Source organism: Brienomyrus brachyistius, unplaced genomic scaffold (genome assembly GCF_023856365.1).
Source record: "Brienomyrus brachyistius isolate T26 unplaced genomic scaffold, BBRACH_0.4 scaffold39, whole genome shotgun sequence".
In the NCBI taxonomy this organism is placed as follows: domain Eukaryota; kingdom Metazoa; phylum Chordata; class Actinopteri; order Osteoglossiformes; family Mormyridae; genus Brienomyrus; species Brienomyrus brachyistius.
The window spans coordinates 2,592,856-3,571,599 of record NW_026042314.1 but is presented as its reverse complement, the minus strand read 5'-3'; the positions used below and the strand labels follow the sequence as shown (position 1 = coordinate 3,571,599).

General features: G+C 42.6%; 14 protein-coding genes, 2 long non-coding RNA genes, 1 other non-coding gene and 1 pseudogene across 24 annotated transcripts; 6 read left to right on the top strand and 12 right to left on the bottom strand.

Moving 5' to 3' along the window:
• Positions 1-3,916: 3,916 nt before the first annotated feature.
• Positions 3,917-156,415, bottom strand: LOC125722514 (uncharacterized). Of its 5 annotated transcripts, none has more exons than XM_048998706.1 (2): positions 155,684-156,415; positions 3,917-4,120 (listed from the first exon to the last, which is right to left on the bottom strand). In XM_048998706.1, exon 1 carries the CDS (start codon positions 156,357-156,359, stop codon positions 155,691-155,693), a length of 669 nt encoding a protein of 222 aa, XP_048854663.1. In that variant the 5' UTR covers positions 156,360-156,415; the 3' UTR covers positions 3,917-4,120; positions 155,684-155,690. The 5 variants fall into 5 exon arrangements, 2 of the variants coding, with proteins under 2 accessions (XP_048854663.1, XP_048854662.1); XM_048998705.1 differs by lacking the exon at positions 3,917-4,120 and adding an exon at positions 4,346-4,495 and having other exon boundaries at positions 155,671-156,415; XR_007386425.1 differs by lacking the exon at positions 3,917-4,120 and adding an exon at positions 74,743-74,907 and having other exon boundaries at positions 155,007-156,415.
• On the bottom strand, positions 74,743-156,432 carry LOC125722513 (uncharacterized). The gene is made up of 2 exons (XM_048998704.1): positions 156,405-156,432; positions 74,743-76,212 (listed from the first exon to the last, which is right to left on the bottom strand). The coding sequence occupies exon 2, from the start codon at positions 76,165-76,167 to the stop codon at positions 75,499-75,501; it is 669 nt and encodes a 222-aa protein (XP_048854661.1). The 5' UTR covers positions 76,168-76,212; positions 156,405-156,432; the 3' UTR covers positions 74,743-75,498.
• On the top strand, positions 122,628-371,865 carry LOC125722512 (uncharacterized). 3 transcript variants are annotated; one of them, XM_048998700.1, is made up of 2 exons: positions 122,628-124,116; positions 371,668-371,865. In XM_048998700.1, the coding sequence occupies exon 1, from the start codon at positions 122,859-122,861 to the stop codon at positions 123,531-123,533; it is 675 nt and encodes a 224-aa protein (XP_048854657.1). In that variant the 5' UTR covers positions 122,628-122,858; the 3' UTR covers positions 123,534-124,116; positions 371,668-371,865. The 3 variants fall into 3 exon arrangements, with proteins under 3 accessions (XP_048854657.1, XP_048854658.1, XP_048854659.1); XM_048998701.1 differs by lacking the exon at positions 371,668-371,865 and adding an exon at positions 310,430-310,594; XM_048998702.1 differs by lacking the exon at positions 371,668-371,865 and adding an exon at positions 186,889-186,953.
• LOC125722480 (cytohesin-2-like) lies at positions 131,685-387,912 on the bottom strand (annotated as a pseudogene).
• LOC125722481 (cytohesin-2-like) lies at positions 195,455-257,977 on the bottom strand. Its single transcript, XM_048998661.1, has 3 exons — positions 257,926-257,977; positions 199,322-199,444; positions 195,455-196,611 (listed from the first exon to the last, which is right to left on the bottom strand). The coding sequence occupies exon 3, from the start codon at positions 196,604-196,606 to the stop codon at positions 195,455-195,457; it is 1,152 nt and encodes a 383-aa protein (XP_048854618.1). The 5' UTR covers positions 196,607-196,611; positions 199,322-199,444; positions 257,926-257,977.
• Positions 221,327-234,377, bottom strand: LOC125722510 (uncharacterized). Its single transcript, XM_048998699.1, has 2 exons — positions 234,230-234,377; positions 221,327-222,357 (listed from the first exon to the last, which is right to left on the bottom strand). The coding sequence occupies exon 2, from the start codon at positions 222,277-222,279 to the stop codon at positions 221,605-221,607; it is 675 nt and encodes a 224-aa protein (XP_048854656.1). The 5' UTR covers positions 222,280-222,357; positions 234,230-234,377; the 3' UTR covers positions 221,327-221,604.
• On the top strand, positions 280,732-282,092 carry LOC125722516 (stonustoxin subunit beta-like). Its single transcript, XM_048998708.1, has 3 exons — positions 280,732-280,760; positions 280,902-281,148; positions 281,259-282,092. Exons 2-3 carry the CDS (start codon positions 281,127-281,129, stop codon positions 281,786-281,788), a joined length of 552 nt encoding a protein of 183 aa, XP_048854665.1. The 5' UTR covers positions 280,732-280,760; positions 280,902-281,126; the 3' UTR covers positions 281,789-282,092.
• LOC125722488 (uncharacterized) lies at positions 359,399-532,265 on the bottom strand. The gene is made up of 2 exons (XM_048998673.1): positions 532,170-532,265; positions 359,399-361,303 (listed from the first exon to the last, which is right to left on the bottom strand). The coding sequence occupies exon 2, from the start codon at positions 360,923-360,925 to the stop codon at positions 360,011-360,013; it is 915 nt and encodes a 304-aa protein (XP_048854630.1). The 5' UTR covers positions 360,926-361,303; positions 532,170-532,265; the 3' UTR covers positions 359,399-360,010.
• Positions 438,443-440,395, top strand: LOC125722537 (uncharacterized). The gene is made up of 4 exons (XR_007386448.1): positions 438,443-438,877; positions 439,080-439,110; positions 439,284-439,330; positions 440,325-440,395. It is a non-coding gene; the product is annotated as an uncharacterized LOC125722537 (long non-coding RNA).
• On the top strand, positions 450,924-451,894 carry LOC125722517 (stonustoxin subunit beta-like). Its single transcript, XM_048998709.1, has 2 exons — positions 450,924-451,058; positions 451,169-451,894. Exons 1-2 carry the CDS (start codon positions 451,037-451,039, stop codon positions 451,696-451,698), a joined length of 552 nt encoding a protein of 183 aa, XP_048854666.1. The 5' UTR covers positions 450,924-451,036; the 3' UTR covers positions 451,699-451,894.
• A 102,024-nt stretch (positions 532,266-634,289) lies between the features above and the next one.
• Positions 634,290-636,164, bottom strand: LOC125722489 (G-protein coupled receptor family C group 5 member B-like). The gene is made up of 3 exons (XM_048998674.1): positions 636,069-636,164; positions 634,647-635,603; positions 634,290-634,345 (listed from the first exon to the last, which is right to left on the bottom strand). Exon 2 carries the CDS (start codon positions 635,599-635,601, stop codon positions 634,690-634,692), a length of 912 nt encoding a protein of 303 aa, XP_048854631.1. The 5' UTR covers positions 635,602-635,603; positions 636,069-636,164; the 3' UTR covers positions 634,290-634,345; positions 634,647-634,689.
• Positions 636,165-701,164: 65,000 nt separating this feature from the next.
• LOC125722530 (uncharacterized) lies at positions 701,165-704,063 on the bottom strand. The gene is made up of 3 exons (XR_007386441.1): positions 703,639-704,063; positions 702,771-703,080; positions 701,165-701,208 (listed from the first exon to the last, which is right to left on the bottom strand). It is a non-coding gene; the product is annotated as an uncharacterized LOC125722530 (long non-coding RNA).
• Positions 704,064-708,661: 4,598 nt separating this feature from the next.
• LOC125722468 (G-protein coupled receptor family C group 5 member B-like) lies at positions 708,662-710,865 on the top strand. The gene is made up of 3 exons (XM_048998631.1): positions 708,662-709,655; positions 710,404-710,489; positions 710,851-710,865. Exons 1-3 carry the CDS (start codon positions 708,662-708,664, stop codon positions 710,863-710,865), a joined length of 1,095 nt encoding a protein of 364 aa, XP_048854588.1.
• Positions 710,866-720,479: 9,614 nt separating this feature from the next.
• On the top strand, positions 720,480-720,671 carry LOC125722549 (U2 spliceosomal RNA). Its single transcript, XR_007386462.1, has one exon. It is a non-coding gene; the product is annotated as a U2 spliceosomal RNA (small nuclear RNA).
• Positions 720,672-737,522: 16,851 nt separating this feature from the next.
• On the bottom strand, positions 737,523-739,054 carry LOC125722467 (izumo sperm-egg fusion protein 1-like). The gene is made up of 6 exons (XM_048998630.1): positions 738,823-739,054; positions 738,551-738,631; positions 738,067-738,153; positions 737,948-737,968; positions 737,651-737,740; positions 737,523-737,530 (listed from the first exon to the last, which is right to left on the bottom strand). Exons 1-6 carry the CDS (start codon positions 739,028-739,030, stop codon positions 737,523-737,525), a joined length of 495 nt encoding a protein of 164 aa, XP_048854587.1. The 5' UTR covers positions 739,031-739,054.
• An 8,412-nt stretch (positions 739,055-747,466) lies between these two features.
• Positions 747,467-752,243, bottom strand: LOC125722477 (uncharacterized protein K02A2.6-like). Of its 2 annotated transcripts, none has more exons than XM_048998656.1 (2): positions 750,353-752,243; positions 747,467-750,234 (listed from the first exon to the last, which is right to left on the bottom strand). In XM_048998656.1, exon 2 carries the CDS (start codon positions 750,189-750,191, stop codon positions 747,978-747,980), a length of 2,214 nt encoding a protein of 737 aa, XP_048854613.1. In that variant the 5' UTR covers positions 750,192-750,234; positions 750,353-752,243; the 3' UTR covers positions 747,467-747,977. Both variants share the same exon structure in this region, with proteins under 2 accessions (XP_048854613.1, XP_048854614.1).
• Positions 752,244-775,634: 23,391 nt separating this feature from the next.
• Positions 775,635-778,341, bottom strand: LOC125722498 (uncharacterized). The gene is made up of 2 exons (XM_048998685.1): positions 778,243-778,341; positions 775,635-776,894 (listed from the first exon to the last, which is right to left on the bottom strand). The coding sequence occupies exons 1-2, from the start codon at positions 778,278-778,280 to the stop codon at positions 776,129-776,131; spliced, it is 804 nt and encodes a 267-aa protein (XP_048854642.1). The 5' UTR covers positions 778,281-778,341; the 3' UTR covers positions 775,635-776,128.
• Positions 778,342-927,585: 149,244 nt separating this feature from the next.
• LOC125722504 (uncharacterized) lies at positions 927,586-931,797 on the bottom strand. Its single transcript, XM_048998692.1, has 2 exons — positions 931,725-931,797; positions 927,586-930,192 (listed from the first exon to the last, which is right to left on the bottom strand). Exons 1-2 carry the CDS (start codon positions 931,730-931,732, stop codon positions 929,427-929,429), a joined length of 774 nt encoding a protein of 257 aa, XP_048854649.1. The 5' UTR covers positions 931,733-931,797; the 3' UTR covers positions 927,586-929,426.
• Between the last annotated feature and the right edge of the window lie 46,947 nt (positions 931,798-978,744).

Sequence of the window (978,744 nt, the reverse complement as noted above, 5' to 3'; positions counted from 1 at the left end):
GAACTGTCTTCAATTTGTGTCTGAGCTGCCTTTCAGTACCCGGTGTGTCTCTACACTGTATTACTATTGTATTATTTTTGCTGTTCAAATAAACCATCATTTTTGCTGAAACTGCGGAGACTCTGCAAGTGGATTCCCTACACCTTGCAGGCAAGTAAAACGTCATCACAGCTGTCTGTGTTGTTCTGTGTTCAGAGACTGGTTTGTTTCCAGCGCATCTTCAGAAGAAGATAACCCTAACATATCTCTCCCCTCCATCACGGATATTCACACCACACACTGCATCCGCAAAGCCACCACCATTGTGGATGACCCCACCCACCCCTCACATTACGTTTCACCCTCCTGCCTTCTGGAAATAGGTCCCGGAGCATTCGGGGCCTTTACAGCCAGACTCAAACAGCTTTATCCCCCATGCCGTCAGACTACTGAACTCTCAGGGACTAATCTGATACCACACACACATACACTCATTAACACACTTTATTATTTAACTACTATTTTTTTATCTTATTGTAGCCATGTTTACAGTTACTTTTATTTATTTTTATTGCTACCCTCATTGCACAACCAAACTGCACCTTATCAGTATTGGGTTTACTGTGCTGTTTGTGCTCGTTGGTGTCAGTTGTCCTCTCTTTTTGCACTGTCCTGCAATGTTTGCACAGTTTTTGCTCATTAAGCACCATACAGTATGTTGCTAGGTTGGTATGTGTTAGTCTTGTGTTAATTTAAGTAGCACCTTGGTCCGAGGGAAACAGTTTTCTTTTGTAACTGTACTATACTCAACTGTGTAAAGTTAAAAATAACATTAAAGACCTACTTGACTTGACTTTTACTGATAACAGGTGCTAAAGTGAAGTGACTTGCTTCTGGGAAAGATCTCCAGCTGAAATTCTCTACAACAATTATGGGAGAAATATGGGAAGGACGCGGCGTCAGACCTGCCCCAGTGGGACGAATGTGGTTTTCCTAGAAACAGCAGCTTCAGTCCCAATCAGATAAGCCAGATGCGTTTGAAATTAGAGGAACAGGATCAGACTGGTTGCTCAGGTATTAATGTGGTAGAACTAAAACGGAGACAAATTGGAAGGTGTTTCATATGATTGTTATTGGTTATGATTCTCACTGTCCTGCATTGTGTCTTGTTAGCTGTGTATTTAAGTGCCTGTTCTGCTTCTGTTGTTTGATGGTTCATTATAGCTGTATGCTGTATGTATGTATATAGTTCTCCAGTTGTGTTTATTCCATCATTTAGTTCATTCCTGGTCATTTGCCTGTTTATTTTAGATCCATCCTGATCCTTTTGGTTTTGATGTGTGTGTTGTAATAAACCCTATTTTCCACCCGTGTCATGCACTTCCGCAACCAGAAGAGGGCAGAAGATATGGCACAAAAACAAAGGAAGAAGCCTAACTTTAAAAAAACTTCAAAAAACATCAAGACTCATCCAGCATGGGGTGGTGGGTTAACGAATAACACAAACAATCAAAGAATAAGCAAACAAATGAGAGAAAAGATGCAGAGATGACTGAGAAGCAGGGATGACTGGAGAAAAGACGACAGGACCAGAAGACAGGAGGGATACAGGGAGAGCGGAGAAGACAGTATAACTGAAGAATGGGAGAGGAGAGACCCGCAGAGGAAGGAGAACATAGATGACTGGAGGGGAGGGAATATAGGAGCAACAGAGAGAAGGAGGAAGGGCTGCGGAGGAGAAGACAGGATAAGAGGGGAAAATGTGAGCAGAGAAGGACAAACACCCCCACTGCCCAGCAAAGTGCACTTGTAAGTAAACCACAATTTTAGCCTGGGGCTCAATATCTGGACTTGTCTCTGTGTAGCAATGCATAGAATCCCTGACACTGGTTATGACTGTACTGTATTAGTCCTAAACCTGCCATTATAGTGTAAGAAGAAAAGATTTTTTTTTTTTTTTAATAAATAATTTTAAAAAAAGGTAGAGCGATGTAGCCCCCGGAGAAGTCCCCCCCCCCCCCCAAGCCCTGTTTGTTCCCTTCTAGCTACCAGATGAAACTCACAATGCACCCCAACGCCACCTAACTTCTCTTCCACATGATGCACCTAATTTACACTTTGAATCCTGTCCATTATTGAGCGTTTTTCTATCCATTTGATTATCAGCTTATTACACTGTATGTACATTAGTCAGCCACATATGCTGTACGGCTTTGTTTTCCGGACAGTCTGGGCTACTCAGATATGTCATAATTCGATTTGTAAATGCTGACAGTCTTGATATTATCCTTCTTATCAGGAAAAACTACTTCTGCATATAGATATTTCTCAATTTTTAGTCTCACCTAATATAAAAATTGGCAGGTAGTAACAAATATAATCTTATAAATGCTGAGATTAGAGTATCTGCGATGCAGGAATGCAGGGGTTTCATTGGGGCCCTTTCTATGGCTTAGTACTGTGAAGGAATACATGGTTAGTGCCAGGCGCAAATGAATATCTTTGATTTTGCATCCATTTGGTAACTTGTTGAAGTTGTCTGATAGTCAGTAATACATGGTTTAATTAATATGATTCTTTATTTACTACTTTATAACATCTGAAAGAAACTGAAATAGGAAAGCTTATTTTAATTTATGGTCCACTGGATAAACACAGACATTACAGACGGTTTTAGACTCTAATGTTGAATGTTTTTTGCTATAATTTTTCTGCCTGCGTATGCTATGATTGGTGCAGTGAAATTTGAGAATGTGTTTGTGGTCAGTATCATAGCCTCAGACAACAAACCAACGCTGTAGCGTGTCACTGTGTTTACATGTGAGAGGGGTTCCAGTTACATAATGGACTCGTTCTAATTGTTTTGACGGAGCTCGACAAACCTAAAAAATAAATGCTGGTGTTATCAAAAACTATGTCATATAGCTATATTCCAGATTTATTACAGCCAAACACATCTCGGAGCTTCGAGGAACCTCCTTCTCCTACATTTCCCTCCTTCACACTCTTCCCTCAAATACTGTTACATTTGTCTTTTTTCCACACTCACACCCTGTCTTGATCATACTCTGACTGCATGGCATCCATATGCAGGGCAAACTATTTTACAGTCTTATCTAGTATAATAGGACATAAACATTGAATTTGATAGTTATCTTTTATTTACACATTAGAACACAACACATGAACATGAAGGGATCGTTTGCATTTGCAACCAACACCTCCGCAAACCCCCTGTGGAATACTGGCCGCGGACAGGGGTGGGAATCCCCAAGCTGGAAGACTGTACTGCGTCATGTTAACATTAGCTAGCTAGTTAGCATGGATACAGAGTGCACCGGACTACAACTATAAAGGACGTAAGGTGTGGTGATATAGTAAAACACTTACTAACTGGTAATGCACGTTAGCATTACGTTTAAATGACAACTTTACCTGTTACCAGAATAGCCTCCTACACGTTCGCCGAATGACAGCAGGCAGAAGGCGGTGCGTTTTTCAGAAACACACCGGAGTTAAACTTACGCCGCGTTATTTACCGGCACTTGTAACACCAACATTTGCAGCCATTAACTCATATGTGGTAGTAACACTGAAATTACTTTCTCTGCGTCAAAATAAGGTAGCCACTGTGATTTTGATACTTTATCATTTATACTTAACCGTACCTTCCTCCCATTCCTCCGTCTCTACTTATTGACATTTAGGAGAGTCTCAGATATAAATTAACGATTCAAAATTATCAAACAAAGGACAGACACAACACTGAAAAACGATGACAAAGACACAGTTTGAAAAGTAAATATGTTTTATTGCAAATCTCTTATCTTAAAATAGCCTATCTTATCATATGTTAACTTAGCCTATCATATTTTATCTTAGCCTATCTTGTCATATCTTAACTTAACCTATCTTATTATATTTTAACTTAGGCCTATCTTATCATATAACTTAACCTATCTTATCTTATTATATTTCAACTTAGCTTATATTAATATATTTCGTCTTAGCCTATCTTATATTTTAACTTAGCATATCTTATCCTGTCGTATCTTATATCTACATTAACACTTAAACAGTATCTCTTTCCGTTGGGTCCCGCGGGATCCCAGTCCCAATGCAGGGCTCTAACACGGGTATTCTAAGAAAAAGAAAATAAACACTTTACTTAAAGCAGTCATATAACTAATAAATAAATAAATAAATACCCAATTAATGCCTTATAAATCATTTATAAAAGTATTAAAAACACGGCTGTAAATACTTATACAAAGGCATAACACATTATAGCTATCTTGATATGCATTATGAATGCTCTGATCTATATATACACAATAGATATCTTCATAATACATTATATCGGCCATTAATCCATAATAAACATGGCTATAATGTGTTATGCTTTTTTTTCTTCAATATTTATACCCATGTCTATAATATATTTATGGATGCATTACAGTGCATTGTGAAGGTGTCAATAATGCAGTTATATTACTGCTTTAAGTCATTTCTAAACCTGAATTCACAGCCTTATAATTACTGCCTCTTGCTACTTCTTCTGAAAGGCAGGGGACAGCAGAAGAAGCACCACTTCATCTTCTTCTTCTTCTTGTGGCTCTTCTCAGTATCATCTTCAGAAAGATCTTCGGCATTCACATGGAATGATACTTCTTCTTCACTGTAGATCTTCTCGGCAGCATCAGCATCTTCTTTTGTTTTATCTGTCTTCATCACTTCAGTCTCGTCCTCTTCCTCAGGTCCTTCTTCTGGTATAGTCAGTAGCTGTGATCTGTCTTCAGATGCCACCATACACTGAAACCTGACCCAGTGTGGTAGTGTAAGGGAGAGGATTCCCTTACTATTTTATTGTAATTGATAGTATGTTAGTGATACACTCTTTCTTTATTTTAATAAATAGTATTTTATTTAGCATGGTACTTTACCCAGGGGATTTGCATAGGAGAACAGGGGCATACAGGGGTTTGCTGGTTTATTGGATCTTGAAGTCAGTTGGTGGCCTTGGTTCAGATCCTGCGCAGTGCCTCCTCATCAAGGAAGGTGGTGGGGTCTGTGAAAAGGAATGGTGATTGAGGGAGAATGAGTTTACCAGTAAGAACAATTGATGCAAAGAACTGATTGTAAGATGTGGTTACTCACCTTTCTTCTTGTGTTTCTCCAAGGTGTTTGGGCAAATATGTCCCCCTGGGTCCAGACACCATTTAAAGGTTCCGGGAGAGACCAGGGCTTAAGGGAGAGTGGGGAATCTGTTGTGCTGGGGATTTTGGGTTTTATAATATGGGGTTTGTGTAAGATTAAAGAGGGAGATATGTATTAATATGAATGTTAAATGTAGTTAAGTATATATGTAGGTTGATGTGTTGTGTATTATGGTGGAAGGGGGGGAATTTAAGAAACTACCTGTGAGTGGAAGAATGGTTTAGTCGGTGACAGCTGGAAGTATTTAAGGCTGCCAGTTGTCAGAGGGTTTTTCTCTGTTCTTCTGTTGTGTTGTAAAGATGCTAGATGTGAAGTTCTTGTAGGAAGAGCTGCATGGAAAATAAAAGATGTGTTGTTCCACTGCATTTGGGGAAGTCTTCTCACTGTAAATCCAGCCGCTGCAGGTCTCCATATGACAAGTGGTGTCAGAAGTGTGTCGTCCATGCCACAGTGAGAGGATGATGACAAGAGGTGGAAGAAAGCCAGGTCAAGAGGAGCAGCCTGATGAAGGAGTTGGAGCTTCATCTGAGCTAGAGGCCATAGCAGCAGCAAGCTCTGAAGACAAATGGGAGGAGCTGACGGGGATGGTGAAATCCCTGGTTAGGTCTCAAGCAGCCAGAGACCAGAGGTGGGAGAAAGATTGGTCACGTCAGGAGCAAGGTGGAAAAGTATACAGCACCAATTTCAGCAAATACAGCTACAAGTTAATGCGGTAATTGATAAGCCGGAGCCATCAGAGGTGCCAGTACCCTGTACAACGTCTGAAGAGCAGGAACAGGCAGTTAATAGTGAAGAAGTGCAAGTGGGCCCATGGGTCTAGGTCTTCAATTAAACCTAAACTGTTCCCTCTGTCACCAGAAGAGGATATGGAACATTTTTCTGACCACGTTTGAAAGGATGGCAAACGTGTGTTGATGGCCCAGAGATGAGTGGGCCTATTCGTTTGGTCCCTTTGTTGACAGGTAAAGCTCGTACAGCTTACATTCTTATGGACTTAATTGATTCTGAGGACTATGATAAAGTGAAGGAAGCAATCTTGGCAAAATATGAGATCACTGCGGACACCTATAGACGCCGCTTCAGATCCCTGAAAGTTGAAGCAGGTGAGACGCCACGTGAACTGTATGTAAGGTTGAAAGACTTGTTTGTAAGATGGATTAAACCTGAAAAATTAACTGTAGAAGAAATATCTGAGCAGATAATTCTGGAGCAGTTTTTGAGAATGGTTAATCCAGAGCTGGAGATCTGGATACGTGAGCGTGACCCGAGGACGGCAAAGGAAGCAGCCAGCCTCGCGGAGGTTTTCACTGCAGCTAGAAAGGGAAGCAGGAGCATCCATTTCAGCCAGGAGACCCACTATGCCCAATCAAGTAAGTCCATTGGGGGTGAACAGGGGTCTGGTCAAATGCAGGCTAGGGATTTTTCTAGCTCTAGGCAGTTTCCTTCCAATAGACCTATAATGTGAAGAAATCCTTTAAATCTTCAGTTCAGGATATTGAATGTTATCATTGTCATAATTTTGGTCATACACAACAATTTTGTCCGGCCCTTAAGTCAAAACCATCTCTTTTGTGTGCAGTTTCCAAGGCCAGCCTGTAGAGCCGGTAGGAAAGGAAGCTTGTACTGTCCCTGTGTTAATTAATGGGCGAAAAGAAGAAGCATTGCTTGACTCTGGCTGTTTTCAAACGTTAGTACATTCTAGCATAATTTCAGGAGAAAAGTTAAGTGGGGGGGGGACTACGATAAGGTGTGTGCATGGAGATGAATATAGGTATCCCCACTGCGGAGGTTTACCTGACGGTGGGAGGGCAGACCTACTTGTTAGTGGTAGCTGTGGTTCCCAGTTTGCCATATTCAGTAATACTTGGTAATGACATTCCCACTCTTTTTGATCTGATATATCAGTCAGATTATGGCCCTCAGGGGAGTAGTGAGAAAGATATTCAAGGCTCAGGTGATGAAGCTGGAGGTTTACTTCCTCTAGATGGGACAGTTGATTCACGGAAATCCTGTCATGTAGTTACAAGAGCACAAAGGGCAAAGGAAATGATGCGAGAGCTACCTTTTTTTGAGGACTCTCTGGAGATGGAGCCAGGAAAGATTAGGAAGTCGAGGGCTCAGAAGAGAAGGGAAAAGTTCAAAAGCTCAGGGGAGAAGGGTATAACATTGTTCCCTAAGCCAAATAATCAACTTGAGTTTGACGTTCCCTCAGATTTAGGTGCACTCCAAAGAAGCGACCCGACTCTAAAACCCTGGTATGAGAAGGTAACGGAGGTAGAGGGAGTTAGTCAAGGTCAGGTAAGTTGTCTTGCAGATACTATGTATTTGATTAAGGGAGGCATCTTGTATCAGAGGAAGGGGAAGTGTGAAGCAATGGCACTCCCTCAACAGTTTAGAAACAAAGTTATGGATTTGGGTCATTCAATTCCATGGGCAGGTCATATGGCTTTTTATAAAACACTGAATAGGATCAGTAGCCGGTTTGTTTGGCCAGGGATGTATGTACAGGTTTCTGAGTTCTGTCGTTCTTGTGAAAAAATGTCAGTTGATCTCGGGCAAAGGAGTAGCGCCAGCCCAGTTGCAACCATTACCAATTATTGAAACACCTTTTGAGAGGCTAGGCATGGATATTGTGGGTCCTTTAGAGAGGAGTTCCACAGGCCATCGCTATATATTGGTTATATGTGACTATGCGACACGGTTTCCGGAGGCCTTTCCACTCAGATCAATTAAAGCTCGTCATGTTGCTAATTGTCTGCTGCAGCTTTTCTCGAGGGTAGGGATACCAAGAGAAATTTTGACGGATTGTGGCACGAACTTTCTATCCAAGTTGTTGCAGCAAGTTTATAAGCTGTTAGGGATAAAGGGACTTAAGACCACCCCTTATCACCCCCAAACGGACGGGCTAGTGGAGAGATACAACCAGACTCTCAAAAATATGCTGCGCAAGTTTGTTTCTGATACAGGTGCTGACTGGGATCAATGGCTGCCTTACCTTCTGTTTGCCTACCGAGAGGTCCCACAGGTTTCTACTGGCTTCTCACCTTTTGAACTGTTGTATGGTTATCAAGTGAGAGGCCCACTGGATCTGCTTAAGGACTGTTGGGAGGATTCTAAAGCAGAGGGTGAAAACATCGCTGCTTATGTCATCAACATGAGAGAGAGATTGAAGAGAATGGCATCGTTGGTGCAGGACAACATGAAAGCAGCACAAAAACATCAGAAGACATGGTATGATCAGAAGGCGAGGGATAGAGGCTTTGTTCCGGGCCAGAAAGTACTGTTGTTGCTTCCTACCAGCGATAACAAGTTGTTGACAAAATGGCATGGGCCATATGAAATTGTCAGGCAAGTAAGTAAAGTCACTTATGAATTGAATATGCCAGAAAGAGCTAAAAAATATCAGACATTTCATGTGAACTTGTTGAAAGAATTCCACAGCCGACAAGGGCCGGTCCATCAGTTACTGGTGCGTTCAGTTAGGGATGAGGAGGTGACGGAGAGGTTTTTTCCAACTAACACTGCAGATTGTACTTCGGTTGACCTTTCTCATTTGTCCCCTACGGAGCAGGTTGATATAAAACCACTCGTGGATCCACAGCTCTTTCGAGAGACGCCAGGGTTTACATCGCTGGTTCAACATAACATACGGGTGAAGGAGGACGCACCCGGTCGTCAAAATAGTTACAGGATTCCAGAACGGTTGGTGCCAGTGCTGAAGAAGGAGATAAAACTGATGTTGGATCTAGGAATTATTGAGGGGTCGAGTAGTGAGTGGTGCAGTCCGATTGTCTTGGTACCGAAAAAAGATGATACCTTGAGATTCTGTATTGATTTCAGATATTTGAATGCAGTATCCAGGTTTGATCCCTACCCAATGCCCAGGGTAGATGACCTGTTGGAGAGGGTTGGATCAGCAAGGTATATCACGACACTGGATCTGTGTAAGGGTTACTGGCAAGTGGCGTTGGCACCAGAAGCGAAAGAACTGACGGCCTTCAAAACTCCGTTTGGTATGTACCAATTTAAAGTCATGCCATTTGGGCTTCAAGGGGCACCAGCGACGTTCCAACGATTAATGGATCATGTACTGAGGGATGTGTCAGCATTTTCTGCAGCTTATCTGGACGACGTGGTGGTGTACAGTGAGTCCTGGGAAGAGCATGGTATGCATTTACAGAAGGTGCTACATTGCATCAGAATGGCTGGATTGACTATTAACCCCAAGAAGTGTTCCATAGCCCAGAGAGAAGTGGAGTACTTGGGCTTTGTGGTTGGCTCTGGGAAGATAAAGCCACAGGTTGGGAAGATCGAAGCAATCCAGGCTTTCCCTGTTCCGATGACGAAGAGGAAGGTGAGAGGTTTTCTGGGCCTGGTAGGCTGGTACAGGAAATTCATACCTTCTTTTGCAGAGCGATCTGCTGCACTGAATGACCTCACGAAGGGCTCAGCCCCCAACAAAGTACGGTGGACAGAAGAATGTGAGCAAGCATTTAGAGATCTCAAGGAAGCAGTTTGCACATATCCGGTCCTACACAGTCCAGACGTCAATAGGCCATTCATCTTGCAAACGGATGCTTCAGGAGTGGGCCTTGGAGCAGTTCTTCAGCAAGAGGTGGATGGTGAAAGAAGGCCTGTGGTGTTTCTGAGTCGGAAACTACTGGACAGGGAGACGAGGTATTCGACGGTGGAGAAAGAGTGTTTGGCCATGAAATGGGCTGTTGAGGCCTTGAGGTATTATCTTCTGGGACGTCATTTCACCCTAGAGACGGATCATCGCGCTCTCCAGTGGTTGAACCGCATGAGGGATGCAAATGTTCGCATTGCAGGATGGTACCTGGCTTTGCAGCCTTATGACTTTACGGTCCAGTATAGGCCAGGGAAGTCAAATGTGGTTGCTGATTGTTTATCTAGGATGACAGAGGACTGAGGTGCTTGCGCTTAAGAGAGGGGGGAGGAAATGTAAGGGAGAGGATTCCCTTACTATTTTATTGTAATTGATAGTATGTTAGTGATACACTCTTTCTTTATTTTAATAAATAGTATTTTATTTAGCATGGTACTTTACCCAGGGATTTGCATAGGAGAACAGGGGCATACAGGGGTTTGCTGGTTTATTGGATCTTGAAGTCAGTTGGTGGCCTTGGTTCAGATCCTGCGCAGTGCCTCCTCATCAAGGAAGGTGGTGGGGTCTGTGAAAAGGAATGGTGATTGAGGGAGAATGAGTTTACCAGTAAGAACAATTGATGCAAAGAACTGATTGTAAGATGTGGTTACTCACCTTTCTTCTTGTGTTTCTCCATAGGTGTTTGGGCAAATATGTCCCCTGGGTCCAGACACCATTTAAAGGTTCCGGGAGAGACCAGGGCTTAAGGGAGAGGGGGGAATCTGTTGTGCTGGGGATTTTGGGTTTTATAATATGGGGTTTGTGTAAGATTAAAGAGGGAGATATGTATTAATATGAATGTTAAATGTAGTTAAGTATATATGTAGGTTGATGTGTTGTGTATTATGGTGGAAGGGGGGAATTTAAGAAACTACCTGTGAGTGGAAGAATGGTTTAGTCGGTGACAGCTGGAAGTATTTAAGGCTGCCAGTTGTCAGAGGGTTTTTCTCTGTTCTTCTGTTGTGTTGTAAAGATGCTAGATGTGAAGTTCTTGTAGGAAGAGCTGCATGGAAAATAAAGATGTGTTGTTCCACTGCATTTGGGGAAGTCTTCTCACTGTAAATCCAGCCGCTGCAGGTCTCCATATGACAGGAATGTTAAAACTAGAAAACAGGGAACCACATTTCACAGGTAAAAAAATCTGCGGTACGGTCAAATAAGATACATAACATGTTTACTAGCCTGTGACACTGACCGGATACTAGCATTAGTTTTTGTTGAGAATACTATGAGCAGTACTACATAAATTTGGCGGGGGGCAGTAGTGGTGGGCTTGTTTATTTATTCTACATAATTGTAAGAAATAAATGCGTTAATTAGTAAAGAAGTTATGGCTAAAAGATCTTTCCATCTACACCCTGACATGTTGCTTGTTTATGTCTAATTACCGCTCCAAGATGGTGGCGCTGCTGACACGTTGTGGAAAAGCGAGGTGAGGCATCTAGGCTTTCAAATTCATGAGCACCACGATGTACTTCGTTTAAATGGGAGGTTCACCCCAAAACTATAAAAAGATATTTTAGAGGGGTCTTAATGCTATCCATTCATCAAAGTTCTGCTGGGAGTTGTTCAGGTTTAGAAATATCAGCCGTAGAAATGTCGGGCTTCTATCGAAGTACACTCGTATCACTGCGCATTAGACACAAGCGCAAGCTCCCTGGCGATATCTGCTGCGCAGTGATATTATTGGTGTGTGGAGTCGGGTAGAAGGAAATAGTTCGTATATTAAACTGCTCGCGACGAAGTCTGTGGATTTTCTTAACCTGTTCCTGATTTCTGGTAGAAGAGATATTGCTGTTGAATTTTTCAAATACGTTGTTCTGGCGCTTTAAGTAGTGAAAGCAAAATTGAATCTTATTATATTGCTTATTCATTAATAAGTAGCTATAACATGTATACTGCCCAATGTTTTGATTTAATAAATATTTAAAATTAATAAATATTTCAAAAACACTTCAACATTTAAAACAGTTCATGATTTTCAGGAGCGGTACAGTGGTTAGCACTGTTGCCTCACACCTCTGGGTTCCAGGTTCGAGTCTCGGCATGGGTCACATGTGTGCGGAGTTTGCATGTTCTCCCCATGTCGTCGTGGGGTTTCCTCTGGGTACTTTGGTTTCCCCCCACATTCCAAAAACATGCTGAGGCTAATTGGACTTGCTAAATTGCCTGTAGGAGAGCATGTGTGAGTGAATGGTGTGTGAGTGTGCTCTGCGATAGGCTGGCCCCCCATCCTGGGTTGATTGATGGATGATTTTCAGGTCACACCGCCCCCTCAGAGCCCACCAATCAGTGACTGTCTCATAGTGTGATGTAATACACAATGTCCGCACCACCCACTTTTCAATGAGCAGTAAAAACACACCAGCTTGTCTCAGCGGACAGCGGCTCTTATCAGATAAGGGGAAAAGGACGAGATATCAAAAGTAAAAATAAATATATCACATTTGGTTAACATCAAATGAAAACAGCCCTGCAATAATATATTGGATTCTAGGATATCACCTATTAAAAGGGTGAATCTATTCTAGCAGACCATAAAAATCCAATTATGAACAGTGAAAATGGGCATAATAGGTCCCTATAAACGAAAGGTTTCTGTCCATGGTGCTGAAAACCAGGATTGGCAGATTTCACATTACAGCGATTCCCCCACTATATCGCGGATTTTCCTCCGACGCCTCACAATTCTCTGCGTATCCCGTACATTGTTTGTGGTCCGATTGTTTTCGTTTTGTTCTAAGCCCTACGATGGAAGACGTTGACCATTCAGGAGAAGGTAAAACTTCTGGATGTGCTTCGGGAAGGAAAGCGTTATGCGGACGGCGTTCGCCATTATGGCTTGAATTAATCAACAGTACGCTACATGAAGAAGGATGAGAAGAATATGTAAGAGCCATATATGTTTTAATTTTTATATATTCCATTACATATATAGAGAGAAAGTTGTGTGTGTGTATATATATTAAAAATTATTTTATTATTATTATTATTATTATTATTATTATTATTATGTCACTCATATCCTTAGCCCGACATACAGATATATGTGCTGTTTTAATGAGTTTACATATGTTTAAAGCATGTGGGAGGGGTATTTTAAGGCTTAAACTTCAAAAAAGATTTATATGATCTTTCTGTATCGTGGATTTTCACCTATCGCTGATGGGTTTGGAACGCATCTTCCGCGATAGGGGGAGGATCAAATTTACCTTTTTAACCTGATTTAACTTCAACCCTCTTATTTTGTTAACAGAGTGTGCGGGTGGAATACAAAGGATTACAGTGGGTAATAGGTGATTTATATTGACCTTAACTATCACCCAAGTGACTCTGGACAATCAGCTCAATAATGCTTCCCAAACGTTTCTCTCTTTTTCACTAGTTACACTTCATTACACCGAAATCAAGGAAGAATCAAATGTACAAGCACATTATACAAAATATAAGATGCAAACACATAAAAAATATTTTGTAAAAACATTAAAAACAGATTAATATATATTGTGCAATTTGAAACTTTACATTTTGACCTCACTTAGAAAAAGCAGGTGATGACCAGCCCAACCAGCAGTTCCATCTGGTTGTACAGAATACCTACTCAATTAAATTTTGAGGTCATGACTAAACTAAATTTCAGCTCTGCCTTTAACATCAGCAGTTAGATGAAACTGATCATTCCAGAGGGAAATACAGTGAAGCCATGAAACATACTAGATGTAAATATATTAATTTTCACATACACTTGAGCTCAGTGAATTCAAGCGCGTCATACACTGTAAAAAAAAAGAATCCACCAAAAAACGGTTTTAAGTTAATGGACTCTTCCTTCAATTTACAAATATTGTAAATTCAGTTTTCCACAGTTTCTTAAATGATAGTTTATTTTCATTTTTAATTCTTCATTCTGCCATTGCAGATTTGTTTGTTTAATAAATGGTGTTGTTCATAAAAGTACAACAAGTAATTTGAGAATATAGTGATTCACTACACTGATTATTTTTCATAACTCAATGGCCCATAAACATACAGTTATCCATCTGAAGCTGGATTTAAACCAGCAAACTTTGGATTACAAGCCCAAATACTTGAGCTACTGAGCCACACACTTACACTGACTCAGCTTAAGTTGCAGAGACACAGTGGACTTTCTGTTGGATGTCAGACAGAACGGCAAAGGACCCCTCACTAACAGGAACCTAAAACACACAAACACTTGGGAACACTTCAAATGCGTGATCTGACTCTGCAAGGGGAGAACATGTTCACGTGGAGTCTTGGCTTTTCACAACGTTTCATTCCTGCTCATAGCTAAGGTTTTTTTTAGCCGTCGTCACTCTAAGGTTTCCCATTAATGGTTTGGAATTGGGAATATGTAAAGCTGTTTTGTTAGCATGTCTGCCTTACAATTCCTTTACTGTAAGTCGAGGCCTGCTGGAGCTCAATTCTGCTTCATGGCACTTGTATTTACTCTTTATTTTGTATTACATTATGTGTGAGACTAACCCCTTTGTCTACCTCTCCATTCCTCCTGTCGAGCTCCATACAGAACTAGCAGAGAAAAGGGGTGCTTGGAGGGGGGACGATATCTCTGGATGCCCACTTAAGAAATATCTGCGTTACCTTCCAATACACCTTCCAAACTTAAGTGGATTGAACATGGGTGCTGTTGAATTAATAAAAAAATGCACTGTATTAAAATTATTTTGTTTATATAACATAAAATTGAACTATAAACATGAAATTTAAATCTGTTTATATATTGACAAAATAATAATTCAGAATTTTGAACCCTCATTGAACAAAATTAAACCTAATATGGACAAATGGAAAGCATTGAAATTATCCTCATGGGGGGAAAGTTAATGTTACTAAAATGGTTGTGGTGCCTCAAGTTAATTATCTCTCTATGATGCTTCCATTTAATATTCCGGAAAGGATATTTGAACAGTACGAGAGTATAGTAAAAGATTTTTGTTGGGAAAGAAAAAACCTATAGGATTAAAATTACTTCGCCCAGAGACAAGGGAGGTCTAGGATTGCCAGATGTTAGATTATATAGCATGTCATTTGAAATAGCCAAACTCTACTATCACTGGAAGAATGTGAATTCTGATGTGGACTGGATAGCTATCGAGAGCAATTTGGCTTCACTATTTCAACCTCTGCACATTCTGTCACAATGGGGGGACAATATAAGAAACACAAACCCGATAATATCTTTTTTGAGGAATATATGGATCAAAATACATAAGAAGCTTAAAGTATCACATGACATGCAGCCATATTCCTCAATTTGGCACAATCCTGAAATACAAATAGGAAAAAGTATGGAAACAATGGCAAGAAGCTGAATGGTCAAGAATACTTTCTAGAGTGGGGAAATATTATAGGGAAGTAAAAGGTACATTTATTCAGTATAAAATTATACACAGATAATACTGGACACTAGTTAGACTAAATAGAACTGGACTAATTAATACTGATCAGTGTTGGAATTTTAGAAGGTAGGTGGGGGTTTATTTACACATGCTGTGGCAGTGCTCTCAGGTATATCCATTTTGGGGTAGAGTTCTTGGTCTCCTGGACAAATGGCTAGGCTTTACTTTACCTCGCAAACCCGACTCTGTCTGCTAGGAGATAGAGTGGAATTGCCAAAGGTGAATAATAAACAGTTTAAGGCTGTGATGGTGGGACTCATAACTGCCATGAGGGTAATATTAAGGCATTTGAAATCCTCAATAATCCGCAATATATAGGAATGGACCGATGAGATGATTAAGGCAGCTTCATATGAAAAAATGTTGGACAGACTAAATGGGAAACAAGATATGATGAAAATGTGGGAACATTTCTAGGGCCATGTTTTTGAAGGATAAATGGCTGGGAGGTTGAACTAGTGATTGGTCATATTGTTTTATAAATGTGAATGGCTGAAGTGCTGTAACTTTTTGGTTTGAAAAATAAGAAAAATTTGAATTACAAAATAAAATGCTCTTAGAAAGTAATTTCATGTAACTACTAGTCTTAAAATTAATTACATCCAACAGTACATTTTTTAGTGTAGGTAAGTAGATGGATCGATAAAATTAAATGATTATTACAAATCACAAATAACTATTACAGTCAAGGCCAAAAATATTGGCACCCCTGCACTTGTGTCAAAAACACACCCCTTCTCCCAGAAAATTGTTGCAATTACAGATGCTTTGGCATTGTCATTAATTTCTCTTGTTGGTACTTGAAGAAAACAAAAAGAGGAAGAAGGAAAAATTCCACGCAAAAGGGCATCTGCCCTTCTCATATTGTCTCAAAAACCCAAAGCCAGTCAGAGTGGTCTGGGGGTGGTTGTACACCCAAATAGGCCATTTGATCCATGTTGATCTTAGTCTTTCTCATGATGGTGGGTAAATCTGGGGTGGCTCTTGTGGTCCTCATATGAGGTCTTTGGTGCACATTAAGTGAAGCAGATACAGGCCACCCATTGTGTACCTCTGTGCCATTTAAATGGGCTTGCAATCTGAAGAGGTGTGAGGTCACAGTGATTTAACACTGGTCCACTTTTTCTTATGGCCTTGAGCCAGGTCATGACAATATCTTGTGTAGCACTAATGACGTAATGGCATCTGCTCATGTTATCTCATAACTTGAAGCTGTTAGTGCAGCACAACCCACACGGCACCAACAAGACATTGAGAACAATCCCAGCAGCCCTCGGCTCTCTTACCCAATGCTGTTATAAGGGGACCAAACTTCTTTAAATTTCGCTTCCACAGTGGCTTTTGAAAAAAATAAGCAAATCACGCAATGCTATTGAAATTATTAAAACATAGAGATTAACAGTCAGATATGTTTTATGATTTTAAATGAGGAAGTGATATATTGGATATAACATGAATGTATTTCTTATTTCTTTTTTTTTTGGGTTTTCTGTGGTGAGAAATGAAAGCTACAGGCATGTAAATATTGCTTCCTGTAGTAACTTGTAAAATTTTCCTCATTGTTAACAGTCACATTACATGTGAAGGTGTCAGTCAGTGGAAACACATACTGAGATACGTTGGACAGCTGTCCTGTCTTAATGCCCTTTATCTTAATTTGACAGAAGATAACAATCATTCCAGAGAATAAAAGTCAGTATCTCTTATGGAAATTTCAAAGATTAGGCCTATTTGCCCTTTTTCATAAGCACCGATTCTAATGCTGTTACTACACCTGCATTGCAAACATACATGTAAGATTCTATATATATGAGTATCGTGAAGAGGTCAGAGAAACAAGAGTTAAACCCGTATTGGGTCTCTCTCACACAGCCGCTCTGACTTGAGATGGTGTCAGTCAGTGGAATCAGACAGTGAGATACTTTGGTCAGTCGTCCTATTCGTTCAGCACCAGCCCATCAAGCAGAGGTTTCAGCACCACGGACAGTGACCTGTGTTAAACTGGCCTCAGGTTCCTACATTGGCTCTGTGGAATTTTCTGTAAATAATTAAATGCCTCCAACCCCCTACATGCGGAAATGTTTCCCCTCCCCCAGACCGTTTCATGTTGTATCCTCAGTATCTGTGTATTTGATACAATATGGCTGTATGAGATGTCAGTCAGTTTACTGCTGTATATATTAATCCTCAGTGGAACATTTGCTGCTCTATTGATGTGTCGCTGATGCTCCCTGTTTCCTAAGTCTAGTTTTCTCAGATGAAGCAGTTCACCCCTTAAGTTAGAAGACGTTTCCTGTTAATTGCTCTTGTTTGAACAGGGGTTCCCCGCATACAGAGGAGAAAAGCCCCCACTTACAAATCAGCATCCATTTTCTGCGAGTGACGTCCCTGCACAGGATCACCAGATGTTTTTCGTTAGCTCATCTCTTATCTTGCTGCCTCCCAAGGTCCCTGGTACAGAGCCCTCCAGTCCTGGTGGCAGCTTGGCTGCACAGGCTCCGGAACAAAAGCCCCGACCTGAGAAAAGGCTGAGATGCCATTACTGTACAAAGGTCTGCGAGACGACCAGGCTTTGTGCTACTTGTATATGTTATGTCAGCAAACCACACACATGTACATGTACAACACTAGTGCAGAGCATTTGCAATGTTTTTGATTGGTTATTGTTCAGTGTTCATTCATAGTTGGATTTTTGTGTTATTTGATTATTGTTTGATTTACTGATGTTTGTATTTTGCAGTTTTACCAGATTACAATCTGATTTTGCTGTTCTAATATGTAATTTGAATTGTTGTATCATCTTGTTTTCTTACTTTAACATTTGTATTGTTAAAACAAAGAAATGGATTGTTTACTTGTGTCTTTTATTCTACATCATAGATAATGCGAACCTTCATGTAAGTAAGAGGTAATATTTTGCTCAGTATCAGTTCAAGTTCAAATACTTCAGGTTTTTTATTTGACAAAACACATAAAATAGTCGTGCAAAGTCAGTGATTTATTTTTAAAACTATTGCACTGTGATATATTTAACATCATATTTTCAGTTCTGCCAAATCTCATATTGACATCTTAGTGGTTTTCCAATGGCTTGTGGTGTCACATGGTGGTCGAAAATGATATTACAGGCTTTTGTTGAAATTACCTTAAAAATTCATCTGGAATGTATCAATTTATGTTGTAATTAATGATGCAAATTAACACAGATGGGGCCATTTTGACCCAAAACAGCTAGTTGGAGGGTAGCAATCCTCCAGATTGCAAAGGTCAAGGTACTAAAACCTGGAAAAGTGCAAAGGACTGGAGCAAAAGAATAACAGTGAAAGCTGTCAGAAACAGGCAGGAAACTCTGCATGGATGTTTTTGAAGAGGTAGATGGTCCAGTTGGCTGTATTAGTCAGTCTGCTGAGAAACATAGCGCCAACAAGCCCATGGCCTCTTTTCATGTAAAACTTCGTACAGGAGGCTGTTTGAGCAGTTTAGTGCCTTTGTTAGCCTCGGCTCCTGTAAATCATATAAGCACACCCACCACACCCCCAGGAGCATTCCGCGTGCCCCCACCTGCCAACCTGCCTGTCACCCCCAACCCACAGACCGTCTGTAGTTCTGAAATTTATCCACATGGCTGCTGACCAAGTCTAAGGTAAAATTCTATGAATGAAATTTTCAGTAAGATACAATTTTTTCCTCTAATCTGGTGCAGAATTATTGGCGTCGGTCCTAACTCTGTCTTGAATATGTACCCAGCAGGCACCTAGGACTCGTATCAGTCACGGGAGATCGCGGGCAGAGCGGCGATCGTGAGGGCAAGCGGGGAATCAGGAAGCAGGCAGGCCGGATTCGGGACGAACGGGGTTTATTTTCAGGAAATCAGGGGCAGGGAACACAGGACGGCAACAGACATCAATGACGGACGAAGGACTCAGGTAAGACACGGACTGAAATACACAGGACTGATTGAAAATAATCAGACACAGCTGGGTACAATCGGGAAAGAACACGTGGGTAATCCGGGGGCGTGGCACACACGAGGAGCCGACGAGCAGGGCATGACAGTATCTCCCTCTGAGAATCTTTTCTAACGCGCTCAGCAGCAGAAATTCTCCATCCTAGATGAGCCTACAAAGTTCTGTAGAAGTTAAATATACTTTAGTCAAATGAGAGACTAACCTGCTGTCAGGCAGGGGAAGCTTGAACAAGGCCTTCATTCATGACAGCTCCACTTGGCTTTTTGACGAGTCCCCATTTAGATGCAGCACCTCAGAGACTGAAGAGCAGGATGAAGGCTGTAAGTGCAGTTTGCTGTGGATTGTGTCTGTGTTTAAATCTAATAAAGGATGAGACAATTTACTTAAAGCATGATACAGTTCATATTGCTCTTCAGGCTTCGTGATAAAATATAAAAATTATGGAGTACAAAGTTGTACATGCAAAGAAAACAATGCAGAGCGGCAGGGCGCCTGGCCCAGAGGGTCTTCACATAGAATTCTACAAAGGCTATTTTCAAATATCATATATATGATTTATTAAATTTAGATTTCAGTTTGCAGTCAATTCAATTTCCACGTTTCTCAATTTTCACGTTGCCTTTTTAAACGCAATTATGTGAATTTTAAGTAAAAATATGGAATAAAATTATATCGTAATAATTATTAATATCATTTCATATGAAAAAAAACTTTACTATTGTACAATATTGCCCAGCCCTAGGCTAATTTCAAAATTGATTTACATACAATTCTTTTACATATTGTCTGTCTGTCATTATACCTTGCAAATTAATCAGGATAAAACATATAAAACGATAAACAATAAAAACTATACGATTAGGAAGCAATCAGTCCCGTGTACATGATCAGCCAGAAAATACTTGCATTCATCTAAACTTTTATAAACTTTAAACTGCCTTTACTTGCTGGCCTGTGGGCCACCAGACAAACTTGAAGGCCTTACAGGATAGGATAGGATGCACATTCTTTATTGTCCATTAAATCCCTCTACCAAGTGTCAATAGGCTCCAAACAACCAAATGTAATTAAAGAAAATTTTAAAAAAGGGAAAAACATACAGAAACAAAATAAAAAAATAATAAATAAATAAAGACTAACCAAAGTAACTTAACTGTCCCCTCAGTTGCTGGGATTTAGTCCATCACCCTGACTAAACTGTATAATGAGCAGATGGGACTGTCAGTATATGGTTAGATCGTGTTTAATACAACAACGGAATACTGCATACAAGGCACAAAAGCAATGTGGGGAATAGAGCATTAAGGGAACAGTAGTCCTATTATTACACCTCCTTCTTTTAGCTTAAGTCAAATGTGCTGTGTACCTTTTGACATTAATTTCTATTACTGCTATCAACAACCTCCTCTCTTTCTCTCTCTCTTCTACTGAACTTCCCTCTTTGTTCACAAGTCCATTCTGTCAGGTGGTTTTCCAGTCAACTTGACCTAGTAACAGTCCCTGTAGGCCAAAGATGAACTTTACAGTCTCTACAACATATGGTCTAGGAGTATCTGCAGGTTTGACGACTCCCAGCAGTCCCTTCTGTGCTAATCCAAACTGTCTGACCAGATGTCAGTTCTGCGAGAGGTCTGGAGCGGAGTCTGCGGTTGTAGTGTTTTGCCTGCTGATGCCTTCTCTCCTCATCCTGCTTGCGAAAAACTTGCAGATCTGGCCATTTAGGACCCAGCTGTCCACCATCTGGCTAATCTGTGCTGTGATACCGGGCCACCATACTGACAGTGTAGCTCTGGCTCGGCATTTAGTAATTCCCTGATAGCCTTCATGCAGACGCTGAAGAACATCCGCTCTCAAGGGGGGAGGTATCACAAGTCCTTCTCCCTTCATGAGAAGGTCGTGAACAAGGTGAAAATCCATTCTGCGCTGCCAGTATGGTTTAATGTCTGGATCTAACTTACATCTCTCTGGCCATTCTGTGAAACAGTGGTTTGTCACTTGTCTGCATACATCATCTTCTTTCTGCGCTGTCTTTATCTCCTCCAGCCTTTTGTCTCCACGTCTTTCTCTAGCTGAAGATGCCGTTCAATCAAAATGAATATTTTACTCACTTATCTTTTGGTCTTTTATGATTCCATGTGTACCACCTCCAAATTATTTTGAAGATTTGAATTTCATTGTATCCAAATTAATTTGGAACGGCAGACAACCCAGGAAATGCTTCTCAGTTTTACAGCGCACCAAATCAGACGGTGGCCTCGCCCTCCCTGATTTTAAGCTCTAGCATTGGGCATTTCAAATTAGGGCTATGCGCACTTGGACAGACGCAGGCAGTGTAGTGTCGTGGAGAGGTATTGAATCGGCTATAGTGCATCCCCACGGACTCCAGGACTTACCTTTCCCAGGGGTAGGTCTTCGTAAATCACGACACAAACTTGGTTGTATCTTTTCATCCACCTTAGCTGCATGGTACAACGCCGAAAAAGTAATAGGTCAACAATCTCCTTTATGGAACAATTTCCACTTTCTGTCAGACTATAAAGCTTTTGTTTGTCCCCCCTGGTCATCCAAGGGGGTTTTCACATTTTATAATACGTTTGATGCGAATGTTGTGCGCACATTCCAGGACAAGAATACAGTCTGCCTGGCTTCTCATTTTTCTTCGACCTCAGGCTACGATCCACAATGAAGACCTATGCTGTGCCATGGAATTCTGTCTTAGATGATCACCCAATGTTTAGCTGGATCGATCCTGTCGAGGCATCTAAAGGCACAGTCACAATCATTTACAACAATTTACTCCTTAATGTTCATAAGCCTTTGAAGATTCTGTCAAAATGGGATTTAGAACTTTCTAGGTTAGGATTCCACCCGGTTTGGGAAACAGTGCGGTCGAATCTTTGCCTTACTTCCAAAAACTTTAGTTATGTACGTATTCACTTTAAAACTATCCATCGTTTCTATTGTAACCCTACAAACGGTATCTCATCAAACCTGCTCCCCATCCATACTGCAGCATTTGCAACACTGACACTACCGGTACGTTTCTACATGTTCTGGGACTGTCCAGTGACCCAACATTTATGGAAGCTTGTCACTCGTGTGTAATGTGATCTTACTGGACTATACTTTGACATGGAGCCTTGCTTACTATTGCTTAACGATGACTTGATGTACCAGTTCTCATTACGTGATAAAAAACTGTTAAAGGCAGGCTTTACAGCTGCTAAGAAAACCACACTACAGCGATGGATACACCTTGATACAAACCTGAAGCAATTCTGGATTGTCTCATTCCATTACATTGTCTATTTAGAGTATACCACTGCAAAGATTAACAAGGCAAAGCAATCACTGTAAATACCTGGAGGAATATGGCTGCTGCTCTTAAAGAGCTTCTTTGAAGTTTATATGAGTCTAATTTATATGAGTTTGCTGCCAACATGTCAAGTGTGAAAAGTTGTTCTGTGTTTCCTTTTCTTTTTTTCTTTTCTTTTTTCTCCTTTCTCTTGCTGCTTTTTTGTCATTTATTCTTGTGGTATCTCTGTCCTGTATGTGCCTTCTGATAAATTGACGGAATGACAATAAAATTATAATCACAAAAAAAACAGCCTCAACTACAACATTATACATTTTTGCTGTACACAGTATCTTGTCACGGTTGATCAAAACATGATTCACCCCTGTACTCCCATAAAGTGTCCTGTAGGGCCTGGATTAGGTCCACAGCTCTAGCTAGATCAAGGGAAGGTGCTTGAAGCATGTCTGACAGATATTTGGCTTCCCCAAGAATCTTCCTAAGAACTGCTAGAATTCCAATAAAGGTAAGATCTACTTGTGAAAGCAGGCCCCGTGCATCCACTGATCTCTCCGCACTGCTCTCTCCATCTATCTCATGTAGTACACGCAATACAGCTGGCAGTCTGTCCATCAGATTTTTACATGCATAGTACCTGCATGCCCCTCTGGTATCACTGACTTTCTGTAGCTCTCTTGGTGCATCCTGATACATGTCTTGTTGAACTGACAACCATTTCTGGTGAACATAAGACCCTGACATGTACCAATAAAAAAAAACATGAGTTCCATGTGCGATCTTTTCAGGTATCGTGATTTTGTTGAATTGATAGATTAATTGTTGTGGCCAGCGTGCGTATATAAGATCCGGTTGTAGTTGCGTATGGGACCACCCTGTAACCGGAGACGTGACTCTCCATGTGCCAGTATCTCCTTTTTGGGTCACCCCGTTCAACAGCAGGGCCATATTTAATCTCCTCCTTAGCTTCCGCTTCTAAATGGTCAAAAAGAAAAAATGCTTTATCAGCAGACGACAGAAACCGGGCCCGCATACAAACTCGCACCTCTTCCTCCCACTCCTCAAAGCTCACACCAGACCTGCCCCCAAACATTGGACACTTCCGGTCTCTAGAAATAAAAGTAAAACGTTCAGTATAGACACGAGGCTCGACCGAAACAGGTGGAGGTGCGGGGGAGGATTGGGTGGCAGTAGAGGGACCTGGAACTTCTGCTCGTTCCTGGTGCAAACGATCATTATCAGGCTGGAGCTGCCCCAACAAATTCCTGAGCTGCTGCACTTCGTCGTCCATAATGACAATAGGACAATAAAACTAGACGGCACAAACGAAGCCCGGCAAACAAAATTTACTCAAGATAGTAGCGGCTCCTGGGAAACTAATGCTGCTGTTTTGCTTTGCCTTTCCACTATGACAAATTAAACACCAAAAAATAAAAAACCAAAAAAAAATCTCACCTAACCTCCTCAGGGAGCGATCAGGGAGTCACATCTGCACCATGTACTGGTGAAATCCTGCCGACTACGCCCACTCCGATATAAAAGCACACAAATTCATAATCACCGCCTGGGGGACGTGAAGACCATGAACACTGCCTTTATTATTCTGCGTTCAGTTAACACTCCAAAGGAAAAACCAAACAGCAAAGCAATTACTTTAAAAATTACCCACAAATGGTACAAATCAGATCATGTTAGAATAACACTCCAATCACACAAAGAAACCCAAACCCGGCAGCTATTACCTTGGGGTGGGGGGGGGGACACTGTCAGAAGGTACTCCACAGGGTCACCACATCACATGGCGTAGATACACACACCAGGGGGGTGGGCTAAGAAGGCAGAGCGACCACACAGCGCTATATCGCCAGGACCTACCCCCCCCCCAAACCAGATCCTCACCACCCAACACCAGGCCTCCCTAACGGCGCCCCACGGTTTACGTACAACAAACTAAACAAAACACATAAATACTTAATACTAATTAAACAGGAAACCCGAAAACAAAATAAACGAAACAAAAGCAGAAAACAGCAGCAGTTGTAGTGGCTCAGTATCCCGCCGGCTGCCTGGCTCACGCCGGTCCGGGAACACTCCACCAAATCGCCATCCACTGACGGATTACAAGCGGTATTAAAAGGGAACCTTAAAACGGGAACAACTGCAAGTGGCTAGGTTACCAAGCCCTCGCAAACTGCAGTGATGGAGATGCCCACAACTAGGCTAATTTAGTGAGGAACCTTCCTCAAAGGTACAACGGCGAACACCCGCCTGCTTCAGATCACAAGCCCATGTTCTGAATCACTATTCTACCAACACACAGGTAGAAGATGAAGAACTCTCCTCAAAGTAGTGCTGTCAGTTGGACCTTGTAACATGAATAATCGTAGTGGAGAGTTACAATTATTATTTTAATTTGAAGACGTGAGATTTTTATTGGGGGAGGGTCCCACCTTCAGAAACAGCCAGTGAGACTCGTTTACCTCAAACCTTCTGACCATGTGAGTCTCATTAATGAAACCGTATCTTAAGCCCAGCCGGAGCCCACCTCCCCAAGGGTACACTCTACTTTCCCAGAAAATGCCAAGATGGATTCAAATTCAACTCCCAAACCTACTGTCAGTTTTTAGAAGACACTTTCTTCAAGCAGCGGTACAGGATAAAGTCAGCATCTTTCAGGAGGACCATGATTTTTATGCAGGACAATGCTCCATCGCATGCATTGAAGTACTCCACTGCATGGCTAGCCAGTAAAGGCCTTAAGGATGACAGAATAATGACATAATCACCTGACATAATCCCTATTGAGAACTTGTGGGCCCTGCTTATATGGGAGATTTACAGTGAAGGAAAGCAGTACAGCTCTCTGAACAGTGTCTGGGAGGCTGTGGTTGCTGCTGCACAAAAAGTTAATCGTCAACAGAACAAGAAAATACCAGATTCCATGAATGGAGGACTTATTGCTGTTCAGCAGCCGGACTGCTTGGGGGAAGAAGCTATTGCACAGTCGTGCAGACCTGCTCCTGATGCTGCAGAATCTTCTTCCGGATGGAAGAGGGGTAGTAGACAGTTGGTGGGTTGGATGGTACCGGTCAGTCACAATGCTGGTGGCCTTACGGATGCAGTGGGAAGTGTAAGTGTCCTGCAGGCTGGGGAGAGAGCTGCCGATGATGCACTCAGCGGTCTGCACAGTCTTCTGAAGGGTCCGGACCGCTGAGCGCGTCATCAGAAGCTCTCCAGCCTGCAGGACACTCGCACTTCCCACTACATCCGTAAGGAGGTGGCTATATTGCTCACTAATTGATATTTCATGTCAGAATTATTTATTTGGAAATTATGTGATGTTTGTTTATTAATCGCACTTTGAAAGATGATAATGAACAAGGGAGATGGGAAAATGTAGGTGTTCCATTTAGTTGCATAATAATTGTGCACACTAATAGTTGTGTAATAATTGTGCACACTAATAGTTGTGTAATAATTGTGCACACTAATAGTTGTGTAATAATTCTGCACACTAATAGTTGTGTAATAATTCTGCACACTAATAGTTGTGTAATAATTGTGCACAGACATGTATTCCCCTGATAATGTTCACACTCACATTTCTGGGAACATTGGGAGCAGCGTGTGGCTCTGTGGGCTAAGCCTGGGTGCTTGTAATCAGAAGGTCGCAGGTTCAAACCCAGCCTCAGCCTGTGGGTCTTTGAACAAGGCCCTTAACCCCCAGCTCCCTGGGTGCCGCTACAGGTGGCAGCCCTTCGCAGACAACTTCCTCTATGGAAAAAAAAGAGCAAGTTGTGGGAGGCGTAAAGACAATTTCCCTACAGGGACAATAAAAGTGTCGATTATTATTATTATTTCCCTTGCATAACATTCAGGCTTCAGGTTCATTAACATTTTGGACTGACTGATGACACTATATTTGTTTATTATTAAAATTAATCCCAAAAACACAACTCGCCTAATAATTGTGAACACAGTGTATTACATTGTGGGAACCAAATGTCCCCCACGATGAGATAAAAACCTTTTGCCATGTAAGGATATTTTTCACTCCCCACACCCCACAAACATAACCTCAATTTCATAAAAAAATCTGTGAATAGAATCACAAAACTGGAAATACCTAAAATCTTGTATTTTGTTTGCTTACTTATGGTTAAGGTTGGGGCTGGGTAGACTGTCATTGTTGAGATTAGAGTTTTCACCATAGAAACAAATGGAGAGTCCCCACAAAGATATAATTACAAACCTATGTGTGTGTGCGCGTGTGCGTGCGTGTTTGTGTGCGCATGTGCGTCTGTGTGTGTGTGCGCATTAGCGTGCATGTGTGCGCCTCTGTGTGTGTGCGTCTGTGTGTGTGCGTCTGTGTATACCTGGCTACAGAAGATGGATGGATGGACAGATGGAATTTGCAACCTTACTAAAGAGTAGCAGAAGCACTTCTGACACTTGAACCCTGATGATAAGTACAATTATTTATGTAAAAGTGCATCAGTTTTGTACTTAGTGGCATTTGCCAAACATGCTTGTAAAGGTGAATTCTGCCAGAGGTCAGTGCTGTGGGTTGGCGTTTGGCTCAGTGGCTTATATCACTATGCTCCTGTGACTAAGGCCCTTAACCCCAAACGCACCGGTGACTGCCTGCGTCTGCCTTCTCAAAGAAACAATTTTAAATTGTTTGACTGTGGAATTTGAGCTTCGTGGGTCCAAACCTGCTTAGTCACACCGCCTTAAGTTTGCTGCTCAACTCGCCGCTTTCTCAATTGTAAGTCGCTTTGCAAAAAAATATCTCCAAAATAAAAGTAAATGCTCTTTTTTGCAGGAGAAAAAATGATCAACATGTGTTTCAAACGGTACAAAAGTGGGTCTGACCTTCATGCAGTTTCAACAAAACGTGGGTGGGGACAAGGGACGTCGCGATATAATGTGATCATACGATTACGTTTGCAGCAAAATAAAAGGACAGCGATAATGGTTCCCAGCAGCACAAACCAAAGACAATTGGATGAAAGCAGAGTGGAATATGGGAGTATGGTAGACGATCCTTTCATAGCATCCAGATTTCTTAATGTTTGCTAGGCTGAGTTTGTTTATATGGCGAGGAGCCCAGCACCAAGTTACACAAGAAAATAAGCTGGAGGAAAGCAGCAGGCAAAAGCCTGACCCAGACGCAGCCCCGGTGCACGCCGGTTGGCGGCTGGGGAAACTTGCCGCGTATCGCCCCTACGGCGGCTGTTTCAGCTCACGGTAGGAAGCCGCCATCTAGTGGTGCGCTTTGGGAATTGCATGCAGCGATAAAGTTCCTCGAAATTATTACAGTATCATGGACCTAAAGACTCATTGAGGTTTCACTCAAAACACAATATTGTGCAGTTTGGGGATTTGCGTTGGTGTTTTTGTGCTCATCATCACAGGTCCTGAGGGCCCATACATGCTGGTGCTGAGCTCTGTTACTGATATTCTTAAGTATTATTTTTAATAATTGTTGCACTTGGACTCGATCTTTTATACAATGTTTTGTCGCTTTTAATCTTTCCAAGCACTTTGCATACCGGGGCGACGCCCAGCACCGTACAGTGTCAATCTGCTTCCTCATTTGTATGTCGTTTTGATAAAAGCTTCTGATAAATAAGTAAAATGTAAGTCAGTATAAATGTATATACAACAGTAACTATGGTAGATTTCTCGCTGGTAGGTCTCTCTGACCTTACTGCACTGGGAGAAAAGCCCAGTGTAACATGGGCTAAAATGTAAATGTGTAGTTTTTTAGATCTTAATCTGAAAATCCGTTCTTCGTTTTCCCAGAAGGTGGCAGCACATGAACACTGCAAAACTGCAAGCTTGGCTTGTCGCTTTGTATACAATAGTGCGCTATCCGTATATTAAAAATACTACATAATTACATACATCAATCAATATCAAGAACAGAAAGATGCCCACACAATATACCAAAATCTTAAAATCCCCCTTGGCAGCATGTTACGCTGTAGTTTGGTTTGTCTAAGCTCCACACTTTCCCAGAATTACCCTGGACTGCTTCCAGTACGGAAGCCCAAAGAATCAGACACGAAGCTCACATAACTTGGCAAGAGGCCCCTGAATTACCTAAAGTGGATGGAGTTTTCACCTCGGCGCATGGGGATTCAGAGCAGACACAAATGAGCGTGAACCCATGTGTGATTTACAGTAAAAGGTGACTGAACACAATACACAGCCTCTGTAGTGTCTCCACTGTCCAGCAGGGGGTGCCACATGAAAGCTGCCCAGCAGGAGTAAACAGGTTTCCGGAGATGCTGCATTGCAGTCCCACAGTCCTCTAGTCTTAAGTGCTCAAATTTTGTGGTCCCTCTATACCTTAGTCTCATAGTCCATAGTGCCCAATTCCCCTTTGCCCCACTTCCATGATCCACAAGTCCCTAGTCTCCTTGTTTCTTAGTCCCATGGTCCCTAACACTGTAGCCCCTTTTCCCCTGGTTCCCTATTCCCTTAGTCCCATAGTCTCCTAGTCCTGTGGCCCCTAATCCCATAGTCCTTAGTCCCCTAGTTCCTACTCCCTATTCACCTTGTATTAAGCAGGGAGCAGGATTCTGAGGCCATCTGATATGCTTTACAATGAAGCTGTGCTAAAACCAGTATATGCATGAGGGTGTTTGCGCTGCCCTGCACTAGACTGGCTGTTCCTGTAAATCACTTATATGAAAGTGCCTGTGGAACACAGATAAAATCCACATGTCTGAGGTGGCTGGCATCTGGTCTTTCTCATGTGTCAGGCCTGCGATGCAGCATTCAAACACATGGTCTCCTTTTACAGCCAGCAGGTTACGCAAACGTACCGCTCAATCGGGGCCATGTGGACAGCTGTCTGCCATCTCTGATTGGCCGTCGAGTCCACGGACCCCAAAGGTTAAACTGGACACTGGCAAGCGTGTCTGATTCATCAGATTCCCGTCTGCTGGGTTGGGCAGCATCACATTGAGGAAGAACCTCATTGTGTTTTCAGCTACCTGGCATTAGGAGCTGATTACTTCAAGTCATTAGGACTTTTTTCATAGAGATTCTCTAGCTGAACAAGTAGAGTGTTGCATTTATGATGCATTGGTCATGGGTTCAAATCCCCCAAGAATATGCATAAAACATAACCCTTCCCACTGCTGTAAGTCACTTTGGATAAACAAGTCTGGTAAATGCAAAAGTGTTTCTACAAGTGGTACAACAGCATGCCCTACTGGTCAGATTAAAATGCTGTTTGGATATATTCCATTTCATAATGTGGCTTCTGATTATAACGTCAATGTGTAATAGGAATTGATTGGAAACGTATTCACTACTTCTTTTACAAATGTATTTATCTGGACGAATTGGTCCAATTGGTCTCACTTACCTTAGACCCCTGGGAGAAAAGCTTAGTGTCCATGGGGTTAAATGTAAATGGATATTCTATGTGATGAGTAATATAATCTGGGTTAAGGACGACTCAGATGCAGTAGCTCTGGGAAAGACACAGGCTTTATTAAGGGAATACAGCAAACAACACTTGGAAGAATGATGACGGAGCTGAGGAACCATGAGAGCAGGAACATTTATACACAGTAATCAGCGACGGGAGAGAGGTGTAGGAGGCTAACAGACCAGGGTGGAGAACGTCAACGATGGGATACAGCTGGGGAGGGTTAGGAGAGTTACGGAGGGCCATTAGTGACCTCTGCTGGCTCAATTGGGAGGAGACGGGACAGATCGTCACAAGTACCAAGATGTGATGCATCCATCTTCCAAACACTTATCACAAGGGTATCCCAGAGCCAATTACAGGAAACGCAGGGCAAAAAGCTGGGGTCCACCATGGATACAATGCCATTTAATCACAAGGAACACTCACAGTTATGGAGTCCGGACAATTTACAGATGCCTGTCAGAGTCGCTGCAGGAAGAAACCCATGTGGGATAAAGAGAGCAAACAAACGCCACACAGACAGCGTAGGAGAAGGATGGAAACATTCAACACTGCAGCTGCAAGGCAGCCCTGTTACCCACTGAGCCGCCCCTCACTGGATTCTCATGGTTAAAACAGGACATGATGCCCAATACATTCAAAATGCACATGTGGAGGATTTCAGCCATATGGTTTTGAGTAACTTCTACACCCACGTACCATGTGTGAGATGGAGCCGGCCAGTTCCTCTTATGGTCCAATTCTGCTCATGCGTTACTAAGATTATGGTACTTAGGTCCTCCATCCATCAGATCCTCTTCTCACTGTGGTCATGCTCATCCACTCTGGACACTGTATGCTTGGTAAAAGACTCTCATCTCTGTATCCTTGGTAGCGAAACAAAAAGGGGGTTTGCTGAACTAGATGGGCTGAGACTGGAAACAAAGAGGATCGTGAGGGATCACAAATGGGAGGACTAGCAACCGGGAAGGTCACAGGCAGCAGGAAGGTCTAACATCAATGGCCGAGACAAATAGATACTTAAATGCAAAGACTAACGAGGGGCAACAAGCAACACTCATGAGTTTTTTTTTTTTATTAATTCTGTTGAAGCATGGTTAAAAATCAATGTCTGACTTTTATTAGTTAAATTTCATAGAATTTTTATTTATTATTACTTTTGTCAGATTAAAGTTATTTCTGTGACCATTGTGAGTTTTTCTTTCATTGACTGAAGGGTACCAACAATTTTGTCCACGTGTGTAGCTAATCAATACCTCAGTGACTTTTCAAAACTAGTTTCATGAATTAATTGAGCTGGTGGTGAAATTTAACAAATACATGAAATGGCCGAGGTGAACCTGAGGAGAGGTTTAGGAACCATATTGGTGTTCATCTAGCCATCCAACAAGATATCAGTAACTTTTTGGAGAACAGAAGAAATTCCTTTTAGTTTTTTTTGTTTTACTCATAATTTGCACATGTTCTAATATTAAATTTTGTTTTTAATACTGAGAAAATATAAATTTACTACCCAGATAAATAGCTTTAAACATTTCCTATGACTCCCTAAGACTTTTGCACAGTACTGTATATATCTCAGGATTCCTAATGAAACAGGATTTATGTGTTTTTTTTCTGGTAATTGGTAATCACCTACACTACTTCATTGATGATCAGGTGCCTTTCTGTTGTTGTTGTACTAACGTGACTTATTAAGATTTTATGTTATTTATGTTTACTTAGTTAATATATGATTAATTTGATTATGTTATTATCTTTACTGTTACCTCAGGACCGCTGTAGGTTTTGAGTTAATAAACTGTCTGCCGTCTGCCGCCCCCTGCTGGCCAAAGCGTCGCCGCTGCGATATCAGGCTGCTGCGCTCAGTGAGCAGAGAGCGCGGATTAAGTCTGTTACTCAGTTACGTTCTGGGCAGCGCGGAACCGGGACATTAATGGGATAGAATAGGAAGCCTTTATTGTCAGTGTACAGGTAGCAAATACAATATATAGACAGAAATATAAAATATACATATAGAGGGGAGGCTAATTGGAGTTGCAAAATTGCCCATAGGTGTGTATGTGTGAGTGACTGGTGTGTGAGTGTGCCCTGCGATGGGCTGGCCCCCCATCCTGGGTTGTTCCCAGCCTCGTGCCCATTGCTTCCGGGATAGGCTCCGGACCCCCCGCGACCCAATAGGATAAGCGGTTTGGAAAATGGATGGATGGATGGATAGAGGGGAGGGGAAAAGCTCCCCCCACTCATCAGGCTTAGATTTCATTACATTTTATTTTATTCAGAATCAGAATTCACTCCATTGGTACAACTGCATGTACTATGAATTTGTTTAGGCAGTTTTGGTGCATTTACAGACAACATAGAACATAAGTCAGAGAAAAACAGTCATTCTACATGTTTGTTCAGCTTACAGAACCCAATTATTAACATACGTCACACTTCAGACAGAGTAAAAAGGGTTATACTGGTTATAAAGCAGAGATTTTACCTTTTTGCCGTGGAGAAGCAGCGACATGTGAGACTGATACGGTAAAAATGATTCCTCCAGCACACAGTGAGCTATCCCAGCATGCACAGCGACACGGGGGGGTTTGGATAAACCCCAAACCCTGGATAGAGGGACTCAGTGAATGAGGAGGTGAATCTGTGCAGGGGGGTCAGTCCATCAGAGGAGACTCTGTAGAAGGACAGAGCACCAGCCCCCCAGTCCAGATACACTCCTACTCTGCGGGAGCCTGAGGGCTCTATGGGTATGAGAGTCTGTTTATTATTGCGCCGGACAGAGTGTCTGTGAGGAGAGCAGATCAGCATCCATGACTTGTCATTGAATCCAAGCCCACAGTCACTCCCTCCTTTCCTCCCGATCCCTTTATAAGTCACTCCTATGCAGGCAGCATCTCCATCCCACTCAGCCTCTCAGTAACAGCGACCAGTCAGACTCTCTCTGCACAGAACTTGGCTCCAGCTGTCAAATCTCTCTGGATGATCAGGATATGGCTGCTCTGCCCCCCCTGTCACCTTCCTGTCCCCCCCTGACAGAGACACTTCTCTGTTTGCTGTGTTGGGGTCCAGCGTCAGCTGGCAGGAGTCTGTAGGCAGGAGGAAGAGCGATTGATCCCATGACGAAGCCCAGCATCTCCATCATTATCACTGTCACACCTCACACACTCACTCACACAGAACTCGCTCCAATACACACATTTTATTCCCAATATACTCATGTAGCCGCCCGAGTCTGCGGCGCTCCGGCTGCCCCCTGCGCTGTGAGACACGCCGCGCTGAGAGACTCGCTGGGGCCGAACTGCACTTTAGCCTGCGCTCTATTATTCTGTACGATACATAAAATATAAAAAGTCAAATATGTGAATTACCTCAGGAAATGTTGGTCGCCCGCGCGACGCCGGCGGGAAGACGCGCCGAAATGACGCGCGTGTTAAACTAATAGGCTTAATTACAGGTAAATAAAATTACAAACAGCATTCATCAAACATATTAACCATAAAATTACACAACAAAGATTACCACTAAAAGTGAGTTTGTCTTTAGGTCACAATATGAACTTCTTTTAATCCACTTTGGACACACACCTCTCTCCAGCAGCGCGCCGACGCGACGCTCCCAACGCGGACGCATCTAGGCTGGTTCTCCGCAAAGCGCAGCACTCGCGTATTACACCGCGTATGCGTACATGGAAACGTTCATATTTCTCTGGTCAAGCTGTGTACTTTGCACATGCGCACGTGTCCTATTTAAGTATTAGTAGTAATTCTGATATTCCCTGCACACGTACCACAGCCGCGAGGTCTGTGTATGTTTCCCTACGTTTTACAAATTCAGAGCGGCAGTTCACGGGGCTGCCAACTTTGATCAACTGGCTGGCGTGAGATTTTCAATTTGGGACAAATCCGCACACATATGCATACGCATTTATATGTATGTAACAGTTCTATTACCTTGAAAATTGGCTGTAGGGTTTGCAAACTACCCCAATCCTCATCAAAATCATCTATGTTGGCGTTTAAAGACAAATTTGTAGTGCGGCAGGCGGTCGTCCGCGGAGGAGTAAAATGCATCATAAAAGTCTATACAAACACGTCCGCTTATACGGGCGCGGAGAGGTACCAGTTTGGCCGCCACGTTTTCTGTGTTGATTCCAGCTTCGTCTGTGCACTTACATGAGGATAACAAGACGCATGCGCGACGTGCAGTGCCACCAGAAATTGGCGTGGCAGTATGGTCACGTTTTGTCACGGAACATTGTCTTTACTAACGGTACAGATCGTATTAAAGTAGCATCTAATTTTTTTAAGAATGAGTGTCCAGAAGAGCTGTATATTTTCACAGACAAGAAAAAAATATTCCGAACACTATTGTGTCCTTCTTTGTACAGCGTCTTCAAAATTTAATGGCAGTATAAGTTTCTAAGAAAGCAGTGTCATGCGTACAAGGTACAATGAAATTCTAACCTGAAATTCTTACTTACCTACTTTCATAAGCAGCATTATTTTTCATACAGTTCCATCCATCCATCGATTTTTCTGCCACTTATCTAATATCCATCCATCCATTTTCCAAACCACTTATCCTACTGGGTCACGGTGGGTCCGGAGCCTATCCCAGAAGCAATGGGCACGAGGCAGGGAACGACCCAGGATGGGGGGCCAGCCCATCGCAGGGCACACTCACACACCAGTCACTCACACACCAGTCACTCACTCATGCACACCTACTGAATGGGCAATTTAGTAACTCCAATTAGCCTCAGCATGTCTTTGGACTGGGGGGGGAAACCGGAGCACCCAGAGGAAACCCCACGACGACATGGGGAGAACATGCAAACTCCACACACATGTAACCCAGGCGGAGACTCGAACCCGGGTCCCAGCGGTGTGAGGCAACAGTGCTAAACACTGCACCACCATGCCATCCTTAATTTTTAATTAAGAATTAAAAATGAGTATATTGGGTCCTAATTTGGTACTAAACACCTGTTTTGTTTTATAGAGAGTCCACCCCACAGCCTGCCAGACACATTCAGTAAACTGATTATGCTATTAATGATCGTATTGTGCTAATTTTGCTCAGTAAGCAATGTGCAAAATTAACTAATGTGCAAAGCTAATTAATGTCTATCATTATTTGAGATTGTTATGTTTATTACTTATTGCTGCTCACAATGATCTGCCTGATATTTTGACCAAGCAATGGACACAAATAAAATAGTGAGTTTAATATTGATTCTACAACAGCTATTAATAAAAGTGAGTTTGTCTTTAGATCACTATATGAACGTCTTTTAATCCACTTTGGACACACACCTCTCTCCAGCAGCGCGCCAATGCGACGCTCCCAACGTAGATGCATCTAGGCTGGTATATAATGTAGTATATATTATATATAATCTCTCAGGTTATATATAATATATAATCTCTGGGTCTGCCCCCAGGCCTCCTCCTGGTTGGACATGCCTTGAAACACCTCCCCAGGGCGCCGTCCAAGAGGTATCCTAGAACCATCAACTGACTCCTTTCAATGCGGAGAAGCAGCGACTCTACTTTGAGCCCGGATGTCTGAGCTCCTCACCCTCTCTAAGGCTGAGCCCAGACACCCTGCTGAGGAAACTCATTTCTGCTGCTTATACAGTATTCACAATCTCATTTATTCGGTCATCACCCAGAGCTCATAACCATAAGTGAGGGTAGGAACGTAGATCAACTGGTAAATTAAAAGCTTCACCTTCCAGCTCAGTTCCCTCTTTTTCCAAATTGCTGCACCGTGAACAAACCCCCAAGATCAAAGCCAAATTGAACTTTATTGTCATCTGCACCATATATAAGTATAGAGAGAGATGAAATGGCGAAGCTCAGGGCCCACAGTGTAAGCATAAACTTAGTCCAATATAGAGAACAAGACAAGACAATGTGCAAAGGACTTACAGGACAGTGCAACTGAGGAAGAGGAGTAGATTATGCAATATACAGTAATGTGCAATACTGGACAATGTGCAATATTGTTAGAACTATATTAAATATATGATGTATTTCTGCAGTCAGTTAGACCTGAATTCACCATCATGTACGCTGTAACAGCCTGAGTTCACAGTGTAAACAGTGTATGATAATAGTAGTAACAGCAGTAACACGTCTAACATTTCTAACAGCTGAAAATAGGAATAGAAGCAGAATAATGGGGCAGACAGAGAATAATGGGGATTCTTATTATTGCCCCCATGTCAGAGTGACAAAGTGTTAAGTTCAGTGCAGTGCTTAAGGGTCAGTCTGTGGCCTTTAGTTGTGGGTTACGGGGGGGTTGAGGCAGTGAGGAGGCAGAGTGAGGGATCCTGGGAGGCAGCATGGTGTTGAGGAGCCTGACAGCCTGGGGGTAAAAACTGCCACGCAGCCTGGCAGACCCGGCTCTGATGCTGCAGTATCTTCTCTCAGGTGGCTGGAGTGTGAAATGACCATGTGAGGGATGTGATGGGTCCTGCACAATGCTGCAGGCCTTGCGGACACTGCGTTTGCAAAAAGCGGCTTGTAGGGAAGGGAGAGGCATCCCATAATGTTCTCTGCTGTTTTCACTGCTCTCTGCAGGAATTTGCGGTCAGATTTGTTGCAGCTGCCACACCAGATGGTGATGCAGTTAGTCAGAACACTGCCGATGGTGCCTCTATAGAACATGGTGAGGATGGGAGGGGAAGGTTTGCTTATTTCAGCGCCTCAGGAAGTTTAGTCTTTGCTGGGCTTTCTTGAATAAGGAGCTGGTGTTATTTGTCCATGTAAATTCCTCAGTTATGTCCACACCGAGGAACTTGGTTCTCCTTACAATCTCCACAGCAGTACCGTTGATGCTGAGTGGGGTGTGGGCAGGACGTGTCCTTCTGAAGTCCACAATCATCTCTTTTGTCTTGTCAGCGTTGACAGATAGATTATAGTCTCTGCACCTTGTGGACAGACTTTCCACCTCTTCTCTGTATGCTGATTCATCTTCTCTATTTATCAGTCCCACCACAGTTGTATCATCCACAAACTTGATGATGATGGTGTTGGACGTGTTGCAGCCCATACATACTGACTGGGGCGTCTCTGTCAGGAAATCCAAGATCCAGCTGCAGAGAGTGGTGTTCAAGCTTAACCCCCTCAGTTTTTGAGGGACATGTTGAAGGTAGAGCTGAAGTCTATGAATAACATCCTGACATCTGTGACTCTCTTACCCAGATGTGTCAGGGAAAGGTGACGGGCAGAGGCTACGGTGTCCTCAGTAGACCTGTTGGACCGGTATGCAGATCAGAGAGGGTCTAGAGAGGTGGGAAGATTAGTCTTTATGTATTACTGCCATGACCAGCCTTTCCAAGCACTTCATGATGATTGACATGAGTGCTACTGGGCAGTAGTCATTCAGGCCTGTCACTGATGGCTTCTACAGCACTGGGATGATGGCGGTTAATTTGAAGCATGCTGGGACAGACCACTGGCTTAAAGAGGTGCATTCTGTGAGGACCCCAGCCATGTGGTCAGTGCATTCTCTCAGCACTCAGCCAAGTATGTTGTCGGCTCAGACATCACCGCCATTGATGTGTAGGATGGGCTCGTAGATCGTGATTGGCTGAATTCCCTGCCATATACGGCGTGTGTCTTTAGTGCATTTAAAGTGTACATTGATCGTCTGTGCATGTGCCTGATTGGCTATCCTCATAGCTCGGGACAGGTTGTCTGTGGGCGTCCTGAGGGCAGCCTTGTCTTTAGATCTGAAAGCTGCATTTCTGATTCTTAGCTATGTGAGCACTTCCCTCATCATCCAGGGCCTTTGGTCGGCTCTCGTGGTCATCGATCACAGAGTTTATATACTCCTCCAGGTTGATGGCGTCACCATTTATAGCAGCCTCCTTAAAAATGTCCCAGTCAGTAGATCCAAAGCAGCCTTGGAGAGCTGAGACGGCACCAGCTGGCCACACTCTTACTGACTGGTTTGTTGTGCTTCAGCAGGGATTTATACACAGGAACCATGATCACAGTGACATGGTCTGAGTAGCCGAGGTGGGGGGGGGGGGAAGGGCCTTGTAGGCCTCACAGACGTTTGTGTAAACATTGTCCAGACAGATTCTCCCTCTAGCTGGGATGTTCATATATTGGAAGAATTTGGGGAAAACTGGCTTCAGATTTGCCTGATTGAAGTCTCCAGCAATGATGAAAAAAGCAATTTTTTTAATTTTAACTTTTTTTTTTTTTTTTTTTTTTTTTAAGCAATTTATTGCTGCACACATCTCAGTTAAACCAACTGGGACGTCACAAAGTTCACGATCCACATCAGTTATTCCCGTGATGTTTGAGAAGAAATCAAAAATTTTGGATCAAGACTCCTGACATACAAATTATTAAAGAACTCAGTGCAGAATTCGGCTATTTTCTTGATGTCATCTGCAGCATTTCCATAAATCCTCACCCGCATAATGCAGTTGTTCCTGACTTGCTGACTTTCCAGCCTAAAGAAATAGGCTGAGTTCTGCTCACCTTGTTCAAGCCATTTTTGCCACAATCTAACAAAGGCTCCTTCTGCCTTATGTTTATATATAATCATACAATTTATTCTGTAAGTCACCTCCTACATTATTTTCTGTATCAGTAAGACGATTGACTGGTTTGCAGGTTAAAGCAGTAAATCTCATTTATAATTTTCTTTTCTTTATCTCTTCCGATTCGAGCCAAGTCACTACTAAACCTTCTGACAAATTTTGCTACATCATGTTATTATTGCAATACTTTTTTCTGTATTGGGTCTGTTCCAGTGTAAGTCAGTTAATTATTCTATATTTAAAATAGCTACTTTATTTCTCAAGATTGAACTGTTTAATATCCCGTTTGAAGATATTTTATATCCAGTAGACGATGACAAAGATTGCATGTTCTCCCCGTGTCGTCGTGGGGTGTCCTCCGGGTACTCCAGTTTGCCCCCACAGTCCAAAGACATGCTGAGGCTAATTAGAGTTGCTAAATTGCCCATAGGTGTGCATGTGTGAGTGAATGGTGTGTGAGTGTGCCCTGCGATGGGCTGGCCCCCCATCCTGGGTTGTTCCCTGCCTCGTGCCCATCACTTCTGGGATAGGCTCCGGACCCCCCGCGACCCAAGCGGTTTGGAAAATGGATGGATAGATGGATAGACGATGACAATATGGATATATGGATGTCAATGGCTCGGTGGTCAGAAAATGGTGAAGCTATAATGTTTGTTTAAATATTTCCTAATTCATTAGAAATAAGCCAAAAATCAGTCTGTGACTGATTTGAAAAGGTCCAACACATTTGGTTGGAAAATCTCTTGTTTAATCTCTTCCATCATTTTTTCTTTTTTCAGAGCCTGTCATCATGACTATGTATAGTTATTGCCGTCACTGGATGATAAATCCAGACAGTAGTAAATCTGCATATAGTTCACAGTACATGGTAAACAAAACAAGTCGGCTTGCAGCTCTAATCAAACAGTGTATGATAGAGTGCCATCTTGACTCCCTCCTCCTTCTACATTTAATGCCACAACCACATGCTCACAAGTGAGACTGGAAACGAAGGAACCGACCAAGATGGTTTTCTCGCACTGCCCCCTGGTGGACATGACCTTCAATCCTCCAGATAGATGTAAACTACGCACGCAAGTGTAGTCGTGTCGTGTGAAGTCATGGCCCTAAAGCACAGACTTAGGAGATGTTCAGTGTCACAGCCAGATTGGGTAAGACTGCAGGTGCCGTCTTAGGACAATATTAATGAATCTGAAAAAAAGTACAGTCAGCGAATGCACAAAAAGGGCAAATGTGAGGGAAGGACTTCAGGGGGAACAAAGTGCATCAAAGCCCACAGCTACTCTCTCTCTCATCTGACTCCAGTTGTGTGTCACCTACACACTGGGTCAGACAATGTGTTTTATACATTAAACTGATCTTTACTGAATATCAAGCCTTTGGTTGGAAAATCTTTATTAATGACTGATTGTATTATCAGGATAAACCTTGATTTTTATGCGTTAAACTGAAATGGGGTCACATGAAAACTATGCAGCAGCCCTGATCAAACCAGCTACTCCTACCTGCCCTTTATCAGTGAGACTAGAGCACTTAGGGAAGGAGGTGGAGCAGCCGCCTTATTTAATGGGTTTGAATTATTTTTACAAGTCAGGCACTACTTTCTGTCAGAAGGGTAATTATGAATCTGAATGAACAGAAATTACATGTGGAGTTCCTCAAGGGATCCGTTATTGGCAGTGGGCAGTGGTGGCTTAATGGTTGTTGGATTGAATCCCCGACCAGCAAGGCACCGCTGAGGGACCCTAAGCAAAACACTGCTCTCAGGGTGCTGAATTAGCTGGCCCTTGCTATGTCACGATGTCACATATGGGTTAAAAGCAGAGGACACATTTCGGTGTTGTACACTGTGTGCTGTGGTGTGTCAACACTGATCACCAATTAGAATTATAATCCTCACTGAGCCTCTTTGTTCAACATCTACATGCTTCCATTTGCTCAGATTACGGAACACTATAAAATCTCTGGAACACTTAAGGCCATGTTGTTAGTAATTAAAAAAAAAATCACAACAAATAATAATCCATTGTTATGCATTATAATCCATCCATCCATTTTCCAAACCGCTCATCCTATTGGGTTGTGGGGGGTCCGGAGCCTATCCCGGAAACAATGGGCACGAGGCAGGGAACAACCCAGGATGGGAGGCCAGCCCATCGCAGGGCACACTCACACACCATGCACTCACACATGCACACCTACGGGCAATTTAGCAACTCCAATTAGCCTCAGCATGTTTTTGGACTGTGGGGGGAAACCGGAGTACCCGGAGGAAACCCCACGACGACATGGGGAGAACATGCAAACTCCACACACATGTGACCCAGGCGGAGACTCGAACCCGGGTCCCAGAGGTGTGAGGCAACAGTGCTAACCACTGCACCACCATGCCGCCCCTGCATTATAATCATGGCTTTAAATATTTATCAAAAGGCATAACACATTATAGGCATGCTTATTATGCATAATGAATGATGTATGAAGCTCTCTTTAGTGCACTATAAATACCTTCATAATGCATTATAATGATCGGTATAAGCATTAAGGATGCTTTGTATTGCATTATGAAGGTATCTATAGTGCCTTATAGTTGAGTGTGTCATAAAGCATTCATAAAGCGTTATAATGGTGGATATAATGTGTTATGCTTTTTTTAAAATATTTATAACTGTGTTTATAATGCTTTATGAGTGCAGTATAATTAAGCAATAACATAATGTATAAGAAGATACTCCGGTATATCATGGCTGTGATTCGGTCAAAGGCACAAGGCTATAGGCCACCACAAAAAAAAAATAGTTCTCATAACATCAGTGCAAGTGGGAGGGGCCATCGTGTCCAAACCATCCGCATATCTGGATAATTCAGTCAATCACCAATATAGTTTTGTCTAATATTTCCGGTGCCAGCAGTAAAACAACTAGCCAGCTTATTATCGGAGTAACTTTGCATTGTAAATGAAAACCATGCCACGGGTCTGATAAATAAAATATTATGGCACTTGAGTGGCAAAGAGATCATGAGGCAGATTGCAAAGTTCAGTTATTGGCATCTTTAATAGTGCGAAAAGGACAGTTGGCAGCTTATAAAACTTATTCTGGAACAGAAAAGAATAAATCCAACAAAACGGAATACATATGTGTGATGCCCGGCCCGTCCGCTCCTCGTGTGTGCTACGCCCCCTGATTACCCACGTGTTCTTTCATGATTGTACCCAGCTGTGTCCGATTATTTTCAATCAGTCCTGTGTATTTCAGTCCGTGTCTTACCTGAGTCCTTTGTCTGTCATTGATGTTAGTTGGCGTTTCATGTCTCCTGCTCCCTGTTTATTTATTAAATCCCTGGTTTACCCCGACTTCCGCCTGTCCGCCTGCTTCCTGCCCGTTCGCCTCGCACGATCGCCGTTCCGTCCGGCTTTGAACGTGACAATATGAACCTTTACTGTCACTGTCACCTATGTTCATTTTCTAAACTGGTGGAAACACAGGCAGGTTCTGAAAAGGTATCAAGTGACAACCAGCCAGTATTGTGCATGAACGAGTTCAAAAGAACGCGTTCATTGAACACGTTCATATTTCAGTGAACTTTGAACTGAACGCAACTTATTAGTAAATCAAGAACTTGAACGTGAATTTTATGTGTGATGAACGGCGTAGACGTCGTTCACTGTTGGAATGCAATTAAACATCGGGATTTATTTTCACCTGATGAGTCGAGTGACAAGGTCGGCTCACACATTTAAACAGCATGTTGTGTTGTCACTCAAGCACTAGCGAAGGGCTCCTCCGCTCGAAAAATAAAATGCTCAGCCTGACTCTCGCTCAGTGCTTGTGTGCAGTGCATCTTGGGTAACGTAGTGTAAAGCCAAGGACAGTCGAATCTAATGTCTTTAGCTTCACACTACGTTTCCCATAATGCGCACACACACACTTCTCAAAGGGCACAGCCTTGGCAACGCATGAGCGCGAAGCGAACTGCTGCAGCAGTAACCATGGCAAGCGCAGAGGAGGAAAGCTCAACCACTAGTGGAGCTGGCACAGAAAACACGGATGATGCTGGCTGTAACTTTGACAATTTACGGGCATTTTACACACTGTTTCACAGAGACTCTGACGGTAAAAACCTAACCTTTCTGTGCAAGCTTTGTCCACCTGCGCTGAAAAAACAAGTTAGAACATCAATGACCTCATTTTCCAATTTGAAAAGACACGTTGAGTTGAAGCATTCGTCCAGCGTGAAAGCATATATGCAAGCCCTTCAAGGTCATAGAGGGAAGGGCAAAACCCCCAGCCAAAGTCCCCAAACGACTCAAGTCACACTGCCTGCTGCCTTCAGGGGTATAATCTCCCAGCAACAGGTAGACAGATTAATAATAGACTACATTGTTGGAGATTTACAGCCACTGAGTAAGGTTGAAAAACCCTCCTTCATAAAACTAGTAACTGGTTTGCAACCAGGCAGACATGTGCCCTCAAGAAGACAGGTGCAGGGACTAATGAATAAGGAATTCATTGAGGTTATCAGTAATTTAAAAGCTGAACTTGCTGAGCTTGACTTTGTATGCACAACAGCTGACTGCTGGTCAGCTGTCAACAAAGGATTCATGGGCATCACAATTCATTGGCTTGATAAAAATGATGTGTCACTCAGGAGATCAGCAGCCCTTGCATGTCGTCGTGTCAGAGGGTCACACACATATGATGTCCTGGCTAAAGTGCTGACGGATGTGTACAAGGAATTTAAAATTCAAAACAAAATTGTGTGCACAGTGACTGACAATGCTTCAATTTCGTCAAAGCATTCAGCTGTTTTGGAGACAGTGTTGTTATTAGAGCAGCTGATGAGGTGACTGAAGGCAGTGACACAGGATCTACCCCTGCTGAGAGCTCCGATGATGAGGACGATGGTCTTGAGCCTGCACCTCTGTCAGAGTTAGAGGATCCCTGCCTCCCACCTCATAGAAGGTGCATGGCCCATACTTTAAATCTTGTTGCCACAGATGCAAAGAATGTAACGGATAGGCTGTACAACAAATTAGCGAGGCCTGTATTTTCCAAGGCATCTGCTCTGTGGAATAGGGTGAAAAGGAGTGCGAAAGCCTCAGATTTTGTTGAGTAAAAGCTAAAGATTGGCTTTGTCACTCCGAACGACACACGTTGGAATTCTATGTTCCTCTCAATGCAGCGCCTGGCTCACATAGCCACCTTGACTCCCCAGACCAGCAATCTAACAGTGCCATTGGATGCCACTCCTGAGTATGACAGACTCCTTCTGCACACCATCTGTGATGAGTTTGGGCTTCGTTGATTCACTCCAGAGGAAATAGACTTCATCAACAAGTTTGTGAGTGTGATGGGTCCCTTGGCATGTGCTCTGAACATCCTTCAGGGGGAAAAAAACACATTCCTCGGCTACCTGGCTCCTACCATTGTGCAATTGAAAAATGATTTGGATGGTCTGTTGGATGAGAGTTCAAAGCCTACAGCTACACCAGGTCTGACGGCATGCCGCCCCCTCATCCAAACCTTTATTTTAACCCCCTGATGACCTAGAGGGGAAAAAGAGTGCTTCATCCTTTTTTAAGTTCAAGCAAAGCCCATCAGCTGTCAATAAGTCTGAGGTGGACATCTATCTGGACGCCCCAACCACTGACGAGTTTACTGAATACATGCTGCTGCCCAAACTGAAGAAGCTCTTCATCAAATATAACACAGCAATCCCATCAAGTGCTCCAGTGGAGAGACTCTTCAATACTGGTGGCCAGATATTTAGGCCCAGGAGAAACCGATTGGGAGATGCCAACTTTGAAAAGCAACTGCTGTTAAACGTGAACAAAAAACAGTTTGGACTGAAGCCATAGGCATGGTCTGTGGAGTGTTCATTACTTACTACAACAATGGCTTCTGTATGTGAAAGTTTTTATTTTTAATAGTTCAGTGAGATGGTGCCACACACCTTCAAGAAGCGTGAGTTTTTTTTTTTTTTTTTAAATAAAACTAAAGAGATATTTTGCTGAATAATAAATATTCTGTTCTGTCTAGTTTTCATTTGAGATGGATATGATGCCGATATGTGTTTACAGTACTTTTCTTTTCCTTCCCTTGTCTAGTATTGGGGCAAGAGATAAATAAACCATAAATAAGAATAATATTTTGTGTCCTTTGTCTATACATGTCCATATATGCAAGAATGTAGGTAGGTTATAGATGTATGTTAAAACAAAATAAATTTTGATTTAGACTATATATTGCACCTAAAAATAAAATGAACTGAACTTTGAACTAGTTCAAAAATTTAAATTGTGAGCTATGTGTCACGATCCGGAAATACTGGAGACGGCGATCGTGCGGGAAACAGGCAAGGGAAACCAGGTACGGGGAATAACGGGGTTTTATTATAGTAACGGGGACTAGGGAGCATCGGACAGGGACTAACAAACATCCACAATGACGGACAAGGGTAACAGACAAGACCAGGACTTAAAACAGGACAAGACTAAGCAAAGTAATCAGACAAGGCTGGAGACAATCAGGGACGCACACGCGGGTAATCAGGGGGCGTGGCACACACGAGGAGCCGACGAGCCGGGTCATGACAGAACCCCCCCCCAAAGGCGCACTTCACCGGGCGCGCCAGGGAGGAGGCGACGAACGGGACACAGGAACCGGGACCGAGAAAAGAACAAAACTAACGAGAGACCGGAAACAGGACAGAGGCACAAAACATAGCGAGAGACAGAACGTAAGACACGACTTGAGACAGGACCGGGAAAGCGGAGAGACAGACCAGGAAGGGAGAGACAGGAGGGACAGGCGGGACACTAGGAGCGGGAGTGCAAGGAGGGAACATCGGGAAACGAGGAGCAGGAAAGGGCGGAACAGACGGGCGAGTAACAAAAGCAGACGGGGCAAAGACATGAGGTACGAAGGCAGAGGCATAGGGCGAGAAGGAGGGGGTACCAAGGGGAGCCCGAGGGAGCCCCAGCGGGCGACGGGAGGCAGCCGGAGGGGCCGCAGGCGGCCGGGAGGCCGGAGCCGGAGGGGACCCCGGAGGGGCCGAGGAGACAGGGCGAGGGACCCGCGGAGGGGCCAGGGAGGGAGCAGGAGGGAGCACCGGGGAAGGGGACGAGGGAGTAGGAAGGGGCCAGGGCGAAGGCCCGGAGGAGGGGGGAGCCGCAGCAGGCGGCGACGTCCGGGAAAGGGCCGGAGGTAAGGGCCCCGCAGGCGACCGAGGAGCCGCCGTCGGGGAACCCCCAGGCGACCGACCAGGACCCAGAGAGGGGAGCGAGGCAGGGCGACGAGGCACCGGAGAGGGACCTGCAGGCGACAGCCGACCCGGAGGGCCAGGACCCGCAGGCGCCAACCGAGCCCCAGCGCAGGCGAGGGAGGGCGAGCCAGGGGGCAGGGCGGGCGGGACCCCAGCCCTGCGTCTGTGTCCCCTTCCCCTGCGGGACACAGACAAGCCGACCCTAGTTCGGGGTCGATCTCGCCGGGGCGAGGGACAAGGGGTTACTAGTTCTGTCCCCGAGGGGTCCCATTCCAGCTCCTCCACCTCTGAAGAGGGAGGAGCCAAGATGGAGTTGTCCAGGACCACCTCGGGGACTAGGACAGGGACTGGAGCTGCTGCAGGCGGAGGGGGCGCCTCTGGAGCTGCTGCAGGCGGAGGGGGCGCCTCTGGAGCTGCTGCAGGCGGAGGGGGCGCCTCTGGAGCTGCTGCAGGCGGAGGGGGCGCCTCTGGAGCTGCTGCAGGCGGAGGGGGCGCCTCTGGAGCTGCTGCAGGCGGAGGGGGCGCCTCTGGAGCTGCTGCAGGCGGAGGGGGCGCCTCTGGAGCTGCTGCAGGCGGAGGGGGCGCCTCTGGAGCTGCTGCAGGCGGAGGGGGCGCCTCTGGAGCTGCTGCAGGCGGAGGGGGCGCCTCTGGAGCTGCTGCATGCCGCCGGGGCGCCGGGACAGGAACACGGTCAGGTCGCCGGGGCGCCGGGACAGGAACACGGTCAGGCCGCGGGGGGGGCGCCTGCCCGGGAACTGGAGCGCGGTCAGGAACTGGAGCGCGGTCAGGAACTGGAGCGCGGTCAGGAACTGGAGCGCGGTCAGGAACTGGAGGTGGCTGCAGTGGGGGCGCCGGCCCGGGAGCTGCAGCAGGCGGCTGCAGAGGGGGCGCCTGCCCTGGAGCTGCAGGTGGCTGCAGTGGGGGCGCCTGCCCGGGAGCTGCAGCAGGCGGCTGCAGAGGGGGTGCCTCTGCAGGAACTGGAGCACGGTCAGGAACTGGAGGCAGTGGGGGCACCTGCCCTGGAGCTGCAGGCTGCTGCAGTGGGGGCGCCTGCCCTGGAGCTGCAGGCGGAGGGGGCGCTTCCGGAGCTCTCCGGAGCTTGATCAGCCTCCGGAGGTCTTCAGCCATCCTCTCCAGATCTGAATACGGGGATTCTGGAGTGAAAGAGGCGAAATCCTGCCCCAGTTGCACTGCGAGCTTTTCCCCCTCCGGAGGGCCCTGTGGGGCCGGTTCTCCCATCACCCTCCAATACAGTCCCTGGAGGGTGAAGTACCTGTCAGCGAGGATCATGGGTGGCGGCGGCAGCGAAGACGGCTGCGCAGGCGGCGGCGGCCGCACGGGAACGGGGTCCGCCGGCAATGGCGGCCGCACGGGAGCGGTGTCCGCCGGCAATGGCGGCCGCACGGGAGCGGGGTCCGCCGGCAATGACGGAGGGAGGTCCTCCGTACGGGCGATCGCCGTTCTCCTCCGTCTCCCTCGCAGGCGCCTGGCGGTTGCGGGAGGCGGCGCGATGTCCGTGAAAACGGACGGTGGAAGAAAGGCTTCTGGCTCCGGGTAGTGGAAGGGCTCCTCGTCCTCGTCCTCACTTGAGAGCCAGTACTTCCACGCAGGGTCGGGGACGCGTGTGGTCGGCCCCCGGGCTGGAGGTAGGGCAGGTACCTCCCTCTCGTCCTCCGCCGGAAGCCAAAGCCTGGAGAGCGAGCAGGCGCCGAGAGAGATCGGCTCTTGAGGGAGCCTCTTCCTCCCTCTCCGCTTCTTCTTTGGGTCCGTCATTCTGTCACGATCCGGAAATACTGGAGACGGCGATCGTGCGGGAAACAGGCAAGGGAAACCAGGTACGGGGAATAACGGGGTTTTATTATAGTAACGGGGACTAGGGAGCATCGGACAGGGACTAACAAACATCCACAATGACGGACAAGGGTAACAGACAAGACCAGGACTTAAAACAGGACAAGACTAAGCAAAGTAATCAGACAAGGCTGGAGACAATCAGGGACGCACACGCGGGTAATCAGGGGGCGTGGCACACACGAGGAGCCGACGAGCCGGGTCATGACACTATGAATGTGAACAGTTCACTTTGAGCATGTATGAACTGAACTTTGAACTAGATCATGAAAAGTGTGAACTTGCACAACACTGCTCCATTCTGAGAGCACAGTGATATCCACAAGCATCACAAACCAGCCAATCACAGGTTGGAGAATTTAGCCAACTGGTCCTGTGTGTATATTAAATGTTTAATGTACATGACATTAAAACGTCATGCTTTTTAAAGCCATTTAAGGCGTTGTTTGTCAATTAAACCATTTTTAATGCTATGTAAGACCAAATTGGTTTAATTACTTCTAATCCTAATAATGTCCCACGGAAACCCAGTCTTAGAGCTGTCCAGAAAAAAAAAAATTTTGATGATATTTCAAGGAAATTACTTTGTAACGGTGCTTAATAGGAGGTGTGATGTCCTGGAGGCAAACCTCAAGTGCTTCTGTTCTTTCTACAAGAAACCACAAACATTTCAGGTATGTAGCAATTTGAAACATTGTTCAAAATTAAGTTCAGTTCACTCCACATAAGCAATAGCTTCCATTATTTCCATTCCACATTTAATATTTCGGAATTAGGTTAAATGACTGATATTTTAAACTATATTTGTCAAACACTGCGCCCACTAACAGGTGAATAATATTGATTACCTGGTAATAGTGGCACCTGCTAGTAGGTGGGACCTATTAGGCAGCAAATAAACAATGTGTAGGATATACTGGGATGCAGAAAAGTGGACAAGCCTAAAGATTTGAGTTGACAAGGGCCAAGTTGTGATGGCTTGATGATTCGGTCACAGCATCTCCAAAACTGTAGGGAAATACATGAACGGGTGACGGAGGCTCATTACATGGCAGATAGTACAGCAAACCTTCAGAGGTCTAGAGGTGTTGGGGAAAGCGCCCGGCGTTTCCACCCCAACTCCACATTCATGAGACACACACAGGTTACAGTTTTACTTGCAAGGGTACCCACACTCTCTGCAATGCAAACTACAGCAGAATGTGTTACAAAGGGTGGTTCCCCTTGGCTTCTTTATTTATAGTCAATGGGGGGCGCAAGAGAGGGAAGTGAGATTCTTATCTAAGTAGGCAGCTGTTAACCACCTACTTAGAGTACAATAGCTAAGAGTATGTGGCTAGAAGATAAGAAATAACGTATACATATATATTTACACTCATTGCTGATCATACAGAAATGATTAACAACTGTTTCTTCAACCTAACACAAATATTTACAAGGGCTGTCAATAATTGTGGAGGGCGCTGTAGCTTCTCTAGCTATATTTTTATCAGTGAGCTCCCTTGCCTGCAAGTTCTCTTTTACATATTCTGCAGCACCACCTCCCTTCTTGCTTATCTGCTCCCTACTATGTAAATGATTCTCACTGACTGAACAACATTGAAATAATTGCTGTAGTCATGTTACAGTTTACTATGAAATGTTCCTGTGCAACAGGTCAGCAAAAGAAATGGGTGTGCAGAGGCCTAACAGTGAGGATACGTAAAGACCACCATCCTCAGCCTCAGCAAGTGGTCCATCAACGTCAAGTGGATGACAGTGAACAGCAAACCCCACTTCTGCCAACCATAGTTACCCCATCAGCTTGGAGGGAATCTGTGGCTGAGGGGATGAGGAGATCCACGGGGCGGAAGGACCCATTCTCTGTGCCTGAGTACGAGATCCACCACTGGTCCGGAGTGAGATACTGGTCACGAGAGGCAAAGAAGACATCTGTAAATGAAAAATCCATTCTGGACCTTTGTAATGCCCTGCAATCGTTTACTCTCTCTTGAGGGGAAGGCTGACAGGATGTCCAACACCCAGAATTGTATTTAAACCTTTAAAATTATTGTCACGGGTCGTGGGCAGCGATCGCGAACAGAGAGCGGCGATCGTGCGGAAGGAGCAGGCAGGCAAGCGGGATACGGAAAAACGGGGGTTTATTCTTAGGAATCGGGGCTAGGGACATCAGACACAGACTGACATAAGGTAACATCAGTGACAGACACGGGTTAGTACAAATCAGGAACTTAAATACATGAAACAAGGCAGCAGGAAACAAGACACGACTGGGCACGATCAGGAAATCACACGTGGGTAATTAGGGGGCGTGGCACACACGAGGAGCGGACGGAGCGGGCGTCACAATTATAAAATAAGTTTGATATTGTGTCAGCCAAATAGTTTCATCAATGTGCATCATAAATAAAACACATAGCTTATGGTGGACCTAAATTTTCCAAACAAACCAGAAATCATATGAATCATGTCAGTGCACTTTGTACTGAATTGCACTAGTATAGTGATGTATGCAGGGTTTCATCTATTCCCTTACATAGTCATGTGTGACGTATTGCTGTAATGCAAATAAACTTCCCATTCATTTGTGTTCCTGCCACTCTATAGCTAAGTACAAACATTAAATGCCAAAGGCATAGCGGAAACTCGATGAGCGCATTTGAGTGAGATCCAGTGATGGATGTCATCTTCTCATGGACTGTGAGTGTTAGTGTCTCGGCCCCAAGATGCATTTTACCATAGATTACACAGATCCATTCATGTCACTTTTGCAGGCTTGCTTATAATTTGCTGAGCTTCCATTGTGAGTCAAGTGTCCCGGTCATAAGCTCAGGTCTGCCGGTTGCCCCACTGGCCAAACGCCCACGGCCCTGACTTTCTGAGCTGGATATTGTGGTTTTAAGTCCCATCTGGGGTGATTCTTTTTTTACTTTTCCCTGCTGCCTTCTGCTTTGTGATATAATAAATATTGCAATAAGTTTCATCTTCATTTTCAATTAATCAAACTGTATGAAAACTATATTTGCAGCAATTACAGCTTTGCAGTCCTTTGCCATTAGAGCTGTCCGTTTATGACAATATTAGGGGAAATTTCAATCCTGCTATTCCCAGAGGTGGGACTGGCTTGGTATTTTCTCTGACCTCACGGTGAAGCTGGTCTCACATGAGCTTGATAGGCTGGAGATGTGATGATTCTGTAGGCCAGTCAAGCAGGACAGTTCTCTGGATTCCTCATCTTTCACCAGTGTGCTTTGAATCAGCCTTGCTGCTTGATAGAAGTGCTGACCACAGGGGGTGGCATGAGTTGTAAAACAGAGCGGTAACCTTGCTGGTTCATTGCACCTTGTACTCTGTGTAAATCACCCACCTTACCAGCACCAATGCAGTCCCATACCATTTTACTCCCTCTGCCATGCTAGGCAGAAGCATGGCAGCTATTCTTTTAAGTTGTGCTTCTAAGGCCAGCATACAAGTTGTATTTTCCCTGTTGAAAAAAACACTGGTAGAGATGGCACAACGAGGCACTGAAGGTTTGAGCCTTGTTACGTGCCGTAAGGTTTGGGGGGGGGATTGTCCTGATCGTTGTCCGGCTGCCTTCGTCTCCGCCTCCCGGACCTGGCCACGCCCCGAGCTATACGCTACTTCCGCATTTATGATTTAAAAGGCCGTGGCGGGAGAGTAGCGGCAGCTCTGCTCACAGTTGGTTTTTGCGTTATTGGGTTGCTTGTGTTCTTTTGATTGATCGTGTATGACAGTTTTGGTTTTCTGGTTTTCGTCTCTTGCCTTATCCCTCTGTACCTTTGCCTTTGGTTTTGACTGCTTTCTGGTTTGTGATCTATTGCCTTCCTCCTGACTCCTCTCTTGCTTCGCCCCTCGGATACTGTGTTTCGGCTTTGGTGTTCTGTATGTTGGTTTCTGTTAAGTGCGTAGGGAGTGACGGCTGTTTTGTTTTGCGTACGTGTTGCTTATTCTGTGTTTTGGTTAGGGAGTTAGGATTAGTCTGTGTCATTTTTCTTTTCGTTTAGAGTTAGCTTAGTTTGGGACGTGTTCGTTAGTGGTGTTTTGTTTATTGTTTTGGCGGTGTCACTCCCGAAGTCTGTTGCCCTATTGTGTGTGAAAGTCTTTGTGAATAAACATAAAAAAATACAAAAATAGATCCCTTTGTGTCCCGTGTTCCCTTTTCCCATACCCTGGTTGTCTCGTTTTCCCCTCTCCTTTCCCTTTACCTTTCTGGCGGTCCTCAACCCTAGACTGAGGATCGTAACAGCCTTTTTAACCATTGTATTGAAAACTGGTTCACTACTCGAAGACAGTGCACATGGGTGACATATCGTGGTGAAAGTACCACTCCTGACTATATATATACATTTATGAATGCATTTGACTGTGTGTGTGTGTGTGTGTGTGTGTGTGTGCGTGCAAACTGACAGACTGAGAAAATGAATTCAGAAGTTTTGTCTTGCTAAAAGTAAATTCTTTTTTAGAGAAAATTAGTTACAAATGAAAACAAAAGAAACTGATGGATTTTTCTCTCTTTTCTATTAAGAGAAGCAATAATAAAAGAAGACTTAGTTAGTTATTGAATTTATATAAAGAATAACAATCTGCCATTCTTTGCGGTCCCTTTTGCCAAGTTTAATGCCCTTTCTTGTCAATGACCATCATGAGCCTGGTATCAGTTCACACAGACACACACACACACACAAGCAACTAGGACAACCTCCTAGACGCCGCTCTGAGAAGTGTAATGTTTGTGATCGTGGTTAATCTTATGCTACATTAAGGCCCCATAGTTAATGATGGGGATTAAATCAGGCGATGAAGACAGCCAGGTTACAATTTCATCACCTTCCAAGCTGGTTTTAAGGTGATGTCATGGTCTGTGCCTATTCTTGAAGTTTCAACTTGTGAGCCTTGTGCATTGTATTAAGCTGATGTCTTTGTCAAAGTACGCATGAAAGAAAATAAGAGTATTTTACTGGGGAACGAGGATCATGACTACAGACTGTTGTGTGTCTGGCTGTAGTACCAACAGCAAGAAAATCCGAGATAGAACACTTTAAACCCAAATCTAAGTTTGTTCTTAGGTCCTACAGGCTTGTTGGCTCTGCATGTAATATGCATGTTCTGCTGCTTGTTTCCTTGTGCCTGTGTGTGTCTGTGTCTGTCAGTGAGTCCTATGATGCACTGACCTTCTTGGCAGAATATTCCCCTTCCTTACAGTATGTCCTATTGTGACTCCCCTATGATCCTGTACTGAATAGATTATAAAATGCATGGACATAATCAAATGCTACATCTTCCTTAACTATTCATTTAACATTTTTTAAATGATTTATTTTTCCACTTTTACGTTTAGTGGTCACTCCATAAGAGCTGTCCTTTAACGTGCTGCGCAGTGTCCCTGGATGCTTTGCAGTCCACTGCAAGGCTTGGACTTGAGGAGTCGATTCATTATGAAATGACTCCCAGTCTGAGCTGTGAGCTAATGCACAATAACCAGAAGCCAGGTAGTGACTCTTGGTTGTTGTAGTTGTTCTCTTCTGACCTGGGAGGTGTTCCACTAAGCAGGATTTCTCAGTTAGCGGAGTTAACTTAAGCTAGAAGTCATGATTGTTCAATAGGAATGCTCCTTATCTCTTATTGGACAATTATGAGTGAGCCAGTGTCTTGTTTAATAAGAGAAAATCTGTATCCATCTTCTGAATTATTCAGAATTATTCTACTTCAAAACAAACAGTTATCCTCAGAGGCAGCATAACATCCTGGCAACTGCTCAATGCAGCATTGAAAAGCACTACAGAGAGTAATGAACTCACAGATGTAATGAGCACAGAGCATCACCAGCACGCTGCTCTCAGCAGTTGAGGACATTAATCTTTCCCCACAGAATACTCTGCTTGTGTAGTGTTTGTACTTGGCCTGATACTGAAGGGGCATAAGTGATAATTAAGTGACATGATAATAAAGTGCATTGCTGGGTGTCTCTTTGCCAATCTCACATGAAACAGTACTGTGATGCAAGACAGGGAGCTCGCACTCCCTCATTCAGAGAAGGGCACAGAGTGCGGCTGTGGAAACCAGCGCATGTGCAAAAAGGGCATCAGAAATTCTCTGCACCCATCGAGACCCATCCTGGCTGACGGGAAAGCATGGCATGCTGCCCATTTGGCCTCAGTACCCAGTGGACTTCCCAAATTTCCAGCCCTGCCAAAGACTGGTCCTGAAAGAACAGTTGAGCTTGGAATGGCCTAAGGAACTGGAAGCTGTGCAGCCAGGGCACACAAACCATCATCGGCTCAAGGACTATGGAACTTCACAGAATTAAACAAAGAAATGAAATGCATGTTCTGACCGTGATTTTCTGGTTAGAAAGAGATACCTTAAAGGAAAAGATAGATTCAGTGTAAAATATATAACAGTTGTTCATAGATCCTCTTACTGTGGTCCTCAGTGAATGGAACATTTCTAATTGTAATTGATTTCTGTTGGAAGCAAAACAGGCAGTTCATAGTGAAAAGGTTGTGCACTTACAGGAAGGCACAAGCACAATGTTTTTTGTTGAACTTACATTATTGTTTTTTCTGGGGTGTAGTGACCTTATAGGAATAAATGTTTCAGGTAAGGCGTGTCTTTTATAGATTACAGTGCTGCTGCAGGAAGAAGAATACATAAGTAAAGGGGGGATGTTGCGTTCAGTTAGTAATTGTTCTGTTTTCCATATTACTGTATGTCACAAGAGGGTGCTGTAAGGCTGTTTTATTCGACTTCAATTCCTATTCCAAGAGTCAAGAATGGATAGTTGATCCCAGGCAGCAGTTTTCCAGATTATCAACTTCAAAAACTTAAAAATATGATAGGAAAAAAGTCTTTGTAAAATTAAGAAGTATATAATACTATGAATGACAAGGGGTCTTAATACTTTTCATTTAATTTTATTAACTCAATCTTTTGCTGGCAAGTATACCTTTTAAATTATATACATAACAGTACAACTGCATTAGTTGTGTCTTGTATGCACACTCCATACAAAGTAAAAGGATAGGGCGGCTACTTCATTAATAGTATTTCTTATTGATACTTTACATTTCCTTTCTACTGCCCAACTCCCAGAGGACCATACAGTTTTATTACAACATAGGAGTCTACCGAAATGTCGATACTAATCATATTGTAGTGGTGGGCTTTTTTATTTATTCTACATAATTGTAAGATATAAATGCGTTAATTAGTAAAGAAGTTATGGCCAAAAGATCTTTCCATCTACACCCTGACATGTTGCTTGTTTATGCCTAATTACCGCTCCAAGATGGTGGCGCTGCTGACACGTTGTGGAAAAGCGAGGTGAGGCATCTAGGCTTTCAAATTCATGAGCACCACGATGTACTTCGTTTAAATGGGAGGTTCACCCCAAAACTATAAAAAGATATTTTAGAGGGGCCTTAATGCTATCTATCCATCAAAGTTGTGCTGGGAGTTGTTCAGATTTGGAAATATCAGTCGTAGAAATGTCGGGCTTCTATCGAAGTACACTACTCGTATCACTGCGCATTAGACACGAGCGCGAGCTCCCTGGCGATATCTGCTGCGCAGTGATATTATTGGTGTGTGGAGTTGGGTAGAAGGAAATAGTTCGTATATTAAACTGCTCGCGACGAAGTCTGTGGATTTTCTTAACCTGTTCCTGATTTCTGGTAAGAGATATAGCTGTTGATTTTTTCAAATGCGTTGTTCTGGCGCTTTAAGTAGTGAAAGCAAAATTGAATCTTATTATATTGTTTATTCATTAATGAGTCGCTATATCATGTATACTGCTCAATGTTTTGATTTAATAAATATTTAAATTTAATAAATATTTCAAAAAAACTTCAACATTTAAAATGGTTCATGATTTTCAGGAGCGGTGCAGTGGTTAGCACTGTTGCCTTACACTTGCCTGTCCCCCCATCCTGGGTTGATTGATAGATGATTTTCAGGTCACACCGCCCCCTCAGAGCCCACCAGTCAGTGACTGTCTCAGAGTGTGATGTAATACACAAAGTCCGCACCACCCACTTTTCAATGAGCAGTAAAAACACACCAGCTTGTCTCAGCGGACAGCGGCTCTTATCAGATAAGGGGAAAAGGATGAGATATCAAAAGTAAAAATAAAAATATCACGTTTGGTTAATATCAAATGAAAACAGCCCTGTAATAATATATTGGATTCTAGGATATCATCTATTAAAAGGGTGAATCTATTCTAGCAGACCATAAAAATCCAATTATGAACAGTGAAAATGGGCATAATAGGTCCCTATAAACGACAGGTTTCTGTCCATGGTGCTGAAAACCAGGATTGGCAGATTTCAAATTACAGCGATTCCCCCACTAAATCACAGATTTTTCTCCGACGCCTCACGATTCTCTGCGTTTCCCGTACATTGTTTGTGGTCCGATTGTTTTCGTTTTGTTCTAAGCCCTACGATGGAAGACGTTGACCATTCAGGAGAAGGTAAAACTTCTGGATGTGCTTCGGGAAGGAAAGCGTTATGCGGACGGCGTTCGCCATTATGGCTTGAATGAATCAACAGTATGCTACATGAAGAAGTATGAAAAGAATATGTAAGAGCCATATATGTTTTTATTTTTATATATTCCATTACATATATAGAGAGAAAGTTGTGTGTGTGTATATATATATATTACATATTATTATTTCATTTTTATTATTATTATTATGTCACTCATATCCTTAGCCCGACATACAGATATATGTGTTGTTTTAATGAGTTTACATATGTTTAAAGCATGTGGGAGGGGTATTTTAAGGCTTAAACTTCAAAAAAACTTCTGTATCGTGGATTTTCACCTATCGCTGAAGGGTCTGGAACGCATCTTCCGCGATAGGCGGAGGATCAAATTTACCTTTTTAACCTGATTTAACTTCAACCCTCTTATTTTGTTAACAGAGTGTGCGGGGGGAATACAAAGGGTTACAGTGGGTAATAGGTGATTTATATTGACCTTAATTATCACCCAAGTGACTCTGGACAATCAGCTCAATAATGCTTCCCAAAAGCTTCTCTCTTTTTCACTAGTTACACTTCATTACACCGAAATCAAGGAAGAATCAAATGTACAAGCCCATTATACAAAATATAAGATGCAAACACATAAAAATATTTTGTAAAAACATTAAAAACAGATTAATATATATTGTGCAATTTGAAACTTTACATTTTGACCTCACTTAGAAAAAGCAGGTGATGACCAGCCCAACCAGCAGTTCCGTCTGGTTGTACAGAATACCTACTCAATTAAATTTTGAGGTCATGACTAAACTAAATTTCAGCTCTGCCTTTAACATCACCAGTTAGATGAAACTGATCATTGCAGAGGGAAATACAGTGAAGCCATGAAACATACTAGATGTAAATATATTAATTTTCACATACACTTGAGCTCAGTGAATTCAAGCGCGTCATACACTGTAAAAAAAAAGAATCCACCAAAAAACGGTTTTAAGTTAATGGACTCTTCCTTCAATTTACAAATATTGTATATTCAGTTTTCCACAGTTTCTTAAATGATAGTTTATTTTCATTTTTAATTCTTCATTCTGCCAATGTAGATTTGTTTGTTTAATAAACGGTGTTGTTCATAAAAGTACAAGTAATTTGAGAATATAGTGATTCACTACATTGATTATTTTTCATAACTCAATGGCCCATAAACATACAGTTATCCATCTGAAGCTGGATTTAAACCAGCAAACTTTGGATTACAAGCCCAAATACTTGAGCTACTGAGCCACACACTTACACTGACTCAGCTTAAGTTGCAGAGACACAGTGGACTTTCTGTTGGATGTCAGACAGAACGGCAAAGGACCCCTCACTAACAGGAACCTAAAACACACAAACACTTGGGAACACTTCAAATGCGTGATCTGACTCTGCAAGGGGAGAACATGTTCATGTGGAGTCTTGGCTTTTCACAACGTTTCATTCCTGCTTATAGCTAAGGTTTTTTTTAGCCGTTGTCACTCTAAGGTTGCCCATTAATGGTTTGGAATTGGGAATGTAAAGCTGTTTTGTTAGCATGTCTGCCTTACAATTCCTTTACTGTAAGTCGAGGCCTGCTGGAGCTCAATTCTGCTTCATGGCACTTGTATTTACTCTTTATTTTGCATTACATTATGTGTGAGACTAACCCCTTTCTCTACCTCTCCATTCCTCCTGTCGAGCTCCATACAGAACTAGTGGAGAAAAGGGGTGCTTGGAGGGGGGACGATATCTCTGGATGCCCACTTAAGAAATATCTGCGTTACCTTCCAATACACCTTCCAAACTTAAGTGGATTGAACATGGGTGCTGTTGAATTAATAAAAAAATGCACTGTATTAAAAATTATTTTGTTTATATAACATAAAATTGAACTATAAACATGAAATTTAAATCTGTCGTGCAAAAATAGTCATGCAAAGTCATTGATTTATTTTTAATACAATTGCACTGTGATACATTTAACATCATATTTTCAGTTCTGCCTAACAGAACTAACACTTTTACAGGCTTTTGTTGAAATTACCTTAAAAATTCATCTGGAATGTATCGATTTATGCTGTAATTAATGATGCAAATTAACACAGATGGGGCCATTTTGACCCAAAACAGCTAGTTGGAGGGTAGCAATCCTCCAGATTGTAAAGGTCAAGATACTGGAGCAAAAAAGAAAAACAGTGAAAGCTGTCAGAAACAGGCAGGAAACTCTGCATGGATGTTTTTTGAAGAGGTAGATGGTCCAGTTGGCTGTATTAGTCAGAGTGCTAAGAAACATAGTGCCAACAAGCCCATGGCCCCTTTTCATGTAAAACTTCGTACATGAGGCTGTTTGTGCTGTTTAGTGCCTTTGTTAGCCTCGGCTCCTGTAAATCATATAAGCACACCCACCACACCCCCAGGAGCATTCCGTGTGCCCCCACTGGCCAACCTGCCTGTCCCCCCCAACCCACAGACCGTCTGTAGTTCTGAAATTTATCCACATGGCTGTTGACCAAGTCTAAGGTAAAATTCCATAAATGAAATTTTCAGTAAAATACAATTTTTTCCCGTAATCTGGGAGACAGTGCAGAATTATTGAAGTCGGTCCTAACTCTGTCTTGAATATGTACCCAGCAGGCACCTAGGACTCGTATCTCCCTCTGAGAATCTCTTCTAATGCGCTCAGCAGCAGAAATTCTCTATCCTAGATGAGCCTGCAAAGTTCTGTAGAAATTAAATATACTTTAGTCAAATGAGAGACTAACCTGCTGTCAGGCTGGGGAAGCTTGAACAAGGCCTTCATTCATGACAGCTCCACTTGGCTTTTTGACGAGTCCCCATTTAGATGCAGCACGTCAAAGACTGAAGAGCAGGATGAAGGCTGTAAGTGCAGTTTGCTGTGGATTATGACTGTGTTTAAATCTAATAATGGATGAGACAATTTACTTAAAGCAAGATATAGTTCATATTGCTCTTCAGGCTTCGTGATAAAATATTAAAATTATGGAGTACAAAGTTGTACATGCAAAGAAAACAATGCAGAGCGGCAGGGCGCCTGGCCCAGAGGGTCTTCACATAGAATTCTACAAAGGCTATTTTTTCCTGTTGGATTAACAGCTTTGGTTGTCTTGCCCTTTAAAGAAATTCTCTCAAGAAAGAAGTTGCCTCTTACCATGTCACAAGCAATTAGTTTTACCCAAAAAGGAGGAGGACCCCTCTCTGCTCCCCGTGTTAGTAGGTTCTCCCCGACTCCTCCTGCTTATTCCTTCCTCCCTCCCTCCTATTTGTGCTCTCCTCCTCCTCTTGGGTTCTATTCATGTCTTTTGGTTCAGCAATAAAACCCACAAGGCTGCCCTTGGATTGTCCCTCTTCCCATCGTGACATATTATGTATTACATGATTATGAAGTGATTTGATTATTATACAATAGTCAATTAACCACTTTGTTTCTTCAACTTGTCTTTCTTCTGAATCATCAGATATATGTCGTAGCTGGTAATTTGTTACACTCTGCTGTCAGTGCCAGTGTAGCCTAGGTACAACCAGTCGTATGTTTCGGTCATGCTGATGTTTGAACAATTTTTGGGAACAGTTTTTCATAATGTTTTCTCATATATGTGGTGTGATAATTGAGCATGACCCCACTGTTGCTGTGCTTGGTGCTCCTGTCATGATCTGTAATCTCTTATTTTTTCATGTCTCCTCCCACTCATGCCAGCAGGGGTCGCTGCTGGCCCTTTGTAACCTTCCTAATTCTCCTGTATCCCATTATAGTTCTCCATCCTAACCCTGTACACCTGTTTTGTCGCTGATTAGTGTGCTGTGTATAAATATGTCTGCCCTCACTGCGTTCCCCAGCTCAGTCATTGCTGTTCCATGTGTAGTCTGTGTTTCCTTAAAGTCCACGTCTGTCTCAAAGTGGCTGCATTTGAGTCGAGTCTCACCCGATGCTCACATCTCCCCGCAGAAAAACAATACACCGCCTCACAGGCCAGAGCCACAGCCTTCTCCTCTCACACAGTGGAAGTCCTCCAGACCCCCTGCCTTCAGACAATAGGTTAAGGATGTGTTTTCTATGTTACCTTTTGAAAATCTGAGATACAGCAGAGGCAAATGTAGGAAGAGCTTTCATGCTGTCTGGCCTCCTTTCACTGAAAATGTGGAGGGCCTGTATCTCACTTAGAAGATATTATTTAATCCCTTATATTACAAACCAAAGAATATTACACTACACCATTACTAGGCTACACAAAGTTATTTTAACAACCACTGAATGGAAAAAGGTCAGTGCTGAATATATATAGCTGTGGAGAATCAGCAGGCCTTGCTGAAGGACCCACAGATGTGCCCAGGCTGGGCTAAAGTGGGCTATTTTCTGATCACAGGCTTAGCACACTGAGCTACACACTGCCCCTAAATTTATAATTATATGTAATCTGTGTGTGTATGTGTTATCTAGATTTGCCCTGTATGTTTCTAACTAAATCTAATCCAGGCCTTGATCCTACACCTACTATAATTATAAGTACCTCACTATACCTATATCTAACACTGCTATTCATCACCAGTGTTACATGTCAGGGCTTCGCTGCAATAGATCCTTCAGTGCTGCAGGTTATTACTGTGACTTTGCACACACACACGTTGCTGCTTCCTCAGCCAGTGTCACATATACTTTATTACACACAGACCTCAGTAATCTCTGCTACACTCACACCTGCTCACTTTACATCCATGGTTAAATTCTCCTAATGGAATCTATCTTAATGTCTTTATTATATTTTATTTTAATTGTTACCATATTATTCATTGTATTGTTCTTTCGATTTTATTTCTATTTTATTATTGCTAATACACCGGATCTGAGTGCCTCATTTTGTTCCCTTCATGTAGAACACGTTTTGTAATGACAATAAAACATCCTTATCCTCATCTAAATCACACTGTCTAACTACTAACCTGTTTAAATAATATAATTGGATTTCAAAGGTTAATAGTCACTCAATTACCCCCTCAGCCCAACAGTACCACAAACACCCAACATGCACGGAAATTTTCTCCTAAGTTGTTTTCCCTGCCTGGAACAATACCACAGCAGTCACATGGACTAATGTTTCAAAACATTTCGGAAACCTTGCATTGAAACTTGAGGTCTTTAGAAGGGATCAGTCCTGGGTGGCAAAGTTGCCATCACAAAGGTTTTTGATTAAGGGATTCATGATGCCAGGTAGCCATCTTTCACAAGCTGGTGGGCTGTGCCACTGATGCGTTTGCTTGGGTTTTATATGTCTGTCCTGGTTTGTGTTCTTGCCACTTCAGGTTCCCTGGTTTTGCTCTACATTCCTCGGTCCTCTGCTGTGGAGTCTACCTTCTGCTTCACCTCATTCTGGTCGCCCATACAGTCAGCGGCCCATGTCCCCCTGGTTCCCTGTTTCCTGAGGTTAGTCTGCTAGTCTCCGGGGCCAGGGGGCAGAAATCTGCCATGTTGGATGGGCGGCCCAGGTTGGGGTGCTCCATCATAGACTGATACATGAAGGATTATAAATGGTTTTTAACCAGTATGTACCGAGTGTGCGTCGTGACGAAAAGAATGTCATGGGAACATTTAGGACTGACTGCAGTATTAGTTCAAAGCATGATTGTGTTTTTCTTAATTTTTATTGATTTATTTTTGAATTATTAATTTTTTAAAGTAACTTGATTCAGTTAAAAGGGGTTTTTCCATTTGCTTTAGCAGAAGTTCGTGTAAGTATGATGTTCACCTTCCCTTTTCATAGTCTAGTCTTTGCCAAGTTTAATGCTTATTTCCCCTGGTTAAGTTAATCTGACTTGTGTGTTTAGGAGGGTCATACAGGCTTTTTGTTTGTAATGGAAGCACAGGGTCTGTACTTGCAGCTTATTTGCCATGCTAATGGAAGCATTTTACCTTCCTCTCTAATCTCTTTTTTTCTTGGCTCTCACTGCAGTCTCCTCTATGCCAGGGTTTCTCAACCCAGTCCTTGGACCCCACTGCAAAGATCCACAGTTTTGCTCTGTCCAAGCTCTCAGCACAGCAGTAAAAGGTGACTGTTTGGTTCATGCATGCAGGGATCTGGGACAGAGCAAAAACGTGGAGCTGTCTGGTGGGCTGAGGAATGAGTTTAGAAATGCTGCTGTATGAAGTATTAAACCATTTGACCGGTTGGATAAATATTAAAATGTTTTCTCAAAATATAAAAAGAGATAATCTTCTGTTTTGCGTCTCATTACAAGCAAGCTTGTTTTTTGTTTTTATGTCACTCTAGTATTTGATATCTAATTTTCAGTCTTCTGGCAATATAATCTGGTGAATGGGGAAAGACTTCCAGCAGGGGCTCCGGTTTCCTCCCACAGTCCAAAAGTGCGCAGGGTAGGTTAATTGGCAAATCTGAGTTGTGAGTGTTTGCGCCCTGCAGAGTGTTGACTCCTGCCCAGGGTTGGTTCCTGCCTACGCCTGTTGTTCCAAGGACAGGCTCCGGTCCCCCCCGCGACCTCAGTTTGGCTTGCTGTCTCCCCGCTTGGTTTTCTTTGGTTTACGTCTTCACTAGCCCCCTTGTTGCTTTGACTTGTGTGTATGTTATGTATGTGTGATTGTATTGCTGCATAGGGAGTGACTGCTATTTTTAGTGGTGCAACGGATCACAAAACTAACGGTTCGGATCATATCACGGATTTTGAGTCACGGATCGGATCAATTTTCGGATCAGCAAAAAGGGGAGAAGTCAAATGTAATTTGCTTCTCATTTATTACAAGAACAGTATGGCAAGGAACTTTTGGTTTTATCAAAAATAACTAAAATAAATTACAAAAATAAAACCAAGAAATAACTGAAAAAGCTGAATAAATACAATTTTTAAATAAAATTCTCAATACTTGAATACTTCAATGCAACAATTGAAAAACAACCTGAGAACTGAAAACAGGCCAAACCTTATAATGACAAATTTTTTTTCAAAAAGATGAGGATGTCTACATTCTCTGGGGAGAGAGTAGACCTCTTAGCTGTCACTATGTCACCTGCTGTGGAGAATACCCTCTCACTAGGAACTGAAGTGCCAGGCACAGCAAGGTAGTGTCTTGCCATTTTTGCAATGTGAGGGTATTTACACTCATTGTGTTTCCACCACGCCAGCGGATTACCACCATCCACTGGCAAACTGCTTGCTGCCCTGTATGACGCTACCTCCTCTTTGATTGTGTTGTAAAAAGTTTTCTCTGTGTCTGACTCTTTCACAAATGTATCCCCAAAAAGCTCTTCTATGGCAGACTTCTTTTGTGGAGGAGATGCATTTGGCCCTGTGTCTTCTTCAGAGGGTGTTGGCTCTGTGGCTTGACCCTGCAGAAAAAATTACTGAGTTATTTAACTATATTTCTTGTTATATATTTCATAGGCAATCAATAACATATGCTGGTAATTTTCAAAATTAAGATCAAATATTCACATAAATAATAGTTAAAATATTTTATAACTTAATTATATTAATATTAAATAATATGAATAACTGTATTATTTTTTACCTCTTCAGTAGCCACAATCTCAGTTGTGAGATCAGTGTATGTCTTCTCGCGTAGGGCTGGTTCTATGTGAGTCAAGGACTTGAACCTTGGATCAAGTGCAGTAGATCTGTGAAGATAATCTTGTATTTCAGGGGGGTTGGTGTATCTGGAAATCAGGTCCCCTCTTATGGCAGCCTTAACATCTCTGGTAATGCTGGTGTCTTCCTCATTTGCACACATGGATTGTATAATTCTGGTTTTCAGAGGTAGGATCATGGACACAGATGGTGCATTTTCAGTACTCAATAGGGTTGTGACTGTTTTGAGAGGTTTGAGGAGCTGAAGGACCTCCTCTGCTACTTTCACATCATCATCAGACAAGGTGACAATGTCTCTGATATTTTTTTTCAGTGTCTTTTCTGTCAGTGCAGAGTATACTGCTGCCTGCTGCTCAAGATAGCGCTCCAACATGTCATATGTGGAATTCCATCTTGTAGTGACGTCGTGTATGAGCTTGTGGGCTGGTAGCTGTAGCATTTCTTGCTTTGTTTTAAGGACATGAGCTGCTGTTGTACTTCTGTGGAAAAAAGAAACCACCTTCCTAATCCTCCCAAGAAGGCGATCCATCTGGTTAACTGAGATTCCTCTTTGGCATGCTAAATTTATCACATGTGCAAAGCAAGATATCTGTGGCCCTAGTCCAGCTTCTGTCACTGCATTTACTTGGTTTCTGGCATTATCTGTGGTGACTGGGATATTGCTACATGCATTGTGTCTCTTTAACTTCCACTCAGCTACTGCTTCTATCAGGATTTGCGCTAGATTTGTGCTTGTGTGAGTCTCATAGAGGGGGCGTGTCTGTAGCACCGGACTTTGCATCTCCCATCCCGCTGTTATATAATGGGCAGTCACAGTCACGTAGCTTTCGGTAGCCCTTGATGTCCACCCGTCTGTGGTGAACGAAATAGAGGATGCATCTGATAAGTCTGCGACGATTTTGCTTTTTTCCTGTTCGTAAAGTTCAGGCATGACCTTCATGCTGAAATGTGTGCGCGAGGGTATTTCGTACTGTGGCTCAAGCACTTTTAGGAGGTTTTTAAAACCCTTGTTTTCAACAACAGAGTATGGCCTCATGTCTGCCGCGATAAACATCCCGATAGATTTGGTAATAGCTTTAGCCCGCTCTGATTCTGGTGCAAAGTGCTGCTTAAATGCAGCGGTGAGCAGCTGTTGCTGTGGTTGCTTCGGTTTGCATCCTGTCTGCACACCGGGGTGATGTCGCTTCAGATGCGTGGCCATACTCGATGTATTGCCACTTTCATACGGCTTTCTCGTGCCACAGTGTCTACACAATGTAACTGTTTTGTCCACCACCCTTCTTCCGTCATCATTATATTTTACAGGAAAGCCAAAATGCTCCCATACAAAAGATTTGAATGACGCGGGAGGCTTTTCGAGTTCCTCTGTTCCGCCGCTAGCCATCGTTGTTGACTGAGTCACATGTTCCGCTGACGTAAACACGACTTCTGTGTAATTAATTATTTATTATTTAAGCAATATCAGCAGAAAACACTGTTTTATCTGCGGTTATTTTTTTTTTATTTATCTAAAAGTTTAAAAAACGAGTTAATCCGCGGATCACGTGCGTTCCGAACCGTGGGTTGTAATCCGTACGGATCACGGATCAACCGCGATCCGTTGCACCCCTAGCTATTTTGTTTTGCAAGTGTGTGTTGGACTCTGTTTATTTGGTCAGGGAGTGAGGTGGAGTGTTTGTCTTTTGGTTTCCTTTTCTTTTGCACTTAGGTGAGATTAGCTGTGGGTCGCACTTGATAGTTGGGGATTTTTTTTATTTTGGCTGTGGTCACTCCCAAAGTCTTTTGCACCGGGTTATTTGTTCAGTGTCAGTATTATACATGAAAAAAAATGAAAATACAAAAAATATCCCTTTGTCCACTGGTGTTCCCTTCTTGCCCTCAACCCCGTTTGTCCCTTTATCCCATTCCCCTTTCCCGTGAATACTGTTACACTCCAACCCTAGACAGGATATCAAAACAGCATCTTACCTATAGTTTTAAAAGAGATGAGGGATATTAATCATTGACCTTTACCTTTGCTATTTCAGAAATCCGTATCTGCTACCTTGTGACTGGAAGTATACACTGTAAAAAAAGGCAAAATTTGTCACAGTTTTAAACGATTTTATATCAGCCAATTTGACTACAGTATAATTATTTTTTTCCTCTTATGTTAAATGACAGAAAAGTTTTATCAAAACTACATTGCATAACTGGCATCGTAGTACTGATCAGCACCGATTCAGACATCCCGATGAACAAATATGAAGTTCATTTAAACTGTGGTACCTTAAATCCGTCAAGTTACCTCGATAAGCCAGTAACCCTGATTCGTAGTATAGGCCACTGATCACAAGCACTCTGTGTAAACGTATTGTTTAACCGGCGCTGTTGCATTACCAGGGTGAGAGGTTGACTTGCTGGTTAGCTATAAAAACAGATGTTAGTGCAACTCCACGTTAATGGTGCGGTCATCATGGCTTATAAATGCTTATTATCGTTCATCATTGTTTGTGTCAGTAACGATAACATAAACAAGGGTAGGCACCAGGAGAACATCATTGGCTCTTGCATCGATTACTTTTCCCGTAACACCCTTTAGATTGTTTCCCTGAAGGGCAGCAAACCGACAATTTCGGTGTGATTGAGCTGATCACGTGTGCATGGGGAGGGAATGCGGACCACATGACCTTCCCGGTGAGCTCAGCACATCCAGCATCGCTTCGCAAATACAATCAAAATGTTTTATCTTTATTCACACTTTCTATCTTTATTCATTATCTCTACGATCTCACTGCTGGACGAATGCCTGGCATTCAGAGCATTCTTTTATTAGCCATTTGCCTTTGGATGCAGTTTATTTGCATGCCCCAAAGCTTCCAGGCATCAGTAATTGCTTCCCACGTTACTCCGGTCCTGGGGTCTTCTGTAACTGCCCTTTGGGATTACATATATTCAGCATATGCTTTTGTCCGAAGTGATGAGAGTTTGGGGTCAGAGCACTTGGGTCTAAGGGACTTGCTCAAGGGCTTAACAATGTTACGATTACTCTGCCATGGGAGTTGAACCAACAACCAAACTGGCAGAGATGGCCAACCTGCTGAGCTCCACACCCGCTGACGATCTCCTTTTCCTGTCTGCTGCAGTCTCCATGGACCTGAGTCCAGAGAAGCACTCTGAACTTGAGGACATCCGGCTGAGGAAAGGAGCCCTTCTGCTGGAGATCCAGAGGCTGCGGGATGCGCTGAGAGAGGCCCTCATGGAAGTGGAGGGCCTTGAATCCAGCACCAAACGCAGCCAAATCTTAGAAAAGAATAGGCATGTCGCCATGGGAAGAAAGAAATTCAACATGGACCCTAAGAAGGGTATCTTGTTCATGGTACAAAACAATCTTCTCCGGCACACGTCTGAGGACATCGCCCAGCTCCTATACAAGGGAGAGGGGCTGAACAAAACAGCCATTGGGGATTACCTGGGTGAGAGAGACGACTTCAATATCCAAGTCCTCCAAACATTTCTTGGGCTTCATGAATTCGCAGGGTTCAACCTGGTGCAGGCTCTCAGGCAGTTCCTCTGGAGTTTCCGTCTGCCAGGAGAAGCACAAAAGATTGACAGGATGATGGAGGCCTTTGCGCAGAGGTACTGTCAACGTAATCCTGGAGTCTTTCAAAACATTGACACCTGCTATGTACTTTCATTTTCCATAATCATGCTAAAGACTAGCCTTCATAATCCAAATGTGTGAGACAAGCCCAGTGTGGACAGGTTCATCTCCATGAATCGAGGAATCAATGATGGAGGCAACCTGCCAGATGATCTCCTCCGAAATCTTTATAAGAGCATAAAGAATGAGCCATTCAAGATTCCTGAAGACAATGGGAACAATGCCTTCTTCAACCCTGACAGAGAGGGTTGGCTCTTCAAACTGGGAGGAGGTCGGGTGAAAACATGGAAAAGGCGGTGGTTCATCCTGATGGACAACTGCCTTTACTACTTTAAACATACTACGGATAAGAAACCCAGGGTGATCATTCCGCTGGAGAATCTGAGCATCCGTGAGGTGAAGGATCTCAGGAAGCCTAACTGCTTTGAACTGTACATCCCTAACAACAGCAGACAGCTGATGAAAGCCTGCAAAACGGAGGCGGACGGCCGCCTGGTAGAGGGCAATCATGTGGTGTACCGCATCTCGGCGCCAACCCCTGAGGAGAAGGACAAGTGGATACAGAGCATCACTGCTGCTGTGAGCACTGACTCTTTTTATGAGATGCTGGCAGTAAGAAAAAAACGGCTGAATAAATAAATAACGATAAAGACTGTGTGAATATGGTTGGATGTGCTATTGCAGAAAGTATTTATTTCAGAACAAGGAACTTTGCACAAAGTAATGTTTAACCTTAAGGTAGCATGACCGAATTCCAGGTTTTGTTTTGATGCGACTTATTGTTCACTACAGATTTTATCATCGAAATGCCCTGTCCTTTTTTTGTATAAATGTGAAATTAAATGTTATTTGCACTGTATTGCTGATCTTTATGTCAGAGTACCTTTTTTTCTGAGAATCCACACTGCTGTAAATTAGCATTAACATGATTAGGATTGGGATGGAAAAATTATTTTCCATCTTAACCCATATTCTAAGCATATTGATTTCTGTTGTAAATTTTACTTTTACAGCAGTATGATTTAAGACACTAACAGCAATTTTTCAACCAGTAATTGTTAATGTGATAGGAATTGCATTCAACAGCAAATGCGTTCAACTTAACCAAATGTATAAATCTTACATATTCTGATGATTTGACATTCCCCCGACGTCTGTGTGATGTATTTCAGCAACAACACGCAGTTAATGAGATCACTATGCGGAATTTAGCCGACTGTTATTTTACTGATTAGGATATATCACCCAAGATTGGGGTATACTATATATCAAGGGTCAGCAACCTTTTTGAAACTGAGAGCTACTTCACGGGTACTGAGCCATACAAAGGCTACCAGAACAGACTTTACCTAAACTTATCTAAACTTCATGTAGAATAAACACGTTTTAAATGCTTTTTTGGATATTGTCATTTTCAAATCTATATAAATACAAATGTGATTAAAGAAGAATAGCAACAAGATTAAATTAAATTTTAGTCGCTGCCCACTGGTGAGTTGTGGTATTTTTAGAACAGGTCCGTGGGTGACTCAGGTGGTCCTTGGGGGCATCCTGGTGCCAGTGGGCACCATGTTGGTGACCCCTGTTCTAAATGGTATGTAGGGTATGCAAACTACACCAACGCTTCTGATGTAGCTACATTTAGGCTTATAGTGGAATAATATAGTGGAAGATTCCTTGCGTGAGTGTCTGAGAGCGTGAAAGTCATGCCAGATGCATGGTAGTCGGCAGCCCTGCTTTCCGTGTGCATCTGGAGGATCAGGCTGCAGAACACTGGAAAGGGGTCCACAGCTCAAGGGGACCACCAGAGGACAGATGGAGTGGAACCGGGAACCAAGGGATTTGCCAGTGACTGGCACTCACTGTTGTTTTCGACTACAATAAAAACAGTTGTACTGGCTAAATAATGAGCATACAAAAGGAAAAAAAGACATGGATAGGAATAAAAAGGTAATTAAAAATAGAAAAACAACTGAAGAGTCATTCACACTGAACACGCGTCTCTGCTCTCAGGACGATGATCCTGCCAACTGCGCCAGACTGCGACAGACCGAACTACAAAACTGTAGACTCAGTGGACAGCTGACTACGCCACCCTAGGAATTTCATCCAGCTTTCCATTGAGACTACAGTTTTGCAGTCTGTTCTGCCAAACAATGTATTAAAAAGTGCAGTGTTATACATGACACTGTAATTAGTTCAATTCAAGAGATGTACTATCAAGTTATAATAGTGTGATTATCATAATCACACAAATATATGAATTCCTCTGATACTGAATTAAACAACCCTTTATGCTGTCCCTTATGTGAATTAGTAAACATTTCCACACCTCTTTCACCATAGACAACCATTCTCTCCATAGTCATATGCAATTCCAATTCCCCCTTTTATTTATTTTATGGCAGACAGCAGTGTATTATTATATTATAATTATATTATATTTATTATAATTATATAATTATATTATATTATAATTATTATATATATCATTATATTAGGGTGCCCCTCGCAGAAGGTAAATTTAATCTTATTTAATTACATTTTCTATATAGCGTCAGATGACAGCAGACGTCATTTACTGTAAGGTTACCTTTACTATAGAAGATATAACAGCTCCCAAAGTTCTTCATCTGGTACAGAAAACATACGCCTGACAGATGTTGAAATTTATTCCGTCTTTATTCTTCTAGACACCGTGAAAAACTATAAAATAAACATATTATTAAATTCCTGCATTACATTTAATCTTACAAGACATTCTAAAAGATCCATGATTTTACCGCTAAACAGCGGCTCATACATCACCGCAATTCCACTTTTCAATACAAGACAACAAGTAAATACAATAAATATAAATTACCGTGTGCGCCTTCTGACCAAATGCTTAGGAGTTATTACAGATCCTGCCGTGACAAGCCGACAAACCACAAGTTGACTCCATGAATCTCCCAGCATGCATTTACTCCTACCCTATTCCGTCACATGACCATGTATTCAAGGGTTAACACGGATCAATTAAATAGTCAGCAGAGGGCACTGGCATACATTTCACAGTATACATCCATCCATCCATCCATTTTCCAAACCGCTTATCCTATTGGGTCGCGGGGGGTCCGGAGCCTATCCTGGAAACAACGGGCACGAGGCAGGGAACAACCCAGGATGGGGGGCCAGCCCATCGCAGGGCACACTCACACACCATGCACTCACACAGGCACACCTACGGGCAATTTAGCAACTCCAATTAGCCTCAGCATGTTTTTGGACTGTGGGGGGAAACCGGAGTACCCGGAGGAAACCCCACGACGACATGGGGAGAACATGCAAACTCCACACACATGTGACCCAGGCGGAGACTCAAACCCGGGTCCCAGAGGTGTGAGGCAACAGTGCTAACCACTGCACCACCATGCCGCCCTCACAGTATCCATTCTATATTAAATCAAACCAGCAAAAGGTGATTATAAAATAACCGTCTTAGCGACAGTTACAGAGTGGCGTAGTCACCCTTTCGCTCTATAGCGCCCCCTACCCCTACTACGATTATAATTATAATAATTGCCTCATGTGCAGTTACGCTGGTTAAATTACCTGGAAATGTTATTAACTGCACATTCTCCTAGAAACTAACAACAGTGCTCACTCAGGTATATTTATAATGGTCAGAAAGCTGATGTAAAGTCTGATATAGTGCTGAATGTGTTATTTTGTAGACAGTAATAGGTTTAATTAATTTTATATTCCATTACTGTAGAAAGCTATACTTGCTTACTTAAGGTATTTTGCGTTATTAATGTGTGATTTAAATGCAAATAGTTTTATTACAGTCAGCATTTATTCACAGTGAGTAGCTTGTCATCATGAAGAGGAAGTGTGACAATCGTGAGTTTTTGGGCAACCACAGAAAAGCAGGAAAGTAAGTACAGACAGTGAGATAATTAGTGCCAGTCAGATGATAGACGTATACAGTATGTGAGTCAAAGGTTCTTCATATATTAATCATTCCCATTCAGGTAACAAATCCTTAGAAATCCATTCCTGAGCATCATGCCAAGAAGCACCACTTGTTTACTGATAACTGCTTTCATGTAAACTCTGCTGTGCTGAGAGTAAAGATGAAGAGGGAGAGACAGCAAGAGGCTGCTGACGGCAGAGAATGCAGGCGACATGGAGGGGAGTGAGAAAAGGAGCAAATATTGATGGTTAAGAGTGAATAATGACGTCACAGCAGCCTGATCCTGATGTTAGTTTAATATGCTTCTTAGTTTGGCCTGTGGTGTGTATTTCAGATACAGCATTTAATCAGGGAGACTGAGTGTGAGTCAATGACAGAGAGAGAGAGAGAGAGCAGACAGGCAGGTGAAGATGAAGGTGTATTAGGGAGGAGGGGGGAGGAGCTTGGACCTTCACCAAATCAGCCAAATGTAAATGTCACGTCTATCAAACAGGAGACCCTGCTTTCAGGAGAAATGGTTTAAAGATCACACTGGGCTCCCTTACAGCCCCCCCTCGTCTTAAGGGGGGTTCTTTGTTTCTACTGTGCAAAATAATTTGTAACACAAATGTCTAAACTGGCATGAAAGACACATTCAGCTCTTGTGAAGACTGGCATGTGAAACTGGAAAAGGCACTGGGGAAATTCAGTGCACATAAAGACAGGCAGTGCCACAGATTAGCACTGATGATATGGATTCAGAAGATCAATCCTGTTAATATTCAACCTTCAGATGAGCTGGAAAGAGCAGCAGCAAGTGAGGAAAAATCTTCTGAAGTTAAGTACTTGGCACGGCAAGGCCTGGCTTTTCGAGGTGTTGGTAAGGAGAGTAGGAATTTCAAGCAGCTTCTAATGCAAACAGCAGAGGGCGATGCAGAGCTGACCATGTGGCTGAAAGGTCACTTTGATTTCACCAGTGCTGTTTAACTGTAACACCTGTTCCTGGGTTGCCCTCAGTCCTTGTTATTGGTTATGATTCTCACTGTCCTGCATTGTGTCTTGTTAGCTGTGTATTTAAGTGCCTGTTCTGCTTCTGTTGTTTCATGGTTCATTATAGCTGTATGTATGTATATAGTTCTCCAGTTGTGTTTATTCCATCATTTAGTTCATTCCTGGTCATTTGCTGTTTATTTTGGATCCTTCCTGATCCTTTTGGTTTTGATGTGTGTGTTGTAATAAACCATATTTTCCACCCGTGTCATGCACTGCTGCAACCAGAAATGAAGATATGGCACAAAAACAAAGGAAGAAGCCTAACTTTAAAAAGAACAAAAAACATCAAGACTCATCCAGCATGGGGTGGTGGGTTAACGAATAACACAAACAATCAAAGAATAAGCAAACAAATGAGAGAAAAGATGCAGAGATGACTGAGAAGCAGGGGATGACTGGAGAAGAGACGACAGGACCAGAAGACAGGAGGGATACAGGGAGAGCGGAGAAGACAGTATAACTGAAGAATGGGAGAAGAGGAGAGACCGCAGAGGAAGGAGAACATAGATGACTGGAGGGGAGGGAATATAGGAGCAACAGAGAGAAGGAGGAAGGGCTGCGGAGGAGAAGACAGGATAAGAGGGGAAAATGTGAGCAGAGAAGGACAAACACCCCCACTGCCCAGCAAAGTGCACTTGTAAGTAAACCACAATTTTAGCCTTGGGCTCAATATCTGGACTTGTCTCTGTGTAGCAATGCATAGAATCCCTGACACTGGTTATGACTGTACTGTATTAGTCTTGATATTATCCTTCTTATCAGGAAAAACTACTTCTGCATATAGATATTTCTCAATTTTTAGTCTCATCTAATATAAAAATTGGCAGGTAGTACAAATATAATCTTATAAATGCTGAGATTAGAGTATCTGCGATGCAGGAATGCAGGGGTTTCATTGGGGCCCTTTCTATGGCTTAGTACTGTGAAGGAGTACATGGTTAGTGCCAGGCGCAAATGAATATCTTTGATTTTGCATCCATTTGGTAACTTGTTGAAGTTGTCTGATAGTCAGTAATACATGGTTTAATTAATATGATTCTTTATGTACTACTTTATAACATCTGAAAGAAACTGAAATAGGAAAGCTTATTTTAATTTATGGTCCACTGGATAAACACAGACATTACAGACGGTTTTAGAGTCTAATGCTGAATGTTTTTTGCTATCATTTTTCTGCCTGCATATGCTATGATTGGTGCAGTGAAATTTGAGAATGTGTTTGTAATCAGTATCATAGCCTCAGACAACAAACCAACGCTGTAGCGTGTCACTGTGTTTACATGTGAAAGGGGTTCCAGTTACATAATGGACTCGTTCTAATTGTTTTGACGGAGCTCGACAAACCTAAAAAATAAATGCTGGTTTTATCAAAAACTATGTCATATAGCTATATTCCAGATTTATTACAGCCAAACACATCTCGGAGCTCCGAGGAACCTCCTTCTCCCTACATTTCCCTCCTTCACACTCTTCCCTCAAATACTGTTACATTTGTCTTTTTTCCACACTCACACCCTGTCTTGATCATACTCTGACTGCATGGCATCCATATGCAGGACAAACTATTTTACAGTCTTATCTAGTATAATAGGACATAAACATTGAATTTGATAGTTATCTTTTATTTACACATTAGAACACAACACATGAACATGAAGGGATCTTTTGCATTTGCAACCAACACCTCCGCAAACCCCCTGTGGAATACTGGCCGCGGACAGGGGTGGGAATCCCCAAGCTGGAAGACTGTACTGCATCATGTTAACATTAGCTAGCTAGTTAGCATGGATACAGAGTGCACCGGACTACAACTGTAAAGGACGTAAGGTGTGTGATATAGTAAAACACTTACTAACAGGTAATGCACGTTAGCATTACGTTAAATGACAACTTTACCTGTTACCAGAATAGCCTCCTACACGTTCGCCGAATGACAGCAGGCAGAAGGCGGTGCGTTTTTCAGAAACACACCGGAGTTAAACTTACGCCGCGTTATTTACCAGCACTTGTAACACCAACATTTGCAGCCATTAACTCATATGTGGTAGTAACACTGAAATTACTTTCTCTGCGTCAAAATAAGGTAGCACTGTGATTTTGATACCTTATCATTTATACTTAACCGTACCTTCCTCCCATTCCTCCGTCTCTGCTTATTGACATTTAGGAGAGTGTCAGATATAAATTAACGATTCAAAATTATCAAACAAAGGCAGACACAACACTGAAAAGATGACAAAGACACAGTTTGAAAAGTAAATATGTTTTATTGCAAATCTCTTATCTTAACATAGCCTACCTTATCATATGTTAACTTAGCCTATCATATTTTATCTTAACCTATCTTGTCATATCTTAACTTAACCTATCTTATTATATTTTAACTTAGCCTATCTTATCATATAACTTAACCTATCTTATCTTATTATATTTCAACTTAGCTTATATTAATATATTTTGTCTTAGCCTATCTTATATTTTAACTCAGCATATCTTATCCTATCGTATCTTATAGCTACATTAACACTTAAACAGTATCACTTTCCGTTGGGTCCCGCGGGATCCCAGTCCCAATGCAGGGATCTAACACGGGTATTCTAAAAAAAAGAAAATAAACACTTTACTTAACTTTACTTAAAGCAGTCATATAACTAATAAATAAATAAATAAATATCCAATTAATGCCTTATAAATCATTTATAAAAGTATTAAAAACACGGCTGTAAATACTTATACAAAGGCATAACACATTATAGCTATCTTGATAATGCATTATGAATGCTCTGATCTATATATACACAATAAATATCTTCATAATACATTATATCGGCCATTAATCCATAATAAACATGGCTATAATGTGTTATGCTTTTTTTTCTTCAATATTTATACCCATGTCTATAATATATTTATGGATGCATTACAGTGCATTGTGAAGGTGTCAATAATGCAGTTATATTACTGCTTTAAGTCATTTGTAAACCTGAATTCACAGTCTTATAATTACTGCCTCTTGCTAATTCTTCTGAAAGGCAGGGGACAGCAGAAGAAGCACCACTTCATCTTCTTCTTCTTCTTGTGGCTCTTCTCAGTATCATCTTCAGAAAGATCTTCGGCATTCACATGGAATGATACTTCTTCACTGTAGATCTTCTCGGCAGCATCAGCATCTTCTTTTGTTTTATCTGTCTTCATCACTTCAGTTTCGTCCTCTTCCTCAGGTCCTTCTTCTGGTATAGTCAGTAGCTGTGATCTGTCTTCAGATGCCACCATACACTGAAACCTGACCAGTGTGGTAGCATCAGCATCTTCTGCCTGCTGGAATACCACATCAGCTTCTTCATTTTCCTCAGGTCCATCTTCCTGTAAAGTCTGCAGCCATATTCTGGCTACATATGCCGCCATGCACTGCCAACTGTCCACTGTGGCAGCATCAGTGTCTTCTGCTTCCTGAAGCTCCTCATCTGTTTCTTCATCTTCCTCAAGGTCTTCCTCCTGGATGGGTTCTAGCCAAGTTCTGCCTACTTGTGACACCACATATTCCACAGCATTCCCTGTACTTTTCCCTCCTCCTCCCTTAACCTCCTCCACATTCACTCCCACCTCACATACATTCTCCTCACCTCCATTTAGCATATCCATCATACTAACACCAGCCTCTGTCCCCTCCATCACAACCCTGGAGGCCTTCCCCTCAAATGTTCCCCACTCTGGTACCTCCACATATTCTTCACTACTCTGCCCCCTTACCTCACCCTCCCCCCGGCTTGTCCGGTCCTTCCTGACTTTCTTTTTTTTGTTAAGGTAGCAATTTTTATAAATTTCCCAGTCTTCAGATGAAAGGCCGTAATTACTCTGAAGACTTTGAGATGAAATACTAGTGCTGGCTAGCAGTCCATCGTTTTCCACACTCTCCCCTCCCTTACTAACCCCTCCCTTACCCAAATCGGTAGACCCCCCCAATCCCCCCTTAACCCCCCCAGCCTGGACAGTGGGGAGTGTCACTGGTGAGAACTCCTCCACACCTTCTCCCCAGTTGATCACTTCATCCCACAGGTTCCAGGCTTCCCAGTGTTGGGTGTTGGTCCATCGATCAGCTCTCTCAATTCGCTCTCTGGGGAATAAATGAGAGATTAACCAGCACTTAAGAGAGATAATAAAATAAAGAGCTGGAAATTCTTCAACCATACAGAAAATACAATTGTTATAATTATTATAATAAATAATTACAGGGTTCACATATATAACAAAGAAAGAATAAAAGAAACAGCGAGCAAGATTGCAAAAAAAATCTACTGTAAAATGCACGATACTGTAAGTGCAATAGCATATTAAACAGTAATGTCACCAAATTATAACTAGAATCAAATACGAAACAACTGTGCTCCACATCAAATGAATACCCAGATGAATACTACCAAGAACTGAGTTAACACTAACCAAGCTAAGAATATTTGAAAGTGTTAATCCTGTGTAACAATGTAAATAGATGTAATGATAAACTTAGAAGCATCTAGCCTACTCCGAAAGTAATGCCCCAATTTTTTTTTAACAATTTACCTACCACCCTGTACAGTAGGGGGTCCCAACTTCCGGTCGGTGTTCCGGTACCGTCCGCGCGGAGTATTGCACCGGGCGGCAGACAACCGGGGGTAGAGGAGCCAGCCGTCCCGTTTATTAGGGGATCGCGCCGTTTTGGAAAGAAAGCTGCCCGTATTGATGTACGGAAATATGCCATTAGCCCCGCATGTCCGTATACACCGTCAATCTCCCGCCGCTCGGCGTGGGAACCCCCAAATTATACCGCCGTCTTACCCATCCGTGACACTTTTCTACGACGGAAACCAATCCGCGGACATCGAAAGGTTGGGAAGCCCTACTAAACTAGCATGTTTGAGATGAATTTACTAACCAAATAGTCTGTCATTATTTAAATATTAGCAACCACAGTAGCAATAAAAACCACTGCACTTTAAATGACGTTAAAAATATGTAATATTAAAAAAATATGTAATGTTTTTTATTGTATTATAGACATTTACTATGTCATTATAGTATAAAAGGCTAAATAATCGAAGTAGCACAACATCAGTTGAAGAATTCAAAGACATTTTGGAGAGCTAACAAGCTACTCACCTCTGCGCCATTTTCACTCAGAGTTTGTTGTGCTTCAAACGGTAAAGTTTGTTTACGTTGTTTCTATGGAAACTGCTCTGACTCTCCGCTTGACCGTAATATAAAGGCATGTATGCAGTAATTTTCTGATTGCAGATTTGATCCCTATGCAGTAATTGACCACTGACCTCTTGGACCCTCTGGGCTGCCTTCACCTGCATTGAGGCAGCTGTTACGTTTGCTGTCATTACATTCAGCCCAAAATATCAAAGTACAGGATTTAAGATTTGAATTAGTAACAGGACCTTGGGAAACAAAACATATATGTTATTGATCCCTCGAAGAAAGTTTTCAATTTTCTCCTTCTTTCAGTTCTTAAATAACGTGTCAGTTTTTGTTCTGTTTGGTTGGGATTTACCATTTTAACATTGTAGCAGTTCCTAGGCAATACACAGACAAATTCTTTTTTTAGGATGGAATTGTTATGCTGTAAACGATTACCTTCACGTTTCAACAAAGGTACTTGCTTTTGATATATAATTTTTTGTACATGTGTACTCTGGTCATACCCCTTGTACATATGGATGGCATGGAAGGACAGTCACTGCTGTCACCTATACTGTCCCTGTCTGCCTTTCTCATTTAAGTGTTGATACGGCAAAAGAAGATGGACCTTTTGTAGAAATTTCCAGCCAGAGACTTGGTTCCTATATGAAGAGAATATTTTATTTTAATTCAGGCTAAGAAACTACAGAAAACCAGCTCTGCATGTGATCTCCCCTTTACTGCACAAGGAGGGCACACACATCAACAATTAGCAATGCAGCAAAATACAGATGAACAATTTCTCACAGTTTCAGAATAAATCAGATTTCTCTGTAATTCAGAGATTGTCTAAGACTTCTGCTAGATCATTTTCTGCACTTGAACCTAATTTCAAGATAAATGACACCTGGGTCTATTAAAAGAATGTGATGCTGCCTGACCCACCAACCAAGGCTGGGAGGAAAGGGAGGAATACTAGTCAAAGGAAGGAAGAAAAGCAGCCCACCCTATCTCATGGTCATGGATAGAAAAGTCAGGGAGTGTTACGAAGAAGACACCACACTTAAGACCATTGGTTTTATGCACTGAATTACACCAGGTAGAGTTTTTGCATTCTAGCTGTGTTACGTAACATTCCTCAGCCTTCATTTGTTTCCACAGAATGCAGGACATAATTTAGGGTGCCAAACAAGACAGCGGAACTGCAGTATAGCCAATTATTTGTTTCAGTAGTTTTATAACAACTCGAACATAAAATGTTTGTTTTTCTTAGATAAAAGTCCAGTTGAAACAGACTTTATTTTTAAATGTTAGATTGGATTTAAGAGATGGAACATGTTGCTTGTGTTAATACTGCTTTGATTTTGAGGATGAAGTCTGAAGTGTAGGTGACGTGTAACAGGTTGTTATTTTACTTTTAATTTATAATTATACAAGATTCTGTTTTCCTTCTTCTGTCTAACTTGATGGGTACAATATCCTTTAAACTTTCCCATGATGCTTTTGTCCTGCATCGCCCCTCCCTCTGTCTTTTCCCCTTTATAAGGGTCCCGACCTCATTTCCTCTTCCCTTTGGTGTATTGCACACGTGGGAAGAGGTGAGGATCTAGTGGCAGGGTCCCCCGAGTTAGTAAATCAATTGTATAATTATGACCCATATATTATATATTATATTTGATTTATTATTCATCATAAGCAGGGGATAGAAAACACGTCTATACATAAGTATATACATTGTTTTACTTTGTGCAGAGAGAGCGAGAGGGCCAGAGCATATGAAGTTTACCCCTTTCCTTATTGTTCCCAACAGTTTCAATAAAATCCAGGAACGACAACGGCGTCTGTAATATCCCTTCCTCCTGCACCCCACACACACCTGATAACACCCCAAAACACAATGCAGAGTATAGGCAGGGAATGACCGGTTACATAGGTACACTAGTGCGGCTTGTAAATATGCCCTTAATTTATGCCTGAATATCCCTCCCATATAGTGGCTGACCACATATCATGTGAAAGACCCGGAGAGAGTGAGTGTATATATATGTATGATGTGCATGTGAGAGACACCATCGGAAGTCCGGTTCAGTTCCTCAGAGGCACTACTATGGAGGCACTTACAGTAATAAACTTGCTGACCGCAAAAACTGGCACTATGATGGAAGTTATGCAGATGTGCAGAGTAGATGGAATAATTTTTGTACCTCGATAAGATTGTATGCCTTTTGCCTGTGTCTCCAGCCAGTGCCGGGGGTGAAACGCGCCTGCAATTATCAGCGGGATAACATTATCGTTCTTTTTATTCTGTGGAAAATGAAAGACCGATTTGCTGGCCAGATTTATTTATGAATCATAAACATGTTGTGGGCTATATAAGTAAAGTCAGGGCTCTCAAGTCTTATGCATTGACTGTGAGACACTTGCATTTCAACCAGTTCACATGCTCACGCGCCGCACCTTATGTTTGTCAAGCTGAGAAGTAAGGGTTAGGGTTATAATTATCAATAAATAATGTACTTCCCTGTGAAACAATGATGCTGGATGTTTATTTGCATATCATGATATGGTGCAGCCTTTTAATAGGTTTCTGTTTTTCTGTTAATCCTTCATGGTGTTGAATAAGTCAGCAAGCATAAGTGTAAGGCTAGTGAGTGACTGGTGTTTTCGGGGGAGATTCCCTAGAGCTGGAGAGAAATACCTTAAGGCACGGGATGAAAAATCCCAAATCTTCCAGGAAAAATGTCAGCACTATATGTATTTGCCACACAGAACAGAACAAAAAATTCCTTAGGGAATCACACGCCTACCATAGTCACTATACTACTCAGAACGCCTGGCAGCCACCAAATCAAACATAGGAAAAGGTCCGGATTTATAGCGTTAGAATGTGGTAGACTAATATCCATAACGTACCATCCTAGAACACACTGTGTTCTAAAATTTAAGCCCAATTAAAATCTGAATATTAAATGAGGAAAATAATTTGATTTGTTCTTCTATCCCAAGTTGTGGTCTAAAAGCAATAAGACCACCATCCATTATATCTGCTTTGGGGAAAATGCACTCCTGTATCCACTAGGGGAGCTCTCACCTCTTCTGGGCCCAGCTAAATAAGAACATAAGAACTATACAAACGAGAGGAGGCCATTCAAGCTCGCTTGGGGAGAACTAAACTAATAGCTCAGAGTCGTTAAAATCTTATCTAGCTCTGATTTAAAGGAACCCAAGGATTCAGCTTGCACTACATTATCAGGAAGGCTATTCCATACTCTGACTACACACTGTGTAAAGAAGTGCTTCCTTAAATCCAGCTTGAAATGTTCTCCCGCTAATTTCCACCTATGGCCACGAGTTCGTGTATTTAAACTAATGCTGAAGTAACTATTTGGTTGAACAGCATCCAAACCTGTTAGAATCTTATATACCTGGATCATGTCCCCCCTCAGTCTCCTTTGCTTGAGACTGAACAGATTTAGCTCAAGTAACCATTCCTCGTATGACATTCCTCTAAGACCAGGAATCATTTTTGTGGCCCTACGCTGCACCTTTTCTAAGGCCACAATGTCCTTTTTAAGATATGGTGACCAAACCTGCACACAATATTCTAGGTGAGGTCTCACCAAGGAATTGTATAATCTTAGCATTACCTCCCTTGACTTAAACTCCACACACCTGGAGATATACCCCAACATCCTATTGGCCTTTTTTATTGCTTCCCCACACTGGCGAGAATGGGACATGGAAGCATCAACATACACACCAAGGTCAGCTACCTTTATTTCAGTGACACCCATGAAATACCTGTACTTTATATTTCTGCTCCCTAGATGGAGTACCTTACATTTATCGACGTTAAATTTCATCTGCCAGGTATCGGCCCAGTCACTAATTAAATCAAGATCCCGCTGTAGCTGCTGAGCCACTAATTCAGTATCTGCTACACCACCCACCTTGGTGTCATCTGCAAATTTCACCAGTTTACTGTATATATTGGTATCCATATCATTTATGTAAATTAGGAACAATAGTGGTCCTAAAATCGAACCCTGCGGTACCCCACTATGAACGCAAGCCCACTGTGACATTGTGCCTCTTATAACTACTCGCTGTTTCCTATCTGTTAACCAGTTATCAATCCAGGTCACTACGGTACCTAAAATACCTGTCGCTTTGAGTTTAAGTAGGAGCCTCTTGTGGGGGACAACATCAAAAGCCTTTTGGAAATCTAAGTAGATGACATCATAGGCCTTCTTATCATCAACTTCCTGAGTAGCTTCCTCAAAAAACTCCAACAGATTTGTTAAACAGGATCTACCTCTCCTAAATCCATGCTGGCTATCCCGCAAAATGTTATTGGAGTCCAGGTAATTTACCATTTTCTCTTTGATTATAGCCTCCATAACTTTACCAGTTATACAAGTTAGACTGATTGGCCTATAGTTAGACAAATTACTTCTATCCCCTTTTTTGAAAATAGGCGTTATGAAGGCGTGCTTCCAATCAGAAGGTACCACCCCTTCAAAATAATTATGTTACGCATTCTAACAAGCTTTATTATCTGTGTCAATAAGCCCTGCTTTTACACTAACACTCCTGCTGAGAGGCTAGTTTGATTACCAGTCTTGCCCTTGTCATTAGGAACACATGAGAATTTGCGCAGTGCTGTTTCACAGTGGATTGTCACTGGTTTTCCCCAAGACTGGTACGATACATTTTATTCAGTTTCATACCACAGGTTATTGCAAGAGGGATCAATTGGTTTACTTTCATACTGGTGCAAGGAAACTATTATTATGATGGTGGGTTATCAAACACAGTAGCTGGCTACCTCAGACATAAGACGCCCATTATGTACCTGTGTGTCACCTATATGGGCTTGGAATCTGTATATCAATTGAAATAATTATTCATAGCCCAGATAGCATCATATTATTGTTTCAGCGTTGAAGTATAGTTACAGTGCTCAGCATAAATGAGTACACCCCCTTTGAAAAGTACGAATGTAATCAGTAGCTCAATGAACAAAAGAATAACTTCCAAAATTTTCACAAGGCTGAGTTTTATTGAACACTTGTTTAACTCCATAACATGAAATTAAGGTTAATAATATAACTTAGATCACAAAATCTTCAGTTTTACTCAAATTGGTTGAAGCAAAAATGAATACACCCCGCAACAAAAAGTACTACATCTAGTATTTTGTATGACCGCCGTGATTTTTAAGGACAGCACCAAGTCTTCTAGGCATGGAATGAACAAGTTGGCGACATATTGTAACATCTATCTTTTTCCATCCTTCAAGAATAACCTGTTTTAGAGCCTGGATGCTGGATGGAGAGTGATGCTCAACTTGTCGCTTCAGAATTCCCCACAGGTGTTCGATTGGGTTCAGATCAGGAGACATACTTGGCCATTCAATCACCTTCACCCTGTTCTTCTTCAGAAATGCAACAGTAGCTTTAGATGTGTGTTTTGGATCATTGTCGTGTTGGAAAAGTGCACGACGACCAAGTGCATGGAGAGATGGCAGCATCTTCTCCTTCAGTATAGAGCAGTACATTGTTGAGTTCATGATACCATCAATGAAATGCAGCTCCCCAACACCAGCAGCACTCATGCAGCCCCACATAAGGACACTGCCACCACCATGCTTCACTGTAGGCACCATGCATTTTTCTTTGAAATCCTCACCTTTACGACGCCATACAGTTTTGAAACAAGTAGTTCCAAAAACAGGGATTTTTGTCTCATCACTCCAGAGTATAGAGTCCCAGTAGTCTTCATCTTTTTCCGCATGGGCCCTAGCAAATTCTAGGCGTGCTGTTTTGTGCATGGGCTTTAGGAGAGGCTTCCTTCGTGGACGATACCCATGCATGCCATTCCTCTGCAGTGTGCGCCGTATGGTGTCACGGGAAACGGTCACTCCAGTTTGGCTTTCTACTACTTTAGCTAACTGCAGTGAACTTGCATGGCGATTTTCTTCAACCCTTCTCATCAGCAGACGCTCCTCTCGAGATGTTAACTTCCGTGGACGGCCTGGACATCGCTGTAAGATCGTTGCACTTCCATCTTTCTTAAATTTTTGGATCACTTTTGCTACAGTATTTTGACTGATAGGTAAAGCTTTGCTGATCTTCTTGTAGCCCTCACCTTTTTTGTGTAAAGAAATGATTGCCTTTCTCAGATTTTGTGACATTTCTCTTCCATGTGGAGCCATTGCTGACAGCATGAAATGGGAAGGGCTTTTCTTTGTTAAGTAATGCCCTTTTATAGTCACCTGTCTGCTGGACACCTCTTAAATGAATCATTAGACTCACCTGTGGTTGAATGCCTGTTAATTAGAATTTTGTAGTCTTAAGTGTGGCTTTTCTCCTAAGACTATAATTGGGGTGTACTCATTTTTGCAACATGGGCTTGAGTGAATTTGTTAGGAAAATCACTTTTTTGTGTGTGCAAATCAACAAATCTTGTTTGCAATCAATGGCCCACATTTGTGAGAGTATTTTGTAATATAGTATCTCATAGAAAATGTTGATTCTGAAAGGAAACTAAAGGTTTTCTGACAAATGTAGTGGGGTGTACTCATTTATGCTGAGCACTGTAAATGCATTGAATTATGGTCAGTGTTAAATTATCAGCATTGAAACTGAATTGATTTTTGGTCATTTTTTCAATATTGAAAAATTAATGGTGGCGAAACCTTGATATAAAGCGACTTTTTCAACATTGAAAATAAGATGCTGAGTTAACATCAATATTATTGAAAATAAAAATGGAAAAATGAATTTATGGGGGGCGGCATGATGGTGCAGTGGTTAGCACTGTTGCCTCACACCTCTGGGACCCGGGTTTGAGACTCTGCCTGGGTCACGTGTGTGGAGTTTGCATGTTCTCCCCATGTCGTCGTGGGGTTTCCTCCGGGTACTCTGGTTTCCCCCCACAGCCCAAAAACATGCTGAGGCTAATTGGAATTGCTAAATTCCCCATAGGTGTGCATGTGTAAGAGTGACTGGTGTGTGAGTGTGCCCTGCAATGGGCTGGCCCCCCATCCTGGGTTGTTCCCTGCCTCATGCCCATTGCTTCCGGGATAGGCTCCGGACCCCCTGCGACCCAGTTGGATAAGCGGTTTGGAAAATGGATGGATGGATGGATTACTCATACAAACACACACATCTGAAGGTTCTCAACTCTAGGTTTATATCAAACACATTAAAGCCAAACAAATGCAAAAAGTCCATGTATCGTTTGTCCTTGGGTTTTCCAGTCCAAAACGAAATCAGAAAAACTAAACAACAGCAGCGTTTTTTGGTTTTTCTGTCAGAAGGGGAAAAAGCGAAAAGCAGAAAACAAAAAATCAGGCTTCATATTTTATCCGAAAATGTAGAAATTATTACAAAAATACACCATTCTAAGGGTGGGTGTTTCCAAGCTTATGACTGGGACTGTTAATGTTGTAAGATAAAGTTCACATTAGGCTGTATCTTACATCTCCGGTATCTGTTAGATCTGAATTTACTCATAGAAAAGAAACAAAAGAAGGTGATTTTACGGTTTTCCCATTTGGTTTTAAAACAGAAAAATAACAAATTTATTTTTGTATAGCGCGTTATCCCAACAATACATTGTCTCAAAGCGCTTTACAGCATCCCCACCCAAAGCCCCCAGTGAGTAAGACATAGGTGACAGTGGCAAGGAAAAACTCTCTAGAAGGAAGAAACCTTGGGAGGGACCAGACTCAAAGGGGGAGCCCAACCTCCAGGGGCCGGCAGGGAGAGTCGAATAGAAGAGATGGCTAAGTGCCAAGTCACATTGTCCAAATCACAGGATTTGAGGCACAACCGGGGAGCAGGGAGGTGATGACAAGCCCGTGCCGACTCTCCTTCCAATCGCCAGGCAACCAGAAGTAATTAGGCAGCGGGTCATACATGGAAGATGGCACAGGCAGAACGCGAGCTGGATGCAAGGACGTCATGGGTACATGTCACATGTAGCAGGGTGTGCTGAAAATCTTGATAGATTGAGGTCTCCAGGCAGCACAACCCAGGAGGAGTTGGGGAAATAAAATGTGCAATTAGTCAAAGTATAGGGGAGACTATAGGCAGTGCTAACAGTTAGGTGAGTGCAATATGAAGTGCAAAGTGCAAGCTCCGGCAGATATGGCAATGGCAGCATAAGTAGGAGGGAGAGGCAAGTGGGAATGCAGGCATGGGGAGTCCCTGAATGTCAGCACTCCAGTTCCACAAGGGATGGTGAACCTAGAGTGACAGCCCTGACAGTTCAGTTTATCTAAAGCCAATGGCACCGATACCCACCCAGCTCTACACCTCACACTGTAGGTCAGACTGGTGGCAGCGGTGGGATCATTTCTTTCCTTTGTGGTTTTTCCGTTTAGAAACCTAGAATTAGCTTTAACATGTCGGAGGCCGAGGATAGTGTACAATCTCCTAATTATGAGGGCGCTGATTGTCCTGTTATACGTGTAGAGAGTGTTTTCTCAATCTCCCGGTGCCCCCCCCTGCTCACCCAATATTTATACCGGAAACTTTTAATGGTGTGGGGCGTGAGTTGTCTGACTGGTCGGAACAATTTTATCTGGCGCCTGAGGTAAACAGGTGGGATGAGTCTCTGAAAATTAAGTTTATGTCTTTGCTGTTGTCTGGCCGTGCTAGAGAGATGTATAGTGGGATGCCGAGTGAGGCTAAAAGTAATTATGGGTTGTTAAAAGCGGCTATGGCAAGGTGTTTTGAACCTGGTGATAGTAGTGATTGGAATAGAGCTAGTTTTACCGCCCGTCGCCGCCTGCATAGCGAGACGGCAAGGGAATTTGGTAACGCCTTACGGAGATTAGCCGCTAGGGGTTATCCCACGGCTGATCATCGGATTTGTGATCTGTTGGCAAGAGACCAGTTTATTACGCATGTTGCTACCGTAAGCAAAAAGCATAAAACTTGGCAAAGACTAGACTATGAAAAGGGAAGGTGAACATCATACTTACAAGATCTTCTGCTAAAGCAAATGGACAAACCCCTTTTAACTGAATCAAGTTACTTTAAAAAATTAATAATCCAAAAATAAATCAATAAAAATTAAGAAAAACACAATCATGCTTTGAACTAATACTGCAGTCAGTCCTAAATGTTCCCATGACATTCTTTTCGTCACGACGCACACTCGGTACATACTGGTTAAAAACCATTTATAATCCTTCATGTACCAGTCTATGATGGAGCACCCCAACCTGGGCCACCCATCCAACATGGCAGATTTCTGCCCCCTGGCCCTGGAGACTAACATACCAACCTCTGGAAACAGGGAACCAGGGGGACATGGGCCGCTGACTGGATGGGTGGCTCCAGAATGAGGTGAAGCAGAAGGTAGACTCCACAGCAGAGGACCGAGGAATGTAGACCAAAACCAGGGAACCTGAAGTGGCAAGAACACAAACCAGGACAGACATATAAAATCAAAGCAAACGCATCAGTGGCACAGCCCACCAGCTTGTGAAAGATGGCTACCTGGCATCATGAATCCCTTAATCAAAAACCTTTGTGATGGCAACTTTGCCACCCAGGACTGATCCCTTCTAAAGACCTCAAGTTTCAATGCAAGGTTTCCGAAATGTTTTGAAACATCAGTCCATGTGACTGCTGTGGTATTGTTCCAGGCAGGGAAAACAACTTAGGAGAAAATTTCCGTGCATGTTGGGTGTTTGTGGTACTGTTGGGCTGAGGGGGTAATTGAGTGACTATTAACCTTTGAAATCCAATTATATTATTTAAACAGGTTAGTAGTTAGACAGTGTGATTTAGATGAGGATAAGGATGTTTTATTGTCATTACAAAACGTGTTCTACATGAAGGGAACAAAATGAGGCACTCAGATCCGGTGTATTAGCAATAATAAAATAGAAATAAAATCGAAAGAACAATACAATGAATAATATGGTAACAATTAAAATAAAATAGAATAAAGACATTAAGATAAATTCCATTAGGAGAATTTAACCATGGATGTAAAGTGAGCAGGTGTGAGTGTAGCAGAGATTACTGAGGTCTGTGTGTAACAAAGTATATGTGACACTGGCTGAGGAAGCAGCAACGTGTGTGTGTGCAAAGTCACAGTAATAACCTGCAGCTCTGAAGGATCTATTGCAGCGAAGCCCTGACATGTAACACTGGTGATGAATAGCAGTGTTAGATATAGGTATAGTGAGGTACTTATAATTACAGTAGGTAGATTTAGTGGATTAGATTTAGTTAGAAACATACAGGGCAAATCTAGATAACACATACACACACAGATTACATATAAATATAAATTTAGGGGCAGTGTGTAGCTCAGTGTGCTAAGCCTGTGATCAGAAAATAGCCCACTTTAGCCCAGCATGGGCAAATCTGTGGGTCCTTCAGCAAGGCCCCCAGCTCCCTGGGTGCCACTATGACTGGCTGCCCGTCACGGCCAGCTCACTCTGAGCAAGTTGGGGGAGGCAAAACGAAAATATCTTGATTGGGATCAATAAAAAGTATTAATTCTTATCCTACGGTCTGAGCATTCGGTCAATCCAAGTACAGAGAGTGGTAATGTGGACAATGCTGCTTGCATTTCCGGCCCAGCAAGGCCTTCTGCTGCTCCACAGCTATATATATATATATATTCAGCACTGACCTTTTTCCATTCAGTGGTTGTTAAAAAACTTTGTGTAGCCTAGTAATGGTGTAGTGCAATATTCTTTGGTTTGTAATATAAGGGATTAAATAATATCCTCCAAGTGACATACAGGCCCTCCACATTTTCAGTGAAAGGAGACCAGACAGCATGAAAGCTCTTCCTACATCTGCTGTATCTCAGATTTTCAATAGGTAACATAGAAAACACATCTTTAACCTATTGTCTGAAGGCAGGGGGTCTGGAGGACTTCCCCTGCGTGAGAGTTGTTCTTCCACCCAGCAGAGAGGAGAAGGCTGTGGCTCTGGCCTGTGAGGCGGTGTATTGTTTTTCTGCGGGGAGATGTGAGCATCGGGTGAGACTCGACTCAAATGCAGCCGCTTTGAGACAGACGTGGACTTTAAGGAAACACAGACTACACATGGAACAGCAATGACTGAGCTGGGGAACGCAGTGAGGGCAGACATATTTATACACAGCACACTAATCAGTGACAAAACAGGTGTACAGGGTTAGGATGGAGAACTATAATGGGATACAGGAGAATTAGGAGGGTTACAAAGGGCCAGCAGCGACCTCTGCTGGCATGAGTGGGAGGAGACATGAAAAAATAAGAGATTACAGGTCATGACAGGAGCACCAAGCACAGCAACAGTGGGGTCATGCTCAATTATCACACCACATATATGAGAAAACATTATGAAAATCTGTTCCCAAAAAATGTTCAAACATCAGCATGACCGAAACATACGACTGGTTGGATCTAGGCTACACTGGCACTGACAGCAGAGTGTAACAAATTACCAGCTACGACACATATCCAATGATTCAGAAGAAAGACAATTTGAAGAAAGAAAGTGGTTAATTGACTATTGTATAATAATCAAATCACTTCATAATCATGTAATACATAATATGTCACGATGGGAAGAGGGACAGTCCAAGGGCAGCCTTGTGGGTTTTATTGCTGAACCAAAAGACATGAATAGAAATCAAAAGGAGGAGGAGAACGCAAATAGGAGGGAGGGAGAGAGGAATAAGCAGGAGGAGTCGGGGAGAACCTACTAACACGGGGAGCAGAGAGGGGTCCTCCTCCTTTTTGGGTAAAACTAATTGCTTGTGACATGGTAAGAGGCAACTTCTTTCTTGAGAGAATTTCTTTAAAGGGCAAGACAACCAAAGCTGTTAATCCAACAGGAAAAAATAGCCTTTGTAGAATTCTATGTGAAGACCCTCTGGGCCAGGCGCCCTGCCGCTCTGCATTGTTTTCTTTGCATGTACAACTTTGTACATACATGTACATAATTTTAATATTTTATCACGAAGCCTGAAGAGCAATATGAACTATATCATGCTTTAAGTAAATTGTCTCATCCATTATTAGATTTAAACACAGTCATAATCCACAGCAAACTGTACTTACAGCCTTCATCCTGCTCTTCAGTCTCTGACGTGCTGCATCTAAATGGGGACTCGTCAAAAAGCCAAGTGGAGCTGTCATGAATGAAGGCCTTGTTCAAGCTTCCCCAGCCTGACAGCAGGTTAGTCTCTCATTTGACTAAAGTATATTTAACTTCTACAGAACTTTGCAGGCTCATCTAGGATGGAGAATTTCTGCTGCTGAGCGCCTTAGAAAAGATTCTCAGAGGGAGATACGAGTCCTAGGTGCCTGCTGGGTACATATTCAGGACAGAGTTAGGACCGACTCCAAAAATTCTGCACTGTCTCCCAGATTGGGGGAAAAATTTGTATTTTACTGAAAATTTCATTTCTAATAGATGGAATCTGATTTACCTTAGACTTGGTCAGGAGTCATGTGGATAAATTTCAGAACAACAGACGGCCTGTGGGCTGGGAGGGACAGGCAGGTTGGCAGGTGGGGGCACGCGGAATGCTCCTGGGGGTGTGGTGGGTGTGCTTATATGATTTACAGGAGCCGAAGCTAAGAGAGGCACTAAACTGCACAAACATCCTCATATACGAAGTTTTACATGAAAAGGGGCCATGGGCTTGTTGGCGCTATAATTCTTAGCACCTTGACTTGCTCTCTGGGGCTTTGGGTTTTTGAGACAATATGAGAAGGGCAGGTGCCCATTGGCGTGGAATTTCTCCGATTTGTGTTTTTCCTTCTTCCTCTTTTTGTTTTCTTCAATTGCCAACAAGAGAAATTAATATGACAATGCCAAAGCGTCTGTAATTGCAACAATTTTCTGGAAGAAGGGGTGTGTTTTTTGACATAAATGCAGGGGTGCCAATATTTTTGGCCATGACTGTAATAGTTATTTGTGATTTGTAATCATTATTTAATTTTATCGATCCATCTACCTACCTACACTAAAAAATGTACAGTTGGATGTAATTAATTTTAAGACAAATGGTTACATGAAATTACTATCCAAGAACATTTTATTTTGTAATTCAAATTTTTCTTATTTTTCAAACCAAGAAGTTACAGCACTTCAGCCATTCACATTTATAAAACAATATGACCAATCACTAGTTCAACCTCCCAGCCATTTATCCTTCAAAAACATGGCCCTAGAAACGTTCCCACATTTTCATCATATCTTGTTTCCCATTTAGTCTGTCCAACATTTTTTCATATGAAGCTGCCTTAATCATCTCATCGGTCCATTCCTTTATATTGGGGATTGTTGAGGACTTCAAATGCCTTAATATTACCCTCATGGCAGTTATGAGTCCCACCATCACAGCCTTAAACTGTTTATTATTCACCTTTGGCAATTCCACTCTATCTCCTAGCAGACAGAGTCGGGTTTGCAGGGAAAAGTAAAGTCTAGCCATTTGTCCAGGAGATCAAGCTCTCTACCCCAAAATGGATATACCTGAGAGCACTGCCACAGCTTGTGTAAATAAGCCCCCACCTGCCTTCTAAAATTCCAACACTGATCAGTATTAATTAGTCCAGTTCTATTTAGTCTAACTAGTGTCCAGTACTATCTGTGTATAATTTTATGCTGAATAAATTTACCTTTTACTTCCCTATATTTCCCCACTCTAGAAAGTATTCTTGACCATTCATCTTCTCTATTTTAACACTCGTGACTCAATGCCTCAGTTGCAAAAACCTCCAAAAACTCCCTCCTCCTCCTACATCATACTTACTCTTTACATCTGATTATGACATAAACATCCCATTTCCGAATAAATCCCAAAGAGTTTTCACCCCTTTGGGTTGCCATTGTTTCCATACTTTTTCCTATTTGTATTTCAGGATTGTGCCAAATTGAGGAATATGGCTGCATGTCATGTGATACTTTAAGCTTCTTATGTATTTTGATCCATACATTCCTCAAAAAAGATATTATCGGGTTTGTGTTTCTTATATTGTCCCCCCATTGTCACAGAATGTGCAGAGGTTGAAATAGTGAAGCCAAATCGCTCTCGATAGCTATCCAGTCCACATCAGAATTCACATTCTTCCAGTGATAGTAGAGTTTCGCTATTTCAAATGACACGCTATATAATCTGGCAATCCTAGACCTCCCTTGTCTCTGGGCGAAGTAATTTTAATCCTAGGTTTTTTCTTTCCCAACAAAAATCTTTTACTATACTCTCGTACTGTTCAAATATCCTTTCCGGAATATTAAATGGAAGCATCATAGAGAGATAATTAACTTGAGGCACCACAACCATTTTAGTAACATTAACCTTCCCCCCATAAGGATAATTTTAATGCTTTCCATTTGTCCATATTAAGTTTAATTTTGTTCAATGAGGGTTCAAAATTCTGAATTATTATTTTGTCAATATATAAACTCAACAGATTTAAATTTCATGTTTATAGTTCAATTTTATGTTATATAAACAAAATAATTTTTAATACAGTGCATTTTATAATTAATTCAACAGCACCCATGTTCAATCCACTTAAGTTTGGAAGGTGTATTGGAAGGTAACGCAGATCTTTCTTAAGTGGGCATCCAGAGATATCGTCCCCCCTCCAAGCACCCCTTTTCTCCACTAGTTCTGTATGGAGCTCGACAGGAGGAATGGAGAGGTAGAGAAAGGGGTTAGTCTCACACATAATGTAATGCAAAATAAAGAGTAAATACAAGTGCCATGAAGCAGAATTGAGCTCCAGCAGGCCTCGACATACAGTAAAGGAATTGTAAGGCAGACATGCTAACAAAACAGCTTTACATTCCCAATTCCAAACCATTAATGGGCAACCTTAGAGTGACAATGGCTAAAAAAAACCTTAGCTATAAGCAGGAATGAAACGTTGTGAAAAGCCAAGACTCCACATGAACATGTTCTCCCCTTGCAGAGTCAGATCACGCATTTGAAGTGTTCCCAAGTGTTTGTGTGTTTTAGGTTCCTGTTAGTGAGGGGTCCTTTGCCGTTCTATCTGACATCCAACAGAAAGTGCACTGTGTCTCTGCAACTTAAGCTGAGTCAGTGTAAGTGTGTGGCTCAGTAGCTCAAGTATTTGGGCTTGTAATCCAAAGTTTGCTGGTTTAAATCCAGCTTCAAATGGATAACTGTATGTTTATGGGCCATTGAGTTATGAAAAATAATCAATGTAGTGAATCACTATATTCTCAAATTACTTGTACTTTTATGAACAACACCATTTATTAAACAAACAAATCTACATTGGCAGAATGAAAAATTAAAAATGAAAATAAACTATCATTTAAGAAACTGTGGAAAACTGAATTTACAATATTTGTAAATTGAAGGAAGAGTCCATTAACTTAAAACCGTTTTTTGATGGATTCTTTTTTTTTACAGTGTATGACGCGCTTGAATTCACTGAGCTCAAGTGTATGTGAAAATTAATATATTTACATCTAGTATGTTTCATGGCTTCACTGTATTTCCCTGTGTAATGATCAGTTTCATCTAACTGCTGATGTTAAAGGCAGAGCTGAAATTTAGTTTAGTCATGACCTCAAAATTTAAATTGAGTAGGTATTCTGTACAACCAGACGGAACTGCTGGTTGGGCTGGTCATCACCTGCTTTTTCTAAGTGAGGTCAAAATGTAAAGTTTCAAATTGCACAATATATATTAATCTGTTTTTAATGTTTTTACAAAATATTTTTTATGTGTTTGCATCTTATATTTTGTATAATGGGCTTGTACATTTGATTCTTCCTTGATTTCGGTGTAATGAAGTGTAACTAGTGAAAAAGAGAGAAGCTTTTGGGAAGCATTATTGAACTTATTGTCCAGAGTCACTTGGGTGACAATTAAGGTCAATATAAATCACCTATTACCCACTGTAACCCTTTGTATTCCCCCCGCACACTCTGTTAACAAAATAAGAGGGTTGAAGTTAAATCAGGTTAAAAAGGTAAATTTGATCCTCCCCCTATCGCGGAAGATGCGTTCCAGACCCATCAGCGATAGGTGAAAATCCACGATACAGAAGTTTTTTTGAAGTTTAAGCCTTAAAATACCCCTCCCACATGCTTTAAACACATGTAAACTCATTAAAACAACACATATATCTGTATGTCGGGCTAAGGATATGAGTGACATAATAATAATAATAAAAATGAAATAATAATATGTAATATTATATATATATATATATATACACACACACACACAACTTTCTCTCTATATATGTAATGGAATATATAAAAATAAAAACATATATGGCTCTTACACATTCTTTTCATCCTTCTTCATGTAGCATACTGTTGATTCATTCAAGCCATAATGGCGAACGCCGTCCGCATAACGCTTTCCTTCCCGAAGCACATCCAGAAGTTTTACCTTCTCCTGAATGGTCAACGTCTTCCATCGTAGGGCTTAGAACAAAATGAAAACAATCGGACCACAAACAATGTACGGGATACGCAGAGAATTGTGAGGCGTCGGAGGAAAATCCGCGATATAGTGGGGGAATCGCTGTAATGTGAAATCTGCCAATCCTGGTTTTCAGCACCATGGACAGAAACCTGTCGTTTATAGGGACCTATTATGCCCATTTTCACTGTTCATAATTGGATTTTTATGGTCTGCTAGAATAGATTCACCCGTTTAATAGATGATATCCAAGAATCCAATATATTATTGCAGGGCTGTTTTCATTTGATATTAACCAAATGTGATATATTTATTTTTACTTTTGATATCTCGTCCTTTTCCCCTTATCTGATAAGAGCCGCTGTCTGCTGAGACAAGCTGGTGTATTTTTACTGCTCATTGAAAAGTGGGTGGTGTGGACTTTGTGTATTACATCACACTCTGAGACAGTCACTGATTGGTGGGCTCTGAGGGGGCGGTGTGACCTGAAAATCATCTATCAATCAACCCAGGATGGGGGGACAGGCAAGTGTAAGGCAACAGTGCTAACCACTGCACCGCTCCTGAAAATCATGAACCATTTTAAATGTTGAAGTATTTTTGAAATATTTATTAAATTTAAATATTTATTAAATCAAAACATTGAGCAGTATACATGATATAGTGACTCATTAATGAATAAGCAATATAATAAGATTCAATTTTGCTTTCACTACTTAAAGCGCCAGAACAACGCATTTGAAAAAATCAACAGCTATATCTCTTACCAGAAATCAGGAACAGGTTAAGAAAATCCACAGACTTCGTCGCGAGCAGTTTAATATACGATCTATTTCCTTCTACCCAACTCCACACATCAATAATATCACTGCGCAGCAGATATCGCCAGGGAGCTCGTGCTTGTGTCTAATGCGCAGAGATAGGAGTAGTGTACTTCGATAGAAGCACGACATTTCTACGGCTGATATTTCCAAATCTGAACAACTCCCAGCACAACTTTGATGGATAGATAGCATTAAGGCCCCTCTAAAATATCTTTTCATAGTTTTGGGGTGAACCTCCCATTTAAACGAAGTGCATCGTGGTGCTCATGAATTTGAAAGCCTAGATGCCTCATCTCGCTTTTCCACAACGTGTCAGCAGCGCCACCATCTTGGAGCGGTAATTAGGCATAAACAAGCAACATGTCAGGGTGTAGATGGAAAGATCTTTTGGCCATAACTTCTTTACTAATTAACGCATTTATATCTTACAATTATGTAGAATAAATAAAAAAGCCCACCACTACTGCCCCCCCCCCAAATTTATATAGTACTGCTGATAGTACTCTCAACGAAAACTAATGCTAGCATCCCGTCAGTGTCACAGGCTAGTAAACATTTTATGTATTTTATTTGACCGTACCGCAGATTTTTTTACCTGTGAAATGTGGTTCTCTGTTTTCTAGTTTTAACATTCCTCATGTTGTTGCAGTTTCGAAAATAGTCGGTTCACTAAGAGATATCACTCCTCTATTTCACAATTGCCGCGCCAATATGGCGTATCGCCCAACGAGGCATCCAGGCTTTCAAATCTATGGCGATGCTGCCTACGCTACTACCCGTCACATGACACAGGAGCTACCGAATACCCGCCAATCGGGAGCTGGCTAGATCAACCACGCCCACCCGTCACATAGAGAAGAGTGAGGCGAAAGAAGCCAATCAGTTTAAAAATGTCACCATTAACGCGGTATTTAGTAGTCCGGAGATATTTTACTTTAAGCAAGGCACAAAATAAAGTTGTAGTATTTGTAATAAAATTTGAAGATTAGCCATCCCCAAGGAGCTGACAGGAAAGCCAGGTACAGGTTTAGTCCTCCTTAATCAGCTTGTCGGTTACTAAATGTCGGCAAATAAGGTTGCCTTTTCCTATGATGTCTTTTTTCAGTTAAATTGACATTAAACAAAGTAATCTGAGACCTGAGATATAACATTGGCAACTATGGTCATTTTTTACAATCATGGATATTTTAACATTGAGGACGTGTGTCTCATGTCATTTTCACATAGAGGGAGTTTAATTGTTTTTATCTATGTCTGTGTGTCAACATATATCTATTTCGTCATGTCACTCAAATGTATGATTAGTATCGACATTTCGGTAGACTCCTATGTTGTAATAAAACTGTATGGTCCTCTGGGAGTTGGGCAGTAGAAAGGAAATGTAAAGTATCAATAAGAAATACTATTAATGAAGTAGCCGCCCTATCCTTTTACTTTGTATGGAGTGTGCATACAAGACACAACTAATGCAGTTGTACTGTTATGTATATAATTTAAAAGGTATACTTGCCAGCAAAAGATTGAGTTAATAAAATTAAATGAAAAGTATTAAGACCCCTTGTCATTCATAGTATTATATACTTCTTAATTTTACAAAGACTTTTTTCCTATCATATTTTTAAGTTTTTGAAGTTGATAATCTGGAAAACTGCTGCCTGGGATCAACTATCCATTCTTGACTCTTGGAATAGGAATTGAAGTCGAATAAAACAGCCTTACAGCACCCTCTTGTGACATACAGTAATATGGAAAACAGAACAATTACTAACTGAACGCAACATCCCCCCTTTACTTATGTATTCTTCTTCCTGCAGCAGCACTGTAATCTATAAAAGACACGCCTTACCTGTAACATTTCTTCCTTTAAGGTCACTACACCCCAGACAAAACAATAATGTAAGTTCAACAAAAAACATTGTGCTTGTGCCTTCCTATAACTGCACAACCATTTCACTATGAACTGCCTGTTTTGCTTCCAACAGAAATCAATTACAATTAGAAATGTTCCATTCACTGAGGACCACAGTAAGAGGATCTATGAACAACTGTTATATATTTTACACTGAATCTCTCTTTTCCTTTAAGGTATCTCTTTCTAACCAGAAAATCACGCTCAGAACATGCATTTCATTTCTTTGTTTAATTCTGTGAAGTTCCATAGTCCTTGAGCCGATGATGGTTTGTGTGCCCTGGCTGCACAGCTTCCAGTTCCTTAGGCCATTCCAAGCTCAACTGTTCTTTCAGGACCAGTCTTTGGCAGGGCTGGAAATTTGGGAAGTCCACTGGGTACTGAGGCCAAATGGGCAGCATGCCATGCTTTCCCGTCAGCCAGGATGGGTCTCGATGGGTGCAGAGAATTTCTAATGCCCTTTTTGCACATGCGCTGGTTTCCACAGCTGCACTCTGTGCCCTTCTCTGAATGAGGAAGTGCGAGCTCCCTGTCTTGCATCACAGTACTGTTTCATGTGAGATTGGCAAAGAGACACCCAGCAATGCACTTTATTATCATGTCACTTAATTATCACTTATGCCCCTTCAGTATCAGGCCAAGTACAAACACTACACAAGCAGAGTATTCTGTGGGGAAAGATTAATGTCCTCAACTGCTGAGAGCAGCGTGCTGGTGATGCTCTGTGCTCATTACATCTGTGAGTTCATTACTCTCTGTAGTGCTTTTCAATGCTGCATTGAGCAGTTGCCAGGATGTTATGCTGCCTCTGAGGATAACTGTTTGTTTTGAAGTAGAATAATTCAGAATAATTCAGAAGATGGATACAGATTTTCTCTTATTAAACAAGACACTGGCTCACTCATAATTGTCCAATAAGAGATAAGGAGCATTCCTATTGAACAATCATGACTTCTAGCTTAAGTTAACTCCGCTAACTGAGAAATCCTGCTTAGTGGAACACCTCCCAGGTCAGAAGAGAACAACTACAACAACCAAGAGTCACTACCTGGCTTCTGGTTATTGTGCATTAGCTCACAGCTCAGACTGGGAGTCATTTCATAATGAATCGACTCCTCAAGTCCAAGCCTTGCAGTGGACTGCAAAGCATCCAGGGACACTGCGCAGCACGTTAAAGGACAGCTCTTATGGAGTGACCACTAAACGTAAAAGTGGAAAAATAAATCATTTAAAAAATTTTAAATGAATAGTTAAGGAAGATGTAGCATTTGATTATGTCCATGCATTTTATAATCTATTCAGTACAGGATCATAGGGGAGTCACAATAGGACATACTGTAAGGAAGGGGAATATTCTGCCAAGAAGGTCAGTGCATCATAGGACTCACTGACAGACACAGACACACACAGGCACAAGGAAACAAGCAGCAGAACATGCATATTACATGCAGAGCCAACAAGCCTGTAGGACCTAAGAACAAACTTAGATTTGGGTTTAAAGTGTTCTATCTGGGATTTTCTTGCTGTTGGTACTACAGCCAGACACACAACAGTCTGTAGTCATGATCCTCGTTCCCCAGTAAAATACTCTTATTTTCTTTCATGCGTACTTTGACAAAGACATCAGCTTAATACAATGCACAAGGCTCACAAGTTGAAACTTCTGAATTCATTTTCTCAGTCTGTCAGTTTGCACGCACACACACACACACACACACACACACACACACACACACAGTCAAATGCATTCATAAATGTATATATATAGTCAGGAGTGGTACTTTCACCACGATATGTCACCCATGTGCACTGTCTTCGAGTAGTGAACCAGTTTTCAATACAATGGTTAAAAAGGCTGTTACGATCCTCAGTCTAGGGTTGAGGACCGCCAGAAAGGTAAAGGGTAAGGAGAGGGGAAAACGAGACAACCAGGGTATGGGAAAAGGGAACACGGGACACAAAGGGATCTTTTTTTGTATTTTTTTTATGTTTATTCACAAAGACTTTCACACACAATAGGGCAACAGACTTCGGGAGTGACACCGCCAAAACAATAAACAAAACACCACTAACGAACACGTCCCAAACTAAGCTAACTCTAAACGAAAAGAAAATGACACAGACTAATCCTAACTCCCTAACCAAAACACAGAATAAGCAACACGTACGCAAAACAAAACAGCCGTCACTCCCTACGCACTTAACAGAAACCAACATACAGAACACCAAAGCCGAAACACAGTATCCGAGGGGCGAAGCAAGAGAGGAGTCAGGAGGAAGGCAATAGATCACAAACCAGAAAGCAGTCAAAACCAAAGGCAAAGGTACAGAGGGATAAGGCAAGAGACGAAAACCAGAAAACCAAAACTGTCATACACGATCAATCAAAAGAACACAAGCAAACCAATAACGCAACAACCAACTGTGAGCAGAGCTGCCGCTACTCTCCCGCCACGGCCTTTTAAATCATAAATGCGGAAGTAGCGTATAGCTCGGGGCGTGGCCAGGTCCGGGAGGCGGAGTCGAAGGCAGCCGGACAACGATCAGGACAATCCCCCCCCCAAACCTTACGGCACGTAACAAGGCTCAAACCTTCAGTGCCTCGTTGTGCCATCTCTACCAGTGTTTTTTTCAACAGGGAAAATACAACTTGTATGCTGGCCTTAGAAGCACAACTTAAAATAATAGCTGCCATGCTTCTGCCTAGCATGGCAGAGGGAGTAAAATGGTATGGGACTGCTTTGGTGCTGGTAAGGTGGGTGATTTACACAGAGTACAGGGTGCAATGAACCAGCAAGGTTACCGCTCTGTTTTACAACTCATGCCACCCCCTGTGGTCAGCACTTCTATCAAGCAGCAAGGCTGATTCAAAGCACACTGGTGAAAGATGAGGAATCCAGAGAACTGTCCTGCTTGACTGGCCTACAGAATCATCACATCTCCAGCCTATCAAGCTCATGTGAGACCAGCTTCACCATGAGGTCAGAGAAAATACCAAGCCAGTCCCACCTCTGGGAATAGCAGGATTGAAATTTCCCCTAATATTGTCATAAACGGACAGCTCTAATGGCAAAGGACTGCAAAGCTGTAATTGCTGCAAATATAGTTTTCATACAGTTTGATTAATTGAAAATGAAGATGAAACTTATTGCAATATTTATTATATCACAAAGCAGAAGGCAGCAGGGAAAAGTAAAAAAAGAATCACCCCAGATGGGACTTAAAACCACGATATCCAGCTCAGAAAGTCAGGGCCGTGGGCGTTTGGCCAGTGGGGCAACCGGCAGACCTGAGCTTATGACCGGGACACTTGACTCACAATGGAAGCTCAGCAAATTATAAGCAAGCCTGCAAAAGTGACATGAATGGACCTGTGTTATCTATGGTAAAATGCATCTTGGGGCCGAGACATTAACACTCACAGTCCATGAGAAGATGACATCCATCACTGGATCTCAGTCAAATGCGCTCATCGAATTTCCGCTATGCCTTTCGCATTTAATGTTTTCACTTAGCTGAAAAGCTAACTGCAACAATTACTTGAATGGGAAATAAAAAAAAAAAAAACATTTGCATTACAGCAATACGTCACACATGACTATGTAAGGGAATAGATGAAACCCTGAAATGCCGAACCTGAACAAGGTTTTCTGGATTACATTCATAATCCTTTGGATCATCGACGACTGTTCAGCAATAAAACCAATAGGTAATGGACACAATCCACTCACCTACAGTAGAGGGGAGCTTCTCCAACTGCAGTCGGCTATCACCTCAAGGCCGGCAGTTGCTCTTCCTCTGGAGTTTCGCCTGAGTAAAAGAGGTAGGCGAGGAGGTGTACGCTCCAGACTGGGGAGGCGACGCTTCAGACCACCGCTACTCCCCATCATAATGGCCAATGTATGTTCACTCCAGAATAAAATGGACTTATTGCATGCCAATTGTCGGGTGGATCGGTATCACATGTGTTATTGCCCTGACTGAAACCTGGCTTGATGACACCATCTCAGACTCTGAGCTTAGTCTCTCTAATTTTATGATCTGCCAGACTGACAGGATGTCTCAGTCACGTAATAAGTGGGGTGGTAGGGTCGGCATATTTGTCAACGAGCGGTGGTACACGAATATTAAAGTACACCGCATTATTTTGGACACCTGACATGGAGATGCTGATTCTATCTGTACGCCCCTTCTACCTTCCGTGGGAATTCCCTACTGTAGTAATTAGCTGTGTCTACATTCCACCAAGCGCCAACACCAAGGCAGCGGCGGAGCTAGTGTGTGAGGACGTCAGCTCCATGACGGCAAGATATCCCGACGCCCCGGAGTTACTGCCAGTGATTTTAACAACTATAATCTCAACGCTGTTTTGCCATCTTTTTATCAGTATGTGGATATTCCCACTAGGAAGCTTAATACTCTGGACTTATGTTACAGTAACATCTCTGACGCCTTCATCGCGCGTGTACATCCTCCACTTGGCCACTCTGACCACAATGTTGTCTTCCTGCTACCTCACTGCAAACCAGAACTGAAGCGCATTAAACCACATGTGCACCTGGCCACCCTCTGGTCGGAGGAGGCAATTGAACGACTATAAGGTTCACTTGCATATACAGATTGGGACATTTTCCAGGGTGATCAAAACCATAAAGTTTCTGTAATTACAGACTACATCAAGTTTTGTATTTATTCCACTATTCCCACCAGTACTGTCTGGAGATATCCTACCTACAGACCCAGTATTACTTCCCATGTTAAGCACAGCTTGAAGGAAAACACAAAGCATTTCTATGCAAGGACTGGTCTTCTGTCCAGTCACTCAGTAGACAAGTAAAGAATGAGATAATCAATGCCAAACTCAAATATAAGAATAGACTGGAGCAGGAGTTCAGTACAATGAACATCAAACAGGCCTTTTGGTTACACACTGGTCAAATACCCTACCATGGCCTTCATCCCATAGGCACTGATCTTACAACTTTTGCTGACTCCTTAAACTCCTTCTATACAATGTTTGATAAGCAGGACTACTCTGCTGACTGTGAGGAGCTGCTCAATGGCCTTCCCTCTGACGATCCTACAAACCCTCCCTTTACTGTAGAGGACGTGAGGCAGCAGCTAAGCAGATGCAAAGCTGGCCAGGCCGCCGGGCCTGATCGTGTACCAGCTAAAGTTTTGAAGCTATTCGCCACAGAACAAGCTCCCATCCTTCATTCCATCTTCTGAAACTCATATAGATTGGTGACCATTCCTACAATTTGGAAAACTTCTACCATCGTCCCGGGTGCTAAGAAACCTCGTCCCTCTGAGCTAAATCATTACTGGCCAGTAGCACTCACATCGATAATAATGAAATGCCTAAAGAAAATTATACTCCGTATCATCCAGCCAGCTGTCAGACCGCAGCTGGACTCATACCAGTTTGCCTCCTGGGTGAAGAGCGGAACAGAGGGTACTGTAGTATGTCTCCTCCACTCCCTTCTCCAACACCTTGAATCTCCAGGCACCTTCGCTACTGTCCTCTTCATTAACTCCAGTTCCGCTTTTATTATCATTCAACGCCACCAGATGATCAAGAAGCTTCTTCAATTGAACATATCCGCATCTCTCATCCGTTGGGTCCATAATTTCCTCAGCAATAGACCACAGATTGTAAGGATAGGCACAGCCAAATCAGCAACTGTGATCAACAACACTGGACCCCCTCAAGGGTGTGTCCTCAGCCCCTTCCTCTTCACACTCTATACCAATGACTGCATTATTTTTCTAACCTTTTCAGTGTGAGATGAAGCTACTTCAGAAAAATTTACAATTTTTCTAACCCTTTTCACAAATATTTACAAGGGCTGCCAATAATTGTGGAGGGCGCTGTAGCTTCTCTAGCTATATTTTTATCAGTGAGCTCCCTTGCCTGCAAGTTTTCTTTTACATATTCTGCAGCACCACCTCCCTTCTTGCTTATCTGCTCCCTACTATGTAAATGATTCTCACTGACTGAACAACATTGAAATAATTGCTGTAGTTATGTTACAGTTTACTATGAAATGTTTCTGTGCAACAGGTCAGCAAAAGAAATGGGTGTGCAGAGGCCTAACAGTGAGGATACGTAAAGACCACCATCCTCAGCCTCAGCAAGTGGTCCATCAACGTGAAGCGGATGACAGTGAACAGCAAACCCCACTTCTGCCAACCATAGTTACCCCATCAGCTTGGAGGGAATCAGTGGCTGAGGGGATGAGGAAATCCACGGGGTGGAAGGACACATTCTCTGTGCCTGAGTACGAGATCCACCACTGGTCCGGAGTGAGATACTGGTCACGACAGCCAGAGAAGACATCTGTAAATGAAAAATCCATTCTGGACCTTTGTAATGCCCTGCAGTCGTTTACTCTCTCTTGAGGGGGAGCATTATAGATTTCTAAGGCTAACAGGATGTCCAACACCCAGAACTGTATTTAAACCTTTAAAATTATAAAATAAATTCAGTCTGATATTGTGTCTGCCAAATAGTGTCATCAATTTGCATCATAAATATAACACTTAGCTGATGGTGGACCTAAATTTTCCAAATAAACCAGGAATCATACGAATCATGTCAGTGCACTTCGTACTGAATTGCACTGGTATAGTGATGTATGCAGGGTTTCATCTATTCCCTTACATAGTCATGTGTGATGTATTGCTGTAATGCAAATGAACTTCCCATTCATTTGTGTTCCTGCCACTCTATAGCTAAGTACAAACATTAAATACCAAAGGCATAGCGGAAACTCGATGAGCGCATTTGACTGAGATCCAGTGATGGATGTCATCTTCTCCTGGACTGTGAGTGTTAATGTCTCAGCCCCAAGATGCATTTTACCATAGATTACACAGGTCCATTCATGTCACTTTTGCAGGCTTGCTTATAATTTGCTGAGCTTCCATTGTGAGTCAAGTGTCCCGGTCATAAGCTCAGGTCTGCCGGTTGCCCTACTGGCCAAATGCCCACGGCTCTGACTTTCTGAGCTGGATATCGTGGTTTTAAGTCCCATCTGGGGTGATTCTTTTTTTACTTTTCCCTGCTGCCTTCTGCTTTGTGATATAATAAATATTGCAATAAGTTTCTTCTTCATTTTCAATTAATCAAATTGTATGAAAACTATATTTGCAGCAATTACAGCTTTGCAGTCCTTTGCCATTAGAGGTGTCTGTTTATGACAATATTAGTGGAAATTTCAATCCTGCTATTCCCAGAGGTGGGACTGGCTTGGTATTTTCTCTGACCTCACGGTGAAGCTGGTCTCACATGAGCTTGATAGGCTGGAGATGTGATGATTCTGTAGGCCAGTCAAGCAGGACAGTTCTCTGGATTCCTCATCTTTCACCAGTGTGCTTTGAATCAGCCTTGCTGCTTGATAGAAGTGCTGACCACAGGGGGTGGCATGAGTTGTAAAACAGAGCGGTAACCTTGCTGGTTCATTGCACCTTGTACTGTGTGTAAATCACCCACCTTACCAGCACCAATGCAGTCCCATACCATTTTACTCCCTCTGCCATGCTAGACAGAAGCATGGCAGCTATTCTTTTAAGTTGTGCTTCTAAAGCCAGCATAAAAGTTGTATTTTCCCTGTTGAAAAAAACACTGGTAGAGATGGCACAACGAGGCACTGAAGGTTTGAACCTTTTTAACCATTATATTGAAAACTGGTTCACTACTCGAAGACACAGTGCACATGGGTGACATTTTGTGGTGAAAGTATCACTCCTGATTATATATATATATATATATATATATATATATATATATATATATATATATATATATATATACAGGTATGAATGCATTTGACTGTCCATGTGTCTGTGTGTGTGTGTGCAAACTGACAGACAGCGTGCAAAGGCTCTTAATTTGGATATGTTTGTGAAACGTTCTGCTGCACAGCACAACAAAGAAAAACAACTGGTCAGTGATAATGAAAAGTACAATCAGCATTGTTTTAACCATGAGAGTCCAAATGCTTAGATAAATTGTCACTTTTTCAGTGTAAGTATGCTCCTGAGCTCCACGATTCTGAATGATAGTCGGTTTCTCACTGAACCTCCATGCCACTCTGTTAAAATCTCTTGCCACCCCATGTAAAATTTTCTAGATCCACCACTGTGCCAGAGCTAAGACTTAAGAATCTTGAGTATTATTTCAACATAAACTTTGCTTGGGTGCTTCATACTTTAAATTAAATATAAATTATGGCAACGTGCAAAACTATTAAGGAAAATGCAACGTATTTGTTTTTCATTTACATAATTATATATGTTGATTATGATTCTTTTTAGTTCCACAGTACATGCAGATACTACAATCCAAGCATGCACTCTTAGGTTAATTGCTATCAGTTTATATAAAGATTTATAGAAATTTCAGTCAGAGACTAGCTTCTGATATAGAAAGAATGTTTAAATTTTTTTTGGCCGTGGAATAGTTTTTCAGTGCTGCATGTAGTTTCTCTTTATTGTTTGAATAGGGCACACTTACACATCAACAAGTGCAGTGGCAGTTGTGATGTTCTCGCATATGAGAAAATACACGGACAACTTTTATTAAAGAAAACGAAAGGCTTTACTCTCCATACTCCAGTCAATTGCATGCATAGGCCTACTGCCGCATCTCACTTTGCCAACTTCCGCTTCCGTGCGGCTCAGGAGGATCTGGCTGCAGAACACTGGAAAGGGGTCCACAGCTCAAGGGGACCACCAGAGGACAGATGGAGTGGAACCGGGAACCAAGGGATTTGCCAGTGACTGGCACTCACTGTTGTTTTCGACTACAATAAAAACAGCTGTACTGGCTGAATAATGAGCATACAAAAGGAAAAAAAGACATGGATAGGAATAAAAAGGTAATTAAAAATAGAAAAACAACTGAAGAGTCATTCACACTGAACACGCGTCTCTGCTCTCAGGACGATGATCCTGCCAACTGCGCCAGACTGTGACAGACCGAACTACAAAACTGTAGACTCAGTGGACAGCTGATACTGAATTAAACAACCATTTATGCTGTCCCTTATGTGAATTAGTAAAAATTTCCACACCTTTTTCACCATAGCCAACCATTCTCTCCATAGTCATATGCAATTCCAATTCCCCCTTTTATTTATTTTATGGCAGACAGACAGCAGTGTTTCCCCTATCATTATATTAGGGTGCCCCCCCGCAGAAGGTCAAGTTCATCTTATTTTATTACATTGTTAGGTTGAAGAAACAGTTGTTAATCATTTCTGTATGATCAGCAATGAGTGTAAATATATATGTATACGTTATTTCTTATCTTCTAGCCACATACTCTTAGCTATTGTACTCTAAGTAGGTGGTTAACAGCTGCCTACTTAGATAAGAATCTCACTTCCCTCTCTTGCGCCCCCCATTGACTATAAATAAAGAAGCCAAGGGGAACCACCCTTTGTAACACATTCTGCTGTAGTTTGCATTGCAGAGAGTGTGGGTACCCTTGCAAGTAAAACTGTAACCTGTGTGTGTCTCATAAATGTGGAGTTGGGGTGGAAACGCCGGGCGCTTTCCCCAACATACATTTTCTATATAGCGTCAGATCACAGCAGAAGTTATTTACTGTAAGGTTACCTTTACTATAGAAGAGCTCTATATCATTGTCATTTTAATAAACAAATTAAATAGCCTTTTGTTATTTATCTTATTTGCACAAAAGCTTTTTCTCTCTATACCAGAGGTGTCCAATACATCGATCGCGATCTACTGGTCGATCGCAAAGACTAAGTAGATCGGATGACATAAAAAATAGAGGAAGGGTGACGCTATCAACCGCGCCAGCTGCTGCAAAACTCCAGTAAGCAACCGAGTCGCCTCCAATTTATTTCTACTAAACTAAAGAGAGGGTATAAAACTGAATGGGGGAGCAGGACCAAGTACGAAGCCAATAACCTACCACTTCCATACGGAATGAAAGGAGGAGTATTTTTCCCCACAAGGTCATATTCGAAGTGCGTTTGTTTCATCTGTCAGTCTACCATTGCTATTCCGAAGAAGGGAAATGTGGAGCGGCATTTTCGGACTGCTCATAAAAACTACGGCATTAACTTCCCTCCGAAAAGCGAGCTAGAAAGAGAAAGGTGAAGGAACTAAAATCCCAGTTCAATTAAAAAATAATGCATTTATGCCAAAGGGAAATTAATAATAATGATCAGAAAATATGTAGCGTCAGCCACCTGAAAAGCAGAGAAAAATATCTGCGTTTTTTAAAGGGTGATAAAGACGTTTCACAATGGAATTTTCTGCTTTAAACTATCACCATTTTATGCTATCAGCAATCGTTTTTAAAGCCTAACAGTTAATATATTTTCAGCTCGAACCAAACATCCGCAATAGGCTGCCAGGAGACCATCTTGTAACTTGCATGCGGATCTCAATAAATAGGCCTGACGTTTCTGACTTCCCATATCAAGAGGCTCTAGAAATGTTATTTTTTTCCCCTTGTCCTGTCCGGCAGCTTTAGCAGAATCATGGTCTGAATGCACTGCTGTGCCAAACATGCTTGCTTTACCATGAGGGGCTCTATAAACTCTGTATAGACCCCTCATGTTGATCTATTTCTTTTTATTTTAATTTTATTTATTTATTTCAGTTTTAACACATGTAAAAACATTGCAGTGGGTGAGCTGGCCGTAGTGGAGGGACATATTAGGAGGGGGAAAAAAGAAGGAAAAGGAGAAAAAAAAGACAGGAAAAAGAAAAAAAGGAGTGATAGATTCAGAATGGAATAAACAAAATTATAGTGTGCAGAAAGTAACACAACTATACAAGCATATAAAATCTTAGTGTGTGCTTGGATGTGTGCGTGTGTAGGTGGGGATTATGATGGTGATAAGGGTTAATAGGAAACACCTGTGAGGGGAAAGGAGGAACAACATAAATTGTCAGCGAAGGAGTAAGAAGGGGGGCCCCATATGCTCGGTGGTGCTTGGAGTCCATGCTGCAGCTGCCAGATGCGGAAGCGCGTGCGCTGGGGGAAAATTACTGCATTGTGGGACATACGGCGAGTTATTGGGGTGCGCAGAGTTGGGAAGCTAATGACGCCGGTCCGTGATTGGTGGCAGCGACGTGGATTCCAGGCACCACAGGAAAGGTTTGTGGTTCCTTCTAGGAGTTGGATTATGGTTCCTGTTGTGGGTTTTGTTTTCGGGGGATTGGGCTGTCTTCCCCCAACTACTTAATTTAAATAATATTGTTTGATATGAATTGATGTTTTTCCTTGTGTATTTGTGTGTTGTTTAGGACGAATCACATGTGATTTTGGTGTTCATGGCCCTTGTGTTGATGTGAGCTGCCCAGGCCTTTTTATTGTACACGTGTGAACTTTAGCTGGGTGTTTTAGCTGAGTGTGAAGTGTTTTCCCAAATGTTTTAGAGATTGCTGTGCTGAGGTCATTGTGTGAGGGGTTGTGGTGCTGCCTGGGTGCTCCATTCACTTATTGAGGCAGCGACACTGAATTGTGGAATCCTGGTAATAAAGGCTTATTGCTAGACTTCTGTTGTGAGCTGTTTCTTATGCCTGGTGCCCAGTTTAGCCGAGTTATAAACCTGCATCATTGGGGAAAAGTGATCCTCTTACAATTACATTGTGTTGATTACATTATAATGTTTACATTGTAATGATTACATCATGGATATTTGGCATACTTTTTAATATCATAATACTTGTATTCTACGTTATATAGTGCTAAATAATATTCCATAAGAGCAGCTTCACTCCTGAGTGTCCTGGGTGATTGTAGCTCAGGTCCAGCTCTCTCAGGTGTGAGGGGTTTGACCTTAGAGCTGAAGCCAGGGAAGAACAGCCTTCTTCTGTGACTCTACAGCCTGCAGAGAGACAGACAAAAACACTCTGATAAATAAGATCACCAATACAATTATTACTTTTAAGTAAATGTAACTACTTTCCTATTGACAATGTGTTTCCTTTCAATAAATACAGTTTACTACGTGGAAGGAATACCCAGTAATACTGACCTCAGTTTCTCCAGTTTACAGTGTGGAATACCCAGTCCAGCAGAGAGCAGCTTCACTTCTGAATCCTGTAGGTCATTGTAACTCGGGTCCAGCTCTCTCATATGTGAGTGGTTTGATCTGAGAGCTGAAGCCAGCGCCTCACAGCATTCCTCTGTGAGTTCACACCGGTTCACCTTTAGGAAAATGAAAGACTTTTAAGATTCAAGGTTCTTTATTTGTGACATGCGTAGTTATACAGGTACAACATGCAGTGAAATGTATCCTGAACTGCTCTTTTAACTGTGCAACATTAAAATAATTAAATTTTAAAACCACTTTTTGCATTGGTGCACTGTATATTACATCACAGTGAGCCGTTACATTCATCACAGAAGAGATTCTTTTAAACAATGAATTTATTGTACAGCTTTTAAGTGGCACATTAACACTCACCTCAGTTTTGACGAACATTATATTTTGTTAAACTCTGCATATTTATATTTAAAATTGCAACACAACCATCACTTTTCTTTGTCTATTAGCTGCTAACCAACACAGTGCTAACCATGACAGTTTGGTGTAAGATCAGTGGGTAACGCCTGAGTGAGGGTATCCATTTTACCATAAACGATGCTGAAAAATGGGCTGATGAGGGATGTTAAATATCAAGAGCAGTTCTGTTAAAAGGATACAGCGACTGAATAGAGGGGAACATTACTGATATTAAAGGTAAGTTAAGGATTTTGACAGGCGTAGCCTAAGTGTAAATGTACTAGCTAATCAGCAAACATCAAAATATTCTTTGCAGCGTGAATAACTAACGTTAGTCATTAACAAGCTTGATTTATTTTCTGAGTTTACAATTTTCTGAGACAAGCACTATTATCCTGAGATAGGCTGAAAATGCTGGATACATATTACTAAACATATATAGTACATTAGAGTTAATCAAAGGGGTATGAATATATTTTAGGTCCAAGCAGAGTCAGGTACTTCACCTCAAATGGATCTTGGGTTTTCACATAGAAAATAAAAATCTTCAGCACCACTGTGAGGAATTATAGCAGGAGGCAGCTTGGTTATATGAAACATCCTCACTACTGTAAATCCATGATTCTGCAAAAGTGTTTTCTAAATTTGAACTGAGCTTCTAAGTGTCCCGGTTACAAGGAAATCAAGGGAAAGACAAACCTTGATCACATTCTCGTCTTTGATAAGATGTACATCCTGGTTCACAACAATATGCCACACTAGCATCAAAGAATTTTGTGGAAATCATCCCACCTCAGCCTCGTTTTCATTTTGAAAATGGTGACCTCTGCGAAATAAGCTAATAGCCCCCCCAATTCAGTGCCAGAACGTTGGAGTTCACCCCATTGAGCGAGAGGGTTACCTCCCTTCCACTTCGAGTTGGCGGAGGGGGTCTGACTGTTTATGCGTATGCACCGAACATCAGCTCAGAGTACCTGGCCTGCTTCGAGACCTGGGAGGGGGGCTGGGAGGTGCCCCCCATGTGGACTGCATTGTCCTGCTGGGAGACATTAACGCTGATGTGCGTAGCGACAGTGAAACCTGGAAAGGTGTGACTGGGAGGAACGGCCTGGCCGATCTGAATCCCTGTGCTGCCCACAGTGTGTCCATAACGGACAGCATGGTGGAACATAAGTGCTCCTGTGACCGGAGCATCCTGGGCCGCAGGTCGATGACCGATGGCAGTCTGATGGGACTGGCAATTTGCTACTTTTAATATCTCTCCTTAAATGTTTCATGTTTTTTTAATTAAATTTTTTATTGTCATATTTAGTCCTACGATTTTACTTTGTGCATTAAGCATTTTATTTTTTATCATCTTTTCTGGAAAGCACTTTGAATGACCTTCTTGTATGAAGATGTGCTATACAAATAAACTTGACTGAAACCGACATAAAATATTCATTCTCTACTCACTTCAGCTTCTCCAGTTTTCAACTGGGATCCTCCAGTACAGCAGAGAGCAGCTTCACTCCTGAGTCTCCTGGGTGATTGTAGCTCAGATCCAGCTTTCTGAGGTTTGACTTCAGAGCTGAAGTCAGGGAAGAACAGCCTCTCTGTGACTCTACAGCCTGACAGCCCATTGAAAGGAAACCACAAAATTTCAGACAAAATACAGGCAGCAGCGACCTGTCAAAACACCAGTGCTGACGTTGCCAGTGACTGGCCTGGACCCACCAGAGCAAACAGCCCTTCAGCACCCCACCCCCCCCCCTTCCCCCATCCCAGGTCTCCCTGTTGCTGATAAAAAGCTGCCATTCGGGGGTAATATTCTGCACTTGGGTTTGCCTGAGTGCCTCTGTTCCTGCAGCTGCCACACACTGTTCACTGAAGCTCACCTTTTAGCGTCACTGACTGTAATAACAGACATAAATGATTGGCTTCTAAATTAGACCATCCAGTGAGAGCGACCCACTGCATCAAACAACTGGACTCTCTCATCCCCAGTCCTGCCAGAGGAAGAGCACTGAGGACAGAAAAATGATAGCAAACAACATTCAGCATTAGACTCTAAAACCGTCTGTAATGTCTGTGTTTATCCAGTGGACCATAAACTAAAATAAGCTTTCCTATTTCAGTTTCTTTTAGATGTTATAAAGTAATAAATAAACAATCATAATAATTAAACCATGTATTACTGACTATCAGACAACTTCAACAAGTTACCAAATGGATGCAAAATCAAAGATATTCATTTGCGCCTGGCACTAACCATGTACTCCTTCACAGTACTAAGCCATAGAAAGGGCCCCAATGAAACCCCTGCTTTCCTGCATCGCAGATACTCTAATCTCAGCATTTATAAGATTATATTTGTACTGCCTGCCAATTTTTATATTAGATGAGACTAAAAAATGAGAAATATCTATATGCAGAAGTAGTTTTTCCTGATAAGAAGGATGATATCAAGACTGTCAGCATTTACACATCGAATTATGACATATCTGAGTAGCCCAGACTGTCCGGAAAACAAAGCCGTACAGCATATGTGGCTGACTAATGTACATGCAGTGTAATAAGCGTATAATCAAATGGATAGAAAAAAGCTCAATAATAGACAGGATTCAAAGGGTAAATAAGGTGCATCATGTGGAAGAGAAGTTAGGTGGCATGGGGGTGCATTGTGAGTTTCATCTGGTAGCTAGAAAGGAACAAACAGGGCTTTGGGGGGGGGGGGACTTCTCCGGCGGCTACATCGCTCTACCTTTTTGTAAAATTATTTATTTAAAAAAAATCTTTTCTCCTTACACTATAATGGCAGGTTTAGGACTAATACAGTACAGTCATAACCAGTGTCAGGGATTCTATGCATCGCTACACAGAGACAAGTCCAGATATTGAGCCCAAGGCTGAAATTGTGGTTTACTTACAAGTGCACTTTGCTGGGCAGTGGGGGTGTTTGTCCTTCTCTGCTCACATTTTCCCCTCTTATCCTGTCTTCTCCTCCGCAGCCCTTCCTCCTTCTCTCTGTTGCTCCTATATTCCCTCCCCTCCAGTCATCTATGTTCTCCTTCCTCTGCGGTCTCTCCTCTTCTCCCATTCTTCAGTTATACTGTCTTCTCCGCTCTCCCTGTATCCCTCCTGTCTTCTGGTCCTGTCGTCTCTTCTCCAGTCATCCCCTGCTTCTCAGTCATCTCTGCATCTTTTCTCTCATTTGTTTGCTTATTCTTTGATTGTTTGTGTTATTCGTTAACCCACCACCCCATGCTGGATGAGTCTTGATGTTTTTTGTCCTTTTTAAAGTTAGGCTTCTTCCTTTGTTTTTGTGCCATATCTTCTGCCCTCTTCTGGTTGCGGCAGTGCATGACACGGGTGGAAAATAGGGTTTATTACAACACACACATCAAAACCAAAAGGATCAGGATGGTTCCAAAATAAACAGCAAATGACCAGGAATGAACTAAATGATGGAATAAACACAACTAGAGAACTATATACATACATACAACATACAGCTATAATGAACCATCAAACAACAGAAGCAGAACAGGCACTTAAATACAGAGCTAACAAGACACAGTGCAGGACAGTGAGAATCATAAACAATAACAAGGACTGAGGGCAACCCAGGAACAGGCGTTACAGTTAAACAGCACTGGTGAAATCAAAGTGACCTTTCAGCCACATGGTCAGCTCTGCATCGCCCTCTGCTGTTTGCATTAGAAGCTGCTTGAAATTCCCACTCTCCTTGCCAACACCTCGAAAAGCCAGGCCTTGCCGTGCCAAGTACTTAACTTCAGAAGATTTTTCCTCACTTGCTGCTGCTCTTTCCAGCTCATCTGAAGGTTGAATATTAACAGGATTGATCTTCTGAATCCATGTCATCAGTGCTAATCTGTGGCACTGCCTGTCTTTATGTGCACTGAATTTCCCCAGTGCCTTTTCCAGTTTCACATGCCAGTCTTCACAAGAGCTGAATGTGTCTTTCATGCCAGTTTAGACATTTGTGTTACAAATTATTTTGCACAGTAGAAACAAAGAACCCCCCTTAAGACGAGGGGGGGCTGTAAGGGAGCCCAGTGTGATCTTTAAACCATTTCTCCTGAAAGCAGGGTCTCCTGTTTGATAGACGTGACATTTACATTTGGCTGATTTGGTGAAGGTCCAAGCTCCTCCCCCCTCCTCCCTAATACACCTTCATCTTCACCTGCCTGTCTGCTCTCTCTCTCTCTCTCTCTGTCATTGACTCACACTCAGTCTCCCTGATTAAATGCTGTATCTGAAATACACACCACAGGCCAAACTAAGAAGCATATTAAACTAACATCAGGATCAGGCTGCTGTGACGTCATTATTCACTCTTAACCATCAATATTTGCTCCTTTTCTCACTCCCCTCCATGTCTTTACTCTCAGCACAGCAGAGTTTACATGAAAGCAGTTATCAGTAAACAAGTGGTGCTTCTTGGCATGATGCTCAGGAATGGATTTCTAAGGATTTGTTACCTGAATGAGAATGATTAATATATGAAGAACCTTTGACTCACATACTGTATACGTCTATCATCTGACTGGCACTAATTATCTCACTGTCTCTACTTACTTTCCTGCTTTTCTGTGGTTGCCCAAAAACTCACGATTGTCACACTTCCTCTTCATGATGACAAGCTACTCACTGTGAATAAATGCTGACTGTAATAAAACTATTTGCATTTAAATCATACATTAATGACACAAAATACTTACTATTACTTACTTACTTATTTTGCACAGTAGAAACAAAGAACCCTCAAAGGACCTCAAAGGTTTAAATATACATTTGCAGATAAATGAAATGCTATGTGGCCCAATGGGTGGCGCTGTCTGGGGATTTGAACCCCTATTACTGCATGTTCGTACCTTGTTTGTGCTGGTTTGCCTGCTGTTTCTGCCGCAGGTGAAAAAGCATACAGGCAGCTGAACCGGTGTCTCTAAACAAGCCATTGTGGGTGCAGGTCATAAGGCGATTTCCTACTGCACGAACTTGGCCCAACTGAAGGTCTTAGGAGGTAGTTCCTGAACCATTTTTTAGTTCCAAAAAGAACATACTTTTTTCTCGACCAAGACTTACTGGGTGGGGCTTATAGTAATAAACTTTTCCTATTGGTTGACCACAAGCCCCAGCGCCAACTTGAAAGTTTCATGGAAATGCAGGAAAAGAGCTCAGTTACACTAAAGGCATCAATGTGTAACTTTTTTGCTTCTGTCCCCAAAGTTCTGCATCTGAAAATGCGATTGATAACGATTAGCGTAATGAAGAAGTGTATATTATGGACACTGGACTGGAGCATTGTCAGATAACCTCTCAGTTATCCTTGTGTGAGAAATATACACAGTCACATATTGAGATTATATTAGATGATGTGGTCTTGAGAGTGGGGCGGCATGGTGGTGCAGTGTTGCCTCACACCTCTAGGACCCGGGTTCGAGTCTCCGCCTGGGTCACATGTGTGCAGAGTTTGCATGTTCTCCCCATGTCGTCGTGGGGTTTCCTCCGGGTACTCCGGTTTCCCCCCACAGTCCAAAAATATGCTGAGGCTAATTGGACTTGCTAAATTGCCTGTAGGTGTGCATGTGTGAATGCATGGTGTGTGAGTGTGCCCTGCGATGGGCTGGTCCCACATCCTGGGTTGTTCCCTGCCTCGTGCCCATTGCTTCCGGGATAGGCTCCGGACCCCCCGTGACCCAGTAGGATAAGCGGTTTGGAAAATGGATGGATAATAATAATAATAACAAATAATGATGATAATCATTGATGTCCAATGACTGCCAGTTACTGTAAACAGTAAAGTACACGTAACTGGACATGTCTGTATTATTTTGGTTTATACTTATTAATCCATTAATTCTAACTTTTGTACTTTAAATGGACAGAGTACAGTTATTATTATTAGGAAAAGTATTGTGAGGGAACGCAAAACTATTGAGAGGAAACACAAAACAATTAAAAATATATTTTCTCACCCTGACATCTAAGGGACTCCATATACTGCAGATGATCTATAGAAAAAAATCACAAATACATCACTATCAACAAATATGTGGTTTTATTTATGATGTATGAAATCAAAATCATTGGGACTCAAAGGAAAATGGCTCTTCGCAATTTTCTTTTAAACCGTAATCATAGGCAAATTGATTAAACATAAGTATTGATTTATTTCCATGATAACATTGTATATAATACTTATTTTGTCACCCTGGTCTATTTCATTGCACATAAGAGAAGGCACACAGAATAATAACCAAAGGGTGAAGAATTTGATTGTGATTTTATTTTGAAAGATCACTTTATTATGGAAGGCCATTTGGGACTTAACATCTACTTTGACGCCCATGTCAAACAAATTATGTCTTAACACGTATATTACTTACGTGTTAAGCCATTCGGACATCTTAACACGTCTTAAAACTGCATGTTAATGCGGGCAATTTGAACCTCTTAAGACGTTTGTACCTTTAATGCATCTATGCTATTGGTTGGCATAAACGTACACACCCCTTTTGACGTAAGGGCTATACGCATGCAGTACGTGCCCTGTACGTTGTAGTCACGTGGTCTCTACGTTCAGCCATGTGAGTCCTACGTTGTTATTACGTATAGGCAACGTATGTATTACGTGTCAAACGTGACTATGATGTTGTATTCGGCACAGTCCATTTGTTGGAGGGGTGAATCACGGGTTTATTTAAACTGGCAGAACAGTTATCGTTAAATCTTTACAAAGTATAACTGGCAGTTTTAACATTTAATGAAACTGGAGCAAAAATGGTAAATCTGGCTAATATTGATTTAATTGCACTGGTGTCTTTGTGCTGAACAGTGCAGATGAGCTAAACTTATCATTTTGATCACTTTCTGTTCTGCATTATCAGCAAAAAACTATATATTCAGCAAGGAAACGTATGTAGTTATTCATTTATTTGTAATAAGGAGTTTATAGTGAACGGTCATAGCAACAGTATGAATGGCATCAATAATTTAGCTGCCTTATATTTTCCCGGATGTACGTCGCATAGCCATTCTAGATATCTGAAATGACAATTGTGGATAGGAAGAATGTCATTGTGGATATCTGAAATGCTCTCTTTGACTAGGAAGAATTGAATTAGAGATATCTGCAATACATATCCAGTCTAGCGATTAAATGTTAAAACGCCTTGCCATACTTTTGCATGTATTGTTCCTGTGCTCCAGTATTAAACTATTTTAAAATGCAAAATAATTATTCTGTTACTGCATTGTTAATTTTTTTCCCACGTTTTTTAAACAAATCTAATAACAGAGTAGATGAATTGATCATATTGAGGGGTTGTGCCATTGCCTTTCTCTGTCCATGTCCTTGTGTTCTACACCACACCTTTGTTTCCTGTAAACCTGCGTTAGGCTCTTTCTGTACCTTTCCGACACAGAAACCTTTTCTTAACATGGATTTATAACTGTCTTCTCACTTGAGTATGAATGATGCTTAGATATAATCTATATAATATAAATTTGATATATACTATATATGTGCATCCCACAGAAATCTCCACAATTGTAGAGATACATATGGTCTCTATGCTTTTCCTAGAGAGCCCAGGCATGAGACACAAAATAATCAGTTTTCCACAGCATTTTCCTCCAAGCCTTCTCTAGTTAAACCATAGAGACTATACCATCTCGCGTAGTCACTGGATAGCATGCAAAGAGCCATTTCTGTGGTTTTTGTTCTCTTGCCCCATTCATCACAATCGCGGTGGATTAAAAGAAAAAGTCAAAAACAGTACTGTGTCATGCTATGTGCAATAGGATTGCAGATTAGCTTAATGGACAGTCACCCCCGTTTAATTTTTTTACAGTTTTTCTGAATACTTAAACACTAACAATGATTCTTATAAAACTATTAATAGTTATAGCAAAATTACTCACTGTTTTGCACTCAGTTTGCACTTTTGTAACACACGATTTGCAAATGTGTAAATACAATCCACTGCACAGCACTCTTTTTGCGGAACTGTAAACACAACTCACTGTTTTACACACAATTTCTAAATGATCAACACACTCCTAGTAAAACTATAAACATTTATGGCTATTGTTTACACTACTTTGCCAGCTGTCTGGCCACACTGTCACATGTGAAAACGGTTTTAGATAATTAGTTCACTTTGCAATCAGCATGAGCGCTATAAATAAGCCACAGGTACAGTAAGCTTTCAGTGTGGAGAACAATGGAGGGAGAAGGAAGACTGAGAAGAGTGAGAATTAGAGAAGGGCAAGGAAGAGGATGAAGACTAGGAGGTGAATTTAGAGGATGAGGAGGTGAAGAGGAAGGAGGAAGGGTAAGAAGAAATAGAATAACTGATGTCATCAGAGCTACAACAGTGGATCATGTGATCAACCATGGAATGACCCTGAGGGAAGCTGGCCAATGGGTTCAGCCTGACCTGAGCCGCTACGCTGTAGCAGGCATCATAAGGACGGTTCCAAATGAGAATCGGTTAGTACAGTTACTTCACAGTACGTTTTGTAATAGTACCATACTCTAATGAGAAACACAACAATGCTGTACAGGTAAAAACTGAAATGGTTACTCTACAGACCTGCTAGACATCCAGAATCTGGGGGCAGAGGAAGAATGTTCACTGAAGAACGAGAGACCCATATAGTCAATATGGTGATCACAAATAATTCCATTAGGCTACGAGAAATACAGCAGCGCATAATAGAGGATGACACCACCTTCCGAAACATAAACAATGTGAGCATCTCTGCATTATCTCGTGTACTGGCATGCAACAGAATCAGGATGGAGCACATTTACAGAGTCCCTTTTGAAAGAAACAGTGAACGCGTTGGCATGGCAGGAACATTACTGGACACGGTGCCATAACCAATGTCCCAGGACAGCGTGGTGGTAACATAACTATGTGTGCAGCTATAAGTCAGAACGGTGCTGTTCACCATCATGCAACCCTGGGCCCATGTAACACTGCACACATTATTACATTCCTGGACAGCCTACATCATATGCTCACTAATGTTCACAGACCAGTTATGTCATCATATGGGACAATATTAGTTTCCATAGGACTACTTTAGTTCGCAACTGGTTTACAGTCGCCCACTCTTCACTGTACTCAACCTCCCGCCTTACTCTCCATTCTTGAATCCGATTGAAGAATTCTTCTCTGCCTGGTGCTGGAAGGTCTATGATCGTCATCCCCATCAACGCATGGCTCTTTTACAGGCAATGGAGGAGGCATGCGAGAATATTGACCAGGCATCATGTCAGGCCAGGATAAGGCACTCCAGGAGAGTTTCCCCGGTGCCTTGGTCTAGAAAGCATTGCATGTGATGTTGATGAAATTCTGTGGCCGGACCCAAAGAGACGACAAGAATGATTTTTTTTCTCTCTCTCAGTGAAATTGTATGTTGTCTTGTGTTTCTTTTGATGCATGTGAATAAACATTCATACTTGAAATTTGAATCTTGAATTGTGTTTACAGAACTATTTATGACAAAAGTATGACCTCAAATTGACATACCTCGTGCACAGAGAAAGCAAAAGCCAGATGTGTTTTCCATTCCTACCATCAGTGTGTAGTTGGTGCATTGTATGCTTATTAAGATGATGGTTTGTGTTAACTGATTGGTACAAAAATACCATTTTTACAAAGGTTTGAAGAGTTAAGCAAGATTTATTAGTTTTTGCAAGAGACCTACAATGTTTTGCTGATTTGGTGGTTTTTTTATTTGTGTGCAGAGTTTTTGCAAAATAGCCAGTAGTTACAAAAATGTGTTTAAGCCATCAGAAAAAAACATGTGTGCTTTGGTGCACACCCATCCATCCATCCATTTTCCAAACCGCTTATCCTACTGGGTCGCGGGGGGTTCCGGAGCCTATCCTGGAAGCAATGGGCACGAGGCAGGGAACAACCCAGGATGGGGGGCCAGCCCATTGCAGGGCACACTCACACACCAGTGACTCTCACACACACACCTCCGGGCAATTTAGCAACTCCAATTAGCCTCAGCATGTTTTTGGACTGTGGGGGGAAACCAGAGTACCCAGAGGAAACCTCACGACGACATGGGGAGAACATGCAAACTCCACACACGTGACCCAGGCAGAGACTCAAACCCGGGTCCCAGAGGTGTGAGGCAACAGTGCTGACCACTGCACCATCATGCCGCCACCCATGAATTCATTTTTCCATTTTTATTTTCAATAATATTGATGTTAACTCAGCATCTTATTTTCAATGTTGAAAAAGTCACTTTATATCAAGGTTTCCCCACCATTAATTTTTCAATATTGAAAATCTGACCAAAAATCAATTCAGTTTCAATGCTGATAATTTAACACTGACCATAATTCAATGCATTTAACTATACTTCAACGCTGAAACAATAACATGATGCTATCTGGGCTATGAATAATTATTTCAATTGATATACAGATTCCAAGCTCATATAGGTGACACACAGGTACATAATGGGCCTCTTATGTCTTAGGTAGCCAGCTACTGTGTTTGATAACCCACCATCATAATAATAGTTTCCTTGCACCAGTATAAAAGTAAACCAATTGATCCCTCTTGCAATAACCTGCGGTATGAAACTGAATAAAATGTATCGTACCAGTCTTGGGGAAAACCAGTGAGAATCCACTGTGAAACAGCACTGCGCAAATTCTCATGTGTTCCTAATGACAAGGGCAAGACTGGTAATCAAACTAGCCTCTCAGCAGGAGTGTTAGTGTGAAAGCAGGGCTTATTGACACAGATAATAAAGCTTGTTAGAATGCGTAACATAATTATTTAGCTGGGCCCAGAAGAGGTGAGAGCTCCCCTAGTGGCTACAGGAGTGTTAGTGTAAAAGCAGGGCTTATTGACACAGATAATAAAGCTTGTTAGAATGCGTAACATAATTATTTAGCTGGGCCCAGAAGAGGTGAGAGCTCCCCTAGTGGCTACAGGAGTGCATTTTCCCCAAAGCAGATATAATGGATGGTGGTCTTATTGCTTTTAGACCACAACTTGGGATAGAAGAACAAATCAAATTATTTTCCTCATTTAATATTCAGATTTTAATTGGGCTTAAATTTTAGAACACAGTGTGTTCTAGGATGGTACGTTATGGATATTAGTCTCTACCACATTCTAACGCTATAAATCCGGACCTTTTCCTATGTTTGATTTGGTGGCTGCCAGGCGTTCTGAGTAGTATAGTGACTATGGTAGGCATGTGATTCCCTATGGAATTTTTTGTTCTGTTCTGTGTGGCAAATACATATAATGCTGACATTTTTCCTGGAAGATTTGGGATTTTTCATCCCGTGCCTTAAGGTATTTCTCTCCAGCTCTAGGGAGTCTCCCCCGAAAACACCAGTCACTCACTAGCCTTAGACTTATGCTTGCTGACTTATTCAACACCATGAAGGATTAACAGAAAAACAGAAACCTATTAAAAGGCTGCACCATATCATGATATGCAAATAAACATCCAGCATCATTATTTCACAGGGAAGTACATTATTTATTGATAATTATAACCCTAACCCTTACTTCTCAGCTTGACAAACATAAGGTGCGGCGCGTGAGCATGTGAACTGGTTGAAATGCAAGTGTCTCACAGTCAATGCATAAAACTTGAGAGCCCTGACTTTACTTATATAGCCCACAACATGTTTATGATTCATAAATAAATCTGGCCAGCAAATCGGTCTTTCATTTTCCATAGAATAAAAAAAACGATAATGTTATCCCGCTGATAATTGCAGGCGCGTTTCACCCCCGGCACTGGCTGGAGACACAGGCAAACGGCATACAATCTTATTGAGGTACAAAAATTATTCCATCTACTCTGCACTTCTGCATAACTTCCATCATAGTGCCAGTTTTTGCCAGATCAAATCTGCAATCAGAAAATTACTGCATACATGCCTTTATATTACGGTCAAGCGGAGAGTCAGAGCAGTTTCCATAGAAACAACGTAAACAAACTTTACCGTTTGAAGCACAACAAACTCTGAGTGAAAATGGCGCAGAGGTGAGTAGCTTGTTAGCTCTCCAAAATGTCTTTGAATTCTTCAACTGATGTTGTGCTACTTTGATTATTTAGCCTTTTATACTATAATGACATAGTAAATGTCTATAATACAATAAAAAACATTACATATTTTTTTTATATTACATATTTTTTTAACGTCATTTAAAGTGCAGTGGTTTTTATTGCTACTGTGGTTGCTAATATTTAAATAATGACAGACTATTTGGTTAGTAAATTCATCTCAAACATGCTAGTTTAGTAGGGCTTCCCAACCTTTCGATGTCCGCGGATCGGTTTCCGTCGTAGAAAAGTGTCACGGATCGGTAAGACGGCGGTATAATTTGGGGGTTCCCACGCCGAGCGGCGGGAGATTGACGGTGTATACGGACATGCGGGGCTAATGGCGTATTTCCGTACATCAATACGGGCAGCTTTCTTTCCAAAACGGCGCGATCCCCTAATGAACGGGACGGCTGGCTCCTCTACCCCCGGTTGTCTGCCGCCCGGTGCAATACTCCGCGCGGACGGTACCGGAACACCGACCGGAAGTTGGGACCCCCTACTGTACAGGGTGGTAGGTAAATTGTAAAAAAAAATTTGGGGCATTACTTTCAGAGTAGGCTAGATGCTTCTAAGTTTATCATTACATCTATTTACATTGTTACACAGGATTAACACTTTCAAATATTCTTAGCTTGGTTAGTGTTAACTCAGTTCTTGGTAGTATTCATCTGGGTATTCATTTGATGTGGAGCACAGTTGTTTCGTATTTGATTCTAGTTATAATTTGGTGACATTACTGTTTAGTATGATATTGCACTTACAGTATCGTGCATTTTACAGTAGATTTTTTTTGCAATCTTGCTCGCTGTTTCTTTTATTCTTTCTTTTTTATATATGTGAACCCTGTAATTATTTATTATAATAATTATAACAGTTGTATTTTCTGTATGGTTGAAGAATTTCCAGCTCTTTATTTATTTTATTATCTCTGTTAAGTGCTGGTTAATCTCTCATTTATTCCCCAGAGAGCGAATTGAGAGAGCTGATCCATGGACCAACACCCAACACTGGGAAGCCTGGAACCTGTGGGATGAAGTGATCAACTGGGGAGAAGGTGTGGAGGAGTTCTCACCAGTGACACTCCCCACTATCCAGGCTGGGGGGGTTAAGGGGGGATTGGGGGGGTCTACCGATTTGGGTAAGGGAGGGGTTAGTAAGGGAGGGGAGAGTGTGGAAAACGATGGACTGCTAGCCAGCACTAGTATTTCATCTCAAAGTCTTCAGAGTAATTACGGCCTTTCATCTGAAGACTGGGAAATTTATAAAACTTGCTACCTTAACAAAAAAAAGAAAGTCAGGAAGGACCGGACAAGCCAGGGGGAAGGTGAGGTAAGGGGGCAGAGTAGTGAGGAATATGTGGAGGTACCAGAGTGGGGAACATTTGAGGGGAAGGCCTCCAGGGTTGTGATGGAGGGGACAGAGGCTGGTATTAGTATGATGGATATGCTAAATGGAGGTGAGGAGAATGGATGTGAGGTGGGAGTGAATGTGGAGGAGGTTAAGGGAGGAGGAGGGAGAAGTGCAGGGAATGCTGTGGAGTATGTAGTGTCACAAAGAGGCAGAACTTGGCTAGAACCCATCCAGGAGGAAGAACTTGAGGAAGATGAAGAAACAGATGAGGAGCTTCAGGAAGTAGAAGACACTGATGCTGCCACAGTGGACAGTTGGCAGTGCATGGCGGCATATGTAGCCAGAATATGGCTGCAGACTTTACAGGAAGATGGTCCTGAGGAAAATGAAGAAGCTGATGTGGTATTCCAGCAGGCAGAAGATGCTGATGCTACCACACTGGTCAGGTTTCAGTGTATGGTGGCATCTGAAGACAGATCACAGCTACTGACTATACCAGAAGAAGGACCTGAGGAAGAGGACGAAACTGAAGTGATGAAGACAGATAAAACAAAAGAAGATGCTGATGCTGCCGAGAAGATCTACAGGGAAGAAGAAGTATCATTCCATGTGAATGCCGAAGATCTTTCTGAAGATGATACTGAGAAGAGCCACAAGAAGAAGAAGAAGAAGATGAAGTGGTGCTTCTTCTGCTGTCCCCTGCCTTTCAGAAGGATTAGCAAGAGGCAGTAATTATAAGGCTGTGAATTCAGGTTTAGAAATGACTTAAAGCAGTAATATAACTACATTATTGACACCTTCACAATGCACTGTAATGCATCCATAAATATATTATAGACATGGGTATAAATATTGAAGAAAAAAAAGCATAACACATTATAGCCATGTTTATTATGGATTAATGGCCGATATAATGTATTATGAAGATATTTATTGTGTATATATAGATCAGAGCATTCATAATGCATTATCAACATAGCTATAATGTGTTATGCGTTTGTATAAGTATTTACAGCCGTGTTTTTAATACTTTTATAAATGATTTATAAGGCATTAATTGGGTATGTATAATGCAGTTATATGACTGCTTTAAGTAAAGTCAAGTAAAGTGTTTATTTTCTTTTTCTTAGAATACCCGTGTTAGAGCCCTGCATTGGGACTGGGATCCCGCGGGACCCAACGGAAAGAGATACTGTTTAAGTGTTAATGTAGCTATAAGATATGATAGGATAAGATATGCAAAGTTAAAATATAAGACAGGCTAAGACGAAATATATTAATATAAGCTAAGTTGAAATATAATAAGATAAGATAGGTTAAGTTATATAATAAGATAGGCTAAGTTAAAATATAATAAGATAGGTTAAGTTAAGATATGACAAGATAGGCTAAGATAAAATATGATAGGCTAAGTTAACATATGATAAGGTAGGCTATGTTAAGATAACAGATTTGCAATAAAACATATTTACTTTTCAAACTGTGTCTTTGTCATCTTTTCAGTGTTGTGTCTGTCTTTGTTTGATAATTTTGAATCGTTAATTTATATCTGAGACTCTCCTAAATGTCAATAAGCAGAGACGGAGGAATGGGAGGAAGGTACGGTTAAGTATAAATGATAAAGTATCAAAATCACAGTGTTGCCTTATTTTGACGCAGAGAAAGTAATTTCAGTGTTACTACCACATATGAGTTAATGGCTGCAAATGTTGGTGTTACAAGTGCCGGTAAATAATGCGGCGTAAGTTTAACTTCGGTGTGTTTCTGAAAAACGCGCAGCCTTCTGCCTGCTGTCATTCGGCGAACGTGTAGGAGGCTATTCTGGTAAGTAATAGGTAAAGTTGTCATTTAACGTAATGCTAACGTGCATTACCAGTTAGTAAGTGTTTTACTATATGACACACCTTACGTCCTTTATAGTTTTAGTCCGGTGCACTCTGTATCCATACTAACTAGCTAGCTAATGTTAACATGACGCAGTACAGTCTTCCAGCTTGAGGATTCCCACCCCTGTCCGCGGCCAGTATTCCGCAGGGGGGTTTGCGGAGGTGTTGGTTGCAAATGCAAACGATCCCTTCATGTTCATGCATTGTGTTCTAATGTGTAAATAAAAGATAACTATCAAATTCAATGTTTATGTCCTATTATACTAGATAAGACTGTAAAATAGTTTGCCCTGCATATGGATGCCATGCAGTCAGAGTATGATCAAGATAGGGTGTGCATGTGGAAAAAAGACAAATGTAACAGTATTTGAGGGAGGAGTGTGAAGGAGGGAAATGTAAGGAGAAGGAGGTTCCTCGGAGCTCCGAGATGTGTTTGGCTGTAATAAATCTGGAATATAGCTATATGACATAGTTTTTGATAACACCAGCATTTATTTTTTAGGTTTGTCGAGCTCCGTCAAAACAATTAGAACGAATCCATTATGTAACTGGAACCCCTCTCACATGTAAACACAGTGACACGCTACAGCGTTGGTTTGTTGTCTGAGGCTATGATACTGACCACAAACACATTCTCAAATTTCACTGCAGCAATCACAGCATATGCAGGCAGAAAAATGATCGCAAAAAACATTCAGCATTAGACTCTAAAACCATCTGTAATGTCTGTGTTTATCCAGTGGACCATAAATTAAAATAAGCTTTCCTATTTCAGTTTCTTTTAGATGTTATAAAGTAATAAATAAACAATCATAATAATTAAACCATGTATTACTGACTATCAGACAACTTCAACAAGTTACCACATGGATGCAAAATCAAAGATATTCATTTGCGCCTGGCACTAACCATGTACTCCTTCACAGTACTAAGCCATAGAAAGGGCCCCAATGAAACCCCTGCTTTCCTGCATCGCAGATACTCTAATCTCAGCATTTATAAGATTATATTTGTACTACCTGCCAATTTTTATATTAGATGAGACTAAAAATTGAGAAATATCTATATGCAGAAGTAGTTTTTCCTGATAAGAAGGATAATATCAAGACTGTCAGCATTTACAAATCGAATTATTACATATCTGAGTAGCCCAGACTGTCTGGAAAACAAAGCCGTACAGCATATGTGGCTGACTAATGTACATACAGTGTAATAAGCTGATAATCAAATGGATAGAAAAACGCTCAATAATAGACAGGATTCAAAGGGTAAATAAGGTGCATCATGTGGAAGAGAAGTTAGGTGGCGTTGGGGTGCATTGTGAGTTTCATCTGGTAGCTAGAAGGGAACAAACAGGGCTTTTGGGGGGGGGGGGGGGGGGGACTTCTCCGGCGGCTACATAGCTCTACCTTTTTTTTTAAATGATTTATTTAAAAAAAAATCTTTTCTCCTTACACTATAATGGCAGGTTTAGGACTAATACAGTACAGTCATAACCAGTGTCAAGGATTCTATGCATTGCTACACAGAGACAAGTCCAGATATTGAGCCCAAGGCTGAAATTGTGGTTTACTTACAAGTGCACTTTGCTGGGCATTGCGGGTGTTTGTCCTTCTCTGCTCACATTTTCCCCTCTTATCCTGTCTTCTCCTCCGCAGCCCTTCCTCCTTCTCTCTGTTGCTCCTATATTCCCTCCCCTCCAGTCATCTATGTTCTCTTTCCTCTGCGGTCTCTCCTCTTCTCCCATTCTTCAGTTATACTCTCTTCTCTGCTTTCCCTGTATCCCTCCTGTCTTCTGGTCCTGTCGTCTTTTCTCCAGTCATCCCCTGCTTCTCAGTCATCTCTGCATCTTTTCTCTCATTTGTTTGCTTATTCTTTGATTGTTTGTGTTATTTGTTAACCCACCACCCCATGCTGGATGAGTCTTGATGTTTTTTGAAGTTTTTTTAAAGTTAGGCTTCTTCCTTTGTTTTTGTGCCATATCTTCTGCCCTCTTCTGGTTGCGGCAGTGCATGACACGGGTGGAAAATAGGGTTTATTACAACACACACATCAAAACCAAAAGGATCAGGATGGTTCCAAAATGAACAGCAAATGACCAGGAATGAACTAAATGATGGAATAAACACAACTAGTGAACTATATACATACATACAGCTATAATGAAGCATCAAAGAACAGAAGCAGAACAGGCACTTAAATACACAGCTAACAAGACACAATGCAGGACAGTGAGAATCATAACCAATAACAAGGACTGAGGGCAACCCAGGAACAGGTGTTACAGTTAAACAGCACTGGTGAAATCAAAGTGACCTTTCAGCCACATGGTCAGCTCTGCATCGCCCTCTGCTGTTTGCATTAGAAGCTGCTTGAAATTCCCACTCTCCTTACCAACACCTCGAAAAGCCAGGCCTTGCCGTGCCAAGTACTTAACTTCAGAAGATTTTTCCTCACTTGCTGCTGCTCTTTCCAGCTCATCTGAAGGTTGAATATTAACAGGATTGATCTTCTGAATCCATGTCATCAGTGCTAATCTGTGGCACTGCCTGTCTTTATGTGCACTGAATTTCCACAGTGCCTTTTCCAGTTTCACATGCCAGTCTTCACAAGAGCTGAATGTGTCTTTCATGCCAGTTTAGACATTTGTGTTACAAATTATTTTGCACAGTAGAAACAAAGAACCCCCCTTAAGACGAGGGGGGGCTGTAAGGGAGCCCAGTGTGATCTTTAAACCATTTCTCCTGAAAGCAGGGTCTCCTGTTTGATAGACGTGACATTTACATTTGGCTGATTTGGTGAAGGTCCAAGCTCCTCCCCCCTCCTCCCTAATACACCTTCATCTTCACCTGCCTGTCTGCTCTCTCTCTCTCTCTCTGTCATTGACTCACACTCAGTCTCCCTGATTAAATGCTGTATCTGAAATACACACCACAGGCCAAACTAAGAAGCATATTAAACTAACATCAGGATCAGGCTGCTGTGACGTCATTATTCACTCTTAACCATCAATATTTGCTCCTTTTCTCACTCCCCTCCATGTCACCTGCATTCTCTGCCGTCAGCAGCCTCTTGCTGTCTCTCCCTCTTCATCTTTACTCTCAGCACAGCAGAGTTTACATGAAAGCAGTTATCAGTAAACAAGTGGTGTTTCTTGGCATGATGCTCAGGAATGTTTCTAAGGATTTGTTACCTGAATGGGAATGATTAATATATGAAGAACCTTTGACTCACATACTGTATACGTCTATCATCTGACTGGCACTAATTATCTCACTGTCTCTACTTACTTTCCTGCTTTTCTGTGGTTGCCCAAAAACTCACGATTGTCACACTTCCTCTTCATGATGACAAGCTACTCACTGTGAATAAAAGCTGACTGTAATAAAACTACCTGCATTTAAATCACACATTAATAACGCAAAATACCTTAAGTAAGCAAGTATAGCTTTCTACAGTAATGGAATATAAAATTAATTAAACCTATTACTGTCTACAAAATAACACATTCAGCACTATATCAGACTTTACATCAGCTTTCTGTCCATTATAAATATACCTGAGTGAGCACCGTTGTTAGTTTCTAGGAGAATGTGCAGTTAATAACATTTCCAGGTAATTTAACCAGCGTAACTGCACATGAGGCAATTATTATAATTATAAACGTAGTAGGGGTAGGGGGCGCTATAGAGCGAAAGGGTGACTACGCCACTCTGTAACTGTCGCTAAGACGGTTATTTTATAATCACCTTTTGCTGGTTTGATTTAATATAGAATGTATACTGTGAAATGTATGCCAGTGCCCTCTGCTGACTATTTAATTGATCCGTGTTAACCCTTGAATACATGGTCATGTGACGGAATAGGGTAGGAGTAAATGCATGCTGGGAGATTCATGGAGTCAACTTGAGGTTTGTCGGCTTGTCACGGCAGGATCTGTAATAACTCCTAAGCATTTGGTCAGAAGGCGCACACGGTAATTTATATTTATTGTATTTACTTGTTGTCTTGTATTGAAAAGTGGAATTGCGGTGATGTATGAGCCGCTGTTTAGCGGTAATATCATGGATCTTTTAGAATGTCTTGTAAGATTAAATGTAATGCAGGAATTTAATAATATGTTTATTTTATAGTTTTTCACGGTGTCTAGAAGAATAAAGACGGAATAAACTTCAACATCTGTCAGGCGTATGTTTTCTGTACCAGATGAAGAACTTTGGGAGCTGTTATATCTTCTATAGTAAAGGTAACCTTACAGTAAATGACGTCTGCTGTCATCTGACGCTATATAGAAAATGTAATTAAATAAGATTAAATTTACCTTCTGCGAGGGGCACCCTAATATAATGATATATATAATAATTATAATATAATATAATTATATAATTATAATAAATATAATATAATTATAATATAAAAATACACTGCTGTCTGTCTGCCATAAAATAAATAAAAGGGGGAATTGGAATTGCATATGACTATGGAGATTTTTACTAATTCACATAAGGGACAGCATAAAGGGTTGTTTCATTCAGTATCAGAGGAATTCATATATTTGTGTGATTATGATAATCACTCTATTATAACTTGATAGTACATCTCTTGAATTGAACTAATTACAGTGTCATGTATAACACTGCACTTTTTAATACATTGTCTGGCAGAACAGACTGCAAAACTGTAGTCTCAATGGAAAGCTGGATGAAATTCCTAGGGTGGCGTAGTCAGCTGTCCACTGAGTCTACAGTTTTGTAGTTCGGTCTGTCACAGTCTGGCGCAGTTGGCAGGATCATCGTCCTGAGAGCAGAGACGCGTGTTCAGTGTGAATGACTCTTCAGTTGTTTTTCTATTTTTAATTACTTTTTATTCCTATCCATGTCTTTTTTTACTTTTGTATGCTCATTATTTAGCCAGTACAGCTGTTTTTATTGTAGTCGAAAACAACAGTGAGTGCCAGTCACTGGCAAATCCCTTGGTTCCCGGTTCCACTCCATCTGTCCTCTGGTGGTCCCCTTGAGCTGTGGACCCCTTTCCAGTGTTCTGCAGCCTGATCCTCCTGAGCCGCACGGAAGCGGAAGTTGGCAAAGTGAGATGCGGCAGTAGGCCTATGCATGCAATTGACTGGAGTATGGAGAGTAAAGCCTTTCGTTTTCTTTAATAAAAGTTGTCCTTGTATTTTCTCATATGCGAGAACATCACAACTGCCACAGCACTTGTTGATGTGTAAGTGTGCCCTATTCAAACAATAAAGAGAAACTACATGCAGCACTGAAAAACTATTCCACGGCCAAAAAAAATGTAAACATTCTTTCTATATCAGAAGCTAGTCTCTGACTGAAATTTCTATAAATCTTTATATAAACTGATAGCAATTAACCTAAGAGTGCATGCTTGGATTGTAGTATCTGCATGTACTGTGGAACTAAAAAGAATCATAATCAACATATATAATTACGTAAATGAAAAACAAATACGTTGCATTTTCCTTAATAGTTTTGCACGTTGCCATAATTCATATTTAATTTAAAGTATGAAGCACCCAAGCAAAGTTTATGTTGAAATAATACTCAAGATTCTTAAGTCTTAGCTCTGGCACAGTGGTGGATCTAGAAAATTTTACATGGGGTGGCAAGAGATTTTAACAGAGTGGCATGGAGGTTCAGTGAGAAACCGACTATCATTCAGAATCGTGGAGCTCAGGAACATACTTACACTGAAAAAGTGACAATTTATCTAAGCATTTGGACTCTCATGGTTAAAACAATGCTGACTGTACTTTTCATTATCACTGACCAGTTGTTTTTCTTTGTTGTGCTGTGCAGCAGAACGTTTCACAAACATATCCAAATTAAGAGCCTTTGCACGCTGGTTCTCAATGCTCAGCAGAGTTTCCAGGTCCGCGGTGTTCATGCCCAATTGTGCTATTTTGAAAACATAGTTTCGGGTAAATATTAGGAGGTCATGGGTTGCGGATTTTTGGGCTGATTTCATAATGTTATACAGCAGCAGACTGCAAGGGGAAAAAGAAACTAATTATTATCAGTGCAAGTGGCTCCTAATCCTGAGTAATGCTGAATCTCTAGCCACCTAAAGTAAGAGACAGATGCACACGGAAAGCAGGGCTGCCGACTACCATGCATCTGGCATGACTTTCACGCTCTCAGACACTCACGCAAGGAATCTTCCACTATATTATTCCACTATAAGCCTAAATGTAGCTACATCAGAAGCGTTGGTGTAGTTTGAAAACCCTACATACCATTTAGAACAGGGGTCACCAACATGGTGCCCACTGGCACCAGGATGCCCCCAAGGACCACATGAGTTGTCCACGGACCTGTTCTAAAAATACCACAACTCACCAGTGGGCAGCGACTAAAATTTCATTGTATCTTGTTGTTATTTTTCTTTAATCACATTTGTATTTATATAGATAGAAAATGACAATATCCAAAAAAACATTTAAAACGTGTTTATTCTACATGAAGTTTAGATAAGTTTAGGTAAAGTCTGTTCTGGTAGCCTTTGTATGGCTCAGTACCCGTGAAGTAGCTCTCAGTTTCAAAAAGGTTGCTGACCCTTGATATATAGTATACCCCAATCATGGGTGATATATCCTAATCAGTAAAATAACAGTCGGCTAAATTCCGCATAGTGATCTCATTAACTGCGTGTTGTTGCTGAAATACATCACACAGACGTCGGGGGAATGTCGAATCATCAGAATATGTAAGATTTATACATTTGGTTAAGTTGAACGCATTTGCTGTTGAATGCAATTCCTATCACATTAACAATTACTGGTTGAAAAATGAATTGCTGTTAGTGTCTTAAATCATACTGCTGTAAAAGTAAAATTTACAACAGAAATCAATATGCTTAGAATATGGGTTAAGATGGAAAATAATTTTTCCATCCCAATCCTAATCATGTTGATGCAAATTTACAGCAGTGTGGATTCTCAGAAAAAAAGGTACTCTGACATAAAGATCAGCAATACAGTGCAAATAACATTTAATTTCACATTTATACAAAAAAAGGACAGGGCATTTCGATGATAAAATCTGTAGTGAACAATAAGTCGCATCAAAACAAAACCTGGTATTCGGTCATGCTACCTTAAGGTTAAACATTACTTTGTGCAAAGTTCCTTGTTCTGAAATAAATACTTTCTGCAATAGCACATCCAACCATATTCACACAGTCTTTATCGTTATTTATTTATTCAGCCGTTTTTTTCTTACTGCCAGCATCTCATAAAAAGGGTCAGTGCTCACAGCAGCAGTGATGCTCTGTATCCACTTGTCCTTCTCCTCAGGGGTTGGCGCCGAGATGCGGTACACCACATGATTGCCCTCTACCAGGCGGCCGTCCGCCTCCGTTTTGCAGGCTTTCATCAGCTGTCTGCTGTTGTTAGGGATGTACAGTTCAAAGCAGTTAGGCTTCCTGAGATCCTTCACCTCACGGATGCTCAGATTCTCCAGCGGAATGATCACCCTGGGTTTCTTATCCGTAGTATGTTTAAAGTAGTAAAGGCAGTTGTCCATCAGGATGAACCACCGCCTTTTCCATGTTTTCACCCGTCCTCCTCCCAGTTTGAAGAGCCAACCCTCTCTGTCAGGGTTGAAGAAGGCATTGTTCCCATCTTCTTCAGGAATCTTGAATGGCTCATTCTTTATGCTCTTATAAAGATTTCGGAGGAGATCATCTGGCAGGTTGCCTCCATCATTGATTCCTCGATTCATGGAGATGAACCTGTCCACACTGGGCTTGTCTCACACATTTGGATTATGAAGGCTAGTGTTTAGCATGATTATGGAAAATGAAAGTACATAGCAGGTGTCAATGTTTTGGAAGACTCCAGGATTACATTGACAGTACCTCTGCGCAAAGGCCTCCATCATCCTGTCAATCTTTTGTGCTTCTCCTGGCAGACGGAAACTCCAGAGGAACTGCCTGAGAGCCTGTACCAGGTTGAACCCTGCGAATTCATGAAGCCCAAGAAATGTTTGGAGGACTTGGATATTGAAGTCGTCTCTCTCACCCAGGTAATCCCCAATGGCTGTTTTGTTCAGCCCCTGTCCCTTATATAGGAGCTGGGCGATGTCCTCAGACGTGTGCCGGAGAAGATTGTTTTGTACCATGAACAGGATACCCTTCTTAGGGTCCATGTTGAATTTCTTTCTTCCCATGGCGACATGCCTATTCTTTTCTAAGATTTGGCTGCGTTTGGTGCTGGATTCAAGGCCCTCCACTTCCATGAGGGCCTCTCTCAGCGCCTCCCGCAGCCTCTGGATCTCCAGCAGAAGGGCTCCTTTCCTCAGCCGGATGTCCTCAAGTTCAGAGTGCTTCTCTGGACTCAGGTCCATGGAGACTGCAGCTGACAGGAAAAGGAGATCGTCAGCGGGTGTGGAGCTCAGCAGGTTGGCCATCTCTGCCAGTTTGGTTGTTGGTTCAACTCCCATGGCAGAGTAATCGTAACATTGTTAAGCCCTTGAGCAAGTCCCTTAGACCCAAGTGCTCTGACCCCAAACTCTCCTCACTTCGGACAAAAGCATATGCTGAATATATGTAATCCCAAAGGGCAGTTACAGAAGACCCCAGGACCGGAGTAACGTGGGAAGCAATTACTGATGCCTGGAAGCTTTGGGGCATGCAAATAAACTGCATCCAAAGGCAAATGGCTAATAAAGAATGCTCTGAATGCCAGGCATTCGTCCAGCAGTGAGATCGTAGAGATAATGAATAAAGATAGAAAGTGTGAATAAAGATAAAACATTTTGATTGTATTTGCGAAGCGATGCTGGATGTGCTGAGCTCGCCGGGAAGGTCATGTGGTCCGCATTCCCTCCCCATGCACACGTGATCAGCTCAATCACACCGAAATTGTCGGTTTGCTGCCCTTCAGGGAAACAATCTAAAGGGTGTTACGGGAAAAGTAATCGATGCAAGAGCCAATGATGTTCTCCTGGTGCCTACCCTTGTTTATGTTATCGTTACTGACACAAACAATGATGAACGATAATAAGCATTTATAAGCCATGATGACCGCACCATTAACGTGGAGTTGCACTAACGTCTGTTTTTATAGCTAACCAGCAAGTCAACCTCTCACCCTGGTAATGCAACAGCGCCGGTTAAACAATACGTTTACACAGAGTGCTTGTGATCAGTGGCCTATACTACAAATCAGGGTTACTGGCTTATCGAGGTAACTTGACGGATTTAAGGTACCACAGTTTAAATGAACTTCATATTTGTTCATCGGGATGTCTGAATCGGTGCTAATCAGTACTACGATGCCAGTTATGCAATGTAGTTTTGATAAAACTTTTCTGTCATTTAACATAAGAGGAAAAAAATAATTATACTGTAGTCAAATTGGCTGATATAAAATCGTTTAAAACTGTGACAAATTTTGCCTTTTTTTACAGTGTATACTTCCAGTAGTGTAGCAGATACGGATTTCTGAAATAGCAAAGATAAAGGTCAATGATTAATATCCCTCATCTCTTTTAAAACTATAGGTAAGATGCTGTTTTGATATCCTGTCTAGGGTTGGAGTGTAACAGTATTCACAGGAAAGGGGAATGGGATAAATGGACAAACAGGGTGAGGGCAAGAAGGGAACACCAGTGGACAAAGGGATATTTTTTGTATTTTCATTTTTTTTCATGTATAATACTGAAACTGAACAAATAACCCGGTGCAAAAGACTTTGGGAGTGACCACAGCCAAAATAACAAACAAAATCCCCAACTATCAAGTGCGACCCACAGCTAATCTCACCTAAGTGCAAAAGAAAAGGAAACCAAAAGACAAACACTCCACCTCACTCCCTGACCAAATAAACAGAGTCCAACACACACTTGCAAAACAAAATAGCAGTCACTCCCTATGCAGCAATACAATCACACATACATAACTTACACACAAGTCAAAGCAACGAGGGGGCTAGTGAAGACGTAAACCAAAGAAAACCAAGCGGGGAGACAGCAAGCCAAACTGAGGTCGCGGGGGGGACCGGAGCCTATCCTTGGAACAACAGGCGTAGGCAGGAACCAACCCTGGGCAGGAGTCAACACTCTGCAGGGCGCAAACACTCACAACTCAGATTTGCCAATTAACCTACCCTGCGCACTTTTGGACTGTGGGAGGAAACCGGAGCCCCAGGTGGAAGTCTTTCCCCATTCACCAGATTATATTGCCAGAAGACTGAATATTAGATATCAAATACTAGAGTGACATAAAAACAAAAAACAAGTTTGCTTGTAATGAGACGCAAAACAGAAGATTATCTCTTTTTATATTTTGAGAAAACATTTTAACATTTATCCAACCGGTCAAATGGTTTAATACTTCATACAGCAGCATTTCTAAACTCATTCCTCAGCCCACCAGACAGCTCCACGTTTTTGCTCTGTCCCAGATCCCTGCATGCATGAACCAAACAGTCACCTTTTACTGCTGTGCTGAGAGCTTGGACAGAGCAAAACTGTGGATCTTTGCAGTGGGGTCCAAGGACTGGCTTGAGAAACCCTGGCATAGAGGAGACTGCAGTGAGAGCCAAGAAAAAAAGAGATTAGAGAGGAAGGTAAAATGCTTCTATTAACATGGCAAATAAGCTGCAAGTACAGACCCTGTGCTTCCATTACAAACAAAAAGCCTGTTTGACCCTCCTAAACACACAAGTCAGATTAACTTAACCAGGGGAAATAAGCATAAAACTTGACAAAGACTAGACTATGAAAAGGGAAGGTGAACATCATACTTACACAAACTTCTGCTAAAGCAAATGGACAAACCCCTTTTAACTGAATCAAGTTACTTTAAAAAATTAATAATCCAAAAATAAATCAATAAAAATTAAGAAAAACACAATCATGCTTTGAACTAATACTGCAGTCAATCCTAAATGTTCCCATGACATTCTTTTCGTCACGATGCACACTCGGTACATACTGGTTAAAAACCATTTATAATCCTTCATGTTCCAGTCTATGATGGAGCACCCCAACCTGGGCCACCCATCCAACATGGCAGATTTCTGCCCCCTGGCCCCGGAGACTAGCAGACCAACCTCTGGAAACAGGGAACCAGGGGGACATGGGCCGCTGACTGGATGGGCGACTCCAGAATGAGGTGAAGCAGAAGGTAGACTCCACAGCAGAGGACCGAGGAATGTAGACCAAAACCAGGGAACCTGAAGTGGCAAGAACACAAACCAGGACAGACATATAAAACCAAAGCAAACGCATCAGTGGCACAGCCCACCAGCTTGTGAAAGATGGCTACCTGGCATCATGAATCCCTTAATCAAAAACCTTTGTGATGGCAACTTTACCACCCAGGACTGATCCCTCCTAAAGACCTCAAGTTTCAATCCAAGGTTTCCGAAATGTTTTGAAACATTAGTCCATGTGACTGCTGTGGTATTGTTCCAGACAGGGAAAACAACTTAGGAGAAAATTTCCGTGCATGTTGGGTGTTTCTGGTACTGTTGGGCTGAGGGGGTAATTGAGTGACTATTAACCTTTGAAATCCAATTATATTATTTAAACAGGTTAGTAGTTAGACAGTGTGATTTAGATGAGGATAAGGATGTTTCATTGTCATTACAAAACGTGTTCTACATGAAGGGAACAAAATGAGGCACTCAGATCCGGTGTATTAGCAATAATAAAATAGAAATAAAATTGAAAGAACAATACAATGAATAATATGGCAACAATTAAAATAAAATAGAATAAAGACATTAAGATAGATTCCATTAGGAGAATTTAACCATGGATGTAAAGTGAGCAGGTGTGAGTGTAGCAGAGATTACTGAGGTCTGTGTGTAATAAAGTATATGTGACACTGGCTGAGGAAGCAGCAACGTGTGTGTGTGCAAAGTCACAGTAATAACCTGCAGCACTGAGGGATCTATTGCAGCGAAGCCCTGACATGTAACACTGGTGATGAATGGCAGTGTTAGATATAGGTATAGTGAGGTACTTATAATTATAGTAGGTAGATTTAGTGGATTAGATTTAGTTAGAAACATACAGGGCAAATCTAGATAACACATACACACACAGGTTACATATAAATATAAATTTGGGGGCAGTGTGTAGCTCAGTGTGCTAAGCCTGTGATCAGAAAATAGCCCACTTTAGCCCAGCATGGGCACATCTGTGGGTCCTTCAGCAAGGCCCCCAGCTCCCTGGGTGCCACTATGACTGGCTTCCCGTCACGGCCAGCTCACTCTGAGCAAGTTGGGGGAGGCAAAACGAAAATATCTTGATTGGGATCAATAAAAAGTATTAATTCTTATCCTACGGTCTGAGCATTCGGTCAATCCAAGTACAGAGAGTGGTAATGTGGACAATGCTGCTTGCATTTCCGGCCCAGCAAGGTCTGCTGCTGCTCCACAGCTATATATATATTCAGCACTGACCTTTTTCCATTCAGTGGTTGTTAAAATAACTTTGTGTAGCCTAGTAATGGTGTAGTGCAATATTCTTTGGTTTGTAATATAAGGGATTAAATAATATCTTCCAAGTGACATACAGGCCCTCCACATTTTCAGTCTCCTACCAGAGAGCATGAAAGCTCTTCCTACATTTGCCTCTGCTGTATCTCAGATTTTCAATAGGTAACATAGAAAACACATCTTTAACCTATTGTCTGAAGGCAGGGGGTCTGGAGGACTTCCACTGTGTGAGAGTTGTTCTTCCACCCAGCAGAGAGGAGAAGGCTGTGGCTCTGGCCTGTGAGGCGGTGTATTGTTTTTCTGCGGGGAGATGTGAGCATCGGGTGAGACTCGACTCAAATGCAGCCGCTTTGAGACAGACGTGGACTTTAAGGAAACACAGACTACATATGGAACAGCAATGACTGAGCTGGGGAACGCAGTGAGGGCAGGCATATTTATACACAGCACACTAATCAGCGACAAAACAGGTGTACAGGGTTAGGATGGAGAACTATAACGGGGATACAGGAGAATTAGGAGGGTTACAAAGGGCCAGCAGCGACCTCTGCTGGCATGAGTAGGATGAGACATGAAAAAATAAGAGATTACAGATCATGACAGGAGCACCAAGCACAGCAACAGTGGGGTCATGCTCAATTATCACACCACATATATGAGAAAACATTATGAAAATATGTTCCTAAAAATTGTTCAAACATCAGCATGACCGAAACATACGACTGGTTGTACCTAGGCTACACTGGCACTGACAGCAGAGTGTAACAAATTACCAGCTACGACATATATCTGATGATTCAGAAGATAGACAAGTTGAAGAAACAAAGTGGTTAATTGACTATTAGAGAGAGATGCAATACCGCTTTTGTCAAAATGACAGGTCGGGTCAAAGGTCACGTTCAAAAGTTCAGTGGGCGGAGCTTATGTTGTAGTGGGTTGAGCTTGGTTGTGTAACTGACGCAATAGCATGTGGATTTAATTATTTATTTAAATATTTTTTTTGTCTTCTTCCCCGGGGGTTGGTTGTGTAACTGCTGCAATGGTATTTGGATTTAATTATTTATTTATTATTTTAAATGATTGTGGCTTAGGGGGCATGGGTTGGTTGTGTTAGTGATGCAATGGTATTTGGATTTAATTATTTATTATTTTAAATGCTTATTTTAAATGTTTATTATTTTAAAATGATATTGAGGAGAGTGCTTATGAGTGTGTATTATTTAAAAAATGATATTGATGAGAGTGCTTATGAGCGTGTGTTATTTGAATAAGTTATTATTATTATTATTTTGTGGGGCGCGGGCGGGAATGAGCGGGGCTGGGTTACCTGATGGAGCGCGAGCGTACGGTGTGCGGTAGCGTGGTAAGGTCCCCGGGCTTCGGAGAATCAGCAAAGGACTTATTCACATACTGGTGCGGTAGCGCGGAAAGGTCCGCACGGCTTTGGATAATCCTCGGAGAGAGCGATGCGGGAGAGCTGAGAGGCGTGCTGCTGCGCGAGTCTGAGAGAAACTGTGAGAGACTGTGGGATAAAATGGTAAAGTTGGAGCAAAGAATGAGAGGAGGAGGTGCAGGGTCTATCGTCCAATAAAAACGCTCGGCGCTAGTTTTGACCGTGTGTTTTTTCCTCACGCAAGCGTTTGTATCACATCGGCGTATGGCGCCAATTTGTAAAGGTCATAAGTCGAGACATACATCGAGTCTGTCAATTTGTCCGCCAGTAAATTCTGCAGGGCCGTGCCACCTGGCCATCGAGGCGCCCCCCCTACCCGGCCACGCGGGCCATACATCGAGTCTGACACTTTGTCCTCCAGTAAATTCTGTTTAAAGTTTTGTTTTCACATACGTCCCAAATTACAGATAATTTTCTTACACAGGCACGAGTAGCATCATCAAGGCCGTACCACCTGGTCATACATCAAGTCTGACAATTTGCCCGCCAGTAAATTCTGTTTATAGTTTTGTTTGTCATACATGACCGTGCAGATATGGGGTGACAGAGACAATTAAATTGTATTACGTCGAGCGGGGGGGGGGGGGGGGGCTTTTCCTCCTCCTAGAGGCACAACGCCTTACCAAAGTTTGTACCAGCCAAAGAACCACAAGTTTCATCGAGACCTTACCCGGTAAGTATATTATTTCTTTTATTCCTGTTATAAAAATGCTATTCAATTAAAAAATAACATTCTAATAATAGGTATTCTCTTTTTTTTTTTTTTTTTTCTATGTACGAGAGAGAGAGAGAGAGAGAGACTACGCCGACCGGTCAAGAGAAAATCTGCGAGAGAATCAACAGGTATGGACGGAGCAACACCCCCAGCGGCTATACCCGAAGCCTTATTAAATGAAATAGCCATTATCAACAATGCTAATAATGAAAATGATGCGGATTACTCTGCTCAACACGACTCGCCACCAGCGGCGTCTGCTGAAACACTGGCCCAGGACCCCTGTTTTCTCCCATCCTTAGAGACATTAACAAGCATGTTAAATGAAAGGGGTTCTGAAGCAGAAGCGGGGCTACCCCCCACCGACGAGGTCGCATGGTCCCCCGCGGATTCTGAATTGTGGGAGGCCTTGTCAGACGTGGAATTTCTTCTCGATGCTGAGGAGATTGAAAATGAATTTGGGCTGGGACAATTTGAAAATGTTCAACAGGAAGGTGGCGGTGCCGTCGGTGACGTGGATCCCCAGCCTGACGGGGTCCTTCATCGCCGCAGATTCAATAACGTACAGATTAGGCGGATTCTAAATATCCCGCGACCTAGAAACGAAGGCAATTTCCGCGAGTACTATGAAAATGTAATCGAGGGGTTTCAAAATATTGTGAATGAGGCGATTCTTTACGCCGTATGGGGAGCCTATATACAGGTCACCCTGCGCGCTGACTTTTTAAACGACGAGCTGTCGCAAATTGTACGGTATGGGGTGGGGGAGCTGACAGACTTGCAGCAGCTGCTGGATCGCCTGGTACAGTCTAATCAAGAGATTTTAAACGATTCCAACCTAGAAGTAATCGTAGACGTAATAAATATCCCACGCGGCGGTGCGAACAAACGTAAACTACAGACCATGTTAGCTTCAGAAATAATTTCTAAAAAAGCCAGACACATGTTTATCATTAATAACAACACCAACGCGTGTTTCGCCATAAACTTGGCGCACCTGCTGGACGAAAACTTTACTGTTGCCGAGGCTGAAAAGCTCGGCCTGGAGTTACAGGAGAAAGCGGGATTCACCCCCGATCACGCAGTCGCTTTGAATGACATTATCAATTTCGAGAAAATCATTGATTGCAAAGCAGTGGTGTATTATCAACAACCTTATTCAAACAATCTCCAAATTTACCAGACACCCACGCCTAGCGACGGTAGACGGGCGGTGTATTTCTTTTTACACAATCAGCATTTTTACGGCATTAAAAGCGTAAAGGGCTTCTTAGGCGTGGGGTACGTTTGCCCGAGCTGTTTCAAAGGGTACGATTCGCCTCACTCTCATCAATGCGAAAAATTTTGTAGCGTCTGTCAGACTAATTGCAGAGAAGGTGAAAGCACACCGGCGATACTATGTGAGCGTTGTAATTTCAGATGTTTAAATGACACCTGCTTTGAGCGCCACCGTACGCCTAGGGTCTGCCCAGTTAGGGGGGAGCTCGCTACCCCCTGTGACAAGTTCAGAAAATGCAAAGCCTGCGGGCTCAGATACTACCTCACTCCCGAGAACCAAAAACCGCACTCGTGTAAAGCGGAAAAATGTAATATCTGCGACGCTAAACTCCACACGGCCGTGTCAGACATATCCACCCCACATCTCTGCTATCTAAATCCACCCGAGAAGCCTAACATAGGGGAACGGGCCGAAAGGGGTGAGGGGCGTAAAAAGGCCACCGAATATGTGTTTTTTGACTTTGAAACATCTCAGAGGTCGGGTACCCATATCCCGGTGTACGTCTGCGCCATCTCCGATCAGAACGAGACAATGACCGCCGAGGGGCCCAACTGCGCGCTACAGTTTCTCAGACATTTCAGGGCGCCCTGTTATAGAGGCGTCTGTTTCATTAGTCACTACGGTAAGGCATTCGATAATTACATCATACTGAACGCGATGGTGAAGGAAGGCGTGGAACCGCGTGTGGTATCGCAGGGGAATAAAATCATTCTCATCCTGGACAGCCTGTTTGAGCAGAGGTACATCGACAGTCACTCCTTTCTAAGCATGCCGTTGAGAAAAATCCCCGATGCGATGGGATGCTCGACTCAGATGCGAAAAGGCTATTTTCCGCATCATTTCACAGACGTGGAAAACTTTAGTTACGTGGGGCCCTACCCCCCTCCCGATCAATTTGGGCCCGATCAAATGTCCACCAAAGAACGCGACAAGTTTTATCAATGGTACGACGCTGTAAAGCACCAGACCTTTAATTTTCACAAAGAGATGATCGCTTACTGTAAGAACGATGTGGAGATTCTGAAAGAGGGCTGCTTGCGCTTCCTGTGGGAGTTTAAAACGCTCACGGGTTGCGATCCCTTCTCCGCGGCCACCATCGCTTCGGCTGCGTTGCTAGTTTACAGGACAAATTTCCTGCCCAGACATACGATCGCGATCCCGGATGTATGGGATTACAGGAGGCAATACAAAAGTTATTCGAGCGTGTCCATCCAGTGGCTGGAATTCATCGGGCGCGCGCGCGGCATCGAAATTCGACACGCGCTGCGCGGGGGTGAAGTGAGTGTGGGGCGCTTTCACTTAGACGGATACGCCGAGATTGAGGGGGAGAAATGGGCTTTCGAGTTTCTAGGCTGTCAGTTTCACGGCTGTCCTACCTGCAACAACGAACACGATATCTGCCCCCTGACCCGCGAGAGCTTCGGTGCCCTGTACGTTAAAACAAGGGAAAAACTCGAGGCGTTGCGCCAAGAGTTTAATATGAACGTGGAATCCATCTGGGAACACGAATGGGCTCACGCTAAAACTCACGACCCACAGGTACAGCGTTTCCTGTCAGACTTTGAGCCCCCTGAGCCCCTAAGGCCGCGAGAAGCGCTGTTTGGGGGTCGGACGTCGGCCATTCGCCTGCGTTACGACGTCACGGGGCAAGAGCGCGTCCGCTACGTGGATTTCACGTCGCTGTACCCGTACACTCTGGCTAAATGTGAATTCCCCGTGGGGCACCCAGAAATCATTCATTCGAATTTTAAGCCTCTGAATGAATACTTTGGCCTGATCAAAGCCACGGTCAACACCCCGCGCGAGCTGTTTTTCCCCGTCCTACCCAGCAGACTGCCAAATGGGAAACTGGTGTTTACACTGTGCAGGACGTGCGCGATCGAGAACAGACAGGAGGGGGCGTGCGGGCATTCCGACGCAGAGCGGGCATTGACAGGCGTGTGGGTATCTGCGGAGCTCAATCTGGCTTTAGACAGGGGGTACTCGCTCGTTAAAATTCACGAAGTGTGGCATTTTCCCCAGACCAGCGGCGACCTGTTTAGAGATTACATTAAAACCTTTCTCAAAGTGAAGCAGCAGGCTTCGGGCTACCCCGGCGACGCGACCGATGACGTGGGTCGCAGGGAGTACATAAAAAACTATCTCGAGCGTGAGGGGATCGAATTGGAGCCCGATCAGATAGTGTCTAATGAAGGGAAGCGGCAAGTGTCCAAACTTCTGCTTAACTCTCTGTGGGGTAAACTGGCGCAGAGGAGCAACATGCTCCAGACATGTATAGTGTCTGACCCGGGGGAATTTTTTAATTTTTTCTGCTCGGACCTGTACGAGATTTCCAGCTTCGCGTTTGTCAACGACGAGGTCACCCTCATCCGCTGGCGTTTCAAGTCTTCCTACAAAGTGCCGCCGGGAAAGACTAACATATTCATAGCGTGTCAAACTACCGCGTGGGGTCGGTTGACGCTTTACAAAGAACTGGAAAGATTGGGGCGGAGGGTGCTGTATCACGACACCGACAGCATCGTGTACATAAGCAGGCCTGGTGAATATGACCCGACCTTAGGCAATTACCTGGGCGAGCTGACGTCCGAATTAGCCCCCGATGAATACATTGCTTCGTGGGGTGCGCTGGGACCAAAAAGTTACTGTTACCGACTCAACAACGGGAAAACACAAATGAAATGTAAGGGTATAACTCTAAATTACGAAACCTGTCAAAAGGTAAACTTTGACAGTATGATCGGATTGATTGAAAACTACATCGGAGGTTGTAGGAATAACCCCGCTATAATGACGCAGTACAACAAAATCGAACGCGACATGAAAAGCTTTCGCCTGTTTAATAGGCCTCTAGATAAAAAGGTCAGGGTCGTCTACGACAAACGCAGATTGCTGGCTAGCGGGGAAACTCTGCCTTTTGGTTACTGAAATGTAAAACTAGCAGCATCGCAAAAGGGCTTTTAAAGTTTTTTCTAAAAATCAAAGATGTTCATTTGTTTTAAAATGAAAAGTTTTTTTCAAAGATGTTTTTTAAAATCAAAGTAAGATGTACAAATGTTTTAAACTGAGAAATGTTCCTAGTAAGATGTTTTTAAAAATGAAAAGTTTTTTACAAAGATGTTTTCTAAAAATCAAAGATGTTTTTAAAATGATCATAGTATGATGTTTTTAAAATGTTCATAGTAAGATGTTTTTAAAAATGAAAAGTTTTTTCCAAAGATGTTTTTTAAAATCAAAGATGTTTTAAGATGTTTTTAAAATGTTCCTAGTAAGATGTTTTTTATTTTCAAACTTGTGTACTGAAATGTTTTTGTATTTATGATTTGTACATTTATCACAAGAGTTTTTATTAAAAACTTACCCATGCACTCTGTGTCTGTGAAAGCTGACACCCCTCCAGCAGTGGTTTGCACGTGTGTGTGTGTGTGTGTGTGTGTGTGTGTGTGTGTGTGTGTCCTCGGAAAGATTTAAAAGATTAGGGCAGTATTTACCGTTTCGTCAGTGTGTTTTTTTTTTTTTTGCAAAATGATGGGTAGCGGCGTGAGAGAGGTCGACTTTGATCACCGTTTAGAACTCCCGTTTACGGCTATAATCGCAGGGGCAAGTTCTTCGGGGAAAACCTATTTCACTAAAGAAATGCTTTTAAATCAGAGTCACTGTTTCATAGGGGGCCCCGTTAAAAAAATTGTGTGGTGTTTCGCTTCCCATCAGCCGCTTTATGATGAACTACGCGATCGGATCAGCGAAATTGAATTTATACAAGGGCTTCCCAAAAGCTGGGAGGATGAGGAGCGCTTCCCCTCAGGCTCCTTGATAATCATCGATGATTTGATGGACAGCGCGTCCGAAAACAAACTCGTGGCAGAAGCTTTCACGAGGTTCAGACATCACCGTCAAATCTCGGTCATCTACCTGGTGCAGAACGTATTTCACCAGGGCAAGTACAGCAGGACTATAGCCCTAAATACGACTTATTATTGTCTGTTTAAGAATGTGCGAGACAGAATGCAAATCAAAGTTTTAGCTCAGCAAATGTTTCCTTGGCAGAAAAAGTTTTTTCTAGATGCCTACCATGAGGCCACAGGGCCCGCGCACGGCTATTTATTGGTCGATTTGAGAGCCACGTGCCCAGAAGAGTTCCGACTCAGGACCGGATTATTACCGGGGTCGTTACCCATCGTCTTTCTACCGGCGAGCCATTGATTTATCACTACTAAGCTATGTCCGAACATCTCAGGAAACACCTGCCGACCCTTAAAGTTTTACAGAGGACGAGGGGGGTGAAACGTAAAAAGATTCTTACGGCTGACCCATCTAACGACATAATTTTGGCTCTCTCCGAAATCTGTCTCAATCTCATAAGAGGTCGCATACCTTTAACCGTAGCTCAATTTACCAAACTCAAGAAACAGAAAAGATTGATTAAACTTTTCGCATGTAAGAAAAACAGCGTCGCTAGGAAACGCGTGGCAATTCTTCAAAAAGGAGGATTCTTATTACCGCTCTTATCAGTGGCTCTGCCATTCGTTACAAGCCTGTTTGCCGGTAAGACGGCTAACTAGCCTTTTCCAGCAACATGAGCCAAGTCAAGAAAATGTTTATGCTCAGCCCCCAGCAACTGCGTACGCTGACCCAGAGGGCGACCCCGCATACCATCGGGGAATCGGCCCTGGGTGAACTCGAACACCAGATGCAGGGTTTAATAAATCAGCCGGCTATGCATCTGGATGAAAAAGTGAAGAGATACAACCAATTGCTACAGAGGTATCTGAATCTAGCCCGAAAAGAGGAAAATCAGGGGCGAGAAATTGTCCTTACAGAGCGGAAAGAAAAAACGGACGAGGAGGAGGAGGGGAGACAGCCTGACGGCGGCGGCGCGACTGGGGACAAATCTGTAGGCGCCTAGGGCTAGAAAGAACGTGGGGTACATCTTGCATAAACTGCTCGATTCCGACGGGGCGGTACGTTGGACCCAGTCGGGTGAACTCATCATCAGAGATAGACCCATTAAAGGTTCCCATATTTTAGATTTGATGAAAACTTTATCGCAGCCTAAATCCCACGCCGGCGGATATCCTAAAGGCTGGGAACCCTTTTTAAACGTGATATCAGAATTAAACATCCCCCTCACGAGCGTGGGTAACATCCAAGCCAGGAAAGCCCTAAGTCATCTTAAAGATTACGGCGGAAGGGATCCCCCGCCTCCCTCCTCCCCTCCTGTGAAACAGAACCTCGGGAGACGTAGAAAACGTATTGTTGACGACTCACCACCACCGCTTGAGGGAACCCCTCACACACCGCGCGATTCCTCCCCAGAATATCGTTTATGGCCTTTAAAGGGTACTCCTTATGCTCCGTGGATAGATTACAACGATTAAGTGTTTTATATACGTGTGTGAAAAAGAATTAAAACGCCTGTAACGCGTCGGTTAATAAAATGTAACATTTATTGAATAAAGGGTGTCACGTTTTTATTTTTTCCCCAACATGAATCTAACAAGCATAACAATCTTTAAATAGTTTTAACGAACATACATTTTGCGGCTTTGAAAGTTTATCGGCATTAACACGGCTAATACACTTGTGATATTTCTTGATAAACTCGGATACTAGAGCGTCGTTTTTCCTCAAGTCGTCAGAGTACAACATCATAGTCTCTTGAAATGAAAGTCCCTTGAAGCGCCGGTAGAGGAAAAAGGCGACGTGGGCCCCGCACGTGGAAGAAAAGTCATGTTGAACTTGACGCGTATTATACCTTATTTCGGTAGCGTGCCTCCCCAAGAAGCTCATAAAACTCTTTGGGTAGTAAGGGGAATCGGGGGGATAACCGTAAGAATCAAAGAAGGAGGCTTTACCCTCTTGGGGCTCCAAAATTATCCCGATCCAGTGTTCACCCTCTCTATTCTGGTCATGCGTGTTTGCGACCAGAAAAGCGGGCCTGGTCTCTATGCGGGTGGGTAATAAATCGCTAGGCCACACGCCTCCAAAAGCATCCCCCAGCAGGGGCCGTAAAACGCATTCCAGCTGGTGAGTGTTCATGATGATGATGATTAAAAGTCCACCAGAACCTGTCTCTTGGCGTTTATTTCAATCACGCTGTCGAAGCAGGCGTAGACGATGAGACTCATGGTTCGAGGTAGTGGGGCTCTGAACCTTAAATCCAGACGGCACGTGCCGCTGATGGCGGGTGACAGGGCACCGCCGTCCAGCTCGTCGTCTCGGGAGAGATTGAGAGCAAATAGCGAGTATCCGTTTTCAAAATCCTCGCGGTTGATGCATAAGGGCGAATCCTTTAAATGCCTGTTTGTAGCCAGGAAAAGGTTGTAAAACTCTCTGACCGACTGCCTCGCTCTAAAATCGGGCTGGAACGGTTTGCTGGGTATGTGTCACCCGTTGACTGAGAGGCTCAGAAATTCCAGGTCACAATGCTGAAACCTGAACGGGTTTCTGTTTCGCGTGCCCACGAACGCGGCGTGGTCCACGATCCCCAAAACGATGTAGCGCAGTAAGTTGCCCAGGAAGAGGTTGTCCTGCGGGCAAACCCGCGATTGTGCGGGCAGCGTATAATTTTTAACAACTACCCTGCTTATAGGGTACAGGGCGTTTGCTTTCATGAGAGCGGCCGAGTGACCCAGTGACACCGCCGGGGAGACCTCCACTTTTTTCACAAACAGGCTGGCCCTCAGTATTTTCAGCTCGTAATCGGTGTCATTTCTACACATGAGACTAAAGTCGCTTTTAGCCTTTACAAACTTTAAGCGTATATCCACGTTGTTTAACAGCATTCGTTCGCTGAAAAAAATATCGGCGTGTATAGGACCCATCAGAGAAAACTCCTGAGAGTTTCTACAGAAGGCGGCTCGCTTCTGTAACCCCACGTTGGGGCCCTGCGCTGAGACGTCCACGCTATCCAAGTCGCCCCCGACGTCTTTGTACCAGAGCCCTGCCGAAAACTGACTCTCTAGCGTATCCGTAGAAAAATTGAGCAGGGTCTCTATGACTGACCTATAGGGGTGCGTGGCCGACGAAGAACTGATCAGGACGTCGTTCAGACTCACATCCAGCTGGGAGAATATGCCGTTTAGCGGGTACTGTATAATACCGCAGGGGTCGGCGTCAACCAGGGGGGCTCCATCGGCCCTAACGATCTTGAGCCTTAGATATAGCAGTGTAGAGTTGAGGTCCAGATAGAAATTGCCCGACCCCGGTATTAGGAAATCCAAAACATCCTGATCGGTAATGGAATTTAATGGGTTGATTTCTACATAATTGGTCTGATCTATGGATAATTGCGTCATAGGGGCCGCAAACAGGTCCAATTCAGATTTGGTACATTCAGCCGAGAGCCGGTGAGCTAGAGCCATTCTTGTTTACGCTGTGTTTTCTCTCTCTTAAAATATGTCCCCGGGGGGTTTCCTGTTTCTCTTGGCGGATGGAGACTTGGGAATCCTGACGCCTCTGCCAGATTTTTTTTTCTTTTTTTTTTTATGACCTTGCAGCAGGGCTAGAGGTGCTTGGGCTCTCTTTCTACTCCCCCTCCGAGAGAGGAACAGCAGACCCGACCCTTCCTGCTTGGGGTCACCTGTGTTTGTAAAACGGCCGCTGACTACAGAGCTGACTAGATCCGATCCTATTCCTTTGACCGCCGATTTCAAATGAGGTTTCGCTATATCGACCCCACGCTTAAGAAAGGGTAAAACGAATCTAAAAGCCCTACTGAGCATGGACCCCAACCCACGCCCGTACATCACGGGGCTCCCCGCAAAACCGGGGAGCCCATGTCCCGCCTGACTGGTGTAATATGTAATAAATCTCTGTGGATTGTGGTACGCCATGCTCCCCCCCCCCCAACACTGTTTACACTGTGCAGGACGTGCGCGATCGAGAACAGACAGGAGGGGGCGTGCGGGCATTCCGACGCAGAGCGGGCATTGATAGGCGTGTGGGTAACTGCGGAGCTAAATCTGGCATTAGTCTGACAGACGCTACAACATTTTTCGCATTGATGAGAGTGAGGGGAATCGTACCCTTTGAAACAGCTCGGGCAAACGTACCCCACGCCTAAGAAGCCCTTTACGCTTTTAATGCCGTAAAAATGCTGATTGTGTAAAAAGAAATACACCGCCCGTCTACCGTCGCTAGGCGTGGGTGTCTGGTAAATTTGGAGATTGTTTGAATAAGGTTGTTGATAATACACCACTGCTTTGCAATCAATGATTTTCTCGAAATTGATAATGTCATTCAAAGCGACTGCGTGATCGGGGGTGAATCCCGCTTTCTCCTGTAACTCCAGGCCGAGCTTTTCAGCCTCGGCGTCAGTGAAGTTTTCGTCCAGCAGGTGCGCCAAGTTTATGGCGAAACACGCGTTGGTGTTGTTATTAATGATAAACATGTGTCTGGCTTTTTTAGAAATTATTTCTGAAGCTAACATGGTCTGTAGTTTACGTTTGTTCGCACCGCCGCGTGGGATATTTATTACGTCTACGATTACTTCTAGGTTGGAATCGTTTAAAATCTCTTGATTAGACTGTACCAGGCGATCCAGCAGCTGCTGCAAGTCTGTCAGCTCCCCCACCCCATACCGTACAATTTGCGACAGCTCGTCGTTTAAAAAGTCAGCGCGCAGGGTGACCTGTATATAGGCTCCCCATACGGCGTAAGGAATCGCCTCATTCACAATATTTTGAAACCCCTCGATTACATTTTCATAGTACTCGCGGAAATTGCCTTCGTTTCTAGGTCGCGGGATATTTAGAATCCGCCTAATCTGTACGTTATTGAATCTGCGGCGATGAAGGACCCCGTCAGGCTGGGGATCCACGTCACCGACGGCACCGCCACCTTCCTGTTGAACATTTTCAAATTGTCCCAGCCCAAATTCATTTTCAATCTCCTCAGCATCGAGAAGAAATTCCACGTCTGACAAGGCCTCCCACAATTCAGAATCCGCGGGGGACCATGCGACCTCGTCGGTGGGGGGTAGCCCCGCTTCTGCTTCAGAACCCCTTTCATTTAACATGCTTGTTAATGTCTCTAAGGATGGGAGAAAACAGGGGTCCTGGGCCAGTGTTTCAGCAGACGCCGCTGGTGGCGAGTCGTGTTGAGCAGAGTAATCCGCATCATTTTCATTATTAGCATTGTTGATAATGGCTATTTCATTTAATAAGGCTTCGGGTATAGCCGCTGGGGGTGTTGCTCCGTCCATACCTGTTGATTCTCTCGCAGATTTTCTCTTGACCGGTCGGCGTAGTCTCTCTCTCTCTCGTACATAGAAAAAAAAAAAAAAAAAAAGAGAATACCTATTATTAGAATGTTATTTTTTAATTGAATAGCATTTTTATAACAGGAATAAAAGAAATAATATACTTACCGGGTAAGGTCTCGATGAAACTTGTGGTTCTTTGGCTGGTACAAACTTTGGTAAGGCGTTGTGCCTCTAGGAGGAGGAAAAGGCCCCCCGCTCGACGTAATACAATTTAATTGTCTCTGTCACCCCATATCTGCACGGTCATGTATGACAAACAAAACTATAAACAGAATTTACTGGCGGTCAAATTGTCAGACTTGATGTATGACCAGGTGGTACGGCCTTGATGATGCTACTCGTGCCTGTGTAAGAAAATTATCTGTAATTTGGGACGTATGTGAAAACAAAACTTTAAACAGAATTTACTGGAGGGCAAAAGTGTCAGACTCGATGTATGGCCCGCGTGGCCGGGTAGGGGGGCGCCTCGATGGCCAGGTGGCACGGCCCTGCAGAATTTACTGGCGGACAAATTGACAGACTCGATGTATGTCTCGACTTATGACCTTTACAAATTGGCGCCATACGCCGATGTGATACAAACGCTTGCGTGAGGAAAAAACACACGGTCAAAACTAGCGCCGAGCGTTTTTATTGGACGATAGACCCTGCACCTCCTCCTCTCATTCTTTGCTCCAACTTTACCATTTTATCCCACAGTCTCTCACAGTTTCTCTCAGACTCGCGCAGCAGCACGCCTCTCAGCTCTCCCGCATCGCTCTCTCCGAGGATTATCCAAAGCCGTGCGGACCTTTCCGCGCTACCGCACCAGTATGTGAATAAGTCCTTTGCTGATTCTCCGAAGCCCGGGGACCTTACCACGCTACCGCACACCGTACGCTCGCGCTCCATCAGGTAACCCAGCCACGCTCACTCCCGCCCGCGCCCCACAAAATAATAATAATAATAACTTATTCAAATAACACACGCTCATAAGCACTCTCATCAATATCATTTTTAAAATAATACACACTCATAAGCACTCTCCTCAATATCATTTTAAAATAATAAACATTTAAAATAAGCATTTAAAATAATAAATAATTAAATCCAAATACCATTGCATCACTAACACAACCAACCCATGCCCCCTAAGCCACAATCATTTAAAATAATAAATAAATAATTAAATCCAAATACCATTGCATCAGTTACACAACCAACCCCCGGGGAAGAAGACAAAAAAAAATATTTAAATAAATAATTAAATCCACATGCTATTGCGTCAGTTACACAACCAAGCTCAACCCACTACAACATAAGCTCCGCCCACTGAACTTTTGAACGTGACCTTTGACCCGACCTGTCATTTTGACAAAAGCGGTATTGCATCTCTCTCTAAGCATTGACTGCAAAAAACAAGGAGACCATAACATCTCTAATAGGTGAAAACCCTAAATGTCAAGCGCCCCCTACTGGCTGGCTGCAGTACCATTATTAGCACCACCCATCCCCATGTCTTTCAGTGGTAAGAGGCGATTTTCCACATCACTTTCACTTTGCCCCCCCCCCCCCCAAAAGGGGGTTCTTTGTTTCTACTGTGCAAAATAAGTAAGTAAGTAATACTTTAAGGTATTTTGTGTCATTAATGTATGATTTAAATGCAGGTAGTTTTATTACAGTCAGCTTTTATTCACAGTGAGTAGCTTGTCATCATGAAGAGGAAATGTGACAATCGTGAGTTTTTGGGCAACCACAGAAAAGCAGGAAAGTAGAGACAGTGAGATAATTAGTGCCAGTCAGATGATAGACGTATACAGTATGTGAGTCAAGGGTTATTCATATATTAATCATTCCCATTCAGATAACAAATCCTGAGAGATCCATTCCTGAGCATCATGGCAAGAAACACCACTTGTTTACTGATAACTGCTTTCATGCAAATTCTGCTGTGCTGAGAGCAAAGATGAAGAGGGAGAGACAGCAAGAGGCTGCTGACGGCAGAAAATGCAGGTGACATGGAGGGGAGTGAGAAAAGGAGCAAATATTGATGGTTAAGAGTGAATAATGACGTCACAGCAGCCTGATCCTGATGTTAGTTTAATATGTTTCTTAGTTTGGCCTGAGGTGTGTATTTCAGATACAGCATTTAAGCAGGGAGACTGAGTGTGAGTCAATGGCAGAGAGAGAGAGAGAGAGAGAGAGAGAGCAGACAGGCAGGTGAAGATGAAGGTGTATTAGGGAGGAGGGGGGAGGAGCTTGGACCTTCACCAAATCAGCCAAATGTAAATGTCACGTCTATCAAACAGGAGACCCTGCTTTCAGGAGAAATGGTTTAAAGATCACACTGGGCTCCCTTACAGCCCCCCCTCATCTTAAGGGGGGTTCTTTGTTTCTACTGTATAATTTGTAACACAAATGTCTAAACTGGCATGAAAGACACATTCAGCTCTTGTGAAGACTGGCATGTGAAACTGGAAAAGGCACTGGGGAAATTCAGTGCACATAAAGACAGGCAGTGCCACAGATTAGCACTGATGACATGGATTCAGAAGATCAATCCTGTTAATATTCAACCTTCAGATGAGCTGGAAAGAGCAGCAGCAAGTGAGGAAAAATCTTCTGAAGTTAAGTACTTGGCACGGCAAGGCCTGGCTTTTCGAGGTGTTGGTAAGGAGAGTGGGAATTTCAAGCAGCTTCTAATGCAAACAGCAGAGGGCGATGCAGAGCTGACCATGTGGCTGAAAGGTCACCAGTGCTGTTTAACTGTAACACCTGTTCCTGGGTTGCCCTCAGTCCTTGTTATTGGTTATGATTCTCACTGTCCTGCATTGTGTCTTGTTAGCTGTGTATTTAAGTGCCTGTTCTGCTTCTGTTGTTTCATGGTTCATTATAGCTGTATGTATGTATATAGTTCTCCAGTTGTGTTTATTCCATCATTTAGTTCATTCCTGGTCATTTGCTGTTTATTTTGGATCCATCCTGATCCTTTTGGTTTTGATGTGTGTGTTGTAATAAACCCTATTTTTCCACCCGTGTCATGTACTGCCGCAACCAGAAGAGGGCAGAAGATATGGCGCAAAAACAAAGGAAGAAGCCTAACTTTAAAAAAACTTCAAAAAACATCAAGACTCATCCAGCATGGGGTGGTGGGTTAACGAATAACACAAACAATCAAAGAATAAGCAAACAAATGAGAGAAAAGATGCAGAGATGACTGAGAAGCAGGGGATGACTGGAGAAGAGACGACAGGACCAGAAGACAGGAGGGATACAGGGAGAGCGGAGAAGACAGTATAACTGAAGAATGGGAGAAGAGGAGAGACCGCAGAGGAAGGAGAACATAGATGACTGGAGGGGAGGGAATATAGGAGCAACAGAGAGAAGGAGGAAGGGCTGCGGAGGAGAAGACAGGATAAGAGGGGAAAATGTGAGCAGAGAAGGACAAACACCCCCACTGCCCAGCAAAGTGCACTTGTAAGTAAACCACAATTTTAGCCTTGGGCTCAATATCTGGACTTGTCTCTGTGTAGCAATGCATAGAATCCCTGACACTGGTTATGACTGTACTGTATTAGTCTTGATATTATCCTTCTTATCAGGAAAAACTACTTCTGCATATAGATATTTCTCAATTTTTAGTCTCATCTAATATAAAAATTGGCAGGTAGTACAAATATAATCTTATAAATGCTGAGATTAGAGTATCTGCGATGCAGGAATGCAGGGGTTTCATTGGGGACCTTTCTATGGCTTAGTACTGTGAAGGAGTACATGGTTAGTGCCAGGCGCAAATGAATATCTTTGATTTTGCATCCATTTGGTAACTTGTTGAAGTTGTCTGATAGTCAGTAATACATGGTTTAATTAATATGATTCTTTATTTACTACTTTATAACATCTGAAAGAAACTGAAATAGGAAAGCTTATTTTAATTTATGGTCCACTGGATAAACACAGACATTGCAGACGGTTTTAGAGTCTAATGCTGAATGTTTTTTGCTATGATTTTTCTGCCTGCATATGCTATGATTGGTGCAGTGAAATTTGAGAATGTGTTTGTAATCAGTATCATAGCCTCAGACAACAAACCAACGCTGTAGCGTGTCACTGTGTTTACATGTGAGAGGGGTTCCAGTTACATAATGGACTCGTTCTAATTGTTTTGACGGAGCTCGACAAACCTAAAAAATAAATGCTGGTTTTATCAAAAACTATGTCATATCGCTATATTCCAGATTTATTACAGCCAAACACATCTCGGAGCTCCGAGGAACCTCCTTCTCCCTACATTTCCCTCCTTCACACTCTTCCCTCAAATACTGTTACATTTGTCTTTTTTCCACACTCACACCCTGTCTTGATCATACTCTGACTGCATGGCATCCATATGCAGGACAAACTATTTTACAGTCTTATCTAGTATAATAGGACATAAACATTGAATTTGATAGTTATCTTTTATTTACACATTAGAACACAACACATGAACATGAAGGGATCTTTTGCATTTGCAACCAACACCTCCGCAAACCCCCCTGCGGAATACTGGCCGCGGACAGGGGTGGGAATCCCCAAGCTGGAAGACTGTACTGCATCATGTTAACATTAGCTAGCTAGTTAGCATGGATACAGAGTGCACCGGACTACAACTATAAAGGACGTAAGGTGTGTGATATAGTAAAACACTTACTAACAGGTAATGCACGTTAGCATTACGTTAAATGACAACTTTACCTGTTACCAGAATAGCCTCCTACACGTTCGCCGAATGACAGCAGGCAGAAGGCGGTGCGTTTTTCAGAAACACACCGGAGTTAAACTTACGCCGCGTTATTTACCAGCACTTGTAACACCAACATTTGCAGCCATTAACTCATATGTGGTAGTAACACTGAAATTACTTTCTCTGCGTCAAAATAAGGTAGCACTGTGATTTTGATACTTTATCATTTATACTTAACCGTACCTTCCTCCCATTCCTCCGTCTCTGCTTATTGACATTTAGGAGAGTCTCAGATATAAATTAACGATTCAAAATTATCAAACAAAGACAGACACAACACTGAAAAGATGACAAAGACACAGTTTGAAAAGTAAATATGTTTTATTGCAAATCTCTTATCTTAACATAGCCTACCTTATCATATGTTAACTTAGCCTATCATATTTTATCTTAACCTATCTTGTCATATCTTAACTTAACCTATCTTATTATATTTTAACTTAGCCTATCTTATCATATAACTTAACCTATCTTATCTTATTATATTTCAACTTAGCTTATATTAATATATTTCGTCTTAGCCTATCTTATATTTTAACTCAGCATATCTTATCCTATCGTATCTTATAGCTACATTAACACTTAAACAGTATCACTTTCCGTTGGGTCCCGCGGGATCCCAGTCCCAATGCAGGGTTCTAACACGGGTATTCTAAGAAAAAGAAAATAAACACTTTACTTAACTTTACTTAAAGCAGTCATATAACTAATAAATAAATAAATACCCAATTAATGCCTTATAAATCATTTATAAAAGTATTAAAAACACGGCTGTAAATACTTATACAAAGGCATAACACATTATAGCTATCTTGATAATGCATTATGAATGCTCTGATCTATATATACACAATAAATATCTTCATAATACATTATATCGGCCATTAATCCATAATAAACATGGCTATAATGTGTTATGCTTTTTTTTCTTCAATATTTATACCCATGTCTATAATATATTTATGGATGCATTACAGTGCATTGTGAAGGTGTCAATAATGCAGTTATATTACTGCTTTAAGTCATTTGTAAACCTGAATTCACAACCTTATAATTACTGCCTCTTGCTACTTCTTCTGAAGGGCAGGGGACAGCAGAAGAAGCACCACTTCATCTTCTTCTTCTTCTTGTGGCTCTTCTCAGTAGCATCTTCAGAAAGATCTTCGGCATTCACATGGAATGATACTTCTTCACTGTAGATCTTCTCGGCAGCATCAGCATCTTCTTTTGTTTTATCTGTCTTCATCACTTCAGTCTCGTCCTCTTCCTCAGGTCCTTCTTCTGGTATAGTCAGTAGCTGTGATCTGTCTTCAGATGCCACCATACACTGAAACCTGACCAGTGTGGTAGCATCAGCATCTTCTGCCTGCTGGAATACCACATCAGCTTCTTCATTTTCCTCAGGTCCATCTTCCTGTAAAGTCTGCAGCCATATTCTGGCTACATATGCCGCCATGCACTGCCAACTGTCCACTGTGGCAGCATCAGTGTCTTCTGCTTCCTGAAGCTCCTCATCTGTTTCTTCATCTTCCTCAAGGTCTTCCTCCTGGATGGGTTCTAGCCAAGTTCTGCCTACTTGTGACACCACATATTCCACAGCATTCCCTGTACTTTTCCCTCCTCCTCCCTTAACCTCCTCCACATTCACTCCCACCTCACATACATTCTCCTCACCTCCATTTAGCATATCCATCATACTAATACCAGCCTCTGTCCCCTCCATCACAACCCTGGAGGCCTTCCCCTCAAATGTTCCCCACTCTGGTACCTCCACATATTCCTCACTACTCTGCCCCCTTACCTCACCCTCCCCCCGGCTTGTCCGGTCCTTCCTGACTTTCTTTTTTTTGTTAAGGTAGCAAGTTTTATAAATTTCCCAGTCTTCAGATGAAAGGCCGTAATAACTCTGAAGACTTTGAGATGAAATACTAGTGCTGGCTAGCAGTCCATCCTTTCCTACACTCTCCCCTCCCTTACCCAAATCAGTAGACCCCCCCAATCCCCCCTTAACCCCCCCAGCCTGGACAGTGGGGAGTGTCACTGGTGAGAACTCCTCCACACCTTCTCCCCAGTTGATCACTTCATCCCACAGGTTCCAGGCTTCCCAGTGTTGGGTGTTGGTCCATCGATCAGCTCTCTCAATTCGCTCTCTGGGGAATAAATGAGAGATTAACCAGCACTTAAGAGAGATAATAAAATAAATAAAGAGCTGGAAATTCTTCAACCATACAGAAAATACAATTGTTATAATTATTATAATAAATAATTACAGGGTTCACATATATAAAAAAGAAAGAATAAAAGAAACAGCGAGCAAGATTGCAAAAAAAATCTACTGTAAAATGCACGATACTGTAAGTGCAATAGCATATTAAACAGTAATGTCACCAAATTATAACTAGAATCAAATACGAAACAACTGTGCTCCACATCAAATGAATACCCAGATGAATACTACCAAGAACTGAGTTAACACTAACCAAGCTAAGAATATTTGAAAGTGTTAATCCTGTGTAACAATGTAAATAGATGTAATGATAAACTTAGAAGCATCTAGCCTACTCCGAAAGTAATGCCCCAATTTTTTTTTAACAATTTACCTACCACCCTGTACAGTAGGGGGTCCCAACTTCCGGTCGGTGTTCCGGTACCGTCCGCGCGGAGTATTGCACCGGGCGGCAGACAACCGGGGGTAGAGGAGCCAGCCGTCCCGTTTATTAGGGGATCGCGCCGTTTTGGAAAGAAAGCTGCCCGTATTGATGTACGGAAATACGCCATTAGCCCCGCATGTCCGTATACACCGTCAATCTCCCGCCGCTCGGCGTGGGAACCCCCAAATTATACCGCCGTCTTACCCATCCGTGACACTTTTCTACGACGGAAACCGATCCGCGGACATCGAAAGGTTGGGAAGCCCTACTAAACTAGCATGTTTGAGATGAATTTACTAACCAAATAGTCTGTCATTATTTAAATATTAGCAACCACAGTAGCAATAAAAACCACTGCACTTTAAATGACGTTAAAAAATATGTAATATTAAAAAAATATGTAATGTTTTTTATTGTATTATAGACATTTACTATGTCATTATAGTATAAAAGGCTAAATAATCAAAGCAGCACAACATCAGTTGAAGAATTCAAAGACATTTTGGAGAGCTAACAAGCTACTCACCTCTGCGCCATTTTCACTCAGAGTTTGTTGCGCTTCAAACGGTAAAGTTTGTTTACGTTGTTTCTATGGAAACTGCTCTGACTCTCCACTTGACCGTAATATAAAGGCATGTATGCAGTAATTTTCTGATTGCAGATTTGATCCCTATGCAGTAATTGACCACTGACCTCTTGGACCCTCTGGGCTGCCTTCACCTGCATTGAGGCAGCTGTTACGTTTGCTGTCATTACATTCAGCCCAAAATATCAAAGTACAGGATTTAAGATTTGAATTAGTAACAGGACCGTGGGAAACAAAACATATATGTTATTGATCCCTCGAAGAAAGTTTTCAATTTTCTCCTTCTTTCAGTTCTTAAATAACGTGTCAGTTTTTGCTCTGTTTGGTTGGGATTTACCATTTTAACATTGTAGCAGTTCCTAGGCAATACACAGACAAATTCTTTTTTTTAGGATGGAATTGTTATGCTGTAAACGATTACCTTCACGTTTCAACAAAGGTACTTGCTTTTGATATATAATTTTTTGTACATGTGTACTCTGGTCATACCCCTTGTACATATGGATGGCATGGAAGGACAGTCACTGCTGTCACCTATACTGTCCCTGTCTGCTTTTCTCATTTAAGTGTTGATACGGCAAAAGGAGATGGACCTTTTGTAGAAATTTCCAGCCAGAGACTTGGTTCCTATATGACGAGAATATTTTATTTTAATTCAGGCTAAGAAACTACTAGGGGTGCAACGGATCGCGGTTGATCCGTGATCCGTACGGATTACGACCCACGGTTCGGAACGCACGTGATCCGCGGATTAACTCGTTTTTTAAACTTTTAGATAAAAAAAAAAAAAATTACCGCAGATAAAACTGTGTTTTCTGCTGATATTGCTTAAATAATAAATAATTAATTACACAGAAGTCGTGTTTACGTCAGCGGAACATGTGACTCAGTCAACAACGATGGCTAGCGGCGGAACAGAGGAACTCGAAAAGCCTCCCGCGTCATTCAAATCTTTTGTATGGGAGCATTTTGGCTTTCCTGTAAAATATAATGATGACGGAAGAAGGGTGGTGGACAAAACAGTTACAGTGTGTAGACACTGTGGCACGAGAAAGCCGTATGAAAGTGGCAATACATCGAGTATGGCCACGCATCTGAAGCGACATCACCCCGGTGTGCAGACAGGATGCAAACCGAAGCAACCACAGCAACAGCTGCTCACCGCTGCATTTAAGCAGCACTTTGCACCAGAATCAGAGCGGGCTAAAGCTATTACCAAATCTATCGGGATGTTTATCGCGGCAGACATGAGGCCATACTCTGTTGTTGAAAACAAGGGTTTTAAAAACCTCCTAAAAGTGCTTGAGCCACGGTACGAAATACCCTCGCGCACACATTTCAGCATGAAGGTCATGCCTGAACTTTACGAACAGGAAAAAAGCAAAATCGTCGCAGACTTATCAGATGCATCCTCTATTTCGATCACCACAGACGGGTGGACATCAAGGGCTACCGAAAGCTACGTGACTGTGACTGCCCATTATATAACAGCGGGATGGGAGATGCAAAGTCCGGTGCTACAGACACGCCCCCTCTATGAGACTCACACAAGCACAAATCTAGCGCAAATCCTGATAGAAGCAGTAGCTGAGTGGAAGTTAAAGAGACACAATGCATGTAGCAATATCCCAGTCACCACAGATAATGCCAGAAACTAAGTAAGTGACAGAAGCTGGACTAGGGCCACAGATATCTTGCTTTGCACATGTGATAAATTTAGCATGCCAAAGAGGAATCTCAGTTAACCAGATGGATCGCCTTCTTGGGAGGATTAGGAAGGTGGTTTATTTTTTCCACAGAAGTACAACAGCAGCTCATGTCCTTAAAACAAAGCAAGAAATGCTACAGCTACCAGCCCACAAGCTCATACACGACGTCACTACAAGATGGAATTCCACATATGACATGTTGGAGCGCTATCTTGAGCAGCAGGCAGCAGTATACTCTGCACTGACAGAAAAGACACTGAAAAAAAATATCAGAGACATTGTCACCTTGTCTGATGATGATGTGAAAGTAGCAGAGGAGGTCCTTCAGCTCCTCAAACCTCTCAAAACAGTCACAACCCTATTGAGTACTGAAAATGCACCATCTGTGTCCATGATCCTACCTCTGAAAACCAGAATTATACAATCCATGTGTGCAAATGAGGAAGACACCAGCATTACCAGAGATGTTAAGGCTGCCATAAGAGGGGACCTGATTTCCAGATACACCAACCCCCCTGAAATACAAGATTATCTTCACAGATCTACTGCACTTGATCCAAGGTTCAAGTCCCTGACTCACATAGAACCAGCCCTACGCGAGAAGACATACACTGATCTCACAACTGAGATTGTGGCTACTGAAGAGGTAAAAAATAATACAGTTATTCATATTATTTAATATTAATATAATTACGTTATAAAATATTTTAACTATTATTTATGTGAATATTTGATCTTAATTTTGAAAATTACCAGCATATGTTATTGATTGCCTATGAAATATATAACAAGAAATATAGTTAAATAACTCAGTAATTTTTTCTGCAGGGTCAAGCCACAGAGCCAACACCCTCTGAAGAAGACACAGGGCCAAATGCATCTCCTCCACAAAAGAAGTCTGCCATAGAAGAGCTTTTTGGGGATACATTTGTGAAAGAGTCAGACACAGAGAAAACTTTTTACAACACAATCAAAGAGGAGGTAGCATCATACAGGGCAGCAAGCAGTTTGCCAGTGGATGGTGGTAATCCGCTGGCGTGGTGGAAACACAATGAGTGTAAATACCCTCACATTGCAAAAATGGCAAGACACTACCTTGCTGTGCCTGGCACTTCAGTTCCTAGTGAGAGGGTATTCTCCACAGCAGGTGACATAGTGACAGCTAAGAGGTCTACTCTCTCCCCAGAGAATGTAGACATCCTCATCTTTTTGAAAAAAAATTTGTCATTATAAGGTTTGGCCTGTTTTCAGTTCTCAGGTTGTTTTTCAATTGTTGCATTGAAGTATTCAAGTATTGAGAATTTTATTTAAAAATTGTATTTATTCAGCTTTTTCAGTTATTTCTTGGTTTTATTTTTGTAATTTATTTTAGTTATTTTTGATAAAACCAAAAGTTCCTTGCCATACTGTTCTTGTAATAAATGAGAAGCAAATTACATTTGACTCCTCCCCTTTTTGCTGATCCGAAAATTGATCCGATCCGTGACTCAAAATCCGTGATATGATCCGAACCGTTAGTTTTGTGATCCGTTGCACCACTAAAAATAGCAGTCACTCCCTATGCAGCAATACAATCACACATACATAACATACACACAAGTCAAAGCAACAAGGGGGCTAGTGAAGACGTAAACCAAAGAAAACCAAGCGGGGAGACAGCAAGCCAAACTGAGGTCGCGGGGGGGACCGGAGCCTGTCCTTGGAACAACAGGCGTAGGCAGGAACCAACCCTGGGCAGGAGTCAACACTCTGCAGGGCGCAAACACTCACAACTCAGATTTGCCAATTAACCTACCCTGCACACTTTTGGACTGTGGGAGGAAACCGGAGCCCCTGCTGGAAGTCTTTCCCCATTCACCAGATTATATTGCCAGAAGACTGAAAATTAGATATCAAATACTAGAGTGACATAAAAACAAAAAACAAGTTTGCTTGTAATGAGACGCAAAACAGAAGATTATCTCTTTTTATATTTTGAGAAAACATTTTAACATTTATCCAACCGGTCAAATGGTTTAATACTTCATACAGCAGCATTTATAAACTCATTCCTCAGCCCACCAGACAGCTCCACGTTTTTGCTCTGTCCCAGATCCCTGCATGCATGAACCAAACAGTCACCTTTTACTGCTGTGCTGAGAGCTTGGACAGAGCAAAACTGTGGATCTTTGCAGTGGGGTCCAAGGACTGGGTTGAGAAACCCTGGCATAGAGGAGACTGCAGTGAGAGCCAAGAAAAAAAGAGATTAGAGAGGAAGGTAAAATGCTTCCATTAGCATGGCAAATAAGCTGCAAGTACAGACCCTGTGCTTCCATTACAAACAAAAAGCATGTATGACCCTCCTAAACACACAAGTCAGATTAACTTAACCAGGGGAAATAAGCATAAAACTTGGCAAAGACTAGACTATGAAAAGGGAAGGTGAACATCATACTTACACGAACTTCTGCTAAAGCAAATGGACAAACCCGTTATAACTGAATCAAGTTACTTTAAAAAATTAATAATTCAAAAATAAATCAATAAAAATTAAGAAAAACACAATAATGCTTTGAACTAATACTGCAGTCAGTCCTAAATGTTCCCATGACATTCTTTTCATCACGACGCACACTTGGTACATACTGGTTAAAAACCATTTATAATCCTTCATGTATCAGTCTATGATGGAGCACCCCAACCTGGGCCACCCATCCAACATGGCAGATTTCTGCCCCCTGGCCCCGGAGACTAGCAGACCAACCTCTGGAAACAGGGAACCAGGGGGACATGGGCCGCTGACTGGATGGGCGACTCCAGAATGAGGTGAAGCAGAAGGTAGACTCCACAGCAGAGGACCGAGGAATGTAGACCAAAACCAGGGAACCTGAAGTGGCAAGAACACAAACCAGGACAGACATATAAAACCAAAGCAAACGCATCAGTGGCACAGCCCACCAGCTTGTGAAAGATGGCTACCTGGCATCATGAATCCCTTAATCAAAAACCTTTGTGATGGCAACTTTACCACCCAGGACTGATCCCTCCTAAAGACCTCAAGTTTCAATCCAAGGTTTCCGAAATGTTTTGAAACATTAGTCCATGTGACTGCTGTGGTATTGTTCCAGACAGGGAAAACAACTTAGGAGAAAATTTCCGTGCATGTTGGGTGTTTCTGGTACTGTTGGGCTGAGGGGGTAATTGAGTGACTATTAACCTTTGAAATCCAATTATATTATTTAAACAGGTTAGTAGTTAGACAGTGTGATTTAGATGAGGATAAGGATGTTTTATTGTCATTACAAAACGTGTTCTACATGAAGGGAACAAAATGAGGCACTCAGATCCGGTGTATTAGCAATAATAAAATAAAAATAAAATCGAAAGAACAATACAATGAATAATATGGTAACAATTAAAATAAAATAGAATAAAGACATTAAGATAGATTTCATTAGGAGAATTTAACCATGGATGTAAAGTGAGCAGGTGTGAGTGTAGCAGAGATTACTGAGGTCTGTGTGTAATAAAGTATATGTGACACTGGCTGAGGAAGCAGCAACGTGTGTGTGTGCAAAGTCACAGTAATAACCTGCAGCTCTGAGGGATCTATTGCAGCGAAGCCCTGACATGTAACACTGGTGATGAATAGCAGTGTTAGATATAGGTATAGTGAGGTACTTATAATTATAGTAGGTGTAGGATCAAGGCCTGGATTAGATTTACATACAGGGCAAATCTAGGTTACACATGCACACACAGGTTACATATAAATTTAAATTTAGGGGCAGTGTGTAGCTCGGTGGGCTTTAAGGAAACACAGACTACACATGGAACAGCAATGACTGAGCTGGGGAACGCAGTGAGGGCAGGCATATTTATACACAGCACACTAATCAGCAACAAAACAGGGGTACAGGGTTAGGATGGAGAACTATAATGGGATACAGGAGAATTAGGAGGGTTACAAAGGGCCAGCAGCGCCCTCTGCTGGCATGAGTGGGAGGAGACATGAAAAAATAAGAGATTACAGATCATGACAGGAGCACCAAGCACAGCAACAGTGGGGTCATGCTCAATTATCACACCATATATATGAGAAAACATTATGAAAAACTGTTCCCAAAAATTGTTCAAACATCAGCATGACCGAAACATACGACTGGTTGTATCTAGGCTACACTGGCACTGACAGCAGAGTGTAACAAATTACCAGCTACGACATATATCTGATGATTCAGAAGAAAGACAAATTGAAGAAACAAAGTGGTTAATTGACTATTGTATAATAATCAAATCATTTCATAATCATGTAATACGTAATATGTCACGATGGGAAGAGGGACAATCCAAGGGCAGCCTTGTGGGTTTTATTGCTGAACCAAAAGACATGAATAGAACCCAAGAGGAGGAGGAGAGCACAAATAGGAGGGAGGGAGGAAGGAATAAGCAGGAGGAGTCGGGGAGAACCTACTAACACGGGGAGCAGAGAGGGGTCCTCCTCCTTTTTGGGTGAAACTAATTGCTTGTGACATGGTAAGAGGCAACTTCGTTCTTGAGAGAATTTCTTTAAAGGGCAAGACAATTAAAGGTGTTAATCTAACAGGAAAAAATACCCTTTGTAGAATTCTATGTGAAGACCATCTGGGCCAGGCGCCCTGCCGCTCTGCATTGTTTTCTTTGCATGTACAACTTTGTACTCCATAATTTTAATATTTTATCACGAAGCCTGAAGAGCAATATGAACTATATCATGCTTTAAGTAAATTGTCTCATCCATTATTAGATTTAAACACAGTCATAATCCACAGCAAACTGTACTTACAGCCTTCATCCTGCTCTTCAGTCTCTGACGTGCTGCATCTAAATGGGGACTCATCAAAAAGCCAAGTGGAGCTGTCATGAATGAAGGCCGTATTGAAGCTTCCCCTGCCTGACAGCAGGTTAGTCTCTCATTTGACTAAAGTATATTTAACTTCTACAGAACTTTGCAGGCTCATCTAGGATGGAGAATTTCTGCTGCTGAGCGCATTAGAAGAAATTCTCAGAGGGAGATACGAGTCCTAGGTGCCTGCTGGGTACATATTGAAGACAGAGTTAGGACCGACTCCAAAAATTCTGTACTGTCTCCCAGATTAGGGGAAAAATTGTATTTTACTGAATATTTCATTTATGGAATTTTACCTTAGACTTGGCCAGCAGCCATGTGGATAGATTTCAGAACTACAGACGGTCTGTGGGTTGGGGGGGACAGGCAGGTTGGCCGGTGGGGGCACGCGGAATGCTCCTGGGGGTGTGGTGGGTGTGCTTATATGATTTACAGGAGCCGAGGCTAACAAAGGCACTAAACTGCACAAACAGCCTCCTGTATGAAGTTTTACATGAAAATGGGCCATGGGCTTGTTGGCACTATGTTTCTTAGCACTCTGACTAATACAACCAACTGGACCCGTCTACCTCTTCAAAAACATCCATGCAGAGTTTCCTGCCTGTTTCTGACAGCTTTCACTGTTATTCTTTTGCTCCAGTCCTTTGCACTTTTCCAGGTTTTAGTATCTTGACCTTTACAATCTGGAGGATTGCTACCCTCCAACTAGCTGTTTTGGGTCAAAATGGCCCCATCTGTGTTAATTTGCATTATTAATTACAGCATAAATCAATACATTCCAGATGAATGTTAAGGTAATTTCAACAAAAGCCTGTAATATCATTTTCGACCACCATGTGTCACCACAAGCCATTGGAAAACCACTAAGCTGTCAATAAGAGATTTGGCAGAACTGAAAATATGATGTTAAATGTATCACAGTGCAATAGTTTTAAAAATAAATCAATGACTTTGCACGACTATTTTATGTGTTTTGTCAAATAAAAAACCTGAAGTATTTGAACTTGAACTGATACTGAGCAAAATATTACCTCTTACTTATATGAAGGTTCGCATTATCTATGATACTGGTGCCAAACCTGAGGATGATCTGAGGTGCTGCCACACATGGAGCATGGAGACATGGAGCGATACACCTGAAGAAGCAGCAGATCTCGTATTGCGGAATTGGAAAGCAGTAGTACAGAAAGGGACAGTACTGAAGTAGGTGTGAGACCTCTGTTGAGGTTTCGGAAGTGGAATTCGCAGAGGAAGAGACTGATATTACCAAAGATGTGCAGATGTGCTGGTAGTCAAAAGCACTGGACGGACATGGTCCAGGCAGGATTACAGCACAGTACTCAATGAAAACCTCTCTGCGGCCAACCAGGCTCTGCATTCGGCAAGCCAAAGATATCCTGTCCAACTTTTTTTTCCAAGATCAATGGAAAAATCAACATTAGCAACCTGGAGGTAAGAAGGAAATTCGTCAAGGACTAGAAAGAATTAACAGCAAGGGAGTTTACGGCATATATGGGGCTTTTAATATTGGCTGAGGTTTTCAAATCCAATTAAGAATCAATCAAAAGTTTATGAAGTGCGAAAATGAGACCGGTGATTTTTCTAGCAACGATGCCCAAACAAAGCTTTTGTGACGTGTTGCTGGTTATCTGCTCTGACGATCGTCAGTCCAGAGCACTCAGGAAATCCAAGATGGCGGCGATCTGCAAAGTATGAGAGCTCTGGGCAAACATCATTCCGCTGATGCATATCACCATTGTCACACCTGGTTCTGTTCATGGGTAACTAATATCTTCTTTATTACTGCTTCACATCGATCTACATTGTCACAACAGTTTATAGTTTTTAATTACCAAAAAAAATCATATTTTTCCGAACATGTTGCCAATACGTATGTAGTGAGTATCAATTTCATGTTCGTGTTCAATGAATCATAATGGATAATTTATTTTAGTTACTATATTTACTCACGATTTGTACCTGAGTAGTGACTGTGTTATTAAGTCAGTAATGAATAATATTGTAAAGTGCTATGAAAAATGTATAACGTTTATATCTGATTCCTGTATTTGGCATCGGATAAGTATTCTCTCCATCTCCTGTTGCAGTCTGCTGCCCATTTTGACAGCATATGCTCCGAAAACCGGACAGATATGGAATAAAATTTTGGGCAGCCTGCGACTCCAAATTGAATTACTCCAGGAGAATCGAAGTGTATATCGGGAAGTCTTCGGGGGGGGGGACCCTCCTAGGCCCCTTTCCAGGTGAGGCTGAACTCTGCCGAATCACAGGACCAGAGGGTCTGGGAGGGCCAGCAGGGCAGGAGGACATGAGGGGTTGGCGGGCGATGAGAGAACCGCAGAACAGTAGAGCAGCAAGGAGACAACAGGAGAGGAACATGAAGATGACAAGGGACATACAGGGCAAGAACAGAGACTGGCAAACCCTCTCTGGGAGACAGACATTCTGCCTGCCGCTTTCTTGGGCTCCTGTTGATACTGGTGACCAGAAACTGGGACCAGAGTAACCGGAGTCTGGGATGAAGGAGGGACCCACGTAGCAGGACCCAGGGCACTCTAGCAGGACATCCTCTGGATCCATCTTCTCTGGGCTGGTGGCAGCCTGCAGGCATGTGCCGGTGGGACGTCAGGATAGAAAGTGGGCACCAGCAGGCCGTCAGGAGATGAGGTGGGCGCCGGCTGGACGTCTGGGGACATTGAGGTGGGTGCTGGCCAGGCATCAGGGGACAGAGAGGTGGACGCTGGCCTGACATTATGGAGCAGTGTGGCAGGTGTCGGCTGGTTACCAGGGAACCGTGTCAGAGTCTATGAGAAGCCTAGAAGCAACCAAGGCCTCACCTGTGTTGGACACTGTGGGTGCGGCCTGAGCCTCCCTCTCTGGGCCAGGAGCCTTAAGTGCGGATGTAACGACTGCAACGGCTGGCTCTCCTGGGCCAGATGCTGTAGATGCAGTGTCTTTCAATCACGAGTGCGCTTCCCTAACCATTACGTCACCACTGCTCACTACTATGTGTACTACTAAAAGAGGCAGTAGGGTCTTGTCCAGCCAGCTGACAAAACGTTTCCACATTTAATTGGTACGAAGGACGGTAGGAAACATCTGTATTGTGTGCAGACTTCCAATAAAACCATGTTGAAGCAAAGTCCGACCTCTACTGTGGTCCAGCACTCTGACAACCATAGAACTAGGAGTGAAGCCTGTTCTTCTGTGCTGGAGAGCTTTGGGGAGCATGTTTTGGCGAACAGGGGGACCACAGTAAATCCCGGAGAAGCATCATGTTGTCAGACTTCAAGTGACAATGAGGACGCAGGTCGCCCTACGGCAAACGACATGGAGACGGCGGGCTCCTTTTCTCCAGAGCACCCCACCTCTGCGGGGTTCAGCATACTCACTCCATTCCAGAGGGCCCTGAGGATCTCCGCTATAGCTGTCACACCCTCCACTTGGGAGTCCGGGGAGAGAGCGGCTATGCCATCTGTCAGAGATGGGTCATTCTCTCTGGGGAAAGATGTGCTGCGGCCTGAACCAGCGACATTAGGTATGCTTGACATAAGCAGCAGTGATCGGCTGTAGGGACCTGGGGAATCTACTGGGGCTTGTCGAGTTCCGTCATTCTGTTGGGTGCCAGGATGAACGACTCTGGGAGCAGGTGTTGTCAGACAATAAACTGGGATTTACTGGGATCAAGATGGGAGGCTAGGGAACGAGCAACATGGAGGGCACCACATCAATGGGGAACACAGGGCCAGGAAGCACTTATACAGGAATAACAAGGGAACAGACTGGAAGTAGCTGGGAGTGTTTAACATGAGGGATGGAACGAGACGCGAGACCAACGAGCAGCAGGCATGGCTTATTAGAGCCACGTCAGGGAGGTGGCAGGACATGACGTTTGGGGCTATGGTTAGGGTTAGGATTAGGCTTAGGTTTAGAGTAAAGTGTTTGTGGCAGAGAGCGGTCAGTAGTACAAGGACACGACTATGCCACCTGGGGAATTTCACCACAGGAAAAATTACTCTAAATTAAGAGCACACAAGTTCATTTACCGAATGGAGCTGGACGTGTTTGTACTATTGACAGTTTGTTGAAAATATAAAACCAAGAAACAAGATAAGCGCTTTAGCATCAACGACCTTAAAAAATTAATCAGCAACCAGCCTTTGGCCACTAGCTGACAAAACCCAAGCAAGAAACAGGTGTCCGGTGAAGTTGATCAAAAAGGGGAATGGAGTCCCCTAAACACACACACACACACACACACACACACACACACAACTGCCCCACCACACTGATCCCCACACAACTATACTGCACACGGTGAAAGTGTGAACACCACCACCCCAGACCAATCAAATCTTAGTCAGACAGATCAATAGAGGCAGCCACTGGTATACAAATAAACGGAGAACAAAAAGAAAATACCCCAATCTAACCAAGAATCTGAGTGTTGAAAACTATGAAGAGTGCAAACAATGAGTAACAGAATACAGGCCGTCACTCTGCAGCAGTCCCATACAGAAAGAAAGGGCGGCCTAAAGTCTGTTAAGTCGCAAAATTAGGGAATGAAACAGCTCCAAATGCAGGAAAAGGTGCGGCGATCCTTGTCCAAGGTTGCAGTGTTGATGTGCTGCCACCTTCTGGGAAAACGATGAACTGATTTTGAGATTAAGAACATGTATGGTTTTCTGGTGGGTGGCATGGTGGTGCAGTGGTTAGTACTGTTGCCTCACACTTCTGGGATCCAGGTTCGAGTCTCCGCCTGGGTCACATGTGTGCGGAGTTTGCATGTTCTCCCCATGTCGTCGTGGGGATTCTTCCGGGTACTCCGGTTTCCCCCCACAGTCCAAAAACATGCTGAGGCTAATTGGAGTTGCTAAATTGCCCGTAGGTGTGCATGTGTGAGTGAATGGTGTGTGAGTGTGCCCTGCAATGGGCTGACCCTCCATCCTGGGTTGTTCCCTGCCTCGTGCCCATTGCTTCCGGGATAGGCTCCGGACCCCCCGTGACCCAATATAGGATAAGCGGTTTGGAAAATGGATGGATGGATGGATGTGCACCAAAGCACACACGTTTTTTTCTGATGGCTTAAACACATAACTATTGGCTATTTTGCAAAAACTCTTCACACAAATAAAAAAAACCACCAAATCAGCAAAACATTGTAGGTCTCTTGCAAAAACTAATAAATCTTGCTTAACTCTTCAAACCTTTGTAAAAATGGTATTTTTGTACCAATCAGTTAACACAAACCATCATCTTAATAAGCATACAATGTGCCAACTACACACTGATGGTAGGAATGGAAAACACATCTGACTTTTGCTTTCTCTGTGCACAAGGTATGTCAATTTGAGGTCATACTTTTGTCATAAATAGTTCTGTAAACACAATTCAAGATTCAAATTTCAAGTATGAATGTTTATTCACATGCATCAAAAGAAACACAAGACAACATACAATTTCACTGAGAGAGAGAAAAAAAATCAGTCTTGTCGTCTCTTTGGGTCCGGCCACAGAATTTCATCAACATCACATGCAATGCTTTCTAGTCCAAGGCACCGGGGAAACTCTCCTGGAGTGCCTTATCCTGGCTTGACATGATGCCTGGTCAATATCCTCGCATGCCTCCTCCATTGCCTGTAAAAGAGCCATGCGTTGATGGGGATGACGGTCATAGACCTTCCAGCACCAGGCAGAGAATTCTTCAATCGGATTCAAAAATGGAGAGTAAGGCGGGAGGTTGAGTACAGTGAAGAGTGGGCGACTGTAAACCAGTTGCGAACTAAAGCAGTCCTATGGAAACTAATATTGTCCCATATGATGACATAACTGGTCTGTGAACATTAGTGAGCATATGATGTAGGCTGTCCAGGAATGTAATAATGTGTGCAGTGTTACATGGGCCCAGGGTTGCATGATGGTGAACAGCACCGTTCTGACTTATAGCTGCACACATAGTTATGTTACCACCACGCTGTCCTGGGACATTGATTATGGCACCGTGTCCAATAATGTTCCTGCCATGCCAACGCGTTCACTGTTTCTTTCAAAAGGGACTCTGTAAATGTGCTTCATCCTGATTCTGTTGCATGCCAGTACACAAGATAATGCAGAGATGCTCACATTGTTCATGTTTTGGGAGGTGGTGTCATCCTCTATTATACACTGCTGTATTTCTCGTAGCCTAATGGAATTATTTGTGATCACCATATTGACTATATGGGTCTCTCGTTCTTCAGTGAACATTCTTCCTCTGCCCCCAGATTCTGGATGTCTAGCAGGTCTGTAGAGTAACCATTTCAGTTTTTACCTGTACAGCATTGTTGTGTTTCTCATTAGAGTATAGTACTATTACAAAACGTACTGTGAAGTAACTGTACTAACCGATTCTCATTTGGAACCGTCCTTATGATGCCTGCTACAGCGTAGCGGCTCAGGTCAGGCTGAACCCATTGGCCAGCTTCCCTCAGGGTCATTCCATGGTTGATCACATGATCCACTGTTGTAGCTCTGATGACATCAGTTATTCTATTTCTTCTTACCCTTCCTCCTTCCTCTTCACCTCCTCATCCTCTAAATTCACCTCCTAGTCTTCATCCTCTTCCTCGCCGTTCTCTAATTCTCACTCTTCTCAGTCTTCCTTCTCCCTCCATTGTTCTCCACACTGAAAGCTTACTGTACCTGTGGCTTATTTATAGCGCTCATGCTGATTGCAAAGTGAACTAATTATCTAAAACCGTTTTCACATGTGACAGTGTGGCCAGACAGTTGGCAAAATAGTGTAAACAATAGCCGGAAAATGTGTATAGTTTTACTAGAAGTGTGTTGATCATTTGGAAATTGTGTGTAAAACATTGAGTTGTGTTTACAGTTCCACAAAAAGAGTGCTGTGCAGTGGATTGTATTTACACATTTGCAAATTGTGTGTTACAAAAGTGCAAACTGAGTGCAAAACAGTGAGTAATTTTACTATAACTATTAATAGTTTTATAAGAATCATTTTTAGTGTTTAAGCATTCAGAAAAACTGTAAAAAAAAAAATAAACAGGGGTGTCTGTCCATTAAGCTAATCTGCAATCCTATTACACATAGACACATAGCATGACACAGTACTGTTTTTGACTTTTTCTTTTAATCCACCGCGATTGTGATGAATGGGGCAAGAGAACAAAAACCACAGAAATGGCTCTTTGCATGCTAGCCAGTGACTACGCGAGATGGTATAGTCTCTATGGTTTAACTAGAGAAGGCTTGGAGGAAAATGCTGTGGAAAACTGATTATTTTGTGTCTTCTCTATGCCTGGGCTCTCTAGGAAAAGCATAGAGACCATATGTATCTCTACAATTGTGGAGATTTCTGTGGGGTGCACATATATATAGTATATATCAAATTTATATTATATAGATTATATCTAAGCATCATTCATACTCAAGTGAGAAGACAATTATAAATCCATGTTATGAAAAGGTTTCTGTGTCGGAAAGGTACAGAAAGAGCCTAACACAGGTTTACAGGAAACAAAGGTGTGGTGTAGAACACAAGGACATGGACAGAGAAAGGCAATGGCACAACCCCTCAATATGATCAATTCATCTACTCTGTGACGTCCTCCCAGCTGTCAAAGTAATTGTCAGCAAATGATGTACTTGACACGTACATTATTTACGTGTCAAGCCGTTGGGACGTTTTAACACGTCTTAAAACTACGTGTTAACGCGGCCAAACTGAACGTCTTAACACGTTTAAAATTGGGTGCTACCACTTTATCGGTTTTGAGGGGAAGCCCTGCAGACAGTCATTGCAAGAAGAGAAATATGTTCCTCGGTCACTAGATAATGACCTCAGGTGGCTGATTGACTGTCAGTGCCTGATCTGTTCCATGTTTTTACAGTTTTTTATTAGATTTGTTTAAAATACGTGGGAAAAAAAATTTACAATGCAGTCACAGAATAATTATTTTGCATTTTAAAATAGTTTAATACTGCAGCACCGGAACAATACATGCAAAAGTATGGCAAGGAGTTTTAACATTTAATCGCTAGACTGGATATGTATTGCAGATATCTCTACTTCAATTCTTCCTAGTCAAAGAGAGCATTTCAGATATCCACAATGACATTCTTCCTATCCACAATTGTCATTTCAGATATCTAGAATGGCTATGCGACGTACATCCGGTAAAATATAAGGCAGCTAAATTATTGATGCCATTCATACTGTTGCTATGACCGTTCACTATAAACTCCTTATTACAAATAAATTAATAACTACATACGTTTCCTTGCTGAATATATAGTTTTTGCTGTTAATGCATAACAGTAAGTGATCAAAATGATAAGTTTAGCTCATCTGCACTGTTCACCACAAAGACACCAGTGCAATTAAATAAATATTAGCCAGATTTACCATTTTTGCTCCAGTTTCATTAAATGTTAAAACTGCCAGTTATACTTTGTAAAGATTTAAAGATAACTGTTCTGCCAGTTTAAATAAACCCGTGATTCACTCCTCCAACAAATGGACTGTGCTGAAAACAACATCACAGTCACGTTTGACACGTAATACATATGTTGCCTATACGTAATAACAACGTAGGACTCACATGGCTGAACGTAGAGACCACGTGACTACAACGTACAGGGTACGTACTGCATGCGTATAGCCCTTACGTCAAAAGGGGTGTGTACGTTTATGCCAACCAATAGCATAGATGCATTAAAGGTACAAACGTCTTTAGAGGTTCAAATTGGCCGCATTAACATGCAGTTTTAAGACGTGTTAAAATGTCCGAATGGCTTAACACGTAAGTAATATACGTGTTAAGACATAATTTGTTTGACGTGTTGACATGGGCGTCAAAGTAGATGTTAAGTCCCAAATGGCCTTCCATAATAAAGTGATCTTTCAAAATAAAATCACAATCAAATTCTTCACCCTTTGGTTATTATTCTGTGTGCCTTCTCTTATGTGCAATGAAATAGACCAGGGTGACAAAATAAGTATTATATACAATGTTGTCATGGAAATAAATCAATACTTATGTTTAATCAATTAGCCTATGATTACGGTTTAAAAGAAAATTGCGAAGAGCCATTTTCCTTTGCATCCCAATAATTTTGATTTCATACATCATAAATAAAACCACATATTTGTTGATAGTGATGTATTTGTGATTTTTTTCTATAGATCATCTGCAGTACATGGAGTCCCTTAGATGTCAGGGTGATAAAATATATTTTTAATTGTTTTGTGTTTCCTCTCAATAGTTTTGCGTTCCCTCACAATACTTTTCCTAATAATAATAACTGTACTCTGTCCATTTAAAGTACAAAAGTTAGAATTAATGGATTAATAACAATAAACCAAAATAATACAGACATGTCCAGTTACGTGTACTTTACTGTTTACAGTAACTGGCAGTCATTGGACATAGTGCAATTATTATTATCATCATTATTTGTTATTATTATCATTATAATCCATCCATTTTCCAAACCACTTATCCTACTGGGTCGCGGGGGGTCCGGAGCCTATCCTGGAAGCAATGGGCACGAGGCAGGGAACAACGCAGGATGTGGGACCAGCCCATTGCAGGGCACACTCACACACCATTCACACACACACACACTCCTACGGGCAATTTAGCAAGTCCAATTAACCTCAGCATATTTTTGGACTGTGGGGGGAAACCGGAGTACCCGGAGGAAACCCCATGACGACATGGGGAGAACATGCAAACTCCACATACATGTGACCCAGGCGGAGACTCGAACCCGGGTCCCAGAGGTGTGAAGCAACACTGCACCACCATGCCGCCCCACTCTCAAGACCACATCATCTAATATAATCTCAATATGTGACTGTGTATATTTCTCACACAAGGATAACTGAGAGGTTATCTGATAATGCTCCAGTCCAGTGTCCATAATATACACTTCTTCATTATGCTAATCGTTATCAATCGCATTTTCAGATGCAGAACTATGGGGACAGAAGCAAAAAAGTTACTCATTGATGCCTTTAGTGTAACTGAGCTATAAAAAAATTCCATCTGCTCAATTTTTGCTCCACTTCTCTTTTCCTGCATTTCCATGAAACTTTCAAGTTGGCGCTGGGGCTTGTGGTCAACCAATAGGAAAAGTTTATCACTATAAGCCCCACCCAGTAAGTCTTGGTCGAGAAAAAAGTATGTTCTTTTTGGAACTAAAAAATGGTTCAGGAACTACCTCCTAAGACCTTCAATTGGGCCAAGTTCGTGCAGTAGGAAATCGCCTTATGACCCGCACCCACAATGGCTTGTTTAGAGACACCGGTTCAGCTGCCTGTATGCTTTTTCACCTGTGGCAGAAACAGCAGGCAAACCAGCACAAACAAGGTACGAACATGCAGTAATGGGGGTTCAAATCCCCAGACAGCGCCACCCACTGGGCCACATAGCATTTAATTTATCTGCAAATGTATATTTAAACCTTTGAGGTCCATCTCAGGCTCTTTGCAAGCAGAGATCAGGTCACTGAAATCTGAAGCAGTGTGTTACTAATCTTACTAAAGCATGACAGAAGTGCTCACTTCTTTAACATTTATTCTGTGATCAAAGCATTGACTGCAAAAAACAAGGAGACCATAACATCTCTAAAAGGTGAAAACACTAAATGTCAAGCGCCCCCTACTGGCTGGCTGCAATACCATTATTAGCACAACCCATCCCCATGTCTTTCAGTGGTAAGAGGCAATTTTCCACATAACTTTCACTTTGCCCCCCCCCCCCCCCCCCCCCCCCCCTTAAAGGGGGTTCTTTGTTTCTACTGTGCAAAATAAGTAAGTAAACTTTAAGGTATTTTGTGTCATTAATGTATGATTTAAATGCAGGTAGTTTTTTTACAGTCAGGATCCTTATGGAGAATCTCTATTAATCCATTTAAAACCTAAAATTGGCTACATCAAAAGTGTTTGGGCAGTTTGTAAACCCTAAAGACTATTTACAAGGTAATAAAACTGTTATATAAATGTGAATACGTGTGTAGACTTGTCTCGAATTGAAAATCTCACGCCAACCAGCTGACCAAAGTTGGCAACCCTGCGTACATCGACCCTTTATTTTATATGCAAAAATGATCATATGCAGGGGGCACATAACTGGTGTGAAAGTACTTATTCGCCGTTTAAACCGATACGCGCGGTAATGTTTTGTAGCAGCGCAAATACGTGTTTATTTTATGTACATTCGCAATGTTATGACAAGAAATCATTGTGAATTTTAGCCTTCATGCCGCAGACGAAGTACAAATTAGCCACATAAATGTTAAGATGCAGGGTAATTTCTTTTCATAACAACGTGAATGCACATAAAATAAATGCTACGCATTTGCGCTGCTACAACAAGGAGTTGCCGCGAGTGTACAGGGAATGCGTACTTGCGCACCATGCAGTTATGTGATCCTGATCATATGTATAGTATATTGTACAATAAATGCTATGACATTTAAGTTGTATTGTTGGATCTTTTTTAATCATAATTTTCTTCGTTCATTCCTGCCGACAGTTGGGGCAGAGACTGTCATATGCTCTGGGTAACACTCACAGCCAGACGCGACCTAACAGTAAAACATTTAGAAATGTGACAAAAGGTCTTCTGTTTGTCCATTTATTCCTACATAGAGTTTTAATCTCGTTTACATGAAAAACTGTACTTATTGTGTCCCTGACTATTCCAAATTTCTTTTTGCAGCAAACTGACAAACCGAATAAGCCCAGGACACTGGAAAATACTTGAAAAACATGGTAAAGTGGATTTCAGCATTTTCTGTCGTTACATTTGTATTAGAATTTTAACAAATGTCTTCGTTAGTACTATATTGTATTTCGCAGGATGTTCCTTGACAGATTGGTTCTGTGAACTGTGGTGCGTTCATGTTGATTGTTGTCATGTCACGGATCGGGGAAGCAGGAAGACGGAGAATCGGGAAACAAAGGATTTATTGGGGAAACCAGCTAGGAACACGGGGCAATAGAAGTAGCGACTTAAATGAAAACATATTTTGACGCGGAGTTAAATACATAGGACTTAGGGAAACAGCTGGAAACAGCGAATGACATCGGGATTCCACACGTGAGGAACGAGGGGGCGTGGCACACGGGAGCAGTGGACGAGCGCCCAAGACAACTGTAAGATATAAAACAATTAAGACCTTGAATTGTTGGAGGTAACACTTGTGATACAGAGAATGTATTGAAGTTTTTCCCCTCCCCACCCTTTTATCAGTATGCATTCTGCATGGCCTTGGTGTGTCTTGAGTATTACAAAATGCAACTGTCTATATTATATATCTATATTATATTTTTATTTATGTCATAATATGTGAATTTGATCTGTTGTTTTGCAGTGAGTTGGAGGGATTTGACAAAAACATCCTTTTAGAAATGCGTGAGGAAGTAAGTTCTTTTCTTTTTGACAAGTAGTGTATCTGTCAGGTTTGTGACACAACAGAGAAATTAAATATTTTATTTCACTCCTCAGGGTCAAGACTCTGGTCTCCAGCTCACCGCTCTCTGTTACATTTCCATGGCCATTTTGTCCGATAGTATTATTGAATTTTTCTATGCTATATATATTTTCTATGCTATATGCTATATATATTTTTTATGTTTAGTTATTCTGTGCTCTATAATTATAAATAATAGTTTATTTTCCTTGTGACGTGTCTGTGCTTAATAGTATTAAATAAGAGTTTAAACAACCACAGTTTCCTCAGTAATGTATTTCATTAACTAATATTTCCCCAACAAAACCCATGTATGCGTTCAAGTCTCTGTCATGATTTGTACATAATATTTACAACAACCATTATGAAACTTTTGCAGAATATGTACTACAAGCCTCTCCAGTTGCAGCCACACCCATATCCAAACTCACATATAAGGTATATTTGTATATGTGTGTTTCCAAGGTTCTCCGCCTGGGTCACATGTGTGTGGAGTTTGCATGTTCTCCCCATGTCGTTGTGGGGGTTCCTCCGGGTACTCCGGTTTCCTCCCACAGTCCAAATACATGCTGAGCCTAATTGGACTTGCTAAATTGCCTGTAGGTGTGCATGTGTGAATACATGGTGTGTGAGTGTGCCCTGCGATGGGCTGGTCCCACATCCTGTGTTGTTCCCTGCCTCGTGCCCATTGCTTCCGGGATAGGCTCCGGACCCCCCGTGACCCAGTAGGATAAGCGGTTTGGAAAATGGATGGATAATAATAATAATAACAAATAATGATGATAATAATAATTGCACTATGTCCAATGACTGCCAGTTACTGTAAACAGTAAAGTACACGTAACTGGACATGTCTGTATTATTTTGGTTTATACTTATTAATCCATTAATTCTAACTTTTGTACTTTAAATGGACAGAGTACAGTTATTATTATTAGGAAAAGTATTGTGAGGGAACGCAAAACTATTGAGAGGAAACACAAAACAATTAAAAATATATTTTATCACCCTGACATCTAAGGGACTCCATATACTGCAGATGATCTATAGAAAAAATCACAAATACATCACTATCAACAAATATGTGGTTTTATTTATGATGTATGAAATCAAAATTGTTGGGATGCAAAGGAAAATGGCTCTTCGCAATTTTCTTTTAAACCGTAATCATAGGCTAATTGATTAAACATAAGTATTGATTTATACCCATGACAACATTGTATATAATACTTATTTTGTCACCCTGGTCTATTTCATTGCACATAAGAGAAGGCACACAGAATAATAACCAAAGGGTGAAGAATTTGATTGTGATTTTATTTTGAAAGATCACTTTATTATGGAAGGCCATTTGGGACTTAACATCTACTTTGACGCCCATGTCAACAAATTATGTCTTAACACGTATATTATTTACATGTTAAGCAATTCGGACATCTTAATACGTCTTAAAACTGCATGTTAATGCGGCCAATTTGAACCTCTTAAGACGTTTGTACCTTTAATGCATCTATGCTATTGGTTGGCATAAACGTACACACCCCTTTTGACGTAAGGGCTATACGTATGCAGTACGTGCTCTGTACGTTGTAGTCACGTGGTCTCTACGTTCAGCCATGTGAGTCCTACGTTGTTAATACGTATAGGCAACGTATGTATTATGTGTCAAACGTGACTGTGATGTTGTATTCGGCACAGTCCATTTGTTGGAGGGGTGAATCACGGGTTTATTTAAACTGGCAGAACAGTTATCTTTAAATCTTTACAAAGTATAACTGGCAGTTTTAACATTTAATGAAACTGGAGCAAAAATGGTAAATCTGGCTAATACTGATTTAATTGCACTGGTGTCTTTGTGCTGAACAGTGCAGATGAGCTAAACTTATCATTTTGATCACTTTCTGTTCTGCATTAACAGCAAAAACTATATATTCAGCAAGGAAACGTATGTAGTTATTCATTTATTTGTAATAAGGAGTTTATAGTGAACGGTCATAGCAACAGTATGAATGGCATCAATAATTTAACTGCCTCATATTTTACCGGATGTACGTCGCATAGCCATTCTAGATATCTGAAATGACAATTGTGGATAGGAAGAATGTCATTGTGGATATCTGAAATGCTCTCTTTGACTAGGAAGAATTGAATTAGAGATATCTGCAATACATATCCAGTCTAGCGATTAAATGTTAAAACTCCCTGCCATACTTTTGCATGTATTGTTCCTGTGCTGCAGTATTAAACTAAATTTTAAACTTCATTTTAAAATGCAAAATAATTATTCTGTGACTGCATTGTTATTTTTTTCCCACGTATTTTAAACAAATCTAATAAAAAACTGTAAAAACATGGAACAGATCAGGCACTGACAGTCAATCAGCCACCTGAGGTCATTATCTAGTGACCGAGGAACATTTTTCTCTTCTTGCAATGACTGTCTGCAGGGCTTCCCCTCAAAAACCGATAAAGTGGTAGCACCCAATTTTAAACGTGTTAAGACGTTCAGTTTGGCCGCGTTAACACGTAGTTTTAAGACGTGTTAAAACGGCCAAACGGCTTGACACGTAAATAATGTACGTGTCAAGTACATCATTTGCTGACAATTACTTTGCCAGCTGGGAGGACGACACAGAGTAGATGAATTGATCATATTGAGGGGTTGTGCCATTGCCTTTCTCTGTCCATGTCCTTGTGTTCTACACCACACCTTTGTTTCCTGTAAACCTGCGTTAGGCTCTTTCTGTACCTTTCCGACACAGAAACCTTTTCATAACATGGATTTATAATTGTCTTCTCACTTGAGTATGAATGATGCTTAGATATAATCTATATAATATAAATTTGATATATACTATATATATGTGCACCCCACAGAAATCTCCACAATTGTATAGATACATATGGTCTCTATGCTTTTCCTAGAGAGCCCAGGCATAGAGAAGACACAAAATAATCAGTTTTCCAAAGCATTTTCCTCCAAGCCTTCTCTAGTAAAACCATAGAGACTATACCATCTCGCGTAGTCACTGGCTAGCATGCAAAGAGCCATTTCTGTGGTTTTTGTTCTCTTGCCCCATTCATCACAATTGCGGTGGATTAAAAGAAAAAGTCAAAAACAGTACTGTGTCATGCTATGTGTCTATGTGTAATAGGATTGCAGATTAGCTTAATGGACAGACACCCCTGTTTAATTTTTTTTACAGTTTTTCTGAATGCTTAAACACTAAAAATGATTCTTATAAAACTATTAATAGTTATAGTAAAATTACTCACTGTTTTGCACTCAGTTTGCACAGTTTGTAACACACAATTTGCAAATGTGTAAATACAATCCACTGCACAGCACCCTTTTTGTGGAACTGTAAACACAACTCAATGTTTTACACATAATTTCCAAATGATCAACACACTCCTAGTAAAACTATACACATTTTACGGCTATTGTTTACACTATTTTGCCAACTATCTGGCCACACTGTCACATGTGAAAACGGTTTTAGATAATTAGTTCACTTTGCAATCAGCATGAGCGCTATAAATAAGCCACAGGTACAGTAAGCTTTCAGTGTGGAGAACAATGGAGGGAGAAGGAAGACTGAGAAGAGTGAGAATTAGAGAAGGGCGAGGAAGAGGATGAAGACTAGGAGGTGAATTTAGAGGATGAGGAGGTGAAGAGGAAGGAGGAAGGGTAAGAAGAAATAGAATAACTGATGTCATCAGAGCTACAACAGTGGATCATGTGATCAACCATGGAATGACCCTGAGGGAAGCTGGCCAATGGGTTCAGCCTGACCTGAGCCGCTACGCTGTAGCAGGCATCATATGGACGGTTCCAAATGAGAATCGGTTAGTACAGTTACTTCACAGTACATTTTGTAATAGTACTATACTCTAATGAGAAACACAACAATGCTGTACAGGTAAAAACTGAAAAGGTTACTCTACAGACCTGCTAGACATCCAGAATCTGGGGGCAGAGGAAGAATGTTCACTGAAGAACGAGAGACCCATATAGTTAATATGGTGATCACAAATAATTCCATTAGGCTACGAGAAATACAGCAGCGTATAATAGAGGATGACACCACCTCCCAAAACATGAACAATGTGAGCATCACTGCATTATCTCGTGTACTGGCATGCAACAGAATCAGGATGAAGCACATTTACAGAGTCCCTTTTGAAAGAAACAGTGAACGCGTTGGCATGGCAGGAACATTATTGGACACGGTGCCATAACCAATGTCCCAGGACAGCGTGGTGGTAACATAACTATGTGTGCAGCTATAAGGCAGAACGGTGCTGTTCACCATCATGCAACCCTGGGCCCATGTAACACTGCACACATTATTACATTCCTGGACAGCCTACATCATATGCTCACTAATGTTCACAGACCAGTTATGTCATCATATGGGACAATATTAGTTTCCATAGGACTGCTTTAGTTCGCAACTGGTTTACAGTCGCCCACTTATCACTGTACTCAACCTCCCGCCTTACTCTCCATTCTTGAATCCGATTGAAGAATTCTTCTCTGCCTGGTGCTGGAAGGTCTATGATCGTCATCCCCATCGACGCATGGCTCTTTTACAGGCAATGGAGGAGGCATGTGAGGATATTGACCAGGCATCATGTCAGGCCAGGATAAGGCACTCCAGAGAGAGTTTCCCCGGTGCCTTGGACTAGAAAGCATTGCATGTGATGTTGATGAAATTCTGTGGTCGGACCCAAAGAGACGACAAGACTGATTTTTTTTCTCTCTCTCAGTGAAATTGTATGTTGTCTTGTATTTGTTTTGATGCATGTGAATAAACATTCATACTTGAAATTTGAATCTTGAATTGTGTTTACAGAACTATTTATGACAAAAGTATGACCTCAAATTGACATACCTTGTGCACAGAGAAAGCAAAAGCCAGATGTGTTTTCCATTCCTACCATCAGTGTGTAGTTGGCACATTATGTGCTTATTAAGATGATGGTTTGTGTTAACTGATTGGTACAAAAATACAATTTTTCCAAAGGTTTGAAGAGTTAAGCAAGATTTATTAGCTTTTGCAAGAGACCTACAATGTTTTGCTGATTTGGTGGTTTTTTTATTTGTGTGCAGAGTTTTTGCAAAATAGCCATCCATCCATCCATCCATTTTCCAAACCGCTTATCCTATCGGGTCGCGGGGGGTCCGGAGCCTATCCTGGAGGCAATGGGCACGAGGCAGGGAACAACCCAGGATGGGGGGCCAGCCCATCGCAGGGCACACTCACACACCAGTCACTCTCACACACACACCTACGGGCAATTTAGCAACTCCAATTAGCCTCAGCGTGTTTTTGGACTGTGGGGGGAACTGGAGTACCCGGAGGAAACCTCACGACGACATGGGGAGAACATGCAAACTCCACACACGCTACCCAGGCAGAGACTCAAACCCGGGTCCCAGAGCTGTGAGGCAACAGTGCTAACCACTGCACCATCATGCCGCCCCCCATAAATTAATTTTTCCATTTTTATTTTCAATAATATTGATGTTAACTCAGCATCTTATTTTCAATGTTGAAAAAGTCACTTTATATCAAGGTTTCGCCACCATTAATTTTTCAATATTGAACATCTGACCAAAAATCAATTCAGTTTCAATGCTGATAATTTATCACTGACCATAATTCAATGCATTTAACTATACTTCAACGCTGAAACAATAACATGATGCTATCTGGGCTATGAATAATTATTTCAATTGATATACAGATTCCAAGCCCATATAGGTGACACACAGGTACATAATGGGTGTCTTATGTCTGAGGTAGCCAGCTACTGTGTTTGATAACCCACCATCATAATAATAGTTTCCTTGCACCAGTATAAAAGTAAACCAATTGATCCCTCTTACAATAACCTGTGGTATGAAACTAAATAAAATGTATTGTACCAGTCTTGGGGAAAACCAGTGAGAATCCACTGTGAAACAGCACTGCGCAAATTCTCATGTGTTCCTAATGACAAGGGCAAGACTGGTAATCAAACTAGCCTCTCAGCAGGAGTGTTAGTGTAAAAGCAGGGCTTATTGACACAGATAATAAAGCTTGTTAGAATGCGTAACATAATTATTTAGCTGGGCCCAGAAGAGGTGAGAGCTCCCCTAGTGGCTACAGGAGTGCATTTTCCCCAAAGCAGATATAATGGATGGTGGTCTTATTGCTTTTAGACCACAACTTGGGATAGAAGAACAAATCAAATTATTTTCCTCATTTAATATTCAGATTTTAATTGGGCTTAAATTTTAGAACACAGTGTGCTCTAGGATGGTACGTTATGGATATTAGTCTCTACCACATTCTAACGCTATAAATCCGGACCTTTTCCTATGTTTGATTTGGTGGCTGCCAGGCGTTCTGAGTAGTATAGTGACTATGGTAGGCGTGTGATTCCCTATGGAATTTTTTGTTCTGTTCTGTGTGGCAAATACATATAATGCTGACATTTTTCCTGGAAGATTTGGGATTTTTCATCCCGTGCCTTAAGGTATTTCTCTCCAGCTCTAGGGAGTCTCCCCCGAAAACACCAGTCACTCACTAGCCTTACACTTATGCTTGCTGACTTATTTAACACCATGAATGGATTAACAGAAAAACAGAAACCTATTAAAAGGCTGCACCATATCATGATATGCAAATAAACATCCAGCATCATTGTTTCACAGGGAAGTACATTATTTATTGATAATTATAACCCTAACCCTTACTTCTCAGCTTGACAAACATAAGGTGCGGCGCGTGAGCATGTGAACTGGTTGAAATGCAAGTGTCTCACAGTCAATGCATAAGACTTGAGAGCCCTGACTTTACTTATATAGCCCACAACATGTTTATGATTCATAAATCAATCTGGCCAGCAAATCGGTCTTTCATTTTCCACAGAATAAAAAAAACGATAATGTTATCCCGCTGATAATTGCAGGCACGTTTCACCCCCGGCACTGGCTGGAGACACAGGCAAAAGGCATACAATCTTATTGAGGTACAAACATTATTCCATCTACTCTGCACTTCTGCATAACTTCCATCATAGTGCCAGTTTTTGCCAGATCAAATCTGAAATCAGAAAATTACTGCATACATGCCTTTATATTACGGTCAAGCGGAGAGTCAGAGCAGTTTCCATAGAAACAACGTAAACAAACTTTACCGTTTGAAGCACAACAAACTCTGAGTGAAAATGGCGCAGAGGTGAGTAGCTTGTTAGCTCTCCAAAATGTCTTTGAATTCTTCAACTGATGTTGTGCTACTTCGATTATTTAGCCTTTTATACTATAATGACATAGTAAATGTCTATAATACAATAAAAAACATTACATATTTTTTTAATATTACATATTTTTTAACGTCATTTAAAGTGCAGTGGTTTTTATTTCTACTGTGGTTGCTAATATTTAAATAATGACAAACTATTTGGTTAGTAAATTCATCTCAAACATGCTAGTTTAGTAGGGCTTCCCAACCTTTCGATGTCCGCGGATCGGTTTCCGTCGTAGAAAAGTGTCACGGATGGGTAAGACGGCGGTATAATTTGGGGGTTCCCACGCCGAGCGGCGGGAGATTGACGGTGTATACGGACATGCGGGGCTAATGGCGTATTTCCGTACATCAATACGGGCAGCTTTCTTTCCAAAACGGCGCGATCCCCTAATAAACGGGACGGCTGGCTCCTCTACCCCCGGTTGTCTGCCGCCCGGTGCAATACTCCGCGCGGACGGTACCGGAACACCGACCGGAAGTTGGGACCCCCTACTGTAGGTAAATTGTTAAAAAAAATTTGGGGCATTATTTTCGGAGTAGGCTAGATGCTTCTAAGTTTATCATTACATCTATTTACATTGTTACACAGGATTAACACTTTCAAATATTCTTAGCTTGGTTAGTGTTAACTCAGTTCTTGGTAGTATTCATCTGGGTATTCATTTGATGTGGAGCACAGTTGTTTCGTATTTGATTCTAGTTATAATTTGGTGACATTACTGTTTAATATGCTATTGCACTTACAGTATCATGCATTTTACAGTAGATTTTTTTTGCAATCTTGCTCGCTGTTTCTTTTATTCTTTCTTTTTTATATATGTGAACCCTGTAATTATTTATTATAATAATTATAACAATTGTATTTTCTGTATGGTTGAAGAATTTCCAGCTCTTTATTTATTTTATTATCTCTCTTAAGTGCTGGTTAATCTCTCATTTATTCCCCAGAGAGCGAATTGAGAGAGCTGATCGATGGACCAACACCCAACACTGGGAAGCCTGGAACCTGTGGGATGAAGTGATCAACTGGGGAGAAGGTGTGGAGGAGTTCTCACCAGTGACACTCCCCACTGTCCAGGCTGGGGGGGTTAAGGGGGGATTGGGGGGGTCTACTGATTTGGGTAAGGGAGGGGAGAGTGTGGGAAAGGATGGACTGCTAGCCAGCACTAGTATTTCATCTCAAAGTCTTCAGAGTAATTACGGCCTTTCATCTGAAGACTGGGAAATTTATAAAACTTGCTACCTTAACAAAAAAAAGAAAGTCAGGAAGGACCGGACAAGCCGGGGGGAGGGTGAGGTAAGGGGGCAGAGTAGTGAGGAATATGTAGAGGTACCAGAGTGGGGAACATTTGAGGGGAAGGCCTCCAGGGTTGTGATGGAGGGGACAGAGGCTGGTATTAGTATGATGGATATGCTAAATGGAGGTGAGGAGAATGTATGTGAGGTGGGAGTGAATGTGGAGGAGGTTAAGGGAGGAGGAGGGAAAAGTACAGGGAATGCTGTGGAATATGTGGTGTCACAAGTAGGCAGAACTTGGCTAGAACCCATCCAGGAGGAAGACCTTGAGGAAGATGAAGAAACAGATGAGGAGCTTCAGGAAGCAGAAGACACTGATGCTGCCACAGTGGACAGTTGGCAGTGCATGGCGGCATATGTAGCCAGAATATGGCTGCAGACTTTACAGGAAGATCGACCTGAGGAAAATGAAGAAGCTGATGTGGTATTCCAGCAGGCAGAAGATGCTGATGCTACCACACTGGTCAGGTTTCAGTGTATGGTGGCATCTGAAGACAGATCACAGCTACTGACTATACCAGAAGAAGGACCTGAGGAAGAGGACGAGACTGAAGTGATGAAGACAGATAAAACAAAAGAAGATGCTGATGCTGCCGAGAAGATCTACAGTGAAGAAGTATCATTCCATGTGAATGCCGAAGATCTTTCTGAAGATGATACTGAGAAGAGCCACAAGAAGAAGAAGAAGAAGATGAAGTGGTGCTTCTTCTGCTGTCCCCTGCCCTTCAGAAGAAGTAGCAAGAGGCAGTAATTATAAGGTTGTGAATTCAGGTTTACAAATGACTTAAAGCAGTAATATAACTGCATTATTGACACCTTCACAATGCACTGTAATGCATCCATAAATATATTATAGACATGGGTATAAATATTGAAGAAAAAAAAGCATAACACATTATAGCCATGTTTATTATGGATTAATGGCCGATATAATGTATTATGAAGATATTTATTGTGTATATATAGATCAGAGCATTCATAATGCATTATCAAGATAGCTATAATGTGTTATGCCTTTGTATAAGTATTTACAGCCGTGTTTTTAATACTTTTATAAATGATTTATAAGGCATTAATTGGGTATTTATTTATTTATTAGTTATATGACTGCTTTAAGTAAAGTTAAGTAAAGTGTTTATTTTCTTTTTCTTAGAATACCCGTGTTAGAACCCTGCATTGGGACTGGGATCCCGCGGGACCCAACGGAAAGTGATACTGTTTAAGTGTTAATGTAGCTATAAGATACGATAGGATAAGATATGCTGAGTTAAAATATAAGATAGGCTAAGACGAAATATATTAATATAAGCTAAGTTGAAATATAATAAGATAAGATAGGTTAAGTTATATGATAAGATAGGCTAAGTTAAAATATAATAAGATAGGTTAAGTTAAGATATGACAATATAGGCTAAGATAAAATATGATAGGCTAAGTTAACATATGATAAGGTAGGCTATGTTAAGATAAGAGATTTGCAATAAAACATATTTACTTTTCAAACTGTGTCTTTGTCATCTCTTCAGTGTTGTGTCTGTCTTTGTTTGATAATTTTGAATTGTTAATTTATATCTGACACTCTCCTAAATGTCAATAAGCAGAGACGGAGGATTGGGAGGAAGGTACAGTTAAGTATGAATGATAAAGTATCAAAATCACAGTGTTGCCTTATTTTGACGCAGAGAAAGTAATTTCAGTGTTACTACCACATATGAGTTAATGGCTGCAAATGTTGGTGTTAGAAGTGCCGGTAAATAATGCGGCGTAAGTTTAACTCCGGTGTGTTTCTGAAAAACGCACCGGCTTCTGCCTGCTGTCATTCGTCGCACGTGTAGGAGGCTATTCTGGTAAGTAACAGGTAAAGTTGTCATTTAACGTAATGCTAACGTGCATTACCAGTTGGTAAGTGTTTTACTATATCACACACCTTACGTCCTTTATAGTTTTAGTCCGGTGCACTCTGTATCCATGCTAACTAGCTAGCTAATGTTAACATGACGCAGTACAGTCTTCCAGCTTGGGGATTCCCACCCCTGTCCGCGGCCAGTATTCCGCAGAGGGGTTTGCGGAGGTGTTGGTTGCAAATGCAAACGATCCCTTCATGTTCATGCGTTGTGTTCTAATGTGTAAATAAAAGATAACTATCAAATTCAATGTTTATGTCCTATTATACTAGATAAGACTGTAAAATAGTTTGCCCTACATATGGATGCCATGCAGTCAGAGTATGATCAAGATAGGGTGTGAGTGTGGAAAAAAGACAAATGTAACAGTATTTGAGGGATGGAGGGATGAGAAGAGTGGGATGGATGGAAATGTAAGGAAAAGGAGTTTCCTCGGAGCTCCGGGATGTGTTTGGCTGTAATAAATCTGAAATATAGCTATATGACATAGTTTTTGATAACACCAGCATTTATTTTTTAGGTTTGTCGAGCTCCGTCAAAACAATTAGAACGAGTTCATTATGTAACTGGAACCCCTCTCACATGTAAACACAGTGACACGCTACAGCATTGGTTTGTTGTCTGAGGCTATGATACTGACCACAAACACATTCTCAAATTTCACTGCACCAATCACAGCATATGCAGGCAGAAAAATGATCGCAAAAAACATTCAGCATTAGACTCTAAAACCATCTGTAATGTCTGTGTTTATCCAGTGGACCAGAAAATAAGCTTTCCTATTTCAGTTTCTTTTAGATGTTATAAAGTAATAAATAAACAATCATAATAATAAAACCATGTATTACTGACTATCAGACAACTTCAACAAGTTACCACATGGATGCAAAATCAAAGATATTCATTTGCGCCTGGCACTAACCATGTACTCCTTCACAGTACTAAGCCATAGAAAGGGCCCCAATGAAACCCCTGCATTCCTGCATCGCAGATACTCTAATCTCAGCATTTATAAGATTATATTTGTACTACCTGCCAATTTTTATATTAGATGAGACTAAAAATTGACAAATATCTATATGCAGAAGTAGTTTTTCCTGATAAGAAGGATAATATCAAGACTGTCAGCATTTACAAATCGAATTATGACACATCTGAGTAGCCCAAACTGTCCGGAAAACAAAGCCGTACAGCATATGTGGCTGACTAATGTACATACAGTGTAATAAGCTGATAATCAAATGGATAGAAAAACGCTCAATAATAGACAGGATTCAGAGGGTAAATAAGGTGCATCATGTGGAAGAGAAGTTAGGTGGCGTTGGGGTGCATTGTGAGTTTCATCTGGTAGCTAGAAGGGAACAAACAGGGCTTTGGGGGGGGGGGGGGGGGGGGACTTCTCCGGGGGCTACATCGCTCTACCTTTTTTTTTTTAAATGATTTATTTAAAAAAAAATCTTTTCTTCTTACACTATAATGGCAGGTTTAGGACTAATACAGTACAGTCATAACCAGTGTCAAGGATTCTATGCATTGCTACACAGAGACAAGTCCAGATATTGAGCCCAAGGCTAAAATTGTGGTTTACTTACAAGTGCACTTTGCTGGGCAGTGGGGGTGTTTGTCCTTCTCTGCTCACATTTTCCCCTCTTATCCTGTCTTCTCCTCTGCAGCCCTTCCTCCTTCTCTCTGTTGATCCTATTTTCCCTCCCCTCCAGTCATCTATGTTCTCCTTCCTTTGTGGTCTCTCCTCTTCTCCCATTCTTCAGTTATACTGTCTTCTCCACTCTCCCTGTATCCCTCCTGTCTTCTGGTCCTGTCGTCTTTTCTCCAGTCATCCCCTGCTTCTCAGTCATCTCTGCATCTTTTCTCTCATTTGTTTGCTCATTCTTTGATTATTTGTTATTCGTTAACCCACCACCCCATGCTGGATGAGTCTTGATGTTTTTTGAAGTTTTTTTAAAGTTAGGCTTCTTCCTTTGTTTTTGTGCCATATCTTCTGCCCTCTTCTGGTTGCGGAAGTGCATGACACGGCTGGAAAAATAGGGTTTATTACAACACACACATCAAAACCAAAAGGATCAGGATGGATCCAAAATAAACTGCAAATGACCAGGAATGAACTAAATGATGGAATAAACACAACTAGAGAACTATATACATACATACATACATACAACATACAGCTATAATGAAGCATCAAAGAACAGAAGCAGAACAGGCACTTAAATACACAGCTTACAAGACACAGTGCAGGACAGTGAGAATCATAACCAATAACAAGGACTGAGGGCAACCCAGGAACAGGTGTTTCAGTTAAACAGCACTGGTGAAATCAAAGTGACCTTTCAGCCACATGGTCAGTTCTGCAGCGCCCTCTGCTGTTTGCATTAGATGCTGGTTGAAATTCCCACTCTCCTTACAAACACCTCGAAAAGCCAGGCCTTGCCGTGCCAAGTACTTAACTCCAGAAGATTTTTCCTCACTTGCTGCTGCTCTTTCCAGCTCATCTGAAGGTTGAGTATCAACAGGATTGATCTTCTGAATCCATGTCATCAGTGCTAATCTGTGGCACTGCCTGTCTTTATGTGCACTGAATTTCCACAGTGCCTTTTCCAGTTTCACATGCCAGTCTTCACAAGAGCTGAATGTGTCTTTCATGCCAGTTTAGACATTTGTGTTACAAATTATTTTGCACAGTAGAAACAAAGAACCCCCCTTAAGATGAGGGGGGGCTGTAAGGGAGCCCAGTGTGATCTTTAAACCATTTCTCCTGAAAGCAGGGTCTCCTGTTTGATAGACGTGACATTTACATTTGGCTGATTTGGTGAAGGTCCAAGCTCCTCCCCCCTCCTCCCTAATACACCTTCATCTTCACCTGCCTGTCTGCTCTCTCTCTCTCTCTCTCTCTCTCTCTCTGTCATTGACTCACACTCAGTCTCCCTGGTTAAATGCTGTATCTGAAATACACACCACAGGCCAAACTAAGAAGCATATTAAACTAACATCAGGATCAGGCTGCTGTGACGTCATTATTCACTCTTAACCATCAATATTTGCTCCTTTTCTCACTCCCCTCCATGTCGCCTGCATTCTCTGCCGTCAGCAGCCTCTTGCTGTCTCTCCCTCTTCATCTTTACTCTCAGCACAGCAGAGTTTACATGAAAGCAGTTATCAGTAAACAAGTGGTGTTTCTTGGCATGATGCTCAGGAATGGATTTCTAAGGATTTGTTACCTGAATGGGATGATTAATATATGAAGAACCTTTGACTCACATACTGTATACGTCTATCATCTGACTGGCACTAATTATCTCACTGTCTCTACTTACTTTCCTGCTTTTCTGTGGTTGCCCAAAACCTCACGATTGTCACACTTCCTCTTCATGATGACAAGCTACTCACTGTGAATAAAAGCTGACTGTAATAAAACTACCTGCATTTAAATCACACATTAATAACGCAAAATACCTTAAGTAAGCAAGTATAGCTTTCTACAGTAATGGAATATAAAATTAATTATACCTATTACTGTCTACAAAATAACACATTCAGCACTATATCAGACTTTACATCAGCTTTCTGACCATTATAAATATACCTGAGTGAGCACCGTTGTTAGTTTCTAGGAGAATGTGCAGTTAATAACATTTCCAGGTAATTTAACCAGCGTAACTGCACATGAGGCAATTATTATAATTATAATCGTAGTAGGGGTAGGGGGCGCTATAGAGCGAAAGGGTGACTACGCCACTCTGTAACTGTCGCTAAGACGGTTATTTTATAATCACCTTTTGCTGGTTTGATTTAATATAGAATTTATACTGTGAAATGTATGCCAGTGCCCTCTGCTGACTATTTAATTGATCCGTGTTAACCCTTGAATACATGGTCAGGTGACGGAATAGGGTAGGAGTAAATGCATGCTGGGAGATTCATGGAGTCAACTTGTGGTTTGTCGGCTTGTCACGGCAGGATCTGTAATAACTCCTAAGCATTTGGTCAGAAGGCGCACACGGTAATTTATATTTATTGTATTTACTTGTTGTCTTGTATTGAAAAGTGGAATTGCGGTGATGTATGAGCCGCTGTTTAGCGGTAATATCATGGATCTTTTAGAATGTCTTGTAAGATTAAATGTAATGCAGGAATTTAATAATATGTTTATTTTATAGTTTTTCACGGTGTCTAGAAGAATAAAGACGGAATAAACTTCAACATCTGTCAGGCGTATGTTTTCTGTACCAGATGAAGAACTTTGGGAGCTGTTATATCTTCTATAGTAAAGGTAACCTTACAGTAAATGACGTCTGCTGTCATCTGACGCTATATAGAAAATGTAATTAAATAAGATTAAATTTACCTTCTGCGAGGGGCACCCTAATATAATGATATATATAATAATTATAATATAATATAATTATATAATTATAATAAATATAATATAATTATAATATAATAATACACTGCTGTCTGTCTGCCATAAAATAAATAAAAGGGGGAATTGGAATTGCATATGACTATGGAGATTTTTACTAATTCACATAAGGGACAGCATAAAGGGTTGTTTAATTCAGTATCAGAGGAATTCATATATTTGTGTGATTATGATAATCACACTATTATAATCACACTATACATCTCTTGAATTGAACTAATTACAGTGTCATGTATAACACTGCACTTTTTAATACATTGTTTGGCAGAACAGACTGCAAAACTGTAGTCTCAATGGAAAGCTGGATGAAATTCCTAGGGTGGCGTAGTCAGCTGTCCACTGAGTCTACAGTTTTGTAGTTCGGTCTGTCACAGTCTGGCGCAGTTGGCAGGATCATCGTCCTGAGAGCAGAGACACGTGTTCAGTGTGAATGACTCTTCAGTTGTTTTTCTATTTTTAATTACCTTTTTATTCCTATCCATGTCTTTTTTTCCTTTTGTATGCTCATTATTTAGCCAGTACAGCTGTTTTTATTGTAGTCGAAAACAACAGTGAGTGCCAGTCACTGGCAAATCCCTTGGTTCCCGGTTCCACTCCATCTGTCCTCTGGTGGTCCCCTTGAGCTGTGGACCCCTTTCCAGTGTTCTGCAGCCAGATCCTCCTGAACCGCACGGAAGTGGAAGTTGGCAAAGTGAGATGCGGCAGTAGGCCTATGCATGCAATTGACTGGAGTATGGAGAGTAAAGCCTTTCGTTTTCTTTAATAAAAGTTGTCCTTGTATTTTCTCATATGCGAGAACATCACAACTGCCACTGCACTTGTTGATGTGTAAGTGTGCCCTATTCAAACAATAAAGAGAAACTACATGCAGCACTGAAAAACTATTCCACGGCCAAAAAAAATGTAAACATTCTTTGTATATCAGAAGCTAGTCTCTGACTGAAATTTCTATAAATCTTTATATAAACTGATAGCAATTAACCTAAGAGTGCATGCTTGGATTTTAGTATCTGCATATACTGTGGAACTAAAAAGAATCATAATCAACATATATAATTACGTAAATGAAAAACAAATACGTTGCATTTTCCTTAATAGTTTTGCACGTAGAATCAGCACCTCCAAATCCGAGACCATGGTTCTCAGCCGGAAAAGGGTAGAGTGCTCTCTCCGGGTTGGGGATGGGGTCCTCCCCCAAGTGGAGGAGTTTAAGTATCTCGGGATCTTGTTCACGAGTGGGGGAACGATGGAGCGGGAGATCGACAGGCGGATCGGTGCGGCGTCAGCAGTCATGCGGGCGCTGCATCGGTCTGTCATGGTGAAGAGAGAGCTGAGCCAAAAGGCGAAACTCTCGATTTACCAGTCGATCTACGTTCCTACCCTCACCTATGGTCATGAGCTTTGGGTAGTGACCGAAAGAACGAGATCGCGGGTACAAGCGGCCGAAATGAGTTTCCTCCGCAGGGTGGCTGGGCTCTCCCTTAGAGATAGGGTGAGGAGCTCAGTCATTCGGGAGGGACTCAGAGTAGAGCCGCTGCTCCTCCGCATCGAGAGGAGCCAGATGAGGTGGCTCGGGCATCTGATCAGGATGCCTCCGGGACGCCTCCCTGGGGAGGTATTCCGGGCATGTCCCACTGGGAGGAGGCCCCGGGGAAGACCCAGGACACGCTGGAGAGACTATGTCTCTCGGCTGGCCTGGGAACGCCTCGGGGTCCCCCCAGAGGAGCTGGACGAAGTGGCCGGGGAGAGGGAAGTCTGGGTCTCCCTGCTGAGGCTGCTGCCCCCGCGACCCGACTCCGGATTAAGCGGGAGATGATGGATGGATGGATGGATGGATGGAGTTTTGCACGTTGCCATAATTTATATTTAATTTAAAGTATGAAGCACCCAAGCAAAGTTTATGTTGAAATAATACTCAAGATTCTTAAGTCTTAGCTCTGGCACAGTGGTGGATCTAGAAAATTTTACATGGGGTGGCAAGAGATTTTTACAGAGTGGCATGGAGGTTCAGTGAGAAATCGACTATCATTCAGAATCGTGGAGCTCAGGAGCATACTTACACTGAAAAAGTGACAATTTATCTAAGCATTTGGACTCTCATGGTTAAAACAATGCTGATTGTACTTTTCATTATCCCTGACCAGTTGTTTTTCTTTGTTGTGCTGTGCAGCAGAACGTTTCACAAACATATCCAAATTAAGAGCCTTTGCACGCTGATTCTCAATGCTCAGCAGAGTTTCCAGGTCCGCGGTGTTCATGCCCAATTGTGCTATTTTGAAAACATAGTTTCGGGTAAATATTAGGAGGTCATGGGTTGCGGATTTTTGGGCTGATTTCATAATGTTATACAGCAGCAGACTGCAAGGGGAAAAAGAAACTAATTATTATCAGTGCAAGTGGCTCCTAATCCTGAGTAATGCTGGATCTCTAGCCACCTAAAGTAAGAGACAGATGCAGACGGAAAGCAGGGCTGCCGACTACCATGCATCTGGCATGACTTTCACGCTCTCAGACACTCATGCAAGGAATCTTCCACTATATTATTCCACTATAAGCCTAAATGTAGCTACATCAGAAGCGTTGGTGTAGTTTGCAAACCCTACATACCATTTAGAACAGGGGTCACCAACATGGTGCCCACTGGCACCAGGATGCCCCCAAGGACCACATGAGTTGTCCACGGACGTGTTCTAAAAATACCACAACTCACCAGTGGGCAGCGACTAAAATTTCATTTTATCTTGTTGCTATTCTTCTTTAATCACATTTGTATTTATATAGATTTGAAAATGACAATATCCAAAAAAGCATTTAAAACGTGTTTATTCTACATGAAGTTTAGATAAGTTTAGGTAAAGTCTGTTCTGGTAGCCTTTGTATGGCTCAGTACCCGTGAAGTAGCTCTCAGTTTCAAAAAGGTTGCTGACCCTTGATATATAGTATACCCCAATCTTGGGTGATATATCCTAATCAGTAAAATAACAGTCGGCTAAATTCCGCATAGTGATCTCATTAACTGCGTGTTGTTGCTGAAATACATCACACAGACATCAGGGGAATGTCAAATCATCAGAATATGTAAGATTTATACATTTGGTTAAGTTGAACGCATTTGCTGTTGAATGCAATTCCTATCACATTAACAATTACTGGTTGAAAAATTGCTGTTAGTGTCTTAAATCATAATGCTGTAAAAGTAAAATTTACAACAGAAATCAATATGCTTAGAATATGGGTTAAGATGGAAAATAATTTTTCCATCCCAATCCTAATCATGTTAATGCAAATTTACAGCAGTGTGGATTCTCAGAAAAAAAGGTACTCTGACATAAAGATCAGCAATACAGTGCAAATAACATTTAATTTCACATTTATACAAAAAAAGGACAGGGCATTTCGATGATAAAATCTGTAGTGAACAATAAGTCGCATCAAAACAAAACCTGGAATTCGGTCATGCTACCTTAAGGTTAAACATTACTTTGTGCAAAGTTCCTTGTTCTGAAATAAATACTTTCTGCAATAGCACATCCAACCATATTCGCACAGTCTTTATCATTATTTATTTATTCAGCCGTTTTTTTCTTACTGCCAGCATCTCATAAAAAGGGTCAGTGCTCACAGCAGCAGTGATGCTCTGTATCCACTTGTCCTTCTCCTCAGGGGTTGGCGCCGAGATGCGGTACACCACATGATTGCCCTCTACCAGGCGGCCGTCCGCCTCCGTTCTGCAGGCTTTCATCAGCTGTCTGCTGTTGTTAGGGATGTACAGTTCAAAGCAGTTAGGCTTCCTGAGATCCTTCACCTCACGGATGCTCAGATTCTCCAGCGGAATGATCACCCTGGGTTTCTTATCCGTAGTATGTTTAAAGTAGTAAAGGCAGTTGTCCATCAGGATGAACCACCGCCTTTTCCATATTTTCACCCGTCCTCCTCCCAGTTTGAAGAGCCAACCCTCTCTGTCAGGGTTGAAGAAGGCATTGTTCCCATTGTCTTCAGGAATCTTGAATGGCTCATTCTTTATGCTCTTATAAAGATTTCGGAGGAGTTCATCTGGCAGGTTGCCTCCATCATTGATTCCTCGATTCATGGAGATGAACCTGTCCACACTGGGCTTGTCTCTCACATTTGGATTATGAAGGCTAGTGTTTAGCATGATTATGGAAAATGAAAGTACATAGCAGGTGTCAATGTTCTGGAAGACTCCAGGATTACATTGACAGTACCTCTGCGCAAAGGCCTCCATCATCCTGTCAATCTTTTGTGCTTCTCCTGGCAGACGGAAACTCCAGAGGAACTGCCTGAGAGCCTGTACCAGGTTGAACCCTGCGAATTCATGAAGCCCAAGAAATGTTTGGAGGACTTGGATATTGAAGTCGTCTCTCTCACCCAGGTAATCGCCAATGGCTGTTTTGTTCAGCCTCTCTCCCTTGTATAGGAGCTGGGCGATGTCCTCAGACGTGTGCCGGAGAAGATTGTTTTGTACCATGAACAGGATACCCTTCTTAGGGTCCATGTTGAATTTCTTTCTTCCCATGGCGACATGCCTATTCTTTTCTAAGATTTGGCTGTGTTTGGTGCTGGATTCAAGGCCCTCCACTTCCATGAGGGCCTCTCTCAGCGCCTCCCGCAGCCTCTGGATCTCCAGCAGAAGGGCTCCTTTCCTCAGCCGGATGTCCTCAAGTTCAGAGTGCTTCTCTGGACTCAGGTCCATGGAGACTGCAGCAGACAGGAAAAGGAGATCGTCAGCGGGTGTGGAGCTCAGCAGGTTGGCCATCTCTGCCAGTTTGGTTGTTGGTTCAACTCCCATGGCAGAGTAATCGTAACATTGTTAAGCCCTTGAGCAAGTCCCTTAGACCCAAGTGCTCTGACCCCAAACTCTCATCACTTCGGACAAAAGCATATGCTGAATATATGTAATCCCAAAGGGCAGTTACAGAAGACCCCAGGACCGGAGTAACGTGGGAAGCAATTACTGATGCCTGGAAGCTTTGGGGCATGCAAATAAACTGCATCCAAAGGCAAATGGCTAATAAAGAATGCTCTGAATGCCAGGCATTCGTCCAGCAGTGAGATCGTAGAGATAATGAATAAAGATAAAAAGTGTGAATAAAGATAAAACATTTTGATTGTATTTGCGAAGCGATGCTGGATGTGCTGAGCTCGCCGGGAAGGTCATGTGGTCCGCATTCCCTCCCCATGCACACGTGATCAGCTCAATCACACCGAAATTGTCGGTTTGCTGCCCTTCAGAGAAACAATCTAAAGGGTGTTACGGGAAAAGTAATCGATGCAAGAGCCAATGATGTTCTCCTGGTGCCTACCCGTGTTTATGTTATCGTTACTGACACAAACAATGATGAACGATAATAAGCATTTATAAGCCATGATGACCGCACCATTAACGTGGAGTTGCACTAACGTCTGTTTTTATAGCTAACCAACAAGTCAACGTCTCACCCTGGTAATGCAACAGCGCCGTTTAAACAATACGTTTACACCGAGTGCTTGTGATCAGTGGCCTGTACTACGAATCAGGGTTACTGGCTTATCGGGGTAACTTGACGGATTTAAGGTACCACAGTTTAAATGAATTTCATATTTGTTCATCGGGATGTCTGAATCGGTGCTAATCAGTACTACGATGCCAGTTATGCAATGTAGTTTTGATAAAAACTTTTCTGTCATTTAACATAAGAGGAAAAAAATAATTATACTGTAGTCAAATTGGCTGATATAAAATGATTTAAAACTGTGACAAATTTTGCCTTTTTTTTACAGTGTATACTTCCAGTCACAAGGTAGCAGATACGGATTTCTGAAATAGCAAAGACAAAGGTCAATGATTAATATCCCTCATCTCTTTTAAAACGATAGGTAAGATGCTGTTTTGATATCCTGTCTAGGGTTGGAGTGTAACAGTATTCACGGGAAAGGGGAATGGGATAAAGGGACAAACGGGGTGAGGGCAAGAAGGGAACACCAGTGGACAAAGGGATATTTTTTGTATTTTCATTTTTTTTCCATGTATAATACTGACACTGAACAAATAACCCAGTGCAAAAGACTTTGGGAGTGACCACAGCCAAAATAACAAACAAAATCCCCAACTATCAAGTGCGACCCACAGCTAATCTCACCTAAGTGCAAAAGAAAAGAAAACCAGAAGACAAACACTCCACCTCACTCCCTAACCAAATAAACAGAGTCCAACACACACTTGCAAAACAAAATAGCAGTCACTCCCTATGCAGCAATACAATCACACATACATAACTTACACACAAGTCAAAGCAACGAGGGGGCTAGTGAAGACGTAAACCAAAGAAAACCAAGCGGGGAGACAGCAAGCCAAACTGAGGTCGCTGGGGGGACCGGAGCCTGTCCTTGGAACAACAGGCGTAGGCAGGAACCAACCCTGGGCAGGAGTCAACACTCTGCAGGGCGCAAACACTCACAACTTTAATTTGCCAATTAACCTACCCTGCGCACTTTTGGACTGTGGGAGGAAACCGGAGCCCCTGCTGGAAGTCTTTCCCCATTCACCAGATTATATTGCCAGAAGACTGAAAATTAGATATCAAATACTAGAGTGACATAAAAACAAAAAACAAGTTTGCTTGTAATGAGACGCAAAACAAAAGATTATCTCTTTTTATATTTTGAGAAAACATTTTAACATTTATCCAACCGGTCAAATGGTTTAATACTTCATACAGCAGCATTTCTAAACTCATTCCTCAGCCCACCAGACAGCTCCACGTTTTTGCTCTGTCCCAGATCCCTGCATGCATGAACCAAACAGTCACCTTTTACTGCTGTGCTGAGAGCTTGGACAGAGCAAAACTGTGGATCTTTGCAGTGGGGTCCAAGGACTGGGTTGAGAAACCCTAGCATAGAGGAGACTGCAGTGAGAGCCAAGAAAAAAAGAGATTAGAGAGGAAGGTAAAATGCTTCTATTAGCATGGCAAATAAGCTGCAAGTACAGACCCTGTGCTTCCATTACAAACAAAAAGCCTGTATGACCCTCCTAGACACACGTCAGATTAACTTAATCAGGGGAAATAAGCATAAAACTTGGCAAAGACTAGACTATGAAAAACGAAGGTGAACATCATACTTACACGAACTTCTGCTAAAGCAAATGGACAAACCCCTTTTAACTGAATCAAGTTACTTTAAAAAATTAATAATCCAAAAATAAATCAATAACAATTAAGAAAAACACAATCATGTTTTGAACTAATACTGCAGTCAGTCCTAAATGTTCCCATGACATTCTTTTCGTCACGACGCACACTCGGTACATACTGGTTAAAAACCATTTATAATCCTTCATGTACCAGTCTATGATGGAGCACCCCAACCTGGGCCACCCATCCAACATGGCAGATTTCTGCCCCCTGGCCCCGGAGACTAGCAGACTAACCTCAGGAAACAGGGAACCAGGGGGACATGGGCCGCTGACTGGATGGGCGGCTCCAGAATGAGGTGAAGCAGAAGGTAGACTCCACAGCAGAGGACCGAGGAATGTAGACCAAAACCAGGGAACCTGAAGTGGCAAGAACACAAACCAGGACAGACATACAAAAACCAAGCAAAGGCATCAGTGGCACAGGCCACCAGCTTGTGAAAGATGGCTACCTGGCATCATGAATCCCTTAATCAAAAACCTTTGTGGTGGCAACTTTGCCACCCAGGACTGATCCCTCCTAAAGACCTCAAGTTTCAATGCAAGGTTTCTGAAATGTTTTGAAACATCAGTCCATGTGACTGCTGTGGTATTGTTCCAGGCAGGGAAAACAACTTAGGAGAAAATTTCCGTGAATGTTGGGTGTTTGTGGTACTGTTGGGCTGAGGGGGTAATTGAGTGACAATTAACCTTTGAGATCCAATTATATTATTTAAACAGGTTAGTAGTTAGACAGTGTGATTTAGATGAGGATAAGGATGTTTTATTGTCATTACAAAACGTGTTCTACATGAAGGGAACAAAATGAGGCACTCAGATCCGGTGTATTAGCAAAAATAAAATAGAAATAAAATCGAAAGAACAATACAATGAATAATATGGTAAAAATTAAAGTAAAATAGAATAAAGACATTAAGATAAATTCCATTAAACCCTCTGGGCCAGGCGCTCTGCCACTCTGCATTGTATTCTTTGCATGTACAACTTTGTACTCCATAATTTTAATATTTTATCACGAAGCCTGAAGAGCAATATGAACTGTATCATGCTTTAAGTAAATTGTCTCATCCTTTATTTGACTAAAGTATATTTAACTTCTACAGAACTTTGCAGGCTCATCTAGGATGGAGAATTTCTGCTGCTGAGCGCCTTAGAAATATTCTCAGAGGGAGATACGAGTCCTAGGTGCCTGCTGGGTACATATTCAAGACAGAGTTAGGACCGACTCCAATAATTCTGCACTGTCTCCCAGATTAGAGGAAAAAAATGTATTTTACTGAAAATTTCATTTAGGAAATTTTACCTTAGACTTGGTCAGCAGCCATGTGGATAAATTTCAGAACTACAGACGGTCTGTGGGTTGGGGGGGACAAGCAGGTTGGCCGGTGGGGGCACGCGGAATACTCCTGGGGGTGTGGTGGGTGTGCTTATATGATTTACAGGAGCCGAGGCTAACAAAGGCACTAAACTGCACAAACAGCCTCCTGTACGAAGTTTTACATGAAAAGGGGCCATGGGCTTGTTGGCGCTATGTTTCTTAGCAGACTGACTAATACAGCCAACTGGACCATCTACCTCTTCAAAAACATCAAAATGGGGTCAAAATGGCCCCATCTGTGTTAATTTGCATCATTAATTATGGCATAAATCAATACATTCCAGATGAATTTTAAGGTAATTTCAACAAAAGCCTGTAATATCATTTTCGACCACCATGTGACACCACAAGCCGTTGGAAAACCACTAAGCTGTCAATATGAGATTTGGCAGAACTGAAAATATGATGTTAAATGTATCACAGTGCAATAGTTTTAAAAATAAATCAATGACTTTGCATGACAATTTTATGTGTTTTGTCAAATAAAAAACCTGAAGTATTTGAACAATTTTATGTGTTTTGTCAAATAAAAAACCTGAAGTATTTGAACTTGAACTGATACTGAGCAAAATATTACCTCTTACTTATATGAAGGTTCGCATTATCTATGATGTAGAATAAAAGACACAAGTAAACAATCCATTTCTTTGTTTTAAAGAAACAGATTAGCTAAGAAAACCAATTGCCACCCTGTGGGATCAATGTGCATCACCTGTCTGTTTGTGGCCACTGCCCCGTGCACAATCTGCCACTGAAGATCCACCGTGTGCTTCTCAATGGGGGGCTTGTACAGGGACCTCCAACATCCCCGCGGGGAAGATCCAGGCCTCAACAAACCTGACCACCTAGAATCTGCCAGTCCACTCAGTGCCCGAAAATGCAGCACTTTAACACAAGCCTGGTACAGACCTTTCTCAGACAAATCTCTAAGAGCCACCTGCTGAAGAGACACGAAAGAGAGCAGCAAACCCACCTCCTCCCGATGACCCTCTACAGCAGGAGGGAAAAATGGGGACTACTGCCTCCTCCCAACTCAAGCACATTCTTAGTTGCCTCTGGTAGCGTGCAGACAATGTCCTCCAAAGCTCTCTGAAGAAGTCTGGGGGAGGGGGAAACATTTCCGCATGTAGGGGGCCAGTGGCATTTAATTATTTACAGAAAATTCCATAGAGCCAATGTAGGAACCTGAGGCCAGTTTAACACAGGTCACTGTCCGTGGTGCTGAAACCTTTACTTGATGGGCTGGTCCTGAACGAATACAATGGCTGGCCAGCGTGCCTCACTATGTGTTTCCACTGACTGACACCTTCACATGTAATGTGATTGTTAACAATGAGGAACATTTTACAAGTTACTACAGGAAGCAATATTTACATGCCTGTAGCTTTCATTTCTCACCACAGAAAACCCAAAAAAAAAGAAATAAGAAATACATTCATGTTATATCAAATATATCACTTCCTCATTTAAAATCACAAAACATATCTGACTGTTAATCTCTATGTTTTAATAATTTCAATAGCATTGCGTGATTTGCTTATTTTTTTCTAAAGCCACTGTGGAAGCGAAATTTAAAGAAGTTTGGTCCCCTTATAACAGCATTGGGTAAGAGAGCCGAGGGCTGCTGGGATTGTTCTCAATGTCTTGTTGGTGCCGTGTGGGTTGTGCTGCACAAACAGCTTCAAGTTATGAGATAACATGAGCAGATGCCATTACGTCATTAGTGCTACACAAGATATTGTCATGACCTGGCTCAAGGCCATAAGAAAAAGTGGACCAGTGTTAAATCACTGTGACCTCACACCTCTTCAGATTGCAAGCCCATTTAAATGGCACAGAGGTACACAATGGGTGGCCTGTATCTGCCTCACTTAATGTGCACCAAAGACCTCATATGAGGACCACAAGAGCCACCCCAGATTTACCCACCATCATGAGAAAGACTAAGATCAACATGGATCAAATGGCCTATTTGGGTGTACAATCAACCCAGACCACTCTGACTTGCTCTCTGGGGCTTTGGGTTTTTGAGACAATATGAGAAGGGCAGGTGCCCTTTTGCGTGGAATGTCTCCCATTCCTGTTTTTCCTTCTTCCTCTTTTTGTTTTCTTCAAGTGCCAACAAGAGAAATTAATATGACAATGCCAAAGCATCTGTAATTGCAACAATTTTCTGGGAGAAGGGGTGTGTTTTTTGACATAAATTCAGGGGTGCCAATATTTTTGGCCATAACTGTAATAGTTATTTGTGATTTGTAATCATTATTTAATTTTATCGATCCATCTACCTACCTACACTAAAAAATGTACAGTTGGATGTAATTAATTTTAAGACAAATGGTTACATGAAATTACTTTCCAAGAACATTTTATTTTGTAATTCAAATTTTTCTTATTTTTCAAACCAAAAAGTTACAGCACTTCAGCCATTCACATTTGACAATATGACCAATCACTAGTTCAACCTCCCAGCCATTTATCCTTCAAAAACATGGCCCTAGAAACGTTCCCACATTTTCATCATATCTTTTTTCCCATTTAGTCTGTCCAACATTTTTTCATATGAAGCTGCCTTAATCATCTCATCAGCCCATTTCTATATATTAGGGATTATTGAGGATTTCAAATGCCTTAATATTACCCTCATGGCAGTTATGAGTCCCACCATCACAGCCTTAAACTGTTTATTATTCCCCTTTGGCAATTCCACTCTATCTCCTAGCAGACAGAGTCGGGTTTGCGGGGTAAAGTAAAGCCTAGCCATTTGTCCAGGAGACCAAGAACTCTACCCCAAAATGGATATACCTGAGAGCACTGCCACAGCATGTGTAAATAAACCCCCACCTGCCTTCTAAAATTCCAACACTGATCAGTATTAATTAGTCCAGTTCTATTTAGTCTAACTAGTGTCCAGTACTATCTGTGTATAATTTTATACTGAATAAATTTACCTTTTACTTCCCTATAATATTTCCCCACTCTAGAAAGTATTCTTAACCATTCATCTTCTCTATTTTAACACTCGTGACTCAATGCCTCAGTTGCAAAAACTTCCAAAAACTCCCTCCTCCTCCTACATCATACTTACTCTTTAAGTCTGATTATGACATAAACATCCCATTTACGAATAAATCCCAAAGAGTTTTCACCCCTTTGGATTGCCATTGTTTCCATACTTTTTCCTATTTGTATTTCAGGATTGTGCCAAATTGAGGAATATGGCTGCATGTCATGTGATACTTTAAGCTTCTTATGTATTTTGATCCATATATTCCTCGAAAAAGATATTATCGGGTTTGTGTTTCTTATATTGTCCCCCCATTGTGACAGAATGTGCAGAGGTTGAAATAGTGAAGCCAAATCGCTCTCGATAGCTATCCAGTCCACATCAGAATTCACATTCTTCCAGTGATAGTAGAGTTTGGCTATTTAAAATGACATGCTATATAATCTAACATCTGGCAATCCTAGACCTCCCTTGGCGAAGTAATTTTAATCCTATAGGTTTTTTTCTTTCCCAACAAAAATCTTTTACTATACTCTCGTACTGTTTAAATATCCTTTCCGGAATATTAAATGGAAGCATCATAGAGAGATAATTAACTTGAGGCACCACAACCATTTTAGTAACATTAACTTTCCCCCCATAAGGATAATTTTTAATGCTTTCCATTTGTCCATATTAAGTTTAATTTTGTTCAATGAGGGTTCAAAATTCAGAATTATTATTTTGTCAATATATAAACTCAACAGATTTAAATTTCATGTTTATAGTTCAATTTTATGTTATATAAACAAAATAATTTTTAATACAGTGCATTTTATAATTAATTCAACAGCACCCATGTTCAATCCACTTAAGTTTGGAAGGTGTATTGGAAGGTAATGCAGATATTTCTTAAGTGGGCATCCAGAGATCTCGTCTCCCCTCCAAGCACCCCTTTTCTCCACTAGTTCTGTATGGAGCTCGACAGGAGGAATGGAGAGGTAGAGAAAGAGGTTAGTCTCACACATAATGTAATGCAAAATAAAGAGTAAATACAAGTGCCATGAAGCAGAATTGAGCTCCAGCAGGCCTCGACTTACAGTAAAGGAATTGTAAGGCAGACATGCTAACAAAACAGCTTTACATTCCCAATTCCAAACCATTAATGGGCAACCTTAGAGTGACGACGGCTAAAAAAAACCTTAGCTATAAGCAGGAATGAAACGTTGTGAAAAGCCAAGACTCCACATGAACATGTTCTCCCCTTGCAGAGTCAGATCACGCATTTGAAGTGTTCCCAAGTGTTTGTGTGTTTTAGGTTCCTGTTAGTGAGGGGTCCTTTGCCGTTCTGTCTGACATCCAACAGAAAGTCCACTGTGTCTCTGCAACTTAAGCTGAGTCAGTGTAAGTGTGTGGCTCAGTAGCTCAAGTATTTGGGCTTGTAATCCAAAGTTTGCTGGTTTAAATCCAGCTTCAGATGGATAACTGTATGTTTATGGGCCATTGAGTTATGAAAAATAATCAATGCAGTGAATCACTATATTCTCAAATTACTTGTTGTACTTTTACGAACATATTTATTAAACAAACAAATCTGCATTGGCAGAATGAAGAATTAAAAATGAAAATAAACTATCATTTAAGAAACTGTGGAAAACTGAATATACAATATTTGTAAATTGAAGGAAGAGTCCATTAACTTAACGGAAAATGTGCTGGTAATTTTCTGCCAGTACATTTTCCATTTTTTGGTGGATTTTTTTTTTACAGTGTATGACGCGCTTGAATTCACTGAGCTCAAGTGTATGTGAAAATTAATATATTTACATCTAGTATGTTTCATGGCTTCACTGTATTTCCCTCTGCAATGATCAGTTTCATCTAACTGGTGATGTTAAAGGCAGAGCTGAAATTTAGTTTAGTCATGACCTCAAAATTTAATTGAAGTAGGTATTCTGTACAACCAGACGGAACTGCTGGTTGGGCTGGTCATCACCTGCGTTTTCTAAGTGAGGTCTAAATGTAAAGTTTCAAATTGCACAATATATATAAATCTGTTTTTAATGTTTTTACATAATATTTTTTATGTGTTTGCATCTTATATTTTGTATAATGTGCTTGTACATTTGATTCTTCCTTGATTTCGGTGTAATGAAGTGTAACTAGTGAAAAAGAGAGAAGCTTTTGGGAAGCATTATTGAACTTATTGTCCAGAGTCACTTGGGTGACAATTAAGGTCAATATAAATCACCTATTTCCCACTGTAATCCTTTGTATTCCCCCGCACACTCTGTTAACAAAATAAGAGGGTTGAAGTCAAATCAGGTTAAAAAGGTAAATTTGATCCTCCGCCTATCGCGGAAGATGCGTTCCAAACCCATCAGCGATAGGTGAAAATCCACGATACAGAAAGACCATATACATTTTTTTTTTAAGTTTAAGCCATAACATACCCATCCCACATGCTTTAAACACATGTAAACTCATTAAAACAACACATATATCTGTTTGTCGGGCTAAGGATAAGAGTGACATAATAATAATAATAATAAAAATAAAATAATAACATGTAATATATATATATATATATATATATACACACACACACAACTTTCTCTCTATATATGTAATGGAATATATAAAAATAAAAACATATATGGCTCTTACACGTTCTTTTCATCCTTCTTCATGTAGCGTACTGTTGATTCATTCAAGCCATAATGGCGAACGCCGTCCGCATAACGCTTTCCTTCCCGAAGCACATCCAGAAGTTTTACCTTCTCCTGAATGGTCAACGTCTTCCATCGTAGGGCTTAGAACAAAACGAAAACAATCGGACCACAAACAATGTACGGGATATGCAGAGAATTGTGAGGCGTCAGAGAAAAATCCGCGATATAGTGGGGGAATCGCTGTAATGTGAAATCTGCCAATCCTGGTTTTCAGCACCATGGACAGAAACCTGTCGTTTATAGGGACCTATTATGCCCATTTTCACTGTTCATAATTGGATTTTTATGGTCTGCTAGAATAGATTCACCCTTTTAATAGATGATATCCTAGAATCCAATATATTATTGCAGGGCTGTTTTCATTTGATATTAACCAAACGTGATATATTTATTTTTACTTTTGATATCTCATCCTTTTCCCCTTAAATGATAAGAGCCGCTGTCTGCTGAGACAAGCTGGTGTGTTTTTACTTCTCATTTAAAAGTGGGTGGTGTGGACTTTGTGTATTACATCACACTCTGAGACAGTCACTGACTGGTGGGCTCTGAGGGGGCGGTGTGACCTGAAAATCATCCATCAATCAACCCAGGATGGGGGGACAGGCAAGTGTAAGGCAACAGTGCTAACCACTGCACCGCTCCTGAAAATCATGAACCATTTTAAATGTTGAAGTATTTTTGAATTTTTGAATTATTAAATCAAAACATTGAGCAGTATATATGATAAAGCGACTCATTAATGAATAAGCAATATAATAAGATTCAATTTTGCTTTCACTACTTAAAGCGCCAGAACAACGCATTTGAAAAATTCAACAGCAATATCTCTTACCAGAAATCAGGAACAGGTTAAGAAGATCCACAGACTTCGTCGCGAGCAGTTTAATATACGAACTATTTCCTTCTACCCAACTCCACACATCAATAATATCACTGCGCAGCAGATATCGCCAGGCAGCTCGTGCTTGTCTAATGCGCAGAGATACGAGTAGTGTACTTCGATAGAAGCATGACATTTCTACGGCTGATATTTCCAAACCTGAACAACTCCCAGCAGAACAACTTTGATGGATAGATAGCATTAAGGCCCCTCTAAAATATCTTTTAATAGTTTTTTGTGAACCTCCCATTTAAACGAAGTACATCGTGGTGCTCATGAATTTGAAAGCCTAGATGCCTCATCTCGCTTTTCCACAACGTGTCAGCAGCGCCACCATCTTGGAGCGGTAATTAGGCATAAACAAGCAACATGTCAGGGTGTAGATGGAAAGATCTTTTGGCCATAACTTCTTTACTAATTAACGCATTTATATCTTACAATTATGTAGAATAAATAAACAAGCCCACCACTACTGCCCCCCCCCCAAATTTATGTAGTACTGCTCATAGTATTCTCAACGAAAACTAATCATGCTAGTATCCCGTCAGTGTCACAGGCTAGTAAACATGTTATGTATCTTATTTGACCGTACCGCAGATTTTTTACCTGTGAATGTGATTCCCTGTTTTCTAGTTTTAACATTCCTCATGTTGTTGCAGTTTCGAAAATAGTCGGTTCACTAAGTCATATCTATCAATCCTCTATTTCACAATTACCGTGCCAATATGGCGTATCACCCAACGAGGCATCCAGGCTTTCAAATCTATGGTGGTGCTGCCTACGCTACTACCCGTCACATGACACAGGAGCTACCGAATACCCGCCAATCGGGAGCCGGCTAGATCAACCACGCCCACCCGTCACATAGAAAAGAGTGAGGCGAAAGAAGCGAATCAGTTTAAAAATGTCACCATTAACGCGGTATTTAGTAGTCTGGAGATATTTTACTTTAAGCAAGGCACAAAATAAAGTTGTAGTATTTGTAATAAAATTTGAAGATTAGCCATCCCCGAGGAGCTGACAGGAAAGTCAGGAACAGATATAGTCATCATTAACCAGCTAGTCGCTTACTAAACGTCGCCAAATAAGGTTGCCTTTTCCTATGATTTTTTTCCAGTTAAATTGACATTAAACAAAGTAATCTGAGACCTGAGATATAACATTGGCAACGATGGTCATTTTTTACAATAATGGATATTTTAACATTGAGGACATGTGTCTCATGTCATTTTCACATAGAGGGAGTTTAATTGTTTTTATTTATGTCTGTGTGTCAACATATATCTATTTAGTCATGTCACTCAAATGTATGATTAGTATCGACATTTCGGTAGACTACTATGTTGTAATAAAACTGTATGGTCCTCTGGGAGTTGGGCAGTAGAAAGGAAATGTAAAGTATCAATATGAAATACTATTAATGAAGTAGCCGCCCTATCCTTTTACTTTGTATGGAGTGTGCATACAAGACACACATAATGCAGTTGTACTGTTATGTATATAATTTAAAAGGTATACTTGCCAGCAAAAGATTGAGTTAATAAAATTAAATGAAAAGTATTAAGACCCCTTGTCATTCATAGTATTATATACTTCTTAATTTTACAAAGACTTTTTTCCTATCATATTTTTAAGTTTTTGAAGTTGATAATCTGGAAAACTGCTACCTGGGATCAACTACCCATTCTTGACTCTTGGAATAGGAATTGAAGTCGAATAAAACAGCCTTACAGCACCCTCTTGTGACATACAGTAATATGGAAAACAGAACAATTACTAACTGAACGCAACATCCCCCCTTTACTTATGTATTCTTCTTCCTGCAGCAGCACTGTATTCTATAAAAGACACGCCTTACCTGTAACATTTCTTCCTATAAGGTCATTACACCCCAGACAAAACAATAATGTAAGTTCAACAAAAAACATTGTGCTTGTGCCTTCCTGTAAGTGCACAACCTTTTCACTATGAACTGCCTGTTTTGCTTCCAACAGAAATCATTTACAATTAGAAATGTTCCATTCACTGAGGACCACAGTAAGAGGATCTATGAACAACTGTTATATATTTTACACTGAATCTCTCTTTTCCTTTAAGGTATCTCTTTCTAACCAGAAACTCACGCTCAGAACATGCATTTCATTTCTTTGTTTAATTCTGTGAAGTTCCATAGTCCTTGAGCCGATGATGGTTTGTGTGCCCTGGCTGCACAGCTTCCAGTTCCTTAGGCCATTCCAAGCTCAACTGTTCTTTCAGGACCTGTCTTTGGCAGGGCTGGAAATTTGGGAAGTCCACTGGGTACTGAGGCCAAATGGGCAGCATGCCATGCTTTCCCGTCAGCCAGGATGGGTCTCGATGGGTGCAGAGAATTTCTAATGCCCTTTTTGCACATGCGCTGGTTTCCACAGCCGCACTCTGTGCCCTTCTCTGAATGAGGGGGTGCGAGCTCCCTGTCTTGCATCACAGTACTGTTTCATGCGAGGTTGGCAAAGAGACACCCAGCAATGCACTTTATTATCATGTCACTTAAATATCACTTATGCCCCTTCAGTATCAGGCCAAGTACAAACACTACACAAGCAGAGTATTCTGTGGGGAAAAATTAATGTCCTCAACTGCTGAGAGCAGCGTGCTGGTGATGCTCTGTGCTCATTACATCTGTGAGCTCATTACTTTCTGTAGTGCTTTTTGGTGCTAGTAAGGTGGGTGATTTACACAGAGTACAAGGTGCAATGAACCAGCAAGGTTACCGCTCTGTTTTACAACTCATGCCACCCCCTGTGGTCAGCACTTCTATCAAGCAGCAAGGCTGATTCAAAGCACACTGGTGAAAGATGAGGAATCCAGAGAACTGTCCTGCTTGACTGGCCTACAGAATCATCATATCTCCAGCCTATCAAGCTCATGTGAGACCAGCTTCACCGTGAGGTCAGAGAAAATACCAAGCCAGTCCCACCTCTGGGAATAGCAGGATTGAAATTTCCCTTAATACTGTCATAAACGGACAGCTCTAATGGCAAAGGACTGCAAAGCTGTAATTGCTGCAAATATAGTTTTCATACAGTTTGATTAATTGAAAATGAAGATGAAACTTATTGCAATATTTATTATATCACAAAGCAGAAGGCAGCAGGGAAAAGTAAAAAAAGAATCACCCCAGATGGGACTTAAAACCACGATATCCAGCTCAGAAAGTCAGAGCCGTGGGCGTTTGGCCAGTGGGGCAACCGGCAGACCTGAGCTTATGACCGGGACACTTGACTCACAATGGAAGCTCAGCAAATTAAAAGCAAGCCTGCAAAAGTGACATGAATGGATCTGTGTAATCTATGGTAAAATGCATCTTGGGGCTGAGACATTAACACTCACAGTCCATGAGAAGATGACATCCATCACTGGATCTCACTCAAATGCGCTCATCGAATTTCCGCTATGCCTTTGGCATTTAATGTTTTTACTTAGCTGAAGAGCTAACTGCAAACATTACTTGAATGGGAAATAAATAAAAAAAACATTTGCATTACAGCAATACGTCACACATGACTATGTAAGGGAATAGATGAAACCCTGAAATGCCGAACCTGAACAAGGTTTTCTGGATTACATTCATAATCCTTTGGATCAGCGACGACTGTTCAGCAATAAAACCAATAGGTAATGGACACAATCCACTCACCTACAGTAAAGGGGAGCTTCTCCAACTGCGGTCGGCTATCACTTCAAGGCCGGCAGTTGCTCTTCCTCTGGAGTTTCGCCTGAGTAAAAGAGGTAGGTGAGGAGGTGTACGCTCCAGGTTGAGGAGGAGACCCTTCAGACCACCGCTACTCCCCATCATACTGGCCAATGTATGTTCACTCCAGAATAAAATGGACTTATTGCATGCCAAGTGTCGGGTGGATCGGTATCACCTATGTTATTGCCCTGACTGAAACCTGGCTTGATGACACCATCTCAGACTCTGAGGTTATTCTCTCTAATTTTATGATCTGGCAGACTGACAGGATGTCTCAGTCAGGTAATAAGTGGGGTGGTAGGGTCGGCATATTTGTCAACGAGCGGTGGTACACGAATATTAAAGTACACCCCATTGTTTGTACACCTGACAGAGATGCTGATTCTATCTGTACGCCCCTTCTACCTTCCGTGGGAATTCCCTACTGTAGTAATTAGCTGTGTCTACATTCCACCAAGCACCAACACCAAGGCAGCGGCGGAGCTAGTGTGTGAAGATGCCACCTCCATGACGGCAAGATATCGCGACGCCCCGGAGTTACTGCGGGTGATTTTAACAACTGTAATCTCAACGCTGTTTTGCCATCTTTTCATAAGTATGTGGATATTCCCACTAGGAAGCTTAATACTCTGGACTTATGTTACAGTAACATCTCTGACGCCTTCATCGCGCGTGTACATCCTCCACTTGGCCACTCTGACCACAATGTTGTCTTCCTGCTACCTCACTGCAAACCAGAACTGATACATTAAACATTAAACCGCATGTGCACCTGGCCACCCTCTGGTCGGAGGAGGCAATTGAACGACTATAAGGTTCACTTGCATGTACAGATTGGGACATTTTCCAGGGTGATCAAAACCATAAAGTTTCTGTAATTACAGACTACATCAAGTTTTGTATTTATTCCAATATTCCCACCAGAACTGTCTGGGGATATCCTACCTACAGACCCAGTATTACTTCCCATGTTAAGCACAGCTTGAAGGAAAACACAAAGCATTTCTATGCAAGGACTGGTCTTCTGTCCAGTCACTCAGTAGACAAGTAAAGAATGAGATAATCAATGCCAAACTCAAATATAAGAATAGACTGGAGCAAGAGTTCAGTACAATGAACACCAAACAGGCCTTTTGGTTACTCACTGGTCAAATACCCTACCATGACCTTCATCCCATAGGTAATGATCTTACAACTTTTGCTGACTCCTTAAACTCCTTCTATACAATGTTCGATAAGCAGGACTACTCTGCTGTCTGTGAGGAGCTGCTCAATGGCCTTCCCTCTGATGATCCTACAAACCCCCCCTTTACTGTAGAGGATGTGAGGCAGCAGCTAAGCAGATGCAAAGCTGGCCAGGCCGCCGGGCCTGATCGTGTACCAGCTAAAGTTTTGAAGCTATTCGCCACAGAACAAGCTCCCATCCTTCATTCCATCTTCTGAAACTCATATAGATTGGTGAGCATTCCTACAATTTGGAAAACTTCTACCATCGTCCCGGGTGCTAAGAAACCTCGTCCCTCTGAGCTAAATCATTACCGGCCAGTAGCACTCACATCGATAATAATGAAATGCCTAAAGAAAATTATACTCCATATCATCCAGCCAGCTGTCAGACCGCAGCTGGACTCATACCAGTTTGCCTCCTGGGTGAAGAGCGGAACAGAGGGTACTGTAATATGTCTCCTCCACTCCCTTCTCCAACACCTTGAATCTCCAGGCACCTTCGCTACTGTCCTCTTCATTAACTCCAGTTCCGCTTTTATTATCATTCAACGCCACCAGATGATCAAGAAGCTTCAATTGAACATATCCCCATCTCTCATCCGTTGGGTCCATAATTTCCTCAGCAATAGACCACAGATTGTAAGGATAGGCACAGCCAGATCAGCAACTGTGATCAACAACACTGGACCCCCTCAAGGGTGTGTCCTCAGCCCCTTCCTCTTTACACTCTATACCAATGACTGCATTATTTTTCTAACTTTTTCAGTGTAAGATGAAGTTACTTCAGAAAATGTAAATTTTTTCTAACCCTTTTCACAAATATTTACAAGGGCTGCCAATAATTGTGGAGGGCGCTGTAGCTTCTCTAGCTATATTTTTATCAGTGAGCTCCCTTGCCTGCAAGTTTTCTTTTACATATTCTGCAACACCACCTCCCTTCCTGCTTATCTGGTCCCTACTATGTAAATGATTCTCACTGACTGAACAACATTGAAATAATTGCTGTAGTCATGTTACAGTTTACTATGAAATGTTTCTGTGCAACAGGTCAGCAAAAGAAATGGGTGTGCAGAGGCCTAACAGTGGGGATACGTAAAGACCACCATCCTCAGGCTCAGCAAGTGGTCCATCAACGTCAAGCGGATGACAGTGAACAGCAAACCCCACTTCTGCCAACCATAGTTACCCCATCAGCTTGGAGGGAATCTGTGGCTGAGGGGATGAGGAAATCCACGGGGCGGAAGGACCCATTCTCTGTGCCTGAGTACGAGATCCACCACTGGTCCGGAGTGAGATACTGGTCACGAGAGGCAAAGAAGACATCTGTAAATGAAAAATCCATTCTGGACCTTTGTAATGCCCTGCAGTCGTTTACTCTCTCTTGAGGGGGAGCATTATAGATTTCTAAGGCTAACAGGATGTCCAACACCCAGAACCTTTAAAATTATAAAATAAATTCAGTCTGATATTGTGTCTGCCAAATAGTGTCATCAATTTGCATCATAAATATAACACTTAGCTGATGGTGGACCTAAATTTTCCAAATAAACCAGGAATCATACGAATCATGCCAATGCACTTCGTACTGAATTGCACTGGTATAGTGATGTATGCAGGGTTTCATCTATTCCCTTACATAGTCATGTGTGACGTATTGCTGTAATGCAAATGTTCTTTTTTTTTTACAAAAAAACTTCCCATTCATTTGTGTTCCTGCCACTCTATAGCTAAGCACAAACATTAAATGCCAAAGGCATAGCGGAAACTCAATTGCCGCGTTTGACTGAGATCCAGTGATGGATGTCATCTTCTCCTGGACTGAATGTCTCAGCCCCAAGATGCATTTTACCATAGATTACACAGATCCATTCATGTCACTTTTGCAGGCTTGCTTATAATTTGCTGAGCTTCCATTGTGAGTCAAGTGTCCCGGTCATAAGCTCAGGTCTGCCGGTTGCCCCACTGGCCAAACGCCCACGGCCCTGACTTTCTGAGCTGGATATTGTGGTTTTAAGTCCCATCTGGGGTGATTCTTTTTTTACTTTTCCCTGCTGCCTTCTGCTTTGTGATATAATAAATATTGCAATAAGTTTCATCTCCATTTTCAATTAATCAAACTGTATGAAAACTATATTTGCAGCAATTACAGCTTTGCAGTCCTTTGCCATTAGAGCTGTCCGTTTATGACAATATTAGGGGAAATTTCAATCCTGCTATTCCCAGAGGTGGGACTGGCTTGGTATTTTCTCTGACCTCACGGTGAAGCTGGTCTCACATGAGCTTGACAGGCTGGAGATGTGATGATTCTGTAGGCCAGTCAAGCAGGACAGTTCTCTGGATTCCTCATCTTTCACCAGCTTTGAATCAGCCTTGCTGCTTGATAGAAGTGCTGACCACAGGGGGTGGCATGAGTTGTAAAACAGAGCGGTAACCTTGCTGGTTCATTGCACCTTGTACTCTGTGTAAATCACCCACCTTACCAGCACCAAAAAGCACTACAGAAAGTAATCAGCTCACAGATGTAATGAGCACAGAGCATCACCAGCACGCTGCTCTCAGCAGTTGAGGACATTAATTTTTCCCCACAGAATACTCTGCTTGTGTAGTGTTTGTACTTGGCCTGATACTGAAGGGGCATAAGTGATATTTAAGTGACATGATAATAAAGTGCATTGCTGGGTGTCTCTTTGCCAACCTCGCATGAAACAGTACTGTGTAAATCACCCACCTTACCAGCACCAAAGCAGTCCCATACCATTTTACTCCCTGTGCCATGCTAGACAGAAGCATGGCAGCTATTCTTTGAAGTTGTGCTTCTAAGGCCAGCATAAAAGTTGTATTTTCCCTGTTGCAAAAAACACTGGTAGAGATGGCACAACGAGGCACTGAAGGTTTGAGCCTTTTTAACCATTGTATTGAAAACTGGTTCACTACTCGAAGACACAGTGCACATGGGTGACATTTTGTGGTGAAAGTATCACTCCTGATTTTATATATATATATATATATATATATATATATATATATATATATATATATATATATATATATATATATATATATATATATACAGGTATGAATGCATTTGACTGTTCGTGTGTGTGTGTGTGTGTGTGTGTGTGTGTGCAAACTGACAGACAGCGTGCAAAGGCTCTTAATTTGGATATGTTTGTGAAACGTTCTGCTGCACAGCACAACAAAGAAAAACAACTGGTCAGTGATAATGAAAAGTACAATCAGCATTGTTTTAACCATGAGAGTCCAAATGCTTAGATAAATTGTCACTTTTTCAGTGTAAGTATGCTCCTGAGCTCCACGATTCTGAATGATAGTCGGTTGATTATGATTCTTTTTAGTTCCACAGTACATGCAGATACTACAATCCAAGCATGCACTCTTAGGTTAATTGCTATCAGTTTATATAAAGATTTATAGAAATTTCAGTCAGAGACTGGCTTCTGATATAGAAAGAATGTTTACATTTTTTTTGGCCGTGGAATAGTTTTTCAGTGCTGCATGTAGTTTCTCTTTATTGTTTGAATAGGGCACACTTACACATCAACAAGTGCAGTGGCAGTTGTGATGTTCTCGCATATGAGAAAATACAAGGACAACTTTTATTAAAGAAAACGAAAGGCTTTACTCTCCATACTCCAGTCAATTGCATGCATAGGCCTACTGCCGCATCTCACTTTGCCAACTTCCGCTTCCGTGCGGCTCAGGAGGATCTGGCTGCAGAACACTGGAAAGGGGTCCACAGCTCAAGGGGACCACCAGAGGACAGATGGAGTGGAACCGGGAACCAAGGGATTTGCCAGTGACTGGCACTCACTGTTGTTTTCGACTACAATAAAAACAGCTGTACTGGCTAAATAATGAGCATACAAAAGTAAAAAAAGACATGGATAGGAATAAAAAGGTAATTAAAAATAGAAAAACAACTGAAGAGTCATTCACACTGAACACACGTCTCTGCTCTCAGGACGATGATCCTGCCAACCTCGCCAGACTGTGACAGACCGAACTACAAAACTGTAGACTCAGTGGACAGCTGACTACGCCACCCTAGGAATTTCATCCAGCTTTCCATTGAGACTACAGTTTTGCAGTCTGTTCTGCCAAACAATGTATTAAAAAGTACAGTGTTATACATGACACTGTAATTAGTTCAATTCAAGAGATGTACTATCAAGTTATAATAGTGTGATTATCATAATCACACAAATATATGAATTCCTCTCATACTGAATTAAACAACCCTTTATGCTGTCCCTTATGTGAATTAGTAAAAATCTCAATAGTCATATGCAATTCCAATTCCCCCTTTTATTTATTTTATGGCAGACAGACAGCAGTGTATTATTATATTATAATTATATTATATTTATTATAATTATATAATTATATAATATTATAATTATTATATATATCATTATATTAGGGTGCCCCTCGCAGAAGGTAAATTTAATCTTATTTAATTACATTTTCTATATAGCGTCAGATGACAGCAGACGTCATTTACTGTAAGGTTACCTTTACTATATAAGATATAACAGCTCCCAAAGTTCTTCATCTGGTACAGAAAACATACGCCTGACAGATGTTGAAGTTTATTCCGTCTTTATTCTTCTAGACACCGTGAAAAACTATAAAATAAACATATTATTAAATTCCTGCATTACATTTAATCTTACAAGACATTCTAAAAGATCCATGATATTACCGCTAAACAGCGGCTCATACATCACCGCAATTCCACTTTTCAATACAAGACAACAAGTAAATACAATAAATATAAATTACCGTGTGCGCCTTCTGACCAAATGCTTAGGAGTTATTACAGATCCTGCCGTGACAAGCCGACAAACCACAAGTTGACTCCATGAATCTCCCAGCATGCATTTACTCCTACCCTATTCCGTCACCTGACCATGTATTCAAGGGTTAACACGGATCAATTAAATAGTCAGCAGAGGGCACTGGCATACATTTCACAGTATACATTCTATATTAAATCAAACCAGCAAAAGGTGATTATAAAATAACCGTCTTAGCGACAGTTACAGAGTGGCGTAGTCACCCTTTCGCTCTATAGCGCCCCCTACCCCTACTACGATTATAATTATAATAATTGCCTCATGTGCAGTTACGCTGGTTAAATTACCTGGAAATGTTATTAACTGCACATTCTCCTAGAAACTAACAACGGTGCTCACTCAGGTATATTTATAATGGTCAGAAAGCTGATGTAAAGTCTGATATAGTGCTGAATGTGTTATTTTGTAGACAGTAATAGGTTTAATTAATTTTATATTCCATTACTGTAGAAAGCTATACTTGCTTACTTAAGGTATTTTGCGTTATTAATGTGTGATTTAAATGCAAATAGTTTTATTACAGTCAGCATTTATTCACAGTGAGTAGCTTGTCATCATGAAGAGGAAGTGTGACAATCGTGAGTTTTTGGGCAACCACAGAAAAGCAGGAAAGTAAGTACAGACAGTGAGATAATTAGTGCCAGTCAGATGATAGACGTATACAGTATGTGAGTCAAAGGTTCTTCATATATTAATCATTCCCATTCAGGTAACAAATCCTTAGAAATCCATTCCTGAGCATCATGCCAAGAAGCACCACTTGTTTACTGATAACTGCTTTCATGTAAACTCTGCTGTGCTGAGAGTAAAGATGAAGAGGGAGAGACAGCAAGAGGCTGCTGACGGCAGAGAATGCAGGCGACATGGAGGGGAGTGAGAAAAGGAGCAAATATTGATGGTTAAGAGTGAATAATGACGTCACAGCAGCCTGATCCTGATGTTAGTTTAATATGCTTCTTAGTTTGGCCTGTGGTGTGTATTTCAGATACAGCATTTAATCAGGGAGACTGAGTGTGAGTCAATGACAGAGAGAGAGAGAGAGAGCAGACAGGCAGGTGAAGATGAAGGTGTATTAGGGAGGAGGGGGGAGGAGCTTGGACCTTCACCAAATCAGCCAAATGTAAATGTCACGTCTATCAAACAGGAGACCCTGCTTTCAGGAGAAATGGTTTAAAGATCACACTGGGCTCCATTACAGCTCCCCCTCTTCTTAAGGGGGTTCTTTGTTTCTACTGTGCAAAATAATTTGTAACACAAATGTCTAAACTGGCATGAAAGACAGATTCAGCTCTTGTGAAGACTGGCATGCGAAACTGGAAAAGGCACTGGGGAAATTCAGTGCACATAAAGACAGGCAGTGCCACAGATTAGCACTGATGATATGGATTCAGAAGATCAATCCTGTTAATATTCAACCTTCAGATGAGCTGGAAAGAGCAGCAGCAAGTGAGGAAAAATCTTCTGAAGTTAAGTACTTGGCACGGCAAGGCCTGGCTTTTCGAGGTGTTGGTAAGGAGAGTGGGAATTCTGATCCTTCCTGATCCTTTTGGTTTTGATGTGTGTGTTGTAAAAAACCCTATTTTCCACCCGTGTCATGCACTGCCGCAACCAGAAGAGGGCAGAAGATATGGCACAAAAACAAAGGAAGAAGCCTAACTTTAAAAAAACTTCAAAAAACATCAAGACTCATCCAGCATAGGGTGGTGGGTTAACGAATAACACAAACAATCAAAGAATAAGCAAACAAATGAGAGAAAAGATGCAGAGATGACTGAGAAGCAGGGGATGACTGGAGAAAAGACGACAGGACCAGAAGACAGGAGGGATACAGGGAGAGCGGAGAAGACAGTATAACTGAAGAATGGGAGAAGAGGAGAGACCGCAGAGGAAGGAGAACATAGATGACTGGAGGGGAGGGAATATAGGAGCAACAGAGAGAAGGAGGAAGGGCTGCGGAGGAGAAGACAGGATAAGAGGGGAAAATGTGAGCAGAGAAGGACAAACACCCCCACTGCCCAGCAAAGTGCACTTGTAAGTAAACCACAATTTTAGCCTTGGGCTCAATATCTGGACTTGTCTCTGTGTAGCAATGCATAGAATCCCTGACACTGGTTATGACTGTACTGTATTAGTCCTAAACCTGCCATTATAGTGTAAGAAGAAAAGATTTTTTTTTTTTTTAAATAAATCATTTTAAAAAAAGGTAGAGCGATGTAGCCCCTGGAGAAGTCCCCCCCCCCCCCCCCCCCCAAAGCCCTGTTTGTTCCCTTCTAGCTTCCAGATGAAACTCACAATGCACCCCAATGCCACCTAACTTCTCTTCCACATGATGCACCTTATTTACCCTTTGAATCCTGTCTATTATTGAGCGTTTTTCTATCCATTTGATTATCAGCTTATTACACTGTATGTACATTAGTCAGCCATTTTCCGGACAGTCTGGGCTACTCAGATATGTCATAATTCGATTTGTAAATGCTGACAGTCTTGATATTATCCTTCTTATCAGGAAAAACTACTTCTGCATATAGATATTTCTCAATTTTTAGTCTCATCTAATATAAAAATTGGCAGGTAGTACAAATATAATCTTATAAATGCTGAGATTAGAGTATCTGCGATGCAGGAATGCAGGGGTTTCATTGGGGCCCTTTCTATGGCTTAGTACTGTGAAGGAGTACATGGTTAGTGCCAGGCGCAAATGAATATCTTTGATTTTGCATCCATTTGGTAACTTGTTGAAGTTGTCTGATAGTCAGTAATACATGGTTTAATTAATATGATTCTTTATTTACTACTTTATAACATCTGAAAGAAACTGAAATAGGAAAGCTTATTTTAATTTATGGTCCACTGGATAAACACAGACATTACAGACGGTTTTAGAGTCTAATGCTGAATGTTTTTTGCTATCATTTTTCTGCCTGCATATGCTATGATTGGTGCAGTGAAATTTGAGAATGTGTTTGTGGTCAGTATCATAGCCTCAGACAACAAACCAATGCTGTAGTGTGTCACTGTGTTTACATGTGAGAGGGGTTCCAGTTACATAATGGACTCGTTCTAATTGTTTTGACGGAGCTCGACAAACCTAAAAAATAAATGCTGGTTTTATCAAAAACTATGTCATATAGCTATATTCCAGATTTATTACAGCCAAACACATCTCGGAGCTCCGAGGAACCTCCTTCTCCCTACATTTCCCTCCTTCACACTCTTCCCTCAAATACTGTTACATTTGTCTTTTTTCCACACTCACACCCTATCTTGATCATACTCTGACTGCATGGCATCCATATGCAGGGCAAACTATTTTAGTCTTATCTAGTATAATAGGACATAAACATTGAATTTGATAGTTATCTTTTATTTACACATTAGAACACAACACATGAACATGAAGGGATCGTTTGCATTTGCAACCAACACCTCCGCAAACCCCCTGTGGAATACTGGCCGCGGACAGGGGTGGGAATCCCCAAGCTGGAAGACTGTACTGCATCATGTTAACATTAGCTAGCTAGTTAGCATGGATACAGAGTGCTCCGGACTACAACTATAAAGGACGTAAGGTGTGTGATATAGTAAAACACTTACTAACAGGTAATGCGCGTGAATGACAACTTTACCTGTTACCAGAATAGCCTCCTACACGTTCGCCGAATGACAGCAGGCAGAAGGCGGTGCGTTTTTCAGAAACACACTGGAGTTAAACTTACGCCGCGTTATTTACCAGCACTTGTAACACCAACATTTGCAGCCATTAACTCATATGTGGTAGTAACACTGAAATTACTTTCTCTGCGTCAAAATAAGGCAACACTGTGATTTTGATACTTTATCATTTATACTTAACCGTACCTTCCTCCCATTCCTCCGTCTCTGCTTATTGACATTTAGGAGAGTCTCAGATATAAATCAACGATTCAAAATTATCAAAGACAGACACAACACTGAAAAGATGACAAAGACACAGTTTGAAAGGTAAATATGTTTTATTGCAAATCTCTTATCTTAACATAGCCTACCTTATCATATGTTAACTTAGCCTATCATATTTTATCTTAGCCTATCTTATTATATTTTAACTTAGCCTATCTTATCATATAACTTAACCTATCTTATCTTATTATATTTCAACTTAGCTTATATTAATATATTTCGTCTTAGCCTATCTTATATTTTAACTCAGCATATCTTATCCTATCGTATCTTATAGCTACATTAACACTTAAACAGTATCACTTTCCGTTGGGTCCCGCGGGATCCCAGTCCCAATGCAGGGCTCTAACACGGGTATTCTAAGAAAAAGAAAATAAACACTTTACTTAACTTTACTTAAAGCAGTCATATAACTAATAAATATATAAATAAATACCCAATTAATGCCATATAAATCATTTATAAAAGTATTAAAAACACGGCTGTAAATACTTATACAAAGGCATAACACATTATAGCTATCTTGATAATGCATTATGAATGCTCTGATCTATATATACACAATAAATATCTTCATAATACATTATATCGGCCATTAATCCATAATAAACATGGCTATAATGTGTTATGCTTTTTTTTCTTCAATATTTATACCCATGTCTATAATATATTTATGGATGCATTACAGTGCATTGTGAAGGTGTCAATAATGCAGTTATATTACTGCTTTAAGTCATTTGTAAACCTGAATTCACAACCTTATAATTACTGCCTCTTGCTACTTCTTCTGAAGGGCAGGGGACAGCAGAAGAAGCACCACTTCATCTTCTTCTTCTTCTTCTTGTGGCTCTTCTCAGTAACATCTTCAGAAAGATCTTCGGCATTCACATGGAATGATACTTCTTCTTCACTGTAGATCTTCTCGGCAGCATCAGCATCTTCTTTTGTTTTATCTGTCTTCATCACTTCAGTCTCGTCCTCTTCCTCAGGTCCTTCTTCTGGTATAGTCAGTAGCTGTGATCTGTCTTCAGATGCCACCATACACTGAAACCTGACCAGTGTGGTAGCATCAGCATCTTCTGCCTGCTGGAATACCACATCAGCTTCTTCATTTTCCTCAGGTCCATCTTCCTGTAAAGTCTGCAGCCATATTCTGGCTACATATGCCGCCATGCACTGCCAACTGTCCACTGTGGCAGCATCAGTGTCTTCTGCTTCCTGAAGCTCCTCATCTCTTTCTTCATCTTCCTCAAGGTCTTCCTCCTGGATGGGTTCTAGCCAAGTTCTGCCTACTTGTGACACCACATATTCCACAGCATTCCCTGTACTTTTCCCTCCTCCTCCCTTAACCTCCTCCACATTCACTCCCACCTCACATACATTCTCCTCACCTCCATTTAGCATATCCATCATACTAATACCAGCCTCTGTCCCCTCCATCACAACCCTGGAGGCCTTCCCCTCAAATGTTCCCCACTCTGGTACCTCCACATATTCCTCACTACTCTGCCCCCTTACCTCACCCTCCCCCCGGCTTGTCCGGTCCTTCCTGACTTTCTTTTTTTTGTTAAGGTAGCAAGTTTTATAAATTTCCCAGTCTTCAGATGAAAGGCCGTAATTACTCTGAAGACTTTGAGATGAAATACTAGTGCTGGCTAGCAGTCCATCCTTTCCCACACTCTCCCCTCCCTTACCCAAATCAGTAGACCCCCCCAATCCCCCCTTAACCCCCCCAGCCTGGACAGTGGGGAGTGTCACTGGTGAGAACTCCTCCACACCTTCTCCCCAGTTGATCACTTCATCCCACAGGTTCCAGGCTTCCCAGTGTTGGGTGTTGGTCCATCGATCAGCTCTCTCAATTCGCTCTCTGGGGAATAAATGAGAGATTAACCAGCACTTAAGAGAGATAATAAAATAAATAAAGAGCTGGAAATTCTTCAACCATACAGAAAATACAATTGTTATAATTATTATAATAAATAATTACAGGGTTCACATATATAAAAAAGAAAGAATAAAAGAAACAGCGAGCAAGATTGCAAAAAAAATCTACTGTAAAATGCACGATACTGTAAGTGCAATAGCATATTAAACAGTAAAGTCACCAAATTATAACTAGAATCAAATACGAAACAACTGTGCTCCACATCAAATGAATACCCAGATGAATACTACCAAGAACTGAGTTAACACTAACCAAGCTAAGAATATTTGAAAGTGTTAATCCTGTGTAACAATGTAAATAGATGTAATGATAAACTTAGAAGCATCTAGCCTACTCTGAAAGTAATGGCCCAATTTTTTTTTAACAATTTACCTACCACCCTGTACAGTAGGGGGTCCCAACTTCCGGTCGGTGTTCCGGTACCGTCCGCGCGGAGTATTGCACCGGGCGGCAGACAACCGGGGGTAGAGGAGCCATCCGTCCCGTTTATTAGGGGATCGCGCCGTTTTGGAAAGAAAGCTGCCCGTATTGATGTACGGAAATACGCCATTAGCCCCGCATGTCCGTATACGCCGTCAATCTCCCGCCGCTCGGCATGGGAACCCCCAAATTATACCGCCGTCTTACCCATCCGTGACACTTTTCTACGACGGAAACCGATCCGCGGACATTGAAAGGTTGGGAAGCCCTACTAAACTAGCATGTTTGACATGAATTTACTAACCAAATAGTCTGTCATTATTTAAATATTAGCAACCACAGTAGCAATAAAAACCACTGCACTTTAAATGACGTTAAAAAATATGTAATATTAAATTTTTTTAAATGTTTTTTATTGTATTATAGACATTTACTATGTCATTATAGTATAAAAGGCTAAATAATCAAAGTAGCACAACATCAGTTGAAGAATTCAAAGACATTTTGGAGAGCTAACAAGCTACTCACCTCTGCGCCATTTTCACTCAGAGTTTGTTGTGCTTCAAACGGTAAAGTTTGTTTACGTTGTTTCTATGGAAACTGCTCTGACTCTCCGCTTGACCGTAATATAAAGGCATGTATGCAGTAATTTTCTGATTGCAGATTTGATCCCTATGCAGTAATTGACCACTGACCTCTTGGACCCTCTGGGCTGCCTTCACCTGCATTGAGGCAGCTGTTACGTTTGCTGTCATTACATTCAGCCCAAAATATCAAAGTACAGGATTTAAGATTTGAATTAGTAACAGGACCATGGGAAACAAAACATATATGTTATTGATCCCTCGAAGAAAGTTTTCAATTTTCCCCTTCTTTCAGTTCTTAAATAACGTGTCAGTTTTTGCTCTGTTTGGTTGGGATTTACCATTTTAACATTGTAGCAGTTCCTAGGCAATACACAGACAAATTCTTTTTTTTAGGATGGAATTGTTATGCTGTAAACGATTACCTTCACGTTTCAACAAAGGTACTTGCTTTCGATATATAATTTTTTGTACATGTGTACTCTGGTCATACCCCTTGTACATATGGATGGCATGGAAGGACAGTCACTGCTGTCACCTATACTGTCCCTGTCTGCTTTTCTCATTTAAGTGTTGATACGGCAAAAGAAGATGGACCTTTTGTAGAAATTTCCAGCCAGAGACTTGGTTCCTATATGAAGAGAATATTTTATTTTAATTCAGGCTTGCATGTGATCTCCCCTTTACTGCACAAGGAGGGCACACACATCAACAATTAGCAATGCAGCAAAATACAGATGAACAATTTCTCACAGTTTCAGAATAAATCAGATTTCTCTGTAATTCAGAGATTGTCTAAGACTAGATCATTTTCTGCACTTGAACCTAATTTCAAGATAAATGACACCTGGGTCTATTAAAAGAAGGTGATGCTGCCTGACCCACCAACCAAGGCTGGGAGGAAAGGGAGGAATACTAGTCAAAGGAAGGAAGAAAAGCAGCCCACCCTATCTCATGGTCATGGATACAAAAGTCAGGGAGTGTTACGAAGAAGACACCACACTTAAGACCATTGGTTTTATGCACTGAATTACACCAGATAGAGTTTTTGCATTCTAGCTGTGTTACGTAACATTCCTCAGCCTTCATTTGTTTCCACAGAATGCAGGACATAATTTAGGGTGCCAAACAAGACAGCGGAACTGCAGTATAGCCAATTATTTGTTTCAGTAGTTTTATAACAACTCGAACATAAAATGTTTGTTTTTCTTAGATAAAAGTCCAGTTGAAACAGACTTTATTTTTAAAAGTTAGATTGGATTTAAGAGATGGAACATGTTGCTTGTGTTAATACTGCTTTGATTTTGAGGATGAAGTCTGAAGTGTAGGTGACGTGTAACAGGTTGTTATTTTACTTTTAATTTATAATTATACAAGATTCTGTTTTCCTTCTTCTGTCTAACCTAATGGGTACAATATCCTTTAAACTTTCCCATGATGCTTTTGTCCTGCATCGCCCCTCCCTCTGTCTTTTCCCCTTTATAAGGGTCCCGACCTCATTTCCTCTTCCCTTTGGTGTATTGCACACGCGGGAAGAGGTGAGGATCCCCCGAGTTAGTAAATCAATTGTATAATTATGACCCATATATTATATATTATATTTGATTTATTATTCATCATAAGCAGGGGATAGAAAACACATCTATACATAAGTATATACATTGTTTTACTTTGAGCAGAGAGAGCAAGAGGGCCAGAGCATATGAAGTTTACCCCTTTCCTTATTGTTCCCAACAGGTTCAATAAAATCCGGGAACGACAACGACATCTGTAATATCCCTTCCTCCTGCACCCCACACACACCTGATAACACCCCAAAACACAATGCAGAGTATAGGCAGGGAATGACCGGTTACATAGGTACACTAGTGCGGCTTGTAAATATGCCCTTAATTTATGCCTGAATATCCCTCCCATATAGTGGCTGACCACATATCATGTGAAAGACCCGGAGAGAGTGAGTGTATATATATATATATATATGTATGATGTGCATGTGAGAGACACCATCGGAAGTCTGGTTCAGTTCCTCAGAGGCACTACTATAGAGGCGCTTACAGTAATAAACTTGCTGACCGCAAAAACTGGCACTATGATGGAAGTTATGCAGAAGTGCAGAGTAGATGGAATAATTTTTGTACCTCAATAAGATTGTATGCCTTTTGCCTGTGTCTCCAGCCAGTGCCGGGGGTGTTTCGCGCCTGCAATTATCAGCGGGATAACATTATCGTTCTTTTTATTCTGTGGAAAATGAAAGACCGATTTGCTGGCCAGATTTATTTATGAATCATAAACATGTTGTGGGCTATATAAGTAAAGTCAGGGCTCTCAAGTCTTATGCATTGACTGTGAAACACTTGCATTTCAACCAGTTCACATGTTCACACACCGCACCTTATGTTTGTCAAGCTGAGAAGTAAGGGTTAGGGTTATAATTATCAATAAATAATGTACTTCCCTGTGAAACAATGATGCTGGATGTTTATTTGCATATCATGATATGGTGCAGCCTTTTAATAGGTTTCTGTTTTTCTGTTAATCCATTCATGGTGTTGAATAAGTCAGCAAGCATAAGTGTAAGGCTAGTGAGTGACTGGTGTTTTCGGGGGAGACTCCCTAGAGCTGGAGAGAAATACCTTAAGGCACGGGATGAAAAATCACAAATCTTCCAGGAAAAATGTCAGCGTTATATGTATTTGCCACACAGAACAGAACAAAAAATTCCTTAGGGAATCACTCGCCTACCATAGTCACTATACTACTCAGAACGCCTGGCAGCCACCAAATCAAACATAGGAAAAGGTCCGGATTTATAGCGTTAGAATGTGGTAGAGACTAATATCCATAACGTACCATCCTAGAACATACTGTGTTCTAAAATTTAAGCCCAATTAAAATCTGAATATTAAATGAGGAAAATAATTTGATTTGTTCTTCTATGCCAAGTTGTGGTCTAAAAGCAATAAGACCACCATCCATTATACCTGCTTTGGGGAAAATGCACTCCTGTAGCCACTAGGGGAGCTCTCACCTCTTCTGGGCCCAGCTAAATAATTATGTTACGCATTCTAACAAGCTTTATTATCTGTGTCAATAAGCCCTGCTTTTACACTAACACTCCTGCTGAGAGGCTAGTTTGATTACCAGGTTTGCCCTTGTCATTAGGAACACATGAGAATTTGCACAGTGCTGTTTCACAGTGGATTCTCACTGGTTTTCCCCAAGACTGGTACGATACATTTTATTCAGTTTCATACCACAGGTTATTGCAAGAGGGATCAATTGGTTTACTTTTATACTGGTGCAAGGAAACTATTATTATGATGGTGGGTTATCAAACACAGTAGCTGGCTACCTCAGACATAAGACGCCCATTACGTACCTGTGTATCACCTATATGGGCTTGGAATCTGTATATCAATTGAAATAATTATTCATAGCCCAGATAGCATCATATTATTGTTTCAGCGTTGAAGTATAGTTAAATGCATTGAATTATGGTCAGTGTTAAATTATCAGCATTGAAACTGAATTGATTTTTGGTCATTTTTTCAATATTGAAAAATTAATGGTGGCGAAACCTTGATATAAAGTGACTTTTTCAACATTGAAAATAAGATGCTGAGTTAACATCAATATTATTGAAAATAAAAATGGAAAAATGAATTTATGGGGGGCGGCATGATGGTGCAGTGGTCAGCACTGTTGCCTCACACCTCTGGGACCCGGGTTTGAGACTCTGCCTGGGTCACGTGTGTGGAGTTTGCATGTTCTCCCCATGTCGTCGTGGGGTTTCCTCCGGGTACTCTGGTTTCCCCCCATAGTCCAAAAACACGGTGAGGCTAATTGGAATAGGAACATTATTGTACACGGTGCCATAATCAATGTCCCAGGACAGCGTGGTGGTAACATAACTATGTGCACAGCTATAAGTCAGAACGGTGCTGTTCACCATCATGCAACCCTGGGCCCATGTAACACTGCACACATTATTACATTCCTGGACAGCCTACATCATATGCTCACTAATGTTCACAGACCAGTTATGTCATCATCCATCCATCCATTTTCCAAACCGCTTATCCTACTGGGTCGTGGGGGGTCCGGAGCCTATCCCGGAAGCAATTGGCACGAGGCAGGGAACAACCCAGGATGTGGGACCAGCCCATCGCAGGGCACACTCACACACCATGCATTCACACATGCACACCTACAGGCAATTTAGCAAGTCCAATTAGGCTCAGCATGTATTTGGACTGTGCGGGGAAACCAGAGTACCCGGAGGAAACCCCACAACGACATGGGGAGAACATGCAAACTCTGCACACATGTGACCCAGGCGGAGACTCGAACCCGGGTCCCAGAGGTGTGAGGCAACACTGCACCACCATGCCGCCCCACTCTCAAGACCACATCATCTAATATAATCTCAATATGTGACTGTGTATATTTCTCACACAAGGATAACTGAGAGGTTATCTGATAATGCTCCAGTCCAGTGTCCATAATATACACTTCTTCATTACGCTAATCGTTATCAATCGCATTTTCAGATGCAGAACTATGGGGACAGAAGCAAAAAAGTTACTCATTGATGCCTTTAGTGTAACTGAGCTACAAAAAATTACATCTGCTCAATTTTTGCTCCACTTCTCTTTTCCTGCATTTCCATGAAACTTTCAAGTTGGCGCTGGGGCTTGTGGTCAACCAATAGGAAAAGTTTATCACTATAAGCCCCACCCAGTAAGTCTTGGTCGAGAAAAAAGTATGTTCTTTTTGGAACTAAAAAATGGTTCAGGAACTACCTCCTAAGACCTTCAATTGGGCCAAGTTCGTGCAGTAGGAAATCGCCTTATGACCTGCACCCACAATGGCTTGTTTAGAGACACCGGTTCAGCTGCCTGTATGCTTTTTCACCTGCGGCAGAAACAGCAGGCAAACCAGCACAAACAAGGTACGAACATGCAGTAATGGGGGTTCAAATCCCCAGACAGCGCCACCCACTGGGCCACATAGCATTTCATTTATCAGCAAATGTATATTTAAACCTTTGAGGTCCATCTCAGGCTCTTTGCAAGCAGAGATCAGGTCACTGAAATCTGAAGCAGTGTGTTACTAATCTTACTAAAGCATGACAGAAGTGCTCACTTCTTTAATATTTATTCTGTGATCAAAACATTGACTGCAAAAAACAAGGAGACCATAACATCTCTAATAGGTGAAAACCCTAAATGTCAAGCGCCCCCTACTGGCTGGCTGCAGTACCATTATTAGCACCACCCATCCCCATGTCTTTCAGTGGTAAGAGGCGATTTTCCACATCACTTTCACTTTGCCCCCCCCCCCCCCCCCCAAAGGGGGTTCTTTGTTTCTACTGTGCAAAATAAGTAAGTAAGTAATACTTTAAGGTATTTTGTGTCATTAATGTATGATTTAAATGCAGGTAGTTTTATTACAGTCAGCTTTTATTCACAGTCAGTAGCTTGTCATCATGAAGAGGAAATGTGACAATCGTGAGTTTTTGGGCAACCACAGAAAAGCAGGAAAGTAGAGACAGTGAGATAATTAGTGCCAGTCAGATGATAGACGTATACAGTATGTGAGTCAAGGGTTCTTCATATATTAATCATTCCCATTCAGATAACAAATCCTGAGAGATCCATTCCTGAGCATCATGCCAAGAAACACCACTTGTTTACTGATAACTGCTTTCATGTAAATTCTGCTGTGCTGAGAGTAAAGATGAAGAGGGAGAGACAGCAAGAGGCTGCTGACGGCAGAAAATGCAGGTGACATGGAGGGGAGTGAGAAAAGGAGCAAATATTGATGGTTAAGAGTGAATAATGACGTCACAGCAGCCTGATCCTGATGTTAGTTTAATATGCTTCTTAGTTTGGCCTGTGGTGTGTATTTCAGATACAGCATTTAATCAGGGACACTGAGTGTGAGTCAATGGCAGAGAGAGAGAGAGAGAGAGAGAGCAGACAGGCAGATGAAGATGAAGGTGTATTAGGGAGGAGGGGGGAGGAGCTTGGACCTTCACCAAATCAGCCAAATGTAAATGTCACGTCTATCAAACAGGAGACCCTGCTTTCAGGAGAAATGGTTTAAAGATCACACTGGGCTCCATTACAGCCCCCCCTCGTCTTAAGGGGGGTTCTTTGTTTCTACTGTGCAAAATAATTTGTAACACAAATGTCTAAACTGGCATGAAAGACACATTCAGCTCTTGTGAAGACTGGCATGTGAAACTGGAAAAGGCACTGGGGAAATTCAGTGCACATAAAGACAGGCAGTGCCACAGATTAGCACTGAGGACATGGATTCAGAAGATCAATCCTGTTAATATTCAACCTTCAGATGAGCTGGAAAGAGCAGCAGCAAGTGAGGAAAAATCTTCTGAAGTTAAGTACTTGGCATGGCAAGGCCTGGCTTTTCGAGGTGTTGGTAAGGAGAGTGGGAATTCTGATCCTTTCTGATCCTTTTGGTTTTGATGTGTGTGTTGTAAAAAACCCTATTTTCCACCCGTGTCATGTACTGCCGCAACCAGAAGAGGGCAGAAGATATGGCACAAAAACAAAGGAAGAAGCCTAACTTTAAAAAAACTTCAAAAAACATCAAGACTCATCCAGCATGGGGTGGTGGGTTAACGAATAACACAAACAATCAAAGAATAAGCAAACAAATGAGAGAAAAGATGCAGAGATGACTGAGAAGCAGGGGATGACTGGAGAAAAGACGACAGGACCAGAAGACAGGAGGGATACAGGGAGAGCGGAGAAGACAGTATAACTGAAGAATGGGAGAAGAGGAGAGACCACAGAGGAAGGAGAACATAGATGACTGGAGGGGAGGGAATATAGGAGCAACAGAGAGAAGGAGGAAGGGCTGCGGAGGAGAAGACAGGATAAGAGGGGAAAATGTGAGCAGAGAAGGACAAACACCCGCAATGCCCAGCAAAGTGCACTTGTAAGTAAACCACAATTTCAGCCTTGGGCTCAATATCTGGACTTGTCTCTGTGTAGCAATGCATAGAATCCTTGACACTGGTTATGACTGTACTGTATTAGTCCTAAACCTGCCATTATAGTGTAAGGAGAAAAGATTTTTTTTTAAATAAATCATTTAAAAAAAAAGGTAGAGCGATGTAGCCGCCGGAGAAGTCCCCCCCCCCCCCCCCCCCCCAAAAGCCCTGTTTGTTCCCTTCTAGCTACCAGATGAAACTCACAATGCACCCCAACGCCACCTAACTTCTCTTCCACATGATGCACCTTATTTACCCTTTGAATCCTGTCTATTATTGAGCGTTTTTCTATCCATTTGATTATCAGCTTATTACACTGTATGTACATTAGTCAGCCACATATGCTGTACGGCTTTGTTTTCCGGACAGTCTGGGCTACTCAGATATGTAATAATTCGATTTGTAAATGCTGACAGTCTTGATATTATCCTTCTTATCAGGAAAAACTACTTCTGCATATAGATATTTCTCAATTTTTAGTCTCATCTAATATAAAAATTGGCAGGTAGTACAAATATAATCTTATAAATGCTGAGATTAGAGTATCTGCGATGCAGGAATGCAGGGGTTTCATTGGGGCCCTTTCTATGGCTTAGTACTGTGAAGGAGTACATGGTTAGTGCCAGGCGCAAATGAATATCTTTGATTTTGCATCCATTTGGTAACTTGTTGAAGTTGTCTGATAGTCAGTAATACATGGTTTAATTAATATGATTCTTTATTTACTACTTTATAACATCTGAAAGAAACTGAAATAGGAAAGCTTATTTTAATTTATGGTCCACTGGATAAACACAGACATTACAGACGGTTTTAGAGTCTAATGCTGAATGTTTTTTGCTATCATTTTTCTGCCTGCATATGCTATGATTGGTGCAGTGAAATTTGAGAATGTGTTTGTGGTCAGTATCATAGCCTCAGACAACAAACCAACGCTGTAGCGTGTCACTGTGTTTACATGTGAGAGGGGTTCCAGTTACATAATGGACTCGTTCTAATTGTTTTGACGGAGCTCGACAAACCTAAAAAATAAATGCTGGTTTTATCAAAAACTATGTCATATAGCTATATTCCAGATTTATTACAGCCAAACACATCTCGGAGCTCCGAGGAACCTCCTTCTCCCTACATTTCCCTCCTTCACACTCTTCCCTCAAATACTGTTACATTTGTCTTTTTTCCACACTCACACCCTGTCTTGATCATACTCTGACTGCATGGCATCCATATGCAGGGCAAACTATTTTAGTCTTATCTAGTATAATAGGACATAAACATTGAATTTGATAGTTATCTTTTATTTACACATTAGAACACAACACATGAACATGAAGGGATCGTTTGCATTTGCAACCAACACCTTCGCAAACCCCCTGTGGAATACTGGCCGCGGAAAGGGGTGGGAATCCCCAAGCTGGAAGACTGTACTGCATCATGTTAACATTAGCTAGCTAGTTAGCATGGATACAGAGTGCACCGGACTACAACTATAAAGGACGTAAGGTGTGTGATATAGTAAAACACTTACTAACAGGTAATGCGCGTGAATGACAACTTTACCTGTTACCAGAATAGCCTCCTACACGTTCGCCGAATGACAGCAGGCAGAAGGCGGTGCGTTTTTCAGAAACACACCGGAGTTAAACTTACGCCGCGTTATTTACCAGCACTTGTAACACCAACATTTGCAGCCATTAACTCATATGTGGTAGTAACACTGAAATTACTTTCTCTGCGTCAAAATGAGGTAGCACTGTCATTTTGATACTTTATCATTCATACTTAACCGTACCTTCCTCCCATTCCTCCGTCTCTGCTTATTGACATTTAGGAGAGTCTCAGGTATAAATTAACGATTCAAAATTATCAAACAAAGACAGACACAACACTGAAAAGATGACAAAGACACAGTTTGAAAAGTAAATATGTTTTATTGCAAATCTCTTATCTTAACATAGCCTACCTTATCATATGTTAACTTAGCCTATCATATATTATCTTAGCCTATCTTGTCATATCTTAACTTAACCTATCTTATTATATTTTAACTTAGCCTATCTTATCATATAACTTAACCTATCTTATCTTATTATATTTCAACTTAGCTTATATTAATATATTTCATGTTAACCTATCTTATATTTTAACTCAGCATATCTTATCCTATCGTATCTTATAGCTACATTAACACTTAAACAGTATCACTTTCCGTTGGGTCCCGCGGGATCCCAGTCCCAATGCAGGGCTCTAACACGGGTATTCTAAGAAAAAGAAAATAAACACTTTACTTAACTTTACTTAAAGCAGTCATATAACTAATAAATAAATAAATAAATACCCAATTAATGCCTTATAAATCATTTAGAAAAGTATTAAAAACACGGCTGTAAATACTTATACAAAGGCATAACACATTATAGCTATCTTGATAATGCATTATGAATGCTCTTATCTATATATACACAATAAATATCTTCATAATACATTATATCGGCCATTAATCCATAATAAACATGGCTATAATGTGTTATGCTTTTTTTTCTTCAATATTTATACCCATGTCTATAATATATTTATGGATGCATTACAGTGCATTGTGAAGGTGTCAATAATGCAGTTATATTACTGCTTTAAGTCATTTGTAAACCTGAATTCACAGCCTTATAATTACTGCCTCTTGCTACTTCTTCTGAAAGGCAGGGGACAGCAGAAGAAGCACCACTTCATCTTCTTCTTCTTCTTCTTGTGGCTCTTCTCAGTATCATCTTCAGAAAGATCTTCGGCATTCACATGGAATGATACTTCTTCATTGTAGATCTTCTCGGCAGCATCAGCATCTTCTTTTGTTTTATCTGTCTTCATCACTTCAGTCTCGTCCTCTTCCTCAGGTCCTCCTTCTGGTATAGTCAGTAGCTGTGATCTGTCTTCAGATGCCACCATACACTGAAACCTGACCAGTGTGGTAGCATCAGCATCTTCTGCCTGCTGGAATACCACATCAGCTTCTTCATTTTCCTCAGGTCCATCTTCCTGTAAAGTCTGCAGCCATATTCTGGCTACATATGCCGCCATGCACTGCCAACTGTCCACTGTGGCAGCATCAGTGTCTTCTGCTTCCTGAAGCTCCTCATCTGTTTCTTCATCTTCCTCAAGGTCTTCCTCCTGGATGGGTTCTAGCCAAGTTCTGCCTACTTGTGACACCACATATTCCACAGCATTCCCTGTACTTTTCCCTCCTCCTCCCTTAACCTCCTCCACATTCACTCCCACCTCACATACATTCTCCTCACCTCCATTTAGCATATCCATCATACTAATACCAGCCTCTGTCCCCTCCATCACAACCCTGGAGGCCTTCCCCTCAAATGTTCCCCACTCTGGTACATCCACATATTCCTCACTACTCTGCCCCCTTACCTCACTTTCCCCCCGGCTTGTCCGGTCCTTCCTGACTTTCTTTTTTTTGTTAAGGTAGCAAGTTTTATAAATTTCCCAGTCTTCAGATGAAAGGCCGTAATTACTCTGAAGACTTTGAGATGAAATACTAGTGCTGGCTAGCAGTCCATCCTTTCCCACACTCTCCCCTCCCTTACCCAAATCAGTAGACCCCCCCAATCCCCCCTTAACCCCCCCAGCCTGGACAGTGGGGAGTGTCACTGGTGAGAACTCCTCCACACCTTCTCCCCAGTTGATCACTTCATCCCACAGGTTCCAGGCTTCCCAGTGTTGGGTGTTGGTCCATCGATCAGCTCTCTCAATTCGCTCTCTGGGGAATAAATGAGAGATTAACCAGCACTTAAGAGAGATAATAAAATAAATAAAGAGCTGGAAATTCTTCAACCATACAGAAAATACAATTTTTATAATTATTATAATAAATAATTACAGGGTTCACATATATAAAAAAGAAAGAATAAAAGAAACAGCGAGCAAAATTGCAAAAAAAATCTACTGTAAAATGCACGATACTGTAAGTGCAATAACATATTAAATAGTAATGTCACCAAATTATAACTAGAATCAAATACGAAACAACTGTGCTCCACATCAAATAAATACCCAGATGAATACTACCAAGAACTGAGTTAACACTAACCAAGCTAAGAATATTTGAAAGTGTTAATCCTGTGTAACAATGTAAATAGATGTAATGATAAACTTAGAAGCATCTAGCCTACTCCGAAATTAATGCCCCCAATTTTTTTTTAACAATTTACCTACCACCCTGTACAGTAGGGGGTCCCAACTTCCGGTCGGTGTTCCGGTACCGTCCGCGCGGAGTATTGCACCGGGCGGCAGACAACCGGGGGTAGAGGAGCCATCCGTCCCGTTTATTAGGGGATCGCGCCGTTTTGGAAAGAAAGCTGCCCGTATTGATGTACGGAAATACGCCATTAGCCCCGCATGTCCGTATACACCGTCAATCTCCCGCCGCTCGGCGTGGGAACCCCCAAATTATACCGCCGTCTTACCCATCCGTGACACTTTTCTACGACGGAAACCGATCCGCGGACATCGAAAGGTTGGGAAGCCCTACTAAACTAGCATGTTTGAGATGAATTTACTAACCAAATAGTCTGTCATTATTTAAATATTAGCAACCACAGTAGCAATAAAAACCACTGCACTTTAAATGACGTTAAAAAATATGTAATATTAAAAAAAATTTAATGTTTTTTATTGTATTATAGACATTTGCTATGTCATTATAGTATAAAAGGCTAAATAATCAAAGTAGCACAACATCAGTTGAAGAATTCAAAGACATTTTGGAGAGCTAACAAGCTACTCACCTCTGCGCCATTTTCACTCAGAGTTTGTTGTGCATCAAACGGTAAAGTTTGTTTACGTTGTTTCTATGGAAACTGCTCTGACTCTCCGCTTGACCGTAATATAAAGGCATGTATGCAGTAATTTTCTGATTGCAGATTTGATCCCTATGCAGTAATTGACCACTGACCTCTTGGACCCTCTGGGCTGCCTTCACCTGCATTGAGGCAGCTGTTACGTTTGCTGTCATTACATTCAGCCCAAAATATCAAAGTACAGGATTTAAGATTTGAATTAGTAACAGGACCATGGGAAACAAAACATATATGTTATTGATCCCTCGAAGAAAGTTTTCAATTTTCTCCTTCTTTCAGTTCTTAAATAACGTGTCAGTTTTTGCTCTGTTTGGTTGGGATTTACCATTTTAACATTGTAGCAGTTCCTAGGCAATACACAGACAAATTCTTTTTTTTAGGATGGAATTGTTATGCTGTAAACGATTACCTTCACGTTTCAACAAAGGTACTTGCTTTCGATATATAATTTTTTGTACATGTGTACTCTGGTCATACCCCTTGTACATATGGATGGCATGGAAGGACAGTCACTGCTGTCACCTATACTGTCCCTGTCTGCTTTTCTCATTTAAGTGTTGATACGGCAAAAGAAGATGGACCTTTTGTAGAAATTTCCAGCCAGAGACTTGGTTCCTATATGAAGAGAATATTTTATTTTAATTCAGGCTTGCATGTGATCTCCCCTTTACTGCACAAGGAGGGCACACACATCAACAATTAGCAATGCAGCAAAATACAGATGAACAATTTCTCACAGTTTCAGAATAAATCAGATTTCTCTGTAATTCAGAGATTGTCTAAGACTAGATCATTTTCTGCACTTGAACCTAATTTCAAGATAAATGACACCTGGGTCTATTAAAAGAAGGTGATGCTGCCTGACCCACCAACCAAGGCTGGGAGGAAAGGGAGGAATACTAGTCAAAGGAAGGAAGAAAAGCAGCCCACCCTATCTCATGGTCATGGATACAAAAGTCAGGGAGTGTTACGAAGAAGACACCACACTTAAGACCATTGGTTTCATGCACTGAATTACACCAGATAGAGTTTTTGCATTCTAGCTGTGTTACGTAACATTCCTCAGCCTTCATTTGTTTCCACAGAATGCAGGACATAATTTAGGGTGCCAAACAAGACAGCGGAACTGCAGTATAGCCAATTATTTGTTTCAGTAGTTTTATAACAACTCGAACATAAAATGTTTGTTTTTCTTAGATAAAAGTCCAGTTGAAACAGACTTTATTTTTAAATGTTAGATTGGATTTAAGAGATGGAACATGTTGCTTGTGTTAATACTGCTTTGATTTTGAGGATGAAGTCTGAAGGGTAGGTGACGTGTAACAGGTTGTTATTTTACTTTTAATTTATAATTATACAAGATTCTGTTTTCCTTCTTCTGTCTAACCTGATGGGTACAATATCCTTTAAACTTTCCCATGATGCTTTTGTCCTGCATCGCCCCTCCCTCTGTCTTTTCCCCTTTATAAGGGTCCCGACCTCATTTCCTCTTCCCTTTGGTGTATTGCACACGTGGGAAGAGGTGAGGATCTAGTGGCAGGGTCCCCCGAGTTAGTAAATCAATTGTATAATTATGACCCATATATTATATATTATATTTGATTTATTATTCATCATAAGCAGGGGATAGAAAACACGTCTATACATAAGTATATACATTGTTTTACTTTGTGCAGAGAGAGCGAGAGGGCCAGAGCATATGAAGTTTACCCCTTTCCTTATTGTTCCCAACAGTTTCAATAAAATCCAGGAACGACAACGGCGTCTGTAATATCCCTTCCTCCTGCACCCCACACACACCTGATAACACCCCAAAACACAATGCAGAGTATAGGCAGGGAATGACCGGTTACATAGGTACACTAGTGCGGCTTGTAAATATGCCCTTAATTTATGCCTGAATATCCCTCCCATATAGTGGCTGACCACATATCATGTGAAAGACCCGGAGAGAGTGAGTGTATATATATATATATATGTATGATGTGCATGTGAGAGACACCATCGGAAGTCCGGTTCAGTTCCTCAGAGGCACTACTATGGAGGCACTTACAGTAATAAACTTGCTGACCGCAAAAACTGGCACTATGATGGAAGTTATGCAGATGTGCAGAGTAGATGGAATAATTTTTGTACCTCGATAAGATTGCATGCCTTTTGCCTGTGTCTCCAGCCAGTGCCGGGGGTGAAACGCGCCTGCAATTATCAGCGGGATAACATTATCGTTCTTTTTATTCTGTGGAAAATGAAAGACCGATTTGCTGGCCAGATTTATTTATGAATCATAAACATGTTGTGGGCTATATAAGTAAAGTCAGGGCTCTCAAGTCTTATGCATTGACTGTGAGACACTTGCATTTCAACCAGTTCACATGCTCACGCGCCGCACCTTATGTTTGTCAAGCTGAGAAGTAAGGGTTAGGGTTATAATTATCAATAAATAATGTACTTCCCTGTGAAACAATGATGCTGGATGTTTATTTGCATATCATGATATGGTGCAGCCTTTTAATAGGTTTCTGTTTTTCTGTTAATCCTTCATGGTGTTGAATAAGTCAGCAAGCATAAGTGTAAGGCTAGTGAGTGACTGGTGTTTTCGGGGGAGACTCCCTAGAGCTGGAGAGAAATACCTTAAGGCACGGGATGAAAAATCCCAAATCTTCCAGGAAAAATGTCAGCACTATATGTATTTGCCACACAGAACAGAACAAAAAATTCCTTAGGGAATCACACGCCTACCATAGTCACTATACTACTCAGAACGCCTGGCAGCCACCAAATCAAACATAGGAAAAGGTCCGGATTTATAGCGTTAGAATGTGGTAGAGACTAATATCCATAACGTACCATCCTAGAACATACTGTGTTCTAAAATTTAAGCCCAATTAAAATCTGAATATTAAATGAGGAAAATAATTTGATTTGTTCTTCTGGCTCATTCTTTATGCTCTTATAAAGATTTTGGAGGAGATCATCTGGCAGGTTGCCTCCATCATTGATTCTTCGATTCATGGAGATGAACCTGTCCACACTGGGCTTGTCTCACACATTTGGATTATGAAGGCTAGTGTTTAGCATGATTATGGAAAATGAAAGTACATAGCAGGTGTCAATGTTTTGGAAGACTCCAGGATTACATTGACAGTACCTCTGCGCAAAGGCCTCCATCATCCTGTCAATCTTTTGTGCTTCTCCTGGCAGACGGAAACTCCAGAGGAACTGCCTGAGAGCCTGTACCAGGTTGAACCCTGCGAATTCATGAAGCCCAAGAAATGTTTGGAGGACTTGGATATTGAAGTCGTCTCTCTCACCCAGGTAATCCCCAATGGCTGTTTTGTTCAGCCCCTCTCCCTTGTATAGGAGCTGGGCGATGTCCTCAGACGTGTGCTGGAGAAGATTGTTTTGTACCATGAACAGGATACCCTTCTTAGGGTCCATGTTGAATTTCTTTCTTCCCATGGCGACATGCCTATTCTTTTCTAAGATTTGGCTGCGTTTGGTGCTGGATTCAAGGCCCTCCACTTCCATGAGGGCCTCTCTCAGCGCCTCCCGCAGCCTCTGGATCTCCAGCAGAAGGGCTCCTTTCCTCAGCCGGATGTCCTCAAGTTCAGAGTGCTTCTCTGGACTCAGGTCCATGGAGACTGCAGCAGACAGGAAAAGGAGATCGTCAGCGGGTGTGGAGCTCAGCAGGTTGGCCATCTCTGCCAGTTTGGTTGTTGGTTCAACTCCCATGGCAGAGTAATCGTAACATTGTTAAGCCCTTGAGCAAGTCCCTTAGACCCAAGTGCTCTGACCCCAAACTCTCATCACTTCGGACAAAAGCATATGCTGAATATATGTAATCCCAAAGGGCAGTTACAGAAGACCCCAGGACCGGAGTAACGTGGGAAGCAATTACTGATGCCTGGAAGCTTTGGGGCATGCAAATAAACTGCATCCAAAGGCAAATGGCTAATAAAGAATGCTCTGAATGCCAGGCATTCGTCCAGCAGTGAGATCGTAGAGATAATGAATAAAGATAGAAAGTGTGAATAAAGATAAAACATTTTGATTGTATTTGCGAAGCGATGCTGGATGTGCTGAGCTCGCCGGGAAGGTCATGTGGTCCGCATTCCCTCCCCATGCACACGTGATCAGCTCAATCACACCGAAATTGTCGGTTTGCTGCCCTTCAGGGAAACAATCTAAAGGGTGTTACGGGAAAAGTAATCGATGCAAGAACCAATGATGTTCTCCTGGTGCCTACTGTAAGGGAGAGGATTCCCTTACTATTTTATTGTAATTGATAGTATGTTAGTGATACACTCTTTCTTTATTTTAACAAATAGTATTTTATTTAGCATTGTACTTTACCCAGGGATTTGCATAGGAGAACAGTGGCATACAGGGGTTTGCTGGTTGATTGGATCTTGAAGTCAGTTGGTGGCCTTGGTTCAGATCCTGCGCAGTGCCTCCTCAAGGAAGGTGGTGGGGTCTGTGAAAAGGAATGGTGATTGAGGGAGAATAAGGTCACCAGTAAGAACAATTGATGCAAAGAACTGATTGTAAGATGTGGTTACTCACCTTTCTTCTTGTGTTTCTCCAAGGTGTTTGGGCAAATATGTCCCCTGGGTCCAGACACCATTTAAAGGTTCCGGGAGAGACCAGGGCTTAAGGGAGAGTGGGGAATCTGTTGTGCTGGGGATTTTGGGTTTTATAATATGGGGTTTGTGTAAGATTAAAGAGGGAGATATGTATTAATATGAATGTTAAATGTAGTTAAGTATATATGTAGGTTGATGTGCTGTGTATTATGGTGGAAGGGGGGAATTTAAGAAACTACCTGTGAGTGGAAGAATGGTTTAGTCGGTGACAGCTGGAAGTATTTAAGGCTGCCAGTTGTCAGAGGGTTTTTTTTCGGTTCTTCTGTTGTGCTGTAAAGATGCTAGATGTGAAGTTCTTGTAGGAAGAGCTGCATGGAAAATAAAGATGTGTTGTTCCACTGCATTTGGGGAAGTCTTCTCACTGTAAATCCAGCCGCTGCAGGTCTCCATATGACAGTGGTGTCAGAAGTGTGTCGTCCATGCCACAGTGAGAGGATGATGACAAGAGGTGGAAGAAAGCCAGGTCAAGAGGAGCAGCCTGATGAAGGAGTTGGAGCTTCATCTGAGCTAGAGGCCATAGGAGCAGCAAGCTCTGAAGACAAATGGGAGGAGCTGACGGGGATGGTGAAATCCCTGGTTAGGTCTCAAGCAGCCAGAGACCAGAGGTGGGAGAAAGATTGGTCACGTCAGGAGCAAAGGTGGAAAAGTATACAGCACCAATTTCAGCAAATACAGCTACAAGTTAATGCGGTAATTGATAAGCCGGAGCCATCAGAGGTGCCAGTACCCTGTACAACGTCTGAAGAGCAGGAACAGGCAGTTAATAGTGAAGAAGTGCAAGTGGCCCATGGGTCTAGGTCTTCAATTAAACCTAAACTGTTCCCTCTGTCACCAGAAGAGGATATTGAACATTTTCTGACCACGTTTGAAAGGATGGCAAACGTGTGTCGATGGCCCAGAGATGAGTGGGCTATTCGTTTGGTCCCTTTGTTGACAGGTAAAGCTCGTACAGCTTACATTCTTATGGACTTAATTGATTCTGAGGACTATGATAAAGTGAAGGAAGCAATCTTGGCAAAATATGAGATCACTGCGGACACCTATAGACGCCGCTTCAGATCCCTGAAAGTTGAAGCAGGTGAGACGCCACGTGAACTGTATGTAAGGTTGAAAGACTTGTTTGTAAGATGGATTAAACCTGAAAAATTAACTGTAGAAGAAATATCTGAGCAGATAATTCTGGAGCAGTTTTTGAGAATGGTTAATCCAGAGCTGGAGATCTGGATACGTGAGCGTGACCCGAGGACGGCAAAGGAAGCAGCCAGCCTCGCGGAGGTTTTCACTGCAGCTAGAAAGGGAAGCAGGAGCATCCATTTCAGCCGGGAGACCCACTATGCCCAATCAAGTAAGTCCATTGGGGGTGAACAGGGGTCTGGTCAAATGCAGGCTAGGGATTTTTCTAGCTCTAGGCAGTTTCCTTCCAATAGACCTTATAATGTGAAGAAATCCTTTAAATCTTCAGTTCAGGATATTGAATGTTATCATTGTCATAATTTTGGTCATACACAACAATTTTGTCCGGCCCTTAAGTCAAAACCATCTCTTTTGTGTGCAGTTCCAAGGCCAGCTGTAGAGCCGGTAGGAAAGGAAGCTTGTACTGTCCCTGTGTTAATTAATGGGCGAAAAGAAGAAGCATTGCTTGACTCTGGCTGTTTTCAAACGTTAGTACATTCTAGCATAATTTCAGGAGAAAAGTTAAGTGGGGGGGGGACTACGATAAGGTGTGTGCATGGAGATGAATATAGGTATCCCACTGCGGAGGTTTACCTGACGGTGGGAGGGCAGACCTACTTGTTAGTGGTAGCTGTGGTTCCCAGTTTGCCATATTCAGTAATACTTGGTAATGACATTCCCACTCTTTTTGATCTGATATATCAGTCAGATTATGGCCCTCAGGGGAGTAGTGAGAAAGATATTCAAGGCTCAGGTGATGAAGCTGGAGGTTTACTTCCTCTAGATGGGACAGTTGATTCACGGAAATCCTGTCATGTAGTTACAAGAGCACAAAGGGCAAAGGAAATGATGCGAGAGCTACCTTTTTTTGAGGACTCTCTGGAGATGGAGCCAGGAAAGATTAGGAAGTCGAGGGCTCAGAAGAGAAGGGAAAAGTTCAAAAGCTCAGGGGAGAAGGGTATAACATTGTTCCCTAAGCCAAATAATCAACTTGAGTTTGACGTTCCCTCAGATTTAGGTGCACTCCAAAGAAGCGACCCGACTCTAAAACCCTGGTATGAGAAGGTAACGGAGGTAGAGGGAGTTAGTCAAGGTCAGGTAAGTTGTCTTGCAGATACTATGTATTTGATTAAGGGAGGCATCTCTCCAGACCTCACTCCAGACTCACACGTAACTGTACCGGGATTCCACCTGGTGAGAACGGACCGAGATGGAAAGGAGACCGGCAAGAAGAAAGGTGGGGGGATTGTGATGTATGCGAACGAGAGATGGTGTAAACCGGGGCACATCAGTGTTAAGGAGCAATGCTGTACACGGGATGTGGAGCTATTGGCGGTCAGCATCAGACCATATTACCTGCCGCGGGAATTCACGCAAGTCATCGCGATAACTGTTTACATTCCGCCGACGGCAGATGCGGCAGCAGCATGTGAGACAATTCACACAGTGGTGTCCCAGCTACAGACATCACACCCCCAAGCCTTCTTTTTCATCTCTGGGGATTTTAATCATGTTTCCTTGTCCTCAACTCTCCCTACTTTCACCCAGTATGTGGACTGCTGCACCAGGGAACACAAAACACTGGACTTACTGTATGCAAATACTAAGGACGCTTACAGAGCATCAACCCTCCCCCCACTGGGTCGTTCAGATCACAGCCTGGTCCATTTGGTTCCCTCATACATACCTTTAGTATGCAAACGACCCCCCACTACAAGGTATGTGAGAGAATGGTCTGAAGAGGCGAGTCTGGCACTGAAAGACTGCTTCCAAACCACAGACTGGGAGGTGCTATGCAGCCCACACGGGGAGGACATTGACAGTCTGACGGCCTGCATAACAGATTATATCACCTTCTGCATGGATAACACTGTACCGACTAGGAAAGTACGGTGTTACTCCAACAACAAACCATGGCTGACTCCAGACCTGAGGACTCTGCTGGAGCAAAAAAGGAGGGCTTTCAGATCCGGAGATCGAGAGGAAATTAGGAGAGTCCAGAAGGAGCTAAGGAGAGAGATAAGGCGGGGAAAGAACAGATACAAGAGGAAGCTGGAGGAGCAGCTCCAGCAGAGCAACACAAGAGGGGTGTGGAAGGGACTTAATATCATCACCGGACGGAGCAAGGCGAGTGGAGGGGATCCGGAGTCTGGCGACCAGGATTGGGCTAATAGATTGAACCAGTTCTTTAACAGGTTTGACTCAGTAGCCCAACCCCCCCCTATCCACCAGAGCTCATCACACCTCCTTCACACCTCCCTGCAACCCCCCACAGTAGTCACAGCACCGGGGATATTGGCGGCACCCCATCTGCCCCCTTTGTCCCCCAACGGCCTTACTGCCCCTCCCCCCCATGCCGTTCAGCAGGAGTCACCCACCCACAACCTACACTGTGGCCTCTCCATTACAACTGACCAGGTGCGGAGTCAGCTGATGAAGATGAAAACCAGGAAGGCCGCAGGTCCAGATGGAATCAGCTCCAGACTGTTGAGGGACTGCGCAGGTCAACTGTGCCAGGTCATCACATACATCTTTAACCTCAGTCTCAGTCTGGAGAGGGTCCCCGTTCTGTGGAAGACGTCCTGCGTGGTGCCGGTCCCAAAGACAACGCACCCCAAGGAGCTGAACCACTTCAGACCTGTTGCCCTGACTTCACACCTGATGAAGACCATGGAGAGGATTGTACTTCACCACCTTCGCCCGCTAGTCAGGAGGGATCTGGACCCGCTGCAATTTGCCTACCAGCCGAACATCGGGGTGGATGACGCTGTCATCTACCTGCTGCATCGGGCCTTCTCTCACCTAGAGACGGCTAGGAGCACTGTGAGAGTCATGTTCTTTGACTTCTCAAGTGCCTTCAATACAATCCGGCCCTCAGTGCTGAGGGGGAAGTTAGAGGGAGCGGGAGTGGACCATCAGTTGTCTGCGTGGATTACGGACTACCTCACCAGGAGACCCCAGTATGTGAGACTCCGGGACTGTGTGTCTGAGGTGGTAGTCTGTAGCACGGGGGCCCCACAAGGAACAGTACTCGCCCCTTTTCTCTTCACCCTATACACTGCGGACTTCAATTACAACACGGACACTTGCCATCTACAGAAGTTTTCAGACGACACTGCCATTGTTGGTCGGGTGTCAGAGGGGAACGAGCTGGAATACAGGGGGGTCATCGATCGCTTTGTCAGCTGGTGTGAACTGAACCATCTTCATATTAATGCCAGCAAGACGAAGGAACTGGTGATTGACTTCAGCAAGAAGTCTTCTCCTACTACACCGGTGAACATCCAGGGTCTGGACATTGAAACGGTGAAGGAGTACAAATTCCTGGGTGTTCACCTAAACAACAAACTGGACTGGTCTACAAACACTGAGGCAGTTTACAAAAAGGGTCTAAGTCGTCTTCACCTGCTTAGGCGGCTAAGATCCTTTGGGGTGAACAGGACTCTCTTAAGGTCCTTCTATGACACTGTGGTAGCATCTGCTATCTTTTATGCTGTGGTCTGCTGGTGTGGTGGAATTGCAGAGAGGAACAGGGGGAAATTGGACAAACTGGTGAAGAGGGCCAGCTCTGTCCTGGGCTGCCCACTGAAATCCATCGAGCAGGTTGGGGATGAGAGGATGCGGTCTAAGCTAACATCCATTATGGACAACACCTCCCACCCCCTGCATGAGACTGTACGAGCTCTGAGCAGCTCATTCAGCAATAGACTTCTACACCCACAGTGTAGGAAGGAGCGCTACCGCAGGTCATTCTTACCAGCGGCTGTCAGACATTATAACAGTTTAGCGTGAGTATTTTTTACTCATATTTGTTTAACTGACATATCACATGCTGTAACCAGGATCATTCACACCCCACCCCACCCCCGCACTTGTGTACATATCTCTGTACATTTTGTACATATCTCTGTACATCTTTATTTATTTCCAAAACTTTTGTACATTTGTATTTATATCTTTGTGTATCTACCTGCTCCTATTGTTCTATATTACGTTTTTGTGCAAGAGCTCTGTAACACCTAAATTTCTCATTCGTGGGATAATAAAGGTTTATTCTATTCTATTTTATTCTATTCTATCTTATATCAGAGGAAGGGGAAGTGTGAAGCAATGGCACTCCCTCAACAGTTTAGAAACAAAGTTATGGATTTGGGTCATTCAATTCCATGGGCAGGTCATATGGCTTTTTATAAAACACTGAATAGGATCAGTAGCCGGTTTGTTTGGCCAGGGATGTATGTACAGGTTTCTGAGTTCTGTCGTTCTTGTGAAAAATGTCAGTTGATCTCGGGCAAAGGAGTAGCGCCAGCCCAGTTGCAACCATTACCAATTATTGAAACACCTTTTGAGAGGCTAGGCATGGATATTGTGGGTCCTTTAGAGAGGAGTTCCACAGGCCATCGCTATATATTGGTTATATGTGACTATGCGACACGGTTTCCGGAGGCCTTTCCACTCAGATCAATTAAAGCTCGTCATGTTGCTAATTGTCTGCTGCAGCTTTTCTCGAGGGTAGGGATACCAAGAGAAATTTTGACGGATTGTGGCACGAACTTTCTATCCAAGTTGTTGCAGCAAGTTTATAAGCTGTTAGGGATAAAGGGACTTAAGACCACCCCTTATCACCCCCAAACGGACGGGCTAGTGGAGAGATACAACCAGACTCTCAAAAATATGCTGCGCAAGTTTGTTTCTGATACAGGTGCTGACTGGGATCAATGGCTGCCTTACCTTCTGTTTGCCTACCGAGAGGTCCCACAGGTTTCTACTGGCTTCTCACCTTTTGAACTGTTGTATGGTTATCAAGTGAGAGGCCCACTGGATCTGCTTAAGGACTGTTGGGAGGATTCTAAAGCAGAGGGTGAAAACATCGCTGCTTATGTCATCAACATGAGAGAGAGATTGAAGAGAATGGCATCGTTGGTGCAGGACAACATGAAAGCAGCACAAAAACATCAGAAGACATGGTATGATCAGAAGGCGAGGGATAGAGGCTTTGTTCCGGGCCAGAAAGTACTGTTGTTGCTTCCTACCAGCGATAACAAGTTGTTGACAAAATGGCATGGGCCATATGAAATTGTCAGGCAAGTAAGTAAAGTCACTTATGAATTGAATATGCCAGAAAGAGCTAAAAAATATCAGACATTTCATGTGAACTTGTTGAAAGAATTCCACAGCCGACAAGGGCCGGTCCATCAGTTACTGGTGCGTTCAGTTAGGGATGAGGAGGTGACGGAGAGGTTTTTTCCAACTAACACTGCAGATTGTACTTCGGTTGACCTTTCTCATTTGTCCCCTACGGAGCAGGTTGATATAAAACCACTCGTGGATCCACAGCTCTTTCGAGAGACGCCAGGGTTTACATCGCTGGTTCAACATAACATACGGGTGAAGGAGGACGCACCCGGTCGTCAAAATAGTTACAGGATTCCAGAACGGTTGGTGCCAGTGCTGAAGAAGGAGATAAAACTGATGTTGGATCTAGGAATTATTGAGGGGTCGAGTAGTGAGTGGTGCAGTCCGATTGTCTTGGTCCCGAAAAAAGATGATACCTTGAGATTCTGTATTGATTTCAGATATTTGAATGCAGTATCCAGGTTTGATCCCTACCCAATGCCCAGGGTAGATGACCTGTTGGAGAGGGTTGGATCAGCAAGGTATATCACGACACTGGATCTGTGTAAGGGTTACTGGCAAGTGGCGTTGGCACCAGAAGCAAAAGAACTGACGGCCTTCAAAACTCCGTTTGGTATGTACCAATTTAAAGTCATGCCATTTGGGCTTCAAGGGGCACCAGCGACGTTCCAAAGATTAATGGATCATGTACTGAGGGATGTGTCAGCATTTTCTGCAGCTTATCTGGACGACGTGGTGGTGTACAGTGAGTCCTGGGAAGAGCATGGTATGCATTTACAGAAGGTGCTACATTGCATCAGAATGGCTGGATTGACTATTAACCCCAAGAAGTGTTCCATAGCCCAGAGAGAAGTGGAGTACTTGGGCTTTGTGGTTGGCTCTGGGAAGATAAAGCCACAGGTTGGGAAGATCGAAGCAATCCAGGCTTTCCCTGTTCCGATGACGAAGAGGAAGGTGAGAGGTTTTCTGGGCCTGGTAGGCTGGTACAGGAAATTCATACCTTCTTTTGCAGAGCGATCTGCTGCACTGAATGACCTCACGAAGGGCTCAGCCCCCAACAAAGTACGGTGGACAGAAGAATGTGAGCAAGCATTTAGAGATCTCAAGGAAGCAGTTTGCACATATCCGGTCCTACACAGTCCAGACTTCAATAGGCCATTCATCTTGCAAACGGATGCTTCAGGAGTGGGCCTTGGAGCAGTTCTTCAGCAAGAGGTGGATGGTGAAAGAAGGCCTGTGGTGTTTCTGAGTCGGAAACTACTGGACAGGGAGACGAGGTATTCGACGGTGGAGAAAGAGTGTTTGGCCATGAAATGGGCTGTTGAGGCCTTGAGGTATTATCTTCTGGGACGTCATTTCACCCTAGAGACGGATCATCGTGCTCTCCAGTGGTTGAACCGCATGAGGGATGCAAATGTTCGCATTGCAGGATGGTACCTGGCTTTGCAGCCTTATGACTTTACGGTCCAGTATAGGCCAGGGAAGTCAAATGTGGTTGCTGATTGTTTATCTAGGATGACAGAGGACTGAGGTGCTCGCGCTTAAGAGAGGGGGGAGGAAATGTAAGGGAGAGGATTCCCTTACTATTTTATTGTAATTGATAGTATGTTAGTGATACACTCTTTCTTTATTTTAATAAATAGTATTTTATTTAGCATTGTACTTTACCCAGGGATTTGCATAGGAGAACAGTGGCATACAGGGGTTTGCTGGTTGATTGGATCTTGAAGTCAGTTGGTGGCCTTGGTTCAGATCCTGCGCAGTGCCTCCTCAAGGAAGGTGGTGGGGTCTGTGAAAAGGAATGGTGATTGAGGGAGAATAAGGTCACCAGTAAGAACAATTGATGCAAAGAACTGATTGTAAGATGTGGTTACTCACCTTTCTTCTTGTGTTTCTCCAAGGTGTTTGGGCAAATATGTCCCCTGGGTCCAGACACCATTTAAAGGTTCCGGGAGAGACCAGGGCTTAACACTAGAATTCCTGGAAAAATGAGGCTCTCCTCACAAGGAGCCCCCCCTCTTACTCCCCTCACAAGCTGCCCGCCCCCTCTCCAGCACCATTAACACCTTTTGTTTTGCAAATGAATCACAGTCACTCAGCTGAAGTCATCCCCCAGCCTGAAGTCACTTCTTCAACTCAGGTCTGCACTAAAGAGTTTATCTAGTGATGTATTGTAAGGATTCACATGCTTTGATACATAATAATTTGAAATACAGTGGAACCCCCAAATCTACTACGGTAACCGTGGTGTCAATTACACAAATATATTTTGATATAGCAAATACATATATTTTGATGTATGTTCTGTGTCTACAACTATATGTGTAAATGTATGATGAAATAACATGTCATACATGTGCACGCATGTGCATTTCTGATGTAAACACTTCATGTGCCACATGGGAAAAAGTTGCATCATTGATTCACGAGTACAAGCTGCAGGAATATTGACAAAGAATGTGTAAATTTCAAGTATCAGATGGTATAAAGATAAAGAGCATGTGTGTGTATGATAGAGAGAGAGAGTCCGTGTCATTCAAGTGGAAGATACACATTTATTATACAAAATAAGCACATACACTAAAGATACAAAACCTTTTCTATCCACTAGCAGTCATCACACACCCAAGGACCCTCCTTCCTACACTTGCGACAGGTGTACCTGTCACACTGCACACATCTCTCTGTACTGTGGTTCCTATTACAGTGACGGAGCACCTGACACTGAGTCCTCTTTCCAGTGGCAAGCTGAGGAACAGAAGCTTGTCTAAGCTGTGTCTTCATTTCTTTTTCAGTCTCTTTTTCTTGCATAAATCGACGCCGAAGTTTCTTTTTCCCAAACAGAGCCATCTTTAGCCTTCATGCAAAGCGCAGCTGCAGTGTCCTGAGTTCTTACTTAGTGATTCATTTATAATGCATATATCGCGCTAATGTTATGCCAGGGTTCTTTTACCGATATATGTAAATCAATTTATCTTTTAGCTCTAACTTTTACAACTGAATAAGGTTACACAGATTGTTGCAGACATCAACTGTATGTATTTATTATATCAAAAATAACCGATTGAATGTGATACGGAAACACACACGCACGCGAAAGTCTTTTTTTTATTATGCCGTAATTATATATCTGGACCACAATCTGTTTTTGAATAATTAGCACTTTTGTGTGCTCATAATTGCCCATCCTGTTTCATACGTACATCACGAAGTGTTTGTGTGCACTGCGGCATCTCATAATCCCACACACAAATGCACACACGTCGGGAGTAATTTACAGTCTTTTGTGCGCTGATAACTGCGCAATGTTTCCCATGTAACATGTGAATTGCTTCCGTGTGAAGTTCACCGTGGCATCTCATAATCCTACGCACAAATGCACACACGTCCTCAGTAATTTACAGTCTTTTGTGCGCTCATAACTGCGCGATCTTTTTCGCAAGTAGCAACGTCAGTGTTTACATTCAAAGCGCATTGTGCTCTCTCATAACAAATGGACATAGTAATCAGCAGTCTTTTGTGTGCATGCACTTCTTACGGGGATTACGGTCTTTGCACATTGCAAGTTGCAGGTTTTTCTTCATTACCTATAAAAATGCTTTGTCTGTCGGTACATTTATAATGCAAATATCATGCCAGGGTAATTTTAATGACATAAATTAATTAACGTGTCATTTAGCCCTGATCGAACTTTAAAAAGTAAGCAAATGCATGTATTTATTCCATCAAATACTTTCTTGAAACTGAAATTACCGAATCAAGAGAAATGGGGATTCAACTGTGTTTCAAATTAGGATATATTAACGCATGTATTTTACGATTCCTCAGACCACACTGTTAGAAAACGTTTCTGTGCAGACCCGAAGCTGAAACCGTGAAACTCCGCTTTCATTTGCAAAACAATAGGTGTTGATTGGCGCTGATGAGGGGGCGGGCAGCTTATGTGGGGAGTGAGGGGGGGGCTCCACCCGAGGTGCGTCCGAAAAATTTCGTTGATTTCAGGGATCGTAGTGTTAAGGGAGAGTGGGGAATCTGTTGTGCTGGGGATTTTGGGTTTTATAATATGGGGTTTGTGTAAGATTAAAGAGGGAGATATGTATTAATATGAATGTTAAATGTAGTTAAGTATATATGTAGGTTGATGTGTTGTGTATTATGGTGGAAGGGGGGAATTTAAGAAACTACCTGTGAGTGGAAGAATGGTTTAGTCGGTGACAGCTGGAAGTATTTAAGGCTGCCAGTTGTCAGAGGGTTTTTTTTCGGTTCTTCTGTTGTGCTGTAAAGATGCTAGATGTGAAGTTCTTGTAGGAAGAGCTGCATGGAAAATAAAGATGTGTTGTTCCACTGCATTTGGGGAAGTCTTCTCACTGTAAATCCAGCCGCTGCAGGTCTCCATATGACACCTACCCTTGTTTATGTTATCGTTACTGACACAAACAATGATGAACGATAATAAGCATTTATAAGCCATGATGACCGCACCATTAACGTGGAGTTGCACTAACATCTGTTTTTATAGCTAACCAGCAAGTCAACCTCTCACCCTGGTAATGCAACAGCGCCGGTTAAACAATACGTTTACACAGAGTGCTTGTGATCAGTGGCCTATACTACGAATCAGGGTTACTGGCTTATCGAGGTAACTTGACGGATTTAAGGTACCACAGTTTAAATGAACTTCATATTTGTTCATCGGGATGTCTGAATCGGTGCTGATCAGTACTACGATGCCAGTTATGCAATGTAGTTTTGATAAAACTTTTCTGTCATTTAACATAAGAGGAAAAAAATAATTATACTGTAGTCAAATTGGCTGATATAAAATCGTTTAAAACTGTGACAAATTTTGCCATTTTTTACAGTGTATACTTCCAGTCACAAGGTAGCAGATACGGATTTCTGAAATAGCAAAGGTAAAGGTCAATGATTAATATCCCTCATCTCTTTTAAAACTATAGGTAAGATGCTGTTTTGATATCCTGTCTAGGGTTGGAGTGTAACAGTATTCACGGGAAAGGGGAATGGGATAAAGGGACAAACGGGGTGAGGGCAAGAAGGGAACACCAGTGGACAAAGGGATATTTTTTGTATTTTCATTTTTTTTCATGTATAATACTGACACTGAACAAATAACCCGGTGCAAAAGACTTTGGGAGTGACCACAGCCAAAATAACAAACAAAATCAAGTGCGACCCACAGCTAATCTCACCTAAGTGCAAAAGAAAAGGAAACCAAAAGACAAACACTCCACCTCACTCCCTGACCAAATAAACAGAGTCCAACACACACTTGCAAAACAAAATAGCTAGGGGTGCAACGGATCGCGGTTGATCCGTGATCCGTACGGATTACAACCCACGGTTCGGAACGCACGTGATCCGCGGATTAACTCGTTTTTTAAACTTTTAGATAAATAAAAAAAAATAACCGCAGATAAAACAGTGTTTTCTGCTGATATTGCTTAAATAATAAATAATTAATTACACAGAAGTCGTGTTTACGTCAGCGGAACATGTGACTCAGTCAACAACGATGGCTAGCGGCGGAACAGAGGAACTCGAAAAGCCTCCCGCATCATTCAAATCTTTTGTATGGGAGCATTTTGGCTTTCCTGTAAAATATAATGATGACGGAAGAAGGGTGGTGGACAAAACAGTTACAGTGTGTAGACACTGTGGCACGAGAAAGCCGTATGAAAGTGGCAATACATCGAGTATGGCCACGCATCTGAAGCGACATCACCCCGGTGTGCAGACAGGATGCAACCACAGCAACCACAGCAACAGCTGCTCACCGCTGCATTTAAGCAGCACTTTGCACCAGAATCAGAGCGGGCTAAAGCTATTACCAAATCTATCGGGATGTTTATCGCGGCAGACATGAGGCCATACTCTGTTGTTGAAAACAAGGGTTTTAAAAACCTCCTAAAAGTGCTTGAGCCACGGTACGAAATACCCTCGCGCACACATTTCAGCATGAAGGTCATGCCTGAACTTTACGAACAGGAAAGAAGCAAAATCGTCGCAGACTTATCAGATGCATCCTCTATTTCGATCACCACAGACGGGTGGACATCAAGGGCTACCGAAAGCTACGTGACTGTGACTGCCCATTATATAACAGCGGGATGGGAGATGCAAAGTCCGGTGCTACAGACACGCCCCCTCTATGAGACTCACACAAGCACAAATCTAGCGCAAATCCTGATAGAAGCAGTAGCTGAGTGGAAGTTAAAGAGACACAATGCATGTAGCAATATCCCAGTCACCACAGATAATGCCAGAAACCAAGTAAATGCAGTGACAGAAGCTGGACTAGGGCCACAGATATCTTGCTTTGCACATGTGATAAATTTAGCATGCCAAAGAGGAATCTCAGTTAACCAGATGGATCGCCTTCTTGGGAGGATTAGGAAGGTGGTTTCTTTTTTCCACAGAAGTACAACAGCAGCTCATGTCCTTAAAACAAAGCAAGAAATGCTACAGCTACCAGCCCACAAGCTCATACACGACGTCACTACAAGATGGAATTCCACATATGACATGTTGGAGCGCTATCTTGAGCAGCAGGCAGCAGTATACTCTGCACTGACAGAAAAGACACTGAAAAAAAATATCAGAGACATTGTCACCTTGTCTGATGATGATGTGAAAGTAGCAGAGGAGGTCCTTCAGCTCCTCAAACCTCTCAAAACAGTCACAACCCTATTGAGTACTGAAAATGCACCATCTGTGTCCATGATCCTACCTCTGAAAACCAGAATTATACAATCCATGTGTGCAAATGAGGAAGACACCAGCATTACCAGAGATGTTAAGGCTGCCATAAGAGGGGACCTGATTTCCAGATACACCAACCCCCCTGAAATACAAGATTATCTTCACAGATCTACTGCACTTGATCCAAGGTTCAAGTCCCTGACTCACATAGAACCAGCCCTACGCGAGAAGACATACACTGATCTCACAACTGAGATTGTGGCTACTGAAGAGGTAAAAAATAATACAGTTATTCATATTATTTAATATTAATATAATTAAGTTATAAAATATTTTAACTATTATTTATGTGAATATTTGATCTTAATTTTGAAAATTACCAGCATATGTTATTGATTGCCTATGAAATATATAACAAGAAATATAGTTAAATAACTCAGTAATTTTTTCTGCAGGGTCAAGCCACAGAGCCAACACCCTCTGAAGAAGACACAGGGCCAAATGCATCTCCTCCACAAAAGAAGTCTGCCATAGAAGAGCTTTTTGGGGATACATTTGTGAAAGAGTCAGACACAGAGAAAACTTTTTACAACACAATCAAAGAGGAGGTAGCATCATACAGGGCAGCAAGCAGTTTGCCAGTGGATGGTGGTAATCCGCTGGCGTGGTGGAAACACAATGAGTGTAAATACCCTCACATTGCAAAAATGGCAAGACACTACCTTGCTGTGCCTGGCACTTCAGTTCCTAGTGAGAGGGTATTCTCCACAGCAGGTGACATAGTGACAGCTAAGAGGTCTACTCTCTCCCCAGAGAATGTAGACATCCTCATCTTTTTGAAAAAAAATTTGTCATTATAAGGTTTGGCCTGTTTTCAGTTCTCAGGTTGTTTTTCAATTGTTGCATTGAAGTATTCAAGTATTGAGAATTTTATTTAAAAATTGTATTTATTCAGCTTTTTCAGTTATTTCTTGGTTTTATTTTTGTAATTTATTTTAGTTATTTTTGATAAAACCAAAAGTTCCTTGCCATACTGTTCTTGTAATAAATGAGAAGCAAATTACATTTGACTTCTCCCCTTTTTGCTGATCCGAAAATTGATCCGATCCGTGACTCAAAATCCGTGATATGATCCGAACCGTTAGTTTTGTGATCCGTTGCACCACTAAAAATAGCAGTCACTCCCTATGCAGCAATACAATCACACATACATAACATACACACAAGTCAAAGCAACAAGGGGGCTAGTGAAGACGTAAACCAAAGAAAACCAAGCGGGGAGACAGCAAGCCAAACTGAGGTCGCGGGGGGGACCGGAGCCTGTCCTTGGAACAACAGGCGTAGGCAGGAACCAACCCTGGGCAGGAGTCAACACTCTGCAGGGCGCAAACACTCACAACTCAGATTTGCCAATTAACCTACCCTGCGCACTTTTGGACTGTGGGAGGAAACCGGAGCCCCTGCTGGAAGTCTTTCCCCATTCACCAGATTATATTGCCAGAAGACTGAAAATTAGATATCAAATACTAGAGTGACATAAAAACAAAAAACAAGTTTGCTTGTAATGAGACGCAAAACAGAAGATTATCTCTTTTTATATTTTGAGAAAACATTTTAATATTTATCCAACCGGTCAAATGGTTTAATACTTCATACAGCAGCATTTCTAAACTCATTCCTCAGCCCACCAGACAGCTCCACGTTTTTGCTCTGTCCCAGATCCCTGCATGCATGAACCAAACAGTCACCTTTTACTGCTGTGCTGAGAGCTTGGACAGAGCAAAACTGTGGATCTTTGCAGTGGGGTCCAAGGACTGGGTTGAGAAACCCTGGCATAGAGGAGACTGCAGTGAGAGCCAAGAAAAAAAGAGATTAGAGAGGAAGGTAAAATGCTTCCATTAGCATGGCAAATAAGCTGCAAGTACAGACCCTGTGCTTCCATTACAAACAAAAAGCCTGTATGACCCTCCTAAACACACAAGTCAGATTAACTTAACCAGGGGAAATAAGCATTAAACTTGGCAAAGACTAGACTATGAAAAGGGAAGGTGAACATCATACTTACACGAACTTCTGCTAAAGCAAATGGAAAAACCCCTTTTAACTGAATCAAGTTACTTTAAAAAATTAATAATTCAAAAATAAATCAATAAAAATTAAGAAAAACACAATCATGCTTTGAACTAATACTGCAGTCAGTCCTAAATGTTCCCATGACATTCTTTTCGTCACGACGCACACTCGGTACATACTGGTTAAAAACCATTTATAATCCTTCATGTATCAGTCTATGATGGAGCACCCCAACCTGGGCCGCCCATCCAACATGGCAGATTTCTGCCCCCTGGCCCCGGAGACTAGCAGACTAACCTCAGGAAACAGGGAACCAGGGGGACATGGGCCGCTGACTGTATGGGCGACCAGAATGAGGTGAAGCAGAAGGTAGACTCCACAGCAGAGGACCGAGGAATGTAGAGCAAAACCAGGGAACCTGAAGTGGCAAGAACACAAACCAGGACAGACATATAAAACCCAAGCAAACGCATCAGTGGCACAGCCCACCAGCTTGTGAAAGATGGCTACCTGGCATCATGAATCCCTTAATCAAAAACCTTTGTGATGGCAACTTTGCCACCCAGGACTGATCCCTTCTAAAGACCTCAAGTTTCAATGCAAGGTTTCCGAAATGTTTTGAAACATTAGTCCATGTGACTGCTGTGGTATTGTTCCAGGCAGGGAAAACAACTTAGGAGAAAATTTCCGTGCATGTTGGGTGTTTGTGGTACTGTTGGGCTGAGGGGGTAATTGAGTGACTATTAACCTTTGAAATCCAATTATATTATTTAAACAGGTTAGTAGTTAGACAGTGTGATTTAGATGAGGATAAGGATGTTTTATTGTCATTACAAAACGTGTTCTACATGAAGGGAACAAAATGAGGCACTCAGATCCGGTGTATTAGCAATAATAAAATAGAAATAAAATCGAAAGAACAATACAATGAATAATATGGTAACAATTAAAATAAAATATAATAAAGACATTAAGATAGATTCCATTAGGAGAATTTAACCATGGATGTAAAGTGAGCAGGTGTGAGTGTAGCAGAGATTACTGAGGTCTGTGTGTAATAAAGTATATGTGACACTGGCTGAGGAAGCAGCAACGTGTGTGTGTGCAAAGTCACAGTAATAACCTGCAGCACTGAAGGATCTATTGCAGCGAAGCCCTGACATGTAACACTGGTGATGAATAGCAGTGTTAGATATAGGTATAGTGAGGTACTTATAATTATAGTAGGTGTAGGATCAAGGCCTGGATTAGATTTAGTTAGAAACATACAGGGCAAATCTAGATAACACATACACACACAGATTACATATAATTATAAATTTAGGGGCAGTGTGTAGCTCAGTGTGCTAAGCCTGTGATCAGAAAATAGCCCACTTTAGCCCAGCCTGGGCACATCTGTGGGTCCTTCAGCAAGGCCTGCTGATTCTCCACAGCTATATATATTCAGCACTGACCTTTTTCCATTCAGTGGTTGTTAAAATAACTTTGTGTAGCCTAGTAATGGTGTAGTGTAATATTCTTTGGTTTGTAATATAAGGGATTAAATAATATCTTCTAAGTGAGATACAGGCCCTCCACATTTTCAGTGAAAGGAGGCCAGACAGCATGAAAGCTCTTCCTACATTTGCCTCTGCTGTATCTCAGATTTTCAAAAGGTAACATAGAAAACACATCCTTAACCTATTGTCTGAAGGCAGGGGGTCTGGAGGACTTCCACTGTGTGAGAGGAGAAGGCTGTGGCTCTGGCCTGTGAGGCGGTGTATTGTTTTTCTGCGGGGAGATGTGAGCATCGGGTGAGACTCGACTCAAATGCAGCCACTTTGAGACAGACGTGGACTTTAAGGAAACACAGACTACACATGGAACAGCAATGACTGAGCTGGGGAACGCAGTGAGGGCAGACATATTTATACACAGCACACTAATCAGCGACAAAACAGGTGTACAGGGTTAGGATGGAGAACTATAATGGGATACAGGAGAATTAGGAAGGTTACAAAGGGCCAGCAGCGACCCCTGCTGGCATGAGTGGGAGGAGACATGAAAAAATAAGAGATTACAGATCATGACAGGAGCACCAAGCACAGCAACAGTGGGGTCATGCTCAATTATCACACCACATATATTAGAAAACATTATGAAAATCTGTTCCCAAAAATTGTTCAAACATCAGCATGAACGAAACATACGACTGGTTGTACCTAGGCTACACTGGCACTGACAGCAGAGTGTAACAAATTACCAGCTACGACACATATCCAATGATTCAGAAGAAAGACAAGTTGAAGAAACAAAGTGGTTAATTGACTATTGTATAATAATCAAATCACTTCATAATCATGTAATACATAATATGTCACGATGGGAAGAGGGACAATCCAAGGGCAGCCTTGTGGGTTTTATTGCTGAACCAAAAGACATGAATAGAACCCAAGAGGAGGAGGAGAGCACAAATAGGAGGGAGGGAGGGAGGAATAAGCAGGAGGAGTCGGGGAGAACCTACTAACACGGGGAGCAGAGAGGGGTCCTCCTCCTTTTTGGGTGAAACTAATTGCTTGTGACATGGTAAGAGGCAACTTCTTTCTTGAGAGAATTTCTTTAAAGGGCAAGACAACCAAAGCTGTAAATCTAACAGGAAAAAATAGCCTTTGTAGAATTCTATGTGAAGACCCTCTGGACCAGGCGCCCTGCCACTCTGCATTGTTTTCTTTGCATGTACAACTTTGTACTCCATAATTTTAATATTTTATCACGAAGCCTGAAGAGCAATATGAACTATATCTTGCTTTAAGTAAATTGTCTCATCCATTATTAGATTTAAACACAGTCATAATCCACAGCAAACTGCACTTACAGCCTTCATCCTGCTCTTCAGTCTTTGACGTGCTGCATCTAAATGGGGACTCGTCAAAAAGCCAAGTGGAGCTGTCATGAATGAAGGCCTTGTTCAAGCTTCCCCAGCCTGACAGCAGGTTAGTCTCTCATTTGACTAAAGTATATTTAATTTCTACAGAACTTTGCAGGCTCATCTAGGATAGAGAATTTCTGCTGCTGAGCGCATTAGAAGAGATTCTCAGAGGGAGATACGAGTCCTAGGTGCCTGCTGGGTACATATTCAAGACAGAGTTAGGACCGACTTCAATAATTCTGCACTGTCTCCCAGATTACGGGAAAAAATTGTATTTTACTGAAAATTTCATTTATGGAATTTTACCTTAGACTTGGTCAACAGCCATGTGGATAAATTTCAGAACTACAGACGGTCTGTGGGTTGGGGGGGACAGGCAGGTTGGCCAGTGGGGGCACACGGAATGCTCCTGGGGGTGTGGTGGGTGTGCTTATATGATTTACAGGAGCCGAGGCTAACAAAGGCACTAAACAGCACAAACAGCCTCATGTACGAAGTTTTACATGAAAAGGGGCCATGGGCTTGTTGGCACTATGTTTCTTAGCACTCTGACTAATACAGCCAACTGGACCATCTACCTCTTCAAAAAACATCCATGCAGAGTTTCCTGCCTGTTTCTGACAGCTTTCACTGTTTTTCTTTTTTGCTCCAGTATCTTGACCTTTACAATCTGGAGGATTGCTACCCTCCAACTAGCTGTTTTGGGTCAAAATGGCCCCATCTGTGTTAATTTGCATCATTAATTACAGCATAAATCGATACATTCCAGATGAATTTTTAAGGTAATTTCAACAAAAGCCTGTAAAAGTGTTAGTTCTGTTAGGCAGAACTGAAAATATGATGTTAAATGTATCACAGTGCAATTGTATTAAAAATAAATCAATGACTTTGCATGACTATTTTTGCACGACAGATTTAAATTTCATGTTTATAGTTCAATTTTATGTTATATAAACAAAATAATTTTTAATACAGTGCATTTTTTTATTAATTCAACAGCACCCATGTTCAATCCACTTAAGTTTGGAAGGTGTATTGGAAGGTAACGCAGATATTTCTTAAGTGGGCATCCAGAGATATCGTCCCCCCTCCAAGCACCCCTTTTCTCCACTAGTTCTGTATGGAGCTCGACAGGAGGAATGGAGAGGTAGAGAAAGGGGTTAGTCTCACACATAATGTAATGCAAAATAAAGAGTAAATACAAGTGCCATGAAGCAGAATTGAGCTCCAGCAGGCCTCGACTTACAGTAAAGGAATTGTAAGGCAGACATGCTAACAAAACAGCTTTACATTCCCAATTCCAAACCATTAATGGGCAACCTTAGAGTGACAACGGCTAAAAAAAACCTTAGCTATAAGCAGGAATGAAACGTTGTGAAAAGCCAAGACTCCACATGAACATGTTCTCCCCTTGCAGAGTCAGATCACGCATTTGAAGTGTTCCCAAGTGTTTGTGTGTTTTAGGTTCCTGTTAGTGAGGGGTCCTTTGCCGTTCTGTCTGACATCCAACAGAAAGTCCACTGTGTCTCTGCAACTTAAGCTGAGTCAGTGTAAGTGTGTGGCTCAGTAGCTCAAATATTTGGGCTTGTAATCCAAAGTTTGCTGGTTTAAATCCAGCTTCAGATGGATAACTGTATGTTTATGGGCCATTGAGTTATGAAAAATAATCAATGTAGTGAATCACTATATTCTCAAATTACTTGTACTTTTATGAACAACACCGTTTATTAAACAAACAAATCTACATTGGCAGAATGAAGAATTAAAAATGAAAATAAACTATCATTTAAGAAACTGTGGAAAACTGAATATACAATATTTGTAAATTGAAGGAAGAGTCCATTAACTTAAAACCGTTTTTTGGTGGATTCTTTTTTTTTACAGTGTATGACGCGCTTGAATTCACTGAGCTCAAGTGTATGTGAAAATTAATATATTTACATCTAGTATGTTTCATGGCTTCACTGTATTTCCCTCTGCAATGATCAGTTTCATCTAACTGGTGATGTTAAAGGCAGAGCTGAAATTTAGTTTAGTCATGACCTCAAAATTTAATTGAGTAGGTATTCTGTACAACCAGACGGAACTGCTGGTTGGGCTGGTCATCACCTGCTTTTTCTAAGTGAGGTCAAAATGTAAAGTTTCAAATTGCACAATATATATTAATCTGTTTTTAATGTTTTTACAAAATATTTTTATGTGTTTGCATCTTATATTTTGTATAATGGGCTTGTACATTTGATTCTTCCTTGATTTCGGTGTAATGAAGTGTAACTAGTGAAAAAGAGAGAAGCTTTTGGGAAGCATTATTGAGCTGATTGTCCAGAGTCACTTGGGTGATAATTAAGGTCAATATAAATCACCTATTACCCACTGTAACCCTTTGTATTCCCCCCGCACACTCTGTTAACAAAATAAGAGGGTTGAAGTTAAATCAGGTTAAAAAGGTAAATTTGATCCTCCGCCTATCGCGGAAGATGCGTTCCAGACCCATCAGCGATAGGTGAAAATCCACGATACAGAAGTTTTTTTGAAGTTTAAGCCTTAAAATACCCCTCCCACATGCTTTAAACATATGTAAACTCATTAAAACAACACATATATCTGTATGTCGGGCTAAGGATATGAGTGACATAATAATAATAATAAAAATGAAATAATAATATGTAATATATATATATACACACACACAACTTTCTGTCTATATATGTAATGGAATATATAAAAATAAAAACATATATGGCTCTTACATATTCTTTTCATACTTCTTCATGTAGCATACTGTTGATTCATTCAAGCCATAATGGCGAACGCCGTCCGCATAACGCTTTCCTTCCCGAAGCACATCCAGAAGTTTTACCTTCTCCTGAATGGTCAACGTCTTCCATCGTAGGGCTTAGAACAAAACGAAAACAATCGGACCACAAACAATGTACGGGAAACGCAGAGAATCGTGAGGCGTCGGAGAAAAATCTGTGATTTAGTGGGGGAATCGCTGTAATTTGAAATCTGCCAATCCTGGTTTTCAGCACCATGGACAGAAACCTGTCGTTTATAGGGACCTATTATGCCCATTTTCACTGTTCATAATTGGATTTTTATGGTCTGCTAGAATAGATTCACCCTTTTAATAGATGATATCCTAGAATCCAATATATTATTACAGGGCTGTTTTCATTTGATATTAACCAAACGTGATATTTTTATTTTTACTTTTGATATCTCATCCTTTTCCCCTTATCTGATAAGAGCCGCTGTCCGCTGAGACAAGCTGGTGTGTTTTTACTGCTCATTGAAAAGTGGGTGGTGCGGACTTTGTGTATTACATCACACTCTGAGACAGTCACTGACTGGTGGGCTCTGAGGGGGCGGTGTGACCTGAAAATCATCTATCAATCAACCCAGGATGGGGGGACAGGCAAGTGTAAGGCAACAGTGCTAACCACTGCACCGCTCCTGAAAATCATGAACCATTTTAAATGTTGAAGTTTTTTTGAAATATTTATTAAATTTAAATATTTATTAAATCAAAACATTGAGCAGTATACATGATATAGCGACTCATTAATGAATAAACAATATAATAAGATTCAATTTTGCTTTCACTACTTAAAGCGCCAGAACAACGCATTTGAAAAAATCAACAGCTATATCTCTTACCAGAAATCAGGAACAGGTTAAGAAAATCCACAGACTTCGTCGCGAGCAGTTTAATATACGAACTATTTCCTTCTACCCAACTCCACACACCAATAATATCACTGCGCAGCAGATATCGCCAGGGAGCTCGCTCTCGTGTCTAATGCGCAGTGATACGAGTAGTGTACTTCGATAGAAGCCCGACATTTCTACGACTGATATTTCCAAATCTGAACAACTCCCAGCACAACTTTGATGGATAGATAGCATTAAGGCCCCTCTAAAATATCTTTTTATAGTTTTGGGGTGAACCTCCCATTTAAACGAAGTACATCGTGGTGCTCATGAATTTGAAAGCCTAGATGCCTCACCTCGCTTTTCCACAACGTGTCAGCAGCGCCACCATCTTGGAGCGGTAATTAGGCATAAACAAGCAACATGTCAGGGTGTAGATGGAAAGATCTTTTGGCCATAACTTCTTTACTAATTAACGCATTTATATCTTACAATTATGTAGAATAAATAAAAAAGCCCACCACTACAATATGATCAGTATCGACATTTCGGTAGACTCCTATGTTGTAATAAAACTGTATGGTCCTCTGGGAGTTGGGCAGTAGAAAGGAAATGTAAAGTATCAATAAGAAATACTATTAATGAAGTAGCCGCCCTATCCTTTTACTTTGTATGGAGTGTGCATACAAGACACAACTAATGCAGTTGTACTGTTATGTATATAATTTAAAAGGTATACTTGCCAGCAAAAGATTGAGTTAATAAAATTAAATGAAAAGTATTAAGACCCCTTGTCATTCATAGTATTATATACTTCTTAATTTTACAAAGACTTTTTTCCTATCATATTTTTAAGTTTTTGAAGTTGATAATCTGGAAAACTGCTGCCTGGGATCAACTATCCATTCTTGACTCTTGGAATAGGAATTGAAGTCGAATAAAACAGCCTTACAGCACCCTCTTGTGACATACAGTAATATGGAAAACAGAACAATTACTAACTGAACGCAACATCCCCCCTTTACTTATGTATTCTTCTTCCTGCAGCAGCACTGTAATCTATAAAAGACACGCCTTACCTGAAACATTTATTCCTATAAGGTCACTACACCCCAGAAAAAACAATAATGTAAGTTCAACAAAAAACATTGTGCTTGTGCCTTCCTGTAAGTGCACAACCTTTTCACTATGAACTGCCTGTTTTGCTTCCAACAGAAATCAATTACAATTAGAAATGTTCCATTCACTGAGGACCACAGTAAGAGGATCTATGAACAACTGTTATATATTTTACACTGAATCTATCTTTTCCTTTAAGGTATCTCTTTCTAACCAGAAAATCACGGTCAGAACATGCATTTCATTTCTTTGTTTAATTCTGTGAAGTTCCATAGTCCTTGAGCCGATGATGGTTTGTGTGCCCTGGCTGCACAGCTTCCAGTTCCTTAGGCCATTCCAAGCTCAACTGTTCTTTCAGGACCAGTCTTTGGCAGGGCTGGAAATTTGGGAAGTCCACTGGGTACTGAGGCCAAATGGGCAGCATGCCATGCTTTCCCGTCAGCCAGGATGGGTCTCGATGGGTGCAGAGAATTTCTGATGCCCTTTTTGCACATGCGCTGGTTTCCACAGCCGCACTCTGTGCCCTTCTCTGAATGAGGGAGTGCGAGCTCCCTGTCTTGCATCACAGTACTGTTTCATGTGAGATTGGCAAAGAGACACCCAGCAATGCACTTTATTATCATGTCACTTAATTATCACTTATGCCCCTTCAGTATCAGGCCAAGTACAAACACTACACAAGCAGAGTATTCTGTGGGGAAAGATTAATGTCCTCAACTGCTGAGAGCAGCGTGCTGGTGATGCTCTGTGCTCATTACATCTGTGAGTTCATTACTCTCTGTAGTGCTTTTCAATGCTGCATTGAGCAGTTGCCAGGATGTTATGCTGCCTCTGAGGATAACTGTTTGTTTTGAAGTAGAATAATTCTGAATAATTCAGAAGATGGATACAGATTTTCTCTTATTAAACAAGACACTGGCTCACTCATAATTGTCCAATAAGAGATAAGGAGCATTCCTATTGAACAATCATGACTTCTAGCTTAAGTTAACTCCGCTAACTGAGAAATCCTGCTTAGTGGAACACCTCCCAGGTCAGAAGAGAACAACTACAACAACCAAGAGTCACTACCTGGCTTCTGGTTATTGTGCATTAGCTCACAGCTCAGACTGGGAGTCATTTCATAATGAATCGACTCCTCAAGTCCAAGCCTTGCAGTGGACTGCAAAGCATCCAGGGACACTGCGCAGCACGTTAAAGGACAGCTCTTATGGAGTGACCACTAAACGTAAAAGTGGAAAAATAAATCATTTAAAAAATGTTAAATGAATAGTTAAGGAAGATGTAGCATTTGATTATGTCCATGCATTTTATAATCTATTCAGTACAGGATCATAGGGGAGTCACAATAGGACATACTGTAAGGAAGGGGAATATTCTGCCAAGAAGGTCAGTGCATCATAGGACTCACTGACAGACACAGACACACACAGGCACAAGGAAACAAGCAGCAGAACATGCATATTACATGCAGAGCCAACAAGCCTGTAGGACCTAAGAACAAACTTAGATTTGGGTTTAAAGTGTTCTATCTCGGATTTTCTTGCTGTTGGTACTACAGCCAGACACACAACAGTCTGTAGTCATGATCCTCGTTCCCCAGTAAAATACTCTTATTTTCTTTCATGCGTACTTTGACAAAGACATCAGCTTAATACAATGCACAAGGCTCACAAGTTGAAACTTCAAGAATAGGCACAGACCATGACATCACCTTAAAACCAGCTTGGAAGGTGATGAAATTGTAACCTGGCTGTCTTCATCGCCTGATTTAATCCCCATCATTAACTATGGGGCCTTAATGTAGCATAAGATTAACCACGATCACAAACATTACACTTCTCAGAGCGGCGTCTAGGAGGTTGTCCTAGTTGCTTGTGTGTGTGTGTGTGTCTGTGTGAACTGATACCAGGCTCATGATGGTCATTGACAAGAAAGGGCATTAAACTTGGCAAAAGGGACCGCAAAGAATGGCAGATTGTTATTCTTTATATAAATTCAATAACTAACTAAGTCTTCTTTTATTATTGCTTCTCTTAATAGAAAAGAGAGAAAAATCCATCAGTTTCTTTTGTTTTCATTTGTAACTAATTTTCTCTAAAAAAGAATTTACTTTTAGCAAGACAAAACTTCTGAATTCATTTTCTCAGTCTGTCAGTTTGCACGCACACACACACACACACACACACACACACAGTCAAATGCATTCATAAATGTATATATATAGTCAGGAGTGGTACTTTCACCACGATATGTCACCCATGTGCACTGTCTTCGAGTAGTGAACCAGTTTTCAATACAATGGTTAAAAAGGCTGTTACGATCCTCAGTCTAGGGTTGAGGACCGCCAGAAAGGTAAAGGGAAAGGAGAGGGGAAAACGAGACAACCAGGGTATGGGAAAAGGGAACACGGGACACAAAGGGATCTATTTTTGTATTTTTTTATGTTTATTCACAAAGACTTTCACACACAATAGGGCAACAGACTTCGGGAGTGACACCGCCAAAACAATAAACAAAACACCACTAACGAACACGTCCCAAACTAAGCTAACTCTAAACGAAAAGAAAAATGACACAGACTAATCCTAACTCCCTAACCAAAACACAGAATAAGCAACACGTACGCAAAACAAAACAGCCGTCACTCCCTACGCACTTAACAGAAACCAACATACAGAACACCAAAGCCGAAACACAGTATCCGAGGGGCGAAGCAAGAGAGGAGTCAGGAGGAAGGCAATAGATCACAAACCAGAAAGCAGTCAAAACCAAAGGCAAAGGTACAGAGGGATAAGGCAAGAGACGAAAACCAGAAAACCAAAACTGTCATACACGATCAATCAAAAGAACACAAGCAACCCAATAACGCAAAAACCAACTGTGAGCAGAGCTGCCGCTACTCTCCCGCCACGGCCTTTTAAATCATAAATGCGGAAGTAGCGTATAGCTCGGGGCGTGGCCAGGTCCGGGAGGCGGAGACGAAGGCAGCCGGACAACGATCAGGACAATCCCCCCCCCAAACCTTACGGCACGTAACAAGGCTCAAACCTTCAGTGCCTCGTTGTGCCATCTCTACCAGTGTTTTTTTCAACAGGGAAAATACAACTTGTATGCTGGCCTTAGAAGCACAACTTAAAAGAATAGCTGCCATGCTTCTGCCTAGCATGGCAGAGGGAGTAAAATGGTATGGGACTGCATTGGTGCTGGTAAGGTGGGTGATTTACACAGAGTACAAGGTGCAATGAACCAGCAAGGTTACCGCTCTGTTTTACAACTCATGCCACCCCCTGTGGTCAGCACTTCTATCAAGCAGCAAGGCTGATTCAAAGCACACTGGTGAAAGATGAGGAATCCAGAGAACTGTCCTGCTTGACTGGCCTACAGAATCATCACATCTCCAGCCTATCAAGCTCATGTGAGACCAGCTTCACCGTGAGGTCAGAGAAAATACCAAGCCAGTCCCACCTCTGGGAATAGCAGGATTGAAATTTCCCCTAATATTGTCATAAACGGACAGCTCTAATGGCAAAGGACTGCAAAGCTGTAATTGCTGCAAATATAGTTTTCATACAGTTTGATTAATTGAAAATGAAGATGAAACTTATTGCAATATTTATTATATCACAAAGCAGAAGGCAGCAGGGAAAAGTAAAAAAAGAATCACCCCAGATGGGACTTAAAACCACAATATCCAGCTCAGAAAGTCAGGGCCGTGGGCGTTTGGCCAGTGGGGCAACCGGCAGACCTGAGCTTATGACCGGGACACTTGACTCACAATGGAAGCTCAGCAAATTATAAGCAAGCCTGCAAAAGTGACATGAATGGATCTGTGTAATCTATGGTAAAATGCATCTTGGGGCCGAGACACTAACACTCACAGTCCATGAGAAGATGACATCCATCACTGGATCTCACTCAAATGCGCTCATCGAGTTTCCGCTATGCCTTTGGCATTTAATGTTTGTACTTAGCTATAGAGTGGCAGGAACACAAATGAATGGGAAGTTTATTTGCATTACAGCAATACGTCACACATGACTATGTAAGGGAATAGATGAAACCCTGCATACATCACTATACTAGTGCAATTCAGTACAAAGTGCACTGACATGATTCATATGATTTCTGGTTTGTTTGGAAAATTTAGGTCCACCATAAGCTATGTGTTTTATTTATGATGCACATTGATGAAACTATTTGGCTGACACAATATCAAACTTATTTTATAATTGTGACGCCCGCTCCGTCCGCTCCTCGTGTGTGCCACGCCCCCTAATTACCCACGTGTGATTTCCTGATCGTGCCCAGTCGTGTCTTGTTTCCTGCTGCCTTGTTTCATGTATTTAAGTTCCTGATTTGTACTAACCCGTGTCTGTCACTGATGTTACCTTATGTCAGTCTGTGTCTGATGTCCCTAGCCCCGATTCCTAAGAATAAACCCCCGTTTTTCCGTATCCCGCTTGCCTGCCTGCTCCTTCCGCACGATCGCCGCTCTCTGTTCGCGATCGCTGCCCACGACCCGTGACAATAATTTTAAAGGTTTAAATACAATTCTGGGTGTTGGACATCCTGTCAGCCTTCCCCTCAAGAGAGAGTAAACGATTGCAGGGCATTACAAAGGTCCAGAATGGATTTTTCATTTACAGATGTCTTCTTTGCCTCTCGTGACCAGTATCTCACTCCGGACCAGTGGTGGATCTCGTACTCAGGCACAGAGAATGGGTCCTTCCGCCCCGTGGATCTCCTCATCCCCTCAGCCACAGATTCCCTCCAAGCTGATGGGGTAACTATGGTTGGCAGAAGTGGGGTTTGCTGTTCACTGTCATCCGCTTGACGTTGATGGACCACTTGCTGAGGCTGAGGATGGTGGTCTTTACGTATCCTCACTGTTAGGCCTCTGCACACCCATTTCTTTTGCTGACCTGTTGCACAGAAACATTTCATAGTAAACTGTAACATGACTACAGCAATTATTTCAATGTTGTTCAGTCAGTGAGAATCATTTACATAGTAGGGAGCAGATAAGCAAGAAGGGAGGTGGTGCTGCAGAATATGTAAAAGAGAACTTGCAGGCAAGGGAGCTCACTGATAAAAATATAGCTAGAGAAGCTACAGCGCCCTCCACAATTATTGACAGCCCTTGTAAATATTTGTGTTAGGTTGAAGAAACAGTTGTTAATCATTTCTGTATGATCAGCAATGAGTGTAAATATATATGTATACGTTATTTCTTATCTTCTAGCCACATACTCTTAGCTATTGTACTCTAAGTAGGTGGTTAACAGCTGCCTACTTAGATAAGAATCTCACTTCCCTCTCTTGCGCCCCCCATTGACTATAAATAAAGAAGCCAAGGGGAACCACCCTTTGTAACACATTCTGCTGTAGTTTGCATTGCAGAGAGTGTGGGTACCCTTGCAAGTAAAACTGTAACCTGTGTGTGTCTCATGAATGTGGAGTTGGGGTGGAAACGCCGGGCGCTTTCCCCAACACCTCTAGACCTCTGAAGGTTTGCTGTACTATCTGCCATGTAATGAGCCTCCGTCACCCGTTCATGTATTTCCCTACAGTTTTGGAGATGCTGTGACCGAATCATCAAGCCATCACAACTTGGCCCTTGTCAACTCAAATCTTTAGGCTTGTCCACTTTTCTGCATCCCAGTATATCCTACACATTGTTTATTTGCTGCCTAATAGGTCCCACCTACTAGCAGGTGCCACTATTACCAGGTAATCAATATTATTCACCTGTTAGTGGGCGCAGTGTTTGACAAATATAGTTTAAAATATCAGTCATTTAACCTAATTCCGAAATATTAAATGTGGAATGGAAATAATGGAAGCTATTGCTTATGTGGAGTGAACTGAACTTAATTTTGAACAATGTTTCAAATTGCTACATACCTGAAATGTTTGTGGTTTCTTGTAGAAAGAACAGAAGCACTTGAGGTTTGCCTCCAGGACATCACACCTCCTATTAAGCACCGTTACAAAGTAATTTCCTTGAAATATCATCAAAATTTTTTTTTTTCTGGACAGCTCTAAGACTGGGTTTCCGTGGGACATTATTAGGATTAGAAGTAATTAAACCAATTTGGTCTTACATAGCATTAAAAATGGTTTAATTGACAAACAACGCCTTAAATGGCTTTAAAAAGCATGACGTTTTAATGTCATGTACATTAAACATTTAATATACACACAGGACCAGTTGGCTAAATTCTCCAACCTGTGATTGGCTGGTTTGTGATGCTTGTGGATATCACTGTGCTCTCAGAATGGAGCAGTGTTGTGCAAGTTCACACTTTTCATGATCTAGTTCAAAGTTCAGTTCATACATGCTCAAAGTGAACTGTTCACATTCATAGCTCACAATTTAAATTTTTGAACTAGTTCAAAGTTCAGTTCATTTTATTTTTAGGTGCAATATATAGTCTAAATCAAAATTTATTTTGTTTTAACATACATCTATAACCTACCTACATTCTTGCATATATGGACATGTATAGACAAAGGACACAAAATATTATTCTTATTTATGGTTTATTTATCTCTTGCCCCAATACTAGACAAGGGAAGGAAAAGAAAAGTACTGTAAACACATATCGGCATCATATCCATCTCAAATGAAAACTAGACAGAACAGAATATTTATTATTCAGCAAAATATCTCTTTAGTTTTATTTAAAAAAAAAAAAAAAAACTCACGCTTCTTGAAGGTGTGTGGCACCATCTCACTGAACTATTAAAAATAAAAACTTTCACATACAGAAGCCATTGTTGTAGTAAGTAATGAACACTCCACAGACCATGCCTATGGCTTCAGTCCAAACTGTTTTTTGTTCACGTTTAACAGCAGTTGCTTTTCAAAGTTGGCATCTCCCAATCGGTTTCTCCTGGGCCTAAATATCTGGCCACCAGTATTGAAGAGTCTCTCCACTGGAGCACTTGATGGGATTGCTGTGTTATATTTGATGAAGAGCTTCTTCAGTTTGGGCAGCAGCATGTATTCAGTAAACTCGTCAGTGGTTGGGGCGTCCAGATAGATGTCCACCTCAGACTTATTGACAGCTGATGGGCTTTGCTTGAACTTAAAAAAGGATGAAGCACTCTTTTTCCCCTCTAGGTCATCAGGGGGTTAAAATAAAGGTTTGGATGAGGGGGCGGCATGCCGTCAGACCTGGTGTAGCTGTAGGCTTTGAACTCTCATCCAACAGACCATCCAAATCATTTTTCAATTGCACAATGGTAGGAGCCAGGTAGCCGAGGAATGTGTTTTTTTCCCCCTGAAGGATGTTCAGAGCACATGCCAAGGGACCCATCACACTCACAAACTTGTTGATGAAGTCTATTTCCTCTGGAGTGAATCAACGAAGCCCAAACTCATCACAGATGGTGTGCAGAAGGAGTCTGTCATACTCAGGAGTGGCATCCAATGGCACTGTTAGATTGCTGGTCTGGGGAGTCAAGGTGGCTATGTGAGCCAGGCGCTGCATTGAGAGGAACATAGAATTCCAACGTGTGTCGTTCGGAGTGACAAAGCCAATCTTTAGCTTTTACTCAACAAAATCTGAGGCTTTCGCACTCCTTTTCACCCTATTCCACAGAGCAGATGCCTTGGAAAATACAGGCCTCGCTAATTTGTTGTACAGCCTATCCGTTACATTCTTTGCATCTGTGGCAACAAGATTTAAAGTATGGGCCATGCACCTTCTATGAGGTGGGAGGCAGGGATCCTCTAACTCTGACAGAGGTGCAGGCTCAAGACCATCGTCCTCATCATCGGAGCTCTCAGCAGGGGTAGATCCTGTGTCACTGCCTTCAGTCACCTCATCAGCTGCTCTAATAACAACACTGTCTCCAAAACAGCTGAATGCTTTGACGAAATTGAAGCATTGTCAGTCACTGTGCACACAATTTTGTTTTGAATTTTAAATTCCTTGTACACATCCGTCAGCACTTTAGCCAGGACATCATATGTGTGTGACCCTCTGACACGACGACATGCAAGGGCTGCTGATCTCCTGAGTGACACATCATTTTTATCAAGCCAATGAATTGTGATGCCCATGAATCCTTTGTTGACAGCTGACCAGCAGTCAGCTGTTGTGCATACAAAGTCAAGCTCAGCAAGTTCAGCTTTTAAATTACTGATAACCTCAATGAATTCCTTATTCATTAGTCCCTGCACCTGTCTTCTTGAGGGCACATGTCTGCCTGGTTGCAAACCAGTTACTAGTTTTATGAAGGAGGGTTTTTCAACCTTACTCAGTGGCTGTAAATCTCCAACAATGTAGTCTATTATTAATCTGTCTACCTGTTGCTGGGAGATTATACCCCTGAAGGCAGCAGGCAGTGTGACTTGAGTCGTTTGGGGACTTTGGCTGGGGGTTTTGCCCTTCCCTCTATGACCTTGAAGGGCTTGCATATATGCTTTCACGCTGGACGAATGCTTCAACTCAACGTGTCTTTTCAAATTGGAAAATGAGGTCATTGATGTTCTAACTTGTTTTTTCAGCGCAGGTGGACAAAGCTTGCACAGAAAGGTTAGGTTTTTACCGTCAGAGTCTCTGTGAAACAGTGTGTAAAATGCCCGTAAATTGTCAAAGTTACAGCCAGCATCATCCGTGTTTTCTGTGCCAGCTCCACTAGTGGTTGAGCTTTCCTCCTCTGCGCTTGCCATGGTTACTGCTGCAGCAGTTCGCTTCGCGCTCATGCGTTGCCAAGGCTGTGCCCTTTGAGAAGTGTGTGTGTGCGCATTATGGGAAACGTAGTGTGAAGCTAAAGACATTAGATTCGACTGTCCTTGGCTTTACACTACGTTACCCAAGATGCACTGCACACAAGCACTGAGCGAGAGTCAGGCTGAGCATTTTATTTTTCGAGCGGAGGAGCCCTTCGCTAGTGCTTGAGTGACAACACAACATGCTGTTTAAATGTGTGAGCCGACCTTGTCACTCGACTCATCAGGTGAAAATAAATCCCGATGTTTAATTGCATTCCAACAGTGAACGACGTCTACGCCGTTCATCACACATAAAATTCACGTTCAAGTTCTTGATTTACTAATAAGTTGCGTTCAGTTCAAAGTTCACTGAAATATGAACGTGTTCAATGAACGCGTTCTTTTGAACTCGTTCATGCACAATACTGGCTGGTTGTCACTTGATACCTTTTCAGAACCTGCCTGTGTTTCCACCAGTTTAGAAAATGAACATAGGTGACAGTGACAGTAAAGGTTCATATTGTCACGTTCAAAGCCGGACGGAACGGCGATCGTGCGAGGCGAACGGGCAGGAAGCAGGCGGACAGGCGGAAGTCGGGGTAAACCAGGGATTTAATAAATAAACAGGGAGCAGGAGACATGAAACGCCAACTAACATCAATGACAGACAAAGGACTCAGGTAAGACACGGACTGAAATACACAGGACTGATTGAAAATAATCGGACACAGCTGGGTACAATCATGAAAGAACACGTGGGTAATCAGGGGGCGTAGCACACACGAGGAGCGGACGGGCCGGGCATCACACATATGTATTCCGTTTTGTTGGATTTATTCTTTTCTGTTCCAGAATAAGTTTTATAAGCTGCCAACTGTCCTTTTCGCACTATTAAAGATGCCAATAACTGAACTTTGCAATCTGCCTCATGATCTCTTTGCCACTCAAGTGCCATAATATTTTATTTATCAGACCCGTGGCATGGTTTTCATTTACAATGCAAAGTTACTCCGATAATAAGCTGGCTAGTTGTTTTACTGCTGGCACCGGAAATATTAGACAAAACTATATTGGTGATTGACTGAATTATCCAGATATGCGGATGGTTTGGACACGATGGCCCCTCCCACTTGCACTGATGTTATGAGAACTATTTTTTTTTTGTGGTGGCCTATAGCCTTGTGCCTTTGACCGAATCACAGCCATGATATACCGGAGTATCTTCTTATACATTATGTTATTGCTTAATTATACTGCACTCATAAAGCATTATAAACACAGTTATAAATATTTTAAAAAAAGCATAACACATTATATCCACCATTATAACGCTTTATGAATGCTTTATGACACACTCAACTATAAGGCACTATAGATACCTTCATAATGCAATACAAAGCATCCTTAATGCTTATACCGATCATTATAATGCATTATGAAGGTATTTATAGTGCACTAAAGAGAGCTTCATACATCATTCATTATGCATAATAAGCATGCCTATAATGTGTTATGCCTTTTGATAAATATTTAAAGCCATGATTATAATGCAGGGGCGGCATGGTGGTGCAGTGGTTAGCACTGTTGCCTCACACCTCTGGGACCCGGGTTCGAGTCTCCGCCTGGGTCACATGTGTGTGGAGTTTGCATGTTCTCCCCATGTCGTCGTGGGGTTTCCTCCGGGTACTCCGGTTTCCCCCCACAGTCCAAAAACATGCTGAGGCTAATTGGAGTTGCTAAATTGCCCGTAGGTGTGCATGTGTGAGTGCATGGTGTGTGAGTGTGCCCTGCGATGGGCTGGCCTCCCATCCTGGGTTGTTCCCTGCCTCGTGCCCATTGTTTCCGGGATAGGCTCCGGACCCCCCACAACCCAATAGGATGAGCGGTTTGGAAAATGGATGGATGGATTATAATGCATAACAATGGATTATTATTTGTTGTGATTTTTTTTTAAATTACTAACAACATGGCCTTAAGTGTTCCAGAGATTTTATAGTGTTCCGTAATCTGAGCAAATGGAAGCATGTAGATGTTGAACAAAGAGGCTCAGTGAGGATTATAATTCTAATTGGTGATCAGTGTTGACACACCACAGCACACAGTGTACAACGCCGAAATGTGTCCTCTGCTTTTAACCCATATGTGACATCGTGACATAGCAAGGGCCAGCTAATTCAGCACCCTGAGAGCAGTGTTTTGCTTAGGGTCCCTCAGCGGTGCCTTGCTGGTCGGGGATTCAATCCAACAACCATTAAGCCACCACTGCCCACTGCCAATAACGGACCCTTGAGGAACTCCACATGTAATTTCTGTTCATTCAGATTCATAATTACCCTTCTGACAGAAAGTAGTGCCTGACTTGTAAAAATAATTCAAACCCATTAAATAAGGCGGCTGCTCCACCTCCTTCCCTAAGTGCTCTAGTCTCACTGATAAAGGGCAGGTAGGAGTAGCTGGTTTGATCAGGGCTGCTGCATAGTTTTCATGTGACCCCATTTCAGTTTAACGCATAAAAATCAAGGTTTATCCTGATAATACAATCAGTCATTAATAAAGATTTTCCAACCAAAGGCTTGATATTCAGTAAAGATCAGTTTAATGTATAAAACACATTGTCTGACCCAGTGTGTAGGTGACACACAACTGGAGTCAGATGAGAGAGAGAGTAGCTGTGGGCTTTGATGCACTTTGTTCCCCCTGAAGTCCTTCCCTCACATTTGCCCTTTTTGTGCATTCGCTGACTGTACTTTTTTTCAGATTCATTAATATTGTCCTAAGACGGCACCTGCAGTCTTACCCAATCTGGCTGTGACACTGAACATCTCCTAAGTCTGTGCTTTAGGGCCATGACTTCACACGACACGACTACACTTGCGTGCGTAGTTTACATCTATCTGGAGGATTGAAGGTCATGTCCACCAGGGGGCAGTGCGAGAAAACCATCTTGGTCGGTTCCTTCGTTTCCAGTCTCACTTGTGAGCATGTGGTTGTGGCATTAAATGTAGAAGGAGGAGGGAGTCAAGATGGCACTCTATCATACACTGTTTGATTAGAGCTGCAAGCCGACTTGTTTTGTTTACCATGTACTGTGAACTATATGCAGATTTACTACTGTCTGGATTTATCATCCAGTGACGGCAATAACTATACATAGTCATGATGACAGGCTCTGAAAAAAGAAAAAATGATGGAAGAGATTAAACAAGAGATTTTCCAACCAAATGTGTTGGACCTTTTCAAATCAGTCACAGACTGATTTTTGGCTTATTTCTAATGAATTAGGAAATATTTAAACAAACATTATAGCTTCACCATTTTCTGACCACCGAGCCATTGACATCCATATATCCATATTGTCATCGTCTATCCATCTATCCATCCATTTTCCAAACCGCTTGGGTCGCGGGGGGTCCGGAGCCTATCCCAGAAGTGATGGGCACGAGGCAGGGAACAACCCAGGATGGGGGGCCAGCCCATCGCAGGGCACACTCACACACCATTCACTCACACATGCACACCTATGGGCAATTTAGCAACTCTAATTAGCCTCAGCATGTCTTTGGACTGTGGGGGCAAACTGGAGTACCCGGAGGACACCCCACGACGACACGGGGAGAACATGCAATCTTTGTCATCGTCTACTGGATATAAAATATCTTCAAACGGGATATTAAACAGTTCAATCTTGAGAAATAAAGTAGCTATTTTAAATATAGAATAATTAACTGACTTACACTGGAACAGACCCAATACAGAAAAAAGTATTGCAATAATAACATGATGTAGCAAAATTTGTCAGAAGGTTTAGTAGTGACTTGGCTCGAATCGGAAGAGATGAAGAAAAGAAAATTATAAATGAGATTTACTGCTTTAACCTGCAAACCAGTCAATCGTCTTACTGATACAGAAAATAATGTAGGAGGTGACTTACAGAATAAATTGTATGATTATATATAAACATAAGGCAGAAGGAGCCTTTGTTAGATTGTGGCAAAAATGGCTTGAACAAGGTGAGCAGAACTCAGCCTATTTCTTTAGGCTGGAAAGTCAGCAAGTCAGGAACAACTGCATTATGCGGGTGAGGATTTATGGAAATGCTGCAGATGACATCAAGAAAATAGCCGAATTCTGCACTGAGTTCTTTAATAATTTGTATGTCAGGAGTCTTGATCCAAAATTTTTGATTTCTTCTCAAACATCACGGGAATAACTGATGTGGATTGTGAACTTTGTGACGTCCCAGTTGGTTTAACTGAGATGTGTGCAGCAATAAATTGCTTAAAAAAAAAAAAAAAAAAAAAAAAAGTTAAAATTAAAAAAATTGCTTTTTTCATCATTGCTGGAGACTTCAATCAGGCAAATCTGAAGCCAGTTTTCCCCAAATTCTTCCAATATATGAACATCCCAGCTAGAGGGAGAATCTGTCTGGACAATGTTTACACAAACGTCTGTGAGGCCTACAAGGCCCTTCCCCCCCCCCCACCTCGGCTACTCAGACCATGTCACTGTGATCATGGTTCCTGTGTATAAATCCCTGCTGAAGCACAACAAACCAGTCAGTAAGAGTGTGGCCAGCTGGTGCCGTCTCAGCTCTCCAAGGCTGCTTTGGATCTACTGACTGGGACATTTTTAAGGAGGCTGCTATAAATGGTGACGCCATCAACCTGGAGGAGTATATAAACTCTGTGATCGATGACCACGAGAGCCGACCAAAGGCCCTGGATGATGAGGGAAGTGCTCACATAGCTAAGAATCAGAAATGCAGCTTTCAGATCTAAAGACAAGGCTGCCCTCAGGACGCCCACAGACAACCTGTCCCGAGCTATGAGGATAGCCAATCAGGCACATGCACAGACGATCAATGTACACTTTAAATGCACTAAAGACACACGCCGTATATGGCAGGGAATTCAGCCAATCACGATCTACGAGCCCATCCTACACATCAATGGCGGTGATGTCTGAGCCGACAACATACTTGGCTGAGTGCTGAGAGAATGCACTGACCACATGGCTGGGGTCCTCACAGAATGCACCTCTTTAAGCCAGTGGTCTGTCCCAGCATGCTTCAAATTAACCGCCATCATCCCAGTGCTGTAGAAGCCATCAGTGACAGGCCTGAATGACTACTGCCCAGTAGCACTCATGTCAATCATCATGAAGTGCTTGGAAAGGCTGGTCATGGCAGTAATACATAAAGACTAATCTTCCCACCTCTCTAGACCCTCTCTGATCTGCATACCGGTCCAACAGGTCTACTGAGGACACCGTAGCCTCTGCCCGTCACCTTTCCCTGACACATCTGGGTAAGAGAGTCACAGATGTCAGGATGTTATTCATAGACTTCAGCTCTACCTTCAACATGTCCCTCAAAAACTGAGGGGGTTAAGCTTGAACACCACTCTCTGCAGCTGGATCTTGGATTTCCTGACAGAGACGCCCCAGTCAGTATGTATGGGCTGCAACACGTCCAACACCATCATCATCAAGTTTGTGGATGATACAACTGTGGTGGGACTGATAAATAGAGAAGATGAATCAGCATACAGAGAAGAGGTGGAAAGTCTGTCCACAAGGTGCAGAGACTATAATCTATCTGTCAACGCTGACAAGACAAAAGAGATGATTGTGGACTTCAGAAGGACACGTCCTGCCCACACCCCACTCAGCATCAACGGTACTGCTGTGGAGATTGTAAGGAGAACCAAGTTCCTCGGTGTGGACATAACTGAGGAATTTACATGGACAAATAACACCAGCTCCTTATTCAAGAAAGCCCAGCAAAGACTAAACTTCCTGAGGCGCTGAAATAAGCAAACCTTCCCCTCCCATCCTCACCATGTTCTATAGAGGCACCATCGGCAGTGTTCTGACTAACTGCATCACCATCTGGTGTGGCAGCTGCAACAAATCTGACCGCAAATTCCTGCAGAGAGCAGTGAAAACAGCAGAGAACATTATGGGATGCCTCTCCCTTCCCTACAAGCCGCTTTTTGCAAACGCAGTGTCCGCAAGGCCTGCAGCATTGTGCAGGACCCATCACATCCCTCACATGGTCATTTCACACTCCAGCCACCTGAGAGAAGATACTGCAGCATCAGAGCCGGGTCTGCCAGGCTGCGTGGCAGTTTTTACCCCCAGGCTGTCAGGCTCCTCAACACCATGCTGCCTCCCAGGATCCCTCACTCTGCCTCCTCACTGCCTCAACCCCCCCGTAACCCACAACTAAAGGCCACAGACTGACCCTTAAGCACTGCACTGAACTTAACACTTTGTCACTCTGACATGGGGGCAATAATAAGAATCCCCATTATTCTCTGTCTGCCCCATTATTCTGCTTCTATTCCTATTTTCAGCTGTTAGAAATGTTAGACGTGTTACTGCTGTTACTACTATTATCATACACTGTTTACACTGTGAACTCAGGCTGTTACAGCGTACATGATGGTGAATTCAGGTCTAACTGACTGCAGAAATACATCATATATTTAATATAGTTCTAACAATATTGCACATTGTCCAGTATTGCACATTACTGTATATTGCATAATCTACTCCTCTTCCTCAGTTGCACTGTCCTGTAAGTCCTTTGCACATTGTCTTGTCTTGTTCTCTATATTGGACTAAGTTTATGCTTACACTGTGGGCCCTGAGCTTCGCCATTTCATCTCTCTCTATACTTATATATGGTGCAGATGACAATAAAGTTCAATTTGGCTTTGATCTTGGGGGTTTGTTCACGGTGCAGCAATTTGGAAAAAGAGGGAACTGAGCTGGAAGGTGAAGCTTTTAATTTACCAGTTGATCTACGTTCCTACCCTCACTTATGGTTATGAGCTCTGGGTGATGACCGAATAAATGAGATTGTGAATACTGTATAAGCAGCAGAAATGAGTTTCCTCAGCAGGGTGTCTGGGCTCAGCCTTAGAGAGGGTGAGGAGCTCAGACATCCGGGCTCAAAGTAGAGTCGCTGCTTCTCCGCATTGAAAGGAGTCAGTTGATGGTTCTAGGATACCTCTTGGACGGCGCCCTGGGGAGGTGTTTCAAGGCATGTCCAACCAGGAGGAGGCCTGGGGGCAGACCCAGAGATTATATATTATATATAACCTGAGAGATTATATATAATATATACTACATTATATACCAGCCTAGATGCATCTACGTTGGGAGCGTCGCATTGGCGCGCTGCTGGAGAGAGGTGTGTGTCCAAAGTGGATTAAAAGACGTTCATATAGTGATCTAAAGACAAACTCACTTTTATTAATAGCTATTGTAGAATCAATATTAAACTCACTATTTTATTTGTGTCCATTGCTTGGTCAAAATATCAGGCAGATCATTGTGAGCAGCAATAAGTAATAAACATAACAATCTCAAATAATGATAGACATTAATTAGCTTTGCACATTAGTTAATTTTGCACATTGCTTACTGAGCAAAATTAGCACAATACGATCATTAATAGCATAATCAGTTTACTGAATGTGTCTGGCAGGCTGTGGGGTGGACTCTCTATAAAACAAAACAGGTGTTTAGTACCAAATTAGGACCCAATATACTCATTTTTAATTCTTAATTAAAAATTAAGGATGGCATGGTGGTGCAGTGTTTAGCACTGTTGCCTCACACCGCTGGGACCCGGGTTCGAGTCTCCGCCTGGGTTACATGTGTGTGGAGTTTGCATGTTCTCCCCATGTCGTCGTGGGGTTTCCTCTGGGTGCTCCGGTTTCCCCCCCCAGTCCAAAGACATGCTGAGGCTAATTGGAGTTACTAAATTGCCCATTCAGTAGGTGTGCATGAGTGAGTGACTGGTGTGTGAGTGACTGGTGTGTGAGTGTGCCCTGCGATGGGCTGGCCCCCCATCCTGGGTCGTTCCCTGCCTCGTGCCCATTGCTTCTGGGATAGGCTCCGGACCCACCGTGACCCAGTAGGATAAGTGGTTTGGAAAATGGATGGATGGATATTAGATAAGTGGCAGAAAAATCGATGGATGGATGGAACTGTATGAAAAATAATGCTGCTTATGAAAGTAGGTAAGTAAGAATTTCAGGTTAGAATTTCATTGTACCTTGTACGCATGACACTGCTTTCTTAGAAACTTATACTGCCATTAAATTTTGAAGACGCTGTACAAAGAAGGACACAATAGTGTTCGGAATATTTTTTTCTTGTCTGTGAAAATATACAGCTCTTCTGGACACTCATTCTTAAAAAAATTAGATGCTACTTTAATACGATCTGTACCGTTAGTAAAGACAATGTTCCGTGACAAAACGTGACCATACTGCCACGCCAATTTCTGGTGGCACTGCACGTCGCGCATGCGTCTTGTTATCCTCATGTAAGTGCACAGACGAAGCTGGAATCAACACAGAAAACGTGGCGGCCAAACTGGTACCTCTCCGCGCCCGTATAAGCGGACGTGTTTGTATAGACTTTTATGATGCATTTTACTCCTCCGCGGACGACCGCCTGCCGCACTACAAATTTGTCTTTAAACGCCAACATAGATGATTTTGATGAGGATTGGGGTAGTTTGCAAACCCTACAGCCAATTTTCAAGGTAATAGAACTGTTACATACATATAAATGCGTATGCATATGTGTGCGGATTTGTCCCAAATTGAAAATCTCACGCCAGCCAGTTGATCAAAGTTGGCAGCCCCGTGAACTGCCGCTCTGAATTTGTAAAACGTAGGGAAACATACACAGACCTCGCGGCTGTGGTACGTGTGCAGGGAATATCAGAATTACTACTAATACTTAAATAGGACACGTGCGCATGTGCAAAGTACACAGCTTGACCAGAGAAATATGAACGTTTCCATGTACGCATACGCGGTGTAATACGCGAGTGCTGCGCTTTGCGGAGAACCAGCCTAGATGCGTCCGCGTTGGGAGCGTCGCGTCGGCGCGCTGCTGGAGAGAGGTGTGTGTCCAAAGTGGATTAAAAGACGTTCATATTGTGACCTAAAGACAAACTCACTTTTAGTGGTAATCTTTGTTGTGTAATTTTATGGTTAATATGTTTGATGAATGCTGTTTGTAATTTTATTTACCTGTAATTAAGCCTATTAGTTTAACACGCGCGTCATTTCGGCGCGTCTTCCCGCCGGCGTCGCGCGGGCGACCAACATTTCCTGAGGTAATTCACATATTTGACTTTTTATATTTTATGTATCGTACAGAATAATAGAGCGCAGGCTAAAGTGCAGTTCGGCCCCAGCGAGTCTCTCAGCGCGGCGTGTCTCACAGCGCAGGGGGCAGCCGGAGCGCCGCAGACTCGGGCGGCTACATGAGTATATTGGGAATAAAATGTGTGTATTGGAGCGAGTTCTGTGTGAGTGAGTGTGTGAGGTGTGACAGTGATAATGATGGAGATGCTGGGCTTCGTCATGGGATCAATCGCTCTTCCTCCTGCCTACAGACTCCTGCCAGCTGACGCTGGACCCCAACACAGCAAACAGAGAAGTGTCTCTGTCAGGGGGGGACAGGAAGGTGACAGGGGGGGCAGAGCAGCCATATCCTGATCATCCAGAGAGATTTGACAGCTGGAGCCAAGTTCTGTGCAGAGAGAGTCTGACTGGTCGCTGTTACTGGGAGGCTGAGTGGGATGGAGATGCTGCCTGCATAGGAGTGACTTATAAAGGGATCGGGAGGAAAGGAGGGAGTGACTGTGGGCTTGGAGCCAATAACAAGTCATGGATGCTGTGCTGCTCTCCTCACAGACACTCTGTCCGGCGCAATAATAAAGAGACTCTTATACCCATAGAGCCCTCAGGCCCCCGCAGAGTAGGAGTGTATCTGGACTGGGGGGCTGGTGCTCTGTCCTTCTACAGAGTCTCCTCTGATGGACTGACCCCCCTGCACAGATTCACCTCCTCATTCACTGAGTCCCTCTATCCAGGGTTTGGGGTTTATCCAAACCCCCCCGTGTCGCTGTGCATGCTGGGATAGCTCACTGTGTGCTGGAGGAATCATTTTTACCGTATCAGAGTCTCACATGTCGCTGCTTCTCCGTGGCAAAAAGGTAAAATCTCTGCTTTATAACCAGTATAACCCTTTTTACTCTGTCTGAAGTGTGACGTATGTTAATAATTGGGTTCTGTAAGCTGAACAAACATGTAGAATGACTGTTTTTCTCTGACTTATGTTCTATGTTGTCTGTAAATGCACCAAAACTGCCTAAACAAATTCATAGTACATGCAGTTGTACCAATGGAGTGAATTCTGATTCTGAATAAAATAAAATGTAATGAAATCTAAGCCTGATGAGTGGGGGGAGCTTTTCCCCTCCCCTCTATCCATCCATCCATCCATTTTCCAAACCGCTTATCCTATTGGGTCGCGGGGGGTCCGGAGCCTATCCCGGAAGCAATGGGCACGAGGCTGGGAACAACCCAGGATGGGGGGCCAGCCCATCGCAGGGCACACTCACACACCAGTCACTCACACATACACACCTATGGGCAATTTTGCAACTCCAATTAGCCTCCCCTCTATATGTATATTTTATATTTCTGTCTATATATTGTATTTGCTACCTGTACACTGACAATAAAGGCTTCCTATTCTATCCCATTAATGTCCCGGTTCCGCGCTGCCCAGAACGTAACTGAGTAACAGACTTAATCCGCGCTCTCTGCTCACTGAGCGCAGCAGCCTGATATCGCAGCGGCGACGCTTTGGCCAGCAGGGGGCGGCAGACGGCAGACAGTTTATTAACTCAAAACCTACAGCGGTCCTGAGGTAACAGTAAAGATAATAACATAATCAAATTAATCATATATTAACTAAGTAAACATAAATAACATAAAATCTTAATAAGTCACGTTAGTACAACAACAACAGAAAGGCACCTGATCATCAATGAAGTAGTGTAGGTGATTACCAATTACCAGAAAAAAAACACATAAATCCTGTTTCATTAGGAATCCTGAGATATATACAGTACTGTGCAAAAGTCTTAGGGAGTCATAGGAAATGTTTAAAGCTATTTATCTGGGTAGTAAATTTATATTTTCTCAGTATTAAAAACAAAATTTAATATTAGAACATGTGCAAATTATGAGTAAAACAAAAAAAACTAAAAGGAATTTCTTCTGTTCTCCAAAAAGTTACTGATATCTTGTTGGATGGCTAGATGAACACCAATATGGTTCCTAAACCTCTCCTCAGGTTCACCTCGGCCATTTCATGTATTTGTTAAATTTCACCACCAGCTCAATTAATTCATGAAACTAGTTTTGAAAAGTCACTGAGGTATTGATTAGCTACACACGTGGACAAAATTGTTGGTACCCTTCAGTCAATGAAAGAAAAACTCAATGGTCACAGAAATAACTTTAATCTGACAAAAGTAATAATAAATAAAAATTCTATGAAATTTAACTAATAAAAGTCAGACATTGATTTTTAACCATGCTTCAACAGAATTAATAAAAAAAAAAAACTCATGAGTGTTGCTTGTTGCCCCTCGTTAGTCTTTGCATTTAAGTATCTATTTGTCTCGGCCATTGATGTTAGACCTTCCTGCTGCCTGTGACCTTCCCGGTTGCTAGTCCTCCCATTTGTGATCCCTCACGATCCTCTTTGTTTCCAGTCTCAGCCCATCTAGTTCAGCAAACCCCCTTTTTGTTTCGCTACCAAGGATACAGAGATGAGAGTCTTTTACCAAGCATACAGTGTCCAGAGTGGATGAGCATGACCACAGTGAGAAGAGGATCTGATGGATGGAGGACCTAAGTACCATAATCTTAGTAACGCATGAGCAGAATTGGACCATAAGAGGAACTGGCCGGCTCCATCTCACACATGGTACGTGGGTGTAGAAGTTACTCAAAACCATATGGCTGAAATCCTCCACATGTGCATTTTGAATATATTGGGCATCATGTCCTGTTTTAACCATGAGAATCCAGTGAGGGGCGGCTCAGTGGGTAACAGGGCTGCCTTGCAGCTGCAGTGTTGAATGTTTCCATCCTTCTCCTACGCTGTCTGTGTGGCGTTTGTTTGCTCTCTTTATCCCACATGGGTTTCTTCCTGCAGCGACTCTGACAGGCATCTGTAAATTGTCCGGACTCCATAACTGTGAGTGTTCCTTGTGATTAAATGGCATTGTATCCATGGTGGACCCCAGCTTTTTGCCCTGCGTTTCCTGTAATTGGCTCTGGGATACCCTTGTGATAAGTGTTTGGAAGATGGATGCATCACATCTTGGTACTTGTGACGATCTGTCCCGTCTCCTCCCAATTGAGCCAGCAGAGGTCACTAATGGCCCTCCGTAACTCTCCTAACCCTCCCCAGCTGTATCCCATCGTTGACGTTCTCCACCCTGGTCTGTTAGCCTCCTACACCTCTCTCCCGTCGCTGATTACTGTGTATAAATGTTCCTGCTCTCATGGTTCCTCAGCTCCGTCATCATTCTTCCAAGTGTTGTTTGCTGTATTCCCTTAATAAAGCCTGTGTCTTTCCCAGAGCTACTGCATCTGAGTCGTCCTTAACCCAGATTATATTACTCATCACATAGAATATCCATTTACATTTAACCCCATGGACACTAAGCTTTTCTCCCAGGGGTCTAAGGTAAGTGAGACCAATTGGACCAATTCGTCCAGATAAATACATTTGTAAAAGAAGTAGTGAATACGTTTCCAATCAATTCCTATTACACATTGACGTTATAATCAGAAGCCACATTATGAAATGGAATATATCCAAACAGCATTTTAATCTGACCAGTAGGGCATGCTGTTGTACCACTTGTAGAAACACTTTTGCATTTACCAGACTTGTTTATCCAAAGTGACTTACAGCAGTGGGAAGGGTTATGTTTTATGCATATTCTTGGGGGATTTGAACCCATGACCAATGCATCATAAATGCAACACTCTACTTGTTCAGCTAGAGAATCTCTATGAAAAAAGTCCTAATGACTTGAAGTAATCAGCTCCTAATGCCAGGTAGCTGAAAACACAATGAGGTTCTTCCTCAATGTGATGCTGCCCAACCCAGCAGACGGGAATCTGATGAATCAGACACGCTTGCCAGTGTCCAGTTTAACCTTTGGGGTCCGTGGACTCGACGGCCAATCAGAGATGGCAGACAGCTGTCCACATGGCCCCGATTGAGCGGTACGTTTGCGTAACCTGCTGGCTGTAAAAGGAGACCATGTGTTTGAATGCTGCATCGCAGGCCTGACACATGAGAAAGACCAGATGCCAGCCACCTCAGACATGTGGATTTTATCTGTGTTCCACAGGCACTTTCATATAAGTGATTTACAGGAACAGCCAGTCTAGTGCAGGGCAGCGCAAACACCCTCATGCATATACTGGTTTTAGCACAGCTTCATTGTAAAGCATATCAGATGGCCTCAGAATCCTGCTCCCTGCTTAATACAAGGTGAATAGGGAGTAGGAACTAGGGGACTAAGGACTATGGGATTAGGGGCCACAGGACTAGGAGACTATGGGACTAAGGGAATAGGGAACCAGGGGAAAAGGGGCTACAGTGTTAGGGACCATGGGACTAAGAAACAAGGAGACTAGGGACTTGTGGATCATGGAAGTGGGGCAAAGGGGAATTGGGCACTATGGACTATGAGACTAAGGTATAGAGGGACCACAAAATTTGAGCACTTAAGACTAGAGGACTGTGGGACTGCAATGCAGCATCTCCGGAAACCTGTTTACTCCTGCTGGGCAGCTTTCATGTGGCACCCCCTGCTGGACAGTGGAGACACTACAGAGGCTGTGTATTGTGTTCAGTCACCTTTTACTGTAAATCACACATGGGTTCACGCTCATTTGTGTCTGCTCTGAATCCCCATGCGCCGAGGTGAAAACTCCATCCACTTTAGGTAATTCAGGGGCCTCTTGCCAAGTTATGTGAGCTTCGTGTCTGATTCTTTGGGCTTCCGTACTGGAAGCAGTCCAGGGTAATTCTGGGAAAGTGTGGAGCTTAGACAAACCAAACTACAGCGTAACATGCTGCCAAGGGGGATTTTAAGATTTTGGTATATTGTGTGGGCATCTTTCTGTTCTTGATATTGATTGATGTATGTAATTATGTAGTATTTTTAATATACGGATAGCGCACTATTGTATACAAAGCGACAAGCCAAGCTTGCAGTTTTGCAGTGTTCATGTGCTGCCACCTTCTGGGAAAACGAAGAACGGATTTTCAGATTAAGATCTAAAAAACTACACATTTACATTTTAGCCCATGTTACACTGGGCTTTTCTCCCAGTGCAGTAAGGTCAGAGAGACCTACCAGCGAGAAATCTACCATAGTTACTGTTGTATATACATTTATACTGACTTACATTTTACTTATTTATCAGAAGCTTTTATCAAAACGACATACAAATGAGGAAGCAGATTGACACTGTACGGTGCTGGGCGTCGCCCCGGTATGCAAAGTGCTTGGAAAGATTAAAAGCGACAAAACATTGTATAAAAGATCGAGTCCAAGTGCAACAATTATTAAAAATAATACTTAAGAATATCAGTAACAGAGCTCAGCACCAGCATGTATGGGCCCTCAGGACCTGTGATGATGAGCACAAAAACACCAACGCAAATCCCCAAACTGCACAATATTGTGTTTTGAGTGAAACCTCAATGAGTCTTTAGGTCCATGATACTGTAATAATTTCGAGGAACTTTATCGCTGCATGCAATTCCCAAAGCGCACCACTAGATGGCGGCTTCCTACCGTGAGCTGAAACAGCCGCCGTAGGGGCGATACGCGGCAAGTTTCCCCAGCCGCCAACCGGCGTGCACCGGGGCTGCGTCTGGGTCAGGCTTTTGCCTGCTGCTTTCCTCCAGCTTATTTTCTTGTGTAACTTGGTGCTGGGCTCCTCGCCATATAAACAAACTCAGCCTAGCAAACATTAAGAAATCTGGATGCTATGAAAGGATCGTCTACCATACTCCCATATTCCACTCTGCTTTCATCCAATTGTCTTTGGTTTGTGCTGCTGGGAACCATTATCGCTGTCCTTTTATTTTGCTGCAAACGTAATCGTATGATCACATTATATCGCGACGTCCCTTGTCCCCACCCACGTTTTGTTGAAACTGCATGAAGGTCAGACCCACTTTTGTACCGTTTGAAACACATGTTGATCATTTTTTCTCCTGCAAAAAAGAGCATTTACTTTTATTTTGGAGATATTTTTTTGCAAAGCGACTTACAATTGAGAAAGCGGCGAGTTGAGCAGCAAACTTAAGGCGGTGTGACTAAGCAGGTTTGGACCCACGAAGCTCAAATTCCACAGTCAAACAATTTAAAATTGTTTCTTTGAGAAGGCAGACGCAGGCAGTCACCGGTGCGTTTGGGGTTAAGGGCCTTAGTCACAGGAGCATAGTGATATAAGCCACTGAGCCAAACGCCAACCCACAGCACTGACCTCTGGCAGAATTCACCTTTACAAGCATGTTTGGCAAATGCCACTAAGTACAAAACTGATGCACTTTTACATAAATAATTGTACTTATCATCAGGGTTCAAGTGTCAGAAGTGCTTCTGCTACTCTTTAGTAAGGTTGCAAATTCCATCTGTCCATCCATCCATCTTCTGTAGCCAGGTATACACAGACGCACACACACAGACACACACACACACAGACGCACACACACAGAGGCGCACACATGCACGCTAATGCGCACACACACACAGACGCACATGCGCACACAAACACGCACGCACACGCGCACACACACATAGGTTTGTAATTATATCTTTGTGGGGACTCTCCATTTGTTTCTATGGTGAAAACTCTAATCTCAACAATGACAGTCTACCCAGCCCCAACCTTAACCATAAGTAAGCAAACAAAATACAAGATTTTAGGTATTTCCAGTTTTGTGATTCTATTCACAGATTTTTTTATGAAATTGAGGTTATGTTTGTGGGGTGTGGGGAGTGAAAAATATCCTTACATGGCAAAAGGTTTTTATCTCATCGTGGGGGACATTTGGTTCCCACAATGTAATACACTGTGTTCACAATTATTAGGCGAGTTGTGTTTTTGGGATTAATTTTAATAATAAACAAATATAGTGTCATCAGTCAGTCCAAAATGTTAATGAACCTGAAGCCTGAATGTTATGCAAGGGAAATAATAATAATAATCAACACTTTTATTGTCCCTGTAGGGAAATTGTCTTTACGCCTCCCACAACTTGCTCTTTTTTTTCCATAGAGGAAGTTGTCTGCGAAGGGCTGCCACCTGTAGCGGCACCCAGGGGTTAAGGGCCTTGTTCAAGGACCCACAGGCTGAGGCTGGGTTTGAACCTGCGACCTTCTGATTACAAGCACACAGGCTCAGCCCACAGAGCCACACGCTGCTCCCAATGTTCCCAGAAATGTGAGTGTGAACATTATCAGGGGAATACATGTCTGTGCACAATTATTACACAACTATTAGTGTGCAGAATTATTACACAACTATTAGTGTGCAGAATTATTACACAACTATTAGTGTGCAGAATTATTACACAACTATTAGTGTGCACAATTATTACACAACTATTAGTGTGCACAATTATTATGCAACTAAATGGAACACCTACATTTTCCCATCTCCCTTGTTCATTATCATCTTTCAAAGTGCGATTAATAAACAAACATCACATAATTTCCAAATAAACAATTCTGACATGAAATATCAATTAGTGAGCAATATAGCCACCTCCTTACGGATGTAGTGGGAAGTGCGAGTGTCCTGCAGGCTGGAGAGCTTCTGATGACGCGCTCAGCGGTCCGGACCCTTCAGAAGACTGTGCAGACCGCTGAGTGCATCATTGGCAGCTCTCTCCCCAGCCTGCAGGACACTTACACTTCCCACTGCATCCGTAAGGCCACCAGCATTGTGACTGACCGGTACCATCCAACCCACGAACTGTCTACTACCCCTCTTCCATCCGGAAGAAGATTCTGCAGCATCAGGAGCAGGTCTGCACGACTGCAATAGTTTCTTCCCCCAAGCAGTCCGGCTGCTGAACAGCAATAAGTCCTCCATTCATGGAATCTGGTATTTTCTTGTTCTGTTGACGATTAACTTTTTGTGCAGCCTCCCAGACACTGTTCAGAGAGCTGTACTGCTTTCCTTCACTGTAAATCTCCCATATAAGCAGGGCCCACAAGTTCTCAATAGGGATTATGTCAGGTGATTATGTCATTATTCTGTCATCCTTAAGGCCTTTACTGGCTAGCCATGCAGTGGAGTACTTCAATGCATGCGATGGAGCATTGTCCTGCATAAAAATCATGGTCCTCCTGAAAGATGCTGACTTTATCCTGTACCGCTGCTTGAAGAAAGTGTCTTCTAAAAACTGACAGTAGGTTTGGGAGTTGAATTTGAATCCATCTTGGCATTTTCTGGGAAAGTAGAGTGTACCCTTGGGGAGGTGGGCTCCGGCTGGGCTTAAGATACGGTTTCATTAATGAGACTCACATGGTCAGAAGGTTTGAGGTAAACGAGTCTCACTGGCTGTTTCTGAAGGTGGGACCCTCCCCCAATAAAAATCTCACGTCTTCAAATTAAAATAATAATTGTAACTCTCCACTACGATTATTCATGTTACAAGGTCCAACTGACAGCACTACTTTGAGGAGAGTTCTTCATCTTCTACCTGTGTGTTGGTAGAATAGTGATTCAGAACATGGGCTTGTGATCTGAAGCAGGCGGGTGTTCGCCATTGTACCTTTGAGGGAGGTTCCTCACTAAATTAGCCTAGTTGTGGGCATCTCCATCACTGCAGTTTGTGAGGGCTTGGTAATCTAGCCACTTGCAGTTGTTCCCGTTTTAAGGTTCCCTTTTAATACCGCTTGTAATCAGTCAGTGGATGGCGATTTGGTGGAGTGTTCCCGGACCGGCGTGAGCCAGGCAGCCGGTGGGATACTGAGCCACTACAATTGCTGCTGTTTTCTGCTTTTGTTTCGTTTATTTTGTTTTCGGGTTTCCTGTTTAATTAGTATTAAGTATTTATGTGTTTTGTTTAGTTTGTTGTACGTAAACCGTGGGGCGCCGTTGGGGAGGCTTGGTGTTGGGTGGTGAGGATCTGGTTTGGGGGGGGGGTTAGGTCGTGGTCGTGGTCGCTCTGCCTTCTTAGCCCACCCCCCTGGTGTGTGTATCTACGCCATGTGATGTGGTGCCCCTGTGGAGTACCTTCTGACAGTGTCCCCCCCCCCACCCCAAGGTAATAGCTGCCGGGTTTGGGTTTCTTTGTGTGATTGGAGTGTTATTCTAACATGATCTGATTTGTACCATTTGTGGGTAATTTTTAAAGTAATTGCTTTGCTGTTTGGTTTTTCCTTTGGAGTGTTAACTGAACGCAGAATAATAAAGGCAGTGTTCATGGTCTTCACGTCCCCCAGGCGGTGATTATGAATTTGTGTGCTTTTATATCGGAGTGGGCGTAGTCGGCAGGATTTCACCAGTACATGGTGCAGATGTGACTCCCTGATCGCTCCCTGAGGAGGTTAGGTGAGATTTTTTTTTGGTTTTTTATTTTTTGGTGTTTAATTTGTCATACTGGAAAGGCAAAGCAAAACAGCAGCATTAGTTTCCCAGGAGCCGCTACTATTTTGAGTAAATTTTGTTTGCCGGGCTTCGTTTGTGCCGTCTAGTTTTATTGTCCTATTGTCATTATGGACGACGAAGTGCAGCAGCTCAGGAATTTGTTGGGGCAGCTCCAGCCTGATAATGATCGTTTGCACCAGGAACGAGCAGAAGTTCCAGGTCCCTCTACTGCCACCCAATCCTCCCCTGCACCTCCACCTGTTTCGGTCGAGCCTCGTGTCTATACTGAACGTTTTACTTTTATTTCTAGAGACCGGAAGTGTCCAATGTTTGGGGGCAGGTCTGGTGTGAGCTTTGAGGAGTGGGAGGAAGAGGTGCGAGTTTGTATGCGGGCCCGGCTTCTGTCGTCTGCTGATCAAGCATTTTTTCTTTTTGACCATTTAGAAGCGGAAGCTAAGGAGGAGATTAAATATGTCCCTGCTGTTGAACGGGGTGACCCAAAAAGGAGATACTGGCACATGGAGAGTCACGTCACCGGTTACAGGGTGGTCCCACACGCAACTACAACCGGATCTTATATACGCACGCTGGCCACAACAATTAATCTATCAATTCAACAAAATCACGATACCTGAAAAGATCGCACATGGAACTCATGTTTTTTTTCATTGGTACATGTCAGGGTCTTATGTTCACCAGAAATGGTTGTCAGTTCAACAAGACATGTATCAGGATGCACCAAGAGAGCTACAGAAAGTCAGTGATACCAGATGGGCATGCAGGTACTATGCATGTAAAAATCTCATGGACAGACTGCCAGCTGCATTGCGTGTACTACATGAGATAGATGGAGAGAGCAGTGCGGAGAGAACAGTGGATGCACGGGGCCTGCTTTCACAAGTAGACCTTACCTTTATTGGAATTCTAGCAGTTCTTAGGAAGATTCTTGGGGAAGCCAAATATCTGTCAGACATGCTTCAAGCACCTTCCCTTGATCTAGCTAGAGCTGTGGACCTAATCCAGGCCCTACAGGACACTTTATGGGAGTACAGGGGTGAATCATGTTTTGATCAACCGTGACAAGATACTGTGTACAGCAAAAATGTATAATGTTGTAGTTGAGGCTGTTTTTTTTGTGATTATAATTTTATTGTCATTCCGTCAATTTATCAGAAGGCACATACAGGACAGAGATACCACAAGAATAAATGACAAAAAAGCAGCAAGAGAAAGGAGAAAAAAGAAAAGAAAAAAAGAAAAGGAAACACAGAACAACTTTTCACACTTGACATGTTGGCAGCAAACTCATATAAATTAGACTCATATAAACTTCAAAGAAGCTCTTTAAGAGCAGCAGCCATATTCCTCCAGGTATTTACAGTGATTGCTTTGCCTTGTTAATCTTTGCAGTGGTATACTCTAAATAGACAATGTAATGGAATGAGACAATCCAGAATTGCTTCAGGTTTGTATCAAGGTGTATCCATCGCTGTAGTGTGGTTTTCTTAGCAGCTGTAAAGCCTGCCTTTAACAGTTTTTTATCACGTAATGAGAACTGGTACATCAAGTCATCGTTAAGCAATAGTAAGCAAGGCTCCATGTCAAAGTATAGTCCAGTAAGATCACATTACACACGAGTGACAAGCTTCCATAAATGTTGGGTCACTGGACAGTCCCAGAACATGTAGAAACGTACCGGTAGTGTCAGTGTTGCAAATGCTGCAGTATGGATGGGGAGCAGGTTTGATGAGATACCGTTTGTAGGGTTACAATAGAAACGATGGATAGTTTTAAAGTGAATACGTACATAACTAAAGTTTTTGGAAGTAAGGCAAAGATTCGACCGCACTGTTTCCCAAACCGGGTGGAATCCTAACCTAGAAAGTTCTAAATCCCATTTTGACAGAATCTTCAAAGGCTTATGAACATTAAGGAGTAAATTGTTGTAAATGATTGTGACTGTGCCTTTAGATGCCTCGACAGGATCGATCCAGCTAAACATTGGGTGATCATCTAAGACAGAATTCCATGGCACAGCATAGGTCTTCATTGTGGATCGTAGCCTGAGGTCGAAGAAAAATGAGAAGCCAGGCAGACTGTATTCTTGTCCTGGAATGTGCGCACAACATTCGCATCAAACGTATTATAAAATGTGAAAACCCCCTTGGATGACCAGGGGGGACAAACAAAAGCTTTATAGTCTGACAGAAAGTGGAAATTGTTCCATAAAGGAGATTGTTGACCTATTACTTTTTCGGCGTTGTACCATGCAGCTAAGGTGGATGAAAAGATACAACCAAGTTTGTGTCGTGATTTACGAAGACCTACCCCTGGGAAAGGTAAGTCCTGGAGTCCGTGGGGATGCACTATAGCCGATTCAATACCTCTCCACGACACTACACTGCCTGCGTCTGTCCAAGTGCGCATAGCCCTAATTTGAAATGCCCAATGCTAGAGCTTAAAATCAGGGAGGGCGAGGCCACCGTCTGATTTGGTGCGCTGTAAAACTGAGAAGCATTTCCTGGGTTGTCTGCCGTTCCAAATTAATTTGGATACAATGAAATTCAAATCTTCAAAATAATTTGGAGGTGGTACACATGGAATCATAAAAGACCAAAAGATAAGTGAGTAAAATATTCATTTTGATTGAACGGCATCTTCAGCTAGAGAAAGACGTGGAGACAAAAGGCTGGAGGAGATAAAGACAGCGCAGAAAGAAGATGATGTATGCAGACAAGTGACAAACCACTGTTTCACAGAATGGCCAGAGAGATGTAAGTTAGATCCAGACATTAAACCATACTGGCAGCGCAGAATGGATTTTCACCTTGTTCACGACCTTCTCATGAAGGGAGAAGGACTTGTGATACCTCCCCCCTTGAGAGCGGATGTTCTTCAGCGTCTGCATGAAGGCTATCAGGGAATTACTAAATGCCGAGCCAGAGCTACACTGTCAGTATGGTGGCCCGGTATCACAGCACAGATTAGCCAGATGGTGGACAGCTGGGTCCTAAATGGCCAGATCTGCAAGTTTTTCGCAAGCAGGATGAGGAGAGAAGGCATCAGCAGGCAAAACACTACAACCGCAGACTCCGCTCCAGACCTCTCGCAGAACTGACATCTGGTCAGACAGTTTGGATTAGCACAGAAGGGACTGCTGGGAGTCGTCAAACCTGCAGATACTCCTAGACCATATGTTGTAGAGACTGTAAAGTTCATCTTTGGCCTACAGGGACTGTTACTAGGTCAAGTTGACTGGAAAACCACCTGACAGAATGGACTTGTGAACAAAGAGGGAAGTTCAGTAGAAGAGAGAGAGAAAGAGAGGAGGTTGTTGATAGCAGTAATAGAAATTAATGTCAAAAGGTACACAGCACATTTGACTTAAGCTAAAAGAAGGAGGTGTAATAATAGGACTACTGTTCCCTTAATGCTCTATTCCCCACATTGCTTTTGTGCCTTGTATGCAGTATTCCGTTGTTGTATTAAACACGATCTAACCATATACTGACAGTCCCATCTGCTCATTATACAGTTTAGTCAGGGTGATGGACTAAATCCCAGCAACTGAGGGGACAGTTAAGTTACTTTGGTTAGTCTTTATTTATTTATTATTTTTTTATTTTGGGTTATTTCTGTATGTTTTTCCCTTTTTTAAAATTTTCTTTAATTACATTTGGTTGTTTGGAGCCTATTGACACTTGGTAGAGGGATTTAATGGACAATAAAGAATGTGCATCCTATCCTATCCTGTAAGGCCTTCAAGTTTGTCTGGTGGCCCACAGGCCAGCAAGTAAAGGCAGTTTAAAGTTTATAAAAGTTTAGATGAATGCAAGTATTTTCTGGCTGATCATGTACACGGGACTGATTGCTTCCTAATCGTATAGTTTTTATTGTTTATCGTTTTATATGTTTTATCCTGATTAATTTGCAAGGTATAATGACAGACAGACAATATGTAAAAGAATTGTATGTAAATCAATTTTGAAATTAGCCTAGGGCTGGGCAATATTGTACAATAGTAAAGTTTTTTTTCATATGAAATGATATTAATAATTATTACGATATAATTTTATTCCATATTTTTACTTAAAATTCACATAATTGCGTTTAAAAAGGCAACGTGAAAATTGAGAAACGTGGAAATTGAATTGACTGCAAACTGAAATCTAAATTTAATAAATCATATATATGATATTTGAAAATAGCCTTTGTAGAATTCTATGTGAAGACCCTCTGGGCCAGGCGCCCTGCCGCTCTGCATTGTTTTCTTTGCATGTACAACTTTGTACTCCATAATTTTTATATTTTATCACGAAGCCTGAAGAGCAATATGAACTGTATCATGCTTTAAGTAAATTGTCTCATCCTTTATTAGATTTAAACACAGACACAATCCACAGCAAACTGCACTTACAGCCTTCATCCTGCTCTTCAGTCTCTGAGGTGCTGCATCTAAATGGGGACTCGTCAAAAAGCCAAGTGGAGCTGTCATGAATGAAGGCCTTGTTCAAGCTTCCCCTGCCTGACAGCAGGTTAGTCTCTCATTTGACTAAAGTATATTTAACTTCTACAGAACTTTGTAGGCTCATCTAGGATGGAGAATTTCTGCTGCTGAGCGCGTTAGAAAAGATTCTCAGAGGGAGATACTGTCATGCCCTGCTCGTCGGCTCCTCGTGTGTGCCACGCCCCCGGATTACCCACGTGTTCTTTCCCGATTGTACCCAGCTGTGTCTGATTATTTTCAATCAGTCCTGTGTATTTCAGTCCGTGTCTTACCTGAGTCCTTCGTCCGTCATTGATGTCTGTTGCCGTCCTGTGTTCCCTGCCCCTGATTTCCTGAAAATAAACCCCGTTCGTCCCGAATCCGGCCTGCCTGCTTCCTGATTCCCCGCTTGCCCTCACGATCGCCGCTCTGCCCGCGATCTCCCGTGACTGATACGAGTCCTAGGTGCCTGCTGGGTACATATTCAAGACAGAGTTAGGACCGACGCCAATAATTCTGCACCAGATTAGAGGAAAAAATTGTATCTTACTGAAAATTTCATTCATAGAATTTTACCTTAGACTTGGTCAGCAGCCATGTGGATAAATTTCAGAACTACAGACGGTCTGTGGGTTGGGGGTGACAGGCAGGTTGGCAGGTGGGGGCACGCGGAATGCTCCTGGGGGTGTGGTGGGTGTGCTTATATGATTTACAGGAGCCGAGGCTAACAAAGGCACTAAACTGCTCAAACAGCCTCCTGTACGAAGTTTTACATGAAAAGAGGCCATGGGCTTGTTGGCGCTATGTTTCTCAGCAGACTGACTAATACAGCCAACTGGACCATCTACCTCTTCAAAAACATCCATGCAGAGTTTCCTGCCTGTTTCTGACAGCTTTCACTGTTATTCTTTTGCTCCAGTCCTTTGCACTTTTCCAGGTTTTAGTACCTTGACCTTTGCAATCTGGAGGATTGCTACCCTCCAACTAGCTGTTTTGGGTCAAAATGGCCCCATCTGTGTTAATTTGCATCATTAATTACAACATAAATTGATACATTCCAGATGAATTTTTAAGGTAATTTCAACAAAAGCCTGTAATATCATTTTCGACCACCATGTGACACCACAAGCCATTGGAAAACCACTAAGATGTCAATATGAGATTTGGCAGAACTGAAAATATGATGTTAAATATATCACAGTGCAATAGTTTTAAAAATAAATCACTGACTTTGCACGACTATTTTATGTGTTTTGTCAAATAAAAAACCTGAAGTATTTGAACTTGAACTGATACTGAGCAAAATATTACCTCTTACTTACATGAAGGTTCGCATTATCTATGATGTAGAATAAAAGACACAAGTAAACAATCCATTTCTTTGTTTTAACAATACAAATGTTAAAGTAAGAAAACAAGATGATACAACAATTCAAATTACATATTAGAACAGCAAAATCAGATTGTAATCTGGTAAAACTGCAAAATACAAACATCAGTAAATCAAACAATAATCAAATAACACAAAAATCCAACTATGAATGAACACTGAACAATAACCAATCAAAAACATTGCAAATGCTCTGCACTAGTGTTGTACATGTACATGTGTGTGGTTTGCTGACATAACATATACAAGTAGCACAAAGCCTGGTCGTCTCGCAGACCTTTGTACAGTAATGGCATCTCAGCCTTTTCTCAGGTCGGGGCTTTTGTTCCGGAGCCTGTGCAGCCAAGCTGCCACCAGGACTGGAGGGCTCTGTACCAGGGACCTTGGGAGGCAGCAAGATAAGAGATGAGCTAACGAAAAACATCTGGTGATCCTGTGCAGGGACGTCACTCGCAGAAAATGGATGCTGATTTGTAAGTGGGGGCTTTTCTCCTCTGTATGCGGGGAACCCCTGTTCAAACAAGAGCAATTAACAGGAAACGTCTTCTAACTTAAGGGGTGAACTGCTTCATCTGAGAAAACTAGACTTAGGAAACAGGGAGCATCAGCGACACATCAATAGAGCAGCAAATGTTCCACTGAGGATTAATATATACAGCAGTAAACTGACTGACATCTCATACAGCCATATTGTATCAAATACACAGATACTGAGGATACAACATGAAACGGTCTGGGGGAGGGGAAACATTTCCGCATGTAGGGGGTTGGAGGCATTTAATTATTTACAGAAAATTCCACAGAGCCAATGTAGGAACCTGAGGCCAGTTTAACACAGGTCACTGTCCGTGGTGCTGAAACCTCTGCTTGATGGGCTGGTGCTGAACGAATAGGACGACTGACCAAAGTATCTCACTGTCTGATTCCACTGACTGACACCATCTCAAGTCAGAGCGGCTGTGTGAGAGAGACCCAATACGGGTTTAACTCTTGTTTCACTGACCTCTTCACGATACTCATATATATAGAATCTTACATGTATGTTTGCAATGCAGGTGTAGTAACAGCATTAGAATCGGTGCTTATGAAAAAGGGCAAATAGGCCTAATCTTTGAAATTTCCATAAGAGATACTGACTTTTATTCTCTGGAATGATTGTTATCTTCTGTCAAATTAAGATAAAGGGCATTAAGACAGGACAGCTGTCCAACGTATCTCAGTATGTGTTTCCACTGACTGACACCTTCACATGTAATGTGACTGTTAACAATGAGGAAAATTTTACAAGTTACTACAGGAAGCAATATTTACATGCCTGTAGCTTTCATTTCTCACCACAGAAAACCCAAAAAAAAAAGAAATAAGAAATACATTCATGTTATATCCAATATATCACTTCCTCATTTAAAATCATAAAACATATCTGACTGTTAATCTCTATGTTTTAATAATTTCAATAGCATTGCGTGATTTGCTTATTTTTTTCAAAAGCCACTGTGGAAGCGAAATTTAAAGAAGTTTGGTCCCCTTATAACAGCATTGGGTAAGAGAGCCGAGGGCTGCTGGGATTGTTCTCAATGTCTTGTTGGTGCCGTGTGGGTTGTGCTGCACTAACAGCTTCAAGTTATGAGATAACATGAGCAGATGCCATTACGTCATTAGTGCTACACAAGATATTGTCATGACCTGGCTCAAGGCCATAAGAAAAAGTGGACCAGTGTTAAATCACTGTGACCTCACACCTCTTCAGATTGCAAGCCCATTTAAATGGCACAGAGGTACACAATGGGTGGCCTGTATCTGCTTCACTTAATGTGCACCAAAGACCTCATATGAGGACCACAAGAGCCACCCCAGATTTACCCACCATCATGAGAAAGACTAAGATCAACATGGATCAAATGGCCTATTTGGGTGTACAACCACCCCCAGACCACTCTGACTGGCTTTGGGTTTTTGAGACAATATGAGAAGGGCAGATGCCCTTTTGCGTGGAATTTTTCCTTCTTCCTCTTTTTGTTTTCTTCAAGTACCAACAAGAGAAATTAATGACAATGCCAAAGCATCTGTAATTGCAACAATTTTCTGGGAGAAGGGGTGTGTTTTTGACACAAGTGCAGGGGTGCCAATATTTTTGGCCTTGACTGTAATAGTTATTTGTGATTTGTAATAATCATTTAATTTTATCGATCCATCTACTTACCTACACTAAAAAATGTACTGTTGGATGTAATTAATTTTAAGACTAGTAGTTACATGAAATTACTTTCTAAGAGCATTTTATTTTGTAATTCAAATTTTTCTTATTTTTCAAACCAAAAAGTTACAGCACTTCAGCCATTCACATTTATAAAACAATATGACCAATCACTAGTTCAACCTCCCAGCCATTTATCCTTCAAAAACATGGCCCTAGAAATGTTCCCACATTTTCATCATATCTTGTTTCCCATTTAGTCTGTCCAACATTTTTTCATATGAAGCTGCCTTAATCATCTCATCGGTCCATTCCTATATATTGCGGATTATTGAGGATTTCAAATGCCTTAATATTACCCTCATGGCAGTTATGAGTCCCACCATCACAGCCTTAAACTGTTTATTATTCACCTTTGGCAATTCCACTCTATCTCCTAGCAGACAGAGTCGGGTTTGCGAGGTAAAGTAAAGCCTAGCCATTTGTCCAGGAGACCAAGAACTCTACCCCAAAATGGATATACCTGAGAGCACTGCCACAGCATGTGTAAATAAACCCCCACCTACCTTCTAAAATTCCAACACTGATCAGTATTAATTAGTCCAGTTCTATTTAGTCTAACTAGTGTCCAGTATTATCTGTGTATAATTTTATACTGAATAAATGTACCTTTTACTTCCCTATAATATTTCCCCACTCTAGAAAGTATTCTTGACCATTCAGCTTCTTGCCATTGTTTCCATACTTTTTCCTATTTGTATTTCAGGATTGTGCCAAATTGAGGAATATGGCTGCATGTCATGTGATACTTTAAGCTTCTTATGTATTTTGATCCATATATTCCTCAAAAAAGATATTATCGGGTTTGTGTTTCTTATATTGTCCCCCCATTGTGACAGAATGTGCAGAGGTTGAAATAGTGAAGCCAAATTGCTCTCGATAGCTATCCAGTCCACATCAGAATTCACATTCTTCCAGTGATAGTAGAGTTTGGCTATTTCAAATGACATGCTATATAATCTAACATCTGGCAATCCTAGACCTCCCTTGTCTCTGGGCGAAGTAATTTTAATCCTATAGGTTTTTTCTTTCCCAACAAAAATCTTTTACTATACTCTCGTACTGTTCAAATATCCTTTCCGGAATATTAAATGGAAGCATCATAGAGAGATAATTAACTTGAGGCACCACAACCATTTTAGTAACATTAACTTTCCCCCCATGAGGATAATTTCAATGCTTTCCATTTGTCCATATTAGGTTTAATTTTGTTCAATGAGGGTTCAAAATTCTGAATTATTATTTTGTCAATATATAAACAGATTTAAATTTCATGTTTATAGTTCAATTTTATGTTATATAAACAAAATAATTTTAATACAGTGCATTTTTTTATTAATTCAACAGCACCCATGTTCAATCCACTTAAGTTTGGAAGGTGTATTGGAAGGTAACGCAGATATTTCTTAAGTGGGCATCCAGAGATATCGTCCCCCCTCCAAGCACCCCTTTTCTCTGCTAGTTCTGTATGGAGCTCGACAGGAGGAATGGAGAGGTAGACAAAGGGGTTAGTCTCACACATAATGTAATACAAAATAAAGAGTAAATACAAGTGCCATGAAGCAGAATTGAGCTCCAGCAGGCCTCGACTTACAGTAAAGGAATTGTAAGGCAGACATGCTAACAAAACAGCTTTACATATTCCCAATTCCAAACCATTAATGGGAAACCTTAGAGTGACGACGGCTAAAAAAAACCTTAGCTATGAGCAGGAATGAAACGTTGTGAAAAGCCAAGACTCCACGTGAACATGTTCTCCCCTTGCAGAGTCAGATCACGCATTTGAAGTGTTCCCAAGTGTTTGTGTGTTTTAGGTTCCTGTTAGTGAGGGGTCCTTTGCCGTTCTGTCTGACATCCAACAGAAAGTCCACTGTGTCTCTGCAACTTAAGCTGAGTCAGTGTAAGTGTGTGGCTCAGTAGCTCAAGTATTTGGGCTTGTAATCCAAAGTTTGCTGGTTTAAATCCAGCTTCAGATGGATAACTGTATGTTTATGGGCCATTGAGTTATGAAAAATAATCAGTGTAGTGAATCACTATATTCTCAAATTACTTGTTGTACTTTTATGAACAACACCATTTATTAAACAAACAAATCTGCAATGGCAGAATGAAGAATTAAAAATGAAAATAAACTATCATTTAAGAAACTGTGGAAAACTGAATTTACAATATTTGTAAATTGAAGGAAGAGTCCATTAACTTAAAACCGTTTTTTGGTGGATTCTTTTTTTTTACAGTGTATGACGCGCTTGAATTCACTGAGCTCAAGTGTATGTGAAAATTAATATATTTACATCTAGTATGTTTCATGGCTTCACTGTATTTCCCTCTGGAATGATCAGTTTCATCTAACTGCTGATGTTAAAGGCAGAGCTGAAATTTAGTTTAGTCATGACCTCAAAATTTAATTGAGTAGGTATTCTGTACAACCAGATGGAACTGCTGGTTGGGCTGGTCATCACCTGCTTTTTCTAAGTGAGGTCAAAATGTAAAGTTTCAAATTGCACAATATATATTAATCTGTTTTTAATGTTTTTACAAAATATTTTTTATGTGTTTGCATCTTATATTTTGTATAATGTGCTTGTACATTTGATTCTTCCTTGATTTCGGTGTAATGAAGTGTAACTAGTGAAAAAGAGAGAAACGTTTGGGAAGCATTATTGAGCTGATTGTCCAGAGTCACTTGGGTGATAGTTAAGGTCAATATAAATCACCTATTACCCACTGTAATCCTTTGTATTCCACCCGCACACTCTGTTAACAAAATAAGAGGGTTGAAGTTAAATCAGGTTAAAAAGGTAAATTTGATCCTCCCCCTATCGCGGAAGATGCGTTCCAAACCCATCAGCGATAGGTGAAAATCCACGATACAGAAAGATCATATAAATCTTTTTTGAAGTTTAAGCCTTAAAATACCCCTCCCACATGCTTTAAACATATGTAAACTCATTAAAACAGCACATATATCTGTATGTCGGGCTAAGGATATGAGTGACATAATAATAATAATAATAATAATAATAATAATAATAAAATAATTTTTAATATATATACACACACACAACTTTCTCTCTATATATGTAATGGAATATATAAAAATTAAAACATATATGGCTCTTACATATTCTTCTCATCCTTCTTCATGTAGCGTACTGTTGATTAATTCAAGCCATAATGGCGAACGCCGTCCGCATAACGCTTTCCTTCCCGAAGCACATCCAGAAGTTTTACCTTCTCCTGAATGGTCAACGTCTTCCATCGTAGGGCTTAGAACAAAACGAAAACAATCGGACCACAAACAATGTACGGGATACGCAGAGAATTGTGAGGCGTCGGAGGAAAATCCGCGATATAGTGGGGGAATCGCTGTAATGTGAAATCTGCCAATCCTGGTTTTCAGCACCATGGACAGAAACCTTTCGTTTATAGGGACCTATTATGCCCATTTTCACTGTTCATAATTGGATTTTTATGGTCTGCTAGAATAGATTCACCCTTTTAATAGGTGATATCCTAGAATCCAATATATTATTGCAGGGCTGTTTTCATTTGATGTTAACCAAATGTGATATATTTATTTTTACTTTTGATATCTCGTCCTTTTCCCCTTATCTGATAAGAGCCGCTGTCCGCTGAGACAAGCTGGTGTGTTTTTACTGCTCATTGAAAAGTGGGTGGTGCGGACATTGTGTATTACATCACACTATGAGACAGTCACTGATTGGTGGGCTCTGAGGGGGCGGTGTGACCTGAAAATCATCCATCAATCAACCCAGGATGGGGGGCCAGCCTATCGCAGAGCACACTCACACACCATTCACTCACACATGCTCTCCTACAGGCAATTTAGCAAGTCCAATTAGCCTCAGCATGTTTTTGGAATGTGGGGGGAAACCAAAGTACCCAGAGGAAACCCCACGACGACATGGGGAGAACATGCAAACTCCGCACACATGTGACCCATGCCGAGACTCGAACCTGGAACCCAGAGGTGTGAGGCAACAGTGCTAACCACTGTACCGCTCCTGAAAATCATGAACTGTTTTAAATGTTGAAGTGTTTTTGAAATATTTATTAATTTTAAATATTTATTAAATCAAAACATTGGGCAGTATACATGTTATAGCTACTTATTAATGAATAAGCAATATAATAAGATTCAATTTTGCTTTCACTACTTAAAGCGCCAGAACAACGTATTTGAAAAATTCAACAGCAATATCTCTTCTACCAGAAATCAGGAACAGGTTAAGAAAATCCACAGACTTCGTCGCGAGCAGTTTAATATACGAACTATTTCCTTCTACCCGACTCCACACACCAATAATATCACTGCGCAGCAGATATCGCCAGGGAGCTTGCGCTTGTGTCTAATGCGCAGTGATACGAGTGTACTTCGATAGAAGCCCGACATTTCTACGGCTGATATTTCTAAACCTGAACAACTCCCAGCAGAACTTTGATGAATGGATAGCATTAAGACCCCTCTAAAATATCTTTTTATAGTTTTGGGGTGAACCTCCCATTTAAACGAAGTACATCGTGGTGCTCATGAATTTGAAAGCCTAGATGCCTCACCTCGCTTTTCCACAACGTGTCAGCAGCGCCACCATCTTGGAGCGGTAATTAGACATAAACAAGCAACATGTCAGGGTGTAGATGGAAAGATCTTTTAGCCATAACTTCTTTACTAATTAACGCATTTATTTCTTACAATTATGTAGAATAAATAAACAAGCCCACCACTACTGCCCCCCCGCCAAATTTATGTAGTACTGCTCATAGTATTCTCAACAAAAACTAATGCTAGTATCCGGTCAGTGTCACAGGCTAGTAAACATGTTATGTATCTTATTTGACCGTACCGCAGATTTTTTTACCTGTGAAATGTGGTTCCCTGTTTTCTAGTTTTAACATTCCTGTCATATGGAGACCTGCAGCGGCTGGATTTACAGTGAGAAGACTTCCCCAAATGCAGTGGAACAACACATCTTTATTTTCCATGCAGCTCTTCCTACAAGAACTTCACATCTAGCATCTTTACAACACAACAGAAGAACAGAGAAAAACCCTCTGACAACTGGCAGCCTTAAATACTTCCAGCTGTCACCGACTAAACCATTCTTCCACTCACAGGTAGTTTCTTAAATTCCCCCCTTCCACCATAATACACAACACATCAACCTACATATATACTTAACTACATTTAACATTCATATTAATACATATCTCCCTCTTTAATCTTACACAAACCCCATATTATAAAACCCAAAATCCCCAGCACAACAGATTCCCCCCTCTCCCTTAAGCCCTGGTCTCTCCCGGAACCTTTAAATGGTGTCTGGACCCAGGGGACATATTTGCCCAAACACCTATGGAGAAACACAAGAAGAAAGGTGAGTAACCACATCTTACAATCAGTTCTTTGCATCAATTGTTCTTACTGGTAAACTCATTCTCCCTCAATCACCATTCCTTTTCACAGACCCCACCACCTTCCTTGATGAGGAGGCACTGCGCAGGATCTGAACCAAGGCCACCAACTGACTTCAAGATCCAATAAACCAGCAAACCCCTGTATGCCCCTGTTCTCCTATGCAAATCCCTGGGTAAAGTACCATGCTAAATAAAATACTATTTATTAAAATAAAGAAAGAGTGTATCACTAACATACTATCAATTACAATAAAATAGTAAGGGAATCCTCTCCCTTACATTTCCTCCCCCCTCTCTTAAGCGCAAGCACCTCAGTCCTCTGTCATCCTAGATAAACAATCAGCAACCACATTTGACTTCCCTGGCCTATACTGGACCGTAAAGTCATAAGGCTGCAAAGCCAGGTACCATCCTGCAATGCGAACATTTGCATCCCTCATGCGGTTCAACCACTGGAGAGCGCGATGATCCGTCTCTAGGGTGAAATGACGTCCCAGAAGATAATACCTCAAGGCCTCAACAGCCCATTTCATGGCCAAACACTCTTTCTCCACCGTCGAATACCTCGTCTCCCTGTCCAGTAGTTTCCGACTCAGAAACACCACAGGCCTTCTTTCACCATCCACCTCTTGCTGAAGAACTGCTCCAAGGCCCACTCCTGAAGCATCCGTTTGCAAGATGAATGGCCTATTGACGTCTGGACTGTGTAGGACCGGATATGTGCAAACTGCTTCCTTGAGATCTCTAAATGCTTGCTCACATTCTTCTGTCCACCGTACTTTGTTGGGGGCTGAGCCCTTCGTGAGGTCATTCAGTGCAGCAGATCGCTCTGCAAAAGAAGGTATGAATTTCCTGTACCAGCCTACCAGGCCCAGAAAACCTCTCACCTTCCTCTTCGTCATCGGAACAGGGAAAGCCTGGATTGCTTCGATCTTCCCAACCTGTGGCTTTATCTTCCCAGAGCCAACCACAAAGCCCAAGTACTCCACTTCTCTCTGGGCTATGGAACACTTCTTGGGGTTAATAGTCAATCCAGCCATTCTGATGCAATGTAGCACCTTCTGTAAATGCATACCATGCTCTTCCCAGGACTCACTGTACACCACCACGTCGTCCAGATAAGCTGCAGAAAATGCTGACACATCCCTCAGTACATGATCCATTAATCGTTGGAACGTCGCTGGTGCCCCTTGAAGCCCAAATGGCATGACTTTAAATTGGTACATACCAAACGGAGTTTTGAAGGCCGTCAGTTCTTTCGCTTCTGGTGCCAACGCCACTTGCCAGTAACCCTTACACAGATCCAGTGTCGTGATATACCTTGCTGATCCAACCCTCTCCAACAGGTCATCTACCCTGGGCATTGGGTAGGGATCAAACCTGGATACTGCATTCAAATATCTGAAATCAATACAGAATCTCAAGGTATCATCTTTTTTCGGTACCAAGACAATCGGACTGCACCACTCACTACTCGACCCCTCAATAATTCCTAGATCCAACATCAGTTTTATCTCCTTCTTCAGCACTGGCACCAACCGTTCTGGAATCCTGTAACTATTTTGACGACCGGGTGCGTCCTCCTTCACCCGTATGTTATGTTGAACCAGCGATGTAAACCCTGGCGTCTCTCGAAAGAGCTGTGGATCCACGAGTGGTTTTATATCAACCTGCTCCGTAGGGGACAAATGAGAAAGGTCAACCGAAGTACAATCTGCAGTGTTAGTTGGAAAAAACCTCTCCGTCACCTCCTCATCCCTAACTGAACGCACCAGTAACTGATGGACCGGCCCTTGTCGGCTGTGGAATTCTTTCAACAAGTTCACATGAAATGTCTGATATTTTTTAGCTCTTTCTGGCATATTCAATTCATAAGTGACTTTACTTACTTGCCTGACAATTTCATATGGCCCATGCCATTTTGTCAACAACTTGTTATCGCTGGTAGGAAGCAACAACAGTACTTTCTGGCCCGGAACAAAGCCTCTATCCCTCGCCTTCTGATCATACCATGTCTTCTGATGTTTTTGTGCTGCTTTCATGTTGTCCTGCACCAACGATGCCATTCTCTTCAATCTCTCTCTCATGTTGATGACATAAGCAGCGATGTTTTCACCCTCTGCTTTAGAATCCTCCCAACAGTCCTTAAGCAGATCCAGTGGGCCTCTCACTTGATAACCATACAACAGTTCAAAAGGTGAGAAGCCAGTAGAAACCTGTGGGACCTCTCGGTAGGCAAACAGAAGGTAAGGCAGCCATTGATCCCAGTCAGCACCTGTATCAGAAACAAACTTGCGCAGCATATTTTTGAGAGTCTGGTTGTATCTCTCCACTAGCCCGTCCGTTTGGGGGTGATAAGGGGTGGTCTTAAGTCCCTTTATCCCTAACAGCTTATAAACTTGCTGCAACAACTTGGATAGAAAGTTCGTGCCACAATCCGTCAAAATTTCTCTTGGTATCCCTACCCTCGAGAAAAGCTGCAGCAGACAATTAGCAACATGACGAGCTTTAATTGATCTGAGTGGAAAGGCCTCCGGAAACCGTGTCGCATAGTCACATATAACCAATATATAGCGATGGCCTGTGGAACTCCTCTCTAAAGGACCCACAATATCCATGCCTAGCCTCTCAAAAGGTGTTTCAATAATTGGTAATGGTTGCAACTGGGCTGGCGCTACTCCTTTGCCCGAGATCAACTGACATTTTTCACAAGAACGACAGAACTCAGAAACCTGTACATACATCCCTGGCCAAACAAACCGGCTACTGATCCTATTCAGTGTTTTATAAAAAGCCATATGACCTGCCCATGGAATTGAATGACCCAAATCCATAACTTTGTTTCTAAACTGTTGAGGGAGTGCCATTGCTTCACACTTCCCCTTCCTCTGATACAAGATGCCTCCCTTAATCAAATACATAGTATCTGCAAGACAACTTACCTGACCTTGACTAACTCCCTCTACCTCCGTTACCTTCTCATACCAGGGTTTTAGAGTCGGGTCGCTTCTTTGGAGTGCACCTAAATCTGAGGGAACGTCAAACTCAAGTTGATTATTTGGCTTAGGGAACAATGTTATACCCTTCTCCCCTGAGCTTTTGAACTTTTCCCTTCTCTTCTGAGCCCTCGACTTCCTAATCTTTCCTGGCTCCATCTCCAGAGAGTCCTCAAAAAAAGGTAGCCCTCGCATCATTTCCTTTGCCCTTTGTGCTCTTGTAACTACATGACAGGATTTCCGTGAATCAACTGTCCCATCTAGAGGAAGTAAACCTCCAGCTTCATCACCTGAGCCTTGAATATCTTTCTCACTACTCCCCTGAGGGCCATAATCTGACTGATATATCAGATCAAAAAGAGTGGGAATGTCATTACCAAGTATTACTGAATATGGCAAACTGGGAACCACAGCTACCACTAACAAGTAGGTCTGCCCTCCCACCGTCAGGTAAACCTCCGCAGTGGGATACCTATATTCATCTCCATGCACACACCTTATCGTAGTCCCCCCCCCACTTAACTTTTCTCCTGAAATTATGCTAGAATGTACTAACGTTTGAAAACAGCCAGAGTCAAGCAATGCTTCTTCTTTTCGCCCATTAATTAACACAGGGACAGTACAAGCTTCCTTTCCTACCGGCTCTACAGCTGGCCTTGGAACTGCACACAAAAGAGATGGTTTTGACTTAAGGGCCGGACAAAATTGTTGTGTATGACCAAAATTATGACAATGATAACATTCAATATCCTGAACTGAAGATTTAAAGGATTTCTTCACATTATAAGGTCTATTGGAAGGAAACTGCCTAGAGCTAGAAAAATCCCTAGCCTGCATTTGACCAGACCCCTGTTCACCCCCAATGGACTTACTTGATTGGGCATAGTGGGTCTCCTGGCTGAAATGGATGCTCCTGCTTCCCTTTCTAGCTGCAGTGAAAACCTCCGCGAGGCTGGCTGCTTCCTTTGCCGTCCTCGGGTCACGCTCACGTATCCAGATCTCCAGCTCTGGATTAACCATTCTCAAAAACTGCTCCAGAATTATCTGCTCAGATATTTCTTCTACAGTTAATTTTTCAGGTTTAATCCATCTTACAAACAAGTCTTTCAACCTTACATACAGTTCACGTGGCGTCTCACCTGCTTCAACTTTCAGGGATCTGAAGCGGCGTCTATAGGTGTCCGCAGTGATCTCATATTTTGCCAAGATTGCTTCCTTCACTTTATCATAGTCCTCAGAATCAATTAAGTCCATAAGAATGTAAGCTGTACGAGCTTTACCTGTCAACAAAGGGACCAAACGAATAGCCCACTCATCTCTGGGCCATCAACACACGTTTGCCATCCTTTCAAACGTGGTCAGAAAATGTTCAATATCCTCTTCTGGTGACAGAGGGAACAGTTTAGGTTTAATTGAAGACCTAGACCCATGGGCCACTTGCACTTCTTCACTATTAACTGCCTGTTCCTGCTCTTCAGACGTTGTACAGGGTACTGGCACCTCTGATGGCTCCGGCTTATCAATTACCGCATTAACTTGTAGCTGTATTTGCTGAAATTGGTGCTGTATACTTTTCCACCTTTGCTCCTGACGTGACCAATCTTTCTCCCACCTCTGGTCTCTGGCTGCTTGAGACCTAACCAGGGATTTCACCATCCCCGTCAGCTCCTCCCATTTGTCTTCAGAGCTTGCTGCTGCTATGGCCTCTAGCTCAGATGAAGCTCCAACTCCTTCATCAGGCTGCTCCTCTTGACCTGGCTTTCTTCCACCTCTTGTCATCATCCTCTCACTGTGGCATGGACGACACACTTCTGACACCACTTGTCATATGGAGACCTGCAGCGGCTGGATTTACAGTGAGAAGACTTCCCCAAATGCAGTGGAACAACACATCTTTATTTTCCATGCAGCTCTTCCTACAAGAACTTCACATCTAGCATCTTTACAACACAACAGAAGAACAGAGAAAAACCCTCTGACAACTGGCAGCCTTAAATACTTCCAGCTGTCACCGACTAAACCATTCTTCCACTCACAGGTAGTTTCTTAAATTCCCCCCTTCCACCATAATACACAACACATCAACCTACATATATACTTAACTACATTTAACATTCATATTAATACATATCTCCCTCTTTAATCTTACACAAACCCCATATTATAAAACCCAAAATCCCCAGCACAACAGATTCCCCACTCTCCCTTAAGCCCTGGTCTCTCCCGGAACCTTTAAATGGTGTCTGGACCCAGGGGACATATTTGCCCAAACACCTTGGAGAAACACAAGAAGAAAGGTGAGTAACCACATCTTACAATCAGTTCTTTGCATCAATTGTTCTTACTGGTAAACTCATTCTCCCTCAATCACCATTCCTTTTCACAGACCCCACCACCTTCCTTGATGAGGAGGCACTGCGCAGGATCTGAACCAAGGCCACCAACTGACTTCAAGATCCAATAAACCAGCAAACCCCTGTATGCCCCTGTTCTCCTATGCAAATCCCTGGGTAAAGTACCATGCTAAATAAAATACTATTTATTAAAATAAAGAAAGAGTGTATCACTAACATACTATCAATTACAATAAAATAGTAAGGGAATCCTCTCCCTTACACTACCACACTGGTCAGGTTTCAGTGTATGGTGGCATCTGAAGACAGATCACAGCTACTGACTATACCAGAAGAAGGACCTGAGGAAGAGGACGAGACTGAAGTGATGAAGACAGATAAAACAAAAGAAGATGCTGATGCTGCCGAGAAGATCTACAGTGAAGAAGAAGTATCATTCCATGTGAATGCCGAAGATCTTTCTGAAGATGATACTGAGAAGAGCCACAAGAAGAAGAAGAAGATGAAGTGGTGCTTCTTCTGCTGTCCCCTGCCTTTCAGAAGAAGTAGCAAGAGGCAGTAATTATAAGGCTGTGAATTCAGGTTTAGAAATGACTTAAAGCAGTAATATAACTGCATTATTGACACCTTCACAATGCACTGTAATGCATCCATAAATATATTATAGACATGGGTATAAATATTGAAGAAAAAAAAGCATAACACATTATAGCCATGTTTATTATGGATTAATGGCCGATATAATGTATTATGAAGATATCTATTGTGTATATATAGATCAGAGCATTCATAATGCATTATCAAGATAGCTATAATGTGTTATGCCTTTGTATAAGTATTTACAGCCGTGTTTTTAATACTTTTATAAATGATTTATAAGGCATTAATTGGGTATTTATTTATTTATTTATTAGTTATATGACTGCTTTAAGTAAAGTGTTTATTTTCTTTTTCTTAGAATACCCGTGTTAGAGCCCTGCATTGGGACTGGGATCCCGCGGGACCCAACGGAAAGAGATACTGTTTAAGTGTTAATGTAGATATAAGATACGACAGGATAAGATATGCTAAGTTAAAATATAAGATAGGCTAAGACGAAATATATTAATATAAGCTAAGTTGAAATATAATAAGATAAGATAGGTTAAGTTATATGATAAGATAGGCTAAGTTAAAATATAATAAGATAGGTTAAGTTAAGATATGACAAGATAGGCTAAGATAAAATATGATAGGCTAAGTTAACATATGATAAGATAGGCTATTTTAAGATAAGAGATTTGCAATAAAACATATTTACTTTTCAAACTGTGTCTTTGTCATCTTTTCAGTGTTGTGTCTGTCTTTGTTTGATAATTTTGAATCGTTAATTTATATCTGAGACTCTCCTAAATGTCAATAAGTAGAGACGGAGGAATGGGAGGAAGGTACGGTTAAGTATAAATGATAAAGTATCAAAATCACAGTGCTACCTTATTTTGACGCAGAGAAAGTAATTTCAGTGTTACTACCACATATGAGTTAATGGCTGCAAATGTTGGTGTTACAAGTGCCGGTAAATAACGCGGCGTAAGTTTAACTCCGGTGTGTTTCTGAAAAACGCACCGCCTTCTGCCTGCTGTCATTCGGCGAACGTGTAGGAGGCTATTCTGGTAACAGGTAAAGTTGTCATTTAACGTAATGCTAACGTGCATTACCAGTTAGTAAGTGTTTTACTATATCACACACCTTACGTCCTTTATAGTTGTAGTCCGGTGCACTCTGTATCCATGCTAACTAGCTAGCTAATGTTAACATGACGCAGTACAGTCTTCCAGCTTGGGGATTCCCACCCCTGTCCGCGGCCAGTATTCCACAGGGGGTTTGCGGAGGTGTTGGTTGCAAATGCAAACGATCCCTTCATGTTCATGTGTTGTGTTCTAATGTGTAAATAAAAGATAACTATCAAATTCAATGTTTATGTCCTATTATACTAGATAAGACTGTAAAATAGTTTGCCCTGCATATGGATGCCATGCAGTCAGAGTATGATCAAGACAGGGTGTGAGTGTGGAAAAAAGACAAATGTAACAGTATTTGAGGGAAGAGTGTGAAGGAGGGAAATGTAGGGAGAAGGAGGTTCCTAGGAGCTCCGAGATGTGTTTGGCTGTAATAAATCTGGAATATAGCTATATGACATAGTTTTTGATAACACCAGCATTTATTTTTTAGGTTTGTCGAGCTCCGTCAAAACAATTAGAACGAGTCCATTATGTAACTGGAACCCCTCTCACATGTAAACACAGTGACACGCTACAGCGTTGGTTTGTTGTCTGAGGCTATGATACTGACCACAAACACATTCTCAAATTTCACTGCACCAATCATAGCATACGCAGGCAGAAAAATTATAGCAAAAAACATTCAACATTAGAGTCTAAAACCGTCTGTAATGTCTGTGTTTATCCAGTGGACCATAAATTAAAATAAGCTTTCCTATTTCAGTTTCTTTCAGATGTTATAAAGTAGTAAATAAAGAATCATATTAATTAAACCATGTATTACTGACTATCAGACAACTTCAACAAGTTACCAAATGGATGCAAAATCAAAGATATTCATTTGCGCCTGGCACTAACCATGTATTCCTTCACAGTACTAAGCCATAGAAAGGGCCCCAATGAAACCCCTGCATTCCTGCATCGCAGATACTCTAATCTCAGCATTTATAAGATTATATTTGTACTACCTGCCAATTTTTATATTAGGTGAGACTAAAAATTGAGAAATATCTATATGCAGAAGTAGTTTTTCCTGATAAGAAGGATAATATCAAGACTGTCAGCATTTACAAATCGAATTATGACATATCTGAGTAGCCCAGACTGTCCGGAAAACAAAGCCGTACAGCATATGTGGCTGACTAATGTACATACAGTGTAATAAGCTGATAATCAAATGGATAGAAAAACGCTCAATAATGGACAGGATTCAAAGTGTAAATTAGGTGCATCATGTGGAAGAGAAGTTAGGTGGCGTTGGGGTGCATTGTGAGTTTCATCTGGTAGCTAGAAGGGAACAAACAGGGCTTGGGGGGGGGGGACTTCTCCGGGGGCTACATCGCTCTACCTTTTTTTAAAATTATTTATTAAAAAAAAAAAACAATCTTTTCTTCTTACACTATAATGGCAGGTTTAGGACTAATACAGTACAGTCATAACCAGTGTCAGGGATTCTATGCATTGCTACACAGAGACAAGTCCAGATATTGAGCCCAAGGCTAAAATTGTGGTTTACTTACAAGTGCACTTTGCTGGGCAGTGGGGGTGTTTGTCCTTCTCTGCTCACATTTTCCCCTCTTATCCTGTCTTCTCCTCCGCAGCCCTTCCTCCTTCTCTCTGTTGCTCCTATATTCCCTCCCCTCCAGTCATCTATGTTCTCCTTCCTCTGCGGTCTCTCCTCTTCTCCCATTCTTCAGTTATACTGTCTTCTCCGCTCTCCCTGTATCCCTCCTGTCTTCTGGTCCTGTCGTCTTTTCTCCAGTCATCCCCTGCTTCTCAGTCATCTCTGCATCTTTTCTCTCATTTGTTTGCTTATTCTTTGATTGTTTGTGTTATTCGTTAACCCACCACCCCATGCTGGATGAGTCTTGATGTTTTTTGAAGTTTTTTTAAAGTTAGGCTTCTTCCTTTGTTTTTGTGCCATATCTTCTGCCCTCTTCTGGTTGCGGAAGTGCATGACACGGGTGGAAAATAGGGTTTATTACAACACACACATCAAAACCAAAAGGATCAGGATGGATCTAAAATAAACAGCAAATGACCAGGAATGAACTAAATGATGGAATAAACACAACTGGAGAACTATATACATACATACAGCATACAGCTATAATGAACCATCAAACAACAGAAGCAGAACAGGCACTTAAATACACAGCTAACAAGACACAATGCAGGACAGTGAGAATCATAACCAATAACAATCATATGAAACACCTTCCAATTTGTCTCCGTTTTAGTTCTACCACATTAATACCTGAGCAACCAGTCTGATCCTGTTCCTCTAATTTCAAACGCATCTGGCTTATCTGATTGGGACTGAAGCTGCTGTTTCTAGGAAAACCACATTCGTCCCACTGGGGCAGGTCTGACGCCGCGTCCTTCCCATATTTCTCCCATAATTGTTGTAGAGAATTTCAGCTGGAGATCTTTCCCAGAAGCAAGTCACTTCACTTTAGCACCTGTTATCAGTAAAAGTCAAGTCAAGTAGGTCTTTAATGTTATTTTTAACTTTACACAGTTGAGTATAGTACAGTTACAAAAGAAACTGTTTCCCTCGGACCAAGGTGCTACTTAAATTAACACAAGACTAACACATACCAACCTAGCAACATACTGTATGGTGCTTAATGAGCAAAAACTGTGCAAACATTGCAGGACAGTGCAAAAAGAGAGGACAACTGACACCAACGAGCACAAACAGCACAGTAAACCCAATACTGATAAGGTGCAGTTTGGTTGTGCAATGAGGTAGCAATAAAAATAAATAAAAGTAACTGTAAACATGGCTACAATAAGATAAAAAAATAGTAGTTAAATAATAAAGTGTGTTAATGAGTGTATGTGTGTGTGGTATCAGATTAGTCCCTGAGAGTTCAGTAGTCTGACGGCATGGGGGATAAAGCTGTTTGAGTCTGGCTATAAAGGCCCGAATGCTCCGGGACCTATTTCCAGAAGGCAGGAGGGTGAAACGATAATGTGAGGGGTGGGTGGGGTCATCCACAATGGTGGTGGCTTTGCGGATGCAGTGTGTGGTGTGAATATCCGTGATGGAGGGGAGAGATATGTTAGGGTTATCTTCTTCTGAAGATGCGCTGGAAACAAACCAGTCTCTGAACACAGAACAACACAGACAGCTGTGATGACGTTTTACTTGCTGCAAGGTGTAGGGAATCCACTTGCAGAGTCTCCGCAGTTTCAGCAAAATGATGGTTTATTGAACAGCAAAAATAATACAATGTAATACAGTGTAGAGACACACCGGGTACTGAAAGGCAGCTCAGACACAAATTGAAGACAGTTCTTCACCCCCCTTTATACCCAAAAAGGCCCTCCCCACCAAGGTGTTGTGTGTAGGTGTTGTGAGTGAATTTACATATAAAGAGTGACCCCCTGGAGTGTGAGGATCCTGAGACGGGGACAGGACAGAACAGGGTAGAGACTTTTATGATCATTGTAATTAAATTCTTATCACCTTATCTTATCCTTATCACCCTAGTGGTGCCAACTGGAACCCCCATTCTCTCCCTGGCTTCCCCCATGATCATAAATTCCTAACATTGTCTGCATTCAAATGATCAACCAAGAACCTTGGGGCATTTTTACCACTTTTCCTTACAAAGGGAAGCCCGGTCCTGACCTCGAGGTGTCAGCCTCTCAGTCGAACTCGGCCAACTTCGAAAAAGGAACTCCCCTCGCAGTGTCTTTTATTGAGGTACACAAACAGGATATGCAACTGACATTGAACATTGTTTGTCACCATATATGGGGTGGAAATATTCAAGCGACAGTTCTTGAGACGTGTTATTGCTCAATTAAGATCAAGCTGCGGCAGGGTGTTGTTTCCAAGCGTCTAGCAAAATGATCATAAAAAAAGTACATATTTCTCTAACAAGATACTCCAATGATTTTCTCACCTGTCATCACTATCTGTTGTAGGGACTTGCGATCTGAGGCGACATAGTTCCCAAAGCAGACTGTGATGCAGCTGCTCAGGGTGCTTTCAACAGTTCCCCAATAGAGTGTGAGGATGGGAGATGGGCTTTTCTGAGCTTCCGTGGAGAGTAGAGGTGCTGCTGTGCTTTCCTTACTATGGAGCTGATGTTGAAGGACCTGGTGAGATTCTCTGCCAGATGGACAACAAGGAATCTGGTACTCTCTACGATCTCCACAGATGAGCCATCGATGTGCAGCAGAGAGTGGTCACTCTGTGCTTTGTGTTCTTCTAAAGTCAACAACCATTTCTTTGGTCAACATTCAGAGACAGGTTGTTGGCTCTGCAGCAGTCCGATAGTCATCACACTTCCTCTTTGTATGCTGAGTCACCGTTTTTATTGACGAGACCCACAGTCTTGTCATCAGCCTGATGTTGATGATGTGATTCGAAATGTGCATTGCTGCTCAGTTGTGAGTCATCGGAGTTAACAGCAGTGGGCTGAGCATAAAGTCCTGGGTTCCTGCTACAGCGTCTGAGCAGCCGCCTTCGTCGCCCGTAGCTCCTGCGCAGCCCGAGCAGCCGCCTCCGCTGCCCCCTGCGGCCCTAGAGCCCGAGGCGCTCCCTCTGCCTCAAATGACTGTGCCCCCTGGGGCTCTTGTTCCTGGCCCCACTCCTGTCCCTGACCCAGCTCCAGACTTTCCTGCCCTAGTCCCCGAGGAGGTCCCGGACAGTCCGACCACCGTGTGTGCCACGCCCCCTGATTATCCACGTGTGCTTCCCTGATCGTACCCAGCTGTGTCCGATTATTTTCAATCAGTCCTGTCTATTTGAGTCCATGTCTTACTAGAGTTCAGTGTCCGTCATTGAAGTCCGTCTGCGTGAGATGTTTCCTGCACCCCGTGTTCCTAATAAATCCCCGTATTTCCCCGTATCCTGCCTGCCTTGCCTGTTTCCTGCCCGTCCGCCGCTCCCGTTAAACGGCGATCGTGACACAAGGCACACGCACATCAACAAGTACCAATGCAGCAAATACAGATGAACAATTTAGGAGGAATACTAGTCAAAGGAAGGAAGAAAAGCAGCCCACCCTATCTCATGGTCACGGACACAAACATCAGGGAGTGTTATGAAGAAGACACCACACTTAGCACCATTGGTTTTACGCAGTGAATTACACCAGAGAGAGTTTTTACATTCTAGCTGTGTTACATAACATTCCTCAGCCTTCAGGTTTTTTCCACACAATGCAGGACACGCAGGGGTGCCAAACAAAACAGCGGAACTGCAGTGTAGCCAATTATTTGTTTCAGTAGTTTTAAGAAAACTAGAACATAAAATGTTTGTTTTACTTAGGTAAAAGTCCAGTTGAAACAGACTTTATTTTTAAAAAGTTAGATTGGCTTTAAGTGATGAAACATGTTACTTGTGTTAATATTGCTTAATGAAGTGTAGGTGACATAGAAGCATGCAGTTTGATGTTTGGGGGCTGTAGTTTTTAATGGGACTATTTGAATATGGAGTACTAGTGTTGTACTTTTTAAGGGTACAGCACACGAAAAAAATACAGAGTATTAAAAGTGCCTCTCTTTAAAGGAACTGAGTTATCTTAGTGTATTTTACATCACATACACTCTCGGTCCGCTGGGGGAGTCCATCCCGCTGTAGTTGGAGAATGCTGCCATCAGTCGCTCGGTGTAGCACTCGCAGGATTTACCAGGCTCCTGTTTAAACTGATGCATCATGCCCCAGTCCATGCGCAGGAGGACCAGTCTCTGAAGGGCTGTCGCATGGTGAGGTCTGTTCTGCCTGGGATCCAGCAGGTCACTGGCAATGTCCTTCAACTCCTTCATCTACAGTGTCAGATGAGCAAACCTCATCTCCCCCTTGAGGATTTGGACAAACCAACATAGGGGCAAGAATTTCTGCTACCTCGTCCTGCTGCCTGAGTGTTTCGCCACGGCACTTCATCACCGAGAAGGAGGTAGAGTCGGGTGCTGAATGGTTATGATCCTCGTCTGCAGGGGGGAGAGGGGAAGGGGCAGGGGAACCACTTGCTACTCCTCCCTCGGCGGCATAAGGAGGAAGCTGCTGTTTGGGCAGCAATGCTTGGGCAGGAGCCACACAGTTTATTTCTGGGTATCTAATTAGCGGACACCATTAGGTCCCTTCAGGGGCTCCACAGACAAACTCATTGACATAATAGAATTGTCACAGAAAAATTCTTTGTCACATTCTCAGTCGACATAGACTGTGTGCTGTTTACATATTTTTGGCACAAACGAAATCTCATATGCATATTGACATATCTTTGGCACAAGTGGACCTCCATCACTTTAAAGAGGGTAAACTCTGGTCAGGAAATTTACGACGTCAGAATAAACTGATTTTTAACAGAAGTAACTGACATGCCCTAATAAGGAAATGCATACAATCAGAATACAATATCTGTGGTTTTTAACAGTGGTAACAATCTGATAATGAAAGGAATCAGATCAACATTTCTATAGCATGTAACAGAGCTTGCTCCCCTCCAGAACTCATTGTTCCAGTAGTTATCTGAAATCATCTGCAGGAGCTATTCTTTTATTTGTATATTAAGCGTAATTATTCATGAATATTATTGATGATGTTTATTTGTTCAATGTTTTTATTTATTCGTATTTATTGTTTATAATATAATGTTATATATATATATATATATAGTATTGTAATAGGGGTGGCATGGTGGTGCAGTGGTTAGCACTGTTGCCACACACCTCTGGGACCTGGGTTCGAGTCTCCGCCTGGGTCACATGTGTGTGGAGTTTGCATGTTCTCCCCGTGTCGTCGTGGGGTTTCCTCCGGGTACTCCGGTTTCCCCCCACAGTCCAAAAACATGCTGAGGCTAATTGGAATCACTGAATTGCCCATAGGTGTGCATGTGTGAGTGAATGGTGTGTGAGTGTGCCCTGCGATGGGCTGGCCCCCCATCCTGGGTTGTTCCCTGCCTCGTGCCCATTGCTTCCGGGATAGGCTCCGGACCCCCCGCGACCCAGTAGGATAAGCGGTTTGGAAAATGGATGGATGGATGGATGGATGGATAGTATTGTAATACTTGAAACGAGAGGTACTGCCTGCCTTAGTGATCTTTACTATTGTGTAAGTGTATTCCCACCTGTAGGGGGCAGCAATGGTTGTTATTAGAGGTGCTGAGATTACGCGGCTCAGGGCTGAAGGTGCAAAGTGAAACAGTCATTGACCGTATTTGCCGTGTGTGATGGTGTCTGCATATCGACCCTTTCGAGCCAAACAAACCAGTTCAAAGTACTGTGCGTTAATATATCATATGAATAAATCCACTCAAGAACTAAACTCAATATCGTATCCTCATCATTCAACGCGTCCGACTTTTCCACCTCTTACCACAAGGCAGTGGATTACATGGGGAAATTACAAACAAGGAGAATTTAATCTGTTTTTCCTCTACATTGTCGTTATTCAGAATATTACAGACTATGAACAAAAACGGACAATGTAAGAAAATAAAAAAATGTGTATGAAAGCTAGAGTATTTTTGCAGTGGTGAACACTAGCTGGTTTATGTACTAGCTCACACTCAAGAAACAGCATAAATGCTACTCATACACAGTTGGGGGGCAGGGGTCAGTCCTTGTGCCTGTAATGAGAAGGTCACCAGTTGAAACTAACCCAGCCACAGCACGTCTGTGGGTCCTTGAGCAAGGACCTTAACCCCCAGCTCCCTGGGCGCCCCAACAGGCAGCTGCACTTCGCGGACAATTTACTCCACAAAGAGTAAGTTGAGGGAGACATAAAAAACAATTTCCCCACAGGGATTAATAAAGTCCATCCATCTATGGAATATTATTTAGCACTATCTAACGTAGAATATAAGAATTATGATTTTATAAAAAGTATGCCAAATATCCATGATATAATCATTACAATGTAAACATTGTAATGTAATCAACACAATGGAACCAACTGAGTATGTATTTGCACCTTTTGTTAGTCTAAGTTTCTGTTAGCTACTTTATGTTAGTCATGAATCTATGAATATTCACTTTTATTAGCGTATATTTCATCATTATGTAAAAGGACAAATATATTATCAACCTTTTAGTGAGACAATGTGTAAACGGCTGAAAATACCAAGGTTTACTACTGAAGGAAGGGATTCACCTGAGTTCACCAGAAGTTCATGGCTGAGTATTTTTAAAAAACCAAGTGGAGCTGCTCGCGCCACTATTATGTTCAACCGAGAGACCAAACGGTAAAAGAAATGACTATCAAACTTATCACCTAGAGGTGAACATAAATCTATACAAATATCACCTGCATGCACATTACTTCTTTTACAATAACCAACTCCTGATCCATACTGTTAGTCGTGAAAAAAATAACTATTGTGTACATAGAGGCCCTGTGTAAAAAGATAACTGCCAAGGAAAAGATCAAAAACATTTATTTCAAGGATTCAAAGTTTTTATGGTCATGTACAGTGTACAGTGCAGTTCATATTTGATTAACTTGAATGTCTTCACAGACAAGACGATTAAACAAATAAAGCAGCGCAACATTACAGTAACTAACAACAAACAAACAAAGTTCACGAGTACTATTACAGTATTCATATCATTTATTTAAATTTAATTTTACCAAGTAAATTAATTGAAAAGCAGTTACCACCGCTTTACCTGCTTCTCGGGAGAAATAGCAGATATACAAACGTCATGTATGTAACTAAAATCTTAAGCCAATAAGGGCAAAGTTGTGTCGTAATGCCCACGCTCGCCTCTCCTGCTCCTGTTTCTCTCCCTCTTTTCTCCACTTTCCCCGTTGTAACACCCTCGCTTTCACTAGCTCGCGTCCTGCCTCGTCTTTCAGGCCGCTATGCTCCTTTACCTTACGCCATAAAAGTGCTCCTAATGATTGCCTATCCTCCGGTTTGTATCCTGCACATTTCACTGCAATCCCCATACGCTTCCACGCATCTGCCGTCTCTCTCTCTCTCGGCCCTTTTCCTGAGCTGTTTTTCCCACTGCTATTTTTAACAGCTGTATCTGTTCACACAGAGGCTTCCACCGCCCGCGCACTGGTGGACCCCAGCCCCCGTCATCCAATTCTCTATCAAATTCGTGATCCATGTTTTAGCTTATCTGACCTACACTTCTCCTGATCCAACAACCCCTGTGCCTCAGGGGATGGATTTATCCACCCACACTTAGTACACCTCTTAGTTGTCTCTGAGTGCCCCACTAACAAACACCACCAAAACCTAAACCCACACTCACACACAATCACCGAACCACGCAAAACAGTAAATAGTAAATGGTAAACCCACTCACACTGGAATAGTGAATAGTAAACACGCACTTACACACGCGAAATAGTAAATAGCGCTGTGTACACTTTTTGGTACCTTGGGACCCCACGTCTCGGGACTTTTTAGCCCGATGCTTTGAGTACTCTAATCTCGGGACTTTAACCCAATACTTTGAGGACTTTCACCTCGGGACTTCAACCCGTTTTAAGGAGGATGAACCTTACTCCTCCGACCAATTTAGCTGTTCGGGGGTCCTGAATTTCCCGGGACGCTCAATCCCAGCTGTCCTACTGCTCATCAGCAGTAGGTGGGTTGCCAAACCAAGGACACGACAGTGGACTTAAATCCTCCGCCAATAGGTTCTACTACGGGGTCCCGTACCCTCTGTTCACAGGCCGTCAGAGCTACGCACAACAGGCCCTCGCCACAATATTGGTCGACAGATCCTGAGACACTTCCAGCCACTTTATTTAGCAATCGCCAATATGCAGAATTCGATAAAACAGGCTCTGCTCACCTAATTGCTGGGCGCCCGTGGCTCTCTGCGTCCCCAAGACCTCGTCTCTGGTTCCAATCCAAACAACCTTCTCCTCATCCCGGACGAGCCCCCAAATTGTTGGAGTTAGACTCCACCGAGTCCGTTGATGAGGAAAAGATGCATTCGTGAGGCAAAGGATGGTTGTAAGTCAGCTCTCTTTATTTGTTGTACAGATCGATCCGGGAGCCACTCTCAGATGCACAAAAGTACACACCAAGGGAAGCTCAGCTCCCTGTTGTCTGTGTCTAACTTTTATACCCCGTTTAGGGCGTCTACTGTTCTTGTTGGTATCTTTCCAGTTGACGTAACATATAACTATTGTTTGGACATTGCTGGCGTTAGTCCCCACACCCGTTCCCTTTGATCTTATCTTGTTATGTTGCAATTTAGCAGCGTCAGCGACCCCCTCCCTTGTTATGTCCCCGCAGGTCAAGCGTAAGCTTAATGTCACCACGAGCCTGTCAATGTACCTTCTGCTTTCCGGAATTTACTTACACAACGAGGAGGGCTGGAGCCCCCCTTCTCTTCCTGCCTGTGTTCCAGTTTGTTCCCCTTTCTCAGTGTGACAAAGTTTAGCACGCAACCTAGCCCCCCTTCATTCGCCATTTATATTTTCCGCCGGGCACCCGAAATGCTGCCACACAAAAGATTTAAAAGTGTCTGGGGTATCTACTATAGTAATTTAGTCAGATGCCAACATATTCACAGCAGCTAATTTGCAGCGCATTCGTGAAACCGCTTTTCGCTCCAACGAGAAACTCATGTTGTAATATCGCGAGATCTCGTGACACGCGTTTCACTCCCACTTCTTAGTAACAGTCATGATTTGATAAAGTGACAACCTGCGTAATAATTGGTAATACATAGAGTTTGCTATTGTTCAGGCTAGCAGACTGTTATGGCTTGAGGTTAATGGTGCCTGTTACTTGTGAATTTTCACATTTGCAGGGATCTTCTGCCTCGTGAACGTGAAACGGATAATTATGCTAAAAGAAGAAAAAAGCAGAACTGCAATGTGTGTAAGGCTGGTGCTGATTTTTCAGTCTGAACACAGTAAAATTTATACAAATTACCTGTATTCAAACTTGTATTCTTTATATAGTTTGGTTAATTACTATTTAAAAGTTTTATCTGCGCTCCATTGTATAACTTGTACTGGAGATTTGTATGTACTTTTTGATTGGAAATGGTTAGTTGTATATACATTGAATATTTTTATGATTAATTTCTTTGTTTATTTAATTTGGCAACAGATTTGCACTTTTAGAAGTATTGCTGTTCATTTTTGTGAAAGTTGTTACTAAAAAAAACAAAAGAAGCAGACTTGTGTAAATCCTATATTGGCCGTGTATTCTTCCTGTAGCGTAGTGACAGCTTTTTGTACGGAAGCCGTGAACGGCTGTGCTTGCAAATATATTTTCTTCTGAATAATTAGAAGGATAAGCATATTTTGTCGCCGCCGCGAGATAGTCATGCCATACACAGCTCTGCTCGTTTTTGTACTGTTACTGTGTTACTTAATTTGCGCATCCATGAATTTAACGTTGACATTAAGTCAACATTGACATTGACAACGTTGACATTAAGTGTTGCACCTATCTAGTGTTTTACTGTGAAGGGCATGTTATATCTCGTCTCTAAGTCGCACTATGGTCCAGGGGAATGCTATGTCATATCAGAACATGTGTCGATTATGTGGCAATATAAATATTTTATATTACTGTCAGTTTTAGTTTCAGAAATCCATCATTTGAGAAAAAAGGCCAGTCACGACAAATATATATGGAATATAACAACAGAGTTTAGGCAGCTGTATTTGTTTAAGTGTAAAGATGCACATAGAAACATGCATGAGCTCATCTGAGAATAAACTGAATGCAATGAAGATTTGTGACTCCTGCTGGAAAATGCGAATAGTGGCAGGGTCTTCAAGTAGTACATTTGTCTGAGAGTCAATTAATATTAGGAAAGGCACAGTTTTTTTTCAATGGCGCTAATTATCAAGAAGGAAATGGAGTACCCCAGCACCTGGTTTACGGGCACTGGAAGCTCCAGTATCAGTCAGACTTTCATGTAAGTATATGTGTGTTTAATGACTTAGCAGTTGGTTAAAAAGTAGACTTGTGCATGTTTCATCTTTACCAGGGGCAGAGGGGAAACTCAATAAATAGCCTTCTCTCACACTTCCAGACCTGCAGAACTGAGCATGTCCCCTGGTTTTGTGCATATGTCTGTAGGCTTTGAGTTTTTCCTATGGGGGCTTCAATTTCCTCCCAGAGTACAAATACGTGCAGATCAGTTGCATTGGGGAGTCCATACTGTGATGCTGAGTGGGTGTAGGAGGAGATTGAGAGATGAAACTCCGGATGATTTACTCCCTCGGCTAACTAACCAGAACAGGATCGTACCAATACCAAAATGATAAGTTTATAAATGTTTTTCACTACCCTGATTCATTCAGTTATTTATGTTTGTTAATTCCACCTCCCAAGCAAATACATAAATAAACAAACAAACAAATATTCAGGGGGAATGTGTCATAGGTGATAGAATCAGTGGATGAATCTAAAGAAAAAAAGTTATGATTTCTTTCTCTCCAAAACACAATGCAAAAAACTCTTAAGTTAGGTAAGACATTGAAATTTTATGACAGTAGCATGATGCAGAGGAACAACAGAAGGAAAAATCTAACTAAACCTGAGTCAACTAGGACTAATTACACTAAATTAAGTGGAACACACAAAATACCTAAAACCACTTAATAAACAAGCAAGAAATATTACATTTGATTAACTATACTGATGCCTGAGGGAAGTTCTTGTGCTTAATGCAGCAAGTATGTACAGCTGCAGAGACACTACACATAGTGCAAATAAATTAAAAAGTATACAGTACACACACTGATTCCTGAAAAATCAAAATACCATGGAATACTAATGAAATACTTATCAGGATGATGATGACGATGATGATGATAATAATAGAAATAATAATGAATTAGTTTAGGGTATTATGCAATTGACATGTACAATTAAAAAAGAAATTGCACCAGACATTTCCTGTGGCAAAGAAGGGTTGCTTTGTGCCACGTTACTCAAGTCAATTCACTATATTTTGTATAGTGCATTTTCACAGCCTTACATAGTCTCAAAGCACTTTACTTTGTCCCTGCCCAATTGTCCCAGTGAGCAATATCAAGCCTGAAAAATTATAAAGCCACATTGGCAAGGATAAACTCAGTCATAGTAAGAAACCTTTGGAGGAACCAGAGTGAAAGGGGGAGCCCATCCTCCACAGGGCAGAAGTCAGGTTAACAAAGTCCTGATCTATATGGTTCAATTAGTTAAGTCCGGATGTAAATACAGAATAACTGGCAGCAGGGCACACAGGAAAGACGTCACAGGCAGGAGGGCAGGCAGGAGGGTGGCACAGGCAGGACGTAATGGGCAGGAGGGCGGGCAGGCAGGGCAGCACAGGCAGAAGGGCTGGCGGGTAGCCAGAACTGTTTTGCCACTGCAGTCTGTTTTACAGTTTCATCTGCATTTGTTCCCACAAGGAATAACAACAGCTAATTTATGAACATGCTGCTTTTCAGAAAAGAAGTTTAATTTCTAGGAACATGACCAGTGCAAACATTTAGTGTTGACGGTTCTTTGTAAAATGGATGTTCTGTACTTTTATTGATCTGTCCGTCCATCCATCCATCCATCCATCCATCCATCCATCCATTTTCTAACTACTTCTGATGAAGTTCCGGGTTATGAGGTATCCTGAAGCCCAGGCAATATGGGACACACACACACACATAGGGTATACCTATCTTTATGGGGCCCGCTCATTCACTTCTATGGGATAAATGCTAACGCTAACTATGACAAGCTTAACCCCCACCCTGCCCTAACCATAACCATAAGTAACCCAGCAAAATACAAGAGGTTTTGCATTTTTAGTTTTTCCATAGCAGTCACAGATTTTTATAAAATAGAGTTTTCCTGGTTTTCGGTTTCGTGGTCCCCATAAGGGAAAAAAAACAGGTATTTATCACGTTATGGGGTAGGATAGGTATACCCGCTCGCACACACACACACACACACACACACATGCACACAAATGGATAGATCAACACAGTTACTATGGATGTCGATCCTGCAATAATGAGACAGAACTATCATACTTAATAGGATCATATCCCTAGTTCTACATATGCATAATTATATTTTAAAAAGATCCCACGCACCCAGCACATGAGATGTTTGAACTTCTGCCCTCTGGTAAACGTTACCGCAGTATGCATTGCAGAACAACCAGATTTAATAAGACCTTCTACCCCCAAAGCCATCAGAATACTAAATGCTAATGAACATAAGTTTATGTGAAACCCTACTCTCTCTTCCTCTCTGTGCACTTTATTACCACAACTGGTATTAAGTTTACTTTTTATTTATACAGTATAGTGCAATAATATAATCACGAATGGTGTGTGAGTGTGCCCTGTGATGGGCTGGCCCCCCATCCTGGGTTGTTCCCTGCCTCGTGCCCATTCCACATTCCGGGATAGGCTCCGGACCACCCGCGACCCAGTAGGATAAGCAGTTTGGAAAATGGATGGATGGATATAACTAACATAAGACAGACATTACACCTAACAAACAATAAACACGAAATAAAGGAGTGGACACAAAAAAAATGTAATGCAATGACCAGATTTAACACCTGGATTATGTCCCCCCTTAGTCTCCTTTGCTCGAGGCTAAACAGATTCAGCTCAGCTAACCTCTCCTCATTAGACATTCCTCTAAGACCAGGAATCATTCTCCCAGCTAAGCAAGCCTGAGTCCGGCTTCCACTCCCCCGATTCCCAGCAATGTTAACTTGGAAGGGCGTGTTCTGTATGCACAACTGAGACAACCCAGGTGGAGCTCAGCTTATCGGCTGGCAAAATTGCCTTCAGGTATCACCCACCCTAGTGAGAGTCCAAGCTAGGGCCGTTCTCAGAACTCACCCTAAACGAGGTCCTGCTCAAAAGTTGTAATGACCGCCTGAGGTACCTGTGAGCCTTGCCCGTAATGAGTCAGTAGGTGTAGCCGAGCTGACACGCTTTTGGGCGTCCAATTGCTGAGAACTCCCCTTCGGTTTTGACAAACTGTACGATCGCAAGCAGTGACAGCAGAGCCACAGACAAGCTCAACCAGCAGAGAGCGAATGGTAAGCACCCAACACCCGAAGGGCTCAACTGATCACATCCAAACGACTTCCTGATGGGATTGTGTACGTAACTGGTTTACTGTTGTTAATAGTGGTTGAACTTCTATGCAAGTCCCCTTGTTGGGGGAGAGGGAATGAATGAAAGCATAAGGTGAAATAAAACCTAAAATAAATCAAAAAGGTTAAACAGAAATCAAACCAAATGAATTGTGTTTCTTCTTCAATTGTAAACATAAATTAGTTATGCAACAATAACCTAATTGGATGTTAATGTATTGTGATCAAATTGATTTAGTCCATGAAGTTAATTCCTGCTTTCAGGCAAGAACCTGTGTGTCCAATTATGCGTGTTGTATCACCGCAGTTGACCACCAGAGACCCAACTCAGATGTTGTTAACCTACTATGGCGGACCACTAGAGGTGCAATTTCAATGGAGTGGCACTGCTATGGCTTGCCACTAGAAGCGCAATTTCAAAATGGAGTGGTAGTTCTATGCCTGACCATCAGGGGAGCAATATCGAAATGGGGTCGTAGTTCTATGCCTGACCACTGGAGGCGCGATTTCGAAATGGAGTGGTAGTTCTATGCCTGACCACTAGAGGCGCAATTTCGAACTGGAGTGGTAGTTCTATGCCTGACCACTAGGGGCGCAATATCGAAATGGAGTGGTAGTTCTATGCCTGACCACCGGGGGCGCAATATCGAAATGGAGTGGTAGTTCTATGCCTGACCACTAGAGGCGCGATTTCGAAATGGAGTGTTAGTTCTATGCCTGACCACTAGAGGCGCAATTTCGAAATGGAGTGGTAGTTCTATGCCTGACCACCGGGGGCGCAATATCGAAATGGAGTGGTAGTTCTATGCCTGACCACCGGGGGCGCAATATCGAAATGGAGTGGTAGTTCTATGCCTGACCACCGGGGGCGCAATATCGAAATGGAGTGGTAGTTCTATGCCTGACCACCGGGGGCGCAATATCGAAATGGAGTGGTAGTTCTATGCCTGGCCACTGGAGGCGCAATTTCGAAATGGAGTGGAAGTTCTATGCCTGACCACTAGAGGTAACCAAACGGTTGCCGACGCAAGATGAGTGACACACACATTTAATGCATGCGCATGCCGCTTGCGGCCTTCTTCTGTGCCTTGCACAGTATAAACCCCCTTAAAACAATTACTGAAGCGAGACGGCGCTCGCGTTACGGCGACGGATTTAAATTGTGAGTGCACTATAATTTGTCGCAAATGGTGCTTAACCACGGTGGGTCTCAAGCACAGGAGACTCCCAATTTCTAAATGACACACTCACAGCGCAAAGTTGTGTTAAACTTGCTTTGTCTACAGCAGGCACACACATACGAGTATGATCCTGATAGGTAACTAAGCTATCGGTCTTATGTCCAAGCGCAACATAATTTAGGTTAGAACCTCGTAACAAGTATTCCCGTTTGCTAATAGAGAGATCTCTCCCAGGATATATAGAAACGGAGAAACTCCGAATCGAACCTGGAAACAAAGCGCTACATCTGAGAATTTCGTCAGACATATGGTTAAGGTTCACTGCAGTTTAATACGAAAGAACTACAATGAAATAACCGAAAATAAAACAAAATAATATAACTACTAATAATAGAAATAAAAATAACTATAATAAGCCCTTATGATCCCGCTTAAATGCCTTCAGATTGCCATGAGTGCGACTTTGGCAACCAGTTCACAGTAGCGCTTCTTCATTGCACGTTCGGTCATAAAAAATTTAAATTGTGTGCTCAGAATAAGTTTAAACCTTCTGCCTTGTGATTATTAACCAATTGTTATGCCGAATGGTCGGCTCCTCCAAACTCAATTGCGAAACACTGTGAGTCTGTTAATGTGTGACTTAAATGGAACTCATTAATAACCAGTATCGCGTAATAACCTGGGTTAGAATAGAAGGCTCATACAACAAGCTGCGTCACCAGGTAATGTAAACGATCGGTAGCGAAGCTCCCCTCACGGCCAACGAGAGAGAGTCTCGCGATATTTCAGGCGAATTTGAGGTTTCAGAGCGTAGATCGCACAGGCAGGGATTCTTGTGAGCACTCAATGAACAGAGGCTGAAGTTGTGTAAAAGACATGCATTTATTCCTATAACTAACATAAGACAGACATTACACCTAACAAACAATAAACACGAAATAACGGAGTGGACACAAACAATGTAATCATGAAAATGCAATGACCAGATTTAAAATGAGTAACCTTAAAAGGGAAAATACTGTTCTGCAATGCAAGCAATTTTGCAAAAAATCTTATCTAGCTCTGATTTAAAAGAACCCAGGGTTTTAGCTTGTGTTACAATAACAGGAAGACTATTCCATACTCTAACTACACGCTGTGTACAGAAATGCTTCATCAAATTCGTTTTAAAATGTTCTCCAGCTAATTTCCACTTATGGCCACGAGTTCTGGTATTTAAACTAACATTGAAATAGTCATTTGGCTGAAAAGCATCCAGACCTGTTAGAATCTTAAACACCTGGATTATGTCCCCCCTTAGTCTCCTTTGCTCGAGGCTAAACAGATTCAGCTCAGCTAACCTCTCCTCATTAGACATTCCTCTAAGACCAGGAATCATTCTCGTTGCCCTACGTTGCACCTTTTCCAAGGCAGCAATGTCCTTCTTAAGGTATGGTAACCAAACCCGCACACAATATTCTAGGTGGGGTCTTACCAAGGAATTATGTTATCGTAGCATCACTTGCCTTGTCTTAAACTCCACACACCTAGAGATGCAATGTGCCTTCTCGCGTGGTGTTCCTGCAGAGGGAGTCTGTGAGTGCTGGAGATTGGGGGAGGGGGCAGTGTGGCTATGTCTGCTCTGTGTTCCTCCAGACGAGCAAAGAAGCTGTTTAGCTCCTTTGCTAAAAGGGCGTTGCTGTTAACAGTGACGGTGTTGTTGCCTTTGAAGTTTGTAATGTGTTGTATTCCCTGCCACACCCACTGTGGGTTGTTGTATGTGAAGTAGACCTCTATTTTCTGTTTCTCTGCCTGCCTGGCAACCTTGATGCCCCTATTCAGGTTAGCTCTGGCTGCACTCTGTGTTCTTGACTGCGCTGTCTTGTCCTGTAGTATTGTATTGTTGCTCTTGTGTTTATCTTGCACTTTCTCCCTCTGTTTGTGCTCCTTTCACTCTGTATAGTTCTATCTTGCCCGCACTTGTGTCATCTTGTGTTGTTTCTGTTTTTCTTCTTTGTCTTGCACCGTGGTCCAGGAGGAACAATGTTTCCTTTCACTGTGTACTGTGTATATTGCTGAAATAACAATAAACCCACTTGACCACCTGCCTCGATTCATCCTGAAGAGTTTTCCAATGTTGTTCAAAGGTCTGTTTGTTTCGGGTGAAGGACACGCCCCTGGACGTGCTGGATAAGGGGACCACAGATCAGTGTCCTCAGTCCTGCTTCTCCCTTCAAAGCTGAGAGGAAGATGACCCGCCTGCTGGTTCTGGTTTTGGCTTATGGAGCTCTGCTTATCTCCACAGAGGCCCAGCAAGATTACCACAGTCTCCCTGCACTCTACAAGACGGCCATTAAACTCGCAGTCGAAAATGCTCATCAAGGAACCCGTCAGCACATGAATTTCTATAACATCCAGGGCCGTCCGAAGGTAACTGCTGAGAAAGTGTTTACAAAAGTGTGAAACTTTCATCATCTGCAAGCTGAACTAATGAGAATCACATTGATTTTGATGTTTTAATTTCAATGCATATGATGCTTAATGTCTCTTCACAATGAAAGTGATGGTTGTATATCTCAGCCCTGGTCAATTTTACCTTCTCACAGTTTCTCTCTGAATCTGCTGCAGTCAAGTCTGTGACAGTTTGCCATTTTTTGGGTGATTATTGTTTGTTATATTGCCTTTAAAACAGTTGTAGGCAATTTTGTATATAACGTGTTTATGTGATTTAGATCAGCAGTGAATACATTGACATTGAGATTCTCTTGAGAGCAACAAAATGTCCAAAGTCAACTGCAACAGACCATCGGGCTGACTGTATTTTCATGGACAAGAGGGTAAGTAAAGAGTCACTGTGACTGTGAGCATTGGACATATCAGTTAGCAAATTAATTTAGGTTCATGTTAACTTTTTTGATGCCCTGCGGAGGAAAGTTAGCCAACAATAAAGTAACAAATAGATAGGTGGCCTCAAACAGCCAGTTCCATCACCTTATTCTCAAATTTTAGTAGGTTTACAGGCTTAAAGGCTGGATTACCAGGCAGTTGAAATCAGCCTTAAATGGCAGTGTGGTGTTTTGTGGTGAAAGGGCAATTAAATCTGGTCAGAGCAGGGTAGATGCGCAGTGTGAATTACCCTTTAAATTTACCTCTTTAAATAGTGAACTACAGGACCACTTAGCTTGATCGGAGGACAGTATTTTAATACAGAGCAGTGTTCAGTTAAACGGGATTTGTTGTTCATACTTTTAGATGAACTTGCTTTGTATAATATAGCCTTAAGGTGACCCTGCTTTGGAAGCTCTTTCCTCTAAAATTGTTCTGTGTCATTAAACCCTGCAGTCCAGCAGCTCTGCCTTAAATCTTTAGATATATCTTTACTACACCTTCTCTCACTGTATTTATTGCCCACCACTCTTTAAATACTGTTTTTGTGTGTCTGTGTGTTTTTGCAGCCATTCATTAACTGTAGAGTTTGCAGCAGACGGTCTGGTAATAATCTTACACATCCATCAATTGACTGTGTACCAAACAAGAAAGTGGATGAAGTAAGTGTAGAGAGTCTTAGCATTATGGAAATGTAACAGGTGTGTGAATTGTGTCTAAACATGTGGTTAAACTTTGATTGTGTTTGTACATGCAAAAATTTGATCAGAGTACTGTTTATTAATGACAAGGTTACTTTTAATCTGAACAACAGTGGCAGCACCAGGGAAAAGCTTGGGGGGGGGGGGCTCTAGCTCCTCCTCCAATGACCATAGTACCCCCACAGCACCCCCAAAATATTGGTTTCATTTTTTCTTTAACTATCTGTAAAATCTGTATATTGTGTAAGACATTTTTGCGGTTTTTACAGCATACTTGTAGTGTATTTTTTCTTCAAAGTACACATAGAGGCTCTGTGAGCTAGACGTTAGAATTTCATATTTTATCATATTTTATCCATGCTGTAGCTTATCGTGCTGTGTGCTTCTATACAGCATCTACATAAGCTGAAAAGCTAAAGCACCCGCTCTAAATAATCTCACTCCCCTATAGCACCTGTAGCATTAAGTCACTGGCGCTGCCACTGCTGAATAAACGACTCCAATCTGACTAAACCGCTTAACTTTTCCTCCCCATGTTACATTTCAGGACAAACGACGTAATATGTGTCCTTCTGATAAACCTCCTCTCAGATCTAAAACTGCCTTGGCTTCCAAGGACACTAAAGAAGCTGAAGGAGACTGTCTGGGCTGTTTCTGATGGCTGATGGTCCTGCAATGTGGACCAGAGGAGGAAACTGGAAGGGAAAATGCTTTGCTTTATATCATGCCCACCCAAAGCCCCCAGTGAGTAAGCCATAGGCGCCGATAGCATGGAAAAACTCCCAAGAAGGAAGAAACCTTGGGAGGGACCAAACTCAAAGGGGGAGCCCATCCTCCTGGGGCCGGCAAAGTGTAGGTGCAGGATCACAAAAAACTTAACGAGAGAATTCGACTGTCCCTCACAAAAACTGTAAAGTTTTAGTGGCTAAATTGCTTTTTCTATGCCTTTTCAAACAGGAGGAGATTTGTTTGGCTATATGTAGAAATTTTCTATACAATTTAGACAGCACAGAATCATTAACCTACTTTAATGAATTTATTTATACAACCACATATTTCACACATTTTGACATCAGTCATGCAGTGAAGATACAGTCTCTTTATTTCTTGACGCCAACCCTCCCCATTAATCCGGGCTTGGGACCGACACCTAGTTGAGCTGGCTTGCTCCCTTAAGTGGCTGGGTTAGGCTAAACTATGTACATATTTATAAAGACTACAATAAATTTATAAAGACCTCCCTAAATATGTAGTCTAACAAAACGCAGTTTAAAGAAGGTAGCCTACCTGGTAAACAAAGAAATTAAAAGGCCCACAGCATATAATCGGGCTATATTCCAAGCAGTTTTTAAGAACGTAACCTACATGGCGAAATTGAATTACTTTCTGGACCAACAAACGCAACCAGGCATGAACATTATGCACCTTCCTAGTCTTGATGTAAGTCGTCCTACAGATGAGGACGTTAGGCAGCCTTTAGATCCGACCCATCATGCACTGCAGTTTTTTGCAAATTCCTCAGACGGAAAACCATTAAATACCTCTTCTATTACCTTATATTACCTTATATTCATGTAATAAATATACAAATATCAATTAGTTGGAAATCAGCCAGACAGACGTAATTACTACAAATGGTTTCCACTGTATTTGTGACTCTGAGTGCCGCAGGCTTGGATGCAGTGCCGCACCATTTTGTAAGGCATGCACTGGCCAATCATGTAGCACTTCTCTCAGAAATATTAATGAGACATCACCTACCACCCTGCAAAAAAGATATTTGCCGCTTGTCCCCCTGCACATGAGCCAACTTGGCTGCGTCAACCAGCGGAGCTCCGGAGCCTCTGGAGAAACACGCGGCAAAAAAGGCTCGCATGCGGTCTTCCAAAGTTTGGGAATACTTCAGTCATGACACCTTTTCTGCGCCTCTACTGTAGCTGGCGTTAATGATGCTGTTTCAGCCATTTTATATTTTCTGTTTACTTATTCTGTCATGTAAGACTGAGACAAATTATCGTTTACGACAATTCTTACACACTGTAGCCTGACTTGCTGACTTAAGTAAGTTTAACTATAAGCTACCTTTGCTAGTGTTTGTGAATAACATGTTTCTCTAGTTATGAAATTATTCCATGTTTTAGCATCTGTTTCAACATTAAAGTCAAATTGGTATACTGAAATATATAAAAACTATTGAACTATTAACTTAAGTCTAACATAGAAAATCCTACTGAATCTCTTAAGATTTTCCTTTTTTGTTAATGCACTAATGTTTAAGAAGTGTCTTAATAAATTGAATTTCAGATTTGTGTGTGGGTGGGAGTGGGTGAATTGTATTAAATTCATACATTCATTCTTTTGGCTCAGACATTACTGACCTAAAACAAATTGAGGCATTGGGTAAGTGCTTAAATTAGCTACTAAATGGCAAAAAATATTCTAAATATCACATTTTCCATTCTTCGGTATAATTTTAACGAATCACCTATGCTGCCAAACATTAACGCATAGATTGTCACAACACTCTATGTTTTAGTTCTTCTTTATGTGTATAGGACGGTGTGATGGTTCTGGTGGTGGGTGTGGCCGACGCTGCTCGCGATGTTTGGCTATGCTGCAGTCCCAGGGACCAAGTTGGAACACATTTCCACCTTCAAGCTTAGGTGGAAAAACGGCACCGAGACCCAGCAGCAGGACAACTTCACTTGTCCAGACAACCAGCCCTGCTTCATCATTGAAGTAAGCCCTGTGAACAGGAGCGAGATGTACTTCTGCAGTGGATGTTATAGCGGAAAGAACATCCCCATCCTCACGTCTGCCGGAGTGCCCCCTCAAGTGGGTGTGTGACTTAACTCGATGGATGAATTGGACAGAATGTACTGTTACTAGAGGTCGACCGATATGGGTTTTTCAATAGCCGATGCCGATATTTAGGAGTCAGGGTCAGGCGATGGCCGATATATGCTGCTGATTTTTTTTGGCCGATAATTGGACGTTTTCCCCTCTATTTGCATGGTAAAATATCACACTAATAATAACAAACGATACACAAAATTTCTCAATTTAGCATTTATTGAATACTCAACTTGGAAACAATAACACATTTATAAACAATAAAAATAGCAGCATCAGAATCTCTGTTAGTGCACAATATAACAGCAAACTCCTCATGTTTGACGGAAGGAAATTTGTAAACAATACAAAAAGGAATAAGCATGTTATCTTCAGTTGTAATCCCACTTCCAGTCCCTGAGTCTTACTCACCACACTCATACTTCACAGCAATCAGACAGCAGTTAATTAACCAGAAGAGAAAAATGCAAAAACACAACAGAACTTGTAAATAATAACAAACTAATAGACAATAAAAATAGCAGCATCAGAATCTCTATTAGTGCCAAATATAGCAGCAAACTCCTCATGTCTGACGGAAGGAAAATTTGTAAATACACAAAGGAATGAGCACATCTTCAGTTTTAATCCCATTTCCAGTCCCTGAGTCTTCCTCATCCCACAAGCAGGCAAGGCATGTCACCCCGGTTGTGTGACACTTATTTTATATAATAAAATAAGTGCCCCCTGCGGCCCCAGAGCCCGAGCAGCCGTCTCCGCTGCCTGCAGCTACCGCGCCCACGTCCGAGGCGCTTTCCCTGCCTGCAGCTCCCGGGCAGGCGCCCCCTCTGCAGCCTGCAGCTCCAGTCCCTGGCCCCACTCCAGTCCCTTCTCCCCCTGTGACTCTGGTACCCTCACCCCGACGAGCCCGACCCCGGCCGCAGGTCCTTATGTCTGTGTCCCATAAGGGGAGAGGACACAGACGCACGGCTGGGGTCCCACCCGCCCAGCCCCCTGGCTCGCCCTCCCTCGCCGGCGCTAGGGCTTGGTCGGCGCCTGCGGGTCCTGGCCCTCCGGGTCGGCTGTCGTCTGCGGGTCCCCCTCCGCGGCCTCGTCGCCCTGCCTCGGTCCCTCCTCCGGCGTCTTATCGGTTGCCTGCGGGCCCCCCGACGGCGGCTCCTCATTCGCCTGCTGGTCCTCCCGCTCTAGCGTGTCGGAGGACGTCGCCATCTGCTGCGGCTCCCCCTCTCTCCTTGCCCTCGCCAGGGTCCCTTCCAGCTCCTTCGTCCCCTTCCCTGGTCTCCCCTCCGACTCCCTCCTTCGTCCCTGCGTCTGTCCCTCACCCCGTCTCCTCGGCCCCTCCGGCTCCGGCCTCCCGGCCGCCTGCAGCCCTTCCGGCTGCCTCCCGTCGCCCGCTGGGTCTCCCTCGGGCTCCTCTTGGTTCCCCCTCCTTCTCTCCCTGGCCTCCCGTCTTTGTCCCTCCTGCCTCTGCTCCCCCTCGCTTTGTTCCTCCTGTCTCTGTCCCTCCTCTCTTTGTCCCTCGTCCCTCTGGCTTCTGCTCCTCTTTCCCCGATGTTCCCTTCGTTCACTCCCGGTCCTTTTGTCCTGCCTGTTCCCTCCGTGTCCCCCTTTCTGATCTGTTTCTCTGCCTTTCCTGTCTTATGTCAAGTCTTGTCCTGGCTCCTTCCCCTATGCCAGTTCTGTCTGTCCGTTCTGTTCCCTGTCCCTCATTAATGAGGTTTTATATAGATATACATATATGCCCGGCTTGTCCGCTCCTCGTGTGTGCCACGCCCCCTGATTACCCACGTGTGCTTCCCTGATCGTCTCCTGCTTTGCCCGATTACTTTGATTAGTCATGACCTATTTTAAGTCCTGGTCTTACCTGTTTGCCCTGTCCGTCATTGTAGTTTGTCAATGCCTGCGTTCCGTCCTGCTCTACCCGCTCCGTTTCCCCGATTAAAGACCCGTTTTCACAAACACAAAAAAAACTATATGTATACATATACATACACTGAACAAAAATATAAACGCAACACTTTTGTTTTTGCTCCCATTTTTCATGAGATGGACTTAAAGATCTACAATTCATTCCAGATACACAATATTACCATTTCTCTCAAACATTTCTCACAAATCAGTCTAAATGTGTGATAGTGAGCACTTCTGCTTTGCTGAGATAATCCATCCCACCTCACAGGTGTGCCACATCAAGATGCTGATCTGACATCATGGGTAGTGCACAGGTGTACCTTATACTGCCCACAATAAAAGGCCACCCTGGAATGTGCAGTTTTGTCTCACAGCAAAATGCCACAGATGCCACAAGCATTGAGGGAGCGTGCAATTGGCATGCTGACAGCAGGAATGTCAACCAGATCTGTTGCTCGTGCATTGAATGTTCATTTCTCAACCATAAGCCGTCTCCAAAGGCGTTTCAGAGAATATGGCAGTACATCCAACCGGCCTCACAACCGCAGACCACGTGTAACCACACCAGCCCAGGACCTCCACATCCAGCAGGTTCACCTCCAAGATCGTCTGAGACCAGCCACTCAGACAGATAATGCACGGCCCCATGTTGCAAGGATCTGTACACAGTTCTTGGAAGCTGAAAATGTCCCAGTTCTTGCATGGCCAGCATACTCACCGGACATGTCACCCGTTGAGCATGTTTGGGATGTGCTTGACCGGCGTATACGACAGCGTGTACCAGTTCCCACTAATATCCAACAACTTCGCACAGCCATTGAAGAGGACTGGACCAACATTCCACAGGCCACAATTGACAATCTGATAAACTCTATGCGAAGAAGATGTGTTGCATTGTATGAGGCAAATGGTGGTCACACCAGATACTGACCGGTTCTGAGTCCCCAGACCCCCAATAAAGCAAAAAACTGCACATTCCAGGGTGGCCTTTTATTGTGGGCAGTATAAGGTACACCTGTGCACTACCCATGATGTCAGATCAGCATCTTGATGTGGCACACCTGTGAGGTGGGATGGATTATCTCAGCAAAGCAGAAGTGCTCACTATCACACATTTAGACTGATTTGTGAGAAATGTTTGAGAGAAATGGTAATATTGTGTATCTGGAATGAATTGTAGGTCTTTAAGTCCATCTCATGAAAAATGGGAGCAGAAACAAGAGTGTTGCGTTTATATTTTTGTTCAGTATATATATTTATGGGTGTATCGAGACTAGATGGTCAGTATGGATAACTAAGGTGCACTAAAACTGGGTGAGCAGGCAAGGCATGTCACCCAGGTTGTGTGACAATTATTTTATATAAATGTATATATGTATATATATATTCCATCCACCATCCCTCCTTTATGGAGAACTGCGTTATTTTTATTGTCTATTGCAAAAAAAAAACAGAAAAACTATATATATATATATATATATATATATATATATATATATATATATATATATATATATATATACATATATATTCATGGGTGTATCGAGACTAGATGGTCATTATGGATAACTAAAGTGCACTAAAATTGGGTGAGCAGGCAAGGCATGTCACCCAGGTTGTGTGACAATTATTTTATATAAATGTATATATACATATATATATATATTCCATCCACCATCCCTCCTTTACGGAGAACTGCGTTATTTTTCTTTTCTATTGCTAATAAAAAAACTATATATATATACATATATATTTATGGGTGTATCGAGACTAGATGGTCATTATGAATAACTAAGGTGCACTAAAATTGGGTGAGCAGGCAAGGCATGTCACCCCGGTTGTGTGACAATTATTTTATATATATGTATATATATATTCCATCCACCATCCCTCCTTTACGGAGGACTGCGTTATTTTTATTGTCTATTGCAAAAAAAAAACAGAAAAACTATATATATATATATATATATATATATATATATATATATATATATATATATATATATATATATATATATATATATATACATATATATTCATGGGTGTATCGAGACTAGATGGTCATTATGGATACCTAAAGTGCACTAAAATTGGGTGAGCAGGCAAGGCATGTCACCCAGGTTGTGTGACAATTATTTTATATAAATGTATATATATATATATTCCATCCACCATCCCTCCTTTACGGAGAACTGCGTTATTTTTCTTTTCTATTGCTAATAAAAAAACTATATATATGTACATATATATATATATATATATATATATATATATATATATATATATATATATATATGGGTGTATCGAGACTAGATGGTCAGTATGGATAACTAAGGTGCACTAAAATTGGGTGAGCAGGCAAGGCATGTCACCCAGGTTGTGTGACAATTATTTTATATATATGCATATACATATTCCATCCACCATCCCTCCTTTACGGAGAACTGCGTTATTTTTATTGTCTATTGCAAAAAAAAAAACAGAAAAACTATATATATATATATATATATATATATATATATATATATATATATATATATATATATATATACATATATATTCATGGGTGTATCGAGACTAGATGGTCATTATGGATACCTAAAGTGCACTAAAATTGGGTGAGCAGGCAAGGCATGTCACCCAGGTTGTGTGACAATTATTTTATATAAATGTATATATATATATATATATATATTCCATCCACCATCCCTCCTTTACGGAGAACTGCGTTATTTTTCTTTTCTATTGCTAATAAAAAAACTATATATATGTACATATATATATATATATATATGGGTGTATCGAGACTAGTTGGTCATTATGGATAACTAAGTTGCACTAAAATTGGGTGAGCAGGCAAGGCATGTCACCCAGGTTGTGTGACAATTATTTTATATATATATGTATATATATTTTCCCTCCACCACCCCTCCTTTACGGAGGACTGCTTTATTTTTAATATCCATTGCGAAAAAAAAACACAAGAAAAAGAAAAAATATCTATATATATACATATATATATATATATATATATATATGGGTGTGTCGAGACTAGATGGTCAGTATGGATAACTAAGGTGCACTAAAATTGGGTGAGCAGGCAAGGCATGTCACCCAGGTTGTGTGACAATTATTTTATATATATGTATATATATATTCCATCCACCATCCCTCCTTTACGGAGAACTGCGTTATTTTTCTTTTCTATTGCTAATAAAAAAACTATATATATGTACATATATATATATATATATATATATATATATATATATATATATATATATATATATATATATATATATATATGGGTGTATCGAGACTAGATGGTCAGTATGGATAACTAAGGTGCACTAAAATTGGGTGAGCAGGCAAGGCATGTCACCCAGGTTGTGTGACAATTATTTTATATATATGTATATATATATTCCATCCACTATCCCTCCTTTATGGAGAACTGCGTTATTTTTATTGTCTATTGCAAAAAAAAACACAAAAAAAACTATATATATATATATATATACACATATATATTTATGGGTGTATCGAGACTAGTTGGTCATTATGGATAACTAAGGTGCACTAAAATTGGGTGAGCAGGCAAGGCATGTCACCCCAGTTGTGTGACAATTATTTTATATAAATGTATATATATATTCCCTCCACCACCCCTCCTTTACGGAGGACTGCTTTATTTTTAATATCCATTGCGAAAAAAAAACACAAGAAAAAGAAAAAATATCTATATATATACATATATATATATATATATGGGTGTGTCGAGACTAGATGGTCAGTATGGATAACTGAGGTGCACTAAAATTGGGTGAGCAGGCAAGGCATGTCACCCAGGTTGTGTGACAATTATTTTATATATATGTATATATATTCCATCCACCATCCCTCCTTTACGGAGAACTGCGTTATTTTTATTGTCTATTGCAAAAAAAAAAACGAAAAACTATATATATATATATATATATATATATATATATATATATATATACATATATATTCATGGGTGTATCGAGACTAGATGGTCATTATGGATAACTAAAGTGCACTAAAATTGGGTGAGCAGGCAAGGCATGTCACCCAGGTTGTGTGACAATTATTTTATATAAATGTATATATATATATATATATATATATATATATATATATATATATATATATATATATATATATTCCATCCACCATCCCTCCTTTACGGAGAACTGCGTTATTTTTCTTTTCTATTGCTAATAAAAAAACTATATATATGTACATATATATATATATATATATATATATATATGGGTGTATCGAGACTAGAAGGTCATTATGCATAACTAAAGTGCACTAAAATTGGGTGAGCAGGCAAGGCATGTCACCCCAGTTGTGTGACAATTATTTTATATATATGTATATATATATATATATATATATTCCCTCCACCACCCCTCCTCTACGGAGGACTGCTTTATTTTTATTTCCATTGCAAAAATAAAACATTTTAAAACACAAAAAAAAAAAAAAAACGAAAATAATAATAATAAAAATTATTTTGAATGTGTATTCAAATAAGTTTGAATGTGTGTGAACTATATATAAATATATATATACACATGCATATACAGAAATATATACACACACACACATATATATATATACACACACACACAGACACACACTCACATAAACACATACACACACTGTGTACAGTCTTATGCAAAGGTTTGGCACCCCTTGACAAATAACATCTTTTCAATTACAAAAGCAACAATATCAGTTAATACAGTCTCTTTAGGAACTGGGGGGAAAATACACAATATTTTCAGCAAACATTGATGAATAGTTACTTTTTATGCCATAAATTGAACAAAATTACAAAATAAAAACATTATTATGGCACTCTGCAAAAGTTTGGGCACCCTACGTAATCAGTACTTAGTAACACCTCCTCTGCCAGATATCACAGCTTACAAGCGCTTCTTATAGCCAGCTGAAAGGCTTTCAGTTCTTGTACTTGGGATTTTCTCACATTCTTCCTTGCAAAAGGCTTCTAGTTCTGTAATATTCTAATATATCAAGGGCTGTATTGTCAAATAGGAGATCGGCAGCATTCTCCCACCTGAGAAATCTGTACTACAATGCCCTTGATAGTGTGTAGAAACACACTCGTCAGCTCTAGTCCTCCTGTAACAACGCAAAAGGACTGGCAACCCTCAGGTATTTATGCGTGCGATTGTATGATAAATTCACCCTGACAGTCTCACACTTCTCTTGGTACCAACAGGTCTCATGGAATATATAAAAGGCAACTGCAACAATTATACTCGGCACTAAACATCGAGGCACGGAAATGCAGCAGAGCTTGTGTATTTCTCAGGATGCATTCTAGTAAAATGCCCGGAAAATGAGCTAAAGACATATTTCAAGGGGCACTATATAAAACCGATGGAAATTTTACTGATTAAATAAAAGGAAAAGCATCGTTTGAAAAATCACAAATGTTTCTAAGATTCAATGCATCGCTTTTTGACCACATCATAGCGATGAACACATCATTGTTCCTGACAATGTCCTAATACAGAAATAAAACTTTATGTTGGTAAACTCAAAAAGCCTTCAGCTGTCACACTGGCTAACGATCTCAAACGATTATAAAGCAGCATTTTGAAAAGCGCTGTTTTAAAATAACAGGTACAACACTTACCTTGTCTTCTGGCCAAATGCTTTTCACGGCTTGGCACTCCAACGGTGCTGAAACGAAATTTGTATTTCCTCCTACCTCGTTTGCCCTTCAGTTCTTCTTTTCTCCCTTTGGATGTTTTTTTCCTTCTTCTTTGGATATTGTTTTTTATTTTTGTTTGTTTTTTTTACTTTGCATGTTTTTCCTTCTTCGGATATTATTTTTTTGGCTTATTTTTTTAGACGATGTTTTTTTCGTCTTCTTTAAAAATTGATTTTTTTCGTCTTCTTTAAATATTGTTTTTTTTTTCATCCTTTTGATGTTGTTTTACGGAACAAGAGCCATACAGTGCTACTCTATCAGGAGGTAGCGCCAACTGAACGCCTTGAAGCAGTACCCAGCTCTTTTATAGGGAGCGTCAACCCGAAGTCAAGTTCTAGAACGTTGCACTCACTTTTCATTGGTTTCCCAGCTATGCTGTCAGAATAATGTTTGCTGATTGGTCGAAAATTTTAAAACGTACCCGAGTACTGTAAAAAAACTCAAGATCTTGCTACCCTACGGAGCACCCATAAGGTGATTTTTTTTATACGTTATATGCAGCTATTTGTAGCAGGCCGTAATTAGACTAATCCACCCTTTGTCAATAAAGCCAACAAGAGAACAGGTTGCCCAAAGTTTGCTCAGGTACACGCCACAGCACAACCTTAAAAACACATCCAGCACAAATCACACTAGTGAATGACACAGCAAATCACAGCAATAAAAAAGACCCCTATGGGCAATCCAGCACCCAGACTACAGGTGCCAAAAGGCCCAGCCTGCCTAATAATGAACCCAAAATATACATACAACAAAGAAAAAGACACAAACAAAAAAGAAAATAAAACTAGCCAGCTGCTCCCACTAAACCCCGCTCCCGAGGCCACTAAGCCGGCTGGCTTGATAATACACGATACAACCTCAGATAAAACATATTAAAGCAACACCAGGGAGGTTTACAACCTGATCCTTAAAATTATCGACCCGTAATTCCACCTTGAAAACCCCTAAAGAACAGTAGTTTACCCCATGACTCACTGCCCCATTCAAACAAAAAAAAAAACAGGTTTTTGGGGTAACCTTTAGGTCAGCTCTTCAAAACCAGGTATGAGGACTCTTCAGCTAATCAGTCCTCTAATTAGAAATCTAATTAGGGAGTTGCAGCGAAAACCTGCATACACACCGGCCCTTTGCGGATAAGATTGTTCACCCCTGAAACAAGCAAACAGAAAGGCTGCTACACTGCAAATTCAATATGCCCGCCGATGCTCCACCAAATCTATCAGGACCCTGCCTGTCTTTCCCGTGCCTGCTCCTTTGCCAATATGCCCTACCATCGGAACATGCACAGCCATCTCGCCCCGGCTATGCCTCCAGTCCGAACTGCAGTTCCTATACCTGCCTATAATTGCCTGGCTACAATCCATCCCCCAAAATGAAATTGATGACCCAACGATCACAGCTAAGAATTCTATCCCCAAACCACTGGTCTTCCTCCCCAACCGAACGATCATTCACTGACCGTGGTAACTTATAAGGGTTGGTATGATGACCAGTGGTGGACCTCACCGAACGTTTAACTGGTCTCTACACCTCGGGGGGGACATAACCTCCTCCATTATACGAGGCCTACTTGTGGATGCTCTATTGCGACCCCTCCCACCAGCCCTGTCCCCGTAAAATCACAGAGTCCTCATCCGATTCCATTTCTGTTGCCCCTGTGGGCAACCCAGACTCAGGAGACATTACCAGAACATCTTCCCCTGACATAACAACCCCCTGTGGTACTGGACGCAACTCTGTTCGGTGAACTTGACGGACAACCCCGTCCCCCTCCATTGGAGTTGCAGAGTAAACTGCACCCTGATCTTGGGGACACCGAACTACCATATACAAACAGGCATCCCAATGATCCTGTATTTTACCTCGAACATGGTTCCGCAAACACACCAGCTGACCTTCATCAAACCCCTAATCATTAACCAACTCATTGTGTTTCCGATTTCGTGGTGTGGCTTGTTCCTCCAACTAAGCCTTCACATACTCTTGAAGCACCTGCAAACTTTCCTGATGGTTTTGTACCCATTCCTCCAAAGGTCCACCATACTGACTGATCCCGGCAGGAGCCTGAAGATAGTGTATCGGTAATCGAGGCTCACAGCCAGACCTTAAATAAAAAGGCATCATCCAGTCATTTGGTGGGGTGTAGTATTGTAAGCTTCTCTGCTGGAGGAAGTGTGTGAAGCAAATTGTGCAAAAAAAATATTAAAGCAACACCAGGGAGGTTTACATCTAGATCCTTAAAATGATCGACCTGCAATTCCACCTTGAAAATCCAATTACCATATAAAGGATACAAGATGTAAAGATGACAAATGACATGGCACACATTTGTTGTTTAGACTGTTGTGTCAGGTTAATTGAAAGCTGAAGGATCTTAGTGTTTACTAGTCTAAGTAACAGAATGTCTAAACACTGTGCTTGCCTTTATGGGTTTTTAAGCAGAACATATAGGTATAGAAACATATTAACATTACGTTTCACGATTCACTGACTGGAGAATAGGAGAATATACACATCAATATTACTACTTAAGTTAACTAACCCTAATCCCAACCCCTATTGGCACGGAGCCCGCCAGGGTTCAGGTGAGATATAAATCTGTAATCTGTATCAATGGTTTTGCTATCCATACCCACCCTATTAATGTTAGCTTCCCAGGGTTTCTTGTTAGACAAGCTCTGTGTCTCTCTATACCCCCATTTACTGCACGACTGATTGTCCATTTATAAAGAATCAAATAGGGTGAAGATGGTTTTAGTTTACAATTACTCTGGAAGGTGACCAGATTAAAAAAAACTAAATACCATGCCTACGTGTATGTAATCTCCATCACAGTCCCCATTTTCCCCATAATCCTCGTTTTGATAGTGCCAATTTGTGTAATGTGAGTTTTTTTTTTTTTTTAAAAACTGTTATAGAAGAACATACTGGATGCCACATGTGTACAATTACCCCTTTCTAATTAGTGGGGTCCGTTGTGTCAGCTACAGCCTTTACTAACATACACATAAGTATACAGTCTTACAGCACTTTTGTTTTCCTTTTGTATTTAATGGTTTTCCATTTAGGGGGCAGCATGGTGGTGCAGTAGTTAGCACTGTTGCCTCACACCTCTAGGGCCCGGGTTCGAGTCTCCACCTGGGTCACATGTGTGTGGAGTTTGCATGTTCTACCCATGTCATCGTGGGGTTTCCTCCGGGTACTCTGGTTTCCCCCACAGTCCAAAAACATGCTGAGGCTAATTGGAGTTGCTAAATTGCCCATAGGAGTGTATGCGTGAGTGAATAGTGTGTGAGTGTGCCCTGCGATGGGCTGGCCCGCCATCCTGGGTTGTTCCCTGTCTCGTGCCCATTGCTTCCGGGATAGGCTCCAGACCCCCCGCGATCCAGTAGGATAAGCGGTTTGGAAAGGCTGCCTAACGCCCTTAATTTGTTTGCAATTTCGCCAGGTAGGCTACCTTCTTTAAACTGCGTTTTGCTAGACTACACATTTCGAGATGTTTTATTGTAGTCTTGGTAAATATATATATATAGTTTAGCCTAACCCAGCCACTTAAGGGAGCAAGCCAGCTCAGGTAGGTGCCAGTCCCAAGCCCGGATTAATGGAGAGGGTTGGCGTCAAGAAATAAAGAGAAATAAAGACAACTAATACTCCTAGTTTGCGAGATCTGACTGCAATGGCAGCACTGCTACAAGGGTGTGGATAAATCTATACAAATATCACCTGCATGCACATTACTTCTTTTACAATAACCAACTCCTGATCCATACTGTTAGTCGTGAAAAAAAAAACTATCGTGTACATAGAGGCCCTGTGTAAAAAGATAACTGCCAAGGAAAAGATCAAAAACATTTATTTCAAGGATACAAAGTTTTTATGGTCATGTACAGTGTACAGTGCAATTCTTATTTGATTAACTTGAATGTCTCCACAGACTAGACGATTAAACAAATAAAGCAGCGCAACATTACAGTAACTAATAACAAATAAACAAAGCTCACGAGTACTATTACAGTATTTATATCATTTATTTAAACTTAATTTTACCAGGTAAATTAACTACAAAGCAGTTACCACTGCTTTACCTGCTTCTCGGGAGAAATAGCAGATATACGTCATGTATGTGACTAAATTCTTAAGCCAATAAGGGCAAAGTTGTGTCGTAATGGAGGCGGATCCAGTTTGTGCAGCCGGTTAAAGACACTACGGGCATGTAAATGGAGAACGAAATTATAGTTATACCGAATCTCCTACACACAATACCAAGGTTACCAACTTTGGTCAGCTGACCGGAGTGAGACGTTCAATTCCCGTAAGATTTCTTTGCGCCAGCCTGAGAGTCTGAAAACACGTCACACCAGATGCATGAGAGATGGAAACCTGGGATATTCAGTCGAATCAGATCAAATATGATGCTAAGTTAGTACTAAGTTAAAATATGTTCCGGACTTGTAACATGCACCCATGATTTGGAACAGTCAGCAGGCTGTCTCTGGCCACGCCCCCTACACTCGGTCCGGCCCCTGGCTTTTCCTGAATTCTGATTCCTTTAGATAAACATTGACTTCATTGATATTGTTATTGATTTATCGACAGACCATCATACGTTTTAGACGTTATAATAACAACACTCTATTGATCCCCAAAGAGAGAAATTCTCTCCTTGCCTGCCCCCTCTTACTGTCCATGATACACAAGCACATATGTAGAAAAACGTCAGCTTGGAAGCCAAGGCTGGACTTAACCTACTCCTTAGGGTTCAACTGGAAACTGCCCCATGGCCGAGCGGTCTAAAGCCTCCTGCGCAGCGAAAATGGCCTTTCAAAGTAAGGGGTATTCTGTTCTCCGAAGTAAGGCGTGGGTTCGAATCCAACTTCCGACAAAAGTTCTTCAATCGCTACAGCAGAATTTGAGCCACTGATCGGCTTTAATTGCTTTGTTTTATTTTTGCGTTTCAGGCAAAACTACATGACACTTAAGAGGTGCAGGATGATCTGTCTTGCTCTCGCGAGGTTTTTGTACGACGTGACATGGTGACATAATGCAGCGGACGATAAAAATCTAACCACAATGCATTGCGTCAGGACCAGAATGTATTGCTTTAAGCCAGCGCTGTATGTGGGTACATGAAGTGGAAAGCACCCAATAACAAACATAACATTTAAAAAAAATCTACAAACTAGTGGGAATATAAAATAAAATAAATGTGTCTGGGCAAATTGGTAAGTTAAATTAAATCGTTTTAAGCAGTGTTAAGCAGTGTGTGGTTTTAAACACGAGTAGCATGTACCGTGTTGACGGCGCATGAACGTATCTTGGCAGCACATGTAAAACTTAGATTTGCAAGCGGGATGTGAAACAGCATTTAGGTGTTTAAAACAGCAATAGAGTGCGTGTTTGTTCACGCAGTTACAATGTTTAGTTGTTATTTCTGTGGAACATCAGTGCAAACCCTTAGGGAACATGTTTTACATGTCAAACTTCACCGTCATGAACCACGATGCGTGTTCAAGTGTGGCGCTACAGATTGCCACAATACGTTTCGTTCATATGGGGAATTTAAGGCTCATTTTTACCGTAAACATAACACAGATTCATATATTGATACTACAAATGCCCTTACGGTGTTTACGTGTAATATGTCTATGTGCCAGCGCCAATGTCGCGATGTCAGATCACTAACAGCTCACTTAAAGGAACATATAGCCGAAGGACGTGTTGTGACATGTCCGGTGACAGGATGCGACCATACGTTCACTGTGAGATCGTCGTTTACAGCCTACATGTCCAGGAAACACAGACAATGTTCTGTGGACAGTATAAGAGATCTTTATAAGGAGACAGTTTCTCAGTTTCTTGAAACTGAACCGTTAGTTACAGGCCCTACAGAGAGATTTAGTGAGACTGATGAAGGTGAAGTCCATCTTACAGAAAATTTCAGTGACCTTTTTCTTAGAAATATTTCTCTTTTCTACTTGAAATTACATGGGCAGTTTCTTCTGCCAGCATCAACTATACAAAATATTATTGAAGAGATGCTAAGCATACATGAACTAGGACAGACATATACTTTGAATAAATTAAGTGCATTCCTGAAAAGTGACTTAACTGAATTAACAGATGAGGTTATTGGTAGTATATGTGATGTTGTGAAGGAATCTGACCTTTTCACCATTAGTCATGAAGGACCAATGAGAACCAATTTTTCAAGAACTAGGGCTTTTAAACAGATGTTTAGATACACAGAACCTGTAAAGTTGTACTTAGGAAGGGATGAAACAAGGTCACAGAGGTTTGCCTACTATGTTCCATTGAAAGACACTTTGAGACATTTACTGGAGTCAGACTTATGGCAGAATTGTGCTGCACAGGGTACATACGTACCATACACTGATGTGCTTTGTGATGTCAGTGATGGTCAGGTATATAAAAACAATGAGTTCTTTTCTCAAAACCCATCATGTCTAAAACTAATTCTATATCAAGATTCTTTTGAGGCGGTGAACCCATTAGGTTCAGCAAAAAGCAGCACAAAGTAGTAGCTGTATATTTGTCTCTGGCTAATTTACCACCTCATCAAGTACAGACCACATGTCACTTGTAATGCTGTGTCAGGAAAAAGACTTCAAACACTTTGGCCATGACAAAGTTTTCTCAAGGCTCATTGCAGACTTAAAAGACCTGGAAGACAATGGAATAACGGTGGCAGAGGAAAAAGTTAAAGGGACTGTTTTGTGCATTGCAGGGGACAATTTGGGGTCTCATAATATCGGTGGATTTACAGAAAATTTTAGTTTTTCTGAATATTTCTGCAGGTATTGCCGGACAACCCGAACAGATTTTCAAACAGATCCAAATGCATTTTACAGTCTGAGGAACAACAAAACGTTGAAGGTATAATATCTGAGTTTTAATTCATTGAATTACTTCGATGTTTGTATGCCTGGCCTGCCACCTTGTTTAGGCCATGACATTTTTGAGGGTATCCTTTCCTATGATTTAGCCCTTTACCTGAAGTACTTCATCAAGCAGAAAAAGTGGTTCACTTATTCAATTCTGAATAGACGCATTAAGAAATTTAAGTACAGTGGCTCTGATGTGTTGAGTAAGCCATGTGCAGTAAACTCCAATGGAGTAAAGCTTTATGGTCAGGCTGTTCAGAACTGGAATTTTCTAAGACTTCTTCCTGTGATCATGTGTGACAAGGTGAAAGAGCCCACAGATGATGATTGGCAGTTGACCCTTCAGCTAAAAGACATTGTGGAGCTGATTTGTGCACAGAAAATTTTATTGCCAGAGGTTGCATACCTTGACGTTCTTATCCAAGAATATCTTGCTTGTAGATTTTCTTTCTTTCCAGGACATAGGTTAAAGCCTAAGCATCACTACTTGCGACACTACCCTGCACTGATTTTAAAGTTTGGTCCTTTGATCAGGTTGTGGACAATGCGATTTGAAAGTAAATAAGGCACCATGGCAACAACAGTCAGAACAGCATCCAGTTCACAGCTAGTTTTAAAAATTGCTTTAACGCAGAGTGATTACAGGAAATAGGTGTACTGCTTAATATTAATTAAATTATTAAAATGTGCTAATAATAGACATATTTGTCAGTCAGACATTGTGCTTTTTAAAGAGCAGAAGGGATACATTAAATTACGATTATATTGTCCTTACTGTATATATTTTTACATTTTTCCCCTCAATGATATAAATATTTTCCCCCCTGACATATAATCAGTGTAAGCACACAAACACATTGGCCGGTTATCCTATTCATTCAGTTCCACGGACAGTGACCTGTGTTACTGTGCTGTGACATCTGGTTCCTTCATTGGCTCTGTATATTTCTATAAATGACTAAATGGCTCTGTTGTAGAAATTTCCAGCCAGAGACTTGGTTCCTATATAACGAGAAGATTTTATTTTTACTCGGACTGAGAAGCTACAGAAAATCATCTCTGCATGTGATCTCCCCTTTACTGCTCAAGCAGAGCACACGCACATCAGCAAGTGTCAAGGCAGCAAGTGCATACAAACAACTTCTCAGGACAGTTATAGGGCCTTCAGGAGGAACCAAACTGCTGCCTCATTCAGAGATACCATTGTCTAAGACTTGCACTAAAACATTCTGAGCACTTGGGCATATTTAAACAAAGTAGTATGGCACCTGTGTCAGAATCCATCCCTGCCTTGTCCTGTTCACATGTCACTGGCCATCCTATTCTCTCCTCTGTCTTGTACCCCTTAGCCCATAGTGTGTTTGCCTGCTCATAAGGCCACCATGTGGCTTAACGGGTCAAGTGGTTCCTGACTCCCCTTTTAGTTGTGGGTTTTGAGGATATCACAGGGTCTGTGTTTTCATGATTGTCCCCCAGGCCACCATGCAGCTCAGCCCAGGATTCTCCACCCATTCTACCTTTACTCCTTCAGCCGCATACACGAGTCAGGCCTAGGTTATTCAAATTTCGTCCTGCCAAATTTACTGGACAGGAAGTGGACACTGCAAATGAATATGTGAATACTCCAATACCTACATCTTTACAAGTTACATTAAGGGGTTTGGTACAGTAAATGGTTGTGAGGTGGGATTTCTTCTTGATGTCTGTTTGTAGCCCGTCCACCAGCAGCTGCTGCTGTATTTATCACACCAAGCAGGGAACGTATATTGCTAAGTTTTTCTTAGTTCAATTACACTTGACTAAGCTAATTAAGCTGGCTATGTTGTTTACATTCAGAAGGATGCCGCCATATTGGGTTATACACAGATGCCACAATAGCTCACACTCACATTCCCTCTTCATTATTTTTCTAAATACACTCTATCCTGCCTTGTCACCTGCAACAAGATCTCACTCCCTGTATCGAGTAAAGTCTTTCTAATGGTTGAGCAGATTTCTGCTTCTCTCCTAACCATGGACATCCAAAGTAAGATGAAGCAAAATGTTAGGGAATTTGACAACACATGGTTACTCTTTTGGTAACAGTGACTTTGGTTTTATTTTGATAGATGTAAACCACATAATATGGTCTTAACCTTGTTTTCTGTCCTAAAAGCAAACTTTTGTGTTACAGGAGAAAAGTGCACAGCTGCTCGGATCAACCCCAGCTAATCAGCGCATATGGGAATCTTTTCAAAATACCATGTGAGTCTAAATACCATCTAAAGTAATATAAGCTCTTTAGATGACGCTCAAATAATCAATTCCCATCAACTTGGTGTCAGAACACAAACTCGGTGGCAAAAAAGTGAAGCACAACAGACTAAGTTGTGAAAATGAAATCTGCATGTGATGAAAGGGCATGTGACAGTATCTCGATGATTATAATATCAGATCAAACGGAGTTGGCGGTATGGCCACACTGCTGGTCCCATGTCAGTAGGGTATAGCACACCCCTGGGCCCGGATACCACTAGGATGTCACTGGTGTACCACTGTGCCGTCAGAGTGTGGTGTGTCACTCCACAGTGTTGGCAGGATTGCTCTTCTCCCTGCGGCGCCACCATACGCACACGACGGTCATCTGTGGTACTGCAGAACTGAGATGTATCGCTGAACATGGTAGGACGCCAGTCGTCATCAGTCCATGCCTCCCAGTGACTACACCACTCCAAACGCAACCGTTTCTGTGCTATTGTGAACGGCAGCCTATGCATGGGACGGTGAACCCGTAGTCCAGCTGATGCCAGTCATCGCGACACGATGATATAGGGTGTTGTAGAGAGTCCAGTAGCTGTGTCCATATATCAGGCGCAGGTGTCATGGGGATCTGTGATGCTTGGAGCACAATCCAACGATCCTTCCTTGGCGTGGTCTGTCTTGGATGACCAGAAACTTCACGACGTGTGTGGATGCCTCACGTGCCCATTGGTTTCAATATCAGGCGACTGATATCCGCATGGCCCACATGCAGTTGCACCATATGACCACCTGGCTTCATGCAAACCCGCAATGCAACCCTATCAAACTCCGTCAAGTGCTGTTAACTGGCTAATGTGACTACGAGGCATCCTGTGTCTGGTAATTAAACATGCCAACTCCTTGCAATTCTAATCATTTACATATCCATCACTGGTCTGCACGTGTACCAAATTACATCTAAATTGGATAGTTCTGGGTTTTCAACTTTTTTTTCCCTGAGTGTATATGCCCTTCACTGATGAGAAATTCATCAACATCTAAGTCCTACATTCATGTACAATGCATATTAAATGAATATTTTGTCACTATTAGTCTTGATGTATCATTCTTTGAATGCACTCAATTGAATCATGGACAGTGGTTCCACATGGTAAAAAAATGAATATTCTGAAAAGGAAACATCCTTCTTCGGTTGATACATTCACTTTGTATTCTGAGAAGGTTTTTCCCTTGATTGCCTTGTACAGTATGTCTAGTGTGTTTTTTGGTATGAATGTGGCATTAATCATACAATGAAAAAAACACTGACTTGTAGTGAACATGTAAAACAAAAACATGCAGTGTCATCTATCCATTTTTCAAACCGCTTATCCTATTGGGTCACGGGGGGTCCGGAGGCAGGGAACAACCCAGGATGGGGGGCCAGCCCATCACAGGGCTCACTCACACATGCACACCTATGGTTAATTTAGCGACTCCAATTAGTCTCAGCATGTTTTTGGACTGTGGGGGGAAACCGGAGTACCTGGAGGAAACCCCACGACGACATGGGGAGAACATGCAAACTCCGCACACATGTGATCCAGGCGGAGACACGAACCCGGGTCCCAGAGGTGTGAGGCAACAGTGCTAACCACTACACCACCATGCCGCCCCCATGCAGTGTCATATATAACTGAAATAAGAAATGCTGGATTGCCTGAGTTGCATGCGTGTGTGTTTTTTAATATGGGCAACATGGTTCCCTGAGATGCCTCAGTGTTGCTCACCTCCATCTCTAACACACAGCCTCAGAAATGATTTTAAAACTACTGAAAGAAATAATTGGCTACACTGCAGCTCCACTGTTTTGTTTGGCACCCCTGCATGTCCTGCATTGTGTGGGGAAAAAAGTTGAAGGCTGTGTTACATACTGTAACACAGCTAGAATGCAAAAACACTTTATACTTCACATAAGATGGTGGACCTTATTGACAAAGGCAAATTTGTGTTGACCCCAGCAAGGCAGCTAGCGTACTTTGCATTTCTCACTTACCCGGATGTGACAATAAAGCGCTCCACTACAGTAAACCCTGCAGACAGCATTCCCCTGGAGGATGAGGGGCAGCCACATGAGTGTGTGGCAGAGTCTTTGGTTTACACTAAACTGAGAGCAGACTTGGAGAGCTCTCCCACTGAAAATAGCGAGATGGTTTTGTTTGTGGATGGCTCATGTTGGAGAGATGGGGATGCCTTGAAGGCTGGGTTTGCTGTAGTCCAGGCACAGGGTGATGATTTTCACACTCTCGTTTCAGAGCCAGTGGCACAACCCTGTTCCGCTCAATTAGTGGAGATAAAGGCTTTGACTACAGCGTGCCGGCGAGGACAACATAAGACAGTTACTATCTACACAGACTCTGCATACGCACACGGTGTATGCCATCTCTTTGGAGCAGTCTGGAAGCAAAGGGGCTTTCGCAAAAGTGACGGCTCCCCCATTCAGCATTATAATCAGATTTTGGAGTTGCTACACACAATGATGCGTCCCAAGCGTTTGGCTATTGTTAAGTGTCAGGCCCACCGCAAAGGTCGTGATTTTGTTATTCAAGGAAATGCAGCCTCTGATGCGGCAGCCAGGGCGGCTGCGCAGGTGAGTACTGCTGATCTTTTACCTATGGTGACTACAGAGCAGGTTTCTGATCTGGTGGCCCTGCAGGAGCGGGCGGGCCCCTATGAGGCCTCAGTGTGGCTAAAAAGGGGGGCCTCTAAGGATGCTAATGGTCTGTATCGCAACCATGAGGGACTTTTGGCTGCACCTCTGTCTCTGGTGAATATTTTGATAACGGATGCGCATGGTCTTGACCATTGCGCACGGGGGGAGGAGTTAAGGAAAATTACACAACAAGCTGCAAGCAATGATGGATGCAAGGTTGTCAGAATGTGAATATGAGGTGTGCATTAAGAACAATGTACGCAAAGCAATCACGGCCCCAGTAGGGCACATTCCAGTGCCTGAGGGACCGTTCAGTCACTTGTGGTGGACTATGTGGACATGGGAAAAACAGCATATGGAAAGCGATATATGCTTGTGATTGTGGACAGGTTCAGCAGATGGGTGGAGACAATACCGTCCAAGGACATGGGGGCGATGACAGTGGTGAAATTCCTGATCAGAGAGTCCGAGGTTTGGGATCCCAACTGAAATAAGCTCTGATAATGGAGCTGCCTTTGTGGGGAAAGTTAAAAGTTAGTGGTTTAACAGCTGAGAATAAAACAAAAGTTGGCATGTGTGTATCACCCTCAGTTGCAGGGTATGGTGGAGAGAGTGAATGGCACACTTAAGCAGAAGCTGAATAAGATTTGCACCACCATGAAAATGAACTGGGTGGATGCCCTGTCAACAGCCTTGATGGCATATCGGATGGAAACGCACAGGTGATGCATTTGTCTCCGCATGAAATGCTGACTGGGAGACCTATGCCTGGATCGACTTGAGGGGGCGTATAAGGGACCCAGCCTAGATCAGCTGGGGGATGAATTAAAGTTGTACATGAGGACTTTAACCAAAATACACAAAACTATTTCCAAACAGGAAAAGGAGAAAGCACAGAAAGAAGACACAGACCAGGAGGAGCCAGTCATCTTTCCCGGAGATAAAGTCTACCTGCGAGTGTTCCGGTGAAAGTGGCACGAGCCCCGACGAAAGGGACCCTTCAAGGTGACACGAGCCACAGCAACAGCGGTGCAGGTAGAAGGGAGTAATACGTGGTACCATTTGAACCACTGCACTAGAGTACCGCACGAAAGACAGAGTCACTGAAAACTACACAGAGGATGCAGCTGCCCTTGACTCAGATGGCCCTGATGGAGCTCCCAGAGGAGCTCCACAGCTTGGGGTGGAGTCAGTTTCAGGATCAGAGCAGAGTGAGGGCCAAGAGGGAGCATCGCAAGCAGACCAGCCACTCCAGACAGGACACGAAGCTGTGGGTTCTGGTACGGCTGACAGCAACGATGTTAGTGATGCTAATGATTTATCAGGCCCTTCAGGTCTGGGTGCACAGCAGGACCACAGGTCAGGTGAGCACAGGACAACTGACTTCACTGACTCAGCCTGGTCCTTTGATGCTGAATAACCTCTCAGATTACAGTGAGCGAAAGCGGAGAGAAATGGGGGGAGATATGGGAGTGAGGAGAGTGAGCAAATTTTAGAAGGATGCCCAGGATGAAGTAGACCTGGATGGGTTAGCAAAACGTACACTTGGAAATTGGTGGTATAAATGGGCTAAGTATACCGCCACTTCATTAGGGCAGGAGGGGTGTGTGTTGTGTGCAAGTCCTGACCCTTCAGTTAGGGTTGTCCCGTTCCCATACACTAATAAACAGTGTGAAGAATGGGAAATGGAGAGGAGTATGAGATTCTGGAAGAGTCTGTGTCAGGAGGGGCAGGCCCCTAAGAAAGTGCAGGCCCACATCTAACCAGACGGAGCGCATACCGTACTGCCCATATCAGCGTCTGATATATCAGGGAAATACTAAATATGCATAGAGGGTGGAAAAGCATTGTGGGCAGTTTAAGCCCTGGGAAGGAGGTCAGCAAGATATTATGGCGAACAAATTGAGTTTTTTTACAGCAAATTTTCCTCTCTTCATGTTGTCCCTACTGCGCAGATTAATCGTCCCATGTGCCGATGGAAGTCGTCATGGGTCCATCGCCGTAGGTGTTGCAATGGAGCTAGTGGGAGCAAGGACAACCATACAAGTCCTACAACAAGAATGACCCCTAGAGTCACCTTACCACATCCCCACCCCGTCAGAGCCATCCTAATAGAGTGCAGTTCAGTTGTTTTCTTCACCGGGTTGAGACAGCAGCACCCTATTGGTTACTGTGCCTTTGTAGCGGACTTCCACTGCTACTCTGTCGCTGAGGCCTCTGATAAGGGCTTGATGGGTTTACAGTGACTTTTGTGTATCCAGGAAGGTCGTTCTGCTATTTTCACAGCTGTTGGTGTTGTGAGGAGGACTTGATAAGGACCGTCCCACCGAGGTGTGCTCCACTCCTTCCGCAACAGGACCTTGACCAGGATCCAATCCCCTGGCTGCAAGTTATCCTGTTGGTTAGAAACAGAATTTACTGGCAGACTACTGGGGCTATGTTTTTGTTGTGATGATAGCAACTTTCGCATCCAATTAGCCAATGTATTTTCTCTGTCCGCTTTCCCTATATCACTCATTTCGGTTGCTAGGGGAAACGGCCTTCCGTACACTATCTCAAAAGGTGTTAATCCTGCAGGAATGGGAGTTATTCTCATCCACAATTTTACTAGAGACAAACATTCTGGCCACAGCCTTTTTGTCTCTTCCATTGTTTTTCTGAGCCTTGTTTTAATAGTGCCGTTAGTTCTCTCCACTAAGCCTGCACTCTGAGGGTGATAAGCACAATGATTCTTAAGCGTAAAACCTAATGCTTGTGAACAAAGGGACATGGTCTGATTTACAAAATGAGTCCCATTGTCTGATCTTATAATATGAGGTATGCCATAAGTAGGGAAATAATAGCCTACCAAACATTTTGCAACAGTCATTGCATCACAGTGCTTTACAGGGTATATTTCTACCCACTTAGAAAAGGTGTCTATAATGACTAGACAGTACTTCTTCCCTTGTGACCAAGATAATTCAATAAAATCCATATGTACAACTTGAAACGGGTACTCAGCTACAGGGAACTGGCCACGTTTTGGTCTCATGTTACCCTGTGCATTATGTTTACAGCAAATTAAGCATGTTCTACAAAATTGCTTTGCATAATCAGAAAAATTTATAGCATAAAAGTATTGCTGGATAATATGTACCATCCCTCCTGTTGAGACATGAGTATTTCCATGGCTCACTAAGGCAGCTGTTTTGTATAAGTTTTTTGGTAGGATGGGCTTGTCATTCATATAGTAAACTTTCCCTTGCTGTATTGCTCCTCTCTTGATCCAACTCTGTATTTCTGTTTTAGGAGCATGAATCTGTGCATCACACAGCACATCACTATCTATGAAAAGAATGTCTGCCACTGATAAGGTGGGCTGTTTCAGGGCCGCTTCTTTGGCAGTTTTATCTGCAAAGTTGTTTCCTTTAGCTATTGTGGAAGCATCGGTTTGGTGTGCTTTACATTTGCACAGTGCAAGGGGAGTCGGTAATTGTACAACATCTAATAATCTAAGTAGTAAGTTTGTGTGAGTTAGAGACGTTCCCTGCGATGTTTTAAAACCTCTATTTTTCCACACTCTTGCATGGTGATGAACAGTTCCAAACACATATTGACTATCAGTGTATATAGTAAGTGACTTATTTTTGAATAGCTCGCATGCCCTAATTACAGCATAGAGTTCAGCCGCTTGTGCTGAACAAGCAGGTGGGAGTGCACTGGCCTCTAACACTTCAGTGGACGTAACTACAGCATACCCGACCTTATTTTTTCCCATATCATTTTTTGATGCTGATCCATCTACATAAACAACCATTGAATCTGATATTGGGGTCTGTAAAATATCTGCTCTGGGTTTTGTTTGCTCTTCCACAACTGCTTTGCACGAATGTGGCTCTCCATCTTCCGTTGTCGGAAGAAGGGTGCTAGGGTTAAGAGGACCACATCGCTGTATAGTAATGTTTGACTGTGAAAGCAGGAGTGAGACTAAGGTCAGATGTCTAGCATGTGTGAGGAACAGAAGCGGCGTCTGCAGTAAAACTAATGAAACTGAATGTGGCACCTTCAGGGTGAGTGGGTGACACAACACTAATTCTGCTGATAATTTTACTGCTTCTGCAGCAGCTGCACATGCTTGCAAACATTGTGGAAAACCAGCTGCTACTGCATCTAATCGTTTAGAATAGAATGCTAGTGGTCTTTCCTTTGTCCCGAACGGCTGTGTTAATACCGCTTTCATATAACCTTGATTAGCATCAACACATAAGGTAAATGGTTGTTGATAATCTGGTAAGGCAAGTATCACATTTGTTTGTAGCATCATTTTTAAGTTTGCGAATGCCAATTCTCCTTCTTTTGTCCACTGAATTTTATCTTTTAAGGCCATGTCTTTCCCATAAATTAAGGTTTGCAGAGGTTGAACGAGTGCGGCATAATCAGGTAGCCATTCTCTGCAATAATTACAAAGTCCTAAGAAGGACATCATTTGCTGTTTAGTCTTTGGCTTTGGTGCCTCTTGTATTGCCTGTTTTCTAGTTTCTAATAATGATCGACCTTGTTGGGAGAGTTTATGTCCAAGATATATAACTTCCTCCCTGCAATATTGTAATTTTTGTTTTGATGCTTTATGTCCTGTATCATATAAATGCTGTAACACCAACAGTGTGGCTTCCTTACAATGCTGTTTTGTATCTGAAGCAATTAATATATCATCTACATACAGTAGCACTTGACTATGGGATGGTATTTTACAGGTACTCATAGAATATCTAAGGGCCATGGTATATACATGTGGACTTTCAGAGAATCCCTGAGGGAGTCTAGTGTATGTGTATTTTTTTCCCTTATAGGTGAAACCAAATAAATGTTGAGAATCAGAGTGCAATGGTACTGAGAAAAATGCATTACTGAGATCAACTACTGAGAAGTAACTTTTATCAGGGGTTAATGAGTTGAGCAATAAGTGTGGGTTGGGCACGTCTGGTGCTGCGTGTTGCACTATGTTATTAACTGGTCTTAAATCCTGCACCATGCGCCATTTCCCTGTATGTCCCTTCTGGACAGGGAAGATAGGAGTATTGCAAGTGGCCTCAGGAGCCTCTCGCAATATTCCTGATGCCAACATATCCTGCACTACAGGGGCTATACCTTTCTCTGCCTCAGGTTTTAATGGGTATTGTCTAACTACCGGGCGGTGTTCTGATTTCACAATTACTTTGTATGGTGGGAACCCCTTTACCAGTCCTACATCAGTGGGGGAGGACGACCACAACCCTTCCGGGAGGCGATCTAGATCTGGACATGATCCCCCCTCCAGAACAGAAAAAATTTGTCAGGTTGGGTCCTGCAAGTGTGTGGTGAGAGTGGTTTGAACTCTCCATCCCAAAGGGAACCGCCACACATTGTGTTTTTTGTCATAGCTCCAACAGGAGCCAGGTACGGGTTGGTAGTCATTGTAACCTTGCATGGAATCTCGTAAGAACATCTCTACGTCCCTCCACTGCATCTGAGGTGGTTTTGATAGAGATACGTGTGGTGTTTCCCCTCTGAACACAGCCTGTTGTTTATTAGATAAGATGACTGAGGCAGCAGAAAAGCCAGTAGTGGAGTTAACATACAAATGTTGTAAGGTGATACAAGTGTCTTGGAGGGCATGAAACGTTTTGTCATAGGCATAATCTGGTCCTGGGGTGCCTTTGTACCACATAGTGACGTGTAAGGCATCGTCAGGCATGAACTGGGTTTGTTTAGGGGACTGCTTTTCTCTAGTTTTTCGCAACAATTCTCGTGTCTGTGCAGTTCCCCCTAGGTCCAGTGACCAGTAATATTGTGGTGCTCCGGTTCCTTGCACAACATAGGCTTCCTCATTTATGATTGCTTTCATGCCAGAGTTTGTGGCAACTACACTAATGCCCATCTGTACCATAAGGTCACGGCCTAACAGATTGACAGGGCAAGAAGGGCTTATTAACACTTGTGCTTGACATTCAATCCCAGTTTCCTTATCTTTTACTGCAACTGGGTTTGTTAGCTGATGACTGTCTGTTTGGCCTCCTGCTGTTTTTATATTTATGACAGATGAGGAGTATGTGACTTCAGGAGGACTGGAGGTTAGGACAAGGGCCGGCATGGTGCTGCAGTGGTTGGCACTGTTGCCTCACACCTCTGGGACCCGGGTTCGAATCTCCGCCCGGGTCGCATGTGTGTGGAGTTTGCATGTTCTCCCCATGTCGTCGTGGGGTTTCCTCCGGGTACTCCGGTTTCCCCCCACAGTCCAAAAACATGCTGAGGCTAATTGGAGTTGCTAAATTGCCCTTAGGTGTGCATGTGCGAGTGAATGGTGTGTGAGTGTGCCCTGCGATGGGCTGGCCCCCCATCCTGGGTTGTTCCCAGCCTCGTGCCCATTGCTTCCGGGATAGGCTCCGGACCACCCGCGACCCAGTAGGATAAGCGGTTTGGAAAATGGATGGATGGATGGAGGTTAGGACAGTCCTACAGGCTCCAGTATCACACAGGCATTCGTATACTTTGCCATTTATGATTAATTTCCGACTTGGCAAAGTTCCCCACTGCCTTTCTGCTAATAGCTGACATACTGCTTGCAAATCTATTTCCTCATCCAGGAGGTCTTGTAAGGTAACCTCCGTTTCTTCCCTTAAAATGACCTCTGTTTCACCTCGGATAGTGTCGGCAACAGGGGTCTCCGAGGAGGGTCATTGGTCATTTTCGGTGGAGTTTTGATTAAATGGTCGCTTCCCTGACCTGCAGTCCCTGCTTAAATGTCCAGGTTTCCCGCATGTCTAACACTCTGTTTCCTGTGAAAACCCTCCTGTTTGTTTATTTCTAAATCTTCCTCGGCCTCTAAATCTTCCTCTTCCTCTACCTCTGAATCCCCCGCGTCCCCGAGGGTTCGTTTGCACTAGCGCTACCACGTCAGAGGCGCTGAATATTGTATCTGTCTTTTGCTGTTTCTGCGCTTTCTGTGCGTGTTGGGCATATTCTAAGGCTTGTTGGACTGAGCCAGTATTCTGATGTACCCAATGTTTGTCGAGATATTTTCGCAATTCAGGCTTTAGGCCTGCGACAAAAGCTCGTTTTAATTGTTGCTGATACACTCCTCCGTCTTCCTCGTCGTGAGGAATTCCTGAATTTCCCCTGAACACCACTCGCATCCTATCCATAAAATCCTCTGGTTCCTCTCCATGTTTTTGTTTGCACTGCGCTATTCGCCCATAATCTGCACATCTCACGAAGACTGTGTCTATCCTCTCTCGCAGGTATTGTAATGCTTGTATGAGTTCCTGCGAGTTATGTGCTAAGGGCTGATTATTGGCACCGTGTCCAGTGAAGTCGCCTGCCACACGTCCCCATTTATGGGTAAACAACTGTCTTAGGCATCGGTACATTTCCCTGCCGTTCAAATGAAAACTACTTTGTAATTCTAGGATGGCAGTCCAAAACTCGGGTACCCCTTCTTCAACCGGGGGTATTCCTTTTAAAGCCGCTGTTCTATCCTCAGCGGTCCAGGGTCTATATACTAACATAGTTTCGGGTCCTGCATTATTTGGCCCTCGATTTGGGTTTGCCACTTCTACGAGGGGACACTGCCATTCTACCTCCTCTTGTTCTGTGTTATTTTTTGGATGCCATTGTACTTTAGCTGTGGCCAAATCTTTTACAGGATATAGAGAGGGATCAGACCCTCGAGTTAACATGCGAGATGGTTCCACCCCCCCCCCCTTGCTTCTTGTCTATCTGTGGCTGGAACCAGCGCCGGTGCAGGCACCGGAATTTGTGGGGGCGGTGGAGGAGCTGGAGGGGCAGAAGGTCTTGCTGCCGTTTCTTCGTCTAGTGTGATTAAAGCCACCTGCAGTTTTTTCTCCTTATTTCTCTTTTTCTGTTGTCTCTTATTATCTCTTAGTTTACTCTGTTCTAACCATGCATCAGAGAAAACGTATTCCTTTTTTCTATCTTGGCCTTTTTTATTATTGGTAGTCTGTAACATCTCCAGTTTTAAGTTTCCCTGTAACTTTAATATGTCTGGAGTATGGAGTTTTCCTTCAAACCCATGTTTTTTCCTCCATCTCTGACTACTTATTTGTCCTGATCCTGGTTTATATCCTTCCATAAACTTCTCATCTCCCTCTAATTTGATTTGTTTACTCAGATTTTTTCCCATTGTTACCTTTTATTGAATACACTACAAAACATAAAAAATCCTAAAAGCAAGTCCCTGGCATGAGACCTCAGGAGGACACCAACACGGCCTTCTACTGCTCACTATTAGAGCAGCGGTGTTAGTTTTCAGGGATGAAACCCGTCCTTTATCCTTCAGTCACCAGTATGTTGTTGCTTTTAGGGTGGATCGTGTAGGTTAGTCTAAAACCTGTAAGGACACATCCACATAGAACGCCGTACACTCTCTCCCACAACGCCTACTTTCGCTCCCGCTTAATTTCGGCTAAGCTTAACCACATGCATGCCTTGGCCACCTACTCACTTAGGTGCCGTATGTCTCACTTGGCCACCTATTCACTTAGGTGCCGTGTTTCTCACCTATGTAGTGTGCTCTCTGTTCCGTCACCGAGGTCCTTCAGACATCACCAGACGTCGAGCGCAGTTCTAATCACCGGCCTGATAACGAATTCACATCACAGGTCTTTCTTGCACCCGTCTTCGAGTGACTGCCGGCAGTTTTCGGTGTCGCTTCTCTCGGCGTACTGGAGACGTCTTCGGGGTTCCTCGGATCCGGCTCGAAGGACCAAATTCTATGTTGGGGAAAGCGCCCGGCGTTTCCACCCCAACTCCACCTTTTATTGAGACAACACACTTTATAGTTTTTACTTGCAAGGGTACCCACACTCTCTGCAATGCAAACTACAGCAGAATGTGTTACAAAGGGTGGTTCCCCTTGACTCCTTTATTTATAGTCAGTGGGAGGCGCAAGAGTCATGCAGAATAGGGAGGTGAGAGAAAGCTCCGGTTTTGCTAAGGTGGGAATGCTATTATTAATATAATCTAAAGTATGAGGCTAGGGGAAAGCAAAATAATATATATACATATTTACATTCATTGCTGATCATACAGGAGTGATAACAAAATGATTAATAACAGTTTCTTCAACCTAACAGACCGATTTGCTGGTCAGATTTATTTATGAATCATAAACATGTTGTGGGCTATATAAGTAAAGTCAGGGCTCTCAAGTCTTGTGCATTGACTGTGAGACACTTGCATTTCAACCAGTTCACATGCTCACGCGCCGCACCTTATGTTTGTCAAGCTGAGAAGTAAGGGTTAGGGTTATAATTATCAATAAATAATGTACTTCCCTGTGAAACAATGATGCTGGATGTTTATTTGCATATCATGATATGGTGCAGCCTTTTAATAGGTTTCTGTTTTTCTGTTAATCCATTCATGGTGTTGAATAAGTCAGCAAGCATAAGTGTAAGGCTAGTGAGTGACTGGTGTTTTCGGGGGAGACTCCCTAGAGCTGGAGAGAAATACCTTAAGGCACGGGATGAAAAATCCCAAATCTTCCAGGAAAAATGTCAGCATTATATGTATTTGCCACACAGAACAGAACAAAAAATTCCTTAGGGAATCACACGCCTACCATAGTCACTATACTACTCAGAACGCCTGGCAGCCACCAAATCAAACATAGGAAAAGGTCCGGATTTATAGCGTTAGAATGTGGTAGAGACTAATATCCATAACGTACCATCCTAGAACACACTGTGCTCTAAAATTTAAGCCCAATTAAAATCTGAATATTAAATGAGGAAAATAATTTGATTTGTTCTTCTATCTCAAGTTGTGGTCTAAAAGCAATAAGACCACCATCCATTATACCTGCTTTGGGGAAAATGCACTCCTGTAGCCACTAGGGGAGCTCTCACCTCTTCTGGGCCCAGCTAAATAATTATGTTACGCATTCTAACAAGCTTTATTATCTGTGTCAATAAGCCCTGCTTTTACACTAACACTCCTGCTGAGAGGCTAGTTTGATTACCAGTCTTGCCCTTGTCATTAGGAACACATGAGAATTTGCGCAGTGCTGTTTCACAGTGGATTCTCACTGGTTTTCCCCAAGACTGGTACGATACATTTTATTCAGTTTCATACCACAGGTTATTGCAAGAGGGATCAATTGGTTTACTTTTATACTGGTGCAAGGAAACTATTATTATGATGGTGGGTTATCAAACACAGTAGCTGGCTACCTCAGACATAAGACGCCCATTACGTACCTGTGTATCACCTATATGGGCTTGGAATCTGTATATCAATTGAAATAATTATTCATAGCCCAGATAGCATCATATTATTGTTTCAGCATTGAAGTATAGTTAAATGCATTGAATTATGGTCAGTGATAAATTATCAGCATTGAAACTGAATTGATTTTTGGTCATTTTTTCAATATTGAAAAATTAATGGTGGCGAAACCTTGATATAAAGTGACTTTTTCAACACTGAAAATAAGATGCTGAGTTAACATCAATATTATTGAAAATAAAAATGGAAAAATGAATTTATGGGGGGCGGCATGATGGTGCAGTGGTTAGCACTGTTGCCTCACACCTCTGGGACCCGGGTTTGAGACTCTGCCTGGGTCACGTGTGTGGAGTTTGCATGTTCTCCCCATGTCGTCGTGAGGTTTCCTCCGGGTACTCTGGTTTCCCCCCACAGTCCAAAAACACGGTGAGGCTAATTGGAGTAGGAACATTATTGTACACGGTGCCATAATCAATGTCCCAGGACAGCGTGGTGGTAACATAACTATGTGCGCAGCTATAAGTCAGAACGGTGCTGTTCACCATCATGCAACCCTGGGCCCATGTAACACTGCACACATTATTACATTCCTGGACAGCCTACATCATATGCTCACTAATGTTCACAGACCAGTTATGTCATCATATGGGACAATATTAGTTTCCATAGGACTGGTTTACAGTCGCCCACTCTTCACTGTACTCAACCTCCCGCCTTACTCTCCATTCTTGAATCCGATTGAAGAATTCTTCTCTGCCTGGTGCTGGAAGGTCTATGATCGTCATCCCCATCAACGCATGGCTCTTTTACAGGCAATGGAGGAGGCATGCGAGAATATTGACCAGGCATCATGTCAGGCCTGGATGAGGCACCCCAGGAGAGTTTCCCCGGTGCCTTGGTCTAGAAAGCATTGCATGTGATGTTGATGAAATTCTGTGGCCGGACCCAAAGAGACGACAAGAATGATTTTTTTTCTCTCTCTCAGTGAAATTGTATGTTGTCTTATGTTTCTTTTGATGCATGTGAATAAACATTCATACTTGAAATTTGAATCTTGAATTGTGTTTACAGAACTATTTATGACAAAAGTATGACCTCAAATTGACATACCTCGTGCACAGAGAAAGCAAAAGCCAGATGTGTTTTCCATTCCTACCATAAGTGTGTAGTTGGCACATTGTGTGCTTATTAAGATGATGGTTAGTGTTAACTGATTGGTACAAAAATACAATTTTTCCAAAGGTTTGAAGAGTTAAGCACGATTTATTAGCTTTTGCAAGAGACCTACAATGTTTTGCTGATATGGTGGTTTTTTTATTTGTGTGCAGAGTTTTTGCAAAATAGTCAGTAGTTACAAAAATGTGTTTAAGCCACCAGAAAAAAACGTGTGTGCTTTGGTGCACATCCATCCATCCATCCATTTTCCAAACCGCTTATCCTACTGGGTCGCGGGGGGGTCCGGAGCCTATCCTGGAAGCAATGGGCACGAGGCAGGGAACAACCCAGGATGGGGGGCCAGCCCATTGCAGGGCACACTCACACACCAGTGACTCTCACACACACACCTACGGGCAATTTAGCAACTGCAATTAGCCTCAGCATGTTTTTTGACTGTGGGGGGAAACCAGAGTACCCGGAGGAAACCTCACGACGACATGGGGAGAACATGCAAACTCCACACATGTGACCCAGGCAGAGACTCAAACCCGGGTCCCAGAGGTGTGAGGCAACAGTGCTAACCACTGCACCATCATGCCGCCCCCCATAAATTCATTTTTCCATTTTTATTTTCAATAATATTGATGTTAACTCAGCATCTTATTTTCAATGTTGAAAAAGTCACTTTATATCAAGGTTTCGCCACCATTAATTTTTCAATATTGAACATCTGACCAAAAATCAATTCAGTTTCAATGCTGATAATTTATCACTGACCATAATTCAATGCATTTAACTATACTTCAACGCTGAAACAATAACATGATGCTATCTGGGCTATGAATAATTATTTCAATTGATATACAGATTCCAAGCCCATATAGGTGATACACAGGTACGTAATGGGCGTCTTATGTCTGAGGTAGCCAGCTACTGTGTTTGATAACCCACCATCATAATAATAGTTTCCTTGCACCAGTATAAAAGTAAACCAATTGATCCCTCTTGCAATAACCTGTGGTATGAAACTGAATAAAATGTATCGTACCAGTCTTGGGGAAAACCAGTGAGAATCCACTGTGAAACAGCACTGCGCAAATTCTCATGTGTTCCTAATGACAAGGGCAAGACTGGTAATCAAACTAGCCTCTCAGCAGGAGTGTTAGTGTAAAAGCAGGGCTTATTGACACAGATAATAAAGCTTGTTAGAATGCGTAACATAATTATTTAGCTGGGCCCAGAAGAGGTGAGAGCTCCCCTAGTGGCTACAGGAGTGCATTTTCCCCAAAGCAGGTATAATGGATGGTGGTCTTATTGCTTTTAGACCACAACTTGGGATAGAAGAACAAATCAAATTATTTTCCTCATTTAATATTCAGATTTTAATTGGGCTTAAATTTTAGAACACAGTGTGTTCTAGGATGGTACGTTATGGATATTAGTTTCTACCACATTCTAACGCTATAAATCCGGACCTTTTCCTATGTTTGATTTGGTGGCTGCCAGGCGTTCTGAGTAGTATAGTGACTATGGTAGGCGAGTGATTCCCTAAGGAATTTTTTGTTCTGTTCTGTGTGGCAAATACATATAATGCTGACATTTTTCCTGGAAGATTTGGGATTTTTCATCCCGTGCCTTAAGGTATTTCTCTCCAGCTCTAGGGAGTCTCCCCCGAAAACACCAGTCACTCACTAGCCTTACACTTATGCTTGCTGACTTATTCAACACCATGAATGGATTAACAGAAAAACAGAAACCTATTAAAAGGCTGCACCATATCATGATATGCAAATAAACATACAGCATCATTGTTTCACAGGGAAGTACATTATTTATTGATAATTATAACCCTAACCCTTACTTCTCAGCTTGACAAACATAAGGTGCGGCGCGTGAGCATGTGAACTGGTTGAAATGCAAGTGTCTCACAGTCAATGCATAAGACTTGAGAGCCCTGACTTTACTTATATAGCCCACAACATGTTTATGATTCATAAATAAATCTGGCCAGCAAATCAGTCTTTCATTTTCCACAGAATAAAAAGAACGATAATGTTATCCCGCTGATAATTGCAGGCGCGTTTCACCCCCGGCACTGGCTGGAGACACAGGCAAAAGGCATACAATCTTATTGAGGTACAAAAATTATTCCATCTACTCTGCACTTCTGCATAACTTCCATCATAGTGCCAGTTTTTGCGGTCAGCAAGTTTATTACTGTAAGCGCCTCCATAGTAGTGCCTCTGAGGAACTGAACCGGACTTCCGATGGTGTCTCTCACATGCACATCATACATATATATATATACACTCACTCTCTCCGGGTCTTTCACATGATATGTGGTCAGCCACTATATGGGAGGGATATTCAGGCATAAATTAAGGGCATATTTACAAGCCGCACTAGTGTACCTATGTAACCGGTCATTCCCTGCCTATACTCTGCATTGTGTTTTGGGGTGTTATCAGGTGTGTGTGGGGTGCAGGAGGAAGGGATATTACAGATGTCGTTGTCGTTCCCGGATTTTATAGAACCTGTTGGGAACAATAAGGAAAGGGGTAAACTTCATATGCTCTGGCCCTCTTGCTCTCTCTGCTCAAAGTAAAACAATGTATATACTTATGTATAGATGTGTTTTCTATCCCTTGCTTATGATGAATAATAAATCAAATATAATATATAATATATGTGTCATAATTATACAATTGATTTACTAACTCGGGGGATCCTCACCTCTTCCCGCGTGTGCAATACACCAAAGGGAAGAAGAAATGAGGTCGGGACCCTTATAAAGGGGAAAAGACAGAGGGAGGGGCGATGCAGGACAAAAGCATCATGGGAAAGTTTAAAGGATATTGTACCCATCAGGTTAGACAGAAGAAGGAAAACAGAATCTTGTATAATTATAAATTAAAAGTAAAATAACAACCTGTTACACGTCACCTACACTTCAGACTTCATCCTCAAAATCAAAGCAGTATTAACACAAGCAACATGTTCCATCTCTTAAATCCAATCTAACATTTAAAAATAAAGTCTGTTTCAACTGGACTTTTATCTAAGAAAAACAAACATTTTATGTTCGAGTTGTTATAAAACTACTGAAACAAATAATTGGCTATACTGCAGTTCCGCTGTCTTGTTTGGCACCCTAAATTATGTCCTGCATTATGTGGAAACAAATGAAGGCTGAGGAATGTTACGTAACACAGCTAGAATGCAAAAACTCTACCTGGTGTAATTCAGTGCATAAAACCAATGGTCTTAAGTGTGGTGTCTTCTTCGTAACACTCCCTGACTTTTGTATCCATGACCATGAGATAGGGTGGGCTGCTTTTCTTCCTTCCTTTGACTAGTATTCCTCCCTTTCCTCCCAGCCTTGGTTGGTGGGTCAGGCAGCATCACCTTCTTTTAATAGACCCAGGTGTCATTTATCTTGAAATTAGGTTCAAGTGCAGAAAATGATCTAGCAGAAGTCTTAGACAATCTCTGAATTACAGAGAAATCTGATTTATTCTGAAACTGTGAGAAATTGTTCATCTGTATTTTGCTGCATTGCTAATTGTTGATGTGTGTGCCCTCCTTGTGCAGTAAAGGGGAGATCACATGCAAGCCTGAATTAAAATAAAATATTCTCTTCATATAGGAACCAAGTCTCTGGCTGGAAATTTCTACAAAAGGTCCATCTTCTTTTGCCGTATCAACACTTAAATGAGAAAAGCAGACAGGGACAGTATAGGTGACAGCAGTGACTGTCCTTCCATGCAATCCATATGTACAAGGGGTATGACCAGAGTACACATGTACAAAAAATTATATATCGAAAGCAAGTACCTTTGTTGAAACGTGAAGGTAATCGTTTACAGCATAACAATTCCATCCTAAAAAAAAGAATTTGTCTGTGTATTGCCTAGGAACTGCTACAATGTTAAAATGGTAAATCCCAACCAAACAGAGCAAAAACTGACACGTTATTTAAGAACTGAAAGAAGGAGAAAATTGAAAACTTTCTTCGAGGGATCAATAACATATATGTTTTGTTTCCCATGGTCCTGTTACTAATTCAAATCTTAAATCCTGTACTTTGATATTTTGGGCTGAATGTAATGACAGCAAACGTAACAGCTGCCTCAATGCAGGTGAAGGCAGCCCAGAGGGTCCAAGAGGTCAGTGGTCAATTACTGCATAGGGATCAAATCTGCAATCAGAAAATGACTGCATACATGCCTTTATATTACGGTCAAGCGGAGAGTCAGAGCAGTTTCCATAGAAACAACGTAAACAAACTTTACCGTTTGAAGCACAACAAACTCTGAGTGAAAATGGCGCAGAGGTGAGTAGCTTGTTAGCTCTCCAAAATGTCTTTGAATTCTTCAACTGATGTTGTGCTACTTTGATTATTTAGCCTTTTATACTATAATGACATAGTAAATGTCTATAATACAATAAAAAACATTACATTTTTTTTATATTACATATTTTTTAACGTCATTTAAAGTGCAGTGGTTTTTATTGCTACTGTGGTTGCTAATATTTAAATAATGACAGACTATTTGGTTAGTAAATTCATCTCAAACATGCTAGTTTAGTAGGGCTTCCCAACCTTTCGATGTCCGCGGATCGGTTTCCGTCGTAGAAAAGTGTCACGGATGGGTAAGACGGCGGTATAATTTGGGGGTTCCCACGCCGAGCGGCGGGAGATTGACGGTGTATACGGACATGCGGGGCTAATGGCGTATTTCCGTACATCAATACGGGCAGCTTTCTTTCCAAAACGGCGCGATCCCCTAATAAACGGGACGGCTGGCTCCTCTACCCCCGGTTGTCTGCCGCCCGGTGCAATACTCCGCGCGGACGGTACCGGAACACCGACCGGAAGTTGGGACCCCCTACTGTACAGGGTGGTAGGTAAATTGTAAAAAAAAATTTGGGGCATTACTTTCAGAGTAGGCTAGATGCTTCTAAGTTTATCATTACATCTATTTACATTGTTACACAGGATTAACACTTTCAAATATTCTTAGCTTGGTTAGTGTTAACTCAGTTCTTGGTAGTATTCATCTGGGTATTCATTTGATGTGGAGCACAGTTGTTTCGTATTTGATTCTAGTTATAATTTGGTGACATTACTGTTTAATATGCTATTGCACTTACAGTATCGTGCATTTTACAGTAGATTTTTTTTGCAATCTTGCTCGCTGTTTCTTTTATTCTTTCTTTTTTATATATGTGAACCCTGTAATTATTTATTATAATAATTATAACAATTGTATTTTCTGTATGGTTGAAGAATTTCCAGCTCTTTATTTTATTATCTCTCTTAAGTGCTGGTTAATCTCTCATTTATTCCCCAGAGAGCGAATTGAGAGAGCTGATCGATGGACCAACACCCAACACTGGGAAGCCTGGAACCTGTGGGATGAAGTGATCAACTGGGGAGAAGGTGTGGAGGAGTTCTCACCAGTGACACTCCCCACTGTCCAGGCTGGGGGGGTTAAGGGGGGATTGGGGGGGTCTACCGATTTGGGTAAGGGAGGGGAGAGTGTGGAAAACGATGGACTGCTTCAGAGTCTTCAGAGTAATTACGGCCTTTCATCTGAAGACTGGGAAATTTATAAAACTTGCTACCTTAACAAAAAAAAGAAAGTCAGGAAAGACCGGACAAGCCGGGGGGAGGGTGAGGTAAGGGGGCAGAGTAGTGAGGAATATGTGGAGGTACCAGAGTGGGGAACATTTGAGGGGAAGGCCTCCAGGGTTGTGATGGAGGGGACAGAGGCTGGTATTAGTATGATGGATATGCTAAATGGAGGTGAGGAGAATGTATGTGAGGTGGGAGTGAATGTGGAGGAGGTTAAGGGAGGAGGAGGGAAAAGTACAGGGAATGCTGTGGAATATGTGGTGTCACAAGTAGGCAGAACTTGGCTAGAACCCATCCAGGAGGAAGACCTTGAGGAAGATGAAGAAACAGATGAGGAGCTTCAGGAAGCAGAAGACACTGATGCTGCCACAGTGGACAGTTGGCAGTGCATGGCGGCATATGTAGCCAGAATATGGCTGCAGACTTTACAGGAAGATGGACCTGAGGAAAATGAAGAAGCTGATGTGGTATTCCAGCAGGCAGAAGATGCTGATGCTACCACACTGGTCAGGTTTCAGTGTATGGTGGCATCTGAAGACAGATCACAGCTACTGACTATACCAGAAGAAGGACCTGAGGAAGAGGACGAGACTGAAGTGATGAAGACAGATAAAACAAAAGAAGATGCTGATGCTGCCGAGAAGATCTACAGTGAAGAAGAAGTATCATTCCATGTGAATGCCGAAGATCTTTCTGAAGAAGATACTGAGAAGAGCCACAAGAAGAAGAAGAAGATGAAGTGGTGCTTCTTCTGCTGTCCCCTGCCTTTCAGAAGAAGTAGCAAGAGGCAGTAATTATAAGGTTGTGAATTCAGGTTTACAAATGACTTAAAGCAGTAATATAACTGCATTATTGACACCTTCACAATGCACTGTAATGCATCCATAAATATATTATAGACATGGGTATAAATATTGAAGAAAAAAAAGCATAACACATTATAGCCATGTTTATTATGGATTAATGGCCGATATAATGTATTATGAAGATATTTATTGTGTATATATAGATCAGAGCATTCATAATGCATTATCAAGATAGCTATAATGTGTTATGCCTTTGTATAAGTATTTACAGCCGTGTTTTTAATACTTTTATAAATGATTTATAAGGCATTAATTGGGTATGTATAATGCAGTTATATGACTGCTTTAAGTAAAGTTAAGTAAAGTGTTTATTTTCTTTTTCTTAGAATATCCGTGTTAGAGCCCTGCATTGGGACTGGGATCCCGCGGGACCCAACGGAAAGTGATACTGTTTAAGTGTTAATGTAGCTATAAGATACGATAGGATAAGATATGCTGAGTTAAAATATAAGATAGGCTAAGACGAAATATATTAATATAAGCTAAGTTGAAATATAATAAGATAAGATAGGTTAAGTTATATGATAAGATAGGCTAAGTTAAAATATAATAAGATAGGTTAAGTTAAGATATGACAAGATAGGCTAAGATAAAATATGATAGGCTAAGTTAACATATGATAAGATAGGCTAAGTTAAAATATGATGATAGGCTAAGTTAAAATATAAGATGGGTTAAGTTAACATATGATAAGGTAGGCTATGTTAAGATAAGAGATTTGCAATAAAACATATTTACTTTTCAAACTGTGTCTTTTTCATCTTTTCAGTGTTGTGTCTGTCTTTGTTTGATAATTTTGAATTGTTAATTTATATCTGACACTCTCCTAAATGTCAATAAGCAGAGACGGAGGAATGGGAGGAAGGTACAGTTAAGTATAAATGATAAAGTATCAAAATCACAGTGTTGCCTTATTTTGACGCAGAGAAAGTAATTTCAGTGTTACTACCACATATGAGTTAATGGCTGCAAATGTTGGTGTTAGAAGTGCCGGTAAATAACGCGGCGTAAGTTTAACTCCGGTGTGTTTCTGAAAAACGCGCCGCCTTCTGCCTGCTGTCATTCGTCGCACGTGTAGGAGGCTATTCTGGTAAGTAACAGGTAAAGTTGTCATTTAACGTAATGCTAACGTGCATTACCAGTTAGTAAGTGTTTTACTATATCACACACCTTACGTCCTTTATAGTTTTAGCCCGGTGCACTCTGTATCCATGCTAACTAGCTAGCTAATGTTAACATGACGCAGTACAGTCTTCCAGCTTGGGGATTCCCACCCCTGTCCGCGGCCAGTATTCCGCAGGGGGGTTTGCGGAGGTGTTGGTTGCAAATGCAAACGATCCCTTCATGTTCATGCGTTGTGTTCTAATGTGTAAATAAAAGATAACTATCAAATTCAATGTTTATGTCCTATTATACTAGATAAGACTGTAAAATAGTTTGCCCTGCATATGGATGCCATGTAGTCAGAGTATGATCAAGATAGGGTGTGAGTGTGGAAAAAAGACAAATGTAACAGTATTTGAGGGAAGAGTGTGAAGGAGGGAAATGTAGGGAGAAGGAGGTTCCTCGGAGCTCCGAGATGTGTTTGGCTGTAATAAATCTGGAATATAGCTATATGACATAGTTTTTGATAAAACCAGCATTTATTTTTTAAGTTTGTCGAGCTCCGTCAAAACAATTAGAACGAGTTCATTATGTAACTGGAACCCCTCTCACATGTAAACACAGTGACACACTACAGCATTGGTTTGTTGTCTGAGGCTATGATACTGACCACAAACACATTCTCAAATTTCACTGCACCAATCACAGCATATGCAGGCAGAAAAATGATCGCAAAAAACATTTAGCATTAGACTCTAAAACCGTCTGTAATGTCTGTGTTTATCCAGTGGACCATAAATTAAAATAAGCTTTCCTATTTCAGTTTCTTTTAGATGTTATAAAGTAATAAATAAACAATCATATTAATTAAACCATGTATTACTGACTATCAGACAACTTCAACAAGTTACCACATGGATGCAAAATCAAAGATATTCATTTGCGCCTGGCACTAACCATGTACTCCTTCACAGTACTAAGCCATAGAAAGGGCCCCAATGAAACCCCTGCATTCCTGCATCGCAGATACTCTAATCTCAGCATTTATAAGATTATATTTGTACTACCTGCCAATTTTTATATTAGATGAGACTAAAAATTGAGAAATATCTATATGCAGAAGTAGTTTTTCCTGATAAGAAGGATAAAATCAAGACTGTCAGCATTTACAAATCGAATTATGACACATCTGAGTAGCCCAGACTGTCCGGAAAACAAAGCCGTACAGCATATGTGGCTGACTAATGTACATACAGTGTAATAAGCTGATAATCAAATGGATAGAAAAACGCTCAATAATAGACAGGATTCAGAGGGTAAATAAGGTGCATCATGTGGAAGAGAAGTTAGGTGGCGTTGGGGTGCATTGTGAGTTTCATCTGGTAGCTAGAAAGGAACAAACAGGGCTTTGGGGGGGGGGGGGACTTCTCCGGGGGCTACATCGCTCTACTTTTTTTAAAATGATTTATTTAAAAAAAAATCTTTTCTCCTTACTCTATAATGGCAGGTTTAGGACTAATACAGTACAGTCATAACCAGTGTCAAGGATTCTATGCATCGCTACACAGAGACAAGTCCATATATTGAGCCCAAGGCTAAAATTGTGGTTTACTTACAAGTGCACTTTGCTGGGCAGTGGGGGTGTTTGTCCTTCTCTGCTCACATTTTCCCCTCTTATCCTGTCTTCTCCTCTGCAGCCCTTCCTCCTTCTCTCTGTTGCTCCTATATTCCCTCCCCTCCAGTCATCTATGTTCTCCTTCCTCTGCAGTCTCTCCTCTTCTCCCATTATTCAGTTATACTGCCTTCTCCGCTCTCCCTGTATCCCTCCTGTCTTCTGGTCCTGTCGTCTCTTCTCCAGTCATCCCCTGCTTCTCAGTCATCTCTGCATCTTTTCTCTCATTTGTTTGCTTATTCTTTGATTGTTTGTGTTATTCGTTAACCCACCACCCCATGCTGGATGAGTCTTGATGTTTTTTGTTCTTTTTAAAGTTAGGCTTCTTCCTGTGTTTTTGTGCCATATCTTCTGCCCTCTTCTGGTTGCGGCAGTGCATGACACGGGTGGAAAATAGGGTTTTTTACAACACACACATCAAAACCAAAAGGATCAGGATGGATCCAAAATAAACAGCAAATGACCAGGAATGAACTAAATGATGGAATAAACACAACTAGAGAACTATATACATACATACAACATACAGCTATAATGAACCATCAAAGAACAGAAGCAGAACAGGCACTTAAATACACAGCTAACAAGACACAATGCAGGACAGTGAGAATCATAACCAATAACAAGGACTGAGGGCAACCCAGGAACAGGCGTTACAGTTAAACAGCACTGGTGAAATCAAAGTGACCTTTCAGCCACATGGTCAGCTCTGCATCGCCCTCTGCTGTTTGCATTAGAAGCTGCTTGAAATTCCCACTCTCCTTACCAACACCTCGAAAAGCCAGGCCTTGCCGTGCCAAGTACTTAACTTCAGAAGATTTTTCCTCACTTGCTGCTGCTCTTTCCAGCTCATCTGAAGGTTGAATATTAACAGGATTGATCTTCTGAATCCATGTCATCAGTGCTAATCTGTGGCACTGCCTGTCTTTATGTGCACTGAATTTCCCCAGTGCCTTTTCCAGTTTCACATGCCAGTCTTCACAAGAGCTGAATGTGTCTTTCATGCCAGTTTAGACATTTGTGTTACAAATTATTTTGCACAGTAGAAACAAAGAACCCCCCTTAAGACGAGGGGGGGCTGTAAGGGAGCCCAGTGTGATCTTTAAACCATTTCTCCTGAAAGCAGGGTCTCCTGTTTGATAGACGTGACATTTACATTTGGCTGATTTGGTGAAGGTCCAAGCTCCTCCCCCCTCCTCCCTAATACACCTTCATCTTCACCTGCCTGTCTGCTCTCTCTCTCTCTCTCTGTCATTGACTCACACTCAGTCTCCCTGATTAAATGCTGTATCTGAAATACACACCACAGGCCAAACTAAGAAGCATATTAAACTAACATCAGGATCAGGCTGCTGTGACGTCATTATTCACTCTTAACCATCAATATTTGCTCCTTTTCTCACTCCCCTCCATGTCGCCTGCATTCTCTGCCGTCAGCAGCCTCTTGCTGTCTCTCCCTCTTCATCTTTACTCTCAGCACAGCAGAGTTTACATGAAAGCAGTTATCAGTAAACAAGTGGTGCTTCTTGGCATGATGCTCAGGAATGGATTTCTAAGGATTTGTTACCTGAATGGGAATGATTAATATATGAAGAACCTTTGACTCACATACTGTATACGTCTATCATCTGACTGGCACTAATTATCTCACTGTCTGTACTTACTTTCCTGCTTTTCTGTGGTTGCCCAAAAACTCACGATTGTCACACTTCCTCTTCATGATGACAAGCTACTCACTGTGAATAAATGCTGACTGTAATAAAACTATTTGCATTTAAATCACACATTAATAACGCAAAATACCTTAAGTAAGCAAGTATAGCTTTCTACAGTAATGGAATATAAAATTAATTAAACCTATTACTGTTTACAAAATAACACATTCAGCACTATATCAGACTTTACATCAGCTTTCTGACCATTATAAATATACCTGAGTGAGCACTGTTGTTAGTTTCTAGGAGAATGTGCAGTTAATAACATTTCCAGGTAATTTAACCAGCGTAACTGCACATGAGGCAATTATTATAATTATAATCGTAGTAGGGGTAGGGGGCGCTATAGAGCGAAAGGGTGACTACGCCACTCTGTAACTGTCGCTAAGACGGTTATTTTATAATCACCTTTTGCTGGTTTGATTTAATATAGAATGGATACTGTGAGGGCGGCATGGTGGTGCAGTGGTTAGCACTGTTGCCTCACACCTCTGGGACCCGGGTTTGAGTCTCCGCCTGGGTCACATGTGTGTGGAGTTTGCATGTTCTCCCCATGTCGTCGTGGGGTTTCCTCCGGGTACTCCGGTTTCCCCCCACAGTCCAAAAACATGCTGAGGCTAATTGGAGTTGCTAAATTGCCCGTAGGTGTGCCTGTGTGAGTGCATGGTGTGTGAGTGTGCCCTGCGATGGGCTGGCCCCCCATCCTGGGTTGTTCCCTGCCTCGTGCCCGTTGTTTCCGGGATAGGCTCCGGACCCCCCGCGACCCAATAGGATAAGCGGTTTGGAAAATGGATGGATGGATGGATGTATACTGTGAAATGTATGCCAGTGCCCTCTGCTGACTATTTAATTGATCCGTGTTAACCCTTGAATACATGGTCATGTGACGGAATAGGGTAGGAGTAAATGCATGCTGGGAGATTCATGGAGTCAACTTGTGGTTTGTCGGCTTGTCACGGCAGGATCTGTAATAACTCCTAAGCATTTGGTCAGAAGGCGCACACGGTAATTTATATTTATTGTATTTACTTGTTGTCTTGTATTGAAAAGTGGAATTGCGGTGATGTATGAGCCGCTGTTTAGCGGTAAAATCATGGATCTTTTAGAATGTCTTGTAAGATTAAATGTAATGCAGGAATTTAATAATATGTTTATTTTATAGTTTTTCACGGTGTCTAGAAGAATAAAGACAGAATAAATTTCAACATCTGTCAGGCGTATGTTTTCTGTACCAGATGAAGAACTTTGGGAGCTGTTATATCTTCTATAGTAAAGGTAACCTTACAGTAAATGACGTCTGCTGTCATCTGACGCTATATAGAAAATGTAATTAAATAAGATTAAATTTACCTTCTGCGAGGGGCACCCTAATATAATGATATATATAATAATTATAATATAATATAATTATATAATTATAATAAATATAATATAATTATAATATAATAATACACTGCTGTCTGCCATAAAATAAATAAAAGGGGGAATTGGAATTGCATATGACTATGGACAGAATGGTTGTCTATGGTGAAAGAGGTGTGGAAATGTTTACTAATTCACATAAGGGACAGCATAAAGGGTTGTTTAATTCAGTATCAGAGGAATTCATATATTTGTGTGATTATGATAATCACACTATTATAACTTGATAGTACATCTCTTGAATTGAACTAATTACAGTGTCATGTATAACACTGCACTTTTTAATACATTGTTTGGCAGAACAGACTGCAAAACTGTAGTCTCAATGGAAAGCTGGATGAAATTCCTAGGGTGGCGTAGTCAGCTGTCCACTGAGTCTACAGTTTTGTAGTTCGGTCTGTCGCAGTCTGGCGCAGTTGGCAGGATCATCGTCCTGAGAGCAGAGACGCGTGTTCAGTGTGAATGACTCTTCAGTTGTTTTTCTATTTTTAATTACCTTTTTATTCCTATCCATGTCTTTTTTTCCTTTTGTATGCTCATTATTTAGCCAGTACAACTGTTTTTATTGTAGTCGAAAACAACAGTGAGTGCCAGTCACTGGCAAATCCCTTGGTTCCCGGTTCCACTCCATCTGTCCTCTGGTGGTCCCCTTGAGCTGTGGACCCCTTTCCAGTGTTCTGCAGCCTGATCCTCCAGATGCACACGGAAAGCAGGGCTGCCGACTACCATGCATCTGGCATGACTTTCACGCTCTCAGACACTCACGCAAGGAATCTTCCACTATATTATTCCACTATAAGCCTAAATGTAGCTACATCAGAAGCGTTGGTGTAGTTTGCATACCCTACATACCATTTAGAACAGGGGTCACCAACATGGTGCCCACTGGCACCAGGATGCCCCCAAGGACCACCTGAGTCACCCACGGACCTGTTCTAAAAATACCACAACTCACCAGTGGGCAGCGACTAAAATTTAATTTAATCTTGTTGCTATTCTTCTTTAATCACATTTGTATTTATATAGATTTGAAAATGACAATATCCAAAAAAGCATTTAAAACGTGTTTATTCTACATGAAGTTTAGATAAGTTTAGGTAAAGTCTGTTCTGGTAGCCTTTGTATGGCTCAGTACCCGTGAAGTAGCTCTCAGTTTCAAAAAGGTTGCTGACCCTTGATATATAGTATACCCCAATCTTGGGTGATATATCCTAATCAGTAAAATAACAGTCGGCTAAATTCCGCATAGTGATCTCATTAACTGCGTGTTGTTGCTGAAATACATCACACAGACGTCGGGGGAATGTCAAATCATCAGAATATGTAAGATTTATACATTTGGTTAAGTTGAACGCATTTGCTGTTGAATGCAATTCCTATCACATTAACAATTACTGGTTGAAAAATTGCTGTTAGTGTCTTAAATCATACTGCTGTAAAAGTAAAATTTACAACAGAAATCAATATGCTTAGAATATGGGTTAAGATGGAAAATAATTTTTCCATCCCAATCCTAATCATGTTAATGCTAATTTACAGCAGTGTGGATTCTCAGAAAAAAAGGTACTCTGACATAAAGATCAGCAATACAGTGCAAATAACATTTAATTTCACATTTATACAAAAAAAGGACAGGGCATTTCGATGATAAAATCTGTAGTGAACAATAAGTCGCATCAAAACAAAACCTGGAATTCGGTCATGCTACCTTAAGGTTAAACATTACTTTGTGCAAAGTTCCTTGTTCTGAAATAAATACTTTCTGCAATAGCACATCCAACCATATTCACACAGTCTTTATCGTTATTTATTTATTCAGCCGTTTTTTTCTTACTGCCAGCATCTCATAAAAAGAGTCAGTGCTCACAGCAGCAGTGATGCTCTGTATCCACTTGTCCTTCTCCTCAGGGGTTGGCGCCGAGATGCGGTACACCACATGATTGCCCTCTACCAGGCGGCCGTCCGCCTCCGTTTTGCAGGCTTTCATCAGCTGTCTGCTGTTGTTAGGGATGTACAGTTCAAAGCAGTTAGGCTTCCTGAGATCCTTCACCTCACGGATGCTCAGATTCTCCAGCGGAATGATCACCCTGGGTTTCTTATCCGTAGTATGTTTAAAGTAGTAAAGGCAGTTGTCCATCAGGATGAACCACCGCCTTTTCCATGTTTTCACCCGACCTCCTCCCAGTTTGAAGAGCCAACCCTCTCTGTCAGGGTTGAAGAAGGCATTGTTCCCATTGTCTTCAGGAATCTTGAATGGCTCATTCTTTATGCTCTTATAAAGATTTCGGAGGAGATCATCTGGCAGGTTGCCTCCATCATTGATTCCTCGATTCATGGAGATGAACCTGTCCACACTGGGCTTGTCTCACACATTTGGATTATGAAGGCTAGTCTTTAGCATGATTATGGAAAATGAAAGTACATAGCAGGTGTCAATGTTTTGAAAGACTCCAGGATTACGTTGACAGTACCTCTGCGCAAAGGCCTCCATCATCCTGTCAATCTTTTGTGCTTCTCCTGGCAGACGGAAACTCCAGAGGAACTGCCTGAGAGCCTGCACCAGGTTGAACCCTGCGAATTCATGAAGCCCAAGAAATGTTTGGAGGACTTGGATATTGAAGTCGTCTCTCTCACCCAGGTAATCCCCAATGGCTGTTTTGTTCAGCCCCTCTCCCTTGTATAGGAGCTGGGCGATGTCCTCAGACGTGTGCCGGAGAAGATTGTTTTGTACCATGAACAAGATACCCTTCTTAGGGTCCATGTTGAATTTCTTTCTTCCCATGGCGACATGCCTATTCTTTTCTAAGATTTGGCTGCGTTTGGTGCTGGATTCAAGGCCCTCCACTTCCATGAGGGCCTCTCTCAGCGCATCCCGCAGCCTCTGGATCTCCAGCAGAAGGGCTCCTTTCCTCAGCCGGATGTCCTCAAGTTCAGAGTGCTTCTCTGGACTCAGGTCCATGGAGACTGCAGCAGACAGGAAAAGGAGATCGTCAGCGGGTGTGGAGCTCAGCAGGTTGGCCATCTCTGCCAGTTTGGTTGTTGGTTCAACTCCCATGGCAGAGTAATCGTAACATTGTTAAGCCCTTGAGCAAGTCCCTTAGACCCAAGTGCTCTGACCCCAAACTCTCCTCACTTCGGACAAAAGCATATGCTGAATATATGTAATCCCAAAGGGCAGTTACAGAAGACCCCAGGACCGGAGTAACGTGGGAAGCAATTACTGATGCCTGGAAGCTTTGGGGCATGCAAATAAACTGCATCCAAAGGCAAATGGCTAATAAAAGAATGCTCTGAATGCCAGGCATTCGTCCAGCAGTGAGATCGTAGAGATAATGAATAAAGATAGAAAGTGTGAATAAAGATAAAACATTTTGATTGTATTTGCGAAGCGATGCTGGATGTGCTGAGCTCACCGGGAAGGTCATGTGGTCCGCATTCCCTCCCCATGCACACGTGATCAGCTCAATCACACCGAAATTGTCGGTTTGCTGCCCTTCAGGGAAACAATCTAAAGGGTGTTACGGGAAAAGTAATCGATGCAAGAGCCAATGATGTTCTCCTGGTGCCTACCCTTGTTTATGTTATCGTTACTGACACAAACAATGATGAACGATAATAAGCATTTATAAGCCATGATGACCGCACCATTAACGTGGAGTTGCACTAACATCTGTTTTTATAGCTAACCAGCAAGTCAACCTCTCACCCTGGTAATGCAACAGCGCCGGTTAAACAATACGTTTACACAGAGTGCTTGTGATCAGTGGCCTATACTACGAATCAGGGTTACTGGCTTATCGAGGTAACTTGACGGATTTAAGGTACCACAGTTTAAATGAACTTCATATTTGTTCATCGGGATGTCTGAATCGGTGCTGATCAGTACTACGATGCCAGTTATGCAATGTAGTTTTGATAAAACTTTTCTGTCATTTAACATAAGAGGAAAAAAATAATTATACTGTAGTCAAATTGGCTGATATAAAATCGTTTAAAACTGTGACAAATTTTGCCTTTTTTTACAGTGTATACTTCCAGTCACAAGGTAGCAGATACGGATTTCTGAAATAGCAAAGGTAAAGGTCAATGATTAATATCCCTCATCTCTTTTAAAACTATAGGTAAGATGCTGTTTTGATATCCTGTCTAGGGTTGGAGTGTAACAGTATTCACGGGAAAGGGGAATGGGATAAAGGGACAAACGGGGTTGAGGGCAAGAAGGGAACACCAGTGGACAAAGGGATATTTTTTGTATTTTCATTTTTTTTCATGTATAATACTGACACTGAACAAATAACCCGGTGCAAAAGACTTTGGGAGTGACCACAGCCAAAATAAAAAAAATCCCCAACTATCAAGTGCGACCCACAGCTAATCTCACCTAAGTGCAAAAGAAAAGGAAACCAAAAGACAAACACTCCACCTCACTCCCTGACCAAATAAACAGAGTCCAACACACACTTGCAAAACAAAATAGCTAGGGGTGCAACGGATCGCGGTTGATCCGTGATCCGTACGGATTACAACCCACGGTTCGGAACGCACGTGATCCGCGGATTAACTCGTTTTTTAAACTTTTAGATAAATAAAAAAAAAATAACCGCAGATAAAACAGTGTTTTCTGCTGATATTGCTTAAATAATAAATAATTAATTACACAGAAGTCGTGTTTACGTCAGCGGAACATGTGACTCAGTCAACAACGATGGCTAGCGGCGGAACAGAGGAACTCGAAAAGCCTCCCGCGTCATTCAAATCTTTTGTATGGGAGCATTTTGGCTTTCCTGTAAAATATAATGATGACGGAAGAAGGGTGGTGGACAAAACAGTTACATTGTGTAGACACTGTGGCACGAGAAAGCCGTATGAAAGTGGCAATACATCGAGTATGGCCACGCATCTGAAGCGACATCACCCCGGTGTGCAGACAGGATGCAAACCGAAGCAACCACAGCAACAGCTGCTCACCGCTGCATTTAAGCAGCACTTTGCACCAGAATCAGAGCGGGCTAAAGCTATTACCAAATCTATCGGGATGTTTATCGCGGCAGACATGAGGCCATACTCTGTTGTTGAAAACAAGGGTTTTAAAAACCTCCTAAAAGTGCTTGAGCCACAGTACGAAATACCCTCGCGCACACATTTCAGCATGAAGGTCATGCCTGAACTTTACGAACAGGAAAAAAGCAAAATCGTCGCAGACTTATCAGATGCATCCTCTATTTCGTTCACCACAGACGGGTGGACATCAAGGGCTACCGAAAGCTACGTGACTGTGACTGCCCATTATATAACAGCGGGATGGGAGATGCAAAGTCCGGTGCTACAGACACGCCCCCTCTATGAGACTCACACAAGCACAAATCTAGCGCAAATCCTGATAGAAGCAGTAGCTGAGTGGAAGTTAAAGAGACACAATGCATGTAGCAATATCCCAGTCACCACAGATAATGCCAGAAACCAAGTAAATGCAGTGACAGAAGCTGGACTAGGGCCACAGATATCTTGCTTTGCACATGTGATAAATTTAGCATGCCAAAGAGGAATCTCAGTTAACCAGATGGATCGCCTTCTTGGGAGGATTAGGAAGGTGGTTTCTTTTTTCCACAGAAGTACAACAGCAGCTCATGTCCTTAAAACAAAGCAAGAAATGCTACAGCTACCAGCCCACAAGCTCATACACGACGTCACTACAAGATGGAATTCCACATATGACATGTTGGAGCGCTATCTTGAGCAGCAGGCAGCAGTATACTCTGCACTGACAGAAAAGACACTGAAAAAAAATATCAGAGACATTGTCACCTTGTCTGATGATGATGTGAAAGTAGCAGAGGAGGTCCTTCAGCTCCTCAAACCTCTCAAAACAGTCACAACCCTATTGAGTACTGAAAATGCACCATCTGTGTCCATGATCCTACCTCTGAAAACCAGAATTATACAATCCATGTGTGCAAATGAGGAAGACACCAGCATTACCAGAGATGTTAAGGCTGCCATAAGAGGGGACCTGATTTCCAGATACACCAACCCCCCTGAAATACAAGATTATCTTCACAGATCTACTGCACTTGATCCAAGGTTCAAGTCCTTGACTCACATAGAACCAGCCCTACGCGAGAAGACATACACTGATCTCACAACTGAGATTGTGGCTACTGAAGAGGTAAAAAATAATACAGTTATTCATATTATTTAATATTAATATAATTAAGTTATAAAATATTTTAACTATTATTTATGTGAATATTTGATCTTAATTTTGAAAATTACCAGCATATGTTATTGATTGCCTATGAAATATATAACAAGAAATATAGTTAAATAACTCAGTAATTTTTTCTGCAGGGTCAAGCCACAGAGCCAACACCCTCTGAAGAAGACACAGGGCCAAATGCATCTCCTCCACAAAAGAAGTCTGCCATAGAAGAGCTTTTTGGGGATACATTTGTGAAAGAGTCAGACACAGAGAAAACTTTTTACAACACAATCAAAGAGGAGGTAGCGTCATACAGGGCAGCAAGCAGTTTGCCAGTGGATGGTGGTAATCCGCTGGCGTGGTGGAAACACAATGAGTGTAAATACCCTCACATTGCAAAAATGGCAAGACACTACCTTGCTGTGCCTGGCACTTCAGTTCCTAGTGAGAGGGTATTCTCCACAGCAGGTGACATAGTGACAGCTAAGAGGTCTACTCTCTCCCCAGAGAATGTAGACATCCTCATCTTTTTGAAAAAAAATTTGTCATTATAAGGTTTGGCCTGTTTTCAGTTCTCAGGTTGTTTTTCAATTGTTGCATTGAAGTATTCAAGTATTGAGAATTTTATTTAAAAATTGTATTTATTCAGCTTTTTCAGTTATTTCTTGGTTTTATTTTTGTAATTTATTTTAGTTATTTTTGATAAAACCAAAAGTTCCTTGCCATACTGTTCTTGTAATAAATGAGAAGCAAATTACATTTGACTTCTCCCCTTTTTGCTGATCCGAAAATTGATCCGATCCGTGACTCAAAATCCGTGATATGATCCGAACCGTTAGTTTTGTGATCCGTTGCACCACTAAAAATAGCAGTCACTCCCTATGCAGCAATACAATCACACATACATAACATACACACAAGTCAAAGCAACAAGGGGGCTAGTGAAGACGTAAACCAAAGAAAACCAAGCGGGGAGACAGCAAGCCAAACTGAGGTCGCGGGGGGGACCGGAGCCTGTCCTTGGAACAACAGGCGTAGGCAGGAACCAACCCTGGGCAGGAGTCAACACTCTGCAGGGCGCAAACACTCACAACTCAGATTTGCCAATTAACCTACCCTGCGCACTTTTGGACTGTGGGAGGAAACCGGAGCCCCTGCTGGAAGTCTTTCCCCATTCACCAGATTATATTGCCAGAAGACTGAAAATTAGATATCAAATACTAGAGTGACATAAAAACAAAAAACAAGTTTGCTTGTAATGAGACGCAAAACAGAAGATTATCTCTTTTTATATTTTGAGAAAACATTTTAATATTTATCCAACCGGTCAAATGGTTTAATACTTCATACAGCAGCATTTCTAAACTCATTCCTCAGCCCACCAGACAGCTCCACGTTTTTGCTCTGTCCCAGATCCCTGCATGCATGAACCAAACAGTCACCTTTTACTGCTGTGCTGAGAGCTTGGACAGAGCAAAACTGTGGATCTTTGCAGTGGGGTCCAAGGACTGGGTTGAGAAACCCTGGCATAGAGGAGACTGCAGTGAGAGCCAAGAAAAAAAGAGATTAGAGAGGAAGGTAAAATGCTTCCATTAGCATGGCAAATAAGCTGCAAGTACAGACCCTGTGCTTCCATTACAAACAAAAAGCCTGTATGACCCTCCTAAACACACAAGTCAGATTAACTTAACCAGGGGAAATAAGCATTAAACTTGGCAAAGACTAGACTATGAAAAGGGAAGGTGAACATCATACTTACACGAACTTCTGCTAAAGCAAATGGAAAAACCCCTTTTAACTGAATCAAGTTACTTTAAAAAATTAATAATTCAAAAATAAATCAATAAAAATTAAGAAAAACACAATCATGCTTTGAACTAATACTGCAGTCAGTCCTAAATGTTCCCATGACATTCTTTTCGTCACGACGCACACTCGGTACATACTGGTTAAAAACCATTTATAATCCTTCATGTATCAGTCTATGATGGAGCACCCCAACCTGGGCCGCCCATCCAACATGGCAGATTTCTGCCCCCTGGCCCCGGAGACTAGCAGACTAACCTCAGGAAACAGGGAACCAGGGGGACATGGGCCGCTGACTGTATGGGCGACCAGAATGAGGTGAAGCAGAAGGTAGACTCCACAGCAGAGGACCGAGGAATGTAGAGCAAAACCAGGGAACCTGAAGTGGCAAGAACACAAACCAGGACAGACATATAAAACCCAAGCAAACGCATCAGTGGCACAGCCCACCAGCTTGTGAAAGATGGCTACCTGGCATCATGAATCCCTTAATCAAAAACCTTTGTGATGGCAACTTTGCCACCCAGGACTGATCCCTTCTAAAGACCTCAAGTTTCAATGCAAGGTTTCCGAAATGTTTTGAAACATTAGTCCATGTGACTGCTGTGGTATTGTTCCAGGCAGGGAAAACAACTTAGGAGAAAATTTCCGTGCATGTTGGGTGTTTGTGGTACTGTTGGGCTGAGGGGGTAATTGAGTGACTATTAACCTTTGAAATCCAATTATATTATTTAAACAGGTTAGTAGTTAGACAGTGTGATTTAGATGAGGATAAGGATGTTTTATTGTCATTACAAAACGTGTTCTACATGAAGGGAACAAAATGAGGCACTCAGATCCGGTGTATTAGCAATAATAAAATAGAAATAAAATCGAAAGAACAATACAATGAATAATATGGTAACAATTAAAATAAAATATAATAAAGACATTAAGATAGATTCCATTAGGAGAATTTAACCATGGATGTAAAGTGAGCAGGTGTGAGTGTAGCAGAGATTACTGAGGTCTGTGTGTAATAAAGTATATGTGACACTGGCTGAGGAAGCAGCAACGTGTGTGTGTGCAAAGTCACAGTAATAACCTGCAGCACTGAAGGATCTATTGCAGCGAAGCCCTGACATGTAACACTGGTGATGAATAGCAGTGTTAGATATAGGTATAGTGAGGTACTTATAATTATAGTAGGTGTAGGATCAAGGCCTGGATTAGATTTAGTTAGAAACATACAGGGCAAATCTAGATAACACATACACACACAGATTACATATAATTATAAATTTAGGGGCAGTGTGTAGCTCAGTGTGCTAAGCCTGTGATCAGAAAATAGCCCACTTTAGCCCAGCCTGGGCACATCTGTGGGTCCTTCAGCAAGGCCTGCTGATTCTCCACAGCTATATATATTCAGCACTGACCTTTTTCCATTCAGTGGTTGTTAAAATAACTTTGTGTAGCCTAGTAATGGTGTAGTGTAATATTCTTTGGTTTGTAATATAAGGGATTAAATAATATCTTCTAAGTGAGATACAGGCCCTCCACATTTTCAGTGAAAGGAGGCCAGACAGCATGAAAGCTCTTCCTACATTTGCCTCTGCTGTATCTCAGATTTTCAAAAGGTAACATAGAAAACACATCCTTAACCTATTGTCTGAAGGCAGGGGGTCTGGAGGACTTCCACTGTGTGAGAGGAGAAGGCTGTGGCTCTGGCCTGTGAGGCGGTGTATTGTTTTTCTGCGGGGAGATGTGAGCATCGGGTGAGACTCGACTCAAATGCAGCCACTTTGAGACAGACGTGGACTTTAAGGAAACACAGACTACACATGGAACAGCAATGACTGAGCTGGGGAACGCAGTGAGGGCAGACATATTTATACACAGCACACTAATCAGCGACAAAACAGGTGTACAGGGTTAGGATGGAGAACTATAATGGGATACAGGAGAATTAGGAGGGTTACAAAGGGCCAGCAGCGACCCCTGCTGGCATGAGTGGGAGGAGACATGAAAAAATAAGAGATTACAGATCATGACAGGAGCACCAAGCACAGCAACAGTGGGGTCATGCTCAATTATCACACCACATATATTAGAAAACATTATGAAAATCTGTTCCCAAAAATTGTTCAAACATCAGCATGAACGAAACATACGACTGGTTGTACCTAGGCTACACTGGCACTGACAGCAGAGTGTAACAAATTACCAGCTACGACATATATCTGATGATTCAGAAGAAAGACAAGTTGAAGAAACAAAGTGGTTAATTGACTATTGTATAATAATCAAATCACTTCATAATCATGTAATACATAATATGTCACGATGGGAAGAGGGACAATCCAAGGGCAGCCTTGTGGGTTTTATTGCTGAACCAAAAGACATGAATAGAACCCAAGAGGAGGAGGAGAGCACAAATAGGAGGGAGGGAGGAAGGAATAAGCAGGAGGAGTCGGGGAGAACCTACTAACACGGGGAGCAGAGAGGGGTCCTCCTCCTTTTTGGGTAAAACTAATTGCTTGTGACATGGTAAGAGGCAACTTCTTTCTTGAGAGAATTTCTTTAAAGGGCAAGACAACCAAAGCTGTAAATCTAACAGGAAAAAATAGCCTTTGTAGAATTCTATGTGAAGACCCTCTGGACCAGGCGCCCTGCCGCTCTGCATTGTTTTCTTTGCATGTACAACTTTGTACTCCATAATTTTAATATTTTATCACGAAGCCTGAAGAGCAATATGAACTATATCTTGCTTTAAGTAAATTGTCTCATCCATTATTAGATTTAAACACAGTCATAATCCACAGCAAACTGCACTTACAGCCTTCATCCTGCTCTTCAGTCTTTGACGTGCTGCATCTAAATGGGGACTCGTCAAAAAGCCAAGTGGAGCTGTCATGAATGAAGGCCGTATTGAAGCTTCCCCTGCCTGACAGCAGGTTAGTCTCTCATTTGACTAAAGTATATTTAATTTCTACAGAACTTTGCAGGCTCATCTAGGATAGAGAATTTCTGCTGCTGAGCGCATTAGAAGAGATTCTCAGAGGGAGATACGAGTCCTAGGTGCCTGCTGGGTACATATTCAAGACAGAGTTAGGACCGACTTCAATAATTCTGCACTGTCTCCCAGATTACGGGAAAAAATTGTATTTTACTGAAAATTTCATTTATGGAATTTTACCTTAGACTTGGTCAACAGCCATGTGGATAAATTTCAGAACTACAGACGGTCTGTGGGTTGGGGGGGACAGGCAGGTTGGCCAGTGGGGGCACACGGAATGCTCCTGGGGGTGTGGTGGGTGTGCTTATATGATTTACAGGAGCCGAGGCTAACAAAGGCACTAAACAGCACAAACAGCCTCATGTACGAAGTTTTACATGAAAAGGGGCCATGGGCTTGTTGGCACTATGTTTCTTAGCACTCTGACTAATACAGCCAACTGGACCATCTACCTCTTCAAAAAACATCCATGCAGAGTTTCCTGCCTGTTTCTGACAGCTTTCACTGTTTTTCTTTTTTGCTCCAGTATCTTGACCTTTACAATCTGGAGGATTGCTACCCTCCAACTAGCTGTTTTGGGTCAAAATGGCCCCATCTGTGTTAATTTGCATCATTAATTACAGCATAAATCGATACATTCCAGATGAATTTTTAAGGTAATTTCAACAAAAGCCTGTAAAAGTGTTAGTTCTGTTAGGCAGAACTGAAAATATGATGTTAAATGTATCACAGTGCAATTGTATTAAAAATAAATCAATGACTTTGCATGACTATTTTTGCACGACAGATTTAAATTTCATGTTTATAGTTCAATTTTATGTTATATAAACAAAATAATTTTTAATACAGTGCATTTTTTTATTAATTCAACAGCACCCATGTTCAATCCACTTAAGTTTGGAAGGTGTATTGGAAGGTAACGCAGATATTTCTTAAGTGGGCATCCAGAGATATCGTCCCCCCTCCAAGCACCCCTTTTCTCCACTAGTTCTGTATGGAGCTCGACAGGAGGAATGGAGAGGTAGAGAAAGGGGTTAGTCTCACACATAATGTAATGCAAAATAAAGAGTAAATACAAGTGCCATGAAGCAGAATTGAGCTCCAGCAGGCCTCGACTTACAGTAAAGGAATTGTAAGGCAGACATGCTAACAAAACAGCTTTACATTCCCAATTCCAAACCATTAATGGGCAACTTTAGAGTGACAACGGCTAAAAAAAACCTTAGCTATAAGCAGGAATGAAACGTTGTGAAAAGCCAAGACTCCACATGAACATGTTCTCCCCTTGCAGAGTCAGATCACGCATTTGAAGTGTTCCCAAGTGTTTGTGTGTTTTAGGTTCCTGTTAGTGAGGGGTCCTTTGCCGTTCTGTCTGACATCCAACAGAAAGTCCACTGTGTCTCTGCAACTTAAGCTGAGTCAGTGTAAGTGTGTGGCTCAGTAGCTCAAGTATTTGGGCTTGTAATCCAAAGTTTGCTGGTTTAAATCCAGCTTCAGATGGATAACTGTATGTTTATGGGCCATTGAGTTATGAAAAATAATCAATGTAGTGAATCACTATATTCTCAAATTACTTGTACTTTTATGAACAACACCGTTTATTAAACAAACAAATCTACATTGGCAGAATGAAGAATTAAAAATGAAAATAAACTATCATTTAAGAAACTGTGGAAAACTGAATATACAATATTTGTAAATTGAAGGAAGAGTCCATTAACTTAAAACCGTTTTTTGGTGGATTCTTTTTTTTTACAGTGTATGACGCGCTTGAATTCACTGAGCTCAAGTGTATGTGAAAATTAATATATTTACATCTAGTATGTTTCATGGCTTCACTGTATTTCCCTCTGCAATGATCAGTTTCATCTAACTGGTGATGTTAAAGGCAGAGCTGAAATTTAGTTTAGTCATGACCTCAAAATTTAATTGAGTAGGTATTCTGTACAACCAGACGGAACTGCTGGTTGGGCTGGTCATCACCTGCTTTTTCTAAGTGAGGTCAAAATGTAAAGTTTCAAATTGCACAATATATATTAATCTGTTTTTAATGTTTTTACAAAATATTTTTATGTGTTTGCATCTTATATTTTGTATAATGGGCTTGTACATTTGATTCTTCCTTGATTTCGGTGTAATGAAGTGTAACTAGTGAAAAAGAGAGAAGCTTTTGGGAAGCATTATTGAGCTGATTGTCCAGAGTCACTTGGGTGATAATTAAGGTCAATATAAATCACCTATTACCCACTGTAACCCTTTGTATTCCCCCCGCACACTCTGTTAACAAAATAAGAGGGTTGAAGTTAAATCAGGTTAAAAAGGTAAATTTGATCCTCCGCCTATCGCGGAAGATGCGTTCCAGACCCATCAGCGATAGGTGAAAATCCACAATACAGAAGTTTTTTTGAAGTTTAAGCCTTAAAATACCCCTCCCACATGCTTTAAACATATGTAAACTCATTAAAACAACACATATATCTGTATGTCGGGCTAAGGATATGAGTGACATAATAATAATAATAAAAATGAAATAATAATATGTAATATATATATATACACACACACAACTTTCTGTCTATATATGTAATGGAATATATAAAAATAAAAACATATATGGCTCTTACATATTCTTTTCATACTTCTTCATGTAGCATACTGTTGATTCATTCAAGCCATAATGGCGAACGCCGTCCGCATAACGCTTTCCTTCCCGAAGCACATCCAGAAGTTTTACCTTCTCCTGAATGGTCAACGTCTTCCATCGTAGGGCTTAGAACAAAACGAAAACAATCGGACCACAAACAATGTACGGGAAACGCAGAGAATCGTGAGGCGTCGGAGAAAAATCTGTGATTTAGTGGGGGAATCGCTGTAATTTGAAATCTGCCAATCCTGGTTTTCAGCACCATGGACAGAAACCTGTCGTTTATAGGGACCTATTATGCCCATTTTCACTGTTCATAATTGGATTTTTATGGTCTGCTAGAATAGATTCACCCTTTTAATAGATGATATCCTAGAATCCAATATATTATTACAGGGCTGTTTTCATTTGATATTAACCAAACGTGATATTTTTATTTTTACTTTTGATATCTCATCCTTTTCCCCTTATCTGATAAGAGCCGCTGTCCGCTGAGACAAGCTGGTGTGTTTTTACTGCTCATTGAAAAGTGGGTGGTGCGGACTTTGTGTATTACATCACACTCTGAGACAGTCACTGACTGGTGGGCTCTGAGGGGGCGGTGTGACCTGAAAATCATCTATCAATCAACCCAGGATGGGGGGACAGGCAAGTGTAAGGCAACAGTGCTAACCACTGCACCGCTCCTGAAAATCATGAACCATTTTAAATGTTGAAGTTTTTTTGAAATATTTATTAAATTTAAATATTTATTAAATCAAAACATTGAGCAGTATACATGATATAGCGACTCATTAATGAATAAACAATATAATAAGATTCAATTTTGCTTTCACTACTTAAAGCGCCAGAACAACGCATTTGAAAAAATCAACAGCTATATCTCTTACCAGAAATCAGGAACAGGTTAAGAAAATCCACAGACTTCGTCGCGAGCAGTTTAATATACGAACTATTTCCTTCTACCCAACTCCACACACCAATAATATCACTGCGCAGCAGATATCGCCAGGGAGCTCGCGCTCGTGTCTAATGCGCAGTGATACGAGTAGTGTACTTCGATAGAAGCCCGACATTTCTACGACTGATATTTCCAAATCTGAACAACTCCCAGCACAACTTTGATGGATAGATAGCATTAAGGCCCCTCTAAAATATCTTTTTATAGTTTTGGGGTGAACCTCCCATTTAAACGAAGTACATCGTGGTGCTCATGAATTTGAAAGCCTAGATGCCTCACCTCGCTTTTCCACAACGTGTCAGCAGCGCCACCATCTTGGAGCGGTAATTAGGCATAAACAAGCAACATGTCAGGGTGTAGATGGAAAGATCTTTTGGCCATAACTTCTTTACTAATTAACGCATTTATATCTTACAATTATGTAGAATAAATAAAAAAGCCCACCACTACAATATGATTAGTATCGACATTTCGGTAGACTCCTATGTTGTAATAAAACTGTATGGTCCTCTGGGAGTTGGGCAGTAGAAAGGAAATGTAAAGTATCAATAAGAAATACTATTAATGAAGTAGCCGCCCTATCCTTTTACTTTGTATGGAGTGTGCATACAAGACACAACTAATGCAGTTGTACTGTTATGTATATAATTTAAAAGGTATACTTGCCAGCAAAAGATTGAGTTAATAAAATTAAATGAAAAGTATTAAGACCCCTTGTCATTCATAGTATTATATACTTCTTAATTTTACAAAGACTTTTTTCCTATCATATTTTTAAGTTTTTGAAGTTGATAATCTGGAAAACTGCTGCCTGGGATCAACTATCCATTCTTGACTCTTGGAATAGGAATTGAAGTCGAATAAAACAGCCTTACAGCACCCTCTTGTGACATACAGTAATATGGAAAACAGAACAATTACTAACTGAACGCAACATCCCCCCTTTACTTATGTATTCTTCTTCCTGCAGCAGCACTGTAATCTATAAAAGACACGCCTTACCTGAAACATTTATTCCTATAAGGTCACTACACCCCAGAAAAAACAATAATGTAAGTTCAACAAAAAACATTGTGCTTGTGCCTTCCTGTAAGTGCACAACCTTTTCACTATGAACTGCCTGTTTTGCTTCCAACAGAAATCAATTACAATTAGAAATGTTCCATTCACTGAGGACCACAGTAAGAGGATCTATGAACAACTGTTATATATTTTACACTGAATCTATCTTTTCCTTTAAGGTATCTCTTTCTAACCAGAAAATCACAGTCAGAACATGCATTTCATTTCTTTGTTTAATTCTGTGAAGTTCCATAGTCCTTGAGCCGATGATGGTTTGTGTGCCCTGGCTGCACAGCTTCCAGTTCCTTAGGCCATTCCAAGCTCAACTGTTCTTTCAGGACCAGTCTTTGGCAGGGCTGGAAATTTGGGAAGTCCACTGGGTACTGAGGCCAAATGGGCAGCATGCCATGCTTTCCCGTCAGCCAGGATGGGTCTCGATGGGTGCAGAGAATTTCTGATGCCCTTTTTGCACATGCGCTGGTTTCCACAGCCGCACTCTGTGCCCTTCTCTGAATGAGGGAGTGCGAGCTCCCTGTCTTGCATCACAGTACTGTTTCATGTGAGATTGGCAAAGAGACACCCAGCAATGCACTTTATTATCATGTCACTTAATTATCACTTATGCCCCTTCAGTATCAGGCCAAGTACAAACACTACACAAGCAGAGTATTCTGTGGGGAAAGATTAATGTCCTCAACTGCTGAGAGCAGCGTGCTGGTGATGCTCTGTGCTCATTACATCTGTGAGTTCATTACTCTCTGTAGTGCTTTTCAATGCTGCATTGAGCAGTTGCCAGGATGTTATGCTGCCTCTGAGGATAACTGTTTGTTTTGAAGTAGAATAATTCTGAATAATTCAGAAGATGGATACAGATTTTCTCTTATTAAACAAGACACTGGCTCACTCATAATTGTCCAATAAGAGATAAGGAGCATTCCTATTGAACAATCATGACTTCTAGCTTAAGTTAACTCCGCTAACTGAGAAATCCTGCTTAGTGGAACACCTCCCAGGTCAGAAGAGAACAACTACAACAACCAAGAGTCACTACCTGGCTTCTGGTTATTGTGCATTAGCTCACAGCTCAGACTGGGAGTCATTTCATAATGAATCGACTCCTCAAGTCCAAGCCTTGCAGTGGACTGCAAAGCATCCAGGGACACTGCGCAGCACGTTAAAGGACAGCTCTTATGGAGTGACCACTAAACGTAAAAGTGGAAAAATAAATCATTTAAAAAATGTTAAATGAATAGTTAAGGAAGATGTAGCATTTGATTATGTCCATGCATTTTATAATCTATTCAGTACAGGATCATAGGGGAGTCACAATAGGACATACTGTAAGGAAGGGGAATATTCTGCCAAGAAGGTCAGTGCATCATAGGACTCACTGACAGACACAGACACACACAGGCACAAGGAAACAAGCAGCAGAACATGCATATTACATGCAGAGCCAACAAGCCTGTAGGACCTAAGAACAAACTTAGATTTGGGTTTAAAGTGTTCTATCTGGGATTTTCTTGCTGTTGGTACTACAGCCAGACACACAACAGTCTGTAGTCATGATCCTCGTTCCCCAGTAAAATACTCTTATTTTCTTTCATGCGTACTTTGACAAAGACATCAGCTTAATACAATGCACAAGGCTCACAAGTTGAAACTTCAAGAATAGGCACAGACCATGACATCACCTTAAAACCAGCTTGGAAGGTGATGAAATTGTAACCTGGCTGTCTTCATCGCCTGATTTAATCCCCATCATTAACTATGGGGCCTTAATGTAGCATAAGATTAACCACGATCACAAACATTACACTTCTCAGAGCGGCGTCTAGGAGGTTGTCCTAGTTGCTTGTGTGTGTGTGTGTGTCTGTGTGAACTGATACCAGGCTCATGATGGTCATTGACAAGAAAGGGCATTAAACTTGGCAAAAGGGACCGCAAAGAATGGCAGATTGTTATTCTTTATATAAATTCAATAACTAACTAAGTCTTCTTTTATTATTGCTTCTCTTAATAGAAAAGAGAGAAAAATCCATCAGTTTCTTTTGTTTTCATTTGTAACTAATTTTCTCTAAAAAAGAATTTACTTTTAGCAAGACAAAACTTCTGAATTCATTTTCTCAGTCTGTCAGTTTGCACGCACACACACACACACACACACACACACACAGTCAAATGCATTCATAAATGTATATATATAGTCAGGAGTGGTACTTTCACCACGATATGTCACCCATGTGCACTGTCTTCGAGTAGTGAACCAGTTTTCAATACAATGGTTAAAAAGGCTGTTACGATCCTCAGTCTAGGGTTGAGGACCGCCAGAAAGGTAAAGGGAAAGGAGAGGGGAAAACGAGACAACCAGGGTATGGGAAAAGGGAACACGGGACACAAAGGGATCTATTTTTGTATTTTTTTATGTTTATTCACAAAGACTTTCACACACAATAGGGCAACAGACTTCGGGAGTGACACCGCCAAAACAATAAACAAAACACCACTAACGAACACGTCCCAAACTAAGCTAACTCTAAACGAAAAGAAAAATGACACAGACTAATCCTAACTCCCTAACCAAAACACAGAATAAGCAACACGTACGCAAAACAAAACAGCCGTCACTCCCTACGCACTTAACAGAAACCAACATACAGAACACCAAAGCCGAAACACAGTATCCGAGGGGCGAAGCAAGAGAGGAGTCAGGAGGAAGGCAATAGATCACAAACCAGAAAGCAGTCAAAACCAAAGGCAAAGGTACAGAGGGATAAGGCAAGAGACGAAAACCAGAAAACCAAAACTGTCATACACGATCAATCAAAAGTACACAAGCAACCCAATAACGCAAAAACCAACTGTGAGCAGAGCTGCCGCTACTCTCCCGCCACGGCCTTTTAAATCATAAATGCGGAAGTAGCGTATAGCTCGGGGCGTGGCCAGGTCCGGGAGGCGGAGACGAAGGCAGCCGGACAACGATCAGGACAATCCCCCCCCCAAACCTTACGGCACGTAACAAGGCTCAAACCTTCAGTGCCTCGTTGTGCCATCTCTACCAGTGTTTTTTTCAACAGGGAAAATACAACTTGTATGCTGGCCTTAGAAGCACAACTTAAAAGAATAGCTGCCATGCTTCTGCCTAGCATGGCAGAGGGAGTAAAATGGTATGGGACTGCATTGGTGCTGGTAAGGTGGGTGATTTACACAGAGTACAAGGTGCAATGAACCAGCAAGGTTACCGCTCTGTTTTACAACTCATGCCACCCCCTGTGGTCAGCACTTCTATCAAGCAGCAAGGCTGATTCAAAGCACACTGGTGAAAGATGAGGAATCCAGAGAACTGTCCTGCTTGACTGGCCTACAGAATCATCACATCTCCAGCCTATCAAGCTCATGTGAGACCAGCTTCACCGTGAGGTCAGAGAAAATACCAAGCCAGTCCCACCTCTGGGAATAGCAGGATTGAAATTTCCCCTAATATTGTCATAAACGGACAGCTCTAATGGCAAAGGACTGCAAAGCTGTAATTGCTGCAAATATAGTTTTCATACAGTTTGATTAATTGAAAATGAAGATGAAACTTATTGCAATATTTATTATATCACAAAGCAGAAGGCAGCAGGGAAAAGTAAAAAAAGAATCACCCCAGATGGGACTTAAAACCACAATATCCAGCTCAGAAAGTCAGGGCCGTGGGCGTTTGGCCAGTGGGGCAACCGGCAGACCTGAGCTTATGACCGGGACACTTGACTCACAATGGAAGCTCAGCAAATTATAAGCAAGCCTGCAAAAGTGACATGAATGGATCTGTGTAATCTATGGTAAAATGCATCTTGGGGCCGAGACACTAACACTCACAGTCCATGAGAAGATGACATCCATCACTGGATCTCACTCAAATGCGCTCATCGAGTTTCCGCTATGCCTTTGGCATTTAATGTTTGTACTTAGCTATAGAGTGGCAGGAACACAAATGAATGGGAAGTTTATTTGCATTACAGCAATACGTCACACATGACTATGTAAGGGAATAGATGAAACCCTGCATACATCACTATACTAGTGCAATTCAGTACAAAGTGCACTGACATGATTCATATGATTTCTGGTTTGTTTGGAAAATTTAGGTCCACCATAAGCTATGTGTTTTATTTATGATGCACATTGATGAAACTATTTGGCTGACACAATATCAAACTTATTTTATAATTGTGACGCCCGCTCCGTCCGCTCCTCGTGTGTGCCACGCCCCCTAATTACCCACGTGTGATTTCCTGATCGTGCCCAGTCGTGTCTTGTTTCCTGCTGCCTTGTTTCATGTATTTAAGTTCCTGATTTGTACTAACCCGTGTCTGTCACTGATGTTACCTTATGTCAGTCTGTGTCTGATGTCCCTAGCCCCGATTCCTAAGAATAAACCCCCGTTTTTCCGTATCCCGCTTGCCTGCCTGCTCCTTCCGCACGATCGCCGCTCTCTGTTCGCGATCGCTGCCCACGACCCGTGACAATAATTTTAAAGGTTTAAATACAATTCTGGGTGTTGGACATCCTGTCAGCCTTCCCCTCAAGAGAGAGTAAACGATTGCAGGGCATTACAAAGGTCCAGAATGGATTTTTCATTTACAGATGTCTTCTTTGCCTCTCGTGACCAGTATCTCACTCCGGACCAGTGGTGGATCTCGTACTCAGGCACAGAGAATGGGTCCTTCCGCCCCGTGGATCTCCTCATCCCCTCAGCCACAGATTCCCTCCAAGCTGATGGGGTAACTATGGTTGGCAGAAGTGGGGTTTGCTGTTCACTGTCATCCGCTTGACGTTGATGGACCACTTGCTGAGGCTGAGGATGGTGGTCTTTACGTATCCTCACTGTTAGGCCTCTGCACACCCATTTCTTTTGCTGACCTGTTGCACAGAAACATTTCATAGTAAACTGTAACATGACTACAGCAATTATTTCAATGTTGTTCAGTCAGTGAGAATCATTTACATAGTAGGGAGCAGATAAGCAAGAAGGGAGGTGGTGCTGCAGAATATGTAAAAGAGAACTTGCAGGCAAGGGAGCTCACTGATAAAAATATAGCTAGAGAAGCTACAGCGCCCTCCACAATTATTGACAGCCCTTGTAAATATTTGTGTTAGGTTGAAGAAACAGTTGTTAATCATTTCTGTATGATCAGCAATGAGTGTAAATATATATGTATACGTTATTTCTTATCTTCTAGCCACATACTCTTAGCTATTGTACTCTAAGTAGGTGGTTAACAGCTGCCTACTTAGATAAGAATCTCACTTCCCTCTCTTGCGCCCCCCATTGACTATAAATAAAGAAGCCAAGGGGAACCACCCTTTGTAACACATTCTGCTGTAGTTTGCATTGCAGAGAGTGTGGGTACCCTTGCAAGTAAAACTGTAACCTGTGTGTGTCTCATGAATGTGGAGTTGGGGTGGAAACGCCGGGCGCTTTCCCCAACACCTCTAGACCTCTGAAGGTTTGCTGTACTATCTGCCATGTAATGAGCCTCCGTCACCCGTTCATGTATTTCCCTACAGTTTTGGAGATGCTGTGACCGAATCATCAAGCCATCACAACTTGGCCCTTGTCAACTCAAATCTTTAGGCTTGTCCACTTTTCTGCATCCCAGTATATCCTACACATTGTTTATTTGCTGCCTAATAGGTCCCACCTACTAGCAGGTGCCACTATTACCAGGTAATCAATATTATTCACCTGTTAGTGGGCGCAGTGTTTGACAAATATAGTTTAAAATATCAGTCATTTAACCTAATTCCGAAATATTAAATGTGGAATGGAAATAATGGAAGCTATTGCTTATGTGGAGTGAACTGAACTTAATTTTGAACAATGTTTCAAATTGCTACATACCTGAAATGTTTGTGGTTTCTTGTAGAAAGAACAGAAGCACTTGAGGTTTGCCTCCAGGACATCACACCTCCTATTAAGCACCGTTACAAAGTAATTTCCTTGAAATATCATCAAAATTTTTTTTTTTCTGGACAGCTCTAAGACTGGGTTTCCGTGGGACATTATTAGGATTAGAAGTAATTAAACCAATTTGGTCTTACATAGCATTAAAAATGGTTTAATTGACAAACAACGCCTTAAATGGCTTTAAAAAGCATGACGTTTTAATGTCATGTACATTAAACATTTAATATACACACAGGACCAGTTGGCTAAATTCTCCAACCTGTGATTGGCTGGTTTGTGATGCTTGTGGATATCACTGTGCTCTCAGAATGGAGCAGTGTTGTGCAAGTTCACACTTTTCATGATCTAGTTCAAAGTTCAGTTCATACATGCTCAAAGTGAACTGTTCACATTCATAGCTCACAATTTAAATTTTTGAACTAGTTCAAAGTTCAGTTCATTTTATTTTTAGGTGCAATATATAGTCTAAATCAAAATTTATTTTGTTTTAACATACATCTATAACCTACCTACATTCTTGCATATATGGACATGTATAGACAAAGGACACAAAATATTATTCTTATTTATGGTTTATTTATCTCTTGCCCCAATACTAGACAAGGGAAGGAAAAGAAAAGTACTGTAAACACATATCGGCATCATATCCATCTCAAATGAAAACTAGACAGAACAGAATATTTATTATTCAGCAAAATATCTCTTTAGTTTTATTTAAAAAAAAAAAAAAAAACTCACGCTTCTTGAAGGTGTGTGGCACCATCTCACTGAACTATTAAAAATAAAAACTTTCACATACAGAAGCCATTGTTGTAGTAAGTAATGAACACTCCACAGACCATGCCTATGGCTTCAGTCCAAACTGTTTTTTGTTCACGTTTAACAGCAGTTGCTTTTCAAAGTTGGCATCTCCCAATCGGTTTCTCCTGGGCCTAAATATCTGGCCACCAGTATTGAAGAGTCTCTCCACTGGAGCACTTGATGGGATTGCTGTGTTATATTTGATGAAGAGCTTCTTCAGTTTGGGCAGCAGCATGTATTCAGTAAACTCGTCAGTGGTTGGGGCGTCCAGATAGATGTCCACCTCAGACTTATTGACAGCTGATGGGCTTTGCTTGAACTTAAAAAAGGATGAAGCACTCTTTTTCCCCTCTAGGTCATCAGGGGGTTAAAATAAAGGTTTGGATGAGGGGGCGGCATGCCGTCAGACCTGGTGTAGCTGTAGGCTTTGAACTCTCATCCAACAGACCATCCAAATCATTTTTCAATTGCACAATGGTAGGAGCCAGGTAGCCGAGGAATGTGTTTTTTTCCCCCTGAAGGATGTTCAGAGCACATGCCAAGGGACCCATCACACTCACAAACTTGTTGATGAAGTCTATTTCCTCTGGAGTGAATCAACGAAGCCCAAACTCATCACAGATGGTGTGCAGAAGGAGTCTGTCATACTCAGGAGTGGCATCCAATGGCACTGTTAGATTGCTGGTCTGGGGAGTCAAGGTGGCTATGTGAGCCAGGCGCTGCATTGAGAGGAACATAGAATTCCAACGTGTGTCGTTCGGAGTGACAAAGCCAATCTTTAGCTTTTACTCAACAAAATCTGAGGCTTTCGCACTCCTTTTCACCCTATTCCACAGAGCAGATGCCTTGGAAAATACAGGCCTCGCTAATTTGTTGTACAGCCTATCCGTTACATTCTTTGCATCTGTGGCAACAAGATTTAAAGTATGGGCCATGCACCTTCTATGAGGTGGGAGGCAGGGATCCTCTAACTCTGACAGAGGTGCAGGCTCAAGACCATCGTCCTCATCATCGGAGCTCTCAGCAGGGGTAGATCCTGTGTCACTGCCTTCAGTCACCTCATCAGCTGCTCTAATAACAACACTGTCTCCAAAACAGCTGAATGCTTTGACGAAATTGAAGCATTGTCAGTCACTGTGCACACAATTTTGTTTTGAATTTTAAATTCCTTGTACACATCCGTCAGCACTTTAGCCAGGACATCATATGTGTGTGACCCTCTGACACGACGACATGCAAGGGCTGCTGATCTCCTGAGTGACACATCATTTTTATCAAGCCAATGAATTGTGATGCCCATGAATCCTTTGTTGACAGCTGACCAGCAGTCAGCTGTTGTGCATACAAAGTCAAGCTCAGCAAGTTCAGCTTTTAAATTACTGATAACCTCAATGAATTCCTTATTCATTAGTCCCTGCACCTGTCTTCTTGAGGGCACATGTCTGCCTGGTTGCAAACCAGTTACTAGTTTTATGAAGGAGGGTTTTTCAACCTTACTCAGTGGCTGTAAATCTCCAACAATGTAGTCTATTATTAATCTGTCTACCTGTTGCTGGGAGATTATACCCCTGAAGGCAGCAGGCAGTGTGACTTGAGTCGTTTGGGGACTTTGGCTGGGGGTTTTGCCCTTCCCTCTATGACCTTGAAGGGCTTGCATATATGCTTTCACGCTGGACGAATGCTTCAACTCAACGTGTCTTTTCAAATTGGAAAATGAGGTCATTGATGTTCTAACTTGTTTTTTCAGCGCAGGTGGACAAAGCTTGCACAGAAAGGTTAGGTTTTTACCGTCAGAGTCTCTGTGAAACAGTGTGTAAAATGCCCGTAAATTGTCAAAGTTACAGCCAGCATCATCCGTGTTTTCTGTGCCAGCTCCACTAGTGGTTGAGCTTTCCTCCTCTGCGCTTGCCATGGTTACTGCTGCAGCAGTTCGCTTCGCGCTCATGCGTTGCCAAGGCTGTGCCCTTTGAGAAGTGTGTGTGTGCGCATTATGGGAAACGTAGTGTGAAGCTAAAGACATTAGATTCGACTGTCCTTGGCTTTACACTACGTTACCCAAGATGCACTGCACACAAGCACTGAGCGAGAGTCAGGCTGAGCATTTTATTTTTCGAGCGGAGGAGCCCTTCGCTAGTGCTTGAGTGACAACACAACATGCTGTTTAAATGTGTGAGCCGACCTTGTCACTCGACTCATCAGGTGAAAATAAATCCCGATGTTTAATTGCATTCCAACAGTGAACGACGTCTACGCCGTTCATCACACATAAAATTCACGTTCAAGTTCTTGATTTACTAATAAGTTGCGTTCAGTTCAAAGTTCACTGAAATATGAACGTGTTCAATGAACGCGTTCTTTTGAACTCGTTCATGCACAATACTGGCTGGTTGTCACTTGATACCTTTTCAGAACCTGCCTGTGTTTCCACCAGTTTAGAAAATGAACATAGGTGACAGTGACAGTAAAGGTTCATATTGTCACGTTCAAAGCCGGACGGAACGGCGATCGTGCGAGGCGAACGGGCAGGAAGCAGGCGGACAGGCGGAAGTCGGGGTAAACCAGGGATTTAATAAATAAACAGGGAGCAGGAGACATGAAACGCCAACTAACATCAATGACAGACAAAGGACTCAGGTAAGACACGGACTGAAATACACAGGACTGATTGAAAATAATCGGACACAGCTGGGTACAATCATGAAAGAACACGTGGGTAATCAGGGGGCGTAGCACACACGAGGAGCGGACGGGCCGGGCATCACACATATGTATTCCGTTTTGTTGGATTTATTCTTTTCTGTTCCAGAATAAGTTTTATAAGCTGCCAACTGTCCTTTTCGCACTATTAAAGATGCCAATAACTGAACTTTGCAATCTGCCTCATGATCTCTTTGCCACTCAAGTGCCATAATATTTTATTTATCAGACCCGTGGCATGGTTTTCATTTACAATGCAAAGTTACTCCGATAATAAGCTGGCTAGTTGTTTTACTGCTGGCACCGGAAATATTAGACAAAACTATATTGGTGATTGACTGAATTATCCAGATATGCGGATGGTTTGGACACGATGGCCCCTCCCACTTGCACTGATGTTATGAGAACTATTTTTTTTTTGTGGTGGCCTATAGCCTTGTGCCTTTGACCGAATCACAGCCATGATATACCGGAGTATCTTCTTATACATTATGTTATTGCTTAATTATACTGCACTCATAAAGCATTATAAACACAGTTATAAATATTTTAAAAAAAGCATAACACATTATATCCACCATTATAACGCTTTATGAATGCTTTATGACACACTCAACTATAAGGCACTATAGATACCTTCATAATGCAATACAAAGCATCCTTAATGCTTATACCGATCATTATAATGCATTATGAAGGTATTTATAGTGCACTAAAGAGAGCTTCATACATCATTCATTATGCATAATAAGCATGCCTATAATGTGTTATGCCTTTTGATAAATATTTAAAGCCATGATTATAATGCAGGGGCGGCATGGTGGTGCAGTGGTTAGCACTGTTGCCTCACACCTCTGGGACCCGGGTTCGAGTCTCCGCCTGGGTCACATGTGTGTGGAGTTTGCATGTTCTCCCCATGTCGTCGTGGGGTTTCCTCCGGGTACTCCGGTTTCCCCCCACAGTCCAAAAACATGCTGAGGCTAATTGGAGTTGCTAAATTGCCCGTAGGTGTGTATGTGTGAGTGCATGGTGTGTGAGTGTGCCCTGCGATGGGCTGGCCTCCCATCCTGGGTTGTTCCCTGCCTCGTGCCCATTGTTTCCGGGATAGGCTCCGGACCCCCCACAACCCAATAGGATGAGCGGTTTGGAAAATGGATGGATGGATTATAATGCATAACAATGGATTATTATTTGTTGTGATTTTTTTTTAAATTACTAACAACATGGCCTTAAGTGTTCCAGAGATTTTATAGTGTTCCGTAATCTGAGCAAATGGAAGCATGTAGATGTTGAACAAAGAGGCTCAGTGAGGATTATAATTCTAATTGGTGATCAGTGTTGACACACCACAGCACACAGTGTACAACGCCGAAATGTGTCCTCTGCTTTTAACCCATATGTGACATCGTGACATAGCAAGGGCCAGCTAATTCAGCACCCTGAGAGCAGTGTTTTGCTTAGGGTCCCTCAGCGGTGCCTTGCTGGTCGGGGATTCAATCCAACAACCATTAAGCCACCACTGCCCACTGCCAATAACGGATCCCTTGAGGAACTCCACATGTAATTTCTGTTCATTCAGATTCATAATTACCCTTCTGACAGAAAGTAGTGCCTGACTTGTAAAAATAATTCAAACCCATTAAATAAGGCGGCTGCTCCACCTCCTTCCCTAAGTGCTCTAGTCTCACTGATAAAGGGCAGGTAGGAGTAGCTGGTTTGATCAGGGCTGCTGCATAGTTTTCATGTGACCCCATTTCAGTTTAACGCATAAAAATCAAGGTTTATCCTGATAATACAATCAGTCATTAATAAAGATTTTCCAACCAAAGGCTTGATATTCAGTAAAGATCAGTTTAATGTATAAAACACATTGTCTGACCCAGTGTGTAGGTGACACACAACTGGAGTCAGATGAGAGAGAGAGTAGCTGTGGGCTTTGATGCACTTTGTTCCCCCTGAAGTCCTTCCCTCACATTTGCCCTTTTTGTGCATTCGCTGACTGTACTTTTTTTCAGATTCATTAATATTGTCCTAAGACGGCACCTGCAGTCTTACCCAATCTGGCTGTGACACTGAACATCTCCTAAGTCTGTGCTTTAGGGCCATGACTTCACACGACACGACTACACTTGCGTGCGTAGTTTACATCTATCTGGAGGATTGAAGGTCATGTCCACCAGGGGGCAGTGCGAGAAAACCATCTTGGTCGGTTCCTTCGTTTCCAGTCTCACTTGTGAGCATGTGGTTGTGGCATTAAATGTAGAAGGAGGAGGGAGTCAAGATGGCACTCTATCATACACTGTTTGATTAGAGCTGCAAGCCGACTTGTTTTGTTTACCATGTACTGTGAACTATATGCAGATTTACTACTGTCTGGATTTATCATCCAGTGACGGCAATAACTATACATAGTCATGATGACAGGCTCTGAAAAAAGAAAAAATGATGGAAGAGATTAAACAAGAGATTTTCCAACCAAATGTGTTGGACCTTTTCAAATCAGTCACAGACTGATTTTTGGCTTATTTCTAATGAATTAGGAAATATTTAAACAAACATTATAGCTTCACCATTTTCTGACCACCGAGCCATTGACATCCATATATCCATATTGTCATCGTCTATCCATCTATCCATCCATTTTCCAAACCGCTTGGGTCGCGGGGGGTCCGGAGCCTATCCCAGAAGTGATGGGCACGAGGCAGGGAACAACCCAGGATGGGGGGCCAGCCCATCGCAGGGCACACTCACACACCATTCACTCACACATGCACACCTATGGGCAATTTAGCAACTCTAATTAGCCTCAGCATGTCTTTGGACTGTGGGGGCAAACTGGAGTACCCGGAGGACACCCCACGACGACACGGGGAGAACATGCAATCTTTGTCATCGTCTACTGGATATAAAATATCTTCAAACGGGATATTAAACAGTTCAATCTTGAGAAATAAAGTAGCTATTTTAAATATAGAATAATTAACTGACTTACACTGGAACAGACCCAATACAGAAAAAAGTATTGCAATAATAACATGATGTAGCAAAATTTGTCAGAAGGTTTAGTAGTGACTTGGCTCGAATCGGAAGAGATGAAGAAAAGAAAATTATAAATGAGATTTACTGCTTTAACCTGCAAACCAGTCAATCGTCTTACTGATACAGAAAATAATGTAGGAGGTGACTTACAGAATAAATTGTATGATTATATATAAACATAAGGCAGAAGGAGCCTTTGTTAGATTGTGGCAAAAATGGCTTGAACAAGGTGAGCAGAACTCAGCCTATTTCTTTAGGCTGGAAAGTCAGCAAGTCAGGAACAACTGCATTATGCGGGTGAGGATTTATGGAAATGCTGCAGATGACATCAAGAAAATAGCCGAATTCTGCACTGAGTTCTTTAATAATTTGTATGTCAGGAGTCTTGATCCAAAATTTTTGATTTCTTCTCAAACATCACGGGAATAACTGATGTGGATCGTGAACTTTGTGACGTCCCAGTTGGTTTAACTGAGATGTGTGCAGCAATAAATTGCTTAAAAAAAAAAAAAAAAAAAAAAAAAGTTAAAATTAAAAAAATTGCTTTTTTCATCATTGCTGGAGACTTCAATCAGGCAAATCTGAAGCCAGTTTTCCCCAAATTCTTCCAATATATGAACATCCCAGCTAGAGGGAGAATCTGTCTGGACAATGTTTACACAAACGTCTGTGAGGCCTACAAGGCCCTTCCCCCCCCCCCACCTCGGCTACTCAGACCATGTCACTGTGATCATGGTTCCTGTGTATAAATCCCTGCTGAAGCACAACAAACCAGTCAGTAAGAGTGTGGCCAGCTGGTGCCGTCTCAGCTCTCCAAGGCTGCTTTGGATCTACTGACTGGGACATTTTTAAGGAGGCTGCTATAAATGGTGACGCCATCAACCTGGAGGAGTATATAAACTCTGTGATCGATGACCACGAGAGCCGACCAAAGGCCCTGGATGATGAGGGAAGTGCTCACATAGCTAAGAATCAGAAATGCAGCTTTCAGATCTAAAGACAAGGCTGCCCTCAGGACGCCCACAGACAACCTGTCCCGAGCTATGAGGATAGCCAATCAGGCACATGCACAGACGATCAATGTACACTTTAAATGCACTAAAGACACACGCCGTATATGGCAGGGAATTCAGCCAATCACGATCTACGAGCCCATCCTACACATCAATGGCGGTGATGTCTGAGCCGACAACATACTTGGCTGAGTGCTGAGAGAATGCACTGACCACATGGCTGGGGTCCTCACAGAATGCACCTCTTTAAGCCAGTGGTCTGTCCCAGCATGCTTCAAATTAACCGCCATCATCCCAGTGCTGTAGAAGCCATCAGTGACAGGCCTGAATGACTACTGCCCAGTAGCACTCATGTCAATCATCATGAAGTGCTTGGAAAGGCTGGTCATGGCAGTAATACATAAAGACTAATCTTCCCACCTCTCTAGACCCTCTCTGATCTGCATACCGGTCCAACAGGTCTACTGAGGACACCGTAGCCTCTGCCCGTCACCTTTCCCTGACACATCTGGGTAAGAGAGTCACAGATGTCAGGATGTTATTCATAGACTTCAGCTCTACCTTCAACATGTCCCTCAAAAACTGAGGGGGTTAAGCTTGAACACCACTCTCTGCAGCTGGATCTTGGATTTCCTGACAGAGACGCCCCAGTCAGTATGTATGGGCTGCAACACGTCCAACACCATCATCATCAAGTTTGTGGATGATACAACTGTGGTGGGACTGATAAATAGAGAAGATGAATCAGCATACAGAGAAGAGGTGGAAAGTCTGTCCACAAGGTGCAGAGACTATAATCTATCTGTCAATGCTGACAAGACAAAAGAGATGATTGTGGACTTCAGAAGGACACGTCCTGCCCACACCCCACTCAGCATCAACGGTACTGCTGTGGAGATTGTAAGGAGAACCAAGTTCCTCGGTGTGGACATAACTGAGGAATTTACATGGACAAATAACACCAGCTCCTTATTCAAGAAAGCCCAGCAAAGACTAAACTTCCTGAGGCGCTGAAATAAGCAAACCTTCCCCTCCCATCCTCACCATGTTCTATAGAGGCACCATCGGCAGTGTTCTGACTAACTGCATCACCATCTGGTGTGGCAGCTGCAACAAATCTGACCGCAAATTCCTGCAGAGAGCAGTGAAAACAGCAGAGAACATTATGGGATGCCTCTCCCTTCCCTACAAGCCGCTTTTTGCAAACGCAGTGTCCGCAAGGCCTGCAGCATTGTGCAGGACCCATCACATCCCTCACATGGTCATTTCACACTCCAGCCACCTGAGAGAAGATACTGCAGCATCAGAGCCGGGTCTGCCAGGCTGCGTGGCAGTTTTTACCCCCAGGCTGTCAGGCTCCTCAACACCATGCTGCCTCCCAGGATCCCTCACTCTGCCTCCTCACTGCCTCAACCCCCCCGTAACCCACAACTAAAGGCCACAGACTGACCCTTAAGCACTGCACTGAACTTAACACTTTGTCACTCTGACATGGGGGCAATAATAAGAATCCCCATTATTCTCTGTCTGCCCCATTATTCTGCTTCTATTCCTATTTTCAGCTGTTAGAAATGTTAGACGTGTTACTGCTGTTACTACTATTATCATACACTGTTTACACTGTGAACTCAGGCTGTTACAGCGTACATGATGGTGAATTCAGGTCTAACTGACTGCAGAAATACATCATATATTTAATATAGTTCTAACAATATTGCACATTGTCCAGTATTGCACATTACTGTATATTGCATAATCTACTCCTCTTCCTCAGTTGCACTGTCCTGTAAGTCCTTTGCACATTGTCTTGTCTTGTTCTCTATATTGGACTAAGTTTATGCTTACACTGTGGGCCCTGAGCTTCGCCATTTCATCTCTCTCTATACTTATATATGGTGCAGATGACAATAAAGTTCAATTTGGCTTTGATCTTGGGGGTTTGTTCACGGTGCAGCAATTTGGAAAAAGAGGGAACTGAGCTGGAAGGTGAAGCTTTTAATTTACCAGTTGATCTACGTTCCTACCCTCACTTATGGTTATGAGCTCTGGGTGATGACCGAATAAATGAGATTGTGAATACTGTATAAGCAGCAGAAATGAGTTTCCTCAGCAGGGTGTCTGGGCTCAGCCTTAGAGAGGGTGAGGAGCTCAGACATCCGGGCTCAAAGTAGAGTCGCTGCTTCTCCGCATTGAAAGGAGTCAGTTGATGGTTCTAGGATACCTCTTGGACGGCGCCCTGGGGAGGTGTTTCAAGGCATGTCCAACCAGGAGGAGGCCTGGGGGCAGACCCAGAGATTATATATTATATATAACCTGAGAGATTATATATAATATATACTACATTATATACCAGCCTAGATGCATCTACGTTGGGAGCGTCGCATTGGCGCGCTGCTGGAGAGAGGTGTGTGTCCAAAGTGGATTAAAAGACGTTCATATAGTGATCTAAAGACAAACTCACTTTTATTAATAGCTGTTGTAGAATCAATATTAAACTCACTATTTTATTTGTGTCCATTGCTTGGTCAAAATATCAGGCAGATCATTGTGAGCAGCAATAAGTAATAAACATAACAATCTCAAATAATGATAGACATTAATTAGCTTTGCACATTAGTTAATTTTGCACATTGCTTACTGAGCAAAATTAGCACAATACGATCATTAATAGCATAATCAGTTTACTGAATGTGTCTGGCAGGCTGTGGGGTGGACTCTCTATAAAACAAAACAGGTGTTTAGTACCAAATTAGGACCCAATATACTCATTTTTAATTCTTAATTAAAAATTAAGGATGGCATGGTGGTGCAGTGTTTAGCACTGTTGCCTCACACCGCTGGGACCCGGGTTCGAGTCTCCGCCTGGGTTACATGTGTGTGGAGTTTGCATGTTCTCCCCATGTCGTCGTGGGGTTTCCTCTGGGTGCTCCGGTTTCCCCCCCCAGTCCAAAGACATGCTGAGGCTAATTGGAGTTACTAAATTGCCCATTCAGTAGGTGTGCATGAGTGAGTGACTGGTGTGTGAGTGACTGGTGTGTGAGTGTGCCCTGCGATGGGCTGGCCCCCCATCCTGGGTCGTTCCCTGCCTCGTGCCCATTGCTTCTGGGATAGGCTCCGGACCCACCGTGACCCAGTAGGATAAGTGGTTTGGAAAATGGATGGATGGATATTAGATAAGTGGCAGAAAAATCGATGGATGGATGGAACTGTATGAAAAATAATGCTGCTTATGAAAGTAGGTAAGTAAGAATTTCAGGTTAGAATTTCATTGTACCTTGTACGCATGACACTGCTTTCTTAGAAACTTATACTGCCATTAAATTTTGAAGACGCTGTACAAAGAAGGACACAATAGTGTTCGGAATATTTTTTTCTTGTCTGTGAAAATATACAGCTCTTCTGGACACTCATTCTTAAAAAAATTAGATGCTACTTTAATACGATCTGTACCGTTAGTAAAGACAATGTTCCGTGACAAAACGTGACCATACTGCCACGCCAATTTCTGGTGGCACTGCACGTCGCGCATGCGTCTTGTTATCCTCATGTAAGTGCACAGACGAAGCTGGAGTCAACACAGAAAACGTGGCGGCCAAACTGGTACCTCTCCGCGCCCGTATAAGCGGACGTGTTTGTATAGACTTTTATGATGCATTTTACTCCTCCGCGGACGACCGCCTGCCGCACTACAAATTTGTCTTTAAACGCCAACATAGATGATTTTGATGAGGATTGGGGTAGTTTGCAAACCCTACAGCCAATTTTCAAGGTAATAGAACTGTTACATACATATAAATGCGTATGCATATGTGTGCGGATTTGTCCCAAATTGAAAATCTCACGCCAGCCAGTTGATCAAAGTTGGCAGCCCCGTGAACTGCCGCTCTGAATTTGTAAAACGTAGGGAAACATACACAGACCTCGCGGCTGTGGTACGTGTGCAGGGAATATCAGAATTACTACTAATACTTAAATAGGACACGTGCGCATGTGCAAAGTACACAGCTTGACCAGAGAAATATGAACGTTTCCATGTACGCATACGCGGTGTAATACGCGAGTGCTGCGCTTTGCGGAGAACCAGCCTAGATGCGTCCGCGTTGGGAGCGTCGCGTCGGCGCGCTGCTGGAGAGAGGTGTGTGTCCAAAGTGGATTAAAAGACGTTCATATTGTGACCTAAAGACAAACTCACTTTTAGTGGTAATCTTTGTTGTGTAATTTTATGGTTAATATGTTTGATGAATGCTGTTTGTAATTTTATTTACCTGTAATTAAGCCTATTAGTTTAACACGCGCGTCATTTCGGCGCGTCTTCCCGCCGGCGTCGCGCGGGCGACCAACATTTCCTGAGGTAATTCACATATTTGACTTTTTATATTTTATGTATCGTACAGAATAATAGAGCGCAGGCTAAAGTGCAGTTCGGCCCCAGCGAGTCTCTCAGCGCGGCGTGTCTCACAGCGCAGGGGGCAGCCGGAGCGCCGCAGACTCGGGCGGCTACATGAGTATATTGGGAATAAAATGTGTGTATTGGAGCGAGTTCTGTGTGAGTGAGTGTGTGAGGTGTGACAGTGATAATGATGGAGATGCTGGGCTTCGTCATGGGATCAATCGCTCTTCCTCCTGCCTACAGACTCCTGCCAGCTGACGCTGGACCCCAACACAGCAAACAGAGAAGTGTCTCTGTCAGGGGGGGACAGGAAGGTGACAGGGGGGGCAGAGCAGCCATATCCTGATCATCCAGAGAGATTTGACAGATGGAGCCAAGTTCTGTGGAGAGAGAGTCTGACTGGTCGCTGTTACTGGGAGGCTGAGTGGGATGGAGATGCTGCCTGCATAGGAGTGACTTATAAAGGGATCGGGAGGAAAGGAGGGAGTGACTGTGGGCTTGGAGCCAATAACAAGTCATGGTGTCTGTGCTGCTCTCCTCACAGACACTCTGTCCGGCGCAATAATAAAGAGACTCTTATACCCATAGAGCCCTCAGGCCCCCGCAGAGTAGGAGTGTATCTGGACTGGGGGGCTGGTGCTCTGTCCTTCTACAGAGTCTCCTCTGATGGACTGACCCCCCTGCACAGATTCACCTCCTCATTCACTGAGTCCCTCTATCCAGGGTTTGGGGTTTATCCAAACCCCCCCGTGTCGCTGTGCATGCTGGGATAGCTCACTGTGTGCTGGAGGAATCATTTTTACCGTATCAGTCTCACATGTCGCTGCTTCTCCATGGCAAAAAGGTAAAATCTCTGCTTTATAACCAGTATAACCCTTTTTACTCTGTCTGAAGTGTGACGTATGTTAATAATTGGGTTCTGTAAGCTGAACAAACATGTAGAATGACTGTTTTTCTCTGACTTATGTTCTATGTTGTCTGTAAATGCACCAAAACTGCCTAAACAAATTCATAGTACATGCAGTTGTACCAATGGAGTGAATTCTGATTCTGAATAAAATAAAATGTAATGAAATCTAAGCCTGATGAGTGGGGGGAGCTTTTCCCCTCCCCTCTATCCATCCATCCATCCATTTTCCAAACCGCTTATCCTATTGGGTCGCGGGGGGTCCGGAGCCTATCCCGGAAGCAATGGGCACGAGGCTGGGAACAACCCAGGATGGGGGGCCAGCCCATCGCAGGGCACACTCACACACCAGTCACTCACACATACACACCTATGGGCAATTTTGCAACTCCAATTAGCCTCCCCTCTATATGTATATTTTATATTTCTGTCTATATATTGTATTTGCTACCTGTACACTGACAATAAAGGCTTCCTATTCTATCCCATTAATGTCCCGATTCCGCGCTGCCCAGAACGTAACTGAGTAACAGACTTAATCCGCGCTCTCTGCTCACTGAGCGCAGCAGCCTGATATCGCAGCGGCGACGCTTTGGCCAGCAGGGGGCGGCAGACGGCAGACAGTTTATTAACTCAAAACCTACAGCGGTCCTGAGGTAACAGTAAAGATAATAACATAATCAAATTAATCATATATTAACTAAGTAAACATAAATAACATAAAATCTTAATAAGTCACGTTAGTACAACAACAACAGAAAGGCACCTGATCATCAATGAAGTAGTGTAGGTGATTACCAATTACCAGAAAAAAAACACATAAATCCTGTTTCATTAGGAATCCTGAGATATATACAGTACTGTGCAAAAGTCTTAGGGAGTCATAGGAAATGTTTAAAGCTATTTATCTGGGTAGTAAATTTATATTTTCTCAGTATTAAAAACAAAATTTAATATTAGAACATGTGCAAATTATGAGTAAAACAAAAAAAACTAAAAGGAATTTCTTCTGTTCTCCAAAAAGTTACTGATATCTTGTTGGATGGCTAGATGAACACCAATATGGTTCCTAAACCTCTCCTCAGGTTCACCTCGGCCATTTCATGTATTTGTTAAATTTCACCACCAGCTCAATTAATTCATGAAACTAGTTTTGAAAAGTCACTGAGGTATTGATTAGCTACACACGTGGACAAAATTGTTGGTACCCTTCAGTCAATGAAAGAAAAACTCACAATGGTCACAGAAATAACTTTAATCTGACAAAAGTAATAATAAATAAAAATTCTATGAAATTTAACTAATAAAAGTCAGACATTGATTTTTAACCATGCTTCAACAGAATTAATAAAAAAAAAAAACTCATGAGTGTTGCTTGTTGCCCCTCGTTAGTCTTTGCATTTAAGTATCTATTTGTCTCGGCCATTGATGTTAGACCTTCCTGCTGCCTGTGACCTTCCCGGTTGCTAGTCCTCCCATTTGTGATCCCTCACGATCCTCTTTGTTTCCAGTCTCAGCCCATCTAGTTCAGCAAACCCCCTTTTTGTTTCGCTACCAAGGATACAGAGATGAGAGTCTTTTACCAAGCATACAGTGTCCAGAGTGGATGAGCATGACCACAGTGAGAAGAGGATCTGATGGATGGAGGACCTAAGTACCATAATCTTAGTAACGCATGAGCAGAATTGGACCATAAGAGGAACTGGCCGGCTCCATCTCACACATGGTACGTGGGTGTAGAAGTTACTCAAAACCATATGGCTGAAATCCTCCACATGTGCATTTTGAATGTATTGGGCATCATGTCCTGTTTTAACCATGAGAATCCAGTGAGGGGCGGCTCAGTGGGTAACAGGGCTGCCTTGCAGCTGCAGTGTTGAATGTTTCCATCCTTCTCCTACGCTGTCTGTGTGGCGTTTGTTTGCTCTCTTTATCCCACATGGGTTTCTTCCTGCAGCGACTCTGACAGGCATCTGTAAATTGTCCGGACTCCATAACTGTGAGTGTTCCTTGTGATTAAATGGCATTGTATCCATGGTGGACCCCAGCTTTTTGCCCTGCGTTTCCTGTAATTGGCTCTGGGATACCCTTGTGATAAGTGTTTGGAAGATGGATGCATCACATCTTGGTACTTGTGACGATCTGTCCCGTCTCCTCCCAATTGAGCCAGCAGAGGTCACTAATGGCCCTCCGTAACTCTCCTAACCCTCCCCAGCTGTATCCCATCGTTGACGTTCTCCACCCTGGTCTGTTAGCCTCCTACACCTCTCTCCCGTCGCTGATTACTGTGTATAAATGTTCCTGCTCTCATGGTTCCTCAGCTCCGTCATCATTCTTCCAAGTGTTGTTTGCTGTATTCCCTTAATAAAGCCTGTGTCTTTCCCAGAGCTACTGCATCTGAGTCGTCCTTAACCCAGATTATATTACTCATCACATAGAATATCCATTTACATTTAACCCCATGGACACTAAGCTTTTCTCCCAGGGGTCTAAGGTAAGTGAGACCAATTGGACCAATTCGTCCAGATAAATACATTTGTAAAAGAAGTAGTGAATACGTTTCCAATCAATTCCTATTACACATTGACGTTATAATCAGAAGCCACATTATGAAATGGAATATATCCAAACAGCATTTTAATCTGACCAGTAGGGCATGCTGTTGTACCACTTGTAGAAACACTTTTGCATTTACCAGACTTGTTTATCCAAAGTGACTTACAGCAGTGGGAAGGGTTATGTTTTATGCATATTCTTGGGGGATTTGAACCCATGACCAATGCATCATAAATGCAACACTCTACTTGTTCAGCTAGAGAATCTCTATGAAAAAAGTCCTAATGACTTGAAGTAATCAGCTCCTAATGCCAGGTAGCTGAAAACACAATGAGGTTCTTCCTCAATGTGATGCTGCCCAACCCAGCAGACGGGAATCTGATGAATCAGACACGCTTGCCAGTGTCCAGTTTAACCTTTGGGGTCCGTGGACTCGACGGCCAATCAGAGATGGCAGACAGCTGTCCACATGGCCCCGATTGAGCGGTACGTTTGCGTAACCTGCTGGCTGTAAAAGGAGACCATGTGTTTGAATGCTGCATCGCAGGCCTGACACATGAGAAAGACCAGATGCCAGCCACCTCAGACATGTGGATTTTATCTGTGTTCCACAGGCACTTTCATATAAGTGATTTACAGGAACAGCCAGTCTAGTGCAGGGCAGCGCAAACACCCTCATGCATATACTGGTTTTAGCACAGCTTCATTGTAAAGCATATCAGATGGCCTCAGAATCCTGCTCCCTGCTTAATACAAGGTGAATAGGGAGTAGGAACTAGGGGACTAAGGACTATGGGATTAGGGGCCACAGGACTAGGAGACTATGGGACTAAGGGAATAGGGAACCAGGGGAAAAGGGGCTACAGTGTTAGGGACCATGGGACTAAGAAACAAGGAGACTAGGGACTTGTGGATCATGGAAGTGGGGCAAAGGGGAATTGGGCACTATGGACTATGAGACTAAGGTATAGAGGGACCACAAAATTTGAGCACTTAAGACTAGAGGACTGTGGGACTGCAATGCAGCATCTCCGGAAACCTGTTTACTCCTGCTGGGCAGCTTTCATGTGGCACCCCCTGCTGGACAGTGGAGACACTACAGAGGCTGTGTATTGTGTTCAGTCACCTTTTACTGTAAATCACACATGGGTTCACGCTCATTTGTGTCTGCTCTGAATCCCCATGCGCCGAGGTGAAAACTCCATCCACTTTAGGTAATTCAGGGGCCTCTTGCCAAGTTATGTGAGCTTCGTGTCTGATTCTTTGGGCTTCCGTACTGGAAGCAGTCCAGGGTAATTCTGGGAAAGTGTGGAGCTTAGACAAACCAAACTACAGCGTAACATGCTGCCAAGGGGGATTTTAAGATTTTGGTATATTGTGTGGGCATCTTTCTGTTCTTGATATTGATTGATGTATGTAATTATGTAGTATTTTTAATATACGGATAGCGCACTATTGTATACAAAGCGACAAGCCAAGCTTGCAGTTTTGCAGTGTTCATGTGCTGCCACCTTCTGGGAAAACGAAGAACGGATTTTCAGATTAAGATCTAAAAAACTACACATTTACATTTTAGCCCATGTTACACTGGGCTTTTCTCCCAGTGCAGTAAGGTCAGAGAGACCTACCAGCGAGAAATCTACCATAGTTACTGTTGTATATACATTTATACTGACTTACATTTTACTTATTTATCAGAAGCTTTTATCAAAACGACATACAAATGAGGAAGCAGATTGACACTGTACGGTGCTGGGCGTCGCCCCGGTATGCAAAGTGCTTGGAAAGATTAAAAGCGACAAAACATTGTATAAAAGATCGAGTCCAAGTGCAACAATTATTAAAAATAATACTTAAGAATATCAGTAACAGAGCTCAGCACCAGCATGTATGGGCCCTCAGGACCTGTGATGATGAGCACAAAAACACCAACGCAAATCCCCAAACTGCACAATATTGTGTTTTGAGTGAAACCTCAATGAGTCTTTAGGTCCATGATACTGTAATAATTTCGAGGAACTTTATCGCTGCATGCAATTCCCAAAGCGCACCACTAGATGGCGGCTTCCTACCGTGAGCTGAAACAGCCGCCGTAGGGGCGATACGCGGCAAGTTTCCCCAGCCGCCAACCGGCGTGCACCGGGGCTGCGTCTGGGTCAGGCTTTTGCCTGCTGCTTTCCTCCAGCTTATTTTCTTGTGTAACTTGGTGCTGGGCTCCTCGCCATATAAACAAACTCAGCCTAGCAAACATTAAGAAATCTGGATGCTATGAAAGGATCGTCTACCATACTCCCATATTCCACTCTGCTTTCATCCAATTGTCTTTGGTTTGTGCTGCTGGGAACCATTATCGCTGTCCTTTTATTTTGCTGCAAACGTAATCGTATGATCACATTATATCGCGACGTCCCTTGTCCCCACCCACGTTTTGTTGAAACTGCATGAAGGTCAGACCCACTTTTGTACCGTTTGAAACACATGTTGATCATTTTTTCTCCTGCAAAAAAGAGCATTTACTTTTATTTTGGAGATATTTTTTTGCAAAGCGACTTACAATTGAGAAAGCGGCGAGTTGAGCAGCAAACTTAAGGCGGTGTGACTAAGCAGGTTTGGACCCACGAAGCTCAAATTCCACAGTCAAACAATTTAAAATTGTTTCTTTGAGAAGGCAGACGCAGGCAGTCACCGGTGCGTTTGGGGTTAAGGGCCTTAGTCACAGGAGCATAGTGATATAAGCCACTGAGCCAAACGCCAACCCACAGCACTGACCTCTGGCAGAATTCACCTTTACAAGCATGTTTGGCAAATGCCACTAAGTACAAAACTGATGCACTTTTACATAAATAATTGTACTTATCATCAGGGTTCAAGTGTCAGAAGTGCTTCTGCTACTCTTTAGTAAGGTTGCAAATTCCATCTGTCCATCCATCCATCTTCTGTAGCCAGGTATACACAGACGCACACACACAGACACACACACACACAGACGCACACACACAGAGGCGCACACATGCACGCTAATGCGCACACACACACAGACGCACATGCGCACACATACACGCACGCACACGCGCACACACACATAGGTTTGTAATTATATCTTTGTGGGGACTCTCCATTTGTTTCTATGGTGAAAACTCTAATCTCAACAATGACAGTCTACCCAGCCCCAACCTTAACCATAAGTAAGCAAACAAAATACAAGATTTTAGGTATTTCCAGTTTTGTGATTCTATTCACAGATTTTTTTATGAAATTGAGGTTATGTTTGTGGGGTGTGGGGAGTGAAAAATATCCTTACATGGCAAAAGGTTTTTATCTCATCGTGGGGGACATTTGGTTCCCACAATGTAATACACTGTGTTCACAATTATTAGGCGAGTTGTGTTTTTGGGATTAATTTTAATAATAAACAAATATAGTGTCATCAGTCAGTCCAAAATGTTAATGAACCTGAAGCCTGAATGTTATGCAAGGGAAATAATAATAATAATCAACACTTTTATTGTCCCTGTAGGGAAATTGTCTTTACGCCTCCCACAACTTGCTCTTTTTTTTCCATAGAGGAAGTTGTCTGCGAAGGGCTGCCACCTGTAGCGGCACCCAGGGGTTAAGGGCCTTGTTCAAGGACCCACAGGCTGAGGCTGGGTTTGAACCTGCGACCTTCTGATTACAAGCACACAGGCTCAGCCCACAGAGCCACACGCTGCTCCCAATGTTCCCAGAAATGTGAGTGTGAACATTATCAGGGGAATACATGTCTGTGCACAATTATTACACAACTATTAGTGTGCAGAATTATTACACAACTATTAGTGTGCAGAATTATTACACAACTATTAGTGTGCAGAATTATTACACAACTATTAGTGTGCACAATTATTACACAACTATTAGTGTGCACAATTATTATGCAACTAAATGGAACACCTACATTTTCCCATCTCCCTTGTTCATTATCATCTTTCAAAGTGCGATTAATAAACAAACATCACATAATTTCCAAATAAACAATTCTGACATGAAATATCAATTAGTGAGCAATATAGCCACCTCCTTACGGATGTAGTGGGAAGTGCGAGTGTCCTGCAGGCTGGAGAGCTTCTGATGACGCGCTCAGCGGTCCGGACCCTTCAGAAGACTGTGCAGACCGCTGAGTGCATCATTGGCAGCTCTCTCCCCAGCCTGCAGGACACTTACACTTCCCACTGCATCCGTAAGGCCACCAGCATTGTGACTGACCGGTACCATCCAACCCACGAACTGTCTACTACCCCTCTTCCATCCGGAAGAAGATTCTGCAGCATCAGGAGCAGGTCTGCACGACTGCAATAGCTTCTTCCCCCAAGCAGTCCGGCTGCTGAACAGCAATAAGTCCTCCATTCATGGAATCTGGTATTTTCTTGTTCTGTTGACGATTAACTTTTTGTGCAGCCTCCCAGACACTGTTCAGAGAGCTGTACTGCTTTCCTTCACTGTAAATCTCCCATATAAGCAGGGCCCACAAGTTCTCAATAGGGATTATGTCAGGTGATTATGTCATTATTCTGTCATCCTTAAGGCCTTTACTGGCTAGCCATGCAGTGGAGTACTTCAATGCATGCGATGGAGCATTGTCCTGCATAAAAATCATGGTCCTCCTGAAAGATGCTGACTTTATCCTGTACCGCTGCTTGAAGAAAGTGTCTTCTAAAAACTGACAGTAGGTTTGGGAGTTGAATTTGAATCCATCTTGGCATTTTCTGGGAAAGTAGAGTGTACCCTTGGGGAGGTGGGCTCCGGCTGGGCTTAAGATACGGTTTCATTAATGAGACTCACATGGTCAGAAGGTTTGAGGTAAACGAGTCTCACTGGCTGTTTCTGAAGGTGGGACCCTCCCCCAATAAAAATCTCACGTCTTCAAATTAAAATAATAATTGTAACTCTCCACTACGATTATTCATGTTACAAGGTCCAACTGACAGCACTACTTTGAGGAGAGTTCTTCATCTTCTACCTGTGTGTTGGTAGAATAGTGATTCAGAACATGGGCTTGTGATCTGAAGCAGGCGGGTGTTCGCCATTGTACCTTTGAGGGAGGTTCCTCACTAAATTAGCCTAGTTGTGGGCATCTCCATCACTGCAGTTTGTGAGGGCTTGGTAATCTAGCCACTTGCAGTTGTTCCCGTTTTAAGGTTCCCTTTTAATACCGCTTGTAATCAGTCAGTGGATGGCGATTTGGTGGAGTGTTCCCGGACCGGCGTGAGCCAGGCAGCCGGTGGGATACTGAGCCACTACAATTGCTGCTGTTTTCTGCTTTTGTTTCGTTTATTTTGTTTTCGGGTTTCCTGTTTAATTAGTATTAAGTATTTATGTGTTTTGTTTAGTTTGTTGTACGTAAACCGTGGGGCGCCGTTGGGGAGGCTTGGTGTTGGGTGGTGAGGATCTGGTTTGGGGGGGGGGTTAGGTCGTGGTCGTGGTCGCTCTGCCTTCTTAGCCCACCCCCCTGGTGTGTGTATCTACGCCATGTGATGTGGTGCCCCTGTGGAGTACCTTCTGACAGTGTCCCCCCCCCCACCCCAAGGTAATAGCTGCCGGGTTTGGGTTTCTTTGTGTGATTGGAGTGTTATTCTAACATGATCTGATTTGTACCATTTGTGGGTAATTTTTAAAGTAATTGCTTTGCTGTTTGGTTTTTCCTTTGGAGTGTTAACTGAACGCAGAATAATAAAGGCAGTGTTCATGGTCTTCACGTCCCCCAGGCGGTGATTATGAATTTGTGTGCTTTTATATCGGAGTGGGCGTAGTCGGCAGGATTTCACCAGTACATGGTGCAGATGTGACTCCCTGATCGCTCCCTGAGGAGGTTAGGTGAGATTTTTTTTTGGTTTTTTATTTTTTGGTGTTTAATTTGTCATACTGGAAAGGCAAAGCAAAACAGCAGCATTAGTTTCCCAGGAGCCGCTACTATTTTGAGTAAATTTTGTTTGCCGGGCTTCGTTTGTGCCGTCTAGTTTTATTGTCCTATTGTCATTATGGACGACGAAGTGCAGCAGCTCAGGAATTTGTTGGGGCAGCTCCAGCCTGATAATGATCGTTTGCACCAGGAACGAGCAGAAGTTCCAGGTCCCTCTACTGCCACCCAATCCTCCCCTGCACCTCCACCTGTTTCGGTCGAGCCTCGTGTCTATACTGAACGTTTTATTTTTATTTCTAGAGACCGGAAGTGTCCAATGTTTGGGGGCAGGTCTGGTGTGAGCTTTGAGGAGTGGGAGGAAGAGGTGCGAGTTTGTATGCGGGCCCGGCTTCTGTCGTCTGCTGATCAAGCATTTTTTCTTTTTGACCATTTAGAAGCGGAAGCTAAGGAGGAGATTAAATATGTCCCTGCTGTTGAACGGGGTGACCCAAAAAGGAGATACTGGCACATGGAGAGTCACGTCACCGGTTACAGGGTGGTCCCACACGCAACTACAACCGGATCTTATATACGCACGCTGGCCACAACAATTAATCTATCAATTCAACAAAATCACGATACCTGAAAAGATCGCACATGGAACTCATGTTTTTTTTCATTGGTACATGTCAGGGTCTTATGTTCACCAGAAATGGTTGTCAGTTCAACAAGACATGTATCAGGATGCACCAAGAGAGCTACAGAAAGTCAGTGATACCAGATGGGCATGCAGGTACTATGCATGTAAAAATCTCATGGACAGACTGCCAGCTGCATTGCGTGTACTACATGAGATAGATGGAGAGAGCAGTGCGGAGAGAACAGTGGATGCACGGGGCCTGCTTTCACAAGTAGACCTTACCTTTATTGGAATTCTAGCAGTTCTTAGGAAGATTCTTGGGGAAGCCAAATATCTGTCAGACATGCTTCAAGCACCTTCCCTTGATCTAGCTAGAGCTGTGGACCTAATCCAGGCCCTACAGGACACTTTATGGGAGTACAGGGGTGAATCATGTTTTGATCAACCGTGACAAGATACTGTGTACAGCAAAAATGTATAATGTTGTAGTTGAGGCTGTTTTTTTTGTGATTATAATTTTATTGTCATTCCGTCAATTTATCAGAAGACACATACAGGACAGAGATACCACAAGAATAAATGACAAAAAAAGCAGCAAGAGAAAGGAGAAAAAAGAAAAGAAAAAAAGAAAAGGAAACACAGAACAACTTTTCACACTTGACATGTTGGCAGCAAACTCATATAAACTAGACCATTCAAAGAAGCTCTTTAAGAGCAGCAGCCATATTCCTCCAGGTATTTACAGTGATTGCTTTGCCTTGTTAATCTTTGCAGTGGTATACTCTAAATAGACAATGTAATGGAATGAGACAATCCAGAATTGCTTCAGGTTTGTATCAGGGTGTATCCATCGCTGTTGTGTGGTTTTCTTAGCAGCTGTAAAGCCTGCCTTTAACAGTTTTTTATCACGTAATGAGAACTGGTACATCATGTCATCATTAAGCAATAGTAAGCAAGGCTCCATGTCAAAGTATAGTCCAGTAAGATCACATTACACACGAGTGACAAGCTTCCATAAATGCTGGGTCACTGGACAGTCCCAGAACATGTAGAAACGTACTGGTAGTGTCAGTGTTGCAAATGCTGCAGTATGGATGGGGAGCAGGTTTGATGAGATACCGTTTGTAGGGTTACAATAGAAACGATGGATAGTTTTAAAGTGAATACGTACATGACTAAGGTTTTTGGAAGTAAGGCAAAGATTCGACCGCACTGTTTCCCAAACCGGGTGGAATCCAAACCTAGAAAGTTCTAAATCCCATTTTGACAGAATCTTCAAAGGCTTATGAACGTTAAGGAGTGAATTGTTGTAAATGTTTGTGACTGTGCCTTTAGATGCCTCGACAGGATCGATCCAGCTAAACATTGGGTGATCATCTAAGACAGAATTCCATGGCACAGCATAGGTCTTCATTGTGGATCGTAGCCTGAGGTCGAAGAAAAATGAGAAGCCAGGCAGACTGTATTATTTTTGAATGTCCTGGAATGTGCACACAACATTCGCATCAAACGTATTAGAAAATGTGAAAACCCCCTTGGATGACCAGGGGGGACAAACAAAAGCTTTATAGTCTGACAGAAAGTGGAAATTGTTCCATAAAGGAGATTGTTGACCTATTTTCGGCGTTGTACCATGCAGCTAAGGTGGATGAAAAGATACAACCAAGTTTGTGTCGTGATTTACGAAGACCTACCCCTGGGAAAGGTAAGTCCAGGAGTCCGTAGGGATGCACTATAGCCGATTCAATACCTCTCCACGACACTACACTGCCTGCGTCTGTCCAAGTGCGCATAGCCCTAATTTGAAATGCCCAATGCTAGAGCTTAAAATCAGGGAGGGCGAGGCCACCGTCTGATTTGGTGCGCTGTAAAACTGAGAAGCGTTTCCTGGGTTGTCTGCCGTTCCAAATTAATTTGGATACAATGAAATTCAAATCTTCAAAATAATTTGGAGGTGGTACACATGGAATCATAAAAGACCAAAAGATAAGTGAGTAAAATATTCATTTTGATTGAACGGCATCTTCAGCTAGAGAATGACGTGGAGACAAAAGGCTGGAGGAGATAAAGACAGCGCAGAAAGAAGACGACGTATGCAGACAAGTGACAAACCACTGTTTCACAGAATGGCCAGAGAGATGTAAGTTAGATCCAGACATTAAACCATACTGGCAGCACAGAATGGATTTTCACCTTGCTCACGACCTTCTCATGAAGGGAGAAGGACTTGTGATACCTCCCCCCTTGAGAGCGGATGTTCTTCAGCGTCTGCATGAAGGCTATCAGGGAATTACAAAATGCCGAGCCAGAGCTACACTGTCAGTATGGTGGCCCGGTATCACAGCACAGATTAGCCAGATGGTGGACAGCTGGGTCCTAAATGGCCAGATCTGCAAGTTTTTCGCAAGCAGGATGAGGAGAGAAGGCGTCAGCAGGTAAAACACTACAACCGCAGACTCCACTCCAGACCTCTCGCAGAACTGACATCTGGTCAGACAGTTTGGATTAGCACAGAAGGGACTGCTGGGAGTCGTCAGACCTGCAGATACTCCTAGACCATATGTAGTAGAGACTGATAAAGGTCATCTTTGGCCTACAGGGACTGTTACTAGGTCAAGTTGACTGGAAAACCACCTGACAGAATGGACTTGTGAACAAAGAGGGAAGTTCAGTAGAAGAGAGAGAGAGAGAGTGAGAAGGAGGTTGTTGATAGCAGAAATAGAAATTAATGTCAAAAGGTACACAGCACATTTGACTTAAGCTAAAAGAAGGAGGTGTAATAATAGGACTACTGTTCCCATAATGCTCTATTCCCCACAGTGCTTTTGTGCCTTTTATGCAGTATTCCAGTTGTTGTATTAAACACGATCTAACCATGTACTGACAGTCCCATCTGCTCATTATACAGTTTAGTCAGGGTGATGACTGACTGATGACTGATAACTGAGGGGGACAGTTAAGTTACTTTGGTTAGTCTTTATTTATTTATTATTTTTTTATTTTGGGTTATTTCTGAATTTTTTCCCCTTTTTTTAAATTTTCTTTAATTACATTTGGTTGTTTGGAGCCTATTGACACTTGATAGAGGGATTTAATGGACAATAAAGAATGTGCATCCTATCTTATCCTGTAAGGCATTCAAGTTTGTCCATCAGCCCACAGGCCAGCAAGCAAAGGCAGTTTAAAGTTTATAAAAGTTTAGATGAATGCAAGTATTTTCTGGCTGATCATGTACACGGGACTGATTGCTTCCTAATCGTATAGTTTTTATTGTTTATCGTTTTATATGTTTTATCCTGATTAATTCTGCAAGGTTTTTGTGGTTTTTCGACCTCCCAAGAGCAACTTCGATTTCGTTTTGTTTTTAGTTCATACTTGGTTCAGGCAGAAGTTCTTTTGGTAAGTAGTAGTAAATTTATCGGATTTAAAATTTTAAATAAAAATAATAATTAAGTTCCGTTTCAACCCAAGTAACTTATTTTAGTGTACTCGGCACTTTATTGCATTTAACGGTACGCTAATTAATCTTTAAAGTTAAATACGCTATATAAATTTACTGGGCTGGGAGTACGGGGTCATAGTGAGTTAGTTAATTATGGGGCCGGCTCAGTGTTGCGTTTGCAACATGTTTGCCCTTCTGGACGTTAGTGTCCAGTCGGACTTCATCTGCGAGCGATGTAAGCTAGTGGACTCGCTCATGGTCAAGGTTCGCGACCTTGAGGAGCAACCGGCTCTCATCCAATGCAACAGTGAGTTAGAGGAGCAAGTTAATACGCCTTTTAGGGAGAAGGTGTGTACGCCACTAGCCGGGAGGGGGGAGAATGAAGAGCAGAGAGGTCGAGAGAGCTGGGTGACCGTAGGTCGTAGACGCAGGAAAGGGCGTACACACGTTGCAGAGGCGGCATCACCTGAGGTGACTGTGTCGAACAGGTTTCAGGTTCTTCCAGCTTTAGAGCCGGAACGGACTGGGGAGGCAGGTGGGCCCTTGGGCACTGAGGAGCCCCCTCCCCCCAGGAAGAGGGAGGTTGTGGTAGTGGGGGATTCCATTATTAGGGGAGTAGACAGTTATGTGTGCACGCGTGATAGAGGGTCCCGTACGGTGTCTTGCCTGCCTGGTGCCCAGGTAGGAGACCTTCCAGATCGTGTGGATAAGCTTTTGGCCCCAGCTGGGGTGGATCCAGTTGTCGTGGTGCATGTTGGCACCAACGACATAGGCAAGGGTAGAAGGGCTGTTCTGCAGGATAAATTTATAGAAGTCGCCAATAAGCTTAGAAGCAGAACGTCCACGGTGGTATTCTCTGAAATACTCCCCGTGCCACGTGCAAGTCAGGCTAAGTTAGCTGAGATAAGGAAATTAAATGCGTGGCTAAAAGGATGGTGTAGGAAAGAGAGGTTTAGGTTTATGGGGCATTGGAGGACCTTCTGGAACAGGTGGGACCTGTTCAAGCCGGATGGGTTGCACCTGAACCAGAGGGGAACCAGTGTATTGGGGAGGCGTATGTGTAGAGTCGTTGAGGAATGTTTAAACTAGGGACTGGGGGGGCAGGGAGGTTAGTTAACTATGTCAGTGGGGGGAAACGGAAAGCCCCAAATAATCATTTTGTAAGTGGGCACCGTAATAGGCCTACCCTTTGTTGTCTGTATTTAAACGCCAGAAGTATTAGGAATAAAATTCATGATTTAGAGGCTTTTATCTCATCGGACTCTTATGATATTATAGGAATAACTGAAACGTGGTTGAGTGAAAAGGATGGACAAGAATATAATATGGATGGTTACACGTTGTTCCGTAAGGATCGTATAGGAAAAAAGGGAGGTGGTGTTGCAGTATATGTAAAGGAAAACTTGCAGGCAAGGGAACTTACTGATATAAATAAAACTACGGAAGCAATATGGGTAAAATTAGATGCTAAAAACTCAAATAGCCTAATTGTCGGTGTTTGTTACAGAAAACCTAATATAGCTGCTGAGGAAAGCAGATTGTTATACAGTGAGATTAGGACTATGAGCAATAAAAATGATGTGGTAGTTATGGGTGATTTTAATCTACCAGGAATGCAGTGGGACATTGTCACTGGCTCTTCAGAAAATGAACTGGAGATGGTGGAATTAGTACAGGATTGTTTTTTTACTCAGTTTGTTAACACCCCTACCAGGGGAGATGCCATTCTTGATCTTGTTCTCTCTAATAACCAGGACAGGATTGGTAAATTAGACGTTTTAGAACCACTTGACAGTAGCGATCATAACATGGTCAAATTTGAGGTTAAGTTTAGTGTTCGAAGAGCTAAGTCCAAATCAAAAATATATAATGTTAGGAAGGCTGACTTTAAGTGTATGAGACTAAAACTAGAAACTGTGAACTGGATGCAGTTAAATAACAAAACTGTTGAAGAGGCCTGGGAATTTTTTAAAAGCACATTATTGCAAGTGCAAGAGGACTTCATACCTGTTTCCAGCAAGAATAAATCTAGGAAATTGCAACCTAGGTGGTTTACTAGGGAAATAAAGCATAAAGTAAGGAGGAAAAGGGCTTTGTTCCAGCAATGGAAAATAACTGATGATGACAGAATTAAGCAGGAATATCTAAGTCTACAGGCTGAGTTAAAAAATGATATTAGACGAGCTAAAAGAAATGTCGAAAGGATGGTTGCATTGGAAGCTAAGGATGACGTTAAAAGTTTCTTCCAGTATTTTAACTCTAAAAGAGCTCTAAAACCTGAAATTACTAATCTGCAGGATAGTAAGGGTCTTATAATAGTAAACGACATTGATATAGCAAATGAGTTCAATGATAGTTTTGCACGGGTATTCACTGTTGAGGACCTTAGTAATTTACCAGTTATTACCTATCCAGCATTGTCTATAGCTAATATATATATAACTGAAGCAGATGTTTTGCAAAGCCTAGCTAAGCTCAAAATAAATAAATCACAGGGCCCTGATGGCATCTTACCTATAGTGTTAAAAGAGATGAGGGATATTATTTGCCGACCCTTAACTTTACTGTTTCAAAAATCCTTATCTGAAGGTGTGGTACCTTCGGATTGGAAGCACGCCTTCATAACGCCTATTTTCAAAAAAGGGGATAGAAGTAATTTGTCTAACTATAGGCCAATCAGTCTAACTTGTATAACTGGTAAAGTTATGGAGGCTATAATCAAAGAGAAAATGATAGATTACCTGGACTCCAATAACATTTTGCGGGATAGCCAGCATGGATTTAGAAGAGGTAGATCCTGTTTAACAAATCTGTTGGAGTTTTTTGAGGAAGCTACTCAGGAAGTTGATGATAAGAAGGCCTATGATGTCATCTACTTAGATTTCCAAAAGGCTTTTGATGTTGTCCCCCACAAGAGGCTCCTACTTAAACTCAAAGCGACTGGTATTTTAGGTACCGTAGCGACCTGGATTGATAACTGGTTAACAGATAGGAAACAGCGAGTAGTTATAAGAGGCACAATGTCACAGTGGGCTTGCGTTCATAGTGGGGTACCGCAGGGTTCGATTTTAGGACCACTATTGTTCCTAATTTACATAAATGATATGGATACCAATATATACAGTAAACTGGTGAAATTTGCAGATGACACCAAGGTGGGTGGTGTAGCAGATACTGAATTAGTGGCTCAGCAGCTACAGCGGGATCTTGATTTAATTAGTGACTGGGCCGATACCTGGCAGATGAAATTTAACGTCGATAAATGTAAGGTACTCCATCTAGGGAGCAGAAATATAAAGTACAGGTATTTCATGGGTGTCACTGAAATAAAGGTAGCTGATCATGAGAAAGACCTTGGTGTGTTTGTTGATGCTTCCATGTCCCATTCTCGCCAGTGTGGGGAAGCAATAAAAAAGGCCAATAGGATGTTGGGGTATATCTCCAGGTGTGTGGAGTTTAAGTCAAGGGAGGTAATGCTAAGATTATACAATTCCTTGGTGAGACCTCACCTAGAATATTGTGTGCAGGTTTGGTCACTATATCTTAAAAAGGACATTGTGGCCTTAGAAAAGGTGCAGCGTAGGGCCACAAAAATGATTCCTGGTCTTAGAGGAATGTCATACGAGGAACGGTTACTTGAGCTAAATCTGTTCAGTCTCAAGCAAAGGAGATTGAGGGGGGACATGATCCAGGTATATAAGATTCTAACAGGTTTGGATGCTGTTCAACCAAATAGTTACTTCAGCATTAGTTTAAATACACGAACTCGTGGCCATAGGTGGAAATTAGCGGGAGAACATTTCAAGCTGGATTTAAGGAAGCACTTCTTTACGCAGCGTGTAGTCAGAGTATGGAATAGCCTTCCTGATAATGTAGTGCAAGCTGAATCCTTGGTTTCCTTTAAATCAGAGCTAGATAAGATTTTAACGACTCTGAGCTATTAGTTTAGTTCTCCCCAAGCGAGCTTGATGGGCCGAATGGCCTCCTCTCGTTTGTATAGTTCTTATGTTCTTATGTTCTTATGAAGAACAAGGTGTGACAGGGGATGATTTTGTGGACATTGGGGAGCAAGATGTTTACCTTTTGTTCCCCAAAAACTTCAGACTGAGGAAATCCCTAATTTCCATTTTAAAACTAAAGGCAAGTAAACTGTCTGTTTGATAGCAAGCTCTGTGTTTTTTGTGGTTTCACAGACATACTGCTGTCAGGTCATGGTTACAGAATATATCATATTTAGTTTCATGGTCTTTCCTTCAAGCAGTCTGGAGTGGAAGCAGAAGACTTCCTAAAAAATAAGCAGGGAAATCAGCGGCAACACCTGAACAAAAGAGATTCAGTGTAAGTATCACACAGTCCTGGAAATAGAAACTAAAGTGGACAGAGCTGTTAGAACACAGACAGTGCAGGTGGAAGTAGAATCAGCAGAATAAGTGGTTATCACATCAGAAATACTGCTACCATTCATTCTGCTCATTCTATGTCCACCTGCACTCCTGTCTATTCTAACGTTTTTGGTGCAAAACTGATATCTTTCTTTTTTCTACACGTCTCCACCAGGCTGTTGTTAGATCATCCCTGGGTGCATCAAAAATGTGGACCACTGCCTGCAAGGGAGCGGAAATTGACTGGAACCCTGTCATAAGCAAAGTCTGTACCTCATAAAACTGTTTAAAATCAATATTTCTAATCAAATAGTTTAATTTCTCTATTTTACTTTTTTACCACATAAAGCCCAATGAGGGCTTAAATTTTCAATCACCAAATAAAGTGTTTTAACAGAATATTTCATGTAATTTCAAGGTCACAGCAGAGTTGCCCTGCAGCCTCGTCGGCAAAGAGCAGGAAATTCTGAAAAAAGCCTTAAAAATGCTCCGAAACAGGAGGGAGGACCTCCGAAGGTCAGGAAAGGTAATACATACTGTACATAGGGAACCTGCAAGAAAGTTAAAATTATTCAAGGGCCTTGCAATCAAATTAAATCATGAATGTAATGTCCGGAATACAGACCTAGTCAGCCAAGGCTGAATAATGTTCCTGTTCTTGTTCTGCTTCACTTTCCTGACTTCTCATGTCGTGGCAAAACTTCATTTCTACTGATTCCATTGTCTAGATAGATAGATAGAAAACTTTATTAATCCCTCGGGTAGATTCCTCTGGGAAATTCGGATTCGGATTGTCTAGAAGAGAGAAGGACTTCAGCTTCACTCCAACGGTATGTAGCTTATCTGTATTTATACCTTATCATTGTGTAATATATATAGTAATACGTTTCATAATTTAGCTTGTAAAATATTGTGCAATCACCAGCCCAATTGATATTTTTGCCATCTTAATCCTCCCAGGATCAGTACAGTATATGTGCAAACATATTTTATGTCTTTACAGACATGTAAGACTGCTGAAAAAAGGTTGGAGAACAGTGGCCCTTGGAGGTAAAATGTGTTTTTACATTTTCCCAGTGCTGCTGCATGATTCACTGTACTGCAGTGTCAGGTTTCCCATTGCTCAGCACACATAATTTGGCTAAAGAACTTGATGATGTTACGATTATCAGTGTGTTGGCCAGTGAAACTGACAATGTGCTGAATTTTGGGAAATTTTGAAATGTATTATAAACACAGTATATTAATCTGCACAATGTAGCAAAACAGTCTGAAACGTAACTGAGATACAGAGGTTATACACTGATCAGCCATAACATGTGAAGCGAATAACATTGATTATTTGGTTACAGTGGCTTCTGACTGTGGGGGGGTTATATTAGGCAGCAGGTGGATGCTTTGTCCTTGAAGCTGATGTGTTGGAAGCAGAAACAATGTGCAAGTGTAAGGATGGGAGTGACTTTGATATGGGCCATTTGGTGATGGCTAGAGAGCTGGATCATAACCCCCAGCTCTTGTGAGATGGTCCTGCAGTGGTCAGCAGGTTCATGGTGGGGCCCAGGCTCACCTTTGCCGCCAAAATAGCCATGACTCATCAGGGCGTGGATTCCTCTAGACCTCTGAAGGTTTGCTGTACTATCTGACATGTAATGAGCCTCCGTCACCCGTTCACATATTTCCCTACAGTTTTGGAGATGCTGTGACCGAATCATCAAGCCATCACAACTTGGCCCTTGTCACTCAAATCTTTAGGCTTGTCCACTTTTCTGCATCCCAGTATATCCTACACATTGCTTATTTGCTGCCTAATAGGTCCCACCTACTAGCAGGTGCCACTATTACCAGGTAATCAATATTATTCACCTGTTAGTGGGCGCAGTGTTTGACAAATACAGTTTAAAATATCAGTCATTTAACCTAATTCCGAAATATTAAATGTGGAATGGAAATAATGGAAGCTATTGCTTGTGTGGAGTGAACTGAACTTAATTTTGAACAATGTTTCAAATTGCTACATACCTGAAATGTTTGTGGTTTCTTGTAGAAAGAACAGAAGCACTTGAGGTTTGCCTCCAGGACATCACACCTCCTATTAAGCACCTTTACAAAGTAAGTAATTTCCTTGAAATATCATCAAAATATTTTTTTTCTGGACAGCTCTAAGACTGGGTTTCCGTGGGACATTATTAGGATTAGAAGTAATTAAACCAATTTGGTCTTACATAGCATTAAAAATGGTTTAATTGACAAACAACGCCTTAAATGGCTTTAAAAAGCATGACGCTTTATTGTCATGTACATTAAACATTTAATATACACACAGGACCAGTTGGCTAAATTCTCCAACCTGTGATTGGCTGGTTTGTGATGCTTGTGGATATCACTGTGCTCTCAGAATGGAGTCACAAATATCCCAGTGTAAAATATACGGTGTTAAGGGGGAATTTGCTTCTGGGTTAATTAGTGACAATTGCAAATGTTTTGTGTTGATTCTTCAGCTTCATATACAGATTCGCAGATTCATAATTACCACAGAAGGGGAAGTAAAGTCTGTTCTATTTAAAAGCCAGACATGTTAAATTACTGCAGGGCACATTAACCTGTCCACAGTGCCTGTTGTATGAGAGCATCATGATTATTAATAATATACACTGTATTTCAAAAGGACCTGTGGGATTAAAACTGAGGGTTATTAAGACACACCTTGCTTATACCTCTATACCACTGTGAGTCCAAGTCCTCACCCAGCATTTACTGACACAGGTTAATGTAAAGAAACATCAGCACATTTTAACATGGCCACGATTCCATCTTTAGCAAATACCTTATATATATAACATAATATGGATTTGCACACACCCTCAAAAACCCTGTAATAACAAGAATAAGGCTATATAAACTCTTTCACTGGCTGGTTTGTTTTTTATCTCATACATCTTACTGACTGATCCGAATGTCAATACATTTTGATGTACAAGTTGTAGTAATTGCATGTTTGAAGAAGCTCCATCCTCCTAATATTTTTTTCTTCTTTACCATCATAGGCAGGAGAAAGAGTGAAATGGAGGAAAAAATACATAGATGGGTCAAGTAAGCAGCAGGAGCAAAGAGCAGAAGAGGAAATAGGAAAGAAGAAGGGAGAGGAAAAGAGAGAGAGAGGAGAGAAGACAGATGAGGAGGGAAAAGCAGTGGAAGAAGGAAGCAACAAATGTAAAGGAGGAAGAGGCTATGAAGACGGAACTTATAGCCCAGCGAAGGCTTTCCAAGCCCAAGGGGGCAAGCGGCCGGTAAAAGGAAGGAAGCAACAAATGTAAAGGAGGAAGAGGCTATGAAGACGGAGCTTATAGCCCAGCGAAGGCTTTCCAAGCCCAAGGGGACAAGCGGCCGGTAAAAGGAAGGAAGCAACAAACGTAAAGGAGGAAGAGGCTATGAAGACGGAACTTATAGCCCAGCGAAGGCTTTCCAAGCCCAAGGGGGCAAGCGGCCGGTAAAAGGAAGGAAGCTTTTCTCATTGTAATTCATTCATGCATGATAATAAAACAATACGTTTGTCATACTGGTTTGTGATTTATTATGCTTTATTTTTACATAAACATTTGAGCACACAATTAAAATTAAGTGGCGATATAAGGATATTTTAAGTGCTTAAGAACTTAAAACAGTCTTAAATAATCACTTAAATAATAAAAATTCATAGGTGAAATAAAGAATTTTAATGGTTTGTGGACCCCTATAATAATATTAAACTCCCTTTATTAGAATTGAGGACAGATGTAAGTAATTTTAAGTAGTAATGGAACCTTGCAATACTCTTAAACTGCCCCTTAATTAATCAGAATTAAAGGGCAATGTTATGTAATTACAGACCTTGAAACAATTGCCCCTTAATTTATAAAAAAGGGGTGAAATAAGGATTTTTTGAGAGTAAATTTAAGAGGCAAATTTGAAAAAGTAAAGAGGAAATTCAGTAGTTTTACCCCTTAATTGGCCTTAATCATTGCACCTTTTCCCTTAATTTCACATATAGCAATAATTAAGGACAAAATTAACGTAATTTTAATTTTAAAAATTAAGGGGTTTGATTTCGTAGTGTAAGTACGTGTAAGTACGTAGTGTAAGATATAGTAAAACACTTACTAACTGGTAATGCACGTTAGCATTACGTTAAATGACCACTTTACCTGCTACTTACCAGTTTTGTCACTTACCGTTTTTCAGAAGCACACCGGAGTTAAACTTACGCCGCGTTATTTACCGGCACTTCTAACACCATTTGCGGCCACTAACTCATAGGTGGCAGTAACACTGAAATTACTCTTTCTGCGTCAAAATAAGGTAATACTGTGATTTTGATACTTTATCATTTCCTTTAACTTAACCGTATCTTTTCCTCCGTCTCTGCTTATTGATATTTAGGAGAGTATCAGATATAAATTAACGATGCAAAATTATCAAACCACAGACACGACACTGAAGAGATGACAAAGACACAGTTTGAAAAGTAAGTATATGTTTTATTGTAAAGCTCTTATCTTATTTTAACTTAGCCTATCATATGATATTTTAACTTATTGTCTATCTTATTGTATTTTAACTTATCATATGTTAACTTAGCCTATCTTTTCCTATCCTATCTGACATCTATAATAATACTTAAACAGTATCTCTATTATCCTTCCTACCCCGGCCATAACCCACAAGTCCGTCAGGAACAATGTCTCTGTCCTTCCTCCGTCCCTGGCCATAACCCATAAGTCCATGTATTCTTGTCTGGAGTTGCTGCTCCACCGATGGCTGACGCTGCCCCTGGCCTCTCTCTGCTCGCAGGGCGCAGGAGCCGTTGCTGTCTGTCCGATGGAGGAACTTCAGCTGGGGCCTCTTCCTGGTCGCTCCTGCTTCCTCCAGGGGGGGTGGCCTGTCCCTCGCGCTCCATGGACGACTCCTCTGGCCACGGAAACTTTCTTCGGTTCCAGTCTGGGACAGCCGATTGTTAAAACAAGGAAAGATGATTGATATAACACATTTTAAGCTCGAATTAAAGTGTTCTAATAAGGTCTCTTAAGCCAGTGCTTTACCTTCGGTATGTAAGACACCCTCCATGTCGATCCGGGCTTGTCCGTGTCATCCTTCTTAATGATCTTCACCATGTCCACCCTCTCGCCGATGTTCTTCTCCAGTGCCTCATTTTTTGGGGAAAAAGTTCCCCCTTCCTTAGGTGTTATTTTAACTTTGATTTTAATTTTAATTTTAATCTTAACAACTTTAATTTCTTGCTTGTCCATTTTTTAAAATGCTGTGAGTTTTCCAAATGCAAACTGTCTCTCAGATGATCGTAAGAAGTTTGAGAACATAAGTACATGTGATTCAAAAGTAACCAAGCTGTTGTCACGGACGCCTATTCGTACCATAACAGACGATGCGATCCTCTGCAGCTCGTCGGTGACTTTCGGCCGCGTTCGGCTCCGACTGACCGGTCGTAGGTCCGATTCGGCTGTAAGCAGGTTGCCAACTCTGACGCATCTGGCGCGAGACTCGGGCTTTCAGACTCAAACGCACACAGCAATAAATCTTATGGAGAATCTCTATTAATCCATTTAAAACCTAAAACTGGCTACATCAAAAGTGTTTGGGCAGTTTGCAAATCCTGAAGACTATTTACAAGGTAATAAAACCGTTTTATAAATGTGAATACGTGTGTAGACTTGTCTCGAATTGCACGGTAATTTCTTGTCATAGCGTGAATGCACATAAAATAAATACGCATTTGCGCTGCTACAACAAGGAATTGCCACGCGTGTACGGGGAATGCGTACTTGCGTACCATGCAGTTATGTGATCCTGATCATATGTATAGTATATTGTACAATAAATGCTATAACATTTAAGTCGTATTGTTAGGTCTTTTTTAATCATAAATTTCTTAGTTCATTCCTGCCGACAGTTGGGGCAGAGACTGTCATATGCTCTGGGTCATACTCACAGCCAAACGCGGCGCAACAGTGAAAGATTTACAAATGTGACAAAAGGTCTTCTGTGTGTCAATTAATTCCTACATAGAGCTTTTATCCCGTTTACATGAAAAGCTGTAGTTATGTTGCCCCTGACAATTCCAAATTTCTATTTGCAGCAAACTGACAAACCGAATAAGCCCAGGACACTGGAAAATACTTGAAAAACATGGTAAAGTGGATTTCAGCATTTTCTGTCGTTACATTTGTATTAGAATTGTAACAAATGTCTTCGTTAATACTATATTGTATTTCGCAGGATGTTCCTCATCAGATTGGTTCTGTGGACTGTGGTGTGTTCATGTTGATTGTTGTCACGTCACGAATCGGGGAAACAAAGGATTTATTGGGGAAACCAGCTAGGAACACGGGGCAATAGAAGTAGCGACTTAAATGACATGATTGGGGAAACATATTTTGAAGCGGAGTTAAATACATAGGACTAATGAAAACAACTGGAAACAGCGAATGACATCGGGGTTCCACACGAGGTTAACGAGGGGGCGTGGCACACGGGAGGAGCGGACAAGCGGCGCATTACAATTGTAAGACAGACCACCTTGAATTGTTGGACTTGTGATACAGAGAATGTATTGAAGTTTTCCCCCCTCCCCTCCCTTTTATCAGTATGCACTCTGCATGGCCTTGGTGTGTCTTGAGTATTACAAAATGCACCATGAACTGTCTATATTATATGTCTGTATTATATTTTTATTTATGTCATAATATGTGAATTTGATCTGTTGTTTTTCAGTGAGTTGGAGGGATTTGACAAAAACATCCTTTTAGAAATGTGTGAGGAAGTAAGTTCTTTTCTTTTTGACAAGTAGTGTATCTGTCAGGTTTGCGATGCAACAGAGAAATTAAATATTTTATTTCACTCCTCAGGGTCAAGACTCTGGTCTCCAGCTCACCGCTCTCTGTTATATTTCCATAGCCATGTTGTCCGATAGTAACATTGAATTTTTCTATGCTATAGTTTTTTATGTTTAATCATTGCATGCTATATAAATTATTATAAATAATAGTTTATTTTCTTTGTGACGTGTCTGTGCTTAATAGTATTAAATAAGAGTTAAAACAACGGCAGTTTCCTCAGTATTGTATTTCATGAACTGATACTTCCCCAACAAAACCCATGTTTGCGTTCAAGCCTCTGTCATGGTTTGTGCATAATATTTGCAACAACCATTATGAAATTTTTGCAGAATATGTACTACAAGCCTCTCCAGTTGCAGCCACACCCATATCCAAATTCACATATAAGGTATATTTGTATATTTGTGTTTCCAAGGTACCAACATTCCTACAGAACCATGTTACATAATATATCCAAATATAGGGAATTTCAGTGTGAGCCCTGATGCATTATGCATACTGCTTTCAAATCTGTGATCAAAGCACTGACTTCAAAAAACACGTAGACCATTACGTCTGTAAAAGGTGAAAACACTGCATGTCAAGCGCCCCCTACTGGCTAGCTGCAGTACCATTATTAGCACCACGCATTCCCATGTGTTTCAGTGGTAAGAGGCGATTTTCCACATCACTTTCATGTCTTTCCAACCACATAATGACAAACCATTTCTTCTCAATGTATTATTAGTTATGTAATTAATGTAATCTAAAAATGAACGTCACTAATACTTTTATTACAATTAATTTGCATATTTTGAAAATCTATACTTTTCTTCAAGACAATAGTGCAGCTTCTATCCCAAGCACAATTCACATTATTACTTAAAAGCTTATTGACCCCCTGATTCTGGTATCAGTTACTTTTCAGTATTTTCAAGTAAACATTATCTGTGCTGTATTTGTATGATGAAACCAATCCTTGAGTCCAATATAAAATAACTGAAATAAACACACAGTGATTCAAACTTCTGCATTTTTTAATTTTGTTTTGTCTTTCAATAAAAGCTGAAAAGGCTAAAAAGTAAATGCTGGTGTTATCAAAAACTATGTCATATAACTATATTCCAGATTTATTACAGCCAAACACATCTCGGAGCTCCGAGGAACCTCCTTCTCCTTACATTTGGGGAAGATGGTGGCGCAGGAGGTAGTGCTGTCGTTTAGCAACCAGAGAGTTGCAGGTTCGAGCCCTGGTTTCTCGTGACCCCATCAAAGTGTCCTTGAGCAAGACACTGAACCCCAAATTGCTCCCGGCGTGCAGGTTGGCGCCTTGCATGGCAGCCTCCGCCACCGGTGTGTGGATGGGTGAATGTGAGGCATGAATTGTAAAGCGCTTTCAGTTCTCATAAAAGTAGAAAAGCACATTTACCATGTGTGTTTTGGATTTGGATTGTATTGGTGTGTAGTCAATCGCTCATGTACATACTCAATCGCAGTAACATTTTCACAGGAATTTGGGAGGTTGAAGTGCTAATTCCATGGGGGTGTATTCAGTGGGAAAGGTGTGTATGTAGGACATGTCCCCCCCCCCCCCACTTCGTGGTATTAGATATTCTGTTTCCCCCCCCCCCCCGTGTGTTAAGTACTGGGTTTGCTCTTGCGTGTTTAATAAAAGATTGTACTACACTGCTTGTCCTGGCATATTGCCTGTGGTTTGAGGGGAGGTTAATCTGTGTGTGTGACCGTGAGTGACGCGACATGTGTGCTACAGTATACATCCAGTATGTAACTGTATAAAGTAAAACTCACTGTGTAATATAAAATGTAAATGGATACTGTAATATGAAGCATTGCAGTAAGAGGACAATATTACAGTACAGGGCACATTGTTGGATTACATACCTGTTGGCTCTATGAAATGTTTGAATGGTTGAGGACATGGTTGTTCTCCCATCATTCGGCCAACCAGCCTCAGCCATTGTAAGGCCATGATTGAGGACCTAAATATATATATATACAGTACTGTGCAAAAGTCTTAGGCAGGCAAAGAAGGCAGGCACCTCATACAGCTAGTCAGTCTCTCACTGACTTTTTAAACCAATATATTTAATTATTTAATTGAGCTGTTGGTGAAATTTAACAAAATCGTGGAATGGCTGAGGTGCCCCTGAGGAGAAGTTTGGGAACTGAAGTTGTGTTCATCTAGCCATCCAACTAGATATCAGTAACTTTTTAGAAAACAGAAGAAATTATTACTAGTTTTTATTGTGTTACTCTTAATTTGCACACATTCTAATGTTAAATTGTATTTTTTTGTTCTAAGCCAAAGTACACTTGCTACCCAGATAAACAGCTTTAAACATTTCTTTGGACTGCCTAAGACTTTTGCACAGTACTGTACTGTATATGGTAATGCTAAATTGATAACTCCTATCAGTGTTGTGTTTATGGGAAATATGCTAAATTTGCTGATGCAGTCTTCTCAGTTGCCCCTTTATCCACCTTACTTACTGTTGCTATGCCTGCTATGTGATCACTCTGCGTGCCTTAATTATATTATGGGGTTTTATTATTAATTTATTCATAATCATTGTTATTTTTTCAACCTCTGTGTGGCCATAATATTTTGGGTTTTATAGTTACAGTCATGTGGATTAATCTATTTTCTCTGTGTTTTACCATGAAGAACAAGGTGTGACAGGGGATGATTTTGTGGACATTGGGGAGCAAGATGTTTACCTTTTGTTCCCCAAAAACTTCAGACTGGGGAAATCCCTAATTTCCATTTTAAAACTAAAGGCAAGTAAACTGTCTGTTTGTTAGCAAGCTCTGTGTTTTTTGTGGTTTCACAGACATACTGCTGTCAGGTCATGGTTACAGAATATATCATATTTAGTTTCATGGTCTTTCCTTCAAGCAGTCTGGAGTGGAAGCAGAAGACTTCCTAAAAAATAAGCAGGGAAATCAGCGGCAACACCTGAACAAAAGAGATTCAGTGTAAGTATCACACAGTCCTGGAAATAGAAACTAAAGTGGACAGAGCTGTTAGAACACAGACAGTACAGGTGGAAGTAGAATCAGCAGAATAAGTGGTTATCACATCAGAAATACTGCTACCATTCATTCTGCTCATTCTATGTCCACCTGCACTCCTCTCTATTCTAACGTTTTTGGTGCAAAACTGATATCTTTCTTTTCTCTACACGTCTCCACCAGGCTGCTGTAAGATCATCCCTGGGTGCATCAAAAATGTGGACCACTGCCTGCAAGGGAGCGGAAATTGACTGGAACCCTGTCATAAGCAAAAGCTGTACCTCATAAAATTGTTTAAAATCAATATTTCTAATCAAATAGTTTAATTTTTCTATTTTACCTTTTTACCACATAAAGAACAATTAGGGCTTAAAATTTCAATTCACAAGGTAAAACACCAAATAAAGTGTTTTAACAGAATATTTCATGTAATTTCAAGGTCACAGCAGAGTTGCCCTGTAGCCTCGTCGGCAAAGAGCAGGAAATTCTGAAAAAAGCCTTAAAAATGCTCCGAAACAGGAGGGAGGACCTCCGAAGGTCAGGAAAGGTAATACATACTGTACATAGGGAACCTGCAAGCAAGTTAAAATTATTCAAGCCCCCTGCAGTCAAATTAAATCATGAATGTAATGTCCGGAATACAGACCTAGTCAGCCAAGGCTGAATAATGTTCCTGTTCATGTTCTGCTTCACTTTCCTGGCTTCTCATGTCGTGGCAAAACTTCATTTCTACTGATTCCATTGTCTAGAAGAGAGAAGGACTTCAGCTTCACTCCAACGGTATGTAGCTTTTCTGTATTTATACCTTATCATTGTGTAATATATATAGTCATACGTTTCATAATTTAGCTTCTAAAATATTGTGCAATCACCAGCCCAACTGATTTTTTTGCCATCTTAATCCTCTCAGGATCAGTACAGTATATGTGCAAACATGTTTTATGTGTTTACAGACGTGTAAGACTAATGAAAAAAGGTGGGAGAACAGTGGCCCTTGGAGGTAAAATGTGTTTTTACATTTTCCCAGTCCTGCTGCATGATTCACTGTACTGCAGTGTCAGGTTTCCCATTGCTCAGCACACCTAATTTGGCTAAAGAACTTGATGATGTTACGATGATCAGTGTGTTGGCCAGTGAAACTGACAATGTGCTGAATTTTGGGAAATTTTGAAATGTATTATAAACACAGTATATTAATCTGCACAATGTAGCAAAACAGTCTGAAACGTAACTGAGATACAGAGGTTATACACTGATCAGCCATAACATGTGAAGCGAATAACATTGATTATTTGGTTACAGTGGCTTCTGACTGTGGGGGGGTTATATTAGGCAGCAGGTGGATGCTTTGTCCTTGAAGCTGATGTGTTGGAAGCAGAAACAATGTGCAAGTGTAAGGATGGGAGTGACTTTGATATGGGCCATTTGGTGATGGCTAGAGAGCTGGATCATAACCCCCAGCTCTTGTGAGATGGTCCTGCAGTGGTCAGCAGGTTCATGGTGGGGCCCAGGCTCACCTTTGCCGCCAAAATAGCCATGACTCATCAGGGCGTGGATTCCTCTAGACCTCTGGAGGTTTGCTGTACTATCTGACATGTAATGAGCCTCCGTCACCCGTTCACATATTTCCCTACAGTTTTGGAGATGCTGTGACCGAATCATCAAGCCATCACAACTTGGCCCTTGTCACTCAAATCTTTAGGCTTGTCCACTTTTCTGCATCCCAGTATATCCTACACATTGCTTATTTGCTGCCTAATAGGTCCCACCTACTAGCAGGTGCCACTATTACCAGGTAATCAATATTATTCACCTGTTAGTGGGCGCAGTGTTTGACAAATACAGTTTAAAATATCAGTCATTTAACCTAATTCTGAAATATTAAATGTGGACTGGAAATAATGGAAGCTATTGCTTGTGTGGAGTGAACTGAACTTAATTTTGAACAATGTTTCAAATGGCTACATACCTGAAATGTTTGTTGTTTCTTGTAGAAAGAACAGAAGCACTTGAGGTTTGCCTCCAGGACATCACACCTCCTATTAAGCACCGTTACAAAGTAATTTCCTTGAAATATCATCAAAATATTTTTTTTCTGGACAGCTCTAAGACTGGGTTTCCGTGGGACATTATTAGGATTAGAAGTAATTAAACCAATTTGGTCTTACATAGCATTAAAAATGGTTTAATTGACAAACAACGCCTTAAATGGCTTTAAAAAGCATGACGTTTTATTGTCATGTACATTAAACATTTAATATACACACAGGACCAGTTGGCTAAATTCTCCAACCTGTGATTGGCTGGTTTGTGATGCTTGTGGATATCACTGTGCTCTCAGAATGGAGCAGTGTTGTGCAAGTTCACACTTTTCATGATCTAGTTCAAAGTTCAGTTCATACATGCTCAAAGTGAACTGTTCACATTCATAGCTCACAATTTAAATTTTTGAACTAGTTCAAAGTTCAGTTCATTTTATTTTTAGGTGCAATATATAGTCTAAATCAAAATTTATTTTGTTTTAACATACATCTATAACCTACCTACATTCTTGCATATATGGACATGTATAGACAAAGGACACAAAATATGATTCTTATTCATGGTTTATTTATCTCTTGCCCCAATACTAGACAAGGGAAGGAAAAGAAAAGTACTGTAAACACATATCGGCATCATATCCATCTCAAATGAAAACTAGACAGAACAGAATATTTATTATTCAGCAAAATATCTCTTTAGTTTTATTAAAAAAAAAAAAAAAACTCTCACGCTTCTTGAAGGTGTGTGGCACCATCTCACTGAACTATTAAAAATAAAAACTTTCACATACAGAAGCCATTGTTGTAGTAAGTAATGAACACTCCACAGACCATGCCTACGGCTTCAGTCCAAACTGTTTTTTGTTCACGTTTAACAGCAGTTGCTTTTCAAAGTTGGCATCTCCCAATCGGTTTCTCCTGGGCCTAAATATCTGGCCACCAGTATTGAAGAGTCTCTCCACTGGAGCACTTGATGGGATTGCTGTGTTATATTTGATGAAGAGCTTCTTCAGTTTGGGCAGCAGCATGTATTCAGTAAACTCGTCAGTGGTTGGGGCGTCCAGATAGATGTCCACCTCAGACTTATTGACAGCTGATGGGCTTTGCTTGAACTTAAAAAAGGATGAAGCACTCTTTTTCCCCTCTAGGTCATCAGGGGGTTAAAATAAAGGTTTGGATGAGGGGGCGGCATGCCGTCAGACCTGGTGTAGCTGTAGGCTTTGAACTCTCATCCAACAGACCATCCAAATCATTTTTCAATTGCACAATGGTAGGAGCCAGGTAGCCGAGGAATGTGTTTTTTTCCCCCTGAAGGATGTTCAGAGCACATGCCAAGGGACCCATCACACTCACAAACTTGTTGATGAAGTCTATTTCCTCTGGAGTGAATCAACGAAGCCCAAACTCATCACAGATGGTGTGCAGAAGGAGTCTGTCATACTCAGGAGTGGCATCCAATGGCACTGTTAGATTGCTGGTCTGGGGAGTCAAGGTGGCTATGTGAGCCAGGCGCTGCATTGAGAGGAACATAGAATTCCAACGTGTGTCGTTCGGAGTGACAAAGCAATCTTTAGCTTTTACTCAACAAAATCTGAGGCTTTCGCACTCCTTTTCACCCTATTCCACAGAGCAGATGCCTTGGAAAATACAGGCCTCGCTAATTTGTTGTACAGCCTATCCGTTACATTCTTTGCATCTGTGGCAACAAGATTTAAAGTATGGGCCATGCACCTTCTATGAGGTGGGAGGCAGGGATCCTCTAACTCTGACAGAAGTGCAGGCTCAAGACCATCGTCCTCATCATCGGAGCTCTCAGCAGTAGATCCTGTGTCACTGCCTTCAGTCACCTCATCAGCTGCTCTAATAACAACACTGTCTCCAAAACAGCTGAATGCTTTGACGAAATTGGAAGCATTGTCAGTCACTGTGCACACAATTTTGTTTTGAATTTTAAATTCCTTGTACACATCCGTCAGCACTTTAGCCAGGACATCATATGTGTGTGACCCTCTGACACGACGACATGCAAGGGCTGCTGATCTCCTGAGTGACACATCATTTTTATCAAGCCAATGAATTGTGATGCCCATGAATCCTTTGTTGACAGCTGACCAGCAGTCAGCTGTTGTGCATACAAAGTCAAGCTCAGCAAGTTCAGCTTTTAAATTACTGATAACCTCAATGAATTCCTTATTCATTAGTCCCTGCACCTGTCTTCTTGAGGGCACATGTCTGCCTGGTTGCAAACCAGTTACTAGTTTTATGAAGGAGGGTTTTTCAACCTTACTCAGTGGCTGTAAATCTCCAACAATGTAGTCTATTATTAATCTGTCTACCTGTTGCTGGGAGATTATACCCCTGAAGGCAGCAGGCAGTGTGACTTGAGTCGTTTGGGGACTTTGGCTGGGGGTTTTGCCCTTCCCTCTATGACCTTGAAGGGCTTGCATATATGCTTTCACGCTGGACAAATGCTTCAACTCAACGTGTCTTTTCAAATTGGAAAATGAGGTCATTGATGTTCTAACTTGTTTTTTCAGCGCAGGTGGACAAAGCTTGCACAGAAAGGTTAGGTTTTTACCGTCAGAGTCTCTGTGAAACAGTGTGTAAAATGCCCGTAAATTGTCAAAGTTACAGCCAGCATCATCCGTGTTTTCTGTGCCAGCTCCACTGGTGGTTGAGCTTTCCTCCTCTGCGCTTGCCATGGTTACTGCTGCAGCAGTTCGCTTCGCGCTCATGCGTTGCCAAGGCTGTGCCCTTTGAGAAGTGTGTGTGTGCGCATTATGGGAAACGTAGTGTGAAGCTAAAGACATTAGATTCGACTGTCCTTGGCTTTACACTACGTTACCCAAGATGCACTGCACACAAGCACTGAGCGAGAGTCAGGCTGAGCATTTTATTTTTCGAGCGGAGGAGCCCTTCGCTAGTGCTTGAGTGACAACACAACATGCTGTTTAAATGTGTGAGCCGACCTTGTCACTCGACTCATCAGGTGAAAATAAATCCCGATGTTTAATTGCATTCCAACAGTGAACGACGTCTACGCCGTTCATCACACATAAAATTCACGTTCAAGTTCTTGATTTACTAATAAGTTGCGTTCAGTTCAAAGTTCACTGAAATATGAACGTGTTCAATGAACGCGTTCTTTTGAACTCGTTCATGCACAATACTGGCTGGTTGTCACTTGATACCTTTTCAGAACCTGCCTGTGTTTCCACCAGTTTAGAAAATGAACATAGGTGACAGTGACAGTAAAGGTTCATATTGTCACGTTCAAAGCCGGACGGAACGGCGATCGTGCGAGGCGAACGGGCAGGAAGCAGGCGGACAGGCGGAAGTCGGGGTAAACCAGGGATTTAATAAATAAACAGGGAGCAGGAGACATGAAACGCCAACTAACATCAATGACAGACAAAGGACTCAGGTAAGACACGGACTGAAATACACAGGACTGATTGAAAATAATCGGACACAGCTGGGTACAATCATGAAAGAACACGTGGGTAATCAGGGGGCGTAGCACACACGAGGAGCGGACGGGCCGGGCATCACACATATGTATTCCGTTTTGTTGGATTTATTCTTTTCTGTTCCAGAATAAGTTTTATAAGCTGCCAACTGTCCATTTAACAGTCGCACTATTAAAGATGCCAATAACTGAACTTTGCAATCTGCCTCATGATCTCTTCGCCACTCTAGTGCCATAATATTTTATTTATCAGACCTGTGGCATGGTTTTCATTTACAATGCAAAGTTACTCCGATAATAAGCTGGCTAGTTGTTTTACTGCTGGCACCGGAAATATTAGACAAAACTATATTGGTGATTGACTGAATTATCCAGATATGCGGATGGTTTGGACACGATGGCCCCTCCCACTTGCACTGATGTTATGAGAACTATTTTTTTTTTGTGGTGGCCTATAGCCTTGTGCCTTTGACCGAATCACAGCCATGATATACCGGAGTATCTTCTTATACATTATGTTATTGCTTAATTATACTGCACTCATAAAGCATTATAAACACAGTTATAAATATTTTAAAAAAAGCATAACACATTATATCCACCATTATAACGCTTTATGAATGCTTTATGACACACTCAACTATAAGGCACTATAGATACCTTCATAATGCAATACAAAGCATCCTTAATGCTTATACCGATCATTATAATGCATTATGAAGGTATTTATAGTGCACTAAAGAGAGCTTCATACATCATTCATTATGCATAATAAGCATGCCTATAATGTGTTATGCCTTTTGATAAATATTTAAAGCCATGATTATAATGCATAACAATGGATTATTATTTGTTGTGATTTTTTTTTTAATTACTAACAACATGGCCTTAAGTGTTCCAGAGATTTTATAGTGTTCCGTAATCTGAGCAAATGGAAGCATGTAGATGTTGAACAAAGAGGCTCAGTGAGGATTATAATTCTAATTGGTGATCAGTGTTGACACACCACAGCACACAGTGTACAACGCCGAAATGTGTCCTCTGCTTTTAACCCATATGTGACATCGTGACATAGCAAGGGCCAGCTAATTCAGCACCCTGAGAGCAGTGTTTTGCTTAGGGTCCCTCAGCGGTGCCTTGCTGGTCGGGGATTCAATCCAACAACCATTAAGCCACCACTGCCCACTGCCAATAACGGACCCTTGAGGAACTCCACATGTAATTTCTGTTCATTCAGATTCATAATTACCCTTCTGACAGAAAGTAGTGCCTGACTTGTAAAAATAATTCAAACCCATTAAATAAGGCGGCTGCTCCACCTCCTTCCCTAAGTGCTCTAGTCTCACTGATAAAGGGCAGGTAGGAGTAGCTGGTTTGATCAGGGCTGCTGCATAGTTTTCATGTGACCCCATTTCAGTTTAACGCATAAAAATCAAGGTTTATCCTGATAATACAATCAGTCATTAATAAAGATTTTCCAACCAAAGGCTTGATATTCAGTAAAGATCAGTTTAATGTATAAAACACATTGTCTGACCCAGTGTGTAGGTGACACACAACTGGAGTCAGATGAGAGAGAGAGTAGCTGTGGGCTTTGATGCACTTTGTTCCCCCTGAAGTCCTTCCCTCACATTTGCCCTTTTTGTGCATTCGCTGACTGTACTTTTTTCAGATTCTTTAATATTGTCCTAAGACGGCACCTGCAGTCTTACCCAAACTGGCTGTGACACTGAACATCTCCTAAGTCTGTGCTTTAGGGCCATGACTTCACACGACACGACTACACTTGCGTGCGTAGTTTACATCTATCTGGAGGATTGAAGGTCATGTCCACCGGGGGGCAGTGCGAGAAGACCATCTTGGGGAGAACATGCAATCTTTGTCATCGTCTACTGCATATAAAATATCTTCAAACTGGATATTAAACAGTTCAATCTTGAGAAAAAAAGTAGCTATTTTAAATATAGAATAATTAACTGACTTACACTGGAACAGACCCAATACAGAAAAAAGTATTGCAATAATAATATGATGTAGCAAAATTTGTCAGAAGGTTTAGTAGTGACTTGGCTCGAATCGGAAGAGATGAAGAAAACAAAATTATAAATGAGATTTACTGCTTTAACCTGCAAACCAGTCAGTCGTCTTACTGATACAGAAAATAATGTAGGAGGTGCCTTACAGAATAAATTGTATGATTATATATAAACATAAGGCAGAAGGAGCCTTTGTTAGATTGTGGCAAAAATGGCTTGAACAAGGTGAGCAGAACTCAGCCTATTTCTTTAGGCTGGAAAGTCAGCAAGTCAGGAACAACTGCATTATGCGGGTGAGGATTTATGGAAATGCTGCAGATGACATCAAGAAAATAGCCAAATTCTGCACTGAGTTCTTTAATAATTTGTATGTCAGGAGTCTTGATCCAAAATTTTTGATTTCTTCTCAAACATCACGGGAATAACTGATGTGGATCGTGAACTTTGTGACGTCCCAGTTGGTTTAACTGAGATGTGTGCAGCAATAAATTGCTTAAAAAAAAAAAAAAAAAAAAGTTAAAATTAAAAAAATTGCTTTTTTCATCATTGCTGGAGACTTCAATCAGGCAAATCTGAAGCCAGTTTTCCCCAAATTCTTCCAATATATGAACATCCCAGCTAGAGGGAGAATCTGTCTGGACAATGTTCACACAAACGTTTGTGAGGCCTACAAGCCCCCCCCCCCCCCACCTCGGCTACTCAGACCATGTCACTGTGATCATGGTTCCTGTGTATAAATCCCTGCTGAAGCACAACAAACCAGTCAGTCAGAGTGTGGCCAGCTGGTGCCGTCTCAGCTCTCCAAGGCTGCTTTGGATCTACTGACTGGGACATTTTTAAGGAGGCTGCTATAAATGGTGACGCCATCAACCTGGAGGAGTATATAAACTCTGTGATCGATGACCACGAGAGCCGACCAAAGGCCCTGGATGATGAGGGAAGTGCTCACATAGCTAAGAATCAGAAATGCAGCTTTCAGATCTAAAGACAAGACATCCCAGTGCTGTAGAAGCCATCAGTGACAGGCCTGAATGACTACTGCCCAGTAGCACTCATGTCAATCATCATGAACTGCTTGGAAAGGCTGGTCATGGCAGTAATACATAAAGACTAATCTTCCCACCTCTCTAGACCCTCTCTGATCTGCATACCGGTCCAACAGGTCTACTGAGGACACCGTAGCCTCTGCCCGTCACCTTTCCCTGACACATCTGGGTAAGAGAGTCACAGATGTCAGGATGTTATTCATAGACTTCAGCTCTACCTTCAACATGTCCCTCAAAAACTGAGGGGGTTAAGCTTGAACACCACTCTCTGCAGCTGGATCTTGGATTTCCTGACAGAGACGCCCCAGTCAGTATGTATGGGCTGCAACACGTCCAACACCATCATCATCAAGTTTGTGGATGATACAACTGTGGTGGGACTGATAAATAGAGAAGATGAATCAGCATACAGAGAAGAGGTGGAAAGTCTGTCCACAAGGTGCAGAGACTATAATCTATCTGTCAACGCTGACAAGACAAAAGAGATGATTGTGGACTTCAGAAGGACACGTCCTGCCCACACCCCACTCAGCATCAACGGTACTGCTGTGGAGATTGTAAGGAGAACCAAGTTCCTCGGTGTGGACATAACTGAGGAATTTACATGGACAAATAACACCAGCTCCTTATTCAAGAAAGCCCAGCAAAGACTAAACTTCCTGAGGCGCTGAAATAAGCAAACCTTCCCCTCCCATCCTCACCATGTTCTATAGAGGCACCATCGGCAGTGTTCTGACTAACTGCATCACCATCTGGTGTGGCAGCTGCAACAAATCTGACCGCAAATTCCTGCAGAGAGCAGTGAAAACAGCAGAGAACATTATGGGATGCCTCTCCCTTCCCTACAAGCCGCTTTTTGCAAACGCAGTGTCCGCAAGGCCTGCAGCATTGTGCAGGACCCATCACATCCCTCACATGGTCATTCCACACTCCAGCCACCTGAGAGAAGATACTGCAGCATCAGAGCCGGGTCTGCCAGGCTGCGTGGCAGTTTTTACCCCCAGGCTGTCAGGCTCCTCAACACCATGCTGCCTCCCAGGATCCCTCACTCTGCCTCCTCACTGCCTCAACCCCCCCGTAACCCACAACTAAAGGCCACAGACTGACCCTTAAGCACTGCACTGAACTTAACACTTTGTCACTCTGACATGGGGGCAATAATAAGAATCCCCATTATTCTCTGTCTGCCCCATTATTCTGCTTCTATTCCTATTTTCAGCTGTTAGAAATGTTAGACGTGTTACTGCTGTTACTACTATTATCATACACTGTTTACACTGTGAACTCAGGCTGTTACAGCGTACATGATGGTGAATTCAGGTCTAACTGACTGCAGAAATACATCATATATTTAATATAGTTCTAACAATATTGCACATTGTCCAGTATTGCACATTACTGTATATTGCATAATCTACTCCTCTTCCTCAGTTGCACTGTCCTGTAAGTCCTTTGCACATTGTCTTGTCTTGTTCTCTATATTGGACTAAGTTTATGCTTACACTGTGGGCCCTGAGCTTCGCCATTTCATCTCTCTCTATACTTATATATGGTGCAGATGACAATAAAGTTCAATTTGGCTTTGATCTTGGGGGTTTGTTCACGGTGCAGCAATTTGGAAAAAGAGGGAACTGAGCTGGAAGGTGAAGCTTTTAATTTACCAGTTGATCTACGTTCCTACCCTCACTTATGGTTATGAGCTCTGGGTGATGACCGAATAAATGAGATTGTGAATACTGTATAAGCAGCAGAAATGAGTTTCCTCAGCAGGGTGTCTGGGCTCAGCCTTAGAGAGGGTGAGGAGCTCAGACATCCGGGCTCAAAGTAGAGTCGCTGCTTCTTCGCATTGAAAGGAGTCAGTTGATGGTTCTAGGATACCTCTTGGACGGCGCCCTGGGGAGGTGTTTCAAGGCATGTCCAACCAGGAGGAGGCCTGGGGGCAGACCCAGAGATTATATATTATATATAGCCTGAGAGATTATATATAATATATACTACATTATATACCAGCCTAGATGCATCTACGTTGGGAGCGTCACATTGGCGCGCTGCTGGAGAGACGTGTGTGTCCAAAGTGGATTAAAAGACGTTCATATAGTGATCTAAAGACAAACTCACTTTTATTAATAGCTGTTGTAGAATCAATATTAAACTCACTATTTTATTTGTGTCCATTGCTTGGTCAAAATATCAGGCAGATCATTGTGAGCAGCAATAAGTAATAAACATAACAATCTCAAATAATGATAGACATTAATTAGCTTTGCACATTAGTTAATTTTGCACATTGCTTACTGAGCAAAATTAGCACAATACGATCATTAATAGCATAATCAGTTTACTGAATGTGTCTGGCAGGCTGTGGGGTGGACTCTCTATAAAACAAAACAGGTGTTTAGTACCAAATTAGGACCCAATATACTCATTTTTAATTCTTAATTAAAAATTAAGGATGGCATGGTGGTGCAGTGTTTAGCACTGTTGCCTCACACCGCTGGGACCCGGGTTCGAGTCTCCGCCTGGGTTACATGTGTGTGGAGTTTGCATGTTCTCCCCATGTCGTCGTGGGGTTTCCTCTGGGTGCTCCGGTTTCCCCCCCAGTCCAAAGACATGCTGAGGCTAATTGGAGTTACTAAATTGCCCATTCAGTAGGTGTGCATGAGTGAGTGACTGGTGTGTGAGTGACTGGTGTGTGAGTGTGCCCTGCGATGGGCTGGCCCCCCATCCTGGGTTGTTCCCTGCCTCTTGCCCATTGCTTCTGGGATAGGCTCCGGACCCACCGTGACCCAGTAGGATAAGTGGTTTGGAAAATGGATGGATGGATGGAACTGTATGAAAAATAATGCTGCTTATGAAAGTAGGTAAGTAAGAATTTCAGGTTAGAATTTCATTGTACCTTGTACGCATGACACTGCTTTCTTAGAAACTTATACTGCCATTAAATTTTGAAGACGCTGTACAAAGAAGGACACAATAGTGTTCGGAATATTTTTTTCTTGTCTGTGAAAATATACAGCTCTTCTGGACACTCATTCTTAAAAAAATTAGATGCTACTTTAATACGATCTGTACCGTTAGTAAAGACAATGTTCCGTGACAAAACGTGACCATACTGCCACGCCAATTTCTGGTGGCACTGCACGTCGCGCATGCGTCTTGTTATCCTCATGTAAGTGCGCAGACGAAGCCGGAATCAACACAGAAAACGTGGCGGCCAGACTGGTACCTCTCCGCGCACGTATAAGCGGACGTGTTTGTATAGACTTTTATGATGCATTTTACTCCTCCGCGGACGACCGCCTGCCGCACTACAAATTTGTCTTTAAACGCCAACATAGATGATTTTGATGAGGATTGGGGTAGTTTGCAAACCCTACAGCCAATTTTCAAGGTAATAGAACTGTTGCATACATTTAAATGCGTATGCATATGTGTGCAGACTTGTCCCAAATTGAAAAGCTCACGCCAGCCAGTTGATCAAAGTTGGCAGCCCCGTGAACTGCCGCTCTGAATTTGTAAAACGTAGGGAAACATACACAGACCTCGCGGCTGTGGTACGTGTGCAGGGAATATCAGAATTACTACTAATACTTAAATAGGACACGTGCGCATGTGCAAAGTACACAGCTTGACCAGAGAAATATGAACGTTTCCATGTACGCATACGCGGTGTAATACGCGAGTGCTGCGCTTTGCGGAGAACCAGCCTAGATGCGTCCGCGTTGGGAGCGTCGCGTCGGCGCGCTGCTGGAGAGAGGTGTGTGTCCAAAGTGGATTAAAAGACGTTCATATTGTGACCTAAAGACAAACTGACTTTTAGTGGTAATCTTTGTTGTGTAATTTTATGGTTAATATGTTTGATGAATGCTGTTTGTAATTTTATTTACCTGTAATTATCCCATAACATGCGCGTCATTTTGGCGCGTCTTCCCACCGGCGTCGCGCGGGCGACCAACATTTCCGGTAATTCACATATTTGACTTTTTATATTTTATGTATCGTACAGAATAATAGAGCGCAGGCTAAAGTGCAGTTCGGCCCCAGCGAGTCTCTCAGCGCGGCGTGTCTCACAGCGCAGGGGGCAGCCGGAGCGCCGCAGACTCGGGCGGCTACATGAGTATATTGGGAATAAAATGTGTGTATTGGAGCGAGTTCTGTGTGAGTGAGTGTGTGAGGTGTGACAGTGATAATGATGGAGATGCTGGGCTTCGTCATGGGATCAATCGCTCTTCCTCCTGCCTACAGACTCCTGCCAGCTGACGCTGGACCCCAACACTGCAAACAGAGAAGTATCTCTGTCAGGGGGGGACAGGAAGGTGACAGGGGGGGCAGAGCAGCCATATCCTGATCATCCAGAGAGATTTGACAGCTGGAGCCAAGTTCTGTGCAGAGAGAGTCTGACTGGTCGCTGTTACTGGGAGGCTGAGTGGAGTGGAGATGGAGCCTGGATAGGAGTGACTTATAAAGGGATCAGGAGGAAAGGAGGGAGTGACTGTCTGCTTGGATACAATGACAAGTCATGGATGCTGTGCTGCTCTCCTCACAGACACTCTGTCCGGCGCAATAATAAAGAGACTCTTATACCCATAGAGCCCTCAGGCTCCCACAGAGTAGGAGTGTATCTGGACTGGGGGGCTGGTGCTCTGTCCTTCTACAGAGTCTCCTCTGATGGACTGACCCCCCTGCACAGATTCACCTCCTCATTCACTGAGTCCCTCTATCCAGGGTTTGGGGTTTATCCAAACCCCCCCGTGTCGCTGTGCATGCTGGGATAGCTCACTGTGTGCTGGAGGAATCATTTTTACCGTATCAGTCTCACATGTCGCTGCTTCTCCACGGCAAAAAGGTAAAATCTCTGCTTTATAACCAGTATAACCCTTTTTACTCTGTCTGAAGTGTGACGTATGTTAATAATTGGGTTCTGTAAGCTGAACAAACATGTAGAATGACTGTTTTTCTCTGACTTATGTTCTATGTTGTCTGTAAATGCACCAAGACTGCCTAAACAAATTCATAGTACATGCAGTTGTACCAATGGAGTGAATTCTGATTCTGAAAAAAATAAAATGTAATGAAATCTAAGCCTGATGAGTGGGGGGAGCTTTTCCCCTCCCCTCTATATGTATATTTTATATTTCGGTCTATATATTGTATTTGCTACCTGTACACTGACAATAAAGGCTTCCTATTCTATCCCATTAATGTCCCGGTTCCGCGCTGCCCAGAACGTAACTGAGTAACAGACTTAATCCGCGCTCTCTGCTCACTGAGCGCAGCAGCCTGATATCGCAGCGGCGACGCTTTGGCCAGCAGGGGGCGGCAGACGGCAGACAGTTTATTAACTCAAAACCTACAGCGGTCCTGAGGTAACTTAGTAAAGATAATGATATCCAGCCATCCATCCATCCATTTTCCAAACCGCTTATCCTATTGGGTCGCGGGGGGTCCGGAGCCTATCCCAGAAGCAATGGGCACGAGGCAGGGAACAACCCAGGATGGGGGGCCAGCCCATCGCAGGGCACAGTCACACACCATTCACTCACACGGGCAATTTTAGCAACTCCAATTAGCCTCAGCATGTTTTTGGACTGCGGGGGGAAACCGGAGTACCCGGACTGACGACATGGGGAGAACATGCAAACTCCGCACACATGTGACCCAGGCGGAGACTCGAACCTGGGTCCCAGAGGTGTGAGGCAACAGTGCTAACCACAACACTACACCATGCCGCCAGATAATGATATAATCAAATTAATCATATATTAACTAAGTAAACATAAATAACATAAAATCTTAATAAGTCACGTTAGTACAACAACAACAGAAAGGCACCTGATCATCAATGAAGTAGTGTAGGTGATTACCAATTACCAGAAAAAAAACACATAAATCCTGTTTCATTAGGAATCCTGAGATATATACAGTATTGTGCAAAAGTCTTAGGGAGTCATAGGAAATGTTTAAAGCTATTTATCTGGGTAGTAAATTTATATTTTCTCAGTATTAAAAACAAAATTTAATATTAGAACATGTGCAAATTATGAGTAAAACAAAAAAAACTAAAAGGAATTTCTTATGTTCTCCAAAAAGTTACTGATATCTTGTTGGATGGCTAGATGAACACCAATATGGTTCCTAAACCTCTCCTCAGGTTCACCTCGGCCATTTCATGTATTTGTTAAATTTCACCACCAGCTCAATTAATTCATGAAACTAGTTTTGAAAAGTCACTGAGGTATTGATTAGCTACACACGTGGACAAAATTGTTGGTACCCTTCAGTCAATGAAAGAAAAACTCACAATGGTCACAGAAATAACTTTAATCTGACAAAAGTAATAATAAATAAAAATTCTATGAAATTTAACTAATAAAAGTCAGACATTGATTTTTAACCATGCTTCAACAGAATTAATAAAAAAAAATAATTCATGAGTGTTGCTTGTTGCCCCTCGTTAGTCTTTGCATTTAAGTATCTATTTGTCTCGGCCATTGATGTTAGACCTTCCTGCTGCCTGTGACCTTCCCGGTTGCTAGTCCTCCCATTTGTGATCCCTCACGATCCTCTTTGTTTCCAGTCTCAGCCCATCTAGTTCAGCAAACCCCCTTTTTGTTTCGCTACCAAGGATACAGAGATGAGAGTCTTTTACCAAGCATACAGTGTCCAGAGTGGATGAGCATGACCACAGTGAGAAGAGGATCTGATGGATGGAGGACCTAAGTACCATAATCTTAGTAACGCATGAGCAGAATTGGACCATAAGAGGAACTGGCCGGCTCCATCTCACACATGGTACGTGGGTGTAGAAGTTACTCAAAACCATATGGCTGAAATCCTCCACATGTGCATTTTGAATGTATTGGGCATCATGTCCTGTTTTAACCATGAGAATCCTGTGAGGGGCGGCTCAGTGGGTAACAGGGCTGCCTTGCAGCTGCAGTGTCGAATGTTTCCATCCTTCTCCTACGCTGTCTGTGTGGCGTTTGTTTGCTCTCTTTATCCCACATGGGTTTCTTCCTGCAGCGACTCTGACAGGCATCTGTAAATTGTCCGGACTCCATAACTGTGAGTGTTCCTTGTGATTAAATGGCATTGTATCCATGGTGGACCCCAGCTTTTTGCCCTGCGTTTCCTGTAATTGGCTCTGGGATACCCTTGTGATAAGTGTTTGGAAGATGGATGCGTCTAATCTTAGTACTTACGTGATCTATCCCGTCTCCTCCCAATTGAGCCAGCAGAGGTCACTAATGGCCCTCCGTAACTCTCCTAACCCTCCCCAGCTGTATCCCATCGTTGACGTTCTCCACCCTGATCTGTTATCCTCCTACACCTCTCTCCCGTCGCTGATTACTGTGTATAAATGTTCCTGCTCTCATGGTTCCTCAGCTCCGTCATCATTCTTCCAAGTGTTGTTTGCTGTATTCCCTTAATAAAGCCTGTGTCTTTCCCAGAGCTACTGCATCTGAGTCGTCCTTAACCCAGATTATATTACTCATCACATAGAATATCCATTTACATTTAACCCCATGGACACTAAGCTTTTCTCCCAGGGGTCTAAGGTAAGTGAGACCAATTGGACCAATTCGTCCAGATAAATACATTTGTAAAAGAAGTAGTGAATACGTTTCCAATCAATTCCTATTACACATTGACGTTATAATCAGAAGCCACATTATGAAATGGAATATATCCAAACAGCATTTTAATCTGACCAGTAGGGCATGCTGTTGTACCACTTGTAGAAACACTTTTGCATTTACCAGACTTGTTTATCCAAAGTGACTTACAGCAGTGGGAAGGGTTATGTTTTATGCATATTCTTGGGGGATTTGAACCCATGACCAATGCATCATAAATGCAACACTCTACTTGTTCAGCTAGAGAATCTCAATGAAAAAAGTCCTAATGACTTGAAGTAATCAGCTCCTAATGCCAGGTAGCTGAAAACACAATGAGGTTCTTCCTCAATGTGATGCTGCCCAACCCAGCAGACGGGAATCTGATGAATCAGACACGCTTGCCAGTGTCCAGTTTAACCTTTGGGGTCCGTGGACTCGACGGCCAATCAGAGATGGCAGACAGCTGTCCACATGGCCCCGATTGAGCGGTACGTTTGCGTAACCTGCTGGCTGTAAAAGGAGACCATGTGTTTGAATGCTGCATCGCAGGCCTGACACATGAGAAAGACCAGATGCCAGCCACCTCAGACATGTGGATTTTATCTGTGTTCCACAGGCACTTTCATATAAGTGATTTACAGGAACAGCCAGTCTAGTGCAAGGCAGCGCAAACACCCTCATGCATATACTGGTTTTAGCACAGCTTCATTGTAAAGCATATCAGATGGCCTCAGAATCCTGCTCCCTGCTTAATACAAGGTGAATAGGGAGTAGGAACTAGGGGACTAAGGACTATGGGATTAGGGGCCACAGGACTAGGAGACTATGGGACTAAGGGAATAGGGAACCAGGGGAAAAGGGGCTACAGTGTTAGGGACCATGGGACTAAGAAACAAGGAGACTAGGGACTTGTGGATCATGGAAGTGGGGCAAAGGGGAATTGGGCACTATGGACTATGAGACTAAGGTATAGAGGGACCACAAAATTTGAGCACTTAAGACTAGAGGACTGTGGGACTGCAATGCAGCATCTCCGGAAACCTGTTTACTCCTGCTGGGCAGCTTTCATTTGGCACCCCCTGCTGGACAGTGGAGACACTACAGAGGCTGTGTATTGTGTTCAGTCACCTTTTACTGTAAATCACACATGGGTTCACGCTCATTTGTGTCTGCTCTGAATCCCCATGGGCCGAGGTGAAAACTCCATCCACTTTAGGTAATTCAGGGGCCTCTTGCCAAGTTATGTGAGCTTCGTGTCTGATTCTTTGGGCTTCCGTACTGGAAGCAGTCCAGGGTAATTCTGGGAAAGTGTGGAGCTTAGACAAACCAAACTACAGCGTAACATGCTGCCAAGGGGGATTTTAAGATTTTGGTATATTGTGTGGGCATCTTTCTGTTCTTGATATTGATTGATGTATGTAATTATGTAGTATTTTTAATATACGGATAGCGCACTATTGTATACAAAGCGACAAGCCAAGCTTGCAGTTTTGCAGTGTTCATGTGCTGCCACCTTCTGGGAAAACGAAGAACGGATTTTCAGATTAAGATCTAAAAAACTACACATTTACATTTTAGCCCATGTTACACTGGGCTTTTCTCCCAGTGCAGTAATGTCAGAGAGACCTACCAGCGAGAAATCTACCATAGTTACTGTTGTATATACATTTATACTGACTTACATTTTACTTATTTATCAGAAGCTTTTATCAAAACGACATACAAATGAGGAAGCAGATTGACACTGTACGGTGCTGGGCGTCGCCCCGGTATGCAAAGTGCTTGGAAAGATTAAAAGCGACAAAACATTGTATAAAAGATCGAGTCCAAGTGCAACAATTATTAAAAATAATACTTAAGAATATCAGTAACAGAGCTCAGCACCAGCATGTATGGGCCCTCAGGACCTGTGATGATGAGCACAAAAACACCAACGCAAATCCCCAAACTGCACAATATTGTGTTTTGAGTGAAACCTCAATGAGTCTTTAGGTCCATGATACTGTAATAATTTCGAGGAACTTTATCGCTGCATGCAATTCCCAAAGCGCACCACTAGATGGCGGCTTCCTACCGTGAGCTGAAACAGCCGCCGTAGGGGCGATACGCGGCAAGTTTCCCCAGCCGCCAACCGGCGTGCACCGGGGCTGCGTCTGGGTCAGGCTTTTGCCTGCTGCTTTCCTCCAGCTTATTTTCTTGTGTAACTTGGTGCTGGGCTTCTCGCCATATAAACAAACTCAGCCTAGCAAACATTAAGAAATCTGGATGCTATGAAAGGATCGTCTACCATACTCCCATATTCCACTCTGCTTTCATCCAATTGTCTTTGGTTTGTGCTGCTGGGAACCATTATCGCTGTCCTTTTATTTTGCTGCAAACGTAATCGTATGATCACATTATATCGCGACGTCCCTTGTCCCCACCCACGTTTTGTTGAAACTGCATGAAGGTCAGACCCACTTTTGTACCGTTTGAAACACATGTTGATCATTTTTTCTCCTGCAAAAAAGAGCATTTACTTTTATTTTGGAGATATTTTTTTGCAAAGCGACTTACAATTGAGAAAGCGGCGAGTTGAGCAGCAAACTTAATGCGGTGTGACTAAGCAGGTTTGGACCCATGAAGCTCAAATTCCACAGTCAAACAATTTAAAATTGTTTCTTTGAGAAGGCAGACGCAGGCAGTCACCGGTGCGTTTGGGGTTAAGGGCCTTAGTCACAGGAGCATAGTGATATAAGCCACTGAGCCAAACGCCAACCCACAGCACTGACCTCTGGCAGAATTCACCTTTACAAGCATGTTTGGCAAATGCCACTAAGTACAAAACTGATGCACTTTTACATAAATAATTGTACTTATCATCAGGGTTCAAGTGTCAGAAGTGCTTCTGCTACTCTTTAGTAAGGTTGCAAATTCCATCTGTCCATCCATCCATCTTCTGTAGCCAGGTATACACAGACGCACACACACAGACGCACACACACAGAGGCGCACACATGCACGCTAATGCGCACACACACACAGACGCACATGCGCACACAAACACGCACGCACACGCGCACACACACATAGGTTTGTAATTATATCTTTGTGGGGACTCTCCATTTGTTTCTATGGTGAAAACTCTAATCTCAACAATGACAGTCTACCCAGCCCCAACCTTAACCATAAGTAAGCAAACAAAATACAAGATTTTAGGTATTTCCAGTTTTGTGATTCTATTCACAGATTTTTTTATGAAATTGAGGTTATGTTTGTGGGGTGTGGGGAGTGAAAAATATCCTTACATGGCAAAAGGTTTTTATCTCATCGTGGGGGACATTTGGTTCCCACAATGTAATACACTGTGTTCACAATTATTAGGCGAGTTGTGTTTTTGGGATTAATTTTAATAATAAACAAATATAGTGTCATCAGTCAGTCCAAAATGTTAATGAACCTGAAGCCTGAATGTTATGCAAGGGAAATAATAATAATAATCGACACTTTTATTGTCCCTGTAGGGAAATTGTCTTTACGCCTCCCACAACTTGCTCTTTTTTTTCCATAGAGGAAGTTGTCTGCGAAGGGCTGCCACCTGTAGCGGCACCCAGGGAGCTGGGGGTTAAGGGCCTTGTTCAAGGACCCACAGGCTGAGGATGGGTTTGAACCTGCGACCTTCTGATTACAAGCACACAGGCTCAGCCCACAGAGCCACACGCTGCTCCCAATGTTCCCAGAAATGTGAGTGTGAACATTATCAGGGGAATACATGTCTGTGCACAATTATTACACAACTATTAGTGTGCAGAATTATTACACAACTATTAGTGTGCAGAATTATTACACAACTATTAGTGTGCAGAATTATTACACAACTATTAGTGTGCACAATTATTACACAACTATTAGTGTGCACAATTATTATGCAACTAAATGGAACACCTACATTTTCCCATCTCCCTTGTTCATTATCATCTTTCAAAGTGCGATTAATAAACAAACATCACATAATTTCCAAATAAACAATTCTGACATGAAATATCAATTAGTGAGCAATATAGCCACCTCCTTACGGATGTAGTGGGAAGTGCGAGTGTCCTGCAGGCTGGAGAGCTTCTGATGACGCGCTCAGCGGTCCGGACCCTTCAGAAGACTGTGCAGACCGCTGAGTGCATCATTGGCAGCTCTCTCCCCAGCCTGCAGGACACTTACACTTCCCACTGCATCCGTAAGGCCACCAGCATTGTGACTGACCGGTACCATCCAACCCACGAACTGTCTACTACCCCTCTTCCATCCGGAAGAAGATTCTGCAGCATCAGGAGCAGGTCTGCACGACTGCAATAGCTTCTTCCCCCAAGCAGTCCGGCTGCTGAACAGCAATAAGTCCTCCATTCATGGAATCTGGTATTTTCTTGTTCTGTTGACGATTAACTTTTTGTGCAGCAGCAACCACAGCCTCCCAGACACTGTTCAGAGAGCTGTACTGCTTTCCTTCACTGTAAATCTCCCATATAAGCAGGGCCCACAAGTTCTCAATAGGGATTATGTCAGGTGATTATGTCATTATTCTGTCATCCTTAAGGCCTTTACTGGCTAGCCATGCAGTGGAGTACTTCAATGCATGCGATGGAGCATTGTCCTGCATAAAAATCATGGTCCTCCTGAAAGATGCTGACTTTATCCTGTACCGCTGCTTGAAGAAAGTGTCTTCTAAAAACTGACAGTAGGTTTGGGAGTTGAATTTGAATCCATCTTGGCATTTTCTGGGAAAGTAGAGTGTACCCTTGGGGAGGTGGGCTCCGGCTGGGCTTAAGATACGGTTTCATTAATGAGACTCACATGGTCAGAAGGTTTGAGGTAAACGAGTCTCACTGGCTGTTTCTGAAGGTGGGACCCTCCCCCAATAAAAATCTCACGTCTTCAAATTAAAATAATAATTGTAACTCTCCACTACGATTATTCATGTTACAAGGTCCAACTGACAGCACTACTTTGAGGAGAGTTCTTCATCTTCTACCTGTGTGTTGGTAGAATAGTGATTCAGAACATGGGCTTGTGATCTGAAGCAGGCGGGTGTTCGCCGTTGTACCTTTGAGGAAGGTTCCTCACTAAATTAGCCTAGTTGTGGGCATCTCCATCACTGCAGTTTGCGAGGGCTTGGTAACCTAGCCACTTGCAGTTGTTCCCGTTTTAAGGTTCCCTTTTAATACCGCTTGTAATCCGTCAGTGGATGGCGATTTGGTGGAGTGTTCCCGGACCGGCGTGAGCCAGGCAGCCGGCGGGATACTGAGCCACTACAACTGCTGCTGTTTTCTGCTTTTGTTTCGTTTATTTTGTTTTCGGGTTTCCTGTTTAATTAGTATTAAGTATTTATGTGTTTTGTTTAGTTTGTTGTACGTAAACCGTGGGGCGCCGTTAGGGAGGCCTGGTGTTGGGTGGTGAGGATCTGGTTTGGGGGGGGGGTAGGTCCTGGCGATATAGCGCTGTGTGGTCGCTCTGCCTTCTTAGCCCACCCCCCTGGTGTGTGTATCTACGCCATGTGATGTGGTGACCCTGTGGAGTACCTTCTGACAGTGTCCCCCCCCCCACCCCAAGGTAATAGCTGCCGGGTTTGGGTTTCTTTGTGTGATTGGAGTGTTATTCTAACATGATCTGATTTGTACCATTTGTGGGTAATTTTTAAAGTAATTGCTTTGCTGTTTGGTTTTTCCTTTGGAGTGTTAACTGAACGCAGAATAATAAAGGCAGTGTTCATGGTCTTCACGTCCCCCAGGCGGTGATTATGAATTTGTGTGCTTTTATATCGGAGTGGGCGTAGTCGGCAGGATTTCACCAGTACATGGTGCAGATGTGACTCCCTGATCGCTCCCTGAGGAGGTTAGGTGAGATTTTTTTTTGGTTTTTTATTTTTTGGTGTTTAATTTGTCATAGTGGAAAGGCAAAGCAAAACAGCAGCATTAGTTTCCCAGGAGCCGCTACTATCTTGAGTAAATTTTGTTTGCCGGGCTTCGTTTGTGCCGTCTAGTTTTATTGTCCTATTGTCATTATGGACGACGAAGTGCAGCAGCTCAGGAATTTGTTGGGGCAGCTCCAGCCTGATAATGATCGTTTGCACCAGGAACGAGCAGAAGTTCCAGGTCCCTCTACTGCCACCCAATCCTCCCCCGCACCTCCACCTGTTTCGGTCGAGCCTCGTGTCTATACTGAACGTTTTACTTTTATTTCTAGAGACCGGAAGTGTCCAATGTTTGGGGGCAGGTCTGGTGTGAGCTTTGAGGAGTGGGAGGAAGAGGTGCGAGTTTGTATGCGGGCCCGGTTTCTGTCGTCTGCTGATAAAGCATTTTTTCTTTTTGACCATTTAGAAGCGGAAGCTAAGGAGGAGATTAAATATGGCCCTGCTGTTGAACGGGGTGACCCAAAAAGGAGATACTGGCACATGGAGAGTCACGTCTCCGGTTACAGGGTGGTCCCATACGCAACTACAACCGGATCTTATATACGCACGCTGGCCACAACAATTAATCTATCAATTCAACAAAATCACGATACCTGAAAAGATCGCACATGGAACTCATGTTTTTTTTCATTGGTACATGTCAGGGTCTTATGTTCACCAGAAATGGTTGTCAGTTCAACAAGACATGTATCAGGATGCACCAAGAGAGCTACAGAAAGTCAGTGATACCAGAGGGGCATGCAGGTACTATGCATGTAAAAATCTGATGGACAGACTGCCAGCTGTATTGCGTGTACTACATGAGATAGATGGAGAGAGCAGTGCGGAGAGATCAGTGGATGCACGGGGCCTGCTTTCACAAGTAGATCTTACCTTTATTGGAATTCTAGCAGTTCTTAGGAAGATTCTTGGGGAAGCCAAATATCTGTCAGACATGCTTCAAGCACCTTCCCTTGATCTAGCTAGAGCTGTGGACCTAATCCAGGCCCTACAGGACACTTTATGGGAGTACAGGGGTGAATCATGTTTTGATCAACCGTGACAAGATACTGTGTACAGCAAAAATGTATAATGTTGTAGTTGAGGCTGTTTTTTTTGTGATTATAATTTTATTGTCATTCCGTCAATTTATCAGAAGGCACATACAGGACAGAGATACCACAAGAATAAATGACAAAAAAGCAGCAAGAGAAAGGAGAAAAAAGAAAAGAAAAAAAGAAAAGGAAACACAGAACAACTTTTCACACTTGACATGTTGGCAGCAAACTCATATAAATTAGACTCATATAAACTTCAAAGAAGCTCTTTAAGAGCAGCAGCCATATTCCTCCAGGTATTTACAGTGATTGCTTTGCCTTGTTAATCTTTGCAGTGGTATACTCTAAATAGACAATGTAATGGAATGAGACAATCCAGAATTGCTTCAGGTTTGTATCAAGGTGTATCCATCGCTGTAGTGTGGTTTTCTTAGCAGCTGTAAAGCCTGCCTTTAACAGTTTTTTATCACGTAATGAGAACTGGTACATCAAGTCATCGTTAAGCAATAGTAAGCAAGGCTCCATGTCAAAGTATAGTCCAGTAAGATCACATTACATTAAATGACAAGCTTCCATAAATGCTGGGTCACTGGACAGTCCCAGAACATGTAGAAACGTACCGGTAGTGTCAGTGTTGCAAATGCTGCAGTATGGATGGGGAGCAGGTTTGATGAGATACCGTTTGTAGGGTTACAATAGAAACGATGGATAGTTTTAAAGTGAATACGTACATAACTAAAGTTTTTGGAAGTAAGGCAAAGATTCGACCGCACTGTTTCCCAAACCGGGTGGAATCCTAACCTAGAAAGTTCTAAATCCCATTTTGACAGAATCTTCAAAGGCTTATGAACATTAAGGAGTAAATTGTTGTAAATGATTGTGACTGTGCCTTTAGATGCCTCGACAGGATCGATCCAGCTAAACATTGGGTGATCATCTAAGACAGAATTCCATGGCACAGCATAGGTCTTCATTGTGGATCGTAGCCTGAGGTCGAAGAAAAATGAGAAGCCAGGCAGACTGTATTCTTGTCCTGGAATGTGCGCACAACATTCGCATCAAACGTATTATAAAATGTGAAAACCCCCTTGGATGACCAGGGGGGACAAACAAAAGCTTTATAGTCTGACAGAAAGTGGAAATTGTTCCATAAAGGAGATTGTTGACCTATTACTTTTTCGGCGTTGTACCATGCAGCTAAGGTGGATGAAAAGATACAACCAAGTTTGTGTCGTGATTTACGAAGACCTACCCCTGGGAAAGGTAAGTCCTGGAGTCCGTGGGGATGCACTATAGCCGATTCAATACCTCTCCACGACACTACACTGCCTGCGTCTGTCCAAGTGCGCATAGCCCTAATTTGAAATGCCCAATGCTAGAGCTTAAAATCAGGGAGGGCGAGGCCACCGTCTGATTTGGTGCGCTGTAAAACTGAGAAGCATTTCCTGGGTTGTCTGCCGTTCCAAATTAATTTGGATACAATGAAATTCAAATCTTCAAAATAATTTGGAGGTGGTACACATGGAATCATAAAAGACCAAAAGATAAGTGAGTAAAATATTCATTTTGATTGAACGGCATCTTCAGCTAGAGAAAGACGTGGAGACAAAAGGCTGGAGGAGATAAAGACAGCGCAGAAAGAAGATGATGTATGCAGACAAGTGACAAACCACTGTTTCACAGAATGGCCAGAGAGATGTAAGTTAGATCCAGACATTAAACCATACTGGCAGCGCAGAATGGATTTTCACCTTGTTCACGACCTTCTCATGAAGGGAGAAGGACTTGTGATACCTCCCCCCTTGAGAGCGGATGTTCTTCAGCGTCTGCATGAAGGCTATCAGGGAATTACTAAATGCCGAGCCAGAGCTACACTGTCAGTATGGTGGCCCGGTATCACAGCACAGATTAGCCAGATGGTGGACAGCTGGGTCCTAAATGGCCAGATCTGCAAGTTTTTCGCAAGCAGGATGAGGAGAGAAGGCATCAGCAGGCAAAACACTACAACCGCAGACTCCGCTCCAGACCTCTCGCAGAACTGACATCTGGTCAGACAGTTTGGATTAGCACAGAAGGGACTGCTGGGAGTCGTCAAACCTGCAGATACTCCTAGACCATATGTTGTAGAGACTGTAAAGTTCATCTTTGGCCTACAGGGACTGTTACTAGGTCAAGTTGACTGGAAAACCACCTGACAGAATGGACTTGTGAACAAAGAGGGAAGTTCAGTAGAAGAGAGAGAGAAAGAGAGGAGGTTGTTGATAGCAGTAATAGAAATTAATGTCAAAAGGTACACAGCACATTTGACTTAAGCTAAAAGAAGGAGGTGTAATAATAGGACTACTGTTCCCTTAATGCTCTATTCCCCACATTGCTTTTGTGCCTTGTATGCAGTATTCCGTTGTTGTATTAAACACGATCTAACCATATACTGACAGTCCCATCTGCTCATTATACAGTTTAGTCAGGGTGATGGACTAAATCCCAGCAACTGAGGGGACAGTTAAGTTACTTTGGTTAGTCTTTATTTATTTATTATTTTTTTATTTTGGGTTATTTCTGTATGTTTTTCCCTTTTTTAAAATTTTCTTTAATTACATTTGGTTGTTTGGAGCCTATTGACACTTGGTAGAGGGATTTAATGGACAATAAAGAATGTGCATCCTATCCTATCCTGTAAGGCCTTCAAGTTTGTCTGGTGGCCCACAGGCCAGCAAGTAAAGGCAGTTTAAAGTTTATAAAAGTTTAGATGAATGCAAGTATTTTCTGGCTGATCATGTACACGGGACTGATTGCTTCCTAATCGTATAGTTTTTATTGTTTATCGTTTTATATGTTTTATCCTGATTAATTTGCAAGGTATAATGACAGACAGACAATATGTAAAAGAATTGTATGTAAATCAATTTTGAAATTAGCCTAGGGCTGGGCAATATTGTACAATAGTAAAGTTTTTTTTCATATGAAATGATATTAATAATTATTACGATATAATTTTATTCCATATTTTTACTTAAAATTCACATAATTGCGTTTAAAAAGGCAACGTGAAAATTGAGAAACGTGGAAATTGAATTGACTGCAAACTGAAATCTAAATTTAATAAATCATATATATGATATTTGAAAATAGCCTTTGTAGAATTCTATGTGAAGACCCTCTGGGCCAGGCGCCCTGCCGCTCTGCATTGTTTTCTTTGCATGTACAACTTTGTACTCCATAATTTTTATATTTTATCACGAAGCCTGAAGAGCAATATGAACTGTATCATGCTTTAAGTAAATTGTCTCATCCTTTATTAGATTTAAACACAGACACAATCCACAGCAAACTGCACTTACAGCCTTCATCCTGCTCTTCAGTCTCTGAGGTGCTGCATCTAAATGGGGACTCGTCAAAAAGCCAAGTGGAGCTGTCATGAATGAAGGCCTTGTTCAAGCTTCCCCTGCCTGACAGCAGGTTAGTCTCTCATTTGACTAAAGTATATTTAACTTCTACAGAACTTTGTAGGCTCATCTAGGATGGAGAATTTCTGCTGCTGAGCGCGTTAGAAAAGATTCTCAGAGGGAGATACTGTCATGCCCTGCTCGTCGGCTCCTCGTGTGTGCCACGCCCCCGGATTACCCACGTGTTCTTTCCCGATTGTACCCAGCTGTGTCTGATTATTTTCAATCAGTCCTGTGTATTTCAGTCCGTGTCTTACCTGAGTCCTTCGTCCGTCATTGATGTCTGTTGCCGTCCTGTGTTCCCTGCCCCTGATTTCCTGAAAATAAACCCCGTTCGTCCCGAATCCGGCCTGCCTGCTTCCTGATTCCCCGCTTGCCCTCACGATCGCCGCTCTGCCCGCGATCTCCCGTGACTGATACGAGTCCTAGGTGCCTGCTGGGTACATATTCAAGACAGAGTTAGGACCGACGCCAATAATTCTGCACCAGATTAGAGGAAAAAATTGTATCTTACTGAAAATTTCATTCATAGAATTTTACCTTAGACTTGGTCAGCAGCCATGTGGATAAATTTCAGAACTACAGACGGTCTGTGGGTTGGGGGTGACAGGCAGGTTGGCAGGTGGGGGCACGCGGAATGCTCCTGGGGGTGTGGTGGGTGTGCTTATATGATTTACAGGAGCCGAGGCTAACAAAGGCACTAAACTGCTCAAACAGCCTCCTGTACGAAGTTTTACATGAAAAGAGGCCATGGGCTTGTTGGCGCTATGTTTCTCAGCAGACTGACTAATACAGCCAACTGGACCATCTACCTCTTCAAAAACATCCATGCAGAGTTTCCTGCCTGTTTCTGACAGCTTTCACTGTTATTCTTTTGCTCCAGTCCTTTGCACTTTTCCAGGTTTTAGTACCTTGACCTTTGCAATCTGGAGGATTGCTACCCTCCAACTAGCTGTTTTGGGTCAAAATGGCCCCATCTGTGTTAATTTGCATCATTAATTACAACATAAATTGATACATTCCAGATGAATTTTTAAGGTAATTTCAACAAAAGCCTGTAATATCATTTTCGACCACCATGTGACACCACAAGCCATTGGAAAACCACTAAGATGTCAATATGAGATTTGGCAGAACTGAAAATATGATGTTAAATATATCACAGTGCAATAGTTTTAAAAATAAATCACTGACTTTGCACGACTATTTTATGTGTTTTGTCAAATAAAAAACCTGAAGTATTTGAACTTGAACTGATACTGAGCAAAATATTACCTCTTACTTACATGAAGGTTCGCATTATCTATGATGTAGAATAAAAGACACAAGTAAACAATCCATTTCTTTGTTTTAACAATACAAATGTTAAAGTAAGAAAACAAGATGATACAACAATTCAAATTACATATTAGAACAGCAAAATCAGATTGTAATCTGGTAAAACTGCAAAATACAAACATCAGTAAATCAAACAATAATCAAATAACACAAAAATCCAACTATGAATGAACACTGAACAATAACCAATCAAAAACATTGCAAATGCTCTGCACTAGTGTTGTACATGTACATGTGTGTGGTTTGCTGACATAACATATACAAGTAGCACAAAGCCTGGTCGTCTCGCAGACCTTTGTACAGTAATGGCATCTCAGCCTTTTCTCAGGTCGGGGCTTTTGTTCCGGAGCCTGTGCAGCCAAGCTGCCACCAGGACTGGAGGGCTCTGTACCAGGGACCTTGGGAGGCAGCAAGATAAGAGATGAGCTAACGAAAAACATCTGGTGATCCTGTGCAGGGACGTCACTCGCAGAAAATGGATGCTGATTTGTAAGTGGGGGCTTTTCTCCTCTGTATGCGGGGAACCCCTGTTCAAACAAGAGCAATTAACAGGAAACGTCTTCTAACTTAAGGGGTGAACTGCTTCATCTGAGAAAACTAGACTTAGGAAACAGGGAGCATCAGCGACACATCAATAGAGCAGCAAATGTTCCACTGAGGATTAATATATACAGCAGTAAACTGACTGACATCTCATACAGCCATATTGTATCAAATACACAGATACTGAGGATACAACATGAAACGGTCTGGGGGAGGGGAAACATTTCCGCATGTAGGGGGTTGGAGGCATTTAATTATTTACAGAAAATTCCACAGAGCCAATGTAGGAACCTGAGGCCAGTTTAACACAGGTCACTGTCCGTGGTGCTGAAACCTCTGCTTGATGGGCTGGTGCTGAACGAATAGGACGACTGACCAAAGTATCTCACTGTCTGATTCCACTGACTGACACCATCTCAAGTCAGAGCGGCTGTGTGAGAGAGACCCAATACGGGTTTAACTCTTGTTTCACTGACCTCTTCACGATACTCATATATATAGAATCTTACATGTATGTTTGCAATGCAGGTGTAGTAACAGCATTAGAATCGGTGCTTATGAAAAAGGGCAAATAGGCCTAATCTTTGAAATTTCCATAAGAGATACTGACTTTTATTCTCTGGAATGATTGTTATCTTCTGTCAAATTAAGATAAAGGGCATTAAGACAGGACAGCTGTCCAACGTATCTCAGTATGTGTTTCCACTGACTGACACCTTCACATGTAATGTGACTGTTAACAATGAGGAAAATTTTACAAGTTACTACAGGAAGCAATATTTACATGCCTGTAGCTTTCATTTCTCACCACAGAAAACCCAAAAAAAAAAGAAATAAGAAATACATTCATGTTATATCCAATATATCACTTCCTCATTTAAAATCATAAAACATATCTGACTGTTAATCTCTATGTTTTAATAATTTCAATAGCATTGCGTGATTTGCTTATTTTTTTCAAAAGCCACTGTGGAAGCGAAATTTAAAGAAGTTTGGTCCCCTTATAACAGCATTGGGTAAGAGAGCCGAGGGCTGCTGGGATTGTTCTCAATGTCTTGTTGGTGCCGTGTGGGTTGTGCTGCACTAACAGCTTCAAGTTATGAGATAACATGAGCAGATGCCATTACGTCATTAGTGCTACACAAGATATTGTCATGACCTGGCTCAAGGCCATAAGAAAAAGTGGACCAGTGTTAAATCACTGTGACCTCACACCTCTTCAGATTGCAAGCCCATTTAAATGGCACAGAGGTACACAATGGGTGGCCTGTATCTGCTTCACTTAATGTGCACCAAAGACCTCATATGAGGACCACAAGAGCCACCCCAGATTTACCCACCATCATGAGAAAGACTAAGATCAACATGGATCAAATGGCCTATTTGGGTGTACAACCACCCCCAGACCACTCTGACTGGCTTTGGGTTTTTGAGACAATATGAGAAGGGCAGATGCCCTTTTGCGTGGAATTTTTCCTTCTTCCTCTTTTTGTTTTCTTCAAGTACCAACAAGAGAAATTAATGACAATGCCAAAGCATCTGTAATTGCAACAATTTTCTGGGAGAAGGGGTGTGTTTTTGACACAAGTGCAGGGGTGCCAATATTTTTGGCCTTGACTGTAATAGTTATTTGTGATTTGTAATAATCATTTAATTTTATCGATCCATCTACTTACCTACACTAAAAAATGTACTGTTGGATGTAATTAATTTTAAGACTAGTAGTTACATGAAATTACTTTCTAAGAGCATTTTATTTTGTAATTCAAATTTTTCTTATTTTTCAAACCAAAAAGTTACAGCACTTCAGCCATTCACATTTATAAAACAATATGACCAATCACTAGTTCAACCTCCCAGCCATTTATCCTTCAAAAACATGGCCCTAGAAATGTTCCCACATTTTCATCATATCTTGTTTCCCATTTAGTCTGTCCAACATTTTTTCATATGAAGCTGCCTTAATCATCTCATCGGTCCATTCCTATATATTGCGGATTATTGAGGATTTCAAATGCCTTAATATTACCCTCATGGCAGTTATGAGTCCCACCATCACAGCCTTAAACTGTTTATTATTCACCTTTGGCAATTCCACTCTATCTCCTAGCAGACAGAGTCGGGTTTGCGAGGTAAAGTAAAGCCTAGCCATTTGTCCAGGAGACCAAGAACTCTACCCCAAAATGGATATACCTGAGAGCACTGCCACAGCATGTGTAAATAAACCCCCACCTACCTTCTAAAATTCCAACACTGATCAGTATTAATTAGTCCAGTTCTATTTAGTCTAACTAGTGTCCAGTATTATCTGTGTATAATTTTATACTGAATAAATGTACCTTTTACTTCCCTATAATATTTCCCCACTCTAGAAAGTATTCTTGACCATTCAGCTTCTTGCCATTGTTTCCATACTTTTTCCTATTTGTATTTCAGGATTGTGCCAAATTGAGGAATATGGCTGCATGTCATGTGATACTTTAAGCTTCTTATGTATTTTGATCCATATATTCCTCAAAAAAGATATTATCGGGTTTGTGTTTCTTATATTGTCCCCCCATTGTGACAGAATGTGCAGAGGTTGAAATAGTGAAGCCAAATTGCTCTCGATAGCTATCCAGTCCACATCAGAATTCACATTCTTCCAGTGATAGTAGAGTTTGGCTATTTCAAATGACATGCTATATAATCTAACATCTGGCAATCCTAGACCTCCCTTGTCTCTGGGCGAAGTAATTTTAATCCTATAGGTTTTTTCTTTCCCAACAAAAATCTTTTACTATACTCTCGTACTGTTCAAATATCCTTTCCGGAATATTAAATGGAAGCATCATAGAGAGATAATTAACTTGAGGCACCACAACCATTTTAGTAACATTAACTTTCCCCCCATGAGGATAATTTCAATGCTTTCCATTTGTCCATATTAGGTTTAATTTTGTTCAATGAGGGTTCAAAATTCTGAATTATTATTTTGTCAATATATAAACAGATTTAAATTTCATGTTTATAGTTCAATTTTATGTTATATAAACAAAATAATTTTAATACAGTGCATTTTTTTATTAATTCAACAGCACCCATGTTCAATCCACTTAAGTTTGGAAGGTGTATTGGAAGGTAACGCAGATATTTCTTAAGTGGGCATCCAGAGATATCGTCCCCCCTCCAAGCACCCCTTTTCTCTGCTAGTTCTGTATGGAGCTCGACAGGAGGAATGGAGAGGTAGACAAAGGGGTTAGTCTCACACATAATGTAATACAAAATAAAGAGTAAATACAAGTGCCATGAAGCAGAATTGAGCTCCAGCAGGCCTCGACTTACAGTAAAGGAATTGTAAGGCAGACATGCTAACAAAACAGCTTTACATATTCCCAATTCCAAACCATTAATGGGAAACCTTAGAGTGACGACGGCTAAAAAAAACCTTAGCTATGAGCAGGAATGAAACGTTGTGAAAAGCCAAGACTCCACGTGAACATGTTCTCCCCTTGCAGAGTCAGATCACGCATTTGAAGTGTTCCCAAGTGTTTGTGTGTTTTAGGTTCCTGTTAGTGAGGGGTCCTTTGCCGTTCTGTCTGACATCCAACAGAAAGTCCACTGTGTCTCTGCAACTTAAGCTGAGTCAGTGTAAGTGTGTGGCTCAGTAGCTCAAGTATTTGGGCTTGTAATCCAAAGTTTGCTGGTTTAAATCCAGCTTCAGATGGATAACTGTATGTTTATGGGCCATTGAGTTATGAAAAATAATCAGTGTAGTGAATCACTATATTCTCAAATTACTTGTTGTACTTTTATGAACAACACCATTTATTAAACAAACAAATCTGCAATGGCAGAATGAAGAATTAAAAATGAAAATAAACTATCATTTAAGAAACTGTGGAAAACTGAATTTACAATATTTGTAAATTGAAGGAAGAGTCCATTAACTTAAAACCGTTTTTTGGTGGATTCTTTTTTTTTACAGTGTATGACGCGCTTGAATTCACTGAGCTCAAGTGTATGTGAAAATTAATATATTTACATCTAGTATGTTTCATGGCTTCACTGTATTTCCCTCTGCAATGATCAGTTTCATCTAACTGCTGATGTTAAAGGCAGAGCTGAAATTTAGTTTAGTCATGACCTCAAAATTTAATTGAGTAGGTATTCTGTACAACCAGATGGAACTGCTGGTTGGGCTGGTCATCACCTGCTTTTTCTAAGTGAGGTCAAAATGTAAAGTTTCAAATTGCACAATATATATTAATCTGTTTTTAATGTTTTTACAAAATATTTTTTATGTGTTTGCATCTTATATTTTGTATAATGTGCTTGTACATTTGATTCTTCCTTGATTTCGGTGTAATGAAGTGTAACTAGTGAAAAAGAGAGAAACGTTTGGGAAGCATTATTGAGCTGATTGTCCAGAGTCACTTGGGTGATAGTTAAGGTCAATATAAATCACCTATTACCCACTGTAATCCTTTGTATTCCACCCGCACACTCTGTTAACAAAATAAGAGGGTTGAAGTTAAATCAGGTTAAAAAGGTAAATTTGATCCTCCCCCTATCGCGGAAGATGCGTTCCAGACCCATCAGCGATAGGTGAAAATCTACGATACAGAAAGATCATATAAATCTTTTTTGAAGTTTAAGCCTTAAAATACCCCTCCCACATGCTTTAAACATATGTAAACTCATTAAAACAGCACATATATCTGTATGTCGGGCTAAGGATATGAGTGACATAATAATAATAATAATAATAATAATAAAATAATTTTTAATATATATACACACACACAACTTTCTCTCTATATATGTAATGGAATATATAAAAATTAAAACATATATGGCTCTTACATATTCTTCTCATCCTTCTTCATGTAGCGTACTGTTGATTAATTCAAGCCATAATGGCGAACGCCGTCCGCATAACGCTTTCCTTCCCGAAGCACATCCAGAAGTTTTACCTTCTCCTGAATGGTCAACGTCTTCCATCGTAGGGCTTAGAACAAAACGAAAACAATCGGACCACAAACAATGTACGGGATACGCAGAGAATTGTGAGGCGTCGGAGGAAAATCCGCGATATAGTGGGGGAATCGCTGTAATGTGAAATCTGCCAATCCTGGTTTTCAGCACCATGGACAGAAACCTTTCGTTTATAGGGACCTATTATGCCCATTTTCACTGTTCATAATTGGATTTTTATGGTCTGCTAGAATAGATTCACCCTTTTAATAGGTGATATCCTAGAATCCAATATATTATTGCAGGGCTGTTTTCATTTGATGTTAACCAAATGTGATATATTTATTTTTACTTTTGATATCTCGTCCTTTTCCCCTTATCTGATAAGAGCCGCTGTCCGCTGAGACAAGCTGGTGTGTTTTTACTGCTCATTGAAAAGTGGGTGGTGCGGACATTGTGTATTACATCACACTATGAGACAGTCACTGATTGGTGGGCTCTGAGGGGGCGGTGTGACCTGAAAATCATCCATCAATCAACCCAGGATGGGGGGCCAGCCTATCGCAGAGCACACTCACACACCATTCACTCACACATGCTCTCCTACAGGCAATTTAGCAAGTCCAATTAGCCTCAGCATGTTTTTGGAATGTGGGGGGAAACCAAAGTACCCAGAGGAAACCCCACGACGACATGGGGAGAACATGCAAACTCCGCACACATGTGACCCATGCCGAGACTCGAACCTGGAACCCAGAGGTGTGAGGCAACAGTGCTAACCACTGTACCGTTCCTGAAAATCATGAACTGTTTTAAATGTTGAAGTGTTTTTGAAATATTTATTAATTTTAAATATTTATTAAATCAAAACATTGGGCAGTATACATGTTATAGCTACTTATTAATGAATAAGCAATATAATAAGATTCAATTTTGCTTTCACTACTTAAAGCGCCAGAACAACGTATTTGAAAAATTCAACAGCAATATCTCTTCTACCAGAAATCAGGAACAGGTTAAGAAAATCCACAGACTTCGTCGCGAGCAGTTTAATATACGAACTATTTCCTTCTACCCGACTCCACACACCAATAATATCACTGCGCAGCAGATATCGCCAGGGAGCTTGCGCTTGTGTCTAATGCGCAGTGATACGAGTGTACTTCGATAGAAGCCCGACATTTCTACGGCTGATATTTCTAAACCTGAACAACTCCCAGCAGAACTTTGATGAATGGATAGCATTAAGACCCCTCTAAAATATCTTTTTATAGTTTTGGGGTGAACCTCCCATTTAAACGAAGTACATCGTGGTGCTCATGAATTTGAAAGCCTAGATGCCTCACCTCGCTTTTCCACAACGTGTCAGCAGCGCCACCATCTTGGAGCGGTAATTAGACATAAACAAGCAACATGTCAGGGTGTAGATGGAAAGATCTTTTAGCCATAACTTCTTTACTAATTAACGCATTTATTTCTTACAATTATGTAGAATAAATAAACAAGCCCACCACTACTGCCCCCCCGCCAAATTTATGTAGTACTGCTCATAGTATTCTCAACAAAAACTAATGCTAGTATCCGGTCAGTGTCACAGGCTAGTAAACATGTTATGTATCTTATTTGACCGTACCGCAGATTTTTTTACCTGTGAAATGTGGTTCCCTGTTTTCTAGTTTTAACATTCCTGTCATATGGAGACCTGCAGCGGCTGGATTTACAGTGAGAAGACTTCCCCAAATGCAGTGGAACAACACATCTTTATTTTCCATGCAGCTCTTCCTACAAGAACTTCACATCTAGCATCTTTACAACACAACAGAAGAACAGAGAAAAACCCTCTGACAACTGGCAGCCTTAAATACTTCCAGCTGTCACCGACTAAACCATTCTTCCACTCACAGGTAGTTTCTTAAATTCCCCCCTTCCACCATAATACACAACACATCAACCTACATATATACTTAACTACATTTAACATTCATATTAATACATATCTCCCTCTTTAATCTTACACAAACCCCATATTATAAAACCCAAAATCCCCAGCACAACAGATTCCCCCCTCTCCCTTAAGCCCTGGTCTCTCCCGGAACCTTTAAATGGTGTCTGGACCCAGGGGACATATTTGCCCAAACACCTATGGAGAAACACAAGAAGAAAGGTGAGTAACCACATCTTACAATCAGTTCTTTGCATCAATTGTTCTTACTGGTAAACTCATTCTCCCTCAATCACCATTCCTTTTCACAGACCCCACCACCTTCCTTGATGAGGAGGCACTGCGCAGGATCTGAACCAAGGCCACCAACTGACTTCAAGATCCAATAAACCAGCAAACCCCTGTATGCCCCTGTTCTCCTATGCAAATCCCTGGGTAAAGTACCATGCTAAATAAAATACTATTTATTAAAATAAAGAAAGAGTGTATCACTAACATACTATCAATTACAATAAAATAGTAAGGGAATCCTCTCCCTTACATTTCCTCCCCCCTCTCTTAAGCGCAAGCACCTCAGTCCTCTGTCATCCTAGATAAACAATCAGCAACCACATTTGACTTCCCTGGCCTATACTGGACCGTAAAGTCATAAGGCTGCAAAGCCAGGTACCATCCTGCAATGCGAACATTTGCATCCCTCATGCGGTTCAACCACTGGAGAGCGCGATGATCCGTCTCTAGGGTGAAATGACGTCCCAGAAGATAATACCTCAAGGCCTCAACAGCCCATTTCATGGCCAAACACTCTTTCTCCACCGTCGAATACCTCGTCTCCCTGTCCAGTAGTTTCCGACTCAGAAACACCACAGGCCTTCTTTCACCATCCACCTCTTGCTGAAGAACTGCTCCAAGGCCCACTCCTGAAGCATCCGTTTGCAAGATGAATGGCCTATTGACGTCTGGACTGTGTAGGACCGGATATGTGCAAACTGCTTCCTTGAGATCTCTAAATGCTTGCTCACATTCTTCTGTCCACCGTACTTTGTTGGGGGCTGAGCCCTTCGTGAGGTCATTCAGTGCAGCAGATCGCTCTGCAAAAGAAGGTATGAATTTCCTGTACCAGCCTACCAGGCCCAGAAAACCTCTCACCTTCCTCTTCGTCATCGGAACAGGGAAAGCCTGGATTGCTTCGATCTTCCCAACCTGTGGCTTTATCTTCCCAGAGCCAACCACAAAGCCCAAGTACTCCACTTCTCTCTGGGCTATGGAACACTTCTTGGGGTTAATAGTCAATCCAGCCATTCTGATGCAATGTAGCACCTTCTGTAAATGCATACCATGCTCTTCCCAGGACTCACTGTACACCACCACGTCGTCCAGATAAGCTGCAGAAAATGCTGACACATCCCTCAGTACATGATCCATTAATCGTTGGAACGTCGCTGGTGCCCCTTGAAGCCCAAATGGCATGACTTTAAATTGGTACATACCAAACGGAGTTTTGAAGGCCGTCAGTTCTTTCGCTTCTGGTGCCAACGCCACTTGCCAGTAACCCTTACACAGATCCAGTGTCGTGATATACCTTGCTGATCCAACCCTCTCCAACAGGTCATCTACCCTGGGCATTGGGTAGGGATCAAACCTGGATACTGCATTCAAATATCTGAAATCAATACAGAATCTCAAGGTATCATCTTTTTTCGGTACCAAGACAATCGGACTGCACCACTCACTACTCGACCCCTCAATAATTCCTAGATCCAACATCAGTTTTATCTCCTTCTTCAGCACTGGCACCAACCGTTCTGGAATCCTGTAACTATTTTGACGACCGGGTGCGTCCTCCTTCACCCGTATGTTATGTTGAACCAGCGATGTAAACCCTGGCGTCTCTCGAAAGAGCTGTGGATCCACGAGTGGTTTTATATCAACCTGCTCCGTAGGGGACAAATGAGAAAGGTCAACCGAAGTACAATCTGCAGTGTTAGTTGGAAAAAACCTCTCCGTCACCTCCTCATCCCTAACTGAACGCACCAGTAACTGATGGACCGGCCCTTGTCGGCTGTGGAATTCTTTCAACAAGTTCACATGAAATGTCTGATATTTTTTAGCTCTTTCTGGCATATTCAATTCATAAGTGACTTTACTTACTTGCCTGACAATTTCATATGGCCCATGCCATTTTGTCAACAACTTGTTATCGCTGGTAGGAAGCAACAACAGTACTTTCTGGCCCGGAACAAAGCCTCTATCCCTCGCCTTCTGATCATACCATGTCTTCTGATGTTTTTGTGCTGCTTTCATGTTGTCCTGCACCAACGATGCCATTCTCTTCAATCTCTCTCTCATGTTGATGACATAAGCAGCGATGTTTTCACCCTCTGCTTTAGAATCCTCCCAACAGTCCTTAAGCAGATCCAGTGGGCCTCTCACTTGATAACCATACAACAGTTCAAAAGGTGAGAAGCCAGTAGAAACCTGTGGGACCTCTCGGTAGGCAAACAGAAGGTAAGGCAGCCATTGATCCCAGTCAGCACCTGTATCAGAAACAAACTTGCGCAGCATATTTTTGAGAGTCTGGTTGTATCTCTCCACTAGCCCGTCCGTTTGGGGGTGATAAGGGGTGGTCTTAAGTCCCTTTATCCCTAACAGCTTATAAACTTGCTGCAACAACTTGGATAGAAAGTTCGTGCCACAATCCGTCAAAATTTCTCTTGGTATCCCTACCCTCGAGAAAAGCTGCAGCAGACAATTAGCAACATGACGAGCTTTAATTGATCTGAGTGGAAAGGCCTCCGGAAACCGTGTCGCATAGTCACATATAACCAATATATAGCGATGGCCTGTGGAACTCCTCTCTAAAGGACCCACAATATCCATGCCTAGCCTCTCAAAAGGTGTTTCAATAATTGGTAATGGTTGCAACTGGGCTGGCGCTACTCCTTTGCCCGAGATCAACTGACATTTTTCACAAGAACGACAGAACTCAGAAACCTGTACATACATCCCTGGCCAAACAAACCGGCTACTGATCCTATTCAGTGTTTTATAAAAAGCCATATGACCTGCCCATGGAATTGAATGACCCAAATCCATAACTTTGTTTCTAAACTGTTGAGGGAGTGCCATTGCTTCACACTTCCCCTTCCTCTGATACAAGATGCCTCCCTTAATCAAATACATAGTATCTGCAAGACAACTTACCTGACCTTGACTAACTCCCTCTACCTCCGTTACCTTCTCATACCAGGGTTTTAGAGTCGGGTCGCTTCTTTGGAGTGCACCTAAATCTGAGGGAACGTCAAACTCAAGTTGATTATTTGGCTTAGGGAACAATGTTATACCCTTCTCCCCTGAGCTTTTGAACTTTTCCCTTCTCTTCTGAGCCCTCGACTTCCTAATCTTTCCTGGCTCCATCTCCAGAGAGTCCTCAAAAAAAGGTAGCCCTCGCATCATTTCCTTTGCCCTTTGTGCTCTTGTAACTACATGACAGGATTTCCGTGAATCAACTGTCCCATCTAGAGGAAGTAAACCTCCAGCTTCATCACCTGAGCCTTGAATATCTTTCTCACTACTCCCCTGAGGGCCATAATCTGACTGATATATCAGATCAAAAAGAGTGGGAATGTCATTACCAAGTATTACTGAATATGGCAAACTGGGAACCACAGCTACCACTAACAAGTAGGTCTGCCCTCCCACCGTCAGGTAAACCTCCGCAGTGGGATACCTATATTCATCTCCATGCACACACCTTATCGTAGTCCCCCCCCCACTTAACTTTTCTCCTGAAATTATGCTAGAATGTACTAACGTTTGAAAACAGCCAGAGTCAAGCAATGCTTCTTCTTTTCGCCCATTAATTAACACAGGGACAGTACAAGCTTCCTTTCCTACCGGCTCTACAGCTGGCCTTGGAACTGCACACAAAAGAGATGGTTTTGACTTAAGGGCCGGACAAAATTGTTGTGTATGACCAAAATTATGACAATGATAACATTCAATATCCTGAACTGAAGATTTAAAGGATTTCTTCACATTATAAGGTCTATTGGAAGGAAACTGCCTAGAGCTAGAAAAATCCCTAGCCTGCATTTGACCAGACCCCTGTTCACCCCCAATGGACTTACTTGATTGGGCATAGTGGGTCTCCTGGCTGAAATGGATGCTCCTGCTTCCCTTTCTAGCTGCAGTGAAAACCTCCGCGAGGCTGGCTGCTTCCTTTGCCGTCCTCGGGTCACGCTCACGTATCCAGATCTCCAGCTCTGGATTAACCATTCTCAAAAACTGCTCCAGAATTATCTGCTCAGATATTTCTTCTACAGTTAATTTTTCAGGTTTAATCCATCTTACAAACAAGTCTTTCAACCTTACATACAGTTCACGTGGCGTCTCACCTGCTTCAACTTTCAGGGATCTGAAGCGGCGTCTATAGGTGTCCGCAGTGATCTCATATTTTGCCAAGATTGCTTCCTTCACTTTATCATAGTCCTCAGAATCAATTAAGTCCATAAGAATGTAAGCTGTACGAGCTTTACCTGTCAACAAAGGGACCAAACGAATAGCCCACTCATCTCTGGGCCATCAACACACGTTTGCCATCCTTTCAAACGTGGTCAGAAAATGTTCAATATCCTCTTCTGGTGACAGAGGGAACAGTTTAGGTTTAATTGAAGACCTAGACCCATGGGCCACTTGCACTTCTTCACTATTAACTGCCTGTTCCTGCTCTTCAGACGTTGTACAGGGTACTGGCACCTCTGATGGCTCCGGCTTATCAATTACCGCATTAACTTGTAGCTGTATTTGCTGAAATTGGTGCTGTATACTTTTCCACCTTTGCTCCTGACGTGACCAATCTTTCTCCCACCTCTGGTCTCTGGCTGCTTGAGACCTAACCAGGGATTTCACCATCCCCGTCAGCTCCTCCCATTTGTCTTCAGAGCTTGCTGCTGCTATGGCCTCTAGCTCAGATGAAGCTCCAACTCCTTCATCAGGCTGCTCCTCTTGACCTGGCTTTCTTCCACCTCTTGTCATCATCCTCTCACTGTGGCATGGACGACACACTTCTGACACCACTTGTCATATGGAGACCTGCAGCGGCTGGATTTACAGTGAGAAGACTTCCCCAAATGCAGTGGAACAACACATCTTTATTTTCCATGCAGCTCTTCCTACAAGAACTTCACATCTAGCATCTTTACAACACAACAGAAGAACAGAGAAAAACCCTCTGACAACTGGCAGCCTTAAATACTTCCAGCTGTCACCGACTAAACCATTCTTCCACTCACAGGTAGTTTCTTAAATTCCCCCCTTCCACCATAATACACAACACATCAACCTACATATATACTTAACTACATTTAACATTCATATTAATACATATCTCCCTCTTTAATCTTACACAAACCCCATATTATAAAACCCAAAATCCCCAGCACAACAGATTCCCCACTCTCCCTTAAGCCCTGGTCTCTCCCGGAACCTTTAAATGGTGTCTGGACCCAGGGGACATATTTGCCCAAACACCTTGGAGAAACACAAGAAGAAAGGTGAGTAACCACATCTTACAATCAGTTCTTTGCATCAATTGTTCTTACTGGTAAACTCATTCTCCCTCAATCACCATTCCTTTTCACAGACCCCACCACCTTCCTTGATGAGGAGGCACTGCGCAGGATCTGAACCAAGGCCACCAACTGACTTCAAGATCCAATAAACCAGCAAACCCCTGTATGCCCCTGTTCTCCTATGCAAATCCCTGGGTAAAGTACCATGCTAAATAAAATACTATTTATTAAAATAAAGAAAGAGTGTATCACTAACATACTATCAATTACAATAAAATAGTAAGGGAATCCTCTCCCTTACACTACCACACTGGTCAGGTTTCAGTGTATGGTGGCATCTGAAGACAGATCACAGCTACTGACTATACCAGAAGAAGGACCTGAGGAAGAGGACGAGACTGAAGTGATGAAGACAGATAAAACAAAAGAAGATGCTGATGCTGCCGAGAAGATCTACAGTGAAGAAGAAGTATCATTCCATGTGAATGCCGAAGATCTTTCTGAAGATGATACTGAGAAGAGCCACAAGAAGAAGAAGAAGATGAAGTGGTGCTTCTTCTGCTGTCCCCTGCCTTTCAGAAGAAGTAGCAAGAGGCAGTAATTATAAGGCTGTGAATTCAGGTTTAGAAATGACTTAAAGCAGTAATATAACTGCATTATTGACACCTTCACAATGCACTGTAATGCATCCATAAATATATTATAGACATGGGTATAAATATTGAAGAAAAAAAAGCATAACACATTATAGCCATGTTTATTATGGATTAATGGCCGATATAATGTATTATGAAGATATCTATTGTGTATATATAGATCAGAGCATTCATAATGCATTATCAAGATAGCTATAATGTGTTATGCCTTTGTATAAGTATTTACAGCCGTGTTTTTAATACTTTTATAAATGATTTATAAGGCATTAATTGGGTATTTATTTATTTATTTATTAGTTATATGACTGCTTTAAGTAAAGTGTTTATTTTCTTTTTCTTAGAATACCCGTGTTAGAGCCCTGCATTGGGACTGGGATCCCGCGGGACCCAACGGAAAGAGATACTGTTTAAGTGTTAATGTAGATATAAGATACGACAGGATAAGATATGCTAAGTTAAAATATAAGATAGGCTAAGACGAAATATATTAATATAAGCTAAGTTGAAATATAATAAGATAAGATAGGTTAAGTTATATGATAAGATAGGCTAAGTTAAAATATAATAAGATAGGTTAAGTTAAGATATGACAAGATAGGCTAAGATAAAATATGATAGGCTAAGTTAACATATGATAAGATAGGCTATTTTAAGATAAGAGATTTGCAATAAAACATATTTACTTTTCAAACTGTGTCTTTGTCATCTTTTCAGTGTTGTGTCTGTCTTTGTTTGATAATTTTGAATCGTTAATTTATATCTGAGACTCTCCTAAATGTCAATAAGTAGAGACGGAGGAATGGGAGGAAGGTACGGTTAAGTATAAATGATAAAGTATCAAAATCACAGTGCTACCTTATTTTGACGCAGAGAAAGTAATTTCAGTGTTACTACCACATATGAGTTAATGGCTGCAAATGTTGGTGTTACAAGTGCCGGTAAATAACGCGGCGTAAGTTTAACTCCGGTGTGTTTCTGAAAAACGCACCGCCTTCTGCCTGCTGTCATTCGGCGAACGTGTAGGAGGCTATTCTGGTAACAGGTAAAGTTGTCATTTAACGTAATGCTAACGTGCATTACCAGTTAGTAAGTGTTTTACTATATCACACACCTTACGTCCTTTATAGTTGTAGTCCGGTGCACTCTGTATCCATGCTAACTAGCTAGCTAATGTTAACATGACGCAGTACAGTCTTCCAGCTTGGGGATTCCCACCCCTGTCCGCGGCCAGTATTCCACAGGGGGTTTGCGGAGGTGTTGGTTGCAAATGCAAACGATCCCTTCATGTTCATGTGTTGTGTTCTAATGTGTAAATAAAAGATAACTATCAAATTCAATGTTTATGTCCTATTATACTAGATAAGACTGTAAAATAGTTTGCCCTGCATATGGATGCCATGCAGTCAGAGTATGATCAAGACAGGGTGTGAGTGTGGAAAAAAGACAAATGTAACAGTATTTGAGGGAAGAGTGTGAAGGAGGGAAATGTAGGGAGAAGGAGGTTCCTCGGAGCTCCGAGATGTGTTTGGCTGTAATAAATCTGGAATATAGCTATATGACATAGTTTTTGATAACACCAGCATTTATTTTTTAGGTTTGTCGAGCTCCGTCAAAACAATTAGAACGAGTCCATTATGTAACTGGAACCCCTCTCACATGTAAACACAGTGACACGCTACAGCGTTGGTTTGTTGTCTGAGGCTATGATACTGACCACAAACACATTCTCAAATTTCACTGCACCAATCATAGCATACGCAGGCAGAAAAATTATAGCAAAAAACATTCAACATTAGAGTCTAAAACCGTCTGTAATGTCTGTGTTTATCCAGTGGACCATAAATTAAAATAAGCTTTCCTATTTCAGTTTCTTTCAGATGTTATAAAGTAGTAAATAAAGAATCATATTAATTAAACCATGTATTACTGACTATCAGACAACTTCAACAAGTTACCAAATGGATGCAAAATCAAAGATATTCATTTGCGCCTGGCACTAACCATGTATTCCTTCACAGTACTAAGCCATAGAAAGGGCCCCAATGAAACCCCTGCATTCCTGCATCGCAGATACTCTAATCTCAGCATTTATAAGATTATATTTGTACTACCTGCCAATTTTTATATTAGGTGAGACTAAAAATTGAGAAATATCTATATGCAGAAGTAGTTTTTCCTGATAAGAAGGATAATATCAAGACTGTCAGCATTTACAAATCGAATTATGACATATCTGAGTAGCCCAGACTGTCCGGAAAACAAAGCCGTACAGCATATGTGGCTGACTAATGTACATACAGTGTAATAAGCTGATAATCAAATGGATAGAAAAACGCTCAATAATGGACAGGATTCAAAGTGTAAATTAGGTGCATCATGTGGAAGAGAAGTTAGGTGGCGTTGGGGTGCATTGTGAGTTTCATCTGGTAGCTAGAAGGGAACAAACAGGGCTTGGGGGGGGGGGACTTCTCCGGGGGCTACATCGCTCTACCTTTTTTTAAAATTATTTATAAAAAAAAAAAAAAAATCTTTTCTTCTTACACTATAATGGCAGGTTTAGGACTAATACAGTACAGTCATAACCAGTGTCAGGGATTCTATGCATTGCTACACAGAGACAAGTCCAGATATTGAGCCCAAGGCTAAAATTGTGGTTTACTTACAAGTGCACTTTGCTGGGCAGTGGGGGTGTTTGTCCTTCTCTGCTCACATTTTCCCCTCTTATCCTGTCTTCTCCTCCGCAGCCCTTCCTCCTTCTCTCTGTTGCTCCTATATTCCCTCCCCTCCAGTCATCTATGTTCTCCTTCCTCTGCGGTCTCTCCTCTTCTCCCATTCTTCAGTTATACTGTCTTCTCCGCTCTCCCTGTATCCCTCCTGTCTTCTGGTCCTGTCGTCTTTTCTCCAGTCATCCCCTGCTTCTCAGTCATCTCTGCATCTTTTCTCTCATTTGTTTGCTTATTCTTTGATTGTTTGTGTTATTCGTTAACCCACCACCCCATGCTGGATGAGTCTTGATGTTTTTTGAAGTTTTTTTAAAGTTAGGCTTCTTCCTTTGTTTTTGTGCCATATCTTCTGCCCTCTTCTGGTTGCGGAAGTGCATGACACGGGTGGAAAATAGGGTTTATTACAACACACACATCAAAACCAAAAGGATCAGGATGGATCTAAAATAAACAGCAAATGACCAGGAATGAACTAAATGATGGAATAAACACAACTGGAGAACTATATACATACATACAGCATACAGCTATAATGAACCATCAAACAACAGAAGCAGAACAGGCACTTAAATACACAGCTAACAAGACACAATGCAGGACAGTGAGAATCATAACCAATAACAATCATATGAAACACCTTCCAATTTGTCTCCGTTTTAGTTCTACCACATTAATACCTGAGCAACCAGTCTGATCCTGTTCCTCTAATTTCAAACGCATCTGGCTTATCTGATTGGGACTGAAGCTGCTGTTTCTAGGAAAACCACATTCGTCCCACTGGGGCAGGTCTGACGCCGCGTCCTTCCCATATTTCTCCCATAATTGTTGTAGAGAATTTCAGCTGGAGATCTTTCCCAGAAGCAAGTCACTTCACTTTAGCACCTGTTATCAGTAAAAGTCAAGTCAAGTAGGTCTTTAATGTTATTTTTAACTTTACACAGTTGAGTATAGTACAGTTACAAAAGAAACTGTTTCCCTCGGACCAAGGTGCTACTTAAATTAACACAAGACTAACACATACCAACCTAGCAACATACTGTATGGTGCTTAATGAGCAAAAACTGTGCAAACATTGCAGGACAGTGCAAAAAGAGAGGACAACTGACACCAACGAGCACAAACAGCACAGTAAACCCAATACTGATAAGGTGCAGTTTGGTTGTGCAATGAGGTAGCAATAAAAATAAATAAAAGTAACTGTAAACATGGCTACAATAAGATAAAAAAATAGTAGTTAAATAATAAAGTGTGTTAATGAGTGTATGTGTGTGTGGTATCAGATTAGTCCCTGAGAGTTCAGTAGTCTGACGGCATGGGGGATAAAGCTGTTTGAGTCTGGCTATAAAGGCCCGAATGCTCCGGGACCTATTTCCAGAAGGCAGGAGGGTGAAACGATAATGTGAGGGGTGGGTGGGGTCATCCACAATGGTGGTGGCTTTGCGGATGCAGTGTGTGGTGTGAATATCCGTGATGGAGGGGAGAGATATGTTAGGGTTATCTTCTTCTGAAGATGCGCTGGAAACAAACCAGTCTCTGAACACAGAACAACACAGACAGCTGTGATGACGTTTTACTTGCTGCAAGGTGTAGGGAATCCACTTGCAGAGTCTCCGCAGTTTCAGCAAAATGATGGTTTATTGAACAGCAAAAATAATACAATGTAATACAGTGTAGAGACACACCGGGTACTGAAAGGCAGCTCAGACACAAATTGAAGACAGTTCTTCACCCCCCTTTATACCCAAAAAGGCCCTCCCCACCAAGGTGTTGTGTGTAGGTGTTGTGAGTGAATTTACATATAAAGAGTGACCCCCTGGAGTGTGAGGATCCTGAGACGGGGACAGGACAGAACAGGGTAGAGACTTTTATGATCATTGTAATTAAATTCTTATCACCTTATCTTATCCTTATCACCCTAGTGGTGCCAACTGGAACCCCCATTCTCTCCCTGGCTTCCCCCATGATCATAAATTCCTAACATTGTCTGCATTCAAATGATCAACCAAGAACCTTGGGGCATTTTTACCACTTTTCCTTACAAAGGGAAGCCCGGTCCTGACCTCGAGGTGTCAGCCTCTCAGTCGAACTCGGCCAACTTCGAAAAAGGAACTCCCCTCGCAGTGTCTTTTATTGAGGTACACAAACAGGATATGCAACTGACATTGAACATTGTTTGTCACCATATATGGGGTGGAAATATTCAAGCGACAGTTCTTGAGACGTGTTATTGCTCAATTAAGATCAAGCTGCGGCAGGGTGTTGTTTCCAAGCGTCTAGCAAAATGATCATAAAAAAAGTACATATTTCTCTAACAAGATACTCCAATGATTTTCTCACCTGTCATCACTATCTGTTGTAGGGACTTGCGATCTGAGGCGACATAGTTCCCAAAGCAGACTGTGATGCAGCTGCTCAGGGTGCTTTCAACAGTTCCCCAATAGAGTGTGAGGATGGGAGATGGGCTTTTCTGAGCTTCCGTGGAGAGTAGAGGTGCTGCTGTGCTTTCCTTACTATGGAGCTGATGTTGAAGGACCTGGTGAGATTCTCTGCCAGATGGACAACAAGGAATCTGGTACTCTCTACGATCTCCACAGATGAGCCATCGATGTGCAGCAGAGAGTGGTCACTCTGTGCTTTGTGTTCTTCTAAAGTCAACAACCATTTCTTTGGTCAACATTCAGAGACAGGTTGTTGGCTCTGCAGCAGTCCGATAGTCATCACACTTCCTCTTTGTATGCTGAGTCACCGTTTTTATTGACGAGACCCACAGTCTTGTCATCAGCCTGATGTTGATGATGTGATTCGAAATGTGCATTGCTGCTCAGTTGTGAGTCATCGGAGTTAACAGCAGTGGGCTGAGCATAAAGTCCTGGGTTCCTGCTACAGCGTCTGAGCAGCCGCCTTCGTCGCCCGTAGCTCCTGCGCAGCCCGAGCAGCCGCCTCCGCTGCCCCCTGCGGCCCTAGAGCCCGAGGCGCTCCCTCTGCCTCAAATGACTGTGCCCCCTGGGGCTCTTGTTCCTGGCCCCACTCCTGTCCCTGACCCAGCTCCAGACTTTCCTGCCCTAGTCCCCGAGGAGGTCCCGGACAGTCCGACCACCGTGTGTGCCACGCCCCCTGATTATCCACATGTGCTTCCCTGATCGTACCCAGCTGTGTCCGATTATTTTCAATCAGTCCTGTCTATTTGAGTCCATGTCTTACTAGAGTTCAGTGTCCGTCATTGAAGTCCGTCTGCGTGAGATGTTTCCTGCACCCCGTGTTCCTAATAAATCCCCGTATTTCCCCGTATCCTGCCTGCCTTGCCTGTTTCCTGCCCGTCCGCCGCTCCCGTTAAACGGCGATCGTGACACAAGGCACACGCACATCAACAAGTACCAATGCAGCAAATACAGATGAACAATTTAGGAGGAATACTAGTCAAAGGAAGGAAGAAAAGCAGCCCACCCTATCTCATGGTCACGGACACAAACATCAGGGAGTGTTATGAAGAAGACACCACACTTAGCACCATTGGTTTTACGCAGTGAATTACACCAGAGAGAGTTTTTACATTCTAGCTGTGTTACATAACATTCCTCAGCCTTCAGGTTTTTTCCACACAATGCAGGACACGCAGGGGTGCCAAACAAAACAGCGGAACTGCAGTGTAGCCAATTATTTGTTTCAGTAGTTTTAAGAAAACTAGAACATAAAATGTTTGTTTTACTTAGGTAAAAGTCCAGTTGAAACAGACTTTATTTTTAAAAAGTTAGATTGGCTTTAAGTGATGAAACATGTTACTTGTGTTAATATTGCTTAATGAAGTGTAGGTGACATAGAAGCATGCAGTTTGATGTTTGGGGGCTGTAGTTTTTAATGGGACTATTTGAATATGGAGTACTAGTGTTGTACTTTTTAAGGGTACAGCACACGAAAAAAATACAGAGTATTAAAAGTGCCTCTCTTTAAAGGAACTGAGTTATCTTAGTGTATTTTACATCACATACACTCTCGGTCCGCTGGGGGAGTCCATCCCGCTGTAGTTGGAGAATGCTGCCATCAGTCGCTCGGTGTAGCACTCGCAGGATTTACCAGGCTCCTGTTTAAACTGATGCATCATGCCCCAGTCCATGCGCAGGAGGACCAGTCTCTGAAGGGCTGTCGCATGGTGAGGTCTGTTCTGCCTGGGATCCAGCAGGTCACTGGCAATGTCCTTCAACTCCTTCATCTACAGTGTCAGATGAGCAAACCTCATCTCCCCCTTGAGGATTTGGACAAACCAACATAGGGGCAAGAATTTCTGCTACCTCGTCCTGCTGCCTGAGTGTTTCGCCACGGCACTTCATCACCGAGAAGGAGGTAGAGTCGGGTGCTGAATGGTTATGATCCTCGTCTGCAGGGGGGAGAGGGGAAGGGGCAGGGGAACCACTTGCTACTCCTCCCTCGGCGGCATAAGGAGGAAGCTGCTGTTTGGGCAGCAATGCTTGGGCAGGAGCCACACAGTTTATTTCTGGGTATCTAATTAGCGGACACCATTAGGTCCCTTCAGGGGCTCCACAGACAAACTCATTGACATAATAGAATTGTCACAGAAAAATTCTTTGTCACATTCTCAGTCGACATAGACTGTGTGCTGTTTACATATTTTTGGCACAAACGAAATCTCATATGCATATTGACATATCTTTGGCACAAGTGGACCTCCATCACTTTAAAGAGGGTAAACTCTGGTCAGGAAATTTACGACGTCAGAATAAACTGATTTTTAACAGAAGTAACTGACATGCCCTAATAAGGAAATGCATACAATCAGAATACAATATCTGTGGTTTTTAACAGTGGTAACAATCTGATAATGAAAGGAATCAGATCAACATTTCTATAGCATGTAACAGAGCTTGCTCCCCTCCAGAACTCATTGTTCCAGTAGTTATCTGAAATCATCTGCAGGAGCTATTCTTTTATTTGTATATTAAGCGTAATTATTCATGAATATTATTGATGATGTTTATTTGTTCAATGTTTTTATTTATTCGTATTTATTGTTTATAATATAATGTTATATATATATATATATAGTATTGTAATAGGGGTGGCATGGTGGTGCAGTGGTTAGCACTGTTGCCACACACCTCTGGGACCTGGGTTCGAGTCTCCGCCTGGGTCACATGTGTGTGGAGTTTGCATGTTCTCCCCGTGTCGTCGTGGGGTTTCCTCCGGGTACTCCGGTTTCCCCCCACAGTCCAAAAACATGCTGAGGCTAATTGGAATCACTGAATTGCCCATAGGTGTGCATGTGTGAGTGAATGGTGTGTGAGTGTGCCCTGCGATGGGCTGGCCCCCCATCCTGGGTTGTTCCCTGCCTCGTGCCCATTGCTTCCGGGATAGGCTCCGGACCCCCCGCGACCCAGTAGGATAAGCGGTTTGGAAAATGGATGGATGGATGGATGGATGGATAGTATTGTAATACTTGAAACGAGAGGTACTGCCTGCCTTAGTGATCTTTACTATTGTGTAAGTGTATTCCCACCTGTAGGGGGCAGCAATGGTTGTTATTAGAGGTGCTGAGATTACGCGGCTCAGGGCTGAAGGTGCAAAGTGAAACAGTCATTGACCGTATTTGCCGTGTGTGATGGTGTCTGCATATCGACCCTTTCGAGCCAAACAAACCAGTTCAAAGTACTGTGCGTTAATATATCATATGAATAAATCCACTCAAGAACTAAACTCAATATCGTATCCTCATCATTCAACGCGTCCGACTTTTCCACCTCTTACCACAAGGCAGTGGATTACATGGGGAAATTACAAACAAGGAGAATTTAATCTGTTTTTCCTCTACATTGTCGTTATTCAGAATATTACAGACTATGAACAAAAACGGACAATGTAAGAAAATAAAAAAATGTGTATGAAAGCTAGAGTATTTTTGCAGTGGTGAACACTAGCTGGTTTATGTACTAGCTCACACTCAAGAAACAGCATAAATGCTACTCATACACAGTTGGGGGGCAGGGGTCAGTCCTTGTGCCTGTAATGAGAAGGTCACCAGTTGAAACTAACCCAGCCACAGCACGTCTGTGGGTCCTTGAGCAAGGACCTTAACCCCCAGCTCCCTGGGCGCCCCAACAGGCAGCTGCACTTCGCGGACAATTTACTCCACAAAGAGTAAGTTGAGGGAGACATAAAAAACAATTTCCCCACAGGGATTAATAAAGTCCATCCATCTATGGAATATTATTTAGCACTATCTAACGTAGAATATAAGAATTATGATTTTATAAAAAGTATGCCAAATATCCATGATATAATCATTACAATGTAAACATTGTAATGTAATCAACACAATGGAACCAACTGAGTATGTATTTGCACCTTTTGTTAGTCTAAGTTTCTGTTAGCTACTTTATGTTAGTCATGAATCTATGAATATTCACTTTTATTAGCGTATATTTCATCATTATGTAAAAGGACAAATATATTATCAACCTTTTAGTGAGACAATGTGTAAACGGCTGAAAATACCAAGGTTTACTACTGAAGGAAGGGATTCACCTGAGTTCACCAGAAGTTCATGGCTGAGTATTTTTAAAAAACCAAGTGGAGCTGCTCGCGCCACTATTATGTTCAACCGAGAGACCAAACGGTAAAAGAAATGACTATCAAACTTATCACCTAGAGGTGAACATAAATCTATACAAATATCACCTGCATGCACATTACTTCTTTTACAATAACCAACTCCTGATCCATACTGTTAGTCGTGAAAAAAATAACTATTGTGTACATAGAGGCCCTGTGTAAAAAGATAACTGCCAAGGAAAAGATCAAAAACATTTATTTCAAGGATTCAAAGTTTTTATGGTCATGTACAGTGTACAGTGCAGTTCATATTTGATTAACTTGAATGTCTTCACAGACAAGACGATTAAACAAATAAAGCAGCGCAACATTACAGTAACTAACAACAAACAAACAAAGTTCACGAGTACTATTACAGTATTCATATCATTTATTTAAATTTAATTTTACCAAGTAAATTAATTGAAAAGCAGTTACCACCGCTTTACCTGCTTCTCGGGAGAAATAGCAGATATACAAACGTCATGTATGTAACTAAAATCTTAAGCCAATAAGGGCAAAGTTGTGTCGTAATGCCCACGCTCGCCTCTCCTGCTCCTGTTTCTCTCCCTCTTTTCTCCACTTTCCCCGTTGTAACACCCTCGCTTTCACTAGCTCGCGTCCTGCCTCGTCTTTCAGGCCGCTATGCTCCTTTACCTTACGCCATAAAAGTGCTCCTAATGATTGCCTATCCTCCGGTTTGTATCCTGCACATTTCACTGCAATCCCCATACGCTTCCACGCATCTGCCGTCTCTCTCTCTCTCGGCCCTTTTCCTGAGCTGTTTTTCCCACTGCTATTTTTAACAGCTGTATCTGTTCACACAGAGGCTTCCACCGCCCGCGCACTGGTGGACCCCAGCCCCCGTCATCCAATTCTCTATCAAATTCGTGATCCATGTTTTAGCTTATCTGACCTACACTTCTCCTGATCCAACAACCCCTGTGCCTCAGGGGATGGATTTATCCACCCACACTTAGTACACCTCTTAGTTGTCTCTGAGTGCCCCACTAACAAACACCACCAAAACCTAAACCCACACTCACACACAATCACCGAACCACGCAAAACAGTAAATAGTAAATGGTAAACCCACTCACACTGGAATAGTGAATAGTAAACACGCACTTACACACGCGAAATAGTAAATAGCGCTGTGTACACTTTTTGGTACCTTGGGACCCCACGTCTCGGGACTTTTTAGCCCGATGCTTTGAGTACTCTAATCTCGGGACTTTAACCCAATACTTTGAGGACTTTCACCTCGGGACTTCAACCCGTTTTAAGGAGGATGAACCTTACTCCTCCGACCAATTTAGCTGTTCGGGGGTCCTGAATTTCCCGGGACGCTCAATCCCAGCTGTCCTACTGCTCATCAGCAGTAGGTGGGTTGCCAAACCAAGGACACGACAGTGGACTTAAATCCTCCGCCAATAGGTTCTACTACGGGGTCCCGTACCCTCTGTTCACAGGCCGTCAGAGCTACGCACAACAGGCCCTCGCCACAATATTGGTCGACAGATCCTGAGACACTTCCAGCCACTTTATTTAGCAATCGCCAATATGCAGAATTCGATAAAACAGGCTCTGCTCACCTAATTGCTGGGCGCCCGTGGCTCTCTGCGTCCCCAAGACCTCGTCTCTGGTTCCAATCCAAACAACCTTCTCCTCATCCCGGACGAGCCCCCAAATTGTTGGAGTTAGACTCCACCGAGTCCGTTGATGAGGAAAAGATGCATTCGTGAGGCAAAGGATGGTTGTAAGTCAGCTCTCTTTATTTGTTGTACAGATCGATCCGGGAGCCACTCTCAGATGCACAAAAGTACACACCAAGGGAAGCTCAGCTCCCTGTTGTCTGTGTCTAACTTTTATACCCCGTTTAGGGCGTCTACTGTTCTTGTTGGTATCTTTCCAGTTGACGTAACATATAACTATTGTTTGGACATTGCTGGCGTTAGTCCCCACACCCGTTCCCTTTGATCTTATCTTGTTATGTTGCAATTTAGCAGCGTCAGCGACCCCCTCCCTTGTTATGTCCCCGCAGGTCAAGCGTAAGCTTAATGTCACCACGAGCCTGTCAATGTACCTTCTGCTTTCCGGAATTTACTTACACAACGAGGAGGGCTGGAGCCCCCCTTCTCTTCCTGCCTGTGTTCCAGTTTGTTCCCCTTTCTCAGTGTGACAAAGTTTAGCACGCAACCTAGCCCCCCTTCATTCGCCATTTATATTTTCCGCCGGGCACCCGAAATGCTGCCACACAAAAGATTTAAAAGTGTCTGGGGTATCTACTATAGTAATTTAGTCAGATGCCAACATATTCACAGCAGCTAATTTGCAGCGCATTCGTGAAACCGCTTTTCGCTCCAACGAGAAACTCATGTTGTAATATCGCGAGATCTCGTGACACGCGTTTCACTCCCACTTCTTAGTAACAGTCATGATTTGATAAAGTGACAACCTGCGTAATAATTGGTAATACATAGAGTTTGCTATTGTTCAGGCTAGCAGACTGTTATGGCTTGAGGTTAATGGTGCCTGTTACTTGTGAATTTTCACATTTGCAGGGATCTTCTGCCTCGTGAACGTGAAACGGATAATTATGCTAAAAGAAGAAAAAAGCAGAACTGCAATGTGTGTAAGGCTGGTGCTGATTTTTCAGTCTGAACACAGTAAAATTTATACAAATTACCTGTATTCAAACTTGTATTCTTTATATAGTTTGGTTAATTACTATTTAAAAGTTTTATCTGCGCTCCATTGTATAACTTGTACTGGAGATTTGTATGTACTTTTTGATTGGAAATGGTTAGTTGTATATACATTGAATATTTTTATGATTAATTTCTTTGTTTATTTAATTTGGCAACAGATTTGCACTTTTAGAAGTATTGCTGTTCATTTTTGTGAAAGTTGTTACTAAAAAAAACAAAAGAAGCAGACTTGTGTAAATCCTATATTGGCCGTGTATTCTTCCTGTAGCGTAGTGACAGCTTTTTGTACGGAAGCCGTGAACGGCTGTGCTTGCAAATATATTTTCTTCTGAATAATTAGAAGGATAAGCATATTTTGTCGCCGCCGCGAGATAGTCATGCCATACACAGCTCTGCTCGTTTTTGTACTGTTACTGTGTTACTTAATTTGCGCATCCATGAATTTAACGTTGACATTAAGTCAACATTGACATTGACAACGTTGACATTAAGTGTTGCACCTATCTAGTGTTTTACTGTGAAGGGCATGTTATATCTCGTCTCTAAGTCGCACTATGGTCCAGGGGAATGCTATGTCATATCAGAACATGTGTCGATTATGTGGCAATATAAATATTTTATATTACTGTCAGTTTTAGTTTCAGAAATCCATCATTTGAGAAAAAAGGCCAGTCACGACAAATATATATGGAATATAACAACAGAGTTTAGGCAGCTGTATTTGTTTAAGTGTAAAGATGCACATAGAAACATGCATGAGCTCATCTGAGAATAAACTGAATGCAATGAAGATTTGTGACTCCTGCTGGAAAATGCGAATAGTGGCAGGGTCTTCAAGTAGTACATTTGTCTGAGAGTCAATTAATATTAGGAAAGGCACAGTTTTTTTTCAATGGCGCTAATTATCAAGAAGGAAATGGAGTACCCCAGCACCTGGTTTACGGGCACTGGAAGCTCCAGTATCAGTCAGACTTTCATGTAAGTATATGTGTGTTTAATGACTTAGCAGTTGGTTAAAAAGTAGACTTGTGCATGTTTCATCTTTACCAGGGGCAGAGGGGAAACTCAATAAATAGCCTTCTCTCACACTTCCAGACCTGCAGAACTGAGCATGTCCCCTGGTTTTGTGCATATGTCTGTAGGCTTTGAGTTTTTCCTATGGGGGCTTCAATTTCCTCCCAGAGTACAAATACGTGCAGATCAGTTGCATTGGGGAGTCCATACTGTGATGCTGAGTGGGTGTAGGAGGAGATTGAGAGATGAAACTCCGGATGATTTACTCCCTCGGCTAACTAACCAGAACAGGATCGTACCAATACCAAAATGATAAGTTTATAAATGTTTTTCACTACCCTGATTCATTCAGTTATTTATGTTTGTTAATTCCACCTCCCAAGCAAATACATAAATAAACAAACAAACAAATATTCAGGGGGAATGTGTCATAGGTGATAGAATCAGTGGATGAATCTAAAGAAAAAAAGTTATGATTTCTTTCTCTCCAAAACACAATGCAAAAAACTCTTAAGTTAGGTAAGACATTGAAATTTTATGACAGTAGCATGATGCAGAGGAACAACAGAAGGAAAAATCTAACTAAACCTGAGTCAACTAGGACTAATTACACTAAATTAAGTGGAACACACAAAATACCTAAAACCACTTAATAAACAAGCAAGAAATATTACATTTGATTAACTATACTGATGCCTGAGGGAAGTTCTTGTGCTTAATGCAGCAAGTATGTACAGCTGCAGAGACACTACACATAGTGCAAATAAATTAAAAAGTATACAGTACACACACTGATTCCTGAAAAATCAAAATACCATGGAATACTAATGAAATACTTATCAGGATGATGATGACGATGATGATGATAATAATAGAAATAATAATGAATTAGTTTAGGGTATTATGCAATTGACATGTACAATTAAAAAAGAAATTGCACCAGACATTTCCTGTGGCAAAGAAGGGTTGCTTTGTGCCACGTTACTCAAGTCAATTCACTATATTTTGTATAGTGCATTTTCACAGCCTTACATAGTCTCAAAGCACTTTACTTTGTCCCTGCCCAATTGTCCCAGTGAGCAATATCAAGCCTGAAAAATTATAAAGCCACATTGGCAAGGATAAACTCAGTCATAGTAAGAAACCTTTGGAGGAACCAGAGTGAAAGGGGGAGCCCATCCTCCACAGGGCAGAAGTCAGGTTAACAAAGTCCTGATCTATATGGTTCAATTAGTTAAGTCCGGATGTAAATACAGAATAACTGGCAGCAGGGCACACAGGAAAGACGTCACAGGCAGGAGGGCAGGCAGGAGGGTGGCACAGGCAGGACGTAATGGGCAGGAGGGCGGGCAGGCAGGGCAGCACAGGCAGAAGGGCTGGCGGGTAGCCAGAACTGTTTTGCCACTGCAGTCTGTTTTACAGTTTCATCTGCATTTGTTCCCACAAGGAATAACAACAGCTAATTTATGAACATGCTGCTTTTCAGAAAAGAAGTTTAATTTCTAGGAACATGACCAGTGCAAACATTTAGTGTTGACGGTTCTTTGTAAAATGGATGTTCTGTACTTTTATTGATCTGTCCGTCCATCCATCCATCCATCCATCCATCCATCCATCCATCCATTTTCTAACTACTTCTGATGAAGTTCCGGGTTATGAGGTATCCTGAAGCCCAGGCAATATGGGACACACACACACACATAGGGTATACCTATCTTTATGGGGCCCGCTCATTCACTTCTATGGGATAAATGCTAACGCTAACTATGACAAGCTTAACCCCCACCCTGCCCTAACCATAACCATAAGTAACCCAGCAAAATACAAGAGGTTTTGCATTTTTAGTTTTTCCATAGCAGTCACAGATTTTTATAAAATAGAGTTTTCCTGGTTTTCGGTTTCGTGGTCCCCATAAGGGAAAAAAAACAGGTATTTATCACGTTATGGGGTAGGATAGGTATACCCGCTCGCACACACACACACACACACACACACATGCACACAAATGGATAGATCAACACAGTTACTATGGATGTCGATCCTGCAATAATGAGACAGAACTATCATACTTAATAGGATCATATCCCTAGTTCTACATATGCATAATTATATTTTAAAAAGATCCCACGCACCCAGCACATGAGATGTTTGAACTTCTGCCCTCTGGTAAACGTTACCGCAGTATGCATTGCAGAACAACCAGATTTAATAAGACCTTCTACCCCCAAAGCCATCAGAATACTAAATGCTAATGAACATAAGTTTATGTGAAACCCTACTCTCTCTTCCTCTCTGTGCACTTTATTACCACAACTGGTATTAAGTTTACTTTTTATTTATACAGTATAGTGCAATAATATAATCACGAATGGTGTGTGAGTGTGCCCTGTGATGGGCTGGCCCCCCATCCTGGGTTGTTCCCTGCCTCGTGCCCATTCCACATTCCGGGATAGGCTCCGGACCACCCGCGACCCAGTAGGATAAGCAGTTTGGAAAATGGATGGATGGATATAACTAACATAAGACAGACATTACACCTAACAAACAATAAACACGAAATAAAGGAGTGGACACAAAAAAAATGTAATGCAATGACCAGATTTAACACCTGGATTATGTCCCCCCTTAGTCTCCTTTGCTCGAGGCTAAACAGATTCAGCTCAGCTAACCTCTCCTCATTAGACATTCCTCTAAGACCAGGAATCATTCTCCCAGCTAAGCAAGCCTGAGTCCGGCTTCCACTCCCCCGATTCCCAGCAATGTTAACTTGGAAGGGCGTGTTCTGTATGCACAACTGAGACAACCCAGGTGGAGCTCAGCTTATCGGCTGGCAAAATTGCCTTCAGGTATCACCCACCCTAGTGAGAGTCCAAGCTAGGGCCGTTCTCAGAACTCACCCTAAACGAGGTCCTGCTCAAAAGTTGTAATGACCGCCTGAGGTACCTGTGAGCCTTGCCCGTAATGAGTCAGTAGGTGTAGCCGAGCTGACACGCTTTTGGGCGTCCAATTGCTGAGAACTCCCCTTCGGTTTTGACAAACTGTACGATCGCAAGCAGTGACAGCAGAGCCACAGACAAGCTCAACCAGCAGAGAGCGAATGGTAAGCACCCAACACCCGAAGGGCTCAACTGATCACATCCAAACGACTTCCTGATGGGATTGTGTACGTAACTGGTTTACTGTTGTTAATAGTGGTTGAACTTCTATGCAAGTCCCCTTGTTGGGGGAGAGGGAATGAATGAAAGCATAAGGTGAAATAAAACCTAAAATAAATCAAAAAGGTTAAACAGAAATCAAACCAAATGAATTGTGTTTCTTCTTCAATTGTAAACATAAATTAGTTATGCAACAATAACCTAATTGGATGTTAATGTATTGTGATCAAATTGATTTAGTCCATGAAGTTAATTCCTGCTTTCAGGCAAGAACCTGTGTGTCCAATTATGCGTGTTGTATCACCGCAGTTGACCACCAGAGACCCAACTCAGATGTTGTTAACCTACTATGGCGGACCACTAGAGGTGCAATTTCAATGGAGTGGCACTGCTATGGCTTGCCACTAGAAGCGCAATTTCAAAATGGAGTGGTAGTTCTATGCCTGACCATCAGGGGAGCAATATCGAAATGGGGTCGTAGTTCTATGCCTGACCACTGGAGGCGCGATTTCGAAATGGAGTGGTAGTTCTATGCCTGACCACTAGAGGCGCAATTTCGAACTGGAGTGGTAGTTCTATGCCTGACCACTAGGGGCGCAATATCGAAATGGAGTGGTAGTTCTATGCCTGACCACCGGGGGCGCAATATCGAAATGGAGTGGTAGTTCTATGCCTGACCACTAGAGGCGCGATTTCGAAATGGAGTGTTAGTTCTATGCCTGACCACTAGAGGCGCAATTTCGAAATGGAGTGGTAGTTCTATGCCTGACCACCGGGGGCGCAATATCGAAATGGAGTGGTAGTTCTATGCCTGACCACCGGGGGCGCAATATCGAAATGGAGTGGTAGTTCTATGCCTGACCACCGGGGGCGCAATATCGAAATGGAGTGGTAGTTCTATGCCTGACCACCGGGGGCGCAATATCGAAATGGAGTGGTAGTTCTATGCCTGGCCACTGGAGGCGCAATTTCGAAATGGAGTGGAAGTTCTATGCCTGACCACTAGAGGTAACCAAACGGTTGCCGACGCAAGATGAGTGACACACACATTTAATGCATGCGCATGCCGCTTGCGGCCTTCTTCTGTGCCTTGCACAGTATAAACCCCCTTAAAACAATTACTGAAGCGAGACGGCGCTCGCGTTACGGCGACGGATTTAAATTGTGAGTGCACTATAATTTGTCGCAAATGGTGCTTAACCACGGTGGGTCTCAAGCACAGGAGACTCCCAATTTCTAAATGACACACTCACAGCGCAAAGTTGTGTTAAACTTGCTTTGTCTACAGCAGGCACACACATACGAGTATGATCCTGATAGGTAACTAAGCTATCGGTCTTATGTCCAAGCGCAACATAATTTAGGTTAGAACCTCGTAACAAGTATTCCCGTTTGCTAATAGAGAGATCTCTCCCAGGATATATAGAAACGGAGAAACTCCGAATCGAACCTGGAAACAAAGCGCTACATCTGAGAATTTCGTCAGACATATGGTTAAGGTTCACTACAGTTTAATACGAAAGAACTACAATGAAATAACCGAAAATAAAACAAAATAATATAACTACTAATAATAGAAATAAAAATAACTATAATAAGCCCTTATGATCCCGCTTAAATGCCTTCAGATTGCCATGAGTGCGACTTTGGCAACCAGTTCACAGTAGCGCTTCTTCATTGCACGTTCGGTCATAAAAAATTTAAATTGTGTGCTCAGAATAAGTTTAAACCTTCTGCCTTGTGATTATTAACCAATTGTTATGCCGAATGGTCGGCTCCTCCAAACTCAATTGCGAAACACTGTGAGTCTGTTAATGTGTGACTTAAATGGAACTCATTAATAACCAGTATCGCGTAATAACCTGGGTTAGAATAGAAGGCTCATACAACAAGCTGCGTCACCAGGTAATGTAAACGATCGGTAGCGAAGCTCCCCTCACGGCCAACGAGAGAGAGTCTCGCGATATTTCAGGCGAATTTGAGGTTTCAGAGCGTAGATCGCACAGGCAGGGATTCTTGTGAGCACTCAATGAACAGAGGCTGAAGTTGTGTAAAAGACATGCATTTATTCCTATAACTAACATAAGACAGACATTACACCTAACAAACAATAAACACGAAATAACGGAGTGGACACAAACAATGTAATCATGAAAATGCAATGACCAGATTTAAAATGAGTAACCTTAAAAGGGAAAATACTGTTCTGCAATGCAAGCAATTTTGCAAAAAATCTTATCTAGCTCTGATTTAAAAGAACCCAGGGTTTTAGCTTGTGTTACAATAACAGGAAGACTATTCCATACTCTAACTACACGCTGTGTACAGAAATGCTTCATCAAATTCGTTTTAAAATGTTCTCCAGCTAATTTCCACTTATGGCCACGAGTTCTGGTATTTAAACTAACATTGAAATAGTCATTTGGCTGAAAAGCATCCAGACCTGTTAGAATCTTAAACACCTGGATTATGTCCCCCCTTAGTCTCCTTTGCTCGAGGCTAAACAGATTCAGCTCAGCTAACCTCTCCTCATTAGACATTCCTCTAAGACCAGGAATCATTCTCGTTGCCCTACGTTGCACCTTTTCCAAGGCAGCAATGTCCTTCTTAAGGTATGGTAACCAAACCCGCACACAATATTCTAGGTGGGGTCTTACCAAGGAATTATGTTATCGTAGCATCACTTGCCTTGTCTTAAACTCCACACACCTAGAGATGCAATGTGCCTTCTCGCGTGGTGTTCCTGCAGAGGGAGTCTGTGAGTGCTGGAGATTGGGGGAGGGGGCAGTGTGGCTATGTCTGCTCTGTGTTCCTCCAGACGAGCAAAGAAGCTGTTTAGCTCCTTTGCTAAAAGGGCGTTGCTGTTAACAGTGACGGTGTTGTTGCCTTTGAAGTTTGTAATGTGTTGTATTCCCTGCCACACCCACTGTGGGTTGTTGTATGTGAAGTAGACCTCTATTTTCTGTTTCTCTGCCTGCCTGGCAACCTTGATGCCCCTATTCAGGTTAGCTCTGGCTGCACTCTGTGTTCTTGACTGCGCTGTCTTGTCCTGTAGTATTGTATTGTTGCTCTTGTGTTTATCTTGCACTTTCTCCCTCTGTTTGTGCTCCTTTCACTCTGTATAGTTCTATCTTGCCCGCACTTGTGTCATCTTGTGTTGTTTCTGTTTTTCTTCTTTGTCTTGCACCGTGGTCCAGGAGGAACAATGTTTCCTTTCACTGTGTACTGTGTATATTGCTGAAATAACAATAAACCCACTTGACCACCTGCCTCGATTCATCCTGAAGAGTTTTCCAATGTTGTTCAAAGGTCTGTTTGTTTCGGGTGAAGGACACGCCCCTGGACGTGCTGGATAAGGGGACCACAGATCAGTGTCCTCAGTCCTGCTTCTCCCTTCAAAGCTGAGAGGAAGATGACCCGCCTGCTGGTTCTGGTTTTGGCTTATGGAGCTCTGCTTATCTCCACAGAGGCCCAGCAAGATTACCACAGTCTCCCTGCACTCTACAAGACGGCCATTAAACTCGCAGTCGAAAATGCTCATCAAGGAACCCGTCAGCACATGAATTTCTATAACATCCAGGGCCGTCCGAAGGTAACTGCTGAGAAAGTGTTTACAAAAGTGTGAAACTTTCATCATCTGCAAGCTGAACTAATGAGAATCACATTGATTTTGATGTTTTAATTTCAATGCATATGATGCTTAATGTCTCTTCACAATGAAAGTGATGGTTGTATATCTCAGCCCTGGTCAATTTTACCTTCTCACAGTTTCTCTCTGAATCTGCTGCAGTCAAGTCTGTGACAGTTTGCCATTTTTTGGGTGATTATTGTTTGTTATATTGCCTTTAAAACAGTTGTAGGCAATTTTGTATATAACGTGTTTATGTGATTTAGATCAGCAGTGAATACATTGACATTGAGATTCTCTTGAGAGCAACAAAATGTCCAAAGTCAACTGCAACAGACCATCGGGCTGACTGTATTTTCATGGACAAGAGGGTAAGTAAAGAGTCACTGTGACTGTGAGCATTGGACATATCAGTTAGCAAATTAATTTAGGTTCATGTTAACTTTTTTGATGCCCTGCGGAGGAAAGTTAGCCAACAATAAAGTAACAAATAGATAGGTGGCCTCAAACAGCCAGTTCCATCACCTTATTCTCAAATTTTAGTAGGTTTACAGGCTTAAAGGCTGGATTACCAGGCAGTTGAAATCAGCCTTAAATGGCAGTGTGGTGTTTTGTGGTGAAAGGGCAATTAAATCTGGTCAGAGCAGGGTAGATGCGCAGTGTGAATTACCCTTTAAATTTACCTCTTTAAATAGTGAACTACAGGACCACTTAGCTTGATCGGAGGACAGTATTTTAATACAGAGCAGTGTTCAGTTAAACGGGATTTGTTGTTCATACTTTTAGATGAACTTGCTTTGTATAATATAGCCTTAAGGTGACCCTGCTTTGGAAGCTCTTTCCTCTAAAATTGTTCTGTGTCATTAAACCCTGCAGTCCAGCAGCTCTGCCTTAAATCTTTAGATATATCTTTACTACACCTTCTCTCACTGTATTTATTGCCCACCACTCTTTAAATACTGTTTTTGTGTGTCTGTGTGTTTTTGCAGCCATTCATTAACTGTAGAGTTTGCAGCAGACGGTCTGGTAATAATCTTACACATCCATCAATTGACTGTGTACCAAACAAGAAAGTGGATGAAGTAAGTGTAGAGAGTCTTAGCATTATGGAAATGTAACAGGTGTGTGAATTGTGTCTAAACATGTGGTTAAACTTTGATTGTGTTTGTACATGCAAAAATTTGATCAGAGTACTGTTTATTAATGACAAGGTTACTTTTAATCTGAACAACAGTGGCAGCACCAGGGAAAAGCTTGGGGGGGGGGGGCTCTAGCTCCTCCTCCAATGACCATAGTACCCCCACAGCACCCCCAAAATATTGGTTTCATTTTTTCTTTAACTATCTGTAAAATCTGTATATTGTGTAAGACATTTTTGCGGTTTTTACAGCATACTTGTAGTGTATTTTTTCTTCAAAGTACACATAGAGGCTCTGTGAGCTAGACGTTAGAATTTCATATTTTATCATATTTTATCCATGCTGTAGCTTATCGTGCTGTGTGCTTCTATACAGCATCTACATAAGCTGAAAAGCTAAAGCACCCGCTCTAAATAATCTCACTCCCCTATAGCACCTGTAGCATTAAGTCACTGGCGCTGCCACTGCTGAATAAACGACTCCAATCTGACTAAACCGCTTAACTTTTCCTCCCCATGTTACATTTCAGGACAAACGACGTAATATGTGTCCTTCTGATAAACCTCCTCTCAGATCTAAAACTGCCTTGGCTTCCAAGGACACTAAAGAAGCTGAAGGAGACTGTCTGGGCTGTTTCTGATGGCTGATGGTCCTGCAATGTGGACCAGAGGAGGAAACTGGAAGGGAAAATGCTTTGCTTTATATCATGCCCACCCAAAGCCCCCAGTGAGTAAGCCATAGGCGCCGATAGCATGGAAAAACTCCCAAGAAGGAAGAAACCTTGGGAGGGACCAAACTCAAAGGGGGAGCCCATCCTCCTGGGGCCGGCAAAGTGTAGGTGCAGGATCACAAAAAACTTAACGAGAGAATTCGACTGTCCCTCACAAAAACTGTAAAGTTTTAGTGGCTAAATTGCTTTTTCTATGCCTTTTCAAACAGGAGGAGATTTGTTTGGCTATATGTAGAAATTTTCTATACAATTTAGACAGCACAGAATCATTAACCTACTTTAATGAATTTATTTATACAACCACATATTTCACACATTTTGACATCAGTCATGCAGTGAAGATACAGTCTCTTTATTTCTTGACGCCAACCCTCCCCATTAATCCGGGCTTGGGACCGACACCTAGTTGAGCTGGCTTGCTCCCTTAAGTGGCTGGGTTAGGCTAAACTATGTACATATTTATAAAGACTACAATAAATTTATAAAGACCTCCCTAAATATGTAGTCTAACAAAACGCAGTTTAAAGAAGGTAGCCTACCTGGTAAACAAAGAAATTAAAAGGCCCACAGCATATAATCGGGCTATATTCCAAGCAGTTTTTAAGAACGTAACCTACATGGCGAAATTGAATTACTTTCTGGACCAACAAACGCAACCAGGCATGAACATTATGCACCTTCCTAGTCTTGATGTAAGTCGTCCTACAGATGAGGACGTTAGGCAGCCTTTAGATCCGACCCATCATGCACTGCAGTTTTTTGCAAATTCCTCAGACGGAAAACCATTAAATACCTCTTCTATTACCTTATATTACCTTATATTCATGTAATAAATATACAAATATCAATTAGTTGGAAATCAGCCAGACAGACGTAATTACTACAAATGGTTTCCACTGTATTTGTGACTCTGAGTGCCGCAGGCTTGGATGCAGTGCCGCACCATTTTGTAAGGCATGCACTGGCCAATCATGTAGCACTTCTCTCAGAAATATTAATGAGACATCACCTACCACCCTGCAAAAAAGATATTTGCCGCTTGTCCCCCTGCACATGAGCCAACTTGGCTGCGTCAACCAGCGGAGCTCCGGAGCCTCTGGAGAAACACGCGGCAAAAAAGGCTCGCATGCGGTCTTCCAAAGTTTGGGAATACTTCAGTCATGACACCTTTTCTGCGCCTCTACTGTAGCTGGCGTTAATGATGCTGTTTCAGCCATTTTATATTTTCTGTTTACTTATTCTGTCATGTAAGACTGAGACAAATTATCGTTTACGACAATTCTTACACACTGTAGCCTGACTTGCTGACTTAAGTAAGTTTAACTATAAGCTACCTTTGCTAGTGTTTGTGAATAACATGTTTCTCTAGTTATGAAATTATTCCATGTTTTAGCATCTGTTTCAACATTAAAGTCAAATTGGTATACTGAAATATATAAAAACTATTGAACTATTAACTTAAGTCTAACATAGAAAATCCTACTGAATCTCTTAAGATTTTCCTTTTTTGTTAATGCACTAATGTTTAAGAAGTGTCTTAATAAATTGAATTTCAGATTTGTGTGTGGGTGGGAGTGGGTGAATTGTATTAAATTCATACATTCATTCTTTTGGCTCAGACATTACTGACCTAAAACAAATTGAGGCATTGGGTAAGTGCTTAAATTAGCTACTAAATGGCAAAAAATATTCTAAATATCACATTTTCCATTCTTCGGTATAATTTTAACGAATCACCTATGCTGCCAAACATTAACGCATAGATTGTCACAACACTCTATGTTTTAGTTCTTCTTTATGTGTATAGGACGGTGTGATGGTTCTGGTGGTGGGTGTGGCCGACGCTGCTCGCGATGTTTGGCTATGCTGCAGTCCCAGGGACCAAGTTGGAACACATTTCCACCTTCAAGCTTAGGTGGAAAAACGGCACCGAGACCCAGCAGCAGGACAACTTCACTTGTCCAGACAACCAGCCCTGCTTCATCATTGAAGTAAGCCCTGTGAACAGGAGCGAGATGTACTTCTGCAGTGGATGTTATAGCGGAAAGAACATCCCCATCCTCACGTCTGCCGGAGTGCCCCCTCAAGTGGGTGTGTGACTTAACTCGATGGATGAATTGGACAGAATGTACTGTTACTAGAGGTCGACCGATATGGGTTTTTCAATAGCCGATGCCGATATTTAGGAGTCAGGGTCAGGCGATGGCCGATATATGCTGCTGATTTTTTTTGGCCGATAATTGGACGTTTTCCCCTCTATTTGCATGGTAAAATATCACACTAATAATAACAAACGATACACAAAATTTCTCAATTTAGCATTTATTGAATACTCAACTTGGAAACAATAACACATTTATAAACAATAAAAATAGCAGCATCAGAATCTCTGTTAGTGCACAATATAACAGCAAACTCCTCATGTTTGACGGAAGGAAATTTGTAAACAATACAAAAAGGAATAAGCATGTTATCTTCAGTTGTAATCCCACTTCCAGTCCCTGAGTCTTACTCACCACACTCATACTTCACAGCAATCAGACAGCAGTTAATTAACCAGAAGAGAAAAATGCAAAAACACAACAGAACTTGTAAATAATAACAAACTAATAGACAATAAAAATAGCAGCATCAGAATCTCTATTAGTGCCAAATATAGCAGCAAACTCCTCATGTCTGACGGAAGGAAAATTTGTAAATACACAAAGGAATGAGCACATCTTCAGTTTTAATCCCATTTCCAGTCCCTGAGTCTTCCTCATCCCACAAGCAGGCAAGGCATGTCACCCCGGTTGTGTGACACTTATTTTATATAATAAAATAAGTGCCCCCTGCGGCCCCAGAGCCCGAGCAGCCGTCTCCGCTGCCTGCAGCTACCGCGCCCACGTCCGAGGCGCTTTCCCTGCCTGCAGCTCCCGGGCAGGCGCCCCCTCTGCAGCCTGCAGCTCCAGTCCCTGGCCCCACTCCAGTCCCTTCTCCCCCTGTGACTCTGGTACCCTCACCCCGACGAGCCCGACCCCGGCCGCAGGTCCTTATGTCTGTGTCCCATAAGGGGAGAGGACACAGACGCACGGCTGGGGTCCCACCCGCCCAGCCCCCTGGCTCGCCCTCCCTCGCCGGCGCTAGGGCTTGGTCGGCGCCTGCGGGTCCTGGCCCTCCGGGTCGGCTGTCGTCTGCGGGTCCCCCTCCGCGGCCTCGTCGCCCTGCCTCGGTCCCTCCTCCGGCGTCTTATCGGTTGCCTGCGGGCCCCCCGACGGCGGCTCCTCATTCGCCTGCTGGTCCTCCCGCTCTGGCGTGTCGGAGGACGTCGCCGTCTGCTGCGGCTCCCCCTCTCTCCTTGCCCTCGCCAGGGTCCCTTCCAGCTCCTTCGTCCCCTTCCCTGGTCTCCCCTCCGACTCCCTCCTTCGTCCCTGCGTCTGTCCCTCACCCCGTCTCCTCGGCCCCTCCGGCTCCGGCCTCCCGGCCGCCTGCAGCCCTTCCGGCTGCCTCCCGTCGCCCGCTGGGTCTCCCTCGGGCTCCTCTTGGTTCCCCCTCCTTCTCTCCCTGGCCTCCCGTCTTTGTCCCTCCTGCCTCTGCTCCCCCTCGCTTTGTTCCTCCTGTCTCTGTCCCTCCTCTCTTTGTCCCTCGTCCCTCTGGCTTCTGCTCCTCTTTCCCCGATGTTCCCTTCGTTCACTCCCGGTCCTTTTGTCCTGCCTGTTCCCTCCGTGTCCCCCTTTCTGATCTGTTTCTCTGCCTTTCCTGTCTTATGTCAAGTCTTGTCCTGGCTCCTTCCCCTGTGCCAGTTCTGTCTGTCCGTTCTGTTCCCTGTCCCTCATTAATGAGGTTTTATATAGATATACATATATGCCCGGCTTGTCCGCTCCTCGTGTGTGCCACGCCCCCTGATTACCCACGTGTGCTTCCCTGATCGTCTCCTGCTTTGCCCGATTACTTTGATTAGTCATGACCTATTTTAAGTCCTGGTCTTACCTGTTTGCCCTGTCCGTCATTGTAGTTTGTCAATGCCTGCGTTCCGTCCTGCTCTACCCGCTCCGTTTCCCCGATTAAAGACCCGTTTTCACAAACACAAAAAAAACTATATGTATACATATACATACACTGAACAAAAATATAAACGCAACACTTTTGTTTTTGCTCCCATTTTTCATGAGATGGACTTAAAGATCTACAATTCATTCCAGATACACAATATTACCATTTCTCTCAAACATTTCTCACAAATCAGTCTAAATGTGTGATAGTGAGCACTTCTGCTTTGCTGAGATAATCCATCCCACCTCACAGGTGTGCCACATCAAGATGCTGATCTGACATCATGGGTAGTGCACAGGTGTACCTTATACTGCCCACAATAAAAGGCCACCCTGGAATGTGCAGTTTTGTCTCACAGCAAAATGCCACAGATGCCACAAGCATTGAGGGAGCGTGCAATTGGCATGCTGACAGCAGGAATGTCAACCAGATCTGTTGCTCGTGCATTGAATGTTCATTTCTCAACCATAAGCCGTCTCCAAAGGCGTTTCAGAGAATATGGCAGTACATCCAACCGGCCTCACAACCGCAGACCACGTGTAACCACACCAGCCCAGGACCTCCACATCCAGCAGGTTCACCTCCAAGATCGTCTGAGACCAGCCACTCAGACAGATAATGCACGGCCCCATGTTGCAAGGATCTGTACACAGTTCTTGGAAGCTGAAAATGTCCCAGTTCTTGCATGGCCAGCATACTCACCGGACATGTCACCCGTTGAGCATGTTTGGGATGTGCTTGACCGGCGTATACGACAGCGTGTACCAGTTCCCACTAATATCCAACAACTTCGCACAGCCATTGAAGAGGACTGGACCAACATTCCACAGGCCACAATTGACAATCTGATAAACTCTATGCGAAGAAGATGTGTTGCATTGTATGAGGCAAATGGTGGTCACACCAGATACTGACCGGTTCTGAGTCCCCAGACCCCCAATAAAGCAAAAAACTGCACATTCCAGGGTGGCCTTTTATTGTGGGCAGTATAAGGTACACCTGTGCACTACCCATGATGTCAGATCAGCATCTTGATGTGGCACACCTGTGAGGTGGGATGGATTATCTCAGCAAAGCAGAAGTGCTCACTATCACACATTTAGACTGATTTGTGAGAAATGTTTGAGAGAAATGGTAATATTGTGTATCTGGAATGAATTGTAGGTCTTTAAGTCCATCTCATGAAAAATGGGAGCAGAAACAAGAGTGTTGCGTTTATATTTTTGTTCAGTATATATATTTATGGGTGTATCGAGACTAGATGGTCAGTATGGATAACTAAGGTGCACTAAAACTGGGTGAGCAGGCAAGGCATGTCACCCAGGTTGTGTGACAATTATTTTATATAAATGTATATATGTATATATATATTCCATCCACCATCCCTCCTTTATGGAGAACTGCGTTATTTTTATTGTCTATTGCAAAAAAAAAACAGAAAAACTATATATATATATATATATATATATATATATATATATATATATATATATATATATATATATATACATATATATTCATGGGTGTATCGAGACTAGATGGTCATTATGGATAACTAAAGTGCACTAAAATTGGGTGAGCAGGCAAGGCATGTCACCCAGGTTGTGTGACAATTATTTTATATAAATGTATATATACATATATATATATATTCCATCCACCATCCCTCCTTTACGGAGAACTGCGTTATTTTTCTTTTCTATTGCTAATAAAAAAACTATATATATATACATATATATTTATGGGTGTATCGAGACTAGATGGTCATTATGAATAACTAAGGTGCACTAAAATTGGGTGAGCAGGCAAGGCATGTCACCCCGGTTGTGTGACAATTATTTTATATATATGTATATATATATTCCATCCACCATCCCTCCTTTACGGAGGACTGCGTTATTTTTATTGTCTATTGCAAAAAAAAAACAGAAAAACTATATATATATATATATATATATATATATATATATATATATATATATATATATATATATATATATATATACATATATATTCATGGGTGTATCGAGACTAGATGGTCATTATGGATACCTAAAGTGCACTAAAATTGGGTGAGCAGGCAAGGCATGTCACCCAGGTTGTGTGACAATTATTTTATATAAATGTATATATATATATATTCCATCCACCATCCCTCCTTTACGGAGAACTGCGTTATTTTTCTTTTCTATTGCTAATAAAAAAACTATATATATGTACATATATATATATATATATATATATATATATATATATATATATATATATATATATATGGGTGTATCGAGACTAGATGGTCAGTATGGATAACTAAGGTGCACTAAAATTGGGTGAGCAGGCAAGGCATGTCACCCAGGTTGTGTGACAATTATTTTATATAAATGTATATATGTATATATATATTCCATCCACCATCCCTCCTTTACGGAGAACTGCGTTATTTTTATTGTCTATTGCAAAAAAAAAAACAGAAAAACTATATATATATATATATATATATATATATATATATATATATATATATATATATATATATATATATATATACATATATATTCATGGGTGTATCGAGACTAGATGGTCATTATGGATACCTAAAGTGCACTAAAATTGGGTGAGCAGGCAAGGCATGTCACCCAGGTTGTGTGACAATTATTTTATATAAATGTATATATATATATATATATATATTCCATCCACCATCCCTCCTTTACGGAGAACTGCGTTATTTTTCTTTTCTATTGCTAATAAAAAAACTATATATATGTACATATATATATATATATATATATGGGTGTATCGAGACTAGTTGGTCATTATGGATAACTAAGTTGCACTAAAATTGGGTGAGCAGGCAAGGCATGTCACCCAGGTTGTGTGACAATTATTTTATATATATATGTATATATATTTTCCCTCCACCACCCCTCCTTTACGGAGGACTGCTTTATTTTTAATATCCATTGCGAAAAAAAAACACAAGAAAAAGAAAAAATATCTATATATATACATATATATATATATATATATATATATGGGTGTGTCGAGACTAGATGGTCAGTATGGATAACTAAGGTGCACTAAAATTGGGTGAGCAGGCAAGGCATGTCACCCAGGTTGTGTGACAATTATTTTATATATATGTATATATATATTCCATCCACCATCCCTCCTTTACGGAGAACTGCGTTATTTTTCTTTTCTATTGCTAATAAAAAAACTATATATATGTACATATATATATATATATATATATATATATATATATATATATATATATATATATATATATATATATATATATATGGGTGTATCGAGACTAGATGGTCAGTATGGATAACTAAGGTGCACTAAAATTGGGTGAGCAGGCAAGGCATGTCACCCAGGTTGTGTGACAATTATTTTATATATATGTATATATATATTCCATCCACTATCCCTCCTTTATGGAGAACTGCGTTATTTTTATTGTCTATTGCAAAAAAAAACACAAAAAAAACTATATATATATATATATATATACACATATATATTTATGGGTGTATCGAGACTAGTTGGTCATTATGGATAACTAAGGTGCACTAAAATTGGGTGAGCAGGCAAGGCATGTCACCCCAGTTGTGTGACAATTATTTTATATAAATGTATATATATATTCCCTCCACCACCCCTCCTTTACGGAGGACTGCTTTATTTTTAATATCCATTGCGAAAAAAAAACACAAGAAAAAGAAAAAATATCTATATATATACATATATATATATATATATGGGTGTGTCGAGACTAGATGGTCAGTATGGATAACTGAGGTGCACTAAAATTGGGTGAGCAGGCAAGGCATGTCACCCAGGTTGTGTGACAATTATTTTATATATATGTATATATATTCCATCCACCATCCCTCCTTTACGGAGAACTGCGTTATTTTTATTGTCTATTGCAAAAAAAAAAACGAAAAACTATATATATATATATATATATATATATATATATATATATATATATACATATATATTCATGGGTGTATCGAGACTAGATGGTCATTATGGATAACTAAAGTGCACTAAAATTGGGTGAGCAGGCAAGGCATGTCACCCAGGTTGTGTGACAATTATTTTATATAAATGTATATATATATATATATATATATATATATATATATATATATATATATATATATATATATTCCATCCACCATCCCTCCTTTACGGAGAACTGCGTTATTTTTCTTTTCTATTGCTAATAAAAAAACTATATATATGTACATATATATATATATATATATATATATGGGTGTATCGAGACTAGAAGGTCATTATGCATAACTAAAGTGCACTAAAATTGGGTGAGCAGGCAAGGCATGTCACCCCAGTTGTGTGACAATTATTTTATATATATGTATATATATATATATATATATATTCCCTCCACCACCCCTCCTCTACGGAGGACTGCTTTATTTTTATTTCCATTGCAAAAATAAAACATTTTAAAACACAAAAAAAAAAAAAAACGAAAATAATAATAATAAAAATTATTTTGAATGTGTATTCAAATAAGTTTGAATGTGTGTGAACTATATATAAATATATATATACACATGCATATACAGAAATATATACACACACACACATATATATATATACACACACACACAGACACACACTCACATAAACACATACACACACTGTGTACAGTCTTATGCAAAGGTTTGGCACCCCTTGACAAATAACATCTTTTCAATTACAAAAGCAACAATATCAGTTAATACAGTCTCTTTAGGAACTGGGGGGAAAATACACAATATTTTCAGCAAACATTGATGAATAGTTACTTTTTATGCCATAAATTGAACAAAATTACAAAATAAAAACATTATTATGGCACTCTGCAAAAGTTTGGGCACCCTACGTAATCAGTACTTAGTAACACCTCCTCTGCCAGATATCACAGCTTACAAGCGCTTCTTATAGCCAGCTGAAAGGCTTTCAGTTCTTGTACTTGGGATTTTCTCACATTCTTCCTTGCAAAAGGCTTCTAGTTCTGTAATATTCTAATATATCAAGGGCTGTATTGTCAAATAGGAGATCGGCAGCATTCTCCCACCTGAGAAATCTGTACTACAATGCCCTTGATAGTGTGTAGAAACACACTCGTCAGCTCTAGTCCTCCTGTAACAACGCAAAAGGACTGGCAACCCTCAGGTATTTATGCGTGCGATTGTATGATAAATTCACCCTGACAGTCTCACACTTCTCTTGGTACCAACAGGTCTCATGGAATATATAAAAGGCAACTGCAACAATTATACTCGGCACTAAACATCGAGGCACGGAAATGCAGCAGAGCTTGTGTATTTCTCAGGATGCATTCTAGTAAAATGCCCGGAAAATGAGCTAAAGACATATTTCAAGGGGCACTATATAAAACCGATGGAAATTTTACTGATTAAATAAAAGGAAAAGCATCGTTTGAAAAATCACAAATGTTTCTAAGATTCAATGCATCGCTTTTTGACCACATCATAGCGATGAACACATCATTGTTCCTGACAATGTCCTAATACAGAAATAAAACTTTATGTTGGTAAACTCAAAAAGCCTTCAGCTGTCACACTGGCTAACGATCTCAAACGATTATAAAGCAGCATTTTGAAAAGCGCTGTTTTAAAATAACAGGTACAACACTTACCTTGTCTTCTGGCCAAATGCTTTTCACGGCTTGGCACTCCAACGGTGCTGAAACGAAATTTGTATTTCCTCCTACCTCGTTTGCCCTTCAGTTCTTCTTTTCTCCCTTTGGATGTTTTTTTCCTTCTTCTTTGGATATTGTTTTTTATTTTTGTTTGTTTTTTTTACTTTGCATGTTTTTCCTTCTTCGGATATTATTTTTTTGGCTTATTTTTTTAGACGATGTTTTTTTCGTCTTCTTTAAAAATTGATTTTTTTCGTCTTCTTTAAATATTGTTTTTTTTTTCATCCTTTTGATGTTGTTTTACGGAACAAGAGCCATACAGTGCTACTCTATCAGGAGGTAGCGCCAACTGAACGCCTTGAAGCAGTACCCAGCTCTTTTATAGGGAGCGTCAACCCGAAGTCAAGTTCTAGAACGTTGCACTCACTTTTCATTGGTTTCCCAGCTATGCTGTCAGAATAATGTTTGCTGATTGGTCGAAAATTTTAAAACGTACCCGAGTACTGTAAAAAAACTCAAGATCTTGCTACCCTACGGAGCACCCATAAGGTGATTTTTTTTATACGTTATATGCAGCTATTTGTAGCAGGCCGTAATTAGACTAATCCACCCTTTGTCAATAAAGCCAACAAGAGAACAGGTTGCCCAAAGTTTGCTCAGGTACACGCCACAGCACAACCTTAAAAACACATCCAGCACAAATCACACTAGTGAATGACACAGCAAATCACAGCAATAAAAAAGACCCCTATGGGCAATCCAGCACCCAGACTACAGGTGCCAAAAGGCCCAGCCTGCCTAATAATGAACCCAAAATATACATACAACAAAGAAAAAGACACAAACAAAAAAGAAAATAAAACTAGCCAGCTGCTCCCACTAAACCCCGCTCCCGAGGCCACTAAGCCGGCTGGCTTGATAATACACGATACAACCTCAGATAAAACATATTAAAGCAACACCAGGGAGGTTTACAACCTGATCCTTAAAATTATCGACCCGTAATTCCACCTTGAAAACCCCTAAAGAACAGTAGTTTACCCCATGACTCACTGCCCCATTCAAACAAAAAAAAAAACAGGTTTTTGGGGTAACCTTTAGGTCAGCTCTTCAAAACCAGGTATGAGGACTCTTCAGCTAATCAGTCCTCTAATTAGAAATCTAATTAGGGAGTTGCAGCGAAAACCTGCATACACACCGGCCCTTTGCGGATAAGATTGTTCACCCCTGAAACAAGCAAACAGAAAGGCTGCTACACTGCAAATTCAATATGCCCGCCGATGCTCCACCAAATCTATCAGGACCCTGCCTGTCTTTCCCGTGCCTGCTCCTTTGCCAATATGCCCTACCATCGGAACATGCACAGCCATCTCGCCCCGGCTATGCCTCCAGTCCGAACTGCAGTTCCTATACCTGCCTATAATTGCCTGGCTACAATCCATCCCCCAAAATGAAATTGATGACCCAACGATCACAGCTAAGAATTCTATCCCCAAACCACTGGTCTTCCTCCCCAACCGAACGATCATTCACTGACCGTGGTAACTTATAAGGGTTGGTATGATGACCAGTGGTGGACCTCACCGAACGTTTAACTGGTCTCTACACCTCGGGGGGGACATAACCTCCTCCATTATACGAGGCCTACTTGTGGATGCTCTATTGCGACCCCTCCCACCAGCCCTGTCCCCGTAAAATCACAGAGTCCTCATCCGATTCCATTTCTGTTGCCCCTGTGGGCAACCCAGACTCAGGAGACATTACCAGAACATCTTCCCCTGACATAACAACCCCCTGTGGTACTGGACGCAACTCTGTTCGGTGAACTTGACGGACAACCCCGTCCCCCTCCATTGGAGTTGCAGAGTAAACTGCACCCTGATCTTGGGGACACCGAACTACCATATACAAACAGGCATCCCAATGATCCTGTATTTTACCTCGAACATGGTTCCGCAAACACACCAGCTGACCTTCATCAAACCCCTAATCATTAACCAACTCATTGTGTTTCCGATTTCGTGGTGTGGCTTGTTCCTCCAACTAAGCCTTCACATACTCTTGAAGCACCTGCAAACTTTCCTGATGGTTTTGTACCCATTCCTCCAAAGGTCCACCATACTGACTGATCCCGGCAGGAGCCTGAAGATAGTGTATCGGTAATCGAGGCTCACAGCCAGACCTTAAATAAAAAGGCATCATCCAGTCATTTGGTGGGGTGTAGTATTGTAAGCTTCTCTGCTGGAGGAAGTGTGTGAAGCAAATTGTGCAAAAAAAATATTAAAGCAACACCAGGGAGGTTTACATCTAGATCCTTAAAATGATCGACCTGCAATTCCACCTTGAAAATCCAATTACCATATAAAGGATACAAGATGTAAAGATGACAAATGACATGGCACACATTTGTTGTTTAGACTGTTGTGTCAGGTTAATTGAAAGCTGAAGGATCTTAGTGTTTACTAGTCTAAGTAACAGAATGTCTAAACACTGTGCTTGCCTTTATGGGTTTTTAAGCAGAACATATAGGTATAGAAACATATTAACATTACGTTTCACGATTCACTGACTGGAGAATAGGAGAATATACACATCAATATTACTACTTAAGTTAACTAACCCTAATCCCAACCCCTATTGGCACGGAGCCCGCCAGGGTTCAGGTGAGATATAAATCTGTAATCTGTATCAATGGTTTTGCTATCCATACCCACCCTATTAATGTTAGCTTCCCAGGGTTTCTTGTTAGACAAGCTCTGTGTCTCTCTATACCCCCATTTACTGCACGACTGATTGTCCATTTATAAAGAATCAAATAGGGTGAAGATGGTTTTAGTTTACAATTACTCTGGAAGGTGACCAGATTAAAAAAAACTAAATACCATGCCTACGTGTATGTAATCTCCATCACAGTCCCCATTTTCCCCATAATCCTCGTTTTGATAGTGCCAATTTGTGTAATGTGAGTTTTTTTTTTTTTTTAAAAACTGTTATAGAAGAACATACTGGATGCCACATGTGTACAATTACCCCTTTCTAATTAGTGGGGTCCGTTGTGTCAGCTACAGCCTTTACTAACATACACATAAGTATACAGTCTTACAGCACTTTTGTTTTCCTTTTGTATTTAATGGTTTTCCATTTAGGGGGCAGCATGGTGGTGCAGTGGTTAGCACTGTTGCCTCACACCTCTAGGGCCCGGGTTCGAGTCTCCACCTGGGTCACATGTGTGTGGAGTTTGCATGTTCTACCCATGTCATCGTGGGGTTTCCTCCGGGTACTCTGGTTTCCCCCACAGTCCAAAAACATGCTGAGGCTAATTGGAGTTGCTAAATTGCCCATAGGAGTGTATGCGTGAGTGAATAGTGTGTGAGTGTGCCCTGCGATGGGCTGGCCCGCCATCCTGGGTTGTTCCCTGTCTCGTGCCCATTGCTTCCGGGATAGGCTCCAGACCCCCCGCGATCCAGTAGGATAAGCGGTTTGGAAAGGCTGCCTAACGCCCTTAATTTGTTTGCAATTTCGCCAGGTAGGCTACCTTCTTTAAACTGCGTTTTGCTAGACTACACATTTCGAGATGTTTTATTGTAGTCTTGGTAAATATATATATATAGTTTAGCCTAACCCAGCCACTTAAGGGAGCAAGCCAGCTCAGGTAGGTGCCAGTCCCAAGCCCGGATTAATGGAGAGGGTTGGCGTCAAGAAATAAAGAGAAATAAAGACAACTAATACTCCTAGTTTGCGAGATCTGACTGCAATGGCAGCACTGCTACAAGGGTGTGGATAAATCTATACAAATATCACCTGCATGCACATTACTTCTTTTACAATAACCAACTCCTGATCCATACTGTTAGTCGTGAAAAAAAAAACTATCGTGTACATAGAGGCCCTGTGTAAAAAGATAACTGCCAAGGAAAAGATCAAAAACATTTATTTCAAGGATACAAAGTTTTTATGGTCATGTACAGTGTACAGTGCAATTCTTATTTGATTAACTTGAATGTCTCCACAGACTAGACGATTAAACAAATAAAGCAGCGCAACATTACAGTAACTAATAACAAATAAACAAAGCTCACGAGTACTATTACAGTATTTATATCATTTATTTAAACTTAATTTTACCAGGTAAATTAACTACAAAGCAGTTACCACTGCTTTACCTGCTTCTCGGGAGAAATAGCAGATATACGTCATGTATGTGACTAAATTCTTAAGCCAATAAGGGCAAAGTTGTGTCGTAATGGAGGCGGATCCAGTTTGTGCAGCCGGTTAAAGACACTACGGGCATGTAAATGGAGAACGAAATTATAGTTATACCGAATCTCCTACACACAATACCAAGGTTACCAACTTTGGTCAGCTGACCGGAGTGAGACGTTCAATTCCCGTAAGATTTCTTTGCGCCAGCCTGAGAGTCTGAAAACACGTCACACCAGATGCATGAGAGATGGAAACCTGGGATATTCAGTCGAATCAGATCAAATATGATGCTAAGTTAGTACTAAGTTAAAATATGTTCCGGACTTGTAACATGCACCCATGATTTGGAACAGTCAGCAGGCTGTCTCTGGCCACGCCCCCTACACTCGGTCCGGCCCCTGGCTTTTCCTGAATTCTGATTCCTTTAGATAAACATTGACTTCATTGATATTGTTATTGATTTATCGACAGACCATCATACGTTTTAGACGTTATAATAACAACACTCTATTGATCCCCAAAGAGAGAAATTCTCTCCTTGCCTGCCCCCTCTTACTGTCCATGATACACAAGCACATATGTAGAAAAACGTCAGCTTGGAAGCCAAGGCTGGACTTAACCTACTCTTTAGGGTTCAACTGGAAACTGCCCCATGGCCGAGCGGTCTAAAGCCTCCTGCGCAGCGAAAATGGCCTTTCAAAGTAAGGGGTATTCTGTTCTCCGAAGTAAGGCGTGGGTTCGAATCCAACTTCCGACAAAAGTTCTTCAATCGCTACAGCAGAATTTGAGCCACTGATCGGCTTTAATTGCTTATGTTTTATTTTTGCGTTTCAGGCAAAACTACATAACACTTAAAGACACTACGGGCATGTAAATGGAGAACGAAATTATAGTTATACCGAATCTCCTACACACAATACCAAGGTTACCAACTTTGGTCAGCTGACCGGAGTGAGACGTTCAATTCCCGTAAGATTTCTTTGCGCCAGCCTGAGAGTCTGAAAACACGTCACACCAGATGCATGAGAGATGGAAACCTGGGATATTCAGTCGAATCAGATCAAATATGATGCTAAGTTAGTACTAAGTTAAAATATGTTCCGGACTTGTAACATGCACCCATGATTTGGAACAGTCAGCAGGCTGTCTCTGGCCACGCCCCCTACACTCGGTCCGGCCCCTGGCTTTTCCTGAATTCTGATTCCTTTAGATAAACATTGACTTCATTGATATTGTTATTGATTTATCGACAGACCATCATACGTTTTAGACGTTATAATAACAACACTCTATTGATCCCCAAAGAGAGAAATTCTCTCCTTGCCTGCCCCCTCTTACTGTCCATGATACACAAGCACATATGTAGAAAAACGTCAGCTTGGAAGCCAAGGCTGGACTTAACCTACTCCTTAGGGTTCAACTGGAAACTGCCCCATGGCCGAGCGGTCTAAAGCCTCCTGCGCAGCGAAAATGGCCTTTCAAAGTAAGGGGTATTCTGTTCTCCGAAGTAAGGCGTGGGTTCGAATCCAACTTCCGACAAAAGTTCTTCAATCGCTACAGCAGAATTTGAGCCACTGATCGGCTTTAATTGCTTTGTTTTATTTTTGCGTTTCAGGCAAAACTACATGACACTTAAGAGGTGCAGGATGATCTGTCTTGCTCTCGCGAGGTTTTTGTACGACGTGACATGGTGACATAATGCAGCGGACGATAAAAATCTAACCACAATGCATTGCGTCAGGACCAGAATGTATTGCTTTAAGCCAGCGCTGTATGTGGGTACATGAAGTGGAAAGCACCCAATAACAAACATAACATTTAAAAAAAATCTACAAACTAGTGGGAATATAAAATAAAATAAATGTGTCTGGGCAAATTGGTAAGTTAAATTAAATCGTTTTAAGCAGTGTTAAGCAGTGTGTGGTTTTAAACACGAGTAGCATGTACCGTGTTGACGGCGCATGAACGTATCTTGGCAGCACATGTAAAACTTAGATTTGCAAGCGGGATGTGAAACAGCATTTAGGTGTTTAAAACAGCAATAGAGTGCGTGTTTGTTCACGCAGTTACAATGTTTAGTTGTTATTTCTGTGGAACATCAGTGCAAACCCTTAGGGAACATGTTTTACATGTCAAACTTCACCGTCATGAACCACGATGCGTGTTCAAGTGTGGCGCTACAGATTGCCACAATACGTTTCGTTCATATGGGGAATTTAAGGCTCATTTTTACCGTAAACATAACACAGATTCATATATTGATACTACAAATGCCCTTACGGTGTTTACGTGTAATATGTCTATGTGCCAGCGCCAATGTCGCGATGTCAGATCACTAACAGCTCACTTAAAGGAACATATAGCCGAAGGACGTGTTGTGACATGTCCGGTGACAGGATGCGACCATACGTTCACTGTGAGATCGTCGTTTACAGCCTACATGTCCAGGAAACACAGACAATGTTCTGTGGACAGTATAAGAGATCTTTATAAGGAGACAGTTTCTCAGTTTCTTGAAACTGAACCGTTAGTTACAGGCCCTACAGAGAGATTTAGTGAGACTGATGAAGGTGAAGTCCATCTTACAGAAAATTTCAGTGACCTTTTTCTTAGAAATATTTCTCTTTTCTACTTGAAATTACATGGGCAGTTTCTTCTGCCAGCATCAACTATACAAAATATTATTGAAGAGATGCTAAGCATACATGAACTAGGACAGACATATACTTTGAATAAATTAAGTGCATTCCTGAAAAGTGACTTAACTGAATTAACAGATGAGGTTATTGGTAGTATATGTGATGTTGTGAAGGAATCTGACCTTTTCACCATTAGTCATGAAGGACCAATGAGAACCAATTTTTCAAGAACTAGGGCTTTTAAACAGATGTTTAGATACACAGAACCTGTAAAGTTGTACTTAGGAAGGGATGAAACAAGGTCACAGAGGTTTGCCTACTATGTTCCATTGAAAGACACTTTGAGACATTTACTGGAGTCAGACTTATGGCAGAATTGTGCTGCACAGGGTACATACGTACCATACACTGATGTGCTTTGTGATGTCAGTGATGGTCAGGTATATAAAAACAATGAGTTCTTTTCTCAAAACCCATCATGTCTAAAACTAATTCTATATCAAGATTCTTTTGAGGCGGTGAACCCATTAGGTTCAGCAAAAAGCAGCACAAAGTAGTAGCTGTATATTTGTCTCTGGCTAATTTACCACCTCATCAAGTACAGACCACATGTCACTTGTAATGCTGTGTCAGGAAAAAGACTTCAAACACTTTGGCCATGACAAAGTTTTCTCAAGGCTCATTGCAGACTTAAAAGACCTGGAAGACAATGGAATAACGGTGGCAGAGGAAAAAGTTAAAGGGACTGTTTTGTGCATTGCAGGGGACAATTTGGGGTCTCATAATATCGGTGGATTTACAGAAAATTTTAGTTTTTCTGAATATTTCTGCAGGTATTGCCGGACAACCCGAACAGATTTTCAAACAGATCCAAATGCATTTTACAGTCTGAGGAACAACAAAACGTTGAAGGTATAATATCTGAGTTTTAATTCATTGAATTACTTCGATGTTTGTATGCCTGGCCTGCCACCTTGTTTAGGCCATGACATTTTTGAGGGTATCCTTTCCTATGATTTAGCCCTTTACCTGAAGTACTTCATCAAGCAGAAAAAGTGGTTCACTTATTCAATTCTGAATAGACGCATTAAGAAATTTAAGTACAGTGGCTCTGATGTGTTGAGTAAGCCATGTGCAGTAAACTCCAATGGAGTAAAGCTTTATGGTCAGGCTGTTCAGAACTGGAATTTTCTAAGACTTCTTCCTGTGATCATGTGTGACAAGGTGAAAGAGCCCACAGATGATGATTGGCAGTTGACCCTTCAGCTAAAAGACATTGTGGAGCTGATTTGTGCACAGAAAATTTTATTGCCAGAGGTTGCATACCTTGACGTTCTTATCCAAGAATATCTTGCTTGTAGATTTTCTTTCTTTCCAGGACATAGGTTAAAGCCTAAGCATCACTACTTGCGACACTACCCTGCACTGATTTTAAAGTTTGGTCCTTTGATCAGGTTGTGGACAATGCGATTTGAAAGTAAATAAGGCACCATGGCAACAACAGTCAGAACAGCATCCAGTTCACAGCTAGTTTTAAAAATTGCTTTAACGCAGAGTGATTACAGGAAATAGGTGTACTGCTTAATATTAATTAAATTATTAAAATGTGCTAATAATAGACATATTTGTCAGTCAGACATTGTGCTTTTTAAAGAGCAGAAGGGATACATTAAATTACGATTATATTGTCCTTACTGTATATATTTTTACATTTTTCCCCTCAATGATATAAATATTTTCCCCCCTGACATATAATCAGTGTAAGCACACAAACACATTGGCCGGTTATCCTATTCATTCAGTTCCACGGACAGTGACCTGTGTTACTGTGCTGTGACATCTGGTTCCTTCATTGGCTCTGTATATTTCTATAAATGACTAAATGGCTCTGTTGTAGAAATTTCCAGCCAGAGACTTGGTTCCTATATAACGAGAAGATTTTATTTTTACTCGGACTGAGAAGCTACAGAAAATCATCTCTGCATGTGATCTCCCCTTTACTGCTCAAGCAGAGCACACGCACATCAGCAAGTGTCAAGGCAGCAAGTGCATACAAACAACTTCTCAGGACAGTTATAGGGCCTTCAGGAGGAACCAAACTGCTGCCTCATTCAGAGATACCATTGTCTAAGACTTGCACTAAAACATTCTGAGCACTTGGGCATATTTAAACAAAGTAGTATGGCACCTGTGTCAGAATCCATCCCTGCCTTGTCCTGTTCACATGTCACTGGCCATCCTATTCTCTCCTCTGTCTTGTACCCCTTAGCCCATAGTGTGTTTGCCTGCTCATAAGGCCACCATGTGGCTTAACGGGTCAAGTGGTTCCTGACTCCCCTTTTAGTTGTGGGTTTTGAGGATATCACAGGGTCTGTGTTTTCATGATTGTCCCCCAGGCCACCATGCAGCTCAGCCCAGGATTCTCCACCCATTCTACCTTTACTCCTTCAGCCGCATACACGAGTCAGGCCTAGGTTATTCAAATTTCGTCCTGCCAAATTTACTGGACAGGAAGTGGACACTGCAAATGAATATGTGAATACTCCAATACCTACATCTTTACAAGTTACATTAAGGGGTTTGGTACAGTAAATGGTTGTGAGGTGGGATTTCTTCTTGATGTCTGTTTGTAGCCCGTCCACCAGCAGCTGCTGCTGTATTTATCACACCAAGCAGGGAACGTATATTGCTAAGTTTTTCTTAGTTCAATTACACTTGACTAAGCTAATTAAGCTGGCTATGTTGTTTACATTCAGAAGGATGCCGCCATATTGGGTTATACACAGATGCCACAATAGCTCACACTCACATTCCCTCTTCATTATTTTTCTAAATACACTCTATCCTGCCTTGTCACCTGCAACAAGATCTCACTCCCTGTATCGAGTAAAGTCTTTCTAATGGTTGAGCAGATTTCTGCTTCTCTCCTAACCATGGACATCCAAAGTAAGATGAAGCAAAATGTTAGGGAATTTGACAACACATGGTTACTCTTTTGGTAACAGTGACTTTGGTTTTATTTTGATAGATGTAAACCACATAATATGGTCTTAACCTTGTTTTCTGTCCTAAAAGCAAACTTTTGTGTTACAGGAGAAAAGTGCACAGCTGCTCGGATCAACCCCAGCTAATCAGCGCATATGGGAATCTTTTCAAAATACCATGTGAGTCTAAATACCATCTAAAGTAATATAAGCTCTTTAGATGACGCTCAAATAATCAATTCCCATCAACTTGGTGTCAGAACACAAACTCGGTGGCAAAAAAGTGAAGCACAACAGACTAAGTTGTGAAAATGAAATCTGCATGTGATGAAAGGGCATGTGACAGTATCTCGATGATTATAATATCAGATCAAACGGAGTTGGCGGTATGGCCACACTGCTGGTCCCATGTCAGTAGGGTATAGCACACCCCTGGGCCCGGATACCACTAGGATGTCACTGGTGTACCACTGTGCCGTCAGAGTGTGGTGTGTCACTCCACAGTGTTGGCAGGATTGCTCTTCTCCCTGCGGCGCCACCATACGCACACGACGGTCATCTGTGGTACTGCAGAACTGAGATGTATCGCTGAACATGGTAGGACGCCAGTCGTCATCAGTCCATGCCTCCCAGTGACTACACCACTCCAAACGCAACCGTTTCTGTGCTATTGTGAACGGCAGCCTATGCATGGGACGGTGAACCCGTAGTCCAGCTGATGCCAGTCATCGCGACACGATGATATAGGGTGTTGTAGAGAGTCCAGTAGCTGTGTCCATATATCAGGCGCAGGTGTCATGGGGATCTGTGATGCTTGGAGCACAATCCAACGATCCTTCCTTGGCGTGGTCTGTCTTGGATGACCAGAAACTTCACGACGTGTGTGGATGCCTCACGTGCCCATTGGTTTCAATATCAGGCGACTGATATCCGCATGGCCCACATGCAGTTGCACCATATGACCACCTGGCTTCATGCAAACCCGCAATGCAACCCTATCAAACTCCGTCAAGTGCTGTTAACTGGCTAATGTGACTACGAGGCATCCTGTGTCTGGTAATTAAACATGCCAACTCCTTGCAATTCTAATCATTTACATATCCATCACTGGTCTGCACGTGTACCAAATTACATCTAAATTGGATAGTTCTGGGTTTTCAACTTTTTTTTCCCTGAGTGTATATGCCCTTCACTGATGAGAAATTCATCAACATCTAAGTCCTACATTCATGTACAATGCATATTAAATGAATATTTTGTCACTATTAGTCTTGATGTATCATTCTTTGAATGCACTCAATTGAATCATGGACAGTGGTTCCACATGGTAAAAAAATGAATATTCTGAAAAGGAAACATCCTTCTTCGGTTGATACATTCACTTTGTATTCTGAGAAGGTTTTTCCCTTGATTGCCTTGTACAGTATGTCTAGTGTGTTTTTTGGTATGAATGTGGCATTAATCATACAATGAAAAAAACACTGACTTGTAGTGAACATGTAAAACAAAAACATGCAGTGTCATCTATCCATTTTTCAAACCGCTTATCCTATTGGGTCACGGGGGGTCCGGAGGCAGGGAACAACCCAGGATGGGGGGCCAGCCCATCACAGGGCTCACTCACACATGCACACCTATGGTTAATTTAGCGACTCCAATTAGTCTCAGCATGTTTTTGGACTGTGGGGGGAAACCGGAGTACCTGGAGGAAACCCCACGACGACATGGGGAGAACATGCAAACTCCGCACACATGTGATCCAGGCGGAGACACGAACCCGGGTCCCAGAGGTGTGAGGCAACAGTGCTAACCACTACACCACCATGCCGCCCCCATGCAGTGTCATATATAACTGAAATAAGAAATGCTGGATTGCCTGAGTTGCATGCGTGTGTGTTTTTTAATATGGGCAACATGGTTCCCTGAGATGCCTCAGTGTTGCTCACCTCCATCTCTAACACACAGCCTCAGAAATGATTTTAAAACTACTGAAAGAAATAATTGGCTACACTGCAGCTCCACTGTTTTGTTTGGCACCCCTGCATGTCCTGCATTGTGTGGGGAAAAAAGTTGAAGGCTGTGTTACATACTGTAACACAGCTAGAATGCAAAAACACTTTATACTTCACATAAGATGGTGGACCTTATTGACAAAGGCAAATTTGTGTTGACCCCAGCAAGGCAGCTAGCGTACTTTGCATTTCTCACTTACCCGGATGTGACAATAAAGCGCTCCACTACAGTAAACCCTGCAGACAGCATTCCCCTGGAGGATGAGGGGCAGCCACATGAGTGTGTGGCAGAGTCTTTGGTTTACACTAAACTGAGAGCAGACTTGGAGAGCTCTCCCACTGAAAATAGCGAGATGGTTTTGTTTGTGGATGGCTCATGTTGGAGAGATGGGGATGCCTTGAAGGCTGGGTTTGCTGTAGTCCAGGCACAGGGTGATGATTTTCACACTCTCGTTTCAGAGCCAGTGGCACAACCCTGTTCCGCTCAATTAGTGGAGATAAAGGCTTTGACTACAGCGTGCCGGCGAGGACAACATAAGACAGTTACTATCTACACAGACTCTGCATACGCACACGGTGTATGCCATCTCTTTGGAGCAGTCTGGAAGCAAAGGGGCTTTCGCAAAAGTGACGGCTCCCCCATTCAGCATTATAATCAGATTTTGGAGTTGCTACACACAATGATGCGTCCCAAGCGTTTGGCTATTGTTAAGTGTCAGGCCCACCGCAAAGGTCGTGATTTTGTTATTCAAGGAAATGCAGCCTCTGATGCGGCAGCCAGGGCGGCTGCGCAGGTGAGTACTGCTGATCTTTTACCTATGGTGACTACAGAGCAGGTTTCTGATCTGGTGGCCCTGCAGGAGCGGGCGGGCCCCTATGAGGCCTCAGTGTGGCTAAAAAGGGGGGCCTCTAAGGATGCTAATGGTCTGTATCGCAACCATGAGGGACTTTTGGCTGCACCTCTGTCTCTGGTGAATATTTTGATAACGGATGCGCATGGTCTTGACCATTGCGCACGGGGGGAGGAGTTAAGGAAAATTACACAACAAGCTGCAAGCAATGATGGATGCAAGGTTGTCAGAATGTGAATATGAGGTGTGCATTAAGAACAATGTACGCAAAGCAATCACGGCCCCAGTAGGGCACATTCCAGTGCCTGAGGGACCGTTCAGTCACTTGTGGTGGACTATGTGGACATGGGAAAAACAGCATATGGAAAGCGATATATGCTTGTGATTGTGGACAGGTTCAGCAGATGGGTGGAGACAATACCGTCCAAGGACATGGGGGCGATGACAGTGGTGAAATTCCTGATCAGAGAGTCCGAGGTTTGGGATCCCAACTGAAATAAGCTCTGATAATGGAGCTGCCTTTGTGGGGAAAGTTAAAAGTTAGTGGTTTAACAGCTGAGAATAAAACAAAAGTTGGCATGTGTGTATCACCCTCAGTTGCAGGGTATGGTGGAGAGAGTGAATGGCACACTTAAGCAGAAGCTGAATAAGATTTGCACCACCATGAAAATGAACTGGGTGGATGCCCTGTCAACAGCCTTGATGGCATATCGGATGGAAACGCACAGGTGATGCATTTGTCTCCGCATGAAATGCTGACTGGGAGACCTATGCCTGGATCGACTTGAGGGGGCGTATAAGGGACCCAGCCTAGATCAGCTGGGGGATGAATTAAAGTTGTACATGAGGACTTTAACCAAAATACACAAAACTATTTCCAAACAGGAAAAGGAGAAAGCACAGAAAGAAGACACAGACCAGGAGGAGCCAGTCATCTTTCCCGGAGATAAAGTCTACCTGCGAGTGTTCCGGTGAAAGTGGCACGAGCCCCGACGAAAGGGACCCTTCAAGGTGACACGAGCCACAGCAACAGCGGTGCAGGTAGAAGGGAGTAATACGTGGTACCATTTGAACCACTGCACTAGAGTACCGCACGAAAGACAGAGTCACTGAAAACTACACAGAGGATGCAGCTGCCCTTGACTCAGATGGCCCTGATGGAGCTCCCAGAGGAGCTCCACAGCTTGGGGTGGAGTCAGTTTCAGGATCAGAGCAGAGTGAGGGCCAAGAGGGAGCATCGCAAGCAGACCAGCCACTCCAGACAGGACACGAAGCTGTGGGTTCTGGTACGGCTGACAGCAACGATGTTAGTGATGCTAATGATTTATCAGGCCCTTCAGGTCTGGGTGCACAGCAGGACCACAGGTCAGGTGAGCACAGGACAACTGACTTCACTGACTCAGCCTGGTCCTTTGATGCTGAATAACCTCTCAGATTACAGTGAGCGAAAGCGGAGAGAAATGGGGGGAGATATGGGAGTGAGGAGAGTGAGCAAATTTTAGAAGGATGCCCAGGATGAAGTAGACCTGGATGGGTTAGCAAAACGTACACTTGGAAATTGGTGGTATAAATGGGCTAAGTATACCGCCACTTCATTAGGGCAGGAGGGGTGTGTGTTGTGTGCAAGTCCTGACCCTTCAGTTAGGGTTGTCCCGTTCCCATACACTAATAAACAGTGTGAAGAATGGGAAATGGAGAGGAGTATGAGATTCTGGAAGAGTCTGTGTCAGGAGGGGCAGGCCCCTAAGAAAGTGCAGGCCCACATCTAACCAGACGGAGCGCATACCGTACTGCCCATATCAGCGTCTGATATATCAGGGAAATACTAAATATGCATAGAGGGTGGAAAAGCATTGTGGGCAGTTTAAGCCCTGGGAAGGAGGTCAGCAAGATATTATGGCGAACAAATTGAGTTTTTTTACAGCAAATTTTCCTCTCTTCATGTTGTCCCTACTGCGCAGATTAATCGTCCCATGTGCCGATGGAAGTCGTCATGGGTCCATCGCCGTAGGTGTTGCAATGGAGCTAGTGGGAGCAAGGACAACCATACAAGTCCTACAACAAGAATGACCCCTAGAGTCACCTTACCACATCCCCACCCCGTCAGAGCCATCCTAATAGAGTGCAGTTCAGTTGTTTTCTTCACCGGGTTGAGACAGCAGCACCCTATTGGTTACTGTGCCTTTGTAGCGGACTTCCACTGCTACTCTGTCGCTGAGGCCTCTGATAAGGGCTTGATGGGTTTACAGTGACTTTTGTGTATCCAGGAAGGTCGTTCTGCTATTTTCACAGCTGTTGGTGTTGTGAGGAGGACTTGATAAGGACCGTCCCACCGAGGTGTGCTCCACTCCTTCCGCAACAGGACCTTGACCAGGATCCAATCCCCTGGCTGCAAGTTATCCTGTTGGTTAGAAACAGAATTTACTGGCAGACTACTGGGGCTATGTTTTTGTTGTGATGATAGCAACTTTCGCATCCAATTAGCCAATGTATTTTCTCTGTCCGCTTTCCCTATATCACTCATTTCGGTTGCTAGGGGAAACGGCCTTCCGTACACTATCTCAAAAGGTGTTAATCCTGCAGGAATGGGAGTTATTCTCATCCACAATTTTACTAGAGACAAACATTCTGGCCACAGCCTTTTTGTCTCTTCCATTGTTTTTCTGAGCCTTGTTTTAATAGTGCCGTTAGTTCTCTCCACTAAGCCTGCACTCTGAGGGTGATAAGCACAATGATTCTTAAGCGTAAAACCTAATGCTTGTGAACAAAGGGACATGGTCTGATTTACAAAATGAGTCCCATTGTCTGATCTTATAATATGAGGTATGCCATAAGTAGGGAAATAATAGCCTACCAAACATTTTGCAACAGTCATTGCATCACAGTGCTTTACAGGGTATATTTCTACCCACTTAGAAAAGGTGTCTATAATGACTAGACAGTACTTCTTCCCTTGTGACCAAGATAATTCAATAAAATCCATATGTACAACTTGAAACGGGTACTCAGCTACAGGGAACTGGCCACGTTTTGGTCTCATGTTACCCTGTGCATTATGTTTACAGCAAATTAAGCATGTTCTACAAAATTGCTTTGCATAATCAGAAAAATTTATAGCATAAAAGTATTGCTGGATAATATGTACCATCCCTCCTGTTGAGACATGAGTATTTCCATGGCTCACTAAGGCAGCTGTTTTGTATAAGTTTTTTGGTAGGATGGGCTTGTCATTCATATAGTAAACTTTCCCTTGCTGTATTGCTCCTCTCTTGATCCAACTCTGTATTTCTGTTTTAGGAGCATGAATCTGTGCATCACACAGCACATCACTATCTATGAAAAGAATGTCTGCCACTGATAAGGTGGGCTGTTTCAGGGCCGCTTCTTTGGCAGTTTTATCTGCAAAGTTGTTTCCTTTAGCTATTGTGGAAGCATCGGTTTGGTGTGCTTTACATTTGCACAGTGCAAGGGGAGTCGGTAATTGTACAACATCTAATAATCTAAGTAGTAAGTTTGTGTGAGTTAGAGACGTTCCCTGCGATGTTTTAAAACCTCTATTTTTCCACACTCTTGCATGGTGATGAACAGTTCCAAACACATATTGACTATCAGTGTATATAGTAAGTGACTTATTTTTGAATAGCTCGCATGCCCTAATTACAGCATAGAGTTCAGCCGCTTGTGCTGAACAAGCAGGTGGGAGTGCACTGGCCTCTAACACTTCAGTGGACGTAACTACAGCATACCCGACCTTATTTTTTCCCATATCATTTTTTGATGCTGATCCATCTACATAAACAACCATTGAATCTGATATTGGGGTCTGTAAAATATCTGCTCTGGGTTTTGTTTGCTCTTCCACAACTGCTTTGCACGAATGTGGCTCTCCATCTTCCGTTGTCGGAAGAAGGGTGCTAGGGTTAAGAGGACCACATCGCTGTATAGTAATGTTTGACTGTGAAAGCAGGAGTGAGACTAAGGTCAGATGTCTAGCATGTGTGAGGAACAGAAGCGGCGTCTGCAGTAAAACTAATGAAACTGAATGTGGCACCTTCAGGGTGAGTGGGTGACACAACACTAATTCTGCTGATAATTTTACTGCTTCTGCAGCAGCTGCACATGCTTGCAAACATTGTGGAAAACCAGCTGCTACTGCATCTAATCGTTTAGAATAGAATGCTAGTGGTCTTTCCTTTGTCCCGAACGGCTGTGTTAATACCGCTTTCATATAACCTTGATTAGCATCAACACATAAGGTAAATGGTTGTTGATAATCTGGTAAGGCAAGTATCACATTTGTTTGTAGCATCATTTTTAAGTTTGCGAATGCCAATTCTCCTTCTTTTGTCCACTGAATTTTATCTTTTAAGGCCATGTCTTTCCCATAAATTAAGGTTTGCAGAGGTTGAACGAGTGCGGCATAATCAGGTAGCCATTCTCTGCAATAATTACAAAGTCCTAAGAAGGACATCATTTGCTGTTTAGTCTTTGGCTTTGGTGCCTCTTGTATTGCCTGTTTTCTAGTTTCTAATAATGATCGACCTTGTTGGGAGAGTTTATGTCCAAGATATATAACTTCCTCCCTGCAATATTGTAATTTTTGTTTTGATGCTTTATGTCCTGTATCATATAAATGCTGTAACACCAACAGTGTGGCTTCCTTACAATGCTGTTTTGTATCTGAAGCAATTAATATATCATCTACATACAGTAGCACTTGACTATGGGATGGTATTTTACAGGTACTCATAGAATATCTAAGGGCCATGGTATATACATGTGGACTTTCAGAGAATCCCTGAGGGAGTCTAGTGTATGTGTATTTTTTTCCCTTATAGGTGAAACCAAATAAATGTTGAGAATCAGAGTGCAATGGTACTGAGAAAAATGCATTACTGAGATCAACTACTGAGAAGTAACTTTTATCAGGGGTTAATGAGTTGAGCAATAAGTGTGGGTTGGGCACGTCTGGTGCTGCGTGTTGCACTATGTTATTAACTGGTCTTAAATCCTGCACCATGCGCCATTTCCCTGTATGTCCCTTCTGGACAGGGAAGATAGGAGTATTGCAAGTGGCCTCAGGAGCCTCTCGCAATATTCCTGATGCCAACATATCCTGCACTACAGGGGCTATACCTTTCTCTGCCTCAGGTTTTAATGGGTATTGTCTAACTACCGGGCGGTGTTCTGATTTCACAATTACTTTGTATGGTGGGAACCCCTTTACCAGTCCTACATCAGTGGGGGAGGACGACCACAACCCTTCCGGGAGGCGATCTAGATCTGGACATGATCCCCCCTCCAGAACAGAAAAAATTTGTCAGGTTGGGTCCTGCAAGTGTGTGGTGAGAGTGGTTTGAACTCTCCATCCCAAAGGGAACCGCCACACATTGTGTTTTTTGTCATAGCTCCAACAGGAGCCAGGTACGGGTTGGTAGTCATTGTAACCTTGCATGGAATCTCGTAAGAACATCTCTACGTCCCTCCACTGCATCTGAGGTGGTTTTGATAGAGATACGTGTGGTGTTTCCCCTCTGAACACAGCCTGTTGTTTATTAGATAAGATGACTGAGGCAGCAGAAAAGCCAGTAGTGGAGTTAACATACAAATGTTGTAAGGTGATACAAGTGTCTTGGAGGGCATGAAACGTTTTGTCATAGGCATAATCTGGTCCTGGGGTGCCTTTGTACCACATAGTGACGTGTAAGGCATCGTCAGGCATGAACTGGGTTTGTTTAGGGGACTGCTTTTCTCTAGTTTTTCGCAACAATTCTCGTGTCTGTGCAGTTCCCCCTAGGTCCAGTGACCAGTAATATTGTGGTGCTCCGGTTCCTTGCACAACATAGGCTTCCTCATTTATGATTGCTTTCATGCCAGAGTTTGTGGCAACTACACTAATGCCCATCTGTACCATAAGGTCACGGCCTAACAGATTGACAGGGCAAGAAGGGCTTATTAACACTTGTGCTTGACATTCAATCCCAGTTTCCTTATCTTTTACTGCAACTGGGTTTGTTAGCTGATGACTGTCTGTTTGGCCTCCTGCTGTTTTTATATTTATGACAGATGAGGAGTATGTGACTTCAGGAGGACTGGAGGTTAGGACAAGGGCCGGCATGGTGCTGCAGTGGTTGGCACTGTTGCCTCACACCTCTGGGACCCGGGTTCGAATCTCCGCCCGGGTCGCATGTGTGTGGAGTTTGCATGTTCTCCCCATGTCGTCGTGGGGTTTCCTCCGGGTACTCCGGTTTCCCCCCACAGTCCAAAAACATGCTGAGGCTAATTGGAGTTGCTAAATTGCCCTTAGGTGTGCATGTGCGAGTGAATGGTGTGTGAGTGTGCCCTGCGATGGGCTGGCCCCCCATCCTGGGTTGTTCCCAGCCTCGTGCCCATTGCTTCCGGGATAGGCTCCGGACCACCCGCGACCCAGTAGGATAAGCGGTTTGGAAAATGGATGGATGGATGGAGGTTAGGACAGTCCTACAGGCTCCAGTATCACACAGGCATTCGTATACTTTGCCATTTATGATTAATTTCCGACTTGGCAAAGTTCCCCACTGCCTTTCTGCTAATAGCTGACATACTGCTTGCAAATCTATTTCCTCATCCAGGAGGTCTTGTAAGGTAACCTCCGTTTCTTCCCTTAAAATGACCTCTGTTTCACCTCGGATAGTGTCGGCAACAGGGGTCTCCGAGGAGGGTCATTGGTCATTTTCGGTGGAGTTTTGATTAAATGGTCGCTTCCCTGACCTGCAGTCCCTGCTTAAATGTCCAGGTTTCCCGCATGTCTAACACTCTGTTTCCTGTGAAAACCCTCCTGTTTGTTTATTTCTAAATCTTCCTCGGCCTCTAAATCTTCCTCTTCCTCTACCTCTGAATCCCCCGCGTCCCCGAGGGTTCGTTTGCACTAGCGCTACCACGTCAGAGGCGCTGAATATTGTATCTGTCTTTTGCTGTTTCTGCGCTTTCTGTGCGTGTTGGGCATATTCTAAGGCTTGTTGGACTGAGCCAGTATTCTGATGTACCCAATGTTTGTCGAGATATTTTCGCAATTCAGGCTTTAGGCCTGCGACAAAAGCTCGTTTTAATTGTTGCTGATACACTCCTCCGTCTTCCTCGTCGTGAGGAATTCCTGAATTTCCCCTGAACACCACTCGCATCCTATCCATAAAATCCTCTGGTTCCTCTCCATGTTTTTGTTTGCACTGCGCTATTCGCCCATAATCTGCACATCTCACGAAGACTGTGTCTATCCTCTCTCGCAGGTATTGTAATGCTTGTATGAGTTCCTGCGAGTTATGTGCTAAGGGCTGATTATTGGCACCGTGTCCAGTGAAGTCGCCTGCCACACGTCCCCATTTATGGGTAAACAACTGTCTTAGGCATCGGTACATTTCCCTGCCGTTCAAATGAAAACTACTTTGTAATTCTAGGATGGCAGTCCAAAACTCGGGTACCCCTTCTTCAACCGGGGGTATTCCTTTTAAAGCCGCTGTTCTATCCTCAGCGGTCCAGGGTCTATATACTAACATAGTTTCGGGTCCTGCATTATTTGGCCCTCGATTTGGGTTTGCCACTTCTACGAGGGGACACTGCCATTCTACCTCCTCTTGTTCTGTGTTATTTTTTGGATGCCATTGTACTTTAGCTGTGGCCAAATCTTTTACAGGATATAGAGAGGGATCAGACCCTCGAGTTAACATGCGAGATGGTTCCACCCCCCCCCCCTTGCTTCTTGTCTATCTGTGGCTGGAACCAGCGCCGGTGCAGGCACCGGAATTTGTGGGGGCGGTGGAGGAGCTGGAGGGGCAGAAGGTCTTGCTGCCGTTTCTTCGTCTAGTGTGATTAAAGCCACCTGCAGTTTTTTCTCCTTATTTCTCTTTTTCTGTTGTCTCTTATTATCTCTTAGTTTACTCTGTTCTAACCATGCATCAGAGAAAACGTATTCCTTTTTTCTATCTTGGCCTTTTTTATTATTGGTAGTCTGTAACATCTCCAGTTTTAAGTTTCCCTGTAACTTTAATATGTCTGGAGTATGGAGTTTTCCTTCAAACCCATGTTTTTTCCTCCATCTCTGACTACTTATTTGTCCTGATCCTGGTTTATATCCTTCCATAAACTTCTCATCTCCCTCTAATTTGATTTGTTTACTCAGATTTTTTCCCATTGTTACCTTTTATTGAATACACTACAAAACATAAAAAATCCTAAAAGCAAGTCCCTGGCATGAGACCTCAGGAGGACACCAACACGGCCTTCTACTGCTCACTATTAGAGCAGCGGTGTTAGTTTTCAGGGATGAAACCCGTCCTTTATCCTTCAGTCACCAGTATGTTGTTGCTTTTAGGGTGGATCGTGTAGGTTAGTCTAAAACCTGTAAGGACACATCCACATAGAACGCCGTACACTCTCTCCCACAACGCCTACTTTCGCTCCCGCTTAATTTCGGCTAAGCTTAACCACATGCATGCCTTGGCCACCTACTCACTTAGGTGCCGTATGTCTCACTTGGCCACCTATTCACTTAGGTGCCGTGTTTCTCACCTATGTAGTGTGCTCTCTGTTCCGTCACCGAGGTCCTTCAGACATCACCAGACGTCGAGCGCAGTTCTAATCACCGGCCTGATAACGAATTCACATCACAGGTCTTTCTTGCACCCGTCTTCGAGTGACTGCCGGCAGTTTTCGGTGTCGCTTCTCTCGGCGTACTGGAGACGTCTTCGGGGTTCCTCGGATCCGGCTCGAAGGACCAAATTCTATGTTGGGGAAAGCGCCCGGCGTTTCCACCCCAACTCCACCTTTTATTGAGACAACACACTTTATAGTTTTTACTTGCAAGGGTACCCACACTCTCTGCAATGCAAACTACAGCAGAATGTGTTACAAAGGGTGGTTCCCCTTGACTCCTTTATTTATAGTCAGTGGGAGGCGCAAGAGTCATGCAGAATAGGGAGGTGAGAGAAAGCTCCGGTTTTGCTAAGGTGGGAATGCTATTATTAATATAATCTAAAGTATGAGGCTAGGGGAAAACAAAATAATATATATACATATTTACATTCATTGCTGATCATACAGGAGTGATAACAAAATGATTAATAACAGTTTCTTCAACCTAACAGACCGATTTGCTGGTCAGATTTATTTATGAATCATAAACATGTTGTGGGCTATATAAGTAAAGTCAGGGCTCTCAAGTCTTGTGCATTGACTGTGAGACACTTGCATTTCAACCAGTTCACATGCTCACGCGCCGCACCTTATGTTTGTCAAGCTGAGAAGTAAGGGTTAGGGTTATAATTATCAATAAATAATGTACTTCCCTGTGAAACAATGATGCTGGATGTTTATTTGCATATCATGATATGGTGCAGCCTTTTAATAGGTTTCTGTTTTTCTGTTAATCCATTCATGGTGTTGAATAAGTCAGCAAGCATAAGTGTAAGGCTAGTGAGTGACTGGTGTTTTCGGGGGAGACTCCCTAGAGCTGGAGAGAAATACCTTAAGGCACGGGATGAAAAATCCCAAATCTTCCAGGAAAAATGTCAGCATTATATGTATTTGCCACACAGAACAGAACAAAAAATTCCTTAGGGAATCACACGCCTACCATAGTCACTATACTACTCAGAACGCCTGGCAGCCACCAAATCAAACATAGGAAAAGGTCCGGATTTATAGCGTTAGAATGTGGTAGAGACTAATATCCATAACGTACCATCCTAGAACACACTGTGCTCTAAAATTTAAGCCCAATTAAAATCTGAATATTAAATGAGGAAAATAATTTGATTTGTTCTTCTATCTCAAGTTGTGGTCTAAAAGCAATAAGACCACCATCCATTATACCTGCTTTGGGGAAAATGCACTCCTGTAGCCACTAGGGGAGCTCTCACCTCTTCTGGGCCCAGCTAAATAATTATGTTACGCATTCTAACAAGCTTTATTATCTGTGTCAATAAGCCCTGCTTTTACACTAACACTCCTGCTGAGAGGCTAGTTTGATTACCAGTCTTGCCCTTGTCATTAGGAACACATGAGAATTTGCGCAGTGCTGTTTCACAGTGGATTCTCACTGGTTTTCCCCAAGACTGGTACGATACATTTTATTCAGTTTCATACCACAGGTTATTGCAAGAGGGATCAATTGGTTTACTTTTATACTGGTGCAAGGAAACTATTATTATGATGGTGGGTTATCAAACACAGTAGCTGGCTACCTCAGACATAAGACGCCCATTACGTACCTGTGTATCACCTATATGGGCTTGGAATCTGTATATCAATTGAAATAATTATTCATAGCCCAGATAGCATCATATTATTGTTTCAGCATTGAAGTATAGTTAAATGCATTGAATTATGGTCAGTGATAAATTATCAGCATTGAAACTGAATTGATTTTTGGTCATTTTTTCAATATTGAAAAATTAATGGTGGCGAAACCTTGATATAAAGTGACTTTTTCAACACTGAAAATAAGATGCTGAGTTAACATCAATATTATTGAAAATAAAAATGGAAAAATGAATTTATGGGGGGCGGCATGATGGTGCAGTGGTTAGCACTGTTGCCTCACACCTCTGGGACCCGGGTTTGAGACTCTGCCTGGGTCACGTGTGTGGAGTTTGCATGTTCTCCCCATGTCGTCGTGAGGTTTCCTCCGGGTACTCTGGTTTCCCCCCACAGTCCAAAAACACGGTGAGGCTAATTGGAGTAGGAACATTATTGTACACGGTGCCATAATCAATGTCCCAGGACAGCGTGGTGGTAACATAACTATGTGCGCAGCTATAAGTCAGAACGGTGCTGTTCACCATCATGCAACCCTGGGCCCATGTAACACTGCACACATTATTACATTCCTGGACAGCCTACATCATATGCTCACTAATGTTCACAGACCAGTTATGTCATCATATGGGACAATATTAGTTTCCATAGGACTGGTTTACAGTCGCCCACTCTTCACTGTACTCAACCTCCCGCCTTACTCTCCATTCTTGAATCCGATTGAAGAATTCTTCTCTGCCTGGTGCTGGAAGGTCTATGATCGTCATCCCCATCAACGCATGGCTCTTTTACAGGCAATGGAGGAGGCATGCGAGAATATTGACCAGGCATCATGTCAGGCCTGGATGAGGCACTCCAGGAGAGTTTCCCCGGTGCCTTGGTCTAGAAAGCATTGCATGTGATGTTGATGAAATTCTGTGGCCGGACCCAAAGAGACGACAAGAATGATTTTTTTTCTCTCTCTCAGTGAAATTGTATGTTGTCTTATGTTTCTTTTGATGCATGTGAATAAACATTCATACTTGAAATTTGAATCTTGAATTGTGTTTACAGAACTATTTATGACAAAAGTATGACCTCAAATTGACATACCTCGTGCACAGAGAAAGCAAAAGCCAGATGTGTTTTCCATTCCTACCATAAGTGTGTAGTTGGCACATTGTGTGCTTATTAAGATGATGGTTAGTGTTAACTGATTGGTACAAAAATACAATTTTTCCAAAGGTTTGAAGAGTTAAGCACGATTTATTAGCTTTTGCAAGAGACCTACAATGTTTTGCTGATTTGGTGGTTTTTTTATTTGTGTGCAGAGTTTTTGCAAAATAGCCAGTAGTTACAAAAATGTGTTTAAGCCACCAGAAAAAAACGTGTGTGCTTTGGTGCACATCCATCCATCCATCCATTTTCCAAACCGCTTATCCTACTGGGTCGCGGGGGGGTCCGGAGCCTATCCTGGAAGCAATGGGCACGAGGCAGGGAACAACCCAGGATGGGGGGCCAGCCCATTGCAGGGCACACTCACACACCAGTGACTCTCACACACACACCTACGGGCAATTTAGCAACTGCAATTAGCCTCAGCATGTTTTTTGACTGTGGGGGGAAACCAGAGTACCCGGAGGAAACCTCACGACGACATGGGGAGAACATGCAAACTCCACACATGTGACCCAGGCAGAGACTCAAACCCGGGTCCCAGAGGTGTGAGGCAACAGTGCTAACCACTGCACCATCATGCCGCCCCCCATAAATTCATTTTTCCATTTTTATTTTCAATAATATTGATGTTAACTCAGCATCTTATTTTCAATGTTGAAAAAGTCACTTTATATCAAGGTTTCGCCACCATTAATTTTTCAATATTGAACATCTGACCAAAAATCAATTCAGTTTCAATGCTGATAATTTATCACTGACCATAATTCAATGCATTTAACTATACTTCAACGCTGAAACAATAACATGATGCTATCTGGGCTATGAATAATTATTTCAATTGATATACAGATTCCAAGCCCATATAGGTGATACACAGGTACGTAATGGGCGTCTTATGTCTGAGATACAACAACAACAACAACAAATTTATTTTTATATAGCGCATTATCACAACATTACATTGTCTCAAAGCGCTTTACAGTATCCGCACCCAAAGCCCCCAGTGAGTAAGCCATAGGCGACAGTGGCAAGGAAAAACTCCCTAGAAGGAAGAAACCTTGAGAGAGACCAGACTCAAAGGGGAAGCCCATCCTCCAGGGGCCGGCAGGGATAGTCAAATAGAGAGAGGAGAGCAAGGAAGATAAGCCAATGCCGAAGCCGAGTCTTCTTCCAATTGCCAGGCAACCAGAGGTAAGGCAGCGGGTCATACATGGAAGATCAGAACGGCGAGCTGGATGCAGGGACGTCACTGGTGGTGGTCGGGTGTGCTGGATATCTTGATAGATTGAGGTCTCCAGGCATCACCCCCCAGGAGGAGTAGGGGAAATAAAATGTACAATTAGGCATAGTAGAGGAGGCTATTGGCAGTGCTAAAAGCTAGGTGAGTACAATATGAAGTGCAATCTGCAAGCTCCGGCAGATATGGCTATGGCAGCATCAGTAGGAGGGAGAGGCAAGTGGGAATGCCGGCATGGGGAGTCCCTGAAATGTCAGCACTCCAGTTCCACAAGAGATTGCAAAGCTAGAGTGACAGCACTGACAATCCAGTTCATCCAAAGCCAATGGCACCGATCCCCACCCAGCTCTACACCTCACACTACAGGTCTGACTGGGAGTGAAGAGTTAGCTAGGGCTAGAATTGGTGTCCCTATACGCTAAACTAAACAGGTGTGTTTTTAGTCTGGACTTGAATATTGAGAGTGAACCTGAAACCCGCACATCCGGTGGAAGACCATTCCACAGCTGAGGAGCTTTGTAGGAGAAAGCTCTGCAGCCTGCCGTAGCTCTTTCTACCCTAGGCACTAACAGATATCCCATGGCTTGAGAGCGAAGCAAGCGTGGAGGGTTGTATGTGGTCAGCAGTTCACTAAGGTATTCTGGTGCAAGGTAGCCAGCTACTGTGTTTGATAACCCACCATCATAATAATAGTTTCCTTGCACCAGTATAAAAGTAAACCAATTGATCCCTCTTGCAATAACCTGTGGTATGAAACTGAATAAAATGTATCGTACCAGTCTTAGGGAAAACCAGTGAGAATCCACTGTGAAACAGCACTGCGCAAATTCTCATGTGTTCCTAATGACAAGGGCAAGACTGGTAATCAAACTAGCCTCTCAGCAGGAGTGTTAGTGTAAAAGCAGGGCTTATTGACACAGATAATAAAGCTTGTTAGAATGCGTAACATAATTATTTAGCTGGGCCCAGAAGAGGTGAGAGCTCCCCTAGTGGCTACAGGAGTGCATTTTCCCCAAAGCAGGTATAATGGATGGTGGTCTTATTGCTTTTAGACCACAACTTGGGATAGAAGAACAAATCAAATTATTTTCCTCATTTAATATTCAGATTTTAATTGGGCTTAAATTTTAGAACACAGTGTGTTCTAGGATGGTACGTTATGGATATTAGTTTCTACCACATTCTAACGCTATAAATCCGGACCTTTTCCTATGTTTGATTTGGTGGCTGCCAGGCGTTCTGAGTAGTATAGTGACTATGGTAGGCGAGTGATTCCCTAAGGAATTTTTTGTTCTGTTCTGTGTGGCAAATACATATAATGCTGACATTTTTCCTGGAAGATTTGGGATTTTTCATCCCGTGCCTTAAGGTATTTCTCTCCAGCTCTAGGGAGTCTCCCCCGAAAACACCAGTCACTCACTAGCCTTACACTTATGCTTGCTGACTTATTCAACACCATGAATGGATTAACAGAAAAACAGAAACCTATTAAAAGGCTGCACCATATCATGATATGCAAATAAACATACAGCATCATTGTTTCACAGGGAAGTACATTATTTATTGATAATTATAACCCTAACCCTTACTTCTCAGCTTGACAAACATAAGGTGCGGCGCGTGAGCATGTGAACTGGTTGAAATGCAAGTGTCTCACAGTCAATGCATAAGACTTGAGAGCCCTGACTTTACTTATATAGCCCACAACATGTTTATGATTCATAAATAAATCTGGCCAGCAAATCAGTCTTTCATTTTCCACAGAATAAAAAGAACGATAATGTTATCCCGCTGATAATTGCAGGCGCGTTTCACCCCCGGCACTGGCTGGAGACACAGGCAAAAGGCATACAATCTTATTGAGGTACAAAAATTATTCCATCTACTCTGCACTTCTGCATAACTTCCATCATAGTGCCAGTTTTTGCGGTCAGCAAGTTTATTACTGTAAGCGCCTCCATAGTAGTGCCTCTGAGGAACTGAACCGGACTTCCGATGGTGTCTCTCACATGCACATCATACATATATATATACACTCACTCTCTCCGGGTCTTTCACATGATATGTGGTCAGCCACTATATGGGAGGGATATTCAGGCATAAATTAAGGGCATATTTACAAGCCGCACTAGTGTACCTATGTAACCGGTCATTCCCTGCCTATACTCTGCATTGTGTTTTGGGGTGTTATCAGGTGTGTGTGGGGTGCAGGAGGAAGGGATATTACGGATGTCGTTGTCGTTCCCGGATTTTATAGAACCTGTTGGGAACAATAAGGAAAGGGGTAAACTTCATATGCTCTGGCCCTCTTGCTCTCTCTGCTCAAAGTAAAACAATGTATATACTTATGTATAGATGTGTTTTCTATCCCTTGCTTATGATGAATAATAAATCAAATATAATATATAATATATGTGTCATAATTATACAATTGATTTACTAACTCGGGGGATCCTCACCTCTTCCCGCGTGTGCAATACACCAAAGGGAAGAAGAAATGAGGTCGGGACCCTTATAAAGGGGAAAAGACAGAGGGAGGGGCGATGCAGGACAAAAGCATCATGGGAAAGTTTAAAGGATATTGTACCCATCAGGTTAGACAGAAGAAGGAAAACAGAATCTTGTATAATTATAAATTAAAAGTAAAATAACAACCTGTTACACGTCACCTACACTTCAGACTTCATCCTCAAAATCAAAGCAGTATTAACACAAGCAACATGTTCCATCTCTTAAATCCAATCTAACATTTAAAAATAAAGTCTGTTTCAACTGGACTTTTATCTAAGAAAAACAAACATTTTATGTTCGAGTTGTTATAAAACTACTGAAACAAATAATTGGCTATACTGCAGTTCCGCTGTCTTGTTTGGCACCCTAAATTATGTCCTGCATTATGTGGAAACAAATGAAGGCTGAGGAATGTTACGTAACACAGCTAGAATGCAAAAACTCTACCTGGTGTAATTCAGTGCATAAAACCAATGGTCTTAAGTGTGGTGTCTTCTTCGTAACACTCCCTGACTTTTGTATCCATGACCATGAGATAGGGTGGGCTGCTTTTCTTCCTTCCTTTGACTAGTATTCCTCCCTTTCCTCCCAGCCTTGGTTGGTGGGTCAGGCAGCATCACCTTCTTTTAATAGACCCAGGTGTCATTTATCTTGAAATTAGGTTCAAGTGCAGAAAATGATCTAGCAGAAGTCTTAGACAATCTCTGAATTACAGAGAAATCTGATTTATTCTGAAACTGTGAGAAATTGTTCATCTGTATTTTGCTGCATTGCTAATTGTTGATGTGTGTGCCCTCCTTGTGCAGTAAAGGGGAGATCACATGCAAGCCTGAATTAAAATAAAATATTCTCTTCATATAGGAACCAAGTCTCTGGCTGGAAATTTCTACAAAAGGTCCATCTTCTTTTGCCGTATCAACACTTAAATGAGAAAAGCAGACAGGGACAGTATAGGTGACAGCAGTGACTGTCCTTCCATGCAATCCATATGTACAAGGGGTATGACCAGAGTACACATGTACAAAAAATTATATATCGAAAGCAAGTACCTTTGTTGAAACGTGAAGGTAATCGTTTACAGCATAACAATTCCATCCTAAAAAAAAGAATTTGTCTGTGTATTGCCTAGGAACTGCTACAATGTTAAAATGGTAAATCCCAACCAAACAGAGCAAAAACTGACACGTTATTTAAGAACTGAAAGAAGGAGAAAATTGAAAACTTTCTTCGAGGGATCAATAACATATATGTTTTGTTTCCCATGGTCCTGTTACTAATTCAAATCTTAAATCCTGTACTTTGATATTTTGGGCTGAATGTAATGACAGCAAACGTAACAGCTGCCTCAATGCAGGTGAAGGCAGCCCAGAGGGTCCAAGAGGTCAGTGGTCAATTACTGCATAGGGATCAAATCTGCAATCAGAAAATGACTGCATACATGCCTTTATATTACGGTCAAGCGGAGAGTCAGAGCAGTTTCCATAGAAACAACGTAAACAAACTTTACCGTTTGAAGCACAACAAACTCTGAGTGAAAATGGCGCAGAGGTGAGTAGCTTGTTAGCTCTCCAAAATGTCTTTGAATTCTTCAACTGATGTTGTGCTACTTTGATTATTTAGCCTTTTATACTATAATGACATAGTAAATGTCTATAATACAATAAAAAACATTACATTTTTTTTATATTACATATTTTTTAACGTCATTTAAAGTGCAGTGGTTTTTATTGCTACTGTGGTTGCTAATATTTAAATAATGACAGACTATTTGGTTAGTAAATTCATCTCAAACATGCTAGTTTAGTAGGGCTTCCCAACCTTTCGATGTCCGCGGATCGGTTTCCGTCGTAGAAAAGTGTCACGGATGGGTAAGACGGCGGTATAATTTGGGGGTTCCCACGCCGAGCGGCGGGAGATTGACGGTGTATACGGACATGCGGGGCTAATGGCGTATTTCCGTACATCAATACGGGCAGCTTTCTTTCCAAAACGGCGCGATCCCCTAATAAACGGGACGGCTGGCTCCTCTACCCCCGGTTGTCTGCCGCCCGGTGCAATACTCCGCGCGGACGGTACCGGAACACCGACCGGAAGTTGGGACCCCCTACTGTACAGGGTGGTAGATAAATTGTAAAAAAAAATTTGGGGCATTACTTTCAGAGTAGGCTAGATGCTTCTAAGTTTATCATTACATCTATTTACATTGTTACACAGGATTAACACTTTCAAATATTCTTAGCTTGGTTAGTGTTAACTCAGTTCTTGGTAGTATTCATCTGGGTATTCATTTGATGTGGAGCACAGTTGTTTCGTATTTGATTCTAGTTATAATTTGGTGACATTACTGTTTAATATGCTATTGCACTTACAGTATCGTGCATTTTACAGTAGATTTTTTTTGCAATCTTGCTCGCTGTTTCTTTTATTCTTTCTTTTTTATATATGTGAACCCTGTAATTATTTATTATAATAATTATAACAATTGTATTTTCTGTATGGTTGAAGAATTTCCAGCTCTTTATTTTATTATCTCTCTTAAGTGCTGGTTAATCTCTCATTTATTCCCCAGAGAGCGAATTGAGAGAGCTGATCGATGGACCAACACCCAACACTGGGAAGCCTGGAACCTGTGGGATGAAGTGATCAACTGGGGAGAAGGTGTGGAGGAGTTCTCACCAGTGACACTCCCCACTGTCCAGGCTGGGGGGGTTAAGGGGGGATTGGGGCGGTCTACCGATTTGGGTAAGGGAGGGGAGAGTGTGGAAAACGATGGACTGCTTCAGAGTCTTCAGAGTAATTACGGCCTTTCATCTGAAGACTGGGAAATTTATAAAACTTGCTACCTTAACAAAAAAAAGAAAGTCAGGAAGGACCGGACAAGCCGGGGGGAGGGTGAGGTAAGGGGGCAGAGTAGTGAGGAATATGTGGAGGTACCAGAGTGGGGAACATTTGAGGGGAAGGCCTCCAGGGTTGTGATGGAGGGGACAGAGGCTGGTATTAGTATGATGGATATGCTAAATGGAGGTGAGGAGAATGTATGTGAGGTGGGAGTGAATGTGGAGGAGGTTAAGGGAGGAGGAGGGAAAAGTACAGGGAATGCTGTGGAATATGTGGTGTCACAAGTAGGCAGAACTTGGCTAGAACCCATCCAGGAGGAAGACCTTGAGGAAGATGAAGAAACAGATGAGGAGCTTCAGGAAGCAGAAGACACTGATGCTGCCACAGTGGACAGTTGGCAGTGCATGGCGGCATATGTAGCCAGAATATGGCTGCAGACTTTACAGGAAGATGGACCTGAGGAAAATGAAGAAGCTGATGTGGTATTCCAGCAGGCAGAAGATGCTGATGCTACCACACTGGTCAGGTTTCAGTGTATGGTGGCATCTGAAGACAGATCACAGCTACTGACTATACCAGAAGAAGGACCTGAGGAAGAGGACGAGACTGAAGTGATGAAGACAGATAAAACAAAAGAAGATGCTGATGCTGCCGAGAAGATCTACAGTGAAGAAGAAGTATCATTCCATGTGAATGCCGAAGATCTTTCTGAAGAAGATACTGAGAAGAGCCACAAGAAGAAGAAGAAGATGAAGTGGTGCTTCTTCTGCTGTCCCCTGCCTTTCAGAAGAAGTAGCAAGAGGCAGTAATTATAAGGTTGTGAATTCAGGTTTACAAATGACTTAAAGCAGTAATATAACTGCATTATTGACACCTTCACAATGCACTGTAATGCATCCATAAATATATTATAGACATGGGTATAAATATTGAAGAAAAAAAAGCATAACACATTATAGCCATGTTTATTATGGATTAATGGCCGATATAATGTATTATGAAGATATTTATTGTGTATATATAGATCAGAGCATTCATAATGCATTATCAAGATAGCTATAATGTGTTATGCCTTTGTATAAGTATTTACAGCCGTGTTTTTAATACTTTTATAAATGATTTATAAGGCATTAATTGGGTATGTATAATGCAGTTATATGACTGCTTTAAGTAAAGTTAAGTAAAGTGTTTATTTTCTTTTTCTTAGAATATCCGTGTTAGAGCCCTGCATTGGGACTGGGATCCCGCGGGACCCAACGGAAAGTGATACTGTTTAAGTGTTAATGTAGCTATAAGATACGATAGGATAAGATATGCTGAGTTAAAATATAAGATAGGCTAAGACGAAATATATTAATATAAGCTAAGTTGAAATATAATAAGATAAGATAGGTTAAGTTATATGATAAGATAGGCTAAGTTAAAATATAATAAGATAGGTTAAGTTAAGATATGACAAGATAGGCTAAGATAAAATATGATAGGCTAAGTTAACATATGATAAGATAGGCTAAGTTAAAATATGATGATAGGCTAAGTTAAAATATAAGATGGGTTAAGTTAACATATGATAAGGTAGGCTATGTTAAGATAAGAGATTTGCAATAAAACATATTTACTTTTCAAACTGTGTCTTTTTCATCTTTTCAGTGTTGTGTCTGTCTTTGTTTGATAATTTTGAATTGTTAATTTATATCTGACACTCTCCTAAATGTCAATAAGCAGAGACGGAGGAATGGGAGGAAGGTACAGTTAAGTATAAATGATAAAGTATCAAAATCACAGTGTTGCCTTATTTTGACGCAGAGAAAGTAATTTCAGTGTTACTACCACATATGAGTTAATGGCTGCAAATGTTGGTGTTAGAAGTGCCGGTAAATAACGCGGCGTAAGTTTAACTCCGGTGTGTTTCTGAAAAACGCGCCGCCTTCTGCCTGCTGTCATTCGTCGCACGTGTAGGAGGCTATTCTGGTAAGTAACAGGTAAAGTTGTCATTTAACGTAATGCTAACGTGCATTACCAGTTAGTAAGTGTTTTACTATATCACACACCTTACGTCCTTTATAGTTTTAGCCCGGTGCACTCTGTATCCATGCTAACTAGCTAGCTAATGTTAACATGACGCAGTACAGTCTTCCAGCTTGGGGATTCCCACCCCTGTCCGCGGCCAGTATTCCGCAGGGGGGTTTGCGGAGGTGTTGGTTGCAAATGCAAACGATCCCTTCATGTTCATGCGTTGTGTTCTAATGTGTAAATAAAAGATAACTATCAAATTCAATGTTTATGTCCTATTATACTAGATAAGACTGTAAAATAGTTTGCCCTGCATATGGATGCCATGTAGTCAGAGTATGATCAAGATAGGGTGTGAGTGTGGAAAAAAGACAAATGTAACAGTATTTGAGGGAAGAGTGTGAAGGAGGGAAATGTAGGGAGAAGGAGGTTCCTCGGAGCTCCGAGATGTGTTTGGCTGTAATAAATCTGGAATATAGCTATATGACATAGTTTTTGATAAAACCAGCATTTATTTTTTAAGTTTGTCGAGCTCCGTCAAAACAATTAGAACGAGTTCATTATGTAACTGGAACCCCTCTCACATGTAAACACAGTGACACACTACAGCATTGGTTTGTTGTCTGAGGCTATGATACTGACCACAAACACATTCTCAAATTTCACTGCACCAATCACAGCATATGCAGGCAGAAAAATGATCGCAAAAAACATTCAGCATTAGACTCTAAAACCGTCTGTAATGTCTGTGTTTATCCAGTGGACCATAAATTAAAATAAGCTTTCCTATTTCAGTTTCTTTTAGATGTTATAAAGTAATAAATAAACAATCATAATAATTAAACCATGTATTACTGACTATCAGACAACTTCAACAAGTTACCACATGGATGCAAAATCAAAGATATTCATTTGCGCCTGGCACTAACCATGTACTCCTTCACAGTACTAAGCCATAGAAAGGGCCCCAATGAAACCCCTGCATTCCTGCATCGCAGATACTCTAATCTCAGCATTTATAAGATTATATTTGTACTACCTGCCAATTTTTATATTAGATGAGACTAAAAATTGAGAAATATCTATATGCAGAAGTAGTTTTTCCTGATAAGAAGGATAATATCAAGACTGTCAGCATTTACAAATCGAATTATGACATATCTGAGTAGCCCAGACTGTCCGGAAAATGACTGACTAATGTACATACAGTGTAATAAGCTGATAATCAAATGGATAGAAAAACGCTCAATAATAGACAGGATTCAAAGGGTAAATAAGGTGCATCATGTGGAAGAGAAGTTAGGTGGCATTGGGGTGCATTGTGAGTTTCATCTGGAAGCTAGAAGGGAACAAACAGGGCTTTTTGGGGGGGGGGGGGGGGGGGGACTTCTCCGGCGGCTACATCGCTCTACCTTTTTTTTTAAATGATTTATTTAAAAAAAAATCTTTTCTCCTTACTCTATAATGGCAGGTTTAGGACTAATACAGTACAGTCATAACCAGTGTCAAGGATTCTATGCATTGCTACACAGAGACAAGTCCAGATATTGAGCCCAAGGCTAAAATTGTGGTTTACTTACAAGTGCACTTTGCTGGGCAGTGGGGGTGTTTGTCCTTCTCTGCTCACATTTTCCCCTCTTATCCTGTCTTCTCCTCCGCAGCCCTTCCTCCTTCTCTCTGTTGCACCTATATTCCCTCCCCTCCAGTCATCTATGTTCTCCTTCCTCTGCGGTCTCTCCTCTTCTCCCATTCTTCAGTTATACTGTCTTCTCCGCTCTTCCTGTATCCCTCCTGTCTTCTGCTCCTGTCATCTCTTCTCCAGTCATCCCCTGCTTCTCAGTCATCTCTGCATCTTTTCTCTCATTTGTTTGCTTATTCTTTGATTGTTTGTGTTATTCGTTAACCCACCACCCCATGCTGGATGAGTCTTGATGTTTTTTGTTCTTTTTAAAGTTAGGCTTCTTCCTGTGTTTTTGTGCCATATCTTCTGCCCTCTTCTGGTTGCGGCAGTGCATGACACGGCTGGAAAAATAGGGTTTTTTACAACACACACATCAAAACCAAAAGGATCAGGATGGATCCAAAATAAACAGCAAATGACCAGGAATGAACTAAATGATGGAATAAACACAACTAGAGAACTATATACATACATACAACATACAGCTATAATGAACCATCAAAGAACAGAAGCAGAACAGGCACTTAAATACACAGCTAACAAGACACAATGCAGGACAGTGAGAATCATAACCAATAACAAGGACTGAGGGCAACCCAGGAACAGGCGTTACAGTTAAACAGCACTGGTGAAATCAAAGTGACCTTTCAGCCACATGGTCAGCTCTGCATCGCCCTCTGCTGTTTGCATTAGAAGCTGCTTGAAATTCCCACTCTCCTTACCAACACCTCGAAAAGCCAGGCCTTGCCGTGCCAAGTACTTAACTTCAGAAGATTTTTCCTCACTTGCTGCTGCTCTTTCCAGCTCATCTGAAGGTTGAATATTAACAGGATTGATCTTCTGAATCCATGTCATCAGTGCTAATCTGTGGCACTGCCTGTCTTTATGTGCACTGAATTTCCCCAGTGCCTTTTCCAGTTTCACATGCCAGTCTTCACAAGAGCTGAATGTGTCTTTCATGCCAGTTTAGACATTTGTGTTACAAATTATTTTGCACAGTAGAAACAAAGAACCCCCCTTAAGACGAGGGGGGGCTGTAAGGGAGCCCAGTGTGATCTTTAAACCATTTCTCCTGAAAGCAGGGTCTCCTGTTTGATAGACGTGACATTTACATTTGGCTGATTTGGTGAAGGTCCAAGCTCCTCCCCCCTCCTCCCTAATACACCTTCATCTTCACCTGCCTGTCTGCTCTCTCTCTCTCTCTCTCTGTCATTGTCTCTGTCTCACACTCAGTCTCCCTGATTAAATGCTGTATCTGAAATACACACCACAGGCCAAACTAAGAAGCATATTAAACTAACATCAAGATCAAGCTGCTGTGACGTCATTATTCACTCTTAACCATCAATATTTGCTCCTTTTCTCACTCCCCTCCATGTCGCCTGCATTTTCTGCCGTCAGCAGCCTCTTGCTGTCTCTCCCTCTTCATCTTTACTCTCAGCACAGCAGAGTTTACATGAAAGCAGTTTTCAGTAAACAAGTGGTGTTTCTTGGCATGATGCTCAGGAATGGATTTCTAAGGATTTGTTACCTGAATGGGATGATTAATATATGAAGAACCTTTGACTCACATACTGTATACGTCTATCATCTGACTGGCACTAATTATCTCACTGTCTCTACTTACTTTCCTGCTTTTCTGTGGTTGCCCAAAACCTCACGATTGTCACACTTCCTCTTCATGATGACAAGCTACTCACTGTGAATAAAAGCTGACTGTAATAAAACTACCTGCATTTAAATCACACATTAATAACGCAAAATACCTTAAGTAAGCAAGTATAGCTTTCTACAGTAATGGAATATAAAATTAATTAAACCTATTACTGTCTACAAAATAACACATTCAGCACTATATCAGACTTTACATCAGCTTTCTGACCATTATAAATATACCTGAGTGAGCACCGTTGTTAGTTTCTAGGAGAATGTGCAGTTAATAACATTTCCAGGTAATTTAACCAGCGTAACTGCACATGAGGCAATTATTATAATTAAAAACATAGTAGGGGTAGGGGGCGCTATAGAGCGAAAGGGTGACTACGCCACTCTGTAACTGTCGCTAAGACGGTTATTTTATAATCACCTTTTGCTGGTTTGATTTAATATAGAATGTATACTGTGAAATGTATGTCAGTGCCCTCTGCTGACTATTTAATTGATCCGTGTTAACCCTTGAATACATGGTCAGGTGACGGAATAGGGTACGAGTAAATGCATGCTGGGAGATTCATGGAGTCAACTTGTGGTTTGTCGGCTTGTCACGGCAGGATCTGTAATAACTCCTAAGCATTTGGTCAGAAGGCGCACACGGTAATTTATATTTATTGTATTTACTTGTTGTCTTGTATTGAAAAGTGGAATTGCGGTGATGTATGAGCCGCTGTTTAGCGGTAATATCATGGATCTTTTAGAATGTCTTGTAAGATTAAATGTAATGCAGGAATTTAATAATATGTTTATTTTATAGTTTTTCACGGCGTCTAGAAGAATAAAGACGAAATAAACTTCAACATCTGTCAGGCGTATGTTTTCTGTACCAGATGAAGAACTTTGGGAGCTGTTATATCTTCTATAGTAAAGGTAACCTTACAGTAAATGATGTCTGCTGTCATCTGACGCTATATAGAAAATGTAATTAAATAAGATTAAATTTACCTTCTGCGAGGGGCACCCTAATATAATGATATATATAATAATTATAATATAATATAATTATAATAAATATAATATAATTATAATATAATAATACACTGCTGTCTGTCTGCCATAAAATAAATAAAAGGGGGAATTGGAATTGCATATGACTATGGAGATTTTTACTAATTCACATAAGGGACAGCATAAAGGGTTGTTTAATTCAGTATCAGAGGAATTCATATATTTGTGTGATTATGATAATCACACTATTATAACTTGATAGTACATCTCTTGAATTGAACTAATTACAGTGTCATGTATAACACTGCACTTTTTAATACATTGTTTGGCAGAACAGACTGCAAAACTGTAGTCTCAATGGAAAGCTGGATGAAATTCCTAGGGTGGCGTAGTCAGCTGTCCACTGAGTCTACAGTTTTGTGGTTCGGTCTGTCACAGTCTGGCGCAGTTGGCAGGATCATCGTCCTGAGAGCAGAGACGCGTGTTCAGTGTGAATGACTCTTCAGTTGTTTTTCTATTTTTAATTACCTTTTTATTCCTATCCATGCCTTTTTTTCCTTTTGTATGCTCATTATTTAGCCAGTACAGCTGTTTTTATTGTAGTCGAAAACAACAGTGAGTGCCAGTCACTGGCAAATCCCTTGGTTCCCGGTTCCACTCCATCTGTCCTCTGGTGGTCCCCTTGAGCTGTGGACCCCTTTCCAGTGTTCTGCAGCCTGATCCTCCTGAGCCGCACGGAAGTGGAAGTTGGCAAAGTGAGACGCGGCAGTAGGCCTATGCATGCAATTGACTGGAGTATGGAGAGTAAAGCCTTTCATTTTCTTTAATAAAAGTTGTCCTTGTATTTTCTCATATGCGAGAACATCACAACTGCCACTACACTTGTTGATGTGTAAGTGTGTCCTATTCAAACAATAAAGAGAAACTACATGCAGCACTGAAAAACTATTCCACGGCCAAAAAAAATGTAAACATTCTTTGTATATCAGAAGCTAGTCTCTGACTGAAATTTCTATAAATCTTTATATAAACTGATAGCAATTAACCTAAGAGTGCATGCTTGGATTGTAGTATCTGCATGTACTGTGGAACTAAAAAGAATCATAATCAACATATATAATTACGTAAATGAAAAACAAATACGTTGCATTTTGCTTAATAGTTTTGCACGTTGCCATAATTTATATTTAATTTAAAGTATGAAGCACCCAAGCAAAGTTTATGTTGAAATAATACTCAAGATTCTTACTGTAAGTCTTTACTCTGGCACAGTGGTGGATCTAGAAAATTTTACATGGGGTGGCAAGAGATTTTAACAGAGTGGCATGGAGGTTCAGTGAGAAACCGACTATCATTCAGAATCGTGGAGCTCAGGAGCATACTTACACTGAAAAAGTGACAATTTATCTAAGCATTTGGACTCTCATGGTTAAAACAATGCTGATTGTACTTTTCATTATCACTGACCAGTTGTTTTTCTTTGTTGTGCTGTGCAGCAGAACGTTTCACAAACATATCCAAATTAAGAGCCTTTGCACGCTGATTCTCAATGCTCAGCAGAGTTTCCAGGTCCGCGGTGGTCATGCCCAGTTGTGCTATTTTGAAAACATAGTTTCGGGTAAATATTAGGAGGTCATGGGTTGCGGATTTTTGGGCTGATTTCATGTTATACAGCAGTAGACTGCAAGTGGAAAAAGAAACTAATTATTATCAGTGCAAGTGGCTCCTAATCCTGAGTAATGCTGGATCTCTAGCCACCTAAAGTAAGAGACAGATGCACACGGAAAGCAGGGCTGCCGACTACCATGCATCTGGCATGACTTTCACGCTCTCAGACACTCACGCATGGAATCTTCCACTATATTATTCCACTATAAGCCTAAATGTAGCTCCATCAGAAGCGTTGGTGTAGTTTGCAAACCCTACATACCATTTAGAACATGGGTCACCAACATGGTGCCCACTGGCACCAGGATGCCCCCAAGGACCACATGAGTCACCAACGGACCTGTTCTAAAAATACCACAACTCACCAGTGGGCAGCGACTAAAATTTAATTTTATCTTGTTGCTATTCTTCTTTAATCACATTTGTATTTATATAGATTTGAAAATGACAATATCCAAAAAAGCATTTAAAACGTGTTTATTCTACATGAAGTTTAGATAAGTTTAGGTAAAGTCTGTTCTGGTAGCCTTTGTATGGCTCAGTACCTGTGAAGTAGCTCTCAGTTTCAAAAAGGTTGCTGACCCTTGATATATAGTATACCCCAATCTTGGGTGATATATCCTAATCAGTAAAATAACAGTCGGCTAAATTCCGCATAGTGATCTCATTAACTGCGTGTTGTTGCTGAAATACATCACACAGACGTCGGGGGAATGTCGAATCATCAGAATATGTAAGATTTATACATTTGGTTAAGTTGAACGCATTTGCTGTTGAATGCAATTCCTATCACATTAACAATTACTGGTTGAAAAATGAATTGCTGTTAGTGTCTTAAATCATACTGCTGTAAAAGTAAAATTTACAACAGAAATCAATATGCTTAGAATATGGGTTAAGATGGAAAATAATTTTTCCATCCCAATCCCAATCATGTTGATGCAAATTTCCAGCAGTGTGGATTCTCAGAAAAAAAGGTACTCTGACATAAAGATCAGCAATACAGTGCAAATAACATTTAATTTCACATTTATACAAAAAAAGGACAGGGCATTTCGATGATAAAATCTGTAGTGAACAATAAGTCGCATCAAAACAAAACCTGGAATTCGGTCATGCTACCTTAAGGTTAAACATTACTTTGTGCAAAGTTCCTTGTTCTGAAATAAATACTTTCTGCAATAGCACATCCAACCATATTCACACTCTCTTTATCGTTATTTATTTATTCAGCCGTTTTTTTCTTACTGCCAGCATCTCATAAAAAGGGTCAGCGCTCACAGCAGCAGTGATGCTCTGTATCCACTTGTCCTTCTCCTCAGGGGTTGGCGCCGAGATGCGGTACACCACATGATTGCCCTCTACCAGGCGGCCGTCCGCCTCCGTTTTGCAGGCTTTCATCAGCTGTCTGCTGTTGTTAGGGATGTACAGTTCAAAGCAGTTAGGCTTCCTGAGATCCTTCACCTCACGGATGCTCAGATTCTCCAGCGGAATGATCACCCTGGGTTTCTTATCCGTAGTATGTTTAAAGTAGTAAAGGCAGTTATCCATCAGGATGAACCACCGCCTTTTCCATGTTTTCACCCGTCCTCCTCCCATTTTGAAGAGCCAACCCTCTCTGTCAGGGTTGAAGAAGGCATTGTTCCCATTGTCTTCAGGAATCTTGAATGGCTCATTCTTTATGCTCTTATAAAGATTTTGGAGGAGATCATCTGGCAGGTTGCCTCCATCATTGATTCCTCGATTCATGGAGATGAACCTGTTCACACTGGGCTTGTCTCACACATTTGGATTATGAAGGCTAGTGTTTAACATGATTATGGAAAATGAAAGTACATAGCAGGTGTCAATGTTTTGGAAGACTCCAGGATTACATTGACAGTACCTCTGCGCAAAGGCCTCCATCATCCTGTCAATCTTTTGTGCTTCTCCTGGCAGACGGAAACTCCAGAGGAACTGCCTGAGAGCCTGTACCAGGTTGAACCCTGCGAATTCATGAAGCCCAAGAAATGTTTGGAGGACTTGGATATTGAAGTCGTCTCTCTCACCCAGGTAATCCCCAATGGCTGTTTTGTTCAGCCCCTCTCCCTTGTATAGGAGCTGGGCGATGTCCTCAGACGTGTGCCGGAGAAGATTGTTTTGTACCATGAACAGGATACCCTTCTTAGGGTCCATGTTGAATTTCTTTCTTCCCATGGCGACATGCCTATTCTTTTCTAAGATTTGGCTGCGTTTGGTGCTGGATTCAAGGCCCTCCACTTCCATGAGGGCCTCTCTCAGCGTCTCCCGCAGCCTCTGGATCTCCAGCAGAAGGGCTCCTTTCCTCAGCCGGATGTCCTCAAGTTCAGAGTGCTTCTCTGGACTCAGGTCCATGGAGACTGCAGAAGACAGGAAAAGGAGATCGTCAGCGGGTGTGGAGCTCAGCATGTTGGCCATCTCTGCCAGTTTGGTTGTTGGTTCAATTCCCATGGCAGAGTAATCGTAACATTGTTAAGCCCTTGAGCAAGTCCCTTAGACCCAAGTGCTCTGACCCCAAACTCTCATCACTTCGGACAAAAGCATATGCTGAATATATGTAATCCCAAAGGGCAGTTACAGAAGAGCCCAGGACCGGAGTAACGTGGGAAGCAATTACTGATGCCTGGAAGCTTTGGGGCATGCAAATAAACTGCATCCAAAGGCAAATGGCTAATAAAGAATGCTCTGAATGCCAGGCATTCGTCCAGCAGTGAGATCGTAGAGATAATGAATAAAGATAGAAAGTGTGAATAAAGATAAAATATTTTGATTGTATTTGCGAAGCGATGCTGGATGTGCTGAGCTCGCCGGGAAGGTCATGAGGTCCGCATTCCCTCCCCATGCACACGTGATCAGCTCAATCACACCGAAATTGTCGGTTTGCTGCCCTTCAGGGAAACAATCTAAAGGGTGTTACGGGAAAAGTAATCGATGCAAGAGCCAATGATGTTCTCCTGGTGCCTACCCTTGTTTATGTTATCGTTACTGACACAAACAATGATGAACGATAATAAGCATTTATAAGCCATGATGACCGCACCATTAACGTGGAGTTGCACTAACGTCTGTTTTTATAGCTAACCAGCAAGTCAACCTCTCACCCTGGTAATGCAACAGCGCCGGTTAAACAATACGTTTACACAGAGTGCTTGTGATCAGTGGCCTATACTACGAATCAGGGTTACTGGCTTATCGAGGTAACTTGACGGATTTAAGGTACCACAGTTTAAATGAACTTCATATTTGTTCATCGGGATGCCTGAATCGGTGCTAATCAGTACTACGATGCCAGTTATGCAATGTAGTTTTGATAAAACTTTTCTGTCATTTAACATAAGAGGAAAAAAATAATTATACTGTAGTCAAATTGGCTGATATAAAATCGTTTAAAACTGTGACAAATTTTGCCTTTTTTTACAGTGTATACTTCCAGTCACAAGGTAGCAGATACGGATTTCTGAAATAGCAAAGATAAAGGTCAATGATTAATATCCCTCATCTCTTTTAAAACAATAGGTAAGATGCTGTTTTGATATCCTGTCTAGGGTTGGAGTGTAACAGTATTCACGGGAAAGGGGAATGGGATAAAGGGACAAACGGGGTGAGGGCAAGAAGGGAACACCAGTGGACAAAGGGATATTTTTTGTATTTTCATTTTTTTTCATGTATAATACTGACACTGAACAAATAACCCGGTGCAAAAGACTTTGGGAGTGACCACAGCCAAAATAACAAACAAAATCAAGTGCGACCCACAGCTAATCTCACCTAAGTGCAAAAGAAAAGGAAACCAAAAGACAAACACTCCACCTCACTCCCTGACCAAATAAACAGAGTCCAACACACACTTGCAAAACAAAATAGCTAGGGGTGCAACGGATCGCGGTTGATCCGTGATCCGTACGGATTACAACCCACGGTTCGGAACGCACGTGATCCGCGGATTAACTCGTTTTTTAAACTTTTAGATAAATAAAAAAAAAATAACCGCAGATAAAACAGTGTTTTCTGCTGATATTGCTTAAATAATAAATAATTAATTACACAGAAGTCGTGTTTACGTCAGCGGAACATGTGACTCAGTCAACAACGATGGCTAGCGGCGGAACAGAGGAACTCGAAAAGCCTCCCGCGTCATTCAAATCTTTTGTATGGGAGCATTTTGGCTTTCCTGTAAAATATAATGATGACGGAAGAAGGGTGGTGGACAAAACAGTTACAGTGTGTAGACACTGTGGCACGAGAAAGCCGTATGAAAGTGGCAATACATCGAGTTTGGCCACGCATCTGAAGCGACATCACCCCGGTGTGCAGACAGGATGCAAACCGAAGCAACCACAGCAACAGCTGCTCACCGCTGCATTTAAGCAGCACTTTGCACCAGAATCAGAGCGGGCTAAAGCTATTACCAAATCTATCGGGATGTTTATCGCGCCAGACATGAGGCCATACTCTGTTGTTGAAAACAAGGGTTTTAAAAACCTCCTAAAAGTGCTTGAGCCACGGTACGAAATACCCTCGCGCACACATTTCAGCATGAAGGTCATGCCTGAACTTTACGAACAGGAAAAAAGCAAAATCGTCGCAGACTTATCAGATGCATCCTCTATTTCGATCACCACAGACGGGTGGACATCAAGGGCTACCGAAAGCTACGTGACTGTGACTGCCCATTATATAACAGCGGGATGGGAGATGCAAAGTCCGGTGCTACAGACACGTCCCCTCTATGAGACTTACACAAGCACAAATCTAGCGCAAATCCTGATAGAAGCAGTAGCTGAGTGGAAGTTAAAGAGACACAATGCATGTAGCAATATCCCAGTCACCACAGATAATGCCAGAAACCAAGTAAATGTAGTGACAGAAGCTGGACTAGGGCCACAGATATCTTGCTTTGCACATGTGATAAATTTAGCATGCCAAAGAGGAATCTCAGTTAACCAGATGGATCGCCTTCTTGGGAGGATTAGGAAGGTGGTTTCTTTTTTCCACAGAAGTACAACAGCAGCTCATGTCCTTAAAACAAAGCAAGAAATGCTACAGCTACCAGCCCACAAGCTCATACACGACGTCACTACAAGATGGAATTCCACATATGACATGTTGGAGCGCTATCTTGAGCAGCAGGCAGCAGTATACTCTGCACTGACAGAAAAGACACTGAAAAAAAATATCAGAGACATTGTCACCTTGTCTGATGATGATGTGAAAGTAGCAGAGGAGGTCCTTCAGCTCCTCAAACCTCTCAAAACAGTCACAACCCTATTGAGCACTGAAAATGCACCATCTGTGTCCATGATCCTACCTCTGAAAACCAGAATTATACAATCCATGTGTGCAAATGAGGAAGACACCAGCATTACCAGAGATGTTAAGGCTGCCATAAGAGGGGACCTGATTTCCAGATACACCACCCCCCCTGAAATACAAGATTATCTTCACAGATCTACTGCACTTGGTTCAAGTCCCTGACTCACATAGAACCAGCCCTACGCGAGAAGACATACACTGATCTCACAACTGAGATTGTGGCTACTGAAGAGGTAAAAAATAATACAGTTATTCATATTATTTAATATTAATATAATTAAGTTATAAAATATTTTAACTATTATTTATGTGAATATTTGATCTTAATTTTGAAAATTACCAGCATATGTTATTGATTGCCTATGAAATATATAACAAGAAATATAGTTAAATAACTCAGTAATTTTTTCTGCAGGGTCAAGCCACAGAGCCAACACCCTCTGAAGAAGACACAGGGCCAAATGCATCTCCTCCACAAAAGAAGTCTGCCATAGAAGAGCTTTTTGGGGATACATTTGTGAAAGAGTCAGACACAGAGAAAACTTTTTACAACACAATCAAAGAGGAGGTAGCGTCATACAGGGCAGCAAGCAGTTTGCCAGGGGATGGTGGTAATCCGCTGGCGTGGTGGAAACATAATGAGTGTAAATACCCTCACATTGCAAAAATGGCAAGACACTACCTTGCTGTGCCTGGCACTTCAGTTCCTAGTGAGAGGGTATTCTCCACAGCAGGTGACATAGTGACAGCTAAGAGGTCTACTCTCTCCCCAGAGAATGTAGACATCCTCATCTTTTTGAAAAAAAAATTGTCATTATAAGGTTTGGCCTGTTTTCAGTTCTCAGGTTGTTTTTCAATTGTTGCATTGAAGTATTCAAGTATTGAGAATTTTATTTAAAAATTGTATTTATTCAGCTTTTTCAGTTATTTCTTGGTTTTATTTTTGTAATTTATTTTAGTTATTTTTGATAAAACCAAAAGTTCCTTGCCATACTGTTCTTGTAATAAATGAGAAGCAAATTACATTTGACTCCTCCCCTTTTTGCTGATCCGAAAATTGATCCGATCCGTGACTCAATATCCGTGATATGATCCGAACCGTTAGTTTTGTGATCCGTTGCACCACTAAAAATAGCAGTCACTCCATATGCAGCAATACAATCACACATACATAACATACACACAAGTCAAAGCAACAAGGGGGCTAGTGAAGACGTAAACCAAAGAAAACCAAGCGGGGAGACAGCAAGCCAAACTGAGGTCGCGGGGGGGACCGGAGCCTGTCCTTGGAACAACAGGCGTAGGCAGGAACCAACCCTGGGCAGGAGTCAACACTCTGCAGGGCGCAAACACTCACAACTCAGATTTGCCAATTAACCTACCCTGCGCACTTTTGGACTGTGGGAGGAAACCGGAGCCCCTGCTGGAAGTCTTTCCCCATTCACCAGATTATATTGCCAGAAGACTGAAAATTAGATATCAAATACTAGAGTGACATAAAAACAAAAAACAAGTTTGCTTGTAATGAGACGCAAAACAGAAGATTATCTCTTTTTATATTTTGAGAAAACATTTTAACATTTATCCAACCGGTCAAATGGTTTAATACTTCATACAGCAGCATTTATAAACTCATTCCTCAGCCCACCAGACAGCTCCACGTTTTTGCTCTGTCCCAGATCCCTGCATGCATGAACCAAACAGTCACCTTTTACTGCTGTGCTGAGAGCTTGGACAGAGCAAAACTGTGGATCTTTGCAGTGGGGTCCAAGGACTGGGTTGAGAAACCCTGGCATAGAGGAGACTGCAGTGAAAGCCAAGAAAAAAAGAGATTAGAGAGGAAAGTAAAATGCTTCCATTAGCATGGCAAATAAGCTGCAAGTACAGACCCTGTGCTTCCATTACAAACAAAAAGCCTGTATGACCCTCCTAAACACACAAGTCAGATTAACTTAACCAGGGGAAATAAGCATAAAACTTGACAAAGACTAGACTATGAAAAGGGAAGGTGAACATCATACTTACACGAACTTCTGCTAAAGCAAATGGACAAACCCCTTTTAACTGAATCAAGTTACTTAAGAAAATTAATAATCCAAAAATAAATCAATAAAAATTAAGAAAAACACAATCATGCTTTGAACTAATACTGCAGTCAGTCCTAAATGTTCTCATGACATTCTTTTCGTCACGACGCACACTCGGTACATACTGGTTGAAAACCATTTATAATCCTTCATGTACCAGTCTATGATGGAGCACCCCAACCTGGGCCACCCATCCAACATGGCAGATTTCTGCCCCCTGGCCCCAGAGACTAGCAGACCAACCTCTGGAAACAGGGAACCAGGGGGACATGGGCCGCTGACTGGATGGGCGACTCCAGAATGAGGTGAAGCAGAAGGTAGACTCCACAGCAGAGGACCGAGGAATGTAGACCAAAACCAGGGAACCTGAAGTGGCAAGAACACAAACAGGACAGACATATAAAACCCAAGCAAACGCATCAGTGGCACAGCCCACCAGCTTGTGAAAGATGGCTACCTGGCATCATGAATCCCTTAATCAAAAACCTTTGTGATGGCAACTTTACCACCCAGGACTGATCCCTCCTAAAGACCTCAAGTTTCAATGCAAGGTTTCTGAAAAGTTTTGAAACATTACTCCATGTGACTGCTGTGGTATTGTTCCAGGCAGGGAAAACAACTTAGGAGAACATTTCCGTGCATGTTGGGTGTTTGTGGTACTGTTGGGCTGAGGGGGTAATTGAGTGACTATTAACCTTTGAAATCCAATTATATTATTTAAACAGGTTAGTAGTTAGACAGTGTGATTTAGATGAGGATAAGGATGTTTTATTGTCATTACAAAACGTGTTCTACATGAAGGGAACAAAATGAGGCACTCAGATCCGGTGTATTAGCAATAATAAAATAAAAATAAAATCGAAAGAACAATACAATGAATAATATGGTAAAAAATTTAAGTAAAATAGAATAAAGACATTAAGATAAATTCCATTAGACCCTCTGGGCCAGGCGCTCTGCCACTCTGCATTGTTTTCTTTGCATGTACAACTTTGTACTCCATAATTTTAATATTTAATTACGAAGCCTGAAGAGCAATATGAACTATATCATGCTTTAAGTAAATTGTCTCATCCTTTATTTGACTAAAGTATATTTAACTTCTACAGAACTTTGCAGGCTCATCTAGGATGGAGAATTTCTGCTGCTGAGCGCATTAGAAGAAATTCTCAGAGGGAGATACGAGTCCTAGGTGCCTGCTGGGTACATATTCAAGACAGAGTTAGGACCGACTCCAAAAATTCTGCACTGTCTCCCAGATTGGGGGAAAAATTTGTATTTTACTGAAAATTTCATTTCTAATAGATGGAATCTGATTTACCTTAGACTTGGTCAGCAGCCATGTGGATAAATTTCAGAACTACAGACGGTCTGTGGGTTGGGGGGGACAAGCAGGTTGGCCGGTGGGGGCACGCGGAATGCTCCTGGGGGTGTGGTGGGTGTGCTTATATGATTTACAGGAGCCGAGGCTAACAAAGGCACTAAACTGCACAAACAGCCTCCTGTACGAAGTTTTACATGAAAAGGGGCCATGGGCTTGTTGGCGCTATGTTTCTTAGCAGACTGACTAATACAGCCAACTGGACCCGTCTACCTCTTCAAAAACATCAAAATGGGGTCAAAATGGCCCCATCTGTGTTAATTTGCATCATTAATTATGGCATAAATCAATACATTCCAGATGAATTTTAAGGTAATTTCAACAAAAGCCTGTAATATCATTTTCGACCACCATGTGACACCACAAGCCATTGGAAAACCACTAAGCTGTCAATATGAGATTTGGCAGAACTGAAAATATGATGTTAAATGTATCACAGTGCAATAGTTTTAAAAATAAATCAATGACTTTGCATGACAATTTTATGTGTTTTGTCAAATAAAAAACCTGAAGTATTTGAACTTGAACTGATACTGAGCAAAATATTACCTCTTACTTATATGAAGGTTCGCATTATCTATGATGTAGAATAAAAGACACAAGTAAACAACCCATTTCTTTGTTTTAAAGAAACAGATTAGCTAAGAAAACCAATTGCCACCCTGTGGAATCAATGTGCATCACCTCTCTGTTTGTGGCCACTGCCCCGTGCACAATCTGCCACTGAAGATCCACCGTGTGCTTCTCAATGGGGGGCTTGTACAGGGACCTCCAACATCCCCGCGGGGAAGATCCAGGCCTCAACAAACCTGACCACCTAGAATCTGCCAGTCCACTCAGTGCCCGAAAATGCAGCACTTTAACACAAGCCTGGTACAGACCTTTCTCAGACAAATCTCTAAGAGCCACCTGCTGAAGAGACACGAAAGAGAGCAGCAAACCCACCTCCTCCCGATGACCTTCTACAGCAGGAGGGAAAAATGGGGACTACTGCCTCCTCCCAACTCAAGCACATTCTTAGTTGCCTCTGGTAGCGTGCAGACAATGTCCTCCAAAGCTCTCTGAAGAAGTCTGGGGGAGGGGGAAACATTTCCGCATGTAGGGGGCCAGTGGCATTTAATTATTTACAGAAAATTCCATAGAGCCAATGTAGGAACCTGAGGCCAGTTTAACACAGGTCACTGTCCGTGGTGCTGAAACCTTTACTTGATGGGCTGGTCCTGAACGAATACAATGGCTGGCCAGCGTGCCTCACTATGCGTTTCCACTGACTGACACCTTCACATGTAATGTGATTGTTAACAATGAGGAACATTTTACAAGTTACTACAGGAAGCAATATTTACTTGCCTGTAGCTTTCATTTCTCACCACAGAAAACCCAAAAAAAAAGAAATAAGAAATACATTCATGTTATATCAAATATATCACTTCCTCATTTAAAATCACAAAACATATCTGACTGTTAATCTCTATGTTTTAATAATTTCAATAGCATTGCGTGATTTGCTTATTTTTTTCTAAAGCCACTGTGGAAGCGAAATTTAAAGAAGTTTGGTCCCCTTATAACAGCATTGGGTAAGAGAGCCGAGGGCTGCTGGGATTGTTCTCAATGTCTTGTTGGTGCCGTGTGGGTTGTGCTGCACAAACAGCTTCAAGTTATGAGATAACATGAGCAGATGCCATTACGTCATTAGTGCTACACAAGATATTGTCATGACCTGGCTCAAGGCCATAAGAAAAAGTGGACCAGTGTTAAATCACTGTGACCTCACACCTCTTCAGATTGCAAGCCCATTTAAATGGCACAGAGGTACACAATGGGTGGCCTGTATCTGCCTCACTTAATGTGCACCAAAGACCTCATATGAGGACCACAAGAGCCACCCCAGATTTACCCACCATCATGAGAAAGACTAAGATCAACATGGATCAAATGGCCTATTTGGGTGTACAATCAACCCAGACCACTCTGACTTGCTCTCTGGGGCTTTGGGTTTTTGAGACAATATGAGAAGGGCAGGTGCCCTTTTGCGTGGAATGTCTCCCATTCCTGTTTTTCCTTCTTCCTCTTTTTGTTTTCTTCAAGTGCCAACAAGAGAAATTAATATGACAATGCCAAAGCATCTGTAATTGCAACAATTTTCTGGGAGAAGGGGTGTGTTTTTTGACATAAATGCAGGGGTGCCAATATTTTTGGCCATAACTGTAATAGTTATTTGTGATTTGTAATCATTATTTAATTTTATCGATCCATCTACCTACCTACACTAAAAAATGTACAGTTGGATGTAATTAATTTTAAGACAAATGGTTACATGAAATTACTATCCAAGAACATTTTATTTTGTAATTCAAATTTTTCTTATTTTTCAAACCAAAAAGTTACAGCACTTCAGCCATTCACATTTGACAATATGACCAATCACTAGTTCAACCTCCCAGCCATTTATCCTTCAAAAACATGGCCCTAGAAACGTTCCCACATTTTCATCATATCTTTTTTCCCATTTAGTCTGTCCAACATTTTTTCATATGAAGCTGCCTTAATCATCTCATCAGCCCATTTCTATATATTAGGGATTATTGAGGATTTCAAATGCCTTAATATTACCCTCATGGCAGTTATGAGTCCCACCATCACAGCCTTAAACTGTTTATTATTCCCCTTTGGCAATTCCACTCTATCTCCTAGCAGACAGAGTCGGGTTTGCGGGGTAAAGTAAAGCCTAGCCATTTGTCCAGGAGACCAAGAACTCTACCCCAAAATGGATATACCTGAGAGCACTGCCACAGCATGTGTAAATAAACCCCCACCTGCCTTCTAAAATTCCAACACTGATCAGTATTAATTAGTCCAGTTCTATTTAGTCTAACTAGTGTCCAGTACTATCTGTGTATAATTTTATACTGAATAAATTTACCTTTTACTTCCCTATAATATTTCCCCACTCTAGAAAGTATTCTTAACCATTCATCTTCTCTATTTTAACACTCGTGACTCAATGCCTCAGTTGCAAAAACTTCCAAAAACTCCCTCCTCCTCCTACATCATACTTACTCTTTAAGTCTGATTATGACATAAACATCCCATTTACGAATAAATCCCAAAGAGTTTTCACCCCTTTGGATTGCCATTGTTTCCATACTTTTTCCTATTTGTATTTCAGGATTGTGCCAAATTGAGGAATATGGCTGCATGTCATGTGATACTTTAAGCTTCTTATGTATTTTGATCCATATATTCCTCGAAAAAGATATTATCGGGTTTGTGTTTCTTATATTGTCCCCCCATTGTGACAGAATGTGCAGAGGTTGAAATAGTGAAGCCAAATTGCTCTCGATAGCTATCCAGTCCACATCAGAATTCACATTCTTCCAGTGATAGTAGAGTTTGGCTATTTCAAATAACATGCTATATAATCTAACACCTGGCAATCCTAGACCTCCCTTGGCGAAGTAATTTTAATCCTATAGGTTTTTTTCTTTCCCAACAAAAATCTTTTACTATACTCTCGTACTGTTTAAATATCCTTTCCGGAATATTAAATGGAAGCATCATAGAGAGATAATTAACTTGAGGCACCACAACCATTTTAGTAACATTAACTTTCCCCCCATAAGGATAATTTTTAATGCTTTCCATTTGTCCATATTAAGTTTAATTTTGTTCAATGAGGGTTCAAAATTCAGAATTATTATTTTGTCAATATATAAACTCAACAGATTTAAATTTCATGTTTATAGTTCAATTTTATGTTATATAAACAAAATAATTTTTAATACAGTGCATTTTATAATTAATTCAACAGCACCCATGTTCAATCCACTTAAGTTTGGAAGGTGTATTGGAAGGTAATGCAGATATTTCTTAAGTGGGCATCCAGAGATATCGTCTCCCCTCCAAGCACCCCTTTTCTCCACTAGTTCTGTATGGAGCTCGACAGGAGGAATGGAGAGGTAGAGAAAGAGGTTAGTCTCACACATAATGTAATGCAAAATAAAGAGTAAATACAAGTGCCATGAAGCAGAATTGAGCTCCAGCAGGCCTCGACTTACAGTAAAGGAATTGTAAGGCAGACATGCTAACAAAACAGCTTTACATTCCCAATTCCAAACCATTAATGGGCAACCTTAGAGTGACGACGGCTAAAAAAAACCTTAGCTATACGTAGGAATGAAACATTGTGAAAAGCCAAGACTCCACGTGAACATGTTCTCCCCTTGCAGAGTCAGATCACGCATTTGAAGTGTTCCCAAGTGTTTGTGTGTTTTAGGTTCCTGTTAGTGAGGGGTCCTTTGCCGTTCTGTCTGACATCCAACAGAAAGTCCACTGTGTCTCTGCAACTTAAGCTGAGTCAGTGTAAGTGTGTGGCTCAGTAGCTCAAGTATTTGGGCTTGTAATCCAAAGTTTGCTGGTTTAAATCCAGCTTCAGATGGATAACTGTATGTTTATGGGCCATTGAGTTATGAAAAATAATCAATGCAGTGAATCACTATATTCTCAAATTACTTGTTGTACTTTTACGAACATATTTATTAAACAAACAAATCTGCATTGGCAGAATGAAGAATTAAAAATGAAAATAAACTATCATTTAAGAAACTGTGGAAAACTGAATATACAATATTTGTAAATTGAAGGAAGAGTCCATTAACTTAACGGAAAATGTGCTGGTAATTTTCTGCCAGTACATTTTCCATTTTTTGGTGGATTTTTTTTTTACAGTGTATGACGCGCTTGAATTCACTGAGCTCAAGTGTATGTGAAAATTAATATATTTACATCTAGTATGTTTCATGGCTTCACTGTATTTCCCTCTGCAATGATCAGTTTCATCTAACTGGTGATGTTAAAGGCAGAGCTGAAATTTAGTTTAGTCATGACCTCAAAATTTAATTGAAGTAGGTATTCTGTACAACCAGACGGAACTGCTGGTTGGGCTGGTCATCACCTGCGTTTTCTAAGTGAGGTCTAAATGTAAAGTTTCAAATTGCACAATATATATAAATCTGTTTTTAATGTTTTTACAAAATATTTTTTATGTGTTTGCATCTTATATTTTGTATAATGTGCTTGTACATTTGATTCTTCCTTGATTTCGGTGTAATGAAGTGTAACTAGTGAAAAAGAGAGAAGCTTTTGGGAAGCATTATTGAACTTATTGTCCAGAGTCACTTGGGTGACAATTAAGGTCAATATAAATCACCTATTTCCCACTGTAATCCTTTGTATTCCACCCGCACACTCTGTTAACAAAATAAGAGGGTTGAAGTCAAATCAGGTTAAAAAGGTAAATTTGATCCTCCGCCTATCGCGGAAGATGCGTTCCAGACCCATCAGCGATAGGTGAAAATCCACGATACAGAAAGACCATATACATTTTTTTTTTAGTTTAAGCCATAACATACCCATCCCACATGCTTTAAACACATGTAAACTCATTAAAACAACACATATATCTGTTTGTCGGGCTAAGGATAAGAGTGACATAATAATAATAATAATAAAAATAAAATAATAACATGTAATATATATATATATATACACACACACACAACTTTCTCTCTATATATGTAATGGAATATATAAAAATAAAAACATATATGGCTCTTACACGTTCTTTTCATCCTTCTTCATGTAGCGTACATGTAGCGTATTCAAGCCATAATGGCGAACGCCGTCCGCATAACGCTTTCCTTTCCGAAGCACATCCAGAAGTTTTACCTTCTCCTGAATGGTCAACGTCTTCCATCGTAGGGCTTAGAACAAAACGAAAACAATCGGACCACAAACAATGTACGGGATATGCAGAGAATTGTGAGGCGTCAGAGAAAAATCCGCGATATAGTGGGGGAATCGCTGTAATGTGAAATCTGCCAATCCTGGTTTTCAGCACCATGGACAGAAACCTGTCGTTTATAGGGACCTATTATGCCCATTTTCACTGTTCATAATTGGATTTTTATGGTCTGCTAGAATAGATTCACCCTTTTAATAGATGATATCCTAGAATCCAATATATTATTGCAGGGCTGTTTTCATTTGATATTAACCAAACGTGATATATTTATTTTTACTTTTGATATCTCATCCTTTTCCCCTTAAATGATAAGAGCCGCTGTCTGCTGAGACAAGCTGGTGTGTTTTTACTTCTCATTTAAAAGTGGGTGGTGTGGACTTTGTGTATTACATCACACTCTGAGACAGTCACTGACTGGTGGGCTCTGAGGGGGCGGTGTGACCTGAAAATCATCCATCAATCAACCCAGGATGGGGGGACAGGCAAGTGTAAGGCAACAGTGCTAACCACTGCACCGCTCCTGAAAATCATGAACCATTTTAAATGTTGAAGTATTTTTGAATTTTTGAATTATTAAATCAAAACATTGAGCAGTATATATGATAAAGCGACTCATTAATGAATAAGCAATATAATAAGATTCAATTTTGCTTTCACTACTTAAAGCGCCAGAACAACGCATTTGAAAAAATCAACAGCAATATCTCTTACCAGAAATCAGGAACAGGTTAAGAAGATCCACAGACTTCGTCGCGAGCAGTTTAATATACGAACTATTTCCTTCTACCCAACTCCACACATCAATAATATCACTGCGCAGCAGATATCGCCAGGCAGCTCGTGCTTGTCTAATGCGCAGAGATACGAGTAGTGTACTTCGATAGAAGCATGACATTTCTACGGCTGATATTTCCAAACCTGAACAACTCCCAGCAGAACAACTTTGATGGATAGATAGCATTAAGGCCCCTCTAAAATATCTTTTAATAGTTTTTTGTGAACCTCCCATTTAAACGAAGTACATCGTGGTGCTCATGAATTTGAAAGCCTAGATGCCTCATCTCGCTTTTCCACAACGTGTCAGCAGCGCCACCATCTTGGAGCGGTAATTAGGCATAAACAAGCAACATGTCAGGGTGTAGATGGAAAGATCTTTTGGCCATAACTTCTTTACTAATTAACGCATTTATATCTTACAATTATGTAGAATAAATAAACAAGCCCACCACTACTGCCCCCCCCAAATTTATGTAGTACTGCTCATAGTATTCTCAACGAAAACTAATCATGCTAGTATCCCGTCAGTGTCACAGGCTAGTAAACATGTTATGTATCTTATTTGACCGTACCGCAGATTTTTTACCTGTGAATGTGATTCCCTGTTTTCTAGTTTTAACATTCCTCATGTTGTTGCAGTTTCGAAAATAGTCGGTTCACTAAGTCATATCTATCAATCCTCTATTTCACAATTACCGTGCCAATATGGCGTATCACCCAACGAGGCATCCAGGCTTTCAAATCTATGGTGGTGCTGCCTACGCTACTACCCGTCACATGACACAGGAGCTACCGAATACCCGCCAATCGGGAGCCGGCTAGATCAACCACGCCCACCCGTCACATAGAAAAGAGTGAGGCGAAAGAAGCGAATCAGTTTAAAAATGTTACCATTAACGCGGTATTTAGTAGTCTGGAGATATTTTACTTTAAGCAAGGCACAAAATAAAGTTGTAGTATTTGTAATAAAATTTGAAGATTAGCCATCCCCAAGGAGCTGACTGGAAAGTCAGGAACAGATATAGTCCTCATTAACCAGCTAGTCGCTTACTAAACGTCGCTGTTGGGGAAAGCGCCCGGCGTTTCCACCCCAACTCCACATTTATGAGACACACACAGGTTACAGTTTTACTTGCAAGGGTACCCACACTCTCTGCAATGCAAACTACAGCAGAATGTGTTACAAAGGGTGGTTCCCCTTGGCTTCTTTATTTATAGTCAATGGGGGGCGCAAGAGAGGGAAGTGAGATTCTTATCTAAGTAGGCAGCTGTTAACCACCTACTTAGAGTACAATAGCTAAGAGTATGTGGCTAGAAGATAAGAAATAACGTATACATATATATTTACACTCATTGCTGATCATACAGAAATGATTAACAACTGTTTCTTCAACCTAACAGTCCCTCCTGTTTATCATGACAGTATGATCAGAAGCATCAACATTGTACAAGTTGCAAAAGCACTTTAGGTACAATCTTCAATTAGACCACATTGTCATTATCCTGGAAAACATTTAATTCCGGTTCTTCAGGTCTGAGCCCTGCACGGGTGCTTTCGGCTCGGCCGTCATTATGAATTATATGTCTTCTTCATCGCCATCGCTGGAAACAGGCTCTGTCTCTATAGTTTGGGTAAGGGAGAGAAACATTGTACTGCGTGTCCGAAAAGCAGCATTTAGAGCTTGATTAATAAACATTTTCAAACATGGTATAACAGTAATAAAACTACAGAAAAATAAAATGAAAAACAAAAGAAGAGGTAGGCATGTTTTCATCAATATTGTCCACCATGTTCCTGTAATAAACCAGTCTAACCAGGATGAGGAGGACTGCGGTCGACTGTCCATGGTCATTACTTTTTGTAAGTTTCGGAGGCGGTCTAAGGCAGATGTCATATTGGGTGAGTGCACATTGTCAGGAATGTAAGTGCAGCACGTTTGGTTCAGGAGGACACATACTCCTCCTTGTGCGGCTGTCAGTAGGTCTAATGCCATACGATTCTGGATTACCATCTGTCTGGTTATGTCTAATTGTTCATTTTGTTTTTGGTTAATCAGTATCGAATCATTCATAAATAGACCTAGTCTATAATTTAGAGTTTCTACGCGTAGCATGTTTTCCAATTCCTAGCCCAGGGAACAGGGCCAGCATAACTTTACTGCCTGTTCCCCACAATTTATGTTCAGCAGGCACGTCGGTTCCCCACACACTATCATGGGGTTGTATTGATATCGAACGCCTTCTCCTGCTTCTGAAGAAAGTTTTACTTTCCTGTGCTATCAGGAAGGTGTGATCTGAAACAAAAATAAGAGCGCATACTCCAAACCAGTTCGGTGGTAAGACAAAGTATGCACGAGGTCCACACAACCATGCTACTCCGTCCACCCAATATGTTCCATTACTGGGGCGAAGCATCGAAATTGGAGATCCATACATGCTGTCTACATATGTTAGGTTACAGTTCGTGGTGTTTCCTCCTATCCATCGCGTACCATTATCTTGCTTAAAACAAATGGCATGCTGATATGTCAGTGGGTCTCTTTCCATCAAGACAGAAAAAGGAAGTGAGACATTAGTTTTAGCAACAGCGAAGTCTACCCAGAAATCCTGTATACAGGTACCATTTTGAAACCCAACGTCATCTGGGTAGTTTCCTGTAGCCTCCGGATACTTAATTCGGACCACTGTCATTCTATTAGTCCCAGGTATAGTTATGTTCACATCTTCCCCTGCTAGCGAAAATATAAGGGAAAGACGGCTCTGGTATCCTATTCCTGCGAAAGAAGCAGCGCACTTGGCTTGGGATATGTTCATAGCTTTACCATACACCGTAGGTCCTTCACTATGAGTGGGCATTACTGAACAAACATAGCAATTTGTCACATTTTTCGCTGTTACAGTATCATGTACATATCGGTACCAGTAGTTTTGCATAAATGGATGTGAGTGGTCAGCGGGCAACGGGCGTAGATGGAAGTCATCATGGGTCCATCGCCGTAGGTGCTGTAATGGAGCTGGTGAGAGCAAGGACAACCATACAAGTCCTACAACAAGAATGACCCCTAGAGTCACCTTACCACATCCCCACCCTATCAGGGCCATCCTAAATAGAGTGCAGCTCAGTTGTTTTCTTCACCGGGTTGAGACAACAGCACCCTATTGGTTACTGTGCCTTTGTAGCGGACTTCCACTGCTACTCTGTTGCTGAGGCCTCTGATAAGGGCTTGATGGGTTTACAGTGACTTTTGTGTATCCAGGAAGGTCGTTCTGCGATCTTTACTGCTGTTGGTGTTGTGAGGAGGACTTGATAAGGACCGTCCCACCGAGGTGTGCTCCAATCTTTCCGCAACAGGACCTTGACCAGGACCCAATCTCCCGGCTGCAAGTTATCCTGTTGAGTAGAAACAGAATTTACCGGCAGACTACTGGGGCTATGTTTTTGTTGTGATGTTAGTAGTTTACGCATCCAATCAGCCAGCGTATTTTCTCGGTCTGCTTTTTCTATGTCATTCATTTCAGTTGCTAGGGGAAATGGTCTACCATACACTATTTCAAAAGGTGTTAATCCTGCAGGAGTGGGAGTTATTCTCATCCATAATTTTACTAGAGACAAACATTCTGGCCACGGCCTTTTTGTCTCTTCCATTGTCTTTTTTAGCCTTGTTTTAATAGTGCCGTTGGTCCTTTCCACTAAGCCTGCGCTCTGGGGGTGATACGCACAATGATTCTTAAGCGTAAAATCTAATGCTTGTGAGCAAAGGGACATAGTCTGATTTACAAAATGAGTCCCATTGTCTGATCTTATAATATGAGGTATGCCATAGGTAGGGAAATAATGGCTTACCAAACATTTTGCAACGGTCATTGCATCACAATGCTTTACAGGGTATATTTCTACCCACTTAGAAAAGGTGTCTATAATAACTAGACAGTATTTCTTTCCTTGTGACCAAGATAATTCAATAAAATCCATATGTACAACTTGAAACGGATACTCAGCTGTGGGGAACTGGCCACGTTTTGGTCTGATGTTTCCTTGTGCATTGTGTTTACAACAAATTAAGCATGTCCTACAAAATTGTTTTGCATAATCAGAAAAATTTATAGCATAGAAATATTGTTGTATGATATGTACCATCCCTCCTGTTGAGACATGAGTATTTCCATGGCTCACCAAAGCAGCTGTTTTGTATAAATTTTTTGGTAGGATGGGCTTGTCATTCATATAGTAAACTTTCTCTCGTTGTATTGCTCCTCTTTTGATCCAACTTTGTACTTCTATTTTAGGAGCATGAATCTGTGCATCACATAGCACATCGCTATCTATAAAAAGAATGTCTGCCACTGATAAGGTAGGTTGTTTCAGTGCCGCTTCTTTGGCGGTTTTATCTGCAAAACTATTTCCTGCGGTTTCTGCAGAGTCATCAGTCTGGTGTGCTTTGCATTTGCACAGTGCAAAGTGAGTCGGTAAATGCACAACGTCTAATAATCTAAGTAGCAAATTTGTATGAGTAAGAGATGTGCCCTGTGATGTTCTAAAACCTCTATTTTTCCAGACTCTTGCATGGTGATGGACAGCTGCAAACACATATTGACTATCAGTATAGATAGTAAGTGACTTGTTCTTGAACAGTTCACATGCCCTGATCACAGCATAAAGTTCAGCCGCTTGTGCTGAACAAGTAGAAGGGAGTGCATTGGCTTCTAACACTTCAGTAGATGTAACTACAGCATACCCAACTTTATTTTTTCCCATATCATTTTTTGATGCTGAGCCATCTACATAAACAACTTCTGATCCTGGTATAAAAGTTTGCAGAATATTTGCTCTTGGTTTTGTTTGTTCTTCTATTGTTGCTTTGCAAGAATGTGGCTCCCCATCCTCTGCGGTGGGGAGGAGCGTGCTAGGGTTCAATAGGCCACACCGCTGAAGTTCAATGTTAGGTTGTGAGAGCAAAAGTGACACTAAGGTAAGATGTCTTGTATGTGTTAAGAATGGAAGCGGTGTCTGCAACAAGATTAGAGACACAGAATGAGGAACTTTAAGTATGAGGGGGTGACAAAGTACCAATTCTGCTGATACCTTTACTGCTTCTGCAGCAGCTGCACAGGCCTGTAAACACTGTGGAAAGCCAGCTGCTACTGCATCTAATCGTTTTGAATAGAATGCTAACGGTCTCTCTTTTGCTCCGAATGGCTGTGTTAATACTGCTTTCATATAACCTTGATTAGCATCTACACATAGGGTGAATGGTTGTTGATAATCTGGTAGAGCAAGGGTCACATTGGTTTGCAACATTCTTTTTAAATTTGTAAAAGCATTTTCTCCGTCCTCAGTCCATTGTATTTTGTCCTTTAGAGTCATCTCCTTCCCGTATATTAAATTTTGCAAAGGTTGAACTAGAAAAGCATAATCTGGTAACCATTCTCTACAATAATTGCAGAGCCCTAAAAAGGACATCATCTGTTGTTTAGTCTGTGGTTTAGGTGCTTCCTGTATAGCTTGTTTCCTTATCTCTAGCAGCGAGCGACCTTTTTGTGAAAGGTTATGCCCTAAATAGACAACTGTCTTTTTGCAATACTGCAACTTCTGTTTAGAAGCTTTATGTCCAGTATTGTATAAGTGCTGAAGCACAGTTAGGGTAGTTTCTTTGCAATGTTGTTCTGAATCTGCTGCTATTAAGATATCATCCACGTATAGTAATACCTGACTATGTGATGGTATTTCACAGGTACTCATAGAGTATCTAAGGGCCATGGTATATACATGTGGGCTTTCAGAAAATCCCTGAGGGAGTCTAGTATATGTATATTTTTTCCCTTTATAATTAAATCCAAATAAATGTTGAGAATCAGGGTGCAATGGTACTGAGAAAAATGCATTACTAAGATCCACTACTGAGAAGTAGCTTTTATCAGGAGTCAATGAGTTGAGCAATAAGTGTGGGTTAGGCACATCTGGTGCTGCATGTTGCACTATGTTATTAACTGGTCTTAAATCCTGCACCATGCGCCATTTCCCTGTATGTCCCTTCTGGACTGGAAAGATAGGAGTGTTGCAAGTGGCTTCAGGAGCCTCTCGCAATATTCCTGATGCTAACATGTCTTGCACTACAGGGGCTATACCTTTCTCTGCTTCAGGTTCTAATGGGTATTGTCTAACTACCGGACGGTGTTCTGATTTCACAGTTACTTTGTAAGGTGGGAATCCCTTTACCAGCCCTACATCAGTGGGGGAGGAGGACCATAACCCTTCTGGGAGGCGATCTAGATCTGGACATGATCCCTCCTCCAGGGTTGAAAAAATTTGTCAGGTTGGGTCCTTTAAGTGTGTGGTGGGAGTGGTTTGAACTCTCCATCCCAAAGGAAACCGCCACACATTGTGTTTCTCATCATAGCTCCAACAGGAGCCAGATACGGGTTGGTAGTCATTGTAACTGTGCATAGAATCTCGTAAGAACATCTCTACATCTCTCCACTGCATCTGGGGTGGTTTTGAAAGAGATACGTGTGGTGTTCTCTCTCTAAATACAGCCTGTTGCTTGTTAGATAAAATGACTGAGGCTGCTGAAAACCCAGTGTTGGGGTTAACATACATATATTGTAAGGTAATACAAGTGTCTTGGAGGGCATGAAACGTTTTGTCATAGGCATAATCTGGTCCTAGGGTGTCTTTGTACCACATAGTAACGTGTAAGGCATCGTCAGGCATGAACTGGGCCTGTCTAGGGGACTGCTTTTCTCTAGTTTTCCGCAATAATTCTCGTGTCTGTGCAGTTCCCCCTAGGTCCAGAGACCAGTAATATTGTGGTGTTGTGGTTCCTTGCACAACATAAGCTTCCTCATTTACGATTGCTTTCATGCCAGTGGCTGTGGCAACCACGCTAATGCCCATTTGTACCATAAGGTCTCGACCTAACAAGTTAACAGGACAAGAAGGGCTTATTAACACCTGTGCTTGACATTCAAGTCCAGTTTCCTTATCTTTTACTGCAACTGGGTTTGTTAACTGATGTCTGTCTGTCTGACCTCCTGCCGTTTTTATATTTATGACTGATGAAGAATATGTGACTCCGGGAGGACTGGAGGTTAGGACAGTCCTACATGCTCCAGTGTCACACAGACATTCATATACTTTGCCGTTTATGACTAACTTCCGACTTGGCAAAGTTTCCCACTGCCTTTCTGCTAATAACTGACACACTGCTTGTAAATCTATTTCCTTATCTAAGAAGTCTTGTAAAGTGACCTCCGTTTCCTTTCTTAAAATCACCTCTGTTTTGCCTCGGATGGTGTCGGTAACAGGGGCCTCCGAGGGGGGTCATTGATCATTGTTTTCAATGGAGTTTGGGTTATATGGTTGTTTCCCTACTCTACAATTCCTAGCTAAGTGTCCAGGTTTCCTGCATGTCCAGCAAATGTTATCTTGCTGAGACGAATTCCTGTAATTGTTTCTGAAAACACCTCTCCCCCTTCCTCGGCCTCTTGACCTTCCTCTGAATCCTCCCCTCCCCGGAGGATTAATTTGCACTAGCGCTACTACTTCTGAGGCGCTGAATATTGTGTCTGTCTTTTCCTGTTTCTGCGCTCTCTGCACGTGTTGGGCATATTCTAGTGCTTGTTGGACTGAACCAGTATTCTGATGTACCCAATGTTTGTCAAGATATTTTCGCAATTCGGGCTTTAGGCCTGCGACAAAAGCTCGTTTTAGCTGTTGTTGGTACACTCCTACTGCCTCTTCATCAAATGGGATCCCTGAGTTTCCTCTAAATACAACTCTCATTCTATCCATAAAATCCTCAGGTTCCTCTCCATCTTTTTGTTTACATTGCGCTATTCGTCCATAGTCTGCGCGTCTTACGAAGGCTGTCTCTACCCTGTTTCGCAAGTCTCGTAATGCTTGTATGAGTTCCTGCGAGTCATGTGCTAAGACTTCATCATTATTACCATGTCCTGTGAAGTCTCCCGCTACACGTCCCCATTTATGGGTAAACAACTGTCTGAGACATCTATACATTTCCCTGCCGTTCAAATGAAAACTACTTTGTAATTCTAGGATGGCAGTCCAAAACTCGGGTACCCCTTCTTCAACCGGGGTATTCCTTTTAAAGCCGCTGTTCTATCCTCAGCGGTCCAGGGTCTATATACTAACATAGTTTCAGGTCCTGCATTATTTGGGCCTCGATTTGGATTTGCCACTTCTACGAGGGGACACACCAAATCATTCTCCCAATCTTCCTGTTCTGTGTCATTTTTTGGATGCCAGCGTACTTTACTTGTCTCCAGATCCTTTAACGGATACAGAGAAGGGTTAGACCCGCGGGTCATCATTCGAGATGATTCCCCTCCTCCTATTTGTCGTCTATTTACAGCTGGAACTGGTGCAGGCGCAATCATTGGAATTTGTGGGGGCAGTAAAGGAACTGGAGCGGCAGAAGATTTTGTTGCCGTCTCCTCATCTAGTGTGATTAAAGTCGCCTGTAATTTTTTCTCCTTATTTCCCTTTTTTTGCTGTCTTTTATTATCTCTTAATTTACTCTGTTCTAACCATGCATCAGAAAAAACATATTCTTTTTTCTGTCTTTACCTTCTTTCTTATTGGTAGTCTGTAACATCTCCAGTTTTAAGTTTCCCTGTAATTTTAATATATCTGGAGTGTGGAGTTTTCCTTCAAACCCATGTTTTTTCCTCCATCTCTGACTACTTATTTGTCCTGATCCTGGCTTATATCCTTCCATAAACTTCTCATCTCCCTCTAGTTCCATTTGTTTACTTTGATTCTTCCCCATTGTTACCTTTTAATGGATACACTACAAAAAATAAAAAATCCTAAAAGCAAGTCTCTGGCATGAGACCTCAGGAGGACACTAACACGGCCTTCTACTGCTCACTATTAGAGCAGCGGTGTTAGTTTTCAGGGATGAAACCCGTCCTTTATCCTTCAGTCACCAGTATGTTGTTGCTTTTAGGGTGGATCGTGTAGGTTAATCTAAAACCTATAAAAACACATCCACATACAACACTGTATATATTTCCAACAACGCCTACTTTCTCTCCCGGTTAATTTCGGCTAACCTCAACCACATGCATGTCTTGGCCACCTACTTATTTAGGTGCCGTATCTCTCACTTGGCCACCTACTCACTTAGGTGCCATATCTCTCACCTGTATAGTGTGCTCTCTGATCCGTCACCGAGGTCCTTCAGACATCACCAGACGTCGAGCGCAGTTCTAACCACCGGCCTGATGACGAATTCACATCACAGGTCTTTCTTGCACCCGACTTCGAGTGGCTGTCGACAGACTTCGGTGTCGCTTCTCTCGGCGTACTGGAGACGTCTTCGGGGTTCCTCGGATCCGGCTCGAAGGACCAAATTCTATGTTGGGGAAAGCGCCCGGCGTTTCCACCCCAACTCCACATTTATGAGACACACACAGGTTACAGTTTTACTTGCAAGGGTACCCACACTCTCTGCAATGCAAACTACAGCAGAATGTGTTACAAAGGGTGGTTCCCCTTGGCTTCTTTATTTATAGTCAATGGGGGGCGCAAGAGAGGGAAGTGAGATTCTTATCTAAGTAGGCAGCTGTTAACCACCTACTTAGAGTACAATAGCTAAGAGTATGTGGCTAGAAGATAAGAAATAACGTATACATATATATTTACACTCATTGCTGATCATACAGAAATGATTAACAACTGTTTCTTCAACCTAACAGTCGCCAAATAAGGTTGCCTTTTCCTATGATTTTTTTCCAGTTAAATTGACATTAAACAAAGTAATCTGAGACCTGAGATATAACATTGGCAACGATGGTCATTTTTTACAATAATGGATATTTTAACATTGAGGACGTGTGTCTCATGTCATTTTCACATAGAGGGAGTTTAATTGTTTTTATTTATGTCTGTGTGTCAACATATATCTATTTAGTCATGTCACTCAAATGTATGATTAGTATCGACATTTCGGTAGACTACTATGTTGTAATAAAACTGTATGGTCCTCTGGGAGTTGGGCAGTAGAAAGGAAATGTAAAGTATCAATAAGAAACACTATTAATGAAGTAGCCGCCATAACCTTTTGCTTTGTATGAAGTGTGCATACAAAACACAAATAATGCAGTTGTACTGTTATGTATATAATTTAAAAGGTATACTTGCCAGCAAAAGATTGAGTTAATAAAATTAAATGAAAAGTATTAAGACCCCTTGTCATTCATAGTATTATATACTTATTAATTTTACAAAGACTTTTTTCCTATCATATTTTTAAGTTTTTGAAGTTGATAATCTGGAAAACTGCTGCCAGGGATCAACTATCCATTCTTGACTCTTGGAATAGGAATTGAAGTCGAATCAAACAGCCTTACAGCACCCTCTTGTGACATACAGTAATATGGAAAACAGAACAATTACTAACTGAACGCAACATCCCCCCTTTACTTATGTATTCTTCCTGCAGCAGCCCTGTATTCTATAAAAGACACGCCTTACCTGTAACATTTCTTCCTATAAGGTCATTACACCCCAGACAAAACAATAATGTAAGTTCAACAAAAAACATTGTGCTTGTGCCTTCCTGTAAGTGCACAACCTTTTCACTATGAACTGCCTGTTTTGCTTCCAACAGAAATCATTTACAATTAGAAATGTTCCATTCACTGAGGACCACAGTAAGAGGATCTATGAACAACTGTTATATATTTTATACTGAATCTCTCTTTTCCTTTAAGGTCTCTCTTTCTAACCAGAAAATCACGCTCAGAACATGCACTTCATTTCCTTGTTTAATTCTGTGAAGTTCCATAGTCCTTGAGCCGATGATGGTTTGTGTGCCCTGGCTGCACAGCTTCCAGTTCCTTAGGCCATTCCAAGCTCAACTGTTCTTTCAGGACCAGTCTTTGGCAGGGCTGGAAATTTGGGAAGTCCACTGGGTACTGAGGCCAAATGGGCAGCATGCCATGCTTTCCCGTCAGCCAGGATGGGCCTCGATGGGTGCAGAGAATTTCTGATGCCCTTTTTGCACATGCGCTGGTTTCCACAGCCGCACTCTGTGCCCTTCTCTGAATGAGGGAGTGCGAGCTCCCTGTCTTGCATCACAGTACTGTTTCATGCGAGGTTGGCAAAGAGACACCCAGCAATGCACTTTATTATCATGTCACTTAAATATCACTTATGCCCCTTCAGTATCAGGCCAAGTACAAACTCTACACAAGCAGAGTATTCTGTGGGGAAAAATTAATGTCCTCAACTGCTGAGAGCAGCGTGCTGGTGATGCTCTGTGCTCATTACATCTGTGAGCTCATTACTTTCTGTAGTGCTTTTTGGTGCTGGTAAGGTGGGTGATTTACACAGAGTACAAGGTGCAATGAACCAGCAAGGTTACCGCTCTGTTTTACAACTCATGCCACCCCCTGTGGTCAGCACTTCTATCAAGCAGCAAGGCTGATTCAAAGCACACTGGTGAAAGATGAGGAATCCAGAGAACTGTCCTGCTTGACTGGCCTACAGAATCATCATATCTCCAGCCTATCAAGCTCATGTGAGACCAGCTTCACCGTGAGGTCAGAGAAAATACCAAGCCAGTCCCACCTCTGGGAATAGCAGGATTGAAATTTCCCTTAATACTGTCATAAACGGACAGCTCTAATGGCAAAGGACTGCAAAGCTGTAATTGCTGCAAATATAGTTTTCATACAGTTTCATTACCGGCCAGTAGCACTCACATCGATAATAATGAAATGCCTAAAGAAAATTATACTCCATATCATCCAGCCAGCTGTCAGACCGCAGCTGGACTCAAACCAGTTTGCCTCCTGGGTGAAGAGCGGAACAGAGGATACTGTAGTATGTCTCCTCCACTCCCTTCTCCAACACCTTGAATCTCCAGGCACCTTCGCTACTGTCCTCTTCATTAACTCCAGTTCCGCTTTTATTATCATTCAACGCCACCAGATGATCAAGAAGCTTCAATTGAACATATCCCCATCTCTCATCCGTTGGGTCCATAATTTCCTCAGCAATAGACCACAGATTGTAAGGATAGGCACAGCCAAATAAGCAACTGTGATCAACAACACTGGACCCCCTCAAGGGTGTGTCCTCAGCCCCTTCCTCTTTACACTCTATACCAATGACTGCATTATTTTTCTAACTTTTTCAGTGTGAGATGAAGCTACTTCAGAAAAATGTACATTATTTCTAACCCTTTTCACAAATATTTACAAGGGCTGCCAATAATTGTGGAGGGCGCTGTAGCTTCTCTAGCTATATTTTTTATCAGTGAGCTCCCTTGCCTGCAAGTTTTCTTTTACATATTCTGCAGCACCACCTCCCTTCTTGCTTATCTGCTCCCTACTATGTAAATGATTCTCACTGACTGAACAACATTGAAATAATTGCTGTAGTTATGTTACAGTTTACTATGAAATGTTTCTGTGCAACAGGTCAGCAAAAGAAATGGGTGTGCAGAGGCCTAACAGTGAGGATACGTAAAGACCACCATCCTCAGCCTCAGCAAGTGGTCCATCAATGTCAAGCGGATGACAGTGAACAGCAAACCCCAGTTCTGCCAACCATAGTTACCCCATCAGCTTGGAGGGAATCAGTGGCTGAGGGGATGAGGAAATCCACGGGGCGGAAGGACCCATTCTCTGTGCCTGAGTACGAGATCCACCACTGGTCCGGAGTGAGATACTGGTCATGACAGCCAGAGAAGACATCTGTAAATGAAAAATCCATTCTGGACCGTAATGCCCTGCAGTCGTTTACTCTCTCTTGAGGGGGAGCATTATAGATTTCTAAGGCTAACAAGATGTCCAACACCCAGAACTGTATTTAGACCTTTAAAATTATAAAATAAATTCAGTCTGATATTGTGTCTGCCCAATAGTGTCATCAATTTGCATCATAAATATAACACTTAGCTGATGGTGGACCTAAATTTTCCAAATAAACCAGGAATCATACGAATCATGTCAGTGCACTTCGTACTGAATTGCACTGGTATAGTGATGTATGCAGGGTTTCATCTATTCCCTTACATAGTCATGTGTGACGTATTGCTGTAATGCAAATGAACTTCCCATTCATTTGTGTTCCTGCCACTCTATAGCTAAGTACAAACATTAAATGCCAAAGGCATAGCGGAAACTCGATGAGAGCATTTGACTGAGATCCAGTGATGGATGTCATCTTCTCATGGACTGTGAGTGTTAATGTCTCAGCCCCAAGATGCATTTTACCATAGATTACACAGATCCATTCATGTCACTTTTGCAGGCTTGCTTATAATTTGCTGAGCTTCCATTGTGAGTCAAGTGTCCCGGTCATAAGCTCAGGTCTGCCGGTTGCCCCACTGGCCAAACGCCCACGGCTCTGACTTTCTGAGCTGGATATCGTGGTTTTAAGTCCCATCTGGGGTGATTCTTTTTTTACTTTTCCCTGCTGCCTTCTGCTTTGTGATATAATAAATATTGCAATAAGTTTCATCTTCATTTTCAATTAATCAAACTGTATGAAAACTATATTTGCAGCAATTACAGCTTTGCAGTCCTTTGCCATTAGAGCTGTCCGTTTATGACAGTATTAAGGGAAATTTCAATCCTGCTATTCCCAGAGGTGGGACTGGCTTGGTATTTTCTCTGACCTCACGGTGAAGCTGGTCTCACATGAGCTTGATAGGCTGGAGATATGATGATTCTGTAGGCCAGTCAAGCAGGACAGTTCTCTGGATTCCTCATCTTTCACCAGTGTGCTTTGAATCAGCCTTGCTGCTTGATAGAAGTGCTGACCACAGGGGGTGGCATGAGTTGTAAAACAGAGCGGTAACCTTGCTGGTTCATTGCACCTTGTACTCTGTGTAAATCACCCACCTTACCAGCACCAAAAAGCACTACAGAAAGTAATGAGCTCACAGATGTAATGAGCACAGAGCATCACCAGCACGCTGCTCTCAGCAGTTGAGGACATTAATTTTTCCCCACAGAATACTCTGCTTGTGTAGAGTTTGTACTTGGCCTGATACTGAAGGGGCATAAGTGATATTTAAGTGACATGATAATAAAGTGCATTGCTGGGTGTCTCTTTGCCAACCTCGCATGAAACAGTACTGTGATGCAAGACAGGGAGCTCGCACTCCCTCATTCAGAGAAGGGCACAGAGTGCGGCTGTGGAAACCAGCGCATGTGCAAAAAGGGCATCAGAAATTCTCTGCACCCATCGAGGCCCATCCTGGCTGACGGGAAAGCATGGCATGCTGCCCATTTGGCCTCAGTACCCAGTGGACTTCCCAAATTTCCAGCCCTGCCAAAGACTGGTCCTGAAAGAACAGTTGAGCTTGGAATGGCCTAAGGAACTGGAAGCTGTGCAGCCAGGGCACACAAACCATCATCGGCTCAAGGACTATGGAACTTCACAGAATTAAACAAGGAAATGAAGTGCATGTTCTGAGCGTGATTTTCTGGTTAGAAAGAGAGACCTTAAAGGAAAAGAGAGATTCAGTATAAAATATATAACAGTTGTTCATAGATCCTCTTACTGTGGTCCTCAGTGAATGGAACATTTCTAATTGTAAATGATTTCTGTTGGAAGCAAAACAGGCAGTTCATAGTGAAAAGGTTGTGCACTTACAGGAAGGCACAAGCACAATGTTTTTTGTTGAACTTACATTATTGTTTTGTCTGGGGTGTAATGACCTTATAGGAAGAAATGTTACAGGTAAGGCGTGTCTTTTATAGAATACAGGGCTGCTGCAGGAAGAATACATAAGTAAAGGGGGGATGTTGCGTTCAGTTAGTAATTGTTCTGTTTTCCATATTACTGTATGTCACAAGAGGGTGCTGTAAGGCTGTTTGATTCGACTTCAATTCCTATTCCAAGAGTCAAGAATGGATAGTTGATCCCTGGCAGCAGTTTTCCAGATTATCAACTTCAAAAACTTAAAAATATGATAGGAAAAAAGTCTTTGTAAAATTAATAAGTATATAATACTATGAATGACAAGGGGTCTTAATACTTTTCATTTAATTTTATTAACTCAATCTTTTGCTGGCAAGTATACCTTTTAAATTATATACATAACAGTACAACTGCATTATTTGTGTTTTGTATGCACACTTCATACAAAGCAAAAGGTTATGGCGGCTACTTCATTAATAGTGTTTCTTATTGATACTTTACATTTCCTTTCTACTGCCCAACTCCCAGAGGACCATACAGTTTTATTACAACATAGTAGTCTACCGAAATGTCGATACTAATCATACATTTGAGTGACATGACTAAATAGATATATGTTGACACACAGACATAAATAAAAACAATTAAACTCCCTCTATGTGAAAATGACATGAGACACACGTCCTCAATGTTAAAATATCCATTATTGTAAAAAATGACCATCGTTGCCAATGTTATATCTCAGGTCTCAGATTACTTTGTTTAATGTCAATTTAACTGGAAAAAAATCATAGGAAAAGGCAACCTTATTTGGCGACGTTTAGTAAGCGACTAGCTGGTTAATGATGACTATATCTGTTTCTTCTTCATATTCAATTAATCAAACTGTATGAAAACTATATTTGCAGCAATTACAGCTTTGCAGTCCTTTGCCATTAGAGCTGTCCGTTTATGACAATATTAGGGGAAATTTCAATCCTGCTATTCCCAGAGGTGGGACTGGCTTGGTATTTTCTCTGACCTCACGGTGAAGCTGGTCTCACATGAGCTTGATAGGCTGGAGATGTGATGATTCTGTAGGCCAGTCAAGCAGGACAGTTCTCTGGATTCCTCATCTTTCACCAGCTTTGAATCAGCCTTGCTGCTTGATAGAAGTGCTGACCACAGGGGGTGGCATGAGTTGTAAAACAGAGCGGTAACCTTGCTGGTTCATTGCACCTTGTACTCTGTGTAAATCACCCACCTTACCAGCACCAAAGCAGTCCCATACCATTTTACTCCCTCTGCCATGCTAGGCAGAAGTATGGCAGCTATTCTTTGAAGTTGTGCTTCTAAGGCCAGCATAAAAGTTGTATTTTCCTTGTTGAAAAAAACACTGGTAGAGATGGTACGAGGCACTGAAGGTTTGAACCTTTTTAACCATTATATTGAAAACGAAGACACAGTGCACATGGGTGACATTTTGTGGTGAAAGTATCACTCCTGATATATATATATATATATATATATATATATATATATATATATATATATATATATATATATATATATATACAGGTATGAATGCATTTGACTGTTCGTGTGTGTGTGTGTGTGTGTGTGCAAACTGACAGACAGCGTGCAAAGGCTCTTAATTTGGATATGTTTGTGAAACGTTCTGCTGCACAGCACAACAAAGAAAAACAACTGGTCAGTGATAATGAAAAGTACAGTCAGCATTGTTTTAACCATGAGAGTCCAAATGCTTAGATAAATTGTCACTTTTTCAGTGTAAGTATGCTCCTGAGCTCCACGATTCTGAATGATAGTCGGTTTCTCACTGAACCTCCATGCCACTCTGTTAAAATCTCTTGCCACCCCATGTAAAATTTTCTAGATCCACCACTGTGCCAGAGTAAAGACTTACAGTAAGAATCTTGAGTATTATTTCAACATAAACTTTGTTTGGCTGCTTCATACTTTAAATTAAATATAAATTATGGCAACGTGCAAAACTATTAAGGAAAATGCAACGTATTTGTTTTTCATTTACATAATTATATATGTTGATTATGATTCTTTTTAGTTCCACAGTACATGCAGATACTACAATCCAAGCATGCACTCTTAGGTTAATTGCTATCAGTTTATATAAAGATTTATAGAAATTTCAGTCAGAGACTGGCTTCTGATATAGAAAGAATGTTTACATTTTTTTTGGCCGTGGAATAGTTTTTCAGTGCTGCATGTAGTTTCTCTTTATTGTTTGAATAGGGCACACTTACACATCAACAAGTGCAGTGGCAGTTGTGATGTTCTCGCATATGAGAAAATACAAGGACAACTTTTATTAAAGAAAACGAAAGGCTTTACTCTCCATACTCCAGTCAATTGCATGCATAGGCCTACTGCCGCATCTCACTTTGCCAACTTCCGCTTCCGTGCGGCTCAGGAGGATCTGGCTGCAGAACACTGGAAAGGGGTCCACAGCTCAAGGGGACCACCAGAGGACAGATGGAGTGGAACCGGGAACCAAGGGATTTGCCAGTGACTGGCACTCACTGTTGTTTTCGACTACAATAAAAACAGCTGTACTGGCTAAATAATGAGCATACAAAAGGAAAAAAAGACATGGATAGGAATAAAAAGGTAATTAAAAATAGAAAAACAACTGAAGAGTCATTCACACTGAACACACGTCTCTGCTCTCAGGACGATGATCCTGCCAACTGCGCCAGACTGTGACAGACCGAACTACAAAACTGTAGACTCAGTGGACAGCTGACTACGCCACCCTAGGAATTTCATCCAGCTTTCCATTGAGACTACAGTTTTGCAGTCTGTTCTGCCAAACAATGTATTAAAAAGTACAGTGTTATACATGACACTGTAATTAGTTCAATTCAAGAGATGTACTATCAAGTTATAATAGTGTGATTATCATAATCACACAAATATATGAATTCCTCTCATACTGAATTAAACAACCCTTTATGCTGTCCCTTATGTGAATTAGTAAAAATCTCAATAGTCATATGCAATTCCAATTCCCCCTTTTATTTATTTTATGGCAGACAGACAGCAGTGTATTATTATATTATAATTATATTATATTTATTATAATTATATTATATTTATTATAATTATATAATTATATAATATTATAATTATTATATATATCATTACAATGCATATTAGGGTGCCCCTCGCAGAAGGTAAATTTAATCTTATTTAATTACATTTTCTATATAGTGTCAGATGACAGCAGACGTCATTTACTGTAAGGTTACCTTTACTATAGAAGATATAACAGCTCCCAAAGTTCTTCATCTGGTACAGAAAACATACGCCTGACAGATGTTGAAGTTTATTCCGTCTTTATTCTTCTAGACACCGTGAAAAACTATAAAATAAACATATTATTAAATTCCTGCATTACATTTAATCTTACAAGACATTCTAAAAGATCCATGATATTACCGCTAAACAGTGGCTCATACATCACCGCAATTCCACTTTTCAATACAAGACAACAAGTAAATACAATAAATATAAATTACGGTGTGCGCCTTCTGACCAAATGCTTAGGAGTTATTACAGATCCTGCCGTGACAAGCCGACAAACCACAAGTTGACTCCATGAATCTCCCAGCATGCATTTACTCCTACCCTATTCCGTCACATGACCATGTATTCAAAGGTTAACACGGATCAATTAAATAGTCAGCAGAGGGCACTGGCATACATTTCACAGTATACATTCTATATTAAATCAAACCAGCAAAAGGTGATTATAAAATAACCGTCTTAGCGACAGTTACAGAGTGGCGTAGTCACCCTTTCGCTCTATAGCGCCCCCTACCCCTACTACGATTATAATTATAATAATTGCCTCAAGTGCAGTTACGCTGGTTAAATTACCTGGAAATGTTATTAATGCACATTCTCCTAGAAACTAACAACGGTGCTCACTCAGGTATATTTATAATAGTCAGAAAGCTGATGTAAAGTCTGATATAGTGCTGATGAATGTGTTATTTTGTAGACAGTAATAGGTTTAATTAATTTTATATTCCATTACTGTAGAAAGCTATACTTGCTTACTTAAGGTATTTTGCGTTATTAATATGTGATTTAAATGCAGGTAGTTTTATTACAGTCAGCTTTTATTCACAGTGAGTCGCTTGTCATCATGAAGAGGAAGTGTGACAATCGTGAGGTTTTGGGCAACCACAGAAAAGCAGGAAAGTAAGTAGAGACAGTGAGATAATTAGTGCCAGTCAGATGATAGACGTATACAGTATGTGAGTCAAAGGTTCTTCATATATTAATCATCCCATTCAGGTAACAAATCCTTAGAAATCCATTCCTGAGCATCATGCCAAGAAACACCACTTGTTTACTGATAACTGCTTTCATGTAAATTCTGCTGTGCTGAGAGTAAAGATGAAGAGGGAAAGACAGCAAGAGGCTGCTGACGGCAGAGAATGCAGGCGACATGGAGGGGAGTGAGAAAAGGAGCAAATATTGATGGTTAAGAGTGAATAATGACGTCACAGCAGCCTGATCCTGATGTTAGTTTAATATGCTTCTTAGTTTGGCCTGTGGTGTGTATTTCAGATACAGCATTTAATCAGGGAGACTGAGTGTGAGTCAATGGCAGAGAGAGAGAGAGAGAGAGAGCAGACAGGCAGGTGAAGATGAAGGTGTATTAGGGAGGAGGGGAGAGGAGCTTGGGCCTTCACCAAATCAGCCAAATGTAAATGTCACGTCTATCAAACAGGAGACCCTGCTTTCATGAGAAATGGTTTAAAGATCACACTGGGCTCCATTACAGCTCCCCCTCTTCTTAAGGGGGGTTCTTTGTTTCTACTGTGCAAAATAATTTGTAACACAAATGTCTAAACTGGCATGAAAGACACATTCAGCTCTTGTGAAGACTGGCATGTGAAACTGGAAAAGGCACTGGGGAAATTCAGTGCACATAAAGACAGGCAGTGCCACAGATTAGCACTGATGACATGGATTCAGAAGATCAATCCTGTTAATATTCAACCTTCAGATGAGCTGGAAAGAGCAGCAGCAAGTGAGGAAAAATCTTCTGAAGTTAAGTACTTGGCACGGCAAGGCCTGGCTTTTCGAGGTGTTGGTAAGGAGAGTGGGAATTTCAAGCAGCTTCTAATGCAAACAGCAGAGGGCGATGCAGAGCTGACCATGTGGCTGAAAGGTCACTTTGATTTCACCAGTGCTGTTTAACTGTAACGCCTGTTCCTGGGTTGCCCTCAGTCCTTGTTATTGGTTATGATTCTCACTGTCCTGCATTGTGTCTTGTTAGCTGTGTATTTAAGTGCCTGTTCTGCTTCTGTTCTTTGATGGTTCATTATAGCTGTATGTTGTATGTATGTATATAGTTCTCTAGTTGTGTTTATTCCATCATTTAGTTCATTCCTGGTCATTTGCTGTTTATTTTGGATCCATCCTGATCCTTTTGGTTTTGATGTGTGTGTTGTAATAAACCCTATTTTCCACCCGTGTCATGCACTGCCGCAACCAGAAGAGGGCAGAAGATATGGCACAAAAACAAAGGAAGAAGCCTAACTTTAAAAAGAACAAAAAACATCAAGACTCATCCAGCATGGGGTGGTGGGTTAACGAATAACACAAACAATCAAAGAATAAGCAAACAAATGAGAGAAAAGATGCAGAGATGACTGAGAAGCAGGGGATGACTGGACAAGAGATGACAGGACCAGAAGACAGGAGGGATACAGGGAGAGCGGAGAAGACAGTATAACTGAAGAATGGGAGAAGAGGAGAGACCGCAGAGGAAGGAGAACATAGATGACTGGAGGGGAGGGAATATAGGAGCAACAGAGAGAAGGAGGAAGGGCTGCGGAGGAGAAGACAGGATAAGAGGGGAAAATGTGAGCAGAGAAGGACAAACACCCCCACTGCCCAGCAAAGTGCACTTGTAAGTAAACCACAATTTTAGCCTTGGGCTCAATATCTGGACTTGTCTCTGTGTAGCAATGCATAGAATCCTTGACACTGGTTATGACTGTACTGTATTAGTCCTAAACCTGCCATTATAGTGTAAGGAGAAAAGATTTTTTTTTAAATAAATCATTTAAAAAAAAAAGGTAGAGCGATGTAGCCGCCCCCCCCCCCAAAAGCCCTGTTTGTTCCCTTCTAGCTACCAGATGAAACTCACAATGCACCCCAACGCCACCTAATTTCTCTTCCACATGATGCACCTTATTTACCCTCTGAATCCTGTCTATTATTGAGCGTTTTTCTATCCATTTGATTATAAGCTTATTACACTGTATATACATTAGTCAGCCACATATGCTGTACGGCTTTGTTTTCCGGACAGTCTGGGCTACTCAGATGTGTCATAATTCGATTTGTAAATGCTGACAGTCTTGATATTATCCTTCTTATCAGGAAAAACTACTTCTGTATATAGATATTTCTCAATTTTTAGTCTCATCTAATATAAAAATTGGCAGGTAGTACAAATATAATCTTATAAATGCTGAGATTAGAGTATCTGCGATGCAGGAAAGCAGGGGTTTCATTGGGGCCCTTTCTATGGCTTAGTACTGTGAAGGAATACATGGTTAGTGTCAGGCGCAAATGAATATCTTTGATTTTGCATCCATGTGGTAACTTGTTGAAGTTGTCTGATAGTCAGTAATACATGGTTTAATTATTATGATTGTTTATTTATTACTTTATAACATCTAAAAGAAACTGAAATAGGAAAGCTTATTTTAATTTATGGTCCACTGGATAAACACAGACATTACAGACGGTTTTAGAGTCTAATGCTGAATGTTTATTGCGATCATTTTTCTGCCTGCATATGCTGTGATTGGTGCAGTGAAATTTGAGAATGTGTTTGTGGTCAGTATCATAGCCTCAGACAACAAACCAACGCTGTAGCTTGTCACTGTGTTTACATGTGAGAGGGGTTCCAGTTACATAATGAACTCGTTCTAATTGTTTTGACGGAGCTCGACAAACCTAAAAAATAAATGCTGGTGTTATCAAAAACTATGTCATATAGCTATATTCCAGATTTATTACAGCCAAACACATCTCGGAGCTCCGAGGAACCTCCTTCTCCTTACATTTTCCTCCATCCCACTCTTCTCATCCCTCCATCCCTCAAATACTGTTACATTTGTCTTTTTTCCACATGCACACCCTATCTTGATCATACTCTGACTGCATGGCATCCATATGCAGGGCAAACTATTTTACAGTCTTATCTAGTATAATAGGACATAAACATTGAATTTGATAGTTATCTTTTATTTACACATTAGAACACAACGCATGAACATGAAGGGATCGTTTGCATTTGCAACCAACACCTCCGCAAACCCCCCTGCGGAATACTGGCCGCGGGCAGGGGTGGGAATCCCCAAGCTGGAAGACTGTACTGCGTCATGTTAACATTAGCTAGCTAGTTAGCATGGATACAGAGTGCACCGGACTAAAACTATAAAGGACGTAAGGTGTGTGATATAGTAAAACACTTACTAACTGGTAATGCACGTTAGCATTACGTTAAATTACAACTTTACCTATTACTTACCAGAATAGCCTCCTACACGTGCGACGAATGACAGCAGGCAGAAGGCTGCGCGTTTTTCAGAAACACACCGGAGTTAAACTTACGCCGCATAATTTACCGGAACTTCTAACACCAACATTTGCAGCCATTAACTCATATGTGGTAGTAACACTGAAATTACTTTCTCTGCGTCAAAATAAGGCAACACTGTGATTTTGATACTTTATCATTTATACTTAACTGTACCTTCCTCCCATTCCTCAGTCTCTGCTTATTGACATTTAGGAGAGTGTCAGATATAAATTAACAATTCAAAATTATCAAACAAAGACAGACACAACACTGAAGAGATGACAAAGACACAGTTTGAAAAGTAAATATGTTTTATTGCAAATCTCTTATCTTAACATAGCCTACCTTATCATATGTTAACTTAACCCATCTTATATTTTAACTTAGCCTATCATCATATTTTAACTTAGCCTATCTTATCATATAACTTAACCTATCTTATCTTATTATATTTCAACTTAGCTTATATTAATATATTTTGTCTTAGCCTATCTTATATTTTAACTTAGCATATCTTATCCTATCGTATCTTATAGCTACATTAACACTTAAACAGTATCTCTTTCCGTTGGGTCCCGCGGGATCCCAGTCCCAATGCAGGGCTCAAACACGGGTATTCTAAGAAAAAGAAAATAAACACTTTACTTAACTTTACTTAAAGCAGTCATATAACTGCATTATACATACCCAATTAATGCCTTATAAATCATTTATAAAAGTATTAAAAACACGGCTGTAAATACTTATACAAAGGCATAACACATTATAGCTATGTTGATAATGCATTATGAATGCTCTGATCTATATATACACAATAAATATCTTCATAATACATTATATCGGCCATTAATCCATAATAAACATGGCTATAATGTGTTATGCTTTTTTTTCTTCAATATTTATACCCATGTCAATAATATATTTATGGATGCATTACAGTGCATTGTGAAGGTGTCAATAATGTAGTTATATTACTGCTTTAAGTCATTTCTAAACCTGAATTCACAGCCTTATAATTACTGCCTCTTGCTACTTCTTCTGAAGGGCAGGGGACAGCAGAAGAAGCACCACTTCATCTTCTTCTTCTTCTTCTTGTGGCTCTTCTCAGTATCTTCTTCAGAAAGATCTTCGGCATTCACATGGAATGATACTTCTTCTTCACTGTAGATCTTCTCGGCAGCATCAGCATCTTCTTTTGTTTTATCTGTCTTCATCACTTCAGTCTCGTCCTCTTCCTCAGGTCCTTCTTCTGGTATAGTCAGTAGCTGTGATCTGTCTTCAGATGCCACCATACACTGAAACCTGACCAGTGTGGTAGCATCAGCATCTTCTGCCTGCTGGAATACCACATCAGCTTCTTCATTTTCCTCAGGTCCATCTTCCTGTAAAGTCTGCAGCCATATTCTGGCTACATATGCCGCCATGCACTGCCAACTGTCCACTGTGGCAGCATCAGTGTCTTCTGCTTCCTGAAGCTCCTCATCTGTTTCTTCATCTTCCTCAAGGTCTTCCTCCTGGATGGGTTCTAGCCAAGTTCTGCCTACTTGTGACACCACATATTCCACAGCATTCCCTGTACTTTTCCCTCCTCCTCCCTTAACCTCCTCCACATTCACTCCCACCTCACATACATTCTCCTCACCTCCATTTAGCATATCCATCATACTAATACCAGCCTCTGTCCCCTCCATCACAACCCTGGAGGCCTTCCCCTCAAATGTTCCCCACTCTGGTACCTCCACATATTCCTCACTACTCTGCCCCCTTACCTCACTTTCCCCCCGGCTTATCCGGTCCTTCCTGACTTTCTTTTTTTTGTTAAGGTAGCAAGTTTTATAAATTTCCCAGTCTTCAGATGAAAGGCCGTAATTACTCTGAAGACTTTGAGATGAAATACTAGTGCTGGCTAGCAGTCCATCCTTTCCCACACTCTCCCCTCCCTTACCCAAATCAGTAGACCCCCCCAATCCCCCCTTAACCCCCCCAGCCTGGACAGTGGGGAGTGTCACTGGTGAGAACTCCTCCACACCTTCTCCCCAGTTGATCACTTCATCCCACAGGTTCCAGGCTTCCCAGTGTTGGGTGTTGGTCCATCGATCAGCTCTCTCAATTTGCTCTCTGGGGAATAAATGAGAGATTAACCAGCACTTAAGAGAGATAATAAAATAAATAAAGAGCTGGAAATTCTTCAACCATACAGAAAATACAATTGTTATAATTATTATAATAAATAATTACAGGGTTCACATATATAAAAAAGAAAGAATAAAAGAAACAGCGAGCAAGATTGCAAAAAAAATCTACTGTAAAATGCACGATACTGTAAGTGCAATAGCATATTAAACAGTAATGTCACCAAATTATAACTAGAATCAAATACGAAACAACTGTGCTCCACATCAAATGAATACCCAGATGAATACTACCAAGAACTGAGTTAACACTAACCAAGCTAAGAATATTTGAAAGTGTTAATCTTGTGTAACAATGTAAATAGATGTAATGATAAACTTAGAAGCATCTAGCCTACTCCGAAAGTAATGCCCCAATTTTTTTTAACAATTTACCTACCACCCTGTACAGTAGGGGGTCCCAACTTCCGGTCGGTGTTCCGGTACCGTCCGCGCGGAGTATTGCACCGGGCGGCAGACAACCGGGGGTAGAGGAGCCAGCCGTCCCGTTTATTAGGGGATCGCGCCGTTTTGGAAAGAAAGCTGCCCGTATTGATGTACGGAAATACGCCATTAGCCCCGCATGTCCGTATACACCGTCAATCTCCCGCCGCTCGGCGTGGGAACCCCCAAATTATACCGCCGTCTTAGCCATCCGTGACACTTTTCTACGACGGAAACCGATTCGCGGACATCGAAAGGTTGGGAAGCCCTACTAAACTAGCATGTTTGAGATGAATTTACTAACCAAATAGTCTGTCATTATTTAAATATTAGCAACCACAGTAGCAATAAAAACCACTGCACTTTAAATGACGTTAAAAAATATGTAATATTAAAAAAATATGTAATGTTTTTATTGTATTATAGACATTTACTATGTCATTATAGTATAAAAGGCTAAATAATCAAAGTAGCACAACATCAGTTGAAGAATTCAAAGACATTTTGGAGAGCTAACAAGCTACTCACCTCTGCGCCATTTTCACTCAGAGTTTGTTGTGCTTCAAACGGTAAAGTTTGTTTACGTTGTTTCTATGGAAACTGCTCTGACTCTCCGCTTGACCGTAATATAAAGGCATGTATGCAGTAATTTTCTGATTGCAGATTTGATCTGGCAAAAACTGGCACTATGATGGAAGTTATGCAGAAGTGCAGAGTAGATGGAATAATTTTTGTACCTCAATAAGATTGTATGCCGTTTGCCTGTGTCTCCAGCCAGTGCCGGGGGTGAAACGCGCCTGCAATTATCAGCGGCATAACATTATCGTTTTTTCTATTCTATGGAAAATGAAAGACCGATTTGCTGGCCAGATTTATTTATGAATCATAAACATGTTGTGGGCTATATAAGTAAAGTCAGGGCTCTCAAGTTTTATGCATTGACTGTGAGACACTTGCATTTCAACCAGTTCACATGCTCACGCGCTGCACCTTATGTTTGTCAAGCTGAGAAGTAAGGGTTAGGGTTATAATTATCAATAAATAATGTACTTCCCTGTGAAATAATGATGCTGGATGTTTATTTGCATATCATGATATGGTGCAGCCTTTTAATAGGTTTCTGTTTTTCTGTTAATCCTTCATGGTGTTGAATAAGTCAGCAAGCATAAGTCTAAGGCTAGTGAGTGACTGGTGTTTTCGGGGGAGACTCCCTAGAGCTGGAGAGAAATACCTTAAGGCACGGGATGAAAAATCCCAAATCTTCCAGGAAAAATGTCAGCATTATATGTATTTGCCACACAGAACAGAACAAAAAATTCCATAGGGAATCACACGCCTACCATAGTCACTATACTACTCAGAACGCCTGGCAGCCACCAAATCAAACATAGGAAAAGGTCCGGATTTATAGCGTTAGAATGTGGTAGAGACTAATATCCATAACGTACCATCCTAGAACACACTGTGTTCTAAAATTTAAGCCCAATTAAAATCTGAATATTAAATGAGGAAAATAATTTGATTTGTTCTTCTATCCCAAGTTGTGGTCTAAAAGCAATAAGACCACCATCCATTATGTCTGCTTTGGGGAAAATGCACTCCTGTAGCCACTAGGGGAGCTCTCACCTCTTCTGGGCCCAGCTAAATAATTATGTTACGCATTCTAACAAGCTTTATTATCTGTGTCAATAAGCCCTGCTTTTACACTAACACTCCTGCTGAGAGGCTAGTTTGATTACCAGTCTTGCCCTTGTCATTAGGAACACATGGGAATTTGCGCAGTGCTGTTTCACAGTGGATTCTCACTGGTTTTCCCCAAGACTGATACGATACATTTTATTCAGTTTCATACCACAGGTTATTGCAAGAGGGACCAATTGGTTTACTTTTATACTGGTGCAAGGAAACTATTATTATGATGGTGTGTTATCAAGCACAGTAGCTGGCTACCTCAGACATAAGACGCCCATTATGTACCTGTGTATCACCTATATGGGCTTGGAATCTGTATATCAATTGAAATAATTATTCATAGCCCAGATAGCATCATATTATTGTTTCAGCGTTGAAGTATAGTTAAATGCATTGAATTATGGTCAGTGTTAAATTATCAGCATTGAAACTGAATTGATTTTTGGTCAGATTTTCAATATTGAAAAATTAATGGTGGCGAAACCTTGATATAAAGTGACTTTTTCAACATTGAAAATAAGATGCTGAGTTAACATCAATATTATTGAAAATAAAAATGGAAAAATGAATTTATGGGGGGCGGCATGATGGTGCAGTGGTTAGCACTGTTGCCTCACACCTCTGGGACCCGGGTTTGAGTCTCTGCCTGGGTCACGTGTGTGGAGTTTGCATGTTCTCCCCATGTCGTCGTGAGGTTTCCTCCGGGTACTCTGGTTTCCCCCCACAGTCCAAAAACATGCTGAGGCTAATTGGAGTTGCTAAATTGCCCGTAGGTGTGTGTGTGAGAGTGACTGGTGTGTGAGTGTGCCCTGCAATGGGCTGGCCCCCCATCCTGGGTTGTTCCCTGCCTCGTGCCCATTGCTTCCAGGATAGGCTCCGGAACCCCCCGCGACCCAGTAGGATAAGTGGTTTGGAAAATGGATGGATGGATGGATGGATGTGCACCAAAGCACACACGTTTTTTTCTGATGGCTTAAACACATTTTTGTAACTACTGGCTATTTTGCAAAAACTCTGCACACAAATAAAAAAACCACCAAATCAGCAAAACATTGTAGGTCTCTTGCAAAAACTAATAAATCTTGCTTAACTCTTCAAACCTTTGTAAAAATGGTATTTTTGTACCAATCAGTTAACACAAACCATCATCTTAATAAGCATACAATGCACCAACTACACACTGATGGTAGGAATGGAAAACACATCTGGCTTTTGCTTTCTCTGTGCACGAGGTATGTCAATTTGAGGTCATACTTTTGTCATAAATAGTTCTGTAAACACAATTCAAGATTCAAATTTCAAGTATGAATGTTTATTCACATGCATCAAAAGAAACACAAGACAACATACAATTTCACTGAGAGAGAGAAAAAAAATCATTCTTGTCGTCTCTTTGGGTCCGGCCACAGAATTTCATCAACATCACATGCAATGCTTTCTAGACCAAGGCACCGGGGAAACTCTCCTGGAGTGCCTTATCCTGGCCTGACATGATGCCTGGTCAATATTCTCGCATGCCTCCTCCATTGCCTGTAAAAGAGCCATGCGTTGATGGGGATGACGATCATAGACCTTCCAGCACCAGGCAGAGAAGAATTCTTCAATCGGATTCAAGAATGGAGAGTAAGGCGGGAGGTTGAGTACAGTGAAGAGTGGGCGACTGTAAACCAGTTGCGAACTAAAGTAGTCCTATGGAAACTAATATTGTCCCATATGATGACATAACTGGTCTGTGAACATTAGTGAGCATATGATGTAGACTGTCCAGGAATGTAATAATGTGTGCAGTGTTACATGGGCCCAGGGTTGCATGATGGTGAATAGCACCGTTCTGACTTATAGCTGCACACATAGTTATGTTACCACCACGCTGTCCTGGGACATTGGTTATGGCACCGTGTCCAGTAATGTTCCTGCCATGCCAACGCGTTCACTGTTTCTTTCAAAAGGGACTCTGTAAATGTGCTTCATCCTGATTCTGTTGCATGCCAGTACACGAGATAATGCAGAGATGCTCACATTGTTTATGTTTCGGAAGGTGGTGTCATCCTCTATTATGCGCTGCTGTATTTCTCGTAGCCTAATGGAATTATTTGTGATCACCATATTGACTATATGGGTCTTTCGTTCTTCAGTGAACAGTCTTCCTCTGCCCCCAGATTCTGGATGTCTAGCAGGTCTGTAGAGTAACCATTTCAGTTTTTACCTGTACAGCATTGTTGTGTTTCTCATTAGAGTATGGTACTATTACAAAACGTACTGTGAAGTAACTGTACTAACCGATTCTCATTTGGAACCGTCCTTATGATGCCTGCTACAGCGTAGCGGCTCAGGTCAGGCTGAACCCATTGGCCAGCTTCCCTCAGGGTCATTCCATGGTTGATCACATGATCCACTGTTGTAGCTCTGATGACATCAGTTATTCTTTTTCTTCTTACCCTTCCTTCTTCCTCTTCACCTCCTCATCCTCTAAATTCACCTCCTAGTCTTCATCCTCTTCCTTGCCCTTCTCTAATTCTCACTCTTCATTAAATCACATTTAATCGCTAGACTGGATATGCAGATTGCAGATATCTCTATTTCAATTCTTCCTAGTCAAAGAGAGCATTTCAGATATCCACAATGACATTCTTCCTATCCACAATTGTCATTTCAGATATCTAGAATGGCTATGCGACGTACATCCGGTAAAATATAAGGCAGCTAAATTATTGATGCCATTCATACTGTTGCTATGACCGTTCACTATAAACTCCTTATTACAAATAAATGAATAACTACATACGTTTCCTTGCTGAATATATAGTTTTTGCTGATAATGCAGAACAGAAAGTGATCAAAATGATAGTGCTCATCTGCACTGTTCAGCACAAAGACACCAGTGCAATTAAATCAATATTAGCCAGATTTACCATTTTTGCTCCAGTTTCATTAAATGTTAAAACTGCCAGTTATACTTTGTAAAGATTTAAAGATAACTGTTCTGCCAGTTTAAATAAACCCGTGATTCACCCCTCCAACAAATGGACTGTGCCGAATACAACATCACAGTCACGTATAGTTGCCTATACGTAATAACAACGTAGGACTCACATGGCTGAACATAGAGACCACGTGACTACAACGTACAGGGCACGTACTGCATACGTATAGCCCTTACGTCAAAAGGGGTGTGTACGTTTATGCCAACCAATAGCATAGATGCATTAAAGGTACAAACGTCTTAAGAGGTTCAAATGGGCCGCATTAACATGCAGTTTTAAGACGTGTTAAGATGTCCGAATGGCTTAACACGTAAATAATATACGTGTTAAGACATAATTTGTTTGACGTGTTGGCATGGGCGTCAAAGTAGATGTTAAGTCCCAAATGGCCTTCCATAATAAAGTGATCTTTCAAAATAAAATCACAATCAAATTCTTCACCCTTTGGTTATTATTCTGTGTGCCTTCTCTTATGTGCAATGAAATAGACCAGGGTGACAAAATAAGTATTATATACAATGTTGTCATGGAAATAAATCAATACTTATGTTTAATCAATTTGCCTATGATTACGGTTTAAAAGAAAATTGCGAAGAGCCATTTTCCTTTGAGTCCCAATGATTTTGATTTCATACATCATAAATAAAACCACATATTTGTTGATAGTGATGTATTTGTGATTTTTTTCTATAGATCATCTGCAGTATATGGAGTCCCTTAGATGTCAGAGTGAGAAAATATATTTTTAATTGTTTTGTGTTTCCTCTCAATAGTTTTGCGTTCCCTCACAATACTTTTCCTAATAATAATAACTGTACTCTGTCCATTTAAAGTACAAAAGTTAGAATTAATGGATTAATAAGTATAAACCAAAATAATACAGACATGTCCAGTTACGTGTACTTTACTGTTTACAGTAACTGGCAGTCATTGGACATCAATGATTATCATCATTATTTGTTATTATTATTATTATCCATCCATTTTCCAAACCGCTTATCCTACTGGGTCACGGGGGGTCCGGAGCCTATCCCGGAAGCAATGGGCACGAGGCAGGGAACAACCCAGGATGTGGGACCAGCCCATCGCAGGGCACACTCACACACCATGCATTCACACATGCACACCTACAGGCAATTTAGCAAGTCCAATTAGCCTCAGCATATTTTTCGACTGTGGGGGGAAACCGGAGTACCCGGAGGAAACCCCACGACGACATGGGGAGAACATGCAAACTCTGCACACATGTGACCCAGGCGGAGACTCGAACCCATGTCCCAGAGGCAACACTGCACCACCATGCCGCCCCACTCTCAAGACCACATCATCTAATATAATCTCAATATGTGACTGTGTATATTTCTCACACAAGGATAACTGAGAGGTTATCTGACAATGCTCCAGTCCAGTGTCCATAATATACACTTCTTCATTACGCTAATCGTTATCAATCGCATTTTCAGATGCAGAACATTGGGGACAGAAGCAAAAAAGTTACTCATTGATGCCTTTAGTGTAACTGAGCTACAAAAAAAATCCATCTGCTCAATTTTTGCTCCACTTCTCTTTTCCTGCATTTCCATGAAACTTTCAAGTTGGCGCTGGGGCTTGTGGTCAACCAATAGGAAAAGTTTATCACTATAAGCCCCACCCAGTAAGTCTTGGTCGAGAAAAAAGTATGTTCTTTTTGGAACTAAAAAATGGTTCAGGAACTACCTCCTAAGACCTTCAGTTGGGCCAAGTTCGTGCAGTAGGAAATCGCCTTATGACCTGCACCCACAATGGCTTGTTTAGAGACACCGGTTCAGCTGCCTGTATGCTTTTTCACCTGCGGCAGAAACAGCAGGCAAACCAGCACAAACAAGGTACGAACATGCAGTAATGGGGGTTCAAATCCCCAGACAGCGTCACCCGTTGGGCCACATAGCATTTCATTTATCTGCAAATGTATATTTAAACCTTTGAGGTCCATCTCAGGCTCTCAAGCAGAGATCAGGTCACTGAAATCTGAAGCAGTGTGTTACTAATCTTACTAAAGCATGACAAAAGTGCTCACTTCTTTAAGATTTATTCTGTGATCAAAGCATTGACTGCAAAACACATGGAGACCATAACATCTCTAAAAGGTGAAAACACTAAATGTCAAGCGCCCCCTACTGGCTGGCTGCAGTACCATTATTAGCACCACCCATCCCCATGTCTTTCAGTGGTAAGAGGCGATTTTCCACATTACTTTCACTTTGCCCCCCCCCCCCCCCCAAAGGGGGTTCTTTGTTTCTACTGTGCAAAATAAGTAAGTAAGTAATAGTATTTTGTGTCATTAATGTATGATTTAAATGCAAATAGTTTTATTACAGTCAGCTTTTATTCACATTGAGTAGCTTGTCATCATGAAGAGGAAGTGTGACAATCGTGAGTTTTTGGGCAACCACAGAAAAGCAGGAAAGTACAGACATTGAGATAATTAGTGCCAGTCAGATGATAGACGTATACAGTATGTGAGTCAAGGGTTATTCATATATTAATCATTCCCATTCAGATAACAAATCCTGAGAGATCCATTCCTGAGCATCATGGCAAGAAACACCACTTGTTTACTGATAACTGCTTTCATGTAAACTCTGCTGTGCTGAGAGTAAAGATGAAGAGGGAGAGACAGCAAGAGGCTGCTGACGGCAGAGAATGCAGGCGACATGGAGGGGAGTGAGAAAAGGAGCAAATATTGATGGTTAAGAGTGAATAATGACGTCACAGCAGCCTGATCCTGATGTTAGTTTAATATGCTTCTTAGTTTGGCCTGTGGTGTGTATTTCAGATACAGCATTTAATCAGGGAGACTGAGTGTGAGTCAATGGCAGAGAGAGAGAGAGAGAGAGAGAGCAGACAGGCAGGTGAAGATGAAGGTGTATTAGGGAGGAGGGGAGAGGAGCTTGGACCTTCACCAAATCAGCCAAATGTAAATGTCACGTCTATCAAACAGGAGACCCTGCTTTCAGGAGAAATGGTTTAAAGATCACACTGGGCTCCCTTACAGCCCCCCCTCGTCTTAAGGGGGGATCTTTGTTTCTACTGTGCAAAATAATTTGTAACACAAATGTCTAAACTGGCATGAAAGACACATTCAGCTCTTGTGAAGACTGGCATGCGAAACTGGAAAAGGCACTGTGGAAATTCAGTGCACATAAAGACAGGCAGTGCCACAGATTAGCACTGATGACATGGATTCAGAAGATCAATCCTGTTAATATTCAACCTTCAGATGAGCTGGAAAGAGCAGCAGCAAGTGAGGAAAAATCTTCTGAAGTTAAGTACTTGGCACGGCAAGGCCTGGCTTTTCGAGGTGTTGGTAAGGAGAGTGGGAATTTCAAGCAGCTTCTAATGCAAACAGCAGAGGGCGATGCAGAGCTGACCATGTGGCTGAAAGGTCACTTTGATTTCACCAGTGCTGTTCCTGGGTTGCCCTCAGTCCTTGTTATTGGTTATGATTCTCACTGTCCTGCACTGTGTCTTGTTAGCTGTGTATTTAAGTGCCTGTTCTGCTTCTGTTCTTTGATGCTTCATTATAGCTGTATGTTGTATGTATGTATATAGTTCTCTAGTTGTGTTTATTCCATCATTTAGTTCATTCCTGGTCATTTGCAGTTTATTTTGGATCCATCCTGATCCTTTTGGTTTTGATGTGTGTGTTGTAATAAACCCTATTTTCCACCCGTGTCATGCACTGCCGCAACCAGAAGAGGGCAGAAGATATGGCACAAAAACAAAGGAAGAAGCCTAACTTTAAAAAGACCAAAAAACATCAAGACTCATCCAGCATGGGGTGGTGGGTTAACGAATAACACAAACAATCAAAGAATAAGCAAACAAATGAGAGAAAAGATGCAGAGATGACTGAGAAGCAGGGGATGACTGGAGAAGAGACGACAGGACCAGAAGACAGGAGGGATACAGGGAAAGCAGAGAAGACAGTATAACTGAAGAATGGGAGAAGAGGAGAGACCGCAGAGGAAGGAGAACATAGATGACTGGAGGGGAGGGAATATAGGAGCAACAGAGAGAAGGAGGAAGGGCTGCGGAGGAGAAGACAGGATAAGAGGGGAAAATGTGAGCAGAGAAGGACAAACACCCCCACTGCCCAGCAAAGTGCACTTGTAAGTAAACCACAATTTTAGCCATGGGCTCAATATCTGGACTTGTCTCTGTGTAGCGATGCATAGAATCCTTGACACTGGTTATGACTGTACTGTATTAGTGTACTGTATAACCTGCCATTATAGTGTAAGGAGAAAAGATTTTTTTTAAATAAATAATTTTACAAAAAGGTTGAGCAATGTAGCAATGTTTGTTCCTTTCTAGCTACCAGATGAAACTCACAATGCACCCCCATGCCACCTAACTTCTCTTCCACATGATGCACCTTATTTACCCTTTGAATCCTGTGTATTATTGAGCGTTTTTCTATCCATTTCATTATAAGCTTATTACACTGCATGTACATTAGTCAGCCACATATGCTGTACGGCTTTGTTTTCCGGACAGTCTGGGCTACTCAGATATGTCATAATTCGATGTGTAAATGCTGACAGTCTTGATGTCATCCTTCTTATCAGGAAAAACTACTTGTGCATATAGATATTTCTCATTTTTTAGTCTCATCTAATATAAAAATTGGCAGGCAGTACAAATATAATCTTATAAATGCTGAGATTAGAGTATCTGCGATGCAGGAATGCAGGGGTTTCATTGGGGCCCTTTCTATGGCTTAGTACTGTGAAGGAGTACATGGTTAGTGCCAGGCGCAAATGAATATCTTTGATTTTGCATCCATTTGGTAACTTGTTGAAGTTGTCTGATAGTCAGTAATGCATGGTTTAATTATTATGATTTTTTATTTATTATTTTATAACATCTGAAAGAAACTGAAATAGGAAAGCTTATTTTAGTTTATGGTCCACTGGATAAACACAGACATTACAGACGGTTTTAGAGTCTAATGCTGAATGTTGTTTGCTATCATTTTTCTGTCCTCAGTGCTCTTCCTCTGGCAGGACTGGGGATGAGAGAGTCCAGTTGTTTGATGCAGTGGGTTGCTCTCACTGGATGGTCTAATTTAGAAGCTGATCATTTATGTCTGTTATTACAGTCAGTGACGCTAAAAGGTGAGCTTCAGTGAACAGTGTGTGGCAGCTGCAGGAACAGAGGCACTCAGGCAAACCCAAGTGCAGAATATTACCCCCGAATGGCAGCTTTTTATCAGCAACAGGGAGACCTGGGATGGGGGTAAGGGTGGGGGGGGGGGGGGGGGCTGAAGGGCTGTTTGCTCTGGTGGGTCCAGGTCCGTCACTGGCAACGTCAGCACTGGTGTTTTGACAGGTCGCTGCTGCCTGTATTTTGTCTGAAATTTTGTGGTTTCCTTTCTATAGGCTGTCAGGCTGTAGAGTCACAGAGAGGCTGTTCTTCTCTGACTTCAGCTCTGAAGTCAAACCTTAGAAAGCTGGATCTGAGCTACAATCACCCAGGAGACTCAGGAGTGAAGCTGCTCTCTGCTGTACTGGAGGATCCCAGCTGTAAACTGGAGAAGCTGAAATGAGTAGAGAATGAATATTTTATGTCGGTTTCAGTCAAGTTTATTTGTATAGCATATCTTCATGCAAGGTCATTCAAAGTGCTTTCCAGAAAAGATGATAAAAAATAAAATGCTTAATGCACAAAGTAAAATCGTAGGACTAAATATGACAATAAAAAATTAAAAGAACATGAAACGTTTAAGGACAGATATTAGAAGTGACAAACTGCCAGTCCTATCAGACGGCCATCGGCCATCGACCTGCGGCCCAGGGTGCTCCGGTCACAGGAGCACTTATGTTCCACCATGCTGTTCGTTATGGACACACTGTGGGCAGCACAGGGATTCAGATCGGCCAGGCCGTTCCTCCCAATCACACCCTTCCAGGTTTCACTGTCGCTACGCACATCAGCGTTAATGTCTCCCAGCAGGACAATGCAGTCCCCATGGGGGGCACCTCCCAGCCCCCCTCCCAGGTCTCGAAGCAGGCCAGGTACTCTGAGCTGGTGTTCGGTGCATACGCATAAACAGTCAGACCCCGTCCCCCAACTTGAAGTGGAAGAGAGGTAACCCTCTCGCTCAATGGGGTGAACTCCAACGTTCTGGCACTGAATTGGGGGGGCTATTAGCTTATTTCGCAGAGGTCACCATTTTCAAAATGAAAACGAGGCTGAGGTGGGATGAATTCCACAAAATTCTTTGATGCTAGTGTGGCATATTGTTGTGAACCATGATGTACATCTTATCAAAGACGAGAATGTGATCAAGGTTTGTCTTTCCCTTGATTTCCTTGTAACCGGGACACTTAGAAGCTAAGTTCAAATTTAGAAAACACACTTTTGCAGAATCATGGATTTACAGTAGTGATGTTTCATATAACCAAGCTGCCTCCTGCTATAATTCCTCACAGTGGTGCTGAAGATTTTTATTTTCTATGTGAAAACCCATGATCCATTTGAGGTGAAGTACCTGACTCTGCTTGGACCTAAAATATATTCATACCCCTTTGATTAACTCTGTAATGTACTATATATGTTTAGTAATATGTATCCAGCATTTTCAGCCTCTCTCAGGATAATAGTGCTTGTTGTCTCCGAAAATTGTAAACTCAGAAAATAAATCAAGCTTGTTAATGACTAACGTTAGTTATTCACGCTGCAAAGAATATTTTGATGTTTGCTGATTAGCTAGTAGATTGACACTTAGGCTACGCCTGTCAAAATCCTTAACTTACCTTTAATATCAGTAATGTTCTCTATTCAGTCGCTGTATCCTTTTAACAGAACTGCTCTTGATATTCAACATCCCTCCTCAGCCCATTTTTCAGCATCGTTTATGGTAAAATGGATACCCTCACTCAGGCGTTACCCACTGATCTTACACCAAACTGTCATGGTTAGCACTGTGTTGGTTAGCAGCTAATAGACAAAGAAAAGTGATGGTTGTGCTGCAATTTTAAATATAAATATGCAGAGTTTAACAAAATATAATCTTCGTCAAAACTGAGGTGAGTGTTAATGTGCCACTTAAAAGCTGTACAATAAATTCATTGTTTAAAGGAATCTCTTCTGTGATGAATGTAACGGCTCACTGTGATGTAATATACAGTGCACCAATGCAAAAAGTGGTTTTAAAATTTAATTATTCTAATGTTGCACAGTTAAAAGAGCAGTTCAGGATACATTTCACAGCATGTTGTACCTGTATAACTACGCATGTCACAAATAAAGAACCTTGAATCTTAAAAGTCTTTCATTTTCCTAAAGGTGAACCGGTGTGAACTCACAGAGGAATGCTGTGAGGCGCTGGCTTCAGCTCTCAGATCAAACCACTCACATCTGAGAGAGCTGGACCTGAGTGACAATGACCTACAGGATTCAGGAGTGAAGCTGCTCTCTGCTGGACTGAGTATTCCACACTGTAAACTGGAGAAACTGAGGCCAGTATTACTGAGTATTCCTTCCACGTAGTAAACTGTATTTATTGAAAGGAAACATATTGTCAATAGGAAAGTAGTTACATTTACTTAAAAGTAATAATTGTATTGGTGATCTTATTTATCAGAGTGTTTTTGTCTGTCTCTCTGCAGGCTGTAGAGTCACAGAAGAAGGCTGTTCTTCCCTGGCTTCAGCCCTAAGGTCAAACCCCTCACACCTGAGAGAGCTGGACCTGAGCTACAATCACCCAGGACACTCAGGAGTGAAGCTGCTCTTATGGAATATTATTTAGCACTATATAACGTAGAATACAAGTATTATGATATTATTAAGATGTATGCCAAATATCCATGATGTAATCATTACAATGTAAACATTATAATGTAATCAACACAATGTAATTGTAAGAGGATCACTTTTCCCCAATGATGCAGGTTTATAACTCGGCTAAACTGGGCTCCAGGAATAAGAAACAGCTCACAACAGAAGTCTAGCAATAAGCCTTTATTACCAGGATTCCACAATTCAGTGTCGCTGCCTCAATAAGTGAATAGAGCACCCAGGCAGCACCACAACCCCCCACACAATGATCTCAGCAGAGCAATCTCTAAAACATTTGGGAAAACATTTCACACTCAGCTAAAACACCCAGCTAAAGTTCACACGTGTACAATAAAAAGGCCTGGGCAGCTCACATCAAGACAAGGGCCATGAACACCAAAATCACATGTGATTCCTCCTAAACAACACAAATACACAAGGAAAAAAAATCAATTTGTATCAAACAATATTATTTAAAGTAACTAGTTGGGGGAAGACAGCCCAATCCCCCGAATACAAAACCCACAACACAAACCATAATCCAACTCCTAGAAGGAACCACAAACCTTTCCTGTGGCGCCTGGAATCCACGCCGCTGCCACCAATCGCTGACCGGCGTCATTAGCTTCCCAACTGTGCGCACCCCAATAACTCGCCGTATGTCCCCCCAATGCAGTAATTTTCCCCCAGCGCACGCGCTTCCGCATCTGCCAGCTGCAGCATGGACTCCAAGCACCACCGAGCATATGGGGCCCCCCTTCTTACTCCTTCGCTGACAATTTATGTTGTTCCTCCTTTCCCATCACAGGTGTTTCCTATTAACCCTTATCACCATCACAATCCCCACCTACACACGCACCCATCTAAGCACACACTAAGATTTTATATGCTTGTATAGTTGTGTTACTTTCTGCACACTATAATTTTGTTTATTCCATTCTGAATCTATCACTCCTTTTTTTTCTTTTTCCTGTCTTTTTTTTCTCCTTTTCCTTCTTTTTTCCCCCTCCTAATATGTCCCTCCACTACGGCCAGCTCACCCACTGCAATGTTTTTACATGTGTTAAAAGTGAAATAAATAAATAAAATTAAAATAAAAAGAAATAGATCAACATGAGGGGTCTATACAGAGTTTATAGATCCCCTCATGGTAAAGCAAGCATGTTTGGCACAGCAGTGCATTCAGACCATGATTCTGCTAAAGCTGCCGGACAGGACAAGGGGAAAAAAATAACATTTCTAGAGCCTCTTGATATGGGAAGTCAGAAACGTCAGGCCTATTTATTGAGATCCGCATGCAAGTTACAAGATGGTGTCCTGGCAGCCTATTGTTTGGCTCGAGCTGAAAATATATTAACTGTTAGGCTTTAAAAACGATTGCTGATAGCATAAAATGGTGATAGTTTAAAGCAGAAAATTCCATTGTGAAACGTCTTTATCACCCTTTAAAAAACGCAGATATTTTTCTCTGCTTTTCAGGTGGCTGACGCTACATATTTTCTGATCATTATTATTAATTTCCCTTTGGCATAAATGCATTATTTTTTAATTGAACTGGGATTTTAGTTCCTTCACCTTTCTCTTTCTAGCTCGCTTTTCGGAGGGAAGTTAATGCCGTAGTTTTTATGAGCAGTCCGAAAATGCCGCTCCACATTTCCCTTCTTCGGAATAGCAATGGTAGACTGACAGATGAAACAAACGCACTTCGAATATGACCTTGTGGGGAAAAAATACTCCTCCTTTCATTCCGTATGGAAGTGGTAGGTTATTGGCTTCGTACTTGGTCCTGCTCCCCCATTCAGTTTTATACCCTCTCTTAAGTTTAGTAGAAATAAATTGGAGGCGACTCGGTTGCTTACTGGAGTTTTGCAGCAGCTGGCGCGGTTGATCGCGTCATTGTTCCTCTATTTTTTATGTCATGCGATCTACTCAGTCTTTGCGATCGACCAGTAGATCGCGATCGATGTATTGGGCACCTCTGGTATAGAGAGAAAAAGCTTTTGTGCAAATAAGATAAATAACAAAAGGCTATTTAATTTGTTTATTAAAATGACAATGATATAGAGCTCTTCTATAGTAAAGGTAACCTTACAGTAAATAACTTCTGCTGTGATCTGACGCTATATAGAAAATGTAATTAAATAAGATTAACTTGGCCTTCTGCGGGGGGGCACCCTAATATAATGATAGGGGAAACACTGCTGTCTGTCTGCCATAAAATAAATAAAAGGGGGAATTGGAATTGCATATGACTATGGAGAGAATGGTTGGCTATGGTGAAAAAGGTGTGGAAATTTTTACTAATTCACATAAGGGACAGCATAAAGGGTTGTTTAATTCAGCAACGGAGGAATTCATATATTTGTGTGATTATGATAATCACACTATTATAACTTGATTGTACATCTCTTGAATTGAACTAATTACAGTGTCATGTATAACACTGCACTTTTTAATACATTGTCTGGCAGAACAGACTGCAAAACTGTAGTCTCAATGGAAAGCTGGATGAAATTCCTAGGGTGGCGTAGTCAGCTGTCCACTGAGTCTACAGTTTTGTAGTTCGGTCTGTCACAGTCTGGCGCAGTTGGCAGGATCATCGTCCTGAGAGCAGAGACGTGTGTTCAGTGTGAATGACTCTTCAGTTGTTTTTCTATTTTTAATTACCTTTTTATTCCTATCCATGTCTTTTTTTCCTTTTGTATGCTCATTATTTAGCCAGTACAGCTGTTTTTATTGTAGTCGAAAACAACAGTGAGTGCCAGTCACTGGCAAATCCCTTGGTTCCCGGTTCCACTCCATCTGTCCTCTGGTGGTCCCCTTGAGCTGTGGACCCCTTTCCAGTGTTCTGCAGCCAGATCCTCCTGAGCCGCACGGAAGCGGAAGTTGGCAAAGTGAGATGCGGCAGTAGGCCTATGCATGCAATTGACTGGAGTATGGAGAGTAAAGCCTTTCGTTTTCTTTAATAAAAGTTGTCCTTGTATTTTCTCATATGCGAGAACATCACAACTGCCACTGCACTTGTTGATGTGTAAGTGTGCCCTATTCAAACAATAAAGAGAAACTACATGCAGCACTGAAAAACTATTCCACGGCCAAAAAAAATGTAAACATTCTTTCTATATCAGAAGCTAGTCTCTGACTGAAATTTCTATAAATCTTTATATAAACTGATAGCAATTAACCTAAGAGTGCATGCTTGGATTGTAGTATCTGCATGTACTGTGGAACTAAAAAGAATCATAATCAACATATATAATTATGTAAATGAAAAACAAATACGTTGCATTTTCCTTAATAGTTTTGCACGTTGCCATAATTTATATTTAATTTAAAGTATGAAGCACCCAAGCAAAGTTTATGTTGAAATAATACTCAAGATTCTTACTGTAAGTCTTTACTCTGGCACAGTGGTGGATCTAGAAAATTTTACATGGGGTGGCAAGAGATTTTAACAGAGTGGCATGGAGGTTCAGTGAGAAACCGACTATCATTCAGAATCGTGGAGCTCAGGAGCATACTTACACTGAAAAAGTGACAATTTATCTAAGCATTTGGACTCTCATGGTTAAAACAATGCTGATTGTACTTTTCATTATCACTGACCAGTTGTTTTTCTTTGTTGTGCTGTGCAGCAGAACGTTTCACAAACATATCCAAATTAAGAGCCTTTGCACGCTGTCTGTCAGTTTGCACACACACACACACACACACACACACACGAACAGTCAAATGCATTCATACCTGTATATATATATATATATATATATATATATATATATATATATATATATATATATATATATATATATATATATATATATATATATATATAATCAGGAGTGATACTTTCACCACAAAATGTCACCCATGTGCACTGTGTCTTCGTTTTCAATATAATGGTTAAAAAGGTTCAAACCTTCAGTGCCTCGTACCATCTCTACCAGTGTTTTTTTCAACAAGGAAAATACAACTTTTATGCTGGCCTTAGAAGCACAACTTAAAAGAATAGCTGCCATACTTCTGCCTAGCATGGCAGAGGGAGTAAAATGGTATGGGACTGCTTTGGTGCTGGTAAGGTGGGTGATTTACACAGAGTACAAGGTGCAATGAACCAGCAAGGTTACCGCTCTGTTTTACAACTCATGCCACCCCCTGTGGTCAGCACTTCTATCAAGCAGCAAGGCTGATTCAAAGCTGGTGAAAGATGAGGAATCCAGAGAACTGTCCTGCTTGACTGGCCTACAGAATCATCACATCTCCTTCCTATCAAGCTCATGTGAGACCAGCTTCACCGTGAAATCAGAGAAAATACCAAGCCAGTCCCACCTCTGGGAATAGCAGGATTGAAATTTCCCCTAATATTGTCATAAACGGACAGCTCTAATGGCAAAGGACTGCAAAGCTGTAATTGCTGCAAATATAGTTTTCATACAGTTTGATTAATTGAATATGAAGAAGAAACTTATTGCAATATTTATTATATCACAAAGCAGAAGGCAGCAGGGAAAAGTAAAAAAAGAATCACCCCAGATGGGACTTAAAACCACGATATCCAGCTCAGAAAGTCAGAGCCGTGGGCGTTTGGCCAGTGGGGCAACCGGCAGACCTGAGCTTATGACCGGGACACTTGACTCACAATGGAAGCTCAGCAAATTATAAGCAAGCCTGCAAAAGTGACATGAATGGATCTGTGTAATCTATGGTAAAATGCATCTTGGGGCTGAGACATTAACACTCACAGTCCATGAGAAGATGACATCCATCACTGGATCTCAGTCAAATGCTCTCATCGAGTTTCCGCTATGCCTTTGGCATTTAATGTTTGTACTTAGCTATAGAGTGGCAGGAACACAAATGAATGGGAAGTTCATTTGCATTACAGCAATACGTCACACATGACTATGTAAGGGAATAGATGAAACCCTGCATACATCACTATACCAGTGCAATTCAGTACGAAGTGCACTGACATGATTCGTATGATTCCTGGTTTATTTGGAAAATTTAGGTCCACCATCAGCTAAGTGTTATATTTATGATGCAAATTGATGACACTATTGGGCAGACACAATATCAGACTGAATTTATTTTATAATTTTAAAGGTCTAAATACAGTTCTGGGTGTTGGACATCTTGTTAGCCTTAGAAATCTATAATGCTCCCCCTCAAGAGAGAGTAAACGACTGCAGGGCATTACGGTCCAGAATGGATTTTTCATTTACAGATGTCTTCTCTGGCTGTCATGACCAGTATCTCACTCCGGACCAGTGGTGGATCTCGTACTCAGGCACAGAGAATGGGTCCTTCCGCCCCGTGGATTTCCTCATCCCCTCAGCCACTGATTCCCTCCAAGCTGATGGGGTAACTATGGTTGGCAGAACTGGGGTTTGCTGTTCACTGTCATCCGCTTGACATTGATGGACCACTTGCTGAGGCTGAGGATGGTGGTCTTTACGTATCCTCACTGTTAGGCCTCTGCACACCCATTTCTTTTGCTGACCTGTTGCACAGAAACATTTCATAGTAAACTGTAACATAACTACAGCAATTATTTCAATGTTGTTCAGTCAGTGAGAATCATTTACATAGTAGGGAGCAGATAAGCAAGAAGGGAGGTGGTGCTGCAGAATATGTAAAAGAAAACTTGCAGGCAAGGGAGCTCACTGATAAAAAATATAGCTAGAGAAGCTACAGCGCCCTCCACAATTATTGGCAGCCCTTGTAAATATTTGTGAAAAGGGTTAGAAATAATGTACATTTTTCTGAAGTAGCTTCATCTCACACTGAAAAAGTTAGAAAAATAATGCAGTCATTGGTATAGAGTGTAAAGAGGAAGGGGCTGAGGACACACCCTTGAGGGGGTCCAGTGTTGTTGATCACAGTTGCTTATTTGGCTGTGCCTATCCTTACAATCTGTGGTCTATTGCTGAGGAAATTATGGACCCAACGGATGAGAGATGGGGATATGTTCAATTGAAGCTTCTTGATCATCTGGTGGCGTTGAATGATAATAAAAGCGGAACTGGAGTTAATGAAGAGGACAGTAGCGAAGGTGCCTGGAGATTCAAGGTGTTGGAGAAGGGAGTGGAGGAGACATACTACAGTATCCTCTGTTCCGCTCTTCACCCAGGAGGCAAACTGGTTTGAGTCCAGCTGCGGTCTGACAGCTGGCTGGATGATATGGAGTATAATTTTCTTTAGGCATTTCATTATTATCGATGTGAGTGCTACTGGCCGGTAATGATTTAGCTCAGAGGGACGAGGTTTCTTAGCACCCGGGACGATGGTAGAAGTTTTCCAAATTGCAGGAATGGTCACCAATCTATACGAGTTCCAGAAGATGGAATGGAGGATGGGAGCTAGTTCTGTGGCGAATAGCTTCAAAACTTTAGCTGGTACACGATCAGGCCCGGCGGCCTGGCCAGCTTTGCATCTGCTTAGCTGCTGCCTCACGTCCTCTACAGTAAAGGGAGGGTTTGTAGGATCATCAGAGGGAAGGCCATTGAGCAGCTCCTCACAGACAGCAGAGTAGTCCTGCTTATCGAACATTGTATAGAAGGAGTTTAAGGAGTCAGCAAAAGTTGTAAGATCAGTGCCTATGGGATGAAGGTCATGGTAGGGTATTTGACCAGTGAGTAACCAAAAGGCCTGTTTGGTGTTCATTGTACTGAACTCTTGCTCCAGTCTATTCTTATATTTGAGTTTGGCATTGATTATCTCATTCTTTACTTGTCTACTGAGTGACTGGACAGAAGACCAGTCCTTGCATAGAAATGCCTTGTGTTTTCCTTCAAGCTGTGCTTAACATGGGAAGTAATACTGGGTCTGTAGGTAGGATATCCCCAGACAGCTCTGGTGGGAATATTGGAATAAATACAAAACTTGATGTAGTCTGTAATTACAGAAACTTTATGGTTTTGATCACCCTGGAAAATGTCCCAATCTGTACATGCAAGTGAATCTTATAGTCGTTCAATTGCCCCCTCCGACCAGAGGGTGGCCAGGTGCACATGTGGTTTAATGCGCTTCAGTTCTGGTTTGCAGTGAGGTAGCAGGAAGACAACATTGTGGTCAGAGTGGCCAAGTGGAGGATGTACACGCGCGATGAAGGCGTCAGAGATGTTACTGTAACATAAGTCCAGAGTATTAAGCTTCCTAGTGGGAATATCCACATACTGATAAAAAGATGGCAAAACAGCGTTGAGATTATAGTTGTTAAAATCACTCGCAGTAACTCCGGGGCGTCGCGATATCTTGCCGTCATGGAGCTGGCGTCCTCACACACTAGCTCCGCCGCTGCCTTGGTGTTGGTGCTTGATGGAATGTAGACACAGCTAATTACTACAGTAGGGAATTCCCACGGAAGGTAGAAGGGGCGTACAGATAGAATCAGCATCTCTGTCAGGTGTACAAACAATGCGGTGTACTTTAATATTCGTGTACCACCGCTCGTTGACAAATATGCCGACCCTACCACCCCACTTCTTACCTGACTGAGACATCCTGTCAGTCTGCCAGATCATAAAATTAGAGAGACTAACCTCAGAGTCTGAGATGGTGTCATCAAGCCAGGTTTCAGTCAGGGCAATAACACAGGTGATACCGCTCCACCCGACACTTGGCATGCAATAAGTCCATTTTATTCTGGAGTGAACATACATTGGCCATTATGATGGGGAGTAGCGGTGGTCTGAAGGGTCGCCTCCCCAGTCTGGAGCGTACACCTCCTCACCTACCTCTTTTACTCAGGCGAAACTCCAGAGGAAGAGCAACTGCCGGCCTTGAGGTGATAGCCGACTGCAGTTGGAGAAGCTCCCCTCTACTGTAGGTGAGTGGATTGTGTCAATTACCTATTGGTTTTATTGCTGAACAGTCGTCGATGATCCAAAGGATTATGAATGTAATCCAGAAAACCTTGTTCAGGTTCGGCATTTCAGGGTTTCATCTATTCCCTTACATAGTCATGTGTGACGTATTGCTGTAATGCAAATTTTTTTTTTTTTAAATTTCCCATTCAAGTAATGTTTGCAGTTAGCTCTTCAGCTAAGTAAAAACATTAAATGCCAAAGGCATAGCGGAAATTCGATGAGCGCATTTGACTGAGATCCAGTGATGGATGTCATCTTCTCATGGACTGTGAGTGTTAATGTCTCAGCCCCAAGATGCATTTTACCATAGATTACACAGATCCATTCATGTCACTTTTGCAGGCTTGCTTATAATTTGCTGAGCTTCCATTGTGAGTCAAGTGTCCCGGTCATAAGCCCAGGTCTGCCGATTGCCCCACTGGCCAAACGCCCACGGCTCTGACTTTCTGAGCTGGATATCGTGGTTTTAAGTCCCATCTGGGGTGATTCTTTTTTACTTTTCCCTGCTGCCTTCTGCTTTGTGATATAATAAATATTGCAATAAGTTTCATCTTCATTTTCAATTAATCAAACTGTATGAAAACTATATTTGCAGCAATTACAGCTTTGCAGTCCTTTGCCATTAGAGCTGTCCGTTTATGACAATATTAGGGGAAATTTCAATCCTGCTATTCCCAGAGGTGGGACTGGCTTGGTATTTTCTCTGACCTCACGGTGAAGCTGGTCTCACATGAGCTTGATAGGCTGGAGATGTGATGATTCTGTAGGCCAGTCAAGCAGGACAGTTCTCTGGATTCCTCATCTTTCACCAGTGTGCTTTGAATCAGCCTTGCTGCTTGATAGAAGTGCTGACCACAGGGGGTGGCATGAGTTGTAAAACAGAGCGGTAACCTTGCTGGTTCATTGCACCTTGTACTCTGTGTAAATCACCCACCTTACCAGCACCAAAGCAGTCCCATACCATTTTACTCCCTCTGCCATGCTAGGCAGAAGCATGGCAGCTATTCTTTGAAGTTGTGCTTCTAAGGCCAGCATACAACTTGTATTTTCCCTGTTGAAAAAAAACACTGGTAGAGATGGCACAACGAGGCACTGAAGATTTGAGCCCTTTTAACCATTGTATTGAAAATTGGTTCACTACTCGAAGACAGTGCACATAGGTGACATTTCGTGGTGAAAGTACCACTCCTGGCTATATATATACATTTATGAATGCATTTGACTGTGTGTGTGTGTGTGTGTGTGTGTGTGTGTGCGTGCAAACTGACAGACTGAGAAAATGAATTCAGAAGTTTTGTCTTGCTAAAAGTAAATTCTCTTTTAGAGAAAATTAGTCACAAACGAAAACAAAAGAAACTGATGGATTTTTCTCTCTTTTCTTTTAAGAGAAGCAATAATAAAAGAAGACTTAGTTAGTTATTGAATTTATATAAAGAATAACAATCTGCCATTCTTTGCGGTCCCTTTTGCCAAGTTTAATGCCCTTTCTTGTCAATGACCATCATGAGCCTGCTATCAGTTCACACACACACACACACACACACACACACACACACACACACACACACACACACACACACACACACTCACAAGCAGGCAGGACAACCTCCCAGATGCCACTCTGAGAAGTGTAATGTTTGTGATCGTGGTTAATCTTATGCTACATTAAGGCCCCATAGTTAACGATGGGGATTAAATCAGGCGATGAAGACAGCCAGGTTACAATTTCATCACCTTCCAAGCTGGTTTTAAGGTGATGTCATGGTCTGTGCCTATTCTTGAAGTTTCAACTTGTGAGCCTTATGCATTGTATTAAGCTGATGTCTTTGTCAAAGTACGCATGAAAGAAAATAAGAGTATTTTACTGGGGAACGAGGATCATGACTACAGACTGTTGTGTGTCTGGCTGTAGTACCAACAGCAAGAAAATCCCAGATAGAAAACTTTAAACCCAAATCTAAGTTTGTTCTTAGGTCCTACAGGCTTGTTGGCTCAGGGTGTCATGCTCTTAACATCATGGCTGAGCTCTGCATGTGATATGCATGTTCTGCTGCTTGTTTCCTTGTGCCTGTGTGTGTCTGTGTCTGTCAGTGAGTCCTATGATGCACTGACCTTCTTGGCAGAATATTCCCCTTCCTTACAGTATGTCCTATTGTGACTCCCCTATGATCCTGTACTGAATAGATTATAAAATGCATGGACATAATCAAATGCTACATCTTCCTTAACTATTCATTTAAAATTTTTTAAATGATTTATTTTTCCACTTTCACGTTTAGTGGTCACTCCATAAGAGCTGTCCTTTAACGTGCTGCGCAGTGTCCCTGGATGCTTTGCAGTCCACTGCAAGTCTTGGTCTTGAGGAGTCAATTCATTATGAAATGACTCCCAGTCTGAGCTGTGAGCTAATGCACAATAACCAGAAGCCAGGTAGTGACTCTTGGTTGTTGTAGTTGTTCTCTTCTGACCAGGGAGGTGTTCCACTAAGCAGGATTTCTCAGTTAGCAGAGTTAACTTAAACTAGAAGTCATGATTGTTCAATAGGAATGCTCCTTACTTTTTATTGGACAATCATGAGTGAGCCAGTGTCTTGTTTAATAAGAGAAAATCTGTATCCATCTTCTGAATGATTCTGAATTATTCTACTTCTAAACAAACAGTTATCCTCAGAGGCAGCATAACATCCTGGCAGCTGCTCAATGCAGCATTGAAAAGCACTACAGAGTAATGAGCTCACAGATGTAATGAGCACAGAGCATCACCAGCACGCTGCTCTCAGCAGTTGAGGACATAAATTTTTCCCCACAGAATACTCTGCTTGTGTAGTGTTTGTACTTGGCCTGATACTGAAGGGGCATAAGTGATAATTAAGTGACATGATAATAAAGTGCATTGCTGGGTGTCTCTTTGCCAACCTCGCATGAAACAGTACTGTGATGCAAGACAGGGAGCTCGCACTCCCTCATTCAGAGAAGGGCACAGAGTGCGGCTGTGGAAACCAGCGCATGTGCAAAAAGGGCATCAGAAATTCTCTGCACCCATCGAGACCCATCCTGGCTGACGGGAAAGCATGGAATGCTGCCCATTTGGCCTCAGTACCCAGTGGACTTCCAAAATTTCCAGCCCTGCCAAAGACTGGTCCTGAAAGAACAGTTGAGCTTGGAATGGCCTAAGGAACTGGAAGCTGTGCAGCCAGGGCACACAAACCATCATCGGCTCAAGGACTATGGAACTTCACAGAATTAAACAAAGAAATGAAATGCATGTTCTGAGCGTGATTTTCTGGTTAGAAAGAGATACCTTAACACTAGATTTACCGAGTTTTTATTCTCTGCTGAGAGTCCCAAGGTGTTTGTCACCCCTGCTGTGATTTTCGCAGGTCTTCAGCCCCATCCTCCTCCTGCTTTTGTTGTGCAAACACACCCATTACCTGTGAGGCCTGGCGCATTTGCATTTTTTACTCAGAGTAGCTCAAATCCAAGGCAGGCTAAACCTCTGTGTGTGACATGGAAACCTTCACAAAAGTCTGCCATATCTATACCAAATATCCCACACGCTGACTGACCTGCAAATATGAAAGACGCACATTCACAAAATATATGGAAACACAAGTCTGTGTTATTTATAAAACAAATTGAGTGAAAATAGAATGAAAAGTTGCTAATAGAATGAAATGAATAAAATGAAAACATGCTAACACTTCAGTCTCCAATGCATGTTTGTATATAAATGTCATAAGCTGAGTGAAGTCATGGTCCATGGTTTTTGACATGCTCATACACATACAGAATAAAATGTCATTTCATTTTCATTGGCCATCACTGAATTATAACACCAAAAGTGAATTTTGTTTTTGTGTGATCTCTCCAGCTTTGCATGTTTGGCTGTTCATGTAAAAATTGATGTATCCGTGCCTCAGTTCCAGGTTCATCTCTTCGTCATCTTTCTGCCTTTTGTCTCAGTGGTTACTGTCCCACACAGTCTGTCTATCTTTCAAAGTCTGTGTTTGCAGCGTTTGAAAACCCAGTGACCATCATCCCTGTATTTGGCAATGGAGTTCCTTGGCTAGAAGAATCGGAAACAATCTTCTTTTTCCTTTCCACCCTGTAGATGCTTTGTACAGAACGTAGGCATTCACCGCCACCAAGTCCAGCATGTTGTAAAACACAGCTACTGGCCACTTGCTTGTTGCTGCTCGTACTGAATACATGCGCGCCATTCTAAACACTGACGTGGAGAATTCCTCTCCCTGTGCAGTGTCCTTTGCCAATGGAGGAAGTTCACGGCAAACGTTATTCACCATGCCCAGTAAAGTGAAGCAGTCTGTGTGACAGTGACAGTGAGGTGAAGAAATTGTCCATTGTGACATTTCTCCCGTCATCCAGAAATGACTCCATCAGACTCATGACCACGTTCTCTGCCAGCCTTCACCAAGAACTGTGCTGAAAGTTTCACTCCAGGAGAACACATGAACATAGATGTACAGCTGTTCTCGACCAAGGTTCATTGTCCATGCAGTATATTTACATTTACATTTACAGGATTTGGCAGACGCCCTTAGCCAGAGCGACTTACATAAGTGCTTTGAGACTCTGCAATGAATTTCCGATGCTAGCTCAATAAGGACCCCAGCTACGAATACTATCTCTGAGAACGCCATTGAGTAGTGCAGAATTTTTATTTTATTTTATTTTTTTAAAACACACACCAGAAAAAGAGTCGAGTAAGAATATAGAAGTTCTACGTCAGGTATTTCTGAAAAAGAAAAGTTTTGAGTCGTCGCTTGAAGACATTCAAGGATTCAGCTGTTCGGACATCTAGGGGGAGTTCATTCCATCAATTAGGTGCCAGGACAGAGAAGAGCCGAGATGCGTGTCTTCCTTGTGCCTTGAGGGGAGGTGGGACCAGTCGAGCAGTGCTGGAGGATCGGAGAGATCGTGGTGCAGAGCGGGGTGTGATGAGGTCCTTTAGGTAGGATGGTGCCAGAGAATTTTTGGCTTTGTATGCGAGCATCAGTGTTTTGAATCTGATGCGTGCAGCTACAGGAAGCCAGTGGAGGGAGCGCAGCAAAGGAGTGGTGTGGGAGAACTTGGGAAGGATGAAAACAAGACGAGCAGCTGCATTCTGAATCAGTTGGAGGGGACGGATGGCGCTCAGTGGTAAACCCGCTAGAAGCGAGTTGCAGTAGTCAAGGCGTGAGATGACGAGGGACTGGACGAGTATCTGGGTAGCCTGGGTGGAAAGAAATGGACGTATCCTCCTGATGTTAAAGAGGAGAAACCGACAAGAGCGAGAAAGACTGGTGATATGTGAGGAAAATGACAACCGATCATCTATGGTAACTCCAAGGTTTCTAGCAGAAACCGAAGGACGGATCAGGGAGTTGTCAAAGGAGATCGCAAGGTCCTGGAGGGGGGATGAGTCAGCCGGGATGTAAAGCAACTCAGTTTTACTAGTTTTGAGTTTTAGCTGGTGAGTGGTCATCCAAGATGAGATGTCTGCCAAGCATGTAGAGATCTTAGTGGAGACATGAGTGTCTGAGGGAGGGAAGGAGAGGATGAGTTGAGTGTCATCGGCATAGCAGTGGTAGGAGAAGCCATGTGAGGATATAACTTCGCCAAGAGATTTAGTGTAGAGGGAGAATAGGAGAGGGCCAAGAACCGAGCCCTGAGGGACACCGGTAGAAAGACAACGTGGAGTAGATGTGGATCCATTCCATGTCACTTGGTATATCGCATCCAAGCCGGACAAATTTGGGATCAAGTTCTGGATGGCCACGGATTTGGAGACCAAATACGTCTGCAACGTGTCCCCTAACTTGGGAAAGGACCCCAGTCACCAGAAAAGGGAGAGGCTGGCAGAGAACATGGTCATGAGTCTGATGGAGCCATTTCTGGATGACGGGAGAAATGTCACAACGGACAATTTCTTCACCTCACTGGCACTGTCACACAGACTGCTTCAGCGCAAAACAACACTACTGAGCACAGGGAATAAAGTTTGGTATGAACTTCCTCCAATTTCAAAGGACACTGCACAGCAAGAGGAATTCTCCGCGTCAGTGCTTAGAAGTGGCAGTGTCTCCTTGACAATTTATGCACCTAAAAAAACAAGATTGTGTGTGTTCTGAGTTCCTTGGACCAAGATGTGGCGATCTGTGAAGGCAGAAAGAGGAAACCCAACACGATAACAGACTATAACCACATGAAGGTATGTGAATGTGTGTATAATTTTACATCAGTGCTACAATGTTTTCTGATATGTACTATACAGGCCTATATAGAAAGAAGGTAGAAAAAAAGCAAATACACTCATGACTCTCTCTCTCTCTGCTGTTATAGTGTGGTGTAAATGTGTTGGACCAAATGGCGCGCATGTATTCCGTAAGAGCAGCAACATGCAGGTGGCCAGTAGCTGTATTTTACAACATGCTGGACCTGGTGGTGGCAAATTCCTACGTTCTGTACAAGGCATGTACAGGGTGGGAAGGCAAAAGAAGATTATTTTTGAGTCATCTAGCCAAGGAACTCCATTGCCAATTTATGCCACAAAAGGCTATGGGGACAGAGGAAGGCTGCTGCTGTGCCAGGACTTGTATGGACAACTCAGTGTCAGGTACAGGAGAACTGCAACAGAAACCGCAGCAGGTTTACCAGTGCAAAGTGTTACAAATTCACTTGCGCCAAATGCAGGGATGATGGTCACTGGGTCTGCAAACACTGCAAAGTTTGAAACACTCAATTTTTTTTATAAATAAAACAGACTTGTGCTTCCATATATTTTGTGAATGTGTGTCTTTCATATTTGCAGGTCAGTCAGCATGTGGGATATTTGGTATAGATATGGCAGACTTTTGTGAAGGTTTCCATGTCACACACAGAGGTTTAGCCTGCCTTGGATTTTAGCTGCTCTGAGTAAAAAAATGCAAATGTGCCAGGCCTCACAGGTAATGGGTGTGTTTGCACAACAAAAGCAGGAGGACAATGGCCCAAGAAACTCTCAGCAGGGATGCTAGTAGGTGTTAGGCCCAGGGAATTTACGCAAATTTGCGTAGATTTGGCAGTTCTAGTGTTAAAGGAAAAGAGAGATTCAGTGTAAAATATATAACAGTTGTTCATAGATCCTCTTACTGTGGTCCTCAGTGAATGGAACATTTCTAATTGTAAATGATTTCTGTTGGAAGCAAAACAGGCAGTTCATAGTGAAAAGGTTGTGCACTTACAGGAAGGAACAAGCACAATGTTTTTTGTTGAACTTACATTATTGTTTTGTCTGGGGTGTAATGACCTTATAGGAAGAAATGTTACAGGTAAGGCGTGTCTTTTATAGAATACAGGGCTGCTGCAGGAAGAATACATAAGTAAAGGGGGGATGTTGCGTTCAGTTAGTAATTGTTCTGTTTTCCATATTACTGTATGTCACAAGAGGGTGCTGTAAGGCTGTTTGATTCGACTTCAATTCCTATTCCAAGAGTCAAGAATGGATAGTTGATCCCTGGCAGCAGTTTTCCAGATTATCAACTTCAAAAACTTAAAAATATGATAGGAAAAAAGTCTTTGTAAAATTAATAAGTATATAATACTATGAATGACAAGGGGTCTTAATACTTTTCATTTAATTTTATTAACTCAATCTTTTGCTGGCAAGTATACCTTTTAAATTATATACATAACAGTACAACTGCATTATTTGTGTTTTATATGCACACTTCATACAAAGCAAAAGGTTATGGCGGCTACTTCATTAATAGTATTTCTTATTGATACTTTACAATTCCGTTCTATTGCCCAACTCCCAAAGGATCATACAGTTTTATTAAAACATAGTAGTCTACGGAAATGTCAATACTAATCATACATTTCAGTGACATAACTAAATAGACATATGTTGACACACAGACACAGATAAAAACAATTAAACTCCCTCTATGTAAAAATGACATGTGACACACATCCTCAATGTTAAAATCCATGATTGTAAAAAATGACCATCGTTGCTAATGTTATATCTCAGGTCTCAGATTACTTCGTTAAGTGTCAATTAAACTGAAAAAAAAAATCACAGAAAAAGGCAAGCTTATTTGCCGACATTTAGTAACCGACAAGCTGATTAAGGAGGACTAAACCTGTACCTGGCTTTCCTGTCAGCTCCTTGGGGATGGCTAATCTTCAAATTTTATTACAAATACTACAACTTTATTTTGTGCCTTGCTTAAAGTAAAATTTCTCCAGACTACTAAATACCGCATTAATGGTGACATTTTTAAACTGATTCGCTTCTTTCGCCTCACTCTTCTCTATGTGACGGGTGGGCGTGGTTGATCTAGCCGGCTCCCGATTGGCGGGAATTCGGTAGCTCCTGTGTCATGTGACGGGTAGTAGCGTAGGCAGCACCGCCATAGATTTGAAACCCTGTGTGCCTCGTTGGGCGATACGCGATGTTGGCGCGGTAATTGTGAAATAGAGGATTCAAAGATATGATTTAGTGAACCGACTATTTTCGAAACTGCAACAACATGAGGAATGTTAAAACTAGAAAACAGGGAACATTTCACAGGTAAAAAAAATCTGCGGTACGGTCAAATAAGATACATAACATGTATACTAGCCTGTCACACTGACGGGATACTAGCATTAGTTTTTGTTGAGAATACTATGAACAGTACTACATAAATTTGGGGGTGGGCTTGTTTATTTATTCTACATAATTGTAAGATATAAATGCGTTAATTAGTAAAGAAGTTATGGCTAAAAGATCTTTCCATCTACACCCTGACATGTTGCTTGTTTATGTCTAATTATCACTCCAAGATGGTGGCGCTGCTGACACGTTGTAGAAAAGCGAGATGAGGCATCTAGGCTTTCAAATTCATGAGCGCCACGATGTACTTCGTTTAAATGGGAGGTTCACCCCAAAACTATAAAAAGATATTTTAGAGGGGCCTTAATGCTATCTATTCATCAAAGTTCTGCTGGGAGTTGTTCAGGTTTGGAAATATCAGCAGTAGAAATGTCGGGCTTCTATCGAAGTACACTACTCGTATCACTGCGCATTAGACACAAGCGCGAGCTCTCTGGCGATATCTGCTGCGCAGTGATATTATTGGTGTGTGGAGTCGGGTAGAAGGAAATAGTTCGTATATTAAACTGCTCGCGACGAAGTCTGTGGATTTTCTTAACCTGTTCCTGATTTCTGGTAAGAGATATTGCTGTTGAATTTTTCAAATACGTTGTTCTGGCGCTTTAAGTAGTGAAAGCAAAATTGAATCTTATTATATTGCTTATTCATTAATAAGTAGCTATAACATGTATACTGCCAAATGTTTTGATTTAATAAATATTTAAAATTAATATTTCAAAAATACTTCAACATTTAAAATAGTTCATGATTTTCAGGAGCGGTGCAGTGGTTAGCACTGTCGCCTCACACCTCTGGGTTCCAGGTTCGAGTCTCGGCATGGGTCACATGTGTGCGGAGTTTGCATGTTCTCCCCATGTCGTCGTGGGGTTTCCTCTGGGTACTTCGGTTTCCCCCCACATTCCAAAGACATGCTGAGGCTAATTGGACTTGCTAAATTGCCCGTAGGAGAGCATGTGTGAGTGAATGGTGTGTGAGTGTGCCCTGCGATGGGCTGGCCCCCCATCCTGGGTTGATTGATGGATGATTTTCAGGTCACACCGCCCCCTCAGAGCCCACCAATCAGTGACTGTCTCATAGTGTGATGTAATACACAATGTCCGCACCACCCACTTTTCAGTGAGCAGTAAAAACACACCAGCTTGTCTCAGCGGACAGCGGCTCTTATCAGTTATGGGGAAAAGGACGAGATATCAAAAGTAAAAATAAATATATCACATTTGGTTAACATCAAATGAAAACAGCCCTGCAATAATATATTGGATTCTAGGATATCACCTATTAAAAGGGTGAATCTATTCTAGCAGACCATAAAAATCCAATTATGAACAGTGAAAATGGGCATAATAGGTCCCTATAAACGACAGGTTTTTGTCCATGGTGCTGAAAACCAGGATTGGCAGATTTCACATTACAGCGATTCCCCCACTATATCGCGGATTTTCCTCCGACGCCTCACAATTCTCTGCGTATCCCGTACATTGTTTGTGGTCCGATTGTTTTCGTTTTGTTCTAAGCCCTACGATGGAAGACGTTGACCATTCAGGAGAAGGTAAAACTTCTGGATGTGCTTCGGGAAGGAAAGCGTTATGCGGACGGCGTTCGGCATTATGGCTTGAATGAATCAACAGTACGCTACATGAAGAAGGATGAAAAGAATGTGTAAGAGCCATATATGTTTTTATTTTTATATATTCCATTACATATATATAAAGTTGTGTGTGTGTATTTATATTACATATTATTATTTTATTTTTATTATTATTATTATTATGTTACTCATATCCTTAGCCCGACATGCAGATGTATGTGTTGTTTTAATGAGTTTACATGTGTTTAAAGCATGTGGGAGGGGTATTTTAAGGCTTAAACACCAAAAAAAATTTATATGATCCTTCTGTATCGTGGATTTTCACCTATCGCTGATGGGTCTGGAACGCATCTTCCGCGATAGGCGGAGGATCAAATTTACCTTTTTAACCTGATTTAACTTCAACCCTCTTATTTTGTTAACAGAGTGTGCGGGGGGAATACAAAGGGTTACAGTGGGTAATAGGTGATTTATATTGACCTTAATTATCACCCAAGTGACTCTGGACAATCAGCTCAATAATGCTTCCCAAAAGCTTCTCTCTTGTTCACTAGTTACACTTCATTACACCGAAATCAAGGAAGAATCAAATGTACAAGCCCATTATACCTATTATAAACACATAAAAAATATTTTGTAAAAACATTAAAAACAGATTAATATATATTGTGCAATTTGAAACTTTACATTTTGACCTCACTTAGAAAAAGCAGGTGATGACCAGCCCAACCAGCAGTTCCGTCTGGTTGTACAGAATACCTACTCAATTAAATTTTGAGGTCATGACTAAACTAAATTTCAGCTCTGCCTTTAACATCACCAGTTAGATAAAACTGATCATTGCACAGGGAAATACAGTGAAGCCATGAAACATACTAGATGTAAATATATTAATTTTCACATACACTTGAGCTCAGTGAATTCAAGCGTGTCATACACTGTAAAAAAAAAAAGAATCCACCAAAAAACGGTTTTAAGTTAATGGACTCTTCCTTCAATTTACAAATATTGTAAATTCAGTTTTCCACAGTATCTTAAATGATAGTTTATTTTCATTTTTAATTCTTCATTCTGCCAATGCAGATTTGTTTCTTTAATAAATGGTGTTGTTCATAAAAGTACAACAAGTAATTTGAGAATATAGTGATTCACTACATTGATTATTTTTCATAACTCAATGGCCCATAAACATACAGTTATCCATCTGAAGCTGGATTTAAACCAGCAAACTTTGGATTACAAGCCCAAATACTTGAGCTACTGAGCCACACACTTACATTGACTCAGCTTAAGTTGCAGAGACACAGTGGACTTTCTGTTGGATGTCAGACAGAACGGCAAAGGACCCCTCACTAACAGGAACCTAAAACACACAAACACCTGGGAACACTTCAAATGCGTGATCTGACTCTGCAAGGGGAGAACATGTTCACGTGGAGTCTTGGCTTTTCACAATGTTTCATTCCTGCTTATAGCTAAGGTTTTTTTTAGCCGTTGTCACTCTAAGGTTGCCCATTAATGGTTTGGAATTGGGAATGTAAAGCTGTTTTGTTAGCATGTCTGCCTTACAATTCCTTTACTGTAAGTCGAGGCCTGCTGGAGCTCAATTCTGCTTCATGGCACTTGCATTTACTTTTTATTTTGCATTACATTATGTGTGAGACTAACCCCTTTCTCTACCTCTCCATTCCTCCTGTCGAGCTCCATACAGAACTAGTGGAGAAAAGGGGTGCTTGGAGGGGGGACGATATCTCTGGATGCCCACTTAAGAAATATCTGCGTTACCTTCCAATACACCTTGCAAACTTAAGTGGATTGAACATGGGTGCTGTTGAATTAATAAAAAAATGCACTGTATTAAAAATTATTTTGTTTATATAACATAAAATTGAACTATAAACATGAAATTTAAATCTGTCGTGCAAAAATAGTCATGCAAAGTCATTGATTTATTTTTAAAACAATTGCACTGTGATACATTTAACATCATATTTTCAGTTCTGCCTAACTGCTTGTGGTGTCACATGGTGGTCGAAAATGATTTTACAGGCTTTTGTTGAAATTACCTTAAAAATTCATCTGGAATGTATCGATTTATGCTGTAATTAATGATGCAAATTAACGCAGATGGGGCCATTTTGACCCAAAACAGCTAGTTGGAGGGTAGCAATCCTCCAGATTGTAAAGGTCAAGATACTGGAGCAAAAAAGAAAAACAGTGAAAGCTGTCAGAAACAGGCAGGAAACTCTGCATGGATGTTTTTGAAGAGGTAGATGGTCCAGTTGGCTGTATTAGTCAGTCTGCTAAGAAACATAGCGCCAACAAGCCCATGGCCTCTTTTCATGAAAAACTTCGTACAGGAGGATGTTTGTGCAGTTTAGTGCCTTTGTTAGCCTCGGCTCCTGTAAATCATATAAGCACACCCACCACACCCCTAGGAGCATTCAGTGTGCCCCCACCTGCCAACCTGCCTGTCCCCCCAACCCACAGACCATCTGTAGTTCTGAAATTTATCCACATGGCTGATGACCAAGTCTAAGGTAAAATTACATAAATGAAATTTTCAGTAAGATACAATTTTTTCCCGTAATCTGGGAGACAGTGCAGAATTATTGAAGTCGGTCCTAACTCTGTCTTGAATATGTACCCAGCAGGCACCTAGGACTCGTATCTCCCTCTGAGAATCTCTTCTAATGCGCTCAGCAGCAGAAATTCTCCATCCTAGATGAGCCTGCAAAGTTCTGTAGAAGTTAAATATACTTTAGTCAAATGAGAGACTAACCTGCTGTCAGGCTGGGGAAGTTTGAACAAGGCCTTCATTCATGACAGCTCCACTTGGCTTTTTGACGAGTCCCCATTTAGATGCAGCACGTCAGAGACTGAAGAGCAGGATGAAGGCTGTAAGTGCAGTTTGCTGTGGATTATGACTGTGTTTAAATCTAATAATGGATGAGACAATTTACTTAAAGCATGATATAGTTCATATTGCTCTTCAGGCTTCGTGATAAAATATTAAAATTATGTACATGTATGTACAAAGTTGTACATGCAAAGAAAACAATGCAGAGCGGCAGGGCGCCTGGCCCAGAGGGTCTTCACATAGAATTCTACAAAGGCTATTTTTTCCTGTTGGATTAACAGCTTTGGTTGTCTTGCCCTTTAAAGAAATTCTCTCAAGAAAGAAGTTGCCTCTTACCATGTCACAAGCAATTAGTTTCACCCAAAAAGGAGGAGGACCCCTCTCTGCTCCCCGTGTTAGTAGGTTCTCCCCGACTCCTCCTGCTTATTCCTTCCTCCCTCCCTCCTATTTGTGCTCTCCTCCTCCTCTTGGGTTCTATTCATGTCTTTTGATTAGCAATAAAACCCACAAGGCTGCCCTTGGATTGTCCCTCTTCCCATCGTAACATATTATGTATTACATGATTATGAAGTGATTTGATTATTATACAATAGTCAATTAACCACTTTGTTTCTTCAACTTGTCTATCTTCTGAATCATCAGATATATGTCGTAGCTGGTAATTTGTTACACTCTGCTGTCAGTGCCAGTGTAGCCTAGGTACAACCAGTCGTATGTTTCGGTCATGCTGATGTTTGAACAATTTTTAGGAACATATTTTCATAATGTTTTCTCATATATGTGGTGTGATAATTGAGCATGACCCCACTGTTGCTGTGCTTGGTGCTCCTGTCATGATCTGTAATCTCTTATTTTTTCATGTCTCCTCCTACTCATGCCAGCAGAGGTCGCTGCTGGCCCTTTGTAACCCTCCTAATTCTCCTGTATCCCATTATAGTTCTCCATCCTAACCCTGTACCCCTGTTTTGTTGCTGATTAGTGTGCTGTGTATAAATATGCCTGCCCTCACTGCGTTCCCCAGCTCAGTCATTGCTGTTCCATGTGTAGTCTGTGTTTCCTTAAAGCCCACCGAGCTACACACTGCCACTAAATTTAAATTTATATGTAACCTGTGTGTGTATGTGTAACCTAGATTTGCCCTGTATGTAAATCTAATCCAGGCCTTGATCCTACACCTACTATAATTATATGTACCTCACTATACCTATATCTAACACTGCTATTCATCACCAGTATTACATGTCAGGGCTTCGCTGCAATAGATCCCTCAGTGCTGCAGGTTATTACTGTGACTTTGCACACACACACGTTGCTGCTTCCTCAGCCAGTGTCACATATACTTTATTACACACAGACCTCAGTAATCTCTGCTACACTCACACCTGCTCACTTTACATCCATGGTTAAATTCTCCTAATGGAATTTATCTTAATGTCTTTATTCTATTTTATTTGAATTGTTGCCATATTATTCATTGTATTGTTCTTTCGGTTTTATTTCTATTTTATTATTGCTAATACACCGGATCTGAGTGCCTCATTTATTCCCTTCATGTAGAACACGTTTTGTAATGACAATAAAACATCCTTATCCTCATCTAAATCACACTGTCTAACTACTAACCTGTTTAAATAATATAATTGGATTTCAAAGGTTAATAGTCACTCAATTACCCCCTCAGCCCAACAGTACCACAAACACCCAACATGCACGGACATTTTCTCCTAAGTTGTTTTCCCTGCCTGGAACAATACCACAGCAGTCACATGGACTAATGTTTCAAAACATTTCAGAAACCTTGCATTGAAACTTGAGGTCTTTAGAAGGGATCAGTCCTGGGTGACAAAGTTGCCATCACAAAGGTTTTTGATTAAGGGATTCATGATGCCAGGTAGCCATCTTTCACAAGCTGGTGGGCTGTGCCACTGATGCCTTTGCTTGGGTTTTATATGTCTGTCCTGGTTTGTGTTCTTGCCACTTCAGGTTCCCTGGTTTTGGTCTACATTCCTCGGTCCTCTGCTGTGGAGTCTACCTTCTGCTTCACCTCATTCTGGAGTCGCCCATCCAGTCAGCGGCCCATGTCCCCTGGTTCCCTGTTTCCAGAGGTTGGTCTGTTAGTCTCCGGGGCCAGGGGGCAGAAATCTGCCATTTTGGATGGGTGGCCCAGGTTGGGGTGCTCCATCATAGACTGGTACATGAAGGATTATAAATGGTTTTCAACCAGTATGTACCGAGTGTGCGTCGTGACGAAAAGAATGTCATGGGAACATTTAGGACTGACTGCAGTATTAGTTCAAAGCATGATTGTGTTTTTCTTAATTTTTATTGATTTATTTTTGAATTATTAATTTTTTAAAGTAACTTGATTCAGTTAAAAGGGGTTTGTCCATTTGCTTTAGCAGAAGTTTGTGTAAGTATGATGTTCACCTTCCCTTTTCATAGTCTAGTTTTTGCCAAGTTTTATGCTTATTTCCCCTGGTTAAGTTAATCTGACTTGTGTGTTTAGGAGGGTCATACAGGCTTTTTGTTTGTAATGGAAGCACAGGGTCTGTACTTGCAGCTTATTTGCCATGCTAATGGAAGCATTTTACCTTCCTCTCTAATCTCTTTTTTTCTTGGCTCTCACTGCAGTCTCCTCTATGCCAGGGTTTCTCAAGCCAGTCCTTGGACCCCACTGCAAAGATCCACAGTTTTGCTCTGTCCAAGCTCTCAGCACAGCAGTAAAAGGTGACTGTTTGGTTCATGCATGCAGGGATCTGGGACAGAGCAAAAACGTGGAGCTGTCTGTTGGGCTGAGGAATGAGTTTAGAAATGCTGCTGTATGAAGTATTAAACCATTTGACCGGTTGGATAAATGTTAAAATGGTTTCTCAAAATATAAAAAGAGAGAATCTTCTGTTTTGCGTCTCATAACAAGCAAACTTGTTTTTTTGTTTTTATGTCACTCTAGTATTTGATATCTAATTTTCAGTCTTCTGGCAATATAATCTGGTGAATGGGGAAAGACTTCCAGCAGGGGCTCCGGTTTCCTCCCACAGTCCAAAAGTGTGCAGGGTAGGTTAATTGGCAAATCTAAGTTGTGAGTGTTTGCGCCCTGCAGAGTGTTGACTCCTGCCCAGGGTTGGTTCCTGCCTACGCCTGTTGTTCCAAGGACAGGCTCCGGTCCCCCCCGCGACCTCAGTTTGGCTTGCTGTCTCCCCGCTTGGTTTTCTTTGGTTTACGTCTTCACTAGCCCCCTCGTTGCTTTGACTTGTGTGTAAGTTATGTATGTGTGGTTGTATTGCTGCATAGGGAGTGACTGCTGTTTTGTTTTGCAAGTGTGTGTTGAACTCTGTTTATTTGGTTAGGGAGTGAGGTGGAGTGTTTGCCTTTTGGTTTCCTTTTCTTTTGCACTTAGGTGAGATTAGCTGTGGGTCGCACTTGATAGTTGGGGATTTTGTTTGTTATTTTGGCTGTGGTCACTCCCAAAGTCTTTTGCACAGGGTTATTTGTTCAGTGTCATTATACATGAAAAAAAATAAAAATACAAAAAATATCCCTTTGCCCACTGGTGTTCCCTTCTTGCCCTCACCCTGTTTGTCCCTTTGTCCCATTCCCCTTTCCCGTGAATACTGTTACACTCCAACCCTAGACAGGATATCAAAACAGCATCTTACCTATTGTTGTAAAAGAGATGAGGGATATTATTCGTCGACCTTTAACTTTGCTATTTCAGAAATCCGTATCTGCCGGTGTGGTACCTTCTGAATGGAAGTATACACTGTAAAAAAAAGCAATTTTTTTTCACAGTTTTAAACCATTTTATATCAGCCATTTTGACTACAGTATAATTATTTTTTTCCTCTTATGTTAAATGACAGTAAAGGTTTATCAAAACTACATTGCATAAACATATTTTTACGCACAGTTTGTAAAATAAAAGAAACCCCTTCAGTGAAACTGGTCAATTTCTTTTCTGTATTTTTACAGAAATTAAACTTAGGGTCACATGCAGGGGCAGCATGGTGGTGCAGTGGTTAGCACTGTTGCCTCGCACCTCTAAGACCCGGGTTCGAGTCTCTGCCTGTGTCACATGTGTGTGGAGTTTGCATATTCTCCCCATGTCGTCGTGGGGTTTCCTCCGGGTACTCCGGTTTCCCCCCCACAGTCCAAAAGCATGCTGAGGCTGATTGGAGTTGCTGAATTGCCCGTAGGTGTGCATGTGTGAGTGAATGGTGTGTGAGTGTGCCCTGTGATGGGCTGGCCCCCCATCCTGGGTTGTTCCCTGCCTCGTGCCCATTGCTTCCGGGATAGGCTCCGGACCCCCCACGACCCAATAGGATAAGCGGTTTGGAAAATGGATGGATGGTCATATGCTTTATCTGTAAAATTTTAATGGTTTTATTGTACCAACATGTGTTTTAGTAAATCGAAGGCACAACAGCTGTTTTCAATAATTTTGCTTTCATTAACTTTAGCCCTGGCACCCCCCCCCCGCCATGTCGCCACCCTTTTCCACTAAGGGCCGTGGTTGCGGATAGCCACCACCAGGGGGGGAATCTCTTAGCTCAGGCAGGGTACCAACAGGCATCACTTGGTGTCTGCCCTCCTGATTGGCAGCCTCTGTTACAGTAGAGAGAAATGGTTTAAGTCGATTAAAATGCACCACCACCTCACTTCCCCCTTCCACTGGTACCACTCGATACAATACCTCCATTGCCCTTTCCACCACCTTATATGGACCCTTAAACCTCCTCTGTAACTTTGGACATAACCCCCGTCTTCTAGCCTTCCTCCAAACCCATACCAGTTCCCCTCTGAATAGTACTTGACTTGCGCTCTAAAGTCATACGCTTGCTTCTGCTTACCCGAAGCTCTTGCCTGATGACATTTCACTGCTCCCACCACTGTGGACAATATGTCCCCTAGTCTGGCCACATATTCCGTTACAAAGGAAAATCTTTCCCCCTCGTTGAGATTCAACATAACATCCACTGGCAACACTATCTCTTGCCCAAAAACAACCTTGTACGGTGTAACCCCAGTACTAGAGTGAATACTACTCCTGTAAGCCATCATCACACAAGGCAACAAAACATCCCAATTGGACTGATTTTCCTCCACAAAGAGAGACAACATTGCCAACAATGTCCTGTTAAACCTTTCAATCTTCCCATCTGACTGGGGGTGATAAGCTGATGTCTTAGTCTTTGGAATGTTCAACAATTGACACACCTCTTTAAATAAATTTGATTCAAAATTGCGACCCTGATCTGTATGGATAGAGCGACAGACTTGCTCCGCCAAGACCTTGGCCACAGTGGAAGCTTCCTGATTAGGGAGAGGGAATGCCTCAGTCCATTTTGAGAAATAATCCCCAATGACCACAATGTACATATTTATCCCTGGAGTTACCGGTAATGGCCCTAAAATGTCCAATGCTACCCGTTCATATGGCCTAGCGGTTACAACAGACTGCAGCGGGGCACCTCCCTGTTTCCCCCCCACTTTCCGGGAACCACAATCCACACACTCCCGACACAAGTGCTTAACATCCTCAAACCATCCCAGCCAATAATAGTGATCTTTCACCTTTGCTTGCAACTTTTGTATTCCCAAATGACCCCTAGTGGTAGCATTATGCAACTGCCTCAAAATTTCTGGCACCAAAGACTTGTCGATAACAACCTGGACTTGGTTTGCTGCATCAGAATGCAAAGGTGGATATCGTACCAACCTAGAACCCTGCACCTGCAACTGATCCCACACTGATGCATATTTCCACAACTCATTTGGAGGCTGACTACCTGCACTCCCTCCCTTCCTTTAAAGCAAAAATCTCCCGCAGCTCAGCATCTCCTTGCTGATCCTGCCCCAGCTCATCACACTCCTCCTGACATGCCACTGCCTCCTGACACACCTCTTTCACCGCACATATCACCTCTCCCCCTTTTTCCTGGGTAGCTGGCGGTGAGTCTGAGGTTACTGGCAGAAAAGCGGGCACTCTAGAGAGGGCATCCGCATTAGCGTGTCCCCGACCCGGCCGATGCACTCTCTTATATTGGAAGCTGGCCAGCTGCTCCACCCACCTAGCCAACTGCCCCTCTAAACCTTGGAAATTATGCAACCATCTTAAGGAGTTATGATCTGTCCGTAAGACGAACTCCTTCCCCAACAAGTATTATTTAAAATGTTTTATGAAGGTAACCATACTTAACTCCTTCTTGGTTGTTGCATATTTCCTTTCTTGTTTAGTCAAAGCCCTACTAGCATATGCTATCACCTGTTCCCGTCCCCCTTCTACCTGGGACAATACTGCCCCAATACCTGCATCACTCGCATCCGTATCTAATATAAAGGTTTTATTAGGGTCGGGGTAAGACAGGACTGCTACAGACATCAAACTAAGTTTGAGCTGTTCAAATGCTGCCTGACAAGCTTCTGTCCATGTAAACCGTCTGCCCTTCTCGGTCAGCTGGAGCAGAGGACGAGCAAGTTCAGCAAAACCCCGAATAAACCTCCTATAATAAGAGGCAAGGCCCACAAAACTCCTCCCCTCTGTCTGATTTTTAGGCACCGGCCACTGGCGCACAGCTTCCACTTTAGCCGGATCAGCTTTCACACCCCTAGCCGATATTATATGACCCAAATACTGCACTTCTGTGGCAAACAAGTTACAGTTCGCCGGTTTAACCTTCAGATTAGCCTGACGCAATTTCGTTATAACCTCATCCACATGGTCCAGATGTTCTTGAAAGGTACGGCCAAATATTATTGTATCGTCTAAGTACACCAAACAAGTAGTCCACTGAAGACTCGCCAACTCTAAATCCATGAGACGCTGAAAAGTTCTCAGACTGTTACACAGGCCAAAACTCAGCACATTAAATTGGAAAAGGCCTGACGAGTGATAAACGCCGTCTTATGCTTATCTTTTGGATCCACCTCGACTTGCCAGTACCCATTGGCTAAATCCAATATAGAAAACCAGCAAGCCTTGCTCAAACTACCCAACGCATCATTAATTCGGGGTAAGGGGTACGTGTCTTTACGGGTAACATCATTCAATTTGCGATAATCAACGCAAAACCGAAGGCCACCATCTCGCTTCCGTACCAGAACCACCGGCGCTGCCCAAGGGCTATTCGAGGGCTGAATGATGTTATTCTCCAGCATCTGCTTTAAGTGACCAGATACTTCCTCCTGCAAATGGAGGGGGACACGGCGGGGAGGCAACTTTACCGGCTTTGCCTCACCAGTATCAATGTTATACAACATCAGGCGAGTTCTCCCCAAATCTCCCTCTCCGGCACTAAATACAGACAAATTCTTCTGCAACGCGGTATAAATACCAGTCATATCGGATGAGGCAAACCCCTTCTGGTGCAATCAAAATATGTTACAAGCCTATCGACTGTCCAGGGCACAACAGAATCCTCCTCATCCTCACCCAGGTCTACATTCTCTGCTTTCCGACTCACCTCAATACCCGTATGCAAGGTACCTACCCTCATCCCCCCATCATTATATTACACTGGCTAGATGCCGAATCCAAAGGCTCCAACATACCCTCAAAAGCAGCCCCACCTGTATTCTCCACCTTACCAGCAATGATTGCCTCACTTCGAGGGGGGGGGGATTACAGTATCTTCTGGAACCATGACGACCCGAGGCTTGTCCACATCTGCTGGCACAAGGAGAGGTAATAATTGACCCATAACCCGACACTCCTTCCTACCAAAATCCAACACCACCCCATATTTACTTAGAAAGCTTTTCATCCCCTCTTGCATCTTAGACACCGTGGTACGAAGCGATTTTACCTCCTGCCTTAACTCCTCTACCACCCCCAACAACACCTCCATTTGTTCATCCCTTTCTAATTTATGCTCCACCACTCCCCTCACTTTAACGTCAGGTGGCAAAGAAGTCTGCTCCAAACTTCTCAGCAACTCCATTTCAGAAGCAAGTTCAATGACATCTTCCAGCGTATTAGGCTTGGCACTACACAGGCTAACCCGAAAATCACCGGTAGCAAAATGCGTAATAAACTGGTCTCTTGCCAACAGATCACAAATCCGATGATCAGCCGTGGGATAAGCCCTAGCGGCTAATCTCCGTAAGGCGTTACCAAATTCCCTTGCCGTCTCGCTATGCAGGCGGCGACGGGCGGTAAAACTAGCTCTATTCCAATCACTACTATCACCAGGTTCAAAACACCTTGCAATAGCCGCTTTTAACAACCCATAATTACTTTTAGCCTCACTCGGCATCCCACTATACATCTCTCTAGCACGGCCAGACACCAGCAAAGACTTAAACTTAATTTTCAGAGACTCATCCCACCTGTTTACCTCAGGCGAATAAAATTATTCCGACCAGTCAGACCACTCACGCCCCACACCATTAAAAGTTTCCGGTATAAATATTGGGTGAGCAGGGGGGGCCACCGGGAGATTGAGAAAACACTCTCTACACGTATAACAGGACAATCAGCGCCCTCATAATTAGGAGATTGTACACTATCCTCCACCTCCGATATGTTAAAGCTAATTCTAGGTTTCTAAACGGAAAAACCACAAAGGAAAGAAATGATCCCACCGCTGCCACCAGTCAGACCTACAGTGTGAGGTGTAGAGCTGGGTGGCGTTCGATGCCATTGGCTTTAGATAAACTGAGCTGTCAGTGCTGTCACTCTAGCTTCACCATCCCTTGTGGAACTGGAGTGCTGACATTCAGGGACTCCCCATGCCTGCATTCCCACCTGCCTCTTCCTCCTACTTATGCTGCCATTGCCATATCTGCCGGAGCTTGCACTTTGCACTTCATATTGCACTCACCTAACTGTTAGCACTGCCTATAGTCTCCCCTATACTTTGACTAATTGCACATTTTATTTCCCCAACTCCTCCTGGGGTGTGCTGCCTGGAGACCTCAATCTATCAAGATTTTCAGCACACCCTGCTACATGTGACATGTACCCATGACGTCCTTGCATCCAGCTCGCCTGTGCCATCTTCCATGTATGACCCGCTGCCTAATTACTTCTGGTTGCCTGGCGATTGGAAGGAGAGTCGGCACGGGCTTGTCATCACCTCCCTGCTCCCCGGTTGTGCCTCAAATCCTATGATTTGGACAATGTGACTTGGCACTTAGCCATCTCTTCTATTCGACTCTCCCTACCGGCCCCTGGAGGTTGGGCTCCCCCTTTGAGTCTGGTCCCTCCCAAGGTTTCTTCCTTCTAGAGAGTTTTTCCTTGCCACTGTCACCTATGTCTTACTCACTGGGGGCTTTGGGTGGGGATGCTGTAAAGCGCTTTGAGACAATGTATTGTTGGGATAACGCGCTATACAAAAATAAATTTGTTGTTTTTCTGTTTTAAAACCAAATGGGAAAACCGTAAAATCACCTTTTTTTGTTTCTTTTCTATGAGTAAATTCAGATCTAACAGATACCAGAGATGTAAGATACAGCCTAATGTGAACTTTATCTTAATTTTACAACATTAACAGTCCCAGTCATAAGCTTGGAAACACCCACCCTTAGAATGGTGTATTTTTGTAATATTTTCTACATTTTCGGATAAAACATGAAGCCTGATTTTTTGTTTTCTGCTTTTCGCTTTTTCCCTTCTGACAGAAAAACCAAAAAACGCTGCTGTTGTTTAGTTTTCCTGATTTCGTTTTGGACTGGAAAACCCAAGGACAAACGATACATGGACTTTTTGCATTTGTTTGGCTTTAATGTGTTTGATATAAACCTAGAGTTGAGAACCTACAGATGTGTGTGTTTGTATGAGTAATCCATCCATCCATCCATCCATTTTCCAAACCGCTTATCCTACTGGGTCGCGGGGGGTCCGGAGCCTATCCCGGAAGCAATGGGCACGAGGCAAGGAACAACCCAGGATGTGGGACCAGCCCATCGCAGGGCACATTCACATACCAGTCGGGCAGTTTACCAACTCCAATTAGCCTCAGCATGTTTTTGGGCTGTGGGGGGAAACCGGAGTACCCGGAGGAAACCCCACGACGACATGGGGAGAACATGCAAACTCCACACACATGTGACCCAGGCGGAGACTCGAACCCGGGTCCCAGAGGTGCGAAGCAACAGTGCTAACCACTGCACCACCATGTCGCCTGTTGTATGAGTAATATAATGTAAAAATTAAATTCTATTTTATGTCCAGTACAAAAGGCAAGCATATCATACAGGTAAAACACCCACATTTAAAAAATGTTTTCATGAAAGTCTGTAACAGTAGAGTGAAGGAACTGACCAGTGGCTGGGCTACTGATATATGGTATGATGATGACCATTGAATGTTTCTCAACTTTTTAACCCTAAAAAAACACACCACTTCCAGAGATGATGATATATATATATATATATATATATATTATTTATTTAAAATGTAATGTTTCCTGGGGGCTGGGGAGGACACCTGCAGGAGAGAGACAGATATTGATCATGTAAACATCCTTCAGCACTGCAGTAGTCATACTTCACATTTTTTTTGGGATTGTTGGGGGGGGGGGGGGGGGGGCACATGCAGCCATGGTACCTAAGCTCTGCTCAAGTGAGATCTGAGTTACAGGGAAAGGTCCATAGACCTTGTTTATATGCTGCTGTTCCACAGACTTCCAGTAGGGGCTCCATGTGAGGAAAGAGCGAGGGCTATGCTCTCTCTCAAGTACACACAGAGTCACAGAGTAGGTCAAAGAAGCGAAAACAAAGTACCATACCTGAGTTGTTGTCACTGAACACGAAGTCCCGGTTTGCTCCAAACTACAGGTGAGAAAGGCCCTCCTCTAAATTGGCCTCTCTCATGCGGGACGGGGGCCGTAAGGTGGCGTGGACCTCAGGAGCAGCGTGCAGCAGTATGAGCAGCCATGCCTGTGCCAGCAGCACCACTGCCTGTACCCGGTTGTCCCATGTTGGGGACAGGCCAAGCGCCGCGTTGCCATACAGGCAGAAGGTGATCCAGGCCACCCACAGCAGGACTGAGGCCAGGCAGGTAATGAGCAGCCACGCGGTCCTGCACCTCCACCGTGGCTGCTGCCTCCACAGACTGCAGGCCGCCCCCACCAGTGCTGCCAGGAGCAGGACCAGCACATACGTGGTGGCCAGCGCAAAGTCCAGCGGCTGGTATTCACAGGCTGGCTGGCACGTGGACATCGTGGCTAGAAGGATCCACTCCGGATCCAACACGGCCAAGGCCACCGCCAGCCCCATCAGTTGACCTGTGCTGGGGCTATGAGCACCTTGTCCCAACCGGCGCAGTCGCAGACCATGAAACACGAGGCATGTGTTGCAGATAGCAAGCAACACCCCCCTCAGGACACGCCGGGCGAAGCAGAGGCTCTCTTGCTGCTCAGCGATGTATCCCAGGCTGAGGCCACAGAGCCCAAATATGGCTGCGAGCAGCAGGAGTAGCGGCGCCACCCCGCTGCGCTCCTCAGCCTCTGTGATCTTCCGCAGGCGACACAGTACCACCAGGAGCAGGATCAGCGAGGCGAGGGCCGCCGCCGCTGCCGCCACCACCACCACCAAGCCCCACACCGCATCCAGCTCACACAAGGCCGTGTAGGGCCTTGTCAGGATGGAGCCGGATCCGCAAGGCGAAGCTAAGTCCCATGAAGAGCTGCCCCCCACCAGGGACAGGACGAGGAAGGTGAAGAGATTGATAGAGGGTGCCATCACTGGCAGGGAGAGAGAAAGGAATCATTTAATGGGTTGAAGAAGTATTAGTCCATTAAACGCAATGTAGCCTGCTGCTGTGCAGGACACATCACAGGCGACACGCTGAGCATGCTGACAACTGAGCAATGGACTTCTACAGTGTGAGACTACATGCACTTTCTTAAAAAGCAGTAATCAATGCCATGTCAACCAGCTGAACAACTTCACAAGTAAATCGGCACATTATATAGGCCACCATCGTTATAAAAAATAATTATTATTTAAATTCAGGGGTCTCAAACAAATTACTGTATATGGCCGGCCGATATCAGAGAAAAATTAAAACCATGTAATGTCATTCCAGCGCAATTGACACCCGCCAGTCTGCACGTTTTGCGGTCGGTAGTTTAGCATATCACAGCGTTTTTTTTTAGTTTAAGACCTTTGATCTAAGTGAAGTATACATTTTGAAGGGGAGGCCTTACCTTCACTGTCAATGTCTTTCAGCTTCACTTGCTCTTACAACACGTACGATGCACTCACGAATCGTTTGTGTTTGCTTCTCCCTTATCAAACAGATTCTTTATAAGCGGTGCATCATGACGTAGTACTGCATTTTTTACGTAATGGAACGCTAACGTTCTAAATAGGGTGGGGGCAGGGAGGGGGCATTAAGTGTCATCCTTTTTGTGTTTACTTTTGAAAAATTGAGATATAACCTTTAAAAAGCACGGATATAATGTAAGAAACTTTTTAAAAAATAAATACAAATAAAAACGAGCAAATGCATTCAATCTCATTTCTTGTAGCTAGTGCTGGAAACTTTGGTGGACACCAATAACGATATATTTTTGTCCAGTAATATTACCAATACCTAATGTTTGTCCAAACCCATGCAGCGCTCTAAGAAACTCCAGCTTCTGCGATTCCCCCTGCAGACCGCTACGGCTGATACAAAGACAAATGCGCAAAAGATGCTAGTAAGATACAGAGATTGGTCATTGGTTAATATTATATAAATACGCAATTAATAATATGACAAGTGGCAGTATTGCTACACGATTAAATAAACGACAAAAACAATAATAATGACTGATAAGTCATAACGCGTTTTTTTCTTTGATGGTGATAACATGTACATGCAGTACACCGATACCGAAATAAGAGAATTAATGCTATTAGCAGAAAATTATCACTGGAGACATAATTGTTAGGACACCCTCGGCAGGGAAACGCGGACCCAGGAATGCGGAACAGAGCGATCTTTATTAGATCGAGCAGGTAACAGGCTTTCAATGGGCCAGGCAAGAAGAATGGTCGGGGACAGAAGGTAGATTCGGTAGCCGGGGAGATCCAGTCCAACAGGCAGGCACAGGACATGGAGACGAAGGGAAGGGGAGACGAGAGATCCTGGGGCTGGCAGGGAAGGCAGGACGGGAGGTTCAGGGACGAGGGCTGCTCTGGGAAAGGAAGGCAGGCAAGGTAAGGAACGAGGGAATGACACTGGACAAGCAAGCGCTCGATATAGAAATGAAACATTGGCAATACTTCGCAACCCCCGTTGCGTGTGCTGTCCCTTTGTATTCTCCAGTATGCAGGCTTAATTGATGACATCCGCCGATGTACGTGACAATAGTTATGTTTCTTCCCGTTTGCAATCAAAGTGTGAGCTTCGGGCGTGACGTTAAGCGGAATCCCAGACCGATTGTATAAAAACGCAACAGGCTTCATTTGAGACTGTATAGGCTTCTGAATTTTTCGTATAGGCTTAATTTGAGTCTGTTTTCAAAGTAAATTAAAAATATATAGATAACTGATATGTTATCAGTTAATTTTTCAAATATTCTCATTAAAGTGCTTCTGTTGAGAGGGCTTAAATTACGAAAATGTTAACATTGTTCAGTTATTTTTATGTCCAGTGTTGTGGAGTAGCTAACTAAAATAATCGACGCTACTAACTTTACTTCTTTCAGTAGCTTATCGGTAGAGCAAATACTTTTAAAACGCTGTAGCTTTTCCAGTAACTATTTTTTTCCTTTTTTTACAAATAGCGATATAGCAGCGACATCGTCAAAAATATTACAGGTCGTCGATCGCTGTCAAAAAATATATTTTCATTTCAACATTATTTTCCGCGTTTTTTAATTCATTTGGTTTTTGATGTAGGGTGGCATGGTGGTGCAGTGGTTAGCACTGTCGCCTCACACCTCTGGGACCCGGGTTCGAGTCTCCGCCTGGGTCAAATGTGTGTGGAGTTTGCATGTTCTCCCCGTGTCGTCGTGGGGTTTCCTCCAGGTACTCCGGTTTCCCCCCACAGTCCAAAAACATGCTGAGGCTAATTGGAGTTGCTGAATTGCCCGTAGGTGTGCATGTGTGAGTGAATGGTGTGTGAGTGTGCCCTGCGATGGGCTGGCCCCCCATCCTGGGTTGTTCCCTGCCTCGTGCCCATTGATTCCGGGATAGACTCCGGACCCCCCGCGACCCAATAGGATAAGCGGTTTGGGAAATGGATGGATGGATGGATGGTTTTTGATGTAGTTAGCATCTCCCTAGCACGGCCACACAATAGCAAAGACATAAACTTAATTTTCAGAGAATCATCCCACCTGTTTACCTCAGGCGAATAAAATTATTCCGACCAGTCAGACCACTCACGCCCCACACCATTAAAAGTTTCCGGTATAAATATTGGGTGAGCAGGGGGGCCACCGGGAGATTGAGAAAACACTCTCTACACGTATAACAGGACAATCAGCGCCCTCATAATTAGGAGATTGTACACTATCCTCGGCCTCCGACATGTTAAAGCTAATTCTAGATTTCTAAACGGGAAAACCACAAAGGAAAGAAATGATCCTACCGCTGCCACCAATGCAACTAACCTAAACTAGCGTCAGAGGCTGTGAAAGGAGAACAGATCACCACCGGACTGCAGCTAAAAGTACAAAGATACTTTTATTCAGTACAATTCATGCAGCGACCCATCGGGTCGGATCTGGATTCACAAAGAGTTCGGTCCCGCTTTCTCCCCGTAGCACACCACCCCTTTTTAAGCGTGTGTTAACCCACGCTACCACACAGTAAATCCCGCACCACACAACATCCCCATTAGGGCGCGGCACACCAATAGTACTGCAATGCACAGTAATCCCCACACTTCGGGCACAGGCAAGCGTTACGGGACCAGAACCGCCTACTGTATATAGTCCTGTCCCGACCCTAAGCGGTTACACTGCGCATTTAAACCACACGTAACACACATACAATAAAGACATAGTTAAAACAGAACACCCCCTCCCCCCCAGGGATCAGGACCCTCCCCCGGGGAAGGAACAATCACACCGGTCCGTCACCTAGAACGTCCCACGGAAAGGGAATCCCACCCCCCCACCGCCAATCCGTCCCTATGAGGGTGCCGCTACTCCCGTCTATCAACCACCCCGTCTAAGCAGTGGTCATAGCCTCCTACCCCCACTGTCCTGACTGTCCTCGCCCTACCGCACCGGGAACTGTCCATACCGCCCACTCTCTGGCTTCACCGCCGGCAGCCCTAAACGGCATGCGAGCGGCACCTCCCCCGGGACCCAACGCGTACGGTGCCTACCAGACCAAATCTCCCTAACGCGCCTCCCACTCCCTCTATTAACCCCAGATCCCTCACAACCCAGGTGTAGCCACTTAATTAACTATTACCTTCCACGCCCATCCCTCACCCTCCACATGCACACATATCATCATTACACAGTATTTGAGGGATGGAGGGATGAGAAGAGTGGGATAGAGGGAAATATAAGGAGAAGGAGGTTCCTCGGAGCTCTGAGATGTGTTTGGCTGTAATAAATCTGGAATATAGCTATATGACATAGTTTTTGATAACACCAGCATTTATTTTTTAGGTTTGTCGAGCTCCGTCAAAACAATTAGAACGAGTCCATTATGTAACTGGAACCCCTCTCACATGTAAACACAGTGACACGCTACAGCGTTGGTTTGTTGTCTGAGGCTATGATACTGACCACAAACACATTCTCAAATTTCACTGCACCAATCACAGCATATGCAGGCAGAAAAATGATAGCAAACAACATTCAGCATTAGACTCTAAAACCGTCTGTAATGTCTGTGTTTATCCAGTGGACCATAAATTAAAATAAGCTTTCCTATTTCAGTTTCTTTCAGATGTTATAAAGTAGTAAATAAAGAATCATATTAATTAAACCATGTATTACTGACTATCAGACAACTTCAACAAGTTACCAAATGGATGCAAAATCAAAGATATTCATTTGCGCCTGGCACTAACCATGTACTCCTTCACAGTACTAAGCCATAGAAAGGGCCCCAATGAAACCCCTGCATTCCTGCATCGCAGATACTCTAATCTCAGCATTTATAAGATTATATTTGTACTACCTGCCAATTTTTATATTAGATGAGACTAAAAATTGAGAAATATCTATATGCAGAAGTAGTTTTTCCTGATAAGAAGGATAATATCAAGACTGTCAGCATTTACAAATCGAATTATGACATATCTGAGTAGCCCAGACTGTCCGGAAAATGGCTGACTAATGTACATACAGTGTAATAAACTTATAATCAAATGGATAGAAAAACGCTCAATAATGGACAGGATTCAAAGGGTAAATAAGGTGCATCATGTGGAAGAGAAGTTAGGTGGCGTTGGGGTGCATTGTGAGTTTCATCTGGTAGCTAGAAGGGAATAAACAGGGCTTTGGGGGGGGGGGGACTTCTCCAGGGGCTACATCGCTCTACCTTTTTTTAAAATGATTTATTAAAAAAAAATCTTTTCTTCTTACACTATAATGGCAGGTTTAGGACTAATACAGTACAGTCATAACCAGTGTCAAGGATTCTATGCATCGCTACACAGAGACAAGTCCATATATTGAGCCCAAGGCTAAAATTGTGGTTTACTTACAAGTGCACTTTGGTGGGCAGTGGGGGTGTTTGTCCTTCTCTGCTCACATTTTCCCCTCTTATCCTGTCTTCTCCTCCACAGCCCTTTCTCCTTCTCTCTGTTGCTCCTATATTCCCTCCCCTCCAGTCATCTATGTTCTCCTTCCTCTGCGGTCTCTCCTCTTCTCCCATTCTTCAGTTATACTCTCTTCTCCGCTCTCCCTGTATCCCTCCTGTCTTCTGGTCCTGTCGTCTCTTCTCCAGTCATCCCCTGCTTCTCAGTCATCTCTGCATCTTTTCTCTCATTTGTTTGCTTATTCTTTGATTGTTTGTGTTATTCGTTAACCCACCACCCCATGCTGGATGAGTCTTGATGTTTTTTGTTCTTTTTAAAGTTAGGCTTCTTCCTTTGTTTTTGTGCCATATCTTCTGCCCTCTTCTGGTTGCGGCAGTACATGACACGGATGGAAAAATAGGGTTTATTACAACTCACACATCAAAACCAAAAGGATCAGGATGGATCCAAAATAAACTGCAAATGACCAGGAATGAACTAAATGATGGAATAAACACAACTGGAGAACTATATACATACATACAGCTATAATGAACCATGAAACAACAGAAGCAGAACAGGCACTTAAATACACAGCTAACAAGACACAGTGCAGGACAGTGAGAATCATAACCAATAACAAGGACTGAGGGCAACCCAGGAACAGGTGTTACAGTTAAACAGCACTGGTGAAATCAAAGTGGCCTTTCAGCCACATGGTCAGCTCTGCATCGCCCTCTGCTGTTTGCATTAGAAGTTGCTTGAAATTCCCACTCTCCTTACCAACACCTCGAAAAGCCAGGCCTTGCCGTGCCAAGTACTTAACTCCAGAAGATTTTTCCTCACTTGCTGCTGCTCTTTCCAGCTCATCTGAAGGTTGAATATTAACAGGATTGATCTTCTGATTCCATGTCATCAGTGCTAATCTGTGGCACTGCCTGTCTTTATGTGCACTGAATTTCCCCAGTGCCTTTTCCAGTTTTGCATGCCAGTCTTCACAAGAGCTGAATCTGTCTTTCATGCCAGTTTAGACATTTGTGTTACAAATTATTTTGCACAGTAGAAACAAAGAACCCCCCTTAAGAAGAGGGGGAGCTGTAATGGAGCCCAGTGTGATCTTTAAACCATTTCTCATGAAAGCAGGGTCTCCTGTTTGATAGACGTGACATTTACATTTGGCTGATTTGGTGAAGGTCCAAGCTCCTCCCCCCTCCTCCCTAATACACCTTCATCTTCACCTGCCTGTCTGCTCTCTCTCTCTCTCTCTCTCTCTCTCTCTCTGTCATTGACTCACACTCAGTCTCCCTGATTAAATGCTGTATCTGAAATACACACCACAGGCCAAACTAAGAAGCATATTAAACTAACATCAGGATCAGGCTGCTGTGACGTCATTATTCACTCTTAACCATCAATATTTGCTCCTTTTCTCACTCCCCTCCATGTCGCCTGCATTCTCTGCCGTCAGCAGCCTCTTGCTGTCTCTCCCTCTTCATCTTTACTCTCAGCACAGCAGAGTTTACATGAAAGCAGTTATCAGTAAACAAGTGGTGCTTCTTGGCATGATGCTCAGGAATGGATTTCTAAGGATTTGTTACCTGAATGGGAATGATTAATATATGAAGAATCTTTGACTCACATACTGTATACGTCTATCATCTGACTGGCACTAATTATCTCACTGTCTCTACTTACTTTTCTGCTTTTCTGTGGTTGCCCAAAAACTCACGATTGTCACACTTCCTCTTCAGGATTACAGACTTTCATGAAAACATTTTTTAAATGTGGGTGTTTTACCTGTGTGATATGCTTGCCTTTTGTACTTTATGAAGGACATAAAATAGAATTTAATTTTTACATTATATTACTCATACAACAGGAGGCATGGTCCTGCAGTGGTTAGCACTGTTGCCTCACACCTCTGGGACCTGGGTTCGAATCTCCGCCTGGGTCACATGTGTGTGGAGTTTGCATGTTCTCCCCATGTTGTCGTGGGGTTTCCTCCGGGTACTCCGGTTTGCCCCCACAGTCCAAAAATATGCTGAGGCTAATTGGACTTGCTAAATTGCCCATAGGTGTGCATGTGTAAGAGTGAATGGTGTGTGAGTGTGCCCTGCGATGGGCTGGCCCCACATCCTGGGTAGTTCCCTGCCTCGTGCCCATTGCTTCCGGGATAGGCTCCGGACCCCCCCGCGACCCAGTAGGATAAGTGGTTTGGAAAATGGATGGATAATAATAATAATAACAAATAATGATGATAATAATAATTGCACTGTGTCCAATGACTGCGAGTTACTGTAAACAGTAAAGTACACGTAACTGGACATGTCTGTATTATTTTGGTTTATACTTATTAATCCATTAATTCTAACTTTTGTACTTTAAATGGACAGAGTACAGTTATTATTATTAGGACAAGTATTGTGAGGGAACGCAAAACTATTGAGAGGAAACACAAAACAATTAAAAATATATTTTCTCACCCTGACATCTAAGGGACTCCATATACTGCAGATGATCTATAGAAAAAAATCACAAATACATCACTATCAACAAATATGTGGTTTTATTTAAATTATTGGGACTCAAAGGAAAATGGCTCTTCGCAATTTTCTTTTGAACCGTAATCATAGGCTAATTGATTAAACATAAGTATTGATTTATTTCCATGACAACATTGTAAATAATACTTATTTTGTCACCCTGGTCTATTTCATTACATATAAGAGAAGGCACACAGAATAATAACCAAAGGGTGAAGAATTTGATTGTGATTTTATTTTGAAAGATCACTTTATTATGGAAGGCCATTTGGGACTTAACATCTACTTTGACGCCCATGTCAACACGTCAAACAAATTATGTCTTAACACGTATATTACTTACGTGTTAAGCCATTCGGACATCTTAACACGTCTTAAAACTGCATGTTAATGCGGCCAATTTGAACCTCTTAAGACGTTTGTACCTTTAATGCATCTATGCTATTGGTTGGCATAAACGTACACACCCCTTTTGACGTAAGGGCTATACGTATGCAGTACATGCCCTGTACGTTGTAGTCATGTGGTCTCTACGTTCAGCCATGTGAGTCCTACGTTGTTATTACGTATAGGCAACGTATGTATTACGTGTCAAACGTGACTGTGATGTTGTTTTCGGCACAGTCCATTTGTTGGAGGGGTGAATCACGGGTTTATTTAAACTGGCAGAACATCCATCCATCCATCCATTTTCCAAACCGCTTATCCTATTGGGTCGCGGGGGGTCCGGAGCCTATCCCGGAAGCAATGGGCACGAGGCAGGGAACAACCCAGGATGGGGGGCCAGCCCATCGCAGGGCACACTCACACACCATTCACTCACACATTCACACCTATGGGCAATTTAGCGACTCCAATTAGCCTCAGCATGTTTTTGGACTGTGGGGGGAAACCGGAGTACCCGGAGGAAACCCCACGACAACATGGGGAGAACATGCAAACTCCGCACACATGTGACCCAGGCGGAGACTCGAACCCGGGTCCCAGAGGTGTGAGGCAACAGTGCTAACCACTGCACCACCATGCCGCCCCACTGGCAGAACAGTTATCTTTAAATCTTTACAAAGTATAACTGGCAGTTTTAACATTTAATGAAACTGGAGCAAAAATGGTAAATCTGGCTAATATTGACTTAATTGCACTGGTGTCTTTGTGGTGAACAGTGCAGATGAGCTAAACTTATCATTTTGATCACTTTCTGTTCTGCATTAACAGCAAAAACTATATATTCAGCAAAGAAACGTATGTAGTTATTCATTTATTTGTAATAAGGAGTTTATAGTGAACGGTCATAGCAACAGTATGAATGGCATCAATAATTTAGCTGCCTTATATTTTACCGGATGTACGTCGCATAGCCATTCTAGATATCTGAAATGACAATTGTGGATAGGAAGAATGTCATTGTGGATATCTGAAATGCTCTCTTTGACTAGGAAGAATTGAATTAGAGATATCGGCAATACATATCCAGTCTAGCGATTAAATGTTAAAACGCCTTGCCATACTTTTGCATATATTGTTCCTGTGCTGCAGTATTAAACTATTTTAAAATGCAAAATAATTATTCTGTGACTGCATTGTTAATTTTTTTCCCACGTATTTTAAACAAATCTAATAAAAAACTGTAAAAACATGGAACAGATCAGGCACTGACAGTCAATCAGCCACCTGAGGTCATTATCTAGTGACCGAGGAACATTTTTCTCTTCTTGCAATGACTGTCTGCAAGGCTTCCCCATAAAACCGATAAAGTGGTAGCACCCAATTTTAAACATGTTAAGACGTTCAGATTGGCCGCGTTAACACGTAGTTTTAAGACGTGTTAAAACGTCCGAACGGCTTGACACGTAAATAATGTAAGTGTCAAGTACATCATTTGCTGACAATTACTTTGACAGCTGGGAGGACGACACAGAGTAGATGAATTGATCATATTGAGGGGTTGTGCCATTGCCTTTCTCTGTCCATGTCCTTGTGTTCTACACCACACCTTTGTTTCCTGTAAACCTGCGTTAGGCTCTTTCTGTACCTTTCCGACACAGAAACCTTTTCATAACATGAATTTATAATTGTCTTCTCACTTGATTATGAATGATGCTTAGATATAATCTATATAATATAAATTTGATATATACTATATATGTGCACCCCACAGAAATCTCCACAATTGTAGAGGTACATATGGTCTCTATGCTTTTCCTAGAGAGCCCAGGCATAGAGAAGACACAAAATAATCAGTTTTCCACAGCATTTTCCTCCAAGCCTTCTCTAGTTAAACCATAGTGACTATACCATCTCGCGTAGTCATTGGCTAGCATGCAAAGAGCCATTTCTGTGGTTTTTGTTCTCTTGCCCCATTCATCACAATCGCGGTGGATTAAAAGAAAAAGTCAAAAACAGTACTGTGTCATGCTATGTGTCTATGTGTAATAGGATTGCAGATTAGCTTAATGGACAGTCACCCCTGTTTAATTTTTTTACAGATTTTCTGAATGCTTAAACACTAAAAATGATTCTTATAAAACTATTAATAGTTATAGCAAAATTACTCACTGTTTTGCACTCAGTTTGCACTTTTGTAACACACAATTTGCAAATGTGTAAATACAATCCACTGCACAGCACTCTTTTTGTGGAACTGTAAACACAACTCACTGTTTTACACACAATTTCCAAATGATCAACACATTCCTAGTAAAACTATACACATTTATGGCTATTGTTTACACTATTTTGCCAACTGTCTGGCCACACTGGCACATGTGAAAACGGTTTTAGATAATTAGTTCACTTTGCAATCAGCATGAGCGCTATAAATAAGCCACAGGTACAGTAAGCTTTCAGTGTGGAGAACAATGGAGGGAGAAGGGAGACTGAGAAGAGTGAGAATTAGAGAAGGGCGAGGAAAAGGATGAAGACTAGGAGGTGAATTTAGAGGATGAGGAGGTGAAGAGGAAGGAGGAAGGGTAAGAAGAAATATAATAACTGATGTCATCAGAGCTACAACAGTGGATCATGTGATCAACCATGGAATGACCCTGAGGGAAGCTGGCCAATGGGTTCAGCCTGACCTGAGCCGCTACGCTGTAGCAGGCATCATAAGGACGGTTCCAAATGAGAATCGGTTAGTACAGTTACTTCACAGTACGTTTTGTAGTGGTACCATACTGTAATGAGAATCGGTTAGTACAGTTACTTCACAGTACGTTTTGTAGTGGTACAATACTGTAATGAGAATCGGTTAGTACAGTTACTTCACAGTACGTTATGTAATAGTACTATACTCTAATGAGAAACACAACAATGCTGTACAGGTAAAAACTGAAATGGTTACTCTACAGACCTGCTAGACATCCAGAACCTGGGGGCAGAGGAAGAATGTTCACTGAAGAACGAGAGACCCATATAGTTAATATGGTGATCACAAATAATTCCATTAGGCTACGAGAAATACAGCAGCGTATAATAAAGGATGACACCATCTCCCAAAATATGAACAATGTGAGCATCTCTGCATTATCTCGTGTACTGGCATGCAACAGAATCAGGATGAAGCACATTTACAGAGTCCCTTTTGAAAGAAACAGTGAACGCGTTGGCATGGCAGGAACATTATTGGACACGGTGCCATAACCAATGTCCCAGGACAGCGTGGTGGTAACATAACTATGTGTGCAGCTATAAGTCAGAACGGTGCTGTTCACCATCATGCAACCCTGGGCCCATGTAACACTGCACACATTATTACATTCCTGGACAGTCTACATCATATGCTCACTAATGTTCACAGACCAGTTATGTCATCATATGGGACAATATTAGTTTCCATAGGACTGCTTTAGTTCGCAACTGGTTTACAGTCGCCCACTCTTCACTGTACTCAACCTCCCGCCTTACTCTCCATTCTTGAATCCGATTGAAGAATTCTTCTCTGCCTGGTGCTGGAAGGTCTATGATCGTCATCCCCATCAACGCATGGCTCTTTTACAGGCAATGGAGGAGGCATGCGAGGATACTGACCAGGCATCATGTCAGGCCAGGATAAGGCACTCCAGGAGAGTTTCCCCGGTGCCTTGGACTAGAAAGCATTGCATGTGATGTTGATGAAATTCTGTGGCCGGACGCAAAGAGACGACAAGAATGATTTTTTTTCTCTCTCTCAGTGAAATTGTATGTTGTCTTATGTTTCTTTTGATGCATGTGAATAAACATTCATACTTGAAATTTGAATCTTGAATTGTGTTTACAGAACTATTTATGACAAAAGTATGACCTCAAATTGACATACCTCGTGCACAGAGAAAGCAAAAGCCAGATGTGTTTTCCATTCCTACCATCAGTGTGTAGTTAGTGCATTGTGTGCTTATTAAGATGATGGTTTGTGTTAACTGATTGGTACAAAAATAAAATTTTTCCAAAGGTTTGAAGAGTTAAGCAAGATTTATTAGCTTTTGCAAGAGACCTACAACATTTTGCTGATTTGGTGGTTTTTTTATTTGTGTGCAGAGTTTTTGCAAAATAGCCAGTAGTTACAAAAATGTGTTTAAGCCACCAGAAAAAAAACGTGTGTGCTTTGGTGCACATCCATCCATCCATCCATTTTCCAAACCGCTTATCCTACTGGGTCGTGGGTGGTCCGGAGCCTATCCCGGAAGCAATGGGCATGAGGCAGGGAACAACCCAGGATGGGGGGCCAGCCCATTGCAGGGCACACTCACACACCAGTGACTCTCACACACACACCTACGGGCAATTTAGCAACTGCAATTAGCCTCAGCATGTTTTTGGACTGTGGGGGGAAACCAGAGTACCCGGAGGAAACCTCACGACGACATGGGGAGAACATGCAAACTCCACACACGTGACCCAGGCAGAGACTCAAACCCGGGTCCCAGAGGTGTGAGGTAACAGTGCTAACCACTGCACCATCATGCCGCCCCCCATAAATTCATTTTTCCATTTTTATTTTCAATAATATTGATGTTAACTCAGCATCTTATTTTCAATGTTGAAAAAGTCACTTTATATCAAGGTTTCGCCACCATTAATTTTTCAATATTGAACATCTGACCAAAAATCTATTCAGTTTCAATGCTGATAATTTATCACTGACCATAATTCAATGCATTTAACTATACTTCAACGCTGAAACAATAACATGATGCTATCTGGGCTATGAATAATTATTTCAATTGATATACAGATTCCAAGCCCATATAGGTGACACACAGGTACATAATGGGCGTCTTATGTCTGAGGTAGCCAGCTACTGTGTTTGATAACCCACCATTATAATAATAGTTTCCTTGCACCAGTATAAAAGTAAACCAATTGATCCCTCTTACAATAACCTGTGGTATGAAACTAAATAAAATGTATTGTACCAGTCTTGGGGAAAACCAGTGAGAATCCACTGTGAAACAGCACTGCGCAAATTCTCATGTGTTCCTAATGACAAGGGCAAGACTGGTAATCAAACTAGCCTCTCAGCAGGAGTCTTAGTGTAAAAGTAGGGCTTATTGACACAGATAATAAAGCTTGTTAGAATGCGTAACATAATTATTTAGCTGGGCCCAGAAGAGGTGAGAGCTCCCCTAGTGGCTACAGGAGTGCATTTTCCCCAAAGCAGGTATAATGGATGGTGGTCTTATTGCTTTTAGACCACAACTTGGGATAGAAGAACAAATCAAATTATTTTCCTCATTTAATATTCAGATTTTAATTGGGCTTAAATTTTAGAACACAGTGTGTTCTAGGATGGTACGTTATGGATATTAGTCTCTACCACATTCTAACGCTATAAATCCGGACCTTTTCCTATGTTTGATTTGGTGGCTGCCAGGCGTTCTGAGTAGTATAGTGACTATGGTAGGCGTGTGATTCCCTAAGGAATTTTTTGTTCTGTTCTGTGTGGCAAATACATATAATGCTGACATTTTTCCTGGAAGATTTGGGATTTTTCATCCCGTGCCTTAACGTATTTCTCTCCAGCTCTAGGGAGTCTCCCCCGAAAACACCAGTCACTCACTAGCCTTACACTTATGCTTGCTGACTTATTCAACACCATGAATGGATTAACAGAAAAACAGAAACCTATTAAAAGGCTGCACCATATCATGATATGCAAATAAACATCCAGCATCATTGTTTCACAGGGAAGTACATTATTTATTGATAATTATAACCCTAACCCTTACTTCTCAGCTTGACAAACATAAGGTGCGGCGCGTGAGCATGTGAACTGGTTGAAATGCAAGTGTCTCACAGTCAATGCATAAGACTTGAGAGCCCTGACTTTACTTATATAGCCCACAACATGTTTATGATTCATGAATAAATCTGGCCAGCAAATCGGTCTTTCATTTTCCACAGAATAAAAAGAACGATAATGTTATCCCACTGATAATTGCAGGCGCGTTTCACCCCCGGCACTGGCTGGAGACACAGGCAAAAGGCATACAATCTTATTGAGGTACAAAAATTATTCCATCTACTCTGCACTTCTGCATAACTTCCATCATAGTGCCGGTTTTTGCAGTCAGCAAGATTATTACTGTAAGCGCCTCCATAGTAGTGCCTCTGAGGAACTGAACCAGACTTCCGATGGTGTCTCTCACATGCACATCATACATATATATATATATATATACACTCACTCTTTCCGGGTCATTCACATGATTTGTGGTCAGCCACTATATGGGAGGGATATTCAGGCATAAATTAAGGGCATATTTACAAGTCGCACTAGTGTACCTATGTAACCGGTCATGCCCTGCCTATACTCTGCGTTGTGTTTTGGGGTGTTATCAGGTGTGTGTGGGGTGCAGGAGGAAGGGATATTACAGACGCCGTTGTCGTTCCTGGATTTTATTGAAACTGTTGGGAACAATAAGGAAAGGGGTAAACTTCATATGCTCTGGCCCTCTCGCTCTCTCTGCACAAAGTAAAACAATGTATATACTTATGTATAGACGTGTTTTCTATCCCCTGCTTATGATGAATAATAAATCAAATATAATATATAATATATGGGTCATAATTATACAATTGATTTACTAACTCGGGGGACCCTGCCACTAGATCCTCACCTCTTCCCGCGTGTGCAATACACCAAAGGGAAGAGGAAATGAGGTCGGGACCCTTATAAAGGGGAAAAGACAGAGGGAGGGGCGATGCAGGACAAAAGCATCATGGGAAAGTTTAAAGGATATTGTACCCATCAGGTTAGACAGAAGAAGGAAAACAGAATCTTGTATAATTATAAATTAAAAGTAAAATAACAACCTGTTACACGTCACCTACACTTCAGACTTCATCCTCAAAATCAAAGCAGTATTAACACAAGCAACATGTTCCATCTCTTAAATCCAATCTAATATTTAAAAATAAAGTCTGTTTCAACTGGACTTTTATCTAAGAAAAACAAACATTTTATGTTCGAGTTGTTATAAAACTACTGAAAAAATAATTGGCTATACTGCAGTTCCGCTGTCTTGTTTGGCACCCTATATTATGTCCTGCATTCTGTGGAAATGCAATTAAATCAGTATTAGCAAGATTTACCATTTTTGCTCCAGTTTCATTAAATGTTAAAACTGCCAGTTATACTTTGTAAAGATTTAAAGATAACTGTTCTGCCAGTTTAAATAAACCCGTCATTCACCCCTCCAACAAATGGACTGTGCTGAAAACAACATCACAGTCACGTTTGACACGTAATACATATGTTGCCTATACGTATTAACAACGTAGGACTCACATGGCTGAACGTAGAGACCACGTGACTACAACGTACAGGGCACGTACTGCATACGTATAGCCCTTACGTCAAAAGGGGTGTGTACGTTTATGCCAACCAATAGCATAGATGCATTAAAGGTACAAACGTCTTTAGAGGTTCAAATTGGCCACATTAACATGCAGTTTTAAGACGTGTTAAGATGTCCGAATGGCTTAACACGTAAATAATATACGTGTTAAGACATAATTTGTTTGACGTGTTGACATGGGCATCAAAGTAGACGTTAAGTCCCAAATGACCTTCCATAATAAAGTGATCTTTCAAAATAAAATCAATACTTATGTTTAATCAATTAGCCTATGATTACGGTTTAAAAGAAAATTGCGAAGAGCCATTTTCCTTTGAGTCCCAATAATTTTGATTTCATACATCATAAATAAAACCACATATTTGTTGATAGTGATGTATTTGTGATTTTTTTCTATAGATCATCTGCAGTATATGGAGTCCCTTAGATGTCAGGGTGAGAAAATATATTTTTAATTGTTTTGTGTTTCCTCTCAATAGTTTTGCGTTCCCTCACAATACTTTTCCTAATAATAATAACTGTACTCTGTCCATTTAAAGTACAAAAGTTAGAATTAATGGATTAATAAGTATAAACCAAAATAATACAGACATGTCCAGTTACGTGTACTTTACTGTTTACAGTAACTGGCAGTCATTGGACATCAATGATTATCATCATTATTTGTTATTATTATTATTATCCATCCATTTTCCAAACCGCTTATCCTACTGGGTCGTGGGGGGTCCGGAGCCTATCCCGGAAGCAATGGGCACGAGGCAGGGAACAACCCAGGATGTGGGACCAGCCCATCGCAGGGCACACTCACACACCATGCATTCAAACATGCACACCTACAGGCAATTTAGCAAGTCCAATTAGCCTCAGCATATTTTTGGACTGTGGGAGGAAACCGGAGTACCCGGAGGAAACCCCACGACGACATGGGGAGAACATACAAACTCTGCACACATGTGACCCAGGCGGAGACTCGAACCCGGGTCCCAAAGGTGTGAGACAACACTGCACCACCATGCTGCCCCACTCTCAAGACCACATCATCTAATATAATCTCAATATGTGACTGTGTATATTTCTCACACAAGTATAACTGAGAGGTTATCTGATAATGCTCCAGTCCAGTGTCCATAATATACACTTCTTCATTACGCTAATCATTATCAATCGCATTTTCAGATGCAGAACTATGGGGACAGAAGCAAAAAAGTTACTCATTGATGCCTTTAGTATAACTGAGCTACAAAAAATTACATCTGCTCAATTTTTGCTCCACTTCTCTTTTCCTGCATTTCCATGAAACTTTCAAGTTGGCGCTGGGGCTTGTGGTCAACCAATAGGAAAAGTTTATCACTATAAGCCCCACCCAGTAAGTCTTGGTCGAGAAAAAAGTATGTTCTTTTTGGAACTAAAAAATGGTTCAGGAACTACCTCCTAAGACCTTCAATTGGGCCAAGTTCGTGCAGTAGGAAATTGCCTTATGACCTGCACCCACAATGGCTTGTTTAGAGACACCGGTTCAGCTGCCTGTATGCTTTTTCACCTGCGGCAGAAACAGCAGGCAAACCAGCACAAACAAGGTACGAACATGCAGTAATGGGGGTTCAAATCCCCAGACAGCGCCACCCACTGGGCCACATAGCATTTCATTTATCAGCAAATGTATATTTAAACCTTTGAGGTCCATCTCAGGCTCTTTGCAAGCAGAGATCAGGTCACTGAAATCTGAAGCAGTGTGTTACTAATCTTACTAAAGCATGACAGAAGTGCTCACTTCTTTAATATTTATTCTGTGATCAAAGCATTGACTGCAAAAAACAAGGAGACCATAACATCTCTAATAGGTGAAAACCCTAAATGTCAAGCGCCCCCTACTGGCTGGCTGCAGTACCATTATTAGCACCACCCATCCCCATGTCTTTCAGTGGTAAGAGGCGATTTTCCACATCACTTTCACTTTGCCCCCCCCCCCCCCAAAGGGGGTTCTTTGTTTCTACTGTGCAAAATAAGTAAGCAAGTAATACTTTAAGGTATTTTGTGTCATTAATGTATGATTTAAATGCAGGTAGTTTTATTACAGTCAGCTTTTATTCACAGTGAGTAGCTTGTCATCATGAAGAGGAAATGTGACAATCGTGAGTTTTTGGGCAACCACAGAAAAGCAGGAAAGTACAGACAGTGAGATAATTAGTGCCAGTCAGATGATAGACGTATACAGTATGTGAGTCAAGGGTTCTTCATATATTAATCATTCCCATTCAGATAACAAATCCTGAGAGATCCATTCCTGAGCATCATGCCAAGAAACACCACTAGTTTACTGATAACTGCTTTCATGTAAATTCTGCTGTGCTGAGAGTAAAGATGAAGAGGGAAAGACAGCAAGAGGCTGCTGACGGCAGAGAATGCAGGCGACATGGAGGGGAGTGAGAAAAGGAGCAAATATTGATGGTTAAGAGTGAATAATGACGTCACAGCAGCCTGATCCTGATGTTAGTTTAATATGCTTCTTAGTTTGGCCTGTGGTGTGTATTTCAGATACAGCATTTAATCAGGGAGACTGAGTGTGAGTCAATGGCAGAGAGAGAGAGAGAGAGAGCAGACAGGCAGGTGAAGATGAAGGTGTATTAGGGAGGAGGGGGGAGGAGCTTGGACCTTCACCAAATCAGCCAAATGTAAATGTCACGTCTATCAAACAGGAGACCCTGCTTTCATGAGAAATGGTTTAAAGATCACACTGGGCTCCATTACAGCTCCCCCTCTTCTTAAGGGGGGTTCTTTGTTTCTACTGTGCAAAATAATTTGTAACACAAATGTCTAAACTGGCATGAAAGACACATTCAGCTCTTGTGAAGACTGGCATGTGAAACTGGAAAAGGCACTGGGGAAATTCAGTGCACATAAAGACAGGCAGTGCCACAGATTAGCACTGATGACATGGAATCAGAAGATCAATCCTGTTAATATTCAACCTTCAGATGAGCTGGAAAGAGCAGCAGCAAGTGAGGAAAAATCTTCTGAAGTTAAGTACTTGGCACGGCAAGGCCTGGCTTTTCAAGGTGTTGGTAAGGAGAGTGGGAATTCTGATCCTTCCTGATCCTTTTGGTTTTGATGTGTGTGTTGTAAAAAACCCTATTTTCCACCCGTGTCATGTACTGCCGCAACCAGAAGAGGGCAGAAGATATGGCACAAAAACAAAGGAAGAAGCCTAACTTTAAAAAAACTTAAAAAAACATCAAGACTCATCCAGCATGGGGTGGTGGGTTAACAAATAACACAAACAATCAAAGAATAAGCAAACAAATGAGAGAAAAGATGCAGAGATGACTGAGAAGCAGGGGATGACTGGAGAAAAGACGACAGGACCAGAAGACAGGAGGGATACAGGGAGAGCGGAGAAGAGAGTATAACTGAAGAATGGGAGAAGAGGAGAGACCGCAGAGGAAGGAGAACATAGATGACTGGAGGGGAGGGAATATAGGAGCAACAGAGAGGAGGAAGGGCTGCGGAGGAGAAGACAGGATAAGAGGGGAAAATGTGAGCAGAGAAGGACAAACACCCCCACTGCCCAGCAAAGTGCACTTGTAAGTAAACCACAATTTTAGCCTTGGGCTCAATATCTGGACTTGTCTCTGTGTAGCAATGCATAGAATCCCTGACACTGGTTATGACTGTACTGTATTAGTCCTAAACCTGCCATTATAGTGTAAGAAGAAAAGATTTATTTTTTTTAATAAATCATTTTAAAAAAAGGTAGAGCGATGTAGCCCCTGGAGAAGTCCACCCCCCCCAAAGCCCTGTTTGTTCCCTTCTAGCTACCAGATGAAACTCACAATGCACCCCAACGCCACCTAACTTCTCTTCCACATGATGCACCTAATTTACCCTTTGAATCCTGTCTATTATTGAGCGTTTTTCTATCCATTTGATTATAAGCTTATTACACTGTATGTACATTAGTCAGCCACATATGCTGTACGGCTTTGTTTTCCGGACAGTCTGGGCTACTCAGATGTGTCATAATTCGATTTGTAAATGCTGACAGTCTTGATATTATCCTTCTTATCAGGAAAAACTACTTCTGCATATAGATATTTCTCAATTTTTAGTCTCATCTAATATAAAAATTGGCAGGTAGTACAAATATAATCTTATAAATGCTGAGATTAGAGTATCTGCGATGCAGGAATGCAGGGGTTTCATTGGGGCCCTTTCTATGGCTTAGTACTGTGAAGGAGTACATGGTTAGTGCCAGGCGCAAATGAATATCTTTGATTTTGCATCCATTTGGTAACTTGTTGAAGTTGTCTGATAGTCAGTAATACATGGTTTAATTAATATGATTCTTTATTTACTACTTTATAACATCTGAAAGAAACTGAAATAGGAAAGCTTATTTTAATTTATAGTCCACTGGATAAACACAGACATTACAGACGGTTTTAGAGTCTAATGCTGAATGTTTTTTGCTATCATTTTTCTGCCTGCATATGCTATGATTGGTGCAGTGAAATTTGAGAATGTGTTTGTGGTCAGTATCATAGCCTCAGACAACAAACCAACGCTGTAGCGTGTCACTGTGTTTACATGTGAGAGGGGTTCCAGTTACATAATGGACTCGTTCTAATTGTTTTGACAGAGCTCGACAAACCTAAAAAATAAATGCTGGTTTTATCAAAAACTATGTCATATAGCTATATTCCAGATTTATTACAGCCAAACACATCTCGGAGCTCCGAGGAACCTCCTTCTCCTTACATTTCCCTCCTTCTCCCTACATTTCCCTCCTTCTCACTCTTCCCTCAAATACTGTTACATTTGTCTTTTTTCCACACTCACACCCTGTCTTGATCATACTCTGACTGCATGGCATCCATATGCAGGGCAAACTATTTTACAGTCTTATCTAGTATAATAGGACATAAACATTGAATTTGATAGTTATCTTTTATTTACACATTAGAACACAACACATGAACATGAAGGGATCGTTTGCATTTGCAACCAACACCTCCGCAAACCCCCTGTGGAATACTGGCCGCGGACAGGGGTGGGAATCCCCAAGCTGGAAGACTGTACTGCGTCATGTTAACATTAGCTAGCTAGTTAGCATGGATACAGAGTGCACCGGACTACAACTATAAAGGACGTAAGGTGTGTGATATAGTAAAACACTTACTAACAGGTAATGCACGTTAGCATTACGTTAAATGACAACTTTACCTGTTACCAGAATAGCCTCCTACACGTTCGCCGAATGACAGCAAGCAGAAGGCGGTGCGTTTTTCAGAAACACACCAGAGTTAAACTTAAGCCGCGTTATTTACCAGCACTTGTAACACCAACATTTGCAGCCATTAACTCATATGTGGTAGTAACACTGAAATTACTTTCTCTGCGTCAAAATAAGGTAGCACTGTGAGTTTGATACTTTATCATTTATACTTAACTGTACCTTCCTCCCATTCCTCCGTCTCTGCTTATTGACATTTAGGAGAGTCTCAGATATAAATTAACGATTCGAAATTATCAAACAAAGACAGACACAACACTGAAAAGATGACAAAGACACAGTTTGAAAAGTAAATATGTTTTATTGCAAATCTCTTATCTTAACATAGCCTACCTTATCATATGTTAACTTAGCCTATCATATTTTATCTTAGCCTATCTTGTCATATTTTAACTTAACCTATCTTATTATATTTTAACTTAGCCTATCTTATCATATAACTTAACCTATCTTATCTTATTATATTTCAATTTAGCTTATATTAATATATTTTGTCTTAGCCTATCTTATATTTTAACTCAGCATATCTTATGCTATCGTATCTTATAGCTACATTAACACTTAAACAGTATCACTTTCCATTGGGTCCCGCGGGATCCCAGTCCCAATGCTGGGCTCTAACACGGGTATTCTAAGAAAAAGAAAATAAACACTTTACTTAACTTTACTTAAAGCAGTCATATAACTAATAAATAAATAAATAAATACCCAATTAATGCCTTATAAATCATTTATAAAAGTATTAAAAACACGGCTGTAAATACTTATACAAAGGCATAACACATTATAGCTATCTTGATAATGCATTATGAATGCTCTGATCTATATATACACAATAAATATCTTCATAATACATTATATCGGCCATTAATCCATAATAAACATGGCTATAATGTGTTATGCTTTTTTTTCTTCAATATTTATATCCATGTCTATAATATATTTATGGATGCATTACAGTGCATTGTGAAGGTGTCAATAATGCAGTTATATTACTGCTTTAAGTCATTTGTAAACCTGAATTCACAGCCTCATAATTACTGCCTCTTGCTACTTCTTCTGAAGGGCAGGGGACAGCAGAAGAAGCACCACTTCATCTTCTTCTTCTTCTTCTTGTGGCTCTTCTCAGTATCTTCTTCAGAAAGATCTTCGGCATTCACATGGAATGATACTTCTTCTTCACTGTAGATCTTCTCGGCAGCATCAGCATCTTCTTTTGTTTTATCTGTCTTCATCACTTCAGTCTCGTCCTCTTCCTCAGGTCCTTCTTCTGGTATAGTCAGTAGCTGTGATCTGTCTTCAGATGCCACCATACACTGAAACCTGACCAGTGTGGTAGCATCAGCATCTTCTGCCTGCTGGAATACCACATCAGCTTCTTCATTTTCCTCAGGTCCATCTTCCTGTAAAGTCTGCAGCCATATTCTGGCTACATATGCCGCCATGCACTGCCAACTGTCCACTGTGGCAGCATCAGTGTCTTCTGCTTCCTGAAGCTCCTCATCTGTTTCTTCATCTTCCTCAAGGTCTTCCTCCTGGATGGGTTCTAGCCAAGTTCTGCCTACTTGTGACACCACATATTCCACAGCATTCCCTGTACTTTTCCCTTCTCCTCCCTTAACCTCCTCCACATTCACTCCCACCTCACATCCATTCTCCTCACCTGCATTTAGCATATCCATCATACTAATACCAGCCTCTGTCCCCTCCATCACAACCCTGGAGGCCTTCCCCTCAAATGTTCCCCACTCTGGTACCTCCACATATTCCTCACTACTCTGCCCCCTTACCTCACCTTCCCCCTGGCTTGTCCGGTCCTTCCTGACTTTCTTTTTTTTGTTAAGGTAGCAAGTTTTATAAATTTCCCAGTCTTCAGATGAAAGGCCGTAATTACTCTGAAGACTTTGAGATGAAATACTAGTGCTGGCTAGCAGTCCATCCTTTCCCACACTCTCCCCTCCCTTACCCAAATCAGTAGACCCCCCCAATCCCCCCTTAACCCCCCCAGCCTGGACAGTGGGGAGTGTCACTGGTGAGAACTCCTCCACACCTTCTCCCCAGTTGATCACTTCATCCCACAGGTTCCAGGCTTCCCAGTGTTGGGTGTTGGTCCATCGATCAGCTCTCTCAATTCGCTCTCTGGGGAATAAATGAGAGATTAACCAGCACTTAAGAGAGATAATAAAATAAATAAAGAGCTGGAAATTCTTCAACCATACAGAAAATACAATTGTTATAATTATTATAATAAATAATTACAGGGTTCACATATATAAAAACTAAAGAATAAAAGAAACAGCGAGCAAGATTGCAAAAAAAATCTACTGTAAAATGCACGATACTGTAAGTGCAATAGCATATTAAACAGTAATGTCACCAAATTATAACTAGAATCAAATACGAAACAACTGTGCTCCACATCAAATGAATACCCAGATGAATACTACCAAGAACTGAGTTAACACTAACCAAGCTAAGAATATTTGAAAGTGTTAATCCTGTGTAACAATGTAAATAGATGTAATGATAAACTTAGAAGCATCTAGCCTACTCCGAAAGTAGTGCCCCAAATTTTTTTTTACAATTTACCTACCACCCTGTACAGTAGGGGGTCCCAACTTCCGGTCGGTGTTCCGGTACCGTCTGCGCGGAGTATTGCACCGGGCGGCAGACAACCGGGGGTAGAGGAGCCAGCCGTCCCGTTTATTAGGGGATCGCGCCGTTTTGGAAAGAAAGCTGCCCGTATTGATGTACGGAAATACGCCATTAGCCCCGCATGTCCGTATACACCGTCAATCTCCCGCCGCTCGGCGTGGGAACCCCCAAATTATACCGCCGTCTTACCGATCCGTGACACTTTTCTACGACGGAAACCGATCCGCGGACATCGAAAGGTTGGGAAGCCCTACTAAACTAGCATGTTTGAGATGAATTTACTAACCAAATAGTCTGTCATTATTTAAATATTAGCAACCACAGTAGCAATAAAAACCACTGCACTTTAAATGACGTTAAAAAAATATGTAATATTAAAAAAAATGTAATGTTTTTTATTGTATTATAGACATTTACTATGTCATTATAGTATAAAAGGCTAAATAATCGAAGTAGCACAACATCAGTTGAAGAATTCAAAGACATTTTGGAGAGCTAACAAGCTACTCACCTCTGCGCCATTTTCACTCAGAGTTTGTTGTGCTTCAAACGGTAAAGTTTGTTTACGTTGTTTCTATGGAAACTGCTCTGACTCTCCGCTTGACCGTAATATAAAGGCATGTATGCAGTAATTTTCTGATTGCAGATTTGATCCCTATGCAGTAATTGACCACTGACCTCTTGGACCCTCTGGGCTGCCTTCACCTGCATTGAGGCAGCTGTTACGTTTGCTGTCATTACATTCAGCCCAAAATATCAAAGTACAGGATTTAAAAATTGAATTAGTAACAGGACCGTGGGAAACAAAACATATATGTTATTGATCCCACGAAGAAAGTTTTCAATTTTCTCCTTCTTTCAGTTCTTAAATAACGTGTCAGTTCTTGCTCTGGTTGGTTGGGATTTACCATTTTAACATTGTAGCAGTTCCTAGGCAATACACAGACAAATTCTTTTTTTTAGGATGGAATTGTTATGCTGTAAACGATTACCTTCACGTTTCAACAAAGGTACTTGCTTTTGATATATAATTTTTTGTACATGTGTACTCTGGTCATACCCCTTGTACATATGGATGGCATGGAAGGACAGTCACTGCTGTCACCTATACTGTCCCTGTCTGCTTTTCTCATTTAAGTGTTGATACGGCAAAAGAAGATGGACCTTTTGTAGAAATTTCCAGCCAGAGACTTGGTTCCTATATGAAGAGAATATTTTATTTTAATTCAGGCTAAGAAACTACAGAAAACCAGCTCTGCATGTGATCTCCCCTTTACTGCACAAGGAGGGCACACACATCAACAATTAGCAATGCAGCAAAATACAGATGAACAATTTCTCACAGTTTCAGAATAAATCAGATTTCTCTGTAATTCAGAGATTGTCTAAGACTTCTGCTAGATCATTTTCTGCACTTGAACCTAATTTCAAGATAAATGACACCTGGGTCAAGGTGATGCTGCCTGACCCACCAACCAAGGCTGGGAGGAAAGGGAGGAATACTAGTCAAAGGAAGGAAGAAAAGCAGCCCACCCTATCTCATGGTCATGGATACAAAAGTCAGGGAGTGTTACGAAGAAGACACCACACTTAAGACCATTGGTTTTATGCACTGAATTACACCAGATAGAGTTTTTGCATTCTAGCTGTGTTACGTAACATTCCTAAGCCTTCATTTGTTTCCACAGAATGCAGGACATAATTTAGGGTGCCAAACAAGACAGCGGAACTGCAGTATAGCCAATTATTTGTTTCGGTAGTTTTATAACAACTCGAACATAAAATGTTTGTTTTTCTTAGATAAAAGTCCAGTTGAAACAGACTTTATTTTTAAATATTAGATTGGATTTAAGAGATGGAACATGTTGCTTGTGTTAATACTGCTTTGATTTTGAGGATGAAGTCTGAAGTGTAGGTGACGTGTAACAGGTTGTTACTTTACTTTTAATTTATAATTATACAAGATTCTGTTTTCCTTCTTCTGTCTAACCTGATGGGTACAATATCCTTTAAACTTTCCCATGATGCTTTTGTCCTGCATCGCCCCTCCCTCTGTCTTCCCCTTTATAAGGGTCCCGACCTCATTTCCTCTTCCCTTTGGTGTATTGCACACGTGGGAAGAGGTGAGGATCTAGTGGCAGGGTCCCCCGAGTTAGTAAATCAATTGTATAATTATGACCCATATATTATATATTATATTTGATTTATTATTCATCATAAGCAGGGGATAGAAAACACGTCTATACATAAGTATATACATTGTTTTACTTTGTGCAGAGAGAGCGAGAGGGCCAGAGCATATGAAGTTTACCCCTTTCCTTATTGTTCCCAACAGTTTCAATAAAATCCAGGAACGACAACGGCGTCTGTAATATCCCTTCCTCCTGCACCCCACACACACCTGATAACACCCCAAAACACAATGCAGAGTATAGGCAGGGAATGACCAGTTACATAGGTACACTAGTGTGGCTTGTAAATATGCCCTTAATTTATGCCTGAATATCCCTCCCATATAGTGGCTGACCACATATCATGTGAAAGACCCGGAGAGAGTGAGTGTATATATATATATATATATGTATGATGTGCATGTGAGAGACACCATCGGAAGTCCGGTTCAGTTCCTCAGAGGCACTACTATGGAGGCGCTTACAGTAATAAACTTGCTGACCGCAAAAACTGGCACTATGATGGAAGTTATGCAGATGTGCAGAGTAGATGGAATAATTTTTGTACCTCAATAAGATTGTATGCCTTTTGCCTGTGTCTCCAGCCAGTGCCGGGGGTGAAACGCGCCTGCAATTATTAGCGGGATAACATTATCGTTCTTTTTATTCTGTGGAAAATGAAAGACCGATATGCTGGCCAGATTTATTCATGAATCATAAACATGTTGTGGGCTAAATAAGTAAAGTCAGGGCTCTCAAGTCTTATGCATTGACTGTGAGACACTTGCATTTCAACCAGTTCACATGTTCACGCGCCGCACCTTATGTTTGTCAAGCTGAGAAGTAAGGGTTAGGGTTATAATTATCAATAAATAATGTACTTCCCTGTGAAACAATGATGCTGGATGTTTATTTGCATATCATGATATGGTGCAGCCTTTTAATAGGTTTCTGTTTTTCTGTTAATCCTTCATGGTGTTGAATAAGTCAGCAAGCATAAGTGTAAGGCTAGTGAGTGACTGGTGTTTTCGGGGGAGACTCCCTAGAGCTGGAGAGAAATACCTTAAGGCACGGGATGAAAAATCCCAAATCTTCCAGGAAAAATGTCAGCATTATATGTATTTGCCACACAGAACAGAACAAAAAATTCCTTAGGGAATCACACGCCTACCATAGTCACTATACTACTCAGAATGCCTGGCAGCCACCAAATCAAACATAGGAAAAGGTCCGGATTTATAGCTTTAGAATGTGGTAGAGACTAATATCCATAACGTACCATCCTAGAACACACTGTGTTCTAAAATTTAAGCCCAATTGAAATCTGAATATTAAATGAGGAAAATAATTTGATTTGTTCTTCTATCCCAAGTTGTGGTCTAAAAGCAATAAGACCGCCATCCATTATACCTGCTTTGGGGAAAATGCACTCCTGTAGCCACTAGGGGAGCTCTCACCTCTTCTGGGCCCAGCTAAATAAGAACATAAGAACATAAGAACTATACAAACGAGAGGAGGCCATTCGGCCCATCAAGCTCGCTTGGGGAGAACTAAACTAATAGCTCAGAGTCGTTAAAATCTTATCTAGCTCTGATTTAAAGGAACCCAAGGATTCAGCTTGCACTACATTATCAGGAAGGCTATTCCATACTCTGACTACACGCTGTGTAAAGAAGTGCTTCCTTAAATCCAGCTTGAAATGTTCTCCCGCTAATTTCCACCTATGGCCACGAGTTCGTCTATTTAAACTAATGCTGAAGTAACTATTTGCTTGAACAGCATCCAAACCTGTTAGAATCTTATATACCTGGATCATGTCCCCCATCAGTCTCCTTTACTTGAGACTGAACAGATTTAGCTCAAGTAACCGTTCCTCGTATGACATTCCTCTAAGACCAGGAATCATTTTTGTGGCCCTACGCTGCACCTTTTCTAAGGCCACAATGTCCTTTTTAAGATATGGTGACCAAACTTGCACACAATATTCTAGGTGAGGTCTCACCAAGGAATTGTATAATCTTAGCATTACCTCCCTTGACTTAAACTCCACACAGCTGGAGATATACCCCAACATCCTATTGGCCTTTTTTATTGCTTCCCCACACTGGCGAGAATGGGACATGGAAGCATCAACATACACACCAAGGTCTTTCTGATGATCAGCTACCTTTATGTCAGTGACACCCATGAAATACCTGTACTTTATATTTCTGCTCCCTAGATGGAGTACCTTACATTTATCGACGTTAAATTTCATCTGCCAGGTATCGGCCCAGTCACTAATTAAATCAAGATCCCGCTGTAGCTGCTGAGCCACTAATTCGGTATCTGCTACACCACCCACCTTGGTGTCATCTGCAAATTTCACCAGTTTACTGTATATATTGGTATCCATATCATTTATGTAAATTAGGAACAATAGTGGTCCTAAAATCGAACCCTGCGGTACCCCACTATGAACGCAAGCCCACTGTGACATTGTGCCTCTCATAACTACTCGCTGTTTCCTATCTGTTAACCAGTTATCAATCCAGGTCGCTACGGTACCTAAAATACCTGTCGCTTTGAGTTTAAGTAGGAGCCTCTTGTGGGGGACAACATCAAAAGCCTTTTGGAAATCTAAGTAGATGACATCATAGGCCTTCTTATCATCAACTTCCTGAGTAGCTTCCTCAAAAAACTCCAACAGATTTGTTAAACAGGATCTACCTCTCCTAAATCCATGCTGGCTATCCCGCAAAATGTTATTGGAGTCCAGGTAATCTACCATTTTCTCTTTGATTATAGCCTCCATAACTTTACCAGTTATACAAGTTAGACTGATTGGCCTATAGTTAGACAAATTACTTCTATCCCCTTATTTGAAAATAGGCGTTATGAAGGCGTGCTTCCAATCAGAAGGTACCACCCCTTCAAAAATAATTATGTTACGCATTCTAACAAGCTTTATTATCTGTGTCAATAAGCCCTGCTTTTACACTAACACTCCTGCTGAGAGGCTAGTTTGATTACCAGTCTTGCCCTTGTCATTAGGAACACATGAGAATTTGCGCAGTGCTGTTTCACAGTGGATTCTCACTGGTTTTCCCCAAGACTGGTACGATACATTTTATTTAGTTTCATACCACAGGTTATTGCAAGAGGGATCAATTGGTTTACTTTTATACTGGTGCAAGGAAACTATTATTATGATGGTGGGTTATCAAACACAGTAGCTGGCTACCTCAGACATAAGACGCCCATTACGTACCTGTGTATCACCTATATGGGCTTGGAATCTTTATATCAATTGAAATAATTATGCATAGCCCAGATAGCATCATATTATTGTTTCAGCGTTGAAGTATAGTTAAATGCATTGAATTATGGTCAGTGTTAAATTATCAGCATTGAAACTGAATAGATTTTTGGTCATTTTTTCAATATTGAAAAATTAATGGTGGCGAAACCTTGATATAAAGCGACTTTTTCAACATTGAAAATAAGATGCTGAGTTAACATCAATATTATTGAAAATAAAAATGGAAAAATGAATTTATGGGGGGCGGCATGATGGTGCAGTGGTTAGCACTGTTGCCTCACACCTCTGGGACCCGGGTTCAAGTCTCCGCCTGGGTTACATGTGTGCAGAGTTTGCATGTTCTCCCCATGTCGTCGTGAGGTTTCCTCTGGGTACTTTGGTTTCCCCCCACATTCCAAAGACATGCTGAGGCTAATTGGACTTGCTAAATTGCCCGTAGGAGAGCATGTGTGAGTGAATGGTGTGTGAGTGTGCCCTGTTTTGCGTTCCCTCACAATACTTTTCCTAATAATAATAACTGTACTCTGTCCATTTAAAGTACAAAAGTTAGAATTAATGGATTAATAAGTATAAACCAAAACAATACAGACATGTCCAGTTAAGTGTACTTTACTGTTTACAGTAACTGCCAGTCATTGGACATAGTGCAAGTATTATTATCATCATTATTTGTTATTATTATTATTATCCATCCATTTTCCAAACCACTTATCCTACTGGGTCGCGGGGGGTCCGGAGCCTATCCCGGAAGCAATGGGCACGAGGCAGGGAACAACCCAGGATGTGGGACCAGCCCATCGTAGGGCACACTCACTCACCATGCATTCACACATGCACACCTATGGGCAATTTAGAAAGTCCAATTTGCCTCAGCATGTTTTTGGACTGTGGGGGGAAACCGGAGTACCCGGAGGAAACCCCACGACGCCATGGGAAGAACATGCAAACTCCACACACACGTTACCCAGGCGGAGACTCAAACCTGGGTCCCAGAAGCGTGAGGCAGCAGTGCTAACCACTGCACCACCATGCCGCCCCCTAAATAATCCCTTAATTAATAAAAATTAATTGGTGAAATAAAGAATTTTAAGGGTTTACGGACCCTCATAATAATATTAATCTCCCTTTATTAGAATTGAAGGAAAATGTAAGTAATTTTAAATAGTAAAGGAACCTTACAATACTCTTAAACTGCCCCTTAATTAATCAGAATTAAAGGGCAATGTTATGCAATTACAGACCGTCAAACAATTGCCCCTTAATTCATCAAAAAAACTAAGGGGTGAAATAAGGATTTTTTGAGTGTAAATTTAAGAGGCAATTTTGAAAAATTAAGGGGGGAAATTCAGTAGTTTTACTAACACACACCTTGTTTATACCTGTATACCACTGTGAGTCCAAGTCCTCACCCAGCATTTACTGACACAGGTTAATGTAAAGAAACATCAGCACATTTTAACATGGCCGCGATTCCATTTTTAGTAAATACCTTATATATAGAACATAATATGGATTTGCACACACCCTCAAAAGCCCTGTAAGAACAAGTATAAGGCTATATAAACTTTTTCAATGGCTGGTTCGTTTCTCATACATCTTACTGACTGATCCGAATGTCAATACATTTTGATGTACAAGTCGTAGTAACTGCATGTTTGAAGAAGCTCCATCCTCCTAATATTTTTCTCTTCTTGGACTGGGTTTCCGTGGGACATTAGTCAAGTCAAGTCAAGTCAAGTAGGTTTTATTGTCATTTCAACCATACACACAGTATATCGAGAAATGAGATAACGTTCCTCCAGGACCATGGTGCAACACAGAGCAGGACAAAGACAGAGCGACATCATAAGTGCAGACAGGACAGCATAACAGTGCAGATTGACAAGACAAGACAACATACAGTGCAAATTAACAGTGGTATCAGTCTGGATACAGTATTTAAGTTACTTTATGGTAGCAGCGAAGGTTATATGTGCAAAAATGCTGTGCAAAAATGCCGTGGTATAGAAGAGTAAGGAAAAAATAAAGAGTAAGGCAATAAATAACAATAAATATTATATACAGATGTGTATGTGTTTGTGTGTGTGTGGGGGGGGGGGGGGGGGGATTGTATTCAGTTCCGGTTCAGGAGTCTGATGGCCTGAGGGAAGGGATTAAATAATCCCTTAATTAATAAAAATTAATGGGTGAAATAAAGACAATGTTATGTCATTACAGACCGACAAACAATCTTAAATTGCCTCTTAATTCTTAAAAAAATAAGGGGAGAAATAAGGATTTTTTTGAGCGTAAATTTAAGAGGTATTTTTGAAAAATTAAGGGGGGAAATTCAGTAGTTTTACCCCTTAATTGGCCTTAATCATTGCACCTTTTCCCTTAATTTCCCTTAATTTCACATATAGCAATAATTAAGGTCAAAATCAAGGTAATTTTAAGGAGTAAAAATTAAGGGGCTTGATTTCGTAGTGTAAGGTGAGTGATACAGTAAAACACTTACTAACTGGTAATGCACGTTAGCATTACGTTAAATGACAACTTTACCAGTTACTTACCAGAATCGTCTCCTATACATTCGCGGAATGACAGCAGGCAGAAGTTAAACTTAAACTTACGCCGCGTTATTTACCACCAACATTTGCAGCCATTAACTCATAGGTGGTAGTAACACTGAAATGTCTCTTTCTGCGTCAAAATAAGGTAACGCTGTGATTTTGATACTTTTTTTCTTTTAACTTAACCGTACCTTCCTCCCATTCCTCCTTCTCTGCATATTGATATTTAGGAGAGTGTCAGATATAAATTAACGGTGCAAAATTACCAAGACAGACACAACACTGAAGAGATGACAAAGACACAGTTTGAATATTAAGTTTATGTTTTATTATAAAGCTCTTATCTTAACTTAGCCTATCTTATCATATGTTAACGTAGCTTATCTTAATTATTATATTTTAACAGCTTATATTATCATGTGTTAACTTAACTTATCTAATCTATCTTATATTTACATTAACACTTAAACCGTATCTCTAATATCCCTCCGTCCCCGGCCATAACCCACAAGTCCGTCAGGAACAATGTCTCTGTCAGTCCTCTGTCTCCCACCATAACCCATAAGTCCGTGATTCCGCTGCATGAGTTGCTGCTCCGCCGATCGCTGACGATGCCCCTGGCCTCTCTCTGTTCGCAGGGCGCAGGAGCCGTTGCTGTCTGTCCGATGGAGGAACTTCAGCTGGGGCCTCTTCCTGGTCGCTCCTGCTTCCTCCAGGGGGGGTGGCCTGTCCCTCGCGCTCCATGGACGACTCCTCTGGCCACGGAAACTTTCTTCGGTTCCAGTCTGGGACAGCCGATTGTTAAAACAAGGAAAGATGATTGATATAACACATTTTAAGCTCGAATTAAAGTGTTCGAATAAGGTCTCTTAAGCCAGTGCTTTACCTTCGGTATGTAAGACACCCTCCATGTCGATCCGGGCTCGTCAGTGTCATCCTTCTTCTTAATGACCTTCACCATATCCACCCTCTCGCCGGTGTTCTTCTTCATTGCCTCATTTTTTTCGGGAAAAGTTCCCCCTTCCTTAGGTGTTATTTTAACTTTGATTTTAATTTTAATTTTAATCTTAACAACTTTAATTTCTTGGTTGTCCATTTTTTTTTAATGCTGTGAGTTTTCGAAATGCAAACCGTCTCTCAGATGATCGTAAGAACTTTGAGAAGATAAGTACATGTGATTCAAAAGTAACCAAGCTGTTGTCACGGACGCCTATTCGTACCATAACAGACGATGCGATGTTATGCAGCTCGTCGGTGACTTTCGGCCGCGTTCGGCTCCGACTGACCGGTCGTAGGTCCGATTCGGCCGTAAGTAGGTTGCCAACTCTGACGCATCTGGCGCGAGACTCGGGCTTTCAGACTCAAACGCTCACAGCAAGAAATCTTACGGCGAATCTCTATTAATCCGTTTTAAACCTAAAATTAGCTACATCAAAAGCGTTTGGGCGGTTTGCAAACCCTAAAGACTATTTACAAGGTCATAGAACTGTTATATACGTGTAAATACGTGTGTAGACTTGTCTCGAATTGAAAATCTCACGCCAACCAGCTGACCAAAGTTGGCAACCCTGCGTAAATCGACCCTTTATTTTATATGCAAAAATGATCATATGCAGGGGGCACATAACTGGTATGAAAGTACTTATTCGCCGTTTAAACCGATACGCGCGGTAATGTTTTGTAGCAGCGCAAATACGTGTTTATTTTATGTACATTCGCAATGTTATGACAAGAAATCATTGTGCATTTTAGCCTTCATGCCGCAGACGAAGTACAAATTAGCCACATAAATGTTAAGATGCAGGGTAATTTCTTTTCATAACAACGTGAATGCACATAAAATAAATGGTACGCATTTGCGCTGCTACAACAAGGAGTTGCCCCGAGTGTACAGGGAATGCGTACTTGCGCACCATGCAGTTATGTGATCCTGATCATATGTATAGTATATTGTACAATAAATGCTATGATATTTAAGTTGTATTGTTGGATCTTTTTTAATCATAATTTTCTTCGTTCATTTCTGCCGACAGTTGGGGCAGAGACTGTCATATGCTCTGGTTAACACTCACAGCCAGACGCGGCCTAACAGTAAAACATTTAGAAATGTGACAAAAGGTCTTCTGTTTGTCCATTTATTCCTACATAGAGTTTTAATCCCGTTTACATGAAAAGCTGTACTTATTGTGTCCCTGACTATTCCAAATTTCTTTTTGCAGCAAACTGACAAACCGAATAAGCCCAGGACACTGGAAAATACTTGAAAAACATGGTAAAGTGGATTTCAGCATTTTCTGTCGTTACATTTGTATTAGAATTTTAACAAATGTCTTCGTTAGTACTATATTGTATTTCGCAGGATGTTCCTTGACAGATTGGTTCTGTGGACTGTGGTGCGTTCATGTTGATTGTTGTCACGTCACGGATCGGGGAAGCAGGAGCAGGAAGACGGAGAATCGGGAAACAAAGGATTTATTGGAGAAACCAGCTAGGAACACGGGGCAGTAGAAGTAGCGACTTAAATGACAGGACTGGGGAAACATATTTTGACGCAGAGTTAAATACATAGGACTAATGAAAACAGCTGGAAACAGCGAATGACATCGGGATTCCACACGTGAGTAACGAGGGGGCGTGGCACACGGGAGCAGTGGACGAGCGCCCAAGACAACTGTAAGATTTAATACCTTGAATTGTTGGAGGTAACACTTGTGATACAGAGAATGTATTGAAGTTTTTCCCCTCCCCTCCCTTTTATCAGTATGCACATTTATGATGTGTCTTGGTGTGTCTTGAGTATTACAAAATGCACCAGGAACTGTCTATATTATATATCTATATTATATTTTTATTTAGGCCTTAATATGTGAATTTGATCTGTTGTTTTGCAGTGAGTTGGAGGGATTTTACAAAAACATCCTTTTAGAAATGTGTGAGGAAGTAAGTTCTTTTCTTTTTGACAAATAGTGTATCTGTCAGGTTTGTGACACAACAGAGAAATTAAATATTTTATTTCACTCCTCAGGGTCAAGACTCTGGTCTCCAGCTCACCGCTCTCTGTTACATTTCCTTGGCCATTTTGTCCGATAGTATTATTGGCTTTTTCTATGCTATATATATTTTTTATGTTTAGTTATTCTGTGCTCTATAATTATAAATAATAGTTTATTTTCCTTGTGACGTGTCTGTGCTTAATAGTATTAAATAAGAGTTTAAACAACCACAGTTTCCTCAGTAATGTATTTCATTAATTAATATTTCCCCAACAAAACCCATGTATGCGTTCAAGTCTCTGTCATGATTTGTACATAATATTTACAACAACCATTATGAAAACTTTGCAGAATATGTACTACAAGCCTCTCCAGTTGCAGCCACACCCATATCCAAACTCACATATAAGGTATATTTGTGTTTCCAAGGTACCAACATTCCTACAGAACCATGTTGCATAATATATCCACATATAGGGAATTTCAGTGTGAGTCCTGATGCATTATGCATACTGCTTTCAAATCTGTGATCAAAGCACTGACTTGAAAAAAAACGGAGACCATAATGTCTCTAAAAGATGAACACACTACATGTCAAGCGCCCCCTACTTGCTGGCTGCAGTACTATTATTAGCACCACCCATCTCAATGTGTTTCAGTGGTGAAATAGGCGATTTTCCACATCACTTTCATGTCTCCATCTATCCATCCATTTTCCAAACCGCTTATCCTATTGGGTCGCGGGGGGTCCGGAGCCTATCCCGGAATCAATGGGCACGAGGCAGGGAACAACCCAGGATGGGGGGCCAGCCCATCGCAGGGCACACTCACACACCATTCACTCACACATGCACACCTATGGGCAATTCAGCAACCCCAATTAGCCTCAGCATGTTTTTGGACTGTGGGGGGAAACCGGAGTACCCGGAGGAAACCCCACGACGACATGGGGAGAACATGCAAACTCCACACACATGCGACCCAGGCGGAGACTCGAACCCGGGTCCCAGAGGTGTGAGGCGACAGTGCTAACCACTGCACCACCATGCCGCCCCCTGTCTCCATCTACATAATGACAAAACATTTCTTCTCAATGTATTATTAGTTATGTAATTAATGTCATCTAAAAATGAACGTCACTAATATTATTATTACAATTAATTTGAATATTTTGTCAAATGAAAATCTATACTTTTCTTCAACACAACGTGCAGCTTCTACCCCAAGCACAATCCACATTATTACTTAAAAGCTTATTGACCCTCTGATTCTGGTATCACTTACTTTTCAGTAATTTCAAGTAAACATTATCTGTGCTGTATTTGTATGATGAAACCAATCCTTGAGTCCAATATAAAATAACTGAAATAAACACACAGTCATTCAAACTTCAGCACTTTTTAATTTTGTTTTGTCTTTCAATAAAAGCTGCAACATCAAATCCGGCCAGTTCTGATCTGCTTGCCATTTTTGCCTAATAGTAAATGCTGGTGTTATAAAAAACTATGTCATATAGCTATATTCCAGATTTATTACAGCCAAACACATCTCGGAGTTCAGAGAAACCTCTTCTTCTTACATTTAGGGAAGATGGTGGCGCAGGAGGTAGTGCTATCGTTTAGCAACCAGAGAGTTGCAGGTTCGAGCCCTGGTTTCTCGTGACCCCATCAAAGTGTCTTTGAGCAAGATACTGAACCCCAAATTGCTCCCGGCGTGCAGGTTGGCGCCTTGCATGGCAGCCTCCGCCCCCGGTGTGTGGATGGGTGAATGTGAGGCATGAATTGTGAAGCGCTTTCAGTTCTCGTAAGAGTAGAAAAGCTCAGTATAAATGCAGTCCATTTACCATGTATGTTTTGGATTGCTGTGATGTATTGGTGTGTAGTCAATCGCTCATGTGCCGCAGTAACATTTTCACAGGAATTTGGGAGGTTGAAGTGCTAATTCTATGGGGGTGTACTCAGTGGGAAAGGTGTGTATGTAGGGCATGTCCCCCCCCCCCCCCCTTCGTGGTGTTAGATATTCTGTTTCCCCCCCTGTGTGTTAAGTAGTGGTTTGCTCTTGCGTGTTTAATAAAAGATTGTACTACCCTGCTTGTCCTGGCATATTGCCTGTGGTTTGGGGGGAGGTTAATCTGTGTGTGTGACCGTGAGTGACGCGACATGTGTGCTACAGTATACATCCAGTATGTAACTGTATAAAGTAAAACTCACTGTGTAATATAAAATGTAAATGGATACTGTAATATGAAGCATTGCAGTAAGAGGACAATATTACAGTACAGGGCACATTGTTGGATTACATACCTGTTGGCTCTATGAAATGTTTGAATGGTTGAGGACATGGTTGTTCTCCCATCATTCGGCCAACCAGCCTCAGCCATTGTAAGGCCATGATTGAGGACCTAAATATATATATATACAGTACTGTGCAAAAGTCTTAGGCAGACAAAGAAAATGATGTTTAGATTATCCTCCTGTTGGTGTAAAACTATGATATGATGCCTGTCAAAGTGTGTCAGCTTCGCCATTTCAGAACCTCTGCTAAAATCATCCTAGTATTTGCAGCGACCGTCCAGTGCAGCCATGTATTTTTTGACTTGGCCACTAACACACCCCATACAGCTAGTCAATCTCTCACTGACTTTTAAACCAATATATTTAATTATTAAATTCATCTGTTGGTGAAATGTAGCAAAATCATGGAACGGCTGAGGTGCCCCTGAGGAGAAGTTTGGGAACTGAAGCGGAGTTCATCTAGCCATCTAACTAGATATCAGTAACTTTATAGAAAACAGAAGAAATTATTACTAGTTTTTATTGTGTTACTCTTAATTTGCTGACGTTCTAATGTTAAATTGTGTTTTTTGTTCTAAGCTAAAATACACTTGCTATATATATATATATATACACACACACACATAGACACAGTACTGTGCAAAAGTCTTAGGCAGTCCAAAGAAATGTTTAAAGCTGTTTATTTGGGTAGCAAGTGTATTTTAGCTTAGAACTATATATATTTTAGCTATATATATGTATAGGGGCGGCATGGTGGTGCAGTGGTTAGCACTGTTGCCTCACCCCTCTGGGACCCGGGTTCGAGTCTCCGCCTGGGTCACATGTGTGCGGAGTTTGCATGTTCTCCCCATGTCGTCGTGGGGTTTCCTCTGGGTACTCCGGTTTCCCCCCACAGTCCAAAAACATGCTGAGGCTAATTGGAGTTACTAAATTGCCCATAGGTGTGCATGTGTGAGTGAATGGTGCGTGAGTGTGCCCTGCGATGGGCTGGCACCCTATCCAGTGTTGTTCCCTGCCTCGTGCCCATTGCTTCCGGGATAGGCTCCAGACCCCCCGCGACCCAGTAGGATAAGCGGTTAAGAAAATGGATGGATGGATGGGACTTATACAGTGAACTAACACCAGATGTTTAGGGGGGTCAGACTTTTCAACAGAGAACCAGTATAATATATTTTGACCAACATGTCATGAACAATTGAAAATGTAGGAATCAGCAGATGATTGTACATAATTATTCGCACGACTGAGCCAAAGCACTTGCAATTTGACCAAAAGAATGAGACTTTGCATTTATGATATGCAAAGGGACTCGAAGATTTGGAGGTTGTACAAGTAGTTATGAGAATTTCATTTCTGATCTGAGAAATGTACCAAAGTGACTGAGAAAACCTGTAATATTGTTCTGCTGTACACTAGAGTAAATGCATGCGCTGGACTATTCACAGTCCCATAGAAGAAGATAAATCACATTTCCTCAGGTGGAATTACATGAAATAAAATACTCTGTTATTTTAGAAATCTGCTGCATGGCCACAATTCTGTGTCACATCAGCCGTCTGTCAGCTATGAGAGATGAATCTCTCCTATAATCAGCTCTCACTGTACTGTACAGATCTGTGTGGACCACAAGCTTTTGTGGCAGTATGACTATTTTAAGTACCTGTGCCTTTAAATGTGCGGGCCGATTTTGTATCGTAATTCGTGGTAGCGCCCTATAAAAATGGCAGTGGTTGGCTGGGGGTCGAACGCTGGCAAGGTTCTTCCGGTTACCTGACTTCGTGGTAAAGGTATGCGGGGGGGCCGGTTTGCGTTTCTCCTTGCTGTTGTCAGTCACCTTTGTGGCTGTTTGAATGTCTTGTTCATTTTGTAGATCTGCATACGACGGATTTATTGGAGGTGGCTGTTTGGTAGGTGGCGGCGGGTACGTTTTATTCCATTCTGTTTCGGCTCACTTGTACTCAACCGGTGGGTGCGCGTTGCTACGGGTAAATGGTGGGGCTGGCGACCTGTAATGGGCTTGTGTAAAATCGCCCGTAAGTTCGATTTTGGTTCGTGATTGTGTGTTTTAATTAACTTGTTTTGCCTGGCGCCATCCTTTGCAGGCAACGTGGAGGGAGTTTATCCGGCTGGTTGGAGATCACACGCCATTAAGTGTTGCTGCTCTGCCTGCTTTTACAGCTGCGGTCTGGATTGCCTGTCCTGCAGTTGCTGCCTCTTTGCCTCTTCCTCTTCTCTTCTCTCCTTTTTCTCTGTTATGAATGTGGGGATTGGTAGATTGTCATTCCTTGTTTAACTGCGAGGATTAACTGTTTAGAGTAAGGGATTTTATTTGGTGTGTGTTTAAGATTCTTTGGGGTTGGGATGCCATTAGGGAGGAAGGGAACTTTGTGGTGGCATGTTGTATTGTGTGTAGTAACGGGGCATTGGTGTGTGTGCATGGGAGTTGTAGTGTTTCTGTTTCAGGATGCACTCTGTTGCCTGACTGTTTAACCTCCTTCCCTGTGTGGAACCGCCCAGAGGTTTTATTTTGTTGTGTAGATGGTGTTTTATTATTTTATTTGTAATAAAAGATTGTCTTGCTGCCGTGTATAACGGACCTGAGTACCTTTCTCTTGGAGTTTCATTTAGCTTGGGAACTATTTCCCTGGGTGCAATTCCCAGGGTGGCGTAGTCGGTGTCTTAAGGGGTGGTTCCCCTGAACTCTGAGCCCAGCGCTGCGACACTTTAAAATGTTCATGTGCTTTCCCGAAGGCGATCAGTCTTATGTAGTGAATAATGGTCAATGTAAGTAAAGAATGAGCGTGGTCTATGTGCGTTTCCAAAAAACCTTCATTATTCCAGAATTAACAGACAAACTTTAAGTAGGACTTTGTTGGCTCTTCCCAGCCTCCACGTGAGAACGGCTTGTGTGGACTGACTGACTTAATGTACAGTCGGAGGATGAGGGACCTGGTCACAGTGATGGCTGGCAGCTCTTAGCCCTCCATATGCGTTGATTGGTACACAGGGCAGTTGTTGTGCCAGGGAATGCAGTTGATTGCAGTTCTTCCTTTGCAGTACAAGGTGAATTTGATCAGTGAAATCATTCATTGTATTTATATTGCCAACAGGTATGGAATGTACTGTGAGACCTTTTGGGCTGGGTGAATGTTAAATGGGACAGAGGTAAACTGGGACACTCGTATGTCTGATACTCTGTATGGGTCTTATATCAGCAGCATTGTTACATTGCCAAAAAAAGGGCATCAGTGTGTTTTGGCCAAACTCTGTGTCTCTGTGACACAACAGCAGGCAAAAATTCAAAGGAGGATGTAGAAAATAAGGAGTGGGGGGAGCACTGGTTACTCTACCAGCATTACCCACTGATCTAATACCAACCGCCTCCTGTTGTCATTCCTCACTTCCTCACGGGTGGTTCTCTGCTCGACCGTGGGCCTTTTACGGTTTCTATGATGTCACACCATTTGATCTTGACGTCAGTCCAGGGTCTCGTCCTCAGTGCTCTTCTGGCAGGATTTTTGAGTGAGGTTATCCATGCCAGTACGGTATTAGATCAGTGTGTAACGCCTGAGTGAGGTTATCCACGACAGTATGGTATTAGATCAGTGCGTGATTCTTGAGGGAGGTCAGCCAAGACGGTATGTATTTTATTTTTTTTAAATATTCCCTCCACCACCCCCCCTCTGTGGAGGACTACTTTATTTCTGTTTATTTATTCATTTTTCAAGAGAGGAGAGAGAGAGGGGGACAGAAGGACGAAAAAGGAGAAGGAGGGGAAATAGAGAGAGAGAGGGAGGGAAAAGAGAGAAAAGGAAAAAAAAAAAAAACCACAGATAATCTGCTTCAATACCTGCTGATGAGAGAAAACAACCAACATCTGTATGAATCACATTGAGCATATTAAGGAGCAACAGCTGATCAAGACAGTGTGTGTCTGTGAGAACCTGTGTGTACACCTGTATGTGTCTGTGAGTACCTGTTTGTACCCCTATGTGCACACCTGTGTATGTGAGCGCGCTGGTGTTCAAAAGGTTTCTCCATGTAAATGTCTAGTAGTGTGTGTGGGGAGCCACAGCCCCATCCCCAAGGACACGAAGCAGACAAGGAGGAGGCCCAGACCCCAGACATTCAAAGGCCCCCCAGGGCATGGGAGCCCCCGGAGGACCACCGCAGGGAGAATAGCAGCCCCTCACCCAGAAAAGGGCAGAGGAGAGCTCCGGAGGGAGGCCATCCGGCAGCCACCGTGCAGGAACCCCAGGGGGCCGTGGTGGCGAGCCCGCAGGCTCTGCCAGCAGCCGGCCCCACCAGGGCAAACAAGGCCCTGGGCCCAGAGATCCAATGCCCCCCCCCACCCCCCAGCAAGGGCCTGACAGAGCCAGGAGGGCCAGATCCCGCCAGGCAACCGCCGAGGGTGAGCCAGCACCCACCCGAGCACCCAGCCCCGGACATCGAGAACCACCAACGCACCAGCGGCTGGGGGCCCCATCCACTGGCAGGGAGTGTGGCGGGGGGGAATAGAGCCCGAGATGTTATTTCAGGTGGAGTCTAGGACCCAACCTGACACGTGTGTATAGACAAACAGGCACACACATATACAAGCATACGTTCCCACCCTCATGCATACATAAATATTCACACATTCACCCAACATTTACACACACAGAAATGAACGCTGTACACATACTCTCACTCCCCATATATACTCTATGTGGACCCCTATTTTTCCTCTGGCGAGGAGACCAGAAGATCACCCCGGACCCCGCAGTAGCCGAGAAGCCCACCAGCCCAGACCCCGACCAGACGGCCAGCTCTTCCTCTCAGCCCCCAGCCCCAAATGGCGAACAGGGAACGGGGGTGTGAAAAGACCCCATGCCCCCCTTCGCCCGCTCAGATGTGGTGTTGGTGTGTGTTGTTCTAAAGTGCTTTTAAAACAGGTGAAGGGCATGACGCTAACCACCCCCTGCCGACCAACAGCTGGTGTTAGCTCGGCCTCTCCCCAGAGCCCTCAATGTCTATGTGTGATTAAAATTGAGATGTGGGCCCTGGCACCAGAGGTAAGGCTGAATGAACAGACCGCCCTCTGGATGCCATACTGTGTGCCCATCCCCAATGCCCTAAATGTATGTGTCATGAGAGAGTAAGTAATGAGAGTGTCTACGTTGTGATGTATGATTGAGATACAGGTGGTCGCGAGGGGACAGAGGAGGAATACCTACCCTGCATCCCAGCAACGCACCTACACCTCAAAGCCCTACATGTGTGGTGGTGTGATGGAGCGGGAGGAGGGAAGCATTTAGGGATGGGGAGGACAGGAATGGGGGGGGGGCCCTCTGGAGCCAGCTCCCCCCGCTGACCCCCATAGTCACCCCCCGTTCCCCGAAATCCACCCAGGGCGGGGGGCCCAGGCCCATCCAGACCGGGGCCCAAGGCAGCGGCACCACCCGGCCCCCCAGAGCCCAAGGCGCCTCACTGGCCCCCACCCCAGAGGAAAAACTACCCCCCGCCCCAGCATTCAGTCTCCCATACTGCATAAGACAAAAGACATCCAGGTTGAGTTCCTCCTCCTCCTCTATTGGATTCCCCCCCCCACCCCCGCAGAATGGATACCCCAAAAGCAGGGACCCCCTGCGGACAGATGGTAAGAACCTCCCCGCCAGCCGAAGAGGCCCCCAGCTCCACCGACGCGCCGAAGGCCCCCACACCGGGGCCAAGCCCCCATGCATGCACCAACCCACACCCTGGCGGCATACCCACCAGGACCCAAGCCCCCCCAGCCCAGCCGGAACCCCGGCCCGGAGGCAGAGCTCCCCCAGAACCCCAAGCCCGCCCCGGATCTACCAAGGAGCAGCACGGCCGCCAGGCTGGTAACCTACGTCCGCCGGCACAGGCTCCCCCAGCAGCGCCGCCTGCAGCCGCCAGAAGGACCCCACCCAAGACCCACCAAAGCCCCATCCAGGCCAGGACCGTAGTCCCAGCACCAAACCCCCCCAGCAACCCACCCCCAGGGAACCCCCAGACGCCCCGAGCCAAAATGCCCCCCCCATGCCAACGACACCGACCAAAGCAGGACAAAACCCTGACCCCCCACCCCCACTAGGTGATGGAGCTGATCAAAGGAGCCCAGAGAGATTGATCTAGTGTGGCGGCAGAAGCTGTATCAAGACTAATATGGTTCAACAAACTGTCTCTATATTGGTTGATATTAAGGTTATTTTTATTCTTCCAGTTCATAAGGACAGTCTTCTTAGCAATGCATAAGGCCGTGAAAGCCATGTGGGTTGTGTTATAATCTGTAGTGACACCATCTAGGTCGCCCAACAAGCAGACTGAAGGGGATGCTGGAATGGTACATCTCAGACACTTTGATAAGTCTTCACAGATCCTGTGCCAGAACATCTGAATAGGTGGACAGAACCAAAAAGCGTGGATGTAACTGTCAGGTGTGTCGCCTTGACAGTGTGAGCAGTTGTTAGAAGACGTAAAACCCATCCTGAACATCCGATGCCCTGTATAGTCACTCTATGCAGGATTTTGTATTGTATTAACTGTAAACTGGGATTTCTAACCAGCTTAAAGGTTTTTAAACATATCTTAGACCAGAAATTGTGGTCCCAGCTGACTGATAGATCTGCCTCCCATTTTGTAATGGGAAGGGATATTGATTCATCCATTTTAGAAAGTGTCCTGTATATTTTAGACAGTAATTTGGGGGTTTTTAGATTAAGGAATTCTGCCACACTTGGTGGTATTTGTAATTTGATTTGATTAAACCCTAATTTCTTTTTTACTATAGATTTAATTTGTTGATATTCTAAAAATTTGTTCTTGTTAATCCCATATCGTTTAACTAATATGTCAAAGGGAATAAAGTCTATTCCTTCGAATATATGTTCCAAGTATTTAATACCTTTACAACTCCAATCTGGGAAGTTTATCATATTATTGTTTAGTAGTACGTCAGGGTTGTTCCAGATGGGAGTACGTTTGCATGGGATTAATGAAGACTCAGTCGCTTTTAGAAACTCCCACCACGCTGTCAGAGAAGAGCTGATACTGATGCTTTTGAAGCATTCGTGTCGTTTAATATTTCAGCTAATGAATGGTAGATCCGAAATCTTTATATTATTGCTTAATGCCTGTTCTACGTCTAGCCAAGGCTCATCTAAGAGGGTATGTTTTAACCACCCTGAGATTTTTTGGAGCCTGTTGGCTAAGAAATAGTGGTGAAAGTTAGGCAGATCTAGTCCTCCTTTGTCCTTAGTCCTTTGCAGTGTTTTTAATACGAGGGGGGTTATCTTTCCAGAGGAATTTAGAGATGGCGTAGTCCAGAGATCTAAACCAGTCAGGTGGTGGTTTGCTCGGGATCATTGAAAATAAATAATAAATTCTTGGCAAAACCATCATTTTTATTGAGGCGACTCTTCCCATAAGTGCGGTATGTTGGTAGATCGGGGGTGACGTTTGGGCCCTTCCATGTATTGACACTATTGTGCTGGAAGGGTTCGTGTCCCTCTGTGAGGTTGGCAGCTATGTTGTTGGGGGAGCTGCCCCTCTTTGGGTCTCCCAAGGCAAATTGTTCCTGGGTGAGCGGCCAGACAAAGTGTGAGTCACTAACACTAAGGATCATGTGACCCTGCCCAGATTGGGGAGACCGGGACCCTTCCCTGGAGCAGGTAGCGCCTAATTTACATGGGCCTCCTCTGCAGGGCGAGCCGTGGGGGTTGGGTGCAATGTGGATGAGGTGGCAGTGTATGCAGGGGCCTAGGCGGACCCATCATCGGCTACCAGTTCTGGTTCTAGGAACATGGAATGTAACCTCTCTGGTGGGAAAGGAACCTGAGCTGGTTGGGGAGGTAGAGAGATACCGACTAAATATATGCACAGGTTGGGCTTGAGAGGGGCTGGACTCCCCTCTATTCCACTCTTGACTTGCCCCTGGTGAGAGGTACTGGGCAGGTGTGGGTCTACTTATGTGCTGATTTCACACGGCCGCCATTTTGAATGGAAAGCGAGGCAGAGGAGGGAGTCACCCCAAGTGGAAGCCTGGAAGTACAGTCACATAACAACGGCTTGGACCGTAAACTTTGAGCTGGTGCCACATTTTACCATAAACGATGCTGAAAAATGGGCTGAGGAGGGATGTTGAATATCAAGAGCAGTTCTGTTAAAAGGATACAGCAACTGAATAGAGGGGAACATTACTGATATTAAAGGTAAGTTAAGGATTTTGACAGGCGTAGCCTAAGTGTCAATGTACTAGCTAATCAGCAAACATCAAAATATTCTTTGCAGCGTGAATGACTAACGTTAGTCATTAACAAGCTTGATTTATTTTCTGAGTTTACAATTTTCTGAGACAACAAGCACTATTATCCTGAGAGAGGCTGAAAATGCTGGATCCATATTACTAAACATATATGGTACATTACAGAGTTAATCAATGGGGTATGAATATATTTTAGGTCCAAGCAGAGTCAGGTACTTCACCTCAAATGGATCATGGGTTTTCACATAGAAAATAAAAATCTTCAGCCCCACTGTGAGGAATTATAGCAGGAGGCAGCTTGGTTATATGAAACATCCTCACTACTGTAAATCCATGATTCTGCAAAAGTGTGTTTTCTAACTTTGAACTTAGCTTCTAAGTGTCCCGGTTACAAGGAAATCAAGGGAAAGACAAACCTTGATCACATTCTCGTCTTTGATAAGATGTACATCCTGGTTCACAAGAATATGCCACAGTAGCATCAACGAATTTTGTGGAATTAATCCCACCTCAGCCTTGTTTTCATTTTGAAAATGGTGACCTCTGTGAAATAAGCTAATAGCCCCCCCAAATTCAGTGCCAGAACATTGGAGTTCACCCCAGTGAGCGAGAGGGTTACCTCCCTTCCCCTTCGAGTAGGGGGACGGGGTCTGACTGTTTATGCGTATGCACCGAACACCAGCTCAGAGTACCTGGCCTTCTTGGAGACCTGGGAGGGGGGGCTGGGAGGTGCCCCCCGTGGGGACTGCATCGTCCTGCTGGGAGACATTAACGCTGATGTGCGTAGCGACAGTGAAACCTGGAAGGGTGTGATTGGGAGGAACGGCCTGGCCGATCTGAATCCCTGTGCTGCCCACAGTGTGTCCATAACGAACAGCATGGTGGAACATAAGTGCTCCTGTGACCGGAGCACCCTGGGCCGCAGGTGGATGGCAGTCTGATGGGACTGGCAATTTGCTACTTTTAATATCTCTCCTTAAACGTTTCATGTTCTTTTAATTAAATTTTTCATTGTCATATTTAGTCCTACGATTTTACTTTGTGCATTACGTATTTTATTTCTTATTATCTTTTCTGGAAAGCACTTTGAATGACCTTCTTATATGAAGATGTGCTATATAAATAAACTTGACTTAAACCAACATAAAATATTCATTCTCTACTCACTTCAGCTTCTCCAGTTTACAGCTGGGATCCTCCAGTACAGCAGAGAGCAGCTTCACTCCTGAGTCTCCTGGGTGATTGTAGCTCAGATCCAGCTCTCTGAGGTTTGACTTCAGAGCTGAAGTCAGGGAAGAACAGCCTCTCTGTGACTCTACAGCCTGACAGCCTATTGAAAGGAAACCACAAAATTTCAGACAAAATACAGGCAGCAGCAACCTGTCAAATCACCAGTGCTGAAGTTGCCAGTGACTGGCCTGGACCCACCAGAGCAAACAGCCCTTCAGCCCCCCCCCCCCCCCCCCCCCCCCCCTTTCCCCCATCCCAGGTCTCCCTGTTGCTGATAAAAAGCTGCCATTCGGGGGTAATATTCTGCACTTGGGTTTGCCTGAGTGCCTCTGTTCCTGCAGCTGCCACACACTGTTCACTGAAGCTCACCTTTTAGCGTCACTGACTGTAATAACAGACATAAATGATCAGCTTCTAAATTAGACCATACAGTGAGAGCAACCCACTGCATCAAACAACTGGACTCTCTCATCCCCAGTCCTGCCAGAAGAAGAGAGGATGAGACCCTGGACTGACGTCAAGATCAAATGGTGTGACGTCATAGAAACCGCAAGATGCCCACAGTCGAGCACAAAACCACCCATGAGGAAATGAGGAATGTCAACAGGAGGCGGCCGACAGCTGATAATAGCCCCAGAGAGGGGGCGGGATCAACTCCCCCAGCATAGCTCAAAGCCTGCACCGTGGGCAGGAGGGGGAGAGGGTGACTGGTGAGCAATCTGCTTGTCCTCTCTCTCTCTCTGTCTCTGAACACAGACGCCTGGAGGATGACCACCCAGAAGGGACTGCGGCCTCCCACCTGCTCAGCCAGAAACCGTGGAGCCGGGCCCAGGTGCGTGAGGGAGGAGCCAGCCTCCTCACTCTGGCTGCCCTTCCTAAATGTCCCCCCCTTACCCCTAAAATAAACCACTGGGGGTGTCCACTGCAACCCGGTGTCTCCTGCCTCCTTGTTTTGGCTGTAAAAAACACTGGCAGTAGGTGAATATGTTTACAGTGGATGTCAAAAGCTTACAAACTCCTGCTGTATCTGTGGGCTGAGCTAAAGCTATTTAATTCATTTTCTTGAAATAGTTCCTCTTCTTTTCCACACAAATATAGCTCACATTATTTGTTTTCATTTCAGCATTTACAAAAACAGAAAGTGATATTTCAATAAAAGCAGATATATGATTTTAATCAGCAAAGTGAAAATTATATGTGAATAACATATTCAGACCAATGAAACAGCTTCCACTGCGGTCGTCAGCCATCATTCTGCCTGGTGTCACCAAACTGGGCTGGCTTTCCTGAAAGCTTTCAAACGCTAAGCAGTTTGTTAACTAGCATTTAAGTTTGGCCGTTAATTAGCAAGCATTTCCCGAAACCCTTTATAACAAAAGTAGATGGTTATCTTGCTGGTAGAGTAACCAGTGCTCCCCCTCACTCCTTGTTTTCTACATTCTTCTTCCTTTGAATTTTTGCCTGCTGTCGTGTCACAGAGACACAGAGTTTGGCCAAAACACACTGATGCCCTTTCTTGGGCAATGTAACAGTGCTGCTGATATAAGACCCATACAGAGTATCAGACATATGAGTGTCCCAGTTTACCTTTGTCCCACTTAACATTCTCCCAGCCCAAAAGGTCTCACAGTACATTCCATACCTGTTGGCAATATGAATAAAATGATTGATTTCAATGATCAAATTCGCCTTGTACTGCAAAGGCAGTCTGCAATCAAAGAACTACAATCAACTGCATTCCCTGGCACAACAACCGCCCTGTGTACCAATCGACGCGTCTGAAGGGCTAAGAGCTGCCAGCCATCTCTGTGACCGGGACCCTCATCCTCCGACTGTACATTAAGCCGGTCAGTCCCCACAAGCCGTAGTGAGGAATTGTGTCTATGAAAAATGACCCTTTTCTTTCCCGAGTGCTTGCAGCTCCCTCTGTGTTGTCCTGTGTGTGTGACGCAGCTCCTGACCCCCTGCCCAGTAAGCATGATCCCCAATCCCCATTTATCCCCAGTTATCACTTTGCGAGGCTGGAGAAGTCCTGCCATTTCCTGCAGACTTAAATCCCAGATCACTGCTGGCCACAGTAGCCTTTCATCCCGGCAGTGATTCCCCCCATTGTTCCCCCACCTCCTCCATTAGTTGTATCGCCGCCTTGCAGAGCTGATGTTTCCTCTTTCTCTGGCTGCTGTCCATGGTTTCTTTGTACAAAGAGCCCCATCACATTTTCAGCCTATTGGTATATTTGCAACTGATAATTTAATTTGTTATTCCGTCTGTGCGTTTTCAGACGTTTAGATTTGGATTATATGTTATATTGTTCATGTTTACATGTGTCATGTAGCAATGATTTGACTAATTTTGCCATTGACAATCGATTTTCCTCTTATTGACAGTTTGTGCTTTTCTCACGTGGAGGCTGGGAAGAGCCAACAAAGTCCTACTTAAAGTTTGTCTGTTAATTCTGGAATAACGAAGGCTTTTGGGAAACGCACATAGACCACACTCATTCTTTACTTACATTTCCCAGCTCAGAAATGAAATTCTCATAACTACTTGTACAACCTCCACATCATCGAGTCCTTTTTGCACATCATACATGCAAAGTCTCATTCTTTTGGTCAAACTGCAAATGCTTTGGCTCAGTAGTGCGAATAATTATGTACAATCATCTGCTGATTCCTACATTTTCAATTGTTTATGACATGTTAGTCAAAATATATGTGACTCATCACCATGAAATGAGTCTTATGGGTGACTCTTATGGGTGGGGAATAAGACTCATTTCGTGGTGATGGGTCACATATTATACTGGTTCTCAGTTGAAAAGTCTGACCCCCCAAAACATCTGGTGTTAGTTCATTGTATAAGTCATTACATGCAAAATGGTCGTCATAATCGCTCAAGCATGTTTTCTATACATCTGTATAACTGCGTGTGTGTATATATACAGTACTGTGCAAAAGTCTTAGGCAGTCCAAAGAAATGTTTAAAGCTGTTTATCTGGGTAGCAAGTGTACTTTGGCTTAGAACAAAAAACACAATTTAACATTAGAACATGTGCAAATTAAGAGTAACGCAATAAAAACTAGTAATAAATTCTTCTGTTTTCTAAAACGTTACTGATATCTAGTTGGATGGCTAGATGAACTCCGCTTCAGTTCCCAAACTTCTCCTCAGGGGCACCTCAGCCGTTCCATGATTTTGTTAAATTTCACCAAGAGATTAATTAAATAATTAAATATATTGGTTTAAAAGTCAGTGAGAGATTGACTAGCTGTATGACGTGTGTTAGTGGTCAAGTCAAAAATTACATGGCTGCACTGGACGGTCGCTGCAACTACTAGGATGATTTTAGCAGAGGTTCTGAAATGGCGAAGCTGACACACTTTGACAGGCAACATGTCATAGTTTTACACCAACACGAGGATAATCTAAACATCATGCCATGCAAGGCGCCAAGCTGCACGCCGGGGGCAATTTTGGGTTCAGTATCTTGCTCAAAGACACTTTCATGGGGTCAGGAGAAACCAGGGCTCGAACCTGCAACTCTCTGGTTGCACATAGAAGCTGCACGTTGTGTTGAAGAAAAGTATAGATTTTCATTTGACAAAATATGCTAATGAATTGTAAAAAAATATTAGTGACATTTATCTTTAGATGACATTAATTACATAACTAATATTACTTTGGGAAGAAATGTTTTGTCATTATTATCTTCTATTATCATTGCTTCTTACAGTAAATTATTCTTGCTGCCCCCAGTCAGTAGCCCATGTATGTAAAATATGTGGGTAGAATGACGGTTAAACTTCTTCATTTCCTCCAGTGCCTGAACAGCCTGTGATTCCCCAGCTTCTCTCCTCTCTATCATCACTTGCTGTAGTTGTTCCATGATCTGCAGACTGAGCATTTTTATCTTTTCTGTTCCAGTGCTTAGAGTGAATGACATGGACTCGGCCTCCACACTTATCAACAAGTTCCTTCAGATCCTTGTTCTCCTTCACATATTCCTCAGTGGTTTGGTTTTCTTTAAGCCCATCAGCCTGTGTGAAGAGGACACCTGTGTGTTTCAGGGCTTCCTCCCCAAACCACTTCAGTACCATCTTCACTGACTCGTTCTCTTCCCCCAGGATAACATTTCCTGTGCTGCTCTTCCCAGATCCTGTTTTTCCCAAAAGCACAATTCTCACTTCAGAAGGTGCTTTGGGAGAGAAACACAATATCAGTTACCATGAATATTATACATTTGTGTCAGTTTGATTGAAGACTCATAGCAATGTGCTACAATCAAGCCTGTCAGCAGGAGGCACCGTGAATGTGGTTATAATGAACATGAACATGTCATATTGCTGTGGAAATTCTCCAGCAGGTCTCATGTCTTGGGTGCAACTACTTTATTCTGTCAGCAGATGGCAGTGCAGAGCCACACAAAGCATGAGCGCATGGGAAAGAGACTGACAGTTAGAGGTACTTATTCAACTCGTTTTATTACTGAACACAGATATTTCATCTGTCTGCTTATCCAAAGGAAAACCTAATTTCTATACATAGTTTGTTTACATGAACACTGACAGAAAAGCTTAGATATGCAGCCACACTTATCGTTTTCTTTTCTTTAAATTAACAGGTTTAAGGTGTTCTGTTACTTTGATAAAACACTCAACAAGGTGAGGGGCTTTCCATTTTTGTAATGAACCGCATGCCAAAACAAAATGTTCACGTAAGCATGTCAATTTTCAGCTTATTACCAAAAACAAACAATACGTTTTGACCCTTTCGGCACTCTGTACAGAATGAGGCTTTGGGGTAGAGCAGTCTGGATGCTGACAGAGGACACGCGCTTTCAGACCCCTCCTGCAGTCAGGTTGTCCTGCCATATCTGCAATCGAGAGACCGTACTCGGTCCGGGCGTCCAAGTTGCAAGGTTATGCGCTAGAGTAATCCTGTGCGCAATGAGGCATGTATTTTAAACATTTTCCACTAAAATGCATCCCTAACAATCCATAAACCATTGAGATTATTCACATTAGACGGAAAACAAAGCATATATATTCGCTTCCGCAATGATCCACTCACTAGCGTTATAGGGGAAAGTATATGTATTTATTATAAGCCTATAAATTAAGGAATGGAATTTCACTCAAAAAATGCAATATGCTGTTTATTAAGAAGATAATTGCTTGATATTTTTGCATTATGTATTCAAAAAAGTTGTATAGGTATGTTGACCTCCATCAAAACAGTTGGATTAGAACGAGCCCATTATGTAACTGGAACCCCTCCCACATGTAAACACAGTGACACGCTACAGCACTGGTTTGTCGTCTGAGGCTATGATACTGACCACAAACACATTCTCAAATTTCACTGCACCAATCACAGCATATGCAGGCAGAAAAATGACAGCAAACAACATTCAGCATTAGACTCTAAAACCATCTGTAATGTCTGTGTTTATCCAGTGGACCATAAACTAAAATAAGCTTTTTATTGCCCAATTTTTATATTAGATGAGACTAAAAATTGAGAAATATCTATATGCACAAGTAGTTTTTCCTGATAAGAAGGATGACATCAAGACTGTCGGCATTTACACATCAGATTATGACATATCTGAGGAGCCCAGACTATCTGGAAAACAAAGCCATACAGCATATGTGGCTGACTAATGTACATACAGTGTCCATCCATCCACATGCGGGTCATTGTTGCAGGGGAGCCTGGGCCCATCCCAGCCAGCCCAAGGCAGGGGTTCACCCTGGGTGTGACGTGCATCAGAAATACAAATTTAAAGTGATCGATATATTAAACAGTCTGGGACATTTAGAATATTACTGTATATTTCCAAAGTTTAATGATAAATTAAGATTTCATTTGATTTGAGAAATTTAAACAGAAAGTTATAACTCTGCTCTGTTATGTTTCAGTCTGAGCCTCTTTTGTCTGTGAATATACTTTGACCCATCGACTGTATGAAACATGGACACTTGTCTGCACTGCCTTCTGTTCTTAGGAAGTGAAGCAAACTTGGTGCATACAAGGTGCCAGAGAAAACATTTTCAAGAACCAGAACCTTTTTTCAAGAACCTGGAACTTCTATCATATTTTCACCCCAGGAACTTGGCCCGATTGTAGGTCCTAGGAGGTTTTTCCTTAATTTTTTTTAGTTCCTACTCCAGAAGATTTCCTTTTCACTCAACCAAGAGCTACTGGGTGGGGCTTATAGTGATAAACTTTGCTAATTGGTTCACCACAAGCCCCAGTGCCAACTTGCGGGAAAAGAGATTAGCAGATGTATTTTTTTTGTACCTAAGTTACACTAAAGGCATCAATGAGTAACTTTTTGCTTGTGTCCCCAAAGTTCTGCACCTGAAAATTCGATTGATAGCCAGTATCCTGTACGTCTGTCTAATATCAGTGGTTCCAGTCCTGAAACTTGCCAGCACTTATTAGTAGAATAACGTGACATCATTTTTAGTCTGTGGAGGTCGAGAGACTGTGGGAGGTTGAGAGTTTTGTGATCAGCAATATGTTATATGGGTATTTTTGGATTTTTCATGTTGCATTTCTGTAAAGGTACCTGCCATAGAGGTTGGTGTTGACAGTTTTCAGCTGGTTTCCAATAAATTTTGTCCTCATATTATGTGGGTGATTCTTTCAGCTCAATGAGACAGTAGGAAATACATACAGGTGCATCCTGTCATTCTGACACTATTCTTTGGTAAGTTTTATATTTACAAAAGACATAAAAATGACAGGGCTGAATTATTTTGTTGCCGGCCTGGGCGGGGATTATAACCACCACCAAGTGTTATAACAGAACCATGTCAGGACACTAGGGGGCACTAAAGCATTGGGTAAGGGGAGATACAGGAAAAGGAGAGGATACAGAAGTAAAAGGCTGAGTCTGAATGCATCTGTGGTCGTGGTCTGTTGGAAATTCTAACATTCACAGCAGAATATTATACATGGTGTCAGAAGACTGGCAGCAGGAGCCTGTGAGTCGAAAACCAACATTAGTTTGAAAGTCAGAGGAAATACAGAGGATCTGGCAATACTAGGGCCTGCTACAGTAAGTGAGGGAGCTGGCCAGCTTACAGATGCATTTCCAAGAGGGGGAGCAAAGAAAATAACATGAGAGGTGGAGCAGATATTTTCAGTAGAACCTCCAGGAAGCTTCAATTTTGACAGGCCAAGCAGCTGGACTTAGTGCCTACGATGCTTTGAGTGATTTTGAGGAGCTTCAGGAATATCTGAAAAGACTGAGGAAGACCATTGAACTCGCTGATGTACATGACTGGGGAGAAAAGCAATGACATGCTGGTTTTGTCTGACGAACAGAAATAGTTTGCAGAGACGTTTACATTTACATTTACAGTATTTGGCAGACACCCTTAGCCAGAGCGACTTACATAAGTGCTTTAAGACGCTGCGATGAATTTTTCCGATACTAGCTCAATAAGGACCCAGGCTATGAATACCATCTATCTGAACACTGTTGAGAAAGTGCAACAATTATTATTTTTTTTTTGTACACATACACACACACACACACGGAAAAGAGCTGAGTAAGAATGCAGAGTACTACTTCAGGTATTTCTGAAAAAGGAAAGTTTTGAGTTGTCGCTTGAAGACAGCCAAGGTTTCCGCTGTTCAGACGTCAAGGGGGAGTTTATTCCACCAACTAGGCGCCAGGACAGAGAAGAGCCGAGATGTGTGTTGTCCTTGTGCCTTGAAGGGTGGTAGGACCAGTCTAGCAGTGCTGGAGGATCGGAGAGATGGGGGTGCAGTATGGGGTGTGATGAGGTCTTTTAGGTAGGATGGTGCCAGACCATTTTTGGCTTTGTATGCGAGCATCAGTGTTTTGAATTTGATGCGTGCAGCTACAGGAAGCCAGTGGAGGGAGCGCAGCAAAGGAGTGGTGTGGGAACTTTGGAAGGTTGAAAACAAGTCGAGCAGCTGCATTCTGAAGCAGTTGGAGGGGACAGATGGCGCGCAGTGGTAAACCCGCTAGAAGCGAGTTGCAGTAGTCCAGGCGTGAGATGACGAGGGACTGGACGAGTATCTGGGTAGCCTGAGTGGAAAGAAATGGACGTATCCAAAACCAAAAGCCCTGGCTGAGTATTTTATTATTAAACACATTATAATATATGAGAGAGCAAATTTTAACAGCCAAAATCAACAGGCAGGTGAATCAGCAGGAAGTTGTATTATAAGACAGAGTTAGCTGAGGTGGCATCACCATATGCACTGTCAGCCCCTGGACATGGAGCTCTGTACACATGGAGGTGAGAGTCAGCTTGGCAGCAAAGGGCAGCCACCTGCAGTGGCACCTATGGAGCTGGGAGTTAAGGGCTCTGCTCAAGGGCCCAGAGATATGTGGCTATTCTGCCAAAGCCAGGCTTGATCGAGCAACCTTCCGATCTTCCGAGGCTTAGCCCACTCTGCCACATATTAGGATCTGTGTGGACCTAACAAGACTCAATGGAAGTGTCTGCTGAACGAGGCACATACTCCCAGCTGTGGATGACACACTTGCCAAATTGGACGGAGCAGTAGTGATCTCCAAACGGGATGCCTGATCGGGATTCTGGCAGATACCCTCATATAAAGACTCCCAGCCCTTGATGATCTTCATTACACTCCTTCAGCAGGTACTGTTTTAACAGACTGCCTTTTGGGATCTCCTCGGCACTCGAGCACTTCCAGCTGAGAATGTCTCAGATTGTTTCAGGCACACCTAGAACAATGTGCTATACTGATGACATTTTGGTAATTGGCAAAGACCAAAGGGAGCATGACGATAGGCTCTGCAAAGTTCCCCAGAAGTTTGAGAATGCAGACCTCTCTCTAAATGAACACTGTGAGTTCAGAGTGAATGAAGTGAAGTTCCTGGGACATAAAATAAGCGCTAAAGGGACTGAGGTGAATCTCGACAACATTAAAGCCGTTATCAACATGCCCAAACCTCAGAGTACTGAAGGAGTGAGACGAATCGTGGGGATGGTGAACTACACTGGCAGGTTTTCTCCCTGCCTGCCCCCAGCCAGATGGAGAATACAGACCAGTGATGTACATGTCTGTGTAGGAGTCTGACTCCCAGTGAAACCCGATACACACTGTTCAAAAGAGAGAAACTCCTGTGTCAGCAGATGCATCATCATACAGCCTTGGAGGAGGGCTAATGCAGAGGCAGCCAGATGGAGAATACAGACCAGTGATGTACATGTCTGTGTAGGAGTCTGACTCCCAGTGAAACCCGATACGCACTGATCACTGATCACACTTGGTGTGACACGGGCCTGTAAGTGAATGATCATATGTCTCTTGGGATTGGACGTCACGGTGCATACAGACCACAAGCTCCTGATCTCCTTCATAGGTTCTTGACCACTTGATGACTTTCCTCGAGGAACTCAGACTCAGATTGAGGACGAAGAGATTCAAATACAGAATCATACATGTTGCAGGATAACAACTGGTGGCAGCTGGTGTGTGACCACAAGCTCCACTCGGATCCGAAAACACAAGGGAGAGTGACACACTGGAAAGGGAGAGTGACACACTGGAAAGGGAGAGTGACACACAGGAAAAGGAGTGTGGAGTCTATATCGATCATGTCATGGAGCACATTCCTGTGACAAAGACTAAACTAGGTCAGATTAGAGACGTGCTGAATGAAGACACCAGGCCACTAAGACAGTTCGCAGACAGAGTTTAGCCTGTACACAGGAAAGCCATCCCAGGGAATCTCTCACCTTACTGGTCGTTCAGATTGGACACACATGTAGCAGAGGATGTCCTGCTAAAGGGAGAACAAATCCTTATTCTGACCAGAGACCTCAGAGAAATGGTGGAACAGTGTGACATAATCTGCCAGCATTCTGGCCAAGTAACAGAACCTCTCCTCACAGCACCTTTGCCTGCAGGACCATGGTAGAGAGCGGCTGCAGATATTTTCCAGCGGGAAAAAGGTCACTACTTAGCTGCAGTGATCACTTCTCCAGATACATAGAAGTAGCCAATCTGCCGACTCTCACAACCTGAACATGTCACTAGTAGCCCCTGAGTTTTCCCAGTGCAGCAGAGAGTCAGAGAGCTGTTAGAGCAGTCAAACAGATACTGAATAAAGATTAGGATCAGAAAGCTCTCCTGGCTTACAGAACAACTCCATTAGGACATGGAGTCTCACCAGCAGAACTGTGATGGAGAGAAAGTTAAGGTCTACAGTTCCAGTCCCTCCTCAAACACTCAGAGCGGAGTGACCAGACCTCTAGGTCATTAAAACGAAGGACATGAAGATAAAATGAATCAAAGAAAGCTTATGGAGAAAGAGGCAGAGCAGGAGAGCAAAAAAAATCAGGCAATTTACCCTTTCCCTCAGCTTATAAACCCTGATCATGGACTCCGTGGTGGGAATAAATGCTCCTTTTCTGAAGGCGTCTTTGCTGTTAACATGTCTTTGCTGTCCAGGTGTAGATGTGACTGACTATCATGTGGTCTGCTTGAGGTGTGTTTGGTTCCTTTTGGTTTGACAGTGGCAGGAATGTGGCGATCACTGCATGTTTCAGTCACTGTACCCACAGCTCAGTAAAGCTGTCCTCTTTGCTATGTTCTCCAAAGGTCTGTCTGAGGGTGTCAGTGAGGTCGGCTGCTTTGCTAAGATCAGCCTTAGGTGACTGGAGCACGTCTGGCAGAAACTTTGCTTGACCGAGCACCTTTCTGAACACTACAAGGAGCCCTACAAAACTCAAGTCAATCTGAGACTGCAGTCCTCTGGCTTCTGCAGCTCTCTGGGGATTCGGCATCATCTAAAATCTCACCCGGCAGCCTTAGTACAGCACTCAGCCTCTCCGTAAGGTTTCTACACGCAGCACGGCAGCAGGTCCATCTAGTCTCACTGAGCCTTTGCAGTTCCCCTGGGCCCCACTGAACATTTCTTTCTGAACATCCACCCATTTCTTGTGAACATATGAGCCTGACATGAACACATACAGTCTTTCCAGCAAAGAGAAGAAAACATGCAGCTACAGGGACATTTTTCACACAGTCAACAATGACAAGATGCAAACAGTGTGGGCTACAGTGAACATAAAATGCATATCTGGCAACCTCTCAATCTCCTGTTTGGACCCCAGAGCATCTGCCACTCATGACCTTCACTGCTTTGGCCACCAGCTTCTCTCTGTATTCCAGCCCAAACTTATCCAGACATAGAATAGAATAGAATAGAATAGAATAGAATAGAATAGAATAGCTACTTCATTGTCATTCAGAACATACACGGTTAGTGCACGTCAGGGCAGAATTACATTGCATTGACTCATCATCGGCCCAGTAGAGTAAATTAAAAAAGAATATAAAGTGGAATTAACGTGGAATATGCATAAAAATATATTTACAGCACTATAGCAGCAAACACCAGTGTACGTCGCCGTTTCAGACATATTGCAGTAGACAATTAAAAAAAAAGCATGAGGTATTGAGAGTTCAGGAGTCTAATGGCTTGAGGAATAAAACTCTTAGAGAATCTGTCTGTCCTGGTCCTGATGCTGCAAAGCCTCTTCCCAGAGGGCAGCAGGGCGAACAGTCCGTGGTGGGGGTGGGTGGAGTCTCTGATGATGTCACGGGCTCTGCTGAGACAGTGTTTGTGCGCAATGTCCTGGATGGATGGAAGAGAAGTCCTGATGATCCTCTCTGCAGGCCTCACCACTCTCTGCAGCCATTTCCTGTCTGAGGCTTTCGAGCTGCCAAACCAGATGGAGATACAGCTGGTCAGCACGCTCTCTATGGTGCCTCGGTAGAAGGTGCTGAGGATGGGAGAGGAAAGCTCTCTTCATCCGGCACAGGAAGTGCAAACGCTGCTGAGCCCGTTTAACCGGTGATGTTGTGTTTGGTGACCAGTCCAGATTGTCAGTTATCTGCACCCCCAGGAATCTGACGCTGCTGACCACCTCCACAGCACTGTTGTCAGTGACGAGTGCTGAATGACTGGGCTGTTTCCTCCTGAAGTCCATGATCATCTCCTTGGTCTTCTCCACATTCAGGATCAGGCTGTTGTCACTGCACCATCCCACCAGTCTCTTCACCTCCTCTCTATAGGGCAGGTAGTCACTGTTCCTAATGAAACCCACTAATCTACTTTGGATTAAGCCTGAACACCACCTCTCACCCCCCATCACAGACGTCCCGCCATGACACTGCCTTAATATATCACCTGCACTGAAGCCCGTTTGGAGTGAGGTGTTTCAGTGCTGCTCCGGTCTCCTCCCACAGTCCAAAGGCGTTCAGGGTTGGCTGATCGGCGTCTCTAAATTGGCTCTGTACTTGTGTGAGTGTGGCTGTGTGAGTGTGTGCGCCCTGTGGTGTGTTGGTTCCCGCCCAGGGTTGGTTCCCGCCCAGGGTTGGTTCCCGCCTGCACCTGTTGTTCCTGGGTTAGACAATTCTATATTATTCTATTATAAATTTATATTTAGTTACATCAAAGGCGTTTGGGTAGCTTGCAAACCCTATAGACTATTTACAAGGTAATAAAACTCTTACATACATGTAAATGCGTGTGCAGATTTGTCTCGAATTGAAAATGTCACAGCAGCCAGGAGACCAAAGCTGGCAGCCCTGTGAACCTCTGAAATATATGTAAATAAGCGGGAAACCTTTTCCTGCCACTGAATTAGCTTTCATTAGTGTGTCATTCAGGCCACACACTGGTTTGTGTTAAATTTGCCAGACAAAAAATAAAGATCAGGCTAAATAAAGATGCGACTCAGAAATGCCTGAGTGATTCGGTGTCCAAGGCCTGTGAGATACTGGCACCATATCCAAAGGGCCCCATCGCGGGGACCCAGATAAACAGCTTTTGGAAATGGATTCATGCATTTCATCTAACTCAGTACAGAAAATCACCTCCAGACATCCAGACAGGACATCAAGGGCCGTGCTGCATTTAATCGTAAGCTTGTTAAGGTATAGAGGCCTTCATAAATGTCGAGTTTTGCAAGAAAGGTCAATCTTTTTTGAAAGCTGCCAGCTGCGAAAGTATGTTGGATTATTGAACAAGACATACAGTAATAACTGCTTAAACAAGCTGATTTATCAATCTGTTTTATAATAATACACTCGTCCTTCCTGAATAACCCCTCACCCTGTTGAATACAGTGATCTGATGCCCATTGCTAATGTATGGCATGCAGCACTTGATACTCACAGGATGCTAATTCATTGCATGGAGATTTCGGTTCACTTACATTTTCACCATATTGTGTGCGGTAAGTGCAATAACCAGAGGAAACCTGGTAATCTACTCAAACACTTCTAGGTCTGATTTAGAGTTAAGGCAAGAGAAAATGTTATTTACTGATTTTCAAAGTGTTCTCTCATCGGTAACACTTTATAAGCACAAATAATGTAGTATTATGCTGTTACTTAACCACAAACTAAGTCATAGTCAGCAGCTTGATTTTGTCCGTAAATATGACCGCTGCACACGCTGCATCTAACCGCTGCTGTCCTGGATTTTTAAAGGTCGCCGACAGGAAAAGGCAACATCACGTTCATCTCAAACGGGAAAGTGCTGAACTTCAGCGGCGCGATGTCTGTTCCTGCTTATATATGGATGATTTATGGCTCATAATATTATTGGGTTTTTTTTTATTATAAAAGAATGTAAATGACTGCTAGTTACAAACTTGCATAAAAAGATATGTCCCGTTAAAATGGAATAATCATATTTTATATCGCGCATATATCCGCTTTCTTATAATTTAATTCTGATCGTATTTTATTTAGTAATCTGTGTTTTGTCTCCACCTAATGGCGGCCCTGAAAAGTACACATTGTTTCCGGAATGATCGCTTTTCTGTGAATTGACGTGTCCAGTGGAAGTAAGAAATATGGCAGCAGCTTGATAGAGAGACATTATAACTGACTACAGTCACTGTATAGAATGTTAATCTGCAATAGCAAATGAATCCAATGGTGGATTGTCAATGGATGTCTGTGTATATTTTTACACGTCTGTTATTAATGATAATGCATGCAGATAAATTTAGTGGCTTTTGCCAGCCGGGCGTGGGAGGGATTCAGTATCTATCTATGTATCAATTTATCTGAGTCAGATAGATAAGTGGGGGCAGAGGAGTAAGGGTGCATGGGCACCTGCCCGTTCTGTCTGACGGGGGCATAATCAGACCTATTACAGTGGGCTGGGGGTGGCAAGGGTGCCTGGGCACCTGCCCGTTCTGTCTGACGGAGGAGCATCCAGACCTTTTACAGTGGGCTGGGGGTGGCAAGGGTGCATGGGCACCTGCCCGCTCTGTCTGACAGGGGCATAACCAGACCTTTTACAGTGGGGTGGGGGTGGCAAGGTTGCCTGGGAAACTGCCCGTTCTGTCTGACGGGGGCATAACCAGACCTTTTACAGTGGGGTGGGGGTGGCAAGGGTGTCTGGGTAGCTGCCCCTTGTGTCCGATGGGGGAGCAACCAGACCTATTACTGGGGGGTGGGGGTGGCAAGGGTGTTAATCATTTAATAAAACAAATTTCATTATTTATTGAAATATATTAATAACATTTTTATTTAATTTATTCCACTGAACCAGGACAGTAACAGGACATAATTATATTTTCCAGTTTTTTTTCGGTCTGTTATGTCTCCAGTTAAATGATTATTATACACATTGATTGAGTGTCATTGTGTCAGTTATGTTCAGCTGCAGTAATACAGTGAATTTAACTTAATCCAGCAGACTGTGGTTTCATTATGTTACTCAGTTATGCTTTGGGTGACGCTGAAGCAGGACATTAATAGGACAGAACAGAAAGCCTTTACTGTCATTGTACAGGGAGGGAATACAGTAAATGGACATAAATATATAAAACGTACATATACAGGGGAGAGGGAAAGCCCCCCCTCAATCAGGATTACATTTAGTTACATTTTAGTCAGAGAAAAAAACGTATAAAACTATATTTTTCATGTTATTCAGCTCACTGAACACAGGCATTTATCTTTTGTCAAACATACAGTCCTGTGTAAAAGTCTTAGTCAGTCCAAAGAAATGTTTAAAGCTGTTTATCTGGGTAGCAAGTGTATTTTGGCTTAGAACAAAAAACACAATTTAATATTAGAATGTGTGCAATTTAAAAGTAACACAATAAAAACTAGTAATAATTTCTTCTGTTTTCTAAAAAGTTACTGATATCTAGTTGGATGGCTAGATGAACACCGCTTCAGTTCCCAAACTTCTCCTCAGGGGCACCTCAGCCGTTCTGATTTTGTTAAATTTCACCAACAACTGAATTAAATAATGAAATATAAGAACATAAGAACTATACAAACGAGAGGAGGCCATTCGGCCCATCAAGCTCGCTTGGGGAGAACTAAACTAATAGCTCAGAGTAGTTAAAATCTTATCTAGCTCTGATTTAAAGGAACCCAAGGATTCAGCTTGCACTATGTTATCAGGAAGACTATTCCATACTCTGACTACACGTTGTGTAAAGAAGTGCTTCCTTAAATCCAGCTTGAAATGTTCTCCCGCTAATTTCCACCTGTGGCCACGAGTTCGTGTATTTAAACTAATGCTGAAGTAACTATTTGGTTGAACAGTATCCAAACCTGTTAGAATCATATATACCTGGATCATGTCCCCCCTCAGTCTCCTTTGCTTGAGACTGAACAGATTTAGCTCAAGTAAACGTTCCTCATATGACATTCCTCAAAGACCAGGAATCATTTTTGTGGCCCTACGCTGCACCTTTTCTAAGACCACAATGTCCTTTTTAAGATATGGTGACCAAACCTGCACACAATATTCTAGGTGAGGTCTCACCAAGGAATTGTATAATCTTAGCATTACCTCCCTTGACTTATACTCCACACACCTGGAGATATACCCCAACATCCTCATCCTATTGGCCTTTTTTATTGCTTCCCCACACTGGCGAGAATGGGACATGGAAGCATCAACATACACACCAAGGTCTTTCTCATGATCGGCTACCTTTATTTCAGTGAGACCCATGAAATACCTGTACTTTATATTTCTGCTCCCTAGATGGAGTACCTTAAATTTATCGACGTTAAATTTCATCTGCCAGGTATCGGCCCAGTTACTAATTAAATCAAGATCCTGCTGTAGCTGCTGAGCTGCTAATTCAGTATCTGCTACACCACCCACCTTGGTGTCATCATATATTGGTTTAAAAGGTCAGTGAGAGATTGACTAGCTGTATGAGGTGTGTTAGTGGCCAAGTCAAAAAATACATGGCTGCACTGGACAGTCGCTGCAAATACTAGGATGATTTTAGCAGAGGTTCTGAAATGGCGAAGCTGACACACTTTGACAGGCATCATATCATAGTTTTACACCAACAGGAGGATAATCTAAACATCATTTTCTTTGCCTGCCTATGACCTTGGATAGAGGGACTCAGTGAATGAGGAGGTGAATCTGTGCAGGGGGGTCAGTCCATCAGAGGAGACTCTGTAGAAGTACAGAGCACCAGCCCCCCAGTCCAGATACAGTCCTACTCTGTGGGAGCCTGAGGGCTGTATGGGTATGAGAGTCTGTTTATTATTGTGCCAGACAGAGTAACTGTCAGTATTACAGCACAGACTCCATGACTTGTCATTGTATCCAAACACACAGTCATAACTCTCTCCTTTCCTCCTGATCCCTTTATAAGTCACTCCTATCCAGGCTGCATCTCCATCCCACTCAGCCTCCCAGTAACAGCAGCCAGTCAGACTCTCTCTGCAAAGAACTTGGGGGCAGCTGTCAAATCTCTCTGGATGATCAGGATATGGCTGCTCTGCCCCCCATGTCACCTTCCTGTTCCCCCCTGACAGAGACAGGAGTCTGTTTGCTGTGTTGGGGTCCAGCATCAGCTGGCAGGAGTCTGTAGGCAGGAGGAAGAATTATTAATCCCATCAGGCCGCCTGTACTTTATGTTTCTGTGCGATGGCGGAAGAGCCGCCAAAATGGGGCGCGAGCTAAACTAACATCTTAATTAATTTAATTAAAAAATGACAAAGCAGCGACATTCCTCAGACATATTCATCACAAGCATATTTTCCACAAAACGGCACCAGAGATCAATACTAAAGTCTTTCCTTCTAACCGCTAATTCCGTCGCATGCGGCTCGAAAATGGCCATCAATAACAGAATATTTAAGTAATATTATTACATGTTTAAAGTGATATTTAATAAACATTTGGACCTGGATTCTGATATAAACGATGATTCCGGCACAGATCGTGCATCATAAAAAACAGGAAGGTTCTCATTAATTCAGAAAAATATTGCTCTGAAAAACGGGATTATTATCTCATTAATTCGGAAAAACAGAATTGATTTTTTTCCCAGATTAATGCAGTACGCTTCCATAGAGAACCGCTTACCGCGCGCGTGACTGTAGATGTTGCGCCGTAACCGCGAGGCGTGAGCCCCGCATCTCGCGCACGCACGCGGCCGCTCTAATCTGTTAACATAGACGCCGAAATGAAATTTGATATTTTCTGCCGCACATCCAGTGTGTCCCGGGCGCTAATTTCTTTTAGCACCGTGGATCAGCAGAACTTCTTAATATTCACGAGTGAAGCCATACACGATTGGCTAGCTGATTAATATTTATGAGAGGGGCACTACCTCATTGGCCAGTTAACATCGACTTGTGCTGCCTGTTTCTTCTACCTAAAGCAGGGGTGTCCAAATACAGTCCTGCGGGGCCGGTGCCCTGTGCAGCAAAGTTCTTTCCCTGTTCCACCATAAATAATTCACCTCAAAAGCTGTGTGGTTATTAGCACAAGGAGATGAATCAGGTGTGTTAAATGAGGGGAAACCCAAAAATGTGCAGGACTCTGGCCCTCCAGGACTGGATTTGGGCTCCCCTGGTTTAAGGGATTCAGTGACCAATCAGTAATATTCTCTCATGAATATTAAGGAGTGTTACAGAAACACCCTGTAAAAATGCAAATTCACATTTTGCACTTGAGGAGAGAGTCCGGTCTCACTGCCTACAGGTGCCTCCTTAGGACAATACTAACGAATCTCACATAGAAAACACATACACTCACGTCATCCGCAAAAAGAACAAATGCAAAGGATTTCACACTGGAAATATCCGGTACTTGGGTATCTACATCTCCCACAGGCTGTCAGACTTGGTTACCCTCAACTACACCCCCTTATTCAAAACAATAGATGAGTCTCCCACTTCAATCAAAAAAAATAAAAATTACTCGTCCAGAATAATTTCAGAAAAATTCTTTCAAATTCTTAACTCATTAATGCCACATTTTTGCTGGAAAAACAAAAACACAAAATCAAACATTCCACATTACAGAAAAGTAAATCTCAAGGTGGATTACAAGCTCATTTTTCTTAATTATTACTTAGCAAATCAACTGCAAGACTTAACTAAATGGTCACACTACAGCAGTAACAGCAGCTCATGGTTACAGCAGGAGCAGCTGTACTGTAAAAATCTTAGACATGCAGACTTACACAAAATTTCATTAAAGAAATAAAACTGCTTTAACAACACAGTGCTGCCATTTCCACAGCACTGACAGCCCAGTGGAAGCCATTAAAATCACTAACTGTACTCTCAGTGTCATGCCCGGCTCGTCCGCTCCTCCTGTGTGCCACGCCCCCTGATTACCCACGTGTTTTCTCCCGATTGTACCCAGCTGTATCTAGTTCATTTGCTCAGTCCTGTGTATTTCAGTCCGTGTCTTACCCGAGTCCAGTGTCCGTCATTGATGTTTCCTGATGTCTGTTGCCGTCCAGTGTTCCCTGCCCCGGATATCCTTATTAAAACCCCGTTTTCCCGTATCCCGCTTGCCTGCCTGCTCCTTACCCGCACGATCGCCGCTCTGCTCGCGATCGCTCACCTCGTCCTGTGACACTCAGACCCTGTAAATACACGCCAATCTGGACTTCCTACTTCACAATATCACTATTCACTATCACTCACGGGAACAGAAAGGGATTACACATCTCCACATCCTTTTCAGTAACAGTCATTTCATGACATTCGAAGACTTAATCCATAAATACGAGTTGAGAATATGTAATTATTCTAATATTTACTAACTGAATCCAGCATCAAAACCAAAATGAACCTCACACATAATACACTGAATCCTCCTCAGATGAGACAACATTCTGCAACTTAAAAAGAAACCTCTAGAATATATAATCCTCCATCTGCAACAGACACATTGATATTTGTACCAAAAATTAATTGGAATAAGGACCTTATCTTTTCCCCCAGCTCTGATTTCTGGATGGACGTCTGCAACAACATATTCACAGTGACAAATACTGGCCTTCAGTTCAGTACAAAGTAATTCACATAAAACATGTGACTCAATATAAAAAGTAGTCAGTACTGATACCTGCTCACAGTGTACAAGGGGTGTCACAGATAATTATCTGCATGCTCTGTTGGCCTGTATACCTGCTCACAGTGTTCAAAGGATGTCACAGATAATTATCTGCATGCTCTGTGGGCCTGTATACCTGCTCACAGTGTACAATGGGTGTCACAGATAATTATCTGCAGGCTCTGTGGGCCTGTATACCTGCTCACAGTGTACAATGGGTGTCACAGGTAATTATCTGCATGCTCTGTGGGCCTGTCTACCTAGGGACTTGGAAATTTTTCACCAAATTGTCTTGATTAACTTCACACCTATTTTAATGGAAATAGATTAAAAAACCATAAAAAATGATACCTCATTTGTCAATATATCTTTAATAGAACCAGAGATATTGAAGATTTAACATGCCTGAAATGGGATTTTTGTTCTAATGGAATTACAATTAGAGCTGCAGAAAAAACTGTGACTACTTAGAACAACTTCGCTCTGCATAGGCGGAGGGCAGCCTGCGCCTCATTCAATAAATGTAAGAAATTGTAAATAGGGTATGGTGCACTTAAACAACCAGAACTTTGCCAATATCTAACCAATCTTAGTGATTTTTGTTGTTGAATGTTGAAATGAAAATTTACTTGGGGGTATCTACGTTAACTGGCATGATGTCTAACCAATCAGGAGCCAGATCAGTGGTCACGTGACATTGATCCATCCTCCGTACAGCACATAAAATCCCTTCAATCTTCAATCATCCAGAAGTGGACACACGATTGTATAGTGTGGGCATGCATCAATCGTCATCATAGTTGGCAATTTTCACATTTAGGGTGCAATAAATATGCCTGTGCACAAATAATCGATGCCCCACGATTCTTTCGATTTTTATTTAGTGCGTGAAAGTTACCTTGTTTTCAAATTGTTGTTGCTCCGCGAATACTGAACCGATTTTGATCCGATAAAAAATAAGAAAATCAAGGATAAATAAATTATTAAAAACGGCGGATATCTCATAAGTTGAATGCAGAGCTAGCCGCGAAAACCGCATATTCGCACCCACCCCGTAGCCACCGCTGAAAAAATGATGACATCATCACACGGAATATTAGAGTGAGCGACCAAAGCAGGATTTCCAAGTCCCTAGTATACCTGCTCACAGTGTACAAGGGGTGTCACAGATAATTATCTGCATGCTCTGTGGGCCTGTATACCTGCTCACAGTGTACAAGGGGTGTCACAGATAATTATCTGCATGCTCTGTGGGCCTGTATACCTGCTCACAGTGTACAAGGGGTGTCACAGATAATTATCTGCATGCTCTGTGGGCCTGTATACCTGCTCACAGTGTACAAGGGGTGTCACAGATAATTATCTGCATGCTCTGTGGGCCTGTATACCTGCTCACAGTGTACAAGGGGTGTCACAGATAATTATCCGCATGCTCTGTGGGCCTGTATACCTGCTCACAGTGTACAAGGGGTGTCACAGATAATTATCTGCATGCTCTGTGGGCCTGTATACCTGCTCACAGTGTACAAGGGGTGTCACAGATAATTATCTGCATGCTCTGTGGGCCTGTATACCTGCTCACAGTGTACAAGGGGTGTCACAGATAATTATCTGCATGCTCTGTGGGCCTGTATACCTGCTCACAATGTACAATGGGTGTCACAGATAATTGTCTGCATACTCTGTCGGCCTGTATACCTGCTCACAGTGTACAATGGGTGTCACAGATAATTATCTGCATGCTCTGTGGGCCTGTATACCTGCTCACAGTGTACAATGGGTGTCACAGATAATTATCTGCATGCTCTGTGGGCCTGTATACCTGCTCACAGTGTACAATGGGTGTCACAGATAATTATCTGCATGCTCTGTGGGCCTGTATACCTGCTCACAGTGTACAATGGGTGTCACAGGTAATTATCTGCATGCTCTGTTGGCCTGTATACCTGCTCACAGTGTACAAGGGGTGTCACAGATAATTATCTGCATGCTCTGTGGGCCTGTATACCTGCTCTTAGTGTACAATGGGTGTCACAGATAATTATCTGCATGCTCTGTGGGCCTGTATACCTGCTCACAGTGTACAATGGGTGTCACAGATAATTATCTGCATGCTCTGTGGGCCTGTATACCTGCTCACAGTGTACAATGGGTGTCACAGATAATTATCTGCATGCTCTGTGGGCCTGTATACCTGCTCACAGTGTACAATGGGTGTCACAGATAATTATCTGCATGCTCTGTGGGCCTGTATACCTGCTCACAGTGTACAATGGGTGTCACAAGTAATTATCTGCATGCTCTGGGGGCCTGTATACCTGCGCACAGTGTACAATGGGTGTCACAGATAATTATCTGCATGCTCTGTGGGCCTGTATACCTGCTCTCAGTGTACAATGGGTGTCACAGATAATTATCTGCATGCTCTGTTGGCCTGTATACCTGCTCACAGTGCACCATGGGTGTCACAGATAATTACCTGCATGCTCTGTGGGCCTGTATATCTGTTCACAGTGTACAATGGGTGTCACAGATAATTATCTGCATGCTCTGTTGGCCTGTATACCTGCTCACAGTGCACCATGGGTGTCACAGATAATTATCTGCATGCTCTGTTGGCCTGTATACCTGCTCACAGTGCACCATGGGTGTCACAGATAATTATCTGCATGCTCTGTGGGCCTGTATACCTGCTCACAGTGCACCATGGGTGTCACAGATAATTACTGTATGTTCTCTATAGGTGAAAGATCTGGACTGCAGACAGGCCAATTCAGCACCCGGACTCTTCTCCAACGAAGCCATGTGGTTGTAATAGCTGCAGTATGTGGTTTTGCATTGTCCTGCTGAAATACACAAGGCCTTCCCTGAAACAGACGTCCTCTGGAGGGGAGCATGTGTTGCTCTAAAACCTTTATATTCCTTTCAACATTCATAGTTCCTTCCAAAACATGCAAGCTGCCCATAGCGTATGCACTTATGCACCCCCATACCATCCGAGATGCTGGCTTTTGAACTGAACGCTGATAACACGCTGGAAGGTCTCCCTTCTCTTTAGCCCGGAGGACACGGCGCCCTTGATTACCAACAAGAATGTCACATTTGGACTCGTCTGACCATAGAACACTTTCCCACTTTGAAACAGTCCATTTCAAATGAGTCTTGGCCCACAGGACACGACGGCGCTTCTGGACCATGTTCAGATATGGCTTCCTTTTTGCATGATAGAGCTTTAGCTGGCATCTGCAGATGGCACGGCGGATTGTGTTTACCGCAGGGGCGTAGATTTAGGGTGGACGGAGGGGATGTGTCCCCACCAATATCCTCCGACTATTGAAATGTCCCCACCAATAATTTAATCCACTTAAAAAAAAAAAAAAACAATCGTGCTGTCAACATTAACTTAGACACGCAGAAAGGGATAAATCATGTTCTCTCCTTGAGTCCTCCCGCCCCCAAAACACATGTGAACATTTTGATTGGCTGTGCATTTCCCTGCTATCATGTGAGAGGCTGTGGCTAGAATTTTATTGACAGTTCACCAATAGACAATCCACTTCGCACAAATAGTTTTTAAAATGCATTCACTGACTTGGCAAACATTAATGATTTGATTCGAGATTTGCACACTAAGACTCAGAAAAAGTGAAATAAAATGATTGCTGTTTAAATGGCATGTGTTTATCCTGTTTTGTCAGGTGACAGAACCTAAACAACTGTGCTGTGTATCAGACAGTGATGGAGAGAAGGGGTCACAGGTGATGTTGAAGGATGACTTGATATTATTATACCTAGTTGTCCTGAGATTTAACATTGTTACCGATAATAGGCTGAGGCATTCTCTGTCAATGCTCATAAGGAATCCCTCAATGTTTTTTTATTAGGGGACAGAAGCAGATCAGCCATGTTGTAGTTCAGGTGAAGAGGCAAGGTCACAGGAGGTGAATCTGAATGTTGATTATATATAACATATAATATGTGTGTGTGTATTATACATGTTGATTATACTAATATTTAACATTATGAGGAGTGATAGGCTGAGGATGTAAGTGATTCATTAGTGTTTTTGGCAAAAGTTTTGAACTGACATGTCTCACTTTTTTGTCACGCTATTTCATCAGGTGGCAATCCTGTCAGGTACTAGTGCAGTCAGAGGGGAAGAGTTAGGGTCAAAGGTCAGGCCTATTAAAGGCATTGTCCAGCCCCCAAAAAAACTTTACTCACTATTTACTCCTTAAGTGGTTCCAAACTTTTATGATTTTCTTTATTTTGTTGAATACAAAATAAGATATTGTGAAAAAAAGCTGAAAACCGTTAAACATTGACTTCCGTAGCAGGAAAAACAAATACTATGTAAATCAATGGTTACAGGTTTTCAGCATTCTTCAAAATATCTTCTTTAGTGTTCATCAGAAGAAAAAAAACTTAAAAAGACTTGTGACAAGTGGAGGATGAATAAATGATGACAGAATTTTCATTTTTTGCGTGAATTGCCCCTTTAAGCACATAATCATGGTTTTAATGTAGGGATAAAAAGTATGTTATCTAAATAGAATGAGTGGTGTGTTCTCATAAAGTCACATATGTATCATCATAGTCAGTCTTACAGTATGACTAATTGTATAATGTGGTGTATTTCTAAGGAAACTGGTCCACCTGTAGTGAGCAGCAGGGAGAGTAGCAGTGAAAGTGACAACAATGAGGAACAGTGTAGTATTGGAGATATTCTGAATATTACAAATAAGCCAAACCAGCCTAACGCCAAATCCATCCCTGTTCAAAAATTGTCCAATAGGGTCCTCCATTTTCAGGAAAGGTGGTACAAAGAATATCCATGGCTTCATTATAGCCCCACAGTTAAGGGAATTCTCTGTTTTCACTGTGTGAAAATATATACCATACAGAAAAGTACTATGTCAAAAAAGGCAGACCCTGCATTCTGCTCAAAGGGGTTCACTAACTGGAAAAATGCTCTTGAAAGATTTGAACGCCATCAAAATACTAAATCCCATCATCATGCAGTCACAGTTAGTTGTCAAGAAGCAGTCCCAATAAATACACAACTCTCAACCGCCTGGTCAAAACAACAGGAAAATGCCAGACACTGCTTACAAATTATTGTAGGTGCAGTACAGTATCTTACTAGGCAGGGTTTGGCACTGCGTGGTCATGACAAAGACGATGGTAACCTATTTCAATATTTAAAATATAAAGCCAAGGATGATGCCTGCCTTTCTGACTGGCTATGCCATTGTCATGACTATACCTCTCCACAAGTGCAAAATGAGATTTTGCAGATGTTAGGAAACAGCATTGTCAGAAATATTGCACAGACTATCCAGTCTCTATCTGTCCTGCAGTTCTCAATCATTATAGATGGTACTCAAGATATCGCAGGTGCAGAGCAAGAGTCTATATGTTTAAGATATGTGGATGAGGACCTGGTTCCACATGAGGTTTTTATTGGCTTATATGACATCTCAGGAACTACAGGAGTGGAGATTGCCAAGATGGCTGTGGATGTGCTTTTGAGGTTGAATATTCCGATGACATGTTTAAGAGGTCAGACATATGATGGTGCTGCCAACATGTCTGGAGCATATTCAGGTGCTCAGGCAGTACTGAAGAAATATCAGCCATTGGCTGAACTCACTGCCTTAACCTAATCAGACAGGCTGCATGCCAAGCAAATCTACGCCCTTGACAGTTACTCATTTCCCTGTGTCTGCTCTGATCAGTGAGCGCTAGCTCCGGCTGAAAGAAGCAGCATATTCCCGTGACCGCACGGCAGCTGAAATAGATGTGAATGAGCTGCGCATGTGCAAACGGTGTTGCCACGGCCCAATCCGTCCGTGAAATAAGGACGGAAAGCATTCTGTGGCATAAATTACATCTATTTTCATTTTACTTGTAAATATAACTGATAATATCACAACACATATGCTGTATTTAACTTACCTACAGTAGTGATTTTGTCCAACGCAGTTATAAATCCGGATTCCGGAATTATTTCATTGCAGAGGATATAGCTGCTGGTTAATAAGTTCCGTTGTGTTGTCTGACAGAAAATATGTAACGTAATTGATAACAGTTTTATATTGGACACGTGAGGAAGGATTAGGGAAAACACGCAGAATGCAAATACGACTTAATTACGTCTTCCTCTTTTCTGGTAAGGTCAAAACAAAGGAGAACACCAAGGGATACAAAAGGAGTCGTTTATTAAATAAGGCTGCAGGCTACAGATTTTCCCTCTCACGACAAATACCAAGCCAGCCACGGTTTTCTCACACGGGCTCAAACAAACACACATCACTGCCTGGGATTAACAGGTTAAGTATAATCAGTCCAGCATTTTACACAGCGACCCACGCGGTTTCAATCCAAAACCTTACTCCGTGCACAGCTTTATTCCCCCGTCTATGTCCGAAAGGCCGCCCCCGAAGGACACATTTGCGCTGCAGTTAAAATCCATCGCATCCACACATTCTCACACTCACACTACAGTCAAACATTAGAAAGAGTTATGCTTCCCTGGAAGGAGGATTATCCCGTCCCACCGTACTCCTCCGGGGGATGAAAATGATTATTATTATCTCGGAGAACGCATGTAGCGCTCAGGCAAAATCAGCGGAGGTAAACTTTAAACTCATTTTTAAATGATGCATAAGAGTAATAAAAGGTAAAACTGCAAAGCTAGGTAAGGTTTCTTTCTATGACAGTAAAAATATTTTTCCCAATATCAATGTCAACCGGTTATGCAAAGAAATTGCCGCGGAAACGCAAGCGCCGCCTTGAAAACAGTTGAAAAGTCAAAAAATAACGATAAACGAAGTAAAAAACAAAAACAGCATTTTATTGAATATGTCAATACATATGCGTATATAAGCGTGCTGTCCTAGCGATGTGATTTTCTTATAAATATAGCGATATCGTTTTACTGTAATAGAGATTGGGGTATTTATAACACAAAAAAGGCGTTCATGCAAAAGTAGCTGAGGTAAACTTTAAACTGATTTTAAACGAATTCAAAGAAGGATGGATAATTAAACGTGCAAAGCTTGCGAAGTTTTTTTCCTATGACATAGTAACAGAGTAAAAATATTTTAGCGAAATTCTCTATACTAGACCTAATTTTGCCCAATCTCACCGAGTACGGGAAAACATACCCGTTTACGCTCCCTGCGACGAGCCTTCCTCTCTCTCCTGCACACAATATCTCCCCCTTCACTGGTGCAACTTGAGTTTGAGTGCGGTCGCCCCCCGCACCGCTTACTACATAAAATACCTTTTTTTATTACGCCTTGGACGGCTATGGTGATTTATTTATTTTAGCAACGCTTTGACCTTAAGAACGAATAAACTGTAAAATATTAGATAGCTCATAAACCGGGAAATTAATTATACTACTGCAACATAATGTTTAGTAATAACTCATGTATCATTCAACTTTTTTAAAAAAAAACATATACACGTGGACTATTGCAACGTTCTAGAACTGTCAATGACGTAAAACGCGATAGAAAATTTGCCTATTTAAACGAAACGCACCTGTGAACTCCTTATTGCGTTCTCTGTCTCTGTGAGCAATGGCATTCTCATCCTTCTTGGCGAGCCTCCTCATCATGATGTCTCTTGTTGACAACAGCTTCTCCGAGGGTGAAGCTTCTTTTCAAAGGTGCACATCCTTCAAGTGGCCCTTCACCCCACTTTGCGACTTGGGCACTGTATGGGGTGTGGTGGTGCCAGTGGGACTGGGCGGGGCAGCCCTGGCCTCCCTCATCCTGGCCCTGGTGCTGCTGTGCCGCTTAATGCGGAACATCGAGGCAAAAAGGCGTAGCGAGGTAACACCGCTGCTGTTGCTGCTAGCCAGCATCATTGGGCTATGCGGCCTCAGCGCGGTGTATCTCACTGAGGAGGGCCAGCATGCCTGCATATATAGATATGCAATCTTGGCTATGTTGTTTGTGCCATGCCTTGCATGCCTGCTGGCCCAGGGCATGCGGCTACACCGGCTGGCACAAACAACATATAGCCGCATCATTGGAGCCATGGTGGGGTTCATTGCCTTGCTGGCCGGGGCACAAGGTATCGCAACTACCCTATGGGTAGTTGCGATCACCATGAATCAGGGCCAGCTAGCCTGTCGGTCCCGGCCACAGGACCTCACCATGACTTTCATTTATGTGCTGGTCCTCCTCAGTGCGGCGCTCTCTGGGGTGGCATGCAGCTGGTTCCAGAGGCAGCCCTCAAAATGCAGGGTGGCATGGCTGCTTGCTACTTGGGTGGCCTCTGCCCTGCTGTGGGGTGCCAGGCTCTGCTTCCACACACGTGCCAACGCAGCTCTTGGTCTTCCCTCCACTTGGGATGACCTTGAGCATGCGTTGGCGCTGGTGGTGCAGGCCTGGCTCCTCCTACTGCTGCATGCCATCCCAGAGGCCCACACCTGGCTGCGCCTAGCCTCAGAGCCCTGCCCACAGACCCCAGCCAACGTCACCACCACTGGCTTCAGTGAGGAAATCTCCCTGTCCTCCTGGCCATTTGGGCACATGCAGGGCTCCTGGTCCAGTCAGAGCAGTTCAGGTAGAGTACTTTATTTTAACCACTTTGACTTACGATATGCGTGTTGGAGAGAGAGCATAGCTATGGGCTGATATTTGTGCCACTAGAAACTGAATCTGAATTTATTAGTTGAATTAATTAGTTTGAATTGGAATTTATGAGTTGATTCTGAATTTATTAGTTGAATCTGAATTCAGTTTGCAAATGCTAATAACCGGGAGCATCAGTTGAACTGGCGTTTAATATGGTGATCTGTATAAGCAGTGCTCGAAGTGGAGAAATTAAAGTGTTGCTACTGTATTGGCCGTGAGTACTACGGCGGGGGTGCGGTGTGGGTGTTGGGAACAACAGAAGCACCTCAACAACACTGTCGGTACTGCGCGCGGTGCCCCGCCACTCTCGCGTGACGCTTGTCTCTGAGTAGCAGAGTACTGGCAACTTGTGAGAAGTGGTGGTACAGTACGATAAAGATTCAAATATAGCAGTGCCGGTACTGCTTAATTTTTATTACGCATATGATCCTGCATTGGCTCTTGCCATAAATATCCCGCCACACACTTCCACTTCACCCCAACCTGCAGAACTGTCATGAACGTGGAAATGAGTTGCATTGTGAACCTGTGGTCGATCATTTTTCCTCAAGGACCCGGATTGTGCATCTCAATAAGTTGAAATTGACATAAAAAAAATTCAGATTCAGTTTGTAGCGGCACAAGTATCATGATGCCCACACGTAGCCCTCACTGTTTCCTGCCACCCTCCCCTTCAGCCAGGAACACTGACGTTGAACAAGGGCCCAGTATCCCCTTCGGCAGCAACCAGTCCATCACCATCACCATCCCGGAGGAGGGAGCAGTGAGTGTAGCTTCTCATTCAGCACCTAACACACACACACACACAGACACTATGGTAGCCCAAACATCCATCCATCCATCCATCCATCCATCCATTTTCTAAACCGCTTATCCTACTGGGTCGCGGGGGGTAGCCCAAACACTGAACTGAAAATATGGGTTTGATCTATTCTACTTTTATCATGGCTACACATCACAACAGACCTGGGCTCCACCCCCATCAGTCCAAATTACATCATGTTGTTAATGGGAGTATATATATGCACAAGTATCCCCTTAACTATCCCAGTCAATAATACTGTCACAACTGATCTGCTAACAGATTTTTACATGATGACTAAACACCTGTCTCGCACCGGCAGGTGACCTCCATCTAAGGAGCACTGTGGAGAGCGCCCAAGCTCCTTTGGAGATGGACAGACGGCAGCAGACCATAAGGAGGACTGGACAGTTGACCCATTACATGATTAACTTCAAGTTGACGTCTGCTGTCTCTCACTCACATATGGCCTCCCCGGTCTACACGCACCCATCTATGGAGCACTGTGGAGAGCGCACAAGCTCCTTTGGAGATGGACAGATGACGGCAGACCTTGAGGAGGGCTGGACGGTCATCCCTGTAGAAGACTATCTTCAAGTTGAAGTTAAAGTTTATTGTAAGATTTATTAAAAATACACAATGAGATACTTCTGCTCTTGTTCTTTCCCTACCTTACATACAAGATGTACATAACTATAAATAAATAGAAATAAATGAAATAGACAACCTCTACAATTTTAAAACGTCTCACATTACACAAGCAATGCATCAGTAATTGCAAAAATACGTAGAATAAATACGGTACTGTAGTGACAATAAAACCCATGCAATAAAACATTTCTAAATGTGGTCTCATACAGTGAGCCCTACAATAATTCTGTTCCAGTAATTCTGGCTGCTTTTCACAGTCTTCTGTTGCATCGTGTAGTCTTGTACAGTTAGGCTGCCAAACCGTAGTGTAATACAGCCCGTAAGAATACTTTCTATTGTGCAGTGCAGAAGTTCACAAGGGCTTTGGTGCCCATGCCAAAACTCTTGCGGCGCCTTATGAAGTACAGTCGCTGCTGAGCTTTCCTAAGAATGCATTTAATATTAAGTGACTGTAAGTGTATCTGCAATGTGAATACAGAGGTGTCTAAGATTATCAACAATCTCATGAGATCTCATTGAAGGATATCGGCATATGATTTGCTGTGTTCTTCCTAAAATCAATAATGCTTTGTTTTGTCTTAGTGACATTCAAGGAGAGATAGTTGTCATGGCACCATAGTATGAGATCTTCCACCTCTACTATAGGCCCCTGTATCATATTATATATCAAAATAAAATCTATATTTTAATATAATTTTTTAAAAATATATGGTTTTAATACAATATGTAAAATATATGTGATCAGCTGTGGAACTGGTGTTTTGTTTAACTAAAGGGTGAAGCGAACATTTGAGATAACATTAACATAGAACAGCGGTCTAGGGTTGTGCCAAATTTGCCATTGATGAATTGTGCCTCATGGCATTGAAAAACTGCTGCTGGAATTGGCCACAGCCCGCAGGATGTTTCATTGAATTGTAATGACAGGAGGAAGGATTTAATTGTTCCTATTCAAAGAAATTCAGTCACATTACACAAGAATGTAATATGATTTAGCAAATCATCCATCCATTTTCCAAACCGCTTATCCAACTGGGTCGCGGGGGGTCCGGAGCCTATCCCGGAAGCAATGGGCACGAGGCAGGGAACAACCCAGGATGGGGGGCCAGCCCATCGCAGGGCACACTCACACACCAGTCACTCATACACGCACACCTACGGGCAATTTAGCAAGTCCAATTAGCCTCAGCATGTTTTTGGACTGTGGCGGGAAACCAGAGTACCCGGAGGAAACCCCACGACGACATGGGAAGAACATGCAAACTCTGCACACATGTAACCCAGGCGGAGACTTGAACCCAGGTCCCAGAGGTGTGAGGCAAAAGTGCTAACCACTGCACCACCATGCCACCCCAGGGTGCACCTTGACTTGAGAAATTACAATGGGAAGCAAATGGTAGAGGAGCTAGACAGTAGTGGTTACATCACCAATGACAAGTCCCCTCCCACCAGGATCAGCAGCGACCATATGCTGAGACACCGGGGCACTAAAGGGCTTTGAGTCCCAGGGAGCAGACATAAATACTCATCTACTGTAAGCTGCTTTGGATCAAAGCATCAGATAAATGTAAAAGTATTAATAAGATATTCCTACAGAGCAATTTCTAATAGACATGGCAGTGCCCTAACCTCTCATGTAATAAACCCCTTGGCATCATCTGCTGCCTCATTCAGCCTAATCCAATAGTCCAGAGGATCCTCCCTAGCGTCTGACTTGGTTGAACAAAAATCTGCTGGAGGCATCCCAGAATGCACAGTCAAATAAGAATGCTGCTTCAGGACACTAAGGACTGCATCCACATCTCCAGTAGCAGTGATGGTATCATTACTATGCAGCCATGCTCTGACCACATCTCTGGCACATCCCATCAGTCTGCTTGTGCCTGCAGTAGGAATGGGTGAACCTAAGCATTCAGAGGTTTCCCCAGCAGATAGACTATTTGGCATCTTAGAGAGGACACTGAGGTAGAGATTGGTATACAACTTCACAATATTATTCTTAATCTGCCAAATTTGGATTATCCCCTCTGTCAGAAATCTTGCAGGCAGAGCCCACTTGCAGCAGAGCCGAGAGGTAGGGCTACATGTTAAACTAAGACTAGAGGTATGTATCAGACCAGCTCTCCCTAACCTTCTGCTTGATAATATTCGATCTCTCGAAAATAATATGGATGAACTTGGAACTAGGATTAAGAATTAAGAACTGCTGTGCGCTGATTTTCACTGAAACATAACTGTAGGACAATATTGTAGAATCAGCTGTCCAGCTGCAGTCCATTCATCGTGGGGACTGCACAGTAGTATCTGGCAAACTCAGTAGTGGGGGGAATCTGCATTTACATCAACAACCAGTGGTACTCAGACTGTCACTGTTCAAGTGATGTAAACACTGTTCAAGTGATGTGGAGCACTGAATGCTGAAATGCAGACACTTTTATTGGCCAAGGAAGTTCACCGCTGCTTTCATTCTGCCTGTTTACATTCCTCCACATGCAAACTGCACGGCAGCATTGGACACATTGAATGAGGCTATAAGCGCACAAGAAATCAAACATAATGATAGAGTGTTTACAGTAACTGGTGATTTTAATCATTGCAACTTAGGGACTGTGATACCAGCATACCAACAACACCTTACATTTCCTACATGGGAAAAAAACACACATGTATAGCAATGTGAAGGAGGCGTACAAGGTTGTACCTGGTCTCCACTTTGGACGGTCTCCATTCCTCTACCTAGCATACAGACAGCTCCTCAAACAGGCCCGCACTGTGATGTGATTTTATGTGGCCTACCACTTCATGGCTGAGTTGCTGTTGTTCCCAATTTTTCCACTTTGGTAAAATACCACTAACAGTTGAGTGTGGAATATTTAGTAGCTAGGAAATTTCACAGATGGACTTATTGCACAGGTGGCATCCTATCGCAGTACCACGCTTGAATTCACTGACCTACTGAGAATAACCCATTCTTTCGCAAATGTTTGTAGAAGCAGTCTGCATGTCTAGGTGCATGATTTTATACACCTGTGGATATGGAAGTGATTGGAACACCTGAATTCAATGATTTGGAGGGTTCTCCCAATACTTTGGTAATTGTGTGTGTGTGTGTGCAGTGGTTAGCACTGTTGCCTCGCACTTCTATGACCCGGGTTCGAGTCTCTGCCTGGGTCACGTGTATGGAGTTTGCATGTTCTCCCCATGTCGTCGTGGGGTTTCCACTGGGTACTTTGGTATATATATAGTAAAATTGAGTTTTTTACACTTTTGCAGTTTTATTTCATAATTGAACTTTATAAGAAATTAAGTACCATTCAATAATAATGAACACTAAGTAAATATTAATAATTGATGTGTTATTGATCCCTGTGGTTGAATTGCTTTACACCTCCACCACTGTAGGTCAGAGCAAGCTGGTTGTGAAGGGTAGCTAGCTGTTGTAGCAGCCAAAGAACTGGGGCTTAAGGGCCAAGTACTAACAGAACTTAATTTGTTGCAGTTTTGTATGACAAATGGATATGTTTTGTATCCTGTGGAGAAATCATAAATACCCATTTTAGCAGGTGTGGTTTTGCTTTGAACAGGTAACGTTACGTTGAGACCGCCCAGGAACCTGGAACCAGGAACTAGGGGCCTCATTTATTAAGACTGTATGTGAGCAAAATAGCCATGAAACATTTGCACAAACATTTATAGAAAGATTTTCGGATGCATAAATGTAGAATATAAAGAAAAGATACCCTGCAATAGTTTGCACATTTTGAAATGGTGCAGTGCAACTGTAGGAACATTTTGGACAAAACATTAAAGAACAACATGCAGTCTGATAAAAATGAGCATCTTATTCATTTGTTAATACTGCTGCAGCGTTCTCTGCATTCTCACCACTGCTCCACATCATACTTCACTCTGCCACATATCACTTTACTACCCCATGTTGAATGTTGCATTGTATGAGCATCATTTTATCCTGTGGATTATCTTTTAAGTAGTTAAGTTGTGAAACTGTACCATAACCACTGTTGCTCTTATTTTAACTGATGAAAAATATATTAACTTGAAATCTCTCCTATGTCGCATCCTTTCATGATGTGATTATTGCATTCGTGCCGAGCAATGTTATGATATACAATGCAATCCTCACCCCCAGCCAGGGAAAATTCAGTCCCCCCCATCCGACGCCGCAGACTTCATCAAACTGTAGCAGAGCAGGTAATAGTCATTCGTAAATGATTAGATTCATAAACGATTAGCCTTATTTCCTTAGAAACAGATAAGATCTGAACCCAAAACTACCCGGTACCCTCAGCATCTTAATCTTCGACCTGCTCTTCACTCTCTGCCCCTTTTTGAATGATTTGAGGTCAGCACGCCAGGGGGCGCTAGGCAGCCACTTGGGCGTCTTCTCCCAGCCTATACTAACCTCCGTTTTTGTTCTTTGAAACTTTTATTTTTAAACTATGACTGGAAAATAGTAAAATGCTTTTTTCAGCTTTTGCCGTCTGGCCTGGTCATTTAGAAAAGGGCACAACCTTATTAAAAGGCACACTTTATTTTTGTGAAAACAATTTGATGAACACAAAAATATGGACACGATTACAGGGCTGAATTAAAACATGAACAAGAGTGGCTTCTGTACTGGAACTGAGACTAGCGTTGCGGTGGGGTGTGGAACGTGCTGTCCTGCCTTTGAGTTAATGTCCAGCAGCGCTTTGGATTCCTGCAGACACCCAGTCCATAATGAGGAAGCACATACTCATCACCACGAGCAGGAACCCTATAGCTGTGAAGCAGGAGTGTTGTACTTCAAGAAAATAGTCTTGATGTTTGAGAATTGGTTCAGAGACTCTTGTTCATAACCCCCCGGACCTCAAATAGTCCATAATTTCTTTTTCTGCAGAGTAGCTCTCCTCACACTCAGGTTCAAAACCAAAAAAGTCCATCCCATCACCAGGTATGGCTGACTTTGTGTGCCCATTGGCAGTTTCTTCTGCTACAGGAGCAACTGTGTCACACTCTGCTATCAGAAGCTCCTTCACTTCCTGTTTCCTACCCTCATCCCTTAACCATCGGAGTTTGAATTTTGGACAACTGACAGCAGCAAGAAGTGCGCATATGCAAAATGAGTCTGGATAGCCTGAAGAGAACAAAAATGTATTGTAGCTGTATAATTAGACATGTTTCTTTTGTTATTTTACTATTTAGGCTACAGTGCAGGCTATTTACTACAGTCCAATAATCTGCCTTTTATGGGATGAACAATATACAGTATAATAAGCATTGTTGTGATCTACTCAAACTAGTATTTTGATTTTGAATTAGCTTCCATCGTTGCATATTCTCTATCCAGGTAGGCAGCAAATGTTTTTCTGTTTTTCAGGTAGGCAAACGTTGTGTAGAATAGGTAATTTCTCAATTATATGACAAAAGGAAGGAGAATCCACAGTGGAAATAGGTAGCATTCTGTCCACAATATACCCAGCCACAAGTTTGTCTTCTCCACTTATAGTTGGTGTTTGACAGGAGAAATCCAGCCTGCTGCTTGGCAGGAGTGGGACATGTACTGGCATTGGGCTCATCAATCACTTCGCCTGGTATTTTCTCCACTAATTTCACTGCGCAGTGCTGCCCTTTCAGATGTTGAATTTTTTGAGGTTGACAATGATTTCTTACCCCCACATAACGTACAACTTTATAACAAATTTATAGAAGTCGCCAATAAGCTTAGAAGCAGAACGTCCATAGTGGTATTCTCTGAAATACTCCCCGTGCCACGTGCAAGTCAGGCTAAGTTAGCTGAGATAAGGAGATTAAATGCGTGGCTAAAAGGATGGTGTAGGAAAGAGGGGTTTAGGTTTATGGGGCATTGGAGGACCTTCTGGAACAGGTGGGACCTGTTCAAGCCGGATGGGTTGCACCTGAACCAGAGGGGAACCAGTGTATTGGGGAGGCGTATGTGTAGAGTAGTTGAGGAATGTTTAAACTAGGGACTAGGGAGGTTAGTTAACTATGTCAGTGGGGGGAAACGGAAAGCCCCAAATAATCATATTATAAGTGGGCACCGTAATAGGCCTACCCTTTGTTGTCTGTATCCAGGAGTATTAGGAATAAAATTCATGATTTAGAGGCTTTTATCTCATTGGACTCTTATGATATTATAGGAATAACTGAAACGTGGTTGAGTGAAAAGGATGGACAAGAATATAATATGGATGGTTACACGTTGTTCCGTAAGGATCGTATAGGAAAAAAGGGAGGTGGTGTTGCAGTATATGTAAAGGAAAACTTGCAGGCAAGGGAACTTACTGATATAAATAAAACTACGGAAGCAATATGGGTAAAATTAGATGCTAAAAACTCAAATAGCCTAATTGTCAGTGTTTGTTACAGAACACCTAATATAGCTGCTGAGGAAAGCAGATTGTTATACAGTGATATTAGGACTATGAGCAATAAAAATGATGTGGTAGTTATGGGTGATTTTAATCTACCAGGAATGCAGTGGGACATTGTCACTGGCTCTTCAGAAAATGAACTGGAGATGGTGGAATTAGTACAGGATTGTTTTTTTACTCAGTTTGTTAACACCTCTACCAGGGGAGATGCCATTCTTGATCTTGTTCTCTCTAATAACCAGGACAGGATTGGTAAAATAGACGTTTTAGAACCACTTGACAGTAGCGATCATAACATGGTCAAATTTGAGGTTAAGTTTAGTGTTCGAAGAGGTAAGCCCAAATCCATCCATCCATCCATCCATTTTCCAAACCGCTCGTCCTACTGGGTCACGGGGTGTCCGGAGCCTATCCCAGAAGCAATGGGCACGAGGCAGGGAGCAACCCAGGATGGGGGGCCAGCCCATCGCAGGGCACACACAAACACCATTCACTCAAACATGCACTCCTATGGGCAATTTAGCAACTCCAATTAGCCTCAGCATGTTTATGGACTGTGGGGGGAAACCGGAGTACCCGGAGGAAACCCCACGACGACATGGGGAGAACATGCAAACTCCACACACATGTAACCCAGGCGGAGACTTGAACCCGGGTCCCAGAGGTGTGAGGCAAAAGTGCCAGCCACTGCATCACCATGCCGCCCCAGACTTTAACTTGATTTATTTAAAATATTTCCTAGAATAGGCATATACTTTACTTAAGAAGGGTTTAAATTCAACCCAAAAAAGCGAGTGCAAATCGCTACATCATTTAATTTGAGCAAATTCTACAGTTTATTTATTTGCAGTTTACGTACTGAATTACAGTGCATTGCAGCATTTTATCGGCAAGGTTCTCATAAATATTGCCATATTTTCTACAGTATTGTACTATTTTACTGACTTACAGTAGTGTTACTGTAATAATTTCACTGTTTATTACAGCAGGGGTGCAGATTGGACCCACGACCTCGGAGGTGTGAGGCTACAGTAGGAGCAATGGGCCACTATTGATATGAAATTCACCTGATTCACCTCATGTGTCCGCCTTCCGTTTGCCGCATGAGCCGCGCCCACCGTCATTAACCAGGCTCCGCTTCACGAGGACGGTGGGGCGCGGCTTCCCCGGCAGGCAGCCTCAAAGGTGCCAGCACCCATCACAATAACCACACAATGAACCCGTGCCCTTAACCCCAGCACAACATAGCACGATACCAGAACAATATAGCGCTAACCCGCTCCCAAACCATAAACTCCCATAATGCTCTGTGCGGCCAGCGTGGAAGCATCCCATGAGGAGGCAGCCCCGCCCCCCACAGTCACTACAATACATTTATATGCAGGACATAATTCATGGACTCAGAGCACGAGCACAAAAATTTATTGGCCATTCTAAGAAAGCTAGATAAATTGCCGTGCATAGGATACACTGAAATGAGGTTGGTAAGAGCTTTTTTAACGTTAGTACTGCTAAATCTCATTATGGCGGCGCACGTCAGTCAGACATAAACACGCGAGAGTCTGACTGCGGTCAACGACGTTCTGTGGCGCCAGCGGCAGGTGGTTGTCATGGTTACTTTGCCACAAACCGGCCGATAGTGATGGGATTTATGGCTCTTTGAGGGGATCCGGATCTTGGCGATCCGTTCCTTTCAAAGAGCCGTTCAAAAGACATTTTATTTGTCACAGCACTTCCAGTCAGCCAGCTAACTTTGTCATACCAGGAGAGCTGAAAAGACCTGTTATTTTTCCCTATCTTTTGCAGTAAATCAATCTTTGATTGGTTGACCTGCTGTTTAATTCTAAGTTTTTCCTCGTAAGGAATACTTTCAAATGGCTTCGCCAAAATCAGGTCGACAATATTAGCACTGTCTGCCACTGTCCAACCACAGAGGTAAGCTGCTGTCCATCCAAGCACCCTGATCACAGAGGCAAACCACTGTCCGCCCAAACACTCTGATCCCAGATGTAGGCTGCCATCTACACAAACACATTGTTCCCAGAGGTAATCTGCCATTCACCCAACCATGCTGATCCCAGAGGTAAACTACCTTCCATCTAACCATCTTGTTCTCAGGGGTAAGCTGACATCCCCCCAAATGCCCTGATCACAGAAGTAAGCTGCCATCCACCTAAACGACCTACCCCCAGAGGTAAGCTGGCATCCATCCAACTGTCTTGATCCTAGGCTGCCCCAGTACGTCTAGGTGGTGACAATCCATCCTACAGGGTTGACATGATGCACTTTCCTGAAGCACACAAAGGACACCTCGGGTTTTATGTAAGTGTGCTTTGTTTTTCTGTGCTTGTGTTTTATTTGGTTTGGATTTTATTTAATGGCATATACAGATTTTACTGAGCACTGTTTTGGTTGATCACTGTTAGCACATTCATCAGTATTAACATTATTAACATTTTATTTTATCTGTTGTGCTGTTTATTGTGTGATTGACCTATTTTATTCCTATAAGGTTACTGATTTTATGTGTTTTAGGAATGTGTATGACAGTGTTTTAGCCCGACCCTTGTGCAGAGGTCGGAAGTCTGCGGGTGTGTTCCTTTTTGAAGGTCTTAACTTTTTAATAGCATGCATATAAGGTAACATTTTAATTGTTTTATTGGCCATGTAATTAGATTTTAATGGTGTATAATTGTATTTGCTGGTGGAATTGCTCTTTTGCTTGTTTTAAGGATAATAGTTCTGCAGGTAGTTCTATTTGTTAAATGTTATCCTTAAAATTCTTATTGTACTGGGTTGGCATTGATTTGCATGATGTTTCAGCCTTTTAGAATGTGATTATGTGTTAATGTAAGTAGTGCAAGCATAATATTATAAAAAAATCGGCGGGGCACAGTTTGCGGGTATCGCTTCTCGGCCTTTTGGCTAAGATCAAGTGTAGTATCTGTTCTTATCAGTTTAATATCTGATACGTCCCCCATGGAGGGGACCACATATTATACGGATTTTTGGAACAGGGAGCCGAAAGTGGGGCTTGCCCCGTCCGCTCCACGCATCGACCAGGTATTGCAGTGTTTCTGGGAACGGTGGTTACACACTTTGTATAACGAAGTTGGGAGCCATGTTGCTATCAATGGCTTCCTGAGTGATTTGGTGCCCCAGCGGAGTGGAGTGAGGCAGGGATGTCCCCTCTCCCCCCTCCTCTACGCGCTCTATATAGAGCCACTGGCGTGCGCCATTCGCACCCACCCCGGGGTCGATGGCCTTCTTATCCCAGGAAGTCGGGGGACAACTGTTAAACTGACCCAGTATGCAGACGACACCACGCTTTTCGTCTGCTCGGATCAGTCTCTCGGTCATGCCTTGAGCCTCGTTCACGCGTTTGGTTGGGCCTCTGGCGCGACGCTCAACCTCAGTAAGTCGGTGGCCAAGTATTTCGGCAGCTGGAAGGCGAGGGAGGACGTCGCAGGTGGTCTCACCCTCTGTGACGGTCCTCTCAAAGTTTTGGGGGTCAACTTCCTTTCGGATGGTGCCGCCCAGTTGAACTGGGAGGAGCGGTTGGCGATCGCCAGGCGGAAGATCGGACTGTGGAAGTCCAGGTCCCTGTCCTTCCAAGGTAAGGTTTTAGCCTTAAAAGTGGATATTCTTCCCACCCTGCTCTACCTTGCACATGTGTACCCTTTGCCCCGCTTCATGCGGAGGGGCCTGACGAGGGACGTTTTTAACCTCGTCTGGGGGGGCAGGTATGAGTACGTGCGTAGGGAAGTGATGTATCTCGGAAAGGACAATTGGGGGAGAGACGTTATTGACTTTCCTCTCAAGCTTGTGTGATAGAAAATTCTTGATTATGCTAATCAGTAATCAATAATGGAATATAGATGATTATGCAAATGCATTACCTAATCAGTAATTAACAATTGAGTTTATAATGTGTTGTTGATTTAAACATAGTGGTTGAAACAATGTAATTTACTTGTAATTAATTGAATGTATCAAACAATAATGCAAATCTGCTTAAGTAAGAGATTTCTATTTTCTATAGAGGAACTAACATGTCTGCCATGTATTGCTTCTTCAGCAAGAGGCCCAGGTCAAAGCAAAGGCACAACCTGAGAAGTAAGCTGTTGCAGAAGGTATTATAAAATGAATGCATGGTATTGGATAATATAAAATGTAGAAAAAGAGAATAACGAGTCCCAGAATAATATAGCAAAAGGAAAAGTCCCAAATAGATAGACTTGTTCTAAGCTGATAGGTGGACCTTGAAAAAGTAGAAGAAACTGGCATCTCCAGATGGCCAAACTTTCCTTGAACTGCCTGGACCTTGAAAGGCAGAAGTAACTGGAACGTCCAGATATCCGACTTGTCCTTGATTTGTCAGGTGACTGTCGCATTTTAGGCAATAAAAGATGTATGCATTTGTTGCTCAGAGAGCAGAACTTGTAGTGTTAGTTAGGAATAAATGCATGTCTTTTATACAACTTCTGCCTCCATTCATTGAATGCTCACAATAGTCCTGCCTATGTGCGATCTGGCTACTAAGCTCTGAAACCTCAAATTCGCCTGAAATGTCACGAGACTCTCTCTCCACGACCATGAGGGGAGCTTCGCTACCGATTGTTTACATTACCTGGTGATGCAGCTCTCTGGACGAGCCTTCTAACCCAGATTACTAAGCGATACTGGTTATTAGTAAATCCCATTTAAGTCGCACACTAACAGACTCACGGAGACTCACGGGGATTTTGAGTGTGGAGGAGCCGACCATTCGGCATAACAATTGGTTAATAATCAGCATTGAATAATAATTAAAGTTAATTAATTTCAAAACATATTGGTGGAGATATTAAAATTTACCTGAGCTAACAATTCCTACACGTTTCAGAACAATTTTACCCAGAGCAGCTATGGTCACCATGTATCATTAGTGTCAGTAACCCAGTAACTCTACCTTATCAATTACACAGCTGTGTCAATGACGCTTTTTAAGACTTATGTTTGATTAGAAGTGTAGTCCACCAATCAGAGATATACATGCATGCACCAATCAGAAAGCTGCACTTCTGCTTGCCTTCAGTTACACATACATCACATATGCAATCTAACAAACCATTGCCACTTTTATACATTAAACACAAGGGTTTATCCTTCTTCACTCTGATGTACTCTCAGCCACAAAGCACGAGGCGGAGGGCTCTGCATCTATATCAATTCGGACTGGTGTGTGAACGCTACGCTGATCTCGAACCACTGTTCACCGCTGCTGGAGTTTATGACAGTCAGATGCAGACCTTTTTATTTACCGAGGGAACAGTCCCGACGGACTGTTTATCATCGCTGGGGACTTCAATCATGCAAATCTCAAGACAGTTCTCCCCAAATTCTAGCAGCATGTGGACTTTCCGACGAGGGGGGTGAACACGCTGGACTGTGCTTATACAAATATGCCTGGCGTGTTCCGCGCTGAACCCCGCCCCCACCTCGGATTCCCTGATCACGTGTCAATCATGCTCATCCCAGCCTACAGACCTCTCGTCAGACACGTAAAACCCGTCCAGAAGCAAACAAAGATCTGGCCCCCAGGAGCCATCTCTGCTCTTCAAGACAGCGCACTGACTGGGACATGTTCAGGGAGGCTGCAACCTACGGTAACTCTACCAACCTGGAGGAGTACACAACATCGGACACTGGCTACATCAGTAAGTGCATCGATGATGTCACCATCTCCAAGAACATCACCACACGCTCCAACCGGAAGCCCTGGATGACTACGGAGGTGCGTATGCTGCTGAGAATCCGTGACATCGCCTTCAAATCAGGTGACCAGGCTGCCCTGAGAACAGCGAGGGCCAACCTGTCCAGGGCCATCAGAGCGGTGAAGCGTGCCCACGCCCAGAAACTATACAGCCACTTCAAAGACACTGGGGATGTTCAGTGCATGTGGCAGGGCATCCAGGCCATCACCAACTACAGGGCATCTCCACCTGCCTGTGACGGTGAGGCCTCCCTTCCAGACGTGCTGAATAACTTCTACACACGGTTTGAAGCCCAAAACATCATGGCAGTGAGGAAGTCCATCCCACCTCCCAACGACCAGGTGCTCTGTCTGACCGTGGCTGATGTGAGGAAACCTCTGCTTAGAGTCAACCCGCGGAAAGCTGCTGGACCAGACAACATCCCTAGTTCTGTGCTCAGAGGATGTGCAGAACAGCTGACTGATGTTCTCACAAACATCTTCAACATCTCCCTGAGCACCACAGTCATCCCAACATGCTTCAAAACCGCCACCATCATCCCCGTGCCAAAGAAGTCTTCAGTGTCCTGCCTCAATGACTATCGTCCCGTGGCACTCACGCCCATCATCATGAAGTGCTTCGAGAGGCTCGTCATGAGGCACATCAAGTCCCAACTGTCAGCCTCACTAGACCCCATACAGTTTGCATACCGTCCCAACCGCTCTACGGACGACGCCATCACCACCACCCTTCATCTGGCCCTCACCCATCTGGACAAAAAGGACACTTATGTGAGAATGCTGTTCATAGACTTCAGTTCAGCATTCAACACCATCGTTCCTCAGCATCTGATCGGGAAGCTGAGACTGCTGGGCTTAAACACCTCTCTCTGTAACTGGGTCCTGGACTTCCTGACTGGGAGACCTCAGTCAGTCAGGATCGGGAGCAACATCTCCAGCACCATCACGCTGAACACGGGAGCCCCCCAGGGCTGTGTGCTCAGCCCTCTACTTTTCACGCTGCTGACCCATGACTGTGCAGCAATGCACAGCTTAAACCACATAATAAAGTTCGCCGATGATACAACTGTGGTGGGTCTGACAGCAGGAAAGATGAGGAAGCCTACAGAGAGGAGGTGCGACGGCTGACGGACTGGTGCAGAGCCAACAATCTTTCTCTGAACGTGGACAAAACGAAGGAGGTGGTTGTCAACTTCATGAGGGCACAGAGAGATCATTCCCCGTTGAGCATCGGCGGCTCCTCGGTGGAGATCATCCAGAGCACCAAGTTCCTTGGTGTCCACATCACGGAGAACCTCACGTGGACCCTCAACACCAGCTCCATTACCAAGAAGGCCCAGCAACATCTCTACTTCCTGTGGAGACTGAGAAGAGCGCACCTTCCACCCCCAGTCCCCAGCACGTTTTATAGAGGGACCATAGAGAGCATTCTCTGTGGCTGCATCACAGCCTAGTACGGGAATTGCAGCGTCTTGGGGTCTCTCTCCCCTCTATTATGGACATCTACACCACACGCAGCATCCGCTAAGCCACCAGCATTGTGGATGACCCCACACACCCCTCACACACACTCTTCTCCCTCCTCCCGTCTGGCAAAAGGTTCCGTAGCATATGGGCCTCCACTGGCAGAACGGGGAACAGCTTCTTCCCTCAGGCCATCAGATTCCTGAACCGGAACTGAACACAATCCCCCCCACACACACACATACACATCTGTACATCTGTATATAATATTTATAGTTATTATTGCCTTACTCTTTATTTATTCCTTACTCTTCTATACCACGGCATTTTTGCACAGCATTTTTGCACATACACACGTGGACAAAATTGTTGGTACCCTTCAGTCAATGAAAGAAAAACTCACAATGGTCACAGAAATAACTTTAATCTGACAAAAGTAATAATAAATAAAAATTCTATGAAATTTAACTAATAAAAGTCAGACATTGATTTTCAACCATGCTTCAACAGAATTAATAAAAAAAAAAAAAAACTCATGAAACAGGCCTGGACAAAAATTATGGTAGACTTCCGGTTATGGCGGCAAGGTGAGCAGACGCGTTTTCTCGTGCTTAATTGCTTTTCAATAAATCCTGCATAATATTCCAGAGAGAGGTCATATAAAAAGACAAAATTGTAAGCATAGGAGAAAACTACTTCAAACATGCCAAAAAAAGCGGTTAAGGAGAAGAAAACGATGGAGAGCTGCGAGGATGTAGGCCGGGAGCTAGCTGAAGGGGAGCCATGCTCAACGGAGCAGGCACAAGCAAACGTGACCGCGGATGCTGAACAAGTCATAAACATGGAAAATCCATCAACAAAGGATCTCATGCTTGCCATAACCTCATTCAAACAAGACTTTAACACAAAAATTGACGGTGTACTGACGGAAATTAGAATTGTCCAAACGGACGTGAAAGACTGTAGAGGGCGTATCATAGAGGCCGAAATGCGAATATCTACGGCAGAAGACGAAATACGAACCCTGAAAGAAGCTATCGAAAAACTTGAGAACAAGACAAAAAACCTCAATAACAAAGTCGAAGACTTAGAAGGGAGGAGTAGAAGTAATAACCTGCGTGTACTGGGTATACCCGAGAAAGTAGAAGGCAATGATACCTGTTCCTTTATGGAAAAATGGATAGCGGATACTCTGAAGATAACGCCGCCAGTTTTGGAGAGAGCGCACCGGATAACAGCGAGCCAAAGTTCCACTACGTACCCGAGAACTATCATCATCAAGTGCCTAACCTACAAGGACAGAGAAAATATCTTGAAAGCTGCGCGGAAACAGAAAGAGGTGATGTACCAAAACAGCAAAATAAGATTTCTTCCTGACCTGCCAACGGAGGTGTACAAGAGACAGAGGAGTTACGACGGAGTGAGGAAGCGGTTACGGCAAATCGGTCTGGATAAGCATCGGGTAATATACCCCGCACGGCTCTTGTTGACCAACGGTGGTCGCACTGTCGTCTTTAATACACCAACGGACGTGAATAATTACATCAAGAAACTGGAGACAGTGATTGAGGGTGACTAAATTATGTGTGACTTGATGAGAACTTTTATTTAAGTTACAATCCTATCAGATGTGGCGGCTGGAAACTAAGAGGTATGTAGGGCCTAAATTTGCTGGTAAAGTGACATTGTACTACTTACAGACTTGACTCTATTAGTGTACTAATATAAAGTTTTGAATAAGTTCTGTTTAAAGATATGTTTTATTTAGTTTTCTCTTTTGTTTTCTTCTTAAAGTGCAATTAGGTGCTTCTTATGTGAGGGTTGAAAAGTACGTTATGTTCAGTTGATAGATAAAATATCTTATCTGGATTAATCTTTCTACATAGACAAGTAATTGAGCTGAGTTTTGGGTTATAGGAGAATAGTTCCTCAGTATAGTGTGGACCTATTCCTGATAGTGGAGGGAAGTTATTTAGGGGTTTGGGGGAGCCTGTATGTTCTAGTGTGTCAGGCCTGGGTTCTGGGTGGGTTGCTCTCTTCCTTTTCGTTTTGGGTTTTATTTCAAATGGTACCCTTTGTAGGTTTTTATTGTTACTCCTGCACCAAGGTAATTTACCTTTCTTTATGTTAAATATGACATTATGAAAAATGACAGACGTTTTGGTGGAATGTGTATCTTGGAATTGTAGAGGCCTACGTAAGCTAACTAAAATAAAACAAGTAATGGGTAGAATAAAACGGATAAAAGCCAAAATTGTGTTCCTGCAGGAAACACACATGTTAGATCATGAGATAATCAGAATTAAGCGTAGATGGCAAGGTCAGGTTTTGTCTTCAGCTTATTATTCGAACTCCAGAGGAGTTATAACTATGATGCATAAATCTATTCCTTTGCGCATTGATAAAATAACTAAAGACCCCAAAGGTAGATTTTTGATTGTACAGGGAGACATTCTATCAACTCGGATTAATCTGATTAATGTATATGGACCTAATGAAGATAACGTAGACTTTTATAATGATTTATTTTTGAGAATCTCTACATTGCCCGGAAAACACATTGTGGCAGGTGATTTCAATTGTGTTTTGCAACCCAGTAAGGACCGGTCATCTGGTATTGATAACACCCATGTAAGGTCTAGAAAAGCTTTACAATATTTTATAAAGGAACTTAACCTGGTGGATATATGGAGGGCTCAAAATCCAATAAAAAGGGAATATTCTTGTTGGTCGAGTACTTCTAAAGGATACTCAAGAATAGATTACTTTCTGATTTCAGCGGAACTAATTTCATGTATTAGAAATTGTCAATATAGTAGTATTCTTATTTCAGACCATGCTCTTGTATCTTTGACATACGTTGAACCAAAGTTTTCTCATAACCGTACTAAATGGAGATTTCAATTACACTGGATGCAAGACAAAAGATTTCTTGAATTCTTAGGGGATCAAATTGATTACTATTTTGAGTATAATACTACCCAAACATCAGCTATAATCAGATGGGAAGCCTTTAAAGCCTTTATACGAGGACAAATTATAAGCTATACGAGTAGGAAGACAAAAGAGAAACAGGAGAAATATAAAACACTTGAAACAAATATTCGCTTACTTGAGGAAAAAAGTTTACAAGCAGGCCAAAATACTGATAATGTTTTAAAAGAATTGCTATTGTTAAGAACCCAATATAATGAAAAAACACTTGAAAAAGCAGCAGCCAATTTATTAAGATTAAAACAGCAGTTTTACGATCAGGGAGAAAAACCAGGCAGACTTCTTGCTTGGCGTATAAAACAACAGGAATTAGAAAGAGTAATTACTAGTATTGAAGATGAAAATGGAAATATGACTTTAGACCCGTTGGAAATTAATAAATCGTTTAGAAACTTCTACGAAAAACTATATTGCTCTGAATGTAATGCCCACTCCGCATTTTTTGATAATCTCAATATTCCTAAAATATCTGAGGAACTTAAAATTAAACTAGATGGTGAGATTACGACAGTTGAAATTATGGAGGCTATAAGGACATTAAAAGGTGGTAAAACAGCAGGACCTGATGGCCTGCCCATCGACCTATATAAATATTTCAGTAATAAAATGGTTAAGCCACTCTATGATATGTATATAGAATGTTATAATAGTGTCTGTCTTCCCAAGTCTATGAGAGAGGCCTTGATCATTCTTTTACCAAAACCAGGAAAACCGAATACAAAGTGTGGAAATATGCGACCTATTAGTCTGATAAACACAGATACCAAAATAATATGTAAAATCTTGGCAAAAAGACTAGAGACTGTACTTCCGGGCATTGTGGGTGATGATCAGAACGGGTTCATTAAAAATAGACAGGGATTTCACAATGTAAGATGTGTTTTAAATATTTTGCATAGCCAAAAAGAGGAAAGGGATACTGCTCTTCTCTCGCTTGACGCCGAGAAGGCGTTCGATAGGATCGAATGGGCTTATCTCTTTGACGTTCTCATAAAATTCGGATTTGGAAATTCATTTGTACATTGGATCAAATTATTACACTCCAACCCAACGGCTGAAGTTTTAACTAATGAGATGATTTCTGAGCCATTTAATATTACAAGAGGTTGTCCTCAAGGCTCACCATTGTCCCCACTTTTATTCATTTTGGCTATAGAACCGCTAGCAATAGCCGTAAGAGCGAACAACCACATACAAGGGATTAAAATGGGTGGCAAGGAACATAAAATAGCTTTATTCGCTGATGATGTAGTGTTATTCCTAAAACAATTAAACGCCTCTCTTCCAGCACTTTTAGACCTGATCGATCAATTTGGAAATATATCGGGTTATAAAGTGAACATATCAAAGTCATCGTTAATGTTGCTTAATAAAGATAGATGTCCAAATACATCACATTTATTTAACTTGAAATTATCATCCAGCTTTACATATCTGGGTATAAAAATTGTCCCCCAATTAGAAAATATAATTTCTACAAATTATAATGCTATAATGGAATCAACATCTAAAGATCTGGAGAGATGGTTATCCTTACCAATTTCATTGATAGGTAGGATAAATATATTGAAGATGAATATTTTGCCTAAATTCATGTATTTATTCCAAAATATCCCCTTGGCGCCACCAGCTGGAATGTTCTCAAAGATTAATTCATTATTCAGGAAATTTATTTGGAATAAGAAATGCCCTCGAGTTCGTCTTTCTCTTCTTTATCTTCCGTTTGACACTGGAGGGTTAAAATGTCCCAACCTGTACTGGTACTCTTTAGCTGCACAATTGAGAACAATAATGTTTTATTTTTCTGCTGAAAATAAACCATCCTGGGTGGATATGGAGTCATGTGGTTTTGCGCTACCTTTAAACTTGTATATATACTCAGATAAGGTTAAACAACTGAAAACAGTCACCAAGCACCCCATAGTTTGTAATATGATTGGAGTATGGTATGAAGTTAGAGAGTACATGAAAATAGTTGACTCTTTATCCCAGTATAGTCCCATTTGGGGCAACACATTATTCAAACCAGGCATGAAGGACTCAGGATTCCGGCTGTGGGCTGAAAAGGGATTAAGCAAAATTAGTGATCTTTTTGAGGAGGGTATGTTGATGTTGTTTGAGCAGATATATACTAAGCATAATATTCCAAGAAAACATTTCTTTAAATATTTACAGATAAGGAGTTTTGTTCTTTCTAGGCAGAACCAATCATTAAACTTACCAGTACTTTCTTGTTTGGAGGAATTAATTACTAAGAAATGCAATAATAAAGGATTAATATCAGTTTTTTACAACTGGCTTGTATCAGGGTCTACTGAATCAACAATACCAAAACTTAAATTATGGAAGATGGGATTAAACGAGGATATATCTGAGGATGAATGGAGACAAGTCTGTAATAATTCTCAGAAACAGATAGGGAGCGTTAGCTTAAAACTACTTCAATATAAATGGTTGATGCAGACTTACATAACTCCTGTCAAACTAAATAGGTTTAATAAAAATATTCCTGATGCATGTTTTAAATGCAGAGAGGCTCAGGGTTCATTTGTACATTGTGTTTGGGAATGCAATATTATTAGAGACTTTTGGGTGGAAGTGATTAATATTACACAGACAATTGTACCCTTGAATATGCCCCTAGATGCAAAAATGATTTTGCTACATTTATATCCAAAGAACCTTAAACTAAATCATCAGCAGCGCAAATTCATAGATTATGCTATATTACAAGCTAAAAGAATGATAGCTCTTAGCTGGAAAAGGCCTGATCCGCCATCTATTGGAAATTGGATTAAGGCCATGGCACAGTGTATGGCCATTGAAAAAGTAACATATTTTATTAAAAATAAAATGGATGTATATGAAGAAATATGGAAGCCGTTTAATTACTACATTAACAACAATAATATTGGTCATTTATTACAAGAGGTGTAACTATGTATATTGTTTGTTGGTCCTTTTGTTTTTTTTTTGTTTTGTTGGAAAATGTAACTTTTATGTGTAAAGTACAGTAATGTATATTTGGTTTTTGGGTACCTTGCAATATTCGTTTTGCATTTAAATTGTTTCTTGTAAGAGAATTCTGTGTATCTATATAGGGGAGAAGAGAGTGATGTTCTCTTGTTGGGGTGGGAAATAATTGTGACGAAATGGAAATGTGTTTTTCTGTTGCCTGTTTTGCATATTTAAAAACAATAAACACATTGTTCAAAAAAAAAAAATGATGGTACCCCTAGAAAAGACTGAAAATAATGTGACCAAAGGGACATGTTAATCCAAGGTGTGTCCACTAATTAGCATCACAGGTGTCTACAATCTTGTAATCAGTCAGTGGACCTATATATAGGGCTCCAGGTAGTCACTGTGTTGTTTGGTGACATGGTGTGTACCACACTCAACATGGACCAGAGGAAGCGAAGGAAAGAGTTGTCTCAGGAGATTAGAAAGAAAATTATAGACAAGCATGTCAAAGGTAAAGGCTATAAGACCATCTCGAAGCAGCTTGATGTTCCTGTGACTACAGTTGCACATATTATTCAGAAGTTTAAGATCCATGGGACTGTAGCCAACCTCCCTGGACGTGGCCGCAGGAGGAAAATTGATGACAAATCAAAGAGACGGATAATATGAATGGTAACAAAAGAGCCCAGAAAAACTTCTAAAGAGATCCAAGGTGAACTTCAAGCTCAAGGAACATAAGTGTCAGATCGCACCATCCGTCGTTGTTTGAGCCAAAGTGGACTTCATGGGAGACGACCAAGGAGGACACCATTGTTGAAAACAAGTCATAAATAAGCCAGACTGGAATTTGCCAAACTACATGTGGACAAGCCACAAAGATTCTGAGAGAATGTCCTATGGACAGATGAGACAAAAATTGAACTTTTTGCCAAGGCACATCAGCTCTATGTTCACAGACGGAAAAATGAAGCATATCAAGAAAAGAACACTGTCCCTTCTGTGAAACATGGAGGAGGCTCTGTTATGTTCTGGGGCTGCTTTGCTGCATCTGGCACAGGGTGTCTTGAATCTGTGCAGGGTACAATGAAATCTCAAGACTATCAAGGGATTCTAGAGAGAAATGTGCTGGCCAGTGTCAGAAAGCTTGGTCTCAGTCGCAGGTCATGGGTCTTGCAATAGGACAATGACCCAAAACACACAGCTAAAAACACCCAAGAATGGCTACGAGGAAAACATTGGACTATTCTAAAGTGGCCTTCTATGAGCCCTGACCTCAATCCTATTGAGCATCTTTGGAAAGAGCTGAAACATGCCGTCTGGAAAAGGCACCCTTCAAACCTGAGACAACTGGAGCAGTTTGCTCATGAGGAGTGGGCCAAAATACCTGCTGAGAAGTGCAGAAGTCTCATTGACAGTTACAGGAATCGTTTGATTGCAGTGATTGCCTCAAAAGGTTGTGCAACAAAATATTAAGTTAGGGGTACCATCATTTTTGTCCAGGCCTGTTTCATGAGTTTTTTTTTTTTTTATTAATTCTGTTGAAGCATGGTTGAAAATCAATGTCTGACTTTTATTAGTTAAATTTCATAGAATTTTTATTTATTATTACTTTTGTCAGATTAAAGTTATTTCTGTGACCATTGTGAGTTTTTCTTTCATTGACTGAAGGGTACCAACAATTTTGTCCACGTGTGTATAACCTTCGCTGCTACCATACAGTAACTTAAATACTGTATCCAGACTGTTACCACCGTTATTTCGGCACTTATGATGTTGCTCGGTCTTTGTCCTACTCTGTGTTGCACCATGGTCCTGGAGGAACGTTATCTCATTTCTCTATATACTGTGTGTATGGTTGAAATGACAATAAAACCCACTTGACTTGACTTGACTTGACATGAAGCAGACACGGAAGAGGCCCGGACCCCAGACATGCAGAGGCCCCCTAGGGCATGGGAGCCCCCGGAGGACCACCGCAGGGAGAATAGCAGCCCCTCACCCAGAAAAGGGCAGAGGAGAGCTCTGGAGGGAGGCCATCCGGCAGCCACAGTGCAGGAGGACCAAGCCCTGGGCCCAGAGATCCAAGGGCCCGACAGAGCCAGGAGGGCCTGATCTCGGCAACCACCGAGGGTGAGCCAGCACCCACCCGAGGATCCAGCCCCGGACATCGAAAACCACCAACGCACCAGCGGCCGGGGGCCCCATCCACCGGCAGGGAGTGTGGCGGGGGGGGAATGGAGCCCGAGATGTTATTTCGGGTGTAGTTTAGGACCCAACCTGACACATGCGTATAGACAAACAGGCACACACATATACAAGCATACGTTCCCACCCTCATGCACACATAAACAAATATTTACACATTCACCCAACATAGAGACACACAGAAATGAACGCTGTACACATACTCTCACTCCCCATATATACTCTATGTGGACCCCATTTTTTCCTCTGGCGAGGAGACCAGAAGATCACCCCGGACCCCGCAGCAGCTGAGAAGCCCACCAGCCCAGACCCCGACTAGACCCCCCAGCCCAGCCGGAACCCCGGCCCGGAGGCAGAGCGACCCCAGAACCCCAAGCCCGCCCCGGATCTACCCAGGAGCAGCACGACCGCCAGGCCAGTAATCTACGTCCGCCGGCACAGGCTACCCCAGCAGCGCCGCCTGCAGCCGCCAGAAGGACCCCACCCAAGAGCCACCAAAGCCCCATCCAGGCCAGGACCGCAGTCCCAGCGCCGAACCCCCCCAGCAACCCCCCCCAGGGAACCCCCAGATGCCCCGAGCCAATATGCCCCCCCCCCCATGCCAACGACACTGACCAAAGCAGGACAAAACCCTGACCCCCCACCCCCACTAGGTGATGGAGCTGATCAAAGGAGCCCAGAGAGATTGATCTAGTGTGGCGGCAGAAGCTGTATCAAGACTAATATGGTTCAACAAACTGTCTCTATATTGGTTGATATTAAGATTATTTTTATTCTTCCAGTTCATAAGGACAGTCTTCTTAGCAATGCATAAGGCGGTGAAAGCCATGTGGGTTGTGTTAAAATCTGTAGTGACACCATCTAGGTCGCCCAACAAGCAGACTGAAGGGGATGCTGGAATGGTACATCTCAGACACTTTGATAAGTCTTCACAGATCCTGTGCCAGAACATCTGAGTAGGTGGACAGAACCAAAAAGCATGGATGTAACTGTGAGGTGTGTCGCCTTGACAGTGTGAGCAGTTGTTAGATGACGTAAAACCCATCCTGAACATCCGATGCCCTGTATAGTCACTCTATGCAGGATTTTGTATTGTATTAACTATAAACTGGGATTTCTAATCAGCTTAAAGGTTTTTAAACATATCTTAGACCAGAAATTGTGGTCCCAGCTGACTGATAGATCTGCCTCGCATTTTGCAATGGGAAGGGATATTGATTCATCCATTTCAGAAAGTGTCCTGTATATTTTAGACAGTAATTTGGGGGTTTTAGATTAAGGAATTCTGCCACACTTGGTGGTATTTGTAATTTGATTTGATTAAACCCTAATTTCTTTTTTACTATAGATTTAACTTGTAATAGTATAGCTTTTCCTAAGAGAAATATAGAAACTTCAGCTAAACCCACCAAACTGAGAGACCCTCTCACATGGTAGAACAAGGGAATTATGACCGCCCCCTAAATTGATCTGATTGGTTGGGGACTTGAGAACCAAGGTCAGCAATGCCCCTAAAATTAACCATTGACTGAAATTGGTCAGTCTTCAGAGACATGCCATCACCTGCTTTGGATACTTAAGGAAGGGCCTCAGAAGAAGTAGGGGAGTCACTCTGTAATCAGAGCTCCCACAGAGACCTGCGTGAAAGTCCATCTGTAGTCAGATACTTTCCGCAGAACTTTGTGCTCTCTCAGCTGAGGAATGTGATTGTTTAATACTGTATTTGTCCAAATGTATTTACAAATATGTGGCCACATGTCAATAATTGTATATTGTAGTATGTTTAATAAATGTTGTTTCGATTACTTTATGACTGATTTGCTAACTTCTTTATAAACTTTCCAGATTGGACTTCTATCCTGATTAGGACAAAAGTGGTAAATACTATCTTGCAGCCTCTGGGTTAAATCCCCTTTATCCGGATCCTAAACTCGACTGCCCAGGTTGAGTTACGGTGGATACCAAAACTACACCTCTAGAGTTCGCACACGTTCAGTTACGGGCCAACGTAACCTCTGAGGTCAATACATGCTGATGAAAGGTACTGGTCTACCCTCTGAGGGGCGTACACACTACGTTCCTAGGCACCGGGCATAGTCCCGGAGACGCTCACATGGTAAGATAACAGGTGGCATCGGCGGAGTCCCTGAGACGAGCCCAAAGTATGCCTCGTACAAACTACCGCTACGAAAAGTGTGCCTTCACAGCCGCTGAGGTTGACATATGTTATGATATGGGCTGCCCCCGGCTGAGCCCCTGAGGTGGACGTACGTGTGGTTTGGGTAAACATCGGCTTAATCTCCGATGCGGCCACAAGCTCAGTGATTGGCAGACACTGAGCCTTTGGGAAGTTATATAGGTCGAGGGACCCGAATAATCAGAGGCTGACTTTGTCTTAAATGGTGGCGATTTCCGTACCTCTAAGACAAACCCTGTGGAACAGGCCCGCGGATCGCCCTATCGGCCGAGGCGAATCTGGCGGACTCCTTCGTCGGGGTAAATTAGAGTTGGTAATATAAAGGAGAGTCTCGGAGTAATCCGAACAACATAAACGTCATGACTACAATATACTGAAATAAGGTCTTTAATAAAATGGAGTCAGATATGTGAATAAAAGAATACTTTATATATTAAAAAAGGTAAGTAATTCCCAGGAGGCTCGGAAGGACCAACACGCATTCATAGCCTTCGGCTGCGCCATTGGATCAGTGGGCGGCTCCCTACATAGAAAACAACAGAGGATGCATATACATTCAAGTCGGTGTGGTTGTCCTTTGTGGATTCCAGTTTAAACAATTTCCAGTCATCAAAACACCCCTGTAGTCTGGTCATGGCTCCTTAGGGCCAGACTCTGATGGTTTGTACAGTGGGCTTTGTTCTGGCAGTGAGGGGTTTGTATGCAGGGGTCAGGGACAAAGAGATGTGATCAGACTGACTGGTGTGGGGGGAGGGGGGCGCTTTGTAAGCGTTTGCTATGTTGCACATGATCCAACGTATTATTTCCAAACTGGCAGAATTTGGGTAGCACAGTTTTGAAATTGGTGGGGGGGGGGGCTACTAAGCCCTGCCCAAAATACCAGTTAACCTTTTTTCAGGTGTCCTAATACTTTTGGCAATTTGGTGAGATAAGATAAGATACGAAGATAAGATGAGATGAATGATTTATTGTCATTGTAAGTACAATGGGATTTAGTTTGGAACACACCAGCAGATGCACAGTATTTAAAAAGATTTGACGTATCAATAGAATGGGAGAGAATGTACAGACACTATGCATATACAAGATATATACATATACAGGAAGTGGAGTCTCTGAAGTCCTTTTTTGGCAATGGCTGAAGTGTTTGTGGTCCATGACAGATCACAGCTGATCTGAACCCCCAGGAATCGAAAGCTCTGAAGCACCTCCACCTTTTCACCACCGATGCTGATGGGGTGGTGGCCCCCGTGCTTCCATCTTCTAAAGTCCAGGATAATTTCTTTCATGAGTTCAGGGCAAGGCTGTTGTCTCTGCTCTCAGTCTGGCAGCCTCCCCTCCTCCGCCATCACAGTTTCATCCAGCTGCCCTCGTCTCAGCGCTAAGCTAAAAACACGTTTCCATTTCAGTTTCATTTATTATTTTTATCCAAACCAGCTAGCATAATTTACTAGGTCACACAATTTACCGTGATTTCGGCTTGCCCAAATATTTCTACTCAAGATTAATTAGATTATGTCATTCTTTACTTACTGGGCATGTATCAGTGTCGTGTTTCCCCATGAGTACCTCGCCCAATAAATTACTCACCCAAAAGCTACTGCGAGGCCACAGCAGCCAGCCAGACCCAAGACAATCACTGCACCCACAAATGCAGCAAGCAATTCTTTGGGAGGCTCATCAGGGAGGCTGCCGCTGTCATGAGGAGGAATCGTGGGAGGCGTGGGCGCAGGTGTGGTGGGGGCTGAAGGTTTGACTGAGAAGAAACAGAGGGGATACTATTGTTGGACAAGCACTGCTTTAAAACTGAGCCAAATGCAGTTTCAATATAAACTGTATGGAAACCTCACCAGTCAGTTGGTATTTCAAGCTGGTCAAAACCTTGTTGTTGCTGTCCAGTAAATGGCACTGGTACAATCCTTTGTCATGTAAGTTTATATGTTTCAGCACCACACTTGATGAAGCGCTGGCTGTAAACACGATAAATGTGGCGGCAGGATTTGAGTACTGAGAGACATAAAACAATAAATAAGAAAAACAGTAGTAAACCTCGACAGCCTGATGTGCCCATACATTTCAGTAATACTGGTTTGCTAAAATGTTTATATTCAACCTATGTATCTGCACCTTATGTTTCTATTGTCAGCCAACTTGTTCTTAAGTTCTATTTCACACAGATACACACACACACATGGACGATATAAGAAACAGACAGTGTTCAGTTATTGTGAGTCTCACCCGAGAGAACTGGTACAACTTGTCTCCCTCCACCAAGTTGTGCCAGGGCAAAGAGCAGTCCAATACTGCAGAGCTTCCCTCCTCTGCTTCCAAGTGGCGCTCTGACCAAGGCAGAGAAAGAAAAATTAATACTACCCTGCTGGTGATGTGCGGTAACAAACAAAAAAGAGGAGCAGAGCAGAAAGGAAGACATACTGTGTATTTGTGTATACAGATATGGACTGACATATAGATGGATGGATGGACAAGTATAACTCACTGCCACAGGTATCCCGGCCGAGTGGAGAGGGGCAGGTGCGTATCTGAGAGGCACAGGTCTCACAGTTTATGACTCTCTGATTTAGCAACCCTGCATGGTGGGGAGTGGGAGAGAAACACAGGGAAGAAAACATCCAGACTTTTACAGAACAGGCATAAAAAATGACAGCTTTGAATACCTATGGAGCTCTGCTCTTATTGAAGCAAGATTCACAAGTAGTCTGTCACGTGTATAGGGAAAACAAACAGCATAACACCTTTGCTGAATGAACAAGATAATAAAAAGAGCCTCACTTACCGCAACTGTTTGGGCAAAGACCTGCAAGAAAACCAACAGGAAGAAATGCATATGTCATTTCCTACTGACACTAACAGACTGCAAACTATTATTTATAACATGAGAGCAAAAGTGTGTACCTGTATGGACAAAGGTTTCCAGATGTTCTTGTAGAATTCTATTCCCTTTGTCTAGCATGTCACTGATGACATTCCTTCCTTCTTGTTCTGGGCAGAGAAACAAACACTCATTGACTCTGTTTCTTAAGATCAAAAGTCAAGACTCAAATATTCTTTATTGTTAGCATGTCCATGTACAAGTACACAGTGCACTGACATCTGGTATCCCTTGGGCCCCCTATGGTGCTACACATAAATACAAACACAATAAATGCATGCATGACATCAACAACACAATACAATATAAATAGTGGATAAAACTGTTCGATTTTGTGCATGTGTGCAGTGTGGTGCAAGTGTGCAGTGTAGTGCATATATTTGCTTCGCTGACAAATTCCCACACATGCGCATGTGTTTGAAGAAGCTCCAGAGACACATCACACATGTGGTGTGCAGTGTGGGGTGCAGTGACGGCATAAATAACTCCACTAGTGAACTGTCTTACCAACATGGAGAGAAACGTCACGCAGAAGCATGGAAATCTCTGCCCGATACTCCTCACTCGCTTTCGACAGTGTGGTGGCATCTTGGACAAATGTAACAGGTCAGACACCATAAGTTATTGTACCACCAGTGCAAAACCAAGTCCAGATATTAGTCATTTACATTTTACAGATGATGAAAAAATATATTGTTTAGTTATTTAACTATGAAATTATTATGATGCTTTATCATTGTTGCTTGTCGAGAAAACAGCACACACACACAAACACCTACCTATTACTCCATAGGAGTATCTGCTGGTCTTTGCAAAGAAGTAATTTACGTAGCGCATAATTTCATCAGTATCCACTGATGCATTGGAGAATGCTTTTAAAACGTTATTGTTTAATTCTTGCACCAGCGGATCACACTGCAGGCAGGTGTGGGCAAAGGGAAGGCAGCAATGCAAAAGGCAGAGCCAGACGAGTACAGTTGGAGCCATTACAACAAAGATCAGCAACCAACAGCGATAATGCCAGAACTCTGCATGCGTCTTAGAATTTATATAACGCTACTGACTACGTCACTGTACACTTTGTGTCGTAGGCATCTCCATGGAAACCGAACTCAGGGAGACAGATTGACGTGCGGGAGTTCTAGAATTTCTAGGCGCTTTGTTTACATTTCTGAACATCCGATGTTTCCGAGAAAGATAATGAAATTTCAGAAAGTCGGTGAAAATAATATATGTGATTAAAACGATTATTAAATAAGCTTCTAGTTTTGTCGGATGAGATTAATTCTTTGTCGCTGGTGGTACATTTCGACGAATTTTAATGTTTTACATACAAGAAATTAGTATGTTGCTAACGTTTTGCTAAAGGAAGTGAGGAATAAAACCTCGATTCACCCATTTCCTAACATTATTCCCAGTGGCTGCATGTCTAGCAGTCGCTTAGCTGAGGAAAGTTTTTGCCAGACTTCGTTATCCTGAATGAGGCTTCCTTGAAGAACAACTTTAGCCACATCTCTCTGTGTGAAATCAGTTTTAGGTTGGATATTCCACGGATATTCAGATCCACACTCTCCAGATATAGCGGCGGTGATTCACTCACGCTAGCCGGCATAAGGCGGTCGAAAGACTGCCAAATCAATTCCACAGCCTCAGAGACGCTCGCACGCCGCTGATTTAGGGACCGTCAACGAATTACTGTCAGAATAATAAAATACTGATTGCTTGCAATGACGGAAAAGGAAAACATGAGTAAATAGATTTCTTTCAATAGGTTATGGGAGCTTATGACCCCCAAATGGGTGCAAATTTAGGCGGTTGACTGGAATTATTTGGAAGTATATTTCAGTGTTTGTGTGCCAGTACAGTTACGTCGGTGGTTGTTCTTAAATTTTTAATTTTTATTTGTTTCTCGGTCTGCGTGAGTACTTGTCTGTCCTTGTTAATTAGCGCGAGTATTATCGATAGGTACCGGTGTCGCGCGAGCTGCGTTTCTGTCCGCGTACCTTCGCTACAAACACCCGCGGGGTAATATTATCTAACATCGGTAACATTAACTCGGAAAGGACAGGTGCTCCAGAGTTTTGCTCAGTCGCCAGTAGGGGCCGGGAGGACATTTTCCACTTTTTTCCTGCTCCGGCAGTAGCCTGCTTTGAGAGGGTTTTTTTGTGGTTTTTCGGCCTCCCTAGAGCAACTTCGCTTTATTTTAGTTAAACGTGGTTCAGCAGGATGCCAGTCTCGGGTAGGTAATTGTTAATTTGGTTATTTTAAATATTTAATCTCTAAGGATAACTCTGACCCTATCGGATAGTTTAAAAAGTTCCATTTTAACGCAAGTCTTTATTTAGTGTTTTATTGTACTTCGCATTTTATTATATTAACTATACGTTGATTAAATCAAGTTAAACAAAGTTAAATACGCTATATAAATATACTGGGCTGGGAGTAAAGGACTGGGTCATAGTGAGCTAGTTAATTATGGATAGCAGAAGGTTATATGAGGATATCAGAATTATGAGTAAAAAATTATGTGGTTATGGGTGATTTTAATTTACCTGGGATACAGTGTAAATGAACTTCAGATGGTGGAATTAGTACGGGATTGTTTTTTTTTTTTTTTTTACTCAGTTTGTTAATACCCCTACGAGGGGAGAAGCTCTTCTTGATCTTCTTTTCTCAAATAACCAGGATAGGATTGGAAAATTAGAGATTTTAGAACCATTGGATAGTGATCATAGCATGGTTAAATTCGAGGTTAGTTTTAGTGTCTGAAGAGCAAAGTCCAAAACAAAAGTGTACAATGTTATGATGGTTAACTTTAATGGTATGAGACTGAAACTAGAAACTATAAACTGGATGGAGTTAAATAGCAAAACGGTTGAAGAGGCATGAGAATTTTTAAAAGCACATTGTTGCAAGTGCAAGAGCACTTCATTCATGTTTACAGCAAAACTAAATCTAGGAAACTATAACCAAGGTGGTTTACTATGGAAATTAAGAATAAAGTCAGGACGAAAAGGGCTCTCTTCCACAAATGGAAATTAACTAATGATTTCAAAACTAAGCAGGAGTGTCTAAGTCTACAGGTTGTTAAAGAACATTAGACTCTCTAAGATGAATTTAGAAAGAAAAATTGCATTGGAGGCTAAGGATGACAATAAAACAACGTTAATTAGCAAAACAGTTGAAGAGGTTGATAGAGTTGTCACAGACAAATGCTGTATCACATGCTCAGTCGACATGGACTGTGTGCTCTTTACATATTTTTGGCACAAACAGAAAACTCATATGCAAATCGACGCATTTTTGGCACAAGTGGAACCTCATCATGTTAAAGACGGTAAACACTGATCAGGAAATTTACAATGTCAGAATAAACTGCATTTTTAAAAGTAACTAATGTGCCATAAAAATTAAGGAAATTCATCGAATCAGAATAAAGAATCTGTGGTTTTCAATGATGGTTATGCGTTCTGACAAGGAAATGTTGAAAACCTCTATTTTTGAACCGTAATAAAACATTTTGAATAGACATTACATGGTATCAAAACAAAATCCGCGGGGTTCTTAACGGTGGTAGCAATCTGGTAAGGAAAGGTATCAGAAGAACACATATCTATAGCATTTAACAGAGCTTGCTCCCCATTGTTCCAGTAGTTATTTAAAATTGTCGTCATATTACAAACTATGAAACGTGAAATATACGTGCGGGAGAAATTGCGCGAGTTGAAACGTGATGTGGAAGGGTCAGATTACGAGGGGGCCATAGATGACGCATATAATGAATTCTGTATTTTGCACGCATACAAACCACCCCAGGCTGCTGTGTAAACGCTGAATTATGTGATCAAAATGTTTCTGACAATTTTTGCATGCATTCTAAATAAAATGAGTTGATTTAAAAAACACTGTGTCATTATTGCTAGAGGTCCACGATAGATGACAAGCACTTGAAGTGTGTCTATTATACACCATCAAACCCTGGGTCTTTTGGAGGCCCCGACAGATTATACAGATCTCTGATAGATGATGAAGAAGGTGTGTGTAATATAAATAAGAAACAAGTTGCTACATGGCTATCTGGTGAAGATGCATACACATTACATAAACCGATCAGGTTTAACTTTAAAAGGAATCTTTAAAAGGAGTCTTTGTGACTAATATCGATTCTCAATGGCAAGCTGACTTGGGGGACATGTCGGCTTACGCGGAACAGAATGACGATTTTAAATACATGTTAACGTGTATAGACATTCTATCAAAATACGCAAAGTACGATGTCTTAAAAGCAAGACTCACTCCCGTTCACAGGAGTTAGTTTTAATATAAAACATGATTGTTTAGCTGGGCAGATGAAGTTGTCTTGTCATCGAGTCATTGAATACACTTGCCCACTTCATATTGACGTGGCCCACCCGCTCCACCTCGGTCCCTGGAACTGCGGCATAGCTGAGGTTCATCGACAGCGTCAGCCACGTCCACCAATGGGGCCATCGCGTCATCTTGCATACATAAAAGAGAATCTCACATACATGTTAGTTTTCCCATAAATAGCACTTATTGGCTGGGACGTGGCGCCACCCTTCGGCACCTGACTCCATGACAGCCACTATGTTGTTTTGTCCCATAGCTCTGACTTCTGCAGGTTTCAGTGGGCGGTTCTGTTGTTAAACCTACATACCTGTGTTTTCACGCTCTTTACTTTTTTCCAGAACCATCACTACTGCTCATAACTCAGCCCATTGGCTACTTTTGCCATCTCCTGTCATTTCCAACATCTGCTGCGTACATGGGTTATATGCCGCAGCTTTCCACGTTCACTTACCACCAACATACTTAGCTGCCCCATCCGTAAACCACGCACGCTGTTTCTGTTCCTCACTCCCCACAATATAGAGGACTCCTCCAACACCATCAATATCACGATCTCTTTGCCTTTCTGTAGAACATCCTTCACTTGCTCATAGCCCTGTCAGCTACATACCATTTCCATTTTAAAATACATGCTTCTTGCGTTCCACCAATCCGGTGCTGCTTTAATCTCACTGCCTTATTTGCAAGAGGTATGGGGAAAGGTTGCATCTTCACCTCCCCCACCAATACCGGTCGCACTGTCACTGTACTTTTGAATTTACATTGTCCATTCCTCTCCTGGGTTCCAGGTGTAATTACCATCATCATTGTACAAAGTTTGTTCCCTGGGCTGCCTATCAACATCAGCTCGGTTGGGCTTATCCCACTCCCCAAGATCTCCCATTTCTCTCAGCCTGAACGCCACCTCTCCTATTCTTTTTCCTACCATACTCAACAACGTGCCTGTGCTTACGACATTGAGACCGCACTACAGCATTGACGCTTAAATCACAGAAATGGTGACAATCCATGTGATCTATGGATATTTGTGCCGCACCCTGATCATACAGCCTGACCAACCATTTATCCAATGGTTCTCCTGGTCGCTGCTTCATCTGCTCCCGTATATCACTAATCTCTTTCTGTGTGAAATCCTCTACAAGAATTTCAGACTGCCGTGGTCTCTGACCAGCAGCATTTTACACCTCCCTTCTCCGCGAAATAAGGAGTGCAGAAGTTGTTAACGGAGGGGGATCAGTAATAGATCCCTGATCAGGATCCACGACTTTATCTGGGTTCCAGACGTCAATATCATCATCAACATCTGAGTCCCAGATATTGCCATCCCACCGCTCGGGATCCCAATTAGCAGCATTTGCAGTAGCTACAAACGCTCTGATTTTCCGCAGCACGGTGTCCGTTTTTTCCTAGCATTGGCTTTTGCTACATGCATCGCCGCTCGCTCTGCAGCCTCCGTTACTTGTTGTAGGCGTTGATGTAGAATATCCACCTGACCCTGTGCCAGGGTCATCCGACCTAATATCTCCGCTAACTCTCTCATTTGTCCCTCTTTCTCCCTTTCCGCTTGGTTTGCGTGCTCATACTGCATTCTGTATGCAGCCAACACGATCCATAGGCGTCTCTGTAGAGCACGCACGGGATCCTTTGCAACCGGAACCTTTCTGAGGCATGACAATACCTGCTGAGGCTCGGCTTTTCTCAACGCTACAGTCCAGGAATCAACAGGCCCTCCACCTTTCCTGATCTCCTGAGCTAACGCGGCAAACTGCGTCTCATCCCACTCAGGGAGGACTTCAGGCTCGGGCTCTGCTATCTTTCTCCTAAACATGTTTGTTCCTTAGTCCTATATCTTTTTCCTCTCAGATCCTGCCGACTACGTCAAAATGTCTTAAAATGCATGAGAGAGGGATATAGTGCTTTGGAAGGAACAAACAGGCACGCTTTGGTTCACTCAAAAAAACACTTCAATACAAATAATACAAGATAACCTCGCATTAAAATCAATATCAATATATCAATTGAAACAATGCAAATAACATTGTACCACAACAGATATGGAATAGCATGAATCATATGAATGAATATATATATATATATATATATATAGAATATATATATATATATATATAGAATATATATATATATATATATATATATAGAATATATATATATATATATATAGAATATATATATATATATATATATATATATATATATATATAGAATTTATAGAAAGCAAAAATAAAAATATAGTTAAGGGGAACTATTTCACAAGCGGTGATAATTAATCCCCTTAATCAATCGAACGCAAAAGCAGCTGCTAAACTATTTACACTTGGAGGTGTCCTCATCACCCACCTTCACACACGGACTATGGAGCCCTTTTCAGTCCTGGAAGCACGCAGTGGTAAACCCGCTAGAAGCGAGTTGCAGTAGTCCAGGCGTGAGATGACGAGGGACTGGACGAGTATCTGGGTAGCCTGAGTGGAAAGAAATGGACGTATCCAAAACCAAAAGCCCTGGCTGAGTATTTTATTATTAAACACATTATAATATATGAGAGAGCAAATTTTAACAGCCAAAATCAACAGGCAGGTGAATCAGCAGGAAGTTGTATTATAAGACAGAGTTAGCTGAGGTGGCATCACCATATGCACTGTCAGCCCCTGGACATGGAGCTCTGTACACATGGAGGTGAGAGTCAGCTTGGCAGCAAAGAGCAGCCACCTGCAGTGGCACCTATGGAGCTGGGAGTTAAGGGCTCTGCTCAAGGGCCCAGAGACATGTGGCTGTTCTGCCAAAGCCAGGCTTGATGGAGCAACTTTCCGATCTTCCGAGGCTTAGCCCACTCTGCCACATATTAGGATCTGTGTGGACCTAACAAGACTCAATGGAAGCGTCTGCTGAAAGAGGCACATACTCCAAGCTGTGGATGACACACTTGCCAAATTGGACGGAGCAGTAGTGATCTCCAAACCGGATGCCTGATCGGGATTCTGGCAGATACCCTCATATAAAGACTCCGAGCCCTTGATGACCTTCATTACTCTCCTTCAGCAGGTACTGTTTAAACAGACTGCCTTTTGGGATCTCCTCAGCACTCGAGCACTTCCAGCTGAGAATCTCTCAGATTGTTTCAGGCACACCTAGAACAATGTGCTATACTGATGACATTTTGTTAATTGGATTCAGAATGCAGCTGCTCGTCTTGTTTTCAACCTTCCCAAGTTCTCCCACACCACTCCTTTGCTGCGCTCCCTCCACTGGCTTCCTGTAGCTGCACGCATCAGATTCAAAACACTGATGCTTGCATACAAAGCCAAAAATTCTCTGGCACCATCCTACCTAAAGGACCTCATCACACCCCGCTCTGCACCACGATCTCTCCGATCCTCCAGCACTGCTCGACTGGTCCCACCTCCCCTCAAGGCACAAGGAAGACACGCATCTCGGCTCTTCTCTGTCCTGGCACCTAATTGGTGGAATGAACTCCCCCTAGATGTCCGAACAGCTGAATCCTTGACTGTCTTCAAGCGACGACTCAAAACTTTTCTTTTTCAGAAATACCTGACGTAGAACTTCTATATTCTTACTCGATTCTTTTTCTGGTGTGTGTTTGAAAAAATAAATAAATAAATAAAAAAATTCTGCACTACTCAATGGAGTTCTCAGAGATAGTATTCATAGCTTGGGTCCTTATTGAGCTAGCATCGGAAATTCATTGCAGAGTCTCAAAGCACTTATGTAAGTCGCTCTGGCTAAGGGCGTCTGCCAAATCCTGTAAATGTAAATGTAAATTGGCAAAGACCAGAGGGAGCATGACGATAGGCTCTGCAAAGTTCCCCAGAAGTTTAAGAATGCAGACCTCACTCTAAATGAACACTGTGAGTTCAGAGTGAATGAAGTGAAGTTCCTGGGACATAAAATAAGCACTAAAGGGACTGAGGTGACCCCCGACAGCATTAAAGCCATTATCAACATACCCAAACCTCAGAGTACTGAAGGAGTGAGACGCATCGTGGGGATGGTGAACTACATTGGCAGGTTTTCTCACTGCCTGCCCCCAACCAGATGGAGAATACAGCCCAGTGATGTACATGTCTGTGTAGGAGTCTGACTCCCAGTGAAACCCGATACGCACTGATCAAAAGAGAGAAACTCCTGTGTCAGCAGATGCATCGTCATACAGCCTTGGAGGAGGGCTAATGCAGAGGCAGCCAGATGGAGAATACAGACCAGTGATGTACATGTCTGTGTAGGAGTCTGACTCCCAGTGAAACCCGATACGCACTGATCACTGATCACACTTTGTGTGACACGGGCCTGTAAGTGAATGATCATATGTCTCTTGGGATTGGACTTCACGGTGCATACAGACCACAAGCTCCTGATCTCCTTGATAGGTTCTTGACCACTTGATGACTTTCCTCGAGGAACTCAGACTCAGATTGAGGACGAAGAGATTCAAATACAGAATCATTCATGTTGCAGGATAACAACTGGTGGCAGCTGGTGTGTGACCACAAGCTCCACTCGGATCCGAAAACACAAGGGAGAGTGACACACTGGAAAGGGAGAGTGACACACTGGAAAGGGAGAGTGACACACTGGGAAGGGAGAGTGACACACTGGAAAGGGAGAGTGACACACTGGAAAGGGAGTGTGGAGTCTATATCGATTATGTCATGGAGCACATTCCTGTGACAAAGACTAAACTAGGTCAGATTAGAGACGTGCTGAATGAAGACAGAACCACGAGCCACTAAGACAGAGTTTAGCCTGTTCACAGGAAAGCCGTCCCAGGGAATCTCTTACCTTACTGGTCGTTCAGATTGGACACACATGTAGCAGAGGATGTCCTGCTAAAGGGAGAACAAATCCTTATTCTGACCAGAGACATCAGAGAAATGGTGGAACAGTGCGACATAATCTGCCAGCATTCTGGCCAAGTAACAGAACCTCTCCTCACAGCACCTTTGCCTGCAGGACCATGTGTAGTGTTGCCAGAAATGTAGTAAGGCGCTCGAATAAGCAGGCCGGAGCATATACGAATGCGTTAGAACAAAATGCTGTTTACTTAACAAAACATTACATAGAAATAATCAAGGTAGCACAGGAGCAAGCATGTCGTATACGTCTCACTCTTATTCACACTTCTTCTCTCTCTTCTCTCATCCTACGGTCTCTGCCTTTTAACACTGCCACCTAATGTTCTGAGGTTGTAATTACAGTCAGTGAACACAACATCTCCTCTCTCTGTAAAAGAATACACTCTCTATACAAAGTGAATGCAAACAGGAAAACGTAGTAGTTAAATGTAATGAATTGAAATGTAGTTCTGTCAAATACAACTCTTGTGGTACCATTGCATCAGAAATCGTGAATAAAGTATCTTTACATAAGGTGCATTAACATGTAACTGTAAAATCACTGTAAACAGTAAATTACCTATACTTAAACTTGACTCTTATCTAGAGAATAAACTGAAGTACTTCGAACCTTGTAAACAGTCTTAGTTATAACAATCAAGTTACTAGAATCATCCCAGCTTCTCTTTAATCAACTATTGCATGACATAGTCCTTAAGCCACTTGGGCTTGTATTTAACACGTGGCTGTTTGTGAGAGGGGGAATGACTAACACCTGTGTGTATCAGTCGAGATGTGTCGCAGTCTTGTCCAGCCACAGGAGGAATCTTGGCAAGATGAGAGGCATTCCAAATTTTTCCATCACTCAGCAAGAAAGAATTTGGACCTATCCTCTTCCTCACGGTTGTAGGGGAAGTAAATCTGGGATGAGCTTTAGGGACGTGATGAGGCTTCCTTATCCTCACTCTCTCTCCTGGTCGAAAAGAAGGCATGCATGCGCCACGTTTAGCATCAGTGTAATGCTGCATGTTATTCTGATGTCTCTGAACTGCACGACGAGCAGAAACATCCAGCGGAGACATGGCAGACGGCAGAGGAAGAATATCCAATTTGGTGCGCATTTTCCTACCATAAAGTAGTTCATATGGTGAGGTGGAAGTTGCGGCATGTGGCGTTGCACGATACACCTGGAGCCAGTTCATAACAGTCTCATTCCATGGTTGTGACTGTTGAATAGCGGTTTGAATGCAGCTTCTCAGGGCACGATGGAATCTCTCGACAGCTCCGTTAGCAGCTGGATAGTAGACTGATGTTCTGCTATGGGAGATACCATAGGTGTGCAGGAATGATGCAAAAGCTGCAGAGGTGAACTGTGGACCATTGTCTGTGACAATGTTCTCTGGGTTACCATGACGACAGAAAATAGATGTCAGGAAGTGAATAACATCTTCAGTAGTGGCGGTATGTGAAAAGGCAACTTCTGGCCACTTTGAATAATAATCTGTCAGCGTGATAGCGTATCTACAAGCAGCAACTGCAGTGTCAAAGGGTCCAACAATATCAAGGCCAAGTTTCTTCCATGGTCCATCAGGCAGTGGGACTGGTTGCAAAGGAGCAGGGTGAGTAGAAGCTGTTTTATCATTAGCCTGGCAGAGTATACATGAAGCAATGCAAGACTGAACTTGTGAATCCATCTTTGGCCACCAGTAGAGGTCGCGCAGACGTTGTTTTGTGCGGACAATTCCTTGATGACTCTCATGTGCAAGCGTGATCAGTGTGTGTCGTAAGGAGAGTGGCACGATGAGTCTTGAGCCTCTGAGGATGTAGTTATCCTTAACGGAGAGCTCATCTCTGATCTTATAGTATAGGGCTAGTATACCACTTACTGATTTAACGGATGGAGGCCAACCACTTTCAATTTGTGAGCGCAGAGCTGACAGTTCAGGACAAGTAGAACAAGCAGAGTTGAAGTCAACCACCGGAAGGGAGCTTAGGACAGCAGAAATATGTGCCACCATCTCGGGTTCTGAATCTGAAATAGAGTCAGGAGGCGCAGGCAGGGGAAGGCGCGAGAGACAATCAGCCGTATAGTTCTGGGAGCCTGGTCGATAGACAACATCATAGTCAAAACAGAGCAGGCGTGCAGACCAGCGGGCAACCCGCATACCAGCCCGACCGATTCCCTTTGTGCTGAGCAGTGTTGTCAATGCCTGATGATCTGTGCGGAGAGTAAAACGACGTCCCCACAGGTATGTTCTCCATTTTTCTGTAGCCCACACACAAGCAAGTGCTTCTTTTTCAACAGTCGAGTATTTCCTCTCCGTTTCAGTCAGTGTGCGGGAAGCGAAAGCCACAGGCTTCTCTGTGCCATCAGGCTGTACTTGTGCAAAGACAGCTCCAAGTCCATAGTCACTTGCATCTGTGGAAATTACCGGTCGTAGAGAAGGGTTAAAAAGAGCAAGCGCAGGACTGTTCACAAGAAGTTGCTTAACTTCCTCAAAGCTGCTTTGTGCTGCAGGAGACCATGTAAATGTGTCTTTTTCACTGACACAGGCACGCATAGGAGCCACAACCGTCGCAAAGTTAGGCAGAAACTTTGAATACCAGGACACTAGGCCCAGAAACGATCTCAGGGCAACAGCGTCAGATGGAGGAGGGGCTTTCAGGACAGCATTAATGTGTTCTTGGTCAGGAAGAATGCCATCTACAGTAATGACATGACCTAGGAAGCGTAGGGAGGTTTTCCTGAAGTGACATTTGTTCTCATTGAGAACCAATCCAGCCTCCTTCAGCTTTTGGAGGACAGCGTTGAGGTTCTGGTCATGCTCAACAGGGGAGTTGCCATAGACAATAAGGTCATCCAAATAATTTTGAACACCTGGAAGACCGTTGAGAATGTCAGCCATCATTTTCTGGAAGGCTGAGGGGGCTGATGCGAGGCCATAAGGAACTCTGCAGAATCGAAACAGACCATCGTGTGTGATGAATGCTGTAAGGTCTCTGCTATCTTCATGAAGAGGCAACTGGTAGTATGCATTAGCCAGATCGATTGTAGAAAACAGCTTTGCACCTTGTAAATTTGCAAGCAGTTCATCCACATGAGGTAGAGGGTAGCAATCTGTGACCACAGCCTTGTTTGGTTCACGGAGATCTGTGCACATTCGTATTCCACCAGTTTTCCGTCCTGTAACTACAATAGGCGAAACCCAAGGTGATGCATCAATGTTCTCAATCACACCAGCTTTCAGCAAGCGGTCAAGTTCAGCTGAGACAGAAGCTCTTACAGCAAAAGGCAGGCGTCGTAATTTCTGGCGTACTGGTTTAACAGTGGGGTCAATTTTCACCTTATGCACAAAGTTTTGTGCACAACCAATGTCTGGAGTAGTAGGGATGCAGGAAGCGGTTGAAACAGTCACACAGCTAACAGCAGGAGCAGTAGGGATACAGGGAGCAGATGCAGAGTTTGTGGTAAACACGGGAGGAAGGATAGTGTTACCTTCAATGCAGATGCTTAAGGCTTTCATGAGATCTCTTCCTAAAAGAGAAGTGCCCTTCTTCACCACGTAAAATGTAACTGGGGCAGTGAGAACTCCTCTACTCACTTTGACTTGTAGGCAACCAAGCACAGGAATTCTCTTCCTTGTGTAAGTCACTAACTGACTAACAGGTGGAAGCAGTGGTGTGTCATTGAAATACTGAACATAGATGTGGTGTGGCAAAATAGATACTGCTGATCCTGTGTCAACAACCATTTCATGCTCTTTGGTAAGAGAAGCAGGAGTACTGATATTGATTTTGCATGTGAGTGTATGTGGTGCATGGCAAGTGTTGTTTAAGTATAGCACAGTCAGTTTAGGTAGCTGAATCTCACGTACATCACTTGTCTTGGATGAGCGGCAAACACGAGCAAAATGTCCAACTTTATGGCAAGACTTGCAAGTTGCTTTGGCTGCAGGACACTGAGAAGAATTAGCCAGATGTGTGTTAGAACCACACCTGAAACAGCTGCGGGAAGATGTAGTGGAGGCATTGAATGGCTTATTAGGATGAATGTGCTGTGTGTATTTCTTTTTAGTGAATTGTGAACGGGGTTGTACAGCTTGCACTGGGACACTGTCGTTTCCTGTTATAGTTTTAGCTTGTTGAATAGCAGATTCTACTTGTGATGCAAGTGTTAAGGTTTTGTCCAGTGTCAGATCCGATTCGAGCAGGAGCCTCTCTCTTATGTTTGAGTTATTCACATGTTCAATCAGCTGATCACGGATCATCTCATCGGTTTTATCATCAAATCCACATTTTGAAGCGAGATCACGCAATACGGCCGCATACTGTATAATAGTCTCATGAGGTGCTTGTTTTCGCTGTCTGAAGGTATGTCGTTCCACAACAACGTTTACTTTAGGTGTATAATGTTTCTCTAAAGCAGTGACAGCAGAGTCAAAGGAGTCACCCGTATCTGGTAGCGAGTAGAAAGTCCGTTGTCCCTCGGTTCCGAGACAGTGGAGTAGCGTAGCTCTCCTGCGCGCTTCAGGCCAAGCATTTCCCGTTGCATTAATTACCAGTAGGTAGTTCTTGAAAATCCGCAGCCACATGTCGAAAGGTATCGGGGGCTCTCCCGGACACGGCAAAAACATCGGAGGTGCAGGCACGTTTCCAGCCATGGTGAGTCAGCAAAAAAAAGAAGAGGTGAAAACACAAAACTCGTCGCCAAAAATGTAGTGTTGCCAGAAATGTAGTAAGGCGCTCGAATAAGCAGGCCGGAGCATATACGAATGCGTTAGAACAAAATGCTGTTTACTTAACAAAACATTACATAGAAATAATCAAGGTAGCACAGGAGCAAGCATGTCGTATACGTCTCACTCTTATTCACACTTCTTCTCTCTCTTCTCTCATCCTACGGTCTCTGCCTTTTAACACTGCCACCTAATGTTCTGAGGTTGTAATTACAGTCAGTGAACACAACACCATGGTAGAGAGCGGCTGCAGATATTTCCCAGTGGGAAAAAGATCACTACTTAGCTGCAGTGATCACTTCTCCAGATACATAGAAGTAGCCAATCTGCCGACTCTCACAACCTGAACATGTCAGTAGTAGCCCCTGAATTTTCCCAGTGCAGCAGAGAGTCAGAGAGCTGTTAGAGCAGTCAAACAGATACTGAATAAAGATTAGGATCAGAAAGCTCTCCTGGCTTACAGAACAACTCCATTAGGACATGGAGTCTCACCAGCAGAACTGTGATGGAGAGAAAGTTAAGGTCTACAGTTCCAGTCCCTCCTCAAACACTCAGAGCGGAGTGACCAGACCTCTAGGTCATTAAAATGAAGGACATGAAGATAAAATGAATCAAAGAAAGCTTATGGAGAAAGAGGCAGAGCAGGAGAGCAAAAAAATTCAGGCAATTTACCCTTTCCCTCAGTTTATAAACCCTGATCATGGACTCCATGGTGGGAATAAATGCTCCTTTTCTGAAGGCGTCTTTGCTGTTAACATGTCTTTGCTGTCCAGGTGTAGATGTGACAAGACTATCATGTGGTCTGCTTGAGGTGTGTTTGGTTCTTTTTGGTTTGACAGTGGCAGGAATGTGGCAATCACTGCATGTTTCAGTCACTGTACCCACAGCGCAGTAAAGCTGTCCTCTTTGCTATGTTCTCCAAAGGTCTTTCTGAGGGTGTCAGTGAGGTCGGCTACTTTGCTAAGATCAGCCTTAGGTGACTGGAGCACGTCTGGCAGAAACTTTGCTTGACCGAGCACCTTTCTGAACACTACAAGGAGCCCTACAAAACTCAAGTCAATCTGAGACTGCAGTCCTCTGGCTTCTGCAGCTCTCTGGGGATTCGGCATCATCTAAAATCCTAATGAAACCCACTAATCTACTTTGGATTAAGCCTGAACACCACCTCTCACCCCCCCCCATCATAGACGCCCCACCATAACACTGCTTTAATATATTACCTGCACTGAAGCCCGTTTGGAGTGAGGTGTTTCAGTGCTGCTCCGGTCTCTTCCCACAGTCCAAAGGCGTTCAGGGTTGGCTGATCGGCGTCTTTAAATTGGCTCTGTACTTGTCTGAGTGTGGCTGTGTGAGTGTGTGTGCCCTGTGGTGTGTTGGTTCCCGCCCAGGGTTGGTTCCCGCCTGCGCCTGTTGTTCCTGGGATAGACAATTCTATATTATTCTATTATAAATTTATATTTAGTTACATCAATGGCGTTTGGGTAGCTTGCAAACCCTATAGACTATTTACAAGGTAATATAACTGTTACATGAATGTAAATGCGTGTGCAGATTTGTCTCGAATTGAAAATGTCACAGCAGCCAGGAGACCAAAGCTGGCAGCCCTGTGAACCTCTGACATATATGTAAATAAGCGGGAAACCTTTTCCTGCCACTGAATTAGCTTTCATTAGTGTGGCATTCAGGCCACACACTGGTTTGTGTTAAATTTGCCAGACAAAAAATAAAGATCAGGCTAAATAAAGATGCGACTCAGAAATGCCTGAGTGATTCAGTGTCCAAGGCCTGTGAGATACTGGCACCATATCCAAGGGGCCCCATCGCGGGGACCCAGATAAACAGCTTTTGGAAATGGATTCATGCATTTCATCTAACTCAGTACAGAAAATTACCTCCAGACATCCAGACAGGACATCAAGGGCCGTGCTGCATTTAATTGTAAGCTGGTTAAGGTATAGAGGCCTTCATAAATGTCGAATTTTGCAAGAAAGGTCAATCTTCTTTGAAAGCTGCCAGCTGGGAAAGTATGTTGGATTATTGAACAAGACATACAGTAATAACTGCTTAAACAAGCTGATTTATTAATCTGTTTTATAATAATACACTCGTCCTTCCTGAATAACCCCTCACCCTGTTGAATACAGTGATCTGATGCCCATTGCTAATGTATGGCGTGCAGCACTTGATACTCACAGGATGCTAATTCATTGCATGGAGATTTCGGTTCACTTACATTTTCACCATATTGTGTGCGGTAAGTGCAATAACCAGAGGAAACCTGGTAATCTACTCAAACACGTCTAGGTCTGATTTAGAGTCAAGGCAAGAGAAAATGTTATTTACTGATTTTCAAAGTGTTCTCTCATCGGTAACACTTTATAAGCACAAATAATGTAGTATTATGCTGTTACTTATGTATTAATTAACCACAAACTAAGTCTTAGTCAGCAGCTTGATTTTGTCCGTAAATATGGCCGCTGCACACGCTGCATCTAACCACTGCTGTCTTGGATTTTTAAAGGTCGCCTGCAGGAAACGGCAACATCACGTTCATCTAAAACGGGAAAGTGCTGAACTTCAGCGGCGCGATATCTGTTCCTGCAAAATATATGGATGATTTATGGCTCATAATATTATTATTTTTTTATTATTATTAAAGATTGCAAATGACTGCTAGTTACAAACTTGCATAAAAAGAAATGTCCCGTTAAAATGGAGTAATCATGGTATTTCATATCGCGCATAGATCCGCTTTCTTATAATTTAATTCTGATCCTATTTTATTTAGTAATCTGTGTTTTGTCTCCCCCTAGTGGTGTCCCTGAAAAGTACACATTGTTTCCGGAATGATCGCTTTTCTGTGAATTGACGTGACCAGTGGATGTAAGAAATATGGCAGCAGTTTGATAGAGAGACATTATAACTGACTACAGTCACTTTATAGAATGTTAATCTACAATAGCAAATGAATCCAATAGTGGATTGTCAATGGATGTTTGTGTATATTTGTACACGTCTGTTATTAATGATAATGCATGCAGATAAATTTAGTGGCTTTTGCCAGCCGGGCGTGGGAGGGGTTCAGTATCTATCTATGTATCAATTTATCTGAGTCAGACAGATTAGTGGGGGCAGAGGAGTAAGGGTGCATGGGCACCTGCCCGTTCTGTCTGATGGAGGAGCATCCAGACCTTTTACAGTGGGCTGGGGGTGGCAAGGGTGCCTGGGCACCCGCCTGATTTGTCCGACGGGGGCATAACCAGACCATTTACCGTGGGGTGGGGGTGGCAAGGCTGTCCCGTCCTGTCTTACGGGGGAGTAACCCGGCCTTTTACAGTGTGGTGGGGAAGGGACCCTGCACACACCAGCCCATTCTGCGTGATGGGATATAACCAGGACCTTTACAGTAGGGTGAGGGTGGCAAGGCTGACTGGGCACCTGCCCCTTCTATCTGACGGGGGAGCAACCAGACCTATTACTGGGGGGTGGGGGTGGCAAGGCTGTTAATTATTTAACAAAACAAATTTCATTATTTATTGAAATATATTTATAATAATTTTATTTACTTTAATCCACTGAAGCAGGATTGTAACAGGACATAATTATATTTTCCAGTGTTTTTTGTGTCTGTTATGTCTCCTGTTAAATGATTATTATACACATTGCTTCAGTGTGATTGTGTCAGTTATGTTCAGCTGCAGTAATACAGTGAATTTAACTTAATCCAGCAGACTGTGGTTTCATTATGTTACTCAGTTATGCTTTTGGTGACGCTGAAGCAGGACATTAATAGGACAGAACAGAAAGCCTTTATTGTCATTGTACAGGGAGGAAATACAGTAAATGGACATAAATATATAATATATAAAATGTACATATACAGGAGAAGGGGATAGCCCCCCCCCCAATCAGGATTACATTTAATTACATTTTAGTCAGAGAAAAAAACTATTAAACAATATTTTTCATGTTACTCAGCTCACTGAAGACAGTCATTTATTTTTTGTCAAACACAGTACTGTGCAAAAGTCTTAGGCTGTCCAAAGAAATGTTTAAAGCTGTTTATCTGGGTAGCAAGTGTACTTTGGCTTAGAACAAAAAAACACAATTTAACATTAGAACGTCTGCAAATTAAGAGTAACACAATAAAAACTAGTAATAATTTCTTCTGTTTCCTAAAAAGTTACTGATATCTAGTTGGATGGCTAGATGAACACCGCTTCAGTTCCCAAACTTCTCCTCAGGGGCACCTCAGCCGTTCCACGATTTTGTTAAATTTCACCAACAGCTCAATTAAATAATTAAATATATTGGTTAAAAAGTCAGTGAGAAATAGACTAGCTGTATGAGGTCTGCTAGCGGCCAAGTCAAAAAATACATGGCTGCACTGGACGGTCGCTGCAAATACTAGGATGATTTTAGCTGTTGGGGAAAGCGTCAGGCTTTCCACCCCAACTCTGCACACACTATTAATTACAAGACAACACACTTAAAGTTTTACTTGCACAAGGGTAACCTCACTCTCTGCAGGATGCACTACAAAGGAATGTGTTACAAAGGGTGGTTCCCCTTGGCACCTTTATTTATAGTCAATGGGGGGCAGGGGTCTTGGAGTGAGAACAAAGAAAGGACTGTGAGAGTAAGAAGAAGTTCTGGTTTTACTCAGGTGGACAACTATTTAAACACGTGCTCAGGATACATGTAAACTAATATAATCTAAATTATGAAGGTAAAGGAAAACAAAATAACGTATATACATATTTACACTCATTGCTGATTATACAGAAACGATAACAAATGATTAATAACAATTTCTTCAACCTAACAGTCCCTCCTGTTTATCATGACAGTATGATCAGAAACATCAGTATTGTACAAATTGCAAAAGCACTTTCAGCACAACCGTCATTCAGATCACATCATCATCATTATCAAGAGGGCTAGACAAGGTTAGTAAATCCATTTGTTCTTCTGCAGTGTATAGCAGAAAAACAGAACTAAAAGTGTGTTGTATCATGGAACGGAGGCAGGGTAAAATACAAATGAAACAACAACATACAAATAATAATGTAACAAGAATGGGGAGTGAGAACTTTAGCAGTAACTGCCACCAGGACCCAGTGAGGAACCAATTCAACCATGAGGGGCCAGCATGAGGGTCTAGGGTCATGATCTTCTGAAGTTCTCGCAGACGGTCCAAGGCTGCAGTCATGTTGGGTGAGTGCACATTATCGGGAATATACGTACAGCAGGTATTATTTAAAAGCACGCACACACCACCTTGTGCAGCAGTAAGTATGTCTAAAACCATTCTATTCTGAATGACCATCTGTTTAATAGCATCTATCTCTCCATTCTGTTGCTCATTTATTATGATGGAGTTATTTATGAACAGCCCCAAAGGATAATCAATAGTTTCTAATCGTAACGTATTCTTTGCTGTTCCTACCCAGGGAAAAAGAGACATTAATACTTTCTGGTCTGTAGACCAATGTTTGAACTCCTGGGGAACATCTGAACCCCAGACACTGTCATGAGGACGGAGAGGGGCGGTAGTTATAGTGGACCGGCGCCTGTGGTTCGCTGGTGTAGACGACAGTGACACCAGGAAAGTATGGTCTGACACAAAGATTGGAGCGCACACACCATACCAGTTATAGGGCAAAATGAAATATGCACGGGGTCCACATAACCAAGCTACTTCTTGCACCCAGTAGGTGCCATTACTAAATCCACTTATGTTTACCGGGGCACCTTCTCCGTGTACTAGTATTTGGGCACAGTTGGTGGTGTTCCCCATATGGTGGGTGCCGTTCATTTGGTCATAACACATTGAGTGATTAAATGTTTTAGGGTCCATGTTCAGGTGGACAGATAAGCGGAAGGATATATTTGACACTTTTATAGCAAAATCGATCCAAAACTGCTGCGCACATACGCCATTATCCAAACCAGCAGTATATGGATCTGTGTCATCTATTTTTATATAATCATGCTGATAGCCTACACCTGCAAAAGAGGCAGCACACTTTGCTTGTGACTTATTCATAGGTTTCCCATATATAGTTAATCCATCGGCATGAGATGGCATGTGGGTACAGACATAACAATTAGTTAAATTGTCTTTCTTTGCTGAATCATAAACATAACGGTACCAATAGTTTTGTAGGAAAGGATGGGTCTCATTTGTGGAGATAGGCCTCAGGTGGGAGACGTCATGTGTCCATCTAGGTGGACGAAACACCTGCTTTGGTGTGGGCAGAAGCAGACCAACAATTCCCATAAAGACAATTACACCGAGAGTTACCTTACCACATCCCCACCCAATCAGAGCCATTCTAAATGGAGTGCAGATCAGCTGTTTTCTTCACCGGGTTGAGACGTCAGTATCCTATTGATTGCTGAGCCTTTGTAGCGGACTTCCACTGCTTCTCCGAAGGTACAGAAGTCTCTGATACGGGCTTGATGGGCTTACAGTGACTCTTATGTATCCAGGAAGGTCGCTCTGCTATTTTCACCGCTGTTGGTGTTGTGAGGAGGACTTGATAGGGTCCGTCCCACCGGGGTGTGCTCCAATCCTTTCGCAACAGGACCTTGACCAGGATCCAATCTCCTGGCTGCAGATTATCCTGTTGAACAGAAACAGAATTTACCGGCAGACTACTGGGGCTATGTTTTTGTTGTGATGATAATAGCTTACGCATCCAATCGGCTAACATATTTTCTCTGTCTGCTTTTCCTATATCACTCATTTCGGTTGCTAAGGGAAACGGTCTACCATACATTATTTCAAATGGTGTCAATCCTGCAGGAGTGGGAGTTATTCTCATCCATAATTTTACTAGAGACAAACATTCTGGCCACGGCCTTTTTGTCTCTTCCACTGTCTTTCTGAGCCTTGTTTTAATGGTGCCGTTAGTTCTCTCCACCAAGCCTGCGCTCTGGGGGTGATAAGCACAATGATTTTTGATCGTAAACCCGAGTGCTTGTGAGCAGAGGGACATGGTCTGATTTACAAAATGAGTCCCATTGTCTGATCTTATAATATGAAGTATGCCATAGGTAGGGAAATAATGGCCTACCAAACATTTTGCAACAGTCATTGCATCACAGTGCTTTACAGGGTATATCTCTACCCATTTAGAGAAAGTATCTATAATAACTAGACAATACATCTTTCCTTGTGACCAAGATAATTCAATAAAAATCCATATGTACAACTTGAAACGGGTACTCAGCTGCGGGAAACTGGCCACGTTTTGGTCTCATGTTACCCTGTGCATTATGTTTGCAGCGAATTAAGCACGCTCGACAAAATTGCTTTGCGTAATCAGAAAAATTTATAGTATAAAAGTATTGCTGGATGATATGTACCATCCCTCCTGTTGAGACATGAGTATTTCCATGGCTCACTAAGGCAGCTGTCTTGTATACATTTTTTGGTAGGATGGGCTTGTCATTCATATAATAAACTTTCCCTTGTTGTATTGCTCCCTTCTTAATCCAGCTCTGTATTTCTGTTTTATGTGCATGAGTCTGTGCATCACATAATACATCACTATCTATCAACAAGACATCTGTAACATTTAAGGCAGGTTGTTTTTGTGCAGCACTTTTTGCTGTCATGTCCGCAAAACTATTTCCTTTAGCTATTGCGGAAGCATCAGTTTGGTGTGCCTTACATTTGCATATTGCAAGGCAATTTGGTAATTGCACAACATCTAACAACCTGAGTAATAAGTTCGTATGAGTTAAAGATGTTCCTTGCGATGTCTTGAATCCTCTATTTTTCCACACTCTTGCATGGTGATGAACAGCTCCAAACACATATTGACTATCAGTGTATATAGTAAGTGGCTTGTTTTTGAAAAGCTCGCATGCCCTAATTACAGCATAGAGTTCAGCCGCTTGTGCTGAACAAGCAGGGGGGAGTGCATTGGCCTCTAACACTTCAGTAGATGTAACTACAGCATATCCAACCTTGTTCTTCCCCATGTCATTTTTTGATGCTGATCCATGTACAAAAACAACCGTTGAGTCTGGTATTGGGGTCTGTAAAATATCTGCTCTGGGTTTAGTTTGTTCTTCCACAACTGCTTTGCACGAATGTGGTTCTCCATCTTCCGTTGTCGGAAGAAGGGTGCTAGGGTTGAGAGGACCACATCGCTGTATAGTAATGTTTGACTGTGAAAGCAGGAGTGAGACTAAGGTCAGATGTCTAGCATGTGTGAGGAACGGTAGCGGCGTCTGCAAAAGAACCAATGAGACCGAATGTGGCACCTTCAGGGTGAGTGGGTGACACAACACTAGTTCTGCTGATAATTTCTCTGCTTCTGCAGCAGCTGCACATGCCTGTAAACACTGCGGAAAACCAGCTGCCACTGCATCTAATCGTTTAGAATAGAATGCTAATGGCCTCTCTTTTGCGCCGAATGGCTGTGTTAATACTGCTTTCATATACCCTTGATTTGCATCAACACATAGGGTAAATGGTTGTTGATAATCTGGCAGAGCAAGTGTCACATTAGTTTGTAACATCATTTTTAGATTTGTGAATGCCAATTCTCCTTCTTTTGTCCACTGAATTTTATCTTTCAGTGCCATGTCCTTCCCATAAATCAGGGTTTGTAAAGGTTGGACGAGTGCAGCATAATCAGGTAGCCATTCTCTGCAATAATTACAAAGTCCTAAGAAGGACATCATTTGCTGTTTAGTCTTTGGTTTTGGTGCCTCTTGTATTGCCTGTTTTCTAGTTTCTAATAACGATCGACCTTGTTGGCAGAGTTTATGTCCAAGATATATAACTTCCTCTCTGCAATACTGTAATTTTCGTTTTGATGCTTTATGTCCTGTATCATACAAATGCTGTAACACTAACAGCGTGGCTTCTTTGCAATGTTGTTTTGTATCTGAGGCAATTAATATATCATCTACATACAATAGCACTTGACTATGGGGCGTTATTTTACAGGAACTCATTGAGTATCTAAGAGCCATTGTATACACATGTGGATTTTCTGAAAACCCTTGAGGGAGTCTAGTGTATGTGTATTTATGTCCTTTATAAGTGAAACCAAATAAGTGTTGTGAATCAGGATGTAGTGGTACTGAGAAAAAGGCATTACTCAGATCCACTACTGAAAAATACTTCTTATCAGGGGTCAGAGAATTGAGCAAAAGGTGTGGGTTTGGCACATCTGGTGCGGCATGTTGCACTATTTTATTTACTGGCCTTAAGTCCTGCACCATTCTCCATTTCCCAGTGTTTCCCTTCTGCACAGGAAAGATAGGGGTGTTGCAAGTGGCCTCAGGTGCCTTCCGCAATATCCCTGATGCTAACATGTCCTGCACGACTGGGGCTATGCCTTTTTCTGCTTCTGGTTTTAATGGGTATTGTCTCACCACTGGGCGATGTTCTGATTTCAGGACTACCTTGTAAGGTGGGAATCCCTTCACTAATCCTACGCCAGTTGGGGAGGTAGACCATAACCCTTCTGGGAGATCACTTAAATCTGGCTCATCTACCTCTTGTGTCACTAAGAGATCTTGTCATGTCTGATCCTCTAGGTGTGTGGTGGGAGTGACTTTAACTCTCCACCCTAGTGGGAATCTCCAAATCCTTGCTTCCTCATCATATTTCCACTCTGACCCTGGCACTGATTTATAATGGTTTACTCTAGACCTATGGGATGCATTTTCAATAAAGGTCCCCAAATCCTGCCATTTGCCTTGTGCAGGTTTTGAGAGTGACACATGGGGTGCTCTCTCTCGGAACAATTCCTTTTGCTTGGGACCTAGCAACACAGAAGTTGCTGAATAGCCTGTCTCAGGACTCACATATAAATGTTGCAGCGTTATGCAAGAGGGTCCTAACGCATGGAACTGTCGGTCATATTGGTAATCTGGGCCAGGGCTGGATTTATACCACATAGTGACATGGAGGGCTCCCTCTGGCATGTCATTTATTTTGTCTCTGCCTTGTTTTTCTCTAGTCTTCCGCAATAATTCAAGTGTCTGTGCTGTCCCCCCCAGATCTAGGGACCAGTAATATTGCGGGGCTGACATGCCATTTATCACGAGAGTTTGTTTTTCTACTATGGCCTTCATGCCAGTGGGTGTTGCAATCACACTAATACCCATTTGTATCATAAGATCCCTTCCTAACAGATTGACTGGACATGAAGGGCTTATTAGCACTTGGGCGTGACATTCTAACTCTGTTTCCTCATCTTTTATGCTAACTGGATTTGTCAATTGATGACTGTCAGCTTGGCCTCCTGCAGTTTGTATATTTATGGAGGACGAAGAAAAGGTGACCCTTGGAGGGCTAGTGGTTAACACTGTTCTACAGGCTCCGGTATCACATAGGCACTCATATATTTTCCCATTTATAATAAGCCTTCGTTTTGGCAGTTCTTCAGGTTGTTTTTGTGCTAGCAGCTGGCAAACTGCTTGCAAATCTATCTCTTCTGTCTCATCCTGTTCTAACAGCTTATCTGACTCCTTTGATGATTCACAGGCTAATTATCATTGATTCTCTGTGGAATTTCGGTTGTTTATAGCCTTGGTTCTACATTGCCTAGCTAAGTGCCCAGGTCTTCCGCATGTCCAGCAAGTGTTATCTTGCTGTAATAAATTTCGCTGATTGTTTCTAAAAGCACCTCGCCCCCTTCCTCGGCCTCGTCCCCTTCCTCTGAACCCTCCCCTCCCCGGAGGATTCATGTGTACTATTGCAACAGTGTCAGTAGCAGCGAACACTGTGTCTGATTTCTGTTTTTGTGCTGTATGGGCGTGTTGGGCATATTCTAGGGCTTGCTGTACTGAACCAGTATTCTGATGTACCCAATGTTTATCTATATATCTCTTCAGTTCAGGTTTTCGCCCTGTGATGAACGCGCGTTATAATTGTTGCTGATAAACTCCTCCATTTTCCTCATTATGAGGAATTCCTGAATTCCCTCTAAACAGCACCCGCATCCTATCCATAAAATCCTCTGGCTCTTCTCCATCTTTTTGCTTGCATTGTGAAATTCTGCCATAATCTGCTCGTTTCATAAACACTGTCTCTACCCTTCCATGTAATTGCTGCATACTCTGTTGTAGAGCTTGTGAGTTATGTGCAAGTGGTTGATTGTCTGGTCCATGACCAGTAAAGTCTCCTGCTACTCTTTCCCACTTATGGTTGAACAGCTGTTTTAAACATTGGAACATTTCTGTACCATTCAAGTGGAAACTACTCTGTAGTTCCAATATTGCTGTCCAAAATTCTGGTACCCCTTCATCAACAGGAGGTATTCCCTTTAATGCTGCCGTTCTATCTTCAGCTGTCCATGGTCTATAGACTAACATAGTTTCAGGTCCTCCATCTGGCTCTCTATTAGGGTTTGCCACCTCCACTAGGGGGCATTGAAATTCTATTTCTTCCTCTTCACTATCAATATCAATGCCTTCATTTCGCAGATGCCATCGAACCTTAGCAGTAGCTAGATCGCGCACAGGGTATAACGTAGGATCTCTACTCCTAGTTATAATGGGGGAAGAAGGAGGAGGAGCTGATGGCTTCTTTGGTATTGTGCCCGTAGCTGATGGTTGTTTTATTTCCCTTCTATCTACGGGTTGCACAGGGTCAGGCAATAGTGGCGGTGCTGGTGGTCTATTTTCTCTATGTTTTATTTTGGCCACCGTCTCATCATCTAAAGTGACTAGAGCGGCTGCAGTTAATTTATCCTTTCTATCATCCTTTTTCTGCTTTCTACGTATATCTCTTAACTTACTTTGTTCCAACCAATTATCTGAATACTTATATTCTTTCTTCCTTTTCTCCAATTTTCCTTTCTTCAAGGTTCGTAACATTTCTAGTTTTAAATTTCCTTGTAATTTTAAGATATCTGGAGTGTGGAGTTTCCCTTCAAATCCATGTTTTTTCCTCCACCTCCGATTACTTATTTGTCCTGAACCTGGTTTATATCCTTCCATGAACTTCTCATCTCCCTCTAATTCAATCTTCTTACTCTGATTCTTTCCCATTTTTTTTTCTTTCTCCGCACTACACAGGTCCTGGGTGGAAATTCACTGGTACGAGATATGTGGGAGGACACCAATACGGCCTTCTACTGCACGCTGTTCGCGCAGCGGTATCGGTTTTCAGGGATGAAACCCGTCCTTGGTCCCTCAATCACCAGTACTTCTTTCCCACCAGGCAAAATAAAAAAATGGACTGACAGAAGCAACTCTAAGCTTCTATAATAGTCTTAATCCAGTCATTCAGACAGTTCATGTACGTTCATACTTCGCTTAATTACGGCTAAGCCTAACCCGCTTAATTACGGCTAAGCCTAACCCGCTTAATTACGGCTAAGCCTAACCCGCTAAATTACGGCTAAGCCTAACCCGCTTAATTACGGCTAAGCCTAACCCGCTAAATTACGGCTAAGCCTAATCCGCTTAATTACGGCTAAGCCTAACCCGCTTAATTACGGCTAAGCCTAACTCACTTAATTACGGCTAAGCCTAACCCGCTTAATTACGGCTAAGCCTAACCCACGTCAATTGACCCGGTTATTTCGCTGAATAACCTTGTTGTCTCACCTATCCCGTGTGCTTGTGTTCCGTCACCGAGGTCCGTCAGGCATCACCAGACGTCGAGCGCAGTTCTAACCACCGGCCTGATGACGAATTCACGTCTCAGGTCTTTCTTGCACCCGTCTCCGAGTGGCTGCCGGCAGGCTTCAGTGTCGCTCCTCTCGGCGCGCTGGCGATGTCGTCAGGTGTCCTCGGATCCGGCTCGAAGGACCAAATTATATGTTGGAGAAAGCGTCAGGCTTTCCACCCCAACTCTGCACACACTATGAATTACGAGACAACACACTTTAAAGTTTTACTTGCGCAAGGGTACCCACACTCTCAGCAGAATGTGCTACAAAGGGTGGTTCCCCTTGGCTCCTTTATGTATAGTCAGTGGGAGGCGCAGGGGTCTCGCAAAATAGGGAGGTGAGAGCAAGAAGAGAAAGTTCTGGTTTTGCTAAGGTGGGAATGCTATTATTAATATAATCTAAAGTACGAGGCTAGAGGAAAACAAAATAATGTATATACATATTTACACTCATTCCTGATTATACAGAAATGATAACAAATGATTAATAACAGTTTCTTCAACCTAACATATCCTAATAATAATAGACTGTCATCTCTAAATTGCCCACAGTGTGTGAGTGAGTGCATTCCCTGCAATGGACTGGCATCCCATCCAAAAGTATACCATTGTGTCCTATGCTACCTGGGATAAGCTCCAGGCCCTCGTCTCCAGGATATGTGGTACGAGGATGGATGAATAATAATCATGTTTATTTCAATTTCAATTATTGGCAAATATAAACATGTATCAAGGATAATAGCAATAAATACAGTATGCCAAAATAAATGCTAGAGGAGAATCCTGCAATTCCTGCCCCAGTCCTGGGTCTGGGGAGTTTATTCTCACTGAGATTGCATAGGATTCCTCTGGCTGCTGTTTTTCTCCCGTACACGTGAAGTGCTACTTCTTCATTGCCCACATGTGAGCCAGTATGTGAGCCCTGATCCGGGCTACCATCCCGCCCAAGGCATTTCCTCTGTATGCTGCTTCCTGCAGCCCTGCAGTGGATAAAAGGAAAGGACAATGGTTTGTTGATTTATAGCACATATATTATTATATTTTATATTGTTCAAATATACATTACTCAGTAATAACTCAGTAACTACTCAAGTACAAATGATGAACAAATACAGTAACTGTTATGATTAAGAATGAACGAACGTGGGATCAGTATATAACTAATACTTTCTGGTTAATTAATGAATTAAGTAAGAGTGTACTACTTCAGGGGCGGCATGGTGGTGCTGTCATGCCCGGCTCGTACGATCCTCGTGTGTGCCACGCCCCCTGATTACCCACGTGTGCTTCCCTGATCTTGCCCAGCTGTGTCCACTTATTTTCGCCCAGTCTCGTCTATTTCAGTCCATGACTTGCCTTAGTTTCTGGTCCGTCATTGATGTTAGTTAGTCTTAGTGCTGTCTGCTCCGTCCCGATCCCGAATAAATCCCCGTTTTCCCCGTACTCCGCCTGCTTGCCTGCTTCCTGTCCATTTGTCAGCCTGTGCGCACTACCCGCTTTAACCAGCGAACTCTGACAGCTGCACTGGTTAGCACTGTTGCCTCACACCTCTGGGTCCCGGGTTCGAGTCTCCGCCTGGGTCACATGTGTGTGGAGTTTGCATGTTCTCCCCATGTCGTCGTGGGGTTTCCCCCCACAGTCCAAAAACATGCTGAGGCTAACTGGAGTTGCTAAATTGCCCGTAGGGGTGTGTGTGAGAGTGAATGGTGTGAGTGTGCCCTGCGACGGGCTGGCCCCTCATCCTGGGTTGTTCCCTGCCTTGTGCACATTGCTTCCGGGATAGGCTCCGGACCCCCTGCGACCCAGTAGGATAAGCGGTTTGGAAAATAGATGGATGGATGTACTATTACATTATTTGTGCCCCCTCAAGTAAAGTGTTGCTCCTAACTCATCTGGTCTTTTTATATGTTGTTAAAACATACTGAATTAATCCCTGCAAGAAATTCTTTGAGGGGGTTAGAGAGAAAATGCAGGAGACTGAATCCAGGACCTCAGCTATATCTTTTTTAAGTGTTTACGTGTAAACAGTCAAGACTTAACTATATGGGCTCATACTAAAATTAAAAATTCATGGCAAAGTGTTACTCCATTTTCAACAATATGAGCAGAGTATGCACAACCTTTTTATGTGAGACACAGCTATATGCACTATATATTTGTGCTTCCCCTAGACTTCCTGAGACCTTAAATAGTGTGACATTTGCAATAGCGAAAGCCTTCGTTTTAAAGATGACTTTTCATGTTTTCACTTGAAATCATGTGGAAAGATCACATCTCCACGCACAAAGCTCTTTCATATTTCCTGCGAGCCTGCTGCAGTGGGCTCTTGGGCAGGCAATATTGTATGTTACAGACCAATAAAGGAGGATCACTGTTTGAGGGTACTATTATAGCACTTGAATTATATTACTTATTATCCTCAGTCTTGATAGAATGGTACACTTCATTGATAAGGACCTACAGTGGTCTGTCAGTAAACCTACAGCTTGGACCACTACCTTAATTTCAGATCAGGTCAGGTCAGGTTGGGGAGATTGCACTGGAATAGGGTAGTAGGGACCCTGCGAGCTGGATCACCCTCAGGGAATCATGCCACATGGTCATAGTGCTGTACCTGACACTTACAATGCAGGTAACCTGACTCACGCGGGACTCCCTGAGCAACCACTCATTTGACACAAAGTCAAACCAGTGGTAGCCAAGGATTCTCCGAAGAGACACAGTACCAAAGGAGTCCAGTCTTCATCTCTGGTCACTGGATAACGTCCATGTCTAGCAGCCACACAGCAAAATAAGGAGCACGAGGAGACCTTCACCGTCTTACAAAAATATCAGGAGTGCCACAGACCCCATTCCAGCGACTACATGACCCCCATGCTCTCCCAATCCATCTACTGACATGATAGGAAGAGGCACGAGAGACCTAAATGTCACTGCTGAGGTAAGTGATCCTCTCAAGGTTGACATTCTCTCTTTTTCTGAACTACATTTCACTGTAAACAGTACATCTACTGTAGATTCCCATTCATATTCCATTACTGCTTCTCCAGTACAGGGAACTGCTGTGCTGGGAGCTTACAACAGGACCCAAGGTACCCAGAGTAGTATACACAAAGTCACAGTTCACACAGTCTGTTGATGGAAACTAGTGAACACAGAAAACTTGCAACATTATACTGATTTTTTGTCAGGGTCAGAACTGAACTCACAGCTCCGTAATTGTGGGGCCATGGTGTTACTCACTGAGCAAAACAAGCTCATGTCTGGATGTCTGCAAAGGCCCCTATGAAGAGAAACAGAGAGGACCCTGTAACTTTGCCTGGATTAGGGTTAACAGGGTCCTGCCCTGGGGTCAGGCCTCGTGGTCGGCCTCTACCCATAGGGCCCCGACTGAGCACTAGAGTTACATGGGTCCGCCCTCCAGTGAGCAATTTACTCAGTTTCATTACAGCACCCATAAATACCCTCTGCAATGGACCTGTCAAAAACCGTTCAAGTTACCATCTTAATGGGATCAAGTGTAAAAGCTGCCCTCTTTTCTTACTATCACTGCTACTTCAATTTGCTGGCGAGCTGTTTCAAAATTTTATCAGTTCCATTCCAGCCCCCTATAATGCCTCTGCAAAGACTGAAAAAGATCCATCAAACGGTTATTGAATTATGGTCTTAGCAGGGTCAAGCATCAAAACTGCTGCTTTTTTCATTATCACTATGTGGCGCTGCTTCCATTTTGGGACTGTTTCAAAATTAAATCAGTTCTAGTTCCTCACCAATACCTGTACAAAGTTTGAAAAGGATTCGTCGAACGGTTTTTGAGTTGTTGGCTTGCATGCCAAAGTATCTGCAGCGACAGGGGGACAGTGCTAAAACCATAAGTATTCCCTGAAGGCCAGGGAATACCATCCATCCATCCATTTTCTAAACCACTTATCCTTCTGGGTCGCGGGGGGTCCGGAGCCTATCCCGGAAGCAATGGGCACGAGGCTGGGAACAACCCAGGATGGGGGGCCAGCCCATCGCAGGGCACACTCACACACCATTCACTCTCACATGCATTCCTACGGGCAATTTAGCAAGTCCAATTAGCCTCAACATGTTTTTGGACTGTGGGGGGAAACCGGAGTACCCGGAGGAAACCCCACGACGACATGGGGAGAACATGCAAACTCCACACACATGTGACCCAGGCGGAGATCCGAACCCGGGTCCCAGAGGTGTGAGGCAACAGTGCTAACCACTGCACCACCATGCCGCCGCCAGGGAATACAACAAAGGTAATTTATGCTTACATATCTGAAATCAGCAGATCACATTCATGTACCATCATGTATGTTAAGTTCTTGTTGCTGTTAAGCGGAGAACTACTACACGGGAGGGAAGTATCCAGGCTGAAAAATATCTTCTGGAATTTTACTGAGGTCAGCATGTCATTGGCCCCAAAGTGGCATTCCCATATCAGTTGAAATATGCAATTGTCTGCATGCATAAACTTGCCTCTTACGCCATACTCCATGCTAGGAAATAGCTATGAAAAGATTGTACTCGTACTCACCTCAATCTGGGAATACTATTGTTGTTAAATAGCTATGCATAAGATTACATTTTCCATGGCTGAGACTGAATCACTTTCAATCACTACATGATGGTTATTAGGCATTTAATTACTAGCGGCTGTCAGTGATTGTTAATTGCTGTATAGTAACTTGGGAGAATGACACTGTGGACGCTGGAGCAACCGATGCTGTGTGCAGACTCACCCCTTTAATACGATGACAGTGTAGTTCTGCTTTAGCGGGATGATTACTGTGCATCTGGTGACAAAGATTTACGATGGATAATTTAAAACCCAAGTACTGGAATACTTTGCCAAACAGAATATCCTGATGAGCAAAGTAATTTCATTATGAAACTTTAAAATAAAAGTAATTTTTTGGTGATGGTAACTTTCAATTCCCCAGGATTCCCCAGTTCCAGTCCTGCAGGCCTAGTCTGCACCCAGATTTTAATACTCAAACACCTTATTCAGCTCACCAGCCAATTGCCAGGTTTAGTAGGCATATTTGACAGGTCCTTGCAAACTGGTTCTCCAGGACTGGAATTGGGGAACCCTGATATATAGCATTATATACTGTATATAAAAAAATGTAATCATAATTGTGGGGTGTATTTTTCTAAATCAGATTTTCAGGAACTGGACTGATGTTTTTGTTTGTGTCATTTTTCTTTTTAATCTATGTATCATACTACTGTGTTTATTTCTCCCACAGTAAAATAAAGGACATTCTTTTTTGTCAAGAAGAGCAAATAAAGCTGAACAATGCATCATTGAAGTAATATAGTTTGTCCGTTTTATCAGTACAGATGCAACTTAATTGTGAAGTTGGACTTTACTTAGGAGTACCATTTCTATGCTGTTATACTCGTATGGGTCATTTGTCTTTGTTGTGTAGCTGTTAATTGTCTCCAAATATCATAAACTCTACTTCAGAGAAAATGAAGCTCTGATAACAGTGTGTGAATTGTATGTTTGTGGTGTTCTGCTTTCCATGTACAGTTGAAGTGTTTTTCAAACATTTGTTATTTATTCATTTTGGGTAACTTGGGAAATTCATGTTTAAAATCAGTTTTTTAAACAAGCCTGGCTCTGAGCACATAACATTTTGCATTTATACATTTATAGTGTCACTTGTTTGCATTTTTTTTCTCCCTTATATAACATGTGGTAACATCATCAAAATCACACTTTAGCTAGTTGATTTTTTAAAGACTGAACTGCACTTTAAAGTGTGACCAAGTGCTACTCTGTACTTCTGTACTACTGGTAGAATCTGGAGGCCATTAGCTGGGAAAGATGAAAAGAATTGAGGTATGAACATTATGTAGTGAAGGCTTTGCAAATAAATCTGCCAATCAGCTGGCTGTCATGACTTTCACAGTCACAAATAATCCATGTTGTTGCACATTTAAAAACGATGTCTATGAATAGATATGAAGGTGATCAAAAGGCTACAAAAAACACTGACAAATCCTGACAATCCCCAGTCATAGCAACCACTTTTGAAAGGCCAATACATCAAAATGTATTAGAAAAAATATTGTAGGTCAATGAAACGTGTCCCACCCCAGTGGTTAAATGACACAGAATTTGATGCACTCCCCAAAGGTGTGGCCCCAAGTAAAAATACCAAGTTTGGCCTCAAACGACCAAAGAATTGCTGAGATATGTTAATACACAGTGATTGGCGGCATCACCATCAAAATCATTTGAATGTGATGGACAAATCGCTTTGCAAGTCAAAAGTTCCTCAGGTTTCACTTATGAGGCTGGGTACTAAGACTATCCATCCATTCATTTTCTTAACCGCTTATCCCACTGGGTCGCGGGGGGTCCGGGGCCTATCCTGGAAGCAATGGGCACGAGGCAGGGAACAACCCAGGATGGGGGGCCAGCCCATAGCAGGGCACACTCATACACCATTCACTCTCACACACACACCTACGGGCAATTTAGCAAGTCCAATTAGGCTCAGCATGTATTTGGACTGTGGGAGGAAACCGGAGTACCTGGAGGAAACCCCACGACGACATGGGGAGAACATGCAAACTCCACACACACGTAACCCAGGTGGAGACTCGAACCCCAGTCCCAGAGGTGTGAGGCAACAGTGCTGACCACTGCACCACCATGCCGCCCCCGTCACCAAATCAATTTTAACCAAAGTTTTGTTGAGATATGGCCACACACCCTGTTCAGTGGCTTTATCATCAAATTCATTGGATGATAGTGGCCATAGCATCTGACTTTTAGTAATTTTTGGTCACAATCCCTTCTAGATGATGCACCCCAAATTTGCTGATGATTTGATCAACAGCCTAGGTTTCCAAAAAACGTTTTTTTTCAGGAAAATTCAAAATGACAATATGACAGACTTAATTAATGAGTACAATCGAAGTTAGACAAGCCATGGCTTTAAACACACCAAAGATCATAATCCCAGGTTTAAGAATTCAGAATTTACATGCAGAAACATATCTTGAAATTTGACCTGATGGTGTTGCTACAGTAATACAGAAATTTGGTGAGCCAGTATTTTGGATGGGCCTCTGTCAGGGTGCCAAATTACAAAGTAGAAGATTGGACAATCTTCTTCTAAGTAGGTTTTCTGAAAAATTCAGAATGACAGAAAATCCAATAAGGAAATTAACGGCAATGGATGAATTTGAATCGGGATGACCAAAGGATTCAGAGGAATGAAAGATCTCAAATCTAGGCCAAGGGGTGTTAACATACTTCATATATCAAGTATAATACCCGTAAGAAATGAGTTTATTATAAGAATGTCCGCTAAAGTCAGCTAAAACTGCTTAATTTCATTCTTTTTAGCTTTGCTCTGACTTTAGCTGAGTATTTTGTTCACCCTGGTGCTTGTTGGTAATACCCCAGTGAGTACAGTGCACGCCCCCTCCCCCAAACAGATTCTTCCCCAAAAAATGCGCCAACTTCCTTCACGAGGGAAAGATTTGGGATCCATTTAGCCTTTATTTATTTGTAATAGAGTATAAACGACTCACATATTTTAATTAATTACTTACATTCAGTGCTGTGTGTGGTTGTATATTGACTTTAATAGGAAGGAGTGTCTGCAGGTTTCCTGCCACACACAGGTACCAGCCCGTGTCCTTCCTCTCCAGTCGCCTCATTGTGACGCTGAGCACTTTATTAACTCTTTCATCACTGAGCTCCACCGGCCTCCCATCCAAACTCCCAGAATTCCCTACACAGGAGCCCCTGCCCATCCTACACCACATCATGTCAATGTAAATGTCAGTATAGTGACACTGAATACTGACAGTGTCTCCTTTCATAGGCGTCACCTCCTGTTTGTCCACAAGCTGCCCTGGAGATCCTGAAGACACAAATCAGAAACAAAGGAAGCACTAACGTTTGCATAACAATAAGATATTCTCACTATGATTATGAACCAGTAACAAGATCTTTATATCATCTTTCCGTACATTTTATGCATATCTATAGCTGAGCTATGACATTTGTCATATTACTTATCATACTTAACACGGGGGCAGCATGGTGGCGCAGTGGTTTGCCCTGCTGCCTTACAGCAAGAAGGTCCTGTGTTCAATCCCAAGTCCTTTCTGCGTGGAGTTTGCACGCTCTCCCTCTGTTTGTCTGAGTTTTCACCAGGCGCTGTAGTTTCCTCCCACGGTCCAAAAGCATTCAAGAGGGGTTGAATGGTGAGTCTAAATTGGTCCTGTAGTTGTGTGTGCACCCTGTGGTGTGTTGGTGATTCCCCAGGGTTGGTTCCCACTTGTGCCCAGTGTTCTTGGGATAGGTTCCAGTCCCCAGGCAACCCCAGTTGGAATTAAGTGGCTTCAGAAAATGGATGGATGGATACTTAACCCCTGTAGAAGCCCATGTAAACTGATATGGTTACTTTTCCTACGCTACATTTATCATATTGGGAAAAATTTAAATGCAGAGCAGCGGCCCTTCTACCTCCGACGAGCTAAAAGGTGTGGCACAAGTCCCCTTATCCTCAGGACACTTTATAACTGTGTCATCAAGAGCATCCTAACTGGATGCGTCGCCGGCTGGTATGATAGCCACACCACCTACCCCAGCAAAGCTCTGCAAGAAGTAGCACGGTGTGGGGAATATCATTATGAGATGAGCTTCCTGTCAGGGTCAGCTCCTGTTGTCCCAGTCTTGCATCCATAGCTTCTGGCTTTGACCTTGAATAGGATAAGTGCTACAGCCAATGGATGGATATTCCATACTTACATGCACTCCACACATTAATGTCAAATGAGAGTATAATTTTCTTTACATGCACTATTAAGTATTAACATGGTCTATATGAGTAATTATGTAACTAATATTAAATAAATTTAAAGAATATATACCATGCAGTGTTGGCCTCCCATCTGCAGGGTAGGCCACACGAATCCCAGCCATAGTCTGTGCCTATGTGTATAGACTTTGCATGTCCTGAATATGTCACATTAGACATGGATTGATATCAGGCTTGGTACTTCATGATTAAAGCTAAATCAATAACGTAAAACATTCCCATTTAAATATTCAATTGCTTGGAAAAAGGCCTATTTACCAATTAAACCAGTAGCAATAGCACATAAATCCATTAAATACACAGATTAAGTTTAATTTGGTCTCAGATATTACAAAACCTCATGAATAATACACTGATATTAGGTCTATATATTTGTGTGTTTTTTCCCATTAGCCTAGCCTACTTTTTGTCTCTGGGGAAAAGGATACGAATGAACTCGCATGTACGCTAAACATGACTTTATACACAAACACGGAATGTAGTGTCCAGTGTTCAAACTCATTGATTTCAGGTCATTTTCACCTGTTGAAATGATTGAAGACAACAAAAAGATCATTTAAAGCATAAATGCATTTATTTTCTAATTAGATGTCAGCAAAACATTAAACATTTGTATGTAGTAATTAGATAGATAGATAGATAGAAAACTGCAAGAAATTAATTATTGCAAGAAAACAAAAAGAAAACAAAATGTACCATTTTAAGTTTCTGGTACTGTGACATAACACTGATATCAGCGCATTGAACAACGCTACACATGACAGGCTAAACTATTCCTTCTAAGCTAGGTATCCTAAACTCAGTACGTCCAAACAAAAGCAAAAACAGAAATACTGTCACAGGTCCAGGGCGGATTGAGAGCGACAGCGTGTCATGGAGCAAGCAGAAACAGAGAGTGGACGACTCACTCAGGGATTCAAAGGAGGAAAGGGGAAAAACACTAGAGACACTAATAAAAACAAAAGCAGACCACGAGGGGTCAAAAACAAGACAAGGAACAACAGTAATCAAATAAGAAATCGGTCGGTGGGTCACAAGCTTTTTTTTTTTTTTTTTCCCTCCACCACCCCCCCTCTGCGGAGGACCACTTTATTGTGCCCGAGATGTTATTTCAGGTGGAGTCTAGGACCCAACCTGACACGTGTGTATAGACAAACAGGCACACACATATACAAGCATACGTTCCCACCCTCATGCAGACATAAACAAATATTTACACATTCACCCAACATTTAGACACACAGAAATGAACGCTGTACACATACTCTCACTCCCCATATATACTCTATGTGGACCCCTATTTTTCCTCTGGCGAGGAGACCAGAAGATCACCCCGGATCCCGCAGTAGCCGAGAAGCCCACCAGCCCAGACCCCGACCAGACGGCCAGCTCTTCCTCTCAGCCCCCAGCCCCAAATGGCGAACAGGGAATGGGGGTGTGAAAAGACCCCATGCCCCCCTTCGCCCGCTCAGATGTGGTGTTGGTGTGTGTTGTTCTAAAGTGCTTTTAAAACAGGTGAAGGGCATGGCACTAACCACCCCCTGCCGACCAACAGCTGGTGTTAGCTCGGCCTCTCCCCAGAGCCCTCAATGTCTATGTGTGATTTAAATTGAGATGTGGGCCCTGGCACCAGAGGTAAGGCTGAATGAACAGACCGCCCTCTGGATGCCATTCTGTGTGCCCACCCCCAACGCCCTAAATGTATGTGTCATGAGAGAGTAAGTAATGAGAGTGTCTACGTTGTAGTGTATGAATGAGGTACAGGTGGTCGCGAGGGGACAGAGGAGGAATACCTACCCTGCATCCCAGCAACGCACCTACACCTCAAAGCCCTACATGTGTGGTGGTGTGATGGAGCGGGAGGAGGGAAGCATTTAGGGATGGGGAGGAAAGGAATGGGGGGGGGCAAAATACCTCCCCCCCCGGAGCCAGCTCCCCCGCTGACCCCCATAAGCACTCCCCGTTCCCCGAAATCCATCCAGGGAGGGGGGCGCAGGCCCATCCAGACCGGGGCCCAAGGCAGCAGCACCACCGGGCCCCACAGAGCCCAAGGCGCCCCACAGGACCCCACTACAAAGGAAAAGCTATCCCCGCCCCAGCATTCAGTCAACTCCCAGACTGCACAAGACAAAAGACATCCAAAGACATTGTACCTCTCTGAAAGGTAGAAACGTTTCACCGCTCGTCCAAGCAGCTTTGCATGTGCAAATGCACAACCCCTCACTCAACAGAGGTAGAGGCATTAGGCACAACCTGTCTCAAATTTAACCTGCGGCCCTCTCATCATTTGCCAAAACAAAAATAATTCCCAGGAAAAAAACAGACCCAATTCACACCTCCACCAGGTGGACCACCCTTAATGACCCACTCTATTGGAGTAGGAGGGACTGGTTACATCTACCCGCAACTCCCCCCCCCCCACTTTGTTTCACTCAACGAGCCCCCTTATACTACTTACCCAGGAGGATAAATATGTGGACACTTACAACCTCCCTCAGTCTGAAGAAGCTGCTTGGATGAGCAGCGAAACGTTTCTAACTTTCAGAGACAAGTCCAGTTGCCACGAGTCAACCACCAGAGAGTATGGTCTAAGGTTGCCTGGTCCTTCTGTTCCTCTGTGGTGAAGGGTACCTTAAGGGTACCTTCACCACATTGCCATTTGATACTGACACCTTCACATTGCCTGCTTCTAAATCGCCAACGATCAGTTCTTCCAATAATAATTTGTCCACCTTAGTCTCAACAATATCCAAATTTACTGCATTCAGTTGGAATTCACTGTTTATAACTTCTACTGCCACATCCACAATTTCCAATTCAAATGCTTTTTCAAAAGAATTTTCTCTAATCTCCTCCACTTCAACTTCTCCAATTTGTACTTGCACAATTTCAAAATTAAATTTACTTTGATCTAAATATTCGAGATCAAACTGGCAGAGGTCTACCAGCACAGCTCCTATCTTCAGACTATCTTGATGGTTGTCTACAGGCTTTATGGAGATTGTCCTGTTATTTATCACAAAAGCCTCCAACCCATGTACATCTATCCCCTTATCCCTCCCAAGCTGGCTAATGGGTGGAGTTACTTGGGAGCACTCCTCTTCATCACCCCAGCAGATGATCTCTTCCCACTTGTCCCAGGCTGCCCAATAAGCATCATCCGTCCAGCTAACTGCCTTGGCAATTCGCCTTCGGGAATGTGACTCAGTGGAACTGTCAGCCTGGTCAGAAGGTGATTCTGCTGGGGAGCACAGCTCTTTCTCATCTCCCCAGTCAATCACCTCTCCCCACTTGTCCCAAGTTGCCCAGTATCTGTCATCGCTCCAGCAAACAGCTTTCTCCATTCGTCTGATTCTGAATGAGGAAAAACAACATACAGGCAATGCAATGGAGCTGTCAGTCACTCCTGACATGTGGACTACACTTCTGCACTGACCCACACCTTCCCAATCAACAACCGCATTACTGCACAGGCAGAGCTGCTATCTTTGGTCAGCTGGCTGGCGTGAGAATCTCAATTCCAGACAAGTCTGCACATTCATCTCCATATGTGTAACAGTCTTACTACCTTGTAAATAGTCTGGAGGGTTTGCAGACTACCCCAACACTTTTGATGGAGCTAATTTTAGGTTTATAATGGAACAAAACAAATTGACTACAAGACATCTTGAGTGAGGGTTGGCAACCCTGCATATGACACTAACTAACCTGCACATACAATTTAAATATAATCCAAACATCCATCCATCCATTTTCCAAACCGCTTATCCTATTGGGTCGCGGGGGGTCCGGAGCCTATCCCGGAAGCAATGGGCACGAGGCAGGGAAAAATCGAGGATGGGGGGGGGGCAGCCCATTGCAGGGCACACTCACACACCATTCACTCACACACCATTCACTCACACATGCACTCCTACGGGCAATTTAGCAAGTATCCGGAGGAAACCCCACGACGACATGGGGAGAACGCGACCAAGAATATAGACTTAAATTAAAATAACCTTACTTGTAACAAATAATGCTGTTGGTACGTCAAACTGTCGGTGCAGCGGTAAGAAAATCGGGAGAAGACTAACAATAATAGAGGATTTATAAATGGAAAAATAAGTTCACATAACACGTTATTCACCGTCTTTCTCTTTAGGTCACTCTATACATACATATATACACTTCGAGCACGCGCAGTACAACTCAACACCCCCTACCGTACAATCAAATTATGACAGACTGTGCACATATAACTGAGAGCATACATTTACATTTACATGCTAACAAATGCTAAATTAAATAAAACATTAAAACTGAGCATACGCTGGTCGCTCGAAAGACGCCAAAACACGGAAAAGAACCACAAAACATCCCCCCAAAAAACTAAACAATCAACATTAAAAGACTGAGCAACAGTCAAATGTAGTAATTTCGAAAATATGATTTTTTTTTTAATAATTATACTGGACATTTCTTCGCGTTTCGGGTGGTTCTTTGGGGAGCTTTCATTGGACCCTTTTCGGGACGTTTGTGTGTTCGCGGGCCGAAACACGGTTGGACAACCGGTACAGAACATTTTGGAACATCTGGTTCGTAACCCGATTTATTCGTGATCAGGACTGTTCGTGGGTCGAGGTACCACTGTACATACAAAGACAGATACTAAATAATAAGATAATTTATACGATAAAATGGGAGCAGAAATGCAACGTACCTTGCCATCTTGGTGCAGAAAAGCAAGTGAAGCCGCATCTTTCAAACCGGTAGCTTCCCACGTGCGGAGGCATCAAATGTAACCAAGCAACAACATAACTAAATAATAACATCACAATACGTATAGTTGTTATATAATAATGACAGTTTTATAAGTTTTTTATTTACTAATAGAAGTAAATAAGAAAAAAATTGTGTAAGAACTGCAAAGCAAGAATATAGTAGTAAGCATGAATCACACATTCAGCTCTGGATAATATCAGACAATGACTTAAAGACACGTGAAATGAACTGCACTCTTGGAGTCTGTCTCTCCCCAAAGCACTATGCACGGTAACTTGTTTAATATGGGAATTATAAAATGACACTTTGGTAACATTTCAAACTGTTGTATCGCGATACATAGCGATCAGTATGTCGAACTGTCACGCCCAGCTCGTACGATCCTCATGTGTGCCATGCCCCCCTGATTATCCACGTGTGCTTCCCCATTATACCCAGCTGTGTCCGATTATTTTCGATTATTATAGTCCATGTCTTGCTTTCGTTCCTGGTCCGTCATTGATGTTAGTTAGTCGATGTTCGTGTTTCGTCCCGTTTTAGTGCTAATAAATCCCAGTTTCCCCGTGTTCTGCCTGCCTGTTTCCTGCCAGTGCGATCGCGCTCGCAACCAGCCCAAAACCTGACACGAACAACATCACACAAGCTTCCCACAAGAACCTGTAATTAGACTAAGCGCGTACCACACTGGGCCCGGCTGCCTTATACGGCAACCGAGCACGATCGCATCCCGCCCCCCTCCCCAGTTCTGCCCCCCTGTTGCACTTACTGGTCCGGACGCGAGCACGTTTTGTCATCAACCTGCAACTTTTTGTGTGAAAGAAACGTAAGAAGCAAAGCTGTGTACCACAGTAGGGTAGAATTCATGGTTAATTTCGTGGCTTATTTGGGGCGGTTTTGAGTATGATGACACACACAGATTTGTCAAGTATACAAAGCAGAGGTTTTTATTTATTCGTGCTGCACGTATAGGAAGATCCACACTTTATCAAATATCTCAGGCAGACTGATGCTGCGCGGGATACCGGTGCCAAAAGGTATTGCGGTACCGCATTTTTGAAAGCTGTTTCTTTAGTACTTGTACTAATTACACTATTTTCGCTTCCGCTAACTATGGGATCATGACGATGGACTCTATATTTCAAAACCACTGCCGAAACTAAGTTATACACTAAGTTAGATCTGCACCCATCATGCTATATAAAATACTAAAACGTCAGCTAGTTAAGTATGATGTCCATAGCTTCACGTCAGTGATTTATGTCAGGGATATACATTGACGTCATCAAAGTTTGATGTTTGAATAATAAATAGATAATAAAGCATAATGTGCTGCGTGGGAAGTGTTTTATATGTGATCAGGTCATCAGAGCTGTATTATGGGATGTCACCAAGACAGGTAATGCTAATACTTAAAAGTAAATAGCATAATCATACAATGATAAGAAAGAGAATAAGGCAAAAACATTTCTTGAAATTTGGCCTGAGGGTGGCGCTAGAGTGATGGATGGATTGAACCCAAATTTGGTATGAATAGTTGGAACTGACCTCTATCGATGTGCCAAATTTCAAAAAAGTTGCCAATCAGCTCTATGGGCTGCCATAGACTCCCATGGCAAAAAGCATAATAATAGTGAAAACTACTAAAAACTATAGGTATCCTAATAATAATAGACTGTCATCTCTAAATTGCCCACAGTGTGTGAGTGAGTGCATTCCCTGCAATGGACTGGCATCCCATCCAAAAGTATACCATTGTGTCCTATGCTACCTGGGATAAGCTCCAGGCCCTCGTCTCCAGGATATGCGGTACGAGGATGGATGAATAATAATCATGTTTATTTCAATTTCAATTATTGGCAAATATAAACATGTACCAAGGATAATAGCAATAAATACAGTATGCCAAAATAAATGCTAGAGGAGAATCCTGCAATTCCTGCCCCAGTCCTGGGTCTGGGGAGTTTATTCTCACTGAGATTGCATAGGATTCCTCTGGCTGCTGTTTTTCTCTCGTACACGTGAAGTGCTACTTCTTCATTGCCCACATGTGAGCCAGTATGTGAGCCCTGATCCGGGCTACCATCCCGCCCAAGGCATTTCCTCTGTATGCTGCTTCCTGCAGCCCTGCAGTGGATAAAAGGAAAGGACAATGGTTTGTTGATTTATAGCACATATATTATTATATTTTATATTGTTCAAATATACATTACTCAGTAATAACTCAGTAACTACTCAAGTACAAATGATGAACAAATACAGTAACTGTTATGATTAAGAATGAACGAACGTGGGATCAGTATATAATTAATACTTTCTGGTTAATTAATAAATTAAGTGGTGGTGCTCTCATGCCCGGCTCGTACGATCCTCGTGTGTGCCACGCCCCCTGATTACCCACGTGTGCTTCCCTGATCTTGCCCAGCTGTGTCCACTTATTTTCGCCCAATCCATCTATTTCAGTCCATGTCTTGCCTTAATTTCTGGTCTGTCATTGATGTTAGTTAGTCTTAGTGCTGTCTGCTCCGTCCCGATCCCGAATAAATCCTCGTTTTCCCCGTACTCCGCCTGCTTCCTGCCCGCTTGTCAGACTGTGCGCACTACCCGCTTTAACCAGCGAACTCTGACAGGTGCACTGGTTAGCACTGTTGCCTCACACCTCTGGGACCCGGGTTCCAGTCTCCGCCTGGGTCACATGTGTGTGGAGTTTGCATGTTCTCCCCATGTCGTCGTGGGGTTTCCCCCCACAGTCCAAAAAACATACTGAGGCTAACTGGAGTTGCTAAATTGCCCGTAGGTGTGTGTGTGAGAGTGAATGGTGTGTGAGTGTGCCCTGCGACAGGCTGGCCCCTCATCCTGGGTTGTTCCCTGCCTTGTGCACATTGCTTCCGGGATAGGCTCCGGACCCCCTGCGACCCAGTAGGATAAGTGGTCTGGAACATAGATGGATGGATATACTACGACATTATTTGTGCCCCCTCAAGTAAAGTGTTGCTCCTAACTCATCTGGTCTTTTTAAATGTTGTCAAAACATACTGAATTAATCCCTGCAAGAAATTCTTTGAGGGGGTTAGAGAGAAAATGCAGGAGACTGAATCCAGGACCTCAGCTATATCTTTTTTAAGTGTTTACGTGTAAACAGTCAAGACTTAACGATATGGGCTCATACTAAAATAAAAAATCCATGGCAAAGTGTTACTCCATTTTGAACAATATGAGCAGAGTATGCACAACCTTTTTATGTGAGACACAGCTATATGCACTATATATTGGTGCTTCCCCTAGACTTCCTGAGACCTTAAATAGTGTGACATTTGCAATAGCGAAAGCCTTCGTTTTAAAGATGACTTTTCATGTTTTCACTTGAAATCATGTGGAAAGATCACATCTCCACCCACAAAGCTCTTTCATATTTCCTGCGAGCCTGCTCCAGTGGGCTCTTGGGCAGGCAATATTGTATGTTACAGACCAATAAAGGAGGATCACTGTTTGAGGGTACTATTATAGCACTTGAATTATATTACTTATTATCCTCAGTCTTGATAGAATGGTAGACTTCATTGATAAGGACCTACAGTGGTCTGTCAGTAAACCTACAGCTCGGACCACTACCTTAATTTCAGATCAGGTAAGGTCAGGTCAGGTTGGGGAGATTGCACTGGAATAGGGTAGTAGGGACCCTACGAGCTGGATCACCCTCAGGGAATCATGCCACATGGTCATAGTGCTGTACCTGACACTTACAATGCAGGTAACCTGACTCACGCGGGACTCCCTGAGCAAACACTCATTTGACAGAAAGTCAAACCAGTGGTAGCCAAGGATTCTCCGAAGAGACACAGTACCAAAGGAGTCCAGTCTTCATCTCTGTTCACTGGATAACGTCCATGTCTAGCAGCCACACAGCAAAATAAGGAGCACCAGGAGACCTTCACCGTCTTACAAAAATATCAGGAGTGCCACAGACCCCATTCCAGCGACTACATGACCCCCATGCTCTCCCAATCCATCTACTGACATGATAGGAAGAGGCACGAGAGACATGAATGTCACTGCTGAGGTAAGTGATCCTCTCAAGGTTGACATTCTCTCTTTTTCTGAACTACATTTCACTGTAAACAGTACATCTACTGTAGATTCCCATTCATATTCCATTACTGCTTCTCCAGTACAGGGAACTGCTGTGCTGGGAGCTTACAACAGGACCCAATGTACCCAGAGTAGTATACACACAGTCATAGTTCACACAGTCTGTTGATGGAAACTAGTGAACACAGAAAACTTGCAACATTATACTGATTTTTTGTCAGGGTCAGAACTGAACTCACAGCTCCGTAATTGTGGGGCCATGGTGTTACTCACTGAGCAAAACAAGCTCATGTCTGGATGTCTGCAAAGACCCCTATGAAGAGAAACAGAGAGGACCCTGTAACTTTGCCTGGATTAGGGTTAACAGGGTCCTGCCCAGGGGCGATTTTAGCCCATTTTTGGGGCTGCTTCAGTACCCCCAAAATGAATAAAAGCTCCCCCAAGGATTTCTAAAGATTTCTAACTTTTTTGACAGTTCATGCTGTTTATGTGAGACAGTATTAAAATATGAAAAATCATTCAGATGTAATATTTCAATAACTAGTATAGATACCCCCCCCCCAGCCCCGAAAAATGGTTCGTTCCAGCTTCACTCTCCGCTACTCTGACTGGCTCCAGCGCTCCTGCCAGAGCAATGGTGGCTGAGATGCATTGCAGCGGTGGTTTGAGTACTTGGCTTAAAACAGGACATGTTAGCTGCATTTAACCTTCAGTAACTCTTTCTTTATATAGTTAGGTAGTAGGAGTCTGACCATGTCTCTTATTAGCTGAAAAACATTACCCTCACAGGTAAACTGCAGTGTTGAAAACACGTTTTCTGACGATGTTTGCTACCCTACAATCCGCCCTACTCTGTAGGAAAATCAGCAACATTTTGACCGTCCTGTTGCTCCCATTGAAATTTATATAGCCTAAATCTACAAACTTGAATTGCCAACCGTTTCACCAGTCCTCTTTGAAATGGAACGAGAGAAGCTGGTTATTTTTTCATGTTCCGAATATTAAACCTAAGGTAGCTAACTGACTGGATGCCCATTAACTTTATAACTTCTGGTGTGTGTGTGTGTGTGTGTGTGTGTGTGTATTTTGCACAGAAAGACAGCCAGGTTCATAATGGATATAAGGAAGTTTTTTCAAAAAAAGGACGGGCATTCAGATAAAAGGAGAAGATCATGATCTGTCAATCAAGAATAATGTTGGATCAGTGTTTAAATAGTCATATATTTTATTAAATGCACACGTGGTTTGGTTATTTGCCTTTTGATTGAAAGTACACTGAGAGAAGAGTTTTTTTATTAGTGATGTCAATAGCATTTTTTAATATTAATGTAATTTCTTTATCTAATTGAATACTATCTATTTGTGTATGATTGTCAGTTCAAAGAGGGAGAGAGGAAAGAGCAGATAGTGAGGAGAAAGTACAAGGTCAGGAAGAACCAGGTAAGAAAACAAACAGGGAATAGTCAGTGACAGGCAAAACAGAAACTGTTAAACTGACAGAAAAAGATCCTAATTTTACTCATACAATCTGGAAGTTGTGTTCTCTCTATATTAAAGCTGCTATACAGAATCTGCAAAACAAACTGTGTTGAAGCAGTTTGTGCCTCTTTAACAATATTCCAACATAACATTATTATCATTAATTGGGCAGAATAAAATTAATGATATATTTTTCTTTGGTTCAGCCACAAATCTACAAAACCTCAGCCAATGGTAGGTAGGTCAACTTTTGGACCATCTAGTCTGTATGACTGCCGCAGTACGTGCCCCCCACATTTGCATTAAGTCAGAATGAGCATCCTAAGAACGTGAAAATTTAGCAGGCTGACATTGAAAGAAGACGAAAAGGGAAGACAATGCTTAGTATATTCGAAATATGAATTTAGTGTACTTTAGGTATTTTGATTCAAAGTTTTGTACTTTTTTGATTAAATTGTACACGTTTGAAGTATTTTTATTTTCAAAAGATGCTTATAACTTTCCTCCAAGTACCACAATGGGGAGCTCACGTACCAGGTACCACAGTTTGAGAATCATGATCTTATATCATTAGACTTCATTCTGAAATGTAAACAGGACACTTTCATTACATTTTCCTATTTATCGATCTGATTTACTGTTTGGTTAATCTCATTACACAAGGAGGCGAAGAACAGGGAGAGACTCTGAGAAAGCAGACCAGGGAACAAGATGAGGAGAGGCAGAAAGAACCAACCAGGTAAAGAGATGAGGAGAGACAGACAGGGCAGAGTTCCAGTCAGCAGTCCAAAGATGTGCAAGATATGGCTCTTGATTTGGGGGATAAGACTACTGGTCCTAAACAGGTAAAACTGTCCCAGTACCCTCTCACTCAGTTTGGCACACAAAAAAGATCCTTCCAAGAAAACTGGTTCAAAAGCTTTAAATGGTTAGAATATTCTTTATCCAAAAAAATGCTGCTTTCTGCTACGCTTGTCGAGTCTTTGACAAAAGTCTTAGGTATGACACATTAGTGAACGATGGAGTCAGTAATTGGCAAAAGGCACTGAGCAAGTTTCAAAAACATGAATCCACTCAGTCACACAAGGACAGTGTAGTTTGTTGGAACAGCTACAAAGCAAGTCTGTCACAAGGCAATATTGTGGAACAGATAGAGGCAGCAAGTGCCGCAGAAGTAAGTGAAAGAAGGGAGTACCTAGAACGTATTGTGGCAGTGACCTGCTTTTTGGGGAAGCAAGGAATATCATTTAGAGGTCATGATGAAACAGAAGAGAGTGACAATAAAGGGAATTTCTGTGAGTGCATAAAACTTTTGGAAAAGTTTGATCGATTCTTGCAGAGGTGCACACCCCCATGAAACACAACATACATCTCTTGTAGTAGTCAGAATGAGATGATTGAATGTTGTTCACAAGAGATAACTGCAGCTATTGTTCATGAGATGACGGAAATACAGATGTATGCCATTATGGCTGATGAGGCCAGAGATGGAAAGACAGAACAGTTGGCTTTTGCAACTGTCAAACACACGCTGGTCATGCCAGGTTCGTTCAGTAACGGCTGTGCTTAACAACTTCCATGCCATAATTGAGTGCCTCTCCACTATCAACACACCTATTGCGGTGGGATTAAAGGCAAAACTCAGTAAATTCTCCTCAGTGTATTTGCTGATTGTTTTCAAGGATCTACTGTCTGTAACCGCATGTTTACACAGATACCTACAAAAGGAGACCATAGATATTGCCCAGGCACAGACATATAAAGATGCAGTGGTTGAGACTCTGAAGCAGAAGCGCAGTGATGCCACTGCTACTGATATTCATGCAAGGACAAAGGCTTTGTGTGAGGCAAACCAGGTAGCTGTTTTGGAGCAGTCTTCTGGACAGAGGCAGAAACGAAAGAAAATGGATGGATTTGTTGTTGAATCAACCTGTGGGGCAGGCAGTGAAGTCTGTGGCTCTTCTATTTCTTAAAAGGAAATTGTTGTTTCCTTGTCTGAACAGAATGATCTCTGAACTTGAGAAGCGTTTTTCTGGTGTTAGTCAGGAATTGCTTAATGGGATTCAGGCGTGTAGTCCAACCTCAAACCAATTCTTGTCTGAGCCTCATTTGTCAGCCCTGGCACTGCATTAGCATATTGAACTTCAGTTAGAGGAAGTTGCAGTTGCCAAAAACTTTTTGAAGCTCCAGAGTGAGGCTGGTGCCATTCCAGATATGTTAACATTATACAAACTTCTGGATAAGATCTTCCCCACACTGAAAACTGTTATTCAGGTTGCCCTAACAATCCCAGTTAGCAGCTGTAGCTGTGAGAGATCTTTCAGTGTCTTGCGTCGGCTCCATACCTGGCTGAGAAGGACCATGGGTCAAAGCAGACTCCAGCACCTGGCTGTGATGTCAGTTGAGAAGGAGATGCTTGAGAGAGTTGACCACCAAAAAGTGACAGACAGATTTGCCAGCCACAAGGTGAGGCGACATAGGTTAAAATAAAAAAACAAATCTGCAGAGTCATAGTAGTATCTGCAGTAAAGATCTTTTCATACATTGCATACATTGTACCATAGGCAAAGTTGCCAACATCTTTATAATTTTTTTATTAATATTTTGTACATTTGTGTATTTCACACTGTTCTATTTTTTGAGGGTATTTTTTATGTATCTGTATTATATTATTCATTCACATTAAAAGTGAATCCCTGTCCAAAAAATGCACTCTGTTTACTTTTTACTCACTATTAGCATCATTCATTACTCTCCTCCAGTAATTAAGGTTAGGATATGTATTTTTTTTATTCCAATCCATTCTTCTTTTGCAGTCGTGGTCTTTTGCAGCATTTTTAAAAAAACCTTTATCAAATTTGATGGTCCTGTTAAAGACTTTTCCAAAAAGTGTTTTGCTTTTCTTACACAAATGTTGGAATTAAATTGTTAAAATGTACAAAACAGTCATGTCATGTTTTTTGACAAGGACCCAGGCACAGAGAAACTCTTAGGATTTAATAAAGAAATCTGCAGACTTGCACAGAGATGGTAAATTGATGACTGATGACGGAGACAAAGACAACAGACGAAAAGGACAGGGAGGAACAGGGATTTAAATGCACAAAGGAGACATTCAGATAGAACTCGGGACAACTGGAGACATTTAAGGATGCGGGGACTGAAAGAGGCAGGGAAAAAGTCTCATTGTGACGAGTAAAGTGTATCTTGCCTTGCTGGGCAGCTCTCTGGGTGCTCAGCACCCCCAAAGCTCTGAACCTAGAATCGCCCCTGGACTACAGTTTTGCAGTCTGTTCTGCCAAACAATATATTAAAAAGTGTAGTGTTATACATGACACTGTAATTAATTCAAGAGATGTACAATCAAGTTATAATAGTGTGATTATCATAATCACACAAATATATGAATTCCTCCGATGCTGAATTAAACAATCCTTCATGCTGTCCCTTATGTGAATTAGTAAAAATTTCCACACCTTTTTCACCATAGTCAGCCATTCTCTCCATAGTCATATGCAATTCCAATTCCCCCTTTTATTTATTTTATGGCAGACAGACAGCAGTGTTTCCCCTATCATTATATTAGGGTGCCCCCCCCGCAGAAGGTCAAGTTCATCTTATTTAATTACATTTTCTATATAGCGTCAGATCACAGCAGAAGTCATTTACTGTAAGGTTACTTTTACTATAGAAGAGCTCTATACATTGTCCTTTTAATAAACAGATTAAATAGCCTTTTGTTATTTATTTTATTTGCACAACAGCTTGTCATTTTTGTCTCTATACCAGAGGTGCCCAATACATCGATCGCGATCTACTGGTCGATCGCAAAGACTGAGTAGATCGCATGACATAAAAAATAGAGGAAGGATGATGCGATCAACCGCGCCAGCTGCTGCAAAACTCCAGTAAGCAACCGAGTCGCCTCCAATTTATTTCTACTAAACTTAAGAGAGGGTATAAAACTGAATGGGGGAGCAGGACCAAGTACGAAGCCAATAACCTACCACTTCCATACGGAATGAAAGGAGGAGTATTTTTTCCCCACAAAGTCATATTCGAAGTGCGTTTGTTTCATCTGTCAGTCTACCATTGCTATTCCGAAGAAGGTAAATGTGGAGCGGCATTTTCGGACTGCTCATAAAAACTACGGCATTAACTTCCCTCCAAAAAGCGAGCTGAGTAAGAGAAAGGTGAAGGAACTAAAATCCCAGTTCAATGCAAAAATGCTTCATTTATGCCAAAGGGAAATTAATAATAATGATAAACAATATTCAATAATAACAATAATACTAACAACAATAAATAACAACGAAAAAAGAAGGAAAAGGATAAAAAAAGACATGAAAAAGAAAAAAGGAGTGATAAGATTCAGAAAGGAATAAACAAAATTATAGTGTGCAGAAAGTAACACAACTATACAAGCAAATAAAATCTTAGTGTGTGCTTGGATGGGTGCGTGCAAGTATATGTACATGTGTGCTCAATTGTGTAGGCGAGATGCAGGCTAGCGTGCGTGACCACTCTCTCAGAGATAGAATGTTGGATGCGTGTGGAGATGAATGAGACTGTATGTTTTGTAGGGGTGAGTATGACTGTTGAGAAACTAAGATGAATTTAAAATTGACGGGCGCTGCTTGTGAACAGCTCTCCTCCACATCACTCCCCTATCAAGACCCTGAATGTATATGGTCTGAGTAAAATTGGGGGGCGGCAGCAGCACAGAGGCGAGTGATACCACCAGCCTCTGAGTAGTGCCCCCGCCCCCCAAGGCCCTGTGTGTATACTGGCATGTGATGACTAAAGTGCAATTAAAACAGGGGGAGGCAGAAGGCCACACAGCACAGTGAGTCAGGCCACGTAAACGGCCCTCCCCACCGTAGAATGCACGGCAAACACCCCCCCCCCCCCCCCCCCCCCCCCGAGGCCCTACATGTCGGCGTGGCATATTGTGAATGAGGGGGGAGAGGGGCTGGGATTCATAAGGCCAGGGGGCAGATTGCTCACCCCCTGGCAAAAGAGAGCCAGCTAACCAGATGGCTCAGTAGGCACTGGTTTGCCTCACACGGGAAGGAGTGGACCCGGGGCCCCCGGCAACCACACCCCAGGGCACTGCCAGCACCAAAAGCCACCCCGCCCCCCCCCACCCCGAAGGGCAGTCCGCACTCAGACAGTCACTCACTCTACAACAAAAAATGTGGCAGACTTGCCCAGGCCCAAGACACGCCACCCCCAACACAGTGCAGGCTGGACGCCCCGACATGGACCGACCACTCCCCCCCAGCGGCACCCCCGGGGCAGCACAGGCCACCCCGGTGCAGGGGGGGCACCCACCGAGGAGATGGCCAGGCCCCGGGCACCAGAGCCCCGGACCATGTACCCAGGCCCGCACCGAAGAGGTCAACCGCCCCTCCCAGGGCCAGCCCCTGCCACCACCAGCACTCCAGACCCCACACCCCATGACCACCAGGCAGCACCCGCCCAAGCTCCCCCCCACCACCCCCAGCCAGGGCAAACACCCAGACATCACAAGACGGCAGCCACAGCCCCCCAGCCCTAAGAAGCCACTAGACGCCCATAGCTCGAGGGCCCAACCCCGCCACCCGCCAGGATCCAGAGGAGATGAGACCACAGCCGACCACCCCCCCTATACAATGGAATTGGTCAGAGTGGACCAGAGAGAATCCAATTCACCTAATTGTTTATTTCGGATGGGAGCAGATATTCTCTCCATACTTAAGTGGTCTAACAGTCAATTTCTATACTGAGTAATACACAAATTATTTTTTGATTTCCTGTTCATGAAGATAGTTTTCTTTGCAATGCCTAAGGCAGTAAGGATTATGTGTGCCTTATTTTCTTCCATATCTAATTCACTTGCATCTCCTAAAATGCACAGTGTGGGTGAGGTTGGGATATGACAATTAAACCAAATTGATAGATTTTCACATATCCTCTGCCAGAACTTCTGCACCGGTGTGCAGGACCATATTCCATGCATGTAGTTCTCCACAAAGTTACCTGAGCAGTGGGTACATAAGTTTGAGTGCGTAAGGCCCATTTGGAACATCCTTTGTCCTGTGTAGTGTATTCTATGGAGAGTTTTGCATTGTACAAGTTGCAAGTTGGGACTTTTAGTCATTTTTAAAGTGTTTGATTCCAAAAGTTTTGCTCTGTATCAATGGATAGATCTTGCTCCCATTTTGAGGTTGGGAGGGAAATTGAGTCATCGATTTTTGATAATAACAAACAATTTTGATAATAATTTGGGGCAAGAGAGATTTAAAAATTCAAGTACCCATGGAGATATTTCTAAATTAAGCTGATTAGGGTTGAACCTCGCCTGAATAATGGACTTCACTTGCTGATACTCAAGAAATTTATTGTTGCTAATTCCATATTTTGAGACAAGTTCCTTGAATGTGACAATTTTCCTGTTTTGAATAACATGTTATAGATTTATAATCCCTTTATCGCGCCTTACAGGAAAGTTCAATGCTTTCTTTTTCTGGCAAATATCTGGATGGTTCAAAATGGGTGTTAGATTACAGGGATAAGTGCAGACCTGGTTATTTTAAAAAATTCCCACCAGGCTGTCAATGAGGTGTTAATACTAAGGCTTTTAAAACAGTTATAATGCTAGTTAATGCTAGGACTTATAAAGGGTAGTTCAGAGATTTTTACTTCTCCACTGATTGATTGTTCTAAGTCCAGCCATGGACTGTCTGCTGGGCTTGATTTAATCCAATTTGATACATATGGCAATTTGTTGGCTAAGAAGTAGTAATAGAAATTTGGTAGTTCTAGACCACCATTACCTTTAGCTTTTTGTAGGGTTTTTAAGCTTATTTGCGATGGTTTGTTCTTCCATAAAAATGATGAGATGCTTGAGTCTAGTGATATAAACCAAGCAATAGAGGGTTTATTATGGATCATTGAGGACAAGTAATTGATTTTAGGCAAGACCATCATTTTAATGGTGGCAATTCTATCCATGAGTGATATAGTTAGAGATTTCCATCGCATGAAATCATCTTCTACCTTTTTTAATACTGGAATGTCATTCGTCTGTACCAAGTCTGAGAGCCTGGTGGAAAAATGTATGCCAACATTTACCTGACTGTAACGGAATACCAGTTGTGTTGTGGAAATTACAATTCAAAGGCAGAACTGTTGATTTGCTCCAATTGATGGAGCAGTCTGATATAGATGAGAACTTATCTATAAGTGATATTGTCTTAAGAAGGGAGGCTGGTGAGTTCCTAAGAAAGAGTAATACGTCATCTGCATACAGGCTTATCTTATGGTCTATTTTTTCTGTTTGAATTCCTTTAATATGTAAATTTTGTCTAATCGCCGCTGCTAGTGGCTGAATGAAGATAACAAAAAGCGAGGGAGAGAGCGGGCAGCCCTGCCTGGTGCCCCTCTGCAAACGGAGGCTTCGAGAAAATAGTTCATTTGTCCTAATACGTTCATTTGGAGAGCTGTATAGTGTTTTAATCCAGCTTATGAAGTATGAACCAAATCCAAATTTATGTAGAACTGCAAATAGAAATTTCCAATTTACTTTGTCAAATGCTTTCTCTGCATCTAGAGATATAACCGTGGTTTCTAATTTGTTAATGGAGCTGTAGTCTATAACATTCAGTAGTCTACGTGTATTATTGGCTGAGTGCCTACCCATGATAAAACCTGTTTGGTCAGGATGTATAAGAAATGGACTAACTTTCTCTAATCTTTTGGCAAGGACTTTGCTAATTATTTTAAGATCTACGTCTATGAGTGAGATTGGGTGGTAGCTGGATGTCAGCGTTGGGTCTTTACCAGGTTTCAGAAGCAGGCTAATATTGGCACAGTTCATGTTTGGAGATAGCGAGTGATCATTCTAAATTTGAGTAACCATTCTGATAAAAACGGGTGCTAGCGTTGGCCAAAATACTTTGTAGAATTCTGCTGGGAAACCATCAGGACCTGGAGCTTTATTATTTGGCAGATACTGTACAGCTTCATTGAATTCAGATACTGATAGAGGAGAGTCTAAAACAGTAAACATCCAGCTTTGACAGATTTATATTGCTAAGAAATCTGTTGATGTCAGCATCAGATATATTATTCTGTGAGGAGTATAAAGCTTCATAAAATTCTGTAAAAGATTTATTAATTTGTTGGTGATCATGAGTTATATTCCTCCTCGAGACTTTAATAGAACAAATTGTTGATTTTTCTTTATTTAGTTTTAACTGGTTAGCCAGGAATCTTCCAGATTTATTACCTTGTTCAAAGTTCTCCAATCGCAATATTTCTACCAAAAATTGTGTCTTCCTATAATTTAGTTAATTAAATTCCAATTTTAGTTTCCTCAAGTTGCTAATTATCTGCTCTTGCGGTGAGGAAGCATAAGCTGTTTCTAATGATTTAATTTTCTGTTCTAATTCTAAGTGTGATTTTTCTTTATTTTTTTTATGTGAGCAATAAGATATTATTTTTCCTCTCATTACTGCCTTTCCCGCTTCCCAGATAACACATGGTGAGACTTCTGCTAGATCATTGTTATCCAGATACATTGCCCATTCATTTTTGAAATAATTAATAAAATCTTGATCTTTAAGTAAAGATGTATTGAGTCTCCAGTTCCTGCTCGTTGGTGTGACACTGTCCTTAACCAAAGACACCGGTGAGTGATCACTGATAAGGATAGAGTGTATCTGAGTTTCTGTGACGTGCCTCATCATGGAACTGCTAATTAAAAAATAATCTAAGCGAGAATGTGAGCGATGTACTGGAGAAAAGAAGGTGTAATCCCTGGAAGTGGGGTGATGTGAACGCCAGGCATCATAAAGACCATAATCATTCATGTATTGTTTAAGAATATCTACAGATAGCCAGTTCCTTTGGTTCACTGCCGTGCTGAGCCTGTCCATTTCTCGGTTCAACACCAAGTTAAAGTCTCCTCCTATAATGAGAGTGGTGTCCGAGTGGTCAGAAAGTGAAGTGAAGAGAGCATGAAAAAGGAGGGGTCGTCAACGTTTGGTCCATATGCACTAGCAATGCAGAAATCCATATTTTGAATAGATAATTTTAGTATCATAAATCTACCTTCTGCATCTATTATAGTGTTGCTAATGGTGAAATGAATCCTTTTGTTAATCAATATGGTTACTCCTCTTTGTTTTGAGTTGTAGCAGGCTGAGTACGTGTGAGGGAACTGTGGGAAGGTATGCATATATTCAGATGTTTTGGCCATATGAGTCTCTTGTAAAAAGACAATGTCTGCCTTCAAGTCATTTAACCGATTAGCAATTTTTAGCCTCTTTTCCCTGGAAACAATTCCACATACATTCCATGTGACCAATCTCAGTGTGGACATATTTATATTACCTGTTAAGATGTTTGATGATTGCTAAAGGTGTGTGTGTGTGTGTGTGTGTGTCCTGAATGTCTGTGTGTGTGTGTGTGTGTGTGTGTGTCCTGCATGTCTGTATCTGTCTTATTTGTATGTGTCTGAAGTGAACATGTATATATCTGTGTTGTATGCTTGTGTTTGTGTTGGCGTTGTGTACACTTTGTGTCATTATTTATGCTGTGCATTGAGCATATGGCAACATGGAGAAAATGGGAAGGTAACAGAAATGTGATGCAGAGAAAAAGTAGTGAGAAAACGTGGGAGGAGCCTTAAGTGAACTAAAACAGTGCAGGAGCCAAAGCAACATCGCAAAGTGACAACAGCAATCAAGAGGGGAAAAACAAGGGACAAAAAGAAAGAGAGAAGAAAAAACGGATAAAATAATAATAATGGCAATACTAATAAAGGAAGAGAGACGATGACAATAACTAAAGCTCATTAGACCGGCAACTATTATTATATCTAGATCTATAGATATAATCTGGGGAGCAGCGTGTGGCTCTGTGGGCTAAGCCTATGTGCCTGTAATCAGAAGGTCGTAGGTTCAAACCCCCCCTCAGACTGTGGGTCCTTGAGCAAGGCCCTTAACCCCCAGCTCCCTGGGCGCCGCTACAGGTGGCAGCCCTTCGCAGACAACTTCCTCTATGAAAAAAGAGCAAGTTGTGGGAGGTGTGAAGACAATTTCCCTACGGGGACAATAAAAGTATCGATGATTATTATTATCTATCTGCAAAACATCGAGATTGTTGGTGTGGATACAGAACAGCCAGGGGGTGGAATTCCGGTCGCAGTAGAGCCATCCATTGACATGCAGTTTACCGACCGCCATGACAGCACGGGAGCCTCTGTCGATGAATTTTTTCCGTATAGGGAACAGGATCTTCCTTCTTTCCAGGATTTCCTTGGGAAACTGGTCGTTGATGCTAAAGTTCGTTCCTTTTAGTTCCCGGCCGTGGCTTTTAACCAGTTCTTTTTGTTTAAAGTGCTCGAATTTGGCCACTATTAGTCTGGGTCTGCGTCCGTCGGGTCTCTTCCCTCCTAGGCGGTGAACTCGATGGAAGCTGATGGTTTTTGCTGTGCCTCCTGGGAGTTTTAGGTGAGTTTGAATAAACTCTTTTACCGTAATAATAATAATAATAATAATAATAATAATAATAATAATAATAATAATAGGGCGGCATGGTGGTGCGGTGGTTAGCACTGTTGCCTCACACCTCTGGGAGCCGGGTTCAAATCTCCTCCTGGGTCACATGTGTGTGGAGTTTGCATGTTCTCCCCATGCCGTCGTGGGGTTTCCTCCAGGTACTCCGGTTTCCCCCCACAGTCCAAAAACATGCTGAGGCTAATTGGAGTTGCAATATTGCCCATAGGTGTGCATGTGTGGGTGAATGGTGTGTGAGTGTGCCCTGTGATGGGCTGGCCCCCCATCCTGGGTTGTTCCCTGCCTCGTGCCCATTGCTTCCGGGATAGGCTCCGGACCCCCCGCGACCCAGTCGGATAAGCGGTTAAGAAAATGGATGGATGGATAATAATAATAATAATAATAAATTTTATTTGTAATGCACTTTATATTTTAGCAATCTCAAAGTGCTAAAATCTGCTTTCTCTGGGATGCCTGAAATTACTAAATTGTCTCTCATGCTGCAGGCCTGGAGGTCAATGATAGTTTATTTAATTTTTTTATTTTCCTCCAAAAGGCATGTCAATCTGTGAGGGATTTTACCGATTCCCTGAGGGTCGCATTCTCTGCAGCGAGTGATTCCACCTGCTGTTGGCTGTACTCCACTGACTCACGCAAAGCCTGGAACTCTTTATGGAGAATTTCCATTAGGGACAGACGCGCATCCAAGCTGGATAGTCGCTTATCTATAGTTATCTATTATCTATAGAATGTCCGTCACGTCGTTGGTATTAGGAGAAGCCGCTTTCGGCGGATTCCTCTGGGCGGCTTCTCTTGGAGGACGAGTTGTTTTTACAGGTGGAGGAAGTCGGTGTTTTGTCTGATTTCCCCATAGCAATTCTCTCAAAGCACTCGTCCATAAAAATTTATAAACTGTTCAGAATTTCACTGTGCTCCAGCGTGCTAAAGTTTTTACGGATACAACTGAAATGTATTTTGATTACCTTTAAGGCTGTCTAGAGATAAGTTGGCGTGGAAAGAATACAATTGATAACCTTTTTGTAGTCAGTTGCGTGCCGCCATGTTCAATACTGCCGTGGTTCTCGAGGTCTCGTGTTGTTACAGCATGCTGCTACCCCAAAGGAGGACACTGCTCGTACGATCCTCCTGTGTGCCCTACAACAAAGACGGCGAAATTGAATTACAAACCTTCAATTAATTCAGTATAGTGTTATTTATAGAGCACATATAACTCAGTATGAAATGTCCAATGTGGGCCTTGCTGATGCAGACATGTTCCCAGTGCTCCCATACTAGTATCCATGACTCCTTTCATGCTATGTGGACTTAGCAACCAGCTCATACATTCTGGGCAGCAGTAAGTCAGACATTACCATCTATACTGAGTTATAGGATATATTAATGCCAAAATTGGAAGCACAGAATTGTCTGAAATGCCATGATATGTTGAAGCATTAAGAGTTCCCTTAACTGGTACTAAGGGGCCTAACCCAGTCCCTGAAATGCAGCCCCATACCATTATCCCTCCTTCACCAAACATTTCAGTTAATTGGCACAATGCAGTCAGACAGGTCATCTTCTCCTGACATCTGACAATCCAGACTCATCCATCAGACTGCCTGACAGAGAAGCATGATACATCACTTCACAGGTCATGTTTCTACTATTCCAGAGTCCAGTGGTGGCGTGCTTTACACCACTGCATCCGACACTTGGCACTGCGTTTGGTGATGTGAGGTTTGGATGCAGCTGCTCAGCTGTGGAAGCCCATTCCGTAAATTTCTCAGTGCACAGTTTTTGTGCAGGAGTTAATGCCAGAGAAAGTTTGGAACTCTGCAGTTATTGAGTCAACAAAGCATTAGCAACTTTGCACCTTAGCACTCTGTTACATTATGTGGCCTGCCACTTTTTAGCGCAATTTTTGTTATTCCTAAAGACATTCACTTTGCAATAATACCACTGACAGTTCACTGTGGAATATATAGCAGGAAAGGAATTTCAAAAACTGTCTAATTGCAAAGGTGGCATTCCATGATAGTACCATGCTTGAATTCACTGAGGTCTTCAGAACAACCCATATTTTCACAAATGTTTGTAAACCTGTCTGCATGGCTAGGTTCTTGATTTTATGCCCCTTTAGCAATGGGTCTCAGTGAAACACCTGAAAAGTCACTGCATTTCCCTCCACAATGATCGTCTAACTGGTGACGTTGAAGACAGAACTGAAAATTAGTTAAATCATGACTTCAAGAGTTATCCAAGGGACAAGAGATTCTGAAAAATCAGAGATGGAACTACTGGTTGGGCTGGTCATTGCCTCCTTTTTCTAAATGAAGTTTCAAACTACTTAATTAATGTATGTAAATCTGTTTTATAATGTTTAAACAAAAAGCTTTTTAATGGATTTGCATCTTATATATCCTACAGTGTGCTTGTGCATTTGATTCCTCCTTGATTCAGGTGAAACAGAAAATAACTGGCAAGAGAGACAGAGAGAAACTTCTGGGAAGATTTGTTGTCCAAAGTTGAACTGAGTGTCCAAACCCTTTTGGATGTCAAGTTTAATCTAGGTTCATCTAAATCACCCATTACCCACTGTAATCCTTTCAATACCAACCTCTGTAGACGTCACACAGCATCACTGCCAACAAAATAAGAGGGTTATAGTTAGATATTAGATAAAGGAATTTTGTGTAAAATTTGCCAATCCGGGTTTTCAGCACCATGGACAGCAACCTACTGTTGCTTAAAGGTGCATTATTATGCTCACTTTAAGTTTAAAATTGTATTTTTAGGCTCTACTAGAATAGAGTTTGCATGCTTCAGTGTTCCAAAAACACATATCATTTCTCATTAATGCACATCTCTATTCACCCTCTGTCTAATCCCACCCCCAATGAGTCCAGTGTGGTTTGATTGGTCGGCTTACCCTTCATTCCCCTGTCTTGTAGTCGGCAGACGGATCCTTGCAGGTAGACAGCCAATAAGGACTGTGTTATGAAGAGACCTCATCATGTTGTGAAAGTAAGGGCTGGAATTCCAATGAGGTGTTTTAGGCAGATGAGAGAAGAGTGGTTTCTGTGGTGAGAGTTACTCCCTTTGCTATGTACTTTGCGTCTTAAGACTTTTCAGACTGTTTACATGCACCTGAAGCCATATAACACACTAATAGAAAGGGAAAAGCATAATAGGTCACATTTAGTGAGTGTTATACCAGTTTCCAGTACATTATTTTATATGTAAATCTCTTTTGATGTTGACCAGAAGGTATGTGATATCTTTCTCCCCTTACCCCTTATCAGATAAGTAAGAGCTGCTGTCAGCTGAGACAAGCTGGTGTGATTCATTTCAATTTAATTCAATATTACTTCTGTCGCGCATTTTCACATTATATTGTCTCAAAGCACTTTACCTCATCCCTGCCCAAAGCCCCAAGAGAGCAAGCCAGTGGCAAGGAAAAACTCCCTAGAAGGAAGAAACCTTGGGAGGAACCAGACTCACAGGGGAAGCCCATCCTCCAAGTGCCGGAACAGGAAGTGATATGAGCAAAACGGCAAGATCCCAATTCACACCGTCTGTATTTTAAGACTTGAGTCTCAAAGTGGGCAGGTGATGGCAGGTAGGTGCTGGTGCTGCTTCCGATGACAGGAGGAACTGTGGTAAAGCAACAGGGCATACAGGATATCAGGTCTTTCATCAAGATGGTCACTGATTGGTGGGCTCTGAGGGGGAGCTGTGATCTGAAAACCACAACCATCCATGCATCCATTTTCCAAGCTGCTTCTCCTACTGGGTCGCGGGGGGTCCGGAGCCTATCCCAGAAGCAATGGGCACGAGGCAGGGAACAACCCAGGATGGGGGGCCAGCCCATCGCAGGGCACACTCACTCACCATTCACTCACACATGCACTCCTACGGGCAATTTAGCAACTCCAATTAGCCTCAGCATGTTTTTGGACTGTGAGGGAAACCGGAGTACCCGGAGGAAACCCCACGACGACATGGGGAGAACATGCAAACTCCACACACACGTAACCCAGGTGGAGACTTGAACCCGAGTCCCAGAGGTGTTAGGCAACAGTGCTAACCACTGCACCACCATGCCACCCCCTACTTACGATTCGTAAATTATTTATTGATTTAAAACTTTCTTTGATTTAGTAAAATTGCAATTAGTGTAACAATATGGAAAAGAAGAGATCAGGAGGGGCTGAAAAGGTCAGGCTAAGAAAAAAAAAGAGCGTTGGAGGAGGATGCAGTGAAATGTGCCAAAATCACAGAGATTTTTTCAAAAGAATGAAAAGAACTGGGAACAGGTAAATGTTGCAGGTAAACCTGCAGCAAAATATTAAACCAATTCAAATATTAGTGCATTTCTATGGCTTATCATGACAGATCAATGTGTTCACAAATGTAATTTTAAGAAAAAATATACATATAAAAATCTAAAGCACAATCTATGGATGCAGTAAAATGACCATTTAACCATTTTGTAGTTTCTGACCAGCAGAACCCTGTCAGTCAGTGTTCTGCCAAGAATGAGGGACTGATTAGCAGTGAGGATGCCAGGCTGGCTGAGAGGTCTGCTATTAAATATGAATTAAAGTTACTTAATACACTCATATACACACACCAGTGATAGATGGATTCCAAATGAAATTCAAATATTCAGAAGTCGATGAGATTTACAGTTTAGATTCAGAGGTATACTACACAGCGGTGTATTAGTGAAATTAAAAGACTGATAAGTCAAATGTTTTTGTACAGCATATTTCAGGCACAAACACATTGTGTTGTATATGAAAAGATATTTTGACACTTTCAATCACTCACTGACTCCGGAGCACTTGGAGGCCTTTGTGCTAATGTGCACAGAGAAGGAAATCCTTATGTTTATAGATAATGAGACAGTAATAAAGAAAGTTGCAGAGACCATTACACTACTCAGGCGGCTGTTACTGTTATAAATGTTATGTTATTGTTGTTTAAGCCATTTACAGTTAAAAATCTGTATAGTAGTGCAACATGCCTCACGTGAAGAACTGCGAGATTCATTTTGACATTGTTTTATTTGAAAAGATATTTTGACACTTTCAATCACTCACTGACTGTTGTTAAGCCATTTACAGTTAGAAATTTGTATATATTAATTTTGATATTATTTTATTTATTCTATTGACCAATGTTTCATTCATATTTGAAAAAAGCAAATAAAACTACCGAATAATAAGAATTGAGGTATTGCTTCATTTATCCAGTTTTCACCTTCCTGAAAAAAGTGGGCTGGTAATGGGCATGAAACTCCCGAGCTGAAAACTGGCTCCACTGCGGCACTGTCCACCACTGTAGCTGCATCAGTGATTGTAATGTAGTTACTAATATTCATTTAGCAGACACTTAGCAGACCCAACAACCTTCTGGTACCAGGCAGTGTCCAAACCCCATGAGTCACACATACCCTGCCCTCTAAACTGGCTCGATCCACCAGAGATTGGTGTTGATAGAACTTGGTTAACCTGAGGCTTGAACCCAATTGACCAATATAGCTAATACTTCAAAAATAAGGCTGTTTCTCACATGTTATTTCCACTATTTTGCCCACCCCTGTAATACCGAACAAGGAATAATTACACAATGCTATACTGCATGTCTATATGTAGTTATGGAAGATGGATGGGTAAATATTTAAAAAACCTGGTTGACAATAAGTAGTGACACTGACATTTATTTAATATGAAAATGCCATTTATTTAATATGAAAAAGACATTTACTTAACAAAGACATTATCTTTTCTTATATACACGTCCTCTTTGTCATTTGAGGATTAGGTCAGTAGTGAAACATTCATTGTGACCCCCCCCCCCCCCCCGTCCTTTTTGGTTCTGTTACCCTGTACTTTAGTCCTCAATAAAGCCTCCATCGATCTGTCCCATCTCCATTGTATCCTCACAAATAAATAAGTGGCAGCGCCTTTCTCTGCCTTGTCTTGCTGGGGCTTTTAATTCTTTGTGATCAGGGTCCCTTCTCTTCTTTCTGGACCCTCTGTCTCTCTGCCTCCATGTCACGAAGGTCTTTCCATGTGTCCTACATTAGCAAAATCATTTTCAAAATCAAATCTATGTGTCTGAATATTAAAATTCATGATTATTAAACAAGATTAACATAAGTGCTTCATGCTACTCCAATAGAAGTATTGATATTTCACTTCTCAGGTCGAGACCGACATAGACACAGGTTAGATTAGGGCACTATGCAGAAACATAAAGCAGCAGGGGATTCTAATATTAAAAATGAGATGTACTCTGAGTACAGATGCCTCATTACATTATAAGGACTGTTTAGGTTGTTTTCTTACCATCTCTTCTCCAGCCCCAGTCATGTCATCATGTTCCACGTCTGTGTCGTCCTCAGACAAGACACTGTACTGGAACTGCTTTCTTTGCTCAATATACTTCCTAAAGTTCTTCAGGAAGCTCCTTTTCCATTTATTTGTGCTTTTAGTGTCTATGTTGTCATCATTCAAGACACTGTTGCGGAACTGTGTTCGTTCCTTGAAAAGCTTCTTCAAGTTTTGTAGGAAGCTCATTTTCATTTTAGTTCCACTTTTAGTGTCTGAATCGTCCTCCTGCAAGACACTGTATTGGAACTGTTTCCTTTGCTTAATGTATTTAAGGAGGCTCATTTTGAATTTAAAGAGGTGCTGTCTTCAAAGGCGTCTGTTTCTCAAATGATAAAAACTTTCTACCCGGCCTGTATATATATAGTAATGGTTCTAGATTCTAGAACGTAGCGTTGTGTAGGAATTATTAGCTCAGGTATATTTTAATATCTCCACCAATATGTTTTGAAATTAATTAACTTTTAATTAATTATTATTTAATGCTGATTATTAACCAATTGTTATGCCGAATGGTCGGCTCCTCCAAACTTAATTGTGAATCCCCGATATCTGTTAATGTGAGACTTAAATGGGATTCATTAATAACCAGTATCGCTTAATAACCTGGGTTAGTAGGCTCGTCCAGCGAGCTGCGTCACCAGGTAATGTAACCGATCGGTAGCGAAGCTCCCCTCACGGCCGATGAGAGAGAGTCTCGCGATATTTCAGGCGAGTTTAGAGGTTTCAGAGCGTAGTAGCCAGATCGCACAGAGGCAGGGACTATTGTGAGCACTCAATGACGGAGGCTGAAGTTGTGTAAAAAGACATGCATTTATTCCTACAACTAACATAAGACAGACATTACACCTAACAAACAATAAACATGAAATAACGAAAAAGACACAAACGATGTAATCATGAAAATGCAATGACCAGATTTAAAATGATTAACCTGAAAAGGGAAAAACTGTTCTGCAAAGCAAGCAGTTTGTAAGGATTATAAACCTAAAGGAATATAGCAGGTGAATAGGACAGTTTAGGTTGTTAGAAAGGAAAGGAAGTTGGTTTACTTGGATGCAGGAAAGAAGGAGGTCTTTGCAGTTGGTTGCAGTGGCTGATGAGCTGATGGGTGATGGCTCTCAGGGAGGCGCGGTGTTTGCAGCGGTTGTTGGAGTGGAGTCCCTCCGGTTCTTTCTTCTGGTGAAGCTTGGGCTGAGTTGCAGTTCTTTGGGTCTTCACCGACGGGCTTTAAGAACGCTGCTTGTTTCTCCTTTTTCTTCCCTGTTTCTCCGCTTTTCTCTTCCGCTTTGTTCTGAGATGCCAGGTTTTATAGCATAAGTTTCGTGATTAGGAGTGACCAGGAATTTGAGTCCTGGACCAATGGCTGACCATCCATTTGGCGGGCTTCAGAAGGGGGTCGGTATCAGTCCTTTTGGGATTTATGACCAGACTGACTTCTCTGGTAATGGTGATTTTCATTAGGTTGGCGTAACTTTTGATATGTCCACTTTTGTGGTAACCACTGACCAGATTTGGAAACTGGAGTGATTTTCCTTCGGTTTGATACCAAACATGCCGTACCAGCCTAGCGGTTCACACCAAATACCATCCGTGATGATTAATTAATGATTACTTATATTATGCTATTATGTTATGTTCTATTACTCACACCAGTATATGGTACAGGTGGTTTAGATTGTACCTCAACAGATATTACCCTTTATACAGACATTATATGACATATTCTCATGTCATAAGCACATCTTACCCTTAGGTAGGCATGGTAAAATACAAAGATCAGATAAGGGCTGCTGAGGAATGTGGCAAAGAAAAGGGGGGGGAAGGTTAGTCAGTCAAAGAAAAAGAATCTTCGAAAGTTAGGGCACACTAAGATCCCTGGTTAGATTATTCAATTTCCAAGATTATTCTGGTATAACATATATGCAGTGGTAGCTATACCTATTTATTTATTCAAATTTATACAAGTGTTTAAGTGTGAGGGGTAAAATTATTGATACTCTGTGAACATGGTTATAAGGGTGGCACACAAAACTGAGACTGTCTAAGGACACACACACAAACATGATTTGCATATTGAGACATAAGCATCATACTACACAGGGTATACAAAACCAAACTTAACAGAAACTTTATGTGGGGTGCTGGGTGAGTGGTATGTAAGGCAGGATGTCTGGGGAGGGGGTTGTGTGCCAAGTCGAGGGGCCCCTGTCCCTGGGGATCCACTCTGCTATCTGTAGGTCATTAAACTTTGAGCAATAAAAGTTGGAGTGCTGGCCTCCCTATCTATGTGTGTGGGGTCACAAACCCCCCTTTGGGGCCTAGGTCGATGTGTGCCTTCTCGTACCAGGGTAGGCCTTGTCTCAGGCCACCTGGAATTTAAGCTTTGTGATATGTGCATGTGTGATCCTACATATCCCCCCTTTCGGCTGATGATGGCATTGCCATCATTCAGGCGACGGAAGTTGAAACAGGATCATCCACATGCAACGAGGCACATGAAAGGTCCCGTTTTTCGGCACTCTGGGTGGTACAGTGACTGGATGGACAGGGAGGAGGAGCAAAGGCTGGCCCCTGGCTTCTGGGACAGCAAGGAGTGGTGATCCCTTTGTCGAACAGGATGCTGCAGCTCCCAGCAAGGCGTCCAGGAACCTCTCGGGCAGTCGATTGGACTCAGCTTGGTTCACGGTCGTTGGGTAACTGCTCCAGCATGTGGGTAGTGTCCACGGCAGCATGATGCATGGCATCCTGGGTCCATCGGACACCTGTCCCACTCGTTTGGCGTCTCTCATGGAGGTAATGGGCTCGGTCGACATCGTCAGACGAATACTCGCTGTATGTGGGTACAACAGTTAGTAATCAAGAGACCGGGCTGTTCCCGGAAGACAATGCCTGACGGAGGCCCAGGGGATGCCCTCTTGGACTGGGGCCTCACCCCTCCTGGCTGAGTAACGCTAGTAGCAGGGCAGCGTCATCCTAGTGGTAAGGGGATAGAAAATAAGGACCGGATTAGGAGTGAGGGGGTGAGTCAAGACTGATTTGGAGTGTGGTGCACCCTTGTGCAAAGGGGACAGGAAAAAGATATAGTGGCAACAATTCTCGGCCAGAGGACAATTGTAAAGAAACAAACGTGACAAGAAAATGCAAAACCGGATCCTCTTCAGTAATTTCCCGGGCACGCGTGAGCCACCCCAGGTCCTTACCAAAAACAACAACCAAAGAAAATGAGAAGTTATCAAAACAAACAAACAGATAAACAAAAACATCAAGATCACCCAGATATCAGTAGTCAAGCCAACCACATTGGTCTACCCTATCTGTGACCTTCTCTCCTTCCCTTCCTCTTTGTTCTTCTCTCTTGGGGGTTTTGGGGAGATTTGAACTGGAAAAGTTGTCCTTCTTTTGGTTGGAATTGGCAGCAGACCAGACATCCTTTCACATATTCCGTCACATCCTGTTGCATGTTAGGCCAGTAGGCTACTTGACTAAGTGCCTCATAGGGTGTTTTGGCATTGCGGTGGCCTGCACAGGGTGCGTCGTGGGCGTACAGTAGCATGACCCCCCTTTGTGCCTGAGGGACCACGAGCCGTGGTGAAGTGTGGGCATCAGGGACATGAAGAGGTACGCCCTCGGCAAGATGAAGAGAGGATAAAGCCGTCATCAGGTGATGGAGGTCAGGAAGGGATACTTGGTCAGTTGTGGAGATCGAGTTCGCAGCGGGGTCGCGGAGGTGATCGCAGACCGTGCTGTGCACAGCATCAGTGGGCTGGAGGGAGACGATGTCAGAGTTGGAAACCTGAGGGGAAAGTTCCAACAGTGAAATCGTTGGCGGTGGGGCAGATGCTCGGCTGTGACTGCGGGTGACGATCTGGACAGCGTGGGTGGGTGGGAGGGGACAAAACTCCCATGAATCACCATGCAGTGCTCCTGCTTTGGCAAGTGCATCTGTGTGGTCATGGTGTTTGACTGGTTTGTTCCCTGATGTCTTGAAGCCATTCTGTGTCACATGAAGCTGAGACGTGTATAGCTGGAGTCTTTGCAGATCAGCAGGTTCTCTACTCCATGTTCGGAGGCCACCTCCCGGGCGATTAAGATTGTTGCCAGCTTCGCATACTGCGATGTGTGAGGACAGAGCTTGAGCTGTTGTGGTGGGACGAGGTCGTCGTTGAGCCCCAGAATGCTTGCTCTAGCTTTCAGGGTCCCCTTTTGTTTGAATGCGCAGCCATCCACATAAATGGTGATCGTGTCTTGACAGACATTTTCATCAACGTAGTGGTGTTTCGACGGTTCCATTGGCGTCGGCGTGTCCAAAATGCTGGGTGTTGCTGGTCCCTCCCGAGAATAGTAGTGGCAGCTGGGTGACTGTACTGTGTCAGGCTGGGCAGTTATAGCATGGATTGTCAGGTGTTGGTCACCAGCAAGCTCCATGTCACATACAGTCCCTTTTGTCACTGGATATTTTTCTACCCCCATGGTCATTACCACATCTGTGACTTCCATGCCTTGGAGCCATATGCCTTTCCTGATCTTGGGGCTGAAGGATCCTGAGGTAGGGTCCAGCCTACACAGGAAGGAGTCATGGTGCTGGCATGGGTCTCTCGTGTCACGATTCTGATCTCCAGCTGGGTACTCTCCATGGTGTGGAGTGAGGTCTGAGGATGCAGCCAGGGTTTGACATTCCTGTGTGGCTGCATCAGGTTTCCACAGTGGCAGTGGTTCTATAACTTGAGCCCAAATTTTCAGACGTTGGAAGTCTAACATCGGCTCGAACCGGTTCAGCAAATCTTTCCCAATGAGGAGAGGAATGGACTCAAGTTGGGAAATGTATACTGGGTGCATTACATTCATGGGACCAATGGACCAATTGAGGGGTATCATGTGATCCATCCTGGTGCCCACTGGTGAATACGCCTGCACGTCCAAAGAGCATTTCCTCGGCTGGAGGGTTTTGTTCTTCTGGGCGGCTAGGTGCTGCACCTGGCAGAAAAGACTGGCTGACATGAGGGTGATGTCTGCTGCAGTGTCGATGAGGGCCTCCAGGGTGAGAACATCTTCCAGGGTGATGGAGAGGTAGAATTTCTTGGCTACCCCCCTTTCCACCAGATCTCCCAGGAGCTGTGGCACAAGGGCCTGGCCAGGAATTGGTGAGGCATCACCACAGTAGGGGTGGTGCTCTTCTGAGTCACGGCACACAACTAGGACAGCGTTGTCAGGTGCTGGTGGGGGCTCATCCTCTTGATCGAGCTCTGTGTTGGTGACGGCAACATCAGGTGCTCTTACCAGGCCTGAGTCGGCAGCTTTTTCTAGTTGAGGTGGGACGTCTTCAGTTGTTCCAATATCTCTGGTAGGGAAGGCTGATGGCTGTTGAGTGTTACTTAGGGCTGACATCCAAGGGAGTCTGGGGGCATTGTCTGGTTTGGGTTCTGGTGAGGATTGTGGGGTCGTGCGTGTTTTGTGCTTCAGTCCTAGTCATTTTGGATCTTTCTTCCGAAAGTCCTCTTGACCCTTGAGGGGATGCTGAGCAAAGAAATCACGCAGCAACTGGAGTAGAACCCACTCATCTTTCTCCGTGGTTTGTCCAGGCTTCGAGTCTGGTTCATAACTTTTCCTCCTGTCTTTCCAGTTCCGCGGTTGATTCCGTCGGGAACTTAGTGGAGAGCTTGGATTAGAGAACTGGCTTCCTAGCCGATCTCCCCGCTTATTCCAAGGCTCTGTGGGTCTTGGTTTCCGTTGGTTAAGAGAGCGCTGTGCCTCCCACTGGTCTGGCTGGGTCTTCAACTGCTGTGGAGGCGGACCAGGGTAACGCTCACTGTGGCTTGCTGCTCTCCAACCTCGGTCATGGATTGGTGGTTGCGGATGAGGGTGGCCACCTTCCAATGCCAGGTTGGAGTCTGTAAAGATTTAGCACTGCCGTCGCTTTAGTTGCTTTCTCGGCTGCTGCTCTTTGTTTGTGGTATGCCTTGATTGCAAGGTCTCGCAATTGTTGACTTGTCATGGTGTGGGGACAAGCCATGAGCCCAAGGTAGTGATTTAAGGTTGGGTGGAGATTCCGAAGGAAGAGAGCCTTGAAGGTTGCATCTTCTTCCATGTCTGCCTCATTTTTGGACCCAAAATATGCCCGACGAAGGCGATTGTAGTAGGCTTGGGGAGTCTCTTGTCTGCTCTGTTTGACATCCAAGGCGACACTGATACCTTGTTCCGACTCAGGATCAGCAAACTCTTGAATCAGTGCTTCGTGTAGCAGCTTGGAGTCGGCCTTGATTCAACTGGGCTGTCGATCCAGGAAGCTGCGGACCTCCAGGCTGGATGTGATCCTGATGAGGTAGACTCTGTCCTCATTGGTCACATTGTCCAGTCTTTGGAGGTGGAAGTCAATGTCTTGGAGGTAGGTATGAATGTCGTGGCCCCCCATGGGGTTAGGCGTAAACATGTCGATATTCCGAGCTACTTTATCAAGCTCCTTTGTGGTAACCCGGTGTTGGTATCGCTTCAGTGCACCTGTTTCATCTGGGGTGCCTTCTTTGAGAGAGACCTTCCAGGCGCTTGGTTCCTCAAGGTCCGGTGATGGGCAAGGAGGTAACTTGTCCCGATGAGAGGTCCCTTGAACGCAGTCTGAGTGCCTTGGGGGAAACAGCACTGTCGGAGAGGAAGTCGGTGCCATCACTGAATTGTAGGAGGCTCCAAATTCTGACTTTACCTCATATGCCTGTATTAGTTCTTGTCTCATTCGGTCAATCTCTACTACGTCAGCTCGATGTTTCGTTCTGGCATCGGTGAGCTGTTCTTGGGAGCTGATTAGCTGGTGATTCAGCTTGTGCAGACATCTCTGTGCCTCAGCCAGATGGTTTTTCAGGGCCTGGATCCGAGCATCCTTGTTCTTGAGCTCTGTGTGGGCTCTGTCCAACAGTGTTTCGGCCTGGTCCAGTCTGGCTTCGAGGTTCTCTCTGGTGGCTATGGCTTGCTGTTCTTGCTGGTCAGCTTTAGCTCTGAGCTCTTCCAAGGCCTGTTGTAGCTTTTTGCTTGTTTGAGGAATCTTGCCTTCTTCTGTATCCTCTTCCTCATGGGACGGAGACCTTCTTTGTTGGAGTTCTTGCTCGAAGTTCTCAATGCAATGTTGGGCCTGGACTGCATGTCTCTGTGTCTCAGCCAGAAGTTGTTGGGTGTCTCTCTCCTGCTGTTGGAGTGCTTGCACCCTTTGCTGGAGACAGGACGTTTCCTCTTCATTTGTCTTCAACCTGGCTAGAAGTTTGTGTGCGAGGGAGCCGAGTGCTTTGGTTAGCCTTTTACTCCCGCATTTCTGAGTGGGTGGCATGGCCATTAGTTCAGCGATGTCGTCCTCAGTTTGGTCAGCTGCTTTGGACCGTATGAGATCGGCATGACTGGGCAGGAAGTCGGAAGTCACAACATCAGGCCAAGTACCCAAATCTTTCCATTGGTTGAGGGGGCTTTCCATGTGGATCATTGTGACTTGGTCAACTGCAGGGTGGCCGCAGAAATCTGTTACACTCAGGCTGGGGGTTGTCTAGGTGGGTGACCTGACACCTAAATCTGGGTGAACAAATAAAACCAACAAAATAAAATAAAGTAGAACTGGGGCCTGTCACTGGGTAACTGGAAGGGTGTAGTGAACCACGGGAATAGTTACCCACGACAAAATAAACAAACAAAAATTGCTCCCTGGGAGAAGTTGTTGCAGGTTAGAACAGTGTGAGTTACTCTAGGGCTTGAGAGATGCCCTAGTCAGGGGTAAAGGATAAAACCTTATCCTGGAAATTGTCAGTCTGTGACTACTGACAGTGTCAGAAGATGACAGGAGAAGTTGGGAATAGAAAGTGGAAAACAAGAGCTTCAAAAGCAATGGGACTGCATTCAAACTTAGCTTGCTGTTGCAGATCAGATTACCCCTGGGTTGGGCTCTGTTGAACAACTCCGCTTTGACCAGAAGGGGGACCACTAGCAGGTTCTGCTTTACTTGTCCCTATCCGAATTGTTGCGGTGTTAAGCTAGTGATGCAGGTGGAGAGGTTTGAACGCTGTCAGGTGTCCCTCCTGAACGGGGCACGTCCCACAAGCTCAATCCCAGCCAAGCAGGCCTGAGTCCGGCTCCCACTCCCCCGATCCCCAGCAATGTCAACTTGGAAGGGGGTGTTCTGTATGCACAACTGAGACAACCCAGGTGGGGCTCAGCTTATCGGCTGCACTACCTGAGACCTGACTCGACCAAGGCCGGCAAAATAGCCTTCAGGTATCACCCACCCTAGTGAGAGTCCAAGCTAGGGCCGTTCTCCAAACTCACCCTAGACGAGGTCCTGCTCAAAAGTTGTAATGATCGCCTGAGGTACCTGTCAGCCTTGCCCTTAATGAGTCAGTGGGTGCAGCCGGGCTGGCACGCTTTTGGGCGTCTAATTGCTGAGAACTCCCCTTCGGTTCTGACAAACTGTATGATCGTAAGCAGTGACAGCAGAGCCACAGACAAGCTCAACCAACAGAGAGCGAATGGCAAGCACCTAGCACAGGAAGAGCTCAACTGATCAGAATCAAACGACTCTCCGATGTGATTGTGTATGTTGACTGTTGTTGATAATGGTTGAACTTCTATGCAAGTACCCTTGTTGGGCGAGAGGGAGTGAATAAAAGCCTAAAGTGAAATAAGACCTAAAATAAATCAAAAAGATAAAACAGAAATCAAACCCAATGAGTTGTGATTCTTATTCAATTGAAAGCATCAATTAGTTATGCAGCAATAACCTAATTAGATGTTAATGTGTTGTAATCAAGTTAATTAAAAAGTTGATTAAGGCTTTCAGGCAAGAACCTGTGTGTCCAATTATGCGTGTTGGTATTACCGCAGATGACCACCAGAGGCCCAACTCAGATGTTAACTTACTATGGCTGACCACTAGAGGTGCAATTTCAATGGAGTGGCACTGCTATGGCTTGCCACTAGAAGCGCAATTTCGAAATGGAGTGGTAGTTCTATGACTGACCACTAGAGGCTCAATGGGGCGTTGCTCCCTTTGTGGGGGGTCCCAGGCAAGTGAGCCTAAGGGGTAGGGTCACTGGTGACCAAAAAAAAAAACGGCGTCAGGCAGGCCTTCAGGGCTCTGATCTCTAAGTGGTTAGAGTGGCGTTCGCAGACTGCACTCGTAACCAAAGAGATAGCTAGGCGGTTGCCGACGATCAATGAGTGTCACACACGTTTAATGCATGCACATGCCGCTTGCGGCCTTCTGCGCCTTGCGCAGTTTAACCCCTTAAAACTATTACTGGAGCAAGACAGCGCTCGCGTTACGGCGACGGATCTAAATAGTGAGTGCACTATATCTCGTCGCAAATGATGCTGAAACCACGGCGGGTCTCGAGAACTGGAGACTCCTAATTTCCAAATTACACACACACTTGGCTCGCAGCGCAAAGTGGTGTTAAACTTGCTTTGTCTAAAGCAGGCACACACATATGAGTAAGATCCTGATAGGTAGCTAAGCTATCGGTCTTATCTCAGGGAGTCCAAGCGCAACAGAATTCAGGTTAGAACCTCGTAACAAGAATTCCTGTTCGCTAATAGAGAGATCTCTGGCAGGATATATGGAAACGGAGAAACTCGTCCGAATCGATCCTGGAAACAACGCGCTATATCTGAGAATCTCGCCAGACATAGGGTTAAGGTTTACTGCAGTTTTAACGAAATAAACTAAAATAAAACAACCAAAAATAAAACAAAATAATATAACTACTAATAACAGAAATAAAAATAACTATATTAAGCCCGTATGTTCCCGCTTATATGCCTTCAGATTGCCCTGAGTGCGATTGATCCTTAACTTTTTGCAACCAGTTCACTGTAGCGCTTATTCAACTGTACGTTCAGTCATAAAAAGTTTAAATTGTGTGCTCACAATAAGTTTAAACCTTGTGCCCGCATTCTCCACCAATTATGGCGTTCTGCTTGTTTCTCCGTTTTCTTCTCTTTTTCTCCCTTTTCTCCCCGCTGATTTTCTCCGCTCTTTGTTCTGAGGTGCCAGGTTTTATAGCATAAGGTTCGTGATTAGGAGTGACCAGGAATTTGAGTCCTGGACCAATGGCTGACCATCCATTTGGCGGGCTTTCAGAAGGGGGTCGGTATCAGTCTTTTTGGGATTTATGACCAGACTGACTTCTCTGGTAATGGTGATTTTCATTAGGCTGGTGTAACTTTTGATATGTCCACTTTTGTGGTAACCACTGACCAGATTTGGAAACTGGAGTGATTTTCCTTCGGTTTGATACCAAACATGCCGTACCAGCCTAGCGGTTCACACCAAATACCATCTGTGATGATTAATTAATGATTACTTATATTATGCTATTATGTTATGTTCTATTACTCACACCAGTATATGGTACAGGTGGTTTAGGTTGTACCTCAACAGATATTACCCTTTATACAGACATTATATGACATATTCTCATGTCATAAGCACATCTTACCCTTAGATAGGCATGGTAGAATACAAAGATCAGATAAGGGTTGCCGAGGAATGTGGCAAAGAAAAGGGGGGGGAGAAGGTTTGTCAAACAAAGAAAAAGAATCTCCAAAAGTTAAGACACATTCGAACATAACCTGTACATATCTGTATATTAAGACTAGTAGTCAAGAGTAAATACATATACAGATATACAAAAGCCAAACTTAAAAGAAACTTTCTTTGGGGTGTTGGTCTGTTCGGTGAGTGGTATGTAAGGCAGGATGTCTGGGGAGGGGGTTGTGTGCCAAGTCGAGGGGCCCCTGTCCCTGGGGATCCACTCTGCTGTCTGTAGGTCGTTAAAGCTTTGGGCAATAAAAGTTGGAGTGCTGGCCTCCCTTGTTATCTGTGTGTGTGGGGTCACAAACCCCCCTTTGGGGCCTAGGTCGATGTGTGCCTTCTCGTACCAGGGTAGGCCTTGTCTCAGGCCACCTGGAATTTAAGCTTTGTGATATGTGCATGTGTGATCCTACAGTACCCAGCCTCATAAGTGAAACCTGAGGAACTTTTGACTTGCAAAGCGATTTGTCCATCACATTCAAATGATTTTGATGGTGATGCCGCCAATCACTGTGTGTTAACATATCTCAGCAATTCTTTGGTCGTTTGAGGCCAAACTTGGTATTTTTACTTGGGGCCACACCTTTGGGGAGTGCATCAAATTCTGTGTCATTTAACCACTGGGGTGGGACACGTTTCATTGACCTACAATATTTTTTCTAATACATTTTGATGTATTGGCCTTTCAAAAGTAGTTGCTATGACTGGGGATTGTCAGGATTTGTCATTTTTTTTGTAGCCTTTTGATCACCTTCATATCTATTCATAGACATCGTTTTTAAATGTGCAACAACATGGATTATTTGTGACTGTGAAAGTCATGACAGCCAGCTGATCGGCAGATTTATTTGCAAAGCCTTCACTACATAATGTTCGTACCTCAATTCTTTTCATCTTTCCCAGCTAATGGCCTCCAGATTCTACCAGTAGTACAGAAGTACAGAGCAGCACTTGGTCACACTTTAAAGTGCAGTTCAGTCTTTAAAAAATCAACTAGCTAAAGTGTGATTTTGATGATGTTACCACATGTTATATAAGGGGAAAAAATGCAAACAAGTGACACTATGAATGTATAAATGCAAAATGTTATGTGCTCAGAGCCAGGCTTGTTTAAAAAACTTTTTTTTTTAAACATGAATTTCCCAAGTTACCCAAAATGAATTAATAACAAATGTCACTTGGTGGGAAAAATTGTGTTTTATTGAATTGTAACAGAGGTAGTGAAGAGTATGAAAAGCACTTCAACTGTACATGGAAAGCAGAACACCACAAACATACAATTCACACACTGTTATCAGAGCTTCATTTTCTCTGAAGTAGAGTTTATGATATTTGGAGACAATTAACAGCTACACAACAAAGACAAATGACCCATACGAGTATAACAGCATAGAAATGGTATTCCTAAGTAAAGTCCATCCATCTATCCATCCATTTTCCAAATCTCTTATCCTATTGGGTCGCGGGGGACCGGAGCCTATCCTGGAAGCAATGGGCACGAGGCAGGGAACAACCCAGGATGGGGGGCCAGCCCATCGCAGGGCACACTCACACATGCACACCTATGGGCAATTTAGTAACTCCAATTAGCCTCAGCATGTATTTGGACTGTGGGGGGAAACCGGAGTACCTGGAGGAAACCCCACGACGACATGGGGAGAACATGCAAACTCCACACACATGTGACCCAGGCGGAGACTCGAACCCGGGTCCCAGAGGTGTGAGGCAACAGTGCTAACCACTGCACCACCACGCCGCCCCAGTATGATACATATATTTAAAAAAAAAAAATGACACAAACAAAAACATCTGTCCAGTTCCTGAAAATCTGATTTAGAAAAATACATCCCACAATTATGATTACATTTTTTTATATACAGTATATAATGCTATATATTAGGGTTCCCCAATTCCAGTCCTGGAGAACCAGTTTGCAAGGACCTGTCAAATATGCCTACTAAACCTGGCAATTGGCTGGTGAGCTGAATAAGGTGTTTGAGTATTAAAATCTGGGTGCAGACTAGGCCTGCAGGACTGGAACTGGGGAATCGTGGGGAATTGAAAGTTACCATCACCAAAAATAACTTTTATTTTAAAGTTTCATAATGAAATTAATTTGCTCATCAGGATGTTCTGTTTGGCAAAGTATTCCAGTACTTGGGTTTTAAATTATCCATCTTAAATCTTTGTCACCAGATGCACAGTAATCATCCCGCTAAAGCAGAACTACACTGTCATCGTATTAAAGGGGTGAGTCTGCACACAGCATCGGTTGCTCCAGCATCCACAGTGTCATTCTCCCAAGTTACTATACAGCAATTAACAATCACTGACAGCCGCTAGTAATTAAATGCCTAATAACCATCATGTAGTGATTGAAAGTGATTCAGTCTCAGCCATGGCAAATGTAATCTTATGCATAGCTATTTAACAACAATGGTATTCCCAGATTGAGGTGAGTACGAGGACAATCTTTTCATAGCTATTTCCTAGCATGGAGTATGGCGTAAGAGGCAAGTTTATGCATGCAGACAATTGCATATTTCAACTGATATGGGAATGCCACTTTGGGGCCAATGACATGCTGACCTCAGTAAAATTCCAGAAGATATTTTTCAGCCTGGATACTTCTCTCCCGTGTAGTAGTTCTCCGCTTAACAGCAACAAGAACTTAACATACATGATGGTACATAAATGTGATCTGCTGATTTCAGATCTGTAAGCATAAATTACCTTTGTTGTATTCCCTGGCCTTCAGGCTAATTGGAGTTGCTAAATTGCCCGTAGGAGTGCATGTGTGAGTGAATGGTGTGTGAGTGTGCCCTGTGATGGGCTGGCCCCCCATCCTGGGTTGTTCCCTGCCTCGTGCCCATTGCTTCCGGGATAGGCTCCGGACCCCCCGCGACCCAGTAGGACAAGCGGTTTGGAAAATGGATGGATGGATGGAAGCATAAATTACCTTTGTTGTATTCCCTGGCCTTCAGGCTAATTGAAGTTGCTAAATTGCCCGTAGGAGTGCATGTGTGCGTGAATGGTGTGTGAGTGTGCCCTGTGATGGGCTGGCCCCCCATCCTGGGTTGTTCCCTGCCTTGTGCCCATTGATTCCGGGATAGGCTCCGGACCCCCCGCGACCCAGTAGGATAAGCGGTTTAGAAAATGGATGGATGGATGGTATTCCCTGGCCTTCAGGGAATACTTTTGGTTTTAGCACTGTTCCCCTGTCGCTGCAGATACTTTGGCATGCAAGCCAATAACTCAAAAACCGTTCGAATCATTTTCAAACTTTGTACAGGTATTGGTGAGGAACTAGAACTGATTTAATTTTGAAACAGTCCCAAAATGGAAGCAGCGCCACATAGTGATAATGAAAAAAGCAGCAGTTTTGATGCTTGACCCTGCTAAGACCATAATTCAATAACCGTTTGATGGATCTTATTCAGTCTTTGCAGAGGCATTATAGGGGGCTGGAATGGAACTGATAAAATTTTGAGACAGCTCGCCAGCAAATATGAAATATGGCTCTCAGGAAATATGAAAGAGCTTTGTGCGTGGAGATGTGATCTTTCCACATGATTTCAAGTGAAAACATGAAAAGTCATCTTTAAAACGAAGGCTTTCGCTATTGCCAATGTCACACTATTTAAGGTCTCAGGAAGTCTAGGGGAAGCAGAAATATATAGTGCATATAGCTGTGTCTCACATAAAAAGGTTGTGCATACTCTGCTCATATTGTTCAAAATGGAGTAACACTTTGCCATGAATTTTTTATTTTAGTATGAGCCCATATAGTTAAGTCTTGACTGTTTACACGTAAGCACTTAAAAAAGATATAGCTGAGGTCCTGGATTCAGTCTCCTGCATTTTCTCTCTAACCCCCTCAAAGAATTTCTTGCAGGGATTAATTCAGTATGTTTTAACAACATATAAAAAGACCAGATGAGTTAGGAGCAACACTTTACTTGAGGGGGCACAAATAATGTAGTAGTACATCCATCCATCTATTTTCCAAACCGCTAATCCTACTGGGTCGCGGGGGGTCCAGAGCCTACCCTGGAAGCAATGTGCACAAGGCAGGGAACAACCCAGGATGAGGGGCCAACCTGTCGCAGGTCACACACACACACCATTCACTCTCACACACACACCTACGGGCAATTTAGCAACTCCAGTTAGCCTCAGCATGTTTTTTGGACTGTGGGGGGAAACCCCACGACGACATGGGGAGAACATGCAAACTCCACACACATGTGACCCAGGCGGAGACTCGAACCCGGGTCCCAGAGGTGTGAGGCAACAGTGCTAACCAGTGCACCTGTCAGAGTTCGCTGGTTAAAGCGGGTAGTGCGCACAGGCTGACAAGCGGGCAGGAAGCAGGCAAGCAGGCGGAGTACGGGGAAAACGGGGATTTATTCGGGATCGGGACGGAGCAGACAGCACTAAGACTAACTAACATCAATGACGGACCAGAAACTAAGGCAAGTCATGGACTGAAATAGACGAGACTGGGCGAAAATAAGTGGACACAGCTGGGCAAGATTAAGGAAGCACACGTGGGTAATCAGGGGGCGTGGCACACACGAGGATCGTACGAGCCGGGCATGACAGCACCACCATGCCGCCCCTGAAGTAGTACACTTTTACTTAATTTATTAATTAACCAGAAAGTATTAGTTATATACTGATCCCACGTTCGTTCATTCTTAATCATAACAGTTACTTTATTTGTTCATCATTTGTACTTGAGTAGTTACTGAGTTATTACTGAGTAATGTGTATTTGAACAATATAAAATATAATAATATATGTGCTATAAATCAACAAACCATTGTCCTTTCCTTTTATCCACTGCAGGGCTGCAGGAAGCAGCATACAGAGGAAATGCCTTGGGCGGGATGGTAGCCTGGATCAGGGCTCACATACTGGCTCACATGTGAGCAATGAAGAAGTAGCACTTCATGTGTACGGGAGAAAAACAGCAACCAGAGGAATCCTATGCAATCTCAGTGAGAATAAACTCCCCAGACCCAGGACTGGGGCAGGAATTGCAGGATTCTCCTCTAGCATTTATTTTGGCATACTGTATTTATTGCTATTATCCTTGGTACGTGTTTATATTTGCCAATAATTGAAATTGAAATAAACATGATTATTATTCATCCATCCTCGTACCGCATATCCTGGAGACGAGGGCCTGGAGCTTATCCCAGGTAGCATAGGACACAATGGTATACTTTTGGATGGGATGTCAGTCCATTGCAGGGAATGCACTCACTCACACTGTGGGCAATTTAGAGATGACAGTCTATTATTATTAGGATACCTATAGTTTTTAGTAGTTTTCACTATTATTATGCTTTTTGCCATGGGAGTCTATGGCAGCCCATAGAGCTGATTGGCAACATTTTTTAAATTTGGCACATCGATAGAGGTCAGTTCCAACTATTCATACCAAATTTGGGTTCAATCCATCCATCACTCTAGCGCCACCCACAGGCCAAATTTCAAGAAATGTTTTTGTCTTATTCTGTTTCTTATCATTGTATGATTATGCTATTTACTTTTAAGTATTAGCATTACCTGTCTTGGTGACATCCCATAATACAGCTCTGATGACCTGATCACATATAAAACACTTCCCACGCAGCACATTATGCTTTACTATCTATTTATTATTCAAACATCAAACTTTGATGACGTCAATGTATATCCCTGACATAAATCACTGACGTGAAGCTATGGACATCATACTTAACTAGCTGACGTTTTAGTATTTTATATAGCATGATGGGTGCAGATCTAACTTAGTGTATAACTTAGTTTCGGCAGTAGTTTTGCTATATAGAGTCCATTGTTTATGGCACACGGCCATAAACAACCAGAGGAGTCTGTTCAGTGACAGGTTGTTTCTCCCAAAGACAAGGACCAACAGTCTTAAAAACTCCTTTGTCCCATACGCCATCAAGCTGTTTAACTCCTCTCTGGAGGGGAGAGGGAGGGGAAACAGGTGGACAAAGGAGGGGGGGACAACTAAGCTGTAGTGCCTCTTCACTTCACTGTGCAATACTCTTGTGCAATACCTTTGGTTTTTGGTTCAATACTGGAAATGTGCAATACTTTTGGTTTTTTGGTTCAATACTGGGAATGTGCAATTCCATTGTATTCTCTTATTCCTATTTATTCTATTTATCCCTTTTGTATTTTATTTTTCTTTGCATCTATATATGTATATATATAACATTTGCTCACGTTGTTATTTTTTATTTTTTTGTAACTTCTGTCGGTGCTGTGCTCTTGGAATCCGAATTTCCCAGAGGAATCTACCCGAGGGATTAATAAAGTTCTATCTATCTATCTATCTATCTATCTATCTATCTATCTATCTATCTATCTATCTATCTATCTATCTATCTATCTATCTATCTATCTATCTATCTATCTATCTATCTATCTATCTATCTATCTATCTATCTATCTATCTATCGTCATGATCCCATACTTAGCGGAAGCGAAAATAGTGTAATTAGTACAAGTACTGAAGAAATGTAATGTAATACCGAACAGCTTTCAAAAATGCGGTACCGCAATACCTTTTTGGCACCGGTATCCCGCGCAGCATCAGACTGCCTGAGATATTTGATAAAGTGTGGATCTTCCTATACGTGCAGCACGAATAAATAAAAACCTCTGCTTTGTATACTTGACAAATCTGTGTGTGTCATCATACTCAAAACCGCCCCAAATAAGCCACGAAATTAACCATGAATTCTACCCTACTGTGGTACACAGCTTTGCTTCTTATGTTTCTTTCACACAAAAAGTTGCAGGTTGATGACAAAACGTGCTCGCGTCCGGACCAGTAAGTGCAACAGGGGGGCAGAACTGCTCCCATTTTATCGTATAACTTATCTTATTATTTAGTATCTGTCTTTGTATGTACAGTGGTGCCTCGACCCACGAACAGTCCTGATCACGAATAAATCGGGTTACGAACCAGATGTTCCAAAATGTTTTGTACCGGTTGTCGAACCGTGTTTCGGGCCGCGAACCCATAAACGTCCCGAAAAGGGTCCAATGAAAGCTCCCCAAAGAACCACCTGAAACGCGAAGAAATGTCCAGTATAATAATAATTTTAAAAAATCATATTTTCGAAATTACTGCATTTGACTGTTACTCAGTCTTTTAATGTTGATTGTTTAGTTTTTTGGGGGGATGTTTTGTGGTTCTTTTCCGTGTTTTGGCGTCTTTCGAGCGACCAGCGTATGCTCAGTTTTAATGTTTTATTTAATTTAGCATTCGTTAGCATGTAAATGTAAATGTATGCTCTCAGTTATATGTGCACAGTCTGTCATAATTTGATTGTACGGTAGGGGGTGTTGAGTTGTACTGCGTGTGCTCGAATTGTATATATGTATGTATAGAGTGACCTAAAGAGAAAGACGGCGATATGTCCTAGTTCATGGTGAATAACGTGTTGTGTGAACTTATTTTTCCATTTATAAATCCTCTATTATTGTTAGTCTTCTCCCGATTTTCTTATCGCTGCACCGACAGTTTGACGTGCCAACAGCATTATTTGTTACAAGTAAAGTTATTTTAATTTAAGTCTATATTCTTGGTCGCGTTCTCCCCATGTTGTCGTGGGCTTTCCTCCGGGTACTTGCTAAATTGCCCATAGGAGTGCATGTGTCATACCCGGCTCGTCCGCTCCTCGTGTGTGCCACGCCCCCTGATTACCCACGTGTATTTCCCTGATCGTCTCCTGCTTTGTCTAGTTACTTTGATTAGTCCTGTGTATTTAAGTCCTGGTCTCCCCGGTTTCCCTGGTCCGTCATTGATGTTTCCTGCTGTCTGTTGCCGTCCAGTGTTCCCTGACCCGCTTATCCTTATTAAAACCCCGTTTTCCCGTATCCCGCTTGCCTGCCTGCTCCTTACCCGCACGATCACCGCTTATCTCCGGCGTGATCGTGACAGAATGACAGACCACAAAAAGAAGCGGAGAGGGAGGAAGAGGCTCCCACAAGAGCCGATCTCTCTCGGCGCCTGCTCGCTCTCCAGGCTTTGGCTTCCGGCGGAGGACGAGAGGGAGGTACCTGCCCTACCTCCAGCCCGGGGGCCGACCACACGCGTCCCCGATCCTGCGTGGAAGTACTGGCTCTCAAGTGAGGACGAGGACGAGGAGCCCTTCCACTACCCGGAGCCGGAAGCCTTTCTTCCACCGTCCGTTTTCACGGACATCGCGCCGCCTCCCGCAACCGCCAGGCGCCAGCGAGGGAGACGGAGGAGAACGGCGATCGCCAGTACGGAGGACCTCCCTCCGTCATTGTCAGCGGACCCCGCTCCCGTGCGGCCGCCATTGCCGGCGGACCCCGCTCCCGTGCGGTCGCCGCCGCCTGCGCAGCCGCCTTCGCTGCCGCCGCCGCCCGCGGTCCTAGCTGACCGATACTTCACCCTCCAGGGGCTTTATTGGAGGGTGATAGGAGAACCGGCCCCACAGGCCCCCCTGGAGGGGGAAAGACTCGCCACACAGCTGGGGCAGGACTTGGCCTCCTTCACTCCAGAATCCCCTTACTCAGATCTGGAGAGAATTGCTGAGAACCTCCGGAGGCTAATCAAACTCCGGAGAGCCTCGGCTGTGACTTCCGAGTCGCCGCCATTGCCGGCGGACCCCGCTCCCGTGCAGCCACCGCCTGCGCAGCCGCCTTCGCTGCCCCCTTCGCCTGCTGCAGCTCCAGGGCAGGCGCCCCCACTGCAGCCTGCTGCAGCTCCAGGGCAGGCGCCCCCACTGCAGTCTGCTGCAGCTCCAGGGCAGGCGCCCCCACTGCAGCCACCTGCAGCTCCAGGGCAGGCGCCCCCACTGCAGCCACCTGCAGCTCCAGGGCAGGCGCCCCCACTGCAGCCACCTGCAGCTCCAGGGCAGGCGCCCCCACTGCAGCCACCTGCAGTTCCTGCAGAGGCGCCCCCTCTGCAGCCGCCTGCTGCAGCTCCCGGGCAGGCGCCCCCTCTGCAGCCGCCTGCTGCAGCTCCCGGGCCGGCGCCCCCACTGCAGCCACCTCCTGTTCCTGACCGCGCTCTAGTTCCTGACCGCGCTCTAGTTCCTGACCGCGCTCTAGTTCCTGACCGCGCTCTAGTTCCTGCAGAGGCGCCCCCTCTGCAGCCGCCTGCTGCAGCTCCCGGGCAGGCGCCCCCTCTGCAGCCGCCTGCTGCAGCTCCCGGGCCGGCGCCCCCACTGCAGCCACCTCCAGTTCCTGACCGCGCTCTAGTTCCTGACCGCGCTCTAGTTCCTGACCGCGCTCTAGTTCCTGCAGAGGCGCCCCCTCTGCAGCCGCCTGCTGCAGCTCCCGGGCAGGCGCCCCCTCTGCAGCCGCCTGCTGCAGCTCCCGGGCCGGCGCCCCCACTGCAGCCACCTCCAGTTCCTGACCGCGCTCCAGTTCCTGACCGCGCTCCAGTTCCTGACCGCGCTCCAGTTCCTGCAGAGGCGCCCCCTCTGCAGCCGCCAGCTGCAGCTCCCGGGCAGACGCCCCCTCTGCAGCCGCCAGCTGCAGCTCCCGGGCAGGCGCCCCCTCTGCAGCCGCCAGCTGCAGCTCCCGGGCAGGCGCCCCCTCTGCAGCCGCCAGCTGCAGCTCCCGGGCAGGCGCCCCCACTGCAGCCAGCTGCAGCTCCCGGGCAGGCGCCCCCACTGCAGCCAGCTGCAGCTCCCGTCAGCGCTCCTGTTCCTGACCGCGCTGCAGCAGCTCCCGGGCAGGCGCCCCCTCTGCAGCCGCCTGCTGCAGCTCCCGGGCAGGCGCCCCCTCTGCAGCCGCCTGCTGCAGCTCCCGAGGCGCCCCCTGACCGCGCTGCAGCAGCTCCCGAGGCGCCCCCTGACCGCGCTGCAGCAGCTCCCGAGGCGCCCCCTGACCGCGCTGCAGCAGCTCCCGAGGCGCCCCCTCCGCCTGCTGACCCTGTTCCGGTCCCTGGCCCCGCTCCTGTCCCTGGCCCCGCTCCTGTCCCTGGCCCCGCTCCTGTCCCTGGCCCCGCTCCTGTCCCTGGCCCCGCTCCTGTGACTTCTCTGCCCTTGCCTCGGCGTCCTCGGCCCCGACCGAGGGGCGTGATGTCCGTGTCCCGTAAGGGGCGGGGACACAGACGCAGGGCTGGGGTCCCGCCCGCCCTGCCCCCTGGCTCGCCCTGCCTCGCCTGCGCTGGGGCTCGGTTGGCGCCTGCGGGTCCTGGCCCTCCGGGTCGGCTGTCGCCTGCGGGTCCCCCTCCGATGCCTCGTCGCCCTGCCTCGCTCCCCCCTCCGGTGCCTGGTCGGTCGCCGGGGGGCTCCCCGACGGCGGCTCCTCGGTTGCCTGCGGGGCCCCTACCTCCGACCCTCCACCGGACGTCGCCGCCTGCTGCGGCTCCCCCCTCCTCCGGGCCTTCGCCGTGGGCCCCTCCTGCTCCCTCGTCCCCTTCCCCGGTGCTCCCTCCTGCTTCCTCCCTGGCCCCTCCGCGGGTCCCTCGCCCTGCCTCCTCGGCCCCTCCGAGGTCCCCTCCGGCTCCGGCCTCCCGGCCGCCTGCGGCCCCTCCGGCTGCCTCCCGTCGCCCGCTGGGGCTCCCTCGGGCTCCCCTTCCTTCCTCCTCCTTGTCTCCCTACGCCCCTGCCTTTGTCCCGCCTGTCTCTGCCCCTTCGTTTTTTGCTCCCCCTTGCTTTGTTCCTCCCGTCTCTGCTCCTCATCCTTCTGGGTTCCCTCTGTTCACTCCTGGCCCTTTTGTTCCGCCTGTTCCCTCCGTGTCCCCGTTTCTTGTCTGTCTGTCTGCCTTTCCTGTCCTGTGTCATGTCTTGTCCTGGCTTCTGCCTCTGTGTCAGTTTTGCCTGTCTGTCTTGTTCCCTGTCCCTCGTTGATTTCTGGTTTTGTTTTTCAGGTCCTGTTTTGCCTCGTCCCGTCCGTCGCCCCCTTCCTTGGCGCGCCCGGAGAAGCGCGCCTTTGGGGGGGGGTTCTGTCATACCCGGCTCGTCCGCTCCTCGTGTGTGCCACACCCCCTGATTACCCACGTGTATTTCCCTGATCGTCTCCTGCTTTGTCTAGTTACTTTGATTAGTCCTGTGTATTTAAGTCCTGGTCTCCCCGGTTTCCCTGGTCCGTCATTGATGTTTCCTGCTGTCTGTTGCCGTCCAGTGTTCCCTGACCCGCTTATCCTTATTAAAACCCCGTTTTCCCGTATCCCGCTTGCCTGCCTGCTCCTTACCCGCACGATCACCGCTTATCTCCGGCGTGATCGTGACAGAATGACGGACCACAAAAAGAAGCGGAGAGGGAGGAAGAGGCTCCCACAAGAGCCGATCTCTCTCGGCGCCTGCTCGCTCTCCAGGCTTTGGCTTCCGGCGGAGGACGAGAGGGAGGTACCTGCCCTACCTCCAGCCCGGGGGCCGACCACACGCGTCCCCGATCCTGCGTGGAAGTACTGGCTCTCAAGTGAGGACGAGGACGAGGAGCCCTTCCACTACCCGGAGCCGGAAGCCTTTCTTCCACCGTCCGTTTTCACGGACATCGCGCCGCCTCCCGCAACCGCCAGGCGCCAGCGAGGGAGACGGAGGAGAACGGCGATCGCCAGTACGGAGGACCTCCCTCCGTCATTGCCAGCGGACCCCGCTCCCGTGCGGCCGCCATTGCCGGCGGACCCCGCTCCCGTGCGGTCGCCGCCGCCTGCGCAGCCGCCTTCGCTGCCGCCGCCGCCCGCGGTCCTAGCTGACCGATACTTCACCCTCCAGGGGCTTTATTGGAGGGTGATAGGAGAACCGGCCCCACAGGCCCCCCTGGAGGGGGAAAGACTCGCCACACAGCTGGGGCAGGACTTGGCCTCCTTCACTCCAGAATCCCCTTACTCAGATCTGGAGAGAATTGCTGAGGACCTCCGGAGGCTAATCAAACTCCGGAGAGCCTCGGCTGTGACTTCCGAGTCGCCGCCATTGCCGGCGGACCCCGCTCCCGTGCAGCCACCGCCTGCGCAGCCGCCTTCGCTGCCCCCTTCGCCTGCTGCAGCTCCAGGGCAGGCGCCCCCACTGCAGCCTGCTGCAGCTCCAGGGCAGGCGCCCCCACTGCAGTCTGCTGCAGCTCCAGGGCAGGCGCCCCCACTGCAGCCACCTGCAGCTCCAGGGCAGGCGCCCCCACTGCAGCCACCTGCAGCTCCAGGGCAGGCGCCCCCACTGCAGCCACCTGCAGTTCCTGCAGAGGCGCCCCCTCTGCAGCCGCCTGCTGCAGCTCCCGGGCAGGCGCCCCCTCTGCAGCCGCCTGCTGCAGCTCCCGGGCCGGCGCCCCCACTGCAGCCACCTCCTGTTCCTGACCGCGCTCTAGTTCCTGACCGCGCTCTAGTTCCTGACCGCGCTCTAGTTCCTGCAGAGGCGCCCCCTCTGCAGCCGCCTGCTGCAGCTCCCGGGCAGGCGCCCCCTCTGCAGCCGCCTGCTGCAGCTCCCGGGCCGGCGCCCCCACTGCAGCCACCTCCAGTTCCTGACCGCGCTCCAGTTCCTGACCGCGCTCCAGTTCCTGACCGCGCTCCAGTTCCTGCAGAGGCGCCCCCTCTGCAGCCGCCAGCTGCAGCTCCCGGGCAGGCGCCCCCTCTGCAGCCGCCAGCTGCAGCTCCCGGGCAGGCGCCCCCTCTGCAGCCGCCAGCTGCAGCTCCCGGGCAGGCGCCCCCTCTGCAGCCGCCAGCTGCAGCTCCCGGGCAGGCGCCCCCTCTGCAGCCGCCAGCTGCAGCTCCCGGGCAGGCGCCCCCACTGCAGCCAGCTGCAGCTCCCGGGCAGGCGCCCCCACTGCAGCCAGCTGCAGCTCCCGTCAGCGCTCCAGTTCCTGACCGCGCTGCAGCAGCTCCCGGGCAGGCGCCCCCTCTGCAGCCGCCTGCTGCAGCTCCCGGGCAGGCGCCCCCTCTGCAGCCGCCTGCTGCAGCTCCCGAGGCGCCCCCTGACCGCGCTGCAGCAGCTCCCGAGGCGCCCCCTGACCGCGCTGCAGCAGCTCCCGAGGCGCCCCCTGACCGCGCTGCAGCAGCTCCCGAGGCGCCCCCTCCGCCTGCTGACCCTGTTCCGGTCCCTGGCCCCGCTCCTGTCCCTGGCCCCGCTCCTGTCCCTGGCCCCGCTCCTGTCCCTGGCCCCGCTCCTGTGACTTCTCTGCCCTTGCCTCGGCGTCCTCGGCCCCGACCGAGGGGCGTGATGTCCGTGTCCCGTAAGGGGCGGGGACACAGACGCAGGGCTGGGGTCCTGCCCGCCCTGCCCCCTGGCTCGCCCTGCCTCGCCTGCGCTGGGGCTCGGTTGGCGCCTGCGGGTCCTGGCCCTCCGGGTCGGCTGTCGCCTGCGGGTCCCCCTCCGATGCCTCGTCGCCCTGCCTCGCTCCCCCCTCCGGTGCCTGGTCGGTCGCCGGGGGGCTCCCCGACGGCGGCTCCTCGGTTGCCTGCAGGGCCCCTACCTCCGACCCTCCACCGGACGTCGCCGCCTGCTGCGGCTCCCCCCTCCTCCGGGCCTTCGCCGTGGGCCCCTCCTGCTCCCTCGTCCCCTTCCCCGGTGCTCCCTCCTGCTTCCTCCCTGGCCCCTCCGCGGGTCCCTCGCCCTGCCTCCTCGGCCCCTCCGAGGTCCCCTCCGGCTCCGGCCTCCCGGCCGCCTGCGGCCCCTCCGGCTGCCTCCCGTCGCCCGCTGGGGCTCCCTCGGGCTCCCCTTCCTTCCTCCTCCTTGTCTCCCTACGCCCCTGCCTTTGTCCCGCCTGTCTCTGCCCCTTCGTTTTTTGCTCCCCCTTGCTTTGTTCCTCCCGTCTCTGCTCCTCGTCCTTCTGGGTTCCCTCTGTTCACTCCTGGCCCTTTTGTTCCGCCTGTTCCCTCCGTGTCCCCGTTTCTTGTCTGTCTGTCTGCCTTTCCTGTCCTGTGTCATGTCTTGTCCTGGCTTCTGCCTCTGTGTCAGTTTTGCCTGTCTGTCTTGTTCCCTGTCCCTCGTTGATTTCTGGTTTTGTTTTTCAGGTCCTGTTTTGCCTCGTCCCGTCCGTCGCCCCCTTCCTTGGCGCGCCCGGAGAAGCGCGCCTTTGGGGGGGGGTTCTGTCATACCCGGCTCGTCCGCTCCTCGTGTGTGCCACACCCCCTGATTACCCACGTGTATTTCCCTGATCGTCTCCTGCTTTGTCTAGTTACTTTGATTAGTCCTGTGTATTTAAGTCCTGGTCTCCCCGGTTTCCCTGGTCCGTCATTGATGTTTCCTGCTGTCTGTTGCCGTCCAGTGTTCCCTGACCCGCTTATCCTTATTAAAACCCCGTTTTCCCGTATCCCGCTTGCCTGCCTGCTCCTTACCCGCACGATCACCGCTTATCTCCGGCGTGATCGTGACAGCATGTGTGAGTGAATGGTGTGTGAGTGTGTCCTGCAATGGGCTGGCCCCCCCATCCTCGATTTTTCCCTGCCTTGTGCCCATTGCTTCCGGGATAGGCAACCCAGTAGGATAAGCGGTTTGGAAAATGGATGGATGGATTCTTGGTCACAGAAAAATATTAAAAATGGAAGGAAATGCAGCGTTTCTGAAGTTTAAACATATTGAACATAATACACATTTACATTATTTGAAATGGGAGAAATTGATTGAGGTCACGCACTTTTCACGTCAGGAACTAAGTTCGTGAGCCGAGGTATGACTGTATATTGAAATATGTTTGTGTAAAATTCAGTATATTGTTTGGATTATATTTAAATTTTATGTGCAGGTTAGTTAGTGTCATATGCAGGGTTGCCAACCCTCACTCAAGATGTCTTGTAGTCAATCTGTTTTGTTCCATTATAAACCTAAAATTAGCTCCATCAAAAGTGTTGGGGTAGTCTGCAAACCCTCCAGACTATTTACAAGGTAGTAAGACTGTTACACATATGGAGATGAATGTGCAGACTTGTCTGGAATTGAGAATCTCACGCCAGCCAGCTGACCAAAGATAGCAGCTCTGCCTGTGCAGTAATGCTGTTGTTGATTGGGAAGGTGTGGGTCAGTGCAGAAGTGTAGTCCACATGTCAGGAGTGACTGACAGCTCCATTGCATTGCCTGTATGTTGTTTTTCCTCATTCAGAATCAGACGAATGGAGAAAGCTGTTTGCTGGAGCGACGACAGATACTGGGCAATTTGGGACAAGTGGGGAGAGGTGATTGACTGGGGAGATGAGAAAGAGCTGTGCTCCCCAGCAGAATCACCTTCTGACCAGGCTGACAGTTCCACTGAGTCACATTCCCGAAGGCGAATTGCCAAGGCAGTTAGCTGGACGGATGATGCTTATTGGGCAGCCTGGGACAAGTGGGAAGAGATCATCTGCTGGGGTGATGAAGAGGAGTGCTCCCAAGTAACTCCACCCATTAGCCAGCTTGGGAGGGATAAGGGGATAGATGTACATGGGTTGGAGGCTTTTGTGATAAATAACAGGACAATCTCCATAAAGCCTGTAGACAACCATCAAGATAGTCTGAAGATAGGAGCTGTGCTGGTAGACCTCTGCCAGTTTGATCTCGAATATTTAGATCAAAGTAAATTTAATTTTGAAATTGTGCAAGTACAAATTGGAGAAGTTGAAGTGGAGGAGACTAGAGAAAAGGCTTTTGAAAAAGCATTTGAATTGGAAATTGTGGATGTGGCAGTAGAAGTTATAAACAGTGAATTCCAACTGAATGCAATAAATTTGGATATTGTTGAGACTAAGGTGGACAAATTATTATTGGAAGAAATGATCGTTGGCGATTTAGAAGCAGGCAATGTGAAGGTGTCAGTATCAAATGGCAATGTGGTGAAGGTACCCTTAAGGTACCCTTCACCACAGAGGAACAGAAGGACCAGGCAACCTTAGACCATACTCTCTGGTGGTTGACTCGTGGCAACTGGACTTGTCTCTGAAAGTTAGAAACGTTTCGCTGCTCATCCAAGCAGCTTCTTCAGCCTGAGGGAGGTAGTAAGTGTCCACATATTTATCCTCCTGGGTAAGTAGTCTAAGGGGGCTCGTTGAGTGAAACAAAGTGGGGGGGGGGGAGTTGTGGGTAGATGTAACCAGTCCCTCCTACTCCAATAGAGTGGGTCGTTAAGGGTGGTCCACCTGGTGGAGGTGTGAATTGGGTCTGTTTTTTTCCTGGGAATTATTTTTGTTTTGACAAATAATGAGAGGGCCGCAGGTTAAATTGGAGACAGGTTGTGCCTAATGCCTCTACCTCTGTTGAGTGAGGGGTTGTGCATTTGCACATGCAAAGCTGCTTGGACGAGCGGTGAAACGTTTCTACCTTTCAGAGAGGTACAATGTCTTTGGATGTCTTTTGTCTTGTGCAGTCTGGGAGTTGACTGAATGCTGGGGTGGGGGTAGCTTTTCCTTTGTAGTGGGGTCTGGTGGGGCACCTTGGGCTCTGTGGGGCCCGGTGGTGCTGCTGCCTTGGGCCCCGGTCTGGATGGGCCTGGGCCCCCCTCCCTGGATGGATTTCGGGGAACGGGGAGTGCGTATGGGGGTCAGCGGGGGAGCTGGCTCCGGGGGGGGAGGTATTTTGCCCCCCCCCATTCCTTTCCTCCCCATCCCTAAATGCTTCCCTCCTCCCGCTCCATCACACCACCACACATGTAGGGCTTTGAGGTGTAGGTGCGTTGCTGGGATGCAGGGTAGGTATTCCTCCTCTGTCCCCTCGCGACCACCTGTACCTCATTCATACACTACAACGTAGACACTCTCATTACTTACTCTCTCATGACACATACATTTAGGGCGTTGGGGATGGGCACACAGAATGGCATCCAGAGGGCGGTCTGTTCATTCAGCCTTACCTCTGGTGCCAGGGCCCACATCTCAATTTTAATCACACATAGACATTGAGGGCTCTGGGGAGAGGCGGAGCTAACACCAGCTGTTGGTCGGCAGGGGGTGGTTAGTGCCATGCCCTTCACCTGTTTTAAAAGCACTTTAGAACAACACACACCAACACCACATCTGAGCGGGCGAAGGGGGTCATGGGGTCTTTTCACACCCCCGTTCCCTGTTCGCCATTTGGGGCTGGGGGCTGAGAGGAAGAGCTGGCCGTCTGGTCGTGGTCTGGGCTGGTGGGCTTCTCAGCTACTGCGAGTCCGGGGTGATCTTCTGGTCTCCTCGCCAGAGGAAAAATAGGGGTCCACATAGAGTATATATGGGGAGTGAGAGTATGTGTACAGCGTTCATTTCTGTGTGTCTAAATGTTGGGTGAATGTGTAAATATTTGTTTATGTCTGCATGAGGGTGGGAACGTATGCTTGTATATGTGTGTGCCTGTTTGTCTATACACACGTGTCAGGTTGGGTCCTAGACTCCACCTGAAATAACATCTCGGGCACAATAAAGTGGTCCTCCGCAGAGGGGGGGTGGTGGAGGGAAAAAAAAAAAAAAAAGCTTGTGACCCACCGACCGATTTCTTATTTGATTACTGTTGTTCCTTGTCTTGTTTTTGACCCCTCGTGGTCTGCTTTTGTTTTTATTAGTGTCTCTAGTGTTTTTCCCCTTTCCTCCTTTGAATCCCTGAGTGAGTCGTCCACTCTCTGTTTCTGCTTGCTCCATGACACGCTGTCGCTCTCAGTCCGCCCTGGACCTGTGACCCTATTTCTGTTTTTGCTTTTGTTTTGTTGTACTGAGTTTAGGATACCTAGTTTAGAAGGAATAGTTTAGCCTGTCATGTGTAACGTTGTTAAATGCACTGATATCAGTGTTATGTCACAGTACCAGAAACTTAAAATGGTACATTTTGTTTTCTTTTTGTTTTCTTGCAATTACTACATAAAAAATGTTTAATGTTTTGCTGACATCTAATTAGAAAATAAATGCATTTAAGCTTTAAATGATCTTTTTGTTGTCTTCAATCATTTCAGCGGGTGAAAATGACCTGAAATCAATGAGTTTGAACACTGGACACTACATTCCGTGTTTGTGTATAAAGTCATGTTTAGAGTACATGCGAGTTCATTCGTATCCTTTTCCCCAGAGACAAAAAGTAGGCTAGGCTAATGGGAAAAAAAACACACAAATATATAGACCTAATGTCAGTGTATTATTCATGAGGTTTTGTAATATCTGAGACCAAATGAAACTTAATCTGTGTATTTAATGGATTTATGTGCTATTGCTACTGGTTTAATTGGTAAATAGGCCTTTTTCCAAGCAATTGAATATTTAAATGGGAATGTTTTACGTTATTGATTTAGCTTTAATCATAAAGTACCAAGCTTGATATCAATCCATGTCTAATGTGACATATTCAGGACATGCAAAGTCTATACACATAGGCACAGACTATGGCTGGGATTCGTGTGGCCTACCCTGCAGATGGGAGGCCAACACTGCATGGTATATATTCTTTAAATTTATTTAATATTAGTTACATAATTACTCATATAGACCATGTTAATACTTAATAGTGCATATTATATATAGTGAAAATTATACTCTCATTTGACATTAATGTGTGAAGTGCATGTAAGTATGGAATATCCATCCATTGGCTGTAGCACTTATCCTATTCAAGGTCAAAGCCAGAAGCTATGGATGCAAGACTGGGACAACAGGAGCTGACCCTGACAGGAAGCTTATCTCATAATGATATTCCCCACACCGTGCTACTTCTTGCAGAGCTTTGCTGGGGTAGGTGGTGTGGCTATCATACCAGCCGGCGACGCATCCAGTTAGGATGCTCTTGATGACACAGTTATAAAGTGTCCTGAGGATAAGGGGACTTGTGCCACACCTTTTAGCTCGTCGGAGGTAGAAGGGCCGCTGCTATGCATTTAAGTTTTTCCCAATATGATAAATGTAGCGTGGAAAAAGTAACCATATCAGTTTACATGAGCTTCTACAGGGGGTTAAGTATCCATCCATCCATTTTCTGAAGCCACTTAATTCCAACTGGGGTTGCCTGGGGACTGGAACCTATCCCAAGAACACTGGGCACAAGTGGGAACCAACCCTGGGGAATCACCAACACACCACAGGGTGCACACACAACTACAGGACCAATTTAGACTCACCATTCAACCCCTCTTGAATGCTTTTGGACCGTGGAAGGAAACTACAGCGCCTGGTGAAAACTCAGACAAACAGAGGGAGAGCGTGCAATCTCCACACAGAAAGGACTTGGGATTGAACACAGGACCTTCTTGCTGTAAGGCAGCAGGGCAAACCACTGCGCCACCATGCTGCCCCCGTGTTAAGTATGATAAGTAATATGACAAATGTCATAGCTTAGATATAGATATGCATAAAATGTACGGAAAGACGATATAAACATCTTGTTACTGGTTCATAATCATAGTGAGAATATCTTATTGTTATGCAAACGTTAGTGCTTCCTTTGTTTCTGATTTGTGTCTTCAGGATCTCCAGGGCAGCTTGTGGACAAACAGGAGGTGACGCCTATGAAAGGAGACACTGTCAGTATTCAGTGTCACTATACTGACATTTACATTGACATGACGTGGTGTAGGATGGGCAGGGGCTCCTGTGTAGGGAATTCTGGGAGTTTGGATGGGAGGCCTGTGGAGCTCAGTGATGAAAGAGTTAATAAAGTGCTCAGCGTCACAATGAGGCGACTGGAGAGGAAGGACACGGGCTGGTACCTGTGTGTGGCAGAAAACCTGCAGACACTCCTTCCTATTAAAGTCAATGCATAACCACACACAGCACTGAATGTAAGTAATTAATTAAAATATGTGAGTCGTTTATACTCTATTACAAATAAATAAAGGCTAAATGGATCCCAAATCTTTCCCTCGTGAAGGAAGTTGGTGCATTTTTGTGGGAAGAATCCATTTGGGCGAGGGGGGGTGCACTGTACTCACTGGGTTATTACCAACAAGCACCAGGGTGAACAAAATACTCAGCTAAAGTCAGAGCTAAAAAGTATGAAATTAAGCAGTTTTAGCTGACTTTAGCGGACATTCTTATAATAAACTCATTTCTTACGGGTATTATACTTGATATATGAAGTATGTTAACACCCCTTGGCCTAGATTTGTGATCTTTCATTCCTCTGAATCCTTTGCTCATCCCCATTCAAATTCATCCATTGCCGTTAATTTCCTTATTGGATTTTCTGTCATTCTGAATTTTTCAGAAAACCTACTTAGAAGAAGATTGTCCAATCTTCTACTTTGTAATTTGGCACCCTGACAGAGGCCCATCCAAAATACCGGCTCACCAAATTTGGGTTTAATCCATTCATTCCTGTAGCAACACCCTCAGGTCAAATTTCAAGATATGTTTCTGCATGTAAATTCTGAATTCTTAAGCCTGGGATTATGATCTTTGGTGTGTTTAAAGCCATGGCTTGTCTAACTTCGATTGCACTCATTAATTAAGTCTGTCATATTGTCATTTTGAATTTTTCTGAAAAAAAAGTTTTTTGGAAACCTAGGCTGTTGATCCAATCATCATCAAATTTGGGGTGCATCATCTAGAAGGGATTGTGACCAAAGGTTACTAAAAGTCAGATGCTATGGCCACTATCATCCAATGAATTTGATGACAAAGCCACTGAACAGGATGTGTGGCCATATCTCAACAAAACTTTGATTCGTTAAAATTGATTTGGTGACTGGACTTGGGGCCCAATTCTGAGGAATAAGAACAAAAATAGTGTCATTCCACCACTAGGTGGTGTTGCAATAAGTAAACATGCCTTGTGGCTAATAACTGTTGAATGGATTGACCTAGGGGGGCGGCATGGTGGTGCAGTGGTCAGCACTGTTGTCTCACACCTTTGGGACCCGGGTTCGAGTCTCCACCTGGGTTATGTGTGTGTGGAGTTTGCATGTTCTCCCCATGTCGTCGTGGGGTTTCCTCCAGGTACTCCGGTTTCCCCCCACAGCCCAAAAACATGCTGAGGCTAATTGGAGTTGGTAAATTGCCCGTAGGTGTGCATGTGTAAGAGTGAATGGTGTGTGAGTGTGCCCTGCTATGGGCTGGCCCCCCATCCTGGGTTGTTCCCTGCCTCGTGCCCATTGCTTCCAGGATAGGCCCCGGACCCCCCGCGACCCAGTGGGATAAGCGGTTTGGAAAATGGATGGATGGATGTGCTTTTTTTATCTAGTTCTCACGGCATGCTCGACCAGATAGATATGTGAATAAATGCCCGTGATCAGAGATCAACTTGTGTTCGTTATTGAGGGGAGTTACAAGTGGAGGGGGCGCCGCGGTGGCCTCATAGGAAAGTTACGTATCATCATCGTCATCATCATCATCGTCATCATCATCATCCATCCATTTTCCAAACTGCTTATCCTACTGGGTCGCGGGGGGTCCAGAGCCTATCCCAGAAGCAATGGGCACGAGGCAGGGAACAACCCAGGATGGGGGGCCAGCCCATCACAGGGCACACTCACACACCATTCACACACACATGCATTCCTCCGGGCAATTTAGCAACTCCAATTAGCCTCAGCATGTTTTTGGACTGTGGGGGGAAACCAGAGTACCTGGAGGAAACCCCACGACGACATGGGGAGAACATGTAAACTCCACACACATGTGACTGCGGAGACTCGAACCCGGGTCCCAGAGGTGTGAGGCAACAGTGCTAACCACTGTACCACCATGCCGCCCCTACCTTCTTCCAATTTGAAACAAATGAAACCTTTTCTGGTTACTGTAATCAGTTTTACACCACACATTTACAAATGAATGAAAACATGAAAGCCGTTGTCTGACTGAATCAGTCACATCTATACAGTCAGTCAAAGGCCATTTGGGCTGCTGCCCCTGTCTGCACTTCGGCTGCTACAGCTGCTGCTTGTTTCATGGTGTGTAGAACAAATGCAGGTATATAGACATATTTATTCAAAGCAAAGCGTTATACATCACAGCTCACCTGAGGCCTTTAAATAAGTGATTCTAAAGGCTGAACTCTGCTTTAAACCCTGGGTGTCTAATGAAACTGCACTTAAGAAAACAAGTCCATATTTATAAAACTGCGTGTGCACATGGCTCCACATAACTTGTTTATACTTCACCAAAAACTTGAAAATATACGCTTTAAAAAAAGCTCAATCCCACCCAATACACTCCCGCACAATTCAGTACAAATAGTTAATACTAAGGCATTTGTGCTTTTCTAAATGTTGATATACATATAAACAAGTTTGCACATTATTGCACTCCAATGACATTAAATGGAAGATCAAAAATGTGATCTTAAAAAGGTGTTTATGCAATAGTACAAATTTTATTCCCCCTTGACTTTTGTTGGGACAAAGTACAGCAGGTGTCTGTGTGTAGGAGATATAAAAACAACTGAAAATTAATTCATAAATAAAAACATCTATCTTAAAAACATTACATTTACAGTTACTGTAAAATGGGTATTTTTTGCAGTGTAATAGTTGCCGATCCTTATCATGACCACCACAATTTTTGCAAAACCTTTAACTATGTATCAGCTTGGTACAATTTTTATTTAAACACTTCTTAAAACACTACTTACCTGCAGAATGTGTCACTGTGTGATTATCTCGGCAAACTGAAACTCACCCCCCAAGGCAGACGTGAAATAAGAGGTCCAGCTGTGTCTGAGGAATGGTTATCCTGTTGGGGTTAAATATATATGTCCAAAGAATACTACAAACGTGTCTGTCTATAGCAGTTTTCATAAAGTCTGATGAATTGAACAGTTTTATGAAATAAAAGGAATGTTACAGGAACCATTCCAAAGATCTGAATGCTAGTATTTCTGCACTCTGACTCCCCAATTAATATGAGGGAATAAAAAAGAAAAAAGTTTGAGATGAAATTATTTGCAGTGTCTTCTAGCAATACACTACGAACTACATCAGAGAAATTCTATTACTATTATATGGAGGTGGGTAACAAAATATTTCTATTAAGGGAGTCAAATCATTAAAAACCTTGACACATTTTAACTGTCAGAACTGGCAGTGGATTGTTTTTAACAATAATAAGAATGGATGATTTATTTATGTAGTTGCTCTGCAGCCCCCCAGCACTGCATGCTGAGGCATTATGCTTCCTCCCCTGATCACCTGTCAGCGGTGCGACCTCATGTGTATGACTGCTGGTAGAGAGTCTGTTTAAACATTTCCTGAAGCGATTCACTTTTGAGGGCCTGCATGGTGGTGCTGTGGTTATCACTGCTGCCTCACAGTCTTCATGGCTCCATGTGTGTGGAGTTTGCACGTTCCCCCCATGTCGCTGTGGGGTTTCCTCTGAGTACTCCGGTTTCCCCCCATGTCGTCGTGGGGTTTCCTCTGAGTACTCCGGTTTCCCCCCATGTCGTCGTGGGGTTTCCTCTGAGTACTCCGGTTTCCCCCCATGTCGCTGTGGGGTTTCCTCTGAGTACTCCGGTTTCCCCCCATGTCGTCGTGGGGTTTCCTCTGAGTACTCCGGTTTCCCCCCATGTCGCTGTGGGGTTTCCTCTGAGTACTCCGGTTTCCCCCCACGTCGCTGTGGGGTTTCCTCTGAGTACTCCGGTTTCCCTCCATGTCGTCGTGGGGTTTCCTCTGAGTACTCCGGTTTCCCCCCATGTCGCTGTGGGGTTTCCTCTGAGTACTCCGGTTTCCCCCCATGTCGTCGTGGGGTTTCCTCTGAGTACTCCGGTTTCCCCCCATGTCGTCGTGGGGTTTCCTCTGAGTACTCCGGTTTCCCCCCATGTCGTCGTGGGGTTTCCTCTGAGTACTCCGGTTTCCCCCCACAGTCCAAAAACATGCTGAGGCTTGGAGTTACGGAACTGCCCACAGGTGTGCATGTGTGTGTGAATAGTGCATGAGGGTGCCCTGTGATTGGCCAGCGTCCCATACTGGGTTGTTCCCTGACTAGCACCCATAGCCTCTGGAATAGACTCCAGACCCCCTGCAATCCTGAATAGGACAATGAATGGATTCACTTTTGATACCATTAATTATGTGAATATGATAACAGGAAACAATAAAATGAATATAATGATGCTACCTAACAATAATAACATTTTCTATGGCGTGTATCCAGTGTTCAGCCTGGTGTCCATTCCTGAAGGCACAGGTACAGTGCTGTGCAAAAGTCTTAGGCAGCCAATGAAAATGTTTACAGCTATTTGTCTGAGTAGAAAGCATGTATTAGCACTCAAAAAAAGTCAGAACTGAAACAGTAACCCAATAAAAAGCAACTTGAATTTCTCCTGTTTTCCAAAAAGTGACTGATACCTTGTTGGATGGTTATAAGAACACGGCTTTGGTTCCCAAACCTCTCCTCAGCTCAGCCATTCCACGTGTTTGTTAGATCTCAGAACCAGCTCACTTAACTTAATTGATTAGCTCTGCCCTCAACAAAAGGAACAGCAAGCAGATTATTGCCGAAGCGTACCCCCAATATTTAATTTGGCTACATTCGCCCCTCCTATAAATATGCCTTTGCCTTTATACAATTAAGTTGTGCCCCCCCCAATATCAAACTCTCTCCTACACGACCATGTGATGATTTGTTTAATACTTACTTAATGCATTAAGTTCATTCATTAAAAAGAAGTGTGACTGAGCTGTCACCTGAAAGCACTGTGCTACAGTGAGTTCTGCTATTACATTAAATGCTGGGCAGCACTACACAAATGCATTAACACCAACAGGCTAAATTTAAAATCAGCAACCCCGCCTGCCTTCTTTAGGAAAGCACTGGCCAGGCCATATCTGTGGTGGAGTTATGCCAATTCCAGGGGACCACGACCACCATCATGGTGGGACATCACCAACAAATCACCAACAAAGTCCAGAAAAGACTTTTCTTCCTACATGAAGTCAAGAAGCCGGCAACCTTAGGGGGGAGCAAGTGGCTTCATGGGCTCAACCTTTCAACCTGTGACCAGAAGGTCACTGGTTCAAGCCTGGGCTCAGTTATGTTTGCAGGTTCTTCAGCAAGCCCATTCACCCCCAGCTCCCTAGGTGCTGCTACAGGTGGCTCACATTCACCCATCCACACACAACACATTCATACTCTGGAGGCAGAGGCTGCCATGCAAGGCGTCAACCTGCACGCCGGGAGCAATTTGGGGTTCAGTGTCTTGCTCAAGGACACTTTGATGGGGTCAGGAGAAACCAGGGCTCGAACCTGCAACTCTCTGGTTACTAAATGATAGCACTACCTCCTGCACCATCATCTTCCCCATAAGATGGGGCAAGTTGGGGGAGGTGTGAACAGAATTTAGTCACAGGGAATAATTATAATTATTATTAGCACAGGGGGCAGCATGGTGGTGTAGTGGTAAGCATTGTTGCCTCACACCTCTGGGATCTGGGTTCGAGTCTCCGCCTGGGTTACATGTGTGTGGAGTTTGCATGTTCTCCCCATGTCGTCGTGGGGTTTCCTCCGGGTATTGGCAGAGTAACTATTGTCGGCAAGCACAGCTGTCAGAGTCTCTTGTAGTTGGTCAGCAGGTTTGCACACAGCTCAGCAGGAATATTCATCCACTGCTCTTTGCAGATCTCTGAAATCTTTAAGGATGTTAGGTTGCCGCTCTCTGGTTTTCTATGGGATTAAGGTCCAGAGACTGGCTACTCCGTGACCTTAATGTGCTTCTTCTTGAACCGCTCCTTTGTTATCTTAGCCGTATGCTCAGGGTTATTGTCTTGCTGGAAGACCCTCCTGCATTTTCAAGGCCCTGGCTGAAGGAAGGACTCATCCAAGATTTTATGGTACATGGCCCCGTCCATCTTTCCTTCGATGTGGTACAGCCATCCTGTATCCATGGCAGAAAAACACCCCCAAAGCATAATGCTTCCACCTCCATGTTTGGCAGCAGGGATGCTGTTCCTGGGGTAATAGTCAGCATTCTTTTCCCTCCAATCACGGTGAGTAGAGTTAAAGCCAAAAAGCTTGATTTTGGTCTCATTTGACCACATTTTTCTAAGCCTCACTGCAATTATTCAGGAGTAGTTCCCCCGTCCCAGCTGCCCCCGACTTCGCCAAACCGTTCAAGTTAGAAGTGGATGCCAGTGGATTGGGTGCTGGTGCCGTCCTCCTGCAGGAAGACAGTCACGGGTTGAACCATCCTATATGCTACTTCTCCAAGACGTTTTTAAAACACCAGTAAGCGTATAGCGAGATCGAGAAGGAAGCCCTAGCCCTTCTTTTAGCATTTTGAGCATTAGCATTTTGAGGTATATGTAGGGGATGTAGGGGTACAGTGCTCATCCGGTGGTGGTGTATACAGACCACAATCCTTTGGTTTTCCTCGCTCGGATGTGTAACACTAACCTGCGGTTAATGCGTTGGGCTCTCATTATCCAGTCGTTTAACTTAGAGATCGTACATAAAAAGGGGGTCACTAACCTCGTGGCTGACGCCCTCTCCCGAAGCTGACGCCCGGTTCCTCATGACTATCGGTTTTTCTTGAATCTCTGCTTATTACTTTGTATGCCCTCAATTGCGGAGGATCGCGAACACCGGCCGGGTTCCCTCTTGTGTGGGGGGGTGTTACGTGCCGTAAGGTTTAGGGGAGGGGTTGCCTTGCAGATCCTGATCGCCGCCCAGCTCCCTTCGACTCCGCCTCCCGGACCTGGCCACGCCCTGAGCTTCGCTTCCGCTTCTATGATTGAACAAGCCGTGGCGGGAAAGTAGCGGCAGCTCTGCTCATTGTTGCTGTGTTTGGTTTGCTTGCGTTCTTTTGGATTGATTGATTGATTGTGCATGACAGTTTTTGGTTTCCTGGTTTTCGACTCTCGCTTTGCCCTTTCTGTACCTTTGCCTTCGGTTTGATTGACTCCTGGTTTTGGATCTCTTGCCTTCCTCCTGACTACTCTCTGTGCCTCGCCCTCGGATACTGTGTTTCGGCTTTGGTGTTTCCTGTATGTTCGTTTCTGTTAAGTGCGTAGGGAGTGACTGCTGTTTTGTTTTGCGTACGTGTGGCTTACTGTGTGTTTTGGTTAGGGAGTTAGGCTTAGTCTGTGTTATTTCGTTTTCTCGTCTTTTCTTTTCGTTTAGAATTAGCTTAGTTTGGGATTCGTCTGTTTTGTTTATTGTTTAAGTCTGTTACCCTATTGTTTGTGAGTCTTTGTGAATAAATATACAAAAAAAGATCCCTTTGTTTCCCGTGTTCCCTTTTCCCATCCTCTGGTTGTCTCGTTTACCCCTCTCCTTTCCCTTTACCTTTCTGACAGTCCTCAACCCTAGACTGAGGATCGTAACAACTGGCATACTTCAACGGGCCTGAACATGGGCCCTCTTGAGCAGGGGCACCTTGTGAGCACTGCAGGATTTCAAACCATAACGGCATAATGTCTTACCGATGGTTTTCTTGGTGACTGTGGTCCCTGCTGCTTTGAGATAATTAACGAGTTCCTCCTGTGTAGCTCTGAGGTTATCCTTCACCGTTCTTAAGATCATTGATGCTATTCAAGATGAGATCTTCCTTGGGGCCCCAGACCGAGGGGGATTGACAGTTATTTTTGTCTTTCTTCCATTTGCAAATAATTGCACCAACAGTTGTCACTTTCTCCCCAAGCTGCTTGCTGATGGTCATGTAGCCCATTCCACCTTTGTGAAGGTAAACAATCTTGTCTCTGATACCATTAGACAGCTCTCTGGTATTTCCCGTCATGATAAATTTGAAGATGTAGACAGGTTAGTGACCCAAGAATACTATATAACAAAGTAATGCCATTAAATATGAATGCTGGCTTGTTATCTGCTAATACTTAACTAAGTACTACTTGTGTTGTGTTAGTGCACGTTAAGCATTTAACCCCTTGAACTCCTGTCTGGGAATCATCGCATGATGACAACCAATGTCTGTGTTAGCTATGATCCAGCTGGATATCAAGGTGAAAATCCCTTTAGTTCCTGTCTGTAATTTCTCAAAAAATGTCACCAAACGTGAACATGAGGAATGATGTAATGGTGAAAACAACTTTGGACCCATCTGTTTACAAGAAAAAAACACTTTCAGACATCATACTGAAGTGATGTTTTTAGTGTCAAAAAACCCTTTAAACTGCAGAGATTCTACTTGGAAAATATTGGATAATATTAACTGTTAGGTTGAAGAAACTGTTAGTAATCATTTGTTATCATTTCTGTATAATCAGCAATGAGTGTAAATATGCATATACATTATTTTGTTTTCCTTTACCTTCATACTTTAGATTATATTAGTTTACACGTATCCTGAGCACGTGTTTAAATAGTTGTCCACCTGAGTAAAACCAGAACTTCTTCTTACTCTTACAGTCCTTTCTTTGTTCTCACTCCAAGACCCCTGCCCCCCATTGACTATAAATAAAGGTGCCAAGGGGAACACCCTTTGTAACACATTCCTTTGTAGCCTAGCATGCAGAGAGTGTGGTTACCCTTGTGCAAGTAAAACTCTAAGTGTGTTGTCTCATAATTAATGGTGTGTACAGAGTTGGAGTGGAAAGCCTGTCGCTTTCTCCAACATATACTGTACTGTAGTTTGGTCCTGTGTGCAGAGTTGGAGTGGAAAGCCTGACGCTTTCTCCAACATATAATTTGGTCCTTCGAGCCAGATCCGAGGACACCTGACGACATCGCCAGCGCGCCGAGAGGAGCGACACTGAAGCCTGCCGGCAGCCACTCGGAGACGGGTGCAAGAAAGACCTGAGACGTGAATTCGTCATCAGGCCGGTGGTTAGAACTGCGCTCGACGTCTGGTGATGTCTGACGGACCTCGGTGGCGGAAAACAGGCACACGGGACAGGTGAGACAACAAGGTTATTCAGCGAAATAACCGGGTCAATTGACGTGGGTTAGGCTTAGCCGTAATTAAGCAGAAAAGGGGTTAGGCTTAGCCGTAATTAAGCGAAATATGAACATGCATGTATTGTGTGAATGACTGGACTAAGACTATTATAGAGGCTTAGAGTTGCTTTGGTCAGTCCATTTCTTATTTTGCCTGGTGGGAAAGAAGTACTGGTGATTGAGGGATCAAGGACGGGTTTCATTCCTGAAAACCGATACCGCTGCACGAACAGCGTGCAGTAGAAGGCCGTATTGGTGTCCTCCCATATATCTCGTACCAGTGAATTTCCACCCAGGACCTGTGTAGTGCGGAGACGAGAAAAAAAAAAGAAAAAAAAAAATGGGAAAGAATCAGAGTAAGAGGATTGAACTTGAGGGAGATGAGAAGTTTATGGAAGGATATAAACTAGGTTCAGGACAAATAAGTAATTGGAGGTGGAGGAAAAAACATGGGTTTGAAGGGAAACTTCAAACTCCTGATATTTTAAAATTACAAGGAAATTTAAAACTAGAAATGTTACGAACCTCAAAGAAAGGGAAGGTGGAGAAAAGGAAGAAAGAATATAAGTATTCAGATAATTGGTTGGAACAAAGTAAGTTAAGAGATATACGTAGAAAGCAGAAAAAGGATGATAGAAAGGATAAATTAACTGCAGCCGCTCTAGTCACTTTAGATGATGAGACGGTGGCCAAAATAAAACATAGAGAAAATAGACCACCAGCACCACCACTATTGCCTGCCCCTGTGCAACCCGTAGATAGAAGGGAAATAAAACAACCATCAGCTACGGGCACAATACCAAAGAAGCCATCAGCTCCTCCTTCTTCCCCCATTATAACTAGGAGTAGAGATCCTGCGTTATACCCGGTGCGCGATCTAGCTACTTCTAAGATTCGATGGCATCCATGAAATGAAGGTATTGATATTGATAGTGAAGAGGAAGAAATAGAATTACAATGCCCCCTAGTGGAGGTGGCAAACCCTAATAGAGAGCCAGATGGAGGACCTGAAACAATGTTAGTCTATAGACCATGGACAGCTGAAGATAGAACGGCAGCATTAAAGGGAATACCTCCTGTTGATGAAGGGGTACCAGAATTTTGGACAGCAATATTGGAACTACAGAGCAGTTTCCACCTGAATGGTAGAGAAATGTTCCAATGTTTAAGACAGCTGTTCAACCATAAGTGGGGAAGAGTAGCAGGAGACTTTACTGGTCATGGACCAGACAATCAACCACTTGCACATAACTCACAAGCTCTACAACAGAGTATGCAGCAATTACATGGAAGGATAGAGACAGTGTTTGCGAGACGAGCAGATTATGGCAGAATTGCACAATGCAAGCAAAAAGATGGAGAAGAGCCAGAGGATTTTATGGATAGGATGCGGGTGCTGTTTAGAGGGAATTCAGGAATTCCTCATAATGAGGAAAATGGAGGAGTTTATCAGCAACAGTTAAAACGTGTGTTCATCACAGGGCTAAAACCTGAACTGAAGAGATACATAGATAAACATTGGGTACATCAGAATACTGGTTCAGTACAGCAAGCCCTAGAATATGCCCAACACACCCATACAGCACAAAAACAGAAATCAGACGCAGTGTTTGCTGCTAATGATACTGTTGCAATAGTACATGTGAATCCTCCGGGGAGGGGAGGGTTCAGAGGAAGGGGACGAGGCCGAGGAAGGGGGAGAGGTGCTTTTAGAAACAATCAGCGAAATTTATTACAGCAAGATAACACTTGCTGGACATGCGGAAAACTTGGGCACTTAGCTAGGCAATGTAGAACCAAGTTTATAAACAACCCAAATTCCAAAGAGAATCAATGACAATTAGCCTGTGAACTATCAAAAGAGCCAGATAAGCTGCAAAAACAGGATGAGACAGAAAAGATAGATTTGCAAGCAATTTGCCAACTGCTAGCACTAAAACAACTTGAAGAACTGCCAAAACGAAGGCTTATTATAAATGGGAAAATATATGAGTGCCTATGTGATACCGGAGCCTGTAGAACAGTGTTAACCACTAGCCCTCCAAGGGTCACCTTTTCTTCGTCCTCCATAAATATACGAACTGCAGGAGGCCAAGCCGAAAGTCATCAATTGACAAATCCAGTTAGCATAAAAGATGAGGAAACAGAGTTAGAATGTCACGCCCAAGTGCTAATAAGCCCTTCATGTCCAGTCAATCTGTTAGAAATGGATCTTATGATACAAATGGGTATTAGTGTGATTGCAACACCCACTGGCATGAAGGCCATAGTAGAAAAACAAACTTTCGTGATACATGGCATGTCAGCTCCACAGTATTATTGGTCCCTAGATCTGGGGGGGACAGCACAGACACGTGAAATATTGAGAAAAACTAGAGAAAAGCAGTCCCCTAAACAAACCCAGTTCATGCCTGGCGATGCCTTACACGTCACTATGTGGTACAAAGGCACCCCAGGACCAGATTATGCCTATGACAAAACGTTTCATGCCCTCCAAGACACTTGTATCACCTTACAACATATATATGTTAACTCCTCAACTGCCTCAGTCATCTTATCTAATAAACAACAGGCTGTGTTCAGAGGGGGAACACCACACGTATCTCTATCTAAACCACCTCAGATGCAGTGGAGGGATGTAGAGATGTTCTTACGAGATTCCATGCACAGTTACAATGACTACCAACCCGTACCTGGCTCCTGTTGGAGCTATGACAAAAAACACAATGTGTGGCGGTTTCCTTTGGGATGGAGAGTTCAAACCACTCCCACCACACACTTAAAGGACCCAACCTGACAAATTTTTTCAACCCTGGAGGAGGGATCATGTCCAGATCTAGATCGCCTCCCGGAAGGGTTGTGGTCGTCCTCCCCCACTGATGTAGGACTGGTAAAGGGGTTCCCACCTTACAAAGTAATTGTGAAATCAGAACACCGCCCGGTAGTTAGACAATACCCGTTAAAACCTGAGGCAGAGAAAGGTATAGCCCCTGTAGTGCAGGATATGTTGGCATCAGGAATATTGCGAGAGGCTCCTGAGGCCACTTGCAATACTCCTATCTTCCCCGTCCAGAAGGGACATACAGGGAAATGGCGCATGGTGCAGGATTTAAGACCAGTAAATGAAATAGTACAACATGCTGCACCAGATGTGCCTAATCCACACCTTTTGTTAAATTCCTTGTCCCCTGACAAGAAATATTTTTCAGTAGTGGATCTGAGTAATGCCTTTTTCTCAGTACCACTACATCCTGATTACATAAATACACATACACTAGACTCCCTCAAGGGTTTTCAGAAAGTCCACATGTATATACAATGGCACTACGGTATTCAATGAGTTCCTGTAATGTACCGCCCCATAGTCAAGTGCTATTGTATGTAGATGATATATTAATTGCTTCAGATACAAAACAACATTGTAAAGAAGCCACACTGTTAGTGTTACAGCATTTGTATGATACAGGACATAAAGCATCAACGCAAAAATTACAATATTGCAGAGAGGAAGTTATATATCTCGGACATAAACTCTCCCAACAAGGTCGATCGTTGTTAGAAGCTAGAATACAGGCAATACAAGAGGCACCAAAGCCAAAGACTAAACAGCAAATGATGTCCTTCTTAGGACTTTGCAATTATTGCAGGGAATGGTTACCTGATTATGCTGCACTCGTACAACCTTTAGAAACCCTGATTTATAGGAAGGACATGGCACTGAAAGATAAAATTCAGTGGGCAAAAGAAGGAGAATTGGCATTCACAAATCTAAAAATGATGTTACAAACTAATGTGACACTTGCTCTGCCAGATTATCAACAACCATTTACCCTATGTGTTAATGCAAATCAAGGGTATATGAAGGCAGTATTAACACAGCCATTCGGCGCAAAAGAGAGGCCATTAGCGTTCTATTCTAAACGATTAGATGCAGTGGCAGCTGGTTTTCCGCAGTGTTTGCAGGCATGTGCAGCTGCTGCAGAAGCAGTGAAATTATCAGCAGAACTAGTGTTGTGTCACCCACTCACCTTGAAGGTGCCACATTCAGTTTCATTAGTTTTACTGTAGACGCCACTGCCATTCCTCACACATGCTAGACATCTGACCTTAGTCTCACTTCTGCTTTCTCAGTCAAACATCACGATACAGCGATGTGGTCCTCTTAACCCTAGCACCCTTCTTCCGACAGCGGAAGATGGAGAGCCACATTCGTGCAAAGCAGTTGTGGAAGAACAAACCAAACCAAGAGCAGATATTTTACAGACCCCAATACCAGGCTCAACGGTTGTTTTTGTAGATGGATCAGCATCAAAAAATGACATGGGGAAGAACAAGGTCGGATATGCTGTAGTTACATCTACTGAAGTGTTAGAGGCCAATGCACTTCCCCCTGCTTGTTCAGCACAAGCGGCTGAACTCTATGCTGTAATTAGGGCATGCCGGCTCTTCAAAAACAAGCCACTTACTATATACACTGATAGTCAATATGTGTTTGGAGCTGTTCATCACCATGCAAGAGTGTGGAAAAATAGAGGATTCAAGACATCGCAAGGAACATCTTTAACTCATACGAACCTATTACTCAGGTTGTTAGATGCTGTGCAATTACCAAATTGCCTTGCAATATGCAAATGTAAGGCACACCAAACTGATGCTTCCGCAATAGCTAAAGGAAACAGTTTTGCGGACATGACGGCAAAAAGTGCTGCACAAAAACAACCTGCCTTAAATGTTACAGATGTCTTGTTGATAGATAGTGATGTACTATGTGATGCACAGACTCATGCACCTAAAACAGAAATACAGAGCTGGATTAAGAGAGGAGCAATACAGCATGGGAAAACTTATTATATGAATGACAAGCCCATCCTACCAAACAATTTATACAAGACAGCTGCCTTAGTGAGCCATGGAAACACCCATGTCTCAACAGGAGGGATGGTACATATTATTCAACAATACTTTTATACTATAAATTTTTCTGATTATGCAAAACAATTTTGTCGAGCGTGCTTAATTTGCTGTAAACACAATGCACAAGGCAACATAAGGCCAAAACGTGGCCAGTTTCCCGCAGCTGAGTATCCATTTCAAATTGTACATATGGATTTCATTGAATTATCTTGGTCACATGGGAAGAAGTACTGTCTAGTCTTGTTGTGCTTATCACCCCCAGAGCGCAGGCTTGGTAGAAAGAACTAATGGCACCAATAAAACAAGGCTCAGAAAGACAGTGGAAGAGACAAAAAGACCATGGCCAGAATGTTTGTCTCTAGTAAAATTATGGATGAGAATAACTCCCACTCCTGCAGGATTGACACCATTTGAAATAGTGTATGGTAGACCGTTTCCCTTAGCAACCGAAATGAGTGATATAGGAAAAGCAGACAGAGAAAATATGTTAGCCGATTGGATGCGTAAGTTATTATCATCACAACAAAAACATAACCCCAGTAGTCTGCCAGTAAATTCTGTTTCTGTTCAACAGGATAATCTGCAGCCAGGAGATTGGATCCTGGTCAAGGTCCTGTTGCGAAAGGATTGGAGCACGCCTCGGTGGGACGGACCTTATCAAGTCCTCCTCACAACACCAACAGCGGTGAAAATAGCAGAGCGACCTTCCTGGATACATAAGAGTCACTGTAAGCCCATCAAGCCCGTATCAGAGACGTCTTCACCTTCGGAGTAGCAGTGGAAGTCCGCTACAAAGGCGCAGCAATCAATAGGATACTGACGTCTCAACCCGGTGAAGAAAACAGCTGATCTGCACTCCATTTAGAATGGCTCTGATTGGGTGGGGATGTGGTAAGGTAACTCTCGGTGTAATTCTCTTTATGGGAATTGTTGGTCTGCTTCTGCACTCACCAGAGCAGGTGTTTCATCCACCTAGATGGACACATGACGGCTCCCACCTGAGGCCTATCTCCACAAATGAGACCCATTCTTTTCTACAAAACTACTGGTACCGTTATGTTTATGATTCAGCAAAGAAAGACAATTTAACTAACTGTTATGTCTGTACACATATGTCCCTGGATCCCCATGCCAGTCCCTCATGGTTGGACTGGTTTCTTACTGGGTCCTGGTGGCAGTTACTGCTAAAGTTCTCACTACCCATTCTTGTTACATTATTATTTGTATGTTGTTGTTTCATTTGTATTATACCCTGCCTCCGTTCCATGATACAACACACTTTTAGTTCTGTTTTTCTGCTATACACTGCAGAAGAACGAATGGATTTACTAACCTTGTCTAGCCCTCTTAATAATGATGATGATGTGATCTGAATGACGGTTGTGCTGAAAGCGTTTTTGCAATTTGTACAATACTGATGCTTCTGATCATACTGTCATGATAAACAGGAGGGACTGTTAGGTTGAAGAAACTGTTAGTAATCATTTGTTATCATTTCTGTATAATCAGCAATGAGTGTAAATATGTATATACATTATTTTGTTTTCCTTTACCTTCATACTTTAGATTATATTAGTTTACACGTATCCTGAGCACGTGTTTAAATAGTTGTCCACCTGAGTAAAACCAGAACTTCTTCTTACTCTTACAGTCCTTTCTTTGTTCTCACTCCAAGACCCCTGCCCCCCATTGACTATAAATAAAGGTGCCAAGGGGAACACCCTTTGTAACACATTCCTTTGTAGCCTAGCATGCAGAGAGTGTGGTTACCCTTGTGCAAGTAAAACTCTAAGTGTGTTGTCTCATAATTAATGGTGTGTACAGAGTTGGAGTGGAAAGCCTGTCGCTTTCTCCAACATATACTGTACTGTAGTTTGGTCCTGTGTGCAGAGTTGGAGTGGAAAGCCTGACGCTTTCTCCAACATTAACCTTATAAGAAGTGATATTTTTGTTTAGATGCCATATTCTGTCATGAAAATGTTTAGGCTCTTGGTCTTTTGCTTGAATATGGTAAAGTAATGAAAACCAGTACAGATATAAAGACACATCAGACCTTTTAATGGTTAATAATAAATAGACTTTATTGTTTTCAGAAGTCATTTTTTATCATGCTTAAGTGAATTTCCATTTAATCACAGTATTTTGTTCATCACAAATCACATCAGTTTTATATGTAATACAGAAATGAACATAATAAAATGTATATAATAAAACATTTCAGTACAATGGTATATTGTGTCTAAGGATAAACATTTTTGTTTATTGGTAGAATTATAAGCTACAGAGACGGACAGATAATTCAGAATTGTGTTTCTCAGAGTTTGCGTTTCTCTGTCTCTCTCTCTTTTTTTTTAATAAAGTACACACAAACTATTACTGAAAATGCCCAGATATGTACTTTCCTCAAAGTGGTAACAAGTCAATTCAACTATTATTAATCGAAAGCCCAATGAAGTTCTGAAGGTAAGTCTCGGTAAATGAGTCAGGCGCCATCACGTCATTGCATTCGGCTGCGCAGCATTTAAGGTGGACCGGAAAATCCTAACAAGGTGTCACCTTCTTAACACTGCAAACTCTAGTCAAGGAAATAGGCAATGCACACTGCTAAAAGTTACGGAAGTCTTTTAGAGGACATACATATATATTTTTTCTTTTCGTTATCTCGAGGTCACTTATTTTTCTCGTGAAAAAAAAAAGTTTATGCATGTCCTCTACAGACTTCCGTAAAAAGTTACCCCCCGTAACTATCCTTCCTTGCCCTCAACACACGTACTGCCGCAGACTCCAGCTGAGATGGTGCCCCCCCCGGGCAGCACCTGGAAATGCGGGGAGGCAGAGAGCATGGATGGTCAGAACATGTGTTGACACATAAATGGACAGGCATAGTGGATAAAAATGGCATTGCTTAATGTGACAGTACCCCCCCCCCCCCCACCCAACCCACCAAAAGCATGCGCTCCGGCCATGAAGTCCAAAGGGGTTAGATAACAGGGATGGAACCAGACTGGACTCTGGACTAGACAGGGGACGACAGAACAGATGGTAGACAGGACAAGACCAGACAAGACTAGACAGAACACTAGACAGACAGCAACACCAGACATAAGAGCAGTTGCAGAACATCACTAAGGACATGGAGCGGATAAAGGAAAAGCTAGGAAAAACAGGTACAGCAGTCCTGTCAGACCCCAAAACAGGACGGACAGGTGGAGGGTCAACAAGAACAGGGGCACAGGATGCAGAAGACAAGGAGAGATACAGGCGGGACAGAGCAACAAGACAAACACTGAGGCACAAAAAGGAATAACATGGGGCATCCAGGGAAGCCAGGCAAAGACTCGGGGCTGGGGACCCTCCTAGGGTCCTTTCCAGGTGAGGCTGAACTCTGCCGAATCACAGGACCAGAGGGTCTGGGAGGGCCAGCAGGGCCGGAGGATGTGAGGGGTTGGGAGGTGATGAGAGAACCGCAGAGCAGTAGAGCAGCAAGGAGACAACAGGAGAGGAACAGGAAGATGACAAGGGACATACAGGGCAAGAGCAGAGACTGGCAAACCCTCTTTGGGAGACAGACAGCCGCTTTCTTGGGCTCCTGTTGATACTGGTGACCAGAAACTGGGACCAGAGTAACCGGAGTCTGGGATGAAGGAGGGACCCACGTATCAGGACCCAGGGCACTCTAACAGGACATCCTCTGGATCCATCTTCTCTGGGCTGGTGGCAGCCTGCAGGCATGTGCCCATGGGACGTCAGGATAGAAAGTGGGCACCAGCAGGCCGTCAGGAGATGAGGTGGGCACCGGCTGGACGTCTGGGGACATTGAGGTGGGTGCTGGCCAGGCATCAGGGGACAGAGAGGTGGATGCTGATCGGACATGATGGAGCAGTGTGGCAGGTGTCGGCTGGTTACCAGGGAACCGTGTCAGATTCTATGAGAAGCCTAGAGGCAACCAAGGCCTCACCTGTGTTGGGCACTGTGGGTGCGGCCTGAGCGGCCCTCTGGGCCGGGAGCCTTAAGTGCGGATGTAACGACTGCAACGGCTGGCTCTCCTGGGCCAGATGCTGTAGATGCAGTGTCTTTCAATCACGAGTGCGCTTCCCTAACCATTACGTCACCACTGCTCACTACTATGTGTACTACTAAAAGAGGCAGTAGGGTCTTGTCCAGCCAGCTGACAAAACGTTTCCACATTTAATTGGAACGAAGGATGGTAGGAAACATCTGTATTGTGTGCAGACTTCCAATAAAACCATGTTGAAGCAAAGTCCGACCTCTACTGTGGTCCAGCACTCTGACAACCATAGAACTAGGAGTGAAGCCTGTTCTTCTGTGCTGGAGAGCTTTGGGGAGCATGTTTTGGCGAACAGGGGGATCACAGTAAATCCCAGAGAAGCATCAGGTTGTCAGACTTCAAGTGACAATGAGGAGGCAGGTCGCCCCACGGCAAACGACATGGAGACGGCGGGCTCCTTTTCTCCAGAGCACCCCACCTCTGCGGGGTTCAGCACACTCACTCCATTCCAGAGGGCCCTGAGGATCTCCGCTATAGCTGTCACACCCTCCACTTGGGAGTCTGGGGAGAGGGCGGCTATGCCATCTGTCAGAGATGGGTCATTCTCTCTGGGGAAAGATGTACTGCAGCCTGAACCAGCGACATTAGGTATGCTTGACACAAGCAGCAGTGATCGGCTGTAGGGACCTGGGGAATCTACTGGGGCTTGTCGAGTTCCGTCAGTCTGTTGGGTGCCAGGATGAACGACTCTGGGAGCAGGTGTTGTCAGACAATAAACTGGGATTTACTGGGATCAAGATGGGAGGCTAGGGAACGAGCAACATGGAGGGCACCACATCAATGGCGAACACAGGGCCAGGAAGCACTTATACAGGAATAACAAGGGAACAGACTGGAGGTAGCTGGGAGTGTTTAACATGAGGGATGGAACGAGACGCGAGACCAATGAGCAGCAGGCATGGCTTATTAGAGCCACGTCAGGGAGGTGGCAGGACATGACGTTTGGGGCTATGGTTAGGGTTAGGATTAGGCTTAGGTTCAGAGTAAAGTGTTTGTGGCAGAGAGCGGTCAGTAGTACAAGGACACGACTATGCCACCTGGGGAATTTCACCACAGGAAAAATTACTCTAAATTAAGAGCACACAAGTTCATTTACCGAATGGAGCTAGAGACGTGTTTGTACTATTAACAGGTTGTTGAAAATATAAAACAAAAAAACAAGACAAGCGCTTTAGCATCAACAACCTTAAAAAATAAACCAGCAACCAGCCTTTGGCCACTGGCTGACTAAACTCAAGCAGGAGACAGGTGTCCGGGGAAGTTGATCAAAAGGGGGAATAGAGTCCCTTAAACTAACACACACACACACACACATACACACGCACACACGCACCTGTGCTCCACCACACTGATCCCCACACAAATATACTGCACAAGGTGAAAGTGTGAACACTACCACCCCAGACCAATCAAATCTTAGTCAGCCAGATCAATCGAGGCAGCCACTGCTCACAGTCTCCCAGAAAATACCCCAATCTAACCAAGAATCTGAGTGTTGAAAACTATGAAGAGTGCAAACAATGAGTAGCAGAATACAGGCTATCCCTTTGTATCAGTCCCAAACAGAAAGAAAGGGCGGCCCAAAGTCTGTTAAGTCGCAGAACTAGGGAATGAAACAGCTCCAAATGCAGGAAAAGGTGCGACGATCCTTAGGGCGTTCCAAGGCTCCCAGCACATCGCCGATGTCCCACCGAGGATCAGGAGCTTCAAGCCGCGGTTGTTGGGCGACATCGGACCGACCGAGGACAAGACAAGACAGACGGAAAAGAAAAACTGACGTAGGAAACACAGCAGCCACAGTGCAGGTTCAAACTATTATTGTCTGACAAATCTGCTGGAAGAGGCATAAACTGAAGCTGACGAGCAACTGAAACTGTAATCCTGGCAACAACCGTAACTACAATTAAAACACATCAAGTAAAGCAACTGACAAGTAGCTATAGGCCTAGTCACCAGAATAACTTTCAACCACTGGAGCTGCAACACAGACACCAGAGAAACACTGCAATATAAAATATTACCATTAGCCATTTAAATCAAGCAGAGGATTAACGCTAATTAAAACAGCAAAACCTCCCACCAAGACACAGAATAAGTGTGAACCTCAGCCAGCATGCCAGCGTACCACGGCAGACCACTGCGGTGTGGAAGGGGAGTTACCGGTCCGGGAAACGCCAATGACGCCTCCACACACTAGGGGTCCCCACACACACTTACCGGAAATAATCAACAAGTCCTACCCGCAAAATTCCACACTGCTACAGTTGGATGGCCCTGGGATTTTTCTCCAGAACCCCAAGGCTCAATGGAAGTACTGCGAGATTCTTAAACCCTTACCTGAGGGAGGAGGCTTCCAGCGTAAGGAGAGGTTCACCAGAATCCCCGGGCTGGATGGACATCGTTCATCCTTTACCTGGGGAATGAGGCTCCCAACTCGTGGTGACTTACCCAAGCCCTGGTGCTGGATCATCATTAAATGCTTACATGGGGAAAGAGAGACCTTACCCTTGGCCTCCAAGCCTGGAAGTACCCTGAGCTCTAGACCCAAGCTTAACCCTAACCCATAAGCATAGGTTCGCAGCATGAACGGTTCTCAAATGATACCAGAAAACCATACATGTTCTTAATCTGAAAATCAGTTCATTGTTTTCCCAGAAGGTGGCAGCACATCAACACTGCAAGCTTGGCACATCCCTTTGGATACAATGAGCTATCCTTACATTTTGAAATTTTTTAAAACTTATTTAAATCAGTAAAACAAATTACTTCCAAAAAGGATAGAATCATGTCTACCCAATACCACTTGGCACCATGTTAGTGTGAATGGAGTTTTCACTCCAGCCCTGAGGGATTCAGAGCAGACACAAAAGATTGTGAAGCCATGTGTGATTTACAGTGAAAGGTGACTGAACACAACGCACAGCCTCTGTTATGACTCCACTGTTCACCATGGTTCAGCACCATCTATATTTCTATTATTTTTAAGGTATTTTACTTGTGGTTTTACACTTAACATGGTATCGACAGGCTTGCTCCAAAGAGATCTCATTGTATTTACACAGTGACAGTAACGCTGCCTTATCTTGCGAGAGGAAGTAGCATATGGGTGCGCTGCTAACGTTAGCATTAGCAAACCTAGCTGCCTGGCAGTGTTGGTAGTAACTCGTCAGTGTAATTCCACTACTTTTGTTTGCACCATGTATTTCAACATCGACGCGATGTTAATGTGATCACTATGCAACCTTTAGCCCACTGTTATTTTCCTTGATTATGTAATTATACAGGGCAGGTCAGGCAGAGGGAGCAGACACTGATGCAGCACATTGCCGCACCAACCACACGTCCAAACTGCTGGCGATCCTGGCCGGCGACCCCCCAGGCAGACACACGGTCGAATCCCACCCTTATTATAATTACTTTTATATACAGTAATTGGTAATTAGTAATTTTCAGTAGCTTGCACAAGGCTGCTGACTAGCAACGTTATTCGTTGGCTGAATCCGAAATAGCTGTAGTGCTACGATGCTGGATTGTTACAGGGACAGTGATAAATGCAGACCCCTTTATTCTGATTGCGTTAAAAATCAAATGTTTTTACTCAGATTTCATCCATTTGGTGGTGTGCTCTCTATAATGTGCCATGTTTTCCTAAAAGCAGATTTTTTAAAAAGAATGGCAAAATAGAGCAGCGATCTGAATTGTAATGCCTGTATCTTGAAACGTAGCGTGTTGTCAGACTCTCCGATACACAGCTCTATGGTCCATACAGAGGAGATGAGGAACATGCAGTCTGCTAAGTCACGTGGTTACCTTTCGTTAGGTGGCTACGTTTACATGCCTTAACGCAATTAAGATGTTTTCATGTAAACAGATTAATCAGGGAGCTCATTTATAAAGGCTTCGTGTGACTGAAAAAGACGAGAAGCATTCATACATACATTTATAGGAAGATTTTGGGATTTACAAAGAAAAACGTTTTGTGAAAAAGACACAAATCTTGTGAACGAGGTTGAGAGATGCTGTTTCGACAGAATCCTGTAGAGGGCACTGTGTATGCTAAATCGAAGGCTCCAGGAATGTATTCGGCATTTATAATCATAAACAATAATAATTGAAATATTTGTGGGCACATGGCAATTGGCTCTGAGATTAAAGTTTTTTAAAATGAATTTGTTTAAATTTTTGGGCCGGCATGGTGGTGCAGTGGTTAGCACTGTTGCCTCACACCTCTGGGACCCAGGTTCGAGTCTCCGCCTGGGTTACATGTGTGTGGAGTTTGCATGTTCTCCCCATGTCGTCGTGGGGTTTCCTCCGGGTACGCCGGTTTCCCCCCACAGTCCAAAAACATGCTGAGGCTAATTGGAGTTGCTAAAAAATTACCTGTAGGTGTGAATGGTGTGTGAGTGTGCCCTGCGATGGGCTGGCCCCCCATCCTGGGTTGTTCCCTGCCTTGTGCCCATTGCTTCCGGGATAGGCTCCGGACCCCCGCGACCCAGTAGGATTAGCGGTTTGGAAAATGGATGGATGGATGTATGATAGAATGATTAAGCTGTAGCACATTTCAAATAATATTTCATTTGTAACACATTTGTTCTCCAAACTTCTACATTTTTAACCTTTGGCCACAAGATCATCTTCTTCCTGCCAGTATCTTTTCTTTTCCTCGGTTGTTGGAATCTGCTCTGCTGCTTGGAAGTTCCCTGGGGAGTTAGTGTTGGGGGGTTCTGGTGGAATGTGACCATCGGCAGCCATGGGCTGGATAGCGCTGTGGTGCTCAGCCTGGCTCTGTGCCCTTCTAGGGGCTCTGTGTCCTTTGTTAGCACAAACATTTTGCACACCTGACATTACCATGCATACAGTATTTCTCGTATTTTACAAAATACAAAAACACTGATCTGTAGAAAAAAACATTTTATTTCATGAAGTCAAATATGAATCATAAAACACAATTAAAATACTTTTTTTGAATACATGCCTCAGAAATTGCACATCCCTGATTGTGCGTTACCTTCATGCTGCCTTGAAATTTTTGATTTCTTCACTGTAGCCCTATGTTATACAATCTTATCTTAACCTTATGTTAACTGATCCTATTTTTATTTCTTAAAATATTCCCTCCACCACCCCCCTCTGAGGAGGACTGCTTTATTTATAATTAATCTAATCCTATGTTATACAATCTTAAGCTTACCGTAACCTATCCTATCTTAATTTTATTCTATGTTATCTTATCCTATCTTTCTTATCTTATGCTATGCAATCCTATCTTATTCTTATACTATGTTATCTTATATAATCTTATCCTAAACTTATGGTAATTTATCATGTCTTTGTAAAACATAAAATGGCATACAAGTTAAGACTATCTTAACTTGTCCTATCTTATTATATACAATCTTAACCTTATCCTATCTTAATCTTATCCTATAGTACCTTATGCTATAGAACTACATGGTATTTTATCTTATCCTAAGTATGTATGACAACTCTTGTGTAATTATGTGCTGAATCTACAGGGAAATGTAGCTATGTGCATCTGACTGATAGCCCATTTCCACACCCATCTCCTGAGCCCTGGGCATGGTACTTAGCTGCTCCAGTGCATCAATAGGAAAGATGAACTCATCTTCATCAATCCTACGCCTCTTGGTTGAATGAGTACCCTCATTATCCTCATTCTTCCCCTGTTTCGCTAAGTTAATTTCATTTAAATGTCTGTTCCAAAACTCCTGACACCAGTACTCAGTAAAGCACTTGGCGTCATAGGTCATTTTAGAGTACTTTGTTACATAATAGTTATACAACCAATAGAATTTTTCAAGGTGAGATGAGGCGGCTACAGCCTGTGCTGGAGCCTGAAGCAGAGGGGTCAGATGAACCAGGCCTGGAGCTGAATATGGATGTGGAGCTGGGCTTACAGGTGTGACTAAATGTGGGGATAAAACAGAGGAGCCCATAAAAAGAAATGGGGATGAAACAAAAGGGGAGGGGGCTGAAGACGGAAATAAAAATGAAGAGGAGGAGAAGGTTGGTGAGCTGGGCTTAGGCTCTAACCCCTTCTGTTGGTCATACCTCCTTCTTCGCCCTGACCGGTCTCCCGCCGTATTTCTACGGCGGCCTGTGCCCTGCTGACCCCTGCTGGTTGCCACCGGGATGGCAGCAGATCCAGGAGAGGCAGACGTGGTCAGGGAGCTGGCTGCCGGCGGCCTGGTGCGGCACTTCTTCAGACGGCCAGCATCACTGGAACTGGTTTGTCCTTTGGGATTATAAAGACAGGGGACAGCATATTTAATTTAAATGAAACATTATGTCACTGTACAACAACACTACATCACAACCATCACAGATATCACACTTGGCAGTCGGTATTGCACACTAAGAAAAATTCTGCCGTCTTTATTGGATACAGGAAACACACGCTTGGGAAACTTATGCGCTGGTCTTGACTTGGGCCGTCTGCGTTTCAGCAGGGGAACCTGACCTATAAAAACAAGCCAGTTTGTGCACAGATTCCCTGATACGCAGAACAACAGCGAAAAACAACACTGGAAAGGTTCATGTGCATCAAATATAGCAGCCCACTCAATCCAAATGCTGGCATCAACAACTGACTATTAAGTCAAATCCTTTACTTATCTTACACTTTCCATAAGTTGCATTATTTATTCACTCTCAAGGTACCAAACTAAGATTTATGCTTTTTCTGATTACTACCGCGTTTCCCCGCAAATAAGCCCTAACATGATTTTTCAAGAAGCTCGTAATATAAGCCCTAGTTATTGTCCCATGGATTGTACGGTAACTAGAATGAGATGCGGTTGTACTACGAGAAGGCTACATGGACAAGAGGCGCTCATTTAAGGACAGAGTTATTGCTAAACATGAGAGATTGGGGACACTGGTTCTACAGGAAATTGAGTTGCGAGATATTCAGGACGGAATTTGGAACTTGGAGATTTACGATGATGTTCCAGAAGAACATGACATTACGACTATATTTGAATAAACATATGCAGTATACAGCAGAATTTTGTTCATGAATACATTCACCGTCAAATTGTTTACATGGAAAGATACTGTTAGAAGATGACATGACGTCTGTGTTTGAATAAATGTGGATTTTTTTCATGAATACCGGTAAATATACTGTAGCATGTTATACTTGGGAAAATACTACCTTAATATAAGCCGTAACGCGTCATTTGGAGCAAAAATTAATATAAGACCCTGTCTTATTTTCGGGGAAACACCGTATATTAGGACATATTCAGCTGTTACTTTACCACTTCATGATGATTTTCTCTGATGTTTAAATATAATATAATGCAGTAGACATGTAAAAAGACTCCCGTATATTAAAGCTAAAGGTGAACTACTTTATTATTTAGACATGTACTTCTAAAACAAGATAATAGAACAGAAGATTCAAGAAGACTAGTCAAGCATATTCTGACTTTAACTCTTTAAGTGCTGAGTTAGTCTGGGCATCATTTTGCCATCCTTACCTCGGCCAACTGGACCGGGGATGTATTCCGGGGCGATCCGCACACTGACTGCACCTTTCGGCAGCAGCCAGTCAATCCTCTGGAGATTCACGGTGGTTTTCACGATGGACATCTTTCGCGTCTTCTCTCTTGCTGATAAACTGCAAGTCTGAGCTGCTTTAAATGTTCAAATGAAAACTCTAAACGGAAAAGAATTGTTATGATTCGGTTGCTAAGCTACGGTGGCCGATTGGTGTCAGAGCGCTGCAAAGTCTTCAAACGCTTTAATCAAATGACGAAACATACGATCTACATTTACAAAAGCGCAGAAACGTAGAAGTACCACAAATTTTTAAGACAAGTTTAAAAACATATAAGCGCTGAAAATCCGCTCACAACACAGTTGTGAAGTTTCTGGGTGACAAAGAAACAAGACGGACCAATTATGGTTTAACTGTATATCGAATGTTTACGAAATGTCGATATCTTATCAAAACAGGATATAGAATGAAACACTACATTATATCAATCAATCATTCGGTCGCCATTAAAAATATAGAATAATATTCCTTCCTTGTTATAAGTAACACGAGAGCTGCGGTCTTGAAGTTGCACAGACTCCCAGAATTCATAGCGATAATTACGCGACCCATTCAATTAGTGGGTTTTTTGATAATTGGGAATGGGGAGGAGCCATTGGGTGCGTTCGACTTCACTTCGGTCTGACACCAGCTGACGTGAGGGGGAGCGCCATCTGCCGGCGGCTGCAGGAGTGTAATATAATAATATAAACTGTAATATAAACTGTAATATAAACTTGTAATATAAACTGACAGCAGCCAAACTAGACAACTTCTACTCCTCGTAGTGCGAGACCTGACTGAGATGGCCGCACTGCCAGAAGGGTGTAGATACATCTATACAAATATCACCTGCATGCACATTACTTCTTCTACAATAACCAACTCCTGATCCAAACTGCTAGCAGTGAAAAGATAGCTGCCAGGAAAAAGATGAAATACATTTATTTCAAGGATTCAAAGTTTTTATTGTCATGCACAGAATACAATGCAATTCTTACTTGAATGCCTTCTTCACAGACTAGTCGATTAAACACATAAAGCAGCGCAAGATTACAGTAACTAACAATAAATAAACGATTAACTTATGTGTACTATTAGAGCATTTATTGAAACTTTACTTCTTTACAGGCTTTTCGGGAGAAATAGCAGATAACGCATCGGAACTTCCAGAGATACAAACGTCATGCTAAAATTGTTCAGCCAATAAGGGCAAAGTTGTGTCACGGAGGCAGTTCCAGTTTGTGCAGCCGGCTGAAAGGTTTTTTTTATTATTTTTGTTATTGAAGCTTTAAATTACAACAGAAGTAATAGCTGACCAGTGACCATTAAGATTAACAAAACAAACAAGAACATTTACGAGACATTTACAAAATAAGCCAGGGGCACATAGTAGCGACATTTACAGTTATGCCGGCTGAAAGGTGCTGCACGATCTTACTTGCTCTCTGCACGTGCTGCACGATCTGTCACGATCGTCTTGTAGGTTTTTGTACCATGTGACTTGGTGACGTTAGGTGACGTTTTGCAGGGCCGGCTTTATGTCGGACAAAAGAAATCTAACCATGATGCAGTAATTCTAGAGGCAGCAAAGCAGACTAACCAAAGATCTCATAGTAAACAAAGGAATGTGATACTGCAGTTAAGTCTCGGAACAAAGCTTTTACAATGTTAAATAGTACTCACAACTTTCAGAATTTGATTGAGTACAAAAAGTTGCAGGCTAACGTAAGGAGGGTAGTTAAATGAGCAAAGAGGGAGTTTTGGAGGTCCTTCTGTAATTCAGTAGGACGGGAAACTGACATTAGTAAAGTCTGGGGAATGATAAAAAAGATGCATGAGATTAAAAGGGAGTATGGATATTCAGTTCTAAATGATAATAACATAATAACAGTTACAGATGGGGAAAAAGGCAAAATGTTAGTTTTGTGGTTTTTCATTCCCTGCTAAATCAGAAGTCAGAAGCCGCTGGTGTAGATCCAAATTCAGTCTTTATTGCAAACAAGTTACAACCAAGGCCGGACACTTAAAGTGTGTCCAGTACTGTTTTATACCTATTTTTATACAAGTTCTTATCATTTAACAATATCTCGTCACTTAAGCATCATCATTCCTTCAACCATTCACAATCATTGTTTTTTACATCAATCCACACCCCTAGGTGATAAGTTTGTCCATCATTTCTTTTACTGTTTGGTCCCTCAGCCGAACATAATGGTGGTGCGACCATCTCCAATTGGTTTTTTAAAAATGCTCAGTCGTGAACTTTTGGGGAACTCGGGCGAATACCTTCCTTCAGTAGCAAACCTTGGCAGCTTCAACCTGTTGCACATTGTCTAATTAGAGGGTTGATAATATATTTGTCATTCAACATAATGATAAGGCATAACACTAATAAAGGTGGATATTCATGCATTCAGGGCTAACATAAAGTAGCTAACAGAAAGTTTGAGGCTAATACAAGGTGCAAATACATACTCAATTGATTACATTGTGTTGATTACATTATAATGATTACATCACGGGTATTTGGCATGCTTTTTAATAATACCGTAATGATTATATTCTACATTGTATAGTGCTAAATAATATCCCATATATTTCCCCCCTTTGGGATTCTAAAGAGTCCCACACACAATTCTGTCCATCCAGCCTAGGAGGGAGGGCTAAAACCCTAAGATCTAGGGAAATTCCACTCCCAGCCCGCCACAGGCGCGGCCCCCCTTTGGGGTCCATGGCTGACATGGCTCACAATCTATCAACACTCAGAATCAACCAACAGCAATGAACTCCCCAGGATACATTGCATATATTATCAGGAATACATAATCTACCAGGAGTACATCACCTACCACAAGCTCATTACATAAACATATACGGCTAATGCAAAGATAACTGAAAGGTTAACTGATAACACTGTAGATTACTATAACAGGCACTCTGTCATGAGCAGGAAAGTCCCAGGTGTCGTGGGTGGCAGGCAGGCTGCAGCGTTTCCAACATGGAGTATTCACAGGCGGTACGGCCGAACTTCAGCTATGGGCAGGAGCGTATCCAAGGTGTCTATGTCGCCATCCGTTTCCGTGTTGGTCCAGGAGGTTGCCGCTCCAAACGGTCCTCCCACCACTCTAAACATTGCAGCTATAGTCGCCTGCTGAGACAGCGCTTTTCCCACTAGGGAGCGAACAAGAGGAACTACACAGCAAAAGATTAGTAGCAAAGCAAGAATGAACACAGCACGCACACAGAGTGCTTTCATAAGGGCTTACTGCCAACTACCCACATATTATAGCACCAGTCAAACAACCCGTCATGTTGTCCCGAATTTCTCGCCATCTCATCCTGTAACCCCTGCAACTTTCTCATACCCTCAGTAAATGAAACATCCAGGGCTGTATTATTGGGAATAAATGTACAGCACTGATCCCCGAACAGCACACACACTCCCCCTTTCTCTGCCAGGAGCCAATCCAGGGCCATCCTGTTCTGTCATGCCATCAGACTGGTGGCCTGAAGCTGCTCCCCCAGAGATGCGAGTGCCTCCTGAGTATAGTTGGTAAACCTCTGCTGATTATAGTACAAATAATTTATCCATTCCACATTTTTGTTAACAGTAGGCCAAATTAATATTGGTTCAAACCCTGCAGCTATCTCACTTCTCACCTTATATTTGTCTGGAATGCCCCTCGGCTGGCATATGGCATCTATATACACACTGGGATCATCTTCGCAGCTCGTAACAAACCTGTGGGACCTAGAGGGCTGTTTGTCAGAGTAAATATCCACCTGGCTAGCTAACATCCCCCTAGTGCAGAGGCCTCCACAATTATTGGGGAGAGGAGGCCTCAATCCTCCCTCCTGACCACACAGCCACCACGTATCTGCCAGAGGTACGCTCTGGTTCTCTAATGCATCCAGCGGAATGCTCCATACTTCTCCATTCTGCATTTGGTCGCCTTTCACATCCCAAACAGTTCCACAGTCTCCCCCGGAGATGCCCACCTCCTCTGTCCCATTATTCTTAAAACACTCACAAGGAAGTCCCTTGAAAAAAACTCAATTTCTGCCCCATAATATATCACTGTCCACCTTCCCAAGGCCTAAACTGTCCACCCTATAAGCATATTTAATATTTCCCTGGTATATCAGGCACCAATATGGACAGTACTGCATGCGCACTTTCGGACTAGATTTAAGTTTGCATACTTTATCAGGGGAATCAAACCATCCTGACACAGACCCTTCTAGACTCTTCTAACTCTCTCCATTCCCCAGTCTCCACACTGGTTATTAGTGTACGGGAACGGGACTCCCTGAGCTGGAGGCTCTGCACTCGCACACACCACACAATCCTCCTCCCTAATGAAGCAGCGGTGTATCAGCCCTTTTATACCACCAATTTCCACTCTTATGTTTTGGTAACCCATCCTGGTTTACGTCATCTTGGGTATATCCTACAGTTTGCTCACTCTTCTCACTTCCATAGCTCCCACCTACATCTCTCCGCTTTCGCTCATTGTCACCTGAGAGGTTATTCAGCATCAGTGGACCAGGTCGAGTCAGTGAAGTCAGTTGTCCTGAACTCTCCTGTCTTGTGGTCCTGCTGCACACCCAGACCTGAAGGGCCTGGTATATCATTGGTAGAGTAGTAGTAGATATCTTTATTGCCATTTGCACAGGAACAGGTCAGTAGAAGTACATTGGAATTCTTGTGCGTATCTCCCAGTCATTTTTAAAAAATAGAGAGACAGAGGAGAAGAGACAGTTTTTTAAAACATTAAATAACACAATATAAAAAATGTAAATAATAAAAGCAGCCAACACACTAATTCCAGAACGTAATACAGTAAGTGGTTACACACTGTGTACAGATGCAGATACAGGATACAGAGTGCATGGCCTGGGTGTGTGAGTGAATTATTTCACAGAAATAATATCAAGACAGTATAATGTACAGAAAAGTGGAATATTGCACATGTTTGTTAAACTATTGCACTGAAAGAGTTATTTGACTACCTAAGGGAAAGAATGAAAGTGAGGCTGTAGTGCTCTGATGTGTCTGATTGCCTCTTTGGAGTGGTAACTGTCCAGGTAATGTCCACGGGGGGGGGCCTGTATTTCATACCCACTTTAATGTGCTTAGCCATCAGTCTAACTGTGGCTGGGATAAAGCTGTTGTAGAATCGTGTTTTGTAGGCGGTCATGCTCTCTGGCCTGCGGTGTCTTAGGTTGTATCATAAAGTTCTTCCTCCTAAACAGGCATAATGCTGGGTGATGTTGATCACTGAGTATGTTCTGAGTTTTCCTCCGACAGCATTGTGTATTTAATGTGTCCAAAGAGGGGAGGTCAGAGCCAATGATCCTTTATGCAGTTTTTACAACAACTCCTTGAAGAGATTTCCTCTCACTGCCACTGGTAAGGATACTTTCAGTGATTCCTCTACAGGTCTGTGTGAGGGGCTGACGTCCGAGTCCAATATCGGCCCGTGTGAGGGGCCGACGTCCGAGTCCTCTATAGGCCTGTGGGGGGGGCCGACGTCCGAGTCCTCTATAGGCCTGTGCGGGGGGCCGACGTCCGAGTCCTCTATAGGCCTGTGCGGGGGGCCGACGTCCGAGTCCTCTATAGGCATGTGTGAGGGGCTGACGTCTGAGTGCTCTATAGGCCTGTGCGAGGGGCAGACGTCCGAGTCCTCTATTGGCCTGTGCGAGGGGCCGGCGTCCGAGTCCTCTATAGGCCTGTGCGAGGGGCGTCTGAGACCACTATAGGCCTGTGTGAGGGGCTGACGTCCGAGTCCTCTATAGGCCTGTGCGAGGGGCTGACGTCCGAGTCCTCTATAGGCCTGTGTGAGGGGCGTCTGAGTCCTCTATAGGCCTGTGTGAGGGGCGTCTGAGTCCTCTATAGGCCTGTGCGAGGGGCTGACGTCCGAGTCCACTATAGGCCTGTGTGAGGGGCTGACGTCCGAGTCCTCTATAGGCCTGTGCGAGGGGCTGACGTCCGAGTCCACTATAGGCCTGTGTGAGGGGCTGACGTCCGAGTCCTCTATAGGCCTGTGTGAGGGGCATCTGAGTCCTCTATAGGCCTGTGCGGGGGGCCGACGTCCGAGTCCTCTATAGGCCTGTGCGAGGGGCAGACGTCCGAGTCCTCTATTGGCCTGTGCGAGGGGCCGGCGTCCGAGTCCTCTATAGGCCTGTGCGAGGGGCGTCTGAGACCACTATAGGCCTGTGTGAGGGGCTGACGTCCGAGTCCTCTATAGGCCTGTGCGAGGGGCTGACGTCCGAGTCCTCTATAGGCCTGTGCGAGGGGCTGACGTCCGAGTCCTCTATAGGCCTGTGTGAGGGGCGTCTGAGTCCTCTATAGGCCTGTGCAAGGGGCTGACGTCCGAGTCCACTATAGGCCTGTGCGAGGGGCTGACGTCCGAGTCCTCTATAGGCCTGTGTGAGGGGCGTCTGAGTCCTCTATAGGCCTGTGTGAGGGGCGTCTGAGTCCTCTATAAGCCTGTGCGAGGGGCTGACCTCCGAGTCCTCTATAGGGGCTAGTCCTGACGTCCGAGTCTTCTACAGGCCTGTGTGAGGGGCTGACGTCCGAGTCCACTATAGGCCCGTGTGAGGGGCTGACGTCCGAGTCCTCTATAGGCCTGTGTATACATCAAATATCATATATATCCATCCATCCATCCATTTTCCAAATCGCTTATCCTACTGGGTTGCGGGGGGTCCTTTCCCGGAGGTAATGGGCACGAGGCAGGGAACAACCCAGGATGGGGGGCCAGCCCATCACAGGGCACACTCACACACCATTCACTCACACATGCACACCTATGGGCAATTTAGTAACTCCAATTAGCTTCAGCATGTTTTTGGACTGTGGGGGGAAACCGGAGTACCCGGAGAAAACCCCACAATGACATGGGGAGAACATGCAAACTCCACACACATGTGACCCCGGCGGAGATTCGAACCTGGGTCCCACAGGTGTGAGGCAACAGTGCTAACCACTGCACCACCATGCCACCCCAGGATAAAACATATAAAATGATAAACAATAAAATCTATACAATTAGGAAGCAATCAGTCCCGTGTACATGATCAGCCAGAAAATACTTGCATTCATCTAAACTTTTATAAACTTTAAACTGCCTTTGCTTGCTGGCCTGTGGGCTGATGGACAAACTTGAATGCCTTACAGGATAGGATAGGATGCACATTCTTTATTGTCCATTAAATCCCTCTATCAAGTGTCAATAGGCTCCAAACAACCAAATGTAATTAAAGAATATTTAAAAAAAGGGAAAAACATACAGAAATAACCAAAAATAAAAAAATAGTAAATAAATAAAGACTAACCAAAGTAACTTTACTGTCCCCGTCAGTTATCAGTCATCAGTCAGTCATCACCCTGACTAAACTGTATAATGAGCAGATAGGACTGCCTCTACATGGTTAGATTGTGTTTAATACAACAACTGGAATACCACATACAAGGCACAAAAGCACTGTGGGGAATAGAGCATTATGGGAACAGTAGTCCTATTATTACACCTCCTCCTTTTAGCTTAAGTCAAATGTGCTGTGTACCTTTTGACATTAATTTCTGTTACTGCTATCAACAACCTCCTTCTCTCTCTCTCTCTCTCTCTCTCTTCTACTGAACTTCCCTCTTTGTTCACAAGTCCATTCTGTCAGGTGGTTTTCCAGTCAACTTGACTTAGTAACAGTCCCTGTAGGCCAAAGATGACCTTTACAGTCTCTACAACATATGGTCTAGGAGTATCTGCAGGTCTGACGACTCCCAGCAGTCCCTTCTGTGCTAATCCAAACTGTCTGACCAGATGTCAGTTCTGCGAGAGGTCTGGAGCGGAGTCTGCGGTTGTAGTGTTTTGCCTGCTGACGCCTTCTCTCCTCATCCTGCTTGCGAAAAACTTGCAGATCTGGCCATTTAGGACCCAGCTGTCCACCATCTGGCTAATCTGTGCTGTGATACCGGGCCACCATACTGACAGTGTAGCTCTGGCTCGGCATTTTGTAATTCCCTGATAGCCTTCATGCAGACGCTGAAGAACATCCGCTCTCAAGGGGGGAGGTATCACAAGTCCTTCTCCCTTCATGAGAAGGTCGTGAGCAAGGTGAAAATCCATTCTGTGCTGCCAGTATGGTTTAATGTCTGGATCTAACTTACATCTCTCTGGCCATTCTGTGAAACAGTGGTTTGTCACTTGTCTGCATACGTCGTCTTCTTTCTGCACTGTCTTTATCTCCTCCAGCCTTTTGTCTCCACGTCTTTCTCTAGCTGAAGATGCCGTTCAATCAAAATGAATATTTTACTCACTTATCTTTTGGTCTTTTATGATTCTATGTGTACCACCTCCAAATTATTTTGAAGATTTGAATTTCATTGTATCCAAATTAATTTGGAACGGCAGACAACCCAGGAAACGCTTCTCAGTTTTACAGCGCACCAAATCAGACGGTGGCCTCGCCCTCCCTGATTTTAAGCTCTAGCATTGGGCATTTCAAATTAGGGCTATGCGCACTTGGACAGACGCAGGCAGTGTAGTGTCGTGGAGAGGTATTGAATCGGCTATAGTGCATCCCCACAGACTCCAGGACTTACCTTTCCCAGGGGTAGGTCTTCGTAAATCACGACACAAACTTGGTTGTATCTTTTCATCCACCTTAGCTGCATGGTACAACGCCGAAAAAGTAATAGGTCAACAATCTCCTTTATGGAACAATTTCCACTTTCTGTCAGACTATAAAGCTTTTGTTTGTCCCCCCTGGTCATCCAAGGGGGTTTTCACATTTTCTAATACGTTTGATGCGAATGTTGTGCGCACATTCCAGGACATTCAAAAAGAATACAGTCTGCCTGGCTTCTCATTTTTCTTCTACCTCAGGCTACGATCCACAATGAAGGCCTATGTTGTGCCATGGAATTCTGTCTTAGATGATCACCCAATGTTTAGCTTTGTGACAACATTATTGTCCATAATGACAACAGAGGATAAAACTAGACAGGATACACAAAGCCCAGCAAACAAAATTTACTCAAAATAGTACCGACTCCTGAGAAACAAATGCTGCTGTTTTACTTTGCCTTTCCACTAATACACATTAAACACCAAAAAATAAAAAAACAAAAAAATCTCACCTAACCTTCCCAGGGAGCGATCAGGGAGTCACATCTCCACCATATACTGGTGAAATCCTGCCGACTGCGTCAAATCTGTAGCGGTTAGGGAGGAAGCAGAGAGGGACACAGAAATGGAGACCCGACTACGCCACTCTGGGAAATTCACCCAGAGAATTAAGTACAGGAGTTTGCAACCCACTCCGATATAAAAGGACACAGATTCGTAATCACCGCCTGGGGGACGTGAAGACCATGAACACTGCCTTTATTATTCTGCTTCCAGTTAACACTCCAAAGGAAAAACCAAACAGCAAACAAATTACTACCCACAAATGGTACAAATCAGATCATGTTAGAATAACACTCCAATTACACAAAGAAACCCAAACCCAGCAGCTATTACCTTGGGGTGGGGGGACACACTGTCAGAAGGTACTCCACAGGGTCACCACATCACATGGCGTAGATACACACACCAGGGGGGTGGGCTAAGAAGGCAGAGCGACCACACAGCGCTATATCGCCAGGACCTACCCCCCCCCCAAACCAGATCCTCACCACCCAACACCAAGCCTCCCCAACGGCACCCCACGGTTTACGTACAACAAACTAAACAAAACACATAAATACTTAATACTAATTAAACAGGAAACCCGAAAACAAAATAAACGAAACAAAAGCAGAAAACACAGCAGGACAAAACAGCAGCAATTGTAGTGGCTCAGTATCCCGCCGGCTGCCTGGCTCACGCCGGTCCGGGACACTCCACCAAATCGCCATCCACTGACTGATTACAAGCGGTATTGAAAGGGAACCTTAAAACGGGAACAACTGCAAGTGGCTAGGTTACCAAGCCCTCGCAAACTGCAGCGATGGAGATACCCACAACTTTGAAAAAGGAGATACTGGCACATGGAGAGTCGCGTCACTGGTTACAGGGTGGTCCAACAGACAACTACAACTGGATCTTATATACGTACGCTGGCCACAACAATTAATCAATCAATTTAACAAAATCACGATACCTGAAGAGATCGCACCCTCCAGCTCCATCTTACTACAATAGTTACTACTCTCGCTGCTGAAGGGTTATACAAACAAGATTAATTCAGTGAGGAACCTCCCTCAAAGGTACAACGGCAAACACCCGCCTGCTTCAGATCACAGGCCCAAGTTCTGAATCACTATTCTACCAACACACAGGTAGAAGATGAAGAACTCTCCTCAAAGTAGTGCTGTCAGTTGGACCTTGTAACATGAATAATCGTAGTGGAGAGTTACAATTATTATTTTAATTTGAAGACGTGAGATTTTTATTGGGGGGGGGGTCCCACCTTCAGAAACAGCCAGTGAGACTCGTTTACCTCAAACCTTCTGACCATGTGAGTCTCATTAATGAAACCGTATCTTAAGCCCAGCCGGAGCCCACCTCCCCAAGGGTACACTCTACTTTCCCAGAAAATACCAAGATGGATTCAAATTCAACTCCGAAACCTACTGTCAGTTTTTAGAAGACACTTTCTTCAAGCAGTGGTACAGGAAACAGTCAGCATCTTTCAGCAGGACCATGATTTTTATGCAGGACAATGCTCCATCGCATGCATCGAAGTACTCCACTGCATGGCTAGCCAGTAAAGGCCTTAAGGATGACAGAATAATGACATAATCACCTGACATAATCCCTATTGAGAACTTGTGGGCCCTGCTTAAACGGGAGATTTACAGTGAAGGAAAGCAGTACAGCTCTCTGAACAGTATCTGGGAGGCTGTGGTTGCTGCTGCACAAAAAGTTTATTGTCAACAGATCAAGAAAATACCAGATTCCATGAATGGAAGACTTATTGCTGTTCAGGAGCCGGACTGCTTGGGGGAAGAAGCTATTGCACAGTCGTGCAGATCTGCTCCTGATGCTGCAGAATCTTCTTCCGGATGGAAGAGGGGTAGTAGACAGTTGGTGGGTTGGATGGTACCGGTCAGTCACAATGCTGGTGCCCTTACGGATGCAGCGGGAAGTGTAAGTGTCCTGCAGGCTGTGGAGGGAGCTGCCGATGATGCACTCAGCGGTCTGCACAGTCTTCTGAAGGGTCCGGACCGCTGAGCGCGTCATCAGCAGCTCTCTCTCCAGCCTGCAGGACACTCGCACTTCCCACTACATCCGTAAGGAGGTGGCTATATTGCTCACTAATTGATATTTCATGTCAGAATTGTTTATTTGGAAATTATGTGATGTTTGTTTATTAATCGCACTTTGAAAGATGATAATAAACAAGGGAGATGGGAAAATGTAGGTTTTCCATTTAGTTGCATAATAATTGTGCACACTAATAGTTGTGTAATAATTGTGCACACTAATAGTTGTGTAATAATTCTGCACACTAATAGTTGTGTAATAATTGTGCACACCAATAGTTGTCTAATAATTGTGCACACACGTGTTTTCCCCTGATAATGTTCACACTCACATTTCCTTTGCATAACATTCAGGCTTCAGGTTCATTAACATTTTGGACTGACTGATGACACTATATTTGTTTATTATTAAAATTAATCCCAAAAACACAACTCGCCTAATAATTGTGAACACAGTGTATTACATTGGGGGAACCAAACGTCCCCCACGATGTGATAAAAACCATATAAGGTTTTTTTTGCCATATAAGGACATTTTCACTCCCCACACCCCACAAACATAACCTCAATTTCATAAAAAAATCTGTGAATAGAATCACAAAACTGAAAATACCTAAAATCTTGTATTTTGTTTGCTTACTTTTGGTTAAGGTTGGGGCTGGGTAGACTGTCATTGTTGGGATTAGAGTTTTCACGATCGAAACAAATGGAGAGTCCCCACAAAGATATAATTACAAACCTCTGTGTGTGTGCGCGTGCGTGTCTGTGTGCGCATGTGTGTTTGTGTGTGTGCGCGTTAGCGTGCATGTGTGCGTCTGTGTGTGTGTGCGCGCGTTAGCGTGCGTGTGTGCGTCTGCGTCTGTGTGTATGTGTGCGTCTGTGTGTGTGTGCGCGCGTTAGCGTGCATGTGTGCGTCTGTGTGTGTGTGCACGTGTTAGCGTGCATGTGTGCGCCTCTGTGTGTGTGCGTCTGTGTGTGTGTGTGCGTGTTAGCGTGCATGTGTGCGCCTGTGTATACCTGGCTACAGAAGATGGATGGATGGACAGATGGAATTTGCAACCTTACTAAAGAGTAGCAGAAGCACTTCTGACATTTGAACCCTGATGATAAGTACAATTATTTATTTAAAAGTGCATCAGTTTTGTACTTAGTGGCATTTGCCAAGCATGCTTGTAAAGGTGAATTCTGCCAGAGGTCAGTGCTGTGGGTTGGCGTTTGGCTCAGTGGCTTATATCACTATGCTCGTGTGACTAAGGCCCTTAACCCCAAACGCACCGGTGACTGCCTGCGTCTGCCTTCTCAAAGAAAAAATTTTAAATTGTCTGACTGTGGAATTTGAGCTTCGTGGGTCCAAACCTGCTTAGTCACACCGCCTTAAGTTTGCTGCTCAACTCGCCGCTTTCTCAATTGTAAGTCGCTTTGCAAAAAAATATCTCTAAAATAAAAGTAAATGCTCTTTTTTGCAGGAGAAAAAATGATCAACATGTGTTTTAAACGGTACAAAAGTGAGTCTGACCTTCATGCAGTTTCAACAAAACGTTGGTGAGGACAAGGGACGTCGCGATATAATGTGATCATACGATTACGTTTGCAGCAAAATAAAAGGACAGCGATAATGGTTCCCAGCAGCACAAACCAAAGACAATTGGATGAAAGCAGAGTGGAATATGGGAGTATGGTAGACGATCCTTTCATAGCATCCAGATTTCTTAATGTTTGCTAGCCTGAGTTTGTTTATATGGCGAGGAGCCCAGCACCAAGTTACACAAGAAAATAAGCTGGAGGAAAACAGCAGGCAAAAGCCTGACCCAGACGCAGCCCCGGTGCACGCCGGTTGGCGGCTGGGGAAACTTGCCGCGCATCACTTCTACGGCGGCTGTTTCAGCTCACGGTAGGAAGCCGCCATCTAGTGGTGCGCTTTGGGAATTGCATGTAGCGCCAAAGTTCCTCGAAATTGTTACAGTATCATGGACCTAAAGACTCATTGAGGTTTCACTCCAAACACAATATTGTGCAGTTTGGGGATTTGCGTTGGTGTTTTTGGGCTCATCATCCCAGGTCCTGCGGACCCATACATGCTGGTGCTGAGCTCTGTTACTGATATTCTTAAGTATTATTTTTAATAATTAATGCACTTGCACTCGATCTTTTATACAATGTTTTGTCGCTTTTAATCTTTCCAAGCACTTTGCATACCGGGGCGACGCCCAGCACCGTACAGTGTCAATCTGCTTCCTCATTTGTATGTCGTTTTGATAAAAGCTTCTGATAAATAACTAAAATGTAAGTCAGTATAAATGTATATACAACAGTAACTATGGTAGATTTCTCTCTGGTAGGTCTCTCTGACCTTACTGCCCTGGGAGAAAAGCCCAGTGTAACATGGGCTAAAATGTAAATGTGTAGTTTTTTAGATCTTAATCTGAAAATCCGTTCTTCGTTTTCCCAGAAGGTGGCAGCACATGATCACTGCAAAACTGCAAGCTTGGCTTGTCGCTTTGTATACAATAGTGCGCTATCCGTATATTAAAAATACTACATAATTACATACATCAATCAATATCAAGAACAGAAAGATGCCCACACAATATACCAAAATCTTAAAATCCCCCTTGGCTGCATGTTACGCTGTAGTTTGGTTTGTCTAAGCTCCACACTTTCCCAGAATTACCCTGGACTGCTTCCAGTACGGAAGCCCAAAGAATCAGACACGAAGCTCACATAACTTGGCAAGAGGCCCCTGAATTACCTAAAGTGGATGGAGTTTTCACCTCGGCCCATGGGGATTCAGAGCAGACACAAGTGAGCGTGAACCCATGTGTGATTTACAGTAAAAGGTGACTGAACACAATACACAGCCTCTGTAGTGTCTCCACTGTCCAGCAGGGGGTGCCACATGAAAGCTGCCCAGCAGGAGTAAACAGGTTTCCGGAGATGATGCATTGCAGTCCCACAGTCCTCTAGTCTTAAGTGCTCAAATTTTGTGGTCCCTCTATACCTTAGTCTCATAGTCCATAGTGCCCAATTCCCCTTTGCCCCACTTCCATGATCCATAAGTCCCTAGTCTCCTTGTTTCTTAGTCCCATGGTCCCTAACACTGTAGCCCCTTTTCCCCTGGTCCCCTATTCCCTTAGTCCCATAGTCTCCTAGTCCTGTGGCCCCTAATCCCACAGTCCACTACTCCTTAGTCCCCCAGTTCCTACTCCCTATTCACCTTGTATTAAGCAGGGAGCAGGATTCTGAGGCCATCTGATATGCTTTACAATGAAGCTGTGCTAAAACCAGTATATGCATGAGGGTGTTTGCGCTGCCCTGCACTAGACTGGCTGTTCCTGTAAATCACTTATATGAAAGTGCCTGTGGAAAATCCACAGATAAAATCCACATGTCTGAGGTGGCTGGCATCTGGTCTTTCTCATGTGTCAGGCCTGCGATGCAGCATTCAAACACATGGTCTCCTTTTACAGCCAGCAGGTTACGCAAACGTACCGCTCAATCGGGGCCATGTGGACAGCTGTCTGCCATCTCTGATTGGCCGTCGAGTCCACGGACCCCAAAGGTTAAACTGGACACTGGCAGGCGTGTCTGATTCATCAGATTCCCGTCTGCTGGGTTGGGCAGCATCACATTGAGGAAGAACCTCATTGTGTTTTCAGCTACCTGGCATTAGGAGCTGATTACTTCAAGTCATTAGGACTTTTTTCATAGAGATTCTCTATCTGAACAAGTAGAGTGTTGCATTTATGATGCATTGGTCATGGGTTCAAATCCCCCAAGAATATACATAAAACATTACCCTTCCCACTGCTGTAAGTCACTTTGGGTAAACAAGTCTGGTAAATGCAAAAGTGTTTCTACAAGTGATACAACAGCATGCCCTACTGGTCAGATTAAAATGCTGTTTGGATATATTCCATTTCATAATGTGGCTTCTGATTATAACATCAATGTGTAATAGGAATTTATTGGAAACGTATTCACTACTTCTTTTACAAATGTATTTATCTGGACGAATTGGTCCAATTGGGCTCTCTGACCTTAGACCCCTGGGAGAAAAGCTTAGTGTCCATGGGGTTAAATGTAAATGGATATTCTATGTGATGAGTAATATAATCTGGGTTAAGGACGACTCAGATGCAGTAGCTCTGGGAAAGACACAGGCTTTATTAAGGGAATACAGCAAACAACACTTGGAAGAATGATGACGGAGCTGAGGAACCATGAGAGCAGGAACATTTATACACAGTAATCAGCGACGGGAGAGAGGTGTAGGAGGCTAACAGACCAGGGTGGAGAACGTCAACGATGGGATACAGCTGGGGAGAATTAGGAGAGTTACGGAGTGTCAGCAGTGACCTCTGCTGGCCCAAACAGGAGACGGGACAGATCGTCACAAGTACCAAGATGTGATGCATCCATCTTCCAAACACTTATCACAAGGGTATCCCAGGATACAGGAAACACAGGGTACAAAGCTGGGGTCCACCATGGATACAATGCCATTTAATCACAAGGCACACTCACAGTCATAGACTCTGGGCAATTTACAGATGCCTGTCAGAGTCGCTGCAGGAAGAAACCCATGTGGGATAAAGAGAGCAAACAAACGCCACACAGACAGCATAGGAGAAGGATGGAAACATTCGACACTGCAGCTGCAAGGCAGCCCTGTTACCCACTGAGCCGCCCCTCACAGGATTCTCATGGTTAAAACAGGACAACATGCCCAATACATTCAAAATGCACATGTGGAGGATTTCAGCCATATGGTTTTGAGTAACTTTTACACCCACGTACCATGTGTGACATGGAGCCGGCCAGTTCCTCTTATGGTCCAATTCTGCTCATGCGTTACTAAGATTATGATACTTAGGTCCTCCATCCATCAGATCCTCTTCTCACTGTGGTCATGCTCATCCACTCTGGACACCGTACGCTTGGTAAAAGACTCTCATCTCTGCATCCTTGGTAGCGAAACAAAAAGGGGGTTTGCTGAACTAGATGGGCTGAGACTGGGAACAAAGAGGATCGTGAGGGATCACAAATGGGAGGACTGGCAACCGGGAAGGTCACAGGCAGCAGGAAGGTTTAACATCAATGACCGGACTGGAGCTGACGAGACAAATAGATACTTAAATGCAAAGACTAACGAGGGGCAACAAGCAACAGGCATGAATCATCAGGGTCACGCTAGTGAGGAGACAGGAGGGTCAGGCAGGTGTGATGGGTAGGACATGACAGTGGTCATGTGACACGGGCTGTTACTGTCACCATGAGGAAGCGCAGGAATGTAAACAGCTTGGAAAAGGCAGCTGGTGTTTTTCTCCTTTATTTCTGTGTGAGCCTATAGTGGGTCCCGTGTTGGATGTGATCCTGTCTCTACTGCATGTCAGTCGTAAGCAGATCACACTTCTTACCGTTAGGGTGATGCCTGTAGTTTACAGTGGCTTGCAAAAGTATTCGGCCCCCTTGAACTTTTCCACATTTTGTCACATTACAGCCACAAACATGAATCAATTTTATTGGAATTCCACGTGAAAGACCAATACAAAGTGGTGTACACGTGAGAAGTGAAACGAAAATCATATATGATTCCAAACATTTCTTACAAATAAATAACTGCAAAGTGGGGTGTGCGTAATTATTCAGCCCCCTGAGTCAATACTTTGTAGAACCACCTTTTGCTTCAACTACAGCTGCCAGTCTTTTAGGGTTTGTGTTTACCAGCTTTGCACATCTAGAGACTGAAATCCTTGCCCATTCTTCTTTGCAAAACAGCTCCAGTTCAGTCAGATTAGGTGGACAGCGTTTGTGAACAGCAGTTTTCAGATCTTGCCAGATTCTCGATTGGATTTAGATCTGGACTTTGACTGGGCTATTCTAACACATGGATATATGTTTTGTTTTAAACCATTCCATGGTTGCCCTGGCTTTATGTTTAGGGTCGTTTTCCTGCTGGAAGGTGAACCTGCGCCCCAGTCTCAAGTCTTTTGCAGACTCCAAGAGGTTTTCTTCCAAGATTGCCCTGTATCTGGCTCCATTCATCTTCCCATCAGCTCTGACCAGCTTCCCTGTCCCTGCTGAAGAGAAGCACCCCCAGAGCATGATGCTGCCACCACCATATTTGACAGTGGGGATGGTGTGTTCAGAGTGATGTGCAGTGTTACTTTTCCGCCACACATCACTTTAGTTCACTGTCTTTCACACGTTGTTCTGTTCATCATGTCCCCAAGAGGGAAGCCAGACTTTCGCAGAATGGCAGCTGCTCACTGTAACATGCATTAAGAGACTGAAAAGTGCTGGTGAACATCCTGCCTGGACGCCGGCCACTGCGATGGTGTACATGAGTAGGGTGAATGGAATGATATATGTGGACTTTCATGGAATATAAACTGTGAATCGTCCATCTATCCAGCAAACCCCACTATAACAGTAATACCACCCAGTCCACCCGCCTGCATCGCAAATATCACCTGAAATATCAGGCGAAACATCAACACAAGCAGATAGCTTCCATATTAATGCAATGGGAGCAGAAACAGCTGTGGGCTGACAATATATATATATATATAACTGCACACATAATATATATATATATATATGCCCTGCGATGGACTGGCCCCCCATCCTGGGTTGTTTTTTATATATATATATATATTAGGCAGTCACATAAACTTTTAAAATGATCTCCATGTTGATTTAAACCTATGATATTATGTCTGTCAAACTGTTTGCCCTTAACCGTTTCAAAATCTCTCCTAAAGTCATCCCAGTATTGGCAGTATTTTCAATATACTCATGTATTTTTTGACATGACCACTAGCTCACCTCATATAGCTAATCAGTACCTCAGTGACTTTATAAAACTAGTTTCATTAATTAATTAAGTGAGCTGGTCGTGAAATTTAACAAATACATGAAATGGCCGAGGTGAACCTGAGGAGAGGTTTAGGAACCATATTGGTGTTCATCTAGCCATCCAACAAGATATCAGTAACTTTTTGGAGAACATAAGAAATTCCTTTTAGTTTTTTTTGTTTTACTCATAATTTGCACATGTTCTAATATTAAATTTTCTTTTTCATACTGAGAAAATATAAATTTGCTACCCAGATAAATAGCTTTAAACATTTCCTATGACTCCCTAAGACTTTTGCACAGTACTGTATATATCTCAGGATTCCTAATGAAACAGGATTTATGTGATTTTTTTCTGGTAATTGGTAATCACCTACACTACTTGATGATGATCAGGTGCTTTTCTGTTGTTGTACTAACGTGCCTTATTAAGATTTTATGTTATGTTTACTTAGTTAATATATGATTAATTTGATTATATCATTATCTTTACTAAGTTACCGCTGTAGGTTTTGAGTTAATAAACTGTCTGCCGTCTGCCGCCCCCTGCTGGCCAAAGCGTCGCCGCTGCGATATCAGGCTGCTGCGCTCAGTGAGCAGAGAGCGCGGATTAAGTCTGTTACTCAGTTACGTTCTGGGCAGCGCGGAACCGGGACATTAATGGGATAGAATAGGAAGCCTTTATTGTCAGTGTACACGTAGCAAATACAATATATAGACCGAAATATAAAATATACATATAGAGGGGAGGGGAAAAGCTCCCCCCACTCATCAGGCTTAGATTTCATTACATTTTATTTTATTCAGAATCAGAATTCACTCCATTGGTACAACTGCATGTACTATGAATTTGTTTAGGCAGGTTTGGTGCATTTACAGACAACATAGAACATAAGTCAGAGAAAAACAGTCATTCTACATGTTTGTTCAGCTTACAGAACCCAATTACTTGTTTTATTAACATACGTCACACTTCAGACAGAGTAAAAAGGGTTATACTGGTTATAAAGCAGAGATTTTACCTTTTTGCCGTGGAGAAGCAGCGACATGTGAGACTCTGATACGGTAAAAATGATTCCTCCAGCACACAGTGAGCTATCCCAGCATGCACAGCGACACGGGGGAGTTTGGATAAACCCCAAACCCTGGATTGAGGGGTTCAGTGAATGAGGAGGTGAATCTGTGCAGGGGGGTCAGTCCATCAGAGGAGACTCTGTAGAAGGACAGAGCACCAGCCCCCCAGTCCAGATACACTCCTACTCTGCGGGGGCCTGAGGGGTCTATGGGTATGAGAGTCTCTTTATTATTGTGCAGGACAGAGTAACTGTCAGTATTACAGCACAGACTCCATGACTTGTCATTGTATCCAAGCCCACAGTCCCTCCCTCCTTTCCTCCTGATCCCTTTATAAGTCACTCCTATCCAGGCTCCATTTCCATCCCACTGAGCCTCCCAGTAACAGCGGCCAGTCAGACTCTCTCTGCACAGAACTTGGCTCCAGCTGTCAAATCTCTCTGGATGATCAGGATATGGCTGCTCTGCCCCCCATGTCACCTTCCTGTCCCCCCCTGACAGAGACACTTCTCTGTTTGCAGTGTTGGGGTCCAGCGTCAGCTGGCAGGAGTCTGTAGGCAGGAGGAAGAGCGATTGATCCCATGACGAAGCCCAGCATCTCCATCATTATCACTGTCACACCTCACACACTCACTCACACAGAACTCGCTCCAATACACACATTTTATTCCCAATATACTCATGTAGCCGCCCGAGTCTGCGGCGCTCCGGCTGCCCCCTGCGCTGTGAGACACGCTGGGGCCGAACTGCACTTTAGCCTGCGCTCTATTATTCTGTACGATACATAAAATCTAAAAAGTCAAATATGTGAATTACCTCAGGAAATGTTGGTCGCCCGCGCGACGCCGGTGGGAAGACGCGCCGAAATGACGCGCGTGTTAAACTAATAGGCTTAATTACAGGTAAATAAAATTACAAACAGCATTCATCAAACATATTAACCATAAAATTACACAACAAAGATTACCACTAAAAGTGAGTTTGTCTTTAGGTCACAATATGAACGTCTTTTAATCCACTTTGGACACACACCTCTCTCCAGCAGCGCGCCGATGCGACGCTCCCAACGCGGACGCATCTAGGCTGGTTCTCCGCAAAGCGCAGCACTCGCGTATTACACCGCGTATGCGTACATGGAAACGTTCATATTTCTCTGGTCAAGCTGTGTACTTTACACATGCGCACGTGTCCTATTTAAGTATTAGTAGTAATTCTGATATTCCCTGCACACGTACCACAGCCGCGAGGTCTGTGTATGTTTCCCTACGTTTTACAAATTCAGAGCGGCAGTTCACGGGGCTGCCAACTTTGATCAACTGGCTGGCGTGAGATTTTCAATTTGGGACAAGTCTGCACACATATGCATACGCATTTAAATGTATGCAACAGTTCTATTACCTTGAAAATTGGCTGTAGGGTTTGCAAACTACCCCAATCCTCATCAAAATCATCTATGTTGGCGTTTAAAGACAAATTTGTAGTGCAGCAGGCGGTCGTCCGCGGAGGAGTAAAATGCATCATAAAAGTCTATACAAACACGTCCGCTTATACGTGCGCGGAGAGGTACCAGTCTGGCCGCCACGTTTTCTGTGTTGATTCCGGCTTCGTCTGCGCACTTACATGAGGATAACAAGACGCATGCGCGACGTGCAGTGCCACCAGAAATTGGCGTGGCAGTATGGTCACGTTTTGTCACGGAACATTGTCTTTACTAACGGTACAGATCGTATTAAAGTAGCATCTGATTTTTTTAAGAATGAGTGTCCAGAAGAGCTGTATATTTTCACAGAAAAGAAAAAAATATTCCGAACACTATTGTGTCCTTCTTTGTACAGCGTCTTCAAAATTTAATGGCAGTATAAGTTTCTAAGAAAGCAGTGTCATGTGTATAAGGTACAATGAAATTCTAACCTGAAATTCTTACTTACCTACTTTCATAAGCAGCATTATTTTTCATACAGTTCCATCCATCCATCGATTTTTCTGCCACTTATCTAATATCCATCCATCCATTTTCCAAACCACTTATCCTACTGGGTCACGGTGGGTCCGGAGCCTATCCCAGAAGCAATGGGCACGAGGCAGGGAACAACCCAGGATGGGGGGCCAGCCCATCGCAGGGCACACTCACACACCAGTCACTCACACACCAGTCACTCACTCATGCACACCTACTGAATGGGCAATTTAGTAACTCCAATTAGCCTCAGCATGTCTTTGGACTGGGGGGGAAACCGGAGTACCCGGAGGAAACCCCACGACGACATGGGGAGAACATGCAAACTCCACACACATGTAACCCAGGCGGAGACTCGAACCCGGGTCCCAGCGGTGTGAGGCAACAGTGCTAACCACTGCACCACCATGCCATCCTTAATTTTTAATTAAGAATTAAAAATGAGTATATTGGGTCCTAATTTGGTACTAAACACCTGTTTTGTTTTATAGAGAGTCCACCCCACAGCCTGCCAGACACATTCAGTAAACTGATTATGCTATTAATGATCGTATTGTGCTAATTTTGCTCAGTAAGCAATGTGCAAAATTAACTAATGTGCAAAGCTAATTAATGTCTATCATTATTTGAGATTGTTATGTTTATTACTTATTGCTGCTCACAATGATCTGCCTGATATTTTGACCAAGCAATGGACACAAATAAAATAGTGAGTTTAATATTGATTCTACAACAGCTATTAATAAAAGTGAGTTTGTCTTTAGATCACTATATGAACGTCTTTTAATCCACTTTGGACACACACCTCTCTCCAGCAGCGCGCCAATGCGACGCTCCCAACGTAGATGCATCTAGGCTGGTATATAATGTAGTATATATTATATATAATCTCTCAGGTTATATATAATATATAATCTCTGGGTCTGCCCCCAGGCCTCCTCCTGGTTGGACATGCCTTGAAACACCTCCCCAGGGCGCCGTCCAAGAGGTATCCTAGAACCATCAACTGACTCCTTTCAATGCGGAGAAGCAGCGACTCTACTTTGAGCCCGGATGTCTGAGCTCCTCGCCCTCTCTAAGGCTGAGCCCAGACACCCTGCTGAGGAAACTCATTTCTGCTGCTTGTACAGTATTCACAATCTCATTTATTCGGTCATCACCCAGAGCTCATAACCATAAGTGAGGGTAGGAACGTAGATCAACTGGTAAATTAAAAGCTTCACCTTCCAGCTCAGTTCCCTCTTTTTCCAAATTGCTGCACCGTGAACAAACCCCCGAGATCAAAGTCAAATTGAACTTTATTGTCATCTCCACCATATATAAGTATACAGAGAGATGAAATGGCGAAGCTCAGGGCCCACAGTGTAAGCATAAACTTAGTCCAATATAGAGAACAAGACAAGACAATGTGCAAAGGACTTACAGGACAGTGCAACTGAGGAAGAGGAGTAGATTATGCAATATACAGTAATGTGCAATACTGGACAATGTGCAATATTGTTAGAACTATATTAAATATATGATGTATTTCTGCAGTCAGTTAGACCTGAATTCACCATCATGTACGCTGTAACAGCCTGAGTTCACAGTGTAAACAGTGTATGATAATAGTAGTAACAGCAGTAACACGTCTAACATTTCTAACAGCTGAAAATAGGAATAGAAGCAGAATAATGGGGCAGACAGAGAATAATGGGGATTCTTATTATTGCCCCCATGTCAGAGTGACAAAGTGTTAAGTGGAGTGCAGCGCTTAAGGGTTAGTCTGTGGCCTTTAGCTGTGGGTTACGGGGGGGTTGAGGCAGTGAGGAGGCAGAGTGAGGGATCCTGGGAGGCAGCATGGTGTTGAGGAGCCTGACAGCCTGGGGGTAAAAACTGCCACGCAGCCTGGCAGATCCGGCTCTGATGCTGCAGTATCTTCTCTCAGGTGGCTGGAGTGTGAAATGACCATGTGAGGGATGTGATGGGTCCTGCACAATGCTGCAGGCCTTGCGGACACTGCGTTTGCAAAAAGCGGCTTGTAGGGAAGGGAGAGGCATCCCATAATGTTCTCTGCTGTTTTCACTGCTCTCTGCAGGAATTTGCGGTCAGATTTGTTGCAGCTGCCACACCAGATGGTGATGCAGTTAGTCAGAACACTGCCGATGGTGCCTCTATAGAACATGGTGAGGATGGGAGGGGAAGGTTTGCTTATTTCAGCGCCTCAGGAAGTTTAGTCTTTGCTGGGCTTTCTTGAATAAGGAGCTGGTGTTATTTGTCCATGTAAATTCCTCAGTTATGTCCACACCGAGGAACTTGGTTCTCGTTACAATCTCCACAGCAGTACCGTTGATGCTGAGTGGGGTGTGGGCAGGACGTGTCCTTCTGAAGTCCACAATCATCTCTTTTGCCTTGTCAGCGTTGACAGATAGATTATAGTCTCTGCACCTTGTGGACAGACTTTCCACCTCTTCTCTGTATGCTGATTCATCTTCTCTATTTATCAGTCCCACCACAGTTGTATCATCCACAAACTTGATGATGATGGTGTTGGACGTGTTGCAGCCCATACATACTGACTGGGGCGTCTCTGTCAGGAAATCCAAGATCCAGCTGCAGAGAGTGGTGTTCAAGCTTAACCCCCTCAGTTTTTGAGGGACATGTTGAAGGTAGAGCTGAAGTCTATGAATAACATCCTGACATCTGTGACTCTCTTACCCAGATGTGTCAGGGAAAGGTGACGGGCAGAGGCTACGGTGTCCTCAGTAGACCTGTTGGACCGGTATGCAGATCAGAGAGGGTCTAGAGAGGTGGGAAGATTAGTCTTTATGTATTACTGCCATGACCAGCCTTTCCAAGCACTTCATGATGATTGACATGAGTGCTACTGGGCAGTAGTCATTCAGGCCTGTCACTGATGGCTTCTACAGCACTGGGATGATGGCGGTTAATTTGAAGCATGCTGGGACAGACCACTGGCTTAAAGAGGTGCATTCTGTGAGGACACCAGCCATGTGGTCAGTGCATTCTCTCAGCACTCAGCCAAGTATGTTGTAGGCCTCACAAACGTTTGTGTAAACATTGTCCAGACAGATTCTCCCTCTAGCTGGGATGTTCATATATTGGAAGAATTTGGGGAAAACTGGCTTCAGATTTGCCTGATTGAAATCTCCAGCAATGATGAAAAAAGACTCTGGATTAGACTGTCTGTTCCCAGCGATTTATTATTTTTTAAGCAATTTATTGCTGCACACATCTCAGTTAAACCAACTGGGACGTCACAAAGTTCACGATCCACATCAGTTATTCCCGTGATGTTTGAGAAGAAATCAAAAATTTTGGATCAAGACTCCTGACATACAAATTATTAAAGAACTCAGTGCAGAATTTGGCTATTTTCTTGATGTCATCTGCAGCATTTCCATAAATCCTCGCCCGCATAATGCAGTTGTTCCTGACTTGCTGACTTTCCAGCCTAAAGAAATAGGCTGAGTTCTGCTCACCTTGTTCAAGCCATTTTTGCCACAATCTAACAAAGGCTCCTTCTGCCTTATGTTTATATATAATCATACAATTTATTCTGTAAGTCACCTCCTACAATTTTTTCTGTATCAGTAAGACGACTGACTGGTTTGCAGGTTAAAGCAGTAAATCTCATTTATAATTTTCTTTTCTTCATCTCTTCCGATTCGAGCCCAAGTCACTACTAAACCTTCTGACAAATTTTGCTACATGATGTTATTATTGCAATACTTTCTGTAATTTCTGTATTGGGTCTGTTCCAGTGTAAGTCAGTTAATTATTCTATATTTAAAATAGCTACTTTATTTCTCAAGATTGAACTGTTTAATATCCAGTTTGAAGATATTTTATATCCAGTAGACGATGACAAAGATTGCATGTTCTCCCCATGTCGTCGTGGGGTTTCCTCCGGGTACTCCGGTTTGCCCCCACAGTCCAAAGACACGCTGAGGCTAATTAGAGTTGCTAAATTGCCCATAGGTGTGCATGTGTGAGTGACTGGTGTGTGAGTGTGCCCTGCGATGGGCTGGCCCCCCGTCCTGGGTTGTTCCCTGCCTCGTGCCCATTGCTTCCGGGATTGGCTCCGGACCCCCCGCGACCCAAGTGGTTTGGAAAATGGATGGATAGATAGATAGACGATGACAATATGGATATATGGATGTCAATGGCTCAGTGGTCAGAAAATGGTGAAGCTATAATGTTTGTTTAAATATTTCCTAATTCATTAGAAATAAGCCAAAAATCAGATTGTGACTGATTTGAAAGGTCCAACACATTTGGTTGGAAAATCTCTTGTTTAATCTCTTCCATCATTTTTTCTTTTTTCAGAGCCTGTCATCATGACTATGTATAGTTATTGCCGTCACTGGATGATAAATCCAGACAGTAGTAAATCTGCATATAGTTCACAGTACATGGTAAACAAAACAAGTCGGCTTGCAGCTCTAACCAAAGCGTGTTCTTCAGAGTGCCGTCTTGACTCCCTCCTCCTTCTACATTTAATGCCACAACCTCATACTAACAAGTGAGACTGGAAACGAAGGAACCGACCAAGATGGTTTTCTCGCACTGCCCCCCGGTGGACATGACCTTCAATCCTCCAGATAGATGTAAACTACGCACGCAAGTGTAGTCGTGTCGTGTGAAGTCATGGCCCTAAAGCACAGACTTAGGAGATGTTCAGTGTCACAGCCAGTTTGGGTAAGACTGCAGGTGCCGTCTTAGGACAATATTAAAGAATCTGAAAAAAAGTACACTCAGCGAATGCACAAAAAGAGCAAACGTGAAGGAAGGACTTCAGGGGGAACAAAGTGCATCAAAGCCCACAGCTACTCTCTCTCTCATCTGACTCCAGTTGTGTGTCACCTACACACTGGGTCAGACAATGTGTTTAATACATTAAACTGATCTTTACTGAATATCAAGCCTTTGGTTGGTAAATCTTTATTAATGACTGATTGTATTATCAGGATAAACCTTGATTTTTATGCATTAAACTGAAATGGGGTCAAATGAAAACTATGCAGCAGCCCTGATCAAACCAGCTACTCCTACCTGCCCTTTATCAGTGAGACTAGAGCACTTAGGGAAGGAGGTGGAGCAGCCGCCTTATTTAATGGGTTTGAATTATTTTTACAAGTCAGGCACTACTTTCTGTCAGAAGGGTAATTATGAATCTGAATGAACAGAAATTACATGTGGAGTTCCTCAAGGGTCCGTTATTGGCAGTGGGCAGTGGTGGCTTAATGGTTAGGGATGCGCACTAGTAATTGAGAGATTGTTGGCTTGAATCCCCGACCAGCAAGGCACCGCTGAGGGACCCTAAGCAAAGCACTGCTCTCAGGGCACTGAATTAGCTGCCCCTTGCTATGTCACGATGTCACATATGGGTTAAATGCAGAGGACACATTTCGGTGTTGTACACTGTGTGCTGTGGTGTGTCAACACTGATCATCAATTAGAATTATAATCCTCACTGAGCCTCTTTGTTCAACATCTACATGCTTCCATTTGCTCAGATTACGGAACACTATAAAATCTCTGGAACACTTAAGGCCATGTTGTTAGTAATTAAAAAAAAATCACAACAAATAATAATCCATTGTTATGCATTATAATCATGGCTTTAAATATTTATCAAAAGGCATAACACATTATAGGCATGCTTATTATGCATAATGAATGACGTATGAAGCTCTCATCTTTAGTGCACTATAAATACCTTCATAATGCATTATAATGATCGGTATAAGCATTAAGGATGCTTTGTATTGCATTATGAAGGTATCTATAGTGCCTTATAGTTGAGTGTGTCATAAAGCATTCATAAAGCATTATAATTGTGGATATAATGTGTTTTGCTTTTTTATAAATATTTATAACTGTGTTTAGAATGCTTTATGAGTGCAGTATAATTAAGCAATGACATATGAGAAGATACTTTGATATATCATGGCTGTGATTCGGTCAAAGGCACAAGGCTATAAGCCACCACAAAAAAAAAAAAATAGTTCTCATAACATCAGTGCAAGTGGGAGGGGCCATCGCGTCCAAATCGTCCGCATACCTGGATAATTCAGTCAATCACCAATATAGTTTTGTCTAATATTTCCGGTGCCAGCAGTAAAACAACTAGCCAGCTTATTATCGGAGTAACTTTGCATTGTAAATGAAAACCATGCCACAGGTCTGATAAATAAAATATTATGGCACTTGAGTGGCGAAGAGATCATGAGGCAGATTGCAAAGTTCAGTTATTGGCATCTTTAATAGTGCGACTGTTAAAAGGACAGTTGGCAGCTTATAAAACTTATTCTGGAACAGAAAAGAATAAATCCAACAAAATGGAATACATATGTGTGATGCCTGGCACGTCCGCTCCTCGTTTGTGCCACTCCCCCTGATTACCCACGTGTTCTTTCCCGATTGTACCCAGCTGTGTCCGATTATTTTCAATCAGTCCTGTGTATTTCAGTCCGTCTCTTACCTGAGTCCTTTGTCTGTCATTGATGTTAGTTGGCGTTTCATGTCTCCTGCTCCCTGTTTATTTATTAAATCCCTGGTTTACCCCGACTTCCGCCTGCTTCCTGCCCGTTCGCCTCGCACGATCGCCGTTCCGTCCGGCTTTGAACGTGACAATATGAACCTTTACTGTCACTGTCACCTATGTTCATTTTCTAAACTGGTGGAAACACAGGCTGGTTCTGAAAAAGTATCAAGTGACAACCAGCCAGTGTTGTGCATGAACGAGTTCAAAAGAACGCGTTCATTGAACACGTTCATATTTCAGTGAACTTTGAACTGAATGCAACTTATTAGTAAATCAAGAACTTGAACGTGAATTTTATGTGTGATGAACGGCGTAGACGTCGTTCACTGTTAGAATGCAATTAAACATCGGGATTTATTTTCACCTGATGAGTCGAGTGACAAGGTCGGCTCACACATTTAAACAGCATGTTGCGTTGTCACTCAAGCACTAGCGAAAGGCTCCTCCGCTCGAAAAATAAAATGCTCAGGCTGACTCTCGCTCAGCTCTTGTGTGCAGTGCATCTTGGGTAACGTAGTGTAAAGCCAAGGACAGTCGAATCTAATGTCTTTAGCTTCACACTACGTTTCCCATAATGCACACACACACTTCTCAAAGGGCACAGCCTTGGCAACGCATGAGCGCGAAGCAAACTGCTGCAGCAGTAACCATGGCAAGCGCAGAGGAGGAAAGCTCAACCACCAGTGGAGCTGGCACAGAAAACACGGATGATGCTGGCTGTAACTTTGACAATTTACGGGCATTTTACACACTGTCTCACAGAGACTCTGACGGTAAAAACCTAACCTTTCTGTGCAAGCTTTGTCCACCTGCGCTGAAAAAACAAGTTAGAACATCAATGACCTCATTTTCCAATTTGAAAAGACACGTTGAGTTGAAGCATTCGTCCAGCGTGAAAGCATATATGCAAGCCCTTCAAGGTCATAGAGGGAAGGGCAAAACCCCCAGCCAAAGTCCCCAAACGACTCAAGTCACACTGCCTGCTGCCTTCAGGGGTATAATCTCCCAGCAACAGGTAGACAGATTAATAATAGACTACATTGTTGGAGATTTACAGCCACTGAGTAAGGTTGAAAAACCCTCCTTCATAAAACTAGTAACTGGTTTGCAACCAGGCAGACATTTGCCCTCAAGAAGACAGGTGCAGGGACTACTGAATAAGGAATTCATTGAGGTTATCAGTAATTTAAAAGCTGAACTTGCTGAGCTTGACTTTGTATGCACAACAGCTGACTGCTGGTCAGCTGTCAACAAAGGATTCATGGGCATCACAATTCATTGGCTTGATAAAAATGATGTGTCACTCAGGAGACCAGCAGCCCTTGCATGTCGTCGTGTCAGAGGGTCACACACATATGATGTCCTGGCTAAAGTGCTGACAGATGTGTACAAGGAATTTAAAATTCAAAACAAAATTGTGTGCACAGTGACTGACAATGCTTCCAATTTCGTCAAAGCATTCAGCTGTTTTGGAGACAGTGTTGTTATTAGAGCAGCTGATGAGGTGACTGAAGGCAGTGACACAGGATCTACCCCTGCTGAGAGCTCCGATGATGAGGACGATGGTCTTGAGCCTGCACCTCTGTCAGAGTTAGAGGATCCCTGCCTCCCACCTCATAGAAGGTGCATGGCCCATACTTTAAATCTTGTTGCCACAGATGCAAAGAATGTAACGGATAGGCTGTACAACAAATTAGCGAGGCCTGTATTTTCCAAGGCATCTGCTCTGTGGAATAGGGTGAAAAGGAGTGCGAAAGCCTCAGATTCTGTTGAGTAAAAGCTAAAGATTGGCTTTGTCACTCCGAACGACACACGTTGGAATTCTATGTTCCTCTCAATGCAGCGCCTGGCTCACATAGCCACCTTGACTCCCCAGACCAGCAATCTAACAGTGCCATTGGATGCCACTCCTAAGCATGACAGACTCCTTCTGCACACCATCTGTGATGAGTTTGGGCTTCGTCGATTCACTCCAGAGGAAATAGACTTCATCAACAAGTTTGTGAGTGTGATGGGTCCCTTGGCATGTGCTCTGAACATCCTTCAGGGGGAAAAAAACACATTCCTCGGCTACCTGGCTCCTACCATTGTGCAATTGAAAAATGATTTGGATGGTCTGTTGGATGAGAGTTCAAAGCCTACAGCTACACCAGGTCTGACGGCATGCCGCCCCCTCATCCAAACCTTTATTTTAACCCCCTGATGACCTTGAGGGGAAAAAGAGTGCTTCATCCTTTTTTAAGTTCAAGCAAAGCCCATCAGCTGTCAATAAGTCTGAGGTGGACATCTATCTGGACGCTCCAACCACTGACGAGTTTACTGAATACATGCTGCTGCCCAAACTGAAGAAGCTCTTCATCAAATATAACACAGCAATCCCATCAAGTGCTCCAGTGGAGAGACTCTTCAATACTGGTGGCCAGATATTTAGGCCCAGGAGAAACCGATTGGGAGATGCCAACTTTGAAAAGCAACTGCTGTTAAACGTGAACAAAAAACAGTTTGGACTGAAGCCGTAGGCATGGTCTGTGGAGTGTTCATTACTTACTACAACAATGGCTTCTGTATGTGAAAGTTTTTATTTTTAATAGTTCAGTGAGATGGTGCCACACACCTTCAAGAAGCGTGCCTTTTTTTTTTAAAAAATAAAACTAAAGAGATATTTTGCTGAATAATAAATATTCTGTTCTGTCTAGTTTTCATTTGAGATGGATATGATGCCGATATGTGTTTACAGTACTTTTCTTTTCCTTCCCTTGTCTAGTATTGGGGCAAGAGATAAATAAACCATAAATAAGAATAATATTTTGTGTCCTTTGTCTATACATGTCCATATATGCAAGAATGTAGGTAGGTTATAGATGTATGTTAAAACAAAATAAATTTTGATTTAGACTATATATTGCACCTAAAAATAAAATGAACTGAACTTTGAACTAGTTCAAAAATTTAAATTGTGAGCTATGAATGTGAACAGTTCACTTTGAGCATGTATGAACTGAACTTTGAACTAGATCATGAAAAGTGTGAACTTGCACAACACTGCTCCATTCTGAGAGCACAGTGATATCCACAAGCATCACAAACCAGCCAATCACAGGTTGGAGAATTTAGCCAACTGGTCCTGTGTGTATATTAAATGTTTAATGTACATGACAATAAAACGTCATGCTTTTTAAAGCCATTTAAGGCGTTGTTTGTCAATTAAACCATTTTTAATGCTATGTAAGACCAAATTGGTTTAATTACTTCTAATCCTAATAATGTCCCACGGAAACCCAGTCTTAGAGCTGTCCAGAAAAAAAATATTTTGATGATATTTCAAGGAAATTACTTTGTAACGGTGCTTAATAGGAGGTGTGATGTCCTGGAGGCAAACCTCAAGTGCTTCTGTTCTTTCTACAAGAAACCACAAACATTTCAGGTATGTAGCAATTTGAAACATTGTTCAAAATTAAGTTCAGTTCACTCCACACAAGCAATAGCTTCCATTATTTCCAGTCCACATTTAATATTTCAGAATTAGGTTAAATGACTGATATTTTAAACTGTATTTGTCAAACACTGCGCCCACTAACAGGTGAATAATATTGATTACCTGGTAATAGTGGCACCTGCTAGTAGGTGGGACCTATTAGGCAGCAAATAAACAATGTGTAGGATATACTGGGATGCAGAAAAGTGGACAAGCCTAAAGATTTGAGTGACAAGGGCCAAGTTGTGATGGCTTGATGATTCGGTCACAGCATCTCCAAAACTGTAGGGAAATACATGAACGGGTGACGGAGGCTCATTACATGGCAGATAGTACAGCAAACCTTCAGAGGTCTAGAGGTGTTGGGGAAAGCGCCCGGCGTTTCCACCCCAACTCCACATTCATGAGACACACACAGGTTACAGTTTTACTTGCAAGGGTACCCACACTCTCTGCAATGCAAACTACAGCAGAATGTGTTACAAAGGGTGGTTCCCCTTGACTCCTTTATTTATAGTCAGTGGGAGGCGCAAGAGTCATGCAGAATAGGGAGGTGAGAGAAAGCTCTGGTTTTGCTAAGGTGGGAATGCTATTATTAATATAATCTAAAGTATGAGGCTAGGGAAAAACAAAATAATATATATACATATTTACATTCATTGCTGATCATACAGGAGAGATAACAAAATGATTAATAACAGTTTCTTCAACCTAACAACTATGAACTTCATATTCCAGAACTGTGCTGGAATCTATGCTGACTGTAAGAATGTTACCTTACAGGATTTACCCGTTTCTGTGCCCTGTACCTACAGTAAGGAGCTGGGATCTCTGCTCCTTCAAAGCAGACAGACTCACTCACATATGATTACAGTTCTAGTACATAGCAGATACTGTTGCTGAAAGTGGTGAACAAGTGAGGCAAATATAACAATGCAAACATGCCGCTGTCAAGGTGCTGCCTGGGCACTAGTGCAGCTAGGCTGGTATTTCTGGGCTCCACAGACATCACTGGCGGTTGGTGTCGTGGTCACCGGGATGAAAGACTCGTGCAGCAGGTGTTTCTCAGACAACGAACAGGGACTTACTGGGATCAGGATGGGAGGCTATGGAACCGGCAACACGTAAGGCACAACATCAGTGATCGAACTGGGGAACACAGGACCAGGAAGCACTTAAATGGAGGACTAATGATGGAAGAGACTGGAGACAGCTGGGAGTGTTTAACACGAGGGCTGGAACGAGACGTGAGACCAACAAGCAGCAAACATGGCCTGTTAGAGCCACGTCAGGGAGGAGGCAGGACATTTAATTTCATTTTTATATAGTGCCTCACAGAGTCGTCCCAAGGCACTTTACATAGATGTGTAGTCATACATTACAACATCATTAAAGACAGTAATACACAAGGGGAAAAAGGAAAGAAAGATATTAAATAAAGAAAGCCAGATGACAACGGAGGAGAGGAACCAAAAAACCCCAAGTAAGGAGAAAAAAAGACCTCTGGGGGTCCATGGACAACTGGCTGTCCAACCCCCCCGGCAGACTAATATTACTGAGAACAGAAAAGAGTGGAGCTGCTTGCTAAAGGCCAGGTGTGAGGTGTGATTAAAGTCTGTCAATAAGCCTGTTCTCCACGCTGGCCTGTGTAGGGTGACACTCAAGGCTGCACCCAGGATGACACAGTTAGCAGGTCCAATTCGCAGTGTCACCCCTCCATGGGACAGAACCAGGACTCCAGCTCAGATGGTGCCCCCCCCCCCCCCCCCCCCCGGGCAGCACCTGGAAATGTGGGGATGCAGAGAGCATGGATGGTCAGAACATGCGTTGACACATAAATGGACAAGCATATTGGATAAGAATGGCATTGCTTAATGTGACAGTACCCCCCCCCCCCCCAACCCACCAAAAGCATGCGCTCCGGCCATGAAGTCCAAAGGGATTAGACAACTGGGATGGAACCAGACTGGACTCTGGACTAGACAGGGGACGACAGAACAGATGGTAGACAGGACAAGACCAGAGAAGACTAGACAGAACACTAGATAGACAGCAACACCAGACATAAGAGCAGTTGCAGGACATCACTAAGGACATGGAGCGGATAAAGGAAAAGCTAGGAACCACAGGTACAGCAGTCCTGTCAGACCCCAAAACAGGATGTACAGGTGGAGGGTCAACAAGAACAGGGGCACAGGATGCAGAAGACAAGGAGAGATACAGGTGGGACAGAGCAACAAGACAAACACTGAGGCACAAAAAGGAATAACATGGGGCATCCAGGGAAGCCAGGTGAAGATTCGGGGCTGGGGACCCTCCTAGGCCCCTTTCCAGGTGAGGCTGAACTCTGCCGAATCACAGGACGAGAGGGTCTGGGAGGGCCAGCAGGGCCCGAGGACGTGAGGGGTTGGTGGGCGATGAGAGAACCGCAGAGCAGTAGAGCAGCAAGGAGACAACAGGAGAGGAACAGAAAGATGACAAGGGACATACAGGGCAAGAGCAGATACTGGCAAACCCTCTCTGGGAGACAGACATTCTGCCTGCCGCTTTCTTGGGCTCCTGTTGATACTGGTGACCAGAAACTGGGACCAGAGTAACCGGAGTCTGGGATGAAGGAGGGACCCACGTATCAGGACCCAGGGCACTCTAGCAGGACATCCTCTGGATCCATCTTCTCTGGGCTGGTGGCAGCCTGCAGGCATGTGCCAGTGGGACATCAGGATAGAAAGTGGGCACCAGCAGGCCGTCAGGAGATGAGGTGGGCACCGGCTGGACGTCTGGGGACATTGAGGTGGGTGCTGGCCAGGCATCAGGGGACAGAGAGGTGGACGCTGGCCTGACATTATGGAGCAGTGTGGCAGGTGTCGGCTGGTTACCAGGGAACCGTGTCAGAGTCTATGAGAAGCCTAGAAGCAACCAAGCCTCACCTGTGTTGGACACTGTGGGTGCGGCCTGAGCCTCCCTCTCTGGGCCAGGAGCCTTAAGTGCGGATGTAACGACTGCAACGGCTGGCTCTCCTGGGCCAGATGCTGTAGATGCAGTGTCTTTCAATCACGAGTGCGCTTCCCTAACCATTACGTCACCACTGCTCACTACTATGTGTACTACTAAAAGAGGCAGTAGGGTCTTGTCCAGCCAGCTGACAAAACGTTTCCACATTTAATTGGTACGAAGGACGGTAGGAAACATCTGTATTGTGTGCAGACTTCCAATAAAACCATGTTGAAGCAAAGTCCGACCTCTACTGTGGTCCAGCACTCTGACAACCATAGAACTAGGAGTGAAGCCTGTTCTTCTGTGCTGGAGAGCTTTGGGGAGCATGTTTTGGCGAGCAGGAGGACCACAGTAAATCCCGGAGAAGCATCATGTTGTCAGACTTCAAGTGACAATGAGGACGCAGGTCGCCCTACGGCAAACGACATGGAGACGGCGGGCTCCTTTTCTCCAGAGCACCCCACCTCTGCGGGGTTCAGCATACTCACTCCATTCCAGAGGGCCCTGAGGATCTCCGCTATAGCTGTCACACCCTCCACTTGGGAGTCCGGGGAGAGGGCGGCTATGCCATCTGTCAGAGATGGGTCATTCTCTCTGGGGAAAGACGTACTGCGGCCTGAACCAGCGACATTAGGTATGCTTGACACAAGCAGCAGTGATCGGCTGTAGGGACCTGGGGAATCTACTGGGGCTTGTCGAGTTCCGTCATTCTGTTGGGTGCCAGGATGAACGACTCTGGGAGCAGGTGTTGTCAGACAATAAACTGGGATTTACTGGGATCAAGATGGGAGGCTAGGGAACGAGCAACATGGAGGGCACCACATCAATGGGGAACACAGGGCCAGGAAGCACTTATACAGGAATAACAAGGGAACAGACTGGAAGTAGCTGGGAGTGTTTAACATGAGGGATGGAACGAGACGCGAGATCAACGAGCAGCAGGCATGGCTTATTAGAGCCACGTCAGGGAGGTGGCAGGACATGACGTTTGGGGCTATGGTTAGGGTTAGGATTAGGCTTAGGTTTAGAGTAAAGTGTTTGTGGCAGAGAGCGGTCAGTAGTACAAGGACACGACTACACCACCTGGGGAATTTCACCACAGGAAAAATTACTCTAAATTAAGAGCACACAAGTTCATTTACCGAATGGAGCTGGACGTGTTTGTACTATTAACAGGTTGTTGAAAATATAAAACCAAGAAACAAGACAAGCGCTTTAGCATCAACGACCTTAAAAAATTAACCAGCAACGAGCCTTTGGCCACTGGCTGACAAAACCCAAGCAAGAAACAGGTGTCCGGTGAAGTTGATCAAAAAGGGGAATGGAATCCCCTAAACACACACACACACACACACACACCTGTGCCCCACCGCACTGATCCCCACACAACTATACTGCACATGGTGAAAGTGTGAACACCACCACCCCAGACCAATCAAATCTTAGTCAGCCAGATCAATAGAGGCAGCCACTGGTATATAAATAAACGGAAAACAAAAAGAAAATACCCCAATCTAACCAAGAATCTGAGTGTTGAAATCTATGAAGAGTGCAAACAATGAGTAACAGAATACAGGCTGTCTCTCTGTATCAGTCCCATACAGAAAGAAAGGGCGGCCTAAAGTCTGTAAATTCGCAAAATTAGGGAATGAAACAGCTCCAAATGCAGGAAAAGGTGCGGCGATCCTTGTCCAAGGTTGCAGTGTTGATGTGCTGCCCCCTTCTGGGAAAACGATTAACTGATTTTGAGATTAAGAACAAGTATGGTTTTCTGGTGGGTGGCATGGTGGTGCAGTGGTTAGCACTGTTGCTTCACACCTCTGGGACCCGGGTTTGAGTCTCTGCCTGGGTCACATGTGTGCGGAGTTTGCATGTTCTCCCCATGTCGTCGTGGGGATTCTTCCAGGTACTCCGGTTTCCCCCCACAGTCCAAAAACACGCTGAGGCTAATTGGAGTTGCTAAATTGCCCGTAGGTGTGCATGTGTGAGTGAATGGTGTGTGAGTGTGCCCTGCGATGGGCTGGCCCCCCATCCTGGGTTGTTCCCTGCCTCGTGCCCATTGCTTCCGGGATAGGCTCCGCACCCCCCGCGACCCAATATAGGATAAGCGGTTTGGAAAATGGATGGATGGATGGATGTGCACCAAAGCACACACGTTTTTTTCTGATGGCTTAAACACATAACTATTGGCTATTTTGCAAAAACTCTTCACACAAATAAAAAAACCACCAAATCAGCAAAACATTGTAGGTCTCTTGCAAAAACTAATAAATCTTACTTAACTCTTCAAACCTTTGAAAAATGGTATTTTTGTACCAATCAGTTAACACAAACCATCATCTTAATAAGCACACAATGTGCCAACTACACACTGATGGTAGGAATGGAAAACACATCTGACTTTTGCTTTCTCTGTGCACAAGGTATGTCAATTTGAGGTCATACTTTTGTCATAAATAGTTCTGTAAACACAATTCAAGATTCAAATTTCAAGTATGAATGTTTATTCACATGCATCAAAACAAACACAAGACAACATACAATTTCACTGAGAGAGAGAAAAAAAATCAGTCTTGTCGTCTCTTTGGGTCCGGCCACAGAATTTCATCTACATCACATGCAATGCTTTCTAGTCCAAGGCACCGGGGAAACTCTCCTGGAGTGCCTTATCCTGGCCTGACATGATGCCTGGTCAATATCCTCGCATGCCTCCTCCATTGCCTGTAAAAGAGCCATGCATTGATGGGGATGACCATCATACACCTTCCAGCACCAGGCAGAGAAGAATTCTTCAATCGGATTCAAGAATGGAGAGTAAGGCGGGAGGTTGAGTACAGTGAAGAGTGGGCGACTGTAAACCAGTTGCGAACTAAACCAGTCCTATGGAAACTAATATTGTCCCATATGACGACATAACTGGTCTGTGAACATTAGTGAGCATATGATGTAGGCTGTCCAGGAATGTAATAATGTGTGCAGTGTTACATGGGCCCAGGGTTGCATGATGGTGAACAGCACCGTTCTGACTTATAGCTGCACACATAGTTATGTTCAGTGGCGGACTGGGACAATAATTCAGGCCGGGAATTTGACTCCACTCCCAGGCCACCTCTGCTGCTGCAGTCACATTTACCAATAACTTTCACTACATCAATCACACGTTCCAAGACCTGCCTTCTCTTTCTAACCTGGTCTCAATGGACGGTCATTTGCTTATCAGTCAGAAGGGTATGGATATCTGCTTTGTTGACTCTAAGAAAAAAGGTTTCAGCACTTTCTCTATGGATACTGCTTCTCTCATGTTCCTGTACTCTCTGATGGGTATGTTTCCAGGCCTGCATACCTCCTTTGACAAATGCACTGTCACTGCCTAAAGGTTTTGCAAATGCAAGACATACTGAGCAGAATAGAGAGTGATTACTTTCATTGTATGTCAGCCATTTTCTGTTTGTGCCATCTTTTGAATGTAATACATCAGGAATGGCTCTTTCAGATGTTTGAATTGGGTGATACTTAAAAAAAATCTAAATCCTTAGACTGTGGACGGGCAAAATAATCAAAAGAGATATCAAGGCTTTCACTGTCTCCTTCACCTTTCCCTGAATCATTCTCTCTCTCACTCTGCACATCTAGTTGATCTGCAATATGAAATAAGCGGGTTCAATAATCTGTATTTATAATTGTGCAGCCATCAGTTGTATGTCCTCAAAATCACAGTCCTACTACTGATCTTATAAATCATAAAAAGCACATGTTGTTTAAAAAGTATAGCCTGCTGCCTGCATGTTTAGTTTTGCTTATCTTAAACTTTACCTGAAGGTTCCTGCTCTGACTCAAACGCTGAACTGTCCACCACCTCTAGCTCAACAGCAGGAGCATTTGCAGCACTAGTGCTACTGCTGCTTCCTTCGTCACCTTTTCAAAATAAATAAATAAAGAAACATTGTAGGCTACCTATTGTAGACTACAAATGAAAAATCAAAATAACTAATACTGTATTCTTTTCCATACCATCTACTTGGTTTATTTATTATTTAAAACAATTTGACCCACTAACACTATTCTGTCTACTTTTTATTCATTTTTATTTATTATATAAAAAATATGCTACATGTAGACGAAACGAAACTTGACACAGCACAGCAGAACTTACATATTGTTGCTCGTTTGTTGGTTTAATTTTATCTATTGTGATTATCTAAGTGATTTGGATGAAAGTGTTCGTCTGCCAAATTATTATAAATATAATGTAAAGTAATCTTGACCGACCTGTTCCCTTACGCTCCATTTTTTGAACGATTTAGTCAGATTTACCCTGTCTCTGGATATAGTCAGATATTAGGCAGTGCGTCGCTGACGTTGGGTCATGTGGGAGTGTAATTTTCCCTCCGCCATTGCCTGATTCGTAGATTGAGAGATCCGTCAATTAATTCGTAGTTGCACACCAGCCTATCACATGCCAGGCTGATCGTCTGCACAGCTGCAGCCGGCAGGCCAGAACGACCGTCAGGCCACCGGGAAATGTCCCGGTGCTCCCGATGGCCAGTCCGCCCCTGGTTATGTTACCACCACGCTGTCCTGGGACATTGGTTATGGCACCGTGTCCAATAATGTTCCTGCCATGCCAACGCGTTCACTGTTTCTTTCAAAAGGGACTCTGTAAATGTGCTTCATCCTGATTCTGTTGCATGCCAGTACACGAGATAATGCAGAGATGCTCACATTGTTCATGTTTTGGGAGGTGGTGTCATCCTCTATTATACGCTGCTGTATTTCTCGTAGCCTAATGGAATTATTTGTGATCACCATATTAACTATATGGGTCTCTCGTTCTTCAGTGAACATTCTTCCTCTGCCCCCAGATTCTGGATGTCTAGCAGGTCTGTAGAGTAACCTTTTCAGTTTTTACCTGTACAGTACAGTTCTCATTAGAGTATAGTACTATTACAAAACGTACTGTGTAGTAATTGTACTAACCGATTCTCATTTGGAACCGTCCTTATGATGCCTGCTACAGCGTAGCGGCTCAGGTCAGGCTGAACCCATTGGCCAGCTTCCCTCAGGGTCATTCCATGGTTGATCACATGATCCACTGTTGTAGCTCTGATGACATCAGTTATTCTATTTCTTCTTACCCTTCCTCCTTCCTCTTCACCTCCTCATCCTCTAAATTCACCTCCTAGTCTTCATCCTCTTCCTCGCCCTTCTCTAATTCTCACTCTTCTCAGTCTTCCTTCTCCCTCCATTGTTCTCCACACTGAAAGCTTACTGTACCTGTGGCTTATTTATAGCGCTCATGCTGATTGCAAAGTGAACTAATTATCTAAAACTGTTTTCACATGTGACAGTGTGGCCAGACAGTTGGCAAAATTGTGTAAACAATAGCCGTAAAATGTGTATAGTTTTACTAGGAGTGTGTTGATCATTTGGAAATTGTGTGTAAAACAGTGAGTTGTGTTTACAGTTCCACAAAAAGAGTGCTGTGCAGTGGATTGTATTTACACATTTGCAAATTGTGTGTTACAAAAGTGCAAACTGAGTGCAAAACAGTGAGTAATTTTGCTATAACTCTTAATAGTTTTACAAGAATCATTGTTAGTGTTTAAGCATTCAGAAAAAACTGTAAAAAAAATTAAACGGGGGTGACTGTCCATTAAGCTAATCTGCAATCCTATTACACATGTCATGACACAGTACTGTTTTTGACTTTTTCTTTTAATCCACCATGATTGTGATGAATGGGGCAAGAGAACAAAAACCACAGAAATGGCTCTTTGCATGCTAGCCAGTGACTACGCGAGATGGTATAGTCTCTATGGTTTAACTAGAGAAGGCTTGGAGGAAAATGCTGTCAAAAGTAATTGTCAGCAAATGATGTACTTGACACGTACATTATTTACGTGTCAAGCCGTTCGGACGTTTTAACACGTCTTAAAACTACGTGTTAACGCGGCCAAACTGAACGTCTTAACATGTTTAAAATTGGGTGCTACCACTTTATCGGTTTTGAGGGGAAACCCTGCAGACAGTCATTGCAAGAAGAGAAAAATGTTCCTCGGTCACTAGATAATGACCTCAGGTGGCTGATTGACTGTCAGTGCCTGATCTGTTCCATGTTTTTACAGTTTTTTATTAGATTTGTTTAAAATACGTGGGAAAAAAATTAACAATGCAGTCACAGAATAATTATTTTGCATTTTAAAATAGTTTAATACTGCAGCACAGGAACAATACATGCAAAAGTATGGCAAGGCGTTTTAACATTTAATCGCTAGACTGGATATGTATTGCAGATATCTCTAATTCAATTCTTCCTAGTCAAAGAGAGCATTTCAGATATCCACGATGACATTCTTCCTATCCACAATTGTCATTTCAGATATCTAGAATGGCTATGCGACGTACATCCGGTAAAATATAAGGCAGCTAAATTATTGATGCCATTCATACTGTTGCTATGACCGTTCACTATAAACTCCTTATTACAAATAAATGAATAACTACATACGTTTCCTTGCTGAATATATAGTTTTTGCTGTTAATGCAGAACAGAAAGTGATCAAAATGATAAGTTTAGCTCATCTGCACTGTTCAGCACAAAGATACCAGTGCAATTAAATCAATATTAGCCAGATGTACCATTTTTGCTCCAGTTTCATTAAATGTTAAAACTGCCAGTTATACTTTGTAAAGATTTAAAGATAACTGTTCTGCCAGTTTAAATAAACCCGTGATTCACCCCTCCAACAAATGGACTGTGCCGAATACAACATCACAGTCACGTTTGACACGTAATACATACGTTGCCTATACGTAATAACAATGTAGGACTCACATGGCTGAACGTAGAGACCACGTGACTACAACGTACAGGGCACGTACTGCATACGTATAGCCCTTACGTCAAAAGGGGTGTGTACGTTTATGCCAACCAATAGCATAGATGCATTAAAGGTACAATCGTCTTAAGAGGTTCAAATTGGCCGCATTAACATGGAGTTTTAAGACGTGTTAAGATGTCCGAATGGCTTAACACGTAAGTAATATACGTGTTAAGACATAATTTGTTTGACGTGTTGGCATGGGCGTCAAAGTAGATGTTAAGTCCCAAATGGCCTTCCATAACAAAGTGATCTTTCAAAATAAAATCTAAATCAAATTCTTCACCCTTTAGTTATTATTCTGTGTGCCTTCTCTTATGTGCAATGAAATAGACCAGGGTGACAAAATAAGTATTATATACAATGTTGTCATGGAAATAAATCAATACTTATGTTAAATCAATTAGCCTATGATTACGGTTTAAAAGAAAATTGCGAAGAGCCATTTTCCTTTGCATGCCAATAATTTTGATTTCATACATCATAAATAAAACCACATATTTGTTGATAGTGATGTATTTGTGATTTTTTTCTTTAGATCATCTGCAGTATATGGAGTCCCTTAGATGTCAGGGTGAGAAAATATATTTTTAATTGTTTTGTGTTTCCTCTCAATAGTTTTGCGTTCCCTCACAATACTTTTCCCAATAATAATAACTGTACTCTGTCCATTTAAAGTACAAAAGTTAGAATTAATGGATTAATAAGTATAAACCAAAATAATACAGACATGTCCAGTTACGTGTACTTTACTGTTTACAGTAACTGGTAGTCATTGGACACAGTGCAATTATTATTATCATCATTATTTGTTATTATTATTATTATCCATCCATTTTCCAAACCACTTATCCTACTGGGTCGCGGGGGGTCCGGAGCCTATCCCGGAAGCAATGGGCATGAGGCAGGGAACAACCAAGGATGTGGGACCAGCCCATCGCAGGGCACACTCACACACCATTCACACACACACACCGGAGTACCCGGAGGAAACCCCACGACGACATGGGGAGAACATGCAAACTCTGCACACATGTGACCCAGGCGGAGACTCGAACCCGGGTCCCAGAGGTGTGAGGCAACACTGCACCACCATGCCGCCCCACTCTCAAGACCACATCATCTAATATAATCTCAATATGTGACTGTGTATAATTCTCACACAATGATAACTGAGAGGTTATCTGACAATGCTCCAGTCCAGTGTCCATAATATACACTTCTTCATTACGCTAATCATTATCAATCGCATTTTCAGATGCAGAACTATGGGGACAGAAGCAAAAAAGTTACTCATTGATGCCTTTAGTGTAACTGAGCTACAAAAAAAATCCATCTGCTCAATTTTTGCTCCACTTCTCTTTTCCTGCATTTCCATGAAACTTTCAAGTTGGCACTGGGGCTTGTGGTCAACCAATAGGAAAAGTTTATCACTATAAGCCCCACCCAGTAAGTCTTGGTCAAGAAAAAAGTACGTTCTTTTTGGAACTAAAAAACGGTTCAGGAACTACCTCCTAAGACCTTCAATTGGGTCAAGTTCGTGCAGTAGGAAATCGCCTTATGACCTGCACCCACAATGGCTTGTTTAGAGACACCGGTTCAGCTGCCTGTATGCTTTTTCACCTGCGGCAGAAACAGCAGGCAAACCAGCACAAACAAGGTACGAACATGCAGTAATGGGGGTTCAAATCCCCAGACAGCGCCACCCATTGGGCCACATAGCATTTCATTTATCTGCAAATGTATATTTAAACCTTTGAGGTCCATCTCAGGCTCTTTGCAAGCAGAGATCAGGTCACTGAAATCTGAAGCAGTGTGTTACTAATCTTACTTTTATATTAATATTTATTCTGTGATCAAAGCATTGACTGCAAAAAACAAGGAGACCATAACAGAAACAAGAAAGAGAGCGAGAGAGAGAGCAGACAGGCAGGTGAAGGTGAAGGTGTATTAGGGAGGAGGGGGGAGGAGCTTGGACCTTCACCAAACCAGCCAAATGTAAATGTCACGTCTATCAAACAGGAGACCCTGCTTTCAGGAGAAATGGTTTAAAGATCACACTGGGCTCCCTTACAGCCCCCCCTCGTCTTAAGGGGGGTTCTTTGTTTCTACTGTGCAAAATAATTTGTAACACAAATGTCTAAACTGGCATGAAAGACATATTCAGCTCTTGTGAAGACTGGCATGTGAAACTGGAAAAGGCACTGTGGAAATTCAGTGCACATAAAGACAGGCAGTGCCACAGATTAGCACTGATGACCTGGATTCAGAAGATCAATCCTGTTAATATTCAACCTTCAGATGAGCTGGAAAGAGCAGCAGCAAGTGAGGAAAAATCTTCTGAAGTTAAGTACTTGGCACGGCAAGGCCTGGCTTTTCGAGGTGTTGGTAAGGAGAGTGGGAATTTCAAGCAGCTTCTAATGCAAACAGCAGAGGGCGATGCAGAGCTGACCATGTGGCTGAAAGGTCACTTTGATTTCACCAGTGCTGTTTAACTGTAATGCCTGTTCCTGGGTTGCCCTCAGTCCTTGTTATTGGTTATGATTCTCACTGTCCTGCATTGTGTCTTGTTAGCTGTGTATTTAAGTGCCTGTTCTACTTCTGTTGTTTGATGGTTCATTATAGCTGTATGTTGTATGTATGTATATAGTTCTCTAGTTGTGTTTATTCCATCATTTAGTTCATTCCTGGTCATTTGCTGTTTATTTTGGAACCATCCTGATCCTTTTGGTTTTGATGTGTGTGTTGTAATAAACCCTATTTTTCCACCCGTGTCATGTACTGCCGCAACCAGAAGAGGGCAGAAGATATGGCACAAAAACAAAGGAAGAAGCCTAACTTTAAAAAGAACAAAAAACATCAAGACTCATCCAGCATGGGGTGGTGGGTTAAGGAATAACACAAACAATCAAAGAATAAGCAAACAAATGAGAGAAAAGATGCAGAGATGACTGAGAAGCAGGGGATGACTGGAGAAGAGACGACAGGACCAGAAGACAGGAGGGATACAGGGAGAGCGGAGAAGACAGTATAACTGAAGAATGGGAGAAGAGGAGAGACCACAGAGGAAGGAGAACATAGATGACTGGAGGGGAGGGAATATAGGAGCAACAGAGAGAAGGAGGAAGGGCTGCGGAGGAGAAGACAGGATAAGAGGGGAAAATGTGAGCAGAGAAACACCCCCAAAACACCCCCACTGCCCACCAAAGTGCACTTGTAAGTAAACCACAATTTTAGCCTTGGGCTCAATATCTGGACTTGTCTCTGTGTAGCAATGCATAGAATCCCTGACACTGGTTATGACTGTACTGTATTAGTCCTAAACCTGCCATTATAGTGTAAGAAGAAAAGATTTTTTTTAAAATAAATCATTTAAAAAAAAAGGTAGAGCGATGTAGCCCCTGGAGAAGTCCCCCCCCCACCCCAAAAGCCCTGTTTGTTCCCTTCTAGCTACCAGATGAAACTCACAATGCACCCCAACGCCACCTAACTTCTCTTCCACATGATGCACCTTATTTACCCTCTGAATCCTGTCCATTATTGAGCGTTTTTCTATCCATTTGATTATAAGCTTATTACACTGCATGTACATTAGTCAGCCACATATGCTGTACGGCTTTGTTTTCCGGACAGTCTGGGCTACTCAGATATGTCATAATTCAATTTGTAAATTCTGACAGTCTTGATATCATCCTTCTTATCAGGAAAAACTACTTCTGCATATAGATATTTCTCAATTTTTAGTCTCATCAAATATAAAAATTGGCAGGCAGTACAAATATAATCTTATAAATGCTGAGATTAGAGTATCTGCGATGCAGGAATGCAGAGGTTTCATTGGGGACCTTTCTATGGCTTAGTACTGTGAAGGAATACATGGTTAGTGCCAGGCGCAAATGAATATCTTTGATTTTGCATCCATGTGGTAACTTGTTGAAGTTGTCTGATAGTCAGTAATACATGGTTTAATTATTATGATTGTTTATTTATTACCTTATAACATCTGAAAGAAACTGAAATAGGAAAGCTTATTTTAGTTTATGGTCCACTGGATAAACACAGACATTACAGACGGTTTTAGAGTCTAATGCTGAATGTTTTTTCTATCATTTTTCTGCCTGGATATGCTGTGATTGGTGCAGTGAAATTTGTGAATGTGTTTGTGGTCAGTATCATAGCCTCAGACAACAAACCAACGCTGTAGCGTGTCACTGTGTTTACATGTGAGAGGGGTTCCAGTTACATAATGGACTCATTCTAATTCAACTGTTTTGACGGAGCTCGACAAACCTAAAAAATAAATGCTGGTGTTATCAAAAACTATGTCATATAGCTATATTTCAGATTTATTACAGCCAAACATATCTCGGAGCTCCGAGGAACCTCCTTCTCTTTACATTTCCCTCCATCCCACTCTTCTCATCTCTCCATCCCTCAAATACTGTTACATTTGTCTTTTTTCCACATGCACACCCTATCTTGATCATACTCTGACTGCATGGCATCCATATGCAGGGCAAACTATTTTACAGTCTTATCTAGTATAATAGAACATAAACATTGAATTTGATAGTTATCTTTTATTTACACATTAGAACACAACGCATGAACATGAAGGGATCGTTTGCATTTGCAACCAACACCTCCGCAAACCCCCCTGCGGAATACTGGCCGCGGACAGGGGTGGGAATCCCCAAGCTGGAAGACTGTACTGCGTCATGTTAACATTAGCTAGCTAGTTAGCATGGATACAGAGTGCACCGGGCTAAAACTATAAAGAACGTAAGGTGTGTGATATAGTAAAACACTTACTAACTAGTAATGCACGTTAGCATTACGTTAAATGACAACTTTACCTGTTACTTACCAGAATAGCCTCCTACACGTGCGACGAATGACAGCAGGCAGAAGGCTGCGCGTTTTTCAGAAACACACCGGAGTTAAACTTACGCCGCGTTATTTACCAGCACTTCTAACACCAACATTTGCAGCCATTAACTCATATGTGGTAGTAACACTGAAATTACTTTCTCTGCGTCAAAATAAGGCAACACTGTGATTTTGATACTTTATCATTTATACTTAACTGTACCTTCCTCCCATTCCTCCGTCTCTGCTTATTGACATTTAGGAGAGTGTCAGATATAAATTAACAATTCAAAATTATCAAACAAAGACAGACACAACACTGAAAAGATGACAAAGACACAGTTTGAAAAGTAAATATGTTTTATTGCAAATCTCTTATCTTAACATAGCCTATCTTATCATATGTTAACTTAGCCTATCATATTTTATCTTAGCCTATCTTGTCATATCTTAACTTAACCTATCTTATCATATGTTAACTTAGCCTATCATCATATTTTAACTTAGCCTATCTTATCATATGTTAACTTAGCCTATCTTATCATATGTTAACTTAGCCTATCATATTTTAACTTAGCCTATCTTATCATATAACTTAACCTATCTTATCTTATTATATTTCAACTTAGCTTATATTAATATATTTCGTCTTAGCCTATCTTATATTTTAACTTAGCATATCTTATCCTATCGTATCTTATAGCTACATTAACACTTAAACAGTATCTCTTTCCGTTGGGTCCCGCGGGATCCCAGTCCCAATGCAGGGCTCTAACACGGGTATTCTAAGAAAAAGAAAATAAACACTTTACTTAACTTTACTTAAAGCAGTCATATAACTGCATTATACATACCCAATTAATGCCTTATAAATCATTTATAAAAGTATTAAAAACACGGCTGTAAATACTTATACAAAGGCATAACACATTATAGCTATGTTGATAATGCATTATGAATGCTCTGATCTATATATACACAATAAATATCTTCATAATACATTATATCGGCCATTAATCCATAATAAACATGGCTATAATGTGTTATGCTTTTTTTTCTTCAATATTTATACCCATGTCTATAATATATTTATGGATGCATTACAGTGCATTGTGAAGGTGTCAATAATGTAGTTATATTACTGCTTTAAGTCATTTGTAAACCTGAATTCACAGCCTTATAATTACTGCCTCTTGCTACTTCTTCTGAAGGGCAGGGGACAGCAGAAGAAGCACCACTTCATCTTCTTCTTGTGGCTCTTCTCAGTATCATCTTCAGAAAGATCTTCGGCATTCACATGGAATGATACTTCTTCATTGTAGATCTTCTCGGCAGCATCAGCATCTTCTTTTGTTTTATCTGCCTTCATCACTTCAGTTTCGTCCTCTTCCTCAGGTCCTTCTTCTGGTATAGTCAGTAGCTGTGATCTGTCTTCAGATGCCACCATACACTGAAACCTGACCAGTGTGGTAGCATCAGCATCTTCTGCCTGCTGGAATACCACATCAGCTTCTTCATTTTCCTCAGGTCCATCTTCCTGTAAAGTCTGCAGCCATATTCTGGCTACATATGCCGCCATGCACTGCCAACTGTCCACTGTGGCAGCATCAGTGTCTTCTGCTTCCTGAAGCTCCTCATCTGTTTCTTCATCTTCCTCAAGGTCTTCCTCCTGGATGGGTTCTAGCCAAGTTCTGCCTCTTTGTGACACTACATACTCCACAGCATTCCCTGTACTTCTCCCTCCTCCTCCCTTAACCTCCTCCACATTCACTCCCACCTCACATCCATTCTCCTCACCTCCATTTAGCATATCCATCATACTACTACCAGCCTCTGTCCCCTCCATCACAACCCTGGAGGCCTTCCCCTCAAATGTTTCCCACTCTGGTACCTCCACATATTCCTCACTACTCTGCCCCCTTACCTCACCCTCCCCCCGGCTTGTCCGGTCCTTCCTGACTTTCTTTTTTTTGTTAAGGTAGCAAGTTTGATAAATTTCCCAGTCTTCAGATGAAAGGCCGTAATTACTCTGAAGACTTTGAGATGAAATACTAGTGCTGGCTAGCAGTCCATCATTTTCCACACTCTCCCCTCCCTTACCCAAATCGGTAGACCCCCCCAATCCCCCCTTAACCCCCCCAGCCTGGACAGTGGGGAGTGTCACTGGTGAGAACTCCTCCACACCTTCTCCCCAGTTGATCACTTCATCCCACAGGTTCCAGGCTTCCCAGTGTTGGGTGTTGGTCCATCGATCAGCTCTCTCAATTCGCTCTCTGGGGAATAAATGAGAGATTAACCAGCACTTAACAGAGATAATAAAATAAATAAAGAGCTGGAAATTCTTCAACCATACAGAAAATACAATTGTTATAATTATTATAATAAATAATTACAGGGTTCACATATATAAAAAAGAAAGAATAAAAGAAACCGCGAGCAAGATTGCAAAAAAATCTACTGTAAAATGCACGATACTGTAAGTGCAATATCATATTAAACAGTAATGTCACCAAATTATAACTAGAATCAAATACGAAACAACTGTGCTCCACATCAAATGAATACCCAGATGAATACTACCAAGAACTGAGTTAACACTAACCAAGCTAAGAATATTTGAAAGTGTTAATCCTGTGTAACAATGTAAAGAGATGTAATGATAAACTTAGAAGCATCTAGCCTACTCCGAAAGTAATGCCCCAATTTTTTTTAACAATTTACCTACCACCCTGTACAGTAGGGGGTCCCAACTTCCGGTCGGTGTTCCGGTACCGTCCGCGCGGAGTATTGCACCGGGCGGCAGACAACCGGGGGTAGAGGAGCCAGCCGTCCCGTTTATTAGGGGATCGCGCCGTTTTGGAAAGAAAGCTGCCCGTATTGATGTACGGAAATACGCCATTAGCCCCGCATGTCCGTATACACCGTCAATCTCCCGCCGCTCGGCGTGGGAACCCCCAAATTATACCGCCATCTTACCCATCCGTGACACTTTTCTACGACGGAAACCGATCCGCGGACATCGAAAGGTTGGGAAGCCCTACTAAACTAGCATGTTTGAGATGAATTTACTAACCAAATAGTCTGTCATTATTTAAATATTAGCAACCACAGTAGCAATAAAAACCACTGCACTTTAAATGACGTTAAAAAATATGTAATATTAAAAAAATATGTAATGTTTTTTATTGTATTATAGACATTTACTATGTCATTATAGTATAAAAGGCTAAATAATCAAAGTAGCACAACATCAGTTGAAGAATTCAAAGACATTTTGGAGAGCTAACAAGCTACTCACCTCTGCGCCATTTTCACTCAGAGTTTGTTGTGCTTCAAACGGTAAAGTTTGTTTACGTTGTTTCTATGGAAACTGCTCTGACTCTCCGCTTGACCGTAATATAAAGGCATGTATGCAGTAATTTTCTGATTGCAGATTTGATCTGGCAAAAACTGGCACTATGATGGAAGTTATGCAGAAGTGCAGAGTAGATGGAATAATTTTTGTACCTCAATAAGATTGTATGCCTTTTGCCTGTGTCTCCAGCCAGTGCCGGGGGTGAAACGCGCCTGCAATTATCAGCGGGATAATATTATCGTTTTTTTTATTCTATGGAAAATGAAAGACCGATTTGCTGGCCAGATTTATTTATAAATCATAAACATGTTGTGGGCTATATAAGTAAAGTCAGGGCTCTCAAGTCTTATGCATTGACTGTGAGACACTTGCATTTCAACCAGTTCACATGCTCACGCGCCGCACCTTATGTTTGTCAAGCTGAGAAGTAAGGGTTAGGGTTATAATTATCAATAAATAATGTACTTCCCTGTGAAACAATGATGCTGGATGTTTATTTGCATATCATGATATGGTGCAGCCTTTTAATAGGTTTCTGTTTTTCTGTTAATCCATTCATGGTGTTGAATAAGTCAGCAAGCATAAGTGTAAGGCTAGTGAGTGACTGGTGTTTTCGGGGGAGACTCCCTAGAGCTGGAGAGAAATACCTTAAGGCACAGGATGAAAAATCCCAAATCTTCCAAGAAAAATGTCAGCATTATATGTATTTGCCACACAGAACAGAACAAAAAATTCCATAGGGAATCACACGCCTACCATAGTCACTATACTACTCAGAACGCCTGGCAGCCACCAAATCAAACATAGGAAAAGGTCCGGATTTATAGCGTTAGAATGTGGTAGAGACTAATATCCATAACGTACCATCCTAGAACACACTGTGTTCTAAAATTTAAGCCCAATTAAAATCTGAATATTAAATGAGGAAAATAATTTGATTTGATCTTCTATCCCAAGTTGTGGTCTAAAAGCAATAAGACCACCATCCATTATACCTGCTTTGGGGAAAATGCACTCCTGTAGCCACTAGGGGAGCTCTCACCTCTTCTGGGCCCAGCTAAATAATTATGTTACGCATTCTAACAAGCTTTATTATCTGTGTCAATAAGCCCTGCTTTCACACTAACACTCCTGCTGAGAGGCTAGTTTGATTACCAGTCTTGCCCTTGTCATTAGGAACACATGAGAATTTGCGCAGTGCTGTTTCACAGTGGATTCTCACTGGTTTTCCCCAAGACTGGTACGATACATTTTATTCAGTTTCATACCACAAGTTATTGCAAGAGGGATCAATTGGTTTACTTTTATACTGGTGCAAGGAAACTATTATTATGATGGTGGGTTATCAAGCACAGTAGCTGGCTGCCCCAGACATAAGACGCCCATTATGTACCTGTGTGTCACCTATATGGGCTTGGAATCTGTATATCAATTGAAATAATTATTCATAGCCCAGATAGCATCATGTTATTGTTTCAGCGTTGAAGTATAGTTAAATGCACTGAATTATGGTCAGTGTTAAATTATCAGCATTGAAACTGAATTGATTTTTGGTCAGATTTTCAATATTGAAAAATCAATGGTGGCGAAACCTTGATATAAAGTGACTTTTTCAACATTGAAAATAAGATGCTGAGTTAACATCAATATTATTGAAAATAAAAATGGAAAAATGAATTTATGGGGGGCGGCATGATGGTGCAGTGGTCAGCACTGTTGCCTCACACCTCTGGGACCCGGGTTTGACTCTCTGCCTGGGTCACGTGTGTGGAGTTTGCATGTTCTCGCCATGTCGTCGTGAGGTTTCCTCCGGGTACTCTGGTTTCCCCCCACAGTCCAAAAACATGCTGAGGCTATTTGGAGTTGCTAAATTGTCCGTAGGTGTGTGTGTGAGAGTGACTGGTGTGTGAGTGTGCCCTGCAATGGGCTGGCCCCCCATCCTGGGTTGTTCCCTGCCTTGTGCCCATTGCTTCCAGGATAGGCTCCGGAACCCCCCGCGACCCAGTAGGATAAGCGGTTTGGAAAATGGATGGATGGATGGATGTGCACCAAAGCACACACGTTTTTTTCTGATGGCTTAAACACATTTTTGTAACTACTGGCTATTTTGCAAAAACTCTGCACACAAATAAAAAAACCACCAAATCAGCAAAACATTGTAGGTCTCTTGCAAAAGCTAATAAATCTTGCTTAACTCTTCAAACCTTTGTAAAAATGGTATTTTTGTACCAATCAGTTAACACTAACCATCATCTTAATAACCAAACAATGTGCCAACTACACACTGATGGTAGGAATGGAAAACACATCTGGCTTTTGCTTTCTCTGTGCACAAGGTATGTCAATTTGAGGTCATACTTTTGTCATAAATAGTTCTTTAAACACAATTCAAGATTCAAATTTCAAGTATGAATGTTTATTGACATGCATCAAAACAAACACAAGACAACATACAACTTCACTGAGAGAGAGAACAAAAAATCAGTCTTATCGTCTCTTTGGGTCCGGCCACAGAATTTCATCTACATCACATGCAATGCTTTCTAGTCCAAGGCACCGGGGAAACTCTCCTGGAGTGCCTTATCCAGGCCTGAGATGATGCCTGGTCAATATCCTCGCATGCCTCCTCCATTGCCTGTAAAAGAGCCATGCATTTATGGGGATGACGATCATAGACCTTCCAGCACCAGGCAGAGAAGAATTCTTCAATCGGATTCAAGAATGGAGAGTAAGGCGAGAGGTTGAGTACAGTGAAGAGTGGGCGACTGTAAACCAGTTGCGAACTAAAGCAGTCCTATGGAAACTAATATTGTCCCATATGATGACATAACTGGTCTGTGAACATTAGTGAGCATATGATGTAGGCTGTCCAGGAAGGTAATAATGTGTGCAGTGTTACATGGGCCCAGGGTTGCATGATGGTGAACAGCACCGTTCTGACTTATAGCTGCACACATAGTTATGTTACCACCACATTGTCCTGGGACATTGATTATGGCACCGTGTCCAATAATGTTCCTGCCATGCCAACGCGTTCACTGTTTCTTTCAAAAGGGACTCTGTAAATGTGCTTCATCCTGATTCTGTTGCATGCCAGTACACGAGATAATGCAGAGATGCTCACATTGTTCATGTTTTGGGAGGTGGTGTCATCCTCTATTATACGCTGCTGTATTTCTCGTAGCCTAATGGAATTATTTGTGATCACCATATTAACTATATGGGTCTCTCGTTCTTCAGTGAACATTCTTCCTCTGCCCCCAGATTCTGGATGTCTAGCAGGTCTGTAGAGTAACCATTTCAATTTTTACCTGTACAGCATTGTTGTGTTTCTCATTAGAGTATAGTACTATTACAAAACGTACTGTGAAGTAACTGTACTAACCGATTCTCATTTGGAACCGTCCTTATGATGCCTGCTACAGCGTAGCGGCTCAGGTCAGGCTGAACCCATTGGCCAGCTTCCCTCAGGGTCATTCCATGGTTGATCACATGATCCACTGTTGTAGCTCTGATGACATCAGTTATTCTATTTCTTCTTACCCTTCCTCCTTCCTCTTCACCTCCTCATCCTCTAAATTCACCTCCTAGTCTTCATCCTCTTCCTCGCCCTTCTCTAATTCTCACTCTTCTCAGTCTTCCTTCTCCCTCCATTGTTCTCCACACTGAAAGCTTACTGTACCTGTGGCTTATTTATAGCGCTCATGCTGATTGCAAAGTGAACTAATTATCTAAAACCATTTTCACATGTGACAGTGTGTCCAGACAGTTGGCAAAGTAGTGTAAACAATAGCCATAAATGTGTATAGTTTTACTAGGAGTGTGTTGATCATTTGGAAATTGTGTGTAAAACAGTGAGTTGTGTTTACAGTTCCGCAAAAAGAGTGCTGTGCAGTGGATTGTATTTACACATTTGCAAATTGTGTGTTACATAAGTGCAAACTGAGTGCAAAACAGTGAGTAATTTTGCTATAACTATTAATAGTTTTATAAGAATCATTGTTAGTGTTTAAGCATTCAGAAAAACTGTAAAAAAAATTAACAATGCAGTCACAGAATAATTATTTTGCATTTTAAAATAGTTTAATACTGCAGCACAGGAACAATACATGCAAAAGTATGGCAAGGCGTTTTAACATTTAATCGCTAGACTGGATGTCTATTGCAGATATCTCTAATTCAATTCTTCCTAGTCAAAGAGAGCATTTCAGATATCCACAATGACATTCTTCCTATCCACAATTGTCATTTCAGATATCTAGAATGGCTATACGACGTACATCCGGTAAAATATAAGGCAGCTAAATTATTGATGCCATTCATACTGTTGCTATGACCGTTCACTATAAACTCCTTATTACAAATAAATTAATAACTACATACGTTTCATTGCTGAATATATAGTTTTTGCTGTTAATGCAGAACAGAAAGTGATCAAAATGATAAGTTTAGCTCATCTGCACTGTTCAGCACAATGACAAACACCAGTGCAATTAAATCAATATTAGCCAGATGTACCATTTTTGCTCCAGTTTCCCAGGCGGAGACTCGAACCAGGGTCCCAGAGGTGTGAGGCAACACATGCCGCCCCCTAAATAATCCCTTAATTAATAAAAATTAATTGGTGAAATAAAGAATTTTAAGGGGTTACGGACCCTTATAATAATATTAATCTCCCTTTATTAGAATTGAGGGAAAATATAAGTAATTTTAAATAGTAAAGGAACCTTACAATACTCTTAAACTGCCCCTTAATTAATCAGAATTAAAGGGCAATGTTATGTAATTACAGACTGTAAAACAATTGCCCCTTAATTCATAAAAAAATTAAGGGGTGAAATAAGGATTTTTTGAGTGTAAATTTAAGAGGCAATTTTGAAAAATTAAGGGGGGAAATTCAGTAGTTTTACTAACACACACCTTATTTATACCTGTATACCACTGTGAGTCCAAGTCCTCACCCAGCATTTACTGACACAGGTTAATGTAAAGAAACATCAGCACAATTTAACATGGCCGCGATTCCATTTTTAGTAAATACCTTATATATAGAACATAATATGGATTTGCACACACCCTCAAAAGCCCTGTAAGAACATGTATAAGGCTATATAAACTTTTTCACTAGCTGATTCATTTCTCATACATCTTACTGACTGATCCGAATGTCAATACATTTTGATGTACAAGTCGTAGTAATTGCATGTTTGAAGAAGCTCCATCCTCCTAATATTTTTCTCTTCTTGGACTGGGTTTCCATGGGACATTAGTCAAGTCAAGTCAAGTCAAGTAGGTTTTATTGTCATTTCAACCATACACACAGTATATAGAGAAATGAGATAACGTTCCTCCAGGACCATGGTGCAACACAGAGCAGGACAAAGACAGAGCGACATCATAAGTGCAGACAGGACAGCATAACAGTGCAGACTGACAAGACAAGAAAACATACAGTGCAAATTAACAGTGGTATCAGTCTGGATACAGTATTTAAGTTACTTTATGGTAGCAGCGAAGGTTATATGTGCAAAAATGCTGTGCAAAAATGCCGTGGTATAGAAGAGTAAGGAATAAATAAAGAGTAAGGCAATAAATAACAATAAATATTATATACAGATGTGTATGTGTTTGTGTGTGTGTGTGTGGGGGGGGGATTGTATTCAGTTCCGGTTCAGGAGTCTGATGGCCTGAGGGAAGGGATTAAATAATCCCTTAATTAATAAAAATTAATGGGTGAAATAAAGACAATGTTATGTCATTACAGACCGACGAACAATCTTAAATTGACTCTTAATTCATAAAAAAATGAGGGGAGAAATAAGGATTTTTTGAGTGTAAATTTAAGAGGTAATTTTGAAAAATTAAGGGGGGAAATTCAGTAGTTTTACCCCTTAATTGGCCTTAATCATTGCACCTTTTCCCTTAATTTCACATGTAGCAATAATTAAGGTCAAAATCAAGGTAATTTTAAGGAGTAAAAATTAAGGGGCTTGATTTCGTAGTGTAAGGTGCGTGATACAGTAAAACACTTACTAACTGGTAATGCACGTTAGCATTACGTTAAATGACAACTTTACCAGTTACTTACCAGAATCGTCTCCTATACATTCGCCGAATGACAGCAGGCAGAAGTTAAACTTAAACTTACGCCGCGTTATTTACCACCAACATTTGCAGCCATAAACTCATAGGTGGTAGTGACACTGAAATGTCTCTTTCTGCGTCAAAATAAGGTAACACTGTGATTTTGATACATTTTTTTTTTTTTTTACTTAACCGTACCTTCCTCCCATTCCTCCTTCTCTGCATATTGATATTTAGGACAGTGTCAGATATAAATTAACGGTGCAAAATTATTAAACCAAGACAGACACAACACTGAAGAGATGACAAAGACACAGTTTGAATATTAAGTTTATGTTTTATTATAAAGCTCTTATCTTAACTTAGCCTATCTTATGATATTTTAAGTTAGGCTATCTTATATTTGAACTTAGCTTATCTTATCATGTTAACTTAGCCTATCTTAATTATTATATTGAAACAGCTTATTTTATCATGTGTTAACTTAACCTATCTTATAATATTTTAACTTAGCTTATCTTATCATATGTTAACTTAACTTATCTCATCCTATCTTATATCTACATTAACACTTAAACCGTATCTCTAATATCCCTCCGTCCCCGGCCATAACCCACAAGTCCGTCAGGAACAATGTCTCTGTCAGTCCTCCGTCTCCCACCATAACCCATAAGTCTATGAATCTGCTGCATGAGTTGCTGCTCCGCCGATCGCTGACGCTGCCCCTGGCCTCTCTCTGCTCGCAGGGCGCAGAGAGCACCACCCATCTCAATGTGTTTCAGTGGTGAAATAGGCGATTTTCCACATCACTTTCATGTCTCCATCTACATAATGACAAAACATTTCTTCTCAATGTATTATTAGTTATGTAATTAATGTCATCTAAAAATAAACATCACTAATATTATTATTACAATTAATTTGAATATTTTGTCAAATGAAAATCTATACTTTTCTTCAACACAACGTGCAGCTTCTACCTCAAGCACAATCCACATTATTACTTAAAAGCTTATTGACCCTCTGATTCTGGTATCACTTACTTTTCAGTAATTTCAAGTAAACATTATCTGTGCTGTATTTGTATGATGAAACCAATCCTTGAGTCCAATATAAAATAACTGAAATAAACACACAGTCATTCAAACTTCAGCACTTTTTAATTTTGTTTTGTCTTTCAATTAAAGCTGCAACATCAAATCCGGCCAGTTCTGATCTGCTTGCCGTTTTTGCCTAAAAGTAAATGCTGGTGTTATCAAAAACTGTCATATAGTGTGATGTCATATAGCTATATTCCAGATTTATTACAGCGAAACACATCTCGGAGCTCCAAGGAACCTCCTTCTCCTTACATTTGGGGAAGATGGTGGCGCAGGAGGTAGTGCTATCGTTTAGTAACCAGAGAGTTGCAGGTTCGAGCCCTGGCTTCTCCTGACCCCATCAAAGTGTCCTTGAGCAATATACTGAACCCCAAATTGCTCCCGGCGTGCAGGTTGGCGCCTTGCATGGCAGCCTCTGCCTCCGGATTATGAATGTGTTGTGTGTGGATGGGTGAATGTGAGCCACCTGTAGCAGCACCTAGGGAGCTGGGGGTGAATGGCCTTGCTGAAGAACCTGCAAACATAACTGAGCCCAGGCTTGAACCAGTGACCTTCTGGTCACAGGTTGAAAGGTTGAGCCCACGAAGCCACTTGCTCCCCCCTAAGGTTGCAGGCTTCTTGAGTTCATGTAGGAAGAAAAGTCTTTTCTGGACTTTGTTGGTGATGGAGGCATGTCCCACCATGATGGTGGTCGTGGTCCCCTGCAATTGGCATAACTCCACCACAGATATGGCCTGGCCAGTGCTTTCCTAAAGAAGGCAGGCGGGGTTGCTGATTTTAAATTTAGCCTGTTGGTGTTAATGCATTTGTGTAGTGCTGCCCAGCATTTAATGTAATAGCAGAACTCACTGTAGCACAGTGCTTTCAGGTGACAGCTCAGTCACACTTCTTTTTAATGAATGAACTTAATGCATTAAGTAAGTATTAAACAAATCATCACATGGTCGTGTAGGAAAGAGTTTGATATGGGGGGGGCACAACTTAATAGTATAAAGGCAAAGGCATATTTATAGGAGGGGTGAATGTAGCCAAATTAAATATTGGGGGTACGCTTCGGCAATAATCTGCTTGCTGTTCCTTTTGTTGAGGGCAGAGCTAATCAATTAAGTTAAGTGAGCTGGTTGTGAGATCTAACAAACACATGGAATGGCTGAGCTCAGGAGAGGTTTGGGAACCAAAGCCGTGTTCTTATAACCATCCAACAAGGTATCAGTCACTTTTTGGAAAACAGGAGAAATTCAAGTTGCTTTTTATTGGGTTACTGCTTCAGTTCTGACTTTTTTTGACTGCTAATACATGCTTTCTACTCAGACAAATAGCTGTAAACATTTTCATTGGCTGCCTAAGAGTTTTGCACAGCACTGTACCTGTGCCTCCAGAAATGGACACCAGGCTGAACACTGGATACATGCCATAGAAAATGTTATTATTGTTAGGTAGCATCATTATATTCATTTTATTGTTTCCTGTTATCATATTCACATAATTAATGGTATCAAAAGTGAATCCATTCATTGTCCTATTCAGGATTGCAGGGGGTCTGGAGTCTATTCCAGAGGCTATGGGTGCTAGTCAGGGAACAACCCAGTATGGGACGCTGGCCCATCGCAGGGCACCCTCATGCACTATTCACACACACATGCACACCTGTGGGCAGTTCGGTAACTCCAAGCCTCAGCATGTTTTTGGACTGTGGGGGGAAACCGGAGTACTCAGAGGAAACCCCACAACGACATGGGGGGAAACTGGAGTACTCAGAGGAAACCCCACGACGACATGGGGGGAAACCGGAGTACTCAGAGGAAACCCCACAGTGACATGGGGGGAAACCGGAGTACTCAGAGGAAACCCCACAGCGACATGGGGGGAAACCGGAGTACTCAGAGGAAACCCCACGACGACATGGGGGGAAACCGGAGTACTCAGAGGAAACCCCACAGCGACATGGGGGGAAACCGGAGTACTCAGAGGAAACCCCACAGCGACATGGGGGGAAACCGGAGTACTCAGAGGAAACCCCACAGCGACATGGGGGGAAACCGGAGTACTCAGAGGAAACCTCACGACGACATGGGGGGAAACCGGAGTACTCAGAGGAAACCCCACGACGACATGGGGGGAAACCGGAGTACTCAGAGGAAACCCCACGACGACATGGGGGGAAACCGGAGTACTCAGAGGAAACCCCACGACGACATGGGGGGAAACCGGAGTACTCAGAGGAAACCCCACAGCGACATGGGGGGAAACCGGAGTACTCAGAGGAAACCCCACGACGACATGGGGGGAAACCGGAGTACTCAGAGGAAACCCCACGACGACATGGGGGGAAACCGGAGTACTCAGAGGAAACCCCACGACGACATGGGGGGAACGTGCAAACTCCACACACATGGAGCCATGAAGACTGTGAGGCAGCAGTGATAACCACAGCACCATCATGCAGGCCCTCAAAAGTGAATCGCTTCAGGAAATGTTTAAACAGACTCTCTACCAGCAGTCATACACATGAGGTCGCACCGCTGACAGGTGATCAGGGGAGGAAGCATAATGCCTCAGCATGCAGTGCTGGGGGGCTGCAGAGCAGCTACATAAATAAATCATCCATTCTTATTATTGTTAAAAACAATCCACTGCCAGTTCTGACAGTTAAAATGTGTCAAGGTTTTTAATGATTTGACTCCCTTAATAGAAATATTTTGTTACCCACCTCCATATAATATTAATAGAATTTCTCTGATGTAGTTCGTAGTGTATTGCTAGAAGACAGTGCAAATAATTTCATCTCAAACTTTTTTCTTTTTTATTCCCTCATATTAATTGGGGAGTCAGAGTGCAGAAATACTAGCATTCAGATGTTTGGAATGGTTCCTGTAACATTCCTTTTATTTCATAAAACTGTTCAATTCATCAGACTTTATGAAAACTGCTATCGACAGACACGTTTGTAGTATTCTTTGAATATATATATTTAACCCCAACAGGATAACCATTCCTCAGACACAGCTGGACCTCTTATTTCATGTCTGCCTTGGGGGGTGAGTTTCAGTTTGCCGAGATAATCACACAGTGACACATTCTGCAGGTAAGTAGTGTTTTAAGAAGCGTTTAAATAAAAATTGTACCAAGCTGATACATAGTTAAAGGTTTTGTAAAAATTGTGGTGGTCGTGATAAGGATCGGCAACTATTACACTGCAAAAAAGACCCATTTTACAGTAACTGTAAATGTAATGTTTTTAAGATAGATGTTTTTATTTATGAATTAATCTTCAGTTGTTTTTATATCTCCTACACACAGACACCTGCTGTACTTTGTCCCAACAAAAGTCAAGGGGGAATAAAATTTATACTATTGCATAAACACGTTTTTAAGATCACATTTTTGATCTTCCATTTAATGCCATTGGAGTGCAATAATGTGCAAACTTGTTTATATATATATCAACATTTAGAAAAGCACAAATGCCTTTATATTGATTATAACTATTTGTACTGAATTGTGCGGGAGTGTATTGAGTGGGACTGAGCTTTTTTTAAAGCGTATATTTTCAAGATTTTGGTGAAATATAAACAAGTTATGTGGAGCCATGTGCACACGCAGTTTTATAAATATGGACTTGTTTTCTTAAGTGCAGTTTCATTAGACACCCAGGGTTTTAAGCAGAGTTCAGCCTTTAGAATCACTTATTTAAAGGCTTCAGGTGAGCTGTGATGTATAAAGCTTTGCTTTGAATAAATATGTCTATATACCTACATTTGTTCTACACACCATGAAACAAGCAGCAGCTGTAGCAGCCGAAGTGCAGACAGGGGCAGCAGCCCAAATGGCCTTTGACTGACTGCATAGATGTGGCTGATTCAGTCAGACAACGGTTTTCATGTTTTCATTCATTTGTAAATGTGTGGTGTAAAACTGATTACAGTAACCAGAAAAGGCTTCATTTATTTCAAATTGGGAGAAGGTAGGGGCGGCAGGGTGGTGCAGTGGTTAGCACTGTTGCCTCACACCTCTGGGACGCAGGTTCGAGTCTCCGCCTGGGTTACATGTGTGTGGAGTTTACATGTTCTCCCCATGTCGTCGTGGGGTTTCCTCCAGGTACTCTGGTTTCCCCCCACAGTCCAAAAACATGCTGAGGCTAGTTGGAGTTGCTTAATGTGCATGTGTGAGTGAATGGTGTGTGAGTGTGCCCTGCGATGGGCTGGCCCCCCATCCTGGGTTGTTCCATGCTTCGTGCCCATTGCTTCCTGGATAGGCTCCGGACCCCCCGCGACCCAGTAGGAGAAACGGTTTGGAAAATGGATAGTTGGATGGAAGAAGGTAAGTGATCTACTAGAGGTTGTAAAGACTGTAGAGGTTGTTTCACTGTTAGAGAAAGTGTTGTGAAAAATTCTGGTGAGGAGCTTCACTTCAAAATGGACCTCAGTCAGGCCAGGGCAGAGACAGGTTTGTCCATAACACTTTACAATACTGGTCAACAAATAGGCATATATTAAGAAATGAATGCCAAAGTAACCATGAGTTAATGCATTTATTAACAATGTACACATCAGTAAATCCTGAAGCATGCCCCTTAACACCCAATGAAGTCATACAAGATTAAGCATTACTTAATGTCTTTCTTACCTACTAACACATTTCTGACAAAATTTTTTTTTACTTAATTAGTAATTAATACAATATTTTCTATTGCTCTGTTGTTTTACCTAAAGATGGTGGTGGTGGCCTAGTGGTAGGATACTCGCCGCTGGGCTAACAGGTGATGGTGGGTTTGAAACCTATGTCCAGCACTACCACCATTGGGTCCCTGAGCAAGACCCTTAACCCCAAGTGGCTCCAGCCAGACTGTCCCCTGTAGTTAGGAAATAGGAATCATTTGGGATAAAAGCATCTGTTAAATGCTGCATATGTAAACCGAATGAATGCAAACCTAAAGACGGTGCCCTAAGTTGGTGATTTCCAGGGAGATTTTCTGCAGACATGTTCTCCCCGTGTCGTCATGGGGTGTCCTCCGGGTACTCCGGTTTCCCCCCACAGTCCAAAGACATGCTGAGGCTAACTGGAGTTGCTAAATTGCCCGTAGGAGTGCAAGTGTGAGTGAATGGTGTGTGAGTGTGCCCTGCGATGGGCTGGCCCCCTATCCTGGGTTGTTCCCTGCCTCATGCCCATTGCTTCCGGGATAGGCTCTGGACCCCCGTGACCCAGAAGGATAAGCGGTTTGGAAAATGGATGGATTTTCTGCAGATATCATACCTTAAGCCTTTGTGAGGGTGCAGAGCAGCTTTGATGTGTGAGTACAGGAAGATACTTGGTACTCAGCCCTTAACGGTTCCACATCAGCTACATGGAAAGGTACAAAAACAAAGGTCTTGGAGCAGTTCCGTACAGAAACGTCTGCTTTAAGTCAAACTATAGTCAACTGCCACCAACACAAAAAACAGGCAATTTTGGCTTCTCATTCACATACCCATGATCTAGATTGCTACATTCTCTGTTACACATATTTTATTTTTAATTACATACTTACTTCATCAATTAGTTAATAATGATGTGCCCCATCAAGTAAAGTCATGAAAATATCATTAATTAACAAACTATCAATTATTATTGGTACGGGTCATTAAGTAACTGGAAATAGGCAAACTTTTCTTAAGCATACTTAGTTCACTCAAGGATAAATTCATAATAAAATGTCTTACCAAGAAATGAAATGACGCAAACATACATGCATGTCATTAACCAACATGTAGAGATCACATTCCCTTACCACTGTACGTCGTACATTTTACACGTCAATAAAAACTCTTTCACAGAGATTTTTTTTCTTTATTGGAGGGTAGAAATTACAGTAATGTTTTGCTGAAAACAAACAACAAGCAAAATGAATGAAATTGTCCATATTACACTCTAGAAATTACTTTAAGTTTTCTGCTGCAAAGAACCAGCAAAAAAAAAGACAGGGATCAAACAAAGAACATCAAGTGTCTTGAAAAAGCAATTTTTTTTTCTTAAAATAGACTCAAAATGAGAAGAGACTCTCTTTGGCTAAAGTCAGGGCGGCCCGTGGCATAGGCAATATAGGCAAATGCTAAGGGCGACATCCATCCAGGGGGCGCCACAAACGGAAGAAAAAAAGTGTAAGATTCCACTATTCTTAAAACTAGTTGGTATTAATGTCTTAATATGAAAAGAACAAGTCCACATGAATTTACCTGCTTAGCAAAGCCTATTACATAGTAGTAGTAGTAGTAGTAGTAGTAGTAGTAGTAGTAGTAGTAGTAATAATAATAATAATAATAATAATAATAATAATAATAATAATAATAATAATGATGATGGGGCGGCATGGTGGTGCAGTGGTTAGCACTGTTGCCTCACACCTCCGGGACCCGGGTTCGAGTCTCCGCAGTCACATGTGTGTGGAGTTTGCATGTTCTCCCCATGTCGTCGTGGGGTTTCCTCCGGGTACTCCGGTTTTCCCCCCCACAGTCCAAAAACATGCTGAGGCTAATTGGACTTGCTAAATTGCCCGGAGGAATGCATGTGTGAAAGTGAATGGTGTGTGAGTGTGCCCTGCGATGGGCTGGCCCCCTATCCTGGGTTGTTCCCTGCCTCATGCCCATTGCTTCCGGGATAGGCTCCGGACCCCCGTGACCCAGAAGGATAAGCGGTTTGGAAAATGGATGGATTTTCTGCAGATATCATACCTTAAGCCTTTGTGAGGGTGCAGAGCAGCTTTGATGTGTGAGTACAGGAAGATACTTGGTACTCAGCCCTTAACGGTTCCACATCAGCTACATGGAAAGGTACAAAAACAAAGGTCTTGGAGCAGTTCCGTACAGAAACGTCTGCTTTAAGTCAAACTATAGTCAACTGCCACCAACACAAAAAACAGGCAATTTTGGCTTCTCATTCACATACCCATGATCTAGATTGCTACATTCTCCGTTACACATATTTTATTTTTAATTACATACTTACTTCATCAATTAGTTAATAATGATGTGCCCCATCAAGTAAAGTCATGAAAATATCATTAATTAACAAACTATCAATTATTATTGGTACGGGTCATTAAGTAACTGGAAATAGGCAAACTTTTATTAAGCATACTTAGTTCACTCAAGGATAAATTCATAATAAAATGTCTTACCAAGAAATGAAATGACGCAAACATACATGCATGTCATTAACCAACATGTAGAGATCACATTCCCTTACCACTGTACGTCGTACATTTTACACGTCAATAAAAACTCTTTCACAGAGATTTTTTTTCTTTATTGGAGGGTAGAAATTACAGTAATGTTTTGCTGAAAACAAACAACAAGCAAAATGAATGAAATTGTCCATATTACACTCTAGAAATTACCTTAAGTTTTCTGCTGCAAAGAACCAGCAAAAAAAAGACAGGGATCAAACAAAGAACATCAAGTGTCTTGAAAAAGCAATTTTTTTTTCTTAAAATAGACTCAAAATGAGAAGAGACTCTCTTTGGCTAAAGTCAGGGCGGCCCGTGGCATAGGCAATATAGGCAAATGCTAAGGGCGACATCCATCCAGGGGGCGCCACAAACGGAAGAAAAAAAGTGTAAGATTCCACTACTCTTAAAACTAGTTGGTATTAATGTCTTAATATGAAAAGAACAAGTCCACATGAATTTACCTGCTTAGCAAAGCCTATTACATAGTAGTAGTAGTAGTAGTAGTAATAATAATAATAATAATAATAATAATAATAATAATAATAATAATAATAATAATAATAATAATAATAATAATGATGATGATGATGGGGCGGCATGGTGGTGCAGTGGTTAGCACTGTTGCCTCACACCTCCGGGACCCGGGTTCGAGTCTCCGCAGTCACATGTGTGTGGAGTTTGCATGTTCTCCCCATGTCGTCGTGGGGTTTCCTCCGGGTACTCCGGTTTTCCCCCCCCACAGTCCAAAAACATGCTGAGGCTAATTGGACTTGCTAAATTGCCCGGAGGAATGCATGTGTGTGTGAATGGTGTGTGAGTGTGCCCTGCGATGGGCTGGCCCCCCATCCTGGGTTGTTCCCTGCCTCGTGCCCATTGCTTCTGGGATAGGCTCCAGACCCCCGTGACCCAGTAGGATAAGCGGTTTGGAAAATGGATGGATGGATGATGATGATGACGATGATGATGATGATACGTAACTTTCCTATGAGGCCACCGCGGCGCCCCCTCCACTTGTAACTCCCCTCAATAACGAACACAAGTTGATCTCTGATCACGGGCATTTATTCACATATCTATCCGGTCAGGCATGCCGTGAGAACTAGATAAAAAAAGCACATAAATCATAAAATTAATCAGCAAAAACACAGGCATTCTCCTAAAAATAACCAAAGACAAACAAGAATACAGCTCGCTCACGCCATTAACTTGCAAATTGGACATAAAATCTCATACCTCATTGGCCGCGATAATTCAAGAGGAGTTAAAGAAAGAAAACTTATGACTGCAGCTTATACAATAACTCCAATCCCCATGAATATTGACACTTATAAATTAAAACACTTTCTCAGCCTCATAACAAGTCCCGCACTTACCTGATCGAAACGAAAATGTCACCAGCAAAACTGACCAGACCGCAACTCAAACGCCAGATTAGTTCCTCTATAGAAATACTAGAAAGCTCCTTACAAACGTATGCCTTTAATTATAATTATGTTAATTACTAAATTCTTCATTTAAATAAAATAATACTGCGGATTCAGTTATGTTTAAATCATTCTTATATTTAAATTAATTAAATAAATGTAAAGCAGCATAACTGATCCTAACAGCAGTTACACTCCTCCATCTGTTAGTTTTTAATTTAGGGCACTGTCTTATTATTTAATTTAGGTTTACATTCATTCGGTTTACATGTGCAGCATTTAACAGACGCTTTTATCCAAAATGACTTCAATTTCTTAACTACTATATAACATGTGGTAACATCATCAAAATCACACTTTAGCTAGTTGATTTTTTAAAGACTGAACTGCACTTTAAAGTGTGACCAAGTGCTGCTCTGTACTTCTGTACTACTGGTAGAATCTGGAGGCCGTTAGCTGGGAAAGATGAAAAGAATTGAGGTATGAACATTATGTAGTGAAGGCTTTGCAAATAAATCTGCCGATCAGCTGGCTGTCAAGACTTTCACAGGCACAAATAATCCATGTTGTTGCACATTTAAAAACGATGTCTATGAATAGATATGAAGGTGATCAAAAGGCTACAAAAAACACTGACAAATCCTGACAATCCCCAGTCATAGCAACCACTTTTGAAAGGCCAATACATCAAAATGTATTAGAAAAAATATTGTAGGTCAATGAAACGTGTCCCACCCCAGTGGTTAAATGACACAGAATTTGATGCACTCCCCAAAGGTGTAGCCCCAAGTAAAAATACCAAGTTTGGCCTCAAAGGACCAAAGAATTGCTGAGATATGTTAACACACAGTGATTGGCGGCATCACTATCAAAATCATTTGAATGTGATGGACAAATCGCTTTGCAAGTCAAAAGTTCCTCAGGTTTCACTTATGAGGCTGGGTACTAAGACAATCCATCCATTCATTTTCTTAACCGCTTATCCCACTGGGTCGCGGGGGGTCCGGGGCCTATCCTGGAAGCAATGGGCACGAGGCAGGGAACAACCCAGGATGGGGGGCCAGCCCATAGCAGGGCACACTCACACACCATTCACGCTCACACGCACACCTACGGGCAATTTAGCAAGTCCAATTAGGCTCAGCATGTATTTGAACTGTGGGAGGAAACCGGAGTACCTGGAGGAAACCCCACGACGACATGGGGAGAACATGCAAACTCCACACACACGTAACCCAGGTGGAGACTCGAACCCGGGTCCCAGAGGTGTGAGGCAACAGTGCTGACCACTGCACCACCATGCCGCCCCCCCCAGGTCAATCCATTCAACAGTTATTAGCCACAAGGCATGTTTACTTATTGCAACACCACCTAGTGGTGGAATGACACTATTTTTGTTTTTATTCCTCAGAATTGGGCCCCAAGTCCAGTCACCAAATCAATTTTAACCAATCAAAGTTTTGTTTGAGATATGGCCACACATCCTGTTCAGTGGCTTTGTCATCAAATTCATTGGATGATAGTGGCCATAGCATCTGACTTTTAGTAACCTTTGGTCACAATCCCTTCTAGATGATGCACCCCAAATTTGATGATGATGATTGGATCAACAGCCTAGGTTTCCAAAAAACTTTTTTTTCAGAAAAATTCAAAATGACAATATGACAGACTTAATTAATGAGTGCAAACGAAGTTAGACAAGCCATGGCTTTAAACACACCGAAGATCATAATCCCAGGCTTAAGAATTCAGAATTTACATGCAGAAACATATCTTGAAATTTGGCCTGATGCTGTTGCTACAGGAATGAATGGATTAAACCCAAATTTGGTGAGCCAGTATTTTGGATGGGCCTCTGTCAGGGTGCCAAATTAAAAAATTGAAGATTGGACCAAATTTTTGGCCTGTGCAAAATGTTCACTAAAATCCAATAACAAATCATTGCTGAGTTATTGCCTCACATCCTATTTAGTGGCTTTGTCTTGAAATTCTTTGGACGACAGTGGCCATAGCATTTGATATAGCATGATTCTTTGAATACCTTTTGGTCCCCTATATTGTAGACCATGCACACCAAGTTTGGTGGTGATTGGATCAACTGCCTAGGACAAGTTCACAAAAGTAGGTTTTCTGAAAAATTCAGAATGACAGAAAATCCAATAAGGAAATTAACGGCAATGGATGAATTTGAATCGGGATGAGCAAAGGATTCAGAGGAATGAAAGATCACAAATCTAGGCCAAGGGGTGTTAACATACTTCATATATCAAGTATAATACCCGTAAGAAATGAGTTTATTATAAGAATGTCCGCTAAAGTCAGCTAAAACTGCTTAATTTCATTCTTTTTAGCTGAGTATTTTTTTCACCCTGGTGCTTGTTGGTAATACCCCAGTGAGTACAGTGCACGCCCCCTCCCCCAAACAGATTCTTCCCAAAAAAACGCGCCAACTTCCTTCACGAGGGAAAGATTTGGGATCCATTTAGCCTTTATTTAAGAACATAAGAACATAAGAACATAAGAACTATACAAACGAGAGGAGGCCATTCGGCCCATCAAGCTCGCTTGGGGAGAACTAAACTAATAGCTCAGAGTCGTTAAAATCTTATCTAGCTCTGATTTAAAGGAACCCAAGGATTCAGCTTGCACTACATTATCAGGAAGGGTATTCCATACTCTGACTACACGCTGTGTAAAGAAGTGCTTCCTTAAATCCAGCTTGAAGTGTTCTCCCGCTAATTTCCACCTATGGCCACGAGTTCGTGTATTTAAACTAATGCTGAAGTAAGTATTTGGTTGAACAGCATCCAAACCTGTTAGAATCTTATATACCTGGATCATGTCCCCCCTCAGTCTCCTTTGCTTGAGACTGAACAGATTTAGCTCAAGTAACCGTTCCTCGTATGACATTCCTCTAAGACCAGGAATCATTTTTGTGGCCCTACGCTGCACCTTTTCTAAGGCCACAATGTCCTTTTTAAGATATGGTGACCAAACCTGCACACAATATTCTAGGTGAGGTCTCACCAAGGAATTGTATAATCTTAGCATTACCTCCCTTGACTTAAACTCCACACACCTGGAGATATACCCCAACATCCTATTGGCCTTTTTTATTGCTTCCCCACACTGGCGAGAATGGGACATGGAAGCATCAACATACACACCAAGGTCTTTCTCATGATCAGCTACCTTTATTTCAGTGACACCCATGAAATACCTGTACTTTATATTTCTGCTCCCTAGATGGAGTACCTTACATTTATCGACGTTAAATTTCATCTGCCAGGTATCGGCCCAGTCACTAATTAAATCAAGATCCCGCTGTAGCTGCTGAGCCACTAATTCAGTATCTGCTACACCACCCACCTTGGTGTCATCTGCAAATTTCACCAGTTTACTGTATATATTGGTATCCATATCATTTATGTAAATTAGGAACAATAGTGGTCCTAAAATCGAACCCTGCGGTACCCCACTATGAACGCAAGCCCACTGTGACATTGTGCCTCTTATAACTACTCGCTGTTTCCTATCTGTTAACCAGTTATCAATCCAGGTCGCTACGGTACCTAAAATACCTGTCGCTTTGAGTTTAAGTAGGAGCCTCTTGTGGGGGACAACATCAAAAGCCTTTTGGAAATCTAAGTAGATGACATCATAGGCCTTCTTATCATCAACTTCCTGAGTAGCTTCCTCAAAAAACTCCAACAGATTTGTTAAACAGGATCTACCTCTCCTAAATCCATGCTGGCTATCCCGCAAAATGTTATTAGAGTCCAGGTAATCTACCATTTTCTCTTTGATTATAGCCTCCATAACTTTACCAGTTATACAAGTTTATTTATTTATTTATTTGTAATAGAGTATAAACGACTCACATATTTTAATTAATTACTTACATTCAGTGCTGTGTGTGGTTGTGCATTGACTTTAATAGGAAGGAGTGTCTGCAGGTTTTCTGCACCACACACAGGTACCAGCCCGTGTCCTTCCTCTCCAGTCGCCTCACTGTGACGCTGAGCACTTTATTAACTCTTTCATCACTGAGCTCCACAGGCCTCCCATCCAAACTCCCAGAATTCTCTACACAGGAGCCCCTGCCCATCCTACACCACATCATGTCAATGTAAATGTCAGTATAGTGACACTGAATACTGACAGTGTCTCCTTTCATAGGCGTCACCTCCTGTTTGTCCACAAGCTGCCCTGGAGATCCTGAAGACACAAATCAGAAACAAAGGAAGCACTAACGTTTGCATAACAATAAGATATTCTCACTATGATTATGAACCAGTAACAAGATGTTTATATCGTCTTTCCGTACATTTTATGCATATCTATAGCTAAGCTATGACATTTGTCATATTACTTATCATACTTAACACGGGGGCAGCATGGTGGCGCAGTGGTTTGCCCTGCTGCCTTACAGCAAGAAGGTCCTGTGTTCAATCCTAAGTCCTTTCTGCGTGGAGTTTGCACGCTCTCCCTCTGTTTGTCTGAGTTTTCACCAGGCGCTGTAGTTTCCTCCCACGGTCCAAAAGCATTCAAGAGGGGTTGAATGGTGAGTCTAAATTGGTCCTGTAGTTGTGTGTGCACCCTGTGGTGTGTTGGTGATTCCCCAGGGTTGGTTCCCACTTGAGCCCAGTGTTCTTGGGATAGGTTCCAGTCCCCAGGCAACCCCAGTTGGAATTAAGTGGCTTCAGAAAATGGATGGATGGATACTTAACCCCTGTAGAAGCCCATGTAAACTGATATGGTTACTTTTTCCACGCTACATTTATCATATTGGGAAAAATTTAAATGCATAGCAGCGGCCCTTCTACCTCCGACGAGCTAAAAGGTGTGGCACAAGTCCCCTTATCCTCAGGACACTTTATAACTGTGTCATCAAGAGCATCCTAACTGGATGCGTCGCCGGCTGGTATGATAGCCACACCACCTACCCCAGCAAAGCTCTGCAAGTAGCAGCACGGTGTGGGGAATATCATTATGAGATGAGCTTCCTGTCAGGGTCAGCTCCTGTTGTCCCAGTCTTGCATCCATAGCTTCTGGCTTTGACCTTGAATAGGATAAGTGCTACAGCCAATGGATGGATATTCCATACTTACATGCACTTCACACATTAATGTCAAATGAGAGTATAATTTTCTTTACATACACTGTTAAGTATTAACATGGTCTATATGAGTAATTATGTAACTAATATTAAATAAATTTAAAGAATATATACCATGCAGTGTTGGCCTCCCATCTGCAGGGTAGGCCACACGAATCTCAGCCATAGTCTGTGCCTATGTGTATAGACTTTGCGTGTCCTGAATATGTCACATTAGACATAGATTGATATCAAGCTTGGTACTTCATGATTAAAGCTAAATCAATAACGTAAAACATTCCCATTTAAATATTCAATTGCTTGGAAAAAGGCCTATTTACCAATTAAACCCGTAGCAATAGCACATAAATCCATTAAATACACAGATTAAGTTTAATTTGGTCTCAGATATTACAAAACCTCATGAATAATACACTGACATTAGGTCTATATATTTGTGTGTTTTTTTTCCCATTAGCCTAGCCTACTTTTTGTCTCTGGGGAAAAGGATACGAATGAACTCGCATGTACGCTAAACATGACTTTATACACAAACACGGAATGTAGTGTCCAGTGTTCAAACTCATTGATTTCAGGTCATTTTCACCTGTTGAAATGATTGAAGACAACAAAAAGATCATTTAAAGCATAAATGCATTTATTTTCTAATTAGATGTCAGCAAAACATTAAACATTTGTATGTAGTAATTGCAAGAAAACAAAAAGAAAACAAAATGTACCATTTTAAGTTTCTGGTACTGTGACATAACACTGATATCAGCGCATTTAACAACATTACACATGACAGGCTAAACTATTCCTTCTAAGCTAGGTATCCTAAACTCAGTACGTCCAAACAAAAGCAAAAACAGAAATACTGTCACAGGTCCAGGGCGGATTGAGAGCGACAGCGTGTCATGGAGCAAGCAGAAACAGAGAGTGGACGACTCACTCAGGGATTCAAAGGAGGAAAGGGGAAAAACACTAGAGACACTAATAAAAACAAAAGCAGACCACGAGGGGTCAAAAACAAGACAAGGAACAACAGTAATCAAATAAGAAATCGGTCGGTGGGTCACAAGCTTTTTTTTTTTTTTTTTCCCTCCACCACCCCCCCTCTGCGGAGGACCACTTTATTGTGCCCGAGATGTTATTTCAGGTGGAGTCTAGGACCCAACCTGACACGTGTGTATAGACAAACAGGCACACACATATACAAGCATACGTTCCCACCCTCATGCAGACATAAACAAATATTTACACATTCACCCAACATTTAGACACACAGAAATGAACGCTGTACACATACTCTCACTCCCCATATATACTCTATGTGGACCCCTATTTTTCCTCTGGCGAGGAGACCAGAAGATCACCCCGGACCCCGCAGTAGCCGAGAAGCCCACCAGCCCAGACCCCGACCAGACGGCCAGCTCTTCCTCAGCCCCCAGCCCCAAATGGCGAACAGGGAACGGGGGTGTGAAAAGACCCCATGCCCCCCTTCGCCCGCTCAGATGTGGTGTTGGTGTATGTTGTTCTAAAGTGCTTTTAAAACAGGTGAAGGGCATGGCACTAACCACCCCCTGCCGACCAACAGCTGGTGTTAGCTCGGCCTCTCCCCAGAGCCCTCAATGTCTATGTGTGATTAAAATTGAGATGTGGGCCCTGGCACCAGAGGTAAGGCTGAATGAACAGACCGCCCTCTGGATGCCATTCTGTGTGCCCATCCCCAATGCCCTAAATGTATGTGTCATGAGAGAGTAAGTAATGAGAGTGTCTACGTTGTAGTGTATGAATGAGGTACAGGTGGTCGCGAGGGGACAGAGGAGGAATACCTACCCTGCATCCCAGCAACGCACCTACACCTCAAAGCCCTACATGTGTGGTGGTGTGATGGAGCGGGAGGAGGGAAGCATTTAGGGATGGGGAGGAAAGGAATGGGGGGGGGGCAAAATACCTCCCCCCCCGGAGCCAGCTCCCCCGCTGACCCCCATAGGCACTCCCCGTTCCCCGAAATCCATCCAGGGAGGGGGGCCCAGGCCCATCCAGACCGGGGCCCAAGGCAGCAGCACCACCGGGCCCCACAGAGCCCAAGGCGCCCCACCGGACCCCACTACAAAGGAAAAGCTACCCCCGCCCCAGCATTCAGTCAACTCCCAGACTGCACAAGACAAAAGACATCCAAAGACATTGTACCTCTCTGAAAGGTAGAAACGTTTCACCGCTCGTCCAAGCAGCTTTGCATGTGCAAATGCACAACCCCTCACTCAACAGAGGTAGAGGCATTAGGCACAACTTGTCTCCAATTTAACCTGCGGCCCTCTCATCATTTGCCAAAACAAAAATTATTCCCAGGAAAAAAACAGACCCAATTCACACCTCCACCAGGTGGACCACCCTTAACGACCCACTCTATTGGAGTAGGAGGGACTGCTAAGGTGTGATGGTTACATCTACCCGCAACTCCCCCCCCCCACTTTGTTTCACTCAACGAGCCCCCTTATACTACTTACCCAGGAGGATAAATATGTGGACACTTACTACCTCCCTCAGTCTGAAGAAGCTGCTTGGATGAGCAGCGAATCGTTTCTAACTTTCAGAGACAAGTCCAGTTGCCACGAGTCAACCACCAGAGAGTATGGTCTAAGGTTTCCTGGTCCTTCTGTTCCTCTGTGGTGAAGGGTACCTTAAGGGTACCTTCACCACATTGCCATTTGATACTGACACCTTCACATTGCCTGCTTCTAAATCGCCAACGATCAGTTCTTCCAATAATAATTTGTCCACCTTAGTTTCAACAATATCCAAATTTATAGCATTCGGCTGGAATTCACTGTTTATAACTTCTACTGCCACATCCACAATTTCCAATTCAAATGCTTTTTCAAAAGCCTTTTCTCTAGTCTCCTCCACTTCAACTTCTCCAATTTGTACTTGCACAATTTCAAAATTAAATTTACTTTGATCTAAATATTCGAGATCAAACTGGCAGAGGTCTACCAGCACAGCTCCTATCTCCAGACTGTCTCGATGGTTGTCTACAGGCTTTATGGAGATTGTCCTGTTATTTATCATAAAAGCCTCCAACCCATGTACATCTATCCCCTTATCCCTCCCAAGCTGGCTAGTGGGTGGAGTTACTTGGGAGCACTCCTCTTCATCACCCCAGCAGATGATCTCTTCCCACTTGTCCCAGGCTGCCCAATAAGCATCATCCGTCCAGCTAACTGCCTTGGCAATTCGCCTTCGGGAATGTGACTCAGTGGAACTGTCAGCCTGGTCAGAAGGTGATTCTGCTGGGGAGCACAGCTCTTTCTCATCTCCCCAGTCAATCACCTCTCCCCACTTGTCCCAAGTTGCCCAGTATCTGTCGTCGCTCCAGCAAACAGCTTTCTCAATTCGTCTGATTCTGAATGAGGAAAAACAACATACAGGCAATGCAATGGAGCTGTCAGTCACTCCTGACATGTGGACTACACTTCTGCACTGACCCACACCTTCCCAATCAACAACCGCATTACTGCACAGGCAGAGCTGCTATCTTTGGTCAGCTGGCTGGCGTGAGATTCTCAATTCCAGACAAGTCTGCACATTCATCTCCATATGTGTAACAGTCTTACTACCTTGTAAATAGTCTGGAGGGTTTGCAGACTACCCCAACACTTTTGATGGAGCTAATTTTAGGTTTATAATGGAACAAAACAGATTGACTACAAGACATCTTGAGTGAGGGTTGGCAACCCTGCATATGACACTAACTAACCTGCACATAAAATTTAAATATAATCCAAACAATATACTGAATTTTACACAAACATATTTCAATATACAGTCATACCTCGGCTCACGAACTTAGTTCCTGACCTGAAAAGTGCGTGACCTCAATCAATTTCTCCCATTTCAAATAATGTAAATATGTATTATGTTCAATATGTTTAAACCTCAGAAACGCTGCATTTTCTTCAATTTTTTATATTTTTCTGTGATCAAGAATCCATCCATCCATTTTCCAAACCGCTTATCCTACTGGGTTGCCTATCCCGGAAGCAATAGGCACGAGGCAGGGAAAAATCGAGGATGGGAGGGCAGCCCATTGCAGGGCACACTCACACACCATTCACTCACACATGCACTCCTACGGGCAATTTAGCAAGTACCCGGAGGAAACCCCACGACGACATGGGGAGAACGCGACCAAGAATATAGACTTAAATTAAAATAACTTTACTTGTAACAAATAATGCTGTTGGCACGTCAAACTGTCGGTGCAGCGGTAAGAAAATCGGGAGAAGACTAACAATAATAGAGGATTTATACATGGAAAAATAAGTTAACACAACACGTTATTCACCATGAACTAGGACATATCGCCGACTTTCTCTTTAGGTCACTCTATACATACATATATACACTTCGAGCACGTGCAGTACAACTCAACACCCCCTACCGTACAATCAAATTATGACAGACTGTGCACATATAACTGAGAGCATACATTTACATGCTAACAAATGCTAAATTAAATAAAACATTAAAACTGAGCATACGCTGGTCGCTCGAAAGACGCCAAAACACGGAAAAGAACCACAAAACATCCCCCCAAAAAACTAAACAATCAACATTAAAAGACTAAGTAACAGTCAAATGCAGTAATTTCGAAAATATGATTTTTTTTTATTATTATTATTATACTGGACATTTCTTCGCGTTTCGGGTGGTTCTTTGGGGAGCTTTCATTGGACCCTTTTCGGGACGTTTGTGTGTTCGCGGCCCGAAACACGGTTCGACAACCGGTAAAAACATTTTGGAACATCTGGTTCGTAACCCGATTTATTCGTGATCAGGACTGTTCGTGGGTCGAGGTACCACTGTACATACAAAGACAGATACTAAATAATAAGATAAGTTATACGATAAAATGGGAGCAGAAATGCAACGTACCTTGCCATCTTGGTGCAGAAAAGCAAGTGAAGCCGCGTCTTTCAAACCGGTAGCTTCCCACGTGCGGAGGCATCAAATGTGACCAAGCAACAACATAACTAAATAATAACATCATAATACGTATAGTTGTTATATAATAATGACAGTTTTATAAGTTTTTTATTTACTAATAGAAGTAAATAAGAAAAAAAAATTGTGTAAGAACTGCAAAGCAAGAATATAGTAGTAAGCATGAATCACACATTCAGCTCTGGATAATATCAGACAATGACTTAAAGACACGTGAAATGAACTGCACTCTTGGAGTCTGTCTCTCCCCAAAGCACTATGCACGGTAACTTGTTTAATATGGGAATTATAAAATGACACTTTGGTAACATTGCAAACTGTTGTATCGCGATACATAGCGATCAGTATGTCGAACTGTCACGCCCAGCTCGTACGATCCTCATGTGTGCCATGCCCCCCTGATTATCCACGTGTGCTTCCCCATTATACCCAGCTGTGTCCGATTATTTTCGCCCAGTCCTGTCTATTTCAGTCCATGTCTTGCTTTCGTTCTTGGTCCGTCATTGATGTTAGTCGATGTTCGTGCTTCGTCCCGTTTTAGTGCTAATAAATCCCAGTTTCCCCGTGTTCTGCCTGCCTGTTTCCTGCCCATGCGATCGCGCTCGCAACCAGCCCAAAACCTGACATGAACAAGGTTATACATCACACAAGCTTCCCACAAGAACCTGTAATTAGACTAAGCGCGTACCACACTGGGCCCGGCTGCCTTATACGGCAACCGAGCACGATCGCATCCCGCCCCCCTCCCCAGTTCTGCCCCCCTGTTGCACTTACTGGTCCGGACGCGAGCACGTTTTGTCATCAACCTGCAACTTTTTGTGTGAAAGAAACATAAGAAGCAAAGCTGTGTACCACAGTAGGGTAGAATTCATGGTTAATTTCGTGGCTTATTTGGGGCGGTTTTGAGTATGATGACACACACATGATTTGTCAAGTATACAAAGCAGAGGTTTTTATTTATTCGTGCTGCACGTATAGGAAGATCCACACTTTATCAAATATCTCAGGCAGACTGATGCTGCGCGGGATACCGGTGCGAAAAAGGTATTGCGGTACCGCATTTTTGAAAGCTGTTCGGTTTTACATTACATTACATTTCTTTAGTACTTGTACTAATTACACTATTTTCGCTTCCGCTAAGTATGGGATCATGACGATAGATAGATAGATAGATAGATAGATAGATAGATAGATAGATAGATAGATAGATAGATAGATAGATAGATAGATAGATAGATAGATAGATAGATAGATAGATAGATAGATAGATAGATAGATAGATAGATAGATAGATAGATAGATAGAAACTTTATTAATCCCTCGGGTAGATTCCTCTGGGAAATTCGGATTCCAAGAGCACAGCACCGACAGAAGTTACAAAAAAAAATAACAACGTCAGCAAATGTTATATATATACATATATAGATGCAAAGAAAAATAAAATACAAAAGGGATAAATAGAATAAATAGGAATAAGAGAATACAAGGGAATTGCACATTCCCAGTATTGAACCAAAAAACCAAAAGTATTGCACATTTCCAGTATTGAACCAAAAACCAAAGGTATTGCACAAGAGTATTGCACAGTGAAGTGAAGAGCCACTACAGCTTAGTTGTCCCCCCCTCCTTTGTCCACCTGTTTCCCCTCCCTCTCCCCTCCAGAGAGGAGTTAAACAGCTTGATGGCGTATGGGACAAAGGAGTTTTTAAGTCTGTTGGTCCTTGTCTTTGGGAGAAACAACCTGTCACTGAACAGATTCCTCTGGTTGTTTATGGCCGTGTGCCATAAACGATGGACTCTATATAGCAAAACCACTGCCGAAACTAAGTTATACACTAAGTTAGATCTGCACCCATCATGCTATATAAAATACTAAAACGTCAGCTATTTAAGTATGATGTCCATAGCTTCACGTCAGTGATTTATGTCAGGGATATACATTGACGTCATCAAAGTTTGATGTTTGAATAATAAATAGATAGTAAAGCATAATGTGCTGTGTGGGAAGTGTTTTATACGTGATCAGGTCATCAGAGCTGTATTATGGGATGTCACCAAGACAGGTAATGCTAATACTTAAAAGTAAATAGCATAATCATACAATAATAAGAAAGAGAATAAGGCAAAAACATTTCTTGAAATTTGGCCTGAGGGTGGCGCTAGAGTGATGGATGGATTGAACCCAAATTTGGTATGAATACCAACAAACGTACGGTATGATCTCTATCGATGTGCCAAATTCCAAAAAAGTTGCCAATCAGCTCTATGGGCTGCCATAGACTCCCATGGCAAAAAGCATAATAATAGTGAAAACTACTAAAAACTATAGGTATCCTAATAATAATAGACTGTCATCTCTAAATTGCCCACAGTGTGTGAGTGAGTGCATTCCCTGCAATGGACTGACATCCCATCCAAAAGTATACCATTGTGTCCTATGCTACCTGGGATAAGCTCCAGGTCCTCGTCTCCAGGATATGTGGTACGAGGATGGATGAATAATAATCATGTTTATTTCAATTTCAATTATTGGCAAATATAAACATGTACCAAGGATAATAGCAATAAATACAGTATGCCAAAATAAATGCTAGAGGAGAATCCTGCAATTCCTGCCCCAGTCCTGGGTCTGGGGAGTTTATTCTCACTGAGATTGCATAGGATTCCTCTGGCTGCTGTTTTTCTCCCGTACACGTGAAGTGCTACTTCTTCATTGCCCACATGTGAGCCAGTATGTGAGCCCTGATCCGGGCTACCATCCCACCCAAGGCATTTCCTCTGTATGCTGCTTCCTGCAGCCCTGCAGTGGATGAAAGGAAAGGACAATGGTTTGTTGATTTATAGCACATGTATTGTTATATTTTATATTATTCAAATATACATTACTCAGTAATAACTCAGTAACTACTCAAGTACAAATGATGAACAAATACACTAACTGTTATGATTAAGAATGAACGAACGTGGGATCAGTATATAACTAATACTTTCTGGTTAATTAATAAATTAAGTAAGAGTGTATTACTTCAGGGGCGGCAGGTGGTGCTGTCATGCCCGGCTCGTACGATCCTCGTGTGTGCCACGCCCCCTGATTACCCACGTGTGCTTCCCTGATCTTGCCCAGCTGTGTCCACTTATTTTCGCCCAATCTCATCTATTTCAGTCCATGTCTTGCCTTAATTTCTGGTCTGTCATTGATGTTAGTTAGTCTTAGTGCTGTCTGCTCCGTCCCGATCTCGAATAAATCCTCGTTTTCCCCGTACTCTGCCTGCTTCCTGCCCGCTTGTCAGTAGTTACTTTGTCTCATAGGTAATTACTTTGTCTCGTAATTAATGATGTGTACAGAGTTGGAGTGGAAAGCCTGACGCTTTCTCCAACATATACTGTATTGTAGTTTGGTCCTTTGTACAGAGTTGGAGTGGAAAGCCTGACGCTTTCTCCAACAGTGTATGATTGTCAGTTCAAAGAGGGAGAGAGGAAAGAGCAGACCGTGAGGAGAAAGTACAAGGTCAGGAAGAACCAGGCAAGAAAACAAACAGGGAATAGTCAGTGACAGGCAAAACAGAAACTGTTAAACTGACAGAAAAAGATCCTAATTTTACTCATACAATCTGGAAGTTGTGTTCTCTCTATATTAAAGCTGCTATACAGAATCTGCAAAACAAACTGTGTTGAAGCAGTTTTTGCCTCTTTAACAATATTCCAACATAACATTATTATCATTAATTGGGCAGAATAAAATTAATGATATATTTTTCTGTGGTTCAGCCACAAATCTACAAAACCTCAGCCAATAGTAGGTAGGTCAACTTTTGGACCATCTAGTCTGTATGACTGCCGCAGTACGTGCCCCCCACATTTGCATTAAGTCAGAATCAGCATCCTAAGAACGTGAAAATTTAGCAGGCTGACATTGAAACAAGAAGAAAAGGGAAGACAATGCTTAGTATATTCGAAATATGAATTTAGTATACTTTAGGTATTTTAATTCAAAGTTTTGTACTTTTTTGATTAAATTGTACATGTTTGAAGTATTTTTATTTTCAAAAGATGCTTATAACTTTCCTCCAAGTACCACAATGGGGAGCTCACGTACCAGGTACCACAGTTTGAGAACCATGATTTTATATCATTAGACTTCATTCTGAAATGTAAACAGGACACCTTCATTACATTTTCCTATTTATCGATATGATTTACTGTTTGGTTAATCTCATTACACAAGGAGGCGAAGAACAGGGAGAGACTCTGAGAAAGCAGACCAGGGAACAAGATGAGGAGAGGCAGAAAGAACCAACCAGGGAAAGAGATGAGGAGAGACAGACAGGGCAGAGTTCCAGTCAGCAATCCAAAGATGTTCAAGATATGGCTCTTGATTTGGGGGATAAGACTACTGGTCCTAAACAGTTAAAACTGTCCCAGTACCCTCTCACTCAGGTTGGCACACAAAAAAGATCCTTCCAAGAAAACTGGTTCAAAAGCTTTAAATGGTTAGAATATTCTTTATCCAAAAAAAATGCTGCTTTCTGCTACGCTTGTCGAGTCTTTGACAAAAGTCTTAGGTATGACACATTAGTGAACGATGGAGTCAGTAATTGGCAAAAGGCACTGAGCAAGTTTCAAAAACATGAATCCACTCAGTCACACAAGGACAGTGTAGTTTGTTGGAACAGCTACAAAGCAAGTCTGTCACAAGGCAATATTGTGGAACAGATAGAGGCAGCAAGTGCCGCAGAAGTAAGTGAAAGAAGGGAGTACCTAGAACGTATTGTGGCAGTGACCTGCTTTTTGGGGAAGCAAGGAATATCATTTAGAGGTCATGATGAAACAGAAGAGAGTGACAATAAAGGGAATTTCCGTGAGTGCATAAAACTTTTGGAAAAGTTTGATCGATTCTTGCAGAGGTACACACCCCCATCAAACACAACATACATCTCTTGTAGTAGTCAGAATGAGATGATTGAATGTTGTTCACAAGAGGTAACTGCAGCTATTGTTCATGAGATGACGGAATCACAGATGTATGCTATTATGGCTGATGAGGCCAGAGATGGAAAGACAGAACAGTTGGCTTGTGCAACTCTCAAACACACGCTGGCATGCCAGGTTCGTTCAGTAACAGCTGTGCTTAACAACTTCCATGCCATAATTGAGTGCCTCTCCACTATCAACACACCTATTGCGGTGGGATTAAAGGCAAAACTCAGTAAATTCTCCTCAGTGTATTTGCTGATTGTTTTCAAGGATCTACTGTCTGTAACCGCATGTTTACACAGATACCTACAAAAGGAGACCATAGATATTGCCCAGGCACAGACATACAAAGATGCGGTGGTTGAGACTCTGAAGCAGAAGCGCAGTGATGCCACTGCTACTGATATTCATGCAAGGACAAAGGCTGTGTGTGAGGCAAACCAGGTAGCTGTTTTGGAGCAGTCTTCTGGACAGAGGCAGAAACGAAAGAAAATGGATGGATTTGCTGTTGAGTCAACCTGTGGGGCAGGCAGTGAAGTCTGTGGCTCTTCTGTGTCAGAAGAGCTTAAAAGGAAATTGTTGTTTTCTTGTCTGGACAGAATGATCTCTGAACTTGAGAAGCGTTTTTCTGGTGTTAGTCAGGAATTGCTTAATGGGATTCAGGCGTGTAGTCCAACCTCAAACCAATTCTTGTCTGAGCCTCATTTGTCAGTCCTGGCACTGCATTACCATATTGAACTTCAGTTAGAGGAAGTTGCAGTTGCCAAAAACTTTTTGAAGCTCCAGAGTGAGGCTGGTGCCATTCCAAATATGTTAACATTATACAAACTTCTGGATAAGAAGATCTTCCCCACACTGAAAACTGTTATTCAGGTTGCCCTAACAATCCCAGTTAGCAGCTGTAGCTGTGAGAGATCTTTCAGTGTCTTGCGTCGGCTCCATACCTGGCTGAGAAGGACCATGGGTCAAAGCAGACTCCAGCACCTGGCTGTGATGTCAGTTGAGAAGGAGATGCTCGAGAGAGTTGACCACCAAAAAGTGACAGACAGATTTGCCAGCCACAAGGTGAGGCGACATAGGTTAAAATAAAAAAACAAATCTGCAGAGTCATAGTAGTATCTGCAGTAAAGATCTTTTCATACATTGCATACATTGTACCATAGGCAAAGTTGCCTCCATCTGTATAATTTTTTAAATTAATATTTTGTACATTTGTGTATTTCACACTGTTCTATTTTTTGAGGGTATTTTTTATTTATCTGTATTATATTATACATACACATTAAAAGTGAATCCCTGTCCAAAAAATGCACTCCGTTTACTTTTTACTCACTATTAGCATCATTCATTACTCTCCTCCAGTAATTAAGGTTAGGATATGTATTTTTTTATTACAATCCATTCTTCTTTTGCAGTTGTGGTCTTTTGCAGCATTTTTTAAAAAACCTTTATCAAATTTGATGGTCTTGTTAAAGACTTTTCCAAAAAGTGTTTTGCTTTTCTTACACAAATGTTGGAATTAAATTGTTAAAATGTACAAAACAGTCATGTCATGTTTTTTGACAAGGACCCAGGCACAGAGAAACTCTTAGGATTTAATAAAGAAATTTGCAGACTTGCACAGAGATGGTAAAATGATGACTGATGACGGAGACGAAGACAACAGACGAAAAGGACAGGGAGGAACAGGGGTTTAAATGCACAAAGGAGACAGTCAGATAGAACTCGGGACAACTGGAGACATTTAAGGATGCGGGGACTGAAAGAGGCAGGGAAAAAGTCTCATTGTGACGAGTAAAGTGTATCTTGCCTTGCTGGGCAGCTCCCTGGGTGCTCAGCACCCCCAAAGCTCTGAACCTAGAATCGCCCCTGCACTACAGTTTTGCAGTCTGTTCTGCCAAACAATGTATTAAAAAGTGTAGTGTTATACATGACACAGTAATTAATTCAAGAGATGTACAATCAAGTTATAATAGTGTGATTATCATAATCACACAAATATATGAATTCCTCCGATGCTGAATTAAACAACCCTTTATGCTGTCCCTTATGTGAGTTAGTAAAAATTTCCACACCTTTTTCCACTATAGCCAACCATTCTCTTCATAGTCATATACAATTCCAATTCCCCCTTTTATTTATTTTATGGCAGACATAAAACAGTAAACTTGCCCCCCGCAGAAGGTCAAGTTAATCTTATTTAATTAAATTTTCTATATAGCGTCAGATCACAGCAGAAGTCATTTACTGTAAGGTTACTTTTACTATAGAAGAGCGCTATACATTGTCCTTTTAATAAACAGATTAAATAGCCTTTTGTTATTTATCTTATTTGCACAACAGCTTGTCATTTTTGTCTCTATACCAGAGGTGCCCAATACATCGATAGCGATCTACTGGTCGATCGCAAAGAGTGAGCAGATCGCATGACATAAAAAATAGAGGAACAATGACGCGATCAACCGCGCCAGCTGCTGCAAAACTCCAGTAAGCAACCAAGTCGCCTCCAATTTATTTCTACTAAACTTAAGAGAGGGTATAAAACTGAATGGGGGAGCAGGACCAAGTACGAAGCCAATAACCTACCACTTCCATACGGAATGAAAGGAGGAGTATTTTTTCCCCACACGGTCATATTCGAAGTGCGTTTGTTTCATCTGTCAGTCTACCATTGCTATTCCGAAGAAGGGAAATGTGGAGCGGCATTTTCGGACTGCTCATAAAAACTACGGCATTAACTTCCCTCCGAAAAGCGAGCTGAGAAAGAGAAAGGTGAAGGAACTAAAATCCCAGTTCAATGCAAAAATCCTTAATTTATGCCAAAGGGAAATTAATAACAATGATAAACAATATTAAATAACAATAATAATAACAACAATAAATAATAACGAATGTCTATAAATCTATAAATAACAATATGTTTTGCATTTTTATAGTAGATCATTTTGACTTGGTCATTTATAAGTAGCTCGCAAGCTGAAAAAGTGTGGACACCCCTGCTCTACACTTTCGCGCATGGCGGAGTTCCGTCCCGATGCGCGCTCACAGACACGTGCGCGCACACACAGGTGAGCACACTCCCACCAGCGGACAGAGAGCGCGCGTCAGAAAATATGTAGCGTCAGCCACCTGAAAAGCAGAGAAAAATATCTGCGTTTTTTAAAGGGTGATAAAGACGTTTCACAATGGAATTTTCTGCTTTAAACTATCACCATTTTATGCTATCAGCTATCGTTTTTAAAGCCTAACAGTTCATATATTTTCAGCTCGAGCCAAACATCCGCAATAGGCTGCCAGGAGACCATCTTGTAGCTTGTATGCGGATCTCAATAAATAGGCCTGACGTTTCCGACTTCCCATATCAAGAGGCTCTAGAAATATTTTAATTTTATTTATTTATTTCAGTTTTAACACATGTAAAAACATTGCAGTGGGTGAGCTGGCCGTAGTGGAGGGACATATTAGGAGGGGGAAAAAAGAAGGAAAAGGAGAAAAAAAAGACAGGAAAAAGAAAAAAAAGGAGTGATAGATTCAGAAAGGAATAAACAAAATTATAGTGTGCAGAAAGTAACACAACTATACAAGCATATAAAATCTTAGTGTGTGCTTGGATGGGTGCGTGTGTAGGTGGGGATTGTGATGGTGATAAGGGTTAATAGGAAACACCTGTGATGGGAAAGGAGGAACAACATAAATTGTCAGCGAAGGAGTAAGAAGGGGGGCCCATATGCTCGGTGGTGCTTGGAGTCCATGCTGCAGCTGCCAGATGTGGAAGCGCGTGCACTGGGGGGAAATTACTGCATTGTGGGACATACGGCGAGTTATTGGGGTGCGCAGAGTTGGGAAGCTAATGACGCCGGTCAGCGATTGGTGGCAGCGGCGTGGATTCCAGGCGCCACAGGAAAGGTTTGTGGTTCCTTCTAGGAGTTGGATTATGGTTCCTGTTGTGGGTTTTGTTTTCGGGGGATTGGGCTGTCTTCCCCCAACTAGTTACTTTAAATAATATTGTTTGATATAAATTGATATAAATTTTTTTTCCTTGTGTATTTGTGGTGTTATTTAGGAGGAACCACATGTGATTTTGGTGTTCATGGCCCTTGTGTTGATGTGAGCTGCCCAGGCCTTTTTATTGTCCACGTGTGAACTTTAGCCGGGTGTTTTAGCTGAGTGTGAAGTGTTTTTTAGAGATTGCTGTGCTGAGGTCATTGTGTGGGGGGTTGCGGTGTTGCCTGGGTGCTCCATTTACTTATTGGGTCAGGGACGCTGAATTGTGGAATCCTGGTAATAAAGGCTTATTGCTATATCTCTGTTGTGAGCTGTTTCTTATACCTGGTGCCCAGTGTAGTCGAGTCACAAACCTGCATCATTGGGGAGAAGTGTTCCTCTCTTACAACTTGGCGTAGTTTCGGCAGTCTTGGCTTCTGGGCACAGGTTTAGGAAATGTCTCAAGAACAGCCTTCAATCTCTAGTTCAGAGGACAGACAAATGTCAAATCCTAATGTGGTTATATTTCCTTTCATGCTGGGGGCACCATGGAGCCCAAAATTTGAAGGAGAACCTGCCAAACAGGGGATAGGCTTTCAGGAGTGAGTGAGAAATCAAAAAATGTTGGATATGCAACCCCTATCAGAAAATCAGAAAGTGGCTGTAATTATAAGTAACTTAGAAGGGGAGGCAAAACGTGAGGTATTGGCTTTAGAAAGTGGGGAACGCGAAACAGCAGGGCAGATTTTAACCTTTTTGGAAGGTGTGTATGGGGACAATGTGTCTGTTGCTGTAATGCGCTCTGAGGTTTTCTCTCGTAAGCAGAAACCAGGAGGCAGTTTGCTGTGGCACTACGGGAGCTGGGCAATCGCCTGTCAAGGAGAGAAGATTCCACTAATACGGGACATGTGTTGCGAGGTCAGTTTATTGGAGGGTTGCTGGATTCAGGTCTGCATAGGGATCTTAGAGGAAGGGTAAGATTGGAACCAAATGTCTCTTTTGTGGAAATAAAGCAGGAAGAGGTTATACGGGCTGAAGAGCGGGAAGGTTCTGCACAGGCTGGAGTAGCAGCAGTCCAAGTAAGTAATGTAAAGCCTGCGTGGGATTTCGCTAAATTACAGGAAGAGATTAAACAGGATGTACTTATTCAGGTGAGAGGGGAAATGAAAGGTATGGTATCTGGACTAATACAGGAAATTAGAGAGGGTTTGCAAGTAGAGGGAGGACAGTGTGAAGGTTCCATAAGCGTTACAAGAGTGAGAGAGAGTGGTAGACAAAGGGTAAATGTGTTTGATGACTCGGGGAGACCAATCTGTTGCCGGTGTAACAGGGTGGGACATATTGAGAGAAGATGCCGGGCAGTAGGATCCATGGAGGAGCCTTTAAACTAGAACCGCCCTCTGTTAAGGCCCAAACAGTGGGGAATGGGGTTGGTGGCCAGGAGATTCATAGCAATGATATAGTGGGTCAATGTCCAGTGGCCGAAGTGTTAATAAATGGTATTAAAACGCAGTGTTTGATACGGGGTCACGAGTTACGACATTGACAGAGTTATTTTAAAGAACATTTTGAGGTAGGAGGCCCACAGGTGCAGCAGCCCATTCAAAAGCTTAATTTAATTGCAGCTAATGGATTAAGGATCCTCTATATAGGATATATTGAGGTAAATCTTTCTATCTGTGGCCAAGTCATACCTAATAAAGGAGTTTTGATGGTGAAAGATACAGGGTTTCAGTCCCGTCCAGGGCTAATTGGTATGAATGTTATAGAACAGTGTCATGATTTGTTACCAAATTTGGGTGGAAGTATGTAGAGGGAGTTAGTGAGGCCCCAGAAGCAAGAGTCTGGCAACAAACCTTTGTTATGTGTGATAATCTGAGAATTTTCAAGGGAAACTGGGATTTTAGGAGCAGTTTATTGGCCAAAGGGCGGGTGCATTAACGTGCCGGCCATGTCGGAAGTGGTTTTGGAGGCTTGTACTTCTCCACGGCCTGATGGGAAGGATTCTGTGGGGTTAGTTGAACCAGCTGCAGGAATGGGGTTGCCGGGACAGTTGTTATTGGCCCGTTCCTTAAGTACGGTGGTAAAGGGAATGTTTAAAGGTTAGTCGTAAACTTGGCTCTAAAGTCGGTTAAATTGGTTGGGCGAGTTACATTGGGAGTGATTCATGAGGTGGAAGTTTGTCAAAAAAAGGGACAAGGAGAGTTGGAAGTGCGGCCAGTGGATGAGGCGACTGTAGAGGTGGGTGTTAGACAATGTACAGTGGAAAGGGAAGAGAGAGAAGGGACTGCGTGCCTGGGGGAGCGCCCCTTGATCCAGGTCAGTTTTCAGTAGAGCAGCAGGGAAAGATTAAGGACCTGTTGGTTAAACATTATGGGGTGTTTTCACAGCATGAGGAGGATTATGGGTATACAGATAAAGTATTGCATGTGATCCCAACAGGTACAACAGCTCCTATTAGAGAGCGATATAGGCGGATTCCTCCTAAGCTCTACCAGGAAGTGAAAAGTCTTTTGAAAAAGCTATTGGAGGGGGGAGTAATAAGTGAAAGCTGTAGTCCTTGGGCAGCGCCAATCGTGTTGGTAAAGAAAAAGGATGGTACACTTTGATTTTGTGTGGATTATAGGAAGCTTAATATGGTCACTCATAAAGATGCATACCCACTTCCGAGGGTGGAAGAATCCATGGCCTCATTGAAAAAGTCCGCAGTTCTCAACATTGGATCTTGCGCATGGGTATTGGCAGGTTGGTGTTCACCCAGCTGATAAGAGAACTGCTTTTATTACCCCTATGGGTTTATTCCAGTTTAATCGGATGCCGATGGGGCTGTGTAACTCACCCGGGACGTTTCAGAGGTTAGTGGAGAGTTGTTTGGGAGATCAAAATTTTGAGATGTTGCTGTTGTATTTGGACGACATCATAGTGTTTTATCCAACATTTGATGCACATCTTGCCCATCTGGATTTGGTATTTACTCGCTTGGCGGGTTATGGACTTAAAGTGAAACCAGCAAAGTTCTCTTTATTTCAGGATGGAGTTAGATATCTGGGACACGTGGTTTCTGAAGGAGGAGTCTCTCCAGACCCAGAGAAGTTGCTGGCGGTGGAAGCATGACGAGCCCCAATCAATAGCCTCCAGCTTCGAGCACTTTTGGGCTTTACTGGGTATTATCGACGGTTTATTAAGGACTCTGCAAAGATTGCTGCTCCCTTGAATGAACTTTTGAGGGGAACATCGAAGAAATATTCTCGTCAGACATCAGGTAATCTACAGTCGTGGGCGTGGGGGGAAGCACAGGAAATGGCTTTTCAGAGGCTGAAGTGCCTGCTGCCAGCACCAGTGTTGGCTTATGCTGATTCTCAGTACCCTTTAGGGTTTATACAGATGCCAGTTTGGCTGCATTGGGTGCAGTGTTGGCTTATGCTGATTCTCAGTCCCCTTTAGGGTTTATACAGATGCCAGTTTGGCTGCATTGGGTGCAGTGTTGGCTTATGCTGATTCTCAGTCCCCTTTAGGGTTTATACAGATGCCAGTGTGGCTGCATTGGGTGCAGTGTTGGCTTATGCTGATTCTCAGTCCCCTTTAGGGTTTATACAGATGCCAGTTTGGCTGCATTGGGTGCAGTGTTGGCTTATGCTGATTCTCAGTCCCCTTTAGGGTTTATACAGATGCCAGTTTGGCTGCATTGGGTGCAGTGTTGGCTTATGCTGATTCTCAGTCCCCTTTAGGGTTTATACAGATGCCAGTGTGGCTGCATTGGGTGCAGTGTTGGCTTATGCTGATTCTCAGTCCCCTTTAGGGTTTATACAGATGCCAGTTTGGCTGCATTGGGTGCAGTGTTGGCTTATGCTGATTCTCAGCACCCTTTAGGGTTTATACAGATGCCAGTTTGGCTGGATTGGGTGCAGTGTTGGCTTATGCTGATTCTCAGTACCCTTTAGGGTTTATACAGATGCCAGTGTGGCTGCATTGGGTGCAGTGTTGGCTTATGCTGATTCTCAGTCCCCTTTAGGGTTTATACAGATGCCAGTTTGGCTGCATTGGGTGCAGTGTTGGCTTATGCTGATTCTCAGTACCCTTTTAGGGTTTATACAGATGCCAGTTTGGCTGCATTGGGTGCAGTGTTGGCTTATGCTGATTCTCAGTCCCCTTTAGGGTTTATACAGATGCCAGTGTGGCTGCATTGGGTGCAGTGTTGGCTTATGCTGATTCTCAGTCCCCTTTAGGGTTTATACAGATGCCAGTTTGGCTGCATTGGGTGCAGTGTTGGCTTATGCTGATTCTCAGTCCCCTTTAGGGTTTATACAGATGCCAGTGTGGCTGCATTGGGTGCAGTGTTGGCTTATGCTGATTCTCAGTCCCCTTTAGGGTTTATACAGATGCCAGTTTGGCTGCATTGGGTGCAGTGTTGGCTTATGCTGATTCTCAGTCCCCTTTAGGGTTTATACAGATGCCAGTGTGGCTGCATTGGGTGCAGTGTTGGCTTATGCTGATTCTCAGTACCCTTTAGGGTTTATACAGATGCCAGTGTGGCTGCATTGGGTGCAGTGTTGGCTCAAGTGCAGGAAGGGAAGGAGCGTGTGATCGCCTATGCCAGCCGGAGTCTGCGACCAGCGGAGAGGAGCGATAGGAAGTACAGTTCATTCAAGTTGGAGTTGCTGGCATTAAAATGGGCTACTGTTGAAAAGTTTAGGGAGTACTTAACTGCCTCTCCATTTGTGGTATTTACAGACAACAATCCCCTGGCTCATTTAGCTGGGAGCCGTGGAACAGCGCTGGGCAGCACAGCTGGCTGGATTCCAGTTTGAAGTCTGTTATCGGCCAGGTGGGATTAATGGGAATGCGGATGCCCTCTCCCGATGGCCGGTGGGATCGGTGTCGAGAGAGGGGGAGGATGAAGAGGATGGTATCCTACCCGAAGGTGGTGGAAGTAGTGGCTCCCGCAGTAGTGCAGGCATGTTTGCAAGCATTTGTTACAGCCCCGCCAGACAGCCAGTTACCAGTGAGGGTAAGTGTTAATGCCCAGATGGAGACTGGGAGGTACTGGGAGCAGGGATGGTGGAGGAGTGGATTGCAGCCCAAAGAGGGGATACAGCAATGGCACGAGTGTGGCTATATGTGGACAGAGGAAAAGAACCTACCCCAAGAGAAAGGGTGTCTGAAGATGGACAGGTCCGCACACTACTATGTCAGTGGGGTCGACTTTGTGTTCACCGAGGACTACTTTGTAGGGAGGTGGTGGACCCCAAGACAAGGGAGGAGGTCAAACAGATTTTGGTGCCCTCCTCTTTGCGGAAGCGAGTGATGGAGTGGGTGCATGATGGAGCGGGCTATTTGGCTGTGGAGAAGGTGGGTGGAGTCGCATGGAGACGATTTATTTGGCCAGGGATGTACAAGCAATTGAAGGAGTATTGTCAAAAGTGCGAACGGTGTGGCTTAAGGAAGACGCCAACCGCTAAAGTATGTGCCCCGTTGGTCCCAATTAAATCAATGTATCCCCTTCAGATGGTGTCGGTGGACTTTCTGAGCCTGGAGGCATCAAGAAGTGGAATGTGCTGGTCATAGTGGACCATTTTACACGGTATGCGGTCGCAGTGGCCACTCTGGACCAGACGGCGGTGACAACAGCACAGGCCTTATGGACCCATTTTATTCAGCCATTTGGGGGGTTTGATCAATTGCACTCCGATTAGGGTCCAAATTTTGAAGCAGGGGTTATTCGAGAACTCTGTGAGTTGTATGGAATTAAGAAGACGCACACGACCCCATATCACCCCTCAGGGAATGGACAATGTGAGCGGTTTAATCGGACATTATTGGACATGTTGGGGACACTTGCAGAAGCCCAAAAAGAGGAATGGGATAAGTATGTGCTGGAGATGGTGCAGGCTTATAATAACACACCTCATTCCTCTACAGGCTACAGCCCCTATTTCTTAATGTTTGGACGTCATGCTAAATTACCTTTTGACATGTTGGTAGGTGGTGGAGACGGTTTTTCAGGGATGGTGAACAGCTGGGTGTATCAGCACCATAAGAGGTTAGTGGCTGCTTATACACATGCTCAACATCAGATTCAAAAATCAAGTGCAATGCAGAAAAGCGGTTTTGACCGAAAGGTAAAAGCAGAACCTTTGGTACCGGGACAGAGAGTACTGGTGTTGAACAGGCGGGCCCGGGGACCAGGGAAATTGAGGAATAGCTGGGAGGATAAAGCCTATGTTATTGTGTCGCAACCTAATGTGGAATTGCCAGTGTATGTGGTGAGATCTTCTGGTAATGGAGAAGAACGGGTGTTGCACCGAAATCTGAGTCCCTGTAGGTTTGATGACCCGGATCCAACCACCGTAGCGGAGGAAACGGAGGTTGAGAGGCCAGCAGTGACCAGTGACTGGAGGGACTGGTGGGCCTACCCTTGGGTCATGGGGAATGGAGGTACTCCAGGGGCCCTCAGAGCAAGAACAGACTTTACCTCCAATCCAGAGATCAGCGGAGGAACAGAGGCCATTGCCTATGCGCCGATCTTCACGGGCGACACGAGGGTTAGTGCCCCAGAGGTACCGGGAATAGAGGTTGTGGTGGCGTAAATGTGAGGCCCCATTTAAAAAAAGAGGGGTTGGTTGTAGGCGGGGATTGTGATGGTGATAAGGGTTAATAGGAAACACCTGTGAGGGGGAAGGATGAACAACATAAATTGTCAGTGAAGGAGTAAGGAGAGGGGGCCCCATATACTCGGTGGTGCTTGGACTTCATGCTGCAGCTGCCAGATGCGGAAGCGCGTGTGCTGGGGGAAAATTACTGCATTGTTGGACATACAGCGAGTTATTGGGGTCCGCGGAGTTGGGAAGCTAATGACGCCGGTTCGCGATTGGTGGCAGCGACGTGGATTCCAGGCGCCACAGGAAATGTTTTTGGTTCCTTCTAGGAGTTGGATTATGGTTTGTGTTGTGGGCTTTGTTTTCGGGGGATTGGGCTGTCTTCCCCCGACTAGTTACTTTAAATAATATTGTTTGATATAAATTGATTTTTTTTCCTTGTGTATTTGTGTTGTTTAGGAGGAACCACATGTGATTTTGGTGTTCATGGCCCTTGTGTTGATGTGAGCTGCCCAGGCCTTTTTATTGTACACGTGTGAACTTTAGCCGGGTGTTTTAGCTGAGTGTGAAATGTTTTCCCAAGTGTTTTAGAGATTGCTGTGCTGAGATCATTGTGGGGGGGTTGCGGTGCTGCCTGGGTGCTCCATTCACTTATTGAGGCAGCGACACTGAATTGTGGAATCCTGGTAATAAAGGCTTATTGCTAGACTTCTGTTGTGAGCTGTTTCTTATGCCTGGTGCCCAGTTTAGCCGAGTTATAAACCTGCATCATTGGGGAAAAGTGATCCTCTCTTACAATTACATTGTGTTGATTACATTATCATGTTTACATTGTAATGATTACATCATGGATATTTGGCATACTTTTTAGTATCATAATACTTGTATTCTATGTTGTATAGTGCTAAATAATATTCCATAAGAGCAGCTTCACTCCTGAGTGTCCTGGGTGATTGTAGCTCAGATCCAGCTCTCTCAGGTGTGAGGGGTTTGACCTTAGAGCTGAAGCCAGGGAAGAACAGCCTTCTTCTGTGACTCTACAGCCTGCAGAGAGACAGACAAAAACACTGATAAATAAGATCACCAATACAATTATTACTTTTAAGTAAATGTAACTACTTTCCTATTGACAATGTGTTTCCTTTCAATAAATACAGTTTACTACGTGGAAGGAATACTCAGTAATACTGACCTCAGTTTCTCCAGTTTTCAGTGTGGAATACTCAGTAATACTGACCTCAGTTTCTCCAGTTTACAGTGTGGAATACCCAGTCCAGCAGAGAGCAGCTTCACTCCTGAATCCTGTAGGTCATTGTCACTCAGGTACAGCTCTCTGATGTGAGTGGTTTGATCTGAGAGCTGAAGCCAGCGCCTCACAGCAATCCTCTGTGAGTTCACACCGGTTCACCTTTAGGAAAATGAAAGACTTTTAAGATTCAAGATTCTTTCTTTGTGACATGCATAGTTTTACAGGAACAACATGCAGTGAAATGTATCCTGAACTGCTCTTTGACTGTGCAACATTAGAATAATTGAATTTTAAAACCACTTTTTACATTGGTGCACTGTATATTACATCACAGTGAGCCGTTACATTCATCACAGAAGAGATTCTTTTAAACAATGAATTTATTATACAGCTTTTAAGTGGCACATTAACACTCAATTCAGTTTTGATTGGAACATTATATTTTGTTAAACTCGGCATATTTAACTTTAAAATTACAACACAACCATCACTTTTCTTTGTCTATTAGCTGCTAACCAACACAGTGCTAACCATGACAGTATGGTGTAAGATCAGCGGGTAACACTTGTGCGAGGTTATCCAGGACAGCATGGTATTGGATTAGTGCGTAAGGCCTGAGTGAGGTCATCCATGAGAGTATGGTATTAGATCAGTGGGTAATGCTTATGCGAGGTTATCCATGACAGTATGGTATTAGATCAGTGTGTAACGCCTGAGTGAGGTTATCCATGACTGTATGGTATTAGATCAGTAGGTAACGCCTGAGTGAGGTTATCCATGTCAGTATGGTATGAGATCAGTGGGTAACGCTTGAGGGAGGTCAGCCAGGACAGTATGGTATTAGATCAGTGGGTCACATGTGATGGAGGATATCCATGACTGTATGGTATTAGATCAGTGGGTAATGCTTGTGGTAGGTTATCCATGACAGTATAGTATTGGATCAGTGGGTAGCGCCTGAGTGAGGTTATCCATGACAGTATGGTATTGGATCAGTGGGTAATGCTTGTGCGAGGTTATCCATAACAGTATGGTATGAGATCAGTGGGTAACGCTTGAGGGAGGTCAGCCAGGACAGTATGGTATTAGATCAGCGGGTCACACGTCATGGAGGTAATCCATGACAGTATGGTATTAGATCAGTGGGTAACGCCTGAGTGAGGTTATCCATGACAGTATGGTATTAGATCAGTAGGTAACGCTTGTGCGAGGTTATCCATGACAGCATGGTATTAGATCAGTAGGTAACGCTTGTGCGAGGTTATCCAGGACAGCATGGTATTGGATCAGTGCGTAACGCCTAAGTGAGGTTATCCATGACAGCATGGTATTAGATCAGTGGGAAAAGCTTGAGTTACGTTATCCATGTCAGTGTGGTATTAGATCAGTAGGTAACGCCTGAGTGAGGTTATCCATGTCAGTATGGTATTAGATCAGTGTGTAATGCCTGAGTGAGGTTATCCATAACAGTATGGTATGAGATCAGTGGGTAACGCTTGAGGGAGGTTATCCAGGCCAGCATGGTATTGGATCAGTGGGTCACATGTGATGTAGGATATCCATGACAGTATGGTATTGGATCAGTAGGTAACGCTTGTGCGAGGTTATCCATGACAACATGATATTTGATCAGTGGGTAATATTTGTGCGAGGTTATCCATGACAGTATGGTATTGGATCAGTAGGTAATGCCTGAGTGAGGTTATCCATGTCAGTATGGTATTAGATCAGTGGGTAACGCTTGAGGGAGGTTATCCAGGCCAGCATGGTATTGGATCAGTGGGTCACATGTGATGTAGGATATCCATGACTGTATGGTATTAGATCAGTGGGTAACGCTTGAGGGAGGTCAGCCAGGACAGTATGGTTTTAGGTCAGTGGGTAACGCCTGAATGAGGTTATCCATGTCAGTAGGGTATTAGATCACTGTGTAATGCTTGTGCGAGGTTATCCAGGACAGCATGGTATTGGATCAGTGCGTAAGGCCTGAGTGAGGTTATCCATGAGAGTATGGTATTAGATCACTGTGTAATGCTTGTGCGAGGTTATCCAGGACAGCATGATATTGGATCAGTGCGTAAGGCCTGAGTGAGGTTATCCATGAGAGTATGGTATTAGATCAGTGGGTAATGCTTATGCGAGGTTATCCATGTCAGTATGGTATTAGATCAGTGTGTAACGCCTGAGTGAGGTTATCCATAACAGTATGGTATTAGATCAGTGGGTAATGCTTGTGCGAGGTTATCCAGGACAGCATGGTATTAGATCAGTGTGTAATGCCTGAGTGAGGTTATCCATGACTGTATGGTATTAGATCAGTAGGTAACGCCTGAGTGAGGTTATCCATGTCAGTATGGTATTAGATCAGTGTGTAACGCCTGAGTGAGGTTATCCATAACAGTATGGTATGAGATCAGTGGGTAACGCTTGAGGGAGGTTATCCAGGCCAGCATGGTATTGGATCAGTGGGTCACATGTGATGTAGGATATCCATGACTGTATGGTATTAGATCAGTGGGTAACGCTTGAGGGAGGTCAACCAGGACAGTATGGTATTAGATCAGTGGGTCACATGTGATGGAGGATATCCATGACTGTATGGTATTAGATCAGTGGGTAGCGCCTGAGTGAGGTTATCCATGACAGTATGGTATTGGATCAGTGGGTAATGCTTGTGCGAGGTTATCTATAACAGTATGGTATGAGATCAGTGGGTAACGCTTGAGGGAGGTCAGCCAGGACAGTATGGTACTGGATCAGTGGGTAATGCTTGTGCAAGGTTATCCATGACAGTATGGTATTGGATCAGTGGGTAATGCTTGAGGGAGTTTATACAGGACAGCATGGTATTAGATCAGTGGGTAATGCTTGTGGGATGTTATCCATGACAGTATGGTATTGGATCAGTGGGTAACGCCTGAGTGAGGTTATCCATGTCAGTATGGTATTAGATCAGTGGGTAACGCTTGAGGGAGGTTATCCAGGCCAGCATGGTATTGGATCAGTGCGTAACGCCTGAGTGAGGTTATCCATGAGAGTATGGTATTAGATCAGTGGGTAATGCTTATGCGAGGTTATCCATGACAGTATGGTATTAGATCAGTGCGTCACACGTCATGGAGGATATCCATGACAGTATGGTATTAGATCAGTGGGTAACTCTTGAGGGAGGTCAGCCAGGACAGTATGTTGATAGATCGAGGGTGACGTTTGGGCCCTTCCATTTATTGACACTATTGACCTGGAAGGGTTCCTGTCCCTCTGTGAGGTTAGCAGCTATGTTGTCGGGGGAGCTGCCCCTGTTTGGGTCTCCCAAGGCAAATTGTTCCTGGGTGAGCAGCCAGACAAAGTGTGAGTCACTAACACTAAGGATCATGTGACCCTGCCCACATTGGGGAGACCGGGACCCTTCCCTGGAGCAGGTGAGCGCCTAATTTATATGGGCCCCCCCTCCTGTGTATCCACCATCTGCAGGGCGAGCCGTGGGGGTTGGGTGCAATGTGGATCAGGTGGCAGTGTATGCAGGGGCCTAGGCGGACCCATCATCGGCTACCAGTTCTGGTTCTAGGAACATGGAATGTAACCTCTCTGGTGGGAAAGGAACCTGAGCTGGTTGGGGAGGTAGAGAGATACTGACTAAATATATGCACAGGTTGGGCTTGAGGGGCTGGACTCCCCTCTATTCCACTCTTGACTTGCCCCTGGTGAGAGGTGCTGGGCAGGTGTGGGTCTACTTATGTGCTGATTTCACACGGCCGCCATTTTGAATGGAAAGCGAGGCAGAGGAGGGAGTCACCCCAAGTGGAAGCCTGGAAGTACAGTCACATAACAACGGCTTGGACCGTAAACTTTGAGCTGGTGCCACATTTTACCATAAACGATGCTGAAATATGGGCTGAGGGATGTTGAATATCAAGAGCAGTTCTGTTAAAAGGACACAGCGACTGAATAGAGGGGAGCATTACTGATATTAAAGGTAAGTTTAGGATTTTGACAGGCGTAGCCTAAGTGTCAATTTACTAGCTAATCAGCAAACGTCAAAATATTCTTTGCAGCGTGAATAACTAACGTTAGTCATTAACAAGCTTGATTTATTTTCTGAGTTTACAATTTTCTAAGACAAGAAGCACAAGCACTATTATCCTGAGATACGCTGGATACATATTACTAAACATATATGGTACATTACAGAGTTAATCAATGGGGTATGAATATATTTTAGGTCCAAGCAGAGTCAGGTACTTCACCTCAAATGGATCATGGGTTTTCACATAGAAAATAAAAATCTTCAGCCCCACTGTGAGGAATTATAGCAGGAGGCAGCTTGGTTATATGAAACATCCTCACTACTGTAAATCCATGATTCTGCAAAAGTGTGTTTTCTAACTTTGAACTGAGCTTCTAAGTGTCCCGATTACAAGGAAATCAAGGGAAAGACAAACCTTGATCACATTCTCGTTTTTGATAAGATGTACATCCTGGTTCACAAGAATATGCCACACTAGCATCAACGAATTTTGTGGAATTCATCCCACCTCGTTTTCATTTTGAAAATGGTGACCTCTGCAAAATAAGCTAATAGCCCCCCCAATTCAGTGCCAGAACGTTGGAGTTCACCCCAGTGAGCGAGAGGGTTACCTCCCTTCCCCTTCGAGTTGGGGGACGGGGTCTGACTGTTTATGCGTATGCACCGAACACCAGCTCAGAGAACCTGGCCTGCTTGGAGACCTGGGAGGGGGGCTGGGAGGTGCCCCCCGTGGGGACTGCATTGTCCTGCTGGGAGACATTAACGCTGATGTGCGTAGCGACAGTGAAACCTGGAAGGGTGTGATTGGGAGGAACGGCCTGGCCGATCTGAATCCCTGTGCTGCCCACAGTGTGTCCATAACGAACAGCATGGTGGAACATAAGTGCTCCTGTGACCGGAGCACCCTGGGCCGCAGGTCGATGGCCGATGGCAGTCTGCTATTTCTCCTTAAATGTTTCATGTTTTTTTAATAAAATTTTTTATTGTCATATTTAGTCCTACGATTTTACTTTGTGCATTAAGCATTTTATTTCTTATCATCTTTTCTGGAAAGCACTTTGAATGACCTTCTTGTATGAAGATGTGCTATACAAATAAACTTGACTGAAACCGACATAAAATATTCATTCTCTACTCACTTCAGCTTCTCCAGTTTACAGCTGGGATCCTCCAGTACAGCAGAGAGCAGCTTCACTCCTGAGTCTCCTGGGTGATTGTAGCTCAGATCCAGCTTTCTGAGGTTTGACTTCAGAGCTGAAGTCAGAGAAGAACAGCCTCTCTGTGACTCTACAGCCTGACAGCCTATTGAAAGGAAACCATAAAATTTCAGACAAAATACAGGCAGCAGCGACCTGTCAAAACACCAGTGCTGACGTTGCCAGTGACTGGCCTGGACCCACCAGAGCAAACAGCCCTTCAGCACCCCCCACCCCACCCTTCCCCCATCCCAGATCTCCCTGTTGCTGATAAAAAGCTGCCATTTGGGGGTAATATTCTGCACTTGGGTTTGCCTGAGTGCCTCTGTTCCTGCAGCTGCCACACACTGTTCACTGAAGCTCAGCTTTTAGCGTCACTGACTGTAATAACAGACATAAATGATTGGCTTCTAAATTAGACCATCCAGTGAGAGCAACCCACTGCATCAAACAACTGGACTCTCTCATCCCCAGTCCTGCCAGAGGAAGAGCACTGAGGACAGAGAGGATGAGACCCTGGACTGACGTCAAGATCAAATGGTGTGATGTCATAGAAACCGCAAGATGCCCACGGTCGAGCACAGAACCACCCGTGAGGAAGTGAGGAATGCCAACAGGAGGCGGCCGACAGCTGATAATAGCCCCAGAGAGGGGGCAGGATCAACTCCCCCAGCATAGCTCATAGCCTGCACCGTGGGCAGGAGGGGGAGAGGGTGACTGGTGAGCAATCTGCTTGTCCTCTCTCTCTCTCTGTCTCTGAACACAGACGCCTGGAGGATGACCACCCAGAAGGCACTGTGGCCTCCCACCTGCTCAGCCAGAAACCATGGAGCCGGGCCCAGGTGCGTGAGGGAGGAGCCAGCCTCCTCACTCTGGCTGCCCTTCCTAAATGTCCCCCCCTTACCCCTAAAATAAACCACTGGGGGTGTCCACTGCAACCCGGTGTCTCCTGCCTCCTTGTTTTGGCTGTAAAAAACACTGGCAGTAGGTGAATATGTTTACAGTGGATGTCAAAAGCTTACAAACTCCTGCTGTATCTGTGGGCTAACCTAAAGCTATTTAATTCATTTTCTTGAAATAGTTCCTCTTCTTTTCCACTAAAATATAGCTCACATTATTTGTTTTCATTTCAGAATTTACAAAAACAGAAGGTGATATTTCAGTAAAATCAGATTTATGAATTTAATCAGCAAAGTGAAAATTATATGTGAATCCTTCCATAACAAATTCAGACCAATGAAACAGCTTCCACTGCACTCGTCAGCCATCATTCTGCCTGGTGTCACCAAACTGGGCTGGCTTTCCTGAAAGCTTTCAAACGCTAAGCAGTTTCTTAACTAGCACTTAAGTTTGACCGTTAATTAGCAAGCATTTCCCGAAAGCCTTCATAACAAAAGTAGATGGTTATCTTGCTGGTAGAGTAACCAGTGCTCCCCCTCACTCCTTATTTTCTACATTCTTCTTCCTTTGAATTTTTGCCTGCTTTCGTGTCACAGAGACACAGAGTTTGGCCAAAACACACTGATGCTCTTTTTTGGGCAATGTAACAATGCTGCTGATATAAGACCCATACAGAGTATCAGACATATGAGTGTCCCAGTTTACCTTTGTCCCATTTAACATTCACCCAGTCCAAAAGGTCTCTTTATACATTCCATACCTGTTGGCAATATGAATACAATGAATGATTTCACTGATGAAATTTGCCTTGTGCTGCAAAGGCAGAACTGCAATCAACTGCATTCCCTGGCACAACAACCGCCCTGTGTACCAATCGACGTGTCTGGAGGGCTAAGAGCTGCCAGCCATTGCTGTGACCGGGTCCCTCATCCTATATGAAGCCGCTCAGTCCCCACAAGCCGTAGTGAGGAATTGTCTCTATGAAAAATTACCGTTTTCTTTCCCGAGTGCTTGCAGCTCCCTCTGTGTTGTCCTGTGTGTGTGACACAGCTCCTGATCCCCTGCCCAGTCAGCATGATCCCCAGTCCTCATTTATCCCCAGTTATCACTTTGTGAGGCTGGAGAAGTCCTGCCATTTCCTGCAGACTTCAGTCCCAGATCACTGCTGGCCACAGTAGCCTTTCATCCCGGCAGCGATTTCCCCCCATTGTTCCCCCACCTCCTCCATTAGTTGTATCGCCGCCTTGCTGATGTTTCCTCTTTCTCTGGCTGCTGTCCATGGTTTCTTTGTACAAAGAGCCCCATCATGTTTTCAGCCTATTGGTATATTTGCAACTGATAATTTAATTTGTTATTCCGTCTGTGCGTTTTCAGACGTTTAGATTTGGATTATATGTTATATTGTTCATGTTTACATGCATCATGTAGCAATGATTTGACTCGCATTTTGCTATTGACATACTTGGAATCGATTTTCCTGTTATTGACAGTTTGTGCTTTTCTCACGTGGAGGCTGGGAAGAGCCAACAAAGTGCTACTTAATGTTTGTCTGTTAATTCTGGAATAATGAAGGCTTTTGGGAAACGCACATAGACCACACTCATTCTTTACTGACATTGTTTGTTATTTTGTTCATTATTCGCTAAGACTGATCGCCTTCGGGAAAGCCCTCCCTGACTAGTAACTCTGAACGGAGGAGATGTGAACATCCCCAGCAACTACTGCAGGCCTGTCAGGCTTTAAATTATGCAAATTATAAAGAAGTTAATTGCAAAAAACTTTATGGATAGAACAGTATTTTCAGAAATTCTGTTTAGAGCCCTTAGCACATGAACATTTTAAAGCCTGTGGTCCACACAAATCTGTACAGTACAGTGAGAGCTGATTATAGGAGAGATTCATCTCTCATAGCTGAAAGGCGGCTGATGTGACACAGAATTGTGGCCATGCAGCAGATTTATAAAATAACAGAGTATTTTATTTGATGTAATTCCACCTGAGGAAATGTGATTTAGCTTCTTCTAAGGGACTGTGAATAGTCCAGCGCATGCATTTACACATGTATTAGTGTACAGCAGAACAATATTACAGGTTTTCTCGGTCGCTTTGGTACATTTCCCAGCTCAGAAATGAAATTCTCATAACTACTTGTACAACCTCCACATCATCGAGTCCCTTTTGCACATCATAAATGCAAAGTCTCATTCTTTTGGTCAAATTGCAAATGCTTTGGCTCAGTCGTGCGAATAATTATGTACAATCATCTGCTGATTCCTACATTTTCAATTGTTCATAACATGTTGGTCAAAATATATGTGACTCATCACCATGAAATGAGTCTTATGGGTGACTCTTATGGGTGGGGAATAAGACTCATTTCGTGGTGATGGGTCACATATTATACTGGTTCTCTGTTGAAAAGTCTGACCCCCCAAAACATCTGGTGTTAGTTCATTGTATAAGTCATGCAAAATGGTCGTCATAATCGCTCAAGCATGTTCTCTGTACATCTGTATAACTGCGTGTGTGTATATATACAGTACTGTGCAAAAGTCTTAGGCAGTCCAAAGAAATGTTTGAAGCTGTTTATCTGGGTAGCAAGAGTATTTTGGCTTAGAACAAAAAACACAATTTAACATTACAACGTCTGCAAATTAACACATTAGTAACACATTAAAAAACTAGTAATAATTTCTTCTGTTTTCTAAAAAGTTACTGATATCTAGTTGGATGGCTAGATGAACACCGCTTCAGTTCCCAATCTTCTCCTCAGGGGCAGCTCAGCTGTTCCATGATTTTGTTAAATTTCACCATTATTTAAATAATTAAATATATTGGTTTAAAAAGTCAGTGAGAGATTGACTAGCTGTATGAGGTCTGCTAGTGGCCAAGTCAAAAAATACATGGCTGCACTGGTTCTGAAATGGCGAAGCTGACACACTTTGACAGGCATCATATCATAGTTTTACACCAACATGAGGATAATCTAAACATCATTTTCTTTGCCTGCCTAAGACTTTTGCACAGTACTGTATATATATATTTAGGTCCTCAATCATGGCCTTACAATGGCTGAGGCTGGTCGGCCGAATGATGGGAGAACAACCATGTCCTCAACCATTCAAACATTTCATAGAGCCATCAGGTATGTAATCCATCAATGTGCCCTGTACTGTAATATTGTCCTCTTACTGCAATGCTTCATATTACAGTATCCATTTGCATTTTATATTACACAGTGAGTTTTACTTTATACAGTTACATAGTGGATGTATACTGTAGCACACATGTCGCGTCACTCATGGTCACACACACAGATTAACCTCCCCCCAAACCACAGGCAATATGCCAGGACAAGCAGTGTAGTACAATCTTTTATTAAACACGCAAGAGCAAACCCAGTACTTAACACACAGGGGGGGAAACAGAATATCTAACACGACGAAGGGGGGGACATGCCCTACATACACACCTTTCCCACTGAATACACCCCCATAGAATTAGCACTTCAACCTCCCAAATTCCTGTGAAAATGTTACTGCGGCACATGAGCGATTGACTACACACAAATACATCACAGCAATCCAAAACATACATCGTAAATGGACGGCATTTATACTGAGCTTTTCTACTCTTACGAGAACTGAAAGCGCTTCACAATTCATGCCTCACATTCACCCATCCACACACCGGGGGCGGAGGCTGCCATGCAAGGCGCCAACCTGCACGCCGGGAGCAATTTGGGGTTCAGTGTCTTGCTCAAGGACACTTTGATGGGGTCACGAGAAACCAGGGCTCAAACCTGCAACTCTCTGGTTGCTAAACGATAGCACTACCTCCTGCGCCACCATCTTCCCTAAATGTAAGAAGAAGGAGGTTCCTCGGAGCTCCGAGATGTGTTTGGCTGTAATAAATCTGGAATATAGCTATATGACATAGTTTTTTATAACACCAGCATTTACTTTTAGGCAAAAATGGCAAGCAGATCAGAACTGGCCGGATTTGATGTTGCAGCTTTTATTGAAAGACAAAACAAAATTAAAAAGTGCTGAAGTTTGAATGACTGTGTGTTTATTTCAGTTATTTTATATTGGACTCAAGGATTGGTTTCATCATACAAATACAGCACAGATAATGTTTACTTGAAATTACTGAAAAGTAAGTGATACCAGAATCAGAGGGTCAATAAGCTTTTAAGTAATAATGTGGATTGTGCTTGGGGTAGAAGCTGCACGTTGTGTTGAAGAAAAGTATAGATTTTCATTTGACAAAATATTCAATTAATTGTAATAATAATATTAGTGACGTTCATTTTTAGATGACATTAATTACATAACTAATAATACATTGAGAAGAAATGTTTTGTCATTATGTAGATGGAGACATGAAAGTGATGTGGAAAATCGCCTATTTCACCACTGAAACACATTGAGATGGGTGGTGCTAATAATAGTACTGCAGCCAGCCAGTAGGGGGCGCTTGACATGTAGTGTGTTCATCTTTTAGAGACATTATGGTCTCCGTTTTTTTTCAAGTCAGTGCTTTGATCACAGATTTGAAAGCAGTATGCATAATGCATCAGGACTCACACTGAAATTCCCTATATGTGGATATATTATGCAACATGGTTCTGTAGGAATGTTGGTACCTTGGAAACACAAATATACCTTATATGTGAGTTTGGATATGGGTGTGGCTGCAACTGGAGAGGCTTGTAGTACATATTCTGCAAAGTTTTCATAATGGTTGTTGTAAATATTATGTACAAATCATGACAGAGACTTGAACGCATACATGGGTTTTGTTGGGGGAAATATTAGTTAATGAAATACATTACTGAGGAAACTGTGGTTGTTTAAACTCTTATTTAATACTATTAAGCACAGACACGTCACAAGGAAAATAAACTATTATTTATAATTATAGAGCACAGAATAACTAAACATAAAAAATATATATAGCATAGAAAAATCCAATAATACTATCGGACAAAATGGCCGAGGAAATGTAACAGAGAGCGGTGAGCTGGAGACCAGAGTCTTGACCCTGAGGAGTGAAATAAAATATTTAATTTCTCTGTTGTGTCACAAACCTGACAGATACACTATTTGTCAAAAAGAAAAGAACTTACTTCCTCACGCATTTCTAAAAGGATGTTTTTGTAAAATCCCTCCAACTCACTGCAAAACAACAGATCAAATTCACATATTAAGGCCTAAATAAAAATATAATATAGATATATAATATAGACAGTTCCTGGTGCATTTTGTAATACTCAAGACACACCAAGACACATCATAAATGTTCATACTGATAAAAGGGAGGGGAGGGGAAGAACTTCAATACATTCTCTGTATCACAAGTGTTACCTCCAACAATTCAAGGTATTATATCTTACAGTTGTCTTGGGCGCTCGTCCGCTCGTCATTTAAGTCGCTACTTCTATTGCCCTGTGTTCCTAGCTGGTTTCTCCAATAAATCCTTTGTTTCCCGATTCTCCGTCTTCCTGCTCCTGCTTCCCCGATCCGTGACGTGACAACAATCAACATGAACGCACCACAGTCCACAGAACCAATCTGTCAAGGAACATCCTGCGAAATACAATATAGTACTAACGAAGACATTTGTTAAAATTCTAATACAAATGTAACGACAGAAAATGCTGAAATCCAGTTTACCATGTTTTTCAAGTATTTTCCAGTGTCCTGGGCTTATTCGGTTTGTCAGTTTGCTGCAAAAAGAAATTTGGAATAGTCAGGGACACAATAAGTACAGCTTTTCATGTAAACGGGATTAAAACTCTATGTAGGAATAAATGGACAAACAGAAGACCTTTTGTCACATTTCTAAATGTTTTACTGTTAGGCCGCGTCTGGCTGTGAGTGTTACCCAGAGCATATGACAGTCTCTGCCCCAACTGTCGGCAGGAATGAACGAAGAAAATTATGATTAAAAAAGATGCAACAATACAACTTAAATATCATAGCATTTATTGTACAATATACTATACATATGATCAGGAGCGCACATAACTGCATGGTGCGCAAGTACGCATTCCCAGTACACGCGGGGCAACTCCTTGTTGTAGCAGCGGAAATGCGTATTTATTTTATGTGCATTCACGCTGTTATGACAAGAAATTACCGTGCATCTTAACATTTAGGCTAATTTGTAATTCTTTCGCGGCATGAAGGCTAAAATACACAATGATTTCTTGTCATAACATTGCGAATGTACATAAAATAAACACGCATTTGCGCTGCTACAAAACAATACCGCGCGTATCGGTTTAAACGGCGAATAAGTACTTTCATACCAGTTATGTGCCCCCTGCATATGATCATTTTTGCATATAAAATAAAGGGCAGACTTACGCAGGGTTGCCAACTTTGGTCAGCTGGTTGGCGTGAGATTTTCAATTCGAGACAAGTCTACACACGTATTTACACGTATATAACAGTTCTATTACCTTGTAAATAGTCTTTAGGGTTTGCAAACCGCCCAAACGCTTTTGATGTAGCTAATTTTAGGTTTAAAACGGATTAATAGAGATTCGCCGTAAGATTTCTTGCCGTGAGTGTTTAGTCTGAAAGCCCGAGTCTCGCGCCAGATGCGTCAGAGTTGGCAACCTGCTTACGGCCGAATCGGACCTACGACCGGTCAGTCGGAGCCGAACGCGGCCGAAAGTCACCGACGAGCTGCATAACATCGCATCGTCTGTTATGGTACGAATAGGCGTCCGTGACAACAGCTTGGTTACTTTTGAATCACATGTATTTATCTTCTCAAACTTCTTACGATCATCTGAGAGACGGTTTGCATTTCGAAAACTCACAGCATTAAAAAAAAATGGACAACCAAGAAATTAAAGTTGTTAAGATTAAAATTAAAATTAAAATCAAAGTTAAAATAACACCTAAGGAAGGGGGAACTTTTTCCCCAAAAAATGAGGCACTGGAGAAGAACATCGGCGAGAGGGTGGATATGGTGAAGGTCATTAAGAAGAAGGATGACACTGACGAGCCCGGATCGACATGGAGGGTGTCTTACATACCGAAGGTAAAGCACTGGCTTAAGAGACCTTATTAGAACACTTTAATTCGAGCTTAAAATGTGTTATATCAATCATCTTTCCTTGTTTTAACAATCGGCTGTCCCAGACTGGAACCGAAGAAAGTTTCCGTGGCCAGAGGAGTCGTCCATGGAGCGCGAGGGACAGGCCACCCCCCCTGGAGGAAGCAGGAGCGACCAGGAAGAGGCCCCAGCTGAAGTTCCTCCATCGGACAGACAGCAACGGCTCCTGCGCCCTGCGAGCAGAGAGAGGCCATGGGCAGCGTCAGCATTCGGCGGAACAGCAACTCCTGCACCGGATTCACGGACTTATGGGTTATGGTGGGAGACGGAGGACTGACAGAGACATTGTTCCTGACGGACTTGTGGGTTATGGCCGGGGACGGAGGGATATTAGAGATACGGTTTAAGTGTTAATGTAAATATAAGATAGATGAGATAAGTTAAGTTAACACATGATAATATAAGCTGTTAAAATATAATAATTAAGATAGGCTACGTTAACATATGATAAGATAGGCTAAGTTAAGATAAGAGCTTTATAATAAAACATAAACTTAATATTCAAACTGTGTCTTTGTCATCTCTTTAGTGTTGTGTCTTTCTTGGTTTAATAATTTTGCACCGTTAATTTATATCTGACACTCCTAAATATCAATATGCAGAGAAGGAGGAATGGGAGGAAGGTACGGTTAAGTTAAAAGAAAAAAAGTATCAAAATCACAGCGTTACCTTATTTTGACGCAGAAAGAGACATTTCAGTGTTACTACCACCTATGAGTTAATGGCTGCAAATGTTGGTGGTAAATAACGCGGCGTAAGTTTAAGTTTAACTTCTGCCTGCTGTCATTCGGCGAATGTATAGGAGACGATTCTGGTAAGTAACTGGTAAAGTTGTCATTTAACGTAATGCTAACGTGCATTACCAGTTAGTAAGTGTTTTACTGTATCACGTACCTTACACTACGAAATCAAGCCCCTTAATTTTTACTCCTTAAAATTATCTTGATTTTGATCTTAATTATTGCTATATGTGAAATTAAGGGAAATTAAGGGAAAAGGTGCAATGATTAAGGCCAATTAAGGGGTAAAACTACTGAATTTCCCCCCTTAATTTTTCAAAAATACCTCTTAAATTTACACTAAAAAAATCCTTATTTCTCCCCTTATTTTTTTAAGAATTAAGAGGCAATTTAAGATTGTTTGTCGGTCTGTAATGACATAACATTGTCTTTATTTCACCCTTTAATTTTAATTAATTAAGGGATTATTTAATCCCTTCCCTCAGGCCATCAGACTCCTGAACCGGAACTGAATACAATCCCCCCCCCCCCCCCCCCCCACACACACACACACACACACACACACACACAAACACATACACATCTGTATATAATATTTATTGTTATTTATTGCCTTACTCTTTATTTTTTCCTTACTCTTCTATACCACGGTGTCACGCCCGGCTCGTCCGCTCCTCCTGTGTGCCACGCCCCCTACGTACCCGCGTGTGTTTCCCGAATTGTACCCAGCTGTTTCCTTTTGCTTTCAATCAGTCTTGTGTATTTAAGTCCTGGTCTCCCCAGTTTGCTTTGTCTGTCATTGATGTTAGTTGGCGTTACATGTCTCCTGCTCCCCGTTACTTTATTAAAACCCCGATTTCCCCGTATCCCGCTTGCCTGCCTGCTCCTTCCACGCCCTTCCGCATGATCGCCGCTCTCCCCGCGCCAGATCGTGACACACGGCATTTTTGCACAGCATTTTTGCACATATAACCTTCGCTGCTACCATAAAGTAACTTAAATACTGTATCCAGACTGATACCACCGTTAATTTGCACTGTATGTTGTCTTGTCTTGTCAGTCTGCACTGATGCTGTCCTGTCTGCACTTATGATGTTGCTCTGTCTTTGTCCTGTTCTGCGTTGCACCATGGTCCTGGAGGAACGTTATCTCATTTCTCTATATACTGTGTGTATGGTTGAAATGACAATAAAACCTACTTGACTTGACTTGACTTGACTAATGTCCCACGGAAACCCAGTCCAAGAAGAGAAAAATATTAGGAGGATGGAGCTTCTTCAAACATGCAGTTACTACGACTTGTACATCAAAATGTATTGACATTCGGATCAGTCAGTAAGATGTATGAGAAACGAACCAGCCAGTGAAAAAGTTTATATAGCCTTATACATGTTCTTACAGGGCTTTTGAGGGTGTGTGCAAATCTGTATTATGTTCTATATATAAGGTATTTACCAAAAATGGAATCGTGGCCATGTTAAAATGTGCTGATGTTTCTTTACATTAACCTGTGTCAGTAAATGCTAGGTGAGGACTTGGACTCACAGTGGTATACAGGTATAAACAAGGTGTGTGTTAGTAAAACTACTGAATTTCCCCCCTTAATTTTTCAAAATTGCCTCTTAAATTTACACTCAAAAAATCCTTATTTCACCTCTTAATTTTTTTTGATGAATTAAGGGGCAATTGTTTGACGGTCTGTAATTACATAACATTGCCCTTTAATTCTGATTAATTAAGGGGCAGTTCAAGAGTATTGTAAGGTTCCTTTACTATTTAAAATTGCTTACATTTTCCTTCAATTCTAATAAAGGGAGATTAATATTATTATGAGGGTCCGTAAACCCTTAAAATTCTTTATTTCACCAATAAATTTTTATTAATTAAGGGATTATTTAGGGGGCGGCATGGTGGTGCAGTGGTTAGCACTGCTGCCTCACGCTTCTGGAACCCGAGTTCGAGTCTCCGCATGGGTCACATGTGTGAGTTTGCATGTTCTCCCCATGTCGTCTTGGGGTTTCCTCCAGGTACTCCAGTTTCCCCCCACAGTCCAAAAACATGCTGAGGCAAATTGGACTTGCTAAATTGCCCATAGGTGTGCATGTGTGAATGCATGGTGAGTGAGTGTGCCCTGCGATGGGCTGGCCCCCCATCCTGGGTTGTTCCCTGCCTCGTGCCCATTGCTTCCGGGATAGGCTCCGGACCCCCCGCGACCCAGTAGGATAAGTGGTTTGGAAAATGGATGGATAATAATAATAATAACAAATAATGATGATAATAATACTTACACTATGTCCAATGACTGGCAGTTACTGTAAACAGTAAAGTACACTTAACTGGACATGTCTGTATTGTTTTGGTTTATACTTATTAATCCATTAATTCTAACTTTTGTACTTTAAATGGACAGAGTACAGTTATTATTATTAGGAAAAGTATTGTGAGGGAACGCAAAACAATTGTAAATTGTAACAATTCAATTGTAACAATTGAAAAATATATTTTTTCATAGGGACTCAATATACTGCAGATGATCTGTAGAAAAAAATCACAAATACATCACTATCAACAATATGTGGTTTTATTTATGATGTATGAAATCAAAATCATTAGGACGCAAAGGAAAATGGCTCTTCGCAATTTTCTTTAAACCGTAATCATAGGCTCATTGATTAAACATTAGTATTGATTTATTTCTATGACAATATTGTATATACAGTAATACTTATTTTGTCACCCTGGTCTATTTCATTACACATAAGGAAAGTCACAGAGAATAATAACCAAAGGGTGAAGAATTTGATTTTGATTTTATTTTGAAAGATCACTTTGTTATGGAAGGCCATTTGGGACTTAACATCTACTTTGACGCCCATGTCAACACATCAAACAAATTACGTCTTAACACGTATATTATTTACGTGTTAAGCCATTCGGACATCTTAACACATCTTAAAACTGCATGTTAATGCGGCCAATTTGAACCTCTTAATACGTTTGTACCTTTAATGCATCTATGCTATTGGTTGGCATAAACGTACACACCCCTTTTGACATAAGGGCTATACGTATGCAGTACGTACCCTGTACGTTGTAGTCACGTGGTCTCTATGTTCAGCCATGTGAGTCCTACGTTGTTAATACGTATAGGCAACGTATGTATTACGTGTCAAACATGACTGTGATGTATTTGGCACAGTCCATTTGTTGGAGGGGTGAATCACGGGCTTATTTAAACTGGCAGAACAGTTATCTTTAAATCTTTACAAAGTATAACTGGCAGTTTTAACATTTAATGAAACTGGAGCAAAAATGGTAAATCTGGCTAATATTGATTTAATTGCACTGGTGTTTGTCTTTATGCTGAACAGTGCAGATGAGCTAAACTTATCATTTTGATCACTTTCTGTTCTGCATTAACAGCAAAAACTATATATTCAGCAACGAAACGTTTGTAGTTATTAATTTATTTGTAATAAGGAGTTTATAGTGAACGGTCATAGCAACAGTTTGAATGGCATCAATAATTTAGCTGCCTTATATTTTACCGGATGTACGTCGCATAGCCATTCTAGATATCTGAAATGACAATTGTGGATAGGAAGAATGTCATTGTGGATATCTGAAATGCTCTCTTTGACTAGGAAGAATTGAATTAGAGATATCTGCAATACATATCCAGTCTAGCGATTAAATGTTAAAACGCCTTGCCATACTTTTGCATGTATTGTTCCTGTGCTCCAGTATTAAACTATTTTAAAATGCAAAATAATTATTCTGTGACTGCATTGTTAATTTTTTTCCCACGTTTTTTAAACAAATCTAATAAAAAATTGTAAAAACATGGAACAGATCAGGCACTGACAGTCAATCAGCCACCTGAGGTCATTATCTAGTGACCGAGGAACATTTTTCTCTTCTTACAATGACTGTCTGCAGGGCTTCCCCTCAAAACCGATAAAGTGGTAGCACCCAATTTTAAACATGTTAAGACGTTCAGATTGGTCGCGTTAACACGTAGTTTTAAGACGTGTTAAAACGTCCCAACGGCTTGACACGTAAATAATGTACGTGTCAAGTACATCATTTGCTGACAATTACTTTGGCAGCTGGGAGGACGACACAGATTAGATGAATTGATCATATTGAGGGGTTGTGCCATTGCCTTTCTCTGTCCATGTCCTTGTGTTCTACACCACACCTTTGTTTCCAGTAAACCTGCGTTAGGCTCTTTCTGTACCTTTCCGACACAGAAACCTTTTCATAACATGGATTTATAATTGTCTTCTCACTTGAGTATGAATGATGCTGAGATATAATCTATATAATATAAATTTGATATATTCTATATATGTGCACCCCATAGAAATCTCCACAATTGTAGAGATACTTATGGTCTCTATGCTTTTCCTAGAGAGCCCAGGCATAGAGAAGACACAAAATAATCAGTTTTCCACAGCATTTTCCTCCAAGCCTTCTCTAGTTAAACCACAGAGACTATACCATCTCGCGAAGTCACTGGCTAGCATGCAAAGAGCCATTTCTGTGGTTTTTGTTCTCTTGCCCCATTCATCACAATCGCGGTGGATTAAAAGAAAAAGTCAAAAACAGTACTGTGTCATGCTATATGTAATAGGATTGCAGATTAGTTTAATGGACAGTCACCCCCGTTTAATTTTTTTTTTACAGTTTTTCTGAATGCTTAAACACTAACAATGATTTCTGTAAAACTATTAATAGTTATAGCAAAATTACTCACTGTTTTGCACTCAGTTTGCACTTTTGTAACACACAATTTGGAAATGTGTAAATACAATCCACTGCACAGCACTCTTTTTGTGGAACTGTAAACACAACTCACTGTTTTACACACAATTTCCAAATGATCAACACACTCCTAGTAAAACTATACACATTTTACGGCTATTGTTTACATTATTTTGACAACTGTCTGGCCACACTGTCACATGTGAAAACGGTTTTAGATAATTAGTTCACTTTGCAATCAGCATGAGCGCTATAAATAAGCCACAGGTACAGTAAGCTTTCAGTGTGGAGAACAATGGAGGGAGAAGGAAGACTGAGAAGAGTGAGAATTAGAGAAGGGTGAGGAAGAGGATGAAGACTAGGAGGTGAATTTAGAGGATGAAGAGGTGAAGAGGAAGGAGGAAGGGTAAGAAGAAATAGAATAACTGATGTCATCAGAGCTACAACAGTGGATCATGTGATCAACCATGGAATGACCCTGAGGGAAGCTGGCCAATGGGTTCAGCCTGACCTGAGCCGCTACGCTGTAGCAGGCATCATAAGGACGGTTCCAAATGAGAATCGGTTAGTACAGTTACTTCACAGTACGTTTTGTAATAGTACTATACTCTAATGAGAAACACAACAATGCTGTATAGGTAAAAACGGAAAAGGTTACTCTACAGACCTGCTAGACATCCAGAATTTGGGGGCAGAGGAAGAATGTTCACTGAAGAACGAGAGACCCATATAGTTAATATGGTGATCACAAATAATTCCATTAGGCTACGAGAAATACAGCAGCGTATAACAGAGGATGATACCACCTCCCAAAACATGAACAATGTGAGCATCTCTGCATTATCTCGTGTACTGGCACGCAACTCAGGATGAAGCACATTTACAGAGTCCCTTCTGAAAGAAACAGTGAATGCGTTGGCATGGCAGGAACATTATTGGACACGGTGCCATAATCAATGTCCCAGGACAGCGTGGTGGTAACATAACTATGTGTGCAGCTATAAGTCAGAACGGTGCTGTTCACCATCATGCAACCCTGGGCCCATGTAACACTGCACACATTATTACATTCCTGGACAGCCTACATCATATGCTCACTAATGTTGACAGACCAGTTATGTCATCATATGGGACAATATTAGTTTCCATAGGACTGCTTTAGTTCGCAACTGGTTTACAGTCGCCCACTCTTCACTGTACTCAACCTCCCGCCTTACTCTCCATTCTTGAATCCGATTGAAGAATTCTTCTCTGCCTGGTGCTGGAAGGTCTATGACCGTCATCCCCATCAACGCATGGCTCTTTTACAGGCAATGGAGGAGGCATGCGAGGATATTGACCAGGCATCATGTCAGGCCTGGATGAGGCACTCCAGGAGAGTTTCCCCGGTGCCTTGCACTAGAAAGCATTGCATGTGATGTTGATGAAATTCTGTGGCCGGACCCAAAGAGACGACAAGACTGATTTTTTTTTCTCTCTCTCAGTGAAATTGTATGTTGTCTTGTGTTTGTTTTGATGCATGTGAATAAACATTCATACTTGAAATTTGAATCTTGAATTGTGTTTACAGAACTATTTATGACCTGAAATTGACATACCTTGTGCACAGAGAAAGCAAAAGCCAGATGTGTCTTCCATTCCTACCATCAGTGTGTAGTTTGTGCATTGTTTGGTTATTAAGATGATGGTTTGTGTTAACTGATTGGTACAAAAATACCATTTTTACAAAGGTTTGAAGAGTTAAGCAAGATTTATTAGTTTTTGCAAGAGACCTACAATGTTTTGCTGATTTGGTGGTTTTTTTATTTGTGTGAAGAGTTTTTGCAAAATAGCCAGTAGTTAGAAAAATGTGTTTAAGCCATCAGAAAAAAACGTGTGTGCTTTGGTGCACATCCATCCATCCATCCATCCATCCATTTTCCAAACCGCTTATCCTATATTGGGTTGCGGGGGTTCCGGAGCCTATCCCGGAAGCAATGGGCACGAGGCAGGGAACAACCCAGGATGGGGGGCCAGCCCATCGCAGGGCACACTCACACACCATTCACTCACACATGCACACCTATGGGCAATTTACCAACTCCAGTTAGCCTCAGCATGGTTTTGGACAACAAACCCCACGACGACATGGGGAGAACATGCAAACTCCGCACACATGTGACCCAGGCGGAGACTCGAACCTGGGTCCCAGAGGTGTGAGGCAACAGTGCTAACCACTGCACCACCATGCCACCCACCAGAAAACCATACATGTTCTTAATCTCAAAATCAGTTCATCGTTTTCCCAGAAGGTGGCAGCACATCAACACTGCAACCTTGGACAAGGATCGCCGCACCTTTTCCTGCATTTGGAGCTGTTTCATTCCCTAATTTTGCGACTTAACAGACTTTAGGCCGCCCTTTCTTTCTGTATGGGACTGCTGCAGAGTGACGGCCTGTATTCTGTTACTCATTGTTTGCACTCTTCATAGATTTCAACACTCAGATTCTTGGTTAGATTGGGGTATTTTCTTTTTGTTTTCCGTTTATTTGTATACCAGTGGCTGCCTCTATTGATCTGGCTGACTAAGATTTGATTGGTCTGGGGTGGTGGTGTTCACACTTTTACGTTGTGCAGTATAGTTGTGTGGGGATCAGTGTGGTGGGGCACAGGTGTGTGTGTGTGTGTGTGTGTGTGTTTAGGGGACTCCATTCCCCTTTTTGATCAACTTCACCGGACACCTGTTTCTTGCTTGGGTTTTGTCAGCCAGTGGCCAAAGACTGGTTGCTGGTTAATTTTTTAAGGTCGTTGATGTTAAAGCGCTTGTCTTGTTTCTTGGTTTTATATTTTCAACAAACTGTCAATAGTCCAAACACGTCTCCAGCTCCATTCGGTAAATGAACTTGTGTGTTCTTAATTTAGAGTAATTTTTCCTGTGGTGAAATTCCCCAGGTGGCATAGTCGTGTCCTTGTACTACTGACCGCTCTCTGCCACAAACACTTTACCCTAATCCTAACCCTAACCATAGCCCCAAACGTCATGTCCTGCCACCTCCCTGACGTGGCTCTAATAAGCCATGCCTGCTGCTCGTTGGTCTCGCGTCTCGTTCCATCCCTCATGTTAAACACTCCCAGCTACTTCCAGTCTGTTCCCTTGTTATTCCTGTATAAGTGCTTCCTGGCCCTGTGTTCCCCATTGATGTGGTGCCGTCCATGTTGCCCGTTCCCTAGCTTCACATCTTGATCCCAGTAAATCCCAGTTTATTGTCTGACAACACCTGCTCCCAGAGTCGTTCATCCTGGCACCCAACAGACTGACGGAACTCGACAAGCCCCAGTAGGTTCCCCAGGTCCCTACAGCCGATCACTGCTGCATGTGTCAAGCATACCTAATGTCGCTGGTTCAGGCCGCAGTACATCTTTCCCCAGAGAGAATGGCCCATCTCTGATGGAGGGCATAGCCGCCCTCTCCCCGGACTCCCAAGTGGAGGGTGTGACAGCTATAGCGGAGATCCTCAGGGCCCTCTGGAATGGAGTGAGTGTGCTGAACCCCGCAGAGGTGGGGTGCTCTGGAGAAAAGGAGCCCGCCGTCTCCATGTCGTTTGCCGTAGGGCGACCTGCCTCCTCATTGTCACTTGAAGTCTGACAACATGATGCTTCTCTGGGATTTACTGTGATCCCCCTGTTCGCCAAAACATGCTCCCCAAAGCTCTCCGACACAGAAGAACAGGCTTTACTCCTAGTTCTATGGTTGTCAGAGTGCTGGACCACAGTAGAGGTCGGACTTTGCTTCAACATGGTTTTATTGGAAGTCTGCACATAATACAGATGTTTCCTACTGTCCTTCGTTCCAATTAAATGTGGAAACGTTTTGTCAGCTGGCTGGACAAGACCCTACTGCCTCTTTTAGTAGTACACATAGTAGTGAGCAGTGGTGACGTAATGGTTAGGGAAGCGCACTCGTGATTGAAAGACACTGCATCTACAGCATCTGGCCCAGGAGAGCCAGCCATTGCAGTCGTTACATCCGCACTTAAGGCTCCCAGCCCAGAGGGCCGCTCAGGCCGCACCCACAGTGTCCAACACAGGTGAGGCTTGGTTGCTTCTAGGCTTCTCATAGACTCTGACACGGTTCCCTGGTAACCAGCCGACACCTGCCACACTGCTCCATAATGTCAGGCCAGCGTCCACCTCGCTGTCCCCTGATGCCTGGCCAGCACCCACCTCAATGTCCCCAGACGTCTAGCCGGCGCCCACCTCATCTCCTGACGGCCTGCTGGTGCCCACTTTCTATCCTGACGTCCCACCGGCACATGCCTGCAGGCTGCCACCAGCCCAGAGAAGATGGATCCAGAGGATGTCCTGCTGGACTGCCCTGGGTCCTGCTACGTGGGTCCCTCCTTCATCCCAGACTCCGGTTACTCTGGTCCCAGTTTCTGGTCACCAGTATCAACAGGAGTCCAAGAAAGCGGCAGGCAGAATGTCTGTCTCCCAGAGAGGGTTTGCCAGTCTCTGTTCTTGCCCTGTATGTCCCTTGTCATCTTCCTGTTCCTGTCCTGTTGTCTCCTTGCTGCCCTACTGCTCTGCGGTTCTCTCATCACCTCCCAACCCCTCACGTCCTCCGGCCCTGCTGGCCCCCCCAGACCCTCTGGTCCTGTGTTTCGGCGGAGTTCAGCCTCACCTGGAAAGGACCCTAGGAGGGTCCCCAGCCCCGAATCTTTGCCTGTCTTCCCTGGATGCCCCATCTCTCCTTGTCTTGTGCATCCTGTGCCCCTGTTCTTGTTGACCCTCCACCTGTCCGTCCTGTTTTGGGGTCTGACAGGACTGCTGTACCTGTGGTTCCTAGCTTTTCCTTTATCCGCTCCATGTCCTTAGTGATGTCCTGCAACTGCTCTTATGTCTGGTGTTGCTGTCTGTCTAGTGTTCTGTCTAGTCTTCTCTGGTCTTGTCCTGTCTACCATCTGTTCTGTCGTCCCCTGTCTAGTCCAGAGTCCAGTCCGGTTCCATCCCTGTTGTCTAACCCCTTTGGATTTCATGGCCGGAGCGCATGCTTTTGGTGGGTTGGGGGGGGGGGGGGGTACTGTCACATTAAGCAATGCCATTTTTATCCACTATGCTTGTCCATTTATGTGTCGATGCATGTTCTGACCATCCATGCCCTCTGCCTCCCCACATTTCCAGGTGCTGCCCAGGGGGGGGGGCACCATCTCAGCTGGAGTCCTGGTTCTGTCCCATGGAGGGGTGACACTGCGAATGGGACCTGCTAACTGTGTCATCCTGGGTGCAGCCTTGAGTGTCACCCTACACAGGCCAGCGTGGAGAACAGGCTTATTGACAGACTTTAATCACACCTCACACCTGGCCTTTAGCAAGCAGCTCCACTCTTGTTGTTCTCAGCAATATTAGTCTGCCGGGGGGGTTGGGCAGCCAGTTGTCCATGGACCCCCAGAGGTCTATTTTATCTCCTTACTTGGGGGTTTTGGTTCCTCTCCTCCGTTGTCATCTGGCTTTCTTTATTTAATATCTTTCTTTCCTTTTTCCCGTTGTGTATTACTGTCTTTAATGATGTTGTAATGTATGACTACACATCTATGTAAAGTGCCTTGGGACGACTCTGTGATGCACTATATAAAAATGAAATTAAATGTCCCGCCTCCTCCCTGACGTGGCTCTAACAGGCCATGTTTGCTGCTTGTTGGTCTCACGTCTCGTTCCAGCCCTCGTGTTAAACACTCCCAGCTGTCTCCAGTCTCTTCCATCATTAGTCCTCCATTTAAGTGCTTCCTGGTCCTGTGTTCCCCAGTTCGATCACTGATGTTGTGCCTTACGTGTTGCCGGTTCCATAGCCTCCCATCCTGATCCCAGTAAGTCCCTGTTTGTTGTCTGAGAAACACCTGCTGCACGAGTCTTTCATCCCGGTGACCACGACACCAACCACCAGTGATGTCTGTGGAGCCCAGAAATACCAGCCTAGCTGCACTAGTGCCCAGGCAGCACCTTGACAGCGGCATGTTTGCATTGTTATATTTGCCTCACTTGTTCACCACTTTCAGCAACAGTATCTGCTATGTACTAGAACTGTAATCATATGTGAGTGAGTCTGTCTGCTTTGAAGGAGCAGAGATCCCAGCTCCTTACTGTAGGTACAGGGCACAGAAACGGGTAAATCCTGTAAGGTAACATTCTTACAGTCAGCATAGATCCCAACACAGTTCTGGAATATGAAGGTCATAGTCAGTCATCATTTTGTAGCATTAAAATATAACTTTTACATAAATCCTAACAGTATGTGTGATTGTGGGGGGGTGTGGGGTCTCGGGGTGTAACCTCTGTCTCTTGGCTTGTTTCCTGTCCCTCCTGCTGTATGTGTGAAGTCTGCATGTTCTTCCAATGTGGGCTTTCTCCTCCTACTTTGGAGAACATGAAACTGCGATCAGCCGATTGGAATCTCTAAGCTGCCTTTAGTGTGAGTCTGTATGTGTGAGTTTGTGCTCTGCTATAAACTAGTATCCTGTCCATTGTGTCCCCCGCCCTGTGCCACCTGGGACAGGCTCCAGGCTCCCCACCCCCCTGTACAGGATAAGCAGTAATGCAGGACGGCTCCACACTGTTCCAAAGAAATGGCGCTCCAGCTCCCTTCAGGACTTCAGACCAGCTGCTCTCACTTCACACCTCCAGGCTTGTGGGTGTGGTTCCCACTCCTGGTTCTGCATGTACAGCTTGCATGTTCTCCCCGTGTTCCTGTGGGTTTCCTCAGGTTTCTTCCTGCTGTCCAAGATCATGCAGTTTGGTGAATTAGTGTCACTAAATTGTCCTCAGCATGTGAGTGAGTGTTTTCCCTGTGATGGACTGGCATCCCATCCAGGGTGTCTCTGCCTTGTGCCCTGTGCTTCCTGTGATGTGTGTGTCCCATAACCCTGTACTGGATAAGCGGTTATTGGAATTAGTTGGTATGGGGCGCTGTTTGTAAAGGTAGCAAACATTTTTGTACTTGCCACTTTTTCAACATTTAGTGCAATTTTCTGACATTTAGCTAGAAGTCAATGGTGTTGTGGATTATCAGGTTTTTTTGCTGTGTAAATTATGTTCAAAATTGTTTATCATATGTAAATATAAATGGTTTGTCTATATATAAATATTAAATGTAAATGTTAAATATAAATATTAAATGTAAATGTTAAATGTAAATGTGAATATAAATGTTAAATATAAATGTAAATGTAAATATAAATGTTAAATATAAAACTTAAATATAAATGTTAAATCTAAATGTAGACTAAATGTTGAGAACGTATGCAAATTAGCCACGCCCATTTGTGTAAAATGGGCGGTACCAATGAGAGCGCAGGTTAGGGCTGATGCGGGACAACATGGCGAATTCTGCTCACTTAGAGGCCATAGAACATGCAGTTTTGGCAGGTGTTCGCGCTGCGTTACATGGTATTGCTACACAGCCGGGAGCAACATCATGTACACCTTCCACTGTGACATCGGGAAGCTCTGAATGTACATTGTTGTGTTTCTCACTTTCACAACATACATCCAACAGACACCAAAGTAAAGTTAGCAATGTCTTTACTAGGAATTGTACTGCATCGCATGTCACTTCTCAGTGTAGGACTATATAGTTCTCTAACTCTGCGTATTCCTACGCTAGCCAGTCTGTATGTTAATTATTGTGGTACATACCAGAAAAGTAGTTCCTATATAATTAATGTGAACATAACATTTCCTCCCTTACAGCATTGATGTCTATCTCATATAAAAGGAAACGAAACAATAATATACCCCACAACTACAGTACTGGCAATTACAACTTTACAATTACAACCAAATAGTCCTGAACACTTCGACATTCGTGCTGAACACTTAACACACCTAACACTCATTAAACATGGAAAAAACAATGCAATGCATTTCTATAGGTCCAGTCTTTGGGGAGGATGATGAGCTCTTTCAGGATAGCGTCTCTCGTGAGGGTCAGAGCCCTGAACAGGAACCTCAGGAATACCCACATTAACCAGTGCAGCATTTCCATGATCAGGAGGCGGCGGCTCTGAGGCTGTGCACACGAGCTCATCAGAGTCCTCAGGGTTATGAAGGTCATCCTCTGTGCTCTTATTGGCTGAACGTTGAGCGGTTGCTTCCAGCAATTGATCGACGTGTCGACGCCAGATAACACTTTCCCCAACTCTCACAGTGTATGTTAGAGGGCCTGTCTTGGACAGTATTTCACCATGCTGCCATTTCTGCTTAGACTGACAGTAGTCTCTTGCCAGAACTTGTTGTCCAATCACAAAGTTTCTAACATGACCAGTCTTTGCTTTGGTGGATTGTTTTTGCATGACATCTCTACGCAGGTCAGGCTTTAGCAAATCAAGACGTGACCTCAGTCTTCTTCCCATGAACAAAACGGCAGGAGCTTGACCTGTGGTAGTATGGTCAGCATTTCTGTATGCAAGTAAGAAATTTACCATCTTCTCTTGTAGTGACACTTGAGCATTTGACATTGTTTTCATTGACTGTTTAAATGACTGAACAAATCGTTCAGCTAGCCCGTTCGTGGCGGGGTGGTAAGGTACAGCTGTGGTGTGTTTGATGCCATTTCTCTGGAGGAAGGACTGAAATTCCTCGGATGTGAATTGACTGCCGTTGTCACTGACAAGTCGTTCAGGCAATCCTGTTCTTGCAAACAGTGTGCGGAGTAGTTCCACTGTTTTTGTGCTTGTGGCATTTTTCACTATGAAGACCTCTGGCCACTTTGAATATGCATTAATCACCACAAGAAACATACGATCTAGGAAAGGCCCAGCGTAGTCCACGTGGATCCTTTGCCAAGGGGCAGTTGGCCACTCCCAGCTGTGGACAGGGGCGGATGGAGGCTGTTTTTGCGTCTGCTGACATTCAGGACATAATTTGGCCATTTCCTCTATCTGTTGATCGATGCCTGGCCACCATATATAGCTTCTTGCAAGACTTTTCATTTTTACCACACCCAGGTGTCCATCATGAAGTGCTCCCAGGACTCGGGATCGCAGCTTGGGTGGCACAACAACTCTTGTACCCCACATGATGCACCCATGACACACGGATAACTGCTCGCGTCGACTGAAGTATTCAGGCAAGGCCACTGTGTTTTTGGCAGGCCACCCCTTCACAGTTAACTCAAAGACCTTTGCCATAGTTGGATCTCTGGATGTTTCCTGCTTGACCTGTGCGCTTGTGACAGGTAGGTTCTCCAGAAGGGTTGTATGGAACATCTCAGCTGGGTCTGCAGTGGCATTGACTTCAGGTTCACATGGTAAACGAGAGAGTCCATCAGCATTACCATGCCGTGTTGTGCCTTTGTACTCAATCACGTATCTGTGTCCACCTAAAAACAATGCCCATCTTTGTAAACGTGCTACAGTCATAGCCGGAATAGATTTCCTAGGGTTAAAAATGGCCACTAGGGGTTGGTGATCTGTAATTAATGTGAAACATTTGCCATATAGGTATTGGTTGAATTTCTTGACACCCCAAACAAGGCTAAGCCCTTCTCTGTCAATTTGTGCATAGTTCTTTTCAGCAGCACATAAAGATCTGGATGCAAAGGCAATAGGGCGTTCAGAGCCGTCCGGCATTTTGTGTGAAAGGACAGCACCTGTGCCATATGGCGAGGCATCACAAGCCAAGCGAAGAGGTAAATCTGGGTTACAGTGAGTCAAGACTTTTTCGGATGGGATAAGTTCTTTCGCAGTCTGGAATGCCAGGTCACAACTTTTTTTCCATTTCCAGGTCACTTTTGCTTGTAGGAGGCTGTTCAATGGATGAAGCACAGTTGCAAGATTTGGCAGGAATTTGTGATAGTAATTGACCAGTCCCAGAAATGAGCGAAGCTGGGAAACATTGGTGGGTTTTGGAGCCTTCAGGACGGCATCAATTTTGTCTCGTGATTTGTGGAGACCCTCTCTGTCTATTCTGTGCCCCCAGAACTCAATGGAGTCTTTAAAGAACTCACATTTGTCCTTATTGGCTCTAAGTCCACACTCAGCTAGCCTCATTAGGACAGCCTCTGGATTAGCCAAGTGGGAGCTGTCGTCATGACCTGTCACAATAATGTCATCTAAGTAGCACTGGGTGCCTGGAATGCCCTGTAGCACTTGATCGATAGCACGCTGCCACACCGCAGGCGCGGATGCAATACCAAACACTAGCCGATTGTACCGAAAGAGGCCTTTGTGGGTATTAATTGTTAGGTACTTTTTTGATTCAGCATCCATTTCCATTTGTAAATATGCTTGAGCCAAATCAATCTTTGAAAAATGTTGCCCTTCAGCTAATGAAGCAAAAATGTCCTCTATACGTGGTAACGGGTATTGATCTGCATGGAGAACTGGGTTGATTGTTACCTTAAAGTCGCCGCATAGCCTTATCGCGCCATTTTTCTTCACAACTGGTACGATTGGTGTTGCCCAGTCTGACCATTCAACTTTGGACAAAATACCCTGGTCCTCTAGTCGCTTTAGTTCTGTCTCTACTCCTGGACGCAACGCATAGGGGACAGGACGAGCTTTCAAAAACTTGGCTGAGGCACGCTCATCCATTGTGAGGTGTGCTTTCATGTGTTTTAAAGTTCCTATGCCCTCTTGGAAGACTGATGCTGTCCATTGAAGTAAAATTTTCAGCTCTTCCTATGTGGCTTTACTGCTTTCATTCTCAATGGGCTGCATTACCTTAATAGACTGCCAATTGAGCTTAATCATATGCAGCCAGTCACGTCCAAATAATGGTACACTTCCGCATTGCAGCACATACAAATCCAAAGTTTTCATTTTGTCTTCATGTTTCACTTTGACTTTAATTTTTCCCACCGGTGCCACCTTTTCTCCTGTATATGTTTTCAGTAACAGTGGTGTACGTTTCAATTTAATATTTGCAAACTTCTCTTTGTAATCTTTCAGCGATATAAGAGAAAGTGCTGATCCAGTGTCTAGTTCCATTTTTACTTTCTTTCCTTCAATCTCTGGGGTCACCCATATCATCCTCTTATCACTGCCTGACACTGAATGGAGTGCTATATGCCCCAACCCTGTGTCAGTGTCATCTGAGGTTGAACCACTTGTATCGGTGTCATTCATTTCATTCACCCTTTTATCTCTTTTCATGGATCCTCATTTTGCTTCATTTTACACATTCTCTGTATGTGGCCCTTTTTATTACAGTGTTTACAGTTCTTATCACGAAACCAGCAGTCTGCTTGGTCATGAGAACTTTTGCCACATCGGAAGCATACAGCTGCCTTGACTGGCTTGGTTGAGAATTTGTTAACATTATGAGTCTCACTTGTCATTTTCTTTTGTAACTGTGATGCATCCCTTGAGGCAGTTTCCATTGCCATTGCAATTTCTAATGCTTTGGCTAA

What these genes read in the sequence shown, in the direction of transcription:
- LOC125722512 (XM_048998700.1), top strand. Translation starts at nt 122,859, where the DNA reads ATGGAGGGGACAGAGGCTGGTATTAGTATGATGGATATGCTAAATGGA.
- LOC125722513 (XM_048998704.1), bottom strand. Translation starts at nt 76,167, where the DNA reads ATGGAGGGGACAGAGGCTGGTGTTAGTATGATGGATATGCTAAATGGA.
- LOC125722477 (XM_048998656.1), bottom strand. Translation starts at nt 750,191, where the DNA reads ATGATGGCTGACATTCTCAACGGTCTTCCAGGTGTTCAAAATTATTTG.
- LOC125722498 (XM_048998685.1), bottom strand. Translation starts at nt 778,280, where the DNA reads ATGCGGCTTCACTTGCTTTTCTGCACCAAGATGGCAAG. An exon ending in TTCTGCACCAAGATGGCAAG is followed by an intron (nt 776,895 to 778,242) that starts GTACGTTGCATT and finishes TTCCTCATTCAG; the next exon opens with AATCAGACGAATGGAGAAAG.
- LOC125722468 (XM_048998631.1), top strand. Translation starts at nt 708,662, where the DNA reads ATGGCATTCTCATCCTTCTTGGCGAGCCTCCTCATCATGATGTCTCTT. An exon ending in GTCCAGTCAGAGCAGTTCAG is followed by an intron (nt 709,656 to 710,403) that starts GTAGAGTACTTT and finishes CCTCCCCTTCAG; the next exon opens with CCAGGAACACTGACGTTGAA.
- LOC125722481 (XM_048998661.1), bottom strand. Translation starts at nt 196,606, where the DNA reads ATGGACCTGAGTCCAGAGAAGCACTCTGAACTTGAGGACATCCGGCTG.
- LOC125722517 (XM_048998709.1), top strand. Translation starts at nt 451,037, where the DNA reads ATGAGTATATTGGGAATAAAAT. An exon ending in GAGTATATTGGGAATAAAAT is followed by an intron (nt 451,059 to 451,168) that starts GTGTGTATTGGA and finishes TCCTGCCTACAG; the next exon opens with ACTCCTGCCAGCTGACGCTG.
- LOC125722516 (XM_048998708.1), top strand. Translation starts at nt 281,127, where the DNA reads ATGAGTATATTGGGAATAAAAT. An exon ending in GAGTATATTGGGAATAAAAT is followed by an intron (nt 281,149 to 281,258) that starts GTGTGTATTGGA and finishes TCCTGCCTACAG; the next exon opens with ACTCCTGCCAGCTGACGCTG.
- LOC125722488 (XM_048998673.1), bottom strand. Translation starts at nt 360,925, where the DNA reads ATGTTAACTCGAGGGTCTGATCCCTCTCTATATCCTGTAAAAGATTTG.
- LOC125722467 (XM_048998630.1), bottom strand. Translation starts at nt 739,030, where the DNA reads ATGGCTCCAACTGTACTCGTCTGGCTCTGCCTTTTGCATTGCTGCCTT. An exon ending in GGAAACCTTTGTCCATACAG is followed by an intron (nt 737,969 to 738,066) that starts GTACACACTTTT and finishes GTTTTCTTGCAG; the next exon opens with GTCTTTGCCCAAACAGTTGC. An exon ending in TCTTTGCCCAAACAGTTGCG is followed by an intron (nt 737,741 to 737,947) that starts GTAAGTGAGGCT and finishes CCCACCATGCAG; the next exon opens with GGTTGCTAAATCAGAGAGTC.
- LOC125722489 (XM_048998674.1), bottom strand. Translation starts at nt 635,601, where the DNA reads ATGGCACCCTCTATCAATCTCTTCACCTTCCTCGTCCTGTCCCTGGTG.
- LOC125722510 (XM_048998699.1), bottom strand. Translation starts at nt 222,279, where the DNA reads ATGGAGGGGACAGAGGCTGGTATTAGTATGATGGATATGCTAAATGGA.
- LOC125722514 (XM_048998706.1), bottom strand. Translation starts at nt 156,359, where the DNA reads ATGGAGGGGACAGAGGCTGGTATTAGTATGATGGATATGCTAAATGGA.